At 35.3% G+C, this 1,148,760-nt stretch overlaps 7 protein-coding genes and 5 non-coding genes across 16 annotated transcripts; 8 read left to right on the forward strand and 4 right to left on the reverse strand.

The window, feature by feature from the left end:
- The first annotated feature begins 367,867 nt into the window (after positions 1 to 367,867).
- Positions 367,868 to 770,178, forward strand: LOC138694565 (uncharacterized). Its single transcript, XM_069818424.1, has 6 exons — positions 367,868 to 368,526; positions 735,555 to 735,760; positions 741,609 to 741,744; positions 759,872 to 760,005; positions 764,817 to 765,075; positions 768,971 to 770,178. Exons 1-6 carry the CDS (start codon positions 368,466 to 368,468, stop codon positions 769,042 to 769,044), a joined length of 870 nt encoding a protein of 289 aa, XP_069674525.1. The 5' UTR covers positions 367,868 to 368,465; the 3' UTR covers positions 769,045 to 770,178.
- On the forward strand, positions 613,084 to 613,156 carry TRNAV-UAC (transfer RNA valine (anticodon UAC)). The gene has a single exon. It is a non-coding gene; the product is annotated as a tRNA-Val (tRNA).
- On the forward strand, positions 613,792 to 613,864 carry TRNAV-UAC (transfer RNA valine (anticodon UAC)). The gene has a single exon. It is a non-coding gene; the product is annotated as a tRNA-Val (tRNA).
- Positions 615,157 to 615,229, forward strand: TRNAV-UAC (transfer RNA valine (anticodon UAC)). Its single transcript has one exon. It is a non-coding gene; the product is annotated as a tRNA-Val (tRNA).
- An 18,597-nt stretch (positions 770,179 to 788,775) lies between the features above and the next one.
- Positions 788,776 to 821,869, forward strand: gb (solute carrier family 7 member genderblind). Of its 2 annotated transcripts, none has more exons than XM_069818425.1 (12): positions 788,776 to 789,035; positions 789,930 to 790,120; positions 791,827 to 792,049; positions 792,818 to 792,933; positions 793,641 to 793,766; positions 796,884 to 797,028; positions 801,357 to 801,480; positions 806,125 to 806,228; positions 807,796 to 807,892; positions 810,847 to 810,996; positions 814,018 to 814,195; positions 815,857 to 821,869. In XM_069818425.1, exons 2-12 carry the CDS (start codon positions 789,961 to 789,963, stop codon positions 815,907 to 815,909), a joined length of 1,476 nt encoding a protein of 491 aa, XP_069674526.1. In that variant the 5' UTR covers positions 788,776 to 789,035; positions 789,930 to 789,960; the 3' UTR covers positions 815,910 to 821,869. The 2 variants fall into 2 exon arrangements, with proteins under 2 accessions (XP_069674526.1, XP_069674527.1); XM_069818426.1 differs by having other exon boundaries at positions 788,779 to 788,924.
- Positions 821,870 to 825,480: 3,611 nt separating this feature from the next.
- On the forward strand, positions 825,481 to 847,238 carry LOC138694568 (D-ribitol-5-phosphate cytidylyltransferase-like). The gene is made up of 7 exons (XM_069818429.1): positions 825,481 to 825,694; positions 825,785 to 825,989; positions 828,266 to 828,513; positions 830,169 to 830,319; positions 832,904 to 833,136; positions 837,429 to 837,678; positions 846,145 to 847,238. Exons 1-6 carry the CDS (start codon positions 825,602 to 825,604, stop codon positions 837,660 to 837,662), a joined length of 1,164 nt encoding a protein of 387 aa, XP_069674530.1. The 5' UTR covers positions 825,481 to 825,601; the 3' UTR covers positions 837,663 to 837,678; positions 846,145 to 847,238.
- Positions 847,239 to 865,793: 18,555 nt separating this feature from the next.
- Vha14-1 (V-type proton ATPase subunit Vha14-1) lies at positions 865,794 to 874,426 on the reverse strand. The gene is made up of 5 exons (XM_069818431.1): positions 874,263 to 874,426; positions 872,610 to 872,691; positions 870,001 to 870,083; positions 867,126 to 867,248; positions 865,794 to 866,185 (listed from the first exon to the last, which is right to left on the reverse strand). The coding sequence occupies exons 1-5, from the start codon at positions 874,314 to 874,316 to the stop codon at positions 866,156 to 866,158; spliced, it is 372 nt and encodes a 123-aa protein (XP_069674532.1). The 5' UTR covers positions 874,317 to 874,426; the 3' UTR covers positions 865,794 to 866,155.
- Positions 874,427 to 876,256: 1,830 nt separating this feature from the next.
- Positions 876,257 to 876,328, reverse strand: TRNAY-GUA (transfer RNA tyrosine (anticodon GUA)). The gene has a single exon. It is a non-coding gene; the product is annotated as a tRNA-Tyr (tRNA).
- A 2,072-nt stretch (positions 876,329 to 878,400) lies between these two features.
- Positions 878,401 to 883,544, reverse strand: boca (LDLR chaperone boca). Its single transcript, XM_069818430.1, has 5 exons — positions 883,228 to 883,544; positions 883,065 to 883,139; positions 882,367 to 882,527; positions 879,050 to 879,194; positions 878,401 to 878,680 (listed from the first exon to the last, which is right to left on the reverse strand). The coding sequence occupies exons 1-5, from the start codon at positions 883,381 to 883,383 to the stop codon at positions 878,636 to 878,638; spliced, it is 582 nt and encodes a 193-aa protein (XP_069674531.1). The 5' UTR covers positions 883,384 to 883,544; the 3' UTR covers positions 878,401 to 878,635.
- Positions 883,545 to 883,674: 130 nt separating this feature from the next.
- LOC138694567 (serine/threonine-protein kinase 11-interacting protein) lies at positions 883,675 to 963,217 on the forward strand. 2 transcript variants are annotated; one of them, XM_069818427.1, is made up of 20 exons: positions 883,675 to 884,952; positions 894,938 to 895,131; positions 897,700 to 897,853; positions 910,874 to 911,011; positions 913,092 to 913,312; positions 915,433 to 915,637; positions 916,014 to 916,101; positions 917,850 to 918,030; positions 921,419 to 921,536; positions 922,864 to 923,040; positions 937,767 to 937,883; positions 944,614 to 944,749; positions 946,487 to 946,635; positions 948,255 to 948,542; positions 951,001 to 951,206; positions 951,330 to 951,427; positions 952,903 to 953,093; positions 959,457 to 959,618; positions 960,786 to 960,931; positions 961,982 to 963,217. In XM_069818427.1, exons 1-20 carry the CDS (start codon positions 884,217 to 884,219, stop codon positions 962,159 to 962,161), a joined length of 3,885 nt encoding a protein of 1,294 aa, XP_069674528.1. In that variant the 5' UTR covers positions 883,675 to 884,216; the 3' UTR covers positions 962,162 to 963,217. The 2 variants fall into 2 exon arrangements, with proteins under 2 accessions (XP_069674528.1, XP_069674529.1); XM_069818428.1 differs by lacking the exon at positions 937,767 to 937,883 and having other exon boundaries at positions 961,982 to 962,295.
- A 22,955-nt stretch (positions 963,218 to 986,172) lies between these two features.
- Positions 986,173 to 1,143,993, forward strand: Vps13 (vacuolar protein sorting 13C). Of its 3 annotated transcripts, XM_069818432.1 has the most exons (61): positions 986,173 to 986,575; positions 986,783 to 986,869; positions 997,398 to 997,595; positions 998,311 to 998,534; positions 1,000,381 to 1,000,519; positions 1,003,215 to 1,003,334; positions 1,006,370 to 1,006,496; positions 1,007,361 to 1,007,595; positions 1,010,484 to 1,010,610; positions 1,011,440 to 1,011,686; positions 1,015,046 to 1,015,297; positions 1,017,482 to 1,017,634; positions 1,021,878 to 1,022,055; positions 1,026,420 to 1,026,606; positions 1,036,763 to 1,036,845; positions 1,037,406 to 1,037,568; positions 1,039,297 to 1,039,523; positions 1,041,477 to 1,041,756; positions 1,043,263 to 1,043,489; positions 1,043,589 to 1,043,750; positions 1,045,069 to 1,045,203; positions 1,045,289 to 1,045,461; positions 1,046,376 to 1,046,529; positions 1,051,323 to 1,051,482; positions 1,053,612 to 1,053,751; positions 1,056,695 to 1,056,980; positions 1,058,215 to 1,058,543; positions 1,059,425 to 1,059,547; positions 1,059,663 to 1,059,765; positions 1,060,937 to 1,061,080; positions 1,063,384 to 1,063,571; positions 1,067,656 to 1,067,793; positions 1,069,110 to 1,069,220; positions 1,070,773 to 1,070,949; positions 1,071,408 to 1,071,569; positions 1,073,875 to 1,074,039; positions 1,075,430 to 1,075,587; positions 1,079,878 to 1,079,995; positions 1,083,897 to 1,084,121; positions 1,086,880 to 1,087,095; positions 1,091,108 to 1,091,155; positions 1,101,345 to 1,101,452; positions 1,103,542 to 1,103,745; positions 1,105,023 to 1,105,160; positions 1,105,478 to 1,105,624; positions 1,110,251 to 1,110,399; positions 1,110,962 to 1,111,073; positions 1,111,286 to 1,111,521; positions 1,112,991 to 1,113,153; positions 1,115,691 to 1,115,907; positions 1,116,091 to 1,116,266; positions 1,119,555 to 1,119,674; positions 1,121,462 to 1,121,592; positions 1,122,593 to 1,122,788; positions 1,125,526 to 1,125,643; positions 1,127,728 to 1,127,849; positions 1,128,178 to 1,128,347; positions 1,130,541 to 1,130,655; positions 1,131,638 to 1,131,778; positions 1,133,087 to 1,133,248; positions 1,136,728 to 1,143,993. In XM_069818432.1, the coding sequence occupies exons 1-61, from the start codon at positions 986,476 to 986,478 to the stop codon at positions 1,136,764 to 1,136,766; spliced, it is 9,933 nt and encodes a 3,310-aa protein (XP_069674533.1). In that variant the 5' UTR covers positions 986,173 to 986,475; the 3' UTR covers positions 1,136,767 to 1,143,993. The 3 variants fall into 3 exon arrangements, with proteins under 3 accessions (XP_069674533.1, XP_069674534.1, XP_069674535.1); XM_069818433.1 differs by lacking the exon at positions 1,101,345 to 1,101,452; XM_069818434.1 differs by lacking the exons at positions 1,091,108 to 1,091,155; positions 1,101,345 to 1,101,452.
- Positions 1,040,570 to 1,040,643, reverse strand: TRNAS-GCU (transfer RNA serine (anticodon GCU)). The gene has a single exon. It is a non-coding gene; the product is annotated as a tRNA-Ser (tRNA).
- Positions 1,143,994 to 1,148,760: the final 4,767 nt, after the last annotated feature.

Here is a 1,148,760-nt window from a genome sequence, read left to right on the forward strand (position 1 = left end):
CATCTGTATGAACAGTCACAGGACGTCCTGTATGAGTCATGTCGGAGTTGGCACTTGCTACTCTTCTACTCTAGAATGTTGCTAACCACAATGCTACAGCACTCTAAGGGACAGCTTTTACAAGCATTACATTCTTTCGCATTTCTACCACGAAGCACAGTACTTTTAGGTACGAACGCTGTTCCATCCCAAGGAACTTGGTTCCAGCCGACTAACATTCATATCCGACAAAGATTGAAAACTTACTGACATTGCGCTATCCACCTTTCGATGTTCTTGAACGTCTATGCGATCTGCGATCTAGTGGCGTCAATATATATCAGAGGATTCAATGTCCCAACAACATGTCTCAAAATTCCGGCAGAGACGAGGCATACGGCAGAAAAAATGTTGCCATGACTTAGTAAACAACCTTTGTAACAGACATTAGAAATAGTGACGTATGAGCAGACCAAAACATCCATTCTCGAAATGTCACAAATCATCAGAACACATTTTCAATTAAGATGTGGTCTTGGAGTGTGAACCATTGCACTGTAGGGCCTTATCTTGTGTCAGTTTGCTTAACTGCACCTATCTATTTGTATGAACAATTTCTAAGGTGAACACTTTTCGAGCTCCGAAAGAGGTACTGCTTCACATTTGGCGCATTGAGTGGATACAAACCAGAGGTGCTTCAGCCCACTTCTCACTTGTATGTGGCAATATCTCACGGACAACTTTCCTGGAAAATATTTAGGAAGATACGGATCTATTGTCTCGCAAAGGCGTTTCCCAGACTTGAATCTTCTTGATTACTTTTTTGTGGAGATACATGAAATATTTTGTGTACGAAACACTACCAGAATCAATGAAAGATTTGTCTATAAGAATCCTCGTAGGATATGATGAAGTGAGAAAAACACTAGGGATATAAGGGAGGACAGAACATTTAATAGTTAGGCGCAGTACCGCTTATGTTGCCCAGGTTCTAGGCTTATTACAACTTTCCTTTAGTTTCTAAATGCGGGTAAAGAACTGTTTCCAAACATAAATTCCCCATCTTAATTTGTTCCTTACGACATCCTCCAGAAGTCCTATGAATTAATAACCTGATAAGTTTTATACCCTCTCTATTGTGATACTTTATGTATTTCCAAAATGAAGTTCAATATTATTTCCTCTTTCTGGTTTACAATTTGCACATATAGCTCTACATAAAATTTTCACAAAGCTGTATTACATTTCTATACTACTGTCTTGCAGGTGTCCATATATTATTATTTTATGCTAAAGTCACGATTCAATTTGTCACGGTTTTAATAGAGTAATCCCACATTGAATGATATGAAGAGGAGAACAGTGAAGATTTTATGGACTGCAAGGCTGACAAACTGGGGCAGCACTTCAGTACTTTAATGCGGGAACTTCGTTTTAAGGAGTACCGGACATTTCATTGCTTTATGCTTCCGACATCGAGAACATCGTCTCTCCCCTTCCTTTGTCGACATCATACAACCTACAACACATTTCATGGCGTCGATTGTTAAATGCGTCTTTTTTACTTCGGAAGTAGCTCTTGTTCCATTACCAACTATAAAAAAGTAGCTATATAAAAGTTAGGGACTGTTAGCCGGAGAAATATTTTGAGAGTTTGTTCATGGAAGTGGAGCGAGAAATAGATATAAAATGTCTGAATGACCGCGCTCCATTGTGACCATTGTGTGTATGTGTGGAGTCTCACCCTGGCGATTTGCTAAAGTGACCCTCGGCTTTCTCACTCTTTTATATATCTCCCTCTCTCTTTCTTGAGGAAAAAGTTGGGGAAATAGGATCATCTTCTTGTTGTTCCTCTTTATACAGGCTTGTACTTCAGAACACTGAATTGAGATTCCTTCTTTTTCTGCCTGTTATTACTGACAAAAGAAGCCAATGTAAGATATGAACTGGAAATCTAAGGAAATCTCGGGACTTAGGTCTATTGTTTTATATGTCAGGAATTTACTAAAATTTCATCATCATCATTATCATCATCATCATCATCATTATCATCTCCATCACCATTTAACTTTAAGCATTAAATTTCTTAATTGTATTTTCTGCAGAATATTATACGATGTTTAAATAAAACTAGATATTCATGTGAAAGAACTTGCCATTATGTAATCAACATGACAGAATACTTTCACTGTATGACTTTATTATTATTCTTGTTGTTCTTGTTGTTCCTCCTCCTCATCTTGTTCATGTCCTTATTCTTATTCATGTTCCTGTTCTTCTTGTTATTCTTGTTCTTGTTTTTGCTGTTCTTTATGTTTATGTTTTTCTTGCTCTTCTTATTTTTATTTTTCTTGTTGTTGTATTGTTTTGTTATTGCTTCTTTCGATTCTGCTCAGACGTCTGAAAATTCTGCGACTCTTCAATCGCAAATACATTTTAGGTTACATTACGATTTTGGAGAAATAAACTCTTCTCAAAATACCGCACATGTTCAAATTACATCTCTCTACATTTCATGGTAAATTACAATTTTGGGGAAATAAACTCTTCTCAAAATATCGTACATGTTCAAATTACATCTCTCTACATTTCATGGTAAATTACAATTTTGGGGAAATAAACTCTTCTCAAAATACCGCACATGTTCAAATTACATCTCTCTACATTTCATAGCAAATTACAATTTTGGGTAAATAAACTCTTCTCAAAATACCGCACATGTTCAAATTACATCTCTCTACATTTCATGGTAAATTACAATTTTGGGGAAATAAACTCTTCTCAAAATACCGCACATGTTCAAATTACATCTCTCTACATTTCATGGTAAATTACAATTTTGGGGAAATAAACTCTTCTCAAAATACCGCACATGTTCAAATTACATCTCTCTACATTTCATGGTAAATTACAATTTTGGGGAAATAAACTCTTCTCAAAATATCGTACATGTCCAAATTACAGGATATAATAAAGAAAAAGAAGATTAAAGGAGAGGTAAATTTCAGCCAAAACAGAGAACTTTTTCTTAAAACAACCATTGTCCACTTTTACCTGCATTTACACATCTATTTCTATGAGGCAATTTAAGTTATAAATTTACTTCAGTTTTCCCAAGCAACAAACAGCAAAATATTTATGTGTTGTCATTGTCTTATTTGAATATCTGGTGAAGTTGTCTTGTTTGCTCCTCGGAAATAAAATAAACTTTTACTAGGAACATTAATTTTCCAATAGTAAAAAAAAAGGTAAAGGTATTCCCGTCACATGCCATGAAGGCACTTGAGGGGCATGGAGGTACAGCCCCATGCTTTCCATGACCTCGGCACCAGAATGAGGTGGTGCGGTCGGCACCACGCGCTGGCCGCCTTTTAACCCCAGGAAACACCCGGTACTCAATTGTATAGGAGGCTGAGTGAAGCTCGGGGCCGTTCTGAAAGTTTGGCAACGAGAGAAATCCCGTCACTACCCGGGATCGAACCCCGGACCTTCCAGTCCGTATCCAGCTGCTCTACCAACTAAAGTAATACAATTATTATCAGTATTATCATTAAAGATCTGATATCTACAGTGAAAAAACTAATACTTTTGTCTTGTGGCTCAAAATTCTAAGGTTATATTATTCTTAATTTATCTATAACAGTGAAAATGTAAATCTTTGCATAGTATATTTATAATTCCAGAGGATAACCTCAGCGTCAGATAATAAAAGAAGTTTTTTTTTTTTTAATTTTAAAATTGTCTGATATAAATTGAACATAGGTACTTTCCAAGATCTTACAGGTTGAGATACATTAAAAATAGAGTGAGTGATATGATGAAATATTACTTTACATAAAATTGGAAGAAAGAATGTCTCATAAGTTCTCAACCGTCCTGAATAGAAGCATGCTGGTCCCAAGCACAATATTGCAACTGCGTGTTACAAAATAGCCTAGCTCTGTAAGGCTGTTGCATCAATATTGTCACGCTGTTCGCCACGGTGAATGTGTTTGTTTTTGTGTATTCCCAACGCGCTGAGCTCATTTTAGTACTACAACAAAGAACAATAATTTACCCAGAGGCTTTTAGTGAGGAGCACTCACATTGCTACCAATAACAGTATATCATTTACTCTGTGTATAAATAATATAACTGTAACTAACGTCCTAATTTCAGGATCGTTTTTATGGTTCTGGACGCAGTTTAGTTTAATGTCGATTGAGGTAGCTAGCTAACCTTTCGAAAAGAAATGGAATGAAATCAAGATCCCGAGATACAATGAAACCACAGATTCTGGATGTACACTAAGAGAAGCGCGGAGGTATAAATAAGTTGAAATGTGTTAAATGTGAAGTAAATACTTCATCATCATCATTATCATCATCATCATCATCATCGCCGTCATCACCACCATCACCCTACCACCACCAACATCGTCGTCTGTGCTCATGGCTATAGAAATGAAACTCATTTCATCTCCATAAATCCTCTCACTTGTCTGTTATTCAAACACTCATTCTTTTATATTTTACGAGCCGTAATTTAAAATGGGTATAAAAGGCGATTTACACTTAGTTCCTGTATATTACAGCATTTTCCAATTTTATTTCGTTATTTATTTTTAAGTTACTAGAAATTAATTTACATTTATTAACTTCGTTGTTACTAAATCAATTGTGATTTTATGAAAACGAATACACATTAAGGTATGTTTCAGTAAAATTTGTATTTCAATCTAACTGCGTGTTTTACGCTTTAATACTAACAGGAATGTAATTTTATGTATCCAATATGTATAAAATCTATTTCTATTTTATTCTTATAATAAGCCTATTGAACTGCTAAATTTCCAAACATTTAACAATAGATGAGACGAAATCATGAAGAAGACACAGAAGGTAGAACAGATCATATGACATGACATCAAAAGAAATTAAAGAGATGGAAGTAAATGGAGTATGAAAAGTGAATTTAGCAGTAGAATTTGACGTAATAGTACTTTGGCGCCGGGTAGCTCTGTTGGTATAGCAGCCCAACCGCCAAAATTTGATATACTTCCTTATAATTGGTTTTAGGGATTTCGAAATATCATAATTAAGTTCCTACATCATTTTAGAAATTATAGTAGATCACCGTTTATTAAGGACTAGTTTATATTGTAGAGTTATTATGCAAAAGACATACCTAAATTAATTATTTAGTCTACTATGTATCCATATGAGAAGAATTTTCGATTTCTGAATTCCATACAAAACATATTTTCCTATAGGCCTAATCCCAAAATTAATACATTTGAATTCATGTGTAAGGTTTACTGCTTTTGTTTAATTTATAAAAAATGGACATATGTAAGTTGTAATAATTTTAATACCATTTTCCTATTTACGGAAATCGGTCTAAATATTAAGATATAATTATTTGTGGTACATTGAGAGTCCTTGTCTTCAATTTCAGATATTTAAGATTTTGATTCAGTGATTCACCTACACGTAACAAATGTGTTTACAAGTGATAGTAAAACCGTGGGCAATGAGCTCACTCTCTCCCTCTTAACGCCATAACTGGCCTGCTGTGTACTGTGTAGCCTCGGACGTTTAGAGTTTAAACTGAACTCTCAAAGAAAAGTAGAAATAATTCTGCATATTAATTTCGTTTAGCTAAATGTTTTTCCATCAAGACTAAGCTATCACTTTCATTTGGGAATTTATTATACGAAAAACTGGCGAATAAATTGTCATTACGCATTTTATAATTTACGCATTAATATTTTACTAACATTATTACACTTAACTGTTCACCGTAACCCATTATCTCCTGGTTTACTTGTCTCATGAGCGATGCCTCATTGGTGTTAATTGTAAGGTTCAAGCCAGTCTTCAGACAGTTGACTTAATATGCATGTGGATTATTCCCGGAAAAATTAACTAAAAAATACTGTGTGTGTAATTATGTATGTATCTAATGTCCATCCACTTCATTTGCATGATTCGGATTCCGCATATTGCGGATAGATGGCAGGGCTGTGACTCATTTTCAAGTTGCACACCACTTCGGCGAGTCACGCTATGCATGATATGTACCTATCTGTGGAGAGTTATATCTCCTAATTCTGTCGAATAACACCAAGGAGGCCGCCAGACGGAAAAATCACTATCAACAGTGGCATATGCCTTCTCTTAATATGCACTGCGGAGAGATTTGGAATTTAACCCAAGCATATTGGTACACAAACTAGTAATCAGAAATTGTGTACCGTCACCTCTCCTAATCCCGATATAGAAATTTTACACCAAAATTTCTGACCCCCCACGGAATCGAACGCGAGGGGCTGGTCTGGAGGCAGCCGCGCTACCACAGAACTCGGTGGACGACGCAAAAATACTAAATGTGAACAAAATACGTCAAATAGTTTAGACCAGGGGTCATCAGCACAGTGCACTCTCGGACTAACGTCTCTTACCCGCAGGTCTCTTACAGCACCAGCGTGCATCCGTGGGTGCTGGCGGGTATGTTTCCTCCCGCAAAACGGTGCATATTGCGATGCACTGCTTACTCGTCACCTACTTCAGCGACTGCTGACTACCACTAATTTAGACTTTAGAGTACGAAATCACTCTTCATAGACAAGACAACCTAGCAGACAGACGGCATACCGAAAACATTTTTTTTTCCTTTATGAGGGTTGTATAAAAACAGACATCTCGGCGAAAATCTAGGAGTCGGTTTAAAAAAATGAAGATGGTGGTGACATTAACGAGGATAATAATGACGATGACGATGATGATGATGATGATGAAAAGGAGGAGGAGGAGGAGGAGGAGGAGGAGGAGGAGAAGGAAGATGATAATTACTATGACTGAAAAGAAAATGATTATGTAGATGAAGTTGAAGAAAGCGATAAAGACAATACTATTTCTATACAAAAGACGATGAAGTCGTAGCAAACAACATGGCATACATCTCTGAGCAGACGATTTTCGCTCACGACGAAATGTTCACGTAAATGCTATGGCTGTCCCGTCTCTTAATTTTCGTGATTACTTCGCTTTGTACAGCTTTCTTCTTTGTTTAATGAAGTGGTATTTATTTCCAGATACGTCGCTTCAATGAACTCTAAAACCACGCCACTCATAAAAGGGAACAAAGACAATGTGTACAAAAAGCAACAGAACTTTTCCGCCGGCGCTCTCACATTCAAAGGTTCGGGATGTAGCGCTAAATTGTAAATAACGAACTTCATTTCCTTCCACATGGACTTACTCACTGCCATTCTGCTGCAGCAGTATTGGACGTCCTTCGCCTTGCTCGTTACATCGGTTTAAATCACAAAAATGCTACGTTGATTATCGTTGTATTCCTATGAATACATGGATATAGCTATTATTCATCTTATTCATAGACGAGATTGTACAAGAATGGCAACAATAAATTGAAAACAACCTTTAAATTAGGAACATTAACATTAAACATAATTTATTCGCTGACTACCAACTGGTTTTAGAACATTGATTGACCAGCAAAATAGTTAGGCCTACATAAAGTAGCGCAGAAGTATAATGTAAAGGTAATCAATTAAGAAATCCAAAGTTTTGGTATTTCAGGGAAAATAACCAATAAAATCTAAAATAGTAATTAACAACGAAACTATACTTGGGTAGCGATGTATCTTATTCAGATTAAAAAACATGCAATTATTTTACAATTACATTGTTAGTGTTAACCAGAGCAGTGTATATTAGAGAGTACCGCATTCTCGACGGCGGCAGCCATATTTACTCCTTGCTCGGCACAGAAGCGTAAGCAGTAATGATAGAACAATAGTAATTAAAGGCGATGTCATACATGTTGTTGTGGTTTATTGAACACAGGAGACAAAGATTAATAAACATTATTGTCATAGCGAAATGACTCATGGGAGATAACACTTTATTATTTATATTATGTCCATTTCAATAGGGATAACATCAACAATTTTGTAATGCAATTCTCACACCAACATTTCGACCGCCACATTTAGCAAATTGTTGTCGTGCATTTGCTATAACAGACAATTTTCTTAACAATAAATATATTCTAGTTATAAAATAGTGATAAGACTTTTTCAAATATATTATAACGAATTGAGAACGTATGAGTTGAATTGTTAATGAATAAAGACTTCAAATCCTTTAGTGTCAATACATTTTCTACCAACGTTTCACATTTTTCTGCATTTAGAATTATATCAAACATGAATTTATAAGGGTATACGTGAGATTTCCATGTACGACTTGAGAGTCACTAATATGCTAATAAAATTTATAGATTCATCCCTGTTATCAGTTATTATATATGAAATACAGTTTTCAAAAATATTATATAACTTATTTTGTTTTATTTTTAACAATACTGATCCTAAAAATAGTAAAGAGCTTGTTGTTCACTCAAGTCAATATTTCCATTTTCAGTTAAATTAAAATTTAGCCTATATCAATTTCTTTTGCTCAGATTCATCTTCACTAGACCTTTCTGTTTCGGGTTTACTTACATCTATACCTAGAAACTCAACTAATTGTTCAGAATCGCAAACTTCCCCAAAGGTCTTTTTCCCTCCGGCTTCCCAACAATACTCTATATGGATTTCTGGATTCGTCCATACGTGCTACATGCCCTGCTCATCTCAAACGTCTGGATTTAATCTTCCTAATTATGTCAGTTGAAGAATACAATGCATGCAGTTCTGCGTTGTGTAACTTTATCCATTCTCCTGTAACTTCATCCCTCTTAGCCACAAATATTTTCCTAAGGACCTCATTCTCAAGCACTCTTAATCTCTGTTCCTCAAAGTGAGAGTTCAAGTTTCACAACCACTTTACTTGCTTCAGTAAAGTTCCCGTGTTTACCCTAATAGTTTGTGTATTTTCTCCTAATAAATTCATGTCATCCGCATAGACAATAAGCTGTAATGCTAATTCAGTACAACAGCAATTGATTACACATTGATTAACTGCACAACAACACGGCATTCTTCATGATAACGATGGAAAATCACACTAGAAACCTGTGTTCCTACGCAAGTCTTACGGTGTACTGAGTCTCCGCAGGAGTAAATATGGCCGCCGCGTCGTCATTTGTCGGATCAAAAGAATGCGGTATTCTCCAATATACACTGCTCTGGTGTTAACGTTTACGCCCAACTGTAGGCATCTTCAGACATAAAATTCGATATCTATGTGAAAAATAAGCAATACATATTAAATATTGACAATATTGCTCAAAGTCTAATAATTCATGAATGTCATTTACTTCTATCATTTTAGTCATTCAAATGATAAAATTGTATGTGATGAGTTCAAATGTATTGGATATTTTAGTAAAATGTGAAATAATTGTATGAAATAAACTATAAAATCAAAGAGAAAAATTAATACAGTTCAAGAAACCTGACACGATATCACCTTTGCGTATAGGCCTATCATAATTTTTAACTCATTTGAGAACAAACCTAAGTACGAAAGCGGGGTGTTTTTCATAGTAATAACAGTTAAACCAGTATAGATCGATATTGCATTCTGGCAGACTTTTCGCAGAGCACGCCGCGATTCCATTGAAATCAAACACTGTTGACCTAACTGTTAATGTAGAATCCCGAAGAGAGTACAGCACACAAACTTATAGGAGGAGGAATCTGTAGGGAAAGGGCCCAGTGAGCCATGCAGTGAGGAGCTGGTTTGCATGCAAGACACGATACCGGGTGTACCACAGTACACTCTCCCAGATGAACCTTGTTCACATAAAGACACAAGGTTTGAGAGACAATAAACTTCGTACAGAACACTAACTTGTAAGTAAGAAGCGATAATGCGTGCATCATAAAATACATCCCATATGAAAATCCTGATGATCATCACATAAACATTCAAGAGGATCTTATGAATTCTTTCGTGACTCAATATCTAATCACAGCTTTCTCCGATTACTAAATAGGTTCCTCCACTTACTTATAACATAGAATTTCCTCTTTAATTTTCAATTATCAATTCTCAATATCCGTTTACACCACTGAAATTTACATTTTTTTTTCATATTATTTTAAAGAATATTGCCGTTTAAAATCATATTTACGATTCTACTCAGAGAATAGTAGCCTGTAATTTTTAGGATATTACAAAATTTTATTAAGCTCTTTAAATATATTTTCCTCCAAATATTTATCCTTAAATTTCTTGTTTATCTCAATATTCTGATAGTATTAGGGATGTTTTATTGCACTTCGGCAGGAACGCTAATCCATTTCTAATGTTTTATTGACTCATCTTATCATGGCCCTTTTGACATTTTCTAGTAGTCACCGAGGATGTGAACTACGAAGATAAATTTCCAATTTGTTAATGCTGTAACAATACATCTCATCATCTCCTTCTGTATTTTATTTTTTTTATTTTATTTGGTTATTTTACGACGCTGTATCAACATCTAGGTTATTTAGCGTCTGAATGATATGAAGGTGATAATGCCGGTGAAATGAGTCCAGGGTCCAGCACCGAACGTTACGAGCATTTGCTCGTATTGGGTTGAGGGAAAACCCGGGAAGAAACCTCAACCAGGTAAGTTGCCCCGACCGGAATTCGAACCCGGGCCACCTGGTTTCGCGGCCAGACAGGCTGAACGTTACTCCACAGGTATGGACTTCTGTATTTTATCTTATGTCTTAATCAGTCACAGTAATTGCGAAATCCGAAGATTAATTTGTATGTGTGTGCCCAATGCCCACCCACTTCAATTGCGTGATTCGGGTTCCGCATACTGAGGATAGATGGCAGAACTGTGACTCATTTTCTAGTTGTACACCACTTCGGCGGGTTACACTGTACATGATGTGTATCTGTGGAGATTTATGTCGTGTAGGCCTACTAGGGTGAGTGTATGTGCAAGTGTTCGTGTGAGTGTAGTGTAGGGAATGAGTGATGATGATGAAGATGAGGAAGGGAGGAGGGGAAACCCGGTGCCGGCACGTAGCCTACTCTTGTCGAATAGCACCAAGGGGGCCGCCAGGCTTAAAGTCCCCATCCGACATACGAATCACTATCAACAGTCACATATGCCTTCTCTTCATATGCACTGCGGAGAGATTTGGGATTTTACTCAGGCATATTGGTGCACAATCTAGTGATTAGAAGTTGTGCACCGCCATCTAATAGTCCCGAGGTAGAAATTTTACATGTCTAATCTGGAGGCAGACACACTACCACAGAGCTAACTCGGCGGACTAAAGATTAATTTGTGGAGAAGAGTATCTCGAAAGAACATGTTTATAGTTTTCATCAGTTTTTGCGTTGAAAAATTGTAACAACACTTTAAATATTATATTAACATTTATAAACTTGTGTCAGTTTCATCACAAAGTAATTTCATATAAATTTTGAGTATTTTCTCGTATCACCTTACCTAATTATTTTCTTGATCTCATTTCATGTAATCATGTCTTCATATCGAACTAATCTTAAACTGCTTCAATTTGAACTAAATGCACGTAAATAATTATAAGCTCAAGTTTCCTTTTCATACAATCTCATATTTCGAATCTATTCTGATCTCAATTTCATCTCAATCACATCTCACCTCAATACCATCCCAAATCTAACCTCCTTTCATTTTCATCTCTATTTTATTTAATTTCATTTGTTTCATCTCAATCTCATTTCAGTTTCATCTCACTCTAATCTTACCTCACTTTCATCCCAGTCTTATCGCCTTCGAATATCATACATCAAATTTATTCAATTTCATTTCATCTCGATCTCATTTACTTCCAGTTTTATCCCAAATTCATATAAATTCCAATTTCATCACAATCTCATCTTCCAGTTTCATCTCAATGTTATACACAGCTTTTCATTTCGACATTATCTCAATTTAATCTTCTTTCAGTTTCATGCCTATTCTATTTTTTTAATCGATTGTCATTCTCATCTCCTTTAAATTTCTTCTCAATCTCATTTCCTTTCAGTTCCATCTCAGTTACATCCCAATCTTATCTCCTTTCAGTTTCATCTTAATCTCATCTCTTTTCAGTTTCATCTCGAAGTTACTTCATTTTAGTACCGCCTTTATTTCGACCTTCATTGCATTTAATTTATGTTTAATCTCAATACTATCTCAGTTTCACCTTAATCTCCCTTGCTTTCAGTTCCATTTCAATTTCTTTTTTTTTTTCATCTTAATCTCAATTTCATTTCATTTTCATCTCAATTTAATCTTCTATTAGCTTCACTTCAAACTCATCTGCTTTTACTTTCATCTAAATGTCATACCTTCTTTCAGTTTAATCTCAAACTCATTTGCGTTTTATATCAAAATAAGTTTCATTTTACATCCGCTATACTCAGTCTTATAACTTCCACTTTTTCGTGCCAGTCTCTCCAAGATTTACTTTCATATCACGAACTCATCTTAACTCCTTTCATCTTACAATTAATTAACATTCTCTGAGGAAAGAAGTTTTCTAACGACGATTATGGATTATTCTAACAACTTATAGCCTATCTGTAATAGGAGAAAAAACTTCACATGTTGGCCGATTGCAGTATTTTCTTTGGAGTTCCTGACGAGCTGAAAATAATTTACACGACATATAATACTTGTAGAACTGGCAACATTGTTTCAGTTAGTACGAGTTCAGTTCAATCGGGTTCGCACTGTGATGGATTGCGTGTGATTGAGATCGCCTTTGATTCCAGAGAGCGCTGTTGCGTGATATAGCAATGACAAATGAAAGCGCTTCAGATAAAAGAGAACCGACGACTGTCATGGTTACGGGTGTCGAGATACAAAATGTCACACACTATTCCTTTTTTTAATTTTTGTGTGTTCGTAAAATTATCGCGTGGTATAAAATTCTGTCAGATTTCGTATAACACTTCCCAACACAAAAACCGGGTCTTTGACAAGCTGGCAGTTATACAAGTTTAATATCGTGACAAACAATATGCAACGTAAAGCCTCTGCGATTTCGCAGTGGGCTTAGTATTACATCAAAACAGCATATGTTAAAAACCAAAAAGTCTCTAGAATCAATGTTTAGTGCTTATACCACGTCGCTAAACCCTAACAACATCAAATCAATTTAATACAAATTTTCAACTACTTCTTACTTCGCGAAGTCTCTGACAGTGGTTTTTCTCGATATACTTATTTTCACCTTCCATTCTAATATGCTCCTTCCATTGAGGCCTAATTATTCACCAATATATCTTCAAGTAATAGATCAAAATACATGAAATACTGCTTGTGATTTCAACATCAAGTGTAGCATCTAATAACTAAGCATCCAATCCATTCTTAACGTCATCTGTACTTCCAAAGTGTTCTTGAATATGTAATATAAAACCTCCTCTAGTTTCCTGGATTGTTGTCGTTATTCTTTCATTTTCAACCAAATATTTCAAATTAAAATATGGTTAATAGAAACATGTTTTATGTATCTGTGATGTTCAAACAAAAAGAGTCAAGCTGCTGCTTCAAATCCGAAGTAACGATTATCATCATAAACATCATCACATCAGTCAAAGTTATCTTTCTAGGGTCTTCTAGATCTTTCAACATCTTTAGTTTCAGTTGGACGAAATCAAACACTAATTTCTGTACCATGGAATTATTTTTTCTTTCTGCATATTCTTTCCTATATAGGCCTACAGTAGCTACTTCGTTTTCTTCGATTTTTTCTGCCAATTTACATATTTCCAAATCGTATCTTATACCTTAGCTCCTTTTGTGATCTAATAGAGAATACTCTGTTACTGAACGTAAGAATCCCATTTCTGATGACTCAGTTCTTCCTTCTTGAGTCCTTTCCAGCTTTCATACTTCACTTACCTTGAATAACACAGAAATTGCCATTGTTCTGTGGGATTTTATGTGCGCGTCTTTCATGTTTTACGACCTAATGTTCGTTTTAATTATTCCTCACGTATGTTGAAATTTAAGGACCTTGTTATCGATGTCTATATTACGAATTACTACTGTTATATGTATAATACCCCACGTAATGAAATGCAGGAACTTGCTCCATTAACTTCTCTATAATAATTCTTACGTCTTACAAGATATCTTCCTAGGAATCCCAATACTGTTGTTTTATTCTAAGATACTTTCAGATATTATTCCTTCATAACGACATTCATTGATGAGTGTAGGCGATAAATTGATTGCACCCTGATGTAGAATCAAGACGAGCTAGAGTCGAAGTTAAGACGTTGCGTTACAAGCCGGAATGTTGTGAATTCGATCCCCGATAAGGTCGTGAATTTTGTTTATTTATTGAAGCATTTCGGTCGCACTATAACACTGGTATTAACTCAGTCCCTAAAATAAATTAGTAAAAAGTGTTTAACACTTAGTTGCTACTATGCCAAGTTTTCTCTAAATGAGATCACCATTATCAGCAACAATACTCCAGATTTAGAATAGTATCTTTGCTAAACAACGTGAGGACATTATAGTTGTAGATTATATGAACAAAAATTTCTTTTACGTTAACGATAGTAGAAAAGATAAAATGTTAGTTTTTCCCGCGTACTATGGAGTACAAGTTCTCTAAGAGAAGAAAGAATAGTGAATGTTTTGGAAACGAGATATTGAAGAGATGTTAACGACAATTTAATCAATTATATTCCATACTGTACATATGTTAACACATTTAACAATGAACTAGTGGTAATGCATTCTACTTGCTGTATTCTCAATATCCTGACAGGAAACAAAATAATTATGGTAATTTTTTCACACTAATTAAATAAAATATACTGTTATGGCCACTTAATACTTTTCGTATCGACTTTGGAGCTCTTATTCTACAAGCTATTCGTCAAACCTTTGTCGGTACACAGGTTAAAGAACGTAATTTTCACGTCATTCGAAGTCTATATAGAAAAAGTATTACTCGTACTTAGGTTTGTAAGCTGCATATGGCCTGCTAATATACCAATGCCCATGACTCACGTTACGAAATGTACGCTGGTTCGAATCCTCACTGGTAAATTTCAGCCAGTATATGGGACCCATGCCCACCCAGCATCGTGATGAATGTGGAGAGTTACGACAGACACGAAATCCAGTTTTGGAAACTAGTTATAACGACTGGAAGGATCCTCATTCTGAACACACTATACATCCATTCTGGTTGGATGATCGTTTACCTCCGCTGAAACATGTGGTCATAAGGTCAGCACCAGGCTGGTCGGCCTTGGCCCTTCATAGGCTGCTTGCGCCACGGATTGGCTTGCAGTATATGAAGACGACTCTGCGGTGCGAAATCATATTTTACATAGGCCTATACTGGGTGGAAAGAGACCGATGCATCAACATTTAAGAGGTGATTCTACATGTTAAATTTAACAAAACTTTTATTACACTTTTCCTTCGATGAAGCACAGTAAAGCAGGAAGAATATAGTCTATGCTCAATATTTGCAGCACGCTATTGCGGTAATGGCCCGAGAGAAATGACTGATTGCTATACAAGCAGATAGGTAAACATAATCTGAACAGTTAATGCCTTGAATGTTTTTTGCAAATTAAATCGTTTAACCATGAATTTAAATTGAATAATTGCGTAAATCGTTAGAATAAATCTTGCAACGTAGGGCACTGTCGCGCGTCAGCGACTGAGTACAGAAGAGGGAGGAGGGAAGGTAAAGAGTGCACGTCGCTCTTGCTAAGGTATCCTACAAGGAAAACTCAGTTCGGAATCCTAGCGGCGGGCATGCTATACCCCTTTTACAGTCCTGCAGTAGACGTGAGAGCATGCTGGGAACGGGAGCATACGTCATCTGCGCGAGATAGTAACGCCCGCTGGTTTCTGCGCACTGAGTTTTCCTTGTTGGATGGTTATAGATAGTCGTGCTTTTGCCAAATGCATCATAGAAACATAACTATTTCCTCTAAAACGGTGAATGTTAGAGAAAAAACTTATTTAGGTTTTTCTAATCTCTCCCTGTGATCTAATACCAGTTTAATTTTGGTGCAGAGGTTACCATCTATCATCTATCGTGAGAGCATGCTGGGAACGGGAGCATACGTCATCTGCGCGAGATAGTAACGCCCGCTGGTTTCTGCGCACTGAGTTTACCTTGTTGGATGGTTATAGATAGTCGTGCTTTTGCCAAATGCATCATAGAAACATAACTATTTCCTCTAAAACGGTGAATGTTAGAGAAAAAACTTATTTAAGTTTTTCTAATCTCTCCCTGTGATCTAATACCAGTTTAATTTTGGTGCAGAGGTTACCATCTATCCTGTATGTACCGCACTAGTGCATTTGTCACGAATTGTTGTCATTGGTGACAGATGGATCGCGATAATGGAAACCATTCTAAGAGAAAAACAGATCGAAGACATCAACATTACTTTGTCCAAGAGTGACTAAAAATGACTTCATTCAAGATATATAGATTTATTTTGAGCAGAAACACAGGACTAAAAACGTCATCGAGTGAGTAAAAGGTAGGCCTATTTCCAAAACAGAATTAATACAGTAGCTTAGAATTAATAAGAACTCTCAAGGAAGATAATGTTCACTATGTAACCTAGGAAGAAAGAGTTGGCACCACGCAGATACATAATAAGTACCTTAATTTAGATTATACATATTGAGAAATAAATAATCTGTTTCATAATGCCTGCGTCAGCTCAAATATAGCCTATAATAGTATTTTAATTACTTAATTAATATTAATGTGCGAAACTTTACTTTGCATTTTTATCCGGAGTTTACTAGTTCGATCACATGGTCAAAAATATACACTAGCCCGGTCCGGAGCCAAGAAGTAAACAATACTATTTCGGTCCCGGGTCAATAAATTAACAGTACTAGTTCGGTCCTAGATCGAAAATAGAGCAGTACTGGTTGGAAATCAACATTTTCCTTCCCATTTTATGCAGGCTTAGGACTGTCATAAGGCAGGGAGGGGTAAATTCGTGACTCGAGACAGCAAACTACAAAATCAACATTTTCCTTCCCTTCTCACTATAAACAACACTTTCTTCTTGTTCGGCCATCTTTGTGAAGATCCTGCTTAAAGAATGCTTACCAGTGGCTGAAATGATAGGTACGACTGCGCTTAATTATGAAAACAAGTTCGAATCGGTATCACTACCAACATCAAAACAAGTCAGTATAGATATCCTACCAGGTCGATGGCATTTAAATGTGCTTAAATGAGACAGGCTCATGTCAGTAGATTTACTGGGATGTAAAAGAACTCCTGCGGGACAAAATTCCGGCACATCCGGTGACGCTGATATAACCTCTGCTGTTGGGAGCGTCGTTAAATAAAACATAACATTTCTATACCTGCATAGTTCGGACCGAATTAGTATTGCATATTTCAGCTATGTATCTGTTGGGACCGAACTAGTATGCACCCGTTTTATAAGTTGTGACATACAAAAGAATGTTATTTTAAAACTCACTAGTGATTTAAACAATTAGTGTCAGCTCTAAGACTAGAAGAAGTGAGAGGGAACTTTACGTTGTTTTCTTTTTTTTTAATATAAGGATAGCCTATACAATTTGTTAATATTTCTAATCATTTTTATTTGTTCTGGAGGTCTGGCTAGGAATCTCTCAGAATAAAGGATTATTGTGAAGTACTGTGCATCGATTAAAATATTAAACCTCGTAGCCAAGGTATAACGTAGAAAGTGTAACCAATCGGTCACACCCTTTATTTTTTACACCGGTTTCACGTCTCACCGTAACCGCTACGGTTCTTATGGATAGGCCGCATTTCGAACTCAGTACATATGGCAGCAGAACGAGTTTGTATTGCACAAATTTTGAGGTATAAGTCCTCTACTTATAACTTGAGACAGGGCAAAACGGAAAAAATTCACCTAGAGAGACTTATGATTGAAAAATAGAAGAAAATTGGACGTACCTCGATCTTAGATAACGGAACATAGGCAATCGCTAAAGAGTGGTGTATTTTGAGAAATGCTTACCAAAGTTTAAACTCTCATTTTTCCTTTCATATAGTTCGTTGTAACAGGTTATCATCGTCCTCGCAATGAAGTTGACTGAAAAACATACAGCATCCTCTGCGTGTTAAAGTGCTGGAGATCTATGTAGATGAAAGATACCCAAAATTGAAGAAGTTATATCTGGAAAATGTACGTATTATTAATACTAATTCTTTGTACATTTCATTTCAAATTTGATCCTCATCCCGCTCACGCATATGAGCCAGCTGGTAACCATGGCCAATCTCAGTAAACAATTTCGATACTGCAAACTAAGGTTATGCGTGTGTTGTGGTTAACCAAGTTAAAAGCCTTCTATTCCTGTTCGATGTCGATTTAGAATGCAATGTGGACGTTAATTTCCAACATGGAAAAGCATCTCATTCTGACAACAAACTGGGGACTACAGGAAATCTCAATTTTTATTTTTAATATATTTGAATGCTTCTCATTCCGGATACTATGAAATGCTAAAAGTGTTCCATTAAATAATAAATATTAAAGTGTATAAAATATATGTGAATAAATATTCCAGCTTTTTTTTAAATCTTGTACTTATATATATTTGTGGTTTTGTACTAACGAAGTCGCAGCCTTTCTCCCATTTAAGGATAACGGTTAACGCATGTCGTCATATTGCTCATTGTCAAATATTTTTACAATTTCTAGTATGGATGTTCATATGAACAGTTACGCCCTATGCTCACGTGACCTACTTAGTGCAGTAAAATCCGGTGAGTTGTAGAAACACAGCATCTGCCAGACATTTACAATGACGTCGATATATATACCACACAGCCATTGGTTGACCAAGGAATGAAATATTTTACTCACCATTTAACAAATATGGCAACCCTCAATAAAACTCGTGTGTTATTTGCTGTTGTGCTACCATTTACCCACTTTGATGTGAGACCATCTCATTTCCGACCGAGATATTATTAGATGGGGATTCTTTCCAGAGATCTCTATGGTACTTTTCTTTCTTTGTCTCGTATACACATTCTGTGATGCGAATTCCAAGACTTGTGTTGCTGAAAATGCCAGAGGGTTGTCTTAAGGACAACATTTTCTTGTTCAAAATGGCTCATCTCAGCAGACATCACTGGTCAAAGATGTGAATGTTTAAAAGAAGCACGATGCGTCTTCCGTCGTTGTGCACAATAACCCCTTACATCTCTTTACAAGCCATACGAAACTCAGTCACGTTGGTGTTTTATTTAAATAAATGGAATCGAAATATTCATACTTGTGCAATAAAGTCGTGCAAAATTGAATATCTCGCAGTATAGGCCTACTCTGTCGACGCACTGTCAGTTGAATGAATAGAATGATCATTTTTCACACTGCAGACTCGGGTTCACACACTAGTGAGTGCTAATGGAATTTGTGCTACATATAGACCGTATTTGTAGACAATTTACAACAGTTGCTACCGATTTTCCCCCTATTTCATAATCTCTCCATTAAATATCATAGCCTACTGCTTCAAGGTGTGTCAATCCAAAGTGGCCCATCCGCGCGATGTCTTTGGTATCCGTACTGTAGTAAGAGTACACATCATTTTCATGCGACACGCTGAGTTGACGCTGGTAATACGTTATGTAGTCATTCAATTTAACAAAGAACATACTGAAACTACCCATCACACCTGTCTATACATTCTTGGCACCTGGTTAATAATATATTCTCTATCACTCCCTCAAGTTCCCGCCGAGAAATAGTGGTAATCTCCTGACAGATATGCTTGAGATCTTCTAAGTTGCGTGAGTTAGTCCTGTATATTTACCTTATTATTAAACATCACTGGAGTCAAGTCGGGGGATCGACAGGGCCGCAGATGAATGACTCACCAATGATTATCCTGGAACCCTCGGTTACTTTCTTGTAGGGAAACTTCGCTGTGTGTAAGGTGGCAGGATCCTGCTCAAAGAATGCGAAATTTCGTTCCGCCGCAGACAACTCTTGAAAAAAAGGAGCATAAAACATATACACATAGGCCTGCCTAACGGTAGTAATTGTTTCTTGGAAAGAAATGATTCGAAAATTATTTCCCTCTCATGGTACACAATATATCAACTTCCCCGCAATGTATGGGAACCTCGTGAATAATGTCTGTTTTTTTTATGGGCCAGTGACTGCAATTTTGTGAATTTGCATAGCCTAGGAGATGGAATCAAGCCTCGTCGGATAACAAAATAAAATATGAATCTATGTCTCCATCATGCATGTTATTCACTACTTATTCTCAAAATCTACGCATTTTCCAGGATCGCCCGGTTGTAGGTCATAACTAGGCTTCGAAGTTGAGGCATAATTTACTCTGAAGTTAAGTACACACAGACTAATACAGTGTTTACAAAACACCTAGCAAGGCAGTCCTCTCTCCTCACATACCATATCATGTCAGTTGAATGGAGCTGTTGCAAGAAAATTAAACGTTAGCCTGAAGGACAAACATAAATATTACATTGGACAGAATACTGCATATTGTATTATCATCTCTCTGGAATAGAAACGTATTATTTTTCTTGAGCCTATGAACAGTTATTTCAGGGCAATACTATTTACAAAGATCCTTTGTAACAATTTTCATAACAATAATAATAATAATAATAATAATAATAATAATACTTTTTTGTTAGAATATGAGGACATCTTTTGTAATTGTACATAAATTACAATATAAGGAAAGGAAGCGACATAAATAATGTACAAAATTGCAATATAAGAAAACGAAACGACATAAATAAAGTAATTATAAAATATAAGTCACAGAAATAGACTTGTCTGAAAATAATACGATTACTATAAAAGAAACAACATTTAGATAAAACATTTAGAAAACATTATGTTCTATTTAATATAAATCTAACCCCCGTATGAGTAAAGTTCGTGTTCGTGGGAATAACTGAGCATAGATTAGCTTAGGCCTAATGAATAATTATCAAGAAACTAAGACAATAATATACCTAAAAATAACTCAATTACAGTATTTAGTAAGAATTTAATATTAGTAAGAAATCAGAATGAGAGTTCTGTAGGTTAACTTGATAACAGAATAGACTAAACTGAGAATCAAATTAATGAAATTGAAGTATTTCATATTCACAAGATACTTATTCAAAATATATAATATGTTAAATATAATATATTAATATTAATTTAAATTACTTATTTCAATACCTTCTATTTCTAATTTGGATTTATACGTTATAATTTTTAATATAGATACCGGTACTTAAAAATCATGTCGTAAGTATTTAGACAATAATTAAGACTGTACATTTACCAACGGTTGTGACACATTTTGTCTTTTCAAATAAAATAAACTTATTTATATTTGCAAGGTTTTTTGTGTATGTGTGCATAGGGGTTAACATGTTGTATTGCATGGAAGAAGGTCGCGGGTTCGATTTCCAATGGGATCATGTAACATCTCCATGAATCTAATCCATCTGACCGCACTATGGCCCAGGAGTTAGACTTCAACAGAAATAAGTGTCAGGCATATTTTCTTTAAGGTAAAAGCGGAACGCACGAAAGACTGACCATCTTACTGCTACTAATACTGAATGTATAGAAAAGAAGGGAGCCTTAACCTCCTGCTAACCTATGGGTCTCTACGACTTACAATACGCATATCACGCGGTAGTGTACCTTTACCTTTTTCTAATTTTCTATGACTTTGTAGCTTCAGTACCCGGAAGAACGAGAAATTCACACTTATTTTAGTCAGTTATATTATTTAGATCTAGAGTAATCAGGTAGTTGAGTTGGCAATAGCGAGATAGTATTTGGCGAAATGAGACGTCATTATCTGACATTCGCCTTACAGTTGGGAAGAGAAGGGCTTGATGGCCTTATCTCTACTACCAGGTTAAATAAATATATACTATACCCTCAAAAAAACCTAATTAATCAACCTAAGCGGGAATCGAACCCACGCTCAAGCGCAACTCCTGGCCAGTAGACAAACGCGTTACTGCCTAAGATACGTCGGTAGGCTTTAACACCCCTGTTGGGCAAGCAGCCTAATATCTAGCTGATTTGAGGTCTACACCCCTTGACACGGAAAATGGTCGCTCTCCTTTAATGTGAATTTGTTTAAATCCCGTTAGGGTTAACGCGAGTTTCACACGAGAAAATATTAAGAATCGATGTCAGAGAATGAAGTAAAGTCGTAGCAGTGACGTACAGTATTTTTATATCATGAAATACATATTCCCTACGAACCTAAGCGATAAAGCTCTTTCTTCTCGTTACAAAGACCGAGTTTCGAATCTCTCTATGTAAAAGCATGCGTGTAACACAGCAGACAAGATGATTCCCGAAATATTCCCAGGTGAGACAGGCTCTGAACAGCGACCAATTTCTATGTCAAAGGATGTACAGATAAGGAATTAAAATTTGGAGCGAGTCTTGATGGGAGTCCACCTCTATGTAGGTAAAAATTTCACACGATTTTTCACAAGTATCATAATACGAGTATACTCAGGGAAGGGCTCTTGTTTACTGCACATGCGCAGTGTGTTGTAAGCGAAACATACAATATGGGAGCTCCAAATTTTATTTCCGTATCTGTACATATTAATGGGAATTTTTCGAGCGGTAGCCGAAGTTAACCAATCGTATACCTATGCAATACTTCACTCTCCCGAAATTTACGGGTTTTTCCCCCGAACTGGAAACTTGACACCAGAAAATCCTTTTGTAAATAGTTTTAGAACTTCTAGTGTACATAAGAATTATACATGAACACATGATATACTAAAGAAAGCCTAAACTCAACCATACAGCACACACTTTTTAAAGAACTCCTGTACTCTGAATATACACACGCCTTTTTACAATGGTTAATGACAGACCGAAAACACTTCGCATATGTGTGATGTAGTTTGCCTTGACGCGCTAGGAAGCAAACGGTACCGAGAAATCCCGCATGAGGCAAAGGTTAGACTGAGATAATCAGTGCAACCGATATAATTTCTGCAGTTTGGAATTAGTCAGCAAACCGCCTTCTTAGAGATTTTCCTATTCGTTGGATGTCTATGCCCTAAATGGGAAACAACAGTGTTATTAATTCATTCACTTATTCAGATTTTCATCCATCCATCCATTCATCCATCACAAAATAATAGTCTGGATCAAATTTTAACTACGTAAATAGATTATACAGAGTGTTTCATAATTCCTATTACAAATTTCTAGGACTTATAGAGGGGCCTAAGTAGATAAAGTTTTGATTGGAAACCCATGTCCGGAAATGTATCGTTTCGATGCAAAATAAGTTTGTTGTATTCTGACAAAACTGGTATATGATGAAGTGAGACGATGCGGAAAACTTTCGTGATATATGCGTTGTTCATTATCGATTGTGCTGAATGTTTGTGAAACTTGGACTCTCATTTTGAGAGAGGAACAGAGGTTGAGAGTATTGGAGAATAAGGTACTTAGAAAAATATCGGGGGCTAAGATGTGTGAAGTTATAAAGGAATGGAGATAGTTACATAAAGCAGAACTGTACCCATTTTATTCGTCTCCTAACATAATTAGGAATATTAAATCCAGATGTTTGAGACGGGCAGGGCATGTAGCAAATAGATCTATGGGTGAATCCAGAAATGCGTGTAGAACTGACTGTAAACAGAAGACACACGATTTGTTTGTGTACCGTGAAGCGGGAGATTTTAAATCAAATCGATCTTGAAACCTCTTTTGCACCGAAACGAAACATTTCTACTTAGTCCCCTCTACAACCCCTAGAAGTTTGTAATAGGAATTATGAAACATTCTCTACAAAAGTGAAATGCGGTAAAAGTATTAATGTTTCATAATATGGAGACTTATTCAGGACTTCAAAGCAAACATAGAAAGATGAAAGTTGCGAGGGATTCATATTAAAGTAATATTCCTAAACTGCAGTGGATTTTACCGAACAATAAAAAATGAAAATTGTTAACAATTAGAAATAAAGGGGATCAACGTAAGTATTAAAGTAGCGTGGTTGGATCAAAATTCCTGAGCATCAGACTTTCAGCATGTGCAGTTGAGCGAAGGTCAGGATATAAACGTGGAGAGAATGGTATTGAAGGCCGTCATTCGGAGCCCAGGCTATAAAAATGGTTTCCCCCACTTGCGAAGCTCATAAAAATTGGTCGTATCGGCAGACGACTGCACAGCACAAGCAGGGCGTTATATGGCCGCTATGTTCTGAGTACAAATAAGGTTTGCCCGTTTATTATATTGCTTGAAAATCACTTGCTAATCACGTTTCACCCTATTCTCTTGATTTTATATCCATTGTAGAGCCATAAGTAGTCATTGAAAATTATTACTTCAGGATGCAGGTCGAGATAATTAGATCTTGCATTAAAATTCTTCATAAAATTCATTCGACGTTTTATCTTGTATTCGTAATATGATTATATAACATTTCAGAGCGTTTCTGATGGAACGTATAGCGCCCTTTGGGTAGTCCAATCCTAGATCAAGGTATTTATTATTACACGGACTCGGATTCGATTTCCGGCGTCGAATGGAGTAATACTTTTTGTGAAAAAGATCGGAAGGTGAAGGTTTTCCTTGAGTTATGCCGTTTCCCTAATTTCAGAAAAATTATTCCAAAAATAACTTTTATTTAATTTACCTTCTCCTATAATTCAATATAATGCACACGTTTCATAAGAGTTTAATTATTTTAGATCGAGATGGCCTTTCACAAATACTCTGTATTACGCCCACAATCATGAACCGGTATAGAGGAAGCATGTCGAAACGGCCAGTTGAAGAAAACTGTTGGTATTTGGGGGTTGGTGTGTGAAATCTGGTGAACGTTATGGAAAGTTCTGAGTCTATTTTCACGATAGCGATGGGCTCAACAGAATTAGCAAAAGCTCGCAGTATGTTCATCTCTTCAAAAAAGAAAGAAAATGGTACCGTGATTTAAATTTAGTCATATTCAGCTTCAGACTCTGATCTTTCTTCTGCTATAATCATATCATTGGCCTATCGTTTTTTCGGTGATTCTGGAAAAGAACATGGCTATTGCATTAACATTTACAAAATCTCCCTTGTAATAATATTTTAAAATATACAGTAGTTAAACTCATTAGAAGAAGAATAAGATTGTTATTTCCATGGTTCGTCGTTCAGTAAAATAATGACCGCAAAGAATGGTCACATTTTCTGCATGTTGTTACTTTGAAACCAACCTTGTAACCGAGGCTTAACAGTTCACAATTATTTTTGTTAGATTATTGTCTCTTATTAAATCATTAACAAAGAGTGGTAGCTGGAAATCAGGATCAACAGTGCTGCATCTTCATGGCCCATGTTTGGTTTCAGGAGGATGTGTGAGGGTTAATCATTTATGGTTCATACGCCAGGTGGCGTACGTATTGGTAGGGAAACGTCATGTAGTTCTGACCTTATAGTAGAGGGACTCTTCGGATTAACTTACTATGACACGTTTTAATTTTGTACTGAAACCAGTTATTTTTGTTAGGAAATAGTGACAGTCAGAAGCCTGATAAGCCCCAGGGTCCGGAGCTTCAAGCCGTTCATATATCTGCATCGGAAACCCGTACTCTTCCCAAAACTTCACTCAACTTATTTTTACTGTTACAGATGATAGATGAAATTAGGGGAAATGAGAGTTGATGGAATGATGGAAGGAAACGGTAGTGCCCCGAGAAAACCCCTCTGCAACGTCTCCTTTGTACACCACAAATTCTATCACGACATGGCTGAGGATCGAAACAGGGCCGCCTGAATGGAATACTAGCGTGATGGCACTTGAGCCATAGACGCGGCAAACCATCCAGTATAGATTGACGTAGTTATACGAGTAATTTCATAGAATGCTCAAGATATCAGGCGAAGAACCCAAAATTAGTGTACGATATGCATACTATTTTCCTTGGATGAAGGTAATTTTATGGAAGAAGACCCCACTTTTCTACCAATGTATAAGGTTCCGCTTCCTCTAAATTCAAACAAGTTGAAGAATATCCCAAAATTGTCATAGTATCTCAGAAACCCTGAAAACAAAATATTCTATGACACTATAAATGTTACAGGGCACACAAGTGATTATATAGGCATACAAGATGACATCACCTCTGATGATAATAACAGTGGAGCAGAGGACCTATAAACATACTGGCCTATCCAAGAGCTATTCTTGTATTTCCCATTAAAATAACTATTTTGAAGTGTAAATAAATATGTATAATAATTATGTAGTTTATTGCTTGGTTTTCACTTGTTTTCCTTTGCCTTTTTAAAAAAATTCTTAGAAGAATGTGTTTAAGAAAAAGACCGCCATAGTCCATGCCTATTAAGATTTCAGGCCTGGTTTTAGGCATTAACATTGCATTTAAAGAAAAGTCAATATGATAGGAGATTTCTATATATGTTTATTTTATTATATCATAAAATGTACACCGATTCAACAATAATTGTCAAAGATTTTGCTGTATTGAAAAATTTTATTTTCGGACTAAAGTTATTTTTATTTTTTTTGCTAAATGCTCTTCAATTGTAATGACGTTACAAATTACACGTATGATACAAAACTACTAAATTGATTTTTCGAATCGGGTTGACATCTAAAAAAGATTATAGAAATCAGAACCATTTATTGTGAAATGCGTAAGTGAGAATTGAGGAAAGTATCATATATAATAATTCCGACAAGGAGGAAGCTCGTGTAAATCGTGTTGGCTAGCGAATGGACAAATACTGAGAAAATTGGATGGAACTAGAAAAACTGGACACGGGGTTATGCATGCAATGGAGTGGCAAGATAGAAGACAGTCGAAACTCGGGTCCGTAATAACACAGAAATATGACTCACAAGTTATTTATTAACACTGAATAATATACTGAAGCTATTTGGCGTGATTCTATAGTCGACAGCGAACAATAGGCCCAGCTGACCTACTTGAAATGTGTTTGCTTCCATTGTTAGCCTTTATGTGGCGGAATGTGATTCATTTTGTTTGCGCATCCCGCTCGTTCCAATTTTTATGATAATTACCACAATTTGCTCTGTTCAGTCTTTGTATTTTATTTTTAGTTTTCTACTGTAGTATTTTATTGACCGTCAGTTGTGTGGACAAAAAACTCTGGAAAGGAAGCGACACTGTCTCATTCGAGAGAATATTAGAGTCTGATTAGATGAACTTCATTCGATAGACGAGTCTAAAATCAAAACTAAGCGTTAATAATAAGCAAGTACTAATTTTTAGTAACCTCATTGAATAAATAAACACAATTACTTTTTCTTAAGGTACGGTACATTATTAAAATCTTAACTTTTCCAGTCCTAATCTACAGCTCGAAAATTTTGACTGTTGCTTACCAATTACACAACATAAAAGCAGAAGAATTCCGCCAATCACCGACTCGATACAGCTCATATGATCATCAACAAATGAGGAAGTAACGAGATGAGCTGATATTACAAACCTAATGGAAATTTTAAGGGGTGTTCTGTAATTTTGTTATAATAGGCCTATGAGATTCTATTGAGGGCAGAGGTATATCGAATTCCATTTATCATTCCTAAATACAAGTCAAAATGAAATTGAAATGCTAATAAATAGAGAAAATAATGCTGTGACCATGGTTTAAAATCAACAAGAGTGTTTTGACATATTTATGATTACTTGAAAATATTCATCGTTTCCAACGACTACCATTTGTAAGGAAAACAGGCTATTAGATCTATTTTATTTAATAAATAATTATCTTTATAGTTACGTACGTCTTCGATTAAAAATTTTCTTCAGACATTATATTGCAGTGGTTGAAGATATTTGCACCAAAAGCTTTATAAAGTTAACTTTAACAGTTAGAGAAGTCCCGTACAATAAAGAGGCATTATTTTCTTTACAAATTACTCTTCTATAAATTAATCGTAAATTAACTGTCACATTTTTCTCGATTTTAATTTGAAACCAGAAAGGAGAGTGCGGGATCGATTTCGCCTATTACAAGGATTAACTCCATTTTACGTTTAGCTAAGCATTTGTGTACGACCGGACACTGTACAGAAAAAATACGGTTCGCCCTGTGTGTGTATCTGTGCTCACATTATAAAACTGCAGAATAGGACTTACAACCGGTTTACATTCGACCGGTCAGACAGCATCCGTCAAGGTAGAGCATCCGACCGAATGTTCGAATTTCAACCGGTTGCCCCTGATGTTTTGCAGGCTAGACAGAACACTGACTTTTTCTGAGTACATAAACGGAGTAACAATTGAAATAAATTTATCATGTACAATTTTAAAAATGTATTTACTTAATATAAGTCTACAATTGATTGCATACTTCATTACACTTATCTTCATAACATATAATAGATGAACCAATGGACATCGGTAACAACAAAGGAAATAAGTGTAATGCATAATATGAAATCTGGTGTGTAAAGAAATGCAAGAATAGAATCAATTATAATTACTTACTAATTAGAAGAGAAAATAAGCACATACAATCTATTGTAACGTTTACACTATAAACTAAAAATCCATACCTCTAAACACTAGTTGTTAATGCCTATTAATTACTCTAAGCAGATGACTTATTTTAGTAATAAATCACGTTTAAGAAGATATGTTTTTCTTGACGATACCAACTATAATACTTGAATGAATGAGTCGTTGGATGGATGGATCGATGGATGGTTGACTACAGCTCCAAGCGTTCAATAGCAATTATATAATTTATATTTTTCATAACCGATTGTGCACGACTCTAACTCACATGCAATGAGACCTAACGGTTAACTCTACATCAAATGACTGGTTTTAATACCGCATGTACTGTACGTGTTTCTAAGTTATATGTGTATATAATTTATTGACTGATTGGATTGCATTTATCGATCGGTGGTTTATTTAGAAAAATTAGTAAACATGGTTGTAAATGTGAAGTCGTTGAAATTTATCAATCGTAGACAGTTCGAAAGGATCGAGAAAATACTTTCCTTTTTAGAGTCGAGGTAACGGACAGTTAATTTTCTCGTATTTATCAATTTTATTATTTTAAACCATGCACGCTAGAGGAGAGGAATGTACCTGATTTTAATTATCTGTCTCAGTAATTTAGTACTTTATTTATTTTGCGGTAAAAAAATTGTTGTTGGGAATTAAAGTAAGTAGAAATTTGTATTTACTGTTATTAAAATGTGTGTCCGCATCCGTAGTTAAACAAAATATGGATGATACAGCAATAATATGGCAACAATGGAAAAGAGATTTGCAGAATAAATTTAATACTTCGAAGAAATCCTTTCCCAGAGCTGCTTTACTCAACATAAATCCCACAAACCCGGTCTCTGAAGTGGGAAGCCACCAGCTTACTGACTGAGATACGACTGGGCCTGAATTGGAATGAAAATAGAGCATTTGAACCCTCGTGCCTCAGGTCCCCTCTCTGAAATGCGACCTGCTCTCCCTTGCTATCCACCGATCCCATCCCATGCCCTCTTTCCCTGCATCAGTGGTAACTTTGCGATACTCTTTTACTGTTATGGCAACGATCTCCCTACCGTAAGATATTTCACGCGTTAGTATTACGAAGATTGCGATAGCGGCAGGATATGTTCCAACTCTCGGGACGCCTTCCAATATTTTGCGATCGTCTACCGATACTGTTTTATTTTCTTGGAAATTTCATGTTATTCGCGACAATGTAACAATTCAGTACGCGCATTGCAACTTCAGACACACATCCATTGAAACGTGCCGCGATCTATAGTCTTCAACAGAAAGAGTGTAAGCAGACTGGTGGGAAAAATTCGTCCGTATCCAGTTAGCATTTCCACACAGTAGCGGAATGTAGACGTTTTCAAGGAAATGTATGACACTGGGTCTTTTGTATAAAATATAAATTGAAGGATACCAAGATATTGCACTCCATTTTTGTTATTACATTTCATTATTGGAATCCTCTAGACTCAAAACCCCCTGAAGACCATTTTGTTCAGAAATGAGTTATGCCCACATACTACTTGCTAAGAATAAATTCTAATGATTTATATAGTTGGAATTCAAAAAGCCACAAAATTTAAAGAAAAAAGGTTTGTTAAAAGTCACTGTTAGGTTGAAATTTCCCTCTATTTGCTACCAGTTACTGTCAAAATCTTTTAATTTGTGAAAGTGAATATAGGAAATTTTGATTCTGTAGGATTCATTGCGATTCCAATTTATATACTATACGATATTTGTATCGCATAAGAGAAGCATACTGCACTCTCGGGCTAGCGTCTCTTACCCGCAGGTCGCTTACAGCGTGCACAAGCAGCTGCTGGCATGTATGCTGTCTCCCTATCCCTTCTGCATGACGCAGCATATTTTGTTGCACTCCTTGCACTCTACCATTTCAGCGAGTTCTGATGAACACTGGCATAGAGCAAAGAGAATGGAGAATATGTGAGTATCTATGCAAAAATAATAATGGAAATTTTAAAGTAGTTTGCAACTTTAAACCCGTTTGAGTGTGTTTGTATAATGAACAGTTCGATTATTATTTAAAGAAAAATGCACAAAGTGCAGAATTGAACATATTAGAACAATCTGAAATCAACAAGCCATAACATATACATAATATGCAATTACAAATACATTATTCAATCTAACAGTACATAACATACAAACAACCTCAGAATCAAGCAGAATATTCGCGCCACAAACGACAGCAAACTTTCAAACGAGAAACTGTAAGTTTTTTACAGAGTTCTAGAGGAAGTGTGCTGAATACTAATCATAAAATATCGTCCTGTTTATTGCTGAATGTCCCTGTGAATGATACACCGGACTTAGAATTTTGTAACGTTATAAGATGTTTAAAAAAATGCCTCAAAATGTAACATAGTTCCTTCATAAAAATATACGGAATACTATTAACAAGTTTCAATAATAACAAAATTGCAAAATTAAATGGCTTCTATTAAGAAAAGCACAGAACAAGCATTCAGCATTTTCATTGGAAGGTGTTTTGCCAACCGAAATACTGAATCCAAATGAATCGACTCTCATGTCTTTTCACGAACTTGTTTTATGGCTTCTTGTATCGCCTTCTCATTCCACTGTTTTCTAAGTTTGTTGGATGATGAGGTTTTTTCTCCTCCTCCTACAGGTGACAACACTACTAACGAAACAGTAAACCAGGGTATAAAAATGAAATACTAATAATACTAGTATTTCATATTTGTGACACATCGATATTGTAAAGCATAACCTGAAAACATATCATAATTTAAAATCGAAGAAAGAAAAATATGGGTAATTATGAAGAAAGAAAGAAAGAAAGAAAGAAAGAAAGAAAGAAAGAAAGAAAGAAAGAAAGAAAGAAAAGAAAAGAAAAGAAAAGAAAAGAAAAGAAAAGAAAAGAAAAGAAAAGAAAATTGTGCAAGAAACTAGAAACTGATCAGAAAAAATTGTATAAAAATAAGCGCCAAGCAAATGTGTATTTTAGACATTGGTATTTGGATACTGTTCTATTTAGAATGATCTGTTTCTGAAATGAAGTACAAAACTTAGTTTACATGCAAAAGAGTGCTTTAAATTTTAATGTTAGTTTATAACATGAGAATTTTGAAAAATCAACCTTTGAAATTTAAAATCTAATATATATATATATAATTTGAAATGGTAATGGAAATTACGGGAAAACGGCTGAACGGATTTTAATAAATGACCCCTCATTTTGAAGCTTGGAACCCAAAGTTTTTTCAGAAAAATAGTAATTTTTAGTGAAATGACAATTTTCCTACATCATTTTCCTATTTTCCAAAATCCATCTGTCGTCAGTTTTGAGAAATAGGTAATGGCCCTTTCAGAATAAAACAAAACAAAACACAAACACACTGCAATAAACAATATCACACGAAGGTTATGACCTGCAGGATTGCTGACATATTTAGAGTTCAGATGGCTGACATACTGCCAATATGTATATCTTCATTTGTGTAACTTTTTCTGAACGTTTCTGTAATATTGGTTATTAAAAACTTCAAGATTTACTAAAAAGAATATTCTCTGGTGTGTAATTTTCTGAGTACAGCTGTCTGTGTATTGGATATTAAAAACTACAAACTTAAGAATGTTTGATGACATTATTACCATTACAATTCAATATTATTATATTGACTGCCATGATGTATTTGTCACCAATTATACAGATTAATGCTTTATTGATGATATGAAAGTAAAACTTTTTGGGCTTATATAAGTAGGAGTAGAGATTACTTGAAGTTAGATCTTCATTTCTATAATATTTACTGAATGACGACTGTATAGTGGTCTATACAAAACTTACGTAAGATAAAAATATTGTTATTAAAGTGAAATATTTTTATAGTTATTAATCAAGTGGTATGGGTCTTTTCCATATATTTAATGGCGGTGTGGTATAGATATTTAAAGCTGAAAGTTGGAATTTATAAAACAGTTATGCTACCGGTTGTTCTCTATGGTTGTGAAACTTGGGATTTTCACTTTGAGAGAGGAACAGAGGTTAAGGCTGTTCGAAAATAAGATGCTTAGGAAAATGTTTGGGGCTAAGAGGGATGAAGTTATACGAGAATGGAGAAAGTTACACAACGCAGAACTACACCCATTGTATTCTTCATATCCTTCACCTAACATAATTATGAACATTAAACCTAGACATTTGAGATGGCAGCGCATGTAGCACGTATGGGTTAATATAGCAATGGTAGAGAGTGCTAGTTGGAAGACCTGAAGCGAAAAGACATTGAGGGAGGCAGACGTAGATGGGAGGATAATATTAAAATCGATATGAGATAGGTGGGATATGATGGTAGAGACTAGATTAATCTTGCTTAGGATAGGGACCGATAGTGGGCTTATGTGAAAGCGGCAATGAACCTCCGGATTCCTTAAAAGCCTTTGTAAGTAAGTGATATAGATATTTATATGTGTGATTTTCTTTAGTATTGTCTAGAGGAAGCGCAAAAATTATAATGCTTAAGGACAGACCAAAAGGTATTATTTTCTGATAAAATAAGAGGCCTACAAAATGTTGTAGTGTCCCGATCACTTTAGCAAGATCTTTTAGCAGGACTATTACACTCTTACTACGTCATACTACTTTTGACCAATAAAACGGTACGAAAGGACGTATTTCAACCAATCATGGCTGCTTATCACACAATTTTATCGCGTCCCTAGCATTTGTTTAATTTTATCGCGTCCCTAGCATTTGTTTAATTTTATCGCGTCCCTAGCATTTGTTTCTTTGTTTGCCAACATTTGAAACTGCGCTGGTCTGGACGTCAAAATATATATATATATATATATATATATATATATATATATATATATATATATATAATTACAAACCACTCCAGTTGATGCACAGCAGTTTCAAATATGACTCGCATTGGCATTCAAGAACAAGAATTAATAAAAATCACTGATCATACCTATGCATCTTCTGAAATCCGATTTACAAATAAATGAAGAGCACCATTCGGAAATCCTGAATAAGTTGAATATACCATGTAGGCCTAAATCAACGAGTTCCACTTCTATTACGCACACGTCCGATATAACATCAATTGAACCACCAACCACATTCAAATTTGAAAATTGTACATTCAATAATTATTCCTTTTAAAATTATTCATTCGAAAATTCTGAATAAGTTGAATACATCATGTAGGCCTAAATCAACGAGTTCCACTTCTATTACGTACACGTCCAATATACCAGCAATTGAACCACCAACCACATTCAAATTTGAAAATTGTACATTCAATAATTATTCCTTTTAAAATTATTCATGTTTATTGTTTATGTCATCATTGTTAATTAAAACTTTTCTAACACTTGTGTATATTAGTTAGGTTATGTTATAGCTTCTGCTATATGATATTATGGATAGTCACGTATCAGAGATTGTTTAATATTAAGATTTATTGAAAATCATCTGTCAAGTGACGTTGATTACTGGGATTCGGATAATTGAAGTGTAATGTTGCATTTTAATAAAAATGAAACTGAATCAACAAAGCCTTCTTGACTAGTAACATTGCCATCCAGAACTTCTCGACGAGAAGGCATTGCTCACTACTGCCATCTAGCATGCATCTAGCGTAATATTTGTAATGTTGAGATGGTACAATAATACATTTGAAGACAGTTGTATTTTCGTAAGTCAGTTAATATTTTATTTTATTGGAGTACTTCGTTACTTCTAATCTTTATATACTTTCTTCTAATCGTGTAATAGTCAATTAAATCCCACTCGAGTTTTGATTTTCTCTAGATAAATCTGCTCGTGTTCCAGTCGCAGATTTATCGATAAAATCAAAACGTCTAGTGAGATTACTGTTGATAAAATGATTCTACCCTCTACATTTTAAGGTAGTTCACGAAACATGCAGCAGCTATACCAAGACGCTAGGCCTATGTCTATTGTTGGAAATCAAACCTGATATTTTCTCAACTCTCACAATCCGCAATGGCCTGAAATAACTACAGCTTCGCTGCCACTGATCGTCCTGACATTGTTACTTGCGTTTTCGCATTGAAACTCGAGACCTGAAGATGTAATAGTAATAGTAACTTCCAAAATGTCTGGTATTCTTCATTGGAAATGAATTTGAAAAATTTTAATTTGAATTGTAATGAACTTAGTTTGCAGCATTTGCTGCACAAGCCACTAGTATAATTTAATCCACATCAAATCAAATAGTGTTTACGCTATAAAATGTAGGAAATTGTTGATTCCCACTGGACTAGCTTACTAAAATTAAAAACATCTATGCAAAATTTAATTTACAAGCAAAAAGTGTCTTAAATGTTAGTGTATAACATGAGAATTTTGAAAAACCAACGTTTAAAATTTAAAATCTAATACATGTAATTTAATCTACTTCAAATCAAGTAACTTTTACGCTATCAAATGTAGTGACATTGTTTGATACCCACTGGACTAGCTCACTAAAATTAAAAATATTTATGCAAAATTTAATTTACAAGCAAAAGAGTGTCTGAGTGTTTTAAATATTGGTTTATAACATGAGAATTGTGAAAAATCAACCTTTAAAATTCAAAATCTAATACATGTAATTTAATCCTCTTCAAGTAGCTTTTACGCTGTAAAATATAGTGACATTGTTGCCTCCCACTGGACTAGCTCACTGAACGCGCAAAATTCGAACTAACTCTGCATATGTAGGAGGCCTTTCCTTTAGGGATTTACAGGCTTAATTTTTCAAATGCTATTAATATTTAATATGTTCTCTGGGATGTTATCTGACACATCTTTACATATTTAAATATCCTTGGTTCATTTCCCGACAGGGTAACATTTTTATTATTCTGTATGAAGCTCGTTAGGGTTATTCCCCCCTTTGTATGTGATTTAGGGTCACTTCCCCTTACACCCACTCCCAGTATAGCGCTCATGAATACATTAAAGACTAATTTATAGCAAGGGTCTCACAGCTTATGGCTATGCGTTCGGTGCAGGGAATATTGATCCAATTATGAGTGGGAATTCTATCATATCATTCGGAATGAAAATATTCTCAACGCACGTCCGTTCCCCCAAGCGTGGGTCCGATACGCAGCGGTTAAAATCTGCGACAATGAAAGTCTGTTCTATAGATGTCATTTGTACTCTACAGAATTTTAGAATAGTCCACGTTTTATCATAATTTCAAGAGGAGTTTCATTCTTCATCAGAATATAACAGAATTTGAAAAAAGAGTTCAACATTTTCTAAACATAAAAAGACAAATGTCGTATCCTCACTTTAAGAGAAAATATAGTTGAAAATTTGTACAATAACATCTGAAAAAAATCATCCCAGTAATCCAAGCGAAGCGTACATAAATTTAAGGCTAGAAAAATAAGTTGAAAGCGTCCTATGTAGTACAAATATTAATTTGTACTACATAGGACTGGGTCAAGAGAATAGTTTTATATAATATTCTTATTAAATTTGGTATTCCTAAGAATCTAGTTCGATTAATTAAAATGTGTCTCAATGAAACATACTGCACAGTCAGTATAGGCCAGTTTCTATTTGATGCTTTTCCTATTCACTGCGGGCTAAAGTAAAGATAGTATGCTCTATTAACTTTGCTCTAGAACAGGGATGAGAAACTCGCAAGTAGGGGTATTTATACGTTTACCCACCCCACTCTATACGATAGAGTGGATCCAGTTTGTTGATATCTAGCATGAAAACAAACCGCTGGCTATGTCGTCGCCAGTGGCGTATTTGAAAGTGACTTTGTAACACAATGCAGTACAGAACATTATAATATTATAATATAGACAGTCGCATATTTCATCATTCGTGTTGGACATGGTTGGACATCTTCTGAAGAGGAACGCTAATACCTTTTAGCTTTTTAACAGTTTGTCAATATCGGGCTGAATATCTAAACATAATATCAATTGGCACACTAAATTAAATGAAAATCAGGTAATCTGTTGTGTATGCCAACTTTAATGATATTCATCTTGGAAAATAACTGTTCGCATAGATAGGTCGAGCTGAACATTGCCATTAATCATCCAGCAAACAATCTTATTTTTGGAAACTTCTTTTATTGTAGACTTTTATAAATCTCAGGATCCTGAACATCGGATAGCTGTATTATTCTGCAAGTCAGTTAATTCTAATTGCAGCTCAGGTGGAGCTTCAATAGTAATAATTGTGAGAGGGCAGGTAAACTGTTGCACCTCTCTATCAATAGACGCAATATCTGCAAATTTATTTTCAAATTCCGTGATAAGCGTCTGAAGTATGGTTTTATAATTTTGTAAGAAATGGGCATGTTTATCAACTATTGGCCCAGACACGGAAAATGAGAGAAATAACTTTTCTCAAACTGCCTCCCCACAGTTGTGAATTAGCCATGAATGCCTTAATGGAGTTTATTATTGACACGACTGTTTAATCTTTCCCCTGCAATTTAAAATATCGAGTTTTGTGACAAATCTATAAAAAAATGCAAGATCGCAGATCCATTCAGATGACGTCATTTCTTTTATCACCGTCCCCTAAAAAAATGCAAATAAATTTGGAAACACTGCACAACAATAATTATCAGTACCTGAAAGTACATGCCTCTCATATTTGGTATGATAAGACTTGATAAAATGTATTTTAATATTAAAGTGAGAAACATAATTAAATTGCGTGTAGAAGATCAAACATCTGATTGTATCATTATCAACGAGAAAAAATAGTCGTCCTCCCAATCAATATGAACCAAACATGCGACGTCGCATCGGTTTGAAGAACTCATATTACTATACTACCTTCGCCACTGACGGTGTATAGATACGTACTACGTTGTCTTTGAATTGCATTGGGACACGCGAAGGGAAGGAAGGGAAATGTATGCGTGAGTCCCTGTAGTCACAGTATCGCATCTCTGCTCTAGAATATGCCATTAGGAAAGTTCAGGAAAATAAGAGGATTTGGAATTTACCGAATTGTATCAACAACTTGTTTATATGGATCAAGTGAATATGTTAACTCTTAAATTGACAAGACTTCATTTCTCACACTAGTTTATTAAACCTTGTCGGATTGTAAAGAAAACAACTATCGCAATGTCCATATTTTATATGTACAATATTATAGTATTGTGAAATTTTAATTTTCCTCCAATTTTTTTCTATTGTTCTATTAAAATTATAGCATATAGTCTATTAACCTGTTGCATCCTATAGGATATTTTGTCAATTGAAGGGTTAAGAGGAAATTCACAAACTAGCCTATTAAGGAAAACACTGAAAATTTACTTGAAGCAAGGAATGAGATAGATTTGCAAGTAAATCCTGAAAAGACAAAGTACATGATTATGCCTTGTGACCAGAACATAGTATGAATTGGAAATATAAAAATTGGAAATTTATGAAATTGTTTTGTTTGAAACATCTCAAAGAATAACCCCTGAAATTAATGACATTACTTACGGTTCATTATGTATATTTCCGAATGTTTGACGTGGGTTCATACATTTTTCAGATGTGATGAAATATTGGATTTAAAAGCCTGATATTAAATAAACGACGATCATTATTTATGATATTTCATTACCTCATGCACGGAAATGAAGTAAGTGATACAATCTCATTTTTGGCTATTCTATTGATGAAGACATTTCCGATCCCGTATTATTAATTGGAATATTTGTTCTCACTATGTGCTCAGGAACACGCACGCTAAGTTTTAGAAAATAAGAATCAGTATATAGGCATAGGCCCTATATGTTTGAACTTCCATGTGTTAAGTTACAATTCACTGAAGATGGAACTAGCAAGCAGTTCTGGAACTTTTTAGAGACAATTGTTCAATTGACGTTTACGATACACAGAGACTTGACCACAAATTTGATAAAGTCTACTTATATATCAACATTTGTGACATTGCTGTACGATAATTAAAACTGAATGTGAACGAGTCTGAGGCGTGGCATCTCGGACACAGCAGCTTTACAACAAGAAAAGAAAGTCTCGAACGTTATAACGTGCAGATAACGAGGAAAGATGCCAGGAAACGGAAGAAAAGTTGGCACAGAATTATGAAAAGAGGCAAAAAGCCAGCGTAAAATGCACATAAAATGATTTTGGAAAAGCGAGAATGGTGAGGTTTGAAATAAAGAGGGATAATGATGGAATGAGAAACAATGATCTTATTGCTAGACTTTAGAAGTCATTAACTCACTGGTTCTGTGTGTTGCTAGTTGAACTCTGACGAAACATTGGGTAATGAAAAGCATTTCATTGCAAGCAACACAAAAAAACCACATAAAGTGCAATCAATTTGTTAAATGATGTAATTCACTTGATATTCAAGTACGAATACATTAGTTTATGAAATTAATCTCAAACAGGTTCTCTTTTCTTTATTTGAAGTTATCAGGAAGTTTTAATTGGCAATTACACTAAAAGCCTGTTAAACCTATGACCTTTCCATTTTTATGGACATCTAATTTTTTTTATATCTTCTGACCTTCCTAATGTTTATAACTCCTAATCTCATGCTTTTACACGATGTGAATATCGCATTCATTTCTTCCCTAATTGTCCATTTTTTTGGCTGGGTTTTAGGAACACTCAATATTTTAATTCCTTATAGTGAGTAGGCCTACGTATCTTTCTTCTCTTACGTGTTACTTCTTTAGTGTTCCCTTTTCAACTGCTCCTTTCACTTAGTTTGCATAAGTCTAATGTTTTGGCATATAGATCAGACTAGTATGGGTATAAATATACACTCTATTGTTATCTTTGTTTATTAAATAGTTATTTGTCGCCGTTTCTGGTATTCTGAGCGATTGAGTTTATTGTACGCTTCTTTTGTAGTTCAATGCAAGAAGTTATTCTATTCGTAAGATTATGTCCACTTAGTCCAAAATTTTATTTTCAGTTTCATGTGTATGTCTTTCCGAATATCTTCTTCCAATGGGCACAATCAAACTCTATAACATTACAACAGCTACCAATATAAACAGTTGTTCCTCTAATTTAACTCCAATTTCGACCATAAATCATAAAAAATTAAAAATAAAGGGAAGTCACTCACATTGTGATTAACACTTTACTCAAAATATACTTTTTATTTAATTCCAAAAAATAAGTTACGCAAGTAACATACAGAAAACTAAAAAGATTATATATTTTGAAGCTAATGTTATGAAGTGCGTGCAAAGCTTTCACAACACGACGTGTAACTATTTTTATACAAATTTTCGTTAAATGACTATAATACATTTGCAGAAGTGCCAACTTATTTGAAGTGGGATATCAGTCATCCCATAGTGTGCGTGTCCTCTACCATCTTCTGATAAATACAGACGTAAAGCATTTTAGGTCTGTATAGAGTGGATGGTAACCTCTGCATCAAAATGAGTTAATGAGGAGAGATTTGAAAATCTAAATAAGTTTTTTCTCTAACATTCACCGTTTTCAGGGAAATTGTTATGGTTCTATGAAGCATTTGGCAACATAAAGGCTACTGCAATAACTCTAACATGCGCAGCCTGCACTCCTTACCTTCCCCGTCCCTCTGATGAACTCAGTCGGTGACGCGCGACAGTGTCCTGCATTGCAAGATTTATTTTAACGATTTTCGCAATTATTCAACTTAAATTCAAGGTTAAATGGTTTAATTTGCAAAAAAAAAAAATTAAGACATTAACTGTTCTTATTATGTTTACCTATCTGCTTGTATAGCAATCAGTCATTTCTATCGGGAATTACTGCAATAGAGCGCTGCAAACATTGAGCAAAGACTATTTTTTTTCTGATTAACGGTGCTTAATCGAGGGAAAAGTGTAATATAATTTTTGTTATATTTAATATGTAGAATCACCTCTTAAACGTTCGTGCAGCGGTCCCCTTCTACTCTGTAGCTATATAACATTACCTGTCACTTCTTTGTAGCATTATTACACTAAATGGGTATAAAAGTAATGGCGATTTTTCAGAAGAGATAAGGGTTGGAAATTTATTGCTACTCGTATTCAAGAATATAGGAATTTATTATGTTTCAGATGTAAAGTCAACCTAAAAATCGTCGTGAATTTCTACATTCTTCATTAGCATTGGAAAAATTCCGAGCCTTGCCTCTTCTATATAATATTATAATTTAACGAATTGCTATTTTCATTATATAAAACAAGATGATATGTTGTGCGGTTGATGGAAGAGTGAAGTAATCTGTCAGTCAGAAAAATGGCTCATCTCTTGACGTTTCAACACTTTCTATGTTATTCTAGATGAAATATTCCATTATTGTATTATTTGTACGGACTTCAGTGACCAAAACATACAAATGCACACAAACTATACTAAATGAATTTGTTTGCTGAAGTTTGTCCTTACTTTTCACAATTTTTTAAATTTCTTTCGCGTTGCAGGACAGTAAGTTTTAAAGTATCGATAATTAAAGCGGTTGTAGTAACCACATATTTATTTTTCTCTATAAAACCACGAACAGATGCCAAGTACACTTATTTTTAATATATGAAATTTAGTTATCAAATCGGATATTGTTACATTCCTGTTCTCATTAAATGTTTACAAACATACATTAATGATAAGTTCGAAGTTTATATAATAATAAGAGTAAAACTTTATACTCTGAGGTAAACAACAAGTATTTATTTCTTAACTGAGCAGAAAATAGATTAAAACCAAAGGAATACCTCCAACATCTGGTGGAGAGATAACGTCAAGACCTGTTTCCTTTTACGAAACACACTAATGTTATCCCAGTTGAAATTATTAAAAGTATTTGTCGGATTATTCATGCGTTTGAGTGGCGCCTAATTAATCACGAATGAATATACTATACAATCTTGTTATGGGATTAACTAATTCTACAAGCCTAGATTATTATGGTTTTAGTAATTATTTTATTGTTAAAAATACTATCCTTCGCATATAAGATCCTCTATTTTGCATATTGTCAATCAAATTCTGTTTGAAGGATATTATCCTAGTTTATTGAAGGTTTCCAGAATTGTTTCGATATTTAAAAAAGATTATAGAAATGATATTACTACGACTAATTACACATCCATTTCACTTTGAACCAATACTTTCCGAATTAGTTATTCTGAGCCAACTTGTAACATATTTTTAAATGAATAATCGACTTCATGCAAATCAATTTGGATTTTGTAAAGCTAACTCTACCACGCAAATCATTGATCACCTAGTTACTTGGATATTAGATACCTATGAAGAAAATAAGATTGCTATTGCCAGATTATGTGATTTATGTAAAGCTTTCGGTTTCTTAGCTCATGAAATCCTAGTACAGAAATTAGAATTTTGTAGTACAACTGGAAAGAAAAAAATTATTGATTGCTTCATATCTAGGCAACAGGGAAAAGGATGTTCAAATTAATATCGTTCCATATCTAAGATATCTCTACACGGGCCATTTTTTATTTTTAATATTCTATCAATGTTTTGCAATTTTGGTTCCATGAACAGACTATGTTGAATGCAAATGATGTTACTGTGTTTGAAGTTTCCCATGACTTGAGTGACGAAAATGATATACTATCATACACAATTTAATAATTTAGTTCAATATGAATAAACTTAGCATCAATTTCATAAAAAACCCAAACACATAAATTTGGTCTTAGACTTAATCAGGGATCTGATCAAGCTTCTAGTTTTTTATTGATAGTAAGTTGATTTGGAACCGTCATACTGAAGAGATTCATAGCAAATTATCTAGATTTATATTCCTTTTAAAATTATTTAAAAAGTAAATTGGTTTAAATCCTTTAATTGAAGCTTATTGCGTTTTCTTCCATCGCTACTTAAATTAAGGAATTTTATTATGGGGAAATAATAGTGGTTTCAAGGATGCATTCATATTGCAAAAGTCCACACCTGTGGAGTAACGGTTAGCACGTCTGGCCGCGAAACCAGGTGGCCCGGGTTCGATTCCCGGTCGGGGCAAGTTACCTGGTTGAGGTTTTTTCCGGGGTTTTCCCTCAACCCAATATGAGCAAATTCTGGGTAACTTTCGGTGCTGGACCCCGGACTCATTTCACCGGCATTATCACCTTCATCTCATTCAGACGCTAAATAACCTAAGCTGTTGATAAAGCGTCGTAAAATAACCTACTGAAATAAAAAAAAAATATTGCAAAAGCAGGCAATCAGAATTTTAACTTCGTCTTTACCTACTGCCTAGTATATACAAATGTTTAAGAATCTTTCAATTTTGACTCTCCTGTCTGTGTAGATCTACATCTAAGAATGCATAAATTACTTACGCGTTACGTTCTTTATAGTCAAGTGACGTGGCCTCAAACTACGAAGACGAACAATTTTTAAGGTTGTGGCATAACTATTGTTTTTTATATTTCAGTTTCTTACGAGGTGTAAAGCGAATATATTTCTAAATACGTGCATAAAATGACAATTTTAATCTTTACATGATTTAAGGTTGTTAATATAACTAGGGCATTCGAAAACTAATGGCAACATAGTTATTGTTTTACACTAAACTTATTTAGGTTACTTTAGACGTTACGTACTTCAAATATAGTCTCCTGCCATGTCAACAATACGCTATCAAATTCTTGGATGACCGCGGACTCCAACTGCGGCAGCATTTCTGGATATCTCTGACTGATCAATTTACACCTCTTCGGATATCAACTCTTGACTGAAAGTGAATGCCTCGCTTCCACCCAACTTGCAATAGTTCAGTATGGTAGGACTTCTCTCCCACAGGATTCTTGTAATGCCCTAAAGCACTGAGTTGCGTGTTTTTCTCTTGCAATTTGGATTTTTATGAAATACTTTTGTTCGTACATTTAGGGCTGTATTGTTTACTACAAATCAGACACAACCACTGTATTTATAAAATATGGCTACTTGGAGACTTTGAATATTGGAAATTTATGAAACAATTGCAGCTCTATTACATAGTACAAAATTTCAATGGTCACCGCTAGGAGCACTGATTTACAACATTGTTTGCATTACTTATCGAATGTCCTAGTAACTCGTAAGTTAAATAAAATAAATCAATAGCGCGAAAGCTCAAGGCCAAGGTCGACCGGCCGACTGCTGGCCTCACGTCACCTCAACAGAGGTAAACGATCATCTAACCAGAAAGACAGTATCGTGTGGTCAGCACGATGATTCCCCCAGCTGTTACAACTGCTTTCCGTAACCGTACATCGCTGCCTATCGCCCAAATTCATCACGATGCTGGGTGGTCTCATTACACTGGCCGAAATTTCGTGAGAAAATTTCTTCCTCGTGAGGATTAAGACCAGCGCGCATTCCGTAACGAGAGTTGAGACATATTACTTTACAGTATTATTTAAATAATCTAGTTTACTACTTACACCTTTTGTAGGCCTATATCATAATAATAATAATAATAATAATAATAATAATAATAATAATAATAATAATAATAATAATAATAATAAAGTACTGAATAAACTTTCAGAACTAATATAATGCAGGAAGAATAATATAACACCGTTCAGATTCTAATGAAAATTAATTATTTTTTTATAATTACAGTATTATATATATAATTATGCCACGTTAAAAATTAAACTGAAATTAACAAAATTTATACCAGACAAGATTTTTCTGATCCAACATAATTTAAGTGACAAACCTGATCGATATGAATGGAGATGATCAAATGCGAAGAACAGAGTGAGACGTTTTGTATTACTGTAAGTTATAACTCACAAGATGATTGCTTGTTTCTCTGTTATCATAATATAGAGAAATTTTCCCTACAATCCACCAAAGCAAACATTGACGTGTTTATGAAAGCAGATTAGTGCTGTGTTTAAAATGAATGAATAATTAATTATGAACTGATATAGTAGAGTGTAAAGTGAGGCAGCTAATAATGATAAGAGATAAATATAGTTTTGTATTTTATTTAAATCCTAGTCAGGTGATTAAGAATGTAAGCTGTCGTGTTATATTTAAGACCTAGTCAGGTGATTAGGAATGGTAGCTAACTTATTTAATAATGTGTCCTTAAGAAAGAAGTAAACTTGATTTCAAAATAGCCGGATTTAGACATCCAAAACTTACGTAATTACTACATATGACGTTCCGAATATGTACAAAAGAAAAACAGTAAGAATCATGGGTTACTACGTCACTTATAAAACGTAAATGTAACAGGGAAGTTTTTGAAAGAACATGACACTGTCTCTCAGAGAAATAATTCACTTATAAACAGTTTACATGATAACAGCGTAACAGCTTGCAACTATTCATTCGAATTTACTTCTAAAAGAAATTATGTACTTTTAATTTCATAATTATTAGAAATATGCTCACTCTTCACAAGTTAACAGGGATCCTTGTACGTTGTAAGCCTATAGTTTCACTATTGGCTTACTCCAGATGCAAGACCACTGAAGCAGAAATAACTCATGAATATCAAAGCGTGAAAGATGAAATACTGTAAGAACAAATGAGTGACAATTTGAATTTGATAATAAGGAATTTCAGATATCTCAGATGTATAGGAAATGAATTATTGGATTGGGAGGATTAAAAATAACTTCATAAATATTAATAGTCGCGTTGCCAATTCATAACAGTATATAAACATAACATGACGTCATTCGTAAAATATCCTATTGAAATAAGACGTTATTCCTCTCTGTTGCGTCTTTACACTATATTGCTATTTGCAGAGTAACAATTGATTTAAATAAACAAAACAATATTTGAAGTAACATAGTTGGCAGACTTGTGTCAGTTCAGAGAACAAACAGAAGCGACAGTGAATCTTGTATGTGCTTAACTTTGCCGAGTCTCTAAGGACGAGAAGTCCTTCATATTTCTAACTTGTTTAGTGTAACATTCCCTCTCTGCATATAATTATTAGCAGTGGAAGACTTTACCTCCTCCGGAAAATGAATGGCAAATACCCCTAAGACCCTCCCTCGGATATTACAGTTTCTAGTAATCTCGAATTCCGTGTGCAATCCGAACATTTACATAAGAGGAACAGCTAATAACGCCAGAGCTTGTAAATTATTGTGGATTTATATTCGAGAGACACACAGGCCGTATAAAAGCGCTACGCATCGGCTGAACTCTAAACTCGAGTTGTATATCAAATGTTTTTCATTGGAAACGGTCTACGAACGTTGCATCTAATTACATTTACGGACTTGGATGTATAAATTTCCTTCTACGTAGTTATAAAATTTTAACGTCTAAATACTCTATATAAGTATTAAGAAACATAATGCTGCCTTTTGTAATTGTCAAGAAAACAGTTTGTTAAAATGTTCTTTAACCGAGTTCTTAGTAGAATACAACAAGTAGGTGTTAACGTGTACTTTTTTAAGACGGAAAGTTAGGAAGAAATATATAACGTAAATTAATGAATACTTATTATATTTATTCTTGTTAGTGAGGCGAATTCATCAGTCGCACAAATTATAATGGCTATGAAAGTGAAGAGCGAGGGTAACAGCAATGTCGAGATGCTGACGGGGTTTTGGTGTCGTGATTAATTAGCGTTATTCTCTCTTTATAATGGTTGAAAAATCTCTCTTCAGCAGAAAATATATTTAAGTACACCAATTAGTAGCGTTGTAGTTCAAGTGGATAACCCGCTAATTGAATTTTGACTAAATTAGGAACAGACGATGTTTACTTATTAAGGAGAAGTAGCCCTCAGTCCTCTGATGGTCATCATTCTTGCTACTGGATCCGAAAATCGCGAGTTGTATTTCATTTGCAAAACTTTTAAAGATGACGTAAACACAGCGAGAGATATACTGCGAGCCCAGTACAGATCATGGCGGCCCGGTTACAATCAGTTATATTGTACATATATATTATGTAAATTAGGCTACTTATCACAATTGGATACAGTAATTTGTATTAATAAGAGAATTGATCAAGGTTGCGCACAAGCCATTTTTATCTCCGATGAACTTGATTTTACTTATTTTAAACACTCTTGCAATGAGATAAAGAATGATTTTCTTTGAAAGGTATATAAAACTTACAAATTTTTGTCGTATATTTATGATACGCAAAAGAAGTACCTTTATTTTGTGGGTGAGATATGCCCACTAGAGGTGAGGTTATTGGGAACGAGTCGCTCATAAATAATGAATGAATCACTGTTTTGAACGAACGAATCATGATCCAGTAGACTAAACGAATCGATTCCTTTGTTAATCGAAAGTCAATATTCTCGGTCGTCACTCGTTATGAATCTCTATCTACAATGAATCGAAACAAAGCGACACAACGTACGCTGTTGTGTTTGAGGCATCTAATGGCTCATAGAGGAACCTTATTAAGATCAGCTGTTTATGTCAGGACATTATTTGTAACCATCACCACCCAGAATTTTCATAGACTATTAGAATGGAATATTCCTCATTAATCTTCAAACACAAAACATAACTGTTAGTAGCAAATCATATAATTTAACCATGACTCATCTACCTCCACTGTAGACCATACTGTAAATTTCTTCTTCTCCTTCTTCTTGATGTGCTACAACATCATCTGCAGTAAATGTCTTGGCCTTTTCTTTGGTCCAACACTAGACTCTCTCATATGGCAGGCCTTCCTGGCCGATGATCAGCACAATGCATTGCCACCGCGGAGATGTTACAGGACAAGTATAAGGACAGCGATAGTCACAGGAGAAACATAAGACAAGCGACAATCACCTAATTCCGGAGAATGGTATACATTTGAGTCCATGATGGAAATCGAACCAAGAACCGCTTGGTTAGGTAGCGCACGCCCTATCCACTTAGTCATAGTGGTAAATATATCTGACAGCAGAAAGAGTTATTCAAGTACTAGTATAACGGAGTATTTTAAGCTACGGTATATTTCATAACTATTTTGGCGCTATACTGTTTGTATTAGTAGCCATTATTTATAAGTACCCTTTGTAGAGCTTTTAAAGAGGATTTCCACCTATTGTTATGGGAGATTTCCTTTTCAGATGGTAATCTGTCATTCCAGGATGTTCAGCTAACTAAATAAGACATGAATAAAATATCACTGCTTTAGACGTGTTAAGTACTGATATATTCGGCCTATATCAATAGGAAAAATGAAACGATTTTGTGGAAGGAAAATTACACTGTTGTCATTCGACTTCAGTCGCTGTGGAAATACGTCATACCGATAAACTCAATAATGTGAATGAGTCTGTTCCTATATACATAACCTGCTTGGAAGAGTTTATTGTAATCCCAAGGGAGTGAGGCTCCTACAAAAGACCTTTCCCGTTTCGAACACATGTAGTTTATGTTCTATGAATCTGAGGTGCATGAAAATACTATCAATGGAAAGAGAAACTAAAAAAGTTTAGTTTCTTACCTTAAAGATGTTCAATGTGTTCCCCCATGGTAACATGGCACACATCAAGCCTATAGTCAAGTTCTACGTAGGTATGCAGATTTTTCGACCTCCAGTTCTGAGGTTATGTCTTTACCTTACCAGAAAGATGAAAAGTGGCTTCGTCAGAAAACACCACGGAACGAATAAATTCATCATCGTTTTCAATTAAAATCTGTATAGCCTACTTATGCAGAAATTTTTTCGTAGCACTTAGTCCTCTGGTTTTAGAGCTTGCAGCAACTGTAGCCGGTACGGATGAAGAATCTTGCCTTAAAATCAGTGTACCATTTACGGATTGTAGGTCCACTGGATGGATGAATCTGCACCAAACTTTGTTCGATAATGCCGTTGCACATTAATAACCGACTGGTTCACATCTATAGCAGCCATTTCGCCTCAACAATGAACAAATTTGTTTATATGCGCTATTATGAGGCAATGTTATTAACTAGAAAAACAATGTTGCCACAGCTAACCTTTTTGAGTTTCTCTTTCCATTGGTGCTACTTTCATGCACCTCAGATTCATAGAACGTACATTACATGTGTTCGAAACAGCAAAGGTCTTCTGTAGGAGCCCTGTATAATATTATTTAGTTGTGTTATCACATGGACACGAAACAGACGCGTGTACAGACAATACATTCGCAACTATAGAAAATTAATACAATATTGGCAATACTCACATACAGATAGATAAATAACAATAAAAATATTTAAGGGACGTTCTCATGTGCTTGCATACGGTAAACAGTTAATAATTACTATTGATTGCCTGTTGCTCATCAGCCTTAAACATTTCTTTACTTGTCCTCTTAATACCACATTCAGTTTTTGTACATTATTATTATTATTATTATTATTATTATTATTATTATTATTATTATTAGGCTATTATCATCATCATCATCATTACTATTATTGAAGAACTGACTGATTCATAGCTTATTTCATTGCGTTCATTACACTACTGATTATACACACTTAAATCTTACATAAAATTGTACTTATCTATCCTAATTTCATTACCCTGATTCTTGTATAGATGTTACACACAATTATAGGGATTTCCTCAAATCCTCTGTCACTTTTTAATTCACATCAAGATAACAGACACAGCTCAAAAGTTTCTACCATTCCAGTACGTTCGATGGCTAAATTAAAGACTACTCAAGTATGAACACTTTTGAGTTTGTATCAATAACTGGTTCAGTTGAATGGTCTCTTACCATTTTAGTATTTTCCACTGACTGAATGAAAGCCGATTCAGATCTCAAATTTTCTGATTTTGTACCAACATAAAGAACAAACCTTAATGGCCTTCTATCATTCCGGTATAGTTTTCTTGCTAAATGATAGCCGATTCAAATTTGTGATCTCCTTTAAATAGTATAATGGATACAGCATGATGGCTTCCTGTAGTTCCAGTACGTTACATTGACTAAATGGGAGACCTTGCAAGTTCCAGTACATCTGATTTTATATCAACTACGAACCTCAGTTCAATGACATGCACGTCACTTCAGTTGCCTTCCAGTAAGTAAATGAGACATTATTGAAGTCTGATGTATTCTGGTGTTATAGCAGACTAATAAACCAGGCTGAATGGCCTGTATCAGCAACACACAAGGTTATGGCATCAGGAATAGTGAAACACTAAAAAAAAAATATTCTTTTCTGAAACGATGTTATATCCCAATGTCTTAAATATCTTTACTTCCATTTTATTAACTGGCCTATAACGACGTATACATGAACAACAGATATAAATGAAACATCTGTTACGAAGGAGTTCTTGTAGTCTGTCCTGTTACAAGATTGTACAAATAAAGTCGCTCATCTACTGATAAATTGCTCATAACAGTAATGCAAAATTTCGCTCAGAATGTCAGCTATACACCAAGCAAATGACGTAGAGAGAGAGAGAGGAGGTGAAATGAAACGCCGGAACATGACGGAATTTTCAATATTTCCATGCCGGATACTACACACTCTCTACATACATCTCTGTCTTACTCAGATATGAAATTCAGTACCAGAGATTGGGGTAATTTAAAGTTGTACGAATATCGTATTTCGAGGATCATTTTTCGACAAAATGGCGAGGATATAATCTCATATTAAAGTCATCTTTCTATAAATTTCAGTCCACGAAATAATAATAATAATAATAATAATAATAATAATAATCAACATTCTCTATAATAATTAAGATACTGAGAATTTAAAGGCAGATGGAAAAGAGCAAATTGCGCTCTCATGCGTTGGTGGCAAACGATAATCCTAGAGATATATAAAACGAAGTAATACTAGGGATAAGAAAACATTCAGAAACTCCCTTCTTATTGTAAGTTTTATTTTTTATTTTACGACGCTTTATCAATTGCTATGGTTATCTAGCGTCTGAATGACATCAAGGTGTCAATGCCAGCGAAATGAGTCCAGGGTCCAGCGCCGAAAGTTATCCAGCATTTGCTCCTAATGGGTTGGGGGAAAACCCTGGAAAAAACCCTCAACCAGGTAACTTGTCTTAACCAGGTTTTGAATTCAGACCCACTCGTTTCACAGTCAGGTACTTCAGAGCGGTGGACATATTTTATTGTAATACTGGAACTAAAGAAGAGGGAAGTAAATAATCCTACTTCTGATTAAATACTGTATATAACTGCTCTCACAAACTAAATAAGAATGGAAAGAATGGCGTGGGTGTACACAGTAATTTATTCAGCTTCTACCATATTTTGGGAGATTTCCAATCTAACTTTGATGGCGAGCTAGAAGCTTTAGAACAGCTTTCCTTAAGGCTGAATAGTTTTGAAAATTGTAGTCCTTCTATGTGAATTTTAGTCAGCTTAATATTATTATAGCTTCAATGCAACCCTCCTCTTCCAGAGCCCTGGAAATACAGTACCCAAACTACAAAATCAAGAGAAACGAGTAAAATTTCACAGTGGATTCCATCACACTGGAATCAATGGCAATGAGATACCTTGCAAAGAAAGACACTAAAATTAATATAACTAACCACTCAGTTAAATAGCTAAATTATACATCAATAGCAAAATCACACAAGCAGTCCACCAAGATTAGAAAGATGCCAACAAATTTATAATAATGTATTACTGAATTTCGTACATAAAAACCGAAACATATTTAATTTATATTCACATAATTAAAACAACCAAAAGATCAGACAACATATGCTTGACAGTTCCTAAATGTACTACAACTGTAGCCTATAATCACAGTACCAACTTCAGTCCAAGACTTTATAACATGATAATAGATAAATTCCCAAACATACAATTTGCTAATACTCCTTGTTGCAAAATTCTATTAAAATTGCTGTTAACAGATAAAGTTTAAAGTTCAATTATTGTGATATGTGTTTTTTTTTTCTTTTATTACTTTGTACTCTGTTATTCAATAATATGTCTTAACATTATCTTATGTGGAATGCCCCTTGAGCACGAGCATGTAACTTACTCTTTCTGGGGGTGCTATATAAAATCAGTGTGTATCTTTGTTCTGGCAATAAAGCATTATTATTATTATTATTATTATTATTATTATTATTATTATTATTATTATTATTATTAAAAATAATAAAATAAAAATAAAAATGGAGCTGTTACTTAATGAACCAAACATAATACCTAACTCATCAAGAAAAGACACAGTAACAACATTTCGAGTCTTGACGTTCATGATCTTCATTGGTTGTCACTCTTGCCATCACCTGCATGCGTTTTATATCAAGATGTAAACAGTGTCATTAACTGGGACCATGTGAAACAATGCTCTGCAGTGAGAGACTTTAATGTCAAATCGATAGGTGAACTTTATTGGGAAGTACGAAGATAAATGACTTTGTTGTCAAATGTCAACGAAACTACCAGTGGTTTGTTGTCGCCGTTTCCGTCTTTATCACGAACATCATAATCATAATGATCAAGGTCATTACCATAATTATAACTGCTCTCGTTTGTCGGCTTTACTTCATTCTAATTAGAACCAGTAATAGTCTACATTAGAACTACTACAATATAGCTACAGTATTTTCTTTTCAAGAGAAATTAGAGCCCGCTATATGTTTTGCTGTACGAATGGCCTACCTGCCAACCTTACAGTAAAGACCATTTTCTTAGTCAGTAGATATCCTGCTCACAAACACAAGTAACGCGCACTACAGTGTCATTCTAAAACAGATTGCTTACTCCTAAACAAGTATAGTATGCTTCAGTTTAGCAAAGTTTATGATATTACGAACTACTAGTTGAAAAATAAAACAAGTGCGAAAGTACAGGAGTAAGAAGATAAATTCGGAAGATGGTATGTTTGTTGTGTAAGTGGCGACATAATTGTGTGTAATGTATGTAAGACTGATATAATCTGTTCTAAAAAAAATGTTATTTATAGCAGCACTGTAATTAAAAAAAATATATAAACAATTTGAAATTGATAGAAAGAAGTGAGTCCGCCAATCTACCTTCAACTAGTATGATATAGTAATTCAGTGCCAGCGGACGAATTTAACAGAGCTCTGTATGAAATGATGGTGCAGGCCAACATTAAACAAAAGTTGAGAACAAGCACTTTAAAAATGTTTTTGGAAAATACTACCGGTATTTTAAGTTAAATTGTACAGAAAAGATTATTATAATATAGGCTTAACATTTAATTCAGGGCAATATTTGTGTTACAGTTGTACCGGTGTTTTAAGTTAAAAATTTACAACAAGAATTATGGTAATATGGGCTTAAACATTGCATTAAGAGCGGTACCTATGAGACAGTAACATTTTAAATTAAAATTTTACTTCAAAGATTGTTGTAATATAGGCTTAAACATAGAATAACTCTTCTCGGGTTCTCAGCCAGGTGAGTTGGAGATTAGCTTCCAAGCTTTCGACGGCTAGCTCTGCAATCTTCTTCAGGAATGAAGTGATGTGGGACCATGTCTAGCCGGTATATATGCAAAGGTAGGGTTTCCCGCTGCGGGCCAATCAGGAGCTAGTTCCTAGTCCCGACAGCCAGGCGCATTCTGGTTGGTGGACGTGGCAGCCAATCAGGAGCTATTTGCTGGTCCCGACTGTCTGCCGTGTGCTGGTTGTCTAAGCGTATTGATGGCAGGTTTCCATGCTGTACTCAGCTGTTGAAATTATTGCCATCTAGCTGGATTTCGATGGCTTCCTTGATAACCAAGTCCCAGTAACCTGATGTCTTGTCCAGGATGGTGGTGGCGCCGAAATCTATCTTGTGACCAGTTTCTAGGCTGTGTTGGGCTACTGCAGACTTATCAGGATAATATAGTCTTATGCTGCGTTGATGTTCCTTGCAGCGTTCCATAATAGTGCGTCCCGTCTCCCCGATGTTGTATTTCCCACACTCACAAGGTATTATGTAGACACCAGGTGTCCTAAGACCAAGGTCGTCCTTAACTGGTCTCAGCAAGTTCTGGATCTTTGTGGGCGGCTTATGGATGGTTTTAATCCCGTGTTTTCTTAGCATTCTGCTAATTTTGCCCGAGATGGGGCCGTAGAACGGGATGTATTCCATGCCCTTCGTCTCCTCTTGTTCCTCGGCAGGTGGTTTGTCCGAAAAGGCCCTTCTGAGGGCCAAGCCGATTTCCCTGTTGCCGAAGTTGTTCTGTTGGAACGTCTTACGTAGGTGAAGGATCTCACAAGGGAGACTCTCTTTGTCCGAAATCCCTCTCGCCCTGTGTAGAAGAATCGACAGGACCGTTCGTTTCTGTGGCGGGTGGTGGTGGCTGTGTCCATTCAGATATAGATGGGTATGTGCCGGTTTCCTGTATACTCTGTGATCCAGTGTGCCATCTGGCTTCCTGGAGATGAGAATGTCTAAGAAGGGGAGACATCCTTCTTTTTCCACTTCTTTCGTGAACTGGATGTTCGGGTGGATATTGTTCAGGTATTCTTGGAACTCCTGAAGTTTTTCTTCTCCATGAGGCCAGACGACCAAAGTGTCATCTACATAGCGGTAGAAGTGAGCTGGTTTCAGGGGCGCGTTCTCCAGGGCTCTGTGCTCGAAGTCTTCCATGTACAAATTGACTATGGCAGGTGACAGAGGTGAGCCCATGGCTACACCGTCGGATTGCTCGTAATACTGCCCTTTGTACATGAAGTAAGTGGAGCTCAGTGTGTGGTTAGAAAGTCCAATGACCTCAGGCGGGAAGTGAGGTCTCAATATCTCCAACGTTTCCTTGAGTGGGACTCTAGTGAAGAGGGACACAACGTCAAAACTCACCAGAATATCAGACGGATTTGTTCTCATGATCAGTAGAGTCTTGATGAACTCTGCTGAATTCTTGACATGGCGGCTGCATTTTCCCACATTCAACCTAAGAGCCAGCTGGCTAGTCTCTGAAATTGAGACAACTCATCCTGCCTAAGGTTTTCCGTGGTTTTCCTAAGGCGCTAAGACAAATCTCGGAATGAGCCCTAAAAGAAATGGGCCACGGACCAGCATTCACATCCCCATGACCCCTTAATTATTCTAAATTAATTAATAATCACATATATCATAAATCAATAAATCAATCGACCTATTACTTAAAAGGCAAATTGGCTAGTCTCTTATATTGAGACAACTCATCCCGCCTAAGGTATTTCCGTGGTTATCCTAAGGCGTTAAGACAAATGTCGGGATGAGCCCTAAAAGAAATGAGCCACGGACCTATATGCCCTTCCCCATAAGTTCCCCTTTTTTCTAACAAACAACTTAATGCCCTAGTTCAGAGTCTATAAAATTATGAAATACATGTGCAACGTCACTAATGTAGTCGCAATGCGAAAGGACAGGAAACCTTTCAATTTGCAGATTCAGAATTCACGGCGTCTCTCCTGGCGGTCTTCACCTGCCTTGTCATCTAACAACAGACGACAGAGTCTTCTCGACTCCTGCTGCACTGCGAAATGACACAGTTCATTTCAATGTACAGATTTACACCAGCCATCTGCTCCTCGTCCAGTCCCGTGATCATTTTGATCACATTTCCGCCCCCTCGCGTATGTGGTACCTAAGAGGTTACGTCCATTTTCGGTTTTCCCCTTCAAAATTTTCTAGAGCTCCTTCATTGGAACAGCGTAACCCGGAGTGAGACTAGTGGCCAACAGGCTTGGAGCTCACATATTTAGTTTCTTGCAGCCCCGAACCCCTTGCAAGGACGCGTTTTGCGTAACTTTTAAATCTGTCCTCTCAATTCTTCTCTCTTTTTCGATTTTTCGAGTTCGTCCCACATCACTTCATCCCTGAAGAAAATGGCAGAGCCAGCCGTCGAAAGATTGGAAGATAATCTCCAACTCACCTGGCTGAGAACCCGAGAAGAGTTATTCTATATCAAACGCCGGGAAAGCCTCAAGTCATACAGGTTTAAACATGTCATTAAGGGTAGTGTCTGTTCACAGCAAAGACTATGTTTATTCTTTCCTACTATTAAAGTCATTATTTTATATGTGTAATGTAGTTGGTATCTTTGATGCGGAAATAGTGCTGTTTTTGAACCGACAGTCTCGTTTTCATCGTACAGCGCCGCGCGTCACTACTCTTCGTCACGTCAATTGGCTCATTGCACAAACTCCGTACTTACTTAACTTCAAAGAGTAGTGGCTAAGATTCCGATCTTTACAGCATTCTAGTTACATTGAGATGAACTAATGAGAGAATGATTAAGTGAATGAGTCCGCCTTTGCTGCTGTGTGCGTGGTGCGTCTACATCCTAACCAAACAGTCCGATGTTCGATTCCCGGCATGGACAATGGAAGAAATTTATCTTCTGTCCACGGGACTGGACGTTTGCCCGTATTCCTTTGACTGTCTTGTGATGTCTCAGAGGTAGCCGTTGGCGAAGTTGTTACTGTTGATCTCCCTGATGGACTGCCCTATTGCATGAAGCACTGATGCAATATCTGGAAACCTCTTGCCTCTAAGTGGTTCTTTCAACCGTGGAAACAAGTCGTAGTCACAAGGACTCATGTCAGAGGAATATGGAGGATGTTCCAATACTTCCAAATCCAATCTCTGTAGCAATTCAGTCACTACTCCTGCGTCATAACAACGAGCATCATCATGCACGATGAAAGGTGGATTATCTCTCAGGAAAAATGGACGTAGGTTGTGTTCGAGAAAATGTTTGTAGTCGCTACATTGACATTTTGGTCTTGACGTTACGGCATGGCTAATAACAACCTTCACTGTCATATACCACTATCAGCATGACTTTCACCCTAGAGGGTTCATATTGTACTTTTTGGACGTGGCGACGCTTTGCGGTGCCATTCATTTAGACTGGCGCTTTGGTTCAGGCTCGTACGCCAGTGCCCACGTCTCGTCAATTGCAAAAATACGTTGCAGGAATAGGGCTACCTCCCCTGCGTTGTGGTACCTCTGTAGATGGAGTTGAGCTATTGCGCATCGGTGCCACTTCTGTGCTTCTGTCAGGTTATGAGGAACCCAGCGTGCTGCAATTTTTCTCATGTGTAGGTTTTCTTCAGGATGTACCACACAGTTTGATGACTGAGTCCAACCTCGATGGATAATTTTCGTACAGCGATGGTCAACAGCAAAGAGATGTCGAACTAACTCCACTAACAAATTGACGGGCGACCTGTGTGAGCCACATGTGCCATCTCATTCTGACCATACGAAATGCAAAGACCCATCTTGCAACCATCCGATACGGTAGTGCAGCGTTGTCACAAGCCTCAAGTAATCCTTGATGACATTGGCGTGCATTTCTACCACGGGTTACCTCGATTTTTATTCACGATCGCTGCTCAAGTTTAGAAAACGTGCTTTAGAGCAGTTAAAAATAGTGTTCTACGTTTAATCACGCACAATAACAACATCTGTTGTCATATAAATACGTCAAAAATATATCCAACTACGATCACCAGTTGTCTCGTATCGCATGCGAATGCGCATGACTCATTCCCGGCAGTGTTGCCACTTTTATTTACAACCGATGTATATGTTGTTGTTCACTCAACTATCCGAAGACAGGTCTGAACCTCACAATTGATACCAACATGGCACCGCTCATGAGGCAACTAGGTCAGGAGATAATGGGTAGGATGGCCAGTTTCTTTCCCCCTCAATTGCATACATCGCCGACTAATTACATATTATATTAGTCAATATATATAAAAGGTAGGCCTACACGATCATGTGACCTTGCAAGGAAATTTAGGGCTGTGGATTTAAGTGAACTGCAAGCCTATTAGCCACCTGTCTCACTTCGTTCTTTCCCGTTCCGTTGAATTAACTTAAGAGAGTTTCGATGGGAAAAGGCGAAAGTACCACATAAGGGAGAGAACCATTTATAAAACCTCGAGGCATATTAAACAGAGAATGAAGCATGATAGACGACGAGGAAACCCGCGAGGCACGAAGTTCATCTTACACTTCTGTTTCAATGGTAACGCGAGTGATGTCAGAGTAAAACTTTCATATTAAAGGTTACAATTTTTCTCTCCTTTTAGGTCTAATATGTAGATGTTTGTTATCAAAATGAATGAGTGAAAGAATGATTGTCAGTAGGTAAGTGAATTAGTGAAGGACTGACTGGCTCACATGCTGACAGTAGGAATGAATGAGTGTTCTAAGGATATTGCTGACTTACTGTAACAAAGTCGTTTTATGTTCAATATCATTGTGTATATATATAACACAAGCGACAGTTTGAAATTCAATCAGGAACTTCAGGAATATTATTCTCCTGAAGGGAAGACAGAAATGTGGGAACAAAGAAACTTGAGAGGCCACTATGCCCTCGCCGTAACGTCCCGCAGAGTTCTTTATGCTAACGTCATGGAAAGTTAAAGTGCGGCAGGGTAGGTTACACTGCAGTCTATGCATACGACAGCTGGCCTATACCTCATTCTGTAATGTGTGACAGATTGTCAGATTACAGTATATAGTGTTTTTTCGATCAACCATTCATTCTGATGGCTCTTTAGAAGACAATATACACTTCGCCTAATAATCGAAGACAATATACACTTCACCTAATAATCTATCATTCTCAGAAGAAAACGGATTTAAATCCAAAATAATTCGTTTCTAAAATTACCAGATATGATAAAGCAAAATTTCTCTGTAATTTTGTCTAGCAGAGTTGATCTCCATTCTTGAAATGATGTAAGTTATGTAAAGCAAAATTCATTACTTCTCATATTAGAGTAATATTATAGATTTCTGTTCCAGATTTTATATACCAGAAGACTTCATCGGGAATTAGCTACAACGATCTCCACTTGAAACCAAAGAGGCAGATGATACAAAGATCACTGAGAAGTAATCGATTGAATTTTTCAAAGTCCTTTCGTATGTCACAAACTTAGTGTAACACATTTGATTCACGTCTATATAGTAAACAATAAACTATCAGTATACTACAAGACATAACTGGAGAAGAGCAAAATGGTTTTAGAAAAGATAGTTCACCGATGGATTATTTACAATAAGCATTTGTTAGAAAAGCATAAAGAATACAACATATAAACACATATTGCATTTGTAGAATATTGTAAGGCATTTGATGAAGTTAACAGAAGCAAACATTTTGAGATTTTGAGGACAGATAACATTTCAGCTCAGATAATCAATATATTTGCTCACTTAAATCAAAGTAATATGATTGCAATTACAGCCATCAACGCCATATCTACTTGGAATCCGATTAATCATTAATCAAAGAGTCCGCAAAGGCTGCGGCCATTATATATACGTATGTGAACTCTCTCATAAATAACTTCAGATATTTACCTCATGGTTGTATAATCAACCCCCGGTTAAAATTCTACACGTTAGTATAAGCTGATGATCAGGTACTATTAGCCAGCTCAGAAAATAGTTTGCAAAGTTATATGCACAGTTTAAGTAAAGTAGCTACAGAATACGACATGGAGATATCCACCACAAAAACAAAAATTTTAGCCTTCAATGGTAAATAGCAAAATCTATCTTAATAATATTCCACTAGAAAGAATAAATTCATTTAATTATTTAGACTACCTACTAAAATTAGGCCAATGAATCACACAGATATTTCAAATTCAATTACTAAATTTTTCAAAACTTCGGTTACCATAAACTCCATCATAAAGCCAACATTCATCCAAAATCAATCAAGAATAAAACTTTACAAAACCTTAGCTAGATCAGTTTTGACTTATGGTTTTTAAACATGGACAATTAGAAAAATAGGTGAGACCCGAATAATCGCGGCTGAGATACGATTTATGAGAAGAACGGCAGGATACGCTAAATGGAACCACAATAGGGCTAAAGACGTCTTCAATAAACTCCAGATCGAATGTTACAATAATGTTATGTTTTATTTAAAGACGCTCGCAACTACCGAGGTTAGATCAGCGTCGCCGACATGCCGGAATTTTGTCCCGCAGGAGTTCTTTTACATGCCAGTTAATCTATTGACATGAGCCTCTCGTATTTAAGCACACTTAAATGCCATCGACCTGGCCCGGGATCGAACCCACAACCTCGGGCATAGGACAGCGCTATACCAACTGCACCAACCAGCCCGACTTTCCAGATCGGACCAATATTAGAATATACAGGAACACAGAGAGAAAAATAGATAAATCATGTCAACACGATGAATAAAAACAGGATCCCAATAATGAACCTTCGTTACACACACAACCGTAACAGACCACATGACCTAATACATATTTGGATGATGATGATGATGATGATGATGATGGTGATGATGATTCATGTCTATATCATTCTCAGCTCTTTATAGAGGCTGTAACTAAAATGTAAGTCGAAATTTTAGGGGCATATTACTCTCATATAGAGAATGAAAACATGTTATATGAACATTGGCCCAGAAGCCCTTTATTTCCTTGTTACAGCCCTTTTTCTACAACCCTGTTTACATTGTACAATGCCATATATGTTCAGTGGCGTATACTGGTTAAAGGGTTTGGGCTACCACTGACCCTATTATTACACAAAATATATTTTAAAATCCCTATAATAAAATTCCTTACATATTTATGTGAATTCCAGACGTCTTGATTGGGACGAAAATACGTTGATGACTTCGTCCTTGAAATTACAGTTGGGCCACTTGCAAAGTTTCTGTAGAAATGAGTTTTCAATGGATATTAGCGCCAAGCCGGATAAACGTTCTTGTGTATGAGTTGATCTACAGTAGGATTTTATTCTCTTCAACGCAGAAAATGTTCTTTCTACCGATGATGACGTAGCTGGTATTGTCACAATTAATGTTGCCAATTTAAAGACTTCAGGAATAACTTGGTTCAGCTGGTTTTCATATATGGCAGATAATATTTCATGGATAGGTTTGTTCGAAAAATCAAAGACTTCTGCTGAATATATTACACTTAATTCATTTTTCAAACGTACTTGATCAAAGTGACTGTTATAGGACTGAAATAGTTTGTTTAGTGCCTCATTCAGGAAGTTTTCTCTATAAGCAGAAAATTTTTGAGAATCTAGAAGATGTGTGAACTGAAGCTTTCCATAATCAGAAAATCTGTCAGTAATTTCCATGTGCATACGATCTAGTATGCTGTAGTACAGCTGCCTGTATTTCAATTCATCATCTCCTTTTCTTCGCTTTAATGGTGGTTCCATTGTATTGGCTGAAGAATTTTCATTTTCCATATCACTCCATATGGACGGAAACCCACTACGTCTGAACTCGGATATAGTATTTTTTTTTTTAACTTTGATACCTCTTGCAAGTAGTATGCTATGTCTAGACTTTTTGTCTGAAGAATATTGTAGAGCACATCTGTATGTGCGAACACTCTAGCACAGACTTCAAGAAGAAATATATTCTGAAACTGTGTGAAAAAATTCAAATATCCTTGAGCCTGCACATTTACAGCATCATCCCAGTTTTCTTCAGAGTCATTACAAATGATATTTTTAAAGAAAGCAGTCCGTTTTTCTCTGTATTCCTTTACTGTATTTACAAGCCGAGATGTAAAATTCAATCTAGTTGGTGCTACTTTTGGGAGTTTCTTGTTCATAAATTCCTTGAGTTTTCTGATCTTTTAGGAGATGATGAGAAAAATGCAGCTAAACCCGACAGTGTTTTGAAAAAAATGCGGCATTCTGGAATGGCTGAAGTAGTTAGTTGCAAAACTAAATTGAGAACATGGCTGTAACAATGGACAAATAGTGCTTGAGGATACTTTTCTTGAACTTTTGTTTTTAAGCCATTAATATTTCCCGCCATAACTGAAGCACCATCGTATGTCTGTGCAATTAACTTATTGCCGACATTGTATTCTGCTATAACACCTTCCACATGCTGAAACAAAGCAGCAGCAGTTTTGTCCGAACTGACATTTGTGAATCCTATAAACCGTTCTTGAACATTGGCAGTACTGTCGACGTACCTATCTTAAAACAGTGGACAATTGACTCTGATTAGAGCAGTAACTTGTTTCATCAACAACAATGGCCACAAAAGGTTTTATGTTCTTTATCATAACCCCACTTATAGCAAATATTAAGTCATTCTGAATTGCGAGAGAAGTATCACGAAATACTGTTAAACTCTCAAGATGATTGGCCAGTAAATGGTCAAATTCACTTAAGGAACTTAAATATTCAATATAATTTCCTATATTGTCTGATTCCACACTCTCGTTATGACCCCGAAAAGCCAATTCTTGTTTTCCTAGAAAGCAGACTGTGTTAATAAGATGCAGTAAAATCTCCCGATTTTTTTTTCACAAGAGCATTGTGTTGGTTCATGCGTAGAGCTTTTTGCTTATCTAGCTGTAAATCAATTCTTGTCTTCCCAAAGTTTGCAAAGTTCATGCTACTACAAATATGAGCTTTTGATTTGTCATATTCTAGGACTGCCGTTCGAAGGGAGTTCGTATTAGAAAACCCCTCTTTTGACCACACATTAGTTTCGCGGCTAAATAACAAACATGGCCAGCAAAATAGTTTAGACAGTTTAGAAGTACCGCACAACCAATTCCACTTACCATATGATGTTGAAGTGAAATGGCGTATGTACTCTCGCTGTTTTTCTTTTACGGCCATGGACAAATTTAACTCAGGAGTTGGTCTTTCCATTTTCACAATTTCAACTTTCTCGTTGTTATGTACGACGGTTAAAAGGCACTTTTAATAAACCTTCTATTACACAGTTTCAACACAAACCTCTCCAGAAACTTGTTCTGCCATATTTTTCACAATATCACTTAATTGGGAAATTAAAAAGTTAATAATTCACAATTAATATAACTCTTAGACACTCGAACAAATCACAGATTTCAAATAATGCACTGCAAGAACACAATCACATTCATGAGCTAGCGTACTAAGCGTATTGCTGCTTCGCGCCTGCGAAGAAACCGATCACGAGAGCGGCAACTCGCCCGGCCTACAGTGCACGATGGAAACAGAAGAGAGCGGGGGGGACGGGCAGTTGTGCGAAGGACAGCGTGAGCGAAACGGTCACAGGCTACCTCACGTAGCAAGCGGTTTCTCCAGCGATGCCGCCTTGAAAACTTGTTTCTTTTCGAGAGCAGAGAGCGCATATAAATCTAACAATTACTTTAATTTTAATTACTATGGTAAAACTAATAATACAAAATTATTACATTATGTTATATTATAAACTTTTTCTTTCGTAATTTCCTTGGGCTACCGCCGGTAGCCCCGGTATTCCGCAAAATACGCCCCTGTATATGTTTAATTAAAAATAGCACACCACCTGGAAATCTTATAGGAAGAGCTGAAATTAGCCACGTTAACACGGATACATACAGTACACCAACCTGCCGTCGCATTGGAACATGGGTACGCTGATGTATCCTGGAGAATGTCGTATTGCTTCATAGTCTTCCAAAATACGGACTCTGAGGACTCTCTTCATCTTGCACCCATAAACCCAAAATGATTAAAAACACAATTTGCAATCATATTTGTAGGAGTAAACATAACATTCTTTCCACAACACTTCCTTGGATTAGCTGGTATACCTCGACGATATTCTGATTATCCCGGTGCTTACATAGCTTGAAATGTAGTATCATTTATTGGATCCATACACGAGCTCTTTTAAATGACCCTAGAAATAAAAGTCTAGTGAGTTTAGGTCCGGAGAGCGCGGAGGCAAAGGAATTGGTCCACCTCTACCTATCCCCCTGTCACGGATCTTTGAATGATTTGTTGAACAATGTGTCAACCCTGGATTCAGCGCAACTGTGTCATTACACGGGAGCTATGATGCCATACCACACAAAAAGATACCTGGCGCATCAGTGTGCGCAAAAATAATGCATGTACCCGTGCTAACGAAGGCCATTTTGAGCACTTCCTGCAAGACATAATGTATACTATTTTTATTTCATAATGTGCGTCATAGGTGCAATGTAGGCATAGTTGTAGAAATAGGGCTGTAACAAGGAAATACAGGATTTTCGGACCAACATTCATATAATAATTTTCCGTCCTCTATGTGAGAGGAATATGCTCCTATAATTTTGGCATACATTTTAGTGACATTCTGTATATTGACATTGTAGAGAAATGGAAAATGGATGTAAAGGCATATTTTATAACTAAATGTAATGTTTTTTATTTAATTTTTTGAGGTTCACATTTTATTATAGAGTTACAAGTATACTTGCGGAAAACCATATCAAAATGAAATAAAATGAAACCTTATCTTCATTATAATAAAATGTAGAGATAGCAAATGTATCAGAATACAAAATGTAGGAAACAAGGAGCAATATTGTTGTCGATTTAAAATTTATAGTAGAAATATACGTATGTCTTGGCTGCAATTTATGTTGCCTAAAATATGAAGTTATATTTACTAAAATAAGTAAATTAGATTACTATGTAAATAACAAACTTAAGGTTAAAGTTAGAAACTGAAAGTATTAATGGTCTACACAGAAATAGAATTTCTCAACTTGCACATAATATAAATATTGCATTAAAATAACTAAAAACTATCTTATATTAAGCAGCTGAAGAAACTTTAGGAAAAAATGATGAATGAAAAAGGTTTACATTTCTGGAATGAAGAACTAGATCTCAATAAAAGAAACGGATGCTGTAAGTTTATATAACTTCATATTCTCATAATGTTCGAGCAGAATTAAAAAGAAAATGATGTGCAGTATTCAAAAGAGAATTGCGGAAAATAGACGTTCACGTTAGGGAAACTCTGTTACTGATATGGAATATGATGCTCATGATTCACAAAGAAAATGCATTGTTCTTTAAAACTTTAAGAGCCGTTAAATCCAACTTGGAGAGAAAAAAATTCATTTAAATTTATTATCAGAGTTTGATTCTTATAAATATTAATGAAAAATTAAAAATTGTCTCTTGCGCAGTTTGGCACAAAGTCAATCGGTTAAACGCCACGTAACAAGGGATGAATTAAAATAAAGTCCAAAATCATTAACAAATAGAAAAGATCCAAAAGTATAGAATTGTTTCTACATGCACCTGAGAAATTAAAAAAAAAATATTGTTTCAATTAGTTAATATTTTCTGGACTTGTAGTCATGTTGCAGAAGAATGATCCCTATTTAAAGGAAAGGAAATAGATGAGACTTCAACAATTACAGTTTACTTAACAGAGCATGCAAGAATTAAAATAATAGCCTCTCGAAAATTGAAACCAATATAAGAATCAATTATATCAAAGAACAATCTAAGAGAATAGCTGCCGACCGTATTCCAGAAACTAATTAGGCTATCTTCTATTTCAGACCTAGAGGAAAAAAAAATGCGGAGGCCAAAGAAAAATCATTTTCAACAATTTTAATCATTGTAAGTTCTTCAGAAATAAGTTTATAATGCCTCATTCTCATTCTGATGTATGATAACGAACTAATTCACAAGAATGTTTAATTGTATCGCAATAAAAGAATAAGTACTTGTAGGTAGGACACTGGACTTTCTCATCGAATAATATTAGACAGTCAGCCTGTAAGTTACGTGTTTTATACGGCTCATAAACCCAGAAGGAGGAAAGTTGGGTTTCTGCTTCTCCGATGCTATTAAACAGCTGTGAAAACTTCTCGGGGCTGTTACCTGTTTCAGAGTGCACATAGATTAGCTGGCTCGCAGAGTGGAAAGGGCTCAGATGTTATTCGCCTTTTAATAGCGTTCATTCCCGAACTTTCAAAAACTTTAGTTCCAGAACATAAAGAAGTTCCGTTTGTTAACAGCTTTATACGCCCCAGACTTAGATAATGAATGGGAAAAGGATGAACGAATAGAAGAGGCTAATTTCGCTTTGACGTCCTCGTCCGAAAAGAATAAGAATAGAGATCTTCAGCTTGCTGGAATTGGTAATTACTTAATTACTCAGGGTGAATATTAGTTGTTAATAAGTGTCACTGTCACAACTTAAAACACAGAAATTGATAAATTATTACATTTTATAAAAAAAATATGAACATTACCTACCTTCATTACACACAGTATACATTTAATTTTAAAGGCAAATCAATAATGAATCACTTAGTAGAAATATATGAATACTAAATCTTCTCCATCATCATCAGCATCATCAATGAATGTCTACAATAAGGTAATCCTCCTATACTTTATTATGCTTGTCCATAGTTTTCGTTTAATAGAATCTCCATCCGTCAAACCATAATAATCCACAGTCTGCCTTGATAGCTCAATTGACAGAGTTGTAGCTTAGGGGACAGTTGAACCGAGTCCTAATTCTGACTATGGGAGAGTTGTATCTACGCTGGAAAAACGAAGGTAGTAAGGATTTTTGAAGAGATTTTCCCTCTTCTCCTCTTGAAATCACCAAAACTTTCCATGATTAAAAAAAACAGTGTAGGGTAGAGTAGCATAAATCGCACCGCTTCCTAAATGGCACCACTGCTAGTTTAAAACAAGTTACTGTAATAGTGTAGCATCTAGTGGTATTGTTACAATCTACCATATGAACTTCCACCATGTCACTTGATTTCTGCACTTCTTTGTGCTAGCAACTTGGTGATAGAGTATTTAATATAATCGCTCAGGTGGATGTATATTTAGCTAACATTTTGTAACTAAATAACGGATTTGTATGCAAAGGAATCCATAATCTTAAGATGTTATTGGTTAAAAGAAATATTAAAGAACATTTAACTTAGTACGATTTTCGAACATGTAGTGATTATAGACTAGAATGAATGAAATAATAACTTATGACGTAGTTTCTTAATTCGCACCACTTTGTAGGTGCCTAATTCGCACCGGTGCGATATGAGCAACTGTAGCAATTCTAGCAGTACAAAAGAAGGCCCAAAAATGTTAACTGAACGAGGAATGCATCAGGTGGGTGCAATATGAAGTGGTGAAAAGGACGTTAATACAACAAGTGTGTGTTCTACAAGCGCACCAGATATTTTGTGCCACCTATGAAAATTTTTAAACGTCAAACAGCGCATTCTACATTATCAGCTGGTGTTCTTCCAGGATCGTTATTTGTTTGCTCTGATTCAGGTTACATCAACAGTGAACTATTTGTCGAATAGCTTAAACATTTTATTTGCCACTCAAACCTGCCATTGAAAAAAGTGCTGCTTCTGTATGTCCACCTATACGACCCATTCCAAAAATTTAGAAGCTAGATTATCTCGGGAAAATGATGTGCTCTTATTTCAGCTTCCTCGTCATAATACTCAGAGGCCCAGCCTTTAGATGTTTCTACCTTAAAACCATTTCAGACAGCTATATCATGAAGCAGTTCTTAGGTGGCTTCGAGATAATCGTGGAGAAAAGGTGACCAGTTTACAGTTTGAACTGCCTGGTGAAGCACTGGCAAATGTGTAACAATAAAAAACGCATTCAGGAATTTTAAATGTTACGTAATTTATGCTCTATTTTTTTTAATTTCATTTGAAGATGCTTTACTCCCTTTCATTAATTTCAATAAACTTGTAATTTGCATTCATTACATTATTCATATTAAATACTGTTCAATATGTTCAATATTAAAAGCTTTCCTTCATCCTGTTCCCTGCAGTTAAAGAGGTGCGATTGAAGAAACCGCAGGTGCTATTTAGGAAACTAGTTGCCTAAATGGCACCATTGACAAGTGTTTCGAAAATGTCATTCTACTTCAAAAATATTAAATCAAATTCAAGGATTCTTTTTTACATGAAAGGTAAATGTTCTGGGAACGTATTTCTGTAAAGGAATGCAGAAAATAAAAATTATAAATGCTAAAGTGGTGCGATATACGCAACCTTACCCTACCTATTTGTATTTGTTCGGCGTCGGACCGGCCGTCCGTCGTGTCGGGTGTTCCTAGTGGTTTGTCAAAAGTTTGGTAAATTGCAGCGGTGATGGGCTATAGACGACTCACAAGTCTGCAGAAATGGACCAGAACCTCGTACCAGGATATAAAATTATCTTCCATGCAAGAACTTTACGAAATTGTTGGCTGGAGAAGATGGAGTCGGTTTAGCCGAGCAACACAATCGTTACGCAAATAATTCCATCACATGTGCAAAACAATCTGCTTAGGCACTTCTACTACCCAGTGAATAGAATCATTTCCAATAGTAAACCATGTTATTCAGTTAGCTTAGTGCTATAACAATAGGTATATTTTTATTTATTTTTATTGGGTTAAAAACATAAAATTCATTATTGGGTTATTTTACGACGCTGTATCAACATCTCAGGTTATTTAGCGTCTGAATGAAATGAAGGTGATAATGCCGGTGAAATGAATCCGGGGTCCAGCACCGAAAGTTACCCAGCAATTGCTCGAATTGGGTTGAGGGAAAACCCCGGAAAAAACCTCAACCAGGTAACTTTTCCCGGCCGGGAATCGAACCCGGGCCACCTGGTTTCGCGGCCAGACGCGCTGACCGTTACTCCACAGGTGATATTATATCATTCAACGATTCCCGGAGTGCACAGGAGTGATGCTTGTGATGGTCAAAATAGGAATATGATAATTTTTCTCATATTTTCTTGTTTTATCAACATTCTCTTATTCTTCTACTTCATGAAATTAGACCTCATATAACTGTTTACACATCAAGCGTGCCTTCCGAAACAGGAGAAGCAACCAAGATTAAGTCAGTAATAATAAATTATTCTTAAAATTCATTAAAGATAAGTACAGTATATAATTTTACATCAATAATTAAGAATCATAGATGTCTGGATACGTAAATATAAGTTTCTTAATACCCTAACATTCTTATCTTATCGTTTATAAACTAGCGTATCATTTTTAAATGTTTTGTTCAAAATTTAGGTACTTTAATTTTCAAATATTATATTGTAAATAGCTATTACAATATCCATCGAAATGCATAAATGAGTTTTCTTACAATGTAATAGTTACATATTTAGTTCCTTACTACGTTCTTTAATATAATATGAATATATGAGCCGTTCAGATCAGAAGTGGTGTAAGTAAAAATTGAGCAATAAGGTTTAAAGTAAGAATTCTGTAAAATACAGCGCAGAGTAGCAATTAATATGCCCTTCGTGCTATCCACTGACTACTAATAGTTTAAATAAATTGAATATTAATTGCTACTTTGCACTGTATTTTACAGAATGTACCTTCATTACCCATTTCTGACTTACACCACTTCTGCTCTCAACGGCTCATATGTTTAATATATTCATTATTTTTGTATGTTACATATAGCCTATTTTCAAATATTTCATATTTTAATTATATTGAGGGATATCATTTTAGTTTTATTAACGTGGAACGTTTAACTGGCACCTATTCGGGAAGAAAGTCCGTTGCTACGTATTTCTGTAGCACTCCATGCGCCTCTTGCTTCTTAGTGGGAGCACGCCGATACAACCGCAACATATCATTGCTCCTTAGCGGCAGCGAGCTGATGCAACACACAACATATCATTATAGCAAATTAAGTTTGAAAATTATCATTGTATATGCATTACATTACTACTGGCTTGTAGTTCTTAATCACATTGCATGTAGGTTATATTTAAACACTAATCATACAGTTAACTGAAGTGCTAGAGCGTCGAATTTCCACTCTGGTAACTCAGGTTCAAATCCTGGAGGTTACAACTGGAATTCATGGTGGGCAAAAAGATGTTTGGTGGTAGGTTTTCACGGGGTACTGCCGTCTTTGTACCGCCATTTCATCATTGATCCATTTATCATCATACGGTGTTACATAGTTCGACTCCAATGGTGAACCTGGGGTAACACCTTCATAGCGCCTGAAGGAACTACAAGCTTCGGAGCATCGCCAACTAGATGGGGAATGACAGAAGTTAAGCTGTTAGTTAAAAATATGTTTAACACTCTATAATACATATTGTCCTGCCAAATGGCAGGTACTTCACTGCAAACCCAGCATTCTCCAATATTTCCTATTTTCTGTCTTCCTCTTAGTATCCGAATATGATCCATATATCTTAATGTCGTTTATCATTTGAGATCGTCTTCTGCCCCGAACTCTTCTCCCGTTCACCATTCCTTCTAATGCCTCCTTAAGTACACAGTTTCTTCTTAGCCGCGTTTGCAGTTTTTCTTGGGAAAGATAAATTTGGTAGCTTGCCGTTGCTTTCCGCACACCACACGCTCTAAAAATCATCTTACAAATAACACTGATACATGTAAGAATATTACAGTGTTAGAGGAAAGCACTGTGTCTTCATGCTTTATATTTACATAATGGCTGATACAGATTTAAACATCGTCCGTATCTTCTGTTTTAAATGCCTCTAGCTGAAATGATAACATAAACAAACATTTAATTTTCTATCACTGCTAGTCCAAAGTAGAATAATATTGAATTTACACTACTTTAATTCTGTTATTTTTCATGTTATTTTCTTTCCTCTCTCTAGTTTGAATTCTTTGCCATTTCCAATTTCTTTCCTACGAATCGTATCGAACAGAAATATTACATAACAATGTGACTTTATCTTTGAATACATCCAACTAGATTACACTCCCAAATGTGTGTCGTTTCTTATTTCAAGCATTTCCATATGCAGTACGTTTTAAGGTTTCAATTTAGGTTATAACAACAAGCCAAGTTCACTTGCATGTCTTTTATTTCTTCGATCTGCACTGAACATTTCCATTACAGTATGAAACGCAGCTATGAGCCAGACGTTTTATGTCGCTATTCTCGAAGACATAAAACAGAGGTACGCGATTCAACACTGCTCTAACATTCAATTTATACGCTTATGCAAGATGTTACTTTATAAATGGCGGAGTTCAAGAAGTGTACATTTTCAACTTATACCAAAATAATAGCCACAATATACAATACTTATTGCTTTCAAACCAAAGGACATTCAGGCAGTCGAAAATTCCCGAAATAAATACCTGATATTTCGATGAGACCATATTACCCATGCAGTACCAATTAATTAAAGATAAAAAGGGAGACAGTAGATTTGATGAAAGCTCTAAGATTGCGTGGAACGTCTATACAGGAATTGGAATAAATAAAAACAATTTTCCGTAATATTTAAGTGTGTCTAATGAATGGAATGAAATAAACAATAAAAACAGCCACTCCTTCAATAACAACAATAATAATAATAATAATAATAATAATAATAATAATAATAATAATAATAATAATAATAATAATAATAATTTATTAATAATACACTAAAACCGGGTATACTGTTAAGAGGACAAGTAAATCATTGTTTCAAGAAACTTAACTTATATACTGCATATAAGAACATGAGGATCTCCCGTTTATATGGTTATTCTTATTTTTATCCATATGTAAGTGAGTAATGTCAAACTTGTATTAACTTTATACTCGTACAACAAAGCATGTATTGTGCACACGTCTGTTTTGTGTCTATTTCAATGTGAAACTGAATAACATTATTCTATTTAATATATTGCAACATCTCATAGATTATAATAAACTCTTCCAGATAGGTCATATAAATTTATAGAAGTAAAATATATATATAATTTGAACTGGTAATGGAAATTACAGGAAAACGGCTGAACGGATTTTAATGAATGAACCCTCATTTTGAAGCTTGGAATCCAGAGATGTGCGGAAAAATAGTAGTTTTCAGTGAAATGTCAATTTGCCTGCATAGTTTTCCTATTTTGCAAAATCCATCTGTCATCAGTTTTGAGAAATAATGGCTTTTCAGAATAAAACAAAACACACACACACCACAACAAACAATATTACACGAAGGCCATGACTTGCAGGGCTGCCGACATATTATTTAGAGTTCAGGTGGCTCAGATTCTCTGACATCATAATGCGAATATATCTATTTTGAGAATGTTTCTATATTGTTATTAAAAACTTCAAGACTTAATAGGTTTGATTCTCTGGTGTGTAATTTTCCGAGTACAGCTGTGTATCGGATAATAAAAACTACAAAACTTAAGAATGTTTGACATTATTACCATTAAAAATGAAATATTATTCTAGTGTTAATGCAATTTCACTAATTATACACATTAATGCTATATTGTCGATATGAAAGTGAAATCTTTTGGGGTTATATTAGTAAACGTTGAGAATATCTTAAATTAGATCTTCATTTCTATAATTTACTGAGCGACGGCTATATAGTACTCGTATGTTATAGACGTTACTGAATATTACAAAGTTTACATAAAGTAACAACATTGTTATTAAAATGAAATATTTTTATAGTTCTTAATCAAGTGATGTGGTTCTTTTTCATATATTTAATGGCGGTGTGGTATAGATATTTATATGGGTAGTTCTCTAACTTTCCTAGGTAATAGTGCATTACTATAGAAGAGGCGTTAGTAATTGAGTCATGCTTCCTATTTTATATTTGTATTTAAACTACATCAAAATTAATTTCATATTCCTTTGGTTTAATCAATTACATTTGTGAACGCTGCCAAGCATTTCATTTTTTTGTAGGGAGAATTCACTTCTTGCTGCCATTGTGAGTTAGTTTATTTCCCGCAACCACCAGTGAATAAAACACTGAAACTGCTAATCATTTACAATGAAGAATGTTATTTAGGGCACATATAAGATTCTACAACTCTGATATAGCATTCCCCTCATTTTCCGCATCTCAGCAATTGATCCCTCACAACAGCGTATAGCCTACTGCTGAAAAAATACGGAATAATAGGCTAAATAACTTACGTCTCTGATCTTCCGCAATTAACAATTCATTGCGAGTTTATGTAAAATTGTGTCATTGATTCAACATATGCTAATGTTTTACGCGACCAAAAAGATGTTCAGCATTCACAGGTACCTAATACACTTCAAAATTGTCAGATATTGTTGCGAACAATCTTTAAGGTAATTGCTACAAAAATGCAGGACAAATATTGGCAAAAGAAGAAAACGTGCCATATGCAGATTTAAGTTTCATCGATCATATTGGGAAAGATCAACGACGATACAATAAACTTACTGCAGAGGACATTGCGGATGTTTTTGTCTCCATAGATGGTGAGCCACATCGTTATGTTGTGCATGGCAGACAATGGGGATCAAATGAAGCCCTAACTGTGATCTGATAATATATCCCTCCTCTTCTCTAATCAATCACAATTGCAACACAGTGCCCCACGTCAGCAAAACAAGTCCACTAGAATGACTTTACTTCAGTTTGTACCATATCGGATTGCTGTTCGTAACTATTTCTCACAAAGTACATTAATCACACAAGCTAATCCAGCAATATTTCATAGATCAGTAATGTCTGGAGGAAGCGCAGAAATTACAATTCCTAAGGAAAGATCAAAAGATATTACTTATTAATAGAATACCTTAAGAGAGCTACTATATTTTGTAGTCTCTTGCTCACCTGAGCAAGATCTCTTACGAGGAGGAAAAAGTGAGTCTTCCTTCTACATTTCAAGTTAGTTCGAAACGTGTAGCAGCTATACCTAGATGCTATGTCTATTGTTCGAAAGCATGGAAAACCTGACATTTTCTTAACTCGCACCTACAATCCACAATGACCTGAAATAGCTACTGCATGACTCCCACATGAAAAACCCACCGAACGTCCTGACATTGTTACTTGCGTTTTCACATTGAAACTCAAGAACTGAAGATGGATAGGTTCAAGAAAAAGTATTTGGCATAAGGAAAGCCATTCAAAGGAAGAGGAGGACATGTGATAGGAATTAATTACAAAGATTACAAAGATTTTATTGCAAGCCAAATTTACATACAATAACAAATATTTTACAATACTATTGTAATATTCATATATGAATATTCTTCTTCAAAATTCGAAATTGATTATCAATCTTATAGTAAAATAGCCTACATATTACAATTTATTTATTTATATTAATGGAGTTGGTATGCTGGAATCACCAATTCGATGAAGAGCCGTAGACAGCAAGAAACAGACAAGAATAGTGTTTGAATAGAAGACACAACGATTCATCATAATCGGAACATACAAACGTTTTTGCAAGAATTTCTTTCCAATCAGCACTGCAATAGAGAGAAAAAGATAGCAACGTTCACTGCAGCAATTCTCCTATAGCAACCATGGGGAAAAATGGCTCCGAAGGGCCACTGCACTCAAAGCCGCCTTACCTCACTCCACCGACTCTCTCCTCCGCCTGGTGCTTCTCTAGACACGCTTCATTCAGTGGCGGGTATGGCTTCGATCTCGGGACGTCAGTTTCAGGAAGAGTGGCAGAAAGAATTTTTTTTATTACTTACAAAAAGAAGAAAGTATGTTGCTTAATATGTAGGTTTAAAATTGCGCATATAAAACTCTTCAATATTAAAACGCCACTTTAATCGGAAGCATAAAGCGGACTTCGGTGATCTTACAAGTATTTATTTACAATTTTAAAAGCTATTTTGTCCACACCTGTGGAGTAACGGTCAGCGCGTCTGGCTGCGAAACCAGGTGGCCCGGGTTCGAATCCCGGTCGGGGCAAGTTACCTGGTTGAGGTTTTTTCCGGGGTTTTCCCTTAGCCCAATACGAGCAAATACTGGGTAACTTTCGATGCTGGACCCCGGACTCATTTCACCGGCATTATCACCTTCATATCATTCAGACGCTAAATAACCTAGATGTTGATACAGCGTCGTAAAATAACCCAATAATAAAAAAAAACTATTTTCGTAATATTTTTGAAAAGATACAAAACAAGATATGGTTATGGTATTTTCAGGATTTAGATACTTGTTATTTTATTAAGTATCTGGAACTGAACTTATTTAAAACTTTGAGTGCATATTAGACCTACTTGATGCGTTCTCTTTCCAAGAAAGATTTTCAGAAGTAACTGCAATGGACATGGAGCTGTGTCTGTTCAGTAATCCATTTGTATTTGATGTTACCCATGCCACTATAGAGATGCAAAAGAGCACGCCACTAAAGTGTTTAGGAAAAAATGGTTTACCTACCAGAGGAGCAATTCCCTAATCTGCGCACATTTGCAATGCCTATGGTATCTATGTTTGGCTCAACTTACTGCTGTGAACTGTTTTTCTTTTCAAAATGAATATGACCAAAAGTATCTCCAGGTCTAGGATCACAGACATGCATTTAGTTTCAGTATTACGGTTGAGTTGTTCTATTTTAGAGCCAAATATATCCTTTTTAGTTAATAACAAGAAATTTCGAGGGCAATCAACAACAAAAAAATGAAAACCAGCAGTATAGGCCTACAGTAGTATTTCGTTTCATTCATATCTCATACATTTTGTTTAATATGTTTTAAAGTTAAATGACAGTGGAGCTTAGTTTTACTTTCTTTAGTATTTATAAAAAGAAACAATTGATTTTGTTGATCATTATATTGTGTTTAATATGTTTTCAAGTTAAATGGCAATAGAGCTTAGTTACTCTATTAGTTTTAAAAAGAAACAATTTATTATGTTGAGCATTGTATCTTTTAATATATTGTGCAGTTAAATGACAATGAAGCTTTGCCTTTTTCTTTATTGTTTTTAAAAAAGTAATACTTTATTATGTCGACCACAAGGCAGTTCAAGAATTTCTTGTGCATATGATAAAGGAATAGTTACACAATTGAAAAATATATAATTTGCCTAATGACAGTAGGTAGCCGTCATAATTATTGTATGATACGTGTACTTCCTATAAACAAAATACTGTAAAGATTTTGAAACAAGAAATAAGAGCGGAGAAATTACTGATGCGCAAGGTGTGTCGAATCCACCACTGCACTTGACTTAGCAAAACAACTGATTTACCCCTGTCAATCAAACGAATGTGGGGTGAGTAGGAACGTTCCCTCCCTACTTTGCTTATAGTCCCCATAGCTGTCCTATAGGGTGAACATTGTAATTTCTTTGTTGTACTGTTACCTGTCAAGAGTCACTTTATGGCAAATAAAGCAACGATCATCTTAATGCCATTATTATTATTATTATTATTATTATTATTATTATTATTATTATTATTATTATTATTATTATTATTATTAGTATTATTATTATTAGAGTTAAAAATCGAAAGAGTGAACAAAATACCAATACTTAAGAATAAATACTAAATCAATTTCCACCGCGCTGTTAGCTAGCAGGCCTACAGAATAAGAAATTTATTAAGCAAACGCACCTATTAAAAGTAAGTCGAAGTAGCTTGAGTGGTCGTCTTGTTATAGGTTCCTTAATTCTGTTTCCATTTTTGTCCTTCGAAGGACTCTGTGGTTTCACAAGACGTAATGCAGCAGAGATAAATGCAGTCTCATGGGAGCTGTTGGTACACAAAAACAGCTGTTTGGAAAACAAGTAAACTTGGTGAGACGAGGAACGGGCCGATAAGTTCGCTTGAGAGACCCAGGGTTCTTTTACGTGTCGTAATTCTACAACAGGTAGTTATAGCGTTAACTTCCTTCGTAGCAAAGTCATATTGAGAATGTTTATTACTCCATAAAATACCATCTTACTAAACTGGGCTTTAACCCGCGATACTTTGGTCCGGAAGCAAGTGGGTAATTACGACATCAATTAGGCGGCGCGTGGTAGTACAGAAGTTCACGGCAAGCGTATGTTAATCCGAAGTGGCTTACTAAACCGAATTCAGATGTACTAGCTACTTCCATGTAATTTTTAAGTCGGTGGTAGTATCATAGTTCCAATAAGAAGGAAGAAATAATGATTTCTACTGTACAAAAAAAAATAAAATGCTGATATTATAAGATGATACAAATAAATATACAATTGGCTCCAGACATAACAATAAAAATATGAAGATATATACGTCTGCTGTCTTACATGTGTGGAAAACGTAAGCACTTTCAATTGAAAAGGCCCGACGTTTGATTCGTGGCGTGAAGAATGGAATTGATTTATTTACGCTCTACGTGATTGTTTGTTCCTTGTTATGTGATGTCCTGTTTTGTCTCAATGGTGCCCTGTGTCCAAAATGCGTACCTGTCACGTATTGGTCCACAGATACACATACACAGACTGAACCGTAAGTAATGTCATTAATTTCACAGGATTATCCTTCGAGGCATTTCAAACAAAACGTTTAATACAATTTTCCACTCAAGTATAGTTAATGAATTGCTAATGAGTCTATATTTACTTTCTTCCTACAAAATCACTGAGTAAGAATAGGAATAAGTCAGGAAACCCGTAAAAAAAATAAATAAAACCAGTTAAAGAGAAATCATGGATGTAAAAGAAAACATCCTTTCAAGAAATTGAAAAGAATAAAGTAGTAGTCGGCCTGGTTAGCGGAGTCAGAATACGCCGGCCTTCTGTGCTCGAGGTTGCGGGTTCGATCCTAACCTAAGTCGATGGCATTTAAATGTGCTTAAATGCGACAGGCTCATGTCAGTAGATTTACTGGCATGTAAAAGAACTCCTGAGGGACAAAATTCCGGCACACCGGCGACGATAATATATCCTCGGCAGTTGCGAGCGTCGTTAAATAAACACATAATTTAATTAAAGTAGTATGGAAATATAAAATACGGGAATTTTCCTTGAAGCAAGTAAAGAAATAGGTTTGGAAGTAAATCTCGAAGAGACAAAGTATATGATTATGTCTCGTGACGAGAATATTGTACGAAATGGAAATATAAAAATTGGAAATTTATCCTTTTAAGAGGTGGAAAAATTCACATACCTGGGAGCAACAGTAATAAATATAAATGATGCTCGGGAGGAAATTAAACGCAGAATAAATATGGGAAATGCCTGTTATTATTCGGTTGAGAAGCTTTTATCATCCAGTCTGTTGTCAAAAAATCTTAAAGTTAGAATTCTTTGATGGGCGATCATAAGAGTACAAATCAAAAAACCTTATTTTACAGGAGAGCAAAAAAACTGTTTAACATCGTACATGATTTTGAAGATACTGTTATGTGCATCAGAGAATGCGGCGTTCTACAGCAGGTTTTGACTTGTTCTCTTTTTACCAGACATAGATATCGAGCTGATGATGACAAAACTGTACATATCTCAATTTCGCCAAAAATTGACTTGCACTCTTATGATCGCCCATCAAAGAATTTATAAAACAGTTATATTACCGGTTGTTCTATATTGTCGTGAAACTTGGACTGTCACTTTGAGAGAGGAACATAGGTTAAGGGTGTTTGAGAATAAGGTTCTTAGGAAAATATTTGGGGCTAAGTGGGATGAAGTTATAGGAGAATGGAGAAACTTACACAACACAGAACTGCACGCATTGTATTCTTCACCCGACATAATTAGAAACATTAAATCCAGATGTTTGAGATGGGCAGGGCATGTAGCACGTATGGGCGAATCCAGAAATGCATATAGAGTGTTAGTTGGGAGGCCGGAGAGAAAAAGATCTTTGAGGAGGCCGAGACGTATGTGGGAAGATAATATTAAAATGGATTTGAGGGAGGTAATATGATGGTAGAGACTGGATTAATCTTGCTCAGGATAGGGACCAATGGCGGGCTTATGTGTGGGCGGCAGTGAACCTCCGGGTTCCTTAAAAACCAGTAAGTAAGTAAGTATGGAAATATAAAAAGTATGACCGACAGCAGGCTGTCAAAGACAATTATGGAGGAGAGAATAGAAGGCAAATGAAGGAAAGGTAAACAATCGAAGGTATAAATTGTCCAAGTTCAATGTAATATACAAAAAAAACTGAATCCGGAAGGAGGATACTGGAGAAGCACAATAAAGCATTCTTAGAAGAAATGTTTCTTCTCAAATGATATTTGTAAGATGTTTGTGATTTAAAGTGCTAAAAGTATGTAATCAAGAAGCGTTTTGTATTTTTCTACCAGTATTTTCCGACAGAGTAAAACCTCTGTATTAAGGAAAGTGCTAACAAATATTAAAGGCTACGACATGGGGCCCAAAGCCTTATATGTGTGTATGTATATATATATATATATATATATATATATATATCCTTTTTCTCATTTATACGCTAACTTGGAGCTGTATTCCCTTTCGTAAGGCTAATTTAGAAAATATCTTTCTTAAATCTATATCATATAATTAAATATCAAAATTTAAAAAGTGTAATTCACTTCTAAAATGCACATCAATTCACTGTTAAAACCTACAGTATAATATTATCTGTTTGACAAGTGACACCGTAAAATTGTTACAAAAAATAATTGCGTTATAAATGCGTCCATCTTGTCATAATTATTGAGATATAGAAATAAATGTATCTCACTTTATATGTTTAGAACTTTCTAAGACATTTTTTTTTGCGAATTTGTCTATCTCAGAAAATGGAACACCTTACTTAACAGCCTACAAGTGTATCAAATAAAGATATGCCTTTACTTCTCAGATAGCGACAGTGACAGCAACTTGGTGAACCGACTGTGTTTCCATTCCATGTTTGCTCTTTTACTGGTAGCAGTGAAGTGATGGAACCATGTCTCGTCGCCACTAACAATTCGGTTTTGAAAACTGTACCGATCGATGTCGTATGTTGACATTTCCTTTGCCCACAAAAACCGTGTAACTCCTCGCATTTTCAAAAGAAAGTAGTATCCAAGTGAATCGTTGTGGAGGAACTCCCACAAGGCATATACTGCTGTACACAGTATGCAAATTGCATAACAAGAATTTCGTACAAGAAACTCCTACCAAATGTTCTATAACATTCCTTTCCTCTTCCTTTCATGTATTAGGTCTACTGGCCAGTTACGATCTCATTCCACCGTTTTAGATCTTTTTATTTGTGGATGATAAGTCAGCAGTTCGCAAGGTATTTTAACAGAAGTCACTGTAAGGATATGGCATTCGATTTGGTTCTATAATTTTGAATGTTTCCCAAAATTGAATCAAAGTTTAGTATTCTAAAGAATATTATCTTTCTTATCAAATTTAATATAGCTTGCAGTTCTTTCATTGGCAGTGATTCTGTGTTCATCACATTTACATATGATGCAAAATTTTACTGACATACATGAGATTTGGTTTCGTTAATATTTTGTTGGCTTTAAATTTCAATACGCTTTTGATGAAGAGGCAGTTTGAATATGTTACGAGTATTAACAGGATTAATTGCATAATAAAAAATATGCCGTATTGCCAATATAAGTTATTCCAATCATATCTAGCTGGAATAGTACCCTACATACTTAAAACATGGAACATGTTTCGGAGATTTATTTTAAATGCATATTTTACTACAAAGATGACTTTTTTCTTATGAAATTCATTGCTTTAATCTTATCAACTAAAATTTCCACACCACATTCCTCAGAAATAAGTTAAAATTAAAAGACCGAACGTTGGAATCCAACTTCAGAATCAGCCAATAATTCCACGTCATCTGCAAACTTCTTTTTATTATTATTATTATTATTATTATTATTATTATTATTATTATTATTATTAATGGCGGGTACTTGACTATTTGTTAGTCATCCAGATGAAGCCAGTTGTGTAAGCCAATTAACCTGTCCAGAGTGCACAGCACGAGGCTGGGCTACGCTACACCCGAGACGAAACGAGATGATGGAGATTTGTTGGGATCCCACAGAGGAGCCGGAGCTACAGAAGAAATCCCTGTTACTTGGACCATGGGCTTGCCCAACACACCTTATAAATCGGGATTATGCCTGGGATCGAACCCAGGTTCACAAGATTGTAAGTCCCGCGCTCTAGCTACCGTGGCGACAATCACTTGCCACCTTTAAATTTCTGTCCATACTCTAGTTTCCACGTCTTGTTGATTTTCATCTTTTTTTAACATACGATCCATTTATTAATAATGTTCTGCCCAGGCACAGGTCTTTCACTGCAAAACCAACATTCTTCAGTATTTCCTATTTTCTGCCTTCCTCTTAGTCTCCGCATAACATCCATATATCTTAATGTCGTCTATCATCTGATATCTTCTTCTACCACGAACTCTTCTCCCGTTCACCATTCTTCCAGTGCATCCTTCAGAAGGCAGTTTCTTCTCAATCAATGACTCAACCAAGTCCTTTTCCTCTTCCTGATCAGTTTCTGCATCATTTTTTCATCATCCACTCTTTCAAACACAGCTTCGTTTCTTATTCTGCCTGTCCATTTCACACGTTCCAACTTTCTCCATGTCCACATTTCGAAAGCTTCTAGTTGCTTCTCTTCACTTCGTTGTAATGTCCATGTTTCTGGGCCATACAATGCCACACTTCATACAAAACATTTCGCTAGTCTTTTCCTTAGTTCTTTTTCCAGACGTCCGCAATACATGCTCCTTTTTCTATTTAAAGCTTCCTTTGCCATTGCTATTCTCCTTTTGACTTGATAGCAGCTCATGTTACTGCTTATAGTACACCCCAAGTATTTGAAACTGTCCACTTGCTCCACTGCCTCATTTATAATTCGCACGTTTATCTTCTTTACTTTTCTTCCTATGACCATGGTCTTCGTTTTGTTGGCATTTATCTTCATTCCATACTGCTCACAGCTGTCATTAGCATATCCCTTAGTATCATCTCCTCTTCTGCTAACAACACCTTATCATCACCAAATCTTACACATTTTATCCCTCTTCCTCCTACTGTCACTCCTCCCATGTTCTGAAAATAGTTCTTCACTAAATCCTCCAAGTAGATGTTGAACAGGATCCTCTCCCTATTTCGCTTCCTACTGACATTTCTTCTCCTATCCACACTTTGACTCGTTTTTTCATATAAAGGTAACTGAACAGCCTCCTCTCTTTCCAATACACGCCAATTTTCTTAGGATCCCCATCAGTTTATTCCAACCCACTCTGTGAGACGCCTTTTCTATGTTGACAATATGATCCATATACATGGCGTAATATAGCCTATCTCTCTATTGGCTTTTGAGGGTATATTCCCTAGATAATTCTTTCAAAAAAGATATAAGGACTTCACTGTCATGGAGAAGAATGCCGGTGATTGCATTGGGTTCGAGCCTCCGAGCGGCTGAGCAATGTTTCGGGACTTTTAAACTGTCCGCACTATAATTAATAAAGGGACATTAACTTCCACAGTCAGCTCCCTTGTGCTGCATTTACATACTGTATCTATTCCACCATCGTGAGACTTTAGTTTCTGAAGATGGAAATTAAAAGTAATATCAATATGAATTCCAGGACTTCTAGCTTCCAACTCCCCTCCTGAGTCTTCATGCTAGACTTCCATTCTAATTGATTTAAAGCTTCAAGTTGCCTTTATTTTGCAACCAGTTCTCATACGTATCTCTTACACTTATGTCAATAACTTGCTTTAATTAACCAGGCAATTACAACACATCACTCCCAATTAATATAATGACTTAATAAACATGCTTACTTATACTTTGTAGTTGCACGAGAGTAAGTAATGGGTCTAGTATGTTCCCTCTATATTGAATAAGCATATCAAACAAGTAAATATAATTCATAGACTGTATTGCGAACTAGTAGAGGAAACAAGAACGATAAGAGTCGTAGGACAACCTCTCACATTTCGGATATGGGGAAGACAACTGGATTTCGTTATCTTCAACACACACACATTATTATTATTATTATTATTATTATTATTATTATTATTATTATTATTATTATTATTATTATTATTGAAAGTTAGATCAATTTTTATTCTCATTTGATTTTCAAAGCTTCCGAAGCAATTACCTAATGTTCTATAACCTATTCTCAATAAACTTTAAAATCTTTCGAAGCAATTACAAGCTTATTATTTCCTTTTTACTAAATCCAAAGTCACAGTAGCCAATTTGGTTTCATACTGAAATCAAATTGTACTCATGATTGCAGCACGCGGATCTACTGATTAAAGATGAGTGATTATCAATCAGTTTTTAATCTAGAATTATAGATCTCGGCAAAACCAATAAGATAACTTTGAAACAATCTTAAATTTCATATTTGTTCGTCACTAATTATTACATATTGTCCATCATTACCTTGGAATTACTAATACTCATAATAATAAACATTGAGATAAAATTATGTCGGATATTACTAGTCTCAAAGTTTGACTGCTCACACTATACTGTAAGGGAAGAGCAAGTCCACTCTATTCCCTTAATACGTTTCGTGGTTTCCGGCGAGTTGCCAAATAGGATCGATCGTTGCCTCTTAAATGCGTCCCAAAGTCTTTGCGTCCCCTGCCTGCTTAACGACAATTGCTGCAGATAACAATGTTGATATTGTATGGATTTTGTATTGCGTTAAATCTAGCGAAAATTCGATTAACGCTGATTTTAAGGCATATGCGTGTAACAATACCAATTTGTTGCCAACCAGTCTCTGCACACTGCCAGGAACGGCATCGGAAATACATTTCACTCTCTTCATAACGCTATATCCAGAAAGTAAGTTCAGTGTCACAAAGAAATGTGTGTTTATAAATTTTAATGAAAATTACTGTTGAGTCTAAAAGAAACATTACGAATAATTTTGTAAATCCGCCTTTGATTACTAGAAAATAAGATATCTCTTTCACAAATACACTAGATACATCTCACTAAATACCATTTCACTATCACCAATCCCATCGACGCTAAATAACCGAGTAGGTGATACAGCGTCGTTAAAATAGCCAACTAAAAAAATATTGAAACAGAGAGGAATGTGGAAATGATTTTTCGTCCTGTTTCTTGTGTGTTAGCGGAGAGGAAAAGTATTTTTACATTTTTCTAACACGATTCTGCAACAGCACATATAGCCCACTATTCTATGGACATGTTTCATGAAGTATTAGAGGATAAAATTATCTATAGTAATCTTAGACCTCGAGTGACATGTATTAGGACTATTTCGTGAATAAAATAAAAACGTAAATAATAATATCCCTAAAATTCGCTCACAAAATGTTAATGATTGTATATTTATTAATACTTAACATATTCAAACATTGTGAAGTCGAAATAGATAAGTAACGAACTAACGATTACTTCAATAAAGAAATTGAATGTTATTCAGTAATACCAATTGAGAAAAGTGAAATACAGTTTTAAAAATGTTAATTACATGTACTGTGCTTTTCCCTTATTATAACAGATATACATTTTCATTATCTGCTGAAATCATAATTTAATATAAACATTTTATAGTATAATTACAAATAACATTATTAATACATGAATTAAATAAGCAATTGTTATGAAGGAGTGTCATTTTCTTTAGAGACAATGGACATAGAATTAGAAGATAAAGATGCAGATGTGAAAGTAGGATTTCGCACTTTATTTAGTACACTGGATTCATGCTCATCGATTTACGTGGAAATAGTTGACGACACTGACTAAACAAAAGAACGACCATGCGATAAATTCATAGTGATAAATCGAGCTGCAGAAATTATCGCATTGAATAATAAAAAAATGAAGTATATAAGGCAATTCAAATGGCCTGAAAAAAAACTGAGAAGTAGCAGCCGGAAAAACATTGCCACCATTTTTCAAAGGGAACAGCAGCAAATGATGCGCCATTTCTTAAACGGTGTCGCATATTTTTGGAACGAAATGGCTGACAGTTTCAGCGTCACTTCGCCTATTCTGGATGAGTAAATAACGTTTTAATTGTTTATAAGCAATAATATGTTATATGAAAAGTTTGAGAATTGTCGAATCATCGACAACACGGTTTCTCCGTAATCGACACGTGGATGCTCACCTGCCAAATTTTGAGTTGCCGCTTCGTAATATGAAAATAAATCAACTTACCCGGTATATGAATGGACTAACAGACGGATAGATCTATATTCTGTGAGATGATTGACAGTTAGACTCATGTTCGAAATCTTCCTCGAATCACTCGTCTATGCTTAATAATAAGGTGGTACCTATATAATCGAACCATGGCACACAAACATGTGTTTGTATTGACGTGCTCAGACTGATTTCAGATTCTGTAAACAAATTATTCACGTGTGCATATGTGTTGACCTTGTGCATGATATCCTTAGTGAGAGGCATAGTTCAAATACCTTTCAGTGGGGTTCTATCTGCATCGACCGTCATCATAATCAGATCACATATCTTGAACTTTTAGTTTAGTTCGCTAGCGTGTGAAAACTACTCAGTGCGTACTATTTAATACATGTTAGTCATGCATAAATTAACAGACCGTTAAATTCCCTTATGCGTAATTGCTGCTCTTCGTGCTGCTGCTACGCAGCCATTCTGCAATTATCTTCACATTTCACTCAAAATACATAACATCGTGATTTAAAATCTCTGCTATGACTGTAATTAATTAATATAACGTTACATTGGAATATTGCAACATTTAAAATAAATCAATTGCAGAATTAAAGCATCAAAAGCATTTAAATACGAATTTAAAGTTTCTAAGGAAGTATAATATAAGATGTAGAAAAAGTAGTTTAGAAAAATCGACATCAAATTACAAATATGCTCATGGAGTTAATTTTGTTCCCTATCTAACCATTGTTTCTAGTGTTCTGGATATATCAATTATCCATGTGTTTACTTATACTATCTTTGTTATATGATTAATTAATAATGAAAAGGCACATGGCAGTGTAAACAGTAAAATTCTGCGGTAGATTTTGTAAGAATAATAATTCTTAACCAAATTCAAGTAGACTTGGGTGATTGATATTCTACGAAATATTACGAAAGCATGCATCGAATGTTCAAAATGAAGACATTAATAATGAAGTGTAATATGACTTACGAATTTTCTATATGGTTTCTAAGGTACTTTAATGTAAATATAATATTAAAAACGTAAGTTATAATTCAGTAACAACCAATAGAATCAAATCGCCTGAAGATGAAGTTATTGAAGCGATTATAAATATACTGTATATATACCTATATAATTAAATATTGATTTCCAAAAACAAAGCATGAATTACAATAACCTTCCCCTCTTTCCCCTGTCTTCAGGGATCCATCTGTCTTAGTCAGTGAGGGTAGTGGAAAAAATCCAGAGGCGGTATGCTACCCCAAGATTTTCCCCTGGCATACCCTGATTTCAAAAAGGTATACCCCCCTCCCTTAAAACATAAATACAATAAATTGTTTCGTGCAGTCAGTAATGCGAATCTTTGAAGTTTACGCAACACATTAAATTTCTTAATAAAATAATTTCAAGTTATTTCAGTTATATACTAGATTATTTTGCAATGTCCATTGAGTCATAAAACATTAGTATTCACACAGCTAACGTCTTTATACATTTAGCACAGCAGAACTTAGCTGTTCGAAATATTATTCCAATGACATAAACTAAGAAAATACACATTGACATGCCTAAGGGACGAAAGCAGATATTAGATAGATTACATACTAGTACAGGAAAGATTCTGAAATTGCTTAAAAATGCGAAGGCTTTACTAGCAGCAGATATTAACTCAGATCATATACTCCTGATAGGCGAAGTATATATTCATCTGAAGGAGATAAGAGGAAGACAAGGGATGAAGAAATTGAACATGGAAAAACTGAAGAACGAAGACAGAAGAAAATTTGAAGCAAATTTACAAGAGAAAGCCGCTACATTAGTATCCACACCTGAATAGTAATGAGTACTGAACTCATCTAAATAGCTGTATATAGACAACAGCAGAAAAAACAATAGGATACACAGAAGGTGTGAGAATTAAGAAATCTTGGGTCACAGGGAAAATGTTGGAGAAGATGGAGGAAAGGAGAAAATAGAAAAACATCATCACAGAAGAAGATAGAAAAAACTACAGGAAACTTAACAACGAACTAAGAACAGAAACTAATAAGGCGAAGGGAGACTGGATGAAAGAGAAATGTAAAGAAATGGATGATATAGAGAGAAAAAACGAAGATATGATTTAATGTACCGCGAAATAAAATGTTTGGACTTTACAAATAACGAAAGAAAATTCATGTGTATATGGTTTGACAGAGTGGATTAGAATAAAGTTATGGGGATCCTGAAAAAAATTGGCGTGGATTGAAAAGAGAGTAGGCTGTTCAGTAACCTTTATATGAAACGAGTCAAAGTAAGGAGAGGAGAAGAAATGTCAGAAGAAGTGAAATAGTGAGAGGAGTACGACATTAAATTATAACTACCTACCAAAAATACAAAAGATAATAAAATAAAAGCTAATCAGTCATAATATTTTTAAATTCAGAAACTAATTTATTTAAATAAATAGTTTTGGGAATTAATGAAACGATGCAATCTTTTTTCTGAAGCTTTAAAAGGTAGCCTATTCCTTATTTTTGGTTTACAAAAGATACCCTTCATTACCTACCATGTTCAACATCTACTTGAATTATTTAGTGAAGAATTGTTTTCATAACATGGGATAAGTGATAGTAGGAGGAAGAAGGATAAAGTGTGTAAGATTTTCTGATGATTTGGTGTTGTTAGCAGAAGAGGAGATGATATTAAGGGATATGCTACCGGAGTCAAATGACAGCTGTGACAGTATGGAATGAAGATAAATGCCAACAAAACGAAGACCATGGTCATAGGAAGAAAATAAATAAGGTAAACTTGCGAATTATAAATGAGACAGTAGAGCAAGTGGACAGTTTCAAATACGTAAGGTATACTATAAACAGTAACGTGATCTGCTACCAAGAAGTCAAAAGGAGAATAGCAATAGCAAAGAAAGCTTTTAATAGAAAAAGGAGCATCTACTGCGGATCTCTGGAAAAAGAACTAGGAAAAGACTAGCGAAGTACTTTGGTGGAGTGTGGCATTGTATGGGGCAGAAACATTGACATTTCTACGAAGTGAAGAGAAGCATTTGAAATGTGGATATGGAGAAGGTTGGAGCGTGCGAAATGGACAGAGTAAGAAACGAAGCTGTGTTGGAAAGAGTGGGTGAAAAACAATGATGCTGAAACTGATCATAAAGAGAAAAAGGAATTGGCTGGGTCACTGGTTGAGAATAAACTGCCTTCTGAAGGATACACTGGAAGGAATGGTGAACGGGAGAAGAGTTCGTGGCAGAAGAAGATATCAGATGATAGACGACGTTAAGATATACAGATGATATGAGGAGACAAAGAGGAAGGCAGAAAATAGGAAAGATTGAAGAAAGCTGGGTTTGCAGTGAAAGACCTGTTCTTTAACCAAACACTATGAATGAATGAATGAATGAATGAATGAATGAATGAATGAATATCATTATAACGCAGTACCCTAGGCACGTCTTTTCGGTTCACTTCTTCCCAATCACAAGTAGGGGAAAGTACCTGAAATTGGACCGGCATGCAAATTGGACCGATCGTTTTTTCAAGTAACCTATCCATCTAGTGGAGATTTATGAACTATGAGCTTCTCTCATCTAATTTTGTAAATATTGTGCAGTTGGCAATCATGTAAACTTACACAGTTTTATCCTTTTTTAAAGCTTCTGATGTTATTGTCGTTACCATTATCGTAAGATATTTAAGAAAAGACAGTTGAGTGAGGGATTTTTTATTAATACTGTACAGTATTATGTAGAACAACGTCCCTTTTCGCAAAGTTACATAAATCTGTGTCTTTTTTTAAGTTTTGTTGGATGTCTAGAGAAATAAATTTACTGTTTCCTGCAAATTGAACCGAAAAGGTTTTTTTTAATTGGACCGTTATTAGATTTATGTATAATATTATTTTTTGCTTATGTAATGAAATGTAAGAATCCAAATAACAATACGCGAGTGTTTCACATCAAAAGTAACAACCAGCCCTAGTAAAGTGTAGTTTGAAATTCATCTCGTAAGATACAGAGCACTAGGTATAACTTTTAGCTAAGCGGGCGTAACCTCGAAAGGCGTTCGAGTGAATCTTGGAAGATGAAATTACAAATAATTAGATAAAGAAAGGAAAATGAAGACGGAGACGATAAAATTGAAGAAAAATTGCAACATAGGAGATAAAAATTACGACAAAGATAAAACAAAAACAATTGTGAAATAAATACCGCGATAGAGATGAACATAAAGACAAAAACTTTCGTAAGATAAAGATGTACAGCAAAGACACAGATGATGAAGATAAAAGCAAGACAACGATGAAGCAGAGTAAGACAACGACGATAAAGAGCAAGAGATAGCTATGATGCGGATGAAGGGAAAGATGAAGATTAGGATGTGGATGAACTTGAAGACGATGATAAAATGGAAATAAAGGAAGATATTACGATAGATGAACACGATTATGAAGTCGAGTACCAAGACAACAATGATGTCAAAGACCAAGACAACACTGAAGCTGAGGACCAAAACAACAATGATGTCGAAGACCAAGACAACACTGAAGCTGAGAACCAAGACAACAATGATGTCGAAGACCAAAATGATGATGAAGATGGAAATGTATACCAAATACGACGATGTAAAATAAATGAACACCAGAACAACGATAAAAACGGAGACGTAGACGATGATGAAGATAAAACCAAGAACGTCAATGAAGATGGAGAAGATTAAAATGAAGACGAAAACAAAGATTAATATAAAAAGTACTTTTGTGCAAAGTGTGTTCAGTAGTTTTGTGCAAAATGTGTTAAGTGTTCAAGCATAAAATTGTTCTATAATCGTTAAAGTTAAATTCATGTAACGTCTAGTTTATTAATAAACTAAACCATAAGAATGATAAAAGTGGTCCAATTTAAAAACTCCAGGTCCAATTTAGAAGATTTTTCTTGCATATTGGACCGAGTGCAGACCATTACATTTTGTCTGGTATTGTCTAAACTGTTACTTATAACGTGTTGTAGTTTTACATGCGTATTTTTTAAATGTCAAGTAATGTTTTGGTGATAAATTGAAAATTTTAAGTATTTCCGTTTTGACAAAAAATTAGAAAATGTTGGAATTGGTCCAATTTGGGAGACTCTCCCCTAATCTATGTGGATATAATTGCGTGATAGAGAAATATTTCAATGAAAATCAGTTCCAAAATGTGGTTCAAAGCCATGACAGTAAATCTTACTTAATTAAGAGAGCACTTTCAATGTTAATCGGTAGATAACTGAGCACTTACAGTATTTAACCTCCAAATCTGAAGTTGAACTTCCCTATCCCTAATGAAATTAAAACTGAGAAAATAAATATGCTTAAGCAAGAGTAATAAAACAGATTTCCATACGAACGAATACATAACCAGCAAATAATACTGTCATACATATATATTTTTTTTCATTCTTCAGCAGTTAATGAACTATATAGGCTTACATTATTATTCCACAGTGTTGCATCAGCTTTTGCACCAAGGCTTGGGATTGTTCATGAGTGTAAAACGTCTGCTGCTGTTACAATAATTCGAATAAATGTATTCATGGGTAATACTGCTCGGTTATCAACATCTAATAATCGAAATATATTAAGGTTTATTATAGCGGAATGGTCTGAAACTATTACGAAAGTCTTTACTTTTTTGGTTTTGTTATACTATATAACACGATGGTAATACAATTTCAATATGGTGTTATTATTGCAATAAACTGCTGGATAATATGTTTGATGTCACCTAGTAGGCTATATTGACTACGAAATTGAATGTAAAAAATTTAGAAAGACATAATACATACTAGTTATTAAAAGAAGCCAATAAATACATGAAAGCAAAAAATGTATTTCATTCATCCTTCCTCCTAATTAATTCATATAAAATTCGCTACATTGATCATTGGTTTTCAACCAAAAATGTTCTAGGCTTACTTAATTTTTCTGTCATTACCTGTTAATCTTCTGATAATTTGTAATTCCAGTTGAATTCATTGCACTAAAATTAAAAGACACCAGTAACCATTATCACAAATGCAAAATATAACACAAATTGCCACTTCTTAAAACACACGTCCTTACTACACCAAAGAAAACGCGTCACTAGAAATAAAAATGTTCTATGTGAACATTTGAACACACAACTCCGCACAAGGAAAGATTCTAAAATCTCTACAATCGGTCGTGGAAATATATAAAACGTTCCAATGCATTTTCTTAGTTTCTTATTACTCGGAGTTCCGCACACGATTGTTTGTAAGTGTCTGCATACGTTACAAAAAATTCACCAATCAGAGACAGACTGAAAACCTGTTTTGATTTGCGCTCAGCTAACGTAATCTTTCCGTGTTCACTTGCAACGCAGTTTGTCACTTGATTCCATCTGACAATAAAATTGTTAAATTACGAACATAAATAATTTTGAAATCAATTATTCTAGTGGTGACTGTAATGAAGAACACTGTGAGCAAAATCATTAAGGCATCGACATTTTATATTATCTGAGACTGAATTTAAAATTCCAGCGAATCCAGATAATATAATTATAGTGGCCAAATACGGCATGTGAACAAGTTTTATTTGAGACTTCGAAAGTTCTGTGGCACAAATAAAAGCAGCAACTTTTAGAGATGGTGCAGACGCCCAAATACTGGAGTATGGAATTACACAAGCAAGCGATATTCGTAAGTAGTATGAATGTTAAATTATTTCATTAATAATTAGTTTAATATACTGTTGCAATTTTATTCAATCTGTAATGTACTTGAATCAGTTCTCATCTGAAGAACATAAGGATTCGAATCCCGACAGATGCTCTGCGATTTTAATAGACAAAACGATGCAGAGTAAGTTACTCCTCAATTCTATGGTTTAATCATTACTCTCATTTCACTCCTGCTAATTATTGTCGTACACAATCATCTGTTGCCCTTGCGTTATTATAATGGGAATCTGAGGATCTGCACGGGCCTTATACAATGGAATAAAGTATAATTGTGACAAACAGTTAATGTAGAAATCTGAATTCGGAAATACTTTCTACATACAACCTCATTACAGTGGCCACAAAGTTTTGCAGTTGTCTAAAATAGTGCTGCGCTCTGACAACTGATTAAATTTAAACGGAGAGGGAGTTTCGATTTTCGGTAGAGATGGTGATTTATGTTATACCTTTAGGAACTGACTGTGTGTGTCAGGAAAATGTTCATGAATATGTTAGGCTCATTTTCACTACTAATATTTTATTTATGTAACTTAATGCACTCCAAATTCATAATGAAATAGCCTACACATGTAGGTATAACAAAACCCATTCACACACCGAAATAACAAGAGAAAATACAATTTTAAGGCATGAAATGAAATTTATAGTTGATAAAATTAATAATTACAAAGGTAAATTGGTATTTTTGTAAGACATTTGCGAAGGTTTTGAAACAAAAATATAACTGAGATTGCTATTTAATATAGTCTATTGCCGAGTCAACAGTATATTTTTTTAATTCTCAAATCTAGAATCTAAAACAGATCGAAAGCCAAACAACTGCAATTTTCAACCACAGTGCATTTAAGACAAAACGATGAAATACGAAAAGGAAAGTGCAGAAAAATAAAATCGTTGACAGTGTAGGCTACAAATAAATAAAAAACATGGAGTATTGTAATGTACTGTATTTAGAGTGGATGACATAAAATTACAAAGAAATTCCACTCCTATACATACAAAATGGCAGAAAGCATAGAGGAAGATCTTAGCATGATAAACAGTTTAATTTTAAACGTGGAGTCACAGAACAGTTCACAGGACCCTAATCTCAAACATAAGTATTTTGAAGGTGACATTATTTTGTAACTTTTCTGAACAACATTAGGATAAGGAGGCCGCCAAATAAACATAGGCCTAGAGGAACAAACTAAGATCTAGTTTAATCACAGTCTACTATATACAGTCGCGAAGCTTGAGGTGATTTTTTGCAAATCTCACGATAAAGCGCTCCAAGCGGTTAGCAACTAGAAACAATAGACTGTCCACTGTCGACTTTGGATTTAGAGTCGACTGTGTCGTATTTCCATCGAGTGCTAGGTCGTTGCGTATTTCGCATTGATGCTTGTGAAGAAAAATCCTAACCTCTATTTCTTATTTTACTTCTAGATGCAAAAAGTGGTTAATAAACAGCAGGAGGGAAGATCTAATGACAAAGAATGAAGCATATCTTTATAATAATATAAAGTTTTGCTCTCTTCATTTCGAAAACACACAATTTATGAATGAAAACAAAAATAAATTAATCTGGAATGCAGTTCGAACTTTATTTGATGTTTCAAATAAACCTGTTCTGTTATTACCTGCAGCTGAGAAACAAAAGCTTTGCATTAATTCTACGCATGTATCAGCTGATTCCTTGAATAATTGTACATTTTCAGACAACTTAGGCCTACTTTTTTTTCAAAGGATATATTTTTAATTATAGCTGTTAATTTTGTTGCTATTTTTATTTGTTACTTTACTAGAGACGTAGAAAAAGTAAGTCTGTTACAATAAAATTTATTGATCACGTTTATTTCCAATTCTGGTGTGATTATTACTGCTTAACCTCATCCCACTTTGTTAACTACGTAAGCCAACACTACAAGCCCATTAATTCATATTTCCATTATTATTGTTATTATATTATTGTTGTAAAGGGAAATGCAAATTAATATTTATTGGTTTCATAGTTCATTATCGCTATAATCTTGAATGAGTGAAGCGATTATAGTAAATTTCAGTTCGTTTTGCACAAAAATAATATTAACCTATTTCTTGCAGGTATCTTCGAGTTTATGGGGGAATTTAATATACTTCATTAAAATAATAAATGAACTTTATCCATTTAATATTTCAATAATGGAAGGAAGGTGTTAATTTTTCCAAAAGAACACGACAACGAAAGTGTAACATATTTTGTTGTCTGCTAGGAGAGATCTGTGATGATGAGGCGATAGTAGCGATCCTAGTGATGGGCAACTACCCATGTTTGCATTTTTACTACATATTGAGCTTCGCGACTGTATATAGTAGACTGTGGTTTAATTTAGAAAACATTGAATAATCCTCTATAAGAAATTTAAAGAAATATTAGGAATCAGTAATGAAATCATTTCCAAACACAAGGATTACTTTTCCATTAAGAAAAATCTTTCTCTTACTCTTTTTCTTTCTAGCTCTCTCCTTCTATGTTCCTCTCCCTACACTTTCGTTTAAATTCAACTAATTTGTGCCAATGTGAACTTTGCTTCGTACGCTAGCAGAAGGAAGGTCTGTATGGTTCTTATCAGATATCATTTGGAACGATCCATAAATTTCAGTAACCGTTGTTCTTAATGTTGATCCTAGCAATTCCTTGTTGGGAAAGGATGGTTTTAACACCAGCAAAAGGCGATCTCCTGCATAACGCTTTGTAATTCCAAAGAACGACAAAAAATATTGGTTCCCTCCGACGTAAAATTACAGCTTTCAAATGTAGTAGTTAAAGTGATCAAAAACTACTTTTCGTGAGCTTTAAACTAAAATAATTTATTTATACACAAACATCGGCCTACATACATTTATAATGCAGAGCTATGAAAATACAGCTTCTTGAATAGTAGTTACTTAAATTTTCTATAGGCCTATCCATGAAAAGATATACAGAATTACTTTTTTAATAGTTTCTAATGAACAAGTACAAAAAACAAGTTCACAACCTCTACTTCTACTCTGAGTAGAAGTTATACTCCTTGCCTGTGCCACTAACTCCAATTTTATAAAAATTAATTCTGCAATATAAAATATATCCGTAAATTTATTTGTACAATGCAAAATATTATTGACATAGCCTATCTTTGTATACGGAAAAACTTTATGCTTTGGTCAAAACTTATGAACTTGAATTTCTTGCATTTAAATTGAAGTTTTTCAATTTTAAAATAATACTCGTATTATCTGTCTGTCTGTCTCTCCGTGTTCCTGCCTGTCTATCTGTGTACCTTTCTATCCTTCTGTCTGTCCGAACGTCCGTCCACCTCATCCATCCATCCGTTCTTCCGTCCATCTATTTATCCGTCTACCTGTCTGTCTGTCTGGTTGTCTGACTGCCTGCCTGCCAGTCTCTCTTTCTGCTTATATAACTATTGTACTTATCCATCTGTGCATCCGTCCCACTATCCATATACATACCTAGGCCTATATATCGATGTTGTTTAACCTCGTTAGGATTAAATAAATCCATATTTTCGTTCACGACCCCATAGTCAACTGTAATTGTGTAACTTATGTAGCGTGGAGGGAGAAATATCCTGTGCCTTCTGAAAAATGAAAAATATATTATTAGCGATGAACAACCTGCCATGTGCGAGGCAATATTGGAACCTGTGACTGTGGCTGTCACGTGATGTAAAACGAAGCACTTTAATTCTTTCATATTACTTAAGGTGCTATTTCAACTGCTCTGTTATCCAGCGTCGCTAGAATTTTTGATAGCGAGATAGTATTTTGGTGAAATGTGTTCAATAATTCGGCATGGAATTATATGATAACCGCCTGACAATTGAGGAAAATCTTGGAAGTAAAACAACCAGGTAGTCAGCTCAAGCAGTATTTGAACCCACGTTCAACGCAATCTCATATCACGGGTCTAGCTCGTTACCTCTTAACTAAGCTAATGGCTCAAGCAGACGTTTCTCTCACTTTCAATTGTGTTGTTTGTGGTTCCAAGTATTATGGTTGTCTGAGACTTGTCTCTTCGATCTCATAAATTATAATGTATTAATTTATTTTTTGTATTCATTTTATTTATTTATTTATTTATTTATTTATTTAGTCAGTGAGTTGGCCAGTTAGTTAGTTATTTATGTTTATTCCTCAGCCCTATAAGACGTAATTGAACTATGAAAAATAATTTCATTAAACTCTTTTTTCATCACCATCAACATTATCATCGTTGTCGTCATCCTCGTCGCCGTCTTGTCGCCAGCCTCATCGTCGTCACCTTTATCTTCTACGTACCCTATTTTGTTATGTTGTCTATTGCAGTTGCACTCCACATTTCTAACTGTTTTCTTAAACTTCTTCTACCATCATTAATAGATGTATTAGTTATTTTTGAAATCTTATAATATTCCACTATTAGAATATGATTCATAAGATTACAAATTAATTTCATACATTTAAGCCTATGTACTTCATCATTTAATGTTGTATATAAATTGTGTTATTTGTTCAAAATTTGAAATAAATGTGAATCGGTTCCTAACGTCAATATTTGTTTCCGAAATTTAATTTCTGGTGCCTATTTTGCACATCTTTTCGATCCTCCGAGACTCTAGGAGTGCAAAGTCCTATGCGTTTGACGCCAGTTTTCCGACCGTTATAAAATTAAACATTGCATTCAAATTAAGAACTGTTGTTACTGTCCTATTTGTCTTCATATTTTTTTTATTGATATCTTTAATAATTTCTATTATTAATGGCTTCTTGTTTCAAATTCCAAAGTTATGTTTTTATTACGGATGTTTTTAGTACATTATTAAACGACGACGTTTCATCTACTAGGATATTTAGCGTCGATTGAATTGGTGATAACCAGACATAGCATCTTGGGGACCGATGAGTTAAGTTGACTGCAACACGGAGTATAATCTGAGGCTTCGTTGCTAGTGGCAGAAGATGGAGGTATACAGAAATATCAAAACTCAAGGAGCGTTGTTTACTCCTAAATGTGTGTTGACCTTGTAGTTCAGAATCAGGCACGGATCTTTGAGTTTTAATATTATACAACTATGTTGGTCGTCTAATGAATATAAACACTGCTTACAAGGAACGATGGGTTACATAAGAACATTTATAGAAAATTAAATGAATAATATATTGAAAATGAAAATAACCCAAATACATCTGTCTCATTTCATGCAATGTGCTATCGTAACATAGGCTATTTTAAAATAATTTTGCCTTAATGTTACATATATTGGCAACTTTTTATTTCTGTATTTTTCAATAAAGACTTTAAAGTGGAAATGTTGTAGTTTAAAGAACGGATGCCAGCTTTACCACAATCTCACACAAATTCAATTAAAATTCTGATTGTTTATTTGAAAAGGAATTAGGCCTACCTGTTGGCAGATCTTCCCCTTTGTTTTTAGATGCAAGTTTTCTATTTTCTGTGTGTTTTCTATTGTTACAATGTCTCTGTATATATTGGCATTTGTCATCCCGCATGTTTACGCTAAATAGTTTGCAAGTAATATATTCCCCATTCACTTCAAAACACTCGTCTCCAAATTTTATCACAAATTGATGCTCCTTAGATCCCTTTTTCTTTGTCATGATGTACTACAGATGCACTATCTTTGCAGATAAGTAGCGTACTGACGGGTAGTTATAAACTATCTGTGTGTCGTGATGAACAAACAGTTATTTATTTCATAGTGTTCCTCTCTACATAATCTGTTGTGTACATGTGCCGCTCTTGCAGCTATACACAAGCTTATGCTCCAGCATTCAGTTAACTTGAATGTATAGTCTTCCCCTCAGTCGGTCCCCAAGATGCTATGCCTGGTGATAACGAGATTTTATTTGGTGAGGTGAGACAGAAGATTCGCCATGGATTACCTGACATTCTCTTTACATTTGTGGAAAACTTCTGAAAAAACCTAACCAGATAATCAACCCAACCAGGGATTAAAACGAAGCCATAAAGCAATCCCTGATTAGCAAGCAAACGCGCTACCACCTGAGCTATGCAGGCGGCTATTACGGATGTTCAAATGTGACTATTTAGAGGGACATTTGTATAATATTCCATTCAATATCACACAAATGTTTGGCACGTAATCCTGCAACTGGTCCTGTTTCAAAGAAGCCAACTAACTATATTGTTATTACTACAGAGATGTCCACAATTAGGTCTGAGTTACTATATCACGACGGCATTGTGTGCAGTCTCAGATCTACGCTGCACACATACAGAAGACACGAGCAAGTCCACTCTATTCCTTTAATACATTTCGAGGTTTCCGGCGAGTTGCCAAATAGGATCGATCGTCGCTCCTTAAACGCGTACCAAAGACATGGGATCTCCCTGCTTGCTTAACCATAATCGTCTTTGATGATAATATGGTCATAACGATTGTAGTCGATAAATAAATGGCGTTCTATGGACCTCGTATTACGTTAAATCCACTGGGAATTCCATTAACCTAACTTTTAAGAAGTATACACATAAAGATATCAATCGTTGCCAAGTAACTTCGTGTTCTCTGTACTTCCAGCACTGTTAATGCGTCTTCTTTCTCAGAGTGTAGCAATAAAGAAAACATTGATTTAGGCCTAGAGTTTTGAATAGATCTATACGACTGAACTGCTACTTTAAAATTTTGAATAAATTTCCGAAGAAGATTTTGAGTTTTAGTGTTCGAATCTGAGATTGATTCTTATCACAACAATAATATAATCAGAATGAAGAAAGTGTTTATATGCGGTACATAAGACTTATTACACTATCAACCAATGAGTGCTGAAAATTCTGTGTCGAACGTTTTTTGGAGAAAATAAACTGGGAATTCTTAAATTTGGAGTCGACGCGCGACGTCTGATAATTCAAGTTTGATGCCATAAAAAAAAGCAATAAGTTTATCCCTGCGGTGACTAAGTGATCATATTTTTCAGTCTGCCACGCAGGTGGTCCGGGTTCGATTCCCAGTCAGGCTACGAGCTAATAAACTTAGCTCAGTGTGGTAAATCATCCTCCGCTGAGCACGAGATCACTCTCGTAATTGCTACTTTGCGCTGTATTTTACAGAATGTTTACTTTAAACCTCATCACCCAATTTTGACTTACACCACTTTTGCTCTGAACTGTTCATATGTTGCAATTTTCCTTGTATTTTTTCTACCTATAAATTAATTAATTAAGTTATATTTATTTATTTATTTATTTATTTATTTATTTATTTATTTATTTATTTATTTATTTATTTATTTATTTATTTATTTATTTATTTATTTATTTATTTATTTTATTCTCTTAACGTAGCTACATAGACCTAACAGGTCCAAGCGGGATACGAACTTACGCTCGAATGCAGTTTCGGAATACCAGTTCCGCTCGTTATTTCTAAACTTGCTAGTGGCCTCTCATTTCTCCTATGATAATTATGAGATTGTCACATGTTAGACCGTAAGCCCAAATACGACTGTAGTTGAAGCTCGGAAATTTCTCAAACATATATAAACATATATAGATAATTGAACGGATGTATGGATTGGCAGACAAATGAATGGATGGATGGGTGGATGGAAGATGGATAAATGAATGTGACAGCGAGTGTGTAAATGGATAAGCAGAAAGATGTGGGCAGGTACACAATGCGACAGACGAACTGAAAGATGGATGGATGATTGAACTTCCGCAATATGATTGATTTTCTGATAACGAATCATCATGTAATGGTTGCGTAGTAAGATAAGAAACTCGACGGATTAAGAGTAGCCTAGATCTAGTCTTCAAAGCGTGTAAATTCTAATTACCTGGTCGAAGTTGAAACAAAGAAGACTTCTGGAATCTTTTCCTTACTGTGCTCGCTCGGTTGTTTAAAGTACGGTTATCTAATTATATTCACTTGAGAGGTGTGCTCATTCAGTACACTAAACTCTCATTTAGAACTACGCACAAATGTAAACACGAATTTAAAAGTTGCAAAAAGTGATGATTGCAGTGGAGACTGAAGTTTCCATGATATCCAAAATTAACAAAGAAACCTTAAACCACTTTGAATAAAGCTCTTGAGTTTTAAGAAAGATTACTCCCGAGAAAGACTCAGGGGTTATTTTAAGAGAGGGGGAGCTTCCATTCAAATTACATTTAATTTCCAGCAGCAGAAACGAAAGCTTCATGAAAGGAAGGAGAAATAAAAATGCTGCACAAAGCGAGCTGGCTGTGGAAGTGAACGGCTCCGCTGTTAATTGTTCATTATGTGAGCGATAATTACTGCGCCGACCGGCCGGCCGGGGGCTTAATATCCACTTCTTTTATTCCTCTCTGAATTCAGTCCAATCAGCTAACTGCAATTGGGAGGGATCTTTCTTGGAACTTGATCAAAGAGAAAGACCAAGACGTTTTTAGATCTCTATGACGCAATTTCTGATGTACCGAAAACTTATTTTTATGAAATATTCGTCCCACTGCCAAAATCTGCTTTTACAAATTGGACATTAAGCTTACCCATATATTTAGCAAACAATTTAAAAATAACTTTTCATAGCTGCTGTCCGTGCTGTCATTTATTGACACAGCCAACAAATCGAAGAGGCTGTTAACAATGCACCATACAATTAAAGTCACACATACACTCATCTGTCCACCCACCCACACACACAACACACACCCACTCATACCCATCAATACGGTATGTATGTATGTATGTATGTATGTATGTATGTATGTATGTATGTATGTATGTATGTATGTATGTATGTATGTATGTATGTATGTATGTATGTTAAGCAGGGCTGGGCACATTACGTGATTCTGAGAAATGAGTGCTGTGTGCTTTAAAGAGCGCGTCTTGCGAGCGCTGTGACGTAAGCATACTGTACGTCATTCAGTGTCGGAGCAGTGGTGACTCTGCAGTATGAGACGAACTTTGAAGACGGAGCTTCCGCTCATACACTAAAGCGGCCCGCTACTCTCAATGCTTTTAATGTATCATGGGAGGGGGAGTTCTTTTTGGTAGAGAACAGTGGATTAGCAAAGTGTTTATTTTGGTATAAAACACTCCAACTGATTCAGAAGTTGAATATCCAACGACATTATTCTTTATAACATGCTACTGAATATGACAAATATGTTGGTAATGAACGCCATAAATTAATAAACTTAACGAAAATGTTTCTCAGGTACATTATATTAGAGTATCTATTTGATATTTGCATTGCATTATAAGTTATTATACATTTAGTAATATATAATTTTAAATTATACAAGTATTATGATATACTATACTATGATATATCATAATACTTGTATAATTTAAAATTATATATTACTAAATGTACTATAATAACTTATAACGCAATATAAATATCGAAAGATACTCTAATATAATGTACCTGAGAAACATGTTTTTAAGTTGTATTAATTTATGGTCATATATCATATCATATCATATCACCGGTGTGCCGGAATTTTGTCCCACAGGAGTTCTTTTACATGCCAGTAAATCTACTGAAATCAGCCTGTCGCATTTAAACACACTTAAATGCCATCGACCTAGGCCGGGTTCGAACTCGCAATCTCGAGCATAGAAGGCCAGCGCTATACCAACTACGCTACCGAGGACGACTGTATGTATGTATGTATGTACATACAATCCTAGACATAAAAGTTGACCGAACCCCTGTAGCGTAAATTTGTCTACTTTCGGGCAGCGCCTAATTCATAGACTGGGCAAAGGATGTTCATTTTGCACCTTATTTACCACTTGAATATAGAGCTTTGTAATTTGTTATTTATAACAGATAGAAGAAGCAACAAAGGAACAAAACAAAGGAAAAACAGGATGGAATCTTGCATAAGAAATTAGTTCACATCCAGAGTGTCCCATTTATCTTGCTCACCCAAAATAATTTTTTCTTAGGTGCCAAATAAAAAATTGATTAAAAAAGTTGTTTAAGTAAGTACAATGGGGAATTAATGCCATGAGATCATCTTTCTTATAACCTTATTAATTAAAGAGATACTAGTAGTGACTTAATTTCTTTAAATAACACCATGTACATTTTATTCAAACTACATCACAATGTACCATACTAATAAACAAAACATTGAGGCGTGCAAAAAAATAAAGAACTTATGGTGTACATAGGCTACTTACTGCAAGTCCGAAGTAAAATGACACTTTGTAGCATTGCAATACCGTTATTGGGCTTAATTTTGTTAATGGTACCTAAATGCCAGAAGATATGCCAGATTCGTAAGAATCATCTTTTCTGATCTTTTGGAAGCCATTCATTTGAGAGACGAATTGGCTATGTGGTACTGGCATGATGGATGTCCAGCACATACCATAAAAACCCGTCGTGTTCTGTACTAAAAATGTCCTGGTAGGTGGATTGAACGTGGTACACCAGTTACTTTGCCTGCTCGTTCTTTTGACCTTATGCCACCATACGTTTTTCTTTGGGGAGCTATTAAGGACGCTGTCTATCGAAATGTTTCAGCACTACTAGAGGACATGCAGAAACGAATTATTCATGCTTCTACATCCATTCAGTAGGCAACACCAGAACGATCTATACAGGCATTCATTCAAAGATTGTATTTATGCGTTAATTCCCATGAGGTTTACTTTATAGATCCTAATTATTAGCAATAAATCCATATCCGAAAATGCTACCGCACTGTTGATAGAAGACTTCCGTATTCGACGACACAATAGACCTATCTCTTTAAGTAGGCCTACTTAACCCAATGCAGACTGTAAAAATGCTAATACAATATTGTCTGAAGTCCTATCTAGTTCTATATGTGATCCATCACAAACAAGTACTTAACACTTGCATTTCTTCGTCAAAGGCTCAGCGCTAGACCATTGAGATTTTGTTCAAGCAGACAGGGTTTGGTCCCTGGTCGTGTTGGAACATATGATGGGAACATCACTTGAGCTGAAGATCTCATCTAAGGATGGAAACTTGGCCTACATAATTGAGGCAGTACGGTTCATCTTTCAGCGTTTGATTCATTAATGCCACCCAGTACCATGATTCAATTTAAATTTGACTTCACACTATCTTATACAGAGTGAAAGTGAAATAGCCTTGCAGATTTTCAGAGCGATTAGCTGATGTATGTAACAAAAAACTATATCATATTCGTGGCAAGTTATTTTTTTTTTTCAGAAAAAATGTTATTTCCCAAATGTTTAACAACCTCTTATTCGAAATCTATTGCGAGTAGGATCGTGATTTTTGTCAATATTGATAAGAAAACTAATAAAGAATAATTTATCTCTCTGGCGTATTTAAATAGTGTGGACAATTGTCGTGTAAATTTAAGTTTTAAAATCTATAATTTGAAGTCATTGCACGATGCGATTTGGTTGCAACACAGCGCCAGAGAACAACTCATCTAGTGATACACACCGATTTCGTTCACGTTTTACATCTTCATCACGAGAAGATGTGTTAGCGGCGATATTGCCGGACTGCTGAATCTTCAAAAATAATTTTCTAATTAACCATGCATTTAATCACAAATTGTAATATAGGTTTTCCATCCATTTCAGTATACCTTATCGTCCTTTTCAATCTGCAAGGTTATTTCACTTTCACTCTGTATAGTAGCGATGACAAACATAAGCGAAAGAGAGGAGGTTGGATTTACCTCCACCCAATCTTCGCGGAGCTATGACGCATTCATTCACTCCTTTACGGTCACAAACTTCTCTAATGATGCTTCAGTTATTTTGTTGTCACACTTGTCTGATGGAAAAAAAATGGAATATGATCCTAGAACATCTTTCTTATTAGTGTCTTCTGTGACCCTGTTTTACTTTTAACGAGTTCAACGATGTTTGCCGCAAAGGAGTCTTAGAAAGATAGACCAAATAATTGTGCCGTAGTCTATTATGTTAATGGATTTTTATGCGATTCATTTCCGAGAACATCTGCTCATAGATATATGTCAATCCAAAGATTGTCATTAAATTTTCAGCAAACATTCACAATCAGGGAAATGTTTCACTAGACAGGGCAATGATTTAAATAAGTCCCAACCTTCTTTCTGAAAACATTTTATGGCCGTTGAATTCTGCAAAATAACTAATTCCATTTGCAAATTGTGGGGAGTTAATTTAGGCTATTCAAATTCAAACTCTAATGGTAAGTTATATTACTGATTGCGTACCTGATAGAATATATTTCTCATAATCAGTATGATGGTATTTTTCAAAGTGCCGTTTAATTTTATGTCGGGAAACACAAATAAGACACATTGTCTCGTTTTCCTCTTCATCACAAAAATATTATTTTTCCCATTCTTTGTGGAATAGGAAAGGTACCTTGGAACATACCATTGTATTCAACCGTCGCAAAGTGATAGAAGGAGAAGGGGCTCGTGCACTGTCATGAGGAGGTAAGTAAAACGACAGTGTGATGTCATTCGCTTAAGAGAAGCGTTTGTGTTTCGCTATTATATAGGTGCTGTACCTTATCTTCCAGCGATTAATCAAAATTTAAAGAATGGACTTATACACAGGTTTGGTTTACATTTTATGTTCCAACTAGTTATACCTACATTTTATTCTTTCAATAATTAATTCTGTAACTTAATGTATACACAGAAATTAGGAAACTGAAGTGACTCGTTATCTCCACGCTAAAGAGATAAAAAAATGTAAATACGTAAGTTTTATATAAAAAGAGACAAAGTGTTTCGAAAGAGCAGGCATTCTTTTTCATAACAAATCGTGCCTCTGCCCAAAAAATACGAAATTCTTATAGACTATATAAAATTATTTAAACTATTTTAAAGTTTGGGTTCGCAAGAAGTTTAAGATTGCATTCTTCGAAATTTGATGCCAACCGACTTTAATTCATATTTCATACTGTTTCAAAATTAAATGTCTCACTTGGGGAATATGTACAGTGTAAATCATTTTCGATACGGAAAAGGAAAGTACCGATATGGCAATTGGAAATTTTTAAGCAAATAAGTATGTCTTTTTTTATATGAATAGAATATAAACATGAAACGTATGCACAATTTTAAGAATACTATCACACAGACTATAGAGAATAATATTTAATTACATTGACATATAGGACATCCTATGGCTATATCGAGGACGATAATTTTAATAATTTTATGAGTTCGGAAAACGTATTATGTGTCTTTCACGTGTTAAATTTTATATTACCTTGTTAACATGTTTCTGCCTCCTATTGGCCATCTTCAGAACTGGTTGTTGCTGGTCTTGGCGCCTTTTATTTTCTTTCCTGTGGGGGTGTGTTTGTGTAGTGTAATGTGTGTTCTGAAATTGAGTTGTATGTGTTGATAATTTTATTTGGATGTGTTTTTTTTGTGTCTGTATATTTCGTATTATAACAAGAATTTGTTTCATGCTCATATTATTATTATTATTATTATTATTATTATTATTATTATTATTATTATTATTATTATTATTATTATTATTATTATTATATTAATTGTATAGTTTTTTAGTGAAACTACAGGAAAAAGTCATACACATCATTAATTCGATATCTGAACACATCCATTACACAAGACAACGGGTCTGCATGAAGTAAAGCAGATGATCTCCCGAGAGTGATTTAAAATTCCATGTTTGTGATGTTTCTTTTTATTCTAGATACGATGTATATCTGAGTGAGACAGATGCATTGTACAGAGTATGTAGTATCTGGAGTAGAAATATTGAAAATTCCGTCATGCTCCGGCGTTTCATCTCACTTTCTCCCCTCTGCTCTCTATGTCATGCGCATGGTTTATAGCTTGTGCGGAATTTTGCATTTTTTAAAAAAAGCAATAACAAATTGCTTCTTTATCTTGCTTGCTTACTATCATATATGAAGAGTTCGCGGGAAAAACGATGAATGTCACATTTCTGTTAAGGATTAGATAATGATCTAATTGGGTCTATAACTGCAAGATGTAGTGATGTTTCTATAGAAAATAAAGGAAAGGATTACTGTATTCGTCGTGATAATTCTCCTTTTTTACCATTTTTCATAAGAACAACATTAAATTTCACAGTGATCCATTGAATTAGATGACATCAACCTTAAGAAAACTGTGACATGCATCGTTTTTCCCGCGAACTCTTCATATGTATAAGCTTAATATCTTACCTCATTTACAGAAATATCGCCGTAAATGTTCCACTTCGCATCCCAAATAGCAATATAGGCACCACTATTTTAACGCCTTCTGTAAATGGTTGCGTACATCATAATAAAATATTTATATGATCACTCCCAATGATGTGACCTCGCCTAGCTATGGGCATGAGGACGCCGAAGTTTCGTATAAAATTACCCGCTGCCTCTCTCAGTAGTATCTCGGCATCAAGAACAGCTACAGTCCTATGCTACCTCTCGTTTCATTTGTAATCACGAGTTCTGCAACTTTAAATTGAAAATAGTCACGTACGAGAGAGACACTTTGAGTCAATCATTGTGAAAAATTTGTTGTTGGCTAGGATTAATTTCGGAATGTCGCTTCATATTAAGAGAAAATTTCCTGGCTTAGTTGCATTATGAGTGATGCATTATTAATGTAAATTATGAGGTTTCAAGCAGTTTTCGGACTCTTGACTAAACATATTAAACTTGAAGAGAGAATATATTCTGTGCCTTTCAGTAATTACTTTTATTAGTCTAACATAGAGTCACATTCTCCATTTATAAACCAAAATAAAATAAAACATTCAAACCATCACAACTATAGTTTCATTCCCGAACCTAGGTGACGTACTCTACGTGCCGGCACATCTCTGTTACGCGCAGAATTTTTATAACTTGTGTTGTTTTGTTAATCGGTTATTTAACGACGATATATCAATGTTGAGGTTATCTAACAGCGATATAATTGGTGATTGCGAGATATTTTGGCAAGTTAAATCCGGTGAACCGGCCATGGATCACCTGGCGTGATCTGCAATTTAGAAAAAGCTCAGAAAAAACTAGTCAAGCAACAAAGCGGGATTCAAACTAACGCCCAAACATAGCATCCGAACAAAAACTCTGCTTCCTGACACCTAGATCACGCCACACTGGCAGCTTGTTGTGGCCATAGTTAATCTTGCATACTCGTAATGAAACTGGCTCATCTGCAGATTATGAAAGTACCAGTAATAAATTTAATGTTGTATTTTTTTCCTCTATAAATTGTTAAATTTCGTAGTTTCCTGTGGCTACGTGATTGTATGTTAATGTGTTCGCCGAGGGATGAATTGTCACAACAAACTGTTCAGAATTGTTTAGTTGAGCTCTGAATGGACAGGTTGACACACTGTCAGTAGCTTTAATATGTCATTATTTTTAACGTTTGTTCCTCATTAATTCGTCATTCGTCATTCGTAAACTGCTGTCACGTTAATAAAAAGAGATAAACATTAAATTGAATATTATACGTCGCCGAATGGTTATATCCTGGAACCATAACAGTTCGAATCATGTAGTTATATTATATGTTGAATACCCACGTAGCAAACTGCGTAGAGCAGCATTTATCAAATTATGATTCGCGGATCACAAGTGGTCCTCGAGGTGATCCTCTGAGATTGAACACGTATTTAGTAAAACCGAGCATTTATCCGAGAAAGACGGGATTTTCGTTACAAAAGTTTTCTTTGATAAAAACATATGTTCATCACTGTTCATGACTTTAAGGAGTTTGAAAATTCCAAGTAGCTGGCATCTATCTCTTTCTCTTCCAGGATCGACATTTTGTAAAATTTATGACATCAGCTACTCTACTTTCACTTACAAAGAAAGGGAATTACTTTTGCAACAGTTTCTTGCATATAAAAATATGTTGGGCATAGATCGGAAATTTAATTTTTATTGTTGTCTCTCTTCTCGACTCACCGACAAAGAAAGGGGATTGCCGTTGCAAATATTTAATTTTTATTACATGGAAACGTGTGCTGTACACAGTTCAGCTGTTCGAAGAAAAGAATATTTTCGAAAATAAAGCAAGCGTTGTTTGGAATTTGGATGTACTTGGAGTGGCAATGAAGGTGAACCGAAACCTCAATGCGTTGTATATTATAAAGTGCTTCCGAAAGTGTGTATGAAACCCACGGAATTGAAACAACACTTAGAAAGTATGAAAAGTAATCCTGTCGATTTTTTCATCGATGTGCAGAAAATCTCAACAAAGAAATCAAAGTTGTTTGTAGTGTAAGTTCGAAAACTAAAAGCCCTTAGAAACTTATTGTTAGTCTTCATATCGCGAAAAGCGCGAAACTCCATTCTATAGGCGAGACCTTAGTACTTCCAACTGCAAAATATAGAGTTAAAACAATGTATTATGACATTATCAAAGGACATTGATTTAATACCACTCTCAGACGATACAGTTAATCGCTGAATTAATGACATGGCTAATAATGTGGATCTCAATTTATTAGTATATTAAAATAAAGTTCGTTTTATTCACTTCAGATAGACGAGACAGCAGATAGCCTATTTCAAACGAAGCACAATTGCTCTGTTACGTAAGATACGAGTTTAATAATGACATTCATGAGTATATGTTACTTTACAAGCCTTTTCCAACTCGTTCAAGTGGAGAACATGTTTTTGAAGTTCTCAAGAAGCATAATTTTTTTTTTGGAAAAGATACGTAGGTTTTTCTTCGGATTGTGCTCGTGCATTCATCTGTGCGGTGGGCAAAGTAGCGTTGTACTGTAGCCTACATACAATAGCTAAAGTCAGAGGTGTCGCTCCTTACATTACTTGTCACTCCCGATGTTTCATTTAAGGCAAGGCTTGGCGATCAAAAGTATGTAATCTAAATTCAAAGCCGTGTTAGAAAGCGTTAAAATTAAATAAACTTTATTAAGACAAGGCCTTTGAGTATTAGACTGTTTTCAATAATTTGCTGTGATATGGGTAGCGAGCATAAACAACTTCTATTTCATTCTGAAATTCGCTGGCTCTCATGGGATAAGATGCTTGCAGAGCTCTTTGAATTAAGACAGGAAGTCCTGTTATTTGTAAAGAAAGTCAATGAAGGTTACGTATCATTCCTTGCTGATGAGTAGGGGGCGGATTTTAGCATATTAGTATATTTTATTCTTTAGTTGCAAATGCCATGCTACCGCTGCATAAGTGCATTTCAAGTTATTTGTAAACAACAATGGTCAAGATTTCATAGTGCATATATACTGTATATGTATATTTAAAGGTTTAATGCATATTTCAACTTTTAGCGCATATAAAGACATATTTTGTTTTATTTTTTTTTATCTATCCGGTGCTTAAACCAAGATTAAGAATACGAAAAATCGTAAAAATGGAATACAGAAGAAACGCAGACATTGAAACACATTACAATAGTTATATGTTATTTATTTCAATCTGGCAACTGTGAACTGTTGTCGAAGAATCATTGAGGACAATTCCGCGGCAATCAACAAAGCACTCCATAATGAAATGCACTGCTGATTCTGTGCAAATTTATAAATATAGAGACATTATGATGGGTGAAAGTTGAGATTAAAACAACAGATAATAACCAAAACAAGAAGCCGCTTTATCGTCTACTTCACATGTGTATAAGATTTTCACGGTTGTCAAGACAAAGCTGCAATAAGATCGGCGCGAAAATTTTAGAAGTGTTGATGGACTTCTTTGCGCTCGTTAAACTCGAATTTCTCTGCCTGTCAACAGTGATATAAGCCCGATAATGCAATTTTCTGTCTTCTACTTGCCGACGTGGCAAATCAGAATTTAATTGTATTGTGGTGACAAGTCAGAGAAAATTCGATACTGTGTAAAATGAATTGTATTTTAGAACAGTTTAGCCGCAAGAATTTTGAATTAATTTTATCAACGATGTCGAACGAAAAATATGCCAGAAGTGTACTGCTTAAGCAGTGGGGTGAAGACACGCAACTTTAACAACTGATGGTATCTCAATATTCTTATGTATAACAGAAAAACTGTCAATAATAGTAATTTGCTCAAACTAAAATAGATTCTTTTTATATTTTAATTTGTTATTTTTAGTGCATATATCCTAGTTTTAAGTGCATATTTTGCCGTTTTTTAGTGAATATAAATCCTCCCTTACTGTTGTGTTGTGGATAAGTACATTGGCATAATCTTTCAGATAATTTCTGAAAAATAAATTAATTAAATCTCTTTCATCAAGGTAATTCTTTCACTGTCCTCAATTCGCATGACAAAATTCAGGAGTTTGAAAGGAAACTTAGTTTTTGGGTCAGGTGTGTAAAAGGAAGAACGTTTTCACCATTTTCATTCCTTCTGTCTTTTTTTATTGGAAAATGATCTCAGTGTTGAAAAAGAATTATGCGATGACATATTATGTTCCCATCTCGAAACTCTGAAGTCACAATTCGAAAATTATTTTTAAGCTAGTATATATGCTGATTTTCCTTGGATTCGCGATCGTTTGCACTGTGATACTGAACAAACTGTGATACTGAACAAACTTTCAATAAATGAAAGAGAAAACTTAACTGAACTCTCGAATGACACCGGACTTAAAATTAAATTCTAAACAGAAGGCATGATTAATTTCTAGACGTCATCTCCAGTGAAAAGAAAGCTTAGTGAATTCTCCAAAGATGCTTTAAAAATTATAATTCAATTTGCTTCTACGTATCTATGTATGTGAGAAAAAGTTTACGTCACTATCTGAAATGAAAAGCAAGTACAGACTTCGACTTGATATAGGCTCTGATTTCAGACTTACAAGTTTACCAGCATACATCTAAATATTGAACAACTGTGGAAGTGTGAGCAGACTCATCCATCTCTTTAATGAAGTACCAATTACATTTATACATTTTTTTCAGTTAAGGTAGAGATGATGAAAAGTTCTATTCTAAAAATAAATTGATATCGTTCAGTTATTAAAAAAACTGAATTAAGTTTAATATAAAATGAGGGGAATTATAATTGATACAGTTTTGAAAATGTAGATATACAAAAAGTGATTATTTTTTACGAACAGGGCAAGAGTAGAGTGTTTCACAGAATATTTTAACTTATAAAAGTGGTCCTCACTTGAAAAACGTTTGATAATCGCTTGTGCAGAGGATTTCGAAGATAAAAAAATTAGTATCTTTGTCATTAACTAACATTACTATCACAATTACCAGTGAAAGCTGCTGTAATGTTTAAACATTTGGAGTAGATAATCATCAATGAATTTTTCTTTACCATTTTGCGTTATTCCTTTTTATTTACGTAGTAGGGAATCAATATTGATTTTGGAAGAAATTGCAACATCTCAATAAATACAGTAACATTTGGCAACCTATGAAAACATACCCTCTCCGCAGCAGTGAGAGCGTTTATGTAGACATTGTCAACATTAGATCTTTTAGGAGATGACTGCCCTTACGTCCCAATGTTTTTAGGCTTTAAGTTGAAGCATGCATATGGTAATGACGTTGACAAACATCCATTACTTAAGGTGATTTATTAATAACTGAAATATTAAAATACTTCCAAACCGTAAAGTGACAGAAACATTATGCAAACCTTTGTTGGAGCCGAGAACTCATGATGTAGAGATGTTTATAAAGTATGTATTTCTAAAACTACTTAGGAAAGATGGTATCTTTGCGGCGATCCGCAAGAAGGTTAAATGGAAATGATATCGAATATAAAAATTACAGAAATAATGACTACTCCTCACACAATAACAGATGAAATAAAAACTCAACAGATACTATACGTATAGGCATCCAACGAATGAGAGAAAAACGTTTACCAAAACAATTTCTACAATGGCATCACTGAAGAAAAAAACAAGAGAGGCCAGGGAAAAGCTAGGTAGAGGGAGTCTATAAGGAGATAAGGCGACGATGTCTTGAACATGTTCAATGGAGAAAAATAGAGACTGGAATCGGAGTACGCACAGCGCGGACTGGGGTAATAAATTAATAAAGTACCTATAGAACAGTTTTCATTGCAGTGACAAGTGCATTGATTACCACATCGAAGAGTCGAAGTTGTAATCTTTAATGTACGAAGTATTTGAACATGTTTTCTTGGAATATTACTATTTCAAGAACCATCACATCACCAACTCACAATAATGATGGCATTATCATGCTTGCAGTATAAAGTAAGGCATTCATATCTGATCAGCTACTATAATAGTGCCTCAATACAACAAAGAGAGTGAACCCAGATTAAGTGACAGTAAGTAAAGATGGTTATAATTATAATCTAAGAGTCTAGTTGCATGAAACGTTCCAGGAAAATGGGTGTGTTTTCGCTCGTCCTATCAGTGCATCCCAGATACGGGTTGCACTTAATGTGTAGATAGCACTTGGCTTATGAGTTAATGACTTTTAAAAACTCTGGAACCGCGATAATTGTTCTTCACCCCCTCCTTATCCTCTTGCTTCCATCCCATCTCGCATCCCAGAAACAGTTTTATGTGCATTTTATGCTGGCTTTTTGCCTGGCTACCAGTTCGGTGTGCCAACTTTTCTTTCACTTCCTGGCATCTTTCCTCATTATCTGCATGCTGAAATGCACTGCGAACTCGCAACATTTTGTTCTTATTGTAACTTGGCTGCAGGTGTCAAGCCACAGACTTCTTTAGATTCAATTTCAATTCTCTGACAGAAATTTTACATTCTTGTGGGATCTGTATGTGTAGGGTGTGTGTGGGTAGGTAGAACAAAAGACTTTCTGCATACAGAATAGAGTTGACCCAAGAAGCATACACATTTCGGAATGGGGCGGGGAGATAAGTAGAATAACTGAGTGTTTTCAGCTCCGAAAATACTACAGACATGACTAGCGGTGGCCAGAATTGCAGACAGTCTTCGAAGAACAATTGATCGAGCGAAATCGGAGTTCTCCAATTAACATTGACTGCTCCTTGTACGTTGGAGAGTTTCTGTTGAGGGCGTCCGTCGATTAACACTAGACAACACTACAGTTTTATAGTCTATATTATTTAACAGCGTTATAACAACTGAAATACGAGGTTATCTAGCAATGATAATGTTAGTGGTGATGGTAATAGTAGTAGTAGTAGTTGTAGTAGTTGTAGTAGTTGTAGTAGTAGTAGTAGTAGTAGTAGTAGTAGTAGTAGTAGTAGTAGTAGTAGTAGTAGTAGTAGTAGTAGTAGTAGTAGAAGAATTTTACTTAAGGACGCCTTCAATTGCAGAGATTGTGAGAAATTGTTTAGCCTCGAAATTCAGCATATGTTCTAAATGGCTGACACAATTTTGTCTCTTGTAGGGAAGGGTTCTTTCACGTGTCGCAAATATATGACACGGTATTCACAACTTTGCTCCCCTTCCGTATGAAGCTGTGTTAAGTAATTTTATTATTCTTTAAATTTCATCGCCATTCCACTACACAAACACACCCCCACAGGAAACAAAACAAAAGACGCCAAGACCAGCAACAACCAGTTCTGAAGCAGACCCATAACAGGCCGAAACATGTTAACCAGGTACGATAGAATTTAACACGAGAAAGACATATAATACATATTCCGATAAGTTTTTTTGTTTAGAAAAGTCTAATTTTTTTCTTAACTCCTTTTAGTTTTTGTGAATTGCCCACAGTCTCATTTTTTACATTATGATGCCTAGATTTCCAGATATGAACTGTCCAATTCAAAGGACAAGGTGACTAAAAGGACCTGTCAACAACTGTTTGTGAAGCGGTATTGAAGTTGCTGTCCTCTGTAGAGGGCGCAGTGAATGAAAGAGTTAATATAAGTTTCTTTCCAAGATTTTTTTACCAAGAAGATTTAGAGCAGCGGTCATCAACACAGTGCATTCTCGGGCTAGCTTCTCTTACCTCTCTCTTCTGCACGACGGTGCATATTCTGATACACTCGTTACTCGTTACCCATTTCAACGAGTGCTGACGATCAGTGATTTAGAGTTTCATCCCCATATGACTAGACTGTATATCCTCATTATATTTGTGTAAATCAGATAAGGTAGCAGATGTATGAAAGTTCTAACTTCTGTAGTTTTTGAGATGGTTTGTTCATTTTTGGCGTACATATTCCACCAGCTTTTCATGTATGTCACCCAGATATTTTCTGAGTTATGCTCTGTTTCTAAAAAAGAAATGGAAGGAAAATATCCAAGGTGTTGTTCCAATTGTATAATTCACTTGTGATTTTATTACTAACACAAAAAACAGCAGTACAGTATCTTCGACGTACCTAGAAAAGCACTAAGCACCCATATTTTGGAAATACATCCTTAGAATAGAGAAAACAATTATCTTGTTAAAAGTTATTTTTTTAATTTTATAGTACCTATTGTTACACATGATTTGATTAGGTAACTACACCTTAAGGCATATAGGAAAATCACCCAATCTCACACTGACTAGCTCCCAATGAGAGTAAACAATCGAACCACCCCTCTACGTATGTAGGAGGCCCTTGCCCTGAAGGGATTTTATGGACTTATTATTATACAAATCATTTTTAATTTAAACAATAATTAACATATCAAAAATCTGATGGTCAAATTTGTTAACCATACTTTACGAACATGCAGTAAAAATTTCATGTCCCTAACATCAAAATTGTAAGAGTGTTTACACTTCGAACCTGACGAAATATGCTGAAAAAAAAGTGTGAGAAAACAATTTGTAAAATTTGCATTAAATTGACGTTCAAGGGTTCAGCCATTTGTATATTGCGTAATTTGTATGCTTTCGAGCACCGCAGAGCATTGAAACTTGCTCAACATACAAAAATAAGAGATTGCTGATTCATTTTTAAAAAAATATGATTTTTGACTGAAAATGACCAAAATTTCAACCGTCGCCCTCCTTTATAACAAATTACTCGTATTTATATAAATCAAGAATAAAATGGGTACAGGAACAGTGTCTTGACAGACCCCTATTGTTATTTTCAATAAAACTAACTTAATTATTAATTTTAGTTGCATGATTTCTATTATTCAAATATTACTTAAACTTAAATTATGAGCATTAATGTCCAGGAAAATATCCAAGGTTTTGTTCCAATTGTATAATTCACTTGTGATTTTATTACTAACACAAAAAACAGCAAGTTCTATATGAAATTCATTCGAAAACCCAGTTGATTTCAAGAAAATGTATTGTATTTGTCCAAATAATTCGATAGATGACTCTTTATACAGTTCATATACTATGTACAGATGATTCACAAGGATTTACCTCCACTTACGGAGCTTATTTCCGAAGACATTCTGAGCAAAAGATGTCATACGAGTATAAACATGTGTCCTAATCTCAATATTTTCAGAGTTACACTAATTTGAAGTTGTTAGGAAAATATCTTTTTTCTTAAGTTTTAAGGATAAAAGAGGATTATAAATAAAGTGTGAAGTACTCAGAAGTATCATTTCTTTAATTGGCTAGTGTTCTGAAGCTAAAAATATATTGTTAATTTCTTTGTTAATTTTTAACTACAAATTACATCATTCTTACGCACTTATCATAACAATTGTTACAAATCATACTACTTTAGGAACTTGATTCGTTACAGTTTAATTATACAGCATAATGTACATTCTTACAGAGTGATTTGTAATAATTGTTGTTATAAATGCATAAGAAAAATGTAATTGTGTAGTTAAAAATCAAAGAAAAAAAAGTTTGTACGAAGCAACTATGGAATTCACAATACAATTTAGCTTCAGAATACTAGCTAATTAAAGAAATGATAATCCTGAATAGTTCATTATTTATCTGTAACATTATTTTACCCTTAAAACTAAAGAATAATGGTATGTTACAAACAACTTAAAATTAGTGTAACTCTGAAAATATTGAGATTAGGACACATGTTTATGGGACTTTTTTGCTGAGAATGTCTTCGGGAATAAGCTCTGTAAGTGGCGGTAAATCCTTGTGAATTACCTTGTGTGTGTGTGTGTGTGTGTGCGCGTGCGTGCGTGCGTTTGTGTGTGTATATATATATATATATATATATATATATATGAGCCGTTCAGAGCAGAAGTGGTGTAAGTCAAAAATAGGTAATGATGGTTAAAGTAAACATTCTGTAAAATACAGCGCAAAGTAGCAATTAATATTCAATTCATTTAAACTATTAGTAGTTAATGGATAGCAAGAAGGACATATTAATTGTTATTTTGTGCTGTATTTTACAAAATTTTTACTTTAAGCCTCATTACTCAATTTTGACTTACACCACTTGTTCTCTGAACGGCTCATATATCGTCGTTGTTCTTGCAATAACTCCTATGTGCAAAATATAAAATTTTTCACACATTTATTCATCCTATGGCAGCCATACATTTTCGAAACAAAGAAATATAGGGTGAATCATTATTACGTGTAATTACTTTGTGTGTGTACTGTAGAGGTGAAACTAAGACTAAAACGTTCTATACAACTTTTTCTCAAAACCTTTAATTCCAGAGTTCCAATAGATAGCACCTACGTCGTAATAACTGCATAGGCATTACTGTTCTCCCACACATTTGGTGTGGTATGGGAATCAGTTACTCGGACCTCGAGTTCTACCTCCGCGGTTGAATGGGGAAATCTACCGCGCATTCTTGGAACGCGAACTGCATGGTATCCCTCTTGCAACGCCAGTGAACTTATGGTTTATGCACGATGATGCTCCTGCGCACTTTGAACATGTAGACCTATTACACTAAGAAATTGCTTTACATTCTTTACTGTGTTTGGTTTTAGTTCACAAAACGTGCATAAGTGAACTGCCGAGGATATGGGTTTAGTGACTTTGGTTGTTTTTGTACTGAAGTCCAAATGCACTATACGAAAGTGATGATTAGTTTACATTTGATATGTTAGCCTTTCTTTGTTTGGAAGCGCAAGTTCCACGCAAAATGGCGTTAACTCTGGAATTAAAGGTTTTGAGAAAAAGTTGTATAGAACGTTTTAGTTTTAGTTTCACCTCTACATTACACACACAAAGTATTTACACGTAATAATGAATCACTCTGTATAATTATATATAGGAGATTTTATTATTTGCTGTATCACTATTTAAGTTATTTAATAGGCCTAGAGCAAAAATCTGAAAATCGATAAATATGTCACATAGGAGTTATTGCAGGAACAACGACTATATATATATATATATATATATATATATATATATATATATATATATATATACACACACACACACACACACACACACACACAATGACCGACGAAGTTTATCGGGAGTCTTCTGTCAGAGCTAGTATATTTACGTTCCATAAACATATGACTCAGATTTACCAGCTTTAATTCTTACCCGGAAGAATTTTTATCGTTCTCTCCCAGTCATGAACCCGTGAATCTCGGATGTAACGGCCAGCTTAATAAACGCAATATCACTGAAAATAACTTCCTATTCATCTAAGATGGCGAACTGGTTACGACAATCAGTATTGCAAGGAGAATTCTTTTTTTCCTTTTTTTAAAACAGCGAACAGCAATTTGCTGATTGGACGAGGAAAGACTCGTAACGAGTAATGATATTAATTATTGAAATGTAAGTTTACAGTATTTACTTACTGTTACAGCATATTAAATAGTTTTAACTTGAATTTCCGTTTAATTTGATTTCATGTTTGTCGAACTGCGGTTGAGTACACAATAAACATATCTATTCAACAAAATGAAAACTAATTGTGCTTTAAATGGAAGAACGAGTTAAGTCATTGAAAAGACTGCAGGAACACAAAATTTCAAACATGTTTTTCAATTATTCCCCAGAATGTGTCATTCTGCTCACATTGTAATACTATACTAGAATCTAGCCAAATATTTTAGATTTTAATTACATATTTTTCAGAAAAAAAATATTGTCAGCTGCATCGTTCTTTTTGGCAGCTTTAATGATGAGCTCAAACCACGGTCATGAGTTCGAATTTGTCCTATAGTACACATATTTTTCCTTTGTCATTATTTATGTTATCTTATGTAGGTCTCAGGCATAAAGATGATAAAATGTGACATGTGTTAAACAGTGTGTCTGTCTAATTTAGGTATAAACAATGACCAGTGGACTTAGGTTTATTTACGATAAAAAGAAAAACTCACACAGACAGATGAACAGATGGAAGAAAGAACAAACGAACAGAGGGTTGGGCGGATGGATGGATGGATGGATGGATGGATGGATGGATGGATGGATGGATGGATGGATGGATGGATGGATGGATGGATGGATGGATGGATGGATGGATGGATTGATGGATGGATGGATGGATATGGCTGGGCGTTTGGGTGGTTGGATAGATTGATGGATCGAGGATGTGTAAGTGAGTGGTTTGATGACTGGTTTGGATGGTTGTATGGGCGGCTGGATGGATGAATTCTATTAAGTTCTTCTATTAAGCATTATACTGTGTATATTACTTACTCTATGGTACATTAAAATAACTTTCCTTGAATATGTCTCTTTGTATAGCTTCCCTTCTCTTTAAATTAACCCTTCCTGCTATTATCAGATGTCTCACGAAGGGGAAATACCGATAAGAGAGCAGGAAACTGCACCGTTAATCAAGATCACAATGGAAGCTGCGATACTGTTACATCACACGCGAGCCGCTCCAATATCCATTGTTTTCCGCAGGAAGAATGTTTCCTGTGAGGCACAGTGCTTTTATTTAACACTATAAATTTCTTAAATCATCAGATAAATCCTGAAGTTCATTATAACTGTAACAAACACCTGTTATTTTGTTATTTACAAGGTGCACAAAAAGTATATTTCATACAGTCAGAGCATGCCCGAGAGTGTAAGTTCTCTCTTCTTCCTTTCTTGGGAGATGAAAAGAAATGTTCATGGCTTTGAATCTTCTAGTTATTGTACTGCATTTTGTATCTTCCTTTTTTTAACGAAGTACAGTTTCGGAAGATGATCTGATGAAGATGCAACAGTAGTGTAGGAATTTGGGAAGTAGAACTGAAGGAGAAAGAAGAAACTAAGATTGAACTTTTCAACCAGATGTGCCGGACAATAAAAAGAACGTCGAAAAATAAAATAAGAAAAGAGACAATGATAAAATTTTACAAAACTATGACCACACCAATATCCTAATATGGAAGTGAATATTGGGTTCTATGGAAAAGAGATTAAAATAGATTGCAAGCAACTGAAATGAGATTTCTTAGGTCAGTAATGGCAGTTACCAGATTAGATAGAATTGAGAATGAAACAATTAGACAAGAACTAGGGATATCTAGTATAATTAAAAGAGTAGAAAACTACATACAAAATGGCTAGTCTAGGTACATCGAATGCCAGCTGAGAGATTACCGAGAGGAGCATTAAATTACAAACCAAAAGGACACAGAAATATAGGCAGACCTAACATAAGTTAGAGAGACCAATTTGGAGTCGCAACGGACTGTTGTCCAATGTCTTAAGAAGAAGAAGAAGAAGAAGAAGAAGAAGAAGAAAGTACTGTGGAACAAAACTAGACCCGCAACTGTTTTTTTTTCAGGAATTTATCGTCGGCTTACTTTCTAAATCCCGTAAGTCCAATTTTTACTGAATGTCGAAATCCGTGTATATTTTCAAAATCCGTCTGCTGATAACACTTCGCAAGTCTGTAATTGTTTCTCTATTTTATAATTTAAAAATGCATAACAATTTTTAACTGGGGTATAAGAAGAATAATAAATTATTTTGTAGTCTTGTACAATTTCTTCAAATGCAGTTAGGAGATTTTAAAAAATAAATAAGCCAACGATATCTTAGACTCAAGAGACTCTCTCGCCATCCATCGCCTTTCTTCACATTCAACACCTAATGACCAGACATGTTGCCATATAACACCTGCAGTGGCTGCATCGTCCAGATCAAGCCTGCACAAACGGCGCTCATTGAGCGCGGCCGCTCCTTCGGAGCGGGAGAGTCGTTTAACAGCTCGCCGGAAAGATAACTATGTTGGAATGACATAGACCTGCTATAGGCAGAGGATAGTCTACGCAGCTGTCTAGTGTAGTGTGTATTATCAATAGATATTTCACTTTGCCTAACTACGGCTACATAATGGAGGAATCTAACAGACGGAAAAGTGATTATCACTCAAATTCTTTCAATATTGCATGGGAAAATTGTTATTTTTTCACAGGAGCTAGAGTCAATACTTATGTCATAAAAGTGGAAAACATAATATAGTGCGTCATTACTAGTCCACACTTACAGATACGATGGTTTTGTTGGTGAAGATCACAGTAAAAAGGTTCAGGAGGTGAAAGTACATTATTACATGAGGTAGGATACGTTAGAATTTATTAATCTTCAACAATTTAAATATCTCTCTTCAGGGAAGAGGCCAGCTCATTGTTTTGATATGTTGAACAAATTATGGAATTTCAGTCGTAAACTTACACTTTTCGTAAGTCAGTTTCGGGAAGGCAATATGGCTCACTTTTCAACGATAGAAACTGCTCGTGATGAAGTCATATTAAACGATTATGTACAAATATTAATTGAAATTCAAAATGAATTTAATTCTAGGTTTCCAAGATCTTGTCTTAATTGAAAAGAAGTTCAAAGTTATCATAATAAATTCCTTCAACACCAGTTGAAACAGTGTCATACGATTTACAGCCTGAACTTATTCATCTTCAATGTGGCCTAAGGGCTAAAGACCGTTTGAATAATACTACTAGTCTGGTTGGGCCATATTCATAGACATTCTTAGCGCGGGCTTCCGGTGGATGATCAGCGAACTAACGTTTTTCGTATTCATAAACTAGTGTTAGCGATATGGTATGATATGAATCCTGTACAGGTAACCAGTCGACAGCCGGGGCTAGTTTAGCACGCTCGTAGCGCGGGCTAGCGAAATGTCTATGAATAGCACCGTTGAGTTTTACAAGACTAAACCTCAGCAATAATATCCACGACTACACAAGCTGGCTGTGAAAATGATTGCTATGTTTGGCTCAACATTTATATTTGTGAGCAACTGTTTTCTATTATCAACTTCAGTAAAGGCAGACATCGAACATCTGTAACTGATAATATTATGGATTTATTAATTTGTCCTGCAGAATAATTTCTGTAATGTTGACAATTAATATTTGAGGAGAAAAATTCGCCCCGGCGCCGGGGATCGAACCGGGGTCCTTGGTCTACGTACCAAGCGCTCTGACCACTGAGCTACGCCGAATTCAACTCACAGCACCCCGGATCGAACCTTCCTCCTTCAGTGTTTCCCTTTGTGGCCTGACTCCAAGTTAGGCATATATGTTGACGTATATGTCTAGTGTCAACTGCCATTATACTAGGAGCGCACTCAGTTGAGTGACTTATTTGGCCGGGATTCCCGCAGTTATGATGCACTGCTAGCTATGATAATTAATATTAATATTTTAAATACGTATATGTTAATAGACTTTTAATCGCCATGAAATTGTTACCTACATAATATTGTAATATGTTGAAGTACGAGACGAGTCCGAACATACCTGCTGTATAAGAAAATAAATTTGGATCTTCAGTAATTTATTGAGACAGTTTGTCTTATATTTGGTACTTCTCGAAGTTTCCATAATTAGGTAGTATTGCCTACTTCACTGTGTCCATTATATCTGACTAGTGGAATAAGCGATCCTGAACAATACTACCCTGATGGTGGAATCAATAAGTTTTTCCAATATGTCCAAGATATTAAGCCTCAATTCACGATTAAAAATTCTTCTTCTGAACCCAGTCATCGTGAGTGCCTGAAATTTACAATAAACAATTTTTTATTAGGTGTCTCCAACATATTAGATAATTTAGTTTTTTTATACTTTTTTAACTGACATAATTTAGTTTATATAAGGGAGACGTACATCTTTCTAATTATATAGTTTAAATGGAATTAAAACATTTGCAGCTCAGAATCTTTCAGTCCTAGTGAAATAAAATTTGTCCAACTTGAAATATGTTCCTTCTGCTTTATTTTATACATTTTAGTGTCTTCAAAGTCCACAAATCTAAGAATTTTAAAATAATTCTTACTTTAATATTCTTGTAATTACTGCATTAACAGTATAGGCTACTATCAACCTAAAATATTTTATTCATCTCTTGAAAAAACATTCATTTTTTTAACATTTTCATTACACATATTATTTAAAGAATAAATAAATACTGAACTTAGATTAAATTTATGAATTTATGTTGTTAAGATGTGAAAAATATAGAAGCATGTATAGTTCAATTAATATAGTATCCAAAAAAAACCTTTTGAGTCATAAGCGAAAATAAATATAAAATTTCAAGTTTCGGAAACCGAGCAAAAAAAAAAAAAAAAAAAAGGTGAATTTAAAGCGACACGTGAAGCGGCATGCGGACATGCTAAAGGGCGTTTCTCGGACAACATTAGAGATACCTGAAATTATTTCACCAAAAGAGAGAGAAATATATTCCACTAAGGAAAAGTTGATTGAAAAATATGTCATTTTTTGACATATAAATATGAAGACATACTTCTCCTTAATGAAGTAATTAATGCTTACAAACGGTTTTAACGTAGGAAAGGTTAATGAAATCAAGGAGAGAAAAGTTAAAGAAATGCAGTACGCAATAAAAGTCGAATGTGAGATCAACAATTTCAAGATTCAGCCTTTTAACATGAGAAGCAGGAAGAAACGAATACCCAAATAAAACGTAGACGGAATAGTACTGAAAATCGTACTTGATAGCTCAGACTGTAAAAGAGATTTTCTGCAGTTGCAAAGCTCATAAAGTTGGTCGTATAGCTAGACGATAGAACTTGGCGGGTACTTCACTCTGATCGCTTGCCGGTAGTTTGCTAATAGTGCTATGCTGCTGAAACGATTGAGTAAATAAAACATTACTTGTTGAACATAGGCTAGATTTGAAGCTCATCACAAATTCAGTTAACGATATCGTTAAATTTAATTGAATAGTTTGGAAATTTGAATAATTTCGAAAAAATAAATTATTTCTTAAGTTACCCAATAATTGAATTATATTCTATCTTCAGTTCAAAATGGCGACTCAAATAACTATCATTTCTCTCAAACCCCAATGAAATCTTTTGAATTGTCGGAAAGAGATATGGAGAAGCTTAATGGACAGTCGACGAGCATTAGCCCACGCTTCAAGGAAACAACCGAATAAATTAGACCATCTCAAGCTCGAATGCCACAACAAATCTATAAATAAATCGTAAAATAATCGGGACAAATGTCGAATAAATACGTCGCAAGTATAGCGATGAAGACGGATGGATGATATTTAGTGTCTATGTATTGTGAAGGAAACAGTAGTCGCCTTGATGTATAAGACCAATAAGTACATACTTAACAAAATGTTTTAAATTAAATTAATTTCATGCTACGGAAAAGCCATCATTTATCAGTGTAAAATAAGTAATATTTAGTTAAAGTACAGGCACGTATTTGGGCCAACACTCTTCAAGTATTTTAAGCAACATAAAAACATAATTTGTTAAAGTTGACAAATTTTGTATCCAGATACCGGTTCAGTTTGAACAGGCTCTAATGATGGATTGCTTGTGATTGAGATGCCTTTGATTCCACAGCCTGATACAGCAGTGATAAATGAAATTGCTGTAGATAAAAGAGAATCGACAATACTGTGATGGTTATAGCCTTTGTGCGAGGTAGAAAACACCACACACTAGGAATTTTGTATTTATTCGTCAAATTGTGGCGTAATATAAAATGATTGTAATACATTAAAAGACAATATATGCAATTACTTGCCTACAGGCGATAAATTCTCCAATAGTGCAAATGTGGACAACAAATGCAATATCTTAGTTTGCTGTTTTCATTCAATTTTATTATAACAGATCATTGTCTTGAAGAAAATTCCACGTTATTCTTATCTGTATCTTAAGTCTGACTAGTGTAATATGTAGCTAGTCAGCGATGTATATAATGGAGGGGGAAAGAAACTGGCCACTCTACATCATTATCTCCTGGCCTAGTTGCCTCATAAGTGGTGTTTTCTTGGTATCACTTGTGGGGTTCAGACCTGTCTTCGGACAGTTGACTAAACAACAACATATTTAAGTATAATCGCCGAAATTTAATTGTAGACTTAGGGCCGCTTTCTCCAACTGGGGCTGAACTTAGTTTAATTTAAACTTCGTTTACTGGTATTGATTAGTTTAACCTGAAAATAAGTTTCGCCACTGCATGGCGCGTCTCTAGGTATCGGATAGAGGAGACGGCCTCCAGATATGGAGGGTAGCTGCGAATATTTATATTGAATAAGCAGTCGCGGAGAGCCGATAAGGAGTGGTCCTCCATTTTGGAGGTTGGGCGAAATGGCTAACAACCCATTATCGTAAAAAAACAGCTTTTTACGAAACCCCAAAATAAGCCTCGGAATGGGACTGATTATGTAGCACGACCACAGCAAAGAAATAAGTTTATGAGATTTGGCACTTGGAACGTAACTAGTCTTTATAGAACAGGAGGGGTAACATTAGTAGCAAAAGAACTAGCTAGGTATAGAATAGACTTTGTTAGAGCACAGGAGGTTAGGTTAGATGGGAATGGCATATCACAAATAGATTACTTGTATTATGGAAAAGGAAACAATAATCACCAATTAGGAACAGGATTCTTTGTTCATAAAAGAATAAAATCAGCAGCAAAGAAGGTCGAATTTATATGTGACAGGTTATCGTATTTAGTACTTAAGGATAGATAGTGCGATATCGTAGTTATAAATTTCTCACGCCCCTACAAAGAGAAAAACGACCATATAAAGGCTAGCTTCTATGGGAATTGGAATACACTTTTGATCAGTTATCTAGATATCGTATGAAAATTTTATTGTGGGATTTCAATGCTAAAGTAGGACGGGGGAATATTTTTAAACCGTCTATTGGAAAAGAGCGCCTACACGTGACTAGTAATAATAATGGCGTTAGGTTAGTCAACTTTGCCACATCAAAAAATTTAGTTGTCAGAAGTACAACATTCCCGCATAAGGGTATTATACATAAATTCACTTGGACTTCTCGAGATGGATTGACCACAACCAATAGACCACATCTTGATAGATAAGGGAAGACATACTAGTATAGTAAACATTCGAACCTTCGAGGGGGCAGACTGTAATTCTGACCATTATTTAGTAATTGGAGAATTAAGAGAAAGACTATCAGTATACAAGCGAGTAGAGCAACAAGTTAATATTAAGAGATTTGATATTCCAAAATTAAAGAACGAGGAAACTAAGCAACATTATCAGGTTAACATTTCAAATAGGTTTTCCGCTTTAGTAAGTTCCGACGAAGTTGAGAAAGAATAGATGTTAATAGCGTGTGGAAAAATATCAGAGATAATATCAAAATTGCAGCTGAGCAGAGCATAGGTTGTTATGAAACTAACGTCAGAGTCACAAAATACAGTACTGTGTAAAACGTCCTTGATGAGAGACGATCTGTCACGGGGCGACTCTAGCACACAACTATAATTGATCCCCACCACTTTGTTCTGCGCAGTACCGATAAGTGGTCTGTGTCGCAAGTTGTTTTCTATAACATCTCTTAGTGCTTTCTAGTTATGTTAATTAATGGCGTTACATGTGAACAATGTGATACTGAAACGTGAAGCAGTGATGATCAAAGTAGTCTGTAGCATCTCGAAAAATGCATTACATTATTGCGAGAGAAGCCAATCGTTTATCAGGTTTCATTACAGCATAATATGATCTTTGTAATATTTCGAAAATTCATCACATTGTTGTGAGAAATTTCAATCGTTTATAAGGTTTTCGTTTACAGCATTTGGTCACTGTAATATTTAGGAAAACATATCACATTGTTGTGAGAGCGAAATTGTTTATTTTCATTATCAGTGCATGATCACTGTACTCTATAACATCTCGGTAAACGTATTACATTTTTGTGAGAACGTAATAGCGTGTCAGATTTTCGTTAGGAGTGCATGGCCAGTGTAGTTAGTAACATCTCGAAAACGAATCACATTGTGTGAGAGCGAAATTTGTTTGTGAGATTTTTGTTATAAGTGTATGGGCAGTGTCGTATGTAACATTGTGGAAAACGCTTTACATAATAAATTGTAGGAGCGCAATTATTTTGCTAGAGTTTCGTCAACAGTTTATAGCCAGTGTAGTTTTTAACATCTCGGTAAACCCATTATACTATTGTTAGTTCAGTTGCTTGTGAGTTTTTTGTCAGCAGTGTATGGCCATTGTAGTCAGTAACATCTAAAAAAATGCTTCTCAGTGTTGTAAGAAAACTCAATTATTGTTCCTAATATTTCGTCAGCAACAATGCTTCTGTAGTCTGTAACGTCCTGAAGAACACTCCATATTGTTCAAATTATAAGGCCAGTGTAGTCATTCATAACATGTCAAAAAACACTGTGAGAAAGCGCAATTGTTTGTAAGATGTTCGTTAGCAGTATATTACCAAGGTATTGTAATAGCTTGAAAAAAAAAAACACTATATTATTGTGAGAGAGCTATATTTTTAAGATTTGTTAATGATCTGTGTAACATTTTGCAGAAGGCATCATATTGTTGTGAAAGCGCAATTTTTTGTGAGGAAGTCTTCAGCAGTATGGCAGTGAAATCTGTAACAACTCGGAAAACGCATTACATTGTTGTGAAAGCGTAATTTGTTCGTGAGATTTTCGTTAGCAGTGTTTGGCCATTGTAGAGGAAGTAACAACATTCATGTGCACGCACCATTAACGATGAAGAATTGAATCAGCATTACTAAGCGAACTGGCTTTCGTTATTTACGGTGTGGTCAGTCAAACTTTGCCAGCAACGGAGGGGAGCTCGATTTTTTTTTAGCTAGCTACTTTCAATATTTAATCGGGCTGGTGTTTTCTAGCTTTGGTGATGGACATGAAGAGTATAGTCACATTCAGAAACAAAAGGCCTAGATCATAATCAGAAATTTGAATAGTGCATATTACACATGTATTTCATTATCTGTGGTCTAGAGGTTGACGCTGATCAACTTTTTATTATAATAATTATTAAAAAGCTATAGTTCAATTCTTAACATCTGTTCTATCAAGGATCAAGATGTTATTCGCATTTGTACGTAGATAGTTCAAGGTTTCTTCTCCCTACTGGTCGGTGTTGAATTTGAAATTCTTCAGTCCATTTTTATTTATTAAAACTTCTTATAAGTTCATTACGCTCTTTTAATTCTTGTTCTTGATTGGTTTCCCAAGTAACTCAATGTTTTAAGCCCCAATGTAGGTCTTATAAATCCGAGGCACCATGTTTGCGCCACTTGCGATAGCACGATAATGTTCTTGCGCCATTTGCTGTAGCGCCTTAACGTGTTTGCGCCTTCAAGTCGTATATAAATTCAAGAACATTTTTGTTTTAGGTTAGTACCACGTTACGAAGTTAGGGCACAATTTTCCGTCTCACTTTCGCAGCCTGCAGGCTGACACACGAATAAACGCGTCGTTTTCTATTTTTTTTTAATTTTATGGGCCTGCACATTCCATTAATTTTCAAATAAGTTTCTGTTTGAATGTTTTTTAAAACTGAAACTATCTTAAAAATGTCAAAGTGTGAATTGTAATATAAGGCATTCAATTTTCTATGAAACGCTTCACATGCGTTGTTTGTGGGAGTGTTTTTAGACGACTGCTCGACCCATATTGTAGGAGGGAATACGGCCTCGTTAGATACACAATCCGTTTCAAAAGACACGTATATTTTCTGCTACAGCTAAATAGATATATTTTTCTAAAAACGCTCGGACACGTCAAACAATATATTTTAAAAGACACTTTTTTCGCAAAAACAAACCATTCTTTATATCATTATTGTGCGAGCTGTGACGTAATTGGAAATATTTTTAAATAACCCTGTATTTTTCTGTAAACCATCGGAACGATTTTATTATTCTCCATGGTTCACAAGCTACCAATTGTTTTATACAACAAACGTTGCTATGGTAACAAAATAAATAGTCGGATTTCCTGGCCTTATGGAAGCCGTTTATTCGTAGAAATTAACAGAAAATAACGATGTTATTAAGTGAAAATGAGAAAATTAAGATTTAATGATGATTGGATATGGTGACAGGAAACTTACATAAGATGAAGTAAGCTTATATGTACTTTTCAATGAAACACATCCAGATCGTTCTCATATTTATCAATTCACTGTGAGTAGAATACAAAAAAAAATCAATGAAAATGGAAATGTGAGTGATGTCTAAAGATCTGGTAGACCATCATCAACTACTGAAGAATTGGAGCTAGACATTCTGATAACAGTGAAAGATAATCCATTCTTCACTTACTGAATTACAATCTGTTTTGATGTATCGACAAAAACTATCTGGAGACTGCTGCGTTGTAATAAATACCATCCTTATAACGTGCAGAATTTACAGGAGCTAATAGAAGATGACGGAGAGAGTAGGTTGCAATTCTGTGAGGCAATGACCAACCTTTGGGATAGAGACTCCAATTTCATATCAAGGTTGCTTTTCTCTTATGAATCTACATTATGTCTGAATGGAGAAATGAATAGACAACATTGCAGGTACTGGTCAGAAACTAACTTACGCTGGATGGTAGAAACGCACACGCAATTTCCACAGAAGGTAAATGTATGGGCAGGGATTCTAGGATACAGAGTTGTGGACCCATACTTTTCTGATGATAAGCTTACACATAATGGGAACTGGTATTTAGAATTTTTGCGTGAAGAGTTAATACCAGCCCTTGCCATTCTTCACCCAAACCTCCAGGATCCAGACTTACCTAATGATTTCATCTGATATCAGAAAGATGTTGCTCCTGTACGGCAATACCAGAATGAAATGTTTCCTAATAGATGAGTCGGAAAAGAAGGATTTATAGAGTGGTCTGCAAGATCGCTGGATCTTTCTCGTCTTGTTACTTTCTATGGGGTTATTTGAAATGTAAGGTATTTGCTATGAAACCTGCTGATATTGATGAGTTGAAAAGAAGAATACGAGTGGAGTGTAGAGAAATACCACTATCAGTCATAGAAAATGTTAAACAGGAATTTTTCTGCGTCTTTCACATTGCCAGATCGTAAATGGGCAACATTTTGAACATTTAATTAATTGAAAATTTGCTTCTGTAACACATTTATTTTAACTATTTATTTTGTTACCATAGCAACGCTTGTTGTCTCAAACAATTGATAGCTTGAGTAACCATGGAGAATAATAAAATCTGTCAGATGGTATACAGAAAAATACAGGTTGTCGTTTAAAAATGTTTCCGATGAAGTCACAATTCGCACAATAATGACATTAAGAATGGTTTGTCTTTATAAGAGAGTGTCTTTTAAAATATACTATTTGCATGTCCGAGCGTTTTTCGAAAAACCATTTTCATTTAGCTGTAGCAGAAAATATACGTGACTTTTGAAACGCACTGTACAGTAATCTATAAAATAATCGCTAAGTTGTTCACTTTTTGGGCATGTTGGCTTATTCTGAGTGATATAAAAAAAAAGAATCACTACTTCTTTTGGAGGTAAATAGGACAATCCAAAACAATGTGTAAGCCACTTACCAGCGTGAGACAAATTGTCTTTGAACACTCTTGCTAGCCCAATACTTTGTAGCTCACGCCGCCATGCCTGGCAAAGTTGAAACCGATAACCCAAGAGTTGAGTTTCCTCACCCATGTTGAATCAATTGCTTCATGTATAACAACTTTCAAAACCGCTACTTAGAATCGTGCGCTAGTAAGAGGGGTAATATGCTTATGTTACCAGATTTCTACGTGATCTGTACCAATTTCACAAAGAAAAAACAACACATTCAGACAGAATGTCGTTGACACAAACCCATTTCCCTAATATAATAACCGTATCCCTCAATTACAAACAAACAATAAATCTGGCGCAAGCGTATTGCACCCTATAAATCTCATCTGTGCAGCTTAAAGTTTCCTGCAATTCAGACAAGATAACAAGGTCATCTTCAGGTTTTTAAGAATAAGCTACTCCACAAAGTGGGGCCCACGTATTTATCAACAATAAATTTAAATTTAAATTATGGCTCGCAACTGCAGAGGTTATATCAATGTCCCCGGTGTGCCGGAATTGTGTTCTGCAGGAGTTCTTTTATATGGCAGTAAATCTATTGACACGAGCCTGTCGCATTTAAACACACTTAAATGCCATCGATCGAGATCGGGATCGAACCCGCAACCTCGAGCATAGAAGGCCAGCGCTATACTAACTACGCTATCGAAGGGGATGTTTATCAACGAGAAGATTGCAACGAATATTATGACATTAAGTTTAGGAAGATTTATAAGTCTTTAAAAATCGTTAAATTTTACAAAATGTTTGAGTAGAGGCATTTAGATTTTTCAAGACAATCGTTTTCTTCTTGTAATGTTACCAAGTAAATATCAAGAAATATTAAAATGCCGTATAGAATATAGTACGGATATTTCCTTGAAACATCTTCACTGTACTGAAAAAAAGAATATCATTAAAAATCTAAAAAGTGGTCTATTCCATGCTTTGATAGTATAGAAAATAACGTCAAGACGAGCATTCAGTTAGCTCAAAACTTAAATACGGTATTTCAGATAGTAAAGTTTATTGTCCATCGGCATATAATTATTACTAGTACAGTTAAAGTAATTTATGTAAACATATTTAGTATTATAATACGAGTAGAATTGAGTACCAGATTACACCAAGGATAAACCCAGAAGATTGGCGATCCTATGAAAGTTCTTTACTAGACGAAACTGGTTTTTCAGTCTATCTCTGATTGGTCAATTTTTTGTTACGTACAGTATAAGTCACCTACAAACGATTATACCTTATAAACTTTGAGTGGCGATAGATTAGGAGGATGCACATAGTAGAGTGATCTAGATACATCTGTCGAAACGTTTGTAGGGAACTTCAATTTGTATGCTGAATTATGTGGTCGACTTCGTACATGGAATATAACGTGGAGTGTAGGTAAGCGACGCCATATTTTCAATACCGTGATGTCTTTGCTGTTATGTGGTTGCGTGTTTGGGAGAATGAAGAAGTCTTACATATTTCTTATTAGTGTTTATCAGTGTTAGTGTAATTTAATATGTGATATTACGGTAGTCTATGAGAAGAGTGTAGTAGCTGCAGCAACAATATAAAGAGGTAAGGCTATGAACTGTTGGAATGAAACAATAAAGTCAAGTTTCTCGCAAAGAGTAAGTCTTAACCTTGATATTATATCGTATCGGATGCAGCCTTTTTACGCATACTAAAAATTAAATAAGATGAAATATATAAAATTACAGTATTGTATTGTATTGTATTTATTAACATTCCATGGTATTCATACATGCTTACAGCTAGAATATGGAACAAGTCAAAAAACTTAATACTATTATAAAATCTTAATTTATAGTCACAGTCTATGTAGATGAAATATATATAGACGAGATTTACAATATAGTCTACTAGTACAACACATAGTTTTAGTATCAATTTCATGAAGTGTTATTAAATGCCATGAATTCACCTACAGAATAGAAGGCGTGAGAAATTAGGTACTTCTTTAATTTGGCCCTAAATAATTTTATGTTTTGAGTTTAATTTTTTATATCGATAGGGAGGCTATTAAAAATTTTTACTACCATATAACGCACTCCTTTTTGATAGCACGATAGACTTGCCGATGGCGTATGAAAGTTATTTTTTGACGTGTATTTATGCTATGAACTGTTGAATTAGTTACAAAGTTTTTACGATTACATACGAGGAAGATTATTAATGGAAATATATACTGACAAGCCATGGGCATTATTTGTAGTTTTTTTTAAATAGCCCTACACGATTCCCTAGATTTGGCACCTACTATTATTCTAATTACTCTTTTTTGTACTAGAAATATATTGTTACTATCTGTGGAATTTCCCCAGAATATTATTCCAAAACTCATTACCGAGTGGAAGTATGCAAAATATATTGTTTTTAAGGTATTGATATTTACTATCTTTTGCATAGATCTAATAGCAAAACAAGCTGAATTTAGTTTGGGGGTAATTTCTTTAATATACAGTATTCTATCTACACCGAAATATACGTAAAGCAACACCGTTAATTTGGAAAAATTAGTAGACTCGTCTGCCTACAACGTATGCCAATCACAATTTACAACTATTATTATTTAATGTAAGCTTCAATCGGCAAGGTCGTGAATGCTCCAGGCAATGTCTTAATTTACAACTGTACTGTATCAATTTCATTATCTGATAATTCGTTTAATATGCATATCACAATGTCTTTTGAAACAAGGCTTTACAAATATTTATTCAATACGGTTATGTGTTTCCCTAGCATACGCTATACGATAACTTCCACAATAATATGTTTTGGTTGCATTATCATTGTTTTACCAATTTTAGTCAAAGAAATTTTGCACTTTTCAAGTGAATCACGTTTTCTTATGAAAAATTTAAAGTCAGTCTTTCTCATTAGGAATGATTTGTTTTCAAATCCCTAAGTGGTTTAGCTACTAAGAACCGTTGATCTATTAGTCAAGATTTTGTTGTATACAACGCACTGAGAGTCAGGAGCAACATTTTTCCGAGGAATAAGCAATAAGGGAAATAATTTGTACATAGCCTATGGTTTGGTATTTTGTTTGAGAGAAACTAGCGCTGAGATAGTTCCGTTGATTTCGGAAGTGAATTTATAAGGGATAAAGAGCAATAAGGGAAATAATTTGTACATAGCCTATGGTTTGGTATTTTGTTTGAGAGAAACTAGCGCTGAGATAGTTCCGTTGATTTCGGAAGTGAATTTATAAGGGATTTTTTTGTGGAGGCAGTTGATCGTATATGCGAGGCATAAAAAAGCCTAAACTAATTAAACCCCACCTGTCACAGATTCGTAATGCAAGATTTATAAGCGGAGTACGAAGGAAACTATGTCAGCGCTAGTTTGGCCTTTATTAGCTTCTTGTTTGGTGCATTTCGGGTCGACTCTTCGAACTGTTTCACTATTTTCTGCTTTTAATTCGACCACTCCAGGTTAGTATGCTAGTGTGGTTAGTTTTTAACGGACAACACATAAAATAATAATATGATAGGCCTAATGGAAGAAATAAAATCATTTTAAGTGCCAACAAGACATTTAGCTACCAGGATCAGTCATTTTTTGAGGAAGTGTAGTATTAGGTGGGACACAAACCACGACTGTGACTTTAACCTAGTAGGCTGATATTGGTAAAACGAACCATTATATAATAATTGCTTATTAACTCTAACTGTCGAAAAAAATGATGTCCACATCGTGAACTCCGCTCAGAATCTACAGCCGTGGAATCGAGTTATTTTCCTTTACGCGTGACGCTGTTCTGCGAATGCTGGCAGTACTGAACACGAGTTATGAATTCTGGCGTCGCTGTAATATCCTGTGTTATGTTGTAACAACCGTAAACCATCAACACGTTATCGGAAACCGCTCTGGCTTGTCTCGCGTGCTGGTTCCAAACGAGGCTGTACTGGCGCTATTAACGGGTCCAATGTGATTACAATACCACAATTTAACAGCAAACAGAATTACTAATTACATTTTTTAACCTTCCTCTACAGTTGTAACGGGTAGACATTGGAATACTCGTATAAAATTTTTATACTGTGAAAGAGAGCCAAAGAGCTTGGAATCGAAGTGTCAGAATTAAAAGTACGTATACTGTTGCCAAGATTACTTTTCAGTGTTGACTGTAAAGTGCTGGAAATAGAAGAATTAGATTGTTATGAAAAGAAGTATCATATTTTGTCCATAAACGTGGAAATGAATGTAGTGAAGAAAACTAATGCAAAAATGTCACATAGAAAATTATTGAATTTAACTTAATTGGCATTGTGTGTTTTTCATTTCAAATGATTACACCGTTCTGCATGGATTTTGTTGTTTCGAAATAAATGAACGTTTCTGAATCACAATTTCACACTGATTGCAAAAATGAAATCCGTTTTCGCGTACCACGCAGAATTTTTTTACAATTCAAAATTTTATGTTTTCAATATTTTTCATAATATAGTAATATTACAGTGTGCTTGTCGTTTGTTAAAAAGGTACGACAGCTTATAATTTAAAATTTATTACTTAAAATGTGACATATATTTTATTATGTATGTATTTGATATTTACTAAAATCTACTGACTATATTCGCCCTTGGGGGATGTACAAAATTGTATACTCCCCCTTAAAATGAAACGAGGTTAAGACATCCGTTGTTTATTCTTGGAGATTTTTATCTGTCTGAACCCAACGTTATCTATAAACAGGAAGTTAAAATGTTTAGTGTCTCATGTCATAAAAAATTATGAAGAAAATATTTACTCTTGGAGATTGCTATTAAAACTAACAATGAATTTGAGAAATGACATAGGGTCCCTGTATGTATATATATATATATATATATATATATATATATATATATATATATATATATATATGGAAGTGCAATCGAGCTTATCAGACTACAGATTTCCTTACTGAGATAATAAATCTATCCCCTTTTAAAAGTTGTCTTAAAATTAGAGGTTCAGTTTTGTGTTGTTGGCTGTCGTGTAAAAGTGAAGTGTGTGAGTTCTCATTTTTCTCGAGAGTATACCATTATAGTGTTTTTTCATAGAAATGTCGAAACGTGGTTGTGTAAATGATTCAAATTTGTTTTGCTATATATGTGGGTCATATACGTTAGTAAAACATAGAATATAACAGCTTTTGTAAAGAATACTTACTTTCAATATGTTGGCATTAAGTTAGGAGACCAAGACAAACCCTAGTGCCCCCACAAAGTATGTCGTAGTTGTGTTGAAGAGTTGAGAAGTTGGAAAAAGGAAGTCATTGCCCTTTGGTATCCCTATGATTTGGAGGGAATCTACAAATCATGGAGACGATAGTTATTTTTGTACAGTTAAGGTAGCTGGATATACTGCTAAAAACAAGAAAGAGATTCTATATCCTGACATTCCCTCAGCTGTTCGGGCCATACCTCATGGTCCTCATATTCCCGTTCCGCTACCTCCTGAATCAGATACATTGCCATCTGCATCCAGTAGCGCTGAAACTGAATCTCCAGTGGATCATACTTATGAACCAGACAATACTGGTCATGATAGATGTTTTAATCAAAGTGAGTTTAATGATTTAGCGAGGGATTTAAATTTGCCTAAAGAATCAGCAGATCTATTAGGTTCTATGTTAAAAGAAAAGAAAGTATTGTCTCAATGTACATATTTTTCATGGTACAAGTATCGTGAGAAGGAACTTGGTGTTTTGCTTCATAATGGAAACATTGCGGACTATTGCTGGATGTTAAAAAGGGACTGCTCTGAACAATATGCGAAGATGTCAAAGAGGAGAAAATTTGAAGTGCAATATTGAGGTAGGGTTATGAGAGTGTTTATAATTATTAATTAATATTAATTAATGATTAATTAGTGGCAAATAGCAAATTGTGGCCTTGAAAATAATTTTTATGACGTTTCACAAAGCAATAATTTCATTTCTAGTTGTTCATGAATTGTCTGAAAACCTGACGTGTTGGGGAAAAATGGAAATTATTTTCGAATTCAGCACAAAAAATCCGTTTAGAATCGCTGATCAGATTGAAAACAGCAGAAAATAAGTTTTGAAATGCAGAACGGTGTTATCGATTCATTTTTTTTACTATCGGTACCTAAAATTATGTACTTCGCATGTATAATTCGTAGATACTGAATATGAATAAAATCTACCCAATAATGGGGGACAAATGGCTATACGCAGACGCCAAGCTAAAAAATTATTATTTTTTTATATCAGGAATGTTAAAAACTTGTATTTTCGCAATCTTATCGAAATCGATTTTATTGCAACAGCATATTAATTTGCCTTTTCACTTAATAAAATGAGAGAGTAAAAATGCAAAAGAATAGTTTATTTTTTGTGGTCACCATTATAAACAGTCTTCATTGTTAGTCAAAGCCGTACACAACATGTCACATTACTGCAGCAGTGCCGTGAGATATTATCATACCAACTCAAAAGATAATTTTTACCATAAAAGTAATATTATTGAACGATTTTCCGTGCAATAATATTTGATGTTTTAATAACAAACGTAATTATCGTTAACTAGTTGTCAAAGTGACTATAAATAAATATATTAAAATATATACCGTCATAGCAACTCATTCTTCAAAGACGATGGTTTTTCAGACTACTCATCATTAAAAATTTGGTATGTTATTCTTTTATTAAATGTCTTATAATGTTGTCATACAATTACTAGCGTATCAAATTCGTTCATAATGTTATATAGTTTTTGCATTCGTCAAAATTAGGAAATTCGCTTGTCTTGTTTCCTAACATTGATTCATGAATAAAAAATATAATAATTATTAGGTTAACTTTTGAAGAATTAAAACCTCGCTGCCTAACAGAGCCATTTATAATTCATATTATAATATTTAACTGTCACGGTAGCTACCATTGAGCCACCGTGGCGTTTTAGCGCGCTGAACTTATAAGCGAAGGGATCCGGGTTTAAATCCCAGTAGATCTACCTGAATTTAAAACTTGTCTTGGTAAAGCCCGTGGTTCAGGAAACACAGAGGTTTTCTCCAGGTATTTCGGTTTCCCTGTGACATCCCAACAATTCACCATCGTCGTCATGATCATGATCATCATCATCATCATCATCATCCATTACGAGTGCAATGTAGAGCTACCACCCGTGGTACACTCTGGATTGTCTCTGACGAACTACTGTACTCCAACCATGAGAAAGTCTCAGGGGAATGAGACGTAGCTGGGCATGCTGTGAAAGAATGTTTGATGTCATAAAATTTCATAAGGTCAAACACGTGGGTACACGCATCTCCATTGGCTATCTCTCACAGCACAAACGATAACACTGATACACACATACTTATACTACCCTAGTTACAAAATTAGATCACTGTTAATCTTCTGGTCCTTTAATCCCTCCATACAGAAAATAACATATGAAGGAGAGCACATGTTTTTTTTAAACTGACGTTATAACGGTAATATTATCTATATACTTCGCTCCAATAGATGACGCAATAGTAAGCACATTCCTTTCACGGTTAATCTCCTGGTTGGATAACAGTAAGAGGTCTGTATTTTTCGGTACAAGCGACATCTATGAGCCACGCTTGTAGAGTAGGGGCGAATACGACATGTAAAGATCTCTGCCATTATACACACAAAAAAAAATATAATATTTCTAGGCCTACTTCAGCACTAATAATTCGAAGTGTATTCCATTACTGCTACTACTTCTACTACTACTACTACTACTACTACTACTACTACTACTACTACTACTACTACTACTACTACTACTACTACTACTAATACTACTAATACTAATAATAATAATAATAATACTAATAATAATAATAATAATAATAATAATATGCCTGTGCGCGATAGTCCATATAGGGAAAAGACAAACGAGCCGACTGCTGATCTCACTTCCTGATGCCTCAATAGAGATGAACGATCATGCAACCATTACAGGAAAATCTCTGGTCAGCACTGTGTTCCCTCAAGCTGCTCGCGGAATCGGTTTTCGCTATCGACTGTAGCTCGCATACGCTCTCCGAAATTTTACGAGAATATTTATTCTTCCAGGAAAATTCAAACTAGCGCTCATTCCTTAACATTAGTCCAAGGCATGACATCTTTGACCACGACGCGGACGTCAGTCATGTATTTCTTTAACATAATAATAGTATCTACCTTTAAGACTAACATACTCGTGTGTTGTTTCAGCATACGCCGTATCGACTGGAAAATTGAATTCTATTTTTAACGCAGAAAAAAATAAGATTGACGTAATTGCAATGATCAGAAAACAGTAGAGAAAAGAGGTAGTAAGTTATTGCTAATATTAAAATGACTAAAAAACATTTTTAAAACTACTCCCGTACAGTTTCCATGTTTAAAGATATAGTAGCTAAATATAGCATACTTGCTCGTCGTATCGTAACATACGGTTTACCTGTTGTTTCTAGTTTCTGTCACCCTTTTTCACACGTGATTACAGTAGAATGTATTGAGATCATTCTTTTTAAATTAAGTAAAACGTTAAATTATGCTTCCCATGAAAATCGGATAGAAAGGTTTACAGACTGTTTTAAAAATCTAACAAAATTATCCACAATAAGCGCTACATCATGTTAATTGCAATAGAAAGAAAAATGCATGATATATTGTTGTTTAGTCCGAAGACAGGTCTCAACCTCACTAGTGATACAAAAAAGTACCACTTATGAGGCAACTAGGCCAGGGGATAATGGGGTAGGGTGACCAGATCCTTGAGGGAATATGAATAATAAAGTAATAAATTGAGAAATATAATCCCAACACTTGCAAATCCGAACAGATTTGGGAACCAATTACTTTGGATTAGAGACGTTCTACTTTAATTTCCTGATATCATATGTACTTCGGTACATCATTGTAATCTATATTTAAGACAAGAGATATCCACCAATAATCTAAAATCACATTATGATTAAGCCAGTAATGACTGGACTACGGATTTTAGGTAAAAACCTATTTTAATCCTTAAAAGATAAGATCATAAAAACTTGCAAGTGCATGTTTCATATAAAACTATGCCTAAATTGGTATTTTATAGCACCTAAAAATGCCTATTTTGACGACAAAGCCTATTTTGACCTATTAAGTATGTTTTATCTCTAATAGGTCAAAACATCCATTTTTATTTCGAAAAATTTGTATTTTAAATTCCAAATGTGTTCCTGGTTCTGTTGGAAATAAAGTACGGGATAAAATGGAGCAAGTTCTGCAGAGAAATTTAGGACTGAAGGACCTGCGTTCTGCTTCAGTTATCCTAGCAGGAAAGAACACGGATTTACATTCTTGTCCAACTAGTGTCAACATTGAAATACGCTCCTGTTACTTCAGTGGATGTGGAGCGTTCATTTTCAGCATACAAATTTGTGTTGAGTGACTTCTTTTTTATTTATTTTAGTAGGTTATTTTACGACGCTGTATCAACATCTGAGGTTATTTAGTGTCTGAATGAGATGAAGGTGATAATGCCGGTGAAATGAGTCCGAGCTCCAGCACCGATAGTTACCCAGCATTTGTTCATATTAGGTTGAGGGAAAACCCGGAAAAAACTCAACCAGGTAACTTGCCCCGATCGGGAATCGAACCCGGGCCACCTGGTTTCGCAGTCACACGCACTAACAGTTACTCTACAGGTGTGGAGTAATAGTTAGCATATCTGACCGTTAAACAATAATTTTCTGTAACATTTAAATAGAATGGGAGACCGTCGGGCATCAAAATAATTAAAACCCCACTAATAAGGTCATAATTGTACTAAGAAATCGGTAGATTGAACCAGGATTAGGACTAGGAATGAAGTCACTGAAACTCGAAATATGCTTTGTTGTTCTTCCTTTCGCATCTACTTTTGCTCTAAATGTTACTTTAAATCGAGTATTGTTTACTTTTTGTAAGAAAAAGTTAAAAATTACAATTAAGGTATATAGATAATAATATGAAATTCTGTCTTAGAAATGCCATAAATTTCAACATTTACGCAAAGTCTCGGAATTTCAACAATGAATTCGAAATATCCTTACCTTGTTCTAAATTCCTTAGACCTTGGCTCTTACGTTCAGTGATGCTGAATTGCTATCTTCTACGAAGAACAAGAAGAGGATTTTCTTCCCTCATTTTCTCTCCCAAGACAGAGAGTGAAGGGTCACTAGCAAATCGCTTGGGTGAGACTACACAAACATACAATGGAGTGCAGCCATTCAGAAATTTTTATCTATAGTTCTCACTCCACGTCCATAGAGAAAGCCTCCAAGTATTATTCCGGCCCACAGTCCGTAACTTTCTACTCTTTTATGCTTTGTAATTGAACAAGAGCTATTTTCGAAATAAAAATCCACGCCATGAATTGTATTGTGGGTTACACAATGTCGACATAAGAAGAAGAGAGAAAAATGCCACAATGGTAGCAGTGTGCACCGTCGAATATTACGTAAAATGAAATTTTGACATTGAAGCAATGAAATATGAATCTCATTCGTCTGACACATGAAACTGACTTCCACGTAGCCTAGTTCACATCCCAAACGCCTTAACGTTAGATTATCTTAAATGAAACCCGAAACAAATATTTTTTCTCCTTTATTTCCTCCTTTTTTATATTTTTTCCCACAATCTTTATTATCTTCTGCCTCTTTTCCTTTTTACACTCTTCCTTGCTTTGTTTCTTCTTTTCTTTCTCCTTTTTCCTGTTCCTTCTTTGCTTTCTGTCTCATCAAAGCTTCGCTTTTTGTGCCTTTTTTAATAATTAAAATTTCAATATCACACGCTAAACAGACACGTAGTGGGACCCCATGCTGTGCGATCATCACGACACATCCACAAGAGCATAGAACCTCACTCAATATGAATATGCATTTTGGCATGGATACTTAAATTTGTTTCGTGTATTTATCGCGACAGCATCTTTCCTTGATTTAGAATTAAATGTGGTACAACGGATCTGTCCCTCTACTAAATGAATGGTCAAAAATATTTTGATCTGAGGACTACTTTTCATTCCAGAAGTTACTAGCGATCTGATAATAAACTAATGATATACACCAGGGCTGGGCAGCAAGAGCGGATTCTACACTCTCACGGGGAGCCATATGATTTCTCTTCATCCCCTTTCTTCCCCGCCGAACACCGCGCAGCGTTGAATCAGTGACGGATGAATGTTAAGCGTCCCCGTTTAGAGTCTGGATGCGCTCCCGATGCCCAGCCCTGATATACAGAGTCTTTCATAAGTAACGAGTCTATCGAAAAATCAACTATTTTGGATAATTATTTGAAACGATGTTCATCCTCACGGGAAAGAACCCTTCCCGGTGCCGTAAGTCGATTTTGAAACAAACACCCCCTTCCCCCAGCGCCAGAGGACGCTACTTATCCATGTGTAAGGTGCATTTGATGCCAACTTAAAATAATCCGGAGCATGGCCTTCTATACGCCAAGGACTTAAAATTACCTGGAGGGTGGCCTTCTATACGCCAAGGATAATGGCACACGGCCTTGCCTATAGGCCTACACATTGTTGTGATAGACGGGAATGATAAAATGCCACGCAGCCGCTTAACGTTATTGCAGAAGAGAAAAATTGCTGCCTGGTGTGAACTTAGAAATATTGTCGCTCAAATTAAGCGTTTATTCCGTCAGCATTTCGGTGGTCGCTGCCAGGTGTCTTCGAAAACAAAATATATTCTTGCAGTTGGCCGAAGATTTCAAGAAACCGAGTCCATCAGAGACAGACCAGGGAGGCGTCAGGAGGGGATGCTTGTGTCCAAATCGACTGTACGGCACCGGAAAGGGTTCTTTCTCGTGAGAATGAACATCATTTCAAAAAATTATCCAAAATAATTAATTTTTCGATAGACTCATTACAGTACTTATGAAAGATCCTGTAGATAACTTTCTGTAAAATATAACCATACATTTGAGATCAGTAGATGACTTAGGCCTTCTTAATTATCCTAAAAACAATTATTACCACTTATTTTTCATTTTCTCAAAAATATGTACATGTTATCAAGCACTTGTCACTGTAGTCCAAGACAAATCTTGTTTAATTACACTAGTCAACAAATTTTAACTTTTTGTCTGTCACAGAAATGAAATCAGTTGATTTTTACTAAATCGACCCTGCTGATTACGAAAATGACAGCGAAAAATCTGTAACACGTAACATTTTTGTGTGACAGACGGGGAAGTATTTTGATTTAAAAAAACGTTCTCGTGCATTTTAAAATACGTAATTACAACAGTGAAAATAAATAAATTCCTAAGATACAAAATTTATACAGAAAATACACTGACGTTTCACAGAAAAATAATAACGCTGCATAAATAATAATTACAATAAGGAAAAGTAGCATTATATTCCTTTTTTCCCTTCAAAATAGGCTTTTATTTTATTAATTTAAAACTGCATCAATTGAACTACGATTTTTTTAAGTTTTATAAATTAAATTGATTAAAACCTCAAATCAAATAACTTAGGAGCCCTATATTGAAGTAAACAACCATATACAGACTTCAAGCTAGATTTTTAAGAAATATATTTAGTTACTTACAGTTATTTTTTCCTCTTGTAGTTTGAGTTGCCTTCTCCGAACAAAAACCAATAGCAATCTCCCATCACATTAGAATCCCACTTTCCTTGATATCGTTGTTCCATCTGTGTATAACATGATGAAACCTTTCCCCTTCTTCATCACTTACAGCTCCTAAGTTCTCTGGGAAACAGTCCAGATGGGAATGTAGGAAGTGTATTTTCAAAGACATTCGACAACCAAGCTTCTGGTAACTATGCATGAGTTCTTGTACAAGTTGTTGGTAATTGTCAGCTTTATTATTACCTAAAAACCCACTAACATCACTTCCAAAGGCATTCCAAGCTTCTACGTAGTTCCTCAACACTTAACTTTTTTTCGAAGCTCTCATCTTTCAAAAGTTTCCTAATTTGAGGAACAACAAAAATTCCCTCTTTCACTTTAGCTTCACTGAGTTTCGGAAACATATTCCTTACGTATGCAAAATCTTCTCCATTTTTATCCATAGCTTTTAACGAATATCTTTATTAAACCAAGCTTCATATGTAAAGGAGGAAGCAGTAATTTTTCCGGTTTTACTAAAGGGACATACTTGATATTATGTTCTCCTGGGACATAGCTTTCTCTGGGAGGCCAGCCTTTCACTATATAGTATTTTTCAGTCGCTGTACTATCCCAAAAAACAGAGAAAGCAACAGTATTTTGTGAATCCACCCTGAAGTCCGAGCAATAAGGCGACAATTTTCAAATCTCCGCAGAATTACCAGCACTATGTTTTATATTGGATTACATCTAGTAACACTGACAAATTTGTATAAGTTTCCTTCATATCCATTGAATACGCCACTGGAATTGATGGTTCAGTGTTTCCATTGTGCAATAACACTGCTTTTAAACTTATTTTGGAAGAATCTATGAATAACTTCCATTCCTCTGGGATGTATTGCAATCCTAGTTCTTCCATTAAGCCTTCTATATTTACACACGCACATAGAATTCTTCATTACAAAATACTTCGAAAACCGTTCTACAATGAAATTCTAGTATCTGTTGCTAGCAGGTTTCATTGTTACAGTCTAGACCCTAAAATCTCAGTTTGTTGTTTAGTGAGATTAAGATCTCTTATTAAGTCGTTCAGTTCATATTGTTGAATTAAATGGGGTTCTTTATGATATTCTGGACTATAGGACTGATCAGAGGACGTTGATGGTTGAGCCAAGTCATCTGTTTGTTCTATTGGAAGAACCAATTCTTCCAATTGCGAAGGTGGATTAGGAATAGCGAGTTTTGGTTCATGTGATACAGGTCTTATTGCAGATGGAACATTAGGATATTCAATTTTAGACCTTGTTTTCTTTGAAAATCCCGTAATCTTTGTTAAACAGAAATAACAGTCTTCAGAATGGCTTATTGTTCACGCTAGATCATTGGAACTGCAAACGGCATACTTCGATTCTTCTCTCCATCCATTTTATCAGTTTTGAGTAATATGTTATGCAGCACACACGGGGAGACCATGATTTGTCCTCATCACACACATTACATTATAAATAGCAATAATATGCTTGCTGTAACTTATCTGATAAAGGCCGACGCTGCGATTTTGCCGCAAATTCTCCACATGCGTAACAAAAGCTGTCCGTCGAATTTACACACGCACGACGAGACTTTTTCATTCTGAGATAGCGTAAATTAACGCGAAGATAAACACTTAAAACCAGCGTTACAACTTGTCACAAGCTCAAACAATATTCAACTAATCCTAAAATGCAATCTATTTCATTCTAAAAGCCCAACCTCTCAGTGTTTTCTGTGGTCTAGCGCCATAAAGCAATAAAGTAATACAGATATGTATCAACCACTACGCGCCTTATTAATGCAGAATCGCGTATTTGAAATAACCTATTCCTTAAAATACACTTCTAGTATATTTTGGGCAACAATAATTTAAAAAAACGTATGAATATACTATGTAACCGTTTAAATAAAGTCCATAGTTCGTACCCGATTTCTTTGGTAAATTCATTTTTTTTTCTCCCAATTTTCCTCTTAAATGGTACGTGATGGAAATTTTTCAAGTTTAGATTCACTATCAGCACACAAAAATTGATCTAAAATGACCATTTTCATCTTTGTGACAAAAACCTTGTTGACTAATGTTATTGTTTACATTATTTTTCTTATTGCTGGACATTTAACACTGCAGTACACAAAAAAGGCTAGTTTATTTATTATTTATTTTTCTACTACTATTTTACGGGACTCGAGTTTGGACACGATTGTCACAGGCTAGTGTACAATATTCAAAATTGGTTCTGCATGCCACTTAATCATCGCTAGTCTCATTAAATATTTATAATAATTTATTTCTATCAGTAATATTGTAACTTACCATTACTATGACTGTCGACATAAAACAAGTGAACTTAGAGCAGAACTTCATGCGACAGTCCTGTAGTGAATAGCCAGTGAGATTATCCAACCTTACCTATAGGAGTACCTAGAATAAATGATCGAGTTAGCTCTCTGTGACAGTTTCTTTATTTCTTTTCTTATACAAAATTCATTAAACATGATAATGTTTCGATAATACCATTAGCCTAGATTAAGTTAGAGAGGTATTGAAATTGACTGTCAAAGTCCCATATCTTTATAATTAAGGAATCTGGATATAGCATTCACTCTTGAAATTATCATAAAATGCAACTTATCTGTTCTGTCACAACTTGGGAGTGAATAAGAAAAATGATCATTTATAGAGATAAATACCTATATAGCGTTTTAACTGCTGCAACGAATAAAGTAACATTCTGCTTTTCTTTTTCGTCTTGATAAATTTAATGTATGCAAAAGTTTATTTCTAAGATAGAGTATGCGAGGGGGTAACGTTCAAAACCTGCTAAACGTATAATTTTCGATATTGAGAAAAATGAAAAAAATTATGTATCTCAGTAATCACGATTAAAGCAATTCTTTTTAAATATAAGTTTGTAAGCATAGATTCTTTTCTATTAGAACTGAAATTCTTAATAGTTTTGTTCAATAAGTTTAACATATAATGATGTTTTAATTGTGCATTAAGCAGGGTTTGCAGCGGAGTTTCTATGAGGCATCTATAAAATTACAACAGTATATTTTACTGAAAGACATAATGTGGTTAATTGTTATAAATGTTTTTCATAAAACAGTACTATTTTTAACACTACGTACCGGATCGATTATTCTGACCGGTTAGCGTTCTTAAGGCTTCACAAATTACACGAGGTTTATGTTAGGACCTTTATATATTTAATGACTTTTATACACATATATTTTTATTATTAAACTTGCGTGAAAAAATTAAATGTCTGACACGATTGTAAAGAGAGTTATAAATGTATTTAACCCAAAGGACCGCCACAGTTCAATTTTGCCGGTAACAGCTAGCCTATTGCTGTTGTAATGTCGAAATATACAATAATAAGTTTCTTAAATTTTTCCTTGCTTTATTTTATATACAAATGAATGATTTAATAAATAAATAAATATTGAAATAGTACGCGTAAACTAAGTTTCAGAATTAGATAAATAAATATGAATAAATCCAATATTGAAATGAATACGTCTAAACTAAGTTTGCTCCAGTTAGGGGAAAATATATTTTCTTCATCGATTAATAACACTGGAGAAAGACTTGCTGAAGTCAGCAAACGCTGTTACATTATTAAACGAAAACACGTGCGACCTTAAATTACGCATTATTATTATTATTATTATTATTATTATTATTATTATTATTATTATTATTATTATTATTATTATTTTGTCTTTACATTAGGTAGATTCTGACGAGTAACAATACTAACTAAAGCATTGAGCGGCTTTGCAGCGAACCCCTGCTTTTATACTCTCTTTTGTATGGGAATATTGTAAAATTTGATACTCATAGTTACTAAATTCAGTAGAATATGTCCCAGAATACCTGAGTTGGTATAATTATAACTCAACTTCACCACAAACTGAATTAAGCAGATTTTGAACCGGACCCGCTCATATGTATTTGAAGTTCATACTTGAAGTAGGCTTACTGTTTCGGTTAGTCCTCAGATTAAAACTGCCATCTTCTAACTCTATAAATAATACACTGTATATATTATGTAAGTTACATAGGTATGCTTTGTGTTTATAAAAATGAACCTGATGTTATGTGTGTCGCATATTCTTCCATATGGTAAATTCAGTAGCATAGAGTTGAATATAGACAAAAACAGTATCCTTTCTCCGTTTTGCTTCAGTGCCGCTGTCGGCAACATCTCTGGGTAGAGAATAGTTTATTTGGGAAAAACAGGTTCATGTTTGTTGTGTAGCATCTTCAATACTGAATATTGGCTCTTATCTGTTTTTTACGACAGACCTCAGCTTTTAACATCTAATCCTTATAAACATGTCTTCTTTTTATTCTCTGACAGCTGTAGGATATATACAAATCTACTCTTAGCTTATGTGTACTTACATTTTATGTATAAAGGAACTTCTCTGCTTATAAATCCATTTCATGTGTTCGAGATGACTGTTATTTTTAGCAAGTTATATTTCCCTTCAGCTATAATCATAAAGATGTAAACTATTCTCAAATATAATAAATGTGAAATGAGTACCTCGTATTATTAATGCAACGTATTTGGAAAATATTTACAGTGAAAATAAGGGGAAACCTATGCTGTAATATATTATCATGAACTCAACAACGAACTCAACAACTCTTCTACTTCTAATCTGACTTACATTCTACATCTTCCTTTTTAACAGAAGTGTCGCTAATGCACTCTTCTTTACGATTACTTTCTAACACGGAAACTAATTTAAATGTCATTGTGCAGAAAATAACCGATCCATAGGCCTATAGTATTATAAACAGATAAACGCTGATAATTTTAGAAATCGGCAAATAATATTATTGACAGACTTCATATTAAATTTCCTCATAAAATCAGCTCCATTCTGTAAAGAAAAGAGAGGATTTATAACAGGCTTGGGCGTAAATAATTCGATTGAGTCACTGCAGGCCACCTCTTAATTCCCCACTCTACCTTCCCCGGCTGAGACAGTAATGTTTCGGTGCGGTACGAGCAGACAGGAAAGTCAGTGACGGATTCTATCAGTGGTATTCATAGCTTCTACGAACGTTTGACTCTCGCTGGTCGCTTATATTCCATCACTGATACACAGTGTCTTACTTTGCGCTTTTTTATAAGGAAGTGTAAGCGAAAGAGACATGGGCGAGAGTTTCACCGTTCTTTCACTTCCCCTCTTATACCCAGGGCTAGTTTATAATATAAAATGAACGTAGAGGGACTAAATTATGCGAAAGTAATAGAATACTACTCACGTGGGGAAAATATTAATATTATGATATACCATGTGGTCACCCTCGTTAGCGTAGTTGGTATAGCGCTGGCCTTCTATGCTCGAGGTTGCGGGTTCGATCCCGGCCGAGGTCGATGGCATTTAAGTGTGTTTAAATGCGACAGGCTCATGTCAGTAGATTTACTAGCATGTAAAAGAACTTCTCCGGCACATCGGCGACGCTGATATAACCTCTGCAATTGCGAGCGTCGTTAAATAAATCATAATTTTAAAAAAATTATACCATGTGATAAAATCCGAGAAAAATCGCACTTATAATTTAGCAATGCACAATCAAACACGTTTGCAATTTTGTACAGATAGTTCATTTTACGAGGAATGCTGAGCCTAACGGCAACACGGCGCACATTCACTGCGTGACATTAACATCACTGGCCGTGTGCTTTGTGCCTCTGCTACCGCTAGATTTCAAATAAGAAATATTGTGTACTTACCAATTACTTCAGTTACTGCTGAAAACTACCTTCTGCAGTGATACACGCTCTATATCTCTTAAACAAATTATGCAACACATCCTACTTGCAGCTTGGGGTTCGAATCTAGATTATGTAATTGACGGCACTGTAAACAATAGGACGCGGTCCGCTTCTGTGACAAGGGAAGCTGTGTTTGGTGAACTACTGATTAATGATAAGCTCTCCCCTCTGCTCTGTGTATTCAAATAAGATATGAACTTGTTCTCTCTAATGTAACCTTTATAATTTGAAGTTCATTTGCTGAAATTGCTTTCTCCGGAGTGAGACAAATTGTAATCAGGCTATCTTGTTTTACGTTTCACCTTTGTTGTCTTAAGAGGGAGGTACACCATTTGTCTGCAAAAATTTAGTGAAATTGATTTTTTTTTTTGGGCTACTATAAAAGCTAAATGAACAAGACTTTTCATGCTTAATATACATATATTACACTTTATAAAACACTATTCAGAATGTTAAAATAACTAATAATTATCTGAAAAAATAATATCAAATTCGCATATTTTTTTACAACTGTAAAGTATTTACATAATAAAATATACAAATACGGTAATTAAATAACTGCATGATTCTTTTACTGGAATGTTTTAAAGATCTATATCAACAACATAGTCTAGGATCTTTACCCTATTTTGTCAGGAATTTTTTTTTCTTAATCGTTACCTTCAGTATTACATTTTCTAAAATTCATTAAGAAAAAATATTTTGTTATAGCACAGAATTATAATTCTTGAGGAGAAATATTGGCAATCAAAGAACACTTATGTTTGTTCAGAATCAGTGTAACATATCAATTATAGCCGCAAATCTAATTTCAAAAGCTCTAAATACTGTACTTGTGATATGTCCTACATTAAAACATTTCGTTTATTGCGATGGATAGCTACATCCACTCGAATTTCTGTAACAGTGAGATTACTGAAATCAATATAACACAGGTCCTCTTATTTGCAAACCAAACAAGTCAAGCTGTTGGCAAGATCGGCTGGAATTAATATGCTGCTCAAATGGAAAAGTGACATATGAGCCGCAATCTTTATGGAAATGTCATCAATACCGAAAATGTTGTTTATACATCAAACATGACGCTTGTCCAACCTCACTCAACTGTTGAGGTACGAAGCAATTACTACCAGCCCACACAGTTAAATGTCGACATTTCAGTTTCCATGCGTTAAATTCGAATAGCTTAAATGTGAAATAAAATTGTTGCCTTCCTTCTGTAATAAAATGTAGCCTATTTATACCTGTGAAACATACAGTATTTATAATGCAATATTACTGCAAGCGGTGGTGGCGGTAGTGGTGGCAATCGTGGTTATGGTTGTGGTTCTACAGTATGTGGTGGTAATGATAGTGGTAATGTTGATGGCGATGCTATTAGGAATAGGTAGACATAATTATTTATAATGATTGTGATTATCTTAAATTCATTCCTGGAAATTATCGCTTGTCTTACGAAGAAAAGCCATGAAGTCTATGTCATTTCAAGTTAGAAGAAAGAAAAGGGAATGGGTATACAACTTCCTTGTATTACTATATGTATGGTAAATTTGATGATCATTTATAATGTATGGAATTTAGAGCTATTATCAAATTCATAGGCTTGGTCTTAATGTTGAGGGGGCTCATTTTTTTTTCCTAACCTTAACCCTCTAAACATCTCTCTTCTCAAAATTCGAGAATACCGGGACGTTACTAGCCAGGTGGAGTGGTGCCTTGGATGATTGGGATGTGCGCAGTGGAAGACTTACAGAATAAATAGTGTGAATTTATAATAACAAATATAATTAACAAATAATTAATAACAAATACATAAATGATTCAATGAAAGAAACATACAAGTATGAAATTAAATGAAAAGGAACGATATGCTAAATTAACCTCAAATATAACAATAAATAAATTACAGAACCGTCGAGACTTTAAACAACATGGGCCAATATACTTGCAAGTCATAATTCAACCTAATTAACAAATTCCAAATAATAGATTCCTGCCTATAAAAATATCTTTCATCTGGAACATTCTCACAACATGTCCAACAACACATGGGTCTTTAACATGAATGTCCAGCCGTTACCACAACTCTCAGTAAATGCTCAATTAGATTTTAAGTTGCCATAAAAATGCGAGTAATAAATTCAAGATATAAATACACTACAAAGAAATAACCTAATGTGAAACAGTCACACACCTAATGAATACGCATATAATTAATTAAAGATTGGATCTGAATTAGAATTTACACACAGTAACAATCTCTGTACTATCACGATAAACCTGATGCCCAAAAGAGAGAGAGAGAGAAAGCGAGTAATATACAAAACGACAATAGTTGCGAATTCGCGTACTCATTTAAATATCAAACTGGAATTCAATACACTCAAAATTCATAAATAGAATCGTGTAGAAAGTCATGATAATCAATTTGGAATAGAATGTACTAGAATAACCACGAGAGCAATTTAACTGCAGTTTCATAACATACACTACTACGATATAACCAATTAAGATCATTAATGGCCACAATTTCGCCAGACTACCTTGGAACTTCAATTTGAGGTACCTCACCACAACTATAAAACCTCACGCAATCTCTAATACACGAACCAAGACATTATCACTAGCGAATCATGTCCGTATCCAATTCACTAAATATATCGTAAACAAATGTAAGAAAATACCAAAATAACTTCGTAATTTTGACTTAACTACTTCATAATAAAACCAATACAACCTTATACTTCACAAGTGAATCCCGGAATGAAGTTAACTGTCCGAGATGTTCTCCAAACAATCTTCCACATCGAGCGTACGTTCCTAAGTAAAGTTAATTATATCACGATTCTCGGAGCAACCTTACACGTCGAACGTAAGTTCCTAAGTGAAGTTTACTAGACGAGCGCGGGTTCCTGAGTGAAGTTGATCTGCTACTAAGCATAGCCAAGAAACCTCGGTTTCCTCTTTCTTTTGTTTAAAAAATACTAGCCGGCCAATGGGAATTTAGGTGAGAAAGTAAGAGGAAAAATGGCGCTATCGATGATATACTATTGAAGTGAACTCTGTCGGCAAGATGGTGCATTAGATGGTTAACTGATGCGTCGAGCTCGGCTCAATGTGTAATGAACGTAACAAAAAATCCAATTTTTTATGTCTAAACATAATGATTCATTGAAGTGGTGGTTTTCGTATACAAGTCGCACCTGATTGTGTAATTGTCATTTCAGAGCTGTTTGAAGACTTTGAAAGAGACCTTAGTAAAAATGTAATTAATTCAGAATTGACAGTGATTGAGTTCAATCACGAAGTCAGAATTGGTGTGTGGAAAATGGAAAGTCTTTATGCTGATAAATCCGTGGCACGAAAGCCCATGAAGGACCATGACCGACCAGCCGACTGCTGTTCTCATGGCCACATGCCGAAGCAGAGGTGGACGATCATCCAACCAGAATGGAGGTATCGTATGGTTAGCACGATGATCCCCCCAGCCGTTATAGCTGACTTCCTTAACCGGATTTCGCTAGCTATCGTAGATCCCCAAGTGCATCACGATGCTGGGTGAGCACCGGTCCCATACACTGGCCGAAATTTCATGAGAAAATTTCTTCCCCCATGAGGACTCGAACCAGCGCGCATTCCGTAACGCGAGTCCTAGGCAGAATGCCTTAGACCACGACGCCACGGCGCGGGACTCTTTATGCTAATACGTGATTTAATAGTGAATTTGTACAAATAGCAAAGGTAAATCCCTGAGAAAATAGATATCAGTAAAAGTTAAGAAGTCACATTTCATAGCGCAGTACATTAAATTGAGATATAAATAAATAAAATATTTTACAGACATTTTCAGAACGATTACAGGAGATGAATTGGGTGCAGAAACCGACAATTCGTTTGTTTATTAATGGCAATAAAATAAATAACAATTATACTTTTTTATAATACCTACATGAAAGTCCTCTATACAAAAATTCTTATGATTTAACTGCGCCGTGTGAAATTATTTAGACGCAGCTTTGATTCTATGCAGAATTTGAATCCATATATTCGAATCTCACTTAGGACATAAGTGGTGAATAAGGTTTGTGATTCTTCACGAATTAGCGAATTAGCTCTTCAATTTATTATTATTATTATTATTATTATTATTATTATTATTATTATTATTATTATTGTTCCTTTTATTTTCGGCTGGCTTTATAATAACTACCATTTTAATTTCATTAAATTTATGTTTCATTTTTATACTTCTGTTATTTAATTTTTTTCTTGTATTTTTTAATTTAAATTAATTTACATTCTTGTTTCAAGTTGAACAATACCAAACGACTCCTACATGGGGGAAGGTAGACGGAGATTGTCAATTTAATCTATACCGTTGCTATTATTCTTGTTAGAAATGCATCACCCAGTAACTTTCATAACTGAATGTAGACTTAATTGCCAACTGATAGCGAAGACAGTGTGAAACTTTCCAAGGTGCAAGCAGACTTCCGTGTGTAGGGATGAAACATCGGCTTCAATTACAAAATTATTATTTATTCTTACCTTCTGAATACAAATTTGCTCGTTTCTTTAATTCCAGTACATTGAATTTTCGTGTGCACAGCTTCAGTTGAAACAGACTAAAAGCCAAACGATCGACTTTCATTTGTAGCATTGTGAACAGCAAACAGTTTTTGCACAGAACTAATTAACTGCTTTACTTTCGTTAATTACTCTCTTTGAAGATGTTTTACTCCAATGCGTCATTGACATGTCACGAGCTAGAAGTACATAAGCAACATGCAATAGAGAAACAACTTCAAGTCGATGCTTGCTGAAAACAAGGGGAGAAAATGTAATGAAATTCTGTAGAGAAATTTCACTTTCTCAGACGAATAAACAAGTTTTCAACATCAGCAGTGTAATGTTTAATATATCTACTCAGGCAGTATCACTGACTTTCGTCAGATTTTGTTTGACGAACTCCAGAGTTGCGACAGTCAATTTTCTAAGGTCTAGCTAATACGTAGCGTTACGTTGACACAGATCAATCTATAATAAAATTGAAACTGCCAGTTTGCGATCTCTTACTTCATGTATTTTAGATTTGAATTTTGGAAACAAAGAGTACAGGTCTAGAGATGATTATCGAGTGGGACATGGCGCATCTCTCAGCATTTCTACAAAAATAGGCTTTTTGTGCATGGGTGATGGAATGAGTTGCTGATTATGATATACGGCTAAGCCAGCCCCATTGTCCGCCACAGTACGCATTTCTCTCTAGACTTCAAGTCTGTATACCATACTTTTGTGTTGGTCTACTGCACCTCATGTCGTCATGTCTCTATCAGGAAGAAATGTAAGAACCGGGGGACGGCAACTGCTTTGTCTTTTATGTAGATCTACAAATATTTGTATGAGTCATCTATAATCCATCACCACACTTAACTACCAATCTTTGGATAAACAGTCAAAAACATACAAACATAGACGGCGATTCGGCGTTAATCAAACATAGGAGTGGCTCTATTTTTCGAAATGGAGATGATAATGAAAGGAGGATTGTGGTTAGTGTTGGTGGAATGCAAAGGGAAAGTTGTAAAACCCCGAGAAAACACTCACAACCTAGGCTTTGTACACCACAGATATAACTCCGAGTTCGCGGTCGCCGTAAGACAGCACTCTGCCAGCTGAGCTAGGAAGGCGGATTACAATCAACATGCTGATGAGGACAGATAAAAAAGTTATTTTTTTTCTTCCACCGTGTTAATAATGTCAAAAGAAGTGCTTATACAAATCTTGGACACCCGGCCGCAATTACGAGGCAGTCCAGAAAGTGATTTTCCTTGGGGCCGTTTGCAGACAAAAAGCACAGTTACATGGAAAGATTTATTGAAACAGATACAACAATTGTTGAGCTATTTGTCAACATACCCCCACCGGAATTGAGACATTTGTCATACCATGGGATCAATTTTTGTATCCTTGCCGCCTGGGATGGGAACCAGCGTTTGACAGCCGTATGCACATCTCTGTCGATCCCATGATATGACAAATGTCTCATTTCCGGTGGAGAATATGTTGGGAAATAGCTCAAAAACTGGTGTGTCTTTTCCAATAAATTTTTCTAATCAAATTGTGTTTTTTTCTGTTAACGGCCCTTGGCAAACTTATTTTTTACGGCCCTCATAATTGCGATCGAGTGGCCAAAATTTGTATAAGCACTTTTTTTGACATTATTAACATGGTGGAAGAAAAAAATTAACTTCTATTTGCTCTCATCATAATTTAGCTTGTAAGCAAAAGGTATTATATGGGAGTCCTGATTTTATTGGTCAGTCGCACTAACGATTACCTGTATATCAAACACATTTGTTGACTTTCAGCACAAATCGTAAAAATAATGTTATGGAAATGAAAGCAATGGTACATACCAAGAATAAACACACAAACAAAAGGGTACATAATCTGAGGCACAACTGGAAGACATTAATGTATGTAATTAAAGAATATAAACACTTACATGAAATAAATTACGCAAATGGCACCGTGCATAAATATATTTAGTGGAAAGAAATATTATAAGAAGGAAAACATTTGGTACAAAAGAAATGGGTTATGGACATACGTACTCCTATAATATAAATTCCGGCATTTTCTATTACTCGCTCAGTGCAAGGGTCGCATCCCTTGTCTGGAGAAGATAGCGACGTCCTCCTTTCACCACTCTCTCTGCCCAGACTTTTTAACATCTTTGGCAACCCTGCGCTGCTGCTGCTCCTCAGTCGTGCTGTTGATCGTGCTTGCAATATTCCTCTCTCTCTCTCTCTCTCTCTCTCTCTCTCTCTCATGTGTCATATAATGGGTTATGTCTATATTAAACTTTTTCTCCTTCAAAGTTACCTCAAATTTCTTAAATGGAACAAAGGAAAATAAAGTGAGACAAGTGGAGTAAGGCTTGAACCTCACAGCTCCAAACTACCTTGCAAGAACGGGAATTCCCGTAGTACTTTTTAATCGTTTCTCTTTCCATTTCTTTCCCTTTCTTTATTTTAATTCAACAGTACTGTCCAGTTGCTTAAAGTAGCCAAGAATAAAGGTCTAAGACAGAGTAGAAGACCCAATTTACTTCTGAATAAATTCACGCTATTACCAACTATTTTTACTTCTTATAATTTTAACAATTAAAAATATATCTCATAAATTTCTTTGGTTATAGTGTCTAATACGTCAGCTACACGATATAATCATACATCTGCAGATTTTATTGCCACACAATCCACTGTGTTTATTAAAACTGTTGCTATAACAAAACGTAACTTGTGTAATTACGATATTTGTGATCGCCTTAATTTGAGTTATAATGCTCACAAAATAATTGAGAATGAACTAGACCAAGAGATCCGTTTCTTAATGAGGTAGAAAGCAAAGATGAATTGTTTAGAAGAGTTGTGGTTTGGACCACTTCCATTGTCGGTAATAAGAGAACTAAATTACAGCGTTTCGCAGATTATTTCTATCTTCATTTTCAGGTAACCAAAAAAAAAAAATCAATGAATGGGGTTTCTTCTCGTTGTGGTCGTTACATGCTGCCAATCTGCCTTATTGGCATAATCTTGGAAACGTTGTGAAAAATAAATGTTCATCAATGGAAAACTCCAATCTACACCTTGTCTAGGTCCAATCACAGAAGATACATGAGTGCATGTGTTGAGGATAATGATTGTGTTTTACTACTCACTTCATAATCAGTTTAGTAATTACTGATCATACGTCACCGTCATAATCATCATCAGTACCGTTACAATAATTAAATTCAACGACTGAGTCATTCTGCCTCTTCTGTCTTCGGTTTTGTGATAGCTTTTCAACTAACACTTTACTTCTAGAAGTAGCAAAATGCCATGATAATTATCACGGTACAAGGTCATAGCTTGATATAGTACAGGGAAAAACAAAAATAAGAAACACACCGTGAGGCTGTGCAAAGGAAATTATAATTTCCTCCTCTGTTAGAAATCGAACCCGAGTCCGCTAGATTTGCAACCGAACAGATTAGTCCTTTAGCCACAATAGAAGTTATTACACCTTAAATTTAATTTGTGCTCATTTCCCCTTTATACATTTAATTCGTTATATGTAGGCCTACACATAATTCTTACAATGTGATTAATCTTCATCTTTGGTTATAACGCCGAATTGAATATCAATAAATCTATCACATAGAGTTTTGTTATTGAAATTTTTTGTTGGGGTTTAAAGCCTTCAGAGAGAGAGAGAGAGAGTGAAGATCGTTCGTAGATGTTATTCAATTTCTTACAAATATTGTGTTCAGCTTTCGAGACGCTTCGCAGTGCTAGACTGGAAAAAATATGAGCAATTTGTCATCGTGTGGTGTAAGTTATTTCGTTTCTTCCCCTCCCTGCAATAAGCGCAACAGGAATATTGTAGAACTGGCGGTGGTGTTCCGTGGAAGAAATTTGGGTTGACGGTTTTACTTATTCATATGAAACGCATACTTAAATGCCCACGCACAATCATAAATTATAAAACCTGAGCTTGTGAGACTTTGGGATGTCATATATGCGTAGATTTACTGCCAGTATTGAATTATATCTTCATACATTTTCAAATAATCCGTATTCTTAACTTTAGATAAGGTTATAAAAATAAAATAATATATTCATAAATTGCCGCTACTAGGTGTAACGTTATATTTTCCGATTAGAATTTCTCTGGTAGAACCCTCAATCTCTCACCTCCATCGAGCACAGAGAGTATATCTTGGTCCATTGGCAATATTACGTCCTCGGTTGTTTTATGTGAGGTCATATCCGTGGCTAACGTCTTTCTCATGAGCCACGGTCACATTGTGCTGACTTCATGCCTTGGACGTCTGATATGTGCAGGGCTCAAGAAATCCCAGATCTGGATATCATTTGAGTTTCTCAGAGAGGCTTAAGCACCAAGAAAAATAACACTGAACAACAAGTTTTTACTTTTTGTCTTGCTCCGAAATAAAAATAGGTGAATATTACTAATATTGTGTGCCCTAAATCTGAATTTAAAATCGAAATTGCTCCACCACGTACCACTTTCCGAGGAAAATGAATTGAATTTTTTATGACAAAACTTATTTGTTTTTAATTTTTCACTGCTACTGATAAAATTACACATTAGGAATTCAAAATTACTCATAATACTTTAAAAATGTGTCCTGAATACAAAAATTATGATACATAGTTTAAAACAGAACAACAATAAAAATATTTTATGCGTATAATGAGAGAAATCCCGGAATTTGAACTTACATTTAAAATAATTTTCTGGATGAATTCTGTTTATAAATAGACCTATTTTAGAAGGAACCAACAATAGTCTGCAAGCATGCTAGATGATGTTCTTTCTTTATATCGCCTTTCCATTTCAGATATTTCTTGATGAAATCTTTCCCCATGCTCGTCGCTTATCGCTCCAAAGTCAGGAAGAAAGAAATCCAAATGAGAATGTAAAAAGTGTATTTTGAGAGACATATTACACTCCATTTTGTCATATGCACTTAACATGGTTTCCACAACAAGTTCTATGTAGATCTCTGCCCTAGAATTTTCAAAGAAATTTGAGCAAACGTCTTTGAAAGCGCGCCATGCCATTCTTTCTGTAACGGAAAGTTTTTCCTCAAATAAAGTGTCAGCCATAACTTTGTGGATTTGTGGGCCGATGAAAATGCTCTCTTTTAATTTGCCTTCATTCAAACTGGTAAACTTTTCCTTTATATACTGAAAACCACACCCTTGTTTGTTCATTTCATAGACCTCACTTTGAACTATTACGAAATTTACTTAATAGAAGGGACCAATATCTGTTTATTTATTATAAGTACAAAATAACATGCCAACAACCATAAGAAACCGTAAATAAGTCATAAACTCATAAAATGCATTAGCTTTTGTTTTGGTTTACACCCCCAACCCGCGCCAGATGTTTCCTGGGAAAGCGCATATCGAAAAGAGAAATCATAGTATATCTTAAAACCCATACGTGATACGAAGAAAAGAGATGCATTTTCGGATTCAGCTCACATCAAACCATAAGGGTCACATTGTTTTAAGTCAGAGCAAAATTCTTGTTGTTGAGTGTAATTAAACTCTCTTTGCAGAGTTAAACAAATCAGTTAATTTTCGTTTCGTTTACGAATCTTTTTCCTCAATTGAAGACTGGACGTCCTCTTCTTACGTCCTCTTCTTTCATAAACTGAAGCAAAAACTACATATCGACTTTCGTATATGTGTAATTAAATACTGATCATTTTAACATGTTCAAGAGAAAACAATAACAACTTAATTGTTTACAATATATTTTGTTACTACGTGAAGAGCTTACAGTGTTTCCAGTGTTCACCAAAGTTCTTTCATATTCGAAAGACTGTTATTTTTTTCAACTTTTTTTATAGTTAACTTTCGCAATTGTTCAAGGGATTATACATTGTATCAACCATATTCAGGGGTTTAAACACTGACCAGTATATTTATACTTACAGTACTTACTCGCCATTTTATTATTCTTTAATGTTCCATGCCTCCTTTCGTCTCTTCTAGTGAGTGTTATTCTACTAGAAATTCAGAAGTGTAAAAAGTTATGTCCATAAAGTGAATCAATAATCTCGTTATAAATAAATATATTAAAACACTTCTTTCATGTAGTTCTAATACATTTATTTTTTATTCTATTGAGCGATTTAAGCATACTGTATTCAATTTATAATTTAACATCAGGTACTTTGAACATGTCAACAAACTCGGTAGAAAGTTTAACTCTCTTTCGCTCGTTTTATAATTCAACATTTAATTTTATTTATCCTTCTCCTTTTTTCTAATTACGTATTCTATTTCTTATCTCCTCAGGCATGTTGACTTCTTTACTTTTTAGTCGTTTTAAGTTACGGAGATATTTCCTCTTAATAGCAATAACGAACTCAGATTATACAGAGTGGAAGAGAAATAATCCTTCAGCTTTGCAAAGCGAATTGACCATATTGAGTATAACAAAAAAGTCTAATGCTATATCGGTGGGAATTTTATAGTTTTCGAAATAAAAAAACTATCTTTCATAAAACTTTAACGTCGTCGTTGTGGATAATTACTTGATTTCTATCAATACCAATAGAGAATGTAATAAAGAATATTTTTCCTTTCTCGTATTTCGATAGAATGGACGGCTTTTGTGTAAATTAAATAAAAATTATTGCATATTTTTTGTCTGACGTGGCAATCCTGATCAACTGTTATCGCTTCATATGAGTTGGTAGTCAAGGTCGTCTTGTCCCAGTGCCGTTCTACGCTTGGTTTCCGGCAGGGTGTTAAATATTGTATATAGTAAATTCAGTGATTTTGAAAATGTTGGTTGAAAATAGCAAACATACGTGTCAAAATATTGTAAAATAATAAAGTATATTTTCTGTGAAAATGCCAATTAAGATATTGTAAATATTAAAGTCAGTGTTATTGAAAGTGCTAGTTAAAATAGTGTAAATAGTAAAGTTAGTGTTCATGGAAGTGCTAGTTAAAATTACTTTGTTTTCATGGAGTATTCAGATCGATTTGAATACAGTTTCCGTATTGAATACGATTCCCCGATCCCTGTTTTATTAAATTTTGAGTACGCATTGAAAACGATTTTATACGGAGGTTACGAAATATGGAAGCTGAAGTTTCGAAAGTAGTTACGTTGTTATCGACATGTTAGCATGTTGGTCACTCTGTCGGCCTTAGCTATAAACATTGTTGAGTTTTCTTAATAAGGCGCATGAAAACTTAATATTCTGGTTGTTAATGAAGAATGGTAATAATGGCTTTCAGGAAAATACAAAATATTATGTGTTACAACATGCCTTTTCAACATACGTAATTGAGCTCGCTGTTTGTAAAACAGCTGACACATCAAACAAATGACATCGATCACGCGATTAGCGTATTGAGATTGTTTTGAATACGATACGCGTATCGTATCTGCTTGACGGCGCTCACTTCGAAGATAGTCTCATATTACTCATATCATGCATTTTTTTCGGACGAGAGCCCGCAGGCAAGCACCGCAGCGTTAGGCTTATTGTGCAACCTCCTTACGTTGGAATGATTGTTGAAGTCCATTTAGGATCGCTCTTCAAGCGCATGATTCACGGCATTGTGTGTATCGAATCAGCCACAGCATCCAGTTCTGGAGACCTGATCCTCCTCCTGCCTGTGATGTTATTCTGCGGCCTCCTCAGATCGATGGAATCTGTTCGCAATTCATGTGTCTGAATCTGCTGCTTCTTCAACCAGAAGAACTTGCGGCCATCGATTCCACGACTCACCAAGGTGCCATCTATCCAAGGGAGCTACAATCCCCCTGTCACCCGCATTCCGCTTATTAAAGCCCTTACGGCTTCACTGGATATGTGTAGCTCCCACAGAGAGATGCCGCCTATAGGCAGATCCTGGAACCACGTCCGCCAAGTTCTTAATTAAATGATACTAATGAAGGCAATATGAGTCCGAGGTCCAACGCCGAAAATTATCCAGCAATTGTGATTCGAGTGGTTGAGGGAAAGCCTCAGAAAAAAACCCTAACCAGATAACTTGTCCCGACCAGGATTTGAACCCAGGCCCGTTCGTTTCACGGCCAAGAATGCTAACCGTTACTCCACATTGGTGGATATAACATGCATTACTTGCAGCGACGATTTTCTAATCACACGTTACGAAATATTCGGCTATATTGTCTGTTTCTCACAATACATATGTCACAACGCAGAAACGAAAATTCTAACAGTATACAAAAATGTACTTTGCAATTGTAGGCCTATGACCTGACGGGCTATTCGAATATCAATGTCTATCATTATCAATCTTTGGTCGGCGGGAAAAGGCACACAAATTAAAAAAAAAAAAATAATTTTTCAGGAGAGACTTTCTTTTTAATTTACTCTTAACTGAATATAAGTATAATAATGAAATTCATGTATCTTGGTTAAAGTAAGACCCTTTTCAATTTAAAATACAAGAAATTTCATTATTTCAAAAATTAGAAAAAATACTAGACTTGTGTGATTAGGTACAACTGAAAAATCGACATTTTTTACTTATGTGCCTTTTCCCGTCGAACAAAAATTTCTTTCCACGAGTGTGCAATGGTGAACATGTTTGCAGGTAAGGGGCTCTCGGAGAGACCGGTAGAAGGCAACTATCGATCTATCAGCAATTTACCATTCCAAACAGATAGGGGACAGTCGCGATATGACCTTTCAGTTAAAGGGACTATAAATAAACTTAAAAATATCTGAAAATAAATTATTAACACACAAACTTGGAATTTACATGTGTTTCATCGTTGTTTTACATGGTGTAGTAACGCTACTATTTCCAAACTATTAATGCACTTTTTTTTTTAAGGATATAGTTGCATTCATATTAAAGATTATTTTAAAGCATGAAATCCCTATCCCTATCAACAACTGAGCTTTCTTTTGGGTTATTTATTCAACAAATTTTTCTTCACAAATATTACAATAATTTAAATTCAATGCAATTCATTAAACATTATTATTTGTATATCTAATGTTTTTGGCTAAAAATGTAGAGAATACGCATTCGTTGCCCAGCAGGAAGAGGAGATTTATCTGCATTGTAATCCCTTGCCAGTTTATTTGTGAATGTCTAATGTTAGTTCATGAAATGAGAAGTCTCACGGCAAAATAAATACAGCTTAAAATAAGTTTAATCTCTGAAAATTTTATTAACAGTGGCCAGTACGATAAACAAATCTCATTACATACAGTAGTTGGCCAACGAAGTGTCACAAATCACGGCGCCGATAAACTGAAAACACGTCCGTTATTAGCATTACATTCATCTTGTAATCACTCTGTTAGGTCGCAACACATACGTAGGCCTAATTCAACTTATTAGAGATGCGTGTAACGGTGGTAGAACATAATTAGGCACGCTGCACTAAGGATCACAGTGAATGTCGCGTAAATTAAATCATAAAATATTTAAAATGTTGCAATTACATTGCAGTCTTGCACATGAACTATTCACGACTGTCAACACGTGGAAGTTCAACTCACAGTTTATTATTATATCAGAGTCGCCTTTCATTTGTGTCACCTATATGTTTTGATATGCGACACAGTATAAAAGAAACTTTAATGTTCTTGATTTGCTTAGACGATATTTCCCCTTGGAATCGATGAAGTTGTTTTACGCCCATTACTCATTTATGACAAACACTGACAAAAGAATATTGCCAGTTTTTTTCTGAAGAATACAAAAGAGTGCAGTTCACTGTAGTGTTACCAGAGTTCGTATTTCTTTTCGTGGTTATACAAAATGTTTAATTTCTTTCGGCTATGGTTGGTTACGTGATGGGCATGAAGTAAATTCACATGATCCTTTTGAGCCGCCGCAGACTAGTATTTGTAAACCACAGCTGATTTCATGTTTGGAGAAATTCCTGATAAAAACAATCGCTCTTGTAATTGGGAAGAATAAGAAATTGCGAAAATAAAGTGTTATTGTTTTTCATGACGAGAAAAAGTTCCGTCCACACTTGTAGAGTAACGGCTAGCGCGTCTGGCGGCGAAACCAAGTGGCCCGGGTTCGAATCCCGGTTGGGGCAAGTTACCTGGTTGAGGTTTTTTCCGGGGTTTTCCCTCAACCCAATATGAGCAAATGCTAGATAACTTTCGGTGCTGGACCCGTGACTCATTTCACCGGCATTATCACCTTCATCTCATTCAGACGCTAAATAACCTAAGATGTTGATAAAGCGTCGTAAAATAACCTACTAAAAAAAGTTGCTGCTTGAAGCTGTTCAAAACTATGATATCTGGAGGAGTGTAAATAATTTAATAAGTAAATGTGAGATGCTACAGACGTTACAGTTGGCTGGCTGGCTTTTCGGGTCCCGACCGGGGATGGATCGGTACACTTAAACCAATATTGGCCCATTGCACATGCAATGTTTGTTCAAGTCTGTTAAGTGAGTGGCCTGAATGGCGTTCGTAAATCAGGTGCTGCCTCAACCCTGGAACGCAAGATTCAATTTTCAGACGAGACCTAAGAACTCCAGGATCCTGGGCAGGCACAGGTAAACTCCAGAAAATTGTATGTAAACACCGCCAAATTTTTTTCGGTAGTTAAGGCCATACGTAAATTCAGCCAAAACCAACCAAACAAAATTCCATTTCAATTTCTCCAGACTTGGGACTTGCAGGCTTTTAATAAACCTAATGCGGTTAAAAATTGTTTGGTTTCACACTACTCATATTTCTTCACAGCTGTTGCGCCAGAATGGAAATTATAGTAAAAAAATGGCGAACCATTAGAAACATTTATTTTAAGATTTATTGTTACTCTCTATTTAGATTGAGCTCAAAAAGCTAATTAATTCATAATCCCATAACTATTTTCAACAGTAATCTCACTGGAGGTTTTGATTTATCTAGAGAAAATCAAACTCGAGTGGGATTTAATTGACTATTACACGATTAGAGGAAAGTATATAAAGATTAGAAAAAATAAAATACTCTAATACAATAAAATATTAATTGACTTACTAAAATATGTACTAAAATGTCTTGAAAATGTATTATTGTACCATCTCATCGTTACGAATATTCTACTAGATGGCTGTAGTGAGTTCTGATCTGTTGTTCTCTTATTACCAGTTGTGCCAACTATACAATCTTCATTGAACTCTATGGACGATTACTAGTCAGGAAGGCTTTGTTGATTCAGTTTCATTTTCATTAAAACAGTTTCATTTCACTTCAATGATTAATACATATTAAACAGTCTCTGATACGTGACTATCCATGATTTCACAAAGCAGAAGCTATAACTTAACCTAAATTATATTAACAAGATAAAATGATAGAACGGTTTTAATTTAGGACGATGAAATAAACATGAATCATGTTAAAAGGTACAATCATTGAAATTATAATGTTGAAAAACAAAGAAACAAATGCTAGGGAGATGATAAAAAAACAAATGCCAGGGGGATGATAAAAATTGCAGGATAAGCAGATTATGAAATGAGATGAGGCTATATATTGCCTGACATTTGCCTTACGGTTGGGGAAAACCTCGGGGAAACCCCAACCAGGTAATCGGCCCACGCTGGAATCGAACTCACGCACGAGCAGACAAACGCGATTGCAAACTGAGCTACGCATGTCGGTGGCTCAGGAGTAATGAGCCGATCTCCTTATCCAAGGCTGCACTAGGATCTGAATTACAATTCTGCTTACTTCTATCAGTTTACGCGATTTTCCCAAATCGTCGGCTTACTTCTAAAACCTCGTTAAGTCTTTATTTTTCTCGAATGTGAAATGCGTATGGTGATACCAGCTCATATGTCTGCAAATGTTTTTATTTTTTATAAATAACAAATTCATAACAGATGTTAACTGAGGTATAAAAATAATAAGTTATTTTTAGTCTTTTGTAGAATTTCCTCAAATGCAGTAAGCCAACAAAATGCAAGAATCCTTAACTATTATAATTCTCAGTCTTGTCTCTCTAAATCACTATCATCAATTCTATGAACGACAGACAACCTTGCAGTTGATACAACGTCGTTAAATAACCAGTTAAAATGCTTATCGCTTGAATTACTGTTAGGAAAAGAAGATAAACCTATAACTGTTAGCAATAAATTTTTATTTTTTTATTGTGAGATTTGAACACAAAAAGAAAAGTAATCCAGTTTTAAATCGAATCCATATTCTTTCTCTGTTTTAGTCTCTCTTTCTCTCGTTGTTTTGCTCTCTCTCTCTATCTTACTCTCTTCGCCTCTCTTGTTATTTCGCTCTCTGTCTCTCTGTACTATTCCAGCTGTTTCTACGCAATAAAGTTGAATTTTAACTTGATACATGACCAACTTCCACGATGGACTACGTCAACTGGAAAGAATGAATAGGCTGCCATGCGCGTTATATTTATGGTCTGGTGGTTTTGTATAATTTTATAATATTGTCCCTTAGATTCTTTCTTCTCAACTTCCATATAAATATATTTATCGCAGAGGTACAGATATTGCACATTTTTTACAATGAAAGAATTATGTTCAAAGACTTGTTCACCTCTGAAATTTCACGTGAATACCATTATATCGGGACAATATACTGTCACAATTTTTTTAAACGACATCCGTCTCCTGAAACGTAATCACCGTTAATAAGTAGGCTATACTAAGTTTCAAATAACCAATCACAGCAAAGGATACAATTCGTAATTCAAATCATTCAAAGCGTAGAATGAAAAATACATTTTAGGTCGAATTGTTAAGAGTACATTCTTCACAATTACAATGAGCTTATTAAATCGTAAACTACTGTCGTATTAAGTTCAAAATTTGTATCACTTTTACAATAAAAATATGGGGGCGCGCGGCAGCGTCGCGGTTATGGCGTAACGCTGCAACCCGAAAGGTCGCGGGTTCGATTCCCCTTGCGATCATGGATTTCCTCCATTGATTTAATTCTTCTAGCCGCACTATGGCTCTGGGATCTACTCAGCCTCTAACAGAAATGAGTACCAGGGCAGTCCCTTGGGAGTAAAAGCGACGGGCATCCTTACTGCTATAAAATGCTGATTGTCTTTGAAAGTGGGAGCCTTAACCTCTCGCCATCCCCTGGGCCGATTTGGCCTGTCATGGGGTTAACTTTACTGGCCTTCTATTGATATTATTTCCAGTATTACTAATTTACATTTATTAAATTATTTACATACCGAGCGGGCTAGCGGCGTGGTAGAGGGCTGGCCTTGCATTCGGGAGGACCGGGGTTCTAATTTTTTGAGAAAAATCAAATTATAGAAATCAAAAATGATCCTACTGATACATACCAAAAAGAAATTAGAACCACTTTAAAAATAATGCCAGACATTATCCCACCCAACGAAATGTTTAAATACATCAATCAAAATCCAAAAATTCCGTCTATGAAAACCTTACCCAAGACACATAAAAACCCCATAACAATGAGACCAGTAGTAAACTGTACAAATTCTCCGAATTATAAAATATGTAAATTTCTCCAACGTTTTTTTTAAATCTACATTGAAGTTACAACATTTATATACAACAAAAAACACTAGTCAATTAATTAACAAACTTCAAAATCTAAAGATCACGAAAAACACTAAAATGTTATCACTAGATACAGAAAATTTATTTACTAATATTCCCATAAAAGAAACTCTTGACATAATTGAGAAGAAATTACTTAAAAACAATATACAAAAATCCACAATAGATCAAATAATTAAATTATTATACATTGTAACAAAACAGAATTACGATGAAAGAGTAATGGAACGGAGAAAAATTCTCTCCGGCGCCGGGACTTGAACCCGGGTTTTCAGCTCTACGTGCTGATGCTTTATCCACTAAGCCACACCGGATACAAACCCGGCGTCGAACAGAATTGTCTCTGGTTGAGTTCCAACTCTTGGGTTCCCTCTAGTGGCCGCCCTCTGTACTACGTCATAGATGTCTATGAACATAGGACCGAAGTCCACACATGTGCTGAGGTGCACTCGTTATGAGTGACTAGTTGGCCGGGATCCGACGGAATAAGCGCCGTCTTAAATCACTTCGTGATTTACGCATATCATATATTATTTCAATGTACCGAAGTACATATGACATTTCCATGCATGGAAATATCATATGTACTTCGGTACATTGAAATAAAACAGAATTACTTCCAGTTCAATAATAAAATATATACACAATATAAAGGATTAGCTATGGGCAATCCATTATCCGGTTTACTTGCCGAAATATTCATTCAAGATATTGAAGATAACAAAGTCAACAATATCCTAAAAACACACAATGTACAATTTTACAATAGATACGTAGATGATACCTTAATAATTTACGAAAGCCAACAAATTAATGAATAATTATTAAATTCTTTCAATAGCTTACATAATAACTTCAAATTTACACAAGAAATTGAAGTCAACAATATGATTCATTTTTTAGACATCACGATAAATAAAAACATAAAAATAGATTAGAATTCAATATTTACAGAAAACCGGGAACCACCAACCATAGTACTTCCATAGATTCAGAACACCCAACAGCACATAAACTAAGTAACTTCAACTACATTATTAATAGACTAATACAATTCCCGCTAAGCAAAAACAATTATAAGAAAGAATATAATAAAATAATGCAAATAGCCAATGGAAATGGCTGCAGTACAAATTTGATTAAGAAATTAATAAATAAGAACAAAAGAAAAAAAGAACTAAACAATACATCTACGTTAACAAAACAAAACAACATTAACAAAAAACATTTCGGTTTATTATATAATAAATATATATCAAATAAATTGGCTAACTTTTTTAAAAAAGAAAATATTCACATAGCACATAAACCAAATAATAAACTTAATAACAACTTAAACAATAGACTTCATAAAGTTAATAAGCTTCACAATAATGGTATTTACAGACTGGAATGTTTTACACGTAAGAAAAAAATATATAGGACAAACTAAAAGAAACACTAAAATTAGATACAATGAACACATTTCGGATTTCAAACATAACCGTAAAAAATCCACATACGCCTCCCATTTAATAGATACTGGACATGATACACAAAACCCTAAAAAATACTAAAATCTGGAATAGATGCAAAATTGATAAATTCTTCAGAGGAATATTATGTTGCAAAACAGATTCAAATGGATAACGGCATCCTCAATGAAAATTTGACTCAAATCCGGAATCCCCTATACAACTTTTAACCCCATCACAACGTAATATCCTTCCGCGTCAGCTGTCTACACGAGCACATACAACACTCGCGTCATATTAGCCATAGTATCTAAAGCAGCAAGGTCGCCTCGTGTCTTCGTAAGTATGTTCACATAATTAGTATATTTCAATACTTTAAAATTTTCAAAATTTTTGACATTAAAGTTTTCATTACAGATAAACACTACTTCAGATCATAATGATATATCACAACAGCCTGTGCAGTTGCCACGTTTTAATAACATGAGTACATTTGCTAATTTAATCCAATCACACTCTTAAGTTTGAAAGTTTGCTCTTTTCTATTTCATAATTATATATTTCAGATACAATTCATCATTTTAATGGAATCTACAAAACAAGATCTACACTGAGTATTATGAAGTTTAAAATGTAAAACACTACGTGTTCACAATTTTCACAATTTTATGACCTTGTAACACGATTACATTTTAATTATGCATATGTTTGTACATTTTATATATACTGTATCTTGATCAATTTCAAACAGTCCATCTCATCGACTATCATTGTAATTATTATACAGATTAATAATGAGATGTTATACACTGAACCTGAAGATGCCTGAATGGGCGAAAACGTTCGTAACTTACTTTGTATAAAACTCAATGACTACATGTTATGACATATGCCATTGTTTTAATACGGTAACTGATTTGTCATAAGACTGAATAAAACAAATATTATATTGTATTATCTGCATTAACATTGACAATCTGAATATTTACAACATGCTTTCTACATTTCCTAGCTTCGAAGAGTTTTCGATTTGTAATCTGTACTCAACACTGTTTCTATCCTTCTGTGCTCGTAATCTGTATGACTTCCATTCCACAATTTTCATCTCTGTTGTGTATTTATTTTATTTATCTCCATAGCGACTGGTTAGTTTCGGTTCTGCCCGCCTCTCTCTTGTACGATCCTCTCCTTCATTGCAATTCCTGGATTACTCCAGCCATAATTTAAGTTGCGGAACCTCCTTCCTGTTTAACCGTATCCTATTTCACAAACCAAGACATTTCGCTTGCTTTACACACAACCAATATACGAGTCACCGTTCGTTCATAATACACCAAAGTACAAGGGATGAAACTAAATTTTATAAGCTACTCTCAACGCTGGAAGGAATGGAACATTCTGTTATCAGATTGTACTATGTTTAACAATAAATTCATATAGTAAAGAAAAAGTAATTACAAATCTCTGGTGGAAAATAAGCAGCGTTCAAATCGGAGAGAGACACAACACGTAGATTCGAAACTAATCATTCCCCTGGGATGTTTAAAAATTCGACTCGTTTCAGTATAATGTACTTCCAATAAACGAACATGATGATCTTTTAAAGTTTAAATATCGCGATTGAACTATTGCATCATTGCCTACACTACCATAGACAGTGTCACAGACTACAAGGACCACCCCAGTACTATGGAACTGCTTATTATTATTATTATTATTGTTATTATTATTATCATTATCATTATCATCAGCAGTCATAATAGTAGTAGTAGCAGTATTACTACTGTTCGTCCGAGTGGTTATGTCGCATCTCGGTTTCCACCACCTTTTACTGCTCGCCCCTCTGTAAAGGCTAGTTACTGAGCTGTTAGGCTTTTTCCTGAAAATATTTGCTATACGGAATTACAATTCTACTCAATATTATAAAACTGTTTAAAATAATTTAAATAAAATGGTCCCGTTATGTAACTGTCACGTGTGAGTAATGGTTAGCACGTCTGATCATGAAACGAGCAGGCCGAAGTTCAAATCCTGGTTGGGACAAGTTACCTATTTGGATTTTTTCCGGAGTTTTCCCTCAACCAATTGTAGCAGAATTGCTGGGTAACTTTCGGCGATAGACCTTGGACTCATTTCGCTATCATTAATTAACATATAATCATCATCCATACAATATCCCGAATTTAGTTCACGGTGCGGCATGCTGTACTTGTACAAGAGCGCGGCCGTTCGGCTACCCAATCATTACAGAATAGGAGTGGTAAGCACAATAAGCCTCAGGTTGCAGTGTAAGCCTTCGGGTCCCTCTGTACATTGTCACATGATTTTCCCGTTTCGCCGACCATGCGACATAACCACTCGGTGGGACAGTACTACAGAGCGTTCCAGCGAAAAGTATGTACCGAGTGGTTTATTCTTTGGCCGCTGGGCAGCACGGTGCTTAGCAACCGCCTGCAACCGGCGCTTCACCGAATTAAAATTTGCAAGCATACTTACTGACCATAATATGTTGTATTTAGCATTAATTATTATATGTCATATTAATTACAGAATTTTGTACTCGCCCTCTTGACAGTAGCTTCTAGAAGTATTGACCATTTTGCGCTATACCCGAGTTCACATCGTAGTAAAAAACCATCGTTTACATTCATGAGCTCCACTGTACTGATTTGTCTAATTGCGTCACGAACAGAATTAAGCAATAACTAAAAATAAAAAAAAAAATCGTGCACCATACCCCAAAATGTATCCAAACAAAATACATTATATTTTAGTTGTTCAATTGTGCAAGGATTATTTGCATACACTCTGTTTTTAGTGTTCCCCATAAATACACATTTAACGGTGTTAGTTCTGGGTAACGAGCCGGTCATGAACCTCTACTGATAATTCTCCACCCAAACATACGACTGAGCTCTGTCATAGACGGCAGTATGAGCTGTCGCATTATCCTGTTGAAAATACCCGTTAACCGTTTATGATGTCAGTTCTTCACACAATGGTCTCAGAATAAGGCTTATCCCATCTTTCACTGCTTATTGTCTCTTCGTAGAAGAAAGATCCAATAATTTTGTGAACATTGATGGTACACCATATTCCTTTTTTTGCCCATGCTGCGGAACCTCTGTCACATGGTGAGATTTTTCTATTACCCAGTGCCTGCTATTACGCGATGATACATGTCCATTAACAAAACCTATGCTTCGTCAGAAAAAAATCGATCTGAGATCAATTTCGTCATTATGAACTTTTTCTACCATCCAGTTACAAAAATTACTCTGAGTCTTCTGTCAAAATCAAAGGATTGTAACTGATGAACTACAGTTATTATGAAGAGCTTTAATTGTAGGGTAATTTGTTTATTGTTCGATGGGCAGATATTTTTGAAACTCCGGTCTCAGAGACTTTTCAGGTATACGTTCCAAAGCAGCTCCAACTTCGTCAATTTTTTCTTCAGTAAGCACACGGGATTGTGGTTGTTTTGTTTTCTGTATATTACACAACCTGTTTCAATAAACTTTTTCACTAATTGTTCTATTGCCCTTTTGGTCGAAACTGGGCGGCCTGGAAAACGATTTCTAAATTTTCGTCTTGTTTTGCCACACATTTTTTCCGTATAATAAATATTCACAACGTATGTACTCACAATTACGCAATCTCCACGTGGTAACTAAATAAGCAGCACGACACGACACGACACGACACGACACGACTCCTCTCTACGTATTCCAATCTCAGATTGAAACGCCGAGAGAGGAGGAGCTGGCCGCCCTGCAGTTGCTCAACCATCGCCACCGCCTAGCGGCCGACGAATAAATCGGTACTTATCTCTGGAACGCTCTGTACTACTAAGAGGGAGAACAAAACCTAGGGCTACGTCCATCTGAGTGAACCATTATGGTACGCTGACCCCCAGATAGGCGTGTTATCACTAAGGAAGTGACAAACATGCCAGCGCATTAGAAATGCGCCCCGTGCGGTTCTTGCTTCAATCCCTGCTCACCATCTGGTACAATTCCCGAGATACACTCTGCACTGTTCCTATCAGTGTTTACAGACGGAGGAAAAAACCATCGCTATTATTACAAGCACGGCAAAAGTCTTCAGTACAAACAAGGTTCGAGTACGACTCACTATCAGTTACAAAGTGTATTTCATAACGCCGAAACAAAAGAGGCAGTCTCTCTAATAGCAAAGTGGTTAACGTTATAAGCAGAGCTAGGAAGTTCGTACCGAAGCAGTAGATTTCAGTTGAGTACAGCGAGGAGTATAGATATCACCCGCGCCTTGCCCTGCTGCCGCTCGCTACAGATGATACACAGTATATTCACAAACAACGTATTGTGGCATTCTGTAAATCTGTGTAGAGTCGTGAATAGTTTGAAGAATATTGTTAAATTATATTAATATTTTAGGTTCTGAACAAAGTGAGCAATTCTGTTATTATTGTATTATTTACGTAATGTGAATATAATGCACGATTCCAAAAAAGTAAACTCATTTGTTATTAAATAATTATGCAAATAGGAGTGTGTAACACGTTTATTTTTTTCCTCCGGTTATTCTTCGTTAAATGTTGACGTCTCGTGCTGCTATGCATTCAGTTGCGTTACAGTCCAAGTTCAACGTCGGAATTACGATACGAACTTCCTAGCTGCCATTACAATAGAAACGAAAAATTTTCTTGAAAACGATTACAGGTTTAATATTACGTGCTACATACGAGATACACTATTTAGATTCATAAAGCAGTTGTTCATCTGATGATAGTAATAAATACTGTATCATATTTCAGATTTGCTCCAGTAACGTCTTGTGACGTAGAACAAATATTTTCAGAGAACATATATTGTTTTTTTTTTCTGAACCTAAAAGGAGTGTTTATTTTGATAAAATGAAAATATTCATTGTTATTTGTTATAATGAGGCTAGAACCATAATTGTATATTTTGTATGTTATATTTATATGTATGGGTAAATTAATTTAGATTGGGATTTAAGAATTTTATCATTAGAAATTATTGTTTTTTATATTATTTTCTTGTTTCTAAGGCTGTGGACGATTGAAGCATATGTTTGGTTACCACCCGGCTCTACATGTTAGTTGTTCTGCTTCACTGACACCGAGAGACGCTCTATTACTTTTCACTCGGTAGAAATATAGTCCAAGCTCACACAACTTAACAGTTTTGGTACCAACTTTCTAACTCTAGTCATAAGATATAGTGAGCATCTGAAGTCTATTAGTCAGGATACTGTTACGTTTAATCTTTGAAAAACTTCAGTTTCATGCAAACGAATATACATATAGTGTTACGTTTAATCTTGTAAAAACTTCAATTTCATGCAAACGAATATACATATAGTGTTACACAGCACGTAAACACAGAAAAACACAAGAGCGCTCTTGAAAAAGTGCAACAAAATGAAGAGTCAAGATGCAAATATCACACTAATAGTTTTATTCTGATATGTGTGAGGTATTTGCATCTGCCATCATCCCTCTAAGCCAGGCCTACACAACCCGTAAGTAGGGGGAATACGACGTCCGCGTCACTCCACTTCTATTGGGAAAGATCGACTTCTACGTAGAGTTGTTGACATTCTTTGCGTGTAGAAGGTCCATCAGTGGTGGCACTGTAATTTAAAAAAAAGGATTGTAATAAAGTCGATGTATTTATAATGCATTATGTCGTTTCAAAGTTTACGATTATGCTAGATTTTCTTTCGATAGTTTCCTCCTATCATCACCTACGAAAACATAAATTTGTAGCATTTAAGTAATGAACCTTGAAATTAATATAAATGTCACTATTCATTTCAATATAAAATGAACATAACGAGTGATGTCCTTAATTTAACAGTATGCAAATAATCAATATATATAGACTATACATTTCTCCACCATTTAGTTTTCAATGCATATGTCCTCATTGTTTCTGCAGAAAGTGGAACGAAGTTTTTCTAGATGTAAGGCTGTGTTTTCTGGCAACAGGCAATCACTCATTCTCCTTTGAAAAATTGAAATTCTGGTTTGTTATGCACTGCAAAATATATGAAATGAAAAATTATGTAAAACAAAAACGTAATGCACCATCATATTAATATAGTGAAATAATAAGGCTGATATTTGTCAGTATTATATTAGGTGTATTTTCTACAGACAGAAAATAAAAATGTCTTCAAAATAGTGAAATTTTCCTTTAACAAAGAGAATGGTGTCTTTCGTACAATATTCTGATCACGAGACATCATCATATACGTTTTCTTTTCGAGATTTACTATCAATCGGGACCCGTTGTTCTTTAGGTCGATATTTCATAAGCAGACAGCGGATTTTCGGTAACGATACTGGATGTTAGGTTACATCAGTTGCAAGAAGATCATTGAACTCTTTGCTAATCTCGCTCCGTAAGCTAAGGGACGTGACGTCTTGTTGCTGTGTGGGGACCGAAAATCCGCTGTCTGGTCATAAGCGCACGTTTTGAGACAGTACTATTTTTTAATAAATAGGGCCTCTACTATAATTTCAAGATCGAAATTATAATTCCCCTCTTTCTTATTAAAGTAACTATTTTACAGGATTTTCTAATTGCCTAATTTATTTGGTGACTCGAGAAAAAAATAACTTTCCCATTGCTATTATGGACATTGGTTATGAAACAGCTATCGACGTAATCTATTAAAATAGGAAACCTCAATGTATGTGATTATATATATGCTTGTGTATTGATTGTGGTAAACCGATTGATTATGAATTGGTCTCCAGAGTTCAACTCCCAGAGCGATAAAGGACATTTCTCCTCCATATAGCTTCAATTGAAGGATAACTAGGTTTCTCCCATGGGGTCTATTATTACTTATCCACGCCTATTAGTGACATTATGAATTAATAGTGGCATATTGCACATAGGTAGCTGTATGTAGGCAACTAAACTATCGCTCTACGTCGAAATTTGTTACATATCAAAGAGATGGATGAACACCACTCAAAAGCAAGTGCTTCAAAAAGGCACTAATATTGAGATAATTTCTTCCAGTTTAGTTCCATGCATTGAATAGATCATACATCGTCCTGTTCCTAATCGAAGCGAAACCTTATGTCTGACGCTTAAAAAAAATATTTCGACATTGTTACACAAATAAACATTTTCCATCTCTGATACAGAAACAGTCGTTTTAGGCATGGCATCTCTGTGTCTTTCAAGGACTTCTCCTAAACTATTGAACGTGTTTTTATTAAACAAATTCGAATAAGTGTAATTACATCACATATTCAAGTACTTAATAGTAATAACATTCGTACATAATGAAGCATAATAAGTTACATCACAAGACCAAATAAAACAGTTCCCATCACAAAACTGACGTAGTACACATTACTTCAACACATACACTCAGACAAGTTGAAATACACCAGATATTTAAGTGACTAAGTCCCATCAAGAATTAAATTATTATAATTTCACCATAAAAGCAAACAAAACAGTTTCATCAAACAATCCAAACGGATGAAAATACATTTACTTACTAAAGTAATGACAGCTCATCATAAATTAAAATATAACAAATCCCATTACAAGACCAAATAAAGCAGGTTCCCATCACAATACTGAAGCAAAGCATATTTCAATACACACTCAGATAAGTTGAAATACACTCCATACTTACGTAAGAATATTTTACATTAAAAAAAGTAGAATAAATGACAAGGTATTCAAGAAAATAAGCACTTCATAAATAACATCTTAACAATAAAGGATTGTAAATACAAAACAAAGTTGTCATTCAAGATGGTAACTGATATGTTTTCAAATTATTTCACTGTATTCATATTACAGTATATAGTCCAGTAAATTGGCATAAAGTCTTCTTCCATGTTTCTTATTATAAATTTTGTACCGAGAACGTTTTAAGACTTTCATGAATTCTTTCAGTTCCATTTCCCTATTCTAGTCCATAAAATAATTGATAGGCAGGATAAATAATATTCTATGCGATATGGATGTACGGGGTGTGTTAGTCAACTTGTTATATTTTGAAGTTTGTACGAAATTTCCTGCACTGTATTAGATTCTGTTAGTCGATGAATAATGGTATCTAGAATATGCGCACATTTAGAGAATAGGTTAGTTTGTGACCTCGTTATTTTATATGGTCGAAGATTCGTCGGCGATTGTCATTTATTTTTATTTTATTGGGTTATTTTACGACGCTGTATCAACATCTAGGTTATTTAGCGTCTGAATAATATGAAGGTGGTAATGCCGGTGAAATGAGTCCGGGGTCCAGCGGCGATTGTCATAAACAACTTTGAACCATTATATTTTCAATTTTTCAGGTATCAATTTGTTTGTAATGTTGGTCCACACTCTATCCCAATTAACATTCATTAGCCCACAAATTCGAAAATTGATGATGAACTTCTATCCTGTATAGCAGCATTGAAAAAAATTAATACTTAGAAAATCCCTTTTTATTTCCACGGAGAGTTTGCAGCCCAAGGAAGTCAGAAATGTTTGGAAAGTGCTTCTAGCGATATCACAGTCTAGTATATACAGTCGCGAAGCTCAATACGTAGTAAATATACAAACATTAGGTAGTTGCTCACCACTAGGATCGCTAATATCGCCTCATTACAGGCAATGGAAAAATATAGAACCGTCACACTCTGTTGCTTCTAGCTCCCTCAAAACTCAAGCTTCGTGACTGTATATAGTAAATTGTGGCGATATCTTTGATGCTTTGAGTTTTTACGTCTGCCCCCAAATTCCATTTATCATTTAGCCTACTACCCAAATACTATAATAGTTTATCTTATCATATCTTTATCTCGTTCTGTTGGTTGTTTATTTATTGTTACAAACACATTAATGGAAATTATCTCTCTGCTAATGAGTATCGATTTTGTTTTCGAGATATTTATCTTGATATCATGTTCAGTATTGGTGTTATGGATTCGATCCATCAATAGCTGCAAGTCCTTTGCTATGTTCGATAGAATGACAGCATCATATGCATATCGGATGTAATTCACTGGCCTTCCATTTACTCTGACACCATGCTGTCATTCATCCAGGGCAATTTTGAATATATACTCCGAATAGAGGTTAAAGAGAAGTAGCGAGAGGACGCATCCTTGCCTTATGATCAGGTAGCGCATTTTCGTTTCCAAACAAGTTAGGAAAGTTATTGGTTAGTATATCCTGGAGTTTCAAGGTTCAACTCTAACCTTAAATGCTTATGTCAGGACGCTACGAAAGGTAAAACCTAGTTCGGTAAATAATAATAATAATAATAATAATAATAATAATAATAATAATAATAAATTGAAATGGTCTGTTCAGCTACTTTTTAACCACATAAACGCACTAACATTAACGCTCTACAAAATATTAGTGCTACATATGACAAATATAATTAGATCGATGATAATACTGAACTAGTATATATAATATATATTAAGTCACCGGCGTAGCTCGGTCGGTTAAGGCCCCTGCCTTCTGATCCGGAGTTGCGCTCGGGCGTGGTTTCGATTCCCGCTTGGCTGATTACCTGGTTGGTTTTTTCCGAGGTTTTCCCAAACCATAAGGCAAATGTCAGGTAATCTGTGGCGAATCCTGGGCCTCATCTCGCCAACTATCATATCGCTATCATCAATTCCATGACGCTAAACAACCTCGTAGTTAATAAAGCGTCGTTAAATAACCAAGTAAAATAAAAAAAATAAATAATATATATTATAGAACATAATAGTAAATAAGATACACATTAACTGTATATACACAATAAATACAATATATACAATTAATTCATTTAACAAAATCAGCTCCGTTACGGTAAACAAAAATATATATTCTGAGATTACGAAATTCATGTCAGTAAAAATTTATTTAAGCAAAGAAAATGTTCTTCCTACGTCACAAGACGTTACAGTGACACAGTTATAACAACAAAAATTAATATACAAATTAACAATATTTACATTTTCACAATATATACAAAATACAGATCAAAATGAAATACAATATAACATAGATTGAGAAATTAAAATAATATTAATACAAAAGTTTGAATGAAAATTCAACTTACTCAGTATTAGAATCAGATCACAATGTAGTCGTAATTTGGTATTTTACATATACAACATTGACGATGGGGCGCCTATATTGTGCAATGATTCATAGTCTATGCGTACTTGCTTACAGTACAACCCTGCTTGTGCATCCATGGCTAACGAGCGACGTTATGCATCGACATGACGTAATAGATGTACCAGAAGAAACTACTGTCCGTTACTCAGGAGAAGACGAGCGGAAAGAATGTGACCTTCTTGACTATCGCTGCTGATTATTATAAACATCGCTCAGATAAGCATCCCAGTAGCCAGGTTATTACTTGTACAGGAAACATGAGTAACAATGCGTATGGAAATTAAAGCTAAGTTGAACAGAACGAGACCTAATGTTTCCGCTTACTGCAGTACAAATATTTCACGTGTTGTCGTACAGTTACCCTGAAAAAGAATGAGACGATTCTTGGTCGTCGGAAGTTAAAGTTCTACAGCGCGGTTCACTCGATATCGACGTAGGGATACATAACATGACAGATAGTACAAGAATTGTTACAATGACCACAACAAGGACAAGGACCAGAATAAGGATCACGAAGAAGACTGCCATTTAAGGCCAGGATTTCACAACATAGCTCGAGTCCCAAAATATCATTGCTTCACTGTACCGAATGGCAAATGCCTGCTAAGGGATCTACATTCTGGACTGCTGCTATCACTGTCTTGTCTCGGTAGCTCATATAGTAGCGTGCCGGTTCCATTGTGTAACCGAAACGTCTCGTGTTCGATCCCAGGTAAAACTTTTTTTTATTGAGGTGTAATTAATTTGTTCAGAGTTCCTCGACTGTCTAATTTGTCGAAAAATATGGAATAATTTATGCCCAATTTCTGGGTCTTACAAGTGGGCTGAACCTCGTCAAAAAAAATAAATCTTACTTGGAAGTTAAAAGTATTCTTCCTCAAACAAAAATCATAAGAAACAAAAAGAGACCTGTTAACTTAAAATCTTGTCCACATGCCATCAGCTTCTATTACAGCTCTAAGTCGATCCGGCATGGATGTCACGAGATTGTGGAATAAGTTATGATCCCCGGCGAGATCTTCCCAGGTGTCAACAACTTGATCCTACAATTCGTCTCGATTTCGAGGGCGTCGGTGGGCATAGGTGGCTATCCTTCTCTTTTTCAATTCCGCCCATAAATTTTCGATGACATTCAAATCAGGTGACTTCGGAGGCCAATTAATGATTTCGATCTCGGGTCTCCTTTGAAACCATCTTTGAATGCTTGCAGCATAGTGCACGGGATGGTTATCCTGCTGGAACAGCAATGTTCCTTCGGGAAAACTTTCTCGGGCGGAGGGAAGGAATATATTTTCCAGAATGTGCTCGTAAGTTTCCGCATTAAACCGGCCATCGATGCGTTCTATAACGCCAGGTCCATCGTAAGACATCCACCCCCAACACGATATGCTAAAGCGCCCCGATCTTTCACGTCGGTGCACATAGCGCTGATCATGTCGGAGACCATCCTCACGATAGACACGGACAGAACCTTCGTAATCACTCGAGATGGTTGTTTCGTCGGAGAAAATTACATTTCTCCAATCGAAATCCACTCGATTGGTAGCGAAGGCAAAGACGGTCGACAGCTTGTGCTTCCCCCAATATTTCCATTTGCGCAGCCCTCCGGCTCCTAATACCGCGGTTCCTCAACCTGCTGATCACAGTCTGTGAAGAGCCGGGAAAGTTAGATGCTGCTCTTATTTCGTTAGCAGTCAGAAAGGGGTCCTGTCGAACTGTCTCGAATAAAAGAGCATCCTCTTCCAATGAAGAAATCCGCGGGCGCCCAGGAATAGGGCGATTTTCGACCTCCCCAAAATTTTGGTAACGATGAACCCATCTCGCGGCTGTACTTCCAGGAACACCGACCAAACGGCCAGCAGATCTAGCCCCATATCCAGCCTCAACTAGAGCTATAACTCGCTGTCTCATGTCACGTCGGTTCGCCATTAGGATGAAAAATGAGAGATGACGATAATACTTTAGTGTAGACAATGACTATTTAACGTGATATAGAATTATTGAAATAAGAGGCATCTTGCATAGTAAGAGTTAATAAATCAACCCTAAATTAAATATCTAAATAACAGGATATAACAGGAAGTCCAATTGTTGCGAAACTAATCAAATTAAATCTAATTACATTAAATAAACAAACCCTAAGTTATGACACCACATTGCTACAGCTAAATTGTATGTTATTAACATAAGCATTGAATAGGTCCGTGGTTGTGCGTTGGACGACAAAACCAAACATCGAAAGTTCGAATCTTGCCGAGGAATGTAACTTCTTGCTTTTTATAATGTAAATCAGACTTATAACTACAATCATTCATATTTCTTACATTATTTATTAATATTTATAGCCAACATTGAATTTGTAAAGAAAAGACTTTAGAAATCTCATATGGAATTTGTGATCTGTAGTGACATAAACATAGATTATCTCTCGGAACTTTTCCGTAAAAGTAAATTAAATTCACTCCTTGAAACTGGAAACCTTATTCGTAGGGTCAATTTCCCATAGCATACAAGCTGAAGTAACACAGCCATTGATAAACGTTTTGTACACAGAATTAGACTGAATTCCTATTCGACAGAACCTATAATCAATGGCTTGTCTGACCATGATAAACAAATCCTATGTGTTTCCAATGTCACTGAACAATTTCAAAATATTAATTTAAAAACTAAGAAAGGATCGTAATTGCTGTATCTAGTGATTATTTACATTTATGTCTACAAAATGAATCTTGGAAAAACATATATGATACTGGTACTACTGATATTAAGAGTAAATATATTGAATTTTTCACTTAATTTCATAATCACTTCAGTGGATGTTCTCCACTCAATGTTGTGAAAAAATTCAAAAGTTAAAACATGTAGATAACGCAGGGACTTCAAAATGTCATGTATTAAAAAGAAGAATATATGTAATGAGTTGCAATGTAATGATCTTCATGTTCTTAAATACTGCAAGAAGTACAGTGTAATTTATCAAAAATTATGAAAGAGGGAAATAGAATATATTTGAGTAGAAAAGTACAAAATTCAGATAATGCAATTAAACCTATTCGTAATATTATTAAATTTAAACTTGTAGATATCCTAAGAAAGAAAATATTTTTTCATTAAAACCAATGATTATAAAGTAGAGGATCCCAAATCTATTGCAAATTCTTTTAACGTATTATAGTATATAGTACAGAAATATTATTGACAACTTAAACATTCAAGATTTTGCAAAAGATACTGCAATTGGTTACTTAACAGATGTATTTAATAATTATTATTAATATATGTAATTAGTCAATTACTGCAACAGTGCTTATACATTCAATCATAACATGAATAAAATTGAATGCAAACACGTAGATAAAATAGTTAAAATTAACTGAATGTGTGAGAATGAAATAATCCAAAGCCATACTTTTAACAAAAATTGTTTTGTGCGAGTGCATTTCTTACACATATGGGAAAGCTATTAATAAATTATTGTAATAATTACTCAACAAATGACATAGCCTAAGGACTCTAAACCTTTGTAAAAGTTTGTCTATTATTATATATTTTTTTAATTTCATTTTAATTATTAATTTTTAATATATATGCATTTACATTGTATATATATGTGTGTGTATAAATGCATTCATTAGATTAACGTTTATAATATTATAACTTGTAATTTTGTATTGTTTGCGATCATTAACACTTAATCTCAGGACTTTGTAAAACTATATTTCAACGTGACTTAGCTATTTCAACGTTATTTAGACAAAAAAAATTGTTGTGTAGACTAAGAATCGAACTCGCACTCTTCTACACAACACGCAGAAGTCTTACCGTCTGAGCTATGGAAACGACATGAAAGCTTTCCTTTCTGTGCGGAGTATCCATCTAGTCATGAAGGTCCATTGTCGATTTAACTACAGGATTTATGTATATATTTATCTTTTATTTACGTAATATTATCTCTAAATTTAATATGCCCCCAAAATGGTACAGAAGTAAAACAAAATTATATCAGAAAGAAGAGGTGTACAAAATCAACCTATTAGAAGACATGAGTATCCGACAACTCTATCAGAATAGAATAGCCCTACAAGTAGTGGAAACACCTATGAGTTTAAATGTAAATGAAGAATGGCAATTATTGAAAACTATTCTAACACAGGCTGCGTCAGAAGCCCTTGGTAAACGAAAGAAAAGACGTACTAGAAGAGGACTTAACATTTGGAACGACGAATTAGCAACAATAATAAAAGACAAAAAAGATGCATACTTATTATATATTTCCCACCCCACGGATGAAAGTCGCATTAAATATAACAGACTCTCTGCAGTTGCAAAGAGAGAAATAAGGAAAATTAAAAGAGAAAGCTGGGATAAATTTGTAAATAATAATATTGAGTATGATATTAATGGCAGACAAGCTAAAGCATACAAGATTATGAAAGAACTAAATAAAGAAGAAAAAGATACTATAAACTGTAACCCCATTTCTGAGATACAATGGCTAGATTTTTACCAATATTTATGGACTAGTAAAGATGATGAAGAAAACATACAAACGGCTACATACAATGAATATGTGGACCCAATTTCAATAGATGAATTGAATAATGCTCTCCAAACAACCAGAAATAGAAAATCGCCGGATCAGATGGTTTAAATCTGGAATTGTTTAAATATGCGCCACAATGCTTTTACAAAGATTTTTAAGTTTTTTAAATATATGTTGGAAGTTTGGTCACATACCAGAAGAATGGAATATAGCACTAATTACTCCCATTTTTAAAAAAGGGAACAGGAAGAATTGTGAAAATTACAGAGGGATTAGCCTTCTTAACTCAGGCTATAAAATATATGCCAAGATTATCTCTCAAAGACTAAACAAAATTGCAGAAGTGCTATTAGCAGAAGAACAGAGTGGGTTCCGGAAAAACAGATCATGTATTGATAATATCTTCGCCATAACGCAGATTATAGAAAAACATGTCGAATTTAATATTCCCACATATATGGCTTTCATAGACTTTGAGAAAGCATTTGATATGATTAGCAGAACAAAATTGTGGATGATATTAAAAAAGAAAGGAATTCCTGAGCATCTAATAAGGGTGATACAAAGTATGTACAAAAATACAAAAATCAAAATGAATATCAACAAGATTACCACCAACTTGCGAGAAGTTAACCAAGGGGTCAGACAAGGGTGTCCCTTATCACCTACTCTTTTTAATTTGTACATAAACGAAGCCGTAAGAGAATGGCAGAACAATTTAAAAACACATTATTTTATAGATAATATCATTTTAGATTACTTACTTTTCGCAGACGACCAGTTGGTGTTGGCTGATTCTGAAGACAACCTACAGAGAGCAGTCCATCTGTTGAGAATTGTTGCTAATAACTACAATATAAAAATATCACACAGGAAAACTAAAGTATTTGGCTTCTGCGGAAATAATACAATAAGAACTAAAATTGTAATAGAGGATAAGATGATTGAACAAGTAAATTCTTTTACTTACCTTGGATGCGATCTCTCTTACATATCCTCCGCAGACGTAGAAAACAAGTTAAATAAATTTTTAAGACTTATTGGTACAATTAAACGTACACTCATAAATAAAGTTGACAGAAAAACTGTACTCAAATTTTACAAGACGCTGGCAATTCCGACATTGTTATATGGTTCAGAAACGTGGATTCTGACTAGAGCCCAACAGAGAAGAATTGAGGCCGCTGAGATGAGACTCTTAAGGCCACTAGCAGGATTTAGACTACAGGACCATAAGAGAAACGAAGATATACGTCGAGAACTGAATATCGAGAGTGTAATAACTATAATTAAAAAATATAGAAATAATTGGTACGACCATATAACAAGAATGCCCAACGACAGGATACCTTTCAGAACATGGTGTTATAGACCTACACGAAGAAGACGAGTGGGAAGACCAAAGAGACGTTGGAGAGACCAGTTTGATGGATAAAATTCTGGAGGCGGAACAGGCCATCGGCCTAAACCTTGAAGTTATTGATGATGATGATGATGATTATCATATTTTTTGCAGTTTTTTAATTGAATTTCGGAACGATGCTAGTAACAAACCAAATAGCCTGAATTTAAGTAACTCAATATTCGTTATCTTGTGTATCGGTGCTCTGGTCTCCGATCATGCGCAGTGTCTTACATCTGAGACTTAGGAATATTCAATCGTCTCATCCTTTTCCAGGGAAACTGTACGTTATCTGTTCACATCCCTTCATCCTCAGTCCGCTCTCGTCTTCTCCTGAGTCACCGACAGTACTCGATCCGCTCTACGTTTTAGAACAAAAATGCTCTGCCTGCTTAAGATGAACTTAGTGTAACGTAACATCACTGAAAACAAAGTATAAAACATATTGTTCAGTGGCGCAGTTTAGGATTGTCATGCCGTATGCCAATATCATACTTGCTCTTCCCGTCTCGTTAAATTTCATGATCACATATTCAACCCGGACCAATCAGCGTAGACGCGATACTCTTCTATTAATTTGCATTTTTCTGTAATCCATAACTCACGGAAAAAATTTCAATATTCATGGGCGTAAAATACAATCAAGAACCAACGATGAACCTTATTGGTATCAACTTGGAAAACAGTACATTTAATTTTTAATGATTTAAAGCTGAAGCTTCATACTGGGCAAAAACTAACCTTTCAACATTCATCCTCATGTATATTATAATGAATAAATGCGCATTGCAGCGACGAACTCCTGAATAAGATTAATGCTATCTCTGTACTATTTTCTTCCTTACTGCCTCGTCCTGTTTCAGCTCTTCCTTTGTGTCGACTTACAATTCAATGCGATGTAAGTGATAGCCCGGTCAATTTAGGAAGACGTCCCTTTAGGGGAAACCTGCGAGTGAAAGCGCTGAGTTTTTGGGGTAAGAGTGCTGACTACTTCTCCTCAGGAAGGCTTCGGAACACGTTCAGATCCCCTCATATATTGTTTTCATAGTGCTCGATTCACGAGATCCTGAGTAACTCTGTGATCAATCAGACTGTCGTACTGCTTTATAAGACCTTGCAATGAAGACTACATTTACTACCGTGTGGTATAAAAGTTAATTGCCAAATGGGGAAAACAATATTATTTTGAAATGATAAATATAGGATCATGACAAAGACAATAAAGATCACGACAAAGATAACAATGATCACGACAAAGATAACAATGATCAAGCTAAGGATTACCACAAGAATAACAACAAGGTCCACGATAAGGATCATGACATGGACGACGATAAGAATTACGACAAAAACCATGACATGGACCACAATAAGGATCACGACAAAGACACAAGGACCACGATAAGGAACATGTCAAAGGCAATAATAACTACGATAATGACTAAGAAAAAAGGACCACCAAAACGGTAACAAGACCACGGTAAGTGCCGCAAAGTCAACGATAAGGGCCACCTTAAAAGTCATAAGTACAGTCGATATTCTCGTCTCTCTTTCTTTTTTTTTTAATAGGAAGATCAATATGTCTAATTTTTAGCTTCAACGCTTAAAGGTATGTCGATGTTTAAACATAATGCAGCCTTCAGACTTTCGTTTAATGAGATTTCTATCTTATAGTACAGAGTGTTCGCTACGAAGTGACACTTGTGGTAGAGTTTTTCTCTACATTCTTCCTTTTCCCATTATAAGCATATATATATATATATATATATATATATATATATATATATATCATTCCCTCAACATTTCTTCATTTCATTACCATTATATCACCATTTCTCCGATCACCGGTCGGTAATGTACGAAAGATATGTAGGATTGCCTGCATGGGACTCTGGTTACACAACAGTCCTTAGTGAAGTCAGCCGATGTGGGTGACAATTCTCTTAGATCCGGCGTTAAGCGTGACAGGCATCCAGACAAGAGCATCAGACTCACCCCACATTCAGAGAAAAAAATAAGACGTACTGTAGGTTTGCAAACCCTGTGTTATGTCGTATCGTATACAGATAAACAGGTAATGAGAAAGAGTATAGTAACGATTTTTAACTGAACAACAAATTATGTACTAGTAATTATTTTTAGATATTTGACTCCAGAATTTATACCATGCTGAACTTTGTGGCCGACTGCCCAACTCTTTCATCTTTCATTTTTCCTGACAAAAAAAAAATTGAAGAAAGTCGGTAGCGGTTTACCAATTAAATTTAATGTAATTCAGAAAGCAGAGTAATTTTTAGATGAGAAGCTACTACCATCCAATTCGAATTAATTAAAAATACATTCTTCAAAGAACTTCCTTTCGTATCTCATTGCAATAAAATAAAGAGAAACAGAATCCACATCTTTTGGTACTAACGCACTGTCTAATTGTCAGCTTCTAAAGCAAGATATCCCAGTTGTAGTATACTGTTTTATGTAAGCAACTACAAGTTCGACGGAAGTGACGCTTGAAAGAGAAAACGTATTTGGTTTGTTGATATAAAGACACTAAATATTTAAACAAGAAAGCAGAAAAACTGTAGATTTTTACTACTGTGCAAAGTATGTTTATATAATAGATAAAGTAATCATTAAAATATAAATTTTCATGTTAGAATGAACACGCATTTTAACTATCTTTACTGTGAAGTATTGTAGGCCTACGTGTAGGTCTCTCGCGAAATTTCTCTGGCAATAAATAGTAGTATATGAAATTTACAGAAAACCTCGTTCGTTTGAATATTCAATAATAATCACGTATCAGTGTGCTAAGAAATCAGATACAAGATGCTGTAAATAATTTAATGTACCGTAAGATGGGGCAACTTTGCACTTGCAGGGGTAACTTTGCACCATCTATGAAAAACTTTTTATATAGGTCTAGGGGTTTTTACGTGAACCAAATTTATCTGTTCATCACTTCCACCAATAGATGGTGTACGTGTAAAGTATTTTTCCTCTGTTCGTGGTCATAGCATTTGTTTATGGTATTTCTATATCTTAACAACAGAACGTGTGCATAATTTGATTTAAATATGATAAAATTAATTAACCTTCATCACAGATGGTGTGCACAATCTCAAGATAAGTTATACGTGTATCTGTTCCTTATTCATCCATTTAGACTTTCTAGTTTCGCTTGTGCAGCTGTTTTGTCGGCAAATGGTGTTACAGAATAATTTTATAATCAAGTTGAATTTGATGGCTAAATTTGGGTTACTTTGCACCATAACACAAACGAAGATTTTTTAAAATTTAATTCCATTATTTTCATTTGAGGACCTTCCATGCAGTTTAAAAGCGCTTACTATAATTCACACTTTGTATTACAGCTAAATTACTTGAATTTGTTTTTCTTTTTATTACATATTAAAGTCATACAGGGTCTTTCACTGCCAAACTTGGTAACAATCTCCAAATATGCGAAAGGAAAATGTTGAGAAGGATACTAGTCTTATCAGTGAGGGACAAAGTTCCAAATGAAGTGCTCCAAAGATGTCAGCAATTGGTTCGGCTTGGACAAATAGCAGGGAATAAAAACAAACAGTGCTCTCATCAAGGCAGTGACAAAATCATTCAAATTCTGCAAATTAACTGAAAGGGAGGATATTATGGAATATGAATGGGAGGATGTAATTGGGAACCTATGTAAATCCACCCAAGAAAGTATCAAGAAAGTGCTTGCTTATATTCCAGTCCAGAACTTGACACAAAATAATACGTATAATTTTTACAGTTATTCACGTGCTGTTATCTCGACTTGTCATTCGAAAGAAACTGAAAATATTTTTGAAACAACATTTTAGAAGAATGTGATCACTTATATCGAAATTTTGTGTAGTTTTTCAAAACGTTTTGTCCGTGTTACTGTTTATAGCAGTTTTCGAATCTGTGTTTCCATTTTTTCTGTACCTGATACATTATATTTTCATTGTTTAATACGTGGCAAACTTTGCACCAGCCCTTTTAAAACTCTCGTTGTGCAAAGTAACCCCCAACTATGGGTAACATTGCATTAATTTTTGGCAGATTATAAATTTCAAAAGACATTTATTTTCGAAGAACTGACTAGCTAAATACATTCCCGCATATTCCTAGAACGTATAAAATAAATGCCCATCTCAAAATAAGGCATTTAAAGACTACATACAGACTGAAAACAAATTTTTAACTAGAAGTACTTTAATTTCTGTATAAGCTTTAGATTCACATTTATTATTACGAATTTCTAAAGAGATTCATAGATTTTCCCAACATAAAGAGATTACTATCCTTCTCAAGAAATCTCTGACTATATACTCATCTTCAAAATGTCTCTTTCAAGGTCTCTTTAATTTATTTGCACACATTCGCGTAATAATAATTATTGCAGTAGCTATAATAAACATAGCCTACATTCATTTCTGCTGCTAATTTAATTCCAGTGAACCATAGTCAAAGTTAGTATAAAAATATCACGAAGATCACAATGGCTTTTTAATTTTACGTTAGGCCTATATGAATTTTATAACAATTCAATTTATTTTCATGTATCATATTACGAGTCATTTTTCCGTTTGTAATTTAGTTGCTTAGAAAGTCATTAAAGAGTCATACGTAAGTAAATTGATTGCCTATGCATCAAAATTATAATATGAGATTTTGTTTTCTGAATTTCATACTAAAAGGCATCTGTTCTAATCTCGTAAAGTGAGATATTTGGTTTCATTTATAGATTTTACGATTTTAAGTAGATTCATGTATCCCCTTTACACGCCATGAAGTCTCATTGAGGGATGTTGGTAGAGCACCAGGTATCCATGGCCTCGGCACTACATGTTACACACTATTATTTAGATTAATTTGCATCATGATGATGTACACCAGCGATGTCAGACAGGGACTAAACGGAGCGGAGCGCTCCTCTAGACTGGTTGCGTGCTCCGGTGTTTTCACAGACATAAGCAAGTTCAAGCTCCGATCTAGCTCCACAACCGGTATTGGAACTTACAACTCTGACACTACTGATGTACACTTTTTCTTGTAATTGTATTACATTTCTGGTGGTGTGGAAGAGAAGGTCTGATGGCCATAACTTCACCAGAGTCAATACCTAAATAAATAAATAAGTAAATAAATGTATAAGTAAATAAATAAATAAATAAATCAGTAAATAAATTAATGTGATTGTTCCAGTGCGATACAAGCTGGCCATCCTGATTCAATCCTGACAGAGACTGTCCTCGTCCCCAACGAGACTAGACGAGATTAGTCCCCAAGCCTTATTTAACTTTCATCAGGATAGGAGACCCGTATTTTCCCAAAGATTTCATCCTATGCTATTATGAATGAGGGGGAGATGGGGAATGCTCGTGGAGTGGAGGGGGGAAGAAGTGCCCAAAGATATGTCACAAATTCTATCACAATCAGGCCGGGAATCGAAGCCGAGACACAGAACTAACGCTCTAGCGTTGAACCAGAGGAGCAGAGAGAGTTACATACTGGCAACTGGATGTAGCTCTATAAGTCTATAGTGTGACAAGGAGACCTCGAATTGACAAAATGCCTTATACACAGCATTTACAGTAAATGCACGATCATTGACTCCACTTGAAAGCAGTACCTTTGCCATTGCAAGCTGTCGGCAATACTATTTCGATTTTTAAAAGCTTTAGGTTAGATGTGCGGTAAACCCTCTATGTTGGTGGTTTGTGCAACTTCCCTTTTTCGCGTGGAAATTCAAGTATATTCAAAAACCATACGACACTTTCGGGCAATTAAGATTCCCATGATATTTGCAGCGGTTTTTGCGGTGCCTCAGTATGGAAGTGCTCGGTTATTAAACACGCATAACAAAGCCAGCACTTCGCGTTGCTACCAAAGAGCTGTGGATTATTCCAAAATTTTGCGCAAATGTTTGATGATGATGATGATTATTATTATTATTATTATTATTATTATTATTATTATTATTATTATTATTATTATTATTATTGCTCTGAGTAAATAGTCACAAAATGTGTAGTATAGGTACAGGCTAAACCGTACGTAATATCATTCATTTCAGAGGGTTATTCTTTGAGATATTTCAAACAAAACAGTTTCATACAATTTTGCTCGTTTTTGCTTCCTTTTAGAAATAAAAATTGTTTTATATGAAACATTTCGTAGCGTGTTTTGGGAAAGCCATTGATTAATTCCCAATATAGCCTACTGTCAATTTAAGAGAGCAATGTATTATGATAATGAATGATTGAAAGAATTTTAATTTTTTCCTTTAAATGTGCAGAAATTTGATCCGAACAGATGCAACATTGAAAAATTCCATTGCAGAACTACAAACAAGGAGTATGAGTGAGTGAGTGAGTGAGTGAGTGAGTGAGTGAGTGAGTGAGTGAGTGAGTTAGTGAGTGAGTGAACATTTACAGGAAAAATGGGGGAATATAAAACGAGACATTTATTGTGGGATTATTCTCTTATAATCCCAAATGATTACTTTCATTATATTGGTTTTATTAGAATAAATCCTGAAAGAAAGTTTATGCACTTACCTTTCAAGCGTACATACGCAACATTGTTTTAAGTATAACATTATGGAACAAAATTTGGCAACTGCCTAAAGTTACAGATTTCTCAAGACATGGGAAGATTCCTAATGAAGAGAGAGCACGGACATGAATTTGTATTCCTTCTACTCTAATTGTATAACGAGATGGTGAGTACAGTCGATATTCTCTTGTCTCTTTCTTGTTTTTTTTAATGGGAAGTTAAAAATATGTCTAATTTTTAACTTCAAAGTTTAAAGGTATGTCGATGTTTAAATATAATGTGGCCTTCAAACTTTCGTTTAATGAGATAATGTTTTGACTTTTACTATTATCGATGAAATGCGACGGGGAAAGTGTTTATATTTCCTCTGAATCGAATGGGAAGGTTTTCTGTTGCCTAGTGTGGAGAGTTAATGCAGACTGAAGGAACATCGAAGTTAAATCATTATCATTAGTATACAATTTATTTTTATTTCGTGGATTTCACTCAATTTATAACACTGTAGAACACAGAATTAGAATAGCAAATATTCGTTCATGAAATGTACGAGGCACATCCAGAAAGTAAGTTTCCCTATTTAAAAAAAAAGAACGCACACTTTCAGGAAAACATTTATTGGCAACAGGTACAGCAATGTTTCAGCTATTTTTCAACATAGCCACCATCAGAATTGAGACACTTGTCGTATCGTGGGATCAACTTTTGTATCCCTCTGTCGTAGAACTCTGCCGCCTGTGAATGGAACCAGCGTGTGACAGACGTCTTCACCTCTTCGTCGTTGCCAAAACGCTCACCGAAGGACAGGAATTTCTTGAGGTGCAAGAAAACGTGAAAATCGCTGGGAGCAAGATCAGGACTGTAGGGTGGTTGATCAAACAACTCCCAGCCAAATTCCGTCAAAACAGCTGCTGTGCGCCGAGCCGTATGTGGACGAACATTGTCATGGAGGAGCACAACACCTGCAGTAAGCATTCCACGCCTCTTGTTTTGAATGGCACGTCGCAATTTTCGCAGTGTTTCACAGTAACGTTCAGCGTTGACTGTTTCACCTCTTGGAAGGAAGTCAATGAACAGAATGCCCTTCCTGTCCCAGAACACCGTGCACATCACTTTCCGTACTGACAGCGTCTGTTTGAATTTCGTCCTGACCGGAGATCCACTATGCCGCCAATGCATTGACTGCTGCTTGGTTTCCTGGGTGAAGTGCGAAATCCAAGTATCATCGCCCGTGACGATCCTGTTGAGGAACTCGTCGCCGTCATCGTGATACCGTTGCAGAAATGTCAGTGCTGCTCCTAAACGTTGCATTCTGTGTTCGGGTGTCAGGTTTTTCGGCACCCACCTGGCACACACTTTTTTGAACAGCAGGTGCTTAATGACAATCTCATGCAACAAGGATGGCGATATCTGCGGAAAATGGCTGCTCAGCTCCGTAATCGTGAAGCGATGGTTCTCCATGATGCACTGCCGCATCAGCTCAACACGATCATCATTGATGAGGGACGGTCGCCCACTGCGCTCTTCATCATGGACACTTTGACGACCTTCGGAAAACTGCCTACACCAGCGACGCACCATCTGCTTGCTCATGATGTTCGGCCCATAGTCGTGACAGAGCTGCCGATGAATTTCAATTGGCGCAATGCTTTGTGTATTAAATAACTTTATCACCGACCGAACTTCGCAGGCGGCGGGAGAAGGAATAAGAGCTTCCATTTCGGACCATTGCTGCCACGCTACTGGCACCAGGCGGGACCTGTCCAGCTGGCATATGATTGATACGTCATAGATCTGTTACACATGCGCAATTGACACGGCTAATTACGTTTACTTTCAAGGGAAAAAAATCGGGAAACTTACTTTCTGGATGCGCCTCGTACATATGTGCATAAAGAACAAAACGTACGAAAGTATCGTTGTATATTTCAATGGAAATATCCGGGTGATCAACAACCATCTGGTTCAACAATCTAGAATTTAGTGAAAAAAGTGAGGGAACGGTACCATTCTTAAATATAAAATAAGGCGGATAAATCGCGTTCGAACTTCATAACATAGGCTAGAATAGTCTCCCGCCAAATCGTTAAGAAAGTTAGCTCAACAGGTAAATGTATCCAGGACATCTGCTTGGAAAATGACGAAATTGTTGAAATTAAAGCGTTATGTAGAATGGGGCAGTGGTCGTTCACAAATTGAATGAAACGGACCATGTGCTTGCAGTTAAATTCAATCAATAGAGACGAAATCCAGCATGTATCTAGAAATCTGACGCGTTCAGTTACAGTCGAGAGTTCTGTTACTTGCCCATGTCATGTCAGTCTTCGAAAGGCGTTGTACCAACTAAGTGAAACCTGCTTCCAGAATTATATCTATTGTTTGATGAATTTTTCCTCTATCTGTTAGTATTAGAAATAATAAGAAGGTAACACGGCTTTGTTCTTTTAACTTTGGTATTCTATACTCTTTAGTTTTGTACTATTTATTTTCCATTATTATTATGGTTATTAGCATTACCCCTCAACACCAAATTACCTTTCATCTCGTTTCTCTTATCTATACTCTAACCACGACGTAAATACCAGATCACTTATCTGTGGCACGCTAAATATACCTCTTCATAGAACATCTTGTTATTCCTCATCTTTTACAATATCCACCTCGCGTCAATGGAATTCCTTGTCACAAAGTATTAGGGGCAGCAAGACAATAAACACCTTTAAGAACAGCTTAAAAGATAACCTTATTAGCATTTCACTCCAATCATACTGATTTCAAATATTACTGACTACACTGTTGCTTTTTTCTTTAGACATCATCCTGAATGTGCTGCATTTTCAAAATTGTCTCATAATAATCTCTTTCTATTATCTAATATCATTTGAAATATATTAACATTCTATGTATTTAAGTTTAATTCTGCTACACAGTTTATTTCAGTGTTTAATTAATAGTTCATAGTATTTTGTTGTTTAATTCGTAAATAACTCTTGTATACATGTAACTCTCATCTAAATCAAATTGTTGAATTCTTTGTAAGTTCATGCATATGTATATACACTTTTTGCTGGTTGAGTGGAAGAGAAGGCCTTACGGCCTTAACTCTGCCAGCTAAAATAAATCATCATTATTATTATTATTATTATTATTATTATTATTATTATTATTATTATTATTATTGTAATAATTAGTAGTGCATGACACGATAAACAAAATGAATATTTGGTTTCGAATTTTCCTCAATTTTCAGTGTGAAGTTGGTCTCTATTAGAGTCGTGCAATACAGGCGGTATTTTCGGTTCAAGTTTGTCGAGTTTAGCCAAGTTCGATATTCGCCAAGGTTCACCCTTTAGAAAGAGGCCCGTCGTAATTGTTCCACCTTGTTATAAAAATATTCGCTGTCCTTCCCACCACTTAATGTTCTAACCGTTTAAGAATTTTAGCACAGATCTTGCGATTAGTTTCTTACATGAAATAAGACGAAGTTTGTAATATTTGGTTGCCTCTCTCGTGTTCGAACATTACAGGACACAGTCTCTGTTTCCAATAGATCAGCGGCAACCGACGTTGTAGTATAATAAATCTATTTCAAGCCTTTCAGGAAATTCACATTTTCAGCATTCCTGATCCCAAATGATTTGAGCATTCAGTTTGTCTGTGTAGTTGTCTCTTTTCTCTTTGTATATAGAGAGTTATCGTAACCTATCGATCAACTTCGTTGATATTCAGTAGGAGTGTTTCTACGAATCAATTTATTTCGGAATAAGTAACATAAAATATACGCAATTAGTTTTAGTGAAATTAAAGGACCTACAACTTAGGCTCTATCAGCGTATGCATTTTTCATTCCTTGCTTTCCGTGGTTCGATTCCCGGCATAGACAATTGAAGAGATTTATGTTCCGTCCACGAGATTGTGCATTTGTACCTTGCTATCCACGGCCCAGTTCAAAAGGGAAAGAACTCAAAATTTAAAGTTTTAAGAAACCTGCATTTTAAGGCTTTACGTTGCTGTGAAAAATCAAAGGATCGTTGAAATTACATACTTCAAATTCTGTTAATGATGTTTTATATATAGTATAAGATTCATATTACAGTGTGTCAATTGGATTTTTCACAGCAACGTTAAGCTTTAAAATTTAGTTTTCTCAAAACTTTAAATTTTGAGTTGTTTCCCTTTTGAACTGGCTCGCCGTATGTACTATCATAGGTTGTCTCAGCTATGACTCCTTGTCATGCTGATCACACGACCAGAGAGGTCCGCAATATTTGCGTAACTAGTATCGGTCCAAATCAATCCCTATTGGATTATAGGCTTAATCCGGTATCAAAGCAAAGGAGGAGTTAAAGAAAATAGAAAATAAATAAAAAAAAATTCTGTAGTGTTTGGTCAGAACATGAGTACTCCAAAAATGGCCTTTATTAGCTGAAAGCGCAGCGCTATATAAAAAATAGCTCTCTTTCCTTTAGTATAGCCGTGATATCTCTATCTAATCTCATGTTATTTTCATTAAAATTTGTATGTAAACTAGAATTAGGCCTATGATTTGTATAGGAAAAGTAAAAATAAAAATGCTTGTGCCTCAAAACAGGTTTTTTGGAGTTACCATGTTTCGACCAATCACCACAGAATTAAGGGAACTAATTAAAACAAAAATATTTTGTGATTTATTCGAAATGAAAGCCAATGATTTTACTAATGATTTCTTAAATTTAACGGACAAAAAATAAGGAAACAAATCCATGTCGAGAGAAAAATTATTGCACAAGTTATTTCATAATTTCATAAAGAATTACATCTATTTTTTTGCGAATTCAGGCTAAGTTTCTATCGTCTCAGGCTCTGAAGAGTACGAGTACTGTGAGTATCACTTTAAGTATTTTCGGTTATAAGCTGTTAACCTTATATATCATGTATGGATTAATTTATACGAAGAAATTAGTTTTACGACGGATTGAATGGCAGTGCTGTAGAAAAATGTTCAGAAACCTTTTATAAACTACCCCGAGTAGTAGGCCTATATTTTAATAACTGTATAATGTTAAATATCTATTTTAATAAGTATGACCATCTATGAAATATATTGCAATTTAAGGATAGCGGTATATGTAAATTCATTCAAATTAGTTGTATTAATTGGGGTTCGAGTATGAAGGACGTATAGTGTTCAATCCTAAAATCGAAAGTTTATCTTCATACTTAGAGAGAAAACACTTTTTTATATGTCTGTTTGACACTAGTTAAAACTCCATCACCAAGCTAAAGGAACCATAATATTTAGAAATATATTTTATTTCATAGAACAAAAATGATTGTTTTAGCGTAACTCTGTCAAAAAGATTTTGAAATTTGTTAGAAAATGGTTGCTCATATAGTTATTGTGATGAGAGATCCACCAGAAAGGAAAAGTAGGAAAGTTACAGAAGAAAAACCTCCCCGGGAAATAGACCACTGGGAAGACCGAATACGAGATATTTAGATTAGTCTATATAGGGTAAATCTGCAAATAATAGGCATAAATTATTGTAAAAATTTGTAAAAATGTTTATTTTGATAGAGTAATCTAGTGCGATCTTGTTTGTTCTGCAGCAAAAGTTTGTAAAGATGATGATGATGATGATGATGATGATGATGATGATGATGATGATGATGATGATGATGATGAAAAACAGCCGTTTTACTGGTAGGCCTACCATCTAAAATTATTGCGAAAGTAAGTATACGCCAATGATGTGGCGTCATTTTTTTCTTTATGTGCACGTTATTGAACAAAAATAATTCTCAAGTATTTGGACATCCCCATATTGATTCTCTTCGATATTGAAACAGTCATCCTCCATAAACTGCATAGACAAACTATCACTAAAAACAGAAAAATGGGATGAAAATATATGACTCGGAGATGAAGGGAGACGAGACGCCTGGTCTCTCCTTGGATATTGTTGTTCTACTGAGCCGTGGAACGTCACTTTGTTACTCGGGTACAGATTAGATGAGATATGAGTAGAGGAGAGTTTGTAAACTCTCATTAAGCCTGTCGAAGTTTTCTTCGTATCAAGGCTTCCTGGCCAATAATTCTGCGTCATTTATCAACAAGTATTTACAGAAAAGTTTGCACAGACTCATCACCAGTGTGGTATATTACTGCGACCATTTGGTCAGCACGGATATCGATAAATCTTTATCCTGAAAAAATATATTTCCATTATTTAAAAATTCTTATTGGCATAATAATAGAGTTAATTAAACAGTAGGGAAAAATGCTAAGAAATGAAAACAGTTTAACCTTTTTGTTTTTCATGTACTAAAATCATGATATACTGCATTGTCGAATAAAATCAATCATAAAAATGAATTAAATTCATTCCTATGATAAAGTAAATAATCCAATTTAATTTAATGTAAGTATAAAAATTCCAATCGAAGAAATGTAAACAATTTTGTTTTATTACTCACAATGTTGTAAGTAGTAGTTGTATGTCTACAAAGTTTTTTAAATACAGCTTGTCCCTAAATGATTATCGGGATTTCAAAATTGTTTAATTCATCACTTGCAATATATAAGAACAAACTTAAATCGGAATAAAGAGCAGCTCTACGAGTTTTCTTACCCTACCTTACAAGTGTTCAGTGTGAGCACCATTTGTCACGCGACAGACATCCAGCCGATTGTCACCATGTCTGGAGTGATAGTCTCAACAGCAGCAACAATCATTCTTCTCAACTTTAGTGGGTCGGCAGGTACACATGGTCCTTCAATACCCCCACAGAAGGAAATTACTTGCTATGAGGTAGGATGACCGTGTACTACGTACGAAAGCTGCTTTCACATTCTCGAGTCTTTCGTTGGGCATACGTGGGCATCCTGAACAGATGCATCTAGTCCAGTGGTCGTCAGCATGCGCTGAAATGGGTGAAGGGTAAGGAGTGTCTCGGAATATGCACCATCGTGTAGAAGGGAGAGAGAGACAAAGCATATTCGCCAGCAGCCACGAATGTACGACAGTGCAATGTCTTATCCACGGGTAAGAGACGGTAGCCCGAGGGTGCACTGTGCTGATGACAGCTGATCTAGTCGCTTCAACTGTCAATATCATAGATAGATGAATGTTGTTATCAGATTGTGGAAGAGGAATTCTAAATTGCCTCCAGAAGGCTCCCTATACAGTAACCAGAGAATCACGTTTCGCAAATTTCAACACAGAAAAGAACTTATGCACGGAAATCGCCATTTTGTGAATATGAGGCTGTGTCGCAACAACGATGAGAAAGAGACGCTGCGAACATATGATACAAACTTTTCCAGTCTTATTTGATTGCATGTAGGAAATACACATCCACTTTCGTTTGTAAAGCCATACCTACCACCTAAAACTACAATAATCATTTAGGAACACGGTGTAATTTGAAACTTGTTGAATTACGTGAACATACTGATTTAATGTAAATTAAATAAGTAATGATTTCATTTAAAATGGAATCCTAAAGCCTTAAAGCCTCTCCTTATAATTTTCCGAAAATTAATTTAAGTTATAATAACACTAATCTATGTTTTACTTTTATTACAATTGTATTGCTACTAGTGGCGCTATGTTCGGTTCAAGTTTTTCGAGTACGGCGAAGTTCGATATTCGTCGATGTTCGCTCTGCAGAAGGAGGCCTGTCGTGTTTCTTCCATCTTGATTCGCTGTCCTCCACTCCCACCTCTTCATGATTTAACCGCTTAAGGATTTTAGCACAGATCTTGCTATTAGTTTTTCATATGGAATGAGACGAAGTTTGTGATGTCTTGCTTGTCTCTCTATATTCGAATATTGCAGGACACTAATTGCTTCACGATGGAGTTCTTTGCCTTGCTACAAAAAATATTATAATACATTATTAGAAGTTAGTGACCATAAAAATAATATTCATATATTCGAGTAATCAAGAAATAGAAGTCCTTAAATCCCAACTAATTCTGGGTACACTGGAAAGTACGAGTGCATTAATAAAAAGAGTAAGAAAAGAAATCTGGATTATAATTTTATAAAACAATGACTGCTGTAGGGTAAGGAAGTTGAGTTTTAATTGAGCAAAATGATAGAGCACACAAGTCTTCGAAATGAAATTAATTAAGCTACTGATAGAATGTAGTTTAGTGGTTCGTGAAGGAAACGGCGACATGACGGTTGTAATTATTGAGAAATTATTAGATAGTTTTAGATTCAATGAAATAATCGTATAATAATAATAATGGAAGCAGTCCGCATCACACAGCAGTCATGTTTTTGTGTGTTGTGTGTAGGCTTATATTTCTGTGGATAAAGAGAGAGAGCCGTATATACCTATTAATAACTCTCTCGGTCCGCTTTTGCCATCAGTTTCGTCAATACGTCACAGTAAAGCACGATTTGACGATTTCTTACATTTTATGGACGATAATAAACGGATAATTGGTGAAATGGTGCTGGGGAAAACTGCAATTCCCCGAGAAAATCTTTCTCAACACCATATTAGTCCACCATAAGTTATATTTCGATTCGGCGTAATTTCAATTGAATTCTACTTCGTGAAAATGTAACCACCGATAGAGCATTCTAGCCGTGCAAATAATGGTGCACCTCATTACAAATTTATTACCTATAAAATAATGGAAAAAGAAGATTTGAGTAATCCTAATTGCACTGGAAAGCTAAAATTCCTGGAAAAGGAACGCCCACTAGCAACATAATTCGCATTAGGCTTGTACCAAACGATTCTGTAAGCTAATTACTGATTTCCTAATACACCCTGAACGAAAATAACATTCCATTTGCGCATACATTACTATGATAATGATTATTATTATCATCATCATCATCATCACAGCATACATGTTGCCTTGTTACAAAGAATATTTCAGTTAGTGACTTTAAAATTAGCAAAATCAGAACCATGAGTTGTTTTATCTATCTATCTATCTATCTGTCTGTCTGTCTGTCTGTATGTCTGTCTGTCTGTATGTCTGTCTGTCTGTCTGTCTGTCTGTCTGTCTGTCTGTAGTGCGTTACAATGTTGAATGACAGCATTGACCTCCGATCGTATAGCTATCACACACAATTTTTATATATACATAGGTAGACCACCTTACAGGACCGCTGGCGGGCTTATGTGAGGGCGGCAATGAACCTTCGGGTTCCTTAAAAGCCATTTGTAAGTAAGTAAGTAAGACCTTCTTACATTATATGCACATATACATTTTAAAACTTATTTTACATGTCTTTTAAGATATTTATTTCCCTCATTCGTTTTTCTCTTACTTTCCAAAGTTATATTCCTAAGGATTTTATCTGTTCATTTGTAATTCTTGATAGCGCATTGTGTATCTGACGCCGCGAGAATGGATGTTGATATAGCCGAGCACAACTAGAACGCTATGACCACACTGGTAGAAAAGGTGGGTAGGGTAGAAGGGGTACGAAGGCAGTCGCTCTGAGGAGCTACAGTTCTGCAGGTCTGGTCTGTGCAATTCTAGTGTTACAAATTGAGGTTAAATTAAAAAAAACACTTGAAGTTTTCTGCTAAGCCTACGATCCTGTCTTACGTGAGACGTCTTGGTATTTAGGAGCAATAGTTTGTTTCCGTTTCCAAGGCTGTCTTCAGTGACCATTAATGTAGCCTATTGCTTGTTTCTGCGTTATTACGTAAACTTCACAGCACGCGTGGTGTAAAGACCCTATTATACAAGACTTCAATCGTCATAACTTATTTATAATGTAAGCGTTGCATAAATGAGTATCTACAAAAAGAAAATCTAAATATAGTATTTTGTACATCAGCATTATAAACATTCTTTGTCGTTAGTCAAAATCGTGCATAATATGCCATAAAATTAAACTAATGTCGTAAAAATATTACCATGCCAACTAAAACATCAAAGTTAACAGTATGAAACGATTTCCCATGCTGTAATATTTAATATCGTACATAATTGTTGTCATAGCAACCTCTTCCTTCATACACCATGATATGAAACTACCCTTCATTACAAATCTGATGTTATTTCTTTATTAATTATTTTATAGTTCTGTCGTACAAAAAAATAACGTATGAATAGTTATTATTGTGTGTTTACAATGTTTTTTCTACGATAGCACAAATTTACATTAAATAAATTTTTCAAGTTGGAGAGGTTATAAGATCACAATGTCATGGCTGTCTAAACATTAAGAAGTAAGTATTCATAGAATGGCAGCCTGTTTTATTCATGTTCACGATTTCGTGGCCGTCTAAACCGGCCTTAATTTCTTAATTAATGAAGTTTGTACATTGATGAAAGTGATTACTTACTTTTTTGCACACTAGTGTTTTAAAGGCTCACTTTAGGCACTGATAACCGAAGGTATAATGCACTATCTTATAATAGCATGTTCATAATGTTGTACAGTTATTTACATTCGTCAAAATTAGAAAACTCGCTTCGCTCGTTCCATAAAAATTGACTCATGCCATAAAGTATAACATTACAAACTTATTTCATAATATTATACTATTTGTATTGCCACTGAACATCTTCATTATTCTGTTGGAACGAGATTGTAAAGAATCATAAATTCGAACAGAAAAGCCATAAAATACGTAAATAATTACAATAATTTACCAGTAAAACCGGATTCCGCTGTCAGCGGAAGATACCATCTCACTATGTCGTCGGTTTGAACTTGCTGAGCGATACTGTTGCGTGTAAGCGATATGGTGTACCGTTTATCTGCGACTCGCTCGCTGCTAGGGCTGCAGAACTTGTCGCACTTGAACAAACTTTGAGTTTAACGTCGGATCCAGAGCCTGGGGCGGTGCAGCGTTGTTACCGTAACATCCTGAACTACAGCGGCGCATATCAGCATGCATTAGAAAGACGACAACGACTACTGCCAACTTTAATCACAACAATCACGGAAGTGCCGTGCTACACCACTCACTTCAGGAGAGAGAGAAAAAGAACTTAAGTAACGACAAGAAGGAAAGGAAATAGATAGAAGACAAGAAGGAAAGAAAAAAGCAAGGACGAATGGTAAAGTAAATATGAAAAGCATTATATATATATATATATATATATATATATATATATATATATGAAGAGTTCGCGGGAAAAACGATGAATGTCACAGTTGTCTTAAGGTTGATGTCATTATCTAATTCAATGGATTACTGCGAAATTTAATGTTGTTCTTATCAAAAATGGTAAAAATGAGAATTATCACCACGAATACAGTAATCCTTTCCTTTATTTTCTATAGAAACAGCACTACATCTTGCAGTTATAGACTCAATTAGATCATTATGTAATCCTTAATGGAAATGTGACATTCATCGTTTTTCCCGCAAGCTCTTCATATATATATATATATATATATATATATATATATATATATATATATATATATTTATTTATTTATGTATTTATTTTCATCTTCATAATCATCATCGTCACCACCATCAACTTGCAAGGTTTAGGCCCACAAGACCGGTTCCGGTTTCAGATCACAACAATTTTATTGTTCCGTCTTCTGACCAGCCTCGCAGGATTTCTGCATCCTTAAGCTCTATAATAAAGTAAGTTGTATGATATTCTATCTTCTATTTACGTGCAGGCACCACTGACAACGGTATTCATCTATTTTATCATTTATTGAAAATATATTGAGTTCTTCTATTATTTCTTTACTATTTTTATATTCTAATTTATATTTAGCCACTTACCTTAAAATCTCATTTCTGCCACAAATTATCTTTTGTATCTGTTTACTAGTCATCCATAATACTTAACCATATATAAATAGCTATTATAAAATTTTAAATTAAAAAAATTATATCCATAAGGTTCTTACACTAACGTCATTTGTATAGAGGGTATTAAAGTATCAAATATTTTAAGAGGTGCTAGTATGCATCAAAACAAGAAAATAATGTCTAATAAACATGGGTCCTACAACACATACTTTCTGAGATCTGAACACTTGTTCGTAAGAGGTGTTCAATGCCACGTCCATTCATGGCAATGCATTTCACTGCCCTTTGGCGTAAGGAATCACGCACTCTTTGAAATTTTTGTTAATACATTAATAAGAAAGTCCTGATAACGAGCCCCAGTTAATCTCTGTGGTAGCACGGATGGCCCTATTAATCTATCACCAAGAACGCCTACCCATATGTTGATTAAGAATCGATGCTCATGCCTTGTTTCTTTAACTGCATGGGAACCTTGCCATAATCGACAAATTGAACAGAACATAGCGCCTGTAATGCACTACACTAGTTCAGACTATTGATTTCGAACTATATTCCCAACAACTCAATCGTATATACTCCTACGACGCTTCCTGTAATCGACATACATTTTTAGTCTATTGAATACGAGTTCTTACCAGTACGATAGCAATGTAAACCACATGCCAAGATTAAAAATAGAAAGGTGTAGAGGTTCTACGGCATTCAAATTATAGTTCAGACGTTGCATATTCCGTTTGCTGTTCATTCGGAATTATATCTCATTAATTTATATTGAACGGATTTTAGTAATTTGTATGAGGTTTGTATGATATTACAGGAGTATTTTTTGCCTAAGAACAAGTAGCGGAATTGACGTAGGGTCTACTGGGAGAAAGACAGTAGGCTGCCGCTAAAATAATAATAATAATAATAATAATAATAATAATAATAATAATAATAATAATGATAATAATGGCTTTATTTAACCTGGCAGAGTTAAGGCCGTAAGGCCTTCTCTAACACTCAACCAGGATTAAAACTTGCTTACATAGGTGAACATACAACTGGATCGGAATTAAGTAATTACATACTGATACAATTTAGGTACATAATGAGATCAAAAGAGTTAGTTACATAAAAATTTACCTCATAAAATAAAAATAAACATAATGGAATACATATTAATGTTGTTAGAATGAAATACGAATCACATGAAAATAGAAGCCGATAATTCAATAAAAAATGTACACAGTAAAAATAAAAATAAACACATTAGTATACATATTAGTATTAGATTACAATTAAGTAGGATTCACATAATTAACCAGAAACCGTCAATTGAATAAAATGTACACAAAAAGTAGATTAATAATAAAAAACAACACAGTGGGATAAATATTGGTGTTAAGTGACAAACACGATTTACATAATTACACAATAAAAATAAGAAACAAAAAAATATATATAAATAAATACAGTGGAACACATTCCATTAAATATTTGCAACGCGTTAGGTCTGGCAACTCATTATAAGATATTTTTCTAATTTACATTTAAAGTAAATTAAAGTTCGGCAGCCCTTGACTTCTGGCGGCAGAGAATTCCAGTGACGAGAAGTAGCAACAGTGAAAGATGAAGAATAGAGAGATGATGTGTGGAGTGGTATTTCTAGCGTGTTATCATATTGTGACCGAGTATTTAAGTTATGATACCGAGAAAGACTGTGGACTCGGACAGATAAGTAAGACGGAGTACAGGTGTGCAAAATTCGGTATAAGAGAGAAAGGGAATGTAACTTTCTCCTCTCATTTAACCTGAACCACAATAATTTATCGAAAGAAGGCGAAATATGATCGTAGTAGGGGACATTACAAATGAAACGAACACACGCATTATGAACACGTTGCAGTTTCTGGGATAAATCCACCCTTAGATCACTGAATAAAGCGTCACAATAATCGAAATGAGGCATAATAAGAGTCTGTACAAGCGTCTGCTTTAATTTAGCTTGATAGTGGTACAATCGTTTTAATGAGTGAAGAGTGGAAAATACTTTCTTGCATGTGTGTTTGATATGCGTGTCCCAGGTAAGGTTAGATTCAAAACGAACTCCCAGGTTTTTTACAGTTGAACTGAATGGAATGATCGCTTTATTCAGAGTCACAGGAGGAAGGTTCAGCTTATTAATATCGGGGGTTAATAATGCAATTAAATTAGAAAAATTATCAATATTTATCATTTAGTTCTGTATTAAATTACTAATACAGTCATATATAAAATCCTTTGAATCAGCATAATAACTGTGTACCATAATCTCCGTCAAATAATGCCAAAATATAGTGAAATTTAGTGATATATAATATTGCATAATTTATTATTTACATATTTTTCTTAGAATTATCAAACTGTAGTATTAGATGCATATTTTCGTTCCGTGGCATTGCTGGCGATGAGTAGCAATAAAAGTAAGGCCTATATAATGCGAGACTTGCAATTGAATAGGCCCACTTTCCTTCTAAGTTCAAAATTTACCAGTAGAGAATCTTTAGAAATTAAATAGTATTACGGTTGTAATATATTGTACATCTTGTATGAATGTTGCTCATTTCATATTATACCTTCCTATGAGTTACGGTCACTGAAGGTACTTTAGTACATTGAAAATATTTCAATTTCTCGTAAAGGAACTGGCAGCTAGAAAGAAGATCAAGTATCCTGCAGTGGACACGGCTTTTCAAGAGAACTTGGTACATTTACATCGTCGACGTCATCAACTAATGTTCTGAATGATAACGAACTGAAAACCACCGCTTACGTCCTACGTCATTTCCATCTTTTTTTATTTCTCCTTGCTTTTACTTTCACTTTCAAAGCAGTCCATTTAAAATATTAGCTCTAGTTTCCTTGCTCTTATTAATCCAGCAGAAGGTTTTCAAATAGTAGCCTACGAGACAGCATTGATCAAATATCGTAATTTGTATATGCTGTCGTTAAAATGTGTATGTTCCTTTCTCGCCAGTAGAGTTAGGTTCTTCAACTGTTTTAACAGATTCTACTAAGGGCTGCCGTCATACAACCCATTCACTCCAAGTATGGAATAACAAACTGGGGCGGCGTAGCTCAGTCGGCTAAGGCGCTTGCTTGCTGATCCGGAGTTGCACTCGGTCGCGGGTTCGATTCCTGCTTGGGCTGATTATCTGGTTGGGGTTTTTCCGAGGTTTTCCCTAACGGTAACGCGAATGTCTGACAATCTATCGCGAATCCTCGGCCTCATCTCGCCAAATACCATCTCGCTATTACCAATCCCATCGACGTAAAATAACGTCGTAGTTGATTCAGTGTCGTTAAATAACTAAGTAAAAAAAAGCTGGTTTCCGAGCAACGATCATGCTTTCACTGAATCAGAAGAATAGTTGAAGGCAACGGTAAACAGAAGAAAAATAACTACCTTGGGCTTAGTGAAGCCTTTATTTATTTTCTTCGGATTATAATCAAATTACAAAGGGATTCACATTTAACAGTGCTGAGAAAATCCTTAGAGAAATTCTAAAGGACTCAATTCAAATTTTGCAATTTCATCTCTATTTCTAATAATATGATTCACTTAATTTTCTATTGAAATTTATTGTATGTATTTTCATTGTAAACATTTATATATGTATTTGTTTTCTGGGTCCTTGTGGGTCACCCTTATTGAAGGGCAGATGGTTTTATTTTATAAATCCGATGTTGTAAGTTGTTTCTAAAAATTATATTAAATTAGCTCTCCAGTTCTCGGGCTCTTAAAGTTACGAATATACATTTATCATCATCTACTTTATGCAGTAGGGATCCTTACCTCTTTCGAAACATCGGTTCTTTTTCTAGATCGTCCCACACTTTTTCTGTCATTTGGTTAATACTTACCAATTTAGCCACCGGCGTGGCTCAGTCGGTTAAGGCGCTTGCCTGCCGGTCTGAAGTTGCGCTGGAGCGCAGGTTCGATCCCCGCTTGGGTTGATTACCTGGTTGGGTTTTTTCCGAGGATGTCCCCAACCGTAAGGTGAATGCCAGGTAATCTATGGCAAATACTCGGCCTCATCCCGCTAAATACAATTTCGCTATCACCAATCTCATCGACGCTAAATAACCTAGTAGTTGATACAGCGTCGTTAAATAACAAAAAATACTCACCAAATTAACAACTTTTTAACAGGAGGTGGTCTTTCATTTTTAATACATGTTGGCATCTTCTCTGCCTATATTCTTCCATTTATTCATTTACGGCAACTCTTCGTCTCTTCTTAAATTATCTCATTAATTCTTATAAGTTTAATATTATTCATCCTCTAAGAAATTTCTTTTCTATCGTATGGATTCTTTGTACTTTTACTCTTGGTAATCAGGATACAATTTAGCTGACATAAAAAGTGTAGATATGTCCATCTTTTTAGCTATTCACATTTGTGTAGCTCTTCTAGAGTTCTATTGTTCTACACATTCTTGAAGTTAGGCCTACTTAATCTGTTTTCGATGTATTTCTCATAGTCGTGTGAGACATCGCGTCCGAGGTATTTGAAATGGTGTTATTTGTTGTAAAGTAACGCTGTCTACGCACATTTTTATCTTACAATATCTGTCCCTTAAAATAAACTGGCACTTTTATTTTCATTTTTGACATTTCGCAATATAACCTTTTGCGAGAGTGTTAAACAGATGAGTGTCACTTTGTAGTTCATTTTCAATGGAGGCTGTAATGTTCTGATCATCTGCGAAGATCAGAGTGTTAAAGGACTTCTTTCGGTAGTGTTATACCATGTGGTATTTTTTAATTTAAATAGGTTATCTAAATATAGATGAAACAAAATTAGCGACACACAACAACCTTATGTTACACTTTGATATTTATCGGCCTTTGCCTTCGTCATAGTCACTGAATATTAAAGTAGAAGTGTGCTAGTACAAGCTCTATTTACAAGCTTGGGAATCCTTTGTAGTATAGATTGCACGATATTTAAAAAGTCTTCCCTATAATAAACAGTTAAAGATATTAATAACAGAAGATGTCCTTTAGATGACGAAACCATAATAACCTCCTATTTCATCTTCAAGATGTGCAAATAAGGAATATAATTGACTGTGGGTGTATTATGTCCTTTAACTAATACGACTTTACTATTGTTTATGAATGATTGTTACGTCATCTTGTATGCGCTTCGCAAAGGATAAGATGAGACAGAAAGAGATGGCAGCTCCGTGAGAGATCATTGTATGTGTCTGCCCGAGGCCCCCGGTATGTATTAAGCCTGAAGGCTTTATTGGTGACGTCACAACACACGGCCGACTGTGATAGCTGACACCTCGCGATTACAAGACGATAAGAAGCAAATTGTCGCTTAAATACATGCAAATTGAATATTTATTACATTAAAATAATCGAAACTATTAATTATATGTTAATCCAAGTTATTTGTACTTAAAATATTAGGATATATATGTTATTCTGTCGGGTATATGATAATAGTTTTATTCAATGATACTTTCTAAATTGCAAAAAATTTTCCCTAATCTAATTATTTTTAAAACTACAAATGGAAATTACTAATTAATTATTTGTATCTCATCCTAATTATGTCTGTAATTTTCTCTTCTTTTTTCCTGCATTTACACTTAAAATTCATTTTTGTATAGGGCTACTTGTTAAAAAAAATGTTTGTCGCTACTTTTATAAATTTTTTGCACAAGAAGTTTGCTTGCACCATAAACATCGCTCTTACAGAAAATATTTTTACTTGCATATAATTCTAACCTCCCTGAGATAATTAATGATCTTCTCTTTTTTTCAAATTTCGGCAATGAGAAATTGAAAAAGATTGTAAGTGTTTAATGACGGCGACGAAACAAAATCTGTTGGCCATCTGAGTTTCCCTATATACGGAGTGAAAAGCAATTAAACAGACAAACTCCGGTAGGTTGCACGGGATATCAATAAAAACACTTTTCTTTAATGTCATATTGTGCTGTGAGGTACTATTTCGCGAGGACACCAGATCTTAATGTAACATAAACCATTGCCATGCTTTATTGCTTGAGTCTCTTATAAAACATTTATACATCAAAATCACTGCAAAAGATTTCAAAAACATTTACACACTAAAATCACTACAAAAAATGTTCAAATATACCTCCGTTGACCTGTACACGAATATTACACCGGTGGGACAAGGATTGCCTAACGCAATGAAAGACTTCAGAATTCTCGTTTATTTGCCATGCTGAAGCAAATATCCGGGCCACCAGACCGGTTTAATAAAGCACTGCACTAGGTCAAGACGTACAACAAAATGTGAATTTGTAGAGTCGTCATGAACTGAAGAACGCATACGCCTTCTGCCGTTTTAATATAGTCTCTGAGGAAAATATGACATTAGAGAAAACCGTTTGTTTTGGTATCCCATACAACCTCCCGAAGTTGTCGGTTTAATTACTTTTCACTCTTTACGAAAGTCGTAAGTAATAATTACATTCTTCAGCTGCGGTTTCTATTTCAAGTTCATTTACGAGACAGAGTTACTTAGGTATACAATAACAAATTGCAATTCACTAATCTGTTACACGCAGCTGCATAGCCTGCAATGTAACTTAAAGTAATCCTATTTACATCACTAATTTTAACCGCTTGACATCTGAAATTACATCGGGAAACTGACTTTTTGAATCAGAGTCCATATTATCTTCTTCACCATCGGTGTCAATTTCTTTTTTACAATATCTGAAATCTCTGATATAAAAAATTCAGCATGTTGTCGATTTAATTGATGAAGACTCAGTAATTTAAGATTATTTTCAGATTGAAATATTTCAGTGAGGGAAATATGATAATTGTCCCCATTCAGATGCTTATACTGTCCAAATATAATCTCTAAATGGTCCATTAGAAATTTATCTAGAGGATTATCTCACATTTCAGGTAAAAGAAATATTGCAATATTGCAATTAAAAATTAAAGTTTTTCTAGTATGGTATGGTCTAGGGTAACTTGTATCACTTGAACGTTTTCCAGATTTATTTTTCGGTAATTCCTTTGTTTCTAATCCTTCCCAATTTTAACCAAATATCAATAATCATATATAACAACTTCATACTTTTAACATTTTATATAATCTAATAATATGTTCTAGAAGTACTACATTAACAATTTTCCACCAATCGGAAATACACTGCAAAAATGACACAATTCTTTGAACATAATATATGAAAACTATGAGAGCTGCTATATTTTTTCATCGAAAAAGACTCGAATTTTGTCCAACGAACAATAATAATTCCTTTATTGAATGTTCTCTTGAATCTAGATTTGAAATGAAATTTTTGTTGTGTGAAACTTGGATGAAAAATTGACTAGTTTTAGTGATATTATTATGTTCCGAGTATATCTTAGTTTGTATCAATTTCTTTAAGAGTATATCGTATAGTGGAGTTTCATTTTCAATTTTTATGAACTCGTTAATTTCCGCATTACGGATTCTATCTTTGTATTCCTCATTTTTTATCACATCATCTTCACACCACTTTCTAGAGTTTTCCTCGTCCCTACAAACTGATTTTTCTCACCTCTTCTCTGGGTTTCCACGGGTTCAAAGGAAACGTGGATTGATAAGAAATAGGGTAGAGTAAGCATTTGCCTTGATACAACAAGCTCATTGCCATTGTCCCTTGTAGCACGTTCATCCCAAATTATAAATTCTTCCGAAAAATTATTGATACAAACTACAGCGGAATTTTCAGGTTAAAAATTATTCCTATGTTTCACCCGTCACCACTACTGTTGTACGAGTACTGTGACATTTTTTCGAATGAAGAACGTAGCAACGTATAATTTACCTGTTACTGTAGGTCTACCTATTAAACTTTGATCTGCATCCTAGTACACAGCACTTCTAAGGCATGTTAACATATTCACTAACTTTGTTATAGACACATTAATGTTTTGTAACAATCACTATCGTTCTCTTTACATTACTGTTATGTTATACTACAATGTACATGGAAGTTTAACTTCACACTAACAATTCTATTCCAAGACTGATTTGACGATTGCATTCGACCGAGACCTCAATAAGACGATAATTTTTAGTTGATTAATTTGCTGTGCAATCGCCCGCTGAGGTGACGTTCCTATCTGGAATGTAGATACATTCAGGGTTAAACATACCAGGAGCGTCGGTCTGCCCTACTCCCAGTGCCAGTTCAGTAATCGGTGTAGGCCTTCTTGATGTCTCATTAATTCTATGTGTCATTTCCTCAATTAATTTGAGGGCTTCCGGCATCTCTTACTCTGTCTTTTCTAACCGTGTGATAGTTTCAGACACAGTTTGACATTGGATTTGTATGAAAACCAAATTATTCGTCAGAACCTTCAAATCCAGAGCGTTTTCTTTTGCGTATTTGTTGGCATTCATTCTACAGTACCCCCACCCACTGTAAACATTTACCAATAAACTCAGTACGTCCTTATGCGGATTTCCCCTGAATTGCTCTATTGGGTCCGAAGTCTCGAAGCTTGTATCATTAGTAATTGACTACGTTAAAAACTGTTATCATTATGTGTTTTCTTTCACAGTATTCCTCTTTTAAAATGAAAATTTCACCATTATTTTAGTTTCATCGCGTCTGTATTTATCATCAAGTAGACTACAACACGAACTGCGAGAAACATGAAACTCTTTCGCTTCTGAGAATAATACCAGCATAATCCTCGGCACGGCGTGTGTCGAGCGAGAGAGGCACTTACACAAGGTATCCCAGGCTATATGAATTATGTAGCAGATTTCATTCTTGCCGAGAGTGTTGAACATACTCTATTCTACTGGATGGATTAAAAAGGATTTGTTTGACAATTTCATAGTAATTTTCCTACAACACAGTATCACTTGCTACATATGGAGTTACTGGACTTTATTAGATCTACTCTGCTGTAATTATGAGATTCTGATACTATATCAAATTACTTTACGACGATTCTGTGATGTAATTTTCCTTTTTTGTTAGATGACTTCAAATATAATCCCAAGATAAGTGTGTTAAAGTTATTGTGAAACAGAATAACATTTATGTATTACACAATTTACAATTGACATAATGCTCATTTAGCGAAGAATCCAACTACAACAAACACAGAAATTAACTCTTTGAAATTAAGTCCCTTCGTTTCAATAAAACTCTACAATTCCTTTGCGAGTACATTGCGGCTCCAATTCTGAGAATGTTTGTAAGTGTACCGTGGCTTAGTAAACAAGATGATGCCAGTTCAGTTCAGTTCAGGCACTGACACCGAGCACATCACAGACGGTAAGAGATGTCCATCAAGCTGTCTTTAAGCATACAACAAATCTGCAAGTTATTCGTCGAATTGAAAATGGCGAAAACTTTAAAAGTAACAAAAGTAATTATAAGATTGGTGTTCCCACTCGATTTATAATGTCGCTGCCTTCTGGACTAAAATTTCCATTGGAATTCCAAAGACAAACTGCTATAAATTACTTACATCTGAAGTCGAAAGGGCGACTTATGAATACAGAAACCTTATGTAAAATCCAGCAGTCAATGTGCTGCAGGCACGAATCTTATCAGAGCTGTTTGTAAAAGTAGACCTGCTATTCATTTTTCTTCAAGAACACGATAAAACAATAAGTTTGTTGGAAATCCTTTTAGTCCTAAAAACATTACAGCTCACAAAGTAAAAAAAAAGTTGTATATGTTGTATATGGAGATGTAATTTTTGTTTGGTATTAAAGCAAATGTTACATTATTTATAACACAGCGTACTTATTTGTAGTCCTGCAGTGATTATTTATGGGTCTTTTCCTAGTGCGCCTGCATAGCTGCGATCTTAGTGAACCAAACAGGTGGGCTCTGTCTGTGAAGGATTTTATACAGAATTGGAGTTGTACTGTAGTTAAATTTGACAGCTGTTCTTTTCTATGCTGTTAGAGACAAAAACATTATTGTAATGTCGAGAAGACCTTATAAAAATCACAGAAATACACGTAATTAGACATACAATGCCAGAATATACAACATAATGTCAACTGACTATCAGTAAAATACGTGTGTCCACTAGTTATCCGTACAACTTCAATATTGAATTAAAAAATAACCAAACAAGATATCGTGGTGAGACTATTTGCATTTGAAAGAGCATCTCTGGGTCATTCCATCGAGAATAAGATTCGAGAACTGGAAGATACAGACATACTATTACATTCAACTTACAGCTCAGACACTGAAACTTCAGAATAAGGTTTATTCCAGTTGATGTTTCAGTTTCTGTCTAGATGGAATTTATATAATTTTTCGGGGTAAAAACATTGCAGACGTTCTTGAATCTGCCCTCTTTCGATTGAGACAAAAAAACAGTTTTTATGATGAGACAGCAACGAAAATTGAGCTCAAACTTTCGTTCCGGACATGACGCTTATTTTTCCTTTTTGGAAAGCCCTAAATCTCTGCGAAGTGTTCTCCTTGAGAAGTCCTTGTGTAACATTCGGAGACTTTTTTCCAGATCGGCATGTTGGAGCGTATTCACAACGACGAAACGTTCCTCAAGCGTGTTCTCTCTCACTGATGAAGCAACTTTTTTTTTGTGTCCAGTATATTAAACTGTCATAATGTAAGGATCTGGAGTACCGCTTGGATATCCTACATGCAGTAGAGGCTGGAAATGTAGAGGTCTACTAATTTTTGCATAAAACTTGGAGAGATGTTATTTTAAATGCAAACAATCTCACCGCGATACCTTGTATGATTATTTTTTAATTCAGTGTTGAATTTATACTGGTAATTTGTAGACACTCTGTACATTTCCAGTTTTTAAACTTAAAAAGATATCTTTTCCTAATCAATCTTAAAATCGCATTCGAGGACGCCCTAGAGGTCTTCCTGTTGGAATTTCTTCAATGTCTAATTTTCCTTTCTTCTAGTGCTCTAATGACGTATCCAATACATCAAAATCTTCCTTGTTTAATTTTTGCTACAATGTCTGACTCATTATACAGCTCGGAAATCTCATCATTTCTTTATATTCGTATTCTCCATTCTTATGTAGAAGAAATTATTATTGCTCCACAATTAATCTTTTTTTTTTTTTTCAAAAATATTCTAAGTTTTTGTTCTTTGCTTCTGTTTAGGATCCATGCCTCACAATTAATATAAGTTAATGTTGGGATGATTATTGAATAATCTATGTAAAATTTGTATTTTTCTAGACACTATCTTACTTTTTAGAAGATTCATAAGAGCATAATATCACCTATTCCCATTTTGGATTCCTGCATTTATCTCATCTTTCTTGCTGAAGCTAGGTAAACATTGTATACTCAGATAGTGAATACAAAGGTATTGTTAAAATCATTAGTGCATTAGATCAACTAAAGTCATAACGTGAGTCACCACGGTGGTCTAGTGGCTAGAGCGCTCGACTTATACATCTGTGATCCCGAGTTCCATCCCCTGCGAACCCCAGATTTATAACATATGTTGGGCAAGCCCGTGGTCCAGGTAACACAGGGATTTTCTCCGGGAGCTCCGGCTCCCAGCAAATATCCATCATCATTCTCATCTCATAACATAGTCCAGCTTGCTGTGGCGCACTCTGAGCAGTAACTCTATCGGTAACTTAGTCTACACAACTAGTTTCATACGGGTGAATGACGAACGGCCTAGTAGGCCCCTACCTGGCATTAGTTTGAGGGCTGTATTACAAAACTAATTAAAAAGCTATGTGAATTTAACTAAGAAAAACATATTATTTTTATAGATTATGAACCATTTTCGCAGATTTTATCAAAATGTATTTTTAACAAATCCTTACAATAGCATTAATATAATTAGCGGGTGGCAGTCTGCGATGAAGGATGTTGCGAGGCAAGTTGCAATTGGTGCCTAGAAAGGGAGTCCAGTGACAGAACCTCCATACAGGATTTTTTTAACAGCTAACGTTTTATGCCTATAACCTAAATGTTTAGAAATCTTCTCTTTAAGATCTCCAAATTGGTACAGGTTCCATTAAAATGTCGCGTCTACCCCATGACAGACGAAAAAGCTTGCACCATGATAAACGACGAAGTCTCGAGAAGAAATGAGGCCAGTTCCAACTAATGCGAGTCCATTGACCGTGTCAAGCACGTCGTCATCAATTCGGGTTCCGCCTCATGCAGTTCCCGACACATCTCTGCGACGCTCACAGTCAGTCACTTCTCTGTCATGTGGTGACAGTTAACAAGCTCCGGGCAGTGCTGTGAGAGACTCCACAAGACAGAGGGAAATATATGTCATTACAATGATTGTCACGGTCGAAAAACTCTCGTTTATTCCTTCTTCCAGTATACAGTTTCACTAGGCTCGTATTATTTATCCCAAAGTACAGCCTCGAACAAAAAATAAAAGAAGAAATCAGAAGAGAAATGGTAGGCCTAAATAACTGTGAAACAGAAATTGCAGATATAAATGGGTGCAGTATGCAAACAGGACGGACATACACAAATGCAGGAAGTGATAAACACCTGAAAATTAAACGTAGGTAGACTATTTAAGTGATGGAGTGATAAGAGAGAGCTACTGCAAAAATAAATAAATATTTCTAAAACATGATTATCCTTTATTTTGATCTAACGGCTCAACGAATTTCAAATTATATTTTTATCCATAGTTGAAGATCAAGGCACTGGTTTTATTTTAGCCGATTATTTAACGACATAACAGTGATCAATTTCGGGAATTTAGCTGGACAAAAGTGAAAAATGGCGATATACCACATGAAGATGAAACATGCTGAAAATATATCTACATTCATCGGCAGTCAATGTTCTGACAAGTGTATGCTACCTATCTAAAAGATAGGTAAGGTTGATCTTCTCCCCGAGACACCGCAGTGTATTCTGCTGTGAGTTCAGTGAATATGAAATTTAGGAATCAGTTTTTAAAATTATGAGTGAATTGACTGGAAAATTAACATAAAGATATTGTACTTGGGAACTGTAAAGTAAAATACATATTTGAATTGACAAACCCGAATTTTTATTAGCATTAGTACAAAGGTGCCAAAAGTACAAAATTTACAAATGTACAGAATATTTATTAAGTTTTTAAAAAAAACTGTCTTCTTTTTTCGGATTTTTTTTTCGTTGCATGCAACATCTTTTAAATAATGTGCATTTTAAGTGACAACTGCCAGTTTTTGCGAATTTAGTTTTAAATTGGAATTTATGGGTGGCCTGCAGTCAGTCACAAGAATGGATTTGTTCCAGTTTTACGGTGCAGATATGAAGTAAAACGTGCAGTCTTTCTTGAAACGAAATAAAAATTATTTATCCTGGCAATTGAACAAATGAGTATGGAAGAATGCACTCCGAGTGTTAAAACAGTTGCAGGAACACAGGTTAAACTTTTTGTTATGATCCTATTCATGAAATGGAAGTGTTGCAACCGTATTTCTCAAGAAGCTTAATGACTGATTTAATAAAACTTTGCCAATAGAAAAGATAATATCAAGTATAGAAACTCCAAAACAAATTCCCAGACCCACTAAAAATTATTTTTATAAGTACCTAGTGCAAAGACGAAAAGAAGAAAAGTGAAAACATTGGTACGATCTCATTATCTGGTGAATTGACTTATAAGTAGAAACAGGGTACAGATCTGCAGATAAAATAAATATTACCCAGGAAGTATCGCAAGCCACTGCTTCTACCCCAGTAACATTGAAAAGTTTCAGGTCTCCAATATCGTCTAAGGAAAGTTCAGCAACTACTCCCTGTTCACCAGAGGAAGCCCTCGTCTTATTAAATCTGAAATTAACATATCAGTACATAAAACTTCGCAGAAGTGTTGTGGCATTTTTCGAAGATTGGAATGAGACGGCGTTACTGACATCTGTGGCTCCATTGAGATTGGTAGCCAAAACACATTCCACTGAAAAGATATTCTGGCAATATTCAAAAACATCCTGGACAAGATACTGCAGCTCAATAAGATTACAATTTGTGAAAGGATCTGCGGATATATAAGAAAAGAAAATGTTTATATCGAAACCTCAATTTCCACATTAAAACCTCCTAGATAGGAGGAAAGTTATTAGTTTTGTCTAAATACACCTCCAAAAAGGAGTAATTCCCTTTATACAAACGTACCATAATCACAGAGTTTATATATAAAACAAATTAATATGCTACTTTATTTACTGAACAAAATTTCATGAAAATCTATTTGAGAGGAAAAAAGTTTTTAATTTTGTCTAAATGCAACCCCTTACAAGGGATAGTTTCCCTTATACAAACGTCATCAGAGTTTGTATATGCAAAACAAATACGCTACCTGTATTTACTGTACGAAATTTCATGCAAATCTATTTGAGAGCATAAAAGTTATTAATTTTATCTAAATGCCGCCCCCTACAAAAAGTAGTTTGTATGCAAAACAAATATACTATATGTAACTACTGTACAAAGTTTCATGAGTATCTGTTAAATAGAAGAAAAGTTATTAATTTTGTTCAGCTAGATTTGCGTTTTGGATCACAGAATGTACCAAGTACGAGGTTATTTAGCATCATTGAAATTTGTGATAACGGTAGAGTATTTGACAAGATGTGGCCGAGGATTCACCATGCCACTACATGACATTTGCCTTACAGTTTGAGAAAACCTCGAACAAAACTCAACCAGATAATCTGCCCATGCGTGAATCAAACTCACGCCCGAGCGCAGCTTCGGAACGGCAAGCAAACACACCTACTACCCGAGCTACCCCGGTGTGTCACTGCCATTGACAGGAGAGAGATTTAACATACTTCACTTGTGCTGAGAAGTAATTTTTGAATGAGAGTGTGTTTATTTTCTCTGCCAACTGACTTGCTTATCCGTGTAAGTGGACGTTGTATTCGAGCAGCTCTTGTAAGAAAAAACCGGAGCAAGAAAGTTGTTGTCTGGGTTAGTTTTCTTCATACAACACAAAATAGAAAATAGGATCATACTAGTAGATGAACACATACAAATCACTATGGACTACTGGTTCAGTAGCACGATTATCATCAGTAGTAACGGCAACCATTGAATTGTTATATTTATATTTGTATACAAATTATGAGTCTGCATTACTCTCAAGTAATGGCACTTTCTGATTATATATTCTACATTGTGAATATGTATTTTATTTTAAAAATTTCCATTCATAACCTACAATATTTTGTAAATCGCTTTTTTTCTTGTGACCTGTATAGTTTTACGTGTTTTCTTACACTACAGTATGTTTATGAGTTATATTCGTGTAAGAGAATTCGTAGAAAATCTCATTTATAAATGTTTCCTAGTTTAAATTTTTAAATAAAATTGATATTAGTAATTGCATTCAAACAGTACTTTTCGTACGTTTTTAATGACCTGAAAAGTTCTAACATGTGTACGAACATTTAACATAACGCAGCCGAATCTCGAATGCGGAGCGAAATGGCTACAACTTCTCTTGTGTAAGTAAATTGAATTTCCTGCATATATTTACAACGACCCGCGACGAACCCCGCCTCAGTTCTGTTGTCAGCTTGCTGGATACATTCATATGATAATATAGGGAATGAAGATTTGTTACTTCAGTTTTCTTACGATATAAAGAAAAGCCGCGATTTATTCTCTATCAGTCCCACAGACGAATTCACTCAAAAAACATAGGAGAAATTTTCCTTCAGCCATTAGGCCTACTAACTTAAATGCTTTATAAAGAAAATTGACGTTATTTTCATTGCGTACAGAACGCAAAAAAAGTAATGAAGGACCGATACAAGAGCCCTAGTCTTAAAAACCATAAAAATAGCATTTTAAACTACAATCATTTCATTATTAAATATATTTAAAGTAGCAGGTAGGCCTAACGGCAATTTCTTCATTCATAGTTTTCTGCCCATTGGCAGGTTTTTCACTGCAAACCCAGCATTCTCCACTCTTTCCTATGTTTCGCATTCCTATTAATTTCCGCATACGATGCAAATATCTTAGTTGTCTATCGTCTGATATTTTCTTCTGCTCCGAACTATTCTCCCGTTCATCCTTGTTTCCAATGCAACTTTCAATAGGCAATTCCTTCTTAGCCAGTGTTCCAACCAAAGTATTTTTCTCTTCCTGATCAGTTTCAGCATTATACTTCCTTCACCCATTCTTCCCAACACAGCTTCATTTCTTGTTCTCTCTGTCCATTTCAAATGAGCCATTCTTCTCCTTATTCACATTTCATTTTCCAGATGTGCGCAGAAGATGCTCCTTTTTACATATATTAAAAGTTTTCTTTGCCCTTACTACCCTCCTTTTGACTTCCTGACAGGAGCTCATGTTACTGCTTACAGTACATCCCAAGTATATGAAGCTGTCCACTTGTTTACTGCCTTATTTAGGATTCGCGCGTTTACCTTCTTTATTTTTCTTCCGATAACCATGGTCTTCGTCTTTTTTGCATTTATCGTCATCCCATGCTGCTCACAACTGTCACTTAGCTCCAGTAGCACATCCATTAATATGATCTCCTATTCTGCAAACAAAGCCATTTCAAATCTTATGCACTCTTCTTCTTCCTCCTATTATCATCCCTCTCATGTTCTGAAAACATTTGTACTAAATCGTTCAAGTAGATTTGAAAGGCATGTTGGTCCGACAAGTTAACAAATTTAAAGAAATAAATATCAAAGGTCCTTCAATAACTGTCTATTCAAAATACAAAATATTACATTAGGTTACATGAACGTATCTTTGACTAGCGCTTTCGCTATTAGAATAGCATCTTCAGGTCAGACTTGAATGATATTAAGCTTTTCATGTAAAGACGTAGATGGACAAGTAACATCGAAATATATTAAGGTACATGACGTGAGAATATAAAAAAATACAATGATAAGAAAAACAAGTAAAATTTGACTTATAACAGTCGAATATATATATATATATATATATATATATATATATATATATATAAACAGTTAAACCTTCATGAGGTCTCAAAATTAATATATAAAAGTATTTGGAGTTAAAGCCTGCAGAAACATGTATGCAGCTTATAAATCAAAATTTGTCTAAAATTGAAGTCTGCAAAACATATGTAGCTTAAAATTGAGACACAGACAGTTGAAAGAATAACAAATTAAAATATTGTTTTGCATCAGTCATCACGACGTGGCAGCACATTGTAAAATCTGCAAAAATCAATAATAAGTTTTAGTGAAGGGACCTGTACTGAAACAGGAAGAGAATTGAAGTAACGAAAAACCACTTACGAGATCTTTGGTGTTGGAGTAGTAAAAAGAAGTAATGTTGCCTGGTCGGTAGCGTGGTGGCGACTGGTGCAATGACACAGTATAAGAAAACACGTCATGACGTAAGTGGAGGGGGGTACGTGCCGCAGTGAGAAGAATTTCCATTTAAATAAGGGGTTACCGGAACTGGATAATTGTTCATTAATTAATGAAACAGTATTATTAAGCGATTTAGCTATGTAAAATTCTTCTGCAACTAAATTAAAGGTTCCGTTACTGATGGGTTTTAAAATCTGTAAAGCGTCGGACATTTTTTGAAGTTCATGGTTGTTCTCAATCAAATGGGTTGCAAATTTAGATTTATTACGATTGTGACGGAAATCTGCTTTATGTTCAGAATATCTAGTCCTAAAGTTCCTTTTAGTTTGGCCAATGTACTTTTTTGGGCAATTCTTACAATGCAGCATGTACATTACACCACCGGCATATTTATCAAAGTTACAAATATTGTTTGGAATAACATTATTAAGTTTATTACCTGTTCTAAAAGAGACCTTTACATTTTCTTATTTGAAAAAATTATGCAACTTGTATGATACATTATTATAAAAAGATATTGTGTAGATGTTGAACAGGGTTGGTTATAGAGAGTGAAATATTAACATGTATGGAAATATTGTTAACTAGTTAATTAAAGAATTTTGTCAACAAAATGTTCTTTTTCGAAACTATTTGTCAACTCGTAGATATTTAATGCTTTTTTATTTATATGTTTTGGTATAGTATGTCATATAAATATGAATTGTAAGAATATTTGTTATGAAGACTATCAACATCGACTAACGGAAGAATTGCTAGTCATTCGAAATTTTAACAAATGAATACAAGTAAATCATTTGTTCTAGTGAATAATTCCAGTAATCGTGCTTTGCTCGGTAATTAATTGATTTATACATAACATACTTTATCCGTTCGTGCGAGCTACGTGACTCTGAACTGTTTGCGGGGGAGGACAGCAATATATCATAACAATTTTCTAATGCTAAGGGGAGACAATAGCTTTATGACATCTGAAATTATGTTTTAAAATGAGTAGGCGCAGAATATTCCTGTCCTCTTTCATTTATTTACCATCTCTTCTCTTGCTTTATACAGATCTTTTATTATATCTCTAACTTTGTGCAACGTCACAGTTTGCAGTGAGGGAGAAGAGAGATGGCAGAAATGCTCTGATGTTCACGAACAATATTTTTAATGGTTATTTTACGACGCTTTATCAACTGCTATAGTTATCTAGCGTCTGGCTGAGATGAAGGTGATGATGCCAGCAAAATGAGTCCGGGGTCCAGTGCCGAAAGTTACCTACCATTCGCTCTTAATGGGTTGAGGGAAAACCCCGGAAAAAAACTCAGCCAGGTAATTTGTTCCAACCAGGATTTGAACCCGGGCCCGCTCTTTCAACGATCAGGCATGCTATTCATTAATACACAGCGGTAGACCTGACCAAGATAAGCTACTTGAAATTTACACGTCACTCACTGGCAGATATACATTAGAAGAGCTGTAGCCTTCTTTACAGACACAGTTAAGTTCAGGGAGCGTAACTAGTAAAGTCTTTTCGCAGTTGATGGTGAAATGCTAGCAAATGCTAAGCTTATACTGTACAGAGTGATTCTGAAGTCCGGTGACATAGACAAACTCCATTATTAGTGTAGATAGCGAAAAATGAAAATAGGGGAAAGTTGTTGGAAATATGTAGTTTTAATCTAATGTGTTTGAATTTTCAACGTAGACTACACCATTGAGGCTAAACGCTAGTACGATACACCCGCCAATCCCACTGCTACCAAATTAGTGACATTTCGCTAGGTCTAGCAGTTTCTCTTTTAATTTATTGGTCATTTAGCGCTATACAGACTACTTCTAAATGAAATACAAATATAATACGTGACATAGAATTGAGGGAAACCTAGAGTAGGCTCCTTATAGGCTGGTGTGATGAGAAATTTTGATTATAATGTGTGGTCCATTGGAAGTCGGCTTTTGATTCTAGTGAGAAATGGGTATTTCCTTCCGAGAGAGTAGTGGATGGCGCCTGGAACATTTTCTAGGTTGTTATAGAACTTCTTAGCTTGTGAATGAATAAACTGTTTGATTGTGTCGATACCGGTTTCTCTGTGTAGTTGGCTGTTACAGACAAACCAAGGAGAATAGACTGAAATTCGTAGGACATTATTTTGAAATTACTGAATGTGTTAAATTTCAACTTATTGCAGCTTCTCCCCAGACATGACAGGCGTAAAGCAGTAGAGGTCGTAATAGAGATGCGTAAAGTAGCATGCACTTTTTTAGCTTTAGAGATGATTTCTTGTTGAGAAGCGGATATAATTTAGTGAGTCTTGAATAGTACAATTTAAGTTTCTTGTTGATATGATGTTTCCATTATAGGCCTAGACGGCTATCTAAGAGCACTCAGAAAGTTTACAGCTTCGTCTTTGGTTTCTACTGTATGACGTTAGTTGAAAGATTTATGCATGGAGGATTAGCAGAACGACACAAAGTAAATGTCATTGCTTCACAGTTGTTGTAGTTCAATGCGATACGCCAATTTTCAAGCCAAGGGCGTATGATGTTTAAGGCTTCCTGAAAGGCTATATTCATGTTACGATGGGTTGCATAAATAGCTGTATCGTCTGCATACATAGAAATTTGTGCATTTGGTGTTGCAGAAATGTTCGAAGTATATAGGCTACATTGAATAATATCGGATCTAAGATAGAGCCTTGAGGAACGCCAGCACTAATGCGTCTAACAGAAGATGTGCGATTTGACAAGAAACAGTGATTATGTTGCATAGGTAGTTTGGAAAGCTGGACATTAGGCTATAATTTGTACCGAAGATCTTTATGCCAAACTCGAGTGAAGTCAAGAAATGCAACTACAGTGTGTTCTTTCTTTTCAAAGCCCTGTGCAATTTGTTCAATGATACGAATCACTTGATCATTGGTAGAATGATTTCGACGAAAGCCAAACTGATACGGAGGGAGGATGGAAGCTTGAAGTAGAAAGTTATCCAAACATTTCAGCAGAATATTTTCAGAGACTTTGGATATAGTTGGCAAAAGTGCCGGGCTTTAGATACATATTATTTAACGGATAAAAATAGTTGACATGCAGAGATGAGCGATTATTTACGTTCTCACAGTAAAAAGAAACATTTCTTCACATTGATAGTACAGAGAAATTTCTTTCTTGCGTGGCGGTTTTTCCCTGAACTTGTATTGGCAACACTGCTAATAAATTATCTCATCATTTCATAAATTACCCATTATACTATGGTGATTTTGGTAACGTAAATGCCCCCTTTAAGGAGGAAGCATGTGGCATCAGGGCATTTTCCGTTCTCATTGAGGCTCGTACCAGTGTGCAATCTGTGGTGTAGTGTGAGGTTTAGTTCCTCACCACTAGATGGCACCTCGTATTAGTTATTACGTGTTTACGTTAGATGGTGCTGTATATTTTGTTTTCCCTCTATGCCCACTAGGCGGCATAATTGAGCCTTGCTTATGATTGGGTCCGAGATTAACCAGCCTTATTAGTGTTAAGACGAGCTATCTGATTGGCCGGTTTAAAGTCTAACGGACCTTTTTGTTTGGCTTGCCGAGCTCGTTCTTGGAGAAGCAGTTGTCGACCTGAGTTCATCACGAGAGTTCATCAAGACAGTTCATCACGAGACTTCATCGAGGAGAGGTCGACGACAGTACCTCTGAGAGAGGGGTTGGTTGCAGGACGTCGCAGAAGAGAGTTGGTTGGGGTTCCTCTGGGAGGGGACCTAAATCCAGGATACGTCTTAGAGAGTCTGACTACAATACGGGTGTTGAACAGTCGACTGGACGTTTCCGCAGACTGGTATTCCTGCAGTGGACTTGGAGTCAGCAGAGATCTACGCGTGGGGAACGGGCCGTGAGCGTGCCCGCTCACATTGGAGCTCGTGTCTTGCTGAGTACACGAAAGCACCCCTTCGTGTATATGAGAGTGATCCGGCGGCTACGTACGGGGACGGATTCGTGTATCCTTTCAGAGTGGAATCCGCTGGGAGCGAATCGCTACGTTGGAAGCAACGCAGCAAATTGTGATTGGGAATCACATTGTCTGCGGATGGTGTACAGACTACGCGGAATCGGCACGGCGAGGTCGAGTTATCCACGGAACGTCATACACCTGTGTCACGAGTCGTTTATGGATTGTCAGCGGTATGTTGGAAGTATGCTGCCAGGTAGTGGACTGCTACTCAAGCCGCAGTGGAACATTTCGGGTTTGTTACGGTGCGAGTGATACCGAGGTATGTACTCAGTTTGATGCTAGAGGTCAAAGTACGGTTGCTCCCTTTTGTGGGAAAAGACATGTCCGTCAGCGAGACAAGTTTGTGTTTATTGGAACTATGTGTTCGTGTCGCGTGGCGCAGTTATCCTCAAGAATGGACCTCTTTCCTAATTGTAGCGTTCGCGGGATTTTCCCCAGGACTCATTAATCATCCTCTCACTCATTCTAGTATAGTTAGATGTAGCTCTCATTTTAGTATAGTAATGTGTATCACACTTTTATCATTGTTAATTTTTAGTTTCTTATTTAGCTTAATAAATAATCATTTAATTGTTAATCGTTTATGATTATTTGTAATCTGTTCGCTCCCCTTGTAACAACGAGACAACTCGGAGGTGCTTCGGTGGAAGCACGATCCACGGACCGAGGGAAATTGGACATGAGGCAACAGTGATAGGATGGAAAGTTACGCACTGAGAGCTATGACTCATCCCTACGTCACAACAAATCTCAACGATGTATTCTACGTTGAAAATTCAAGCACACTAGATTCAAAATTACATATATCCGACAACTTTCTCCTCTTTGTTTATTTTTCGCTATCTGCACTAATAACGGAGTTTGTCTATGTCACCGGACCTGTATATTGTGTTGCGAGAGTCATTATAAAATAAATGAACTAGGTGGCGCTAATGCCGTGTGGCTGATGCTATAATCACGAGTCATAACCGAGTTGTAGTTTTATATTTTTTGCAGATTCTAATTCATTATTCCTCTTGTATGTTTTTCCATCGCAGAACAGTTGGCGTTTGAAATGACACATGCAAGAATGCCACTTTACATGACTAGAGAATAAATTCAAACAAAATATACAAGATGATCACTGTACTGTAGCAGAAATAATGGAATAACTGTGATTCCTTATTTTTTACTTGGTGGCTTAACGAAGCTGTATTAACTACTGGGTTATTTACCATCGATAGAATTTGTAATAACGAGATGGGTTTTGGCGAGATGAGGCCGAGGATTTGCCTTACAGTTGAGGAAAACCAAAGTTTGCTAATACTACACCTGTCAATCCTCCAATTGTAAATGAAAGTACGAATCCGAGTGATCGTAAACAAGGGGCTCTATAAGACAATTGGGATCCATAAACAGTAGCAAGTAAATTAAAAATTTTAATCCCGGTTGGTACCGGGTAATCAGCTCAAGAGGGTATCGAACCCACGCCCGATTGTAACCCTGGATCGGCAACAAATGCGTTACTGCCTGAACTATACCGGTGGTTTTGTGATTCTTGCAACATCATGATGCTGGAGATTGATGATATCTGTTCTGTGCGCCTTTCTTATCTGTATCATGCGGATCACACGAGTAGGAAGTTCCGCAATTAGTTCATAGTAGAAAAAGGAAAAGTTATTATTTTCTCGTAACAGTTCCAACTGTTCCAGTTCAGTGAAAATAATAGGTTCCAAATAACAGTTCCGAAATCACAGTACCATATGTAACTACACAGGTGTACAGTGCTATCTTGGAACATGCACGTATGACTAGTATCTGATGGAACAGTAGTATTTTGGAACAGGTACGTACTACTACATACGTAGTATGTAATATAACAGTGGTATTTGGGAACATGTACGTACGTACGATCAGTATGTAATGTAACAGTGGTATTCAGGACGCTAAATGATCACATACTTCCCTGTATGCCATGTGATGCAGTTTGATGTCATAATGAGCCGAGATGTGAATTCATGCAAAAAAATCGTTCCTAATGCAAAATTGAATTCGTAGATCAGGTTTGTTCGAAGCAGGAAATGTAATGTACGATAATTTTTAATTATTTGTAAATTGGTCACGAAATCGAAGTGGATCCCATTGGAAAATAAAACCTAACCTATTCTTCCTCTTCTGCTTAGCTGAAGGTCACAATAGTGTTCAATTTCTTCAAACATTAGTAAATAAAATCTATAATCATTTCGGCCGTGCTAAAATTCATATTAATACCGCCATGAAAAGTAATAATCTCATTGAATAATTTCAAGGAAAAATTGTTCCGGGGCCGGGTATCCATCCCGGGAGCCTTCGCTTACCCGGCCCCGGAACAATCTTTCCTTGAAATTATTCAAACCTGCTTTACAGGGAGATACTACCTGAAAGCCAGATTTGCGTAATACATTCGTTACTGGAGGTACGTTAACAGAAAGCCACAATTTAAGTCACATAGCATTTGTGTGCACTCATAATTGAGTTCTGGCGTCTTGTCAGCTCATGTGAGTTGTGTGGATATAAAGGAAAAATTGTGACGGTGTCGTGTATAGTTCCTGGGGTAGCTCAGTCGGTAGAGCGTTCGCGCGCTAAGCGAAGGGTCCCGGAACAATTTTTCCTTGAAATTATTCAAACCTGCTTTACAGGGAGCTACTACCTGAAAGCCAGATTTGCGTAATAATCTCATTGTAATGAAATATGAATATTTAAATAAGAGAACTTCAGCAATACAGTCATGTTTCGACAGAATTTAGTTTACTCATAATTTCAAGAACTGGTAATGAAACTAAAAATGTAAAATATTAGGAAATAAAACATAATCTATATATTTTCATCTCCCTTGATCAAATTCACAATGTAGTTACTATATTCTAATATAGGCATTATGTTAATATTTGTTTGATAGAATCCTATACTCAGTAACATCAGCTCCGAGATAATATGTACATCTTTTAAAGACGATCTTCGTATCTTTACTATTTATCTTTTACTTTAGTTTCCAATATTTATTTCAGTGCGACGAAAGGAGTCCCAATTTTGCTTTCAAACATTGGCGCCAACTTACAGTATATGGGCTCGTGGGACCCGAGCCCACCCAATAATTTGTCGTGTTATCATTATATGTATGACATTTATTTAACTTATACCTCAAATGTTTGAGCCCACCCAGTGTTTTTCAAAAGTTGACACCACTGCTTCCAATAGTACCAAACATGTTCGTTTCTGTGGAACCGGCGTTGTCATAATGTAGTTCCAAAAGTGAAACGAGTATTTTGTAACCGCAAGTATTTCGTACTAGCTCAAAACAACACTGTTATTTTGGAACGTAGTATTCCAAGGTGCTGTTACTTTTTGAAACAGTTCCAAGCAAGGAACTGTTCCAAAATAGCCGTTACGTTATTTTTTCCCCACATCTAGTTCACAGTCGTCACAAGATTGAGGACGGAGCATATTTTAGAATAAGTAATAGACAGACAGTGATGATGATGATTATTATTATTATTATTATTATTATTATTATTATTATTATTATTATTATTATTATTATTATTATTATTATTATTATTATTATTACGGTATTGGCGATGATGACAATATATTTTAAAATTATCAAACGTTCATCATTGTGTATAATCCTACCGTCTGAAAACAAGATATGCTACTACATGCTTTAATCAAACGGACAGTCAACACCTGTGGATTAACGGTCAGCGCGTCTGGCCGCGAAACCAGGTGGCCCAGGTTCGATTCCCGGTCGGGACAAGTTATCTGGTTGAGGTTTTTTCCGGGGTTTTCCCTCAACTCAATACGAGCAAATGCTAGGTAAATATTAGTGTTGGAACCTGGACTCATTTCACCGGCATTATCACCTTCATATCATTCAGACGCTAAATAACCTTAGATGTTGATACAGCGTCGTAAAATAACCCAATTAAAAAAAAAATAAAAAAAAATCAAACGGACAAAGCTGGTCCGTGCAGGTTTATACTCCATATAATATGACGTCAGAAATATTTTAAATCTAGGTCCAAACAGTCCCTATATAGTGTTCCAATTGTAATCATTTTTTTATAATGCGTTGCTGATCTGTACTTTATTTGCATTATGATAGTACTAGTGAGGCTCATTATTGATCGAACATATTATACGGCGTTAGAATTCCTGTTTTTAGGTTCGGGTTCAGATTCTGGTGAGTTCAAGTGAAATATTTATTGGTCAAAACAATGTTAAGACAGATTTTCTGGAGATTCTTCCATTTTCTTTATCACCATTTATTATTTTACTGTCATAAATTAAATGGAATAGATGGACAAAGTATAGTTTTCAAGCTTAACCTAACTCCGATTTTCATAGAAGCACGTGGTAGGTCTATTAAGTCAAATAACCCAGTCTCTTAGGAAAGCCGGCTCAATGAACCTACAGAAATAGGGGGCCTCGAAGTAATAATCACTGGTGTTGAGACAACCACCTTCAGAGGATTAAAACAGTAAGTCTATGCTGGGGTAACAGGAGTAATATTCTCAAAGACGTAACAAAATGGCGGAAAAATCAGCCTTTTGTGGAACAAGTACACAAGAGAATATACAAGATTAAGCAACCTCACCACCGAGATATCGTAAATTACGATAAAGTGGTCAACTATTCCATGCTTAGGTGACTTTACAGAATATTGTGTTTTATATTGTTAAACATTTAAATTACAAACATCCCTACATGTTACATAATTTTAAAATTTTTCATTTTGATTATTAAGATTTCCGCCTGAATTTTTTTCAACAATCTGAGGTAAAGATGGCCAGAATTGCTTTTACACTTAGAGTAAGTTCCATAAGGAAGTAAACTGAATTTGTCAGTAGATACATTTCTACAAATAAGAAATAATGCAAATGTTTATAACATATGAACATGTTAAGTAATTTTACTCTTTGCTGGCAGTCATTCTCACCAGGTATTTTAAGTTAAGCTGTGAAATAGATAGTCCAGCTATCTCCTTTGAGACATTTCTTTTTCTAATTCTTCAGAAAAGAAGTAATCGATTGACACACATTAAAATAAGCAGTGATAATTTTATAACAATTATATAAATATACACCAACGGGTAGGCCTATGTAAACCATCAACGAAGAAGCTAAAGGCCCAATTCTGGCACCTGCTAGACGAGAAATGTCTAAGGATTAACCCGCATTATTACTAGATCGTCTTAAATGTATTTTCTCATAAATGTGCTACTCATTAATTAAGTCTTTGAGTTGCTAGGGAACGAAAGATTTGTTTATATCTGTTTGTTGGTACTGTTTTCAAACACATTTCAAGAACCATTTAACTGCTTATCTATTTGCCGTTAACGCCTAATATCTCCAGTTTTGTATTGGAAATATGTGACGACGCAATCGTAATTTGAGTGCTTCTGTCTTTCATTTATAAAAAAGGCATAAGCGCAAAATCAGCTGCTGAAGAAATATCTGAAGTGAAAGTGAAGAGATGGTCAGTAATAGGATGGCATTAAACTGTTTGACCGATTGAATGATGGAGGCAAACCTTGAAGGTAAACCTCACTGAGGAAGACCATATTCTAGAGAATGAGACTATAACCACCAAACTGAAAGTGCAGCCACCCACTAATAACAATGGAATTATCGACAGATTTTGGTGTTTGTCGACGGCGGCGATTATATCTGCAAGCATTAACCGAAGCACAGTTACGAGAAAAACGTTTAGGGCCATATTCATAGACATTCTTAGCGCGGGCTTCCGGTGGATGATCAGCGAACTAACGTTTTTCGTATTCATAAACCAGTGTTAACGATATGATAAGATATGAATCCTGTACAAGTAATCAGTCGATAGCCGGGGCTAGTTTAGCACGCTCGTAGCGCGTGCTAGCGAAATGTCTATGCATAGCATCCTTAGAGACTAATATGATGAGGGAAAACATAGCACTACTTCTGTGTTGTACTCATGAATCTGATGGTCGATAACAGATGTAACAATTGAGGAGCGTTTTTGCAAAAGTCGATAGATGCAGAAATCAAGATTTTACAGAAATTACACTAAGTGACAGGATCTATCGAGTTTTGAAAAAAAAAACCTGGAAGGTTTGGTAGTCTCTACATACGGTATGAATCAAGTTTTGGTAAATCTGTTTTCATAGATCGATTCCGGAGGTAGAAAACATACGATATCCATATGTAACTCACTTTCGAAAAAATCTGCATCTATCGACTTTTGCAAAAACGCTCCTCAATTATTCATTATTTAGAAGTAATTATGGATTTGATTCAGGAATTTGTCATATTAAAAAAAAACATACAACATCCTATCTGTAATGCACCTCCTTCCTTGATAAACTTGACATTCAAGTTCACATTAATATTATAGCATAGGAAGTACCTGCACTGTTATTGTAGTTATTTAACTACTCGCGGCAAAATTTCCTAGAAGTTCTGACTCTAATTTCCAAAGTTCATTGTGTTTATATGTTCAGTGGAATAAATGTTACCCATTAGTTTAGGAGGACAATGAAAAGACGGGAATGTCCACTTGTGTTGTAATGTTAGATTTTCTCGTTAACCGAAATTTTATTTATTCTTCATGTTTATGGTATTGTAACTTTGTCTGTTCGGATTACATAAATAAGTTCGACAAGTTTACTAAAGATAGTGATCGTTTACTTATAGAGTTACAGCAGATCTTAAATTATATTTAGTACTTCGGTTGGAGAGTGCATGTCCATCACAAACAAAAGGGATGCAAGTCCAGCTTCATTCAGGCTGGCTAAAATAACAAAGTTTTATTAAAAATATCATACGTGTGATCAAACTCTTCATTTCAGTAACGGATGTATTTTTATCTAATCAAAGTAGTGTGTTCAATATATATCCCGTGGGCTTCTTCATAATTTTGTTGTGTCACAATTGCAATACAGACCTATACGCTTCACGTTTAAATCATTAACCAATTTTGAATACATTTATTACAAGTTTAATTTACAATTTTGAATATTTTCTATTAATCATTATTTTATATTTTCTGTCAATGGGTTTATTTTATGTGTTATCTATTCTTCCGAGCTGTAAACAAGTGTGGATTTTTTTTTAATATTTATAGATAATGGACTCTCCTATTAGATATTAGTTACGCGCGTTGTTCTTTTTTAATATTATATTTACTTTCACCTTGATTATACCTGTAGTATAGAAATTTAATTGTATTTGGATGTAATTGAAGAGTACACAAAAAACAACCAAAGTCACAATTCTCTTAAGGGTGATATCATCATCTAATTCAGTAATTTGCCAAATTTATTGCAGTTTCTAATAACGAAAAATAGGAAAGAATGACTGTATCCATGGTGATAATTTTATTCTCTTCCACCAGTTTTGATAAGAAAAACACTAAAGTTTGTAGTAATATACTGAATTAGATGATATCACCCTTATGAGAATTGTAACTTTGATAGTTTTTCCCCTGAACTCTTCAATTGTTTATTGAGGACATCTGCTTAAGTATTCTCTTATTCGACCATAAAATTTAGTTATGTGATCCTAATTCCCTTGTAAAACTTTGTATAAATCAGTTCGGAATTGTATTACTTTGATTCGGTTATGGTAGAAATAAAGAAGTGCATAAAATTCACCAAATAGTCTTTAAAAAAGTTTAAAACTTTAGAAGTACTAGCTATGCTGTAAAGTTAATAGGTTTCCATTTCTGAAAACCTACTCCTACTTTTTAACTGGTCTCAGTCCAATTAATACCCATTTTCAATTTGTGTAACTCATTAGTATGGAGGCAGGATCATTACACAGGAAGGTGTATGACCAAAGAGAGTATGAATTCACTTGCTTCCACAATTCTCTAATAGTTATTGGAGTAGCGTCTGTTTCTTTTCTAAATCGGACAATTAACGATTTTGTATGAACTGCGAAACTGTCTAACTTCAGTGGAATTTGTGATAGCCAGATGAGACCGAGGATTCGCCATGAATTACTTGTCACTTTTTTACAGCTGGGGAAAACCTCGGAAACCCCCAACCGGTTAATCACTCCTAGCGAGATTCAAACCCAAGCAAAAGCGCAGCCTCAAATCAGAAGACCAGCCACTTAAAACTGAGCTACGCGAGCATTGGTAACATTTTTGTTGCCAAGAGTTGAGAACGAGATATAAGTAGGCCGATCTTATAGTTTTTTTTATTAATCTCCGTTCATGGACAAATAAATTCTTACATGTAGTAAATGTAATACGTGTGGACCAATGGCTATATTTTCTCAACCGATGGAAGCCACGCTTATGACTTTCCTTTCGCCAAACAATTCATTATCCTCGGACCGTTTATATTCGATCAAGGGGCAAGTTTAATTCCTGTAATCCTATCTAATGTTTAGAGCTAAGGTTAGGGTTACATCTTCTAGTGGTTTCTATACTTTGTTGATTTGGGGGGGGGGATGTAGAATTTCGAAACGGGAGGAAAGTGTCACGAGAAATACACTTCCTAACATTGAATGTTTTTTACTTACTGGGCTGAGTGATCTATACCATCAGGTTGTCACGCAAGTAATGTAATTTATTTTTCATTATTACAATATATAACCTACATACTTAATACAGTAAAAAATATTTACAATGCAGTTGGTTATTTATTGAAATTATATTACAATATAGTACAGGCCTATTACACAATATTTCAGATATTAAAATTTAGTGACAGCATACAAAACTAGACAAAAGTGGAAATGCAGATTAAGGATATATAGAAATATTTGAAAGGAGGACTGTAAAGAAAATATGTTAGTTTTGGCCAAAAATATGGATTTAATTTTTTCTATAAATGGTTCCCAATACCCTTTGCATGTTTGCAAAGTTTTAAGAGCGTAAGACGATTGGAAACCCTCCTAATCACATCATAATTAAAGGCCCATGCTCCTGAAATATCAACTTTAAAATCATTTTCCTTCGCCATAACATTTCGTGTATTTCTCTTCATCCAAATCACTAAGGCTTCTAGAATCTTGTAGCTAAGAAGCTGAATTGTTTTCTGTATATTCACTATTGCATGGTTAACAATTTTCTGCGTGATATTTTTCTAACTCTCCAACTTTCAAAGGATAAAATAAATGTAACATAAACAATAGAGTTTTTTTGTTAATATTTGGGTTATTCTGCAATTCTTTTCTGTAATTTAGCAATATTAAAAAATTGAATACATATTTTCTTCCTAACATAATAGTGGTGCTCTATAAAATATTCAGACTGATTGAACTAAATTTGTATGAGAAGTAGAATTTTGAAAACTGAAATAATTGTATGATGAATTTCAAATTTTGATAGGCTACTATGATGTATGTGTACCAAAAATGAAAGCTGCATCTTAAAAAATGTTGAACATTTCATTGTCTCTATAGTCCCCCCATCCTTAAGTAACATAACATTAATAGGATCCAGATTCGAGTCCCGGTGAGCGCTAGGATTTATAATTTAAAATCTCATAGTTACACTTGTGCGGATAAGGCCGCAGTTGGACAATCGCATCATTGCGTCAATGTTTTCCATTTCATAAACCTTCCTCTGACCATAGTTCGGAGATGTTGAAGAGGCATGTGAGGTTGCCTGCAGGGGGGAACTGAATAGACAATATACCTTAGCACAATCGGTCGGTGCTTACCGCATCATATAAGAGCAGCACTTCATTCCACTTAAGAAAGTATTATATTTGTTTACAAAAACTTTCGTACTCCCTCCCGGTCGAACCATTGCTTTCGCCCTCCAGTTAGTTACAAGCTCTGGAAAAAGCTGCACTTTGTTGCAAGGGGTCGGATGTCGACTCTCAGTGCTGAATTAAAATAACTCGCGTTAGTTCTCAGCAGCAACATCATGTTGCTCGGCCGCGCTGAACTTGTGATACAAACGCAAGTGAGGGCGTGGCGTGGCTCACTGCGACTTATCGATTCAAAGGCTGCAAGGAAGACCAGCGACTTTCAATTCGGAAATTATATAACAAAAATGAAACTACTGGAAATAAATTAATAAATAAAGCCTACTATACTTCACCTCTCATAATTATTATAATTATAATCTATCTAACCTGTCTTTTCTAGCGAAATTGCATTTTGTAACAATATCTTTATCAAATAAAAGATAGTTTTATCGTTATCAATTGACCTCTTTGTCTTCATCTAGAAGACTAAACTTTAAGTCGCATAGCAGCTTTCGTTCTTCATAAGCTACCAAGAGAACAGCATCTATGTGACACCAAAATGGTAATAATTAGTACTAATGGTAAATTTTTAGAATTCTTGATAAATTAGCCCTAGTAACGTCTTTCTCCAACAGAAATGCAATTTAGATTCTTTGGGTTTTGTACTCTGTGTCCGGTATGGAAAGCCGATTCTGTAGTCCAGATATAACTTACTGTATCAATCTCAAGCTTTTTGGGTTTGCATATCCACTATTAGTAATGCGCGACCCATGCATCTGGCTAAGCACTTAGTTGGAGGGGTTAAGATATGGGGGAGAACGTGAACGACACAGCATGCGATATAAACGTGAAAGTCTTCATAAAGTTATATTATAACAATTAAACATACAAAATGGCACACCGCAGTAGATATCAGAAATATGAACACCAAGTTAAAATTAAAAAAAAGGCCTATCAGAAAGAAATATTTTTTTTATAGAAAGAAGTGTAAAAAGTAAGTTGGTCTGTTTGTTATTTAACAGAATAATACATTGTAGAACATACAATATTCGCACATTTTCAGGTCCCTCCCTTAGGCTACAGAGAAGTGGAATTAACTTCACTAAGATAAATAATAATTGTTGATGATTATGAATCATAAATAGTCATTGCTATATGTTTACATTTATTTGTCAGTCTATGTAAATCAATTGAAACAATATTGTCCCGTAGGCTACAGAGAAGTGGAATTAACTTCACAAAGTTAAATAATTGTTGATTATGAATTATAAATAGTCATTGCTGTATGTTTACATTTAATTGTTAGGCTATGTAAATAAATTGAAACAATATTGTCCCCTCATGCCAAAACCATGAATGTACATTTTATTAGTTCGAAGGAAAACGAGGTTAAAGTTTCAAATGCCCTTATAAATTCAGGAAAATTTAATTTTAATCGACGTCGTATATCATTACATGTTGAATAAAATGAAATACTCCTGAATTTATGAAGGTCATTTTAAACTTTAAACTTATTTTTCTCAGAACTAATAAAAATGAACATTCATGGTTTTGTTATGAGGAAGACGTTGTTTACGAGCTATCGGAGTAGCTCTGTCGGCTGAGACGCTTTCCTAACAATTCGAAGTTGCAGTCGATTCTCGCTTGGGTGATTATCTGGTTGGGTTTTTTTCCGAGTTTTTCCCCAACCGTAACACTAATATTAGGTAATATATGGCGAATTATCGGCCTCATCTCGCCAAAAACCATCTCATTATCACCAGTCCCATTGAAGCTGAATAACCCAGTATTTGATACAGCGTCGTTATGTAAATAGTTAAAAAGAACAACAATATTTACGTTTGATGACCAAATGACATTTCAGCTTCTTGTAATAAGTTTATCTTTCGTTCTTCAAATCAAAATAATACTATGTATATGTAATAATAATAATCAGTTACAATTTGTTTGTTGTTGCAGAAAAATCATTTTATTTGTATTATCCTACTTTATTTTTAGATACATTTTATACTTTTGTTGCATATTTTATTATATTTCAATGTAATACTAGTGTTCAAGAAGAAATAAAAATATATTTTGTTTAGAATTATTTTGAAAGCATATTTCCTGTTATGATATACAGTACTTACCGTTATTTAATATTCGACATTCAACTTGTAATGTTTAGGTGAGGGGTTTGGACTTTTTCCATTGCTGATTGTCACAATCAAAAAATTAAGACACAACGTTTCGAAGGATGGTTCTCCCTTCGTCTTCAGGTGGAAGGAAGGAAGGAAGGAGAGATAGGAAAAAACCTACTGTTGGGATTGTTTGAAATTGCTCCTTAATTCTTGTGGACAGAGGTCTGCTCGTTTCACCTATATACACGCGACCGCTTAATAGATCAATCAAGAATAGTACAACACAGTTTTGAATCCTGACACAAAATAAAGTGGGAAAATACTTCAATCCTACAAACTGAGCGTTCTCTGAAACAGAGGAAATATAAGGAAGCCGCACATATGAGTTTTTCGGACAATGCCATTAGTCAACCTAGTCTAATTCTTCCGTATATTTGGTTACCCATAGTTGAACAAGATATCAGAAATATTCAATATAAGGGGAAGAATGCTGTCACCAACACCACGTAGACCATCTGGGGTCATCTCCACCATTAGACAACGCAACCTAGTGTTCCAGCTTAGTAGTTAGTAGTAATGTTTGCTACCGCTAGGTGACAGTATTAGTTTTTTATCATGTCCTTGTTGCTAGTTTTTTCCTTTTTTACCTTCTTTTATTTTCTATCGAGGTATCATAACACTTGTTCATTTTTTTAGTTCCCCGCCCCCTCCTTTTGTCTGTCTTTCATCAATTTTTAGCCACTTCACGCCCATCTTTTTTATTCCGTTTGATTTAGTGCCAACATACTGCTAATGACTTCGGGTTTTTCTTAATTTGAATCTCCACCGAAGCCAGAAATCAATCGATCAGTCATACAGAATAGCTGTACGTAACGATCCCAACAGTGGGTTTTTTTTCCTTTCTCTCATTCCTTCCTTCCTTCCACCTGAAGATGAAGGAAGAACCACCCTTCGAAACTTTGTGTTTAATTTTTTGATTGTGACAACCAGCAATGGAAAAAGTCCAAACCTCTCACTTAAACATTAATGATCCACAATTGCTTTCCAACCCCTCATTTAGATCATTCAACTTGTAGATCTACATTTATACTATATAACTAAATTTAAAATTAAAATAACTATTAATTTAACGTATTTTGCTAAACTCAGTACCACGGCCTTGATTGATATAGCATTTACGTTCTCATTATTTTCCATAGAAAATGATGGTACCTGATATATTCGTAGTAATTCCTCATCGAACAAGTGCCTCTACCTTGCATCACTTGTTTCTCTGTGTCAATTATAATATAGAACTACCTGCTAGTCATCCGCTTTCAAAGACTACTCAAAACAACCCATTTTCATTCTGTCATGCCTGTTCTAGTTGTTCAATGAATGGTACAGTGCTATATCATAATTTATAGGTATTAACACTTATAGTCGTGCATCATTTACAAACCCAACGAACTCTGCCGAAAGAAATGGAGATTTCTCTCTCTTCCATATATGGGATCTGTGTGGTTATTTAACGACATTGTATCAACTACTGGCGATAACGAGATGGTATTTGACGAGTTGTGGTCGAGGATTCTTCATAGATTACCTAACAAGCGCCTTACGCTTAGGTTAAACCTCGAAAAAAAAACCCAACCAAGTAATCAGCCAAAACGGGAATCGAACCCACGCCCAAGCGTAACTCCGTATCAGCAGCCAAACGGGCTTCCGCCTGAGCTACGCAAGTGGTACCCTTTACACTATATTATGCAATGATCTTGTGTCATGCTGATCACATGATCAGGGCATTCCACTAATGTGAAGTCCACTGTTTGTTCAAAATTCTCACAAAGGAGGAAGGGAATGAGCCGGACCCAAATAATGATGATGAAATATATTCCCAAAATAAAATTATAGTATCAGAGATTCTAGACGTTAGGAAATGTCGTTAGAACGTAATAAGATCATTAGTATAATTTTACATAACTCAAAGTTCTGGAATTAAAAAGGAAATAATCTTGTTGTTTAGTCAACTGTCCGAAGACAGGTCTGAACCTCTCAAATGATACCAACAAGGCACTCCTTTATGAAGCAACAGTCCAGTGGCCAGTTCCTTTCTCCCTCCATTGCATACATCGTCGACTAGCTACATATTATACTAGAAATAATCTTGTACATTAGATATTGTAATTAAGCACTATTGGATCGTTACAAAGAACATATTCTTCCCAACTATGTGTATGTATTTACACTTGCATACAGTGTACTCAACTCTGTACCTACTGATTTTGACCATAGGCTAATTCAATTTTTATCTGGACATGGTAAATTTAGCTCAGATTTCTTGTTGTTGTTTAGTCAACTGTCTGAAGACAGGTTCGAACCAATAATATATCTCTCATGAGGTAACTAAGTCAGGATTTCTTAATATTTAAAATTTCAAGTGAAAGATAATATTTTTGTTTGTGTATAGAAAATCTAGAGATTGTAGAAGATTCTTTAGTTCGGAAGTATTTGAAAAACTTAAAAAAAGTCTTAAGATTATTCCCATATAACATTCGAGCCATCAATGCAGGAGTACGCTATTTTTAATTAGTTACGCTGTTGCGATGCAAAGCTCTTTATACGTTTTTTTTTTTTAATTTCGGCACCGCAGCCTGAAGCTTATTGTACATAGACCCACAACTCTACTGAACACATGCACACACTCCAAGACTCTCCCGTTTACTGGGTCAGGGTACCCGGGGGCCACTCTTGGACAATGGATAGACAACCAGGCCTCGTGAAGAGGTCCGAATTAAAATCTCCCTGACTTCACGACCGGGAATCGAACCCGAGCCATATTGATCAGAAGTCCAGCACACTACCTGAAGACGGACTTGTACGTTTATAAATTATATTTGAAATAGTTTATATTTCAGTCATACTTATGAACAGTAGGCCATATTCTTATTAATAACTTAACAATTATTGAAGAGTATACAGGGGAAAAACAATCAGTCATAATTCTCATAAGGGTGATGTCATCATTTAATGCAGTATATAACTGCAGAATGTGTTTTTATCATCAAAATTGGTAAAAGAGAATAATTATCACCATGGATACAGTCATGCTTTACTACTTTTCCAATATGAACAGCAATAAATGTTTCAATAATATACTAAATTAGATTATGATATTACCCATATGAAAATTGTGACTTTGATTGTTTTCCCCCTGTACTCTTCAATTACAGTACATGCACGTGCATTAGTACAATTTTCTCTTTTTCTGTATTTCAGATTTGAAAGCAATGTTAATGACATGGACTCAGACGTAATAGAAGGCACCCTTGTCAGAAATAATAGGGTTCCATTAGATATTATGGTCTTGGGGCATATTTGAATATTTTAATTAATGTAAAAATTAATTTTTTCCCTCATATAATGGAATGTAGGTCAGAATAATTTTAATATGTTTTTATAAAGCTGCTAATGCAGCGAAACTAGACTATACATCTAGTAATATAGCCTTAAAATTTCATAAGTCTAGCTCAAATTTACATAAAGTGTACTAATAACTTGGAAAATGTAGATTTCGGAAAACAGCGTTTAAAGTTAAACGTATATTATTGGTTATTATGGCGCCGCAATTTCAGGTCTGCTGTTCAGCGAACATGTCAAAATAAAACAAAGCTTGACAGTTGGAAATGAGTGCTACAATAGAAGAATTTGGTAGTGAGCATTTCATTGGGGAAGCAGAAAACGTATTTAATCAGAAATAAGGAGACATTTTTCTTTTGAAACACTTAAAATGTTTACAGTCACTCGTTGTAATTTTTAGAGACTCGTAAAACAAATAGTGTAAATAATTTTGTTTTTACTGTGTGAATTATTGTATTATTTTAATTCACACCACTTATTTATTTATTTATTTATTTATTTATTTATTTATTTATTTATTTATTTATTTATTTATTTATTTATTTATTTATTTATTTATTTATTTGTACCCTACATAGGTCGTGTCCAGCTACAACGTTCACGTGTAAAACAAGTAGGTCTATTCATTAATTTTTTAATCTGGTAGTGGAGACGGTAATAATGGAAACAAAAGCAAACCTACAAAAATTTCTAAATAAACAAAAGTTGAAACATCAGGATCGAAATATATTTTATACTAGCGTACCCGTGCGCTCCGCTGCACCCGTTAGAAATAAATATAAAGTAATTACATAATTAAAATAGGACATTTGATCCAGGGAACATTCGTGTTTGATAGGAGGATAAATCGTTTATTATGTTACTTAATTTAAATTGAATTAAAAAATCAAAATGCGATCATTTTGATCCAGAGACCACTTATTTGGTCATAAAAATTATTTTAGGAAATAATGGAAACGAATATACAGAATAGCCTATCAAGTTTTCTGTGCATAAGAATCTATTTTAATCTTACCTGTCCTCGATTCACTCAGAAGTTACTGTAATAACATTATAGCATTATGTCCATCTAGAGAAACTACACTTTCCAATGGTGAATTGATAATTAATTATACAAATCGGTTAATTTAGCTTCCGATATTACTTCATACAAACACAGAAACATTCTCTGTAAGCTATGTTTCATAGCTTTCGATTGTTCTTGTCTAAGGCTCCTTATAGACGAAGTCATTTGTTTTTTATTTCATTACACCGCCTTAGATGGCGTTGTCATTGTAACTTTGAAACTCATTTATCTCATTAAATATCAGTCCTATCAAAATGTTGCATAGAATAAAACTTATCGAAAATTAGTTTTAAAGAAACTTTTGTTATATAATATTTTTCATGAAAATTAATAATAAGGGAGATATTTCGATTTATTTAATTCAAGCCCCCTTATAACCCCCCCTTTTAAATAAAATATTTTGAATGCCATATAGCCTAAATACTAAGTTACAAAGAATTTAATTTATATTCCAATTTTCATATAAATCGGTTCAGCCATTATCGCGTGAAAAGGTAACAAACATCCAGACATACAAACAAAAATTTCAAAAAAGCGATTTTCGGTTTCAGGGCGGTTAATTATACAGTGTGTTTCAAAAATACGGGGCATAATTTCAGGTATGTATTTCCCACATGTAGACAATCAAAATAGTTCATTACAACATGTGTCCGGAAATGCTTTATTTCCGAGTTATGGCCTTCACAACATTGAAATTCACCGGAACGTTTTTCTTTCCGCAGGTCGTTGCCGTCAAAGGATACATTAAGAGGGCATTCTGACAGTTCATTCCGAGGCGAAGGTTACATTCAGTGTTGTTTAGGCGTTAGACTGTGCGACATGTATTCAAATCAAGAGCTGGCAGAGATACACTTCGTGTACGGTAAGGCGGACGGCAATGCTGCGCTGGCTCGTCGTTTGTACCAGGAGAGGTACCCACAGCGACAATGTCCAGATCGGAAAACATTTGTGCCGTCTGTGCGAGTATGGAAAATTTAACTCTCCTGGTTTGGGAAGGGGACGACCAAGATCTACAACTCCAGAAGTACAGGAGGAGATTCTGGAGGCTGTGAACATGACTCCTTCTATCAGCACACGAAGGGTAACGTTGCAAGTCAATGTTCCTCATACGACTGTCTGGAGACTGTTGAAAGAGTATCAATTGTATCCTTAACATTTGCAACGTGTACAGGCCCTGTCACTAGCAGATTACCCTGCACGAGTTAGGTTCTGTCAGTGGTTCTTGCAGCAGTGTGGTGTAAATCCGAACTTAGTATTATTTACAGATGAAGCACAGTTCACACGAGATGGCATAACAAATTTCCACAATCAGCATGTATGGGCGTATGAAAACCCACGTGCAACTGTTCCATCTCATCACCAGGTGCGGTTCTCCCTCAACATGTGGGCCGGTATCATTGGTGATCGATTAGTTGGACCTCATGTACTTGTAACAGACTTACGGGGCAGGCGTACACAAACTTCCTGGAAAATACCATACCTCATGTTTTAGAAGACACTCCATTGATCAATCGTCAACACATTCACTTCTTGCATGATGGCGCTCCTGCACACTTCAGTCGTACGGCTCGCCGGTACTTGGATCGAAGGTTTCCTGATCGATAGATAGGTAGAGGTGGCCCAATTGCTTGGCCTCCACGCTCACCTGATCTGAACCCTCTCGATTTCTACTTGTGGGGCCATTTAAAATCATTGGTTTATTCGTCTCCGGTGCCTGATTTGGAATCCCTTCGGAATCGAATTGTGGCATGTTCTGAGGACATACGCAATACTCCTGGAGTTTGAGATCGTGTTCGCAGGTCAATGAGACATCGATGTGAGGTCTGTATTCAATCAGGAGGTGGACATTTTGAACATCTTCTGTAATGACAACGATCTGCGGAAAGAAAAACGTTCCGGTGAATTTCAATGTTGTGAAGACCATAACTCGGAAATGAAGCATTTCCGGACACATGTAATGAACTATTTTGATTGTCTACATGTGGGAAATACATACCTGAAATTATGCCCTGTATCTTTGAAACACTCTGTATATGTTAGGGCCAATTATTTTTGGAAAAGTCGACCTGGTTGGCAAGTTGGTATAGCGCTGGCCTTCTATGCCCAAGGTTGCGGGTTCGATCCCGGGCCAGGTCGATGGGATTTAAGTGTGCTTAAATGCGACAGGCTCATGTCAGTAGATTTACTGGCATATAAAAGAACTCCTGCGGGACAAAATTCCGGCACATCCGGCGACGCTGATATAACCTCTGCAGTTGCGAGCGTCGTTAAATAAAACATAATATTTTTAATATTTTTGGAAAATCGAAAATTACCAGAAAAATTTCGGCTACAGATTTATTATTAGTATAGATATTTCAATATTAACTCATTTTTAATTGTTAATATTCCAATTTCAATCCTTTCAATAAATTATCATATAACTTACCGGTACTTCTAAACTCATTTTCAATTTGATAAAATATATCTATTTATTTTAAAAAGTGAAATTTAAATATTCAAAACTCTGTAAATAGGAGAAAAATAATTAACATTGATTTTTTTACTTTTTGGGTAAAAAATATACTGTGAAACAAAAACGTAGGCCTGTGTAGACTCTAGACGCGTTTTACTTATTATGAGAATAATCTTTAAATGGCTTTAAATGGATATTTTATTTGTTATTAAATGCATGTGAAGTATATTTGGTACTTGAGTAGTATTCTCACTGATCAGTCCTATACTACCCTATACGAATAAGCAGATGTAAACACACGAAACGGAGCGGAGAGACGAGTCAGAGCTTTCCACTGCAAGCGAAGCTAGTATGATCCATGTGCATCTAACTTGTACTCAAAGTAACCAAATGCGTACTGTAACCATCACTAACTTCATTGACTCTAGATAAAGGAGTAATAATACAGTGCCATTAAAAAGTAGCTGATTTAAAAATAATGTCGATGAAGACGAAGCATATAAAGACTATGATTAATATAAATACTCGTATTATTAAATAACATCTTAGCCGATCAGTATTTTCTCTGTATTAATTAAAGTCTTGAACAATGAAATGTTGATGTTCTAAACTCCGACGTTGTAACATTGAAAAGTTCTTAACGTAAATACCTGGATGCCATAACAGAGCTTAAAACTTAATCCTCGCTGAAGAAGGTATGAGAAGAAGAATAACATACGATTTTTTCAGTAGGATTGCGTATCAGCAGTACATTGTATGTACGAGAAACGAGGGCATAACAATAGAATGAGATAGAAGAGAAAAAAATTACACGGAAGAAACTCAAATGACAGAATATCTTGCTTGTCATAAAAACAGGAGAACTTGCTTTGTAAGAAATGTTATATTCTTTGGATGACGGAAAAGAAAATAAAGTGAAAAGAAGGGAGAAAGGAAAACGGTCAGGGGAAATACTGAGTGCGCGGGGTGGAAAGAGGAAGGAAAGTGAGGTGTGTGGGAAGGAAGAGCCGAGAACGGGCGCAGGGGAAATAGGGAGGGGGGCTCGTTTATTGCGAAGAGTCTCTTGAAGACACTTAGCAGGCTTCCGCCGCTTCGCGCTTCCGATTTCGTGAGGAGAATTCCTGCACTGGATCCCGCAGCGCGCAACAGAGCAGCAGCAGGACAGTACTCTCAAGATTATGCTGCTCTGGGCGAAAGTAAAGTAAGAGTCCATGGAAAACGGCGCGGCGCATTAACCTTGTGAATTATCTACGATCTTTTCTGATTCAATGTTTTCTATAATGTTATTAACTTAAGAATATATATATATATATATATATATATATTAACCTAATATGTATGTTACAGATTGTTTTATTTTATTTTTTATATTCTCTATACATAGGTTAGATCCTGCTGGGAGTTATAAAGAACTCCAGATGGATTTCACGCAGTTTCTTTAATAAACCGCACAGTTTTATTAATGTCAAATTTCAGAATGAAGCGTGTAAAATGGCAGACAGTATAAGAAATAAAACTGTGGTAGAAAGAGTGGCTCAAGAAAAAATAACGCTAAACTGATCAGGAAGAGAAAAGGGAATTGACTGAGTCACTAGCTGAGAAGAAACTGCCTACAGAAGAATGTATTCCACTGAAAGCAATGGTGAACGGGAGAAAGGTTCGGGACAGAAAGAGATATCAGATTATAGACAACATTAAGTTACAGTACAGGGTAGGAAGGTAGAAAAAAAGAAAATACTATATTTAATTATATAATTTTTTTTTGTTCCGTGTTTTTAACTATTATCAAAAATAATTTTTTTGTTTTTGTGTATTTTGTAGATTCAATTTTTTGTGTAATTAAATTATTTCACCAATATTATCAATAATTATTAATAATTGGAATAATAAGTACTGTATATTGTTGGAAAATGCTGGGTTTGCAGTGAAAGATCTGCCATTGGGAAAAAAGTTTGAATTAATGAATTCAGTATATTATAGGTAATATTGTGATACGAGTAATATTGTGACAGTTCTTTTTGAGAATTTATTACAATTGTACTGAGCGAGAGAAGGACCGGTTTTGTGCAGAAACTTGTCCACGAACATTCCCTTGAAACGTTGACGTAAAATAAACGATCTTCCTCTCTTTCAGTAAAATTGTAACAAATTCTCAAACGAACTATCACAGTATTACTCATACCACAATATTACCAACCTTTAGTCCTACCCTATAGTAAATGAAAAGATCGCAAAATGAACACTCAGTTTTCAATAATAAAATACTGAAAAATTCTCGATCCAGTTCTGTAGTGAGACCATCAAATAATGAAAAAGTAACACGTCCTTGGAAAGCACAATAGGCTAGTACTGTAAGGAAACTCATCTCATTCCATCATCATCAATTTTATTCCTTTAGTTTTATGATATCACAATTGAAAAAAAAAAGTGTCAGGACACGGAACATTTTTATATCCAATCTGTTACGTGTCTGTGTCTTTATTACGTATGAGATGGACTCTTCTACACTTTTATTATTTTCTAACGATAGTCCATGGAAAGCGGCACATTAACATTGGAAATAATCTAAGGTCTTTTCTGATTCAATGTTTTCTGTAATGTTATTACTTATTAACTTTAAACAAAAAATATATTCACTTAGTATATTACAGATTCATGTACTTTATTTTTAATATTCTTTACACATAGTTTTGATCCTGCTGGGAGTTAGACTACAGATGGATTTTACGCAGTTTTTTAATAAACATTACACTTTAATTAATTTGAAACTAATTTCAGAATGGAGTGTATGAAATAGACAGAATAAGAAATTAAGCTATGCTAGAAAGAGTGGATGAAGAAAGAATAATTCTAAAACTTAGCAGGGAAAGAAAAAGGAATTGGCTGAATCACTAGCTGAAAAAAAAACTGCCTATTGAAGGATGTACTGGAAGAAATGGTGAACGGGAGAAAAGTTCAGGCAGAAGAGAATATCAGATGATAGACAGTGAAAGACTTGACATTTTCCTTACAGTCTCACATTTTGGCATGAAAATCATCTAATGGAGAATTTTTGAACTTACAGTTACATAAATGTGTCACTTTTCCCGTTTTTACCTCAAATAAAGAAGTTTAATTTAATTAGAGCAGGTTTAGATTAATCTTCAATACTTAATTTCCCAAACTAAAACGAACTTGATTGTGATGTAGACTTTTTACTTATTCCTGTATAAGACGGTTTTTTATCCGATCAGAACCAATATTATTTCAAATCCCATTGCTACTGTTTTACCGTTGTAGAAGAAGCTTTCAACTACATAATTCTATTATTTAGCATCGAAATTCAACGTGAGTGAGAAATGGCCGACAGGTTTGTTTTACGTGCGCACTTCCACGACAAGGGATTCCAAGCTTTACTTCATTCCCAGAGGAAGCCATGCTTAGAGTTTTATCTCTCTGCGAGCCTCGAATTCAACGGGAAGCATAATATCCGCTTGACTTTAAAATAAATTCTGAAACTTTTAAAAATAAATTTAACTAAACAATGTATACAAATTGATTTATATTTGTTAAATTTGTTATTAACGTATATAAATCAATTGGGCGTTATTTAGTGTCAATAAAATTGTTAAATACATTTCAAGCGGAATTCGAACCAACTTCCGAGCGCAGCCTTCAAATAACCCCTAACCTATGTGAGTAAGCAATACAGATCAAAATAAATCAAAACAAGTTCTTTTATAATCAACCTTACTAATAAAGTTTACACTACACTCATTAGAACGTCAAATTTTCTTGTCAGTGTTGTACTTATTACGAGTATTTGCCGTTATGTGTTGAATAAAATCTTAGTGAAATATTTCGATTCAATTAGGCTATTTATATTTTAAGTTTACCGAAATTGGCTCGAAATAATGTGTACGCAGTTTGATAACAAATCAAGTTGCACTATGAACTCTCAGTTTGCGTTGTAGTATTATCACAACAATATGTTATCCACTAAAGCTCTGCGGTTAGCTACTTGAATATTCGAAAAGTACGAGAAAAAAAAAGGTTTTTAGTGCGCCAGATTTCAACTAGGAAAAGGATAGTCTTAAACGACGCTTGTGATAAATTGCCTGAGAGACAAATGAGGAAGCCAAGAGTTCATTTGTGTGAGGAAAGGCTTTACATATAACAAGGCTGGGGAATTAAGGGGTAGGGGCATTATTTCCCTACCTTCAGCGCCGCAAACTGGAGGAAAGAATTCTAACTAGGCAATCTCTGCAAATTATATCGCTTCGTGCCCTCCAGTCTTGTTACAACATGTAATATGCATATAGATGACAAGTACATGAACAATAGTTTAGACGGGAGTCTTTCAAATGCGCTTTATGAAATGAAAATGGGTAGCGCTATCACTGGTGAATGTTCATCTATTTATCATTACAAATAATTTCTTACGTTTACATTCCACATAAGAGACTATGACCAGATTCATATGCCTCTTTTCCATATACAGCCTCAATTGTATATCTGATATCGAAGTTGACGTTCCTCCATTACTAATAGATTTTAATATTAGTGCAGAATTTCAATATGTGACTCATTTCACATTTGTTCATTTTTAATGTTCAATGAAATGTGTCCAACCTATGGCAAAATTAATTTCATTTTCTTTAGTGTGTATGATTGTATGTAGGTGAGGGAGCGAATTATTTTTCTAAACTGTGCTCTTAGCGACGAAAATAACTAATACTTTTAAACATTTTATATCTCATCATACTAATTTAATATAGTTTAATTTTTTGTATGAAGGCTTTCTTTTCTTTATGTTGCTATTGATTTAATTATCTCTACAGTACTTGAAAATAATGAATCGCAAGCGGAGACCTGTACTGTTATCCTTCTGTAGACCTAATTATTGTTGTTTTTCTGTTGTTTAGCCAACTGTCCGGAGACAGGTTGTAACCTCATAAGTGACACCAATAAGGCACCACTCATGACGAAACTAAGCCAGAGTTAATAGGGTAGGGTGGCCAGTTCCTTTCCCTCTCCAATGCATACATCGCTGACTAGTAACATATTATCACAGTCCAGTATATACAGTCACGAAGCTCAATACGTAGTAAATATGCATCCATAGATAGTTGTTAACCACTAGGATCGCTAATATCGCCTCATTACAGACAATGCGAAATAGTACCGGCACAGACTATTGTTCCTAGCACCCTCACAACTCAAGCTTCGTGACTATATACTAGAATGTGATATTATGCTAGTCAGACTTCAGATGTACACAAACAATTTATTGTTCTACCTCTGTCACATGTCAAGTGGGATGTATTGCCTGACAATACGCCTATATTATTATACATACATTTAAGCCAGAACCTCAATCAGAGGTGCCTCTGTAATTATTTTATCTAAAATATGAGTTGCCTTTACATGTCAAATCTTTGTGTGTGTGTGTGTGTGTGTGTGTGTGTGTGTGTGTGTGTGCGTGTGCGTGTGCGTGTGCGTGCGTGTGTGTGTGTGTGTGTGCGCGTGCGAGCGAGCGTGTGCGTGTGTGTTTGTGTGCGTATGTGCTTGTGATTTTTCAACATCTAATATGATACATAAGCATTAAAGCACTCTCTCGTTCAAATCAATTTCAACAATGATTTAATGCAAGTTTTGAATAGATATGATACTAAATATACGTTTGCCGTTACTATTTACATGTCACACAATGCTTCGCTGCTATACAAACAAAAGAAACACAGCGTTTTCTTGAAAACTTACCGCACAGTTATATGAGTGCGGTAAGTTGAACTACAAACATAGACCTTTATTTAGAATAATTAATAATGATAGTAGCCTACAATGTGTACAGTTGTTGAAGCACTATTATCCACTTCCTTTAAGCTGAGGCTATTAACTTCCACAGAACTGTAAAATAAGCTAACAAATTTTTCTCACTGGTACTCGTTTTATTTGTAATTAGCCACTTCACAAATGTCTCATACGTTCTCTCATATCTTGTTCTCAACACTACTGGAACTAAATCAGTACACACTCTTGTTCATGCTTCCTCCATCTCTTGATTTTCTTACACATTAACTACTTCATCATAGTTTATTTTATTTACTTTATTTGTTATTGAACATAACAGACAAAGCCCAATAACAATGTTCAAGACAGGTAAAGTAATTTATAAAACATAAACAAGGAAAAGGAAACATACACTTATTAAAAACTGAAACAAAATAGAAAAAAGAGAGAAAAAAAAGAGAAATTGAAGTAAGGTGTGAAAGTAGCTTCAAATTAACTAACAACAATATTCTGTAAAATGTGATAACAAATAATTCTGTATTTAAAGAAAGTCATATTGAAAATATCAACATTCGGATGAGGATATAATTTTTTATATAATTGTAACATTTGGAAAACTGGGGAATTTTTGTGGGATTCAATATTTGCCCTTGGTATGAAAAATAAATTTCGAAATTTTGTGTTAAGCTTAGGTGCATATAATAAAATAAACCAACACAGTCCAACTTATTGTTAATAATTTTATAAAGAAAGTTTAAAGATTGACAATTTCGTCTAATTTGCAAACTAGTAAAATGGAAATGTTGAAGCATTGTAGACATAACTGTCATAAGTAGGACAATTATTATAAAGTCTATAATATAATCATTGTAGAAATTTATTTTGAATTTTTTCTAGTCACAGAATATATTAGTAACAGGGTAACATAAAGGTATTATTAAAATTATTTAGTCTAATTAGTATATTATATAACTCCAGCCATTAAAAACATTTACCTAACACAATAAACATCATACGTAATAGCATAACAACCACATGTCATTATTCTGTTAAGGTAATTTTTGCTTTGGAAAGAAATTGTCATTAATACTTAATGTATCTTAATACTTTATTTGTTTAATTAATAACGATCGTCAAAAAATAGTATGCAATACATTTGTATTAAGTGCATAACAGATTCTCGGAAATTGAAAAAACGAGCGAAGCAAGATTTCTCAAACTTCTCCTCGAACCTGTTACAATACATTCACCGCACTTGTATCGCAATATACGAGTACTATAATAACTTCGAAATAAGAAGTGTTTTGTTTTAGTTAGGTTTGAAAACAAAAGAAAGATAAATGATCAGACTTACAGGGTCGCTTATATTTTGTTTTTGTTAACGTGATATCGAGCTTCTTCAGCACGCAATGCTTCAGGGCGAGCGATAAAATATAATCAATATCATGTGGGAGTCTTTATACTTGATCGCGTTTAAAATGGACTCTATGAACTTTACTTACTCTGTACTCGCTTTGATTTCAACACAAGAGCTGGTTACCATGGAAACTCCTGGAGGCATAACGTCCCTCTTTGTCTATCAAAGTCATCTGTTATATCTGTCACTCTATAAAAGTTCCGACGAAAGCCAGAGTCATTGTCTAGAGCCCATCTCTACGAGGCTAAGAAGCGTGGACATAAAAATGCTTTCCAGGTATTTTGGCGAATGCTTTATTATTACGACCGTAACGGAACTTCAGAAGTAGATATCTCGCTTTCAAGTGCGTACAGTTGTATTTTTCCTCCACCCTTTGCAGGCGAAAACATGCTAAGATATACATTCGGATAAATGTTTTAGCAAAAACGTTTTACTAATGTAAGTTATGTTTGTGTAAAATTTACTAATAAGATATAGACTGTAGCTATCTAAGCGCTGAACTTGAATCGTGCCGAACACTTATTGTTATCTATCTGATGTGGTTTGTGGTCCTAATTAGGGGAAAGGACCTAATCCCTGACTGGTAATATTCGACGGGCCAGTTCAAGAGGAAAACAACCCAAATTTTAAAGTTTTGGGAAAACTGTTTTTTAAAGTTTCGTGTTGCTGTGAAAAGTCCAATTAACGTCACTCGATGACAAATCAGTTTAAAAGAGAAACAACTCAAAACTTAACGTTTTGAGAAAACTGTTATCACACCGGAATGTTGATTGATTGATTGATTGATTGATTGATTGATTGATTGATTGATTGATTGATTGATTGATTGATTGATTGATTGATTGATTGATTGATTGATTGATTGATTGATTGATTGGTTTACTTATTTATTTATTTACTTATTTATTTATTTATTTATTCATTTATTTATTTATTTATTTATTTATTTATTGAGAAAACTGCATTTTAAAAATCCACGTTATTGGGAAAATTCCAAGTACCATTGAAATTACTCCAAATTCTGTTAATGATGTTTCATATAAATACTATAAATTCCAATTAAAGTTATAATTGGATGTCTTTACAGTAACAAGGAATTTTAAAATGCAGTTATCTCAGAACTTTAAATTCTAAATTACTTCGCTTTTGAATTAGCCCGTGGATATGACCTCTTACGGGGTTAGGCACAGCTTACAGCAGTAATATTTTTGGAAATATTCATTATTTTTTCCTCTATTATTGTAACTTATACAATAATGAAAATTGGTATGTGTAAAACATTGTCCTTCTGCTATATGAAAAAAAATATATATTTTTACCATTTAAAATATATATATTACAAATTCAAAATGGTGACATTTCACTGTACAGTGATGAAGCTTTTTCCTCATAATTCATAAACTTGTTAATTTTTTCATATTATCTATCTTTTATTTTATTACTGAAACGCATGTTTACAATACCATGTTCTTTCAACTACATTCCTTAATAAATATATATTTTTTTATTTTGTGTTAGAAGAAAGTACTGATACTTGACTATTTTTTTAAATGAATTTATTTTTTATCAGACAATCTATCAAAGTTAGAGAAGTGATCTTGTATCATATAGTAGATATGACATGCATAAATACACACACGTTGGATAGTTTTCGAGTTATGTGGGAAATGCTTCATCTCAGCGCAGTTAAATGAATTTTGAAAAAAAAAATTAAATAATTTTTTAATAGTAAAAATATTTTTTTTTTCATATAGCAGAAGGACAGTGCTTTACACATACAAATTTTCATTATTGTACAAGATACCGTAATGGAGGAAAAAAAATGTTGAATATTTCCAAAATTTTACTGCTGTAAGCTGTACCTAACCCCTTAAAGAGGATGTTCAAGGGGACTTTGGATGTGACTGTTTTCATTGCTGGTGAACTACAATATCATTGTGTTTCGAAGATTGGATGTGGATTTTCTGCAGTTTAAACAGTGCGAAGGAAAGTATCGATTAAGTAAGTGAGCCATTTGCAACGGCTTCAATGAAGGCAATTTTAGCTCCTTGTTTCACCTGAAGTTGGAGGCCGTTCCAATCTTAAAAATGTAATTTTAAAAGTCCAATGAAAATCATTCTTACACAATTTATGTTTCAAAGTCGACATTTAAGCGAAAATAAATAAATATATTACATAATCATTAACGAAAATAAAATAAACAAATACGTATTCTCAAATTTAATTCTATGTCCTCTTAAAACACGAGAAGAGCTTCATGTTTTACCAGCCACTAGAGCGGAAAGTAGTCCAAGAGAAAGCTAGAAGGAATTATGTAGCTGGAATGCTGGACCAATACTATGTAATAAATATGGAACAAGGGACATTAAACAGAACTGAGTTATTATGAACGACAAAGGGAAACACAGATAGATCGATGAATTTACATATGTTGCATGTTGAATTGTATACCAGAAGAGGAATGTAGGTGCACAAAGGAAACGATTAATAGGTCAGTAACCACAGATACGGTACTAAATTAATAGAGGTGGAACTGGACAGAGATGTACACTTCGAGGCTGGTGATGGTGATGGTAATGATGTTGATAGCGATGAGAAGAAGGAAGGGAAAAAGAAGACAGGCAATAATTCCAAGAATTCTTGGCCAAGTGAATAGCATAGACAAAGGTTCATATTGGGACAATTGAGTAAAATCACACGAAATTCTTTCAACAAAGGACTTTCACCAGAGAGCCACCGAAGCATGCTCCTTTAATAATTATGAAATGAAAACCAAAAAATATCCATTTAAATACACAAGCATTTAAACTTAGCTTGTTATCCTTTTCAGATGTCCTTCTCCCCTTATTCCTGTGGTCCTTGGAAAACTTAATATTACTAAATCGTCTCTTGCTCCAAAGATCAATGGGAGGAAACTTAGAGAAATTCTAGGAACGAGGTATTTCCAAGCTTGGCGTCAACTGCCACATAAAGGAAAAGGAGTAATTATGTACGTATGCTGAGTGCCCCAAAGCTAATTCCTACTCAGTTTTTAAACCCAATGATGGACGTTTTCCTCTCTGTGCTAATAACAATATTATTAATTAGTTCTATCCAGAATGAATACTAATTTTTAGTTATATTTAACATATATTCATATTAATCTATTGTCTGATTTGTCTCCAGCAATTATTTTTCTTATTTAAACAAGAAGGGAGTAATAATTATTTATGTTCAGTCGCCTGGAGTAGCCAGAAGGGTTCAGAGCCATAGTGGGCCAAGCGCCATTTATTAAAAACGGACAAAGGAAAGATTAAAGTTAAGGGAATGCCATAGTTTAATGAAGATTGGCATATCATTTAGTTTGAATGTGTATACTTTATATTACTTTCTATATGTTTCCATTGAATTATGGTGATAACTTCATTTTAACCCTTGTTTTCTACGGTTTTAGTAAATGGCGCTTGGCCCACTATGGTTCTGAATCCTTCAAATAAGCGACCCGCCCGGTCATACGTATCAGCCCTGGCGATGGAACCTGTATGATATAGTTCCGAAACGTTGGAAATGTCAAGTGTCAGGATACGATGGAATTCCCAGTAGTCTATTTTTGTTCACATTTATCGTGAAAGTCTAAGAACAGATATATTGTATTGTTTTTTTTTTTTAATTTAGATTTTGTAGTTGCTTTCACTACTATCACATCGTGACTGCCTGTTGGGAACGGTACATGGTTGATACATTGGGCTTCCATTTTGCTGTAATTTACCAGTTGTTGTGTACAACTATTGATCCAGATTTCGCGAATAATTATAAAGGAAGAGGAAACAATTCAAACATTTGCCTTTTTTTAATAATGAGATTTATAATGATTTAAGATCGAGGAAACAACTAAAATCCTCGATCAGATTGAACGACACCGAGATTTGACTCCGTGATTCCTCGATTACGTTTTACCACTGATCTAGCCGCCGGCGTGGGTGAGGCGGTAGCGCGTTTGTCTGCTAATCCGGAGTTGCGCTAGGGCGTTGGATCGATTCCCGCTTTGGCTAATTACCTGCTTGGGGTTCTTCCGAGGTTTTCACCAACCTTAAGGCGAATGTCAGGAATCTATGGCGAATCCTTGGCCTCATTTTGCCAAATACTATCTCGCTATAACCAATTCCATCGACGCTAAATATAACCCAGTAATAACTTACTTACAAATGGCTTTTAAGGAACTCGCAGGTTCATTGCCGCCCTCACATAAGCCCGCCATCGGTCCCTATCCTGTGTAAGATCAATCCAGTCTCTATCATATCCCACCTCCCTCAAATCCATTTTAATATTATCCTCCCATCTACATCCCTTGGTGAAAATGCAAGTCAAAATAGAAGAAATAATAATGAAGAGAGAAGACCGAACGTCGAAACCGGTGAAAGACACAACGAACACAAGGGAGCAAGAACAGAGAATCGAACAAATGAAATCAGCATGGTTGGCGGTATGAAGAGCTTGAGAGGACTGGCGGCGTCTACAGTGGGGAGAACCAGAAGTAGATCAGCAGCCGAATTGAGTGCAAGCAATGGGGGATTTTTATGAGGTAAAGGGCCAAACAGAGAAATCATTGAAACTAGAATTGATCAATCAAAAAACAAATAATATGATAGGTACAGGTCACAACTATCAATTAAGGGAAAGGCAACAATACCATCTACGTCTCGGCCTCCCCAAACGTCTTTTTCCCTCCGGCCTCCCAACTAACACTCTATATGCATTTCTGGATTCGCCCATACGTGCTACATCCCCAGCGCATCTCAAATGTCTGAATTTCATGTTCCTAATTATGTCACGTGTCCCGCGCCATGGCATGGTGGTCTGAGGCATCCTGCCTAGGACTCGCGTTACAGAATGCGCGCTGGTTCGTGTCCTCATGGGGGAAGAAATTTTCTTATGAAATTTCGGCAGTGTATGGGACCGGTGCTCACCCAGCATCGTGATGCACTTGGGAAGCTACGATAAGTAGCGAAATCCGGTTGCGAAGCCAGCTATAACGGTTGGGGGGATCATCGTGCTAACCACACGATACCTCCATTCTGATTGAATGATCGTCCACCTCTGCTTCGGCATGTGGGGGTGAGGCCAGCAGCCGGCTAGTCGGTCTGGGCCTTTCACGGGCTGTAGCGTCACGGATTATTATTATTATTATTATTATTATTATTATTATTATTATTATTATTTATATCAGGTGAAGAATACAATGCATGCAGTTCTGCGTTGTGTAATAGAGTCCAGCAAAACCGGTTTTAATAGAATAAACGTACATCATGCTACTGAACGCCTGGCGTTATAGGCAGTATGCGAAGTACATCTGCTTGCGTACTGCCTCAGTATTCGGTTTAACGAGTATTCGAGTTGATTCGATCTCTCTGTGGGTGGACGGCTCTGGCGTATAAAGTGAAGATCACAGTGAACCATCCAGATATTATAGCTGCGGATCTTCAAGAGGAACAAACAGCATACAACGTGAAACTACAGACGTTGTAAAGCGTAAATTGCAGAAAAAAACTTTCGGTATCCACAAATTACCAAAGTTGTAATTTTTGCTACACTAGAAAACTGAACTATAATATTACAATAATGACACACTTAAAAAAAACAATAAACTCAATCAATAGTAAAACTAAAACAAAAAAAAACTGTATATCTTCTGAAACATACTACAGCTAATGCTTTTAATATGTTTACTGTGACAAGAGTCTAGCAACTAATTTTCGAGCAACTGAACTATCAATGAGTTGTCAATCATCTGGCCAATATAGAAAAGTCAAACCACAGCTATGAGAAATACTATCTGCGGCCCACTTTGGCGTGCTTGACCTAGGGAGACAGACCTGAGTTCTTTGACGTCTTACATCTGTATTACAAGAAGAAAAAGCAGTTTGCAAGTAGCGGTAATGTTGCCAGACAGCTGAAACTTCCAACTCAATTTTCTAATAACCGTGAATTTAATCACAAAACATGATATAGGTTTCCTATTCATTTAAGTGAACCTTATCGCCCCGTTCAATCTACAGGGTTATTTCACTTCTACCCTGTATATGAGTAGCTACTTTTTGGAGGAATGCATTTAGAGTTATAATGAAATGTATATAGTTATTTAATTTTGTTCTGTGGTTAATTGTAATTCTATTTTGTATGTATTTACTTATTGTATCTCACATTATACATTATGCTTATTTCATTTTCTGCATACTAAATTGGTGGAAAGATTACCAAACAACTCTAGCCTCCCTAGCAACACTTGTGAAACGAATCTTGGCCATTCCATGAATAAGTGTTTCCACCGAGCGTAACTTTAGTAAAAGAGATTTATTAATAAATAAACACAAGAAGTCAACTCTGACCATGTAGTCTATGATAATAGGTCCTAATAATAATTGTGAACATCAAATAGTTAATATTAGCACGTGTGTACATAAAATAGTTCTTTCAATGCCACTTGTTTTCTCTGAAGTAGATCCTTTCTATGCAGAATGATTTGTTTCTAAAACTGGCTATTCTTTTGTTATTCGTAGTTTATAAACATGTAAATTATACTTATTTTGTACAGAGCAACAACCATTAGGAGCCAAAGTAATCGTATTGTTAAAAATAACATTACTGTTTTTCTTTTTAAATTGATTTATTAATAAATAATATTGCAACTGCTTGGAATAATTAAAAAACATGCAACTATTGTTTTAGTTAGTTAGTTAGTTAGTTAGTTAGTTAGTTAGTTAGACATTTTTTTTAGTTTAAAGTGCAAACGTCATAATGGACTGTATGTAGGCCTACTTATTTGTTTTATAATGAATTGTAATTCTATTTTTGAATATGTTTACATTATGATATTTCATATTATACATTACGTCTGTTTCCTTCGCTGTCACTGTGTCCATTGTTCATAGTCAAATTACTGCAAGTTCGAAATACAAAAATAAATGTATTAAAGTGTCAAATTATTTGTATTCCTATTTGAAGAAAATATATTTGTAATTAAACAAAATAAATATCCTTCAATATTATTGCTCTGTTTGTATACTCAGAAAATGTTAAAGAGTTATTGTATGATGAAGTGCACCTGGTGTTATTTCGAGACCGTATTTTCTTCCTACTTCCCATTTCTTTCTGTGTTAGATTTGTATTCTAAAGAATTCACGGTTTTACATGAACTTATGTAATATCAATTATTGGGTTATACAAATCGAACAAGATTCAGTCAATACATGACGAGAAAGAGTTATGACGTAATCAAATGATGAAGTTATGACGTATATTGTTTAACACTGGTATAGAAAAACGCCAGCTATAAAGCGTTTATTGGTAAGAAAAATATACATGGCTTGTGCACGTCTTTTATTAGTAAAACTCTAAAAGTTTAAAATATAAAGTTACTGCAAGTTCAGAAAAATAAAGAAAATATATGTGTTATAGTTTCGAATCAACTGTAAGAGTACTTGGAAACACTTTTTTTTTTTTCAATAAAACAATGTAAATTTCCTTCAATTGTTACTCCGGTTGTGTACTCGAAAAACGTCAGTTTCATTTAAGTGCGCCTAGTGTTCTCTCTACTCCGCAGTACATCAGGCGTAACCGTTCGACAACCGAGTATCCAGTCGGATGTTCATTCTAGCCGGTTGTAGCTCCGACCGGTCGAATCTAAACCGGTTGTAAACGCTGTTTTGCAGGTCTCTATTGTGTAACTTTGTCCATTCTTTTGTAACTTCATCCCTTTTAGCCCCAAATATTTTCCTAAGAACTTTATTCTCAAACACCCTTAATCTAGCATCGTTAAATAACTAATTAAAAATATAAAACCACTTATATATCTCTTATTGTCAGTGTTGTTTTATGTGAATGTACTAGAACACTTGATAGTGTAATTTTATAATTATTCTATAGATATCTTTTTCTGGAGCATAGCCGTAATTGATATGTAAAGTTCGCAGAAAACATGTTACATAAGGAACGTTTTTAGAAAGATGCATGTAATGTGTATTGGAAATCTGCAGAATGTAGGAACATCAAAGTAAGCCATTTAATCTGTCTTAGAATAGAACTAATGATATGATATGCAAGAAATATACTACTGATCGAAAGGACAACTCGTTTTTTGGAATGTAAATACCGACCAGGCCACACTGCTCAGTGCTGCTGGCGAACATCGAACATCTTATTAATTAATTTTCACGAACGTAATGACATAGTCCATTAATTAATTAATTTTAAAACAGGAATCTAGACTGAGAGGAAGAACTAAATGGAATGAAGGAAAACCTGGCGGAGAACATGAAACATTTGCGATGAGATTCGCATCGACCAACCGTGTACATTTTTATGAAACACTCAAGGACGGAATGAAGCCTGGGTATTAAAACACTGAAAAAATGGAATTCATTCCATAAATTATAAAATAAAAAATAATAAAATAATTATTATTACAATTGACGTTAAGGTTTCTGACAAAGGTTTCCAACCTCTATTGTGATTCAAATAGAGATCGTAGAGGTCCTGGTCCTAAATAGTGTCGCGAGAGAGTTTTGCAAAGAATTGATAATAATTGTGAAACAAATCAAAGTAAGTTATATAGTTAATTCACACAGGCTGATCCAGAAAATTTATTTAGTTCCTAGTTGTTTAACATTAAGCATACTGAAATAATTAAATTTTAAATAACTAGTGAACGAAATGTGTTATGCAGATACTATTACACATTCATACTTAAAGTTACGAAACTTTCTATCAATCCCACCTTGATGGACCTGTTTCAGGAGGACTGACATGATGAATGCGGACCAGGGTTCTAATCCCAATGATAGCGGAGTTGTGATTGTAGTGGACAAAGCAAAGTTTTCTGAATGTTTTTCTCGGGGTTTCCCGTTTCCTCCACAATTTTACCGTCATTCTCCGTTTAAGTAGGCTCCAGTATTTATTTTCGTCTTATAAGTAGGCTAATGCCTGTTTTTAAGTGTGGTGTTCTCTTTTTTTTAGATTCTAATGTTTCTATTTAGTTGGATAATGCAATTTACAACACGTTATGATTATTACTGCGTCCTGTAAACATATGAATTATTAATACAAATGATATAAAATGGAGGTGAAAAATATTTTAGATTAGAACTCTTCTAAAGCACTACTGAAAAGAAGATTATAAAACTGCTGCTCCGACTCGAAAAATATGTTAAGTCGAGGGTGAAGGTGTCGTTAGTGAGCGTGTAGCACAGCGATGACTTCAGCGTTCCAGTAATGGGGAATGAAACATTATACATTTGCAACGTCCTGGAAGACCTAAGATATGGTATATTGAGAACAGACGAGATTTTTGGAAGAAAATCCACAAAAAAATACTCTTAGATTGTCAGAAGAACTTGGTACTTCTAAAGATACAATACATTGCCACATTAAGACACTCAGAAAATAATGCAGAAATTGTAAATCTATAACTCATGAATTGACATCTGAACAGGTTCAACGCAGAGTGGATATGTCGTCAGCTTATCGCTAATCCCATGGGTGATATATTTATCAGGAAAATTGTCACTTGTGATTAAAAAATGTGTATGCCTGTATTACCGCAATACTGACACCTCAAAACAATGGCTCGATCTCCGTCAACCTACCAAAGTCGTCCTTAAACAAAATAGATGTAATGTTATGTTCTGGTGAAATGTTTTAAGGTGTGATTCACTAGGAGTTTATACCAAACGGACGTGCGGATGCGGACCTTTATTCTCAAATAGCTAGAATGAGTTCATGAAATTTTGAGAAAGAGGTACGTTTCCTCGGCGACGTTAAAGGCATTAGCGTTAAAATGAACAACCATATACATACTTGTAACTACTGTAGTTCGAAAAACCTGTTCACTATGAATTGAAAATGCACTGTGATGGTCTGAGTTCGTTTCGTAGGGAGAGACGGAAGAATACTGTACCTCTGATCACGAACCAGATTGTACACTAACGCACAGGTAAACAAAACTCAACGATCCACCTCACTCCATTTGTATTCCGTTGCACTGTAATTTCATTCTTAAATTGTCTCGTATCCTAAGCTTGATCATAACATATCCGAAAATCACAAATCGTATTCCGAAGAGTCACGGTCACTTTCTTTCCGCCTTCTTTGAATTCCCATCCTATTAATTCTTACTTCTCTAGGATCGCGGATATTCCATCTTTAACATTGTCATAACAGAACGGCAGACCATAATCATGTATATGTAGCGTTATTTGCGTATTAGTTATTATTGGTTTCTACAAATGTTTTCTTGTATTCGCCATAAAGATACAAGAAAGCACACAAAGCTTACCGAAGTTTCCCGAAAGTAGCCAACCCGGCATATATTACACACATTCCTTAGTCCCCATAGTTCGAGCGGAAACCCCGATAACAAGTTTAACCCATTTGCATGGTAATGTGGGTGCCACAGCCTTCTAATGGAAAATGTTGCAACTCGCTTGCACATCGCGTTTCCACATTGTGTGCTCTATCTCTTTGCAAGTGATGTTTTAAATAATTTACAAAAATTATTTGAAAGTAAAGCAAGTTCAACCAAGAAAAATATCTGCTGACATGGTCCTATCATTTCCTACACTGAACTATTTAAAACTATTAGTCCACACTACTGAAGTCCAAACTTCAGTTACACTTAAAAAGTGCAGAGTGTACACAAATTCTTTCCCTGATTATGAACACTAATTTTAACTTAAAATGAAAGTTGCTTGCATTATATGGCCGATTTATAGTTTTATTTCCTTACTTGTAGCACTACAGTACAGTACAGTTCAGTATCAAAATTAAGTCTGTGCAGGGAAAAGCGCAATGCGTTTTGTTGTATCACGAAATAAGGTAGCCCATTGTAGTTCCGCGACATTTCCGGAGAGAGTATGGACGAAATCCACCGTATGTGAACACTATCAAAGGGTGGTATGTAAATTTTAAAAAGACCGGCATCGTGGGAGACTAGAGAAGTGGTAGACCTGGAGTGACAGATGAGACTGTTGAAGCTGTACGCACGGCTTTTGAACGCTGTCCAAAAAAATCGCCGTGTCGTGCCTCAAATGAACTTGGCGTACCTCAGAGAACTGTGGTTAAAATTTTGCTCAAACGGCTGCAGTTCCACGCGTACAAAGTACAATCATGCAAGCTTTGTTTCCAGAGGACCTTCTCCGAAGTGCAGCATTTGCTGGGGACATATTGGGGCGAATTCAAAGACACAAGAACTACCTTAAACAAGTTTTTTTTTTCTGATGGGGTAATCTGTCACACCTCCGGAAAAGTCAACAGACATAATGTTCGGTTTCTGCAGTCGGAAAAGCGAGATGTTTGCGAAACATGACATGAAATGTTGTTGTTGTTGTTGTTGTTGTTGTTGTTTATTGACATTTCTGGCTTTAAGCGAGAGGCCGATTTAGGGTCTTATACGCGCAGGACGCCCTCTCTAGCCATTGTACACAAATAACAATATAAATATATTTACATATATGAAACTATTTCTGGCATAAGTGCCAGTAGGTGTGTGAGTGCAGTGACTGATTCCTTTTATATTGTGTAGGCCTAATTTGTTAATTTGCTATATTTGTAGGGGACTAGTTAGTATTAATATAATATATACATGTGGTACATATCAGGGATGTGAACGGGAGAGAGTTCGGGGTAAAAAATATCACTTGATAGACAACGTTAATGTATTATTATGGGGAGATTAAGAGGAAAGAAAGAATTTGGGAAGAATGAAAAATGCTGAGTTTGCAGTTAAAGACCTGCTCTTGGGCATAACACTATGTATGGATGCATATATACATATTTATGTATATACATATTTTTTGTTGAGATTTTAAAGTTTCTCCTTCCGGTGGCAGAAGCGTCTGAATGGTTATGGAGACTTTCATGGGGTAGAGTTATTTTATTGATCTGCCTCTGTTGCTGTCGTGTGTCCTCTCAGATAGTATTCAAATTTCCAACACGTGTTTGCGGTTTTGTTTGTGTGTTTTAGTTTCGTGGTTGGAGCATGTGGTAATTGTAGAGGAGTTTCTCCAGTGTTGTTCTGTTGTTTGTGTTCGGTGGATTTGCGAAGATGTGTTGTGTATATACGCGATTTACTGCCGAATGTGTTTATTTCCTGTTTATATCGTTTAGATGTGTGAAGAGTGGCTTCGTTTTTGTCGTAGTGTAAACTGTGTTGTTTATGGTGCGTCTGTGCAGGTGAAAGATTTGGCGGAGAATTATTCTTTCGCGGGCTTCAAATTTTGATTGGGTCGTTGGAGGGGCTTGTGTGAGGAAAATGGAGGGATGTATGCATAGGGATCGAACCAATGCTTTGTGTAGGTGGAGGAGTGTTTTGTTTATACAGCCAGGTCGATTGATGCCACTTAGGTAGCTTATTGCTCTGGTGGCTGCGTTATATTTCCTCCAGGTTTCTTTAGCTACTTCGGTCCAGGAGAGTTTGGAGGTGAAGGGTAGCCTATTCTTAGATATGTGAGATTTTGCTGGAGTGGAAGTTGAGTGTTGGCTATTGTGATTGGGTTGTTCTGGAGGACACGAGTGCGGAGTTTTGGGCGGAAGACGCATATCTGTGTTTTGTCTGTGTTGACTGTGATCCGCCACGTATTGGTCCAATTTAGATACTGCCTGAGTCGGGTAGCGATTAGATGTTCTCCAGATAACAAATGGAGCACATGATAAAGTGTATGCATGAAAAGTTTGTAAGCTGAGATAGGGTAAACTAGGGTCTGTTGGACAGTCGGGCATGTTGGACACTCCGTCTTTAACGTGTTACCACGCCATTTGAGGGCACCGCATTCAGCTAGAAGTCAATGACGGAAGTAGCCCCACTCGTGGCTACTTCCGTCATTGACTTCTAGCTGAATGTGGTGCCCACAAGTGACGTGGTAACACGTTAAAGACGGAGTGTCCAACATGCCCGACTGTCCAACAGACCCTAGTTTACCCTATCATTTGCTGAAAACCGCACCCCTATTTCTATCGTATTTTTCAGTAATAAAAGTTCATAATCAGGGAACGACTTTATGTTCATCCTGTACAATTAACACATTATTTGGAAGTGGTTGTCATTAATAAAATTATCAGAGTGCAGGCCCACAAATCAAGAGTTCCTCTGTAGACTGTTCCAAAATGTCATTGTTCTTGTGCAAATGTGCAATTTACTGCGAGTTTCTATCACAGTGAGCACTATACAGTATCTCAACAATTTCGAGTAGTGTAAAATGGCTCCCGGCTAGTGAATATACCTCATATACCTATAATACCCGTGAGAAATTTCGACTAGTCAACCAACCCTATGCTTGAAATCTTGTTTCATGGTTGAAACTGAAATGAGAAAAAACATTAAAACGAATTTTAAAAACGGATACTGATAAATAATATTGACCAAAAGTAGGCCTATAAACAAGAATCCGCATTATATTTTTCAAAGCCTAATTTATGTATTTTCATGCAGTTAGATAATAATATTTATTTTCCTTGTCCAAGTAAAATAATAATCCGTATTATATAAAACATAAAAGTTATTACAATGACTATTTCGTTTATATGACGTCATTACATTTTTCGACCAATGAAGTGTAATAAAATTTTGAATTCCGACCAAACACAGTCATATAACGCGATAATTTTTGCATCTCAATTTATCACTATCAATTCATCGCAAGGTCGTTCTTTTGTTTAGTCAGTGTCGTCAATTGTTTCCCATTAAGTCGATGAGTATGAATCCATTGTACTAAATAAAGTGCGAAGTCTTACTTCCACATCTATATCTTCGTCTTCTAATTCCGTGTCAATTGTATCTTAAAAAAAATGACACTTCTTCATAACAATATTGTTCATTTAATTATTGTATTAATCATATTACTTGTAATAATAATAATAAATGCTTAAGTTAAATTATGATTTCAGCAGATAATTAAATGTATTTCTTTTATAATGACAAGAGAAAAGCGCAGTACATGTAATTTTATTGTTACACCTGTATTTCGCTTTTCCCAATTGACGTTACTGAATAACATCCAATTTCTTTATTGCAGTAATCGGTATTCACCTATTTCAACTTCACAATGTCTGAATGGTTTAAGTATTCATAAATATGCAATGATTAACAATTTTTGAGCGCATTTTAGGTATATATTATTTAAATTTTTATTTTATTTACGAAATAGTCCTAATAAATGTCACTCTATGTCTGAGATTACTATAGACTATTTAGTTCATTTATCTATGCACGAATGAAATATCATGGGGTCAGAAGCAAAGGGGTACAAGTGACATTTCTAAGAACATGAGTTAAGTGTATCCAGGGCAAGCTAAAATATTTAAAATTTTAGTGACAAAAAGATACATATTTTAACCACACCACACACTAAAATTGAAATAAAAAAATTTCATGGAATTTACAAAATCGTAAGTATTTTCAACCACATTTGCTCACAAATAACTTAAGTGTACTTATACCCTTTTGCTTCTGACCCTCTCATATGAGAATCCTTTGAATAAACAGTATCGGATGCACCCAATAAATTTAATTTTGTGGAATTTTGCTTTCATAAAAATGTACATTTAATTTCATTGACATCTTTCTAAATTTCATTGCGTTTATAATAAGTATTGAACCTTTCTATTATTTCGTTGTTTGTGTCATTCGTATGTGTAGTTAGAGTAGACGGCGGTGGTCGTATTTTTAAACAAATATGTTCACTTTAATAATGTAGCAGGACGAGACAGCGAACGAAATGCGTTATGATGAGAGTAAATCAAATATCTTATTCAATAAAGTATACGTTATCTTTATTTTATTATATCTTTGTTTATTCTTATATGTACGTATTAACGAAGTGGTCATATTAAACACCACGTAAGATTTTCATTACCTTTTGATAAATTTACGAGCGTGAAGCATTAACATCCTGATATCAATGTATATCACTGATGTCAATGCATTATTTACTAAATACAGTATACAAAATTTGTCAGAAAGAATATGAGTGACTGTAAGTTCCTTAGGCAACGCAAACAAATTCGAAAAACAATTTTGCAACATGTAGAAGTTACAAAAAATATTGCATCTACATCACTTATATGCACAAACTATAAACATGATCAATGTTAAGAAAGATAGGGTTATGAAGATCGTATTAGTTATTTCAATAATATTTTATTGATAATAAATTTGGTTACCTTTGTAATGTGTATAGCAAGCTATGGTAGGAACAAATCTATAACCTATGAACTTCATTAATTTATGGTAATTACTAATTATCAAGAATGAAAAAGTTTCATACAATCCAAGAAACTTCATAAATCTCCTGTCACTTTTTAAAACTGAAAAATACAATTTTTTAAGTCATTGCGGCAAATTTTGACAACATTATTCCCAATGGTTTACTTCCTTATTCTAGCGATCAATGAAAATCTGTGACGGTTTCTTTGCTAAGAGTTAGTGTTACATATTATTTTTAAATATGTTTACTTCAATATAATGGCCACAACTAATCTTCCTTTAATATGCATCCACCGAGTATATCTAAAAAAATGTTAAAAAGCTTTACAGTAAACCTTCATCCTTCACGGCACTTTGTTATTGAAATTTCTCATAGTTCGTGCCTTGAGAAAGTGATGCGATGCTACAGTTTTAATTTTCATTCTGCAACTTTGATGGGCACGATTGTATAAGTAATAGAGAAGTGGTTATTTTAAGGCAGGAGAGACAGGAACATCAAATATCTACTTCAGAACCATCACTATCTATTAAAAATCGCACTTGGACACAGGAATTTGAACCAGAATATCGTCATAAAAAGTTGATGCTTTCACCATGTTTCTGTAATAGCCTTATGATTACGAACAAAATAATATTAAATACACAGTCATAAAAAATTTGCATGTGTTCACAATAAATCACTGTATTTACATTTTAATTACGTGAGGGAATTGTAGGCTAATACTAAAAAAATGGAGTTTTAATAATTCATAATTATAAGCATTCAATACAAAGCATGTAATTATGAGGCATTATTTATTCATCACTTTATTATTCATCATTTTATTATTTTAACTTCAGTCAATAAGGTTTATAATAAAGACATTTTTAAATTTCTCTCATATATGGAATTTATTATGGTATATTTAGTTTTTTAATCATATAAATGTCATGCATAATGTGCGTCTAAGAATATACCGTAAACGTATTTTTCCTTCTGTAACTTCTTATTTTAGCAACTACAACAAATTTGACAATTAAGTATGCTTACATTTTCCTAGATATTATGTTGTACAGAAGTTAAAAATATGTATTTCAGAAAGTTACAAAAACTCCTAGGGCATGCTTCAGCGCACAGAAAAAGACAGTCATGTACAATTTGTGTATCATTTGTTAATGATGATCCTGTTACATTTCTTTTTTCCAGGAAACCACACTTAACTACATTTTACTATTCATAACTATTACTATATATTCTACATGTAATCATAATAGTTATTTATTAACAAAAACTCTTTCCATTGGTTAATATTTCTTATACACATATGTTTGTATTTTAGTTTTCCCTTCCCATTTTTCTATACTAGGGTATATACAAAAATTTTCCGAGTTCCCTTAATTTTCTTTCGTTTATTGCTTTATACAGTTTTTATATACTATTTCTACATTTAATTTTAGTAATGCTTCCTGAATAAACATTTTTCTTGTTCTTTCATTTTCTGGACAAGATAGCAGAATGTGTAATGCATCTTCTTTTCTATTACATAAAGGACATACAGTATGTCTTTTCCTATGTCTCCTCTTCTATTTTTTAGCTTCCAAATTCCCAATCTCCACCACGCTAGTCTCATCCCTTCTTCTCTGTTGTTAATTTTTGTATATTCTTCCTGTCTCCATATGATTTTCATTTCTTTGTAATTTATTAATGGTTTTAAACTATTTAAGAAAGAAATATAAAAATATTAATCTAAAAAATACTCATTCGAATTTCTGCCTACAGCCGCGTTTGTTAACATGATGTATTTAAAAGTAGTGACACAAAATAAATAGAAGTCTTAAAAAAATTAAACTCAGTAAAAATAAGGCGCCACGTAAAACATGTTTGTCACCATGGCTACCGGGTGCCAGGAATTTGTCAATCCCTGGCCTTTATAGTAAGGAATACGCATATAGATAGTTTAGATCTAATGAAATATTGGAATTAACAATTAAAAAACATAAATCTGAGTATAAACTTAAAATAAAACAAATTATATTATCTGCATGCTTTGCGAGCCTCTAACATTACGATGAATGACTAAACATTTTAAGAGTTTAGGGAAGAATTTCTCCTTCTTTCTTTTGAAACATATTTTCTTCTTTCATTAGTGGATTAATACACAGCCGCCTAGCTTTATTTTCTTTTCGCATGTTCACTGAACAGCTTACCTGAACTGTGTAGGTAGGGTTGTATGCCGCCGAGCTATACTCCATACATACCTACACTGTTGTGATTTGTTTGGAGATTCTACGTGTCCATGGTTACTAGTTAAAGACACCTGAAGCGTTCATAGCTAACGATCACAAGTGTGATCCAAAGACGTTATATAATATACTAGACTCACACGGAGCGCTGGTGTGCTGTCCAAAATTGAAACCAGTCTGCGCATGTTCACGCCGCCATGAAATAGGTAGAAACAGCATTGTCATCAATGTGAGGAATCACTGTATGGCAACAAATCCCTCAAAGACATAGCGTTTTTATTGAGAAAAGACAATGGGGGTTTGACAATTCCATCAGCAGACATCGTAAAGATTTGTAGATTATGTGAATGTTGCATTAGACAGTTGTTAAAGGAAACAAATGGCATGCCACCTAAAAGGTCCTGTAGGTCTAAAGATAAAGAGAACTATTCTAGAACAGATAAACATAGGCCTAAATTAAATATTCCCTGAACTGCAGTAACATGTATTAGAAAACGAGTTTCCTGACAATCACATCGTAAGAATTGTATCTTTAACAGTTGAAATGTACACTAAAATTAGATGCCATCACACAGCAAGATCTTACAACGTTAATTTACATAGAACAATTGTCAGGCAGCATCTAACAAAATCCATCCTCTTCATGAATCGATAGGTATGTAACTATATTATCATGTGCATTTTTTGTGCTGCTTATTAGTTACCGTTCATTTTTTTCTATGTGGTTTTTATTTGTTCCACTCTTTTCAGGGGTTCCCAGTTCTATTTTTCATTCAGATTGTAAATGTAAATAAAAACCTATGAGTATTATAACATAAATTAAATTGTAATGTAATTGTCATTGGCTCTACGTCATCTGGCAGCATCTATCAGAAACCATCCCTTCAAGAATTTAGAGGTAGCCCTATGTTGTTATCTTTTCATTTAAAATGGGTTTTTTGGGGTATCTATAGTGTCAATTGCACATGAATTTGTTTTGCAGGCATTCCCAATATTATCTTTCATTGTGGTTATAAATGTAAATAGTTACCTAACTTATATGAAGGCCTTTTATAATATCTTACATTTTAATGTGTCAATTTTTAACTAATCATCAGGCAGCATTTACCTACCCTTTCAAGAATCAAGAGGTAAGTTGTCTTTTCAAATTGGGTTAAAGCGCTTATTTAAAATTACTTTATATTTGTGAGAGGTCTATGCTGTCATTTGCACAGCTATTTTTGTTGTTGTTTTGTTTTTGCAGATATTCCTAGTGTATTATTTTTCACTGGGGGGGGGGGTTATAAATGCATATAGTTCACATACAAATAATCCGTTTATATTTTGCCGGATATATATAATTAAAAAAGCAAGGAATGTCATCTTATTGATATAACATATGTGCATATAATTACGTACTATTACTCCGCAAGCAATGATAAGTTATATTTATTTAAAATAACAATATGTCATGTAAAGAAATCCACTCATAAAACGTAGTTTTTTTACATAATGTGATTATGCTTAGTTTTTAGGTCCTCATGTTACCTAATATTTGCAATGTATTAGATACAGGTAGGCTACTTTTTATTATTGATAGCATTTCCTTTATTAATTGAAGAATGACTTATAAATGAGATCTAATTTTGCTACCTTTGCGCATTACATTTTGCGTGGTTACTTATGTCCTGTAGTCTAAAAGTACCGGTATTATAATTTTCGATTCTCTAAAACTTAACAACATCACTTATTTATTTCACTTAAGAATTTGATTATAATAAGAACTTGTGTAATCAAGGTGCATGTATTTACGTCTTGTGATCTAAGAGTAATGTATGTTAATATAATTTTCCATTCTCTGAAACCTAACAATATGCTGATTAACGTAAAATTATGCATTCTGTAATGTGTATTGCGTAGACCTCTTTATGGATGTATGAGCATGTTTTCTATCAATTGCTGCGTACGTATTTTCTTTCCTTTAATGCTCTGACCCATATAAATGAAACTTTGAATATATTTATTTCGTCCTAATTTTACGTTAAACGTCGAAAATGGACATAATCTGTCAATTTTAGATCATCACAGTGTTAAATTGTGTGATTTACGTACTGCTATTATGCGGCTGCTCTCTTACATCATGGCGGCAAGCGCAGCGTTCAATTTGCCCCGGTTTCCTCCTTCCGCGCAGCCGAGACTGTAGGGGCTTGGTGTGACCACCATCTCCCACCAGTACCAGGAAGCTATCAGCATATTCCGAATCTCAGCACTGAGCAATCAGATGGCACCACGGTGTTCCGAATTTCAGCGATGACGACATTGATGCTCCAGCGCTGTAGCAACGCTTCTATCAGCTTGTAGCGGTGATGGATGTGTCCAACAATGAATGTGATTGGTTCTCGTAAAGGGCGGGAATAGTCAGGCGAATGACATCTTGCACTGTTGTGTCATGGTTGTGTGTTCTGCTATGTTGTTTGTAATGTGCGCTATGTGAAAAGCAATAAGTTTATGGCTTGTGAACGAACATGTCAACGGACCGTTATTTCACATGAACAAGAAATAACGTGTTTGTGCTGTCTATTTGAGCGAGGTGACTGTATGAATATTTCGCAAAATCTTGCTAGCTTAGTATGTAAAACAACTCGTACAGCCGCCATGATACCCTTGAGCATTCAAGCAGTTTTGTTCCTATTTCGCCGCAGCGTAACGTCTGATGTCCGCGGGTGCGGTGAGATTCGAAATAGCTGTATACTTATTCCGCCAGTAGACACACCCAACTGGCGTCCACGTCCAGCTAGAAGCACTTTGTGCTTGTGAACATTGTACAGAGAAGCAGTAAATGGTTAGTCGTCTCCACTCGGCATCACCGATGTTGGTACACTTTCGCTTGAACCATATTTGTACGATTATTTGGAGTGAAATGGAGAGTGTTGATGGAACATAATTTCTACTGTTGAGAGAAACCAGAGTACCCCGGGAAAAAAAACTTACATTTGGACACCACGATTATTATTCTAATCACTGCCGGAAATCGAAAACGAGTATGCAAAATAAAAGTTTTCGCTTTAGTACTGAAATAATAGAAGGGCAGTGATATGTGCTTTTATATATGGATATCGGTGTAGAGAAAAAGGCCAAAACTCTTCTAGCATTTTGTTGAAAAAAATTACAAAAAGCAGTCTCCTACAACTGTCACCTCCTCTGAGGCATACGATTCCATTCGTTTGCACTGCACTCTTGTCACGTTGATGAAACATTGTGTCAAACTCTGTACTATGGAACATTATCAGTACGGAAAGCTCTGCTATCTGTATGCAGATCATGCCGTTGCATATGCAACTGCCCAATGAGATGATGAAACTATTAGTAATAAACCATAACAGATAAGTCACTGACTTGCTCCTTAATATGCAGGAGTGGGTGATTTGAATCCCACGTCATACGCCATGGTGATCGAAGTTGACATTATACAGTCTGACGCAATTTTTTGCACCTCGATATCTGGAAAACAGTGAGATGTACAGTAATGTACTAACATCTTAATTTAGTGTTAAGATTTAATGAAATAAATCTTTAAAGTTTTTCGGTTGACATTTATAAGCAATAGGAATTGTGCTTATAGTACAGATGAACCGAAATTATTATTATTTTTTTTTGTATATTTATATTGTGAGAGAACACAGATCCTTGCGACGTTTTTTTCTCTTTATCAGTGGAACGCGCCGTTGAAGTTTATCATTCAAATTTTGTGACAGTGTAATATGTTTGAATGGTTTATACGTACGATTGTAGTATGCCTAAGTTGTGGTTAAACCTTCAATCAGCCATCAAAAAAGGTCATAGTGTCACCCGTGGAGCACAAGGTCGCAGTTGGGGTTTCCTCGAGGTTCTCGTTTTTCCGTATTAGGCATCTATATTATTCCGTCAATATTTCTCCATTTCGTCATCATTTCATTGCGACGCACGGAAGGGGCTTAGCCTAGGAACGAGCGGGGTAGCTTGCTCAAACCCTGAGTACCTTAGTATTGTCAGCCGGTGTGGGTTTGGGAATGCGCCAAGCTTGAGGGTTAGGGAATAGATCTTGAAAAGTCGCAGTGCTGGGTCGTAGTGCTCCCATCCCGAATATTTCCATTTCATTCCATTTCAAGATGTCAATTGGAATGCCGACATGACAGTGTTAATTACGTCATCATCATCATCATCATCATCATCATCATCATCATCATCATCATCAGCTCCACAGTACAGTACAAGCCTCGGTTTCCTTCCGTACTTCCCTTCAGTACTCACTGTCCTTGGTCATCATCCACCAATTCTTGATCCTAAACCTCTCTAGATCGTCCGTTATGCCATCCGGGTATAGCCCAAAATCGCAAAATGCTTAGGCTACTAATTTGGGATCGTTCACACGGTACAGGAATTTCTCGAAACGAGTATTTATTGGAATCGATTTTTTGCGGAGAGAGCATTGTACACACGGTACGATTTCTTTTTTCCCGCGCATAATGAAATTTAAGTTATATACGGGAAAAAATCGAACGGTGTATACACTGCTGTTCTATTAAAGTCAATTCGCATAAATGCTCTAAGGGCTCGTTCACAAGGTACGGAAATTGATCGAAACGAGGATACGAATAGATTTCTTGCGGACAGCAGTCTACACATGGTTCGATTTTTTCTCGTATATGTACTATAACGTAAATTTCATTATGCATAGGAAAAAATCGAACCGTGTGTAGACTGCTGTCCGCAAGATATCGATTCGAATAAATGCCCGTTTCAAGAAATTACCGTAGGATCTACCATGTGAACGGGCCTTAAGGGGCTAAGTCCGCAAAAGGCGCAGGACATAATCGGAATACAAGGTACCTTGAGAAATGGATAAAAATAACAAGAAAAAAATCTGACCTCATGGCAACGTCGCACTAAAAAGGGCTATCCTTGGCCATTTTATGTAGACCTACCTTGGTTTGAGATTGCGCCATCTTCATATAAATTAAAGTAGATAAATGGGATGACTTAATTTTCGGCTTTTCCCCTTCAAAATTTTCTAGAGCTCCTTCATTGGAACAGCAAAATCGGAGTGAGACGAGTGGCCAACAGGCCTGGAGCTCACATATTCAGTTTTTCACAGACCCTAACTCCCTTGAAAGGACGCGTTTTCCCGTACTTTCAAAGTTTCTGCTCCCATTTCCCTCTCTTTCAATTCAATTCGGTCGGGATGACATTTATTTTAGTCTTCTACCGCCGCGATGCACTATTCATTTTCACAATTCTTTCTTGCAATTCAACTTAAGATTCACATGACACATGAATTGAAAGGTTATTATGATATATAACAGACGTTTGAAATGTCGACTTTCAGCTTCCTATGTTATTTTCGGTAAGGTTGCAGTAGAGGGATATCTTCCTACAAACGAGAAAGAAATACGGACTCCGTATTGATATAATAGAAAAAAATACAATACAGTCAGAAAAATCACTGATTCCGTACATTTTTTAACAGTGTACTGCTTACCATGAAATATTACATCACTGTAATGATTACTATTTCCGATATTTAAAGTTCTTATAAAAATACAATATTTTTTTTCACTCATAGAAGATTTTATAAAATCCATTTTCACAAAGAAATAGCATTAAAACTAAAACAAGACTTACACCATAGAACTCATCTTTAACCGGAACAAGGCAGGAGGTTAAAAATAACTCTTTACCTGTTACTGAGTAGGTACGATTGTTATCTACCTAACATGAGGTGCGAATGTAGGTACTAGTTACTGATTGTGAGTTTAATGCAGCGTTGCCATATCCTCGTCTCGGTTTTTGCTAATTTTGTTAACCGTTAACGTTTTATGCAGATTTTTTTTTTACCTTTTTGTGGTTTTATCGATATGGTCGTCATTGTGCCAACCACTCATCTAAGTTTGGGTGGTCCAATACTTCTTCCTTTCGGTCTATATTTCATAACTCGCCTAGGAACATAATTCTCATGCATTCTTTTATGTGACCTGTCCATTGTAATCTTGCTTCTTCTATTGCTTTACTTATAAAGTTGATATAAGCTTAGTTCTTAGTTATACCTAATTTTCCCATCATTTTGTCTTTCATAGGATCATAAATTTTCCGTAATATCTTGCTTTCAAAAATACTCAACTTAATCGTTATTTATATCACATGTAATAAGGTCTATGTTTCACATGTATAACTTACATTAGCAATGTTTCATAGATTTTACACATTGTAGTGTTATATGAGAGGAATTTTTATTTAAAATATTTTTTATTGTCTATAGTAACGTTTATTAGCATTTTGTAAAAAAAAATCCAAAATATACATGCAAATCTGTGAACCATTATCAATTTAAATTAATCAGTTATATGGGCTAGAGCTTATGCTGATCTTTTGTTTTAGCAATCAAGTGTAAAAAGAATCGATAAAAGCTATAGTGGTAATTCGAGCGCGGTGTTTTATGGAGGCTAAAGCGTTACACAGCAAGTTGGAAGTTAGCAGTTTCGATTCCCGACGGGGTTATGAAATTTCTCCATTGATTTAATCCTTTTGGCCGTACTAAGGTCCTGGATTTACTCAGTCTCGAATAGAAGTGAGTACCAGGGATATTTCTTTGGAGGTAAAGGCGATGGTCAGGTAGGACTTACATCCTTACTGCTATTAATGCCGATTGTATATGTGGGAGCTTTATCTTCCGGCTACCCTGTGGATCTCCATGGTCTATAATGAGGATGATCTTACTTTGTATCGCGATAATTACATCAGAGAACTGCACAATGGGCTGCTTCCGCACTGCACCGCACTGGGCTTCTCAGTGTCACACGGAACAAGGCATCGAGCCTAAGTCTCTTATTCTATCAGTTACCTTATTAATTGAATTTTCGCTGGCTTGTGTGTGCGTGTCCGTTTGATCAACGATCAGCTACTGTTTCAAATGTTTTTGTTTTAGTTTTTGATTTCTGTTTTTCAAGATGAGTCGAAATAATGGTGCATTGCAAAGAAATACAGTCTCTGTGAGGAATATTTTCCGAGCTGAGATGCCGTGGTCTACTGGTAGACTAGTAGAATGGTAAACCACGGAATCTCAGCCCGGAAAACCTCCATCACAGACACCGGCTGTGGAAGCACACATTCTACAATACAGTCTCTCTAGAGAAAAAGTAGCGAAGGAGAGAAATCGCTGTTAGAGAGTTTAAAACAACAGAATCAGACGGAAATTTTAAACGTAGTATTGGGACAGTTTTTAATCTGTGTTCGACAGAAATGGAAAATAATTTAATTTTGTATGTTGTCCGGTATGCGAAGAACTGTATCCTCATGCGACACGCGAAGTGAAAGCACAGCCAATGGGCTGCTGAAGCGTGCGGACTGACATTGCTGAGCTGTGGGCCACCGTGCATTACTCTGAATTACATTCGTTTATAATTACCTACATTCATTGATTGGTTCTTTGCTAGTTTCGTTCTGAATAGGCTATTGTCAGGATTTTTAACCAAAGTTATACATTCACATATAATGAGACTACCTCACAAGGCGATTTGCACGACGCCAGAAGATTCTATATGACAACACATGCAAACACAAGACAAGTAACATACCGAGTCCCACCGGCGTAGCTCGGCCGGTTAAGGCGCTTGCCTGCCGATCCGGAGTTGCGCTCGGGCGCGGGTTCGATTCCCGCTTGAGCTGATTACCTGGTTGGGATTTTTCCGAGCTTTTCCCCAACCGTAAGGCAAATTTTAGGTGATCTACGGCGAATCCTCGGCATCATCTCGCTATGACCAATCCCATCGACGCTAAATAACCTCGTAGTTGATACAGCGTCGTTAAATAACCAAGCAAAAAAAACATACCGAGCCTCAATAGGATAAGGGGATATAAATGTTCTCTTCTTCAGTTATATTTTTCACTCTAAGATAAAAAGCTAATGGACGAAATTAACAAAACTTCATTATGTCATTCAAATTCGTACATCTGAAAATATATCACATAATTTCCAATTGGAGCGGACAAAACCGTCGGCGAAACTCACTCACTCACTCACTGACAAACCAACCGTGAAATTATACAATTTTCTCACATATTTGAAATTATCTCAAACAAATCCAATAAGCGAGTGGTGATTTTCCGGACAACTTGTGCATCGATTCTCAGTATACGTTACATATTCGTTGATCTGAAAGTGAAACGGACAATTTAGAACAATTTCATCTGAAAAGGGCGCTCATCTATGTGATCAGCATCTGTGTATTCCCAGAGTTTGATGATATTGATTTCCAATATTCAGACATCTGAAATAGCTGCTACTTGGACGTGGACGACCTCCCGATACAGATCAGAGGGGCAGCGTTGTTTACCGGTGTGTATCTGAGACAAAAGTTCACTGGGTTAAGGGAGAGGGTCGTTCCAACCCTCGCATATGACTTGTTCTGTTTCATGCGCTACAAAAAATATCCATATTGAAGTTGAGGCTATTATAGAGTACAATCAGAGGTCGGAAGTTTAAGGAAAAAAGAAATTAACTAAATGAAGATTTGGGTCCGTTCGATATTTAAATTCTAGAGTGTATAGACTACATATTATTTCCAAACTTTTGGCCCGAAACTTGGCATTGGCTGGAATAATACGTATTTCTCACAGACGAAATCCGAGAATGAGAATTTTTCCCGAAATTTTCGTTACTCTAATCTGTGATGTATGCAATGGAGGGGGGGGAAGAACTGGCCGCCCTACCCCATCATATCTTGTCTTATTTGCCTCATAAGTGGTAACATGTTGGTATCACCTGTGAGGTTAAGACCTGTCTTCGGACAGTTGACTAAATAACAATGCTACGAATTGTATTTCTCCACAATTATTTCCCTTTTCATCTTACACGACCTCTCTTTTTATTTATTTTATTCCACAAAAATATTACTATTAACTTAAAGGAGTGAAAAGAATGATTACTGGCCGCCTTCCAAAAGCAGGATGGCAAAATTGACCACGTTGCAGGAGAAATTTGGGAAGGCCGAGAAATGGTGGAATACTAAGCCGGAACAGGGTAAGAGGCCTAACTCATGAAGATGACGATGAAAAATATTACTTAAGGTGAAGTACGGGTTCACGCTATACCAATTAATTGGGCCCGGAAGTATTTACATTTGCATACTTTTTCCTGCAAGGTAAAAATATATGCTTACACATTTTGTATACAAATTATGCCTATCTTTTTTTAATTTCATTAAGAATGTTTACTGTTGCATTCTTTTATTATTATTTTTTTGCTAATACTTGTAACAAAATATAGTATACAGGTAACATTTTAGCTCACCCCTGAAAGAGTAGAACTTGTGCTCAGGGGCGGATTTCTGATTTTAAATTAAGAAGTATATAATACAATTTGTTTTGTCTACTACACAGTAATAATATATAAATTTATATTTACAATTTTTAATTATTTATAAAATCCATACATAACTTTTTAAACTTAATACTAGAACTATTAGAACTGACAAGAATATGATATTTAAATATAAATTTGTTACATATTCTTGGGCCTAAATTACTATTATGATTAAATATTGCAGCAGTGTTGCATTTTGGTTCAAACAATCTTAAAGAATTCATACCTTTTGTTTCATAACTACTGTATCAGAATACAATTCAAAGTTATTTCAATTTTTATGTATGAATTTTATTAATACAATATAATAAATTTGTTTCATTTTAAGAATCTTAAAGTCTAAAAACAATTTTTGAGATGGAAAATCAATAGGTTTATGAAGACATATGTTAGTTATTTTCTTCTGTAAAAAATAAAATGGTTTAAAATTAGTTTCAAACAAGCTAACCCATCCTATAATTCCATACAGAATTACAGATTGAAATAACGTTAAGTATATTGTGCGTAATAAATTATTGACATGTGAGCCGATCAGAGCAGAAGTGGTGTAAGTCAAAAATGGGTAAAGAGGATTAAAGTAAACATTCTGTAAAATACAGCACAAAGTAGCAATTAATATTCAATTTATTTAAAATATTAGTAGTCAGTGGATAGCACGAAGGACATATTAATTGCTACTTTGCGATGTAGTTCAGAGAATTTTTACTTTAAACCTCATTACCCAATTTTGACTTACACCACTTTTGCTCTAAACGGCTCAAATAATTCCTCAAAAAACAAAATAATGTATTATTTTACGTAATTTATTACAAATGTGTTTGTTCCATTTCAAATGATTGCCAAAAATTATGCCCAAATATTTAACTTCAGAGGACTCCTTAATATTGGGACATTTACAATGTTCTGTATAACCCAACAATTAGAGTTATGTAGTTATATAGATGTAGGATGTTTCTTACGTTTTTCATGTAGTGAGAATGGAATTAATTATGACCTTATTTTCTTTGATAGGAAGTTAGTTTATGTTAAGCCACTATTTTATTAATTTAAGTTAATTATTTGAATTATTATATGTATCATACCAGGTTTTATAAGTGCATATTTTTATAAATGTATAATATTTTCAATACTGACCTATACGGCACATTATTAAATTTATAAGATTTACAAAACATTTTCCCTCTTGAACTCAAGAAGAATGGACCCCCCTAGGAGACAGAATGTGTGAATCACCGTGATCAAATACGAACACTCAAATATCACGTGTTAGGTCGCTGATTTGCATGCCTCCATAAAGAAAATATCTGTTCAGATGTTTAGATCAATAGCACCTTAAATTCGACTTCACCCCTCACCCAATGCGGCCTTATATTATACTCAGGATCTATAAACAGTTAAATAGGTGGTTAATTCGTTGGACTCGAGCAGGACTGCGTATATTAAAATATACTGGCAACTATTGAGTTGGAAGAGAATTTTGTATTTATATGTGCTCAATTTTCTGATTTACCAAAAGCAGTCCTGTCACTGATAACTGTTTGAACTCCCTTACATGTGTCACTAGCCGAATTTTAAGAAAATATAATCTGATTTCTGTTCCTGATAGTGTAGGACAAAAAACAATGGAAAACATTATTAACATTTCCAGAATTCTGGAGACGAACATTTCCAAAATTCTGCAGACGAACATTTGTCGAGATAATGAAAGCTTTGAGTTCTTCCACCACTTCCCACATGCTACTTCTTGAAGTATAAAGGGGATGCCTTTGCCCTTTTCTGTCTGTGTAATTTGTGTAAACAGCGGGAGGGCTATGTTTTTTTCCTGAGGAGAGCCCGAAGGATTGCACCGCAACCTGTGGTTGATTGTGACGACCTCCTTATTGTGGGATGATTGTTGAAGTCCTTAGGACCACATTCCTATTAAGCACGTTATTCACTGTTTTGTGCTATCTTATCGATTCAGCTACGGTATCCAGATCAGATGGAGTCTCCCTGTTGTTTGCAGCCTCCTCAGATCAATAGCATCTGTTCACAAGTCACATACTACGTCCTGCTGCATCCTATATCGACCTGAAGATATCTTAATACACCATGGTGCCATCTGTCCAAGAGCACTACATGCCAACTAGAACCCTTGTCTGTCGTAGTCCGCTGTGGCAGTCCCTTCGATTCATTGGGATCATAAGGAGCTACCCAGTTAGGCGAATCACGGCACCACGGCACCACGTATCTCACTGTAGACCTGAAACTATTGTAGATGATATATGAAGTTGAAATGAATGAAGGCGAAATGAATCCGAAGTCCAACGTCGAAATTTTCCCAGCAATTCTGCTTCAAGTCGTTGAGGGGGAAAACCTCGGAAAATACCTCAACCAGGTGACTTGTCTCAACTAGATTTGAAATCGGGCCCACTTGTTTCATTGCCAGGCATGCTAACCGTTACTCCACAGCGGTGCACAGGGCTATGTTTAAAGAAGCTGTATTTGTTTTGCCTTATCTTTCTGTCATGACTTCGACGTATTCCTCTTTAATAGCAATCATTATAGCTGTTGGCATGAGTGTGACTGGCGCTGAAACAGTGGCATAGCGTTTGTTTACAGACAACGCAGACTAATGCAGTGGTTCCAGGTGTCCTCGCCTTGTCATGTAGCAGTGGAACATCTGCCTTCACATAAGTGAGCTAACGAACCCCCTGCCGTCTCTACCCCCTTGCCATGCTATGCATTAAAGATGATGCTCCGATCTTTGTTTCCAGCTTCCTTAATGAACACCTTAACGAATGAGGGTAATTTAAAATTCTCAACTTCACTTTCTAGGTTGAAGCATCTTGAATTTGGATATAAGATTTTTCGTACATTCTTCCACTCTTGAAACATTGTATCATTATTCTAATGAGATTTTAGGCCAGAAAATGAAAATCCCATATTAGTAATTTATAGTGTAAGAGACAAAAATTATGTTTTATTCGCGAGTGGAAAGTTTAGCACACAAGACGAAACCGAGGGTGATAATTTTCACAAGCTCGTGTACTATACAATATTTAATCCATTTCTGGTGCCTATTCAAATCCATGGGCCGATCAACCTGCGATTTTTCCACGGTTTTCCACAGTTTTTCCTGCGTCTTCCCCGTAGAAAAAGAATTTAGGCAGATTTTTATATTCTATTTTTACTTTTATATTGTATTTTATATATTATACTGTATCTTGATTATTATCCTTGTACATACATACATACATACATACATACATAGTGTTCTGCTTAAGGGCACGTCTTTCACTGCAAATCCAGCTTTCTCCTATGTTTCCTATTTTCTGCCTTCCTCTTAGTCTCTGCATATGATCCACATATCTTAATATCGTCTATCATCTGATATCTTCTTCTGCCCCAAACTCTTTTCCCGTTCACCATTCCTTCCAGTGCAACCTTCAGTAGGCAGTTTCTTCTCAGCCAGTGATCCAACCAATTCTTTTTTCTCTTTCTAATCAGTTTCAGCATCATTCTTTCTTCACCCTCTCTTTCCAACATAGCTTCGTTTCTTATTCTGGCTGTCCACTTCACACGCTCCATTCTTGTCCATATCCACATTTCAAATGCTTCTAGTAGTTTCTCTTCACTTCGTCGTATTGTCCATGTTTCAGCCACATACAATGCCACACACCATACAAAACCCTTCACTAGTCTCTTCTTTAGTTCTTTTTCCAGAGGTCCGTAGAAGATGCTTCTTTTTCTATTAAAAACTTCCTGTGCCATTGCTATCCTCCTTTTGACTTCCTGGCTGCAGCTCATGTTACTGCTTATAGTACATCCCAAGTATTTGAAGCTGTTCACTTGCTCTACTGCCTCATTTAGAATTCACAAGTTTACCTTCTTTATTTTTTTTACGACAACCATGGTCTTCGTTTTGTTTGCATTTATTTTTATTCCATACTGTTCATAGCTGTCATGTAGCTCCAGTAGCATATCCCTTAGTATTATCTCCTCTTCTGCTGACAATGCCATATCATCACCAAATCTTATGCACATTATTTTTCTTCCTCCTACTTTTACTTCTCCCATGTTCTGAAAACAGTTCTTCATCAAATCCTGCAAGTAGATATTGAACAGGGTAGATGATAAAGGGCATCCTTGATTATCCTTGTATTGTTTCTAATTCATTTTGTATGCACTGTAAAATGTCTTGTTATTTTATTTGTATTACATATGTATTATAACTGAACTGCACCCGAGCACGAGTTTTGTTTCTTCGGTTCGGGTGTACTAATTTTATACGTCATCTTTATAATCCAATGGAAATAAATTATTATTGCATTATTATTATATCAAATCATTCATCTTCAGCATCTCATTCCATAGGCATATTCAGGTCTTGACGCATGTCTTCGTCCGCTTGCAGGAAGGGCGTCCTCTCCGAGTCTCTGAGTTCCAAGCCTTTCGCAATATCTCTGCCAGAATTCAATCGTGAAAGCATTTCCGAGGGCGCTTCTACACCTTAGAAGGGCTGTCGGAATGGATCCTGTGGTGCTTGGTCAACTTGGCGATATAAACGTAAGGCGGGTGGGTGTAGGGGGGTCATTGGGAGAGCGGGTGAGGGGTTTCATGCATCTCATAATTCGGGGTGCACAATAGGCCACTGACGAGCCGACGTGCTGAAGGATCGTCCCTAACCCGTCCCTAGCCACTCAATGTATGGGGTGTATTGTTGCTAATGTGATGGTTGTCAAGGAGAGAGTGATTTAAAACTTTTTAATTCAGTGCTGAGAATGAAGTCATTGTATTTGTTGCTAAAGACGATGAAATGAAGGCAGTTTAGTACCAGTGATGGATAAAATTAATTTATTTCCTCTTTATCGGAATTCAATCCTCATGTGTATCAACACCCATGGAACTATTAATTTCGAATTAATTAAACAACTTCGATAGTTCTCTGGCATTACTCATAAAACGGAATAAACAAGAAAGATAGATTTACTCGCTTTAGAATACAAACTTGAAACCCTATAATAGCAAAACTAAATAACCAACTACCTACACTACAATCTTTCTCTTTCATGACTTTTGAAATAGCTGTTCTGTCAGTTTCCAAAATTATATCACAATTGCAATTTCACTAAGCGTAGACTATTAGTCTATATCCAATGACATGAATACGTATTTAGTTCGGTCCAGTACTAGGGTGCCATCCCAGAAAGTCGACCGACACATTTTCAGGCGAACTTTGTGGCGCCTAAATTTTTGTAACTACACGATATATTCCAATGAAGAAAACGACGATCGACAGACGAAAGATCAATGTATCAGCATAACCTTGAGTTGGAGTGGGTGACATCATTCTAGACTCCAGAGATACACAGAAGGGGGGATTTCAGGCACAAATTGGCGGGACGCGCTGCAGCTGAAGTAGTGTAACTTGAGCTTCAGAACTCTGTTTGCCGTCATAAACACGTTTGTGTTTTATAGTACTTGCATGATGCTTTATGTTGAAACTCCTAGAATCTAGCAAATAACGATTGCAAAATTTACAGAATAGTTTATTGTTTCGTGCCATCAAGTTCTGAGATACATAATCCTAATTTTGTAAACATTGTACTTGTTTAATTTTTGTCATTTCTCTGCAAGAAATATGTGCGAAGTGCTGACTCACACTTTAACACAACTGCAAAGTTTAGTTGTTGTTTATACTCTGACGGAGCAAGTACTGTGTAAGTTCAGGTTTCTCTGCGCATGGAGGGTGCCTGTAATCAGAGTCACCAGCTCATTAATCGGGTTCAGTCGCTAACTTGATGAGAAAAATCGCTAGTTTCTCGATACCTTTTGCGATGTCGAGAAAGCATATTTAGTTCAAAATGAAATTTATATTATGTATTGTGGGCCAAGGTATTTCTTTAATCACTTCAGGTCTGATGTACATTATAGTGTACATTGTTTCTTTTTTTCTTTTTTGGAATGTCTTCGATACTTTTAAATATTTTGAAAAATTCAATGTGATAGAAATGGAGAATATTATTTTTGAAAGATTTCTGTACCTGAATTAAAAATAAAATTTAAAATTCTGGGGACCCAGAGGTCAAAATTGTCCCCAAATTTTGATTTTCTGTGAGACTTGATTTGGGAATTTTTGACCCCCAGAATAACCATGTGACCAGTTTTCTTTTTCCTTCAATTTTTTAAAATATAAATTCAGGTCTGAAGGAGTTAAACTGTTATACATTCATTTGTTTTTAAATAGTTTTGCAACAAGTTGCGTGTAATTTTCATTGACTGAACTGTAGACTACTCCTGCTTGATCAGTGCAGTAGCTCATCTTTGGCTATATATGTACAATGTTTCACTTTCCAGTGCTCCAAATTCCTTGCCCTGTTTATCACATTCTCTGCTGTACAATTAACCAGTGAAAGTTTACTTGAGATTCTTTCGGTGAAACATCAAGGTATCACTCATTTGCGGATAAATCTTCATCGTCATCATGATAATCTTCTTCTCCATCACCACCACTACCACCACCACCACCACCACCATCATGAACCACACGGCTTACAATTAAGTTCTCTGGTTTGTTGTGGATTCGGAACATTTGGAGTAGTTGAAAATTGTACACCTAGCACCGACATATCGTTTTCTTCTTGGTTTTGTAATTGTGTATTTCAACGTGGGATCCGTTGTGGCTCCACTTTCAGCAGAATCTCATGCCGTTTTAATTTGTACACTGCAGTATAAAATTCGGTATCTAATAATCGACCTGCCACTACACAGAAGCTCCAGCAGCAGCCAAGTACACAAAAAATAAAATAATCTTGTTTATACATAAGTCTGCAGTAATAATGTCCATTCTGCTATTATAAGAACAATCGCAATATCCCCCATTGAGGTCGTAATGAAACAAGGAAATGGGCAACGCTGTAACACAGGAGAAGACTCACCACGCCCACAGCAGCGAACACATTATCAATGTTGTATCACGTGGATGTGTGTGCAAGCAACAAGGAAATTACACCGCTGAAGCCGACGTAATTGGCAGTGGGAGAAATCGCTAGCTATGAGCTGTGGGGAGCTTCCCTTTATTTACTGATGGCCACACTTCGTGGTAGTTCGACTGACAAATCCATTTGAAATGATTGAGTCGTGCTTCGCTCCAATTTGTGGGGTTGATGTCCAACTGACACGCACCGACCTATGAGTCACGGGGTGACAGCCCGGCTGTCTCCGAGGTCAGCATGATTGCGCTGAAGAAACCAATTTCCTGAACCCCGACTCTCGCCCTGCCATCTTCGTTAACTGAGAACATTTATTAAGTGCTGTGGAATAATTCTCCCACCATCTTCTCGGTTCTGCATCCTTAGCCTGAAATTCATCCCTAGCCTTCTTCTGTCAGGTTTGTTAGATTGCATTCGGGATGACTGATAGGTCTTTAATCCAGCGGTCGATTAGTACTTTTCAACCTACACCCTCTAGTTCATCTGTACCGGCAGGATCCGTTCACGTCTAGCATAAGAAGTGAATGAGCTATACTTCGTTCTATAATGTCTGACAGAATATGTAAACATTGCCGGCAGAAGAAGAGGGAAGCATAACTGCTATTCAACCAATGACAGAGGTCGCATTCCAGGCTTGTCTTGAAGTTGGGCGGAGGTAGTACGCTTCAGACCGCCCAACTTCAAGATAAGTCTGAAATGTACCTCTTTCATTGGTTGAATAGCAATTATCCTTCCCTCTTCGTCTGCCGGCAATGTTTATATCTCTTGTCAGACCTCATGGAACCCAGAAGGTCTATAGGAAGGTTTGCTGCGACCACTGCAGAACGGCTGAAGGTGTAAAATATACGACCACTGCTTTAGCCCTTTGACCTTTTATACCAGACGTGCTCACGGTGGACAGGAATCGGGCGTACCCTGGACGATGTGGACATGTATTGGACAGGCGAGGAGTCATTGGCGGCCACTCAGTCGCTAATCTCCTAGTGAAAGGGTTCTTAACCTGGGGTCAATGAACTCCTTGGAGATCCTTGAATGGGCTTCAGAGGGTTCGCGAAAGTCGCATGAAAATTAACATGTATATTTAATATATTATTTCAACGTAAATAACTGAAGCGTATCTAAAATTCTCACTTTTCTTAAATTTTTCTAGGGAAGGATCTATAGCTTTCACCAAATTTTCGAAGGGGCCCGTTACTCAAAAAAGATTAAGAACCAATGTCCTAGTGGGATTGACAAGAATATTTTATCGCTTTATTTCAATATTATGTCTTTTAAAATTAGAGAGTTGTATTATAATATATTTATAAATACCGCAATTTTTTTTGGCCCCTGAAATTTTAAATGTTAAGCAAAGAAGCGAGTCACTATCCACCTTGCATGTTGTCTCCCAATCAGCTGCAGCCCCCAACTGATACCCGCCTGCCAATCGCCGTGACAGTAGAAGTACACTCAGAACTCGTGTAAAAAGACCTGTAATGCCAATAAGTCACGAATACTAAATCTAAAAAAACGTTGCAGACTGTGCATTTATTCTGTATCTAATACCTACCCACTTCACTTGCGTGATTCGGGTCCCGCATACTGCGGATAGATGGCAGGACTATGACCCATTTTCAAGTTGCACACTAATTCGGCGGGCCAAGTTATACATGATGTGTATCTGTGAAGAATTATGTCGTGTACTAGAGTGAGTGTATGTGTAAGTGTTCGTGTAAGTGTAGTGTAAGGAATGAGTTAGGATCATGAAGATGAGGAAGGGAGAAGAGCAAAACCCGCTGCCGGCACGTAGCGTACTCCTGTGGAATTACACCAAGGGGGCCGCCAGCTTAACGTCCCCATCCGACAGACTAATCACTATCAACAGTGACATATTATGCCTTCTCTTCATAGTGCATTTATTGTTATTGTTGGAACTTTTTTTCCACTACACTATCGCTAATGCTTTCATTGTAATTTATTATTATTATTATTACTATTATTATTATTATTATTATTATTATTATTATTATTATTATTATTATTATCTCTATCCTATCCTCTTATCATTGTGACTTCTATGTATATAGTTATCTTCCCCGTAGATGATGGATCGGCCTTTGTCTTTAAACTTTATGACTGATAGAGATGATATTCTTTGCCTCTCGATCAGTACACTTCTATTTTCCCCTTCTTCTTACACTTGAACTCTAATTCTCTTAAAATACTCTTTAAATTAGTGCCCCCCCAAAACAATGATGGGTGATTTTACGTAGAATGGGTAATAACTTCGAAATTGTAGCAGAAATTTTGTGGAAAAGATGGAATTCGTGAATCGTTCGTTGTATCACGCATTTCTCAAAGTCATCAATATTAGTAGCGGTCTTTTGTTTTTTCCTGATGCACTCATTGATGTCCCTTCATCTCCATGTTATTTCTGTTCAGGCAAAATCCTCTTCACCTTTGTTAGAGAGACGTTTCCCTCTGCTACTCTCTGTATCTTATTTTTAATACTCTGCAAATTTGTTCATAAAATTGCATAAATTGAGAACGATCTCTCTTGTTCATCTTCTGCTACATTTTAGTTTTAAAAGTATCGGCAGCATCTTACCTACAGGTCAACTTCTTCTAAGCAACTGAGCATACTTTTGTTTAGTGTCGTTTCTCCCCCGTCTACCCCAGTTCATTGCTTGACCCCCTCTGCAGAGGACCACCACCATAAAGGCTCGCTTGATAACTTTTTCTTTCCTCATAAGTGCCAGAAAGATCTGCGACACTTATACATTATCTAAACAACAAAATGTTTTGCTTTATGCATTTTCTTTTATGTTTTGTCAATAATATTAATTCATTTCAATTTGTATTTTTAAAATTAGACAGAAATATATTTACATTATCTACATAACGAAATACTATTATGATTTCGCTTTATATATTTCCTTATACGTTTTGTTTTCTGTGTTTTATAATAAACAGGAAAATGTCTGAAACAGTAATTTACTTTCCTAAAACTACTTATCTCATTGACGACGGACTCCTTTAAAATTTCTGTTAGTTGCATACGTTCATCTCCAACATTATTGTTTTTATATGTCTGAGCATGCTTGATGTTGTAATATGGCTCATCGTTTTATATATATATATATATATATATATATATATATATATATATTATAAATACAACTCTTATTCATTATAACAGAGTGTCCACATACTAAGCATTTGACACGTTCGCCAGTTTGAACAAAAAGAAGCCGTTCCTTTCATTGTTGTTGTTTAGTCAACTGTCCGAAGACAGGTCTGAACCTCACGAGTGATACCAAGAAGACACCACTTATGAGGCTACTAGGCCAGGAGATCATGGGGTAGAATGGCCAGTTCTTTGAGTGAACATGAAACTGAGGTATAGCCTATATCTTCTAAAATATTTTTAAAAATCCCATACCAAATATATAAGTAAAAAGTCTATTTTGCTCTTTTCCATAGCATATTGTCTAATGGTAGCTATTTATGTATGAGATTATGGTAGTGTTGCCTCAAAAGTTTTGATTTTACAACAAAAAGAAGCTCTACGAATAATGACTAATTCTTCTTATGACGCTCATTGCAGGCCATTACTTAAAATTAAAAAAATTATAACTGTAACTAATTCATATGTTTATAATGCATAATAATATTCTTAACATCAGAAAAAGGCGAGAAGTTTTCACGACTAAATCATGTTCATAAATATCCTATCAGACAAAATTATCTTTTGGTTGAACCTATTAGACTAACCAACTTGAAGAATTGTCTAAATTCGATGACCATTTTACTATTTAATAAGTTGCTTCAAGAAATACACACTTTAAATTTTAAGGTATTCAAGAATTTTTTGTACAAATGGTTTGTTGACAGTCCCTTGTATAATATTAGTGGATATCTTGATACTGATGTAAATATTTTTTATTAATTTATTTCATTTTATTTGTATTTTCATTCTTAAGTTTCTTCATCTAATTTATGTGTTATTTTTTTTTACTATACATTACCGGTACATTATATTTTATTGTATTTTGTCAATGTCTATAGAGTATGTTCATGCTTAAGACAAAGATTGATTGATTGGTCGATCGATTGATTGATTGATTCATTCATTCATTCATTACAAAGGAAACAATTATACACGTCTCTAGTCGATTAGAAACCAATTTGTTAGTTGAAATTATCGTAAGGGAGACAGCCTATTAACGAGGGCTCAGTAGCAAGGTGAACTTCCATATGGAGAATCGAAATGAGGATACCTCTATGATAAGGCATGATTTTGAATATCCTCCTGCGAGTATTAGCTTTTCTAAATCTGTTACTTGCGAATCTGCGGGGTAACCATCTGGAACTCGTCGTTAATTCCCCTATTCTAGCAATCAATTATATCACAAAACATTTGGTAGTGAGCAATGCAGAGGGACATGCGAGTGATTCATAATTCACCTTCTGGTTTGGATTATTCCATGACACAGCACAGTTTCGTTTAATATACTGGTCCATTTTCAGCCAAAACTAGCAAGGGGACGTTCCAAAGTCATCCGGTCGGAACTCCCTTAAAAAGTCGTCCACGGATAGGCACTGTAGAAAGAAGGTTGAGTACAAAAAATAGCTGTCAATAGGAATCGTGAGGCAAAAAAAAAATAGTTTCCAAAATATTTTCTGCTGACTGACTAGCCTAGACTTTCGGTATATCACTCAGGCGGCCCAGGTTCGGGTAGCAGTGGGGCCTGAGATTTTTAATTTAAAAATTCATAATGACATTTGCAGCGGACAACATTGCAGTTGGGGCTTCATATCTCTTGTTTGCCCACGTTACGCATCAACATTTTTCTATCCTATGTTTATTAAATTACCATCCCATAGGTTCCCTTCTAGGTACGAGTGAGGTAGTCAGCTCGAAGCCTGGATACTCAGAGAATCTTAGTTTAGTGAGCTGAAAATACGTCCACAGTCTAGTATATACAGTCACGAAGCTCAATACGTAGTAAATATGCATCCATAGATAGTTGCTAACCACTAGGATCGCTAATATCGCCTCATTACAGACAATGCGAAATAGTACCGGCACAGTTTATTGTTCCTAGCACCCTCACAACTTAAGCTTCGTGACTGTATATACTAGACTGTGATACGCCTATCTAGAAGGTAAGACACTGCTAGGTCATAACAACCTATTGAGTAGTAAAGTAGGTTGATCTTGTACTATGGCACAGTGGTAGATTTTACTTAGAAATCTAGCATTTCCCTGAAACAAAGCAAAAATGTATTTCTCTGCGTTTGGAAATGGATTTGATTTTCCAGTCTTGTATTTGTTCTATTGCTTTAAAGCAATAACCTTACGTAATTCTCAACACATGATAAGGGCACACATTTCACTTGATGGTGTGTGCCAGAGAAAGAAAAATTTGTTTGTATAGGATACATATGAAGTCCGATTAGCGTAAAATGTAACTAGTCAGTTCAGGAGAAAGGAACTGGCTACCCTACCCCATTATGTCCTGGATTAGTTGCCTCATGAGTGATGCCTTATTGGTGTCACTTGTGAGGTTCAAATCTGTCTTGGGACAATTGACTAAACAACAACAGTTTGAAATTCTATAATTTATTTAATTATTTAAATATACAGAATACGGAATATAATTACAACAATAGAAATAGAAATAAAATAATACAATCAATGTAAAAAGAGGATACAGTAATATTAACAAAATTTGAGGACCGAATGTGCAACGCTCGTGTTCGGTCGCAGTTCAGAGGAATATAGAAAATAAAATAAGAACTAAAATTAAAATTACGCTACAGTGAAATTATATAATATATTATATTAATATAAGAGGAATATAGAAAATAAAATAAGATAGGAACCAAAATTAAAATTACAGCTACAATGAAATTGTATAATATATCATTAATATAGAGAAGAATAATATCGTACGTGAATGAAGTAGGACAATTTATGAAAAAATATATATTCCGAAATTATAGCACACAAAATATAATATAGACTGATTAATTCATACATATAGGCTATAAATAAGAAAGCAAACAACCCATACTTTCGGTGCCAAATAAAATTTGCAAATATTGCTGCTAATAATAGGCGTGGGAGTATAAAAGATATTAAAATCACGGACCAAAAAAATAAAACTGGAAAATTAACTTTCAGGGTATAACAAAAGTATTCTTCTAGTTCTTACATTTGTAATAACAATACTATTTTTTTATTATTAGTCCTAATTTAATTACAATTAAAAACGTTTATAAGGGTGATGACCATTATTTGCATTCTCATTAATCTCAAGATTTAAGTATCCCCAGAATTCACATTTTCTAAACCTTAATATCGACATTTTTAGTAAAGTACTCTTATTTTACAGTAAAAATATGTTCTGTTTGAATCAGAACTTTTAATGCTGCCAAAACCTCTATTGTCGCTGTCTCATCGTTTATATGTATAACCCTATGCTCCATTCTGTTTAGCTCCATTGGTACATTAAGTTATTCGGTCTCTTAAAGCTTCTTCTCAGACAATATACTGACATCAGAATTTGTCAAACTGTTATCTGGGATCCGTTGTTTGAGACCTGGTGTTTCAGGTGATCTGGAACAATGGGACAGATCCGGAGATGAAACTTTTCGTTTCTCTACTTCAGGTTAGCTATTTCAGGATGGACTGAAGTATAGACTGCTGTTTCATCTTGCACCACAGAATAGCCAGTGAGGAAGCACGATCAATTCAGTGTGGATTACTGCAGGCATTTTGTATTCTATTGTTCGTATTACATTCTCTCCGTGAGGCGATTGTTCCAATGATGGAGGGCGAGTTTCAACAAATTGATCAGCAGGTTCGGAAGATCGCAGTTGGAGCAGCACATAGGAGCTACGAGGGAATCCTATTCGCTTGGAGATGATGGCGGTGGAATATGGCCATACATTTGCTAAAATTTCCCGAGGGAGGAGGCAGTGCCGTGCTCCCAACATCATTCGACTCTATTGTTCAACATCACCCCATACAACTCACTGCCTTCCCCCTAACCAACAATATTTACAGCTTTGCGCTCCTTAAGTTGGTATAGGACAGAGGTCCTTCCCAGCCGTCACAACTTGACATGAGTGTACATTTCTGTCTCAATTTTTCGCCGCGTCTGTGGCTCAAGCGTGAGTGCGTTTGTCTTCCGTCCAGGTGACCTAGGTTCGGTCCCCGGCCAAGTTGTGATGAAATTTGGAGTCGACAAGCCAAACGTTGCAGAGGTTTTTTCTCAGGGTACTCCCGTTTACCTCTATCATTCCACAACACACTCATATTCCCCTTATTTCATCTCTCTGCTGTACCGGTAGTTAAAAATAGGCTGTGGCGAAGTCTTGCGTGTGGTACGGGTTTCGATGCTGATGTAGGAAAGGTTTTGGACTCCAGGCCCTGCGGCTCATAAGACTATTCGTCCAAGGATGGACCTGATTATCAGGGCAGAGACACGATGGTCCAAGTCTCAGCATCGGTTTCACAGATGCCATCCAGATCACCTGTCGCTCTTGGACAATCATCGCATATTAGGACGCACAATATACCAATTCAAGAATAATGGCAAGAACCCGTTCCAAGTCCAGCCCTCAAAACGCCAAGCCAAACTAAGAAATCTTAATTTTTCACGAGCTAGAACCTTCACATTAGGAAATCTTTCTGCAGGTAGCTTCCTAACTTGCCGAGTGGAATCTGTATGTACGTGATCATCATATATGAACATACAATGATTTGAAGTATATCGCAACTCAACCATATTATGGGTACACGCTTTTTAAATAAATATTACACTTTGAATGCATATACCCCTTGTTACAAAGGCCTAATGGCTTAGAGGCTTAAACTGAGTAAGAACATACCGAACGTGGAATGCGTATGATTTAGTTTGACCTTCACGTATCCTAGGAATCACTCCGCACGCGTCCCACGTTAAACTTGAGACACTGTACCATGTTACTTATCGCTAAAGCCCGTTTTTTCAGTTCCGCAACATTAGAATGAGTGTAAGTGTGCATGGGGTATACAATACAGCACGTGCCCTTCAGTAGAGACTCGGCTTACAATGACAACAAATAACGTGCACATTAAGATCATCTACAACAGGTGCCTTACTCCTAAACAAGTACAGTATACTTCAGTTTAGCAATGTTTATGATATGATGCACTATTAGTTAAAATAATGATTCCTAAAACAAGTACGAAAATACAGAAGTGGGTTGGGGAATTCGGAAGACACTATGTGTAAGTGGCGATATAGTTATGTGTAATTTATATAAGACTTACATAATCTGTTCTAAACACAGTATTTCAGAACAAAGATTATATAAATCATTTTCAATTGATAGAAAGAAGTGAGTCTGACGATCAACCTGGAATTAGTAATATAGTCAGTGCCAGTGGACGAATTTTGCAGAGATGTGTCAAGTGATGGTGCATGTCAACATTCCTTTCAGTAAAGTTCAGGACAGCACCTATGTTACAGTCATACCGGTAGTTTAAGTTAAAATTTTACAGCAAGATTATTGCAATATAGACTTAAATATTTTTTATCTGTGTTACAGTAGTACCGGTATTTTAAGTTAAAATTTTACAGCAAAATTATTGCAATATAGGCTTAAATATGTGGGCGTCGTCTGTTTTCATCGTACGATACCACGTGTCATAACTCTTCTTTAAGTCACTTGCTCATTAGACAAACTCCGTACTTACTGGACTTAAAATATTAGGGTCTTAAGATTCCGGCCTTTACTTATCACTATACTTCGTGGAATTGCCACGAGAATCGTAAGGTTTACTACGCACGCGGTATAGACTGTATGAGAAGGGGGCGTGCAACGGGTAGAGTATGCCTCTGATGTAAACACTGAGCAGTATACTGCGGTTAAAATAAAACCTGTATCCTGCATTCAAGAAATACAATGAATGATCATTGAAGTAGGAAATGTCTAAACATGTAAGTACACAATTATTTTATAGTAAGATATATTAACTCTTAAAATTTAATGTAAGATACTCACATCAGTCTTGAATATGTGCATTGCAGTGAAGAGTTACGTACATTTTGAGCGACTGCAAAGTGAACCTCCTCCGATGGTCACTGAAACAGTTTTTATATTGGGAAAATGTACGTTCAACTTCATACGATGTAGTAGGTGCATATTTGAAGAACGAAAAGTAACTACTTTTTAGGTACACCAACTTCAGACGTCTTGTCGTGACCTGACAGCACATCATTTATAATACGAAGTTGTGAGTAGGAGAACTTTTAGCAATAATGTTTCCCAACTTACATTTCACTTTTTCTGAAATTAGTGAATTGTTATTTTGGATAACGGTTTGTGATACATTATACACTCTATTAAGGGCTTCTGAGAGTTGTAGTTTAGACGATTCTAACAGGGTGGTGCTTTAGAATCAATGAACAGAATATCTTCCAATAGCTGTTCAGAAGGCAATGATTTTACAGCTGCAACTGCGGAACTGTCTGTGCTATCCAATGCATCAATTACCTCCATTATTTTGCTGTAATGTTCTGCAGAATAATTAACAGCATTCAACCACGTTCCCCAACGGGTCAAGACTAGCTGCGGGGGTAAGGGTATTCCAGGGGCAATTCTTTGGAACAGCAACACTCTCATTGTAGTATGTTTGATTGAATTCTTGTCTGCGCTGAACAAATGTTAAGCTTTGATTATTCCAACCACAGTAATGCAAAAACAAGTGCTTACATAGGTATACATTAGCTGTAGCTGCTCTATCTATTTGGACCGGTCACAACTCTTAACATGAACTGCTTATACTACGAGACCGGGAGGTCGCTCACCTCCTCTATACTACCGTACATCGGCAACTTGATTGCATGCTGCGTGTGGCAATTCAACAAAGTCTACTTATCACTAATTGCATCGAGATAGTCCTGTAAGTGATATAGTGTCTTAAAAAAAATTAAAACTAAGAAAGTATCGATAGATGATTGTAAGAAGTGCTAATTATAAATATTTTATTATCGCTTATTTAAACGTGATTATAACTTTATGTGAATTATTTTCGAATAGGTTGAATCGACTTATAATGACTTTACACAAAATCCGTTCATACGTTCACAAATCACAGTAGATAAACAGACAATTTTCAAAACTATTTTATCCTAATGATGGTGAAAAGAAACGTGTCGGAATATGAATTAAATTTTTGCAGTGTTAATATATATACAGTATTTCAGATAACGAAAAAGCAAAAACTAACGAAATATGCAACTATAAATCAGACAATACGACTTATATTTAAAACTAAAGCCGGCAAATGAACAAGAGTACATTTTATGACATTATGACAGTGAAAAATGTGTCTTTAGTTCAAGAAATTTACTGATATTAATATTGTTTCTGACATTATTTTCATAAAGTCATGTTGTGACTTACATCGGATGGCTTGTGTGATGGGTTTGCTACTGAGTTCACCTCCTGACAGTGGCATTATTATTTTCATCGGGGAGTTTATTCTGACACCATCTATATATCTCATAACGTTACTTCACTTAGTTTCCACTGTTCTTAACATTTCACTCGTTTAGCTAATTTCACTCATTAAACCATATTAGTTTTAACACCAGATTTAGAAATTTCCTCCCATTTTTGTTTCATGTGGGTAGTAGATTACGAAGGCGTAAGTAAATATAGCACTGAAAGGATGAAGATATGCAACGGAATTAGAATTTCTGCAAGTCTGAAGTGAAGCCGAATAGACGTTATCAAATATTTAAGAGACACTCCAAATCTATCCAAGAGCGAAAACAAAGTTACATGGACTAAACACTTCAATTATCTTAGAAAATTCATGACTCTGAAGTTCAAAGACGCAGCAGTACTCTCACAGAATTAACTGCAATTTATATGTAATTAACATGGGATCAAGTGAGAAAGAAAGTGGAGTAGTTCTAAGCTTCTCTTTCACACAAATGTTGTGATGCTGAGGAGTACTGGAAGTCAAAGGCTACAGTTACACCAACGCAACTCATTCTACAACGGATATACACAAAGCCTATTTGGGACAATCCCGTCCCGCCCAGTAATTGCCTACGCCTGCTTATGGGATTCTCAGTTCGCGCGCTATAGATTCATGAACTTCTCTACTTCTGTCATCTGCAGTGATTTTACATCCTCCTCATTGATTACACTGTTCAACAATAAAAATGTAAATTGAATAAAAATAGCGTATTCATATCAGTTTTGTTATGTTCATCATTATCAGAGAGAAAACTAAAAATTAGCTCTAGTTTTAATTTTACACTGCTTTTTTTAACGGGATAGCTTTATAGGGATTTTATGCTAAAATTAAATTTTATCATAGAAGTTGAGAACAAAGAATATGTTTGTATTTACTGAATTACAAATTAAACCTACAGTAACAAAAATCTATAGTAATGAAATTACCGGATATTGAAATATTTTGTGATAGATTAAGAGAACTATTTACAAGAAACCATGTCTGAACGAGTATCAATTACTGACCAACTGCCTAGTAAGTTTGCGTTTGAATTCAATTTTATTTCGACAGTCCCTGATGCTAGCAGGTAGCGAATTCCATAGTCTTGGCAGGGCTATTGTGAAAGAGGATGAGTATGAGGAGGTGCGATGGGATGGTATTGTTAGTATTGTTTCATGGCGAGAGCGTGTGTTCAGATTGTGGTGGGAAGAAAGGTAAGTGAAGCGAGATGACAGGTACGAAGGAATAGAAGAGTTCAAGATTTCGAAGAGAAGGAGAAGTGAATGTAAATTTCTTTTCTTATCTAGTTTAAGCCAACCTATTGTTTCCAGGGATGGGGTAATATGATCATATTTACGAACATTGCTTACAAAACGTACACACAAGTTATGAGGACGTTGAAGTTTCGTTTTGTTGTCTCTGGAAAGGTCAGTCAGTAAAATGTCAGCATAGTCAAAATAGGGAAATACAAGCGTCTGCACAAGGTACTTTTTTAAGCAAGAGGGAAAATGAACATTGTCACCATGAAGAAGAGGTATACAGGACATGTAGGGTAAGGTTGCCTAATTCTATGACATATTTAATAAAGTCTATATTTATGCCAAAATTGTACTAAAATTTTCAAGTAACACCTAAATGACATTACTTGGACCTTCAGCTACAGTTTTTACAACATTCAGGGTCAACAGTTTCACAAGTTTGATATATAATTTATGATTCTTCATTGTTATACAGTGCCTCCTAAATCCGTGACAGGGATCCAAATTCCATGATAGTGGTTTCCTAATTTCGTGAGTGATATCCTAATTCCGTTATACTAAAATAATCCTCATTAATTGCTCAGAAAAGAAACGTGTATTTGGAAAAACACTTTAAAGTCATGATATATTGTTTTACTATGGATTAAGCAAGAAATTACAACATAGAAAAAGAGCCTAAGTGACAAATTTCATAGAAAATACTTGTGTAACTATAGGAATATATATTACATATATTATAAACAAAATAAACTGAAAGTTAAATTCAATACAAAATTAAAATTGAATAAATTGAATTATAACACAATTATTTCTCATTATTTATATTCCTAACAACAGCAGTAATTAAGCTATATGCCCTATTATTTTATTGTAATTATAATTGATGATTTCTATAACTTATTTCTATTATTATTTCCACGAACTATTTTCTTTCATAGACATTAATTTTCACAATTTAGCGTTGTCATCAATGGTCGAGTGAACCAGGAAGAAGAAATATGAAAATAAATCCGAAAATGATAAAACTCCTATAGCATTACTATTATCTCTCATTGTTTAAATAATCATACACATTAATTCAGCTGACTATAATCTACAGTAATGTAACACTTTTATAATGCTGTATTCATTCTTACCTCAAATATAAAATGTTTCTTCAGGAGCGATCACAACAGAAAGAAAAACTTACTGGTCAACCACCTTGCACTGAACAAAAGCTTCTGCAGTCGACTGTTTCTGTTCAAAAGGCGGGTAGTCAATAGAATGGAAAAGAAGACATCTCCTGGCATCTGTTAGGTATTTCAAAAACTTAAAAGTCAGAGACCACAACTCCATGGCAGTCAATTGAAATTTTATCACGGAATTAGGGTTATCACGGAATTAGGCACCTTTACCTTATAGCCCTTCTATTTCTCAAGTTAGGCTACTGCTGGACTGTCGCGAGGGATTCTCCAGAGCTACTGTATAAAGGCCAAGCCAAACAAAAATGTCCAGCATGAGATTAATAATTATTAATTAATTAATTATAATTTATCTACAGTCTACCGCTGTGGACTGATCGTGAAACGAGTGGGCCTGGATTAAAATTCCGGTTGGGACAAGTTACCTGGTTGATGTTTTTCCGGGGTTTTATCTCAAAGAATTAAGAGCATATCCTGGGAAACTTTCGGCGCAGAACCCTGAACTCATTTCGCTGGCATTATCACCTTCATCTCATTTAGACGCTATATAACAGTAGCAATTGAAAAAGCGTCGTAAAACAACCAAAAAAAAAGAAAGAAATACAAGTTACATAAAAAACATTCAAATTTCAAATCTTTTGTACGTTTATATTTCTTACTATCTGTTCATTTATATTTCTTGCTCTGAGTGAATTGCTTTTAGTGCAAAGACAAAATTTTCTTCATTCATGTATGTATGTTATGTTCTATTATTTCGATGTAACCCTTAATGTTTTTATGTTTACATTTGAGAATGTCACTAGAATTTATGAATACCTATGATATCACACTATAAATAACTATTTGTTTGAATGAATTGATTTCACTAGTTTCTGGAATATGAGTATAATTATTTAGGGAGTACTTTGATACTAAAATGCGGATGATTTATTTAAAAAGCTAGAGCTAAATTTTTTTTAAGTAGTTAGACGTTTTTACTTGGGGAGCAACCAATCTGCTACGCAACAACCAATCTGGAGGACTAATTGCAAAGAAATACAAAAAAAAAATTGAACATTAGAGGTATATCACATAATTACTTACTTACTTACTTACTTACTTACTTACTTACTTACTTACTTACTTACTTACTTACTTACTTACTTACTTACTTACTTACTTACTTACTTACTTACTTACTTACTTACTTACTTACTTACTTACTTACTTACTGGCTTTTAAGGAACCCGGAGGTTCATTGCCGCCCTCATATAAGCCCGCCCTTGGTCCCTATCCTGAGCAAGATTAATCCAGTCTCTATCGTCATATCCCACCTCCCTCAAATCCATTTTAATATTATCCTCCCATCTAAGTCTCGGCCTCCCCAAAGGTCTACCACATAAGAGAACAAAAAGTAACAGGAGATTTATTAAGGTCCTTGAGTTGGGTGAAACATCTTTATTCTTGGTATGTCATTTTTAGAGGTCGAGTATAGACGGTTCACGTCGAAATCGAAAGAGCGATAAAATAATTGCTTAAGTCACTGCTGGAAAGAGCAATTTTGAGAACAAATCAAACTCTGAGAAGCCTACACAAGGTGCAGAGGCATAACCCATGCGGATTTTGACGATGATGATGATGATTATTATTATTATTATTATTATTATTATTATTATTATTATTATTATTATTATTATTATTATTATCCACTCATTCATTCATTTTGAAATAGAGTTGAGCGCTTGGAATTGTTTTGCTTACGCGTCAAGGATTTTGAGTGTGGCTGTATTTTTAATCTCATATTTTAAATTTACATAACCACAGTGCAGGCATTGTTAATAACTCACTCTTGTTAGATTAAGCTGTTGGTTTAACGCCCACTGGCGTGACCTGCCCGTCATGATAAGTTCTGCTCTGTGTTATGTGAATATTTTATCCAAAACAATGCGGAACGAAATAAGAACTACACAGATCAAAGTTCATGAATAGGTATCGTCCATAGAATATGAAGTTATCTATTATAGAAAACAGGCAAACATAGACGTCGCACAGTCTTTGCTGATACTCGAGTGATGTGAGTTTCTGACAGCAAATCCAACACGAGCAGGTTCATAGTTTAGAGATGAGATCCATTTCCGTGTAACTGTTTTTAAATATGGTAACTTTTCTTATGTGATATTTCATTATTCTGTAATTTCTTGCAGTAGTGCTGTTTCATGTAATCGACAATTGCTTGAATTGCTTCCTTGAAGTTACTATGCGATAGTTGTCTGCAGTAGTTATCTCCTAACTGTGGTTCGCCCTCTACGGGGTTTAGAGGAATTGAGGAACGTGAAAAAATAAATAAGAAATTAACCACTTTAACCCTTCAGTGCTTGCGCCATAATTTGTGACACCAGTACTCGCGCGGATTACATGAAGTAATCCATCTCTCTTTATTTTAATGAAAAATTATTTTACACATATGAATACGTAATTTTACAACTTTATATACAGGGTGTTTCAAAATACGGGGCATAAATTCAGGTATGAATTTCCCACATGTAGGCAATCAAAATAGTTCATTCCAATATGTGTCCGGAAATGCTTTATTTCCGAGTTATGGCCTTCACAACATTGAAATTCACCGGAACGTTTTTCTTTCCGCAGGTCGTTGCCGTCAAAGGAGACATTAAGAGGGCTCTCTGATAGTTCATTCCGAGGCGAAGGTTACATTCAGTGTTGTGTAGGCGTTAGACTGTGCGACATGTATTCAAATCAAGAGCTGGCAGAGATACACTTCGTGTACGGTAAGGCGGACGGCAATGCTGCGCTGGCTCGTCGTTTGTACCAGGAGAGGTACCCACAGCGACAATGTCCAGATCGGAAGACATTTGTACGTCTCCATTACCGTCTGTGCGAGTATGGAAAATTTAACTCTCCTGGTTTGGGAAGGGGACGACCAAGATCTACAACTCCAGAAGTACAGGAGGAGATTCTGGAGGCTGTGAACATGACTCCTTCTATCAGCACACGAAGGGTAGCGTTGCAAGTCAATGTTCCTCATACGACTGTCTGGAGACTGTTGAAAGAGTATCAATTGTATCCTTATCATTTGCAACGTGTACAGGCCCTGTCACCAGCAGATTAGCCTGCACGAGTTAGGTTCTGTCAGTGGTTCTTGCAGCAGTGTGGTGTAAATCCCAACTTTCCTGCCTTAGTATGAAGCACAGTTCACACGAGATGGCATAACAAATTTCCACAATCAGCATGTATGGGCGTATGAAAACCCACGTGCAACTGTTCCATCTCATCACCAGGTGCGGTTCTCCCTCAACATGTGGGCCGGTATCATTGGTGATCGATTACTTTGACCCCATGTACTTGTAAACAGACTTACGGGGCAGGCGTACACAAACTTCCTGGAAAACACCATACCTCATGTTTTAGAAGACACTCCACTGATCAATCGTCAACACATTCATTTCTTACATGATGGCGCTCCTGCACACTTCAGTCGTACGGCTCGCCGATACTTGGATCGAAGATTTCCTGATCGATGGATAGGTAGAGGTGGCTCAATTGCTTGGCCTCCACGCTCACCTGATCTGAACCCTCTCGATTTCTACTTGTGCAGCCATTTAAAATCATTGGTTTATTCGTCTCCGGTGCCTGATTTGGAATCCTTTCGAAATCGAATTGTGGCATGTTCTGAGGACATACGCAATACTCCTGGAGTTTGGGATCGTGTTCGCAGGTCAATGAGACATCGATGTGAGGTCTGTATTCAAGCAGGAGGAGGACATTTTGAACATCTTCTGTAATGACAACGATCTGCGGAAAGAAAAACGTTCCGGTGAATTTCAGTGTTGTGAAGGCCATAACTCGGAAATGAAGCATTTCCGGACACATGTTGTAATGAACTATTTTGATTGTCTATATGTGGGAAATACATACCTGAAATTATGCCCCGTATTTTTTAAATACCCTGTATAATAGGAACAATACTTCACTGATTCTATTGAACCGTTTATGATATAACTATATTTGAAATATAATACAGTCAACTCTGGATATAGTGAACTCGGTTATAGTGAACATTCGGCTATAGTGAACCTAAATCATTGGCCCCGACCCGCATACATTATAAAGTAGGCTGTATTGATATTTCCGTTTATAGTGAACCCTCACTTCGGTTTTAGTGAACCTAAAACTAGAGTTTTCCCAAGAAAATGTAAATTTAAAATGGCCAAAATGGTAATTTAGGAAACCTTTCTCCTATAAACTTCCAAGAATATGTTCAGAACAAAGTCTCAAACCTTCTACTCCTTAAGTGCATTGAAAGACAAAGGATTCGTTCAGCTTCCTGGACAGTTTGAAACATGTTAAAGAGAATAGTGTACGCAGTGAGGGATAAAGGAAGGATTAGTTTTGACTTCTTTAAAAGAGGTTATTAGAAGAATAGAAAAAAAGTGTTTTCTTTTGTAAGAAGGAGTAGAGTGATGACAAAAGGGTAAATACAAAAAGGATTACAGTATAATGGTCCTCAACCCTTCCTCCCGCATCTTTATAAAAGTGAACCCGGGGAGAAATTTCAAGACCTAGTACACAGTAGGCATACCTCTAGTGGGAAGAGGTGCGAAATCGGTCAGTGCCTACTACCTACATCGTCAGATCAGATTCAAGTTTCGAACTGTGAACATCAGAATGTTGAAGCGTAGAGTGTTTAAGTTGGAAGATAAAGCGAATATTATTACTGATATTGAATGTGGTCTGTCCCAAGTGGATATTAATATTGTATGTATAGCAACGTCAGTAGTATAAAAACAGACACTTCGGTTTTAGGGAACCTCGGATATAGTGAACGAAATATGCTGGTCCGCAGAGGTTCACTATAATTGAAGTTTACTGTTTTTACTGTAAATCAGTGATATCAATATAACATAATCAGAGATATTATGATGCAAAGTATGTAATTGAAAACTGTATTATTATTATTATTATTATTATTATTATTATTATTATTATTATTTATATTATTATTATTACTATTATTATTTTTTATTATTATATATACTTAATTGTTAGTTATTGTAAACTACACTGTAGCGTTATTATTTCCTACCCTCAAAATTTAAGTCACTATTGGGTTCGAGTACATGTCTGTTTCATACGAGAAGAAATCATTGTTCAGTATTATCAAATGCCCACGTAATCATTTATATTGCAGAATAACATAACAACTGCAACAATAGAAAATACGTGTAAAAATGTCTTATGAAGGCTTATACGAATAAATCCAATTACAAATAAGGAAATCAAAATTATGCTCTTGTATTCTCTCCTGTTAAAAGCACTGGCGTTATCACTCACGCGGATTACATTTGTACTCCACTCTAAAAACATATGATTAGTGCTACGCTGAAAAAAATCACAGTTACATCCAAACACTCCAGACATGATACCTAAGCTGTAACAGAAAGGTAATGAAAATTTCACGCTCTCAGCATTGAAAGCGTAGGTGTGATGACGTAACAATCAGCAGTGGATTACAAATGAATTCTGCGCGAGTACTGGAAGGTTATTGTTTTAATATTTCCTTTACAATTATTTGTATATTTCGTTAGTGTAAACTTTACAGTGTTGACAATACCAAGAAAGCCACCGGCGTGGCTCAGTCGGTTAAGGCGCTTACCTACCGGTCTGAAGTTAAGCTCGGGCGCGGGTTTGATCCCCGCTTGGGCTAATTACCTGGTTGGGTTTTTTCCGAGGTTTTCCCCAACCAGGTGAATGTCAGGTAATCTATGGCGAATCCTCGATCTCATCTCGCCAAATACCATCTCGCTATCACCAATCTCATCGACGCTAAATAACCTCGTAGTTGATACAGCATCGTTACATAACCAACTAAAAAAAACAATACCAAGAATTAAAATTGTAAAATGTTTGATTTGGTTCAACTTACCCAGTATTAATTTAAAATGTAAATTGTAACATATTCAAATTTAAAGCCTTCACTTTTCTTTCTCGCTTTTCTCTTTCGCTTTCTTTTCCCCTACTTACTCCCATTCTCATCCTACCACTCTTTACCTTCCCTCTTACTCTATCTCCTCCCCCTCCCATCCCCCCTCTCTCTCTTTCTCATAGGAGTATTGTAAGTCTCCCTAATTTAAAATAGCTTAAAATTCCGTCAATGTAAATTCCCCTAAAGACGGAACAGGTAAAATGTTGGGCACATGTAAATTCCCCTAAATCTAGAACCGTTTAGCATTTCGAGATGATACTACGAGGAGGCGGTTCTGACTGTCCTCCAAAAATTAATATTTTAATTTTCCTATCGTCTGTCATTTCTCATTTACTTATTAAAAATTATAGACAAAAGCCTTCATGAAATCTGGCAGTGACATTTGATCATTGATATAATAATATTATTTCTTTACTAGTACGCTCAATAGTTGTCGTTTGTGGATCTTACGTTTCGAAATTTGTGCGGAATGTTAACTCTATAATTTTACATAAACCCCATTCTAATATTCAGGTCACCTCAATAAAAATAAATATATTTTGGATGAATGGTTGAAGTTTACATTGAAGTGAGAATGGAACGACTCGCACGCATTGGTCGTTTCTGTAATATCGACAGAGAATTCTGCCCATTCGTAGGGAGGAAATGATGCTTCATTTTCGTCAATATAGGTCTTCACGAGATAATCACAAAATTATACATCGATTTCTCGCCGTATAAACTGGAAAGGAAAAGATGGCGTTAATAGGTCTCATTTAATAATTTACTTTGGCTTGCTGTCATTTCACGCACTACCTGAGTACCCTTGAACTTCGGGTCTCAATTCACATTCAATATATTATTCCAATAAATAGCTTTCTTAGCAAACCTTTGCTCAACCGTCACGCAGATCATTCTATTCATGGTAAATTGAACAAAAACACCGGACCCGTGACAAACTTCGTATCATTCCCTTACTTCGATTAGAGGAATTTAACACTGAGAGATACCGCTGCGAGATAGGACACACATTGATTAATAATAAATGTTTATTTTAGTACCCCCTTCTGTAGCATAAGTTTTGAATCATCCTGTATATATTATATATATTGTATATCACAATGTACATATATTCCTTACATATTTCGGGACTCGATTGCATTCCCGGTAAACCGATTCAGCGGTATACCGAGGCGCGGTATCCCAGCATGAGTATTGGAAAATGGGTTATTTTTCTTAGACGTCCAATAGTAGTAAATTATGATAATAATAATATTAATAATAATAATAATAATAATAATAATAACAATAATAATAATAATAATGTCTCTGGGCACTGTCAAAAACAAATTTGCGACATGGATGTCAGGAAAAATTTTAACACTGTCTGCTTAAACAACAGACTCAAAATTGACAATGTTAAATGACATAAAGATGTAATACGTATGGCTAGAAAGGATACTCCATATAGGCCTAATACTGAATTTGAAGACAATGGACTCACTGAACAGGACGACTGCTTTTGGAATGAATAGTCGCCATTGTTAATGGTGGTGTTAGTGACGGCGATGTATTATTGATAGATTATTTTTCACATTGAAACTACACGAAACAAAGTTTTCAATCACGAACCACTTGCATTTTCTATGAGAAGGAAGGATATGAAATACCGGTAGCGATTTGAACAGACACCGCTAGATGTGAGAATAGACTATTGACTTCTAACTTGTTCCCTTTCATCACACTCAGATTGCATAGTGAGGAACTGTTATTATTCCGTGTCAGGATTGTGTGTCAAAGAGTAGTTACGTGTTAATACTCAGCCACATATCCAGACCTCGATTGATTTGTCTCCTGAATGAATATGTGCTGGTGTTCTTGTTTGCCAAGTGGATCATCACATGATGAACCCGACATGGACAGATATCGATTGTTGGTGCTGAGCTTCATTATCGTTCGGTCACAAAACGTTTGCACTCCGTCCAAGCGTGCAGAATAAACAATGCCCTTCATACAGGCCATAAGAACACATTAAGCCACTGGTTGTCAGGCAGTGGCTAGCTTCATCCTCTTCTGATGGTAGGTAACAACATATTGTTCACACAGAAGAGCACTTTATCTCCATGTCTATTGAATGTGCGAGTTTTCGAAGCACTTCTCAACTATAAATGAACTAAAGAAATTATATTGCCTAGAATAAACTCAATAACATTTAAATTAATTATAAATGACAAATTTCTTAAACACTTCAGTTATTTACAAATCGTGAGGTGCTTTTATGGTGCGGGAGGGAGATGATACAATTTAAAAATGAAATAATAATAATAATAATAATATATTATTATTATTATTATTATTATTATTATTATTATTATTGTTATTATTATTATTATGTGTCTAGCCGTCATGCGAGGTAGACGTGTTTGCTCGTAGCTGCGCTTAACAGTGTTTCAGTTACGACATCTGGCCTACTTAGTATTACGCTGTATTCAGTATGCCGGCGAGCAAGGATCTTTGCCCGGTTTGTCGCGCTGCCTTCTTCGGTAGGCAGAAATTTTTGAAATGTGCGGGGTCTTGTGGATCAAGATATCATCTGGATTGCATCAATCTGGGTGAGACGGAGTACAACTTGTTCATGGATGGAGGCATCTCTTCATACAAATGCGAGTGCTGCGTAAGTGCAATGAAAACTTCCCGAGGTGACAAAACTCCGGTAAGTTCTAAAAAGCCTGTTTCGCCTACAAAAAAAAGTCACTTCACCTTCAAGGGAACTCAACCTACCGAGCCTGCCTTCAGTTGATTCACTCTCCGTCCAGACTGTTCGATTAAATAGTGTGAACATTCTGGACACAGTGAGTGACATATTGGAATGCGTAAAGAGTCTCCAAAAGGAGATGATAGAACTTAAGAATGAAAATGCGGCTCTGAAAATTCAGATGGCAGAAATTTTGGTGAATACTAATTCTAACGTACTCACTAATAATGGAAATGTCCCTTCTGAATCAATTCAATATGTATCTGTGCAAGCTAAGGTCCCTAAGAAGTCTTACGCTGAACTTTCAAATGAAAATTCTATCCTAAAAGATCAAATGGCAGAAGTGTTATCAAAGGGGTGCTGCCCCCCTAAATCATCTCAAAGTATTTCTTCTGTGGGTCAGTCTAATGACCCCATTAAGAAATCATATAGCAAGGTAGTGTCTGTGAACAAAGCTGCTGACAACTCGCATACTTGCAATTCTGATTCGTCAGCAAAAAGGAAGTTTGTGTCTACAACTCCTCCTGTTACAGTTAGATATAACAATCTCGAACTGAATCAGGCCAATGCTTCAACTTCTGCCAACGTATCTGATGGTTTTCAATTAGTTACTCACATTGAAATGGCCCCTGAGAGAATTAAAACTAAATCTCTGTTTGTTACGAGATTTAGTTCCAAAGTCAACACAAACAATATAGAGGACTCTCTGAAGAATCAACTTCAGCTAAGATCTCTTGCTGTAACTAAACTAAAAACCAAATATCAATCATATTCTTCCTTTCACATCACTGTTGATGTGAGGGATTTCGATTCCATTAACAATCCTGAAGTTTTGCCTGTTGGTTGCCTAATTGCACCTTTGTATGGTAAATTAAAGCCTGAGCAACACTTCGCGCATTCTGCCAATTCGAACTCTGTTGATTCTCAGGGAAATGCCTCTTAGTCTTAGTCTTGCTCGCTCTCATTTTCAATATTCAGTTGTATTAATCATCTTGAGATTTTCTACCAAAATCTTCGTGGACTTAACACTAAAGTTGATGAAATTTTTCAGAATATAGTGAGTAATAATGATCTCATTATCTGTCTCACTGAAACATGGTTATCTGAGTCAGTAATTAATTCTAATTTATTTCCAAATAACTATACTGTGTTTCGTGTAGATAGACTGTTTGAATACACTAACAAAAAAAGAGGTGGTGGTGTCCTAACAGCGATTAGCAACCAGTTACCTTTTACTAGAAGGCGTTATGACTTAGAAATTATTAGTGAATGCGTTTGGGTTGAAATTAGAATGACTGATGGTTTTAATCTGTTATTAGGTAACCATTATTTCTCTCCTGATACAGATCATATTCACTTAAAATCTTATCTTAATTTTCTTGAAAAAAATCTTGACACTCATAATTTTAGAATAGTAATCCTTGGTGATTTTAATACTCCTGGTATGGAATGGACAACTGGTTCTAATCTTAATGATACTCATAATTACTCTAAAATTAAGGCTAAGGATTTATATTCCTCGTCCTGCCTTCTTGGATTAATTCAAATTAACTCTACCGTTACGAGTAAAAAGCTTCTTGATTTGTTTTTTACTAATGATAAAAACAGTAAAACAGTTAAACTTGCCGATCACTCTCTAGTTTTAGAGGATACTTATCATCCATCTATCTCTATTTATATTGAAGTAAAATTATCGTTACCGGAACACTCTCTAATCAGTTCTTATTTAAATTATTTTCAAGGTGATTATCTGAATCTTTATTCTATTCTATACAATTATGATTGGACTAGCATATATCAGATTACTGATGTAAACACTGCTACTAATTCCTTGTCTCAAATTAAAAACAATGCTATATCCCTTTGTGTCCCTGTTACCTTTGTTAAAAAATCGCACTATCCTAAATGGTTTTCAAACGATTTACGTCATCTTATAAAGAAAAAAAATAAAGCTCATAAAAATTACAAAAAATATAAAACTGATCATCATTATCAAATTTTTTCTAATTTTAGAAAACAAGTCAAAGCCATGATTAAATCTGATAAATTCAAATGGTTACAATTAATTGATGATAACCTAAAGCATGAACCAAATAAATTTTGGAAATATGTAGAAACTTTTCGAAAACTAATAGCAATCCCACAGAATTAATAATAAATGGCGTTCACATCACAGATGAAAAAGAAATTGCAAATGCATTTGCTTGTCAATTTAAATCTGTTCAACAAAATTGTAACTCTAATTTCATTACTTATGATTCTAATATTACTGACTGTTTGTCCCTGCCTAATATTACATTCGATGATGTAAATAAAGCTATTAAAAAGCTAAAGCCTAATAAATCTAAAGGTACTGATAGCATTCCTAATTTTATAATCAAGGGTTGCTCTAATATTCTCATGCCTGTTTTAACTTTTTTATTCAATCTTAGCTTAAAAACAGGAATTTACCCGTCACTTTGGAAGGAAGCATCCATTATTCCAGTTGTCAAAAATGGTAATAAAAACAGTGTTACTAATTATAGAACCATTTCTATCCTAAACAATTTTTCTAAAATTTTTAAAAAAATTATTCACAAACACATTTCATTTTATGTCAAAAATAAGATCAATTCGGTCCAACATGGATTTACAAGAGGGAAATCTACTACTACTAATTTAGTTTCCTATCTTAATCTCATAATGCCTATAGTTGAAAATCAAGGTCAAATTGACTCAATTTATTTTGATTTTAGCAAAGCATTTGATGTTGTTCCTCACAAAATTTTATTAAATAAATTAAGTAATTTTGGTCTCTCCACTAACTATGTTAATTGGTTTGAAAATTATTGAACAGATAGACAGTCTTGTGTTCGACTAGGTAATTCTCTCTCGGTTCCATTTAATAGTTTATGCGGAGTTCCTCAAGGGTCTACATTGGGACCTCTCCTATTTTTATTATTTATACCAATTAGGGACAGGATTCTTTGTACATAAAAGAATAAAATCAGCAGTAAAAAAGGTCGAATTTATCAGTGACAGGTTATCATATTTAGTACTTAAGGGTAGATGGTGCGACATCATGGTTATAAATGCTCACGCCCCTACAGAAGAGAAAGACGACTATATAAAGGATAGCTTCTATGAGGAATTGGAACATACTTTTGATCAGTTCCCTAGATATCACATGAAAATTTTATTGGGGGATTTCAACGCTAAAGTAGGACGGGAGGATATTTTTAGACCAACTATTGGAAAAGAGAGCCTACACGCAATTAGTAGTGACAATGGAGTTAGATTAGTCAACTTTGCCACATCGAAAAATTTAATTGTCAAAAGTACAACATTCCCCCATAAGGATATACATAAATATACTTGGACTTCTCCAGATGGATTGACACACAACCAAATAGATCACATCTTGATAGATAAACGGAGACATACTAGTATAGTAGATATTCGAACTTTCAGGGGTGCAGACTGTAATTCTGACCATTATTTGGTGATTGGAGAATTAAGAGAAAGATTATCAGTAGCCAAGCGAGTAGAGCAACAAGTTAATATTACTAAATTCAATATTTTGAAATTAAAGGACGAGGAAGCTAAGCAAAATTATCAGGTCGAAATTTCGAATAGGTTTGCCACTTTAGAAAGTTCCGACGAAGTTGAGAAAGAATTAGATGTTAATAGCGTGTGGGAAAATATCAGAGATAGTATCAAAATTGCAGCTGAGCAGAGCATAGGTTATTATGAAACTAAGAAAAAGAAACCGTGGTTTGATGAAGATTGTTGCATGGTAGTAGAAAGAAGGAAACAGGCAAAATTGAAATTCTTACAGGATCCAGTTGAGGAGAAGAGAGATAATTATTTCAATGAAAGACGGGAAGCAAGTCGTACACTTAGGAATAAAAAGAGAGGTTACTTGAAGGAAAAACTGAATGAGGTAGAAACAAATAGTAAGAATAAAAACATTCGAGATTTATATAAGGGTATAAAGGAATTTAAGAACGGATATCAGCCAAGGGTAAACGTGATCAAGGATGAGAATGGTGACTTGCTTGCAGACTCTCCATCAATCCTAAACAGATGGAAAAACTATTTTGCGCAACTACTAAATGTACATAGGCCAAATAGAAATGATCGGGACGATATTGAAATACAAACTGCTGAGCCATTTATACCCGAACCCACGCTTTCAGAAGTCGAAATTGCGATAGAAAATCTGAAAAAGTACAAGTCTCCAGGTATCGATCAAATTCCAGCAGAATTAATACAAGAGGGTGGAAGTGCATTATATAGCGAAATTTATAAACTTGTACTTGCTATTTGGGAAAAGGAAATTGTACCAGATCAATGGAAGGAGTCCATAATTGTACCTATTTTTAAAAAGGGGGACAAAACCAACTGTGGTAACTTTCGAGGAATATCACTTTTGTTGACGTCGTACAAAATTTTGTCCAATATTCTTTTGAGGAGATTAACTCCGTACGTAGATGAAATTATTGGGGATCATCAGTGCGGTTTTCGGCGTAATAGATCGACTATTGATCAGATTTTTTGTATTCGGCAGATAATGGAGAAAAAATGGGAGTATAAGGGTACAGTACATCAGTTATTCATAGATTTCAAAAAGGCATATGACTCGGTTAAGAGGGAAGTATTATATGATATTCTTATTGAATTTGGTATTCCCAAGAAACTAGTTCGATTAATTAAAATGTGTCTGAGTGAAACATACAGCAGAGTCCGTATAGGTCAGTTTCTATCTGATCCTTTTCCAATTCACTGCGGGCTAAAGCAGGGAGATGCACTATCACCTTTACTTTTTAACTTCGCTTTAGAATATGCCATTAGGAAAGTTCAGGATAACAGGCAGGGTTTGGAATTGAACGGGCTACATCAGCTTCTTGTCTATGCGGATGACGTGAATATGTTAGGAGAAAATACACAAACGGTTAGGGAAAACACGGAAATTTTACTTGAAGCAAGTAAAGCGATCGGTTTGGAAGTAAATCCCGAAAAGACAAAGTATATGATTATGTCTCGTGACGGGAATATTGTACGAAATGGAAATATAAATATTGGAGATTTATCCTTCGAAGAGGTGGAAAAATTCAAATATCTTGGAGTAACAGTAACAAATATAAATGACACTCGGGAGGAAATTAAACGCAGAATAAATATGGGAAATGCGTGTTATTATTCGGTTGAGAAGCTCTTATCATCCAGTCTGCTGTCCAAAAATCTGAAAGTTAGAATTTATAAAACAGTTATATTACCGGTTCTTCTATATGGCTGTGAAACTTGGACTCTCACTCTGAGAGAGGAACATAGGTTAAGGGTGTTTGAGAATAAGGTGCTTAGGAAAATATTTGGGGCTAAGCGGGATGAAGTTACAGGAGAATGGAGAAAGTTACACAACACAGAACTGCACGCATTGTATTCTTCACCTGACATAATTAGGAACTTGAAATCCAGACGTTTGAGATGGGCAGGGCATGTAGCACGTATGGGCGAATCCAGAAATGCATATAGAGTGTTAGTTGGGAGACCGGAGGGAAAAAGACCTTTAGGGAGGCCGAGACGTAGATGGGAGGATAATATTAAAATGGATTTGAGGGAGGTGGGGTATGATGATAGAGACTGGCTTAATCTTGCACAGGATAGGGACCGATGGCGGGCTTATGTGAGGGCGGCAATGAACCTTCGGGTTCCTTAAAAGCCATTTGTAAGTAAGTAAGTATAAATGATATAAGTAAAAGAATAAGTTCTAGCTGCCTTTTATTTGCAGATGATCTCAAAATCTTTCGTAAAATTAATAGTTTGGTTGATTGTCAAATTATTCAAAATGACATTAATTCTATTTCACAATGGTCTCTTGAAAATGGAATGAAAATTAATCAATCCAAAACTTTTGTTATTTCCTTCTCACGGAAAACTATCTCCCTAAAATTTAACTATTCTCTCAGTAATGTCGTAATTACTAAGAAAGATTGTAGTAGAGATCTTGGTGTCCTACTTGATTCAAAATTATATTTCCATGATCATGTGCAATATATTTATACCCATTCATTAAGAATGCTTGGTCTAAGTAGGTCTATAACTTATTCTTTTTCCACTCCTATGTGTTTATTAATTTTATACTATACGTTGGTTAGATCCAAGCTTGAATATGCATCTGTTGTATGGAACTCCATTACTTCCACTGACTCGGCTAAATTGGAGAATATTCAAAGAAAATTTATTTCCTTGTGTTCTTATAGATTTTTACCAAATTCCGATTATAACTATGAGATTAATTGCAAATATTTCAATTGCGGTAGTTTGTTCACTAGACGTCAGGATCTTGATTATTTATTTTTTTGTAAAGTCGTTAAGGGTGATATTGATTGAGAATCTTTCATAAGCAATATCAATCTTCGTATTCCTGCTAAGGGTTTAAGATTTCATAAATTGTTTTATAATAGGAATCCTAAATCTCCCTTTCCGGTCTGCCGATGTATTAAATATGCTAATTTGCATAGATTCAACTTGGATCCATTTAATGTGTAGTATATCTTTGAGTTTTTATGTCTGTATTATTAATAATGCCATTTGTTAAGATATGTATCATACTATTCTTGTCAATTGCATATCTTTACAATATTACTCATATTATTCCAGGCTTCATTTTTTAATTAACTCACTGATCTAATTTTAATAATTATTTGTCCATTTATTTGTTGCATTTGGTCAATTGATTAATGTAGACTATCCCATTATTTCAATTATCTCATTGTACTAATTTTATAATTATTTAAGCTATTTTACTCTGTTGCATTTGATCAATGATTGATGTAGACTATTATATTGTTTGTATTCCATCTCATTGCCATTTTCTACCATTCATTCTCATCATCATTTGTTGTTTTGTTCTGTTTTGTATCGTGCTAAACTGTAATTGGCCTTGTGCTGTTGTTTTGCACGTTAATATTCTAAATAAATAAATAAATAATAATAATAATAATAATTATTATTATTATTATTATTATTATTATTATTATTATTATTATTATTATTATTATTATTATAGTAGGCCTGAATACAAATTTAGCACTGAACTTTGCAAGTGAAGGAACTGGCCTTTGACTTTACAAAATAAGTTTTCGTATACACTTTATATGAAATTAATTTGAGCCGCATAAATCCATTGCAGATTTCCATTGAGAAATTCAAATGGCGCCACTATAATCCATTGTGGAATTTGTAGGAAGGATGAAGATTATATTTCCTTACAATTAGGGGAGAGCTGGTAATTGCATGCATCTAACTTCCTGTTGTTATAAATTCCAAGATAATTTTAACGTAACACTGAAACTTTCAGAGATAATAAAACAATTAGTGGTTCTAATAATATTTAAAAGTTACAACATGTATTTCTAAACAACATTATTTTCTATTGATGATATAATATGAAAAAGGTGTAATGCGTGCTATTATCCTACCAAGTGGGAAATGGGACACATGCAGTTGAGATAGTAGTACGTAGATATAAATGCAATTAGAATATAGGGTAAACTAGGGTCTGTTGGACAGTCGGGCATGTTGGACACTCTGTACTTTAACGTGTTACCTCGCCACTTGTGGGCACCACATTCTGCTAGAAGTCAATGACGGAAGTAGCCACGAGTGGGGGTACTTCCGTCATTGACTTCTAGCAGAATGTGGTGCCCACAAGTGGCGAGGTAACACGTTAAAGTACAGAGTGTCCAAAATGCCCGACTGTCCAACAGACCCCAGTTTACCCTACATTAATAGGTATAGAATCAACTTTTAGCAACAATATGCATAAATTAGAAAAACCTAGCACTACATTTTCTTCCATGTGGATTGGCAAAAGCCACCAATGAAATTTTGAGGACTTTCAGCAGCACTGCAATCTGAGTGAACCCATCCTGAACACAGGACACAACGATACCAAAGTTCATTGTCTTTACAGAATTCACCACAAAACAGACACTTACTGTTAGAATCTTTTTTTTTCTGATTGAATGTCGGAACGCATAAGAGGTATTGGGAAGCATAACCGCGTGCGAATACCCCAACTGTCGCCATTAGAATAGTTTAGCTCTGAATGGTCATGGAAGCAAAGTAACAGAAGGTATTTATACTTTTAGGACACATTTAGGGCTGGACTAGGGACGAGTGGGGTTGCCTGTTCGAAATCTGGGTACGCAGCGAACCTTAGTGTAGTCAGCCGCTGTGGGTTGGGAATGCGCCTAGCTTGAGGGTTAGCACAATAGGTCGTAACAGGTAGCAGTGCTGGGCCATAATGCCTCCTTCGCGTAAATTCAATTCCATTTCATACTCCACCGACATAAACACGAGTGATTTCAAAAATGTCCCACTCGACTTACCAGCTGAGCTAATTATCTTTATGTATCATATTTTATAGTCTTCTATACATATTAAAGCTCCCTATTTTCATAAAAACATTGACGGCAATGTCAAATTGAGAAAGTGTTCGTAGTGTCACATGACTTAGCAGCGTGGAGTGAAAGTTTTGTCACAAGCCTTTAGTTGTATGTAGTTCATATATGCGGTCCGCATCCTATACAATCTACACTAAACACTTGATTTATCGCTTAATAAAGCAGACGCTGGCTGGTAGCTTGTCATGTATATCACACGCACGGCTGCATACAACAAGGGAATAACTCCGCCATCCTGTCTCTCATACATTAATTAGTTCTCCAAGCGGTGGATCAAACAAACGGATCTCTCTGTCGAGGTTTCTGTCACTCTCTTCTGGACTTTAACAACGAACAGAGACGACTGTAGATTACGTGAGGCTTTGCTATTCTGATAACTCTGTGTTCATATCTGTAATATTTAATCAAAGTATAGTGAGGATCACGTAGTTCCTATATAGTATCCAAATAATCTTCGCACATTTGACCAACTGAAAAATAACATCCGTGATTTAGACAAATCAGTACCTTGGAGCTCGTGAATGTGAACGATGTTATTTTTACGGCGATGTGAACTCTGTATAGCGCAAAATGGACAACACTACCAGCAGCTACTGTCATGTGGATGAGTACAAAATTCTGTAATTAATATAACATATAATAAATTAATGTTAAATGCAACATATTATGGTTAGTAAGACAGTGTGCATGTAAGTTTTAATTCGGTGAAGCGCCGTGAATAAGTGCCCGGTTGCCGGCGGTCGCTCAAGCACCGTGCCTACCCGAAGAATAAACTGGCACTTATCGATGGAACGCTCTGGATATTAAAAATATATCCTCCTCGGAGCTACTCACTTTATTTCCAGGTTTAGTTCAGAATATTGCAAGGAAATAATGCACTCGCTGTAGCGGTAAATAACAACACTATTAGATTATTAATTCGGAAATGCAGACAAGTGAGCGATTCTATAAAGTCCGAATGCGACGAGCGAATTCTGTTATAAGGTCTTACTTTAAAGCGAATGTCAGGTCATCTCTTAACGAATCTCCGACCTCATCTCGCCAAATATCATTCCATCGACGCCTATTAACCTATTAGTTCACACAGCATCGTTAAATAAATAACTATAAACAAAAACAAATGTATTTAACTGCAACCTAGTGAGCTGATGAGTGACGAACTAGTAATGGAATTGAGTTTTATATTTATTACGCCCTTTCGGACATCTGGGAGGAGAAGTTGTAAAACAAGGATATCATAATCTTTTTTTAATACCTTTTCTCTATTATTGACATTTCATTGTTTCCACGACATTGAGTAGCCTGTTTGCTCTGACCGGTTCTGTTAAAATGTTATTTGGAGGATAAGAGATCTGCTTCGTGTGCAGATTTTATTATGCGTCTTCAAACGAGAGACTCACATTAATACATAAACATGGACCTTGCCTTTTGTCTGCTCTTGAAAATGTGGAGAAATATTTGCAGGAAATAATAAATTAATTCGCTGTATAAATGGATGTAGTGCTTCCCTTTATTGACTTTTAGCATGTTTTAAGACTAGAAGTATATTTAAGTTTAGCATGGAACTTCAACATTGACGTAAAGAAATATCAACACTCATTATAACTTTTAAACAGTCAAAATTGGCAGAATGAAGTGATTCCCCGGAGTTCGTTTCCTAGCCTTATTTCCATTCTCCCTCGCTCGTTCACCTACCCTTTTGAAAACTCGATAACTTAAAGAAAAACATGGACTGGCTGAGACTTTCTTTCTCTTCAGTGTTTCACTATGAGACGGAAATATTTTTCTCCGTTCTTTGCTTGAGAGAATCTTTTATATTTTCATCCATACTGAACCTACAAGTATGCATCAAACATGGGCAGGGATTGTTCAATATACGGTACTAGATCGGAATACAGCAAGCAGTTTCCAAGAAGAGATTGCTCCCTGGGCTCCAGTGGGACCCGTTTGGAACTGGATCAGCCTTCATGGCTAGTAACATGTTATAATTTAATATCTGACCTATTGTAGAATTGATAAATATATGTAAAGTACAAAAGCTTGTACACAATAGTCATTCATAATAGTGTAAATTAAACATAAGCAACTTAAAAGGGGGAGGGGATATAATATATCACAACGGAAAGAAGAACGGATCTAAGAAATTTTAAAATAAAACACATGCAAGAAATAATAACTATAAACAGATCGTGGAATTATTTAGTACAATTTCGACACAGTTCTTAATTTTCCTTAAGTCTTTCAAAATTTTTCACAATGCATTTCCAATATAAGGCAAATTCGGCTAATTTCGCAGTATTAAGTTTTTCTGTCTATAGGGATACCCAAAAATGCTTGAAAAAATGTCCTTCATGCAGCAGTTAATCATTAGACATATTTGTATTGGTTGGTGTAAAAATTTTATTTTTTAACTGTATCTCAACAGGGAAATAGCTCCATCTAGAACATGAAATCATATGATATGTGTGTTTCAGGAACTCGCGTAACTTCGCAGTACTGGTCGGGCAATTTCGCAGTAATTTTCAGGAATACTCTTTTTAGCTCAAAACATGTTTTAATGTAATCTCAACATCAGTACATATTTACACACATTAACAAACTAGGCAATAAATATAAAACAACTGAACTTGAATTATTAACGTTGTTAACAGAAAAAGGCTTGCATATTAATTGTAAATTAATAAGTTATCCAACACATATCTGCATTAAACATTATGCCAAATACAGAAAAAAAACATTATGAGAACTATTTAGGCCTAATCCGAATCCACTGAAAGACTTATTGTTATTTCTCCTTTCTTTGTCATTGTTTGAAGGTAGACAGACTTTGCGTCTTTTGGGGACACAATTTTGTTAGGTTTCGTAACCAATGAAAACCCTGTTTCATCTAAATTTCAAATGAGATTAGGCTTGGTACTCAGTTCTGCTTTCCCATATACACTTCCTAGCACATCATAAAAATCGTTCAAATTCGAGCGAGTTGAGGCTGCTGCTCTATGGTAGGACAGATTTTCTGGCTAGCGCATGCTTAACCCATAGCGCTTTTTAAAGGAAGTTAGAATGTGCGTGCCACTGGAACTGCTCTGCCGGCAACTAGCGGAAACTAGTTAAGAAATGGAGTACCGGCTAAAGCATATTACGAATAAACTAAATTAGATAAAACAACAAGCAAGGATTCAAATTAATAAGAATGTGGAGAATTCATTAATCATAGTGTGGTACTTACAGTTCTGAATATCTCGACGATATAATGTCCAGAAGCACAACACTGCAAACTTACTCATTCTATCTCAGCAATCACACACATACTAAAGCAGATAGTTGTGCAATTTTCGCCAGAATACGTTGCAAAGGACCTTCCTACATAAAACATCCCCGACAGGTTCTGGCATTTATACGTATTTTTGTAAGCTCCAACGAACACGGACAACTCCACAACTAATTAATTAATGAGATACTGCGAAATTAGACGTACTGCGATATTAGCCGAATTTGCCTTATAAAATTCAACCATAATACACAATAAATCACAAACTATACTGCACATAACATATTTAATATGAAGTATAAACAAAGGTTCCCATATAAAAATATAAATGTATAAACACATTATGTAAACGAGTTTTCATTTACACATATCTTCAATATAAACACACATGATAATCATTATTTATATAAAAAAACCACACACGACATCCAACCATGAATATTAAGATACAAAATAAATTGATGTTTATCAAGTAAGTGAAAGTTCATAGATAGTTTTTTAAATTTTAAAAGTCGTGTTTTTTTTAATTCAAGTTCTTAATATTTATCTTGAATGATTTTATATGATTACATTACAATTAAGACACCACATATATGAGGTTATTATATTGAAAACCAAAAGTATTTGATGATGCCACAAAGAATAGCGAAAACTTTTCTACAGGAAATATGACACTAAATATGTGAACTTTGTGATATTATAATTGATAAGTCATTGACGGGAACCATTCTACCTGGGTAGTGTAGTCGGTATAGCGCTGACCTTTTGTACTCGAGGTTGCGAGTTCGATCCCGGCCTAGGTCGATGACATTTAAGTGTGCTTAAATGCGACAGGCTCATGTCATTATATTTACTGGCATGTAAAAGAACTCCTGCGGGACAAAATTCTGGCACACCGGCGACGCTGACATAACCTCGGCAGTTGCGAGCGTCGTTAAATAAACCATAATTTAATTTTTTTGACTGGAAGCAAACAAAGCAATTTTATTTGTATATTAATCTCAGTTGCCATGGTAATTGCATAAAGAAATAAATAACGGTTATACATAGATTTTGGCATAACACTTCTCTTTTTAATGTTCGGAATTCTGAATGACACTCAAGTTCAATTTTTAACTGGTTATTTTACGACTTTTTATCAACTTATCAACTGCTATGTTTATCTAGCGTCTGAATGAGATGAAGGTGATAATGCCAGCGAAATGAGTCCAGGACCCATTGACGAAAGTTACCCAGCATTTGCTCTTAAAGGGTTGAGGGAAAACCCCAGAAAAATGTCAATCAGGTAACTTTTTCCAGCCAAGATTTGAACCCGGGCCTCTCGTATCGCGATCATGCATGCTAATATTGTGCATAAGTCACAGCATTGGTTTCTCGAGAAAAATAAGAAAATCCTCAGTACAAAATATACGTACAATAACTTATATACATGCAATTAAGTCTTCAGTTCTCCCTTCAAGTGTCAGCGGGCGGTAGCAGTAGATCGTATCACGTGCATTCATTTTAACTTGTGAGTCCTCTTCAAACTCACAAGCACATAGGAATACATGAATGAACACGTGTTGAAACTGTCTGTCTCTTGGGACGTGAACAAATTCCAGACGATGACCGCAGTGCACGCCTGCAAGCATGACGAGTATCGATGTCTAGTCCTTTATCTGTTTGCATTTGTTACCTGTTTGATTGCAAGAACGACCTATCAGACACGTCCAAAAGACTATATACTTGAAACAAACGATGCTAAGTTCTTTCTCGAGTAAATTTCGTGATTCATTCTTTTCTCAGCTTTGAATGAATACTTTATTTTATATATATAAAGTAAAGTAAAGTAAATCCATAACGCTACAGCCCATGAAGGGTCAAAACCGAACAGCCGGCTGCTGGCCTCACGTCCACATGCCGAATTGTTGTGTATATATATATATATATATATATATATATATATATATATATAGTGAATGCTGCTTATTAATATTCGACAAATACAGTATAGTAATAATAACATAATAATAATAATAATAATAATAATAATAATAATAATAATAAAAGAATAAGAAGAAAGTATTGGTAATTTACTCTCAATATGTTGTACCAATACCGTATCTTTCTTAGAAAGCAGATGTTTTACGACTATACAATGGACTGATCATAATTAATATTAGTATTTCGTATGAACAAGATTTTTAGTATATTATCCATCATGATTGCGAAACTGTCCTTGATACGATATATGAATAATTCTAATTTTTACATCCATTGAAAAGTAGGCCTATTAGAGATGCAATTGAGGACCGTTTTTGCAAAACTTGCTAACTGCAAAATTTGCAAAATTAAGATTTTGATGGATTCCTTTACATAAGGCAGGCCTCTACGTGATGATTAAAGCGTCTTAGTAAAATTGGGTTATTTCTCTTCATTGTAGTGTGTCAAAGTGTAATCGTTTTTTCAAAACTTGCTTTCTGCTATAAGTGAGACATACAGCAAAACTTGCTTACTATAGTGTTTTGTCTCTCCTGTAAAATTTAGTTTTTTTCAGTTAGCAAGTTTTGCAAGAACGGTCCTCAATTGTGCTGCTGCGAACAATTGGCGAAATATATCTAGAGAAGAATAAAGAAGTGTATATAATATTTATGCATCTAGAAACGGCATTTAACAAAATGGATTGAAATAAACTGATGAGGATTCTGAAGAAAATTGGTGTGGATTGGAGAGAGAAGCCTGTTCTGTAACCTTTATATGAAACAGCGAGTCACAGTCAGGATAGGAGAAGAAATGTCTGAATGAGGTGAAAAAGGGAGAGAAGTACAAGGATCACGTACCTTGTTCAACATCAACTTGGACGATTTAGTGGAAGACAGTTTTCAGAACATGGGAAGAATGATAGGAGGAAGAAGAATAAAGTGCATAAGATTTATTGTTGTTGTTGTTGTTGTTAGCAGAAGAGAAAACGATACTAAGGAATATCCTACTGAAGCTAAATGACAGTTGTGGGCAGTATGGGATGAAGATAAATGCAGAAAAGAGGTAGATCATGGTTATCGGAAGAAAAATGGCAAAGGAAGCTTTTAATATAAAAAGGGAGTATCTTCTACGGATTTCTGGAAAAAGAATTAAGGAAGAGACTAGTGAAGTGCTTTGTGTGGAGTGTGGCATTGTATGGGCGCAGAAACATGGACAATACGACGAAGTGAAGAGAAACTACTAGAAGCATTAGAAATGTGGATATGAAGAAGAATTGAGCGTATGAAATGGACAGAAAGAATAAGAACTGGAGAGAGTGGGAGAAGAAAGAATGATGCTGAAACTGATCAGGAAGAGATAAAGGAGTTGGCTTGGTCATTGCCTGAGAAGAAACTGCCTACTGAAGGGTGCATTAGAAGGAATAGTGAACGGGAGAAGATTTCGGGACAGAAGAAGATATGAGATGATAAACAACATTAAGATATATAGACCATATGCGGAGACAAAAAGAAAAGTAGAAAATGGAAAAATTGGGTTTGCAGTGAAACACTTGCCCTTGGACAGTACACTATGAATGAATGAACGAATGAATTTAGTTTTTTGTAGACTTTTTATTTCAACATAGCTATTATTAATTTTATGATAGTGTTATTGTAATCGTATACAAATCCTTATAAAATATTATTTCGGCTAAGTTTTAAGTATTAATTTCAATAGAAAGCAGTGCCTAATGATGGTTTCTATTAAAAACTCATTGTAGATCGTGGTAAATATTTAACAATGAAACATGAATCTTATTGTTAGGATACTTCAATTCCTGACTGAAGCCACCATTACTTATTTCAGACACTTTCTCTCATTATATTACAGTAATGAATAATTAGCAAATTGTATCATAGCTCTGATACACATACTCCAAGGGAAACTTTTGCGTAGCTCTAAATATAGGCTGTGTATATGTAATTTAATAAGATATAAGTATTTACTCTTTCGTTGAATAGTTTTTTATCATACATGGAGGACGGGGAAACTATGTGCTTTCAGTGAACACTGCTGAAGCTTTCATAGTCCGTCACAATGAATGCAACCAAAGCATATCGATACAGTCCACCTGAACGGAGAGTCTTATTACGAACTACTTTTGGTCAGAATAATTTGATTCCAGTGATCATTTATTTCTCTCAAGACCATGTTTTATTTATACGTCTATTTATGTTCAGCGTCTGTGAAAACAGTTTCGAGCTCAAAAAGGAAAGAACCATGACTAACTTTAACAAAAATATAGACCATAACAAAATAACTGCCATCCCGTAAATTTGCATTTAGATAACTTAGCAAGGGCTCTACGTACAGACGATATCGCAAAAGAGCCTGTTTCTTAAATGCTGTACAACGACACAATGTGGAGAATCATGTGCCTATAATGATCACGTACACGAGTTATTCAGTGTTGCGTCGTCTGCCACAAGGGAGAGCATGATTTTTGCTTAATGTGATGCTGTCACAAATCGATTTCGAAACATTCGCGGGAATAAGTGTTTTCAGCATTCTTGATGTCGGAAAAACTGAGTCCAGGCATGGAGCTGTAGAATTGTTAGAGGTTATTAAACTTCCTTTAGTCTTAGTTGTCCACCTACGCGGTGTAAAAAATGGATGTAAAAGAGATCGTAACCCTTACACATGTCTAGTAACATATTGTTACACTAATCAGACTTCAGACGTATATAAACAATATAATTGTTCTTTCTCTGACACATATCGTCAAGTGAAATGTACTGCCTGTTATTGTATATATCAGCCAGAACACTAATCAGAGCCACCGGAGTAGCTCAATCGGCCAAGGAGCTTGCCTGTCGATCCGGAGTTGCGCTCGTGTGCAGGTGGTTCGATTCCCGCTTGGACTGATTGCCTAGTTGGGTTTTTCCCGAGATTTTCCCTAACCGTAAGGCAAATGTTAGGTAATCTATGGAGAATCCTCGGCCTCATCTCGCTATCACTAACCCTATCGACGCTAAATAACCACGTAGTTGATACAGCGTCGTTAAATAATCAAGTAAAAAAATAAACATCAATCAGTATATACAATTTACACACCTTATTCAACAATTAAATACGTCACTTTCATACGCCATTTTAGTTTAAAAATAGTAATATTAGTCATAAGTGCAGTATACCTAAACTGATCGGAAAGTGCGCAACCTGAAGTACATGCAAGCTAGCAATATAAACAATATGACGCCTCTTCGAAATATTTTTTCACTGTTTTTGCAAATTTTCTGTTGAGAGCAATACTTTCTGCTTTTCGGGGACGTTCCATGTCAAAGTGTGGTTTGTGATACTCCTAGACCAGTATGCACCCAGAATGTTAATGTCTTTCTAACAATAAGTGTTACAGGATGCTAATGATTTAGTTTTCAATTCTGGCTATAACCCATTTCATTGTGTGGTACAATTGCATTTTTTAGATTTACCATTACAATTAAAATCATCATAATATTAAATGTGAATAAATCCATACGAACCTGTAAATGTGGACGAAGTGTATATTATATTAGTTGAGCCCCATATGGAAATATTTCCACTGTCTACAGAATTTTCAAGCAACAGAAAATGAACACTTTCTTTAGAAAGTTTGGAAAAAGTATCAGAAGATATAATATTCGTCAGGAACGATCAACAACTGGACTGAAAATTTGACGGTATTGCCACATAATTGTTGTAGAAGCATGGAATCAAGTCCAAAGCATTATGTAGGATCTGTGTCAATAAGGAAATAACTAGAATAGGACTAGAGAGAGCAGATCTGACCTCTGAAATAACAGAAAATGGTTTCCTGTTGACACAGCAACATTGGAAGCGAACCTTTACTTCGCTCCATACCAGGCAAGAACAGAAGAGCATTGATAAACTACTCACTGACGAGTTGATATCCCGTCTAATATTACGTGATAGAAAGGAATGCGTATAAAAGCTCATTAGAGATAGGTATTCCCCACTAGTAAAGAACAGATCTTCAATTTCCCTCTGTTCAGACACATGTTGATTAGATGTGATGTTGATTAGCGATGGCGAAATGCCAATATTGATATGTTAGCAGAGGATCCTTTTCTGGTCTTGTAGAAAAGAAATCTGCCTCCCCCAGTCCTTTTCGTATTACTCCACTGATATAGGTCTTACCTACTAGAGATGATTTCGTGATGATATTGCAATCATACGGCGATCTTATTAAATTTTCCATGGCAGATATTGATTTCGCTGACGGATATTTCTCTTTTAATGCCTGTTCCAGTACTTCAGAGGAGATTTCGTAACGATGTCATTAATAGTTTCCTCTCGACGTTACGGTTGACAAGAGTGTACCAAGCAGAAGACACAATATAACAAGTTACAATTTGGAAGTGTGATAATATGTGGGCTTTGTCACTTTATAACTTACGCCTTAGTGTGGCGGCAACTTCTCTGTCATATTCGTATAGCAAGTTGTCTAAACAAAAGGTAAACTGCAGTTGTAGGAGTGGTGGAGCAATTCTATGCTTCATTCTTTGGACTCGTGCAAATAGGCTAAATTATTTTATGTGATTAAGGAAAAGATCATGAACTGAAAAACCCAAAGTCATCAATTGTTCGAAGAATATATTATATAAATACCGTATATAAGGAACACTCCGCACATATTTTTTCCGGAATTTAGCGAAGAAAAACTGGAATGCGAGCATTATTCATTCATTCATTCATTCATTCATTCATTCATTCATTCATTCATTCATTCATTCATTCATTCATTCATTCATTCATTCATTCATTCATTCATTCAGTCATTCAGTCATTCATTCAGTCATTCATTCATTTATTTTTATTCATTCATTCATTTATTTATTCATTTATTTTGCTAATAATTTTAACATAAAATATAATACATACAGATAAAATTTTAGCTCACCCCTGAAAGAGTAGAATTCGTGCTCAGTGGCGGTATCACAAATTTCAGTCACAAATTACAGCCAGTTTTCTTTCTTTTTTAATTTTCTCTCCAAAATTAGGGTACGCGGATTATTCAATGACGCGGAGTATTCGCGTATATACGGTAATTAAAAAATGCTACAGCAAGATTTTTTAAGGGAACTTTTGTAATCTTGTCGAAGCGGGCGTAATATATGTGTGCAACAGCATAGTTATAATGCAATTTTCTGTTCTAGGTCTTCAAGTCCTTATGCGTGCTACAGATATGAAGACTGGTAAGTAGCAAAATGAGTTAAATGAATGTGAAGTGCTTATGAGTTTTGAGTAAATATAAGGGATTTAATGAACATATTTGTACACAGTGATTCTTACAGAACCGAACTCAATGTTTTGCCTATAAATCATATAGGCTACAAAATAAGACAAAATGGTAAAATATGCAGCAGACATGCCATGGTCCTTATGCAACAAGTACACACCACATCAGGTGCTCGAAGTGAAAGCCGTTCTTCGCTAGGCACATTTCGGCGCGAAGCTTATGTTTTAATTTACGCTGCCAACACCATCAATATTCCTGATTTCCCTAGAGATGTTGTCCTGTAAATGTCCCAGAGTTTGGAGCCTGTAATGGTAAACTCTCTTTAAAAGATAGCTCAACAAGAAAAAATCAGGCTGGTAAGAACTGGCGAACGTGGTGGCACAGACCAACAAAGATGATTCGCTTGATAAAGTAACTGAATAGGTATTATTTTCATTGACTCTTCGGATGTGTGGCAGGTCGTCCCATCTTGCTGAAAATATCCTTGCGTTCTACGTCATCAAATTACTCCACAAACCCTGTGAATATCTTCATATAAGCAAACTTCGTCCTGGATTTTTGTACTATTTTTACGAAAAGGTGTTGTAAGTCAACAAGAACCCATAATAAACACACACTCTTCATTGGAATAAGCCATCGTTATTGTCTCTGATTTTTCAATTCTTGGCGGAGTGCTATTGTTCATAATGTTCATAATGTAAGTGAACTAATTATCGAGTTCATTTCCGTAAGAATAACTTTGTGCAGTCAAAATGTGATTATGGTAATACGAATTTATTACTTTCTGAACAGTATTTATTGCATAGTTCATTACACAGCGTGAAATTTTAATTTCATGCCAGATATTCTTCTAACACTTCAATGTAACATTATATTTGGACTATATTCGAATTATATCTTCGCCTACTTTTGCGTATATTAATAACACAATTCTGTAAAAGAACCCAGTGCCATTAAGATACCTTATACTTCTTTAAATAAAATCATATACCCAAAGCTTCTGCGTTGCCAGAAACACAGAATAATATACAATAATAATAATAATAATAATAATAATAATAATAATAATAATAATAATAATAATAGTAACTATTATTATTATTTTTATTATTATATAATAATAATAGTAACTATTATTATTATTATTATTATTATTATAAATACTAAGCCACGCTTATGTGAACAAAAAACACACACACATGGTGGAAGTGAAATAACCCTGCAGCTTGAAAGGGACGATAGGGTACACTTAAATGAATAGAAAACTTATTTTACGTTTTGTGTTTAAATGCACGGTTAATTAAAAAATTAAGTTGGAACATCGCTGCTAACACACTCTTCTCGTAATACAGATGTAAGAGGTCAACGAACTCGGTCTGTATCTCTATATGAGTTACTCTCTGTCTACGATGTTGCAATCTACTTGCATCGTGCAGTGGCTTGAAATTAGTGGTTTTTAAATTAAATTTACAAGAATAACGTCCGCATTATTGAAATACGCCAGAGGGATAAATGATTCTTTATTAGAGTCTCTATCGATATGAACCAAAATCACGATTATTATAAAACAACTTCCTGAATTTATAAATTGCCGAAAAAGACAAGGTAAATAAAAATATAATATTAACGGGAATAATAACATAGGATTTAAGTATGCATACAGTAAGTGTCGAAAAAATACGGGTAAATCAATATGAAATTATAAGTCAAAATTATATTTAGGAATTACCTCCAAAAATTATTATATACTCGTAAATTATTTTTTAATATATGCAAGGACCCCCTAATTACAATGATAACAATGCTTTTAATGCTATCAATTGGTAGTCCGAGACTTTTTCAAAGCTCCACAAAATAGCATGGTATAGTGTCACGTGCTCCCACCATCAATCCGAACTCCAGTATCTCGGTTGACTTATGTTTGACTTTATAGTAATGCAACGTAAGCTCATAAAATATACTTCTCTTCTAGTTGTTCACTTCCTCGGGCTGATTTTTGTGATGTTCAAATCTGACAATTGATATGGTAAAGGATGTATCTTTTAAAAGCGATTATGTCAATCCTACAACAACTACCATTAACGGCAAGGCCATGGACTTCTTCATATACGGAAAAATCCATTCTTTTGAGTTCTTCAGCTATGACGGAGAGACCACGATGTTGGCATGAGCTTCTGAGAAGTTCGCCATGCGGACAGGACTCTAAGACAAGGGCAAGTGTTTCTTTCTCCCTGCGGTAATGCCTACAGAGGTTAGAGTCCAAGGACCTGTCCGGCATTGAGCGAACGGCGGGAATATGGGCTAATATTTAAGGGCCTCATTTACATATACAATATATAATAACAACTTAGTACTTCTGTTATGTTAGCATTGTTATTCTTATTGTATTTTATTTGTTGAACTGTCATTCAAAATATACATACAATATAATGAAATAACTCTTGTTTTCTACATTATACATAAAGACAATTTCGATAATCCCGAAAAATAAGAGATCTGATTTCAAAGCAGACTTTTTCGACATTCCAACTTGAACCGAAAATTAACATTTCAAGATGTTTTTCCACTTCATACAAGTTTACTTTTCAAGGCAAATTAGTACGACCTGAAGGATGATATACTCCGTTGGTCCGTTATGCCGTTACTCTAAAATACTCAGTTAATTTGTCCTGAAGATGAAACCTTTGTCCAGTTCCGAAACGTTAGACATGTTACATTCCAGCACATGGAATACCCAAAGTTTGTTTCTGAACACAGTTACGTGCAAATTTAAAATCTTATACATCTGACTTCATTTCTAAATAGAACATTTGAAGCAGCCTACATACAATTTGTACAATTTCGAATGTGTAATATATTCCAATATTATTGCTCGCACATATTATTGAACCTTCTAAGCGATCTTTAGAATTATGTTACGACGTGTGAAGGGACGGATATCTCATGATTTTACCCGACCTTTAAAATATGTGACACGCGATAGTAATATCTTTATTTATTTTATTTTAGTAGGTTATTTTACGACGCTTTATCAACATCTTAGGTTATTTAGCATGTGAATGAGATGAAGGTGATAATGCCGGTGAAATGAGTCCGGGGTCCAACACAGAAAGTTACCCAGTATTTGCTCATATTGGTTTGAGGGAAAACCTCGGAAAAAACTTCAACCAGAGAACTTGCCCCGACCGGGAATCGAACCCGGACCACCTGGTTTCTCGGCTAGACGCGCTAACCGTTACTGCACAGGTGTGAACGCGATGGTAATATCACATGTATTGTGAAATTATATTTACGAGTTAGTCTACGGAATTTTACAAATTAACTATTAGCTTACGTATACAAGGTGTTAAAAAAGTATGCAATATTTTAGGAGGTGATAGTATGCTTCAAAACAAGAAAAAAAATGTCTAATAAATATGGATCCTAAAACACATACTTTCTGAGATCTGAACACTTGTTCATAGGAGGTGCTCAATGTGACGTCCATTAATGACAATAGATTTTTCTACCCTACAATACTGCAGGCTACCCCTGACATGGAATACTGATATGTCGCAAGGAATACTGAAAAGAAAAGTTTGGTTGCGGATATGAGCAGGGTTCAGCAGAGATGATATTGAGAATTTTCGTAATCAGCATGTGTGGGCTGATGAAAATTCACATTCACTTGAAGAATTTAGTTTTTATTTTAGTAGGTTATTTTACGACGCTTTATCAACATCTTAGGTTTTTTAGCGTCTGAATGATATGAAGGTGATAATGCCGGTGAAATGAGTCCGGGGTCCAACACCGAAAGTTACCCAGCATTTGCTCATATTGGGTTGAGGGAAAACTCCGGAAAAAACCTCAACCAGGTAACTTGTCCCGACCGGGAATCGAACCTGGGCCACCTGGTTTCGGGGCTAGACGCGCTAACCGTTCAGTTGAAGAAACAAGGCATCAGCACCGATTCTCAATCAACGTATGGGCAGGCGTTCTTGGCGATAGATTAAGGGCCATACGCGCTACCACAGATATTAAATGGGTATCGTTATCAGGGCTTTCTTATTAATGTATTGCCTACCTTGCTGGAGTACGTGCTATATCAGCAAAGACTACAGATGTGGTTTATGCATGATGGCACACCAGCATATTTTTTCCGCAATGAGCGTGAACACCTGATGCTGACATTTCAGGACCGCTGGATTGATTGGGGAAATCCCACACTCTGATCTGCTAGTTTCTCAAATCTAAATCCCCTAGACTTTTATTTATCAAGAACAACCAGGTCAATTTTCAATGAGTGCGTGATCCCTTACGTCGAAGGGCAGAGGAATGCATTGCCATGAATGGACGTCACATTGAGTATCTCCTATGAACAAGTGTTCAGATCTCAGAAAGTATGTGTTGTAGGACCCATGTTTATTAGACATTTTCCTTGTTTTGTTGCATACTAGCACCTCCTAGAATATTTGATACTTTATTAACACTCTGTATATTATGTTATGGAATTTTTGTATGAAAATATTTCAGATTTAAGGTATAGTTCTGTAAATATTTCACATGAAATATAGTGTATTTCTTCCTCAATTTCTGTAAAAGATGCATATATGTTCATTATTTTGTACAGATATATGGTGTACACTCTTCCATTTGTCGACTCATCTTATATGTAGGCCTATAAAATATCGAATAAAATAGGGACAGTAGATTTGAAGTAAATCCCACTTTCTTTGTTATTTCGCAAGTAGCGACTTATCAATTTTTGTAAAAAAATTGTAATATACCGGTACAAAATCACTGAGTAGACAAGTTGATACTGAATATGTAGAACATTCGTCGAATAATTTTGGAGAAATCTCTTTTTGCAGAGAGAAATACTGAGAAACAGATGAACACAAAAACAATCATCGTGTGAAAGGCACCTTTTCGGTTCCTACTTCCTACCAGAAATATGGAAAACATGTATTTCCAAGAAAATCTCGAAATTTAATTTTGAACATCACAGAACTTCCTTTTTGAATTTTGACAGAAAATCCGAAATATTTATTGTTTTCATAGAAAATGTATTTGTGCTGTAATTTGAGCTACGTAGGCCTACCGTACGTGGTGATATGATGTGGTATATTAGTTTCATTTTTCTTTCAGTGGGGATGATTTAAAAGTAGTGATGAAATTTAGCAGATTAAACTTGTTATCACTCCATCACACGACCGTTAATCTAAAAAATGGTACCGGTAACATGTCAAAACCATTGCATATATCTGTTTTCTTATTAGGCCTATTTGTAATGTAGCTACAAACATTTTAGACCAACCTATTCACATAACAGTATTCACGTAACATAATGCCTATTATCGAATACTCTTCATTCAGTTAAGTATAATATAATATAACCACAACGCCAGAATTTAACACCCTTTATAATAAAATTCTGTTACGGAATGTTCCGCTCCTAATTAAACGCTATGAATAAATTTACGTGATTGTGCCCATAATTAAACTGCTATGAATTAATTACAAAAAATAAACACCTGTTTACATTATTAATTTTTATATGAACATGGAGCAAGGTACCTGCTTCATTTTTAATTGAATCAAAATTGTATGTTTACTTTTCATTTCCTGCTTAATTTATATTCCAGCTTATGTAAGAAGTGTAATAACAATTCACAAGTAGTGGAATGCCCAAAATTCTGTTTCCGAAAAGATTCAGTGTGAAAATCTTAAACTCATACGTAATGACAGTTCTTTTTATTTTATTTTGCAAACCGAATAATTTCTTTTACATATTTCGTAAATATTTTGAAGATCGAAACTTTCAAATGTTTAGTAAAGTAAGCCCGCGTAGTAAGAACCATACAGAACAAAAAAGAATGCTATACATTAGAGAAGAAATATTTGAGCGTTTTATATTTTTCGTCAGCAACAGAAATGCACATAAGAACATAGCTTCGGGTGTCGCGATTCAAACTCGGAAAATTAAAAAAGAAAAGATATAGCTACAACTACATTTAATAGAAATCATACGACGGTTGTATTATAATACGAACATAAAAATGAACAAAAGAAATCCGATTAAAATAATTAATGGCAGTGCGAGACAAGGTTGCTTTATCAGCAGCTCTTTTTAATTTGTTTATAAATGAAGTAATAAGAGTTTGGAAAAGCAGGGTGGACGGAGGAATCAATGTAACAAGAACAAAGCTATAAACCTTGTTTTTTGCAGACGATCAAATTTTATTGGCCACAAATGAGGATGACTAGCAAAGAATGTTTTATTTTTTTAATAGTACTACCAAAGAATTTAAAATGGAAATATTTGAAAAAAAAAATACAAAAGATGGCCTTCAAAGGTGTATATCCAGTAAGATCTAAAATAAACCTGGATAGTGTGGTCATAGAACAAGCATCACATTTCACAGATATTTAGGGTCTAATGTCTCGTATCAAGAAGAAGTTGACGTAAGTGATAAAATAAACAAACTTAATTATATTACAGAAACATTAAAACGCACACTCAAACATAAAGCAAGAACAGATTCTATTGTGAAACTTTACAAATCCATGGCCATACCCAGCCTTACATATGGGTCAGAACCTTGGACAATGACAGTAAGACATTCGTCCACGAAACAAATTGCAGAAATGAGATTCATTAGATCTATAATTGGTTACACAAAATAAGGAATAGGCTACCGCAATCCGATAAGAATTATTAGAAACAGAAGAATTGAATTAAATAATAAATAAGTACAGGGAAAACCGGCGACAACACATAGAATAGAAAATAATAGAATCCCTGAAATAGCCCTTAAATATCACCCTAGAGGTAGACCAAGGAAGACATGGATCGAACAGTATGAGCAGGAACGGATTAAATAGTCTAAACCGTGAACTAGAAGAAGAAGAAGACAGATTTTTTCGATGACATTTGATCCACTTTCTTTAAATCCACCTGCAATTTTCATTCTCGCATTAATGTAGTCCCTACAATTTATACGTCCACAATGATTTTGTCAGAGTTTATCGTCAACTTATAACTAGGCCCCTGGAAAAGTATTGCTATCAGCTTAGTATGCAACATAGCATACCTGCTTTGAGAGGGATGGGGTAAATAACGATAGACAGCGTGACGCTGGCAGTAGTACAGTTTGGTTCATGAGAAATGAAGTAATACATGAAAGTCTCATTATTTATGCGTCCTTCTGACTAGTTTCCAGTGATTAGCTATGAAGTTTACAAAGTGCAATTCTAATTTATTCTCATTAAGAGTCATAAATATTTCATTGTACTTGACATACTGGTAATATTATTTACGTATTGATGCATTGCAATGAACTATGACATGTATGTGCAAGACATGTAACGTGTATCATATTCGGATAACGTGTTTCAAGAAACTTAGCTGATTTCTTCATATAGCTTGCAGCATCTGTAACATATGAGCCGTTCAGAGCAGAAGTGGTGTAAGTCAAAAATGGGTAATGAGGGTTAAAGTAAACATTCTGTAAAATACAGCGCAAAGTAGCAATTAAAAGTCAATTTATTTAAACTATTAGGTATGCATATTGCACATACTTCTTCCGCAGTATTGCTTCTTTAGGAATTTGTCTTCCTGTGTACTTTTCTGAAAAGTCACGGAGTTTCGCGTTTTATAATTGGTTTAACAGAATATTTGAAACAATAAACGCGTCACACATATCTTCGAAATGTTCGTTCAAGTAGTTGTGAAGGAGATTCCTGCTGCACCTTGCTTAAATTCTGTTGTGTGTTACATGCGAGTTTATGCTTATTGCTATTTATTTGCTTCTTAACATTGCATGCCATGTCGGCTGCCAATTTCACAAAACAGTTCATTACCACGGATGGAAAACACATTTTCTCCATATTGACGAACATATTTCCTTAGTGCTTCTATCTTGCGGAACTCCTGCGGGACAAAATTCCGGCACATCCGGCGACGCTGATATAACCTCTGCAGTTGCGAGCGTCGTTAAATAAAATATAACATAATCTATCTTGCGTACTTTTGGTATCGGCATTCTGAAGACCCGTGTCGATTGCTTTTGACTGCGTTGTACTAAGCTATGCCGGCACTACTCCTACCTTCACAGTGATGCGTGCGAGAGTCCTCGGTTCATAAACATTAGCTACACTACATCGCGCGTTTCCCTATAAGCCAGCGTTGTCAGACACAGCCTAAACGGAGTGGAGCGCTCCACTATAACTCGTTGCGTGCTCCGGTGCTTCCACAGACATAAGCAAGTTCACGCTCCGACTGGACGTCTCTAGCACCACAACCGGTTTCGGAGCTTACAACTCTGGAACTACTGCTGTAAGCAATACGTTCTCCGGGGTCTGCTTATAACGTAGGTATACACTCTAAAAATAATGTTCACATGTACTTTCTTTCATCAATCATTGTGTTTTAGTACATAGCTCTCAGTCTGTATTAAATAAAAACCATTTTATTATTTTCCTCTGGAAAGAGTACTAAGGAAGAGAATAGTGAAGTGTTTTGTGTGGAGTGTGATATTGTATGTGGCAGAAACATGGACATTACGACGAAGTGAATAGAAGCACTTGAAATGTGGATATGGAGAAGAATGGAACGTGTGAAGTGGGTAGACAAAATAAGAAATGAAGCAGTGTTGGAAAGAGTGGGTGAAGAAAGAATGATGTTGAAAATGATCAGGAAGAGGAAAAGGAATTGATTGAGCCACTGACTGAGAAGAAACTGCCTGCTGAAGGATGCGCTGGAAGGAATGGTAAACGTGAAAAGATATGAGATGATAGTCGACATTAAGATATATGGGTCATATGCGGAAACAAAGAGGAAGGCGAAAAATAGAAAAGATTGGAGAAAGCTGGTTTTGCAGTGTAAGTTCTGCCCTTGGGCAGAACACTGTGAATGAATGAATAGTGTTTTGGGTAATTTACGAAATACTTTACTGTATATTTTTATTATTTATTGTTGACTCGAAATAGGCCTAATATAAAATAAACACTGCAGTATTAAGGATACATATACGTGTTAGGTTGAAACTAATTCTAATTCTGGTAATGTTCAAACTGCTAATATCAAAAAGTTAAAATAATTTCTTGCATATAATTTTTCAGCGTTATAATGTTCATTTAGAAATATGTCAATGTGGGAGATACCTTTAAATTCATAGTTTCTTTCTGGAACCAGCTACAATGGCTGGGATATCATCCTGCTGATCACTCGATACCTTCTTTCTGGTTACATAATCCTTTACCTCTGTTGAGGCATGTGGACTTATTTAGTTATTTAACGACTTTGTATCATCATTTAGCGTCGATGGAATTGGTGATAGTGAGATGGTATTTGGCAAGATGAGGCCGAGGTTTCGCCATAACTTATGTGGCATTCGCCTTACGGTTCGGAAAAATCTAAAAAAAAAAAAAAAAAAAAAACAGATAATCTAATCAAGCGGGATTCTAACCGACGCCCGAGTGCAACTCTAGATCAATAAGCACGCCTACCGCCTGAGCTACACCGATGGCTGCAATGTGGACGTGAGGCCAGCAGTCGACTTTTCGGCATTGGCTCTTCATGACTGTCACGCCATGGATTGCTTGTTCTACTTTTCTTGAAGATATTGGTAGCGATGTTGGCGTTGAGAACTTTTTTAGTTGTGATGGTGGTAAAAATAGTTCTATATAGCTATTATAATGGCCATTACAGTGGTTATATTTAATAGTGTTGTCGACCTGGTTGGCGAGTTGGTATAGCGCTGGCCTTCTATACCCAAGGTTGCGGGTTCGATCCCGGGCTAGGTCGATGGTATTTAAGTGTGCTTAAATGCGACAGGCTTATGTCAGTAGATTTACTGGCATGTAAAAGAACTACTGCGGGATAAAATTCCGGCACAACCGGCGACGCTGATATAACCTCTGCAGTTGCGAGCGTCGTTAAATAAACCATAACATTCAATATTTAATAGTGTTGGCAATGGTAGTAATAGTGATGTTGACATTTTTATGGTTTTGATGGCAATAGTGATGGCTACAATGGTCAAGAAAAACACAAAAAAATTATTGAGATTAACTTTCGACGAAAAACTATCTTGGACACTACATATTATAACTCTCAAAGAAGAATATCATCGACGACTTAACATACTGAAAATCGTAGTATACCGTAACTGGGGTGCGAACTACTGTACTCTCAAACTAACGTATCGAGCCTTAATTAGAAGCAAGCTTGACTATGGTGCCATCGTTCACAACTCTGCTACATCATCTATACTTAAGAAACTCGACCCCATTCAGAACACAGTTCTTCGAATTACACTCGGAGCATACCTTACTAGTCGCACCCACAGTCTACACATGGAAGCAAACGATCCACCGTTTACTGTCCGCAGAGTACAATTAAGTACTCGTATTAGGCTAAATACACAATAAAAGTTGCTGGCGTCACATTCAAATGTATACTCTTACATCTTCTGCAGCACTGACAGAAATAAATCACACCAACAAAAGCAACTGTCGTGTCCTCGGACACCACGGTTTTCGTGAGATGCGGGTTCGTTGAACAACTAAGTGTGTAGAAACATTTACTGGAAGAAAAACAGATTATAGATACAGTAGGCCTATGTACAATTGACCAGGAAAGATAAGCGAATATAAGACGATTCCTTCACCTTATATATCCTTGGACCAGGTTAAAGTACAATAATGACGCAATGTCTTCTGATTGGTCAATGATGTCGTCAGTGGAAGAACCACTGAGATGAGATGCTATACTTATGGTATGCAGAAAGAAGCAAAAAACAAGCTTTCAGATTTTATTTACACAACTCTCATTACCATTCCATCTGAAATTACACAACTACCTATGCACAATAATTTCTACTATCGTGAATAGAGATCTCCACGACTACCCATCATGGAAGCTTCAAACTCCTCATATAAGTATCGATATAACACTCCAAGCAAGAACAAACACCGACGTGTCTATCTACAAAATACTCTTCCAAGAAATCTACAACACCCTAACAACCACCGTTTTACCTATACTGACGGCTCCAAAACAGATCACGGTAGCGGATGTGCAGTTATACTCTCTGAAGAAACTCATATAAATTCAAGTTACCCATTTATTATTCAATCTTCAGCCACGAACTCTACGCCATATACCGATCACTGATCCTCATCGCGTCCTCTAATCACAAATCATATGCAATTTTTTCAGACTCACTAAGCACTCTATAAAGCATCCAGAATCATACAACTGATTTGAAACTCTTACAAGATACACAGTAATTATACACAACTATTCATAACACAGGTAAAGAAGTTATATTAATATGAATTCCTTCCCATCAAGACATACAGGACAACGAAAGAGCCGATAAAGCTGCTAAAGACGCCACACTGTTATAACATCTCAATATCTCACACCGATGCACAGAATTACCTTTCCTAAACAGCTATAAACAAATGGAAACATCACTGAAACCAACTAGTACCAAATAAGCATCACTTTGTAAGAAAGGGATCCACCTCTCCGTATCCCATGAAGTCCCTTTCCCGTAAAGAACAGGTGAAACTTAACCGACTCAGAATTGGTCACTTCTACTTCACCCACTCTTACCTTCTTTTGAAACAACCACAATTAACTTGCAGTACCTGTCAGTCAGCTCTCACCATCAACCACTCTTCAACGAATATAGAAAATACAACAAAGAAAGATAAAAGTATGGTATACCGATCAATACATCATCTACATTTAACAATCCTAAACTCCGTCTGAAGATGCTTGCATTCCTCAAAGATAGCCTACTAGTTACTGGACTTCAATATAATCTCATTGTTTTTTTGTAACTGCTTAAGTAACTAATTTATAACAAATATAATTCAATGTTAACTAGTCGCGATATGACCCAGATATCAAAGCGACTATAAATAAATACAATAAAAATATTTAAAAAAATGGTTAGGAGTATGATGATGGTGATTATTATGATTGTGATGAATGTGATGATAATGGTGATCGAAATGTAGGCCTATACGGTACCTGATCTGACTGTAGGTTAATACAAGCTGAGTATCGAGAGCAGCAGCTGATGATGCACCTCTCACGTGTACCGAGCAACCGTTGCGTCGTGTAATGCTGTGAACCATACATTAATTACTGGTCGAGCTGTCTAGTCTGTTGTTCAAGGCTGATTAAATCGTAAAGTAGTCCACATATCCCAGTGTATCGACAGCACGCACTGTCACGATTTTAGTATCCGTCTGCCGCACTTTTTTAATTCTGTGTTTACACATAGAGCTAGCCCGTTTGCACGAATTGCTTCTCCTCTATAAGATACTTGAATGTTCAGTAACACATAATGTAACTCTAGTCGTGGGAAAGAAGTTGTAATGACGATTTCATTAATATTTAGGCATTATCTCACCTATTGTTTTACATTACAAATTGCTTTTCATTTTACCGTTCCATCGATTATATTAACCTCTATTGTTCATAGGATATATCAGATAACCATTATTATACTCGTACACATTATTAACATTTAAAACTTCTAGACGATTTCTATGCATGATACATATTTGTCAAAATTACAGAGTGTATTTGGTAATTATAATATTCTGGTCTATGAAGTAGTTATCATAGGCAAAGAACCTTTTCGTTGAATTTCGGACAGTGTATATATTAAGATTCCTAGAGAAAAATAAAGAAGTGTATATAGTATTTGTGCACCTAGAAAAGGCTTTGGACAGAATGGATTGGAATAAACTGATAGGGATCCTGAAGAAAATTGGCGTGGATTGGAAAGAGAGAAGCCTGTTCAGTAATCTTTATATGAAACAACGAGTGAAAGTAAGGATAGGAGAAGAAATGTCAGAAGGAAGTGAAATTGGGACAGGAGTACGTCAAGGATGCCCTTTATCACCTACCATGGTCAACATCTACTTGGAGGATTTAGTAAAGAACTGTTTTCAGAACGTGGGAAAAGTGATAGCAGGAGAAAGAAGAATAAAGTGCATAAGATTTGCTGATGATATGACGTTGTTAGGAGAAGAGGAAATGATACTAAAGGATCTAAATGACAGCTGTGAGCAGTATGAGATGAAGATAAACGCAAATAAGACGAAGAGCATGGTTACAGGAAGAAAAATACAAAAGATAAACTTGCGAATTCTAAATGAGGCAGTAGAGCACGTGCACAGCTTCAAATACTTGGGGTGTACTATAAGCAGCAACATGAGCTGCTGCCAGGAAGTCAAAAGGAGTATAGCATTGGCAAAGGAAGCTTTTAATAGATAAAGGAGCGTCTTCTGCGGATCTCTGGAAAAAGAAGTAAGTAAGAGATTAGTGAAGTGCTTTGTATGGAGTGTGGCATTGTGTGGGGCAGAAACATGGACATTACGATGAAGTGAAGAAAAGCGAATAGAAGCATTTGAAATGTAGATAAGGAGAAGAATAGAACGTGTGAAATGGACAGTGGACAGACAGAATAAGAAATGAAGCTATGTTGGAAAGAGTGGATGAAGAAAGAATTATGCTGAAACTGATCAGGAAGAGGAAAAAGATTTGGTTGGGTCACTGCCTAAGAAGAAACTGCCTGGAAGGAATGGTGAACGGGAGAAGAGTTCAGGGCATAAGAAGATATCAAATGATAGACGACATTAATATTTATGAATCATATGAGGAGACAAAAAATAAGACAGAAAATAGGAAAGATTGGAGAATCCTGAGTTTGCGGTGAAAGACCTGCCCTTGGGCAGAACACTATGAATGAAATGAATGAATGGATATACGTAAGCCTGCACGTTTTCAGAAGTTCGTACACTTTCGTGCAAGTTTCGGAAATTTAAAGAGAACTTTAATCACAATATTTGGGTCTTGTTGAACGTGTTTGGCACACGAAACTTACAAATGCTCCCTCTGACAGCGATGAAATGCCATCTCTTAAGTTATCAAAATAAGTTAGTGCTTATTGACAAGAACATTTCCATTTGCTCGTAATCATATATATTATTTGACTAGCATTTTGAAGGTTCTGAGGAAATGCACCGTTCTCATTATTTAACAGGAGCTCTGTGCATAATCCTAATATCTTAAAGTTGAGGAAATGTCGGTACTTCACCTCCATAAACCAATCTCATCTCTTTTCATGTACATCGTTGCGAGGTCAATACTGGCTATAATGCTAAGCAGTTCAGAATACGAAACCAAACCTGTGATGGTAGCCTGCTCGCACATAAAAAATTTCAATTTAATATTTAAACAGCTCGTAAGGTCCGACAGAGCCTCACATACAAGGAATGCGTTACAACGGAGCTGCTGGTTTATATTGGTTCTGACAGAATAATTTACTCTCTTTACAGCTTCCTTAAAGTGGCGTCTTATCTAAAATTCTTCACGTAAACTCCATTACAGTGTTTTTTATGAATTCATATTTTATGACGCATCTTATATGAGCCAAATACAGACTGCTCAACCAAGCTACTATAAACTGTCCACATGCTTGCTATAAAATGTTTTACATCCCATGCCAGCGAGGGATACACGTGGGTACTCATATGAATCAGCCAAAATAGAAGGAAATGTTGTTTTGATGACTTCTTATTATTTGTAAGTGCAACAAAGAGCTCCAGGCTGTTGTTTCAGAATTGCTTTCAATTCTCCAGAAAGGTTTACAGATAAGCTATAATTAACTAATGTATAGTTCAAAACAGATTTAACGTCGATATTTCTCCCAATTCTATATGTTTTTAAAACAAAATTGTTCTCTTCTTCTTCAATTAGACAGAGATTTGCTTATTTTCCTGCATCCTACTTACATTTCTTTACCTTTCCACAATTCCCAAGTCAGAAACATTGCATGTTGTTAGTACTAGAGAATTTCTGCACCTTCTGTGAATTGCTGTGCTAACCATCAATGGGTTTCTGCTCAAAGTTCTTGTATGTAGGTTGCTTTCACTTCAACTACGTAGCCCCAACTTTTCTACTCATATTCTCGTGAATAGGAACAGTTTTTTAGAGAATCCATGAAGAACAGAATTACGCATTGCTTACCCCATACCATACTTTATTATTAATATCTACATCCATATACTCCGAAACGTTTCAGTAACCTAGATATGCTATCCTTGGTTATTTTAGTTTTCTTTATAATTAAACTTATTATTTCATAATTATAAAATGATTATTTTTCAAGTTCATGGTTTGGGTTCGTGGATGGCCCCAGCTATAGAACACGTCTTCATTTTCTAGTTATAATTATTTTGCAGTGATAATGTTTTATTCCAAACAAAGTGAACATGTACTTTGAAAAGTGAACAAACGAAACGAATATAAGCATAAACTGCCATGCAGGCTATAGGTAAACTGTTGTAGGATCAAGAGTAAGTATTTGTATTTGTAAAATTAGCTTCATTTTCTTTCTAAACATGATAATTAACACTTGATGCAATAACAATTTCATTTTTGTGTTATGTTTCAAGAAAAAAGTCAATGCGTTCCCTGATAATTTAAAAAATAAAAACATAGATACAGAATAAATAGTTTGTGATTAAACTAATTTAACTATTTAATTCATTCATAGTTTAAACACAGTGAATAATTCTAGGTGCAATAAAAATTTTCAATTTGCTTATACTGTATGTAAAATGCATTAAGCTATAAAATTACCTGATTATTAACAACAAATATTCTTGGAGTCAAAAGAGACCCCAGATAAGATATGAAATTCTGGAGGAGCTAAGTTGCTAGGGTTAATGCTAATTTTCTATTTTCTTTTATACGAGTATGATATTCTCAAAAATAATTATATAATGCTCCATAACTTATTTTAACCGGATATCTTACTTTAAATACTGCTACAGCTACTGCCGTTTTTTTCAGTAGGTTATTTTACGACGCTTTATCAACATTTTAGCGTCTGAATGAGGTGAAGGTGATAATGCCAGTGCAATGAGTCAAGGGTCCAGCACCGATAGTTACCTAGCATTTGCTCATATTGTGTTCAGGGAAAATCCCGGAGAACCATAACCAAGTAACTTGCCCTGACCGGGAATCGAACCCGGGCCACCTGGTTTCGCAGCCAGACGCCCAAACCGTTACTCCACAAGTTCGGACGCTACTGCTACTGCTACTGCTACTGCTACTGCTACTGCTACGGAGTAACGGTTAGTATGTCTGACCGTAAAATGAGCAGGTGTTTGGACAAGTTACTTAGTTGGGGTTTTTCCAAAGCATAATTGCTGAGTAACTTTCGGCCTTAAATTTCGAACCTATTTCATTAATTTCAACTTTATTTATCATCTTGAATAGTTTCAAGTCGACCAGAAGATCCGGCAGACGTGGTATAGCAATTTGCCTACAGATTTAATCCGTCTGGAAGGTGCATAGGTCCCAGGGAGGCGTAGGAACTTTCACACCAGACTACGGACAGGGAATATAGATTCCTGGAACAGATGGCGCCTAGATGAATCGTAATATCTGCGGTGTCACGATCTTGAGGTCAATATAGGATGCAGAAGGATGTAGTACGTGAATTGCGAACAGATTTCATCGATCTAAGGAAGCGGCAGAACATCAAGAAGGAGATGGGTGGGTGTTCCTGCCTATGCGGACTTCGTCAGAATTGGATGCTGTAGTTGAATCGATAAAATGGCACCAACAGTGAATCATGTACTCACAGGAAAGCTAGCTTGAGGACTCCAAAAATTATCCCACAATATAAGGAGGCTGAGGTGCTAGCTTTTGGGCCCTGTCCCGAAGGAAAAAGTTGCTATTACTCGTACTACAACCACAGTCTAGTATATACAGTCACGAAGCTTGAGTTGTGAGGGTGCTAGGAACAATAGACTGTGCCGGTACTATTTCGCATTGTCTGTAATGAGGCGATATTAGCGATCCTAGTGGTTAGCAACTATCTATGGATGCATATTTACTACGTATTGAGCTTCGTGACTGTATATACTAGAACTAGACTGTGCTACAACCACAACTTTCAGCATCTGTAAACAAATAGCCAGTTTCGTCTTGTGTTGTCAATGTGTCATCCCATTTATCTGCATTATTTTAGCGCTACACTCTGAATCTTATACATTCTCCAGAGATTCTTAATGTGTACTCGAGTAATGAAGGCAGTTTATTGGAAAAGAAATAAATAACGTATTCCTCCAATGACGTAATCGGCTCAAACAGTTTCTACCTCGTATATTTCCTTGTCTGGTTTCTTCATGTTCTTGCATTGTAGAACGCGATAAATACAATGGGAATAAGGCCACTGAACGAACATAAAAACAAGTGAAAACCAAGACAGAGAGATCTGCGCTGGTTAACGAGCGCCGCATTCGGTTTTTTTACAGGGACACGGATTTGCTCTTAGTGGCCAGTAAATCCGTTCAAGTTGAATCATGCGTGCTCATGCGTAATAAAGTGCACATACATGTTGAAGTGTATACACTTATTACCATTGTTAATTATGTTATTATAGTATAATTAATGGAAGTAAAATTACAGTATAATTATCTCGTGTATGCTGCAAAACATTTCTCACTGATGTATGAACACATGAAGATTAACATAGAGCAATTAAAATAATTATGTGAAGCCATTTGGGAAGTTAGTGATAGAGTGTGGGCTTGTGATTCCGCGGACTTGTGTTCGATGCTCGGCATTGACCGGAATGATGTAGGTAGTATACAACTTGGCCAGCGGTGTCCATTACGTAATTCGTGATTCACTCTGTAGTCACTATATAATCTGCAATATAACTTCCCCTCAACCCTTCTGCGTCCCCGTGAAACTCGAGTGTGCATCATCCCCTTTTACTATCACTAGAACATGATCGCAGTGAAGCACTCATTTATTTTCTTGCCTAGAAGTAGCCTATTACATCCGGTACTTAAAGTAGGAACTTCATCTCTGCTGTTTCAACTTTCCTTTTATCCGAGCAGTTTAGCGTCCAGTTCTCACTTCAGAAGTTAAAATGGGTGCTGTCATCATTTTATGAAAGTTTAACTGTGTATTTTTCAATGTTTTGATTTTTAATGTTCTACGTATTGTTTCACACAAATATGTTTATTTTTAAATCGATGGAAGTTTTTTAAGAAGAAATTTTAATATTTATAACTAGAATTGTTATTAATTTTGAATGCAAATTTTTGTTTACTGTTACTATTTATTTATATTTCAACATTCATTTTGAAAATATACATTTATGCACAATTAATTAAAATGTTATCTTGAGAACATAAAACACTTCAAATTAATTTAACGTAGTTAGCTAAATTCAATTTCATTGCTTTCCTTTAAATTAGCAATTACGGTTTATCTATATTCCTTAGGCCGACAGTATACTGTATCGGACATTTTGTCTCGGACAAGACAGTTTTGTCTCGGACCTTTCGATGTGACGGTGATTACATGCATTGTTATAATGCTGCAGCATACTGCATCGGACATCCGTGCCTGGACCAATGTCCAATGCAGTATGCTGCAACCTCATAAGAATACGTGTAATCAATCATCGTCATATGAGAACGGTCCGACACAAAACCGTCCTGTCCGAGACAGAATGTCCGATGCAGTATGCTCCCGGCTTTGGAAAATGAATGTACGTGACAGCGTAATTCCTCGCCATCGCATGTTATCTGTGGTAATCATGATGTGGAACGATCCGCTCGTAACTCACGTTCAAGGACGACATAAAGTAACCCATTTCCACAACCCATTCTGATAAACTTGGTCTATAATTAGGTTAAAAAGGACCATATATGAGCGTGAGAGACTGAGTACAATAGGCCTACTTTTTGCTAATGCTGGAGTATTGTTTAATCTGTATCTTCTACTATATTTCTTGCCAATAAAAGTGTCAATGAAGAGTTACTATATTTTGTATCTAAAAAAAAAATTCACAGTATTTCTAAGGTGGGAGTTTTTCTATTCGTCTTTAAACTAATAAGAACGAACAGAAATTATACCCGTTGTAGACGTTAAAAATAGCTAAATACACTTCACTAGAATTTCTGTAATTTCATAAAACTGGGAAAAAAACGAGGTCCACAATGTTTAAGGTACATTTAAAGGGGTATTTCTAAGGTGAGAGTTTTTCTATTCGTCTTTAAACTAATAAGAACGAACAGAAATTATACCCGTTGTAGACGTTAAAAATAGCTAAATACACTTTACTAGAATTTCTATAATTTCATAAAACTGGGAAAAAACGAGGTCCACATTGTTTAAGGTACATTTAAAGGGGTATTTCTAAGGTGAGAGTTTTTCTATTCGTCTTTAAACTAATAAGAACGAACAGAAATTATACCCGTTGTAGACGTTAAAAATAGCTAAATACACTTCACTAGAATTTCTATAATTTCATAAAACTGGGAAAAAACGAGGTCCACATTGTTTAAGGTACATTTAAAGGGGGGAGACAATGTTACTTGTAGCTCTTATAAATGAATGCAGTCCCGCCTGTCATCAAAACTTCGTGTTTGAGACTACTCTCATTTCACTGTGACTGAATGGTCGCTGTTCCCTTTGTTGTCAGCTGTGTGCAAATGCTGAACTGCCAATGGATTGCTCGTTTAATCAGAACTGATTACTGGACCACGCACGTGCAGAATCTTGATAACGAGACTGTCACGCCCACGTAAATAGCAACATCTGCGTCTTGTTCTGCCATAGGAATCTCAAGTTGAATTTACAATGCCATTTACTAACATTGTATTTAACTTCTTCATCCTACCTACCCGTAAATTTTATCCGTGTTCATTATGGTCATTATGTCCACCTCTGTAGAGTAATGGTCAGCCTGTCTGGCTATGAAACGAAGGGGCCCGGGTTCAAATCCTGGTTGAGACATATTACCTGGTTATGGTTTTTTCCGGGGTTTTCCCTCAACCAATTGAAGCAGAATTGCTAGGTAATTTTCAGCGTTGGACCTCGGTCTCATTTCGCCATAATTAATTCATATAATCATCATCCATACAATAGTCCGGGTTAAGTTCACGGTGCGGCGTACTATATGTACTTGTACAAGAGCGCGACCGTTCGGCTATCCAATCACTCACAAGAATAAGGATGGTAAGCACAATAAGCCTCAGGCTGCAGTGTAAGCCTTCGGGCCCCTCCTCCATATAAGAGAAAAAAAGGGTCATTATTATAATTGATATCGTTATTAGTGTTCTGTATATTTGCGGTTTTTCAACACGTCCTTATTTTAATAAACCAAAGTGAAATTCAGTGAACTATTCTATCTATATTTTTTCTTAACTGTGAGCCATAATTTATTTTGCGCAATGATTTTGGATGATAGCACACGCACTCAATAACAGTACCCCACGCATTATCACGAAAGTGTTATCATTGTTATCCAGACATTTAAGGTCTCTTTGGACAGTCCGATATTAATTACTATTGGGAAGTTTTGTACGTCACTTATGTTCTACAGTTGTCTAATTTAAGTGACTAAGTCGGAAAATTTCGATATTTATAGATCCTGTACATTATCACGTTACATCTATAAGAAATGTCTTTTTAAAATGTCGTTTGAAACTACAATATCTTTCCGTTGTGGACAAACATTCTGTTTGCCGATATATTTCCCTCCCAATATACATTTTCTTAAGCATTTTCACAAGCATTATTAGCCCTATACTTGCATAGAGATGCCTGAGTATAGTGTAGATAATGTAGTATTACAGATGTTTAGATTACATGGAATTGCAATTTACAAGGTCATCAGATCATTTGTAAGATGGAGAAAAGATGAAATATATCGATTTTTATGCAATATTTTAACTACATTATCAAATTGGCATCTTGATATTATAGATTGGACATTTTTATTACGATGTTACACTTTCCGCATTAATAATTCTTTCTTTCATTTATGCTTATGTATACTCGTTAATTTTAATTGGTATTCCGCTTAGTACCTATTGAATAAAATAAATCATGCCGTCTGTCTCAAGAAATACTTCCAACATTGTTTTGTGTTTCAAGTACTTTCATTGACGTGAGGTTCTTTAACTAAAAAGCATGATGTAATGGAGGGTTTGAATTCATTCTTGACTTTTCTTTATACTATTAATATTATTATTATTATTATTACTATTATTATTATTATTATTATTCTCCTCAATTTTACACAATGTAGTGGATAATAATCTCAACAGAGTTGAACCCTGGATATTTTCGATATCCTCCACACTTCGAAGTATCCAACTCGATCGATACTTTTGGGAAAGAAAAATTCAATACTTCTTAGTTTTTAGGCAGTTTCCCTTTTTCTTTCTTTCTTTCTTTCTTTTTTTCTTTCTTTCTTTCTTTCTTTCTTGCTTCTCTTTCTTTCTTTCTTTCTTTCTTTCTTTCTTTCTTTCTTTCTTTCTTTCTTTCTTTCTTTCTTTCTTTCCATAAGACTTCCACACACTTTTAAAGTTCTAGTATCGAGTATCGAAGCTCTAAGACATATCTATATAAAGTATTGAGAAATAATGCTACCAACACACCTCTAAACGTTTCGACTCAAACATAAGTGGATGATTTTATGTAATTAATATGATCTGATTCGGAATGAATATCTCAAATTCTCTAACAACTACCGATTATCTGCAAAATAAAGTTTAATCGTACTCCAAAAAAGTGTGAGATGCTTTGCTAATTGCAGTATTATGAACTTTTACCACAATGTTGTTTTAAAACATTTAATTTCAGCTAAAATTGTGTCCAAAAATGAAATGAAAGAAAGCTTACAAAAATATAAATGACTCTTATTAGGCCTACATTTGAAATGTTAAAGAAAATCTATATTCTACGATTATCTGAAACATTTTTCTAGAAGACCTTGCCTTGTGAGTGAACTCATTTCTAATATGAAGTCAGCAGTTGTCATCAATCATAGCTAGTGTCCATTTTTCCATATGCAACTTCTTGCATTTTGCTTACATCCTGGTGATATCTTTATCCGATATTATATTATTATGATGTACAGAAGTGCATATGATATTTCCGTGCGGGAATTCTGCGTTACCATGTGATGAAGGATGGATAGAACACAGAAAAATTATCTGCGGCACAGGGACTCGAACCCGGGTTTTCAGCTCTACATGTTGACGCTTTATTCACTAAGCCACACCGAATTCCAGTTCCGGTTCCGGATCGAATTCCCTCAGTTTAAGTGCCGGAGAGAATTTTTCTCTGTTCTATCCATCCTTCATTACATGGTAACGCAGAATTCCTGCAAAGCGGTACATCATAATAATATGATATGCGTAAGTAATCACTTAGCGATTCAAGACGGCGCTCATCCCGTCGGACCCCGACCACTTAGTAACTCGTAATGAGTGCACCTCTGTACCTCTGTACATAGTGAGTTAGACATTGTGCCACTGTCACATATTCTGTGACACAGTACATGAGGGTAGACCACCAAAGAGAAAACTGAGAGATAGAACTTAAAATGAGGGGATTCGATCCGGCATCGGAATTGGAATCCGGTGTGGTTTACTGGACAAAGCGTCAGCATGTAGAGCTGAAAACCCGGGTTCGAGTCCCGGTGCCGGAGAGAATTTTTTTTCTGTTCTATCTATCCTTCATCTTTATCCGCGCTCGTTGCTCACAGCTATCATGTTCGACGGAGAAAGTCCAAGCGGGAGTGGAGAAATTTGACTTTAAGAGACAGACTTCTCTGCATAATCTTCTATTTCTTTTGCTTAACTTTCATTGATTGACAGCAGTCTTTTGCTCTAGAATTTTCCGGTAAGTTCGCTCATGCAACTTCGAACACAAAAAAAATCTTGCTTCTTATAGACTATTATTTCCAAAAATAGGTCTAATTGTTTCACATTTCATACAAGCAACATTTGTCTCAGACGTTTGTAGTATATTGTTCAGAGAAAAAATTATAGTCTGTAAGTTATTTCCTGAATTATGTGCAGGTATGATTATTTTGTCGCACACATTGAATAATATATTTAATTTTACCCTCAAAGCTGTAAATTCTTCATGACAGGTTGCTAATCTGAACCTGGAAAGTCTAGTAGTAGGCTACATCTGCCACCTTGAAGTTTTCTGGACAGACTTCCAAAAAACATTTTTTTTTTTTCGAGGTGCCAAGTATACTGCTGTACCTCAGGTCTATCGTATCGTTAGTTGAGACAGATTTCCATGGGAAGCTGGGAATTGCGCACGAAAGACAAAAAACGCAGAGAAATTTCTTTAAATCAATCACTATTTTACTTTTAAAATTCTAATAATCCTGTATGATACATATGCGCCTAAAGTGAATCGGGACAATACAGTACATCACACTTGAAAGGATTTTCGGGCAAAACTCAAAAAGTGAAATTTTAAAGCTGTACTACAACTATAATATATGCAGTGCTTGGGAAAGGTGACAGAAGTCAGTTTCCACAAACCTTTTTTGATAATTTATTGACAACTTACGGAACATCTGCTCGCTTGGAAAAAATACATAAGTATTTCTCCCATTACAATAATTCATACAGAAAAAAATCAAATCGACATAAACCAGTGTAAGTTGTCAATAAATTAACAAAACCGATTTGTGGAAACTGACTTATGTCACTTTTCCCAAGCACTGCAGATAAGTCTTCAAATGTTTTCCTGTGTATACGTGGAATTCATTAATCCCCTTCAGTCTGCAGCCAATTGAGAAATTTATTTTTGAATAGACACTTGTAAACTTGGTATCATCCTAAATACATAACGGTGATGCTACTAGATATGGGGTAGCATATGTTACAAAACAAGAAAGTGTAAGACTTGCAATATTTAGTTTCATTTTCAGGAGCAATATAACAATAGATTTGACAGTATAAATCGTATTGTTAATTTTGTTTATAAACCATATGTAACTAAAGCAACAAAATATATCGAAGAAATAGCTCATTACAGAAATCTGAATGAATCTACACACCTATTTTAATCTTCGTGTAAATAATTTTTGTATGTGATGTGCTATATTCATTCAAAATTATTGTCTATCCTTTCTTAACACTCCGCAAGCTGACCTGAAATGCACACGCTGTAAACTAAGTGGGTATGTTTGAAATTTAAGCGCACGCCAGCTTGACGCGGGTTAATATAAAATCTAGTTCCTCTGGCTATATAACAGATGTGTTACTTTAAAATAAACAAAAGGTTACGGATCTTAAGTATGATAAAAAAATAATATAACCAAAGTACAGTAATTATCGAGATGTGCGCTTAAATTTCAAAATGACGGAGAAGTAACTCGATAAAATAAGCCACATTTATTTAAAAATATGAGTAATTTACTTCAAAATGGGGATTAGTGGTACTAACAGTAAATAAACAAAGACACTGGGTACTAACGAACTTACATTTCTCTCTACTTATATGAAAAATATTGTATAATTTACTTTTAAATAACTATTGATAATGCTTCTTTTCATGTACTGCAATGGTTGTAAGCTAAGAATATTAAGAATAGCCACATAATAAAATACGAATGTCAGTGATGTCAGTGTCACAACAGTTTTGGAACCAACCTTTGATACGTACAAACAAACGTTCGGTATTAGGAACACATACTTTTGAGGATTGCATTGATTGATCATCATAGAACTTTTTCCTGCTTATATAAGTTTATTTTTAGCTTAAAGGCACATTAACAGATTTATTTTTCCTTTTATAATCTTAAAACATATTACGTGTTTCTGCATTTTTTGTATGGTTCCGTATCCGAAGACTCAAGAATAATCTTCTTCATATAGAGATTAGGTACTTCTGCCTGTTTCGGCTTCCAAAGAATTGTTGTAAAAATTTGAAGATTAAGGGAAACAAACAGGGAATGTCCATTTTTAGCGATTTTGTAGTGTATAGCGCATTGTATGTGTCAAGTGAGACTACAGAACTATCCAATTACAAAAAGTTTAAAATTGTAAATGTCAAAAGTATTAAAACTTGATTTTCTGAATACTGCACTTCTGTGACATTCCCTGTTTTTCCCATTACCTTTCATTTTGATTTTGGCCGTCCCAGATTTTCTCTCATTACTACAGTATTGTAGACAGTTTTGTTTAAACGTTCCTTCCAATTAATTCTGCATTCTATTCTTTTTTATTTAATGAGAAAATATTTAGTTTCTTACTGATATCTTCATTTCTCTTTCTGTCCATTCGCTTATACTCTGCCACTATTCGCAAAAACGTCATTTCCGCTGCCTGAATTCGTTTACAGAATACTCTGAGATGAGCAGAAAATTCAGGACTCCAGTGTTTTCTTGCTCCATTGAACAATCATATATACAGTAATAACCCAATGGTGTTTAGAAGGACTAAAGTGATAAGTTGTAGACTGATGCAGTGTGACTACGTCTAAGGGGCAGAAATGATAACTTGGTAAGTGTCTTAAATAAAAGAAATTAAAGGGGAAGTGAACGTTAAGTCGATATGAAAGAATGAACGGAGAAAGTGTCTAGGTCTACTAAAATATATAGGATAGTTTGGAATATTATAAGGAGCGGTTATGTTAGTATTGGTAGGCCTATTGTTTCAGTGAATTAATGTTTAAGCAAGTTAGCTCTGTGACAGCACGTCTGCCTCCAGACTAGCCGGCCCGGGTTCGATTCCCGGCGGGGTCAGTAATTTTCATATAAAATTTCTACCTCGGGACTAGGAGAGATGGCGGTGCACAACTTGTAATCACTAAATTGTGCACCAATATGCCTGGGTTAAATCACAAATCTAAATTCTCCGCAGTGCATATGAAGAGAAGACATATATATATATATATATATATATATATATATATATATATATATATATATATATATATATATACAGAGTGTTTCAAAAAATACGGGGCATAATTTCAGGTATGTATTTCCCACATGTAGACAATCAAAATAGTTCATTACAACATGTGTCCGGAAATGCTTCATTTTCGAGTTATGGTCTTCACAACATTGAAATTCACCGGAACGTTTTTCTTTCCGCAGGTCGTTGTCATTACAGAAGATGTTCAAAATGTCCACCTCCTGCTTGAATACAGACCTCACATCGATGTCTCATTGACCTGCGAACACGATCCCAAACTCCAGGAGTATTGCGTATGTCCTCAGAACATGTCACAATTCGATTCCGAAGGGATTCCAAATCAGGCACCGGAGACGAATAAACCAATGATTTTAAATGGCCCCACAAATAGGAATCGATCAGATCAGGTGAGCGTGGAGGCCAAGTAATTGGGCCACCTCTACCTATCCATCGATCAGGAAACCTTCGATCCAAGTACCGGCGAGCCGTACAACTGGAGTGTGCAGGAGCGCCATCATGCAAGAAGTGAATGTGTTGACGATTGATTAGTGGAGTGTCTTCTAAAACATGAAGTACGGTGTTTTCCAGGAAGTTTGTGTACGCTGCCCCGTAAGTCTGTTTACAAGTACATGGGGCCCAACTAATCGATCACCAATGATACCGGCCCACATGTTGAGGGAGAACCGCACCTGGTGATGAGATGGAACAGTTGCACGTGGGTTTTCATACGCCCATACATGCTGATTGTGGAAATTTGTTATGCCATCTCGTGTGAACTGTGCTTCATACTAAGGAAGAAAAGTTCGGATTTACACCACACTGCTGCAAGAACCACTGACAGAACCTAACTCGTGCAGGGTAATCTGCTGGTGACAGGGCCTGTACACGTTGCAAATGATAAGGATACAATTGATACTCTTTCAACAGTCTCCAGACAGTCGTATGAGGAACATTGACTTGCAACGCTACCCTTCGTGTGCTGATAGAAGGAGTCATGTTCACAGCCTCCAGAATCTCCTCCTGTACTTCTGGAGTTGTAGATCTTGGTCGTCACCTTCCCAAACCAGGTGAGTTAAATTTTCCATACTCGCACAGACGGTAATGGAGACGTACAAATGTCTTCCGATCTGGACATTGTCGCTGTGGGTACCTCTCCTGGTACAAACGACGAGCCAGCGCAGCATTGCCGTCTGCCTTACCGTACATGACGTGTATCTCTGCCAGCTCTTGATTTGAATACATGTCGCACAGTCTAACGCCTACACAACACTGATTGTAACCTTCGCCTCGGAATGAACTGTCAGAGAGCCCTCTTAACGTCTCCTTTGACGGCAACGACCTGCGGAAAGAAAAACGTTCCGGTGAATTTCAATGTTGTGAAGGCCATGACTCGGAAATAAAGCATTTCCGGACACATGTTGTAATGAACTATTTTGATTGTCTACATGTGGGAAATACATACCTGAAATTATGCCCCGTATTTTTGAAACACCCTGTATAGTGATTCGTCCGTCGGTTGGGGACGTTAAGCCTGGCGGCCCTCTTGGTGCTATTCGACAGGAGTAGACTACGTGCCGGCACCGTGTTTCCCCTTCTTCCTTCCTCACCAGCACTCATACATACACTCACCCTAGTACACAACATAACTCTTCACAGATACACATCATGTACAGCGTCGCCCGCCGAAATGGTGTACAAATTGAAAATGGGTCACAGTCCTACCATCTATCCGCAATATGCGGAACCCGAAACAAGTTTAGTATACTGAGGCGTTAAATTAGTGAAGGCAAATGTATAATCATATAGCCTAGAGGAGGTAAATTAGTAGAGGTAGTGAAGTGTTAAAATAAGGAAAATGAACGTTATATTTTGTAAGGAGACCGGTAAAGGACTGTTAACGTGGTTATTGTTATTTAGGAGTGAACATAATACAAAAGAACATAAGTGGAGTTTTGAGTGTGAGAAGAAATAGGCCTAACATAAGGGATATATTGATATGAAATTATTGGGAGAGTAGAAGTGTGACTCGAAAATGGTAACAGGTTGAGTGAATTTCAACACTAATATCGGTATCAATATCGGTTTATTGTCATAGGGGAATAAGAGCTTCTTTCAATGTAATAATATAATTAGAGGAAAATAGTATGGTGGACCTAAATACAGAATTATGAAGGCACACCGTAGCTCCTTGTTGTTGTTGACATTAAATACAAATGCAAATAATTATAACAATTCTATAATTAATACTTTTGCACAGAGGCGTACCATTAGACGATCGATTTTCTGTGTTGGTAAGCCGAGTTCGAATTTCAGTGGGTCCAAGTGGGATACAAATACGATGCTCAGTAGTAAGTTTTCGGGGGCTTCTTCCGTTTTCCCTATCGACATTTTACCATTGCTTCACCAATCATAATTTTCTTCCTTTGCACTAAAGACCATATTGCATGGTGCACTAATGGCAAAGAGTCTACAGTTGTGGCGTGTTCATCCTAGAGGGAGTCACTTGGGTGAATGGCGTAAGTCTAGCAGTTGCTTTTGGTTTTCCGTTGCACATATGGTAAAGACTATTGTGATACGTAGAGAAGAGATGAATAATGGACGAAACAAAAGTAATATACCCAGAAAATCTAAAACCAATCTTTGTTCACCACACATTCATTTTGGACATATAGATATTTGAACCCTTATCGCTTTCATAGAAATTCGACGGATAGCTTTTCAACAAATGGTGTACAAAGTGAGTGATTTCTGCATGTCTGTTCCTTTCTGTCTACAACTGGCTCTGTTGGGTTTATAGTCGCCAACCGCCTCGCCGCATTTTGTTAACCAAAAAGACTCAGCTGCTTTGTGAACTACTTAATAAGATTCATGCTGGCAACACTCACTGCATCAGTTTGTAGGATATAAATTTCAGTCTAGACTGCACTAGACATGTAAACTGCGGGGACAGCAATTCTTTATCTTCTTTGCAACAAGAATTTTGTGAAATTTCAGAAAGAACGAGACTGTCTTGTTCCAGTGACCCACATGATGAAGCACAAGAGAAGATGAAGATAATATGAGAAATAGCATTCTTGAAGAGTCAACATTCACTGTATAGTAAAGTGTGTTCGAACTGTAATTTTGTTTATGGAAAATGTAATCTGCTGGCATATACGTATCATGGGAAATTCTTAAGGTATAAATGCATATTATCTATAGAATAAGTACATTTTAAATCACATTTCGCATTCAAGATATTGAGGTAAGTATTAGTGAATCTTAGCCTAATGTTCTAGTCAAAAAGTTTCATAAAATTGATGATGATGATGATGATGATGATGATGATGATGATGATGATGATGATGATGATGATGATGATGATGATGATGATGATGGTGGTGGTGGTGGTGATGATGATGATGATGATGATGATGATGGTGGTGGTGGTGGTGGTGGTGGTGGTGGTGGTGATGGTGGTGGTGGTGTTTATGATGAGAAGGAAAAGGAAGAGGGGGAGTAGAAGTTGTAATAACAGTTCTGTTAAACTGGTGCACACATGCAACATTTCATTACCGTACTTTTAAAAATGAATTTTGTTTGACGTTAATTATACTCATATATTTATGTTCGTGATATTACGTCAATAATATTTCAAAGAGCATGAAATGTCTGAAAGTTTCATACATCTCAATGTGTATAATATATCTGAATGTGCAAATATCTATAAATTGATGTTTCCCACATCCTGAGAAATCCCTCATATTCTATTCTGCAGACGTGGGTTTACCTATACGGCTTGCCCTAGTTTCTCAAGCACACATGTTTATCCGTGTTACTTTATCTGGATCGATTGTGTGAAATTGGTCCGACATAATCTGAACATTACTGTTCTTCACACGTCGCTTCGAGCTCCCAGCACTCAGTATCCACATAAGAATATATACTACTGTATTGGTCACATCGGAATAAAACATTATAATAATTTTCGACATATAACTTATCGTATTTATACTGTGTGTATAGGATATCAAGAACATGAAGCATATAAATAAATAAAAAATATGAGTTCAGTATAAAACGATAGACTTCATAAGATCTAACGTTTTTATGTAGAATATCCATTTGAACTAAAATGTTCCAACATACAAACGCCGCCGGCGTAGCTCAGACGGTAGGCATGCTTGCATGCTGACCCAGAGCTGCGGTCGATCATAAGTTCGATACTGGTTTGGAATTGATTACGTGGTTGGATGTTCTCCAAGGTTTTCATTAACTGTAAGGCAAATATCAGTTAATAAAATGGCAAATCCTCGGTGTCACTTCGCAAAACATCATCTTGCTACCACCAAATCCATTGTCGCTAAATAACCTAGTAGATCACACAGCGCCGTCAAATAACCGGATTTAAAAACACAGAAAATTCTATCAGTTTCTATGTTTTAGTCAATATAAGTTTAGGAACAAAAATAAAGAAGGAAAATATTAATTAAAATTGTAAATTCATTCATGAAATACTTTGTTTCAAATTGAGTTTATTTTACAGTGTAGTCAATAAAACCACATATTTACCCTGTTTCTTTCAGAACATTTCTAAATACTTAGCGTCGTTAACCAAGTTTTCCCTGCTTTCAGAAAGTTTTAACGACTATAAAGAAATCTCTTACAAGCTTCGCAACAGTGAGAAGGTCTGATTTATATTTCTTTGCTACGAGCATCAGAAATTGGTATACTCTTAACAAGCCAATAGAGACATTTATGCTCTTGTAGCAGGACTCTTGAACTATAATTTTACTTGTATATCCTATTCAGAAACAGAGTTCCTTTACATATTGCAACGCATCAGTTCCAGATAATGTGGTAATAGCTGAGGAAAGAAAGTAAAGAAATACGAATAATTATGATTATAATTGAATTCCTGGAATTACTGGGTTGTAATTTAGATCACATTTCGGGTGAGAGAAGTTTCTTTGTATTTCAGACAGTAGGAGTTCTGTACGTTTCTCAAAACGTAACATTATTAACTTGTTCCACGTCTTTCGAAAGTTTTAACGACTTTTGAGAAGTCTTTCAGAAGTTTCACAACAGTGATAGGATCTGATTTCTCTCTTCCTGAATCGAACGTCAGACATCGCTGCAATCTAATAGGCCTGCAGAGACATCTGTCAGTGAAGTACAAAACTTTAGTGAGAATTTTACCTGTATATCTCATTCAGGGACAGGGTTCTTAGGCTGAGTATAAACATGAGCACAAGCTGTCCATAGATTCTTCCTCAAAAGTTAATAAAGAGTGTTGATTGAATGATTCACTCATTCATTCATTAATGACTGATTGATTTCACGAGGGCTGGATCTGGGATGAATCCTTCAATTTAGGCCGTTTAGTTCCATTGTACACCCTATAATATGCGATTTATTGTATAACTCCGGCAGAAGGATTCGTGATCACGCTGTCAGGCGGACCACCCTTCCTGGATTTTACAAATAAGGGCTCATCATTTAGTGACGAGCCCGAACCCAGAGCCCGGAACGCCGAGCCCTTAGAACCTAGATCAGCATCAAAACCCGTATTATCCTCACACATAACCTCAGCCTATTTTTAATAATATAGATGATAGATGAAATGAGGAAAAAGTGGAGAGTATTGGTAATGAAAGAGGGAAAATGGGAGTACCCCGAGATAAACCCTATGCAACACATGTTTTTTTCCATCAAAATTTCACCCAAACCTCACCGGAGATTGAACCCGGGCCGCCTGAAACAGTATTTAATAACTTATGTTAAATGCGCTTTAGTTTTCAGCCAAAATAAATGTCAAATGAATTAAATGATAAATGCCCTCTTCAAATTCAAGGTAGAAATCGGTGCACCATACAGCATTTCCTAGAACACAGCTTAAGATTTTGTCATTAGCTGTTATCAGTGCTGCAACCATGCCACCTGGCATGGACTGCATACAAATACTGCTTCAAATGTCCTCACAAAAAATACATTAAAGTTCTGTGACAAAAAGAAATCATGTCATTGGACATCCATATCCAATCCATATTTGTGGATGTGTTATGTTGAACTACTGTTATCGATAACGTCGACCTTATCAAATCAAATCAAGATCAAGGGGAGGACCCAGTCCTTATTTGTGAATGTGCTATATTCAACCACTGTTATGAATAATGTCGATCTGATCAAATCAAATCCAGACCAGGAGGAGGGAGGCTACAATCTACATTTGTGGGTGTGTTATGTTAAGCCATTTTCATGGATAACGTCGACCTCATCAAATCAAATCAAAACTAGGGGGGAGGGCCCAATCCTCATTTGTCGATGTTATGTTGAACCACTGTTATGGATAACGTCCATCTGATCAAAATAAATCAAGACCAGGAGGAGGGCCCAATCCACATTAATTTGTGGATGTTTATGTTGAGCCACTGTTATGGATAACGTCGACATGATGAAACGAAATCAAAACCAGGAAAAGAGCCGCAGTGAAAATATTTCAATGGCCGACAGATCATTGCCTCATGCTTCAATGTTGAACTTCTCACTTAAACCAAGATACCAGCTCAGAGATAGTTTTGTCCTGTGTAGTTTACAGTTACTTTTCCACCTTACTTTCTGTTGCCAGATTAATAGGCAGTATATAAATTTTGTTTTAAAGCTGCTAGGAGATTGCAGCAAACACTCTAGCAAAACCAGATAGTCTTTAGTATGATATGATTTAATTTTATTGTTAACTAGCCGTACCCGTGCGCTCCGCTGCACCCGTTAGAAATAAATATAAAGTAATTACATAATTAAAATAGAACATTTGAGCCAGTGAACATTCGTGTTTGATAGAAGGATAAATCGTTTAATATGTTACTTAATTTAAATTGCATCCAAATAATTAAAATGCGATCATTTTGGTCCAGAGAGCACTCATTTGGTGCAATGACAATTCCTTTAACTTGTTTCTTAATTTTTATTACATGCAACCATAGTTTAATGAACATTGACATCATTTAGATTTAATATGTATACTTTATTTTACTTGTTATATGTTTCCATTTAATTATGGTAATAACTTCATTTTAACCCTTGTTTTCTACGTATTCAGTAAATGGCGCTTGGCCCACTATGGTTCTGAACCCTTCAAATAACTTAAATTATATTATACAATATTCCATTACATTATAAATTATATTATATTATATTATATTATATTATATTATATTATATTATATTATATTATATTATATTATATTATATTATATTATATTATATCAGAAGTTACTGTAATAACATTATAGCATTATGTCCATCTAGAGAAACTACACTTTCCAATGGTGAAATAATAATTAATTATACAAATCGGTTAATTTAGCTTCCGATATTACTTCATACAAACATAGAAACATTCTCTGTAGGCTGTCTTTCATAGATTTCGATTGTTGCTGTCCAAGGCCCCTTATAGACGAAGTCATTTGTTTTTTATTTCATTACACGGCCTTAGATGGCAGTTATTTTAATTTTAAAACTCATTTATCTCATTAAATATCAGTCCTATCAAAATTTTTCAAGGAATAAAACTTATTGCAAATTAGTTTGAAAGAAACTTTTGTTATGTAACATTTTTCATAAAAATCAATAATAAGGGAGACATTTCGATTTATTTAATTCAGGCCCCCTTATAACCCCTCTTTTAAATAATGTATTTTGAATGCCATATAGCCTAAAATCTAAGTTACAACGAACTTAATTTATATTCCAATTTTCATCGAAATTCGTTCAGTCATTATCGCATGAAAAGGTAACAAACATACAGACAGACATACAAACAAAAATTTCAAAAAAGCGATTTTCGGTTTCAGGGTGGTTAATTATATATGTTAGGACCAATTATTTTTGGAAAATCGAAAATTACCAGAAACATTTCGGCTACAGATTTATTATTAGTATAGATATTAAAGATTCCCCCAAATTATTTTATTGTTAATATTAAAGATTCCCCCTAATTAACGGTACTTTATATTTACTATTGATTGTTAGTTAATCTTTGTTCATGCAGAGGCGCTGCAGGATATTTGTCGACAGTACTATGTGGGACCAACATGCGAAGGCGGCAACAAACCAGAACAGAGTATCGCTTATTTATTTGTTGCGATACCTCCTCCACTGTTGCAAGCACCAACCTTTACCAAGAAGTATTATGTTCTGTGTACCGTATGGCCTTGGCTTGGCTTTTTCGAGGACTAGACCCGAGGCGGGTCTTTAACTTAGACTTTGGCCCATTGTGCGCCCTATATATGCAATGATTGTCCGAGTCTGACAGGTGGACTGGGTGGACTGGGTGACATTCACGAACTGAACACTGATAGGTGACCATCTTGCCTCAGAACTGGGTCCCATCTGCAAACGACCGAATGGCTCTTTCTATGTCAGCAACGGAAACCAGTACTACCTCCAAGAATCCACCTCAGCCCAGGGATTCCCCGACTGTTCGTCGCACAGTGATCCTATTTGCTATTTGGCCGCGCAAAATACAAAAATTGAGTACCATATATTTTCATGTTTTATGGACTTTTTAATTACTATAATATCCAAGGATACGATATTTGTTATACTTACGCTTATTTGTGCAACCCTTGTGTTGTGAAAGAAGTCAGAAGTATGGTGTTTCTTATCGCATCCCCGGTCTGAAACCGAGATCATAATTTTTGTCCATTAACTTTGCTTGAAAGGACGTGTATTTTCGACGATCTTCATCGATTACCAGTGGATATGGAAGACTGAGGTATGTACTATTTTTGTGATATTTAAAAAATCCCACAGAACGTACTACTTTAAAGTGAAATTTGCTTGAAAATCGAGAAATTCTTGTTATTTTAACTTATAGTTGTGAGTTTTTGTAGATCCGAAAATTTAGAATCGTCAACCATTGGTCAAATTTTCTTCAGAAAACTAAAACCAATACCTTATTCTTTCTCCTATATAAAAACTAGCTGCAACTTTTTTTCAGGTTTTAGTGCTCTCAGAAGAGGTATCACTGAACGATCTTGTTCATGGTTAGCGCCGTACAGATGACAAATTAGAAAGAAGTGATGAACTATTCAACTGTTTACTGGAAAATAACGATGTGAAAACTTACAAATAATCCGTTAAAGATACTGTAAAAAAACAAACTTATTAAATTTGCTTGCTTGTCACCTAATTCTGAGTAAATTTCAATCACAAAAAGAAAACTACAGAGAAATATATTTTATATGAACAAACTATAGAAAAAGCTTCCACAAATGGCTTGTCATCTAATGCAGGTTGTCCTTCCAGATCATTCGCAGACTACATTGAACCTTCGAAAAGAAGAAAAGTGCAACATCTAGTACAAAACCTTAGCTCTGAAGAATTAGCGTCTGCGAGTCAAATGAGAGTACGTTCAGAATGAAAGAGAGACAGAGGTGAAATCAGAGGCAAAATTACAGATTTTTCTCCGAGCTTTTATAAAGTATTATTGCATGGTGGTCAGATAATAAAATATTTATTAGTCCCTATAGTTGAACTGTTAGAAGAGGCCCAAACGACGTTTAATAAGTCCAGCAAATTTTTCCGTCTGGGGAATACTCGAAAATGCTTTTGGTGTCGTCAGATCGTGTAACAAGCAGTCTAAAAAAGAAAACGCGAAAGAGAAATGGATCTATACTCAATGAAGTTCTTTGTTTATCAATATCCCGCGCCCTCTCAGGAACTTAATCTGAAGCCAACAACAGCACTGAGAACTAAAATTTTGAAACTACGTTTAAAACTGCATTATATTAAAGAAAAAAATGAGTAATGATAAATGTTCATTATTAGTGTATGTTATGTCATCATCGTCATTATTTTATACTTGTAAAATTTTCCGCACATTACATAAAAAATAAAAATATATGTCATAATAGAAAACACTGAAGTGATAAATGTATGGTACACCCCTTAAAATAAATATTTGACTGCAATCCCTCCCTCCTTGGAAGGACCACATTTTCTCTTCAATGCTTATTTCAAGCTGCGATAAGTAGCACATAGTTGCAGAAATGACACATGCCTCATTGCGACTGTGGAGCTAAAGTCATAACTGTGAAGACATAAATATATGGGAGTGGACACACGTGTGTCTAGTGTTAATATATTATATATTTTATTACGATGAACTTAGTAAAATTTGAGACACTCACCACTTTTGTATGGAAAGAAAATGTACTGATTTTAGTGATTTTATATTCTTGATTAAGATGAAGGAAATCATAATATAGTATTTTCATTGAAATATTAGTGTCATGTATCTAATTAATAGTGCAATTAAAATAAAAATTATAATATAACTTATTTCTTCCATGTATTTTACCTATATATTTCATAGATGTAGTGATGAAGACCTGAAGTCCTACAGTATTGTAGCCTATGGAATACCTATATAACTGTGATTGAGAGTTAATATTAAGCCTAAATTGAATTCGCATAATGTCGATATGGATAAGAAAAATGCTGAACATAAGTAAAAATTGTTATTTGAATGTTTCTGCATCATTTTAATATAGAATCGAATAATAATATCTTCGATAGACTCCAGTACAACTAGGTGCAAGTAAGGATAGAGTTGGTGGAAAATAGTAAGACTCTAGTGTAGGTTGGCAATGTTCATTGTATGAGTAAATTGAAATTACCGAATGCTATATGTCACTGGATAGTACCGGGGAGAAGCAAGAGAGGTAAGCGTCACGACCCTAGAACGAAGGTATACCTACAGTAGAACTTCGAGGATCAAAACTTGGTTATGAAGAATGCTCACATGTCAAAGATGACGATGTGAAACGACAAGAATTTGTACATACATGTAGAACCGTACATACAGAGTGAACTGTAAGTACATACATACATACATACATACATACATACATACATACATACATACATACATACATACATACATACAGAGGCTACAAACGTGTTCTGCCCATGAACAGGTCTTTCACTGCAAACTCAACTTTCTCCAATCTTTCCTATTTTCTGTCTTCCTCTTATTCTCCGCATATGATCCACCTTAATATCGTCTATCATCTGATATCTTCTTCTGCCCCAAACTCTTCTCCCGTTCACCATTCCTTCCAGTGCATCCTTCAGTAGGCAGTTTTTTTCTCAGCCAGTGACACAACCGATTCCCTTTTCTCTTTCTGATCAGTTTCTTCACCCACTCTTTCTAACACAACTTAATTTCTTATTCTGTCTGTCCATTTCACACACTCAATTCTTCTCCATATCCACATTTCAAATGCTTCTATTCGTTTCTCTTCATTTCGTCGTAATATCCATGTTTCTGCCCCATTTCACACAAAGCACTTCACTAAAATAGTCTCTTCCTTAGTTCTTTTTCCAGACGTCCGCAGAAGATGCTCCTTTTTCTATTAAAAGCTTCCTTTGCCATTGCTGTCTTCCTTTTGACGTCCTGGCTGCAGCTCTTGGTACTGCTTATAGTACATCCCAAGTATTTGAACTGTTCATTTGCTATAAGTACTGTCTCATTTAGAATTCGCAAGTTTACCTTCTTTATTTTTCTTGAGACAACCATGGTCTTCGTCTTGTTTGCATTTGTCTTCATCCTATACTGCTCACAACTGTCATTTAGCTCAAGTAGCATATCGTTTAGTATCGAATCCTCTTCTGCTAATGTTATTAATTTCTGGGGGTTATTCCTTGAGATATTTAAAACAAAAAGGTTTAATACAGTTCTTCTCGTTTTTGCTTTCTTTTCGAGATAAAAATGGTTTTATATGAAATATTTCATAGCGTGTTCTGGGAAAGCCATTGATTGAATTCCCAATATGCTAATTCAATTTAAGAGAACCCTGTATTATGATAACAAATTTTTGAAAGAATTTTAGTTTTGTCTTTAAATATGCAGGAATTTAATCTGAACAAATGTAACATTATAAAATTCCTTTTCAGAACGAAAAGTTACATTTGTTTAAATGAAATTTCTGCATATTTAAAGGACAAACCTAAAAATCATTTCAATCATTTTATTATCTATACTGATCTTGGATCTCGAGTGATATTTATTAGGACTATTTCGTGAATAAAATAAAAATGTAAATAATATATCCCTAAAATTCGCTCACAGTACATTTACGAATACTTGACCTATTCAGACATTGTGAAGTTGAAATAGATGAATATCGATTACCGCAATAAAGAAATTTGATGTTATTCAGTAATGTTAATTGCGAAAAGCGAAATACAGGTTTAACAATGTTAATTACATGTACTGCGCTTTTCTCTTATTATTATAACAGAAATATTATCTGCTGAAATCATAATTTAATTTAAATATTTATCAAATCTGACTGGAGGAGTGTAATTTTCTTTTGATAGCCTACTATGGGTATGGAATTAGAAGATGAAGTTGTAGATGTGAAAGTAGGCTTTCGCACTTTAGTTAGTACTTCATCGTTACATTATACACTACACCGAGAACTATGAACTATGTAATACCTATGGAGACAGCTAGCAATTCTTATGTATTGACACTATAACGAGACATATGTTGCTACACAGTGGAGCCATCTCTGTTTAGATAATTAAAACACGAATTTTATTACGCCATAAGGAAGGTAGTTTGATCAAAGATGTATATAATACTATACAAGGTCTTCGGATTTGATATGCGCTGATGTTACATAAATTTGAACATCTGACTTTCTATTATTGTTTAATTTCATTCATGTAATTCAAATTTTATAGGCTACAATTAGGTTAGGTTCTCTGTGTGAACGGGATCAATGTCAACTATGCCCTATTTCGACCGTTACTCCGTGTTACAGGAAAGCATTTTCCATAGCTCGACAAATGCATCTCGCTGTAGTGTGTAACGGGACTGCATCTACACAGTTCAAATTGCCATGCGCATATGCATGCATCTGGGACGAATATTGAAATAATCAAGTTTAAACGTACGCTCAATTAAGATGCATGAAGATTTTATGTCTACATGGTGCACCGTTTTGAATGTCGTCTTTATTGCGTAAATATATTAATTAATATTAAATATCAAACTTGCATTTAATGCTTAAATGCGTAAAGTTGAAAGAAAAGTTTAACCGTGTATATGCATCTTAATGAATTCATGCTCATCGATTTACGGGGAAATAGTTGGCGACACTGACTAAACAAAAGAACGACCATGCGATAAATTTATAGCGATAAATGTAGCTGCAAAAATTATCGCGATGTATGACGTGATTGGTTGGAATTCAAAATGCCATTTAACTTCATTGGTCGAAAATGTGATGAAGTCATATAAACGATATAGTCATAGTAAACGGATCTCTTAAATTGAGTGAGCGTATTGGGAACTGAATCAAAGGCTTTCCCAAGTCACGCTATGAAATGTTTCATATAAAACAATTTTTTCTCTAAAAATAAAAAAAAAACGAGGAAAATTGTATTAAACATTTTTGTATGAAAAATCTCATAGAATAACCCCCTGAAATTAATAACATTACTTACGGTTTACTCTGTATACAAGTAAGTTGCTGTGAGGTCGTAACTGAGATATAAGCACAAATCCTCAGAATAAACGTTTCTCACTATGACTGAAATATGGTGCATTGCTACATTTCCTCAGTCGGAGATGCCACCAGATATCGTGTCACACAGTTACGATCTATACCTCTGCCAGCTGTTACACGTATCACAGATAGAAATTTCACTGTTGAAATTCTTTCATTTCATTACTCGAAATACCGTGATCTACTTTTCCGCTCTATGGTATACTATTTCCGCCCGTTCCTTCCTATGAATCAATCCAGATGGGTTCACACCTGCCAAAGTGGTTCAGCTGTAATGGGCGAAATCCGCATTAAAGAGGAGGATGCTTAGTTTAAGTAGCAGCTGTGAGGACATCCGATGCAGCTCTCAGTCGTCCCGTGAAACAAGATGCGTTTCCCTTTAACGAGGTTTGTATTACTTCTCTATAAATGTTATGAAGTTAACGACGAGGTGGAGTGACAGATTCTTAGGTAAGGGCTGAATGGATTATAACGAAACTGTCTCATATCCATAATTTTGGAAAAGTCACTCTCAGCTCTTTGTAAGAATGTTGACACTGTGTGAATGTGTATACAGGTTTTCTGCCGTTATTCAAGCGTCATAGTTTCTAGATAGAAAATACATCAGACCAGGTTTCCATTCCCATTGTTGAAATTAAGATTTATCTTTTGGATATTCCACCATGTGCTGTAACTTCACGAAATAAATGTTTCGAAACTTCACACAGATTCCAACTTCAGAGCAATATAGTAAGTCCTGCAGAGTTATCGATTCTGTTGGGACCATTATGTCTGGCAATTCCAAACAATAATATGGGATCGTTTTCTAATAATACAGATGTTGCATTATATCTCTGCCGGCGACTGACTTTGAGTTTCAAGTGGCATATCTTGATCTTGGGCCTCAGAGTACTAAAAAACAAAACAAAAGATATCTGGATGCTTTCATTCAGTACTCTGATTACTTCTTTCCTGAGCACAAGGTGAGAGTTTAGACACACTTTTTCTTACAGATTAGTGCAACCTTTTGCTATCTCTCTTTCTCCTCACCGCAAACTGTGACGTTGCACAGAGGCAGAGATATAATGAAAGATCAGTACGTTTAGTCGCATCCACAGAGATAGCCTAGTAGTACTTAGTAGCTAACGCTGGTAAGATCTTATAGAAGCTAAATGTGAAGAAGCTGGTACAATCTATTACATTAATGTCGTCACGTTTCGCAGTTTATTCACAGCCAGTACTTCATCCGTCTCTCACTGCTATGCTAGTAAGTTGTATACAACAGGCACACAGATTCTATGAGTAGTGATAGCCATTCCAATAAGCAGTGGCATGTCGCTGCATCTCTGAAAAGTTAATATACACTACATCGTAAACCAGTTCTAATTGTGTAGCTTTTACTTTAGCATAAACACCATTGAACACCGGAATACAAAATGTTGGTGAGTCAAGCCGTACGTGCACATTAGGGGTTGAGATAGAAGATGCAGTGTTCCTTGTCAATAAGGTAAGACTAAGAAACAAGACGGCATTAATGGAATACAGTGTACAGGTTACTGGTATATCAAAAAATTTGAAAGAAACTTGTCCTCATTTCGAGTAATGTTCGGGATTGAGACTGCGTCTTATGTGTAGATATAAAGGTCACAACGAACTGTTACCGGTGCTCTTTTTTTTTTTTTTACAATGTGGATTGTTAGCTTTGTTGTTAGTAGGTATTAACAGAGTGCACAATGTGTACTTCTACGTTATTTTATTTCTTACAAGAGAAAATTAATTTTTAACTCTGTCAAAATGAAACAATGCTAATTTTATTTCACTGCATACGTCGCAGGTTTTTGTTTGTGTTGTGAATAAAATTCTAAACAAAGAAAAGTGATGATGTAATAACTTAATTAACAGTCGTGTATAATTAGATTCTCATTTATTATTCACTCCCAGGAAACATCATTTTACTTGAACAGAAGAGGAGCGTAAAAGGAAACACAAAATCCTTTATTTACCAGCGAAATGACGAAGTTTTTATAATACTCGTATTATATAATAAGTCTAAAAGAAACTAAATTTGCAATTCACATTGTTCTATAATGTAGGAAACATAATTTTGTAAATATTAAATTTTGATAATAGATATTTCGTAACATTTTCGGCCAAGACGTTGTTGTGATCACATAGAACACAATGTTTGGAAAATAGAACCGAATAATTGTATCGAGAATTGTAGAAACCCAAAAAGTCACTTTTTTTTTCAAATTTAGTTTTTGATGTGATTGTAATATTCATACATAGCCTTTCATGTGGTGCAGAAATCCCACATGTCCAGTGCTCGATGTACATTTCACGGCAGCAATACGTTACAGTGAATTGCAGGAAATAGCAGGGACATCACAAATCCAGGGTATGTGATATTTTTTAGAAACTAAAAAAATTTATTTTCTTTATTTTTTTAAAGAATTAAAGGAATGTGAAGAATTTAATAGGTCTATGCTATTCATATAATTTTACATTTTTATATGTTTCAATTTCTTGGCTTAAATTTATGTTTCAAGTTCTTATAAGATAAAAAGTTGTCTTTCTCCATCTTCTTCACCTAAAAATTGCTTTTACAGAAATAAAATGGTCACTGGTCGTAAAAAAAAATACAGATGATATACCGTTTAAATGTTGTGTTTGAACTGTGTTAGAGAACGGAAACTGAATTACTTCATGTCGTAGCTGCCTCTCTCCAGGCAATAAAATGACCTTTACAGCGTTGTTACAGTGCATTACATTGTAAAATTCCTTTGCAGAACGAAAAGTTACATTCGTTTGGTTCTAATTTCTGCACATTTAAAAGACAAAACTAATATTCTTTCAAATCATTTATTATCCTAATGCATTGCTTTCTTAAACTATCTGCGCATATTTGGATTTAAATCAATGACTTTTCCCAAGACACGCTATGAAATGTTTCATGTAATATATATCTTGAAAAGGAAGTAAAAACGAGCAAAATTGTATTAAACTTTTTCGTTTGAAATATCTCAAAGATTAACCTCCTGAAATTAATGACATTAGGCTTACTTACGGTTCACTGTGTATTTATGTAAAATGTACACAAACGATGGTAAGGAAGTTATAAAGATCATACGATTACATAAACATTTTTTAAAAATATTTAAATAAATTTGCATTAAAATTCTTTGTGAATAATTTTCACTGTGAGTCACTGAATGCATGTTGGTGCCAATGTAGTCATCCTCGATGGTTTGGCGGTTATCATGCTATTTTAGAGGCAGAAACAATAGGCGAGTTTCTATTAATGCAGAAGAACACCCCACACCACAATGCTACAGGGAGAACAGCCCGAGTTGACAGCGAAATGAGTGTAGTGCTGAAAGATACTTGTGCATGTGTGAACATATCTTACTCGTGGGTTTTAGTTCGAACTTAGGGTTAAGATACAAATTAGATTTACTTTAAATGTTATTTTAAGTGATTGCGCTTCATTTAATTTAGAATGCACCTTGTTATTATTATTATTATTATTATTATTATTATTATTAATATTATTATTAATTATTATTAGTAGTAGTGTTACTAATATTAATGATTGTATTTTTTATTAATTGTGTTTAATATTAATTGTCATAATTGAGTGTAATTAGTTACCAATGCCACCGGGTATTTACCAATTTGCAGTGTGAATACGTATGTACGTACACACGCACACGCACGCACACACACACACGCGCGCGCGCGTGCGCTTCGCGTTTTATCGTTAATTAGTTGTAAGATAATCGCAATAATTTCGTATAAATTGGAAAGCGAATTTTACGTGAAAAAATAACCCTATGTTACGTATTAGATGTCAAAATAATGATAAAAAAGATTTCATACAACAATTTAATCTACATATTAAAATTTATAAAAATGAAATAAAAACATTATTTCCATTATGTAACATCTGCTGTTTCTATTTGTGGAATGAAAGCATAGCAGAAGTGACAATATTATTTTCTTTCATTCTGTGCCTACGGTCACTAACATTTATGTATTTTACATGAGAAAAACCTTTCTGCGTCAACAGATGCACAAGGAACACAGACACATTTCATCATAGCAGATGTAAATTCAGGGTAATTCAACATGAGAGTTCGTAATGCCTCAGTTGCGTCAGCTTTAACATTGGAAGTGTTGGATGATTGTTACAAAACTATATCTTTCAAAGTAACAAATGCTACACTGCAATCAGTACTTCTTATATCCTTGAAGTAACTCATTGTTTAACTCTTTCTGTGAGTGCATTAACGTTATCAACATTTTTCTGTACAATATTTGCTGGATGGAATAATTCATTTAAATTTACGAACAATATAAACCCATCTATAGTAAAGTAACAGTAAACCTTTTCATCAGGCAACAAGTTTCGCTGCCTGTTCTTATTAATTAAGTACGTAATTTTGCCGAAGCCGTCCCCTGCTTACAGACTTTACAGGAATCCAGTCAGTTAAAAAACTTGTTGGCGTCCCTACCTTCCTCACGAACAATATCACTGAATTTGATTTACTAAAATGTTTGTTTCTTCTAAAGTTACATTCTTAAAACACTGGACCCTTTTACAGTGAGTCCTCACCAGTCTTTAGGAGCCGTATTCATAGACATTTCGAAGCATGCGCTACGTGCGTACTAAGCTAGTCCCGGCTATCAACTGGTTACTTGTACAAAATTCAAATCATATCCTATCGCTAACACTGGTTTATGAATACGAAAAACGCTGGTCATCCACCGGAAGCCCGAAATAAAAATGTCTACGAATACGGCCCTAGGTGACCTACTGTCCGTTAGCTTTTTCGACGCATCCATCATTCTTCATACTAACTTCCGCTTCTTCGCCGATTTTTCTGAACCGGCCCGCGGCTTTTCGTCACTCTCGGGATTCGATTCACTCACAAAACGAGATGAATCATTGAAAATACCTGACATATTAAACGTTAAAACACAAAAATGGGGGGGGGGGGAAACAACGTCCTGTTCTCACAGAATAGCCAGGTATACTGAGTTATACCATTTTCAACTTTCTCAATGTAAGCCTAGCCATTCATTCTCAAAAACTAAACTTCTGTTACAACAATGGTAAAATATATTATTATTATTATTATTATTATTATTATTATTATTATTATTAGGAATATTACATCCAGACTTTTGAAATGGGTAGGGCATGTTGCAGTATGGGCTAATCCAGAAATGCATATAGAATGTCTGTTGGGAGGCCGGAAGGAGGGACCTTAGAGGAGGCCGAGACGTAGATGGGAGGATAATATAAAAATGAATTTGATGAAGGTGGGATATGATTGTAGAGACTGGATTAATCTCGTTTAGTATATGGACCGATGGCGGACTTATGTGAGGTCGGCAATGAACTTAGGGTTTCTTAAAAGCCATTTGTAAGTAAAATATATTATTATAATGTTAGTAGCTAGATAAATGAAACATTTGGTGTTGGTATATTTTGAGTGTAAAACAAAAGATCTAAATTAATGATATTTTAAGAAGCTCAATTTAGATTTAAAGTAATTAAATTGAACTTACTGCCCCATGATTTAAATGTTTTGTGATGAATTATCATCAGAAGGAACTAATAATTATTTTGAATGGACTCTGCTGGATTGTACGTGGGGAATGGAGTGTGTTTGTTTTTCTCCTGTACGCATTTTCTTTGTCGCTTTATAACCTGGACAGTGTTGGGTTTTCCCATACAGTGACTTGATCTATCAAGCTGAAACAGCTGACTGAGAAGCTTGCAGTGCTATCATTATCTCATATTCACATTTTTTGGACTAAGTTATGTTGATTTTCCCCTTTACCCTTCAATTATGAAATGAATATTAATTAAACTTGGCTGCATTAAGCAGGACTTTAGTTTGTTTGGAAGTGTTGTGGTTCCTTGCAAGCAAATATGACGATAGCTGAGATGTGGGTGCTGCCCAATTCAATAGGGGTGGAGGGTAAGAGACGCGGGCGTACAGATGATGCGGATTGCGCACGCCTGGACAACGAATCTCCCGTTGAGGCGAGCGAGCGTGGCCCGTGTTGATGTTCAGTTGTCTCTTGTCCGCGATAACAAAGCAAGTGACATAAGGAGAGAGAGACAGAAAACTCAGCGTAACTTATGCCAATGGAATAAGACGTTGAAACGCCCCACCGTTTTAAAGTATCCAACTCAGTGTTATTGAAAATATATAGTTCCGATTCATAAAATAAACTCTTTGAACGGGAAACGCCCCGCAGAAGAAAAAAGACATGATCATTTGTTTTACTTTTAACTTACATTATTGAAAAGACAAGTGAGGTTATAAGATTGAAACGAACAGTTGTGTTACTAACAGTAGACATTAACTTACGCTTGAAATTTCCTTCCTAGATTTTCTTAAAAACACGTTTTGAAAATGGCGTGTTTTAAAAAATCTTGAAACAAATGGGCGTCTCATTCCGTCATAATATTTGTCTTTAGTAACGAATAGATAAAGAGAAGTTTCTATGTTTAAAGTTTTTGTGTTTGTGTGTTTTGTGTGTTGATTATTATTAAGTGTTTTGGGATTTAAAAAAAACTGAAGCAGAACAGTGAGATTAAAGCTGTCAATGTCAAGCATTTGGATCACAAGATTGCCCACACAACAATGATGCTTTCGCATTGGACTATGGAGTTAATCTGCCTCGCCCTGACCCTGCTTTTAACAAGTAAGTACTGACTTCCGTAGTTCGTATAGTTATTACAATGGGTGCAAGTTAAAGGCAACTATTATCTAATGAAACGACTCTGATCTCTCCTTTAATAGCCGGTTTAATTGCTCGATTATCTTGCAATATTATGAGCCCAGCCCCTGAAGGGTTTTCCGTACCTTCCTTCGGAGTTGTAGCGTTTTACTATCTTCATACTTAAGCAAGAGGTTTAGAGAGGCAGCGTTTTCATTGTTGAAACTGTCTTAACTGCTTAAAGGCAGCAGTGTAGGGGAGATGGAAGTTGCGAATCCCTCGGTTGATAGAGTCGCACGCATCTCGCGTACTGTACACGCACAGGGTGACCAAAAGTAACTTTTCTGAAATTAGGATAATTATTCTTTTAATATATAGAGTAATGCACGGAGAGTAATGAACTAAGCTTATTCCTGATATCTTATTTTGAATTTTTTAATCAGTTACATTATATCAACTTCGCGGGTATCTAACATCGAAGGACTTCCTGATGTGATTATCAGACGTTCTTCTTTACGGTTGGGAAAAACGTCGAAAAATGCTCCAATCGGATAATCAGCTCAAGCGGGATGCGAACAAATGTCCTAGGGCGTAGTGGAGCATGAGTCAATTCGTCTTGCTATCCCAGAGCACATCAATGATTTTATTTCGATGAAAGAGTTTAATAATGAACATCGACTCCTTTGTTAATATAACGATGCTGTAGCGACTTGAGTTTTAAGAAGTGTTAATTTTATGAAATGTGGAAAACAAAAAACGAAAATTCCTAACCTCACCATTTAAAATTTTGATTCAGTACTGAATGCATGCTTTTACAACACAGAATTTAGGAATCAATTTCTGAAATTGCGTAACATATTTGCATATTTTAGTCTCGGAAGGCGGCCGGGAATTGCAACTTACTACGGAATAGAAATCCGAGGTTCAACTCCTGGTAGTGACTCCGCGACTTTTTCGTTGCCAAAACTTCAAGAACGGCGCTGAAGTTCACTCAGCCACCTGCTAAATTGAGTACTGGGTCTTTCCCAGAAGCAAAAGTCGATCAAGCATGGAGCTCTATCTCCATGACCCTCAGCGCATCATGGCGAATAAAGGTGATAGCTTTGCCTTATTTAACGCAACATAAAATAATGATTTATGATTCATTAGTCATTACTAATACGTTTTACTTTCACGAAGTTTGTTCTCTCCACGCAAAACTTCACTTCTTGCTTCAGTAAACTCAGGCACCATGCGTATGAATCGTGCTACTTAATTATCCTAAAAAACCTTTGGCCAGTTAGTAGGCCTAGATGAACATATTTCTGATCGAGCTAAATAAGCATAAAAGACAAATAAATACTAAAGCTACGAATTTAGGTTACGTTGATGTTGTTCTTGAACTGGAATAATGCCGTAACTATTCGAAATCGGGACAATGTTTATGTCATTTTTCTTTTGCTAGAAATACCGTCAGGAATAAGCATTGTAAGTGTGCGATTTTCTTCGAGAGTAACTCTTTGGTATTTGGAATGGGAAATGCGCTTTTAAGTCAACTTTATGGCATTTTGTACTCCCTGTACTGTGTTTAAAATTTTTAACACATTTCCGTTAATTCTACAAGTCTTAACGATCTTGTAGAAATCTTCAGAACCACCAAAAGAATTCTGAAACAAGATTTTTCTCTATGATTCGAAGAAGAGTTACTTCTGCAATAACACATGGACTGCGTATGTGGGAAAGTACTTTTCCGTACTGTGAATCTACGATAGCGTAAGCTCAATAAAATTTTGGTTCCCTTCCGAAGGAAACCATGCTAATGGTGCGACATATGGAAGAACATTGCACCTGAGTAGACATTGGATGCTGTTTCCACACTATATGATGTCTGAAGCTTTGTTCAGGGTCTTGTTTCTTTTGTTTCTCTTACAAAACGTAATGCTGTGAATATTATCAAAATTTTAATTTTATTTTTGGTTTTTATAATATTGACTTATGTTTAACGATTAAGGTTCATTATAACGCTGTGCCGAGCTTCTTTTGTGGGTTCAAATCATTGGCGTATTCAGTATTCTATTTCTTCTAAATAATATTGTGCTCAATAATAACACTATAACTGTAAAACCCCCGCCCATGTCTTTTTCGCTTACACTGCCTTATAAACAAACAGTAGTCACTGTGTATCAGTGATGGATTTCAGGCGACCAGTGAGAGCCGAATTTCGTAAAAGCCTTACACATTTCGTTACTGAGCAATGTTTACTTTCCTGGTACTCGCCTCAGCCGTTGAAGGTGGAGTGGGGAGTTAAGGGGGAATATGCAGTACCTCAATTGAGGTATTAGTGCCCAGCAGTGTTCTGCAGTGTTCCAACATGAGAGAGGCAACCAAGGCATTATAAACTTCGTCTTATTTCATATGAAAAACTAATCGAATAAAAATAAATCAGGTGTCATGAATGCTCTGATCACAGCAAAAAAATTAATGTTTCTGCGTGTTTTTATGCATCTGTGTGTTTTATGCATTAGTTATTGTGTTTACAAGCGAGTGAAATACTTGAAATATATTCATTGTATTCTTTGTTAGATATGTCTCATATTTATATTGAATGAATTTTTTAGTGTGAAACTTGAATATTTCCAATTTATGATTTTATTAATGAAAGCAGACATAGGTCATTCGTTATCTCGTGAAATCTACTTGCGCGTAAGGAGGAAAAAAAGTGGACTGTGCTGTGCTTCCACTTCCAGCTAGCTAGTTCACTTACTCCCACCATAAGGTTCTTACTTTGAGCTTCAGCACACGTGTTCATTTGTTTCCACTAGATATCGAGTGACCTATATCTTACTTATTGGGAATATAAAAATAATTACTTTTTGTAAACTGGAGTTCATTAAATTTTATGGATACACAGAAGCTGATTTAATTTGTTTCTGTCTTTCAAATTTTATTTTCAGTAAATAAAAATATAAAAAATATCACATTTGTTGAGATAAGGGTGCAAATTATTTAAAAAACACGTAAAAATGTATTTCTTTATTCATTTATTTATTCATCGTTTCATTTATTTATTCGTTGATTAATTTATTTATTCATTCGTTCATTTATTTGTTGTTTTATTTTACATACACATTTTACAAATTTTGAGTACTTAGGCCTATATTTTGCAAATCATTGCAAATAAACTATTTTATATATTATAACATATTCAACAGAGCATGAATAAAATTTACAGTTTAAATAATACTAATTAAAAACAAAATAGTAGTATACTGAAAATAGTAGTATACAGATTAAATATACCGAAAATAATAAATATTAAAACATAAAAATTGAGTAAATAAAGTCAATCCCTTATGAGCAACATGTTCGGGGCTTCAGTATTGAAATAGAGATAGGAGAAAGAAACCAACATAGATATTTAAGTAATTAAAACAAGATATATGATACAATAAGTAATTACAATTCAAATAATTTCTAAGCAATTGTAATAAGTAAATAAAATTAATAAACTAAGAGTTAATTACCTACGTCTATTTTAATTTTTCTTAATGACTTCTTTAATTTAAAGTTTAAAATTCACCACTCTTACATTTTGTAAATCGTCGTATTCAGAAATGAAATTGTTTGTAGTTTTCTTTAAATATCTTCTATTTTCTTACTCTCGTTCTGTCTTTCACATTCCTCCCAGTTTTTATATTCATTAATAACACAATGACATTGAATGTGTTTATTTTTAATATACCTATTTGCAGATAAAATAATAAGCATGTTTAGAATCCAACCAAAATTTCATACTCGCACTTAATGCTCAAATTTATTCTTTTCTTTCTCCTTGTCTTTTCCTTTTCTCTTCATTCCACCATCTTGCTTCCTTTTATTTCTTATTATGCACCCTCTTTTCGGTGCCCCGTCCTTTTGTTTCTCATTCCCCTCCATTAACGTCTAATCATTTTTGTTCCTCCCTGCATGTAGTAGGGTAGGATGCTTGAGCACAGCAGTACTGACCACTTACATGTCACTCAAAAAATTATTTTATAATCAGGGTAGTTTATTCCGGTTTCAGCCAGAAATTTCACTCCTTTCAGCATTAATTTCAAATGAACCTGAGGTTAATCCTTTGACTCACAACTTCTTGCCAAAAGTATCGGAATTGATTAGTGGAAATCCCTGTGAGATTTCAGGTTGGTAAAAAGCTGTAGAGCGAATATTCTAAAAAAAAATTCGACTTTCTTTCTAATCTCACGCCGTTATTCCACCATTATTACCATTGTATGAAATTGTGTCTTATTAACATCTATAGTCGTAAGCGCCGATAAAAGAAAAATTAGGCCTAAATAAGCTTATCACATTCAATCTTTAGGTGTGCTAAATGTATCGTGGAAATCAATGAGTGTCATAATCATATTCCATCTTCTTCTTGTCTGTGGCTACAGTTCTAGCACGCTGGCATTCCATCCAGGCGGCCCGGGTTCAATCCCCGTCAAGTGTGGTTGAATTTGTGGTGGGCAAAGCAGACGTAGCTGAGGGTTTTCAAGGGATACTCCCACTTCCCTCTTTCATTCAACTAACACTCTCCACTTCCCTCAATTTATCTATAATCTGAAAATAGGTTGGATTGATATCTGAAGTAGTACGGATTTCCGATGCTGATACAGATTCTAAGAACTTATAGCTCCGGGCTCTGGATCCTAGCTTTTCAGTAGATGATAGAACCTTACCTGCAGGACCCAGGAAGGATGGTCCGTCTGTCTGCGTTGAATTCATCGTCGGGCCATCCACAATTATCGCATAGAGAGCGTACAATAGTCCTATACGGCCTAAGTGCAAGGATCCATCCCTGATCCAGTCCTCGTGAAATCAATCTATCAATCAATCTCCTTCACCTGAGGTCCTTAGTCCAAATTCATTATACCTATTTGCGGAATAAGAGAAAATATTGTAATCTGCACAAAAAAAATTAAGGAAAGATATTCGTAGATTGATTTTCTTTTATTTTAGTAGGTTATTTTACGACGCTTTATCAACATCTTAGGTTATATAGCGTCTGAATGAGATGAAGGTGATAATGCCGGTGAAATGAGTCCGGGGTCCAACACCGAAACTTACCCGGCATTTGCTCATATTGGGTTGAGGGAAAATCCCGGAAAAAACCTCAACCAAGTAACTTGTCCCGATCGGGAATCGAACCCGGGCCACCTGGTTTCTCGGCTAGACGCGCTAACCGTTACTCCACAGGTGTGTACTCGTAGGTTGATTTGGTTATATCTTATTCGAGCAAAACATTGATTAGGATGTAGCTGCTGTTTGTATACAGAAACTCACTTTGCTCAATTTTGTTCAGTGAAGGTGCCGATACATAATTTTATCCGGATATAATGGGCACAAAATATAATAAAATTTAGTAAACAATAACGACTTTATTATTTTGTAATCAACAACACGTAATGACGATTTAGTTGAAATCACATCTTATGCATTTCTTCATTACCCGTATTTTTGTATTACGTAGAATAAATTGACAACTGGCTCCCGTTAGGTGGCGCAGTCCGAAGGTCCGTGAGTTCTAATCCCACCTCGGACATTGATGGATGTCCTTCGTTAATGTCCTGTCTTGTGAGTATCTCTGTGAAGTCCTCTACGCCCTGCTGATCTCAGAGTAGCGGAGGTCCACATAATGTCAGTGTTGGAGTTGTGCATTACAGGCGCTATGTTCGGTTCAATTTTATCGAGTATGGCGAAGTTCGATATTCGCCTATATTCGCTCTGCAGAAGAAGGCTTGTCGTGTTTGTTCCACCTTGTTATAAAAATATTCGCAGTACTCCACACCCACTCCTTCATGTCTTAATCGCTGAAGGCTTTTAGCACAGATCTTGCGATTAGTTTGTCATATGAAGTAAGACGATGTTTCTAATATCTTGGTTGCCTCTCTCATGTTCGAACATCGCAGGGCACTAGTTAGTGTCTATTGTTTTTGGTCCGCAGAGTCGTCGCTCCCCTACAGGCATTGCTGTGTAAGTACTAAAGCAGGAGGAGGTTAAGCAGAAGAAAGAAAACTGGAACGGTTAGTTAGTATAAGAACGAACATAACTTCTAAGATAATTTAACTACTATTACATACAATTATATACAGGATTGTTCCTAATTTTCATTCCGATTTCTGTAGTGTATTTACTCTGCATGGGGTTGAGAAGTCCCCCTATATCCATGGATTAACGATGCTAGTAAATCCCCTTGTTATATTTTAAGGAATTTCCACAGAAGCAATTAGTCTTTAGAAGACGTGAGTGTTAATATTGCTAAATTTGAAAATAAAGTAATATGCCTTGAGGTTAATAATTATAAACACGGCCCGGATTCTTAGGTTCGAACCTATTCTGTTGCTATCTCGTTATTCTCGAAATATCACTTTTCTTTTTCGTTTTATGAACAAGTAATGTACTTAAATTTTATAAAACTTAAAAAGACCTAATTCGTAGGTTAGGACTTAAAATTATCTATTTTGCTTGTCGGAAGATTTAATTCCTTGTATTTGACCTATAGGTCTACATTCGGTTTTCTTTTTTACATTAAAGTAACTGATATAGTATTGTCATTCATTGTAGCGTAAATATCTTATTGTAAGTGGAGTTCTTTGAAATAATAACGCCTATAAATGTGGCGACAATGTTTACAGAGGACGACAGACTGTATAAACATCAAACAAATTTTAAAAGAAAAGGCGCATATCTGAGTCAGAAATGACACAATCACGTGATCATAACATGGGAAAAGAGTAGGTAGCCATTGTTCTTTCCACCTCTAGGGCGTGAGAAGTTTGATCCGTTATCGTTTAGTTGTGAACTAGTGATACTAATTTCATGTTGTATGGTTTATCCGATAAGCAAGTTGTAATACAATGTTAAAATTGAAATATACCGTCTGTATTTATCTAGTTTTTATATAATTGATTATAACATAAACGTTTTCGGCACTAATGTACCATTTTCAAATGTATGAAAATTTGCCTAATTACATATTCAAATAGATGCACATGAACTCTGTGAATGAAACATATAATGTGTACCCTTGATGATCTCATATCACATATAAAACAATCTATATGTAGATAATTAAATAATTAAAATTAAAAACACACACTTATTACTAACATTTAAAATCTGTTTTGATTTTCTGCTGCAATTATCCATCATTTGGTGGAACACTGGGGTTTTCTTGACGTATTATGTAGTCAAATGCAGTTATTCAATTACTTAAAATGTTATAAAATTACACTGAGATACTAACTGTCAAAATATTAAAAATCCTTTTTGTTAATTTATTGTTATTGCACCAAGGTTCCTTGTTTTTTGTTCACTTTCACATATTGGAGCACTTTACCATGATCGAATGTGGTGCGTAATATAAGTTACATTGATACCTGGCTATTGTTTTCCTTCGGTTTGCCGTGGTTGGATTATTACATATTCATGGTTGTCATCGTCCGATTATCAGTCAAGCCTTTACACTGCGAACATAAAATATTGTTGTTACGTATTTGAATATGTTGATGGTTAAATGCATTGAATTGAACTAGTGACTTACGTACAATGGCTGGACATATTGCGTGCTCGACGTTGGCCAGGCTATGACTGAGAGTCGTTCGATGCTCACAATGGTTCTTATCTTAATGAACATCTGGTGGAACCGGAAGTAATGTGGGGATGGGGGGATGTGATGTAATAAGCTGAGATGATGTAGTCTGATTTTTCGAAACTAATTTAAATAAATTGAATAATGGGTTCTTGGGATTAACTATTTGCTCGTTTAAAAGTTGGTTCCCTTTATTAAAACTCTTAGCGATGTAATAATGTTCTGCCGTGTCTATTGTGGGACTGTTAGTGACTTTAATAATTTTTAGTGCATCTTTTATATTACATAATTCATGGCCTTCTTCAATAAGATGATGAGCATATTTCAACTTGTTTCTATTTAATTTTAAATCTGTGGCGTGTTCTTTGTATCTTATTTTGAAATTACGGCGAGTTTGACCGATATACTGTTTGGTGCAGTTCTTGCATTGCAATTGGTATATACCACTATTCAGGAGAGGTTCATTGGTGTTGATTTTATTGGGGATTATGTTATGAAGCTTGTTATTGGTTTTGAAGGCTATGTTAATATTTTGTTTTCTGAAAAAATTATTAATTTGATTTGAAATTTTTCCGAAATAAGTCATGGTTTGCCATTTTTTATTAGATTTTGCATTTTCTGGTTCCAATGTAGTGTATGTTTTCTTAAATAATTTGGCTTTTCTATTTCTCAGTAATTTATGAATTAAATGTTTTTCATAGCCATTTTCTGTTGCAAGGTTGTGAATATAATTGAATTCTTTTTTGTAATTATTCCTATTCATTGTAATTATTCACATTACTTCCGGTTCCGCCAGATGTTCATTAAGATAAGAACCATTGTGAGCATCGAACAACTCTCAGTCGTAGCCTGGCCAACGTCGAGCACGCAACATGTCCAGCCATTGTACGTAAGTCACTAGCTCAATTCAATGCATTTAACCATCAACATATTCAAATACGTAACAACAATATTTTATGTTCGCAGTGTAAAGGCTTGACTGACAATCGGACGATGACAACCATGAATATGTAATAATCCAACCACGGCAAACCGAAGGAAAACAATAGCCAGGTATCAATGTAACTTATATTACGCACCACATTCGATCATGGTAAAGTGCTCCAATATGTGAAAGTGAACAATAACAATGAATTAACAAAAAGGATTTTAATATTTTAACAGTTAGTATCTCAGTGTAATTTTATAACATTTTAAGTAATTGAATAACTGCATTTGACTACATAATACGTCAAGAAAACCCCAGTGTTCCACCAAATGATGGATAATTGCAGCAGAAAATCAAAACAGATTTTAAATGTTAGTAATAAGTGTGTGTTTTTAATTTTAATTATTTAATTATCTACATATAGATTGTTTTATATGTGATATGAGATCATCAAGGGTACACATTATATGTTTCATTCACAGAGTTCATGTGCATCTATTTGAATATGTAATTAGGCAAATTTTCATACATTTGAAAATGGCACATTAGTGTCGAAAACGTTTATGTTATAATCAATTATATAAAAACTAGATAAGTACAGACGGTATATTTCAATTTTAACATTGTACTAGTGATACTAACTTCAACAGTGTTATTCGTACAGTATAATTCAGTTTGCTCAATTAATGGAATTTTTTATTAGGCATGATCCCTTCAATTGAGTAAACTGAATTATGATGTACGAATAGCAATCCACTCTCGCAGTAGACTCTTCTTGAGGATTTATATGAGGAAGTTTTACTCCTGCAAATCTGTCAAAATATTTCATTGTTCAGTGTCATGTCAATAGCATTATTAAATGAATGGTTTGCGGATGTAATAATTATAATATGAGGATTACACGGCAAGAAGAATGAATAAGCATTCGAGCGCATGATGTTCCTTGTGCTTTTCTTGCGCGGAGGAAGGAGCGGAAACCAAGGAGTTATCCCCTACTCTACTACCCTTCTACTCCTGTAGTAACTAAAAGCAAATAGTTTGCAATGCATTAGTACTTTATTATGATGTAGTCATAGGGTCTATGTTATTTAATGCATACAATTTACAATGGGCTATTAATTAACTTAATAACTATTAGAGTAATATAATATATAAGAGAAGAGAATGAATGATCGAGTTAAAGAAGAAACCCAAATAAATTGTTATAATATAGCCTAATAGTTATTTAAATCAAACCCTTAATGAGTATAAATTCTTAAGTAAAAAATGCTCTAGATATTAATCTTGGATCTCTATGTGTTATATTACAGGCATTTTATTGGATTCTGATAGTAACTTCAAATGCAACAAAGCAGAGAGCTGTCATATTCCTCTTTTCCGATATATACTACTCATTTTATATGGAATCGAAATAAGTTTTCCATGGAACTAAGTTAAAGTGACAATAAGAGTAGATGTTTTTCGTTTGATACATTAAACCAATGATTATGTTGTTACCGGTATTCATTGTAATGAATTTAAAAATACTGAATTCGCCATATATTGTGGATCCCTATCACCACGGCATGGCGCACCTCAGGTTGCGGATAGAGGAGACGGCCTCTAGATATGGAGGGTAACTGCGAATATATTGAATAAGCAGTCGCGGACAGCCGATAAGAGTTGGTCCTCCAGATTGGGGGTTGAGCGAAGGGCTAACAACCCATCACCGTAAGAAAACACAGCTTGTTACGAAACCCCAAAATAAGCCTCGGAATGGAACTGATTCTCTGGCACGACCATAGCGAAGGAATAAGGTTATGAGATTTGATACTTAGACAACGCAGAACTGCACGCATTGTATTTTTCACCTAACATAATTATGAACATTAAATCCAGACTTTTGAGATGGGCAGGCAAGTAGCACGTATGGACAAATCCAGGAACGTAATTATACTGTAGAGTGCTAGTTGGAAGGCCAGAGGGTAAAAGACCTTTGGGGAGACCGAGACGTAGTTGGGAGGATAATATTTAAATGGATTTGAGGAAGGTGGGATATGATTGTAGAAACTGGATTAATCTTGCTCAGATTAGGGACCGATGGCGGGCTTATGTCAGGGCAGCAATGAACTTTCGAGTTCCTTAAAAGTCATGAGTAGATAGATAGGCTAGATGGATTTATTGAGTAATATTATACATACAAATTTTATATTATCATAATTTTATCTAAAATCCAATCCAAACGGTCTTCTGACCGTACGTACTTTGTACCCGAAACAAGTCCTCCTTTGTAAGTTTCACCCCCCCCACCTATGATTATATCCAACTACTCTCTAAAAGAACAGACATATTAAAAAAGGCAATGGCACAATAAAACACATTATATAATATATCCTAACCTAAAAGACCTAAAAGTGTACAGTTGGGTGGATACTATTATCCCTTCCTCAGTTCGCGTCGCAAACTTCGACAGCTGCAGCTGTAATCTTTCTCGCCTTCAAGAGGAACAATCCAGCCTTTTGTTCCCATTCTCTATTCCCCATGAGGTCAAGACATGCAAGCGAACTCCTACTCTGACTTAGCATCGAGGGTGGTAGATATTTTCTCCGTACATGTTCCAATTCGACACACAGTAATAAAATATGCTTATAAGAATCCTTTTCTTTGCAAAGCGGACAAAGACGCTCCCCTTCTTCGTTGACAATTTTATTATCCTTCCATGCCCCCAATATTGTATGTCATTGATATTTTTGTTCCTTTTGTTTTGTTTTCTTTATTTTAGTGGGTTATTTTACGACGCTTTATCAAGTGCTGCGGTTATCTACAGTCTGAATGATATGAAAGTGATAATGCCAGCGAACTGAGTCCCGGGTCTAGCGCTTTAAGTTACCCAGCATTTGCTCTTAATGGGTTGAGGAAAAACTCCGAAAAAAAAGCCTCAACCAGGTAACTTGTTCCAACCAGGATTTCTTTTATTCAGTTTCAAAACTTGTTTCTAGTATAGACTGCATTGTTTTATTGAATGTTGTAATATGGGGGGATGTTGTGAAGTATTGTGTGTGTAAATATAATGTAGCTTAATTTTTTTGTCATTACTTCACCACAGGATTTTCTCTGCAATTGTTTATCCCTTCATTTCTAACATCCTTCCGGCAAAGCAGGCCTATATACAAATCTGGTATCACTCACCTTGCCTCTTTTTACAACTGTAGCCTGACTCTACTAATCACTGCACTCCTACGTGATATAGGCAACAAAAACCATACTTTCTTTGACTGTATTCCCCCACTGGCAAATCCATTTTCACTTATTGCACATCCACCAACTGAAACTATCAATATACTTTGCCTTATTGCACTCCCCGCTCTCGCACCTACAAGCTAATATTAATAAACCGTACACCCCATGCCGACCTTATACGAGCAGCTGTCAATATACTCTCCCCTGACTGCTAACTGCGCGCTCGTTCTCGCGACTGTCAATATACCATAGCGGCATCAGCCCAATCCTTATAGGGCGATCAAGATATGTTTACCGACGGAAATAATGCAAGTCCCTTTTATGTTGTCCTTTCTCCCACTTTTCCCTCCTAAATATACAAGCAACTGACAATATATGCTATATAATCGGTTAATATAAACTAGTCATTTATAATTGAAAGATTCGCCAAAGCACTCTTACCGGACATGGACTTCTCATTTTTACCTACTATTGGACGATCTATCTTCGGATGTCGCGCGATACGCAATAAAGCGGTAAATGAAATGAAAATCGGCTGTAAACGCTGTTTTGCACATGGAGAGCTAGCTCTACTAGATACAAAAATATCATTCAATAGATGTGATGACCTATGGGAAAATTAATTATAAAATACTTTGTTGTGCAACATCAGAAGAGGCCTTTTAACTTGTTTATTTTTAAATAATTCAGAGTAACCTTTGGAGAGTTGAAGGAGAGAAGAAATGACGTACGTTCTAATTTCTAAGGTTACCATATGACGAAAGTTTTTTTTTTTTTCAGTCTGATGTCTAGCTGGAGCAGAGAACGAGACTGAATACATAGTTCTTGTACATTTTTTTGTTTCGTTTTTCTATTATTGCAAACGCTTTAACGGAATTCAAACATCAGCAAACAATTAGGTAAATGTTCATGTGACAGTCGAAATATTTTTATATAACATGCTTATTACAACAGTAACGAAAGATTTTCTGTCAATTTAACCTTTTCTGTGCAGTAATTATTTTTGTGAAGAAATCCAGTGAATATTTCTCCTACCATTTTTTTACGTTTTACCATAAGCGATCTTTTAAGCATGCATCATACATGCACACATGCAGACATATATGCTTCGTACATACATACATACATACATACATGTCCACACCTGTGGAGTAACGTTTAGCGCGTCTGGCCGCGAAATCAGGTGGCCCGGGTTCGATTCCCGGTCGGGGCAAGTTACCTGGTTGAGGTTTTTTCCGGGGTTTTCCCACAACCCAATATGAGCAAATGCTGGGTAACTTCCGGTGCTAGTCCAGCTGGTCGGACTTATTTCACTGGCATTATCACCTTCATCTCATTCAGACACTAAATAACCTAAGATGTTGATAAAGCGTCGTAAAATAACCTACAAAAAAGTACATACATACATACATACATACATACATACATATATACATACATACATACATACATACATACATACATACATACATACACACACATCTAATGTACGAAAAACCGTAATTCGTTAGTTCTAAAACAATTCACTCTATGCGAACATTGCTGTAAATCCATTAAATTAACTCCATTACTTGGGAGAAATTCGGCTCCTATATAATGCTCCGCCTACCCATTTGTCTTTAGGCCTATATAATTCCGTGATTATAAGGCATCAGATGTTGCTTCCAACGTCTCAAGTCATACTGGGTAAATTGAGATTACTTTTTTCATTGTAATAATATGGTGTAAGAAAAACTATATATTTTCTTATAAGCCCTACGTCCTAATGCCCGATACAGGGGTTCTCAATAGGCGGCCGCGGGCCAATTCCGACCCACATGGATACTTGTGTTTGCCCGTCGTAAAAACAGTACTTATTTAGAAATGGCGTTTAACAAACCCGGAGTTTCATTGCCGCCCTCACATAAGCCCGCCATTGGTCTCTATCCTGAGAAAGATTAATCCAGTCTCCACTATCATATCCCATCTCCCTCAAATTCATTTTTATATTATCTTCCTATCTACGTCTCGGCCTCCGTAAAGGTCTTTTTTTCCTTCGGCCTTCCAACTAACATTCTATATGGATTTCTGGATTCGCCCATACGTGCTGCATGCCCTGTCCTTCTCAAACGTGTGGATTTAATGTCCCTAATTTTGGCAGCTGAAGAATACAATGCGTGCAGTTCTGCGTTGTGCAACTTTCTCCATTCTCCTGTAACTTCTTCCCTCTTAGCCCCAAATATTTTCCAAGCACCTTATTCTCAAACATCCTTAACCTCTGTTCCTCTCTCAACGTTAGAGTCCAAGTTTCACGACCATACAGATCAACCGGTAATATAACTGTTTCATAAATTCTAACTTTCAGATTTTTTTGACAGGAGACTAGATGACAAAAGCTTTTCAACGGAATAATAATAGGCATTTCCCATATTTATTCTGCGTTTAATTTCCTCCCGAGTGTCATTTATATTTTTTACTGCTGCGCCAAGATATTTGATCTCTCTTTTCACAGTGTAAATTTTCGATTTTTATATTTCCATTTCGTACCATGTGCTGGTCACGTAGCATAGTAAATTCTTTGTCTTTTCGGGATTTACTTCCAAACCTATCTCTTTACTGGCTTCAAGTAAAATTCCAGTATTTTCCCTAAACATTTATGGATTTTCATCTAGGCTAACATATTCACATCATCCGCATAGACAAACAACTGATGTAGCCCGTTCAATTCCAAACCCTCTCTGTTATCCTAGTCTTTCCTAATGGAATATTCTAGAGCAAAGTTAAAAATTAAAGGTGATAGTGCATCTCCTTGCTTTAGCCCGCACTGAACTGGAAAAGCATCAGATAGAAAGTCGCCTATATGGATTCTGCTGTACGTTTGACTGAGACACAATTTTAATTAATAAAATTAGTTTCTTGGGAATACGAAATTCAATAAGAGTATTATGTAAAAATTCTCTCTTAACCGAGTCATATGCCTTTTTGAAGTCTATGAATAACTGATGTACTGTACCCTTATAATCCCATAAAAACTGTAGTTCAATAAAATAGCAGTGAATACAGAATAATCAATAATGCAGATACTCGAATTGTTGGGTTTTCTGTCGTTGAAATTTGCCTCTTCAATGAAGGTGTAGGTAGTTTGTGTCATGATCACCAGGCACGGTGTGAACTGTATAATCTATCGCTTTCTTGATGTTTTGTCTATCGATAGTCGTATCAATCCTGCTGTCTCCGTGTTCAGCTATCGATAGTCGTATTGTATCGATTTTCTCGCGCCGCTTACCGGCAGGACGGTGGGAGCGTTGTTGTTGTATGCTTGGGTGTATTGCGTTGTATGTTCTTTATAGTTTGTGGTTTTTTAACCTTCATAATCAATAGTGAGTGGGTGATTCTATGTGTCCATTTACAGAAGACAAACTGAACATTATATCATCGAGTAAGAAGAGAAAAGTCTGCAGAAAACCGTCAGTTCAAAGTGGAATGGACTGACGAATTTTGTTTTTACTACAACGTGTTCAAGTAAGCCCATGTGCTTAATTTGCAACAAAATAATTTCAGTTATTAAGTCGTGCAACTTGAAAAGACGTGAAACAAAACACAAAGACTTCCAAAGTAAATTTATATTTGGGTCTTCATTAACGCAAAGTAAAATTAACAATATGCAATTGGCATATACTCAAGCAAGTTCAATGATTCATGGAGGGGGTACAGTTCAAGAAAAAGTTACAGAAGTCTCTTGTAGAGTTTATTGGATTGTATGCCAGGAGATGATGTCTTTTACTCATGCTGATATCATCAAAAATTGCATGATTGAAACAGTGAAGGTTATAGAAAGTGAAGAAATGGCAAACATATACAAGAAAATTCTGCTCTCCAATGATACTATTGCCAGCCGATGTCAAGAACTTTCCAGCAGCGTTGGTGATTAACTTGTCACTGAAATTTTCAGAGTATCGTTTTTCTTTAGCTTGCTGACGAGTCCACTGATATAACAGATATGGCAGAATTGCTAGTGATCATTAGATTTTTAATGGAGAGAGATATTTTTGGAAGAATTTGGTACTTGTACAGCTTCAAGGAAGAAAAGGAGAAATCATGTTTAATAATATTTCAGAACTTCTTAAATCAAAAGATCTTAGCATTGAAAATATTGCATCTCTGTTACTGATGGAGCTACTGCTATGCCAAATGGGAAGGAAAATTTGGTTGGGAAAATGAAAAAAATAACAATCGTATCATTTCTTATCACTGCATTATCCATAATGCTTTATTATGTGAAAAATTGAGTACGAGCTTATATCCCTTGCTTGCTTAGGGAAATCACTAAGCTGGTTAACTTTTTCAGATCAAGATCAGTCGTGCCACAAACCTCAAACAATTTTTTAAAAACTTCAGTTTTGAATTTTCTAATGCGACTCTTTATGATAATGTGAGGTATCTGAGCAAAGGAAAAATGTTTAAAAGATTATGGCATTTATAAGGGGAAATTGTTTATTTATTCTCTTGCAGGATGCATGTGAAATGAGGGACTACTTTTTTAATATTTTACAAGATCCACAACAACTTTCAAGGATTGCTTTCCTGGTTGACATTTTGCCTTTCCTCAATGAACTGAATATCAACTTACAAGGATAAGATAAAACATAATATTGTGTGAGCTGTCGGAATCTGTTTGAAGTTTTAATAAAGAGACTGAATTTTTCATTCAGATAATATATTTTTTTTTCCAACACTTAAAGATTTAACAGAAGAGGAGGAATTCATTTCGACAGAGACTCAACGAAGTGGGAAGTTGTTGAATATTTGAATAACCTCAGAGCTGAGTTTGTTTCAAGGTTTAAGAAAATTGAATAAGTAAATGTAGTCTTCAAGTCGTTCAGAAGCTTTTGACTTCAGACATTCCTCCAGAACTCCTGCATGAACTCAAAGATTGGTTCGCCATTGGCGAAGTGAAGTTCAAATTGTTGGAAATGTATGACTTCTCTGTTAGGTTAAGTGTCGATGAACTCTTTAACTCTACCGACTATCGAAACTTCTGGATTCTACCTAGTAAAACCAGTGAGTTCCCAGTTACCACAGAAATTGCAATAAAAATTCTCACCATATATGGATGAATTTGGATCTGCGAGAGCACTTTCAGTACAATGACTTTCATCAAGTGCAAGAACAGGTGTTCTTTGAGTGACTATACTCTTGAAGATCTACTGCGCAAAATTTACAAGCCTAAATATGGGAAGCTTACGAAGAATATGGTCTGCCACTTTTTGCACTAAGTCACTGTGTCAAGATTCTGTTAATGTATGTAACATTTTCTACTTATTTTAATTTCTTATTTATCCAGAGAATGTATTAATTTGATTTTGCCATTAACAATAGTTTTATTGTGTAATAAATATGGACATTACAAAATGAAATAATTATTAATAGATTTATCTTTCTTATCGTTATTGGGTTTAGAAAAAAAATTATTCATGATGGTCATTAATCCTTGGCCCCAGCGAACCTCATATAATTATAAAATTAATTTAAGTGGCTCTTTTGAAAATTGAATTGAGAAGAAGGAGATTAATAAGTAGGAAAATAGAGAAAAATAATACAAATTATGAGATAATACATTCGATCGAAAATTGTAAGTAAATGTATGTTACCTGCTCCGTCTATAACTTATCTTTAACATGATACAATGTAAATGTATTACAACAATTAACCCCTTGTGCGACGCTGATTTAACCTCTGCAGTTGCGAGCGTCGTTAAATATGCCATAATTTATTTATTTAACGCCTTGTTTATGCATTGAATGTCAATAATAATAATTGTACATACATTTTAATAAGAATGATCAATTTTGTTCACTTTGTATTTTAACTAAGAGACTTTGAGTAGGTCTTACTTATTGTCTTTTGCCATGGTTAACTTGGTTGTTGGATGTTAAACCCTAAGTGAATAACATAGGCTAAATTATTTGTATCCAGAAAATTTTTAAAACTTGTAATCTCATGGTAATGTCAAAAACTAACACTTGTAGTGTAAAACGTGAAACTATTAGAAACCAGATAAGAGTGTTAAAAATGACACTAACCTATATATTGGGACCTGAAGATGCAGTAAAGGCGAAAAAGTTTCTCCCGCTTTTGTGCCAATTGCATTGCACAGTTATGTCATAAAGTGTATTAACCTGTTATTGAACAATAAAAAGATAAGTTATAGACGGAACAGATAACATAAATTTATTTACAATTATCATAGTGACTTATCGGAACAATATGTCAATAAAATTATTCGATCAAAAGGTTAAGATGGTAAGGATGTCCGCAATGGGGTCGGTCAGTGGGTCGGTAGATCAGTCTGTCACTCCGACCTAACATCCAATCACTAGGTTAGTTGACCGCGAGTCAATCGGTCTTTCGGCCTTTCAAACGATCCCAATCGGTCCATAGGTTGTTCTTGGACTGAAGTTATTGTGTCGATTTCATTAATATTTAATATTCATTCACAAATTTATTTATTTTTTATTTATTTAATAATAACATATACATAAAAACGTTACATCAAATGTGTAGGTAAATGTGTAGGTATATTTGTAAAACCATGCATTGCATGTTTGTATATAAAATCTTTTAAGTTAAAATTAATTAATATTTACTTTAGGTTACTGCCATCTCGCGTATGAATAACATTTCATTCATGTGCATTGGTGATTGTTCTTGTGTTCTGAGGTAAGTTATTGTTAGAACAATTCATCGATATGAATACGTTAACAGAAAGCCACAATTTAAGTCACACAAAATTGTGTGCACTCAAAGTTGGTTTTCTGGCGTCTTATTAGCCCATTTGAGTTGTGTGGATATAAAGGGAAGAATTGTGACGATGTCATGTATAGTTACTGGTGTAGCTCAGTCAGTAGAGCATTTGTTCGCTAAGCAAAGGATCCCGGGATCGATACTCGGCCCCGGAACAATTTTTCCCTTGAAATTATTCAAGCCCGCTTCACAGGGAGCTTCAATCTGAAAGCCAGATTTGCATAATTCATCGATATATTGCAAGAGGATTATGCTTTTAGTTCAGTCGAATTGGTAGCTCAAGTAGAAGTGTCCTGGCTAACGAAGACGGCGAAGAACTCTCTCGGTTCTTTTTTTTGGGGGGGGGGAAGGGTTCTCCCCTATCCTGTCATCAGCCTACCGTCACTCTCCATTTCAATATTCATAATAATTTTAATAGTATTTATCCAAAACGGTGCGGCGTGATGTAGTACTAATGTGACTGGCTTGCAGATGGTATCAATCTGAGGAGACTTAGCACGCTTTCGGAGGCGGATGAAGAGCATTCTACTTATCTACTAGGATTTCATCGGACCTTGAGCCTACATGGCTAAATCGACAGATGTCACCGTATAGCTGTGTTGCGATATATAGCTATAAACAAAACGGTCGTTCGTACTCATTCCTACATTGATTAAGGTTCTAGCTGATATGTAGGCAACATCTATTATCAGGCAGTACATCTCACTTGACTATATGTGTGAAAGGAATCCAGAACTCCGTGTACATTACGTTCGTGTTGAAGTAGATTCATACAAACGGTTTACTCCGAAACTGTAATATTAAACATTCTTATTGTAAAATTATTTAAGTGGCTAATTACATTATATATATATATATATATATATATATATATATATATATATATATATATATATAATTTTCCTCCCTCACGTAATGAATATTGCATTCAAAACTATTGAAATTTTTAATATTTTTCAATATGGAAAACAGGTTTGTAAACATTCGATTTTTAAAAATATCATTGAAATTACATTATAAAATATCTACTTCGGTCGTAAATATTGTAATCGTACTTGAAAAAAACTTTCGCTATTCACAAATTATCAAGGTTGTACTTCTTGATTTCACTAGAAAACTGTATTATAATATTACAATAATAAAAAGTAAACTAAATAGTAAAACAAACACAAAAGAACTACTGTATATGTTTCCTGAAACAGACTACAGCCAATGCTTTTAATGTGTTTACAATGACGAGAGACTAGCAACTAACTTTCGTGCAATCGAACTCTCAGTTGAGCTGTCAATCATCTGGCTGCTGCAGAAAAGACGAACCACGTCTATGACAAATGCTATTCATGACTCATTTTGACCTCTTATATTACGAAAAAGAGAGCAGTGTGTTAGCGACGATGTTACCGACTGCTGAAACTTCCAACTTAATTTTTTAATTAACTAGCATTTAATCACAAAACGTAATATAGGTTTTCTATTCATTTAAGTGTACCCTGTAGTCCCTTTCAATCTGCAAGGTTATTTCACTTCCACCCTGTATACAGAGTGTTAAAAATGGTATCCAATATTTTAGGAGGTAACAGTATGCATCAAGACAAGAAAAAAATGTCTAGTAAACATGGGTCCCACAACATATACTTTCTGAGATCTGAACTCTTGTTCATAGGAAGTGCTCAATGTGACGTTCATTTATGGCAATGCATTTTTCTGCCTACAATACAGCAGACTACCAGATAATCATATCGTAGTTGACATCCCTGGCATGAAATAGTGATACGTCGCAAGGAATACTGAAAAGAAAAGTTTGGTTGCAGATATGAGCGGGGTTCAGCAGAGATGGTGTTGTGAATTTTCGTAATCAGCATGTGTGGGATGATGAAAATTCCCATGCACTTGAAGAAACAAGGCATCAGCACCGATTCTCAATTAACGTATGGGCAGGCATTATTGGCGATAGTTTAAGGGCCGTACGTGATAACCACAGAGATTAACTCGGGCTCGTTATCAGGATTTTCTAATTAATATATTGCCTACCTTGCTGGAGTATGTGTCATGTCAGCAAAGACTACAGATGTGGTTCATGCATGATGGCACACCAGCACATTTTTTCCACAATGAGCGTGAACACCTGACGCAAACATTCAGGACCGCTGGATTGATTGGGGAGGCCCCACATCTTAGCCTGCTCGTTCCTCAAATCTAAATCCCCTAGACTTTTAGTTATCAAGAACAACCAGGTCACTTTCAAAGAGTGCGTGATTCCTTACGCCGAAGGGCAGAGGAATGCATTGACATGAATGGACGTCACATTGAGCACCTCCTATGAACAAGTGTTCAGACCTCAGAAAGTATGTGTTGTAGGATCCATGATTATTATACATTTTTTTCTTGTTTTGATGCATACTAGCACCTCCTAAAATATTGGATACTTTTTTCTTAGCATCCTGTGATAGGACCCTTAACTTGCCGTTATTCGCCCCGATTGTACGAGCGTGGCTCATAGATGTAGTTAGTGCCCAGAAACGTACACCACATAAGTTAGTTCATCAGAAACTAACCCGAGTTCACCACAAGCGGTAAATCTACATTACACTCTTAATGAATAATGATAATGATATAGAATTGTTGGGGTGTCTTAGGAAAACTGGAGTACCCAGATGTTGCCTGGCCCAGGGGTTTATCCAACACAAATTATAAATTCAGGGTGTATCAACTGGAACTTGAACCCGTACCTCCTAGCTTACAAGCTCAGCGCTCTACCGCTGAGCTACCGGAAATATCTTGTGTTCAACATAATAGTAGTAATAATATTGATAACAATAACTATTGTTTAAAATAATCTTGATTTAGAATGCGAAATTCGTATCGATCAAGAGCCAGGCGCTCCATGTATTGGTGATTTTTTCTCCACACTTCTGCCTGTTTACCGACTACGGCTTTTCCATAGAAACTGGCGTTACATTCGCTTCAATTCCAATGTATACTGCACTTCGCGTGTTATCAGTGTTGTGCTCAGTTCTTTAGCTGAGCGTTTCGTCATTTCTGACACCAGAGAAATTGGATTTCACTATCGCGGAAAGTGTACAGCACACAGTTGACACAGAGGAAGCGTCTGTAGTCATTACAGACGTCGTTACGTGTAAATTAATTCCGAGGAACAAATAACTCAATATAAACCTTCCCACGGTCATCTGGCCACACGATACCCATGCAAATGTTTGCCAACCCAACAACAAATATGACTCACGGGGCAAAAGAGGATCGTTTTACTTTTCTAGTGTTCACAGACCCACTGTACATAATGTATATTCCTGATGATGATGTCATATTTTATACTCGCTTTGTAGCATAAAACTCCGACACTGACCAGGATACAGATATCCTGCACTTAGGGACCGGCTTTCTACGTCCAGTATATTCATCAGCATGTGTAGTTGCTTTGATTCATTTTAACTCGGGTCGCAGCACAGGAAGTCGATATAGGTACAGAATGATTCAGAAAATGGGACTGGACTCGTTCACATTGTTGAATTCGTCGCATATGAGGGAAGCATTTTCATGGCGATCGAAAGTTACACAATGCAGAACTGCACGCATTGTATTCTTCACCTGACATAATTAGGAACATTAAATCCAAACATTTGAGATGGACAGGACATGTAGCACGTATGGGCGAATCCAAAAATGCATATAAAATGTTAGTTGGTGGCCGGAGGGAAAAGTTGGGGGCCTGAGACGTAGATGGGAGGATAATATTAAAATGTATTTGAGGAAGGTGGGATATTATGGTAGAGACTGCATTAATCTTGCTCAGGATAGGGACCGATGCCGGGCTTATATGAGGGAGGCAATGAACCTTCGGGTTCTCTAGAAGCCATAAGTAAGTGAGTAAGTATTATACAGCTCTTCATATTAGTACCGTTCTCGCTGTGTACAGTGACATCAAAAACTTGTTCCTTACATTTTTATTGTACCTTGTTTTTCGACTATACCATGCAGGCTTTTCTTAATGGTAAGTTTCAGTTGCCATGGCAATAATTTACACTGCATAGATACAATCAGGACGTAGTTAAAAATGCAAGGAAAAAGTTTTTGACGTCACTTTAATTATTGTTCTTTCTGATACAGTATTTTATTTCAATTTGTAGAGGTTTATAATAATTTGAGAAAAAATAGCCCTGCTTCAATATTATGGACAGAAATTGTAATAGTATCTGTCATGAATTTAACCTAGGTTCACATAAAGAATTTACTTCGTATTAGTACCGTTCTCGCTGCGGGCTTGACCTTTCTATGACTAATTCATTTCAATTCGTAGAAGCGTATAAACATTTGAGAAAAAGTAAAGCCTTGTTTCAATATTAAAGACAAAACATTGTCACAGTATATGTCACGAATTTAACCTAGGTTCACATAGAATGGATAGTACTCTACGGTACTTCGTGTTACTACTGTTCTCTCTGTCGATTTAATTATTGTTCTTTCTATGACAGTAATTAATTTAAATTCGTAGAAGTTTACAACCATTTGAGAGTCTTAGATTTAGTGTTGCTGGAGACAGAGAATCTCTTATAGTAAAGAAGCTTCTCAGTTGTCAGTCGTGTACCTACTGTCCGTTACTCAGGAGAAGACGAGCGGAAAGAATGTGACCTTCTTGACTATCGCTGCTGATTATTATAAACATCGCTCAGATAAGCATCCCAGTAGCCAGGTTATTACTCGTGCAGGAAACATGAGTAACAATGCGTATGGAAATTAAAGCTAAGCTGAACAGAAGGAGACCTAATGTTTCCGCTTACTGCAGTACAAATATTGCATGTGTTGTCTTACGTTATCTGTTCACATCCCTCCCTCCTCAGTCCACTCTCGTTTTCTCCTGAGTCACCGACAGTACATATGTTGTCTTGTGCAGAGCTCAATGTTGCGTTGTACCGATCTTAATTCACGAGAGTTTCACTGTATGTTCGCCTAGCTTAAGTCGAAAATGTTACAATATGGAGTTGGCTGAAGTGTATCCCGTGTCCCAGCACTGAAAGAGAAAAAGAAAGAAAACATTGTTATAAGAACCGATTGTTTCATGTAAAGTTACTAAAAATTATTGAGAAAAATCTTTACGTAATTTTCTTCTAACAAAAGGAACTCATATTTTTTAATGGATTATTTAATGAATCTGTGTGAACTGAGAGATTATTTAGCTTATACTGATTTAGTAATAGCGAGATGGTATTTGGCCAGATGAATCCGGGGATTCACTACGGAATTACCTAACATTGTCTTAGAGTTTTGGAAAATCTCGGAAAAATAACCAAAAAACTCAAGCGAGAGTGTAACCCATGCCCAGGTAGAGCGGCGAAGAACAAATTTCGTTCGCTATTCATACTCCCTATAACACATAAATGGTTTAATTTTGATTGAAAAAAAGTTAAACATAGGCTCAAATTGTCAATAATTACAGTGCTGATGCCCTTGGATCAGTCGGAAAACGCACTACGGCCTCAGCGACGCCGTAGCTTAGTCCTGTTTTTAAATCAGGCTGCTATATACACTTAATAATTTATTGTTTCCAAAATTATTCGCCTCTGCACCCCGCGATATAGTCTCTACTACCTATATAATATGTCTTATATTCTATTATAATATGATTAATTAAGAATGAAATTAGAAATGCTGTTTTCATTGGCATTATTAATCTTTCTAACAGCTAGGCCTACTGTTAGGTTATAAATTCATAACTTGTTACGACATAACAACTTATAAATGCAGATATATTTCTTTTGTTTAAATGTGCTGCGAATGTCGAAATTTAATGCAATGTAAAGATTGTTTCGGTTACTATAACGAAGTAGCAGAGGGTTAACCTAGATGCTTAAGTCTTTATGTGTGATTTAGTAGGTATTTCATCTCCGTTGTTTTCAATTCAACTGCATTTATTTCTTTTTTTAGCCTTTCTCTGTTGTTTTTTTTTCTTTTCTGATTTGCTATACAGTAATATCGTATTAAAATTTCGTTAAAAATTACCAGTGTTAAGAAATGGTTTGACGCTGTATGTCAGTGGTCGTCAGCACTCGCTGAAATGGGTAGAGTGTATGGAGGATAAGGAAATATGCTCCGTCGTGCACAAATGATAGAGAGACAGCATACCCGCCAGCAGCCACAAATTCACGCTAGGGTAGTGTCTTGTCCGCGAGTAAGAGACTCTAGTCCGAGAGTGCTAGTCGCTGCTGTGTGCGTTTAATGACAATCGTTCGACTTGTACAGAAATGCACGATGATACGTAGGCTTAAAAAGATCCTATACAGGGCAATGGCCTCTTCCAATTGAGGATAACTCTTCAGCACGTATTCCACATCTAAGCTACGTGAGTTTTCCTTATTCTATTTGCATTCCAGATAGTTTTATTCAAATATAATATTAATGTCACCTACACTAAAATTTACTTGCTTCAAGTCTCATTGTAAAGTAGCTTCGCTGATATTTACACTAATAGGCTATATGTTACATTATTTCAATTTTTATAAAGTAACTTAATTAGTATTTACAAGTACTGTTGAGTCCTACACCTATACACTATAGCTTTCATAAACTTCAATTAGTGTTCTCCACATATCACGGTTTTGCGCTGTTCGTGACAACAGACCCTCTTGGTCTCGGTATTCCTGGGTGTCCAGCGCTTTGTATTGTACGCCCTGCCCAATTCCTTTCCAATATCTGTGCCGTTGATCAAGCATTAGACTATATGTCCTTTGTCTTTGTTGTCTGTGTTTCTTATACGGTCTCTCAGTGCAATTTGCAGGACTTTCCTTTTTCTCTTTGTCACTCACAAATTTTTCTTCTGTTGCTGCGTTATTTTCCAAATAATAGCATTGATAGTACAAAGTATTATCTACACGTCTTCGGTTACTTTTGGTAAATCTGAGTCGGACTTTGAGCTGCTCAGTTTTCTTCTCTAATTGAACATTTTCATTTCCTCATCTTTTCGATGTTTGACGAGACTTAAGAATATCATGTTGTTTTTCATTCAGCAGTCAAACTGCGAAATCTCATATTTCTATGGAAAACACTAGACTTTTTAGTCCCACTTGGCGTTCCCTTCCATTGCAATTATTATTCCTTTGTTTCTGTGACTTTATTCTGTAATACTTTATAAAGTTAAAAATCACAGAGAATTCTTAAAAGTAATTTGGAAATGAAACCAATCTGCCATTCTATTTCTCTAGTTTAGAGATCACCATCACCGCCACTACCACCACCATCATCAAGGCTTAGCCTTTCTTTTAACTTTTTCCATCCTAATGAAATGGTTTTTACATTTCTCAGTGGCTTAATTTTATTTTCTTTCTCTCTCTTATAGTTTTATATCGTGTAGGTAAATATGTTATGTTCCATCATCTTATGATAAAACCAGTTTAATTTAATTTAATTTTTTCAGTCAAGTTATAAAGCCTATTTTGTATCACTGTCTTTATCGCATACGTGATTTCTTCAAGTATGAATTGAAATTATTCTCATCTTTTCTCATTTACCGCTTTGTATAATCTATTTTGACCCAACAGTAAAATCCGGACCAATATGGACTCTGCCAAAATAAATTATATACCTACTTTAAAACATTTCTAATCTTTTATCTTCTAGCGAATGTAATACTTATTTTTCCCTCACTCACATGTTGGAATGTATACAGTTTGCAAACAGAATTCTTGTGCATATTTTAAAATAATACTTCATTTTTCGAAGTGTCATTTCCTAGGAATAAGTAATTTACAACACTAATACAATAATTTCATAAGGGTGCCACTTTACAGGAAAAGTTCGATGTGCTAGTTTACGTTGCATTAATAACGGGTTTCTCACGTACGACGCAACTCGATGTCTCCGTCGTTGCTCGGAAAGCATTAGCTTGGCAGGAAGGCAGCACTCACCCATTGCTCAGCTGGCGTCCTCCCCCGTTTTTCGTAACAAGATTAGTCTTACAGGCGCCTTAGCTATAAATAGTGCGTATTACTAAGTCTCGTTCATTTTCGTTTTTTGTGTGATTGAGTACACGTTTGTTCATTGTTATTGTGTGTAGTTTCGTTCTCTACATTATACACTAGCGAAAGAACAGAGCCGTATGTGGAATGTCAGCTTGCTTTTATACAGAAATTTCCCGACGTACATGTTCCCAATAAATCGACGATATGCAGATTACTAGACAAATTTAAAGAGACTGAATACATGTTAAACAAAAAAAACTAGAAAACCAAGCTTCTAACCGAGGAAAAATTAGACGAGGTAGGAGCGGCCGTAGAAAGAGGTCCGAGAAAATCGTTGCCTCGTTTAGCATTTCAGTGATTGTGATTTCAACAATTTCGGCAGCCGAAATTCGTCAAATGTTTAATAACGTGTTCAAAAGATGCCAGGCTTCTCTAGCAACATAGCACCTTCTGTAAATTATGGTAAACTTAATATATTCGCATTACTTCTTAATTTACGCACAAGTCAGAGGAGACAAGCGGGACAGTGACGAGGCAATTGTGCTAGGCGTATGCGGTAAGATGTGTCGTTGGAGGTGTGGGCAGGCGATTACATCGTACGTGATAAGCCCTGTATAATTTTTACGGTAAGGGCGGGAGATATTTAACCACGTTCAATGTCTCATGTTTGTGAAATTTCTAAATATTAACTCTATAAAACATTACCAAGCCTTATTAAAATTTCATTTATGAGTGCAGATGGACAAATAATTATATGTCAAGTAAATAAATTCTTTTTTTAATGGCCAACAATTCAACAAATATTTTCTTATTAAATATTTTAGTAAGATGTATAATAATTGCAGTTGCTTTAATTTATTTTTTAGAGATATGAATAAGTTAGAAATTAATCTATTAGATAATAAATTAAGCACTATAATATTTATATTGCATTTAAAAAGCATCGTTTGTTCAAATAACCTAAACAACAAGCAAAAAATCGATTAATATAATTATTGAAAACTAATGAAATTATTATGTTTGATATTAGGTCTACTATTAAAATTATTATGATGATTATAGGAAGTTGATGATGAAAGTAAATTATTATTGTTCTTCGCTTCAGTTGTTTTTCAGTTATCGAAATGAGTACAGGAAAATAAAAAGGTCTATTGTGCTTTTATATTCATATTGTCATGATGAGAATCTATCTGGCGATAAGATTATAGGCTACATCGTGAAGAATCTTGTATAATACTGGTTTATACACGTGGCCTAGATTAATGGTTTTCAATCAAGTAAGATACACTGCACCTAAGGTCTATCCAACTATTGACGAAGAATACCTTCTACTGCTAGCCTGAACCACTGTCGATGCTAGCACTGGACTTCTTTTCCAGAGACTCTGTATAATGGTTTTGTTCTCTCTGGATTAAATTTCATCCCCTTTCAGGCAATTAACAAACAAAATCGATTAATTGGTTGAAAGGGTATGGAACAAGGCTAGGGCATCTACCGTTGGCAGTGTACTTTAGTAGACATATCAGTTTACGTTTAAAATGATAGTTTCCTTAAAGCAGCAGGTCGATAAAATGTTGAAGCTGGTTAAACATGTATCAATATTGACCATCAAGAGTAAAGCTTACTCACAGCTAATCACTAGACACATGGCGGTAAACCACTTAATTGTCTTTTTAAAAAAACACCGAAGCTTATTGGGTTATATGTAGTAGATTCAATATATTTGTGGACTGGCAGTTACAAAAAGTGAACAAAAGTACATACATCAAGCATAAAGTACTAGCTGTTCATGAATTAGCTGCTTGATGCGGTGATATATTTGCGCGACTTCCCCATATCATTGTTGTTTGAACCCGATAGAGTGTGGTCTGAGCTTAAAAGAAAAACAACTTCTCTGAACGCCTTGGAAAAGAACAATGTTTCTGAATTTCGCGAGGTGTGGGAAATGTAATAAAAGACATTGATTCTTCGAACTATATCAAGTATGCTGAACAGAGAGAACAAGAATTCCGTTCTGTCGATGAATTCATGGATGGTTTACCATCATTCACAATTAACCTTCATGAGGATAATGATTCATCGTTAGAGGATTCCGATTAATGTACGTTCGAATGTATTATTTGTAGTCTAATGGAATTGGTAATTCAATATCCTGTAGGCATATCTGTACCCATACATACATAAATTGTAACATTACTGCCATAAGCATTTTTGAATTAAGTGTTAATATCTAATGATGAAGGACGCTTCCAATAAATATTTAAATTGACTTGATACATTTTACAACAATAATCGCACACTAGTTTTTAAAGATATTGATTCTTGTGACAACTACACCAACAATAATGTACTATCTAATTTAAACATATTTCAGTTAAATATACGTAGCATTAATATGAATTTCTCTGAATTATGTGTATTATTGCAAAAATATATCTGTATCTGTTTGTTATTGTGTTGAATTATTGATAACAATCTATGGATATCAAATCATCTGTTTCGAGAACACACTACACGACATCTGGCAACGTGCAAACTCTCTTGGTTACAGACTGGCACGTACCATGCGCTTCCAGGAGTATGAGTCATTCCACGTCAAATCGCACAAAATTATACAAATTCTGACCTTCATATTTCTGATTGCGTTTATATTTTTTTACCAACTCTATGGGTCTCATAAACCAACAAGTGTATTTTTATTTCCTCCTAATTCCACATGTTTTTAAAATATTACATGTTAAAATTCGTTAAAATGTCGCACAATGCAACATTTAAGGGTCATATTTCTGACGATATTGATGTTAAAATGTTTTTGAAAAATGCGTTTAAAAGCTTAAAGTACTGTCTTTTATTAAATATTTACTAACTAATTTTAATATAATTATTTCAAATATTTTTTTTATAATTCAATTTTTAAAACATATACATCAATGTGAAATAGCCCTATTAAAATTCTAAAAAAAAAAAAATGCCTACTAGGTGCACTGAAGTATTCTTAATAATTCCAGAAAAAATCAGAATGGGATCTCCAATAGTTTAATGGAAATTTAATTACTTACGACACAATGTGTAGCGGTCGGCGCAGCAGCAGTGGACGGGAAGCGTTAAAGCGCGCTAAGAGGTTTATCGGCGCTGGATAATTGACTGAACGTTGCAACATTACACCCAGTACGAACAAGTTAGTCGAGGAAACACTGCTAATTTACTTATTATGATATCTTGAAATAATTGTACATTATGCTTTTCAAATGTTTCTTTTCATTCACATTTTAAATTTTCATTCGCCTACCTTCTTTCTTGAAAGAAAATTGTTTTACTAAATCTTCAGTTTTTGACAACGGAATGAAAGAATATAATTTTAATGTACCAGTTATTGGTTTTAGATTATGGTATCTGGCCTGCAAATTTTCAGTGTGGTTTTTGTGCTTATTGAATGGACAAAATATAAATGACACGTTAGATATATTTTTTGTGACTAATCAAACAGTTTTTTTTGTGTTGTTATAGGATCTTGTATAGGCTAACTCTCGTGGCAAGTCTTTTAACAGTATCTCCAATGCCAACACATGGACCTTTACCATGCGACATTGCAAAGAAGTGTCATTCAGCACTAATTCCATAATCATCTTCATGTAAGCAATAATTTTTAATTTTTTTTTTTTTGTGAACTTGATCCATTGGAAAAGTAGATGATTTTTTTTTTCATATCGTTGAATTCTTGCTTTAAGAAATTGATTCCTTCGGATTGAAAAAAGTGAAAGGGATCGGTGTCATGCTTCATGGTTTTTGAGATGACATTACTTTTGTAACGAATTTCTGTACCTCCTTTGAAATATACTGCGAAAGGATTTATTTATTTATTTATTTATTTATTTATTTATTTATTTATTTATTTATTTATTTATTTATTTATTTATTTATTTATTTATTTATTTATTTATTTATTTATTTAAATATACAGAATAAAGAATATAATTACAAATAAGAGAAATAGAAATAAAATAATACAATCAATACAAAAAAAGGAGATGCAGTAGTATTAACAAAATTTGAGACCGAATGAGCAGCGCTCGTGTTCGGTCACAGTTCAGATATAATATTAATAGGCCTATAAGAGAATATAAAATAAAATAAAGTAGGAAGTAAAATTAAAATTGTACTGTATTGTGGCTTGGCATGTGTTCCAATGCACACCTTGTATTGAATCTTGTATTACAAATGAATAATTTTCAGAAAAGTCTGCAATAACTATGTAATTTTCAGGTTGTACTTTCTTTGCATTCCGTCAAAAATAAAATATGGCTGACTTTTGAATGGATGATGATGCATCTTCTACATGAAAAACTTAACATGCTAGGGAGCCTTTTACTTTTGAAACTTTTCACGGGGATATCGTTTTGTTGTATCTTTCTTTTCTTGATAGGGGATTTTATTGACATCAAACTCTTGTTTAATTCCTCAATATTACTGATTTCTAGCACTGTATCCATAGAACTGCTAGAAGAAATACTGGGATAATCACTTTCTCTGTCCGCACTTTCATTTGATTCATGTTTATTAATCTCACAAGAACTACCGGCTTCACATATAATTTCACCTGACCTATGCGGAAATTGATTGATTTTTACGGAACAAATCACATATTTGCACACTCAAAGACTCCTTTAAATTGAGCTTTATCAATAAGTCGCGACTTACGCGTCTTAGTGTACTTTTCTTTTTAAAATCGTGATTAGGAAGGTAAATGGATTTAAACACTTGTTATATATTACGCGATCTTTACCATCACTCATGTTGTATAGAAGTCACGTCACTGCGCTAAATTCATCCCAAACTGTTTATTTTTCTCTCATGCTATCTGTTTACTGCCATAAAGTTTACTGCCTTACCCAGTCTTGCTATCATCAAACACTTGGCTATATTACAGTATAAACTGTGAAGGGCTTCCCCCTGAGCTGACAATAATAAAATAATTTTAGATAAGATATTTACTGTTCCTTAAGGTATTAATCATTTGATGATTAGTATGGTGACATCAGATGCAACGGGAAATTTCCACGGGCAGCCTTCTAGCCTATGGCTGCAAGCAGTTCATTAGCTGGGCATCGCGAGCGCGTGTATGCCTCCGGAAAATAAATTGTTACAAATGTATGGGTGCCGATCCCATATTTATAAATGCAGTAGTTTACAGATAATACATCAGCGAACAAGTCTATATTTTTTTCAGATTTTTAACTTGGCTATTTAATATAGTAATTTTGCTTTCAAAAAGAAATGATTAAAAAAATAGGCCAAATTTTAAATTTATTTGTGATAGGCCTAAAGTAATAAAAAGTGTTGTATTTCGTCTTTCAAATGCGCCAAACCGCAAATCTCAATTATATGTAGACACAAAGTTCCAAGCGAGTTTATGTAACAGTGCGCGCATAATTTGCGTAACTTCAAATATTCACAACTACACAAATAATTAATAATTGTGAAAATAAAAAAATACGGGTCTCCTTATTTGATGTCTGGAATTCATGAAAAAAAAAATTCGACCATTTCCGAGAAGGTCGTGTTTTATTGCTGTGCGATTTGACGTGGAATGACTCGTATACGAAACAGGAGGAAGGAAATGTGCAAACTCCCTCCCCTTCTGTCTTAACCAACTGAAAAGGCAGTGAGGAAAGGGGGTATGCTGTTAGTTGCAACGTCGCCCTCTGCCCCTGTAACTTCCACGTGCTTTACGAGACGTCAGAAGTTTAATCTTTCTCCGCGACTACTATAAGGGTTAAACATTCGCTGGAAAATTCGTTCAGCCATATGAGAGAAACTTAATCGGATGATCGGAAATTTCTTAATGAGGGGTCAAAATGTTGCACATTAGAGGACAGCATTTTCATTGTGTCCATTAGTTCTAGTAATTAGTAAAAATAGAGTATCTATATATGGTTTTGCATTGTACAGCAAAAGGAACAGTTATTTTATTTTGTGTTGCATTCCACCTGTTGATCGGAGCATACATTTACCACGTCCACGGATGCAAAGGATATGAAACGCATCGTATTTGATTACATGATAAATAAATAATCTAGTACAAAACGCATAAGTCGTAAATTAAGAAAGCATGCGTAAGATACAGTATATTATATTGAATGTTTTCATAGATTACTACTGTCTTAAAATTCCGTTGTTTTTTTTTTATTTCTGAACAATAAATTGTTAATATTTATCTGATTTAAAATATTATATTAACTGAGATGATTATTCAGTTTTATCAATGTACTTAAAAGTTATTAAATAACATTCAGAATTCATCAGAAACAGAGCTCCCAAGAAATACGATTAGCATATCGCAACATCATTCTCAGTATATCTTAGGACGATTATAAGATAAGGAAAGCATACACAATGGTGAGGAGCGAAATATATCTACGTCAATGACGGGAATGGAACCGAAGTGCTTTGAATTTATAGCCAGGAACTCTTATCACTTGAATCGTGGCGATGCTAAAAAGGAATTACCAAATCTTAAAATGAGACTTGCTTTATTTCCGTGGACCAGTCTGACACGCGACGAAATGTTCCTCGCTCTGAGTACCCGAGAGTTCCCAGCTGTGAGTGGAGCCAACTGCTTGATAGAACTGACCTTCTGATTAACGGTCACCCTCCACAGGACGCCGCGCCGCCCGGCTATTACTGCCTGTTAAATTGTTCGCGGACTGTCTGCACGCAACTGTCCTGTCGGTCTTGCCATGCGTGCTTCTCCAGCTGCATGTACGATACAGTTACAGTGAATTTACAGTAACTGTCAGTGAAGAGACAACATATAGCCTGGCTCTGAACTCCCAAGTCTCTTTGAATATATCTTTCCAGTAATAGTATGTATGTATGTATGTATGTATGTATGTATGTATGTATGTATGTATGTATGTATGTATGTATGTATGTATGTATGTATGTATGTATGTGTAATCGGACATGTATGTATGTATGTATGTATGTATGTATGTATGTATGTATGTATGTGTAATCGGACAGACAGGGAGATTATTTCAAACACATTACAAAGAACACATCACATCCATAAATAAATCACGCAACACTTCCACATACGCAGAACACATTACAAATTCCAACCACACGTACAGCAACATAGATACAGACATGGAAATTCTACATATCCAGTCGAAAAACCAAAAACTAAACACACTAGAACAATACGAAATACTTATACAGATACACAAAAACACTCACAACAAATCCTCAACATACAATTTCAGAACACGCACACTATTTGACTGCACATTACACAACTCAAACGCACCCCCATCTGGGGCGAAGACACGGAAGACGCAGGGACCACGCAGTTCTAAAGATTGCTCTCAGGCCGAAACTAGTCGACTAAAGTATCTTAGTTCAAATTAACACATGAAATTCAACGTTATTGACCCCTGTCCTTGGTTGTTTGGATAGTGAGCGAGCTGTGTGTTGCGTCATAAGAAAGAAATTTAATCACAAATGTGCATAGGAGGGGAAGAGGGAAGAGGAAGATTGAAAATAATATCTATGCTCCTAGCTGAGAGACACTCATGTCAAGAAATATAAGTAATCATGACATTTTTTAGTCAACAGACGTAGTGGTTAGTAACGGGACGTGTGGAAGAATATTTTTTTAAGACGGAGTGTATCGCGACATAATAAGAAGGAAGTGTTAGGTGTTATGACTGCGCGGCCTGACCTGTGTGACCCAGCCCGCCAGTAGTGATGAGGAACTCGCTCTCAGTCTCTATATTTTTTGCAGGGGCCAAAATCCCTGAACCAAGCTGTATGTATGTATGTATGTATGTATGTATGTATGTATGTATGTATGTATGTATGTATGTATGTAGACTATGTATAGATTTTTCAAAAGTAACGCATAATCTCAATTAAAATTGAATGAGGAAGTTCTGGACAAGAAGTTCAGTCATGTCAAACCTTGCATTTAGGAAAGGAAATTTTTTTATGAAAACAAAGGTTTTTGCGACTATTTTGCGAGTTATGACGTTATCAAGAACACTTTTAAATGACACGCTATAGTTTTTTTTAATAATCTCATGTAACATATTTTTTTATCTGTATGAAATTACTGCACACAGTACCAATTTAAATCCTGTAGAATACTGTTTTATTATTTCGCTATTTTCAGCTATAGGTTACGTACATGTTTTCAAGTGTAGTGCTATTAGCTGCGTACACGAGAGAGGAAATCTCGTTTATTTCAAATTACTGTACGTTTCAATACGTAACCCTGTAAGCTCGTAATAAAGCAGGCCCAATCCATTCAAAATAATGCGGTACTTGACTTCATTTCATTCCCTGTCTTGTAATTGCTTACTTGACACTTGCAACATTTTTTGCCCTAAACGAATAGAATTATGTTGAATTTTCAAATTAACTCACGTAGATTATTTTGCTTAAGTACTATTTCACAATTGGATGTAAGTATACGCTGAATTTCAAGCAACCCGAGCAATCTAGCACTGCAATATTGTCTATTTCATATTGCCATTTTTCTCTTGTTGCTGATGATGGTTCGCAGTTGTCGCCAGATTTCAGTGAGCAACATCATAACCAATTATCTATAAAATCATAAATCATCAATTCATATAAATTTTCTCAGCATCAAGTGTACAGAATAAATTAACTTTTGTGAAATGCAAATTAAAGTTTAATTAAATTTTCGTCTTTTTAAATTTATTTTTATAATAAAATATAAATATTTTCATTAGTTTGTTTTTTTTTCGCATTCAGCAATTTATTGATAAAGTACCAAAACAAATATGTTTTCCGCCTTTTCATATTTAGTGTAAAAATGCAAATAATAATGCACAAGTATTGTTCATGTCCAGCTGTCAATACAATTGGGCACATAGTCATTAATGTAGATGTTAGGAAGTCAGAAGTTGTGGAAAAGTGCATGTTGTTCACTTAAAAAAGATTTTGGTGTTCTGTGCTTCTTGTAGAAGTTTGCATTGTATTGGCCAAGACGCTTGATGAATGGATTTTCACTAGAATTTGCACTGTTATAAAACTTCTTAACTTGTTCACGTAATGAGTCTTTCAGAAATGTCACGTCCAGATCAAAGTGTATTTGTGCATTAGTTGTGTACCAGTCTGAATTATGTATTATCCGGAGCACTTTATTTTGAACAATTTGAAGAAGTTGAAACACTGTTAATTAGTTTGTTGTTTCTGTCTTCCGTGTGTAGTTACAATATTTAACACTAGATGGCTTTAATCCCATTTATAAATAGGCCTAAATGTTTATTCTTTCTTTATAAATGCCAGTGAAATGTGATACAATGCAAGTTATGTGGTTTCTTTGTTTTATGAACTATTTATTATTTTATTCGTGAAGTAATCTAATTAAATATCACGTTAAGTTTCAATTTCCTTTGCATATGGTCTCTAGATAATGCTTAATTTCTTTTAGGAAAACAATTTTAGAATTTTAAGCTATAGATGTATTATTTAACTCTTTATCGAATATAAATATGTATTAATAATGAAGTCAAAAAAAATATTTCGTATAAATAGTTCTTTTTGTTAAAGTTTTGAACAAAGGCACATCCCTTTCAGTAGTGATAGTGGCAGTAATATGTACTTATGTTAACAACGCTTTCAGCTACAAATAAATTCAATACGGCCGAGCAGTAACAAAAACATTTTGCTTAGAGCTCTCTGTTGGAGACAAATTTTATTAAAGATATCCTAAATCTGCGATACAGATCTTCTTTTAGACGGTTATTTATCGACGTTATTTGATTATTTAGCGTCAATGAAATATGTGAAAGCGTGGTGGTATTTGATGAGATGAGGTCGTGGATTCATCATGAATTATTGTATCTTGCATTCTCCTTACAGTTAAAGAAAACGTCTGGCCCAAGCCAGAACCGAACCCACGATCGGGTGCAACTCCGGAACAGCAGACAAATACGCTACTAGCTGAGCTACGCCGGTAATTGATGCAGTCGTACCAGCTTTACTCTCAACAGGGACGAGCCATTCGAAGGATTTTTTTCGCACTTTAAATTCATCGCTCTCGGTTGGGCTGTTAACCTGCTACCCTCGAATCCAAATACAAGCAATATAACAGCAAAACATCGAGGTCGACCCTATTTGTTTTATTAAAACAATTACTTTTATGTGACGTATTCGGGGATGAAATGACTCGGGGATGCTAGATGTCAAAATTCGACCCAGTTTAGGAGAAGTCCTGTACAGAAGAAAGACAGGAACCTTAAAAAAACATTTCTCGTTGTCAAGCAAATTGAAAACATGAATTCGAATGGTAACCTCGAAATCTATTATTTGAAACAATACAATATTTTCTTTTCATGCAATAACTTACTAAAGAGAATCACCAGTTCCGGGAGTGTGGAGGCATCTCTTCATCTGTCTGAACTGTGGCCCCTTATATTGTATAACACGAATCTGAGTTTCATGAGGCATTCAACTGGTTGGAGGAGTTCAATGTCTGGCGCTCCACCTTGCAAATCCTTATCAAGATGCTCACTACTGGTTGCACGAAACTAAACTCTCAACTTGGACTCCGTCCCTTCGTTTGGGAAGTCTGAAAACAAGAGACGACAGACTACCAAGATTCTATTATAATATCCATCATGGAGAGAGAGAGAGAAAGAGCGAGAGAGCAAAACTTGCAAAACTCGCTCTCTGTCTCTTTCCTTCCGTAATTGAATTTTAGTGTAATGTTCAATAAGTATTGCATTTATTTACTGAACTTATCATTAAATGTAAATACGAGGTATAGTTCGTTTTCTTTTCCCCAGAGTTCTTTTAATATTAATGAAATCCATTAAGCGTTGTGCATGCAGTTTTGAACATCATACACTTACGAATTAATTTACAGTATTTAATGATTCTCTTCACTTCTGCTTTTTATTGGTGTTCGCGCTTCTATAATAATGAAATTGAGCATGATTATGCAGTAACATTGCACTTCCTCACTCCTAGAGGAGTTGCACTCTAGATGAGATTTCATACACTTATATTCCCTATTTGTGTTTATTTCATCATTTTATATGAATACATACTATATTAAAAATAAAAAATTAATTTCAAGTCTCAATGGGAAGACGTGTTTTCATTTATTAAAATGTTCGTGTTTTGCAGTAGGCCTAATGCAATTTTACATGCCTATAACAACAGAAAAAGAAGGGAAAAAAGACGTTTATATTGCAAGTATAGATTATACTAGTAGTAAAACAAAATGAGTTAGGAATTCGTTTCGCAATAAGTAATTGCGAATGCATGTAAAGTATACTTTGTGCGTGTCGTGTGCGTGTGTGTGGTTATGGGATATGTTTGTTATTATTCGGTTGAGAAGCTTTTGTCATTCAGTCTGCTCTCAAAAAAGCAGAAAATTACAATATTTATAAAACAGTTATATTACCAGTTGTTTTGTATGGTTGTTAAACTTGGATCACATTTTGACAGAGGAACAGAGGTTAAGGAAGTTTGAGAATAAGATGCTTAGGAAAACATTTGGACAAAGAGGGATGAAGTTACAGGAGAATAAAGAAAGTTACACAACGCAGAACTGCACGCTTTTTATTCACCTGACATAATTAGGGATATTAAATCGAGACATTTGAGGTGGGCAGGGCATGTAGCACGTTTGGATGACTCCAGAAATGCATATAGAGTGTTAGTTGGGAGGCCGGAGGGAAAAAGACCTTTGGGGAGGCCGAGAAATAGATGGGAGGAGAGTATTAAAATGGATTTGAGGGAGGTGGGATATGATGGTAAGGATTGGATTAATCTTGCTCAGGATATGGACCGTTGACGGGCTTATGTGATGGCGCCAATGAACCTCCAGATTCTCTAAAAGCCATTTGTAAGTAAGTGTATTTGGTTAAGTGTATGTTTGTGTGCATTGCATTTGTATGTATGCATGTTTGTATTTGTGTATATGCGTGAGTGTATTTGTGTATATTTCTATGTTTATTTATTTGTTTGTATTTGTATTTGTATGAACGCATATACCGAGTGTCTCACAATAATGTTTACATTTTTGAACGTTAATAACTAGAAAAAAATGACAGGAACTATGAGATTTTATGTCACAAAACTTCAATGTTATAAATGTCAAAATGACCTCCATTGGTAGCAATACGTCGTCTGCAACGCTCTGGAACAGATCGATAAACATGTGATATGATTTAAGTATGAATGGATTCACAGGCAGTCACAACAGTCTCTCTCATGACATTCAGCGTACGTGATTTTGTGGCGTAAACACTGTCCTTCAGCGTTCCCCAAAGGTAGAAATCTAAAGGTGTTAAGTCGGGAGATATGGGTGGATACTCGATACTTCCTCGTCGACCTATCCACCTCTCAACAAATGTTTCATCAAGAAATTCTCGCACGCCTCGATGGTAATGTAACTGTGCGCCGTTTTGTTGAAATAAAAAACAATCATCTGGCTAGAGTTGGTGAACAGCTGGCATAATTGTTTCCCGCAACATGTTAAGGTATCTTTCACCTGTCAGTGTTCCTTGAGAAAAGAATGGTCTTACAAGTCCTCTGACAGACATATCACACCACACTGATAACCCAGGAGATTAACAGCTCGTTCTTCCATAACATGGGATTATCTCCTGCCCTGTACACACAGTTGTGATAATTGATGGTTCCATTCAATTTAAAAATCGCCTCATCAGACCACAAAATCAAATGAATAAACTGTTAATTTTCTCAAATCCATTCACAAAATTGGAGGCACCTATCTGGATCGTCCTCATTCATTGCGTGAAGCAACTTGGGAATGTTGGGTTTCCACTTTGCTTGCTTTAAAATGCGATGAATACTTGAATTGCTTACATCTGACTCACGCGAAACTTGCCGTATGGACTTCTTAGGGCATCTCGTGAAAGTTTGTAACATTGTTTCCACCCCAATTTCGTCCGCTACTGTTTACTTCCTGCCACACCGTCCCTTCTTCAGATCACTCACAGTTCCTTCCCTCTCAAATTTGTCGCGTAATTTCGTAATTGTTACACGTGATGGTGGCGCAATATCAAATTTTGCACGCCATCGTCTCTGCATCTCACTCATGTTCTCACATTTCTAAAAACACTTTAAAATCTACTGCTCAAAAGAAAATGTCTGAGCCATCTTGTTAATTACCTGTCGCTACTGGCAACCACACTGAAAATAAAAGAAAAACAAGATAATGGCTACACATACTAATCATGACAACGCCAAATACTAACAGTTTGATCAGGTTATCTTCAATACTTTCTCTGTTATTAACGTTCAAAAAGTGTAAATATTACAGGGTTGTTTTCGATCTCTGATAACGAATTTAAATGACATCACGTTCGTCAGGAATCACACCGACAGCTGAATTGCGGCGAGGGGTGACAGACCAGTAGTGAGTGATTTCATAATCAGAGTGCACGGTGTATCACAGTAGCAATTCCCAAGAAAATCGAGCCTTTTTGGGATAGGTACATAACAAACCCTTTCCAATGTCAAGTACAGTTACGTGAAAATCATAGGTGCCTGCAAAAAACGTGGTTTCGTTATTTCCAAGAAAGGAATCTTATGTGTCCCTACTAAGACTGGCAAAGCTCGAATGAGATTAATTCCAGAGTGTAAAAAGCAAGAAAATCCACCCCCGTCACAAGTCGCCGCACCCCAAGAGATGATACAAATTAATTCCATTCGAGCTTTACCAATCTTCTTAAATACATAGAAGATGCCTTTCTTGGAAATAACGAAACCTCGTTTATTGCAGACTTCTTTTATTTTCACTTAATTGTACTTGGCATTGGAAAAGGTTGTTATGTACCTCTCCCAAAAATGCTAGTGGTTCTTGGAAATTTCTGCTGTAAGTCGCCGTGTACTTTGACTATGAGATAATTCACAACTGATCTGTCACCTCGCGCCACAGTTCAGCTGTCGTGTGACTTCTGACGCACATGATGTCGTTCAAGTTCGTTATCAGAGAGATCGGAAACAACCCTGTATTGTGAGACACTCTGTATATAAATAATTAAATTCCACAATTTGAAAGAATGTGTGGAAGTATAAGAAAATACATAAGAAACAAATCGCGACAAGATACTCAACTTAAGTTCTGTAAGGTTATGGCTGTTCCTATGATAATGTATGGTAGTGAAAATTGGACTCTCACCCGAAGGGATAACAGGAAGATAGAAGCATCAGAGATGAGATTCCTAAGACCGACTGTGGGCTACACTCTTATGTACCGGAAAAGAAGTAAAAAGAGATGAGAGAACAATCAATTGTTTTTAATTTACTGATAAATAGAAATGCAGAAATGAAATTGGTACGAACACTTACTGAGAATGACAGATGATAGGATTATCAAAATACTTTGTAACTATACACAGTAGGATTTAAAAGACAAGGAAGACCAGGTACTAGAAGGAAGGGCCAATTCTCTTGAAGTATGAACAGGCCTCAGAGGCCCAAGTCTCGATACAAATGATGATGATGATGATGATGATGATGATGATGATGATGATGATGATGATGATGATGATGATGATGATGATACAGAAGTTGGTGAGACGTTCTTTGGACATATCTAGAAGCATTGAAAACAAACAAACCAACCAACCAATCTTAAGACTCCACACACAGATCACAGCGCTGCGAAAACAGGACCAAAGAGGGATACGAGTAAATTCTCGTTCGCGCGCAATAATAACGAATCAATTTCTGCTTGCTGCGCCGTCTGCGACTGGCGGAAATTATTGGCATTTAGCGCGTCAGCTTGCACCTGCGGTTTAATATCATGATCCAATAAATGAATGTACTGCACACTTTTAATTAATTCTAAATCATAACGGAAATGAGAAAGTAATGACTATATTACATATGATCATACATATTTATACCGCTAATTTATCATAGCGCTCTTTCATGGCGCCTTCAGCACAGTTATAAAGTCTAGTTATTGCAGTAACCAATTTCAAATAAATTTTGTTTCATTTCGGAACTGATTTCTGGCTAGAAATTTTTTCGTTATAATATTGCACACGAAAGTAAATTATAATTTAATATTGCGAATAGCCAACTGTACCAGTGGAATTGAAAATTACTTCCACAAATATGATTTAGGTTTCACTCTCTTTGATATGTAGGATGGGATTTAAATGTTGATTGCAAATATTATATTTGTATCATTATTACTGAACGTACTACATGTCGCGCAATATTATATTATCGATTACAGAGAAATAACAGAATTAAGAGAGTACTTATTGTAGTGCTTCTTTTTACTATATTCCCCGTACTCCTATCAACTAGTTACTGTCAATTTCTCTTATTTCAGTCTATAATTTATTATCAGTAGAGTAGTATTGTCATCATTTTGTCAGTAATCAAAAGTGTCAATTAATAATTATTTCATACTCTTGCACATAGGATAAGATTCTTACTTTGGAACAAAAAGATAATGGGCCTGGCATTTACTTGTGCCATATTTGCACGAAACAATTGTCACTAATCAACCTCTTCATCAAACCGTCTCTAATCTTTCCCTGCCAGTGAGGCTACGTGTTACTACCTGTAATCCATCTAATCATCATCAAACTCAGCTCCATCTGTCGTTCAAGAACCTGCGCGCTGGTCTTGCACCCAAGAGCCGGGTTCGAACCCAGGGCAGGTCGTAGTGGAATTTGTGACACACAAAGTAGACATGCGGTTTTTCTCTAGGTACTCCCGTTTTCCTTTATAATCCCACCACCCACTTCCCCGTCATTTCATAAGGTAAATGCACCAATTTCATATCAACTTAATCATAAAAATGTATATCATCAAAATTATTAAAAAAATAATAGTCATTTTTGCATTTATTCCTTTGTCAAACTCTTATAATAGACAATGTATCTTTTCAGTTCAGAAAAGCAATACATTTCATTTTTATAGGCCTACGTCCATACGCCTTATATTACTTGATCCAGAATTGGACCCCAAGGATCAGAACTCACATATCCAATGTAAGTTGTAAAATGAAAGCTATTAAGTTAAACAATATCATTTTTTTTGTTGGTGTGCTAGTCCTTACTCATTCTTACGTCTTTACATACAAAAATTGCTTTGGCCTAGCTCTATTTGAAAGTCCTTGGCAAGTCTGATGTACCACAGTTTAATTTTGGTTTGCAATATTATATCCAGGATTCACCATGACAGTCATCTTTATTACCATCACAATGAGCACAAGCATCATCATCTTCACAGTTTTCGTCATCGTCACCTTCATCTGCAGAAGGATTTGTAGAGACATTTGCAATAGGATTAAAAACGATGTCTTCATTGGATAACGAGTTTGCTCTCTTCCTCCTCTTCTGCATCTGTTTGGTTTTCTCTCTTTTGTCTAACTCTGTGGTCATCAGCACTCGCTGAAATGTGCAATGGGTACGCGGTGCCGTCCCATGTGCACGGTCGCGCAACAGGGATAGATAGAGAGCATACCTGCTAGCAGCTACGAGAGCACTATAGTGCACTACGTTTTCAGCGAGTAAGAGAGGTAGCCCCAGCGTACTCTGTGCTGACGACCCCTGGTCTAACTCATAGATGTCCAATTGTAACTCGTATGAGGTAACCCCTGGCGTAAACAACCCGCAGCGCATATTCTTTAAGGTCTTTTTCCTATTTTATATGGAACGTTATTGACCTAAGCAGAGCATGCTTGACATGCAATGTCTCCTGGTTCCATAGATCGTTTGGACACCCATGGTCTAACTCATTGAGGAATTCTTTAGAAATAACGCATCTTGTGGTGGTGACACGTCGAGATGCACGTCTTGTGTCTTCGACAGGCTTCAGAATTTCTCGTGTCGTATTTTTATGAAATTAATTATCACTTTAAAATTATAAAATAATTATAAACTAATATTTTTAACTATTGCACACTGGCAAGAAATTAATATGCTGCATTTGCTTCACATTTAAAGAAGAAAACATATTGTTATTCTACTGTTTTATTCATTGAAAATATGTTTAAATATTTGTATTAAAATCTTCAAAACTATAACAAAATTATAAACTAATTATTTTTAATTATAGCACTTTGGTAATAAATTAATAAGACTTTACTGACAAATTTCAGCGAAAAATATTATTTTCAATTCCGCGCGCGTGAGCATTGCAATGCATTGGCGCAAATCAGGAAGAGAAAACATGGATGACTGCAGAGCTCTCACACGCATTGCCAGAGGCACTGAAGATCAGCTTTCCTTTTTTCAGATACACAATACCTACACTATTTCTTTGCCATAAAGTCTGAATATAGCGGACAACAGGTTCAAGAAATTCAACCAGAATGCATCCCAGAACGCATCAACTCTTTCCTTGTTGCGTTCCGTGAAGGCAGTTTCGAAGGCGACCGCTACGAGACTCATCTTGGATGCTCTTGTTCTCGTTTTTTAAATGTTTCACCCATCTCCTGACACTGCTGGTGCCCATGCACACATCTTCGTATGCACGTTGAAGTCTGAGGTGAATTTCAGCAGCAGATTTTTCTTCTTCAGCAAGGAATTTAATGACAGCACTCTGTCGAAATGAACCATCGTTGTCGACCATTTTTCAAACATTTCCTGTGGTCCCATGATAGAAGTTAATGACGTCACAATACATGTCAATACATAGTGTAAAGTCTGTAGATCATGATCATATAATCGTTTTTGTTACATAGTTGAAATTGAAATTATAGCAATGTGTTGCTAATGGCTTTCAGTACGACCCTCTGTATAATCACCAAAGTACGCATAAAAATAATTTTCAGATAAACTCAATTTAATTTTCTCAAGAAATTCTGATTGAATTGGGGAAAGCTTCACTGCACGTCTATGCTTTCGACTGTAAGCGGGCGACAGTGGTGAAAAGGGATTCTTAAATGTGTCAGGTGTTTTATGCCTGCTCACTCTGTTGCCTAAGAAAGATAACTATCATGTCAGACGTGTTGATCCTTAACAGGTTCCTGATACACATTCGGTTCCCTTACCTTATTCATCTGCAGTATAGTTAAAAATATGCTGGGCTAAAGTTATGGGATAATACGGGCTTCCAATGCAGATATAGGAAGCTTTTGGAACTCTGGGCTCCAGGACTTATCAGGTAGTAGGCTACTCGTCTGAGGATGAGATCTGGCTCTATCAGGGCCGAGATAGAATGGTCCATCTGCAGCGGAGAAGCTAAGGTGTAAATACTGGGTAGGCTGAAAATATCTTCTTACCTTATATGTTTTCAAGGAGCAGATGTGTCTCTGCTTTTCTATCAATTTTTTTTTTTTTGTGGCACAGACCCTCATAAGAAGATGATAACCACTCATTTTCATCTCCAAATAGAATACAGGTATAACACAATGACTTATTATTTGTCTCAAAGCACCCTGTTAGCCAAGGATATTTCTTATACCATGAAAATTGAAAATTTCTATTTTCTCTTCCTCCGTCCGCTATTATGTAAATGTGGTATCCATCTTCTATCTTCGTGAGCACATTTTTTTTTTGTTTCATACGAAAAACTTGAAAACGGTTTCTCTTTTAATTCTACAAATAATGACCTCAATATTTCCTCAGCAGGAGCCATTTTTTACACAAAATCAATATGTAAAACACGCACATGCGCGCGCGCGCCTATACTTTCGATTAAACTAACACTAAACAACGCAGCGCATTCACAGAACACCAATATAGTGCAACATATTATTGTAATGATGAGGCTAGCTGTGTTTCGTACCGAGATGTAGCGAATCGATACACCTTCCCCGGCCCCCCTCAAGCTTGCGAGTCAAGGCTTCTGTCATAAGCTGACAGTGAACTCTCCGTCCTGGAATGACTGCCAACATGAACTTAGTATATGGAAGGATCGGTGTTAAACCAAGTGTTACGATACATCGAAATTACGAACTTATAGGCCTACTGTTACTAGGAATAATAACTCAATTTTTTTGGTAGTCTAAGCCTCAAAAGCCTCTTAAGAGCTTCGCCACTGCTGGCCATCTGTCAACATAGGATTAACCGACTGCCAACCATGCTACATGTCGGAATTGGACACATAAAGGGCCAATGTAATCACGGATTCGGCCCTATTTAATCTTGTCATTCACAGTGGGCTACTTATGACTAAAGATGAAGTGGAGGGGGGATAAAGAAGAAAACCAAACTTTACTTGGTAAGAATAACAGCACAACTGAATGTCAGACCCGTTATCCTTCTGATCGCTTGCTTCAGCAGTTTGTCATAATAAGATACAGAAACATCGTTTCGCAGCTGAGTATCGACTTAATTAATCATATGGTAAGGCAAGTAAATGGTAACCTGTCTGTTGGATTCGCAAGGCGCGTGTCCACGAAGCCAGGCTGCCTCATGATGCTTGCTTCGCTCAATGGATACCTTGCCGCACAGTAGTGCGCTGCGGCCTCGCAAGGGTGCGAAGCTGTCTCATCCGTGACCTAATTCCAGTCAGTTTTTTGATGCGATCAAAGGTGACTCGCAGTGATTAACTCGATCCGTGTGGACTGTTCTTTGCTAAAGATGCCATCACTCAACCCGATGTTAACTGCCTCAATTGCCGCGCACAAACTGGTGGCTCACGTTGCTTTACTTTTGGATTATTACTTTCTTGCCTCGTTACCAAAAGGAAACAAAACCGCGAGGCAAAGAACAAGCGAGGCAGCAGCGAGAGGATGTCGAGTATGACAGTCTCGCTTCGTCAATACGCGGCTGTAAATATAAGGAGGGCAAGGCTATCTGAAGACATGTCATTTGTTATCTTTCAGATCGGATATGGAGACTCTTGTAATGGCTACGGAATTACGTAGAAAGGAAGGAATGAAAAAAAAAAAAGATTGTGTAGAATGTCAGAAATAGTACTGGAGCTTACCTTTGATCTCAAAGGGCGAAGAAATTGTGTATGAAAATATAAAATTTCATCACATCTGATCTTTTTATTTCTAATTTATTTTTCCAACATAATTTTGTGACCCTTTTAAAAGGGCCTCCATGTGCGATTCTAAGATAAGCAATGGCGACTCTTTTTCTGATTGTCCCACCCTCCATTTACATTATGTATTATACTTAACCCACACTACGTTTGACATCCAGTTCGGCGAAGAACTCTTTGTAACAGATTCAACAAATAGATTCCCACTGATCCGACAGATCAAAAGTTGGTGGTAGTATGTCAAGGAGTAAAGAGCTGTTTCCATGTTCCGAAAAACCTGAGATTTGTTGAGGCCTACGTCCTTTGTTTGGATTCAAGTGAGAATGCAAATTGTAATAAATGTCTTGATTTTTATTCCTGGATACACTCTTTTAACACTTCTACAGTCACTGAATAAGTAATAACAAACGCAATTGCAATGTGCGGAAAAACATCCAACGCATGAAAATTGAAATACATGGGGAAATAATAGAACAAGTTTCTGAATTTACATACTTAGGAAATTTACTTGCAGAATATGAAACTGATCTAGACGTCAAATTACAAAATTATAATGAAATGAATTGAGTTACGAGTTAGAAGACATTTTGGAAAACAGATAACAGTGCATACAAAGTTAAAACTACACTACATAACGTCAAAAGCAGCATTCAGTTATGAAAGGGAAATTTGGATATCAAATAAATAAAATTCATAGAAACGTGACGCAGCTCAGATGCGTTTTTTAAGATCGTTATTGGGTATAAAGAGGTTGGACCATAAAAGAAACATAGATATCCGAAAAACGTTACAAGTTCCTTGTGTAACAGAAGAAATTGAACAATATCAGCAACAGTGTAAGAACCATGTACAAAGAATGGAAAGAGATAGACTTCCAAGATCAGCCTCAGTATTTCTAGACCAAGAGGACACAGAGATCAAAGAAGACAAAGATATCGATGGAGGGATCAAGGCCGTCTTTCTTAGAGATCACATGATCTAAAACAAAAAAGTTCATGATGATGATGAAGTAATAATTACTTTACAGTGTTAATATTATGGTATATTACCTGACTGACTAGTTCAACGTGATGTTCGTCATTCTCGGAGTCTGTTTTACTTATTCTGTGGTTATACAAGTGTTAAGAGTGAGAAGATAGCGCTGGACGTCACTAGACTTCGGATAATCCGTATTATAAAATATGTTCATAAATTAAGTTCATTACAGTTTCGTAATTTGAAACTCCTACTACACTGCAATAGCTGGTATCTTCATTCTACACACTATACTAGCTATTTATAACTAGTAAAAACAGGGAAATACAGTAATATGTAGCACTTTTTCCTTGTTTCATTTTATTAAATCGTGCACATTTCTATTGCCACTATCGTATTCTGTTGCGAAATGAGCCACGGTTTTTCCTTGCACAAACCGCTCAACACGTTTTCTTTTGGTATTTTGCATAGCATGATTAAATGATATACGGGTTTGCAGTTAAGTGGAAGTTCTTGAGATCATTTCTTTGAAAGCAAATGGAAACTGTTTTACTAGTTGTAAAAAAAAACATCCCACAAATATGTGTTTCTACTGCTGACGGATTATCAATTATGATAACCTACCAATAATCCTCGCTGTTCAGATATTGATTATCAAATATAATGCTACGAGTGATTATGAACTTATAAGTCCGCAACTTATGTAGAACAAGGATTGCCAAGTGAGCAGAGGTACGGCCAGTTCCTCTCCCCCTCCATTTCATACATCGCCGACTAGCTACATATTAGGCCTACACTATTCAGTCTTCAGATGCATACAAACAATTGTTCTTCCTCTGACACATATCGTCAAGTGAGATGTAGTCCTACTGCCTGATAATAGATATACATATCAGCCAGAACCTCAATTAGAGGTACTGCATATTGAAACTTTAACATGGTTGAATAATAAAATAGGTATAGCGCTTCAGAAATTATGTTTTCTATCCTTTTAGAAGTGGAGTGCTTGTTAGCATTGGATTATTACAGATTACGAACAGTCTTATATTTATAAAATCTCTACTGTTAAAAAAAATATTTCAATATGAGAATGCCGCATTTAAAAATCAGGCTTCAAAGTAAAGCATAACAATGGAAACTTTGTAATCCTTGATGTCGGATTTGTATTGTAAATGTTTTTATTTCGCAAATTGAACACAGGACCTCTTACATTTATTTTTTTAGGAGCATGAAAATATACACAACACGATATATCGCCACAAAATTGACCGTCCTGCCCCTTACCGATATGTTTATTAAATCGGAACGTTATGTAAGATAAACATGACTTGTTACATCCGATATGCTTTAGATTTTCATTTTAACGTCAGGGATGTGAACTAACATGAATTTGTGCATGTATAAGCTGAGTGATATTCCATGTAAAGAGGGGAAACTTTTATTTTTTATAAGAGCGAGGTGTTGTGAATTAATAAGGATGGAAGCTGAATAAAGTACTTTAAAGTTTAAATAATTCAACAGGATTTCTTTATGGGTACAATCTTGTGATGTATAAATCTTGAATACCCATCAACTTTCCGATATGATGAAACAAAATAAAAAACGTTCGCAACTTTCAGTCTTGGAGTTAGTGCTGTTTAGGCCGGTAGTAGGACTGTGCACAGAAGGAAAATTGTGCTTGAATCTAGAAGCGCTCGTACCACCTAAACTAGACAGAAGGCCTCACCATTAAAACAAGATGGCCAACTAAGCAGGCAATGACTTGCACTGAGCAGTACAGCTATTTTAAGCAGTTGAAAATGAGTTACTTAATATAGTTTAATAAAAAGTTATTCAAACGCTGTTGTTTATTAATTAACCTATTATTTACATATTTACAGTGTTCTGTGAGTTTATACAATTTAACAACATATGAATAAAACTCAGTTGGCCTGGATGACGCAATTTGTAGAGTGCTGGCCTTCTGACTGTGAGCTTGAGGGTTCGATCACGGCCCAAGTAGGTGGCATTTAAGTGTGCTTAAATCCGACAGGCTCATGTCAGTAGATTTACAAGACTCCTGTGGGGACAAAATTCCGGTACACCGGCGACGCTGATAAACCTCGGCAGTTGCGAGGGTCGTTAAATAAAACATTTTATTTTATGAATAAAACTCACTAAGTTTACTGCAAACTAATTTTCGTTCATTTTCTCAACACAATATTAACCTTCTCATAATTTGCTTCCATGCATTCTGTCTGTGTGTCTTCCTCTCTCCCCCTCTCTCTTCCTCTCTCGGTCTCTCTCTCCCCCTCTCGCTCTCTCTCTCCCTCTCCCTGATGCACGACGGTACATATTCCGAGACACTCTTTCTTTACCCTTTACTCATTTCAGCGCATGCTGACAACCACTGTCATAATGCAATAAAAATGAATTCCTAAAATATAAAATGTAAACCTGTTACAAAATGTTAGAATAAGTAAATTATATCAGAGTAAATTAAATCCTTACCTTCTGGAAGTGCAAGTAACAGAAAATGTCGAAGAACAAGAGGATAGCCACCGGCGTAGATAAGGCGGTGGCTCGTTTTTCCGCTGATCCGGAGTTGCGATCGATTTCACCTTGGGCTGATTATCTGGTTGGGTTCTTTTCCGAGGTTTTATCCAACTATAAAGCGAATGTCAGGTAATCTATGGCGAACATTCGGCCACATCTTGTTAAATACCATCTCCGTATCACAAATTCCATCGACGCTGAATAACCTAGTAGTTGATACAGCCTCGTTAAATAGTCAAGTAAAAAAAAACATATTATGTACTTGACGAAACAATATTTGAAACTAGGTAAACCCGAAAAAGAAACTATATGGCGAAAAAGAAGACGCTGAATATGGAAATAGGAGATTAATATAAAATAAAAATGAAGGATATCTGAAATATCTATGAATATATCAGATTAAACTGAATAATATTATTACACTAAAACAAAGGCAATGAGAAATGTTACAAGAAAAGCTCGTAGATATAACCGGGACATTTTTGTTTCAATTCTAAATCATGATTTTGAAGAACATCAAGAATATATCTGCAAAACCAGTAAATATTTAAACAAACTAGACAAAGAAGCTGGAATGATCCGTAGTTGATTAAAGAAAAAAAAAGTAGTTAGAACATTTCAAAGAAGCAAAGAAGTAAGAGATGGACAGTATTCGTGTGTGAAATTAGAACTTATTCTAGATGAGTTACGTGCATAAGCATATGAAGAAGAACTAAACATCTCAAGAAATAGAAAACCTAGTCATCCATATAGTCATGGAGGTCTTAAAATTGGTAATATATTACTTAAATTAAAATTCTATTAATTGTTTGGTATTGGAATAGCCATATTATATTCTATTCATAGTGTAAAGAAATCGTCATGTCCGTATTTGAAAGAGAGATCTATCTTCAAGTAATGCAGTACACTCATTAGCGTGCAGAACAATAATATAAAGTTCATTTGACAATTGGAACAAGGAGAATACAAAAAAATGCATAACCCTTATTATTACAAGAACAGATCGGATTTCAATAGATATCTTGTATCAATGGAGTCTCTGCTCTAAAACAAGTTATAGACAAAATTAATGATAAACATTTATGAATACACATATTTATAGATTTAGAAAAAGCCTTTAACGGAATCAAATGGGGAAACGGAGAAATAGTAAGTAGGTATTTTAGAGAGTTGTAGTAAGGACTATTATTCTAAGTAAACAAGCTCATATAAACATGTGTTCAATTGTGAATGGGTGAAAATACAGCTACTTGAGTTACGCTTAAAAAACTTTAAAAAGCTATGGAGGTCTTCTAGAAGTCAAGCCAATATATAATCACAGCAGAAGCGTAACACGGGTTACTGGTTTAAGAATATTTGTCTTGTAAATATTCAAATAATAAATAACATTTTAAAACTTCAGCGAAAAGAAGTAATATAATTTAATTAATCTCCAAAATTAATATCAGAAATAAACTAATCTCTAAAACAAAAATAATCTAATCTAAATTTGATTATTTTGATCACTTAAGTTACACCAGATCATCTTGTTATAATGAGGAGATTCTATACTGTGCGTATAAATACAAACTCATACTAAGGACAGAGACAATCTATAAGTCGAGAATCGTAAAAGTTTAAAATCATTATGCTAAACAGTTTAAATGGCCTTAGCTATTACTTTTCACAAATATAGAAGTGATATTGTGTAATATTAATATTTACAGATTATATTCATTATAATATGCCGTAGCGTATGACAACCCTAAATTATGGGCAGCTACCTTTATGGGTTTCCATAATTCATATTTTCATTCATTCATTCATTATTGGTATGGTAACGAATCGAAAAATAAAAACATTTACACGATTATGACATATGATACAGATTTGTATTAAATCAGAATCACAAAACATTGTATTCATCAGCATATTGAACCATGTTTGAATATTTTAACATATTAAAATTAATATAAAATTAAAAAAAATAGCCTGTGTAGGAAGATTTGTTATTTTTTTTTTTTAATTTAAATTGACGGTATTTAGTTAGGAGTTTATATTTCTGCACTGCTCTGTAAATGTCTGTACACATTCGTGTTACATTTGTTTTGTTTTCATATCAGTTAACTCGAGTCACCGTCCAGGGTGTATAAATCTAAACAGTACTAGCATGGGGTAATAAAATGTATCCTCAGATGACCGGTACCGCGGATATTGCATGTGGAAGTGAATTTCCATACAAAAGCGTGATCATGTAAATCTTTAATGTTCATAAAATTTTAGACATATTCCCATTAGCCATTGTTACGTAATTTGAATTTCCAGCTTTATGGCAATGCATTCGTTTGGCGAATGGAGCTGTCAAGATGAAGTGATATTAGCGATGCTTTCAACGTCATAACAGTGAATTGATGCTTCATCGAATCTTTAATTTATTTTTGTTTTTCTACTTACTCATTACATAGTTGGGTTTATTGTCGATGTTCCTGAGTGAAATATCAATTAAATAAATGATATGACAGTACAGTGTTGTATGAATTTTTCAGTCAAGCCTTTATTACGGCATATTCATCTCTAATACCGGTACCCCTTTTTATGGATTTATAAATATAAATAATACCTTGACAAAAAGCGTGACTTCTTGTTCATTTGGTGAGCATGGTGCAAGACCATTGCATATAACAACATAGGACAAGCACAAGGAAAGAGAAATACCCTCAGTTCCTGTGAAATGGAGATACATCTTTGTATCTTTACCGGGAATTGAACCTCATCTCCCAGAATTGTACCGCATAACTGGACTTGGCCTAGACCTAGAGCTTAGAGACCAATTACTCAAACAATTTCCCTTAATTTCCTTTTAATTTTTCTTAATTTCTAATGTTTCTTCTTCTTTGAGGATTATCATATCTATGAAAAAGGCAAAAGGCCACATTTGAACTTTTTCTACATAATCCTATGACTAGACCGTCACACCGCTGAACTCCCGCGACTTTGGATCAATATGACGCAAAAACTATAATTAAGAAGAATAATAAGACTAGGGAAGTGTTTTGTGTGGAGTGTGATATTGTATGGGGCACAAACATTGGCATTACGACGAATTGAAGAGAAGCGTCTAGAAGCATTTGAAATGTGAGTATGGAGAAGAATGGAGCGTGTGAAATGGACAGACAGAAAAAGAAATGAAACTGTGTTGAAAAGAGTGGGTGAAGAAAGAATGATGCTGAAATTTATCAGGAAGATAAAAGGGAATTGGTTGGGTTACTGACTGAGAAGACACTGCCTACTGAAGGATGAACTGGAAGGAACGGTGAACAGAAGAAAAGTTCCGGACAGAAAAAGATATCAGAAGATAGACGACATTAAGATACAGTATATGAATCGTACGCGGAGACAGGCAGAAAATAAGAAATATTGGAGGTAGCTGGGTTTGTAGTGAAAGACCTGCCTTACTCCCCCCAGAGGAAGTTATGCGTACAATAGGAATTTTATTATAATTATGCACCATCAAAATCATGTCATGAATAAAATGATGCCTCTAAGTCTCATGAAGGGTTAAACTGTTCCACCTGATTTTTTTTATTTATCTACTTTTATTTTACATATAAGGCTGGTTAGTGGAAGAGAAGGCCTTATGGCCTTAACTCTGCCAGCAAGAATAAAACAATCTATTCTATTCTAATTGAGCAATTGTTTTGACTTCCGAAGTTAACGTGATTCAGTAAAACTCAGTCCTTATGCTTTAGTTTTGTTCTAATTTAATTTGTTGTTCTATTCAAAACTCTACAGAAAACTGCCAGGGTCCCTTACGAATCTAAGTTCAACTGTTTTTATTCTCTGTTTGTCATTTTGTAATAGTATTATATTCAGAGATGAAAAGAAGCATCGGACTTACAAATCGTAATCATCGTCTTCATCGTCATCATCATCATCATCATCATCATCATCATCTTCGACACAAGTCTTTTTGGGCCATATTCTTGCTCTGAAGTTGCCACCAGTTTTCTGTCTTTGATAAGGATATCCTAATATATTTATTCAGAAGTTTTATATCTTTAATTACTCCTACCTTCCACCAGAGCATAAGTTCTTTTCTTTTGCTCTTCTGACCTCAACTATTGCACCTAAAATTCTTTTGATGTGTAGATCACCATTTAAACTTTTTATCCTGCTCATTTCAATCGTTCTGAAATTTCCATTCCATTATGCAACTTTTAAATGATTCCTTTACATGTTTTCTCTCATTATTTTATTTGGCCACTGAAAATATTGAATTTATTAAATTAAATTACATTAGAAAGTTCTAATTTTCTAGATACGCCAGCGTAAATCTAAGATATTTGAATTTATTAATTTGTTTTATAGTTGCTCCATCAATTACTACGAGTATTTTCGCTCGGATTGGATCTAAGTCTTTAAATGAATAACTAAATACGAAAAGGTAATAAGTCACCTTCAGTTAGTTTTGAGAAAAACACAAATAACTTCTGCACACTACGAAATATAAACAAATTGTATCGAAAAAGTTTCTATGGACCAATTATGACTATACAATATATTTATGTAAAAAAAACATGTGTATTTTTCAATTTATCCTGCCCTATAGAAACAATTTTTGTGTATGGAATTGTTCCTCTTTCATTACTTACGAACATTTTTTTACAATATATTTCGTCATTATTGAAATCAAAAGCTTTATTGTATGCCAATTTATGAACAATAGTAGTGTGTAGCAAATAGAAACAGTGAAAACTGTCGGTTATTATTAAATAAACTGAACAAGTTTTGTGTGGGGACTTGTTCCCCTTTCATATCTAACGAAATATATTGTAAAAATATTAAACAAACTGCATCGTTATCTCTATTATTGAAATCAAAAACTTTATTTTATGTCAATTTATGATCAATAGTAAAATGTAGCACATAGAAACATTGGAAACTGTTAGTTATTGCATAAACCTCTGACTTCAACCATTTTTATTCGATTTTGCTTGTATGTAGTGGTCACTGTTTACAATACTGTGACAGCGACGTGAGATTCGAACTCACGACCAGCGTCCCGCAAGAGAGAAGATCGCGCGGAGCACTTTGTAATGGCGCGCGGCGAAGAGGGGAAAGGGCCAACACGGCGAGAGAGTGGAGCGAGTCTGCGCGCGCAGCTGCTACTTAACGTAGTGAATGTGGAACGACCTTCTCGACTATTCCAGACGTCTGTCGATGTAGAGATATCGAGATAATTCTCTACACACCTGTAGAAGGTTCTCGCAACTATGATTTTGCTATAAAAGAGCAGGCGCCAGCGAACTAGTTTCAGAGTTTTCAGTTATTCAGTCAGTGAGAAAGCCAGAGCAAGCAAGCCAGCCGGAGTTCGACTCGAGTGTGCGTCCGCATCTGCGTCAGCATCCGAAGGCCTGAGTTCGAGTGCAGTGGACCGCAGTTGGAGGGACCTGAGTTCGAGTGCAGTGGCCGCAGTTGGAGGGACCCGAGTTCGAGTACAGTGAACTGTCTCTGAAGGTCTGTGGTTCGAGATACTGTGAACTCGAGTGACTGAGATAGAAGAACTGTGAACTGAGAACTGGTAGTTCTGATTTGTAAATAGTGCTTTGTAAATATTAGTTAAGATTAACAGTTCATTGTTGTGCGTAATAGTCCAAGTAAATTATCATTGTCGTCGGTGGAGTGCTATAACGAATACTGTGTTGAGTGAGGATCCAATTGTTGACGAGAGCGTTTAAGGTGAATTGTAGAAAGGAATTACTGTTGTGACGAATAAATTACATTGTTGTTACTAATAAAATTTACACTGGTGTCAGAATCGGGACATTATCGACAATGGAGAACCTACAGCAGATCCTGCAAGCCATCGCAGAAATGAAAGCAGAAATGAACATGCACATTAGTGAAGTAAAAGATAACATGAACAAGCACATCAGTGAGGTTAAGAACGACATAAGTGATGTGAAAACGGAGATGAAAAGTGACATAAGTGAAGTGAAAACGGAGATGAAAAGTGACATAAGCGGAGTGAAAGGCGACATAAGCGGAGTGAAAGATGACGTCACTACGCAAATTGAAAGCGTTTCAGCCCACGTAGATGGAATTGTCGCCATCGTGAAAGACGAACTCAAAGCCGACCTTGACAACCTAAACAAGAATTTTACAACTATAAACGAGGCAGTAACCGAATTGAGGCAGGAGGTAGACCATTTCGACGGCAAAATCCGCGATCTCGAGCGCCGTCAAGAGCAGACGAGCGAATTGCTGGACAAGACGAGTGAGGTGATGGAAAAACATGCTGAAGAAAACAAGCACATCCTCGCGTTGGTGGATCGCCAGGCTAGAGAACATAAACAGATAGTTGCCGAGGAGGTTCGACGTGCCATGCAAGAAGCGGCCACAGAGTTGAGGACTCCATATAGTGCCCCTGCGGAACCATCGGCTTCAGCCAGACATCACAACGTCAAGACGCCGAAGTTCGACGGTACGACGTCTTGGGCGATATTCCGTCGCCAGTTCGAGGCCATCGCAGAGCACAATGAGTGGACGCCAGCAGAGAAAACTACTCAGCTGCTGGCCGCGCTTCAGGGACAGGCGTCGGAGATTCTTCACAGCGTTCCAGAAGATGGGACAGCCGCTGAGATAATGGCGGCCTTGGAGGGACGTTATGGTGACCAACTTGCGGCAGCGTTCAGGACCCAACTGAAAACGAGGGTCCAACAGTCAGGCGAGTCCCTGCAAGAATTCGCGATGGCGGTGGAACAACTGGCCCATAAGGCGCTCAGGGGCCTACCTAATGACTTCATCGCTGGAGAGGCGGCCTACACCTTCGGCAGCGGAGTTCGAGACCCGGAAATAAAGCAACAGCTACTCTTGGCAGAGCATCGCACCATCAATGCAGCTCTGGCGGCGGCCCTCAGGATGGAGGCAGCCAAGTTGACGGCGAACGTCTCGGCATCGCACCGGATTAGGAGCGTCGCGGCGGCCGACGTCGAGGAACGTCAACCGAAATCACCCGAGCGACGAAGACGAGGATTGCCCACCTGCTGGTCCTGCGGCGAGCCTGGGCACCTGAGGAGGGACTGTGACCGATCTGGTCACAAACAGGAAAACTAAAAGGGGCCGATGCGATGAGGGGCACGTCGGCGCCGTCATCACCATCCCCTCGGCTGATCTTAAAGACGGTTAACAGAAGATGCGACGATGGGCTGATTGCTGACGGATGGATAAGAGGCCGCCCATGCAGAGTACTGGTAGACACCGGGGCGTCGCTCACTATCGCCAGACCGGAAGTCGTGCGTGGCCTACCTGGGAGGACGCCGCTGCGCCGGTATGAGCTACGTACTGCCTCAGGCGAGAACCTGCCCATCCAAAAGGAGGTTTTCCTGGATCTGACATTGGGAAAGAGGAGACTGGAGATGTGGGTGTTCGTCGCCAACATCACTGAAGACGTCATCCTGGGACTCGACGCCATGCGGATCTTCGATGCAACGGTGGACGTCAGGCGCCGTATCCTGCGTTTTGGTCAGGATGAAGTGTTCCTGAGGGACGTCGAAGACCAACCCATGGCCAGCAGACTCACCTTGGAAAATCATGTGACAATCCCGGCAGGCTGCGAGATGGTGGTGACGGCAAGACTGCACGGACAGCCTAAGAGAAACCTGCTCCTCGATTCGCAGACAACTCCGATAGATGGGGTTTATGTGGCCAGATCCCTACTCCCGAATCAGAAGGTGGTACCGGTGAGGGTCCTGAATGTCACCAATCGGGACAAGGAGGTGCCTAGTGGAACTGTACTAGGTAACGTCGAGCCGGTGGTGTCTGTGACGTCGCTGGCAGAAAACGAGGAGTGACACCGACCACGTCCAGATCTAGACCCATCACTGAAAGAGCTGGCTCGAGAATTGCCGGCGAACTTAAGCAAAAGAGAAAGAAGACAAGTCCACGATCTACTGACAGAGTTTCAGGACGTGTTCAGTCTGTCTGAAAACGACTACGGGAGAACGGAGAAAGTTCATCACCGCATTGACACCGGAAATGCTCGCCCAATCAGACAACCTCCTCGACGCGTCCCTCTAGTTAAACAGAGGGAGATTGACAGTAAACTGGAGGGCATGAAAGCAAGAGGGTCATCGAGGAATCAGACAGCCCTTGGTCATCACCTGTAGTGCTGGTGAAGAAGAAGAATGGGGACCTGCGTTTCTGCGTGGACTACAGAAGACTGAATGACGTCACCAGGAAAGACTGCTTTCCCCTTCCACGAATTGACGACACCTTAGACACCCTGGCCGGAGCAGAGTGGTTCTCGACGTTGGATCTCAAGTCAGGATACTGGCAGGTGGCGCTACATCCTGAGGACAAGGAGAAAACGGCATTCTCTACAGGCCAGGGACTATGGCAGTTCACGGTTATGCCGTTCGGCCTCTGCAACGCCCCGGCTACATTCCAGAGACTAATGGAGTCCGTAATGAGAGGCCTGACATACGACACCTGTTTGCTGTACCTTGATGACGTCATCGTGGTGGGCAAGACTTTCGGCGAACAGCTGTTGAACCTGAGGAAAGTGTTCGAGAGACTGCGACAAGCCAGACTGAAGTTGAACCCGAAGAAATGTCATCTATTCCAGAAGAAGGTCAACTACTTGGGACACGTAGTAGGGACCAACGGAGTGGCCACGGACCCGGAGAAGCTACAAGCCGTCAGAGGATGGCCGAGACCGAGGGACAAGCAGGAGCTGCGCCGCTTTCTCGGCCTCTGCACTTATTACAGAAGGTTCGTAGCTGGGTACGCCATCATTGCTAAGCCTCTAACCCAGCTGACCGAGGAGAAACGACAATTCCAGTGGACGGACGAGGCGGAGTCATCCTTCCAGTCACTGAAAGAGGCGCTCTGCACTGCTCCTGTACTGGGATATCCCATCCCTGGAAGAAAGTTCACACTTGACACGGACGCTAGCAACGTAGGCATCGGCGCTGTACTCTCTCAGGAACAGGACGGACAAGAGAGGGTGATTGCCTACTTCAGCCGAACATTGTCCAAGGCTGAGAGAAACTACTGTGTGACGCGTAGAGAACTTCTTGCCATTGTGGAAGCCCTGAAGCATTTCCACAAATATTTGTATGGCCAGGAATTACATCTAAGGACAGACCATTCTGCACTCACCTGGCTATTGGGCTTCAAGAACCTGGAGGGGCAGACCGCCCGTTGGGTTCAACGACTGCATGAGTACAACTTCACCTCCGAACACCGCCAAGGGAAGAAACATTCCAACGCTGATGCCTTATTACGACGTCCGTGCCCGGATGGCTGCAAGCACTGCCTGAAAGTAGAAGAGCGGGATGGCGCCCACGCAATCCGAGCAATTGCCGCCCAGCCGAGCCCAGGATGGGATAACGCCGCCATAAGGAGGGAGCAGCTGGAGGACCCAAACATTGGACAGCTACTACGTGATGTGGAGTCCGGCCAGAGACCAGTATGGGCCGATATCGCCAACCGTAGCACCACTTACAAGAGCTACTGGGCCCAGTGGGAATCCTTCACTGTCAAGGACGGTATCCTGAAGAGGATTTGGGAGTCGGCCGATGGAAGGACCCGCATAGAAAAACTTGTCCTGCCCAGGAGCAAGGTGAATGAAGTGCTGGAGGAGACTCATGCTGGAGGCCACCTGGGAGCCAACAGGACGCTGGACAAGTTAAGGCAGAGGTTCTATTGGTTGCATCAGAGAACCGACACGGAACAATGGTGCCGAAGATGCGACACCTGTGCAGCCAGTCGCGGACCAAGGACCCGCAGCAGGGGAGCCATGCAGCAGTACAACGTGGGAGCTCCTTTTGAGAGGATCGCCATTGATGTTGCTGGACCGTTCCCGGTCACGGATCGCGGGAACCGCTACCTGCTAGTCGCCATGGATTACTTCACAAAATGGCCAGAGGTGTACGCGATTCCCAACCAAGAGGCTTCGACGGTGGCCGACGCGCTGCTTGACAACTTCATCTGCCGATTCGGGGTGCCCCGGGAATTGCATAGCGATCAGGGGCGCAACTTCGAATCCAACCTGATGGGAGAATTGCTCGAGCGTCTGGGGGTGCACAAAACCAGGACCACTCCCCTCCACCCACAGTCCGATGGTATGGTGGAACGCTACATCAAAACCTTGGAAGAGCATCTGCGGAAGGTGGTGTCCAACCATCAACGAGACTGGGATGCCAGAGTCCCACTGTTCCTCTTGGCCTACAGAGCTTCGGTCCACGATACAACAGGGATGACACCGGCAAACATGGTCTTCGGGAGAGAGCTGCGCCTGCCCTGTGATCTGCTGTTTGGCACGCCACCCAGCGCCGACCAGCCAGCAACTGACTATGTGGCAGAACTCACCGAGAAGTTGAATGGAGTTCACCAACTGGCCAGAGAGCACCTCAAGATGGCCAGCGACAGGATGAAGGTGCGCTACGACAGATTAGCCAACTCTGCAGGATTCCAGGAGGGCGACCTGGTGTGGCTGTATCGACCTACCAGGACCAAAGGGAAATCACCAAAGCTGCAGCGTGCCTGGGATGGACCATACCGCGTGGTGACCCGGATCAACGACGTGGTGTACCGCATCCAGCGACAACCTCGAGGGAAGATGATGGTGGTGCATCTGGACCGATTAGCAGCCTACCAAGGGACTGCCCGGGACGAGCAGTCCTAAGGGGGGAGCAATGTGACAGCGACGTGAGATTCGAACTCACGACCAGCGTCCCGCAAGAGAGAAGATCGCGCGGAGCACTTTGTAATGGCGCGCGGCGAAGAGGGGAAAGGGCCAACACGGCGAGAGAGTGGAGCGAGTCTGCGCGCGCAGCTGCTACTTAACGCAGTGAATGTGGAACGACCTTCTCGACTATTCCAGACGTCTGTCGATGTAGAGATATCGAGATAATTCTCTACACACCTGTAGAAGGTTCTCGCAACTATGATTTTGCTATAAAAGAGCAGGCGCCAGCGAACTAGTTTCAGAGTTTTCAGTTATTCAGTCAGTGAGAAAGCCAGAGCAAGCAAGCCAGCCGGAGTTCGACTCGAGTGTGCGTCCGCATCTGCGTCAGCATCCGAAGGCCTGAGTTCGAGTGCAGTGGACCGCAGTTGGAGGGACCTGAGTTCGGGTGCAGTGGCCGCAGTTGGAGGGACCCGAGTTCGAGTACAGTGAACTGTCTCTGAAGGTCTGTGGTTCGAGATACTGTGAACTCGAGTGACTGAGATAGAAGAACTGTGAACTGAGAACTGGTAGTTCTGATTTGTAAATAGTGCTTTGTAAATATTAGTTAAGATTAACAGTTCATTGTTGTGCGTAATAGTCCAAGTAAATTATCATTGTCGTCGGTGGAGTGCTATAACGAATACTGTGTTGAGTGAGGATCCAATTGTTGACGAGAGCGTTTAAGGTGAATTGTAGAAAGGAATTACTGTTGTGACGAATAAATTACATTGTTGTTACTAATAAAATTTACAATACATTTCTTGCGTTTTGCAAGACTTGAAGATGCACTGATTTCATTGTTTGGCGCTATTTTACTCATGTTACATTTTTTCCTCTAGATGACAGGAACAACAAACTTGAATTTCCTATGAGAAGGGAATAAGTTGTGGACTAAGCTCCTTTTCAAAGTAAACATGAAAACTGAAGTGTTAAATCTATACTAAGGAAATGCGGGACCTTTTCCCTTTTCATGCAGAATGAAAGAGCATACTAAATTAGTATGACTACAGTATTAACTCATTTTTTGCCAAAACTGGGACTTATTCCCTTTTCATATTTAGTGATTCGTAGTTACTTTTGTTTACGATATGGACTGTTTCAGTTTATACAGTATAATCTTCACTTATATTATTTCGTTTATTGACTATTGATTGTAGTTCGTCGTGTGAGTTTTCTATAACAATAGAGTTGTTGGAAAATAAAACTAGCAATAAATTTACCTTGGGTGTTGAAATGTTTTTCCATTTGTCAGGACCAGGATTTGATTACTCCTTTAAAATATACTGCCATTTCCTAGGCTTGAACTCGTGAACCTCGGATCCAAAGACTAGCATAACTACTAAACCACCGAGGATGACTGTATCATGCGTAAAATTTTGTAATTGTTTAACTCAAACGTTGAAGATGGTAGATAATTTATTTACAGAATAGAAGGGCTGTTAAAGAATCTCTCATGAGATTAGGATGAGGAACAACTTGCACAGATTGCCGGCATGGCGTACATCGACGTCTGATTCTGCTATACATGCATCACTATACTAATATTCCCTCAGTTGGAATTAAAGCGAAGTTCAGCTGAGATGGTGGACACAGCCGTCAGTAATGAACCCCAGTGATGACACACTCGCTACTATTGAAGTTACATATGTAGGATGTAAAACACCAGAAACGAAAATAAAGGCAGCTGACACCAACACGAATGTCGTGTACAAAGTCATTTATTCTGTGATTGCGGCTGGGAACTTTAAGTGCGTGTGGAGCGATGTGAATATAAACTGCTCACAATGGACCGTATGAATGTCAACGGAGATCAGACAGCTGGGCACACAATCCAGAGAGAATGGACGACTGTGGGTAAACATGTGGAACGAGTGATGGAGAATTAGATGCTATTCACTTATCCTGAATGTTCCGAACTGTCCATTCCGTCCACTCTCACTTAAATTAGAATAAATTGTTGATGCTTTACACCATATATTTAAGTTTCAAATATTGTTTGCTTATTCTCCACTCTGGATAAAGTCGCACTGTTTCTACAGAGTAGTTAAAAAACAGAGTACTTGTGTTCGATTTTGCGGTAGGCAAGTAAAGATTTGCCTTCTTCAGTAGAACTACGTGTATTTTGACGTGTAACACCTATATACGATCTATTAATAGAAAAAATTTAAGCATTTTGTGGTACAGAAATTCGACTTCAGTTGCCATGAAAATGCTTGTGTCATATATGGGGAACACAACAATGTGAACAAGTCCATTCCTATAAGTACACAAGGGAAGTCCACATATTATATACATAACCTACTTTAAATAGTTTATTATAATGCATGGGGGAATGAAATATATTTTAAAAAGGAATGTTATTCATTAATTTGTGCTTTGACATGGACGCGAAACAGACACGTGTACAATACATGTGAAATTATAGATTGTTGATAGAAGTTTGGCATTACACACATACAGAAGGATAAATTACAATGACTGTCTTAACGGGATATTCACATGTGCTTATACAATATATAGTATTTAGTATTTATTATTGCTACATAAAATACAAAATAAATAGGCCTACTATTTTGAAATTAAGAAAAAGGGAGAAAAAGGGAGCGGACTAAATAATTTGCTTAATTTATTAAACTCAGGATAACCTAGGTCAGGAGTTATTATCAAAATATAGTTGTATAACCTTGGCCTGTAACTCTAGCTATGATTTATTCCTGTAGTTGTGTAACATTTAGGTTCTGCTAAAGGACATGTCAAATTTCTTATGGTAGGATAAACATGTTCTTCTTCATATTTCAGATGATTTTTATGATAATACTTTAATAATGCAATAATAATAAGAATAATAATAATATTAATTATTATTATTATTATTATTATTATTATTATTATTATTATTATTACTGCTACTGCTACCGCTGCCGCTACTACTACTACTACTACCACCACCACCACCACCACCACCACCACCACCACTACTACTACCACCACCACCACCACTACCACTACGACTACTACTACTACTACTACTACTACTACTACTACTACTACTACTACTGCTGCTGCTACTGCTAGAAGACAAACTTTCATCAACAGAATTGCAAAACCCATGTCCAAAGAATGAACAGAAAATCAATTATTATACAGCTGGCATACAAGTATCAACAGGCCATCGAGATCGAGATTGACCAATAACAAGATGGAAGGTTCAACATCATCTCCACACTACATGATGGTTATTATTATCATCATTATTGGAGGCAAATGTTTGACTCTTATTCATAGCTCATTTCATTAGAATACTTAAATCTTACTGCAAATATTATATGTATCCAAATTTTACTGCTCTAATTCCTGTATAGAAGTTACACGAAATTATAGGAATTTCAACTCCTCTATCACCCTTTTCTATCTTGGATTTGTTCTGTGTCATCTAAGACTATTACCTTGAGCTTTGCTTTGCAAGTTTTCCAACCATTCATATAATATTGTATATGCAGTAGTGACATCATACTTAAAAAGAAGAATAGAATAAGTAGTTACGATACTTAATGGAGAGTCAAGGAACTTACATTTGGATTGTCGAAATCGAGTTAATACGAATTTACATATAGACAATTCTTCTTCTTCTGGACTTCTTAAAACGTTCTGGCTCTATAGTGTTCAGACTATCTCTTTTTCGGTCTTCCCAGATTGCTTCTGTATTTCTTTTCATGTCTAATTTTATATATCCAACTATGACCCGAGAAAAAAGTAACTACCAATACGTTATATCTTATCCTGCTGCATCTATTTTGAAAGTATGTTTCGTGGTATTATCCATGTTGGCTTAGTTTGACTTTACTTTTCATATTTTTATAATGATACAGTAAGAAAGATACTAATCAAGTTTGATTGAATACTTTCAAGATGTCAGCTTGGTATAAGATTTTCGGGTAGTTGCACTGAGTCACAGATGTACAAATTCAAATCAAAGTTTTTAAAGTTAGATATGGTTCCATCATCAAGGAGAGAAGGAAAAATGAGCAACCTAAAGCTCCTTTACTAACAGATTCTCTCCAGGAGTGGACCAGAGTAGCAGCTGATTATTTAACAACGCTGTATAAATCACTAGGGTATTCAGCGTCGATTGAATTGGTGATAGTGAGATGGTATTTCGAGAGGTGAGGCCGAGAATTGCCACGAATTACCTGACATTCATTTAGAGTTGGATAAACATAGGAAAATATTCATATATGTAATCAGCCGAAGCGAGAATCGAATCCACGCCCGAGCGGAGCTCCGAAACATCAGGCAAACGCGTTGCCGCCTGAGCTGCGCCGGAAGCTTGAGTAGCTTTTGCTAATGAATCCAACAAATTGGTTGCTTGTTTTTCTACCTTCTCTAATGATGGAACCAATACGTGGGTCAGGAACTTTGAATTTCTCTAAATTTATAATAGATGAAAATACCCCAAATATCTCAGTAACAAGTAGCAGTACTGATATTTTATTTTACATCCTCAAACTCCTACTGCAGTAATTGCAATAATTGGCTCTATACATTCAAGAAGCAATTGCCTACACAATCCTATTCGGAATCTAATTTTTTTAAGAATGATCACTGTACAACAAATTTAAACTTTTTTTCTACCCTCTGAACAAAATTGTGTGATTTCAGTTACCATGTATATGGTGAATAAGGATCTGAAAATAAAAATCCTCTATCACATACCATTTTCCCAAACTAGAGTTCTATTTCATTTATGGAAAATAAATCATTTTCAAAACTTGAAAAAAGACATTTGACCCAAGGATAAGTTTAGAATGACTTTTTTGTTCTTTTTCTTTTTTATTCACTTTCAGAAATGTCCCTAACTAAGACCAAACAATATTCTGCCAACATGCTGCAGTTTCACCGTCGCACAATCCGTTTTCGCATTACTGGAATGTTCTGGTGGAAACGTTCATGTTCATCACTTGTTTTCCCCAAGTTCTGAGGAAAAACGTCTAGATGACAATTAAGTATATGTAATTTTGGTGACATAGGACACTTCATACCCTGTTATTCACAATCCCTTTATACTCTTCAGTTTTGTGACTTCCTAAAAGGTTAGGACACACTAACTTGAAAGCATTCCACGCATATTTTTCAGTATCACTTAATGAGTTAAGAAAATTTTTATCTTGCATATCTGGGGGTCATCTTTAATCTTTGCCTCGCTGATTTTTGAAAGCTTTTTTCACAAGTATGCAAAGCTTCTCTTCCTCTGTCTAGGGTTTTACAAATATTTTTATTAATCCCATTTTAATATGCATGGTTGAGAGGTATACATCTTCAGGATTTAATAATGACTCATAATGCACACTCATTTTACCTGAAATGTAGGTGATTCGCTAGACCACTTTTTACAAATACAATGTTCTTTCTTGTTGCGACTATCCCACTCGCACAGAAAACAGCAGTACTTCGTGTAACCTTATTACATACCAAGAAGTAGTCCTATAACTTTCAGATCTGCATTCAATGTCCACTTGCACTTATAGTCTAATTAAGCAAATTTCGCATAGTTTCATAAGTCTCTTTCTTGTGAACTGAGTATCCTATGGAAACACTATGGATCAGCACTTACTGTGTTGATTGCTGATTTCTTTCCACTGTCGGATAACATCTCTACATGTTCATCTTCATCAGTGGTCCAGTCACTTGGTGGCTTAGGAGGCGGACTACGATCGTGAGGTATTAGTCGCATAGCTCAGGGCAGATTTGGGAACTGAGTAGCATGTTTTGATTTTGCAGAATACCTTTTACTTTGTCAAACGAAAAAAAAACAGTCAGTGACATGATCTTATTTTTCACGTCGTACTTACCCGAGCTACTTGCACAACAAAGGTGATGAGAAAAAGTATTATCTTCGTCCTAAATCGTGCAGCCAAAATACAACTCATAGGGCTTACACAGAAGTTTCTGAAGAATGTTACAAATTGCACAGAAACATAATATAGTAGCAACTATATCGTCTGATTCAATATTCGTCACTCGAAAATGCATAAAACCTCATCAGATGGCAACACACAAGTCAGAAATGAAATGTGTTATGATATCCGAAGCTATATGGTGGAACAAAGGGATCAGAAATATCCATTGAACAGAAACTTTGTCTACTACATATGAATAACAATTATTTTCCATAACAATAAACAATAAAGAATAAAATTTAAATCCTGAATAAACGGTATGTGATGGGGAAAAACTAAAATCATATTTGAATTAGCCACACAAAAGTTAGTCATAATCACGTTTTTTTTTTTTTTTTTTTTGCAGAGGACAAAAGTGTGTTGTACAATACTAATAATTACCGACCAATAACTTAATTTCCCCATTTTTTTAACTTCTAATCTTAGAAACTGCCAGGACATTCAGAAAGAAAATTGTTTACAAATATGTCATCTTTACTGATTTAAAGACTAATATATCTTACATTATGCAGCAACAGTTGAGAATCGTGACCCAATTAGTTACTCATTCATTTTCAACTTTAATTACTGCAAATGGTAACATATTTTATTTTGTTTGAAAAACTTATAAATTCTCTATAAGGACTAACAATCATCATATAAATACCGAAGTTGCACTAAAAATTAGTAACTCATATGTTAATCAACAGTTAAAAACAATGTTAGTTTCTCTAATAATCTAAGCCCAGAGCAGCATTTTATAAGAATTATACGGTGTCCCTAAACTTTGTCAACACTGTACATATTTATCTATTTACTTATTTACTTGCTTATTTATTTACATACTTACTTGCTTCTTTACGTATTTATTTATTTATTTATTTATTTATTTATTTATTTATTTATTTATTTATTTATTTATTTATTTATTTATTTATTTATTTATTTATTTATATACTCGTATATATACATAAATAGGGTGAATAAATTTAATCTGAACAAATGTAACTTTTAGTTAAATTTCTGCACATTTAAGGGACAAAAGTAAGATTCTTTCAATCATTTATCATCATAATACACTGCTCTCTTACATTTACTGAGCATATTAGGAATAAAATCAATGGCCTTCCCAAAAATACGCTATGAAATGTTTCATACAAAACAATTTGTATCTCGAAAAGGAAGAAAAATGAACAAAATTATATTAAACTTTTTTTGTTTGAAATATCGCAAGGAATAACCTCCCTCAAATTAATGACATTACTTACGGTTCATCCTGTATATACTCATTGTAATGAAAAGGAAAGTTTAAACTACATTAATGTATTAATAAAATTTTAAAAATCTAATTTTTGAACCCGGAGTTCTATGTACTCGATTGAGTAAAGTATGTAATGAGTGCAAAAATTATCTTCCAGATTTTCATTTACTATTCGTTAGTAATTGATCAGAATAAAAGTAGCCTACACCTGAAGCTCTATTCAGCTCGATATAGAAATAGGAAAAACTATTTAGCACGTATTTAGCATATCATCATAATCATCGTCATCATCGTCATCGTCGTCGTCATCGTCATCATCATCATCATCATCATCATCATCATCAATGACTAGGACCGTGGATCGTTCTGTTCTCAATCGTGCGAGAATTACGAACGAGCATCGTGGGTGCGGTTGCTGCTAAGTGACCCGAGGAACAGAAGTTGCGGGTTGAAATGAAGTACCGCAAACGGGCGAAGTGCTAAGTGAGCTGATAGCCAGACATCTGCATCCCACATCCATTAGCTTACCTGGTTTAGTCGTAATTGGGGCGAGCATCAGCGAGCTGTGTGAAATTGGAGAACAGTCTTGCGCGTTGCGAGGAATCCATTAGTCCATTGCTTGGTTCTTTCTAGAGCCCATTAGCTCGCTGGTGTTGCGGGATTGTCAACATAAGAATTCCCTCAGCTGTCGACATCTGAGTCTGCCGAATTATGAAGCTCTGCTTTCAGACAAAGCGATTGCCTTAGCCATTTATCTGCCAAAGTTTTCCATGTTTATCCGAGTTTCATTGTACATGTTCTATTACAATATAATGTGTACATTATCGATCAATATTATCAACTAAGTTGTCTGTCCGACGCTGTAATGTTTTCCGTATTTAATGCCCGAAATTCCATTTTATTTCGTTCATTTTTGTCCTCAATAGAGTCAATTATTTATTTTTCTTATTATTCTCAACTTTAGTATTATACTAGCCAGCCTTTTCTGCCACGAAAAGCTATATGAATCAAGAAATTGACGATGTAGGCCTACATGTGAAATTTTCAGTTGACTATCTATGCAGGAAACAAATGATAATCGCAAAGCTAGGGAAGTGATAAAAAGAAACAAATGCTAGGGAAATAATAAAATAAACAAATGCTAGAGAAGTGTTAAATTGTAGCTATATACAATCATGATTGGTTGAAACATATCCTTTTCATTTCATTTATTATATTCCATAGATCTTACATGAGCAATGAAGCTCTAAGATGTGGAACAAGTCAAAATTTTACTATATTATAATTACAATTTTTACAAATTTTTACAATTTACTGGATATGTGGCTGCTTCGTGCTATCAGGTGAGTCCGAGTCCTGCTATCGCGTGGTTTGTTTCACAAAGAGTAGAAATTACTGTCAGTGTTCCTGATTTCTGTACTGATTCTGCATGTTTTTTTCAGGGTAATTTCAGTGTGTAGACATTATTGCCACTGCTCTTTATTTATGTACAATTTGTGTATATTTTTCTATGTAATTGCGGTGTGTGTATGTGTTTATTGTCACCCCATTGAATTGGCAGCCGAAAAGTTCAAATTAAAACAAAGAATTCTCATGTATGACAAATATGTCAAAACTGAATCATGTCGAGAGGTCTGTAGACAATTTTCACATAAATTACCTGGCGTTCAAATTCCAAACAGAGATACAGTTAGGCGATTAGTTCTTACATTATGATAAACTGATTCACTGAACGCAAGAACTCGTAAACGAAAAAGGATGGTTTTAACGGAAGAAAAACTGGATGAAATTGGGGAATCTTTAGAACGCTCTCCAACGAAATTTCTACGTCGCTGTTTGTCTCAAGAAGTAGGCGTGTCAAGAGAATCATTCCACGCAGCAACTAAACTGTTAAACTGAAAAAAACTGAAACCGTACAGGGTGAATATAGCCACGTGACAATGTGACAATGTAAATCGCGTGAATTTCCTGTAATTGGGGTCCACAGAATATTCGTGATAGTACGGTTGATCCATAGTTAATTATTTTTTTCTGACGAGGCGTGGTTTTATGTACACGATTACGTCAGTACACAAAACAACAGACACTGGAGCGCTGTAACCCTCACAGAATTCGCGAAGCTCCCTTACAAGATACAACAATTTGGTGTATGGTGTGCTATCACTGCCAGAAGAATAATAGGACTCATATTTTTTAACGACAATAAATAAAGAGAGAGGTACCGCACACAAATACTCCCAGATTTCTTCCCGTTGTTGTCAGATAACGAGAGAGAATAAGGATATTATTAACAAGATTCCGCCTCAGTCCACACTGCTGACGATTCTTTGAACGATATAAGGGAAGGTTTAATGACAGAATTATTTCCGAATGTTTTTGGCTCGCACATTCGCTAGACCTTACTGTGTGCGACTATTATTTGTGGGAATCCCTGGAAAACAAAGTCTATAGAAGTAATCCATACACTATTGATGAACTGAAACACAACATAAAAACAGAAATTACCAGAATTACTGAAAGAAACTTTTGCATTTTATTGCAAGTTTCATCACAAGAGGCCAGACATGTATGTATCAATATGGTCACCGCTTTGAGCAACTCCTATAATACAGGTTAGTTCTCATTACGCAATAAATTATAACTGTTCGCATGCTTTACATAATATACGTAAAAATGAGCGCAACGTTATGACGAGAAAATCCCGAGATTCAGGCGCAACCACGCTGCGTCAGCTCCCACGCTCCACCGGCCGAAAGATAATCTGGCCGCTTTGTATAAGTAAGAATCAATAAGAAGAAACATAGATAGATAGAAAGATAGAAATGCCAGTTTAGATAAAACAAGTTATATTTTTAGAAATAATAAAAATAAATTGAATTATCTTCTGAAATAAAACATCGTGGTAAGTTCTATATACGGATTCTGTGATCCTGTAATGAATTAATTTCACTTGCAAAAAACATACTGAATGGTCTGCGTTACATGTCTTGCAACAACTTAAGAAAGAAACACTTTAATTTCCTCCCACTATGATTGCATTTTCATAATACTGTAATCTTTTAAGGAGGAGGACTGTATGAAAATTTTGAAGAAAGATTTTAGTATTTGGCTCGAAACTAATTGCTGTAATCATTGAATAAGAGCACAGTTTTGGAGAACCAGTGCACGAAAGTTCCAACTTCGTACTTGTTATTCAGATTTCACCTCAATAGTGGAGTGGCACCGGTAGAAGGATATAAACTGTTACTGTAACATTTGACTCAGTCGCGACGATATTCTACACGTGTTCCTGTCGAATACAAGTCACTATCATTATCTCTCACTTTGTGCCAGGAATAGTATTTCCTGTCTTGAAAGTTATTTTGATAATTGTCAAGTTGAAGTGCTTCGCTAAATCGTGGTGGAAACTGTTAGTAATTTTGTTATACGAACTCAAGAACTTGAATAGTGGCTTATGCACAAAGAATCATAATAGCAGACAGTAATTTTCCCCATGTCACGAATGTTTCATGTCAAGGAGCAGGTGTGTCGAATCGAAACTTCTAGTCCTGCAATTAATGATCATGCTCTTATTATTTTCTTTAAATTGCTGTAGTAAACAAACTTTTAATATTCCTGTAGTTGAAGGTTGACTTACCACGATTGGCGATAGGGTTTAAATCTTGGTGTAAAGATAAAATATTACTCTAGAAAGAGAGAAAGATTTAAAGAAAAATATATCGTTCGCCCTTAATTAAGGATCCGGAAATTAATAGCAAATAAATATAATGAATTAAATATGAATATTGTTATAAAAATAAAAGTAGAATTTTGAATCTGTGTAAAGAAATAAGTTTACACTAATTAGATGAGTTTATATTTGTAAAACAATTATCTTATTTAAATATAACGAAATATAAAGTATGTCATCTATGTTCTTTAATGATCTTCCTTAGAATACAATGTACGAAATTCTCCACTAATTCTGGTGAACTATGGTCCAGCTCCAAGCAGGTTGTCGTCGATCTGATATGTTGTAGACCATAATGAATCCTCTAGATTCAAAATCCTCTAAAGACCATTTTGTTCATAATTGAGTTACGCCCACATATTGCTGGCTAAGAATGAATTCGAATGATTTATAAAGATTGAAATTTGAAGCAAAACATTAGTTAAAAGTCACTGTTAGGTTGAAAATTCCCTCTATTTCCCACCAGTTAGTGTTAAAATTCTTCAATCTGTGAAAGTGGCTATAGGCGATTTTGAATCTATAGGTTTCATATGGTCTGTCATAGTCTGAATCCAACGTTTTCCTTGGTCTATCCAGGTTGTGCCCGTTGTTACGGTAGTGTCGCTAGGAATGACATACTCAAAATATCTTTAAATTAATTAATAAATTCTGTCTACGCTGTCTGTTCTTTAAAGGTACTTTTATTATCACCGTTATCCCAAATGAAACAAAACAAAATAATCTGAGGACTGGAATAACTTCGGCATTAAGAAATAATATCGGAACTATAAGAAGAGCAAATGACTCAATAAAACATTATCCAATGATAAACGCCACTATAAGAAACGTTGCAAACTCGAAAGAAAATGAATAATTAACAGATTGACAGCACATGCTTAACATAACATTATCTTACTAAGACATTCACATGGACGCTAATACATACTCCTGATTCCGCCTGCGGAACCATTAAATATCTCCCACATGTCCGGACTCATATATGGGCTGCCTAAACAAAAATGAACGGCTTAAATCAGACACTCTGTGTAGTAATACTAATGGTAGTACTAGAACATAGCATTAGTTAATTACAGTACCTATGTACCTATTGTTTTGAGACTTTTTGGCATATTTTCTATATCTCAAAATTTCGATAACTCGAAACATTATCCATTTCCTAAAGCACTTCGAGATATGGAAGTTCTACTGTAGCTTGAATAACTAGTTTTAAAATGATATTCCAAAGTTTCTCCTCCTTATGCGCCATTTGAATAGATTCTACAGTAAATTTAATCAATCAAGCAATACAGCGAACTAAATAGTATAGCACGGGACGTTTAACCTAGTTTTGCCTTTCCTCTTTTAATTTAAAACAAATTGTTATTGCTGACTCAGTATTAATTTATTATTTTCTATTTGAGAGCAGATAACATTTCTTTTTCACTCGGTGTTTCTAAAGTTATGATACATAATTTAAACAGGCCTAATTTTGATAAAGGATACGTGGAACTTAATATTGATGTTATGATTTCTTCGGTAGGAGAATGGGGCGTGCAAGGATGGCGGCTGGCCTAGGGCCGCATCATCTTAAGATCCTCCTCTATTCGTAGTTGAGGAGGAACGTTAAATAAAACATATTATATACGTAAACGAAGAGTTTCATACAGTCATCCAACCATTATCGCAGCCTGACGCCTCACAAATTGATGTACAGTCTGTTATGTGGTTTATTCTAACACAATATTTTCCTCCAAGCCCACACAGTTGTCGCCGGATACATAACGAATGAATGTTTATTTATAAAAAAATATGGGCATGTCACATATCCTGAAGGCGCGTTCTCTTGCTTTGACCACACAGTGCACTGGACTGTATAAGCAACATGTCATTTTTTAATTGAAATGTCACCAACTCAGGGCTCGGAGACGAGGCCGCAAGCTGAGGCCATAATAGCGACATACTGGACTTGAAACCCAAACCAAAGCCTGCAACATGCACAACAATTAACTTTCATTTGTATTAATGAACACCATACCGTTCTACACACAGAATGTTGTTCACTCATGCTAAAAACCGTTGTTTGCAATAATTTAACCTTAAAGACAAATATGTTAGCTTTATTGAGTCCTGAAATAGGTATATCTGAATCTACATTCCCGAGGTGGTATGCAATAATATTAATAATAATAATGATAATAATAATAATAATAGTAATAATAATAATTTATATTAATACAATGAAATTTCTAAAAGCCACGATTTTTTAGCTAGTGAGTTGAAATTTTTGATGAATATGCATATCAATATCATAATCACACATTGTAAATTTCAATATTTTCAGTTGGTGGTGATTTAGAGAACCTTTGTTTTTCAGTAATTTCGGAATACTTAGTTCACGATAATGCAACAGTTCATGTTTTTCAAAGAAAAGTGATAGAACATCTGAAATAAACACATACCGAAATATCTAAAATATATTATTTTAGTGACGGAGCAGCTAGCCAATACAAGAAAAAAAACTTCGTTAATCTACTCAATCCTGAACACGATTTTCAAATACCTGCGGTGTGGCATTTCTTTGCAACTAGTCACGGTAAAGGGCCCAGTGACGGTGTAGGGGTTACAATCAAGCGACTCGCTGCAAAAGTCAGCCTGTAAGGAGCTCTAATTTCAACACCTGAAGAACTATATGAATGGTCAAAATGCAATATACAGGGGATCATTGTGTTATTCACATCCATTGAAGAACATGAAGAAGTAGTTACAAATCTAAATTCTCAAAGATTTGCCGGCCTCAAGATTGTTCCCGGAACAAGAAGCGTTCACTGTGTGGGTCCAGTTAATGGAAAGTTAGCAATAAAACCCTATTCTGCTTCATCAGAAGTACCGAAACTAGTTGAAATCAGACGTGTGACGCTCACCGGTCGTCAATGTGGAGACGCTTCTCGCATTGACCAGCAGCACTGATGGCGCATGGAGCAGCAGCATAGATCACTCTTTACGCGGTGATTTGTTTTAATATTTTTTACTTCCTTATTTTTAAGGTCCATTATGAAAATTTGACAGCCTAATGAAAATGCGCTGTAAATTGTCATTAGTTTTTATGTGAATTGTATTCGATTTTATGTAATGGCTTTTTAAAATATATTTTTAAATTTCTTTAAACACAATTTTCATAGCAGCATTGAATTATATTGTAATATCTTAATAACCTCTTTTGTAAACTATCAAACGATATCTTAGAAAAAATATTTGTACCTAATTATCTTATGACCTGAAAACAAATTGAAAATAGGCCTATGTGCTCAAATAAAAGTAATTTAGCTGTCCATTAATATAAATGGTAGCCGTCGCAAACATAATTTTGTACATGATTAATATATATGAATGACATAAAGAGTTGAATGTACAATTTTTAACAAATTTGAAAATATTAATGTTTTGCGTCATACTGTTTTGCATGGAATTACCCAATTTAAGAGGTATTGCTCCTAAGCACCACTGAAAAGAAACAAATTATCAACAAGTTATTATTTTCAAAAAGCTAGTTCCATACTTCTTTTTTCATTAGATAGATATGTAAGCACTTTTCTACCAAAATTTCCACATGTAACTAGTATCACATGTAAATTTAACTACATGATAATAGCTTTTCCTTCCGAAATATTTACTGAGCATTATTATATGTATACATTTATTTGTATTATTAGGAGTTACATTTAGTATAATATCTGGTCCGCGACCGATTATCCCTGTAGTTATTGGTCCTCCAAATACAAACGTTTTGGACGACCTTGGTTTAAATAGATTACTATCTACTGTAATCTGCTCATTGTACTAAAGTTGAATATTTTTTTTTAAATTTCCCTTCTTTCTGTTAATATAACTTCAATACGATAAAACAAGTGGAAGGAAAAGGGTTTATATTTCCTCATAAACTTCAATAATGAGGGAAAGTTAAATACTTGTGTCAAAAAAAGCAAATTGATGCAACAGCGTAAAGGATACTCAAAAACAATCTTGAAAATATAATTGGAAGATGATTTTATTTCTTAATTTCTCACATTGACACTATTTATTTTTCTTTTCAGTATGACTTTGAAGTAGAGTCTCGATTTGATAATTTTGGAAGGCTCTGTACTGTATATAATGCTCGAAAGTACAGATACGGAATTAAAGAATGAGCTGTGTATTGGTAGCAGTCCTCCTCTATGTAGGCAACAAGCTTCACAATTCTGTCCAAAGGAGCATACATTTAGACTCTCTTGTTTACTGCACATGCGCAATGCGTTGTATCTGGAATTTAGTAAAATTAGGTTGGTCTTACAAATACAGTACGTTAATATATTTGTTCTTGCATTTATGTTCGTATAGTTAACATATTACTGTAATAATATCTTAATTATATATCGAATATCCATTATTACTGATGAGTATATTCTTATAATAACAGTAACAATAATTACTCTCATTACACTTACCATCATCATCGTCATAAAACTCTTCTGGTATGTACGGTATCTTGGCTGTGTATACCTACTGAAAACAAGAGTGCCATCAAAGAGTGAATTAACGGTTCGTTGCAGTTTGAAACAGTACATCAAACGATGCAAGCTGACTAACTTTTGAATATCAATTTAGAGTTGATAAACAATCTCAAAATTTATTCATATGAATTTAAAAATTAATTAGCGACGGTCCGGTAGTCAAAAGCAACAAACTCCGTTTATATCGAAAGTACACTGAGTTATATAAACACAACAAATGCAGGTCATACACACGGGTCAGAGGCAATTAGTGCTATAACGTACATGGTCCTGAAGGCCTCAGTTCAGAATTTCTTGTGTGTTTATTGATGCGAATGATGGACAGGACAGAACTGCAGAATACAGAGTACCCTATTCTAGGCTATAACTTAGGGCTACTATGCCAGTGTGGGTTTTGTTATTTTCCCAGAGCTAGATTGCAATCTCTCTCTGTTTCTCTCACTTCCTTACTCAATGCCCAATATTCGAAAATATCTATTTAAAACCCTTTAAGTATTGTGTTATTAATTAATGGAATGCAAGATACAGTACATATGTATGAACTTTAATTAAAAATTTCATTCAAAATGCCGACATCGTCATCAATGCGTAATACTAACATCTCTGCACTACCAAAACATGTAACATGTACAAAGACTGAAAATTGTAGTTCTATAAGACCTATAAAACGATTCAGTATGATAAAATGACAATAATAAAATTATACTCGTACTTGAAAATACTCACAAATTCATTTCGAAGAAAATTATGCCCACCAGAGTGCCATCCTGGCTGAAATAAGCAGTGTATAAACAAAGGGGGATATTTTTGCAGTCGGGGGGGAACCTTCATCCCCTTTATAAGTGTAAGACCTGAATTAACAAACATCTCAAGTCCAAAATTTACCGAATTTGATTTCTTACCTGAGATTGTTGTTTCGCATAGGCTACCATCTTGTAAAAGAGAATATTCCAAGTCCAACAATAAGCCTGTGTTTTTAATTATGCAATTTTTTATTTCAATACTCATAGGTTATTAGTAAGCCTATGTAGTTTCTTTGCTCTTCTGAAAAATGTATTCAATTAACTTGGGATGCTTGTCAATTCAGGTCTTCAATTGCATCCTGGTCTATGCGGATAATGAACAAGACAAAGGCAACGTCATGATCTTTTATGCTTCAAAACATCGATATCATTCGGTTTGTATTGTAAGAATATAGGGGAGAGGGAGGCAGGTTGGCTCAAATTGTACGCTTCATTTTTTTCTGTAATTTGCATAGCACTTTATGAAATCCTAAAAGATGGTAGTCTTACGTAGTTCTTTGGCTATGTGGAGAGATATTTGAATTTAGATTTCACCACGATTTAAATTTGAAATTTTGTATTATTTTGAAACGTGCAGATTGAGTCAACTTACCCCGCCCTGGAGGTAGATTGACACATGGTATGGGGTAAATTGGCTACATGTTAAATAAGAGCAAACTGCATATCAGATTAAATTTTGTTTAAAATTTAGAATTTATTTCTTTACACAGGCAAATGATTCAATATGATGAACACACATAAATATATAACAATGGAGTTAAACACTCAGATAAAAGAACTGAATCTTAGAAAAACAAGGTAGAAAAATTAATTTTGAACTTGTAAATGACTATATATCATATTGTCTTATTAAAAATATCTGAGAAGGAGTTTATGTATATTAACTTTCTGTTTCTATCTGTAAAAATTTTAATGTGCCATAATTTATACTCCAGGCACTGTCACCTGATGTACATTCTGAGTAAGATTTAACACAATACAGGCAATATGTCTCTCTCTTCTTCGTTACTTTTCCTTCTTAAATTATTCTTTGTCTTCCGACTGGTCTTAAGATTCCTTTTCTCATTACTAAAGTCTTCTCTTGTATTTTTGTTGAACAAATAATTCATTATTCTTTTTTAATTTTCTCTCCTCTAGTGCTTTCTTAACTGGAGAGTCAGTAAGTACCGCAGTAGACGATTTTCCCTTATGTCCTCAACCGTAGCTTACCTACAATACCGAGTGGAAGTCTAGAATGGGATATTAAAATCCTTGGCGTCTTGGCCACACTTCTGTTTTCTAACTTTACAGCACTGACAGCTCGTAGCATCATACTCGTGTTAACAGTAGAAGTAGCTGCTCTGTCAGCATTTTTATAAGTCCTCAATTTCTCTTTCACTGCAATGAACATATATTTTTATATTTACAATCAATTAAATTCAACTTATGTAATAACAAATTGTACGAATAAGTAAATTATGTATTGTACACTTTATATAGTCATTTAAAGTAACACAGCAGGGTAGGTTACACACCGTACCAATCTGCCCTCTAACAACTGTGGCAACTTGCCTCTGGCCTAGATATTTAATTCCGGTTAAAATTACGAATTAGAATAATGAATGATCAATGAAATTAACACGAAACAGAGTAAATTAAATGTACTTTCCAACGATGTATTTAAAATTCACCTAATATTACATATGTACCCTGTAAAAAATAATCACGAGATGGTGAAAATTTACTTATGCTGCAAAAACAACTTTATGACTTCCTTCTTCTACCGCTTTCCACAAAGGTCTGACGCTTCCGTGGAGCATGATTTATAAAGCAGGAATCATTTTTATTGTCTGCGTGGTGCTGCAATTCATCTCATAACTACCGAAATAAAACTGGTGTGCCAACGTGCCTCTGTAGCAAACCTGCCTCCATCTCCCCTACGTATTGTGGTTAATGTTACATTTAGCCAGTCTCTCCCACATTATTATCTAGTTCGTAAAAGTCTTAATGAAGTGTAATTGGGGGAAACAGGATCACGAAGAAGATGTCCGGATCTTGACGATGAGACGAATTTAATCATTTGATTTTATTGATTATTTTTGTTATAATTGTAGTTACCATTTTTTACATGATTGTTATATAGATGATTTTTTACTGAATCATTTGGTGGAAAGAGGAAACGGGAAACATTTTTTGTTTCTCGCTGAAATAGGAGAAAGAAGCATTGACAAAAAGTTGATATTAATGGGGCTTGTTCTGAAGCTTAGAACAGATAAGAGAGCAGCCAAAAGACAAGTTCAGGGTAAAACGAGCCCTCTCTACGGAGTCTCAAGTCGGGGTCTGTCCAATAAGTGATATGAATAAAACTGAGACAACACTCCCGAATGTAGTCTGGTTAAGCGACATGAGTGTCCACTCAGATTTCGTATGATTACAAAACTACCTGATCCTGGGGAGTGATTTCTCGGTTTCTGAGCTATATAGCAGTAGCAGTTAAGTTCTATATATTTATGTTTAAACTGGAAACTCGCAAGATTATAATGGTATTAAAAGTGTTTGTTAATATTACTTTATTATTATGTCTACAGCTTGAAAAGAATAACATTGATATTTTTACTCTATCTATCTATCTATCTATCTATCTATCTATCTATCTATCTATCTATCTATCTGTCTGTCTGTCTGTCTGTCTGTCTGTCTGTCTGTCTGTCTGTCTGTCTGTCTGTCTGTCTGTCTGTCTGTCTGTCTGTCTGTCTGTCTGTCTGTCTATCTATCTATCTATCTATCTATCTATCTATCTATCTATCTATCTATCTATCTATCTATCTATCTATCTATTCTGGCGTAGTTAAGGCCATTAGGCCTTCTCTTCCACACAACCAGAAATACAAATACAATAATAGAAATAAAAAGAAAAATCACACTCTAAACAAAATAAAGCCACACAAAAATATACACAGGTTGCAGTCATACAGCTTTAGATGAGTGATTAAGTACCGTAATTAATTATATCCTAACTAATTAACTAATATAAAAAAGAAACTTGCAATTTTACTCTAGAGTAAAAAGAAATCAACACTTCTAGCAATATCTAAAAAGCATTAAATAAGACAAAATTTTCCAATTTAATTTTGAATTGTGATAAAGTCCGGCAGTCCCTGACGTCATTAGGTAACGAATTCTAGAGGCGAGGTATTTCTACAGTGCGTAGGTGGATGGGTGTCTGTGATGAGGGATAGGAAGAAGTGTTACGTATTACTTAAAATATGTAATAATAATAATAATAATAATAATAATAATAATAATAATAATAATAATGACACAGACTTAATGCTGAAACCCATATATTTCTCTTGCTGTTGCTTCTCTTTTGTGTTTTCCTCTGTCTTTGATGATAATCTGGGCATCATTTTCTCCGACCTGGTATTCAGTTTCTTCGTCGATGTGGTTCTGTGAAATCTTAATCTTGGAGGCGCTTGGTATTATGGTGAAGGACGAAAGACTTAAATGAGTGATAGGATTCTATCTATAGTTAACTTAATTCTTCACGCAAACAGTCCGAGTTCCAGTCCAGGTCAGGCCTGAGATCTTTCATTGAAAAATCCATACTGACACTTCTGGCGGACAAGGTAGCAGTTGGGGGTTTTCTCGGGCTTCACCCGTTTCTCCATTTTAGGTATTATATCATTCCATCAACATGTATACATTTCGTCATCATTCCATACTATTCCCCGAACGCCGGCTGGCGACGCACGGTGGGGGTTGACCTAGGGACGAGTGGGGTTGCCTGCTTAAAACCTGGGTACGCAGCGAACGTTAGTATAGTCAGCCGGTGTGAGTTTTGGAATGCGCCTAGCTTGAGATTTAGTGCAATAGATCGTAAAAGGTCGCAGTGACGGGTCATAGTACCCCCCTCCCGAAAATTCCATTCCGTAACCTAATTCTACTCTGCAGGATTCAATCGAAAGTCGTGAACGGACACTGGTAAATTCCTCCTTGCATTACATATGGATAGGTACAGTACAGTCCACAGCTACACTAGCACAAGGGAAAATATACCTTTCTTACCATAGTTCTGCGTACCTTGCATATCAATATATCATGATCACTTCTTGGAAATTTAATCCAAATATTTACTTTTCTCTGGACTGCTGTCACAACACTGGAAACAGTTTCCGACACGGTACCCTGATCAATACCTATGCCTTCACCCACTCTAGTTTGGAAACCTGGGTCATCTATAGGCCTACGGTATAACATAAGAAAACCCTCATTCTTTCTTCTTTGTTGGTATTGTCCGAGAAAATGTTCTGCCAGTCACTCCATGTTTTCTTGTTTGGATCTGTACAGAGTTTTTGAAACTTAATCGTAACCAATCTCGGAACAAATCCTACGCTTTTTGTACACTTTTCTTTTCTCTTCAACCATCATCATAAAATTCGTCATTCCACTATCTGTCTGGACTCTTCCGAATAGAGTCAGCCACTAAGGTAACTCAGAAAAACCAGAGTGTTCTCTCGTTTGACTGAGTGACAACTATTTTTGAATCATATCGAAATAGTGTGATTACACCGCGGATGAGTGCTGTGAGTGCGCAGTTTTCATCTGTGAGTCAACACTTATGAACAAAAAAGTTTAATCATCTCAGTGCAAGTGTCCCCTTCATTTTCTCGAGTAATAAATGTACTCACGTTTATTCGTATCACCCAATGAATAACTTGGATTCAAGACAAGCAGAATTGAATTGAAATTAAATATAGAGAATTCTGGAGTGTTTCAGTGAGTCTTTGGACTAGGAGGTGGAGAGAAGCGTTTGGGAGTTTTTACCTTTCCTAGATTTTCTGCCCCTTTATAGGACGTCTTGCCACTCCCCCCCCCCCCAACCTCCGGCGTCACCCAACATAGCAAAATCTTCCGATTTAGTTGAGAAAGAGAAGGTTGCAGAAGTTTCAAGGAAGCTCCGAAACACGTTACTACAGTCTCTCCTACATGAGCTGTGGAGAACTAGAAGGGTTTATTCTCCCACTTGGCGCTACTGTAAAGACAGAATATTTAAATCTAGAGGAATGTCGGAAACCAGTAGTTCTGCTGCATTCAGAGGCTTTAAAAATCTAAGTCAACTTTGTGCCTAGTGTAATATTGTCTTCGAAACTAGAATAGCTCTTCAAAAACGCACTTACAGAGCATCCGTATTAAAACTTATATAAGTAAACAGGAAATATGTGGGTGTGAATTACTTTATTTGCAGATCTTGGTTCTTGAAACATGCGACTTTAACGCTGCAGGAAGGCTACGACTGTGGATTCCAATCCCGCTTACAACATGGAATTTGTAAATTGTTAATGTGATGTCCTTTGTCGTCTTGGAAACCGCTCCTCGCCATGCTTACCACATTTCTCGCTAAGTGCATATTTAGCTTGGAAGGTTGAGGAGCAAATGGAAGAGACGAGGTTCATAACTGACTGTAGTGAAAGAAAAATTACTTTATAAATTATATCATTTATAACTTTGAATTTGTTACCTTTAATATTAACTATGTCCGACGCTATGGCTTAGTGGATAGCGCATCCGCTTCTTAACCGGGCGGTCCATGGTTAGATTTCATGAGCAGAGATTTATCTCCATTCCACTGGACTGAGTGTTTGTTCTTTATCTAGTACTTGTCTGTGATGTTTCTGCACTGGCCCTGCATCGTGCTGACCACACGGTAAGGGAGGCCTGTTATGTGAGACAGTCTTAGTGTTGGCAAAACATTTGTATGATGTAGCACATCACGAGAAAAAATAAACTATTTCGATACGTTAATTATCTTTGTTCTTCTAGCGAATATCTGTTAACAAGAATACTTTATTAATTTCTATCACAATCACATTGAATTTCTCAACTTGCTTTCATCATCACTATCATCATCGCCACGCCATCATCATCATTAATATCGTCATCATCACCAACACCTCATCCAACATATGTCCATATAGTTTGGACATTATTGTTCGTCCCGACTTTTCAGAATTATTCTTGTAATCTTTTATTGAGACTTATTCCCCTTAACACTAATACCAACATAATATAAACTGGAAGATATAAATATAACATATTAATACCATACATGAATTAAATTAATTATTTCTGCTTAGTCTTTTAAGTCTATAGTTCAATGCAGGTTTAGCTGTTCTTGAATCTTCAATACGTCCAGCATGTTCCTTCCAATTGTCACTATATTACTTTTTATAATGTCATCGTTACATCTTCTATCCCTTAGTATACAACGAGCAACTCTCCTAAGATATTCGATAGCTGAAGTTACAGTTCTGCTAGAGTCACTCATCCGAAGTATCCACCATTCGCAGCATACAGAAAAAGTGATAGTAGAGCCATTATTTTGTATATTTTAATTAACGTTTCTTATTTCGAATGTTTTAAAAATATTTTATAGTGTTCCACAGGAGAAACTGAATTTATTTAAGTTTTGTTCAGCAACCAAGCTATAGGTCAGTGCCATTTCAAAACCTAGGTATATGAAAGTTTTTGTCTACTCTATAATTTTACCATTTTATTAATATTTTAGCTCTAATTAAATTTGTGCTTAGGAGAGCCATTAATTTTATTTTATCTGTGGACATTGTCATGTTATATATTGTTATTACATTGTTCAATATAAATAAACTGCATGTTCAGTTTAATTTTCAGACCGCCCAGTAATCGCTTGTTAATAAGCTGAGCTCAAGGTTGTTAAATCTGTTCCGTCGAATATTAATCTATTTTTTGAAGTGGTCTGCCATTCTTTAGGGCAGTGGTCGTCAGCACTCGCTAAAATGTGCAAAGGGTACGCGGTGCCGTCCCGTGTGCACTGTCGTGCAACAGGGAGAGATAGAAAGCATACCCGCTAGCAACTACGAGAGCACTATAGTGCACTGCGTTTTCCGCCGGTAAGAGAGGCTAGCCCCAGCGTGCTCTGTGCTGACGACCCCTGCTTTAGGACATCGTTGGTTTATAAATTAAGTAGTACTGGGGACAGTGGAGTGGCAGCCTTGTCTGACTTCTTGATTGGTCTCTAGCGACTGTTTCCCAACAACAGTTCTTATTTCTCATTTTATTAAGTTATTGATATAAAGTCTTTTCTCTTATTAAATGTTTTTGGTACATCTCTCCTTTCAATAATGTTCCACAAGAGAAATCTACTTACATTGTCGAAGATATTCTTGTAGTCAGTGAATATAAAAAATAAAAATAAATTAAATTATTTTTTCTCCACAATTAAATATAATTAGAACATTTCCGACCTTTCATAAAACCATGTTAAATATCGAGCATGAATGTTTATATTATTAATACTAATCTTTTAGCTATTATTCTTGCATATAACTAATAGCAAGCGTTAAAAATACTTATGCCAATATAATTCTTAGTCTTTAAAGCGTTTGCTGAAAGTCTTTATTATAGAACTGCATAAAGTGTTATAATTTTTAAGTTTAAAATGATCCCCTCTTGTATTTTATATTTATATTTAAATGAATTCGTGTTTATTGATTTGCCTATAAAAATAATAAGTGCCTTTCATAATCTAAATGTATGTGTGTTTCTATTTCATATCGTAATTGATATATTTGCAGAAGAAAGACCTATAATTCTCGTCCTACAAGTTCTTGCAATCTTTATAGCTTGCTTATGCGTTCTTCTATAAACTTCTCCTCCTATGTGTTGTTGTTTACTCGACTGTCCGAAAATAGGTCTGAACTTCACAAGTGATACCAACAAGGCACCACTTATGAGGAAACTAGGCCAGGAGATAATGGGGTAGGGTGGTCAGTTCCTCTCTCCATTGCATACATCGTCGAATAGCTACATATTTCACTACTCAGACTTCAGATGCATACAAACAATTGCTCTTCATCTGACACATATCATCAAGCGAGATGTACTGCCTGATAATAGATGTACCTGTACATATCAGCCAGAACCTCAGTTAGAGGATGCTCCTATGTATGAAGACAAAAATTTATAAGGTTGAAAGTGAAACAAAGAACGAAGAGCCCTTGACAGATAACTTCTTACACTAGAAAGATCAGTTAGCCTTGCTGTATTGTTAACATTTACTGTATATTTGAGCCTTTCAGAACCGTATGACCAAGAGAAACAATAGTGCAAACATCCCGTTGTAAAAAAAAAACTGTTCAGCAAAAAACAGAACGAAAATAATTTGTCATATTTCACATCTTTTAACTGATGGCGGATGTACAGCCATTTCATGTTTTCTTTCGCGTAATATTAACTTTTATTGTAGTGAGAGAGATGATTAAATTATTTCGTCTCAGGGTTTCCTTCTTTGAATACAGTAAGACTATAAAGAAGCATACAATAAGAATTATTGCGTTTTTATTGCCTAAAATGTGTATGTTGCATCTTAGCATAGCAGAAAGAATAGAAAGAACGAAAGCGCTTAGATAGATACTGGTACTTATAGAAGCTTGTACTTTTATGTAATATGAGTGCACCATATAGAGATCATTAAAATTTTAAGATCTGAAAAGAAAATGATGAAATTTATGTTCTGTGTAATTTCGCAGTGTTTATATACCTAATTTTCCTTTTATAATAACGAATTATTTAGCTACAGACTATAAGGTTATGGGTTTAACTATGGATGGTGGATGGATTGTTCTTCAATATTCCAAAATCTTCCACAACGATCCCGAGGTCCAATTAACCTTCTGTCCAATTCAGTGGCTGAAAATAAAAGGTGGTCGTAGCGTGGTGTCGATCATTCCATTTTATTCTAGTGCCGAGATCACGGATGCATGGAACTCTATCCCCATGTCCCCATGTAACTTCATGTCCTTTAATAAAGCATTTTACGCAGATATTAGTATTGTTACGTGGTGGAGATGACGTATGATCTAATGATTAGATCACGTAATAATACTAATATTTGCGTAAAATTCTTTATTAAAAGGTAAACGCTTTTCTCAAAATCTCTGAATATCAAAAGAATGTCATTATTGGAAACTGTGAAAATTCACAATATAAAAAATGAAAAATAAATTGTTACTATGGAAATCAGTAAAACTTAAACCATCGCTTTTTGGAAATGCATTCAAATGCGGTGCTTTAAAGTAAGTTGTTGCAGTTTAATTTTCATAACAAACTAAAATTTGTTTATTTTAAAAATGTTGCTATATTTTTCTGTAAAAGTTTGAATAGTAATTAAAAAAATGTAGCAATCTGAACCAACTAACTTCAATATCAGCTATAACTAGATCATCAAGAATGATGAGGTTCGTGGAGTTGGAGTTTCCGTTGAGTTGTTTTGACTAGACGAAAACAGATCTTGGACTATGTATCTCTGATGTAGCGTCATAGAAATCTAATTTTCATACTCGTACGCAGATAAATAACCAAAATATTAGTAGTTTTATTAGTTGATGCGCAAAACTTTAATTGGGAAATGTATGCGATTTCTATGTTAGGCTTCATTGAGATAATCTCTATCCCTTTGTTCATATTTATTGGAATATCTGTGCATGACTGTCAATGTTAGTGAGGATTATATTAATGTTCAAGGGGTAGATACAATCCCTCTTCAAAGGCAGCCGTAGGCGATTTCGCACCGTCTCTTTTCTGGGCATTGAGAGCGTGAAATGCGTTACATAACAACTGTGGCCTAACACATGCGTGAGTTTTAATTACTTTGATGAGCTCTTTCAAACCATAACACATTTCATCTCTTGTAGTACCCGATATTACAGTCTTCGTTACGTGTGTATATTTACATCTATATGCCGATGCCGTTGAGAAAAGTATGACCAGTAAATTACCACAACACATTGCTTCAATTTTTATACGGCTAATTATGTCATTATTACCAACTTTTATTCAACAGTAATCTCACAGATTTATCTAGAGAAAATCAAAACTCGAATGGGATTTAGTTGACTATGACACGATTAGAAGAAAACATATAAAGATTAGAAGAAATAAAGTACTCTAATACAATAAAATATTAATTGAGTTATTGAAATTCTATTTGACTAATGTTAGCTTTACCAAAACGTTTGAATGGAGCCGCCATTTTCAGTTGACTGTCTATGCTGTAAACAAATGACGATCGCAAAGCATGTTTTGTAGTACCGTAAAGAATTTGCAATTTGAAATGTTGGCAAACAAAGAAACAAATGCTAGGGAAGCGATAAAATTAAAGAAATGCTAGGGAAGCGATAAAATTGTACGATAAGCAGCCATGATTGGTTGAAAGACGTCCTTTCGTACCGTTTTATTGGTCAAAAGTAGTATGACGTAATAAAAGTGTACTAATCAACATAATTATAATTAATATTATGTTTTAGGTTCTCTGAAACCCAGTACAGCTCAATTTGGTCTTTCCACTTCTCTTAGTTAATCCCAAATTTCCCCCTATATAAAATTGAAGTTGTAAGCTAATTATTGTTAGTATAATATTTGGTCTATCATATGAAGTGAAATATTATTTTTACTTTTTATTGGAGTTACCGTCTTTTAACTTTGCAATCTTACAGTGAGAATGTATCTTAGTTCAGTTTATCTGTTCGTTATGTGTTAATTTTTATTTCGTCATCGTCGTCGTCATCATCATCATCATCATCATCATCATTATCATAAGTCATTCCAGTAGTAGGCCTAGTGGCCTGTTACTGTCTCTTTCCATCTTTCTAAGGGCCTACCCAAAGATCTTTATCCTCGAGGTATGTATTTGTATAGGCAATCTGGAACCGTTCATCCTGTTGACATTCTGGAGCCAATTCTGTCTGTAATTGTTGAGGTGTTCGTGAAGGGGGATTATGTTTAATTCCTTTGTTATCAAGTCATTTCTACAGATTAGTAGGACAATTATAGTGCTTTCAAGTCTCCTAATTTTTAATTAAGAACACAAAATAAAAATAGGTAGATTGTAGAACATGGCATTCTATATCTTCACACCTAGACTGTGTATCAATAGAAGATTAACAATAACAAGCACAATGTGAGTGTTGATCACAATCGGTAAATATAGTTGGCATTTTGGTGATGCGAGATTTCTTAATATTTTGCAGTTTCCTACATCGTCGGCTTACTTCTGAAACCCTGTAAGTTCGATTATTATCGAATGTCGACATCTGTGTATATTTTCAAAATGTGTTTTATGATAACACCTCGTAAGTTTGGAAATGTTTCTATATTTTTATTAATACCAAATACGTAACAGTTGTTAGCTGGGATATAAAAAGAATACGAAGTTATTTTGCTCACTTGTACAATTTCCTCAAATGCAGTTGCGAGGTTTTAAAAGTAAGCCAACGAAATGTTTCGAAGCTATATATCGGCTCTATAATCAGGAAATGCAAGGAAATGAGGAAAACTATATGTTGGATCCGCTAGCAAGAGCTACTTTTTCCAGAACTGAAGAGTAGCTCTTCAGAAATGTTGAATGTCTTTACTTCTGTGACATGGCGGAAATACCCAGGAACCTCGCAGTACGATGAGTACCATTAAAGTTTCAAATAAAATTATGCTTGGTATATTCTCATAAAAGAAGCTAGCTGACTAGCATTGCAAATTTCTGTATAAACTGGACATAAACTTCCAAGAATAAATACGAGAGTAAGCCAAAATAAGTTACCGACATTTGAAAGTAAATTTTATATCAGACTGTACGGATACAAAATAGCGTAAGTTAAAGGGTTCGAACATACAATTTCTTATTGTAAAATACAAACATCACCATCATATATCTTGAACAGATGGACCATTTCGTTCGTTTAATCTTTATTAGTATGTAAGTAAACATTAGACATTTATAAACACCGGGACTGCCTGGTAATGTGATCAACATGATTCAAAGTCACCCCTTGAAACAAAACAGAAATCACATAAAACGATGTATATCCACTCCTAATAGAAGAACAATAAATTGTTATTCGTTGTTTAGTCAACTGTCCGAAGATAGGTCCGAACCTCACAAGTGTTACCAACAAGGCACCACTTATGAGGCAACTAAGCCAGGGGTAGGGTTGACAATTCCTTTTCCCCTCCATTGCATACATCGTTGACTATCTACACATTACACTAATCAGGCCAGATGTAAACAAACAATTGTTCTTCCTCTGACATATATCAAGTGAGATGTACTGCCTGATAAATCAGTGTTGTCAAACTGTGTGAAATCCCACATAATGTGTGGAAATTTTATTCCTGTGTGAAATGTTGTATGAAATTACTGTTTGTGTGGATTTTGTATGTAATTCTCACAGCTAGGCCCACTAAATTTTTGTGTTAATTAAAATAATAAATTTGCATATAAAATACCGATACAGTTGACTCTAGAGTAACCGTGAGTTAATTATCTAAACAGGGGTAGCTTGGATTTTGTCATTCTGTTTGCAGGTTTTTCACAATTTCTTTATACACTTTCTCCCGAGCTTTCAAAGAATAAATTTTTATCTCTATCGGTCATGTTGAGATGGTGGGTGAGAATAAGTTGTCACTTGTCTGATTTCTGGTTTTCCCTTTCTCTCTAATCTGCTCCATGTACGATCCTTACGTCATCTAGATCTATTTTATTTGGAAGTGCACTTGATTTCCTTGGAGTTTAAAATTTCGTGAATTTATTTCTTTATATATTTCCTTAATTGGTGATTTTTAATAATTAAAAATAATATAGTATAATATCTCACAAAACTTATCCATTTTTAGAATTTTTTAGTCTAAGTTCTATGTTTAATATTGCCACAGTCCACATCTTCTAAAATCGGATGAGCAATATCGTTAATTCAATTCGTTTTTGCTCACAAATTAATTGAATTGGTGAAAGTATTCAGAACATTCTAAACACTAGAAGAAGTTGATTAATATTATTATGTTGAATAGAACACCAGAGATCATTTCATATTTACAGAATACGAAAACAAGTGCTCGCAAAAAGCATTAAGGCAATTTTATTGTCCACAATGTAATTTTAATCGATTGCAACTTCGAGTTGCGCAAGAAACGTTTAATTGCTCTCTGTAAACAACTGTGTAATATGAAAAGTTGTATACTACTATGCCACACGTTTTAGTAATTTTTAGTTGCTCGAAATTTAAAAAGAGGCATGGTATACACAGCAAAAGGGGACATTATTTCTCGATCTGAAAATGACTTAAAGGTTTTGAAAATTTTTGTTCCGCAACTTCACACGTCAGTGCGCTTGAATAATACTTTACATATTATACATAAGTTTGGCGAATGAAAAGAGTTTGATCAGAACTAATGTGGTTCAGTACACGTGTTATGCTACTGTTTTATTTTCAATACTACGTATTAAATCTGACACTTAACATGACAGAAAAAATAACATTATTTTTTAAAGATGATTAATTCTCCATTTTCCTGCCAGGAATAGATTTCAAATGAGTCGATTTGTTGCCACTTATTCTATACTTGAGCCACAGGGCACTGATCATATACGCAAACAGTTATGCGCTGTTTCCAATAAATTATTTTCCTTATCGAACTGCATTTGTGGTATGTGCATCATGTGATTCTTGGTCCGCGACTCATGAGCTAAATTTAATATTAATTTCGGGATGTCTGAGGACGTTTACTTGGGCTTTTAACTGTACTTAAGCAGTTCGTCGACTTAACAATCTCATTTTAACTGACTACGTGACCAGACTGCACCCCAAGCTTCAAGAATTATAATATACTAGGGCTGGATAAAAAGTAATGGCAACAGTTCGATATTTCTGACATGGTTTTATTCACAGGGGTACAACATTTATGTATCTTCTATATAGTCGCCCACCTTATTTATTACCTTTTGCCAAATGTTTGGAAGGCGTCGTACACCATCAGCGCGTCCATCTTTGTTAATGTTCAGTATTGACCGCCCTATAGCACGGATAAGTTCATCTCTGGTATTGTACCGGGTCCCTCGCAGTGGTTCTTTCACTTTGGTGAAAAGATCGTAATCGCATGGACTCATATCGGGTGAGTACGGTGGATGTTCCAGAATCTCCCATTGCCAGCGGCGCAAGAGGTCCTGGACAGCAGCAGCGGTGTGACTCCTTGCATTGTCATGAAGAATGATGGGGTTCTGTAGCACCAAGTTCGTCGTTTTCTCCTGAGGGCTGGACGAAGATGGTGCTGCAGGAACCCGCGTTTGTCGTCTGCCTTGCAGGTACAGCGTGGTGCAGCATTACCCCATCAATGTCATACGCCACAATGAATGTCACCTTCACAGCACTTTGTGTAGGGCGCACATTCTTCGGACGAGAAGAACCTGAATGCTTCCATTCAATTGATTGACGTTTCAAGTTTGGTTGGTTCGTATGAGCGAGCCCAGGTTTCGTCCAAGAAAGTCGTCATCTTTCCTTTGGTACCGGTCCAACAAGACCTGTGCGACTGCATAGCGGTGCCATTGTTGCACCTAGGAAATTTCATGGAGTATTCAACGCGCTGCAATTTTGCGGTAACCCAGAATGTCGTGCAGAATGTGGAGCACAGTTTTGTGACATACTCCGACTTGCGCTGCTAACTCACGCGCAGTCCATCGGCGATCGGCATCCAACAGGGAAGCAAGGAGTTGAACTGTGTTGTCCTCCACGCGGGGTCGTCTTGTACGGAGGTTGTCCTGAACGGCATCCCGGAACGCTTTAATCCATCGTGCCACTGTGCGATATGGCAACGCTGCATCGCCACATGCTTCACGCAGTCCCTGAAAACATTCTTGTGCACTACGACCTCGTGTCACTTCAATTTTGATCCAGGAATGTTGCTCTAATTTTGTAAACATGGTCTTAGGGCGCTCGCACTAGTCCTATGAAAGTCAACGTTACACACACGGCAGTAGATTGTCAGAGTACTGTCGCCGCTGGCTGCACTAACTCATCTAACAGCCCTTGTTCATGTCCACAGAGCTGGCAGCTCTTGAACGCACCATCGCCACGTGACAACAGTGTTGCTATAACTTTTTATCCAACCTATGTAGGTACGTCAAATGTTTATGTCCTTGTAGACGTTTATTCATTCAAACTAAAATTATGACGGTGTATTATATATATATATATATATATATATATATATATATATATATATATATTCATCTTTAATTTATATTCATAATAATTTACATTATTATAAAATAAAGTCGCAAATACATACAATTAATATAATAAATAATTAAAATATCCATATACCATATTGTAGGCTCAACTCAAGTTTCAATACATGTTTTATTAATGGAATTAATTTTTAATAAGTTGCCTGTATCAGTTAGAAATCTGCCAGACGGAATTTTTAAACGGGTTATACAGGAATGGCTAATTGTAAGACCTTTCTATAGCATTAATGAATTTATTGAGCGTGAGATGGATGCTTCTTTTTAATGAAAACATAAATGGCGATGTTATTTTCAGTTTCTTATGTACTGATCTCTGGCAAATAAAGTATTATTATTATTATTATTATTATTATTATTATTATTATTATTATTATTATTATTATTATTATTATATCACCCTGCATGACCAAATACTTCCTCGATGTAGTAACAGTAATGTTTTCACCGTTACTTATTCTGCTGAACAAAAGACCACAGTATGTGGATATTTTTCAATTGCTGTCGTTTAGGGAAATTTTACTTGTAATATTTAGCCTACTCATTTTTTCTCTATTTCCTTTTATGTGCATTCAATTCGAGTAGCCTATTATATCTCGGAGCATATATCTTGCTGGATACTTGTTCACAATTTTATATAGGGGAATTCGGGGGAATATGGGCACATGGGGAATATGGGCAATATTATGTTTTCATGTCTAAACTCTTGCAACGAATTATGTTTCTTCGCTAATAACGGTTAGTATAAAGTGAGAGTATCGTAATGGTTGCTGTGGGAAGTGCGCTGTGCAGTATTGTCTCGTATTGTTGTTAAAATATCCATCTGAAACGTGAGTATTGACTTCAAAGTATAATAAAATTTCACAATACTTATTTTGGATATGTTATATGTAATAGATTACACATGAACTTTACAAAATAGTTTAAATCTAATAGTATACATACAGAATACACATCTTGAACTGCCGTTCTATTGCGTCAGACGTTGTTTTGTGAATAGTTTACGGTAGTGCCAACTGTTGAAAGGAAACCCTACATGTCGGTGTAATATGGGCGCTAATGTTCGGGGGAATATGGGCAGCATTACACTTCATAAAAACGACTCTTCAATCTTGATGAAAATGGCCTACAAATGATTACAAGAGCGAAAGATGTCATTGAACCCAAAGAACACAAAGTGGTGCATTACATTTACTCTAAAGAAAAGGGAAAAACCATTACCCTTGTGGCCTGCTTCAATGCAGCAGGGAATTAATTTCCTCCAAGTATCATTATAAAAGGAGTGAGGATAATAATGACTGAAAGAACAGCTGCCTGCTGTCAGTAAGGTGTACGTCAACAAGCAGTTCTGCCTACATTAACGGAGATACGAGGTGTGATCATTAAATTAGGAGACCTGTCCCATACGTGGAAATAAAATTACCTCATTTAAATTTGGTTGCCATCCCCTTCAAGGTAGTCCACTTGGACAGCTATACACTGATCCCAATGTGTCTGCCGTTTTTGGAATGCCTCCGGAAGTCGCGTTCTTGAAGTCTGTCAAGCACCTTCTGCGATTCCCGTTGGATCTCGTCCACAGTGACAAAACGGTGACCCTTTAGCTTGAATTTCATCTTCGGAAACAAAAAGAAATCGCAGGTGGCCAAATCTGGTGAATACGGGAGTGAGGAACGACGACCATCTTATTACGGATGCAAAACTGGAGTGTTGCGAGAGCTCTGTGAGCTGGCGCAGTGTCGTAATGGAGCATCCATTTGTTCTTTATCCAGAGTTCTGGTCGTTAATATTCAAATTGGACGTGAGGATCATTATGCACAATTTGTTGAAATTTTTCGATATTTTCGACAGTGTTGCACGTGTGTGGTCGACCTGAACTCTCGTCGTCTTTCAGAGATGTTCTGCCATTTCTGAAATGCGAATGCCACTGAAAACACCTCGCCTGACTCACTGCTTCATTCCCGTAGGCTTGCTCCAATATTCCATGGGTTACGGTTGCCGATTTCCCAAAGAATTTGACGTTGGCTCTCCGCTCCAGTTTAGAGTCCATCGTGATTTCGCAAATGCGCGGATACACGTGCCGACAAAACCTCGTGTAACACAGGGCTCAATGAAGATAGCGCTTCGAAACTTTGTTTCATATCTCTTCAAGGTCGTCTAGTGTCACTGCTGCGCACGCGTGTCAGTCACGTGATCCCTTCGCCCACAGCAGACACAATCTCGGAATTTAATGATCACACCTCGTATATTTTTCTCAATAATCAAGAACGTCGTTGTTTATTTCAACATCAGTAAGCATGCACCTGGAATTTTGATGGTGGATGGACGTGATTCACATAGTTGTAATCCTGACACTCTTAATTTTGCAGTAGAAAACTGATTATGCATATTTTGCCTTCCTCCACACACCACAGCCTGGCTTCAATCAGCAGATAAGGGTCTGTTTGGTCCTCTGAAGAAAGCTTACAATAGTGGTGCTACAGCTTTCTTCAGGCAACATAGGAGACCTTTTACGAAGGTCGAGTTTGCTTCCATTGTCAAAGAAGCATGGAACAGATGTGTCAATGTATGTCTGGCTGTAAATGCCTTCCGAGCTTCAGGCCCTTTTCCACTGCACATGAATGTCATTCCTGATTATGCTTACATTGGCACTGCAGCATCAGGTGACTAACCTACAATTCAAACAATGCTTCCACTGATTCAAATGTCTTAGAATCTCCAAACGTCATTCATCGCCAAAGAGTCACATCATCTGGCAAAGGCGTTACGCAATAACCATCACAAATTGCATATACAAAATATAATATAGTTAATACAGTTATATTTTCAAGTATTTTAAGTGTTTTTTCTCTTCTTTCAGTTGACTGTAATTCACATCATTAATGCCCATTTTACCCCCACACTCGGGGGAATATGGGCAAAACACATTCACTTGCATTTTGCAGTTTTACTTGCATACGTTTAGGAGTAAGCAGTCAGGATTCTTATATAATATAACTATATTGTTCAGAAACATATCCCAGCTGTAAAATTGATTATTAGAAAAAACCGAGAGATATTGCACCCGAAATAGTACTAAGGTGCCCATATTCCCCCCGACTTCCCCTATACCTAAAGGTGCAGTTGGCCAATAATTTGCTCCGAGTTATAAAAGAGCCAGCATAAATTTGATAAATTTTCTGAATAAAAGCCGTAAATACTTTTTGCTGTCCCGAAAATTTATTTTATTTATCGGAATAATAATAATAATAATAATAATAATAATAATAATAATAATAATAATAATAAATCATTTATTTCCTTCTGATTATATAGATGACGTATATACTCATATTTGAAGGAGTAAAAGCTTGTGCTCGATATATGGATATTTATCCACCTTATGGTTAATGATCGCTTTGATTCTGGTTTGTTATCATTTTTCTACTCTCTCACTTATTTATTGCCAGTCTCGCTTATATCCATATCCATGAATTGGCTGTGAGAGTCGTAAGACTGTTCACTTGTCTCGCTCCAGGATAACTAATCCACCGACAAATTCTAGGCGATTTTGAAAGGAAAAACATACATAAGCAAACACAGGCTATCATTAAGTATAGTCCACGAAATTTATAAATAACATAGATATGACATAATAATAATAATAATAATAATAATAATAATAATAATAATAATAATAATATGATTTATTTAACCTGGCAAATATCTATATATATATATATATATATAGGTAAGCACACTTCACTTATTTCAAATTCTTACCCAATAAAGCTACTTTTCGTGACTTAATCGGTCGGTCTAGATCTCGGCTGCCTAATTGGGTATGTAACTGTTCCGTGGAATACCATTATGTTAGTGGGTAAAATCCAGTAATGAACAATTTCCTCTGAAAACTGTATCCTGTGTACAGTCGATTTGCCTAGTGATAGTTCCATTTTCGCATGTATTGTACTAGACCATATAATCTTTTCGGTTTCTTCCTTTCAAAATTCTACAATACCCTTTAGAAGATTATCGTACATCAGTGATAACTGCATGATAAATTTGAAGGAAAATATGAGGATGACGAGTCTAGTATCAAAGACGAACATACGCAATTTTTATCTAAATTTAGTTGAGGCTCGGTCCTTGTAGTATTTTTCGCACTCTTTCCAAATCTGTGGTCCGTTTATTCAGAAACCGATACCTACATATTTTTGTGAACGTTAAAATATGTTGTTACTTCCATAATATGACACCTCCATACCTAGTTTGTTTCAGATGACCCACAAGTTATCTGTGCAAAATTGCAATAAAATAAGAGCTAAGTAATTGAATAGAAATAACATTCTAAATTTAATTTTATAAGTTTACCAGTTAAATATTAGTTTTAGAATAAGATTATAACTTCGATAGGATTATCCTGATACTAGGTTGTGAGTTTCAAACATGGACACTTGTACCTTCGTTTGTTTCAAAAACGGACAAAAGTCAGTCTTAGTTTTATAAGTGGACAATGTCATTTTCAAGCATGTTTTAAAGTGCTTTAAACTAATATTTTTAAGTGGAGACCTGAATTATTTTATTAATAAAGTTACCAATATGACACACAAAAATTTTCATACCTTATACGAGAAGTTAACAAAAATATGGCTCTACTGACAAATAATAAAAATGGCTCTTGTCCATCTTTGATACTAGGCTCCCCATTTTTTGTAAGATGCTATGCCCTATTTTATATTCTTAAAAATACTCTCAGGATTGATGGATTGGCTGTGTGAGCTGCAAGACTGTTGTTCACTAATCTCGCTCTAGATAAACAAATCCATCAACAAATTCTAGGCGATACCGAAAGAAAAAGCATACATAATCAAACACAGGCTATCATTAATTATTAGTACACGAAACACACCTTCCTCAGTCGCGCCTTGCTTATCTGTCATTAGTGAGATCGTTCAGAGTCATCAAGACCCAGGACTGAACTGATTGTTTCATTCATCCTTCACTTGTCGCAATTAGAAACAGTTCTTTTACCTATTGGAATTAGTGGACAACTGCTTTTTAACTCACATTCAGTGGCTATCCAACTCTGTCCCAGGAACCCTTCCAAAGACTCGAGTATCGCGCGTGTTTACATTATTCTCCCTTCACATTTCCCCTCGCGTCAATACCATTGTCTCCGCCTTGGTCTCATCAATATTTCAATCCTTAATTCCTCCATGGAAAGCCATTGACAAATCTGTGTCCCCATATTAATCCGTCTAAGAGCACGAACAAATCTAAATAGAAAACGTGTGAAGGGTGGGTTGGATCTAAAATTCTTAAGCATTCCATGCTATTTTAAGAATTTTGTTATATTGTATGGTAAATACATCAATTTTTATGTTGTAGTTTGTGAAACAAATAAATTATTTTATACGTAACTACATCGAATAAAATGCATCTAAAGAGGTCACATTCTTCTTTTATAAATTTATAACATATTTTTTTTTTGTTTCATTCCTAAACGATTGACTTTAAACTTATGTCATTTCTTGTTCCATATCCTGAACTGATACCACTCCTTATTCCATCTCGATGGTTTGTTGTTGTCCATTCATGTCAATTGTTGTTGAATCTCCTAAAAGACCAAAATCAATGTATTTGTTTTAATTTTCCATAATAATTCATACTGAACACGTAAAACACTAATATTCTGTCTAATTTCTTCAGATTATCATTATATATACAGGGTGTTTCAGAATTGCTATTACAAACTTCTAGGGGTTGTAGAGAGGACTAAGTAGATAAAGTTTTGATTAGGAACCCATGTCTGGAAATGTATCGTTTCGATGCAAAATAAGTTTGAATATCGATTCGATTTAAAATCTCCCGCTTCACGGTACGCAAACAAAATCGGCTGAGGGCGACTTTTGCAGTCCCCTGATATCGTGTATTTTCTGTTTACAATCAGTTCTGCGTAGTCGGCTTTCACATCAGTTGTGATTCATTCATTGAGCAGTACAGGACGAGACAGCAGTCCCCTGATTCGTCTGATTAATTTAATAATAGCAAATAATAGTGTAAACATTGTTTTTATTGCATGAATATCAGAATATACATTAGATTAATTTCATGAAAGCATGAATAGAATAGAATACAATAGAATGCTTTATTTTCGTTGGCAGAGTTAAGGCCATAAGGCCTTCTCTTCCACTCAACCAGCCATAATCAATACAATAGTGACATACATATTTAAATTATGAATATTTACAATACACTTAAAAGATTCTCCAGCAATATTTTTCAGGTAAACATGCATTTATACACACATTAGATTCATATAGGCCTACAATGAACACGAAAACATTTCGGTCACGCGGTAGTTCACTGCAAGAGCACAACGTCACGATTTAACTCAAGTTCCATTCCCGTCAGCAGCTGAAATGATACTTGTAGTGAACAAAATCCTAGGATAGAAGTTTCTCCGAGTCATCTCGTTTCCTTCAGCTTCATAAATTTTCTTCCACTAATATTTTACTCTCTACTTCAACTTACCTCTCTTTTCACGTTACAGAGTTTAATTGCACTTTTTTAAATTGATATAAGATGGCGTACTACTTTAGATTGTATCGAATTGAGATCGAAGGCTAGAATCAACTTAAAATGCGCAAAAGTTCAGGACGATTCTCCGGTGCCAGTTGGGGACGCCCAGTTATAAAATTAGTTCACATATGCAAGTCTTTTAAAGTGCCAGTCGTGGGTGCTTAGTTGAAGACAGTCGATAGCATACAGGAAAGATAATGGTGCTACCAAGTGAAGCCCAGTTGGCGAGACCCTCTAGTACACGAGACAGTCGGTAATATCAGCTAACCGTATGGAAACTGTCTGAGTCATTCCTTTAGTAATGTTGAAATCAAAAAGCCACTCTTATGAATTCATCTCGCTCCTCTCTCCATAGATAGAATAAAAATGTATAATCATTACAATATACGAGTACATACGTATATGCCTATAGAATTTTCCAACGTTACATAAGATGCATTTAGTGCTCCAAAACTTCGCTCAGGCGTGAGTTAGAATCCCACTTGGGCTGGTTACTGAGGTTTTACCCTACCGTAAGATGAATGTCAGGGAATCCTAAAGTGAAGTCTCGGACTCATCTCGCTAGCACCAAATTCATCGACTCTAATTAACCCAGCAGTTGAAAAGTTTAATTAAATAACCGATTAAAAATATAAATTTAGCATATTTCTCAGAGCATTAGCCACTTATTACTTTTCGACCAGTCACTGAGCATTTAATTACGAAATAATTTCTTTCGAAAATAATTTGAAATGTAATATTCAAGCAACAAAATATTGGAATTATCTCCTCAAATATGTTAAAGCATGAAAGTCTAATTCGAACTACGTAGGCCTATACTGTTTGAACGTTTCAGTCTTGAGCATTATCTTCAATATAAAACCCTCGAGTTACATCATTGCGTTTAATTAAATTTAATTTCAAGAAACGGAAAGCTGCAAGATGTCACTTACGTAAACAAGAGGGGTTAGGCACCTTCAAAGACAGTCTTGACGAAACGAAGCGAGTAATTTACATGAAGGGTTTACAAGTTAGCAGCCTGTTGTTTTATTGAATTTTCATACTGCAAATATAAAACAATATAGTTCCCAGCAAATAACTTTGATGTGCGCAGCGTTTGCAATTTCATGCTTAGTTTGTCATCCGTTAATTAAAATGTATTTTCTCCTCCAGCCTGTTTCGCGTTGTGTTCTTTTAATGAAACGGGGCGTTTATTGTGCTGTAAAATATTAAGTTTATTTCCCAATTATGAACAAGTAGGTCTTTCTTTTTTTAGCAAGAAGTTAACTTTGGAGGCCGAAACTGCCTCTATAAATGTTTTGTGTCCACAATCGCTATGAGACAGGGGATATAAAAAGAGTTTGCTACGTGTACTTTTAACGAGCTACACGGTCCAAGGACTCGACATGAACTGGATTATCGCTATTGACTGTTTTGCTGGAGGTACGTGCTATTTGAACTGTAAATTCGGCTCTTTTATCATGGCATAGATAGTTGTATCCAAAGTAACGTTCTTGTGTTATTGGATACAAAGTGAATATTCATGGCTGCACATTTATAGTATAATTTCCATTATCGTCTTTAATGGCCAGCCCTTAGCTCATTGGTAGAGTATGGGCTCGAACTCGATCCTCGGCTTTAACGGCAATGATACTTGTGGACAAAATCTGAGGATGATTATTTCTCAGACTTACGATTAAATTATTCTTCTAAGAAACTAGAAGGGATATAAAATTAAGCTCCTATTTATGGCAGTGGAGATCTTGTTAAATTACTATAGTCCATGCCATTTAGGAAAACGTGCCGAGGGGGACAGGTGGGAGTAAGAGCGTTGAGATGTCGAAGTGAAAGCGCTGACTGCTCCTCCTTGAAAAGACTTTGGAACACTTATAGGTCACCTCAGATATTTCATTGCGCTCGATGCTCGAGATCCTAAGTCACTCTGTGATCGGTCAGATTGCCTGCTGCTTTTTAAGACCTGGCGATGAAGATTAGATTTACTACCGTATGGCACAAAAATCACTTGCTAAATGGGGAAATAATGTTATTTTGAAATGACAAATGTATTATTTTTAGTTACTTTACGATGGTTTCGTACTTCATTATATATTACATTATTGCAATGTGGCACAGGGTGTCGCAAATATAGATGATCAGCTAGTTATAACATTCTCTTTCATCTTTACCGCCAAAAAACCTATAGGCGCACGAAGACACCTAGAGAAAGACTCAGTTTCTCTACCCGGGTTTAATTTTTTTTGATCTGGTTATTAATAATTATTGGAAATTTCTGTTCGATCTTTTTGTTACGTATATTCTGAGTAATAATTCACCGTTAGGCGTTCACACTCATTCATCTCATCCTCAGTAATCAGAATAGACCTCAAGATCGCGATGCAGAAGTACTTTGATCCATGACAGTTCTAGGTCTCAAAACTTTTATCCTTTGGAATTTTTTTTTATAAAACGAAACTACACCACTACTTGCATAAATTCAACGACCATTATTAATTTTTCTAAAAATTAAGATTTAATTGTCATGCTCCGTAGTCTGAGATCCGTGACGTGGTTCGTAATATAACCATCGAGATCGTGAGATTTCTGATAAAATCAGTAAAAATGTATCGGTACATACTTACTTACTTACTGGCTTTTAAGGAACCCGGAGGTTCATTGCCGCCCTCACATAAGCCCGCTATTGGTCCCTATCCTGAGCAAGATTAATCCAGTCTCTATCATCATATCCCACCTCCCTCAAATCCATTTTAATATTATCTTCCCACCTTCGTCTCGGCCTCCCCAAAGGTCTTTTTCCCTCCGGCCTCCCAACTAACACTCTATATGCATTTCTGGATTCGCTCATACGTGCTACATGTCCTGCCCATCTCAAACGTCTGGATTTTATGTTCTAAATTATGTTAGGTGAAGAATACAATGCGTGCAGCTCTCCGTTGTGTAACTTCTCCATTCTCCTGTAACTTCATCCCTCTTAGCCCCAAATATTTTCCTAAGAACCTAATTCTCAAACACCCTTAATCTGTGTTCCTCTCTCAAAGTGAGAGTCCAAGTTTCACAACCATACAGAACAACCGGTAATATAACTGTTTTATAAATTCTAACTTTCAGATTTTTTGACAGCAGACTGGATGATAAAAGCTTCTCAATCGAATAATAACACGAATTTCTCATATTTATTCTGTGATTAATTTCCTCCCGAGTATCATTTATATTTGTTACTGTTGCTCCAAGATATTTGAACTTCTCCACCTCTTCAAAAGATAAATTTCCAATTTTTATATTTCCATTCCGTACAATATTCTGGTCACGAGACATAATCATATATTTTGTCTTTTCGGGATTTACTTCCAACCCTATCGCTTTACTTGCTTCAACTAGAATTTCCGCGTTTTCCCTAATCGTTTGTTGATTTTCTCCTAGCATATTCACGTCATCCGCATAGACAAGAAGCTGATGTAACCCATTCAACTCCAAACCCTGCCTATTATCCTGAACTATATACATAACTATACAAAAACAACGGCTAGTAAAATTTCGAAAATCGTTTAATTTAGCAACTTTAAATGCTTGGAGATGTCTTCTAAAAGTGACTCATCGTGACGACTACATTCGAAGTTCTGTTATATTTAATATTATTTTATGTATGCAATCTGAATTGCTGAATATTGTTGCTGATTTTTTTAGCCTATCTCATGTTATTCAATATTTTAAGCAAACTAGGGAAAGTATATTCATACATCTTTTTTCCCGTTAATACACGTACGTATACTTCAGTGCAATTTTAAATTTTGTAAAATAAAATTTGATGGCACAAAGCACTTAATATCTTGCTTTTGAATGGGGTAGAAAATAAAGAGAGATTGGTGTCGCTTTGCATGAGATGAATCCTAAACAGGGCTAATAAATTGAATTCGGGGTGAGCCTCCCCTTGTTGTAGAATTGCGCTCATAGGGCAGGTGTATAAAGCATTCAGACTGTCGGCTTATGCAGCTCATGCAAGTGCGACGCTCTGAATTAAACATTCAGTACGAGTATAGCGCGCAGATCAAATTTTCATTTTGCCATTTTGCATGCATCTCCTCCTCCAGCAGCACTTCACTTCATATTAAGATAAGATCGATTTTCCATACAAGAGATGCGAGACGTGAATACCATGCTCTATAGTGCACAACGCTGGTGTTACACTTAACACTACTGCTGCTATTTTGTGTTATTTCTACAACTATTAATAGCCTATGACTACTAATTTAATTGCTACAGCTTACAACTTCCGCTTACACTACTTCCACTACTTACTATTACCCGTGTGATTGCAGTTACTAACTAGTAATTATTACTACCATACCACTACCACTAATACTACTACGGTTCCTGCCTGTTTTTACTATCTGTAATTCTAGCGTCATTACTAGAACCCGGATGTTTAGGCATTTATTTTGGTTAAAATAGGCAGGCATATAGGCACTAAAATAGTAAAAATAGGCAGTGAAATAGGCATTTATTATTCATGGAAACAGACAAAAATAATAGACAAATACATAATAAACTATTCCATATGGTACTCATTTTCCTTGGTTACATCTCACAAGATGCTTTTTTTAAGTTGCCAACTGTCATAGTGAGCCGCCTGTGAGAGAGAACGTTTTTCATGGTGCGAAAAGATCTTTCTACTTCTACTGAAGTGATTGGAGCAAACTTAAAGCAACTTATTTCAGAAGGACTATCTCTACTTTCTTTCAAAGATCGGGAAAAACCCACTGTATATTGTCTCATAAAGAGGGGTGTGAGAAGGGATTAGAGACTTCAAAGGACGCGTGACTTGTGCGTGCAAGTGACAACAGTAAAGGGACCTGGAGACTTGCTTTTAATACTTCCCTCTTCCCCTTTCTTTCGTTGGTAAACCCCGAAGTGACCTGAGCACTGAGGGTTTTACTGTCAAAACATCTTTGTTAAGTGGCATAAAAGATTGAATCGGTAGGGGAGAAAAGTTTATTACTTCTTGGAAACATGTATTGCTGGAGAATAAGATTCTCAGCAAATATTTGTGTGAGGTGAATATATATTTTCAATTTGTTCAACAGTTCCTTTTTGTTTTTTTATATAATTTATATGCGGTTTATTTTAAATGCATTAAAAATATAGAAACTGTACAAAAACGAAGTAAAAAGGCATTTAACCTTAAAATAGGCAACGGGAGCTCAAATAGGCAAAAAAGGCAAAATAAAAATTGGGCCTATCGTCGCCTAATGTGTGGAAACGTATTTATCTCTAATACGTCTTTCATACATACAATCGATTTAAAAAAATCATTTTGCCTAACATCCGGGCTCTAGTCATTACTTCGCCATTACTTGCAAATGGCTCTTAAGAAACCCGGAGGTTCATTGCCGCCCTCACATAAGTCCGCCATCGGTCCCTATTCTGAGCAAGATTAATCCAGTCCCTACTATCACTTCCCACCTCCCTCAAATCTATTTCAATATTATTCTCTCATCTACGCTTTGGTCTCCCCAAAGGTCTTTTTCCCTCAGGTCTTCCAATTGACATCTATATGCATTTCTCGGCTCACTCATACGTGCTACATGTCCTGCCATCTCAGAAAGTTTGGATTTAATGTTTCTAATTATGTTAGGTGAAGAATACAATGCGTGCAGTTCTGCGATGTGTATTGTAACTTCATCCCTCTTAGCTCCAGATATTTTCCTAAGTACCTTATTCTCGAACACTCTTGATCTCTGTTCCTCTCTCAAAGTGAGGTTCCAAGTTTCACAACCCTACAGAACAACCGGTAATATAAGTGTTTTATAAATTCTAACTTTCAGATTTTTTAGAGCAGACTGGATGACAAAAGCTTCTCAACCAAATAAAAGTACTTATATTATAATAACAAATACTTCTACTAGTACTACCTGTATGACTATTACTACTACAGCTTGTATTATCATTACTACTAATTATATTAAGGTACTATTTTAATTGGTTTATTTTACGACGCTTTATCAACTGTGATGATTATCTAGCATCTGAGTAAGATGAAAGTGAAGATGATAATGCCAGAGAGGCCAGGATTCAGCGCCGAAAGTACCCAGCATTTGCTCTTAATGGGTTGAGGGAAAACCCCGAAAAAACCTCAACCAGATAACTTGTCACAACCAGGATTTAAACCCGGGCCCACTCCTTTCACGACCAGAATGCTAAGCGTTACTCCACAGCGATGGACAAATATACTCATAATATTTATACTTCTACTATGAGTATCATTAATTCTGTTTGTACCGCTAATATTATTTCTAATTCTATCGCTAGTACTATTTCTACTTTCACTGCAACAACTACTACTTCAACTTCCACCGCTAGTATTATTTCTAATTTTATTACTGAAAGTACTACTTCTATTGTATTGTATTGTATTTAATTTCATGAGCATCGAGAGTGATGCTATAGACAGCTATGAACTATAATAACGAAGATAAGTAATACAAAATGCAAAAATAAAGATAGAACAAATACAATCTAAAATAAAATAGAAACGAAAATAAAACACACACTACTGAAAAATACTAAAGTCTGCAGAAGAGTCGAAAAATTTGCAGGGTTTTCTATTAGTCTAAATTGCAATATGGTTATAAATCTTTTATAATATACAATTTGTGCCTGTTGTGACAATTGCAACCGAGACAAAACTATTCTTTAATATATGCTCAGTATTACATACGACTGTTTTGAAAGCTTTTACTGACATAGATATATACATGGCAAGCATATTACACAATTTATCTGAATGGTTTAGTGCTAATGGTCTAAGTCTTAATTTGAGTAAAGCTCAAAGTTTTGTATTTAGTCTTTATAATAATGTTGTCGTGATAAATATGCTAAACTTTTAGGTTTTTAACTAGATAGCAAACTTACTTACTTTTTGTCAAAAAGTCTTAAAGTTACAGTTTATAAAACAGTTATATTACTGGTTGTTCTGTATGGTTGTGAAACTCGGACTCTCACTTTGAGAGAGGAACAGAGATTAAGGGTGTCTGAGAATAAGATTCTTAGGAAAATATTTGGGGCTAAGAGGGATGAAGTTACAGGAGAAGGGAAAAAGTTACACAATGCAGAACTGCACGCATTGTATTCTTCACCTGATATAATTAGGAACATTAAATCCAGACTTTTGAGATGGGCAGGGAATGTAACAGGTATGGGCGAATCCAGAAATGCATATAGAGTGTTAGTTGGGAGGCCGGAGGGAAAAAGACTTTTGGGGAGGTCGAGACGTAGATGGGAGTATAATATTAAAATGGATTTTAGGGAGGTGGGATATGATGATAGAGAGTGGATTAGTCTTGCACAGGATAGGGACCGATGGCGGGCTTATGTGAGGGCGGCAGTGAACCTCCGAGTTCTTTAAAAGCCATTTCTAAGTAAGTAAGTAAGCAAGCAAACTTAACTGGAAGGAAGCGTTGTGCGTTTAATTGTCAAAGATTATTTACTTATTAAGGAGATTAAAACAATTGGTTCTTGCCAGTGCCTTACTAATGCCTACCATGATTTTTTCAGTCTCATTTGAATTATGGAGTTCTATTGTGAGGTAATAGTGCCACTGCAAAGGATGTTTTCTTCTTCAGAAAAAAAACTGTGCGTATTCTTAAGGGTTGTGGCCCAAGAGTACATATAAGTCCATATTTAATAAATTTGGAATTCTGACTCTCTCTTTATTGTATATTTTTGCCAATATTATATACATATATGCACATTTACAAGAATATGTTTCTGGTAATTCGGTACATTGTCATGAGACTAGAAAATAGCCATAACATAAAACAGAATTGTTCCTATATATCAAGGTTTGTAGTAGTCATTTTGTTATGAGTGTGAAACTTTTCAATAAAATTTCACTTAATGTTATAAATATTATAATAGCATAGTTTTTGCTTTTTAGCAAAAATTTTTACACAGTACAGGAATATATATTGAATGTAGGTTTAAATAATTTTTATGTAAATAATTTTAACTTTGGCGAAGCCTATTGTAATTTTATATTATTTAATGGCTTTTAGATAAACTAAGCTAAATTACATTATATTTCGTGCTTTAACTGTTAAGTATTGATTTTTATTGTTGAGGTTTTTCTTATCTCCTAATTAACAGTTAAGTATGTATAAATTTGTAACAGTTAAAATGTTTTTCTCTGATGAAGAAAGGTCTACAATGTGCATCGTAAGGAGAGCCTGTTAGTATTCGTATTGCTTTTTCTTTGAAGAATGAGAACTTTATAATAATAATATAGCACTGCTATTGCCCCATATCCGAATATCTTAAGACATTACACTGTAAAAAATGCTTAGTGATATGCTTGGAGTGTAAGAGGTTTTTACTAATTTTACTACCGAAAATATTATTTTTAATTTTACTACCGGAAGTATTATATCTACTTATTGCCGCTAGTACTATTTCTAATTTTACTACCACTAGTATTATTTATAATGTTATTAGTAAAAGTATTAGTTTAATTTTACTATCGCTAGTATTATTTGTCATTAGCAAAGGTATTAGTTCTAATTTTACTACCGCTAGTAGTATTTCTATTTTCCCTACCGCTAGTGCTGTTTCTAATTTTACTATCGAAAGTATTATTTCTACTTTTTTCGATAGTACTGTTTCTATTTTTACTACCACAAGTAGTATTTCTACTTTTACTACCAACAGTACTACTTCTACTATCGCGATAGTAGTAGGCCTATTTATGATTTTAGTGCCGAAAGTATTATTTCTACTTTTGTTGCCACTTGTAGTGTCTACTTTTACTACTGTCTGTAGTATGTCTATTTTTACTACTGCTGGTACTATATCTTCTTTTACTATTACTATTATTAGGTATTTATACTTTTACTACCGCAAGTACTATTTATACTTTTACTATGGCTAGTACTATTTATACTTTTACTATGGCTAGGGGAGACCCGGGCAAAACGAATAACCCGGGCAAAGAGAATAATGCCTATTTCTTAGGAACGCCAACAGATGCCATGTTGGGGAAGAATCCCAACCTGATTTTGCTGCTGGAACTGACTTGTCATTCTAGCTAGTGAGAGAAGAAGTCAGCGTGCGTTTGAAGAAAATTGACTGTTTTCTTAAAATATTTCAAGGTAACGGAAACATATGTACAACATACAATACTGCGGAAACTCTTTGTTATGTGATAGTAATATATAGGCGATACGATTACTTCTAAAGTGCCATACTTACGAAGAAGATTATTGACGTCTGTGTTTGTATAATTTTAAATGAAAAGCGAAATGGCGTCTGCGGGCAAAGTGAATAGGGCAAAATGGATAACTTATCCGCTTTGCCCTGCCACCTTTATTTGAATATATAAGTGTCAGCTGTAGTTTTGTATGTATTTGTCTATTGTAATAAAGCGTTTTAGATCATTGTACATAGTGGAGGCATTAAGCCACACTAACTAAATTATAAATCAGCAACACTGATCTTAATTTTTACTTAAAAAGGTAGTAATGTATTTTCAGATGGTTTAATTTTTCAAGAGGAAGATGGAACAAGCCAAATGGTCTGAAGAAGTCATGAAGAAAGCACTTGAAGAAATAAAATCTTCCAATCAGTGGTTTTGCTATCTGACCATACAACCATAATGTGGTGTTGAGGAAGATTTTGCTCCAGATCAACTTTCAGATCGCCCACTTGAGACAGCTGGCTCAGATTTAACAAATTCTGCGGTGCCAGCTTCTTCAGCGGCTGAAGAAACAGTTAATGCTCACTCAGAATCAACTAACTCTGTGATATCTTCATCTTCAGAGATTGAAGAAATATTGAATACATCAATACACTCAGATTTTCAGTTCCGATCACACCAAAACCCTCAACATCGTCAGCACGAGAACCCAAGTCACCTCTTTTGAATTATACCAGTGCCAAAAGTGGATGCTCGAAAGATACGAGGTAAACGAAGAAAATGTCAGCGCTCTGAAGCTTTTACATTTATATCGATTAAAAACGTTGAAAGAGAAGTACCTTATGGGCAGGAGCAAAAGCAGAAGAAATCCAAGTCTTCAGTGCCAGTGAAACGTCGAATTGTTCAAATTTGTATTTTTTACTAATCAAAGCGTGCTGTAAAGGGCTGTAATACATTTCTCATCGTCTCATGTGACTCATTAACATCGTGTTTATGTGTTGATTTAATTTTATTATCAGTGAATAAAAATTAAATAGGAATGTGAAAATATTATAGGAATATTCACTTTGCCCGGGTACAAGGGCAAAGTGAATAATTAACGACATTTTCTTTCTCAAATCATATCACTGTCCGTAGGTATGGGAAACGAATTGCTGATTTTTAGATATGTGGACAACATGTGTCACAACCAATGTCAGGAAGTTTTCATTTCGGGAGCACCAAAATACAGCCAGTGGCATTTTTTATTCTTAGCTTATCTGCTTTCCCCGGGTTTCCCCTAATACTATTTATAGTTTTACTACGGCTAGTGCTACTTATAATTTTACTACGATTACAACTATTTATATTTTTACTACTTATATTTTTACTACGGCCACTACTGTTCATATTTTTATTACAGCTGGTATTATTTTAGCCGTTGAGAGCAAAAGTGGTGTAAGTCAAAATTGGCTAATGAGGTTTAAAGTAAAAATTCTGTAAAATACAGCGCAAAGTCGCAATTAATATGCCCTTCTTGCTATCTACTGACTACTAATAGTTTAAATAAACTGAATATTAATTGCTACTTTGTGCTGTATTTTACAGAATGTTTACTTTAACCCTCATTACCCATTTTGACTTACACCACTTCTGCTCTGAACGGCTCATTTATATTCATATTTTACTATGACTAGTACGTGATATACTTTTATTATGGCTACTACTACATATATTTTTACTATGACCACTACTATTTATATTTTTATTACGGCTAGTACTATTTATACTTTTACTACGGCTACTACCATTTATACTTTTACTACTGCTAGTAATATTCATACTTTTACTACTTCTAGTACTATCTATACTTTTACTACGACTAGTACTATCTATATTTTTACTACGGCTAGTACTATTTGTATTTTACTACCGCTAGTACTATACCTACTTTTGCTACCAATAGTATTATTTCTACTTTTACTACCGCAAGTACTATTTATACTTTCACTATCGCAAGTACGATTTATACTTTTGCTATAGCTAGTACTATTTATACTTTTACTAAGAATAGAATTATTTGCACTTTTACTATGGCTAGAACTATTTATATTTTACTACGGCTATTTCTATTTCTACTTTTACTGATTTAACTGCCAGGTTAAATAAATCATTATTATTATTATTATTATTATTATAAAAATAGGCCTATTTCTACTTTTAATACTGCTACTTTTATTCCTAAGTTTATTAATGCAAGTAGTATTTTTTCTGTTTTTCCTACTGATAATATTCTTCCTACTTTTACATCTGTTCTATTATTTCTACTTTTTCTACCGTTGGTAGTATTGCTACTTTCATGACCATTAGTACTAATTTTGTTTTCACTGCTGCTATTGGTACATGTAACTTTACTAACACTACTTGTATTTATATTTATGTTACCGGTATTACTATTTCTAGTTGTTACCTCTACTACATTTTAGTTCTACTATCATTACTACTAGTCTGCTTCTACCAGTGCTATTGTCTGTACCACTATGTTTCTAAAATTACTATTACATCTTTTATTCTTACTACTTCAACTACTATTACTGAGACTAATACTGCTGCAAAACTGTAGTTAGCTTGTGGCGCTTGTATAGTATCTGTTCTGTATTGGAGATGGTACAGTGAGATGGAGAAGTGGATAGTATATCTCACTTGTGGTTCGGTAATTATACTTAGTCTTCTGTTTTACATTGTTTTAAGAAGCAATTATATTAATTGCAGATTCGCATGCTGATTTCAATAGCCACAATAAAACTTGCTGCTCTCAGCAGTCACCTGAGTGTACGGATATTTTTCCATGAACTGGTGTGATTTCCTATATAATCTGTTCTAATTTCGCTAAATTTCAAATGCTACAGCCAGATAACGTTTGTAAACTCACTTCTTTATGACGACCAACTGACAACTGCTCAAAATGTTATACAGGTTGAACCAAAAGTCTACCAATAAATTTTACAGAGATTGTAGAGTAGTTTAACCAAACATTCTGAGATAGAAAACTAATGTTCATGAACTAATTGTTCTTAAGTTAAGAAGGTTTCAATATTCTTATTTTATGTACATGAATCGTAATTTCACTAATCAAAGAAACACAAATTAGTGTGCATTTGGTTCGACGTTTGGTATTCCTACGTCAGTACAAGCTATGAACCTAGTTATCAGTGACGGTCTTACCCTTTAGATGTGTTACTTTGCTTTATTGCAAGTAAATATGTTTGTGTTAATTCTGTAAAGTAAGTAAATAAAACGCAAATAGCTTTAAAGGAAAAATATTAAACTCTGTTATCTTACGAACAATTGGTTACTGACTATTACAGTAGTTTTCCATCTCAAACTGTTTAATTAAGTGTATACTGTATGAACACTGTAAGTTTTACTATAGATTTTCGGTTAACTCTATATATTCTCCATCCATCGGTAAATCGCATAAACTATACTGCTTAAAATTGTAGGAGCTATCAAAACTTTATCCGAAATGTTATTGGATTGGAAGGTATTAGTTAATGTTGCTCTTTATGGTATCTCACCGACTTATAGTCAATGTTGTCAATACCGAAAAGGAAAATAATACACTTGTGACATTAAAAGATCTATGAAATAGCCATATTATCATTACATTTATACTACAGAATGTTTGTTAAGTGTGCATTTACATATCAGTATGCAGTATCCAGTATGCGATACAATTATAATTGAAACAAGAAATTAGATATAAAATAGCAGTAGAAAACAAAATCGTCCTATAAGTAAACCATTTTAGTTACCTAAGATGTGACATTTCATTTGATTATGGAAGAGTATAGGCTATTAATTATGTAGTAAAATTTCAAGGAATATGAGGAATGATAAAACTGTCACTGAATAACAAAGCAACAAAAAAGACGCAATTAAAATTCTATAAAACATTAGCAGCGCCAGGTTTACTCTACGGTTCTGAACCTTGGATACAGAAAAAATAAGATCTGAGTACGGTAACAGCAGTAGAAATGAAATTTTTACATTCTATTAAACACTGTACAAGGAAAGGCAAAATTGAAAACATAGAAATTAGACAAGACCTAGAAATATTTGCAATAGTAGACAAAGAGAAACATATAAAAAACTGGAAAGATTACATAGGCATAATGAATGAGAAAAGATATCCTAAGTAGATAATGTAGTACAAACCAAAAGGAAGGCGAGACCAGAAACCTAGGAAGCGATGGACAATAGCCGGAATAGGTCTAATAACCTAATCCATGATTGAAGATGATGATGATGATGATGATGATGATGATGATGATGATATTGTTGCATTCTTTGTGCAACGAAAATAATTTTTACGAAAAGCGATTAAACTTGATGATGATGATGATGATGATGATGATGATGATAATAATAATAATACTAATAATAATAATAATAATAATAATAATAATAATACTTACTTACTTACAAATGGCTTTTAAGGAACCCGCCTGCCATCGGTTCCTATTGTGCAAGATTAATCCACTCTCTATCATCATATGCCACCTCCCTCAAATTCATTTTAATATTATCCTCCCATCTTCGTCTTGGCCTCCCCGAAGGTCTATTTCCCTTCGGTCTCCCAACTACAGTCCGTGTCACCGTTTTTGGCGTGTGAAATAAGCAATGGGAACGTTAAGTACAAGTGTTACCTTTGCCACATTCAGTTTGACAACAGTGTTTGGCAAATGGCTGATCTGACGTGCATAGGAAGTGATATCATTCTCAGCTGCACTGGCAAGATGCTCACAAACTGGGCATTATACTCTAGGACACACGCCAAAAACGCTGACTCTATATACATTTCTGGATTCGCCCATACGTGCTACATGCCCTCCCTATCTCAAACGTCTGGATTTAATGTTCCTAATTATGTCAGGTGAAGAATACAATAATAATAATAATAATAATAATAATAATAATAATAATAATAACAATAATAATAATAATCGTGAAAAGCAAGGGCTACCAACTATTATTGCAAAAAGAAAGAATGGGAAAATTTAATATAAGTGGGGAATATAGAACTTAGCCGATATGATATAAAACATTATTATTATTATTATTATTATTATTATTATTATTATTATTATTATTATTATTATTATTATTATTATTGTGTACCTCTTGGTCCGCCATCTTGAACCGGCTTCGTCATATCAACTTTTTGGTTTCTTCTTTTACTCTAAGTTAGTAATATAGACCATGCAAGGGCACTTAGGCAGATAACTAGACCGTCAATTTCAGCATATTTAGCAAGGATTGCCTTTATATGTCTATCAATTTCAATTACTGTTTTCGTCCCTATCTGCATTGGACTCCCAAGTCCAGGGCCATGATTTTTTCTTTGACTTCTAGATATTTTCAATACTGCAATGAGTAGAGCGCAGAAAAAATATTACCAAAACAAATAATAAATGACAGAGAATATTCGTACGACATTGGAAGAAGGGGGCTATGTTGAATACTTGAATGACGTATAACTTAGGTAAAGGAAAAGGGTAGTTGATTGTCGTGTACAGTACGTTAGATATACAAATGACGTATAACTCCAGTAACGAGAAATTGTAATAGATCGTTCTGTCCTCTCGAAACACTGTGAGCTCATAGCGCGTAGTTCAAGGTACTGAATGATGTACCATAATTGGCATGAAACAACGATCATTACTCATAGAACTCTTACTCTCTTGAAAAGAAGTGAAGTAGCAGTTATGAACACCATTGATAACGACAATAATTGCGATTGTCATATACCGAATGAAAAATATTTCAGAAGTATGATCGCTCTTTACTGTGTTGTACAAAGATGTGGTTTAGCTTCTAGAGACAGTTGCTGAAGGATTGGAAGTCGAGCAGCGACGTGGTAACAAAAGACAGAGCAATGCATGTTAACAACGATAATACGATTACTGCAGAGGAACTAGAAACTATGCGACGAGCTGCTGAATTTGGCTCCACACAAGTCGGCGCTATTTATTTACATACTAATGACACTGTAGCTGACTTTCAATGCGTTCCCTTCAGACTTCACTTCCTATTTCTTTACGAATAATCTCTGGTATATACATATTATCCACAGAAACTGACTGCAACTATGAAGTTAAAATGCAAATATATGGCACTAAATTAATGTTTGAAGTAATTAGCATAATTATTCTTGCAATTTTCCATTTTAGACAAGTTTAATAAAATATTTGCGGACTTGTAGGCCGATAAGGTATAAAATCTCACTTAGGGGTCTTGGACAAGAAACTCCATGAAATAGACAAAAATTAATTTTATTCTAAAATATTATTTTAGTTTTAACTTTCATGATTCTAGACAAAAATTACATATAGATAAATCAGACCTTTATTAATTCATACTTTCGTCATTGACTTCTAGCAGAATGTGGTGCCCACAAGTGGCGGGGTAACACGTTAATGTACAAAGTGTCCAACATGCCCGACTGTCCAACAGACCCTAATTTACCCTATATCTTAATGTCGTCTATCATCTAATATCTTCTTCTGCCCCGAATTCTTCTCAGCCAGTGATCCAATCAATTACTTTTTCTCTTCCTGATTAGTTTCAGCATCATTCTTTCTTCATCCACTCTTTCCAACACAGCTTCATTTCTTATTCTATCTGCCCCCTTCACACGTTCCATTCTTCTTTATATCCACATTTCAAATGCTTTTATTCGTTTCTTTCACTTCGTCGCAATGTTCATGTTTCTGTCCCATGCAATGTTACACTCCACACAAGGCACTTCACTAATATCTTTTTTAGTTATTTTTCCGCAGAAGATACTGCTTTATTTTTTTTTCAAGAAAAAAAAACTTTCTTGGCCATTGTTATCCTCCTTTTGACTTCCTGGCAGCAGCTCATGTTACTGGTTACAGTACACCAAGTATTTGAAGCTGTCCACTTGCTCTGCTTACCGCCTTGATGAAAGGTATCCAGAATAAAAAACTGACTTCTCGTAGTCCAAAGTTTGTTGTCCCAGAACCGGGTTCTTTTCCGTAATGGAAGTTCACATCCATATTGCGTTCTAAAACAGACGGTAACAGACTTTTTAGCTGGCCGTAACACACACGCAAACTTCTTTCATTTACTGAACTCAACCAAGGTCACCAACTGACACATACGCATAAGGGGGTTGTGAATAATACCTTGAGAGATTTCGTTTGCGATAGTACGGAAGTGTGTTTGATAAATACTTTCTGAAACACTATTTTGTATACATTTCATCCGGATATGCGGTATCAAGTGAGATGTTTTGAATACGATCCAAACTACTGTATTTCAGGTCAATTTGTCCACAGCACAAAGTCCAATATACAGAAAGTCAGTTACAAAAATATCCACAAGTAAAACGTCCATTCAAACAAGACCAGTAGTCAAATGTCCAATATGTATAAATGTTCACAAATCAAAATGTTCAATAGGCTATATAGAAATGTCAACAAATCAAAATGTACAATATAAGTATAGAAATGTCCACAAGTCAAAATGTCCAATATACAGTACATAAAGAGACGATTTTTCAACATTCTTTTTCGGAGAGTCTCATTTCGCCAAATACCATGTCGCTTTCACCAATTCCATCGTCACTAAATAATTCAATACTTGATACAGCATCGTTAAATAACCAAGTAAAAAATGTTACAAGGTTGTCATATCACCAATAGTGTAGTGGAAGTCTCTACTCTAAATTAAAAAAAAAATGCTGTATCATGTCAGTAGGCCTATTTGGAGATATATAGAAACATAATACAAGAACGGAATGAGACAGAGTCTCCCGTATCTTAAACCAAATTAATCATTGTCATATAAACGTAAGACACCCCCTATACAAGAAGTATACTAATCAACGGCGAATTGAATTGATTTTCATCTACTCATCCATCGAATAAGAGACATTAAAAATGTAAACCCTATATTTTGAATCCTTATGGAGAAAAAAATTAATTGTATGCACAGATTTCATACATTTGTTGGATTCTTTTACCCGCAATTGAAATATATTTACATATACGAGAAAGAATATCAAGAAGTTTTCTATTCTTTATTTTAAAATAAAATTGAATTTGGGTTTCACTTACGTCGCTGCTAAAAAAAGAATTCCTGAGTGTCTTTGATAAAATGGTCAGTACACTGCACTGGTCTCTTTTGTCATACTCCCCATGACATGACCTAAAAATGTCGAAAGAATAACAAAAGGGTCAGATGCAATAAAGAAGCTGCTGGAACAAACTCCCCAAGAGGCCTACTAAGCAGAGTCAAATCGCTGAAGATAAAATTCTAATCGGCCCAATTTAACTTCAACAAATTAAATCCTTGATAAACAAACAATCGAGGGAAAAAGAAACCTTTATCAAAATTAGAACTTTGGAAAATTAAACAAACAAGGGCCCAGTATTTTTCTATCTAATTACGCTCCACAGAGCCGACACTAAATCAAGTTAAAGGAACATTTCGTCGTTGTTCCTGCAATAACTCCTATGTGCAAAATGTAAAATTTTTTCAGTAGGAAGAAGAAACACATTTATTCATCTTATGGCAGCCATACATAGGAGACTGTGAATTTTTGTATTTTCGAAACAAAGAAATATAATTACTTATAGGAGATTTTATTATTTGCTGTATCACTTTTGAAGATATTTAATAGAGAAAAATTCTGAAAATTGATAAATATGTCACATAAGAGTTATTGCAGGAACAACGACGATTTGAAGGGCTCAGAACCTAGTGGGCCAAGCGCCATTTACTAAAACCATAGAAAACAAGGCTTAAAATGAAGTTATCATAATTCAATGGGAACATATAGCAAATAATATAAAGTATACACATTAAAACTAAATGCTATGTCAATCTTCATTAAACTATGGTATTCACTTAACTTTAATCCTTGCTTTCTCCGTTTTTAATAAATGGCGCTTGGCCCACTATGGCTCTGAACCCTTCATTTCACCTGATCTCGTCGATGACCGACTAGCTTTGGAGAGACTACTTCCGATATGAACTATTATTCAACTGCCTGTCTATCCGGAGCGAACTCCACACATGTAGATTCGGAATAGAAACACGCATGCGCGACTGAGATGTCGCCAACAAAATAAAAATTTTAATTAATCAAATGCTACAGTGTATTTCTACTATTAGAATATAAAAAAATATGTTACTAAAATTTCTTCTAGCAGAAGCTTTGTCTTAATTCTATGTATACTATAACTGTAAAATGATATTTCTTTATTTATCACCAAATGCAACTCAACCTTATTTCAGCTAAAAATTATGTTCCAATACATTACATAATTCCGAACACTGTACAGCACGATGCCTAATCATTTGTAGGTATTGTATGCTGGAGGAATGAAGAGAGTTCATTTCTTATTCATTTATAAATTAAATTAAATTAGCCAGGCTGTCTTCTCTAATTAAGCTGCGTTCACGAAGCCTGGGGGAAGGCGGCAAAATTTCTGCGCATCATCAAAATTATCTTATTACAGGCCGTATCCTGGAGACCTAAGAAATGTTACGAACGTGGTTTGTCCTCATCAAGACCTGTGGGGAAGGGAGCGGAATACTAAGAGTACGGAGAAAACAATTCGCGGAGAGAAATAAGAGATACGTTGGAGAAAATACTGGGAAGAAAAGTTGAGACAGAAGAAGAATGTGAGGGAGAACAGGAATCCGTACCTTAAACGATGAAATAAGAAGCGGAAAGTCCTTAATTAGCCCGTAACAAATCCCTTTGTTTAACGACGTGCGAGTTCAATTATAACAACACACGGCTCTACTGCTGAATACAAACTGAAGCTGCAGCACCACCAAATAACGAAATAACTCTGTGATCTATTCGACATGTGAAAAGAGCCGCGTCTGTGGTGGTCTGTCCAGCCAGCCCGGATTCGATGCCCGCATATGGAATTTGAAGTGAACAAAACAGAGGGTTTTCTCAGTCTACTTCCGTTTCCATACGCACAAGGGCTGGGAAGTTTAGGTACTTATTTGGCGATGGAACCTGGCTCTTTTAGAGCTGAAGTAAGATGGCCCATCTGTCAGTATTGGATTCAGGAATACCACCAAGGCCTCCTATCGCAATTAGAGAATCGTCGCATAGGCCTGTATAGGGTGCACAATGGAAGCTTGACTGCTTTGATAGTCTGATCCTTGAAAAAGTCAAGCCAGTAATTAGAGCTAAGTAAATTATCTTCTTATATGCGGAGAAGACCCACTAGGAATTTAAATTGAAATAACATAAATAATCTAACAAGTGTTCATTTTCACTTACAGAATTTTAGTTTCAGAATATATTTCTGTTACCGACATCAAGGTGCAAAAACATAACAAACTAAAAGGAACGATAAACCAAAATTTCGGCACCTCTTGATAAGCATAAAATTAAGGTGTGAACGGGAAATGCTCAAATGTGTTTCTTGAGACCATTTTTGGAGTTAATACATTTATATCCCTAAAAAACGCCGACTTATGAGAAAAATTTGAAAGATAAACATACACTGAATGTGTATAGAAGTAGCTACACCGCAATCCTTCGCCGGACACCACTTTCACAACAACAAATTTCCACCCTTATTTAGGTACAAAATTGGTGTCGGCACTCAATTTTCTTTTTTTTTTTTAATACCACATAATGACTCCAGAAAAAGCCAAGTATACAGGGTGTTTAAAAAATACGGGGCATAATTTCAGGTATGTATTTCCCACATGTAGACAATCAAAATAGTTCATTACAACATGTGTCCGGAAATGCCTTATTTCCGAGTCATGGCCTTCACAACATTGAAATTCACCGGAACGTTTTTCTTTCCGCAGGTCGTTGCCGTCAAAGGACACATTAAGAGGGCACTCTGACAGTTCATTCCGAGGCGAAGGTTACATTCAGTGTTGTGTAGGCGTTAGACTGTGCGACATGTATTCAAATCAAGAGCTGGCAGAGATACACTTCATGTACGGTAAGGCGGACGGCAATGCTGCGCTGGCTCGTCGTTTGTACCAGGAGAGGTACCCACAGCGACAATGTCCAGATCGGAAGACATTTGTACGTCTCCATTACCGTCTATGCGAGTATGGAAAATTTAACTCACCTGGTTTGGGAAGGGGACGACCAAGATCTACAACTCCAGAAGTACAGGAGGAGATTCTGGAGGCTGTGAACATGACTCCTTCTATCAGCACACGAAGGGTAGCGTTGCAAGTCAATGTTCCTCATACGACTGTCTGGAGACTGTTGAAAGAGTATCAATTGTATCCTTATCATTTGCAACGTGTACAGGCCTTGTCACCAGCAGATTACCCTGCACGAGTTAGGTTCTGTCAGTGGTTCTTGCAGCAGTGTGGTGTAAATCCGAACTTTCCTTCCTTAGTATGAAGCACAGTTCACACGAGATGGCATAACAAATTTCCACAATCAGCATGTATGGGCGTATGAAAACCCACGTGCAACTGTTCCATCTCATCACCAGGTACGGTTCTCCCTCAACATGTGGGCCGGTGTCATTGGTGATCGATTAGTTGGACCCCATGTACTTGTAAACAGACTTACGGGGCAGGCGTACACAAACTTCCTGGAAAACATCATACCTCATGTTTTAGAAGACACTCCTCTGATCAATCGTCAACACATTCACTTCTTGCATGATGGCGCTCCTGCACACTTCAGTCGTACGGCTCACCGGTACTTGGATCGAAGGTTTCCTGATCGATGGATAGGTAGAGGTGGCCCAATTGCTTGGCCTCCACGCTCACCTGATCTGAACCCTCTCGATTTCCACTTGTGGGGCCAATTAAAATCATTGGTTTATTCGTCTCCGGTGCCTGATTTGGAATCCCTTCGGGATCGAATTGTGGCATGTTCTGAGGACATAGGCAATACTCCTGGAGTTTGGGATCGTGTTCGCGGGTCAATGAGACATCGATGTGAGGTCTGTATTCAAGCAGGAGGTGGACATTTTGAACCTCTTCTGTAATGACAACGACCTGCGGAAAGAAAAACGTTCCGGTGAATTTCAATGTTGTGAAGGCCATAACTCGGAAATGAAGCATTTCCGGACACATGTTGTAATGAACTATTTTGATTGTCTACATATGGGAAATACATACCTGAAATTATGCCCCGTATTTTTGAAACAACCTGTATAAAACATTTGTACCTTAACGAGGTAACGCAATTGTAAAGAAGTAAAGAAATACCCAAGGACTTCTGAGACGACCTGATATATTTTCCAGTCTCATAACGGTTACTGATCTGTTAGCATTTTATTATTTGTCTTGATATTCTGTTTTTTTGCTATTCTCTGCTTCATTAAATTTTATTTTCAGTAATTTCCGTATATTTAATTATTTTGCATATTATTGCAACGACTGCGTTTGTCCTTCTGATATCTTAATTTTTTAACTATTTGTTTCGATAATCCTTTTAAAGGCCTCATAAAAGCGCATCTCTACAGTTTGTATTTCAGAGAGGCCAAGATTCAGCGCCCTGTAAGAGCATTAAGAACTGATTTTTTCATCTTAGAAAATAATTTCAACTGCGTGCCTTGTGAACATGCAAGTAAAATTAACAAATTGCAATTAATTAGTGGTATATTTACAGTTTTATTTTAAATCATCATGTATTTAACATAACTATATTTCACCAACACCATCATCAAAATCGCCTTCCACATCTTCCTCGTCTTAATTCGTTTTTTTCGCCTCCAATTGAATATTCGCCATTACTGTACAATCCTAAAATTCTTCACATGTGGTTTAGCAGCTTTTTGTACGCTTCAGTTTTGTTGGCTGTGCTTTCTGAATTATTTAATAGTGAAACTGGCAACCGAATATTCTACACAGCAACACATTAGTCTTGCCTCATTTATCACTCAAAATCCCCAAATAAAACATTTTTCAAATTTCCCGTTGTCATATGTAAAACTAGAGGTAAAAATGTTTTAATACTCGTATTATGATATAGACCTACTGTACATTTATTTGTGGTTTTACTAGCTTTTTTGTATGCTTCAGGTTTGTTCGATGTACTTTTTCCATTATTTGATAATGAAACTGGCAACCGAATGTTCTGTACAGCAACATACATAATTCTGCTTTTTTTGTCACTCAAAACCCTGAAATAATACTTTTATTTTTCAAATTTCTCTGTATCATAATAAGTAAAATCTGAAGTCTGATTAGTGTAATATATAGCTATTCGACGATGTATGCAATGGAGGAGAAAATGATCTGGCCATCCTATCCCATTATTTCCTAGCGTAGTTGCCTCATAAGTGGTGTCTTATTGATATCACTTGTCTTCAGACAGTTGAATAAACAATAGCATATGTAAAACTAGAGGTGAAAATGCCTTAATACAGCGGTCTTCAGCACAGTGCACCCTCGGGCTAGCATTTCTTACCCGCGGATATGACATTGCACTATCGTGCATCCGTGGCTGCTGACAGATATGCTTTCTCTCTTTCCCTTCTGCACGATAGTGCATATTCCGAGACACTCCGTACCCTTTACCTATTTCAGCGCATGCTGACGACCACTACTTTAATACATTCGGATCACATTATGATATTACGATGTACAATTTTTGAAATGTATTGATTTACCTTACGGTATATTTACTTGCGCATTATCTCATATACATGATTATCTAACTTTATGAAGTTACGAGTGTGTATTGTGTATGTTATGTATTTTTTCTTTTCGATTTCAGTTTAGTAACTGGTATATTTTTTTTATTTCAGGTAAGTTTCTTTCTCTGCATATCCTTCAGTTCAGTAAGTATTCAACTTGCATGAATTATATACAATTCAATTACATCAGTGATGTTAATATCCCTACTTTATTTTGCATCATAACAAATCTTGATGAATTTTTTGTGATAGCGCAGTTGCACGGCGTTCTCTATAACAGGCGGGAATACTCCCCCCTCTTTTCACAGAGAGCGTGACGTCACTAGTCCTTGCTCAGTCAACTCACCACATGCCGTTTTGCGTTAAATTGTTACTACTAGCAGCATTCCTTTCCGATATATTGTTAATAAGACACAAAATAAGCAAGTGAAAGTACACATGTATCGTTAATTAGAGTATACGCAGGCGTTAATCTACATTATTCTAAAATAAATAAGCGTAGATATTGCATTACAGTAATAGAAATTACAAAGTCTGCACGCTAACCCTGTCAATTTTATTTCAGCGTCTTCAACTTTCTTGTTGCGTCCGCCTTCTGCACTGATAATGAATCGTTCCGCTTCTTCTTATAGTTTGATAGCAAAATGTTACACAGTACACTCACAATTCTGTTAGTAATTTTACACATATCATTTCCACAGACACATTTTTTCATGAAGATTGAATTTAGTTCTTCGTTTTCATAACTTTTTTTTACTGTCAGTCTACATAAGAGTTCATATTGTTTATCGCATTCTTGGAAGAATGCCCGTTGATACCGTTCAGATACAAGTACACTTAGTAGCCTAAATGCAATTTCTCCCACACTAATAACGTATTGAGTTGGGACCGACAATCCTCCTTTGTTGACAGTTACAAAGTATTTATCGCAAACAGTTTCCCTTTTAATTACTTCCGTGCAATGTTCACAATTTATTTTTGTGCAAATTTTAAACGCAGCATAACCACAAATATATAAAAGGGCTGATTTATCAATCCCTTGTACTGTATCACAGTTAGATCTCTGAAGTATTGGATTACATCCGTGATGTTATCTTTGATTTCTTCAGTACTGTCATTAATTATATCAAGGTCCAGAGTTAGCATGCCATATCTTGTTGATTTTATTCCCAACACATGTTTTGTTCTAATTTTTTTCTCTGCGTCAATTATTTGAATCACACCAATGTTGTAGTTTCCACCGCTAAATTGCCTGTACATACTAAATCTTTTCTCTAACTTACCTGTTTGAAATTTTCCACATAACACATATTTAACATTTAAAGCAGAGAGACAGAATTTTATAATATTTATAAGACATTTTGTACTGTGAATTAAAGCTTTGCCCGTGTCATTTGTTAATGATCCTCCTTTAAGATGTGCGCCAACTTCCATCCATCTTTTTACCCAGATAATAAAATTTTCAAGAAACTGTAATCTTGTATCTTCTATGTAATAAAACGGATATCCAAATTCGTTATTTCTGCGTGCACCACAAACAGGATTCTTCGTATTTACAATGGATCACCATTTCCATATAATAATATATCAAGAAAATTCGCTGTCTCGTTATACCCGTGAACAATCATAGACGCCCTCTTGCTTTCATGGAAGATATTTAAAGCGAGGGATACTTGTCTTTCGATGTTGGTAGGGTACAACGTCTTATAGGCTAGTTTAATTTGTATCCTTTTTTCACCATGCTCTCTTTCTCACTCTTATACGCAGTCCTCATATGATTGAATTCCGCTTATTTGATTGAATTTTTACTGCAGGTTTCACTTGTAACTTCAAAGTCAGGAAAAGAGAATGTCTTATTCTGATCTTTTGTGTTTATCCAATTGTTCCTTATGTTTCTCAACAAGTGGTCAGTGTCGTATATAAAATAAACGTCATGGTCAATTTCGGACATGAACAGAGTATAATCATTTTCAGATCTCTTACTTAATATTGGAAACATGTTCTGATTTACTATATTGTTATCTGAAATGACACATAATACCTTGAAACCACTATTTTCAATAATATGTACAATCTTTCTTGTTATATCGGCCATTTCAGAACCCGATATTGTTCTTAGAGGATGAAAGGAAACAACATATTCGAAGCTAGAGAATGCAGAAGATATTAAGAATGTGAAAACTATTTTAGCCCCAATGAGATGATCGCGATTTTCCGCGAAACCAGTGATGTTCCCATATCTGTAATCTATTCCTTTATGGACATATATATTTCATCGAGTTGCAAAAATAACCCACTTTTCCAGTCCTGATAACTTATCGCCGACAGCTTTTAGAAAATTGTTCTAAAATTTCTGGTTTGGAGAAACTCCTAATGAAGTTATAAGCCGCTGCAAATATTTAGGGTGGGGCAATGATAAGATTTTATTTGCTCGTAGTGTTTCGTAACATTTTTTGATTGCATGTAAATAATGAAAGCTAACATAATAATGCGCGGCGAATAGATCTTTTTTGATACTAAAGCCAAGAAGAATTGTTTCAAAAATAAGTCCACTTGTTCAGCCAAACTATCGTCATTAACATTTACTAAGGCTTCTTTTAGATTTGTCGTATTTGATTTTACGTTCTGTGAAAGTCTGTCTACACACGGCGAAGCATTTGTGTTAATGAATTTGTTAACTAACTGCTGTAAACAGCTCCACTTTTCCAATAACAAATTCAGTCCAAGAACATCACTTAGTTCTTGGTAACAAAGTGAATTATGATTAAAATAAGCAGAGGCTTTTAGATTTTGTTCTACATTTATATAGAATTCTACTGACTAGATTCGAAATTAACGGTATAGAGAACAAGTTTATGATTGAAGATTTTAAAATTAATTACCTTATTTTCTAATTCTGTTGTAGGTAATTTCTTCTAAATTCTCGCTATAACTCGTCGAAGTTCGTCATTCTGTCCTCTTCAGCAGTCCTTTCTTCAGGATTCTTTCTTTTTACCGCGGCTTTTTCGAAAGATATGCTGGTAAACCTCCAAAAATTGTAGGACTAGAGCCAATTTTCAGTCTTGGCCTATCATACACAAACATTCTTTCGAATCCAGGTATGAAATTTCGCGTTCAATGCAGTCCGATTCAAAATGTTTAATACACAAGACATTGTATCTGAAGGAGTCCAGTCTTTTCTTGGAATATTTCTCACGGACTTGTTACGTAATGTTTTGTGTTTGGGAATAGTAAAACACGTCATATATTCATTAAAAATACCTTTCAATGTATAATTATTACTTTTGCACAGCACCTTGGCAGCATTTTGACAATGGAAAGACCACCGTTAACATTGACTTATATCACGCCGTCTCGAGACCGGACGGACTAGTGACGTCACGCTCCCCTCCACCAGTATTCCCGCCTGTAGTAGAGTACGCCGTGGCAGTTGACATGGTGGCCAGAAAAGAAAGAAACGGACTGTCAAGGATTGTGGCGAAACTCATACATACTTATCGCGTTTTGAAAGTAAAAATATAACCAACACAGAAACTTTTTTAAATATTTCCATATTGTCTCAGTTTTGGCAGGCTTCATTAATTATGTTTATTTTCGTTAATGAAAGTATAAACTAATGTAACAAATTTAATGAATGTTATAAAAACAACAAAACTCTGTTCAATATGTCTTGATTTTTGTTCAATGTGATGCATTGTTATCAATAAATAATCATTAATCATTCGAAAATATTTATTTTCCTGCACATGCAGAATAATTCATTCATTTTAGTGGTTTTCTGAAATAAATCGCTTTGACTATTTTTCTGTTCATAGTAACTTATCTATGTAGCCTACTTGTTCTCGAAGACCTGAATAAGACTGAAAGTTGGATTAGCTTTAGCAAGAGGCATCCTTGCAGTAGTCTATTTATAAATTCATGGTTAGATCAATTATATTATACCAAGTTGAAATGAGGAAAGTACTAGAAGGGAACGACAAGTCCTACAGTCCAATTATGTTAATGTGTTAAAAAAACACTAAGGAAGACAAAATCCGACAACATACGAAATAAAGACGTTGCAGAATAATCTGAAACACAGATCATAATGAGCACGAATAAAAATTACATATTAGCAGCAAGAAATACCTATAAGATTTAACTTAAGCAAGAGAAATAGTATCGTTCTATTTTTAGAACTGCGCGTTGTGAAGTTAACAATGTAATTAAAGCGAGTTATTGAGATTTCACTCATTCGGGTAAACAACTAGTTTAGATGCACAGATGTTTGTAATTACAAAGATATGTCTCGGGCATGGGGGGAGCGAGTGTTGTGGTCAACCACCGATCCAGCAGGATTTTTCGGTGCTCAAAGAATTTAAACAATGATCTTGTTTCTAGAGATGAATAGTATAACATTTTATTATTTGCGTAATTATTGTAGAACTATTCAGAAGCGACAACTGGACGTAAGATTATCTGACTGCATTTTCTTTCAACGTACCTTTCCTTCGCCAACTCTAAACTACTGTATTCTTCCTGCATTTAAACATTCTGGGAGGCTCAGAGCAACGGACTTTCTTGGCGTCATCTGGTCAGGTGTTATCATGTTGCAATTGGTTTTGTGGTATTCTTGGTCAGTGAACATTGCCTGGTACACACTCTTCCAGCGACATGCTTCTTTTCTATACGACGAAAATATGTGATTCCGGCCTCCCAGTTTACTTCCGGGAAGCCATATTCAGGATTTTTATCGCGCTTGGCCGGGTTTGAATTAGTAAACATATGATCTAATGTAAACAAAGATAACCACTAGACCACCGAGAATGACGCCGCTTCCGTGACGTGCTAGTCTTCCAATAGGCGGTCCGAGCTTCTCATGATGGAATTTTTGGTGGTCGAAGCAGACGTTGCAGATTTTTTTTTTCTCTGTGTACTCCCGTTTACCTGTTTGATTCCACTAACACTCTCCACCTCCCTATCATTTCACTTATCATCTGAAAGGGCCGTATTCATAGACATTTTTAGCGCGGGCTTCCGGTGGATGATCAGCGAAACTAACGTTGTTCATATTCATAAACCAATGTTAGCGATATGAATAATTCGTCCCTCCTCTGGGGAAGTCGGGGCAAGTTTAGCACGCTCGTAGCGGGGCTAGCGAAATGTCTATGAATAGCACCCTAAGGGTGCTATACATAGACATTTCGCTAGCCCACGCTAAACGTGCTAAACTAGTCCCGACTATCGACTGATTACTTGTACAGGATTCATGTCATATCATATTGCTAACATTGGTTTATGAATACGAAAAACGTTAGTTCGCTGATCATCCACCGGAATTCCGTACTAAGAAGGTCTATGTATATATCCCTAAGAGTTTAAAATAGATAGGGGTGAAGTCCTGGGGGGAGTACTTATAGGTCTCTGATGCTGATGTATGATTTGAAAGCTTGGGAATCGGAGCTCTGTTATTTGTTAGGTAGGCCTACCTGTCTAAGATCAAGATCTGGCTCTTTATGGACTAAGGAATGATACATCTGTCAGCACCAGATTCACGAATGGCACCCCGGATTGTCCCTAAGCACTGCAGCGTAAAGAATTGTTTTATGCACACATGATGGAATGAGTGCCAAATGTACTGCGCGACTAAAGCGCTCCATATTTTTATAATATTGGCGAAGAAACATGATAGGCCTCCTCCTCCAAAGCGAACATCGGCAAATATCGAACTTCGCCATACTCGGCAAAATGCACCGACATAGTGTATATCATGCACGACGATAATGTGTAGTATGAAAATTAAATATTTTATTTTATTCAACAGGCTGGATAGTATGTTATAATTTTGTATAGCCTAATATTATGAAAATGAGAGCAATTAACATGTTGGATATTATTTATTGACAGAGTGGATAGTATATGTTGTAATTATGTATGATATGAAAATGATTTTTCTCTATTCATTAACAAGTAGGGAACCGTAAATATATTATGCGTAATATGAACATGAAATAATGTTATTCTCAAGTTGATTATTGCATGCTACGACGAATTATGTGTAGGACGAAAATGAAATCATATATTTTATTTATTAACAGGTTGGACATTATAACTTATAATGATGTGTAGTGTGAAAATGAAATCATTTTTGTGTCGACTTATACAATTTATTTTTTATGTGTTCATGTTGTAAGTTATATAATACTTACATTATCCGTATAGTCACATATTTATTGTTACAGTCCGCCGAGTTAGCTCTGTGATAGCGTGTCTGCCTCCAGACTAGTCGGCCCGGGTTCGATTCCCGGCGGGGTCAGAAATTTGTCATGTAAAATTTCTACCTCGGAACTAGGAGAGATGGCAGTGTACAACTTCTAATCACTAGATTGTGCACCAATATGCCTGGGTTAAATCCCAAATCTCTCCTCAGTGCATATGAAGAGAAGGCATATGTCACTGTTGATAGTGATTCGTCCGTCGGATGGGGACGTTAAGCCTGGCGGTCCTTTGGGTGTTATTCGACAGGAGTAGGCTACGTGCCGGCACCGGGTTTCCTCTTCTTCCTTCCTCATCTTCATCATCATCACCCATTCCAGACACTACACTTACACGAACACTTACACATACACTCACCCTAGTACACGACATAACTCTCCACAGATACCCATCATGTAAAGCGTGACCCGCCGAAGTGGTGTACAACTAGAAAAATGGGTCACAGTTCTGCCATCTATCCACAATATGCGGAACTCGAATCACGGAAGTGAAGTGGGTAGGCATTGCATACACACATATTTATTGTTACCGAGCAACTGTAATTTATTTGAATATTAAGTTAAGAATGTAATTTTATAACTGCAGCTACTTTCTGTCGGTAATTGGTATAATAAAATTGTCGTGTATTTTTAAAACATAATGTGATTTACCTATATGTATGTATATTTTGTCGATGTTTAATGATAATTTTGTAACAAAAATTGCCTGTATTTACATCTAAATAAAACTTCACAAGATTTGTTCTAAAATCCTTACGCAGTTAAAAGCATGAAGGGTTGGAAGGGAGGGTAGGAGAGACCAGCGAGCTTGAAGGGTCAGATTCGAGCGAGCTGGATAGATACGCTTCTTCAAAATAGACTTCGGTTCTTGTCACGCTCAACAAACTTGAACATAGAGCTTAAACGAGTCTTTAGAACTCACCACCACTGCCATCTACAAATCTTTGAACAAACAATGATAAACATCTAGTGAGGCGGACGGCGGCTCTGATGCCACACGAACACAGGAGATGCTCCATTTTTCCAAACGGACATGATAAGGAAAGGAGATTTATGGACGAGCCAAAAAAACGGAAGAATTCAGGGGAAAACACAATCTTGGCTTTTCTACCACAAATACAAATTCCACCATCCCCGAGATTTGAACTCTGGTTCTCGGTCGTCGTAATCTAGTGCTCTACCAACTGAGCTGTCAAGGCGACAATGTAAGCCTAAATGATTCTTGAACTCGGCCTTCGAAAAGCTAGCCAGATAGCGAATCGAAAATCATAATGAACTAGCTTATTCAACAATTTATGATTTGTTGTATTATTATGTTAACGACATAAGAATCTCAATCGTAACTGTAGAATAAAGATTATCTTATATCTTTCTTTGGTTGTAGGCTTATTTATGCAGGTTACTTGGCTATATTTAATTTACGTGCAGTGTGATGTCATGTAGTATTAAATCGGACTTCTGATAAGTGTTTCGACTACATCACCGTACTAACTAAGGACAAAGAACGTACGGTAACCGAGTTCTTGAATATACTTAATCTTCTTAAACAGACTTAGTTCGTTCAGACAGTAGAAGTTCATTTAACTTTCTGCAGTGGAAAATGTGAAAATAAATGGCGAAGAGATCACTTCCTTCTTTGCCTAGTAAATTGGTACCTTCGCACAGAGTTGCAGTTCTCTCACATCAATTCCCGAGTGTTTAATTTATTAAAGCAATTGAAATAAGTTTGCTTCCCCTTTCTCCGAGTTTGTTTCTGTTCCTTCTTCTGGCAGACCTCTCGAAGAACCGATGAGATAAAAATAGCAAGAGAAGGAGGTCACGAAGAGGTCACAATCTCCAAAATGTTGGCCAAGTTTTGCTCGAGTCAAGAAACTTCTGACTCGACTGTGACTTCCCTCACGGCCTTCAGAGAGAACTTTAAAACATTTCAAAAGTTTTGTGGTTCGTTTAATTTCTTGTCGTGGCTGCAGCGTGTTACAGTTTCTTACATTTCCGGAAATCTAGAAAACGATTTTCTTTAACATTTAGAATTGTCTGGAAAATCATTTGAAGTAGGATATCACAAATTATTATAGAGTGAGGAGATGGAACGATTAGTCCATTTGTCAATATAAAATGCGTTGTAAGTAATATGTTGTTATAAACATGCGGTCAAATTTTTGTTATGACGTGAGCTCTTATTTAGAACTGTGAGCTCAATTTGCTGCGTATTGTACAGAGTGGCGCAAAAGTCAGTTTCCCCTTACGCAGTAATTAGTTAGGAGACAAGACATGCTTAGATTTAGGTTTAATTCGGTAACAAAAGTTTGCAGCACTACATAAGCATATTCATTTGTCCGTCGTCAGTCGTGAGTCAGCTACTGTTGTTGTTATTGAGTGGAATCTATGTTCTGTTCTTTGTTATACAACTCCACATTCATAATAAATCTAGACCTACGTAATTTTAATTTTAATAAATTGAAGAACAACATTAAGCAAATTGTTTTTTATTCTCGTCCTTTTCTTCTTTTTCCTTTTTCTCAGTTTCAGTACACTTATTCATTCGAACTTATATTCTGTTCATGACTTGATTCTCTACTTTTATCTTCGAAAATATCCCTGTTTTATAATAATTGTATTGAATTTTGTAATTTCATAGAATTTTTCGTGAAGTTCCATTCAGTACGAAATAGTTATTTATAGGAACTGTCCATAAACACGAACTTGCAAAAATGGGTATGCACTACGTCCAATATTTATTTATTTTGTATTGTATGTGGCAAAAAATATTAATACTATTACAGTCATGCACAACCGGTTACGAAAAATAGAAATTATATAGGGGAGAGTCGGGTAGTATCGGACAGTGCGTTTCTTTAATCTACCACCATATGGTAGTACCTGAATGACATGGTTACGTTTCTCTATGCGACATCACAGAAACGTAACCATGCCAATTAGGTACTATCATCGTGTGGTAGATGAAAGGAACTCACTGTCCGATATTACCCGATGTCCGATACTACCCGACTCTCCCCTATTGCTACAGAACGCCTGGAGCTATAGACAGTATGCAAAGGTCTTCTGTTTCGCGGAATGATACAGTGTTCGGTTTAACGAATGTCCGAGTCCTTCTCGGGTGGACGGCTCCGGGTCATGAAAGACAGGCGACATTGAGCCATCTAGGAGTTTCAGGAATCGTTACAAGAACGCGATTATCATCGTGTACCTTTCAATTGATATTTCCTCCTTTCTCCCCATTCATTCAGGTATTGCAGTTAGGTATCGACAGAAGCAACAGTTCATGAAACTATAATCATTATAAGTTGAGAGTGTTTTTATTTTTGTTTACTTTTATCTTAAAATGATTTATTAATGAAGTAATAATACATCCATAGTATAGGATATATTAACAATTACTCTTTTACAGGTAACCTATGCATTTTGAGTTTAAGATATGAACGTTACAATAGTAAGTATGTACTTATTTGCTCTTCTATTTTGTAAGTACGAATAATTGTAATTTATTTTATCCTTGCATTTGTTTACGTGTCCGATTTTATATATGCATTACGCTTATTTCCTTTATTTTTATCGGTGTCTATTAGTTGATTTATATATTAGTTAGGAAGATAAATGTACCGAAGTATGTTATCAATAATTATAGGTCTATATCAAGCTAACACTTTTTTTAATTGCGAAAAGTAAATTTCCTTCAATTGTTACTCCATTTGTGTAGTCAGAAAATGTCATTAGAGTCCTTGCATGGTGAAGTGCGCCCGTTATTTTGTCTATCCTGCAAAATATTAGGCGCAATCGTTTGAAAATGGGATGTTCAACCTCGCCTGTTGTTCTTCGACCGGTCGAATTTAAACCGGTTCTAAGCTCTTTTCTGAAGCACTCTAATACCAATACTTTAAATTGATATTTCATTATTAAAATCGCTGAATATTTTTCTCCATATCATTGTACCCCTCTAGCTTGAGGTACTAAATTTGTATTGCTTATGAGCTTATTGTGATGTTAGAAATAAAATTCCTTCTAGCTTCTCTTCATAAAATATTCTACTCGTATTTAAAGTTTCCAGCAATATAAGCGGCATTCCTTTTTAACTCAGTTTCACTTGTGCTAGTCTGAGTCGCAATTATGAATTACAAACGCAAATGCGAAGACCACTTGAGGTTTACATTACCGCTTTCTATTCACTCACAGTTCCAAGTAGTTGGTGGCAGGGTGTCAGATTTACTCTTTGTGACGCCGCTAGCGGCGCTCGTGGAGGTAAGGTACAGGATATGAATGACTATGCGAATAATACTATCCGTCTACATTAAAGATATTATAAAAGTTAAAAATTGATCGTAGTCATACGAAAACAAAAACACACAGAAGATTGCAACCTCATTCAAGAAATTAAATTACAACATCGCATACAGAACAAATAATACTCTACAAAAACATCTCAACACAAAAACAACCAAACAAACAAATACAACCACACAGGCGTATACATACTCAAATATAATACAGTACCTGCAACAACTTCTACATAGGACAGACAGGCAGATCATTTCAAACACTTTTCAAAGAACACATCACAGCCATAACAAAATTACAAAACACTTTCACATATCCAGAACACATCACAAATGCTAACCACACCTACAGAGACATCAACACAGACATGGAAATTCTACACATCCAACCAAAAAGCCAAAAACTAAACACACTAGAACAATACGAAATATACAGACACACAAAAACACATTCAAACGAAATTCTCAACACAAAACTCAATTTCAGAACACACACACTCTTGACTCCAGATTACACTACACAAACACACCCCCACAGGAAACAAAACAAAAGGCGCCAAGACCAGCAAAAACCAGTTCTGAAGAAAGCCAATAACAGGCCGAAACTTGTTAACCAGGTACAGTAAAATTTAACACGATAAAGGCATGTAATACATATTCCGAAGTATTATCTTCAGTTAAAATCATTGTCAAGTCTGACGGGTTGTAATTTTATGCAGCATATAAATAAACAGTTTCTGATAAAACCGTTGTACACTATGTTATGGTATTCTTTCGCTGTTCGTGAAATATTATTTCCCCTAGCTTGACTGTAATGAAGTCAATTCAAATGATACTTTAATTGCAAAACAAACTAGATGGCAATTTTAATTGTGTTAGTTTAGTAAGATATAAAATCTGTTCGTTACAAATGAATGATATTTATAACAACCATTATTGCATTCGTAAATATCAAGCCACGTTTATTTAATGTTGCGGTGTAGTTCGACCACAGATCAATTTCAGGATCTGCTTCATTATCGTCACATATGGACGGCTAATCTGTAATTAGCGAAATAAATTACTTTCAGATTAAATGATCCAATTATATAACGAAACGCCAACAAGGGCTGCAAATATTTGAGCGCGGTATGCTATCTATCAGCACGGCGCGGGTTAATCACCAATTAACATGCACGTCTCCTCGCACTGTATCTTGCTAAAAGCAGTAATTTTTCTATGGCTCCAGGTATTTAAACGAGATAGGTATGATAGATTTATTGAGCAGGTAAACATGCAAATAATGGAAAGAGCCTTCAGCGAGACAGCTATAACAACATGCATGAATAACAAATGAACTTGTTTATAACGTTGCTTCACAAATACAGCACGGGAAATCTTAATGCAATATAAATGAATCACGAGATGAAAGCATTTCAATTTATTTGCAGTGGTACTGTATAGATATTTTATTTTGTCGATTTAATTAAAAAAATTTAATAAACATGAAGAAGAATTTACCATTATCGCTACATGTCTTTTACTTTTTATTATTTTTAAAGATGACTGTCCCGAATATTGAGCGAAATTTAAGTGAGGTTGGCTGCCTTACTTACTTACTCACTTACTTACTTACTTACTAACTTACTTACTTACTTACTTACTTTCTTACTTACTTACTTACTTACTTACTTACTTACTTACTTACTTACTTACTTACTTACTTACTTACTTACTTACTTACTTACTTACTTACTTACTGGCTTTTAAGGAACCCGGAGGTTCATTGTCGCCCTCACATAAGCCAGCCATTGGTCCCTATCCTGAGCAAGATTAATCCATTCTCTATCATCATATACCACCTCCCTCAAATCCATTTTAATATTATCTTCCCATCTACGTCTCGGCCTCCCTAAAGGTCTTTTTCCCTCTGGCCTCCCAACTAACACTCTATATGCATTTCTGGATTCGCCCATACGTGCTACATGCCCTGCCCATCTCAAACGTCTGGATTTAATGTTCCTAATTATGTCAGGTGAAGAATAAAATGGTCTAATAGGGATGACGTTATAGGAGAACGGAGAAAGTTACACAACGCAGAAACTGCATGCATTGTATTCTTCACCTAACATAATTAGGAACATTAAATTCATATGTTTGAGATGAGTAGGTTTGTAGCACGTATGGGCGAATCCAGAAATGCATATAGAGTGTTAGTTAGTAGTCCTGAGGGGAAAAAATATTTGGTGAGGTCGACGTAGATGGGAGGATAATATAAAAATAGATTTGAGGGAGGTGGGATATGATGGTAGAGACTGGATTAATCTTGTTCAAGATAGGGTCCGATGGCGGGCTTATGTGAGGACGGCAATGAACCTCCGGGTTCCTTAAAGGCCATTTGTAAGTCAGATAGAACGCAGCTCAATTCAAATAACTTATTTCAGTTTAAATTAGGCATAACTTAGGCAACATTTGCACAGTGTTATATATAAGTACACTGTTCTCTCTTTACCTGGCTCACCAAATAATCAAACTTTGAGTTATTTCGGCAAATTGAAGAATATGGTGATAACTGAAACACGACGAAAGCAAATTACAAAATGCAGTTCGTATATTAAAACTCATTCACTAAATTTAATATTAAACCTTTCGGAAGAAAAGACAAAATAATGGTATTATGCAACAAATATTGAGTGTGATGTAAGGTCGTGGTTTAGCGCTATCGCGCTTCAATCCAGTCCGTTTCCCTTTTTCATTACACCAATAGTCTTTACCTCACACTCATTTAATCTGTAACCTGCAGTAGTAAAAAATAGACTGGGGTGAAATCTTGGGGTAATGTGGGACTCCGAAGCTGATATAGAAAGGATTTGACGTTTGGGGTTCTGTGGCTTATCAGGTAGGCCTACTAAGCTATGTCAGGGCTGAGTCAGGGTGCCCGCCTGTCAGCTCAGATTCACGAATCCACCTGGACCACCTGACGCACAACGGATCAAAGTGAGCCTGTTTGTATGTCTGTCTGTCTGTCTACTTATTATTCCCCTTTGAGAGGAGGGGCACGGGATGGAGCCTGCCTTCACACGTAGACCGCTTGGATGGGCCCATTTTACTACGCCCCAAGGTCCCCTACGTTACAAATTCCCTTGCGAGAATAATAGGGGATCTAATCCTGGTTTAAAATTATTAAAGATTTCATGACCTCAAACAAATAGCCTCCGAGCTCCTATACAGCCTGCAAAATCCCTTTTACCTTTCTATGTGGGCATCATCGCGGTTCCTCGCTCCCGGTCCCACGAGCTACCATGAGCCCCAGAGGAGACCCCACGGTACATATCACTACCACCAGCAACTAATAACCACATACTGTGAGATCCAAGTTCGGTGGCGGCCCGCAGCCAATTCTATTCGGACACAATCGCTGAAATATAGAAAAGAAACGGAGATGATGATGAAAGAGGAGAAATGTAATTATGATGGTGAAATGAGTCCGAGGTCCAATGCTGAATGCTACCCAGCAATTCTGCTTGAATTGGTTGAGGAAAAATCTCGGAAAAAAAATTCAACTCTGTAACTTGTCCCAACCAGGATTTAAACCCGGACCCGCTCGGACGTGTTAACCGTTAGTCCACAGCGGTGGGCCAAAGTGAGCCTAGGTGCATGGATTCAATCTCTGGTCCGACCCTCGTAAAGCCAATCAACTAAGACATACGAACAATGTGATATAAATGAGAAGATGCAGAGATGAAGAATGTCATTATTTAAAGGCTTTGAAAAATAAACTATTAGCTATGCACCTTTATAATAATTTTTCGATACCCACATTGTGTTTTTGGAGCTGGTTTTGTGTTCTTAGGAAATACGATGAATGTAATGTTCAGACTAATAGCCTAGTTGTACTACGTATTTTAGGAAAATCAGAAACGAGAGAGTTGGCAAGAGATCTTGGCATATTTTCTGTTAATAAAACTAAAGTCAGTAAAGAACATGTTCTTACAACGGGCAATAACAGACTAGTAATGCAAATCTTAAACTAATTATATGCTATGTACTTTCCAGAAGAAGTAACAATGAAAAGCAAGACAACACTGGACTATCGAGAAGACTACTAGAATATTTTAACAATTGTATGATGATAATAACATTTGTTACTTAATACTGAAGAGGAATAATCAGTTTTTATATACAGTACCCATAAGGTAATCTTTATGATTGCTAAAGTATTAAGTCGAATGACTTGGTACGATTTAGCTACTTTGTTTTGAAACCATTCCTTAGCTTTCACATTTGTCCTTGTACACCTGACTTCTGGATTGGGATTCTTCAAACATAAATATTATACTTGTGTGATCTACCCAATTGGCATAATTATTCCTTGTAAATTATACGTGTATCTTTTAACTTTCAACTTTTCTAAAACACCTTCCTCTCTTTTTGGTCTTAGAATAGTAGTCATCCATTTTCCTCAGAGCTTTAATTTTTAAGCCATCTTTTATCTGCTCTTTGTATGAAGTTATTTTCAAGAGACAAGTGGACAAATAACGAAACGAAACGAAATGCAAGACATTAATTCACACATTACTTTTTTCAAACATCTTCTTTTCATTTTCAAGAAAATACTTAGGCCTACCTGCTAATTGCCCACTTCTTGATGTGAAAAATACATCGAATTTTTGGAGAGGAGGGTATCTGAAGCTTCCTTCAATGTCATTGCTGAATCGCTGGTGTATTTCTTTAAGTTTTCGGGATGTATTTTTATTTCTTCTGTTCTACTCGTATGTTTAAAAAGAGAACTGTTATAATTTGCAGTAAATTACGTTAACTTTTTATATGAATCTATGTCAAAGTATTTATGACTAATAACTAAAGTCCTGCGTTTGGTTATCTAAAGCCTCCAAGCGACTCGCAACAGTGTAGATATGTATGGAGTATAGATCGGTGGCACGTAGACCGCTTGGATGGGCTCATTTTACTACACGGAATGTGCAAGCCCTAAGGTTCCCTGAGCTACAAATTCCCTTGCGAGATTATAATTAGCTATATATATTACACTAATCAGACTCTAGATATATACAAACAATTGTTCTTCCTCTGACACATATTGTCAAATGAGACGTACAGCCTGATAATAGATGTACTGTACATATCAGCCAGAACCTCAATCAAAGGATATTTAACCCTTAGTAGACATTAAATCAGCCCTGAGCAGCGGTGGCGGAGACAAAAATTTCGTGTATCATGTCGTAGTTCCTATGGTAATCAATCAATCGCACTGTTATTTTTATGATTAATAGGTCAATGTCTGAGAAAGCATAGAAAAACTTCGATATCAAAATCGTTTTTGAAAAATGAGGGACAAAATACTAGCTTCGAAGTGATCTGTTTAAAATAGATATTTGCACCTTCAAAAGTTGGTTAGCAGCAAAATTTTTTATTTTTCACGTTAGTTGAGGGCTCAAAGCGAGAGGAATGTTGAGAAATAATGGAAATTACTTTTAAACGTTGCCGCTATTCAAAATCTTTACTGGTTTTGGAGTTACGGCGAGTTAAATAAACGAGCGCTTTCGCTTGGCGGAAACTCAAGACAACCTTTTGCCTGTTACAGAAATCTTCACGGTGATTGCAAATTCGCTTACAAAATATTTCCGTCACTTAAAGTTTTTGTATTAATCGTGAGTTTTGAAATGTAATAATAAATATTAAAATAAATGTAATTAAAATGTTGAGATAAATATAATTAAAACATTAAAATAAATGTAATTAAAATATTAAAATAAATTTAAGTAATATATTAAAAGGAAAAATCAAAATGGCAAACGATAATACCTAGTATTTAGAGAGCCTTAGATGTGCGTCAAGAACTGATAGCTCTGGAGGAGAGAACATATAGATAAAAGAAAGAAGCGTGGGTGAGAAAGTAGAGTTTACGAATAAAAAAATGAAGTGCATCAGAAACAAGAAGTGAAAGGAATCTGAAAAGATAAATTACCTAAAAAATGAATATCCTGAGATCCCTCATAACATGAATTACCATCTCAACACATAATAAATAATTGAAAATAATGAAATGAACATGAAAGAAAATTCTTTATTAATATTTTTATTCTTACTCAGAAAGATGGCATTGGAAGATTGGTCATTTAGCAATTTTCTAGGAATTAATGAGAATACGTTCAACGAACCTCTAACACGATATAAATATGTCAGTGCCGTAAAATCAATACATTCATATTTGGAAACAATGTAATCTCTTTGCTAATTTATTTTGGGGTAAGCCATATCAGCTTATTTACTCTTTTGCTTACTGCATTGCAATAAAAAATTAGGAAAGGGCTGACGTGCAGAGATACGCTGTTGTTACAATACAAATTTCACAGTACTTGTTTCTTCAAAGTTATTAATTTTACGACCCACGTTAATTAGATTTTTCTTTCTTCTCTTAATGAATTCTACCTCCTCTCGAAATATTAGACATTTTTAACATCTTGTTTAAGATTTTTGCTAACTCAATATCTTTTCTTTTCTTCAATTCTTGTTTTCGTAGTGGTGCGTATTAAAAATAGCATCTTCTTCATATATTTAAATAAAACATTGTGATGTAACAAAGTAAACTATATTAAAATATGCCAATGAATTTCTACTCGAACGAAATTGAATACAATCATTCGTTTTTAATCTGAAAGCTTGGAGACCACAACACATGTGGTGACCTCTGTCTATCCATACTTCATTATCGTCAGTCTCATCTATCATCCGTATTATTAGTGTCATGTAGCGGAACAAAATGATTTCATGGAATGAAAATAAAGTGAGATACCGACATAAGGGTCATAACTCATTTGTATCATTTATCACCCTTTCCAGGCAAGGACATATTGGTAAACATTCCATGTCGTAATATATTACCTCTTGATTTCAATATTAAAACTGTCGTACGTTGGTCCGCTACAGGTGAGAGCTGCATGCTCAAGATAACTATACACATAGGCTAATAGAAAAACTAATGCAATAGTAAGCCAGTGTATAACAACTGATGATTAAACCAAGAATGCAAATTTGAATATTTTCAGAGGAAAATTAAGGCGACGGCATTTGCTACTACAGCAAAATATTAAGATATTAGTGTAATTCATTAGTGATCATTGACGATTTGAAACTTCTTCCACAGACGGGAGTAAACTTTTCATGTTGATTACAGGTTAAAGGAAGCATGAGAATTAGTAAAGCGTGCACACCAATAGCTAAAGTACCGGTACTGAAAGAAACACTCGTTATATAAAAGGTGACATCCTGAATTTTGCATATGTGTTTCAGAAACGTATGACTTCAAAAAGACCAATTTATAATAGTTGAAGTGGCAGAAATGTGGTTCATGCGGCAAAATCAGTATTACTCGAAATTTTTGTAAATTCAAGGTGTTTCTAAATTAGATCGACAAACTTTGGGATCGGATAAATAATCTTCTTTCAAACAGTTTTCCTTCAGAAACCCGTGGACTGCGACACTTCCTTTCAGAGCAAGAGGGGTTTATGTCATTACACGGTTCGATTATACAGGAAGAGATTTAATTAATTGGTTACGTGAAAGTGAATAAACAAATCATTAATGTTACAGGCACAATTTATTGATTCAAACATGCAGAAAAACACAAACAAAACAAATACTCACTTCAGTGTTAAATTAGAAGGACGAATTCATTACTTTACTGTCTCATCACTACAACAAGTGCTGGAACAGACGTCCATTGACTTCTAGACAAGCATTGCATCGATGTGCCATACTTTTTCGTGCCCTTTCAGAGATGCCAGACATTTTCCTGATTTCACCAAAAGCCCAGACAATGCGTGTTGCAAGATCTCCTTCAGAGTCAACAGGCGTTTCATAAGCCACACGTAGTAATCAAATTGAATTACTGCATGATACCAGCTCAAGGAATAAACAAACCGGGTCGACGAATGATATTGTGCTGAAGGAGTAAACAAACTGGTTAGTAGCATTAAACCCCTCTTGCGCTGAAACGAAGCGTCCGAGCCCATGGGTTCCTTAACGAAAAGTGTTTGAAAGAAGGTTATCTATCCGATCCAAAACTTTGTCGGTCTAATTTAGAAACACTCTTTATAGTCTAACTTGTTTATTTGTCTGCTTGTCCGCTCCTGTTTGTCTGTCTACTTGCCCGCTCTTATTTGTCTGTCTGCTTGCTCGCTCTTGTTTGTCTGCCTGTTTCTTTGCTCTTTTTAGTTTGCTTGCCTGCTATTATTTGTTTGTCTGCTCGCTCGCTCTTGTTTGTCTGCCTGTTTCTCTTTATTCTTTTCAGTTTGCTTGCCCATTCTTCTTTGCCAGTCTTCTTGCTCACTCTTGTTTTTCTGTCTCCTTGCTTGTATGTCTATTTGATAACTATTGTTTGTCTGTTTACTTATTTGCACTTGTTTGTCTGCCTGCTTGCTAGCTGTTGTTTGATTACTCGCACATGTTTATCTTTTTGCTTGCTTCCTCCTATTTGTCTGTTTGCTTGCTCGCTTTCGTTCGTCTGTTTGCTTACTCCCTCTTATTTATCTGTTTGCTTGCTCCCTCTAATTTATTTCTTTGCTTACTCCTTCTTATTTATCTGTTTGCTTGCTCCCTCTAATTTACCTGTTTGCTTACTCCTTCTTATTTATCTGTTTGCTTGCTCCCTCTAATTTACCTGTTTGCTTACTCCCTCTTATTTATCTGTTTGCTTACTCCCTCTAATTTATCTCTTTGCTTGATAGGTCCTGATTATCTGTTTTCTATCTCCCTTTTATTTGTCTGTTAGCTTGGTCCCTCATATTTATCTGTTTGCTTGCTCCCTCTTGCTTATTATTTGTTTGCTTGCTCCCTCTTATTTATCTATTTGTTTGCTCCCGCTTATATATCTCTCTGCTTGCTCGCTCTTGTTTGTCTATTTGCTTGCTCCCTCTTATTTATCTGTTTGCTTGCTCCCTTTTATTTGTCTGTTTGCTTGCTGACTCTCGTTTGCCTGTTTGCTAACTGTTGTTTATCTGCTTGCTTATCCGCTCTTTTTCTCTTTCTCCTTGTTAGCTGCTATTTGTCTAATTACTCGCACATGTTTATTTGTTTGGATGCTCGCCCTTATTTGTCTGTTTGCTTGCTCGCTCTCTTTTGTCGGTTTACTTGTTCGCTCTTGTTGTCTGTCTGCTTACTCGTTCTTGTTTGCCTGTCTACTTACTCACTCTTGTTTGTCTATTTTTTGCTTATACCTATGGATAATATTCGACTGAGACCTTTCTTGAGTATGCTAGTCTAACAGGTGAATATTTTCATTTTTGGAAAGGTAATTCATTATATGTGACTCGATGACGGGTCATCATTTTTCGAGAAATTTATAAATTTAGCCCCATTCAGACACAAATATGTTTTACACACCCACCGCAAATATATGATGCGAACTTCCAACTTCGTTTCTTCCTATGGAAATCTCCATTAATATTCTATTGGTCTTCAAATTTATTTTCATCGGTAAGAGTTTAACCTCAATTTTTTTTTAAATCTATTTAATGGAAACCGTTTCATCAGACCGTCCACACCTGTGGAGTAACGGTCAGCGCGTCTGGCCGCGAAACCAGGTGGCCCGGGTTCGAACCCGGTCGGGGCAAGTTACCTGATTGAGTTTTTTTTCCGGGGTTTTCCCTCAACTTCATTCCATTCAGACGCTAAATAACCTAGATGTTGATACAGCGTCGTAAAATAACCCAATAAAATAAAATAAAATTTTAAAAAAATCATCAGACCAGAAAGAACTTTTGCAATTTAAGATGCAAAATTTGCAAAATAATAAGAAAACGTATTATTATTATTATTATTATTATTATTATTATTATTATTATTATCATTATTATTATTATTATTATTACTTTAATGTACAAGGGCTAACAGCAATTACACGTACAAGCAAGAAGTAAGTTACCTAATGGAAGACTGAGCCTCCGCATGCTTCAAACGTTCTTCTGCACAACATACAGAAAGCCTTCGACTTTGTTATATAATTTCCTTCGTCAAGAATTCTCTTTTGATAGCTTACTGCTTCACGAAAACAATGAGGTCCCCTCCCTACCCAGATGCCAACTGTTGTACTGTTAGTTTAGTTCAGAGAAGAGCGTTTTGATGTTATATAACTCCCGCCTCTCTCCCGCTTGTGTTTGTGTATGGGGTTTCGTCATTAACTCCTAAATCGGGCATTGTTCTATAAATTTGCTTTCATGTTTGAACTGCTCATGGGACTTCTACGGGATAGATCAAGTTTCCTAACCTCTAAGGATTTAGCAGTAGCTGTCTCATGCCAACCTGTGCTCAGTCCCTCTAATGTATAAGCAACCTAATTGTTATGCAGGTTTTTGTTTATGTAAAACTAAGAGAAAGATCAAGTTTGTATATTCAGTGACACTTAATCAACGACAGCGACTCACAGTGGTACAAAGTGAAAATTATTAACTGAAAGACTATAACGATTACTTTGATAGGATCCTGAACTGACTCATTTAATAAATATGTTTCCAGTATGTCATTTCCATAAAACTTGATTCAAATGAAGTGCTTTTCTGAGATCACTCTTTTATTTTTGAAAACATCTTAAGAGTTTCAGTGAATACACTATCAACTTTTCATGTCGGCTTAGTCGCTTTAAATAATTCAAGAAATTGTTTCATTGTGTCTTGTAATAGTAGACTGAATAGTGAACATTAAACTAGTGACAATTATTTTTAAGATTTCACGTTTTCAACTGATTGAGATTGTTTAAATTAAAAATTAGTAGTCGTCTTCCTGTCGAGTAAATTAGACCTAATGGCCTGTTCCATTTCATATTTTCATCTTTTTATAGATCTTTCCAATCTATTTTGATGTGCCTCACAAGTTACAGTTTTTTTCAGATAATCTTAAATTTTAGATTCTATTAATATGTTCAATCCATTATGTCCTGAAATTTTGAATGTCGTGCAAAATATAAAATTTTTTTAGTAGGAAGAAAAAAAAACATATATTCATCCTATGGCAGCCGTACATAGAACACTGTGAATTCTTACATTTTGGAAACAAAGATATATAATTACATATAGGAGATTTTATTATTTGCTGTATCACTATTTAAGTTATTTAATAGAGCAAAAATCTGAAAATCGATAAATATGTCACATAGGAATTATTGCAGGAATAACGACGATATGTTCTAACATGGAAGTAACTTTCAAATTGTTTAATATCTCTACACCAGTTGTGTCTATTTAGTCTTAGTGGGTTGTGATGCAAACGTGAGTTGCGAGCATTGAGCACTGTAAGACGTAATGTTTCCTCCCACAACCCGTTGCACTACCTCCTACATGAGAGTGGAACGATATCAGTGCGTTTGTACCTTCGCAATGTCAGTATAAAAATTGTGTTATTCTGTGTCGATTGTGAAGAAAAGAAACTTCCATTTGAAATGGGAGGAGAAATTGCAGTTTCTGAGTATGAAAGAAAAAAAAAACGCCATTATATTACGCATCACTTCTAATATTCTGATTTAAAATATGAGCTCTACCTGCGTTATTGTTATTATTATTATTATTATTATTATTATTATTATTATTATTATTGCTATTGTTATTATTATTGTTATTGTTATTACGATTATTATATTTATCATTGTTGCTATTATCATCATTATCATCACAATTATTATTAGATTTCTATTGCTTGTTCAATAGAATCTATGTACGCGCCAGCCTATAAGTGTGAGCAATTTTTTTCATAGATGAACATTATGAAATCAAAAAAATACATATATTGGACAAGAACTTTATTACAATTACATGTGGCCGTATCAGATATAACACCAGATTTTGAAGTTGTTCTTGCTAGAGCCGAGGAAGAAGATTCATTCATTCATAGTGTTCTGCCAAAGGGCAGGTCTTTCACTGCAAGCCCAGCATTCTCCAATCTTTCTCATTTTCTGCCTTCCTCCTTGTCTCCTCACATGATCCATATATCTTAGCGAACAAGAATTATTAAACATAGTTATTAGTTATTATTATACACTTACTGTACCGTATATAAACCGAGTTCTTTACAGTGAATTTTTGACTGACTTATGGGAACGACGTAATTAATATAAGCAGTTAATAAGACTTCATTAGTATATCAAATGCAATATAAGACGCTTTATACATTGGCTCACATATATTAAATGTATATTCAAACAAACGTTGGAGGTGTTATATTTGAAAAAGTAACTGTAGGGATATATTTCATAGAATAATTTTGTGTAAATATATACTATTTATGTTGATAATTCGATAAATAGCCACTGGTAACAGCTAAATGAAGTAATACACCACTGCCACACTTTGTCATTTATATCAGCTACCCCGCCATCTTCACTCCTCAAACGTAGAATGAAGTGTTACGGGCTGCATTCAGCAGTGATTCGGCGCTACCTATTTCTTTGGACACGCCTGCTCTACACTTCCTTTCTATCCCAAAATGTATATCCTGCAGTTTTCTCATGAAGCGCATTTCTGCAGCTTGAAATATTTTAAAATGTAAATTAGTATAAAATGAAATAGGCAGTTTCAATACTTACAAACAGAGGACACGCTCTGTATATCACAGAATTAAATAAGATTTTGTGACATGAAAGTATAAGACGTACTGTTTAAAGTCATACCTGGTATGGGTGGCCAATGACGCCTCGTTTTGAAAATATTGGCTATTGTTTGTGACATACTTCCGTTAGGTGTCTAATAGGAAAACATTAGACTGTCTAATGGCGTAGCTCATATGGTTGGATGTTGAGTTGTCATCCAGGCAACTTGAGTTCGAATTCTAGTGCCATCTCATTTTTTAAAGCTTGATATTAATATTATTAATTTTTTTTATTTTTTTTTATTCACTTTCAGTTGTCAGCTCCTATATTCAAAGCCATGTTGAAATATGTGTAGTATACATCAAAATTAATAAACGAATAAGAAGTGTTTGTGAATGTGAATGATATCTGTTTCGCAGTAGAAGTGCGGAAAAATGTGTGTGACTGTGGACAACCTTCTTTCATTTGCTGTGCATGGTGCAGGAAATATGTATGTTTTGTGTGTTTTTATGACATTTATCATAATGAATCGGAACACAATGAAGTGGAATAGCTGCTACAGAAACAAAACAGACACCAGTGACACATCTTACCTGCCTACATGAGCAATATTTCATTGTTTATCCTTTACAATACAATGTTAGCTAATTATAATTTGTTTAAAACATGATGAAGCGTTCAATACATTGAGAAATATGATATATGTAAATAGATTACTGTGATCACAATATTAATCATTATTAAAAGAAAAAAAAAGGACCAGTTAAGATTCGAACTTAGGTTGCCTGGATAACAACTCAGCATCCAACCATATGGGCTACGCTGTTACAAAGTCTAATGCTTCCCTATTAAGCACCTAACGGAAGTATGTCACAAACAATAGCCAATATTTTCAAAACGAGGGGTCATTGGCCACCCATACCAGGTATGTCTTTAAACAGTACGTCTTGTACTTTCATCTTACACAATCTTATTCCATTCGGTGATATACAGAGCGGTCCTCTCCTTGTTAGTCATTTCACTACCAATAAACAGTAGAACACTTTAAACAACATTTTCTAAACAATTTCTTGTCTACTAATAATTCCATTCAGTATTATTCTTGGTTTTCATCGACCTCTTATTCTTATTTTCCCTACTTGCCTGTAATTCCTGAATTATTATTTAACCTTTATAATACCGATTATGTTGACTTATTTCCAACTCTGTCTCTTTACTTCACATTTCTTGGCATGTTAGTTCTTGTTAGCCTACTCTTCAATATCGACGCCAAAAATCTGTAGTTAACACTTTCACCGTAACATATAGGCCTATTTCTATTTTCTCAACCCAACGTGTATAAGATGCTAATTTATGAAATCATAGTAGAAAGAAAGTGTATTTGGTGGTTGCTAAAAGTATCTGTATAAATTTAAAATTATAAAACGAAAAGAATTTATATGTATATAGTCTAATGGCGGGTACTTGACTGTTCGTCATTCACCCATATGAAGTAAGTCATGTAGACCAATTTACCGACAGAGTCGTTGCCGAAGTGCGCCATAGGTGGCTGGTCTACGCTACACTTGTGGTGAGTTGAGCTGAGTTGAGTTGATGGGATGCCACAGAGGATCCAAAGCGCTCGGAGAAAACCCCTGTGTTACCTGGACTATGGGCTTGTCCAACGCAAGTTATAAAACAAGGACACACCAAGAATCGAACTCGGGTTCAAAGTATAAGTCCAGCGTTCTAACCACTAGACCACCGTGGCGGCTCTACTCTTTTACTCGTAATTCTGTAATGTAAAAGACATGGATGACTGTTGACAGCTCTTGTAAATTTCATATTTTATAGTTAAATGAGAAACCGTTTGTTCATTTCAAACAATCGATTTTAATTTTGTCAGGAGTTACTGATGTAACACATAAGACATCTGCAAACGAAATCCTCTGTATGTAACGATTATAATGTTCGCAGTATTGAATCGTTTCGTATGAACGTATCTGTAAAGGACAGTTCAACACATAATAAATGTTCTTTTGCGCTACTGTTATTATATAAAATGTTATTGTATAATAAAGCAACAAACATGTGTATTTTTAAAAAATGACTGCCATATGGAGAAGCATGTTACGATATCTGCGGCTAAAAATACTTCACTTCATTTGAGAGACAAACAAACACTGCGACAGTCTCCGATTTTGGCCATAATAACTTGTTTGTCTTACGTGGCATTCATGAATAAAACATTATCCAAGGAACCGGAAGCTAAAAAAGAAACACAAAACAGCTTCAGAATATAAGGGGCGTTAAATCTAAATGTTAATTTGCTTATGTCATAATATTTGGGCAGCAATGATAGTAAGTTATACAGAATATTTTTCGATTTTTCAGAATCAATGTTGATTGAGTTCTTCATATAAACTTTGTAAAAACTTGGACTGATCCTTACAGAGCTTAAAAATGTGCCGTCATTGGGTTTCTTAGGTACAGTGAGGGGCATTATAGTTGAGAGACCCGAATGTTTTCGAAGTCAAAGGATGTCACACTGCGCATGCTCCGAGCCGAAAGTTTTCGGTCGTATGTTAGCGAGTTATTTGCTTCGCTTTTCTGTTTAAATATTACATATCTATGCTGGAAGGAATTAAAACTATAGTCTCTTATGAACCGCGCTACAGATCTTGAAACATTTTCGTCCGCTCAACAATAAAATTATGTCCCTCACTGTACATGTCATTTATACCTTAAACTCCATCAGCGAGCTAGTGAAAAGACTGGCGCTGCAATATACTATTCATGAGGTCTATATTTAACTCTTTAAAATGTCATTTCTAATTTAGTATTTTTAGCTTAACAAGTTTTCTGTCATATTGATACTTAGGCTATTTCATTCAGATTCACACAATCATTTATACACATTTCTTGCGTTAGTAGTCTATACCAACATATGAGATATAACATGTCGGTAAAAATACCTGAAATGTCTGCAATTAAAACAATAATTAATGTAATGATGAAATAAATTGTTAATAAAATAAATTATACTGAAAACCGACTATAGGGATTCGAACATAGGAACTAGCCAGTTGCTGTGTACAAACTTAAAATTGTTTTACCGACAAATCTAACAGCAGTTCTGTTTTAATTTTTCTTCACTGTTAGTAGTTTACGGCCATAACTTACGAGTATGTTACATGTGTTGGAATTTTCTCTTCAAACTGTGCATCTTGCTGTGGTTTTATTTAAATATCGCTTTTCCACATAGCTAATCTTTGAGGTACTGTTTCCGTAATATAACTTAATTAATTTGTGAATACCAAATTCTTAAAAATGGCTCATTGTTTCCAATAAACTCGCATATGAACAATTCAACCGACTAACCGTGAGTCTCCACACATAATAATCAAGTTATGAGATGGATTCTGCGATGATTCAATATAAAGCAATACAGTTGCAAACAAATAAGAGAACAATTTTGTTATATAAAACCAGGCAAATTTTGTGTAACAGCATCGGAATATATTTACATGAAGAAATGGAAATAAATTTCCTTTAATATTCATGAATTTGGTAACGTGCAAAGAATGAAGATCACTCAGCGGGAAAGAGCAGAATTTAATTGCTCTGGGACGTGAAGGTTCGTTTATACTCCACTACTGCAGAACTCATTTCCATATAGGAAGCAATATTTCAAAATTTGAATAACCTGATAACAAGAAAAACTGAATACGTCGTATAGTTTTTAATCCCCAGAACCTGCATCCCAATGACTTTGTAACAGAAAATCGAAGCAATAAATTTTCTCTCCGTCAGTGTTATTGTGTGAACACATTGCTGCAAAATTAAAGTCATCCTATGAACAGTAATGGTGCAACGCACTATTCTCCCTAATGGTAATAATTTGTTAAATTGAACTTGTAGTATGTTATTCTGTAAGTGGACTGAAGTTACATGCAATAATACGAAAAATGCGTATCGTAAATTTAGACAAATTGGGACATGAGGTGAATAGAAATAGTTACATTAAAATAACAGGAGAAAATTAACCAAATAATCACAGAGAATACTAAACATAAATTTTTATAATATACTCGTATCAAATTTAAATAATGTACAAAATCTTATTTCATCCATGACTAATATCTAAACTGATGTTTATTTCATCGCCTTAGCAACCTAAACAAAGGCTTTATTTTAATTCATTGTTGTGAATTAAGAACTTTTTCCATGACAACCAACACATTAGCAACAATTAAGTCCATTCATTCATTTATAACGTCTTCACAAACAACACATCTAATATATAAAAGTGAATGTGGGTATGTATGTATGTATGTATGTATGTATGTATGTATGTATGTATGTATGTGTGTGTGTGTGTTTTCCCTATTCAAATCTATATGCTTTGATCGATATGTGTCAAAGTTTGCACATTTAACCTTCATAACCAGGGAAAAAACATAGGCTACATTAAAGTTGTGCAAATGGACGATAAATTAATTAATAAATATAAATAAATACGATCAAACATTCATGTGTAATACTAAAATGCAATCATCTATAGTCAGTTGTTTTTTTATTATTTTCCGTTGTATTCAACATCGACTTTCACGAGGCCATGGAAATTAAATAGTATTATTGATACATCATGAAGGCTAAAATCTAGACAATTCATGCAATAAATATCTTTACGCAGTCCAGGACCGTATTATGAATTTCTCGATGCAGTTGTAGATACTAAGCAAGCTGTGTTTTATTCAACTGAATTCTTTGAGACTACAAGAATTGCTACCACATAATTTAATACTTAATACTGAATCACCAATCGTACTATTGCGAAATACTGACCCACCAAAATTATGCAATGGAACAGGTATTGGTGTGAAAAACTCGAGCGAAACGTAGTAGCAGTGGCAATATTAACTGGAAAAACGAAAGGAGATGTTTCTATCCCCATATTGCTATGATACCCACTAACATCCCTTTCGATTTTAAGCAATTGCAATTTCAGTGCGACTAGCATTTGTAATGGCCATATTAAAATGATCTCAAGGACAGTCGCTCAAAGTAGCAGACATTAACTTAAAAACTGAGTGTTTTTCACATTCTCAACTATATTTTATACAAAGGAGTGGGGAAAAAAATTACACATATCAAAAAGCAATTCAATGATAATTTTGTCATGTTCCTATTGTAGTAGATTATATGAATGTACGTGCACGTAATACGACTAAAAATAACACTGCATTAATTCTAAAATATATGTCTCTCAAAATATTGTTGTTCATGTCCGAAAATGTGTTATTGCGAAATTCTAGCTGTATAATCACATTGCCAATGTAGTATGTTACGCGTTGTGGAAAAACAATGTATTCATTCCTAAAATGCCTGTATACGTCCCCCGGAATATAGTCTTTATGTTAAAAAAATGACTTATTGAGAGTTTATATTGTGTCTGTATTCTGTAATTATATAAAATAATAATTAATATAATTAATATGTTCTGAATTTGTGAGATATAATTTCTCAAGTCATATTAAGAAAAAACTGGGTATCATATAAGCGGATGTACAGTTATCAAAAAAAAAAAAAAAGTGGCCACACTGGTGAACAGCGAATATTTTCTAAGTCCACTTCGGGTCACGGCGATGTTACATGATGCATGTGCTTTTAGAAGCAGTTCCGGAACTATGGAATCATTCCATATCTGCGTCTCGTAGACCAGCGATATAGTGCTCGTTTAATGATTCGAAGGCTGTGAGTTCTGGCCTTGTTCAAGTTTTCATTTGATTTTTAATCGTTCTTTAGCGATATAAATAGTTTATTATTCAAATTTTCATTTATATTCTGTTATCGTTCTTTATCGATATGAATAATATCCAAGTTATTTATATTTTATTTCTCCTTTAGCGATATAAATAATATTCAAGTTATAATTTGTTATATTCTGTTATCGTTCTTTTGCGACATGAATAATATTCAAATTATCATTTGTATTCTGTTATCGTTCGTTAGCGATATAAATAATATCCAAATTATCATTTGTATTCTGTTATCTTTCGTTAGCAATATAAATAATATTCAAATTATCATTTGTATTCTGTTATCAGTCGTTAGCGATATAAATAATATTCAAATTATCATTTGTATTCTGTTATCTTTCGTTAGCGATATAAATAATATTCAAATTATCATTTGTATTCTGTTATCGTTCGTTAGCGATATAAATAACATTCAAATTGTCATTTGTATCCTGTTATCGTTCGTTAGCGATATAAGTAATATTCAAGTTATCATTTGTATTCTGTTATCGTTCGTTAGCGATATAGATAATATTCAAATTATCATTTGTATTCTGTTATCGTTCGTTAACGATATAAACAATATTCAAATTATCATTTGTATTCTGTTATCGTTCGTTAGCGATATAAGTGTTATAAATTTAATGTTAGGTTTAGAACAATACAGCTGCCTAATAAGAGTGTTAGTTTTTTTCTTCTTATATTGTTATATTATTACATTATACTATCCTGTAACATAATAAATTGGAAAGGGGTCAGGAGGATTTGAGCCTGATACGTTGACATTTGAATTCCGACTTTCCCAACGTCCGACGTTCCTACGTTCTTCCGACTAAGCTATGTCATTTACTTGGTATTAATGTAATTCAACGCATTGTCAGAAACATTACTACTGAACATTCATTTAGATTATATTCTGAATATTTAATAATGATATAAAAAAGGTTACGTTTATGACAATAATATTTGTAGTTGTAATACCAGCTGCAACAGTAGCAGTGGTAACAGAAGCAATGATTAAGGACGTAATGTGTGGATACAGTTCAATACAGATCTTTCGAAAACAAATTACGACACTGAGATCGAGATTATAAAATAATTATATTCTTCTTAACTCTGTGGACTTTATGTTTGAAAATGATATAGTTATCAATAAGACTCTAAACAAGTATTTATATTATTTCCTAATTGAAGAATATATATTTAGTATAATGAATGTTTTACTGTTAGTGTAAGACCTAGGTAGAGGCTAATACTCTGAGAAAACCACAACACCATTTCTGCCTGCGACTTTGACTGACATGGCTCCACAAAGAAGTGCAGGAACGAAAGAAAGTATATAATATAAAGAAAGCGATTCATTTGGTTTTTCGGCATCCGAGGCAGGTAGGCGTTTCAACGTTTCAGAAAGGACAGCCTGGAGATGGGTGCAAAATTATCAACGCTCAGTAATTTTTGGCCGAAAATCTGGGAGTGGTAGAAGGAAAATTTCAACACCACAACAGGACGCCAGATTAGTGGCAGAGCTTGAAAGGAATCCCTTTCATAGCGCTGCTACTTTGAAGGCAGTTGTTAATTTACCTGGCCACGACCAGACCGTGAGAAATCGTTTAAGGGCCGCCAATTTGAGATCTCGACGTGTCATTCCTAGGGAAGTTCATAAGGAGGAGCATATATAGGAGCGTTTAGTCTTTGCAGTGGGAAATGGTGATCTGGATTGGAAAAGGGTAATCTTTTCTGATGAAGTCACCTTTTCTACTACAAAGGAAGGACCCATCTTATATATCGTCCTCCTGGTACCCGAGTCGACCACAGATACACTGTCATGCGTGTCCGCAGTGGTAGAGTATCTGTGTCGTGTTGGGGGTGGATTTCTCGTTGTGGAGTGGGCACAATCCATCGTATTCGCGGGAAATTTAACCAGCACAAATATCAACGGTTGTTGGAACGCTATATTGTTCTTTATGCTAGGTTGTTATATCCTGCTGGAATTCAATTTCAGCAGGATAATCATCCAGTTCACACATCTCAATTGATTCGGGAATTGTTTGCGAGGAGACAGAATATCGAATTAATAGACTGGCCTCGTCGCTGTCCGGACTTGAACCCTTTGGAGAATATGTAGGCACAAGTAAGAAAGCATATGAGGAAAAATTGGCCCAATCCCCCTCCAAGACGTCCTGATGATTCGTGGAAGCTCGTCCAGGATGCTTGGGATGCCATGGCTGAAAACAGTCGGTATTTGAAAACACTAGTCGATTCCATGCCCACTCGACTGCAAGATGTGATCGAGATGGGAGGAAGATGGACTAAATATTTAATCGTGGCTTTTTGTTTTTTTAACTTTTAATTGTTTTAATTTTTTAAGGCAGACGCCTGTAAGTTTGTTTTGTTTATGCCACAAAAGATATTTTTGTTGAGAATATAATCTTTCTTTCCATTTGCAGCCATGTCATAATAAATAATGACAAAGTCATGGCATAATACATTCATGAACCTGATGTTAATTACTAAAACAGTCAAAAAAGAAACAGGAGCAATTATATTTTCTCTTTCTCCTAAAAAAAAAACATAAAAAGCATGAGGTTGTGTTCGAACACACGACCTTACGAACACTTGCCCGAAACGCTACCATTGCGCTACAGATAAACACGCAAAAATTTTCATCCTGGCTGTAGATATCAGGCCACGTGGTCCAATAACATGTAACATCGCCTGTCTCCGAATTGTAGCGAAGATACCCGAAGGGAACTTTGTGTCTAGAGAGCGGCCACTTTTTTTTTTGACAACTGTACAGAGGTCAAGAGGTAAAAAATCCTACAGTATAAATTAAATATTATCCTACGTATATTATATAGATTTTTTTGGTACTATCGACAGAGAGATAAATTTTGGCTCATAATGACATCCCAACGGGTTCAGATTGGGAACAAAGGATTTCCCTTTTTATCATCAGCTGTCTCTGAAATTCAAGTGAAAGCACACATAGACATGAAATTACGTAAAATTTACATGTTCAGATCAATGTACGATCTCATAACTAGTTTATCTCTGCCTCTGTGCAACGTCCCATTTGCGGTGGGAAGAAAAGGAGACGGCCGAAAGGTTGTAATGTTTTTTTTTTTTATACGCTGGCTCTCACGACTCAGAAATTTAACAGTTACTGACCGGCAGAAATAAAATGTAAAATCTGTAGAACATTTAGATAATGCTAAGTGGACGTATAGGGACCGAGTTGTGTTTTTGTTTTGCTGCAAGACAATGCTAAATCATTTAAATTTTGTACGACTGTAATCTAAGGTGGGTGCTTCTGTTATGGTCATGTTCCTGATATGGCCACCCCGCTATTGTGAGTTAGTTAACCAAAAAATCTGCTAAATTGCAGCAGCATCCAGTGAAAGGGCATCCTGGTAAGTCACTTGATCGTTTTCCATCCAGGCAGGTTGAGCAATATGGCGTCAGTTGCCTGTTTTGCGGTTTTCATGTGATCTCTTCTTATTTTTTCTCTGGTAAGTCTCCTTTGTTTTATGCATGTTTTTCAAAGACTTGTTTCATGAAAACCATAGTACTCCATTCAGTTTTTAATGTTCTGTTGATTGGTGTTGTCGTTGATGGCGTATCTTTTACGAGTTGTTCATAATCAAACGATTTTCGTGAAAGCTTATCTGCTCCTGATATGGCCATATTAAATGCACCATGGCCATATCAAGTTCATTTCACTTTTATTTTTTCACCTGACAAATTTACATGTATTATAGCTGGGATTACGCAAAAATTTTGTATTTTAAGAAAAACAACTTAATTTTTTATGGAAAAACCTGTTTTGACTACACTTTTGAATTATAAAAAAGATTATTAAGTGTCATGTTTATTCATTTTACACCAAAATTATTTAATTTTAGCATAACTGCGCTACCAAACTGAAAACAATCACAATTGTAGAACATGGAACAAGGGTGGCTATATCATGTGCACGTGTTCCTGATATGGCCAGTAGATAGACTTTTGGAATTTGGGACTTTTTGGACAATTAAAGCTATTTTTATGGGGAAAAGAAATTGTTTTAAGAAAGTCCATTAGACTGAGAACGAGTAAGAAAAAAGTGGTTTACATTTTTTTTTCAAAATGGCGGCTAGAAAAAGTCTCAAACCTTAGCATGGCCATATCAGGGACACCTACCTTGTATAAATTTTCGTTGGTTTTTATTTTATTCATAGTTTGATTTTCTATTATTTTATTTGTATTTCTGGTGATGTGAAAGAGAAGGTGTGATGGCCTTAACTATGCCAGAATAAATAACTAAACAGATACACACACAAATTGAAAAACATTTGAACATAAGGCACGTGAGGAAATGTTTTCTTTCGTTGCCTGATCTACAGTTGTTTTAAATTGAGTTAATCCTTACAGGCATTTGGCTAAGAAGTTCATTAATTCATGTAAGTGACGCTATGTAAAGATTCATCTTTATGGCGAGGAAAGCTTAATAAAGACAATTCGTTTTAGTTGTTTATAGTTCAGTTTCTGAGCTTTCCGAAAAGTCTAACAACCAGTTCAATTATAAAAAGAAGAAAAAAGGACAACCCGGGCAACGCCGGGTGCTTTCAGCTAGTATATAAATAAAATAAAATAGCAACTAAAAGTAAACTCACTGCTACAATGAAATTACATAATATAATATTAACATAGAGAAGAATAATAACGTACGTGAATCAAGTGGGACAATTTATAAACATATATATTTCGAAATTATAGAATACAAATATAATATAGGCTGATTAATTCATACACATAGGCTATAAATGTATTTAATCAAATTGAAGACATTAACACGTTTCTAATTTTCTCCTTGTATGTCAGTAGGTTACATGTTAGAAGTTCTGTGTGTAATTTAGCTATATAATTATACAACCGAGGGCCAAAATTAATGCCATACTTTAGACCAGCAGATGTGAGACATTCAAGTTCTACTATTGTTGAATTATTACTTCGTCGTGTGTCATGATTATGTGCCTGTAATATAAACTTATTACAATTTTTATGATAAAATTTTAACAGAGTAGCTATACTTATAAATTTATTCAATCATTGAAAAATTATCCATACCCATATTTGAAATGATTCTAGTCGCTTCTCTTCACTTCATCGTAATGTTCATGTTTCTGCCTTACGCAATGCTAAACTCCACACAAAGCATTTCACTAGTCTCTTCCTTAGTTCTTTCTCCAGAGATCCGTAGAAGATTCTCCTTTTTCTACTAAAAGTTTGGCCTGGGTAGCGTAGTCGGTATAGCGCTGGCCTTGTGTGCTCAAGGTCGATGGCATTTAAGTGTATTTAAATGCGACAGACTCATGTCAGTAAATTTACTGGCATGTAAAAGAACTCCTGCGGGACAAACTTCCGGCACACCGGCGACGCTGATATAACCTCTGCAGTCGCGACCGTCGTTAAATATACCATAATTTAAATTTTCTATTAAAAGCTTTCTTTGTCATTGCTATCCTCCTTTTGACTTCTTGGTAGCAGCTCATGTTACTGCTTATAGTACACCCCAAGTATTTGAAGCTGTCCACTTACTCTACTGACTCATTTAGAATTCGCAAGTTTACCTTCTTTATTTTTCTCCCTGTTGACCATGGTCTTCGTCTTGTTGGCATTTATGTTCATCCCATACTGCTCATAGCTGTGATATAGCTTCAGTAGCATATCCCTTAGTATCATCTCTTCTTCTGCTAATAACGCCATATCATTAGCAAATGTTATACATGTTATTCTTCTTCCACCTACTATCACTCCTGTTATGTTCTGAAAACAGTTCTTCACTAAATCCTTCAAGTAGATGTTGAACAGAGTAGGTGACAAAGGACATCCTTGTCGTACTCCTCTCCCTATTTCACTTCCTTCTGACATATCTTCTCCTATCCTGACTTTCACTCGTTGTTTCATACAAAAGTTACTGAACAGCCTCCTCTCTTTTCAATCCACACCAATTTTCTTCAGGATCCCTATCAGTTTATTCCAATCTACTCCGTCAAACACCTTTTCAGGTCCACAAATACTATATACACTTCTTTATTCTTCTCTAGGTATCTTTCGCCTTTTGTTCGTAGCAGTTCAGTTGCATCTCTCGTACATTTTTCCTTCCTGAAGCTAAAGGGCTCTTTTTCCAACTGTTCTTCCACTTTAGAATATAAACGTCGATTCCCTATTCGCAGGAGTATCTTCGCCGAATGTGATAGCAAGCTGATTGTCCTGAACTCGTTAGCCTACATTTCTCGACATGATTTTCCTTTGGTACTGGAAGCAACACTGTATTCGTAAAATCTTCAGGTGGCTTTCTCATATATTGGTATTTCGTTGAATAATGATAGAATTTTCTTCTTGTCTTCACTCAAGCATTTCACTAATTCATTGGGAATTCCATCAGCTCCTGTTGCTTTCCCATTCTTACTTTCCCTAAGCACTAGTTCAACTTCTTCCCTTAAAACAGAAAATCCTTTTTCGTCTTCTGATAGGCTGTTTCGTCTTCTATAGCCACATCATTTGGACGATTCCCTATCTCATATAACTCTTCTACATAATTATTTCGTCCATCTGTTCAGTATTCCTGGTCTGTCTGTTATTTCATTTCCTATTTCGTCCTCTATCAAACACATGGATTTGCTTTACTTAATTTGTGAAGTCCAAATATTTTACTTCACGGTACGTTAAATCAATCATATCTTACTTTTCTTAGATCCTCTATTTCTTTACAATTCTCTCTGTTTTCGTCCTGCCAATCTTTCATCATAAACAAAGCAACAAAAAGCAGAGCTGGCGCCAGATCTCACGTAGAGTTCCAGCCACCGACCAAGTTCGAAGCCATCATAGCCCAGTACTACAGCTCTCCTCCCCGGTTCATTTATAGTAGATGTTTAAACCACTAAGTTCGAAGCCATAGCCCAGTACTATGATATAGCTCTCCTCCCCAGTTCATTTACAGTGGTGTACTATCACACGTACGAGACCACTCTGCCAGAAATTTAACACACAACAATTTGTTTTATATATACAGTATATTTCTTTCATATGGTTACATAGTTATATTTTTCTCTGTCAAATTAGACTGATTTTAATTGAGTTAACTATGATCTAACGAAATACATTTGGTGGGAGAAACTGCGCTTTGTGCCCCAAGTCAAACGATGAGACACAGATAAGTGAACCAGCTTGCTAGAGCTATAGCTAGAGCTAGTGAGAAAGTGTAACATGTATGAGTATTCGCAAATAACTTTGACAATAACAGCAACGGCCATATCAAGATGAAAATACCGCGTCCTATCACAAAGGTCAAGTAACATTGGGCCTGGTCAGTACTTGGATTGGTGAACGCTTGGGAACACCACGTACCAGAGTTATTAAGCAATTTTTATTACTGGACAGTTCGGCACTAAAATCACCGCAATAATTAAATTATTATTATTATTATTATTATTATTATTTATTACTATATTAGGCCTCTTATAGCAGAGTCCGTATAGACCAGTTTCTATCTGATGCTTTTCTAATCCACTGCGGTCTAAAGCAAGGAGATGCACTATCACCTTTTCCTTTTTAACTTCGCTCTGGAATATACCATTGGGAAAGCTTAGGATAACAGACAGGGTTTAGAATTGAACGGGTTACATCAGCTTCTTGTCTAATAAAGTATATAAAAGTGAATGTGGGTATGTATGTATGTTCTCTATACAAATCTACACACTTTGACCGATATGTGCCAAGTTTGCACATTTTACCTCCATAACCAGGAGAAAAACATAGGCTATATTAAAATTGTCCAATGGACGTTAAATTAATTAAAAATAAAAAATAGAAATAAATACGATCAAACATTCAAGTGTAATACTAACAAGCAATCTTCTATAGTCAATTGTTTTTTATTATTGTCTGTTGTATTCAACATCGGCTTTCACGAGGCCATGGAAATTATAATATGAAATTAAATAACACATTGTTGATACATATCATGAAGGCTAAAACTAGATAATTAGTGCAAATAAGTACCTTTACGCAGTCTAGGACCGTATCATGAATTTCTTGATGCAGTTGTAGATAGTGAGCAGACTGTGTTTTATCCAACTCAATTCTAGAATTCTTTCAAACTATAGGGATTGCTACCACATAATATACTTAATATTGAATAACCAGAAGTAGATATTATTGCGAAATATTGACCCAACAAAATTATGCACCAACAAGAATTGGTGTGAAGAACTCGAACGAAACGTAATAGAAATTGCAATATTCAATGGAAAAACGAAAGGAGATGTTTTTATCTCACGTATTGCTATGATACCCATTCGATTTTAAGCAACTGCAATGTCAGTGCGACTAACATTTGTAATGGCCATATTAAAATGAAGCTCAAGGACAGTAGCTCGAAGTTGCAGACATTGATTTAAAAACTGCGTGTTTTTCATATTCTCGACTATATTTTATACAAAGCAGTGGAAAATAAAAATATTTTACACATATCAAAAAGCAATTCAGTGATATTTCTTTCATGTTGCTAATGTAGTATGTGAATGTACGTAAGGCGACTGAAAATAACACTGTATTAATTCTAAATTATACGCCTCTCAAAATATTGTTGTTCACGTCCGAAAATATGTTACTGCGAAATTCTATATGTATAATCACATTGCAAATGTAGTATGTTATGCGTTGTGGAAATAACAATCTCTTAATTTCTAAAATACCGTTAAGCTTATACGTCTCTCAGAATATTAGTCTTTGTTATATAATGACTTATTGTAAGTTTATATTGTATCTGTATTCTGTGTATAAAATAAGAATTAATATAATATGTTCTAAATTTGTGAAATATAGTTTTCCAAGTCATATTAAAAAACTGGATATGATATAAGTGGGTGTACAGAAGTCAACGTGTAAAAAATCGTCCAATATAAATTAAATTATATATGTACTATTGATTCTATGCTGAAACGGATCAGAAAGAGGAAAAGAAATCATATTTTCGTTGGAGTTTACTTTATTTATAGTTTGATTTTTCTAAGATCTTATTTGTATTTCTGGCGGTATGGAAGAGAAGGCTTAATGGCCTTAACTACACCAGAGTGAATAAATAAATAAATAAATAAATAAATAAATAAATAAATAAATAAATAAAAACAAATAAATATATAAATTTAAAAAAACCGTTGAACGTCAGGCACATGATGACATGTTTTCTTTTCGGTGCCTGACTTACAACTGTTTTAAATTGAGTTAACGCTGGCAGACATTTCGCTAAGGAGTTCATCAATTCATGTAAGTGTCGTTAAGTAAAGATTCATCTTAGCTTAGTAAAGACAATTCGTTTTGGTTATCTATAGTTAGGTTTCCGATATTTCCAAAAATGTAATAACCAGTTTAATTAAAAATAGAAGCAGAAAGGAAAACTCGTGCAACGCCGAGTGCTTTCAGCTAGTTACAAGTAAAAGGTCTTATTTAAAATTGAATTTAGATACCAATAACGACATTTAGATACCACCCGCGCCGTGGCGTCGTGGTCTAAGGCATCCTGCCTAGAACTCGCGTAATGGAATGCGTGCTGGTTCCCGTCCTCATGGGGGAAGATATTTTCTCATGAAATTTCGGCCAGTGTATGGGACCGATGCCCATTCAGCATCCTGATGCACTTGGGGAGCTACGACAGACAGCAAAATCTGGTTGCCAAAGCCAGCTGCAACGGCTGGGAGAGATCATCGTGCTAACTACACGATACCTCCATTCTGGTTGGATAATCGTCCATCTCTGCTTCAACATGTGAACATGAGTCCAGCAGCCGGCTGGTCGGTCTGGGTCCTTCAAGGGCTGTGGCGCCACGGATTATATATTTATTTATTCATTTATTTATTTATTTATTTATTTATTTATTTATGTGTTTATTTATTCATTCATTCATTCATTCATTCATTCATTTATAGCACACCAGAATAAACAGATATTATGACCTCGTTTAAATTATCACCCTTGACTTCGCCTTGGGCACTAAACTTTTTAATCGCGCACGAAATCTAATTTTACTGCCTTATACTACGCATTAGGCCTACTATTATTGTAATGTCCCTGTTCACCCCTATTTCCCGATTCATTGCAATTTCCGATAAAGCAGTATGGCGTAATAATATTATTTTCAAAGATGATCTCAGCACTAGCCTACACTAATAATTGATCCATACTCTGCTTGTCCAGTAACATATAAAAACCTGATCTAAAAAGCCTTGACATCACACAATGCAAAGCTATCATATAATACTGCTATTAGTGCCACCCATTATATGAGTGTTCATCTTCTATAAGTGTTGATTATGAAATAGACACAGATATGAGTGATTTAGTTATAACTTAAGCATTCCACTCATTTATAAGCTTTCACTATGAATTCGGCCCTAAGACTAATAAAATTATCTTCTTCTTCTTTTTCTTCTTCTTCTTCTTCTTCTTCTTCTTCTTCTGCCTATCACTGGTTGGGCCTACTGGTCCTTTCCGGCCTCAAGAATAAACTGGTCTTCCCATATCTCCTTCTGGTTTTCCTCCATCTCCCTATCCTCTTAGTCTAAGCTTATAATTTACAATAAGTTTGGGTAATCCTGATGATATTCTGTCTACATATTGTTTTCATGAAATCAACTGTTTGTAATTCTTTCATTTAAGTTGATTAAGTTTTAATTTTCATTGCTCTTATCATTGTACCACATACCTGTATATTGAAGTCTACTTAATAATGTCAGCCACCGGCGTGGCTCAGTCGGTTAAGGCACTTGTCTGCAGGTCTGAAGTTGTGCTCAAGCGCGGATTCGATCCCCGCTTGGGCTGATTACTTGGTTGGGGTTTTCCGAGGATTTCCCCAACCTTAAGGTGAATGCCAGGTAATCTATGGCGAATCCTCGGTCAAATCCCGCCAAATACCATCTCGCTATCACCAATCTCATCGACGCTAAATAACCTAGTAGTTGATACAGCGTCGTTAAATAACCAAATAAAAAAAATTGTCTAAATCCTTGTCACCTTTGAAGATGATATCACATCCTAAACAGTTAAAATTAGCTTTTCTGTTGAATAGCTTTGTCATTTAATAATATTTTAGCTCGTATTAGATGTTTCCCTTGAAAAGTCATAGCCTTCCCCCCCCCCCGATATTTATATTATATTATATTTGATTAGGCCTATTTTGTTTAACTCAAACACTGACTTCTGTAAATCATCTTCATTATCTGTCAATAAAGTCTGATCATCAGCAAAGAGTACATTATCGACATATTAATTTATTCTCCTCTTTCTGGCATGTGTAATTTCCAGCCCATTACAGCTTCATCTATGTATAAATTTAATAAGATACGTGAAAGCTCGCACCCTTGTCTAAGTCTCTATTGACTGAAGCCTTCTTTTCACTTATGCCATAATCAGTATAAATTCTGATACCTCTAGTAAAATTATGTAGCTCATAATACATAGAGTGTTTAAAAAATACGGGGCATAATTTCAGATATGTATTTCCCACATGTAGACAATCAAAATGGTTACATTCAGTGTTGTGTAGGCGTTAGATTGTGCGACATGTATTCAAATCAAGAGCTGGCAGAGATACACTTCATGTACGGTAAGGCGGACGGCAATGCTGCGCTGGCTCGTCGTTTGTACCAGGAGAGGTACACACAGCGACAATGTCCAGATCGGAAGACATTTGTACGTCTCCATTACCGTCTGTGCGAGTATGGAAAATTTAACTATCCTGGTTTGGGAAGGGGACGACCAAGATCTACAACTCCAGAAGTACAGGAGGAGATTCTGGAGGCTGTGAACATGACTCTTTCTATCAGCACACGAAGGGTAGCGTTGCAAGTCAATGTTCCTCATACGACTGTCTGGAGACTGTTGAAAGAGTATCAATTGTATCCTTATCATTTGCAACGTGTACAGGCCTTGTCACCAGCAGATTACCCTGCACGAGTTAGTTCTGTCAGTGGTTCTTGCAGCAGTGTGGTGTAAATCCGAACTTTCCTGCCTTAGTATTATTTACAGATGAAGCACAGTTCACACGAGATGGCATAACAAATTTCCACAATCAGCATGTCTGGGCGTATGAAAACCCACGTGCAACTGTTCCATCTCATCACCAGGTGCGGTTCTCCATCAACATGTGGGCCGGTATCATTGGTGATCGATTAGTTGGACCCCATGTACTTGTAAACAGACTTACGGGGCAGGCGTGCACAAACTTCCTGGAAAACACCATACTTCATGTTTTAGAAGACACTCCACTGATCAATCGTCAACACATTCACTTCTTGCATGATGGCGCTTCTGCACACTTCAGTCGTACGGCTCGCCGGTACTTGGATCGAAGGTTTCCTGATCGATGGATAGGTAGAGGTGGCCCAATTGCTTGGCCTCCACGCTCACCTGATCTGAACCCTCTCGTTTTCTACTTGTGGGGCCATTTAAAATCATTGGTTTATTCGTCTCCGGTGCCTGATTTTGAATCCCTTCAGAATCGAATTGTGGCATGTTCTGAGGACATACGCAATACTCCTGGAGTTTGGGATCGTGTTCGCAGGTCAGTGAGACATCGATGTGAGGTCTGTATTCAAGCAGGAGGTGGACATTTTGAACATCTTCTGTAATGACAACGACCTGCGGAAAGAAAAACGTTCCGGTGAATTTCAATGTTGTGAAGGCCATAACTCTACATGTGGGAAATACATACCTGAAATTATGCCCCGTATTTTTTAAACACCCTGTATAACTTATGCCTGAAATCGCTTTAATTCTCAAGTGCAGTTGTTTTGTACTCCAGCTAGGTATCTCTCCAGTGATCAGAGTTGACGTCTATGGCTCAATTCAACCGGCAGTAAATAGCTCTGGATGATACCTAGACACGACCTGAGTCGTGTTGTAATCACGTTATATAGCATGAACTATTTCAATTAGTTCTCTTGACAAAGCACCAATACGTATTAATGCAGATCATTGCAGAACTTCGTGGTGTGGAAGCGTATTCAAATCGAGAAATGATAGACGCGTGTCTTATGTACTACTGTGCTCAATGCAATACCGCTGAAACAAGACACGTCTATGTAGACGTCTGCCAAACCTGAAGATCTTTCAAAGAATACAGGGTTGTTTCCTATCTCTGATAACGAATTTGAATGACGTCATGTGCGTCAGGAATCACACCGACAGCTGAATTGCGGCGAGAGGTGACAGACCAGTAGTGAGTGATTTCATAATCAGAGTGCACGGTGTATCACAATAGCAATGCACAAGAAAATCGAGCCTTTTTTGGGAGGGGTACATAACAACTCTTTCTGATGCCAAGTACAGTTTCGTGAAAATCATGGGAGCCTGCAAAAAACGTTTCGTTATTTCCAAAAAAAAAGCAAAGCTCTCATGGGATTAATTCCAGAATGGAAAAAGCAAGCAAATCCACCCCCCCCCCGTCACAAGTCGCCTCACCCCACGAGATGATACAAATTAATTCCATTCGAGCTTTACCAATCTTATTAAGTACACAGAAGATGCCTTTGTTTATTGCAGGCTTCTTTTATTTTCACTTAACTGTACTTGGCATCGGAAAGGGTTGTTATGTACTCCTCCCAAAAAAAGTCCGATTATCTTGGGAATTTCTGTTGTGAGTCGCCATGCACTCTGACTATGAGATCACTCACTACTGGTCTGTCACCTCGCGCCACATTTCAGCTGTCGTGTGACTCATGACGTACATGATGTCATTCAAATTCGTTATCAGAGATCGGAAACAACCCTGTAGATGAACGTCTTGAGGATACCGGTTAGTGTAAAAAAAGGATTTTCAAATCGTGAAAGACATGTTACCGTACTATTAAAATAGCTTACATTGAAGACCGGCTTCTCAATCATGTTGCAAACCAATGATCAGGTATCCATAAAACAAAACCATGAGACCTATCAGACGTGAGAGTGTGGTAGGTTTCAAAGGTAAAGAGGGTACAAGCATTTACCCAAAGTGGCTTTATTATATGAGAACCTTTCATTCTTGCTTTCTACAGATGCAAGCTAGCCCTCATCACTTATAACAGATTGAACAGCCTAATGTGGACTTTCAAGACAGCAACTTTATCAATATCACTATGCTGCCATCTAATGACTGCAAAAGAAGTCACGTTGTAACCCTTATGGAATTGCAAGGCCCGTGGAAAAAATACATTTTATAATATATGAGTTGAAAGAATTAGGTTATAACTACATATTAAATGTACTTTTTCATTTCATTTTATTAACAACAGTTACAGTATATGAAGTACGTTAGTGCAAGTTTTAACATGATTTGTACAGCGGAATACTGAACTCCGTCTCACTATTTTTGTCTGTGTGTCTCCGCCACACAATGAAGCACTGTCAGTCGGCATGCTGTTGTTTGATGTGTCCAGGAGAGTACTGATGCTTCACGTCTTATTTTGTAAATTAAATTTCATACCCAAAGAGAAATTATATTTTAATATTTTATTTTGAATGCGTATAATTATTGTTATCAACTCCGTCTGTTGTTACAGTTAATTGTTATGTCATTGAAAAAATCTGTGACCTTTGCTATCCTGAACGCATAGCTTTATTATGCCTCATGCTTTATTCGGGGGTCAGTGATACCATTAAGGTGCATACACACTTAGCGAACGAACAACGAACGAATGATGAAGCAAAACTTCGTTGTTCGTTCACTGTTTGAAGCGACGTACAAATCATCAGCAAATTGTCAGAAAACATTCACATTCGCTGATTGTCCGCTATAAAGGCAGACGAAAATATAATTATAGCAAGTGCAGGCCTGTTTCATAAACACAGTAATAATATTAAGTAATAGCATTACAGTCATGAAAACAATTTTATTAACCGACTAAATTCTGTTTCATAAACGTTTTGCACAAGTCATAAAATACGTACAGTAGCCAGATGATTTGAGGTTAAGGCTGACAAACATAACCAAGTTGGTCTGCACTCTAGAGCTATTTATATTATTCTCTCTGTTAACAGTTGTTGAATGAAATAAGTTTTGAAGTACTATCTTTAATAGCAACAACAGAGTAAATCGTAATATGTGTAAAGGTTTGGGAGACAATTTATTTCAGATAAGATTGTAAATCACTGCAACTGGAAGTTATTGTTTCTGTTATTTGATTCAGTTGATTTACGAGTAAAATAAACAATATGATAAATCTAAAATATTGTGAACAGATATTTATCATTCCTAATTGTTCACGTCTCTGCTGTTGTAAAGTTTGCAATTCCAAAAACCGTGTATCAGTGACAGAAGCGTGTGTGTGCGCGCGCGTGTGTGTAAAACATGCACCTCGTTATCTAAAGAAGTACCATATGAAAATGTTAAGCAGTGAAAACTTTTGATGACAATATTGTAGCAGCCTTAAGTACAGTGTTAACGACAGGGTTAGTGGACCCTGCAAAGCGTCTTATGTAAGATATTTCAAGTTCCGTTATAATTCGGAATACTGCGCAAGTACTTATATAAAAAGGCTTAAAAATTATTGGTGCAAGCGTAAATAAATACACATAAAAATTACTCTTTTACCAAAAATAAATAAGTAATGCAATAACGACATAAGTACTTACGCGGTGAAGTCGTTCCTAGAAAATATCGTGTTTGAGTTTGAAGGTGTGGATGTTGTAGAAGATTAATGTTATGACGAAATTAATAAAAATATTGAAATTGTCTTAATGGGTTTTTATTACTGATTATGTTGAAGTAGTATTTTCAAGAAGTTACCTGACTATACAAAATGCAAATATGTTCTAATTAGAGATTGTGATGTGGAATTGTAGATACGGTACCTATAAATCTCGTAAAATTAATTTTAGTTTATGCCCTCAATAGGGGTGGTTTAAAATAGTCCATATATTTTGTAATAGATCTACTTGTTGATATAATATGTCTGCAAAAGATTTTGGCTCACCAAGATCTTCACAATGTTAATTAGTGAAGAGTATATAGATTCAGGTTGTCACAAGTATATATTGAAAAAACATTTCAATAGGCACAGAAAATATTAATATTACTGTATTTTGTGATGTAAATGTCCCATAGGCATATATTTCTGAACAATTATTATAATTTTAAAAATGACGAGAAAGGAGGGAAAAAACGTTAAGTTCAATCATTCAAATAACATAAAATAATGTAAAATATACAGTAATTACTTTCTAACAGTTCTATACTGTAATTGAATTTAATTTAGGTTTCATCCTTTCCAATTGTTCCTCTTTTACAATTAGATAAGATAGTTTTCAATTTCAGCCTGGTCCACCTACATTGGCGCCTATGACAGTTTGTAAGTATTTGTAAGTATGGAGAGGGACTTTGTTAGTAATTCATTTTGTCTCTGATGCTTTTTAAAACGGGGAAAAGACGTGACAATAACTTGAAGAAACAGAGTTTTTTGCGAAAAGTTCTCGAATTGAAAGGTCAACTATTTCATTATATTCGTAACTTTCTTGCATATGGCTGTAGGATATTCGTTGTCTAAAATTTCTTGGACGTCGGACAAACACTTCCTCTTCATCACTATTTGAGTCAGAATTATCCATTTCAAATGTTTTCTTGGTTTCATCTTCAATATCTAACCCTATATTGGCATTTACTTTTTACAAATTATTAAACTATTACTTAAAATACAGTCATGGAACTAACGTCAATATTGTTAATAAATTTAATTATCTTTGCTGCTTTATGAAACACTTTAGTAATATTATTATTTATTTTAGTAATAATATGAGCGTTTACAGTAATAAATAATATTATTAACTATTACTTTTATGAAACAGAACAGTAATAATATTACTTAATGTTATTACCTTTTTAGTAATGGTATTAAATTATTACTTTTATGAAATAGGCCCCAGGGGAAAGTTTCAGTACACGGATACCTCACTGACAATAATTATCTTAAAATACTAAAAAGAGAGATTTGTCTGTGTTTGTCGTATGCGCATCATGCTTACGAAAATACACTTTTCAGTGCCAATAATTTATTTTGAGTGCACAAGGTTGGAACTTTGTTTTTTCTGGGCGTGAATTTGTCCAAAACATATGTTTATACGCGAACCAAGTTGAATCGTACACTTCATCACTTCCCATTCCAGATCTTTTTGTGGACTTCTGTCTTTCCCTCCGGAATGATGTCAGTAGGGATTCAATTTTCAATTTTCTTTTTGACTTCTGCTCCTTACAATAAATAAAAAACATGTATCCACTGAAAATAAATAAACAAAAATAATTTTCAAATTTTGCACGTGTTTGACTCGCCTATCTTGCAGCTGAACATCTTTCCAATAACTTCCCAAACATCATGTTTTCTTACTTTATTGTGGTAAGTAGGACACTTGGGATTCCATGAAGTTTCCTGCTCCCTATATGCATTAATAAGATTTATAACAGCGTCTTCCGTCCACTCCAGTTTCGACATCCTGTTAGTGAAATTGAACTATGCGCTGCGTTCTGCTACGAACTACAAGCTAGTGGCAAATCCCGTCCACAACGAATACCAACTTCCTTTGATGTACCGACAAGCGACGGATCACTTCTGAAGGCAAACCAAACGATCGGTTTGCCTTTGCTGCGACGTACACATGTACCGATTTCAATCAACGAATACAATCGTTTGTCGTTCGTTCGTTGTTCGTTCGCTAAGTGTGTACGCACCTTTACAGGAAAACGAAGTTTTCCTACTGAAACTCAACTCCGTCTCGTATCAACTCCGTCCCACATACTAAATGTGACGGAGTTGTGAATTTTGGTCGGAGATGACATAAAACAAGTATTTGTTTTAGTTATTTGTTTTCTGAATTAAAATATTACTTTTATCTGTAGTAATGCCACGAGAGGTCTGAGATCTGTCGATAAATCCACTCGCTTCGCTCGTGGATTTATCTGGGAAATCTCAGACCTCGAGTGACATTTATTAGGACTATGTCGTGAATAAAATAAAAATATAAATAATATATCCCTAAAATTCGATCACAAAATATTAATAATTGTATATTTACTAATACTTAACCTATTCAGACATTGTGAAGTTGAAATAGATGAATATCGATTACTGCAATAAAGAAATTCGATGTTATTATTCAGTAATGCCAATTGAGAAAAGCAAAATACAGGTTTAACAATGTTAATTACATGTACTGCACTTTTCTCTTATTATTATAATATAAATACATTTTCATTATCTGCTGAAATTATGATTTAATTTAAAATTGTATAATATAATTACAGTAACCTGATTAATACATTAATTAAATGAAGACATTGTTGACAACGCAGGTATCTAATCTGAATGAAGGAATGTAATTTTTTTCAGATAACCGGTAGCCTACAATGAACATGGAATTGGAAGATGAAGATGTATTTTATAGGCTACAGTTATAGGTTAGATTACCTGTGTGAGCAGGACCAGTGTCAGCTGTGCCTTATTTCGACCGTTACTACGTGCTACAGGAAAGCATTTTTTATAGGTCGACAAACGCATTCTCGCTGTAGTGTGTAACGGAACTAAGGCTGCATCTACACAGTTCAATATTCCAATCGCGTATGCATGCAATCTGGGAAGAATATTGAAAGAATCAAGTTTAAAACGTACGTTCAATTAAGATGCATGAAGATTTTATGTCTACATGGAGCGCCGTTTTGAACGTCGTCTTCACTGCGTAAATATATTAATTGATATTAATATCAATCTTGCATTCATTGCTTTAAAGTTGAAAGAAATGTTTAACCGTATAGTTGCATCTTAATGTATTCATGATCATCAATTTACGGGGAAACAGTTGGCGACAACGACTAAACAAAAGAACGACCATGCAATAAATTGATAGCGATAAATCTAGCTGCAAAAATTATCGCAAAGTGTGACTGTGATTGGTTGGAATTTAAAATTCCATTACACTTCATTGGTCGAAAATGGAATGACGTCATATAAACGAAATAGTCAAACGAAATTAAGCACTAACCATAGTTCGTATACTGTAGATTGACGGATAAAGACACATGCCTTTGTATGAAGCATGTCAATGATATGATTGACTATATTCTTTACATAGATATTATATTAACAGATGTTTTATTTCTCTTTAGCTTTTTGCTGAAATAATTTTGTACGTTGATGATTTTTCCTCCAGTATTTAAAGTTGTATTTTACTAAATTCTTGTCAATATTTTCCGCCATTGAAGATCTCTCTGATCTAACCAAAAGGACGGAGTTGATAGTACCTGTTAAATATTTAAAAATAAAAACATGAAAACTATTTGACTTGTAGTTCGTATGATAATTTTCACAGATTTGTAAACCAGGACCTTTCTACATAAAAATAAAATTTAAGCAAGATAATAATATTTGTTATTATTATTATTATTATTATTATTATTATCATCATCATCATCATCATCATCATTTGCTAATGATGTCTCTTGAGATGTTCAAAGTTGTAAGCAGATGTGAGACTACTTTATTTATGTATGTAAGCACGTATCATCATATTTCTTATTTAATATTCTTGTTCAAGCTATCACTTTTAGTCCTCAAAAATGTCTCATCTCTAAAAATGCTGAAATATTAAACAAGTATTCGGAATACGTTTGTGAACCAGACAATGGCGATGCGCACAGAAGATGATTCACTTTATGAGACACGTGACTTAATCAGCAGGTATCACACTAGATACCACATTCTAATCAGCTGCACAAACATAGGAACCAAAATATCAAGAAATGAACGCAAATTTAGGATTTCTATTGAAATACGCGTATGTTTCAAACTACAGTAGTAGACAATGAGTTTGAGCTTATGTCGTGCTGTTCTTGAAAGACATAATTATAAGTAGGTGTATCAAACAAGGCCCACTCCTTCTTGTGCTAAAAGTATATGCGATATCTGCTAGATGACAACAGTGATTGGATCCTCTATTAGCACGTATTTAACAATGCTAATATCACATGTCAGCTATAACTGGTTTACCACCATTGTATGTTGCTGTGTTTGAGTTGTTTGTCTGGTCAATTATGAGAAGTGCAGTTTTTACGTATTTTATAGTGCTATTCATAGACATTTCGCTAGCCCGCGCTACGAGCGTGCTAACCTAGCCCCGACTATCGACTAGTTACTTGTATAGGACTCATATCATATGATATTGCTAACACTGGCTTATGAATACGAAAAACGTTAGTTCGCTGATCATACACCGGAAGCCCGCGTAAGAATGTCTATGAATACGGCCCTAAGTAGTTAACGAGAAGACTCCGCATTGTTAAATTTAAATGCAGGGAGTATAAAGACAGACTTGAAAAGCAATATCAAAATTTTATTTCAAATCCCAGTAATAATTACAAACAGTATGAACATTTCACGCAAATAAGTATAGGGAATAGATGAATCCCCTATTATTTTTTATTAAATTATTACATTTCAGGTGCATCATTCATCCATAAATTGACTCGTAGATATTGAATATGACCAAAATCCGTCAAGCAATTTAGGAAAACAGAGAGACAGTTTATCTAAAGCAACTTTTCCGATATCAGGAATGCTTAATGCTCGTATTTCTGCAAAATTCTCGAAATATTTTTGCAGCTTCACAATAACTTCGCTAATGAGAAGTAAAAAAGTTCAGATTTATTGGCAACCATTCTCCGTAATGATTATCGTCACAATCACTGTCATCATAATAATCATTCGAGCTGAATATCCTCTTCTATTAATAAAATACTGCTACCACTACTAGAGTAATATGCATAATCATAAAAGAGATTCAAATTATTGTGGCGGTGGAACTGGTGCTGGGAACTGTAAAATTGTGAATAATGATTCACAGAGTAACCACATCGAGTAGTGAAATGCAGTAAACATAGTGGTTCGCGGAACGAAACAGATAATAAAGCAAATAAATATGGAATAGTCCATTATATCCATTAGCAACTGAGTGCGCGCATTTGCGCGATAATCACTCCGGACTAGTAGGAGGTCTCGGTCTTATTAGATGTGTTTGCAATTCTGTGACCCTCCTTGCCAATGTCAAAGAAATTATTGGGTTACGTTGATTTTTAAAAAGAACAGGGGCCAGAAAGAAGGTTAGAAGTAGTTGAATGTTTCTAGGAAATATTGCGATAATTGGATACAATAACTGCGTCAGACAAGACACGTTTGTGTTGCATTGTATAGGCTCAGGAATAGAGGACAAAATAAAAATAATTTACGAAAAAACTCAGCGACTCCTATACACACCTCATTGTAACTTTCATATCATGAAGACATATCAAATAAGTTGTCATTTCTTGTTATTGCATACCATCTACACATCTATCTATCTATCTATCTATCTATCTATCTATCTATCTATCTATCTATCTATCTATCTATCTATCTATCTATCTATCTATCTATCTATCTATCTATCTATCTATCTATCTATCTATCTATCTATCTATCTATCTATCTATCTATCTATCTATCTATCTATCTATCTATCTATCTATCTATCTATCTATCTATCTATCTATCTATCTATCTATCTATCTATCTATCTATCTATCTATCTATCTATCTATCTATCTATCTATCTATCTATCTATCTATCTATCTATCTATCTATCTATCTATCTATCTATCTATCTATTTATCTATCTATCTATCTATCTATCTATCTATGTACCTATCTATCTACATTCCCATTCATCCATCCATCGATCTTCCTGCCTGCATGTTAGTCTATCATCCGTCTGTCTGTTTGTCTATCTAGTACCCACCTAGATGTCTACCTGTCTGCCTGTCTCTCTCACTCTCTCTCCCTGTTCGTCATTCTCCCTCTCTGTCTCTCTCTGCCTGCCTATCTCTCTCTCTATCTGTCTGTCCGTTTACCTACTTATCTATCGTTTATATCTACCTACCTACCCACCCATTCATCCATCCATCCATCTGCTTGTCTGCCTGTTATTCTATCGTCGATCCGTTGATTCACCCCCATATGTCCGTCCATCTATCCATTCATCTACCAGTCAGAGATACGTCGCCTTTCATCGCTTTCGTTCTTGTGCATCTATCGGCGACAACGCTCAATACTAATCGATTAGACAATGGAGGAGAAGAGGAGGAAAAAAAACTAAAAGGTGCACAAAAGCACATCCTTGCAAGGGGATATAGGGCTATGGAAAAGAAGCTACATGAGTTCCAAACGGTAGGCCACTTACCTCACCTCGTTTACTACCTATCCATTGAAATAACTTAAAGAAAATATGATGAAAAAAAAGGAAAGTGGACTTATCCTAACAACTACCACATAGAGAAAAGGTTATTCGATAAATGCATGTTTATAGTTCTTTTGTGTTTGGTATAACCACGGAAATAGTGGAGTATTGAATCATGCATTAAGCAGAAGAAATCAACATAAAGAAAGGCTGATCCTTACATAATTATTTTCTCATTACTCTGGACATTATATAGGCTAGTGAAAGAGAATAACGTTGCCGGGATCATTACATTGTTCTATGTTGCAAAATTACCTCTTCTGCTTGCATTCACGATTGTAGTTGGATCTATCAAATTTTATTACAACAGATTAGAGGGAGGTTAGATATGATGGTAGGGACTGGATTAATCTCGCTCAGGATAGGGACCGATGGCGGGCTTATGTGAGGGCGGCAATGAACCTCCGGGTTCCTTAAAAGACATAAGTAAGTAAATAATAGCAAATACAAGTTGTTCACCTAATTCAAACAGAACTACATTTTGTAACTTCATATCAAATCAATCCATATTATAAAATGACGTTTTAATCATATTATACTGTATATAATTATACAATAATTTTAATATTTTAATTCAACCATAAATTTTAACTTTAACATAAATGTAAGGTCCCATTATAACATGGCAAAGATCTATGTATACGATTTGTGTTCAGTCATCTATATGTACCTTATCTTGACCTGAAGATGACCTATGTAAGGTCGAAAACGTTAGTCTAGTCCAGCGGTTCCCAAAATGTGGATCGCGACCCTCACGGGGATTGTGTAAGGGGTTGAGAGGGGTCGTGAGATGATTTACAAAATAAGTCAAAAGTTACTTATTAAAATTTATTTTGTATTTATAAACATAAACAGTATTAAACATAAGAATAAAAAATGTTTCAGTAGTTATAAAGTAAAGAATAATTAATGCGATTAGTGTGCCTGTTTTCAGACAGTAGCTTCTCAAATCTGAACTCAGCATTCCATACACACACAGTGATATCATTTTAAAGGTCAAGGAAATTCCTCACTTTTGTTTTGATGGTGAACTTATTTTGCATAAATGCAAGGTTGAAAATATTAAAAAAATTAAGAATTGCGCATTTTTGCAAGCTCGAGGTATTTTTGCATTCTTTTGACCTAAAAATTAGTCTACGCTCTGCGAAAAAAGTATACTTTAAACATTCCATTTCTAGGTACATATTTAAATAAAATTTTCCTTCTTAGTTCCTGGAATTTCAACCAGTTGAACGCTACTGCCTAAAAACGGATTCATTATCTTTGTAATAGTCGTAATTGTTTCGATTTTCTTCCGGAATGTACTCAAAAAGTTGTTGATTAAAACTGTTAAACTGTGGAAACTTGGTTGCATGTCAGCAAAAGCACAGTAGCGAAATTTTCCATGAGCTGGAATGAATCAAATATACTGTATTTTTGTCAAATGATATTGACCAGAAATCAAGTTTCTTTGTAAACCAGCTTTAAAAACTCTTGTGTTTTGGCATTGAATAATAATATTGGTGACGTAAGCGCTGTCCTATTTCTCCAGTCTCTTATTATTAACATAACTATCCCCCAAAGTGACCTCTCTTGTATGCAGAATGGCAGTAAGAGTATACCACTAATTCGAACGTTAGTAGATCTCTATGGAGGTTGTTTTAACTGGAAGACATCTGCAATACAACAAACTGTACCAAAACTGAGAGGACGCAGTTTCGTGTGGTGTTGCAGTCGTTAGCCTAATGGTGCTGGTCTCTGCATTCAAGTGCTTGACTGTTTGCATTAACGCTCCTGTGCCTCCTACGCTTTTACACAAAATGAAATGGACGCAGCCATACTCATTTGACACGTCGACAGGTGAGCTGCCCGGGCACTATCTTTGTGTCCCGTCTACTTGGCGTTGACAAGAAGGGATCTATTGTGAGTTGCGTGAAAAGGTCGTGGGGTGATTTTGCTAGTATAATGTTTCGCTTGCCTTATTGTAATCATTCCCCTTAAGTAATGTAACTGATACGTCATTCTGAGAATGGTAATGCTTCTTCTTACAGCTAGACTTTCTCTCCTACTGTCGTATTTCACACCAAAGAAGACACTCCTATTTCTGTATCATTCATATTTACCTGCAGTGAAGTTAAATACATCAAATCTTGGCAAGAAAGGGGCACAAGTACGAAAAAATTCATGAACTCTGACAGATGCGACAAAATTCTCTATATTTTGCTATAATGCCATACTTCATTGGTAGAAAATTGGAGCATTCTACTGTTAACGTAGAAAAGAAATGTAAAAATGTATAGTTTAATTCTATATGAACGCACCTTCTTATAACTACAGTTGTATTTCCGTGCACTACCAAATCTTTAAAATATATGTATTCATTTTTAATAGGTTATTTAACGACGCTGTATCAACTACGAGGTTATTTAGCGTCGATGGAATTGGTGATAGCGAGATAATATTTGGCGAGATGAGGCGGAGGATTCGTTATAGATTACCTGACATTTTCCTTACGATTAAAGAAAACCTCGGAAAAACCCAACCAGGTAATCAACGCAAGCGGGAATCGAACCCGCGCTCGAGCGCAACTCTGGCAAGCGTCTCAACCGGCTGAGCTGCGCCGCGCCTGTGGCTTATGCATTCATGCACTATCATGTGACAAAACATGCACGATGACGCCAAAGAACAGTAAAAATGTGCATTATCAAAATTGAATTCTACATTATGTTACATTTTTATTTTATTTTGAAACAACGTATTATAACTAATTTCTCAAAATGTTCTTCACTTAAGGTCGTGTATTTATCTGAAGCACGTTCTTGAACATAGAAAATGATTTTTCTACATCAGAAGTGACAGATGCATACTTAAGTAAAGAAATTTTGGACAAAGTGAGGTCGAATTGTAAGTATTTTGCATTTCAGCGTGACCATTACCCCATCTGGAATCGAACCCGCGACCTTCCGGCTTTGCAGCATTACACCTGGACCGCGACGCTATCGCACGCCTCAAAATACACAAGTACTTACGTCTTTATTAAAATAATCACAAACAACTACATCACCGTCTGTTTTTAGAAAATTTTTCCCCTCAATCCATTTTGACACAAGATCTCTTCTTGCAGTTCTAACAGGAGCTATAGAAAGCAACACTTCACAATTCAGCACAAAAGTATACTTAATTGGAGTTTGCAAGCATGCTCCTTCTACTCTCTTTCTTTAAATATTTTGACCTCCAGCTTGTACCGAGCGAGAGTTGGGGTTGGAAATTCCACTGTAAGAAGTGGAGAGTTTAGTGAAAATTCCGAATACTAGTTGTCAGGTAGAATGTATATAGGCCTACGCTTTTGTCAAAATTTTGGACACTTATCCTGTGTTTCGTTAATGATTGTGTTTCACCCTATACTTCAGGTCAGACCCAAGTCCCGGTCCCTCAGGACCTCGTTAGTCGTGCTGCGCCTGCCCTCTAGTGTACGGGTTCTGAAACTGTCTTCACGATATACGACCTACCTCATTTATTTAGTAAATCTTCTATCCACAGACAGCTGTGACTTGCTGGATCATGTATAAGATTAAGACGCTCATTCGAGATAGAGAAAATGAGCGCTTTTATATGGAATATGAAACCAACGGTGCTGAGCTGTTTGACATTGTTTAATACGAGTCCAAGTTTGACTCTAGGTTATAAAATTTATTTGTTACAACAAATGATAAATCATATAATTGAGAAACTTTAAAATAAATTTATAATCTTGAACTGATGTATCTGAAGAATCAAAAATGAATTGTAAGATACTTAATGTCAGTCAGACAATAATATACAAACGACGTCTAAACTTGAAAATCAAGTTACATACTACGAACGCAAACATTTGGTTTAATCAAAAGTGATTAAAGGACAAATTAACACCAAACTTTTATGCAACAAATGACAAATCATGACTGAGGAACTTTAAAATAAATTTATAATCTTGAACTGATTTATCTGAAAAATCAAAAATGAATTGTAAGTCGACTCTAGGTGCTTGTTCTTTTTCTTTTTTTTAATTTTCTATTTACTCTCTCATTATACGAATAGGGGAAGTCAGGCAAATATGGGCACCATAAGGCATTTTACTTTATATCTTGTACTTGAGTAATGATAAAGCTTACAAATCTGAAACATTTTAGAGTATATCTATTCTAAAAGATATAACCCATTCAAATGTTAAAATTATTCTTTAATGTCGCATATACAGTATATGCTTTTTACTATAAACTTACAAGTGCCCTTATTATCTGCATGTAAGTATAATATGGAAACATATGTTGGTAATATGGGCAGTATAGGAATTAAATGCATTTAAAATTTTTCAAGTATATATTTAATACAAAATACATGTATTTATTTAATGCTTCTTACACTAACCATTTATAGAATAAAGTTATTGGTGAAGTAACAGAACACTGAGCAAATGAAAACTAAATCTAATATTTAAGTGAACACTGCGACTACATTAAAAATTGATTTAACACATTCAATGAGGAAGAAAGACCATGAAAAATACTTTAAGTAGTGACAAATGTTATTTTATATGGTATAAATCTCTAAAAGACTAAGAACAAAAGCAAAAGAAGCCAAAATAATGTTCTAAATTTATTTCGTCCAGTCATCACAGAACAATGAATCACATTGCATCTAAACACATTCTTCATTGTTACAAAAAGCGAATAATCCTTCAAATTGTACTCACTTTTCTCCAATTTGCCCAGTATAAAAATTTTCTCCACATGCAGAACAAATGCAAGAAGTATTTGTTGAAGAAGATGCGTTCGTATTCAAGTGTTAAATTTATTGGCTCTTGTTGCCACTCTTTTGGTAACTTCAGAAAAAATAAATTAAAACACCGAAAAATATTCTAGCTTTTGCGTAAGATAACATTCCATTTCTATAAACTAAATTTTGTATATAATTTGTATTATAATCAGTAAAATTATAGCAGTGAACATAAATATTCACAAGCACCAAGAATAATCCGGATATAAAAATCACACTGTGACAGAATCGCTGTTATCAGTCACAGTGATTTTTCCTGAGTTGTCATAATTCGGATCTCCGACGGCAAAACGCTGTCATAGGCCTACTCCACCTCAAGATGCCTCTTAGACTACAATGGTCTATAACAGACAAAACAACAAATATGATAGCCGTCATATCAAGTTAATACATAGGAGGATCAAAAAGTAACGCACAATTTTTGTGGCAACGTATTCAATAGCTAAGCGAAACGAAATAATGCACAAGAAAGCTAGACGTTTTACCTATTTTTCAACATAAGAACACTGTCTCTCGATACATTTCTCCAATCGTGACACCAGATTCAGAACACCTCGTTCATAAAACTCCGTTTTCTGGGAGTAGGCTATAGCCACCTGCGCACGACTGATTTCAATTCTTCATCCGAACCGAAGCGTTGGCCTCCTAGGAATTCCTTTATTGGTCCGAAGACGTGAAAGTTAGACGGTGCGAAATCTGGACTGTAGGGTGGATGATTACAGCCTTAATGCCTTTGACATTGGGTGATGTTGCAGCGGTCGCTGTTCGGCAGGAACGTGCTTCGTCGGTGGCCCTCTTCGAAGGACCTGCACCACCTGGAGATGTTGCTACGGTCCAGACAATCAGCACCATACACCTCCAACATTTCCCTGTGGATTCCACTCGGACTTCTTCGTTTTACCCACAAAAACGGACTACACGTCACTGCTCTTCACTAACCGAAATAGTATTCCGTAAAGAAATTGTTGTGCGTTACTGTTCGATCCTCCCTCGTATTATGCATTGATAAATTCCTGATAGACCCTCGTAAAAAATAAAACATTAGTCTCAAAAAATTCATTTAGGACATTTTTTGTAATTTTCTGTTCCCAGTATTTGCTGATGTGTTTTTAAGTCTTTCAGTCCATTAGAAAGAAGTGCTTCGCATGCTACAGCACAAAGTCACGTCTCTTTTATCAACAAATCTGAGGAGTTGGGAGTAAGATAAACACATCGCAGGGCGTGGACCCCGCGTAATGAATGGATCGAGAGTGCGATGATGTGTGGCACCCAGGAGACGCGACGCCTCGAGTTTCAAAACGTGACAGCTCGCCGGCCCACCTATACATCATCATCCACGCGCCCAGAGGCCATTTGGAAAGATAACTGATGTGCGCTTTCACTTCTCGTTTGCGAGGAGAACAGCAAATTAGGGTAATGGAAGGAAATTGAAATTCACTGTCTGCGTATTACGTTAGTCAATAAAAAGCAGGCCGGGATCTGACTTAGCTTAGTCTGCAGAGCTACTGCATGCCAATTAGTAGGACGCGAGTGCCATTCCGCACGAAAAGAAATTAAGCATTGACATATTAAACTGTTTCCTAAATGTTTTTTTTTTTCCGGGGATATTTAATTCAAATTTAATTAAGTAATTTGTATGCTTTCCTTTGACACGGCGTGAGTGCGAATGTCACTGAGCAATGTCGTGTTATTCTGGGTATACGTACAGTAGGTGGGAAGTTTGGATTGTGTTCCTTCACTGGTAAGAGAAAGGAACAAATGAAAGTCATCATCATCATCATCATCGTCATCAGTACCTCGCAATTTATTATCCTAAGACAGCCATGGGCATAACGGAGGGGAGATAAAATTATCCAATTCACTCCTTCCACAATATTTCGGACGTGTTTACATCACATAAACTTGGCTTCTCTTCCGCTTAAGGATGTACAAAACTAGTATGGCATTCCATTACATTAAACATTTCAAATCAAGTCAAATACGTAATATAGGCATTCATATGGTCCCTATGGCTTAGCACTCATTATAAACAATCATTTATAAACTCCACATCGCCTATATTGTTTGGTGAGGACGAATCTGTCTACATTAGGATGAATACTATTACTATGCTTAGTTCCATAATGTCTGACAGGCGACGTAAATACTGCCTGTAGAGAGAGAGAGGTATAATTGCTATTGAATCAATGACAGTTGTCTCATTCCACGCTTATCTTGAAGTTTGGCGATCCGAAGCGTTCTACCTCCTCCCAACCTCAAGACAGTCGTTGAATGGGACCTCTGTCATTAGTTGAATAGCAATTATCCTTTTACCTCTCTCTGCTGGCACTGTTTACATCTCAGACATTATGGAAAGAAGTATATATACACAAGCGTAAAGCAATTGCGAGATGATAGGCTTATAGACATGTACGCGCAATATTCTTCATCAGGTTCATTAAAAAATATATTCGCAGACATACATGAGTTCAAATATTGTCAGCATCTTAGCTGCGAAATTAAGTAAGTTAGGAGACTTGTCATTAAATAATAATACAATTCCTTGTCGGTTTTACCTGACATTTGAAAAAGGCGTTGTTCTCTATGACTCGCCTATGTGTTTGAAATGCGATAAATTGATCGAATTGCATTTACTACTGTAGTGATTGTGGGTTAGCTTTTCCATTAACAAATCATTCTTGTACATACTTGAAAACTATCTATTTCAACCTGCACAACCAATTACATTGAATTAACACATTACTTTATCGCATTTAACAACTATTTTATTAAATAAAACCATTTTTAACAATCCTATTTTAAACTCTTCTCTATAAGTATATGTTTGCCAAACTCCTTCTTATGTTCAAGATCAAAGTGCCGTCTGATATTATGTTTTACATAAATCTCAACTGTATGGTTGAGACATTGAACTTTACCTTTATTCATAGTAATAAAATAGTCTTGTTCGCATGTTTCTTGGAAATTAAAACGAAACCAACAATTTATTCGCCATATTCCACTACTTTACACACTCCTGATTAGAACGCTATGGTACTGAGTTCAAACTCTGCTTACTGTATGCACACGCAGACAGGTAGAATATTTTATGTGGAAGGAGAAATGAAGAAGTGGTGTGTACAGTGCCCGTCCGGGAACATAGTGTCCTGCTTGTCCTAAGAGAATAATTCTTACAATCTTCAAAAGTGTCCGTGCTATCTCTTCACTGAGCGTCCCAACGATTGCCCTAGGTATTCTTTTGAAGCCAGTTGTTTTGATACTTTTATCTATGTGCAGTATATATTCCACTATTTTTTTATTTTATTGGTTATTTTACGACGCTGTATCAACATCTAGGTTATTTAGCGTCTGAATGATATGAAGGTGATAATGCCGGTGAAATGAGTCCGGGGTCCAGCACCGAAAGTTACCCAGCATATTCCACTATTGATTCTATTTCAAGTTTATGTAAAAGTCTTCATTTCTTCTGTAACAGCCACCGGCGTAGCTCAGTCGGTTAAGGCGCTTGACTGCAGGTCTGAAGTTGCGCTCGGGCACGGGTTCGATCCCCGCTTGGGCTGATTACCTGGTTGGGTTTTTTCCGAGGTTTTCCCCAATCGTAAGGTGAATGCCAGGTAATCTATGGCGAATTCTCGGCCTCATCTCGCCAAATACCATCTCGCTATCACCAATCTCATCGACGATAAACAATCTCATAATTGATACAGCGTCGTTAAATAACCAACTGAAATAAAAAATAAAATATTCTGCAACCCCACTTAGTGAACTTAGCTCTTCGTTGCATGAACTTTATCTCACTAGTAATTATTCTGCTTTCATCACTTTCCTGTAATGTCCGTTCTTCGCTTTAATAACAAAAGACAGGTCATGCTAAAGTCTCGTATAAAGAGGTGCGATTGTGTCTTAGACAAGATAAGTTTCCTTTTCCCTGTTTATGATGCTCATGCATTTAGAAAACCTCTTTTTTTTCTAAGTCTCTAAAGATGATAGTTGATAGTTTGAAACCAAGATGTTTTCATTCAGTTACGTTTCCTGAAATTTTGTAATCTGAACAAATTTTGCTTCCCACAGAATGCTATTATTTCTTCCGTGGATGCTTTCTTACACCATTTATCTGGTACTAATTATAAATTATGGATTAAACTTTGTAAACCAGCTTCTGAGATTGCTAGTAAGTAATAAAGATAAATATTTATAAGGGAGGTGACAAAATCTACGAAGGTGAGACGAATGTCCTAATAGGCGACTAAATGATTAGATGCTAGGGTGGAGAAAATTCATGGATGGATGGATGGATGGGTAGGTGGATTGGTGGGTGGGTGGACGAAGGGATAGATGGATGGATGGGTGAGTGGATGAATAGATGAATGGATGAGTGAACATGGATAGATGAATAGTTATACGGATGTGAATGAAGTATTTGATAGGTGAATAGGTTGATGCCTTGATGGAGAGATAAAGTAATTTAAGAAAGCTAATAAACATTTTCTTAATACTTTAATAAAGTTGTTCGTTTTTCTCCCTTCTATGCTATGACATTCTAGAATGTAACATTAACCTCTCATTACTTGTCTATATCTACTTTCATCACAAGCTCAGTACAATAAAACTGAGTGACATACAATTTTTTATCCCTAATGTTCCTCTTTAGTAACTCAGTGCGAGAGAGCTTACAATTCCGCATGCTCGGAGTCCATCCCCGGTTCTGGCTATAGTGCTACTCGTGGTGGACATTATCAGAGGATAGCGTTATTCTTCGAGCTTCCCTCGTTCCTCTTCAACATTATAATTTCACCAACATTCTCCATTTCATACTACAGAGTGCCCTATTTGTAAGTCGCCTCGATATCTCTGTCTTTGAGAGCAATATAAGGGTTGAATCATACATACGGGTGTATGACATTATGAACTTGTCTTCAGTGAGACCTGTTGGAAATCATCACTCTCTGTAATTATGCATTATGGTACGATGGAGTATTGTTCGCTACAATTTAGAACATCCTATATTATTTTATGTAAGCCTCTTATGTAAATATTTAAAACTATGTTCGAAAGGAAGTTTCACTAACATCTAGTGCCACATAAAAAATCAGTGCAGTGCTTCATGCTGCGAAAGTTCAATAAATGCAATAAGAAATGTATTCTGTGATAACATAATTAGCAGCGTATTGTGATCTTAGAGCTTGCCTGATTTAATCAGTACTATTTTTATGTGTGGGGAACATTGTAGGTGAAATTATGTGAAAATTATCCCAAAACAATAGAAGAATTGAAAGATAATATTCTGTCTACGATAGCTAGGATTACATCGTCTAAACTTTAAAAATTGTCCCAGAACTTACTCAAAATATGTCAATTTTCTTTGAAATGTGATGGATGGTATTTCAGACTCTCATTTCAAGCTTTATTTGAAATTATTTAATGAATTTTCTGTTCATACACTGTAGGTCTAATCTACTGGTTTCCACTCGCGGAACCTGCTTCCTTTCCTCCGAGTCTTCATTAGTCATAATACTGGCGTAGGGGACTTGTAAATAGGTGATCCTACATTCTTTATTTTATATAATTTCAAGTTCAAATATATAATGGCAGGGTAAGATGTACGAGGCTCGGTGATGCCGAACGAAGTTGACCAGTCAGATTGCTGCTTTGTAAGTAAGTTTACGACTGTGCACTGATGCGAGACAAAGGTTCTCAATGGGCAAAACTTGCTGCAATATGGTTGTATGTTCTCTATACTGAACGGATATCTTGCGAGGAGATTCGCATGTACCCAAGGGATGGTTGTATCGGTCAGAGCTGATGTTCCAGAACGATCTGTTATAATTAGTAGTGTCGTGCAATGTTCGAACATGAGAGGAGATATCAAGATATTACAAACTTCTCCTACTTCATAGGCGTCCCAACAGTAAGTGGAAATGAAGCATGTACACTAAAATAACCGAGTCCTTTGAAAACCGGTAAGCGGTCTTATGTTCGGTTCATGTTTGCCAAGTCTCTGTAGAACCGAAGCTCCTTTGCGTTTGTTCAATCTTTCCCCTTCCTTAAATATGTTCGGTGTCTTTCTTCTTACTTCCTCCTCTCCCTGCGCCTTTATACTTTAGCTGCATAAGGATGTCAGTCATATATCTTGCGAAGCTACGCACAGTAATTAGTAAAGGTAATTTTTCTTGTTATTAATATGACTAAACATTCACAAATATATAGGTATAAATAAATCAAACAAAATATATTAAAAACGCATATGTTCATAGTGCTTACTAGTATTGTACAATGTTCGAACATGAGAGAGGAAACCAAGACATTACAAACTTCGTCTTATTCCATATAAAAATCTAATCGCAAGATAAGGGCTCAACTCCTTAAGCTATTTAAACTAGTGTCCTGAAATAGTCGAATATGAGAGGCAACCAAACTAATCGCAAAGTTTGTTCTAAAACATGAAATGGTTTGAATGGAGAACAGCGAATATTTTTATAACAAGGTGGAACAAACACGACAGGTCTCCTTCTGCAGAGCGAACATAGACGAATATCGACCTTCGTCATACTCGACTAACTTGACCCGAACATAGTGCCCGTAATGCATGTCGTCAATACTTTCATCGTCCGTATAATCACACATCTATTGTTACCGAGCAACTGTGTTTAATTGAATATTATGTGAAGAATGTAATTATAACTAGTCTATTTTCTGTCGATAATTGGTATGGTAAGAACTGTCATGTATTTTTAGAATGTAATATGATATAGGTACGTATATACACGTATAATTTTGTCGATGTTTAATATTTTTAATAAAAATTACTTGTCCTTGCAGCTAAATAAAACTTCACAAGATGTGTTCTAAAATCCTTATTCAGCTGAAAGCATAAAGGTATGAGAGGGAAAGATAGAGAGAGTAGGAGAGGCCAGCGAACTTCACGGACACATGTCATACTATGAGAGAACCGCTTCTTCAAAGCAGACTTCGGTTCTTGTCACTCTCGACAAACCTGAACCGAACATAGAGCTTGAAATGCACGACACTAATAGTTCTGACCACTAGATAGGCCTTACTAACCTGAGATATGCCTATAGTACTTCCGGACGTGAAAAATCTTCGCAGAATTTCTCACTCAACTCAACTCTTCGTCATAGAGAGGGAATTCCATGTATACTATAGTGTAAAGGGCTTATTTAAACGATCTACACGCAGAAGAACTTTCGTCCGCGCCCTTTGTAAACAAATATACAAACACACATACAAACACAAACCAGATTTTGAATGCCTATATATATTTTGGCTTTCCAGGAATAAATCCATTGTTCAAACCCTGGATATTTCGATTCCTAGCAGGTTTGCATGTTCTAAACTCTGTATAGTAGAATTTATGAGTATATTCTCAAGTGCACTTCACTTGAAAGGCTTTCGTCGACAACTCTTGTTACATCAGTATTTTCGCTGTCACTGTCGGTCCGGGAATGAACGAATCTGCAGTGCAAAAATGTTGCTGTCACTCCTTTTCACTGCAATATTATTCATTGTGCGTCATTTATCTGATATATTCTCGCCTACCGCAGGGAAATAACTTTGACAGCAATGCCCTGTTCTGACAGCAATGTCCTGTTCTACAGTATCACTCAAAAGTTTAAGAGCCTTAGTTCATGTCATTAACATTCTGTGTTTAATCTTTTGTATACCCGGTACCTTAATTTTTGACAAAAGAGAGCCGGAATATTTAAAATTATTGAGAACGGTATTTTTCTTTCCTTTTGGAAGTCACAGTGATAAAAGAAAAATTTAAAAAAAAAAACTCAGAGATAATAAAATTATTGAATTTTTTTATTTCTTTATTTTTAATTTCTTAAAAATTAGATAATTTATTTGAAGAATTTTGCTTCGTGAATGTTATTTGGAAACTCATATCTCAATATTGTTCTATTTTTTAATAAATTATAATATATACTGTATATATACATATACATATTGATTACACAACTTTTAACACTATATCCCTTCGGAATATGTATTATATATCTTTCGCGTGTTAAATATTACAGTACCTGGTTAACTAGTTTCAGCCTGTTATTGTCCATCTTCAGAACTGGTTGGTGCTGGTCTTGGCTACACAAACATACCCCCACAGGAAACACAAACAAAAGGCGCCAAGACCAGCACCAACCAGTTCTGAAGATGGACAATAACGGCTGAAACTAGTTAACCAGGTACTGTAATATTTAACACGCGAAAGATATATAATACATATTCCGAAATTATAATAGGTGACTATCTGAAATCTAGTGTAATATGTAACTAGTCGGCGATGTATGCAATGGAGGGGAAAAGGAACTGGCCGCCATACCCCATTATCTTCTGGCTTAGTTACCTCATAAGTGGTGCCTTGTTGGTATTATTTATGAGGTTCAGACCTGTCTTCGGACAATTGACTAAACAATAGTAGGTGCCTTACGGTAGGCCTACTTTTACAAATTAACATCACTGTCCTGAACTATGTAGTACTAATTTGTCACCTGTTTTAACAGAAAAAAATTACAAAAAATAGTTGGAACTTTGAAAATAATTGATGACGTCATCTCAAATGTCGAAAACAAAGACATGTGAGAATAAGAAGGATAACTTTTATTTTAAATCTATTTTTAATTCAAACAAAATACTCACTGTTCATACCGTTCACGAATCTACATCACTTGTCAACCAGACAATATGCAATACATAAATTAGATAAAGAAACTTGTTATCTAAACAAAGTGATCAAGAATATCCGTACTCCTACGAATGAAAGATTCAGACTGTAATCCACAAGAAATGGAAAGTAAGCCAGTATAAATAAGATTAATAAGGAATTTTTGAATCTTTAATAATAAATGACGCACAAACGCAACCTAGTTCCTCGGGTCGCGTAATTTATGCTGATATATACTGGTATGAAGTTCTAACAAGTCACGGAGATTCACGATGGTGGTGGTGGTGGTGATGACGTTGGTGGTGGTGGTGGTGGTGGTGGTGGTGGTGATGATGATGATGATGATGCAGATGAAGGGACAGTTACATACTCCTAACGGTATGTGTTCGGTGCCAGTGATCCCACTTTTCTTCAATTTATTGGACTCCAGTCACAGTACTTGTACACATCCACCGTTCCATTAATGCCAATGTAATTTATATCATTTGGTGCAAGAAAACGTCCCCAAAGGACAACTGAAACCTCTAAGCACATAATAAATTATATGCACTGTATTATAGCCTATGTAACGTATTTGGCCCGGAGGACCGTGGTGTGATACAAATTCAACAATCTGGCCTTCGCATACCTGGCATTAACATCGTGCGTAATTAACATGGCCGCATTACGAGGAATGCACTATGTATCATTCTTGTGGGAACAATGGTAATCATTTCCAACAGGCAACAATTAATGTATGGTAGTTAATAGAGGCACAAAGGTCGCACTGGGCACGCACGTGATCATGGTGCATCAGCTGGAGTTTATGTCGCTGCTAATGCAAGATGAATCCTGGACCTCGCCACTGCACACATGTAAATGTGTATCCGGCTGAGTTTTCTCTCTTTACTCGGAATTTTGCACTTATCAGCTCCTCCATGACCTCAAGCACAGTGAAGTGTTAAACCGATTTCACACATGCGGTATTCACCGAATTTCAAGTAACGATTGTTTGTCATTAGGCAAATATCTAGTGTTGTAAGTGGGTAAATGACGACGAATGTTCTCTATTCTCGGAAAATCCCGATTGTTTTCCGTCAGCTTGATACCTATAAAAGTCCCACATCCAAGTTCCCATTCACAAACGCATCTTATTTCTGAGAGTCGCGTAATGTCCCAAGATGCTTGGAAACAAATTCGATAACAATTAAGAGCAAATTACTAATTAATGATCTTAACCCTTAAATTGGCAAAACTTCATTTCTCACACTAGTTTATTAAACCGTGTCGGACTGTAAAGAAAACAACTATGGCAATGTCCATATTTTATATGTTGTGCATTATTATATATTACAAAACATATTATAAACTCAGGAATATAGAAGTCATCGGATTAATGGTGGACGCTAGAGGGACCATAACAAAACAATTTGTGTCATTCTGTCATAAATTTGGAGTCCCAACAGCAACAATTAAGGAAATTTCTATTATAGCTTTGAAGGGTTCTCTGCAGATTTTACGGCGTCATTTGTATTTCAATTCAAATTGTAGTTGAATTTTCTCAGTTTATTTTTTATCTGTATTTTTTTTATAAATTTTCATTATGTGAAATATCTACTGCACATTTTAGTTTCTTGTAAACAAATTTCTTGTAAGACATTTTAATGTCATTTTAAATGTTACTGTTTAACATTCTTTGTCTTTGGCAACCTCACCAAGTTGAGGAAGATTGAATTATTATATTATTATGTGAAATTTTAATTTTCTTACCAATTTTTTTTCTGTTGTTCATTAAAATTATATCATATTGCCTATTAACCTTTTGTATCCTATAGGATACATTGCCAATTATTTAAGGGTTAAAATATTCATAAATACAGTAGCATTACTAGCAGAATTGATAAGCATACGTAAAAATAGTAAAATTAAAAGGAATATACTAACCATGGACACATAATTGTAGAGCTAAGCCGTTAACAAAATTTATTATTCTATCTATAATTATTTATATCAAGATTATTCTATTACTTCTTGTGTAAGGATCTGTTTACTTTATTCTTAAATATTTTTCCTGCTGTGCTAATTTTTTATGCTTGATACAATATTCGGAAATTTATTTATAATTTTTTGTGTCTCATTACTTGGATTTCTAGAGAGTTTATGCAGCAGTGATAGATGCGATTAAATTTGCACTAATCTTGGAGTCTTGTAATGTTTTGTTTTCTTCTTCACCATCAATGGTTTCTTGTGGCAAACACCATGAAAATGATGTTACAGTTCTTTCTTAAAAATTATTCAGAACAACATAAATCACTGCAAAGAATAAAAGCTTTACTGGTTGAAGAAACTTACGCGTTCGTAACACACGGGACACAGAAGCCGTTAGACATTTTTGATAGAACAAGCACGTGATAAGCCATAATTGGAAATTCTCAGTTTGCTGCTGTTTAGTGAATGTAACTGCTTAAACCAAATGCATTATCGCTAACGAATACATTGAGCAGATGAATACTTTAGTCTTTCTTTTTAATGGTTCACATGGATGTATTTTTTTTTTTTAATTTCCTGAACATTTTAGTATTAGTCTGCCTTGACACCCAAAATCAACAAAAATTAAACTGTAGTTGACGTCTTAATATTTTGCTGAAATAATTCTTATAATTGTATAATTGATACTCATTATTAATATAATTCATATTTTTAACAAGAATTTTCCATAATAGGGTAAACATTGGTAATTTCGTGATAATTTCATGAAAACTAATTTAAAATGTAAATGTGTAAATATATCCTTATTCCGATTTTTTCATCTAAAAGACGATAACTTGCTGTACAAATCTGGAGACATAAAAGATTGGATATGTTCTTGAATATGTGCCAAAAACCACCTTTTACAACTTAAGCTGAAAGGTTGGTTATTTCGTGATAACCTTTCTCGTGATATTGCATTGATAATTTCGTGAGAGGTAGAAGAATTGTGGAAAAATTCATTAAAGTCAAATGAAATTCTCATTTATTGTTACAAGACTTCAAACATAGTAATTCCGTCTAATATTCATAGCAAGAAAACATAGAAATACATATCAACACATAATAAGAATTATATAAAAGTAAAAATTGAAATTGAAAAGGGATCTTCTTTGCCCTGAAAGGTGAACACTTTTATTACGGACTTTACTATAGCCTATATTACTAGGGCAACTCCAAAAGTAATGCATAACGTTTATTTAAAAATTATATTTTTATCCTACAGCTTTGTTATTTTCACAGAATGTAGATGCATCCTTAAGGAACAAAATGTCACTTTTCCACATAATCCCCGTCCCTTTCAACTGTCTTACGTAACTTAGGAACGAGGGCCTGTACACCAGCACTGTAAAAGTCTGGACCAACACGTCTGAGCCACTCTTTAGCAGCGTGCACAAGGGAGCCACCTTCTAACCTCGTTCCGCGAAGGGATCCTTCAGTTTACCAAAGAGATGATAATCGCACGGTGCCAGTTCAGGACTGTAAGGCGGGTGTTTCAGTGTTGTCTATCCGAATTTTCTGATCTGGTCTGTGATCTTGTGACTGACATATGGCTGTGCGTTGTCGTGCAATAGCAGAACATCCTGCTTCTCCCGATGTCGTCGAACACGACTCAGTCGAACTTGAAGTTTCTTAAGAGTTGCAACATACCCGTCAGAATTAATGGTGGTTCCGTGTGGCATGATGTCCACAAGCAAGAGTCCTTCTGAATTGAAAAACACAGTAGCCATAACGTTTCCTGCCGAAGGTGTACTTTTGAATTTCTATTTCTTTGGTGAATTTGCATGATGCCACTCCATTGTCTGCCTCTGTCTCCGGTCCAAAATGGTGGAGCCATGTTCCATCTTCTGTCACAATTCTTGCAAGTAGGCTAAGTCATCTAGCACTTATCATTGACACTTAGCATGATAACAAATCAAACAGAAGCTACACTGAACCCATTCCGTCTCCGTTTTCTTTTTTGTTATCACATCTTGTCTTCAGATTTCTAAAATTCCTATTGTAATACATTTTATACTATTTTAAAAATTGTAACGCTTAATGCTCAACAAAATTTCGCCTCAAACAGCTAAGATTTCTATCAGTAAAACTAAGCCTATATGGCGACTACAATTCCTAAAACATTTCCTAAAATTTGATGAAGATACAATAAATCTTTGTACCAAATATCATATGCTTACCTTTAGTAATAAGCCTGTAATGTAATTAAAAACATCCACAAAATTTGTACGCCTGAGATGTCGCGCAACTTGCTCTCTCCAAACATAAAAGCTCACTGAAGTAACTACAATAGTCACACAAAGCTTAGCTGTATGTTTCTGGAAACTGGACAACATATGCAATCCCTTGGCGGAAATTTGGATCTCGTAACACCATTGGTTAGTTCACAAAAGAGCAAAGAAAAAGTATCACGAATCAACCACTGCCACGAAATTACCAATGTTTACCCTAATGGTTTTCCTTCACCCCAACGTAATTTTAGTTCTCTCTGACTGCCGTATCTACCTCTGAATCTCATGATTGTGCATGCTTCTCTTTAGTCCGTCAATTCATTTTTCTTTTCATATATACTTACAATATTAATTGAAGACTTCGTCGTTACAGGCTACCCATCTAAGTAACCGAAGCAATGCGGGACATCCCATAACTTTTCAAAGTCTTGTGCTATTTTCTTCTATTCTTCTGCATTGGTAGGTATGAATCTAGAAAGTACCAACAATATTTTAATTGTTAAAGTAGTCAAATTAAGTAAAAACACCAAATCGTGTAATAAAATACAGGTAATGTTTCCGCATATTATGTCTGAACTAGACATGTATACTGAAAATGTGAGAGAAAATGCTGATTTCGGCGATGCAACTTAAGTGAAAATCAAGAGTGAAAATGCCTGTACTTTCTGATAATTGTGGTTTTTATATTATCAAAGTTTAGTTTACATGATGGTACAGACTGGATTAATCTTGCTTAGGACAGGGACCGATGGCGGGCTTATGTGAGGGCGGCAGTGATCCTCCGTGTTCTGTAAAAGTCATAAGTAAGAAAGATCAAAATTAAACTACAAGAAATTTGCGATCCTGAATTGGTTCCTGATAATAATAAAAATATTTATATGTATTTGTCAAACCCTTAAAAGAATAAACTAAAGCATGAACGTAAATAACTCCGTAAAGAAAAATTCATCACGATTGTAGGTGTAAGTACACGAGTTACATACGCACGAACTGTGCCAAGCCGGGTATCATTGACTGCTTGTCTTGGTAAATTACATGTTTCTTCTTGATGTTGATTTTCATATAAGGTTCACCCAGTTCTTTCCGTTGACCTCATCGTAATACTTTCCAGTTCCAAGCAGTTTCCTGAAATACACGCAATACGCTTTTTCTGTCAAGTCACTGACAGGAAATCGTTAAGCATGCCGCTATCGGATGCGACTGTACTTGAGATCTGTTAGTGACGTCACAAAGCTTAGTTCCAACTTGGATTGCTTGAACTCCAGAGTGCATGTTGTAACCCTTTGCACTGAACACTAAGTTGACCTACATATATTAAGTTAAACTTCTGTGCTCAGCGATGCATGAACCTGATGTGCATGTCTTCCTGGTTTTGGAGAAGATATTGAACTTGGCAACAGTATGAGATTTAATTTCTCTGACGTTTCGGAACCACTTACAGGATCGCATCTCCTTGATCTGGAAGGATCGCCTACCATGTTCCTTGAGAGCATGTGCAATCGTCTTCTGTGACTTTCTTAACATGAAATCGATTTTACAAGCTTCTAGAAACATAGAGAAAAGCCACGGCATAAAAAGGACAAATAATAAGTTATGTACTCCCAAATTTCTCCATATGTTCATATGACATTATACCGCTCGCATAAGTTTATCATACACTGAAACGTTTAGTGATATGCTTGAATGTTAGCACAATTTATATTTTTGGCATTCCCCTATTATTTTCACTGTAATGTATGCAGGGAAAAGGCATCGTGGATACTGTTCATAGATGTATTACCATTTATTAGTACTTAACTTATGCCGATAACATTAAGTTGCATATCTAGCCTGAGATGAGCTTTCGTGTGCATTTTCATCGCATAATTTCAGTACTTTCACTCGTGTACATTGTTCTGAAAATAGCATAGCTTCAAGGCACTTATGACTTTTTATCTGGCTAAAATCAGTGATCGACAAACACCCAGGCTATTGATTAAAATGCGCACTAAAATACAGAATCGATCAATCTTCTATACAAACAGTTTTTATATTTTTTAGTTACAGTATGGCTAGTATGAAGAATATTAAACAAACCTCAGGATCTTAATTTAATCCTCTGTAAGAATATGGTTATGTATTTTTGTAGGTAAAAAATGGATACGGTGTTTAGTTTGTGGGAAAATGATTACTACTCTTAAAAAAATTCCATTTAGAGCGTCATTATAAAACAAAATATTATTCAATATTGTAGAATTTTATTGTGAAGCCCTTCTGAATGATCGTTATGATATATTTGCGTGACTTATTTCACTTTGTTTGCACCATCGAAACAACTCGCTCATCCTTAATCCATCCTCAAGACGTGTTATAGTATCGCTTCGGATGAGAATCGCTTCTTCGTGCGTGAAGTAGGCTACTGTAAGTACGCCGCGCGCCGTTTCAGTCTTGCACAGTGCAGAAATCTGTCCATCACTGGTCTAGAGCTCTAGGCAGTTAGCTTATTATGGCGGTCCGGATTGGAATCCCAGATAGACGTAGGATTTTTCATTGAAATCTCCATAGTAACATTTGTGGTGAACAAGATCGTAGTTGGGTTTTTCTGCCGTTTCCCTGTCAGGCATCTACAGTACATCGTTTCCTTTGATCTCCAGTTCATTATCACTTCTTAGCATCCCCAAATCGTCAGCTGGCAACGTGCATAGGTGTCCAATTCTAAATCGTAAAAGGTAACCTCTGGCGTAAACAACCCGCAGCGCATACTGTTTAAGGTCGTTTTTCCTATTTTATATGGAAAGTTATTGACCTTAGCAGAGCATGCATGACGTGCAATATCTCCTGGTTCTATAGGCGTTTGGACATCCATGGTCTAAAGCCTTGTGTTATAAGCAGGAAATTTTCATGTTTATTAACACTGAATATTAGTTCTTAATATTCAGATTCAGAAGATGATGTCTATGAGAATAATTGCTGTACATGTTCTTTTATATTTATAAACACTCTTCTTTGCTTCCAACTTTCAGATGCCCTTCTCCGTTCATTTCCTCCTTTGTCCTGGCAGCGATTCCTTGGATTCGTTCTGATTCTGTTCTTCTATCTGATCTCACAGCGTGCCCGCCCGCTGATTTACAGCGCTGATATAGTCTGCGAATTAAACTCAGAGCCTTCGCTATACAGTTGCACACATCCAACAAGTTCTGCTTGTTTCCAGCCATGTCTAGTCTATCATCACACTTTAATTATCCTATGTTACCTTCAGTTTAGTTTCCTTTTGACTCTCTCCGTTTCCCATCGTGTGAGTACTGTAATTTTTGGCGTAATTTTTATCAATTTTGTAGTCTAAACGAAGGGTGCATGATTTAAGCGAGGGAAACATGATATGATTTATAAAAGTATAAACAATAATAAGCAATTCCTTTTATCTTCGTATAAGTTACTATTTGTTTTGCTACAAATTTAACTGACAGTGACCCACTATCCATAGTTCTTCCTGCTCGGAACTATAGTCCACTTCAGAATCAATTTCGTCAACCCTATTTTCTTCTCTACATCACAAGTCCCTAACATATTGTTCTAGTAACTCACCTTTAAATTCTGAAAATTGTATACTTCATGGGGCTCGAAATACTCTCCTCCTTGTATTTATCTGAGCAAGAGCCTGTTTCTGATTCCTTCTGTAAGGTAGGCCAACATTGAATTCCGGAAATGTGAACTTTCGCCCAGCTGCTTTGTTGTCATGCTTTCGCGCATATTCTGTCACTTTAGCTTGAAACTCGTAGTATGGCAAGAATATTGAATTTTGTTCTTTGCTGAATATTAAGTATGCACTTTAACATGTTCGCACGTTATTTTCGTTAACACTGTCGGCTCTCAAACATTACAAATGGTCGCGGATTAGTAGAACAATGCAGTGCCAGCCATCTGTACCCTTAACTCAGCTTGTACATAAAATTCCTGACATTCCTGAGAAATATCTAGCTTCTAGCTTGCAGCTCTGTTAAATATACCGTTATACAGCTGCTATTTGTATTTAATAAGATTCCAAGGCTAGTCATAGTGTCACAACTAAATGTGGTAGGGAGGTTTTTGCTAATTCATGACGGGTTGAGGACTGCCGAGCTTCCGGATGTTACCCGGAGTTGTATGATGTCACGTTCTTGAAGTAGAGGCTAGGAAAAAGAATCTTCAGGGAACCTTCTTAGTGAAGGTTCCATATATTACAAGAGACAAACAATGGATTCGAAACAATTAAGAAGTTGTGACAAATGCTTGTTTTCCAACAGCCTGAAAAAATACTCCTAAAATGAAGACTTTAAATTAGTTTTGAAGCTTTTTCTGAGCCTCATTATCATTTGAATTTATCTAATTTAGTAGGTGAACGTACAATAATCCTGAAATAGTCTCTCCTAAATCTCATTAAAAATTATCCGTGCAGATGAAATTTAAAAACGTTTTTGTTGAAGTATCATGTAAAAATTTGCAATGAATGGTTTTCTTTCATTCTCATTCAATAGTGCGTTTTCTGTTTTTGTAACGAGATCTATTACTCTCACATTGACTTCGAAACGACTATAGAAAGAGAGGCATATCGTCGATATATAATCATTTATAAATGTAATAACAGGGAGGATTACAATAAAAACTTTAACTCATATCTCAATAAAATAAAATGATCCCGCAGATAGCATTACTTAGCCTATAACTATTCTGACACGAGTTCCAATTTTCTGATAATATGACCGTATAAAATGCGTTTATGGCCACCAATAATCCTATTAAGTTCAGCTTTTCATCTTTTAATGGTATAGTTTATTGTAGATTAAGAGTGTTTTAATCGACACACATATTTGTAATGTAAAACTTGAACTCTTTCAGTTTTCGTAACCAGCGAATGATGATATTTTCACTAAAATTAGAAAAATTCTTACGAGGTAACCTACCACAACGTCAGACCTGGTAAAATTTGAAAGAAAAAATGACTGAACAATGTAGATATCAATACAAATTAGAAGATAGAAAATATTAATTTGAAATATATCATAAAACTGTCTGTTCTGCTGATACTTGAGTAACCTTTCTATTTTTGTCGCTATAGGTTGTTTGTACACCTTTTATTATACACAGTGATTTATATAGAACTGACACATTTCTTTCTTTAATTATTCCGTTGGAAATTAATTCAATGACCCAATTTTAGTACCAAATTAAGCAGAATGTTCTGGACTTTCGATTCCTTGTCACTAGATGCGCAGATGTTTATGTTTTATTCCTATTGTTGGCAACACTGACCCAATTTTAGCACCAAATTAAGCAGAATGTTCTGGAGTTTCGATTCCTTGTCACTAGATGCGCAGATGTTTGTTTTATTCCTATTGTTGGCAGCACTAGATGCGCAGATGTTTATGTTTTATTCCTATTGTTGGCAGCACTAGATGCGGAGATGTTTATGTTTTATTCCTATTGTTGGCAGCTGTTTTCGACATTTTGTGTCAACGTGAAAATGCAGTACACATTAAATCAACGACTCTTCCTTGTGAAGTAATACTGGATTACGAATTCAATTACAGCTACTCAAAGGGCATACCAGAGAGAATTTGGTGTTCGTAATCCCCCCCCACCAGAGAAACAACCTCCCAAAAGAAACACAATACTGGGACTGGTAAACAAATTGGAAACAACTGGATCACTGGTGAGTGAAAAGGGCAAGCATCGTTCATCTAGGCTTCCCACGGTTATTGTTGACGTAAGAGCACGACTGGAGCAGTCACCCAAAAATCATTAAGACGTTTGTCGCAGGAGACAGGGTACACCTACTCAATGTGTCAGAGAGCCTAAAGCCATATAGGGTTACGGTTGTTCATCAGCTACAGGAACCAGATAAGGATAAAGGATTGAATTATTGTCGTTGATTTCAGACGTTCATTGTGCAAAATCCTGCCATACTGTCCATCACATGGTTCACAGATGAAGCATGGTTCCATTTATCCGGTTATGTGACGACCGAATAATTTCCAGGAACCTGTGGCCACCGAGATCTCCGGATTTGACAACGTCGGACTTCTTTCTATGGGGTTACTTAAAAGACAGAGTTTACGCCACACGTCCCCAGACATTGGACGATCTGAAGCACAACATCACACAGGAGATTCAAGCTAACAACAGAGTCCTCCAACGAGTCGCCAGTAACATGGAACGACGTGTTGAGTTGTGCCTTATGGAGGATGGAGGACATTTTCAACATTTGCTACAGAGGTAAATAATCTCCCAAAATTCCTCTACATTTTAGGTATAATAAGTTGTCGCCAGCACAATTCGTTTTGAAACAATTAATGAAATAAATGTGTCAGTTCTATATAAATCACTCTGTATTATATACTCAACTTAACGTGTACTATGAACTGAATAATGTGCCTCTGTTGAACGCTTTTGAGAAATTTCCAATTCTTTCTACCAATAGGAATCCAGTATGGTAGATTTACGGGTGGACGACGAGATTAGTGCACGCATACATGGGCCATTGTTATGGATCCATTGTGCTATCTTCAAATTTTGTTAGCGAAAAATGGCAGACAAATTTATCTTAGAGACAGAGTTCTTTTACGTCGTAAATCTGCGTAATTTGCTAGCTAGCTGCAAGCGGAAGGATATCCAGAGAGGGAAGCTTCTCAGTCTTCTTCTCTTTGCGCGCAGTTAGGTTTCACGAGATACCAAATGGCCTATACTGATAGCAATTATCTCTTACCTTAATCGGTAGATGAACTACTTGCTGCTCAAACAACCACCATTTACACAATACATATATTTCGCATTACATGATCACACGAAAACTTTACACGCTCAATTCAAAATGGATCGGGACTAAAAATAAATTTTATCTTAAATTAATTACATTAAACACAGTTTTCAGATAATCATAGATCACATATAATCCAATGTAGACGAACCACACACAACAGCCAGCAATAACTAATTATTTTAAAATTCATTAGCTGCAAGTGGAGCAAATGTTGTTGTGACGATTTAGATTAAATCGCTGAAGTACTCAGAAAATGATATTCATCGGCGCTTATTTCTTAATCAGTCTCAATGTTTCGTAAAACAAATGTGGCAATGGTGCTTGTTTTGGAGACAGTATTGACTCAGCCATTAAACGTCGGACGACGAAATAAGTTTGCCGCTAGTGAGAATGCTGATTGAGGAATATATGTGCAGAGGCAAGAGTTTTTTCAGGCGGTATATTTTCCGCAAAGATATAGGGAGCAATTTTTCATTTTAGAAAATGTTCCTTTTCGCATCACTACTCCAGCGTTACTTTCCCTCCGATTGCTGCCGCTATTAATAACCCATCGACCTTTGCTGGGTATGAACCCTCGAATCTCGGTTCCATTGGCAAAGTGGTAACCGTCTACGACGACTTCTAAGATAAACATTCTTAAAGAAATTGAGGTAGGCCTATATGAAGTCCGATGATAAAAATCAAAGAACAAAATCAATGTGAGCAATGATCAGCGGACACGTTGGGTGGACTACAGACCTTAGTTTTATTTCGCGACCGTTAGAGAACTTTCTTACAGGAACAGATTCCGGAGAAGGAAGCGAGAGACATCAAATACTTTTGGCTGTTTCATTTTTTGCCTCTTGTCCTGTTTTTCCTTCCCTTCCCCCAGTTATCGCGCTTGTCTAGTTTGCCTCTGTCCTGTCGCTTCTCCTTCATCCCTTTAGTTTTCTATTTTCACTTTTTATCCTTCCATTTCTTGTAATCTCTTGATTCCAGCCACCATTATGTGTTTCTGCTGCTGCGCTTACACGTCTCTCAAATTATTTCTTTCCCTTATATCAACACTGAGCGCTAAAACTTCTTGCATAACGTACACTTCCACATCCTGCAAATATTTTATGAAGATGACGATAAACAGATCGTTGGGTTTACGCTTCTGTGCTTTCGTATTACAAAATTGGAGAACAAAAAAAAGTGTGAAGATATGAACACAGATCGTAACGCGTACAAGGCTTTTCAAAAGTCGGAACACTTTTGAAATTACTGAAAATTTGTTTAAAAAAAAATATATATATATATTACTAATGGTGGGTACTTGACATTTTGTCATTCACTCACGTGAAGCCAGTTGTGTAGAGCAATTTACATGACAGAGTCGTTTCCATTGGAAGCTGATCTACGCTACACTCGCGATGAGATAAGCTGATAATGAATATTTGTTAGAATGCCACACGGGAACCGTAGCTTTCGGAGAAAACCCCTATGTTACCTGGCCTTGCCCAACACGTCATAAATCGGGAGCACGCCGAGAATCGAATCCGGGTCCATAGGAATATAAGCCCAGAGCCCTAGCTACTGGACCACTGTGGCTGCTCTTTATTAAAAATATACTTTGAATTAAAATAAAATATAATTTTATTCACGAAGGAACAAGTGTCAAGGTTGCGATACTTACTTCATTTCGGTTTCTTTGGCAACTTTTATTTTGAAATTGAACAAATGGAAGTTAAGTAATTTATTGTTGGGTAAATTATTGCGTTTGTTATTTCATTTCAGAAATAAATTCCTCAAAATAACTGATGTTGGTATCTGCAGACGCGATTTGTTCTCCTTTAGTTTACTTTGAATATAATAGAAAGTTTTCTAAGACCTTGAGAAGACTTAGAATTATAAAAGGCTTCAGTAGTAGTAGTGGTGGTGGTGGTGGTGGTGGTTGTGGTGGTGGTGGTAGTGGTGGTTGTGGTAACCACACTTTTGGCGACGGATGTGATCCACAGCATCTCTATAAGCTTAATTGACTGTTATAACTAGACATCGGATTTTTAGGCACTAAAAATTGCAGTTTTAGGCGCCTAAAATAAGCTCAAAATTTGTAAAATTAGGCTCTATTTTAATGAAAATAGGCATTTTAGGCACATCAAGGTATCATACTTATTTCTTTCACTGAAATTTTTAGTTATACACTAAAATACGCACAAAAAAGTATGTTTAAACATTAAAAAAGAATACTATATTATATTTATAAACAGAGCTTCACAAATTTAATATACTGAAACTAATGAAATAATGATTATTGGTATCAAGATTACTCATTACTTTATTATAATTATCTGCACAGTACACCACCAGAATTTTTTCTAAATTCTCCACAGTTAACCTTTGCCTTTTGTCACCGAGAATCATTTTGAAAGCAGAAAAACTTCTTTCAACCGAAACTGATGTGAGAGGCGCAAATTTTAAATTAGGTACAATAGAAACATCAATACTTACTGGAACATTTACACTTTCCCCCGATATCACTCTTGATACTTTTTCCAACAATGAAAAGCCTACATTCTTATTTAATACGTTGTCCCACTTATTTTTAACTTTTTTCCCAGTTTCGCCCAAAGCAGAATGTATGTTCACTTGAGCTCCCTTTACTATTGCTATTTGGCTACAAAGAGATTGTTTTTCACGTTCTAATTGTTCAATGCTTGCAGGTATGAAAGAAAAGTTTGATGTTATGTAGGCAATATCGTTTTTCACTCGTGAGTCATTCAGACAATCTTTCACTGCTTTCACACACGGTGCACTATCAGTTTCAGGTAATTTATCAATAACTGTGACCACTTCTTTAAAATACTTAGAATAATACACCACTAACTGAATCCAGGTTCCCCATCGTGTAACAACCGGCTGAGGTGGGAGTGGGATATCTGGAAAGTTCTCTCTGAATATTGAAATCCTGGATGGGGCTTTACAAAAACATTTTTTTGTGTTAGAAATAAACGAATTTACAAGAGGAAATTCATTCCGGATTGTTTCAGAAACCCTGTGAAGGCCATGTGCTAGTTAGGTTACATGCGTGAGGTTAGGATAAAATGTTTTAAGAAGTGGAGCTGCAGCAACCATGTATGAGGCAGCATCAGTACAAAACAACAGAACTTTAGAATCGTCTATATTACCTGAGTATAAAGACTGTAGGCCTTTATTTACAAAATAAGCAATGGCTTGGCTATTCACTTTCGAAAGTTCCTTAACACATACGAGGTGTGGAATCGAAGGTCCATCAGGACTAAGTTTTCCTACTACCATATTTGCTATATACCTATTCATAGGATCTGAGGTTTCATCCACAGAGACCCATATGTAAGAATCACCTATATCCTCCCGAATGGAAGCTAAAGTTTCATTGTATATTCTGTCTAAGTAATTTTTTCTTAGGGTCGACCCAGAGGGGATATTTTGTTTGCAGTATTTTTGTAAAAACTGTCTTAAAACCGGATTTTCAATTGCATTCCAGGGAATGTTAGCAGCAACAAACGCTCTGGTTAAATCAGCATAGAAATTGCTGCTGAGATTGGAAGAAGTAGGCTGTGTTAGTAAAGTTTGTTGCAGTTGATTTTTCTGCTGAGCTTTAGCCTTATGAGCCGCTCCTTGCACATGCTGCTTTAGGTGGCACTTCTTTTCTTGCGAAATCTAAAAATATAAAGTAAACTGAATTAAAATAAAATCCTAATTGTTGTATTGCCGTATTTCTATCACAAAGTTAGTGGGTTCGAACAATAAAAATTTTAATGACCTGCAAATACTTTAACTATCGGAATTTAAAAGGTTAAAGTATAGTGGTCTTAAAAAGAATTATACCTCAGTATAGCTCAGTCAATGTATAAATATTATAGGCCTACTCATTAAAATTAATAGAATTTATATATTTCAACTATTGTTACATACCTGTTTGCTATAAATCTTGCAGAATATTATTTTTCCATCATAAGTGAATTCTGAATATTCTGTTAGCCATTGCCGGATCAATGTAGATTTTGCACTTATATTTTTCGGCATTATCGCGTTAAACTTCACAGGAAAACGTCCTACCGCTCAAAACTTCTCAACACAAATAAGGTGAGGGAAAGAGCAACTGTTAACGAGCATTCAAATGAACCGTTGTTATTGAGATTCAATTGGACAAAAATACAAAGTTCCACATATTGTTGCATTTCCTGGTAGTGTTAACACTAGGAGGGCCATTCTTTTAAATATTTTGTAACGGTTTACCCTACTAATTCGCAGTTTTACGACTTTTCATAAATATTTCAAAAACACTCTTTCTCCAAAAATTGTGATTTTATGACACTTTGAAGGGCAGTAAAGCTAATCGGTTTCAGACCGAAAACAGTCATTTTTATAGTATAGTATATCTCTGAATCGGTAGCAGCACATGTTGTGATTGTTGCCTGCTTCAAAACTAAGGTTGGTTCTTTGTCGGCATTTATGCCTCCAAACATGTTAAATTCGGTGAAATCTATTGCGAGTGTCGTGAGATTCAAAACATTTTGTTTCCTTTATCAATGGTTTCATGGCCGGTGTGAAGCAAACTTTCCACTTTTTAAATGCCTTAAATTTCGCAGTGAATGCATGTATAAATTATAAAAAGTAAGAGTAAAAATGCGAAACTTTACAGTGAGTTAGGCATTTTTAGGCGAATATTAACAAATTAGGCTCTAATAACCGTTTTAGGGCATTTTAGGGCACCATAAAACTCTTTGAATACCTTTCAATTTCCATGAAACACAAATATTAATAATTATTTTTACTTTTCTCCTAAAGAAACAAAATAGGCATTTGCCCTAGAATCCGATGTCTGGTTATAACTGTTATAATGGTCTCTATGGAGGATGCTCTAGAATTTCCCTGGTCTACATGTTAAGTAAATTAACCACTTGGACAGCCACGTGACAATAAGCACCATCATGAAGCACAATGAGATAGGTCATTCAAGAGATTTTGACGCTTCCTGCGCATTGCTGGCTGTAAATGGTAATTCCTAAAAGTGATTATAATATGTAGCATCCACTTTTAAGAACTGTAATTATGTCAATATTGTGAATAAAGAAGTTTATTGGACTTAATTAAACACTAATTTTAAATGACCCATGTAGTTTGAGACGTGGATCTTGTAATCTGTTTTCATTTCGGAAGCTGTTCATAACAAATAAAATAAATTAGCTATCATATTTGAATGTTATTGCTTGCTGAAGGCCCCAGAATTTCAAGTTTTAGTTTGGTATGAAAAATTCATTTCATTCATGGTGTTCTGCCCAAAGGCGGATCTTTCACTGCAAACCCAGCTTTCCCTCATCTTTCCTATTTTCTGCCTTCCTCCGCATATGATCTATGTATCTCAATGTCGTCTATCTTCTTCTGCTCCGAACTCTTCTCCCGTTTACCATTCCTTCCAGTGCATCCTTCTGTAGGCAGTTTCTTCTCAGCCAGTGACTCAACAAATTCCTTTTCCTCTTCCTGATCAGTTCACTCTTTCCAACACGGCTTCATTTCTAATTCCATATGTCCATTTCACACGTACAGTACAGACATATATCTTAAACTTTTCAAAATAGATCTCCTGCAGTTCCTACTGATTTGGACTCTTACTATTACAATTAATCGCCCATGCTTAAAATATTGACAGGTTGTTTTTGCACGATATATACACACGAAACGTATAATATAATTCTTACATAACATACATACATGCATGCATGCATGCATGCATACATACATACATACATACATACATACATACATACATACATACATACATACATACATACATACATACATACATACATACATACATACATACATACATACATACATACATATATACATACATACATACACACCAAACTTCACTGCAATAGTCACAGGACACGGCAAAACAAGATCATATCTCCACCGCTTCAAGATAGGAAATTCTCCAATATGCCCCTGCAACAGAGGGAACCAGACATTGGACCACATCCTCTACGAATGCCAAGTGATATCGAGTAAAAGAGAGAAACTAGTGAATAGTGTTCTAAAACGGGAAAACTGACCAGTTTCGAAAAATAGATTAATAAATAACTATAGAAACACTTTCATACAATTTGTAAATTCAATAGACTTTGAGAAACTAAATCATGTATAGATAACGAAAGGACACGTTAGGCTAGACTAAGTATTTAATAATGATGTTTAGTTAAATGTTTAGATAGGCATGTAGTGTTACCCACGAGTAACGGAGCATGTCAATTATGTGTACTAAATTAAAAAATACATACATACATACATACATACATACATACATACATACATACATACATACACACACACACACACACACACACACACACTGCCGGTCAAAAGTTTTCGATCAGCCATCACAACTATAGATTTGTGGTTGAAACAGGGATTTCGTTTCGTTTATTCTATCATATCATAATGCTAGAGAGAGAAAATATTTATTTTGTTGGTCTATATAGTTTTTCCGATGTGTTTGTACATTGAAATAAAGTATATACTTTCATCTTGTTTTGATTTTCCGATAAGCTAACTATAATGTAATAAGTTTCAATTGGACCATCATAAGATAAGCATAGATGGTCCAATTGAAACTTATTACAAGTATATACTTGTTTTCATAGCTGATCGAAAACTTTTGACCGGTAATGTACATACATGCAGGCAAGCATACATACATACATACATACATACATACATACATACATACATACATACATACATACATACATACATACATACATACATACATACATACACACACGTAATTGAACTACTGTATATGTTCCTCGTAAAAAATACTTTTAGTGGACAATGTGTACGTTCAAAATGCTATATCCAGCAATTAGTAACAAAATTATGCAATAGAAAACATTATCAATCAAAATTCAGGAGACCGGATGCAGTCTAATCGCAGATAGGTATAGGATGTGAAAGAGCATTTTTAAACATAACCATCAATTCATGTGGTAGCACTTCCGCTACTTTTGTCAGCTTTTTGGGTCTCTGCATACTGTGAAGATTCCTTTCTTGGGAAAGTCTCTTTGATGTTGGAACTTCTTAACAGGAATATCAATAATTTTAAAGACATTGAACGTATGCAAAATATTTTGTCACTTAATGAAAGTAGATTTGCGATCGCTAATAAATCTATACAGTATCATTACTACTACTACTACTACTACTACTACTACTACTACTACTACTACTACTACTACTACTACTGCTACTACTAATGCAGTGCTGCTACTACTACTGCTAGTACTACTTCTACTATTAGTACTACTACCACTACCAGTCGTTCTTGGTGATGTAGCAATATCGTGCTGAGAGTTTGATGCTACAGATATATTTATTACTTTCTCTCATTAAAGCTGACAATTGTGGCTCAGTAATTCGTGACGCGACAGCTCTTGAAAGGCCAAGATCGACCATGCCGACTGTTAGCCTTACATCCACATGCCTCACCAGAAATGAAGGATCATCCAACCAATACGAGGGTAACGTGTGGTCAGCATAATGATTTCTCCAACCGTAACAACTGGTTTCCGAGAGCTGTCCGTTGAACACGTCATTGAGATACATAGGAGAAGAACTGGTAGAATACCCATGCTCTCGTAACTCGGTATAGTACGAGAATGAGATGATTTGATATACAGTAGTGGCAAAAAAAACCGGACCGACCCTTGTAGCTGATTTCAGAGCCTTGTTCACTCCAGAGCACGATAGACTGGTAACTAAGACTTTCGTGGTTCGAATCTTGCCTGGGAAGGAAACTTGTTTTTGTTCCTTATTCACATTTCTTCCCAATAGTTTTCGATTGCTGGTAAAATTCATGTTCTGGGAATAATAAGTTAATTAAGTAGTAAAATATCGCTGCAATGGAAAAGTAGGCCTATTGGGAATAAATTTGAATAAGGAACAAAAAAAAGTTTCCTCCCCAGGCAGGATTCGAACCACGAAAGTCTTAGTCACCAGTCTATCGTGCCCTGGAGAGAACAAGGCTCTGAAATCAGCTACAAGGATCTGTCCGGTTTTTTTGCCACTACTGTACATTACTCTCCGCCCTACATGCACTCCTGGGAAAGACTCAATAGTCAGTTTTATGGGATGCTAATTGGAGTCCAATCCGTTACTGAAGTTACGATGAGATTACAAATTTCTCGCCCTTATCCTGGACTTGAACTCTTATTTTTTTCAGTCCCGTCTGTGACTGTCCACTGCATATGGTAATAGCAGAATTTATCATGAGATGTGTGTACAGTTTACTGACACCTTTTTTCCGACAGAATTAAAATTTTAATTAGAATATATACTGAGCCTGCGTTACACACGTGTCTCATTCCCAGCGGATAAACAGGCCGCAATTTAGGGCTAGTTCGTGGAGTATATTTTACACTCAAGGATGATTCATGTCGTACCCTACACCCTACGTATTCTTAATAATGGTAACGTACCGGCAGTCTAATTTATGTAGACTACACTGGGTGAAAACATGATAAAGAGGAATCCTGGGTGGGGACTGGACAGAGGTACCCAACTCAGAATAGAAGTCATTATAATGAAGTCGGAATTCCATTCACGCTCAATTTCACGTAAATATATTTTCATTTGAGATCACCATCATCATTGCAATTCATAAGTTATTTCATTCCATTCATTAGACACATTTAAATCTTACAGCAAATTGTAATTTTTATCCTAATTCCATTACCGTAATTCTAGTAGCTAGAGTTACACGCAGTTATACAGATTTCGTCAAATACCGCGTCATTTTTTTCACGTGTTTCGACAAAGTGCTGCTTCTGATTGACAGTAACCACGGTATCTTAGTAACGAGTGATCCTGGAGTGTTAGTTTCTTTCAATAAATTTTATTATTGGGTAGTATGTCCTCTATCCTACATTACTATTCTTTAACGACATTTTCCGAAACTCTATAGTAAAACTTCAGAGGTCATGAATGAACATTACATAAATGGAGAAATAATGAAATAGAAATAGCATTGAAAATTGAAATACTCAAAGAAAATCTGTTCCATATGTGTTTTACTCCCAACAAATTCTACAGACTCTGTCCATGATTAAACTCGGTGATAATCCGTGATCTGAATCAAGCAGAGCTTTTAGTGCCCCGTCCGATCTCTTTCCGGCCACGATCGTGTGTATACATGGGCTCCTCTCTTGAGTTATGTAACCCAAACCTCAGAGGATTTCCAACTCTGAAAGTTCGTCGCAGTGCGATGTGGTTCCGGTCAGGTTAAATCGGAGTTACGGTATCGCCTCACCTGCCGCACACCTCTTGTTACACAAAATAACCATCTCATTGGTCCAGTAGGCACTAGTCTGTTGTTACAAAGTTAATACAGCCTTTAGAGGAAAGGAAGCGTTTAACCGAAAACTTTCGTGAATAGAATGACATGTTCATACTCTCCTTTAATCTACATATTATTTACAATGAAAATAAAATAATACGAGTAGTTCATCACGCAATGGTATAATTCTAAAAAAAATTCAAAATTAAACTTGGAAAATTCATCAGTGGATCTGACAAAGAGTCACTTTTCTACATAATGAGATCGTAGTTTGATTCCTGCGAAACCAGAATTTTTTTGTGGACAGTTTTTTTATGACCTTCCCAGGATACTCGGGAAACTTTTGTGCTGTACCAATTCCAAAACAAGTCAATTAGGCCTACTATGTTTACATTGGGATTCAAATCGATTTGAGTAGCCTATACTTAGGCCGTTCGTCTACCAAAGTGAACAAATCATACTACTAACAATGGTAATTAGAGGAGAAAAATTCGCTCCGGCGCCAGGGATGGAACCCGGGTCCTTGATTCTACGTACCAAGCGCTATCACCACTGAGCTACGCCGAAGTTCAATTCACAGCACCGGATCGAATCCTTCGCCCAACAGTGCATATATACTGTGGAATTCCGGCCACCAAGTCATTCAATTGAGTGCGCTCCTTGTATAATGGCAGTTGACTTAATATAGTCCAACATGTATGTCGAACAAGGAGTAAGGCCACAAAGGGAAAAACATTAGAGGAGGGGGATTCGATCCGGTGTTGTGGATTGAACTTCGGCGTAGTTCAGTGGTTACAGCGCTTGGTACGTAAAACCAAGGACTTGGGTTCGATCCCTGGCGTCGGAGCGAATATTTTTCTCCTGTGATAACCATTGTTATCATAACAGATAAATTTTGTAGGACTAAAAATTAATCTTTACGTAAAAGCATACTACTAACGCCTATGACCAAGCGATATCACTCAAGCAACTTCTCCATTTAAACAATACTTGGCTTGTCCACCCAGGCGACGACAACTTAAGAGTAACGCGATAAATAATTAAAAGCCGAACGATTTGGTCGCCAGGCAATCAGTTGCGTGTTAGTCGCCACAGCGTGCACTTGTGGAAGAGTATACACGGTATATTTACAAGTTTTTATGCAAGTTTTCATATTTTGCTGACTATGCCAAGGATGGTAATCAAAAAAAGAAATAAGCCGAAACTCTGAACTTTATTCTGAAGACTGAGAAGAATCGCTGTCTAGATGCTGTAATTATTATACTCTTGTTTAAACTTAATAGGGTCCATGAATTCGTTTGCAATTTCGCACTACTTTCATATCTTATATTTTCTAAATCTGGATGAACCCATCGAACAATCTAAATTAAACTTCCTCTGTGAACGAAAAGCTGGAATTTATCATGATAGTCGCCAGGGATATATCGCGTCGCATTGGTTTTCCTGATAGGCAAAGGGTCTTACCACAGTCTATATTTTTAAACTGTGGCCTTACCGTACTGAATACAATCCCCTTTTACTTGTAGTATTGAATCCGCCAAGGAAAATCGATGTAGGCCTAAATAATATTGGTTATGTCAGCAAAATCGATTTATTCCGTTATGATCTATACTTGGTGTTCAGTTCAAAATGTGCCATGGGTCACTGTATGCCGTCTTGTGGCTAGCCGATGAGCCTAGAAAATCAAATCTCCCTACACTTCCGCAGAGGCGTATTACCTATATGCCAGAGAAGTTGTCTAGCAAGTACGGCGTTCATTCTGAAGAGTACTTACCGATATGTACGGTAACGACGGTAGTGGCAGGAATGTGAACTCTTTGGAAACGTGTACTGAGGTGAGTTTTTTTCTTACTGTCGGGATATGGGGAGAGGGTTAAGACGATTACTTACGTATTTGTTGACATTAACTTCGACGGTCAACATGGACACGGAGCATTTGATTTGTACTGTGGAATGTTGCCGTACGCAATCGATGATAGCAAATACCCTGCGACGACTTGGCCGCGCAAAACACAGTTCGAAAGAGGTTATGGTAGCACACAGACCGCACAAACCGCCATCTGTTGCTACGACGTTCAAGTTACAGTATACCGTACACGTTCTCAAGTTCAGATTGAACGCCTTGATTAATAGGCAACTTCTCTGACATAAAAGCTGAAACTCGCTTCAAATCGCTGACTCACAACAGTGACGTCATGACACACTTTGAAATGAACACTCAGTAGTAATGATTACATTTTCACAGTATGCATATTCCATATTATCAAGCAGCGAAGTATGAAGCTCCAAAATTTTACCAAACGTTATCTATATTTATTAAAACTTGGTGAGCATGCATAGTCTTTCTTAGTATGATCTCAGTATGACTTGCGTTTACATGCATTATGCCCCAGGGCTTAAGAACGCTCTGTAGCATGATTTTCTGTGGAGTGTCAAATTTGAACAGTCCAGGAACAGTGTCATCGAAATACATGGTCTTAAGACGCGCAATGCAATCCCAGCTTGTGAAGTAAATAGATGCTTAGCCGGCTTTACAGATTTTTTTCCCGCGTACGGTAAATCACTGCCTACGATAAAAGTATTCTTACGCCACGGATCATCGCTGGACTAATCGCATTGGTCCAGTGGAACAAAGCATGCATTTTAATTGGTTAAATTAAATCACGCATTGTTCGAACTCTTTTCTTACGCGTAGTCTCATTAAAGCGACGTATAACTGTATTGCACTCAATCGAATTAATTGTAACAGATGTTTAAGACACCTTAAAGCACATATAATCAAAAAGGGTTTAAAGCCCAACTCACCTGTTGGATAGCGTGGGTGGTACCCCGGTCCGGAGACCGATAAGAGAACATAAAAAGTGATGGTAAGAAGATTGACGGTAGACAGTGAACAGTCGGATGGTGACACGGTCGGGCAGGAATCGAGGACCAAGCCGTAATGGTATCAGCAGAGACAAGAGATATACCATTGTAAGTAACTTGTGTATATATTGTGGAAATATTTAATAAATCAAGTAGAGTTTTATTCACGACTGATTCAGTCTACAACCTAAGTTCAGTAACCATGTAGTTTTCCTATAATATCCTGAGAGCCCCAGCTATTCCAGTAAAATCGTTTCTTTTCCGTTATTGAATATAATGGTGGTGTCAGAAATCCTGATAAGTGTGAGCAGGAGACGAACGCTGTAGTCATCCGTTTAGCAAGTCATTCGACCTAAGTGACGGTCGCACAACACATGCAACTCAACCCGAACTTAATATGATACGATGACATTCAGTAACATATTGCATAGAGTTCCGTATGTGCTCTCGTTTTGTAACATGCAGAGTAACTAGACTGTGCTCGATTTCCATTCAATGTCTCTGAAAAACTTCCAGTGAACATACCGTTATAGATCACGGTCTGTAGAAAGAGCTTTTGAAATTTTCACATCGAATATATAAAATTTTCCCAACTGTGAAACATCTGGAGAACATAGAGACCAGTTCAGTGTGTTCGACTTGTAGTGATAGTGTTTAGCAAGCAAATTGGGAAACTGTATCGTCACGGTAAAACATCCATTAGCATCAAATATGCAAACAGGAAGTCTATTGACTTTTATAGCAAAATTTTGTCAACGGAGTAGCTTAAAGAGAAGGCGCGTTTGCCTACTGCTCCGGAGCTGGGCTCGGGCCGAGTTCGATTCCAACTTGGAATGATTATCTAGTCAGGTTTTTTCCGAGAATTTTCCTAACTCAGGTAATAACATGTCGAATTCTCGGCCTCATCTCACTATCACCAGTTCCATCAGCGCTAAATAATCTATTATTTGATACAGCGTAGCTAAATAACCAACTAAAATAAAGAATAGTAAAATTTCATGTATTACAGAATTGGTGTGTACATATAAAGTTTTCATACCAATATTTGTCTCTTTCGAGAATACGATAAAATTTGGACATTTCATTGCAGACACTTGGTAATTTGTTATCGGTAATTTTTATGTAGAAGTCACATTAATATATCATTGTAAAACTATTCAAGGCTTGCACGATCAAGGTTCCATCCGTCAGACTTGACGTGTTTAATGAAATACGTTCGATATCTGATATACAACAGTGCACATTATTTTGCGGAAGACGCTGTTTAGATCGCCAGTGAAGTGAGGCGGTTGCCTGATGCCTCTCTTACCAGATATTAAACACACGCTTCAACGCGCGTGTGGCTTTTTTGCTACTAAAGTTTGTACAAGTAGGTGTAAGTTAAACGGAAACCCGTTTTATAAAACACTAACTTTACAAACGCTGACATACGAGTGTGAAATTGGGCGTTGAAATGCCGTGATAAACGTAAAATATAAACCAGCGAAATGAATTGTTTAGGATGAGTAGCTAGCCATCAGCGTAGCTCAGATCGTAGAGCGTTTGCCTACTCATCTGGGGTTGCGCTCGGGCGTGCGTTCGATTCTCGATTGGGCTGATTAGTTGGTTGGGTTTTTCCGAGGTTTTCTCCAACCGTAAGGCGAATGTCAGGTTACTTTTAAAATTTTTGCATTATTTATGAAAATTATGATGTTTCTAATTGCTTTTGTTTATTATTACAAACACTTTTGTTGTACCTAATAACGTGAATATATTTTGAGATCGATTTACCATACTGGAGAGAAATGGAGAAATCATTTAAAGTCTATATCAGCCCTAGGCGTAACGGGGAAGTGAAACGGAACTCAGAAATCCCCGCCCATGTCCTTTTCGTTTTCACTTTCTTATAAACAATCGCACAGTACGCACTGTGCATCAGTGATGGATTTCAGGGGACAAGCGAGAGCCGAAAGTTCTGAAAAGCTATGAAGTCTGCTTTATACAATTCGTCACTGAGCAATGCTTACTTTTCTGGTTATTCGTCTCAGCCGGGGAAGGTGGAAGGAGAGTTACGGGGAAATCTGCAGTGACTCGTTGAGTTATTATTGCCCAGGCATGGTCTACATCATTCTCTATTCATGCCGCAAATATTTAGTGTATAACATGAAATTAAACTTTTCTCTTCTATAGTTCAATTCTTTTTTTCCACTACATTATCATTTTAGGCTTTTATTTACCTATCTCCATCCGTTATGTATTTATTTCTCATCTTTTTCTTTGTATTTCTATATCTGCCTCCTTTAGTTTCTTCAATTCTCTTCTTTTCTTTCCATTTCTTTCTTCGTTCCATTCACTTCCATCTTTTTTAAATTCTGTCCCTCTTTTCATTATCTCTATCTCCTTTCCATGTTGTTTCGTTTCTCCGTGTAACCTATATTTCATTAACTCTTTCTTTGCGCCACCCATTCTTTCTTTCTTTCTTTCTTTCTTTCTTTCTTTCTCTCGTTTTTCTTTTATTTCATTTTCTTTTCATTCTTTCTTATTTCCGTTTTATTAATTAGTTAATTTTTCCTTCTTTCTTTTTCGCCATTTACTTCTTTTTTTATTAATGCTCTTTATCCTAGCATTTATTTCGTTTCCTCTTTCAGTCTTTCTACTTTTCTGTAGTACCTATATTATTTTTTACTTTTTCCTCGTCTCTTTATTCTTTATTGTTTTTCAGAACTTTCCCTAATGTTTCATATTACGTTCTTTGCTCCTTCATAAGCTTGTCCTTTCCTTTTTATCATTTTACTTCATTTTATATTCTTCCTTCTTTTATTTCTTTACATCCTTTCTTTGGCTTGGCTTCTATCTGACCGTGAAATGAACGACCCGGGTTCAAATGCTGGTTGTAACAAGTTACTTGGTTGAGGTTTTTCCAGGATTTTCCCTCAACCCATTAAGAGCAAATGCTGGGTTACTTTCGACGCTGGACCCTGGACTCATTTCGCTGGTATTATCACCTTCGTCTCACTCAGACGCTATATTATAACCAACACAATTGATAAACCGTTATAAAATAAACCAATAATTCCTAAGAAAAGGAAGTAAAACTATCCAGCGTAGACATATAAATGCACCCCGTCCGTCAGCCACATTTTTCGACCATCTCACGCCCACGTTAAATGTAGAATTTTGACATTTTTACCTCTGTCGTTGAAATTTCTTAAATAAACTACTACTGATATTACTATTACTACTACAGTTGGAGATCGGTTAATTCGCCATTGGATAATTCGAATAAATACTTTTCCCCTTGTAATTTTTATTTAAAGTAGTATTAAAAATTCACATTTAATTAGAATTTTTGAAGTTTACATTGGATTATTCGAAGCCAGAACTTAATTGATTTCAACGAAAATGGTGTCCAATCTAAAATTTTAGACAAAGCCGGAAAGGGTTTCATTGAAACCTGGTTATGAATGATTCCAACAATTCAAATTCCGTTCTTAAACTTCATAGCGATCTACAGTAGGCCTACTGGAACAAATAAAGGTCGTTGCTACTGTTTATAGACTTTCTACCACCATCCAGTGACTGATCACACGTAAGAGCAATGTGTATGTCCCTCTCCCTCTTTCCCACCAGTCATTTACTTTGGATAGAATAAATTTGTGAAAATCTTCATTATAAATAGTGTAGCTGTATGCAGGAGTTAGTGTGTTACTGGTTCTTCTGCGTTCACAATGGCGAAGTATGAATCACACAAATTTAACTCTAGCAAAGAAATTTGAAGTTGTGGTGGTGGTGGTGGTGGTGGTGGTTATTGTTGTAGTAGTAGTAGTAGTAGTAGTAGTAGTAGTAGTAGTTGTAGTAGTTATTAGTAGTAATTATTGTAGTAGTAGTGGTGTGCAACTTGAAAATGGGTCACAGTCCTGCCTTCTATCCGCAATACGCGGAACCCGAATCATGTAAGTGAAATGGGTAGGCATTGAATGCACACACAATGGAATCAAACACTTACGTGACTAATAATACAGACTGAAGTTATGAACTTATGAATAAAGAAAGAATTGGTTTACTGAAATACAGATTACTGTAAACGTAAAGATGAAAGTACTGGAGACTGAATATTTTAAGCTAGAAGAGAGAACTGAAGTATTTACAAGAAGCCATATCTGAATGAGTCTCTAATTTCTTTAATAATAATATTGGTAGTCTTGATTTTTGTGTCAATATGGATAAAATATGGCAGCGTGTAGCTATATGCATTACCTACCACTTTCTTTCATTGATATGAATTTCCTAAAATAATAAGTTTCTAGTAAATTCGAATTTTGGGTATCCCGATTTTTTTTATTTACCTTAAGATTTCGAACTTAAAAGATTCCATTGTATTATCATTACTACTACTGCTGCTGCTGCTGCTGCTGCTGTTCCTACTGCTCCTACTGCTGCTACTGCTACTACTACTACTACTGCTACTACTACTACCATTACTATCACCACCACCACCACCACCACTACCAATACCACTATCACTACCACTACCATTCTCGCCAAACTCAACCCGAGTTGAGAAGTCACCTTACCTTGACGCAAATGTATATGTTTGTGCGGATTGCCGTATACGGTATTAATGGCTCTGGAATTTTAAATATGATGTTGCCACAATTCTCTTGTACAGGGACATCATTTTATTTTTACTAACATTTCTAATATTAACCTGGCTATACATTTAACGGTTGAGAACCGGAATTACCATTTGCTACCCCTTTCCACGACTGGAGTTCGATGATAGACTACTGGCGTAAAATACAAATAAATCACTTTACAATGTATAGGAGGGGAGAAAAGTAGTTCATCCATTTACGTAATGTAGGAAATATCGCGATTTTGAGTTTGATCATTTTCATTAGATTTTCCCTTAACCAAAATACAGTACTGCATTAACAATAACTGTTTTTACTCACGAACTGAGCTATCCATTCGGACATATTCACTATGCAGTGTACTTCATACCGTCTACAGCACATTATCGTACAAAATACAAAATGAAGTTAAATTGAAAAATAATAATAATATGGATATTTAAACACATTTTTGAAAATGGTAGCCGTTCATTTCGATACTGACTTCAGTTCTTTTTTGCATATTATCGAACTATAGACTATTGTACCTAATTCCATTTACCAGTTTCGTCCTTCGTACTGGTAACTCATGTTGAAATAATTCTGTACCTACTCTATAAAAGAGTACCTTACATACTGTAAATTCATCTTCACTTCTGCCGGATCCGAAAAGATAAAATCACTCAGACATGCTATCTACTGTCCGTCAAGTGGTTTTGTAGCAGGGTCATAGAAAGGAGGGAAATAACGTGACAATGAATTAACGAGGCCCTTTTTACTTACTAGCTTTTAAGGAACTCGGAGGTTCATTGCCGCCCTCACATAAGCCCGCCATTGGTCCATATCCTGAGGAAGATTAATCCAGTCTCTACCATCATATCCCACCTCCCTCAAATCGATTTTAATATTACCTTCCCATCTACGTCTCGGCCTCCCCAAAGGTCTTTTTCCCTCCGGCCTCCCAACTAACACTCTATATATGCATTTCTGGATTCGCCCATAACGTGCTACATGCCCTGCCCATCTCAAACGTCTGGATTTAATGTTCATAATTATGTCAGGTAATTTATTTAAGTTATTTTAAACAGTTGTATAATATTACGCAGACGTCCAATTCCTAACAGAAATTAATGTTTTCAGAAAAGAGCTAAGACAGCGTAGCCACTAGCCTTTATAGACGGGCGAGCAGAAGCGAGTGGGGGAAACAGGGGTGCGACGTAGGCAAACGGACAACAGTACCTGTGCGAAAATGTGATTCAATATTGAAAACTTTTTGGTCACTGGAAAACGCTAACATATTTCTGAAACGTACTATACTCAGTAACTTAGAACTGTTCGTGTTTACTATGACCGTAAGGCGAATTTGACTGTATACGCTTGGTTCTGTGTGGAGAACGGTTGGAAGTTTACTAGTAGAGGGGGTGGGATGAAGTACATTCAAAAACTCAGGTACAATAAAAATTGAAGTAAAAATAAAATGATGTCCCTGTATAATGCTGTCCCGTGTCCGATGTGCAGTAATGTGAAGACGTAAAGGCTGAAAAGACGCTTGCGAGAGACAACTACTGTTCTATTTAAAAAGAACAACTTGACAACGCTGCATAACAAACAGGAATGCACCAAATGATTTATTATGTAGGCCGCTCGGGTGGACCCATTGTAATACCCGGGATGCAATGATGTGCATGCCGTAAACCCCGGCGCCACAGATCCCCCGACGCGCCTCCCCCGAACTCCTATAGACCCTACATGATCCCTTTACCTCTCCGCGTAGGCCTCACCGCGGACTCTCGTCCCGATTTCACAGTTACCATGAGCCCAATGGAGAGCTCACAGTACATAACACTACGACCAACAACGAATGACTACATCCACGGGTTCCAAGAAAGGAAAAGACAGAGATGATGAAATAGGGGGAGTGTAGTTATGATGACGAAATTAATCCAAGGTCCAACACCGAATTGAATGAGGGAAAACCTCAATCAGGTAACTTGTTCCAACCAGGATTTGAACCCGGACCACCTCGTTTTTCGGTCAGACGTGTGAACTTCACAGCGGTGGACATTACTACTGTTACTACATTTTTCTTCTTTTTTCTTTAATTTATATTTTCTTCCATTCTTCTCTCTACTTTCATTCTGTTCTTCGTTCATTTTTTCTCTTTCAAATTTTTTGTCTTTCTCTTTTTTATCTGTTTCTCTGTCTTTCTTTATTTATATTGTTTTTCTTTTTCATACTTATCTTTCATTTTATCCTGTCTGTTTATTATTTTTCCTTTCCTTTCTTCGCTTTTTCTTTATTTTTGTTCTCTTTCTCCACTGTCTTCCTTGCCTTTTATTTTCTTTGTGCTTAGATTAATTATTCGTTTATATTGTTTTCTTCTGAAATATCGATAGAAACTTTTAAGATATAAGATACTTTGTTAGGATGTCAAATTCCCTTCTTGCCATCCACTGTAGGTGGATATATCATTCAAGTTTCCATACAGATGAATAGGCATATGTAAAATTTGAAGAAAAAAATCCTCTTAGTATGAACACTAGAGTCGGGCAGACTGCCTCATATTATCGCCCGTTCTCGGTTGCGTAATCACCGCAGTCTCGCCCAGTGCGCGAGTACCTAACGTAGCCAAATGACTCATTGATAGAGAACACGAGATTCTCTTGCTCCCGAGATTACCGATACTAGATCACTCCCGACAGTCTCGGACGTCTATGCGGGACTGTTGTACTGATAAGCAAGCAATATCGCTCGGGCCGTGCTCTTATATAGGAAGCATTGGCTTATGCATTTCCCGGTTCTTTAAATATATATCATGTCGTAGCTCCTATAATACTTAATCAATCGCGCTGTAATTTTTTGGATTGATAGCTCAATGTCTAAGGAAAACATAGGAAAAAAATCGAACTGAAAATATTTTTTGGAAAGTGAGAAAAAAAATATTAACTTCGATGGAGATTGATGTGTTCAGAATAGACATTTGCAACTTCACCTTTCACCTTTGAAAACTTTTTTGTTTTTCACGTTAGATGGGGGTCAAAGCGAGAGAAATGTTGAGAAAGGATGGAAATTACTTTTAAAAGTGATGGCCACTCAAAATTTTTACTGGTTCTCGAATAACTGCGAGTTAACCTGTTAGCGCAGGACTCATGACTCAAACGTTTGTTCCGTAAAATTTGTACGGAACCTTTCAACGCATGAAAACTCGTTATTGGACGGATAGTATTAATTGATATTTTAATAAAGATAGTTGAAAATGAGGCTATATAGTCCAAGATGGTTTACACTTTATAGTAATTAGGCTATCTTTTATAGCAACTAAATAAAAAAATTGTTTGTAACACAATGATATGAAACATGAAAATATTAAAAGCTGGTTCACAATAAACCGAGAACGGAAACGGCAACGAGAACTAGAACGGAAATATTTTTAAAATAAATGTATTTAAAGGTAAGCATTCACAATTAACTATTCTGAATGCTCACATTTAATACTGTACATTTATTTTAACATTATTTCCGTTCTCGTTTCCGTTCCCGGTTTATTCTGAACCAGCCTATATTATAGAAAACTGCACTTTCTATTGGTGTGCACGTTATAAATTATTGTTACAGAACAATCATTATCGTATTCTAGCCATGTTACAATATAAAATTATATAGGCCTATATGATTTACAATAATTATCCTATGTTATAGGAACGAGAATAACAAATTAAGAATTAATCAGATTTCTAATACTTGTACCTAATGATAACTTACAAGACAGTAATAAATAATAACCATCATAATAATCCTGATAATCATAATCTTAATCATCCTAATGATTACGATAATGATGATAACGGTAATACTACTAATAATAATGATATAATGATAATAATAATAAGAATAAGAATAATAATAATAATAATAATAATAATCGCTGTAGAGTAAACGGTTAGCACACCTGACTGTGAAACGATCGGCTTCCGGTTCGAATCTTGGTTGGGACAAGTTAAGACTGGTTCACAATAAACCGAGAACGGAAACGACAACGATAACGGAAATATTGTTAAAATAAATACATTTGAATGTGAGCATTCACAATTAACTTTCACGTTCCCGTTAATCTTCTCGTTAATTGTGAATGTTCACATTTAAATACATTTATTTTAACACTAGCTGTACCCGTGCGCTCCGCTGCACTTATTAGAAATAAATATAAATTAATTACATAATTAAAATAGAACATTGGGTCCAGGGAACATTCGTGTTTGATAGAAGAATAAATCGTTTAATATGTTACTTAATTTAAATTGTATTTAAATAATTAAAATGCTATCATTTTGATCCAGAGACCACTCATTTGGTGCAAATATAACTCGTTTAACATTTTTCTAAATTAGTCTTTAATGCATCCTTTAATAAATCACTCCAAATTAATAGAGTTGATTGTGTAAAAATGTAAAAATTCACGATCTTCTACTACTGCCATAGAACGAATAAATTTGTTTTTCTTCCTACTAAAAAATTTAATAGTTTGCACATAGCAGTTACGGAACAACGACGCTACAATCTGAGGCGGCGGTGGAAATGTATTGTTATTTTAAAACTCTTATATCCTTAAATATCAGAGCTATCAAAATTTTGCCTGGAATAAAACTTATCGAAAATCATTTTTGAAGAACCTTCTGTTATGTAACATTTTTCACAAAAATCAATAATAAGCGAGATATTTTGGTTTATTTAATTCAGGCCCCCTTACAACCGCCCTTTTAAATAAAGTATTTTGAATGCTACATAGCCTAAAATCTAAGTTACAACGAACTTAATTTATATTCAAATTTTCACTGAAATCCGTTCAGCCATTATCGCCTGAAAAGGTAACTAACATCCAGACAGACAGACTTAAATATCAGTCCTATCAAAATTTTGCCTGGAATAAAACTTATCGGAAATCATTTTTAAAGAAATTTTTGTTATGTAACATTTTTCACAAAAATCAATAATAAGCGAGATATTTCGGTTTATTTACTTCAGGCCCCCTTATAACCCCCCTTTTAAATAAAGTATTTTGAATGCCATATAGCCTAAAATCTAAGTTACAACGAACTTAATTTATGTTCCAATTTTCATCGAAATCCGTTCAGCCATTATCGCGTGAAAAGGTAACAAACATCCAGACAGACAGACAGACATACAAACAAAAATTTCAAAAAAGCGATTTTCGGTTTCAGGATAATTAATTAATTATATATGTTAGGACCAATTATTTTTGGAAAAGTGAAAATTACCAGAAAAATTTCGCTTACAGATTTATTATTAGTATAGATTATTTCTCGTTGTCGTTTCCGTTCCCGGTTTATTGTGCACCAGTCTTTACCTGGCTGAGGTTCCTCGCCTCAACCCATTGAGAGCAAATTCTGGGTAACTTTCGGCACTGGACCCTGGACTCATTTCGCTGGCATTATCATCTCATTCAGACGCTAGATAGCTATAGCAGTTGATAAAGCGTCGTAAAGTAACTAATTTAATAATAATAATAATAATAATAATAATAATACTAATAATAATAACCCTCATTTATTCTCTGTTGTTATGATAAAGCAAATATAAATTACACTCAGGAGGAAACGCAGAATAAATATGGGGGGAAATGCCTGTTATTATTCGGTTGAGAAGCTTTTGTCACCCAGCCTGCTCTCAAAAAACTTGAAAGTTAGAATTTATAAAACAGTTACATTACCGGTTGTTCTGTATGGTGGTGAAATTTGGACTCTCACTTTGAGGAACAGAGGTTAAGGGTGTTCGAGAATAAGATTTTTAGGAAGATATTTGGGGCTAAGAGGGATGGAGAATGGAGGAAGTTGCACAACGTAGAACTGCACGCATTGTACTACACCTGACATAATTAGGAATATTAAATTCAGAGGTTTGAAATGGGCAGAACATCTAGCATGTATGGGCGAATCCAGAAATGGATATAGAGTGTTAGTTGGATGGCCGGAGGGAAAGGACGTTTGGAGAGGCAGAGACGTAGATGGGAAGATAATATAAAAGTGGATATGATGGTAGAGACTGAATTAATCTTGCTCAGGTTAGAGACCGATGGGGGGCTTATGTGAGAGCGGCAATGAACCTCCGGGTTCCTTAAAATGCATTTGTAAGTAATTATGATCAATTTGTGAAAGGATCTACTCTATTTCGTAATTCTGTCCTTCCTCTTGCAAAAGTGTTTCCATTTCACATGCAGCATTTTATCAGTTGGGAAACAAAAATATCTTTTGTCAGAGTCTTTGGTCCTTTATAATATAAATAAGTATTAATTATTTTATTTCGTCCTTACACAGCACAATAATTACCCATGCTGATGAAGATGCCGTTGCATAACAACGAAACATCCAGATGTGAACGCGCAATATAATAATACAGTCGTGTGTTATCCATTACTATAGCGTATACAAAACACTATCGAATGATTAAATATGCAATGTCAACGAAATGCTGATAGCGAGAAAGTATATCATAGCTCCAACCATAACGTGTTATTGTTTTAGACTAGCTTAGGATTAGGTAACGACTGAAAGTGCTGCATTATTTTGCTTCTCCAGAAAGGCAATAAGTAGTTCATTAAAATAGTGTGACTTCTGTAAGAATGTCGACAATCATAATGTGCTGTATTATTGCATACCACACTGCTGTGCCTTCTTAAATTACTTTATGAACATTAATATTTCAGAAAGAGTCACGAATTTCAGTGATGAGCGGCAATTAAGCCGGCAGTCAGTGTACGCATTTCGTAACGATAAGTCGGCCGTGCGATAACAGGCCGGGACCCGGTATTCCTCGTTCCCGAGAGAGCCAATCTCGAGATTACGATTCTCGGAACTGGCGTTATCGGCCAGCCAGTCTCGCCTACGAGACGAGCGGGAGTAAGAGGCTGTTTGCCCGACTCTAATGAACACTGTAAGTCTCAGCTATAGTCTACTACACGACAAACCTGCAAACAGAGCAGGCTGGCCGGAGACACTAGTGAGTCTTGTGTTTTAATACCCAGCCCTGTTCCAACAAAGAGGGATTTTATCGTGCGGATGAGAATCTCACGAGTCGACTGCTTTCCTTTGTAACAGAAAGAATTCCTCGCGAAGGCTGAGGATAATCCTATTAGATGTCATCACCACCTAGCAGTGTAATTAAACCGCACAGATATAAGCTAATTAGACGGAGTTCCCTGGTTGCTCTCTTCAGCGTATAAGCTGTGTCTGCTGTGACGGCTTTGTTCAGCTGGTCGGGAGTTCTAATAATGAAAATAATCCGTGTGGAGGAATAGGAGGCATGTATGTTTTGATGGATGCCACTTTGCAAGTCAACGGTTCTTATCATTTCGAGTTCTGTACTTCAAACATATGTTGCGCTTCATTATTTAGACCCCACAACTTTTCCTGGCTATAAACATTTTCTTCTGAGTCTGTTTGTCTCTCTACCGTCTGCCTGTTGATACTGTTATCATTAGTTTAGGTATTTTTCTGAAACTCCTTCCACGTTTTTCCTCCAGTTGTATTTATAGACTTTATATTTTTTCCATGAAAATATACGGTTATAGCTAGGCTCTGTATTCCAGCCAGAGAGCTGCATACAACTCGTTTGGATTCGACCAGTCGGAGCTACAACCGGCTACGTTGAACATCAGACAGAATATTCGATTGTCGGCCGATTACGCCTGATGTATTGCAGACTAGTCAGAACACCAGGCGCACTTAATCATACATGAAATTGATATTTTTTCGAGTACACAACCGGAGTAACAATTGAAGGAAATTTACGTTATCTTTCTTATTTTTAAAAAAGTGTTTGCAAGTACACCTACAGTTGATTCGACACTATAGCACATAATATATTTTCTTTATTATTTTGAACTTGCAGTAACTTCATAAGTACCATTTATATTTTAAACTTTTAGAATTTTACTAATAAAAGTTGCTTATAGTTGGACGTAGTTCTACGCTATAAGTTGTTGATCTTGAAGATAGGTAATTGTAATATCTGGATGGCTCAATGACGTGATCTGTCTTTTATATCCAAAAGCCACAGCCGTCCTCCCACAAAGAGAGCGAAAAAATTCGAGCCTTCGGTCGGCAGTCCTCGTGATGAAGAACTTTGCATACTGCCTACGCCGCTAGGCGCTCAGTATCGTTGTAAAATTAAAATTATTCAGAAGTTCGTAAGTTACGGAACTTGAACATATGCGGATGTCACTTGAAATGATTTTATACTGCAAGAAATTCTTTAATAGCACATAACGTTATTGGTGCATGATGTAGTACAAGATATTCCTATTGTCTGATATTTTTTCGTGTTTCGTGTTTCATTAGGATCTTGCATCACTGAAAACCCACTAATTTTCTATGTACTTTTCCAGAAATTCCTAAAAACGTACATTCTTTAATTTATTAATTGGAATGTTGGCACTGAGTATCATGGTAGGCTACACAAATCCATGCTAAACGTCGAGTTAATATGTTCATAATTTTCAGATTTTGATGGTACTGGTTCTTTTGGATTACGGTCAACACACTTTTTATGCCTTTTGGTATTACAGTGTTTTTCAGTGTATTATTTTTGTCACTTTTACGTTTGTTTTACACAATTTGTATGTAATGTTGTTGAAAATATTAGTTCAGTAATAATCTCAACTATGTCCTGTAATATTACACGCTTCAGCATCTTATCGAAGGCATTTTACCTCTGCAATGAACTTCAATCAGCCAACGACGTAGACCTAACTAATAAGTGGACTTTAAAAAATGCACAAACTTTTGACTTTTGATTCTCAAACAAGAACAAGCATCTAAGAACACTAACTAAGCAGTTAAAACGGAGCTTTCGGGCTAAGATGCCGTGATCTATTGGTGCAGATGTTACCAGACGTTTCGTCTACTACTGCGGCAGACATCTTCAGTGGTTAGGTATCCTCGGTCGAAGTCTTCTGCTCGGGAATGCTACAGTGTGGTTGGAGTTGTTGCTATTGTGGTTGTTCTGTCTGGCTGCTATTGTGGTTCTTGTTGCTGTTGTGATTACTTTGTAGGTGTGGTTATTCTTTCCGTTATTGTTACTGCTGCTTTTATGTTTGTTGCTGATATGGATATTGATATGGTGGCTGTGGTTTTTGCTATTGTGGTTAGGGTTGTTGCTATTATGATTGTTACATCTGGCTGCTATTGTTGCTCTTGTTGCTGTTGTGATTACTTTGTAGGTGTGGTTATTCTTTCCGTTATTGTTATTGCTGCTTTTGAGTTGTTTTTTTTTGTGATTGATACTGATGTGGTTGTTGATATTGTGGCTGTGATTTTTGCTATTGTGTTTAGGGTTGTTGCTGTTGTGATTCTTCTTTCTAGTTGCTATTGTGGTTGTTGTTGCTGTTGTGATTACTTTACAGGTGTCGTTATTCTTTCCGTTCTTGTTATTACTGCTTTTGTGATTGTTACTGCTGTCGTTGTGGTTGTTGATATTGTGGCTGTGGTTTTTGCTATTGTAGTAGTAGTAGTAGTTGTTGTTGTTGTGGTTGTTCTGACTGCAGTCATTCTTGTTGCTGTTGTCATTACTTTGCAGGTGTAGTTGTTCTTCCCGTTATTGTTCTTGCGGCTGCTGTTGTGCTTATTGTTTGTCTTGTAGTTGTTTCTGCTGCGTTATAGTTGTTGATAATGTGGTTAGGAATTTGTAGCGATAAAGTTACTGACTTTCATTTAGGGTGTATAGATTCAAGGATCTGTTTTGCGAGGCAGTGAAGTCGAAAAAAGTTGACTTGACGTCATCGTCGGAAAGTCACATATATCTAGTTTTAAATTTTAAAGGCTTCATTTTTTCAGCAGTTACTTGCCGCTGTCCATCCTCCAATCCGCGCCTCTGCAGATTAATCTCGCCAGAATAATAATCTGGATTTTGAGCAATGAAGAAAATGCACTATATCTTATTTGAATATCCGAGCCAAACATTATATTCGCAATTGCACAGATGGAAAATAAATCAGACATGCGTTTTCAGCATTGTGGTTGGCATACCGAAACAGAGTTTAAACTGCATGCACTTCATTTTGTTATGCCATTCATTATAATAACGTTTATTGTTGAATTATGTCAGTGCCAACATCAAAGCATTCGTCACATTCTATTGTACGTTCGTTCCTGCGATTATGAAAGTTAATTTAGGGCAGTTATTTACAAACAGCAATAGTACCAGAGAGTGCAGTGTACCGTGTTCTATTTTCCCATCGACTCTTTGTTTCTGGCCTCAAATATGTAACGACAATCGAATGCCATTGCATTATGTACGCTAATGTAATCGTTACATCCAATCATGGTACATCTGCATTACTGCAATGCATTTCCATTTTATATTTTATAATTGGAAGTATGTACTCCTACTCCTCCATACTTGCACTTGATTAATTAATCAATTAGCCCCGTGGGTGATGATATTATACTTAGAATCATAACTTTGTTCATTCTGAAACAAAATGCAACACACTGCATTGATTGTCCACAGAAATAACTGCAGGCTATTGTAATGGCCAGGAGAGTTGTCGTATAGTTATAAATCTGAAATTGTAAATCAGGTATTTGTGAACCAAATTTTGATTACCGATTGTAAATGATGTCACTTCTTAGATTGTTTATAGAAGCTAAAATAATCCTAAAAACATTTTAAATACTGAGAAGTTAGGTTCGCAGAAGAAAATTAGAAGTTAAATATATAATTGCAATTACACCAATCTTATTATATTCAATATCATGTAGCCTATTTACGTAAAGATTTAAATTTTTCCGACCTTGTGTCCCTTAAGGGAACGCTTATGTAATTTTTAAAACTTCTAAAATTTTCATCCAAATGTGTGAATTTTAAACTACATAAACACACCTACAGTACAATCATCTGTACATAATTTGGTGCCACTAGGGCTAATAGTTTTGAAATTATATTTTCCAAATATATTTTATGTTGACGTAACTGAAAAGGAACCTTGCGACAAAGTTTTCAAAATGTTTTGTCCATATCTGCTCAAAAGCTCATAATAAATTATTTAATTTCATGAATTTACCATTACAGCATATTTAAATCTAAGTGTAATATGAATATGTCTCGAAGGAACTTAATATTTCATAAAAATGTTAATTAAATTTTATTTATCAACATTTAATTAACCTCTGTGAGGACTTTCAGGCCAATCTGTCAATAACCGTTGTGCAAGGAGTTTTTTTAGTCAAGAAACTGCTTAAAATTTTAAAGTCCAGGAAGCAGCATTAAAAAAACATTTCTCGCAACTCACTCACGCAAAGTATATTTGGCCACATTTATTTATATGGAATGATAACTTAGAACGATTAAAGTTTTGTATTCGTCTGTATAGCCACAGGAAGCATTTTGTAACTTTTTGCAGATTCTCTTTTCTCTATTACAATATAATATAAAAGTCACGTGACAGTTTGAAGGGCTCTAAAACAGGGAAAGGAACCATATTATGGTACGAGTTTCCGATATTGGTATAGGAAGGCTTGGGACTCCGTGTACTGATGTTTAACAGGTACTCGTCTGAAGATGGAACTTGGTTCTGTCAGAGCTGAGATAGAGTGGCCCACGTGTCAACATCGGATCCAAGACTATTACCTGTCAGATTTTCAAAATCATCACATATAATGTATAGAGAATACAGTGGGACAAAGCAAGCCTAAGTGCAAGGATCCGTCTCAGGCCCAGTCCTGGGAAAGCCAAGCCAACTTCCATTTCTATTATCAATTTGTCATGACAAGTGCTTGACTCAAACAGATTAGTCTATTTGCACCATTGGCGTTTCACGGTTCAGGTAAAATTTCTTGCCTATTTATAGGTCTGATGAACTATTTATGCTGTTGGAACAAATTCATTACGCTTCAATCTATGAAACATATTTTTGATTGGGAAATAGACCCTTTAAAATAAAATTGCCTTCATGTAATCTCAGTTGATAAAGGAGCGCTTCCGTAAAAGAATTGCTCATGACTTAAAATAAAAGAATTGCTCATGACTCTTAGAATTTGGAAAATCGCTAGTGTACTGATATTTGCTGCATGCTAGGATCCCAAAGATTTCAATAATACAACTAATTAAGTTATCTATCTATCTATCTATCTATCTATCTATCTATCTATCTATCTATCTATCTATCTATCTATCTATCTATCTATCTATCTATCTATCTATCTATCTATACGTCTGTCTGTCTGTCTGTCTATTTTCTCACCGTTGTATTTGTGAACTCTCTACTCTACTTTTGCAATGTACGATGCGCATACAGAAAGTAAGTTTCCCGACTTTTTCCCCTTGAAAGTAAACGTAATTAGCCGTGTCAATTGCGCATGCGTAACAGATCTATGACGTATCAATCATATGCCAGCCGGACAGATCCCGCCTGGTGCCAGTAGTGTAGCAGCAGTAGTCCGAAATGGAAGCCCTTATTCCTTCTCCCGCCGCCTGCGAGGTTCGGTCGGTGATAAAGTTCTTTAATGCACAAAGCATTGCGCCAATTGAAATTCATCGGCAGCTCTGTCAGGTCTATGGGCCGAACATCATGAGTAAGCAGATGGTGCGTCGCTGGTGTAGGCAGTTTTCCGAAGGTCGTCAAAGTGTCCATGATGAAGAGCGCAGTGAGCGACTGTCCCTCATAAGTGATGATTGGGTTGAGCTGATGCGGCAGTGAATCATGGAGAACCGTCGTTTCACGATTACGGAGCTGAGCAGCCATTTTCCGCAGATATCGCGATCCTTGTTGCATGAGATTGTCACTAAGCACCTGCTGTTCAAAAAAGTGTGTGCCAGGTGGGTGCCGAAAAACCTGACAACCGAACACAAAATGCAACGTTTAGGAGCAGCACTGACATTTCTACAACGGTATCACGATGACGGCGACGAGTTCCTCGACAGGATCGTCACGGACGTTGAGACTTGGATTTCGCACTTCACCCCGGAAACCAAGCAGCAGTCAATGCATTGGCGGCATAGTGGATCTCGGGTCAGGACGAAATTCAAACAGACGCTGTCGGTACGGAAAGTGATGTGCACGGTGTTCTGGGACAGGAAGGGCATTGTGCTCATTGACTTCCTTCCAAGAGGTGAAACAGTGAACGCTGACCGTTACTGTGAAACAATGCGAAAATTGCGACGTGCCATTCAAAACAAGAGACGTGGAATGTTTACTGCAGGTGTTGTGCTCCTCCATGACAATGCTCGTCCACATACGGCTCGGCGCACAGCAGCTGTTTTGACGGAATTTGGCTGGGAGTTGTTTGATCATCCACCCTACAGTCCTGATCTTGCTCCCAGCGATTTTCACGTTTTTTTGCACCTCAAGAAATTCCTGTCCTCCGTTGAGTGTTTTGGTAACGACGAAGAGCTGAAGACTTCTGTCACACGCTGGTTCCATTCACAGGTGGCAGAGTTCTACGACAGAGGGATACAAAAGTTGATCCCACGATACGACAAGTGTCTCAATTCTGATGGTGGCTATGTTGAAAAATTGCTGTACCTGTTGCCAATAAATGTTTTCCTGAAAGTGTGTGTTCTTTTTTTTTAAATAGGGAAACTTACTTTCTGGATGCGCCTCGTATTTACAGCTCAGTTACATATACCTACTAGTTATGCGTTGTATCGGATGTGGTCTATGACTGAGAGGACTGTTTCATGTAGTTCAGTGATGTCAACGAGAGCGCAAGCGTGCCTTATCGCCCGTATGCGCTGTTCAGAGCACGTACGATACGCAGGTACAAGTTACTGATGAACTCAAGGGTTGTACATTACACATTGAGGAAGAAGTCGTTCAGTAAGTTTTAGGCTGACTGTACTCCTGACTTCTTGTGAATGAAAGAGGCGAAAATGTTCTTTGATATATGGATAGCATTTAGTTACGAAGAGGAGCAATGTGAAACGCCTGAAATTATTACCTGATGTACATAAATATGTATTGAAATGTTGTTGTTTTATTGACATTAAATAGTAGTAAATATATGTTTAGATGTACTGTAGACGTTCTTCCTCGCTGCATTGCATTTAACTTTACAGAATAAAGACAAAAAGTATGGATGCTAATAGCGTAGACTCCTTATGAATTCTATCTAAAAAAAAATTGTAAAGATATGTCGTCCATAGATTTTCAGTCCTTACCATTGTGATGTCCTTTGGCAATACCGAGGAAACATTCTCTCCAGGTTCTTTGAATTGCATGAACAGAGTCAAGGTGGAAGTTCGCTTTGCCGGGTAATATATCCAGGGTACGAATATTTGCGGCGAAAATTATTTCTATATTTGACAGTAAGCACGTATGTGAGCAATTTTCCTCACTTACGAACCTCACAAAACCAAGACTAATACCAAGATTATCAGAAGATAATAAGCGTGCAATGGTACGTCATGCTGCAGGAAACATAATTTCGCCTGATATAAGAAGGTTGGTGTCGGGAAAAACAAGAAAAAACACTTCTGTATTAGACGAAAAGTCAGGAATTTAAATGTGTTTATAGAAATGTGCTGTTCGAAAAATAAGTACATTATTAAGTGCGTAACAGTTACATAGCAATTAATTAAGTAGGCCTCATTATCTAAACCCTCTAAGATAAAAAATATACTATGTTTATTGTTGCAATCCTATTATTTCATTTTTTCGAATACACAATGTCCTGTAATTTCTTTCACTTTTGTATTGGTAAGTTTAAAACAGGAAAACAGCGTTTTTATACTAGTTGGATTATCAGATAATTATATAAAAATTAATTATATTCTAGCTATTATCTGAAACTATATAAGTTAAGAAGAATCTATGTTTATTATTTGAAGAGTCCACTGCAAGAATGATGGATGTCACTTTCTTGTCGAAAATGAACCAAGACTGTCAATGCATAGCTTAAGACATATAGAATGTACATAGAGAGTTATATGGCATTAACACTGATAGTCATTGTCCAGTAATGATCGGAAAATCACAATTAAGCTTTGAGCGCTAAGCATTTCAAACTTTCAATTGCTTCTCCTGCAAAATGTATTCCAAATGACATCCATCATTCTTGCAGTGGACTCTTCATTTATTGTAGCCTATTATTTTATAATTCATTGCAGTTGTTAGAGAGGTACACTCTACAAAACATGTTCTGATTTCTTGTTGTCTTGTATGAATGTAACACGTCATCTATTATTTAAAAACAGTTTAATTCATCTTGCAGTGACAGGCCAATAGAGTTCACTTTGCTCACCCCTTCTTATTCTCTGCTGTTGCCTACAGGATAGATTATTGCAAGCATGAGCACTTGATCACACGCAGAACCGTCCACGTGCTCTTGACCTTGACATAGCTGGTGTAGTTAATATCCAGATAAAATTTATTTTTAATTTCTGATCCGTTTTGAATAACACAAGTATAGTGTCTGTTTTCATGTGATTATGTAATACCAAAAATGTATTCTGTAAATGGTGGCTCTTTGAGCCGCAATTCATCCGCCGATGAGAGTAAGATATTATGAGTGATGATTATGTCGGTAAAATTTAAAGTGACATTGAATATGGAATCCTCGGTACTAAAATTGTTACGAAAACCAAACTGTTTTGATGATATTAGTTCATATTTTTCTAAATAATGTGTTAATCTTTTCTTGATACATTTTTCAAACATTTTGGAAATAACGAGCATAAGAGATATTGGTGTATAATTATTGTTTTAAATTTTTCTGTCTCCGCCTTTAACTTAACTATTGTATAACAATAGTTTGAATTTCTTAGGAACTATTCCTTTCAATAAGCACAGATTAAATATATGAGAAAGAGGTTCAGTGATTGGTTGCATGTTAGTTTTTAATGATTTAGATGTAATTCTATCAAAACTTGTTGAAATGGCGTTCTTTAAATTATTTGCAATAGACATTAATTCGATTTCGGTAATAGGAAAGAGGAACATTGATGATGCTGTATTTATATTTTTATCAGATACTGATTCTTTGTTGTGAAAGGTAGACGCGATTTTATTCTCTATTTTTGAAAAGTAATTGTTAGATTCTGTTGCAATTAATTTTTTTCTCATTAATAATTATGCCATCACTGTAAATTATAAAATATCATCTGTTTTAACAACATCATTTCTATTATCGTTAGTAGCTTCTTTTACAGTACGCCAAAATTTCTTAGAATTTAATTTATATGAATTATATACGGTTTTGCATTTTTTATGACAATTGTAAATAAATTTTTATGGTTTTATTTTGTAACGTTACTTTTTAATTATTGTTAGTTCAATTGCTTTCTTGCTGTTTGGAGTAAAGTGTAAATCTCTGCCATGCAGAAATTACCATCTTCATTGAGTTCACTCTACAGACAGTCGATAAATTATTATCCGGCTAGTGCTGCTCAGCGGACGAATACTACTGACACGGAGGAATCGGATATTACGAATAAAGCTCTCCTACTGTGATCCCCGGTACTGCCTTATGTGGTAGAGGAGTATACGGAGGGATGCGGAGCTCTGGAGGCAAGCGACAATCGAAAGACGGAATTCTTAAGGACGACCGGTAGGCCGAACGAACGACGAGACTATCGGTAGTTGTCAGTGGAATAAAATGACACTGAAACGCGTATCCGACACATGGAAATTCTTTCATTGAGTTTAAATTGGAAAGATTTTTGTCAAGGGGATTATTATTAAAATTGTTTACAACATTATCGGTACCTTTAATTTTGTGTACTACTACTACTACTATTATTATTATTATTATTATTATTATTATTATTATTATTATTGTTATTACTTACAAATGGCTTTTAGAGAACCGTTTAGGTTCATTGCCGCTCTCACATAAGCCCACTATCTGTCCCTATCCTGAGCAAGATTAGTTAATCGAGTCTCTACCATAAAATCCCACATCTCTCATCTATTTTAATATTATCCTCCCATCTACGTCTTGGCCTCCCCAAATTTAATAAATTGAATGTATGAATATTTCTAAATTGTTCAATCATGTCAAAATGTGGTAAATGCTTTAGTGTCTACTTCAATGTCTGTAATTTTCGATAGTCTATATAAGTTCTATTTTGAACTTGGTTTAGTGTATATTTGCCTGCCTATTTCAACTTTTTAGTGCCTATTGCACCGAGCTCTGATTATAAATCGACCTGAGACAGTAACTCAAATTCAATTTTCAAGCTATTGTGCATTAAAATTCATACTGGCAGCTGCTTTTTTGTATACAGTATAACGTTTGCTTTGTAGTACCTATAAGGTTTTCAAATAGAGTTGCGACTTAACGATTTTGGACGGTCTCACCAGAAGTTACCGCAGCAAGTTCTATTTTGTATTATTTTCTCGAAAATTTAATTATAATTGGAAACGTATATGTTACTGCATTATGAGTAAAATAACTACGCGTTTAAAATCGTCAAGAACGTCTTTCGGACTCATTAATTTTGTCTGGATTTTTAAAATGGAAACAATGCTGTCTGTGATAACATGACTCGCCTGCGTCTTGCAGTAGTTTATGAGCTGGCAGCACGAGGTAAGCTTCAAATCCCCGCCAACCAAAGAGCATAAATAATTCCTGAACCGGTAATACGGTGTTCTCAGTGCTTCGTGCTTTGCGCCAGAAAGCGATGGCTAACACCATCTGGAAATACATTTCAGTGACATGATGAAACTAGGTCACTGTCTGGACACATCGGATGTAATGCATGTGTCGGTAACGTGTCTTACAGAAGAGGGAGTGATCTGGAAACACGATATTTTACTTATACCTGTACCAATTTTTATGATTTGAAAAGTTATTTCTAAGTTATGAGTGTAGATTGTCAGTCATTGTTTAAAAAAAAAACCTATTTATATTTCTTTATCCTTCCATTGCTTCTGTCAATAGCCATTGTAGTTCCGTGCGGGTACGTATGTACATATATGTATATACATACACACTAATGTTTGTGGTAATTGCAACACCGAGAACGATACAAACGATACATGTGACTGAAATGAAATTTATACCACAGATTAAGTACATGGCAATACACAAATGATTAGAATAACAGAATTGTACATGATCTGTGACCGTGAGATTTCACTATGGTGTGAAGCCTCCATGCGCTGCAATCAGAGCTCTAGGCGTCGTGACATGGAATCAAAGATATGTTCCTGGGGAATCTCCCTCCACGCAGTTTGTATGCGAATCCACAAAGCGTCAAGAGTGGGTGCTGGAGGACCATGACGAACAAGTCGACCAACCATATCCCAGACATGTTCGATGGGCGACATATCTGGCGAACATGCAGGCCAGAGAAGTAAAGATACCCGTCGTTCTTCGAAGAAGGCTTGCACAATCCTCGCCATATGTGCCCGGGCATTGTCCTACTCAAATATGGTATGTGGAGTTGCCTGAAAGGGGTAGTATCTCGGCTCTAAATCTCCCTAATGCAGCGGTTGCTGTTCAGATTGCCTTGAATATGTAGGAGGCGAGATCACATATTGTATCCAAACCATCACACTAGGCGTTTGTCCGTTATACCGTTCAACAATGCAGACTCTCAGATTGTGTTCACCATGGTAGCGTCTAACACGTATGCGGCCATCATTGTAGGACAAGTTTAAGTCGGAATCTTCCGAAAACATTACATTTTGCCACTCAGCATGTCAGTGACGGCGTTCACTTGAGTACTTCATTTTAATTCATTTGATACTCATTTTACTGTATTTTCGTATCAAGTTAACATCTACGTCTCGGCCTTCCCAAATTTAAGAAATTGAATATATGAATATGATATTTCTCTAGTGTTCAATCATGTCAAAATGTGTTTTAAAGTGGTAAATTCTGTAGTGCTTACTTCAATGCCTGTAATTCTTGACAGTCTATATAAGTCTTTTCGCATTCTACTCTTGCTGCATACTGACCTCTCACAATGAAGACTTAAGAGAAGTCTTTACCACATGTTCGTTTACTGTCAGCGTATTACGAATCTCACCGGATCAGTGGACAACAATGACGTCATGCTGCAGCGAAATAGGAACAAAACTGCTAGAAGGTTCGATGGCTGTCATGGCGGCTGTACAAGTTGTTGTCTATGCTATGCTAGCAAGATTTTGCGAAATTTCCATACTGTCGTCTCGTTCAAAGAAAAGAGAGCATAAACAATTTATTTCTAGAAATGGTAGTAATAACTGGTCCGTTGACATGTTCACTCATAAGCCATTAACATATTGTTTTTTCGTTGTGCTTATTATAAACAATACAGCAGAACCAAAGCAGAACACACCGCCATGACACAACAGTGCACCATGCCATTCGCCTGCTAATTCCCGTCCTATACAAGAACCAACCAGATTCACTGATGGCGGTTGATGGAGACTGCCACCACCTCTGCAAGCTGATGGAACCGGAGCGACACCGGTGGAGCATCAGTGACGTCATCGTTGAAATTCGGAACACTGTGATGCCATCAGATTGCTCAGCGCTGAGATTCGGAATGAAAAGTAGCAAACTTTTACGACTGTAAAAGCTTCTATGACAGTTTCTAATTTTCTAATTGCAATTAAACATCACCAGAGCGCATTGCTGGTTAAATGAATAATGATTCTTTTTTTATATATTTTAGTACATTATTTTAAGACGCTTTATCAACATCTTAAGTTATTTAGCGTCTAAATGATATGCTGATTAAATGAGTCCTAGGTCCAACACCGAAAGTTACCCAGCATTTGCTCATATCGGGTTGAGGGAAAACCCCGGAAAAAACCTCAACCAGATAACTTGCCCCGACCGGGAATCGAACCCGGGCCACCTGGTTTCGCGGCCAGACGCGCTAACCGCTACTCCACAGTTGTGGACATGATTCTTATTGCAGCGTAAGATGTAGAACATTTCCCGGAATATTCCTATTTGCATCATATTGCCATTGTAAAAGAACAAAGGAATTAACAGCTTAACTCATTGTGTATTGTGAACATTCCGTTAGAAGTGGCATTCCCGGAACGAGACATCTCACCTGAATCTCGATAGGACGCGAGCGAAAATCTTTCAGTACAGTCACCATTCCTTCTGTTTTGAGTACTGACGCTCCTAAAAAGAATAATCTGATAACAGATGAGTAATTTCAAATGGAGGTAAATTTTATTATGAAGTTAATGTGATGCAGTAGTTTCTACCCATTTCGGAACCATTGTTAAAACAATTCATAATTACTGAGAAATAACGGAGGAGTGGCAAACGAAAGGAAGAAAATGTGGTAATAATTTTGTTACAGAAAATTCTAGTTATTTTCAACGATATTTTATCTAGTTTTCGGTGCGAAAAATCCTACAACACAATAGTGGTAGGGAAAACAGTGCCGTCACAATGGTCATCCTCTAGTATTACATTGACACAAAAATGTTACTGCATTATATTAGATGTAGTTCAAATTGACATGGTATTTTCCTTATCAACAATTCATATAGGCCTACATGTATTTGAAAAAATATATATTATTATAAAAATACACTCTAGGGATGAATGAACTAATAACGAACGAGCCAATGTATGTATTATTTTATTTATTTATTTATTTATTTATTTCTATCTATCTATCTATCTATCTATCTATCTATCTATCTATCTATCTATCTATCTATCTATCTATCTATCTATCTATCTATCTATCTATCTGTCTGTCTGTCTGTCTGTCTGTCTGTCTGTCTGTCTGTCTGTCTGTCTGTCTGTCTGTCTGTCTATTTATTTATTTATTCATTTATTCATTCATCCATTCATTCATTCATTCATACTTGAGCTACATTAGGCAGAAAGTTCATTGAGTACAATAACATTAATAAATGGTAAAATGTATACAGCATGTAATAATAGGGTCTATATACAAATAGAAGATACAAAAGTACATGGATATTAGAGTATCAATTTTTAACTCAATTAGCTTAAACAATTAAATAATTAATCTGATTTGGATATTAAATAATCAATGGGTGAATGAAAGCAATAATTAATTAATTAATTAATTATAATAATCTGATTAATTACAGAATAAGTAATAACTTAATACATAAATGTTTGAATTAACGCATAGGTATAAAATTATTGGATGAGCAAATTAATGAAATAATCAGTGAACGACTGTATGAATGAAAAATTAACTAATCTATTACTCAACGAATGAATGGAACAATTAATATATGAACCAGTCGGTGATTTAACTATTAAATGAAGGAATCGCTGATGAAAGAATAAACGAATTTACAGAGGAATGAATGAATGAATGAATAAATGAATGAATGAATGAATGAATGAATGAATACACGAATGAATTATTATGCAAATAAATGAGTTATAAAATGTTAAAATGAATGCATAAATGAAAGAATATGCAAAATAATGACTGGATAAACCAGTGTACAAATTGAAGTTAATGTACAAATGAATGTGCGAATATGTAGAAAAATTACTTAGGGTATATGCAAAGGTATGAAAAACGAAGGAATGTGCAAAATAACACTACTAACAAGGTTTTCATAACATGGACAAGAATAACTATTTTTATTTAATTTGTATGTCCTGATTACGAATATGGCATTGAAAAAGTGCCTACACGTCACATTCTTTCAGAAACTTATATTTTTTAGTTAGCGAATCGTATAAAAATGTATCAAAATCTAGCCACTTTGAAAGAGGTGTTTTTCTTTAACGTAGATCTTTTACATAATTATATCGCATTTCAGTTCTTTTAAGGTACCATTTGAAACATACTTTCACTTTTGTGGGTTGAATGAGTGTTACCCTTAGCGATGGTTTATTGTTTTATTACCCTTATTATGCAGCTGCACGGAGGGTAGGTCACATCTGGCTATAACTGACTAAGGGAAAGGAGGAAATACGGTCGCTGTTGTATCATTAGACAAGAAATGAACAATTCAGCGATTAGTTCTGATTGTGGAAGTGTTGTGAGCGGTACTAGTTATTCCGTAATAGTGTGAAATAGATAGCAATTGTCGTTCCTGTAAAAATTTTCCAAATAGTTTCTGCTATGTTTGTGGGAATTAACTTTGAAATCACAACGTCGATAAATAACAGAAAATGTAAAAAAAAGTCATATTACTTGTATTTCGTATAAAGTGGGTGAACAAGACAAAAATTGGGCACCACACGTGTGTTGTGTAACATGTTACGTGAAGTTAATAGAGTGGTTGCGGGGGAAAAATAACAAAGTGTCTTTTGCTGTTCCAATGATTTGGCGACAGCCCACCAGTCTTCTGGAAGATTGTTACGTCTGCATTATCAAACCACAGGGATTTTCATGGAAAACTAAAGATAAAATTGTGTATCCTAATTTCCCATCAGCCATAACACCCATGTCACATTCTCCTGAACTTCCTATCCCTCTCCCTCCGCCCAGTGGGGAAAATTATGTCATTCCAAGGAACACGAACTGTCAGAATCCTCAGACTACCCTTCAACTTCCGCTGATCCCACCTACATTCCCGAACATCATAGAACACCACATCTGATACGACAGGCAGAACTTAATGACCTAGTTAGGGATTCAGGTCTTTCCAAGCAACACGCTGAATTATTAGGTTCTAGATTACAAGAATGGAACTTATTAGCAAAAGATACCAAGATTTCAGTGTTCAGAAAATGAAATGATAAGCTGGCTAGTTATTTTGCAATGGAAAATTCTGTTTATTCCTGCAAAAATGTGAACGGACTGATGGACGAATTATATATTGAATATAATCCAGAAGAATGGAGACAGTTCATCGATTCATCAAAACTAAGCCTAAATGCAGTATTTTTGTACAATGGCAATATAAACCCTTCCATTTCAGTGGCTCATTCAATCGATATGAAAGAAACTTATGAAAACATATCACTAATATTGAATGCAGTAAATTATAATGAACATCACTGGGCAGTTTGTGGGAATTTGAAAATAATAGCTTTGTTGCTTGAATTACAAGGAGGGTTTACTAAGTTATGTTGTTTTTTGTTTGTGGGACAGTCGAGCAACAGCACAACATTGTGTGGTGAAGAACTGGCCTATGGTTATATTCCTGGTGAGCATAATATTAAATATCCTCGGCTAGTTCAACGTGAAAAAGTACTTCTTCCTCCACTGCATATAAAACTAAGGCTAATGAAAAATTTTGTAAAAGCTGTAGATAAGAGTGGAGAAGCCTTTCAAAACTTAAAGACTCTGCTTCCTAAACTCAGTGATGCTAAATTAAAAGAATGCATATTTGTCGGTCCACAAATTAGAAAACTTTTTACGGACAGCATTTTTGAGAAAAAATTACCAGCATGGAAGTCTATTGCATTAAAGGGTTTTTAGGGAATCACAAGGCAGAAAATTATCGCCAATTAATAGAGACGTTACTAACAAACTACAAAAAATAAATGGCATGCAATATGAAACTGAAGATCCACTTCTTACATTCACATTTGGACATCTTTCCTGAGAACTTGGGGACTATAAGTGATGAACAGGGACAGCGATTTCACCAAGACATTGCTAAAATGGAGCAACGGTATCAAGGAATACCTATGGGATCCAGCGATGATGGGAAATTATTGCCAGTTTTTAAAAAGGGAAGATTTCAGTTCTCATAAGAGAAAAAACGAAGATATTTTTTATCTTTCTCTATTTTATTGCACGAAGAGTGGCTTTTATAAGTCTTAATACCTGATCAGTTATTGATGTATCAGTTTTATCATATCTAAGCTTCCTTTGGAAATTTTCACACAAAAAATGAGAACAAAATAATTTTTAATAGGTAAAAAATCCTGATTTTTCAATGTATCAAGTAAGTATCTATAACACAAAAACGTGACGTGTTACGAACTTTTCATTGTCATATTCGTGTTCAGCGCATGCAAATTAGTTAAGATCAGCCTATTTTATTAATGTTATGGAAAAAAAAAGTTCGAATTTGTTGAGTAGTGTAATTATTAATCAATACACGAGTGCACAAATGAAGTTAATACACAAATGTATTAATGAATATGCAAATAAATGAATAAGCATCTTATAAATTAATAAATGACGAATGATAAGTACATGTGTACAAAAGAATGAACTATTGTTTAAATTAATAGATCATTGTAAAAATGGATGAGTGAACAAATGTAAAAATATATTAACGAATGTCTAAATAGAAAGTTATATAAACGAATGTGTAAATAAATGAATTAGTAATAAAAATGGAAGAATGATCGAAAGTACAAATGAGTGCACGAAATAATTTTCAAATAAATTTATTATAAATAATTATGGAATGAATAAATGAAATAATTAAAAAAGTAATAAATTAATATATCATTGGGCGAATCGGTTAATAATAAAGAACGTTGTAGGAATAAATTATTCAAATGAATTAAATAACTAATTTGAATGAGGATTTAAATACAGTAGACTAAAAGTCATTCGCATCAGTACAGTAGAGATTTATTTTTCTCCGATAGGAACTGATTGCCTGTGTTTGTCTTGTCTTTGGTATAACGAGCCAGAGAGTGATGAGTGATGAGTCCCTGATGTAGAATAGAAAAATTTCTAGATTGTGAAAGAACGAATGAATAAATTAATTTCAAAAGTTATTAAAAATAACCAATATATTATTACACTTAAACAATTTTAATGAACAATTAGACTAACGAGCGGATTGATTAATGAGCAAATTAGTTTATGTGCGTGAATAAATAAGTAATTGCATGCATCGGTCTCGTCCCTACTTAAATTCATGCAAATCTGCGGTTGTTTTGGGCTTGAGTAGTAGACGCTTCTTAATTTGTGCGAGAGAGCCGCGCTACAAAACCGCAGAGTTTAGCAAGCACTGCTAATCGCCAAGTAGATTAAATTGGCTGCCTACCTCTGTGGTCCCTAGAATTGCGAAGAGATGATCTCGTGGATGTCATTGCGGATAATTATCTCTCCGTGCGCCGATTAAAGTTACCCGAAGTAGGAGAGATTGTTGAAGTACATAAATGTTGGGAAGTTATTCATGGAAGCCACGAGGAAGACTCCAAACTCACATAACGAAAGGCAATAACATATTGAAAGCAAAACAGTATCAAAATCGTCAGTGTGTTAATTCACATTTCAACAACAAAACATGAAGTAAGGCCGCAACACCAGTATTATCATCCTTCAAAGATCGGGTCCTTTGGCCCGTTCCCATTTTTGTTAGAGTTTCAAACATTCAACATTCTCAAGTAATGGAAATTTCTAAATATGCGGTGAGCGTATCGAAAAACAAGAACACGGATGCGCGAAAGTTATTCGTGCCACTGAGCGGTGACATAATGTCTCTCATTACTGTCGTCCATAACATTAGTATGACGTTGAAGTGGCGTAATATGAGTACAGTGAGGGCAGGCCGAGAGGGGGATATTCTACTTTCGACTACTGACTACAGCACGCTTGCGCAACTCACTTGAGTGAGGGTAAATTAAAACGAGATGTTTCATTACGTCACTGCCGTGGATTTGGCGGGGGATTTAAGGTGTTCCCCTCACTCGGATGAGTTGCGCAAGCATGTACAAGAAACTACAGTTTCCTTCGTCTTCCAATTCTTATTTTTCCTTTCGCTCTGTAATTGTATAGTCGTCTAAATCGTTTGTGTTTTTCCATACGCAATAAATGTTCTTACCATCTTTCTCTGAAATCTTTGATTGTTTCAGTTATATTTTGGATATCAAGTTCTTTACTTATGTCTTCACTGCGTTTAAGATCTAGTATAGATGAGGAGACGAAACCTGGCATGTGAACTGTGCGAGAAGGGAAAGAATGAGCTATCAAAAAGAGAGTTTTTTATGATGGTTAATATTATACGAATCTACTGACACGGAAGTTCATCTCACACTGAAACTTATCTTCCCTCTCCATAACATCACAAGGCAGGTCTTGCCTCCTCTACTGCAGATTATATCTTGCCAGAGATCGTAATAATATCATTTTTGCAGCGTCTATCCTCTCTAGCTGTTGATATTTGAGAGTCCAGATTTCTGGTCCACTTGTCAGTGTTCGAATGGTCAAGATTTCTAAAATTTTATTATCGTGTCTGGTCGTACTTTCCTTATTAAAGTTCTCCTTATTATACCTACTAGTTATTGAAATTTATTTAATTTATTTTCAGTGCTATTTGCCTCACTATATGAGTTTTAGTCTTGTAATAGCAGATAAAAAGTTAAATGGATTTCTATTTTCTTTATGTATTTTGATTTACTTATATATGTTACTTAATACTTTAATCAAATGGTGAATGACAAACAGTAGTGGAGTATCCACCATTAGTTATATAGATAGATGTGGATTTAGTAGTTTTTGTAATTTGGTTGTTTAACGACGCTGTATCCACTACTAAGTTATTTAGCGTCGATAAGAGTGGTGATAGCGAGATGGTATTTGGAGAGATGAGGTCGAGGATTCGCCACATATATTCTGACATTCGCCTTACGGTTGGGGAAAACCTCGGAAAAAACCCAACCAGGTAATTAGCCCAAGTGGGAATCGAACCCGCGCCCGAGCGCAACTCCGGATCGATATCCAATAGTTATACATACAAAAGTATTACACTTACAGAATTTACCCTTAAATCCAGTGGGTCTTTTGACCGTACGTGCTTAGCAAAGCAGGTCTTACGTAATAGGTTGCACTTTCCGCACCTAGGCCTACAATGAAACTCCAACCACTCTCCATAAAACATACCGTACAGATTAATATGCAAATGATACATACAAAACAAATTATAACATATACCCTAACCTAACTTATTAACAGACATAAAATGTATAATTCAATATTTAATTAAACCACCACGTTAAAATATGACCCAGTTACCTTCATTGGTCTGAAATAGAATGGTAATTGTAAATTTACAAGTTCTACGAGATTCTAAATTGTCAATTTCAGTATAAGAAGCTACTACTTTTGAAGATAGTTAATTATGCATAAATGTCGCAATTCTGACCTCTTACCCAATAGCGTTCCTGTCAGTCAGGCTTGTAATGCGAACATGTCAGATTTTCGAAGTAGAAAGCAGGTATACGGACCATCAGTGAATTGTTCGCTAGTGTCTAATGTAAGCTCTAGTTTAAATTATTCACGAAGTCAAAATGGTTTCAGTCCACCACTACGACAAATGCATTGCACTCCTCACCGAAATGATTTTCTAGAAGGAGCGACAGGAATCTCTGTAACTACATACAACATTTAAAATAAAAAAATATAATTTATATATTCTTAAAATTCAGCAGTATACCGTTACAAATCTTTCTCATTTGTATTGTAACAAAGGGGTGAAATTTATTAAATACCAAGTTTGAAATATGAGCTTCAGAGTGCGCGGTTACCAAGAGATCATCCTGACCATTTCACACAGGAACTAAGCAGCTTGTTGTTTGGTTTATTATAATATGTACTGTAATATAGACTCTAATGCTTTAACAATTTATGCACCATATCATTTGAATTTCTGAACACGAAGTACGACAAACGTAATTTTCATTGAATTGAGTCAACCTTTTATGTTGTAGTTTTCCTTGCTTCTCCGAAAGCGTTAAGAAAAATAACTAGATGAGTGTTAAAGAAATTGGTCAGCCTTCTGTTTGCACTTTACTGCTTATATTTAATTCTTTTCTGAATTCGTGCGTGCATTTTGCAGATCAGTGACTAATAATATAGCCTTTACGAACTATATGTTCATTAAGACCAGCGGTTCGCATTTTGAATAATCAGGAATGGTTAAATTGGGGAAATTAAATAGATGAAATACATCGATGGAAAGGGGCAAAGTAAAATCCTTTTGAAACATGAATCAGGAATTGGAGTTAAATATAAAATTCTAATATCACTGTATTCGTTTGTGACCTGTTCCTGAGATAATAGTAAATGTTAATTAGGTTATAGGTAAGGAACACCTTCTTTGCGGTTCTGTCCATTGGGTCACAGGCAGCAGCTGCAATATGATTTTAACTACTTGTAAATGAGAAGACTGCTACGTAGATGGGTTCCGTGGTGTGAAGGTTATCACGTCTGCTTTACCCGCAGGAGGATCTCGGGAGGAATCATTTTTTAGTAATGCCAGGTAATGAGAGAACTTCGAACCTCTTCTGAAAATATATTGTTACTAGCTGAAAGTACCCGGCGTTGCCCGGGTTTTCCTTTCTGCTTCTATTTTTAATTAAAGTGGTTATTAAATTTTCGGAAATCTCGGAAACCTAACTATACACAACCAAAACGAATTGCCTTCACTAAGCTTTCCTCGCCCATAAAGATGAATCTTTACTTAACGTCACTTACATGAATTAATGAGCTCAGCCAAATGCCTGCCAGGGTTAACTCAATTTAAAACAGTTGTAAATCAGCCACCGAAAAGAAAACATTTCATCATGTGCCTGACGTTAAACTGTTGTTTTAAATTTATTTATTTATTTATTTATTTATTTTTATTTATTTATTTATTTTATTTATTTATTCTGGTGAAGTTAAGGCCATTAGGCCTTCTTTTCCACACCGCCAGAAATACAAATAAAGTAATAGAAAAATCAAACTATGAAGTAAGACCCAACGAAAATATAATTCCTTCTCCTCTTTCTGATCAGTTTCATCATCGAATCAATATTATACATATATAATTTAATTTATATTGGAAGATTTTTTTACCTCTTGACCGCTGTACACCCACTTATATCATATCCAGTTTTTTTTAATATAACTTGAAACTATATCTCATAAATTCAGAACATATTATATTAATTCTAATTTTACACACAGAATACAGATACAATATTAACTCGCAATAAGTCATTCTTTAACATAAATACTAATATTCTGAGAAACGTATAGGCCTACCGGTATTTTAGAAATTAAGAGATTTTTATTTCCACAACGCTTAACATATTAAATTTGCAACGTGAACAACAATATTTTGAGAATAATACAATGTTATTTTCAGTGGGCTTATTTCAAAGTTAATACTGATTGTGTATATGTATTCAATCTCTCTTTTCTACTTAATTATGTTTATTATTATTTTTAAGTTCATATTTGTATACCGGTATGTATTTTTTCTGTATGTGATTTGATCCTGGTTGAGTGGAAGAAAAGGCCTGATGGCCTTAACTCTGCCAGGGAAAATAAAACTGTTATTATTATTATTATTATTATTATTATTATTATTATTATTATTATTATTATTATTATTATTATGTACATTCACATACTACATTAGTAACATGACAAAAGTATCATTGAATTGATTATTGATATGTGTAAATTTTTTTTTCACTTCTTTGTATAAAATATAGTTGAGGATGTGCAAAACACGCAGTTTTTTAGTTAATGTCTGCAACTTTGAGCGACTGTCCTTGAGCTTCATTTTAATATGGCCATTACAAATGCTAGTGGCATTGAAATTGCAGTTGGTTAAAATTTAATGAGTATCCTAGAAATACGTGGAATAAAAACATTTCCTTTTATTTTTGCAGTTAATATTATCAATTCTATTACGTTTCGTATGAGTTTTTCACACCAATTCTTATTCGTGCATAATTTTGGTGGGTCAATATTTCGCAATAGTACTATTGGTTATTCAATATTAAGTAAATTATGTGGTAGCAATCCTTGTAATTTCAAAGAATTCTAGAATTCAGTTGCATAAAACAGTTTGCTCACTATCTACAAAACTGCATCGAGGAATTCATAATACGGTCCTGGAATGCGTAAAGATACTTATTGCATGAATTATCTAGTTTTAGCCTTCATGATCTGTAACAACAATGTAATTTAATTTCGTGTTAAAATTTCCAAGGCCTCGTGAAAGTCGATGTTGAATACAACAGACAATAATAAAAAACAATTGACTGTAGAAGATTTTGTATTTTAATATTATGCATGAAGATTTGATCTATTTATTTTTATTTTTTATAATTTTAATTAATTTAACTTCCATTTGCACAATTTTAATGTAGCCTATGTTCTTCTCCTGGTTATGAAGGTTAAATGTGCAAACTTTGGCACATATCGGTCAAAGAGTGTAGATTTGTGTAGGGAACATACACACCCACATACATACATACATACCCACATTCAATTTGATATATTAAGATTATAAATGAAATAGATCCTCTTACCGAAAATGAAATTAATTCCCAATATATTGCATACAGTGCTTGTTATTTATTTATTTATTTATTTATTTATTTATTTATTTATTTATTTATTTATTTATTTACTTGGTTATTTAACGACGCTGTATCAACTACGAGGATATTTAACGTCGATGGAATTGGTGATAGTGAGATGATATTTGACGAGATGAGGCCGATGATTCACCATAGATTACCTGATATTTGCCTTACGATTGGGGAAAACCTCGGAAAAACCCAACCAGATAATCAGCCTAAGTGAGCAGTGCTTGTTGGTAGTAGTTATTTTTACATCTTTTACGGATGTTAAATACAATATCTGTGGAGTATGTCATCATTGGCGTTTCTGTCCATTGGATTACAGGCAGCAAACACAATAGCATTTTTAACTACTTCCTAATGAGACGATCCCCACTTAAACGGGTTCCGTGGTGTAGTGGTTATCACATCTGCTTTACACGCAGAAGGTCCCCGGTTCGATCCCGAGCGGAATCACTGTTTTATAATGTCAGAAAATGAGGGAGATGTTGAACCACGAACCCCTGCTGACAATACGATCGTATTATAAATTAAATAGATCATGTTACAGGAACTTAAATTTATTTTCATAGGTTCCATACATTGCTTGCTAGTAGTATTTTTACATCTGTTACGGATGTTAAATACAATATAAGTAAGATATGCTTTCATTGGTATTTCTTTCCATTGGATTACAGACAGCAAACACAATAGCATTTCAACTACTTGCAAATGAGAATATTTTTACGCAGATGGGTCCCGTGATGTAGTGGTTATCAATCTGCTTTATACGCAGAAGATCCCTGATTCGATCCCGGGCGAAAGCATTATTTTAGTAATACCGAAAAATGAGAGAGGTGTTGAACCTCGAACCTCTGCTGACAATACATTCTCATTATAAGAGAAATAAATCCTCTTACAGAAATTCATTATCATAGGTTACTTACAGTGCCTGTTGGTAGTACCGGTAGTTATTTTTACAACTGTTACGGATGTTAAATACAATATTGGTAAGGTATGCCTTCGTTGGCGTTTCCTGTCCATTGTATTACAGGCAGCAAACACAATAGCATTTTAACTACTTGCAAATGAGAAAGCTTTTTACATAGGCGGGTTTCGTGGTGTAGTGGTTATCACGTCTCCTTTACATGCAGATGGTCCTCGGTTCGATCCCGGGCGGTATCATTGTTTTATAATGCCGGAAAATGAGAGAGGTATTGAACTACGGACCTCTGCTGGCAATACAATCTTATTATAAATGAAATAGATCTTGTTACAGGAACTTAAATTCATTATCATAGGTTGCATACAGTGCCTGTTGGTAGTATTTTTACATCTGTTACGGATGTTAAATACAATATCGGTAAGGTATGCTTTCATTGGCGTTTCTATCCATTGGATTAAAGGCAGCAAACACAATAGCATTTTAACTACTTGCAAATGAGAATATTTTCACGCAGATTGGTTCCTGGTGTAGGGGTTGGTGTAGGGGTTATCATTCTGCTTTATATACAGAAGATCCCCGGTTCGATCCAGGGCAAAAGCATTGTTTTAGTAATGCCAGAAAATGAGAGAGGCATTGAACCTCGAACCTCTGCTGACAATACATTCTCATTATAAGTGAAATAAATCCTATTACAGAAATTCATTGTCATTTGTTACTTACAGTGCTTGTTGGTAGTACTGTAGTTATTTTTACAACTGTTACAGATGTTAAATACAATATCGGTAAGGTATACCTTTGTTGGCGTTTCTGTCCATTGTATTACAGGCAGCAGTCACAGTAGCTTTTCAGTTAATTGCAAATGAAAGCAGGAGTAGATATATAGGTAGGTAAGTAGGTAGGTAGGTATATTCCGTGATCAAATTGCTGGAATATAACATCATTACCATTATAATAGCGATATTTTTATGCAAAATAAATAATATACTTTTTAAGATGTAATTTGGCCAGAATAGCTTCTTCGATTTCTGTCTCACACTAGCCTTTACGTCTAAAATATTATTTGAGGAAGCAAATCTAAGCATAGAGCGCTTACCATCATCGAACAGCTTTGCTCTTATTCTTGACTTTGTTAGGCTCATCAATATTATATATTATAGCCTATAGGGTTCACCTGCCTGTATGCTTACTGCTGAAAATCACAATACTATAATTTTCGTTGCAAATTTAAGAATCTTCGAATAAAGTTCAGAATTTAAGGAAATGTAAAGCTAAGAAAGTAGTCATTATAAGTCCATTTCAATAATGTAATATGTGAAAAACCTATTATTTCCAGCTACAACTCTAGAGACAAATTTCCTGCTCTACCTGACTTGTGCATGGATAACCTTTGCCCGTGGCTTGCCCGTACAGGCTTGAATATGCATCACTGGTGTGAAGTATACCTTTATTAGCGATTCTGTCCATTGGCTTACAGGCAGCAGCCACAATAGCATCTCAGGTGCTTGCAAATGAGAGAACTGTTACGCATATGGATTCCGTGGTGTAGCGGTTATCACGTCTGCTTTACACGCAGAAGGTCCCCGGTTCGATCCCGGGCGGAATCATCGTTTTGGTAATGCCAGAAATTTAGAGAGATAGTAAACATAATCTGAAAATATATTCTTATTCCTATTAGAAGTAAAATACATTTTACTCATGTCACAGGAACCATAATTAATTGAGACAGCTGGTATGTAATGCCAATAGATATTTTTAAATCTATTTTCTCTTTCCACTGTTGCTTCATTAACTATATATTTCACCATATATATACACAAATTGTTGTCTTCGAGATCATTAATATGTAGAATGGCGTAAATATGCCTTTATTAGCGGTTCTGTCCATTACATTACAGGCAGCAGCCATAATAATATTTTAGCTACTTGCAATTGAAAGGATTACTTTGTAGGCTATGTGGCTTTCGTGGTGTAGTGGTTATCACGTTTGCTTAAAACTTAGAAGGCACCCGGGCGGATTCATTGTTTTAGTGATGCTAGGAGAAAATGAGGGAGGTATGAAACCTCTGGTAACAATATATTTCTATTGGAAATTAAATAGATCTCAACACAGGGTAGTACTTTGAGATAACCTGTGTGGTACCAATTTTGTGTGCCATTTGGTTCGTATTTACATCTGTTTTTGTATTCCACTGTTGCTCCATTCGCTATATAATTTTTACTGTACCTATACAAAACAAATAGGCCTATAAGAATATAACTCAGGTGGTTTATCTCATCATATCAGAATCTAAAACGAGCTTTCCCTTGTTAGTACTCATGAGCCCTTAATGGATCATAGAAGGGTAATTCATTCATACACACAATATAAAAAAAATTATGGTTTATTTAACGACGCTCGCAAAACAGATGTTATATCATCCTCGCCGGTGTGCCGGAATTTTGTCCCGCAGGAGTCCTTTTATATGCCAGTAAATCTACCGACATGAGCGTATCGCATTTAAGCACACTTAAATGCCATCGACCGGGGCAGGGATCGAATCTGCAACCTCGAGCACAGAAGGCCAGCGGTATATCGACTACGCTACCGAGGCCGACCACACAATATATAAGTATATATATATATATATATTGGTTTAATATTATGTACCACATACGAGATAGGGTAAGGTGGTACATTATGGATATAGGTACAATACGGATCAAGCTAAGATTAGCGTAATTTTCTACAAGACTATTGTTGGTAGACCTGTTTTGAGCAGTGCGTCAAGGAGGAGGATCCTTGCTGTGTTTATCGTGTGAGTTTCAGTACAGCTGTGCCTTTCATTGAAGCTCTACAATTTATTTTGCATAGGAAGGTGAATACTTGCACATGGAAGATATCCAATTTATAAAACTGCACAGTATTTAAGTTCCTGGTGTAGCTTCAAACATGGCAGTATCATTTTCCTTTTTATACAGTCTTATGATGCCATGAAATAGACGACTGTAGGTGCAAGTGCTGTCACCTATTGTTGCATTGCAACAATGAATGATCCCCATACATTTAACATTACTAAAGTACAATATGGATCAGTAGTCTAGGTACAATATGGATCAGTGGTCTAGCTACAATATGGATATAGCCTAGTAGTACAAATGGGATCGGGAGAAGTTAGACGATTATTTTTTGTTGTAATTATTTTTATATATAATCCTACGCGTATATTTTATATATTACAATTTTTTTTCGTTTTGTTGTTGATTTTAATATTTTTTCTTACATGTTCATGGGTAGATGTCAAGGGTAAAAACAGAACCTAAATGCAGGCGAAAGTGGAAGCCATCGGTGATGAACACTGCAATTAAGAGCGTCAAGGAAGGGTATTTGTTTATACGTGAGGCTTTCGAGTTACTTTTACTGCACTCCATAGAAAACTGAAGCTTGAAGAGCAGAGAGCTACTGGGTGAAAGCTTCGTTTAGGAGACGCAATAGTCTTGGTTTAACACCTCTTCAGGTGAGGCAAGCCGCATTTAACTTTGCAGAAGGAAGTCGGGTGAAACACCCATGGAATACGGAGAACACAGTTGCACGGATTGATTGGTTTCTCGCATTTCTAACGAGGCTCAAGGATTAAATAGGCAATCAGTTGCGCATTTTTTCGGCAACTTGAAAGAAGTTACGGACCAATTTGAATTGTGTGACAAGCCTTATAATGTGTCCTTTATGGATGAGTGTGGTTTTCCACTTAATAACAGGCCTTCTAAAATAGAATATCAAAAGGGGAAATGAAAAGTTGTTGCTATTAACAACGCAGAAAGAGAGGAAAATGTAACCATCGTTGCATGTTGTAACACATCCGGTGGATTCATCCCTCCAATAGTCATTTTTGAAAGTGTTAGGAAACACCCAGAATTTCAGGACAGCTTGCCTCCAGGCTCGATAGTGGCAATGAGCGAGTCAGGGTACATAAATGAAAATCTCTTCTTGGCATGGTTGAATCACTTCAATATATACAAAACCCCAGGCAGAGTCTTGATAGTTCTGGACAATCATTCAAGCCATGTGAGTTTGAAAGCCTTGGAATATTTTCAGATGAATGAGATGAATTTTTAGGGTTACCACCACATAGCACTCATGTCTTACAACCATTAGACAGAACATTGTTTAAGTCACTGAAGACCAAATACCATAAGAATGCAATTGAATGGATTCATCCAAATGAAAATCTGTCGAAGGAAAGATTCTGTCCCATATTCAACATGGCTTTGAACACACGGATTCCGTAGGTGCAACTGTTAAAAAGTTTTCAATGTACTGGGATATTCCCATTCAACGATGACATTGTTCCGGAGAAAAAATTTGAACGTGCAGTCACGTCTATATAATCAAATAATGATGCCGAAAATAAAGCTGGTCATGCAACCGCTAGCACTAGTAGGCCCTAAACCTCTAGAGAGCACTCAAGCAGACACACAAATGCGACCAAGCCTATATTTTCATAAACTAGATCATCCACCAAAACTAGTGGCAACTTCTCAAGTCATAAAAGTTGTTTTTCGTCACCAGAGGATACAATAAAAAATGTGTTGCCTTTTCTACCTAAAAAGGAGTCGTGCCGAAAACGGAAACTGCAGACCTCTGGCCACCTTCCTTCCCCACAAAACATTGACACCATTCGTATTAAGATATGTGGCAATGAAACCACAAATAAAACCAAAATCAATGGTGAGAAGCCCAACAGTGCTAAAAGGAAGTGTGTTGGTGTTATCAAGGAATCACCAAAAAGAAAAGATGTGTGTGGATTCTGTTTTCTGAATTATTACTGTCAGCAATCCATAAGGAAAGGAGACTGGATTTGTTGTCAAGGGTGCCAAATGTGGTATCATGAAATCTGTGTAGGTGGAAAAGGTAAAAAAAGTTTATTTGTGGCAAATGCCAGTGATTCTATACGTACTATGTAGCGATCCGAATTGTACCAACTGAGGTACATTATGGATCATTTTTTGTTAAATGTAATTTATTTTTCAGTGCTTAACTTAAGTGAAGTAATTTTGTTTAAACACTTGTATCATATCAGAAAATGTCCAAAGATTATATAAACATAAAATAATAATGCACAGACGTGTATGTTGGTTGGAACAATAAAATCTGTCTTTAGTGATCCATAATGTACCACCTTACCCTACACTATTAATTCACAAAGTAGTTGTTCACGTGATGGTGGTAAGAGATACTGTAACATATTTCAGATTTGTTCCAGGAACGTCTTGTGACGTAGAACGAATATTTTCACAGTACAAATATTGTTTTTTTTTTCTGAACATAAAAGGAGTATTTCTTTTGATAAAATGAAAATATTAATTGTTATTTGTTACAATGAGGCTAGAATCATAATTTTATACTTTGTATGTTATTTTTATAAGTATGTAAACTATTTTAGTTAGGGAGTTACTAAGTTTATAATTATAAATTATTATTTTTTAAGATTATTATTTTCTTGTTCTATGGCTGTGGACAATTGGAGCACATGTTTGATTACCACACAGCTGTACATGTTTGTTTTTCTGATTCGCTAACATTGAGAGATGCGCTATTACTTTTCATTCGGTAGAGATATAGTCCAAGCTCACACAACAGTTTTGGTTCCAACTTCCTAGCTCTGGTGATAAGAATGGTTATTCATTATGGAGAGATAATGAAACTATGTTAGTGCAACAGCTGTACTCCAAGAACTACATCTCAACACCGTCTTTTCCTCGCCGAGGTTTAAGTTTTGGTTAAAAATTTGGAATACCAACAAACTAATCGTTAGACCAACGGAACAAACACTGTACTAGGATGAAATTGCTTCAGAGCAACATTGTCGATAAAAATGAGTGAGCGAATTGATCGTCTCAATGAACTCGCGAAAATAAAAGTAATGACGTTGAAAGAAACAAACAAGTCTATGAAATAAAAACCGTAATTTCGTTCATCAAGTTGTTAAGTGTATCTAACGTACCACAGCATTTAACTAAATTGGAGTGCTCCCAATGTACACTAACAAGGGGAGTCTGCGAAGAGGATAGGCTACATGACATTTTTAATTAAAGCTGTATCAAATAGCTCTGTTTGAAATACTTATATTATAGGCATTGAATAATTTGAATTTATGATCACATTCTTCATTCACTCTTTGCCTTCACTTCTACCTTCAATGTGTGAAATATTAATCTCCAAGTATATTGTGTAAAATAAAAGAGGTGGTCGAATTATCGTGAATTCCGAATTATTGAAGTCCAAGTTAGCGAGTATTATCTGTATATCTGTATTCGGCATATGCATTAATCACAAATACACCTAAACTTTTACCAATTTTGTTCCCTTTTCCAACAACATGTAAGTATGCCTTACTTAATTCTAATATATTGTTCTCTATTCTATTTCAGGTAAGTGTCTTATTCCAGTACCTTGTTATATGTAAGTATGCGGAAATCTTTTTAAGATGGCTCAAATATTTGGATGTAGACGTGTGATTGTGTGAATAATCGTAAAATAGTCATGCAATGAAATTATCTTACAGAAACGTAATTCATTGCTTCTTTACTAAGTAGAACATGATAGCTGTTCTAGAGCCTTGAAATCATTAACATTTAAAATTTTAACTCTTATTAAGTTATAATTCGATGCACACGCTGATGTGATATAAATGAAGTCATTTTGATGAAAAGAATGCAGTGTGGTCGTCAGTGTGTATGGCGTTGTGGGGATTTGAGTTGTAAAGCTGCACTAGACTATAATAGAATATCAAATGACAGAGTAGAATGTGGCAATTTTTCTTGTAGAATTCATAGAATTTAATACGACCTAAGATACAAGACTCTGGTATTTGCATGAACAACAGGCGATATTATCTATCAATGTTGTCAAAAATAACGATATAAGAAAATTTTATAACTTGCGGCTTCGTGGTCTAGCGGTCAGAATTCGCGACTACAAATCATGATATCCCGCTTTCGATTGTCGTCCTGAGCATAGGTTATTTTTTCTTAAAGAGACTATTTAATGCTTTCACTCGTAGAAGCTAAGTGAATGTATATTAAGAATTTCTGTAGGTATGAGCACTTCAGTGATCAAGTATAGGTTCTCAGGATGATTTGTAGGTCTGAAGTATGGTAACTGTACGATACAAAAAATATAAATAAGAAGGGAGCCAAATGCAAATATTGTATATCGATTCACCACAATGCAGTAGCAACTGTACGCTTCTTAGCTTCAGGAATTTATTATTTTAAAAATGTAAGTAGGCCTAAATCAGCTTGATTGTAAATTCAAAATTATAAAAATATAATTTGAACATTGAATCATATTATATAGCTGAGATTGAAAAGAAAATAAAAACCGTCTCTGACAGTCAAAATTAATAATCGACAATTTTGTGATGATCCAAAGCATAATTTCAAACAATTTAAATCTTTGACGTTGATTAAAAGATTAATTCGTATAATTTAAGCTATAATGTGCTTTTTCTATAGAACTTGTAATCACTATCTACCAAAAAGTAATTTGGCACTGTTTTTGCCCCTTTAGAACCTCGTGGTACCACCTCTTATTGCTATAACAGCAGCCACCCTGTCAGGCATGCTCTCCACTACTTTGTGTAGAATATCTACTGGAATGCGTCGCCATTCCTCTTGCAACATGGCACGCAGTTGGACAATGAAAGTTGGCCCCATGTTTCGGCGGCTACTATGCAGTGGTATGCAGACAGTAATGTTCATCGGTTGGACTGGCCTGCACAGAGTTCTGATCTCAATCCCATTGAGCACCTTTGGGACGAATTGGACAGCCGATTGAGGTATCGGGAGATGAGGCCAACTTCCATTGTCCTACTGAGTGCCATGTTGCAAGAGGAAAGACGACGCATTCTAGTGGATATTCTACACAAACTAATGGAGAGCATGCCTGACAGGGTGGCTGCTGTTATAGCAACAAGAGCTGGTACCACGAGGTTCTAAAGGGACAAAAACAGTGCCCAATTACTTTTTGGTAGATAGTGTACAATCAATCGGGTAACTTCTGGGGCTTTAGGAATTCCAGAAACATCGTATTTCAGAAATAAATAAATACATATCTAATAAGGGAATACTAATATATAAAAATGTCTGTGATTGGTTAAGAGAAGTAGTACAAATCCTTTCCACAAGTTTGAAACTTCTAACAAAATACCGACTTGATATCATTCACATACCATTCACACCAATCCCACAAAGACATTTCGTTGGTTATATTATGATTATGTAGTAGTAGTAGTAGTAGTAGTAGTAGTAGTAGTAGTGTCCGGGATTATGCAGCTAGTCCCGCCTTCCCACTCCTAATCGCCACCTCGTTCGGTCCAAGACATCTTCTTCTTGAAGTCCAATAGCACCGATGGCCTCTTTGGTGTTATACCATGTTGTTTTTCTTGGCCTACCCCGCACTCCTCTACCATTTGGTGACCAATCAAATATTCTTTAGGCTAGCGTTGTTGATCCAACCCCCTTAGATTTCCAAACCATCGTAGTGTTCTTCTTTCAGTTCTTTCTAGAACTGTCTCTTCTGCCTACATCCGTCTTTTTATTTCTTCATTCCTGATTTTTTGCATCCGAAATACTCCTACACTCCTTCGTAAATAATCCATTTCCATACCTGAATTAAATTCAAGGCTTCCAAAATTTTCCTTGATTATTCCATGTACCAAAAAACATTGTCCTCTTCCTGAGCTTATGTCGTCTTTGATTTACCTGTTTGTTCCGAGACTGTTGATTAGGAGTCGTGGTCGATATTTTTTTTCAACGTAGTGGGGAGCTAGTCCACTGCCACAAACCCCAACCTGGAGAGCCAGTCTAGTTTTCGTCCGTCCTGGGTATTTTGATTTCCCAGTACCCCCCAAATATGGTGAGCATTCCTCTATCCGTCACCTGGGGAGACGACCGATAGGGGACTAGCAACCCCACATGGGTTATGATTATGTAATTCTCATTTTAAAAAGAAAATACGTTTATTCCTATACATCCATTCTATTTTCTTTTCCGACTAATATTATCAATTCTACGACCATTTCTGCCGTAGAATACCTAACCGATTTTCCTATTCTAGCAAAAGCGTCGGAACAATATTCTACAAGGTCACAACTCTAGCGGACATATTCTATCTTTGTTTCTTTCATTGTTTTCTAACGGAGTTGTAATGGACGAAAATTGTATTTGACTATTTTCAGTTAATATCTACTTACTTACGTACTTACTTACATACTTACTTCTTTTAAGGAATCCGCAGGTTCATTGCCGCCCTCACATAAGCCCGCTATCGGTCCCTATCCTGAGCAAAATTAATCCAGTCTCTACAAATATATCCCACCTCCCTCAAATCCACTTTAATATTACCCTCCCACCTACGTCTCGGCCTCCCCAAAGGTCTTTTTCCCTCTGACTTTCCAGCTAACACTCTATATGCATTTCTGGATTCGCCTTATCAACAATTAAACAAGAAATAATTGGACTATTGTGATACCTCACAACACCACTTATTCCATTATCTTAGGCCTATATATGTCTTATCATCTCAATAGTAATTTAAGCATTAAAGAAATATGCTTACTAAATAGGTAATGCTTGCAGAGCCAAACATATTTTAATGTATTTATTGGTAGCTGCTTTTGAGAAAATAATCATTTTTTATATTTAATAAACTCCCATCATTTTAAGCAAAATATTATATTTAATGTAGGCCTACTAATTTGCGAATTAATTGACTGAGATACCTAGCATGAATAATCAGTCCAATACTCTAAATTGTAATGGCCAGCATTTCATGACTCGCGAGTCAATTCCCTCACGTAGCCTATAAGCATGATAAGGCATGATCTCCCTCCCCTGAGCCATCATTTATTCACTTTAAGTTACGCAATGTTCAAGTGTAATAGTGAATAAGTTCCTCACCTTTTCCTCATATATCTCCCTCCTCCTACCTTCCCATTTGCTTTGTTTCGTGGGTTGTATTTTATATGACGTCATCTTTGCCGACCATTGCTAAAGTCTACAGGAATGTCTTAAGGCACACCCACACTACTCCTACTCGTACTCTAGTGACTCCTGAATCAACCGGCAACGTTAGCGCAAGTGAAGATCACTTAATAAAAATGCCACAGGCCTTTGGTAGTCCGGGGTGCTCGAGAGGAAGTGCTACAATATGGAGGAGCTGTGCGATACCGACCGATGAAGTAGAAGCAGGTGACGAACAGTTAATAAGAGGTAAAATGACAAATAGAAACAGTAACAGAAATAAAGTAAATTCAATCGAGGATATAGATACTGAACGAAACTACCTACTAAGAGATAGGCATCAACAAAGATTAAATTTTCCTAAAATTATAAAAACTAATTATTAACTAAATAAGATATGAGAGGTTTTGAAAATAAGATAGAATAACGTCAAGGTTTTAAAATAATAAAAAAATTGAAAATAGAGAATTAATGAAGTAATTAATGCATTCCGATAGCTATATTAATTAGTAAAGGTTCAGAAGATAATTTGATTTTATAAATTGGTTAACTACTATATTTTAAATTCAATAAGAATGCATTTATAATAAATTTCTTAGTCATCATAATAGCAATGAATCGAAAATGAGTGCATGTGATACAATGATGAAACTAAATTGAGGTTGATTATGTAAGCAACTTGTCAAGTTTGTGTTTAAACAGGTATGCGGTTGTCTTCATAGAAGTTACGCAAACGTTTCTGCTGACAATAAAATATTGCAAGAAATAAAGATTAACCTACATATGGAATGTACCGATTCAGCTATTTCAGTATCATGACTTACAATATGTCGACATCTGCTCACCTATTTGAAATAATAAGTTATTATGTAAAATAAGACCTAAAAATTAAACATAAATACTGGATAAATAGAACAACAGGAAAAATTGATTTACACTTGTTTATTGTACGAGTAGAGTTAAAATTTAAAAAAAAAGTATTAAAAATATTTATGGTAGTAAATTGTGAAAAGGAGCAGATACGAGTAAATAAGGTTTAAAGTCTTAATGGTTATTACGATTGGTTTAAACATGTACTAAAACCAGACGTAAGTGCAAGTTTGAACCAATAAATTACTGAGATTTGCGATAAATTAATTAGTTTAGGAAATTGTATATTTATTATGTATAACTACTTTTATATAGGCTATAGATCTTTTTGTTAAATTATTAAGTTTTGTACTTTTGTGAACTAATATCAATAAATCTATCAATTACTATCAATCAGTGACTCCTGAGTAATGTGAACGGGGAGCCGATTCACGAGACAAGCCAGGCGAGCAACAAAGGCCTGTGGCTTGTGGGGACCCAATCGGTGTTGAAACATCAAAGAGGCTTGCGACAAGTTGCGCAAGTCATGTGGGCGGGGACGAGCCTGTAGTTCTCATCTTCAGTTGACTTGTAGCACTCGTTCATTGATGGAATAGTCGAACAATTGAATCGTGAACTTTACTAACGTACATGAAAAATACCAAATTTTGTGCTCAGAATTTGTATAAAGTACTATAAGAAAAGTGTGAAACGTGGAAAGCCATTTCCCAAGAACTCGGGATATACGTCGCAAAGCTTAATAAGAAGATGACCAGAATTTTAGGAAAATACAGAAAAGTGCTTCCAAAACTTGCAACTGGAAAAAGTAGTTCAGTGACTATTTCATTCTACAAGATCAAAGTCTGAAGGGTTGTCATGCGATAAAATGATTTGATGTTCTCCAAAAGGTTACTTCCACTACTTATAAATTTCTCGACTGCAGGAAATGGTTGATAATCCCCATATATTTTTTTTTTGCGAGCTCAACTGACGACAAACTTATCGCTAGAAACCTCGCGCTTGCTGCTATAATTTCGTTACGATTTATCGTCGGATCCTTTCGAACTAAGACCTCAGTATGGACGAACACAAGACGAGTTCTACCCGACGTCTGACAAGCCACCTAGGGCTTGCAAGTCATGCGAGTACGAGTAATGTGGACCCGGCTTTAGGGATTAGTCTGCTCGATTCCTAATCTAAGGCAGTGCTAGGGTGTCGCTTCGAATCCCGTTTGGGTGAATTACCCATTTGGATTTTCTGAGGTTTTCTTTAACTCTAAGGCGAATGTTAGATAATCCCACGGCGAGACTTCAGACTCATCTCGCCAAATATAATTTCGTTATCGCCAATTTCACAGACGGTAGATAACCACATAATTGATAAATCGTCGTTAAGTAACATGTTACACGATATTACAAGAGAAATCTCTTGGACATAAAGAAATCGCATTTCTGGTAATAAGGAATCTCAACATATAGGGTACATCCATAAAATCGAATTCATTTTTCAGAGTATTGCATTGCTTCCGCGTTTGTTTTTCTTATACATTGAAGCCGATAAGTTTACCAACAATTAAACTGTTACTTTCCGTTCAGTTTCATAAACAAACTCTTGACAGATACCGGTGGCTTAAAACAACGAAACTGTGATAATGTGCTTACGTTCAATGACAAGTGTACAAAAGCAAGACATTCTGAATTTGTGTAAGATTATTATCGTCACGAACAATAAATGTTTCACTGCCAAACTCCAATAACAAAAGCATTTCACTTCTCCTACACAACTGCTCCTGCTCCTGATACGAAATCTCTCGCTCCCACTGAGGTGAACGAAGTCCGTAAAATGAAGTGTGAACCACGTGTTGCAGCTGCTCAGGATATAGAATTCCTTTCTCCTGTTGCGATAAACAGGAGTCCATATATTGTACAAGTCATTATTACCTGAAAGTGAAAAAAAATTTGAAAGTCTATAGTCTACAACGGGGGTTCTCAACCTTTTTAAGATAGTGAGCATCGCCCATATGTAATACTAAATGAGCGAGCACTTTGAAGTCGAACAGGTTTATTATATAATAATAATAATAATAATAATAATAATAATAATAATAATAATAATAATAATAATAATATTTATTCTGGCGAATACATAATGAAATTAAATAACATAAGATACGGATTTTAAAAACAATGACCGTAGTAATGAGATCCTTGAACTTGCATGTTATTCAAAATTTCAGTGATGTCCAAGGATAAGCCGCTTATATATGAATCAATAAATTAATCGCGATCTCGCTTTGTTATGGAAGTATTTCATAAGTGAGAAAGTTTTTTTTTCTTTTCTTTCGCATAGGTAGGTAGTCCCGAACATAGCTACACATTTGTGAGAAACACTTCGTAGTATTTGGGACCTTCTTGTATCTTCTGCTTCCTAAAGGTTTCCTTTTAAAAATAAATATTTCAGCGCTCAGGAGGACTAGAGATCTATCAATTGAAGTTCCTTACGAGCAACCATACCATTGTCTTGAATAATCTTGAAGTTTCTGATTCAAAATTGAAAGGGATTAAACAGTATGAAACACAAGAAAACCTGTTAGGTTACTAAAGTAGTATACTGGATGGATAGGCACACTATTTGTTTCGCCTCGTACAATAAAGTTTGAATTGGAAAAAGGACCTTAGGAACGTTCGTGATCGCGAGCACATTTTCACTCTCATGACAAGTGTACCAAATATAATTAAAGGAGCACAGTAGTGCTCGCGAGCACCAAGTTGAGAACGCCTGGTCTGCAATATTTTAGTTACAATAATAAAATCGGAAAGTTTCATTTTGTAACATTTTGTGTTGTGTTATGTATTGTTGCATTAGGCTGTAACCTCCAATACCTTTTCGTCCAAGAAATATATCTGTTGCTAGAACTTTTCGTCACAATAATAGGCTAATATGTCACACTAGCATTTCAGTGTATCTTGTATGTATAGGTACTTTGCCTTAAGCAGAATGAACTATGTCAGATAAGGGAGACGTCCTTTCAAGTTATAGATACCACTCAGTAACTATTAATATCTCTCTTTTAGACATAGTCACTGTATTACAAACTAATTTTTGCTGTCACTTGTTAATTAGCCACGTCTGTGACTCAAGCGCTAGCGCACTGGTTTTCCATCCAGACGAATCGGTTTCAATCCTCGGCCAGACTGTGATGGAATTTCTGGTGGATAAAACAGACGTTGCAGATTATTTTCTTTAGGTATTTTCTTTCCCAGCCATTTTACCACACTTCTTCTCATTTTATCTATCATCTGCACTGTTTCAAATATGCTGGAATTAAGTGTTTGGAGTAATATAGGTTTCCGATGCTGTTGTAGGAAGAGCTTGGAACTCTGGACCATAAGGCTGGGATGGAACCTGTCTCTTTCAGGCCTGAGGCAGGATGGCCCACTTGTCAGAAACGGAATTATGAAAGCCACCCAGGCCACCTATCGGACTGGAACAGTAATATTATTTTTCTTTTCTTTTTTTCATTTCATTTAATTTATTATATTCTATAGATCGTACATTAGCAATGAAGCTTTAAGATGTGGAACAAGTCAAAATTTTACAAGTTTACAATTACAATTTTACAAATTTTTTTTACAATTTCTACATTTTTTTTACAATTTCTACATTTTTTTACAATTTCTACAATTTTGCAATTTTCTTCAATTTTTTTACAATTTTTTGGCGAAATGTAGTGAGATGAGGTGAGACCGAGGATTCGCCAAAAGATTACCTGGCATTTGCCTTACGGTTGGGAAAAACCTCGGAAAAAACCCAAGCAGGTAGTCAGACCAAACGGGGATGAAGTGAAGTGAGGCCGAGGATTCGCCATAGACCATCCGCCATCAGTCCCACGGCTGGGAAAAACCTCGGAAGAAAGAAATCAATGAGACCAAACGGAGGATCCAACCCAAGCCCGAGCGCAGCTCCGGATCAGCAGGCCAGCGAATCTGCCGACTGAGCTACATTGATGGCTCTACTAAAAATATACAGTACACAGCCAATCAGTACAATGAGCCAATCAATGTAAGTGTAAGTGCACTGTAAATTATAGGTACTGAAGCTCCGTGATTACTCCATTTGAAAAGGGCCCATAGGGTTTTCTCGTTATCCGTTACCTTTCACTTTGTCCTGGATATAACCTTGTAATACAGTGCATTATATTCACAATAGAATGTAGAGTGTAAGAGAAGACCCTATGGCCTTAACTCTGCCAGTATAAATAAAGAAATTATTAAATAAATTATAAAATAAAATAAAATAAATACCGGTTTTTTTTTCAGTGCTGCTTTGCAAATTTGAGTTTTATAATCTGTAAATATTTAACTATATATCGCTATTATCACAATAAAGTACTAATTTTATTATTTCATATTTGCAAAAAATAGCAACATATAAGTGGTATTAGGCTATTCGTACTCTACCATAACACCAGCATTTAGACTCTAGGGCAGCGGTGACCAAAACTCGAGCAGCAGTGATTACATGCGACAGGCAGCCTATGAAGTAAGGAGATGGAGGAAAGGTACTTGGAATGAAAACTACAACCAGTGGTGGTTCCTGTACTAACATCTTGATCAATCCCGCGGATAAAAATCTCAAGTTTTGCTGTATCAGTAATGTCACTGCTATCATCAAAAACCAGAGAATAATATACGATTATTCTTGCTTCTTTTTTTAACCTTCCTCTTGAATATTATCAGGAATTTTCTAATTCTTCTCTAGATACTTGGTCGAGAAATTTGTAGTTTTTCAAAATTAAAAACTTCTTATGGACAAGTTATTTAAACTATTTTAATCATTACTCTTTTGAGAAATTCTGTTCTATTAAAAGGCTTTAGAGCAGAAGAATTATGGAAACACATACATAATAGTCAGTATTAATAATAATAATAATAATAATAATAATAATAATAATAATAATAATAATACATTATTCAACGTGGCAAGTGTTTCTATATAGGGTAAATTAGGGTCTGTTGGACAGTCGGATATGTTGGACCTTGCCACTTGTGGGCACCACATTCTGCTAGAAGTCAATGACGGAAGTAGCCACGTGTGGGGCTACTTCCGTCAGTGACTTCTAGCAGAATGTGGTGCCCCCAAGTGGCGAGGTAACACGTTAAAGTACAAAGTGTCCAACATACCCGACTGTCCAACAGACACTAATTTACCCTACTCCTAAATGAACCGTTAAGCAAAGTAAACATATTACGTTTTGTGCAACAAAATAACAAAAAAGTTCCCCTTCTCATTCTTTACGAAACCACCTCTTACTGCTTGTAGAGATAGAGTTTGTAGAGCGCCATGATACCGCCACTGCTTGCCTTCAGTACGTGAATCAAACACACAGCAATATGCAGGAAACTTCTCGTACTAGTTTGAATTTCTATGATTACACGATATAATCACGACACACCCTTTGGTCACGCTGCTCTAGAGTCTAGAAGCTTTCCGATGTTGATGTAAAATTAATTTCTAGATCATCGTTCTGATCTCTTATTTCTTCTTCTCACATTTCTTCTAATCTACAGCTATTCTTCAAAATCCTTTAAACTTCTTCAAGCTACAAAGTTTCACTCATATTTTACCATTATAGGGGAAATACTAGTAAAATTGATTATTGTTATTAGGAGTGAGAGTTTTAACGCTTTCACTATGCGTATATTTCGTTGTAACGTTATGAGACTACTGTACACCAGACCGATAAATGTTGCTTAGCAACTGGACCCTTTAAGACCCTGTATAACTGCAGAATCAGTCTGTCTCTGCAGCATTTCTATCCTTCTTGCATTCTACGTCTCTTGCTTGCTGTCACCTCGTTACATCGAAGGTTTGACTGTATCAGACCTGAACGGCGTTCACTACGGAATCTCCCTTTTCCCACTGCCAATATCAACTTGTAAGAAAATACTTGACAACTCAACGAATTTCAGTTGTCCAGTTTTCGAAAGCTAAATGCACTGTACGTTGCAGTTCCAGATAAGGGCGAATGTAAGGTAAAATTTGTGCTTGAGAGAACAAGGTTTCTTGGGGGTATTTCTGCTATTCCTATCTTTACCATAATTCAGTCATATCTCCCATCGCCCGCCATAAGTCACTAAAGTTTGCGTAACTAGTGAACAAGAAAGCTCGCATCAGATTCAGGTGACATTATTTAATGAAATATTTCTCATACGAAAATTAACGGAAGAGAAGTCTGTGTTTCTCATTTGTAGTTGAAATGTAAATTTCAGGAATAAGGAACGAAAGAAATGAAAATTAAGAAGGAAAGTAAAGAGGAAAATTGATCAATTTAAAGGAAAGAAAAATTTTAAATGAAAAATAAATGTAGGAAGAATTAAGAAAGAGGAGAAAAAAAGAGGAAGGAAAGGGAATTATGTAGCCTATAAAGAAGAATATAAAGAAAAAATGAAGCAATAAGACAAATTAATGCAGTGCATACATTTTATCTTTCCACACTTACAACTCGTCTTTGAAGAGGTAAGCTGAGTGTGGCTTGTTACATATATAAATATATTAATGCTTTCATTTTCAATCTTTATGGCTTAACACATTAAACAAAACCAAGTTACATATCACTGTTTTGTATATTTACATTTGTACGAATGTCTTCACCCTCCCAAGGAGCATCATCAAGTAAAACAATATTAAAATATCTTGTATCTAAAATCAAATATATAAAAATATGCAAGACTGTTTTTCAGGAACAATAACGTATGAAGAAAATCTCATATTATAGTGTGCACACATGAGCATGTTAAAATGGACTTGAACAAATGCATATTAAAACATATGATACAGATGCATTATTAACATTCCTGAATGGCTGTATCCTGTATGCTATGTACGATATCAAGAAAATGCATTAATTAATGTTTAATATACTTTACGTCACAAAGATAGACATTGCTGCTAAATAATACTAAATGTTGCATATTTGTTAATATTTGATGTAAATAACACTCATGAAAGATTAATAAATGTCCTATTTAATGGGTATATGATGAAAACAATAGAATGACATAGGTTGTCAGTGTTCAGTTTTCAAGCTTAAGCCATAAAGATTGAAAATAAAAGCATTAACATATTGATGTATGTAACGATAAGGTCGGCTTATCTGATTATCAAAAATGAATTGTAAATTACTAAATGTGAGTGTGGCTTGTTTATCGCATACAATATTTTGTTTGTACTATCTGCAAGCCTCAACGTGAATAGAAGTACATAGTTTGAACATATTTATAACATGGCGACAACTATACAGAATAAACCGTAAATAATGTCATTAATTTCAAGTTGTTATTCTTTGAGATATTTCAAACAAAAAAAATTAATATAATTTTGCTCGTTTTTGCTTCCTTTTCGAGAAAAAAATTATTTTATATAAAATATTTCATAGCGTTTTTTTTGGGGAAAGCTATTGAAATAGTTTCCAATATGTTCAGTCAGTTTAAGAGAGTAGTGTATTATGATAATAAATGATTGAAAGAATTTTAGTTTTGTCCTTCAAATGTACAGAAATTTGATCCGAACAAATTTAATTCCTCGTTCTGCAAAGAAATTTTAAAACGTAATGCACTCTGACTGCATTGTAAAGTTTATTGTCTTGAGGGAGGCAGATATACGTAGGCCCTGGCATCCTGAACAGCTGGCATGTTCGAGACGACGGATGAGAAAACGAGAAATGTAAACGTAACACACACAATTGCTTTTAAAAACGGCTCAGGAAATTTGTTTTCTTGTGTACAGGTTTAACGGTTACCATTTTAAAAATTGAAGTGGGAGAGGACTATTTCTAATTACCTGAAGAAAATGCTTGCAGTACGACAAACGGAGTTTTTTTAATTCATTAAGTAGATTAATTGTATACGTAAAATAAGCTTTTCTTATTGCCTCTGTTCACCAAATATTTAATTAAAATTAGATCGAAAGAATTTCGAAAAAATATTTTTAATTTTGTTTTTTTTAACGTAAAACAGCTGTGACGAAAATGTGACTTGCGAGCACATTGTGGCTTGCAATGATACCTATATATTTCTCTTGCTTCCTACCTTGCACAACCCCCACCCTCTCACTCACTGGAGTCAAACTCCGTTCCATTTGTATTTGTCTCTCACCTGCGAGTGACGTATCGTCGCAATGTCTCTCTCGAAAACATGTACCTCTATAAAAACGAAAGTTTCAAGTAGGATGGGAGGACGCATTTTTTTGCTGCCAATATGATGAGAATATTAAATGTACGATTTGTTCACAAGCATTACGAGGAAAACGGTTATATAACATAAAACGGCATTATACAACATATCACTCATGAAACATTAAAAGTTTAAGTATTATTTTTATTATTATTATTATTATTATTATTATTATTATTATTATTATCTCTGCACGTCGATTCTTTTTCAGCAGATGTACGAATAATGCGATTAGATCTTCAATTTAAACTCACATATTTACAATGTGATGTTAAATGAAAGCTAGATGTAAGGACTTGACAAATGTTGAACTTTTCAAGTCTTTGCCAAAAAATAAATATCCGAAGCTTCGTCCTTTCGCTTGCTCTGTTGAAGCCATGTTCGCTACAACTTACGTTTGTGAAAAATTTTCAACAATGAAAATAGTAAAAACCAAACTTAGATCACGACTGACAGACAAATATCTTCGTGATCAACTACGACTGGCAGTAAGTGGCATAATTCCTGATTTTGAAACTCTGTCGCAGAGACATTCTGAAGACAATTAATATAGGTTGTAATAATGTGTCCTATGTTTTCTTTTTCATTTCTTTCTTCGTTGTACGTACTAAACATTAGTTTGTAACCTTGTACTGTATAAAATTATATTTAAGTGCTTGACGTAAGGAAAATTAAAATCCGTTAATAAGTCAGATAGTTGCTTCACTTCCCCTTCGGGTGTCCGCCTCCCTCCATAGGTGCTATGCACGTTGCAGGTTACACAGTGGCTCGGCGCACGATCACATTTTTGCCACGGCTGACGTAAAATAAGGATATCGTATTGTTTTTCGAAAATTTTGTGTTTATAACGTAAAATAAGCATCATTATAGTTTTCTGTCTCCAGAATATTCAATTGAAGTAAGAACGTAGATATATTTCGTAATCTGTTCAATTTAGTTTGAAATAAGCGTATCTTATTGTCTGCGTTCTCTGAACATTTAATTAAAATTTGATTGTAGAATTTATTTTTAATGTCCAAGATATTGTTTAACGTGAAATGAGCATTGTTCATTCTTCGTTGTCTAACATGGTTTAAACACAAAAATTAAACGGTATATCATCTATACTTTTTTCTTACGAGTTTAAAACAATGGCAATGACCTTCCACTCCCCTATTCAGAACAAGCCAGGTGAAGGGGTTGTTGAAAGCAACACAACCTGATGTGCACTCCCTACTGATTACAGCGTTGCAAGATCGCATAATTAATACATTTCAAAATGCATGTTCTTCTCGAAAACTATTCAAAATATAGCAAATTGGTATTTGACTTTTTTGTTGCTCTTTACTAAAGGAATCACTCACCAGAATTAATTGCATTACTTACGGTTCAACCTGTGTAGTGAAACTAGGGAACCCAAGTTTTCCTCTCAATGAATTTGGCTTTGGATTCTACACAAATGTATTACTGGTCTCTGCTTGGAAACCAAATATCGGGAAATCTGTTAACGTTGTGCGCGATATTACCCTGAGACTTCTGGTTAAAACCTTGCATTGCTTAGTTTTCATCGCCCTCTGTCTTGTATTTGAGGTGAGGAAATGGAAAGACTAGGCACGTCTATCTCTTTAATTTGTGTGTTTCAAATTTCAAGAAATTAGGGTCTAAACATGACTTGTGTGGTCAGAAAATAGGACATAAACGTCAACTTCCTTAAAGCGGCGACTAGTGTAATTTGCAACGCTTGGCTGAAACGCATTCCTTTGATGTGAGACTTCCTTTCGTGATGTCTCTCGGGTGGAAGAAAATTGGTTGCGAGCATATAGCAGTGTTAGTGGCGTGTATGTACTGTACGTTAATTGCGTGTTTGTACTTGAACACAGTGCATGTGTCACCAGACCTGGCTCTGTTCCTAACGAGCATCATAACATCCTAGATCAAGTGGTAGCGTCTCCGCCTACGAGTTCGATTCATGACATAGAAGTACAGAATTCTATCTATTCCAGTGGAGCTAGTGTTTTGTTTCAATTGCATATTTATACAACAAGGCAAAGTTATGAAATTGTCTTTCCACAGCATAGCTTCTGTTCCACTTATTCTCAGTTTTTCTGTTCTACTATAGTCAAATTGTTATGAGCACATGACGTGTTAAATCTTACAAACTCATTGTAGCTGATATAATGTTGAACATCTATCTATCTATCTATCTATCTATCTATCTATCTATCTATCTATCTATCTATCTATCTATCTATCTATCTATCTATCTATCTATCTGTCTGTCTGTCTGTCTGTCTGTCTGTCTGTCTGTCTGTCTGTCTGTCTGTCTGTCTGTCTGTCTGTCTATTTATTCTGTATCCATGTCATGGTTGATTTAATGTATTCCACGAACACATAATTATATTCCTATTATTTTGTTATTACGTGCATATAATATGTCTATAAGTTTACTGAATGTGTAAGTCAAGTTCAAAATGCTTGTTATAAGCAGGATAATTTTAGGATAATTTTTCCAAAATCTAATAAGATTTAATATTGTTTAATTGTTGGTATTATTATGATTGAAATTTATTTTAACTTACTAACAAGTACAAAAAATGTGACGAAATAAAAATGTGATGTTATGCATACAAGTTACCAAAAAAGTTTAACTTAATTTTGCTTTTCTTTTTTCCATTTGAAATAAACTTTTGTTGCTGATTCAGTATTACAGTAGTTCACTAATTTAATTTGAGAGCAATTATCCCATTCCTGTTTCACTTAGTGTTTTTAAAGCTACTATAGAGCACATTTATGATAATTTTGATGAGGGGTGCATAATGTTCTAAGCATGACTTGCCGCAACATCTTAAGACTCCTCACTACAGGTGAGGAGGTGTTTGATAAAGATGTAGGGCTTGTAACGAGAAGAGAGGAGCTCATTTTGAGCATTTAGTTTAACGATAAGCATACTGTTACTAAAAAGTATGTATTGTATCTTGGAAACAAAGCCATTTCGGACATATGTATATACAGTATGAACATTTGTATTACCATTACGCCCTGAGTCCGACTCCGAAGTGATTTCTATGTGCAATTCACACCACATATTTATTATATATTATTATTATTATTATCATTATTATTATTATTATTAGATAATATTATTATGTAATAAATATGTTTATTACATAATAAACATATTTCTCTTAGCAATACAGAATGTTTGAAGTTATGTAAAAATATAAGTATTCATAATGTGACTTAATAACATAAAATAAAATATATATGTTTCAGTGATTGATCCTTTTATTCCGTTGAATTCACATCCTTGTGAGAATTATGAACCAATATTAGACTTTCGCAATTATAATTTGGAATGGTGTGAAGCCAATGGCAATCACAAGAGATTGTCCACTCATTTCCCTGCTGGAAATCGATCCAGGATCCATTGGATTTGTAACTAGAAACATTACCACTTTAATCACAGAGAGGGTAGTATACAGGCTGTAAACGATATAAACTGCCAAATTATACAGACAGTACATATCGTTCTCGTGAAGTTTAATATTATTTCTTATAACAGTATTTTAATTCGTAAAATGTCATGTTTTTAAGATTGATAGTAATCAAATATTTGCTCACATTTCGACTGAACATGAATGTAATTTCCAACGACCTTGCACCCCACACATACCCCTATACAACAGAGACACAAAAGAGTAACAGAGACTGATTCAGCGTAGGTTTCAGGCAAACTAAATAATAATTGTCTATTCTCATTTTAAAAAAATAGACTCACAAGACACTTTTTGTGGGAAATTTTTTATAGTTACAGAATAATATTATTAGACTTTCTTCTTCAATCATTTATGCTCTACCACCAGTATTATTTGGCAGTTGATATCGTTTACACTTGTGTAATAAAGTACGTCACTAAGAACAACTATTACGAATAGCACTAGATTTTTTATTAACTGTAAATCAAGCCAATGTTTCTCAACTAGTTATACGAGTCCACTGAAGTAGTTGTAGAGGACTGAAGGGGTACAATTTTTTTGTTCATGATATTGCTATACATTTTTAGAGATTAAGACTTTGTGTTACCAGTCCAGCGCTTTGATGAAACTTCTTCCCTTTGACTCTACATATTTGTGAAAGTGCTGTTTTCCTTGTCTAATTGAAGTGACAAGGTACGAAACCGTTTAAACTCAGGACACGATGAATATTAATTGTAGCTGTAAGTACAGAACAACTGACCCAAGAAAGAATCACATTTCACAAAAAGAGGCTCAGGTTTCCCATTAGGTAAACTTTTTTCATAACGACCCTTAACTGTAATTTAATTTTATTCTATTTTAAATCCACCACCAACAGAAGCAAGCTTCCAATTATAGGTGGCTTACATGGATAGTAATATAGTGCAGTGTTTGAGAAATTTATGTAGTATTAAAATAGCAGAATCACTTTTCCTATGATTTTATTAAATTAAATCACTTTGTCAGTTTCACTCTTCGTATATTGGTATTCATCGCGTTAAGCCCTGCATTACTACACGAATAACATGAATACATTAATGATTGTGTAATAATAACTTTCATAATGGTTGTTATACATTAAAATTAACTTACTTATAATTATGACATTTGCTACGGGGTATCTAATAAAGATTAGAAGTTAAATGGATAAGTTTACAGAGAAGTTTGAGAATTGCTGATGTAAACTACCCATATTTTATGAACTTACTTTTCAGGTTAATTTTACTTGGCAAACGACGAGGTCATTAGAGGTTTTATTTTAAGGGCTTCGCCTATACTGTTTTGTCTATTATGTTTGACTAACGTCACTAACTCAAACTACTAGGAGAGTACGCGTTTCTTCTAAATTACAGTTAAGACGACATTGAGGAAGGAAACTGCTAATAATATTATTATTTGAATTATTCAGATGTAGCAGACTCAACAAAGAATAGGATCCATGTGCTTCCTGAGTGATGCCAGCTCGAGGGAGCTATATCAATTACGAGGTTATCTAGCTTAGGTGGAATTCGTGATAGCAAGACAGTACTTTGGTGAAATGGGACCAGGTTCAGCCATGAAATTAACTTGCAATTGGAGAAAACTAGTGAAAAACGCAACCGGATAATCAGTCTAAGTCGAATTCGAACCCACTTTCGGGTGCAGTTCGCGATCACGACTCCAGCTCGTTACCCCGCGTTATGTTGGTGAGCAAAATATGTATAATCCAGGCTTTATTCACTTTCTCTTGCTCTAGCGTCGTTTTTGGATTTTATTCCATAATTTGTCGAATGTAGCCATATTATTACCTCATATTCTCTCTTTCAGTCGCTCTTAGTTGAAAAGTAACATTCAGTGATTAACAGTTAATAGCATGAGCTTTGTTCGATTTTATGTCTGCTTTTAACAAACATTTGGTTGTATCCCAACTTGTAAGATTTCAAACGTAGTTTCCGGTTTGCATGTTAAAGGTTATGTTCACGCTCTTTCTTACATCTGACAAGAAAAGAATTGCAGTCACGCTATTTGTAAGCTACGGGATGTAAGACACGGAATGCTGAAGATTAGATATTGGTTTAATTTCAAGATTAACCTCAGGTTGTCTATTGATCAAATGAATTGTTCAATATATCAAGCACCTCAGCTGGTGTTCTAGTTGCTTTATTTTCTAATTATGATCAAAAACAATGTGAAATACTGTTGGAGAATTTTTATTAAATGACTTGAACTAGGAGTAATTAATATCAAGGTTAAGCGTTCAGTCGGTCGAAGGAAAACGTAAATCAAGACGAAGTCGACTTTCCATTGACAGATCATAGATAAAATTACAATTTAATATGACAACACAAAATTACTATCAATGAAATAACGATTTTCATCAGTATACATAATCAGACAGAATAATTTTACTTTGACCAGATAAATTAATTTAAAAAATGCTAATGCTTAACATACAATAAATTAAAAGTCCTAATAAACTATTCGTCGACCAAAATAATGTCAAACGAGGTACCCTCGACTATTACTTAGTACAAAAAGCTCAGGGATATGGAGCTGGCCTCCTCACCCTAGGCTGAGATCGGGAGTAGGTTCGAATCCTGCTTTTGTTGATTAACTGGTTAGAGTTTTTCCAGGATTTGTCTCAACTGTAAGATGTTAGGTAATTCATGATGCTCACTATTCTTGTTATGCTTATACTTCACTAACATTTGCATTACGCTGCTATTGATTTTAAACTCATAATGTCCACGCCTGTGGAATAACGGCTAGTGCGTCTGGCCGCGAAACCAGGTGGTCCGGGTTCGATTCCCGGTCGGGGCAAGTTACCTGGTTGAGGTTTTTTCCGGGGTTTTCCCTCAACCCAATATGAGCAAATGCTGGGTAACTTTCGGTGCTAGACCCCGGACTCATTTCACCGGTATTATCACCTTCATCTCATTCAGACGCTAAATAACCTAAGATGTTGATAAAGCGTCGTAAAATAACCCACTAAAATAAAAAAGTCATAATTTTATTATGGTATTCAAGTCAGAATGGAATATAGAAAAAGATAATTTAAGTTATTCATATGCTTTGAACACAACTCTCTTGGGACCATAAAAGCTACTCTCGTCCTCGGTGATCTCGCAGTTACCATTGTGTTTAGGTAGCTTAGCCAGTCATAATATAATGTGCAGCAAACCAGGCAAGTTTATTTGATACTGACAATGAAAAAAGGGGTGTATGGGTTAGCCGCTGTGCAGTTCCTGTAGAGTTCACTTCTTTTAGGCGTGCAAGTGCGTAGTATACTAATTATTGCAAAAACATTAGTATCATAATGGAACCAATAAAGACATTGTAGTTTATTTTAATGTTAGTGGAAGAGTGAAAACAGAAGACTTCATTGTGTTAAGTACGAGTGTCTGGATAGCAGTGAGTGGAAAAACTGTGATTGCCCATGAAGTTCAGATACATGACCAATGTTTTTCAACATAGCTATAACTTACGTCAGCATGCATGCAGTTCTCTTCTTTCTCCCTTTTCCCAACTGAATATGCTGAGAAACTGACTCACTCCACATCACCCCTACTCAAATATTCGTGCATAACATCCGGCCAAGCTATCAAAACACAACAATACTTTGCTGCCCATTGGATTCGAGGTTCGCGTGTACAACCCTGCCAAGCGCGATGGGATTTTAAAGGACGACGAAATCCTTCGCATGTCTTCCTCCGGGACAGAAGTAGAGCTGAACAGGGCTCCAGACAAAATTGTTTGGCCATGTCTCGATCGCGTTCGATATCGAGGCCGAATAATCCCTGAAATTAAAAGTGTTGTTAATTAAAATACAACTATAGGCTACTGCGCTCCATTCTACAGATTATGTTGTCTTCACGACTTCAAGTGATGACTAGAGTCCGGATTCTATGTTTTATCAAAATAAAAAAATGTACATAAATATGTAGCTAAAAATGGCATATGTAGATATATAATAAATAAAGAATATGTGACTTGAAATCTAAGCTTTATTAGATGTATCTTTGCACACTGATAAAAAATTACTGGCGCACATAATATCATATTATGATTCAGCCTCATTTAATTATTGTTTGGAGGCGCAATTAATAATTAAATATTTTTCCATACTTTCTTCGGTCATCGATTGTTTCCTCGATGACAACTAATACGTAGGAATCACCAAGTTCAGCTCTAATCATTTCCTTGTGTCAGTGCAGCAGGAGTTCGAATAATTTTTCCGCAGTTTTGGTACATCTGGAATACTGAATTGCAATATTTGCGTAGGAATGCTTGAAACTTTGGCACTCCAAGTTTATACCATGGTATGTTTTCAGCAACCATTGCCACGCACAAATCTTTATTAAATTCACTGGTAGGAGACGAAGAAGGTTCCAACGCACTTGTGTAGGAAGAAGTTTTTTCGAGGAGCACGTTTTTCATTTCTCACGTGAAGTTCAATTTTTAAATGTTGTTCTAATTGTGATTTCATGGAGCACCCAATGCGTTTTTCACACACTTTGCACAGCACGATTTTACCGTCACTAGTAAAGGCATCGTCAATTGAAATCCAAACTTTTAACTTGAATGCTAACTTGGATGCGACTGGCGCTGTATCACCTGATGTCAGAATAAACTTCTTAATAAAACTGAAAGAGCAACTGCTTGGGGGTGTTTGTGCCAAGCAGTCATACTCACAGGGTAATTTTTACTCTGTCCTTCACCGTGGTAGCAGTACAATGACCCAGCCTTCGCATTAGTATTTGTGCCTACTTTACCGTTACTTCTTAAGGGACACACAAACTGTTAGCATGGCAAAAGAGATGTCCATTTCTTGACAGAATATGCTATTCTTTTAAATTATTAAATTATTTTTATACATTAGGGACGAAGAGACAAGCTTTATAAACAATTTTCAGACATAGTCTATAACTTATGAATTAAGTTGAGGTAAATTTGATGAAAAAAAATTTGTATTCTTTCAAAATATATAATATCCTTCAAAATATGTAATATATGCCAAAATATTTTATTATGCACCAGAATATGTAAAAATATGTAATTTAAAATTTCGGAATATTGATCCCTTTGGTGTGATTCGCCGACATTTTAGGTTTTCTTATAGCTACATATATAAGAACAGAATATGTAATTACATTACATAAAAATTTGGGCTCTAGTGATGTCAATAAAAAGGTTTTCTACCAAGAAAGTGAGTATGACCAACATTTTCTTTCATACAAAAAATCTAGACTACATGCATAACTTACGCTTCAGCGGAGGATCATAGTAGTGATGGTGATGATGGTGAACATTATTATGATGGTCATATTTGAAGACGATTAAAGTTATAATTTCGAATTTGTTTCGCTGGTATTTGAACGTTAAAATTTAAAAGTTAAATCCGTGGCACGATAGTAGGTCTACAGTCTACATGGTAGCTCACAATATCTAAGCCGACTGCTAGCCTCAGATCAACGTGCTTCAGCAGAGACAATAAATTATCCATTCAATACAGGAGTAACGTATGGTCAGCACGGTGATCCTTTCAATTATTATGGCTGGCTTAAGAAATTGGATTACGCTACTTACTGTAGAGCTTATAATTACAAATCCTCGGCATCGATTCGATTTCCAGCAAGAAAATTGAGATTTTTCTGCCTATGAAATGGTCCTGGAGTAAGCCCATATCTTCTATGTAAAGATTAATTTTTGGTCCTACAGAATATATCTGTAATGGTAACAATGATTATTAGGGAAGAAAAACTCGGTCCGGCGCCGGGGATCGAACCCGGGTCCTTGGTTCTACGTACCAAGTGCTCTAACCACTGAGCTACGCCGAAGTTCAACCCACCGCACAGGATAGAATCCATTTTCTCTAGTGCTTTTCCCTTTGTGGTCTGATTCCAAGTTCAACATATATGTTGACTGCCATTATACAAGAAGCGCATTCAATTGAGTAGCTTGGTGGCCGGGATTCCACAGTAATATGCACTGGTTGAAGAATCTATATGAAGATTAAATTTTGATCCTACAGAATATATCTGTTATGGTAACAATGATTATTAGAGGAGAATCTCGGCCACCAAATCACTCAATTAAGTGCGCTCCTTGTATAATGGCAGTTGACTTAATATAATGTCGAACTTGGAGTCGGGCCACAAAGGGAAAAACACTAGAGGAGAGAGATTCAATCTGACACGGTGGATTGAACTTCGGCGTAGCTCAATGGTTAGAGCACTTGATAGGTAGAACCAAGGACCCGGGTTCGATCCCCGGCGCCGGACCGAGTTTTTCTCTTCTAATAATAATTGTTACCAATATCTTCTGTTTTCCTTGTCGTTCTAATTTGTAGCTTTGCACCATGCAGACCCGTGACCAGAATCCTACCCTGTTCGTGCCTGGTAGTGGTTGAAATCGTAACTCTCATAAGAGCGAGGACGGAACGGACTGAAGGAAGTATATCCTTGACAGTAGATTATAAAGACGAAGAATTTCGAATGATATCAATTCCATTCCATATCCATGCACTTAGTCTTCACTACAGTAAATAATTTGTTTTGTGTTTTGTCTATACGTATTGTCTGATTTCACGTCTATTTCTTATTGTTTATCGGTATGATAGCATTTATCTACAATCTCCTTGTTTTCAATTGTCGTTTAATCGTCCTATTTTCCATTGAAATTTCAATTGTTGTTCGTGATTGAACAGTAGCTAACGAGATTGCAATTGAATGAGGTCGATTACTGTAGCTATAGCGCAGGATTTTGTTTGTTTTGATGTAAAACAGAATAAGGGAAATAAGATTATTTCCATGAATAAATAGGGCTTTGTACAGAAGAAAAACAGGAGGAACACCAAAATCTCTTCTTTAAAAGTAACTTTTACTGAACAGGCAAATAAGTAAGAAACATTCAAAGAAAATCCTCGTAGAGTACTGTTAACAAATCCTCTTTGCTGCTTTATTGATGCTTGCGCCTTTTATACAAGACTTTCATTTGTTACAAGTGGCGTGTGGGGGTTCTGCGATGAAAATAGTCTTGCTTTAAAGGTTAACTTCTGTTTGAAGATTTAATTTAAGAAGCGGACTTACACGGTAGGATACAACAATAAAGTTATTCCGAGTATCATAGCTTAGAGCAAGAAGGGTGTAGTTAAACAGAAATTGGATTGATATGAAATTTTAAAGTGTAAAGAATTAATGAAACGATTAAACTGGTTCAGGACAATACAATGTCAGACGATACAATACAATTCAAAAGTAATATCTACAGTACGTATGGCACTTGAAGTCGTACTAATATAAAAATATCCCCCAGACCGTTGTAAGAGACCATGTCCTCCTCGGTAGTCTAGAGAATTCCGTGTTCGCCTCTGGCCGAGTATGAGAGTTTTTTTAGACACGTGTAACATCTCTTTAATCTGGAATAAAGATGAGTAAGAGCACGTCATTTACAGCACTATGAAACAAGGAGATTTTACTACAAAAAATAAACGGAGGCTAGAAAACATAACAAATCTTTACTTAATGCAATGGTTATTTTAATTTATACGTACCAGGTATAATGATAACCATATGTCATTTAATGTGGTCCATGTTCTCATGTCGCGTATTTCATTACAGCTTTTCATTGAATCGGGGCATATATTTCCTGATTACATTCTACGACAATGATCATCACCGATAGATCCATCAGTGTATATTTCGAATAATCAAATTTAAATTGTATCTTGTGGAAATTTGCGTTCACGCGTCACGTGAACACTCCTGCATAATCAGGACATCAATCACATAGACACCATTGCATCATCAGAACACCGATCACGCGAACACTACTGCATCTCCAGGGTTCAATCACGTGGACACTCCTACATAATCAGGACATCAATCACATAGACACCATTGCATCATCAGAACATCGATCACGCGAACACTACTGCATCTTCAGGGTTCAATCATGGGGACACTCCTGCATAATCAGGACATCAATCACATAGACACCATTGCATCATCAGAACACCGATCACGCGAACACTACTGCATCTCCAGGGTTCAATCACGTGGACACTCCTACATAATCAGGACATCAATCACATAGACACCATTGCATCATCAGAACACCGATCACGCGAACACTACTGCATCTTCAGTGTTCAATCACGTGGACACTCCTGCATAATCAGGACATTAATCATATAGACACCATTGCATCATCAGAACATCGATCACGCGAACACTACTGCATTTTCAGGGTTCAATCACGTGGACACTCCTGCATAATTAGGACATCAATCACATAGACACCATTGCATCATCAGAACATCGATCACGCGAACACTACTGCATCATCAGGGTTCAATCACGTGAACACCCCTGCATAATCAGAACATCAATCACACAAACACTACTGCCTCTTCAGGCTTAAATCACGTGGACACTCCTGCATAATCAAGACATCAGTCACATACAGTAGACACCATTGCATCATCAGAACATCAATCACGCGAACACTACTGCATCTTCAGGGTTCAATCACGTGGGCACTCCTGCACAATCAGGACATCAGTCACATAGACACCATTGCATCATCAGAACATCAATCACGCGAAGACTACTGCATCTTCAGGGTTCAATCACGTGGACACTCCTGCATAATCAGGACATCAACCACATAGACACCATTGCATCATCATAACACGCGAACACTACTGCATCTTCAGGGTTAAATCACACAGACACACACTACTGCATCATCAGAATATCAATCACACGGAGATCATCGGGCATCAATTACGTGGACACTACTGAATCATCGGAATATCAGTCACGTGGACAGTACTGTATCATCGAGACGTCAATTACGTACAGTATATAGTATTGCATCAACAATTTATCATTTCATGTGCCTTACTGCGTGATCACGGTATAAATGTTGTGAACATTAGTATAACATTACGACATCAACAACTGCTTGAATACTGTTGTGCTGACAGGACACCATCATAGTGCACTTCCATACAGCGATAGAGCACAGATAACGTGTGAGACTGGCGAAAGTCTATGAAAATATCAGGATTAGGAGGCTGGAAGACAGTCGTTCAAATCTTCAAGAAGAGAGAAAACCATTACTGGAATAATAAATGTATAACAGCCTACATTCAGTTAATACAATTTTACTAAAACACTTTATTATTCTGCCTGTGTTCGAACAATATCCTCAATATCTTTATCTCACTATATCTGCGTGCCGATTAAACTCTCAGGATTTTGTTCATTGATTTCTTAATATGATAATTATACACCATAAGCTCGCAACCTATCAACTTAACTGAGGTCTTCCGTGTTTTCAGGGTTATGTAGTAATTGAACAACTTCCATTTTCTTAGCGAAGATTGAAGACTGCGACGTTATAGGCAAATCTTCTGGGGATTGTCTGGAATTACCGGGATTATTCGTCTGATTCTAAGATACGTAAGAGTTGGCCCTCTTCTCTGTTCTCTTTCTAGCAATTCTTGGGATTGAATATAATTTCAAATCTATCTAATTTCTTGCTCATGTACAAGGAAATCTCCTCTCCGATTAATTTTCATACTACAGTCTGCACGTATAATCGCAAAGTATGTGAGATATTTTAAAGTGCTCGGGAAATTAATCCTTTAATCTTAATGTGTTGCTGATGAGATCTGTAAATTCCACATCCAATCGAAGAAAGGCTTCTGATAACGGTGTATTATATTATATTCGTCAGTTTTTGTGGATCATTGTAAACTTCATTAAAAAATCGTATGTATACCAGATAATATAGGGTGTATCATAACATGTAAAACTAATTGCGGGTAGGACTCAGAACAAAAAAAAAAACACGAAATTTTAATGTTCACGTAACCTTGACTTCTCTTTATTTTTAAGTGTATCCTAAAATATACTATACATATATATGTATATATATATATATATATATATGTATTTGTCAAGATAATTCTCTCGGAATTTATTTTTACGACACTCTTTCTTTCTTGCTTTCTCAGTGTGCGAAACGTAGGAAAAAAATACAATAAAACCTCTGTTAACCAAAATAAAGAAGGCTGACTTCATTTCGGATAAGAAAAGTTTCGAATAATAAACTATATACTGACTCATAAGTTGTATACATGAAAGTATCACGTGTATTAAAATGCATAGGTACACTATTAGTCACATGACTTACACGTTTTGGTTAAACCGGTTTTCGGTTGGTAGAGTTTCGGTTAACGGAGGTTTACTGAATTGTAATATGGTAAAAATTTGGATATGACTTAGAAATAAGAGTAACACGGTTTCTGGCCTTAATACTGACGATCAGGTATTATTTGCAGAAGATAAATATGATATGGCTTAGGTCTATACCATAAACAAACTTACAGAATAATATAGGAAACAAGATTTAAATATAAATCTACAAAAACTGAACGTATGTGTATAGAAAAGTATGTGAATGGCCTCCTAATTGAAACATAAAAAAATAGAAAATGCGATTATTTCGGATATCAAGGATCAATTATCTCAAATTCATGAATACAGTGATTCGCCTAAGTTCGACTGAACAGAATTAAAAGTTCAGTTCAATAAGGGTAGTGGGTGTGAAGGTGAAATTAATACAAATTCTTATTGATTATCCATCAACGAATACAGTACTGTACTTGCATTTCCTGCCCGCCCCGAGACTTGTGTATGCGCTTCTAGTACCACAGTGGGTTTCGACAGTTCCGTCTCACAAACGGCACAATTCTCAAATAGAATAATAATAATAATAATAATAATAATAATAATAATAATAATAATAATAATAATAATAATAATAATAATTCTTTGTTTATACTGGCAGAGTTAAGGCCATAGGACCTTCTCTTACACTCTACCAGGTCACAAGAAGAAGAGTTCATTAATTTAAAATCAGTGATTAAATATGGATGTCCTAATAAAAGAAAATATTCTGTTTTCCTTTAACAAAAATATCACTACAAGATACAGAACCAATTCCCATTCAAATGGCAAACCTATTTCTTAGTGCCCGTATAAGGGCGTGTCTAATTCTCCTACGTAAGCAGTCGAACTATGGGAACTTGTTTTCTATCGAACTTAAGAGCTTCCACTGTATATAAAAGAGAAATATATAGGGGAGAGTCGGGTAGTATCGGACATCAGGTAATATCGGACAGTGAGTTTCTTTCATCTACCACACGATAATAGTACCTGATTGACATGGTTACGTTTCTGTGATGTCGCATAGAGAAACGTAACAATGTCATTCAGGTACTACCATATGGTGGTAGATGAAAGAAACGCACTGTCCGATACTACCCGACTCTCCCCTACTAAAATCTTACACGAAACAATTTGGAATAAAAATATAACCGTGCACCGCTGTGGAATAACGGTTAGCATGTCTGACCATAAACCAAATGGACCCAGATTCAAATCCTGGTTGGGACTAGTTACCTGGTAAGGCTTTCTCCGCAGTTCTCCCTCAACCCACTAACAGCAAATGCTGGGTAACTTTCGGCACTGGACCCTGGATTTATTTCGCTGGCATTATCACCTTCATTTCACTCAGATGCTAGGTAACCACGACAGTTGATAAAGCAGTTGGACCCTCACTTTGAGGAACAGAGATTAAGGGTGTTTGAGAATAAGGTTCTTAGGAAAACATTTGAGTCTAAGAGGGATGAAGTTACAAGATAATGGAGAAAGTTACACAACGCAGAACTGCACGCATTGTATTCTTCACCTGACATAATTACGAACATTAAATTCAGACGTTAGAGATGGGTAGGGCATGTAGCACGTATGGGCGAACCCAGAAATGCATATAGAATGTTAGTTGGGAGGCCGGAGGGAAAAATACCTTTGGGGAGGCCGAGACGTAGATGGGAGGATAATATTAAAATGGATTTGAGGGAAGTAGGATATGATAATAGAGACTGGATTAATCTTGCACAGGATAGGGACCGATGGTGGGTTTATGTGATATGCGTAACTAATCACATAGTGATTTAAGACGACGCTCATTCCGTCGGATCCCGGCCACTTAGTCACTCATAATGAGTGCACCTCTGCACATATTGTGTTGGACATTGTGCCACTGTCACACATTTGTGACACAGTGCATGAGGGTTGGCCACTAAAGGGTGGAACTTAAACTGAGAGGATTCAATCCGGCTTCGTAACTGGAATCTGGTGTGGATAAAGCATCAGCACGTAGAGCTGAAAACCAGGGTTCGGGTCCAGGTACCGGAGAGAATTTTTCTCCTATCCTTCATTATGTGAGGGCGGCAGTGAACCTGCGAGTCCTTAAAAGCCATAAGTCCATAAGTAAGTAAGTTAAAATAACCCAATTAATAAGTGAACCTAATTTCCCATTACAAACTATACATATAGGCCCTACATAAATTTCACATTGGTACTGATACTCTTCCACTACTTTCACTTTACTCTCATGACACATTTCACTAACATTATAGAACACCTTTCACTGACACTATAAATTACCACTGATTGAAACTATTCACTGTCACTGTAAACCATAACTTCACTGACTCACCACGCTTCACTGATACAACATTTCTAATAAGACAAACCGTTACATCCTTATCGTTCCGTAGAATCATACTTATAAACTATATATTAACCTAAAAATTGCTAGTCTAAGACCCTCTTACAAACTATTTTAGACTAATTTACAATTCAAACCAAAGGAGTAACTTGTCATACTAAGTAAATACATGTAACCTTAAGTAATGTAACGTATCTTTTGTAACATTTACACTTTATGCACAACTTCTTAAGTTATTTTTTAATCTCCTTAAAGAAGGGCAGTCCTCAAAGACCGCTGCAGGTGGGTCATTCCAGTCATTTATAGTTCGATTTAAAAATGATAATTTACCTACATCTGTTTTCTGTTTCCTACATTTGATTTTGAAATCATGATCGTTCCTTTCATAATACGTTGGCTTTTCTATCCGTTTTTGACCTATAGGGTTAAGGTTGGTAATATTGTGATATGAGTAATGTTGTGATACGAGTAATATTGTGATAGTTCTTTTTGAGAATTTATTACAATTTTACTGAGTGAGAGAAGGACCAGTTTTTTTGCAGAAACTTGTTCACGAACACTCCCTTAATAGGCTACGTTGACACAAAAACCGGTCTTCCTCTCGCTCAGTAAAATTGTAATACATTCTCAAAAAGAACTATCACAATATTACTCATATCACAATATTACCAACTTTGACCCTATTAAACTAAGAGTGATAGACGAATACAAAAGAGTAATTTTCTGATTGCAATGTAATAATGGTGATGAGACAAGTTTCTCTAATTTGGATTTTAATTTTTATGGCAATAGTAGGTTCAATTTTTTTAATATTACTAAATGTAGTCCCTAAGCTGATTTCTTCAAACTTATTTATTGGACAAATGATACAGTTATGCATTATGTTTAAATATTCAGCTGGAATTTTTCCCTTTTAATGTTAATTCACGTTATATAATGTACTTATATACTGTATACACGATTACTTAATAATGACATAAAAGTAGTCTCTTTCTTTCAGTTCTCGTGTTTCGTCCTTATTAACAGACACTGTTAACGCGTAGAGTTAGATTGTTAGCATTCTGAACTATTCTTTTTACTGTTTCATTAGGCCTAAATGAAACCAAAATAGACTTAACATCTGCTATTATTGGAAACCAATTTTTGCAGTGTGTTATATATGTAGTTGGCCAAAGTTCAACAACATTGAAGCAAATGAAAACGGAAAGTTAATTGAAAAGTATAGAATTTGCCGAAACAGTAAGCAAATGTTATAACGTAGATTTCAATTCGTGTTATTCCGAGTTCATTTCCGACACTCGATTAGCGTACCGCAGTTTTCCTTTGCGAAAGCGGGAAGCCAAATAAAAAAACTATCATGAAGGCGACACTTTCTCATTAAGTTTTTTTACTCATTTCGCAACAGTTCAACATGTTTCATGTTGTGAACGATATTTCCTTTTATAGTTTATTTTTAACTACTGTTCAAAAAAGACACACGAATGAAATCATTAGCTTTCACCCAAATAGGAAGAAATATTTTAGTTTTCCGCATTACACAAAAAGCTTTTTTTGAAATGTAAAAAATAAGATGTCTTAATACTTTTATTGGTATAGATTATGTTCGCTTATCACATATGCCACTTTTTCATATACTTCAGTATTTTGGTCCTCGGTGTCTTGTATAGGACTTCGGCGAGGAACAAAGTAAAATTTTTGCTTTGTTATTATCTCCTTTCTAATCTTCTTTTTTTGTTTTTTCTCTCTTTCTCGATTTTCTTATCTTCTTTTTTTATTTTTCTTCCTTTCTTCCTGTCGGTAACTGTATACAAACCGAAACTACATTAAGGAAATTAAAACTAGTTTAAGAACATCAAGTCTAACCTAAGTCAAAATTCACGCAAACAAGCTAAAACTAGCCTGAGAAAAGGAAATCTAACATAAATCACGTAAATTAAAATTAATCTGAGAAAACCAATTCAAATCCGAAAGTATACATCAGAATTACAAAAAAAACTGTATGAGTGATGGCACGAATAAACTAGGCCGGGTGCACACAGAATCAGACGCGACGCGACGCTACGTTTTGCTTTACAACGCCTCGCGACAGCTTAAAACTGTCTGCTCGCGACAACTGATTTGCTGGCTGTGGGAGTGGAAAACTGGCCTAGGCTAGAAAATGGCGTCAATAATAGAGGACTGTCTATATGAAAATTCTATTGTATTTGCTTATTATTTCCTAAGGACGCAAGCTCCTAAAAATCTATACGATTGAAAGAGTCTTAAAATTAAAATGTACTGCACAAACGTCATTTTTTATGTTTATGACTACTTCACGACTCACGATAAAGAAAAATAGTATATTAAATCAATAATGAGTGATAGTATAGAGCAGAGAATTAGGCTTACCACAAATTACACTGGTCAACAGTCATTTTGCGCCAGACATAAACCTAACAAATTCTTACTAATTTCGGCCTCCTGAATTAAAAAATAACAAGCAAAATGTACCATCACTTCGGGTTTTCGAGATGCACAATATAATTAATTTTCTATGCATTTTATTTAAAAAAATCACCGTATTTCGTGTGTAACTATTTTGTTTTACAAATGTGAAGACCCATTATGTGAAAACAGTATTAGTATAAGTAGGGCACCATGTTAGAAGCACTTGTAGAAAGGGAAATTATTTTATTACCCGTCTACGAGTCTATTTCGAGGGAGTGAAACAGATTCGCGGTATAAATTCACTTGAGTTTACCTGATTTTACTTGAGATGTGCATTTCTTTCACGGTGAGCTTTAATTACATTAGGGCCTACTGTAGTTTATATTTTGCAATATATCACCATGTCAAAACCACTTCTAGAAGCGGAAATTGTTTTATTGCCCTTTTCGTTTCCATTTGGAGGGGAAGAAACAGGTTCGCCGTATGAAAACGCTTCAGTTTACCAGGATATTTCTGTGGCGTTAGTATTCTGTGTGAGACGTGTATTTCTTTAAAATGTGCTTTAATGATAACATTCAAAGTACGAATGGTTTATATGTGCGGATTTGAAGGTTGTAGCATTGCTTTTTGGAGTGCAATTAGGCTACACAAAATTTTGCTGCTTTCTGTACGAATTGGACAGTCGCACTCGAGATATTTTATTTTTATTTTATTTTATTGGGTTATTTTACGACGCTGTGTGAACATCTAGGTTATTTAGAGTCTGAATGAAATGAAGGTGATAATGGCGGTGAAATGAGTCCGGGGTCCAGCACCGAAAGTTACCCAGCATTTGCTCATATTGAGTTGAGGGAAAATCCCGGAAAAACCTCAATCAGGTAACTTGCCCCGACCGGGATTCGAACCCGGGCCACCTGGTTTCGCGGCCAGACGCGCTGACCGTTACTCCACACTCGCGCTCGAGATAAGCATTATGAAATAAAACGAAAATCACTAGAGCCAAGGAAGAAAAATATTATACATCAACCTCTTGTACCTGAAAGCGAAGTAATTTTACCCCTTTTACACAATAAGTTAGGGTTAATGAAGAATTTTGTTAAAGGGATAAATTATAAAACTGAAGCATTTAAAAATATCCAGGAAAAATTTCCTGCTATTAATAATCCGTGGCGCTACACCCCGTGAAGAGCCCAGACCGACCAGCCGGCTACTGGCCTCACGTCCACATGCCAAAACAGAGGTGGACGATCATCCAACTAGAATGGAGGTATCGTGTGGTTAGCACGATGATCCCCCCAGTCATTATATCTGGCTTTCGCAACCTACTTTCGCTACCTATCGTAGCTCCCCAAGTGCATCACGATGCTAGGTGGGCACGGTCCCATACACTGGCCGAAATTTCATGAGAAAATTTCTTCCCCCATGAGGACTCGGACCAGTGCGCATTCCTTAACATTTCCTGCTATTAGTGATTCAAAAATAACAGAGGGAGTTCTCAATGGACCACAAATTAGAGAAATAATGAAAGACAATCACTTCGAATCTTTGCTGGAAGGAAAAGAGACAGCCGTCTGGATTGCATTCAAGGAGGTTGAATTAATTTTCTGGATAACTGTAGAAGTGAGAACTATGAAGAACTAGTGAAAAATTTACTGTTGGCGTATTAAACTAGGGGTTGTAAAATTTCCCCGAAAATTCACTTCCTTCATTCACATCTTGACTATTTTTTCCCGAGAATTGTGCGATTTCAGTGATGAGCATGATGAGCGCTTCCTTCAAGAAATTTCAACTATGGAAAAAAGATACCAAGGACAGTGGAGTACCAATATGCTAGCAGACTATTGTTGGACTTTAGCTCTTGATGTAGCTGATGCCCAGTGTAAAAGAAAATGCAGAAAAAGAAAGCTGTAATCTTCTGAACAGTGAATATTTAGCCTTATTGTTATTATATAAAACAATATTTTGAATAGATGTAAATTCCAAAATTTCTCAAAAACCGTAACCAACAACTGTTTTTATTGTCATATTCGTATAAAGGGAGGCTCAAATTATATAGAAAACATATATCACATGCCTAGCATGTTAACATTTGTTACGCAGTGTTATTATTATAAATTATTATTCACCTGGTGCTTTCATCTCATTTGCAATTTTTCACATATTTTCAGAAACCACATTATTCTCGTGATATTGTTTCAAAGATTGTACAAAATGTATCTTTCCTGTACTAAATCAACTAATTTATCCGCATCAAGCTCCATTATGAATAATGTGCACTGCACAACAATAGTATTTTTTGTAGATAATGAAAGCGTGCAATCATAGCCACTACTAACGCATGCGCAGTACACTGCAGCTATCAGACAGTCTCCTCGCGACGAACTTCTAGCAGTAATTCGATGTTGTCTCTTCGTGTCTCCTTGTGTCTGCTCGCGACCGTCGCGCCGCGTCTGATTCTGTGTGCACCACATCATAAGAAATCAATGGGAGACAAGTACCACGAGACAAAATGTCGCGTCGCGCCGCGCCGCGTCTGATTCTGTGTGCACCCGCATTACCTAGTCAGTGCAAATGGAAGACATTGTCGTTACAAACGCTGAATGCAACAATTTTTCATTGCCTTATAAATTCGATAATATTGATTGGATTCTTTTTGAACAAAGATTGTGACAATAGCCTAATGATTTTATCATTCAGCTTTTAATAATAAATCTAATTAATAAAATCGTTAATAAAAGTTACAAATTTTAAACCGATTTTCCTAATTCCTTCATAAAATGTTAAACTATTTTTCTGCATCCATCTGTCAAAAGATTCATGGCTCGAAAAAAAAAAATACTTTGTTAGTGTAGGTGGAAATTGTAAAATTGTGCCTTTCAGATGCTGAAAATAACGTTGTTGCATTCCTTAATCATTGTTATAATATTGGAAGATTCTTCCAACTAACATTTAAAATTATTGAAAATAATTAAAGTAAACAAAGTAAAAATTAGAAATGTATTCTTTGAAGAGATGGAAACATTCAAATACCTGGGAGCAATAGTAACAAATATATATGATACTCGGGAGGAAATTAAACACAGAATAAACATGGGAAATGCCTGTTATTATTCGGTTGAGAAGCTTTTATCATCCAGTCTGCTGTCAAAAAATCTAGAAGTTAGAATTTATAAAACAGTTATATTACCGGTTGTTCTTTATGGTTGTGAAACTTGGACTCTCACTTTGAGAGAGGAACATAGGTTAAGGGTGTTTGAGAATAAGGTGCTTAGGAAAATATTTGCGGCTAAAAGGGATGAAGTTACAGGAGAATGGAGAAAGTTACACAACACAGAACTACACGCATTATATTCTTCACCTGACATAATTAGGAACATTAAATCCAGATGTTTGAGATGGGCAGGGCATGTAGCACGTATGGGCGAATCCAAAAATGCGTATAAAGTGTTAGTTTGGAGGCCGGAGGGAAAAAGACCTTTGGGGAGGCCGAGACGTAGATGGGAAGATAATATTAAAATGGATTTGAGGGAAGTAGGATATGATGATAGAGACTGGATTAATCTAGCTCAGGATAGGGACGAATGGCGGGCTTATGTGAGGGCGGCAATGAATCTCCGGGTTTCTTAAAAGCCAGTAAATAAGCAATCAAAGTAAACATATATTGAGACGTATCTATTTCCTTTTTTCAACAGATATTATCAAAATATTAATCGAGATACGAGGTAGGTGAAAAAGCCGGTGTTGGCTATGTGAAATGCTGGCGTCTTCTACATAATTACCCTTTTATTAATTGTTATAGTAATGGAATACATTTGGCGATATCAAGAAAACTGGAAAAATCACGTCCACAGAATGAACAACAATAGATTTCCAAAGGTAATTTCAAATTATCGACCGAGGGGAAAAGATCCAATGGCAGACCTTAAAAGAGATGGACAGAAAACAAGACCGTAACGAGCCACTCGGCCTAACACTTGTCAGGATGATGATGGTGATTGTTATGTTTTAAGTAGACTACGAAGTTTAATTTTATACCAATTCATACATATTGGTTATAACTTGTATCATAATGTTAATACGATTTGTCTATTTACGAAAATCGATACTCAAACATTATGAGAATATTAAAATGCATCAATAATATGTAATGAATTAAATCTATAATTATAGATTATTACTTACTTGTCAACTAAATAGAAAGCAGACCGTTGGAAAGAAAATTATAGCATCATATCCTATGTACGGGGCTATCGATAACTCATAGACGTATAGAGGTATTTAGAATTATGACTAATCCTTTTAGAAAAGCAATCACGAACATTTCTCCTATCCTACCTGGTAAGAAATTACACTGAACAACAAAATTGACCTTGAAAAAAAAATTTTGCACAATATATGTAATTATGTCATTTATTATGTATTTTGTTGCGCTAGGTTCAAATATGCCCTTAGTTTTTATGAAACACTATAAGTTTTTTTAGTATGTCACATTTTTAATTATTAATCATTTGAGGTTTTTTCAGACTAATTTAATGAATTGATTTTCTCTTCATATGTCAAACAATGATTACATTTAAAAATCCAAATAAATGTATTTTTATTTCATAAATGATAGTCCTAAGTAATTTTATCTTTACATTTCTAATGTATTCAGATTCACTGGTAACTTAGATAAGTTTCAATAACAATATTTCACATTATTATTATTATTATTATTATTATTATTATTATTATTATTATTATTATTATTATTTATTGAGAGCAAAAAATAAAATTGAGTAAGTTACCATTATGTAGTACATTCATCACAACTGTAACACGGGGAATCCTCCATTGAAGTATTTAACCAGCTTATCCTCTCGTTTTCGAAATACAGATATGCTTGTATCTCTGTGTAAGAAATTCCATTCTTTTATTCTAGAACAGCGGTCATCAGCACACGGTACCCTCGGCCTTGCTTCTCTTACCCGCGGGTCTACTTGTCACGAAATACGGCAACACAGAGTTTGCTTTTGACTGATTATATTGTTTTCCAGGAGATCGAAAAACATGCCAGTTTTCTTAAGATGCTGTAAGCTGTTTATGGAGATGCACTTGAAGCTACTATGGTCCATCCGTGGCTGCTGACGGGTATGCTCTGTACCTCTTCCTGCTGCACGACGGGGCATATCACGCTGCTCCACTTACCCTTTACCCATTTCAGCGAGTGCTGACGACCACTGGTTTAGAACTTAAAAGTTTTGCTTGTGTTTTTGAAAGATTTAAATCTCGGACCAGACCATTTAACTCTCCCTGAGTTACCTGATGACGCACATTCGGATCTGTGCCCTCAAATTCTGAACCAGAGCTTGATGGAATTGTTCTGAGTTATCACTTCTTTCAGTCTCGTCTTCTAGTATTCAAGAGTCAGGAGGAATAGGAATTGGTAACTCATCACTGTGACTAACAGGTATAATAGCGGATGTAATATTTGGCTATTCAATTTTCTTTCCATCTTTTCCTTTAAGACCCCTTTAGTAATACAAAAATAACAGTCATCAATATGGTTGGTTGGTTCCCTCCATACCATCGGAATTCCGAAAGGCATAGAAACTTTTCGTTTGTTCTTTAACCATCCCCTAGACGGCTAGCACAATTACCACAACACACATGAGGAGCCTATCTCCTATTTCCATCGCCTACTTTACAACCAAAATATAATTCGTAAGCCTTTTCTATTATTATTATTCTCTGTCTATTAGATGTAACTGTATATTCACCATATACATAGCATAAATTGTCAGTATCACTAATACACTTGCGCGACATACCTATTTAACTCTGTATTCTAGTACTTTAATAGATCAATATAAACACAAACATAATATATGCACTACATTACACACAAAGCTAAATGATAACTGTATGTCAACCACACAATTATTTACAGCAGTAAAACTTGTGACTGAGTCTGCTAGCAAGGGGCTGAAGAAATTTCTCTGGGATGGTCTAGACCTTCAAACTGGTGCAATAAACAAGATAAGGAGTGAAGGTACATAAAGTTAAAGGGTACTACTTAGGAGGGAGTTTTGTATCATAACAGAAATTTGAGGGGCTGGAAAAAGAAACAAACTAGACCCTATGGAAATGTTATCTTTACTGAATTTTAAGAGGCTGTGATAGGAAATAAAGTTATGTAGGGAAAAAATATCATCACATCACTGATATCATCACATCACTGTCCTTGTCCACTAAAGCAGTAAATTAATAAAATTAATTATTTGAATTACCACTATTAGCTTTTCATTATTGTATCTTTTAGTATCAAATAAATATTAGCATTATTATAGTCCACCCAAAAAACGAAACCAGACTTTAAAAATAAACTAAGGGTGTCAGAGAAAGATGAATTGTATTATTAAATTCAGCGTTAAAATCTGAACCTTATTTCATGCAAAAAAATTCACTCTTGTTTAGTGTTATTCATTTCAACTACATCTGCAAAAAAAGTAAATACTTCACACGAAAATGTATAAATTTATTTTATTCTATTACTTTAACGTCCACAGCTATGCTATGGTATGTTAAGCCATAGAAGTTTTGCGAGAAGGGCTTTTTTTATTGAAAGCGTAAGATAGAGTGTATCACTAATAATTCATTTCTCTCACAGAACAATCTTGGTACCAACTGTTTATACCTCTTTTATCAGGCAGTACATCTCACTTGACGGTAGCCTATGTGTCAGAGCGAGTTCAATATTGTTTGTATATATTTGAAGTCTGATTAGTGTAATATTTTAGTCGGCGATGTATGTAATGGAGAGGGAAAGGAACTAGCCACCCTACCCCATTATCTCCTGGCCTGTTGCCTCATAAGTAGTCCCTTATTGGTACACTGGTGAAGTTCAGGCGTGTCTTCGGAAAGTTGACTATCACATGACCTTTCGTAGACAAATGAAACCTTTAAAAAATAGTTGAAGCCGATATCGAGCAAATAGTTATTTTATATTTTTTGGCAAATAAATGATTAATTGATTCAAATATCTGAATTTAACAAAAAAAAATGTGTCCAAAAGTTTGGAAAATGCACTTTTATGCACGCAGACACTTTTTCGATGTCAGGGATGCTACAAGTGATTTCCATAAAAATCTTGAATTATTATCTTGTAACATCATATTATTTTTTCTTTATATATCGTATAGTGAGAAAGTGAAAAATCAAACGAAGTTCCGTGTCAAATAGTCATACTGCAATAAAAATTTTGAAAGGAGTGGTATAATATTGATTTATAATATTTTGCCTAGATTACTTTTTAAATCTCAATATGCCTGTATTGAATAGCAGGGATATCCAATTTTATTGTTTTATTGTCTGAATAATAAATAATTTAGGAGCAAAATGAGCTTCTGTTTAGTCTCTCTTTGTACTTATGTTCATTATGATACTCGTAATTGCTTCAGTGTTATATTACTATCACCGAATAACGACTCAGATGTTAAAATAATAAGTATAGCATGTTTTAATGTATTTATCATTTGAAAATAAATCGTACAATACATTACTTCACTGCGCACACATAGTTGCCTATATTCAATAGTTCCATCTGTCGCCAAGGAAGGAAATTTAAGAAGTTGGTGAAATTGTAAATTACGACTCTGTCTGCGGCCGCATTACAGTCTTAATAGCATCAATTAAGAAGCAGCTGTGCAGGACAGCCGGGGTACACAGACAGCAACAAACCAGTCGCCAGAAGACTGCACGTTGGTATAGGAATCTTTCGTTAAAGGGAAGAACATGTTCCTAACTACAGATTCTCTATTGGTTGCAAGAAAGACAGTTTATTATAGAATAAGGTCTCATAGAAGTATCTGCTTATATTTCTTGCTTGTTCGCAATTAGTGTTCTTGTTAATTTTGGTCTACTTCAGCTTCTTTTTTCTTTGCACACTTAATGGCAATGTCCTAGAAGATGGATAAAGCAATGATGGGTTATTCAGAAGAGAGATAGTTTGAACTTCTTCCGTTGCTGGCGATGATTGATGAATGTAACGTTTCGAAGTTTGGTTGTACCTTCTTCTTTAGTTGAACAAAAGGGGAGGGACGAGGAAGGTGATCTGTTTGTTGGGGTCAATTCACACGAATTTAGACATTTTTAACGACCCCAGCGAGTGGGATACCCAGATCGTCAGGCCCCCGGCCTTTATTCACTTATAGACAAAGTACAGCCTATTTACGAAACGTTGAGAGATTCTTATATTCATCACCTGCAATTGAAAAAATGGCCAAGCTACGACTCTTCTGAAAGACATTACAATTTTAATGCCTTGAGGCACATGGAACATAATGTTGACTCAATTCATATTGTAGTCGACCTGGTTGGCAAGTTGGTATAGCGCTGGCCTTCTATGTCCAAGGTTGCGGGTTCGATCCCGGGCCAGGTCGATGGCATTTAAGTGTGCTTAAATGCGACAGGCTCATGTCAGTAGATTTACTGGCATGTAAAAGAACTCCTGCGGGACAAAATTCCGGCACATCCGGCGACGCTGATATAACCTCTGGAGTTGCGAGCGTCGTTAAATAAAACATAACATTTAACATTTCATATTGTAAGAAGAAGAAAAAGACTAGGCTAAATATTTATGACCCGTTAAATGAAGTTCGCAAATTTTGAAACTGCTCAGACACAGTCTCTTTTGTCGGGATAACTTGGCAAACTACCGTCACTTAAAAATGCACTCCACATTCTCCGCTATTGCACATATTCCCCTTGTTCTTCTCTTGTCCTTGTCCTCCTTTTTTCCTTCTTCTCCTTCGCTTCCCCTTTTTCTCCTTCTTCTCCATCTTTTCTCCTTGTTCTTTTTTTTCTTCTTCTCCTTCTGTTTCCCTTGTTCTCCTTCTTTTCTCCTTCTCTTCCCCTTGTTCTCCTTTTCTCATTCTTTTCCTCTTATTCTCCTTTTCTCCTTCTCCCCTTGCTGTCATCTTCTCCTTCTCTTTCTCTTCCTCTTATTTTCCTTCTTTTCTCCTTCTCCTTCTGTTCCCCTTGTTCTCCTACTTTTCCCTTCTTCTCCTTCTCTTCCACTCGTTTTCCTTCTTTTCTCCTTCTCCTTCTCTTCCTCTTGTTCTTCTTTTCTTCATTTCCTTTTCTTCCTCTTGTTCTCCTTCTTTTTCCTTCTCCTTCTCGTCTCCTCTTTTCCTACTTCTCTTCCCCTTGTTCTCTTTTTTCTCCATCTCTTCCCCATATTTTTCTTTTTTCTTCTCCTTCTCTTACCCTTGTTTTCATCCTTTTCTCCTTATCCTTCTCTTCCCCTTATTCTCCTTTTCGCCTTCTCCTTCTCGTCTCCTCATAATTTTAATTCAATGTTATTTTATTTAATATTTCAGTAGCAATATGGCCGCATTTACAACGGAGGAAGAGTTATAACAAAAGATGCGCGTCACCGCGTTTCTGATTCGTGATTGGATGGGGGTCCAACCTATATTATACATGCATGCTTGATCGTATTTCTTTCTGTTCTTATTGTTTTCAATAATTTAATGTCCATCTGTCCAATTTGCATGTAGCCTATGTTCTTCTCCTGGTTATGAAGGATAAATATGCAAATTTTGACAAATATCAGTCAAAGCGTGTAGATTTGTATAGAGTACATACATACATAGCCACATAGACTTTTAAATATAAGAAGATTACCTACAATCACCTCATAACATTAATAAAACAAAAGCTGAAAACTGTAGTCTGTGAAAGTCAATCATACAGTGTTAGAACTAAGCTTATTAATAAGAAGTGAAAGAAGTGTTGAAAAATGGATACTGTATTTCTTTCTTTCTTATTCTGCTTAACTTCCCCTTTCATCTGACTTACATGCCACCACGAATAGAGAAGGGAGATCCATTTGATCGTAGGCTGCACTAGACATCTCACAAATGTGGGTCTTCCTGGTCATGGGTTCGGTATGACGCAGGTCACCGCTGAGATATCACAGGACAATCACAAGACAACGGACAAACACCCAGTCAGGTGTACGGAAGATAAATATTTTCTTATATTGCCCACGCCGGGGAGCGAACCTGTGAAAATTTATATTGATTCCAATAAATTCCACATGGAATGATATAGACTATATCAGATCAGGCTGATACCAGATGGCGCCTCGAGTTCTGAATATCCGGCAAAGGAACGTCCACAATACAAGACGACTTCTAACGCTGAATCAACTGCGAGATTAACATGGATGGAATTGATGATAACGAGAAAATATTTGACAAAATGAACCCGAGAATTCGCCCTGGCATTATCTGACATTCGTCTTACAGTTGGAAAAACTTCGGAAAACCACCAACCAGATAATTAGCTTACATGGATTCGAACCCACGTCCGAGTGCAGACTCTAATTAGTAGAAAAGCGTGCTAACGTCTGAGCTACGCCGGTGGTAACACGATGGTGATGGTGATGGTGATGATGATGATGATGATGATGATGATGATGATGATGATGATGATGATGAATTGTTTTATGTCTATTAGCATGAATTAATATACTGTATACAAGTTTAGGGAATGTGCATAGAATAGGTACTGTTCGCTCTTGTTCACTCGTAATTTTCACTCTACCCTTAGTCTTCAGTATTTGTTCAGTAAGGTTGGCATTTCACAACCGCATGGACTCTCTCCCTCTGCTTTACAATCAAGATCACGATAAGCATCTATAATGGCAAACGTCCTTTGTTCTTTCCCCTTTTATTGATCAGCATTTGTCACGAGTGTGAACGTATTTCTTTTGTTTTCTCTGGGGGTCGTGACAAATTAAAACATAGGCCGTAGTTATGACTCTGTGCATTCGTTAATCAGAATTGCCTTCCATGGCAACATGACGTTGTGGTAGTTTGGTATTACAACATTACTTTTCATGGCTCTTTCGCCTGTGTCCTCACGCACATTAAGGCTGCTTATTTAATTATTTTGAGATTTATAATCCTTTTTACGATAAGTCCGCTGGGACTCCTAGTTTTAATCAACGTGATGTGGCCAGTAGCAGCAAAAACATTCTCTCTCCTTTCCCCTATGAAATTCAAGAACAAAAAGAAAGTTTGGATGATGAAACAAATTGTTTCTGTGCAACATTCAGACTGCCGTGCTGGGTCTACGGTTTTTTTTTCCAAGTAATAATGTGTGTTTAGACGAACTTTCTGTTCCTCTTCCCGAATTGTTCAAACGCTTTAAGCACTTTGTATTACTGAAAGAACATACTGAGTTGTACTATTGGAGAAGTTTATACTCGTATATTCTGTATAAAATTATGCTAATTACCTCTAGAATTTTTATACAGAAGAGCTTAAGACACAAATTTCTGCTGTCAGTAGACGGTGTGACCTCCCAGATTCACTCAGCACTAGTTTTGTATGAATCGGAGTTTTTTATCTCCAGTATACAGTAGGCCTACCTATCAGCGTATTCCAAATCTCACCGGACCGGTGGACATCAATGACGTCACGCTGCAGCGAAATAGAAACAAAACTGCTGGAAGGTTCAATGGCCATCATGGCGGCTGTACGAGTTGTTGTATGTGTTACGCTAGCAAGACTTTGCGAAATTTCTATACTGTCATCTCGTCCAAAGAAAAGAGAGCATAAACTATTTATTTCTTGAACCAGTAATAATAATTGGTCCGTTGACATGTTCGTTCATAAGCCATTAACATAATTTTTTACCTTATGCTCATTACAAACAATGCAGCAGAACACACCACTATGACACAACAGTGCACGATGTCATTTGTCTGCTAATTCCCGCCCTATACAAGAACCAATGATATTCACTGATGGTGGCTGAAGGATATTGCCACCACCTCTGCAAGCTGATGGAACCGGTGCGACACCGGTGGAGCATCAGTGACGTCATCGTTGAAATTCGAAATACCGTGATGCCATCAGATTGCGCAGCGCTGAGATTCGGAATACGCTTTATGTTCCTGCATGGGCTAAAGCCTAAGGACAGTCAAACTAAAAGACGGGCTACACAAGGCTTTGAATGAACAATGTAAAGGTAAAGGCACCCTCTATTATGAACCATGAAGCCCACAAGGTAGTCGAGGTTAAGTGTCCCGCTTTTTCTAGAAAATTGGCTTTAATGGCAGTAGGGATGTCAGTCTTACGTGCTTGCCGCCTTTATTCCCAGGAAATAACTCTTGGCTCATTTCTGTTAGAGGCTGAGTAAACCCCAGGATCACGGTGCGGGCGAAAGGATTAGATCAATAATAATGGAAATATACTGTATGATGCTATTGGGAATCGAACTAGCAACGTTCCGGCTTGTAGCACAACTCCTTAACGGCGACGTTGCCTTGCGCTCCAGTAAACAATGTTTACTATTACTTTCAAGGAAACACTGAAATGTATTCTGCAGACACGTCGAAATACCAGAAATGAAACACTGGAAAAGGGACGTCATAGGTACTGGCGTGATAGCAAGAATACTTGAAGCTCTGAAACTATTCCAGAATAATACACGGTGTTCCATTCAAACCTCCCTGTTTGAATTAATCAATTCATCGCTGACAAGGTATGAGAATTTATTAAATGAGACTAGTATTAAAAGAAAGAGAAACTCAAAGAATTTGTATTTCATTTGTTTAAAGTTGATTGTTTTGTCACTACGTTGCTCAACAATCGCAAAAGCAAAAATGGCGACTCCATAGCAACGCGGGCAAGCGGTGGTGTGGTATGCGGAAACGAAATCCGTGATTTCAACGCAAAGAAATTACAGACGAATGTACGGAGGAGTTGCATCTGATGCAAAATCAATTACGCTCTGGTTCAATAAGTTGCTTACGACTGGCAGTGTCCTAAAACAATCTGGTGGAGCTCGGCGTTCCGTGACAGAAGGAAAGGTGGAAGAAATTCGAGCGGGATTTCAGAGAAGCCCGAGTAAATCCATTCGCCAGGCATCAAGGCAACTCAATGTGCCTCCGACAACTCTGTAATTTCGTTGCGTTGAAGTTACGGGTTTCGTCTCCGCATACCACATCATCATTTGCCCGCGTTGCTGTGGAGTTGCCATTTTTGCTTTTGCGAATGTTCTGATTGTTACGCAACGTAGTGACAAAACAACAACCTTCAAACAAATGAAATACAAATTCTTTGAGTTTCTCTTTCTTTTAGTACCAGTCTCATTTCATAAATCCGCATACCTTGTTAGCAATGATTAATTGAAATCAGGGAGGTTTGGATGAAACACCTTGTATTTTTGCATTAACAGCAGTAAGAAGGAAAGTTCCAAAACTATGATACTAGAGTACCAGTCTCTGGCGACAACCATTTCACTATGAAAGCAATTGGTTAACAAGTTGCAATTTATCTGTTCTGAAGGCACTTTCATAGAAATTATGTTTTTCTTTGAAGGTTAATACAATGAATATATATTCATTAATATCAAAGACGGACATCTGTCGTCTCCATAGTTTTGATCTAGAGACAGTTTTTTAATTCACAGTGTTCTTTGTAATATTTAACACAATTTATTTTATAAATATAGTGTTAGCGTTTGCATATGGTTTCACTATAACTGGTATTGGCATGAAAAATTGTATAAAAACCACATCTATCTAAATTTCGATTGAGGTCAGATGTCCGTCTTTGATATTAAGCTACTCAATAAACTGTATGTTGCGAAATCTGCTCTAAACTCTACAGTTTCGCATATATTTTATTAAATTGCCTCGTTTCCAATTACAGTCCCCTTCTGAATGCCATCAGAAGGAGTTGAGGATATGGAACATCTATTAGTTGGTACTCCTATTACTGGAGTTCTGTTGCGTGATGTTTATGTAATGTACTTTACACTCTTATTAAAAGTGCTTCCGTATGTATCACAGGACGGAAAGGGGAAATTTAATTTACTGTAGATTCTCCTTAAGTGTTACAGTTACATTGGAGCCCTGTGTCAAAGTTAACACGTTCACATTGGCAGCACGCATTTGCGTGTTATGCAGTTAGTCACAGTTGAGAGCTTCGGCCTCGCTTTATTTCACGCAACGGCCAATTACATTAATGTGTGAACATAATACGGTTCAGTAACATGTGAAGGGTGAATAAATATCAACATATAAACTCATTCTTAACAGAACGAATTACGTTTTCTTAATCCATTTCTCATCTTACGTTTCACATTTTAGACTTACCGATGTTCTTCAGTTCCTTCCTCACGCTACGTGTTGCTTTTGAGTCCATCTGAAATACTGTAGTTTCCTTTATTCAGACCAATATTCTTCTCACACATTATTCTCTTTTAATAGTTTCTTTCGCTACGTCTTGCACCTGAGTCCATCTTAGATTAGTTTTGTCCACTTCTCACACTTCTTGTTAACCTGGAATTCAACTTAAATTAGTTTTGTTTACTCAGTCCACTTGTCATACTATTACTACTAGAATCCAAGTTAAAAATTAGTTTTGTTTACTCAGTCCACTTGTCATACTATTACTACTAGAATCCAAGTTAAAAATTAGTTTTGTTTACTCAGTCCACTTATCACACTACTTGTACACTGGAATTCAATTTAAATGTATTTTGTTTATTCAGTCCACTTCTTACACTACTTATTATACTGGAATCCAACTTAAATTATTTAACTTGGATGTGTTTAGTTGCATGTAATTCTAAAGAGTTAAACAAGTAGACAATTTAGTGTTAAATGAGACAATTTGGATTGAAGGAATGATTAACAAAATTAAGGAAAATTGGTGTATTAAAAATAAATATTCTAAAAAGTAATATTTGAAGATCATATTCCAATCAGCTTTTGAAAGCAGTAAATGTTTGAAACCCCTTTACACTATTTGCACTCAAATACGCTCTTTCCACTATTGCACTATCATAAAGAATGAAGAATTACATAATCAAACATTATTTACTCTATTGCACACAACTTACAAAATAAGTAGGCTGTGTATTATGAAATAAAATACCTTGCATTACAATACACAACAGTGTATAGTAAGGTCCGAAAGTCTTGTCACCCTCCCCTTGTTTGTATGTTGATGTGCACCCATTTTGATTGAACATGTCATAGCAGATGTGTGATATTGCTTGATACTTTACTTTCCAGCTTGTTTAGTGATCCAGAACATCAGTATGGGACCATCATTGTCGCGGCACAAAATGATGCGGCGTCATGTCCTGTGTGAAATTTTCCGCAGCAAAGACGGTGTGATTTCCCTGTGGGGAATAATTAAGCAGCATGTCTCGAAACATCGATACCAGACAATTGAAGATTTGAAGCAAGCTGTTAGGGAGGCATTCAGGGAAATCACACCGCCTTTGCTGCGGAAAATTTCACACAGGACATGACGCCGTATCATTTTGTGCCGCGACAATGATGGTGCCCATACTGAAACGTAGAGTATCAACCATTATCACACATGTGCTATGACATGTTCAAAATGGATGCACATCAACATACAAACAGAAGTGGGGGGAGGGTTACAAGACTTTCGGACCTTACTGTACAAAAGCTTAATAGTGTAAATAAATGTTTGATCAATGTAGGCCTAAATTTTTTTTTCATAGTGTTAATAATAAAAATAGCGTATTCTAGCGTACACCACATAATTTAAATTGTAAATATTAGTGTAATTGTTAAAGTGGTCAACGTTTTGATCTGCCCCACTTGACGAAACAAGAGTAGCGTAAGCCGTCAGTCAAGTACTTCGCTTGCCAGATGCACTGACATCGTTCGCTTAAAAACTCCAATAATACTTAATCTTCTAGCCTCCTGTAACAAAGTACAGTCCCTACTTAGGAACATCTACAACAACTGTTAAAGTTAAATTTGTTATCACTAAGACTTCGGAAGTTGAAGACCTATAAATTGCTTAAAAAGACCTTTAAAAAGACCTAAAGATATCCTAAAAAGGACCTAAAGACTGGAAAAAGGGACGTAAAATAGCTGATGCAAATTAATTAATAATTTCAGTTACAATTACATATTTAATGAGTATAATGTTTCAAAAGTACAAAATTCTGGTGGTATGCAACATACAGTGCGAAAAACACTATATGAATGAAATGCTTCTTCTTTCAGACAATATATATATATATATATATATATATATATATATATTAACATAATTTGAAAAATTAATTCTGTGTTTGTTAAAAAAAAAGTACTTGGAGAATTTAGAATGAACGATTTTTGCCACCTAGAATGAATTCAGCGAACCCGCAATGGACATCCTGGAGAAAGAAATCGAAATTAGTATAACTAGAATATCTGGCTTAACCACACTAGGGTTGCAGAAATTGGACTTCGGAAACTTTACCTTAGTTAGCATTGCAGTATATCGTAATAATAATCTCCAGGTTCTTAGGTGTAAAGGATCGTCGGTTTTCTGACAGCACGTTTCGAAACATCGAGAAACTTCTCTCCACATCAACGGATGTCATTCGTGCATAGCCTACTTGAAGCAAGTGAGATCTCGTGGTGAATTGTAAAAATAACAGTAAAAATGTAGTCGAAAGAAGCTGAAGTTGCAAAAAAAAAGTCATTAAGACCTAAAAAAAAAAGAGGCTAAAAAGGACCAATAAGCCGAAAAATGCCGAAAAAGGCAAAAAAAGGACAAATAAAACCCTCCATTTTCTGACCTACAATGACCCAAAATGAACCTATATTATGTTGGGTCTCGTCTTCGGACACTCGAAAAAAAAAAAGTATTTTTCCTCAACTTCCGAGCCCTAAGTTATCACCGTTTCTTGTGGATTGTATGAAGTGCTTTTCTGAATTTAGGGTTGGCTCGAGTAAGGTAGGAGAGCATTGAGGATAAGTTTATGGAGTCAAGGGGACGGTGGTCCAAAAACGTTTTGGTATAGATCATGAGGAAGGCGAAATCCCAGTATATTTGTGATAACTGAAAGAAATGAGAAGAAGAACAATGATAATTCGTGGATAAGTAGTGTATTTATGAGATGAAAAAGGGACTGTCTCGGTAAAACCTACGCAACACTGTTTTTTTTTCCTTCAGAATTCGGCTGTACGGCATAGAGATCCGAAGCTCTAGCTGTGTCGCTCGACTGACGGTGCGCTATATCACTAAAGCACAATCATTAAATATTATGTTAGAAAAGGCTGTACCATTTTGCTTAATGTAGCACCTATGACATACTGTACAGACCGAAGGTCGTCTACTGCGTACCAAGAGTGAAATGTTACAACTATTAGACAGCGTGGGGAATGTTTTTATCTTATGAAAGCGTAAATTATGTTGAGCGTCTTGTATGAACATATATTTTGGGTGAAAGGCATAAGGCCCGCGGCAGACCGGTCCGCAGCGCGTAACTTAATTATGATGCATCTGCTACAGCGAAAACCTTCTGCGAGTTGCCACGGCGCAAAGTGATGAAGAGAGTGGGCACATGTTATGTAATAACAACGCGCTGCGGAGAGCGCGTAGCGAAAGAAAAAGTTTAGTTACCTGAGGGAAGAAACTTACCCAACCCTCATCCTCATCCTCGACAGTTTAAAGTCGACTCTGCTTTCATAAAAGCCCCTTGATACACTCGGCAATTTCAAAACTACGAGAACACTAGCGAGAATTGCACTGCGGAGATATCTTCAAAGCACCAATATTCCCAAACAGCCACATTTACACTGAGATAAGCGAAGAAGGCTTTTACGGTCATATACTCGTACTAGTGCTAAATATTTCACAAACTCAGCTTTTTAACATTAGAAACAAAAAAAATTGCATGGAAAGATTTATTGAAACAGATACAGTAATTGTTGCGCTATTTGTCAACATTTCCCCAAGGGAATTGAGACATTTGTCATACCATGATATCATTTTTGTATCCTTGTGTCGTAGAAATCGGCCGCCTGGGATCAGAACCAGCGTTTCACAGCCGTCTGTTCCAATAATTTTTTCCAATGAAATTGTTTCTTTCTGTTAACGGCCCCTGGCGAACTTATTTTTTACGGTCCTCGGTAATTGCGGTCGAGTGGCCAAAATTTGTACAGGGACATCATTTTATTTTTACTTCAATTTTTATTGTACCTGAGTTTTTGAATGTACTTCACTCCCACCCCCTCTACTAGTAAACTTCCAATCGTCCTCCCACACAGAACCAAGGCCGTGTATGCAGTCAAAGTTGCCTTGCGGTCATAATAAACAGTACTGAGTTAGTGAGTGTAGTACTTTTCAAAAATATATTCGCGTTTTCCAGTGACAAAAGAGCTTTCAATATTGAATCGTATTTTCGCACAGGTACTGTCGTCCGTTTGCCTACGTCGCATCCCGGTTTCCCCCACCCGCTTCTGCTCGCCCCTCTGTAAAGGCTAGTGACTGGGCTGTCTTAGCTCTTTTCTGAAAGCATTAATTTCTGTTAGGAATTGGACATCTACGTAATATTATACAACTGTTTAAAATAACTTAAATAAAAGGGCCCCGTTAAGTAATTGTCACGTGATTTCCCCTCTTCTACGACCCTGCGACAAAACTACTTGGACGGACAGTAGATAGTATGTCTGAGTAATTTTATCTTTTCGGATCGGGCAGAAGTGAAGATTGAATTTACAATACGAAAGGTACTTTTTCATAGAGTAGGTACAGAATTATTTCAATATAAGTTACTAGTACGAAGAACGAAACTCCTAATTGGAATTAGGTAGAATAGTCTATAGTGCGATAATATGCAAAAAAGAACTGAAGCCTGTATCGAAATGAACGGCCACTATTTTCAAAAATGTGTTTAAATATCCATATCATGATTATTTTTCAATTTAACTTCATTCTCCATATTGTACGCTAATGTGCTGTAGACAGTATAATATACACTGCATAATGAATACGTCCAAATGGATAGCTCAGTTCGTGAATAAAAACACTTATTTAAAATAAAAACCTAATGAAAATTAACAAACTCAAAATCGCGATATTTCTTAGTTTATGTAAATGAATGAACTACTTTTCTTCCCTCCTATACCTGGTAAAGTGATTTGTTTGTATTTGAAGCCAGTATCATCTAACTCCAGTCATGAAAAGGGGTAGGAAACGGTGTTTCCGGTTCTGAACCGTTAATCCAAAGGTATAGCCAGGTTAATATTAGAAATGTTAGTAAAAATAAAATGATGTCCCTGTAGAAATTTTGATCCAATCAGTGTCATTGACAAGTAGCAAGACTAAATTTCTTGGTCATGTTATAATTCCACAAGGAAAATTGCAAGAGAAGAAATGTACGCCAGTTGCTTTGCCAAATCTCTTCTTCTTATCGAAAATTGAACTCAGGTCTGCCGGACTTCAAGTCAGATTTCCATCGCCGATTTCAGAAATGTTATATTGCACAGAGGACAAAAGTTAAATACTGTGTTCCATTGCTTCTTCGTTATAAACATAAATATATTTAAAAAAAATTAACAGGTGCATAGCTTTACTCTGCTGCGTATCTTTACGTATAACTACGTGTGGGTTCTATCACCGGTCGACAAGTGCATAGGTTTAATATGCTACATCTTTCGCTAGGTTGTCTGCTCTCTCAAGTTCACAGTCAGCTAGCAGCGACCGTTCATATCTGGTTTGATGCGGTGTTTTTTCCTCTATCCAAAGTTATAGACAGAGTGACCCGCTTAATTCTTTCACCTCCGATAGAGTGTGAAATATTTCAGATATACACAAACCGACAATTACAAGTTAAATTACATCGAAGGGGACATCTGATACACGTAATGTATTTTTTCTACATGAAATAACTTTCAAGATATTAGAGTCAACTTTCTTTTTTTTAAATGAGAACCAACTATGTTTTGTATTCCAAATGTTAAGTTAGCTTTGTCTAATAACAACTGACTGTTTGTTTGAATGTCACCGGTAAGAGAATACATAAACAATGTCTGAGGCACCCTTCCTTATGTCTAGTTCATAATGTTGACGTAATTGAGGATCGAACACACCCATAATACCGTACACTACTCAGTTTCTTAAGTTCTGTATCAGACAATTGAACGATTAGACATCGGTGAAGTGTCTAGAAGGTTTACGTGTGTGCTACATTTTACTAGAGTATTGTACAATTAATTGGTATGAATGTTTTAAACGTGAAATCAATTTAACCTGTCAATCATTTCTAGGCATTTGATTGCACACATTGATTCTGATTTCACATCGAGATTTTATGTTTTGTTTTTTTGAGAATAATTGTTTATTTTTTATTGTACACTACTTTTATGTCTCACTTCACCATGTCCAGCATTTCCATAGTATTAAAATGTACAGTACATTGTGATTGTGATTTAATTGACGCACAATTCTAACCAGAATTGTCCTTCCTCTGTTCGATCCTTGGTCAGACATTGTTTATGTTTACTCTTACAGCTGAAATTCAAACAGTCAGTAAAGTAGTCGTTATTAGACAGAGCTAACGCAACATTTACAAGACAAAACTTAGTTGGTTGTCATTAAAAAAAAAGTTGATCCTAATATCTTGAAAAGTATTTCCTGTGCAAACAATACATTACGTGTATCAGATGTCCCTTTTGATGTAATTTAACTTGTAATTGTCGGTTTGTGTATATGTGAAATACTTGACACACTATCGGAGGTGAAAGAGTTAAGTAGGCCACCCTGTACATCATCTCTTTGTGTATTTTCATTTGCGAGCAGTAGCGGCTAAACAGAGTTTCATTTTTATATCACAATCAATTTCCAAGTTACCTCTGCCTACATCTAGTGAGAAGTAAGACGTAGTTCTACGTCAAAATCATAATAATCATTATGTTATTTTTAAATGCCATCTGTAAAATATTGCGATCGTAGCAACGTCTCTACGGTGGCTTTGCGTCTTGTTGCTCAGAGAAGCCTGCATTGTGAGTCTAGCATAACAAAATTGGTCCAAAGACATCCTCTCCTACACAGCATTGGGTTTGAAGTATGTCTAAAGGACGACAATAAGACAAAGAAGAAGTAAAATATTGTCGTAGACATGATCAGTGAAAGTATTATTGTTTTCGATAACCCATCAACATATCTATTCATTATCTTTTGAGGTTCATGATATATTGTAATCTATCTAAAAATTCCTGTTTAATAATAATGCACGGTTCCTTACAATTGTTATCGCTTTTTTAACTCCTTGTTTCCAAATCTGTGAATTTCTGTTGTCTTTTGTTGATTGCCTCATATATCCCCTCTTGTCAATTTCTATTGGAAAATTATTTCGTCTCTTTTATTGAAATATTCTATTCATGATTATTTGGACATATTTTTAGTATTCCATTGTGTATGACCGAACCATTAGAATTACTTTCTTTGGATTATATTTGTAGTGTCAAATGTGTTATCACAATCCATTAATTTTCTAGTACTATTACTGATCCTGTCTGTTTATAATGGTCAATTTCTAAAGTAATCAGCTTGTTTTTTTTTCTAAAAGAAATATCCGAAAATTCGATCCATTTACGCACAACAATAAGCTTAAAACCCAAGAATACCGTGCGTTTCAATTACCATGTTACAGACTAATAAGATTAGTTACTTTTCCGTTTATAAAAATAATGGCTTTGTGCAATGTATAAATTGAAGATCTATCTTGAAAAATATGAAATTAATTTAGATATTAGGCCTATTTCGAATTGCATTTATAAGAAACAAAATATGAACAGGTATGAAACTGTTAAAATAATAAAGAATGAAATAATAAATTAGTATTGCCAGGAATTTTATCATAAAACTGCTGAAATTGATAACTTTAGAAATGTAGCAACTTATAAAGTTTAGTCTTTTATACTAGATAAGTGAAATTTTAATCGGTAATGGAGACTGGTAACGTAATTATTATTATTCTATGAATAACTGATTTTCCAGTAATATAAAGGTCTTAATTAAATTCACAATTTTCATCACAGACAGTTGATCAAAAATTAATTATGACTGCTATTATTTTATGCTACATAAAATACAATTTTTACCGAAGATAGAGAGTGAAATTTAATTACTAATAGCAACATCTACAGTTAATATTTTAAATAATAACGAATATACATTTACTCTAAAATAGGCAGCAAAATTGTATTATTTGTATAATCAGTGTGATTTCCTGCATCATACAAATAAATTGAATGACAAAAATATGTGTCACACCTTAGCAACCGGTCAGAGTCCCTGATCTGAACAATTACGTCCCCTTCTGCAACCGAAACACTCGCCCCTTGGCTTCTATTTTATTCACAGCAGGAGGTAAGCCCAGGAGTAACTAGAACAGTGGGGGGTATTTTTTTCATCTTACCCTAATGTTCAGTGCAACAGTCTAAACCCCAATAGAAACTCCACATCCCCCTGAAGCAATAGAGAAATATGACGTAGTGAAAATCATCCCTCTTCCTTGGCATGACATTCCCTCCATACTGAGGATGCAAGATTGTCTCATCAAGTGCCAGCACCATCATATGAGTCGTCATTCCTGTCTAGAGTTTATAACGTTGATGTTATGGGAAATTTCCCTAAAGGCATTTGCGTACAATTGAAAGTGCAGCCTTCACATATTTAAATTCCCTCACTAGTTTGCATGTAGACCTATGGTTAGGACATAGAGTGCACGGAAAGTCCGGATGTACCAACATTTAAACATACTTCCCTGACATTTTAATATCAGAAGTTTAAATTCAACACTAGCTGACTGTATAAAATTGGCTGAAATATGCTCAGTGAGTGGAACCAAAGAGACCACAACTTTAATGTGTGAAATTGAAACAGATCTATTGATCCAGACTGGCTAGCTGGCTCATCATTGACCCATTGTGCGCTTATATGCGTTGATTATTCCAGTCTGTCAGGTGACCTGGATGGCATTTATGATTCCGACATTGATAGGTGGGTCATCCTTTCTCAGCCCTAACAGAGCCAGGAAACATCCTCAGACGAGTAGGTCTCCAAGACCTCGAGCTCCAAGCTTTAAAACCTCTATCAGAACCGGATACCAGTGCTACCTTTAACACTTCACCCTCGCCTCTTTTAACTATTATATATGATATATGAAACGAAGATAAAGTAAATAATTTTGACGAAATGAGATAGGGAAAAGAGAGTACGTTTAGAAAATCCCTGTGCAATGTCGGCTTTGTTCGTCACAAATTCCATCATGGCCACTGGGGCCCGAAAAATGATTGAATTTTACTGGGGTAAAATGAAAACATATCGAGTGAATCCAAGGCATATACTAACTGGTCCCAAGGGTTGCACAAACACCACATTGACCATAATGCCTACCTAGGGCACTCTAAAACATTCTAGGCTATGATATATAAATATGTGTCAAAACTGGGAGTGACGTTGTGTCCTCTTAGAAATTATGCAGATCTCGAAAAGTCTATTCAAAATATAATTTTGCAAGTTTGGCCAAACGTCACATTAAAATGTTGCAGATTTCACTTAGGTCAGAATTGGTTTAAGAAATTGCAAGTCTGGGTTAAGTGTAGAATACAAGGAAAAATATTCTGAGATTAGCATCTTCGTAAAGATGTTTTCTTGGTTTGCCATTTCTTGAACCCAGCCATGTTGACGATGTTTTCACCGATATTTTAATGTCCATTCTACCCCAAGAACCTCGAGTCCAGGCTTTCATAGATTATGTGTTCACAAATTATATTTGTGCTGATTGTGATTTTCCTCCTCCAGTTTTGGTAAAGTTTTCCTAAAATACAATAAGAACTACAAATAGTTTAAAATATTAGCGAGACTTCCACTCAAAGTTAAACTCAATGTTACTCTATATCATCATCATCATCATCATCATCATCATCATCCCAATTTATTTTAATAACTATGTTGAAGGAAATATAAACTGAAGTGTATATCAAAATTAATAGATATCATGAAGTGAATATATATATATATATATATATATATATATATATATATATATATATATATATATATATAATGTGAATGGCGTTGCAGGAATATCACAAAAGTTAAACGCTTTAGAGCAGAGCAAAGACAAATTATCTATATGGGTCTTCAATAGACACCGATTTGGTTTTCTGAAAAAAAAATATATATATATATATATTTATTTATATAATATGTAGGCCTATATATATGAAAAATGCAGCACTCAATGATAGAAAATTATATGTTCTAGATTTCGTGACGTCTGTATCATACAAATTTCACTGTTCAGCTTTAATACATATTTTAATGCTGTTCAATTTTATATTAGGACTGCTATTCAATTTGGATATTTTAAATCTTAATATTTCATATAAATATTTTAAATATTTTCAATTCAATTACATGTAATACAAATCTAATACTAGTGATATGTAATTTTAATATTTTCAATACAAATTGATTTTAGTGTGCTAGTATAGTGTTTACCTTAATCGTTTGACACTCCTGGATATCTTTTTCCCGCAAGATCCGCAGGTCACTATTAAGTTCGAATTCTACGATATTGGTGTATCACACTTAAGAATAGGGATCCAATCTAAAGAATATTTTAAGTCAATCGATTAACGAAGAAATGATTCTTATGAATAACAACAAAACTTACAAGTCAACCTTCAAAATTATGTTTCTTTTAGTGGGTTATTTAATGACGTTGTATCAACATCTCAGATTATTAAGCGTCTGAATGAAATGAAGGTGATAATACCAGTGAAAAGAGTCCGGAGTCCAGTACCGATAGTTACCTAACATTTGTTCTTAATGGGTTGAGGGAAAACCCGGAAAAAACTTAAACCAGGTAACTTGTTCCGACCGGGCCATCTGGTTTTGCGGTCAGACGCACTAACTGTTACTCCACAGGTATAGACTTTATTACGTTAAAGCCCTTAAAATATGCGCGCTAGTAAGAACTGTATACGGAAACTTAAATGCAAAATACGCCTGCCATTTCGAATTATAAGACACAATCAAGCGTAAAACCTACATTTCAATAGTTATATAGTTAATTTTTATAAGCACACGTGCTTGACACGGCTCTCCATAATCATTGACTTCTCATCATCTAGATCTGTAAACCAAATTAAATATTCTGTCTTTGAATTTCTTTGTCGTATTGTATTACTGCAGACAGAATATAATATTACAACCATATGAAAAACTGAATTTGAGAAAAAATATGACTTGTGGGATTTCTGGAATTCACGATTCATTTCTGAATCATGTAATAACTATATTGGCACTACCATTCTTTTGTAGTACTTCAAAACAGTCACATCCTTACTTTTTAGTAGTATTAAATAATGATAAATGCATATTTATCTCATTTAAAGCCATAAAGGCAAAGGGGCGACATGAAGGTAGAGCTGTATGCTTCCATGACCTCGGCACTAGAATGGCATGGCGTGGTCGACACCACATTCCGACCGGCTTGTACGAGTATCCAAGGGAAAAACCGGTACTTCAATTTGGTAGGAAGCTGAATGGACTCTGGGACCGTTCGAGAAGTATTGGCAACGACAAAAATCATGTGATAGGTTTGTCGCTGGTTACGACTGACACTGTATTGGAGTCCGAAAATCACACCTCGCCATCTCCGCCCATCTTCCAGCAACGATGGTGACAGATGACGACTGTAATTACAATTGGATGAAAAGTTATGGCAACACTGCTGTTACATGACGATGGTGCGTTCGAGAGCTGCCAGCTGTGCGGACATGAACAAGGACTGTTAGATGAGCGACAGTACTCTGTCTGTCTACTGCAGTGTGTAGAGTGTTGACTTTCATAGGGAAAGTGCGAGTGCCCTAAGGCCATTTTACAAAACTAGAGCAACGTTCCTGCATCAAAATTGATGTGGCACGAGGTCGTAGTGCACAAGAATGTTTTCAGGGTCTGCGTGAAGCACCACCACCTTCGTCCAGCGCTCAGGAGAAAACGACGATACTTGATGGTACAGAACGCCATCATTCTTCATGACAATGCAAGAAGTTATACCACTGCTGCTGTCAAGGACCTCTTGCGCCGCTGAACATCCACCGTAGTCACCCGATTTGAGTACATGCGATTACGATCTCTTCGCCAAAGTGAAAGAATCACTGTGAGGGACCCGGTGCAATACCACAGATGAACTTATCTGTGCTATAGAGCAGTCAGTACGGAATATCAACAAAGATGAACGCGCTAATGGTGTGCAGCGCCTTCCAAACATTTGCAAAAGGTGATAAATAAGGGGAGTGACTATATTGAAGGTACGTAAATGTTGTACCCCTGTGAATAAAGCCATGTCAGAATTATCGAACTGTTGCCATTACTTTTTAGCCAACCTTTTGTATATTGTGTGACGATGTGTGACAGCTCCAGACAACTTCAAGTCAGAAGATGAATGACAAGCCAACTAGGATCTACAAATTTACTATGAGAATACTGTCGTGCATTAATTACATAATAACACTTCTTTGTTGACGAAATATTTATGACTCCGGTATGCCATTTCATTGAATAGCGATTATCATCTGTCGTCTCGTGGTGGGAAGCCATGTTTCGTCATATAGGGTTATATTCGGGATGACTCAATAACATTCCCAATTGTCAAGAATCAGCAGAACATAAAAATCACTCTGTGACAAAATCGCAATTATCTCTCACAGCCATTTTTCCGTAACTATCACAGTTAGGAGCTGTGACGGCAAAACGCTATCACATTCCACTACTAACCACCACAACCCGGGACAAAATCCGGGACTTTCCAGTCAGTAGTCATTTGTCATTTTCTCACCTATTGAGCTAACAGGCCGCTACATAAAGCCTGTAAGTTATTAAGTTACATTTTTTATTTATTGTGGACCAGACTATAATAAATTTCATTCCAAAGAGTTAAACATGCTAATTGATGTGTTCTAAACAGCTATTATTTATGATTATTAAATGAAGGAATTATTCTGAGTGTCAAAACCAGGAAAACATCGTGTTCATGAAAGATTGATCTCCTTTATACGTTTGTAATACTGAGGGAACTTGCAGTCACTAATAATGTGTTTGAGAATTATAAAGCCATTTTTCTTCATGCCAGAGATGAAGGAAAACACGCAATGTGATTGCTTGTTCGATACTTCCTCTTGATTGACAGTGGGGCCTGTAACGTGCAAGTCAGCGTGAGTTTATTTTATGAATTTTTCCGTCTCTGTTTTTATTGTGCGTAGTTATAGAAGTCAGGATGGATTTTATGCGACAAATTTATATTCTTCCCTACAAGTTCAGATATAGGTCCTACTCAATTTTGTTTATTCCATGTTGTACTAAACTGTGACATTGCCCCATATTCATATAGTATCGTAACTGTGAATGTCATGTGATTATTATACTTGTAGCGTCTTCATGGAAGTAACTGAAAGTCTAGTCGAAGGGTGTTATTAACGACAGTACTACTACTACTACAAATAATAATAATAATAATAATAATAATAATAATAATAATAATAATAATATCTGATTTACCTCTAATTGAGGTTCTGGTTGATGTACAGTAGTGGCAAAAAAACCAGACCGACGCTTGTAGCTGATTTCAGAGCCTTGTTCACTCCAGAGCACGATAGACTGGTAACTAAGACTTTCGTGGTTCGAATCCTGCCTGGGAAGGAAACTTTTTTTTGTTCCTTATTCAAATTTATTCCCAATACTTTTCGAGTGCTGGTAAAATTAATGTTCTGAGAATAATAAGTTAATTAAGTAGTAAAATATCACTGCAATCGAAAAGTATTGGGAATAAATTTTAATAAGGAACAAAAAAAAAAAAGTTTCCTTCCCAGGCAGGATTCGAACCACGAAAGTCTTAGTTACCAGTCTATCATGCTCTGGAGTGAACAAGGATCTGAAATCAGCTACAAGTGTCGGTCCGTTTTTTTTTTTTTGCCACTACTGTACATCTATTATCAGGCAGTACATCTCACTTGACGATATATGTCAGAGGAAGAACAAATTGTTTGTATACATCTCGAGTCCCATTAATGTAATTATTTATTTATTTATTCACTCATTTATTTATTTATTTATTCATTTATTTTATTTATTTATTCATTTACTTACTTATCTATTTATTTATTTAAACTTTACCACCAACAGAAGCAAGCTTCCAATTATAAGTGGCTTACATTGATACACTTTATATACAAAATATATAATAGTGAAAAAAACAAAACAAGCAACACAAACGAAATAAAGAAGAATACATAATAGATGCTAGAATATAATACCACAAAAAGGCAGTATCAGTTACAAATGCGACCTTTCAGTGCACAAAATTTGAAGTTTTATTCATCCTTCCAGTGTTAAACGTTCCTTTGTTAGACCTATATACTTAACTTTTGATTCAACAGTTTTTTTTAATTCTATAAATTGCACAATATTGTTTAATGTAATTTTTTTAAGATTAATTTCAATTTTATTCAATTACTTTCAAAGCATAAATATTTCTCTACTAACAGTTTGATAAAAAGGATTGTGAATTAAATTAAATTTGAAATTGATCCAGTAATTTACACCATTCTAATTTCTTTGTTACGTAAGAATATTCCCGTAAGTTTATTGTGAAATGTAGAAACACAAGGTAATTCTATTAGAGTTACTAATTGCTACTGAAGACGAGATGGTAATTGCCTCGAAAAATTTATAAGAACTTAAGATTTAACAGTATTTTAACTGAATATCGTCAGACAACTGTTGTTTATGCATTTTAATAATTTTAATGGTTGATATAAATTTAGATGTGAACATTGAAATAAATTTGATCTTATCTATAAGACACAAATAGTTAACTGATCAAGTTCATGAGCAGGCATGGGGGTTTTTATTGAAAAATTGATAGTGGCACTTACGACGAACAAGGTATCGGACTTTTCCTGTTTCCTTATGTTAGACTACTACTTTAGTTCGTCAAGATAATCATATAGCATTATTATTTCCAATCTCCGGTTGGCGAAGAGTGGTAAAATCTGGTTATCTGTTTGGGGAGAAATAGGGTTGGCTGTCTCTTGCTAGAGTACAGAGCGAACCTTATCGCAGAAATTAAAATTGGTGTGACTTGGAAATGCGCCTAGCTGGGAAAATCGTACACTAGAGCAGGATCATATGGTCCCTCCAATACCAAAATAAAAAAGTTTACTGGTCAACAGTCTAATCCCGGTGATGGCAGAATGGTGGACAAAGGTAAGTTTCTGCGGATTATTCTCAGGTTTCTCCCATCACTCTCTATTTCAATAGTCATCATTATCATCATCATCATCATCATCATCATCATTTCAATAGTATTTGCCTAGAATAGTGCGGCGTGATGTAGCATTGTGATTGTCGCAGTATGTTTACATTTTCGGAGGAGGACGAAAGGACTTCATCGGACTATTGAGGCTACTGAATCAACAGACGGCACCACATACAGTATATAACAATGTTGTTTGTACACCTCATATATTATTAAACTGACCTTTGAAATTGAAAAACGAGATGACAAATTGAATTTATTTGAATATTATTTACAATCAACTCTAATTATTATAGTAACAAAACATAACCTTCTGCGACAGTATTGGATTTCCAGCCTCCGTGACTTTTCGCTAATTCTCTTTCGATTGCATATCCGAAAATAATCGATACTTGGGGTTTTATAACGGTATAAAGCTGACTTGTCATTGGCTGAGGTTTTATAACGGTACAAAGCTGACTTGTCATTGGCTGAACACCTGTACTTTAATGAGTAGGTGTACTTTAATGACATGCATTAAAGACTGCTACCAGGTATATAATTACTCATTTTGGCATGGTCGAGCATAAAAATTTAAAACTACACATTCCGTGAAATTCATGTAACACTGTTTGTTCGTACACTTACCCCACGGACAGTGGGTAGTTACGTTTAGATTCATAGTAAACAAGCATGCAGTGCTTACAGGGTTGTCTTTCAGTGGAGGTCACTTGCTGTTGGTCTGTCATTCAGAATTGTATACAATGGAGCATTATAAGGAGCTCAGTTCCGATTTAAAGAAAGTTATTGTTCGCCTGGCTCTGAAGAACTATTTGTATAGGAAAAGAGTTAAAGTAGTGCATAAAACACATTCTAAAGTACAACACATTGTATAACAATGTCGAAATCATGGAACTTGTAATAACTTGGCGAGGAAAACCAAGCACAAATTGCCATGCACATATACAACCTGCGCTGCGCGGCATTCATCGGAGGTAATTTGGAGGCATCCGAATGAAAGCACGTAAAAAACTGCTCCGAATACAACCTAATCATACGCAGCACTACCTGCTAGATCACGAGGCCGCAAGAAATGTGCCTCAGTTTCAGCTTTCCGAGTGCAACCTTAAAACCCTTGGAAATACACGAAATGCAGAAGCCAGACCCGGTCACAACATTTCGGACCTCAGGAACAAATTTATTGCAAGACAGAGATGACAAAGTTTCCTAGTTCTATATCTCTATACGCTTCATTGAAATAACTGATATAATATGTTATATATGATTAAAACACACTAAAATTTAAAGTTTAAGGGAGCAAATTGACTGAGGCCCGGCATCACTTGCCTCAGACAATCAGCCGCCACTGGCGATGAAAGAATTAAATGAATATATGTGAGTGAATAATTTAATGAATATTTGAGTGAAATTAATGAATGGATTGAGGAACGAATCACTAAATAAATTAGTGCTACCAACGTATAAAATCGATAAAATAAGGATACAGGAAAATAAAAAACACTCGAAAATGTCTATCATTCATAAGTGGCTCATTAACCCTTAATCTTTTTCAATCAGCAAGTTCGTAATTATTGTCATTTGATATCACTGTTCTATTACAGGTTGATATTAAATGACGCTTTTAATAACAAGACGCGACAGGTTGTATTGCACACCCCAGCGCTCTCCCTTTCTTTCAACCGATGTGTATCGAAGCCTCGGGGACGAACTCCCCTCAACGGCAGAAGATTGCTTCTACTGTACACAACGACCGAACGAGCGCGGTGACACGAGATTTTTACTATAAAAATCCTCCCCGTGCCCGCAAGAAGAATATTCAATATTTCTTGTCACTTAAATAAGCAATTTCCTGCCTATTATCATCCCACTCGTTTCAGTGCATAAAGGAGAGGGTGTCAAATTTAGCCCGGGGTGATTGTATGATGGAATTACTAGAATAAAAAGTCATTGTATTCTTCGAATTAATTTCTCATAATCGTAATCTACATGGTTTAAGCCTTTCTGTCTGTTCCAACTCCAGTCAAAAATTGTTCTGCCATCTCTTTCTGAAATCCATGTAACAGCATATACACTTCTAGGTATCTTAAATGTCTCATTTCGGCACTCTTAGTCCTTTTTAGTTTTTCTAATGAAGTTTCCACTAATTGGGCGTGTAAAGATGTCGGTGCACACATTTAAAAACCGGAACCACACTATGTGTCCGATACCCTCCAACGTTGGACGCACGAACATTTGACACACAGTTTGGTAGTGACACGAATATCACGTAGGCTATCGGAATTCGCTTGTTCAACGTTGACATTGGAAGGCATTCAGCCGAGGCCACACTTTGTATCCAATGCTCTCTAAGGAGTAATTCACACAGAGAAGACGTGGCTCGGACATCAGGCGGAGGTATTATGGCTTTTCGAGTCTCTCCCATGTAAACAAATGTATTAATGCATACATTAATATAGGGGCACACCACTCCGCTGAGTCTCTTTTCAGTCGCGAGTGACTCTTCAAAACGACACGTGGTGTGTGATTGTAAAAGAAAATACGCTACGATTTTTAACTTAATATTCGATTTTGTGAAGAGGTTTTGTAATATGGTATTGGTGGGACATTCTATAATAATTCTGGAAATGGTCTGGATACATGTTCAATTCTTTCATCAATTCGAATATACCATACTTCCTTCCTTTTCTCAAACACAAGAGTTCTCAAAAGAACAATAAATTTCGTGTTTTCTCTTTTAATATTGTCTTTTGTGACTGCTGCAATAGGTGGATAAAAGAAAACAAACGAAGTCGGCATTACGTACAAAGATACTATACATTACCTCAGCGATATAAGAAATTCGGCGAAAAAGAAAATAAAATAAAGACAAAAGATGCCGGTGGGAACCGTGGGAAACATAATGACAAAACGTATATAATGAAAACCGTAGGAATTCTTAGATGAGTAGTAGGCCTAGTAGCTAGTAACTAAGTAACACGCGGAAAACTGTATGGTGTCGGCGTATTGTTTCAAAGTATAGAAGAAATGAAAAGTTAGTAAGAAGAGATCGAATGAATTATACCAAGAAATACACGCTTATAGCCTGAGCACTCCGGTACAATTTAACACTTTGTTTTATGTATTACAGGAAGTTTTGAATTTATTACATTTTACATTTATGACATGAATTACGTATTTTTACGCGTACCTTACGCTGCGTGTGGAAAATAATTCTTCTACGCGTAACTTCTCAACCCTGATTGCAGGTTCATATACTATGTAAGCCCCTACGATCGTCTAGGACAGTCATGTGAAGCTCGGCCGCTGGTGGAAGCTGCCACAGGTTTGCTACGAGCTCGGGGCTAGGGCACCTCGTGGCCCGAGCTGCTAGCACAGTGCTTTGACAGGCGGAGGCGTAAGAAAAATTGTGTCTAAATTCATAGATAAGATCCGCGCTGAATCCCATACTTTGCGTACAGTTTTTAATATATGTGGAATGGGAGAATCTGTTTTTTACGTAGGGTTGTAGCAAGTCATATACAATGCTTAATATGCAAACAGTACTTCTTTATAAGAAAGTAGAATATAAAAAGACATTACGAGTTAAAACTACAAGCGGACTATGAAGGATTTGTTGGAGAAGAACGAGTTGTTCTAAAATGTCTAAAAGTGGGTGAATGTGATGCAAGTAGTTCGCTGACACTGTGAGATATTACAATTATTTGTCTATCAAGTTAAATGCCATTTACTGTAGTTACACAAATGTAAAGCTTATAGAATTTACTGATAGTACATGTAGGCCTATTTACTGCTGTACAATTCTAGAGGAAACTAAAAATCTGTTTCATAGAATCATAGTAAATATGTAAAAAAAAGTCGTAACCTACCTGTAATAGATAATATTAATGATCGGGACCTGCATTTCGATGACCTAAGGAAATATAAAACTGATCATTAAATTTATAGTAGTGTTTGAAGGAAATGACCACAAATTTAAAGAGAATGATGTAAATAAACATTAATAATTATTCCAAGGTACACATTTTTATTATAATTATTTATGTATTCTATTAATGTTTATTATACATTCCCCGCTATGTACCTACGTATTTTCCGGGGCGATGCACTTTTTTCTTTGAAAAGCATAGTGCGTCTTATACGCCGATTCTAACTTTGTGAATAGATGAAAGCTTCATGGATTCTGTGAAAGATGAGAAAATAACCTGTCAGTTAGCCCACTGTTCTTAAAGTGTTCTTTATATATATATATATATATATATATATATATATATATATTTCCTCCCCCCCGTAGAACATGGAGGTGTAGGCCTATAGCGTTGAAGGAGAACCAGTGGAGCGGAGAAAAATTCGGACCCGGATTTTCAGCTCTACTTGCTGACGCTCTATCCACTAAGCAACGCCGGATTCCATTTCCGATACCGGATTGAATCCTCTCAGTTTAAGCTCCACCTCTTAGTTTCCCTTTAGTGGCCAACCCTCATGCACCGCGTCACAGATGTGTGACCGTGGCACAATGTCCAACATACTAATGTGCAGAGGTGCAGAGGGTTGGCCACTAAAGGGGAACTAAGAGGTGGAGCTTAAACTGAGAGGATTCAATCCGGCATCGTAATTGGAATCCGGTGTGGCTTAGTGGACAGAGCGTCAGTACTTAGAGCTGAAAACCCGGGTTCGAATCCCTGTGCCGGAGAGAATTTTTCTCCGCTCCATCGATCCTCCATCATATGATAACGCAGAATTCTTGCACGGAAATACCATATGTATTGGTACATCGCAATAATACTATAGTGTTGATGCTGTGAGAGCAAGTTATGAACTAGCGCGCATGATTCTCGCAAGACTTGGAACTTATTTAGACCGACAATTTATTAACGACTGCATTTTTTAACAGTAAAGAATGTATGTCTCAATAGATCTTCGAAATTCGAGACCATGAGCTTGTAGCTAAATACTGTAGCTAATAGTGCACAAGAAATTTCCCTGGTCTTACATTCGCATACAGCAATGTCATAATCTATAATGATCTGTATAGTAGCGATTTCAGGCTAAGATTTTTCTTCTTTGTAACAAGGCCGTGTTTCACTAACTTCACTGCCCACATCACTCTCTAACGCATGAAGATGAAGACAATTGAGTTTGCATGTGTAGCTGGCGGGCAGCGAGCATTTCCAAATTGTTCAATTTTCTGGTACATTTGGCATGACTTGACCGACAGGGGGTGGCATGCCATCAGGATTGCGGTGTTGCATCGTGGTCGGTTTGCACGATGGGGGGAGTGGAGAAAGCAAATTGTACGATCAGGGCTAGATGCCGGTAACGAAGCGAATAAATAATTTTCCGGCTGATGAAGCGCGCAATTCCACGTAGCATGTCGCTTACAAGGTTATTGGATCCCGATATTTTGAAACGGAAGAACGGTATCGCGATCTGCACCAGCTAGACCGCTAGAGGTACAACACGGGATGGGGAAATAATAAACGGAAGACACTCACGTTTTGGGATTTTTATCAACTTGTCTTCAACTTTGTAATTATATTCAGTATCGACACATCTTCTTTCAAGGATTGGGACATTTGAACTTTTCCTTTCCGTTCATGTCAGTATTATGAACTAAATCTACATAAAGATTAATTTTTGGTCCTACAGAATAAATCTGTTATGGTTACAATTGATATTAGAGGAGATTCTTCGCCCAACAGTGCATATTACTGTGGAATCCCGGCCACCAATTCACTCAATTGAGTGCGCTTCTTGTAGGCTATAATGACAGTTGACTTGATATAAAAAATGTCAACATACATGTCGAAATTGGAGTCAGGCCACAAAGGGAAAAACAATGTAGGAGGGGGATTCGATCCGGTGTTATGGATGGAAGTTCCGCGTAGCGCAATGGTTAGAGCGCTTGATACGTAGAACCAAGGACCGGGGTTCGATCCCCGATACCGGAGCGAATTTTTCTCCTCTAATATCAACTATGAACTAAAGTTAATCATTCATAAGTAGGGAAACTTAATAACCATGTGTAGCTACAGCATAGCGCTAAAATACAGCATAAGACAACACAAAACAAACAGAAGCCAAGAGACAAAACTCAATTGCTAGGAAAGGGATTAATGTTCACTTGTCTGCAATAAATGGAAATGAACTCAGCAGTAATTGTATCTAGAAACGTTAACTTACCACTTGAACCAAAGCGGATTACAAATATTAGCATACACTTATGTAAATACAATTGCTTTATTTAAAGTCGCATAGGTATAGAAATGATCAGTTTAATTTACATTGGAGTAGAGAGCTTCGAACCAATATAAAAATTCAGGGAAACAGACTAGAAGCAGTATAGTACAACAAATAAAGCAGCCATTTCTGTGTAATAGATGTGGCATTGCGACTAAACAGGAGTTTACAATACACGTATCCAATCACAATCGGCAAATACAATAAATTAACAAACAAAATGAAACAATTGTGTGAAGCTGGTTCTGTGTCCATCAAGCCAGTGGTAATCCAAATAATGGGCATGGTTTCAGACATCATCAGGAAAATGATTGTTTAAACACAACACAATTGACACCAGTTACCCAGCAATCAAATATTCTTTCGAATTTGTTTTTCAAAATTATATTCTGTTTCAAGAATAAAAGAAATATACGGAAGCGTTTGAGAAACACCAACGAATTAATGAAGATGTCCACTTTATTTTTTTTATATTAAAATAATTATTTCAGATATACTTAATAGATTGCAAATGTTTGGAAAATAGAAAGCATGTTTCTCATACATGAAAAAGTTGCATATGGTTTGTACGGAAGAATAGAGGCCTACAAGAATACTTACACTATAACGTCATGTATGCAGTAGGTTTTAGAGCATTCCAATCAATTATCAATAACATATTTTCTCTCAGAAAAACTATTTTAGAAGAACCTTTCATTCATCTTCTGTAATCTTAGAAAAGTTTTTCGACAGTTTACCTTTGACCAGACTATGGAAGAAGTTAGAATAAGAAGAGTATTAGCAAGACTATCTTCTTCTGCGTCTCATGGATTAGACAAAATAATCGCTTGTTCCGAATTCGTAGCAAATTGTTCCATCTTTTTCGTTGTCTTTTTCCTACATCTCGGATCTCGACGGTGTCGTATACTAATTTACGTAGATAGGCCTAATATTTTTGTAGTAAGCTAATTAGACGATAAAATAAGCTACGTGATAATTTTTTATTATGTATTAGAAAGACTGTTGGGTAGATCTGTTGGTACAACTGACTACGGACTGGAAAGTCCCGGGTTCAACCTCGGGTGGAGGCGATGTTTTTTTCGTTTCCAAACTTCCAGAACAGTCCTGGGGCCTACTTGGGTAGGCCTACCAGATCCTTCCCTGAATGAAACGCGGTCGGGATATGGTACTAACCACCGCCTAATTCTAGTGTCGAGATCATGAATGAATGAAGCTCCACTTCCATGCGCTTTCGTGGTGACTGACAGAAATATCTTCTATTTAAAAAGGTGGAAAAACTTCATTTGGACTTTTGGGTAACGAATAGTTTTCATCTAGGATGTTTTTCTTTACTGAACCATTTGAAATGTGTCTTCAGAAAACTGTAAATAAATGGGAGAAGAAATATTCGGATGTGGATTTCGTGATGAGAAATGACATGTCGGTAACTTTATTCATTACTATTTTGAGGATGATCAGTTGATAATTGCAGAGAATTACAGTTATTGAGAGTACAAAACAATAAAGTAAACGGGAAATTATAAAAAGCATACATACTATTTATAAACATAGTATATAGCAGTTGGAAAGATCACACGCGGCTTAAATTTTTAAAACAATACAGGAAAAGAAATAATGCAATTAAATCATGCCTTTGAAAGTTAAGGTAAAAGAAGATACAAGTTATTGGATAGAAACAAATTAGAAACAATTAACTCAAGATTATTAATATCAAAGTTAAATAATATTTTATGAAAATGAAATATAACACCTAAAATGACAAAAGAGTAGACTGCAGAAATATTGTATACAAAATCAAGACAGAAATATGGCATTTGAAGAGTAAGTCAGGATCAAAGCTACCCTATAAAATTATAATTTTGGCAACAATGGGCAAGGATCTCTATGAAAGACATAATCAAAAATATTGTGATAAACAAAAAGGAATGTCTAAATCCCATGTGCATCTTACGACTGCTATACACACATAGCCATATCAAAAGGGTGACAAATGGGTGGATACGAATGGACGAATGAAAGAAATAGGAAACCTAAGAGGGGAAGAACTAAAGGCACTTGGATGCGAGGAATGCTAGGTATGACGGCTGGAAGAAGGGGATTACGATTGTCGATAAAAGTCTGCAAAAACTACAAAAGTGCAAGATGGGAGCAGGAAGACGATCAATGTTTCATAAGCCTGTCAAATAAGCGAATTCATTCATATTCTTCCATATCTCCTACATTGCACAATTAATTATTGATCTACAATAGATATTGCTGTACTTGAATTAATTTTAATGCTGATGAATTATACCAATTTTTACAAAAATGAGACTAAGATTAAGATGTAGCTAATAATTTTACCGTCATCGCTATGTGCTTGATTTCTTAAAGATTTCGTCTTTCTGTCCGTAGCGTTATCTGATGATAAACAAAAGAAAATCGCAAATTACTTGATCTTCTGGCCTAGTTGCCTCATAAGTGGTGTCTTGTTGGTATCACTTGTGAGGTTCAGACCTGTCTTCGAACAGTTGACTAAACAACAACATATTGTTAGTGGCACATGTTTTTTTTTTCTGCAGTATGTCTTCTCAATACAGGTAAGATGAGTAGAACTGGTGTTAATTAATTAATTAATTAATTAATTAATGGCATTTATCTATGCATAATAGATACAAACATATGTACACATTACCCTTCGCACGAGCCTGCATGACCCTTCGTGATATAACTATGCACAATTTGAATCTTTAAAGAAAGAGAGAATATTAATAATAATAAAATAATAAAACAACAATAATAAAAATAATATTATTGTTGTTATTATTACTATTATCAATTATCATTACCATAATTGTCATTGTCACAATTATAACTAATTCAATTGCATACCAAATTAAAAAAATAATGCAAATAATGAATATAAAATAAATGTGAGATATTAAAAATACACAGTGAAACATATATAAAAACAAAATTAAATTCAATTTCTTATCAAAATTTCAATATACGTACAATCCAAATAATAAATATAAATGTAAGATATAAAGAAACACGCACACGCAATGAAAACAAATTAGAAAAAAAAAACACAAAAAAATACAAAAAACATAATTACTTAATGTATCTTATTTGCATTCAGTGACAGCACTACCCAGTGAAACACTAATAAATAACTCTTCCGCTTATTTCCTCGGCCCCCTTCCCCTCGCCCAGTTCCACCCTCAGCAGGTTTCCACTAACTACTAATTAGACAATCAACTGGCACTCTAATCTTATACTATCACAACTTATCAGTATAACCAAAAAGGAAATAGAACATTGAAAGACTAAAACATGTGAAGACAGTACTAGAAAGAAAGATCAAAATTTTAAATCCATCTACGTACAGATTATCACTGTGAAGACGGTGATGATGATGATGATGATGATGATGATGATGATGATGATGATGATGATGATACGAACGTAAGCAAAAACTCGTAAACAAAATATCAAAATATTACGTGTTTGTAACATTATAAATTGTAATTACTCGTAGGCCTATAATATTGTATTCTAACACAGAAGTTCACTCTTCTCTCAATACAAACTTTTTTTTCGCACTCGTCAAATAGCGGCCGCCATAAGAGCAAAAGCCGTGGATTGTGGATCATGCGGCAAATAGAATAATAAACAAATGTGTACGTTCTGCGAAACTTATTTGCTGTTCTTGTTTATAAGAGTTGTTTAGCTTTACGTTAGTTGTTTTCAAATGTACTACATATAAGGGCGACTGTTTCATGAATTAAATTTATAAACAAACCCGCCTTTTGGCAATGACGAATAGCCTATTAAAGTCAATACGGCCCATTTATTTGAACAAAATGTTTTTCTCTTTATTAAGATAAATGTAGTAGCCCATTGTAAACTAAATTTTCTTTTCAGTCATGTTTTATCGTCAGAATTTTAAGCATTTTACTTTATGTATAATGAAACTCCTCTTCATAATCAGAAAGCCGATGTTTGGTGTAGCATTACTGCACGCAGAATAATTGGCCCTATTTGTTTTATGATACCGTTAACTCTGAACGATATGTGCAAAACATACTGCAGCTATTTTTTGAAATGTTGACTGAGGAAGAAAAGCAATATGCCTACTTGCAACAGAATAATGCCACTGCTCATACAGCTCAGCATTCAATGCATACAGGTGTTCGTTGAGCGAATAATTAGTCGTGGACTTTGGCCCCCTCGTTCCTCCGATTTAAGTGCCTGTGATTTTTGTGTGGAACTTTAAAACAGAAAGTGTACAAGAGCAATCCACATACTCTTGAAGCCCTGGAGAATGAAATCAGACGAGTGATATCTGAAATTTCATAGGCGGAGATACGAGTGTTACGGAATTTTTTTAACAAGATGCAACGTTTGTATCGAGAACGCTGGAAATCATTTTCAACAGCTGCTTTGATGAAAAGTAAGATCTACGTCAGTTTTAAACTTCAGTCATTCATTCATTCATTTGTTCATTCATTCATTCATTCATTCATTCATTAGGCAACCCTTAACTAATAATTTAGATCTACAGTAATGAAACTGAACGCCCGCACGCGCTGCTACAGCTTACCGGTGAGTCGAGCAATGGATTGCGGGCAATCTGTTCCCCGACGTCCCCTGCATAGTGCGGTAACTTTTCGCTGCCTCTCTCTGTACTCCTGTATATACGGTAGTTCGCCTCTCATTGTGCACTTGTGAGAACAAGAACAACAGTTTCGGCGCGTCTCTCATAGAGGAAGACGAGGGGGAATGACGCAAAGTCAAGACCACGCCATTGGATAAAGAAAATTTGCCATTATTGTGCATAAAATATTCGTTCTTAAGCTTCTCATGAATCACTGCGGAACTCAGATTTGTATTTTGGTACTTTTTAAGCATAGATATAAAGCGATTATTTTGTACGAAATGAATTCACATTCTTCTTCGCGAGGTCATTTACTGTCACTCGAGCAGTCGTTTTGAATGAAAACAAAATGAGGAAAATATTTAATTGTACTTTTTGTTCTTACAGACTGTAACTGCTTGTTCTGCAGACATTATCCAATCTCAGAGACTATTTGAAGTTCGAGATAATTTCCTTGCCGCTTAATTCTTGTTTTAAAAGAATGTAATGAGAATTAAAAGCAATTCTACGCTTTCACTTAAGTGAATTTAATTTAAATGTTCAAATCTCGCGACACTTTAACACTTTCTTATTCTTTTTCGTTTCAGCAATTAGCTTCCGTGGACTTGTTACGACTATTGTAGTAGTAAATCCTTCCATCTCTTGAAGAGTAATGCAGTTTCAATTTTGTAAATTAAAGTTGTGATACTAAATAATTAGTGGCCATATATTGGGAAGATTAATTGTTACTTTCTTTAACGTTACTGAATTTATTTGCTTCGCATTTTAACAGAAAGTAAAATACTCTTGTCTTGATACTTGACAAATATTACACCGCTCTTTTCTATTAATTCTTAAATTGATAATATTCAATATGGTTTTAAAACAGTTTTATAAAGTACAAATGGTATAAATGTCAGATTTTTTCTCTCCAATCCCCGCATTCTTACTACTTCTGATTAAGTAAAAAGAATTGTCTTAATTATATTCCTTTGTAAAAAAAAATTAATCCTTAGTGCGACAGCCCATGGAGGACCAAGGTCAACCAGCCGACTACTGGCCTCACGCCATATGTCTTAACAGAAATGAATGATCAGCCAACCACTACTGGGATAACATGTTATCAGCAAGATGGTCCCTCCTCAGTCGTTATAGTTTGCTTACGAAACCTGATTTCGCTGCTAACTGTAGATTCCTAAATTCATTACAGTGGTTAGTAGGCAGCATCAGTTCTATAAACTAGTCCTTATTTCATGAGAAACTTTATCCCCTGATGAGGACTCGGACTAGCGCTCATTCCGTATCTCTAAACAAAGGAATAATGACTTAGATCAAGCAGCTACGATGCGGGAAGCATATTCCTGTCTGTGCTTGAGGATAATATTAACAATTTCTTTTCTAAAATGTCACAGTAAACATATCTCTGATACTCAAAATATTGGTCTCTTAATTACAATGGAGGGGGAAATGAACCAGCCACCCTAGTCCATTATCTCCTGGCCTAGTTGCCTCATAAGCGGTGCCTTGTTGGTATCACTTGTGAGGTTCAGGCCTTTCTTCGGACAGTTGATTAAACAACAACAACAATAATTACAATTTTACATTTCAAACATATAGTCATCTCTGAATTGTAAAAAATTTCGTTCGCATCTCGTCGTTAGCCCGGTAGGTGACTCGAAAGTCGGGAGAGCCGTACTGAACACAACATATCAGCGGCTTCCCATCCACTCGGCACGCAGTACAGAGTATTCCTATGCAGACCGGTACCACTCCAACCTCTATCTAACAAAATCTGTTGTCAGGCGGCGAGCAGTTGAACGCCGGTCCGTCTACGCTTCCCTACGCAGACCGGTCTCACTCCACTCCTTACCGTTTAGCTTCCTTGAGCCAGACACTATCGTTATTAAGCCGATGCGAAGGAACTACGTATTACCTGGGACTGGTCTGCATAGGAATTCTCTGTAAGGCAGTTCTCAAAGTATCCACCATTGACTCTAAACAGAGCTCATTGATTGTCACACTCTCGCAAAGATTCCAGCAGTAAAACGAATATGGTCGCCTTCGGTAGCGCAGTTGGTATAGCGCTGGCCTTCTATGCTCGAGGTTGCGGGTTCGATCCCGGCCGAGGTCGATGGCATTTAAGTGTGTTTAAATGCGACAGGCTCATGTCAGTAGATTTACTGGCATGTAAAAGAACTCCTGCGGGACAAAAATTCCGGCACGCTGATATAACCTCTGTAGTTGCGAGCGTCGTTAAATGAACCATGATTTTTAAAACGAATATGTTTCTCAATAGCTCCTCGTCAGTTATTGGCGTGGCGTACACTAACTTCTCCAAGTAACTTCATAGGAAAAAGTCCAAAATATGGAAAGATTTCGTAATCTTGTTGAGCAAACAGGCTCGCCACGGTCAATCCAGCTATCCAGGATGTTGCGCAGGATCTCACGATCGAGGCGAGTGAAATCTGCTGACCAATTATCATATTGAAACCACATGTGTTGCTTTATTCCTATGGAAACCTTCTCCAATCGCAGCAACGGCGCGACGCCTACTCCATGTTATCTAAAAATATTCGTTGTGAACCCCCTCTGCCACGTCCTAAAATGTTTGTATATGCATTTTATTCACCCGATATACAGATCTATATTCTTGCTCACAAAGATTCGATTAATTAATGTTCATTAAAAACGCGAACTGCGGATACCAATCTGATTATTTATACTTCGTGGGTACCTTAAGCGCATCAATATTAATTTCAGATTTTGCTATTACTTTTCAGATAAATGAAGTTCAAGAAGATCTTATTGGAAATAGAATATCTCAATTTACGCTATTTCCTGCAAAAATTGAAAGAATATTCAAGCATATTTTATTGTCCGACTTATTGCATGAATCGTGAACAAATGTTCGAATAAAATATATTGTCGCTATTTCTATAATAAATTATGTCTCATGTGATTATAGTTTTCAAGAGATGCACCATGACTACTGTATTGTTCACGTACAACCAACACTCAACTAGGATGTTTTTTTTTTCTTTTTGTTAGTAGGGCCTATTTGTTTCATACTGCTACACGTTCTGAGCTGATGTCAGTCACGTTACTATGTGGTTCTGATTGAAATTTCACGCAATGAAGGGGTGTGTTTTGTAATTTGGTTTTTGAACGTAAAGCAAAAATCACCAACATAAATTCACAAGGAACCACTGATAATGAAATCCTACAAGACTTTAGAGAATCCAGTCGTCTAAAACGTATAGGAATGCTTCCTTATAGTGCCAAACTTTTGCATGCCAGTACAACTTCCCATACTGCAAGAGAACACGTGAAGCCATTGGGAAGATGGGGTGGAAAATTGTGTACATTCCCCTCATAGCTTTGTACTCGCACCCTCACACTGCCTGAGCTCTCAATGCTTACAGTTCATTCAGAAGTATAAGACGAGGGAAAGTAGCAGTATAACTTTATTTAACTACGCTTTCAGCTGGAGAGGTTATTCAGTGTCGAAATTCAACTTAGGCGAGAAATGGTCGACGAATTTTGCCTGGAGTTCTCTGGCAAGGACAGGGTTCTTTTACTTGCCGTAAATCTACGACATGGAACCAACAGCTTTACTTCCCTAAGAGGGAGCTATGCTAAGAATTTTATCGCGTTTAAAATCCATTGCGCTTGGCAGGGTTTCAACACAAGGAAAAGTCAAGAGTTTATGTTATATAGTGCTTCTGGGTAATTCCATGACAAAGTGAGCCTGATACAAACATTTTCAAACGTCTTATATTACATCGAATTTTGAAGATTTTGCAAGAGAAAACATTGAAGTTATCTGTGAAAAAAGAAATATGGATATCAGTCATATAGTTCAAAAACGTCTGTAATATTTTCATTTTACATGAACAATTCGATTCTGTGCTGGTTGACATATTGATTGTACACTTAGCGGCAAAAAGAATGGGCCGGCCGACAATTTCTAAGTTCCAGAGACATACATTGCGCATGCTCGTCTCGTCAACGCCATAGTTCACTAGGTAACACATAATTAAACCATTAAAATTTGCTGTATTTTTTTTAAGAGGCTAAAATATGGCATAAAATCGAATTGAGGGTTGATTCTAGATACATCAGGGCCCTTGAAGAGTGAAATAGTAATAAAATTGATAAATACAAAATCGACCGGAGCGAATATGAACAGGAAAATAATGTATTATGCCGAACTGATACAAATAGCTGCAGTAGCGTAAGTTGTTACGGCATTGTTATATTGAACAAGTTAGTAGTAGTAGCTCAAGGTTCGAATTTCCCCCAATCTTATTCTTTTTTTTTTATTACAAATTTGCCATCATATGTGTCTCGCAAGGCTATAATTATGTGGCGATATATCTTAGAATATGCCCAAACTCTAATAATAATAAACCTCCCTCTCTCTTTCAAGCAATACTGCTATCTGTTAATATAACGTTCTGTCTCGTCATTACGCTTGAAGATGGCACAGAAACAATAACTCATTGCCCTGGTTCGCATAGGTTATTCTGCGTATGCTACTCTTCGACAGGACTTCGATTGGAGAAATGTCATTTTCTCCGACCAGGTAATTGTCTCCAGTAACATTCTGTGTATGCTACTCTCCGACAGGACTTTGATTGGAGAAATGTCATTTTCTCCGACGAGGTAATTGTCTCCAATAGCAATGATAGTACTGTCCTAGTTTATTGTATGAATGACCACCGATACGCTTCGCGTGAGGGTCGGTTGTTGGGGGTGGATGTCATACGATGGGGCAGGACTTCTGGAACGCATCCACGGTCTGTTTACAGCAGAAGTCTACGAACACATTTTGGCAAATGTAATGATCCCTTCCGCCAGAAAACGATATCCAGAGGAACACTTTTCTTCCAGCAGGATAATCATCCGATACACACCGCCAACAGGATTCAAATTATGGTTTACGAGGAGGCGTGATGTCGACCCAGTCGACTGGCCTCCAAATTCACCAGATATGAATCCGTTTCAAAATTTGTGGGCTGCAGTCAAAAGGATCCTACGCTCTAATTGGGCAGAACAACCACCCGTTCGGACACCTGAGGAATTATGGGACAGAGTTATAGATGCAAGGGAGAAGATGGCCAAGAATTTAGACCTGTTCCATAATCTTGTGGACTCCATGCCGCGCAGAATGAGGGCAGATGTTGACGCAGATGGTTTGTGGACGAGATGCTAGTCCCCACCACAGCCTTGTTTTGTTAATATATTAACAAATTATTTGTTTTTGTTAATTTAATTATTTATTTCTGTTTGATATGCGTCCGTTTTTTTAGGATGTGAAACAAGTATTTTTGTTTATACAGACCAGGTCTCACCTATTAATAGCCCATAGGTGATGGGCAATAATATTTTTACAAGGCAGGCATAACGAAGTTTGTTAACAAATGCCATTTCACATTTAAACTAATAAATAAAGTAAAAGTTAAAATAAAAAAATAATAATTTTACCGTACCAGGAGGCGAACTCACAACCTCTGCCACGGATGTCACACTTCTTACCACTGGGCCACACACTGCTCGTAAGGGTTATTACATTATAGACGGACGACTTTCAATGAAGAGACACCACAGCAATGCCTTGCACTGGGTTACGTTTACACGAGTGAACCGCGCGATAGAACTTAGCATTTCTATCGACCAAGAGTCGGCCCATTCTTTTTGCCGCTAAGTGTACATATTGCACCGTTATTTTTAAGATTTTTTTGCTTTTCAAAGTAGGTTTTTAGTAGGTTATTTTACGACGCTTTATCAACATCTTTGGTTATTTAGCGTCTGAATGAGATGAAGGTGACAATGCTGATGAAATGAGTCCGGGGTCCAACACCGAAAGTTACCCAGCATTTGCTCATATTGGGTTGAGGGAAAACCCCGGAAAAAACTCAACCAGATAACTTGTCCCAACCGGGAATCGAACCCGGGCCACCTGGTTTCGCGGCCAAACGCGCTAACCTTTACTCCACAGTTGTGGACTTCAAAGTAGGCGTGCGTAACGATCCGTAACGTGAATTGTTTCTTTAAAATATATTTCTACATTTTTTAAACGTTAGGTACATTTTTCTCAGAAAATACTATATTTATTCTATTGAAGAACTTCATGATAAAATAATTTACTAGAAGCAAAATGATATATTAAAGAACGTAATGGATAATTATAATATACCTAACTAGGTATCAAAAAAACATGAATTTGTAAATTAAAATTATAGTTAGATATGAAGGCTATGTTTTGTGTGATGACTAAACCCCCCATCATGACATGTTTTCATAGATATTTACAGCCAACTTACTGCACATATCTCGGATTATTTCAACTTTAACTAATTTTGCTTCATCCATACCCTGATACTGCACAACTTCTCAATGGAATTTATTACAGCTACAGCTTCTTCTTTATTATTCTTACATTTGTGTTCTAAGTTTTTAAATGTCAGATAAACGCTATTTTGGTCTAAAGTTAAGTTAAAAAGCCTTGCAAACCATTATTTTAACATACGGGATTCCTTATCATATTTTTTAAAATCAAAATTTTCTTTAGAGCGATTTTCCGTGTAAAGAGCTTGAAAGCAAAACCCTAAAAGACACGTTTTCGAAGTGTTCATTGTCAGTAACTATAAAGTGAAAATTGTAGCTATCTCTTCTTGGATAGAGTTAGAACTATAGCGAACATTTAGAAGAATTGTAATGTTCTACATATTTAATTTTTCATTCTACAGTTAGAAGAACAGACCAGCCATCGTCGTTTCTAGGAGACATCTCAATTTCTAAATTTGAACTTCATCAAAATAGACTGATATAAAGTCCCATAATTTTCCAGTCAATATTCCTGAAATACTTTTGGATGTTAACCATTTCCCGAATATTCAGTCAGTGTAATCACACAACATTTCAAGTTCCTATCTAGAGCGCAGTTAAATCTGGATTTTTATTGGATCAGCAGTGAGTTTGTGTGAGTTGTGAAAGAAAAGAGCGCAATTGGAAGACTCGATGAAATGATGTGTATCCACGTAAAATGTGTTCATTATGTTGGATGCGCGACTATGCAGCAGCGGAGGGGAGCAATTTCCTGACGAAGTGTGTGCAGCTTGATCCACTTCAGTTCCCCATCCCTGCTGTCCACTCGAATAAGTGCCATTTGCCCATTGGCTGGTCAGCATGAACAGTGACCCTCTTGATGGATGCGTACGGCTAAGTCCAGAAACTCTGGACTGCATAAAATGTAAAGAATAAATTAGGTATTACAGATACGCAATAATTTTTTCAATTACCAGTAACAAAACTTTCTAAAAATTTAACTAAGAAATAATCGCCATCATTAACATTACCACTAGGCTACCAAAATTATTATCACACTCATTACGTCAATCAGCATAATTGCTACCATCATCATTATCACCATAATTATAATCACCACCATTGCCACCACCTCTATCATCATCATCACTAGCATAAGTTTCAGCAATTCGATTTTTATCTTAACTACCACAATAATTATGATCATCACTATCATTATACTGTACCATCACCATTATCACTATAATTATATCTACAATCACCAACATCTATCATCACCATAACGACCATCATCATCATCATCATCATCATCATCACAATCACCATCATCTATACCTCCGTAAAATGTAACCTGCTGCGTAAAGCTTCAGGAATGTCGAAGTCAGTAATATAGGATGGATTCCGACGAAATATCAGAATTTTCTATGTGCAGAAGAAATATTGTCAACAGCAATCTCACTAAAAGTTTTGATTTATCTAGAGAAAATCAAAACTCGAGTGGGATTTAATTGACTATTACACGATTAGAAGAAAATATATAAAGATTAGAAGAAATAAAGTACTCTAATACAATAAAATATTAATTGACTTACTGAAATTCTATTTTACTAATATTAGTTTCACCAAAACGTTTGAACGGAGCCGCCATTTTCAGTCGACTGTCTATGCTGAAAACAAATGACGATCACAAGTATGTTTTATAGTACCGTAAAGAATTTTCACTTTGAAATGTTGACAAACAAAGAAACAAATTAATTCGAAATTTTCTCGGGCTTCCAGCCAGGTCATAAGTTGGTGATCCACCGACGTTTCGAGGATGTTCATCTTCCTCATCTTCAGGGTTAAGTGATATCTGAGGGAAAATCGAAAAAAAATCGAAAAATCGAAAGAGAACTGGGAGGACAAATTTAAAAGGTACGCAAAACGCGTCCTTGCAAGGGGTTGGGGGCTGTACAAAACTAAGTATGTGAGCTCCAAGCCTGTTGGCCACTAGTCTCACTCCGGGTTACGCTGCTCCACTGAAGGAGCTCTAGAAAATTTTGAAGGGGAAGCCGAAATTGGACGTAACCTCTTAGGTACCACATACGCGAGGGGGACTGAGATTTGATCAAGTCATCACGCAACGGGGAGAGGAAGAGATGGCTGGTTTTTCCCGTTAGGATGGCGAGACGCTGTCATCTGTTGTTCGATGACAAAGCATGTGAAGGCCGTCGGAAGAAGCGCCGTGAAATCTAAATCTGCAATTTGAGAGGTCCCTGTCCTTTCAAATTGCGACTAATTGAGTGACCGCGTATATTTAAAATACAATTTATAGGTTCTGAACTAGGGCATACGTCGTTTATATTGAAGGGGAATATATATGGGGAAGGGCATATAGGTCCGTGGCCCATTTCTCATAGGGCTCATCCCGACATTTGTCTTACACCTTAGGAAAACCACGGAATACCTTAGGCAGGATGAGTTGTCTCATATATAAGAAACTAGCCAATTTGGCTATTATGTAGGAGGTGATTGTTGTCATGAGCCTTGTTGAATCGTCTCAATATATGATGGCTCAATTACGAAGAGCGGGGGAGAGATGTAATAGCTAATTAATTTAGAGGAATTAGGCAGATTCATGGGGATATGAGTGCAGGTCCGTGGCCCATTTCTTTTAGGGCTCATCCCGACATTTGTCTTAGCGCCTTAGGAAAACCACGGAAAACCTTAGGCAGGATGAGTTGTCTCAATATCAGAGACTAGCCAGTTGGCTCTTAGGTTGAATGACTCTATGAATCGATGGATATATACTAGCCAATTGGCTCTATGTTAGTTCCCATCAGAGGGAAAAAAAATCGAAAATAAAATCGAAAGAGAATTGGGAGGACAAATTTAAAAGGTACGCAAAACGTGTCCTTGCAAGGGGTTGGGGGCTGTACAAAACTAGATATGTGAGCTCCAAGCCTGTTGGCCACTAGTCTCACTCCGGGTTACGCTGGTCCACTGAAGGAGCTCTAGAAAATTTTGAAGGGGAAGCCGAAATTGGACGTAACCTCTTAGGTACCACATACGCGAGGGGGACTGGGATTTGATCAAGTCATCACGGAACGGGGCGAGGAGGAGATGGCTGGTGTTTGCCGTTAGGATGGCGAGACGCTGTCATCTGTTGTTCGATGACAAAGCATGTGAAGGCCGTCGGAAGAAGCGCCGTGAAATCTAAATCTGCAAATTGAGAGGTCCCTGTCCTTTCAAATTGCGACTAATTGAGTGACCTCGTATATTTAATAGACAATTTATAGGTTCTGAACTAGGGCATACGTCGTTTATAATAAAGGAGAATATATGGGGAAGGGCATATAGGTCCGTGGCCCATTTCTCATAGGGCTCATCCCGACATTTGTCTTACGCCTTAGGAAAACCACGGAATACCTTAAGCAGGATGAGGTGTCTCATATATAAGAGACTAGCCAATTTGGCTATTATGTAGGAGGTGATTGTTGTCATGAGCCTTGTTGAATCGTCTCAATATATGATGGCTCAATTACGAAGAGCGGGGGAGAGATGTAATAGCTAATTAATTTAGAGGAATTAGGCAGATTCATGGGGATATGAGTGCAGGTCCGTGGCCCATTTCTTTTAGGGCTCATCCCGACATTGCCTTTGCGCCTTAGGAAAACCACGGAAAACCTTAGGCAGGATGAGTTGTCTCAATATCAGAGACTAGCCAGTTGGCTCTTAGGTTGAATGACTCTATGAATCGATGGATATATACTAGCCAATTGGCTCTATGATAGTTCCATCGATCAACAAAAGTAGATATTGTTAGGGAGGGATTTTGTTTAGCCCAGTTAAGACAAGGTCATTTTAATGCGGTTGCACTATCCAAGAAGTCTCATGGAGTTGAGTCGTGGCTACCAAAACCTGGGAGTAACGCCAGCCACCCTGTCCTCCTGTCTCAATAGCATAGCTAATGAACCTGTCTGGTGTCTACGCCGTAACCTAGGATCATACTGGCCGAGGCCAGATATGAGCGGGTTGGGGTTAGCACGAGATTCCGCATACAGGTTCCTAGCCAGTCGAGCAATGAACTCGTCTATGGTTGGCAACTCTAGTTCTTCATGGAACTTTCTTCTCGAGGCGACTCGGGGGAGATGGGTAATGAGTCGAATCACCTGGTTTTGGATAACTTGGAGTTTACGGAGATGGGACACTGCCGCAAACCATGCGGGTGCGGCATAGGTAATGACAGAGCGAATGAGGGCCTTATACATGGTAAGTCCTACCCTCAGATTGTCAGGAGTTAAGGCCGCCAGGATGGGATAGTGTCTAACTATCAGCCCGTTGGCCTTACGAAGAAGGGATTGGATGTGATCTCGGAAGGTGAGATGAGAGTCCATAATGATCCCTAAATATTTAATTTGGTTCATCCACGGCATTTCTCGTCCGAAAAGTGTGGGTGGTGGTGGTGGTATGTCTTCGAGCCTCGCTCTTAGTGAAAAGAGTATGGCCTGACATTTCTCTACATTAACCTTGATTCTCCAGTCGTGGAACCACGGCTGGAGGTGATCTAAGATCGACTGCAATCTACGGGACGCTAATCTATAGGTTTTGCCCATCGCCAAGATGGCAGTGTCGTTTGCATAGATATACAGATGACTACTTCTGCCGTGGATATAGCGAAACGGGAGGTCATTAATGAATATATTGAAAAGTATGGACCCAATAATGGAACCCTGTGGGACTCCTTAGTGAATTTCACGGGGGTGGAGAAACTAGTGCCTACACGGGTTTTGAATGTACGGCCTCGGAGGTAGTTAGAAATGAGGCGTATCATTCCATCTGGGACTCCCATGCCCAGTAACTTAACGAGGAGTCCCTCATGCCAAACCTTGTCGAATGCTCGCTCGATGTCCAGGTAAGCTGCAGCTACTACACGCTTCGTGCTCATAGCCCAGGTAATGTTCTCCGTCATGCGGAGTGCCTGGAACGACCAGGGTGGAAACCGAACAGCTCGTTCCTGATTTGGGGCAACACTACTTCAGTGAGGCGTCTATGTATGACCCGCTCCGCCAGTTTGCTGAGACAACTGAGGAGACTAATAGGCCTATAGTTGCTTGGATTCGTCTTATCCTTTCCTGGCTTTGGAAAGAGAACTACGTGAGCCTCTTTCCAGGGAATGGGATAGTGACCGGAAGCCAAGATGTTATTAATTATCTCTGCTATGCACTTCATAGATGACCTTGGGAGATGCTGCAATATAATTCCTTGGATACCGTCGGCTCCTGCGGCCTTATGAGGGCCGAGGCGATGAATGAAATGGGCGACCTCGTGGGTGTTCGTAGGTCGTATCCCATTTTCCGGTTCCCTGCTAAGGAGGTCTCGAACCGATTCCTCAACAGATCTGATATGGGGCAAGTTTAAATTTTGTTCCACGGGTTGAAAAGTGGTCTCTAGAACGTCTGCCAGTGCGGTAGCCTTCTCCTCAGGAGTAAAGGCCGTGACATCTGGACCGACTACTAATGGGTGAATAGATTGAGACGTATTGGACAGAGCTCGAGATACACGCCAGACATCTGACATGTTTCTGCTGTCCATCGTCTCAACCTTGGATTTCCAAGCATCCACGACCGTTTCGTGGACCGACTCACTGATCCGCCTGCGCAAGCGGTTCATTTCTATTCTATGTTCATCTAACCTAGTACGCTTCCACAATGTTCTTGCTCTATTGCGGGCGATCTTTAGGTCTCTAATATAGGCTGGGAGCTGCATCCGTCCGGGTTGTGAAGACCGTTACGGTATTGCAGCAACCATTGCCTTCTGTATGCACTCCGTCAGGTCGCTAACTGACCTATCTATCCCTGCCGGAGTGACTTCAGGGGGGAGTGGTGGAAGCGTAGCGGCTACCTGGTCTTGGAAGAACACCCAGTCTGCCGCCTTGTAGTAGAATTTCTCAGCGGTTGGGGAGAGTTCGACTGGGTGCATGATCTCCATTATCACCGGTAGGTGGTCGGACGGAAGATCATCCAGGGTTGTTAGTCTCGCTCTAGTTGTGAGACCTTTCACCAGAGCGATGTCCAAAATGTCAGGGAGTTGATTTGCAGCATCCGGTACGTGTGTGGGTTCCCTAGGGGCCAACCCACAGGGGCCATCACGACGTATCCGTTTCCTGTAGAATATAGAAAAAGCCTATCGCCCTGCCGATTGGGGCGTTGACAGTTCCAGCTAGCGTGCTTCGCGTTGAGGGGTTGGGGGCTGTAGAAAACTAAGTATGTGAGCTGGAAAGCACAAAGCAAGCAACGTTCTCGCCGCGGTCCACACTAATAACAGCCAATCGGCGCACAGCTCCTCGGCTGACTCCCTCTGGCACTATAAATTAAGGAGCTAGGTACCCTCAGATATATTCCCCTTTAATATAAACGACGTATGCCCTAGTTCAGAACCTATAAATTGTCTATTAAATATACGCGGTCACTCAATTAGTCGCAATTTGAAAGGACAGGGACCTCTCAAATTGCAGATTTAGATTTCACGGCGCTTCTTCCGACGGCCTTCACATGCTTTGTCATCGAACAACAGATGACAGCGTCTCGCCATCCTAACGGCAAACACCAGCCATCTCCTCCTCGCCCCGTTGCGTGATCACTTGATCAAATCTCAGTCCCCCTCGCGTATGTGGTGCCTAAGAGGTTACGTCCAATTTCGGCTTCCCCTTCAAAATTTTCTAGAGCACCTTCAGTGGAGCAGCGTAACCCGGAGTGAGACTAGTGGCCAACAGGCTTGGAGCTCACATATTTAGTTTTTTTTATTTATTTTATTAAGTTATTTTACGACGCTTTATCAACAGCTTTGGTTATTTAGCGTCTGAATGAGATGAAGGTGATAATGCCGGTGAAATGAGTCCGGGGTCCAACACCGTAAGTTACCCAGCATTTGCTCGTATTGGGTTGAGGGAAAACCCCCGGAAAAAACCTCAACCAGTTAACTTGCCCCGACCGGGAATCGAACCCGGGCCACCTGGTTTCGCGGCTAGACGTGCTAACCGTTACTCCACAGGCGTGGACTATTTAGTTTTGTACAGCCCCCAACCCCTTGCAAGGACGCGTTTAGCGTACCTTTTAAATTTGTCCTCCCAATTCTCTTTCGATTTTTCAACATTTTTCGACCCTCAGATATCACTTAACCCTGAAGATGAGAAAGATGAACATCCTCGAAACGTCGGTGGATCACCTACTTATGACCTGGCTGGAAGCCCGAGAAAATTTCGAATTATCACGTCGCCAGGAAAGCTTCAGTGGTTATTTCAAAGAAACAAATTGTAGGAAGGTGACAAAAACAGGAGAAAGTATATAAGGATTAGAAAAAATAAAGTACTCTAATACACTAAAATAGATATGAATTGACTTACTAAAATTCTATTTCACTAATGTTACCTTCACCAAAATGTTTGAACGGAGCTGCCATTTTCAGTCGAATATCTATGCGGGAAACAAATTACGATCGCAAAGCATGTTTTATAGTATCGTAAAGAATTTGCCGTTTGAAATGTTGGCGAACAAAGAAACAAATGCTAGGGTAGTGATAAAACAAACAAATACTAGGGAAGCGATAAAATTAAACAAATGCCAGGGAAGGGATAAAATTGTGCGATAAGCAGCCATTATTGGTTGAAAGACGTCCTTTTGTACCGTTTTATTGGTCGAAAATAGTATGACGTAGTAAAAGTGTAATAGTCCCAATAATTAGCAGTATGAAGTCTCTTGTCAAACGTCTAACAATATTTGAAAACATTAGTTACTGATCTAAGAAAAAAATCGTGAAAAATAAGCATTCTTAGATCCTCTTTATCTTTCTCACAAATTGCGTTCTTGTAGCGAAAGAACATTTTAATGTAGATAGCTGTTTAAACACTGGCTTCCTCTGGAATGAATCATCTGCATTTCGACCATTGGTTATTTTTATTAACTTGACCACGATGAAGTTTTACTAATTCACTTTAAACTCACAGAAAGAGAAACATAAATTCAATAAACTGCCAGTAGAGAACAGACTATAATCCATTATTTGAAACTGCGCAAGACGTGAGTTTTAAAATAAATCGAGCAACAGCACTCAGACGTGTTCCAAAGTATCTGGATCAATAGTGCTGTGTTGTTGCATGCTTTGTATTTGTTATAGAATTCGTGTGCTATTTTATTTCAAAACAGAGAATAAATATTCAGTATATTTTAGGAATACGCTATTGAGGGAATACCGCTTATTTTATACACACACGTCCAAGCGCACACACACACTCTTCCAGCGAGAGAATTAGGTACTTGAAGAATGAGTAATTTTAAATATTTTATATATACCTATATTATATAGGGTGGAAGTGAAACAATTCTGCAGATTTTCATAGCGAATAGCTCATATTGTATGTAACAAACAATTGTAATACCATATTGGTGGAAATTTCAGATTTCTTTTCACAAAAAAAAAAAATCCTTAGTCGGTAATTATTGCGAGTAGGATCGTAATTTTTGTCCATATGGATAGAAAATTAATAAATAATCAAGAATCATTTATCATTCTGTCGTATTTCAATAGCATTGACGGTTTTCGTGTAAATATAATTTTAAAACTACTAATTTCAAGCCACTGAACGATGCGACCAGCTTGTAATATTGCAGTTAAAGAGGGAGGTGGAGTTAATCCACATAGGTAAACAGATCTGAGTTTCTTGACCTCCTACATCTGTATTACGAGATTTAATAGCAGTATGGTAGCGGCGATGTTACCAGACTGAAATTTCCAACTTAATTTTCTAATTAGTTGTGCATTTAATTACAAAACGTAATATAGATTTTCTATTTATTAAATGTACTTCATCGTCCCTTTCAATCTGCAGGACTATTTCACTTCCATTCTGTATATACAGTATATCATTCTCTCGCTGGAAGCATACGTTGTGTCTTCAATAATAGCTCTCGTTTGGATTCCTTCTCTCCATTTAAATCCAATGTTAAAACTATGAGATGTAACCGAAGGTAGTTAAGAAAAATTTAAGAGTAATTTCAACATAGGCCGCTATACCGGAAAACTGAATAACTACAGACGAGGTATTAAATTACTTACAAATGCATTATCATTACCACGTGCAACATTAATTTATCTTCAAGAACTGGCAAGTTCCGTCCTCACTAACACAAGATCGCTACTTGAATTGCATTTCAGAAGAGAGGCAATACGACCGATGAAGAATTTATTCGTGTGAATGCTACTTTTATTAAGAAATGCCAGAAATGTGTGAATTCAGATGGACATCACTTCCAACAACGCCTATAACAAGGCAGGCAGGCAGGCCGCTTTCCTGGCCTCACCCGTAGGCGAACTTTCTGTACAAAAATGAAAAATAAATAATTATTAAGGAAAGCAATTAAATTCCTAAGAAGTATTGATAACTTAATAATAGATAACAAAACAAAGAATGAGATCAGCGGAACTACGAAATATTATATAAGTGACAAAATAAGTTACAGCATGCAGATTGATGCAGTGTCTAGCCAGGATGAACTTTCAAACTATCTTATGAAATGTGTAAACACAATCCAACTAACAAAAGAAATGCAAGAAGCCTTAATTAAATGCATGATTGACAAACTGCAGTTGCTGAAAACAGAAATGTCTATAATATTACCATTTTATTTTTTTCAGGTGAGTAACCTCCAGACGTAATCTTTGAAGCCAGTCAAACCGGCGCGATGTGTGCAAGTAGAATAAGAAAATTATTATGCATGTGTATACATACAACTTATACGTGGAACTCCCTATTTTACAATTGAAAATTGTTGTAACTTCTTTAGAATATTTGATCAAATCTGAACAAGAATAACAAGTTGCATTATATCGGCACGAGTGTTTGAACACGTTCGTAATTCTTTTCGTGTCTATAAATATTTCAGTGAACATACTTCCAGTTCTTGCAATGTCTTCGGCCTGTTATATAGGTGGTCCGGGTTCGAGTCCCGATCAGGCCTGAAAAAAATCATAGTAACACTATTGGCAGCCAATTTAGCAGTTAGTGTTTTTCTCGGAGTTTTCCCGTGTCCCCATTCCATTATCATACCATAGCATTCCCTGACTGCCACCTGGCAATGCACAGAGAGAGCAGGACTAGGGAGCAGTGCGGTTCCTCCTGAAAACCTTTATCTCAGCGAACCTTAATGTAGTCAGCTGGTGTGGGTTGGAGTGCGTCTAGTAAGTGCAATAGATGTACAGGGACATCACTTTATTTTTACTTCAATTTTTATTGTACCTGAGTTTTTGAATGTACTTCATTCCCACCCCCTCTACTAGTAAACTTCCAACCGTTCTCCGTACAGAACCAAGCGTATGCAGTCAAAGTCGCCTTACGGTCATAGTAAACAAACAGTACTGAGTTAGTGAGTATAGTACATTCCAGAAATATATTCGCGCTTCCCAGTGACGAAAGAGCTTTCAATATTGAATCATATTCTCGCACAGGTACTGTCGTCCAATTGCCTACGTCGCATCTCGGTTTCCCCCACTCGCTTCTGCTCGCCCCTCTGTAAAGGCTAGTGGCTGGGCTGTCTTAGCTCTTTTCTGAAAACATTAATTTCTGTTAGGAATTGGACGTCTGCGTAATATTATACAACTATTTAAAAGAACTTAAATAAAATGACCTCGTTAATTAATTAACTGTCACCTGATTTCCCTCCTTCCTACGACCCTGCGACAAAACCACTTGGACGGACAGTACATAGGATGTCTGAATAATTTTATCTTTTCGGATCGGGCAGAAATGAAGATTGAATTTACAGTACGTAAGGTACTCTCTTATAGAGTAGGTACAGAATTATTTCAACATGAGTTACTAGTACCAAGGAAGAAACAGGTAATTTGAATTAGGTACAATAGCCTATAGTGCGATAATATGCAAAAAAAAAAAAAAACTGAAGCCTGTATCGAAATGAACGGCCACCATTTTCAAAATTGTGTTTAATTATCCATATTGTGAATTTTCAATTTAACTTCATTCTCTATATTGTATGCCAGTGTGCTGTAGAGTATAATGTACACTGCATAATGAATACATCCGAATGTATAGCTCATTTCGTGAGTGAAAACACTTATTGTTAATACAGTACTGTATTTTGATTAAAGAAAAACCTAATGAAAATTATCAGACTCAAAATTGCGATATTTCCTACTTTACTTAAATGAATGAACTACTTTTCTTCCCTCCTACACCTAGTAAAGTAATTTGTTTGTATTTTATGCCAGTATCATCGAACTTCAGTCGTGGAAGGGGGTAGCGAACTGTGTTTCCGGTTCTCAATCCTTAATCCAAAGGTATAGCCAAGTTAATTTTAGAAATGTTAGTAAAAATAATATGATGTCCTTTAGTAAGTCGCAGTGGTAGGTCATACTGACTCTCAAACGTACTCTCATCAAAGCATGTCAAGTGAGAAAAAATGCAGCGCACAACTAGACTTTCATTATAACGGGTAAGAGAGTGAGCACTGTCGTCATAGCATAACGCTGAGTTCGTCAAGCTGAAAAATAGTCGCTTTGCAATATGTTAAAATACATTACTCAAAAATGGAACTTGTCATGAATAACTAAATAATTGAATTGGTCACCACGTTCATAAACTTGAAGTTTATTAAATCTCTCCGATATGAAAAGGACACATTGATAAATGGACGAACTACTTATGAAAGAAATTTATTGCGTACGTAGACCGTAATATTTCACTCTCGAGTAATATGAACAATCGGGTAGTATATGTGTTTCGCTCTTATAGCCGAGATTTATGATCGAATGAAAAGTGCAATTCCATATGAAATAAATCATAGTTCTGTCAAAGTCGAGGACTCGCTGCTCGAATGCGAACTGAGAAGTAATTCTCCCAAGTCTTTGTTGAAACTCGGTAATCCCTTAGGTACGCAGGCTGTCGTTCTAGGATAGGTATCATTGTTGTACCGAAATGGCTCCAACACATAACTTCGTCATCTTTCAAGAACCGAGACGTTAGCCAGTTGCATTTCCATCCAACAAAGGAAGGTCGCGGAAATGCAACGTTTTTATTAAACCTACACCAAATTTCAGGGCTTAAAGAGATTATTCCAGAACATCTAGGATATAGGTGTAGACTTCAGCAGTTTTTTTTTTTTTTTTTTTTTTTTTTTTTCCCCCCAAAAATAAGTCTTTATTAGGGTTTCATTAGGTTCCTTGAATGCATATCAATTCCCAACTCGCTTGCTCCAAGTGTTCACTGTGTGATGAATATCACTAGGCCAGCGCCGCATTAAACTCAAGTTGAGTGGCATAAATTACGTTACGTGATTTCAATTAGGGACTGGTTACCACCTCACTAGACACACATTCAGTTGAAATTGATTTCTGCTTAGGCCCTAAAAAAATTATGTGCATTTGTGAAGCCCTAAAACAGCGATTATTAGCACAGTGCACCCTCGAGCTAGCGTACCTTATCCGCGGATAAGAGACTGCACTATGGTGCATCCGTGGCTGCTGGCTGGTATGCTCTCTCCGTCCTCCTGTTGCGCGACGCGACGGGGCATATTACGATACACTGCTTACTTGTTACCCATTTCAGCGAGTGCTGACGACCACTGCTCTACAAGAAGATAAAACTAATATCGAATCCTTCCTTTTCATGAGCAGAGAGTGACTAGCTCCATACTCTGTGCGAATAACTGAAGAAATATCCCGATAATATTGCTTTCCTTTCTGTCGCGTGTATATCACTGTATGGCTTTTCCACAGCAATCCATAAACACCCCCGACTATGGATGTCTATGATTAATTTTACGGTTCAGACATGTTTATTTTAATGTTAAACACAAAATGCTTTAAAATGTAGAAATGACAACCTACGGAAAATAGGATAAAGAACTGTGAATTCAGAGCAACCTGCAGTGTACATTATGTACAATCAATAGCAGAGTGGGCCACTAGAAGGAGAGACGAATGGATGCTCATTCTCACGCATAACAGAGGACAGGATCGTAAAAACAGAGATGGTATAGCAAATGGAAAAAGACCCAGGAAGACCCGGGAAGAGATAGAGTGATTCCGTAATTGAAGAGAACAGCCCGCTAGCCTAAATTAAAGAAGAAGAACTTTGGATCCACCACATATTCAAACTAATTTGTGAAAATTGCAAAAACGTGTAAACAGGGCTTTAGTTCTGAGTCCTCTGCCGCTACTCATTGAGTGAGTGAGTGAGTGAGTGAGTGAGTGAGTGAGTGAGTGAGTGAGTGAGTGAGTGAGTGAGTGAGTGAGTATTTATTGTCAGCCAACGTTACACTTTTATTCATGGCAGATCTTCACATTTCTGTTTTTCGGTCTACCATACTAACATTTTTCAGTTTTCACAACAGTTTATTGCTTATAATTTCCGCTCTAGTGGTCGGTCGGTCGGTCGGTTGCATGCAATATATGCGACGATTGTTTAAGTCAGCGGTCATCAGCACAGTGACCCTCGGACTAGCGTCTCTTACCCGCGGATAAGAGACTGCACTATGATGCATCCGTAGCTGCTGGCGGGTATGCTCTCTCTCGCTCTCTCTCTCTCTTTCTTTCTGCTGCACGACGGGCATATTATGTTGCACCGCTTACCCTTCACGATTTCAGAGAGTGCTCACGACCACTAGTTTAAGTCATACGTGGAACAGGCGAGCCATGCTTCATGGGTCCTGCAGGTAAAGTCCCATCGGCCACTGGCGAACTCGAACCCTTAGAATCTAGAGCAGCATCGGAAACCCGTACTACCATCAGACATCACCCTAGCCAATTTTTACCATTACAGATAATAGATGAAATGAGGGGAAGTGGAGAGCGTTGGTGGAATGAAAGAGGAAAGTGGAGTACTCCTCGGAAAAACCCCTCTGCAACGTATGTTTCGACCATCACAAATTTCACCCAGACCTGGCCGAAGATCGAACCCGGGCCGCCTGGATGAAAGGCCAGCGCGCTAGTACTGCAGCCACAGACGCGACCCATGATAAGAACGATAACAAACCGTGGTTTCCTCAAAATGACAATCTAATATTGAACGCTCATTAGCCGAGATAAACTCATTGCTGTCATGGTGCCCGTATCGTCTCCTCTAATACGTAACACCGTCCAAGAAAGCATGGAAAGCTGCGTCCTTAACTGCTAATAACTGAAGAGTTCGTCTGAATCTTGATTTAAGACTAACTAGAGCTGTGCGCTTGTGCCATGTTGCGGGACCACCCCTCCACCCCAAACATAAACCTCGCCCTTCCTGTTACCGGGGGTGAACACTGATGATGCCGGGGAAATGGGAAAATACCGGAGGGTAGTTCATGGAATTTAATGGAGCTCGACATTATCGTGACCCATACAGAAGGGATGAGAAGTAAGTTCATTATTATATGCATTGTTTAAATTTTGTCACTGATTGAAACCAACGTTCAGCTTGCAGAGAGTTTCTGCGCATGTAATTGCAGAGGCCAACTCCGACAACAAGAAAATATTATTAAATTTTTACAATTTCAAATTTCCCATTACATGAGTATAGACAGAAATTTTTATTTTAGTTGGTTATTTAACGACGCTGTATCAACTACTAGGTTATTTAGCGTCGATGAAATTGGTGATAGCGACATGATATTTGATGAGATGAGGTCGAGGATTCGCCATAGATTATCTTGCATTCACATTACGGTTGGGGAAAACCTCGGAAAAAGCCCAACCAGGTAATCAGCCCAAGCGGGTATCGAACCCGCGCCCGAACGCAACTTCAGATCGGCAGGCAAGCGCCTTAACCGACTGAGCCACGCCGGTGGCTGAGAGAAATTAGTGTGATATTGTAAAATGTTTTTATTGAGATTTTCACGTAAAATAATATTTTCAGCATCCTAATACCGAAAAGGCTGTTTTTGGCGTACCAGCTCTCTGCCCTTCTGTCAGTCTTATATACAGCTATTAAATTAAATTATTGTTTATTTAACGACGCTCGCAACTGCAGAGGTTATATCAGTGTCGCCGATGTGGTGGAATTTTGTCCCGCAGTAGTTCTTTTACATGCCAGTAAATCTACTGACATAAGCCTGTCGCACATTTAAACACACTTATATGCCATCGACCTGGGCCGAGATCGAACCTGCAACCGCGAGCACAGAAGGCCATCACTGTACCGATTAAGCTACCCAGACTGATTATACAGCTATTTCTACCAAACTATTGGGCTACTATATTGATATAGTACGACGGGGCATATCACGTTGCTTCGCTTACCCTTTATCCATTTCAGCGAGTGCTGACGACCACTGGTCTATCAGGCTGCACTTTACGAGTGTTCTGGTTTGAGAAAGCGTCGCGGCATGTAAGAGAAACTCTGTCAGGAGTGTACGTTGTACAGGGAATAATTTATTACAGTAATGTAAAATGAATACTAGGCTATACATATCCCAACGAGGATCATTTATTTAGGAATTTTTTGATCGACAAACATGTTAAATAATATCCCTTTGGAGATATATTCCATAATAATTCTTAATAAAAATTATTTCAACACAAACAGTAAGAAATAATATTGTGACTGACACTACCCATTCATGAATAAATGCGCAGTAGTCTATATCCTGACATCTTTTAAAAATTGTTATATACTGGCAAATTTTTCAAAATAAAACTAGAATAACTGAAATCTCTTTTGTTTTTACACACTTATACGAGTTTGTCCTTATTCGTAAAAGTTTCAATCTTCTAAATTTTTATGATGCTCTCTAGAAATACGTAATTCTTCCAAAGTCAGTTTTCTGAAAACTATCCTGATAATGAACTCTATTTGAGAATCTGTTCAACGTGACCTTCGCCTAGTTTTGTTGAGAATCCTCTAAGTGCTGCCAAATATTGACATTATTGTCGTTGCAAACTTGCGAGCGAGAGGAATTAAGCAAATAAGTAATGACCACAGTAAAGTATTTAAAATTGTTAAAAACACAATGATACAACTTCTAGTTAAATTTAGTAAAATTGTAGACTACCTACGTATAGTTTAATTTTTTTTTTTTATAATCAATCGTTTTCATCCTATCATCTTCCGCGACTTTCTTGTATTCGTGGGAATTATATACATCGTAATGTCGCTGTGCATTAGTTCTTATAGATTACAGATAATGTTATTTTACATAGCATACATTGAGCCTCTCAATCGTGATTGCGGCTTAAAAGCTTGAATAAATAATCAATCCTCATGCTAAGCTTGAATAATACCTACTACTGATTCTGGAACAAGTAGTACGATTTGATTGTCATTTAATAGCCTTCATAATTACACTGATATCCCTAACGTAATTTAATCTTATAATGAACAAAAATGGATAATCTTCCCTTAAATAAACATAAAAAGAGTTAAATATTCCTTCCCATCACCCAAACAAATTAAATTATACACACCATCGTGTTGCTTTCAGTAAGTACTGTAAAGCAAGTAATCGTATGGTTTGTATTACCGGCGTACTTATTCATCCCTGCGAAAGAGGGGAAGAGTACAGGTGCCCGCCACCAGGTCTGTTTACGCGGCGGGCACCGTACTCATGGCGAGCTGATGCTGACATGACTGCCGCATATCATACTACTCGTATATCTGGTGGTGTTCTACCATACCTCGTAGATCTACTTTGAGCCATCATGTCCCCGTTAGTAGAAAGGAAGAACCTAGGAAGCTTCGGTTTCAAAGGACAAAAGACTAAACTAATTTCAATAATAATATACCTTCCTTCATTATCGATTATTTCACAACGCCATATAATTTTCGCGATTATCTAGCGTCGGTGTAATTAGTAGCAAGGTGTAACTTGGCCAAATGAGTTCGAGGAAGCATCATGGGATTATCTGAAACTTGCCTTAAAGTCGGGAAATATCTCGAGGAATAAATCCAACCAAGTAATCAACCTAAGTGTCATTCGAGCCGATTTTCTCAAAGAACGAATCCAAGTCTTTAGTCCCCGAGTTACGCTAGTGATTCTTGTTCATTCTTACTTATTTCTCTAAGTATGAAATACATTACCAGTGAAATAAGTGCCAGCTGATTGGGCATATGATTTAAATCTGAAAGTGATTAGTCATTTAAGATTTTAAATTAGTGATTTATGATTAGAGATGTGATTTTGTGGTATTAACGATATACCCGAAACGTGTTAAAAATAATTTTATGCATGGAAAATGCAAATCCCTTAGTGAAAGTCTAAAATTAAGTGAAATTTATCCTCGAATTTTCGCGAAATTGATAGAATTCCACGAAATTGCTTCATAATGACGATATTTCCAACAAAAATCAAGTTTTATGGAGAATTCGCAAGAAAAATTACTCCAAATAAATCGTGAAAACTTTTTTCATTAATAAAATTATACATGTACATTTTTTCTACATATTTCATCATTCAGCAATACATGCGTGTGACATCTGGCAACGATGTACGCATAGTGTTTGGGACTACTTCCAGGGAGTAGCGCAAGCAGACAACGGTTTTTTCGCTTTCCCGCAACAGTTGCCTTCGTGAGATCAAGAAGGCAGTGCCGTCAGCCCCTCACAGTCGAATGATATTGAATTATGAATTTAATTAATGATGCAAACAATTTTCTGTTAGGTTCAAATGTTTTATTGCAATAATAATTTAAAGAAATGCTAGTTCACTATTTTTAAGTTTATTTGGGGTGCGAAATATGCACGAAATTCCTTGTTTTTAAGAAATATTTAAAAAAATTAAACCATTTAAATAATCGAAATCAGGGTAAAATAATCACCATAAAATCAAACCCTATCGGTGAGTAAAATTGAAGCTCCATTAAATTTCATTCATGAAGTTCGTACAGAAAAAGTAAAATGTTTTGCTTCCTTATTTTTTGCATGTACAGTTGTCAAAAAAAAAAAAAAAAAGAAAAGTGGCCGCACTCGTGAACAGCGAATATTTTCTAAGTCCACTTCGGATCGCGGCGATGTTACACGATGCATGTGCTTGTACAAGCAGTTCCGGAACTATGAAAGTGTTCCATATCTGCGCCTCGTAGACCAGCTTAATGATTCGCCGGTTGTGGGTTCGGGCCTTCTTCAAGTTTTCATTTTATTTTTTAATCGTTCTTTAGCGATGCAAATAATATTCAAATTATCATTTATATTCTGTTATCGTTCTTTATTGATATCAAGTTATTTATATTTTGTTATCGTTCTTTATCGATATCAAGTTATTTATATTTTGTTATCGTTGTTTAGAGATATGAATAAAATTCAAGTCATCATTTGTATTCTGTTATCGTTTTATAACGATATGAATAATATTCACGTTTTTTTATATTCTGTTACCGTTCTTTAGCGATATAAATAATATTCAAGTTATCATTTATATTCTGCTTTCCTTCATTAGCATTATAAAATAATATTCAAGTTATTTATATTGTTATTGTTCTTTCGCGATATAAATAATCTGTATTTTATGTAAGTAATTATTATAACACAAATAATCATTTTTCTTTGTAAAATAGGTTATTTTATTTAGATAACTAAATACGTATTATATAATATCTCATAATAATTAAACAAACCGATATTTATCATTTATATTATGTTATCCTTCTTTAGTGATACTGTATAAATAATATTCAAGTTATTTATATTGTAATCGTTCTTTAGCGACATAAATAATATTCAAGATAATTTATATTAAGTCATCGTTCTTTAGCGATATAAATAACATAAATTTAATATTAGGTTTGGAACAATAAGTTACATAATACTGGTATTAGTTTTTCTTTTTGTATTATTACATTATACTATCTTGAACCACAATAAAATGAAAAGGAGTGACGAGGAATTGAACTTGAGACGTTGACATCTAAATTCCGACGTTCTTCCGCTGAGCTACGAGGGCAAAAGTGTGGAAACATTTTCGGAAAAATTGGTCCAATCACACTCTAAGATTTTCTGATGATTCGTAGAAGCTAGTCCAGGTTGCGGGGGGCAAAGGCTAATTGGGATTTCCCGGTCTCTGATCGGGTCAAACATCCTGATATAACTAATATTTAACCCTTGCGGTGACTTTCGGTGAAGTCCGGAGGGGCCAATTAGTCAAATCGACGCTCCTCATCTTCACGCTTGGGCTCCCTGGAATCTAATACGACGCGAAAGAGATAGTGGTGTGCGGAAAGCAACGGGAAGTACCGCATTTATCCTTACCAAGAATAACTGCAAACATGAAAAAGGAATCTTTTAATAGAAAAAGAAGGATCTTCTGTGGACCTCTGGAAAAAGAACTAAGGAAGAGACTAGTGAAGTGCTTTGTGTGGAGTGTGGCATTGTATGGGGAAGGAACATGGACATTACGACGAAATGAAGAGAAACGAATTGAAGCATTTGAAATGTGGATGTGGAGAAGAACGGTGCGTGTGAAGTGGACAGACAGAATCAGAAATAAAGTTGTGTTAGAAAAAGTGGGTGAAGAAAGAATAATGCTGAAACTGATTAGAAAGAGAAAAAGGAATTGATTGGGTCTCTGGTTGAAAATGATAATAGACGACATTAGGATATGCGGAGACTAAGAGGAAGGCAAAAATAGGAAAGATTGGAGAATGCTGTGTTTGCAATGAAAGATCTGCCCATGGGCAGAACACTTATGTATGTATGTTCAGAATGCCTGGAATATCGTATCTGAGAACAGTCGCTATTTGCAAAGACTAGTCGATTCCATGCCCACTCGATTGCAAGATGTGATCGAGATAAGAGGAAGATAGACTAAATATTGAATTGTGGCTTTTTGTTGTGTTTTTGAACGCTTAATTGTTTGAACGTTCTAAGGCCGACGCCAGTACATTTGTTTTTTTTATGCCACGAAATATATTTGTATTGAGAACAAAATCTTTTTTCTTTCCATTTGCAGCCACAATATCATAATGATAAAGTCATGAACCTAATGTTAATTACTAAAATAATCGTAAAAGAGAAAGGAGCAATTATGTATGTTTTGTCTCTCTCTCTTAAAAACAGAACAAAAAAGAACATAAAAAGCACGAGGTTGTATTCGAACGCAGGACCTCACGAATAAGAGGGCGGAACGCTACCGTTACGCTATCGAATAAGACACAAAATACTTCAATTATAACTGTAGATATCAGGCAACGTGGTCCAACAACATGTAACATCGCCTGTCTCCGAATTGTAGCGAAGATACCCGAAGGAAATTTTGTTTCAAGAGAGCGGCCACTTTTTCTTTTGACAACTGTACACAGCAGACCACACTTTCATTTGAGTCATTCATTATTTTCCCATATTCGTCAAAAAGACAACGTTCTGTGGGTTACGCTTATAAGAGATTTCACTTAAAAATGAGACCCGATATCTGCACTTCAATACTGTATTTTATATCATTTAAATATTCTAAATAAAATATTCTTATTAGTAAATGTCTTTATTAATATCAGATAAATAAATATTTAATGATTTATTTGGTGTAAAAATATCTAATCTTCTAATATTATAGATTACAAGTGTGGCGTATTAAATTTTAAGCAAATCTGCAAATCATAAATCACTCTATAGAATTGTAATATTCACTTAAAAAAACAATTTCATATATAAATAATTCGACGAGGTTCATTATCTTGAAATTCTGCTACACAGAATGACAATTTGGTAAGTAAAAAGGCTTAGAGGCTTTTGTTGAGCTAGATTTTGTGAACTCTGACAACTGTGAGATTACACGTTGCTGTGAAAGTCATTTTTCCACCTCCGTGTTTCTCTTTTATCTTGTTTCTCCGCGGTTTCTCATTATTTAAATTGCCCCATTTTGTATTCAGCCAGTATTCTTCATTGGTCAGTCCATATACATTATTTTATGTTATGTAATCTACATATCTTCAGCACGTAACACAGACGTATAGTTAGCTTTGCTCCCATTTCGGTAATGTATGTCATAGACTGTGTCTTTATTTTTATTTGCCCTTTATGAAGATAAGTATACGCAGTACAAAGATGAAGTGCCTATTTCGATATTTTCGCTGAAGTAGCCTATATACAGTATTTCACCACTCTTAATAATGAAAAATTCTGTCTTTCTGTGTACAGGGAATTTAATTGAAAGTGAGGGATATGGGAGGTGAAACTTTAAAAGGTACGCGTGAACGCGACCTTGCAAGGGAGTTAGGGGCTGAGAAAAACTGAATATGTGAATTCCAAGCCTGTTGGCCACTTGTCTCACTCCGGGTTTCACTGCTCCACAGAAGGAGTTCTAAAAATATTGAAAAGAGAAACCCGAAAATAGACGTAACCTATTAGATACCACATACGGGGTAGGGGGGAAGCGTACAACGAGCTGACTGCAGGATCGGAAGAAGAAGCGCCGAAAGGTGTAAGTTTGCACATTGAGAAATACTTTGTCCTTTCGCAGTCCGGTTAGAATAAACTCGCTCGTGTAACAGATGAGATATTCGATGGCTAACAAGGCAAGATCCGAAAGAAGCAACGGGAGTTGTAAGTCCGCACATTGAAAGTAGTGACCTTTCGCAGTACGAGTAGAGTCGAGTAACCTCGCTCATGTAATGGGGTAATGTATGTATTGTATGAAAGTTGAGTCAGGGCATCTTTTTCGAAAAATCATGTTTGAAAAATACCTGAAACTTTATGGAAATTAAGAAAAAATTTCGTGGCTCATTTCTTTTAGGGCTCATCCCGACACTTGTCTTATCGCCTTAGGAAAACCACAGAAAAACCTTAGGCAGGATGAGTTTTCTCAATTTAAGAGACTAACCATTATTCTTTGGTGAGGGGATCATCGGATTATGTCTAGAAAAGCAGAATGGATTGTTTCAATTTAGGGTACTAGCCAATTGGCTCTGTAATACTAGTTGGGAGGTGATTCTATTATAGGGCTAATCCCAACATTTGTCTTAGCGCCTTAGTAAACCATGGAAAACCTTAGGCAGGATGAGTTGTCTCGATTTAAGAGACTAGCCATTAGGCTTTTAGGTGAGGTGACTCTATTATGACTCGATGGATGGATGAGTTGTCTCAGTTTAGGAGACTAATCAATTGGCTTTATGGAGGTTCTATCGATCTGCGAGAGGATACTATTTTTGAAGTGATTCTGTTATAACCCGGTTAGGACAAGGTCATTTCAAAGCCGTTGCATTATTCTAGGATTTTAACAGGAGATGAATGTTCATTTGCCTAAATCTGGGTATGACGCCGGCCTCCCTGTCTCAGGAGTATGGCTGGATCCTCTGGTGTCTCCGCCGAGGCGAAATATGAGCGGGTTGGGATTGGCACGAGCTGCTGTGTACAGGTTCCTAGCGAGTCGAGCAATGAACTTGTCGATGGTTAGCAAATTTAGCTCACCATGGAACTTCTCTCGCGAGGTGACTCGGAGGAGATGTGTAATGATTCACCTGTTTCTGGATAATTTTGAGTTTGCAGAGATGGGTCACTGCCGCGAACTTCCATTCGGGTGTGGAATAGGTTGACAGAGTGAATTAGGACCTTATACATAGTAAGTCCTACCCCCAGATTGTCAGGAGTTAAGGCTGCCAGAATGGATAGTGTCGAACTATCAGTCCACTGGACTTACGAAGAAGGGATTGAATATGATCTCGGAAATTGAGATGAAAGTCCGTGATGACTCCTAAGTATTTAATTTGGTTCATCCATGGAATTGCTTGGCCGAAAAGTGTAAGTGGTGGTATGTCCTCGAGCCTCGCTCTTAGTGAAAAGAGTGTGGCCTGACATTTATCTACGTTGACCTTGATTCTCCAGTCATGCAACTATGGCTGCAGGTGATCTAAGATCGACTGTAACCTACGGGATTCTAACCTGTAGGTGGTGCCCACCGCCAAGTGGGCAGTGTCGTCTGCATATATACTGATGCGTCAAAACTTCTGGCGACGCGGAAAATATGCGAACTACTACTGTATATAGACTGACATCATCTGGCCGACCTTTCACCGAGCCGCTAAGTCCCAACTCGTCTTTATCAGCTTGTTGAATTTCACTCCGGTGTCTCCAGTGCTATCACGTACTTTGGATTATTGGTCGACATAACATAGTTTTCACAATAGTCATGATGATTATTTCATCAGACATGGCAACACAGAAACTGACGCAATCATGAGAATCGCACTCCAGTTCCAAGTAGCTTGGCACTCTCACGCCCCAGCTGGTAAATGATAAGCTGCACTAGCACTCGATTTTCTAGGTAAAAGCCACCTAACTTTGGTAGTGCAGTACATATGACTACTTCTACCGTGGATGTAGCGAAACGGGAGATCATTAATGAAGATATTGAAAAGTATGGAACCGATAATGGATCTCTGAGGGACTCCTGCTCGAATTTCACGAGGAGTGGAGAATTACTGCCTACTCGGGTCTTGAATGTACGGCCGCGGAAGTAAACTGAAATGAGGCTTACCATTCCATCTAGGGCTCCCATGCCCAGTAACTTAACCAGGAGCTTCTCGTACCAAACCTTGTCGAATGCTCGCTCGATGTCCAGGTGAGCTGCAGCTACAATACGCTTTGTGCTCATTCCCCAGGTAATGTCCTCCGTCATGCGGAGTGCCTGGAGTGCAGTGGAATGACCAGAGTGGAAGCCGAACTGCTCGTTCTTGATTTGGGGTAACATTACTTCAGTAAGGCGTCTATGCATCATAATATAAGGGGAGCTACTATAACAAAATATAAATTTTAGCATTGAAATCCCTATGGTACGTGTTCCAAGTCACCACCCAGTATAACTGTACAGAGTGATTCACGAGGATTTACCGCCACTTACGGAGCTTATTGCCGAAGACATTCTGAACAAAAACTCTCATATGAATATGTGTCCTAATCTCAATATTTTCAGAGTTACACTAATTTGAAGTTTTATGTAAAATACCATCTTTCTTTAGTTTTAAGAATAAAATAATACTACAGATAAAGAATGAACTATTCAGGAGTATCATTGCTTTAATTAGTATTCTGAAGCTAAAAATGTGTTATGGATTCCATAGTTGCTTCGTACAGAGTTTTTCTTTCGATTTTTAACTACAAAATTACATTTTTCTTATGCATTTATCACAACAATTGTTACAAATCACGCCACTCTTGTAAATTCTTCAAGAGTGTACATTAGAATGTATAATTAAACTAAAGAATCAGATTCCTAAAGTCGTATGATTTGTAACGATTTTTGTGATAAGTCCGTAAGAGTGATGTAATTTGTAGTTAAAAATTGAAAAACAAAATCTGTACGAAGCAATTAACAACACAATTTTAGCTTCAGAACTCTAATCAATTAAAGAAATGATACTTCTGAATAGTTCATTCTCTATCTATAATATTCTTTTACTCTTAAAATCAAAGAAAACAGGTATTTTATTAATAGCTTCAAATTAGTGTAACTCTGAAAATACTGAGAATAGGACATAATGTTTATGTGACATATTTTTCTAAGAATGTCCTCGGAAATAAGCTCCGTAAGTGGCGGTAAATCCTCGTGAATCACCCTGTATATCATAAAGATTAGCGTCCTGCAATGTTGTAATATGAGAGTTGCAACCAAGGCATTACAGACTTCGTCTTATTTCATATGAAAAAGTAATTGCAAGATCTGTGCTAAAATCCTTAAAGCCGGCAGCATATTGCATCGGACATTCTGCAGCCTCACAAGAATGCGTGTAATCACCGTCACATCGGACAGTCCGAGACAAAACCGTCCTGTCGAAGACCAAATGTCCGGTGCAGTAAGCTGCCGGCCTTAGCGGTTAAAACATGAACAAGTGAGAGTTGAATATTTTCATAAGAAGGTGGGACAAATATGACAAGTCTCCTTGTTCAGAGTGAACATCGATGAGTATCGAACTTCACCATACTCGACAAAATTGAACCGAACATAGCCCCTGTAATGCACGACACTAATCAAGATATACAAAAATTCAAGACAGGAAAGAGTGTGAACAAGGCGACATAATATCACCAGAATTGTTCATTGCAGTATTTCAGTATATTTTTAAACACCCAGTTTGGGAGGAAGAAGAAAAATCATAAATGGATAATATTTCAACAAGTGGTGGTGGTAATGATGGTGGTATTGGATAATATTTCAACAAGTGGTGGTGGTAGTGATGGTGGTATTGGTAGTACCACCTATTTTTTCTGCTTGTATAATTAATGTATTACTAATGCTTAACTACGAATCTAACTGCAAAGTTTACATATATCTCAAATATTATCAATGTAATTATAAATTGGAAGAAATCTGACGGAACGCATTGTGGCATTTCAATTAGTGTCTTGCAATGTTCGAACATGAGAGAGCAACCAAGATATTAAAAACTTCGTCTTATTTCACATAAAAAATAATCGCAAGATCTGTGCTAAAATCCTTAAGCGGTTAAAACATGAACGAGTGGAAGCGTAGGACAACTAATAATGCCTAATAAGGCGGAACACACAACAGACCTCCTTCCGCAGAGCGATCATTGGCGAATATCGACCTTCGCCATACTCGACAAACTTGAACCGAACACAACGACTGCAATGCACGGCGCTAATTTCAATACATTAGATTATCTCAAAATTAATTGACCTCGCTTCCCCGTAACCGGAGCAACTGCTGCTTCTCTGCACATTCTACATGGGCAGGCGACTGGAGCTCCTTGATCTAGCAGGATCGGTTGCCAAGGGAGGGTTCAGCTACATTATAATGATGATTTAGTGTCTATGAGGCAAGGAGGGTGATAACCAAGGTGTGGCCGGCATTGGAGGAAGATCATCCCCTCGCAACCGAGAGGAAGTAGCCAAGTCTGTTATTAATGCACAACCCCATGTGTTATGATTCATGTATTGCACAATGCACCGCGGCGCTTTCGGAATCGAAAGGTCGTAGTTCCTTCTTGGCAGTAATGATCTACGTTTCCTTTTACTTTTTCACTGTGAAACTGCAAAAAAGATTTTGTTTTGAAATTGTTACGGAAGTACACGCCTTCAGCATTTTCATTAATCTGAAAAGTGAATTTTTACATATCGTCTGTGTCTCTTATATGCTCGTCTTTTCTTGTGTGTACAGTCTAATCCTGTAAATATTATACACTTCTTTATAATCTACTTCTACGATGTAATTCATTTCGAAAGTACGCATTTATCTATAATATAATCGAAGTTTGTTACAGGTAAAGAGCATCATAGAGCCAAAATTTCATCTACTCTGCTAGAACATTGGATAGTTCTTTACAGTCTATATCTCCGAAGCAATTCATTTTAGTTGGTTCATTCCACGACACTTTATCAACTACGATGATTATTAGCGCCTGACTGAGATGAAGGTAATAATTCGAGCGATATGAGTCCAGGGTTCATAAGAGTGGATGACGGCCGTTATTATTATTATTATTATTATTATTATTATTATTATTATTATTATTATTATTATTATTATTATTACCATTATCAATATTTTTCTCAATCTCATCACTCTTGGATTAGTATTATAATTCTATGATGGCTACAAATTGTAATTTACAGATTGTACTTATGTGGTCAGTCGTTTAAATTGTCTTTTTTTGGCATCTACGAGTATAACTTTATTATTTTCTTTCAATTTTAATTGTAGCTATTTATTTGGTTCTGATATCATTCCTTTAGGTTTAATTAAATTAAGATTATGAGTTTGTGCATTAATGGTGATATCAGTAATGTATTCTGTAGTTACGATCGTTTCAGTCATTCTTATAAGCAATTATTGTTTCTAAAGAGGAGAAAGTGAAGTGTGTACTTAGTGGATTCTTCTGCTAATCTACATAGAGCGACAGCTCTTAGAAACTTCATCTCTGTCGCTTCTCCTATTCTAAATAATTTGTTACCTGGTGGTCAAAATTTTTAAAACAGACAGAAGAAAAAGAAAAGCTGAACCTTTATAATATCTACCAATTTATCTCAGGTATTGGGAGAGTTTCTCTGCTAATCCGGAGCTGAGCTTGGGAAATGGATTCGATTCCCGCTTGGGTTGATTATCCGGTTGGGTTTCTTTTCTGTTTAATGTTTTCCCCAAATAAAAGCGAATGTCAGGTAATCACATGGTGAAACCTCTGTCTCATATCACCATACACCATCTCGTTATCGCCAATTCCAAAGTTTAAATAACCGACTAAGGAGTAACTAAAATCCATAACTTTTCTGATATTTTTTTTTAATTATTTAGAACTGTTTTGTCCATAGAAGAGTTTTCTGTAGAGTGTAATTAATTATTTAAATTAGTTTTCCAAATATGTGTTAAAACGCTTTACAAGTTATTGAAATATGATGGCATCATTAGTATATTAAGCGTTTTGTGGTCGAGGGGCTCGGAGGCTGCAGCCTCTAATAGGCTTATTGTCTTGCCTCTCCTTTCATAGGAATGATGTTGAAGTCCGAACGGTCGCGCTCTAGTACATATCGTCAATGTCAGCATCTGCAGATTAAGTTTGTACGTCCCACTGTAGTACCCTCCACCCCTACCTCCCGAAACCGTATTACGTCTCCTCATATTGATGCCATCTGTGCATCAATCATCACACTGCATCACATCGGCACCGTTTTTTGATAATACTATTGTATTAACGATAGGGGAGAGTCGGGAAGTATCGGACAGTGAGTTTCTTTCATCTACCACACGATGATAGTACCTGATTGATATGGTTACGTTTCTGTGATGTCGCACAGAGAAACATAGCCATGTCATTCAGGTACTACCATATGGTGGTAGAGGAAAGAAACGCACTGTCCGATACTACCCGATGTCCGATACTACCCGATGTCCGATACTACCCGACTCTCCCCTAATGAACATTGAAAATTGGTGTGATGGTAGATTGATGGACTGAAACGTGACAACCCGAGAAAGAAACTCCAAGAATCTTGGTTTTGCCTATTATAAATATAATTCCGCCATCAACGGGATTCGACACTTCATCGTAAGGCAGTACTCTTCCAACTGATTTACCAAGGTTGCAATTCAATTTAGCCATTTGGTATTTCGCTTAATTTCCGTGTCCAGCCTTATCATATTTTCTCTGACATAAGTTGCTGTGCTCAGTGTTCGAATTATAATGGAAATCTTAATCTGACGTTTCTCCCATTTCGCTTTCTCTGCAAATGGTGAGGTTGGTTAAGATTGCGTATGCAACTTGTAACTAAAGAAATCAACTAATTAACTCTGTGGCTTGGGTCTTGTTGCATTACAATTGGATTCTGTTTACAGAACATGCGGTTAGTAAGTCCCTGCCTCACACAAATGGCCTCGACCTGAGGGTGGACGTAATCACATTATGTCTATAATATTCATTCTTATATTCTCATACGAAATATAAAGAAGGAGGCTACTGTGATACCTATTACCAAAAAATCACAAGCGGGTGCTTACAATGCAGAATGTTTGAAACTTTTACTTGAAGAACTGTCTATGGTTTACAACACCGGATCGACCAGCTTCGTTGTCCCCCGCCATGATATTCTGATACCTCAGCGCAGCACTTCGGCAATGACTATCAGCAAGTCGCATGTAGTGCCCTCTATTAGCGACTTCTTTAACTGTTAGAGACTTCTTCAGAACTGTCTATAAGTATGCACTCATCGATCTTATAGGACCTGACATAAAAAGTTGCTTTAAATTAAGGTAGACTAGAGCAGGATTAAAATAGAATGTGATAGGGAAGAAGAATTTTGCTTAGGTTACGGTATTCTTATGAAAATTTAAAACAATGTATTTGATAGAAATGTTCAAAGTCATTAATGGGAAAAACTCCTATACATGTTAGTTTACGAAAGATATCGTACAAAATTTTAAAAAGTAGGTAGAATATTATCGGAAAATGATTAAACATTTCCCAAATTATGAATAAAAATGTAAAGAATTTAAAAGGGCAACTAAAATTATGATCATTAATGCTTATTTAAATTACGTAGAAAATTCTGAAAGAAATATTACGAACAATCCTAAGCATTATTTTTAATTTTATTAAAAGTAAGAAATAGGATAAAATAAATCATAAATGGTCCGTACATCTCATGTTATGACATTAGAAAGTAATTCATTACCCGAAGATTAAGATATTGCCGATAGTTTTGCTATATATTTTAATTCTGTATACATTAACAATGTACCAACTTGTATGCAATATCTGATTGCCATTATTTGGATATATCACTTTCATTGTTCATTTATAACATTATTAGTTATGAAGAGACTAAAATAGCTATTAAAAATTTGAAGTCTAAAACATGTAATGGTCCTCATGGGATATCAAGCTTCATTTTGAAAGGTTGTTACGAAGTATTATCCTATACTCTGTATTTATTATACAATCTTAGTTTGAAAACTGTAAAATTTCCTTTAAAAATGAAAAATAACCAGCAAATTATGACCAGTTTATAAATCGTGCAGCAATATTAAAATTAAAAATTACAGACCAATTTCAATAAATTCTGCACCTGTTAAAATGTTTGAACAAACATTGCACACCAGAATTTATAATCATGTCAAACGTTATCTAAATATCAACATATTTTCATTACAGGTAAATATACTGTAACAATTTTAAACAATGTTGTACACTATATATAAATAATTTAGATAGTAAATTTCAAATTGACACTATTTATACAAGCATGTCTAAAGCATTGGGTTTAGAGGAGAGTTGGGTAGTGTTGGACATCGGGTAATATCGGACAGTGCGTTTCTTTCATCTACCACCAGATGGTAGTACCTGAATAACATGGTTACGTTTCTGTATGCGACATCACAGAAACGTAACCATGTCGTTCAGGTACTATCATCTGGTGGTAGATGAAAGAAACTCACTGTCCAATACTACCCAACTCTCCCCTAATCACAATGTACTTTTACTTTTGTCAAAATTAAATAATTACGGATTTTCAAAACAAATGTTAAAATTAATAGGTTCATATTTAAGAAATAGACAGCAATACGTTAAAAATCATCAATGTAAGTCATATAGGCCTATTTACATTGTTAATTCCGGAGTACCTCAAGGTTCAAATCTTGACCCACTGTTATTTTTAAAATATACTAATGTTTTGCCTAAAGCAATTACATATTCAAAATGTTTACTTTGTCTAAAGATTTTAAATGAATAGGAATTGTTTGTGATTTAGAATTTTCATTTGACTTTTCATAATCACATAATTCAATATAACAAATGATGCTTTAAAAAATCTAGGATTCATTATTAAGAACTCAAAACATTTACAAAACATTTCGATTTTGACACTACTGTTAATTGTTACGTACACGCTAAATTACAATATGCGTCGGTAATCTGGTCTTCCACTTGTATAGCCCATTATTTAGTAATGGAATTTAAAAAAAAAAAAGCTATTTTCAAGATATTTTTTTAAATCATTATATTTGGCCTTCCATAAAATTTCGTATAACATTCTAATTACTGAATTTAATTTAATGTCTCTTGCCAGTTGTAGATTACTTCCTCAGCAACGTTTATTGTATAAAATATTCAACAGTCTACTGAATAATAGCTAATCCAGCTCAACGCTCGAAAAGCAAATTTAATAAATCATCAATTTATTGTTACACTACAAAAATAAACACCTCGTCACATAAAAATTCGCTACTGTTAAAAATGTGTTCTTAATTCAACGAATTAGGCCTATGTAAAATATGGGTGCTATATTTCAGCATTGTTTACATTAAATATAAACTTTTACTAGTTAAAATACTGAAGATAATTGGTTTAAAATAATATATGTTACTGTATGATCTTCATTTAGGGTAAAGGTTGGTAATACTGTGTTACGAGTAATATAGTGATACTCGTATTATGTTTGAGAGGTTGTCACAGTTTTACTGAGCGAGAGAAGGACCGGTTTTGTGCAGGAACTTGTCCACGAATACTGTATGGTTGCCCCAGTTAAAGGTGGACGAATTTGATTCCCTCCCCCAACAATCGTTTTTTTACAGCTAACATCTGCAATCGCGTCACTGTGTCAGTGTGCATCTGGAGATACTTCTTGTAAAGTCGGATGCTATATTTAGTCAGTAATGGCTTCAACAATTGAGGACTTGTGGCAGGGGTACATTATTGGACTTTCCGACGCCAGTTGCAGCCTTTCAGTGATCGTAAAACAACGTAAAGTGAAAATTCTTATCATAAGTAAGTCGTGTGTGGACCGTATAACACTGCTACACAAAAATGGATTCCCACGTGAAGAGCAATCAGGGAAAAAAATTAACGAGACAGAGGACAAAACCCACACTAAGAACAGCAGTAGTGGCCAAGGAGAGGACAGCAGTGACACAAGAAAAATCCACCAACACAAAGAAGCATCGCCATTCGCATTGAAACATCTAAAGGCACAGTTTATCGCATAATTCATGAAAATTTAGGTCTAGAGCGGCGGCATAAAGCACGCGGACATGTGTTGAAAAAGCACCATCTCAGAGAACGCTTCCCCAACGCTATAAAACTGTACGAACACCACCTGGCAGGTGAAAAGTGGCAAAGTGTGGCTTCTCTGGATGAGGCATGGTCTTATCTAGATAATACAAACAAACCCCGCGAAACTTACTACATCTAGTGGGCCGAAAGAGGCGCTCCAACTTCATCCGGGAAAACAAAGAAAAGTTTTCCAAGGGGTTCATGGTGGTTGTAGATTATTGCGCTCGAGAGCAACTCAAGATTCACAGATAAAGAAAAATTCAGCCTACTTCCAAGAGAATGTCATGGACCCAATTATTTTCCATGAAGAGATTCCTCGATTGTATGGTAAGAGGCCCCAAATGTTTGGATCCACATGGACAGGGAACGGATTTATATGGACTAAAAATATATGAAATATGTAAATATATATGTAGTTATTTTTACCAAAATATGGAATTAAATATGGATTTTTACCAAAATATGGAATTAAATATGGACTTAAAATTATAAAAAAATGACTATGTACGTTAAATATTGGTACATTTTAATCAAACTAAACAAAAAATATAATGGACGTACCTTATCTTCCAATGTAGTTTCAACAAAACACAATTTTTATTGTCTGTTACCATAACAATAGGTTACAAACATTTCTTTCAAGTGCTGAAAAGTGAATCTTCTTCTATTGTCTCTGAGGATAGATTTATACTGACTAAAAGAGCGTTCGACGTCACAAGAAGTAACTGGTACATAATTCAATTTCACAATGTCTGCTGGGGATAAGTCCAAGTTAATCTTCACTGTTGATTCACCACTCATCACAGCAACAACCTTTTGTAGTTCTTCATATCCAGGGTTTTTTGAAAGTACAGTGTCCACCTTAGCTCTTACTGCATCTGCAACTTTACCTCTACCACGATTCAGTTGTTCCACAGTACTATTTATAATTTCAAAACTTTCAGATAGTGAAAGGTGCCTATTTTGGAGACTTTTGAGCGTTTTTATGATGCATGAAAATGTATGCTGAATGTGAGCTAAGTCATTCTTCACACTTATGTCACAGGTAACTGTTTTCGCAGTATCAATTGAGACTGCATCTTCAGAGTCCAATGCAAGGAGAACATTGTTAATAGAGTCTATATGTTCGGCATAATATTCAACTGCTTCTAGCCATGTACCCCATCTAGTTAAAATTGGCTTTGGTGGCAATGGAATTTCAGGGTACATTTCTTTCAACACGTTAACTCTACTGGGAGCTTTGAGAAATACTTTTTTCACTGATGAAATCAACAAATCTACTTTAGGGAAATTGTCTCTGACCACTTCTGCCACACGATGAAATGCATGCGCCACACAAGTAAAATGAGTCAATTTAGGATATACAACAGATAATGCTTGTCCAGCTTTGACCATATAAGGGGCAGCATCGCTAATAAAGAATAACACATTATCGTACATAATACCCTTTGGCCACAGGATACCCATAGCTTCGTTGAACAGTTTAACTATAGTTTTGTTATTGCACTTTTCTAGAACATCACAATGTAAAAGAATTCGTTCAGAATATTGTTCACTTAACAAACCGATAACTACATTACCAACAAGTCTACCTTCTTTGTCGGGAGTCTCATCAATGGAAACCCAAATTGAACTATCTTTAATTTCATCTCTTATCTTCTGTATTGTCTCATCGTAGATGGATGGAGCATACGTCTTCCTAAGTGTTGACTCATCCGGGATTGTATGTTGAGTATATTTTTCAAGGAATTCCCTGAAGACCTTATTCTTTAGTTTGTAGAGAGGAATATCAGCAGAGATGAGAGAACGGCACAGGTCGATGTTAAACTCAGATCTTACATTCGATGTTGTTGGTTGTGTTAAAAACAATTGTCTCTGCTTGGAATTTAGTTGTTTGTTGGCCTGATGTTTACTAGTTGTAATGTGTTGTTGCACCAGGAACTTTTGTGTAGATGATACTGCACACTGACACAAATTACAAAATAATATTTTATTGTCAGTTGATAAACCATCTTCTTTAAATTCTGAAATGTAACTTGTTAGTTTTGATTTTAAATTGACTGAATGACGTACTTTTGGCATATTTACCGTCTTTATAGTATGATTTACAAAACTGAACCTATGTGTACTCTGACTGGCATTTAACTGTTGAGCTGCACAACTGAAGTCTGTTAAAAATTTTAAATTAAATTAATACAGTTTTGTAACTTACTTTCCCATTGTTGATAGGACTGCTAATTTTCAAATAACTCTGATGTTAAAGGGATTACTGAACATGTGTTTAAATCTCTATTGTTGAAATGTATTTTTAAAAGTTAATGGAATTTTGTTTTGTTTTATTGTTAAACCTAATATAATATGGACTGTTTTATATGAAATATGGAAAATATATGGAAATTAACGAAAATATGTACTAAACTCTAAAATATGGAAAAATATGGAAAATAAAAGTAGGATTTTTCAACCCTACACATTGTGAAACATAAAGATAATGCAAAATATAAATTATATTAGCTTTATAAGTAAATATGTATTTACATATAAATCCTTTCCCTGCACATGGATAAGGCATCCAGTCATACCTCGAGAGCGTCCCTTGCCTGTTATAACGGAAAATCGGCGGAGACGGTCCATGTTCGAGATCCGTCAGGCCTGATGCTTTACATCTGAAAAATCCATGGCGACACTTGTGGCAAACAAGGTCGCAGTTGAGGTTTTTCTCGGGGTTCTCCCGTTTCTCCACCTCTGACATCAACATCATTCCGTCCGATCTCCATTTCGTTATAATTAATTGAATGCCGGCTGGCGATGCACAGAGAGCGCATGTCTAGGAACGAATGAAATTATCTGCTCGGAACCTGATAATTAATAAACCTTAGTGTAGTTAGTGTGGGAATGCACCTAGATATAGCGGAAGTATAGTATATCTACTAGGTAGTAGCGCTGGGTTTTTTATGACTCCGCTCACAATTAATAATAATAATAATAATAATAATAATAATAATAATAATAATAATAATAATAATAATAATAATAATAATAATTTCTTCTTTTACTGTTGGGTAGGATAAAATGAATACAAGATCTAATAACATTTTGCACTCATGTCTTTCAATGCCCAGTTTCACCGGTAGGGAAAATTTCGAGATCCTATCCTAAATATAGATCTTCGGCCTGTAACGTAGGCGTTCAGAGTTCGATTCCCGATCTGGCCTGGGATTGTTCACCTGTGAAACCTATAGTGAGAATTGTGACGTACGAGATCGCAGTTTGAGTTTTTCTCGGGGTCCTGCCGTTCCCCCATATTAGGCATCTTATATCATTCCGTCCTACCTTCATTCCGTCATTACCCAAAACCCGAGTGACGACGCACGGAGGGAACTGATATAGTATAGGGACAAGTGGGGTTGCCTGCTCGAAACATGGATACTCAGCGAACTTTAGTGTAGTCAGCCGGTGTGGGTTGGGAATGCGCCTAGCTCGAGGATTAGCACAATAGACCTTCTAGGTCGCAGCGCTGAGTCGTAGTGTCCCTTTCCCGAAATTAAACTTAAATCAAATATTAAATATAATGTCGATCTAGTTAATTGATGTGTTTATCCGCCAGTTTGTGACCACTCTGTGTAATGGACCTCCGAGTATTTTTGTTAGCATCCTGGTTAACAGAAGAATCACACTATGCAAATATGAAGTATATCTGGCGTCAGTGTTTTTGGCGTCTGTCGTAGATATATAATGCCCGTTTGTGAGCATGTTGCTAGTGCAGCTGAGAATGATACCATTTCCTATATACGTCACATCAGCCATTTGTCAAACACAGTTGTCAGACTGACTGCGACAAATGTAAAACACTCGCACTTAACGTTCCCACTACTTATTTCACACGCCAAAAACGGTGACGCGGACTGTACACTGTTGCCAATGTTATGTTTAAAGTATTCGTTCTCATACTTTCGCCATATTCTAGAACCTAAGCCTGCAATATGACCTTTACTCTTGGAAGTCTAAATGGAAAGTGAGTAGATATTCAACATATTCCGCTTGTCGATCCAGTACTAATGCTAAGAAACTCTAGTCAAATATGCAAACATCAGTAAGAACGCCTAATTCTGCGTTCACTTTCAATTACCATTTTACATAAAGGTAGTTCTATAATTTCATATAATATTGCGTCTAAAACTATTTATTGTTGTTACAATGTGTCCTGCGGGATTAAAATCCAAATTTACTGATAATTAATGTTTTGCACGCCAATAATAATTATCTCTTATAATAAATTTATACATTTCAGTCCTAATAATGTCTATCCTTGTCATTTACGAATTAAACAGAAAATAGGTAATCATAGTGGGAACGAAAATATAATACGTATAATGCTAACGAAATCGGACAGTTCTCATCAATGTATTACAATCAATTTTATGTGACCCTTAATTAGGTTAGTTAGAGTATAATGCATCGACTTTGACGTCGCTACTGAATTGCGGAGAATAAAATTGCTCTGAAAGCATATATTCAAGAATTCACTTAGGTCTGCATATTACATAGTTTTCATACACTGTAGGCCTAATTTTAAAATATTTTGAAATATATACTCCTCAGGGACTTTTTATTGTAAAATTAGGATTGAAACGGAAAAACAATGGAAAACGGCAGCGATAACCGTGCCCATGTTAATTAGGGACAATTTTTTAAAACTATAATTTGTGAAAAAGAAAAGCATGTTATTGCATTTTAGAATTTTGCAAAAGTTCTCATTTTTATAATATTTTATTGAACATTTTGTAATGAAAACCTCCCTTGAAACACAGAATTATCACTGATCAGAATTATTATGAATGCCTATAGATAATATTTTTGAACCGAAAACTTGCAAACAAGATTACGAAAATATGAAGGAAAATGACAAAGTAACTTTTATAGTAGAGGTGGTGGTGGTGGTGGTGGTGGTGGTGGTGGTGGTGGTGGTGGTGGTGGTGGTGGTGGTGGCGGCGGCCATCAGGCCTTCTCTTTCCCTCTACCAGGCAATTACAACTACATATGTAAAATACAATTATAATTACAATTAATATTAAATTTACAATTACCATTAGCCTACAATAAAAACCATAGTACAAAAGATTACATAATTAATAAAGGCTGGACAATTTATTGTGGAAGTTAAGAACAAAGAATTTTTTTTTTACTGAAGTACAAATTAAACCTAGAATAACAAAATTATATAATGATGAAATTACTGGATATTGAAATATTTTTTGCTAGAATAAAATAACTATTTACAATAAACCATATCTGAACGAGTATCAATTACTGACCGAGTGCCTAGTAAGTTTGCGTTTGAATTCAATTTTATTTCGACAGTCCCTGACGCTAGCAGGTTGTGAATTCCAGAGTCTTGGCAGGGTTATTGTGAAAGAGGATGAGCATGAGGAAGTGCGACGGAATGATATTGTTAGTAGTATTGTTTCGTGGCGAGAGCGTATGTTCAGATTATGGTGAAAGGTAAATGAAGCGAGACGACAGGTACGAAGGAATAGAAGAGTTCAAGATTTCGAAGAGAAGGAGAAGTGAATGTAAATCTCTACTTTTGTCTAGTTTAAGACAATCTATTGCTTCCAGGGATGGAGTAATATGATGACATTTGCGAACATTGTTTACAAAACATACACACAATTTATGAGTATGTTGCAGTTTCGTTTTGTTGTCGCTGGAAAGGTCAGTCAGTAAAATGTCGGTATAGTCAAATTAGGGCAATACAAGTGTCTCCACAAAGGACTTTTTTAAACAACAGTGAAGATAAACATTTATCCGTTTTAGCACATGGATATTAAAATACATTTTTCTGCAGGTTTATATGATTTTAGTACCCGGTATCAAAACCTTAAAAGGCAATTGTGAGACATAATGTGACAGCTTCAGGTAATCTATATGGCGAATCCTCAGCCTCATCTCGCCGAATACCATCTCCCTATCACCAATTCCGTCAACACTAAATAACCAAGTACTTGATACAGCGTTGTTAAATAACCAAATAAAGAAAAAGAACATGAAAAACATAATACGAGAGAAAGGAAATAAATCTCCACTTTTCTGTCAGATTTGGATTTGAAGTCGCATTACGCTACCACTCGAGTCACAGCAAAGTTTTGAAGTCCAAGAACAGCATCAATTTTTACACGTACTTATAGGCCTACCTGAAGTCCTGTTACAATCTCCTACCGTAGTTTTGGGAGTCGTCTCAAAGCTCTACATCTTGGTAAAAATAATTCTTCACGAACTGTCTAATTAAGTGTTCTTTGTACACATATAGGCCTACTGATTCTCGCCAAGTTAGTCTGTACTGATCAATAAGAAATGGTGCCGTATTTATTTTTAATTCTTACATAATTAACAGAATTGACGTAAGATAACGTAAGTAAACACTGTACCGTCCAAGGCCGACATTTTCCTTCTTTATAAGTGACCTCCCTCTGTACCTGTGTACATGATGATTTTAGAAACACGGAAGTTTGTGTCTAAAGTCGACGTCCCACATCCAGTGGCTGATCTGTGTAATTGTTTATTACAGGAACCCGAGGCTTGAAGCTGTTGAGTCTGAATGTGCCGTCCACGGCCGACATCTTCTACCCGGTGACGCTGAGCTGCAAGTACGACCTGGAAGGCGTTAACCTGTACTCCGTTAAATGGTATAAGGATGACAGCGAGTTCTTCAGGTTCATGCCCGACTACGACCCTCAGAGCCAAGCTTTTCATACGCCGGGCGTCGCTCTTGATGTAAGCATTCCAGTAGCATACGCAACCCATGATGCAACACTTAGCCCTTGTTCACCAGTAAACTTTGAAATTTTCCACTTCACACTTTGCACTTGACATATTCTTCAAGACGAAAATTATTTGTGTTTCGCCATAATATGCAAAGAACTTTGAAAATTGAGAGTTATGTTTTTATATTTTACATCTCCAAAAGAATATTATGTCAATGCTAAGGAATATTGACTTAAGTAGTTCCTCATATCGAAGTATTTACTTATTCGGAGAAACTGCACCTAGTGTCCTGCAATAAATTTTTCAAAGTCCAATGATGTGACTCTGCGCATGCACAAGACACAGACAAGTAAAGGAGCTACCACACCGTAGATAAAGCTAGTGCACTAACAGTAACATGTATTTAAACCGTGTTAGCAGGTACATTTCACAATAGCTCAGGCTCAACATAACAAATCGCGGCAGTTATATTGCATCGTTTAGCGCCGTTTTCGCCAAATGCCACCTATGTACATGCATTTACTTCTCTGTTTAACTTTGTACAACAGTTTGTTATCACGTTACTATGTTTCAGATTTTTATTCCATAAAAAATTGAGTTGATTTGTCTTTATTGACTGATTGTTATTATTTAATATAGCTCCAAACAGCATCTTCTCCATGGCAAGGTAGCTGTCTACATGTTCAAAACGCATGTTGTCCACATTCCTGTTCTAATACGACCCTTGTCCAAATTAAATGTATTAATAAAGCTAAAACTGTTATGGTTCCCATGTTCAAACACTCAATACAATAATTCTAGTGATATAATAAATAATACTGACAAAAGTCATACATCTGCAAAGAAGATTTAACATTCCAGCTGTCCCCCCCCCCCACGATTTGTATGGCCTAGACAAGGAGCCGTTTAGAAATGGGCGCCTCATTTTTACAGTTAGGGTAAACTAGGGTCTGTTGGACAGTGGGCATGTTGGACACTCTGTACTTTAACGTGTTACCACGCCACTTGTGGGCACTACATTCTGCTAGAATGTGGTGCCCACAAGTGGCGTGGTAACACGTTAAAGTACGGAGTGTCCAACATGCCCGACTGTCCAACAGACCCTAGTTTGCCCTATTATTTATTTGATGTATTTATCCTTTTTAAGAAGTTCAGATGATATTCAGAGGTTTAATGGATGAAATATGATGTTGCAATAACTATGTAACTTTAATAAAATTGAGATTTTTCCACACTTAATGATGAAACATGCATTCTTCGTAATATACTATATTCACTTCCCGACATAATTTATATAATAAAATGATATGAAATAGTCACATTTCTAAACAACAGGGATAACACTGTACAACATGAAATTTTTCCGAACTCAAAAGTGGTGTGTTGTTTTCTCTTCTTCGCGTGTTCTAAATTTAAAACATGGATCTATTTTTATTAGTATCACCTAAGGTTTTTATTACACACTAGAATCCCTTTCTCTGTAACTGTTCCGTAAGGATGCATTTCGCATGCACCTTGGTTCGAAGGCTAATGTATAATCATTATTTTCATTTTTATCACATGTTTTACGATCCACTGGCATAGTTCAGGCAGTAGGTATGTTTGTCTGCTGGTCCAGGTTTGCACTATGTGTGGGTTCAATACTTCAGCTTCAGCTAATTAACTGGTTGATTTTTTCCGAGGTTTTCCCAACTGTAAGGTAATCACATGTCAGGACTGTCAGCATCTGATTCACGAATGCCACTCGAGCCACCTTTCGCACTTGGACAGTCATCAGTTCATCACATATATATGTCGCAAAATGGGCCAAGGTAAGGCTAAGGCTCTCGAAAAATCAAACCAAAATACAAATCAACATGAAAGAAAATACATGAAATAAGTGTGAGATGGAAAGGAGAGTGCTGGAGAAATAAAATTTGTAATGTTGAGTAAAACGAGAGGAGCCCGGAAAAAACTCTTACCCTTCGATTCTTCCCAACACATACAGAGTGAACCGTAAGTAATGTCATTAATTCTGATGGATGATTCCTTTAATAAAGAGCAATAAAAAAAGTCAAATACCATTTTGCTATATTTTGAACCTTTAGAGTTTCCAGAGCGCATTACTTTTTAAAATCCCTTTGGAGAACAAAAAATTACATTTGTTCCGATCAAATTTCTATACATTTAAAGGACAAAACTAAAATTCTTTCAATCATTTGTTATCATAATACACTGCTCTCTTAAATTCACTGAGCAGGTTGGGAATTAATTGAATAGCTTTCTCTACATACGCTATCAAAATTTCGTATAATTTTCTTTCTCGAAAATGAAGTAAAAACGAGCAAAATTGTATTAAACTATTTTGTTTGAAATGTCTCAAAGAATAATCCATTCAATTAATGACATTACTTGCGGTTTATCTATTCTGGTTGATACTGGAAATCGAATTCGAATTCGTAGAATGATCAGTCCCCGTCTAACACTGAGCTACTAGAGTGGCATACAATCTCATAGATATTAAGGATTTGCTAGACGGATACATTTCATGATGCCGGCTTGTGGTCTTAGTGGTTACAATTCTTATCGTTGAGCCACCTTGGTAGCTCAGCAGAGCGCTAGCTTACGACGACCGCAGACCCGAGCTCAACTTTCGGTGATGACGGAGTATTCATGATGGTCAAAGCCAACGTTGTGACGGTTTTTCTCGGGGTTCTTTCGTTTTTTTTCCCTCTTCATTCCACCAACATACTCCATAATTATTCTTCCTTTATTACTATCTCCGTTTCGAAAAACAGGACACCACTTGAGTTTGTGAGGCGCCAAATCGGCCGTCCACTGTTCTGGACAAATCTCACACCTGAAGGGGACTATGCAGTATTATAGACCACCATCAGAGGCTGTTTTATTCGGACTTTATAGCTGAATAAGGAATTCTCGGTGCTGCGGACGATAGAGTCAGTTCAGCCGGACATCACAATCGGCACGATACTCATTCCATAACGAATGAAGTGGCTGAAGATGCTTCCTTCCCTGCTCTATATTACCAACAGCAATATCAATGCTTGCCATCCGATTTTCGCGGGTTTGAAACCGACCGAGGGCGATGAATTTCTAGAAATTATAACAATCGCAAGCATAGCTTCTTTCGGAGATGGAGCAAAGCTTACACAATCCACCGCTGTGGAGTAACGGTTAGCGCGTCTGTCCATGAAACGAGCGGGCCCGGGTTCAAATCCTGGTTGGAGGTTTTTTCGGGGTTTTTCGTCAACCAATTGAAGCAGAATTGCTGGGTAACTTACGGCGTTGGACCTCGGACTCATTTCTCCATTATTAACTCACATATCATCATCATAATAATCCATACAATAGCCCAGGTTAAATGCACGGTGCGGCGTGGTGTACTTGTACAAGAGCGCGGCCTTTCGGCTATCCAATCATTCACAGAATAGTAGTGGTAAGCACAATAAGCCTCAGGCTGCAGTGCAAACGTCGGGTTATCCTTCGTACAAAGAAATTTAATTTTTTATAGCTTATACAATCCTTCTCCTGAATGAGAGGACTCTTCGCAGAATTTCCAGTCATTTCACGCCTTAAGAAAGTTCAATTTTGAAAGCAGCAGTATGGGCATGTATTAAATATCTGATTGCACATATTCGCCTGTAATGCACCCGTTCATACGTGGATCCATCTACTAAGGCTTGTATCATGAGTAAATTGGTGAAATTAATGATACTGGTGATTATGGTAATAGTGATGTCCAGAGCGAGTTAGACCTAAGTTACCGGTATTCTTACCTAGCAATAATGTTGCTTTTTGACGGGCAGCGCATTGGGTTTTCTCGATTAGTCATTTCTTTAAGCCAATGGTTTCCAAAGTGGTGGTCGTCTAAAGATCTGACGGGGGAGCGATAAGATTTATAAAATAAAACAAAAACGCTTTATTACATAAATTGATTTTTCACTTAGAAACAACCAATGTTGAACAAATTTTCATCAGTTATAAAGCAAAAAATAATTAATGTCATAAGTGTACCTGTTTTCCAGAACGTAGCCTCTCATATCTGAACTAAGTAGGTACTCGATATAGGCCTACAGTAACATAATTTTCAAACTCGAGGTTTCTCGCTTTTGTTTTGATGGTAATCAGCTAATCACAGACGAGAAACTTATTTTACATGAATATGAGATTGCAAATGTTATAAAAATTTAAGAGCTTCTTTTGCAAACTCGAGGTTTTTTTATGCAAAACTGATCAACACTCTGCGAAAAAAAATATCCATAAGTAGGTACATATTTCAATTAGTTTTTCTTTGATATATTTTTGGAATTTCAGCCAGTTGAACGCAACGGATTCGGTATCAGTCTGTGACTGTCATAATTGCTTTGACTTTCTTCCGGAAAATACTCAAAAGCTGTTGTTTAATATCGTATTCGGACGGAATCCACTAGTTTTGAGTAAAATTATAGTTGTTTACAATTTTACATTGATTTATATTTTTGGAATGAAGTCAAGAACCGGTGCGGTAGTGGGGGGGGGGGGGGTCCGCAAACTGAAGTATCGCACAAAAGTGGATCGCTTCTTCAAAAAGTTTGGGAACCACTGCTCTAAGCCCATGCCAGGACACAATGTGCGGTTTTTCCATATTAATTTTTTGCACTAAACTGGCGACACAATTTTACTGGCACTTTACATCGTCAGTCTACTTTAATGGGTTATTTGAACTACTGTATATTAAGAAATAAGTATGCGCCGGACACAGAGGAAACAACTATAACACTAAAAAAAACTAACGGGCTGCTCGTCGAAAATTTACAGTACAGTGGAAATGAAACAACCAGTCACTGTTTATGCGCTAGAGGGGTGATAGGTGAGGGTTAGAGATGAACAACGATCGAGAAAGCAAGACCAACAGCGCCCGCAAAGCCGAAAACCCTCACGACAATGTTCTATACATCGCGTCGTTGACGTAAAAACTGCTTGTGAGTGTTTCGAGACGTTGCGCCAGGATTGATCACTCCCGAACTCCCCAACGTCAAGCAGCCTTGAATCGCCACGTTCGTTTATACCCGACTGAACTTTTATCTATATAACTATTATATATGTATAAACAATCAAGTAGCTTATTTGAAACATCATCTCCACCTTTCAGTGTATAATAATCCGTTCCCTAGTCTTTATTAATTACTAGGCCCTTATTAAAAGGCTAGGAATTTTCTTTTCATATGTTTGAGATCAAGTGTGCAATCTCTAGTAAAAAGATATTAACGTTATGTTTTACGTTTCTTAGAAATGCAAATTTATTTGAGAATTTTTTTTTTTCTTTTTATATAACCATAGGTAATATATAATAGAATCAGAACACTTTGATAACTGAGATACTCGTACTGTGCTGTTTGGTCTTTTTGTCTCATTTAAACATTTATAAAGTTATTCAAAGTTACGAAATTTTTCCACGCTGACCAAATGCTATTTCGAGAATGATGAGCGAGACTCGAAGCGCACGAGAATGACGAGATGAGACTCGAAAGACAAATGCAACGAACACAGCGAGCGAGAGCGGCAGTTAGTTTTGTTCATCTCTAGTGAGGACATGCTGTGAGAGCTCCCTCCCGCATGGACTATCGCAAGGCTCGAAGTCAATGAAGAACCTTTCTAAGCACAACATTGACTCGTCCAGTCTTCTGCCTTTCTATATAATAAGTATCATATCGTTTTATAGCTATATAACCTCGTGGCTGGCTGGGTAAGGATGCCGATAACTTAGGTTTGACTCGTCCTGTAGGCCTACTACTCCGTGTAATATTTGAAAAAACTAAGGAAACAACTCATAGGCCTAAACAATTTGACTGCACTATCCTTTCTCTCTCTGTTCCAGTTGCAAAAGTCCGACAAGAATAAAGTGACGTTGATCAATCTTCACTTCAACACAAGCGGAAATTATAAATGCGAAGTGTCTACAGAGGCGCCCAACTTCGAAACTGTTGCTCAGAGCTCCAATATGACGGTCATGGGTAAGTGATTATAATAAATTATACACGCGAAATTCTGCAGAAGCGACTAACTTTGTCCCAGTTGCTCAGAACAGCATGGCAGTCATACATAGGTAAGTGACAATATTACGAACGCGGAATGCCAGTAGACACACCCAACTTTGAAACAGCTGCTGAATGTTCCAATATGACTGTCACGAGTGACACTTGATGAAAGTAAAAATGCTCACTGACGCAACCATATTGAAGATAATGGTGCAATACTATAAGATGATGGTTATGGAGAAATGACATTTTGTTGTTCAACATTTTTATATTTGTTTTGCCGTATGTTAACTCTTCTCAAGTTTTATGAATTTTAGAAAAATTGTATTTCGAAAGATATTACGTAAAATTACTTTTTTAATTATGTAGACCTCACATCATTTACTCCATATTTCACTGTAGTTTTTTTGTGTAGGATTCTGTCACAATTTTTAGATCCAGTTATTACAGTATATCTAGCATTAGGAATAATGATAATAATAATAATAATAATAATAATAATAATAATAATTTTAATAATTTTATTATTATTATTATTATTATTATTATTATTATTATTATTATGAACAACTTTTAGACATAATCCTTATTATTATTACAGTATATCTAGCATTAGGAATAATGATATGAATAACAATACAACTATCTTTTATTTCAATAAACACGAGTAGTATAGACATATTTCCAGTCCCGTAGCTTGCCAGAAGTTTACAGAACACCGGATTCTTAACAAACGTAACAACATATTATCTACTGCGAAACTTTTTGACATCTGCTGAGTAATTTTTTTTTTTTTTTTTTTTTTTTTTTGCTACAAACTATGTTATAAAATTCGACCTTAAGAGAGAATATTTCCAAACAAATGGATCTAAGCTTGTAAATATATCCGTCTTGCGACAGCGGTTACCAACCTACGGACTGTGATACTTCACCTAATTTAATCATTTGAAGAGTTACAATGCATTTCTGAAATTACTATTCGTCTCTTTATTAAAATAAATCTTTCATTGCACATCACTAAGCTAAAACTAATTTTTTTAAGAACACTGAAGCCTTGGTAGCTCAGTTCACAAAGCACTCACTCACAATGACTCGGACCCATGTTTAAATCCCGATGATGCCGGAGTGTATTTGTAGTGGACATAGTCCAAGTTCCTGAGGATTTTTTCGAGGTTCTCCCGTTTTCCTCCATCATTCCACCGTGACTCTCTATTTCACTATTCGTAATCATCATTTTTATGGTATTCACCCAAAATGGTGCTGCGTAATGTAGTATTTTGACTAGCCTACAGATGGCATTTAGCTAAGGAGGCCGGGGTGAAAGGGCTCTCCAATGGGACTTCATCGGACTCTTATGCTTACATGACTGCATCGACAGATGACACCACACAACTGAGTCACAATATCTACAAAGAAAGCGGCCGTTCGGACCTCAAAAACATTCCTAACTAAAGGAGTGGTAAAGTGCAAAGTAAGCCCATTCAAAGCTGCTCAGGCCACGCCTCCGTATAAAGGAAGTAAATGACCACTGCAGGTCCACGAACAGTAGTTTTGGTAATGCTACTGTACTGTGCTACAAGCGCAAAAAGGTGCGGGAATTTCAAAAGACTTCTCTTCACCTCCCCTCTATAGTATTTTTATTATTTACAAAAGACTTCTCCGTTAATTATTTACAAATTTTCCGCACCTCTTCATTATATTACTATTTATATCAATGTTTGAAATGTAACCATCCCTATTAAAATTTTGATTTTTTGTTGTTGGAATAAAAATCTTGAGCCAACACCATCAGCATTATCAGAACGTGATATGCCAGGGAGTGAAGGAGAAAAAGGGCTGTGAAATATGAAATCAATTAAACATAACCAACTAAATTTGTTGTGGTTAGAATGCATTAAATTTATTTAGGTAACAATATTTTTTTCATAAACATACAAGATATTTTGTTATAACTAACTTCTACTTTTTAATTCCAATGCAGAAAAGATTTCATGATCCTAAACTCACTATTAGCATCACAGGAAAGTGTTATACAAACAAATTATATAGGCCCTAAGTATATAGGTTGGATAAAAAGTTATGGCAACACTGCTGTCACGTGACGATGGTGCATTCAAGAGCTGCCAGCTGTGTGGACATGAATAAGGACCGTTAGATGAGTTAGTGCAGCCTGAGGCGACAGTATTCTGTCAATCTACTGCAGTGTGTAGAACGTTGACTTTCATAAGGATAGTGCGAGCGCCCTAAGACCATATTCACAAAACTAGAGCAACGTTCCTGGATCAAAATTGAAATGATACGAGGTCGTAGTGCACAAGAATGTTTTCAGGAACTGCGTGAAGCATGTGGCGATGCAGCGTTGCCATATCGCACAGTGGCATGATGGGTTAAAGCGTTACGGGAAGGCAGGGATGCCGTTCAGGACAACCTCCGTACAGGACGACTCCGCGTGGAGGACAACACAGTTCAACTCCTTGCTTCCCTATTGGATGCTGATCGCCGATGGACTGCGCGTGAGTTAGCAGCGGAAGTCGGAGTATGTCACAGAACTGTGCTCCACATTTTGCAAGACATTCTGGGTTACCGCAAAATTACAGGGCGTTGGATACCCCATGAAATTTCCGAGGTTTAACAAAGGCACCGCTATGCAGTCGCACAGGCCTTGTTGGACCGGTACCTACCAAAGGAAAGATGACGACTTTCTTGGACGAATCGTCGCTATGGACGAAACCTGGGCTCGCTCATACGAACCAACCAAACTTGAAACGTCAATCAAATGAATGGAAGCATTCTTCTCGTCCGAAGAAAGTGCGCCCTACACAAATGCTGTAAAGGTGATGTTCATTGTGGCGTATGACATTGATGGAGTAATACTGCACCACGCTGTACCTCCAAGGCAGACGGCAAACGCGGACTACTACTGCAGGTCCCTGCAGCACCATCTTCGTCCAGCCCTCAGGAGAAAACGACGACACTTGGTGGTACCCAGAATCCCATCATTCTTCATGATAATGCAAGGAGTCACACCTCTGCTGCTGTCAAGGAACTCTTGCGCCGCTGGCAAGGACCTCTTGCGCCGCTGGCAATGGGAGATTCTGGAACATCCACCGTACTCACCCAATATGAGTCCATGCGATTACGATCTTTTCACCAAAGTGAAAGAACCACTGCGAGGGACCCAGTACAATACCAGTGATGAACTTTTCGTGCTATATGGCGGTCAATACGGATCATCAACAAAGATGGACGCGCTGATGGTGTACGACGCCTTCCAAACATTTCGCAAAAGGTGATAAATAAGGGGAGGGCGACTGCATTGAAGGTACGTAAATGTTTTACCCCTGTGAATAAAGTCATGTCAGAAATATCGAACTGTTGCCATTACTTTTTATCCAACCTTAGTGTATACTTAAGTCTATTGGAAATCAGAGATTATTTCATAAAAACATATTTAAAGTCAGTTTATTTAATTTTCTGAAATTTCTAGATATATCATTAGAGTTATTATTATGTTATGAAGAAAATAATTTCGAATCATCCCCAGTAGAAATCGGAGTCTGCAATGTTGTATTCGTATTGTCTTATAGAAATAAATACTGATGTTTCAAATAAGTGATTACAATATGGTAAGCCTTGTAATAACATTGAAGGCATTGAATGCACATATTTTTTTAAAGTTTAACACTTAATGGCATTATGCCAGTTTGTTCGTAATTTTCTACATTGTATATAGCCTTCTTGGTGGGAGCCTTAACTTCTCACCTCACCCTCTGAGCCGTCCTGGCCTGTCATAAGGTTGCCTTTACCTTTATCTTATACCTTTTGAATAATAGTAGTTCAGGATAATAACTTATAAACTGTAATATCATTTGTAACATGATAAAATCACTGAATTGAGAAACAGGTAAAACTTATGAGAAATGATGAGTCACATTCGTGAGAATAACTTTTACTGTCGCTGTATGTAATATAAAAAGATGTGTTTGATAAAGAAAGAAATACATTTCCAATTTTTTTCTAAACACACGTTTTCAGCGTCTCTGGTACCGACGAAGTCTTTTCTAGCATGCTATATGTCAGTCACGCAAAACGGTTTCTTGATCTTGTTTATATTTATTATCTACACGCTAGTGCAACCGAGAATGATGCACAAGAAATACAGCCATTTATATGTCTTCACTTACAAAAGTAACACAAAATTGCAGTTCCGTTTATTTGAAATTTAATGCAACTTTTCTTTAAAATCGTTTTTCACTTAAGATAAAATAACAAATGCAATGGAGTGTAATATACAACATGTCTCCACATTCCTATGCTTCGCATAAGTTAACTTCGAAAACTTCTACAAACAAGAATAAAACTTACAAATATCTGTCCATAGAATCTACGAATTGCTGTGAAAATAATGTTCATCGATTATTAATGTAACCCTAACCATTACGGAATTTGAACAAAGAACGCTTTCGTTTCCTATAAGGAAATTTATTTACAGCTATATGACTGTAAGGTCTACCTCAAACTTAACAAGGGCTTAAGGTAGCTATATCATTATGGAAATAGAGCGAATAATAATATTCAAATTACATAAGAATAAACCTGGAGTTTAAGTAATATGAAACTTTGAGTTGCAAAATGTATTCTTTCTTTGCCTCGAATAATTTAAAATAGACTAAATAGAGGAAAAACGGTTGACCACAATGAGTCTCTGTTTGTAATAAAGGTTTACATATTGTTCAAAGTTAGTTATAAACATAACTTTTGTATTCGATAAGGATTATGTATAAATAACTTTCACTTAAACGTCTTGTTTTTTTGTCCTACCGGTGCTCTTAAGTGCTTCAAAATACGTAGCACAATTTGTTAGAATTCCGCTATAAATTTGCGTCTTCGTGCGCAATATAGAGTATGAAAGCGTTGTTTTCTTATTTAGATGTTTAGTATATGCTTTCATTTCTGTATTTTTGTGATTCAGTGAAATAAACTATAAACAGAAATAACTTTTGTACCACAAAGAAAAACTAAATTGTTAAGATTCGTATGAAACGCACTATGAGAAAGAATCTGTCATCTTCATAAAACCGATTTTTTTTATTTACTCATGTTTCACTAAGATATAAAGTGGAATATTGTCATATCATAATAAAATTTCAGTTCTGTGTACATCCTTATGTCTTTTTTTTTAGTGCTCTTCTAACTTAAGTCTCTACTCCACTAAATTATACTCGGTCATGCAAGTTAATTCGGATAGCATTACTTATAAAAGGCAATTTATTCACAAATTTAAATAAATAGCCGATCTAAAATATTCTGCAGAACTCATTATTCTCACACAAGCATGTTAAAAGGAATCAAGTTCAAAAACGAAAATATATTTGTTTGTGTTGGAGCCGCGTGGTTTTACTAGTCGCAGTTTTATTGGAGTGATGTGATTGGGGAATTGGTCGGGTACAGATATGATTTACATTTTAGGCTTCAGTTGGCGACTTAATTAGTGATCCTCTACTGTGATAATTAGAAATTTGTGTGAAAATGTTCCATTGGCGTATACACAAAAATCGTACTGGAATTGAGAGATTCTCGCAATAACTAGACAGTGGATATGCTTCAAAAGTTGATTCGGTGTTCGTTTGTGGAATTAGTTATCCCATGAATTTGTTATTGATAAGTTCTTAGACATGATGTGATGGCACCAGCGCGATGTATAAATACCGAATAGGACCCGTGCTTCGAAGCTGAACTCGGCGTGGGTTCGAAACGGTTTTGGATTGATTAACTGCTTGAGTTTTTTATTACTTTTCTCCAATTATTACCAGAATTGATATCTTACAAGGTATTTCCTAAGAGTATATGAATTTCAGAAAATTTCATAGCGAACACTAGACTTATCTCTTCAAAATACTATCTTACTTTCACCAATTCCATCAGTGCTAGATAACCGTCGTAAATACCTATAAAACACGATGTGCGTTTATGATATTAAGTTAGTGCTTGTAAGCTACCTATTTATATTGTTAACAAGTTCTTTGATAAAATGTATATTTGAGACACTAACCACGGCTGGAATTTATATTATTGACAGGTTCCTTATTACGATGTATAGGCTATAGTCATGGTTTGTGTTTCTGTTATTTTGGCTTCACTTGACTTTTCCGGAACGGATGCTTGCACTTAGGCTTACATTCACCCATTGTAAGACTATATAGGCCTATATTAAGGTTACCATATCTTTGTCACAATTTATAAGACAGATATCGATATATGAAAATAGCTATTTATGAGACAAGTTCGTAAAGGTTCTCCTTTTGGCGCCACTGTAAGGTTTCTGAAACGAGGCGAAGTCGAAGGCCAAAAAGATGACTTTACGAATGTGTGTTATACAATGTTTTTCTACGATAGCACAAATTTACATTAAATAAATATTTCAAGGTGGAGAGGTTATAAGATCACAATGTCATGACCATCTAAATCAAGAATCATTAAGAAGTAAGTATCCATGGAATAGCAGCCTGTTTTATTCATGTTCAAGATTTCGTGGCCGTCTAAACCGGCCACATAATCAACAAAGCGGTTAGAAACAGTTGAATGATAAATCTTGTTACAATGAATACTACACACAGAACAACAAAATAATAGAAGTACACGGCGCATGTTGCGACAAGGAAGCAGAGAACAAATGGTGCGCTCCTGGTGGTCTGGCAGTGAAGCTTAACATTTGAAAATTTGAGCGCGATATTAGTGGTTTTGTTGACCAAATTATAAAGATTGTTAAAGATGAATGTTATTATTTTAGTGTGTTTATTTTATTTAATGAAGATAATAAGTAAACGTTTCAAACAGAACAATTATAAATAAAATATTAGTTGTTCTGATGAAATTTTCACTTATTCCCTTAATTAAATAACATAAACATACAAACGACTCATAAAACAGTCATCAGGCTCTCATCTCAAAAGAAATATGGCGACTATTTTTTGTTCTGTGTGGCTTTCTGTTACCTACGAGATATATCTCGTGTACAACGGTGTTTTCCACAAGCATCCGATCAAAAAATTCCATTGAAACGTTTAGCGCTTCCGGTGATCGGGCAACAAAACAACGGTCTGCACAGTCTTGCTACAGGAAACTCCTCTCTCAGTTTCATCCCCCTGATGCTACATGCAACTTCAGAATAATAAGTGCTAAAATGTAATTATAAATGTTAAATTTGTTACTTATTTGTAATATTTAAGTAATGAAAGATCGACGTAATGCATTAATTTCTTGCTGAATGAATATTACATTGAATATAACATTTTCTTTGACAGTGCGTAAAATGAATAGCAGTACCTAAAGTGATTACATACTTTTAGGCACTGGTGTTTTAAAGACTCACTTTGGGCACTGATAACAGTGAGTAAAATGCAATTTTACATAGGCCTACTATCGTAGAAAAAACTACTTTTAGCATTTGTATTAGTTGCATTTCACTCATATTGTTTTTACACGCCTTAAAGAATTAAAATACTTATTCTATTTAAACACTAAACTTATTCATTCCACTTACCGCCTGCTCATACTACCTGTATTTTTCACAAGAGTGAATATTTGCAGCAAATTCCTGATAGGTCATGTTGAAGCTGGTTAATATAGCAAGTATGACTCTAACAGTTTCTAAACTCATTCTGGACTTCTTGACTTTTCACACATGTTCACCGAAGAAAAAACTTCCTCCACTTAAGCATTACTTGCAGGAAGACACAAAGTTAGTTCAATCAACTTCTGGAGTTGTGCATACGGAATCATCTTCTCAAATAAAACTTAAAGGTATCACTCCGTTTTGAATAAAGAGTAGCATTTGTTTCCTTCCACTTCCCTATTTTCTCTGAAGTTACATATTTCATCTAGCAAGCATTTTTATCAAATAAAATATCTCTATCCAGTCAAGTCATAAGAGACATTGAGAATTCTATTGTGAAATATGAACCATCTTCTTCGAAAACCAAGCCAAGACAACAACCAGAATATGATAAAGCTCCATTTCTCCCGAAAACCACTGAGGTTCTTTAACGCTGTATCCTTACTCTAATTCAACTAGTTACATCACATTGGTACAACACATTTCATATTTATATAGTAAGGTAAAGTACCCAAATAAGAGACAGTGCCCTAATAAGAGATACCTTGTTAACTTCTCCGGTATAATTTGCCATCTCTCGACAACTATGGTAAATCAATGTTTGTGCTTCTAAGGCATCGTGTTCTTTGTCTAACCTCAGTTGAAAGTAAGCAACGAAGCTGAGAGCAAGAAAAGTAATTTTTCACACTTTGAATTTTTTACTGGTTTTTGTTGAGGAAGAGAACAGCAGGTAATGTCAGCTACAACAAATTTATTATTCATTTTATTAAATTGCTAGCAAAATGTTGCATATAATAGGTAGATTGCTAATAAGGAAGATAATAATTTATGACCTTGGGTAGCTATTTCATTTTTATTTACTCCGTTTCCTAATAAGAGATACCTGGGGGTCCTATAAAGAGATAGTATCTCTTATTTAGAACCCTTATTTGGTATTATTATGATGCTCACCTTTGAGAGTTTACGAAAAGCGTTAATGCTTCTAGTCGTGTCAGTTGGTCTGCCATCAACGTAATGAAATTATGAAAGATTAATAAGAACTATTAATTAAAATTAATTATGAATTAGGTCAATAATTAATTATTCATTGTCCTCAATTATTCATTACAAAAATTACTAATTGAAATGATGAAGTTATCATTATTAATGGCTAAAATTAATTATTCATTGAGATGACAATAATATCAATAGCTAAAGTCAGTTAAAATCAGCTAGTCCGACAATATTTACCTTACTTAAATATCAAAACATAAGTGCTTAATTCGTAAAATATTCTCTATACAGTACATTTAAAATAAAAATATTGTGTAATTATTAAAACTATTAAATTTAATTGTGATTCCTGATTTCGAAAATTTCGTTGGACCTGTGTAAATATCGCCACTACAGCCAGTGCCAGCGTTTGTGGTGCGTGTTCTTGAGCAAAACGCCAGTCAGTGAGCACTTGTTGCCAGTGTAGCTGAGAACGGTAACACCCAACACGTCACGTAAGCAATCTGCCAATCACAGTTGTCAGTCTTGTTGCCCACTGACTGCGTCAAAGGCAAGACACTCGCATTTTGCGTTTCTGAGATGTGTCCTTGAGTACACTGACCAGTCAGTGGCATCTGTTGTCACTTCGGCTGAGAGTGGTACCACCTCCTAAACAGATGTGACGTAAGCAATCTGCGAATCACATTTGTAAGCTTTAATGCCCACAGACTATGGCAAAGATAAGTTACTCGCTCTCAACGTTCCCATTACTTATTTCACGCGCCAGAAACGGTGACTTTGGTTATACCACAGTTAGGCCTACAGAAGCAGCAGCAACAGCAGCAGCAGCAACAACCACCACCTCAAGAGCCGTAAGATTCAACCAATGGATAGTCGCACGTAAAGTCATCCAGGGCAGGAAAAGGAGCTATCATAATATCAGTTCTGATCAGAAAAAAACGAGTGTTTAGATAAGGAAAATCAAAGAAAAGACGGAGCTCGCAAGAAGTTGTTCGAAAAACAACAAAAATCACAAAAAAAAACTCAGTCCAAGAAGTACTGCTTGAGTTCGTCCAGCGATGAAGAATCCGATGTGGAAATGGAATTAATTAACTCTAGTGACTCGGAATGTGGAGAAAATTATGATGATGGAGAGTGCTTATTTTGCACTTGATTTTTTTCAGAGGACACCAGGGCTCAGGGGGGAGAAATAGATTCAGTGTTCAAAATGTCGTCGTTGGGCACACGAAGACTGCAGCACTGAAGATGAACCTTTCGTTTGTCCAACTTGCTCAATACAGCGAAATAAGAATTTTGTCAATTAAAGGGGTCGGCAAAATAAGTGCAATCAACTTAAAATTAAAATATGGAGATCGAAATTTAATATTCTATCATTTTTCTTTCTCTACCAAAATATTAACGTTAGCAATAGTAGCCTAAATGAGATTAGTACATTCATGTCCGATTTGATCCACTTTGTGTTCTTTTCGTAAACCATCCTAATTTAACTTGGGAAAATGCCAAATAAACAACAGAATTTCTGTTGTGAGGAGTTAGGTCACTGTTGAACTGACCTCTTCCATTTTAAAATGTTCCTGAATTTATTAAAGTATCTACATGACTTCACAATGCTATATATTGCTTCAATTTTCAGCCAAATGATGATAATTTTTGTCCATGTTCAAAAATAAACTTAAATGACACACGTATATCTTATTTGGAACCCTTTTCAAAACATCAGTGTTTCCCACTTTTACTTTTTTTTATAATTTAAAATAATAATTTAAACTGACTAAAATTTGTATTGTCAATTCTAAAAATAGACGAAATGCTGTATGTATTCCACTCATTCAGATTAAAAATATCTATTCCCATCCTCATTTATAAGCAGTTAAAAAAAGTGTCTCTTATTTGGGTACTTTACCTTATACTAATGCTATCTTTAAAGTTAAAAATAGATGATTTAAAATGTAACGGTAAATTTTCTCACTTCACCATGACCATAGTAATATTCTCTTTCCCGTTAAGAGTTTGGTGACATGAGTGTTGCCATTCACATTCCGTAATTGCAGCAATATGCTTGTTCTCATGGATGCTGCACATGACGTTTGATGCAGTACCTAAATAAATACAGTCCTTAAATAAATAACTTCTCACTAATTAAAATAACAGATCGTTATGTGAACAGATGATCACCAGCCTGGAACAACTCGATAAGATAATGGAAAATTGTGGTAAGGTGTATAAACTATGGAGCGTAATGCTGTATTTTGTCATGCTCGATAATTATATTAAATTATGTAGCATAAAGTATATCTTTAAAATAAATGTACTGTTACTAGAGGTGATTCTACTTGCAATATCATCCGCTGTGTGTGGATCTCTCATTATTTCATTGCTCCATTTGTTATTATTGTTATATTAGTTCAATTACCTCGGTGTACTTTGAAGTTATATTTGAACACAGTCGTCTTTAAAATCTCAATGAGGAGAGCATGTAACACGAAGCATATAAGAACATTATATTCCACCCTTAGGGGAGGACGAGGCTCTTCAGTACACGGGAGACGATTTTTTAACAATAATCATTAGGCCTACTTTTTTTTTTCTTTTTTCTGTATGAAAAACTCAGGTTAGACGTCAGTCAGCCCAGAAAACAAGTTATTTTAGTGTATAAAACGTGCTTATGATATGATACACTCATACCTACACACACAAACACACATACATGTCTCTTAGCTATTCACACCGATAGCAGAGTAACGATAGTGAACCCCAACAATCACCGAAACCTGGCAGAAATGATAAGAACGGAGGTCAGAAGATTAGAAGACGACAACTGGACCGTCCACTTCACATCGGGTTAAAGCTCATGCATGCTGGTAAAGACGAAAACGAGCTTGCTGACCATCTAGCGAAGGAAGCGGCCTACAGCAGCTCAGTGGACATTCGCTACAACAAACTTCGAAAAAAAAAAATGCAGTGATTAGTGCGTTAAATGAACGAGGTGTACAAAAGTGCCAAAGTATGTTGGATGCATTAACGAAAGTAGAAGTAACAAAAACATTTTTTTTTTTTTTCCATATATAAAAGAGTTACTAAAGAACTTAGAATGAGTTCAAACTTCATGTATAAAAGAGTTACTATAAAACTTAGAATGAGTTCAAACTTATCAACCATTATAACAGGTCACGACAAACTGAGAATGTATTTTCATAGTTTTAAGGTCATACACGATCCAATATGTCCCTGTAAAATTAGACCGCAGGCAGTCAATAATATTCGAGTACTTTGAGAAAGCGAACTGTTTACAAAACAAAGACAAGTACTTAGGGTTAACATAAGGATAGCAGGAGGAAACTGGCCTATAACTGATTCTGACCTAGCAAATAAGTACCTACACAAAACTTTTCCAGAAATTTGTAAATACTTTAAATTTTGAAATTCTCTAAATAAACCTACAATACAAATCATGTAACTATCACACAAAGTAGCTATGAACATGTGGAAGATGAACTATAATCAAAAGTGATACTGGAGAAACTGAAGAATTTTACATGGAATATATTTGTCTCGGGTGTGAATTGTGTTGTGTACATAATGGTGGTTGATACTTTGGGGTCTAATATGGTCAAAATTTCCATCCCTCTTGAATGCATTTACAGATTACTGAAAAATAAAGAATATTATTTTTTGTGTAATTTGAGTTTTTTCTTATAATCGTAAATATTTAACCGCTCTCATGTTACATCGTTTTATTTTATATCTTCCCAAATGGATCACCCTGCAGAATAAGAGTACCTAGAATTATTGAAAGTAAATATTATTTTAATCCAAACAAAATATAATGAAGTCCAGGTAAAATTTTAACCCCTAGTAATTTTGTATTTTATGTCAAATGTTGTGCTTCAGTGTTTTTTATCGAATAGTTTAAAGAACTGTCAGATTTAGTGCTGAAATCATCCTATTTTCATTAACTTACGCCTGAAAAATTTGGAAAGTAAATAGTTACAACATATAAATTAGTATGTCGTGCAGAACTTAAATATTAGACCTGTATTTCGAATTTCAGGAATACAACGGAAGTTATTTTCAGATAATATATTTTGCTTCTCTTGCTTGTAAGTAAGACCTTTGCCTACGTGCCAAATTGTCCCATCTTCCCCTACACGACCGTAACTGCTCATTTCTCCTCCTCCCTGGAGCAGTTGAGAGACTCACTCGATCAGTTACATTGATGGATGATATGTTTCCTTCCTCTGCACCATCTTGTTCTCGCGTTCTTCTCATTCCGGCTCCTCTTTCCTCTTCCACTCCTTCATTCCCACTCACTAATGCCTCTTCTTCCCTCTTCTCATCATCATTTGTATCACTTTATCAGTGGAACAAATTTTTATGCTTTTTATCTTCCACCATTTTTTATGATTCTCCTTCGTATTTCTCCAGGATGGGAGACACCACAGGCGAATTACTCGCTGATGTGTTGATTACGCCCTAATTCATCAGATGAAAGTCGCGAACCTCTAATCGATGTCTGCAGTTTTAGCGATTTCGGCTACGGAGTGAAAATGTTCTGCTTCATAGGTTTCGATACGTGGTACAGAAATTGGTCCTTCATAATGCAACGCACTTAAACGTTATTGTAAATAAATTTAAACATTAAAAAATGCAACATAATCATAAACTATTATCTTCTTGTTTTGTTGCTTTATGTAGAAATATTATGTAACTGTATCTATTCGTGACACGTAAGGCTAACAGCTAGGGAACATAGTGTGCTGCTCCTAGTAGTTGCCCTCTGTGATCTAGTGCAGCGGTTCTCAACCTATGGTACGCGTAACCACTGGTAGTACACGAGTCACTGCTGGTTGGTACTTAAAGTGTGAAATAAAAATATAAACTATCATAAAAAATATGGTTGTTTTTTGTATATTTTATAGAACACTATCGAATAAATTCAAACAGTAACAGTTTCTTAATTGAACTCGCCTAAATAAAGTAAACAGTTATTGGTATTGGAGCATAGAAACGTTAATTATGACCATAGGAGCAATACATGGCATTTTCTCTTAATAAAAAGTGCACTGATCCGAAATCTAATCACTAAACAATTTCAGATTTTCATGTGTATTTTAGAGTCACAATGTTTTTATAAATCATGAATTCATGACGCTTATTAACTTTATGTCTAACTTACACAATTTACACGGTAATATTTATTTTCGTCCTTGACTGAAAAATAGTCACCTCCGAACTCTGTTACAAGCACTGGCAAAGTCGCAGATTTTATTAGCGGCATTTTAATACATTTTCACAGTACCTTCATTAGATCACAACTGAACTCCTTCCAAAGGTTTACTTTTTAACATAACATAGGCATGCCGTGTCGAAACAACTTATTAGAATGCAGTAAACAATACAAAACTCGTACCCTTTAAACTTACAGGTTGTCCCTAAATGATTATCTGCGTTTCATAGTTGTTTCATTTCTCTTAATTGCGATATGTATATAAAAACAAACCTTACATGAGTTTAAAGAGGAACTCTCCGAGTTTTCATACTGTACTTTATAAGTGTTCAATGTGAGCACCATTCGTCACACGGCACACATCTAGTCGATAGTCGAATTCGTTAGCATATCAGGAGTGAGACTCAACAGCAGCAACAATCCTTCTTCTCAAATCTGGCAGGTCGTCAGGTAGCGGTGGTACGTATACCTACACTGTCCTTCACATACCCCACAGAAAGAAATCACATAGTATGAGATCGGGATATCGTGGTGGCCATCGGGAGAAAACCATGTCATTCGGACCGGCACGTCCTACCCATAGTTGGGGAACAGCATCGTTCAACCAACCCCGCGCATTAAGAAGAAAATGAGAGCACCGTCTTATTGCCAAATGAAGTCTTGAGGTTCGAACTCATTCAGCTGAAGGAAAACATAATACTTCAGCATAATTAGGTATGAAATGCCTGGCACTGTTTTTTCGCTGCACAGTAACGACGGAACTGAACTTGCAAACTGCAACACACAAAATGACTTATGCACAGGACTCATCATTTTATAAATTTAACGCTGTGATGCAATAAAGACGAGAAACAAAAACGCTGCGCTCAGGATATGAAACATTCACAGTTGTTCTTTCATTACACGAAAGAAACACACTTCCACTTTTTTTTGTAAAGCAATGCCAACCACCTAAAACTCCCGATAATTATTTAAGGACACGGTGTAGAGAACAGAGCTCCCTTCACTCGACGTCTTTCATTTTGCGTACGAACCTGAAGATACATCAGTAAAGTAAACGACTAACGTCATCCTATAGCCAGTGTTCCTTAACTCTGTAGCCTCCTCTAGGCAATGGTTGGTGTCCAGACTTCGTTCCCTAGTAATATCTAAGATTCCTTTCATATTAGGTTTATAAATCTAATAAGACCTTTTTTTATTATATCGCCTGTACTTTCATACAATGAACGTTATTCAGTAATCTGACAATACAGTGTCTAGTAATACATAATTTAACGCATTCAAAGTAAAAATAGCTTTTCAAGGGAAGGACCCGGGACGGATCTATGTAATTAGACTTATTGGCCCATTGTGCGCCCTATATAATATTATTGTTCCAATTCGACATGTGGTATGGGTGACACTCGTGTATTCGATGCTGACGGGCGGGCCATCCTGCTTCAGTCCTGACAAAGTCATGTCTCATTCCTAGATGAGCACCTGATAAACCTCAAGGCACAAAGCTTCGAGTGCTTAAATCCTACATCTGCATCGAATATAGCCTACGTACTACCCACCAGGTCTTCAACCCAGCCTAGTTTTAACTATTTTAGATTATAAAAGAAATGAGAGGGAGATAGGGAGAGATAGTGAAATAAAGGAGATAAACGGGAGTATCCCGAGAAAAACACTGCAACGTCTGTTTTGTCCACCACAGATTCAGTCACGACCAGCTCGAGAGTCGAATTCTGGCTGCCTGGATGGAAGGTTAGAGAGGTAAAGCTGAGCCACAGACGCGGATTCGATACGTACTACATAGTAATAGATCAACATTGGTAATCCATGCTGACTAGTAATAGGCCATATTTATCGAATATAAGATGTTATAGTTACATTATAAATTGTTTAATTTATAATAAATTACAAAATGGTTAGCTAAAATATTTGATTCGTATTTTGTCCCTTCGCCTAATTTCCGTTCTCTAAGGCAGTATGGAACTTCAGACGCTCCACGTGGAACTATTGGAGCAATTTATACCAGTAACCTTTGATGATGACGATGAAACACATTTATTCTTTTCAGGTATGTAATGTAATATTCCTTTTGGTCTTAACTTCATCATACATATAATCTTGGTTCAGATGAATAATACTGAAGCATAGCATAGTTATGCAACATCATGTCTGTTCTGAAGTCGTGTAGTTGTTAGTTGTTCGTCCTCAATGAGACCAGAGAATAAAGCGCCATTATAAAATTTAAGATGCTCGTAATTTCGTTCGCCAGAGACTGTAAATTTCGTCGCGGGAATGTAATTTAATTTGCATATGAAAATGGAGTATCCATTGCCTCCCTTCCATCTCATTTAACAGCAAAAATTCAAATAAAAATGTTCAACTGGCTTGTCCTTCTTTCTTGTTTCTCTTTTTTATTTTTATTTGTTGTAGTAACCATGGCGGGTAAAAATAAATATGGGTCACCGCGTAATCTCGAAATAACGAGAATGACTCTTGATCCGAGTTTGTTCTAGGTCTTGGGTTCCAATTCCACTCGGGCCGATTATCTGGTTGAGCATTTTTCAAAGTTTTTCTCAACTATAAGACGAATGTCAGGTAATCCCATGGAGAATCCTCGGACTTGTATTGCCGAATATCATTTAAGTGTCACCACTCTTACTGACATAAGGTGACAGCGTAGTTGATACAGCGTTATTAAATAATGTGTTTAAAAATACGTCAGAAATTTGTGTAACTTTATTATTTCTTAATTTGTGAGGTATTTTATAAAACGTTATATAGATAGAAGAAATTTGTTATTTCTTTTTAATTGTGATATGAGATTCTTTGGTTTTTGCACCATGAGCGTTGTAGTTACGTATCTGCTCGATCATCAGGATGAGTTTGATGAGTTACCAAGAGCTATTCTCCATCCAACAGATGTTTCTCTTTCCTTTCATTCTTTGACAATGGAGCCAGGTTGTGATGAAATTTGTGGTGTACATACCAGTTGCAGAGGGGTTTTCTTGGGGCCCTCCCGTTCTCTCCTCACATTCCACCAACACTTTCCACTTCTCTCCTATTTCTTCTTTAATCTTCAATTGTAGTTAATCAAAGGCTGTGGTGAAGACTTTGGAGATAGTACGTATATTCGATGCTGATATAGGATTTAAGGCTGGGCTACGGACCCATGACTTTATCGGGTACTCGCGGATGGGACCTGTTCGGACTGAGTCAGGATGGCCTGCCTATCAGCATCGAATTCACGATTTCCATCCAGGCCACTCGTCGGACTTGGGACAATTATTGCATTATAATAGGCCTATGCAAGATTTCACTGTTAAGCAAAAGGACACGAAACATTGGAAAACCGAAAAAACGAAGAAAGGGCCAACTATGAAGCCGTAATAAGCCACTGAGCATATTTATTATGAGGGAGAGCCAAAAAGTAACCTTAATAATTGTTTTATTAACCCAGATAAGACTGACGTCCTATATATAGGACACCGGACTTTCACACAAATATGTTAATAACAATGACTATGACAGACTAAATATAAGAAAAAAAAATTGGAGGCAATTTATAATACATAAGGATTATGGTATCATGATTGCCGACTATGAAAATCTTACACAGCAATGTTAAAAAATAAAACGTTCCGTCCTATATATAGGACGTCAGTCTTATTTGGGTTAATTGAATATGTACAGTAAGACTACAAACACTTTATCACTTTTCAACCTAGTGCCAACTACGTTCAATGCAAGTGTTCCTATCATACTATGTTAAAAGTGATTAAGTGTTTGTAGTCTTATTGTACATATTCAATTAATAAAACAATTAAGTTTTTTTTTACTCTCCCTCGTATTATTATTATTATTATTATTATTATTATTATTATTATCATCATCATTATCATTATTATTATTAGCATCATAATCGTTGTCAACCGCTGTGGAGTAACTGTTAGCGTGTCTGACCGTGAAAGGAGTGGGCACAGGTTCAAAACCTGGTTGGGACAAGTTACCTGGTTGAGGTTTTTTCCGGTTTTTTTACTCAACTAATTAACAGCAAAAGTTGAGTAACTTTCGGCGCTGGACCCTGGACCATTTCGTTGGCATTATCACCTTTGTTCCATTCAAACGCTAGATAATAATCGCAGTTGACAAAGCGTCGTAAAAGAACTCTATCAAAAAAATCGTCGTTGTTGTTGTTGTTGTTGCTGCTGCTGTTGTTGTTGTTGTTGTTGTTGTTGTTGTTGTTGTTGTTTTCATAAAATGCCTTCTTGTTGCAGCTTTCCCGTCAGAAGACCCAATGATTGAAGGTATATTGTCAACATATATGATCGGAGATTACGTCACTGCAAACTGCACATCTGGCAAATCCAACCCTCCAGCTGTCCTCACCTGGCAAATCAACGGTATACAGGTATGCACTTCGTACCTAATCCTATTGCGCATTGTAAAATCATCAGTGACCCTAAACTGATACAGATTTGACTTCAAATTGAAGTTGTTGTATTCTAAGTGATCACTATAATCTTTATCAGACTCTTCGCCATTTCTACTGAATTCAGAGAAATAATGTAATACGTTAAATGTTTATGTAAACTTATGGGTATTTGCCTATTGTCTATGATTTTGATATGAATACTTGATTAAGTTCTGTTCAGTACTAGGGTACCATCCCAGAAAATCAAGTGACATATTTTCAGGCGAGTTTCGTCGCGCCTATAATTTCTAAACTACACGACATACTCCAATTAAGTAAATGGCGATAAACAGACAAAGGATCAATGTATCTAACGTGACCTTGAATGAAGCGGGTGTCATCATTTAGCGATACGTGGGAGGGGAGAAGTTAAGGCACGAATTGGCAGATCACGCGGCAGCCGAAGCAGTGTAACTCGAGAATGCGAAGCGATAAACCGTTCGCAGTGGTATCAAACGATTCGTAACGAACCAGGCTACAATCCCAATTGAGTAACAATCAGCAGTCGACAACCTAAATTGTAAAAATTCACAAGAAAATGTGAGTAAAGAGAGTGGGAACAACACGCGGCAGCCGAAGCAGTGTAACTCGAGAATGCGAAGCGAAAAAACGTTCGCAGTGGTATCAAACGATTCATAACGAACCAGACTACAATCCAAATTGAGTAACAATCAGCAGTCGACAAGTTAAATTGTAAAAATTCACAATAAATTTTTAGGAAAGAGAGTGGAAACAATACACGGCAGCCGAAGCAGTGTAACTCGAGAATTCTAAGCGATAAAACGTTCGCAGTGGTATCAAAGATTCGTAACGAACCAGGCTACAATCCAAATTGAGTAACAATCAGCAGTCGACAAGTTAAATTGTAAAAATTCACAAGAAAATTTGAGTAAAGGGAGAAAATTCACAGTGTCGAGGCATTTGCAGCGCAGTAGGAGTGGGCATATAATCAACAGGAAGCAAACAATAGTGCAGGATGGTTAGGTACTCCCTAGCAACCGATATGTTTACTTTCAATGCATACGAAATGGCTACTCCTAGGAGTACCAGCACAGCAAAGATGTACCGAATTTTCAGGATATCTGGAAAGAAGAGATGTTGATTTTCATTACTGACGTTTACCTTAACAGCAATTCTATCAGTGACCTATTCACGCATAAAACTTGCGGCTGTCTCTCCAATAGAACCTACCTCGACTTTCCTTAATAACATATTCGCTGAAAATTTTTCTTGCATAGAAGCTTGATATCATTACTCTACTTACGTAAAAATTGTTGGAAATTTCACATGTTAAAATATGAGGAAAAGTCAAATATATCAGGCATTCGTCTGTAAAGTACCTATGTAAGCCTACACTCTGTCTAAACTTGGACAAAGACGTAAAGTGTGAGACATTTTAGGATAACATAAATATGTATGAAAAATTGTTATTTTAATCCTCTTCAACGAATATTAAATTAATATTTCATTGATTAGTTGACGTGCAACAGCAAAAAGTCGTTTTTATTTCGATTTCAAACACATAAAAATGTTCTCTGTTGTTTCAGAGAAAGAAAAGATAGTAAAGATGATTGAAGAAGTCCGAAATGGAGTCATTCGTACTGATATAATATTATTATGTAATGCACATAGGCCTACGTTTCTTAACTATTCGAATATTTCCAATGGAGTCCTGAAGTGTGCATTTTGTCCTTGAGAACATTGTCAAAAATAATGTTAATTATCATCATATTACTTGTCCTTTCCCAGTACTCATTATGTTAATGAGTGTTAGCCTAATTCACAAGAACAATAATACCAGGTGGACCAAAAATAAAATAAAGAAGCGATTTTAAATCTTTGATATTTATTACTGATATGTCTGAGCAAGTGCTACTTACAATTAATATTAAGTACTTAACATACCATTTGCTCTGTAAAGAAATTCTAAAGTTTTGAATACCACGTTCCTACGATGGCCTCCATTTAGCTCTAAATATTCTTCCATTCTCAATCATAGAGAGCCCATTGCACTGCGCAACATTCGCGCAGGTATTCAAGATATTAGAAGACGAATTCTTTCTTTCAGTTATTCGATATCTTGTGGTGGAGGACGACTGAAGACTTTCATTTTCAAATACCCTCACAAGAAAAAATCGCATCTTGTTAGGTCTGGTAACCTTGTCGGCCATGGGATATCTCCATATCTTGAAATGATGTGATTCGGGAACAAGTGTCTCAGGTGTCTCGTTGATTCTTCAGCAATATGGTTGGTAGCTCCATCTTGCTGAAACCATGTGTCCCTGTTGATCTCTGGGTGCTCGAAAATCTGAGTTATCAAAAACTTGTCGATCATTGCGGCATAACGCTGCGCGGTTACTGTAATAAAATTGCCATTATCATCCTCATGAAAGAAAGAAAGGCCCAATGATTCCAAACGACGACATGGCACACCATATGGACCTTGGTACTATGTAATGGTTCCTGGTGTAATTCACAGGGGTTATTTCCGGGCCAGTATTCAAAATTTTGTTTGTTAACATATTCTGATAGATGAAAATTTGCTTCATCTCTCATTATCAGGTTATGGACGATGTCCTCATTATCATTCATGAGTTGTAGGGATCCCTGGCAAAAGTTCATACGACTACTGTGTCACCTTCCTGTAATGCTTGAACCATTTGAGTTTTGTATGGATGAAACTTTATGCAGTATTCTGCACTAGAACGCGATATCCCAAGAGAAACAGAGTGAGGTCGAACAGAACGTTTAGGGTTTCGCTCAGATTCTTTGCGATTCTTACAGTAGCGATGTTCTCTGGTATTCACACACGTCTTACTTTCCCTGTAGGCTTCTTCTTTAAAGCAGAACTTGTCTCTTCGAAATGTTTCAGCCACGTTTTGATTGCATGCGCAGATGGTATTAGATCATTACGACAGATATTATAATGCTGCCGAAACAAGCGCCGTACAGCGACGAAACTATCACCACTTTTGTAATAAGTTTTTATGGCAAACGCACGTTGCATACCACTCCAATTTTCCCTGTCTTTACTCTGATTAAAAATAACGTTGATAACAAACTTTAAAATACCGAAGTTTGTTTATATTACGTTGTTGCTATGCCAACACATTCTTTGTTACCGATTAAATGGTATACATTCCTAAGCACAACAAATATGTTCACAACCTAACTCAACTCAGGAGAAGTTTAAAATCGCCCCTTTTTTGTTCACATAATAAAAGAGTGTTGATCTGTCCACTTAGAATGATATTTCCTGTTGATTCTCGTATCTGGGAAACAGTAGATGCAAAAGTGAACATGGTCGAAAATTGAAATCAATAATTTTGTAGACAATAATTAACGACTCTGAGAAAATTTGTATCGCTGCAAATTATACCCGCACCATTCAAGTTGTCAGTTTTTTTATATGTAATACAAAAACTATCTAGGTAGCACCAATGTCTAGTATATACAGTCACGAAGCTCAATACGGAGGGAATATGCATCCATAGATAGTTGCTAACCACTAGGATCGCTACTATCACCTCATTACAGAAATGCGAAATAGTACCGTCTATTGTTCCTAGTACCCTCACAACTCAAGCTTCGTGACTGTGGTAGCATGATAACCAAGCATAATGACGAGACAATTGAAATACAAAGCTGTATTACGGTGGCTAATAAAGCCTCTTTTTCGCTCACAGGGATTATGAAGTCTAATAGTGTACATAACAAAACCAAAATAAAGATATACTAAATCATAATAAGGAGCAGTCTTACCTATGGAAGTGAAATTTGGACTTTGTCAAAGAAAATTGAGATGATGCTTGGAGTATTTGAGAGAAAAGTGCTTAGAAGGATTTTTGGAGCTGTGATGGATAAGTCGGTTTGGAGAATCCGATATAATAAGGAGTTGTATGAGAAATACAAGAATATGGATGTGATCACCTACATTAAATTGAGAAGATTGGAGTGGGCTGGCCATGTATATAGGATGGGGGATCATAGAATACCAAGGAGAATTATGGAAGAGAAATTATTTGGTAGGAGACCAGTTGAAAAACCAAAGAACAGATGGACAGATGCTGTGACGAATGACTCCAAAGAATTGTTCGGTAATACAGCATGGAGGAGGATGGCTTTGGATAGAGAAGGATGAAGGAAGAGGATAAAGGAGGCTAAGGCCCGATTTTGGGCCGTGATGTCATTGTAGAAGAAGAAGAAGAAGAAGAATACAAAAACTAGCCAAGAAACCGTCTGCTTTGATTTAGAGTAAATAGTCTTTGTCTCTGTGTGTTATGGTTCACCTGACATAATTAGGAACATTAAATCCTGACGTTTGAGATGGGCAGGGCATGTAGCACGTATGGGCGAATCCAGAAATACATATAGAGTGTTAGTTGGGAGACCAGAGGGAAAAAGACCTTTGGGGAGGCCGAGACGTAGATGGGAGAATAATATTAAAATGGATTTGAGGAAGGTAGGATATGATGCTAGAGGATAGGGACCAATGACGGGCTTATGTGAGGGCGGCAATGAACCTGCGGGTTCCTTAAAAGCCATTTGTAAGTAAGTGTTAATGGTTTAAAATAAATAATATAAAGACTCATCCGTTTTTAATTATTTTATATCAAATACACTCGCTGATAGTAAATTGAATTGTATTAAAAATTCAGTATAGCAGTTTAAGAGAAATTACTGTACACAGTGTTCAGCCAGATGATAAATAAGGTACGCTACTCGTTATGTTCTTAATATTGTTCTAGGATGATGCGCGGGTGTGGGAGTACCGTGATGGTGCCGACGAGACAGATTCTCAAGGCCTGCATACCAAGACGGTAGGGCTTCACTTCCAGATCCAGAACACCCACTTCACCAGCAATGGGGGAGGCCTCTCCCCCAAGATGGAGATCCGCTGCACGTCTACTGTAGGGGGTGTGAACCGCCACAAGTCTGTGTTCCCCACCCTTGCGAGGGCCCTTACCTCCAACAAGCTGGCTCAGGAGAGGTACAAGAACACAGCAGGTGAGTTTATGTAATATATCTAGGTGTGAATCTGAGCGAATTACATAGTTTTCTATATATTCTAATTTTACGAATTGTTTGAGACATACAATGAAGGAATGTGCCATCTGGAAACTTGTCTCTGACTTTAGCTTGTAGCCCGTTAATTTCACTCACATGACCACCGCACCACAGAGCTGTACATCGATATTTTAAAGGCACGACAATACTTTCCCAACAATTTTCTACTTAACTACTGCATTTAAAAATTTGTTTTCAGTAATTAATTATTGTCCTTTTTTTAAATGTTACAAACAAAATCAAACGACAACTCTTATTATATTTATAAAGTGGTCGAAGTTAAAGAAAATATAGCCAGCAGAAGAGGGGAGTTCGAGAAAATATTTTCCGAAACTTCTTCTCATGAGCAAACAACTGAACCACAGAGCAAACGGCCACAGCTGAAAAATGTAGGAGACGTAGAAAGATTCTTAAAAAAGAGTATATTTTTTAATTCTGGATAATTTTGTCAATCAAATTGATGTAAGGTTTCAGAACCTAGATAAATTAAAATTTATAGAATTAATAAAACCTAATCATGACAAAGAACTCCCTGAAAATTGCATTTTGATCATTGAAATCAGTTCGATTTTCCTCGTTTATGAAGTGAGTTGTGTGTGTGTTATTGTAATGAAAACTTGAAGAATAAAAATGCGAGTGAACTTTTGTACATCTTGATTACCGGTACACAACTTTTGTGTTGCTTAAAAGCAATGAAGATTGACAGTGCGCTATTTCAACTTACAAAATTATGTGAACTGATTGTTACAATTCCTGCAAGTAGTGCTTCGATTGAACGTTCTTTCTACACTAAAAACAATAAAAACCTACATCAGAAATTCTCAAGCGGAAGATAGACTATCCAGATTATCATTACTCTCTATAGAGAAGAAATCACTGGAAATCATTCGCAGTAATGAGAACTTCTATGCCCAGGTCATCGATGATTAAGCTACTAGAGAGGAGAATTATTGCTTTGGTCTTCAAATATATTTAGGTGAGTTGGTTGCTATCAGTTTTATACTATACATATAAACATTTGTATTGCTGTTTCTCTCACATAAAATTCCACTGCATGCCACTGTTCCTCACCATAACTCCCACGGATTACTGTAATATTGTCTGACTTTTCTACAGAAAGCTCTGACTTCTGTTTTATCCAATGATATATTCAAATAATTATATTTATATTATATGATATAAAATTTCGATTTTGAAGATGAGAGTAATTCAGATAAATATCTACCCTTGTGGTGGCTGAGTGATCAGACCTCCGGCCTGTCACACAGATGGCCGGGTTCGAGTTCCAGTCAGGTCTGGAATTTTTCATTGAAAAATCCATAGTGACACTTGTGGCGGACAAGGTCGCAGTTGGGGTTCTTCTCGAGATTCTCCCGTTTTTCCTCATATTATGCATCCACATCATTCCGTCACCATTTCTTCAGTTCGTTATCGTTCCATAGTATTCCCCGATTGCTGGTTGGCGACGCAAGGAGGAGGCTGGGCTAGAGACGAGGTGGGTTGCCTGTTCGAAATCTAGGTATGCAGTGAACCTTAGTGTAGTCAGCTGCTTAGGTTTGGAAATGCGATTATCTTAAGAATTAGCGCAATAGATCGTTACAGGTCGCAGTGCTGAGCAATAGTGGCCCCCTCCCGTAAATCCCATTCTATTTCATTCCATAGATAAATATGTATATGCCTAAACAGCGTAATAAACCAAGTATTTAAGGGACCAGATAGTAAGACAAATTGAAGTAAGTGAAACAAAACAGTTAGGAAACCTATATTGAGAAATGAACGTCATCATTGTAGAAGCTTATGTTCAGTATAATAAATAACACGAAAGGACTGGACTACCTACCAGTAAGATGGCTGGATAGCCTGGAGGAATATCTGGAAGAAAGATGGTAATAGATTGAAATGAAGTCAAAACGTATTTCTGGAGCAGAAAAGGCTGGAAAGCAGTGGTGGCGGTGGCTGTAGCGGTGGCAGTGGTGGTGGCAGTACCGGTGACGGCGGCAGTGGCGGCAGCGGGGATGGTGGCAGTGGGGGTGAAAAAGTATCAGCAAATATCAGACGATAGAATCTCCGAAGTTACAAATGGGCGTAGTAACATCAAAGTGTGGGATGTCTCAGCAAAGATGAAGAAAACAATTTCTTGCAATCTGGAAGCAAAGCTATAACTATCTAATCCTATATCTTACAGAAGAAGAGGCAGAAAAAGGAGCAGAAGAAGAGGAAAAAAAAGAGATGAAGAAGAATAAAATCTATTGTGAATGGAGGTCTTTAATATTCGGCCCCTAACAGGAGCACCATTCCCATATCTAGTGACAATATTCTTCCTGCTATTTCTACTGAATTACCAGGATAAAATATAAGTTTCTTGTTTCTGATATTTCTCATTGGGAGGTTTTAGCCCAGTGAAACCTCCGCGGAATCTCAAGGTTCCACGAGCAAATCCTAAATGGTTTATAAATTGTATTTTATATTTAACATAAAAATAAATTGTACATTCTTTCTGCCATAGAAGACTATCTAAATGATAAAGAATACCATACAAAATTTAAATTTCTTGATACAATGGTTTTAACATTATTATTATTATTATTATTATTATTATTATTATTATTATTATTATTATTAACCATCTAAAAACGGAAAATTTAAATCTATGAGTCTAATAAACTAACATGTGTATTTTTATTTCCACCTAAGTACATATCTTTTAAAAACATTCCATGTTAAAATTTCGTTAAAAATGACGCACAATGCAACATCTAAAGCATAATATTTTTGAGCATATTGTTGTTGTTTAGTCAACTGTCCGACAACAGGTCTGAACCTCACAAGTGATACCAACATGGTACCACTTACGAGACAACTAGGACATGAGATATTGGGGTAGGGTAGCCAGTTCCTTCCCCCCTCCATTGCATATATCACCGATAAGCTAGGTACATATTACACTAATCACATGGTTTCACTGTGGAAAAAGTTTGAGAAACACTGCTCTGTGTTAACTTGAAGAAGTGACGATTCCCCTTAGTTTGTAGTTAACAGGTTTATATTAGGCAAGTATGTAGTATGTGATACTATTTCCAGGAGTAGAAATTATTTCCAAATTATTGCGAGGTTTATAGCTCTTTACCATGTCATAAATATAGAAACATGTTATGTTGACCATAATATGATGGCTGTATCATAAGGAAGGCAAGGAAATGGGTACCTACTGTACTTGTTTGTTATCACCAGTTACACTGAAGGTGGATGTGACTATAATAGAATAAATGTCTTAGCATTTAACTTTGGGAGTGATAATCGTAACTCTCTGAAGTCTGATAAGTGTAATATGTAGCTACTCGGTGATGTATGCAATGGAGGGGGGAAAGGAACTAACCTACTCCATTATCTCCTGGCCTAGTTGCCTCATAAGTGGTGCCATCTTGGTATCACTTGTGAGGTTCAGACCTGTTGTCGGACAGTTGACTAAACAACAAATAATAAATCATAACTCCAATCGACACAAATACAACAGAGTGTCTCAGAGATTTATACTGTTGGATGTTTCTGGAGCTGTGACACAATGTAAAATCCAAAAACTTCGAACCAATTTATGTTCACTTCTTTGTAAAGCATATTTTGTGGTTATTAATTTCACTTGATCATCATTAGTGAATAGTAGTCTTTATACTGTTGGATGTTTCTGGAGCTGTGACACAATGTAAAATCCAAAAACTTCGAACCAATTTATGTTCACTTCTTTGTAAAGCATATTTTGTGGTTATTAGTTTCACTTGATCATCATTAGTGAATAGTAGTTTTTTGCATTTAACTACGTATTTTTTGTTTGTTACAGGTTCACTACTGACATCACCATTGAATACCATTCTTGCGCTCATATCATCAATTCATGTGGTGTATGCATCCTGACGTTTTAGTGAAATGAGAGGGAGGAAGTAAACACTCGTTGAAGCACTTCTAGTGCCCCCAAAATCAAAATACACACATAATCATGTACGTCCCTTCCACATCTGAGAGAGAGAGGACTGCGACCCTGAAAGACTTGTGGTGTTTGGACTCACTGCCAGCAGAAGTCTTAGTGCAGAAAAGATGAACATGTGGATTGTGTGAGAATGATGACCCAAAGTGTGATTTGAGAAGGAACTCTTTGAGTGTTCTCTTATAAACTGTTACGACGTGCAATCCGCCTGCTCTGGACTATCACGAACATTTTTATGCATTTATGAAATGACTGTCATGCACCGATTCTACAGTATAACATTAACATTTTTACATATAACCTGCATTCACTTTATATGTTGAAGTATCAAGAAAACCGGAATGTTTTAAAAATTTGCACTTCATGTGGCAATACATAAATTAAATGACTAAGAAAGTTTGCTCATATTTATTTAGATATTTCTGTCGTTTGAATGTGTCACTGTCAATTAATAATAAGTTCACGTGAAAAAAGATTAGTTAAATTAATAAAATTTAATCGTCATAAGATTTGGTTTTAAAAGATATTCGTTTATAAATTTTAATATTATTTCCACATCAGTCACGGTAAATATACAACATAGTGCAAGAACTTTACGTCCATAACATCGAACCTCCAGTATGCAAGCAACACGTACCTGTTTCTATCTATTGTGCAGATTGATACAACTGGCATTCCTTCTCTGCACCAAATATCCATTTTACTTTATTTAAGCAATTATTTTCTTCTTATCCCTTTTCCTTCTTGGCTTCCTGAATATCATTCTTCCAGCCATGATTTGTTCGTCCACGTAATCTTTCTCCCTGGTAGTATCCATTCTAGAATCTTCCACTTCCTTAATTTCTCTTATCCTTGCGTTTGGTACTTTATCCATTCCTGTTCTTCTACAACATCATCTTAAAAAATTCATTTCAGTAGTCAAAAGTTTCATCCTAAGTCTCTGCTTTATGCCCCATACTTCTGCCCTATATGTTATTACACTCTGGACCATGCTTTTGTATACTGGTATTTGTTTCTTTGTACTTTTCCGTATGCCCCCCCCCCTTCGCCCTTAAATTAGAATTTAAACATCAACAACTGTGTAAAAAAAATTGACGATACAGGAATGTAGAATTCCATGGATTTTGTGAAGCATTTGTATTACAGTAAAATGAAAATTATGGAAAATTTCAAACACATTAAAACTTACATATTTTCCCTTGTGTATTATTTTCTCTGTTTTATTCTTTCCTACTTTCTTCCTTATTCTTTTACTCGCATTCTTATCATTTTTCTCTATCTCTTTTTTTTTTTACTTCCTCCCTGCAGTAACTTCTCTTATTTTCATCGCTTTCTTCCATTCTTCTTTTCCTCATTCTTTTTTATTTCCTTTTTATTTCATTACTTTTACTATTTTTATTCTCATTCTTTCTAAATATCTTTATTTCATTTCTTTTGATTTTTTTCTTTCTCGGCTATTTACTTCGACTACCACTGTGGAGTAACGGTTAGCATGCCTGACTCTGAAAGGAGCGGACCTGAGTTCAAATCCTGGTTGGAACAAGTTACCTGGTTGAGGTTTTTTTTCCAGTTTTCTCTCAACCCATTAAGAGTAACTTTCAGTGCTGTTCCTTTGACTCATTTCGTCAGCATTAATACCTTCATCTCACTCAGATGCTAGATAACCATAGCGTCGTAAAATAACCAAACTGCGTGCGTGCTCTGTTTACTTTCTCATTATATGAAGCATAAAGAAAAAGTACTGTGATGCTGCAAAAAATAAATTTAGAGATTTTCATGGAAAAGCACGTTTCACCAGCCCAAAAATTAGTTTTAGCATGCTGTGTGCTGTCTGTCTGTGCACAGCATGTTCTCCTAAACTGCTGGAGGAATTATGTTCTTCTTCATTATCTGCGAATCTAGGTAATCAGGAATGATAAATATGAAATACAATATTTACTTTTCATTATAGATGTGTCAGTATCCCAATTTCTCGATACTCGATACCAATACCTGTTTTAGAGTGTTAATCCTCGAAATTCTGATACCTAACTGGAAACTGAAAGCAACAGAAAAAAATTAAACACCGGCACTTCGAAGAGCATTGGACTTTATTACACTTCACTAATATATTCCACTCCTCATTGTCTTAATAAACAACAAGGTAAGGAATTCCTAGGTTAAATAAATTATTTTTCTGGGGAATATTATATCTTGTCAATTTTAGTTACGTACAGTATTTGGAATACATTCACATGTTTTATACCTGATAGGAAACTATTCCACGCACAGTAGCAATACTAAGCCTTTTACAATCAGGGGCGTATTTTGCGGACTACCGGGGCTACCGGCGGTAGCCCAAGGAAATTACAAAAGAAAAAGTTTATAATATAACATAATGTAATAATTTTGTATTATTAGTTTTACCATAGTAATTAAAATTAAAGTAATTGTTAGATTTATATGCGCTCTCCACTCTCGAAAAGAAACAAGTTGTCAAGGCGGCATCGCTGGAGAAACCGCTTGCTACGTGAGGTAGCCTGTGACCGTACCGTGCACGCTGTCCTGTCGCACAACTGCCCGTCCCCTCCTCTCCCTTCTGTTTCCATCGTGCAATGTAGGACGGGCGAGTTGCTGCTCTCGTGATCGGTTTCTTCGCAGGCTCGAAGCAGCAATACGCTTAGTACGCTGCTCATGAATGTGATTGTGTTCTTGCAGTGCATTATTTTAAATCTGTGATTTGTTCGAGTGTCTAAGAGTTATATTAATTGTGCATTATTAAGTTTTTAATTTCTCAATTAAGTGATATTGTGAAAAATATGGCAGAACAAGTTTCTGGAGAGGTTTGTGTTGAAAATGACTGTGTAATAGAAGGTTTATTAAAAGTGCCTTTTAACCGTCGTACATAACAACGAGAAAGTTGAAATTGTGAAAATGGAAAGACCAACTCCTGAGTTAAATTTGTCCATGGACGTAAAAGAAAAACAGCGAGAGTACACACGCCATTTCATTTCAACATCATAATTATGGTAAGTGGAATTGGTTGTGTGGTACTTCTAAACTGTCTAAACTATTTTGCTGGCCATGTTTGTTATTTAGCCGCGAAACTAATGCGTGGTCAAAAGAGGGATTTTCTAATATGAACTCCCTTCGAACGGCAGTCCTAGAATACGACAAATCAAAAGCTCATATTTGTAGTAGCATGAACTTTGCAAATTTTGGGAAGACAAGAATTGATTTACAGCTAGATAAGCAAAAAGCTCTACACATCAACCAACACAATGCTCTTGTGAAAAAAAAATCGGGAGATTTTACTGCGTCTTATTAACACAGTCTGCTTTCTAGGAAAACAAGAATTGGCTTTTCGGGGTCATAACGAGAGTGTGGAATCAGACAATATAGGAAATTATATTGAATATTTAAGTTCCTTAAGTGAATTTGACCATTTACTGGCCAATCATCTTGAGAGTTCAACAGTATTTCGTGGTACTTCTCTCGCAATTCAGAATGACTTAATATTTGCTATAAGTGGGGTTATGATAAAGAACATAAAACCTTTTGTGGCCATTGTTGTTGATGAAACATGTTACTGCTCTAATCAGAGTCAATTGTCCACTGTTTTAAGATACGTCGACAGTACTGCCAATGTTCAAGAACGGTTTATAGGATTCACAAATGTCAGTTCGGACAAAACTGCTGCTGCTTTGTTTCAGCATGTGGAAGGTGTTATAGCAGAATACAATGTCGGCAATAAGTTAATTGCACAGACATACGATGGTGCTTCAGTTATGGCGGGAAATATTAATGGCTTAAAAACAAAAGTTCAAGAAAAGTATCCTCAAGCACTATTTGTCTATTGTTACAGCCATGTTCTCAATTTAGTTTTGCAACAAACTACTTCAGCCATTCCAGAATGCCGCATTTTTTTCAAAACACTGTCGGGTTTAGCTGCATTTCTCTCATCATCTCCTAAAAGATCAGAAAACTCAAGGAATTTATGAACAAGAAACTCCCAAAAGTAGCACCAACTAGATTGAATTTTACATCTCGGCTTGTAAATACAGTAAAGGAATACAGAGAAAAACGGACTGCTTTCTTTAAAAATATCATTTGTAATGACTCTGAAGAAAACTGGGATGATGCTGTAAATGTGCAGGCTCAAGGATATTTGAATTTTTTCACACAGTTTCAGAATATGTTTCTTCTTGAAGTCTATGCTAGAGTGTTCGCACATACAGATGTGCTCTACAATATTCTTCAGACAAATAGTGTAGACATAGCATACTACTTGCAAGAGGTATCAAAGTTAAAAAAAAATACTACAGTATATCCGAGTTCAGACATAGGGGTTTCCGTCCATATGGAGTGATATGGAAAATGAAAATTCTTCAGTCAATACAATGGAACCACCATTAAAGCGAAGAAAAGGAGATGATGAATTGAAATACAGGCAGCTGTACTACAGCATACTAGATCGTATGCACATGGAAATTACTGACAGATTTTCTGATTATGGAAAGCTTCAGTTCACACATCTCCTAGATTCTCAAAAATTTTCTGCTTATAGAGAAAACTTCCCGAATGAGGCACTGAACAAATTATTTCAGTCCTATAACAGTCACTTTGATCAAGTACGTTTGAAAAATGAATTAAGTGTAATATATTCAGCAGAAGTCTTTGATTTTTCGAACAAACCTATCCATGAAATATTATCTGCTATATATGAAAACCAGCTGAACCAAGTTATTCCTGAAGTCCTTAAATTGGCAACATTAATTGTGACAATACCAGCTATGTCAGCATCGGTAGAAAGAACATTTTCTGCGTTGAAGAGAATAAAATCCTACTGTAGATCAACTCATACACAAGAACGTTTATCCGGCTTGGCACTAATATCCATTGAAAAGTCATTTCTACAGAAACTTTGCAAGTGGCCTAACTGTAATTTCAAGGACGAAGTCATCAACGTATTTTCGTCCCAATCAAGACGTCTGGAATTCACATAAATATGTAAGGAATTTTATTATAGGGTTTTAAAAATATATTTTGTGTAATAATAGGGTCAGTGGTAGCCCAAACCCTTTAACTAGTATACGCCACTGTTTACAATACCATATGTCTGTTTACCTAGGAATTCTTCTTACTCATCACTATTGGGGAATTTTTCATCCTCATGATTGGGGCTGCTGAAATTTTTAGTTTATGATGGGTAAGGATCATTTTACAATCTACTGCTATAAAATATTTTTTAGTAGTAAGAGAGACAACATATTTCTGTAAAACATGGCACAGAAATGGATATACTATATGATCCCGTAAACTTCGATACTGGGTATATATGTAAATCGAACCCATCGCTGAAACAGTAGAAAAATGAAAGACAAAAATAAAGAAAAAGGAGGACCTCCTAACAACTAAAAAGAGTCGAAAATGTATAGAGTTATTTTCCTAAAAGCACTAGTATCGATCACACTCAATACTTCCAAGTATCGAAAATATCGAGTATTCAACTCTATTTTTAATAAAAATGTAATGATTCTTTATTTCAACAAGTAACATATAATGGTGATTTACTCCAATTAAACTGTTAACGATTATTTTTTTTCAAAATGTTGTTTCTTACATAAGATAATGTGATAAATGAAATAGCAGGGAAAATTATTATCTATATGATACTATCTCCTATTGAAAACTTTTGAATCTAGAAAGTATATCAACACCCATCAGAGTTGACCATGCCAGGAAGGTGATTTGGGTGAACAGTAAACGGAGAAGGCTTTCACTTCCACTTTAGCAGTCGACAAAATTACTCTTAAAAGTTTCGACCGCCTCCAGCTTCAGCACAGAAGAATCATCACAAAAAACTATGCAACAGCCAGGTAACAAAGGTAGCAGGACAATAAAGGATTAGCAGTCACTAGTTCTGATCCATTTTTGTTGTGACTAAACAAATGTCCATAAAAGCAAATAGTTCTAATAATAATTTCCTCTTCATTGATCTGGTTTTACAGAACCTATTGCTGTTATATAGGCCTAGGTATTTATTACAAGAAAAAAAGAATCTCACCATAAACCAATGTTTTACAATGTTTCTATCACATTTAAATACAGATTTTCATAAATATAAATATCATATTGGAAATGATTATGTCTTGAATTTATCTATTTTTGAAAGAATCAGAAAGTATATGCAAAATTGTATACAACATTACTAAGAATGGATGACAACAGGATCTCTCTACAAATTCTTAATTACCAACCTGGAGGAAAGAGAAGATTTGGAAGATCTTTAAAAGTCTTACTGGCGATTTCTTTCATTTTCGTGTTGAAACTGACTACCTACTTGACTTGAACTGCTGCTGCTACTGCGGCAGGAGTAGGGTTACCAGATACTCATTAGTGAAAAACAGGACAAACTGGTTCAAAAAGCAGGACAAAGTCCGGACACAAAATCATTTGTAGATGTCTTATTCTTTAGAACTTTTTCAGATTCAAAAGTCGAATTTAAGCTGCAAAATTGATTATTACTTGTTAAGTTGCGTAGCAAATATTAAATAATTATCTGTACAATAAAATAAAATAATTAAATACAGTTAAAACAAAAAAATACAATCACAGTACAGTATACTTTAATTCCAGCACTGTATACAGTAACATAGGCCTACATGAAAAACACCAACCTATTTTTTTTATCAAATTTTACATGTAGCCATAATTTACAAAAACTACTTCACTTACCATATATTTGCTGACAGATCACTGAAACAATGGCCTTCACTACGCTCGGAAGAATAATTTCGTATGTTTGCAGTTTTACTGATACCGGTACTGATTTTCAGGTGAAAAAATATTAAATTGGCTCAACCTCATGTTACTGAGGTACAGCGGATCATGCTACTGTTTATGCACGCCAATCGACCGATTTTACGGACATGACATGGTTTATTCATGGCTTGTATTTGAAACAGAATACCGACCACTGACGCAAATACTTGCAGCACTACTGTCCAAATTTCACGAGAGGATCCCTGCGAGGGGAGTATGGTCCCTGCAGGGTAAGAGGAGAGAGTAAGCCAGTACAATATTTTGTTCCACGAAGCCGCAATGTAATGCATAGTCTATACAGAATTAAAAAAAAAAAGGAATGTAAATAGAGAAGAGTAAATTACATGGTCAACAAAATTAAACTTTTTGTCTGTTAAAGGAGAAAGAATGGTTAGTTCTTATTGACATTTTCGTGCTAATTTAAAATCCGTTTACAAAATGTTGCCATAATCCAGGATTTTTTTAATAATTACATGAGGGGTTTTGTCTGTTAAAAGAGAGGGAATGGTCGATTCTTATTAACTATTTCGTGGAGACTGATAGAAAAATTTTACGTTTAATGAAATCACTTTTGACCAGTATTATCATGCAAAATGTTCCGTTATTTCTATCATTTAAAATATCTAATCTTACCTAAAGAATGTGGATCTTCATATCATCCTCCTTCAACAGCAATAATGAAGTGTGAACAACAAAATTGGAATTCAAAAACCAATCAGCAACCTTCTCGTCATATCAGGTTGAGTCTACTAACAAAATATTTTCAGTTTGGAGGGGTTTCAGTAACATGTCTTTTCTAGGGATAAGAGGTAATCATGATGTGGACCACACAACCTTATTCTAGTGCAGAGGTCACGAAAGAATGGATCTCAAGAGAATTAAAAGCTCATGTTTAAATTTCCGCATTCTTCTATAAATAAATTAAATAACTGATTAAATGGTGATCTTACTCGTGTTAATTGTGTAAGCATGTACGGCTTACAGCTGTTTCGGTGCTTCTTCACACCATTCTCAGAGCATACTAGATCTTGCCGTCATCTCGAACTTCGCTGCCTGTTGTGTGGGTGCGTTCGATTGTTGAAAAGTGTTGAAATGTGGTGTCAAATAGTGTTTGTGTTCTGAAATTGATCTGTGTGTTGAGAATTTGATCAGGGTGTGTTTTAGTGTGTCTGTATATTTCATATTGTTCTAGTGTGTTGAGTTTTTGGTTTTTGGGTTGTATGTGTAGGATTTCCATGTCTGTATTTATGTTATTGTATGTGTGGTTAGCATTAGTTATATGTTCGGCATATGTAAATGTCTTGTGTCCTCTGATTATTGCTTTAATGCAGTGGCGTGCATTCTGGGTAGGCTAGGTCTGCTGCGCCTACCCAGACAGACAGGAAGAAATGTATTAAATTTGTATTTAAAAGTAATACTGTTAATTTAAGAAAGTCTGCAGAGTCCTTAACTAATTTCAGCAAATTTTGGCTTGGCATCCTATTTTCATTTCCTTTTGGTTGGTACTGTACGTCGCATTTCAATTATTGTCCGCTGTGTGCTCGCTCTCGCGTCATCTTTCGTCACTGGAGAGTTGGGCAGCTCGGCTTGCTGAGCCTCCCTGGCCCTGCAGTGAGTGTAGCGTTTCCCTTCATAATCAGTACATTAGAACAGCTGGCACATGCGCCCTGATTTACGTGTCTTGCCCATTGCCGTAGTACGTTAGGCTGGTAGGCGCTAATGAAAGCGCTTTTGGTGATGAAATTACTGTATTATAGTGTTTATTTGAACTTCTATTGGTAAAGTGAGTATGTTATAGAGTTTATTTAAACAAAGTGAGGTAAAACTAGTGCGATATTGTTGTAATATGGCAGAAGATCACTGTATAATTGAACAGATTTTTAAAAGGACTTTCGGTTGTAGATCATTGAACGAAAAAGTTGAAATTGTAACTGTGGGGGGAAGACCAGTGCCGGCGCTTCCGAACTTTAAGTTTTTACATAAAGAAAAGAGTAGAGAATATTTACGTTATTTCAATGTGAACCAATATGTGAAAACTAATTAGCTAACAGGATGCAGTCATTATTTTGCTGGCCATGCTTATTAATTTGTAACGATTTTTTTAGTAGGTTATTTTACGACGCTTTATCAACAGCTTAGGTTATTTAGCGTCTGAATGAGATGAAGGTGATAATGCCGGTGAAATGAGTCCGGGGTCCAACACCGAAAGTTACCCAGCATTTGCTCATATTGGGTTGAGGGAAAACCCCGGAAAAAACCTCAACCAGGTAACTTGCCCCGACCGGGAATCGAACCCGGGCCACCTGGTTTCGCGGCTAGACGTGCTAACCGTTAATTTGTAACGAACAAAGTGTGTGGAACAAAGAGGGTTATAATAATTTAAATAATCTCAACAATGCCATTGTCAAACACGAACGATCGCAATGTCATTTGCGTTCGGTTGTTCAGCTTTCTTGTTTTGGAAGTGTTCGTATTGACACCCAACTTGATCAACAATTGAAATCGGATGTGGCGCGTCACAATGAAATGGTGAAGAAGAACAGAGAAATAATGAAAAGCCTAATCGACACAACGTGCTTCTTAGCCATGCAAGTACTGCCGTTCAGAGGGCATGGCGAAAGTAAAGATTCACTTAACAAAGGCAACTATATAGAATGTTTACATTTGTTGAGCAGCTACGACACTACTCTTCGAGAACATGTAGAGTCGTCTACAACATTTAAGGGCACATCAACAGAATTCAAAATGACCTGATAGCTGCTATCAGTGGCGTGTTGATGGAATCTATTAAGAATGACATTTCCATGGCCCAGCATGTTGCAGTTATTTTAGATGAAACATCCGATGTAAGCAACAAATCACAACTTTCCACCACTGTCAGGTATGTCCATGACCAGACAGCACAGGTTCAAAAAACGTTTATTTCCTTCGTTGATGTGAGTGCAGATAGATCCTGTAATGGTTTATTTAATCATGTAATGGACATAGTGGGATCTTATGATATTAGAGACAAATTAGTTGGTCAAACATATGACGGTGCGGCAGAGATGGCTGGAGAAATAAATGGACTTAAAACCACAGTTCAAGACATTTAACCTAGAGCTCTATTTGTTCATTGTTTCAGTCATGTCCTAAATCTAGTCTTATCTCAGTCAGCTATGAGTATTAAGGAGTGCCGGATCTTTTTTCAGACATTGAATGGACTAAGTAGCTTCTTCTCCAAGTCTACAAAACGCGCGCATGCTCTTACTGAATATTCCAACAGAATAATTCCAAGAAATGCACCCACAAGATGAAATTTCTCTTCCAGAATAGTCAATATTGTAAAGGAGAACCGTAAATTGCTGGTGGACTTTTTTAAAAATATACTCAACAACTCATCAGACTGGGAAAGTGAAACTGTTGCTCTTGCGCGTGGATATTTGTCTTTCCTTTCAGAGTTTGAGACCAAATTTCTTCTAAATGTGTTATCAAAGATCTATGCATACATTGACATTCTGTACAACATTCTTCAAACGAAGCATTTGGATATTCTGTATTGTGTAGAAAAGGTTAATGAAACAAAACGTATTGTTCTACATGAGAGATACAGATTTGATGCATTATGGAGTGATGTTTGTAATGAAGTCGAATGTGAAGAAGTGCCGCGAAAAAGAAAATGCCTGGAAAATGATGTCATAAAATACAGGAGAATATTTTTTGAAAAAATAGACAATGTGACAAACCATATTACAAATAGGTTTGGAAATCTCCCTCAGTTGGAATTTATTTCATTGCTTGATCCAAACAAATTTCAGTCTTATAAATTAAATTTTCCTAATTCCGCCCTGGATGCGCTGAATGTAAAGCACAGTGCAGTGTTTGATATAGTTCGTCTAAAAAATGAATTGACAGTCCTATATTCAATGGGAGAGTTTCGTGGAAAATACCCTCATGAACTGGTGACACATTTAAAATCAAAACAACTCCACATAGAATTTGTCGAATTGTACAAATTGACCCTACTGGTTTTGACCATACCAAGCACATCTGCATCTGCTGAGAGGTCATTTTCTGCCCTTAAGCGGATTAAATCACTTCAAAGATCAACTCAAGGGCAAGAAAGATTAAGCAGTTTAGCCTTGATGTCCATTGAGAAGAAAAAGCTGAAAGAAATCTGAAAATCCCCTACATTCCACAGCGATGTTATTGAGGAGTTTTCTAAAAAGGAACGCAGAATGGAGTTCACCTTTAAGTAAATAAGGTATGATTTATTTAATTACCAATTTATTTTATCATTAGTTTCCGGAAGTTTCTGTTTTCTTACCCTCCTTCTGGCTGCTGCTCTGGTTTGATGTCAGAACTCACTAAAATTATATCAAATTATCAATATGTTCGAGATATTGTAAGTTGTATACCTATGTAGCATGCAAACATGAAGAGCCTACCCTAATGCAATAGGTTGCGCACGCCACTGCTTTAATGTGTTCTTTGTATCGAGTTTGGAATGATCTGCCTGTCTGTCCAATGTAGAAACTGTCGCAACTATTGCATGTGAGTTTGTATACGCCTGTGTGGTTGTATTTATTTGTTTGTGTTGTTTGTGTGTTGAGATATCTTTGTAGTGTGTTTTCTGTTCTGTATGCTATATTGTATTTCTGTTTTTTTAATGAGGATGCGATCTTGCGTGTGTTTTTGGTTCCATGTGTTAGTATGATGTATTTCTTTGTGTTCTTGTGTTTGTGTTGTGTTTTGTGTGTTTTTGTGTTTGTTGATTTTTTTGTTTTGTCTTCCTTATGATGTTGTCTATTATGTTTGGGTTGTAACCATTTTCTTGTGCTATGTATTTGTGTTCACTTCTTCATTATAGTGTTGTTGGCTCATGGGTATGTTGAGTAATCTGTGTACCATTGTCCTGAATCCAGCATGTTTGTGTTGTGTGGGGTGATTAGATGTGTTGTGTATGTGTGGTGGTGGTGGTGGTGGTGGTTGGTTTTCTGTATATTTTGAAGGTGTGTTTGTTGTCAACTTTTGTTATGGTGATGTCTAGGCAGCGAAGTTCGAGATGACGCCGAGATCTAGTAGGCTCTGAGGATGGTGTGAAGAAGCACCGAAACAGCTGTAAGCCCCACATGCTTACACAATTAACACGAGTAAGATCGCCATTTAATCAATTATTTATATTCAAGTGTTTAAAGAAGTGTACGAAAGATTCAACATGGAAAATAAATTAAATTGTAAAGCAGTTAGTATATGGGCCTATGTCAATTTTCAAGTTTAAGCGAACTTTCAACTCCACCTTCTATAAGCAATAACTACAACACGCAAGACGTTTCACAGCCACCTGCGTGGTTTAAGAAGTAAGAAGCACAGGACTCGTGCTCCAACTTTGCGCTCAGATGTGGATTCGAATCTTGCTTGTCTGGTTACCAGGTTGGGTTTTTGCTGAGGTTTCCCAACTACAAGGTTAATGTCAAGCAATTCTATTGAGAAAACTCGGGACTAATCTCGTCAAACCATCATCTCACTAGCACCACTTTCATTAATGCTAGATAACTGCACAGGTGACACAATGTCATTTAAAAAGACGTTGCAAGACTTTACCTGAAAAGAGAGAAGCTTCTTTTTGCGAGTTTAAAGGTGGGGAAAGAGATTTTGACAATAATGAACTTGTATCAATCACATCTCATTATACATTGTGTCCACACTAAAAGTGCGGTATACAGAAATAACAGCCTATATCATAACTTGGATAAGGTTTATTAAATAAATTTCTTCTGCATTGTATAGAGTAACTGAAAAAGTTTTTTATTTCCACTAATACACTTCAACATGAGTACCATTTGAATCGGGGAATACTAAAACGTTCCATGTCACTATTTTTATGAAAATGATTTAATGCCGGGAAATCATTCTTTGAAGCAGTGGCGGCTCATGATAAAATATTATGTGTGTTCACAATTTTGTGTTCCAAAATCGAAGAGAATTTGAAATTGTACGTTTTTAGCCTAATATGATATGTCATGATTCCAATGTTTCACTGTCGAAAAAACCGTATATAAATTCAAAACAACATATAATAATAATAATAATAATAATAATAATAATAATAATAATAATAATAATAATAATGAAACCTAGTCTTTTTATTTCCAATTTTTCCTGGAAAGCCAGTTTACCCAGTTCTTTACTCTTCAAAATTACTTGAACAGAATTCATTGTTTACGTCTGTTAAAAATTAATACACAAAACAATTTACAAAAGCGTGTTCAGTAATATACTGTATTTTGATTCACAACACACTGATACACTATAGCCTATACCAGTACTGTAATCCCATTCACATAGATTGATTACTATAAATACATGCCAGTAAATATTATTCTTAAATAATATACACCACCATACAGATATTTAAATTCATACCACTATTACATTCAGCCGGCACGTGTTTGAAAGCCGACACTGAAGTATAGTAATTCACAAACTACACTCTCGTAGCAGCACTGTACACACAACCACATAAAGTAAACGTTCCGACAGTGAGATGCTGACACCTGCAGGCTAAAATACAGACTTATTAAATTTTCTCCTCGAGATATAGCATGTAAATGATAAGCATCGATGCACTTGACATCTGTAGGATAGATTCACTGTTCACTTAATGCTTTGTGCTCTTGACAAGTCATAAGCGGCCAGCAAAAGACAATTTTCTCCCGCGCATGCATGAAATTTCTGTAACCTTCTTGAAAAGAGCACGGCTTGTATGTGAACGGATGTTGCCAAGTTTACATAAGAAGTTTATGCAAGATGCGGGAAGTTTAAAATACTCGATCCTGATATTATACATCCTCACTACGCCGATACTATATTAAATAATAAAACTAGTCGTGCATTAATGGAAACAAGGTGTTCACGTGCTCTTGTGCTCTTATTGATGCACCGCCACTGCTTTGAAGGTAAGTACCGGTACAACTATATATCCAAAAACATTCTAAGTCAAGTCTCTTTATGGTGATATAAGAGTTCTGTATTGCGTAGTGAAAACAAAAACGTTCTGAGTCAGTGATACAGAACCATTTTGTTTCCATTGGCCAGACTGACTCAGAACCTTTTCGTTTGTATTGGCTAGACTGTTCTCCCAGTAAATTGAAAAGGTGACAGCTGAGTTTGGTTTTAAGATTTCAGTGTTAGTAAGAGATTGAAAATGGATGAAGAAAGTAGAAGGAGAATTAATCAAAAAAGTTTTATTTACGGCTTCAGTCTGAGGTATGTCCTGACAAATCTAAAGATCAACATGTTCTTGCCATTGCATTCGATTATATGCAGAACATGTCATTGCCAGTTATCCCTGTACAAGGTACTTTTTATCTGAGATAGCTAAATGTCAACTCATTCTGCATTTATAATGTCAAGAAAAACCATGCAACTTTGTACATTTACCATGAAGGCATCGCAAAAAAAGGCCTTAGTGAGGTGTGTTCCTTCGTTTTCGAATACCTTAATTCTATCCCAAATGATATAAAAGAAATTCATGTTTACTCTGACAACTGTGGATGCCAGAATAAAAACCACGCTCTTAATAGTGTATTTTTGGCCTTCACACATTCGGGGAGATTTGAGAAAATTGAACAATTCTATCCTATCAGAGGGCATTCTTTTTTGCCCTGCGATAGGGATTTCGCAACTGTCAAAAGGACCATGAGAAAACATGAAGACTTTACAGCATGCATCAGCTGACCGAAATTATAATAACTGCAAGTGTATCTAGAAAGTTTACAGTGGTAAAAGTTGAAATATGTGACATTAAAAATTTTAAAGTCTGGTGGCAAGAGTTTTACAAGAAGACATGTGTATCCGAGGAAACAAGAGGGCAACAGGTACAGTGCAATTTGGTATAGGCCTTAAGCTCTGTAATGCATTGTACTTATGGTGGTGACACAGCTATTAAAGGTACCATAGTCACAAGAAGCCACATTGATGGGTTACTGGTAAACACGTACAAGCTATCGCACAACAATGACCCTCGACCATCTTTTCCAGTGTGATTAGCGTACAAGACAGGTAAATTACATATAAAACCACAAAAATTACAAGACATTAGATCATTGTTGCCATATGTACTTCCAGAGTACATGGACTTTTATGAAGAGTTGTTAAACTGGCCCACTGGAGGCATGGGTAGCAATGCGGAGGAACAAGAAGTTGATTAAAATAATAAAAAGTGAAATAAAATACAGTAGAACCTCGATTATCCGTCACCCTATTAACTGATTGGCGGATTATCCGACTGTCTATTTCTCGCTCTTTTTTTCTTCAGAAATAAATAACTTATATGAAATACTGTTTTGTACATCATATTAGTAGGTTCTATATGTATTTTTGCTAGAGAGTGTTATTACAAGCCTTTACCGTTACACAGTATTGTCTACTATTAGAAATTGCCGTTCTATAATGTAACTCCTATATAAAATGTCTTCCACGGGTATTAACAGAAAATGTGTTGTGCTAAGTATAAAAAATGGAAATAATTGAATGGTTTGAGAAAGAGAAACTGTGGCTCATTTCGCATCAGAATACGAGATTGAAGTTACAACTGCGCGATTTAATAAAAAAAAACATGGGTAAAGTGTAAAAAAAGTATGTAAATCTACAACATGAGACCTCCTTTATTCCTATCTTTCCTGAGACAGTCATTACAAAGGGTTGACAACAAGACTTAAATTAGTGAAATTCTGATCTGCTACCTAGCGAGTTAAATACAAGACCATGAAGGAAATTACAAAATCTTTCATGGTATGGATTATCCGATTTTTTCGATCAACCGTTCAGTCCATCTCCTTCATTACCACGGATAATAGAGGTTCTACTGTACATTTCTATCTAGTACATTTTGTTAAAATGTGAGTTTTAGTTGACTCTATTGTTTGTACACGAAATAGTTTATATAAAATAAATATTTCATTAACAATTTTTCAATTTCTTATTAATTTTCCTAAAAGTAAACTAAAAGGTTCTAAGTCAGACATCTTAATTTTAAATTTTTTTTGGTACATTTCGTTAAAGTATGAGTTTTAGTTGACACTTTTGTTTGTACACAAAATAGTTTATACAAAATAAATATTCCATTAACAATTTTTCAATTTCTTATTAATTTTCCTGAAAGTAAACTAAAAGGTTCTAAGTCAGACACCCTAATTTGAATTTTTTTTTTTAATAGAAGAAAAAAATGATTTTTGTCATGATTTAACTCAGGTTTAGTCATATATTAAAATGTAATTTTTCCATATTTTTAAACAAAACCTGAAAGTAAAAAAACAGTTTTTTTTCTTAGTTTTCCGAAAAACAAGGTTGGATGACTTAGAACGTTTTAGTATTCCCCAATTCATTTATAGCTCGACAGGTACCAAAACGATACTCTACCTCTCGCCAGGTGTTCACTAATATATCAGATGTTATAAACCCAACTGCTTGAATGATATGCTGTCTCAAATCAATCAAATTAAGAACTTTTCTGCTGTAGGCCTACACATATTTTTTTTATAAATCCCCATACAAAAAAAAACATTCAAAGGAGTTAAATCCCGTGATATAGAGGCCAGGAAGTTGGCCTACCCCTACCAACCCAATTTTTTGGGAAGGTTACATCCAAAAACGTTTTAACATTTCAATGGAAATGTGATGGAGCACCATCCTGCTGAAATGTTAAACCTGGCGGAAATTGTGGAATAGCAAAGTTCTCCAGCATATCAAGGTACGTGACTCCCGTCACTTGTAGACTCCATAAAAAAGAATGGGCCAATTACTCCATTTTTGTGCATTCCCAACCAGACATTGACTTTTGGCGAGTCCCTTTCATGTTCAATCACTCTGTAGGGATTCTGAGAACCCCATATGCGGCAATTATGACAATTAACCTTCTCGCAAATGTGAAATGTTGCTTTATCACTGAATAGCAACAAATCAACATACCTGGGATTTTCATCGATACGCCAAATCATCTCATCACAGAAATTAGCTCTCTTGCGACAATCATCTGGTTTCAGTTGATGAAGGAGCTGAAGTTTGCAAGCACATATTGCGTAGAATCCTGTGAACTGTTTTGAGACGGTAGAACTTCTTGTAAAAAAAAAGGTACTGTTCGGGTAAAATAGGAAAAATGGGATCCCTAATACAGACAATCTTAATTCACTTACAATGTCGAAATTCCTGAACATTGAAAAAAAAAAGGCTTAACATTATTAATGAATATGTCCATTGTTGTGTGCAATGTTTTTTTTAAGTTTCTTGTTGCATGGCCATTGCTGGTGTCAGTTCCACCTCCCTCCTTCTCCTCTTCCCTGGTATAGTATAAAACTCCTCTGAATTCAACACTGCCGACAAATTAATGAATTAATTAATATTCTGCGGAGAAAATACATAAAAGGATCAGACTGAAACAAACCAAAAAATATACAGTAAATTAACGAAAAACACACAAAGTAAGTTTAATCTTTCTGCCAAAAACTTTTTAAAAGCATATACTGTACAAATACTGCTGACTGAGGTTCTAACTGATGTGTACAGACCCAGAAACAAAATATGGATCACCTGAATTTTCTGAGTCTGCAGCTTCATTTATTATCAAGCAGTACATCTCACTTGACGATATATATGTCAGGCGAAGAACAATTTTGTATACATTTTTTATTTTATTTTTTTTATTTTATTGGGTTATTTTACGACGCTGTATCAACATCTCAGGTTATTTAGCATCTGAATGATATGAAGGTGATAATGCCAGTGAAATGAGTCCGGGGTCCAGCACTGATAGTTACCCAGCATTTGCTTATATTGGGTTGAGGCAAAACCCCGGAAAAAACCTCAACCAGGTAACTTGCCCCGACCGGGATTCGAACCCGGGCCACCTGGTTTCGTGGTCAGACTCGCTGACCGTTACTCCACAGGTGTGGACTTTTGTATACATCTGAAGTCTGATTAGTGTAATAACTGTAATATGTCACTAGTCAGTGATGTAGCCTATACAATAGAGGAGGAAAGGAACTGACCATCCAACCCAGTATCTCCTGGCTTAGTTGCCTCATCAGTGATGCCTTGTTGATATCACTTATGAGGTTCAAACCTGTCTTCGTATAGTTGACTAAACAACAATACCGAGCAATGTGAATAATGGATGTCGACCGAGATTTTGTGCCCAGAACACTCTCTTCTGGGGGGAAAAAAAACTAACTGATTTTCAAGAGATAGCAGCACACATGGCAACATGGCATCGTCTAGCATATGCAATTTGTATTACAGTTAAAACTATATATATCTCAGGTAACATGTGTCGACAGCTATATATTTAACTTCTCTCTATCTCATGCACAAATTAGGCAAAAATAGATCTTAGATAATATGATCTGTAGATCAAATTGAGGAAGAAATAAAAGTTATGTTGGTTGTGCTGATGGTAGTAAGTTAAAGAAATTAATTGTGTTGGTTAACATGTACACTGTACAGTGATGATCGCGGCCTCTCCAGTGTTGCCAATTCAACGGTTTTCTTGCTAGATAGGGCCACTATATATCTGTGGATAGGGCGTTTTTCAGTGTTAGTTATTGCCGATCAACGAGCTATATTTTTTATACCTGTTTTTTTTTTTAAGATGGGACATGACAATTAAGCGGCCGAGCTTGAAACTACACAGCTCTATTTTGCCAATGTGGACTACCACGCTGTCAGCTGATGGGATTAGATGGCTGACGTTAAAACATTCATTGACAATTTACGCGATGATAAAAAAAACAATACAAAAATCGACAAAGAATGAAAGACGAAACCCTAGATCATATATGTAACAGATAACTCCTCGCTACGTTAAAATCGGCAGCACTTTGAAGAGAACAACCGCCAGGATCGCCACCCGTCCGCCGTAAACGAACACGAGATGACAGCACAGTCGCTAATGCAATTCAAATGGGTATTATGACGTGACTCCTTATGTAACAACTAGATGGCAGCGTAGTAAACCTGAGAAAAGTTGTTAACCTCAAAGCCTATAACCCCGACATATCTGTTACATATATGGGCTAGGACGAAACGTATCAATGCTAAAAAAAATAGGTATGGGAAGGTAGCTTGTTGTTGCTGATATAGGGGTTTAGTGTATATTTTTAGCACTGACAGTGGCAAAATAATATATAAATTAACACATATAATCACTGATTAACTTTATAACTTCTTTACTGTGTTAATATTAGAAAATTACCTGGCTGACTAGTTTCGAAGTGATGTTCACCATTGTCCGAAACCTAGTGAAGGTCCCGCGCTATCTTCTGAAGAATATCATTTCGAAACTAGCCAGCCAGGTAATTTGCTAATGTTAACACAGTAAAGATGTTATAACGTTAATCAGTGAAAATAATATCATTTTACATTGACTATAGAGAAATTTAGTGGGTAAATTTTATTAAGTTTTTTTATTGCTGATATAGTGATTTAGCGGGTATTTTTAGCACTCTCAGCGGCAAAATAACAATTTACCCTAGATCATACAAGTATCTATGATCTACGTAGGTATCTAGGATTTTACAATGAGGATATAGTAATTTAGCGACTTTTACATTGTTTCATAGCGCGTTTTTAAGAATCGAGTTGGCTACACAGGCCTCTCGCGTACAGTGTTGCCAATATAGTGATTTTGTCGCTAAATTTGGCGATTTTTAAATATATTTCAACTACAAATTCTTTTAACTTTTGTGTTCTTCAGATAGGGATTTAGGCACTTTTTCAATATCCTGTAGCGACAGAAATAACTCTTTCTCTATTGATAACTAGGAAACTAAATACTTTTGAACTACAGTTCGACGACTTTTCGTACATTTTAGTTGGCAACACTGCTCTCGTGTCGCGTATCCGTTTTCTGACGTTGTTGGCGGTATGGTTGTGTGAGTTGTTTGTGTTGGGATTGTATTTAATATTGAGGTTAAATAAGACATTGATTATTTTACAGAACGAGTAGTGTATTGGATAACAGGTAGTTTAGGTACATAAATACGTTTGTGATCTGTAACTGCCTTACATAACTTCGTTAAGGCATCTGAGACCAATTTTATCTTTCACATTAACATAACAAGGCCACGTGGATTTTTATACGGTATGTTTTCTGATAGAAATGGAAAACAGGTGTATAATTATTTGTTCATATTTGTATGCCTTTTTTTATTGGTTTATTTATTACGCCTAGCTTAATTTATATGCATTGTGGTGATCTTAAAATTGTTTTTCAGTGATGATGCAATGTTACATGATACGTGATCATTTTACGAAAATGCCTTTCTAACATGAAATGGGCACGTAACTATCTTGTTTTTCATTTAAAATATACATGTAGAAATCGAGAATCAGGGGACTAAACAATGGCATTGACTGTAATTGTACGTAATTAATAGGACTGTACCCATTTCTAATCTGTTAGTAAATTGCTTTTGAGTCTTACCACCATTCCACTATAAAATACCTTCATATTGATTTATCAATTGAGGTTTTTGTTAATTTAAAAGTCGGGGTATTTATTTATTTATTTTGTTTTCATATTTTACCCAACAATAATAAGGGTAAACTACTTCCAAATACCAATAAGGACCTAGCATTTAAAACTATAAACTTATAGGCCTGCTAATTAAATTAAATTGCTTTCAAATTGAGCTTTTTGGACCATATGGCAGACATAAATGTGCGGAGAAACTAGCGCTGAGGTAGTTTCGGTGATTTCAGAAGTGAAAATCGTTGAATTCATAAGGAATTTGTTGCGGACATATAGTTGAGCGTATATGCAAGGTGTATAAGCGAAGTACGAATGGAACTACCTCAGCACTGGGAAACCTAAGAAATTTCTTTTGTATATTTTTAATTATTAAGTTTTTTATGTAGAGTTATTTAATTTGGCACTATAACTAATTACATGTGTGATTGTGTGATTTAATTTGCTCTTTGTTATGTTGTGTTCTATAACAGGTTTATGAAAAAATTTTAATTTTCTTACTTACAGATACAAAGCTATTTCATTTTAAATACCCACCATGTCTGCAACACCTATGTTGAATTCACCGACTTCGGTGACAACAATGGATGATGTATTCACTATCAGTGATAAAGATACACACGAAAAAGTTCGTATGAAAAAACAACTTGGATTATTAGAAGGAGTGGCTATTATAATTGGAATCATTTTTGGTTCAGGTATGTTATTAACACACAATTAGGCTACTGTAGTAATTTACTGAAAATATTTTGAAGTGTGTAAGTAAATATGATTATTATAGTTACAACATTGTTTAAGAGTTCCATTACTTGCAACTTGTTTCTTCTTGTCTTGTTATTATTATTGTGTCTTTTGTTAGAAGTAGCTTATTTGACTTATTCCCAAAGTTAAAAGTTATTTCACATTTAATCTGTATCTTGGAGTTTACGGGTGTAGGACTGAATCCTCCCGCGGTCATAAAAACAGTCCTGAATCCTCCCGAACTCTGAAGGGTTCGTAAGGGACATAGCCCTGAATTCTCCGGGTCAGTGCAGGTAATATCGTAATTCCTGACAACACACGTATTTTCTGTTAACATCAAACGAAAATGAATGAAATTCGACTATCTAAGTTTCATTAGTTCTCCCAGTTCAACATTACCCAGGGTGTACCGTCAGAAGATGAACTGGCTCACACCCCATAAGTTTCCACATTCAAATGCTTCGTCATTATTTTTTTTACATGCCCGTCTTTAGCATCGTCATTATTCTTCTCTTTCACGAACTTCCACATTTAAGTTTATGTGAGACTAGTTTTACATATTTCATTCTTCAAACTTTTTCAGCTTTGAAGTTTTCAACGTGCTGTAATATAATATGAAATCATAGTATGAATATACCATTCTGCCCCCCCCCTTTTTTTAAGAATTAATTGCTATTTTGGTATCCAGCTGGATTTGCTTCAGTACTTCAAGCTTTCTGTATATGCCTGAATTACATGCATAAAATTGGCTATTGTACTTACTGTGGAAACTTTCGCAAGTGTTGGTAGTTCTCTGCCTACTGCAACTTATTTCTACCCACACGGAAGAAGTGCATTTTCGTCAATGTACTTTCAATTCGGCCTAAATAGTCGCAAAAGTTTGTAGTTTTCCTGAATCAGGCTTCATTGACATGAAGTCCTTGACAAAACAGTCACCTACCATATCAGGGTCCAACATTGGTAAACCAAATATGTAGGCTAAAAATTTTCCTATTTGATTTCTGAGTGGTAACGTATGCAAGTCCCAAATTTCATATTTTTCGCCATCAGTTTTGTGTTAAATAAAATTTACATCCTTGGATTTTTGCTTCAGTCCATACTTCACTTGCAACTTTCATTATACTTTCCTCAATGTCAGAAAAAAATTGTTCACGGATAGAATTTTAGCCCAAGTTTATTACATTTGTCAAAAACTGTTGAAAAGACATTCTCGTATGAATGAAGTTTTCTTGTCCTTCAAGAGGGAAAAGACCATAGGAATGTAATGTCCGTTAACGAGCCCATGAATTGTAAATAACTGACAAAAAAACTTGGTGCAACACTCCATCTGAAACTGAGGTTAAAGTGCAACACTCCATCTGAAACTGAGGTTAAAGTGCAACACTCCATCTGAAACTGAGGTTAAAGTGAGGTACTGAGAAGGGCCACTTCTGCTCACTACTCAACCAGTGTGGGAGTATTTGGGGCTGCTACCTGCTTGGGCACCTAGAGTACCGGAGGATTCGGTCCTATGCTGGAGTTTACAGAATATTTATCACTGAAAGTCATTGTTTGTCATGTCACCTCTCTCTCTCTTTTTTTTTTCTGTCTCTCTCATGTTGTATCTTAATATTTGGAACTATCATCTTGACTTAAAGTAACATTCCTTTTCTTTCTTTACCAGGAATCTTTGTATCACCAACGGGTGTAATACAAGAAGTGGGATCACCAGGACTTTCAATTATAGTATGGATGCTTTGTGGTCTTTTGTCTATGATAGGAGCATTATGTTATGCTGAACTTGGCACGTCAATTCCTAAATCAGGTGGTGATTATGCATACATATTTGAGGCCTTTGGACCATTACCAGCCTTTCTGTATCTATGGGATGCAATGTTGATATTTGTGTAAGTTACGTCTTTGAAGCAATCAGTTTGATAATGGTTAATGGTTAGTGTGTGGAAAATATAAAATACCTTCTATATGAAAGTTACATTAATACACACAGTTACTCTCTGGCAGTAAAACTTGTCAAGTTGTAAAGTTGTGATGTAGACTGATTAAAGGATAGAGATTGAATACAGTGACTGGTAAAACATTCCAAATAAAACCTGACCAACCAACCAAACAACATTTCTGTGATATACCTTAAGCCAGTCATCTCCAACTTGCAGTCCTTCCAAATAATATGTAGTATAATACATATTATTATGTTAGTATATCATAATTTTTTCTTGAAAATTTTTCTGTTTGTAACTATCTGAGTAGAGTGAATCCGTATATAAAAAGCTAATATTTATCTGTAGATATCGAATGTGAGCAAAACATGTCCAGTAGTTACTGTACAGAGATAGATGGCATGCTTAAAAGTACTTTTTCGGTATTAGTGGTGCAGAAAAAATACAGAATAAAAACATTAAAATTTAACAAACGAACTTCAGATCCACTGAAACCAAACCAGCCGGATTATTTTCAAAATAATGCTAATAATCAAGTTCTATAGTGTTAATATTACAGTGTTTACATATACATACTTAGTGAAAATGTGTTATAAAGATAATTACAATACAAAAATTTCATTATACTGTAAGCTGTAAAAATGAGTAGATCACTTTGGTTCCTTACATGCATGCTTCTTGTTTTTAAATTGTGCTTGGTTTTTATGATTTTTACAGGCCAACAACGAATGCCATTATGGGTTTGACATTTGCAAGTTACGTGATACAGCCTTTCTTCCCAACCTGTAAAGTTCCAGACAGTTCAGTGAGATTACTTGCAGCAGCAACGATATGTAAGTTACCTGCTAATATGTCATCTACCTTTATCTTGGTCATTCCATATCTAATTGTGAAGAATAAAATTCAGTGTTTTTCGCGTAAAGTTTGGGTCACCTGAATTTTGTTTCTGAGTCAGTGCCATAATCATCATTCATTATCATTTCTACTCTAAAGAGCCTCTTTGTTTAAAATTATCTTTGAATAAAAAGCCAAATATGTGTCTTGTGCAAAGTGAATGTTTCCTGTTATTTAGAATCAGTTATTCTTCACTCAGTTGATGACTCAAGTGGTATAGCATTTCTGGCTAGAGATCAAGTGAATTTGGATATAGACTTTCTCTCTTGTCTTGTGTTCGTCATATGCTGTCTTAACTAATGAACTTTTTTTTTTCTTCCAATTGCTGAAGGCTGTTTTCAATTTGGTCATGTAATTGTAATCAGTGGGTTTTGGAGTAATCATTATCATCATCATCGTCGTCGTTGTTGTTTGTGGTAGTGGCAGTTTTTACCAATTAGCAATGTACGGTTTGCTGATGCTGCTGTTCAAAGATGCTCAGTTGACTTGTGTAATTTTTCCTCTTCATTTCATATTTCCTTTTGTACAATATGTTATATTCGATGGATGTAAAGCACTTGGTACACTTTTATGATTTTGTTTATTAACTTATTATGTATGAGTGGAAGGAAAGAAAAAACATTGAAATTATTTGTATTTCTTGCAGGTTTTCTAACTTTCATTAATTGTTACGATGTGAAACTCACAACAAGGTTACAAAATATATTTATGTTCACTAAAATTACTGCACTGGTTGTGATCATCATTGCTGGATTTGCGTACTTATTTATGGGTAAGTTTTGTTTCTACTTCTTTATTCAGTATCAATGTTAGATCGATTTCTGTAGTCGACATGTAACATACAACATTCTTCAATCTTTGCTGCAGTATGTTATGTAACAGAGGCTATAGTATTTTGATGCGAGAAGATTTTGGAGGGGACTAGTAATGGACCACAGTTAATTTGGTGTGAATTGTCTACAAGTAGAGTGGTCTGCTACACCTAATGTGGACAGTGAGAGGAGTTTTCTGTGTACACGAAAATACTCACTGACTGCCACATAAATCTTCGTGCAGAGAATGTAGAAACCATGCTTAGTTTATATTTTAATGATGCTGATATGTGATATGTGTAAGAAAAATTAAAAATTGTAACAAAAAGTTTTATATGAAACATAACACAGTATAATTAATTGACAATTTATTTCACGAACTACACACCGAAATTGCCCAGTTTATTTCACCAATACAGTCCCTACTTATGTACGGTAGAATCCCTCTTAACTGGCACCAATGGGACCAGGCAAGTTCTGGATACGAGATTTTGCCGGATAATTGAATAAGAATTAAAAAAAATTACCTGTTCGTATTTTATGATGCCAACTTGTTGAAACTGCAGTCGTATGAAGCTTATTTCTCAGTCACTTGATCATAACTAAATAACATAAAACTGTGTGGATTTTCTTTATTAAAACACATCACTTAACACAACAATACACTAATTTTCAGTTCGAATATTTACTGAACATGAAATTCGTGCGAACTTGCTAATGTGGTAACACTGATGGCCCAGGCTGTGGCAATCCATCCATGCTTTCTTTTGTGCCTGATAATCGGCAGGGAGATTTTTAAGTTTTTGAAGCACCTTGGATTTCAGCATTTTCCCACCACTGTCAATGTCACTTTGTGCGTATCTATAGCATTTCCGCATACCATAACAGTTACGCTATCTTTGTTTTGTTTGAAGCCTTTATGCTAGGTTTCCGTCCCACACGCCAATGTTGTTGTAGGAAGATATCTCCATAATAAACCAGTCTCGTTGGCGTTATATATTTGTTCCACACTAACATTACTCTCAGACACAATTTTCTGGAACTGATTAATAAATTGATCTGCAGACACTTCGTCAGCATTCCTTTGTTCACCAGATAAGTCTAGTTTCCGGATTCCATGTCTCTCTTTGAATCTGTTTAGCCACCCAACGAAAAATCCACACTCACCTTACAGGTTCATTTTCTGGTGCAATTCCTTGACTTTCTCTTGTAGCATTGTCGCAGAAATGCACATCCATTCAGATCTTTTAATTGCGAACCATTCGTATATAACACGATCCAATTCTCATAGTGGGACTGATGCAGTTTTTCGATTTTCCGCAACTTTCGTAGTTTCAGTGTTACTTATGAATCACCGAAGTTGACTGGCTTGTTTTTTTATATCATACAAAATTGAACTTCCAACTTTATATTCGTCCATTAATTTGGATCTACAAACTCCTCTTTCTATTTTTTCGAGTAATTCAAGATTTTACTTCAGTGTGAGGACATTTCTCTTGTGCTTAGCGGCAGTAGCCATGATGCTATCTGTCGCATGAATGAAACTTTTACACGCTATAGGAACAGAGAATTTCACACTTTCCTATTTAGACTCATCCAACACCCCTTCGAAACGGGTGAGTTCAAGTGGTAAATTTAAAGAATCATCTCTGTGTATTGTTTGTAAGACCAAAACGGCGACTTACCGACGCTACCAGATCTACCCCAGAGACATAATGGGTTTCTGTCTGTGTTTTCATGCTTATAGAATGTAAAGAGTAAATACAATTTGCGGTATGTGTAATCCATGAAAACCACTCACATCTTCATCCGACTCTTCCCTTTCGCATGAATGACTATTTTTCTTTTTTTATCCTAGCCAAAAGTGCCGTTGTTTTGGTATTGCCGGATACAAGGGATTTTACTGTATCATACAAACACTGTTTACTCGAATTCATCTTTTCTTACATAATTGAATTATAATGGCATTTAGTACAACTTCCATTAATTAACTTTTGTATGATGCACTATAAAGCAGTTTCCTATATTGTATTTTCTAATATACCTCAGTACGTCCCTCTGTCAACACAGACTTTATCTGTATAATAAGAGAATTTTTGTTTGGATTCTGCTGCAAGTTCAGTATTACTTGTCGCACATTCATACTCATCTCGCACTTATTGATTTTGTTTCGGCCATACTATGATGACAACTAATTTGAAATATAAAAAAATGTTCCATTTAAGGAATTCAACCACCCGCAAAATTTGATGGTCACTTCTCGCCCAGCTGAATTTCAATGTGAAATGATCTCTGCATTTGAAAGTATCGTTAAATGAAATATGAATACTAATGCTACTTGGGTGTTACGTTTGGTATATGGTCATAAGTTGTTGAAATGCTTTGAAAATTGTGAAATTGTGAGGGAAAGGCCAAGAATTAAAAAGATACAGTTCTCATGCCAGAGAGCACTGTGTATCAGTACCATAAGTTCTAATGTCGAAATCCAAACTAACAATAATTATTAGTGAAGGATTTATTGGTAATGCACTTAAGTACTTTTTATAGTGAACTTTTAAAGTTCTGTGTTATGTACCATGTACATGTGTCCATGTAAAGTGTTTTATTAATGTCATGTTAGCTGTTCTCTTTTTAGCATAGCTAATTTTCATTAAAATTGACATCAAATAATGTGAGTTGCGTGCATTTATTATGTTTATTTATAATAACGACAGTTACAGCAACAAAATTTTTTATTTCTCCAGACAAATACTGGAATTGTACTTTGAAATTTACAATAATTAACCTTTTCAATTATTTTTTCTTCATTAATCGCTAATTATTTCATGAATTTCTCCCATCATTACTTGAAAATTCCATTAAATAAATCAGTACCGGTAGGTTGTCTTGGAGTTATATGTAATTTAATTTGAACTGTCATTTCATCATTGTCATTTCCAAAATTAATTTTCATATGCAACATTTTTTGTTAAAAATTACCAGCACAATTTTTCTGTATACTCGTAGTACCAACTAGAATGGTTTTATCAACTTGTATGTTAGTACAAGATAACCTTTTTTCTCCCTACATATTATAGGTAATGCGGAGAACTTAAGTGATCCATTCTATGGTACAACAAGGGATGCTGGAAAAATAGCTGTCTCCTTTTGCTCTGGGATATTCTCATATTCAGGGTGGAACTATTTAAATTTTATGACGGAAGAGCTCAAAGATCCTTATGTGTAAGTTAATCTGAGCTGTTGTTTTCAGCTGTAATATTTGTTGTGTGATAGATAACTTTGGTAGTTCTGCTTACATTAATTTTCATTTTATGAATTTCTTTAGATGTCATTGTTGGTTTCAAAAATAGAAACTGTAATTTTTAATGGGAAAAGTTTGAGATTTAGCATAGGTATTCTGTAAAAAATTATGTATACAGATGAAAGGTTGCAGTAGTGTTAGATTTGCACGTTTATGTAGTAGTTTTAGGAGGAAAAATAGAATAACACATGTTGCTAGCTAATACTATGGCAGGATTTCCCAATTATTCTTTATGATAACTCAAATATCATCCTACATTGCATATAAAAGAAAATTCTGTTTTGATATCAGTCTTGCATGGATATCATTTTATTATTAGAGCTGGCCTTCTATGCTCGAGATTGCAAGTTCGATCCCAGCCCAGGTCGATGGCATTTAAGTATGTTTAAATGCGACAGGCTAATGTCAGTAGATTTACTGGCATGTAAAAGAACTCTTGCGGGACACAATTCTGGCATACCACCAATGCTGATATAACCTCTGCAGTTGCGAGCATCGTTAAATAAACCATAATTTAATAATTTTTAATTTCATCAGAGATAGTGATTGTTGCCGTATGGAATTCTTTACACTTTCAGATTAATAAAGTCCATCTAGGAGTGTTAAAACCAATTAGGTCTCCTCAAACATGTTAAACTATTTTCACAGTGATATTTGTCTCTTTTGATCGAATCTTATGGTCACATTATATCAAAACTTTCATTTATTGAAAAACTTGAAATTTAGTATCTCTGTCTACATCTAATTAATATGCTATGATCCGAGGCTGTGTTCGGTTATAGGTTCATATTCTACTTGAACTTATTACCTGGTTGCGGTTTTTTCCGAGTTTTCCCCTCAACTGTAAGATGAATGTCATATAATTTCATGGTGAATCTTCAGCCTATCTCATCCATCTGTGCTTAGTAACATCACAGTCCATACAGCATGGTTAAATACGAGGAACTTGTTTATAAAATCTGATTAGTACTTAGTAAATATAAGGCATTTTTATGAGCTATTCAACTGATAAATAAGATCTTATGGAAAATATTTGGCAATAAGTTATGTCTACAATTAAATGTATTGTGCTTAGTTCAATACAGCTTTTGGTAACCAAAATAAATTTTAAGGATCCTTTACAAAAGAGTGTGACCTGTGTGGAATGTCTGCTTTGTGTTATACTTTTCTGTTAACACAGTAGAACTTCGATAATCCGAACTAATTGGGACCTGGGGTAGTTCGGATTATCGAACATACGGAATTACTTTACTTTATGTAAAAAAAAAAACATTTGCACAGTACTATAAATATAAAAAAAAAGTTGTAGAAATCAATGCATCAAGTACAATAGTCAAACAAACAGTTGAAACTTACAGAATAGTTAGAATAAGTTATAATAATATATTTAATTAAATAATATAAACACTACAGCCTTACTTACGTACCTTCAGTATAAGAAAGTCTAACGAAAAAAAACATTTTCTGTGCTTTCCAGTATTGTACGTATAATTGATAGTGTGTTCGGATTATCAAGGTTTTACTGTATTGAAACTGATTGGGAACCCCTGGATGGAAACTTAAAAGTTCAAGGACTTCTATTAACGAAAGGCAGCTTGCTTATGTTGTGTTTGTCTTAATAATTATTGTTCATTGACACACCTGCGCAGACCATTTTATTTGGGGGTGCTTCAAGGCAGTTGTTAATAAAATTCTGTTAATTGTGACTTCCAAACCAGCATATCATGAATTCCTTTGTGTCGTAGTACATGTCTAATTGATAAATATTTTGCAGTGAAGTCCTTTTATAGCTACTTTCTCTTTATACTATTAATTAAGAGCAATATGTGGAATGTAAAAATTGCTCTGATGATATTTTACTGCATATTTGAGGGTTTTAACATTTTACGTAAACTTACTGAATATATCTATCTGAAAATATTTGCACGTTAGTTGTCTCTCCTAGGTCCCTAAGACACATTACTTAAACTTGTTGCATTTTCATAGTCTTGTTTCACTTTGCTTACTGCTTATCCTAATCACAAATTTATTCCGTGATTTCTTGTCATTAGCCCAGTAAAAGAATAAAAAAAATCAAATAATGCTAGTCCTTCCTATGATTAAGATCGAACTAATCACAACAATCATTGAAGAAGATAAAAGATACGAAGCAACAGTAGTTTGTTCAGTGTCCATATAATATGTCCTACACAATGGCAACAAAAGTCAAATAGAAAACTCACATTAACAACTAAACAAAATATATCCCAAATTACAGTACACAATAGAAATAGAATGTAACCAATTTATACATTTTTTAGACCACAGTAATAAAAACAAACAACAAGCACGAATTTGTATGTATGTGAAACCCACTACAACCATAACACACATACACAACACATCAAACCATCCCATACAACATAATTCTGTACAATGACACACAGATTAATTAACATACCAATGAACGACAACTACATTGAAGAACTAAACGCAATAAAATATATCCCACAAGACAACGGTTACAACCCTAATATAATAGACACGATAATAAAAAAAAAGGGCAAAACAAAAACATAACAAACCAACACAAACAACACACGACAATAAATACATAACATTAACATATCACAATACCAACAGATACAAAATTGCACCTCCATTCAAAAAACTAAAATACAAGACAGCATACAAAACAAATAATACAATACAGAAATATCTAAACAATCACATCAAAAGTAAATGCTGGGTAACGGTGCCAGACCCCAGACTCATTTCACTGACATTATCACCTTCACCTCATTCAGACATTAAATAACCTAAGATGTTGATAAACCGTCATAAAATAACCTACTAAAAAAAAAAAAAAATACAATTCAACTACGGATTTAGAAATTAAAATGGAAGAGTTGTCAAAATTTCTACATACAACATACTGAAAGGTCATCCCTAAAAAGATACAATGAACACATTAAAGTAATAGCTATCAAATTACGCAGAACATGGTACTAATAACAGTCATAATTACAATAACATAGAAACAGATATCGAGATACTGCACATCACACCAAAAAGTCTACAATTAAACATATTAGTACAATGTCTACTGAGTTAGCTTTGTAGTAGCGCATTTATCTCCAGACTAGCCGATCCGGGTTCGATTCCCGGCAGCGTCAGAAATTTTCATGTAAAACTTCTACCTCAGGACTAGGAGAGATGGAGATGTACAACTTCTAATCACTAGATTGTGCACCAATATGCTTGAGTTAAGTTCCAAATCTCTCTTAAGTGCATATGAAGAGAAGGCATATGTCCCTGTTGATAGTGATTTGTCCGTTAGAAAGAGACGTTAAGCCTGGTGGCTCCCTTGATGCTATTCAACAGGAGTAGGCTACGTACCAGCACCAGGTTTCCCCTCTCCCTTCTTCAACTTCGTCATCCTCACCCATTCCCTACACTACACTTACACATACACTCACCCAGTACACAACATAACTCTCCACAGATACACATCATGCATAACGTGGCCTGCTGAAGTGGTGTGCAACTTGAAAATGGGTCACAGTCCTGCCATCTATCTGCAATATGCGGAACCCGAATCACGCAAGTGAAGTGAGTAGGCATTAGCTACACACACACATATTAGAACAATACGAAATCTACAAGCACATGATAGTATATCCACAACATATACTTAATACAGAATTACAATTCAGCACACACACATTATTTGATCTAATAATACACAACATACAAACAACTCCCCACCACCATAAAAACAGTACACCCCCTCCACTGACGAAAGCAGTCACCAAAAAACAAGACGAGCAGGAGCCTCTATAGTTCAAGAGACACTGATGATGACACTACACCATTGTCGAAACAATACCATCTGTCAATAGGTATATTTGCTTTATTTAACATTTTTTGAAGTTATAATTTTTAAGCAAGTTTTATATTTTCGTATATTTTCATTATTTATTAATTTTTTTAATTGACGAAGACTCATTGGTGATACCCAGACACTGCTGGAATCCCCCCCCCCCTCCATGCGTAAGTCTCTGTTCAGTGATCATGTAATGCAGGTGTCAACTGTACAACTAAAGTTTTGGTACAGAAAACAGAATGAATGTACTGTAGTTTATGTATACATATGAACATAGAGTAAGATATTTCTTGAGTGCAGGAGTCTAGAGTAACTGTTGATATTCCATTCATGATTGCATATCCTTTCTTGTTACATTAATTGAGCTATTGTTGTGTACCACAGGAATCTTCCCCGAGCAATCTACATCTCACTGCCACTTGTAACATTGATCTACGTTTTTGCAAATGTGGCGTATCTGGCTGTTCTTACACCAACAGCCATGATATCCTCAAACGCCATTGCTGTGGTAGGTGGTTTTCTGTTGTTTGCTGGCACACGTGGAAAATATAAATATAAATATATGTTAGGTCAGTAGCACTTTCAATAATGAGACTTCTTAATGAAATTATTTATCACTGATTATATATACTGTGTATATAGAAAAATGAAAAATAATTTATATTAATAAGGACACAAAATGAGCTAACATAGTTGCTATTTGGAAAGTAAAGTGTCAAGTACTTATAACATAAACACTATAGCTGTAAGAAATAGTTTCTGCATTGTTGAAATATGCAGCAACCAACAATTTTGGAGACCAAGATCCATGCAGTGCTGCTGTGAATTGTATGTTAGGATGCATTACACATTCCTGGTGCTCAAAGCAAGATACTTGGTAGTGTAATTTAGTTTTATTGGTACTGTTGATCACAGAATCTTACGTTTTACTAACTGTAATTATAAAAAATATAAACAAATCTTCAAATTTAAATCATTCTTTAATATATTGTTCCAATTACTTCTGTTATTAAAATTTCCAGAATTTAGTTTGTTATAAAGTAGCCTCAAACATGAAAATAATGTGAAATAATAATACTAATCCGGTTTTGAGTCACCAGGAAAGTTGGTTGTTAGGCAGAGCTAGCTTAGAAAGAAAAATGTGAAAATTCTGTCCAATTGATTTAAGTAATGTCAGGGAAGTAGATAATAAAGAAAAGGGTAGTAGAAGTTAAGTTGTGGTACAGTCTATTGCCAACAAAAATGACGAAAATGCATGCTCTTAAAGTTAAACCATCAATTCTAAGGACTTCGCCTTATTGCTTTCCCCGTGTTTCTCTCCCCTCTGCTATTCTCTTAAGTTTTTTTATAGTTGTTGCACTTCAGTCTACTGAGCATGTCTTTGATGTACTTTCTTGCCAAGTGTTATTCTGTCCAGTATTATTAACTGAAAATGTATTATGTCTGATTGTATTACCAGTCAATTTTATTTTTCTTTTGTCTTTTTCTTCATTCTGTTTTCATTTAACCTTTCTGAAACTTCAGTATTTTACACTTATGTCTCCAGTTTATTTTTAGTATTCTGCATCAGATCACATCCCAAACCTCTCAACGATTTCTTTTCTTGCTATCCAATTTGCCAACTTCTTCTTCCACTTTAATAATATACTCCAGATGAAATTTTTTTATAAATGTTTTCATTGATGCTAAACTATTAGCCTATACAACTTTTGTTCCATCTTATCCCGTATAAGGTGAAGATAAACTTCAATATTGAATTGACAGAGATAATAAAGAAACAGGAAACAAATTAAACAATATTGAGACAAATAGCACTGGAAACCATTGGTACAAAGGATCCGAAAACAGACTGGATTCACATCTACATTGATGGATCCTTTAGAAAAATAACTGTAAAGCAGGTGCAGGAATTTTTTTAGTAAATTATTTTGTTTTTACTTATCTCTTGCCACAAACTCAACTCAATCTGACAGAGAACTGAAAGCTATTAATTTTGCATTGCAATGACTGGAGACTGGACATAAAAAAGCTATAAGTGCCAAAGAGACAAACCGTAGAAAACAGCTTTCTTGTGCAACTAGTAATGTAATATATGTTTGCACATGTATGGGAGAAGCTAGGGCCTAAATAAAATTGCGGTGGGCCTTATCATTTTTCTTAGTGGATTGAACCATGGACATAGGACTTTTTTTTTTTAACTAATACTCAACGATATTGGCACTTACAGCCATTTTTATGTCCAGGCTTCAACTATTTCGCCATTTTAATTTTTTTTTTTTTTTGCAAAGCTGTTATTTCGAGTGGTTCTAAGTCTGCTATGTTGCTGGCAGAACAAATAGATGAGTTTTTGAAATATGTATATCAAGCCATCAAACATCTATGCACCCTTCAGAAGAGGATTACTTTTCATTGGATTCCCTCATATTTTTTATACCGAAAAAGGTATAGCAGTCTTGCAAATTAAGCACAACAAATTATCATTCCACGCATCAAAATGAATTATACGGAAAGCAATTGACCAAAATTCACAAAGTCAAATATCCAGTAAAAGTGAAACCAAACAGTGGAACTGTGATTGTTCATGAACAAATGCTGTCACTCTCTTCAGGACATGACTGTTTAGCTGCTGATCTGCATCAACACAACATACATGATTCTCCAAAATGTGTGCGCTTCAATGAACCAGATTCTTTGATGGACGGAAATCACTTCCTAAAGTGTATTGCTTTTCCAAATGAAGTTATAACTTCAAGCTACTTGGATGCATGATGGCAAATGGAAGTTCTCCAACCAGTCGAGCATTAGTAACCAACCAACATTTTGTTCCACAGAGGCATTTTATCATTCTTGAAAGCATGTTATAATCCACTGTCAGGTTTGCTGGGCCTGTCACAGTTTCACTGGAGCCTCTTCAGCTACTCATTTTTAGAGTTCGTGTCAGACCTTGACCTTGGAGGTGCCAGGGTCCAAGCCCCACTGTATTTCACCCTGACATACATTCCCTTATGGTGGACATTAATAAAATCAGATGTAAGCAGGCTTCACACAGGAGAGATGAAATTTCTGCATAGTATTGGGGGAGAAAAAGAAGAAAGGATAAATTAAAAATGATACTATCTTCATTACAAAGTACAGAAAACAAAAAGGGATAGATTAAAAAGTGAGACTATTAGAGATGAATTAAGAGTATCTTCATTACAAAGTGCAATACACAAGAAGGGATAGATTAAAAATGTGGATTGTCACAGTCACATCATGTCATTAACGAAGAGACAAAATCTGATCATCGCTGTTAATTACTGATGACAGGGAAGCAGTAACCTGAAACATGTCTAAGTAAAGAAGTCTTCATGAAATGTGTTCATAAAACTGTTTTTAATTACTTATTGTATTTTAAGAATTCAAATTCATGAACACTGTTGAATAGTGACCACATTGCATATTTATTTGTTGTGGCATTCTGAATTTTCTTTTGAGAATAGTATTACCAGTGGCGAAGATCTTAAGAGGCGCTTTTAAGACTTAGTCTACGCATACATCTAGTTTGTAATAACAATGTATTGCAACACTTTGTTTCACTCCGATCCTTCCATATATTAAATTCACTGTTGGCATCAGAGACCTGGACATTGGTCCAGCCCATGGGCTGCTTCTGCACTAGGCTTCACGGTCTCTCACGGAAAAAGCCTGTGACATCACTGGCCGGGCCGGGCTGCTTGCGAAGCAGTTTTGTGCTGTGGGCTGGTATCAAGACACCAAGCCCAAGTCTCCTCTTCTATCAGTTACTTATTGAGTTTGCGCGGGCTTATGCTTGCGTGAACAGTTTGATTAATGATCAGCTACTATTTCAAATGTTTTTGTTTTAGTTTTCGATTTCTGTTTTTCAAGATGAGTCCAAATAATGGTGCAACCCAAAGAAAATACAGTCCAGAAAACCTCCATCACATACATCAACCGTGAAAGCCTACATGCTAAAATACAGTCTCTCTAGAGAAAAAGTATTGAAGGAGAAAATCGCTGCTAGAGAGTATAAAAGAACAGGAGTGCAGGAGTTTCCAATGGATATTACAGTAGACGTGAATCGGTGAAGCCTACAGGAAATAAAACACAAATGTAGGTACGTTTAGTTGGTTTCTGATCCACTGGCCACATACCAAACGGAAGCATAACCAATGTGCACAAGCAGAAAATCGGTAGAATGCAACCAACTGGTTGATGTCAGTGCGATGGGCTATGGTAGACTTCGAAGTCCAGTGCTATGGGCTAGGAAGTGGCTGTATCAGTTAATGTTGGTCTTGGAGGGACTGGGGTGCCAGCATGCATGGGCTTGCAGCGCTGAGCAGTGGGCTATCATGCATTACTCTGGTTGGCATTCATTCCACTGCAAGGGGTTTGTGGCAAAAGCCTTGTAGTGACACACTATGGCCTTGCTCACAGGCAGCAGCACTTGCAAGTTTGAGGGAAGGCCAGCGAGGATTGGGTATCTATTCACTACGACTCAGTAGCAGGACATGAGGCTAGCCTCAGCAACGATATAATACATTATGCTATGTTCATCTTCTGTAAATGTGCTGCATTGTTGAGTGTTACTTAAATCAAAAGTGCATGTGTGTGTTTGTTACATACTAATTTTGTGTAAAATGGCGCATACTGAGAGAACATTGAGGTCATTTTTTGCAGAATTAAAAGAGAAATCGTTTTAAGTTGGGCTTATGAAACAAATGAGCTTACAAAGGTAGGAGATCGATACTACATTTACATATTAAAATAGCTGTTGGAGGGAAGACAAAATAGAAAATTTCAATTTTCATGGTATAAGAAGTATTCTTGGCTAACAGGGTGCTCTGAGGCAATAATTGAGTTATATTGTTATACCTGTATTGTGTTTGGGGGTGAAAATGAGTGTCATCATCTTCTTGTGGGGTCTGTGTCACAAAAATGTTGATAGAAAAGCTGAGAAAAATTTGCTGTATAAAAAGATTTTTTTCAGCCTACCCAGTATGTAACCTTAGCTTCGCCACTGAGTGTTACGTATTTTATTGATTATCATGAAACACTTAGGTAGAAGTCATAACTTTTGATTTTATAAATGTTTTGAATACCTAATAGTTTTTAACTATATAGAAGAAATATGTTTATCTTTTCCTTTCAGACATTTGGAGATAGTGTGCTTGGTGTAATGTCATGGATCATGCCAGTAATGGTAGCTTTGTCTATTTTTGGAGGACTTAGTGTTCATATTATGACATCTTCCAGGTAAATCACGTAAATGTTAGTAGTGTGATTTGTAAAAAAATAAATAGAATAGTTTCATTTATTTAAGATATTGCAGGATTTGAAGTTGTCCTTGTTCTAGTAGTTACTGGATTCAAACATGACCGAGAAATATATATATATATATTTTTTAAGAAAAATCCAAAGTAGCTACATATGTTTCTTCCTAAGACGGAATTAGAGCTAGCATCTTGTCCACAATAAGTACAGATCTCGTATCATTTCTCTGCCTCTGTGCATCATCACAGTTTATGGTGAGTGGGAAGAGAGATAGCATAAGTTTGTACTTATCTGTGAGAAAAAGTATGACTAAGACTAAACTCCCACCTTACAATACTTGAGCAAGCAGTGACCAGAGCATTGGAATGAAGGCAACTCGATATCTTATGTTTTGCTTCTTAGTACTCTGATGCCCATGACCAAGATAAGCCACTTCAAACTCAACTATCAGCTACTGGCAGAGTTATAATTAAACATGTGTCATATGAATTTCCTTATGACATCTGATTGTTTCAAAAATTTTCAAAATGAACATTTTATTCTCTATTTGAATTTTCTGCTTTCAGGTAACTCCATATCAAATCATTACAAAAAATGCAGTTCAACCCTTGTATTTTTATTTTAGCAGGACATATTCCACATTTAGAAGATGTAATTGTGTATAGAAAACAGTTGTTTTTAGATTTTTTTTTTTTTTTTTTTTGGTTACTGGTTTTCAATCTATCATTCTTTGAAAATTGGGTGCCTGGTTTTCAAGGTATCATTCTTTGATAATAAGATAATGTCAAAATTTGATGCACTGGTCGGCTTTAAAAGTGTTACATTTTCAAAACCATTAAATATATAGTTGTGGGCCCAGTATTCGGAAGGTTATGAAGTGACGTTATGACCTTAAAAATTTGTTTAACTTCTCAAGGACATTCAACATAATTTTGAAAAATGAAAGAAAGAAACTGCAACCCTTACTTTTCTTTAATAAAATTATGAGATTCAGTACCCTGTTACAATATCTTATGCTATATCAAGAATGAAATACAGTAGAATCCCTCTTATCCGGCACCAAATGGACCAGACTAGTTCCGGATACAAGATTTTACCGGATAATTGAATAAATACCAGTATATACAAAAAAAAAAGTTCGTATTTCATGGTGCCAAATACTGAAACTGCAGCCATGTGAAGCTTATTTCTCTGTCACTTACTCACAACTGAATTAACATAAAAGCTGTGAGAATTTTCCATATTAAAACACATCACACAACACAAATAATACACTAATTCTAGATTAGAATATTCACTGAAAATTAAAGCTCGTGCGAACTTTCTAATGTGGCAACACTGACGACTCAGACTGTGACAATTAGGCAGATTTAAACTTCCCCCTCCCCCAGCCAAAAGTGCCGTTGTTTTGGTGCCAGTTACAAGGGCTTTTACTGTACTTCATTCCTCGTGTACTTCTTCCCTATGTAAATGTATGTGATTTTTCAGACTAGCACAAGATTGTGCTTGAGAAATATTAGACTTGTTTAATACCTAATTCTTTTTACAGGATGTGTTTTGTTGGTGCAAGATATGGACATTTTCCAGCTATGCTTTCACATATCCACATTAAGAGGTTTACCCCCACTCCATCATTAGTATTTTTGGTATGTACAATAACTATTCACCACATCTGGTTATGATATACATTGGTTTTATGTTATGTTCCTGCAGTAAAATTAGTTCGTAATTTTTTTCCGTTCTAGGCATACTTAAATTTGGCATATTACTGCAAAATGGTGTTACAGAAAATGTCTTTATGAACATTTCCTACCTGCCGAACCATGATTCACGTTGCTTTGAATTTTAAGGGAGGAGATGGATGAAATGTTGATCATTTTCAGTCAAAAATCGCATTTTTGTTTTCTTGTGAAAAATGAATCAGCAATCTCTTATTTATATGTTGAGCCAGTTTCAATGTTCTGCGGTGCTTGGAAGCATAAAAATTACGCGATATATAAATGGCTGCACCCTTCAACTTCAGTTTCATGCAAACTTTACAAGTTGTTTTCTCACACTTTTTTTTTTCAGCACATTTCAGCACATAAACTATCACTGTCTACATTGTTACTCCTTCCTTTAGACATGCATCCTGATACTGCTGTATTTTCAAAATTGTCTCATAATAATTCCTTTCTATTATCTAACATTATTTGAAATATATTAACATTCTATGTATTTTAGCTTAATTCTGCTACATAGTTTGTATTTCAGTGTTTAATTAATAGTTCATAGTATTTTGTTGTTTAATTCGTAAATAACTCTTGTATACATGTAGCTCTTATCTAAATCAAATTGTTGAATTCTTTGTAAGTTGATACATATGTATGTATACTTTTTGCTGGTTGAGTGGAAGAGAAGGCCTTACGGCCTTAACTCTGCCAGCTAAAATAAATCATTATTATTATTATTGTTGTTATTATTATTATTATTATTATTATTATTATTATTATTATTATTATTATTATTATTATTATTATTATTATTATTATTATTATTATTATTTTGTCAGGTTCGAAGTGCAAAGGCTCTTACATGTTTTATGCTAGAAGTATGACATTTTTACTGCATGTTCTATATATTGTGGTTAATAAAATAGCGCATGGGTTTTATGATTAACTGAATACTTTTTTAAATAAAAAATGAAATATTTATAGTGGCAATGGAAAATTTTTATTTTTAGGTATACTTATAAAAAAATGTTTCCTCCTTTTGTAGTAAAGATATAGGAAAACTAATGTGTGATGTTTTTCTAAATATGGCACTGGTCTTGCAAATAAAATTTAAGATATTCTACTGAAAATCTGAGCGACACATTTCATTTGAAATATGTAAATTTATTCCAAATAATTTTGTTAATAACTCAGAAACTAATCAACTCACAGAAATGAAACTTCACCACATCATTATCTATCACACTGTTACTGTGTGTACAGATCCAGAAACAAAATTTGGACCACCTGAATTTTCCAAGTTCTAGTTATAATGTACTGTACATAAAATCAAGAATGTAGCTTGAAAAATGTAGGAAGTAGAAATTATACGCATAACCCCTTTAAGAAAAAAAAAATAGCATTTTAACATTTTTCTTCTGTAAATTGCATTTTTATTTTTATTTTCGTTATTTTCTCTGTAAAGCATTTTGTGTAAAATATGCAATGGATTTGACTTGAATTTTCAGTCACATGGGAAGTATATGTCTAACGAGGCCCACAGCTTGGTATAATGGTTAGCATGTCTGACTGTGAAACAAACATGATGGGATTCAAATTCTCATTGGGACAAGTTATCTGGTTAGGATTTTTCCAAGTTTTTCTCTCACCAATTGAAGCAGAATTGCTGGGTGAATTTCGGTGTTGTACCTCGGACTTATTTTGCCATCATTTTTTCACATGTTATTGTCATTGCTACCATAGACCAGGTTAAGTTCACAGTGTAGTGTGTCATATACGAAACACAACAAAATGCAAAGAATGATGCATATGTTTATAATGCAATAGGAGGAAGCGTATTGCATCAACTTCATAGGTTATTAGTAAGTTAAATATTCTATTTCACTGGATACTATCGCATATAGGAATCCTTGTAAATGAAACAGCTAACTTGCTACCAGATTATCAAAAGACAAAAATCTAAAACATGAACCGACCTACTCTGAAAGCCATTCCAAATGCAAATCAAAATTATGAATAAAATGGAAGCCAGTGCAACAGCATAGCTGATACAAAATAAGTTTATGTAAAATATTCAAAATTGCACTAAACAGAAAAAACAAATGACAGTATCTTGGTTTGATTTTGGATACAATAAAACATTAACAGTACTGTACTTAATTAAAGAACAGCATTCATTATATGCAGAGCTTTTCTGCTGGAACGTGCTGGAAAGGTGTTCCTGCACCTTTTTGTTGTATTTTTCGTCATAGAACCAAGAAGTAAATTATGTTTAACATAATCGTCTCTCTATCTGCTATAATATATTCTACACACAATTCCACCACGTTTTTCTCCAAAAGAAAGGCAATGGTTATATATACACATTGTAAAGATTGTAATACAGAAAAGAAGTCACTGCAGCACTTAATGAATTGTCAGCGGTATGGAGAAAGAAAGATCTCTGGTGTAAAGCAATGCTCATAAGATTGAAGAAAATCTCGTAGATGTGAGTTAAAGAGGACTGGAATATTTGCTGCTGCTTCTTCTTCTTCTTCTTCTTCTATTTCATTCAAAATTTAAAAACTGCTCTCCTCTGATTATTAATTGCCGTAAATTGTGCATTTTCAAAACCAATGCCTTTAATTCTTTAAATATATTTTCCATGAAATTGAACGTGAAATCTGTAATCATAAGTCTACATTAGGATATCTTGAAAAGTATTGCTGTATGTAATCAACTAATTAAAATCATATATCTTGCACTCTTTCTAATGTGATCATGATCAAAAGCTTTATAAATCTCTGTATTCAGATTTTCTTTTGCTGCATTACAATTTAACATTAATTGAAAAAATATAATTAAGAATTTTGTATTTGTTTTAATTACCTATTTCTTTGTGTTCACAGAATGCATTGTCTCTAGTTATGTTGAGTACTAGTGACGTCTATTTGCTCATCACATACTCCAGTATTGTTGAAACAGTATTCATCATGCTATCAGTCGCTGGTATTCTGTGGCTAAGGTGGAAACGTCCAGAAATGGTCAGACCAATTAAGGTATGTAATTTACCAATATTTAAAAAAATTTAATACTCTGTGAGAAATTTCTGTGTGCTATTTCATATTTGTAGTGTGAATTTATAATTCACACTACAATTTGTGGCTGTAATATTTACTATACAACATATTATATACATCCGGAATCTTTTACCGTCGAAAGACTCATCATACTATGTTTACAGTTTTTCTTGGGAAGGATAAATGCAGTAGCTTCCCATAGTTTTCTGCATACTACTCTTTGTTTCACAACGAGTAAAAGTCAGGAGAGAAGAAGAAATGTCCAAAGGAAGTGAAATAGTAAGGAGGAGTATGAGAAGGATGCCTTTTAACATCTACTTAGTGAAGAACTGTTTTCAGAACATGGGAGGAGTGATAGTTGAAGGAAGAAGAATAAAGTGCATAAGATTTGCCGATCATAAGGCATTGTTAGCACAAGAGGAGATGACTCTAAGGTACATGCTACTGAAGCTAAATGACAGTTGTGAGCAGTAAAGGATGAAGATAAATGCAAACAAGACGACCATGGTTGTCAGAAGAAAAATAAAGAAGGTAAACTTGCGAATACTAAATGAGGCAATAGAGCAAGTGGACAGCTTCAAATACTTGGGGTGTACTCTTATATAAGCTATATATATATATATATATATATATATATATATATATATATATATATGAGCTGCTGGCAGGATGTCAAATGGAGGATAGTAATGGCAAAGGAAGCTTTTAATAGAAAAAGGAGCATCTTCATCAGATCTCTGGAAAAAGAACTAAGAAAGAGATTAGTGAAGTCCTTTTTGTGAAGTGTAGCATTGTATGGAACAGAAACATGGGCATTATGACAAAGTGAAGAGAAGCGAATATAAGCATTTGAAATGTGGATATGGAGAAGGATGGAGTGTGTGAAATGGACAGAGTAAAAAACGAAGCTGTGTTGGAAAGAGTGGATGAAGAAAGAATGACGCTGAAACTGAGTCATGGTTGAGAAGAAACTGCCTACTGAAGAATGTACTGGAAGGAATTGTGAACAGGAGAAGAGTTCAGGGCAGAAGAAGATATCAGGTGATAGACGACATTAAGATATATGGATCATATGTGGAGACAAAGAGAAAGGCAGAAAATAGGAAAGACTAGAGAATGCTGGGCTTGCAGTGAAAGACCTGCCCTTGGGGAGAACACTATGAATGAATGCATGAATGATCGTTATTTGCAGAGGTTAGGTACTTAGTCATATTTATATTTATTCATCACACCTATTGGCTATGGTTCGCCACCACATGACTGTATATGGGTTACGCATAACTTTATAATTTCAGTATCTACTATTTTACTCTTTTCAGACGTGTGCTTTTCCTATGTTTTTCTATGCTATTCATACTATTAGTTAGGCACTTAGAAAACTATGTGATTGCAGAACAAATGATCCTGCGGGGAAAAAAATGTGAGTTGGGTTCCTGCAGAACACTGTTCACTATACATTTTTGCTAATACTGTATGCTAATTATTCCATGTATCGTTCTTGTGAGGAACAGTTTACTTATATTGTGCATCTTATACGTAAATGTACTTTATACATTCTTTTCTTTGCAATAGTACACTTGATACATGTTTTTTTGTGTATCAGTATTCTCACTGTCACTTCTTGTTCATTCATTCACACATCTACAAGCAAGCATACAAACACATAGCTTAGTTAAAAAAATTCCTAGACAATAAATATTGAAAACTTTTTACAGAAAACAATTCAAGTGTGAAATAAAGGAAACTGTAAACAGTGCTTTTTCATAAGTAACTGATCACTCTAAAATTTTACCGACAAGGATGATTCTCGGACATATTATTATATCCTTGCCAATATATTTATTTCCTGGTACTGTACAGCCTATCTAGTCAAATATGCCTGCTCTACTGTTTTCACTGTAAGAAAAATCCTATTGTAAACTCTAGCATGTTGCTGTCATACCTCTGATTGGCTACCAGTTGAAGTACTCACACGATGCAGGAAAATATAGTTCCGTATTTGGAAACCATAATCTTGTATTATTTGAAAATAAAAAATTGAATTCTAGTTCTTAAATACGATGAAACATATAACTTCACTTACATGTAAAACGCTATGTAAAAGAAAAGCTACTTTTATATTTTGTTATATGCTATGAACGCGGATGAATACCAAGAGTAATACCGAGGATGTGATTTGAGACATTATAAGCTGTGTTGAATTACCCTGAATTTACATCTGCTGTGTTGAAATGGTCTGGGTTCCTTGTGCATCTGTTGATGCAGAAACGTTTTTTCTCAATGTATAATTTAAATGGTAGTGGCCATAGGCGCAGAATGAAAGAAAATAATATTGTCACTTCTGCTGTGCTTTCATTTCACAAATAGAAACAACAGATGTTACGTAATACAAATAATGTTTTTTTTTCTGAGTGTTATGAAGTTGTGTTCAGTTTTAATATGTAGAATAAATTGTCTTTTTTATCATTATTTTTACGACTAATACGTAATATAGCGTTATTTTTCACGTAAAAATCACTTTCCAATTTATTCGAAATTATTGCGATTATCTTACAATTGATTAGCGATAAAATGCAAAATATAATATTTTTATCACGATTTTTTTTCGAAATTAGTATGAAATTCTGTGGTCTCTAGTCCATAATGTTACTCGCCACAGTTGATAAAGCATCGTAAAATAACCAATTTAAAAATGTTACTCATCAGCTGCAACACAAAGCAAGGCACAGTAGTTCAATGGGGATGACTCACGCCGCCTTCTATTGTACATAGTAGAGGGACTATAGAACACAGTTAACCTGAAACCACTTGCCTCTCTCCCATCGGAGTTTTGCTCCCTGGTGATGAGTAAACTGCATGGATTGTTTGCAGATTATGATTTCTCTTTCTCACTTTGATCCTCCAACTATTTAGAACTCTCTTGAGTAACAACTATGTACCTGTACTTGATTCTGTGAGGATATTAGAAATACTAAATTCTATGTACTTCCTCTGTTTCAGGTATCACTTTGGGTACCAGTGGCTTTCTTAGTAGTCTGTCTGTTCCTTGTGATTGTTCTGTGTTATGAACGGCCACTTGAAGTCCTTATGGGGTTGGTCATTACAGTAACTGGCTTCCCCGCTTTCTATTTTGGTGTTGTGTGGAAGAAGAAACCTGTTTGGTTTCAGAATTTTATCTGTAAGTATATTTTTACTATGTTAAACAAGTAATCATCTTAACTTCTTTTACTTTTTACTCCTTATTATAATGTAATTAAAGGGGTATGGTTGAAATTCAACATTAACACTAAAATAGGTGCTCGTCTCTGCTGGAATGTCAATTTTTTAATTCTATTGTCCATATATTCTAAGTTTCGCACCCATTTCTTCCGGTAAGATTAATTGCTTTTAATTACTCTATTGATTCTAATGTACTTTTGTAATTTTACAGCAACAACATTTTATCAAATTTATCAACTAGTTAAACTTCCCTGTTACTTGATTTATATTTCTATATGAAACTTTCTGTATATTTCTAGAGGTATATACCAGACATTCACTATCAGAATATGTTTCCGAGGCTTGTGTGAATTGTTCGATATTCACTCAACTCTACCTAACATTATAAAAGTAATATTTCAGTTATAATGAATGAGATAAAGAATGTCCAAGCATTTAATGTATTTTTACTAAATGTTTTCCCAAAACATAAAAAATAATGTGCAGTGCTAAGTAAATAGGTTACAAGTTTTGAGATGGCTGATAATTGTAGTTACTGGTAGTAGTTTCTGGAAGGTGTTATTAGGTGCCAGTACAAGCCAGCTTGCATGTAGCAGATGCCTCAGTGGACTGAAATGTCTGTACAAAGAGAGAAAGAGAGAGAGAGAGCGCTATATGTTTGCGAGGTTGCAATGTCTTACATATGCTTCTGCCAGGGTATTATATTAGCAGGCAAGAGTAAGAGAAAGAAATACATTTTCTAGTGTAAGAAATACTTCTATTGTAAATTATAATTATGTTATTTCAACAAGTAGTTTTGTAAGGTGTCAGTGCTACTTGGAGTTGTATAACGAAATGAAACACAATTATTAGTAATTCACTAACATGCAATATATAAAATAAAGAATTAATGTCTCTATAAAAAAAAAAGTATACACTCCACATATATTTCAATTTCAAGTGTGCGAAAAATGTTTATTGAATGACTCACGATTGAAACTTGGAATATAGGTTGATAGTTCGGGATACAATTTAAAAAATCCAGACCTACTCACCAGGGAATACTGCTCTATCACGACAATGCCAGCCCTCATATAGCTCGATTAACCCAGCAGAGAATTGAACAGATAGGCTGGGAATATATTAAACTTCTGCCTTACAGCTCTGACTTAATCTCAAGCGATTGTCACCCTTTTTTTCTGCTAAAAAGTCATTTATGCAGCAGACATTTCATGGATGGTAGACAGATTGAATGTGAGGTGCAAATGTGGCTGAGATATGAGACTAAAGGCATTTATGCTGCAGGTTTTGGTTAAGTGTTGCAATGTTGTTTGAGATTATGTTGAGAAATAATAATAACAAATATTATCAACTGTGCGTTGTGTGGATGTGGAGCTACATTTATATTCTTCCCCCATGAGGAATCGAACCAGCGCGCATTCCGTAACGCGAGTCCTAGGCAGCATGCCTTAGACCATGGTATGGGACAGCAGGGGGAAAGAATCCCATAAAAATCTTACTGTGTTCTTTATACTACACAGTTTCAAATTATGTTCTACAAATTTCATGGTAATTAAAATATTCGCTTTTTTTCAGTCAAAATAATATTTATCTGTAGCAATTTTTTTTTTTCTGTTATAGGTAAAGTGACATGCAATGTACAGAAATTATTTTTATCGGCAAGAGAAGAATAAATGTCACTACTGTCAGAGCATAGCACTTCATCACTTGGCTGCATATATTTGGCATCTGTGGACCACATTATGACTACTTACAATAGTTACATGTACCAGATGCCTCTTTGAACTAATGATACAAGAACAATTGAAGACATGTCTGTGCAAAAAGTCTAAGTGCCAATTTTTCTAATTTCATTTTATTCACTCTATAAGAGTGTTACATCTATACGAGAATATCCTTCTAAATGGGTTCTGTCATAGCTTAACTGTAAATGACTCATTTGTGTGCCGAAAGATGGTATTAGAGGAATCTCAACATGCATTTGGCACTGTTTTTCATCATTATCTCAGAAATTTGTTTTTGGCACTTAGTCTCTTTGGGAAGATAGATCTTCAGTTACTGCAATCAGTAATAAAGTATTTAATGTACACTAGCAATCACTAAGTTAAAGTAATGAATATCGTCAAAATATTTTAAGTTCATTATTTTTCAAATATCCTTTAAATTCATAACAACTATTCTGTGTCTTGTAAAAAAGCAAAGAAGTAACGCAGTATTTCAGGCTCATTGCTTTTAGCTTATTGGATCTATTGTACAAAGGAACTGATATAGTATTTGGATTTAAGAACATGTGATTAACTCAATCTATTGTGCATTAATAGTTGTATTTCGACCCTTTGTTTAAGAAGTAATTTACATGAATGACAAAAAAAAAACTTTTTATTTACTGCATCAAAATATAGTTTTCCCCAAGAGTTCAAAACATAAAACCGTATAAAATAAAAAGCAACAACATGTTATAATTAATAGAAATCTGAAAGTCTGGATTTTGTTAATGTGGTGGACGTTATTCTAGTTTTTAGATGTTAAATTAATACTATTTTATGTGTACATTTGCTGCAATCAAGATTTATTCAAATAAAGGCGACACTGTGGGCAGTTTTATCACTTCTGCCATCTGGAACAAAATGTTACAGTAAAACAAGTTCTGTCACAGAACTAAGCAAGATATTATTATGTGAAACTGTTCTATTTCAAAGACTTCAGTATTTCACAGTCATCTGTTACAGATATATTTCATATGGTATAGCTCTGTATTTTGTGCAGCTCTTGACTCCATTTTCCCGAGCTCTTTATTGCTTCTTTTATATTGACCTTCGTAAAGTGAACTTTCCGCAAAATTCTCGAGGCTTTTTCCAGCATTCTGAACACTATGACCCTTTCATTCTTCCAGTGAAGGGCAGTGATATCCACCAGAATAATTTCGGAGTTCTAACTGCTCCCTGTCCCCCTCCTCTTTGCCTAGTTCAGAAATTTTGTACCCTTTTCTGGCCTTTTATTTGTATGATCTCTCCTTTCCCTTATTCTGTCATCTCAGCATTGAATCTCCCTCATGAAGATTGGGTTTCTTCCTACTAACCAAATCAAATTAGCATTGAATTGCACCTTGTATGGTTTAAGCATCGTATATTAGTAGCCTCTTCATTCAGCGAATTAAGCTGTATGTGGAGTCATGAGAAATTTCTTCCTCACCGTCTCAGCTTTAATCATTCCTGATTCTGGGCCTGCACCTAATTAACTTCTCACTTCTTTTCAGTCTTCTGTTAAATGATTTTCTCTCTATTTTATCATGAAAGTGAGAAAGATATCGGAGGTTATTATATTATTATAAATTCCATTGCGTCATTTAATAAAAAATTTCTCCTCCCCTAATTGCTACTTCATTGCCTAGCCCTCTTATTTGTATTCCGTGAATCAAGGAGAATGCAGTTTGTCTTGCACAGCTGTTATCATGGCCATTGATCAGGTTTCATTTATATGTATTTAGTAACCACATTTTTGCTTATATTTTCTGTTATGTCAACAGTTTGTAACTTCATGTTTGAAGAGTTTTGTGTTGGTAATAGCATTTTTGTTGACATACCAAAGGTCTTACAGGGTGTTTTAATGTTGTCGAAGTTTGTCTTCCAATTCGCATTGGGAAGGATAATATGAGATATTTAAAGATAAAAAAGGGCTAGAAAATTTTATGAAAAATATAAAAGAAATGCTTTAGAAATGAAATAATATTAAGATGGAACTACAGCATTACTGCAGAAAGTGTAACAGGTGTTAAAGAAAAGGAATGAAGAAGAAATGTTGAAGTTTCTAACAAATTGGCAACAATCATTTGAGAATTGTGTGGTTAAAGAAAATATGTCATTTTGTAATCATAGTCCATACTGAAACATATTCAATTTAAGTTTATTGCAAAGTGGCAGCTGTTATTTGATACACTTTGTGGCCCTTATAATTTCTGAGATTAACTAATTAAGGGTATAGAAAACGATATAAAGTAGATGAGAAAAGATCTTTTACTTAATTTATTTTTCTATCATGTGAAATTTATAAATTCCAAATTATTTCTTATGCCATTATGTTATTTGTGCAGTATATTGGTTAAAGTGTAACAACAGTTACATATTAATCCTATAGGAAGTATGTTCATTTTGTTATTTCCAACCTTGGAAAAAAAAAAAGAAGGAAATCGTCTTTTGAAAGAAATATGTCTCACTTTTTGTGAGAAAAGAGACTTTATAATCATGTTTGCCTTGTTAGTTTTGTGAAGAATAATTTTTAAGAGTTTTAAATGCTATAAGAAAAATTGGAGATATAAAATTACTAGATGTTTTTGTGTGTAATGTGTTGAAATTACTCAAATATTTTGTAAAGATTGAAATAACACATTTTATAAATGTTACATGATTGGCTTGTAACCATACTTGGAAATGTTCGTTATTGGAGAAATTTTTCACTAGTATGAGCCCATAGCAGTAGACACTGAAGGCGATTATAATGGTGGTGGGCTTGTACATTCTATGAAGGAGATTATAATGATGATGAGCTTGTACATTCTAGCTGGTTAAGTAACATAGAACAACTATGGAAGACTTGTATTTGAATTAGTTTTCTGTTCAGAATTATATTAACCATTTTCTAATAGGTCGTGGGAGTACATATGTTGAGATAAAAGTAAATATATTATCGTTTGCATGAATATTTTTAGTGTAAGTTCCTTATTTGTGTGCGTACCCACTTGCTATTCATGTTCAATTGAAGACGCTCTCTATGTGTAGGTTTTGTTGTTTCTTTATGAGATTTTGTGAATAGATATTTACATAGGTGCAGATATTTATTCTGCATCTTATTTCTGTAAATATTTTTAAGGATAGAGGCTGTTGTTAATTATAATTTCTCTGCTAACACTGATTGTGATATTCTGATTTAAATATTGCCTCCTTTCGTATAATTTTAGTATAAATGTTCTGTGTTTACCTACCAAAGTACCTTAAAACTAGGCTGTACATCAGCATTAATTTTGTGTATATTTCTAAGTCATGATAATATACGGTAGTAAATTTTCGTTAGCATAAATAATTTTTAATCTATAAACAAAATTATTCATGTGTGTTTCTTGAACGAACTGGATAATAGGATTGATCGTAAACATGAAGTATCATTGTTGTTTAAACACATTAAAAAAGAAATCTTATTGCATTTTCTCTAAATAATTGTCTTATTTATATTACAATCAGATAGTGATATGGGACACATTTAGAATAATATCACCGCATCTGGACATCAAATGATAGAGGGGAAATGGGAGAACCCCAAGAAGAAACCCTCTGCAATGTCTGCTTTGTCTACAGCAAATTCCGTAACAACCTAGCTGGGGATCGAACCTGGATTGGTTCGATGGAAGACTAGCATGCTATGGCACCCACTTGGACTGACAACCTGAATGGGTTTTTTTTACGAGGCTTTCCCTAACTGTTAGACGAATCCTGGCCACATCTCACCAAAATCCAACTTACTATCAGCTATTCCATCGAAGCAAAGTAACATAGTAGTTTATATAGCATCGTTAAATAAAAAGACTAAAAATATGTGACTGGATACTCAGAGCAAATTGCCAAGTGACCATCATATATCTCTCTATGCAGTCCCATCTCCACTCACGCATATTACTATTTACATTCAGACTGATAGGTCTGTTTTCAAATAATGGTTTACCTGTTATCAGTAACTATACAAATTGCATGTCAGTGGCTCTATTTATCCTTAATTTGCTGATAGAAGCTATACCCATGACGTGAATGTATGAGTATCATGAAGTTGTTTCTGCTAGTTGAATGCGTGGAAACTGTTAAATTAGTTTGTTTTCAGTGGCAGATTCTTGATATGTACATCCTTCTTGCTTCTAATTACAGTGAAATTAAACAGGTATCAAGATCTTTTATGTTAACAAAGGAGCACCACACGGAGGTGATTTTTTGTTACTTCCATAAGAACTACGACTCAGATACCATAATAGTCACTAATTCCTGTACATGTAACACTCAACATGTGTATGAAACGTTCTATGAAAATGGTTGACATTATAATGAAGCATGTAGAATTTATTTTCCCTTTGGAACAGTTTTGGTACATGGATTATTGTCCTTAATAAATAATTTCCTTTACACATGACAGTGGTAGAATATGAATGGGAATTTTCCATAATTTGCATTTGGTGTTCTAATACCACATTTCGATATAAAAGCATTTAAAATAGTGGTCAGTGGAAGTATTAAATCTTGCATCACTAAATATATTTTTCTAGCTTCATGTTTCTACATGGGTTATATTAAAAAGTTATAATCTAGGTGTAAAAACAAGTCTAAACGAAGTTTTTGTTCAAAAGAAAGAATTGTTACGTGCGTATTAATTTAAAACATGAACCAAATAGACATTTGATCTATTGAGAAATACTAGTGTTACACTGTATTGTAATTTTAGTATTTTTTAAAGTCAGCCTGGGTGGTGCAGTCGGTAGAGTGCTGGCCTTCTGTGCCCGAGGTTGGGAGTTCAATTCCAGCCCACATCGATGGCATTTAAGTGTGCTTAAATGCTACAGGTTCATGTCTGTAGATTTACTGGCATGTAAAAGAACTCCTGTGGGACAAAATTCCGGCACACCGGTGACGCTGATATAACCTGGGTAGTTGCAAACCTCGTTAAATAAACCATCATTTTTAGTATTTTTTTATGAATTCAACAGCGCCATTATATACATATAGCTATTTACATTTCCAAGCATTTATATTTAGAAGGGACTACTACCACTAAATAAGTGACTTTATGTTGATGTACTTCCATCACAATTTTTTATGTAGTGCTCAAAAAAATTATTGTATATTTGCAGTAAAATAATATGCAAACATTTTTTTGAGCACTGTAATTTTCTTTTTAATCCAGAAGAATGTACGTTTTTTAGAGCATACATTTTTTTCCTTCAAGAAATAAATGCTCAGCAATAAATTCGTACATAGATTTATTCTCGTATCATAATGACTTGAAGATTTAGTTAAAATTAAGATATGTTAGTGTGATATTTTGAATAGTAATAGAAATGATATGACAATAACTAGTGTGTAATATAATTTCATTTTAATTTTAATTTGTTAATTTTTTTTTTTCTTGACAAGTTCCATATGGAATTATATCTATAAATGTATGGTCAGTGTTATCATGTTATGTTTTTTAGAGCATTGATGGAATTAAAATCTCATCTGCAGTGAAATGTTACCAAATTAAAACCTATTTTAGGAAAGTGATATTTTATTGTTTTTATTTCTTGACAAGTTCCATTTGGAATTACATCTATAAATAATATATTGTCATTGCTTTGATGTTATGTTTTTCAGAGCAATGATGGAATTAAAATCTCGTCTGGAGTGAAATGTTACCAAAATAATTGAAACTTTAAATTTAGGGAAAGTGATATTTTATTGTTTTGTATATCTTATTTGTAGAATTTTTGGCAGGGCATTTGTACTTAACAATTTGAAATTATTTATTATGAAATGTTGATTATCATGGTGGTGTCTTTAATACAAATTATGATTAAACTGTACATACATTAATTCTGTAATAAATTAATTTATGTTTGTAAGTTTTGAAATACTTCTCACCTTACAATTAATTTTGCCTTTTCTAATTGTTCTTCACCACTATCAGTCTTCAATAGCAGATCCTTCAACCTATTCCCTTCTTATTCTTGCAAGGATAACTAGACATTGTCAAATAATGAAACTTTCTGGTCTTAAGATCAACATGACACAAGACTATTGCTTACCACAATACCTAGAAAACGCAAGAGGGGGACATCTAACCCTTTTTTAAGAAAGATAAATCTGTATCTCTTTGCTGGGAATAGAATCTGGATCCCGTAGATTTATAATCAGAAACACTATCACTTGAACACCTGCAGATACCATTTTCACTTTGTGATCTTGCGACTACTGTGCTCACCATTAAATCCGAATTTGTGCACTCATGGTGTATACTCCATCCAATGGTGATGAATTTTTTATAGCAAATATCGTATATTTATGTCACATGAAAGAATCACATCTCTAGATGACAGGGCTTCAGATGACATTTGAACTCCTATTCATTATCCTTGGCTTATCACCCTATCCTATCATTACAGGTAATGAATTCAACCCTAGAAAAGGAATTCGACACTGCTATGTTAACATGGACTAGGAATTCCTAGGTGACTATCTGGAAGTATTGGTAAGAAACTAACCAACCTGCATTTCAAAAGATTATAATTGAGACATCTGGTTTGTATGTAGTTTACAGTAACAATATAGCTTTAGAAATAAGTAGTAATTAGGTGCTTTAGATCGGAAAATTAATTTGAAACAGATTAAATTTGTGATAGCCATGTTTCCTAAAATGTCACTTTTCAAGTATTATAAGTATTAGTATTTATTTATTTAACCTGGTAGAGATAAGGCCGTCAGGCCTTCTCTGCCCCTCTACCAGGAGATTCCAACTATAATATGAAGAATAAAATTACAATTTCAAGTGTATCGGATTCGTATTTATATCTCTTAGGAGAGAGATCACAGTTCTTTGCTACAGGGGTGACTAAAGCTCAAGAGGAGTATTCTACTCCTCTTGCTAAAGCTCCATCTTCATTTAACATAATGCTTTGTTCACATTGGTTTCACCCTAGAACATAATTATATACCCAGATTGCTTGGCTTTATAGGTTTCGACAGTAACAACTTTTGTCAGGTTTAGTATGCTGCCATTTAGTTGTTACATGAGGAGTCATGTCATAACTCCCATTTGAATTGCTTTAGCGATTTAATATTCCTAATTATGTCAGGTGAAGTATACAATGCGTGCAGTTCTACGTTGTGTAACTTTCTCCATTCTCCTGTAACTTCATCCCTCTTAGCTCCAAATATTTTCCTAAACATCTTATTCTCGAACACCCTTAGTCTCTGTTCCTCTCTCAAAATGAGAGTCCAAGTTTCGCAACCATACAGAACAACCGGTAATATAACTGTTTCATACATTCTAACTTTCAGGATTTTTTGAGAACAGACTGGATGACAAAAGCTTGTCAACCGAATAATAACAAGCATTTCCCATATTTATTCTGCATTTAATTTCCTCCCAAATGGAAGTATGTGACTCATAACATACTTATTTGTCAGATAAAGGAAAGATTTTAATTTGCAGCTACGTTATTTCAACTGGAAGTTTCTTACAAATGTAACTCTAGTATTTCCAATACAAACTTGAATGAGACCTGTTAAGTGTATCTCTTGATTGACCCAAAAAAAACTGAAAACAGTTCGTATTCATAAACTCATTTATAGCACCAAAGAATTTTATCACATATCTGGGGCTGTAGGTTTGTACACTTGGAAGAAACTTTCAGTGAATGTGTGAAGCTACTAAAACTGTTTAGTAAAGTAATCTGTGACAAGACCAGACCATGAAGGGGCAAGACTGACTGCTGGTCTCATATGCATAAACCTGAGCAGAGATGAATGATAATCGTACCACAATGGGGGTAACATGTGGTCAGCATGATCTCCTTCCCCTCAGCCATTATAGCTAGTTTTTGAAACAGGATTTTGCTACCTTTCGTTTAATTATTTGTATGACTTCAATAGCAGCCGATCCTGTACACAGTTAAATTGTGAAATGCAGAAACCATATATGTCGATTTGAGTAAATTTTTTAGGAAGCACAAAAAATTAATTATTTTGAAAAGCATTTAGTAATTTGAAGTGACTATTTTTTTTATTAATGCATTATAATAAGATCTAGTGCTTGATATACCAGTATACGTGAACTTGAATTTTTTTCTTTAGTATTTTCTGGAAAAAAAAATCTGAATTACCTGGCCATGTAGAGTTTCTGCAATGCAGGACTAATAACGATATTATTTCTTTAAAACAATTTTTAAATGAAGGGGACAGAGAGGGGCAATTTTTTTATCATCATAATACTTTAATTGTATATTTAAGTCAAGAAATTGAAAAAAAGTACACAAATATACAACAATCTTCTGCGGACATCTGGAAAAGGAACTAAGGAAGAGACTAGGGAAGTGCTTTGTGTGGAGTGTGGCATTGCATGGGCAGAAACATGGACATTACAACGAAGTGAATAGAAGCATTTGAAATGTGGATATGGAGAAGAATGGTGCATGTGAGATGGATAAACAGAATAAGAAATGAAGTTGTATTGGAAAGAGTGAATGAAGAAAGAATGGTGCTGAAACTGATTAGGAAGAGAAAAAAGAATTGGGCCACTGGCTGAGAAGAAACTGCCCATTGAAGGATGCACTGGAAGGAATGGTGAATGGGGGATAAGTTTGTGGCAGAAGAAGATATCAGATGATAGACGACATTAAGATGTAGGCTATGGATCATATGCAGAGACTAAGAGGAAGACAAAATAGGAAAGATTGGAAAATGCTGGATTTGCAGTGAAAAATCTGCCCTTTGGGCAGAAAATTATGAATGAATGAATATACAAAATTATGTGAACAGCATATTTAATTCCTCAAATTACTTTAAATCCATAAAGAAACATAGGAAAGCAAACTGAATTTCCCCACCCCCAACCCAATTTCACATGTCCTGGACTATTGATGTTCCTACAGTTCACTATAACTTATTGCCACAGTGAAATGTACGCTGAGCATTGAACGTGTGGGGTTTTTTTACACCACTTGAAAGGTCTATGTATGAATATTACAACCCTTGCGGAATTTCTGCATTTCACGATTCAGTTATGATTTATTTGCAATTTCATCATATTTTCGTTGCGGTATTCATTACTTCCCGTCGGCGTTAAATCTATGTTGCATGATTTGAAGGCAAAATTTATAGATATCACATAACTGTCAACTGCAACCACCTATAAATTACATCACGAACCGCCACTGCTTCATCTCTTTCCTCTCTTCTCCTTTATCCTTTTCTTCTTTGCGCAATTCATACGCCCACGATGTTGGGCATGAATACGTTTGGTCAACAGTGTATAACAATAATTTAACGATTGTTTACTTAAAATGAAGTAAATATATAACGGAAAATATATAAGTAATGTAAATGCATTATAAATGATCGCATTCTTTTGTAACAAATAGTATTTTACATCGTTTTTTTTTTCGATTGACTATAAATGGCGCTAGACAACATTGAACTTTTGACATATAAAGCTATCCAAAGGTAGAAACAGATCGATAGTGAATTGTCTTTGATGTTTGAGATCAATGGCGGTACGAGCGGTGCTGATGATACATATAGTACAAATTTTGTTAAAGATATAATAAGCAGTGTTGTTATAAATTGAAGATTAACAAATGATTAATTTTAGTGTAGGAGTTATATTACCATCAGCAGGCTGTAGTGAGAGATTTGGAGTTCCTATACCTAAACAATATTATGAAGTTTTGGTAAGAACGTCAAAGGTTGCTTGTGGCTTCAAAATAGTATTTGATAAACTGTAACGTAGAGGAATTGCAGAATATGTGTTCATCTTTCAGGGGAAACCACTTTTTCTGTATGCACTAGAGGAATTTAATCGTCTTCAGTGGGTAAAAAAAATCGTCCTTGTTGTTGACAATCCAGAACATGTGCAAGGATTGCTTGAAGAGTCTCCTTCAAGCAAGGAAAAGGTATCCGTTGTTCAAGGAGAAAATACACGACATCGGTCAATTAGAGCTGGTATGCAAGCACTTCAGAAAAATGGTAAGAAAATTTATTTTGCATCACATAAACTTCTTTACAATATTAATAAAGACATAGACCTAGACTACTTAAATATTGTAAGGAGAATCTTACCGCTACACACAATATATGGTAGGAAAAAAAGTACTTACATAATTTAAAATAACCTCAAAATTGTTGCACACCATTCTAAAGACACGATGTAATCATTGCGAAACCTATAAACACACCCAATCTGCCCCAAGACTAGGGTGACCAGATTCCCAAAATTAAAAAAAAAAATGGGACACTTATTAAAGTTGATATGAATAAACATTTTATCTAAACATTTATTTTAAAGTAATAAATACTACACTTTTTCAATAACTAGGTACAGAACTAATAATTTATACATAATAGAGTAGCATGAATACTTGGCTGTATAAGTTTTTAAGTCATTGTTAATCATTTTTTTATATTGCAACTAGTCTGGATTAATTAGGTTAACTTATCTGTTTAAAATATTTCATGTTAATTGGACTTTACATTATATCCATGTCACTGTGTTCTGAACTTGTTTCATAACAAAATTGTTTGCCTCATAGTACCTTTTAGCTATTTTAACATTCTCCATGAAGATGAACTGTACAGTCAGCATCATATTTCTTTGATGAGTGAATTTGCTCTAGAAGTGTTGGCCTTTTCTTCAGGAAACTATAGGAGTCCATGCAAGACATTTTTAAAATGACATAGGCTATTATGATTAACATGGCCTTTATTGAATTCATTACTGTGACATCTGATGAAAACAATACAGAATTAATCGATGTTTTACGTAATTATTAAATAAAATACAAGAAAAAGAAATATTTCAACAATATTCTATATTTAGTTACATTTAAAAAAACAGGAAATTGACTTTTTTCGGGACAGGGGACAAGGGGCTGAAAAAAAAAGGACAATCCCGTTAAAAACAGGACGTCTGGTCACCCTATCCAAGACTTTTGTTTCTTGTATAACTACTTAACTAGTGATTTTCTCAGACATTTTCACACGAAATCATCCGGTAATCCATTGGTACCACCAATGGATTGCACTACGAGGTATGGGATAAATATATTTGTGTACCTATCTACCAAAAAATGTATTTGCACGTCATACTAAAAGCCTGAACAAATCAAACCTAACCTGTTATTGATCCTTACCTTACGAAAACTCGTGTACTTGTTACTATTCTCTCTCATCAAACTCTGCTTCACTTCGTAACTGACAGAATAGTAACAAGTAACCCCACTATCTTCGCAACAAATCCTTTTTTAACTGACAGTGAGATAAGTTATTTGTCACTGATCTTTTCTTCAAACCCTACCTAACCTTGTGACTTAAAATGGGGCTACTTGTTACTAATCTATCTTTTCATCAAACCCACATTACTTTGTCACTGATAGAGGGGCTACGTGTCACTGTAGATGAATTGGAGGAGGAAGGGGAAGAAGTAGAGAAGGAAACCAAATGTTTTTCCAGTAAGAACGGCACAAGTGAACATCAGCCCATAATTCTTCCGTTCGAACTAAGAAGTTCATTGTCCACTGCTGTGGAGTAACAGCTTGTCTGACCTTGAAACGAGCAGATCTGAGTTCAAATCCTGGTTGGGACAAGTTACCTGGTTGGGGTTTTTTCGAGGTTTTCCCTCAGCCACTCAAGCAGAGTTGTTGGGTAACTTTCGATGTTGGACCTCTGACTAATTTCGCTTTCATTAGTAATATTTCATTAATCATCTTATAGTAACAGGTTGACCAGGAGGATATGGCGGACAGTTCCAAGATTCATCTACAGATGACATCTGTCTATGGATCTGCACATATCCAGAGAAGCTGCAAGAGCTTCAATAAGTGAACTGTGGTTTGACGGAGTGTAGCTTCCATGGATAGATGGCATCTTGGTGAATCGTAGAATCGATGGCGACATGTCCTTCTGGTGAGGATGCAGCAGATTCAAGCACATGAATTCCGAACAGATGCCATCAATCTGAGGAGGTTACAGAACAACATTCCAGGCAGGTGGAGGTATGGTCTCCAGTCAGAACTGGATGCTGTGGCTGAATTGATACGATGGCACCATGCAGTTAATGACGCACTTGAAGAGTGATCCTAAATAAACTTCAACAATCATTCCAGCATAAGGAAGTTGCACAGTAAGCCTAAGGCTGCGGTGCTTAACTGTGGGCCCGCCTTGGAGAGAGAGAAAGAAAAAAGATGCTCATTTCTCCCCTTTATTTTGTAAAACTGTGTAGTGTAACGTTTTCCTGTTCTTTTCAGAAAACAATTTGAAAGTTGTAATTGTACATGATGCTGCACGACCCCTCGTACCATCAAAATTGGTTGAGGAGCTAGTGGTTGCTGCCGAAGAACATGGAGCAGCTGGTGCTATTAGACCTCTTGTCTCTACAGTTCTTCAAGCCAGTTCCGATGGATTTCTGGACCATAGTTTGGATAGATCCAAAAATGTGTCCAGTGAAACACCACAGGCTTTCCAGTTTGACATCTTATCAACTGCTTACAGCAAGGTTTATATTTTTTTACTCATTTATCTAGAAGAAATTATAAAATATATTATTATTTAAAGAGGTAAACACATTTTGGAGTGAATTTTGACATATAAATTGTGAAAGCATTAAAATTTTTCTCTAATGGATAAATACACTTCTGCTTTACGCATTCATGTAGGTAATACATAAATAGCTAAATTTTTAGGTACATGTGGTCCTGTTGCTGTTTATTGAAATATCAATAGAGCATCTTACAAGGTTATTCTGGTGTTGCAGTGGAAATGAAACAGTTAGAGAAGATTGACATTGCCATGCGTCGTTTTTGCATCCACCAGTCGACACTATATAAAAGTAACATCTCTACATGAACATTACCAAGGACCGATAGTCATAGTTACACAAGAAGAAGCTACCAGTGTAGCTCAGGATGTAGCACATTTTCCTGTTGATCCATGGGTTCAATTCCCACTCGGGCTGATTACTTGGTTGGGGTTTTTCAGAGATTTTCCCCAACTGTAAGGCGAATGTTAGATAATCTATCACGAATCCTTGGCCTCATCTCGCCAAATACCTTCTTGCTGTTACAAATTCCATTGATGCTAAATAACAGAGTAGTTGATACATGTTATTAAATAACCAAGTAAAAAAATACACGTATATACAAAAATAGATGTATAAGTAGGAATGAAAATAGATGATAAATAACTGTGAACACATGCATGTTAATAATCTGCATCAAGTCTTCATGCTTGTAACTGAATTATATTCATTACTGTGAAATATAACCTAATTTAATTATGCCAGCTTTAATTTAACTTCTATTGGTTAACTGGTTGCTTATTTTTGAGATTTTGAGGTACATTTATTTTGGTATCAATATTTTGAGTTTTATTGACATTTTGGGGTGACAAGTTATATAATAGATTAATTTATTATGAACAGTCATTAACTGTCTAAGAAGGATTGAATAATCACTCATTCATTCTAATGGTGTTTATTACATTAATCTGACAAGTACATTCCGCCATTCGGGCATCATCAGGTTTCTTACTTTATTTTACATAACTCATTTTAAACATTACAATGATACATCATTAATTACAATATGGAGTTAACTAATAATATTGATGTATCATTGTGATGTTAAAAAATCAGTCCTGTAAAGTAAAGTAAGGGACCTGATGATGCCCGAATGGAGGAAAGTACTCGTCTGATTAATGTAATAAATACCATAAACTGGGGTTACTTTGAACACAGAGGAAACTTTGAACATTTTTTCAGAAAATCATATTTAGGTTTCTACATGCTGCATTTGTTATAGATGGAGGTAAATTATCGTAAAATCATTCTCATACCAAATTTACCTCCATCTATAACAAGTGCAGCATGTAGAAACCTAAATATGATTTTCTGAAAAAATGTTCAAAGTTTCCTCTATGTTTAAAGTAACCCCAGTTTACGGTACTGTAAGAGTGAGTGATTGTTTATTCAATCCTTCTTAGACAATTAATGATAGATCATAATAAATTAATATATTATATAATACAACCTGTCGGCCCAGAATGTTAATAAAACTGACTATTAATACCACAAATATCAAATCTGAAAAATAATCCTTAGTATAGGTTAATTGGAAAGTACTATATCTAACGTTAATAGTATGTTGTATTTAGTGCAGTGATGAGGAGCTGGACACTGGGACAGAATGCTTGCAACTAGCACTTAACCATACAGGAGTTCGGGCAAGACTCATTGAAGGACCACCAGATCTCTGGAAGGTTACTCACAAGAAGGACATTTATGCTGCTGTGGGATGTCTGAGAGGCAAGTATTTAATATACACGTATGGTGTTATTTTTTAATTCCCTACATTAGGCATTTGTGCTGCAGTGAATTCTCGGTGTAACGTACATCAGAAAATAATATTATTTATAATTTATTTTGAAAAGTATGTTGTGTTATGGATAAAGGAAGGTTTATCCAAACAAAGTTGTTTCGATTCTACATCACATAATACAGAGTTATTCCACAATATATCTTACCTTTTCATGTAGTTGTATTTTACAGTCCATTTAAGATTCAACAAACACAAGAAACTCACTACACCTATACAAACAAAACTACAGTGACATGAAAAACTTTTTCTTTACATTTTTATTGTACCTTGTTTTTTTACTATACCTTGCAGGCTTTGCTTAATCGTAAGTTTTAGTTGCCATGGTAATATTTTACACTGCATAGGTACAATCAGGACATAGCCTAGTTAAAAATAATTTGATGTCGCTTTACAAGTAATATATATATCACTCAGTTTTAAAATTATAACACAAAGAAATTATTTATGTTAAAAAAGTGTTACTGTCAGCAACAAATATTGACATGGCACACAGTATAGTAAATAGAATTTGAAGAAGTTCTTAACTTGAGTTTGGTTCGGTTTTCCTCAATGATTTACGTTCTATAAACTGTTGAATTTCATTCAATGGCTTAAGAATCAATCATCCTTCCAAGAAATAGCACAGAACAAAGATATTATGCATCTGCACCCAACATGCTACTTTAATGCAATATGCACTACATAGATACACATAGTAAATAAAATCTGCAAGCAACAAAAACTGAAATACAGATGCAAAAGTTATATTATCGAATTTAAACATTTTCATACACAATAATGAAATAATGATAAGTAATGATTACGTAAAAATGAAATAACTTAGCATAATAATGTTTGGGATTTCAGTGGGAGATTTAAAATACTGTATGTACACAAAACTGAAAACTATGCTAAACTGAAGTCCGCTATATTCAGACAATACTGTATTAGCTTCCCTATTTTTCAGTTTTTTGTAATGATCTTCTGTTTAGCAGTGGCGTAGCATGAAATTTTGAGCAGGGGAAGCTAATTCAAGTTGTCTTTCATGCAATATGAGAAAACGTATTACAGAAATATAGTCTTAAAATAAATAGTAGTCAATGTCAAGTCAGCAGTCGAAGATTGGTTGGGACCTCGTAAGTAACACCAATAAGGCATGACCTCAAATGGTACGTAGTAAAATATGATTTCACGGTTTACACATATCTCTAACAAATAGATACGTATATGTATAACATTAGCTCACTCCCTGTCATAGTTAGAGAAATCACAATATTAACGGTCAATAGATACAGTATTAGTATCATTACGTAAGTATGAGTCTGTCTTTTGTTTCTGTCCTTCATTGACAGCAAGGGAGTCAGTCATTTGTTTTTTAGATCACACTTTTGTTCGTAAGTCAGTCTTGATAATAGAATTGTCCTAAAAATTCAAATAAATTTGTGTCAGGAACTGTTATTTCACTCATTTATTATATCAGCCACAATGCACACTAACACTTTAACTGAACACAACTCACGAAAAGGGATAACTCGGAAACTACTTATTTTCAATGTCAAAGCTAGCTTCTTGCGAGCCTTGCGACCAGGATAGTTTAGTTAGAAAGGGATGGAAAATCTGCGGGATGGGTTACACAGAAGAATGAGTGGAAACCAGTCTGCTTGGAAGCTGGTGTGTGCAGGTTTCTTATTTACTGCTGCATCACAAATCATCCTGAGCTGCCGCATCACAATATTTAACGCGTAAATATAAATTCTATTAAAATTAATAAATAATTTTGTCCATAGACTGGAGGTTTATTATGAAATTATTATTAACTGGGGAAGCTGAGCTTTTTAGCTTACATTGACGCTATGCCACTGCTGTTTAGATCCATTGCTATATAGTCATCTTCTGTAATCTAAAAGAAACTTACAGAATGGATTATTTCAGAGTTATTCAGAATAATATTTTACTTACTTTTGGATGTTTCTTGCATGTGTTTTTTGTTTTAATAATAATAATAATAATAATAATAATAATAATACTTTTATTTAACCTGGCAGAGTTAAGACCATAGGGCCTTCTCTAACACTCAGCCAGAAGTAAAACTATGATACAAAGATATGTGGAGTTTTTTTTTGTGTGGAATTAGGATTAGTTAAATAGCCTATAGTAGAATTGGTAGAATGCATTCATTTGGACATTTGATGTGAATGATGCTTCAGCAATCAATGTTAACAAATCAGGAAACAAACTAGAAGTGGAAAAATTAAAAATGTGATGGAGGGATAGTGTGTGTGGATCAGAATGCTGAGATTCTTGATGAGAAGAACTGGAGGAGATTGATTGTAAATAAAAACAAAATGGGAAAATATTTTTGGAGACCTGGACCCACACAGTGCTATAATGCTTCTACTTCTGCTGCTGATGATGACAGCTATTGTTACAGAAGTTTTTTTTTTCTTCCAGTTTTGAATGTTTGGGTATTTAAAATTGTTTATTACAGTATTTAACAGTTTGAATTTTATATTTTGTTTTATGTTCTTCCAGAGAAAACAAATCAAGTATGCATTATGTCATCAGAGGAGAATGAAACAGTGAAGCTTTTGGCAGAAACTCTTGAATCAAAGGTGTCAACAGTTCAGTGTGTTGTAACGACTGCAGATGCAACCAGGTTTACATCCAGAGAAACTTTTAACACAGTTGTCCTCTTCCATTTGCATGAGATTGATCAAGACAATCAATTGTTGGACTTTGCTGCTATGTTGGATATAGACCATCAGGTGAATAATTGTCATTTTTATTTGGTAACATTAGTAGAAAATGATGTAGGAAAAGGTTGGCATTTGCTTGCCTCTGAATCTAAAAAGATTATTCGAGATGCTGCTTCTTCCAGGATGGAAATAAGCTTAGAATTCTACGTTACGTTAAATTTTTGGCACATAAAAGAACCTTACATTATTCTATTGATTAATGTATAAACAAAATTCTTAGTGGCTTTTGCATCATTTGCGTTCGGTACCGCTACCCCAATCTATTTGGCTTCTCGTTTTCAAAATTTATCCGCATATCATCAGCTAAGTACAAGATCTCATCATAACAATTTACTCATTATACCCTACCACAAGACATCTTTATATTCTTCATCCTATACAGTTTCAGTTGCTAGAAATTGGAACTCGCTTCCGAGTGATATAAGGGGTTGTTGGACAATAACTTCATTTAGGTCAAAATTACATAAATTCTTACTTAACAGATGAATTGCTGATTAATATGTGTTACTTATAATGAAACTAACATCTGTCCATTCTTATTATTATTATCATTAATTTCTCTAAATATATTTACAAAACCTCTAATGGCAATTACATTAATATTCTCATTATAGATATAGAAATATATGTATTCTCCCTGTAACATAGTCCTAGTAAGGTTATATCAAATTAAATTTTCATCATTTTACTAGCTATTTCAAATATTAAATTAATTATAATTCATTGAATTAAATTAGCTCATAAATTAAGTTACTACTTTACCTTATAGATTTATCTAAATTTAAATAAATGTGTCGTGAAGAATATTGCTGGAGAACCTTTTAAGTGTAGAGTAAATATTTGTAATTTAAATTTATGTATTGTATTGATTAAGGCTGGTTGAGTGGAAGAGAAGGCCTTATGGCCTTAACTCTGCCAGCGAAAATAAAACATTATTATTATTATTATTATTATTAGTTTCAGGTCAGAAATTGTATAGTTTTAGGGAATTAGAATATTTATTGAGTTGTTCAGTCTTCGACTTATCTTACTTTTATATAGTTTTAGGAAGTTCACGAACATTAAATTTTTGTTATATTAAATTAGAACTATAGAACCGTAACTACTTGATTAAGAGATGTGACCAGCACCATTGTTGGAGTCCACACCTGTGGAGTAACGGTCAGCGCGTCTGGCCGCGAAACCAGGTGGCCCGGGTTCGAATCCCGGTCGGGGCAAGTTACCTGGTTGAGGTTTTTTCCGGGGTTTTCCCTCAACCCAATACGAGGAAATGCTGGGTAACGTTCGATGCTGGACTCCGGACTCATTTCACCGGCATTATCACCTTCATTTCATTCAGACGCTAAATAACCTAGATGTTGATACAGCGTCGTAAAATAACCGAATAAAATAAAAAATAAAACCATTGTTGGAGCATTTAATATCAAATAAACTGCTAATTCCTATGTTTCCCCAGTGCTGCAGTTGGGCTGGTATGCTGTACTGTCTAAAATAAAAATATAGACTCGAAAATATATCAATTTATTATGTTTAACTAGTCTTTAATATTCTTTGAAAAGGTGGATGTTAGCTGTTTGAAAAACATTTTGATTTTGATATCTGGCATAAAAATAGAGGCTGGTGTCTTATATCATTTGCTTAAATCCTTGTCCATAAGTTGTTTTATAGAAAACCATGATCTAGCACTTCAGGACTAGTTGTGATTGTTAATTTCAAACTTGCATACCGTCTTGGTATTTCTACAAGTAATTAACACTAACTTTATAGCATGGCGCCTCAAGAAATCTGCTACACTGATTCGCTAATTTCAAAACTTGCGTAGATGCCTTCGCATAACACTAATCTTATGATGTAGTGCCTCAAGAATTATTCTGCTGCAGTGATTCGCTAATTTTAAAACTTGCTTAGGCATAATGCTAAAAGTTCGTTAGAGGAGGGAAATATTGTTACTTTTTGCGCGTTCATGGGTCTTGAGTTTTGAGGTAATATAGTGGAACGTCGAAAGTGTTGAACTACTCTGATAGTGGACATTGAAGTCTTGATTTGTGCGTTATAATGAGTTTGCTTAACTGGTTGAGTGCTTAAAAAAAAACAACGTAGTGTTCACAATGAATAAAGTATAGTGACAGATGTCAAATATACACAATTTCCCAGAACACAACGAGACTTAGATGTGGAGGATAGCTGGCTGTGTAGAAGCTGTGTTGGAGTCAGACGAAGTAAGTTAAAATTTGGAAACTCTACCAACAGATTTTTTTAGAATGTTGGTCAGAAGCTCAGTACAGTTAGTCTATTTTAAGAAATGGGAAAACTTGAATTGTTCTACATGTGTTAAAATTTGTAAGCTAGTCTTAGGTCCATCCCAAGATACATGCTTAAAATCAGCCAAATAATGGGCCAATTGTGACATTAGAGGTTTTGGAAGCACTAAGGAAAAATAGAAAAAAGATCTGCAGATAAAGATACATGGAACATAAAAGCACTAAGTTACTGTACTACTCATACAATATCAGAACAGAATAAGAGTGATCTAATAAAAAGTCTTTAGAAGGTGGAGTAAACAAGATGAATGTGGTGTAGTAAGAAACAACTACTAGAATTTAGATCTGCTGATTTCCAGCAGATATTGAAGTTCAGTAGTTAAATGAATTACACATGGACAGAGTTTTACACTCCAAATTTAGCCGCACTAATACCTTGGATCACATCCACAGAAATGAGAATTAGAGTAGCCAGGCATATAATTTCAAACAACATTAAATTCAATGTCATAGTAGACGAATCAACGACTATCAGCAATAAGCCAGTATTGGTCACATTTAAAATGTGCAATGACAGAAAGTACACCTGTGCATTCTTTCTTTTGTGACATAATTGAACTTAAAGACACAGTTACCAGGTTCGATCAAGGCTGCTATAAAACAAAATCTGTATTCCTATGGTTCGGATTAAGTTTCTCTTAAAAATATGGTTGGATTTGCTTGTGATAGAGCATCCATTATTTTAAGGAGCAAAAACAGTGTTGCCATTTAGTTAAACTTTTCCACAATTTCATTATACGGCATTGTGCTAAGTATAGATTAGAACTAGCAGTCCACAATACAAGAAATGATGTACAGGGCCTCAACCATTTTAATATTTTCTTTGACAAATTATACTTTGTATGCAGCATTTTCTCAAGAAATCAACTACAGTTTCAAGGCTGCAACTGAGTTGAGTGAAAAGTTCAGTAAAGTTGCAAAGATATTTTCCATTAGATGGGCTGTCTCTAGTACCTACTATAACAGTGAAATCGGTGTGGGAAAGCTAAAGAGTTGTCAGATTGATCTATACTTTTGCAAAGGAGAGAGATAACAATTCCAGAAGCAGATAAAGCTATCAAGCATTCTGTTAGGGTCTTCGAATCTACGATACAGTCGCCAGGATCTTATGCAGAGAAGGTATTCTCTGCTTTAAAACAGAATGTTTTGAAAGAATTGAGCTACTCAGCACAAAGACAGTTGAAATGAACCCTGGTCAATTTCACAGAAGCCTGGCAGAAAATCTCAAGCAGAGGCCTATTATAAATCCACCAGTGGCGTATACTGGTTAAAGGGTTTGGGCTACCGCTGACCCTATTATTACACAAAATATATCTAACAATGACTTTAATTTTAATTACTATGGTAAAACTAATAATACAAAATTATTACATTATGTTATATTATAAACTTTTTCTTTTGTAATTTCCTTGGGCTACCGCCGGTAGCCCGCAAAATACGCCCCTGAAATCCACACAAGCATCCTACTTACATTTACAATCTAAGATTACTGATACAGAAATGGAAGACAGGCAGAAAAATGAGACTGTTGAAAGATTTGGCTGTTGTATATACAAACAGATATAGGCCTAATCTGTAGTGATACAAGCATCTCAAATCTTGTGTGACTCACTATATATCATCTCTACATCATTTAATATATTTTTCTAATAGGTCTGTACCCGGAAGATTTTGTTAATGAAGTTTATTTTATCCTGTTATATATGGATAATTGCTATTTCTTATTTTTAGGACAGTTAATTCCGTTTTCTTTAATTTTATTCAAAAGAATACATTTTATTGTAAATTATTTTCTAAGATTATATTAGTAGGCTGAATCTTTATGGTTACTCAATGAAGGACAACTATTTTTATGGGATATTCTCTCTCAATAAAAATTGTACTTATAAAAATGAGGCAAAAGTATGTGTACAGCAAAAATAGGTTATAGTAAAACAAAATAACGAAATTCTCTTAACTATAATATTGTCTCTCCTGTAGGGCCTGATAATACATGTGATAGAACATACAAATGCAGATGGAATGCAGAGCATGTCAGTCTATGATCTTCATCGAAGTGGACGAAATATGGCTAAACACTATGAGAAACTGCATAAAGGAGTTGTGGTAATTCATTGCTTGACTCCTGGAGAAGACAGACGATTGGCAGAACTGGTTTCTAGTCTCATCCTGTCTGATGCAGCCACTTTCTCTGGTCAGACTCTCTTCCTTTGAACTAAATGTTGCAGTGGTAAGTAGTAAAATAATATTGAAGCATTAATATACAGGAATTCATTTACTGAGGATATCAACCAGCCTATTGAGCAACAGCACTGATGTCTTGTATAGCAGAAGGTGAGTCATGAAAATCTGGAAAATAGTGTTATTTAATAGTGAATATGCCATGCTTCTTAATACAGTGAAACCTGCCTTTGCGGTCACTTTATTTAAACGGCCACCTGGCCAAAAGGCCAGTTTTCCCTGGAACCAATTGGGTTTTCCATAAGTTCAGTACAAATTCTCTCTTTATTTAGCGGCCACCTCATGTGCTGGCCAGCGGCTGGGGTCTATTTGGATTGGAACCTGACTATAACGGTCACTGTCCAACAAAAAATCTTTTCACGGATACTGTCTGACCTATTTTTTCGATGGTTAGAGGACAGGATGCAATAGCTAAGTGTACAACAGTACACCCTCTTGGGGTTAGTTGGTTACTGTTTTATGACTCTTTTGTCACTTTCCACTCCGACCCTGCACAGCTATAAATTCTTACTTGTTTTCTAAGGATTGAAAGACGGACTTTTTCTATCGAAAATGTCACAGTATGTTTTAAATAGTTAACCATTCGATTTTTTTGTTCTCCTCTTTCTGTCTTTCTCTAAATGGACCAGCTTTTACGAATTTTTCTTGTTTTCATTCATTTGATTCAGAGGAACTGTGAAGTTAGTTTGTGAGAGAAATCATGTTTAACAATAAATTTAGAATGGTGTTAAGTTTTAGAAGTGAGACGAAAAATGATTGAAAAAAGTGAGAAGGAAACATCTGCGAGAAAAATTGCAGAAATATTCTAATGTGGAAGGACACAAATAAGCAGTATAATTAAGAATAAAGATGAAATATTAAAAGAATGGGAGGAAGACAGAATCTGTGTTTAGTAATGTGAATGAGTTCGTTTACAAATGGTTCAAGTGTGCGAGGGCGAAGAAATTGCCTGTAAGTGGGCTTATGATTCAAGAGAAAGGTCTTGAAATTGCGAAAGAACTCAATGTAAGAAATTTTGTTGCTAGTAATGCGTGGTTAGAGTGCTTTAGAAGACGGCATAACATTACATTTCGTTCTGTATCTGGTGAAGGAGGTCACATTGCAACTAATGTTATTGAAGAATGAAAAAAATAGACTGCCTTCAATTCTTGCGGAATATGAACTTAGAGACTTTTACAATGTTGACGAAACAGGTTTATTTTCAGGGCCCTCCCTAACAAAACTTAAGTTTTAAGAAAAAAGAGTGTAAAGGGAGGAAGTTGACAAAAGACAGAATAACCCTGCTCCTTTGTTTTAATACTGCAGGAAAAAAAGAACCAGTCTTAATGATAGGGAAATCATTGAAACTGAGATGTTTGAAAAATGTTGACATGGGCTTATTGGAGGTGAAGTGGACTGCCAACAATTAAACTTGGATGACATCATCATTGTTTGAGAATTAACTATGCGACTTCAATTCCAAGATTAAACGACAAGATCGCAATGTGATCGGTGAAATTGGCGTTTCTTCCCCCAAATACGACAACACACCTCCAGTCATTTAAACTGAGGTACCGCAAGCGAGTTTTGAAAAGGCTAGTTGCAAAATTGGAAGAGGTTGACATTAATATGCATGATTTTTGTACGTGCAGTCCTAAAAAGTCAGTGAAATTCAGTATTTTCATGCTGATTCATAAAAGAACCGCAACCTTAATCAAGCGGCCACCTGATAAAACGGCCATTTTACAAGGTAACTTCAGATGGCCGCTTTAGACAGGTTTCACTGTACATTCGTATATAGAGTGAGACAAAAATCACCTACATATTAACTAAAACTGAAATTTAGTATATTATTCTTTTCTTCTTCTTCTTCTTCTTCTTCTTCTTCTTCTTCTTCTTCTTCTTCTTCTTCTTCTTCTTCTTCTTCTTCAGGAACGAAAAAATTAAAACTTCTTTCACCTTTTTAGTTTTTCTGTAACACTTTCACATACCATAAAGTATTATTGTTTATTATGATGAATCTCAATGATCCAAAATACAGTACAAATCAGAAAATTCCTGTCCTTTGTAATTAATGTTTTTTGAGAATTTCAGCTGTAAGAAGATATATAACATGATAAGGTTTAATAAACATGAAAAAATAATGCAAGGGTTACAAAATCATGGAATGACCCTCGTGATGCTGAACTTCAAACCTTTTATTAGGATTTGTGGTGCTCCAATATCTACCATTGTTTTCACACAGTAACTCAAGTGAAACCATGTTCCTTTCCTGCAAAATCTTAAATGTGAATCAATATTGCTATTATGTCATACTGTAAATGCCAAATACAAAAATTTATTCCTTTTGTTGATCATGTTTTTGACACATGCTGATCCTGTTTCACTTTGTTCATATTCAATGCCTTTTGAATCAGCTTAGACGACTGTGCACATAAATGGCTTAATTAAAGGCCATAGTCAAAAATAGTACAAAGCTCTAAGCTATTTTTAAATTTACCTTCATAGGGCCAGTCTCATGGTCTAGTGGTCAGAGCGTCTGGCCACAGTTTATGAGATCCCAGGTTCGATTCCCGGTTAGAAAACAGCAATTTTTCCTGTGTTCGTCCATGGTCTGGAAATTAGGTTAAGTTTAAGACCTCTCCTGGCTCCACATATAGTCATCCTATCATAATATCATCAGGGCAGCGTAACTCTGCCTTCCAGGCACCTCAACCTCAGAAGAGGGTTACAAATGAGCCTTTGTCAAATGACAGCCTGGTGGCATTGGAGAAAAAAATTTACCTTCTTAGTGAGTAACCAGTACAACAATGTCGTTGGTTTGTTTCCAATGCTCAGTATTTGACAGTAAAGTATAATAAAATAAACGAAATGTATAACAAACAGTTAAACCAGTAGAAAAAAAAATAAAAACGAAAAAAAAAATATATATATATATATATATATATATATATATATATATATATATATCGTAAAGCTACTATTTCCAAAATTAAATCCTTAGAATAAATATCTACCAAAAAAGGTATCCTACATAAAGCAAAATTAGAAATACATAAGGAAGTAGAAGTGAAAAATATTTGGAAATAAGTACCTATAAAACGAACATGAATTATAACATGAGTTAATAGTGAAACCGTCCACCATCTTGCAACTCAGCAATGTTACAAAACATTGTGTATCATATAATCAAAATGTTTTAGTTAAGAGCATTAACAGTTAACGCCACAAATATTGGTTAATATAAAACCGAAAACTTCTTCTGAAAAATATCCTAGGACATATTATTAATATAAACTTAAATGTATAAGATATTATCTTGAGTTAGCTCCTTAAAAATCCCTTTCTTTGATGTTACACAATTCGACCCAAATGTTGGTAAAACAATTGAAAGGTTGAGAATGATATAGTTCTAAGTCACACAGACAACATTTTACAGGAGAGCATGTTAAAGGTTTAGATTCCAATGCTACTAGGTGCGATATATAATTTCTTTGGCATATACTTGGGTCATTTATTGAGTAATTTTTATAATATTGTGACTTTCTATTTTACTTTAACCATCACACATCCGACATCAATGTGACTTTCATTCTTAATAATTCACCCTATAACAGACGTCTCAATAGGGCCTTCTCAGAGCACTTCCTCCTCTTTCTCTTTTTCAATGTAAGAGTGGAACAAGATGCAGGAGAAGTTCGTGTATCTCCGGATGACGTCATTGACCGCGACGTTTGAATAGACATCTGCAATCGCTACGATGTAACAGTCAGTCATTGTGTCCATCTCCGAGGAAAGAATGTTCTTATTACCGCAAATGTATGAAGAAATAAAAGCTTTCATAGGGAAAGCGAAATTGTGGGAGATGCAAGTTTCAGTGGGTAACTGTTACCACTTTATTAATCTAAAATTGTTACCTGATTTGAATCTAGATCAGTTAACAAATATAATGAAATGCTGAAGGACTTGAGAAAAGAATTTCAGATCAGATTTAAGATTTGAATAGTTCTAATTTAAAATAATTGCTTGTGAATTTCTAAGGTGTTTAGGTTATTTTTAATTATTGAAAACATTACGAAATATATTATTTAACTATTATTGTAATTAATATATTAATATTAGCGTAACGTAAGAATACTTACTTTAACAACCAACAAGTTTTTATTGTAATTTTATTATTATTTAATTGAATTTTATTTTATTAAATATAGTATAAACTTAAAAAAAGAGCGATACCAAAAACCTTTATTAGAAATGAAATATTGTTATTGTTTGGTCAACTGTTCGAAGACAGGTCTGAACCTCACAAGTGATACCAACAAGGCACCACTTATGAGTCAACTACGCCAGGAGATAATGGAGTTAGGTGGCCAGGTCCTGGTGCTTAAATAATTACGTAACATGTATGGTTCTTCATGCTTCAGATGTCTTCTTTTTACTCATAGATAGTATATAATTAGAAAATAAATGTATTATTATTGTTATTATTATTATTATTATTACTGCAAACTACTTAAGAAATTCCTTCCGAAAACAACCGTCTATAGTGACAGTACAATTCAAAAGTGCAGCTTTGTGGCATTTCTCCCGCGACAGTTACAACTTAGCTCGCTCATGCTTGTAACATTAATCAGCGATCGGCTATCTTCGGGTACTGCGCTTATCTCTTCAGCTGACTATGTTATTTATACTTGCTCTCTATACCAACTTTTATGCGTTGGCCTTGAGACGCCTGCCCTATAACAATGGGTATTCCACTCAACACAGCAACACAATAGTCGTTATTGCACTCCACACAGCGACAATGACAATACACGACGTGTATTGAGAAGAACAACAATGTAGGCTACTCCTAATTTCAATCACTGTTCATAGTGCACTATGTGCAGAACAAAACTGTCAGTTCTCAGTTCACATTTCGCTTGCCTTTGCTAGTTCTAGCTCACTGTTCAAGTTCACTGCACGTCGAACTCAGGTCTCCTGAACTGCGTCACACTCGCCTGGTGGACACTGTCACAGTTACGGACTCACTCAAGTTCACTGCACTTCGAACTCAGGCCTCCAAGCTGTGGCTCACTGCACGTCGAACCCAGGTCTCCCAGCTGCAGTTCACTGCATGTCGAATCCAGGTCTCCCAGCTGCGGTTCACTGCACGTCGAACTCAGGTCTCCCAGCTGCGGTTCACTGCACGTCGAACTCAGGTCTCTCAGCTGCAGTTCACTGCACTTCGAACTCAGGTCCCCCAGCTGCAGTTCACTGCACGTGGAACTCAGGTCTCCCAGCTGCAGTCCACTGCATGTCGAACTCAAGTCTCCCAGCTGCGGTTCACTTGCTGCTGTCCAAGACTGAATGACTCTCTGTCGGCAATTCGCGCTTTTATTACTACACCACATATTCTGGAATCTTCGATTCGCGTGGCTTTATGGACCTTCGAGAGAAATCTGCTTCTAGAATGTTATGTTTTATTTAACGATGCTCGCAGCTGCCGAGGTTATATCAGCGTCGCCTATGTGCCAGAATTTTGTCCCGCAGGAGTTCTTTTACATGCCAGTAAATCTGCTGACATGAGCCTGTCACATGTAAGCACACTTAAATGTCATCAACCTGGCCCGGGATCGAACCTGCAACCTCAGGTATAGAAGGCCAGCGCTATACCAACTCTGCCAACCAGGCTTACCCGCTTCTAGATGTTTCCTTACTTCCGCCCAGTCGTAGTAGCTTTCCTCCCCCCTCTCTCCTTACTGTGCTAGCGTCTCGAGTTTCTGTCCCGCATCTTCCCTCTCGCTAGATGCGCGCACACACTCCTGAGGCAACCACAACAATCCAGAATGTGGTGCCACAATATTTTAATAGTAGCTTCCCCATATGTGTAAGAAATGAACTTGCACAAAAAACCACTTTTGTTAAAAATGTGGCTTTGGACTGTCTCATTCTCACCACTTCATTTGTTTAATAGGGACTGTGTAAATGTATTACAAAAAAGTATGCATTATTTACATGACATTGTTTGTTTTTTTATAAGTAATATGGAACATAAAATATATTTTTTATCATGTTATTGTTATGTGAGTCTTTCTCTTTCCTCTCCTCCCTCCTTTCTAACAAACATTTCTTAATCCAAGCTTAACGTAACTAATGCAGTGTTCGAATTTTCTTGCAGTTTTTCACAGTTGATAGATAAAGTATTAGAATGTTCCAGTAGATCTTGTAAAATGACTATTGAAACAAATTCATTCTTTCAGATAGCTAAGTGATAACACTGGACAACAGCCAAAAAGTTACGGAAACAAAATCAGCGATTTCTGGCTAATTTTGTACTGCTAATGACGAATATGACAGTGAAAATGAACGCAGTGGTCTGGTTTTCAATGTATAGCATATGTCTGGAATTACTCATTTCAGAAAGAGCATCAGCGGTTTCTCAGTCTAAGTTACAGCAAACCTTTTACACAGGGAAGTGAAGACACATTTATGATCCTGAGGGGTTGTGTTTGTATGTAAAAGATTTTGGTTTAGTTAGATACAAAACGTTGAGTGGAAACCTGTTTTCGTCTTTCTTTTGAGGTAAATTCATAAAATTTTTGTAGTGCTTTGCTTAACCATATATGTGTCTCTTTTGCCAGCAGACTCTTTTTAATTCTCTGTAGTAATAAATTTATGATGTGATAGAAATTAATATGACGCGTAAGTGTATAAATAATGCTGATAATTTTGTTATATTTGCGGGAAAGTGACTTTTGCAATGCAAAAGCGAAATATAACTCCATTAATAAAGAAATCATACCATCTGTACTTTAGATGCAAAATAGGGGACCAAGATACAAGCTGGGCCTTCCATATATGTTGCAATGGCTGTTCTGCAATTCTCGGTGAATGACTAAAAGGAAAAAAGACCAATGCCCTTTGTTTTGCCTATGATTTGGAGGGAACAAACCGACCATGTAAATGATTGTTATCTCTGCATACCACCCGTAAAGTTCATTTCAGAGAAGAGAAGATCAACTGTGAATTACCAAATCAGCTATTTGTCCAGTGCCCCACTACAATGAACTCCCTATTCCACTACCACCTGAGTCCTACACCATTGATTCTGACGACGAACCAAAATCCAGCACATCTGAAAATTTCCAAGGATAAGCTCAGCTAAAATTAAAGAATTTTCATAGGACCCCAAGTCAGAGAACTCTTTTCAGATCAACATTTCGATGGACTTCCGGCTAGAAAAGAACATGCTGCTTGGGAATCTTTCAGAATAGTCACCTCAAATTTCCTAAGGAATCGTTGCGCACTGAACTAGAGGGAAATAGAGGATAACATGTTGCTGGTTTATCATCAAATGGGATGCAATATATAATTGAAGATACACTTTCTCCACTCTCATTTGGAATTTTTTCCTGAAAATTGTGGTGCAGTTTCTGATGAACATGGAGAGCGTTTTCACTAGACAATTTCAACAGTCGAAAGACGATAGCAGGTTAAATGGAGTACATCCATGTTAGCTGATTATTGCTGGTCAGTGGTGATGGATGTTCCCGAATATCCAGTATAGCAGACAAGCTAAAAGGAGACATCTGTAATAATAATTAATTGAGGTAAGCCCAACCGAGTATGTTTAGGAAAATACAATTTTATTTCTATTCATTTCTTTCTCAAATTACAAGAAAACTAGATCATATCTGACGATTTTATTGCCATGTTCATATTCAGTATGAAAAAATACATTGAATTCCAGTATTTCGTTTCTGTAACAGAAAAAATGTTAAATTTTGTTGTCCAGTGTAATTACAGGATACGTGGTAGTGTAGTGGTTAAGGTTGTGGGCTTGATTCCCAATGGCATCGTAGAATTTGTAATATTGAACTCATTCTGACTGTTCGTTGGCCTTAGGGTTGTCTCAGTCTCTAATCAGGAATGAGTAGCAGACAGTTTCCTTATGGGTGAATGTGTCATGTTTGTAAGATTATTATTAATGAAGTTGATTGTCCAAAAAGGTGGAGAATCTTATCCTCTCCTAGCCACTTTAAGCAAATAATGGGGTTAACTTTATCTTTAAGTGATTGCAATATACATGATACACGAATCATATATTCTTCTCTGAAGATGGAAACAGTAACTGTATTGTTTTTTTTTTTGTACAAAATTCAAATGTAACATATGAACATGAATGTAAATATTCAATTAGGAGTTTTTTTTACACTACTGGTATGAACATTGAATATGTGACTAGCGAGAGTTTGAACTAAGGTAGCTTCTTAATAAATTATAATTGTTACATTATTGTGAAAACGAGTTCCTGTTTCATGTTAGTGTTAGACTAAGCTTCAAGTTGCACAAGTGTGGTGGCTAATCATTAGTCCCATCCATCCATGAAATATATTACTTACGAACTTCCAGTTTTCATTGTTATTGTTATTATGATCATCATTATGATTGTTACTATGTACGACTGTTATCAACAGGAACTTTTTTTTTTCAGGTCATCTCAATAGTACATGTGTACAACAATCACTTAACTTAATACTTACAACGGTAATCAGGTATATGTCTGTGTTTTAATGTTGAATACACTTATACTGTAAGTCGGTATAATGCAAGTACTATGCTCAAATGTTGAAATAGATATATAATATATATTTTTAATGTTGTACAGCAGAAACAAAATGAATGTACTATCTAGTTTTATCTAGCTCATGACACTGTCTATTTTTGAATGTTGATTTCTTTATAACAGTATCCTTTCTTACAAACATTTGAAGGGACTTATCAGTATTGAAAGATGGAATGGTTACATAATTTAAAAGAAAAAGGAAATGTTTTATTCGTAAATGTTTCCTGCAACTCTTATGTGATATGCCCATACAATATATTGCTCCTATATTTTAAGTGTATGTACATAGTAATAGGGTGACCAACCATATGGGATGTTTAATGTTAAGTAGTAAATTAGTGTCTCTAAATTTAACAAGTTCAAGGAATCTATTATTTGATTTAAAAATTCTGTGACCAGAGATCAGACATAACATGATTAGAGCTCAGATTTATGCAAAATGCATGTTGCATATAACATTCTGGGTCATGTGGAATAGTGATTTTTTTTACACAGATATGGTTGACAATTTCACAGATGGAAAGATATTTTGCATGTATGTGTTTATATATGTAATGTATACCCTTGCTAATATTTAGCCCTTTAAATGCCAACTTGTTAAAAGAATGGTATGCCAGTAGCGTAGCTTAGGCATTAGCGAACTGGACTTGTACCCTGAGACTGTGTTTGGGTTTGAATCGCACTTAGGCTGATTATCTAATTAGATTTCCTTCGAAATGTTTCCCAACTGTAAGGCGAGTATCATGTAATCTCATAGTGAATTCTGGGATTTATCTCACCAAATACTATCTTACAATCACCAATTCCACTACACTTGGATAACTGCACAGTTGATACAGTGTTATTAGATAATCGATTTTTAAAGTGGGAATGGTTACTTTATGAAAAGTAGTTTAATTACTGTATTTAATGCTTGCGTAAATTTGGCAACCCTATTCTTATACTCTTCTGATTGTATTGTATTTATTAACATTCCATGGTATTCGTACATTGCTTCACAGCTAGAATATGGAACAAGTCAAAAAACTTAATACTGCTGTAAAGTCTTAATTTATAGTCACCGTCTAGTTGAAATATATATGGAAGAGGTTTACAATATAGTCTATTAGTACAACACAAAGTTTTAGTATCAATTTCATGAAGCGTTGCTGAATGTCATGAATTCACCTACAGAATAGAAGGCGTGAGAAATTAAATACTTCTTTAATTTGACCTTAAATAATTTTATGCTTTGAGTTTCATTTTTTAGGTCTATAGGGAGACTATTAAAAATTTTTACTGCCATATAACGCACTCCTTTTTGGTAGCCCAATAGATTTGCCAATGGAGTATAAAAGTAATTTTTGACGCATATTTATGCTATGAACTGTTGAATTAGTTACAAAGTTTTCACGATTACATACGAGGAAGATTATCAATGAAAAAATATACTGCCAAGCCATGGGCATTATTTGTAGTTTTTTGAAAATAGTCCTTACACAATTTCCTAGATTTGGCACCTACTAATATTCTAATTACTCTTTTTTGTAGTAGGAATATACTGTTACTATCTGTGAAATTTCTTCAGAATATTATTCCAAAACTCATTACCGAGTGGAAGTATGCAAAGTATATTGTTTTTAAGGTATTGATATTTACTATCTTTTGCTTAGATCTTATAGCAAAACATGCTGAATTTAGTTGGGGGTAATTTCTTTAATATGATTTTTCAAATTTAACACATTATCGATTTTTAAGCCAAGAAATTTGGTTGTTGTTGTTTCTATTAGGGACCTATTGTTAATTATTGTGCTTGAAATTTGCGAGGTTGAATTTGGACAGGATTTAAATTGAATTATGTTAGTTTTGTTACAATTTGATACTAATTTAGAACCAGTCACATATTTTGAAGAGAATTTCCTCTGTTGAAGATTGGAATGTGTTGGAGTTATTGGTTGTAATTATTATACTTGTGTCATCTGCAAATAATATGGGATGACCTACATCTTTTATTAAGAGGACAAGATCATTTATGAACACTAGAAAAAACAGGGGACCTAATATTGATCCTTGAGGAATTCCATTATTAATAGTTCCCCATGTCGAGGTAGATTTCATAATTGTATTGATTTCGACTTTCTGATAATGAGTGAAACCATTGGTGTGCAACACCTTTAATTCCATAATAATCTAATTTGTCTAGCAGTATTTCATGAATTATACAGTCAGATGCTTTGGATAAATCACAGAAAATCCCTCCAACTTGTAATTTTTTATTAACTGCCTGCAGAATTTTGTCAATTAAACTAAATGTTGCATTTCCCTGCCATTATTTTTCCTAAATCCAAACTGTTCTAGGACTAAAATGTTGTATTTTTCTAGATGATGATATAATCTTTTATACATTACTTTTTCAAAGATTTTGGAGAAGATTGGTAGAAGTGATATGGGTCTGTAATTTTCTGGAGACGTTGTTTCTCCCTTTTTGAAGATAGGAATAATCACTGAATATTTTAATCTCTCGGGGAATATACCATTGAACATTGAATATTTACGTAAATCACTTAGTGGCCCAGCTCAATTTTAATATTTTGCTTGTTATTTCATCATACCCAGAGGAGATTTATGACTTTAGATTTTTAATAATTGCAATTATTTCTTGTTTGTTTGTTGGAAATATTTGAATATTTGGGAATTTCGTCAGAATATATTGTGTTAAAGAGTCTGAACTGTTAGTAACATTATCTTGCGGGGATGTTGAGGTTATCAGTTATTGTAAGAAAATATTTGTTAAGTATATTTGCAATTTCATTTGGGTTTGACGTTTTTGTATTGTTAGGTATAAGGATATTTTATTTATTTATTTTTCTTTTAACCATTACAGATTGCCATTGACAAAGAGTACCATGATACAATAAATAGAGTAAATGCCTTAGTGATACATTGTTGTTAGAGTGAAAAAACAATTTGAAATAGATTGAAACACATAATAAACGAGGTAACGTCAAGAAGATACGAATTAAAGTCATGGTCCATATATATGATGCCTGAAAATAGCTATTGATCCTTTGAGTATTGCAATTGTTAGATTTCTTAAAATATCTTTATGCAGGCCAAAAGATTTACAGAAGTAGACTAGGAACCGGGTATGGTCCCGTGGGCTTCTACCATTAGTCCTGTAATGACAATGGATTCCAGATGGTATTTGTCCTTATAAAAACTGATGGAAGGTTCATATATATTCCTTTTTTCCTCGTCTACTACTTCTGGCTGATATTCATGGATTCGAATCTCACAGTAGGGTCTATGATGTAACCTTCAAGAGAGGGAGGTTTAAATGCAATTATGTCGATTCTTTGATTACTGCTCTCACTGGATATGCCGTGTACTTATTCATATGCTGAATAACTTTTGTTCCTTAAGGCAGTTGCTAGTATAGATCTTACTGTATGATGCCGTGTATTTCGTAGAAGTTCACCATGTGGACAGGCCCCCAGGACATGGGCAAAGGTTTCAACCTCCGTGTCGCAATGTTGACAGAGGTTACTGCCCGAAGACCTGCCAGGTACACTACGCACAGCTGACATGTTCGCATTCATCTTCATTGCTTCCCTTCCCTTGTTACTTTACCTTTTGATTGTCCACTTTCCTTTTTAAATATGTTCCAAGTTGTTTTGATTTTATTATCAGAGTTTTGTATATTTGTATTATAGTGTAATTCTTTAGCTTTTTGGATCACTTTGTGTAATATTTTTGAATAATTTTATAGTGTTTGTTTTAAGTTTGTAACATAATTTCTGCTCTGTATAATAATCTCTTGGATTTGCATGAGATTTTAATACCTTGTGTAATCCATCTATTGTTGCATATTGTTGCATTTTTATACTTTACAGGAAAACTGGATTAAAAAATATTCAGAAATGTTTTATGGAACTCGTTGAATTTACTGTTCATATCACTTTGACTATATACTGATTCCCATGTTTCCTTTTTAAGATTTATTTCAAATTTATTTAATGATTCTCTGTTTATATTTCTGAATCTCACTTTTGTTGGTTTTTTTGATGATGTGTTAATATTTATATTTAGGAGTTGAGCATCAAGATCCAAAAGACCATTAATTATTCGGGTTGTTTGAGATATATCTATTCTTTCTTTTCTGATAAATATGTTATCTATTGCAGTAAATGAATCCACTTGTATTCTGGTCGGAAAATTTACTGTGTAAATTAAAGTGAAAGAGGCTAGCAATGAATTTAGTTGATCTTTCCTATTGCTTTCTGTTAGATAATCGACATTGATGTCTCAGCAAATAATGCATTCATGTTTCAGTTTCTTAAGTATTCCAGTGTCTTTTCCAATAAATAAATAAAATTTTCGTAGTCTCCAGATGGTGCTCTATGTAGACATATTATAATGAAATTATATGTTTCATTTTCTAATTCAGTAGCACAAATTTCTAAATCCCTATCTTTGCAAAAATGTGGAAGATCAATATTTTTTAAATTAAAGTCAGATCTGAGAAATACACTCATGCCTCCATCCTCAAGAATTTGTCTACAATAACTAGCACCTAATTTATATCCTTCCAGTGAGAGAGACAATATTTCCTGTTGTTTCATATGGTGTTCCGTAATACATAGCACATTCGGATTTAAATATTCGGAATCTAAGGATGCAAGGAGCTCATCAGTCCTATTTCTTATACTTCTTATATTCTGTTGGAATACACTGAATGTTGATTGCATTACAATTTGTTGATTCTGTTTTATTATTATTATTATTATTATTATTATTATTATTATTATTATTATTATTGTCATTATTGTTATTTTGACTTTTTTATTTATTCTAAAAAAGGACAAGCCCCGTGACGGATTACAACAGGAATTTTATTGTCACACTTGCCATGGCCACACTGAAGACTGTCAGCAATGAGACGTGTTAACGAGTCCTTGCCTCGAGAATTCAATTGCAGTCCGTGATTAGTGTATTCCTCTCTTACAATGGAGGATGTGTCTATAATATTAATGTGAGCCATGTCCCTCTCCAACTGAGCCAAGTCAATCCGCAGATTTACACTCTTAACCCTCCTATTCATCCATGGCCTGTCATGCCTCTGGAAAAGGTTCACAAAACCCACATTGGTATGGCCATTCCTCTGTGCAATGTTGTGTATATCTCCATCAATTGAATAATTGAAGTTCCTGTCTAGGCTGTTTCCTGCACCCTCCACTATAATTACATGATCTTCTTTATCAAGTTCTTTAGCAAGTGCAGATAGATTCCCTACAACTTTGGACAGAGAAGTGTTGGGTTTGAAAAAGCTGGTAACAGCATATTTCTCACCCAGTGAAGCTTGGAGCTTGACTTATTCCTCTGCCATGGCTGCTACCTATCAAAAGTATCTTCCTCCTACACTTGGGCTCTGATACTGAGTTGGAAGGAGCATTGGATTCAGGTTCTAAAAAGTTCAGAACAGAGAATCTGTTGCTCAGTTCCACTTCAGCATTGGAGGTAGCAGTGGCAGTACTAGGGACACTGGTTTTACGCTTCAGATTAGAGACCACTTTAAACTCTGGTGATTTACTTCTAACTTTAGGCCTTGATAATGTATTTAACATAGAATGCAATAGAATGAACATTTTTCACTATATGAAACATTCTTTACTGGCTGATGTAGAAGTTTCATCAAGGGTACGCGAAATAACTACCATTACAAACTTGTTGAGTTTAAGGTAAATTTTTTGAAAGAATATCTACCCTGTTATAATTAACTTTATTATTATTACTCGTACATATTTATTTTATAATGCATGTTTTTTTTATTATGTTTGCCTGGGTTTGCTACTGCATACATATCTGAACTCTATTCATGATGATAAACTGTTTTTTGGAAAGCCCTATAAATACTCATTTAATCTTTAAATAAATATAAGCAGCGTGAATTCTAATCTAGAGTGGAACAGAACAGTGCACTGAAGTCTCTTTGAGTAAAAAATAAGATTCAGTTGATCACTGCCACTATACCAGTACTTGTAATTTTCCCACTCACATCATGTTGCATAATGTAACAAGGCAAGTGATTTCAATTCTTTAGAAATTAAATCAGAATTTATTTAACAGAAATTTTGCATGTTAAAGGACAATATAGAATGTTAATGTAAATATTACAGGTTATATCTCAAAAAAAAAAAAAAATGTCCACACACTTGGTTAGATTTTGTGGCACTAACATAAAATGTAAAATGTTTTGAGATTTGACAAATTAGAATTTCGTTACTGTTGTATGACTACAGAAATTAAAGTTGTATAAGGAAATGACTTTTAAATATACTGCAAAATTTCATAATGGTACTGGCCAAAGTAGTTGACTAAAGCAACTTATGCAGAAAGAACATGTATAAAAGCGACAATTTTCATGAATTCCAAAGTAACAAATACAGGCAGTTGCTTCATGGTAAAATCCCAAAACAAAAAACAAAGTGAATATTTTTTCAGTGACTATGTCCTCATATTGGGATAAAATTGCTGATTTTTAAAAGGGAACACAGTAGAGAGATGTAAATCGTATTTTAAACATGCTTGAAGTGAAAATATCAGTAAGAATAAAAAGTATTGGATAAAAAAACGCGGAGAAAGTATGCAGATATAGCAAAGAGGAACAATGTTCAGATTAAAAACTGACATGATTTATCTGCTGTCCATCTCCACATGATTATGTTTACACCCTAGATGAGTGCATAATATGCAGAACTTGACAAAAAATATATGTCTCAGCTCTTGTACTGAACTGAACATTAACCTTTTCCGCTCAAATGAGTCCATTTGGAATCACTAATATTTCTGTAATCTCTGACTGATATAATTTGCCTGATGATTCCATTTATTATCTTCAGAAGTAGTTTCGTTCTTTACTGATAGAGTGCAGCACCCGCCAGTTCCTTGGCCAGCTGTTATTAGGAAGAGGATTGCTTTTTTTTTTTTCTACATGGTCTTAGGTCAAAATACAAGATAGATACAAAGAAAAAAATTGTTTCACTCAAAAAAACAATTCTGGTCAGAAAGGGTTAAAAGACAAGACAGCAGACCTCATAAGCTATACTAGAATGTGAGATTCAAAATAGGCTAAAAGCTCACCCATACATCTGGTCTCTGAAATGATGAAGTTATGCTCTATGTGCATGCATGTATGAACAGAACAAGTCAAACCTAAGTTACCAGTATTCTTACCAAGCTACAAGGTTGCTTTCTGACAGGCAGCAAGTAGATTTTTCCTTATTAGTTGTTTGCACTAAGTTGGCGACACAATTCTTCTGACACTTCACAGTGTTAATCCCTGTTATTGAATTGTCTAAACTGGATTGAGAGAAACGTATTTTTAACATAATTAGATGCACAGTACAACAGTACATTTTCCTTGTTTAATATGTCTATTGAAGTCGTACGAGTTGTGTTTACGCAAGTTTTTGTGGTGATTTCCAGAGACTACACAACCATCGAATAATTTGTTGTTAAAAATGTTCCATCCTTTATAAGAAGAAATATCCAAGGCATGCTGTAACAGAACAAACACTTTAGAATATTTGGGGGAGGATGGAGTTGATCCCAAGAGAAAGTTACTATCACCTAGCACAAGAATAAATCTTTTGCAATGTTCTGTGGTAAGAAGTTCGAAATTTAAGTTCCTTCTCGAAAGGTGCCAGTGACTCAAAAATTGAATTCAGATGATCCAGTAGCATGCATATAGTTTTTTCGTTGGATATTAGGATCAATTCATGATGGAATCATTCATCCAGTGCTTCTTCTTTTCGGTAATGAAGTTTAGTTTCACATGGATGTCGATGTGAATGAACAGAATGTTCGCCATTAGGCTACTGAAAATTCACATTTTTCTCAAGAAGGTTCACTACATGATAAAAAAAAGATCTGAATATTATGTAGGATTAATGTGCAAAGAAGACTTAGGCTCATATTTTTTTTACAAAACATTTAATTCAGAGCATTATGCAAACATTTTGTGACTGTTTTCACAACGTTTCATAGAACAAGAAAATAATTATGAATTTTTTCAGCAAGATGGCACACTATCAGCACATTCAATGGAATTCTTTCATGAAATTTTTGATGACAGAGTAATAAGTACTGTAGTGAACTGTTGCCTACCAGTCTCCAGATTTGTCAGTGTGTGACGTATCTATGAGATACCCTCAGTCAAAAGTTAATAAAAATAAATAATATGACCGATACACAATATTAGTGAGAATGAGCTCCATTGAGTATTCCAGAACTTTTTACATCGCTGCAACATGTGTATAGAATGTAATGGGCGACATTTTGAACATCTGCTCTAAAGTTAGCAAACATTCTCTCCATTTACCTAAATAAATAATTCACTAGTTACGTGAGTGATGACTTACTATTCTGTAGTGCTGTGAAGTGGCAAGATAGTCATTTCCTTATACATGTGCAAAATAGGGATAAATCTTAGCTGTCATGGTTTTATTTTCATCAGTTTGAGATCATACTATGCCAATTGAAACCTTGTAGACCATTGTCTTCCGTCCACTTTAATTAGTTGGAGATGCTGCACATCTTGATTCTCTTCCATTTTTTGCATTCGTCATACAGTAAAATGTCTGCTTAAGATTCTTCTGTTCACAGAAAAAGTTGTTCTGCATCGTGAGTTTTTATTTTATTGTTAATGATATAATTTATTTTATTGAATGGGACGTTATTAGCTTTAATTCTAAATCAGAAATAACCCTGTAGCGGTTTGTATTACCAAACATAATCCTAATAGTGAACCAAAATGTCATCACGTTCTGATATTAGATGGTGTTGGTAAATCTCATGATTTCCTCTGTGTGAATTATGGTTACCATTACACATTAACAGACTGCAGTGCAACATTTCCTAGCATTCTGTCTTACACTCCAAATTGTTTTAAGATGCGTCCCATTTTGTGAAAGAGTTTATTTATAATTGTGATAATGTAGTGTGATTGAGGTTGTACTCTTAATACTTTGGTTAGCAATGACTGACTGCTGGTAGAACACTTTCATAATAATGGTAAATTATACAAAAAAACATATAAAATTAATAATTCATTTACTGTCAGATGATTTATAAAACATGGTTTCCTGACCTATCCACATCCTTGATACTTTTGTTATTAGTTTACATTGGTAAGTTTAACTTCTTATGGAATTTGTCTTAATGTACTCGAAATTTTATGCTGCTACTACTCTACAGATGAGGAAGCGAGACCTGATTGGTGAAAGAATGAGTTATCAGAAAGAGAGTTTGTTTCATGATGGTTAATATTATATGAATCTACCGACCTGGAAATTCATCTTCCCTCTCCATACCTTTTGGTGATATAGCCACAGCACATGATAAGGTCATGGGACAGGTCTTGCCTCCTCTACTATACCACCCTTATTACTCCCACTACGAGGAATGCACCAACAGAATTCTCCAGTCAAATTGCCATCAGCAATTGTATCTGAAAGCGAAGTAGTGAGCCACACATCTGATACATACTGTTTATTATTACTTGAACATATTATTATTGTTATTATTTTCTTTTCTTTTTTTTTTATACTAATGGTGGGTACTTGACTGTTTGTCACTCATCCATATGAAGCAAGTTGTATAGACCAGTTTATTGACAGTAATTGCCCAGGTGCACCATACAAGGCTGGTCTATGCTACACCCCGCAATGAGATGATGATGATTTGTTGAGATGCCACAGGGGAACTGGAGCTCTCAGAGAAAATCCCTGTTACCTTGACCATAGGTTTGCCCAGCACAAGTTATAAATTGGAATTATGCCGGGGATTGAACCTGAGCCCACAGGATTATAAATGTTGTACTGTACTATTAGACCACTGTGATGATTCTTAAACATATTATATTAAAGGTTTCTGCACTCACCATTTGGGAAGATATTGAAGTGTCTACCTTATACTCTCGGTCAAGCAGAAATCTGAATGCACAAATCACTTCTCTCAACATGTGAGGATTAGGTATTTGTATGCACTTCAACTGAGATTTTTCCGTACATAAATGCCACATGCATTAAAATCGGGAGACTTTGGGGACCATACACTCACTACTATTATTAATTTATCTTGAAAAACCTAAGACATATTGACACATTGAAATTTGTGTAGTATGTGCTGTGGTGTCGTAATTTTTCTTTTGTAAGTTCTTCAAAAATATATTTACAATTATTGCATAGCTCTCAGAATTTATTCTCTCTCTTCGAGAAGAGGAGAGTTAGCATGCTTTTGCCATTTTCAACAGGATTCTATGACAGCACATAAAGCCAACTTTTCTATGAATGAACTGCATAGGAATATTCAAGGATAGAATTTTCAGTAGGAATGTGTGATCTCTCAATCCCTCAACTTAACCTCTCGTGACTTTCACCTCTGGAGAACTCTGAGAGACAAAGTGTATAGAACAATCCACATACCCTGGAAGAACTGAAAAAAGCAGCTGGGAAAACATCACCTTCATTTCTCAACGGGAACTGCAAAAAGTGATGTGTCAGTGGGTACCAACACACTGTGGATTATCTGGTAATGAAGCTGCTGACCGTCTGAACTAAGAAGGGAAGTAATATCTTACAGCATCCCATGTCAACTTTATCATTTTCAGCAGTTAAAAGATTAATCAAGTGAAAATATCGAGGTATAATACTGTATCATACTACTTCCACGAAATTTCAAATAATAAAAGATGGGAGTGTCTCATTGTATATCAAAATATAATTCCTCAGTACTCAAGGAAAAGTGCAGTTGCATCTTTGCAATTACTAGGGTATGACTGTTTATCAGAACACTTGACAAAATTGGAATAATTTCTTCACCATTTTGTCAATTGTACAATCTTCAAGAAGAAATGAATTAGAATCATTTTCAGTAATGTCCAACCCTTTCCTCTAAACCCACTGTGTGCGAGAAATATTTAAGAAGAGAGAGTTAATGGCTTAATTGCCAAGATTAATTAACAATAACAATAGCTGCTGCTGCCGCCGCTTTGTAAACAAGTGTGACAAATGCTTGGAAAAGAAAGCAGATAGTTCCAGCATTTTCCTTTCTCATTTTTGGCGAGTAAATTATGTTTTAACTACTTATAGTTAGAAATATTTTGCATTAATAGTTTGTGGTGTGTCAAATTACCGATACTGCACTGCATAGCACTCACAGCATCTTTATGCATAATTGAAGCCTACAAGCAGCTTGGCTGAGAACCAGGTCACTACAAGCTATTCACCCAGTAGTATGGGCAATTATTTCCTTACTTGTCTGTCTGCTGTGGAGATTAACCGTGTTTGAAGGGAGGTACCTCCCTCTCCTTATTGGAGAAATGAAATGCAGGGGAAACAGCAGCATCCGCAAAAATCTGCCCCAAATAATATCCACCACAAATTTCATTTGGCTTCACTGAGATTTGAATACAAGTCCCCTGTTTGGTATACACTATAGTAGTATTTTGGCTGTGAACATAATCATAATTAACTTTGAATGATTATGCATTTAAAATATATTTCTTAGAATTCCAATATATTCGTGATTATCTTGTGTCTTTCCGCTTGTAGGTCGATATTACTGAGCCAATTTGATTTGCTCACTTCCATTAATGTGTCTGTATGTCTTTTACTAAGTTACTCACTTTAGATTCGTCCAGATTAATGTATTAATGGGCAAGCAATTCTTGTTCTACACTCGTAAACAAATGTACTACTTGTGTCAGTGACCGATTTTTTTTTTTGTGTGTGTGTGCGTGCGTGCGTGTGTTTTTTTTACTTTATTACATGATTCTTTATGCGTGAACCGAAAAATCTATCACTACATGTTATCTCTTTCTAAACGTCAAGCAGTAGTAAGACGTGCGTCATTAGTCTCTATGTTGCCAGATTTGTATTACAGTATTTAGTGTGCATTCAATATATAGGGGTCCCAGAAGAAATGTAAAATATTTCAGGATAATGTATTTGGCTTAAAATACATTGATTTAACTCTCTATAGCTATGTCCGAAGTCTAAAAGTGGGGATAAATTGACAGGAGAAATATTGGAACTCTTGCGGTTCTGTGTACTATACTTCATGTGCTATGTCAGATCTCTGCACACAGCATCACCTAGACACTGCAATGCTGTGTAAATTAAAACTTAACGATATCGGTACTGTACTGTATTATTGTTGTCCTGTATCTAAAACTATGGAAAAATGTAACTGCACTGCAGTACTCAGATACTCTCATACAGACTATAGTGATGAAATTCTATTTTAAGCATTCTTTATGTTTACTATATTTTGTTTCTGTGATTAGCCATCTAGTAAAAAGAAAAACAACCATATCCTTATCGCAGAACCTACCTGGGCTCTAGTGTGAAGGTCAGCAGTTACATGAACATGAATACACTTCTTCTGCAAATGTGATACAATTCATGGAATCCATAAGAAGAGTAACCTTAGTAATTAGTCTTGTGTAATTATTTTATTTTCTTACAGAGTTTGTGCTTAATGTGAAATAAATTTATTATAACAGCACCAAGATTCAACATTTTCAATAATGTATCATATCACATTGTCATGGAGGAAGAAATTTTCTCATGAAATTTCGGTCAGTATATGGGACCGGTGCCCACCCAGCATCGTGATGCACTTGGGGAGCTATGTCAGCGAAATCCAGTTACAAAAGCCAGCTACTAACCATATAATACCTCCATTCTGGTTGGATGATCGTACACCTCTGCCTCAGCATGTGGACGTAAGGCCAGTATACAGCTGGTTAATCATGGTCCTTCATGGGCTGTCGTGCCTCAGATTATTATTATTATCATCATCATCATCATCATCATCATCATCATCATCACCACCACCACAGTGTTTTAAAACGTAGAAATACGTGTGTAATGCCTCTCTCCATTTAAAAGTTCGCCTATTAATCTCTCTACAACCATTGGATTTCAGACATAAGTATATCAGGTTAAATCGATGTTAACACAAACTAGATTATCCTGAAATATTTAAAATTCCTCCTGGAACACCCTGTATATTGCTAGATGCAGCATACTTGACACAGGCTATGAAAGTATAGACGAGAATGAAATGTCAAGATAACTCCTGAACCGTCCAGTTCTGCCCCAATACTTCTACAATAGTGTCACAAACACGTGAACAAACATCGAGTTTTAACCTGTCTAGAGATCTACACAAACTTAACATCAGATTTATTTCTACCTTCCTTGCGACATCTCTTCTACATACACTATCACTGGAGAGCACAAGTCTCATTAAACTGAGACTTTATGATATTCTAAAACAGGCGAAGAAACCACACATGTATTTCGAAGTAGTTACTTTGTCAGCAGAAACTGGTCAGTCACTTGCCATAACACAGTGGACAATAATCCACTAACATAAAATTGTTTATTCTGTTTAAACAGAATGTTTAGTTGTATTGCAGTTTCCCCTTGATGCTAGAGAACATAGTGTATTCAATCTTAAATAGTTAATGTGGGCTTATAACAAAATCAATTTAATATTTATAATTTTGGACGCATATATTATACAGGATTAGTACAAAAGAAATAGACACTTTCAAGGTTTTATAAATATAAAGCTATTAAAGTTATCAGAGATCAATTTACACTGTTTTATAAAGTAATTCTTCAAGATTACTTTGAGAACTCTCAAATGTTCAATATGTGCTTGTGTCACATGGCACACATCAAGGATATAGTCTAGTTCATCCCAAACCCGGTGTAACATACCTGAATTGATACTAGCCACAGCAATCGTGATGCATTGTTTCAACTCATCTAAATCATTAGGGTAAATAAACATTATGCTTCATAAATCCCCAGTCCAGTGCTGTGGAAGTGTTTCGTCCAGATAATTTATAACACTCTGGTTCCAGTCGTCCTTTGGAAGATGGGAGTTCCCCCTTCCCTATGCAGTTGAGGCAATTCCTCAACCTAACAGCGCAAAATGCATGTCAATATCACAGCCATCTTAGCTATTATGCTTGCACCGGCACAACAATCAATGCAATAATACCAATAGTGTGTCTTGTGTGAACTGTCTACAGTTCACAGTTCTTCCATCTAACTGCGCAAAATGAATATCGATATCACACATAGTTTTTGTTTCATACAACACTGAAAATGTCTATTTCTTTTGTACTAACCCAGTATCAACAGTGCTGAAATAGATAATATTCAGAAACAGTGACGATAAATAATTACGACTCTAAGTCTGAAGCTAAGTTTAAAATAGCAACTGGAAATTTATATTGCAATATCTTATATATTTGTGCTTGACTTATGGGATATATGTATATGTGTAATCGATGTGCCAATTGTAAGCTGTCGGCATTTCGTAGATAACTGCTACCAGTATGTAAAATCTTGTGTCACTGTTTCACTGTGATACACTGCTTTCCCTTGTTATACAGTATATAGTATCGTGTTTTAGTAATTACTGAATATCATATTCAGTCTCAATAATTGAATTCTTGTAATAGTGGTCCATTTGAATTGGTCACCCTAGCTTATGTTTATATGTAATGTGATGTATTGAAGAGTAAGTTCTTTACAAATACGTCAGATGTCTTCGAAGGTTACAAAATCTTGTTTATTTATTACAAGTTGCTGTCTTTATATGTTCCCTAGTCTCAAAAGAAATACTATCAAAGAAATTAAATATTCTGTTGTATATATTTGTACAACATGTTGGTATTTCACTAAACAATAAAAAGAAAGTCCACCATTCCCCAAGGATTGCAGTTAGTTGGAAGTTCATATTACAAACAGTTATTCCAAAATAAGTATTAACTAGATCATTTTATAAACGTTTATTTATTTGTGTAATTATTTATATGACATGTTCAAATTCATTGTATTAATTTTGTAAAAGTGTATTTTTAAGAATTTTAATATGTATAGCTGTAAGAATTTTTATGCATGAATTTTATGAAGAAAAGTGCTAGTGGTCCATAGTGTTACGCACAAATGCAGTATATTTTCCATCTAACAATAAATAATCAATTGCATTAGATGTATCTCACATTTTATGTGGGACTCTTGATGTTAAAAATAGCTGCTATACATTTCTCACGAACGCTTAAGGATAAAATGAATTTTATTGTTTATATTATGTTACTAAAATCATTAGTATATTAAAAGTTGTAATGTAGAATTACATAAATATTATGTAATAACATTTCATTTAAATGGATGTTACTTTCTCTGTTTACTTATTATATTCTTTGTTCCAGAATACTTAAACTGAAAGATGAATGTTATTTCACGATTAGATAAGATTGATTGATCTATTGAAAACAGTGTTTAAGACAAACTTTATAAATCTGTTGTGTGAGATTATTGATATTTATACTGTGGTAGTTGCATCTGCATTGTTTGCAGAATATTTGTTAAGCAATTTCTTCTTCAATTTGTCTTCATAGCAGAGGTGGCGCCAGTAAGGATCTTCATTGAGCTACTGTCCACTCAAGGTTAACTCATTCCTCCTGCCCCATCCCCACTCAATCAATATGCACAGTGATAGGACAACTGTAACTTGTTTCAGAATACTTCAAACTCATTTTAATTCGCAACTTTTATATATATATTTTTTTTAAGGAATTTACAGATTTCCTTTATTGCAGCATATAAACTAACAGTATTCATATTTAATGTGCTAAATCATTCTTATATTTAGCCCCAATTTATTCCTGTTTCACATGTAGGTGGTGCGTAAAATGAAAATGAATTATATGGTAAACAAATCAATATAGTATTTTATATTAAAATCTGCCTTGACACTGTCAAATTTAGTGGTGTTGGACACAAGGAAGGAAGGCAGGCTGATTATCATGACTTGTGCACCCTCTCATGACTGCTTGATAGCTTTTCTCCACTTTAAAGTTACAATGTTAGTTACTTCGTACAGCTATACAATTTAAAGGAATTATTTTGAATCTTTCATTTTCTTAATTTAGTTTTATAATCAGTTTTATTTCTAACAGCATTGCTCTTTACCTATTTATTATAAAAATATTTTAGATTCCCTTACTAATACTGCCAATACTTAATATATTAACACTATAGTAAATGTTTTACCCTTTTATTTTATTATGATATTTCAAATTCTTGCCTTTATGAATGTTATTCTATTGCTATGATTGAAGTATGGCAGAATGTGTATTCTCAAATTTTTTTGTTCTAAATTATTACCATTCTCTCTCTGCCTCCCCCTCTTCATTTTTGAGTGAACTGTTCAGTGAAATATGTTGATTAGTTGCCATGAAATACGTAAGAATGCACATTTGTATTTGTTATTTAAGAAGAAATAGTCCACCACTGTGGAATAATAGCCCACCTGACTGTGAAATGAGCAGGCCTCGCTTCGAATCCTGGTTGGGACAAGTTACCTGGTTGAGGTTTTCTCCGGAGCTTTCCCTCAACCCATTAAGAGCAAATACTGGGTAACTTTCGGCGCTGGAACCTAGATTCATTTAGATGGCATTATCACCTTCATCTCACCCAGACGCTATATAACCAGAGCTGTTGATAAAGTGTCGTAAAATAACTGACTAAAAAAATTGTCTATAAAATTCCGTTTTGACTTCTTTTGATTCGGAATCATTAAATGAATAATTTCTTAACTATACTCGTTTATCATGAATGTTAATATTACTGAATTAGAACAAGAGTAGGTAATGGACATAATAGAGTATTCAAATTCATGCTATTTACAAGAGAATCATTTCCAAGTAAAATACAATTCTGAATTTTCATATTGGACTTTGATTCTCCTACTTTTAAGGAACTTGCGATGTCATAAAATTGTTAGAATTATTAAACGGATGTTATGAGACCTTAATATTTTTGAAGACATAAATATCAATGCATAAGAAAGCTAGTTATCAATTCTTCTAGCCAGTGTAAACATCAGCCCAAACTTGTAGGATTAATAGAAGAGCAAGAGAAGCAATGCAAAATTAGGAACCTATGTTTGGTGATTTTCCTATTGTGTGTTATAAGCTATAATAGTTATCATTCTGCATTTTCATATGCTTTGCATTTGATAGCTTTATTTGTCGATTTAATTTGATAGCATTTTCATATATAATACAGTAGTTTTATCACAGAACACTGTCTCCTCTGATAAGTCTGCATAAATGCACTAACATTTTACAGTATGTACTCAAATGACAGCCTTCAACCTGGATGAGGCATTCCTGGTGTGATGATGTCACAGGTAACTAGGATTATGTTCATATTTCCAAACGAAACATACAGCCTGGACTGGCAAGTGTTTTATAAAATTGTACTTGTTTTTCAATTCTTGTTTCGTTATATAAATTTCTTTTGTGTGACTTTTGTTTTAAAAATAAACACTGAATTCATTGCAGTCAGGTTTCTTTATTTAGTTAAAAAAATTATGCGTACAAAAGGAATTGCCTAACTACCGAGATTTCTAATCTCATATTGCTTTTCTGCCTCCTCTACATTTGTCTTGCACCATGCAATTCGAAATTATTATTGTGAATAAGCGGACTGCAGGAGAAATGACCATACATGAGGCATTACTACCTATGTAGAACGTAAAAACATTGACACAACTTGCGTATATTTCTAATACACGAATTTAAGACTATCTATTTTTCATAACTAAAGATTGCGAGAAAAAAAATCTGTCTCAGATTCGGGTAAATTGTTTGTTGAAAATGATGTATCAAATGAACTTCTGATATGCATAATACGAACTTGGACAGAGAAATTGTGCAACATTGACGTAGGCAATAATGGCCACAGGTGCACGTAATAACTTTACATTTGCCATCCTTCTATGATGCAATAATTTTATAATTTATTATGAATCTGTGTAGGTTAAATACTCATGTCTCTTCCTAATCATGTCTTTGAGCATAGCTTAAATCGTCGTTAATTTTTACCACTACTCATCTCTGACTCTAAAAGTGTCATCTCAGATACTTCGAGTAAACAGTTGTATTATTTCAGATAACGAATATGTAGAGATATGTATACGTGAAGTTTTTATTTTTAATTTTTGGTTCAATATTCCTTATCTTTATATTTTTAAATTAGATATGGGATTGTGTGTTAAAAGTAATTACTTTAAATATAACTAATAACATTGTTTTTCTTTGTTCAGAGCTTACAACAAGATTTTAAGTCTACATTATCATCACGTAATCTTTTGTAACATTTTTCTCAGTTTGAATCTTGCTGCTTTCACAGGTTTTTGAATACAGTGTTCTTGTCTTTGAAATTCAATTGATGAAATCATTTTGTTGATATTCTTCCATTAAAATTATTATAGTTAGTGTTGTTATAGTTATTTGTACATAAAACATAACTGCTCAAACTCGGTATGTAAAAGAAATATATTGTTGATTATGAACGCCATTCACAAAGTCTCAGAAATTATTAGTTGATGAATCCAGGGCAAAGAATGTACCAGATCAGGTTAACTCCGACTTTTTGTCCGTTACAAAGGTAGGCACAGTAAGCTCATTGCAGCTGGTGTTCTTATGCCTTACCCAAGACGTCTTTAGTTCGATTCTGTGATAGTGAAAGAAATTTGACTCTATACAGTAAAAAAAAAAGTATACTAGATCAAGTTTCAGTTTTATTCTTCACTGTACACTAATTTCAATGTGAAGTTGTAACTTTACTAACATAGCATAACGTAAGTAGTAATTCTCTCTTCTCCCCTCCCTATTTTGAAGTCTTACATCTTACATATTCTAAATATGTTATGAAAAATAATGTATTAACTCTCTGAAGCAAAAGACAGTGTAACAATAAGGGACCAACTGTTTTGCACTAAATAAGAGACGAAATAAATTTTTGAAAAAGGTTTCTTTTTCATATTTATCTAGTCGGAAAATCTGAAAACTACAACTACCAATGAAGATTTCCTCTCCTACCAATTATTTCGTAATACATCTGTAGTGTGTTTTATACAGTTTTTATCTGTATCTTTAGTTACTATGACATGTTATGCAAGTTAAAAAGTTTGACTACGACCAACTGTCTTGTTATATTCTTTAAAAAAAAGTATGCTAAATCTTTGTGATCATACAAAACTCTCATTGATGCCTTCTCTTCTTAAAAGAAAACTGTGAGACTTGAAACTCATTGCATGTTTAACTGTTTCACTGGAATGTCCCTCTCTCCAGTTTTGTCTGTTTAAATTTTATTTCAGTGTGTTCGTGAACTGATTGTAAGTTCTTAGTAATGTATGAAATTGTTACTGAAATAAGGATATTTAAAAGGAAGATATTACTTATTAATGTGTTAATATTGTAACTCAAATTTCACAAAGAATTCATATTGCAATAAAAAGATGTCCCTGCTTGAATACTTCACGGGTAAAATATGTTGACTGTGTACTAAATGTCATATGTTAACCATAAAGCATTGTTGTGTCTTATAAATTGATGTGTCCATATTTCATAAAGCCTTATTAAAAATTAAAATATGTAATGAGTGGAATATCACAATCTATTTTTCTCTGTTGTTGAACCAATTTATTTTTGTGGCTCTAGACTTATAACAAAAACAAAGTGTAAAGAATATTCAACAGTTTGTGTTCAATAAAAGTTGTTTTACAAATTCTTGGAATGATATTACATAGATTTACATCGAACCTAAAAGCTGTACTTCTCTATTTAAGAACAAAGTAAATATATACAAATAATTCCAACACCAAAAATATAAGATCTACTGTACATTATATTATAACCCACATACAGTCACCATTTACAAACAATTTACTGCCCGACATGAATACTGCATTCGTATTTCTATCTTTATAAATATTCAGACATCTCTGGAACTCTTTAAGTTTACTTAAAATCATCTGGGTTGAACATTCCCTGAAAATAAAAATGGTGAAATAAGTTATACTCCACTGAATTTATTAATATTTATGTTACTGTTTACTACTGTCTTATATCTACGGCCCTTTAATTTAACAATGATATAATGTGAAATATACATTTCATCCTACTGTAGGTTCTTGTAATCAAAAGTGTTTATATTGAAGTGTTTTCAATCATTTTTCAGAGTAGAACTTTCAACAACTTTAGAAATGTTAGAAATTGTTCATATTTCTATTTAAATGATTTTTTTTTTTCAAGAAAGAAATTTTTTATTTTAAAATTACCTAGCCTATATAATATTTATGTACGGTATATACACACAGATTTATTATAATAGCAAATTATGTGAAATTTCAATTTCAGAGGGAAAAAAACTGTTGCAGTGCTATCACAGTTATTTCATCAGAAAGCCTTACTTTCTTACAAATGGCCTTTAGGGAACCCCGAGGTTCATTGCCACCCTTACATAAGCCCGCCATCGGTCCCTATCTTGAGCAAGATTAATCCAGTTCCTACCATCATATCCCACCTCTCTCAAATCTATTTTAATATTATCCTCCCATCTACACCTCGGTCTCCCCAAAGGTCTTTTCTCCTCAGGTCTTCCAACTAACACTATATGTATTTCGAGATTCACCCATACATGCTACATGCTCTGCCCATCTCGAACATCTGAATTAAATATTCTTAATTATATTAGGTGAAGAATACAATGCGTGTAGTTCTGCATTGTGTAATTTCTCCATTTTCCTGTAACTTTATCACTCTTTGCCCCAAATATTTTCCTAAACACCTTATTTCATCAGAAAGCCAGTGAGATGATAATATTTTGGACAGACTGAATATAAAATAAGCATTCACTTTAAAATTGTGATCATTTTTTTTAGAGTGAGAGAATAGTAACTGTGATACCCCAGAATTATGTATTACTGACCCTAGCTCTACGCAGAATAGAATCCTTGCTGGCATCATAAGGATGATCTTTTGATGGAATCTCGAGGACTGATGGAACAGGTTGCGTGTGGCTGTCAATACAGTGGCGAATCATCTCAGCTACCTAAAATAACATTAAACACAGGTAAAAGATTTTCTTAAATTAAATAAATCAGACTAGTCTTTAATTATAAAACAGTATCAGTTACTTCTATAAGAGTGAAATATAAATTGTACTTAACTCCTGATTTTATACATCAATTACTAGGGCTAGCCAGAAATGGCGAGTGGATGGATAACAGTTCCTTCTCTACGACTATGTGTTCTCTCTTATTTTCTTTACTATTCGTCAATGGATGACGTTTTCCCTGTGATCTATTTCCTCAAAGTAATTTACAAAGAAGCTGTTGTAACAGGCATGCATCCTACAGCCTACATTATCTTGGCAAACCTGTATAGATGACACCTGTAATGGATCAATAGTCCATTGCATCTACCCATATGTCATGCAGAGAAATGGGAAAAGTAGCTGTGGTTGGATTCAAGCTGATAAAAGAAGACGACGTGGAGACAAAAGGTAAGAGAGTTATGCCACTATCCAGGCATCCAGCTGCCACTTCTGGTTAGTTCCGTAAAATGGGATGAATAGGAATTTTTTATTTTTTCATTCGTTACGAATGAACTATATACTCTTAGAGGAACTCTGGATTGAATAAATAATGCAGGCAACAGTAATGTCTAAATTTTGTATAAAAATATGCAATGTATCTAATAAAGCAAGTTAGGTATATTCCAAACAGTGAACTTAATCCATAAATTTAACATTACGATTTTTATTTTTGCATGATCATGTTTTTGTTGTATTTACAGCTATTGAAAGTTAGAATTCCCACACAGAAACTTGTTGCTAGGGAAACCATTCTTCATAGCATAAAACTATACTGAAGTAAACCCATTACAGTGCAGATTTACGAAGGCTTTGGAATAATATTGCTCAAAATTTTCGATGCAAAATACATTATATTTGCAATTTTTTAAATATGATCGTGCAAAACATGTTGTACAATACACGTCTGTGAAGTGCATTACAAAATCTCAGAAATTGAGAAACAAGCTCTGCTCGTTTTTCAAACTTTTCGTCTATTTTGTAAAGAGCACTTCCAACCTTGTATCGTAATATACTATTACACCATTTTTGTTTTAAGCACAAAAAAATTGAGAATTATATAAGGCTACTTTTTAAGCATGAATAAAAAGAACAGATAAAACAATAAAATTAAGAGTCTATTTCAATAAATCAATACTAAGTGCTGTTTTCATCTTGAAGCTTGAAATAAGGTACTGTTGCTATTTCAGTACAAATTCTAAAATTTCATTACAAATTAAAAAATATTCAACATTAATGTAAAATAAAATTTCTGAAATATGCCAAAACCATGGTCTTGATATGATACAAAGCAAGCCAAACTTAAATTACAAGGATTCTTACTATGTCACAAGGTTTTGTGCAGCAGATACTGTCTGTCCGAGAGGTTATGTCACAAGGTCGTCAAAATGGGAGAAATCACGTGCAATTACTTAATGGGGCATCTTTCTTTAAATTACGAGGTTCATCCAGGAAGTAAGTTCCAATGGGCGATAAAGAAAACAAAAACATTAATAAGTAAGAAATATTTATTGCACTATTTACAGAGATTCATTGGCTCCTCAACATAGTCACCACCATAATTGAGGCATTTATCATACCGGTACACCAACGTTTGTATAAGTGGCGAGAAACAAGTTCCATTCTCGATAAGAAGACTTTTATCCCAAGTGCACTCTAAAAGAGCAAATAGTTGAAGTTATGGATATGAGGATGAAGTTGAGCTCAAGAAAAAGTACATCGTCTAGCATAGGAACTGAACATGCAACGTTCTTGTAAGGGGTTTGAAATTTCGTAAGTTCCTTCCCTATCGAATCCAGATAATCCAATTGCGCACACAGGATTTTCTCATTGGATGTTAGAATGCCTTCTCCCCCCCCCCTCCCAACTGACTTAGTTTGGTTTCACCTGAACAGCTATGTGAATGCACAGAATACTCGGTATTAGGACCAATGCCTATTATTTTGAAGTTCCACCACATGATCATAAAGTGGGATTTTGGTGTGCAGTTAGTGCGTGAAAAATAGTTAGACCCATATTTCTTTATGAAACAAGTAGGCTAGTTTGGAGCATTATGTGATGAACATTTTGTGGTTGTTTTCACAACTTCTCATAGAGCAAGGAAAGAATTACGCATTTTTTCAGCAAGATGACGCAACAGCACACACATCGGTGCATTCAATGAAAGCCCTAAGTGACAATTTGAATGATAGAGTAATAAGTTGCTTAGTATACTATGGTCTGCCCAGTCTCCAGATTTGTCAGTATGTGACTTTTACCTCTGGAGGATCAAATAACACGGCTAATACGCAATAATTAATGAGAATGAGCTCCAGTGAGTGTCCCAGAACTTCATACAATGCTGCAAAATGTGTACAGAATGTAATGGAGGACATTTTGAGCAACTGTTCTGAAATTCAGATAAAATTTTCTTCATTTTCTTAAATAAATTATACACTAATTACATGAAAGACTACTTGTCAGACTATAGTGCCAAGACACAGCAGAAGTACCAATCCCTTAGTTCTGACTTGCTCTGTAAATGCTTATGAAATGAATTTCCCATATTTTCTCTTTGCTAAGTGTAACAGCAAATTAAATTAGAGTTTATTCATTACTTTGTGATTACGTATAATATTGGCAACAAATAAAAGATAAAATAGGCCTATTTCAGATTAGTAATGTTGAAGCAACTCCTTAAATATTGCTAAGTAATAAAATAGAGCAGTACATTTTGATTGATGAGAATGATGTCTATGTCATCTCTTCTTACAAATCGTTTGAAGCATTCTTCAATTTCACTCACACTGCTATCTAGAAAAAAAAAGGAAGTTATTGAAAGCATTATGCTAAACACTACAATATAGTTAAGACACCAAGAGACACTTCTGTTACAATGAGCATCACATACAAACTTTTCTTTTAACAGTCATTAGATGTGCTGAAAAAGTCTATTAACACAGATGGCCACTAAATTAAGATGAAAATCTGGAATGTGAAAATGCTGTTATTTTATCGTACAATTAACTGTAATATGAGCACTACTGGTATAATTAATTTTTAAGCCACCACAAATAAGGAAGACTGCCGAAACAGATATTGAACACCATGTAATTAGGAAAGGAGGAAGACCCAGATTCAGCTGGTTTAGAGAGGTGACAAATATTAGAGGAAAGAGGAATTCAAGAAGGGAAATGAGAAGGTAGAGAAGAATGGTGTCAGGTCACTGGAGGACATCAAAGAATGTTTTAAACTGGACTACTACCAAGACAAAGCGTGTGTATGCAGTAGAGAGAATTTTGAACACTTATGAATAAAAATTTCAATGTAAACTGTTCCACATTTCTTCTTAGTTTTGAGTAGAGGTGAATCTTATATAAATTGCCACATTATTGCAATGAGGAGATATTTATACGGACATTATCGAAAATTCAGGGAGAGGGGGGATACTGAGGTGGCCATTTCGACATGTTTTACTTACTATATGTACTCGTATAACAGGGTCACAGCAGTTGTCTAAGTTTTTTAGTTCCCCCATAACAAGGCAATTGTTACTAACTACAGAACTTTTATTTTCCATAACCTCGTGTACATATTATATCCAGCTATTTCAATGTTTTTCTTTTTTCTCTTGTGGAACTAATGTAGGACTTTTTGTTAATTTCTTTAATATGATTACACCATTTTAGTTATTTTGCAGATATCATTAATGGTAGTGGTATTATCTATTTTTTCCCTGTTTCATTCCAAACACCATCTTTTCTGAATAATTAAGCAGAAGCTCCTCAAAACATTCAATTCTACTGATTTTTTTTCCTGATCCCATCTCTTCCAGTTAGTTGTCAAACTTAAATAAGAGTACTTCTGATGACTCCACTGTATGTGTATTTTGATACTTCATGTAATATTCCCTCCCCCCTCACACTACTGAATATCATGCAATTCAAACATTTCTGCTAACTCTGATCCTTTCATTTATCTCCATCATGTTTAACATAGATGATGATTTTTTCATGAAGATATTTAAATTCATTGTAGAGACCAGTTTTCAGAATAAAGTTTTCTTCCTTTTTCTTGTATGCAAACAATACATTTTATTAAAACTGATGTCCAAGCTCCATACTTTACTTAAAGCTATTACTATTAGTCATCAACTCGTCACCAAAATTTAATATATAGTAAAAAGAAAAATATAATGCTACCCATATAAACGCCATGAAGGCCCTTGGGTAGCATAAAGTAGAGCTCCATGCTTTCATGACCTCGCCACTAGAATAAAGTGGTGTAGTTGGTACCACATCCCAAACGCGTTTTACCCCCAGGAAAGACCCAGCACTGAATTTGATAGGCTGAGTGAACCTTGGAGCTGTTGTGGAAGTTTTAGCAACGAGAAAATCTATCACCACCCAGGACCGAACCCAAGACTTTCCAGTTCGTAGCCAGTTGTTCTATCAACTGAACTACTTGGCCATCAACTAAAGGTACATCTTTACCTCTGTTATTTCTTTCTTCACATTAAATTAAGACTATAATTTATTGCCTTGTTCTGTAGTAAATCATTATCATTACCCACTGACAAAATTTGCGCATCTCAAAGAGTGCTTGTTTAACATTAAAACTGTTAATTTAGAAGAAAATATGACAATTTTTGGTTTAAGTGCACAATACCAGAGCAAGTGGTAGCCTAATTGCGTAGAAGGCACCAGCTGTTCACAAATATCACTTTTGAATACTCTTACATCTTGTAGACATTACTGTTAACACTGATACTCTTATCTATGTTTATTATGCATTATGTTGGTTTTTTATGGTTTAGGCATAGTATAGAAAGGTTATGGTGATGGTATTTTTGCTATAAGCCTCGGCTGTATCATATAATATGTAACGGGTATAGTCGTTAATTTTAAAATCGAATTTTTCTATGATCTTGTGGTCTAATGGTTATGATGAGAGACTATTAAGCAGAAGGTTCCTGGTGGTTTCAATATGGTAATATGGTAACTATTATAATTAATATATGTATGTGTTGATATAAAAGTGGAGTGAAGGTAGCAGAAAGCAGAAGGAAGGGGGAATAAGAGAAGAAAAGGGTAGATTAAAGATAAAAGAGAAGAGTTTTTAATTCCCAACCCCCTTACTTCCACAATCCGTAAAACACTTGAGTTAATGCATAACTGGCATATATGAAAATCTGTCAGCTCCGGTATTGTGCACTTGTTCCCGATTTTTTCTAAATATGTTACTTTTGAGAATATAATTTTTATCACATGATAATATATTGCTTGCATTAACAGGTTATGATACTACACTATCATAACATGTGCATAATTAAGAACTTACTCTTGTCAACTACCATAAAATTTGGATGCCTGTTTTTGTTTATCTCTCCAACACCTCCCAAAAGAAATCCCACGCATGTATCCTGAAATGAAAAACGTGGATATTAAAAATATATTCCTTAATATAAAACATGCAAATTGTTACTAATTTATTAGCATTAAATAAATATTCAAGAAATCATACATCTTTGTGCAGTATTGATTGTAAGTGAAGTCAAGTATCAAGTGAGAACTGAGCAAAAAAAAAAAAAAAAAACGGGATCGAACAGCAAATAAATTACTGCAAATGTACGGGTTGATTTTAGTTTATGTTATAAGGCTACACTGCATCATTTAACACTGTAAGAATAATATTAAGGGTAGCTTAAAGAGGAAAATCAAGATGCCCATAAAATAAAAATAAAGTCGCATCAGTTTAAGAACACGTGCTATGTTTATTTATAATAGTTAATTTAGTTCTGCAGATGTTCATATTAGCCTACTTATTCTAAACATGTATACTTTTTAGAGATATATGAAAAAAAAAAAAACATCCACAGCTGTGCTCTCAATCAAACATTAATGAACAAAAAAATTAACACATAAAATGGCAACATTAAAACCCTTTGGAACAATAATTTTTGCTAGATTATTTAACGACACTATATCACCTACCAGGTTATAATAAGCATCGATGAAATTGTTAATGGCGAGATGAGGCTGAAAATTCACCATGAATTACCTGGCATTCGCCTTACAGTTGAAAAAATCCCTAGCCAGGTAATCAGCCCAAATGGGAGTCAAAGCCACGTCCGAGCACAACCTCAGATCAGCAGGCAAACGCGCTACTATCTGACTACACCAGTAGTTAATATATTTTGGTAATGTTTTTGTACTGGCTGTACAATCAGATGTTTAATAGCACAAAGGAACTGCAAAATTCTGGAGCAAACTATAACCTAAACATACATTATACCAGTGTGCAAAATGTTTAAATTCTATATATTCAAAAGCGAAACTTCGGTATCTCCCCACACTACACTTGCTTACTTATGGCTTTTAAGGAACCCGGAGGTTCATTGTCGCACTCACATAAGCCCGCCATTGGTCCCTATACTGAGTAAGATTAATCCAGTCTCTACGGGAGAAAAAACGTACCTGTACTCAAATCAACTGAAACCTTTTCACATTTCTCGGCCTCACGTCGCTTAGCTATCCCATTAACTAAGCCACTATCCTTGTCCTATACCTCGGCTTGATGTCACTTGACTATTCCCCCCCCCCCATTTAACCCATAACGAAACGCAACTCAGATGTCAGTTCCGTATGTGGTGTGGGGGAGATAACGAAGATTGGCCTATTTACAATAAAATTACGAGGCGCAACAGACAGAATATGTGGGGCTTATTTAAGGGAAGCCTATTCCAAAAGGTAAACCGTTTACTCTGGTAAATAAATAGGTTATGGTTCATAAATTTGTCTACAATAAGAATGAAATGCTAAGTTTATTTTTGCTCAGAATTTTACAGCATTAAATATATCTTAACGTCCATTAGCAGTATTAGCATGATCACATTCATTACAATAAATATATAAATACTGTAATGCATGCTTGGTTAAACAAGAATCGCGTAACCCATATTCTCATATATAGTATTTGTTATATTATACCTACTTCATCACCAATAACTGAAACAAGTTTCCCCTTTATAGCCGAATGAAGAGCCATATCTTTGTAATTAAATTATTACTGTTCAGAAGTACTTAAATTTAAAACACTTCGCAGTTTAAAACCCAACTCGATTAATTTGAGTCAGCTGACTTTTGACATGCCCTACAGTGCGTTCTGAAATTAAATTATCTTGACCATCATCATATTGCAATATAGGAGGCCACGTAAGAGCGCGTTCAATTTCACGTAAATGCTATCAGATTTAGCGATGTATGTGTGGTCATTCTGGGTGACATTTGCGTGATACAGAATGTGATGTTTAAATTTAAGTGGATGTATGATAAAATGTGAAATTATTTCATTGTAAGATTGCAGGCGGCCAACAGATAACCATTTATAACTTTAAAAGTACTGGTAAGCATTAATAAAGTCAAAATCATATCCTATTACGAGTATAGGCATACTTGTTTTGTTTCGATCTCTGAAATGGATTTCGTATGTTTTGATTTAATATAGGTATTCATTATAACGTGCAACTTTAATTAAGAAAACTTAAAAGGTCGTTCTTAAATGACATCACCAAAATAATCAAAAGTGCCGTCAAGGAAATACTTTGTTTACCAACGGACATCCCAGATGCTATGTCATAGTCTACTGGAGAAAAGTCAGGGATTTGGGAGTGATAAAAGCTTTATGAGCAGCTATTTACAAAATATTAACATTTGTAATTGTCTGAATAAAATAATTAGTAACGACTATTTTCAATCAACAAGAAGCTTCTCCAATGAGATTAGTGAAAGTTTACAACACCTGGAGCTGAACACCGATAATCCCACCAATGTCAAGAAGCTAAGGAAAACTTTGCGAAAACAACAGTATGAGAAGTGGAAGCAGCTTCTCCACAAGAGTCAGGGAGTGTCTTCTTCCTCTGAATGGACTAAATGCAACTCTTGGATTTCTACCAAAAATCTCTTTCTTGCTCCCAGTGGACAAATTAAATAAGAATGAATACCAACTTAAATGGCTGTGAGAAGTGTCCCAGGCAGAAATCAGTTAAACCATTGCCGCGTGTGCATTAAGATTGAAACCCTATCACATGTGCTTGGCTTCTGTAGAACGAGAGAACTTCTTAGGATAAATCGCTACAATAGAGTTTAAGAAACTCAGTTGCCAACTGCTTCAGAGAGAGCAACACGTTTGAAGTGCATGAAGAGATTCATTGTATTTCAAATGAAAGTTCCACTAAGAGAGCAGACATAGTTGTGATCGACAGATAGAGAAATAAGGGATACATAATTGACACAATAGTAGGCTATGCTTTGAAAGAGGAGGCACTCAAGTACAAGATATAAATCTTTAGAAAAAACATCATTACGATCCTTGTTGTGCATACTTTTCGCACAAATACAACATCGAGAACTGGGAAACGATTGGGTTGCTTTTTGGTGCAAAAGGAACAATTACAAGATTTTCAGTTTATCTTTTCAACCGTTTCGGCCTACACAGTTCCCGTCTCCAGGACATCAGGCTACAAATCTTAAGAGACTCTAGCTATATATATGTTATACAATCATTTATATTCTTAAAAATTTAAATGTAATAACTTCTTGAAAGTGATAGTTGCCCACTCAAAATTAAATAACATAAACAGAACAAACACAGTTATTAAGCTTATACTAATGCATTAAAGTTATTAACATACATAAATTAAAATATTTTCTTTGGATTCATAAATATGCTGTACCTTCATGGTAACCCTTAGAAAGGGCAGCTATAACTTTTTATTATCTCTCTCTCTCACTCTTAGATATGTTTAAAGATAGAATCGCTTGATGATTCCCTAACAGGAGATTAAACAGTTCTTCAGTAATGGCGAGTGAAGAAAGACGTAAATTGTTGTGCCTGAGTATTTGTTCTTGTGGATATTAGAACCCTTTATATATATATTGATTTGTTTCAATTTACAATGAAAGAGTAATGGAACGGAGAAAAATTCTCTCCGGCGCCGGGATTTGAACCCGGGTTTTCAGCTCTACATGCTGATGCTTTATCCACTAAGCCACACCGGATACCCACCCCGGCACCGGACAGAATCGTCTCAGATTAAGTTCAAACTCTTGGGTTCCCTCTAGTGGCCGTCCTCTGCACTACGTCATCGATGTCTATGAACGTAGGACTGAAGTCCACACATGTGCTAAGGTGCACTCGTTATGAGTGACTAGTTGGCCGGGATCCGAAGGAATAAGTGCCGTCTTAAATCACGAAGTGATTTTCGCATATCATATATATTATTTTAATGTACCGAAGTACATATGATATTTCCATGCAGATATTCTGCGTCATCATATGATGAAAGAGTAATGGAAAGGAGAAAAATTCTCTCCGGTATTTTAAAATAATATATAATGTTTCAATTTGCTAAACTATTCATAATATATTATATTCGTAGTTAGTGAAGTGTTTTGTTTTTTCAATATGTAAGGTTCCCTCAATATCGAGGAAATGGACCTGGATAGTAGACTCGAGAAAAGTGGGCAATAGCCCTCTCCCCTAAGTAGATTCCAATCAATCTGAATTTCTATACAGAATAGGACATAATATCAACCTAGCCTGTGCCCGTTGTTCACAGATGAGTCTGTAGCTCATCTATTGTGCGACTGCAGTGCACTCGCCCGTCAAAAAGCTCTATCTTTGGAAAACATTTTCTGAAGCTTGAAGAGCTATCAACTGTCCCAGTCCATAGTTTGATTCAGTTCATTAAGAATATCAAACTATTGGAATGTTAGGATATTATGATGGGGACAGGCAATAGATCTTTCAGGTCGCAGTGCTAGGGCTGTCATAGCTCTCCCCCTTTTAAATTCAATTCAGTACAGCACCCCTCTGTGCAAGGAATGGCCGGATTAACAAGATTCTACTGTATCAGCAAGTGTTTTGTATTTTCATATTAGCACACTTATAGATAGAATACGTTCAACATGTTTTATTTTAATGTTACTATGTCTGTAAATAAGCTTACACTATTCCTGAGTAAGATCAATAACATACTTAAATTATTGAAAACTATCTGAAAATTGTGACACACCACTCTAGAGACACGATGTGATCACTGCAAAGCACTCAACTCGCCTCAGATGCCTTTCTTTCTCATATACTGTTACCCAGTAATTTTGTCAGACATTTTTAACCATACAATGATGGTGTAATCGTAATTCACTGTTATTTTATACTACACAGGTTCAGAGTATTTGATAATCATAGCTTACGAAAGGACCCCTGTCTTCACGATGGTTCAAGGTAAATCTACCAAAAGCCTGAACAAACCAACCTAACTTGTCACTCATCTTCGAGCTTAAGAAAACTCCTATCTTTCCAGATATTGGCAGTAATACGATATGCACTGCTGCATAGTGTCAATTGTTTATGTGTAACTAACAATTTTGTTTCTCTTGAATGGAATTGTAGAAATGCCTCAATATCCCAGTTTCATTTGATTATGAAATAACACAATTATTAAATGTCATCAGAAATGCGCTCAAGTATGATGGAGATCTTTCAACAGTAATTGTACAAATTTTTTTATCTCTTGTCTCTTGACCTTTTTTAATTTAATATAAGAAACAACGTCACTCTCATCATACATGGATTATTTAGAGATGAGGATGGCAGTATTGCTGAGGAATCTGATGTAAGCCAGCTTCAATGTGACAAATGATATGCCAATATTACAAATGTGCATTGTGTTTTATTATAGATTAACCATGCCAGCAGTGCACAGAATGGCCGATTCCAGTAACAGTCAAGTGTTAGAGGCACGAGAGGCATTTCATACATTGTTGGAAATCTCCAAGCTTCTTAATACTGGTCTTGACCCAGAAACATTGACCATCTGCATCAAGTTATGTGAAAGTGGTGTAAATCCAGAAGCATTAGCAACAGTTGTAAAAGAAGTAAGAAGAGAGGTTGCAGCTATCAACCAAGGAGATGAGAAAAACAACTTCAACCAAGGAGATGACGAGAAACAAAATTTCAACCAAGGAGATGATGAGAAACAAAACTAAGTTTCATTTTCAGCATTAATTTAAAAATGTAACATTTCACAAAATTACAAATTAAAAATTAGTAGTAGTAATGTCCACTATTATTCACTGTTCAAATTCTTTATTAATTTCACTAGACATTATAAAACATGCTACAAAAAATTAAAGTAATACATCGCTCTTATCTGTACATAACTTCAGACATTCTCGTAGACAAATCGGAAAAGTGTATATTGCAATATTATGCTGTATAAAAAAACGCACATTACATAATAAGAAATAAACACAAGTTTCTTCTTCACCATACAAAATTACTGCTGCACACACACATTCTTCTTACAGCTCCTCATTCTTCTTGCTCCTTTTAACTTCCTCTATATCCTGTAAAAGAGAAGCAATATTCTTGTATAGATACCGTTTGATCATTTCTAATTCCCAAAGCAGTCCCCTCCCAGAGATCTCTTTTGTGGGACTTTTTTTAACTCTGGAATATTTTGGATTGGAATGAATTTTTATGAGCAATTTGCAGCTGAGTGTTAGAAAGAACACCATTGTTTTGCATTTTTGGCAGTTGCATCATCATTCTTGAAATATGTAATGCACTTTCAACATTTAAGGACCCTGTCTCTAAATATTGGGAGACGATAAGAAGAATGACTTGATCGTCAAATTCAAAAAATTACAAACATACATGTATAGATATCTGACTAAATAACAGTAAACGTAAGTTTTAATGAAGTATTGCCTTACCTCTTTTGTATGTTTACCATAATATGACTTATTTTCTATTACAACTTCTTTACATCTTTCTTGTTCAATTAGAAATTCTTTTGCATCCCAAGCTTGAGCTCCATCTTTGAACAAGAATATTGTTCTGTCATCAGCTACCAGGTATCTGAGAAGAGAAAGACGACTTGAAAACTTTATTCATGCTATAATCATGAAGGTAATAATACTGGTTTTAAGCGTTTTGTTAACAATAGTGCAAATAGTTACAGCAGTTCGACATTTCTTTCAATTCAGCCTGGCAATGGCATAACTGTGAAGAAAAAAATTGATGTCATAAAGTCAGCAATGTTTTTTCTTACATATTTTACACGTTTTATAACAATTCTATTTTAGTTTATTTTTCTGAACTCTCATGTATGTTTTTGTTTAGTCAGCTGTCCAAAGACAGGTCTGAACTTCACAAGTGATATCAACAAGGCACTGTTTATGAGGCAACTAAGCCAAGAGATAATTGGTTAGGGTGACTAGTTCCTTTGCCCCTCCATGCATACATCACTGATTACACTGATCAGATTTCAGATTATACAAACAATTGTTCTTCCTCTGATACATATCCTCAAGTGAGATATACTGTCTAATAATAGACTCATTTATAAGACATAAAATCATTTTACTATATGCCCAAAAATAACACAGCCCACCTAAAATATAAATTACATGCTTTAAGTAGATGTATTTAATTAATTTTGTATAAATTTGTTCATATAGCACCTCATATATCATAATTATTAATCGATGCTTAAAGCTGATAGAATGATTAAATCTTAATAATCGTTTAGGCCTATAATGAGGAATTTAACCAAAATATTTGTTAATCAAGTGCAATGTGAGTGCAAACTATTTAAGGAAAATATTTTATGGACAGTCCCTCTTTAATAATATAAACCGTTTTTACAACTGTGAAAAACATGTAATCCTTTTAAATAAGAACAACTCATTCTGTCTCCAGTGCAGTCTTTCCTGGCTCTTAAATTACTAGTGGTAAGAAAGGTTTTCTAGGTAAAATTTTTACAGAAAATGTTCTCTTTTAGTTCTCTTCCCGTAAATGCTAAAATTATATTAATTTGTGTACATATCTTAAGCTTTTAATATTGGAGACGTAATTATAAGCCTACAGGCATCGACTCTTTATAGAAAAATGAAGTTCAAACACCCCCTCTTCCCAGTGTTACATTTATTTTGCAAAGTAATTCACATAACAGTACATATCTTTTAGTCCTAAATCTTTTGTCTGAAGTTGTCCAGTGCAGGCATAATTATGTAAATAATTATACAATGTATCCTACTTTTTTTTTTTTTTTTTTTTTTTTAAGAAACTTGCTATCTAGGCCTACATCATTTTGTTCAGTGCTTAATTTTTAGTAATACTGTATTTCGAGTATATAACCATTTTGTGTTCCCTTTCCTACCTTATAAAAACTCAACAATTGTTAGAAAAATCATTATATTTCATACCGCATTGACTTGTAGATATTGGATGTGAATGAATTCGTTCAATAGTGTGTGAGAAATTTCTGTACAGAGACAGCATGTCAGGAACTATTTTTCTCCAAACATAAGTATTTCTTTCTTTACATTGCTCTGAAGTCAGAATTCATACCAAATATAATATTTTACTTCCCCACCGTGGCAATGGTATTACTATTGTGTTACTTTTAAGTTCAGGGCAGATAATTCTTTCCACTTGTATGTCGGCAATAGTATATGGTTAGTTTGTCCAAGTTTCACAACATACAGAACAACCAGTAATATAACTGTTTTATAAATTCTAACTTTCAGATTTTTTGAGATCAGACTGGATAATAGAAGCTTCTCAACCGAATAATAATACACATTTCCCATATTTATTCTTTGTTTAATTTCTTCTCGAATATCATTTATATTTGTTACTGTTGCTCTAAGATATTTGAATTTTTCCACCTCTTCAAAGAATAAATTTCCAATTTTTATATTTCCGTTTCGTACAATATTCTGGTCACAGACATCACATACTTTATCTTTTCGTGATTTACTTCCAAACCTATCTCTTTACTTGCCTGATTTAAGACAACACTGGACAATTGGACTCGCCCGGTTCCTATGGAAGGGAGTTACATTTTCTGCTGGGTCTGGCATTCAATATGAGCAATTTATTTTGTGGTTATCATATAACTGGAATGGACGTTTCTCAGTTGACTACACAACAGCAAATGTTTATATTTCCCATGTACTCAATAACTCTCTCCAGCAAATTCAAAAAAGGTGTCAAAATCATTTTACAGTGCACAATCTTGTTAGAAAATTGAGAGATATTGTAAGTGTACAAGACAAAAACTATACGAGTAACGCTAACAAGTTTCTTGCCTTTTCAACCCCCATGGTCACACAAAAATTAACCTCTTCATTTCCCTTCAAAATAACACAATCGAAAAATTTCAGTTCACATAATATGTTGATTCATTCAGTTCAACATAATTGAACAATCTAAGATTACACACTAGTATTCTCAACAGACTAATGTCTACCCAAAATTCCCACTCATTATATCACTGCTAATATTCCCCTTCCATTTCCCCTGGACCTCTTCAGCTGAAAAGATAAGATTTGAAAGCTTACAAAAAAAATCTCCCACAGTAGCTCTGTAGTAGCAAGGATGCATGATTCGACTCTACCACTGGTAAGAAACTTATAATTAAAAAGTTGTATGTAGACCTAATTGTACCTTCTGTACAGGAATACCACACACAAGAGAAATGAAGATAAAAGATGAGAGAGAACTGGATTAAAGGGAAGAGAGAAGACAGTTCAGCAGTAGCAGATGCAAGTGATATCTAGGAAAAAAACTTTTAATCTTTCCTCCTCCCCTTCTTCCATTTCCTCAAACATGACTTCCAATCCATCTTCTGAAACCTCTTCTTTCCCCATCACCCAAATGCTTCTTGGGGTGGGGAAACGTGCAGCATTAGTGCACCCTTTAATTGCGAGGTCATATAGACAAGTCTCGAGAATAAAATAATATTTGTAGCTTTGTTATAGTGGAAGTGGGAACCAATTCAGCATTTGCCTTTTGAAATAACTACCTACATTTATAGTCATTTACAGTCGAGGAAACTGCTAAAAATTCAGACCAGAGTGGCAAAGACCGAAATCTGAACCCAGGACCTTCCGAATATGAATCTAATGCTTTTCCACTGAACCACCTCATTTCATGATTTCCTGTCCACAAGCATATTAACAGATATTACAACGGCTTTCATAATACCAGTATTAGGCCTATGTAAAAGAATACATTAGCAAACCTTTCTGCTTGTATATGGTTGTTCCACAAACCGGTTTGCCATAACTTGGTAAGTTCTTCAGTTTCTTCTCTTGTAGGATTTCCATCGACGCTGACGAATACCATCAGAGTACGCCCCTTCTTGGTCATTTTCACTAGATTCTCTGGATTACTCATATCTATCTGAAATATAGTAAGTCATGTAAAGCTTCCAAATGGCTGTAGAAACTATAATCAAACTTAACATGCTAACAAAAAGATAATGCCTACTACTAGTCATGTGGATTCTATGCTACATATTCTACTTAAATTTGAAAGTTTGAGAATTTCAATACAAGTATACAAATGACAGTCTAGTAATAAAATTGATGGTATTTCCACTAATAGTGTAACTACTTAGCAGAAAAGAACCAATCCACGTGACACTTAAACTGAAAAACTATTAAGAAAAACTATTTGTTTACTTTAATGCGAAATAGTACGTGCACAGTCTATTGTTCCTAACACCCTCACAACTTAAGCTTCGTCTCCTGCAACTTATCCCCTCATTTAACCTCGCCTTTTAACTCTAAACAGTTATGGAAATAACACGCAGGCGGAGGGTAAAACAAAGCAACGTAATCTTCACGATCATACTACCATTACTATGTGCCAAATACAATCCAATTCCTTGGTGTCGTTAAAGCAAATAATTACGAGAAAACTCTAAATATATATCACCTGACTGAAATCAATTTTTTGTTGCGGTCGGAGATGTTCGGGAAGTTCATCTTCTTCAAGTGGTTCATCATCTTCCTAAACAAAGACAGCTCAATGAAACAAGTTCATATTTTATTGGGATACTATATAATTTCGGGGGAGTTTCAAAGGAAAACACGTTTACCTCCCACTGTTCAAGCAACCTCTCTAAATCGGCATCACTGTAATCACGAATATCCTTTTTTGCCCATGCTGGTTTCTCTTCCCCATCTTTGAACTTCTTACATTGAATAATACATATACAGGTGACATATAATAATATAAAGTAAAATAACCACATCGCTATTTGAATACTATTGTCCTAAAAAGTGTAAATATTTCGTAAATGTGGTGCACTGTCGTGTTAAATACACAAATATACAATCCAAATCTAAACCAAAACTGAAGTTTGCTTCCTCATTTCAATGATTTATATACGACGCAAAAAGGTTGGCATTAACGCCGTTATCGCGCAATTTCGCCTTTCATCTGTTTCTTGGTTTACTGCGGTCACTGAACCGGCCGTCTCATACTTTTAAATATTCCGATAGTGCGTATAGAGTAGGTCATGTTGGTGTGTTTGTTAACAAACTGCCAAACAGCTGATATTTGTTCGTTGATGGAATTTGTCTTATTTGTCATTTATTTATAATTTTGACAGTATTGTAGGGTATATGTAATGTTCGTGTGCTAAAGTGATAAATGACACTCTTCATTCAATATTTATATTTTAAGAATTATTTTAATATTTGGTCTTTACCACGATATTGATATAAGTTTATAAATGTAAAAATAATGTCGAATGGCCTTCACCAACGCTTAAAATATGTTATTGGACATTTACTGTATTATGTGTAGTGTAAGTGTAGAGAAGAACTTTCGAAATGTTTTTATATTACGTAATTGACAAGTGACAATTTAGGTTTCATTTTACACAGCTCGAAAGAAGTGTGGCTTTTGTTAAAGACTAGACAGTGTAGATTTTCGAAATGAATCACTTCCAATATCAGCATTATCAAAATTATGAATGTGTAACTTAATTTACTAATGGAATACTAGGTTATTTACAAGATACGAAGTTAGTTTATATTCTGATTTTTTTAATTGTGTTGTGGTGTTTGTCATGAAAAAGCAATGGAGATGAATGACATTTCAAATTTGGCAGCTTTGCTTCGTGAGAATGGCGATAAAGTGTTGAATGGCCAAAGTAAGCTGTCTTTGACAGTATCTTTATTGAAAAATCTTAACGACGCCTTCACACTCATTGTTGAAAATGAAGAAGTGAATAATTCATTCCAAGTAATCAACACCAACAATTCAAAAGTGGAGATATTTCATGAAATCCAGTTTCTTCACGATTTTGTGCAGAAGACAATTGGTTTGAAAATAGGTAACAGTGTAGTGCCAAATAATTCTGATAAAGGCACGTTGGATATCTGTAAGTTTAGAAGCCTCAGATATCTTGAACTGAAAAAAGTTCCTGTACATCTGTTAAGTGGTATCCAGAGTGTACGTGCTCAATTGCAGTCCATAGTTTGTATTCGTTGCATTCAAAGATTAGAAGATCTTTTATTGGATTGTGGAGCTGATCACAGTTCTGGATTTGTATGGAGTGATCTACGGGAAGCTGTATTTAGCTATAATGGCATAGACTTACTGGATCGATCTCTGGGATTTACTCCATGGCTACAAATCCTTGATCTTAGTCATAATAGGATTTATAATGCTGAAGCTATAGCTTGTCTCCCAAATCTCAAGTACTTGAATATGAGTTATAATCTTCTTGAATCAGTTCCTGTCGTAAATAAAGATGCCTGTAAGAAATTGCAAGTTCTAGTCATGAAAAATAATTACATAGAAGAATTATCAGGTAAATACATCCGTATTTTAAAACTGTTACATTGTACATTATAATAAGTAACAGGACCAGAAAATAAAACACTCGAGGCGACACTCATCACTCATAAAATGATTCAGTTGTCAAATTCGTCCTATAATCATTAACCTGGTTCTGGAAGTATGGTACATAGCCTATTCTTAGTTGTATGTGTTCAACCCATTGTTCCAATGCCGGAACATAGGCCTAGGTATTCCCTGAGAGAGATTTCAATGCCTACAAGGAATCTGGCTGCACTTATTTGTCGACAGGGACAAGTGGTAAGCTCATTGCCTCAAATGCCATCTATTTGCACCAAAGGTATTACTAGGACGCGAGAGAGGAGAAATTTAGTCCCGAGGTTGTCATTAAGACTTGGATGTCGTTAAAATGCGAAAAAATTCGACACAGGATACAGCTTAAAGTCTCTCCCAGACGACTTTCACTTGCGTCTTGAAAAATCCATTGATCCCAACCGGGTTTGAACTGCAACCCCTAGAGAGCGATATATTTTTAGTAGACTTACCCAGAATTAATCATGCATATTAAACTAGGCCTACGATATAAGCAAGAATATAAATTTATTATGAATATCATGCTGCAAGTAAACTGGAAGATTAATAGTTGGTAATTAGTCAACGTTAAACACCTAGAAATTTTCTTTAGATAAGAACAACCAACCACAAAAGTGACTAGGTCAACACATTAATTTTTTCAGTTCACCATAAGATTCCTTCATTATAAAGTACTGGTACAAAAATTCAGGGGCGTATTTTGCGGGCTACCGGGGCTACCGGCGGTAGCCCAAGGAAATTACAAAAGAAAAAGTTTATAATATAACATAATGTAATAATTTTGTATTATTAGTTTTACCATAGTAATTAAAATTAAAGTAATTGTTAGATATATTTTGTGTAATAATAGGGTCAGCGGTAGCCCAAACCCTTTAACCAGTATACGCCCCTGCAAAAATTCATTCTAATACTGGTCGCAGGATTTTATATAAATTCCACATTTTAAGGAATTGCGCACAATGTGCATGTTTGCTAGGCCCATACTTATTGACACAGCTAAATTTTACATTTTGATTGTACAATAAAAGTTAAATCCTTTCACATTACTATGTATTTGTTCATCATAATTAATAACTTCATTTGAAGTTCTATTTTCGTATACGGTATACTCGTTTAAAAAGTAGCCTAATGTAAGAAAATAAATGTAGCCTCAATCAGGTTTTTGATTAGGCTAGAGTCCACTTGTTCCAGCCACTTAAACTGTCATTGATGACAATATATTATGATTTATGTTTGACTTAATGATGCAGTAGTTTATGGTAATAACTAATTAGTATTTGCACGCTTTCGTGAGTCACTAATTTTCAGCAAATGTCACATACGTATAAAAACCTAATTCAGTATGCTTGTAGACATAAAATTCAGTTTATGGTACATGATGCCCCTAATGAAACTTAGTTTCTCAGAAAGCAAAAAATTGAAGAGGTGAGAATTATATAGTCTTAAGCCACACAGACAAAATTTACAGGAGAGAGTATTAGAGGTGTAGAGTCCAATGCTATTAGGTACCATGTTTTAACTTCTTCGGTGTTACTTACGTCAATTATTGAGAATTTTTATATTATTTTTCTAGTAGCTACCCCATATGTGTAAGATATGAACTTGTACATAATACCATTTTTGTTAAAACTGTGGCTTTGGACTATCTCATTCTCACCCTTTCATTTGTTTGTTATCTTCAACAGTGAATAACGTATTTATATCATGAGGTTGCCAGATTTCCAGAATAAAATATGGACAGTTGCAACATTTAACTCCAAGAAAATGTGACGAACTTTAAGAGAGAGAGTTAGAGAGAATTAGTTCATTTGTTTTAATAAAATTTAGAAAGATATAGATTGGGAAGAGGTAATTGCAAAGGTTGTATTTAGGCCTAGGCCTATATAAACAAATAAATAATGTCTTTTTTTTTTTTTTTCTAAATTCAACACGTCCTCTTTGTTTCATGCAAACGAGAAACACTCATTTTGGTTTGAAACATTTTTCGCGTCTTCACACATATTACTTTATATACAATCCAAAAACCGTTGACTGTTTATGACATAATGTCAGTAAATACGGGGTTTTTGGTGTCCCATATGAATTTCATACAGAAAACGTCTTACACGCCTTAAATATGGGACATTCCGTATAATATGAGACACCTGGCAGTAGAAGTGGACAAACAGCCTCTTAGTTCTGATCGTTTTCATAGGCGATACAAGCGGGCTGATAACATCAGTTCCGAGAATCGTATTATCGAGACGACATACTCAGCCTGTCATCGTTAAAAAAATATGTACATCGACTGCCGGCTTAACTGCCACTCATTACTGTAATTTGTGAGTCTTACTGAAATATTAACCTTAAAATCTGAGACACTGACTAAGAAGAAGACCAACTTCACTCTCTCATTCGTTAGTTTATTTTAGACTTACATGAAACTTATGAATAATCATGAATACAATTTTGTAATTTGGCTAGAACTAAATAACTTATAATAAAAACTCGTTAAATTGTTAATATAAAATATATATTACGTGTATACTTCCAGTACAAATAAATATTCATATGAACAAAATTCGACTTATGGCATAAGAGAATTCGCTATACATAGATGACATATCAAAAACCACCCTTTCCATACCAGGGATGCTGAAAAGGTGTATTTCCGCGTAAATCTGGTAATGTATTTCATTTAACTTCGTTTATACTCATTGATTCATAATATTCTGCCTAAGGACATGTCTTCCACTGCAAACCCAGCATTCTCCAATCTTTCCTATTTTCTGCCTTCCTCTTGGTCTCAGCATATGATCCGTATATCTTAATGTCGTTATCATCTGATATCTTTTTCTGCCCCGAACTCTTCTTCCATTCACAATTTCTTTTTTTCGTTTTTCTCTTCCTGATCAGTCTCAACATCATTCTTTCTTCATCCACTCTTTCCAACACAGCTTCATTTCTTATTCTGTCTGACCATTTCACGTGCTCCATTCTTCTCTATATCCACATTTCAAATGCTTCTAGTCATTTCTCTTCATTTCGTCGTAATGTCCATGTTTCCATATAGGCCTAATGCCACACTCAACACAAAGAACTTCACTAGTCTCTTCCTTAGTTCTTTTTCCAGAGGCCTGCACAAGATGCTTCTTTTTCTATTAAAATTTTACTTTGCCATTGCTATCCTCCTTTTGACTTCCTGGCAGCAGCTCAAGTTACTTCTTATAGTACACCCCAAGTATTTGAAGCTGTCCACTTGCTCTACTGCCTCATTTAGAATTCGCAAATTTACCTTCTTTATTTTTCTTCCGATAACCATGGTCTTTGCTTTGTTCGCATTTATCTTCATCCCATACTGCTCACAGCTGTCATTTAGCATTTAGCATATCTCTTAGTATAATCTCTTCTGCTAACAGCGCCATATCAGCAGTAAATCTTATGCACTTTATTATTCCTCCTACTATCACTCCTCCCATGTTCTGAAAACAGTTCTTCACTAAATCCTCGAAGTAGATGTTAAACGTGTTTAAAGGCATTCTTGTTGTACTCCTCTCCCTATTTCACTTCCTTCTTACATTCTTCTCCTAACCTGACTTTGATTCGTTGTTTCATATAAAGATTACTGAACAACCTTCTCTCTTTCCAATTCACACCAATTTTCTTTAGGATCCCCATCAGTTTATTCCAGTCCACTCTGACAAACGCTTTTTCTAAGTCCACAAATGCTACATACATTTCTTTATTCTTCTCTAGGCATCTTTTGCCGATTGTTCGTAGCAGTTCAATTGCATCTCTTGTATCTTTTTCCTTCCTGAGACCAAACTGCTCTTCTTCCAACTGTCCTTCCATCTTAGAATATAAATGTCGATTCAGTATTCGCAGGAGAATCTTTGCTGAGTGTGATATCAGGCTGATAGTCCTGAACTCTTACATTTCTTGGCATTATTTTTTTTCGGTATTGGAAGCAACACTGTCTCCATAAAATCTTCAGGACATTCGCCTTTCTCATATATTTCGTTGAATAATGATAGAATTTCTTTCTTGTCTTCATCCAAGCATTTCACTAATTCAGTAGGGATTCATCAACTCCTGTTGCTTTCCCAATCTTCATTTCCCTAAGTGCTAGTTCAACTTTTTTCTTAAAATAGAAAATCTTACCCTCACTGTGCAACCTTAAACAGGAAGATGGTGCACCTAACGTCGACGGAAATTGACTAAGAAATTATCTGTATACAGAACTACTTTTACCTTTCGTTGCGAATTTTCTAATTTTTAAAAACCTCCAGTGTACAATACAGCAGGACAGCTATTGGCAGAGAATAGGAGATTCCGGCTCATTGTCTAAGGATTACCATTCCTTGTAAATACATGTTGTGCATGAATTAAATCATTGAAGCAAGTTCTCATATTCATTTATTTCCTTTATTCCTTTTGAAACATAAGGTTTCTTGTCTGGTGTGTTGAATGATCTTATTTTAGTGTGCTTCTTTTGGTTATTTAATACTCTTGAAATTGAACGTGTCGAAGATTCATGTTGCTTCTGCTACTTGTTCTTGTACTTTCTGAATACTATGAATCTTTGGGAACACCTAATTCATACCTAATTTTCGCATCTTGTTTCATGAAGTCACAAACATTAGCAGTAATTTCTTGGTTCTAGCTATATAATGTTTTTAATTTTAATTTAGAAAATGTAGGAGACATACTGTAAAATTATTGCCAACGAAAGTCACTTACGACATGCTACTGAATCCACTCGGACTGTACTGTGGTGTGGTTCATTGATATGTTTCATACTAATGATATAGTAAACAACGATGGAGAGCATTATCGCAACTCATTCATACAGAATAGTGGCTTGTTGACTGGCCATTACAGTCAAGGTTATATTGTCAAAATTGGTGGCTCTGATTGTAATCAAGTAATTCGAGAAGGTGGGGAAATTTAGTCTAGGTCTGTATGTTTTATTTATTTTTTTAACTCTGTGTGTCATAGTGGTAATGACTTATCTTAAACAAAAATTTTCCAGTTGTTAGATAATACTTCAGTTATTCACCACCACCACCATCACCACCACCACTATCACCACCAACACCACCACCACCACCACCACCATTACCACTACCACTACCACTACCACTACCACTACCACTACCATCGCAACAATTCCTCCTCCTCGTAAAATAAACGGTTAGGTCTGCAGACCTGTCACTGAGTGATATTGATATTTTAGCTTCTTTTCTACGACTCTATTTATCAAGTCATCATTAACTCTTATTGTTGTTTACTATTTATTGATGGTCTTTCTATGTAGTTTAATAAGTTTAACTATATTATAATGGCAAAATGTGTGTGTTTTTTTAGGAAAGCGCAATTATTAAGGCAGTAATAATAATAATAATAATAATAATAGTAGTAGTAGTGATAATATATCGTACCTTAATTCTACTGTTCCCTGCTCCTAACTAAAAAAAAAAAAAAAAAAAGCACGTGTTTGTTTGTACAGTGAACAATCCTACAGTGACACTGTTTTGTTTAGCAGTGTGGTTTTCATTTTCACGTTGCCCGCAGCTAGAAGCTTATCTTTGGCACTGAAACATTTAGTATAGGAATTTGTACTTACCCAGCTGGAAGTAGATGTTGAAAATATTCCCCACCAACTGCTACACACTGTTGATACCTTCTTATGAAATTGTTAATTATTTTAAGAAGTTTTGCTTCACTGATTGACTCGATTTCAGCTCATATAGTCCTTAAGCTCATTTATTGTATGTGAGTTTTTCGCATAAATGTTATTTTTAGGATAGATAGAAATTGCATGGTGTTAAATCTGGACTTTGTGGAGCCCACAAATTTTTACTGATAATTCACCTTCCAAAAATTCGACGCAATTCTCATGGATTCTTCGGCAGTATGAGCAGTGGCGGAGTCTTGTTGGAAATATACTGAGAAACGTTCTCCATTAAGTCAGTTCATATAAAAATGAATCAAGGATCTCATTCCAATACCGCTCACTGGTAATTGTGCCCTGAGTGAAAATAGACCCAATAATTCTGTGTCCGTTCATTGCACACCACACACCTATTTTTTCACCGTACAAAGATGTTTCGAGTACAAAATTGGGTTTCTCCTGACTGTAATACCGATGATTTTGTGAGGATAGTGTCCATTTAAATGAAAATAGGCTTCATCAGAAAAATAAATTAATCTCGGATCAATTTCCTCAGAATTTACTTTCTCTAAAATCCAATTACAAAAATGCAACCTCTTATTGGGATCTTGTTCATTTAACTTTTGAAATATCGAAATTTTGTGTGGCTTTAATTTAAGTAATTTTGTTGTTTGACGAGCGGACTCGTAATTTACTTCTGTTTCTTGCGCCAAATGCTTAAGAGATTTTTGTTGGTTGTGCTCTAGGCTCTGTTCTATCTCGTCTATTTTTTCTTCTGTAAGAACATGTCTTCTTTGTATTTTACGATCATTTACTGAACCTTTCTTTTTTAATTTTTAGCTAACTTTCTTATTGTAGTGGCATTAGGCATGGATCTACTTGGAAATTTGTCATGTGCTCGCACAACATTTTCTGTATTTTATGCACTTAGTAAGCATATACACACGTTCAGGTAATGAAAATCGCATTGCAACAATGCCGAACACACCACACGCAACACAACACGCCTTCACGCACAAGTGCAGATGATAAACTAACTCGCAACTGTCACTGTATGGCACAGTGTTCGTTAATGGAAGCAGGCAGAAAACACACTAGCTGCGCAGGCAACGCAGCAAATGAAAACCTCGCAGCATAACAAAACAGTGTCACTGTAGTTAGAATTACAGATCTTTTTCACTTAGTGTAGCCTAGGCTATTTATTGTTATAGTCTGTCATTTGCTTTTGTTTGTTATAATGACGTTCCTTAGCTACTGGTACTAATTTTGCAAAAGATACGTGATTAATTTAATTAATTTTACGATTATTGAAAGCTCGTATCTATTAATTCGTACTAGCCTACATATACAAAGAAACTAATAAACGAACAATAAATTACGTGGAAATACGAGTAAATACATACAATAGGATCGAAATGCTGCACTCAGTGACAATCATTAGACCGCAGAATTTATATTGATGCCTAATAGTGAGAGAAAATTAGACTAGCGGCTTTACAATAGCTCACTGCTTCGATACTATAATGAATCGAACTAGCACAAACTGTCTCTCATCTCTTTTAAGAAGAAGAAGCAAACTGCTCGGCAATCGTAATTCACATACTTTATTTCAATTGTTGGCATTATTCAAAATGAGATGGAAATTAATTAACTTCAATATCAAGAAGCCATGTTGTACAGTACTGTACCATACTGAATTTAAGATTTTAAATTGAATGTTCGATCCTGCTACACACAATACATGAGAGAAAAAAATGTAATTAATTGAAAATAACCTCAAAATTGTAGCACCCTTTTCTAAAAACAAGATGTGATCATTGCGAAAGTTATAAACCCTGCACCTCAACTGAAATACCTTCGTTTCTTATTATTTATTTATTTATTTATTTAATCTGGTGGAGTTGAGGCCATCAGGCCTTCTCTACTACACCACCAGAATACATATAGGCATATACAAAAAACAAATGCAGAGAAAAGTAGTACTGGTAAATAAGAAATAGAAATAAAATTACAAATACAAATAATTTAAACAACAAAAATTCAAAAAGAGGGGAGTAAAAAATATAAGTAGAAAGATAAGATCACAATGGGCACAAAAAGTGCTAATACAATATACCCTACCAATGATGTTCACAGGAAATCATGTAACAGGTAACACATTGGTACCATCATTATGTTACACTATGCTGGAAAACATTCCTTTCTTTGGTCTGGTAAATCTTTTATTTATTACCAAAAAGCATTAGCTACCTGCAAGGTGGGTAGGTAGGTAGGTGGGTGGGTAGGTAGGTAGGTAGGTAGGTAGGTAGGTAGGTAGGTAGTTGAAGCATAGATAGATAGATAGATGAGTCAGTCAGTAGGTGGATAGGTAGGTAGGTAGGTAGGTAGATAGATGGGTGGGTAGGTAGGTAGACAGACAGATTCGTTCCATAATATTCTTACATTTGCTTTATAGCATAGAATAAAGAACATGTCCAATTCTTACATTTAACATATAAAATGCAAATATGAAATATGTACAGAATTAATACCTTAATATATTATACAATGCAGTATGTTTACCATTTAATAGTATTAAAATATTTACAAAATACCGTGAAATGTCGAGAATTCATCTACAGAATAGAAAGTGTGAGATATTAAGTAATTTTTTAGTTTTACCTTAAACAATGCAGGGTTTTGGTTATGATTCTTAATGTCTTCAGGAAGACTATTGAACATTTTTATCGCCATGTAACATACTCCCCTTCGATAGCATGATAAATTTGATGATGGCATATGAAAATTATTCTTTCTGCGGATATTTACACTATGTATGGCTGAATTAGTTGGAAAATTTTATTTATTACATAAGAGGAAATTTATTGAAGAGTATATGTACTGATTTGATAAGGTCAGAATCTCTAATTTTTTTTTTAAATAATCTATAACATTCTCTAGCCTTTGCTCCAGCTATTATTCTAATAGCTCTTTTTTGTAATATGAATATATTTTTACAATCTGCAGAATTTCCCCAAAATATTATTCTGTAAGACATAATGGAATGAAAATAGGCAAAATATATTGTCTTTAAGATACCACTGTTTAGAAATTGTTGTAACGACCTAATTGCAAAGCATGCTGAGCTAAGTTTGGGAGTCATTTCTTTAATATGATTTTTCCAATGTAATGTATTATTAATATGCAAACCAAGAGATTTGTATATTGTTGATAGTTGTGTCTAATGTTTCAGAGATTAAGTTTGAAGTGGTTTTAAATTGAATCATGTTAGTTTTATTAATGTTTAATGCTAGTTTATTGGTTGTAAACCAGTCGTAAATTTTAAGGAGAATTGTTTCTAAATTTATATTTGAATGTGGCAAAGTTCTTGTCTGTAATTATGATACTTGTGTCATCTGCAAACAGTATAGGATAATCTATTCCTTTTATTATGGGGCCAAGGTCATTTATAAAAATTAGAAAAAGAAGAGGACCTAATATAGATCCTTGTATAACATTTCCCCATGTTGAAGTAGATTTAAAGGAGTTGCTGAATGCGTTGATTTCAACTTTTTGTTTTCTGTTTAGGAGATATGACTCTAGAATTTTATGGTTAATACAATCGAAAGCTTTAAAGAGATCACAGAAGGCATACCAAAAGTCTTAACAAATCTAACCTGTAAATGATCTTCGATCTTACGGAAACTTGCCTATTTATTTTTTCATATATATATATATATATATATATATATATGTATAGGCCTTTACTGTATTTGTGAAGTCATATACTATCTCTCAGTTTCATTTCATTATGAAATAGGGCCTAATGCAACAAATCAGACAACAGTTCCATGTGTTGTGTGTAGTGAGCTGAAATATTCAGTAATAAAATTTAACCACTGAATAAGTAATAACTGCTTTACTGTGTTAATGTATGCTAATTACCTGGCTGACTAGTTTCGACGTGGTGTCTTTTAGTCTTAGATTATACAAGTGTTAAAAGAATGTATTGAAGAATGAAGACTAATTTAATTCTAATAATAGTATAACCATATACAGTGTATTGTATTTGATATAGGCCTATTCTCATTCTGAAATGAATTAAATGCTTATTAACTTTTGAGGAAAATATTCACAAAGCACTAGTGATGTGTCTTAAAGTTTTGTTATACGAATTTAATTTTCTATGTTTTAAAAGTAAATAAATAATTTTTTACTAGGAAACTGTACTTCAACAAAATTGAACTACATTTGAATTTTTACAATTTCTCAGGTCTTTTGGGAATGGAGTCATTAATGGAACTGGATTTGTCTTGCAACTGTTTGGCAGATCATGATTCACTTAATCCCATTCTTCATTTACCTTCACTCACTTGGTTGAGTCTCGAAGGAAATCCACTGAGTTTTCACACACAACATCGCATTCTTACAGCCCGCCATCTCCATGACAACACAGCAACTGGAAAGGTATGAATAAGTAATTATAAGCACTTCACTTTCCATTCCCTTGATCGAGAAAATACTCTTTTATTTCTTGAAGATCGTGTATATAACGTTACTATGATTCAGAGGCATATTTACTCATGGTCCATCCAGGGCAATTGCATGGAGTGGCAAAGTTTATTTTTTATACCTAACCTTGTGGATGTCAAAAATTTGGTGCTACATATGAGTGGTTGATAAATTTCCTTAATATATTCTAATGCAATAGTGTCATGGTTAAGACGTTGAGCTTCAAGTCAGAAGGTCATGGATTTTCTCTATTGCTCAAATCCTTTCGGCTGCACTGTGGCTCTGGAGTTCACTCAGCCTCTAACAGAAATGAGAGTCATCATTGTAGCTCAAGCAGTATGTGCATTTGCTCACTGATCTGGAGTTATGCTCAGACGTGGATAGAGTTGCCAGATTTTCAGAACAGGATGGGCTGAGCCTCGAGGTGTGATGTTTATAGCAAGAAAAATGCACATAATTTGAGAGAACCCCGTATGCACACCATGCCATATTATTGCCATAGTTTTGTATATATCAAAAAACACAGACACTGAATTAGTAATTAGCTTATTTTATTATAATTTTATTACTTGGAATTTAGATTAAAAAGAAAAACAAATGGAATTGTTTCGTGCTTCTTAAATTATCTACTGTAATAAAATTGCTGATTTCTAGTGGAAAGTATACAGTTTTGAAAACTGAATTTAGGCTTATATTACTGTACAGTATAGTACAAAGTATATTATGATTATTGATATTTTGTCCCTTTTTTTTCTTCTTCTTTTAGATGAATGGCAACTATAATTAAAAATTAAAATGTAAGTTAACATGGACCTCAGCTTTCACGAGATCTGTGGAATATCTATGCCTTTCTTCCCTCCACTTATTTTTCGTAACTGACAAAGTAGAAGCATACAGAAACACTGCTGTGTGCATTATTCGTCACTTGACATTCTTTCATTTTATCTGTAATGCGATGATTTAACAAATGATATGATGTATGACTTGAGGCTTTCCCGGCGTTTGATATAGAATAACTCTTCTCGGGTTCTCAGCCAGGTAAGTTGGAGATTAGCTTCCAAGCTTTCGACAGCTAGCTCTGCCATCTTCTTCAGGGATGAAGAAGATGGCAGAGCTAGCCGTCTCCAACTTACCTGGCTGAGAACCCGAGAAGAGTTATTCTAAATGATATGATATCCGTACAGTAAGGACATAGAATATTAAAAGAAAATTATGAACCTAGTCGAGAGTATTTCCAGGTTTTATTAACAGACCTTAAAAAATATCACCCAATCACATAATTTATAGTAGCAAAACAGGTCGAAACGACTTCGCCATTAAGTCCTTCTTCATGTTGAATATGGTATTCCGAGTTCTAATTCTCACTCTTGTGTCGATATATGAGATGAGCATTCGATGGCTTCTGTAACTTCAGCATATGAATTGAATCTCTTGACTGGTCAAGGACTGTCTTTGACGCTGCTAGAACCAAATGTTTGTTTCTCCCAAGCTAACGGTGTTGCTTTTCTTGGAAGTGGCTTCCAAAATCTCAGTTGGAATTGTGTTATAATTTAGTCGAATTGTCTGCTCAGTGTGCTGTCTTTCGTGGATCCAAACATTCGTAACTAAGTACTCTTCAATTGAAAAACTACTCATCTCTGCCATCTTACTATCACTTGAATCCAAGACCCTGCACAACTGAAAAACTCTTCTTTATATTGGTACAATGTTTATCTGATCAGTCATTGCTACCAACCGTATTTGTTTTGTTCTTATTGTTTCCCTAACACCAAATGGTATTCCAAGTATATACATAATGATATCAATGCAATTCATAGGAGTGGTGAGTTATGGCCCACTTTGTACATTCCATTTTAGTTTCATTGAGGATACCTGGATGTAAAGATGATTTGTAGATTTCTGGAACTTTAATTTCATTTTAGTAGAATATTTATATAACATTACCGAAATTGGGAAACATTTACGCAGCACCAGAGAAGCAGTTAAAATTATTAAGATAGCCTATTTTGTATAGTTTCAGAGTGTAAACAGAACAGAATTAGTAAAATCCAAGATTTAAATTATACAGAATATGCAAGAAAAGTTCTTAAATATTTACAAACCTATAGGTCTACATGTTGTTTTGTTACATCTTCATTGTGTTATTTTTATAGTTTATAATATAGTCTCTAACAGACTAATTTATCAAAATGTAAAATTTTAAAATAATCCATAATATTTCCTGAGAACAGTAGCTAAATAAGCATTCCAAAAAGTAACTTACATTACAGTCTTTTGTGAAAACGATATTCAAAAGCAGAAAATGGTCTTTAAAATGGCGGTATATGTGTGATCTGTATATATGGGTCAGTTTAGAATTGTGTGTATAATGCAATTTCATAAAATATAACAAAAAAACTATTTCTAATAACCTTTTATGTCCTGGACCCCTTAACAGATATTCTTAAAATGGTTTATTTTAATTGAACATTTATCTTGAAATGCAGACTTGTTTTTATAACATGCCTGGTGCATTTCTTTCAGTTTATGATGGACCGACTACTTTTATCTAAGTCAGAAAGGCTTGCTGTGGGTTCCATGGGTGGTGGTGGTGTTATGCATAGAACATCTTTCAAAGATGATAATTCGTCTGCTGGAAGTAGTTCTGCTTCAGAGAGAACGTTGACTGCGGATAGAGGTAAATCTGACGAACAAGAAGTATTTGGTTCTATTTTTTTTTCTTATGTCTTAATCAGTTTTGTCTGAAACCTGTTTATATAATTTTTCATTTTAAATTTTATTGTGAGCTATTCTGTGTCGCAGGGCAAACCCAAAATATTGGGTCAGGCCAATAAATTAAAATAAATAATATGTAGATAACTTTACATTTACTTGTAAGAATATTGATTAACTAGAATATAATATTTTTGGTTTCTGATACTGAATTATTATATATATATATATATATATATATATATATATATATATATTAACATTCTTGTTTATCTCAATCTATATTCAGCTGTTAAATACGAAACTCTGAAAGGTATATGCAAAATGCATGTTGTAATTATACTGCATCTACATTATGGAACATATACAAAAGTTATGTTATTAAAAAATATTTCTTTATCTACAATAATTTTACATACCTACATTTTATAAATTATATTTACACCAAAATGATTGTGCATTAATATATTCGTCTGTATTCGTCTGTCTTTTACTGGCATTTTCTCTTCTTATAGCAGAGAATTGTTATAAAGGCAGCTTCTTTTTTTTTACAATAATAACTGATGAACAAAAATTTATAATTACTTTGTTATTTAATGCACATGTAAATTTGGAAACCATACTCTTTTTCATTTCTTAACTATATGGAAATATTACTTAATTTTCTAAGTATTGCAGTTTATTATAGTAATGAACTGTGATGTCAACAGATGTTATGTATACTAACTGGATATACAACATAGAAGTCTCTTACTCTGTAGTCATCTGCCACTACCTGTAATAAGATTGAATACAAACAATAGCTTTCTTGTCAGAAAGGGCTCTTGTGTAGTGAACTCATGAAAGAAAATTGAAGATGTATTGAAACTTTGTTATTTCATTAATGTGTGTAACACACATTACACATCCAAGAGATTCAAGAGGTTACAGTATGACGTTATTTTTGTAGCTACCAATAAACAAGGCATAGTAAATTAAAAAAAAAAACATTATAAACAGTACTGGCCTAGGGGTGGGCTATGACCCATGGTGCCAAATTAGGGGGGGGATGCCGAAAAAAGAATCAATTGAAGATTATGTAATAAATTGAATTACATTTTTTCTTTTTCAGAAAAGCATAATAGTCTAATCTCCTCTTTTAATTAATGTTATATAATATCTGTTACAATTTCTCCATTACGACATTGGATCCTCTATTGCTCACAATTTGGCACTATATCCAACAGTGGATTCTTATTGATGTGATTGCTGTTGTAAGTTCATACGAACACTTAATTATTTATTCATTATAATTCAATCTAAACACTTCTTTATGCAATAATTATGTAATTAGAAATAATTTGCATTAAAGATAGTATTAGTGCTAAGAAAATTAATATTATTTATTTAAGGTGGTAGTAAGCTTAAAAATGTTTTTAAGAATAAATGTCATATATATTTTCACATTTTTATGAGTAACAATTTTAAAATAGTAACCTAACAATGTCAAGTCCTAACTCAGTTTTACATAATGGGAGATTGGAGATCATTTCATTATGGCTTACTCAGTGTTAGCATTCATTTATATGCCCAACATTATAGGTATAGTATATATATATATATATATATATATATATATATATATATATATATATATATATACACATTTAAAAATAAAACCATACAAATGCTTAACAAATTCGGTACTGGATTAACATCAGTAGCAAAAGTAGCATATGCTACAGTCCCTGCACTTCACAGGGCCCTGAGTTTTTGAGGGTCGTCAATAGAAAATAAAAATATTAAATTAATAAATTAATTGAAATTATGTAAAAAAAATAGATGCTTGTAAGCTGTCTGGTAAAAATGGCTCTCAGCATATTCTGATAATCTGACAATGTTGTTGTTTACACATCAAGAGAATGTCATGCTGAATGATTACTACCATATTGTGTGTTCTGTGTTTGTGCTGACTTGTCTCTTTGCTATGTCGTGTGAGGTTTTGTGTCCTCATTGGCTTGTGGACTACAAGGTAAGAAACATACAAGTTTGAAATACTGGACTGTGAGACTTATAACACTGAACAACAAGAATTTTGCTCTGATTAAAATAATGTGTCCCTTATGGTTTGGTGTGCGCTGAATACGAAAATGCATCTCCATTCTTCGTATCATGTTTTTAAGAGATACTATGATTTCACTTTTCGATAAGCACTCTCCCAGGAAGCATCTGATACGGGTTGGGGGTTATAAACCAAAACAAAAGCTAATGCATTTTATGAGTTTATAACCTATTTCCGGTTTCTTGTTGTTGTTGGCATGTTCTTTTGTACTTGTAATAAATAAACAGATATTGGTCCCTTCTATTCAGTGTAAATGTCATATCAGTTCAAAGTGAGGTCTACGCAATGAACAAACAAGGGTGTGGTTTTCAGTATTTAAAAGAAAAGTTTACCAGTTTGAGTGAAGGCAAATTAAAAGAGGGTATTTTCATTGGTCCACAAATTCGCGAAGTTATGGCTGACTCTTTGTTTGAGAAAAAACTTTCCATTACAGAAAAAATGGCATGGTGTACTTTCAAAGATGTTTGCTCAAATTTCCTTGGAAATTCTAAGGCAGACAACTACATCGAATTTGTGGAAACCATATTAAGTGCATTTGAGAAAATGGGGTGTAATATGTCTCTCAAAATACACTTTTTACATTCTCATTTGGATTTCTTTCCTCCTAACCTTGGAGCGATAAGTGACGAGCATGGGGAAAGATTTCATCAAGAAATATCTGAAATGGAAAGGCGATATAAAGGAATATCATCATCCAGCATGCTTACAGACTATTATTGGTTCCTTGTAAAAGACAGTCCCAGGTCTAGTTATAAACGGAAGTCGTCCAGAAAATTCTTTTGGAACAACTGGATAATACGCACGGCAGACCAATATCGATAGTCGACTCTACTCGCTGGCCACTAGTCACCGAGCCGTACCGAGCCGTATCAAACAAAATATAATCGAAATGGTGGTAGTCAAATTCGCGACTATATTCTTAAATAATTCACTCCATTAGTCAAGTTCAAGGTTTTATGTAGTACAACGGCGGTTTTTTGAATGCATTAAAAGAAAATGAAGATGTAATAAGATAATAAACTAGGTTATCACAAGGAAATTAACAGGATAAAGGTGTGTTTCACGGAATACAATTAAAATGACGGAAAGTAAATTTCCGGTTAATGTTCGCCAAAGCGTAAAGTACGTAATTATGACGGCGTTGCTGTTTTATTTCTGGCCTATAGAAAAATACTTAGCCTTTTACGAAAAAAAAATTTAAGGACCATGAAATTATTCACCGCTTTCATTATAGGCCCATTATTTTTTAACCAAAGCTAATCTAACCTAACCTAACCTATCCTAACCTAACCTATCCTAACCTAACTTATCCTAACCCAACCTAATTTATTCTAAACTAACCTAACCCAACCTAACCTATCCTAACCTATCCTAACCTAACCTATCCTAATCTAACCCAACCTATCCTATCCTAACCTATCCTATCCTAACCTATCCTATCCTAACCTATCCTAACCTAATCTATCCTAACCTAACCTATCCTAACCCAACCTAACCTATCCTAACCTAACCCAACCTAACCTATCCTATCCTAACCCAACCTAACCTATCCTAACCTAACCTTACCCAACCCAACCAAACTTAACCTAACCCAACCTAACCTAACCTTCTCCCATTCCTCGACCTCATATCACTTATCACATGCGGCTCGCGACAGGATATTGCCTGTCTGCGCATGCGCGGACTTGGCTAATAAAAACCTAAACTAACCAAACCTAACCTTCGTATATCCAAGGTCTGTAACCGGAACAAGAAGGGATCTCAATCATTTAATCTTCAATGTACACGCGAAAATAATTTCAAGGATCACGCTTCCACTGCATGAGAGGTCCGCGCATGCGCTACAGCAAAACTGTTTCTGTCGCGAGCCTCTCATCTAAGCCACTCGTCATAATTTACCCGCAATATTTGCGCAAATACACCTTGTACCCAACAGTGGTGCTTAACATTTAATAAAAAAAACAAATATAGCAAAACTGTTTTGTCTCGAAACTCTCATCTAAGTCATGTAATAAGTTTCAAACAATTATAAAATACGATAATTTGGTCCAGGGAGCATCCGTTTTTGATGCAAAGATAATTCGTTTGGCTTGTTTCTTAAATGAAATTACGAAATGGCGTTCCTGTGCTTAAGTCACGTAATCTACTTGCAATATATTTGCGCAAATATACCTTGTAGCTAACAGTGGTGCTATCTCTCAGTAATGTTCAGAACGAAGGAGGCACAGAAAGAAAATAAACAAATTTCTCTCTCTAATGACACCACACACCAACATCGTGTTCTTATGTTGGCGAGATTGTGTATTTAGTAAAATTTGGCGCTAAACGTAACGGCACGGTTCAATGATACCGTGGAAATTCTCCAGTATAGCGATTCTTTTAAATGGTAAGTTCAAATTCCAAAATTTTTCTCATTATACACATGAAATATTTTTATTGTTGTGTTTTTTGTGTTTTAAATTATGTAACATTATTTTTGTATCCAGTAAACATTTTTCAAGTATTATGAAGCATTTTGAATCCCTAGACTTTTGTAATTTTATCAGTAGCAGTGAAAAATAAAAAAAAAGAAGTTTTTCATAAAAATATTAAATTCACTTTCCTCGGAAAATGATGCATGATGAGGCAATTTGGATTTTAAATTCAGATTTAGGGCACACATATTAGTAATATTCACCTATTTTTATTTCGGAGCAAGACAAAAAGTAAAAATTTGTTGTTCAGTGTAATCTGCGTATTCCAATTGAAATGATTATTAATAGACATTAAACACACACTATTCCTAGTCTATGGTTGTGTGTAGCTACAACAGTCACATGAATTTATGATTGTTCATTAGTCTTTGTAGATACCACTATTTAGTTTTTGTGACATAAACTGTTGATATGGTCTGGGCTTGTTTTTTTTTAATTATAGGGCTATCTTTTTATTGTCGGAAATTCATTGCTGTATAGAACGCTCATTTTCAAAACTGAAAAGAATTAAAAATGAACTAAGGAACACTATCTGTCAAGGCAGATTGAACAAGACTTTAATGAGCACTGAACATGAACTTATGCGTGGAATGGACATTTCCAATATCATCTACAAATTGTCTTATGCCAGAAAAGTTAACTTTTAAATTGTACTTTTGTTGCTTTTTCATTTGGCATTGGTACTTACATGTAAATAGTAACAGTGGTAGTTCTAGAGACTCTGAATTGGGGGGAAACATATTTTTACATTGCCTACTTCATTTCTCTGCATGATTCTCTTACAGTAATGCAGTATTTCTATTAGATAATAAATTTGAACCTGCACCAGGTAAAAAACTATACTCGTTACATTACTTTACTCATTATACGCAGATAGTTACTTTTATCAAAACCGTATCAGGCTAGAACAGACTCTGAATAATGTACCGACATTTAAGTGGCTGAATAGCAAATGAAAATATTGAATTACTCTACTCTTCAAGTAAATGACTTATATTTTAATATTTACATGTATTTTCATAAATTTAGGATGCCTTTATAACATTATGCTACAGATCTCACCCTAGCTTCATTCAGCATTGAAGAAACTGAAACATGTATGAAGTAGGTCGAACTGCAAACTGATTTAAATTCAACGAATTGAAGTGACGAGGTGGAATCTTGAAGTAGACTAGATTTTTAAGCGGTAGGTAGTATTCCTATATATTGTGGGTCCCTATCACCACGACATAGTGCGTCCTAGGTTGCAGATAGAGGAGACGGCCTCCAGATATGGAGGGTAGCTGCGAACATATTGAATAAGCAGTCGTGGACAGCCGATAAGGAGTGGTCCTCCAGCTTTGGAGTTGGGCGAAGGGCTAACAACCCTCACCGTAAAAAACAGCTTGTTATGAAACCACATAATAAGCCTCGGAATCGAATTGATTCTCTGGCACAACCACAAATCTTTCTCAGGATAGGGATCGATGGCATGCTTATGTGAGGGCGGCAATGAACCTCTGAGTTCCTTAAAAGTCATAAGGAAAGTAAGTATAGATCGTATTATCATTGTTGTTGTTTATTCAACTGTCCGAAGACAAGTTTGAACCACATAAATGACAACAATAAGGCATCGCTTATGAGGCAACTAAGCTAGGAGATAATGGGGTAGATTGGCAAGTTCTTTTCCTCTTCCATTGCATGCATCAATGACTAGTAACATATTACACTAATCAGAATTAAGATGTATACAAACAATTGTTCTTCCTCTGACACATCAAGTGAGATGTACTGCCTGATAATAGAGGTACATATCAGCAAGAACCTCAATCAGAGGTTGAATTCATTAATAATTTTAATTGGAGACTGGAATGTATGGTCAGACGAGGAATAAACCATTTCTTATTCATTTCATTGAAGTATAATTTTCAAGCTAAAATGTTAACATTTTAAAAATTTAGTTAATGGATTATACATACGTACATGGGCTTGATACTTAACATTTTGAAAAAGTGAAGGAGAGCACTGATGTTATAAGTCTGAAAAAAATATTCGAACCTGCCCTGCATATAAATAAATAAATAATTAAATAAAAATGTATAAAAATAAATAAATAACTAAAGAAATAACTAATAAAAAAATAAGTGAAAAATGCGTAAAAATTAATAAATGAGTAGATAAGTAAATACTTGTCACTTGGCACCAGTCATTATTCGAAAGCTACACAAATATGCTCGTAGAAATATTAGTAGTACCATATTAAAAATATGAAGCTCTTCAGTTGTACATAAATTTAAGCAATTCGGAAGTATTGTTTTAATGAAAATAACACCGTGCTATTTTGCACTTTATAGGGCGTAATGGTTAAGGTGTTATGCTACGAAGCTGAAAGTCCTGGGTTTGTTTCCCGATGAGGTCATTGATTTTTCTGATTGATCTAATTTTTCCTATTGCACTGTGGTCTTGGTGTCGATTCAGCCTCTAACAGAAATGAATGTCATGGTATTTTCCTTGTAGGTGCATAGCAAGTGCATAGGACTGCTACTAATGCCTATTGTCTGCAAAGATGGGAGTCTTAACTTTCCAATACTTATTGGGCCTCCACAGTCTGCAATAGGGAAATCTTTTTAATTTCATTAAAATGTCTTGATAGGGGAAAAGTTTACAGTAACATAGCACACACAGAGTACCTTAATGTAAATTCATTGCTTGATGTCTGTTGTACTTTAATTATATAAATTGTAATTTATGTTGCAATTTTAGTACAAACTTATGTGCGTACTTCAATATTTACTTTTGCATACATTTGCGAGCTCTGTTCTAAACATTTCTATTCTATATTGGACATTGGTAGTGAGGATAATGATGAATTGGTGAAATAATGACAAGGAAAATATAGATTTATAGAAAAACTGAGGCTATGTCATTGACTTTATCCACTCCCATTCTGTTTTCTGTGGGCGGAAATTTAATTCAGTTCACATCCTTAGAAAACACTTATGATGTTTCATATCTTATAACTTTCAGTACTGTAAATTGATTAAAACTAATGTTTTACATCGATTATGATTAGTCTGTCAGTATAATAATATTTAAGTACTTTTCATTATTAATTATGAAATAATCATCGCCATCAGTCATGAATTATGCTATATGTGGAACTAGTTTACTTACGTGATCTGTGCTTATTATTTTCATTTCATACTTCATTCGATTTATTTATTACCAAAAAAGTGTTACAGGTTTTTTCTTTAATTTCCATTTCTAATGTTAATGTTAGAACTGGACAGCAGACAATTTCTGTTATATGTGATTACTTCTGGGACTTTAGCACTTTGCTGGGCATATTGATTTAAGATAACCCGAAAGATAACTGTATAATCATGAGACTTAAGATGACTCTGTAATCATGGTTTTATGTCTGCCAAATTTAAAAAATTCAGCCACACACAAAGAATCACTGCCTCATTGCACGACAATTTCTTCTAATTGCAGACGGAACAGGAGTTCAGGAACTTTGTTGTCTCTAGGGTAGGTTAGCAGATACGCCTTTAGCCAAATGACTAGGGCATCGGCTTATCACGTTGGTAACCTGGGTTTGAATCCTGGTGGGTCCAACTGGAATTTGTTATGGACAAAGACAAAGGTGTTGTGCTGCAAGCCAGAATGTTGCAGTATCGATTTTTGATGGGGTTATGGATTTTCTTCAGTTAAGGTTCCAACCGCACTGTGGCCCTGAGGTTCACTCAACCTCTAACAGAAATGAGCATCAGGAATATTGCTGTAGGGGCAAAGATGGCTGACACGTAACACAGACATCCCTACTGCTACTGAGTGCCAGTTGTTTCGTAAGGTGGGAGCCTTTGCATCCTGCCACCATAAGGATTTTTCGGGGCATGATGGGAAAGCTGTGTTTTTTTAGATGACATAATTTGCAGTAATTATCATTCAGTAAATTATTATTACCTAATATTATTCAATAACTATCATTCAACAAATGAATGGCTGTGAAGGATCATCAAACCAATCTACATAGTTACCTACTTTTGTAAATTATTGTGTATTTTACAGTTTGTATACCAATTTTATTTAAGGTAATTTTCTACATCTGGCGTTGGTACAACTGTTTGTACATAATACTATTTCTTATAATGTCCTATGATGACATGGATGGCAATTCAGAATTACTGTCTAAAAATCGTAAGTATTATAAAAGGGGCTGATGGATGTTGGTTGGTGACTATGAACGTGGATTCGAATTCTACTTCTGGCATGGATATTTACGTTTTGTTTTGGGTGACGGCCTGCATCTTAACACATAAATCACAGAATTTGTCACGTGTTTGTGCAGTGTATAAAGTTGAATCTACCTACTATAGCCAAAAATGAAAAGAACAAATTGAACAATAGTAAAATATCTACGAAAGAAAAAAACACGCGATATTTCAATTTTTCTTTTTTCATTTCACTATCTCTTCATTAATAAAATAATAATAATAATAATAATAATAATAATAATTATTATTATTATTATTATTATTATTACTAGCTGTACCCGTGCGCTCCGCTGCTGCACTTATTAGAAATATGAAATAATTACATAATTAAAATAGAACATTGAGTCCAGGGAACATTCGTGTTTGATAGAAGAATATATCTTTTAATATGCTACTTAATTTAAATTCTATTTAAATAATTAAAATGCTATCATTTTGGTCCAGAGACCACTCATTTGGTGCAAAGATAATTCGTTTAACATTTTTCTAAATTAGTTTTGAATGCATCCTTTAATAAATCACTCCAAATTAATAGAGTTGATTGTGTACGAAGATCATTTTTATGTTAACCTTACTGTGCATCTTTTTTTTTTTTAAGTTTATTTTATTCACGCCTTAACATCTGTGGTCATGTCGCGTGTTTAGAATGTGTGGGTATATCAGCAGGCCGTTTTTACTCTTGTTAAGTTCCTGTTTCTATTGTGTGTTGTAGATGGCTTGTGTTCATGTAACTGATTATAGATTTTGATTAATGTTTTTGGTATTGGTAATTGAGGCGGTGATGAATAATGTCATGTATCTTTCCAATCCGGCATTTGCCTTTATGACTAAGGGAAATCATGAAAAACCTCAGTCAGATTGGTCAGCCACGGGGTTTGAACCCAGGACCCCCGAATGCGTGTCTCAAATGCTACCGCCTGAGCCAACTCGTTCGGTTGTATATCATCGTTTATGCAAATAAAAAAATGAGGTACCTCACATAAATATTATTTTAAGAAACACAGGAAACGAATATGGGTAAATTATGAGCGCAGAAACACCATTTCATGACACCTTTTAAAATAAGTCAGCTCCAGTGAGCTCTACGGTAAAATGAGTGTATAAAATTAGAGTATTTTATGTGGACCAAATAAAGTTGCAATAATCAAGTTATACAATATTTCGACAGAATATCAAGTTTTCTGTGCGTACAGATTTCTTTTCATCTTACCTCAGTCCTCATTTGTAGCATTACATCCATCTAGAGAAACTACAAATTTCAAATAGTGAAGGTTAATTAGCTTCTGAGATTACTTCATACAAACACACAAAATATTCTCTGTATGTTAATATTGATAAACATCAAGGCCGCCTTAAATAGATGGAGTCATTTGTTTTGATTTCATTGTAGCCATCGTCGTCGTTCCTGCAATAACTCCTATGTCACATCGATTTTCAGTTTTTTGCTCTATTAAATAACTTAAATAGTGATGCAACAAATAATACAGTCTACTATATATAACTTAATTATATTTCTTTCTTTCGAAAATGTAAGAATTCACGATCTCCTATGCACTACTGCCATAGAATGAATAAATTTGTTTTTCTTCCTACTAAAAAATTTAATATTTTGCACACAGAAGTTACGGAACAACGACACTATAATCTGAGGCAGTGGTGGAAATGTATTGTTCAGGGGCGTATTTTGCGGGCTACCAGCGGTAGCCCAAGGAAATTACAAAAGAAAAAGTTTATAATATAACATAATGTAATAATTTTGTATTATTAGTTTTACCATAGTAATTAAAATTAAAGTAATTGTTAGATATATTTTGTGTAATAATAGGGTCAGCGGTAGCCCAAACCCTTTAACCAGTATACACCACTGGTATTGTTAGTTTGAAACTCTTGTATATCCTTAAATATCAGTACTATCAAAATTTTGCCTAGATAAAACTTATCGGAAATCATTTTTAAAGAAACTTTTGTTATGTAACATTTTTCACAAAAATCAATAATAAGCGAGATATTTCGGTTTATTTAATTCAGGCCCTCTTATAACCCCCCTTTTAAATAAAGTATTTTGAATGCCATATAGCCTAAAATCTAAGTTACAACTAACTTAATTTATGTTCCAATTTTCATCGAAATCCGTTCAGCCATTATCACGTGAAAAGGTAACAAACATCCAGACAGACAGACATACAAACAAAAATTTCAAAAAAGCGATTTTTGGTTTCAGGATGATTAATTATACATATTAACACCAATTGTTTTTGGAAAAGCGAAAATTACCAGAAAAATTTCGCTTACAGATTTATTATTAGTATAGATTATTATTATTTTATAAGAGGCAGGTCCCAAAACCGTTCCTAGTTGTTTTTTTTTTTTTTTTTTTTCCTCCTGTTGCCACACAACAACACGAAATATAATGTATTAAAATATGCAATAAACTTTTACTTGACACTGTAAAAAATTATTTTAAGATCCGGAAATGTTAAAAGAAATGAAAAAGTATGGCACTTCAACCATGTATGCTCAGGGTCCAGTGAAGTTCAACTAGAGCACTCTTTCACTTCCCCTCCCTCCTCAGACTGATACCATCTGTACGCCAGTAACACTACTTCATGCTACACTGCATCATTTTGGTAGGTAAACTATTGAAATGATGATGATGATGATGATGATGATGATGATGATGATGATGATGATTATTGAAATAGAGAGTGATGATGGTATGATGTAGGGAAACAGGAGAACAGCGAGAAAAACTCTCGGGAAACTTGGCTTTGTCTACCACAAATACGACTCCATCATTTGCTGGGATTTTAACCGAAGTCTGCAGTCATTGTAGAACAGTGCTTTGCCAACTGAGCTACCAAGGAAGCAACATTGCGTTTCTTGGAAACTCTCCAAGTGTATATGAAAGTTTTCGAACAGCTTCTGGGTGATCAGCTGCAATCAGATGTTGCTTTCCAAGACATCACTGATGATGAAGCCAGTATTCAGCTCCAAAACTTTGGATGTCTCTTAATCTATATGACATGGCACAAAAACCAAACATCTCGCACCTACTTCATCTCGGGACCACCTACATAAAGAGGGACAAAAATAATGTATTATTTCAACATATTCTCATTGGTACAAAATTTATGATGATGGTGATGATGAAGTGGAGAAGAAGGAGCAATGTACAGATACGGAAATAAAATTTGGAGCTCCATTATTGTGTAAGTTTCGCTTACAACACAGTGCGCATATGCAGTAAACAAGAGCCCCTGTAGCCTATTTTTTTTGTAATATGTTAGTATTCTGTTCTTTGACTTTTTGTTAAATTTTAACTGCTTGTATACTTTGTGACCTGGTAGAGTGTAAAAGAAGGCCCTATGGCCTTAACTCTGCCAGTATAAATAAAGAATTATTATTATTATTATTATTATTATTATTATTATTATTATTATTATTATGTATGCTACTTGTGGACAGTCATTGGAAATTGTTGCCTACATACAGTTGGACTCCCATCAAGACTTGCTCCAAATTTTAATTCCGTATCTGTACAGAGTATGAGAAATGAACTGGTATAATTTTTTCTTTAATGGGTTAATAAGTGTACCTTTTTCATTCTTGTCATAGTTGGGTGGTTGTGTAATTCAGTCGTGTACATTTTGTAGTGCAATTTGCACCTAGATTCAAGTCAATTCTGACATGGAATACACATTCTAGGTAATGGCCTTAGTCTTCCCATTTGTACTAGATGGACCAGTGAAGAAGCGATTATCTGCACATATCATGAGATGTACAACGACAAAATAGTGTTGAATCAGAAAGCCTAAATACTTAATATACCAAAAAAGTCTCATGAAAATGATTCGAGACCGAGAGCTAAGGAAAACATACATTAACTTAAAATGCCGAGCCTGTTTTATAAGATAAGAAATCCAATAATTGACAATGAATTCAAAGTTATTACCGCAGACAAGTATTTATGTACAGTCAGCGCAATGGATAGCCAGAAAATGTAAACATGCCATAGTCTGTTCCCTCTCCCTATGGATCAACCTGATGGGGAGGTAAAGAGTATGTGATCTTACGTGACTGTTTACATTTTCCAACTATCCACTGCCAAGTGTACTTTACTGCAGAAATTTATATAAGTTTTTGATGTTTTAAAGGTGGACAGATGTTTACTAAGTACCAACAAGCTCGCAGCAATAAGAAAAGCAGCAGAGTACGTGAAGCTGTCATCTCGGAACAAGAAGATGCTGGGGAAGAGTCTGACCTTAGTTCTAGTTTCATGACAAATTCATTAGGTAAGTAAGTGTTGGAACATTTTGAGGCTAACTTTTGTTGTCATCTTGCATAACATTTATCTACCTGAATATATATGTTTTTTTTTTTTTAAATATTACTAGGATAATTACAATTAATTATGGTTACACATAATAAGTACCACTATTTATAAACAAAAATAAGCCTTGCTACATTGCTTAGATGATAGATAACACATTGCGGTCTTCTAGGTTGCTTTTCAGTTTATGCGGTGCACATTGGGCCACTTGTCCTTTGCTATGGGCGTAGTTAATTCATTCATTAATTTATTCATTCATCCATAATTTTCTGCCCAAGTGCAGATCTTTTTTTGCAAACCAAGTTGCCATGTTTACAGTTTTTCTTGGTAAATATAAATCTGTAGCTTGCCATTGCTTTCTGCACACCATTCTCTCTTCCGCATTTTAAAAGATCTCAGGGGGACTCAGCATGGAACAATAGTAATATACACCTTTAATAGCTTGTTTGCTTCTTATTAAGCATTTTCATTTTCATGTCCACACCTGTGGAATAACGGTTAGCACGTTTGGCCGCAAAACCAGGTGGCCCGGGTTCGATTCCTGGTTGGGGTAAATTACCTGATTGAGGTTTTTTCCGGGGGTTTCCCTCAACCTATTATGAGCAAATGCTGGGTAGCTATCGGTGCTGGACCCTGGACTCATTTCACTGGCATTATCATCTTGATCTTATTCAGACGCGAAATAACCTAAGATGTTGATAAAGCATCGTAAAATAACATACTAAAATAAAAAAAAAAAAATTCATTTTCATGCATGTTTAGTTTGTGAGGAAATTTTACATTCATCGTTCTATTAATATTGTACATGTTTAAGAATTTCAGTTTTAGTTCTACAAATTTTGCAAAGTGGGCTATGAAATCTGTGAAGTAAAATTCTGTTACTCATGTCCCATTCTCATTCTTGTTTGAATTTTTTTTTTTTTAACAAGCAGTGATGACCAACTCATTTACTCTTAGAAAGCACTGTGTGCATTCACATGCTGTCACAAGTAAAAAAGAGCAACGTTGGCATTTCAAGCATTGGGACGATCTGCTCTTGCATACTATTCATATGCAGTAAAGAGCGCTTTTACACAAAGAGCTTTAGGGATCGTTGTTGCTGAACTAGTGATTACTATTGCAAGCCATTGCTTCTGAGGTTAGCAAGCTGAAGCCCAGCCAAAGGTGATGGATGTTAAAAGATTATAAAATTCTTAGCACAGCATCCTTCAGAAGTAAAGTTATGGGTCCTGCATCGTAGATTTATGACATACAATAAAATCTTGTTCCTGGTAAAGAGCTTCAGAAAAATTTGTTTGTCATTTCTCGTCCACACTGAATAACACCTACAATTAAAGGTAACATTAACTAAAATACTACCACCCCACCGCCATTATTACTCTTGTTAAAAGTATACAATGATTTTTGCTTTGTAACGTCAATGAAAATCATGATATGACGGTGGCAATGACAACCCAAGTATTGTTAAAATGATAACTGATAGCAGCATCGGCAATTTTGATTTCAAAGCACTGTAATAGATGTGACTAGTTTTACAAATCTGTTAATGTTATTAATATTTTAATATATAGTAATATTCATACTTTTATTATGAAAGCACTAACTTGGTGTAGGCATAGTGAGCATGACTCATGATCAAAGACTTACTCGAGCATAGGTTTGAAATCCCACCTGATTGATTGTTTTATTAATTTTATTTTCCCTACTCATAAGGTGAATGCCGGAGAATCTCATGATGAATTCTCAGACTCATTCATCAAATACAGTTGTGCTGTCACAGATTCCGTTGATCCCAAGTAACTGTGCAGTTAAATAATCGATTAAAATATTCATTACGATATTTGAGTAAACTTTCATGTTCTATAGAAGCAAAATAGATCAAATCTGATAAGTGTACAGAAATATTTTTACAATGTTATTTTTCTCAGTAATATTTTTAATTGTGTAGAATTCAAATCCTGTGTGTGAATAAAAGTATATAGTGTGACTCTGACATAGTTTTCTTTCGAGTTATTGATTTAGTGCGGTTTTTTTCCCTTCAGATTTATCCACAGATCATTTGGAGACAAAAAAGCAGATTGAAACTCTCCGTGAAAGATTTGGGGAGGAAAACTGGCTACATAGTCATGCTGGATTCTGCGTTCAAGATGTTCTTGGCCTCCACAAGACTGCTGCAGTGTCGACAGATATTCCTTCTCCTGTGAAGGTGGATATGGGAACATCTCCACGATGGGGGAATATTATTTCTACAACCTCTCATACAGTAGGCAAATCATTTAAAACAATTTTATTCTTTAATTTCATCTTCTATTCTGCTACATATGTTTATTGTATAGTTAGAGGTAAAATAAAAATAAAATTAGAGTGTATATTATTCCAGTTTTAATGAAATTACCTGAACTATATTGCAGATAATATTTCCAACATAGTGATCACATAACATGACTGTAGTTAGTTCTGAATATTATAACAAATTGTAGCTGACAGTAATACTTTTAAGAGGATCATGTGTTCGACGGCATTGTATTAACCAAAAAGGTTCTTATGATATGCTGTCTATTCAGTGTAACGTTGACCACTTTTATATAAGGAAAAAGTCTAGGATAAAGCTACTGATACCTTCTTTCAAAGTTCGTCTTTATCTAATGTACTAAAGTATGATAATGAAATCGTAAGCATTCATACCTTCCAATATTTACTGTTCGATGCTGGCCTCCTGATCCCTCATAGGTATTGCAGTTATGTCACAATGTAAGGTTGACACAACTACTGCACTATAAAGAACATCTGTACTTGTATCAGTCCAGCGGCTCTACTAATTTAGAATAAGAGCTTGATTCCCAACTTGCTGTTCCGCTTCCAGATGACGAGGAATCATTCTCATGCTGGAAGGGATCAGTTGCACTATCATCGTAGTCATGTTTTATGCATAATGCCATCCTTCTCCCAGTATTCACTCTAGTTTTTCTACATACCTACATGCTCCTTTTAATATTTATATGTACAGTTTTGAATTTGATACTGAAACCCTATTTCAACACAGAATTTTAAATCTAATATTCAGACTTGATTTCGAGTTACTTTATTTTTTAAATATAAAGAGAGGGGGGTAGAAGGAGGAGGAGGAGAGAGAGAGAGAGAGTGCGTGCGTGCGTGTTTTTTTGTGTGTGTGTGTGTTTTTTTTTTTGTGTGCGCGCCTCTGTGTGTATTTTTTTTTTTTTTTTCTTCTTTTAACTGTGAAGTCATTCTCTTTCTTGCTTCCCAATATGTAGATGTAAGGTCCATAAAATTTTTCCAGAGATTCACACATTTTTAGATGTTCCATGTCCCTGGCATCTTCTTTATTACACAATAAACATTAGCAGAGTCCAATAAGCCTATTCGATGTATATGTTTTGTAAGACAGTCCTGACCAGTAATCAGTCTGAAAATGGCCACATTAGATTTTCGTGGTAGATCAGGAATGGATTTTAAATTTTGTGGTATATATAAAGTAGAAAGAGTCTGAATGTTTTGTTGTGCCTATTAGTTTATATTATTCACACATAGGATGGATGTACACAACATGTAAGTGACAATAGAAAACTATAAATATTGATAAAAATACGAAGAACCTTAAGATTTCACTGATGACACAGACCTCTAGTTTTTGTAAGAATGTACAGTAATGTATTCTGCACGATGAGAGTGAGAAAGTCATATTTTTAAAATATGAAATAACATCGAAATTAAGAAAATTTTTATATCGAAATTTAAGATTTTTATTCACCATAAAATGGGATTCCATTATCTCATGGATGCTGCAAGTAAAATCATATGGTTTCCCAGATCTTCGTGTATTTTTTTAACTCTACTGTATAACTACTATAATGTGAACACTGTAATGAACTGGTAATTTTGTCACTGAAATTCGAAGATATGCGTAAAGTATCAATCTTCTTAATATATCCAGCTGTTTGCTGACAGCATAAAGTCCACTGTAGTCTTTTCAGTTTCTTTTGCATGAGAAATGAGGGGTATTTTGATTGGTGTTCATTATAGATGATGCCTGTTGATAGTCGCCAGAGTTGGTGTGTAGTCATTATATACTGCAGGGCTGTGTCTTCTGCAACTGGTGCTCATGATTTTAATTTACTTCTTTTGTGGTTTATGAATGGACAGTATAGAAGAATGTGTTTCAGATCTTCAACTTGATTATTACACCACAGACAAGTAGGAGTATCAGAAAGGTGGAATCGGTGTAGGTACAATTGTGTGGTTTTTGGTAATGCATAAAGTATAATCATTGTAATCTATATGATTTATTGCCTTCTTCATGTTAATTTTGTTTACTAAGATAATGCACAGTATGCTAAATATGAATTAAAATTTTCCTATTTTTAGAATAAATCAGAGAGTTCTACAGCTGACATACTGACACAGTCTCCAAAAATAGCAAAAGGTGGAAGAATAAGAGAAGAAAAGTCATTTTCCCCTGAAGACAGAGCTGAAGTTAACAGCGAAGTATCAAAAGCTGTTCTGGAAGTCGAAAAAACTGAATGTGAAGAAACCATAGATGATGATGATGATGATGACGATGATGAGGAAGGTACTGTTAGGTTACTATTGCTTCTCGTTTCATATAATTGACAATTACTTGTAACTCTTTAGGTTATCATGCACATTCTGTTAACTAACGTTCATATATGTATTTTCATTATTAGAAATTCTTTGCCTTGAAATTAAATTAGGTTTGTTATGAAATATAGAGAATGAATTGTGGGATTGTAGTGTATAATAGTTACGTCCTTTTGGCTTCAAGTTGGCCACTTCTTTCATATTTTTTAGTTTTTTTTCTTCCTAGAGGACGTCCTTTCAATTTCTTTCACTCAGTGGTAGCCTATGTTGATACTAAAATATTTTCTAATCTTTTATTTCTTACCTTTTATCTTTCATGTAATATTCTTTGTGATGTTTATTCTCAGATGAAGGTGAAGAACAGTTATATCTTGTTCAAAGGCAGAGACGAGGAGGGCTGGAAACAGACGAATTCTTTCTGGTGGTTACTGATAAGTGAGTATTTAGTTAGAGATTTCAACATTAGTATAAATGTCATAAAATGTGTGACAGTAATCAAACTTCATTTTTTTCTACTATTATCACTGTATATACAGGGTGTTTAAAAAATACGGGGCATAATTTCAGGTATGTATTTCCCACATGTAGACAATCAAAATAGTTCATTACAACATGTGTCCGGAAATGCTTTATTTCCGAGTTATGGCCTTCACAACATTGAAATTTACCGGAACGTTTTTCTTTCCGCAGGTCGTTACCGTCAAAAGAGACATTAAGAGGGCACTCTGACAGTTCATTCCGAGGCGAAGGTTACATTCAGTGTTGTGTAGGCGTTAGACTGTGCGACATGTATTCAAATCAAGAGCTGGCAGAGATACACTTCATGTACGGTAAGGCAGACGGCAATGCTGCGCTGGCTCGTCGTTTATACCAGGAGAGGTACCCACAGCGACAATGTCCAGATCGGAAGACATTTATACGTCTCCATTACCGTCTGTGCGAGTATGGAAAATTTAACTCTCCTGGTTTGGGAAGGGGACGACCAAGATCTACAACTCCAGAAGTACAGGAGGAGATTCTGGAGGCTGTGAACATGACTCCTTCTATCAGCACACGAAGGGTAGCGTTGCAAGTCAATGTTCCTCATACAACTGTCTGGAGACTGTTGAAAGAGTATCAATTGTATCCTTATCATTTGCAACGTGTACAGGCCCTGTCACCAGCAGATTACCCTGCACGAGTTAGGTTCTGTCAGTGGTTCTTGCAGCAGTGTGGTGTAAATCCCAACTTTCCTGCCTTAGTATGAAGCACAGTTCACACGAAATGGCATAACAAATTTCCACAATCAGCATGTATGGGCGTATGAAAACCCACGTGCAACTGTTCCATCTCATCACCAGGTGCGGTTCTCCCTCAACATGTGGGCCGGTATCATTGGTGATCGATTACTTTGACCCCATGTACTTGTAAACAGACTTACGGGGCAGGCGTACACAAACTTCCTGGAAAACACCATACCTCATGTTTTAGAAGACACTCCACTGATCAGTCGTCAACACATTCACTTCTTACATGATGGTGCTCCTGCACACTTCAGTCGTACGGCTCGCCGATACTTGGATCGAAGGTTTCCTGATCGATGGATAGGTAGAGGTGGCTCAATTGCTTGGCCTCCACGCTCACCTGATCTGAACCCTCTCGATTTCTACTTGTGCAGCCATTTAAAATCATTGGTTTATTCGTCTCCGGTGCCTGATTTGGAATCCTTTCGAAATCGAATTGTGGCATGTTCTGAGGACATACGCAATACTCCTGGAGTTTGGGATCGTGTTCGCAGGTCAATGAGACATCGATGTGAGGTCTGTATTCAAGCAGGAGGTGGACATTTTGAACATCTTCTGTAATGACAACGACCTGCAGAAAGAAAAACGTTCCGGTGAATTTCAATGTTGTGAAGGCCATAACTCTGAAATGAAGCATTTCCGGACACATGTTGTAATGAACTATTTTGATTGTCTACATGTGGGAAATACATACCTGAAATTATGCCCCGTATTTTTTAAACACCCTGTATAATTAATTTATTTACACGTTTGTTAAAATATTTTTAAGTAATCTTTGTGCCAAATATGAAAATTCAACATAAACATTAAAAGATTATGTAATATGTGATTTATCATAAATTTCATGTTTATATAATTTTTACTGTGAATGAAATAATGTAGTATTTTATGCCTTTGTAGGGGACTGAAAGAAAGAGAGGTTTTATGTGGAAGGACACTTGAGAGGTGGACTATGTCTAGTTTACTGAGTTGTGTCCAAATAGGTAGTGAGAATCAGACATCCTCGGTACAGCTAACTTTTGACACAGTACGTCGTGATCGTCAAGAAAGAATATATATCTTGGATCGGAAAGATGCACAGGTAAGAATCTTAAACATTTATATACATATATATCGTGGGTTTACAGGAAAAAGTTGTCAAGTCTCATTGCTTTCCTATGCAGATACCAACTTTTTTCAGTAAGTCAACGAATTAAATTATATGAGCCATTGAGAGCAGAAGTGGTGTAAGTCAAAAATGGGTAATGAGGGTTAAAATAAATATTGTGTACAATACAGCGCAAAGGAGCAATTAATATTCAAATTATTTAAACTATTAGTAATCAGTGGATAGCACGAAGGACATATGAATTGCTACTTTGCGCTGTATTTTACAGAATTTTTACTTTAAACCTCATTACTCAATTTTGACTTACACCACTTCTGCTCTGAACGGCTCATATAGTGTTAGCGAAGTAAGTGCACATATTTTGACATGTGATAAATCAAATCATTGCAAATTGGAATTTTCTGCAATATTCTCTTCTCTCTAACAGTTTGTCCAACATTTAACAGTATAGTGAACTAGAACACAATACGAAATACCTGCGAAATTAGGCTGTCTACAGAAAAAGTTAGTGTCCTTTTCCATCTGAAAACCTCCAGTGAATTATTCGTCTGTTCATTTAGGGAAGTTTTTCTTAAATTGTATTGCAATAAGATATATATATATATTATTTTTACATGAGATTTTGTTTGTTAAATTGTAAATTAAATTAATTCAAATCTATGAAGTGACAGCCTACGGAGGGCCAAGGACAACCAGCCAATTGCTGCTCTCATGTCCACATGTCCCAGCAAAGATGAACGATCATCCAATCAGTCCAGGGGTAATATGTGGTCAGTATGATGATCCCCCAGTTGTTGCAGATAGCTTACAAAGCCAATTTCTCTACTTTAGCTCTCCAAATTCATCACGATGCTTGGTGGACACCATTACCATACAATGTTACAAATTTCATGAGGAATTTCTTCCCAACCATGAGGACTCGAACCAACACTCATTCGGTGCCCTAAACCACTCAGCTGTGGAGTGTAATGAAATAATATTACAGATTTTGAATTATTGTTTTTTGTTCCAAAGATTATGCCTGTTGATTGATCCTATCGTTATTGTTATCTTTCTATGTTATTTATTTAATCTCAAAAAATATTAACACAGATTTTTGAGAATTACTTTATTGTTATATTCAGAGCATTAGACACATACATGGTTTAATAAGAAATATGACGTAATTATCTGCATTAGTACTTGAACCGAAGATGAAAAAATTTATAGAATTCATAAGACACTTAAGTTTTATTGATTATTTTTTTCTGTCATAAGCATTTAATGTCATGCTAAAAGACTACTATTTCTCTCTCCTGCCTATTTCTTACTCTTGAAAATCAGCTACTCTTACAAGTACAGTAGAATCTCTATTATCCTTGGTAATGAAAGGGGTGGACTGAACAGTTAATCGAAAAAATCTGGTAATCCGTACCATAAAAGATTTTCGTAAATTTAGTGAATAATATTTACACTTTCGTAATTTCGTCCATAGTCTTCTATTCGACACGCTAGGTAGTGGCTGAGAAGTTCAATAATTTAAGTCTGGTTGTCAACAATGGGATTTAAGGGCCAAGGAAACTCCTTGTCTCTGGAAATGTATTAATAGTGGAAGTCTCGTGTTGTAGATTTACATACTAAATACATTTCAACCTCGTATTCTGATGTGAGGTGAGCCACAGTTTCTCTTTCCCCAGACCACTCAATTATTTACACTTTTTTATACTTACCACAAGAGTTCTTTTGACACCCATAGAAAACATTTTATATAGAAGTTATACAATACGACAGTTCGAACACTAGACCATACTGTGTAACGAAAAAGGCTTGTAATAACACTATCTGGAAAAGATAACGTGCTAATACAATGTACAGTACTTAATGTATTTCTGCAGAAAAAAAAAAGCGCGAGAAAGACAGACGGATAATCCACCAATCGGTTAATAGAGTGACGGATAATCGGGGTTCTACTGTATAGTACTTTTTATAGCTACATGACTATTTGTATTGTTATACCTCAATGAGATGTCACTAACTACTGATACATTTAGTACCTATGTTTCGTAAATAAGTATAAAGTTAAAAACTAAGCCTAAGAAAGGGAGAGAGAGAGAAAAACTTTAATATACTGGGTGTCCATTTTCAAATGAAAAGGATTTCTGAGTAATTTTGAAATATGAGTTTGAGAAGTAAGTAAATTATGTTCGTCGTACATATACAGTAAAACTTTTTGTATGCAACAAATTTTTCTTTCAAGTCAGTATTTTACAAGAAAACTTGTCAAAGATTGATCGATATTGAAAAAGATTTGTCAAAAAAGATTTTCATATTGCTAATATTTGACAAGATTTTAAAACATGCTTCAAGTTCATTGAAACCCATGTAGGCTTACCTACCAAATACAGTATAAATATGTAAATCCTTTGGAGAATAACTATAGGTTATACAAAACAATATATGTATTACTTAACTATATGGTGCCCTAAAACGAATATTACGATTGCATATTGTTTTAAAACAAAAGATATAGGGGAGAGTCGGGTAGTATCGGACAGTGCATTTCTTTCATCTACCACCATATGGTAGTACCTGAATGACATGGTTACGTTTCTCTATGCGACATCACAGAAACGTAACCATGTCAATCAGGTACTATCATCGTGTGGTAGATGAAAGAAACTCACTGTCCGATATTACCCGATGTCCGATACTACCCGACTCTCCCCTACAATTAATATTTGCCTAGATTATAGGTTAATATCATCTTCATTCAAAAAATACATGTATACATGTAGGCCTATTGATACTTAACTCGAGATATCTGTCTTGTAATTTCCTCATACACATTACGATATTTTTCTTCATTTTGTTATGGTATTTACAGGCATGGGTTTAATTTACATAATTTAATGAACTTGCAAACAACTTTCCTCGGCCAGAATACCATGTTTTTTCTTGTGGTTTTTGGCACTGTAATATTTTCGAATCTCACTGGTCAATTTCTGCAAGGAATTGTCAAATATTTGATCACTTAGAACTTGTTTTTATTTACTTTCATGACAGTCCAATACTTTTGAAGTATTGTAAGTGATTTTACAATAAAACTTTTGGAGTACTGGTATTGGCAAGCTTGAAAAGTCTTGTGAAGAACTGAATTTTACGAAAATTGCATCATGTACAAGCAGCTTAAGTCCATTTCAGTATCAATTTGAGTGAAATTAATTGTGCAGAATTTTTCGTTCGTATCATTTTTATCATGTAATTAAATGTAGAACAATCTAGGTGTGTATGGAGTTTTCATGTAATCCATAAATATTTGTAGTTAAGTATTTATGTATTATGTAAATACATTGCATTGTTTTGTGATCTTCTGTTTAATCAGAAACTTGTACGTGCTCTGGGTAAAATACTAGAGTCAAGACCACTTACTGCTATGAATCAAGTTGCATACAGGTGCATGAAATGTTCTACACAGTTTTCGCAAGAGGTACCTCCTTCAGGTATGTTGGTTGAATTGGAACTAATTATTATAAAGCTGAATTTTTTAAATTCATAAATGTAGCTATAGAACTACCGGTAATTGTAGTTCTGGTATTAAAAATTATGAATAATAAATAAACACGAAGAATTTATTAAAAGATAAAGAATATGTTAATATTAAGATCAGAGTTGACATGCTAAGCAGTTTGCTTTATTCAGTATGGAACAAACCATGATTGACTGAACATCTGCATAAAAATAAGTGCAAGATATGCAAAGAAACAGATACAGTTCTTGATAATCATATACAAGAACGCAGAGGCCTAAATAACAGTAACATAGTCTAATTTAGGATGCCCGAGAAAATTAATTGCAGATAATTCAATCTCTAGTGCCAATTAACACGTTAAAAAATTCCAGCTACTAAAACTTTACGAAATTATAGTATTTCTCTGTAGTTATTCATTGTAAGAATACATTCTTAGTTATAGTCTACCCTATGGAATGGAATGAAATTTACGGGAGGGGGCACTATGTCCCAGCACTGCGACCTGTTATGATCTATTGTGCTAACCCTCAAGCTAGGCACATTCCCGGCTGACTGTACTAAGGTTTGCTGTATACCCAGGTTTCGAGCAGGCAGCATTCCGGTGATCAGGGAAATGCTATGGAATGTTGACGAAATGGAGAAATGGTGACGACTGATGTAGATATCTAATATGAGAAAAAAACGGAAGAACCCCGAGAAAAGCCCCAACTGCAACCTTGTCCGCCACAAGTGTTACTATTGATTTTTCAATGAAAAATCCTGGATCTGGCCAGGACTCGAACCCGTACTGTCTGCGTGACAGGCTGGAGATCTGACCACTTAACCACTACAGGGAAATAGTCTACCCTATTATAAGAGTATTGTTTCTTAGAAAGGAAATTATTGGGTATCACACAAATTCCCTTATATTTCACATACTGTAGCTCTTTGTGGACTAGAACCTCTTGAGGAAAGAAGAGAAAAATCTTGTATGTATACTAATGGTCCCCCTCCTTGAATACACACCTAAGCAGGGATAAGGACTAACAAAGTTGAATTTTGTTTTGGGCAAGAAATGATGGTAAATTTTGTCTGGAGTGCTGCCATTTAGAGATAGTTTTTTTTACATACTAAAAATTTATGGTGTGGTCATCCAGTTTTATTTGCCTTATTAATGAAGCAATGATAAAGATTTTTATATCTTTAAAATCCATTGTCCTTGGATGACTGTAAACCAACGAAATTCATACCTAATAGAAAGTATTAACCACCGGTTATCAAAGACGGCTGTTTGTAGTAATACTTAAATTTGTTTCTAGGGGTAGGAGAGAAAATCTTTACATGTCCCACGTGCAATAGCACACTTGTGATTCAGATGGATGAAGTTCCGTTACCGGCACAGCATAGAGATAACCAAATTGAGAAACAGGTGGCAGCTGCAGAGAGTGGACCACCATCTTCAGGTTTTAACTCATCACCATCACAATCAAGTATAGGTATGCAATTTATGATTTACAATTTTTTATACAGGCAAGGAAAACCAATGTCTTGTAATTAAATCGTAAAGTAACTCAAAAATTAATTGGAGACATCTAGAGAAGAAAACATGAAATCATTTTCTTCAAGTCACTAAGGATAAAATTAGTAAAATACTAAAATAGAGATAAACGATAGATAGGAAGCTTTGTAATTTGATGTAAACACTGGATAATAATGTCAAATTTATATACAGATTAAATTTTTCTTTGCTAACGAGGAACTTTACAGAACTTAAACTTCTGATGACATGAAAGTTGTAATTAACTTGAAAGGTTTTCACTGTTTCTGTTAGGGGTGAAATAATGATCTAATCAGTATCCATTAATTAATTAATTCATTCATTCATAATGTTCTGACAAAGGGAAGATCTTTCACTGCAAATCCAGCATTCTCAATGTTTTCTAATTCAGTATATTACTGCAAATTTATTGTTGATCATATTGAAATTGAAGGAAAGCATGACTGTATTGGCGGTGATAATTATTTTTTTTACCAGTTTTGATAAGAACTACACCAAAGTTTGTAGTAATCTATTGAATTTGTTAATAACATCACCCCTAACAGAATTGTGATATTCATCATTTTTCCCATTTACTCTTCAGTTATTTTTAGTGATTCTTTCGTAAATGATTAACACCTGCTTTGAGCATTCTGCTGAATGGCATTTCTTGTCAATCTCAGAAATAATTTCTAAAGACCAACATTATGTCAAAGCTTACACTTTACTACCCAGTCACTGATCAGTGTCATAAAGGCAGCAAGTCTAATTTATTGAGCCTTCTTAACGAAAGTCGTAAGTTTAAAAAACTAGAACAAAGACGTAGAAATCAAGGAAAAATATTGTACCCTTTAAAAATCAATGCAACCTAATCAAATTTACAACACTGATGAGAATGTGGTGTATGGAAAACATTTCACTCTTCACGAACTTTGTATTACAATGAAGAGAAGCAGATAAAAATTTGGTGTTGAGTGGCCATACAACTATTCATTCCTGCACTATCCAGCCTGTGATTTACCAGGAACCTAAAGTTAATTTTGAAGTATAAGCTCTCCAACACATACTGAAACTGAAAACGTAACTAAATTGCTTTGAGCTCCAGCCTGATAAAACAAATAATGACACAATTTTTTCAAGATATTTTCTTTTCACATGCAGAAAATAATACTCAGCTGCTTGTCAATTCCTTTTGCACTTATCATAATCGAACTCATATCAGTTCCACTGACATGGAGTATAAAGTCAAGGTTATCCCTTCAGGATGCATTCCTTTACTTCAGCTACTCGATATACTACATTTCAGACAATTCAAGGTATGGTAATGCTGAAGCAGATTGATGATAACATAATCCTTGAAAATTATTCCTTCATGCCATTAACAAGAGATTCAATACATTGCTTTTGTATATCATTTGCAACCATTTCTGCTCTCCAGCAGATTTCGACTGGTATGAAGAATCCAGGCTAACAAGATTTAAAACATCTCCAGAAATTATTTTTGATTTCGACAACAAGTGTCATTCAACAGATTGCCCAAAGCAGGTGGTCGTGAAGTGTGTCTATTGTGATTAGTAAATCTGTTTTCAACATTTTATACTTTACTCAAATGAAAAAATGGATTCGAAACACTTTAAAATCTGTGCTTCAGTGGCTAACCATGACAATATCTTTGAAAAATATTGGAGTGCAGGAGATCAAATGACTTTATTGTCAAATGCCTGGCATTAGAAAACAACAACATTTTATACTTTGTGGAAGCACCAAAAACGATTTTTCTCGAACTAGCTGAATGAAATTAAGGTGACCATAATGTTTGATGTGCTTGACCATTGCAGGCAACTTTTTGTATATGTATTTTACAACTGAAGACCTCTCAAATTAACTGCAACTTTCATGTATTTGCGAAATGAAGCTACTAAGTTGTGCAAAGTCCTTCGTAAATTCAGAAAGGGAACCAATGATGCAGGAAAAAAAATCTGTTCTTACACTAGAGAACGAAGTTTATGTCCTGATGACTGTAACTATATTTAGTGGTAGAAGGAAATAGTGTTAGGTGGACTTATTCAGGGCCATTGCAGGCAACTTTTTGTATATGTATTTTACAACTGAAGACCTCTCAAATTAACTGCAACTTTCATGTATTTGCGAAATGAAGCTACTAAGTTGTGCAAAGTCCTTCGTAAATTCAGAAAGGGAACCAATGATGCAGGAAAAAAAATCTGTTCTTACACTAGAGAACGAAGTTTATGTCCTGATGACTATAACTATATTTAGTGGTAGAAGGAAATAGTGTTAGGTGGACTTATTCAGGGTACTAAGGTTTTATCTGCCACCATTTTACTATTAATTAATTTCCATTTCATTAACTCTCCATTCGCAGGAGTGTAATGATAAGCACTCACTTTTTCTAGTGCCCTAGTGAAGCTTATCATAATCCATATCTTTCAGTCCACACCTGTAGAGTAATGGTTAGCGTGTCTGGCCGCGAAACCAGGTGGCCTGGGTTCGATTCCTGGTTGGGGCAAGTTACCTGGTTGAGGTTTCTTCCAGGGTTTTCCCTCAACCCAATATGAGCAAATGCTGGGTAACTTTCGGTGCTGGACCCCGGACTCATTTCACTGGTATTATCACCTTCAACTCATTCAGACACTAAATAACCTAAGATGTTGATAAAGCGTCGTAAAATAACCTACTAAAATAAATAAAATTCATATCTTTCTTTTTGTAAGTCGCTGATGACTGGCTACTCACCACTCCTCTTTTAAACTGTTAAAAACATTACTACTACTTTGTTGGAATTAGACTTTTGAGTAATCCACCATGTTCTGCAACTTGAATTTTCAATGTTTCGGAACTACATACAGGTTCCATCATCAGAGTAAGACCAGAGAGATCGCCTACTCTATTGGTCTTGTTATGCCAGGCTAATCCAAACAACGAAATATTGGAAATTTCAAGTTCCAGGACACAGTGGATTACCCAAAAACCTATTCCAATAAACATAGTCGCCTTGAAAGCCTAAAAACTCATATTACTACTAGCTATTTCCTCCCTTCCTCCTTCTGATGCCTGTTAGAGTTTAGGTTTGTCAGCCTGATTGGGTTTTAAATTAATCTTTTTTTCCCCTTTCTTTTTCTTTTATTTTTGTTATTTATTTATTTTTTGTCAACTTACATTTCTTTTGTGTGCTGTAAGAGATGTTTGGAAAGGCCTTTGAGGAAAAAAAAGAGAGAGACTTCCTTTTGTTAACTTTGGCAACACTAACGAGTTCCATTACTCTCCCTTCCAGTGGCAAGAACACTAAGCAGTCATTGCAATTGTTTAATGAGAAATGTTTGTTGAAAATGGACATCCACTACACAATCTTGCCAAGTGTGAGTGTCGATCTGTGATTGGTTTCCACAAACATTTTGTGGACATTAATTTCAAATTCATTAATGTGTAAGGTAATCTAATGAACAAACAGAATATGGCAAAGTGGTGTAGAAAATTCTTAGTTCATGTAATGGACATTCTGATTTTTTTTTCTATCTTTTATGGAGAGGGACCTGAAGGCTTACACTGCAGTCTAAGGCTTATTGTGCTTACCACTCCTGTTCTGTGAATGATACTTGTAGCCCAACAGCTGCGCTCTTGTACAAATACAGCATGTCACTGTGAACTTAACCCAGGCTATAGTATGGATGGTGATGATGATATGTGAATTAATGATGATTAAATGAATCCGAGGTCCAACGTTGAAAGTTACCCAGCAATTCTACTTCAATTGGTTGAGGAAAAACCCCAATCAAGTGACTAGTTCCAACCAGGACTTGAACCCAGACTCGCCCATTTCACTGTCAGGTCACAGTATAAAGAAGAATCAGTAGAGGCAATTAGTTCATTTCATGGGAACTAATTCCGAGTGCTCATGTCACAAAACAGGATCTAATATCTGGAATCTCCACTAGATGGTTCTCCATCTACATAAGAAATCTGACAGGGCTAGCATAATTAAATATTAACCGAAAACATTTATTACCCATCTTTTAACTGCATCAAAATCCACAGTTAATTCCCGATTTACCACGAAAATCGTCTGTAGCTGCATTTAGATTGGCAACAGGCCATGATTGTTTGGCCAAACACCTGCATAGAATTAGAATATATCAGTCCCCTAACTGCCCATTGTGCAACTCAAACCAAGAAATGGATTCGGAACACCTCAAAATCTGTGCTTCAGTGGCTGGCCATGATAATATCTTTGAAAAATATTGGAGTGCAAGAGGTCAAATGACTTTATTGTCAAACGCCTGGCATTAGAAAACAACAACAACCCATCTTTTAACAATTTGAAAGACATGAGGCAAAGGAATGGCAACATAACCATAATAATAATTACTTCCTATGTAAACATTATGAAAATATTCACTAATTGACGCTAATGTTCAAGTCACTGTTTGAGGCTTATGTTGGCAATTACCAACCAATATTAATATTGAAGCATGAGCTTCGGTGAAGTGAAAATGTCAACAATGGATATAATTTTATTGTCTTGCTAATAACATTATATTACTTACTTACAAATGGCTTTTAAGGAACCCACAAGTTCATTGTTGCCCTCACATAAGTCCGCCATTGGTCCCTATCCTGTGCAAAATGAATCCAATCTCTATCATCATATTCCACCTCCTTCAAATCCATTTTAATATTATCCTCCCATCTACATCTTGGCCTTCCCAAAGGTGTTTTTTCCCTCCGGCCTCCCAACTAACACTCTATATGATTTCTGGATTTTCCCATAAGTGTTACATGCCCTGCCCATCTCAAACGTCTGGATGTAATGTTTTTTATTAGGTCAAGTGAAGAATACAAAGTGTGCAGTTCAATAACATTATATTTTAGTGACGGATATTATTTCATGCCAGTAACGTTATACTTAGGCCTGAATGATTATTTCTATTGACAGCAATATTTTGTATGTTGATTTTGGTTTCCAAATTGGATTTAACATACACGTTAAAATTTCGAACTGATTTGGGTGAGTAGGATGTCTCTAAATAAGTGAAACAAAACCAAACCTCAGCTACATAATTGCCCAATTACATTGGCTAGCTCTTGGGTCTAGCTATGAAGGAGTGATTCAAAATATACAACAATTTATACGAGCAATGACCCTTGCCCATATAGTAACATGCCATAGTTGAACTCAGTGACTGCATTATTTCCCGAGTTCGAGTCTTGTGTAGATATAACTATATAAGTAATTAGTATGTCTATGAAGGAGTTAAATAATGTCAAAATTTACATACATAATGACTCTTGCCCATAATAATAAGCCATTGTTTCAACCTTGTAAGACTCTTGAGTTCGACTCTTATAAAATTATGAGACGTAATAATTAGGGTTTGGTGTAGGGCTCTTGTGTCTAGTAATGAAGGAGTTAAAAAATCCTGTACAAGAAGTGAAGAGGGTAAGAATTTGTCACTTCAAATGTGTTATCCACTGCAATATATCTTTTGACAATGGAAGGAGGTAAAAATATTGCAATTCAAACATAGTCTACTACAGCAACGGAAAAGTGAAAGAAGTTACAGGAATTAATTTAACAGTTTTCAGTTAAGTATTGTCCAAGTGCAGCACTGCATAATGATTTAAGCATTGTGTAGTTACGGTATGTCTTAAAAGTTGAGGTAGGTAATTATTAGGCCCACTTTGTACACTTAAATAGTTAAATCTACAATTATAAAAGGAGCCTACATCAGATATACAGTGAACACACATTTTTAATTGTAACAGGTTACCCCAAATCCTTGTTTATTTATTAAATGTTTCCCTGTTGTATGTATTTTACAACATATTATGATCCAAGACGAAATGGAATGGATATGAAGACACAGAATAAAACTGTAGTCACTTCTTGGAATATAAGCTTTCATGGCCAGCGTCATAGGGATTGATGTTATCCAGGCTAAAGGGCTATGGTCTGTTGGAGCTGGTGCTACCATACGTTTCATCTGCTACTCCGGCAGACATCATCAGTGGTGTGGCACACGGGAGAGCAAAGATCTCCTTAGTGCGCTGGGAACAACTGAGACTGTGGCTGGTTTCCTTACGGTATTTAAGATCGGGATGGATCGCAGCTTGTCATTGTTGCTGCTGTCTGCACCTGTGGTCGACATGTTGTGATGAGTTACTGTCGTGTTCAGCTGTTGTATGAATGGTTTAATGCATGTGTTTCTCAGGGCTGGGTACCATGCGTCATTGACTTTAAGGCCTTCTTCCTTCTGATTGAAGTTGTTCTTGTGCTTGTAGGTTTCAATGGCCTCTCGATGTAATCTGGCATAGAAGTGTGACGTGTTGCTTAGGATGTCAGTGTCCTCGAACCTGATGTTGTGCTCCCCTCTTTATACTCGTGTTTGGATACTGCTGACATATATATGTGGCCTAGGCAGTAGTTTCTTCTATATTCAGTAATCCAGGTCTTGAAACTACGTTGAGTCGTCCCTATGATACTGAGCCACAGGAGCACGGAATCCTGTATACTCCAATAGTCTATAATCGGTCACGTTTGTCCTTGGCCGAACGTAACCAACTGCATGTCTGTTTCGTTGGAAGGGAGACTGTCTCTACGTTGTGGTGTTTTAGTAGCTTACCGATGCGATCTGTAACCTGTTTAAAGTAAGGAAGGAACACTGTGCCTCTCTTGGTGCAGCCTTGACTCGGACTGGGGGGTGTTTACCTTCTAGGTTTCAAGGCTCTTCTGATCTCTCTTGGCCTCCAGTGTAGACCTGAGATGGCAGATTTCTTGATCGAGGTGTTTTGGATCGGAAATCTGCTTGGCCCGGTCAAACAGAGTTTTCATCATAGCACACTTTTTTGTTTGGGATGATAGAGTCTTTGTGTAAATAGTGATCTGTGTGCATGGGTTTCCTGTAAACTTTGTGACCGAGGGAACCATTCTCCTTTGTGCAGACTAATACATCCAAAAAGGGCAACTGACCATCATTCTGTGTTTCCATAGTGAACTGTATCTGTTTATGATGGCTGTTAAGGTGGATTAAGCAGTCCTCCAAGACATGTCTTCCATGGTTCCAGATCACGAACGTGTCGTCCACGTATCTAAACCAGCAGGCAGGTTTAAGTACTACAGACTTCAGGGTTACCTCTTCAAAGAATTCCATATATAAATTGGGATTACAGAGCTGAGTGGGCTCCCCATAGCTACTCCATATGTCTGCTCGTAGAAAACCTGATTCCATTGGAAATACGTGGTTGTCAACACATGCCGGAACAGAGCCACAATGTCTTCAGGAAGATGGTACTGAGTTTTTCCATGGTGTCGCCGACTGACACTCTAGTGAATAGAGAAACCACATTGAAGCTCACTAGGATGTCCTGCAGTTGTATAACCAAGGTCTTGAGTTTCTCGATGAAATGTGTAGAGTCTATGATATAGGAGCTCATCTTACCTATGTATGGTTTCAATAGGTTGGTGAGATATTTTGCCAATTCGTAGGTTGGGGAACCAATCTCACTAACAATTGGCTGGAGTGGAACTTTCGGTTTGTGGATTTTCGGTAGGCCATATAATCTTGGTGGCAGTGCTTCAGATTTCTTGATTAAGCGTTGTATTTCAGTTGGGATACACGAATTCTTGATGAGGGTGTTAGTTTTCTTCAGGGTAACTGTTGTTGGAGCCCACGACAATTTCCTGCCTGGGTCCAGAAGATCTCTGACTTTCTTCTCATAATCCTTGGTGTTGAGGATTACTGTTGCATTGTCTTTATCTGCGGTTGAATGGATCCTGTTGAAGAGGCGCATTGTACTTCTTCATAGATGTGCCATTTTTTATCTCGCAAAGCAGAAGCTAGCATTGATCTTACTTTATAATGGCGAGTGTTTTTAGTAGCTCTCCTTTACAGCACAAACCCAACACATGGTCAAGGGTTTCATTCTCGCTACAGTCAATATGGATTGTGCTGGGACATCTACTAGGGACTGCTCGAACCACCACAATGTTAGAGGACATTTTCAGAGCATTAGTTCTTTCCGAAATTGATAAACCTTTCCTGTTACTGACCCAAAAGTTTGCCTTAGGATGATCTGCAAAACCTCAACGCCTCTGCCTCTTAAGGTATGCTCTTTCCATGTAGCAAAAGCTCATTCTCGTCATATTTTTCTTATTTTCCTACCTATCTATTGAGTACCATCATTATCATTGGGTAGGTCGTGTTAGGATTGAGTACATCAAGTGTTAAGATATATATTATTATTTTGGGCACCTCTTTTACTTGAAGGACGATTGTACATGCTTTCTTCTTGATCTTATTCCATACATATTTCAGTTTTCAGGAACAGCCTGTTGATTTTGTGTATTTTTAATGTGCAGAAACTACGGCTTTATGTCATTTATGTTTTACTTTGAATGTAAAGTATGACATAATATAAGTGTACTATTTTTGTTTTTTGTTTTATTCTTTGTAAACATTTATTTTTTCTGTTAGATGTCACTTGTTTTATTGTAATGATGAACATTTCTATTTCTTTACTCCTGTTTAGACTTTCATCATTTTACATAGAGTAATCTTATCTTTATTTTTTTGTTCTTGTCATCAACATACATTTTCTACTGACTGTATTTACGGTATAGTTTTGTACTCTTTCTTGTTAACCATTTTCTTGGAATAAGTGCAACGTATATACATAATATTATACCATGGGGGTCGAATTTTCACTATGTTTCTCTTGAGTTTCGAGTTCATACCGGTATGTTCAAAACTAGCTGAAATTGATCCATTTTTAAGATAATAAAAATTTTTAGCATGACTTTCCTCAGAAGGGAAAAAAATTTTTTGCGTGACTTTCTTCAGAAGGGAAGTAAAGCTGAGAGGTTTGTGTCATAGATATATTCATATTCATCAAATATTTAATTTTTCTCCATCTCAAAAATAGCTAGACTAGTAGAGTCCAGGAAGATCTTCTTTGACCATATCTGGAAGTGTTTGAGACCAGCAAGCCTATGACAATCACATATCTGCACATATCTCTCTCTTTTTCTCTCTCTCTCTCTCTCCTTCCTTCCCTTGTTCCCTCTCCCTACCCCCTCACTCCTCTCTCTCCCTCCCCTTCCACCTCCCCTCCCCTCCTCTCCCCCACTCTCTCTCGCTCTCTCAGAAATCTATTTGAATCCAAAAGCAAGCATGATATTCAGTAGATCATGCTGGAAGACTTGCTTGCAATATTAAGGAATGTGTTCAATTTTCGGGACCACTTTTTTTGTCTTTATTACAAAGGAACTGTTAGTGAGCTGACAGAATATCCAACCTATACAAAGTCCATACACCAAAAATTAGCTGCAAGTTCAAACTGCAAGTTTCCAATATCAAGATACGAATCCCTATTAAAATGCTAGAGGAAGAGCATAGAGTTTGTGCACCCCTGTATGGCCACCCGGTAGTATCATAGCAAGCCCTGCCTCTCCCTTCCTCTACCCAGTTGCTGCTGTATGGCTGCAATTTCAGGATCTTGCAGTTGAAACTTGCAGCTGATTTTTGGTGTGTGACATTCTTACAATACTTTCCTTCTATCAGAAAAATGTCAAGGCATTTTTCGATATGAGCTCACTGACAGTTCCCTTGTTATGTTGTTTATAGTATTCAAAGCAACATTTCTCTTGTAAGAATTAATTCTCTGTACATCATAGGATTGGTATGGCAATTACGCACTGGGGATACTAAATAATGCATTTACTACAGGACTATAAAACTAAATTTCATGTTGCAACAGCCACATTAGGAGTTAGGACTGAGCCTATGTATGTATGTAACTGATTGCCATCTTGGTCTAGCGGTTAGCAATGCTGGCTCTTAAGCTCGAGGTTTCGAGTTTGGTTCCTGAATCTGCCAACGGATTTTTCCTTGATTATTGATTAGGAATTTTTCCTTGGTATACAGAGTGAAAAGGGTATAACTGCATTAATTTTAAGAACAGAATCTTTAGGTTGTAAGTAACCAAGAAGTCACAATGTCATTTTGATATCTGAATAACGGTTTAGCTAAAAAAAAAAAAGTCTGAAGTTTGAATCCCATTTATGGTGAAAGTATTGAGTATTGAGAAGCATGAGTGTTAAGATATCAACGCGATGAATAAGCTGAAAAAAAAAAATTCCTTTGTCATTTCTTCGAAAAACGCTTCATACAAAATTAATTGATTAAAAACGCATTTATAGTGCAATGGAACTTTCAAGTAAATCTGACATTGCTGCACTTAAGGGTTGCTTGGAAAGTGTACACTGTTTATCTGCGTTCTTATGTTGTATCTCAGCAGTAGCAAGTTTTACGCCATTCTTTTCGTAGAATTCTTAAGGTGAAGTCAATTAAGGACAGTGCCAAAATGTATTAAGTGAGTACCTAGATATGCTTTTAATTTATGGGGAATCAAGACAGAATTTCCATAAATCGATGAGGCTGTATCAGATGTGATTTCCTAAGAGATAAATGTCAAATCCGAGAACATTGCTGTGACATGACGAGTGTTAGAGACTGGATGTGTGATTCCAGCCTGTAGAAATCGAAGGCCACTGTTACTAGCCTATCTTTATGTGTTATAAAGTTTATTTTATTTTCTTATTTGTTCTGCAATTTCCCAAGTTCAAGTGCAATTTGTTTTTATTTCTTGTAGTGTAATTCAGCTGAAAGTCTGGATATGTTAATAAATTTTGTTTTTTATTATTCACAATCTCTTAATGAAATAGATCTAGTGATATTGAGACTTAGCCTGTTTATGTTTGTTCATTATGAAATGCAAGGTTATCTTTAAGTATTCCGTTCTGTTTAATTTATTCATAAAAATAACAGCGCATATATGAATTTTCGTCTTTAGAAAGCACACTGACCTACATATCAGCTGTTATCGATCGCCTCCTCACTGAAAAGCCTTCTTTTGATGCAAGCAGAAGTAAATCCTTTGCTTATTGTACTTCGCAGCTGTATACTGTACACAAAGCATTGCGCTGTTGCAACATATTCACTTCCAATCTCTCAATAGAAACTCGATTTTTTCGAAAATCATTGTAGATAAAGAAACGGTTATTCGATCTTATCTACTAATTTTATTGATATTTATTACTAGTTCAAATTAATGCAGTTTTACTCATTTCACCCTGTATGTATGGCCTGGGTGTTTATGTTGTCCTTAAGTGTAAGTTAAATTTAGATAGATGTGTTAGGAGGAAACTGGCGCATCCTACCAAAAGTTTGCTGTGAATATCTCCTTAAGGCAGGGCTGGGGACCGGAAGCAAACCCAAACTCTAAACAGGGACACTTAATATTCATCCGTCACGGCATCAATGCTGTGCGGTGTTCGGCGGGGAAGAAAAGGGTTGAAGAGAAGTCATATGGGTTCCCGTGAGAGAGTAGAATTCGCTCTTTGTGCCCACACCTACCTTAAGGGATCATCACAGGTCGCTTGCAATCCAGTGGATTTACATCCATCCATGTATGTATCTATTTATAGAATGTGTACAATGTCTTGACCATACACTATGTTGATGCACTTTAGTGAGCCAGACTGTAGCGAAAGCACCACTAAGCTAGCAGTATCAAAAATCAGGAGAAATTAAAACAAAGATATTATTACTCAATAGTACTTCCGTTACATACACTTCTTAGACATAAATGCTGTTATTTTATTATGTTCAATAATTTTTTCTTCATTCTCTCCTTCCATAAAACACTCTAGTTCTTAAAAGGGTCAACAACGTTGTTGACCCTATACTATGTTGAATTTCTGTGAACCGGACCATCATGATAACATTACCAAGGTAGCCAGTGGTGACTTCTAATAGCCCCACTCCTTTCTCACTACTATAATATGTACTCACCTGGCATCACTATCAATGTCCAGTTCTAGAAATAGAGTCGCATCTGTGGCTGTTGTACTAGCACAGTGCTGTTTCATTCAAGTGGCTTGAGTTCGATTCTGGATAGATTGTAATGGAATTTGTGGTGAACAAAGAAGACATTGCAGAGATTTTTTTTGGCGTGCTCGTATTTCCCTCTGTAATTCCACTAAAACTCTCCACCTTTCCCTCATTTCATCTATCAACAATAGTTAAAAAAAAAAAAAAAAAAAAAAAAAAAACACTGGGATGAGGTGAAGTCTTGGTGGTAGTATGGTTTCTGATGCAGATATAGGAAGGGCTTGGGCTTCAGCCCCAGGACTTACCAGATATGTGTCTGAGAATGGAATCTGGCTCTGTCAGGGCTGAGGGAGGATGGTGTAGGGGAGACTGTTGTACCTTTAAACATTTTTCACATTTTATTTTTTTAATTTTGTGAAATGAAATTTTTTAAATTAAAAAGTGGTTGAAATAATTATTGAAGATTCCTTTACAACTTTCCTGTTTTACGGATCTATTAAGGCTGGGAAAAATAAAATGAAGGGCTATGTAATGTGCTCAAAGGTACAACAGGTTCATGTACCTTGGAACATACCCTCTTGTAAGTTGGAACACAGGGAATATAGCTGTAAAAACTGACAGTCATATTTAAAATGTATTTGACATCATGAACCAGAGCAGGCTTCTCTGATTGAGATTTTATTTCCTGGAGGAGCAAGAACTGCTTAAACAGCTTTCTTCAAGGCATCCTGATCAATTGGGGGCCTCTTAATTCCATGACATGATCTTAAAATAAATGAAAAACAAAAACCGATAGTATCGTGTACCTTGGAACATGTTCCATGGTACAAGAAGGTGCAAATTTAACCTCTTCCCTTACTATATATTTTACCAGTTTTGTGAAAAAAAGTGTCATATTTTTTTATTTTCTTAAAGAGATAATTTAATATTGCAGAATCACTGTACCTCACTAATTTTCTTACATGCTTAAAAAATCACTATGAAATAGACAATGGGACTCAAACGAGTTAACTCGGGTTAATAAATTTTGACACATGTTAGCAACCAGAGTTAACTCGGGTTAATCAGGGAAGTGGTTAAACAAATATGGCTCCCAAAACAAGAGATTCAAATAAATCATGGAAATTAAAATATATTATTACTCACCAGATGACAGAGAACACACTGTATTTGATAGATAGTAACAAATACAATTTGGTTTTGTGTTAGAAAACATATATTAATGAATGAAATGTTTACTTTTAGTACTAAAAAAATTCGTTTGTCCACAGTACTCACACTTTACAATAAATCAAACTGAAACTACGACCAGAGCTATGTAGTGGCTTTCTCTACATTCTATTTCAGTTTGAGTCCTCAAGATAGAAGCAAAAATTAAAAAACAAAAAATCTTCAAAAGTACATCAGTCTCCCCTACCTGTCACCATCGGATTCACAAATGTCACTCAGTCCCCTTGTTAAACTCGGATAATTATCGCATAGGTATATAGAGTTCACAATGGACTAAAGCAAGCCAATGTGCAAAAAGTATATGCTAAGTACTTTGATGACACAGAAAATCTATCTAGATTTTTTAAAATAATACAAATTATTGGTATCCCTTTACTGGAAAAGAGGTATTGGTATTTTGCAAACCATCTGCCTGTCCGCCTGTATACATAATTTTTTCCTACAGAACAGATTTTGTTCATATTCAAAACCTGCGAGTCAATTCATCTAAAAGACGTGAGATTGTTTTAAGGTCTTGTATTTAATTTGCACAAAACAGTGATTTGCTATCTAAAAAATATTAACATGAAATATAATATGTTTACCCTAAAAAAGACGTGAGAGTGTTTTAAGGTCTTGTATGAAATTTGCACAAAACAGTGATTTGCTGAACACCTGCTATAATGATTTTCTAAAGTTATTATTTATATAATGTATAATCTATGTTTTCTGTGTGTTTTGATTAAGTTAATTATTGTGCATGGTGTTTCACGAACGTACATCAGCACTTACAGAACTCTCATTCGAAATCATTTTGAATAAAAATAGTTTATATGACTGAAGATCCGATTCTTAATAATCAATATGCTGAAATCTGAACTGTATTAATTGTGTCAAGCCTGGAAAGGAGAAGTACGCAGAAGTCCCAAAAAAAATACTTACAAAGTGTTTTATTTCATTAAAATTGAGTACCATACACGTTTATTCACAATACATAAATTTGGAAACTTTTCTTGAAGAAGCGAAATATTTTTATGGCTGAAAATAAAGATTTTTTTGCCGTTATTTTATTTTACAGTACATTATGGTAGTAAGTTTGCATGTAGTAGAATTTGTTCTCTTTAAGAAAAATAATGTTTACAGCAGATTTTCACTAAATTTCACTTACCAGTTGAATGCACTTGAACACATGCATGTGAATTGCATGTGTAGGTTAGGCTATCATGAAAGAAGCACAGGCCATTTAGCTGATGCCTTCACTGTTCGTCACACATGTCTATCAATAAGTATGATTAGGCGCAGGTGAGCTACTATCTTATTGACTGCAAAACTACTTGGATTCAGACCAATGTTAATGTGAAATTTATCACCCAAAATTTCCTCGAGAATAAGCTCTGTAAGTACCGCTTTGACTTCGTGATTCACTGAATATGCATTAGAATTATATATTTGTGTTCTGATCGTAAAGGAGTATTGCCTTGAAGTGTGACAATAAATGCATGAGATCCAAGCTAACATTACTGCACCAGGACTAACACAAGCTAACCCATGATATGCGTGTACTACTCAGGAAGGTCTGGGGTCAGAACAGTCAATGAAACTGCAGCTCCAACTGTGCTGGGTGGCGGGGACAGACTCCAGGTGACAGCAGTGGTCCATCACAGCGAAGTCCAGCAGCCGTCCTCTCGTAAGATTCCCAACTTGTTATCCTATATTTCTTCATTTCTACCTAGCATGATGTCCTAAGCTTGCTGCATATCTTGTTGTCTTTATGGCATGCTATAGCGAAATGGTTATCAGCTGGAACAAGAAAGTAATATACAATATATTTTGACAAACTGTACTTAAAAATATAAAATTTGAATTGTTCACAGTATGTGCTTCATTTTTTATTATTTTTATCATGTCATCGATATATCAGAATTCCTATTAGTTTCATCTTCAGGGAGAAACAGATGGTTCAAGTGCCTAAATGTTAAAATATTACAACGAAATTGGGCAAATTCACTTCTTCTTGTAATGCAAGTGACAATTTCCAGTATATGCAATATTTAAATTGTCTTTCAGTTTGTTAGGAACCATAAGCAAGTTTTGAAATGTTATAAACAGTTAACCTCAACCCCAAGACATAAGAGTTGATAATATTATTACAATATCTTTTAAAATATTTAATTTGTTGTTTATTTCATGTTACAACTTTATTTTTGAACTGCTTTTTATTGTATAAATTCATTTTTTTTTCATAAGTTACAGTCTGATTATAATTTTAAATTTGCAGTATTAAAGCTCACAATATAATAATAATAATAATAATAATAATAATAATAATAATAATAATAATAATAATAATAATAATAATAATAATAAACTTTACATTAAAGTATTATTAGAAGAAATAGAGTTGGTGTATATTATTATTTTTTTATTATCATTATCATCATCATATTATGCTTTCAGTTATAGTGATTTCTTATTCCACATGTGCACAAGCCAAGCATATGTGGCTGGCCTGGGTTGGACCATTATCAATCCATAACCTTCCACATATTTCTAGTCATATACGTATAACTTCGATTTACGGTAATAATAGCATGCACACAATTGTATAATTTCATAATGAATCACTATAGTTCTTTAATTACGTCCATATGACAGTGTAAGTGGAGTGAGTTTCTGTAATTGAGTTACGAATCATAGCTGATCCACATTTAATAATTTTCTCAGATAAGGCATGGTTTTATTTACATGACCATGTTACTTTACAGAACTAAAGATAATGGAACATTAGTACCGGTATTAATATGCGAAGTTCCATATCCTAATGAAAAAATTGACATGTGATGCTGTAATTGCAATCAGAATAATAGGGCTCATATTTCTTGAAGAAATACTCATCACAGCCGCCCCACAACGATTAAATAAAATAAAAAAATTTCAAAACCAAGTACTACGTTTAAATACAGGTGCAGTGAAATCCACACCAATGGATTCAATGAGACAACTTACTCAACAAAAACCACTGGTACACGAGTTTGAAGAACAAGCAGAAATTAATCAGATTGCCTAATACAGACTACTGGAGAAAATACAAAATCTTGTCTAAGTTACTGAATTAAAAACACAAGAAGGATTTATGCAGAAAGTTAAAAGATTAAAAATGCATCTCATTCCCCAAACTAACATTGAAATGTTACAAATCCGACAAAATCACTTGGAATACATAAATATTCAAACTTAAAACAACTTATTGGAACCAATTGTTAAAAATGATACAAATCCAAATGTAGTAAAACAATTAACATTAGAAACAATTAATAGCAAATATTCTTGTGAAACCTGGCTACACATTTTCAGTGATGGATTTTTACAAAACGACTATGATGGTGCAGGAGCTGGAGGAACTTGTATTTTTCTCATTCTATAAAGCAGTCAAGAAGGGCTCCACAAGCTTTGATGAAATTGAAGCTGTATTCGCTATTCTAACTAATCTACTTCAAATAATAAATACGTTTTCCAAATCTGTAATCCTTATTGATTCAAAAGCAGCTATACAAGCTATAGCTAATAATAGTTCATAGAAAAGTGATAAAACTTCTCAGTGCTGTACCTGATCAAGCAGCTCCAAACACTAGGCAAGGAAATAGTTCTGGAATGGGTTTCAGCACACTGTGGTATTGCAAGTAATGAATTGGCGGATCAACTGGCTAAGAAAGACTGCACCCTAATAGAAAACCAAATTACTCAAAAATTATTTAATACTGTTAAATTCAACAAAAAATTCCAATACAAACAAAAATTTTTGAACAGAATAAAGAAATCAGCTAAAGATAAATCATGGGCATCCCTTTTCCAAAATTTAAAAATCATCCCTGAAGAACCAAGAAATTCAGCAGTGACAGCCTTCCACCTTCTGACCGAGCATGATTGTTTGACAGCTCATTTATATAGAATCAGCCAATTGTGTGTTATGAGGAAAGGACGTAATCATGGATAAGCACCACCTGGAAAATTGCGAAGCTTTGTTCATCTCAACATCACAGAAAAATACTGGACTGCAAGACAGCTGATGGCTTCATTGCCATGATATCAGAGCATTGGCTACCAACCAACCATATTTCTTGAAGACAACAGTAAATTCAAAAAGGTACTGCGCATACTTGCACTGTTTTTTTTTAATTATCAGGTAATGGAAAAACAAATGCATATTTTCAACACTATCCTGCCACAGTACACACTTCTTAGGAGTCTTTGGAATTAGTAAGGGACAGTTTTGACGACAGGATCATTTATAGAGAGAGCAGTGGCCTGTACTTTCCCCAGGCTTATTGTGTGTGCAACCTGTTATTGATAGGGAACCCGAAAAATAGAGTTTACAGGAATAACTCTCACACTATGGACGAATTTAATGACAATATCAGACAGAAATTAGACGAATTACAGAAGGAGAACTTTTGTGTGTAAATGGAAAGTTTATCAAAAGATGTCAGGAATGTATGAATGCTGCCAAACACTACTTCGCACAACTCCTAAAACATAGAGTATTACTGATTGTGAATTAAAAATATAGTTATGTATGTGCATGCTGATATTAATCTATGTTATATGGCTACAAATGCGTGGGAATTTATGGATCAATTGCTGCAACCTAAATCAGACATACATACATGCATTGCTTGTGCATGCATGGGCGAGAGCCGAATGGAAAACACTACTTTACTATTCTGTGTTTTCTCTTCATGAGGCTATGAGGAATATGAAAGAAATTAGAGAAAAACATGATCAGTTTATATTTAAAGATTACTTACACAATCAATTTCCTGAAGAAACTCGGGAAAACTTTGGTCCTAATTTTTGGTATTGGGAATCGAACTGTAGGCTTTCCAAATACTGAACTATCATGCAACTACAGAGCCTTCCAATAGACATTCATCCACGAGGATCCAGCCATGCATGATGGCTGGAAGCATGCTGTTTACAGGCAGAGGTGGATATTCATTGCCCTTAAGTCAAGCACATAGATTGCTCATGCAAATTGTAATTACAGTAACCATCTACCTTTGACATAGAAGATGCTGGAAATGATGTCGTGCTTCTGCTATGAATATCTGACTCTGCCAGCAAAGAGTGTACTTCCAGCCGCCATTCACAGCTGCACACTTATGGATGAGCATCTGTTTGATGGTTCTGTATAATGACGAGGATGATCCCAAGACAAACATGATGATGAGGACAATGACTGATGATGGCAGTGATATCTATATTTACAAGAATGTTGTTGAAAAGACTATAATGATGATGGTTGTAATAGTGATGACAGTGGCAATAGCAAAATAACAATGATGATTGTGAGAAAAATAAGAAGGAATACTATGATAGCTACATTTCCAGGAATTGCAGCATTTAAGATCGATGATAATAATAATGAAGATGAAATGGGTAGGAGCAAACACAAGAAAGTAAGAGGAGGACAAAGAGGAAGAAACTGACGACAATATGAAGATAATATGGTGATAGTAACGATACTGACATTGACGACAAAGTGACTGTGACAATGACAACAATAGCAATAATTACAAGAATAATAACATAATAGTGCACTAAACTTACGTCGTGATCGACGAATTCAAATCATTTGGATATATTATTTTTGTATTCGTGTATGGATAAATAAATTTAAATCATAATTTAGATGCACAAACTAAACCTTTCATTTTATTGAATTTCATATTGTTCCATGCTACGGTTAGAGATGTGAATGTGCTGTAATTAATGTCATTATGTTTATTCTTTCAATGTTTGCTTTATGAGAAATTTGTCTGCTCTCTGTTTAAGTTGTTTTACTGAGTCGGTTATCTTTAAATGTTTGTTACGTCTGTGCTAATAGAACTGAATTTGTTTCTTCCAGTTGCGTCTTTCAAATTTTCATCTTTTTTATTATTATTATTTAAAGAGTAATCTCCAGCACACTGGTTTCTTCATGTATTCTCTTTCAGTTTAATTGTAATTTTATCTTTGTTATAGTATGTTCAAATTTGTTGCACAGTTTGCCTGCTTACAGAAGGAGACAGCAATAATTGTATAATAGGCAGTTCAGAAAATTGTAGAAAAAGCCTGACTTCCGAACTTAGTAATCAAAATAAGTTATATTCCTTTAATTGGTCAGGCATGAAACCCATATTGTATATAAAAAATAATTTCATGAGTAACGTATCTGCACTGCTTAATACATAAATGTAGCTGCATATAAAATTAGGAAACATTTTATGAAAAAAAAGTAACATTAATTGAATCGGAAAAATAAAAGTTTCAGGAAGTTCTCTGATTAGTAACTGTTGTTAACACTCGTACTTCAAGAAAGAGGATGCTCATAATTTTTTCACATTTGATATGTGAAACTTGTTTTCATTTATATTTTCTCTAGTGATCTTTAGCATTCAGTGGATAATTTCAGAAATTAGGATATGTGGATGATTGGTAGTTCTTTATCAAATGATTCACTTAGCTAACACTGTTCAGAGTTTGTGAGAGCATGATATACATAGTCATACTGGAGTACTGGTATTGATGAACACAGACTAGCAGAAAAACCAAAGTGCCATTTCTTTTAGGGATTGAGTGAGGGGCTGCAAAGAATGTATGCTCTCTAATTCACTTGTGAAATTACATATTTCATAATTATGCCAATCACAAGTTTTTATATTTAAGGATCCGGGTTGAGATGTTTATATTCTTACTGGTTGTTACATCATACTTAGTTTGGCCAAGCTTGTTTAAGCATACAAATTTTAAAGAAAAGCCAGATGCGAATACTCATACACATGCACTTGTCAGAAAGATTTGAACTTGGTTGACTTATATAATTGATTGCCAGCTGGTGTCTTAATGGTCAGATATTTCACAATGAAGTCATCTGTCATCTTGCAAATCTAATCGCACTTAATAATGTTAGTAGCCTGAGGAAGAGCTTCTCAAATCAGTAGGTGATCTCATTTCATTGACAGATTCTTTTTCAACACATACCGTATTTCCTCGCGTAATTTTCGCACTTTTTTTCTTTTTCTTTGTTGACCTCGTCTGCTTGTGAGAAGTTTCTCTCAAAGCAGATGGTTGGATTTAATACCATGGCCTTATCCTTAACCCTTTTGATGGTTATGATGTCCGCGCGCCTATTGGAATCTGCAGCCAAAATGCAATAAACCTCTTCATGAACCTCCCAACGAAGGTGCTTTAGGACTTCTGCAATATTTATCCTCTCTCTATGATTTCTGTTCCATAGCAGCTCGCTTTTCCTACATAATCCCAATATGTGACCAGTAGTTTCTGTCTCATTGCAGTCAGTATGTCTACAATGGGTTGTATTGAAGGATCTGACAGCAACAGATCTTACATGAATATTCAGATGTTGAAAGAGGTTTTTTGCTGGACATCCATGAATTAGCTCACTCAGCATACATAATCACTCCTTTCCCTTTATGTGGCAGTTGACACCAAGCTTGGAAAGATCTCGTTAGAATTTCTCTAAGTTTCCTCCCATTGGTCTTTGGAGGAAGAGACAATTTAGTAAAATTAAGTTTTCCAAGGACCACATTTTTCTCTTCTTCAAGATTCTATGTATGATGTACAGTAAATGTGGATCATAAGGGGCTGATATTAAAATGCTGTATACTGGCTTCCCATTCTGCACACAGTATATTCAGTCCACGAACTTTTTTAGATGAATATAACAAAGAATTTGGAGTGTCGTCTGGTAACATCATGATTCCTTTGACAGCACTTCTAACTGTTTTGTCAAGATCTCTTAAGAAACCGGTGGATAATTGATTTAAAGGCGTACATTGTAAGGGATATATGAGACTAGCCCACACCCATTCATTAATAATTTTTAATTTCTGCTCAGATTTAAGTAATTTTGTTGGTACAAGGCCATTAAGTTCAGAGTTGGATTTTTAACAATTCTGTTTTTGTCAATTGAAATTTCATCAGTAAAATCAATGTCAAGGTATTTAATACGTTCTTTTTTATCTGTTAATGAATCAATTTTTAAACTTTGTAAAGTTGTAAAGTTGTAATTTTTCCCTTAGTACTATAGCTTTACTTTTTGAAGGATTAATTGTTAAACCCAACTCTGTAAGACTGCTCTCTGCCAAATGCATTATTGTGGCATAATTTCCTTGTTTACTGATTAAAGTTATGTCATCAGCGGAGCTAATGCAGATTTCTTGATAATTTATATTCATATTGTTCAGTAATTTATAGCCAAATTGAATAACAATGGTGATAATGGTGAGCCTTGTGCTACTCTACATTTAATAGGTATGGGTTTGGTGGTCTTCAAATTAGCCTGTACTTGTTGGATAAATTAAATATTTCGTTTTAAAATGTTTAAGAATACAATCTTTTTTCTGTGTACGAAACAGGTTCAGCTGCTTCATTGGATCCCTTCACAGATTCTCCGAACAATACTGGACAACCTGTGAAGCGATGGGATAGTGATATAGAGATAATTAGCAATCCCAGTCAAAGTAGCATTGAAGTATTGGATGAACACTCCAGGTAAGAAAGAGTAAAACCCTATCTTTAAAAACATCCATTAATAAAATAATTTCCGTCAGTGAAAATGAAGTCATGCTTCATTTTTAACGTAAATATTTTATCTCTTTAAAGGAATAGATATTTTATTCTTCGACAGTTACGATGAGATGTGGAAATTGTATCTGGAGGATAGATTTTATCGGAATATTTCGTTTCCCTGTGGAATTTTAAGTCCATATTTTCATATTAATGACTATTCATAACGTATATAATTATTAAAGTATAATGTTTTAGTAAAAATGATTATATCACATGTATCATTTCTGAATTGATTTTTTTAGTTGTTGGGTATAAACAAAATCCTCTCAACAGTTCATGCTGAAAGTCTATACACAGATGGACAGACAGATAATATGTCAAAAGCAACTTTTTTCGGAATCTGGAGTCCATAAAACTTGCATCTAATTAGATTTGAAATACTTTTTTTACAGTATCATAATACTCTCTTTATATTTTGTATAATGTAAAGCTATTGCTCTGCAGAAGGGCAATAAAGGTCCATGAGGATCTTGCTTATTTGACCAATGCATTAGAAAAGTGAAAACTTCTGCTTCCTGCTTTGGCTGTTACAGTGATTAAGATGATAATGATTACTCCATGGAATCATACAAGGAAACAGGAATGCTCAGCAGAAACCTATCCCAACGCCTTTACCACCACAAATTTGACTAAACATTGTTTTAATTTGAATGTGGTGTCTGTGGAAAGCTGATGCAATTCAATTAGTAGTTCAGAAGACGTTTAAATAAAGAATTTCCTATCTATTCTATGCGCTTGTGTATTATTTTTATAGGTGATTTAGAGATCCTTATTTTACTCTGAATAAAAGTGTTTACACACTCTCTCTTTTTTCCTCCCCCTCCCTCTCTCTCTCTCTCCTTCTTTGTTCTTCGCCCTCTCTCCCTCACTCCCTGTCCCTCCCTCTCCTCTCTTCTCTTTGTCTCTTTCCCAATCTCTCTCTATAGCTCTCTCCCCCTCTCCCTCCCCCTGTCTCTTATCTCTCTCTCTTTCCATAAACAAAAGTCGTATCTTTCGAATATGGTTTTTTAAGTAAGCCATTTTGAGCACAAAAGTTCATATAATCTGGGTCGAATTTTCAACAGTCACGGAACTATAGCTGTTTGATTTTAAGAAAGTAAGCTATGCTTCACTTACTTTAAAAGAATTTACAGTTCATGTTCACAGATACGTACATAGGTAGTTTTCTTGAACTCTGGATCAGTGGTTACATTAGATTTTCAAAATCACCACCCTCTGCTTCAATATAATTAGTTGTTTGCTTGTGAGTAGCACTCATTGTTTATGTGTGCTGCAGAAGTAGAAATATGATGGAGTAATAAGTCTTCCTGTGTCCACTTTTGTGTGGTAGACCTGGAAGCTAATGCCTGACCGAGGTCATGAGTTCATGACACTGAAAATCGTATGGTGAAATGTGATTCATAGTGATGCATTTATTTGTACCAAATACTGGATATGGCTCCTTAATCGTTCGGAATTGAACCCATGTTTATGTGAACTTTTTTCAATTAAAAATGGGTTAAAAAGTCGTATCCTTAAGTTATAAATTTTCTTCATGAATTATTTTGTATGTATGAGCACGTGCATGTGTGTATGTGTGTGTTTGTAATTAATAAAACCTGACCAAACAAACAAGATAAATATTTAAAGACGTGTAGTTATTGACTATAATATCTGTAGATTACAGGGTTCAGCTACCCCTTCAAGGAAGCGATCATCAGAAGAGAGACAAGTTGTATCAGTGACAGTACCACCTCAACATCCAGTTGTATCTGAAATTGGAAACCATATGATGACACTTACTGGTCTTACTGAAAGCAGTTCCTCAGGTAATAAGTTGTATTCTACTGCTGGATAATTCACATGCATCAGTCCTCTTGCACTCCAAGAGGCCAAATGACTTTATTGTCAAACACGTGGCATTAGAAAACAACAACAACATATTGAAAAAGTGATTTTGGACAAGTCAATATAAGAGGTGATGAAAGCTTTAATTCCATGAAAACCTCGAAACAGATTTTTTTTTTGCAACATCACTGTCTTCTCTTTTTACTTTTTATGTAGTTTAATGAGGAAGTAATATATTTTCTCCTATTACATATCATTTCAGCATCTTAAAAGGAACATGAATAGGTGGAATAAGTGTTTGTGATGTATTAATCAATAGTAAGTTCAAATGAAAACTAAAAACAACGCATCAAAACCTGCAGTTTTTCGTGGCTAAATATAAATGTAAGAACCAATATTTTTCTCTGCATAACGATGCATGTATATATTTATAAGTGTTGAATTTAGATATTTGTACCTTCAAAAATGACTTCCTTTTTTCTAACCCATTTAAGTCTCTCCAACATAATGTGTTCAGCTTGGCTCTCAGGGGGAGACACACGTATCAGACATGCTTGCATGGCCAATGTAAACTGCATCATTATCAGTCCATAACCTCTATGTATTTTACCCTAACTTTCATTAATATTAGCATGCACACGATCATATTTTTATTTAATGAGTACTAACCTGTGTTACAGGAGTTGTTCCTCTGCATTCACGCATTCCCAACATTTTTTTTATGAAATTCACATGCAAAATTTCTGTTTCTGTAATCTCTACAATTTTTCTTCTTATATTTTCCTAAGTTCATACATAATCGGTGTTCTACTGTTAACTCCTGTACAAAACTACTGTAAAATTTAATAATGCACGCTTGCACTTGCACTTTAAAAGAAAGTTATCAACATATCAAATTGCAGACTGGCAAACTAAATGCATATCTATTCTGTCCTAGAGTATAGTATTACATGGCATATATCTGGATCATCACTCCATGAATCTCAAATATATCTAATGTGCATGTTTTCGGCTTAGAACTGAGCTAACTGAGACCCAAGCTAAATGCTTTTGTAGTATTTATATGGCTGGGGACCGAAATTATTACAAAAATTGTAAGATATCTAAAATTATGAAATTCAGTACCCTGTTACAATATCTTACGTTATATCGAGAATGAAATGTAGTAGAATCCCTCTTAACTGGCACCAAAGGGACCAGGCTAGTTCCAGATACGAGATTTTGCTGGATAATTGAATAAAAATTATATACAAAAAAAAGTTCGTATTTCATGGTGCCAAATGTTGAAACTGCATTCATGTGAAGCTTAATTCCCTTGCTCATAACCGAATAAACATAAAAACTGTGTGGATTTTCCTTATTAAAACACATCACACAACACAAGTAATACACTAATTTTAGGTTCGAATATTCACTGAAAACGAAAGTTCGTGCGAATTTCCTAATGTGGCAAAACTGACAGCCCAGACTGTGGCAATGTGACAGATTTAAACTTTTTTTTTTTGTCTCAGCCAAAAGTGCCGTTGTTTTGGTATTACCAGTTATTTGAGTGCCAGTTACGAGGGATTTTACTGTACCACTATTTTTCATCTTTGTGTAGGTTCCCTCACAGACAGCATATGCACAACTTACGAAATTCACTCAGTCTCTGTGCCATCAAGACAAGAAATTACATCAACAAAACCAGAGGATGGAGGAATTGCAGCTACTTTGAAAGAGGAAGATAGTGTAGATTCAAAACAGAACGGTACTTTGAACAAGGTAACTGAGAAGTTAGCAAAGGATTCGTCAAATAATGATGCCCTTGAAGATGAAAGCCCTACACAACTTTTTAAAATGCATGAAGAAAACTTAAGTCCTCGTAAAAATTATGCAAGTATGCTGGAAGGTGAGCATATTATTATTTATTGTATTTTGTATTCTGTTAAATTTTAGTTGAGATGTAAGTGTATGATGCAAAAGTCTATAATCCTTTGTAGCACGTATGGGCGAATCCAGAAATGCATATAGAGTGTTAGTTGGGAGGCCGGAGGGAAAAAGACCTTAGGGGAGGCCGAGACGTAGATGGGAGGATAATATTAAAATGGATTTGAGGGAGGTGGAATATGATGATAGAGACTGGATTAATCTTGCACAGGATAGGGACCTATGGCGGGATTATGTGAGGGCGACAACCTGCGGGTTCCTTAAAAGCCATTTGTTAGTAAGTAAGTACTGTACAGTATGCGATTTTTGAGTCAAGGAAGATTTTGTTAATTGAAATTAATACAGAATGAATCAGATGTAAATTATTGGCATTGTTATTGAGCCGCAGTGTAGCAGGCAGTGCATTGAGTTTTCCCGGCATCTTGTTTGCTTTAAGCCCAGTAAAGGACACAGTGTGTGGGTTTGCCTAAGCTGATGACACAATTCTACTGGCACTTTACATTGTCATTCTCAGTTATTTGTCTGAACTGTATTGAGAAATACGTAATTTCAACCATGGTTAGATACACAATACAGCAATGCATTTTCTTCATTGAATTGTATCTAATGAAGAAGTCATACGAGCAGTGGTTAAACAAGGTTCAGCAGTATTTTCATGCTATACCACCATCAGAACAGTGCATTAGTAAATTAAATATTAAGTGTCGAGAAACAAATTCCATTCTTGATAAGAAGAAACATTGTCTAAAGCATGCTGTAACAAAACGAACACTTGACAGACATGCCTGTGACGAAAATGCTTTGCAGTACTATATATCTAACTATGATTAAAAATAAGTATTTCTCAATACAGTTCAGACAATTGACTCACTGAGATTGGCAGTTTAAAGTGCCAACAGAATTGTATCGCTAGCTTAGTGCAACACCTAATAAGACAAATCCACGCATCTTGTGTTTTGCTGGGCTTTAAAAAAAAAAAACACTGACACACAGCAACCTTACATCTCAGTAAGAATGCTGATACCTTAGTTTTGACTTTCTGTAGTACCGGTATATAATTTATATTATCAATCATCAAGTAATGCTTCTTTAATGAAATTAATAAAATATATATTTTATACTATTCTTTTCAACCAAATCATCTCTGACAAAAATCTTTATTTTTTAAGTGAGCAAAATGGTGTACAAACTAATGTTATTTCTGTTAAATGTTGATGAAAGTAAACCTTTATTATATACAGTAGAGTCCCAATTATCCAGCCTTCCGGATTGCTTTTTTTTTTTTTTAATTACAATCGTGTACATATATATATACCGTACTGAATAATAACAAATTTTTTTTAAGTTGCATACTGTACTGTATTATAAATAATAACTCGTTTATTATGTACACGTGAGGAACGTCTTTCTACATTACTGGGTTCGACCTTTGTCCCTTTAAGATTACATCATCATCAACAGCCATACAGGTTATAGTCCCAGAAGGACTGTTAAGGTCCACAAAAGTTTTCGGCCCATCTCTTCATTGGACGTCCAGTTGATCTGCCTCTAGGTTGGTAATGCAAGACTGCACAAGGGCCGACGTTGCTATGGAAATGTATTTAATTATTTTGTAGCATAATAATGTTCATTTCTATGGAAATATGTACTTCACTAGTTCAGTATTAAATTTTGAAGTAATTGAAAACATTAAAATGGCTTATATAATAAGAACTGTAAGAGGGCAGGATGTGCTAGTTCACAACAATCATATTTACTATTTTCATTTACATTATTATTATTATTATTATTATTATTATTATTATTATTATTATTATCAGCCCTTTTTTTCAGCCGGAACGGTCTCGAATGCATTCCAGTAAACTTTTTGCCATTACAAATTCCAACAAGATATATTTTATAAGCGAAATTGAAAATTAAAATTGCCGCCACTGCCGAGTCCAAGAGTTTACATTTTCTCATTATTATCGTTGGTGCAAAAGTAACTCATGCAATCTAGTGCTGCCATCTTCTGTTATTGATCCTGAAACTATAGCTCGAAATCGCAAAATTTCCGTTATGCTTAAAATCGATGAGCTCCGTTTGGAACTTATTGTAATATAAGGTATGTAGGCCTAATATTTTTAAATCTACGTTTTTGTTGTATAATGTGATCGAGTGATAGAGTTCCGGTAAACTTTTTTCCAGAAAAAAAGCACATTATTATTATTATTATTATTATTATTATTATTATTATTATTATTATTATTATTATTATCGTCGCCGTCATCATCATCATCACTTATTTCATTAGACACACTTAAATCTTACAGCAAATGTAATAATTATTTTCTGTATAGACATTACTTGCAATCATAGGGATTTCCTGAAATCCCCTACGATTTTCTTTTTTTAATAAATGTTTTCTAACTTTTATACAGGTTTACTTCAAAGCGTGGGATCGAAGTTGATATCTAAATCTCCAGAGAAGTCCATTGACCATTCAGAAATGAGAGAAAATGTCAGTGGGAATGACAGAGTGAAATATTCTTACATAGATTTCTCTGCTGTTGACCACCGTGTAAAATTATATCTGTACCTGCATCTCTTTCAACAAGAACAGGAAGATCTTTTGTTTCTGCTTAGGGTGTGTTTTTTATTCATTTAAAACTTTGGAAAAACTTCCATTACTTTCATTGAAATCTAAATAAGGAGTTGGAAATATGGATAATGTGTTTATTAAACTAATTTTTGTTTTTGTTTTTTTCAGGCGCAAATTATACCTTTTTCATCAAACTCATCATATCCGGGATGTTTTATAGTATCAACTAAAAATATATATATTCTTGAAGTGATTGGTGAGGAAGGGTGAGTGTAATGCTTCGGATAGTGTGGACTTTGTAAATTATTATCTATTTATTGTTATGAAATTATTATAAACATGATTTATGTAAGTTTAATTATTCAACTTGAAAAATGCTATAATACAAATCTTATTAACTCTTCAGTAATCGCTGTAAGTTACTGTCACTGAGTAGTCATTGTGGACTGACACTTGGCAAGCAAATAAAAGGGCTTAAATTTGTTTACAGTCATGAAGAAGTTATGGACAGACATTTTTTTACAAAAGATATATTTTGAAAGAAATGATGTGCGAAATCATTCAATCATTAGAGTCATAATTATGTGGACGATAAGAGACAAGACTCTCTGTATGTTATTGTTCTCACCCATGTAGTCGAAACATTTTTGCATGCATCTCGAGTTCTGTCTTTGTCACAGCAACATGTGGGAGAGATAATATAAATATGTATATATTGCATACTAACAAAGGAAGCTTTTAATAGAAAAAGAAGCATCTTCTGCAGATCTCTGGAGAAAGAACTAAGGAAGAGACTAGTGAAGTGCTTTGTGTGGAGTGTAGCATTGTATGGGGCAGAAACATGAACATTACGACAAAGTGAAGAGAAGCAAATAGAAGCATTTTAAATGTCCATATGGAGAAGGATGGAGCATGTGAAATGGTCAAACTAAGTAAAAAACGAAGCTGTGAATGAAGAAAGAAACTGATCAGAAAGAGGAAAAGGAATTGGCTGGGTTACTGGTTGAGAAGAAATTGCCTATTGAAGGATGCACGGGAAGGAATTGTGAACGGGGAAAGAGTTCGGGGCAAAAGAAGATATCAGATGATGACGACATTTAAATATATGGATCATATGAGGAGACAAAGAGAAAGACAGAAAATAGGAAAGACTGGAGAATGCTGTGAAAGACCTGCTCTTGGGCAGAACACTATGAATGGATGAACCTATACTGATTAGAGCGGATTAATAGTAATGATAGTAACTACTGCAGTTTCAACGAACGTTACAGGTCACTGCAGACTCTCGCTTCTCAACCGTTAAAACTGATAAACAAATGCGAGTTCAGAGCTTAAAATTTATGACAATAATGAGAGATCGATTGTTGAAAGCTATGAAAATTGGTAAGAAACTGGGATGGCAGGTACGCGGGAAAATCATATTAATAGTTCTCAGTGAAGTGACAGTTTACACGCGACTATTGAAAGGCTAAATGCATTGCAGTGAGCACAAATCATTAAAAACAAGTTTCATGCAAGTGCAACATTCTTAGTTAGGAATAGTGCTGATTTGTTCAGATTGTTTTTAATGAAATGTAAATTTACAACACCTTACAAAGTTATTTTCAACTGGATAACAAGACACAATTCTCAATTGCCACTTCGTTTCGAAGCAGCATTCTCTGTATATTAAAATATAGTAATTCTAAGCAGTGTATATACCTATTTTATGTTTTTTGTATTTTCTTGTTTATGTGCATAGGGATGATCCTGAGCAGTGGCTTCGCACGGTACAAGCTAGACCAATAGAAACACTGAAAGCTTTATTTCCTTTGATGTGGCAACAAGGAGTTGGAGTGGAATTATTGTGTGAAGAAGCTGAACTATCTTCAAGTTTCCTGTTAATTTTACAGGACCAGAGCCATACCATCAACTTTTTCTCTTTTCTAGCAGGTAAAATTATCAGAATAAGAAATATCAACAATACAATCATTGCAAGATTTTATCCATTCATCTAAATACTTTGCTCTCAAAGTTAAGATCTTTGTTTCAAAATATTATTTTACAATATAGTTTTCCCAAAATCTAGTAGCTGTAGATGTCGTTAGACAATATTGTTTCAATATTCATTACAACATTTTAAGAATTTCAATACCAGGTGGCCCTCTCGAACTTCCCTGATGATTTCAATTGCCTCTCAGAAGACAAATGAAAATGTGGAGGCATTTTTGTCACCTTTATTAGTAAGTACGTCTCCATTTCACAAAAACAATCAGTAGTAGATTTCTACCTGAGCCCCCTCAGTAGCACGAACAGTATCCAAACAGTACTCAATTTCAGTCCACATTCTGTATAGCATATCTGTTATGAAAGTGGCTACTGCTTTCACAATGTGATCATTAAGTTATTGAGGTCAGTCACGTTGGTAGAATGCACATTGTCCTTGATATAGCCCCAAAGAAAAGAACGTAACTGTACTGTTGGGAGAATGAGGAGATCATGTTATTGTACCTCCACATCCAGTCCAGTAGTCCATTATTGTATACTCCATCTTATTGGAAGATTATGCAGGTTTGTGTGCAATCTATGGAAATATGTATTCTTCTATGTCCAGGTACGAAGGTGATGTAAAAAGAAAAGTTCTCATGAAAAAGAAAGTTCCAGTTATCATATCCTGCAGAAGATCACACCATACATTTACTTTAGGGCTCTCTCGAATATACTTCATGTCTATATAGGAGTTTTGAGAGCCCCATATTCGGATATTATGCCTGTTAACTTTCTCAGATAGATGGAAAGTTGCCTCGTCAAAAACATAACATGACTCGAAAAATCGCGGTTTTTCATTAATACACTGTAGGATCCTAATTTCAAATTTTTTTTGTGAGGTATGTAATAATATTAAAATTATAACATACACAAATTTCAGGGAAGAGTGTAATGTATGGAACTGTAAATACTAACCTTTAATTACGTATTTCAGTTTCGATACATTACTGTTGAAATTATTGTGCCAACACATTTTAGTCTCCCTAGTAAAATATACAGGATGAATATTAACTATAGGGACAAAACTTCAGGAAGTGATTTGACAGGAAAAGTTCATGTGAACATATGTCCGGAAATGCATGTGTTCCATGATAGATGGTAACACTGTTCTTCATGACGTAACTCCTTTGTAAAAGCATTCATCAGGTTCAACATCAATGTTTGGGCTGGGATTATTGATGATTGCCTACTAGGACCAGTCCTTCTTCCACAAGGCCTCAGTGGATAGGTATCTGCGATTCCTGCAGGCCACTCTGCCTCTCTTGCTGGAAGATATGTCATTGGCAGTACAACAGGTATGTGGCTGGTGCATGATGGAGCTTCTCCCCACCATGTTGACGTTCGTCAGCTTCTCAACATTTTCCCCAGCAGATCGAACGAGGTCTTGTTGCATGGTCCTCCCATTCACCAGACTTAAACTCACATGATTTTTATCTTTGGAAGCACCTTGAAAAGTGCGTGTATGCTGAACCAGTTTCTTATCTGTAGACACTTGAGCAACACGTCACTGCAGCCTGTGGCACTATTCGGATACTGATTGGATCATTTTAAAGGATGCATCAATCCATGTGCAATGCATGGGAATTTGCATTGAGGTTCAGGGGAGGCACTTCGAACACCTATTCTACAGTTGTCAGAAATTAAATGACTAGTGATGTGCAATGGAATGGAATGTAATTAAGCTGTATTCTGGACTCTTTGTGCATTTCCGGACATATGTTCACATTAACTTTTGTTTCTTTTCCTGTCAGGTATCACTTTCTGTCCCTATAGTTCATATTCACCCTATATAAGACTTCTAAGTTTATTGAATTCTGAGCAGAATTAGGCAATATTATTTTCAGGTGCAGATTATTGCTGGCTAACTCTGGGTAATTCCCTCTGGTATTAAAAGTAAGATTGATACTTCAGTAGCACATATACTGTGAGTAAAATCATGGCCTCCACAGATTTCTCCCAGTGTATACAGAGAGAGCTATCAAAGTGCGAACCAGAGCATAGTATTTGTGCTGTTGTCGAACACAGCACTCATTGCTATGTGCAGAAATTACAGAGTAGCAGTGGTCAGTGGTGCAACCATACATATACAGTGTCTTTAACAATTTATATTAAAAGTTACTTACCTACCACTTTTATGAAAAGAGGTGCTGAAGCCTCCTGTCTTCATTTTTAGCACCACTTGAAGAACCTACTTGCTGCAGTTCGCATTAAGAAATGGTAGCTATCTCCTAATCGAGATTAAATTTCAGTTCTTTCAGAGTGTATGGGTTAATCTTGCATACGTATTTTACCCCAGTGATAAAAGTGTCGGGAAGACTGAGCGAGCCACATAATGCTACTAATAATCTATTTTTTATTGAACACACTCTTAGTATGTTATTGAAACATCTGTACGAACTATGGCAGAGTCCTGTTGAAAAGAAAAGGCAAAATCACACTCCCTATCTGTTAATTCTATATAAAAGGGAGGGGAGAAAATCATATTCACATATGTGTGGCCATGAACTGTTGTCTCATTCGTCCTGTGGTTCTTTTGCCACTTACGGTGCACTTCATGAAGGTTATTAGGTTTTTCAGAGTGCCAATAACGATTATTTTATGAGTTCACATATCCATGAGGATGGAACAAAGTCTCGTCTTAAAAAAAATATTGAATGTTGGTCTGTCTCTCTGTTATGTACTCTCACAATGTGCTTTTATGTACAAGATCAACCTCCGATAAGGTACAGCAGGTTTGAAGGTCATTGAAATAAATCACTGCTACATCAAACGCACCATTACGTAGTATCCATACTTACTCTATACTCTGTTACACTGTATATTTTAGTTCTTAGGCTGAACACTTCCCATCACCTGAAATGTATTATAAATAGCATGAATTGTAAGTACCGGAATTTTACACCTGGATATCTTGCTTCATTTCAACTTTGTACTTGACAAGCTTACTGTAAATCATAAATAAATACACGTTGTTTAGCAGAAAGCATACTCATGTGCTGAACCATAATACACTCTTCATTTAAACATACAACAAACAAACATTCAATTTCTAATATGTAAACTGTCTCACTAGGCAGCCATTGTTTACTGACATGACCTTGTATGGTTGCATCACTGTCACTCTACAATACCTCTTCATTGCAACAAGTGTCGTGCAAGTGTATTGTATGATTGCATCACTATCACTGTACAATACCTGTACATGGCAACAAGTGTCGTGCTCGGTGTTATAACAAGTGCCTTGTATGGTTGCATCATTGTCACTCCACAATACCTGTACATGGCAACAAGTGTCGTGCTTGATGTTATGACAAGTAACTTGTAAGGTTGCAACACTGTCACTCTACAATACCTGTACATGGCAATAAATGTCACACTTGATGTTACGACAGGGTCTTGTAAGGTTGCATCACTGTCACTTTACATTACCTGTACATGGCAACAAGTGTCGCGCTTGATGTTATGACAAGTCCCTTGTTGGTTGCATTGCAGACACTTTACAATACCTGTACATGTGACAAGTGTCATGCTTGATGTTATGACAAGTGCCTTGTGAGATTGCATCACTGTCACTCTACAATTCCTGTACATGGCAGTAAGTGTCACACTTGATGTTACGACAAGTGTCTTGTATGGTTGCATCACTGTCACTGTACAATTCCTGTACATAGCAATAAGTGTCACACTTCATGTTATGACAAGTGCCTTGTAAGATTGCATTACTGTCATTCTACAATTTCTGTACATGGCAAAAAGTGTCGTACTTCATGTTATGACAAGTGCCTTGTAAGATTGCATTACTGTCATTCTACAATTTCTGTACATGGCAAAAAGTATCACACTTCATGTTATGACAAGTGCCTTCTAAGATTGCATTACTGTCATTCTACAATTTCTGTACATGGCAAAAAGTGTCGCACTTGATGTTATGACAAGTGTCTTGTAAGGTTGCATTACTGTCACTCTACAATTTCTATACATGGCAACAAGTGTCTCACTTGATGTTATGACAAGTGTCTTGTATGGTTAAATCACTGTCACTCTACAGAAAACTTCTACCTGTACGTGAGAACAAGTATTAAGCTTGATATTATGACAAGTGTCTTGTATGGTTGAATCACTGTCACTCTACAATACGTACGTGAGAACAAGTATTAAATTTGATATTATGACAAGTACCTTGTAAGGTTGTTTTACTGTCACTCTACAATTTCTATACATGACAACAAGTGTCGCACTTGATGTTATGACAGGTGTCTTGTATGGTTGAATCACTGTCACTCTACAATACCTGTACGTGAGAACAAGTATTAAGCTTGATATTATGACAAGTGCCTTGTAAGGTAGCATCACTGTTACTGTACAATTCCTGTACATGGCAATAAGTGTCACACTTCATGTTATGACAAGTGCCTTGTAAGGTTGCATTACTGTCACTCTACAATTTCTATACATGGCAAGAAGTGACGTACTTCATGTTATGACAAGTGTCTTGTATGGTTGAATCACTGTCACTCTACAATACCTGCACGTGAGAACAAGTATTAAGCTTCATATTATGACAAGTGCCTTGTAAGGTTGCATTACTGTCACTCTACAATTTTTATACATGGCAACAAGTGTCGCACTTGATGTTATGACAAGTGTCTTGTATGGTTGAATCACTGTCACTCTACAATACCTGTACGTGAGAACAAGTATTAAGCTTGATATTATGTCAAGTGTCTTGTATGGTTGAATCATTGTCACTCTACAATACGTACGTGAGAACAAGTATTAAGTTTGATATTATGACAAGTACCTTGTAAGGTTGTTTTACTGTCACTCTACAATTTCTATACATGACAACAAGTGTCGCACTTGATGTTATGACAAGTGTCTTGTATGGTTGAATCACTGTTACTCTACAATACCTGTACGTGAGAACAAGTATTAAGCTTGATATTATGACAAGTGCCTTGTAAGGTTGCATCACTGTCACTGTACAATTCCTGTACATGGCAATAAGTGTCATACTTCATGTTATGACAAGTGCCTTGTAAGGTTGCATTACTGTCACTCTACAATTTCTATACATGGCAAGAAGTGTCGTACTGCATGTTATGACAAGTGTCTTGTATGGTTGAATCACTGTCACTCTACAATACCTGCACGTGAGAACAAGTATTAAGCTTGATATTATGACAAGTGCCTTGTAAGGTTGCATCACTGTCACTGTACAATTCCTGTACATGGCAGTAAGTGTCACACTTCATGTTATGACAAGTGCCTTGTATGGTTGCATCACTGTCATTCTACAATTCCTGTGCATGGCAAGAAGTGTCGCACTTGATGTTATGATAAGTTTCATGCTTGATGGTGTGACAAGTGTCTTGTATGGTTGCATCACTGCCACACTACGATACCTGTACATGACAACACGTGCCATGCTTGATCATAGGACAAGTGCCATATGCCATTTCGCACTTCATCTTGTACATGTATAAGCACACATACATACTGTATTCATTTATGTACTGTTTGTGTTACATGTTTTGGAAAACCTCTGCTTTCGTTTTAATACAGTATTTATTTTACTCCATTTTCTCTAACGTAAATTGATTCTGTGTTTATAAAATTACAAGTTTATTTAATTCCCTTTATCTTTCATTTAGAAAGTTTGTACACTTTTTGTAACTGGTATTGAGCAGACTAATTCTATAATTTTCACAATTATTATTTCCATTTACTGTTTTAAATCGCTCACAATTATCTCCTTTCACTCTTTAAAATACCTGTATATTTATATACTAAAAATGCTTATTAATTATAGATAATTAACATTACAATGCTTTATTTTGAAGGAGTTTATTTTACATATTTGTTTTTCTGTGTTCTCAATCAGTAGCCAAACCAGACAAATAGAGAACAAAATATCAAGGAGTGAATTTATTTAATTTTTGTAACTATATACATTAAGTTCTCAAAAGTCTACACCTGTGGTGGAGTAACAGCACGTCTGGCTGTGAAACCAGGTGGCCCGGGTTCGATTCCCGGTCGGAACAAGTTACCTGGTTGAGGTTTTTTCCAGAGTTTTCCCTCAACCCAGTATGAGCAAATGCTGGGTAACTTTCAGTGCTGGACCCCAGACTCATTTCACTGGCATTATCACTTTCATCTCATTCAGACGCTAAATAACCTAATCTGTTGATAAAGCGTCGTAAAATAACCTACTAAATTAAAAAAAAAGTTCTCAAATCTCATTAAAGGTCAAAATGTCGTTTTCAGGTGTGACTTTGCCAAAACAATGCAGAATCGAGCAGGAAGTGACAGAAAAACAAACACTTACCTTGCAACAAGCTTTACTATCTTCAGCTGCCAGTGATGATGTTGATCCAAATATAACCTTGTGTGCCGTTTCATCCAATTGCGAAGTTACAAGAAATGAAGGTAGTTTATGTGAATGCATGACCATTTTTTATTATTTTATTTTTGTTTCACGTTCTGTGAAATGAATCTTCTCATTTTTCATTGCTTTTAATGCACAGGTAGTGTCATATAATTAACTGAGTTTTTATTGGACTTCGAATTATTTCAATTAATTATGTTTTAAAGGTAAAAATATATTTTATGTTGTATTTTTAATTTTTTCTAGTAGATATGAGAAATTATTACATAGAACTTCAGAACTTTTTAGTATCATTATAATCGTGGATGGTGATCTTATGGTTAATGTTTTCCATTGGATTCCAAAGTTATGTGATTAAACTGATCAAGTTTGATTGATTTTTAACGATTGATAAAAATTCTTAACGTAATTTCTTCAGAAAATAAATAAAATTAGAGGTTCCATGTTGTAGGTTTATGTCACACACAAGAATTCTACATTAGGCAAAATTACTAGTTATTTACCGGATAGAGACTGCATCTTTGCAGAAAAATGCCTTCAGAGAACACAAAGATCTTTGGTGGAAAAGAACAATAAACACTGTGTAAAATATAAAATGCAACAGGTTTTAAGAGGAAATCCCTACTATGAATAATTTAGATTTAAGAGTTCTATTCATTATACCTAGTGTTTATCATCATCAATCACGGTTTTAAGCCATTAGGCCTGTTTCATCTCCATATCAGGTTAATTAAAACTGGTCACTCCAGCTCTTTTTTGGTCATCCAACACTTCATGGTTTATATTTATTTTGTAGACTGTTTGTAGTAAACATGTTGGTTCCATCCTAAGCACATATTCATGCTATCTTTGCATAATTTTCTATTGTTTTCAGGAGACTAGATATATTTAATTCCTATCTAATATTTATATTTTGTTTATGATCTAGCAGGCTATATCCTGCCATTGGCCTTAGAACTTTAATTTCAACTGCTTCTGTTCTCATTTTCTGTTATGTTTCTGACCAGTCAGTCAGACCCATATTGACATACAGAATAAATAATCCCATTTTTTTCGCGTTATTGCAATTAAAATTGTTTTATTATTAAATATAATTGCAAGCTGCAATAATGTTTGTCTAATAAAGTATTTCTTTCATCTTGTATGAATATTCATATGATCATTAAACATTTTGTCACTTCTAACATTTGCATATGTAATATTAACAGAATCCAGCAGTCTAGGCATGGGTGTTATTATAGTTACACCCACGGACATCCTTTTGATAGCGGACAACTTGGAGTGGCTCTTTCGAGAGTCGTCAGTGGCTCCAACTGTACACAGTGTCCAGAAGATGAGTAATTTAATAGAAGTTGTAAGTATATGAATTATCTTACGTGTTCATTACATTCTACTATTACACTCTGATATGCATTCTTCTCCCCCTCCGAAGATATAAGGGCCATTCCACAGTATGTACTTTATTAGGGACGGGACACTCAAAAGGGTCATTATACAGGAAATAATAGCTGAAAGAGCAATATCTGTAAAATCACATCGTGTAACATAAGTACTGCTACTAATAACATCAAAAGTTCCAAAGTATAATTTAACAAGTTTAAAATAGGTGTGTTATGTGTTTTGTTTTCTGCATTGCATTATATATATATATATGTATGTATATATATATATATATATATATAAATGTAAATTAGGAGGAAAGCGAAATGAAGAGGTAAGTATTTGTAGAATAAAACATTGTACAATAGTGGCAAAAAAAACCAGACTGACCCTTGTAGCTGATTTCAGAGCCTTGTTCACTCTAGAGCACGATAGACTGGTAAGTAAGACTTTCGTGGTTCGAATTCTGCCTGGGAAGGAAACTTTTTTTTGTTTCATATTCAAATTTATTCCAATATTTTTCGATTGCAGCAATATTTTATTACTTAATTAACTTATTATTCCCAGAACATGAGTTTTACCAGCAATCGAAAAGTATTGGGAATAAATTTGAATAAGGAACAAAAAAAGTTTCCTTCCCAGGCAGGATTCGAACCACGAGTCTTAGTTACCAGTCTGTCATGCTCTGGAGTGAACAAGGCTCTGAAATCAGCTGCAAAGGTCGGTCCGGTTTTTTTTTTTTTGCCACTACTATACATTACTGATACTTTCTTTGAGTCACAAGCACAGGAACTATATTTTCATACACAATTTTAATTCTCAAAATAAAAGAGAAGAGAGAACAAGAATGAGGAGCTTAAGCAAGAGTGAATTCTGCCAAGTTAACATCAGTCAATGAAACTTCACTGACATAGCTGTATTCAATCTTAAATTAAGTTTAACTGTAGTTTCTCTGTATAGGAATTTATGAGCGTAACTTTCTACAATGTACAGTAAAATAAGGTATATACTTTTGACATTTCAGGAAATGGATGATTATTGCAGACTGACTTTGAATTTTTTGGATGAAGTTGCAAGCAGTGATGAATCATGGACTTTAAAACTCGGCACTGAATCGACTTCGAAGGCATTATTGTCAGCAATTAGGAAACCTTGGGAGCAGTTGTTCTCCGTCCCTTTACAAATTGTAAATAAAAATGTGTAATTTCATATCCTATTAAAAAAAAAAAACAAACAAGCGTGCCTTTTTCAGGTATATCAAAATGTAAATATTATTCTTGCAATATGAACATAAAAACAAAAGCAATCAAAACTAAAAATGCTGTAGTATTCTTATAATATACATATATTTTTTCTATGATCTATTTTTTTAAACCCCATTTGAATTATAAATGGGACCATTATATGTGTGTGCATGCGTATAAAAGTTGAGTTACTACACACCATGATCTTAAATACAATATTTCTCTGAGCATGTTTAAGCATGAATAGATATTTTATTTGTATTATTGTCATCACAAATAATCCAATTAATTTTAAAATTTTAAATTATATGATACTTGTTTTTTGGTCTATATGCCAGTTTTTCAAATGGATCAGATAGCTGTTAAATCATAAACAATATGTTAGTGAAAAACACAGAGCGAAATTGTGGACAATTTTTAATTTATTGTACTAATACATAGATAATGGCAGTTCAGTGGTGCAGACGTCACCTATAACTATGAAATCAATGACAATTACTGTTATGAAAGGAAACGTAAGTCATTCCATGAACAATTGGCCCTGAAGTGATCAGATATGAATCATAAACAATGTCATTAAGTGAGTGGTAAACTCCCTGTTAGGAAAGGAGTCTTCCATTGGCCCTAGTCACATAGAGCCATCTTATTGGATGCATAATTCTTACTTGAATAAATCTGAGACTCACATTGCAGTTCTATTTGTAAAATTAGTCCGACTATTGTAAGATACTGTTTTACATATCCCGGAATGTGCGATAGTTTTGTTTCATGGACTTTGTCTTTAAGATCTGTCATGGACTAAGATCAAGGAAAGTTGGTGGTAAAGTATATGGCTTATTGTGTAGTTATCAGGAATAAAACACAAATTTCAACACATGCATGGAATAACCACTAGTCTATGCAGTTGTATTGTCCTGTTGAAAATATCTATAGAATTTTTCTTTACTTGTTTTTTCATTAAAACTGCACTGAACATATACCTGTCATTGATTTCTGTCCTTGATAATAATAATAATAATAATAATCCGAGGCATGACAGTCCATGAAGGATCATGACCGACCAGCTGGCTGCTATCTTCACGGCCACATGCCGAAGCAGAGTGGACGATCATCCAACCAGAATGGAGGTACCGTGTAGTTAGCACGATGATCCCCCCAGCTATTATAGCTGGCTTTCGTAACCGGATTTCGCTATCGTAGCTCCCCAAGTGCATCACGATGCTGGGTGGGCACCGGTCCCATACACTGGTCGCCATAAAAATATCCATTTCAGAATTTTTCAGCATTAACCCTGCACTACCATCATCAAGTTTCAAAATCATCGAATCTTTCTTAAATTAAAACACACTTTCTTTTTTGGTTCATCTTGTTAGAAAACTGATTTGTTGCACATTCTTTGCTGTATCTGAATTTGGTTCTTCTGAGACTTTGTAACTACAGTACAAAAAACATTCTTATGAATCTAATGTCGCACTTCTTAAATGAAGACCAAGCGGGAAAAACATTTCATGTCCACTTTCCACTTTCAATGCAAAGGAGATGTTGCTGTCATCTAGTGGCTTGACATAAACAATATCACGTGCCTAAAGCAGAAAACTGAAAAATTATCAGAGTCCTATGAAAAGTTGCTTTGAAAGTTGGCTGCCACAGAGAAAGAATGCTTATTGTCCACATAATAATAATAATAATAATAATAATAATAATAATAATAATAATAATAATAATAATAATAAGCCCATAAAATCCCTTCAGGACAAGAGACTCCTACTTACGTAGGGGGTGGCTCAGTTTTTTACTCACATGAGGAGCTGGTCTCTGTGAGTTTGGTGATTTTCCTATTATATCTTAAGGCCTAGTTACCTAATCACTTCTTGAGCTAGTTCTCATGTAGGCTAATACTATATAATATTAATAATATTCTATTTGTGTCTCTAGTTTTTAGTATTGGTGACTTCAGTTTTTAGTGTGCATGTTTGCCTCTTAGTCTAAATTTCCGTCACATTATCTTGCCACTTTGTGTCTGAAGCACTTCACTATACTGCACTAAACCTTGCTACCTTCCTCCCTAGGGTTTTCTCCTTCACTCTGTCCCTGGTGATGATTCTTGTCCAGTCTGCTCTGACTGCTGTCTGGAAGTCATCTATCCAGCTACATTTAGGACGACCTCTCCTCTTTTTCCCAGTTCAGATGTCCCACACCATTGTAGCATAAGCCCATCTATTCTGTTGCAGTCTAGCATCATGACCTCCCCATTTCCTTTGTCCACATAATACTGGGATTCTATCAACACCACATATGACATGAAATGTTCTTCCTGCTTTGTCTTCAAATGATTTCGTTTTTGTCTGTGTATCATATGTAAAATATTAATTGTCCTAATGAATAACTTAGTACCAGCACACTATTAATGCAAACACACTGTTGAAACATACATATTCCTACAGCATATATCAGAAAGTGGGAGTAGGCTCTGTTCGTCAGGGAGAATTATAGCCATTGTAGAAAGAACAAAAAAAGAGTAATTCTTGTCGGGTATATTAGTGATCAGACCAGGATCAATTGTCAGTGGTTGACACATTATTTGTTGTTTATAATATACAGTATGCCTAAGTGATTACATTTAGCTATGAGTATATACTTAGGTATTATTCGATTTTATTGTATTGTTACTGTTATTGTTAATTTATTTCAGTTTTTACTATGCTCCTGTTTTTAGAACGTAATACAAAATGTGATGTCTCTACAAATAATCTCACTTTATGTTTCTCTAGATATTAGTCTTGTTATCATCTTACAAGCAAACATTCTCATGGGGACAGATAAAAAAGTTATTTTTTTTTTCCTTTCACCGTGTTAATAATGTCAAATGAAGTGCTTATACAAATTTTGGCCACTCGAGCACAAATATGAAGACTGACTAGAAAGTAAGTTTCTCTGGAGCCGTTTACAGTAAGAAAACACAATTTCATGGAAAGATTTATTGGACCAGACACAGCAATTGTTGAGCTGTTTTTCAACATATTCCCCACCGGAATTGAGATGTTAGTCATACTGTGGGATCAATTTTTGTATCTCTGTGTCTTAGAAGTCTGCTGCTTGGGATCAAAACTAGTGTGTGACAGCCGTCTGCACCTCTCTGGTGATCCCACCATATGACAAATGTCTCAGTTTCAATTGCTGTATGTTTCAATAAATCTTTCCGTGAAATTGTGTTTTCTATGTGTAAATGGCCTCAGGGAATCTTACTTTCTGGACGACCCTTGTAGTTGTGCTCGAGTAGCCAAAATTTATATAAGCACTTGTTTTGACATTATTAACTTTATAGAAGAAAAAAAAATTAACTTTATCTTCCCAATGTTTGCTTGTTAGTTGGATAACTCATAAGTATATGAATAGTCCTTTTAAGAAATAATCTAATTTCATTATGTTCCATGTGTATAATAAACTTTATAATGGTTAGATTCTTCTTTATCTATCAGTTAATTAATCAAATGAAGTTAAAGAGATGAAGACAACTGAAAGATATGAGAGCATGCATACTTGCAAGGGTATTTGGGACTGTGGAAAGAGTATGTGAGCTCCAACCCTGTAGGCCATTTGTCTCACTCCATTTATCGCTATTTTATTAAAGGAACCTAGAGACATTTTTAAAGTAAAAGGCCAAAAATGGACGGAACCTAATAGATACCACATAAGGGGGAGAAAAAATGTCATAGAGTACTATCCGAAACATGGTTTAATTATAGCAGGGCAGAATTATTGAAGTTCTGGCTGATATATATTATTAGGCAGTACATCTTACTTGACGATATGTCAGAGGAAGAACAATTGTTTGTATGCATCTGCAGTCTGACTAGTGTGATATATAGCTAGTTGGTGATGTATGCATTGGAGTGGGAAAGGATCTGGCCACCCTACCCCATTATCTTCGGCCTAATCGACTCATAAGTGGTGCCTTCATGGTATCACTTGTGAGGTTCAGACCTGTCTTCGGTCAATTGACTAAACAACAACAATAGTAATTCTTGGCACTACAGTTCTTTTAAGGGTCTAGACTGACCAACCTGCTGTTGGCCTCATGCAATCCTCCCAGTCGTTATAGCTGGCTTTCGTAATCGGGTTTTGCTACAGCCAAAAGAAAGAGTTGTGACTTCTCAAAGGTATTCGTGTAACTTATACAAATTGTTATTGAAAGAAACACAGTTTGCTTCTCCAAATCCTAGTTATTAAATTGAGATCTGATTAAATAAGTCTGTGATATTTATTTTGGAGAGGGTACAATGTGCTAGTACTCACCTCACTGATCATATAAGAGGAGCATCGTTTCAAAACGTGTTATGTTCCCGAATTCTAATTTTACAGGAAACAATAAAAACGTTTCTCTCCTAAAGTGTTTTGAATATGTATAAAAATGAACTGCCATCGTGTTAATACAGACATTTATAACTAATACTGATAAAATATGAAATGTGTTTCCTATCACAATGTGGAGCAATTTGACTTTTAATTTGTTACTTAATACGTTTTGAACCGACACAATGAATTTAATACGTTTTGATCCAACACATTTTGTTTCTTACACAATGCTGTTTCATTTATTTACCTTCTTCACACAGATGTCATTTATTATTTGTTATAAGGTAACAGAAATGGTTATTTGAGATTAAAATTGTGTTTTCCGTATTTATTACCAACGAAATAGGCCTATCATAAATTATACTAGTGTACTAACAAAATTTAAGCTACATTGTTTCTTTGTACCCTTTAGTCTAAAATGAATGCACATAAGTAATATAATTATGAAAATACAGTCTTTCAGAGTCTTTCAAAACCTGATTCTTCATGAAGATGTTCACCATATTCATTATGTTCAGTAGAAGATCCTGTATCAATGCTGATGCAGAAACATAGAACCCCACGTCATCCAGTTCTTCCCAACTATCTCCAAATCTCACTTTCAGCAAAATATCCACATCGTTGCAAATCTGGCTTTCAGGTAATAGCTCCCTGTAAAGCAGGTTTGAATAATTTCAAGGAAAAATTGTTCCGGGGCCGGGTATCGATCCCGGGACCCTTTGCTTAGCGCGCGAACGCTCTACATCGTTCTTCTTAGCATCAGTGAGATTTGTGGTTCTGTTATTCTTCTTACTCCTCGTTTTATAATACGAGTGCCTACTTTGAAAGGATCACCATATCTAAATGTGGGTTCCATTTTCAAAGTAACCTCTGATTTTCCATTTTTATAGATCCTTTTCAACGTAACCCTTTTCATATCCTTGATTCCGTCAATCTTTTTATACTGTGAAGCTAGAGATTTATAATCTCGAATTGTCCAATTTTCTCCTAGAGTTTTAATGGAACCCATTGTTTCATTAAAAAAACCCCCTATATTGATGAGGGGTAATTATCTCGGCTTTCTTACGCAACGATTTCTCTACGACTCTGAAAAGTCTATCAGCCAGTAAAAATGAATGGCACCGCACTGGAAAATGTGGGGGGTGCCTTGCTTTGGAGCCAAAAAGGAAGGACATGTACTATGTGCATGTTTTTATTATGCCCGTCGCTTCTGTCAAGAAAAGTCTTATGCAAGTAACATCCTGCTCAAAGCTGAGTGCTCCGAGAAATGATATTATTCCTGATGCCCTATTCCAAATTGAGTCTCGTTCCATATATAGAATGTTGGAAACTTTGTGGGAATGATACACAATGAATTGGAAACGATTAGTTGTAGAAAGGTCCATTTTTTCCCCATTGTGTGTATAAGGAAATGCATGTAGTTTAGAATATATTATCTCACAATGTGATGTTTAATTCAGTTTATTGTAGTAACACAGCTGATGTACATAACCTTGCTCTCATTTCAATAGGTCTATGCCTTTTTGTTTTTGTTCTCAACCTTTTCCTGATCCTCTTCGATCTTTCTCCAACTATTGCATAACCATCCATTTTGCACAACAGTAGTAAGCAACCATTATTTGTTACATCGTACACAGACGCTGACAACTTAGGAAAAAATGCGGCATTTCGTTCAGGTCAACCAACGAAAGAAAAACGGTTGGGAATTTAATACGATTTGAACCAATCAGTTTCGCGAACATAATCAGAAAGCGCATACAGAAAACGAATATAATACGAAATGCTCCAATTTTGTTATGATATATGATAGAAGACATGCTTATAAGTGCGAAATCGCATCAATCTAAATTTCGATGGAGGGGGGACTTAACATGTTTTGAAACGACACTCCTCATATGTGTTCACAGTTGTTTCACTGGTTGGGTTTATACACAGTTTCATTTTATGTACATTGGAATTGCTAATTCTTAATTTGCTAGAAAAATCTAAATACCGACATCTTTATAAGTCTATACTTCAATTACAATCACGAAAACAAAGAGGAACAATATGAAACTACCAACAACAATAAGTTAGAAGAATGCACTCAGATTAATATCAGGAGCAGTAAAATCACCAATTACAGCAATGCAAAAACACAGAAGCAATGTATCCATAGTAGAAGAAATAAAACAACAAGCAACGAAAAAATACATAAATACAATGTCCCTCCAAGATCAAATGTGGATACATAAAGCACAGCACCTCACAAACTAAAAACACAAAACACACCAATCACAAAAATCGATAATCACCTACAAGAATTGAAACTTTATATGAAAACCATACTTCCTACTCTAGAACCAGAAAACACACTAAATTACCAAACAATAGAAGTTCATCTCAATCTTGAAGAAGACAGCCGAAAGCAGAGATGTTAAAACAGATAGCAATACCAACAATAGAAGATCGATTTCCTTCAGAAGAATGGCTTCGAATCTATACCGATGGATTTACAACAAATGACAATAACTCAGGAGCAGGTATACACTGCAAACTGTTTTCCCATTATACCTCAGTTAGGAATAGAGTTGCCATCTTTCAAGAATTGCTGGGCTGGACATCCTTCATCCAGAATAACTGAGGGACAAATTGATTTTTTAAATTCAGTCTACTTTGTATCATCTCACAAGTGAAAAAACAGTCTCACTTAAGCTTAAAGAATGCCCTTTCTTACCTAACATGTTGAACATCTATTTGAAGGATTTAGTGGAGAACTAATTCCTGAACATGGGAGGGCTGACAGTAGGAGGAAGAAGAATAAAGTGCTGTTTAACAAGTTCTTTATTCTTCCTGCTAACAAGTGGAAGAGGAGGAGATGATACTGCTGGAACTAAATGACAACTGTGAGCAGTGGGATGAAGATAAAGGTAAACAAGACGACTATGGTTATCGAAATAAAAGTAAAAAAAGGTGAACCTCCGAATTCTAAATGAGACAGTGGAACAAGTGGACAGTTTCAAATACTTGGTGTGTATGGGTATAAGTAGTAACACGAGCTATTTTATTGGCATGAAGTCAAAACGAGGACAGCAATGGCAAAGAAAGCTTTTAATAGGAAAAGGAGCATTTTCTGCTGACCTTTAGAAAAACGAGTAAGGAAAAAACCAACGAAGTGCTTTGTGTGGAGTGTGGTATTACATGGGACAGAAACATGGACGTTATGATGAAATGAAGAGAAACGATTGAATTTGAAATGTGGATATGAAGAAGAATGGAGTGTGTGAAATGAACGGACAGAATATGAAATGAGGATATGCTAGAAAGAGAGGTGAAGAACGAATAATGCTGAAACTGATGAGGAGAAAAAGAAATAGGCTGGATCACTGGCTAAGATGAAACTGCCTACTGAAGGATGCACTGGAAGGAATGGTAAATGGAAAAAAAGAAAAAAAAAGTTGGACGCAGAAAAAGATATCAGATAATAGACAATATTGAGATATATGGATCGTACATGGAGATGAAGAGGAAGGCAGAAAATAGTAAAGAGTGGAGAATGCTGTTGTTGCAGTGAAGGACTTGCTCTTGGGCAGAAAACTATGAATGACTGAAGCCTATAGTGTTAATATAAAAAAATATGAACACTAAGAAAATATGCCTACATGCTCACTCACATTTACATTTCCATGTATATTTAGAATATCGTTCTTGCTGCTCTCAAAATCGACGTAGGTAGGACAATCAGGTCGAAAGCTGGACGGGTGGCAGTAGTAGTCAGGATATACCAGACAAACTTCACAGCTGAAATAGAGCCCATGCATTTTGCCACTCAACAGTTAACATTAAGAATAAACACATTTAAAAAAGTGGTTTTTCTTGTTGATTCCAAGCAGTAATAAATAACACCCAAGCTAAAACAACAACTATAGAAGAAATCAGAAAGAAAATTAAAACCTTACAAAACCTACAAAAAATAATATTTCAGTAGATACCATCAGATATTTGAATAGTGGGAAGTAAAATAGCTGATATACTTGCCGCAAAGGGAACCAAACTACAACAGCAAATTAGAGAACTTGACAAAAGATCCATTCAGCAATTAGTTAAAAGGACAGCAGACACACAATACAATACAATACAAGTCTCCAAGGAATATCGTGGAAAAACGTTAATTAGTTTTGGGAAAAATACAAAAACCAATCAAGGAAAGAAGTTACTGCTGCCTTCAGATTAGCCTCCTGCCTAGCTGCTCACCTCTACAAAGTTTGCATATATTCATCAAACGAATGCACCATATACAGGATACTCAATAACTAAGTGGACAACTAGTCTGTTCCAGTCTTGACAAAAAAATTACACAACGCAGGGAACATCAGTGCACTCAGTTGGACTGTTAGATAACAAATGGACTTATCTTCCAATGTTGGCCATTAAAAGAATAAGAAGAAATTACTGACAGGTAAGGCAATGCAGGCAATACTGATTATGTACTATTGGGAGCCTGAGTATTTGCGAGCAGGAGATGAAGTGGGATAAGGAGTTATGTATCAGTCACAGCTGCAGGATGGGATAAAAATCTGACTCAAGATCTCGTGGTCACTACATGCTACTAAATCAGTTAAACTTATAGCAATGGTGCGAGCTTTTCACTAACTGTCAGTAACCATCAGGATGTGATAAATATTTTTCTGAACGGTTAATAGCATGCATGTTAGAACATGGGTGGTGCCTCATGTGTCCCTTATTGCAAATTCTGTAGGTATCAACTGTAAGCTCTGTGAGGTCACATGTAGATGGACAGTATGCAAAATCAAAACAAGATAACAACATACAGTATCATGGTAACATCAAAAACCTGATAGGACAACCAAGGTTTGTCTTAGTAAAGGAGGTAAGATTGCCCCCTCCATAAAATTGTCGAACACAAACTTATTAAAAATATAAGTAGATGTATAGAGAGACCTTACAAGTCATTTTAGTTCATTTTTCCACCTCGTTACTCTATCTGACACCAACTCAGAATTACTTGTTTACAGTGACTAAGTATGTTATTCTAAATCATAAAGATTGTTCAACAGAGGTGCATCTATGTAAGTAAAGTACGACTTAACAGGCTAGCACCTTTTATTTTACACCTAACAGGCTACACAACCATTTCATTTAACATCTCACTCACCACCTTTTTTTTTCGTCATTAAATAGTGTCAGCTCCTTATATCGATCTTGCGATTTTCCTGGTATAGCTCTTTCACTTGCTTGTTCTGCTTCTACCAATATTTCCTTAGGAATTTCAATGCAGTCCATTTCTACATGTATCTCAGACAAAACCATTCGTAGTAAACACTTTTGTTTTATTTTCCTACCATAGTAACCGACTGTGACGTTTTCCCTATCATAGTAACTGATTAAAACGTTTCTCAATTGTTATTTTACCTACAAATTCTCAATAATTTCTGTTCCAACAACATGCAAAATATAATTATTAATTTATTTTCTCATAAGATATACGATTCAAAATACCATAAAACGTTGTACAATACACAGAAGAACTCAACATACTCACATGGATAATTAAACTTGCTGTTGCTCGTTTAGTCAGATTCCATGCTTGCATGTTAAGTTCTACATATTGGATCTTGTAACGTAAATAACTATTATAGACCATGTAACGTAAGTAACTATTATAGACCACTGTTAATCAAATGGTATTTTTTTATTAATCAACCAGCAAACTGCTATACAGACCATTGTTAAAGCCAAATGATTAGATCATTGTCTTTCTATAACAGAGGCTCAATTTCAAATCCTAGGGAACTTGAGTAAAATTTGTGTTGAACAAAGACAACATTAGAGCAGATTCTCGCAGGGTACTCCCATTTTCCTGTCAGCAGTCCATCATTTCTCAGTTAACCGTCACTATCACTAATTATCATAATAATCATCATCGTCGTCATGATATAACCATAGATTCATATTGCATAGGCAATATCGAAGACTGAAAAGTGATGTACTTTTGGCACATTACTATTAGGAGAAGTTGAAAAATCTTGTTTATTCGTTTTCCAGTGGCAGAATTTGAGTTTTACATAATTTTTCTTCGTGATTTCAAGTACAATCTTTTCATATTCTTTGATTGTTGCAGTTCTTTGGCTAATGCTGAGCATGTAGGTTGACGAAAATATTGGCAAAACTTACAAATGCAAGTTTGTTGAAATTTGGAAAATTATCGACATATTTAGTCAAAAAACAGTAATGTCATGAATATCATATATTTCAAATTATAAACTATGCCTTAGTTTAACTCAGGAACACTTTTTTACTTCTTGAGAATTATTATTTGTATGTGCGGATATTAGAATGTTTGTCAAGTCAATTGTGCTGATAAAATGTATTTAGAAAAAAAAATAGCTGAAGATTTCTACCTATTTCATGTTTTTCAAATGTTTGGTTTGCTCTGCAGGCCAGAGCCAAACCTTTGACGAGCCGGGCCATGCGGGCTGCTTAATGAGAATTGCTAGTCTATAACATACCTCTAAACGTTGCATGTTGGAATTTGGATCCTTACAAACTTGACAACAAAATTGATTTGGAAAAAATCGTGTATAGAGCTCTGAAGAACACTAAAACGAGAGTAATACTTCAACAGACTTTCGAGATGAACGCTGTCTTTAGACAAGCGACTGAGGTGGCCTCTTCTTTAATTTTGTCATTTCATCATAATGCAAATATTTTACAGAATGTTGTCTCTTTCTCTAGTCAAGTAGAGTTATGTTCCTAAAATGTCTTTGTCCCTGATGAGAGGTTTCAAACAATATTACCAGTTATTACCTTGTCCAGACGTCTTGCTTTGCTGTCAAACATCTCTGGAGATTATATGGGACTGGAGCATTATGATGCTCTAATTAGGAAATGGAAAACCAGTTTTTAATATTGTTGCAAAGGTTCTGAACTTGCTTACAAGGTAGCTAGACCATGTGGAAAGATATGAAATGGTTTTATAGTGTGAGATATTCTTCATTGCAAGAGACAGTAGACTCATAGAGACTGAAATACTTATAATCAACGCAATGCATCACAATGTATTTATATCTATCTCTGCCAGTGTACTATAAAATTTATTCGTTACAAGTTAATCTACTGGAGACATATACAGACAAATTTCCAGACTGTTCACTTCAGTGACATTTATTTATAAATTGAAAAATATAACATTTGTTTTTGTTTTTAATTGGTTATTTTACGACACTATCAACTGCTAAGTTTATCTAGAGTCTGACAAAAGTGAATGAGATGAAGGTGATTATGCCAGCGAAATGAGTTCAGAGTCGAGTAACGAAAGTTAACCAGCATTTGCTCTTAGTGGATTAAGGGGGGAAAAAACCTCAGCCAGGTAACTTATCCGAACCAGGATTTCAACCCGGGTCCACTCGTTTCACATCAGGCGTGCTGTTACTTCACAGCAGTGGACTAACATTGGTTCTATTAAATTAAGTTTAATAGAAAATATATTCTATGAACAAATTACAAATCCTAATGATATTTACATATCTTATACAGATTTCACTAAGAATAAATTAATTGATTAACTAGCTGACTTACTCGTGTTAATTATGTAAGTCTGTGTGGCTTACAGCTGTTTCGGTGCTTCACACACCATCCTCAGAGCCTATTAGATTACCTATATTCAAGTGTTAAAAGTAGTGTATGCAAGATTCAAAATGAAGAATAAATTGTTTAATAGTTATCTTGTAAAACATATAATGAAAAAGAACGCAGTTATATTTACAGTGTGTATTTTAAATGTTTATGCGAGTTTCATGTTCTTACTGAAATGACAAGAATCTTGTTCATATCAGAAGAAATTATTATCGTCAAACTTTTACCAAAAGTGTAATTACATAGTTTTTAATATAATGATCTTATAAATACAATGAAATATGACTCATTAGTTTGTGTTTTAAAATAGCGGCAAAGAATGTTTTTCATGAAGTTAAAAATTTATATTTGCAGTAATAAAATCGGAGAGTAAAATGTCCTATTAAACTGTGATGTCTCTTTTACTCTGTTGTGATTTAAATTTTAAACACGTGAATTGCGCCTCATCATCTTTCTTTATTATTGTATTTGGAAATAATAATTATACCTATTTTTTTAATGCAATGGCAGGGCCCTTAACTTGCTGTTATTTGTCCTAACTCTATGAATGTGGCTAGTGCTGAGAACTGTAGAATACTTAATTCGGTAGAGACTATCCAGAATGCACCACAAGCAGTGGGTCTACATTACATACTTAATGGATGGTGATAATGGAGAATTGTTGAGAATTCACAGAGGAATTGGAGTACCTGGAGAAAACTCCTGCATTGTCTGGACCATGGGCTTGTCCAACACAAGTTATAAATTCAGAGTGGATCAGCTGGGATTTGAATCCAGGTTCCCTGAATTATAAGACCAGCATGCTAGCACTGAGCCATCATAGCATAGTAGTACAGTATATATCTAATATAAATCTTGAGATTTGCTAAAACTTTGAGCTAAACTAAATTGGCGTATTTTCATAAATCTATAACTTATCTATCTGACATATAACCTGTTTCATTTCTTTTTCATTGGAATATCACCTAATTTCGAATATACTCTCTCAACAGGAATTAAAAATTTGAAGATATGTACCGGGTATTTGCTCTCTCCCCGGGTTTTACTTCTCATTATAAAAAATAAAGTATTTTGATGCTGCGAAAGATCTTTTTCGAGATTTTTATGGAAATACTCGCTTTCAGAATTCCTCATACCCAAAAAGTGGTTTTTAGCATGCTGTCTACCTTTGCTCAGCCATTTCTCCCAAACTGTTAGACGAATTGTGTCCATATTAATATGTATTAGTCAGTTAATCTGGGAACAATGTACGTGATAAATAAAAAAATAACAAACCTGTATTTGAAAAAAATAGTGAAGGCGATTTACTTGAAAAAAGTTTAAATAACTTTATTTATTTTATTTGTTACATAAAGGAGCCAAGAGAAATGGTATAGACTGTGTATACAGAATGTTGTGTTTAAGAATAATATAATCTCTAGAATTATATCTCCAAATCAAAATACAAACTAGAAATTTAGATCCTAACGATATCCACACGAGTTATCTGTAAGGATTAATGTACCCTCGATTTATGAGGAAGAGCAATATCTGGCAGAAATATGAACTCAGCAATATAGAAGGTAGGGCAAGAATGACTTTCGTAGATAATTTGTATAAACAAAAGCCGCCCTAAATAAGGGTTCGATAGATCGGCCTACTAATCAATTCATAAAGAATAATAAGTAAACAAAACAATTTTGTGACACTTGGAAAGGAAAAAAAACATTAAGCGAAGAAAACGTAGGAAATCATTTACAATAAAAATTTTGTTGGGTACAAATTATTACTAATTATAGCTAAGGATGATTTTAACACGTGAGATCTTGTGGCATCAATCGTTGCATCAGAGATTTTATATTGTTTAAGTTGATTTAAAGTTTCACGTGGGATCGTGCCACGGGCACCGAACATGAGCCCAAAAACTGTCCAATGTGTAATGCAGTATTGTGCTCCAAGATGCTGACAACAAGGCTCATAGATGACTTGTTTTTCACGACACACCTCTTGTGGCTGTTGCTCATGCATCTCAAAACGGATTGTGGGATCAAGAATGACACCCTTATCCTTCTGCTGATCAATTATGATGATATCAGCACGTCTAGTAGAGCCATCAGAAGAGATGCAACCAACCTCCTCATAAACCTCATAGGAAGCATTCTGATGGATTGAAGCTGCGATGAGAGAACGAACCATATTATGTCTGTTGATTCGGAGCAATTCTCCATGATGGCAGAAACCCAAGACGTGAGGAAGCGTTTCTTGCTCGTCGCATCTTCTGCAACGGGTTGAGTCAAGAGTTCTACCAGGGAGAATACGTACCAAAGCTTGAAATTCTCACACCACACAGATGATCAAAACTTTCCCCTCAATGTGACAATACCATTCAGTTAAGAATCTCCATTACTCCTGTTGTGGAGACATAATGCCCGTACTGGTAGTAAATGGACAAAGATTTGTTCAGAAATGTTTTTTTATTTTATTTTAGTAGGTTATTTTACAACACTTTATCAACATCTTAGGTTATTTAGTGTCTGAATGAGATGAAGGTGATAATGCCGGTGAAATGAGTTCAGGGTCCAGCACCGAAAGTTACCCAGCATTTGCTCATTTTTGGGTTGAGGGAAAACCCCAAAAAAAACCTCAACCAGGTAACTTACCCCAACTGGGAATCGAACCCGGGCCATCTGGTTTTGCAGCCAGATGCGCTAACTGTTACTTCACAGGTGTGGACTTCAGAAATGTTTGAATGGTAAAGGATATCATGTGAAGAATGTGTCATTATAGATTAACGAAAAGAAATGAATATGAAAAAATACAATGTTGGGAATTTACATAAAACAGTGTTATCTTAGTTACTGCATAATGTTTAAAGAGAAAGTATATATTATTTACAGTGACACCGTTTATTTATGTTGTGCTTTTAGAAATATTGCTTAGTTGCTAAAATATGAAGATAAAGAGATTATACTCATAATGGTATGATAATTTTTTCTCAAATTTAATTTATGGAATCACTGTAGTAATGATGAAGTATGGTGTATGAATGGGATGTAGTAACTCTTTTTTTTTTTAACATTGAACATGATTATGTATTTAACGTTAAATTTAGGGCAGTGTCTTGCAGGCTGTGATATACATATGTGCATATATTGTATTAAATGTAAAGAGATTAATATTAATGTTATAATATACTGTACATGTCATATTTTTTATTTTTAAGACTTGCGAATAACACACTCTTCTTCCACAGTAAGAAAATAAGACATTTTAATAACTTTATTCTTTATTACTGAGAAAAAATACAATAATTAGAAAATTCTTTATAATCATGTTACATTGTTATAGATCTTCTATTCTAATTAAATAAATTGTCATTAAAAAGACAAGGTCTTAGTTGGAATGAATACTAAGTTTACAGAAATAGTCTTAATACAAATATGCCAGAAGAAGGAGTTCTGCATGCATTACAGTTTACTTATTAGAAATGAAAATGACTGCCATATTTAAGTTTCTTCTTATAATGTACAAACGTTCTATATGTTGTCTTCTGAACTTACAAATTTACTTTCAAAAACGTCAATAATGTATATTCTGTAACATAATGAATAGAACTACTGTGCAATATATATTATATTGTTCTGTTTGGCTTTAAATAAAGCAACATTGTAACACTTTTATGTAATATTTCTGACTATTTAACCCTCAATTATTTTTTAATCTGTGTAATATTTTTCTTTCAGCATGATTGTTTTCTATTATTATTATTATTATTATTATTATTATTATTATTATCATTATCATCATCATCATCATCATCATCATCATCATCAAACTTGAATTGTTCTTCAGCAAAGAACAAAAATATTTTTAAATAACTAGATACGGTACTAGAATATTTTTCCCATCATGAGACAAACGAACTAACACAAAAGTTTATCATATACTCAGATCGCAAATTTGTTTCACTCCATCACATTCAGCTGTAATATACCTATGTTCATATTGAGGATAGTATGTGCATGATAAAACAGGAGGATACTAATCTTATATAATAAAAGTCGACAGTAGCCTGCATCACGGAGGCAATCATATGTTTATATGTAGAATATGTCTTAGGGGTTGAGAAATGGAATAACAGTTAAAATCAGTGACTGCATTTATTTCTTACCAAAGTTACAAAGTCAGCATGAATTTATTGAGTACAGGCCTGTAGTATGAAAAGAATAATACAAAGGAATGTAGAATATGTCTTCAGGTAAGGGGGTCAAAATGAAATAATGGTTAAATTCAGTGACTGCATTTATGATATAGTACCTATTGTTTGAATAATTGGGAATCAAAGTTTGTTTGTTTACATGTCACCATGGCGGATATTTAAAAACTATAAGGTCTAGGAAAAATATTTGCGTAAAAACTATATTGAATAATGAAAAAGTTTGGAGAAAGCAGCGACATTACGTATTATTGAAATATATAAAAAAAAGTGAATTAATTTTATTAAATTGGCTATATTAGAATAACAATATAAATATATATATGCTCTGCCTTCCTTCTATGTTGGTACCTTGATGGACGGTAAATCTTTCCAAATCACAATTGCATTACGTCTGGGCTGCAAAATTTGCCATGTACACCAATGTATATGCGGAGAGACTGTGGATTCCTTTGGACATCATGCCTTAAGCTGTGCCAGAAGTAAAGGTCGCATTCCTAGGCATTTTGCTATTAATAACATCATGAGTAGATCTTTAACCTCCTGTGACATTCCAACTCTTCTTGAACCATCTGGTATTAGCCGGTCGGATGGTAAACGACCTGACAGCTTGACATTAATTCCTTGATCCAAAGGAATTTTATATGTGTAGATACATTAGCCCTTTCCCATTTAAAATCTTCTGTCAGTTGTGCCGGATCTGCTGCTGCTGCTGAATCCACTTATCATGCTAAACGACGCAAATATGAACATTTAACATCAAATTACATCTTCGTCGCTTTTGCAGTTGAGACCTTTGGTCTGTGGTGTAGAGACACTAAAGATCTACTGACCCAAATTGGTACACGCCTACTGTCCCGTACTGGCGATCCTAGATGTATCAATTTCCTTCGTCAATGCATTGTAATAGTGGTTCAGCGAGGGAATGCTGCCTCCATCCTGGGATCATTTCCTAACTCTATTTCGATGGAAGAGATCTTTCTCATTTAATGTGTAGCCTACCTGCTTCAGCACGGGTAAAAAGTTCACAAGAAGAAAACTTCCACGAAGAAAGGAGAGAGGATGTCCGATCTTTAATGAAGCCATGATCTTCAGTGTGTCGGCTCACACATTACAGCAGTCGACGCAAACCACGCAACGAAGATTCAATTAAGTATTGCTATTCAGACTCATATCATCAATGTTGCTGTTTTGCACAGTCCGACATAAGCGAACCTCTCACACCTACAAGTCGTACGATCCGACCACATGACTATTGCGGGAAGGCAACGAGTTCTACTGTCGTTGCCAGCCCTTGTGAGAAGTCTCGAAGACTACAATAAGCCAGTATATTTATGTGAGACTGTGGTAGGTAGATTGAAGTGGAGGAAAATTTCCATTGACATTAAAAAGTAGTTGAAGTTGCAGAAGAGAGATTTTCTTTTGAATATTACAAATGTCAAGACGCACAAAGACTAGTAGAGCATATAAAATTTATGCTCTAGTCTATAAATAATAATGAGGAAATAAGACACATTCGCTAGGACTGTGACGAAACTCTTCACAAGTGAGGAGGAGTTTTGAACTGTTTAGAATTGGCCTAAGAAAAATATTCCTATTCCTATTTTGTATTCAGTTATTTTCTTGTTTCTTTTCTGTACTATTTTTCATACATATAGTTGTTTTCATGCCTTTTATTGATGGATTTAGAGGACAATTATTGAGTTAGAAATTTGAGACTCCAAGTTCAGGTGCCTTGTATTAATGATTTCAAGAAAACAAACTTCAAGAAGAAAATGTATATGTACCTTATATCCCTAATCTTTAGGATTCTTGTTAAAAGGTTTAAAAGTAAAATAACATTTCCCATTACACAATAAAATAATATATATATTTATTTATTTATTTATTTATTGTTAAGGTTACCTGATGTTCCCATTTTCCGGGGACAGTCTTCGAATTTTGCTCTTTGTCCCCAAACAAAGTTTGTTTCCAGAATGTTCCCGAACTTGATAATATGCCCCCAGGTATTCCCGGAGTTTTAGTATTAATCACACTATGTAACAAAATTCGACCAAGTTTTTATATTACGTTTTAGTGTTTATTGCTTCATTTTGTGATGCTGATTGTGGTTACAGCATTGGATTTTCCTTAATGTCGATATTTTAATTACAGTAATTAATTCTTAAATGTCCTTAAAACAACTAAAATTAATATGCTAAGTTAATATAAGTAGAGACATAATGCGTCATAACACAATATACATGTGCACTCCACAAAAGTCTGAATAAGTATACAGTAAAATTAAATTTTCAGTACTACAGTGCCTTCATTTCAATATATAAGTACCGTCATTTCCCATAACTATGGTCCATTCAAATTTTGTACTCCATAACATAGTACCTCATTTATAGTGGTGGTTCCTCAGAGGAGGGAAGGGAGGAACGTCCTCCTCACATTTTTCTTCTTTTGAAAGTAAATACCAAATAAAATAATGTGCCTTGAAATTCGAGGAAGATTCGATAATTTTTAAATTCACAGCTGTAAGAAAACCTCGGTTGATCGAGTTTTAAACAACTCGCATTCGCTGCGCGAAAACTGTGAGAGCATGTGAGAGGAAAGTCAATCCTTTCCTCTACTGCAGTTAACACACATAGACAACAGCACACTAGTGGCCAGAGAAAGAAGCAGAGTTTTAAAGCAAGTAAATGAACGGGAAGGGAGCAGATCCTCTTCTGATTCTGCACATAGGCAGGAAATAGTGTAGCAGATGGAAATCGACTGGTCATGTAGCAAGCTCGCTACCGTTGCCATCTAACAGTGTTGCATTCAACCATACTATAACACATAGGAGCTGCAATAAATACAGTTTCAACGCAGAGCTATGAAAGACACTATATAAATCTTTTTAAAATTATAAATCAAATATTATTCATTGCACTTTATATAGGCTACCATTCATGGTTTGGAACTTTCGAAGATATTTGAGACTTAAAGTTGGGTTTATATAAAACAAAGAAGAAGTAATTCTACGTTAGTATCACAGATCTCTTTGGGTCCTGAAATTCACTTCCATTCATTGTCTACTAGACAGAGTAACAGCCAAGTTGTCAGTTTTGTACAAATATATTTTAAATTGAAAGTACTCCAAACTACATTATTTTTAACTCAAACCTTAAATCTCAAACTATATTTTAACAATAATGGTAGTATGACTTTACAAGAACTGACATTCTTCAAAAGAATGTGGCGTTGTAAAGAGACTTTCTAGATGACATAAAATTTATTTTTCAATTCCAAAATTTTGCGACACACTCCATGAGACTGTGCGACATGCCAATGTGTCGTGACACACCGGTTGGGAACCTCTGCCTTAATGGATGCAAATTGAGACAATACTTTAACACGAGAAAGTAATAAATATATATATATTTATATATTTATTTATTCCTCAGTGATGTAGTGTTAAAAGTTATATAATCAAGATTTTGGTTGAGAGGGAAAAAGGAAAGAAACAAATTCCTATAATTAGGCTATACCTTCTTTCTTTATCGTGCTGACTTACAGATTATTGCGATATATATAATCCTTTGGCCAACACTAAGACAAGCACATATTAGGGGCTCTCTGGTCCTGTAGACACTTGACATAGGATCACTGCTGAGACAACACAGGGCAGTACGTAGAGTTGCCACCTTTCAAGAACTGCTGGGCTTGAGTCTGGATACCCTTCATCCACAAGGACTGAGGAACAATTTAAATTCAGTCTACCTTATGACAGCTCACAAATGAAAATAGTCGGTGGAGAATTCAAGATTTCCCATTTAAACATGAAAATAATTTTAAAATGAAGTGTCAATATTAATAACTTAGGCGTAAAGAATGCCTTTTATCACCTTACTTGTTGAATATCTAATTGAAGGATAGTGGAGAACTAATTCCTGAACATAGGAGGGATGATGGTAGGAGGAAGAAGAATAAAGTGCATAAGATTTGCTAATGATACGGTGTTGTTAGCAGAGGAGGAGATGATATTACTGGAAGTAAATGACAGCTGTGAGCATTATGGGATGAAGATAAAGGCAAACAAGACGAAGACTATGGTTATCGGAATAAAAATAAAAAAGTAAACGTCTGAATTCGAAATGAGACAGTGGAATGAGTGGACAGCTTCAAATACTTGGGGTGTATTATAAGTAGTAACGAGCTGTTGCCAGGAAGTCAAAACGAGGATACCAATGGTAAAGGAAGCTTTTAATAAGCAGTAGCAGTAGTAGCAGCAGCAACAGCAGGGTTTAAAAAGGCTGTGTCAGCTACTATGGCTAATTGCGCCCTTATCTAAAATTCTTCATAAAACAAATACACAAATAATACAATAATCAAAGAGCTAAAAGAACTAAAAAGCATTGTCGCGGTAAAACGAGGTACAGTTTTTAATAGGAAAAAAGAAATAAGAGATCAGTGAAGTGCTTTGTGTGGAGTGTGGCATTATATGGGGGCAGAAACATAAACGTTACGACTAAGTGAAGAGAAACGATTGCACTTGAAATGTGGATATGGAGAAGAATGGAGTGTGTGAAATGAACAGACAGAATAAGAAATGATACCTACGCTAGAAAGAGAGGTGAAGATAAAATAATGCTGAAACTGATGAGGAAGAGAAAAAGAAATAGGCTGGATCACTGGCTAAGACGAAACCGCCCACTAAAGGATGCACTGGAAGGAATGGTAAAGGGGGGGGGGGAATTTGAAGCAGAAAAAGATATCAGATGATAGACAAATTTAATATACATATGGATCGTGCATGGAGACGAAGAGGAAGGCGGAAAATAGCAAAGAGTGAAGAATGCTGGCTTTGCAGTGAAGGACACCCTTGGGCAGAAAACTATGAATGAAGTCTATAGAGTTAACATACAAATATGAACACTAAGAAAATGTCTTGACATGCTTACATGCTCACTCACAATTTGTATTTCCATGTACACTAGTGTCCAAAAGTTAAGCATAATTCGTAAAACAAAGAAATGAAAGGGAAAACGGCGAGCAATCGCTATAAAACTTTATCACAGTGTGTGTCGCATCATACTTCTGCTCTATGCATTGGGAGGGTGTACATCAACCTCCACCTTCCCTCTGAATAAACACGTGTTTCGAAGGTAAGCAAACAGAACCAGTGCGACCCATTCGTTCTTGTTCCCTCATTGTGAACAGAGGGTAATTTCTTATCACAGTGTATACAGGACAGCACCAACATGCCACAGAGACGCCAACTGGACCCTGTTTTGAAGGGTAGAATAATCGGACGTCTGGAAGCAGATCAGATACAGACCGAAGTCTCTCGAGCCCTGAATTTGGCACAAAGTGTCATTTCCAGGCTTTGGCGACGGTTCAAAGACACAGGAAATGTTCGTCATATGCCTGTACAAGGTCGCCCATTGGTCACAACGCCGCAAGAGGACCGATATTTGTCCTTAACAGCACGACGTAATCGGACGATGCCTCCAAGACAACTGTCTTCTGAGCTTGCAGCTGCCTCAGGCGTTCGAGTTTCCAGGCAAACTGTATACCGGAGGCTCGGGGCAGGCAGTCTCTGTGCCAGGCGACCAGCAGTGTGTGTCCAGCTCACTCGAGTACACATAAGGAACCGTTTACAGTCGAGTCGGCAACACCAACATTGGACCTTTGATGAATGAAGGAATGTACTGTTTACAGATGAGTCCAGATTCAGTTTGACCAATAATTCCCATCGCACAATAATCTGGAGGGACGTGGAACCAGATTTCATCCCACAAAAATCGTGGAAAAACGCCCATTTTGTGGTGGTGGCGTACTCGTGCGGGCAGGCATAATGTTCAATGGACGTACAGATCTGCACATCTTCGCAGCTGGTACTGTGAATGCCCAGAGGTACAGAGACGAGGTATTGGAATGACATGTGCAACTTTTCAGAGGTGCAGTTCGTCCACACTTCATCTTTATGGACGACAATGCACGTCCGTATAGAGCAAACTTGGTGGACGAGTATCATCAGGGGGAAGATATCCGTCGCATGGACTGACCAGCGATGTCCCCGGATCTGAACTCTATAGAGCATGCCTGGAATGCATTAGGAAGACGAGTTGCACCCCACCAGCCTCCATGGAGGACACTTTCAACCCCCCGCAATGCTCTTCATCAGGAATGGAAACAACTGTCTGCAGAGCTCTTGAACCACCTGATAGAGGGCATGCCACGGCGCTATGACAGCTGTGTAGCCATGAGGGGTAACCACACCCCATATTAACCGCTCAGCACCATCATTGTAGTGGAAGCGATAGTCAGATTTTGTACCGTAATTGTGTAAAATGTGTCCCTATGCCACAATAAAACAAAATTTGCTGATATGTGTTGCTCTGTTGCATACCAGATCCTGTTTGATTCATTTGTACAAGTTTGGTGCCATTCTGATAGGTTGGGAACAAAATATTGAATTATGCTTAACTTTTGGACACTAGTGTATATTTAGAATATTGTTCTTGCTGCTCTCAAAATCGGCGTAGGCGGGACAAAATTGTGTTTTCCCGGAATCCGGCACAGTGTTTCAAAAATTCCCGCCGAAAGCTGGACGGGTGGCAACTTTATAGTACGGTAGGCCAACATGGCAAGGGGCAAACATTAACTCCCAGAGACGGAATGTAATTTTTTTCTATTGCTCATGCCGGAAATCGAACCACGGATAGCTTCGATGGGAAGCGCATACGCTACCCTCACAACGCCAAGGATCCTGTAAATATGTAGGTATCAAAATAAAGTGATGGCTAGTGGAGTCTTGTTGAGACGGTCATTTATGGAAAATTTAAATGTTCAGTAAACCAATATAAATTTAGAATTGCAAATGCACTTATCTTGATTTAGTTGACACCTCATCCAAAAAGCATTTTAAATTATTTCAACACGTAGGACAGCTCTCTACAGTCTTTCTACGGCAGCAGCCGCTGAGTAGAGGATTCTTCGATAATTATTTCTGATGTCAACATTAGAAAATAAGAGATACAGTAACTAATTTTTTTTTTATAACTATTTTCAATCAGACAGAATAAGCACAGACTTGTTTGATGTGCTACTCTCAAGAACAGTGGTACGGTATCGGTACAGTACTGTACCTATTTATATTATCATCTTGTAGATTATTGTGTATTAGATCTTAGTGCCGTAATGTTTATATCGAACCGAGAAATGAGATTAATTTTACGAGAAAGTTATGTACGGTACCGTAATTCCAGAATAGGGCCATGAGTTAATTCTCGTTTCTTTCGACTGTTAATAATATGTAAATTCTTCGCTTATCTATTATTCTCATGACTGATGAACTTTGAGGTCACAGACAAAAAATCACGCGTAGGCTTATCTGTAGGTTGATTCATGAAATTTTTCTCTCCTTATAATTGTGGAATTTATTTATATATTATGTATAGTATCATAGCATATAGACCGCAAAATACTGTAGTAAAGGTCAAACTTCTTAAGTGGAAGAGCCTACATAGGCAGATGTAACGTTTTGATTATTATAATGTTAGGTTTGACTAAAAAATAGCTATTTTAATACTTCAATTCCGAATTATACATTGCTATCTGCCTGAAATACTTATAGAATATAGACGACCTTAATTGAAAGTTGCATTTTTTATGCATTTACAATTTCTGCTTTCAATTTACCGGAACCGGCCGGAACTTTTTTCTAAGGTAGATTAAAATGAATTATTTACTCTCGTCGTTTTCATATGTTGGTAACATTTTCTGTATTTCAATCATTAGTTGATTTAGATTTCGTTTCTAGCTTCAGGTGGTTAATAATTAACCATGATGCAAGCTGTGCCAGGTGTTTGATCGTAATAAAATTATCATTGTATATTGTCTACTATATTTCATTATTTGGCAGCATATTTAAATACATTCTTTAAATTCCGTTGTGTAGAGTAACCCTTGCGTCACCGCTGAGTTTAGAACAGAAACGATACGCTTCGCAGTTCACTTCCCACGATAGTGGAGATGGGTGTGGTATAGTTGTATGGATTTACTGACCTATTTTCCAGTTCGTATATGTAAAGAAGAAGACTTGACAGCATAAACATGGTTTTCGAATCAATTGTAGCGGACTTATTAAATAGATTTCTCGGAGATTATGTGGAAAATCTGGATCATTCTCAGTTGAAAATTGGAATCTGGGGAGGTAAGACAAACGTCAAGGTGGTTTCGTTACGGCATTGCCGTATCTGTTATGTTTATACTGCAGTATGTCGATAACATTAAAAGCAACAAAACAGTGACATGTGCCATTTACCTTGACAGCAATGTAGTGGATGCGCATCGTATTTATATTTTTAAACTTTGAAATCTGGAAAGTTGTTTTGTGCTGACTTCTGTTGCTACTTTTCAGGTGATGTGGTTCTTCAAGATTTGGTATTGAAGCAGAGTGCATTAGATGATCTTAATCTACCTGTGAAAACAGTGTATGGTACTCTAGGTAATTATTTATTTTTAAATATAATAATATTAATTCACATTAGTATATTCGGTATTACATTAATGTCAAATTGTGACTTTATTTAATCATTTTCATCATAATTCGCTGTTGTCTAAAAAGAAAATTGAGCCTGAACGATTTTTAGTTTACATTAAAACCTCAACACACTTTTCCTGTCGATCACTAAGGATATGACATGTCTAGGCTAATGTCACATGATACCGGTATTCCTAGTTTGTGGCGGACATTTTTGTTAATGAAAAAAAGTAATATCAGAAGAGTAACTTTCACGGTTACAGTTTTAAAAATATCCATTTTTAGTTTTACACTGATTTCTGTTGAAGGATTTTAGGCCTACCTACAAATGCTACGAAAATGTAATATCAGCGATATGTAATTGAATTGCCTCAGCTTGTGTAACAAGTAAAGTTTGGAGTAAAGAGAACTCATGCTGTTAAAGTAAGTGTAGACAGTGAATGTTACTGTGGGGAACAGAAAACTCTTGGTTTTTAATGTGAGCAATTAATTCTGAAGAGTAAGCTAGATGCAGTTTCTAGGAAGGTAAAAGACGAACACATGTTACATGAATCTAATAATGTCCTGCATTTTCATGTACTTATGTAGTGAGGATTCTAAGTGGATGAATAGCCTACATTATAGAGAGATCACGCCGTCATCCAACCTGATTAAACGGTCGTGTGAATTCATCCTACTTCGATTCTAAATAGGCTGCGTAACAAATATTAAAAAAAATGCTATTTATTTTGATTATATTTAGGCCTAAAAGGGCTAAAAGGTGTCTATTTGAACAATTTGTGTATAGATTAACATCAGAACAGAGCCATATAATATCTACTGTATTAAGGGACAACTTCAACATTGCATTTCTGATCTATTTTAGAAGTTCTGTAGAATGTCTGCTATTTGTAAATGTTCCATTTTGCTGCGCCATTAAGTGACTGACCAGGCATTATTGTTTCGCGCCAGAGACCTAGGGGTCAGATCCCAGGGCAATGCTACTGATCACCTCCTGTCATAATGAAGGAAATTGAATATCATGCCTCCTTTCATTGTACATGTCTGGTCTTATTGAAGGACAATATTATTATTATTATTATTATTATTATTATTATTATTGTTGTTGTTGTTGTTGTTGTTGTTGTTGTTGTTGTTGTTGTTGTTGTTGTCGTTGTTGTTTAGACTAAGTACATTTGAGTTGTTAACTGTCATGTTATTGCCATTTTAAACAGAGGAAATATTATTATCATTTCAAACAGGAATGTTATTAGGCAAGATACCTACTCTTCAGGTGCATAAATGTTTATTGTACGTCTGTCTGTATAGGTAGGCCTACTACTAATTCTTTTGCTTAAAAATTGCTTAGTCCACCTATTGAAGGGTGCAGATGGTTTTTTGTTTTATATAACAAAGTAGAAATATTATTATTACCAAACTACGCGTTTTGTATGACATCTTTTCTACCATGGATAGTCCAGGAAAACAGACAAGGTTTTGAATTGAATGTGTTTCATCAGTCGCTTGTTTATGCAGATGATGTGAATATGTTAGGAAAAAATCCACAAATTATTCATAATCATAATCATTTATTGCATCCACTGATCGTATACTTGATATGGGACATGTCATATTTACAAAGTAATAATTAAGTACATAATATACATACAAGTAATAACTATAATTAAATGCAACACAAATACAAATATACAAAACTTGGAACTTGATTGAAGAAAACTACAGGTCGGTCAATTTCGGCAGTATGTCTTGAAGTCAGGAGTCAATTTCAACCATCGCGTCCTTCATGAGAAGACATCCTTCTCGAAGTCAGGATCTGGAAAAGAGGAAGTAAAATTTTTTGAAGTAAGGCTTTCTTTTTCTATTCAATTATGACAGTTTTCAATAAATTCGTTCATATTGTAAAAGCAGTTTTTGATTAAAATTTTGTAAAGAGCTTTCTTAAATTTCTGATGTACAGATATTTCTTTAAGATACTTTGGTAGGCTATTATACATAAGACCAGCATGAATGAAACTGTTTTTTTATAGAGTTGTGTTAAAACTTTCAATAAAAATATTATCTTTATTTCTTGTATTGTACTGGTGTGTGTCTGAATTTGTAGGAAAGCTATGCAAATTATATTTGATAAAATTTAAGGTTTCATAAATATAAATACAGGGTAATGGCAAGATATGTAATTTTTTAAAGAATGGTCTGCAGCTGGTAGTTTGAGACACTTGAACTATGGCTCTAATAGCTCTCTTTTGTAGTTTAAATATTTGGATTGCATTAAGGTTTGCCTCTTGAATAAGGAAGATATCTATATTATTATCTGAAAGTATATTGGCTAGTTCAGTCTTCTTGGCTGATGTTATACCACCAGCAATCCATTGTAAGATGTTTAGTTGATTCTGTACCATTAAAGTAGTCCCCACCCGGAGATCCGATTGGGGGACTATTTTCCCTCCGGATAATTTTACCTTAATGGTACTCATTTCATATTGGAGTGGTTAAATGGCAAGTTGTAGCCGATTTAATTGAACAGCATATTTTAACGTTTTGGTGGCTACTTCATTCACACACAACCCCCAGAATGTCTGGAGGACCACACCTGCTGTTGGTCAACGGGTCCATTGGACCTAGCTGGGAGATCTTGTTGATCACCAGCTTTCCCTCCTTAAGCCACTGGAGGACGATTTTAGTGCCATAGCAGGTCAGCACTAGGAACAGAAAAGTAGAAAGAGGAGGAAGGAAAGGGAAATGAACCCCTAGGCCTCGAATGCTCTAATGCCGTTGGGATCGAAGAAAGTAAGAGTTCAGTCAGAGGACTGGATAGGAAAGGGTAAAGAGGGAATTAGGTATTGGATAGAGGAAAATTATACCAAATTCAGTCATTAACTCATCAAGCTGACCAGTGCTAATGGATGAGTAGCCCCTCCCTTTAGTTCAGCTGGTGGAATCAAAACAACTCCAATAGATTCTATGAGATATCGCACTAATATTAACAGTATCAAAATGACAATAGAAGAAAAAGCACTGATTCAATATGAAAAACTTATCAGATTACCAGGAAACAATTGGCATTCATACAGTCCTCTCTGTAGATTGAAAACTCAAAAAAGTTTCATATCCATTGTTCAAGAACTAAAACAGAAAATCAATATCCCGAATTTAAAAGAAAACTTACAAATTAAACCAAACCCTTTAACTCTATTAAATATAGAATATAATCTAAATTTAACAGAAGAAATACTGAAATCAGAAGTAAACACTGAAATACTGAAACAATTGTCTTTAGAGACAATTAATATTAGGTACCCTCCACAAAACTGACTTCATTTATACACTGACAGATCCTTGATCTCCAGAGAACAAGGTGCCGGTGCAGGTGTTACGTGCTGTCTCTTCTCACTTTATAGATCTCTTGGATATGGAACAACAAGTTTTGATGGTGAAATCATTGCAATAAGTGAATGTCTCAGGAATCTTCTATGCCACATCAATAAATTTAGGAATGCAGTTATATTGTCAGACTCCAAAGCAGCTATTCTATCAATCGTCTCTAAACACACACCTTCATCTCAAACAGCAGAAATAACTAAAATGCTCTCTCAATTATTATCACTCAATAAAAGAATTGTATTCCAATGGATACCATCCCATTGTGGAATCCTGGGAAACGAGAATGCGGATGCTTTAGCAAAGAAGGGCAGCATTGCTACTTACAGACCTGTTACTAAATCTACGTATTATTCTGTGAAGAGATTTATTAAATCTACATACTTAGACTTCAACAAACAAAATTTGATAACACAATCCCAAGGGAAAAAATGGAACTCTCTGCATCAAAATCCACAGTTAATTCCCGATTTATCACGAAAATCGTCTGTAGCTGCATTTAGATTGGCAACAGGTCATGATTGTTTGGCTAAACACCTGTATAGAATTGGAATATATCAGTCCCCTAACTGCCCATTGTGCAACTCAAACCAAGAAATGGATTCGGAACACCTCAAAATCTGTGCTTCAGTGGCTAGTCATGATAATATCTTTGAAAAATATTGGAGTGCAAGAGGTCAAATGACTTTATTGTCAAATGCCTGGCATTAGAAAACAACAACAACATATTTGGATTGCATTAGGTGAATTACCCCAAAAGATTATACCATACGTTAAGATAGAGTGAAAGTATGCAAAGTACAATATGCGAGCAGATTCAATAGATGATGCTCTTATTAGTAATCACAAGGCAAAGCAATTTTACTTAATTTCTTCCCTAGTTCCTGAAGGTGTACGGACCATTTAAAATGTTCATCTAGCCATATACCAAGAAATTTTGTATTGTTAGAATATTGAATTGTTTCATTTTGATACTCTATGACCGGCCACTCAGAATTATTATTTTGTGAATAATGAAAAGAAATATAGGGAGAACACGGCAATTTTACTTGAAGCAAGTAATGAGATAGGTTTGGAAGTAAATTCCGAAAAAGAAAGTATATGGTTATGTCTCGTGACCAGAAAATGTTATGTTTTTATTTAACGATGCTCGCAACTACAGAGGTTATATCAGCCCGCCGGATGTGCCGGAATTTTGTCCTGCAGGAGTTCTTTTACATGCCAGTAAATCTACTGACATGAGCCTGTCGCATTTAAGCACACTTAAATGCCATCCACCTGGCCTGCGATCGAACACGCAACCTTGGGCATAGAAGGCCAGCGCTATACCAACTCGCCAACCAGGTCGACTCGTGACCAGAACATAGCATGAAATGCAAATATAAAAATTGGAAATTTAGGCCTATCCTTTGAAGAGGTGGAACAATTCAAATATCTTGGAGCAACAGTAACCAATCTAAATGATACTCGAGTGGAAATTAAACACAGAATAAATATGGAAAATGCCTGTTATTATTCGGTTGAGAACCTTTGTCATGCAGTGCCAGATACTGGGAAGTGAGAAGCCTCATGCCTCTGTTTAGTTCTTAGTTTTTAGTACTTTAAGGATTTTGTTTAGTTCCTTCATTAGATTTAATTTTAAGTCGTATTAAGTTAATTGTTTTAATTTTGAGATTGTGTATAGGTGAAAGATAAGTTATCTATGTACCTGTCATTTGCATAAATAAATAAACCTTTGTCATGCAATCTGCTTTGAACAAAACTGAAATAATTTATAAAACAGTTGTATTACCGATTGTTCTGTATGGTTGTGAAACTTGGACTGTCACTTTGAGAGAGGAACAGAAGTTAAGGGTGTTTGAGAATAAGATGCTTAGGAAAATATTTGGGCTAAGAGGGATGAAGTTACAGGATAATGAAGAAAGTTACACAATGCAGAACTGCACGCATTGTATTCTTCACCTAACATAATTAGGAACATTAAATCCAGACGTTTGAGATGAACAGGGCATGTAGCACGTGTGGGTGAATCTAGAGATGCGTATAAAGCATTAGTTGGGAGACCTGAGGGAAAAAGACCTTTGAAGAGGCCGAGGCATAGATGGGAGGATAATATTAAAATGGATTTGAGGGAGGTGGGATATGATGCTAGGGACTGGATAAATCTTGCTCAGGATAGGGACTGAGGGCTTATGTAAAGGCGGCAATGAACCTCCAGGGTCTCTAAAAGCCATTTGTAACTAAGTATAGCAGTACTCGAAATGAAGTCTAAAACTATGTAACTAAGAAAAGGAAAGAGTCTAATGTAGCCTATATAAGTAGATATATACCATATACAATTGTTACAGTAAATTTGAATTTAATTTCATTGAAACTTTAGGATAATATGTCCATAATTTAATATAATTTTAAAAAGTTAATTGTTGATCGGTTTCACCTCACAGGTTGGGGTGAATTCAATCACATATTTATTTTCTCTATTCTGTCAGATTCAGACTGCTAGTGAGTGAAACCGATCACTATTTTGTGTTTAAAAAAATATATATAAATAAAATACATCAAATTTTAATAGGCTACAGTTCAGCTTTTAATCTCGTACAGTAGGCCTATTAGAAATGTATGAAAGTAGGCTTATCTACTCATTGATTCACTTAACGTATATCTGTATGAAATCTCTCAAATACACAATTGACATCACATGTATAATTCATATCTTAAACTAGCTCCATTGATATAAATTTTCAAATGGTGTGACTTACTACTTAATATCATGATCATTAATGTTGCTGAAAACATAATATGTAGCATGCCTTCCATGCTCTGGCACAACCGAGCCCCTACCATGCCGTAGTGGAGAGGAGAGAAATATGTTCTCATTTTGAAGCAGCGAAAAATCTCTATTTGTTTGGAAGAAAATGCACGGGATTTCGAAACCGCTATTTGAATATGTGTTGTATTGCATATCCGAAAGCTAAATGTTTTTGTTAAAGGAAAAATACTTCCTTTGCGAGATATCATTAATACCGTGTTTCTGCTGTCAATAGAGCTGCTAGATTTTCTGTGAGAGAAATCTGGATATCAGAAGCTAACTTAAGACATTAGATTTATCAACACTTAATCATAAGATTTATAGTCGTTTTTGCAAAGTAGTGATCAACGTGCTTTTTAATGTAATATTCGCCTCCATGAGAAACACCAAAATACGAAGGACACACATTGCAGTGAACACTATAATCGTTTTTTATTTTATTAACTATGAATATGTTTCAACCATTCACTACTAAATTAACTTTGCAACTTTTCTTATTTGGAACTGGTACTGCAACAGTTTCACTATTTGACAATCAATCCATATTTAAACATAGTTCACTAAACTATAAAATGCAGCAATTATATGTGTCTGTTATTACTATAAAATACAATATCAAAACTCTCTCTTTTTTGAAACTCAACGCACCTAAAATATACAATGTTTACTAATTGCATGAGCAGCGACTAGGTACCGAAATGGATTAATCAACAATGTGGTAGAACTAGGGGAAGTATTATCTTGTGAGTAGAGTTGCCTTACGGCAATCAGCTGGGCTACCTCGACTTACTAAATATCCGCGGATTATCTCTATGTTTACAATGTTACCATTTGAGTCAATATATAAATAAAAAATATGGGATAATAGGAAATACAGACTAATTTGTTTGAATATGCTCTAGGCTAATATCTGTAAAATCGGGATTTTGATCATTCCCGATTCGCTTTGAGTGGGCTTCAACCAGCGAAATTGGGAGAATCCCATCTAAATTGGGATACCCTGCAATGCTGGCTGTCAGGCTTGCATATTCCTAACCACAGTTAATAAACGAATTAATATGTCACCTTTTAAATTTAATCTGTAGGTTAAAGTGCTGTATGAAGTCAAAAAGCATTATTATTATTGTTATTATTATTATTATTATTATTATTATTAGTAGTAGTAGTAGTAGTAGTAGTAGTAGTAGTAGTAGTAGTAGTAGTAGTAGTAGTAGGTAGTAGTATGTAATAGTAGTTTGTAGTAGTATGTGGTAGTAGTTGGTAGTAGTAGTGGTTGTAGTTAGCAGTAGTGGTAATAGTAGTGGTAGTAGTTGGTAGTAATAGTAGTAGAAATAATAGTGGGTAGTGGTGGTAGTAGTAGTAGTGGTAGTAATAGTAGTTGGTAGTGGTAGTAGTGGTAGTAATAGTAGTAGTTGGTATTATTAGTAGTAGTAGTAGTTAGTAGTAGTAGTTGATATTAGAAGTAGTAGTAGTGGTGGTAGTTGGTAGTAGTGGCAGTAGTAGTAGTTAGTAATAGTAGTGGTAGTGGTAGTAGTAGTAGTATAGTGGTAGTGGTAGCGGTAGCAGCAGCATTTTATTAATAAATTCTTTATTTATATTCAAATGCCAAAATTAATTTTGTTATATACAGTACTCTAACATATCGTAGAAGATAGGGAAGACCTGTGTAGGCTGGTGATTGTAATTGACCATTGTGTATTGTGTATGCAATATGTAGAAAAGTGTGACAGCATTATTTAGTTACATTTGTCGTTTTATGAAGAGCCAACTAAATAAAAACACAAATAAAAGAAAACGTAAAATAAAAGATTAAAAGATTAAAACGTCCACGAAAAATAACATACTTTTTAAAAAATTCTATCACTCTCTTGAAGAAGCTGTTAATGAGATAATGTTAAAAACCTCCCCTCAAACTGTGCATATTAACTGTAAGGTTGCGAAATTAAATCTTTGGAAGATTATCAAAAAATTAAGTACCATCTGACCGTGAGCATATAGTTCTCGTTCACCTAACAAAGGGCATTATGTACATGAGCCACAAGGTCATCTCTTATGTCACGAGGTAGCAGAGACATTCACGTCTGATGACTCAGTTGCTCTCACCAAGTACGCACCATTGTTTCTTAATCATCATTCCAAGTAAATTTTCACACCCATTAGAATGGCAACAATTTTTTTTTTTGTACTCGTCTGTTGTGGAAGTCTGTATGATCAGTTTGAGAAGAGGTTTTGACATGTTCATTAACAGTTCCCTTCTCAGTAAAAATCAAGGCTAAAGCCACATCGGTGCAATTAACAAGATCCTTGCTGTTAACATACTATTTTCGTAGGTTAGGTCAGTTTGAATTAGCTTTGATTAGAGTTTTAGTTATGAGTTAGCAATCCAGCTAGTCATTCTTTATCTTCATTGTATATTTATGTATTGTGTATGAATACAATATTGTCAGTCACGTCAGCACCTCGTCACTCATTCTACACATAGCACGTATAGGAATATTGCATAACCATTTATATATCATCTCTAGCATACGTGTTCCTACAGCTGTTATACTGCCTTTTAATGTTATGTATTTTATGAATTATAATGAACACTGTTGGAAAATTAACCAAATTGTGTATTTTATTGTCATATCATCTCTAAATTTAATTGTTGATTTACATAGTAATTTTTTTTAAGATTTCTCTCTGAGCTGATGATTGCACTATTATTGCTATATTTTGTAAAGGCAGTCTGATGTCCTTATAAAGAAATTTAATATATAGGCCTATAAATGGCTCTGTGCAAATGTAGCAGACGAGAGAAGGTTGTTTTTAGATTTCTCTTGCTTTCTCTCAGTCTGTTCATCTGATGTGGTTGATCAAAATTTTATTTTGCAAAATTCCAAAGGATATATTACAGTACTGACTGACAGGTCCGAGGGACTTACTCTTGAGTCAGTAATTAAGAGAAACAGGAGTCCTCAAGAAAATGTGTTTCATAATCGTCTCTTTTCATTATAAATTTCACGTGTAACTATCGAAGAGATTTCAATAAAATCAGTTTTTTTTTCTTCTTCTTCTTCTTCTTCTTCTTCTTCTTCTTCCCCGGCACAATTTAAATGGGATTTTAAGTAAACAGTGGATAGGTTTTGCAGGGGTTCTGTTTGTTAGCCTATACAATCCCGTGATCTCACTTTCGTCATCTTTTGGTTTAGAGGACATTTAAAGAGAATGACTTGGAGACATTACATTAATATGTAAAGATTCACATTATTTTTAAAGACCATGTGCTCCTTTGCAAGAAATGGCTGAACACTTTGTAGAAGTGAATATAAATTACATACAGCGTTTTATGTATGTAGTAAGAACAATAAAGGCGTTATAGTTCGATACTTGCTTAATTTTAAACTTATATTTATTAGAAGGGTCCACACCTGTGGAGTAATGGTCAGCACGTCTGGCTGCGAAACCAGGTGGCCCGGGTTCGAATCCTGGTCGGGGCAAGTTACCTGGTTGAGGTTTTTTCCGGGGTTTTCCCTCAACCCAACACGAGCAAATACTGAGTAACTTTCGGTGTTGGACCCTGGACTCATTTCACCGGCATTATCACCTTCATATCATTCAGACGCTAAATAATCTAGATGTTGATCAGCACAGTAAAATAACCCAATAAAATAAATACATTTATTAGAAGGCATTTCATTTTTACTGATTTTTAATAAATAATATGTCGGTCTTTTCTCCTGTACATTTGGGTATTGTCATATAAGAATCACGTTATTTCAAGCAGTGGCAAAATCTACGTCATTGCTATTTCTTTATAATATATACATGTAAATCCAGCACATCTAATTTTTTTCAAAAAACCTCTCTCATCGCACCAATTTGCATTATTTCATTTATCTGCAACTACATTAGATTTTTTTTATGTAGAACTACGTTTTCCTCTTCACTAGGTATGGGAGGTGTAACTTAAGAATTGACAGTCACATAACAATGCAACCCCTCTCTCCTTGTTCTTCTTGTATGCCCCTTGTTCTCATTCTCTTCCTCTTGTTCTCCTTGTCTTTCCCTTGTGCGCCTTGTCTTCTCCTTATCTTCATTTTGTTCTCTTTGTGTCCCTTTTGTTCTTCTTGTATTACCCTTGTTCTCCCTGTTTTCCTCTTGCCTGCAAACTTACGTCTTTGTTGACGAGATTCCTAAATGGTGTTCTGGTGTGTTGAGTTAAAAAAAAGCTTCTGTGTATAAAATTTGACATCACGACATTATGTGTTGGTGACATTTATCATATTTAACTATTCATTACAAATAGCTATGAATTTGCAGGCAAACTCGTGTTGAAGATTCCATGGAAGAATTTATACAGTGCACCTGTTGAGGCGACAATAGAAGGCTTGTTCCTGTTAGTCGTGCCTAATCAGGAAGTGAAATATGATCCTATCAAGGAGGAAAAGTGGAGCCAGGAAGCCAAACAGGCAGAGCTTACTAAAATTGAAGAAGCCAAGAAACGGGAAAAGGAGAAAGGTAAGTGAATAATTTTTGAAACTTCAAATTTCATCTTACTTAGTCCAGAAGAGTACAAATTGGACGCACTGTTCCTTACTCTCATGGCACCAGTAAGCTATACTGTAATATACCCTGCACGATTATAGAAACTAAACATAATATTAGGATATTTTCTTAAATTAGGAAGTCTTGAGAAACAGAAATATATCTTTGCCCAATGAAAAGATATTGCCACCTAGAAAATAAAACTGTTCTTGGCAATAATTATTCACTTATCATGTTTATAGGACAATTGAAAAATACATAGGGTGTCCCAGTGGGAAAGATTAATATTCTTAGAGATCAAGTGTTGGTCATTTTGAACAAAGAAGTTCATATGATGAATATTGGTATATAGTTTATACCAGACAGTTGTCAACCTTGAACTTTTTAAATTTTAAGCTATATAGTATCTTGAATTTGATATTGCCGATGTAGGTATAAGGTGGCAATGCATTCCCAAAAATTTCACCATCCACCTTAATACATTTTTCAACTCATGCAAGATGATGTGTTTCTTGTTGAAGATCTTCATGACGTTCATAAAGAAGAAGTAACATGCTGTTTGTGGCATTTGTGAAGTGCATGATGAGATTTATTGATATTTATGGCTGTTAATATTCTTGTTTCGTAGTTTTAATATGTGTAAATAACTGAAATTAACTTTGTACCATTTTTTTTTTCATGAATATAGATAAACCGAAGCCAGATGATACATTTGTGGAGAAACTTGCGACCCAGATCATCAAAAATGTGCAAGTGAAGATCTCGAACATACATGTCCGTTTTGAGGATAAAGTCACTAAACCAGAACAGCCTTTCTCTCTGGGTATAACACTTCACAACCTTTCTGTGCACACAACTGATGAGAACTGGAAGGCTTGTGTTGTCCAGGATGCAGCGACTATGATCTATAAGGTAAAAAATGTTTTTCTTCCAATTTACCAAAATTTCTAGTTTGCTTCTGTTTGAACTTGTCTTCTTTACAGTAAATTGTTTCCTGTAAGAATTGAGACTTGCTACGACTGATTTCTAATGAAACTTTAAAATTTGAGTGAAGTTCTTAACTTCCTGTTTTATTATCTCATGTAGAGAGGAAGAAAAAATATGTGATACTGCAAAAAAATCTATATCAAGAATTACACGAAAATACACTTTTTTTTTTGTAATTTTCATGTGAAGGAAGTTAGATTTTGACATGCCTTCTGTTTGTTCCCATCTATTGATTGGACTTCATTCATATTCAATGTCTCTTGAGTCAGCTGAGTAAGTTCTTGTGAGAATGATACACGTGATATATGTTTTCTTAAACTGCAAAGTTTCATACAGGACAGTTAGTCACTTTAGATGTGTTTATTGCTTGAGTACACTCACGTTTCTACTTATTAAAAATAAATATTGCGTGAAGGTTGTCGTTTTAATACTACATTAAAACTTATCTCACAAATGAAGTCTTCAAATTAAATTGTAATCACAAAATGAACATTTCCAACAACCATTACTGTATATACCCAAATTAGTACAACAAAGAAAAAAATAATAAACCTAATAGAAACTCAACCATATGGGACACAGAAAGTACCCTGTAACGTAAATTTACGTACAGTAGTGGCAAAAAAAAAACTGGACCGACCCTTGCAGCTGATTTCAGAGCCTTGTTCACTCCGGAGCACGATAGACTGGTAACTAAAACTTTCGTGGTTCGAATCCTGCCTGGGAAGGAAACTTTTTTTTTGTTCCTTATTCCAATTTATTCCCAATACTTTATGATTGCAGCGATATTTTACTACTTAATTAACTTATTATTCCCAGAACATGAATTTTACCAACAATGGAAAAGTATTGGGAATAAATTTGAATAAGGAACAAAAAAAAGTTTCCTTCCCAGGCAGGATTCGAACCACGAAAGTTTTAGTTACCAGTCTATATCGTGCTCTGGAGTGAACAAGGCTCTGAAATCAGCTACAAGGATTGGTCCGGTTTTTTTGCCACTACTGTACAGATTACTAAAATTCTCCGAATTTGAGTTACATGTCTTTTTTTTTTTTAATCAAATTTCTGGATTTTTACATTCATAATTTAAAAATTTAAACTTAAAGGATCACTCGGTAGCAAAAATATTCGCCCATATCAAGCCTGTTGTGCAGACCAATTTACCGACAGAGTTGTTACCCAGAGTGCGCTCTGGGAGACTGGTCTACATTACATCTGCGATGAGATGAGGTGATAGTAGAAATTTGTTGGAATGCCACAGGGGGACCAGAGCTCTCGGAAAAAAAACCCCTGTGTTACCTTGATCATGAACTTGCCCAACACATTATAAATTGGGATTACATCGGAAATCGAACCTGAGTCCACAGGATTATAACTCCAACGTTCTAGCCACTAGCTAACGTTCTAGTTTATTAGCAAAACATACAAAAAACAATTGAATTATTTTTTTGTTCTTAGGCTACTTATTCTGAAATGACTTTAAAATAACATTAGAATATTTGAAGAAATAACACACAATGACTATTTACTTGAAATCTACTATAACAATATTCTTCTTCTTGTACCTGTGTCTAGATACCTTTATGTCAGAGAAATTAATTATCTACAGAATTAGTCTTCAGTCGAAAGTGCAGTTAAAAATTCTATGATCATGATTGCATTCTGTGATGTTCCAACCAATCATTATCTTGAATGAATTTATGCTATATATCATTTATACTTATACTTATGTTCTGTTTCTTAAACCTTTGTTGTCATTTATATTTTTCAGGTATTAAATCTGGAAGGTCTTGCCTTGTACTGGAACCCTCAGTCCATGTTTTTCTCGGGTCGGGAGGCCACAGACATGAAGGACATGTTCAAAAAGGGAATTTGCACCAAACAGGAGCAACCTAAAGATTATAAATATAGTAAGTAAATACATGTTCTTGTCCCGCATTGTGGTCTAAGACATCCTGCTTGAGACTCATTCATGTTACAGAAAACATGCTAGTTCGTGTCCTCATGGGGGAAAAAATTTTCTCATGAAATTTCCAGCCTTGTGATGCACTTGAGGAGCTATGATAAGTAGCAAATTTCAGTTATGGAAGCCAGCTATAACAGTTGAGGGGATCATCTGCTAGCCACATGATACCTGCTTTCTGGCTGGATGATCGTTCACCTCTGCTTTGGCATGTGGACTTGAGACTAGCAGCTGGCTGATTGGTCTGTGCCCTTAAAAGGCTGTAGCGCCATGGTTGTTGTTACTAATTTCACTGTTATACATTACTAAATGAATGTTTGGTTATAATATAATATATTATACCTAAGTTTTACTGTCCACTGAATTTATATATGCGAATACACATAGAGTTCAGTGATTTAGTTATAATAAATGTAAGATTATTGATGTTCTTTGACCAATTATTGTTTTATTTTACTTAGGTATACATAATTACAAATGTACAATAAACAATGTAATGTCTAGGCCTATGAAAACTTAAGTAAAACGTCGTCCTTTCAAACAATAAAACGACTTTCTTTGAAATATAATGTATTTCAACGTCTATTTACTGTTTGTTACATCACGTTATTTTACCACTTTAGTTCCTTGTTTCTGTAAAAATGAAAATATTAAGAAACTTACAAACATATAGTTGTCATATTTTTAATGCTGTAATATCGGCGTATTCAACTTGAAATGCTTTTTTTTTTTTTTTTTTCCTATGTAGTTTTGAGAGCAGTATGAAGACAAGTCGGATTAATGCTGGTTCAAATGTTTCAACTTAAAAACTGGATTTAACAGAAACAAATTTATAACAGTCTTGTGTCTTCAGCAATGTTTATTGTCAGTTTCTTAAAAATATATTTCACTCTTCAGTTCATAGAATTTTACGCCATATTATTAAATGCCAGTATTATGGAACATATATACAATAATTTCAAATTGAATTAATTATTGTTTCAGAATTCTGAATGCAATAAATAGTATACTGATACACAGGCAGTTCACAGATATATATTGGTAAATCTGTAAAATAACTCTCTTCTTAGTTACTATACTCTGTCTTTATTTTGAAGTGTGTGATACAGTTATTCTAAAGAGTTTTCCTGCAACAGAAATTCTTTATGTGAATCAAATTTGTTATGAGGAAAAGTGATAAGCGCAACGCTGTACTATTTTTTCTAAGAATGAAAGTTAAGGTCTCACCGTGGTTTTAGGCATAATATATCGATTATTGATAAGATTTTTTGTATTCGACAAATGATGGAGCAAAAATGGAAGTGTAAGGGCACAATAAATCTGTTATTCATAGATTTCAGAAAGGCATATGGTTCGGTTAAGAGAGAAGTTTTATATAATATTCATTGAATTTGGTATTCCCAAGAAGCTAGTTAAAATGTGTCTCATTGAAACATACAGCAGACCAGAACATATAGGCCTGTTTTTGTCTCACGATTTTTCAGTTCACTGTGGGCTAAAGCAAGGAGATGCACTATCACTTTTACTTTTTAACTTTGCTCTAGAATATACCCTTAGGAAAGCCAGGTGAACAGAAAGAGTTTGGAATTGAACAGGTTACATCAGATGCATGTTTATGCAGATGATGTGAATATGTTAGGGGAAAATTCACAAACTATTAGGAAAAACACGGAAATTTTGCTTGAAGCAAGTTATGAGATAGGTTTAGAAGTAAATCCCGAAAAAACAAAGAATATCATTATGTCTCGTGATAGAACATAGTGCGAAATGGAAGTGTAGAAATTGGAAATTTGTTCTTTGAAAAGATGGAACAATTCAAATATTTTGGAGCAAAGTAACAAATATAAATGACAGTTGAGAGGAAATTAAACTCAGAATAAATATGAGAAATGCCTGCTATTATTTGGTTGAGAAGTTTTTGTCATCTAGTCTGCTTCAAAAATAAATTGAAAGTTAGAATATATGAAACAGTTATATTACTAGTTTTTCTGTATGGTTGTGAAACTTGGACTCTCACTTTGAGAGAGGAGCAGAGGTTAAGGATATTCGGGAATAAGGTCCTTAGAAAAATATTTGGGGTTAAGAGGAATAAAGTTACAGGAGAATGGAGAAAGTTACACAGTGCAGAATTGCACGCATTGTATTCTTCACCTAACATAATTAGGAACACTAAATCCAGATATTTTTGAGATGGGCAGGGGAAAAAAGACTTGGGGAGGCTGAGACGTAGATGAGAGGATAATATTAAAATGGATTTGAGGAAGATAGGATATGATGCTAGGGACTGATAGCTTATGTGAGGGCAGCAATGAACCTCCGGGTTCTCTAAAAGCTATTTGTAAGTACGTAATTTGCAAGTTAAGATCATTTCCATTTATGAAAGTGAAGGAATAATAAAAAAAAGTGAAGTGATTTTAATACGATTTTGATCAGTGTAATAAAATGAATGTAGGCCTAATATTCTTCCTAATACGGTTTGTTACTTTATTGCATTAATTTGGTCCAAATTGTATATTTAGTTCATTATTCAATTGTGTATACATTTAAAATATCAGTTTATGAGCTTCTAATATACAAGAAAATATTAATTTAGTATAATTATGAGTATATTAAGAGTAATGCTACTTTAATTCTTTTTAAAGTGCTTGGACCAATCAACTCATCAGCTCAATTACGGTTGAATCCAAAACCTGAATATGATGGCTCAAATTACACCATCCCAAAGGCCCAGCTCAGTCTGAATATGGAAAAATTGTCTATAGGTAAGTTTAATGCTGCTTGTTTATGCGGATGATGTGAATATGTTATGAGAAAATCCACAAATGATTAGGGAAAACGACGGGAATTTTATTTGAAGCAAGTTAAGAGATAGGTTTGGAAGTAAATTCCGAAAAGACGAAGTATATGATTATGTCTCGTGACTAGTACATAGTAAGGAAAGAAAATATAAAAATTGGAAATTTATCATTTGAAAATGTGGATAAATTCAAATATCGTGGAGCAACATTGCCATATTTCCTAATGACAGGAAATAACAATATATGTTAATCTTTTTATTTGATTTGGAAGAAAACCGCACATTTTATTGAACTGCAAAGGGATAAATCATTTCTTATCAGTTTCTCTAATGGTAAGAATAAGAATCAGAATCGATAGTAGGCCTACTTATTGAGTAAAACAGTGTTAATATTTAGGAGAATATTATTTTTTTGGGAGAAAAGTATTCATTTGGGACTAATATGGTATTGAAGTTTTTTGTTATGGTCTTTCCAAATAATGAGCTGTTAAACTATGCACATTTATATTATTTTTCACTCTAAAAGTGTACAGTATTTCATTTTTCCTTCATGGTCATTTTCTGTATTTAACACCAGAGACAGCTTGCTTTTTCTACTGTCATGTTCTGCTGTTGAAGACTTCATTTTTAACGTAAAGCTTGTGCTCTCTATATTTATTTCACCTGGAGGAAGAATAATTCAGCTGTTATAAAGCAGTAGACACTGGATACCTAGTTGATCCTCAGGTCCTTATTATCAGTATCCACTCTACCATCTGCCATCCAGGTGTGTCTGATAGGAATTATTACAAGGTAAAGTGAAATAATGAAAAAATATAAGAAGAAGAACTAGAAAATGTAGGGAGAATTAATACTATCTCATACTATACAGTAAGTAATATTGAAATACCAGCCAATTTGAAGGAGAAATTTAAGAAGACCGAGAAAAGAATGAAATACTGAACCACAATAAGTCAGAGAGCCTAAGCTGTGAAGAAGAATGCAACAAGCATGCTTGAGACTTTATTTTTATTTATTTCGTAATAATGATTTTCACTTTTTAATCCGTATTTAAAATAAACTTGGATAATAGTCATTTAAGGCTAACAGGTTAAAATGATTTCAATACTGTCACATATATAGTTATTCTATAAGAATTGAATCAATTTTTCTTATTTTGTAAGTGCAGAATCATGTCAGTACATTGGCAATAAGTAAAAGAATCGCAATGTTATTTAAACATCATTAGCTGAAAGTAAATTTAGAGAAGAATTCAGTGGCATATGCCTGGTTATTATTTTTAACAAGTGAAACAAAATCTACAGACTTCTGAGGAAGCTGCAGTTTTACTCACGACATTTATGACAATGCAGGACATGTGGAATTTTCGTACTCTTTCTGCTTACAGATGCCAGAAAATATCTTAGTCAGTCAAACTATCTGCACCTGAAAGTAGATACTGTAGAAAGTGAAAAATTGTTAAATATTTAAACATTTAAGAACTTCTTATTTACGTAGTTTTAATTTACCAGGTAGATAAAAAAGATAATGATGATGATGATGATAATAATAATAATAATAATAATAATAATAATAATAATAATAATAATAATAATAATATTTATTCTGGCGAAGTTAAGGCCATCAGGCCTTCTCTTCCACTTAGCCAGAAACAAAAGAAGCTGATACAATTTGCAGTAATACAAGTTAATGATTATAGATTAATATTTAAAGAATACTAAAAAACTGATATGGTCATAGAAGCACTACTTGAGTAAAATAATGCAAACATACTAAATAATAATTACAAAATAATATAAGGCTTAGAAGATACACTCAGTGAATATGCAAGTGGTAAGTGAACCAATATTACAAATTCAAACGTAAATTATAACTGTACGACATTGGGGAAAATTACATACACACAAGGAAAATTAAACATGAATGAGGAAGAAAAAAACATTTTCAGAAAAATGAGTAAAATAATATGTACTAACAATTTGTAGGATTACAATGAAGATTTATAATTTCAATGATAAAAGTACATGAAGTACATACAACAATCATGATATGATAAAGGAACGGGAAAATTAAATCTAAAGCTAGGAGTTATGTGGCTTAGTACTGGTCACGTGTTTCAATCTTCAATCTTCTTAATGCATCCAACTGTTTGCTGACAACATAAAGTCTACTATAGTCCACTGTTGTTGTTGTTTTCTAATGCCAGGCATTTGACAATAAAGTCATTTGACCTCTTGCACTCCAATATTTTTCAAAGATATTATCATGGCCAGCCACTGAAGCACAGATTAAAGATATGCCATCGTTGGACTCGCAATAATAGTCCACTGTAGTCTATTCAGTAAAAATATAGTGGGACTGCGTTGGTGTTAATGCAGCTTATGTGGGTACTTCTTTGTCACCACGACAAGGTGAGTACCCACGAGAGGGTGTGTTTGAATAATTTACTTTTAAATTGCAATATTATTCGACAGTTTCTGAGGGAGCTGGGTAAGAAGTTCCAGAAACGAATTGCTTATGCTGTGAAAGAGGAAGAATAGTGAGCTGTTTTATGGCAAGTCATAGATAATTAAGGGTCATTTTTAGAACGAATACCCAGACTGTGATATGAGGACAAGAAATTAAAACACACTAAGAGGTAGTTAGGCAAAGAAGTATTGATGATGCGATATAGGAAAATTAGGGAATGGATATAACTTCGGTCCTGTACTCTTACCCACTGGAGTGTTTCAAGGGAAGGGAAGATGACTTTTCATTATCATGATGAGGAAATTTCGCTAGAATTGTTCGTTCTAAGTATGTAAAAATTATTTTAAAAACTACATTTTTAGACCTGCCCAACTTTGCAATGTTACAATGATGCTAGATGTATTAGTCTTTCGCATTTGTAAAATATTTCATGCTATGCCTGTCCTTGATCATTTGTTAACTACGTACTTAAATGAAATTTTAATGTTGTATCAATGAATGTATAAATAATTTTTCTTTCGTGTTTTACAGGAATAAGCAGATTTCAGTATCATGATTTGATTGATCTATTAGAGTCATTTGAAAGAATGAGTGTAGGAGCTCCATACAGAAAATACCGACCATTTGTGTCCAGCTATAGAGGTCATTACAAAGCATGGTAAGTTAGAATATAATGTAAGAGTAGAAAATAGAATTTTATGATACTCATTCGAGTATTTTTTCTAAATTGTAACGTAATATGTTTATATTCTTAAGTGATTTTTGTATGAAAGATTTACATTGTCATATTTTCAATGATATTATCTCGTCCAAGGTACACTTGTAGTTTCTTCATCTCCATGTTCTGATAATATGGGTTTGGTTTCTTATTTGGGAGATAATCATTTTTCATTCTTATTTTTGTGTGAGTTGTGTTTTCTTACTTTTTTTTCCATATTCTTACAAGTAGAACATCATATTTAGTCGAACATATTGTGAGGAATTCTCGCTTTTTTGTGATTGTCTGCTGTTCGTACATATTTCTGAGTAAATGATAGAGGACTTTTATTATTTTGCGTTTTATTTTTTTTAACTAATAGCGGGCACTTGACTTGCATCAATTGCCTAAGTGTCCACATATAACGGACATTGTCTCGAAACTTGCAGTTCTTTCAGCCGACATGAAGGCATGAACAATGTTGAAATTCCAGTAGTGGAAACGGAAGTACCCTTCAAAAACCCATCACTAAGCATCATCTTTGTCCACCACAAATTTCAGTTGGTCCCGCTGGATTCGAATTCAGGTTACCACTGTGGAAAGTCAATGCTCTAGTCATTTGGCTATTAGTGCTCTTTTTTTATTATTGATTCGTAATTAAATTAAAAAGTAGAAGAAGGGTTTCCTAACAGAAAGTGTCCCAATACTTCAACTAACTGGCAGTGGTAGTTACTACTGTTTCTCTTACTACTACTGTTACTGCTATTGCTGATGCTGCTGCACCATAACAATAATTTATTTCATGCTGCTGTTTTTTTTTCTCAGGTGGCACTTTGCATATACTTGCATTCTTGAAGAAACAGTTCGTCGTCGGCGGCGGAATTGGAATTGGGAACATATGGCCCAATTCCGACGAGTGTGTCGTTCATATGCTGAAAATTATCAAATCAAGTTAACTACACGCAAACTGCCAAGCGATGTTCAAGTCACACTTGATAATTGTGAGAAAATTTTGGATGTTATGAATATTGTTCTCATCAGACAGAAGATTGAAATGGATGTAAGTTAAGCATTCATAATTTTATAAGAAGTTTCACTTTATACATAGTTTTGCATTTGTCTCTATTGTTTCACATACAATAATTTTAATTACATTATACAGAGTGGAAGTGAAATAATCCTGCAAATTTTCAGAGTGAATAGCTCATGTTGTATGTAACAAAAACGTGTAATACAGTACCATATTGGTGGAAAGTTTATAGTTTTCTCAGAAAAATTATTTTTTTCCCAAATGTTTAACACCCTCTTATTTGGTAGCTATTGTGAGTAGGATCGTGAGTTTTGTCCATATAGATAGAAAATGTAACAAAGAATCATTTATCCTTCTGGTATATTTCAATAGCATGGACGGTTTTCGTGTAAACTTAATTTAAAAACCATTAATTTCAAGCCATTGAATGATGCAATCAGATTGCAGTGTTGTAGCCAGAGATGGGGGCACGAGGTAGTTCACGTACGGAGACAGACCTGAGTTCATTGACCTCTTACATCTGTATTACGAGAAGAAAGAGCACTGTTAGCGGCAATGTTGCCAGACTGCTGAAACTTCCAATTCAGTTTTCTAATTAACCATGCGTTTAATCACAAAATGTAATTTAAATTTTCTATTCATTTGAGTGTACCCTATTGCCCCTTGCAATCTGCAGGATTATCTCACTTCCACTCTGTATATGATCTTTGTAAAGTTACCAGTAAAAAAAAAAAAAGCTAATTTATAATAAATGATAAAGATTCATCCTCTTACAGAGATATGATCCCACAAGAAGTAAAGTCCTGATTTTGGAAGATTCTAAAACTTTCTAAGTGTCTGAAAGCGTGCTCCCTTTTAAATAAATAAATAAGTAAATGTGTTAATAATGCTTCCTTTTAAACCAATCAATCCAATCAATCAGTCAGTCAGTCATTACTGGGGTAATGAATTCTGTCCTTACTGATGTCCCTATTTCAGAAATGGAATTCATAATGCCAGCCTTTTTGTTACTTTTATTAATAACGATTTACCACGAAAATTGTCTGTAGCTGCATTTAGATTGGCAACAGGCCAGGATTGTTTGGCCAAACACCTGCATAGAATTGGAATATATCAGTCCCCTAACTGTCCATTGTGCAACTCAAATCAAGAAATGGATTCGGAACACCTCAAAATCTGTGCTTCAGTGGCTGGTCATGATAATATCTTTGAAAAATATTGGAGTGCAAGAGGTCAAATGACTTTATTGTCAAACGCCTGGCATTAGAAAACAACAACAACTTTTATTAATAATTAAAGCATTTTTACTTCTACTACTGGTACACATTCAGTTCTAATTTTATTGTCCAGCTGTATGAATTGCACTTTTTCATTTCCAAGTATTAAAAGTTCTTTGACTGACATGTTGTTTAGAGCTGGTGTCTAAATCTTTCGTGTGATTAATATATTTGTAATTTTTTAGATGTTTAAATCTCCACATTAGGCAGTGTATTGACATAATATATGAGGCACATCCAGAAAGTAAGTTTCCCGATTTTTTCCCCTTGGAAGTAAACGTAATTAGCCGTGTCAATTGCGCATGCGTAGCAGATCTATGACGTATCAATCATATGCCAGCCAGACAGGTCCTGTCTGGTGCCAGTAGCATGGCAGCAGTGGTCCGAAATGGAAGCTCTTATTCCTTCTCCCGCTGCCTGCGAGGTTCGGTCGGTGATAAAGTTCTTTAATGCACAAAGCATTGCGCCAATTGAAATTCATCGGCAGCTCTGTCAGGTCTATGGGCCGAACATCATGAGCAAGCAGATGGTGCGTCGCTGGTGTAGGCAGTTTTCCAAAGGTCGTCAAAGTGTCCATGATGAAGAGCGCAGTGGGCGACCGTCCCTCATCAATGATGGTCGTGTTGAGCTGGTGCGGCAGTGCATCATGGAGAACCGTCGCTTCACGATTACGGAGCTGAGTAGCCATTTTCCGCAGATATCGCGATCCTTGTTGCATGAGATTGTCACTAAGCACCTGCTGTTCAAAAAAGTGTGTGCCAGGTGGATGCCGAAAAACCTGACACCCGAACACAAAATGGAACGTTTAGGAGCAGCACTGACATTTCTGCAACGGTATCACGATGATGGCGACGAGTTGCTCGACAGGATCGTCACGGGCGATGAGACTTGGATTTCGCACTTCACCCAGGAAACCAAGCAGCAGTCAATGCATTGGCAGCATAGTGGATCTCCGGTCAGGACGAAATTCAAACAGACGCTGTCGGTATGGAAAGTGATGTGCACGGTGTTCTGGGACAGGAAGGGCATTCTGCTCATTGACTTCCTTCCAAAAGGTGAAACAGTGAACGCTGACCGTTACTGTGAAACACTGCGAAAATTGCGACGTGCCATTCAAAACAAGAGGCGTGGAATGCTTACTGCAGGTGTTGTGTTCCTCCATGACAATGCTCGTCCACATACGGCTCGGCGCACAGCAGCTGTTTTGACGGAATTTGGCTGGGAGTTGTTTGATCAACCACCCTACAGTCCTGATCTTGCTCCCAGCGATTTTCACGTTTTCTTGCACCTCAAGAAATTCCTGTCCTCCGGTGAGCGTTTTGGAAACGACGAATAGCTGAAGACGTCTGTCACACGCTGGTTCCATTCACAGGCGGCAGAGTTCTACGACAGAGGGATACAAAAGTTGATCCCTCTATAAGACAAGTATCTCAATTCTGATGGTGACTATGTTGAAAAATAGCTGAAACATTGCTGTACCTGTTGCCAATAAATGTTTTCCTGAAAGTGTGTGTTCTTTTTTTTTTTTTTTAAAAAATGGGGAAACTTACTTTCTGGATGCGCCTCGTACATTGTATCTTTAAATTTATTGGGAAGAAATCTGATCAGGGTTTATTATAGAATTATCCATGACTGATTCAGGTGGAACGCATGGATCGCAAAGAACAGGAATTGAAGAAACAAAAGTCAAGTTCAGGCTGGTTCAGCGGTTGGTTTGGAGGCAGCACGCAGACCAAGGAAGAAGAGGCTCTTACTGCAGCAGCAATAGGTTTGCATTCTCATTTGTCTATTTGAGAGAGTTGCTATTTACAACTCCTTTACCTTAATTTATAATTGTATGGAAAATATCAAGTTCCAATGATCAGCATTGTGAATGTGTAACTTCAGTTACAGACGAAATATCATCCAATCATTACGGTGTCATAACAACTGTCGCCATCTTCTGGAAACCAAACGCCACTCCTCTGTTCATCCTTTGGCCTGGCTCTAATCCTCGAGCATTCATAGCTGTTACTACACCCTCCATCCGAGTTTTCTTTGGTCGTCTTTTTTTCCTTCTTTCTGATGGGATCAATTCCATAATTATTTTTGGTAATCATTGTTCTGGCATTCTTGTGATACCACTGTAGCCTTTTTCTTTCTATTATATCTGTAATGTCTGCTTCATATTGCACTTTCATAATTTCTTGTATTCGTCTATTTCTCATTTTTTCCATTTTAGCTTTCCCAGCTGATTTTAGGACATCGATTTCTGTACTTAAAATCCTTTTTGTTTCCCTAGTTGGAATTTGCCAAACTTCAGCTCCATATGTTAGAATACTTTGGACTATGGTTTTATATACTTGTAATTTTATATTTTTTGTAATATTTTTGCTCCACCAAATAGAACAAGTGCATTCAATAGATGTTCTAATTCTTCTCCATTATCAAACTTTAAATTTTCATCTTCTTCTCCTATAAATTTCGTTTCTGGATCTGTACTAGTCTGAATTGATTACTGTCATAGAAATCACGATTGGTGTTCTGATTTGTAGAAAAATGTATAATCTCAACCTAAGTGACTTGCAAATCTGTATGAAAAAAATTATTATTTACAGCAAAGAAGTTTGAAGATGCCATGACTCCTGACGAGAAAGCAAAGCTGTACCGTGCAATTGATTATCAAGAAAACATGAAACCTACTCAATATCCAAAAACATTTGTTGAAGTCCGTTTGAGTTTCATGTTAAATTGTCTTGCTCTGGAAGTACGAGATGATTCATTACAAATTCCTCAAGTAATAAGTGTTGAACTCAAAAGTGTTTCCAGTTGTGTTGAACAGAGACCTTCAGCTGATGCCTTAAAGTAAGTATAATGAATTTTCGCGTAGGCTTCTGCGGCTGGTGTACATGGTGTGTGGATAAGCTTCAGGGCTTCTACCGCGCTGTCTTGGTGTTGGTGGCTGACATTTCGACCGCTGTGTTGTGGTCATCTTCAGAGCAGTTGTTGGATAAGGAAATAGTCTGCGAGCTGATATATATATAGTACTCTCCCCATCGAGACTACTATATATATACTAGCTCGCAGACTATTTCCTTATCCAACAACTGCTCTGAAGATGACCACAACACAGCGGTCGAAACGTCAGCCACCAACACCAAGACAACACGGTAGAAGCCCTGAAGCTTATCCACACACCAAGTATAATGAATATTGATCAGTAATAATTCTCAAAATAATCTATGTCAGATCCATATGCAACATGTCAAAATTTGGGGACTCCTAAATATTAATAGTATAGACAAGCAATGTATGCTATTTTACAATAATCTTCGGTTGTAAACAAAAGTATCTTACCTGCTAGATAGAGAGACACTAATGGACATGAGCTTCCTTTCATCATTTTATTAATTAAAAAATATGAAATAAAACTACAGTAAAGTAATATCCAGCATACCTGTTCCATATTTAGAATGAAGATAGATTTATTGAGATCTCTGCTGGTCATTGTACTTACTTGATTGTGTAATCTATTATGATTTCTTCATTGCTTCATTGGAGTAATGTAATATATAGGCTGAACCATAAGTAATGTCAATAATTCTGATGGGTGATTCCTTGAGTAAAGAGCAACAAAAATATCAAATATCATTTTGCTATATTTTGAATAGTTTTCCAGAAAAACGTGCATTTTAAACTACATGAATTATGGGAACTTGCAACTCTGCGCCCTACAACAAGGTGGCAGTTGTGTTGCTCTGAACAAACCCCTCCACCTGGGTTGTTGAAGGTCAATGCCATCATGCCATGTACATTGCATTTAAACTCGTAAGAAACAATACAGATAATATACCATTTAATTTTTGTGTTTAAACTGTGTTAGATAACGGAGAATGAACACTGCTCGTTTCAAGTTAAACAAAATTTTCGACAATTTAAAATAAACTCTAGAACGTAATTTTAATTAAATGTTGAGAGAACACAGGCAATAAGACATGCTTCTCTTTCAAAGTAAATTGGTAAGATTAAGAAATATTTCTACACTCCCAGTTCAATTGAGGCAGTCAGAACCGAAGAGGTATAAGTGCACTTAAGTTATTTATGAGAAAATGTGGTTGAAAGTGTTTAAGATTTCATAGATTCAGTGAAATTTTTTATTTCGATTTTAGTGTGTGGTGTTGTTAAAAGATGCATCTCTTTCCCACTAAAATTTTAAATGTTTTAGTTTGTCTTAGATGCATTTAACTCATGTTCTTAGAAATGTCACTTGTACCCCTTTGTTTGTGATCCCCTCAGTTGAACATTGTAGATATTGTGAACAATAATGATGCATATTTCACGTTATAAAAACAACATTTTAAAACATTTAAGACTCTAAAGGAAAAAATAAAAATATGATATGCTTAATTCACTTTGAAGTAATGAACAAAATTAAAATAGTAATATTATGGAACAAGTGTATAATGTAATAATTGTATAACATTTTTTTCTCTCGCTGTTATTTATACTTGCTTTAACATCTTTGGTCATATTGCGAGTTAATCTTTTGAATGAAATCCGAAGGCCTGTGTACTATTGTTGAGACTGGTTCTGTTGTTGTGAAATAGCTGGCGACTATATATGTATTAAATACTAGCTGTACCCGTGCGCTCCGCTGCACCTGTTAGAAATAAATATAAAGTAATTACATAATTAAAATAGGACATTTGATCCAGGGAACATTCGTGTTTGATAGAAGAATAAATCGTTTATGTTACTTAAATTGTATTAAAAAATTAAAATGTAACCATTTTGATCCAGAGACCACTCATTTGGTCATAAAAATTATTTTAGGAAGTACAGGAAACGAATGCCTATCAAGTTTTCTGTGAATAAAAAGCTATTTTAATCTTACCTGTCCTTGATTCACTCAGAAGTTACTGTAATAACATTATAGCATTATGTCCATTTAGAGAAACTACACTTTCCAATGGTGAATTATTAATTAATTATACAAATCGGTTAATTTAGCTTCCGATATTACTTTATACAAACACAGAAACTTTCTCTGTAGGCTATGTTTCATAGCTTTCGATTGTTGTTGTCCAAGGCCCCTTATAGACGAAGTCATTTGTTTTATTTCATTACACTGCCTTAGATGGCGTTGTTATTGTAATTTTGAAACTCATGTATCTCATTAAATATCAGTCCTATCAAAATTTTGCATGGAATAAAACTTATCGGAAATTACTTTTAAAGAAACTTTTGTTATGTAATATTTTTCATGAAAATTAATAATAAGGGAGATATTTCGACTTATTTAATTCAAGCCCCCTTATAACCCCCCTTTTAAATAAAATATTTTGAATGCCATATAGCCTAAATTCTAAATTACAGCGAACTTAATTTATATTCCAATTTTCATATAAATCGGTTCAGCCATTATCACGTGAAAAGGTAACAGACAGACAGACAGACAGACAGACAGACAGACATACATACATACAAACAAAAATTTCAAAAAAGCGATTTTCGGTTTCAGGGCGGTTAAGTATATATGTTAGGACCAATTATTTTTGGAAAATCGAAAATTGCCAGAAAAATTTTGGCTACAGATTTATTATTAGTATAGATTATAGTACTGGCAAATCGTTTTATAATGTTAACTTTATGATACAAGTTATGTCTTCTTAATTAATAATATTTAATATATCAAATTTATCATAGCAATCTCTTTTTTCATAGACCATGATATCAAACTACACCACATCATTACAAATCTGATGTTATTTCCTTATTAATATTCTTTTATAACACTGTTGTACAAAAAAAAAAAATAGCGTATGAAACTCATTTATAATGTTATATAGACCACCACTGTGGTGTAGGGGTCAGCATGCTGGTCTCTTATGCAGAGGGCCCAGGTTCGATTCGCGGTCGGGTTGAATTTCCTGGTTGAGGTTTTTTAGGGTTTTCCCTCGACCGTAAGCCAAATGCTAGGAAATTCAGGCCACAACATCCCTGAATATCACCGGCCTCATTCATCACTGAAAATATTATAGTATTGGCAACTCGTTTTATAATGTTAACTTTATGATACAAGTTATGTCTTTATTTAATATTTAATGATCTGCTGTGTATAGTAACTTGCTGGCATGGTGTTGCAAGATTCGAGATTTGATTCTCAACTTTAGCTGTCCTGAGGTTTTTGTGACTTACTAATCGTATGTTGTCTCTACATTTAGATTGACTGTGCAGATAGCAGACCTCACAGTTTTTGGCCTGAAGCAGGATGCAAGATTGCCTAAACTGGTCACATCCAAGGAACATGACAGTAAAGCACTGTTGGATGTTCTGTTTGAAAAGAATCCTCTGGATGAATCCTGTGATCAGAGGATTCATGTGGGTTCAAAATCATTAGAAGTGGTTTATGATGCTGAGACTATCAACAAAGTGGTAGATGTGTTCAAGGCACCAAAGCCAGTTAATCTTTCTCAGTAAGTTCTTAGAATTGGTGGTGTTAGTGAGACTTTAAGAAATTTTGCGATTCACAATGCAGTGGATGGAGGTGGAATGTGCTTAAGCATGGAATTTTATGTGGGATAATTGAAATATTCTTACAAGGAGATCACTAAGAAAATTTTGGCCCTGAAAAAAAAAAAAGACTGACTTTTGGATTCTGATGAACTTACTGGTATACACAGAATGGGGAATTTATGATGGAAGCACAAAGTGTGGCTAGGAGATCAGACTACGTCACATGTAACCTTTTAACATTGCTTTTTAAGTAAGGTGTCATTTCTGATAGTTTTGTTCTGTGCCGTCTGTACTCTAGGTATGAATCCTTTGCCAGGTACTGAGGGTCAAATCAGTTGAGCTTAGGATTTTTTACGAGGTGGACTCCTCCTCACTCCTCTTTTTCAAACAGGGTTATAACCATCTTTGTGGAAATTAATCTGTTAATACAGAGAGAGTCAAATCTTAGGGATTGGCATTCCTGCCATCTCTCGGCACTACAGTCTTGCAAGCAGATCGCAGCTCTTGAGGATAACATTCTTGCTGTTTCAGAGCAATACAGTGTGACAAGTGATCTTTCATGTAACTAGTGAATTATTTATTTACGGAAATGAAGAGAATAAATCTGAATTTCGAAAAAGTTTTTCAGAATGTCCTCTGTTACATTCTGTACTCTGTTTGCAGGAATGTATGAAGTTCTGGGACACTGTACATGAAATCGGGAAAACCCATCGCACAAATTGTTACACAGGGATCTTGCAACTTAGTAAATATGCCGGCAATTTAGGTTTGAGGTGATCTGTTGGCAGACACAATGCATGGTTTTTCTTATCAGTTGTTGCATCACACTCGCACTTGGTCAGCTGTCTGAACTCTATTGAGATATATATATATTTTTTTTTAAACATGAATAGGTACACATTACAGCAGAGCATTTTGCTCGTTGACATGTATGTACTGAATTAGGAATTGTGTAAATTGTGTTTATGCAAGTTTTGGCTGCACTTCTCCAGAGACTACACAACCATCGAAACATAATGTTATTAAATTATTTAATATTGTAAGTGGTGAGGAACAGGTTCTGTTCTCGATAAGAAGAAACGTGTATACTGCTAATACAGAGTATTAGTGAGGATGAGTTCCAGCGAGTTCCCAGAATGTCGTACATCTTTTCACTGTGTGTATAGAACGTAATATAGGACATCATGAGCAACTGCTCTGAAATGCAGGTTAGATAAGGGAAAGGTCACTTGCCAGACTGTAGTGTCGTGAGATGGCAAGAACATTATCCACAAGGGCTGATTGATAATCTGCTTGCCAGACTGCAGAGCTCAGAAATGACAGGAGTTCTTGTCTCTTAGGTTTGACTCATCCTGTATTATTCATTAAGCTCCCTAAGATGCCAGTTGTTCAGTTGTTAAATATAAATTTGGGGTAAAGGATCCATTTAGAGAGATTGTGAATAAGCTTCTAAAACTGATTAAAGTTTCAGTTGTAGGACTGCCTAATTAACTCTGTTCTTTTGATGTTAAAAAAAAAAAGACACTCAATGAGTCCATTGAGACTCAAGTGTCTAAGATTAATGTAGGAAAAAATTTGTGTGACTATGCTCTTTATATTTTAATACTACTAAATTTTCAAAATCATTTAGATTTGAAATTATATTAATGTTGCAGTAACTTGTTTATAATTGTAGTGATTATTACATTTCGTTATGCGGATTTTTCAGGAAATAAATTTTCATGTCTAGTACTTGCAAGAAGAAATCGTCAGTGAAAATGAGGCTATTTTGATAAACTCTTATCAAATTGTAAAATATAAAGAGTAAAGAGTAGATTACACACAGTTTATAGGGGTGGATGATCGGTCTTTTCCAAGCAGTGACTTTTTAAAATGGCAGTCTCAGGTTTTGCAACTACATGTCGATCATAGCTAGTTCATTATGAATCGGCATAGTTAAATGGTTAACAGTGTAGTTCGGTACTGTAGTTGTATCGTAAGTACTCAAGTTAGAGTCTTTGCAGTAACCCTTTTTTTATATTTTTTTGTTATAATACTATTTTATTAAATTTTACATTTCTTACTTTTATAAATATTATAATATACTCATAGATTAGTATAAAATTATAGTGCTGTTAAATAATATAGACATTTTATTTTTTCAGATTGCAAGCTGCAGCAGGGTCAACACTCGCAGATTTTAAAGAAATGTCAGCTACAGGATTGCAACATGCTATCCAACAACAAAACATAATGGATCTGAAAGTAGATCTGGAAGCTTCATACATTGTTCTTCCACATGGAGGAATATATTTGGGGTAATGGTAAAACATTGTCATATAGACCAGTTTCTGTCTGACGCTTTTCCTACTTACTGTAGGCAAGCAGATGCACTATCTTTTTTACTTTTTAACTTTGCTCTAGAATATGCCATTAGAAAAGTCCAGGAAAATAGAGAGGATTTGAAATTGAACAGCTTACATCAGCTGATTGTTTATGTGAATGACGTGAATATGTTAGGAGAAAATCCACAAACTCTTAGGGAAAACACGAGAATTTACTTGAAGCAAGTAATGAGATAGGTTTGAAAGTAAATCCCGAAAAAAACAAAACTTAGAACGAAATGGAAGTATAAAAATTGGAAATTTATCCTTCGAAAAGATGGAAAAATTTTAATACATTGGAGCAACAGTAACAAATATAAATGGCACTTGAGAGGAAATTAAATTCAAAATAAATATGGGAAATGTCTGCTATTATTTGGTTGAGAAGCTTTTGTCATGCAGTCTGCTTTAAAAAAACTGAAAGTTAGAATTTATAAAACAGTTATATTACCAGTTGTTCTGTATGGTTGTGAGTGGCGGTGTGTCCTACGCGTTCAATGATTCAGAGAATCCCCGGGAAAAAAAATTAATTGTTGAAATAAATTTATTTATAATTTACACTATCATTCTTTGTTTCTTGCTCATCTTTAATAAGTTTACTTGTGGCTCTGATGTATTTTTTCTGTATGAAATCCTATGAACTGTAGTGATCGAACACCTACATGCTTGTAAGCTTCTGAGGTTTAATTTCTCCTCTGAACCTCACCAAACCAACTTCTGGACTTGGGTGCGAGGCGAGAGGCAAGGGGAAATGCTGCATGGCAAATGTTGGTTGTGCTTGTGTTCAGAAAGACTTTGTGATGCAGACTGGAAGTTAGCTCCAATCTGTAGCTGAGATCATGCTTTTAGCATGTGTACGTGTGTGTTATTGATTGTTGTATTTATTAATGGTTTCTTACGATCCTTTAAATGTCCATTTAACCTTTCTTGACGTTTTAGTCTTAATAAGTTCACTTATGAGTGTGACCAGTGTTGTTTTCAAAGAAAATGAATAGTGTTCAATATCTCTTACAAACAACTTTTTCAGTTTTAATCTTGGAAGATAAGTGTAAAATAAAGAAATTTGAAAGACTGTACCTCAACTCGATTTAAAGCAAGCACAAACAAGCCGAGGTAAGACATTTTGCAGGGCTTTCAATGTAAAAAAATATTAAAGAAACAGCTGGATTTGCAGTTGTCAATCTACACATAAATTATTTTGTTTTCCGTGCCTGCTATTTGTTAAGGGTAAAGATACGAGCTGGACATGCACTGGTGTATCAGATTTAAGCCATTTGACACAAAAACGTAAGATGCATGAGGAATCTATTGCTCACAAGTCATAAGAATGCTTGCCTAGATTTATCAGTTCTTGGGAGAACAGAAATTAAGCAACAGCTTAGCTCAGCTTTCAGGCAGAATATTGAAGGACAGAATGATAATGTAAGGAAAAATCGCTATGTTCTATCAAAGATAATTGATCATCATCATCATCATCATCATCATCATCATCATCATCATCATCAGGTTCATTTTAAGGCAATTATCTACTTTAAAGAACTGTAGTATTTTTTTAATTTTTCAGAAATGAGATATTGTTTAAATTGTTGGAAAACTATGTAATATCATAAAAGTAGTGAACCCTTATCATTTTAGGCACAAACCGCCACTGATAAGAGGAACAGAGATTGAGAATAAGGTCTTAGGAAAATATTTGGGCTAAAAGGGATGAAGTTGCAGGAGAATGGAGGATGTTACACAACTCAGAACTGCAACCATTGTATTCTTCACCTAACATAATTATTTATTAGGAACATAAAATCCAGACGTTTAAGATGGACAGGGCATGTAGGACATATGGGTGAATCTGGAAATGCATATATAGTGTTAATTGGGAGACCTGAGGTAAAAAAGACCTTTGGGAAGGCCGAGACATAGATGGGAGAATAATATTAAAATGGATTTGAGGGAGGTGAGATATGATGGTAGGGATTGGATAGGGAGTGATGGCGGGCTTATGTGAGGGCGGCAGTGAACGTCAAAGTTCTCTAAAAGCCATTTATAAGTAAGTAAGTAAAGTACAACATGTCCACCACTGTGGAGTAACTGTTAGCCTTCTTGACCATGAAACAAGCAGGCCCTGGTTGTAATCTGGTCGGGACAAGGAAGCAGAATTGCTGGGTAACTTTCGGCATTGAACCTCGGACTTATTTCACCTTCATTAGTATCATTTCCGTTAATCATCTCCATAGTTTACAGATCGACCAGGAGGACATGGCGGACATGGTTCCAGGATTTGCCTATAGGCGGTATGTATCTGTGGGAGCTGCACATATCTGACAAAGCCACAGGGGCTTTAATAAGCAGACTGTGGGTGACCGGGAGAATGTAGCTTCCTTGGATAGATAGATGGCACCTTGGTGAGTCGTGGAATCGTTGGTGACATGTTTTTCTGATTGACGATGCAGCAGATTCAGGCACATGAATTGAGAACAGATGCCATCGATCTGAGGAGGCCGCAGAATAACATCACAGCCTGGCGTAGGATCAAATCTTCAGTCAGAACTGAATGCTGATTTGATACGATGACAACATACAATCAATCATGTGCTTGAAAGAAGCTATTCTAAGGATTTCAACAATCATTCCAACATAAGGAGATTGCACAATAAGCCTATGGCTGTGGTGCTTGCCTGTGGGTCCTCCTCCTCCAAAAAAAGAAAAAAAAAAAAGAGGGACATTGTATTTATGAGGGACATTCCATATTTTTTTTACACTCACCCAGAACCTCTATGCCTTGGCACATACATCCACTTTCTCAATATAGTCTCCGTTAAGCTGTACTCACTTGCGCCACTGATATGGCAACTTCTCTAGCCCTCCTGAAACCATGTTTTCGGTGTTTGTCACACCCATGTCAGGACAGGACAGCGGCTTTCAATTTCTGGAAGTTGACGAAATGAAGTCCGTGCAAAGGTTTCTTCATAGGTGGTTAGGAGGGACCAAGTCAGGAGAATACGGTGGGTGTGGCAGCACCTGGAATCCTATTTTGCCAGTGGCAGCCGTGGTTGCCCAACTCGTGTGGAGACGAGCTTTGTCATGTTGCAGGAGCACACCTTTAGTCCATTTTTCTGGCTGTTTCTTTTGAATTGCATGATGCAAGCTCCGAAGGGCCGCCACAAATGCCGTGCTATTAATGGTGGTCCCTGGTTCGAGCCAGTCAATGAGGATAATTCCATCATTGTCCCAAAAGACTGTGACCATGTGTTTGCCTACTGATGGCGCTATTCTGAACTTCTTCGGCGTGGGGTTGCCTTTATGTTTCCACTGCATTGATTGATTGGGCTTTGGTGTCTGGCTCATGGTAATGGAGCCAAGTCTCATCACCAGTCACAAATTTGGCCATGAAGCCTTCTGGATCCTGGCTGTGGCAATGAAGGAGATCACTGCTCACGTCCTTGCTCTGTTGTCTGTGTGCTGCAGTCAGGGGCTTGGGTACCCATCTGCCAGACACCTTCCCAATCTTAAGATGTTCATGCACTATGCGGTGCAGAGTGATTCTAGCAAATCCTGTGGCCGTTTCTGTTCCGAGAATGTGATGCATCTGTTCTCCAGGATATGCCGCTCCACTCTAGAAATGTTGGCTGGCGTTGTCACAGTCACTTTCCTTTCAGAACTGGTTCCCTTTTCCATTGATGTGCTGCCACGTTTCCAGCAATCCACCAAGTTGTACATGGTTTTTCATGACGGTGCATGCTCACCAAACACTGCCACCAATCGCCTGTGAATATCTGCAGTGTTTACACCCTCTTTTCACAGAAACCACGTCGTCCAGCACTGTCCTTGATGATCACTCTTCATGCTGTCCACTCATGTAATGACAGGAATTGGGAAATGCGCTGTAGTTTGCAGGAATTACATTCCTCTGTATCATGCTGCCACCTGCGGGCAGACCAATGTACTACATGCTTGCAACTGTAATGACAAGCCAAATAGTGGACCATGGGAAGTGGGAAATTTGAAAGTGCAAATCAATATGGAATGCCCCTCATATGTGTAAAAGAAAAAACAAACAAATGAATTGAATTGCAGCACTATAAATGGAATCTTATGCATGAGAATAAGGAATATATACATTTAAATGTTTCAGGAATATGGAACCTGGTTTTATATTAAAACGCTATTTTTATTGTTGTAGGGATGAAAATTTACTGGTTGTTAATTTGGGTAGTGTGAAGATTACATCTTTACCTCGAGATCGTACTTCTCCCAATATTCGTGCATTGCACAGTCAAGGAACTACAGAGGAAGAGATAATGAAAACCATGATGTCGCAAAGTTATGACCGTTTTAGGTTGAACCTGGAACAAATGCAGGTTTGTTTAGTGATATGTTTTGAAGGCTATTTACACATGTTTATAGTTTGATAATATTTTAACGTCATGTGATAGTATTTCGATATTTCTGAACAGAACTACTTGAAGTTAAAAAAAATGAGTGTCGTGAAGGTGACACATACTCTTATTATTATGATGTACATTTTGAAACAATTTAAATAAAAGATCTAGGTACACATGTATTGTAATTATTTCTAATAGTTTTTCTGTTTTTAAAAAATTACATTTAAAATTGTTATGAATGTTAAAATATATTAGTAGTTTGTAAAAGGCTCACTAAAGGGAATTTTACCTTCTTTTAATAATTTAGTTTAGAGATTCATTCGTGTAAAACAAAAAATGTTTTCACTTTTCGTAGTTGTAATTTGTAGTTGTAAAACCTCTATTATCCGTCACTAGATTATCCATCGCCTAAAAAGAGAGCATGATTTATAAGTGGTGCATAGTAATGACTTATAACTGCTCCTGTTTGCTTTATGAATTGTGTTTACCATGATCATGTGACTTTGCTGCATGCATAATTTGCATACTGTTCTCACTTTCACATCCTTCAGACTGTCATAAAAAATTTCACTTCCCATCCACTTGCTGGAATATTTCTTAGTAATTACTAAGTTTAGAATGAACATAGAAAACAAAATTAGTTGTGAAAAAGCACAGAAAATAATCTCTTATTTAAAGCATCTTACATGGCAACAGATAGATTTAAGTTCATAAAAATTTATAATGTTATCCTTTTTTTTAGATTAAGCATTTACTATGTCCCATCCATTAAAACAGATAATCGAGGTTGTACTATATATATATATATATATATATATATATATATATTTCTCTTGGAAAATCATCTTTTACACAATATTAACTTATCTTTCTCACTTTACAATACATCAGTGGTCAGCAGGTTATGCAGTTGTGACGTCGGAGCAAGTTCAGTCTAGATGAGCACCTGAAGAGGAGCACAGCAATCGCATAGAGGCAAACTAGTACAGTTCAGTGCCACTTGTGTAATTGCCAGTTTGGGAAAATTCGTTAATTTCCAAGTTAAGATTTTTATGAATGTGGGAATATTTATTCTTATTCATGGAGTATGGGAGTAATGGTAAAGGAGAAGATTTAATTTATTGTGAGGTATTTCAGAATATCAAGAAGCTCAATTTATAATGTTATTATTCAACGTCTATTCATTGGCATAAATATGGCAAAATGAGGGAGATGATCGGCAGATGTTAGTACAACAATTAAAAGACAAGCTGTTAAGTGTTCTGTTCCATTCCACTTTACAGATCTTACTGTAATCATTTTGTGTTCATAGAAATTCTTCTCTCAATATATAGTCGAATTTAAAACAATTAAAATATATTAATTTACAATGCTATAAATACTATCTCGGATTACCAGGTGCACGAAATCAGATGTACTGATCACTGTAGTTTTGATTTGAAGCGTATCAACTCTCCTTCTTTCACTTAGAGCTCTGTATGCCGATTTTCTTAAAACAGAGCACAAATGCTCAGTGGGATGATGTCACTGAGCACTGATCTTGCCAACCAATGCAATACATGATATAGGAAGTTTACCAAGGAAAATGATCAGACTGTTCTCGAATTTATGCTTCATTGTCTGGTTTAGTTTTCCACTAAAGCCCATTAGTAGTTTTTTTTTTTTTTTACTAAAATTTATTATTCTATTTCATGTGCATCATCACAGGTAAATTGACATGTATTCACTGAAAATGAACAAAATCCAATTAATAGTTCAGGAGAAATTGCTGTACACAGAGGACGGACAGCATGCCCAAAACCATTTGTTTGGTATGAGGGGTTTGAAAACGTGTATTTCCGTGAAGACCTCGAAATTTATTTTCTTGCAGCATCACAATACAGGATGTAACCTTATCAACAAATTTTGAGGAATGATAGCTCACACACAGAGTATCAGTTTTTGTTAAGGAACATGTGCTTGATGACACGTCCTTCATGAGTTATGCATCCTTTTTTAGAAATGCATTCTGCATTACCCATATTGCGTAAGTGTGCGCCTTAAGTCCACATAATCTCTATTACAGTGCTGTAGCTTGTTGTTGGTGTATGTGATGCGCCTTCAGTTCATCTTATCATTCTTGTTACATTGCATTGTGTACTTAGGTTCTGTGTAGTACACCTTTAGTCCATCTTATCTCTATCTCACTGCAGTACATATTGTAACTTTGCTGCGTCGCTCCCTGCTGTCCAAGACTGACTGACTTTCTGTTGGCAACTCGCGCTTTTATTACTACACCACATATTCTGGAATCTTTGATTCGCGTGGCTTTTTGGACCTTCGAGAGCAATCTGCTTCTAGGTGCTTCCTTACTTCCGCCCAGTCACAGTAACTTTTCTCCCCCCTCACTCCATATCGTGCTAGCTTCTCGAGTTTCTGTCTCACGCCTTCCCTCTTGCTACATGTGCACGCACACTCCTGAGGCAACCAGAAGAATCCAGAATGTGGTGCCACAATATGTAAGTTTGTTGTGTGTAGTGTGCCTTCAGTTTTCTTATTCTTATCCAACAAATCTAAAGGTACGGTCACACGTCGCTACTTTTGCAGCGCTACTTTTATACTGCAGCTGCAAAAGTTGCGTGTCGTGTTCACACGTAAGCCAAAAGTAGCGCGCTGCACGCTACTTTTCGTGCTGCGCAACCCGAGTGCTGCAAAAGTTGCAACTGGAGGTTGCGAGTCTGTTCACACGCAAGGCGCTACTTTTGCAGCCGCAGTCATGCTGCAGGTTCCCATCTCCGTGTTGACTTCTCAATATACATTTTGTGGTTATGTTCGCATTATTAAGAAACTCATGCAAAAGCTTCCTTATCTATTATTTGCTTTTCTGTCATATCTAGTATTCAGAAATTGACATTATTTTGACTATAAAGCTTTTAAAAACGCCTATATACTTAAATGATAACCAACAGTATATTCACGTAATCAATGTTGGCAACCCTCCTGTTTGGAACTACGCTATGGAAAATTTAAAAAATGAATTATATCGTCACCAATTATGCTCAGACTGAGTTGTATATTTAATAACTGTTACAAATAATTTATTTTCATCACATTTAACATTAAAATATATCCAAACAATAAAAGTATCATTGACACATTTGGGTGGTAACACTGGTTGCAACCGCAGCAAAAGTTTCAACAAAACCGATATCAAAAATGCTGCGGCTGCAACCCTGAGAACCCTGTTCACACGTCACTACTTTTAAGTTGCGCGCAGCATGGAAAAGTAGCGGGCAGCAGGTTCGGCAGCCGCTACTTTTCGGGTTGCACCGTTGTTCACATGTCGCAGTACAAGAGTTGCGCAGTTTTTTGTACTGCAGCACTGCAAAAGTAGTGACGTGTGATCGTACCTTAATACAACCCAACCATGCTTGACAGAGTTTGTATGATCAATATTGAGAAGGTGTCAAAAATGTAATGAAGTACCTGGCATTCAATTTGAACAGTTATTGTAAATCCTCAGAACATGCGTGAAAAATTACATTTCATTTATGCAAAAAAAAAAAAAAAAAAAAAAAAAAAACAGGGATTTGACTTTTTGGTACATAACTCCTTAAGGATTTGTCATCGAATAAATGTTCCTTAACAAAAAATTATCTTTTCTGTGTGACCTATTACTTTGTTACAAGAGGCATATTCAGAAAGTAAAGATGAAAATGCAATAAATAAAACAGAATTTATGTACAAAGTCGAGAATTGAACCTGTTTATATATTTCTACATACAGTTTAACTATTTTTCTGCATGATTGCCCTTGTTGTGAAACAATTTGTTGAGCCTGGGCTCAAGTCCTTGTATTTCAATGCCATACAACTCCTCTGCCTGTGCGTGCAATCATGTAGTGACCTCGTTTTTTACTTCGTGTTTATCAAATCTCTTGCTGGCCAGATGTTTCTTTAGAAGCAGAAACAGGTGTTATCACTGAAATCGAGATTTGGACTATGGGTAGGTTGGTTTACAACTTCCCACCTAAAATTCTCTAACAATTCCCATGTGTTTTTAGTGGGTTATTTTACGATGTTGTATTAACATCTCAGGTTATTTAGCGTCTGTTTTTGCATTTTGTAATGAAATTAAGAATGATACTATATGATACTTTGGTGTCATAGATTCCATGAATAGTTTCACAGATGTCTTTATGGATTTCCTTTGATCATTTAAAGTAGTAACTACACATGCATTCCAAGAAGAAGCAGAAAACATTGTTGTATTTAATTACATTTCTCATTTTTTAGAGATGTTGGAGTATGAAGTGAATAGTTTTTTAAAACTCTGTATTTGTTTTCCTTGTTTCTTTTGTAGATTCTAATAGCTCTGAAGACAGAAAACTGGCAAGATGTTCTGACCAGTAACCAAGTAACACCCATGCATTTACTCCAGCCCACCAATTTAACTATTCAGTTGGACAAATGTCTCTTTACTGATGATCCACGTCTTCCTAAACTTAAAATTAATGGCAGTCTCCCAAATGTGGCAGTAAATATCACAGGTGAATGATTTTTCTTACTATACCTATTTACATTACTATTACTTTCTTGGTGCAGAAAATGCAAAGGTACATACTCATGCAATCAGGCACATACTCATCCAGAAGTTTTATTTGGGGGCTATCCAATATAAAATAAAAAGTCTTTCAAAAAGTCATAATATATAATAATAATAATAATAATAATAATAATAATAATAATAATAATAATTCTTTATTTATACTGGCAGAGTTAAGGCCATAGGGCCTTCTCTTACACTCTTCTCTTATGTGTGTCGTGCTTAAGTATAGTAGGTACAAAATAGTGATTAGGCTCTGAATGATATTTTAAAAGAAAGAATATATTTAAATTTCATGTTTGCTCTATTTACAAGTCACAGCAACAGTTTTCGATTCTTGCGTCAAACTATCGTGTCTAACAGGAGTGACAGGAATATGGCAGTGAACAAACAGCAGTGATATAGCTGTAGGGCGCTCGTTTTTTATCCTGTTTCTTAGCAGAGCTTTCATCCTGTGATTGTTTGGAATGAGCATTCGACACTAGACGTATGCATGGGCAAGATTGCAAGTATTTGGAGCAAGGAATATAGATTTAGAAAGAAATATCACAGCTATCCAAAACCACAATATTATGGAAATGATATGTAGGCTCTTTTCTGTCCATTTGTCACACAATATGGCGAATTCAACTCTTACAATGACCATTGCTTGTGTATTAAGCTAAATAGAGAAGTTGCCTATTAAGTGAGTTTATCTAAAATCTCCTAATAAAGCAGTTCATTGCTATGTTGATAATAGGTTTGTTTTTGCAGTAGTTTCCAATGATTTGAAACCATCGTGAACATGTGTGCATTGACTTAAAGAACAGAAAAGTCAGTGTGCACCAGTGAGGAAGCTACGGTGTAAATACTGGGTAGGCTGAAAAAAATCTGCTTACCTTACATATTTTGTATAAAGCAGAAGTTTCTTTGCTTTTTTATCAAATTTTTTTGTGACAGACCCTACAAGAAGATGACCACTAATTTTCACTCCCAAACAGAATACAGGTAGAACAACATAACTTATTTATCTTAGAGCACCCTCTTAGGCAAGAATATTTCTTATACCAGTACCATGAAAATTGAAAATTTATATTTTGTCTTCTTCCATCCAATATTTTAATATGTAAATGTGGTGTCAATATCCTGTCTTTGTAAGCACATTTTGTTTCATACGTCCAACTGGTTCTTTTTTAATTCTACAAATGATGACGTCAATGTTCTCCCAATATGAGCCATTTCACACAAAATTAATATGTAACACACACATGCATGCACTTTTGATTAAACTGACATTCAACAACGTAGAGTATTCACAGAACATCAATATAGCGCAACATATTATTGAGGCTAGCCACGTTCTGTAGTGAATTGATATCCCCTCACCGTCCTCTCCTTAAGCTTGTGAATCAAGGTCGTAGCCATGCCTCTAGAGACTTCTGCCACAAGCCTCTAGCACTCAACTTTCCATCCTGTAATGACTGCCAACAGTGAACTTAATATATATGGAAGAATCGGAGTGAAAACAAATGATGCGATAATCGTTATTACGAACTTACAAGTTCGTTACTAGGTATAATGATTCAAATTTTTTGTGTATGTTAAGTCTCAAAAGCCTCTTAAGAACTTCTCCATTGATGTGTGTATGCTCATGATGGTTGCAAACCATCAGAAATTGTTGCAGAAACAAACCTAATGTTGTACTGTTGCTAGAAATGTGTGGATATTTCCATTTTTGCTTTATTAGTCACTCACTGGCATAGTAATAAGTGACTTGTAAACTTTTATGCACTCATTCCTAGCAACAGCAACATGAATATAAAATATACCATAACTTTATATTATATATTAAAATATGCTAATATTTATAATAATAGTAATATTATAATAATAAGAATGATAATAATAGTAATAATAGGCCTACTTATCTAATTAAACACATTGTGAACAATTTTCAGCCTTTTTTATTTGTTCTGGAGACCTGACTTAGGACCTCGTAGAGTGAGGGTGATTGTGGAGTACTGGTAGAATGATGATAATGGTGAAGGGAAATGGGAAAACACTGAGAAAACCCCCTCACGCCAGCTTTGTCCATTAAGAAATTCTTTCATAACCCAGACGGGATCGAATCTGAGACACCACAGTGGAAGGCAGAGATTTATCAAGAGATGTTGAATAAGATTTTGTATTATACTCCTGCGTAAATGAATTTAATTCACTCATGAAAGTTAGTGCACTCAGCATATGCCTTGTGTCTTAACATTCGTGAATAAAATTTACTTTTAGTCACTTGTATAATAAATAACATTTTTAGGGCATAATGCCTTTGTTATTCTTGAATTTTTCTGAAAGATTATTGATTAAGAGAAGAAGAATGGGGAAAAAACTGATCTCCCATAATATTTTTCTATATTTTCATGGTGATGATCGTCACATGTTATTTGTATGGCTGTAACACGTGGTAAGGTAATTTCTTTTTCAGTAGTTTCATAAGATAAAGTTGTTGACTGTATGTTTCGGAAGCTTTCTTAAGATTCTGCGCAATATTTCAATATACATTTACTGCATTTTCTGCATAACCAATAGCAGAAGCTAAATTATGAGCAGGATTTTGAAGAGATAGTAGCAGTGTAATTTCAGAAACTTTTTCACACACAAGTAATGAAATTACAAATTGTCCTTTTCTAAAAACTCAGAAATATTGCTGCTTTAATAGAGAATTGTCTATTAAGTTCAGCTAATTCCTGAAGACAGAAAATAATTTGAAACCATTACGGCATCTTGAAGTTGTTGGTTCTGTCAGAAATATTTGTCTGTCTTAGAACTTCGTTGCTTGTTAACCTAATGTTTATTGGTTGAAATATGTTGCACCAGAATCTCTCGAGTAGATGTCACTTTAAAAATGACACAGATTACAAAATAATACTTTAGTATCGGTTAACAAACCTTCATCCTTATAATTCTGAAATGTAACTTTTTAATTCTGAACTAGTTGATTCTGTTTCTTTCGGCATATTGTAACTGTTACCGTTTTCAGTGATCAACTTGATGAAACTGAATATAACAAAGTTTTACATGTGATTGTTGAGATATAGGTCACATGATTACAAACTTAAAAGTTCAAACATAATAAACTATGTAAATTGGTCTTTATTTCACCATGCTGAGCAACCTAAACAATGGCTTTATTCACAGCAGTGAGTTAAAAATTTAAGAGGCATGATGGGGCCGATAAGCTAATTACTATAAATGACAATTTATTACATGTGCCGTCTATGCTTATCCTTATTTAACAAATATATTGGTTATACAATATTTTGTTACATAATATATTTATTTGAACGTTTTCGGCTCTATGGAGCCATCATCAGAAACAAGCAAGCCCATATGTATGGTGTGAGTACACTATATGTTGCCGTACAAGTAAACTCAATTAATGTTAAAATTAAAAAGACATGTTTCTATTTAAAATCAATAATTGTGAGGCAGAAATTACAATATAAATACAAGGCGGCTCTATGGGCCGTGATAAAATGTTACAATTGCTGATGATAAAATTAACTAAAATACTTTAAAATTGTTAAGATCAGAATTAATAGTCGTCCAGTTTGATGGTTATGTAGCTTTCCATATTTGGTGGGAGCTGGGGTGACAGCTGTGGGGAAGAAAGTATCAAATGTAATATCTGTATTCAAAAATTTCAATGATGCTCGTTTCCAGAACAAAGTATATACATACCTCAATGCTATTAATGCCAAGATCTTAATAATTCACATGAATCTATTACAGAACATCTCGTGTAGAGATTTTATATGTACGTAAGCGCACGGAACAGTTGTTTATTAGTTAAAAGTTTGAACTATTAATTGTTAAGAGGGCAAATTTATACAAAATTAATAAGAGAAACATAAATGACTGTGTCTTAGATTGAAAACTGTATGAACTGTAACTTACTATGATGAGTGAGGATGTGTTCTTGAGTTCACTGGAGGCAGAAAGCAACTGGTCGATGCGCTCTGTGTACAAAAATTACGTAAACTATGTCACAGCTGATGGTGGAAGGGGGGGAGAATAGTGGTAGGTTGAAAACCCATCACGTGTACTGTGTGCGTTCTGATTGAATAACGGATTATATAAATTTGGAATGTGCTCATTTAAGAGAGGAATACCTAATTTTAATGCCCGGGCTATATGAAAATCTTCTGCTGCAGTGATATGCGCGCAATTATTTAAAGGGAGAATTACACATAATGTTTCATTGATATTGGTTAATTCGTGGCCATTCTTAATAAGGTGGGTCGCGAATTTAGATTTTCTCCTGTTGTATTTTACCCAATAAAATTAACGTAATCGACAAGCATCAGAACAAGGGGATATATATGCTACAGTGCAAAAATTGCCCTCACAAATACATAGGACAAACTCGTAGGAATTTTAAAACCAGATTTAATGAACATGTCGCAGATTTCAAATACAACAGGAGAAAATCTAAATTCGTGACCCACCTTATTGAGAATGGCCACGAATTAACCAATATCAATGAAACATTGCGTGTAATTCTCCCTTTAAATAATTGCGCGCATATCACTGCAGCAGAAGATTTTCATATAGCCCGGGCATTAAAATTAGGTATTCCTCTCTTAAATGAGCACATTCCAAATTTATGTAATCCGTTATTCAATCTGAACGCACACAGTACACGTGATGGGTTTTCAACCTACCACTATTCTCCCCCCCTTCCACCATCAGCTGTGACATAGTTTACGTAATTTTTGTACACGGAGCGCATCGACCAGTTGCTTTCTGCCTCCAGTGAACTCAAGAATACATCCTCACTCATCATAGCAAGTTACAGTTCATACAGTTTTCAATCTAAGACACAGTCATTTACGTTTCTCTTATTAATTTTGTATAAATTTGCCCTCTTAACAATTAATAGTTCAAACTTTTAACTAATAAACAACTGTTCCGTGCGCTTACGTACATATAAAATCTCTGCACGAGATGTTCTGTAATAGATTCATGTGAATTATTAAGATCTTGGCATTAATAGCATTGAGATATGTATATACTTTGTTCTGGAAACGAGCATCATTGAAATTTTTGAATATAGATATTACATTTGATACTTTCTTCCCCACAGCTGTCACCCCAGCTCCCACCAAATATGGAAAGCTACATAACCATCAAACTGGACGACTATTAATTCTGATCTTAACAATTTTAAAGTATTTTAGTTAATTTTATCATCAGCAATTGTAACATTTTACCACGGCCCATAGAGCCGCCTTGTATTTATATTGTAATTTCTGCCTTACAATTATTGATTTTAAATAGAAACATGTCTTTTTAATTTTAACATTAATTGAGTTTACTTGTACGGCAACATATAGTGTACTCACACCATACATATGGGCTTGCTTGTTTCTGATGATGGCTCCATAGAGCCGAAAACGTTCAAATAAATATATTATGTAACAAAATATTGTATAACCAATATATTTGTTAAATAAGGATAAGCATAGACGGCACATGTAATAAATTGTCATTTATAGTGAGTTAAAAGTTTTTAAATCCCTCTCTCCTTGACAACCAACACATAAGCAACAATAAACATTCATTCATTCATAACTTCTTCACAAACAACACTTTACAAAGAAAAGGTCTACATTTTAAAATTAAATTCAGATATCAGTAATGGATAAAATATTGTATTACACGAGAATAAACAGATTTTATGTGCTTGTGGAAATTATTACCCTTGGACCTTGGGCACTAAACTTTCCACTCGCTGATAAAATCTAATTTTAGTGTCTTATATTATAAATTATTATTACTTTCCTATTGTTGAGAGGACTATTATTTTAAAATAACAACAGAAACCAATTTTAAAGGAATTACTATAAAGGATTGAAACTCTGTTTTTTTAGATCTATTTTTAAACATTTGTATTTAATGGAATTTCATAATTTGTATTTATTTTAATGTTTTAAAATATGGAAAATATATCGATAACTATTACAGTATGTTCTGAACTCTAAAATATGGAAAGATATGGAAAATAAAAATAGCATTTTCAACTCTGCACATTGTGATACACAAAGATAATGCAACATATTTATCAGCTTCATAAATAGATATGTATATACTTAGAAATTAGTTCCCTGCTCTTTCCCTTTGTAGTCCAACTGGAACTAATTACTCTATATTGAGTGCGTGAAGTAATTTTGTTTTGATTTTATAAATCATATTTCACTATAAAGCTTTCTTTCATTTCCAGCTAACAGATCGCAGTTATGTTTTTAATTTACTCGAGTAATTCAACACCTTCCTTATTTACAATAGTCGTTAAATTTTATGATTCAAAGCATATTATGCGAAGTAGTCTCATCTTTTACTAATATTCCTAATTTAAATGCAGTCATTTATCTTATAGTATAATTTCGCATGTCATGAAAGAAGATAAATGTTCGTATAGGGTGTAAGCATTGAGTTGTAGGAGATAAGATAAGAGAGAAATTTGAAATTTTCTGCATATTTTATGGACAGACTATATATACAAGAAGGACCAAGGTGCAGTTAGAAACCAAAGTTTGGAAAGTTAACGAAAACAAATGGCCAATTCCCGATGCTCCACAGAAAACTGCTCTTGCACCATTCAGACTGATAACTGTCATGACTGTCTCACAAAGCATTTACATCAGCTTAACATCATTCTTTACCAAATTGCGTTCTTTGCAGCAATTAAGTCACCATGGACTAGGAAAATTTACGCAGCTAAATTGCAGTGCTTAAGAAAGTAACATCATTTCCAATGGAAAACAAGACTGTTAATGGCTTCATTGTTACAAGCTTCTCATTAAAAGCAACTGTATTTATTAGATTTGATTTCATTTATTTGATCTTGCGGGTGGGGGGGGGGAAGTGTCCAGATACCCCTCTTGAATACATGTACATTTTCTTCAATTTGACATTTTATAATATATACACCGTGTTCCGCTTAGAGGGATCGAGAAATAAATGGTGACCATTTAAAATCAGATGAAGATATTGTTTTGATTTACATCTGACAAGATGCAGAAACTGTCCAAGTTTATGCACCAATGATTTAAAAAGAGTTGCATGTTCATGCGCATGTGTACCAGAGACCTGCAAGAGAGCGATGCTTAACGATATCTGAGATCGGTTTTACCGAATGCACTTCGTGTGTAATCGCTCGAGCTCGGGTTTGGCCTGCGCTCGCTCGAGCTCGCCCGGGGGATCGCTCCCCTGTCGGAACGAGCGCTCGCTTCAACCACTGTACGTGAAGCAGTATGCTACAGTACTACGTAGTTCAGCATTGGTAAAAATCGAATGCATTCATTTGATTATCAAAACCATTCGAAATAATAGAAATATTCACAATATCACTTGATTATTCATTGATTTTGCTTACCACCACAACAAGCCGTATGAAGTTACACAAAATATGTACTCGCATAACAGAATATGTTCCATTCTAAGATAATGATAAGAGCTTCGAGTTCAGAATCATATGACGCAAAAATAGAATGATAAGCTTCGAATGTTCTGTGTGGTTGTAGCGTACTGACTCTTCTAACAGCCCCAGTATCTGACCCTGATCTTTATTAAATTAAACACCTGACCTACATGGTGATAAGAAAAAAGAGCGCTGCTCTCAGGCTATAGGCCTACGTATAGAATGACTAATCAACATACTGCAATGTTATTGAACAATTCATTCATGCATTCGAATGATTTAATCCTACAATGGAATAATCATAGAAATCACTGGATTGTTTTCAACAATTATATATTTTAGTGGAAATTTAATTAATTACACATTTTTCTTTGTTTAGATTGAAACAGCCTGAAATGATTTTCTGTATAAATATATTTCATTCCTACTGAGTTTAACATTTAACTTCAAAAACAAACTGAGACACAAATTTAATCGTGATAATATTGTAAATGCAAATGAAATGTTTGGTTATATTACTATAAAATGTATATAAAACCGAGAAATTACATTTAATTCGTGGTAACTAAAAATGTCTATCGAAGTATGAAATGCAAATAATAAATTAGTAGCTATATATTTTGTTTCATCTCAAACGTAATATGAACTTTACTCATTAACTTGGGAATATTTTTATTTTAGTAGGTTATTTTACGACGCTTTATCAACAGCTTAGGTTATTTAGCGTCTGAATGAAATGAAGGTGATAATGCCGGTGAAATGAGTCTGGGGTCCAGCACCGAAAGTTATCCAGCATTTGCTCGTATTGGGTTGAGGGAAAACCCCGGAAAAAGCGTTAACCAGGTAACTTGCCCCGACCGGGATTCGAACCCGGGCCACCTGGTTTCACGCTGACCGTTACTCCACAGGTGTGGACAATCCTATGTACTTTAAGGTATTCTTATCGCTTACTTCTCCGAATTTAGCCCAAGCAGAGCTAGTAGGTAACTGCTTTCCCTTTTCTTCCACTACTCTGACTCTGCTGATTTAACTTTATTTTCGGCATATACTTTTGACATCGTGTCTTGTAATCTTTTACCATCAACAGAGACGGTGTCCGAGCCTCTGCTTGAGATCGACGTCGATACTATTGAATCATCTTCAACATTCGTTTTGATGAAACGTACTGATTAGACAAGCCTACAATTCACCTACTGCTTACGCCTTACTGCTACCGGAAGAGCACTCATGAACACCGAGCGCTCGTCGTCAGACCCGATCGCTCGGTGTGTTGCCTTACTTCGTGATTTATCGGAACTATTCGTATATGATCGCTATTCATTCAGTCAGTGCCTTCCTGGACTGATAACGATATCCCGCGCTCGCTCTCTTGCAGGTCTCTGATGTGTACTAATGTTCATCGTGGAAACAAGCCTGGTGCCATTCAATAGAACATTCTGTCATTGGACCATTCTCCTTCATCGAGGTAACAATCAAAGGGAATGTGTATCTGGATATGTGCAGAACTTTTGTTGTTGACTAACTCCCCAGGATTGGTTTTTCAGCAACAAGGAGAACCCTTGCCTGGCCATCTAGGTCACCCGACCTCTTTCTTGGGCTTTATGACGAATGTTGTGTACCAGCGTGGTACAGTTGAGACTTTGGAAAAACTGAGACAACATATTATAAATGCAGCTGCGCTAATCACTCCACAAATGTTATGGAACACTTGGCGGAAGGTTGAGTACCTTTTGGATGTCTTCAGGGTAGCTCGAGGCACACACATCGAGTTGCACTGACCATTCTCCGAAACTCAGAGAGTTTTTACATCAAGTTGTATAAAAAGTTATGTTATAAAACCATTATTTATACTTCAAATTAGGACTTATTTCTCGATCCCTCTAAGTGGGACGCAGTGTATATCTATACTGTTCTTTCTCGAATACCCTGTGCACTTTTTTCTGAAATATACAAGTAAAAAATAGTGTTCTCGGCTTATTTGAAATGAAGTTGACAACATTGCTCAATTCCTAAGGTAGTGCATGCCATTATCTTCCCGTGCAGGTATTTCAATTCTTAATATTGTTAAATGGTGTTTGGATTAGCAGTGCATGTGTCAGAATCAAATTCAAGTGATGAGTGTATAGTTTGTGCGTCTTATATTTGCAATGGATTCGTGATGCATGGGCATGCATATTATTCCCTCGTGTTGAAAAGAGCTTCAAAAAGTGTAGCATCTCTAATCAGCTGGACGGAACAGAGTGCCAGTGCTTCAGAATTGAGAGTGAAGATATTTCAGTTGCACAGGTGATGAAAATGATTGTGGTGACAAAAACAGCGCAGAATGAGAAAGTTAATAGTAATAACAGGTATTTATTATAACAAAGCACGTATTGTACAATATAAAAGTAATTAATTTACTGACATATGCTATTGATATTGCAGGATATCGCGTAAACGACCTCTTAAACAAGATAACTGAGGTAACTGACATGTAGGCCTAATTTGTCGCGAATACATTTGTTGAAAGTTTTATTTTTGTACTCCCCCCCCCCCCACTTTCAAAAGTGGGGTGTGTGGCTTATTCGAGGACGCAGTATATTCGAGAAAATACAGTATATGTAGTTTCTGTAGGTTGTTTATTGTTGGTTTATATTTTCAGATGACAGATTATTGACTCTTTTGGCTCTATTTACCAGTATTCCTTTTCCATCAGATGAAGAAGCTCAAGCACAACCTCTTCAGGTAATTTAAGGCAAATAAAAACTGTTACCGGTATTACTAAGAATGTTATTTTATTTATGTGATGATTGCATAGATTCTAGTAGTGTATTTCAATTTTACTTTCCACGTTATGGACTATTATATTTTCCCTGCAAGTTATCTTGGTAGATGGAATAGAGACATGTAAGGAGAAGAGATCAATCTTAGTGGTAGTGGCTGCATCCCTCATTTGAGTCATATAAAATAGATTTGCTTTGTTTGGTCGAAGAGTTAGTTGTGCCTACTATTGCCTTATATGAACACACACAAACAATGTCTTATCAATACGAGAGTCATTAAGGTTGTTCATAATAAGAAAAGAAATGTTCATTATTGAGAAGACAAACAACGTAGAAACATGGAAAGAATATGAAGTTACATAATAGTATAACTTGTTTCACTTTCGTCATGTTTTTTTTATCTGGTATCCAGAAAGTAGTGGTTTGGTCTTCTTAACAGTTTTATTTTTCCAGTTTTGTTTATATAGATAGATTTGCAGTACAGTACACAAAATGATGAATGCCTTATTGTTGTATTAATAGGAATCTGCCTCACGAAGTTCTAGTATGTCTATGGTAAATAAATTGTTGGATTTACCAACTGACAAAAATAAAGTGAAGCTCACTCCAACAACTCCACAACCTCCATCACAAGATACTGAACTGGTTCAGTTTACTGAACTGGAAGTGAACTTTCAAATGGGAGGTATGTATCAGATTTCAGATTATTATCATTATTAGTAAAATTGTATGCATTTTGTTATTTCTTTTTCCTACCAACTTTCGAATGAGTTATTTTCTTTTCTGTGAAACTTGCACTTTTTTTGTACTAATGGTGAGCACTTGACTTGCACATACAAAAATCGGATAATTATTGCTTCCAGAATTTAAACTTGTATAATTACATGCACGCACATTCGCATGTGCGCACTCATACAAACACACACTCGTTCTGCCAAATGGTTTTCTGCCTTCCTTTTAGTCTCCGTATTTGATCCATATATTTTAATGTTGTCTATCATCTGATATCTTGTTCACCCGAACTCTTCTTCTCCTATATAATATAATATGAATATTTAGTTTGTTTGTTCAGTGTAAATAACTTATCAGTATTTTAAAAAAACATCAACAAAAATTTATAAATATAAATAATTCATTGAAGTTGAAAGATAAAATAATGCTAACATTTTCGCCTATTTGGCATCTTCAGGCACATATTCAAATAATATCATGTGATACATTAATTTACAGTGAATAGAATAACTGTTGAATGTATACATTAATTAATCTTAAAACAAAAATATTAAAATCATGTATACAAATTAAATAATAAACTATAGTTGAGTTAATTATTGTTTTAACATTCAATTGATGTGATAGTTAAAACAAATTAATCCTCATATCTATAAATTTATGACAATAATTGAAACAACTCTAGAACACAAAAGTTAAATTGTAGACGTTAAAACAAGTTCAAATTATATAAAATATTACCTTGTATTAAAAATTTATTATTTCTGAAAGTATCTTATTAATGTATACCTTTGTCCATATATGTTTTTACTAATTAATGGTTTATGTGGTTACGTCAAGCATTATTGTTACAATTATAAATGTATTAAAATTATAAAATCTTATGGTTCATGTTGATTCCAATATTAAACTTCATATTTAAGTAGACGTCAAAATGATTTCAAATGGTTGAAACGTAGAATGTAGGTATAACTTTCGAAACAGGAAGTTGAGCCGTTCATGATGTATTTCGTTCTGTAATACACGTGTATCATAAGTAACTAATATAAAATATTGAAAAACATGGTCAATATTATTGAATAATTTGCTATGAAAATACTCACGTTTAGATTCAAATTACTGAAGTTGTATGTAGAACTATAGGTTGCACAGACCTTACGTTTTCGACATTGAGTTGTGTATCCAGGAATCATTTAGAATATAATAAGTCTTTCTGTAATGAAATATGTAGTGTATTACAAGTGGGAATATTATTCAATAATCTATGAAGGTTGTGTTAATATACTTACGGAACTCTGCAGATGATGTGATAACGAAGTTCACTGTTAGGATATATTGATATATATTCCTAAAGTAATTCTGGAAATCAAAGAAATGCATAGAATGTAGTGACATTTCCTCTTGATGACTTTTTTTTTCCCTTAGATCCTTATACTGACCAATGTTAGGACAATTTACTACTACTGCTGCTGTGCTGCTGCAACTACAACAAAATAACAATAATTTTATTGATAATGATAATGATAAGAAAGTAATGTGAAATTTTGTTTTGTTATTAGTCCATATTATATCTCTAATTCATTGTCTAGTAAAATTGCATGTTTTGGGTCTTGTTACAATTGTTTAAGATAATTTTCTTTGTGTCTAGCTGACTGCTTAAAACAACAAATTTCCGTTATAGATTTCAAGATAAGTATCAGCCAGGCAAGCGAAAATGAAAAATTACTTGACTTTAATCTTCTACGCTTGGAAGTTGAAATGGTGCAGAAGACTTTTGATATGACAGTGATGTTGCGCATTGGTGGTATTTCTCTCATCCACTACGACCCGGTTGCTTCAGTTTGCTTGCTAGACACACCGATGGCAGCTGGAGATTCGAAATATTTGTTTACAGTTCTCTATGTGGATGTAAGTAGTTTTATCTTACGTATGAACATACTTAAATTTTACTTGTTTTTAGGTAAAAATGTTGTTTTATTTTTAATTTCATATACATTGACAATTTGTCATTGTTTTATTTGACCTTGTTGTTTCTCAGTAGCTGTCACATTCAGGAAGTAGGATTATGTCACATATCAAGAAGCACAGTATTTGCAATTGGACTATAGGACAAGGTGAAAATCAAGAAATAAATTATGTTAATCAGATTTTTGCTCTACTATCGGAAATAGGGGTACATTGAACACCTGAAACATCCTGAATAGAACCAAGAAAGAGACATCATGAAACAATTTAATTTTATTCTCCATTTATTGGTTATTGGGCAGACATATTATTTGGTTCGTGTTTATGTACAGAAATATATTCCCTTCTCTGGGTCCAGAAAGGAATACAGTGAAATAAATTCAGCTTCTTCATTCGTTTTGGAATAATTTAATCATTTATTTATGGACTACCACTTCGAGATTTTAGACTGTAAAGGTGATTGAGTTATGAAGAGGTTAGGTTATTTTACTACGCTTTCTCAACAGCTTAAGTTATTTAGCGTCTGAATGAGATGAAGGTGATAATGACGGTGAAATGAGTCCGGGATCCAGCACCGAAAGTTACCCAGCATTTGCTCATATTGGGTTGAGGGAAAACCCCAGAAAAAACCCCAACCAATAACTTGCCCCGACCGGGAATCGAACCTGGGCCACCTGGTTTTGTGACCAGACATGCTAGCGTTACTCCACAGGTGCGGACAGTTATGAAGATGATTTTGCAACCATGTGTTGAAATTTAAGTTACATAATTAAAATTTCATCACAAACTTTTATGTCTGCAGTATGTAACTTGTTTCACCATATTCACTATTCGTTCTTTTTTTGCTGTGCATGACATCAAGTATTGAACCATAACTGTTTCACTTTGATACTAGGTTGCAGTATTGTTCATGATTAATTATATCGAACATCTATTTTGCGTAAAAATTCTAGATAGAAATGATATTGAATAATTTCAAGGAAAAATTGTTCCTGGGCCGGGTATCGATCCCGGGACCCTTCGCTTAGCGCGCGAACGCTCTACCGACTGAGCTACCCCAGGAACTATACACGACACCGTCACAATTTTTCCTTTTTTATACCCACACAACTCGCATGAGCTGACAAGACGCCAGAACTCAACTGTGAGTGCACACAAATACTGTGTGACTTTAAATTGTGGCTTTCTGTTAAAGTACCTCCAGTACACTTGTTAGGAAGTATATATACACATATATACACAATTGTGCTGGTCACTTAGGGAGAATTATAATATCAAATATTACTACTACACTGAAAGAAATATATTTGTAGACTTGTAGATTGAAAAAATCAAATAAAATTTATTTCGTAAATTTTGTTACACGATAATGGCATGTATAAACAGAGGACTTGAAATACTTAATAGCATTAATATTACACTAATAAGTAAGAAATTGGAGTAATAAATTATAGACTGAAGTTTTAAGATTCTGTATATGTCTTATTAATTCTAAGAGTCGACGGTTGTAGCTTTTTAGATAGTATGTGTGCTTCCCAACCAAGCAGTCCGAGGTTCGATTCATTCCTGGCGTGGAAAATTGAATTTTATCTTCTGTCCATGGTACGGATGTTTATCAGTTGTCTTTGTGGTTGTCCTGTAATGTCTCAGCTTTGCCTCTGCATCATGTTGATGCCATGATCAGGAATGCCTTGTGACATGTTTAATGTACGATAGAATGAACCTCCCTTTGGTGTGTAAGTCAGATAAAAGGAGAGGTTAAGCAGAGTAAGAAAAAAAGAAATTCTAAGGATTAACTGCTGATTACATTGTATTAGACATTAGATTTAAAGTTATCATCGCAGCTTGAAATATATTCATGGGTAAATTAATAATACATTTTACCCTTAATCTTAGGTAAACAAACAATCTCCAGAGTTTCACACGAAGCACGGATCTGTATTGAAATTGGTGGACGTGAAATTTACAACACTCGACGTCCTCCTGCATCAAGAGTCACTCCTAACACTTCTAGCAGTGTCGAACAACTTCCAGAGTCGATTGGAAGAGATTCAAGGAAAACCAGAAACTGGAGATCGTATTGTTGTACAGCCATCCCCTACTACACTACCTACCAGGATGCCTCTTAGTGTTATCCCAGAAGAGGAATCTGTAACAGTTGATGAAACCAAAGTTGGTAAGTTATATTTCATTTGCTTAAGGTTACAGAAAATTGGAATTGTATTGTTGTTATAGTCATGTCGCTCTTATTTCCGGCAGTCAATTATGTTGCAGGTCAGCTACATTTAAATGTCTGTGACTTGTCATTCGCTGCTGATGACGTTATACACTTCCTAAGACTGTATAAATAATGGGTATAATCGTGCACCATATTGGTTCTTTCATTGTCGTTCACAGCAAGGAGATGAAAACTATCTCTGCAGCACCGTTAAACATGTTGTAGCTCCTATGGGAGTCAATCAATCGCGCTGTAATTTTTAGGATTCATAGATAAATGTCTAAGGAAAGCATAGCAAAAAATTCGGAGTCAAAATCTTTTGTGAGGGAAAAAAACATACTAACTTCGAAGTAACCCATTCAAAATAGACATTGACACCCTGAAAAGTTGATAAGCGACGAACTTTTTTATTTTTCACGTTAGGTGGGGGAGGTCAAAGCGAGAGAAATGTTTAGAAAGAATGGAATTTACTTTTAAAAGTGGCTGCTACTCAAAATATTTATTGGTTTTTTTTTTGTTTAGTGAACTGTCCGAAGACAGATCTGAATCTCATAAGTGATACAACAAGGCACCATTTATGAGACAACTAGACCAGGAGATAATGAGGTAGGGTGGCCAGTTCCTTTCCCTCTCCATTGCATACATCGCCGACTAGCTACATATTACATTTGTCAAACTTCAGATGCATACAAACATTGTTCTTCCTCTGACACATATCGTCAAGTGAGGTGTACTACCTGATAATAGAGTTTGTGAGTTATGGCGAGTTAAACAAGAGCGATTTTGCTTTGCAGAGAACTGATGTCTCGATTTTTGTCTGTTAAAGGATAAAGGATGGATGGTTGCTTATTATAGAAATTCTCACACTGCTTTCAGTGTTTACAAAATTGTGGGCCGAGAGAGTCAGGATTCTATTGGATATTTCCAGTGAAAATGAGTTTGTTTTATCGGAATGGATTATACTTTTCATGTACCTTTAACACACAGAAAATTTGTAATATTCGTTATTTTTGCTTCTATTAATATCTTGTCAGAATTTTCACGTTATTTGAGAAATACAAGGTTCCATTTCAATCTTTCTTTCCTTAGGCATTTGTCTGTGAATCCTAAAAATTATAATGCGATTGATTGACTATCATAGGAACCACAACATGATTATGTTTAATGGTGTGGCAAATAGCATTGTCTACTAACCGCAACCAGCAACAAAAGAAGTAAAATGGCGAACGATTATACATATCTAGTCTTTATAGACCCTACACTTTCTAGAACATAAGCAAAGAGGAGGAGCCACACTGAAATAACAGCGACGCATCTATAGTACTTGTAGTTTGGTTGTGTGAGGATACGAACATTCAAGAATTTGAAAAGAATAAAAATTATTTGAAGAAAATTCAAATGTTAAAGATTCAAGTAAATGGGTTCTACTTTCTTAAAAAATAATACAAAATGTTGTACACTCAGTTCCAAAGAAGAGAAGGAAGAAGTCCATACAGGAAATAGATTTGAAGATTGCAGCCTACCTAGAACATTTCAAGGTTGAAATAGGGAACAGAAAATCAAAGATTGCAGTCGTCCTTGTGCAAGGCGCTGTTGCAGGTGTTATAGTCAAGAAGACAAACACTGTAATCACAGCTAAGCTGAAAGACTTCGTGATTCATGATCCTAATCCTGAAACAATTCATCCAAATGTGAGTACTGTGAACAGTTTGGAAAATACATTACGGTACATTTAAATTCTTCTGTTTTCATTGATGTTAATGTTGCTAAATATTATTATATATTTGCAGATAATATCAATTATGGGTCAAGAAGCTATGTCAGCGCAAATAGTTATGTACAATGAAGAAGAGCAAGATGATAGTATCGTGGAAAAGGTGGATATGTCTGTACAAGCCAGTATGGCATGCTTGCGGATTGTCTTTCTTAACTGGTTTGTCAGCAACTTGCTTGTAAGTAACCTGAATAGTATACTATAGGAATATTACAGTTTTGTTACATTAACTTTATTTAGAGCCAGTCCCTTGTTGCTATAGTACCATGACTTGAAATTTACGTGGTTTCCTCAGTCTTTCTTGGATGTTAGTGTGCTAGTCCCGCAGTTAGCCAGAAGAATAAAACATAATAATTAGTAAACATTTTTTGTCCTTTTTGGTTAGAATTGTTGAGTCTTAACACTCCCAGCTCGTTCAAATTGAAATAAAGCAATCTGACATTTTTTAAACTGCGACTCACAAAGTCAGGATGAATGGTCCTACATTGAACTTTGTAATTGTCTTAAGACGAATGCAATTGGTTGATACAGCGAAATTATATTGCGTATAATATATCCTCTATGTATATCCTCGGAAATACATGGGAGATCAGGTGTATGGCCAGAGAACGTTAACAACAAAAATATATTTTTGAATGAGTTCAGCAATTTGTGTTTTCTTCTGTGTTGTAGTTAAAACATGTGGCTCGAGGTTAAGTTTTGATGAGGAAAGAGGAAACTTTTGTCATATCGTCACATTGGATATGTTTCCCTTTATTTGCATTAGTCCTATGTTTTCTGAAATAGTGGCTTTGTGCCATGCCAGCACACTGTCAAGAAGTCCTGATATTTGTGACTTAAGATTTATGTTACCGGTAATTAGTTTGAAACAAATGATACAATTCTTGTAGAAAATGAGACAAATGAGGAGGTTGAGATGAAGGATAAATTGCATTTGTTAATGACGGCAATGATGAAGAAGATGATGATGATGAAGAAGTAATAGTGACTATAAGGGCAAGAATAATGAGAATGATGAGGTGGTATAGTAATAATAATAATAATAATAATAATAATAGTATTATTATTATTATTATTATTATTATTATTATTATTATTATTATTATTATTATTATTATTATTATTATTGGGTGGCCGGGTAGCTCAATTGGTAGAGCAGCTGGCATGGACTGGAAGGTCCAGGGTTCGATCCCAGGTGGTAAAGGATTTCTTCTCATTGCCAAACTTTCAGAACGGCCCCAAGATTCACTCAGCCTCCTAAAAAATTGAGTACCGGGTCTTTCCCGGGGGTAAAAGGCGGTCAGAGCGTGGTGCCGACCACACCACCTCATTCTTGTGCCGAAGTTATGGAAAGCATGGGGCTCTACCTCCATGCCCCCCAAGTGCCTTTATGGCATGTTACGGGGATACCTTTATTATTATTATTATTATTATTATTATTATTATTATCATCATCATCATCATCATCATTATTATTATTTGTTTTTTTTGTCCAGAAATTCCTGAACTCATTCCAACAAGCACAAAAGGCAATAGTGGACGCAGCAGCTGGTGCTGCTGAAGCTGCAAAACAGAATATGCAAGAAGCATATGAAAAGGCAGCAAAGCTATCTTTGGACATAAAATTACAGGTATTGTTTATGCTAATATGAGTTGCATTGAGATTAATAGAAGTGTTATATGTTTATGATATAATATTAACATTCTTGTGTTCAGGCTCCAATCATAGTCATTCCAGTGAATTCCAAGAGCAATGATACATTAATTTTGGACTTTGGTAATCTCACTTTGTACAACAAGTTCAAGACTCTGAATGTTCGAAGTTTAAAAGGGCATCCTGCTGTAGTAGATGAATTAAATTTGGATCTACAGAATCTCAAACTATCCAGGTAATAGCTTAAAATTTCTCGTTATAAGCAAATAGATTTAGTGTAGTACGAGAATCAGTCCAATATTCGTGTTTTACTCTACAGTTTTATTACCTGCACAATGTATTGGTTACCTGCACAATGTATTGGTACAATCTATTCCATTAATGCCTTCACGTTTTGTAGTTGTGTATACAGCCACTACTTCATCCCTCCCACTGCTATGATAGTGAGTAATATTATACAGTGGACACACAGATAATTATTTCTACAAACAGTAGCTTGCTGTTGCACCTCTGAAATGTTGGCATACATCACAAACCAGTTCTAATTATGTAGCTGCTACTCTGACATGAACACTACTGGAAACCGGAATACACAATAGGGTTGAGTCAAGCCGCACGTGCATTGCAGGGGTGGGAGTAGGTAGATGTAGTTTCGTTGGTCAGTATGACTAAGGAACAAAATGGCAGTAATGGAATCCAGAGTACAACCTTTAGAACGAAATGTAATTTTTCTACGTATAATTATATATTTTAAATTGAATTATGTCATGTTGCTTTATTTCTTGAAAATTGCTTTACATCAGGTGTGTCAAACTCATTAATTTGTGTTGCTGTCTGTTTCTTGTGTAACTGTATCCCTTTTGGGCCGCACATGACTTGCTGACCTTGCCATTACTAAGTATAAAAATGTTTTTTAATTTCTGAATTGTGGCTTATTGCTTCATACTTTTGTTTTTCATGGATGTGGGATGGGTCGCAAAAGAAAACATGAAGAACCATCCATGAGGTGTCAGTTTGACGTACCTCCTTTACATAATATAATGTTTTATAGAATTCATCACATGTTTTATTGTAATTCACATATTTGTACAGTAGGTTATTATGTTTGAATTTAAGACATGTAATATGGTCACATATTGCCTTTTACAGAGCCAAACTGGATGATGAAGCAAAAGAAGTGGTTAATGAGAGTTTAATTCTGCAGCCAATTACTTTTGGTTTGTTAGTTCTGCGCAATCTTTCTGCAGGCTGGTATAAGGAAATTCCCGATCTAGACTTATCTGGAAGATTAGAAAGCATCAATGTAAGTTACCTAATTGCACAGAAGTTACAGAATATATTGAAAATCATCTTATGTTTTTCTTGTGAAGATTATAATTAATATACTTGTTACTTGTTTAATCTTTCCTCATCTGCCACTGACTGCACAATCGTCATCATTTATTGTTAATATTCATTTATGCATTGTTCTTTTATTAGTCTACTGCAATTATATAGTTACAGTTTCAATTGCACATGAAAGAGTTTTTGTTCGCTTTAACTGAAAGAAGTGGGAAAGTATTCCTGTGGTAAACAATGGAGTTTTACCACCTCCCAGACCATTGTATCAAATAATACGTGTTCTCCTATTAGCTGTATTGACTTATGTGCTAGAAATTAGTTCGCAATTCCTTATTGAGATATTGATTGTTGTTGGTAATTTAGACAGAAGTGAATATGTTAAAATAATGAACCGAGATTCGTGATATGTTCAGAATGACGATATGAGTTAACATAGATCCATTCTCACAAAATTAATGTTACTGTTTAAAGTAGGTAGACTTTTTTTAACCCGTGCTATTGAATTTCAAGCAGCTAGAACCTGTGTCACAGTCTAACATAACCTATACCACTTCACATATAATGCTGAGACTTGGTCTTTTGTAACCTTACAAAGATATTATATCTCCTGTACATGGTTAAGCATATAAACATTATACTGAACATAAACAATGAACATAAACACTTGCAACTGTAGAGATTGGAGTCTGTGCTGTAGCATGGTGGATTCTGCACAGGTAGCAACATTAAGACTACTGCCTAATACAATTTTCATAAAATTATCAAATGTTTATTTACCTCCACATCGTTTTTGTGTGGAAAAATCGGACTTCTCATCAACAAGGTATTATGGTAAATGCATTACTTTATGGAATTCAATGCCTGTCTTCACAGTAACCAAAACCAATTTCGTAATTTTTATATTAGCTGATTGTACCGAACGTACATGGAGAGTTTGTGTTCTGCAATAAGATGGTAACAGTGGCGATTTCTCTTAAGGAGCACTGGAGCAGTGCACCACTTCTTCAAATGACGCATGTTTTTAAATGTGTAGACTATGTGGGCGACATAATTCTTTATTATAATACTATGTAAATATAACGCTGCATGTGTACTGTTCTTGTTGACGCCTGGGACTTACGTTTACCGCTCGACACTTGCGGCACACTGTTCCATTCGAGCATGCGCAGTGGTACTGTTTCACTGGCAGGCTTTGGAGCATGGTAGGGAGGCAGTACAGTGTGCGTAAGAGGGGTTAGGAGCACTTTCAGATGTGTTCTCAAGCTCGTTCCATCATAAATGTTACAATGAATAGTGTGCAAAATCTTTTAAATGTGTAATTTTCTATAAGACCTTTACACAAAAAGATCAAAATAAAGATGATGGGTAGACCTACACATGAATTAAAATTATAAGTGACGAAGAACAGTAATAGAAAAGTGACAAGAAAATTCAACATTCGGATTTACGAAAAATGCAATATGCGGCTGCAATGTAAAAGACGCTGTATTTTGTTTTCCTTGCCTATTGTTCGACGGCGAACATTTATTGACAAAAATAAGTACGTTTTATGAATTTTATTTATTTTTCTGTTTGAATTTAGGACTGTCTGTAGTAACTAAATAATTTTGATTATCGTTGTGCAGGTATGGTTGATTTGAAGCACATGAATGAAAGAATTAAAAACAAGATTCTTCAGCTGCACACATCAACAACAATGTTAAATTAGCAGTGTTGGGTCAAACAAACATACGGACACAATTGGATTGTTGTACTTCACAATGATAAAGTTACCAAGAACAGATATGTGCGTGCGGTTTTGTGGAGCTTTTGAGTTGGCTTTAAGAGGTCACGAAGACGGAAACTCATCTTTAAACGCTAGTATTTTTCTTGGCCTCTTCAATTTCAGTTCTAAATCAGACGCACTCTTAAGGAACATTTGGAAGGAGGAACAGCATTTAAGAGCACATCAAACACTATACAGAACGAAGTCCTTCAAGCCATTTTGATGTATGCCATGATGAGATTTCAAAGAAAAAAAAGAAAGCTGCTGACTTTTTAGCAGTTAAGGTTGATGAGACGACACACGTATCGAATGCTTGTGAACTGTGTTATAAAACGCAATACAGCGAAAACAATATTATTTACGGTGTACCTAGCCTACATAGGAAACTGATTAACTGCAATTTCTTGACTAACAAAATTATGTAAATCTATACCTACGTAACATATGTTAATAGTTATGTAGTAGTTAGTACCTATAATAATAATAATAATAATAATAATAATAATAATAATAATAATAATAATATCATAATCATAATAAATATTTGTGCACCACCAGGATTATTTATCACCACACGCCACTGGATGGTAATCACGTTACATATCACAGCGGTGTAATACATTTCGCTTCAAGTGTTTGTTTACCTCAGAATTTTTCTTATTTGGAATTTAGAATAAATGTCACGATCTCCACTGGAATGCATTGGTATACAGTAATAATAATCTTCAGCTTTTGGAAAATATAAAGAAAAAGAACACAAGTATAGAAATAATAAAATTACTGACATTAGAAACTGTAGATATTTTATATCCAAAATCAGAGTGGTTACACATTTACACAGATGAATCTCTGCAACAAAATTATATTACTGGAGCAGGTATTTGTTAACTTTTCTGCCTTTACCCTACTGTAGGAGAATACTCTGCACACTACGCTGGTGAATTAGAAGCTATTAATACCAGTCTACAACAGTTAATTTACGAAATAAATTAATTTACCAAAGCACCCTCTTTTTTTTTTCCTTCCACAATTAGGCCCATCATTACTCCGGGTGCACTGCAGCCTTAGGCTTATTGTACTACCTATGTTTATGATTTAATACCGATTCATCAGCTCTGTTACCTTGATTAAGGTGTACAGTCCAGATATAGAACTCTGTTCAAAATCAAAGTACCCTTAGTTTGTGATTCAAAATCTGCATTTCAAGCTGTTGTTTCAATTAACATTAGAAGACAAGAGAGGAGGAGGAAGAATTGAAGCCTCCAGTTCCAAAACTGTCTACATCCATTCTTAACAATTTTCAGGAAACGCCAAAAACTGATAACTTTTTTCCTAATTGTTTGCAGTGTTCGTCATATTTGAAGCTTATTTATGGAAGGAAAGAGGGAATTTAGGCGCAACATTCATTAGAAAATTGCTAGAGACATTTAGGTAGATGACGAAACCGCCATTATCTCAATTTTTTTAAAATGGATTTAGACAGTTTTGGAATTGGATGCTTCAAAAAAAAAAAAAAATATATATATATATATATATACCAAAATTAAGTTTCTACAAAAACAGATGAAAATAGTTGCTTTGCAATGAATATCTTTGTATTGTGCATTCAACGGAAAGGAAAATGCAATCATTTTGACAAGAAAAGGAACCACAATCCAACAGAAACTGAGATTTCTTATTATTAAGTAAAATTTTGAAAAATTATAAATGGACAATATTAAATAATGATAATAATAATAATAATAATAATAATAATAATAATAATAATAATAATAATAAATAAACTTTGTTGCGAAATTTAAAAAAAATCAATCTTCACGCTAGTAACTGGGCATGACTGTTTGGTAGCACATCTCTTCTTACTTGGAATCCATACATCACCGAACTGTGTTCTTTGCAGAGAAGAAGATTCAACTATGAACTTGCCACACATACTCAACTGCAGACAAAATTGTTAATAATGTCACAGACTTTTACTGGCATGTTAGAAAACAAATGGAAGACGTTCAAAGTTTTGAGCATTTGATGAATGATCAATTAAATTAATTGTTTTCAGAGTTATTAATCTCGGTGCTTATTTAATGGACATATTTTAATTCTGAAATTATTTAAATTTGGAACATGTAAAATGTTTTATAGTAAAAATATTTTTGAGGCTGCAAATTTTGACACCCAACGTCTAGTTGGGAGAACAATACTTGAGAATGGAACAAGCATTACGTTGTATGTTAGGTTGGTGTTTTCAGTAACTCTAAATTTGGTCAATAAAGACCTCTCTGGACTCTGCTAGTCTGACAGTGCCAAATTCCAGTTCTGAGATTGAGATAACTGGAAGATGGAATCAGTCCCCCCTCCCTCAATTGAAGTTGATTAGCAGAATTTAATGTTTGTCAAGAACGAGAAATGATAGTAAATTATGTCTGGATTTAAATGAAGGCGGAAGAACCAGTAACTTATTTGGAAGATGTTTAGATTGTATTTTTTCTGTTGCTAATAAATTATAGAAAACACGAGGTTTGGAAGATTGAACCCATGTTCGTTTCAGGTGAAAAAGGGGCTGCGTGTATTGGAGAGAGATTTTTTTCCCCTGGACTCTTGTCCAAAGATATTATATTTCACTATCACTGATTGCATTAGCTCCTCCGATATGAACCAGGGGGAAGTAGACGAAGAGGAAGACCAAAGGTCAGATGGGAGGATGGCATCAGGGAGGATGCCAGAACTATTGGAGTTAAAAACTGGATGAGTGTTGCTAGAAATAGGGATGAATGGCGGACACTCCTATGGACAGCCAGGACCCATGATGGGTTGTCGAGCTAAGGATGATGATGATTGCATTAGCACTACATAATCACGCAATCATTAAATAACAGATTAAAAATGTAATTTATGTGTGTTTATTTATGCAGTTTTTTCCTCTCTCTCTTTTTCATTTCTTCCATTTTTGCTACATATGGTGCTTTTTCCTGGAAGAGTGCATTCTGTTTTAGGTAACCTTAAGCCAAGAAGACTATCGGAAGGTGATGCAAGTGTTACAAGAAAACTTTGCTGAAGGTGCAGCGCAGGAACCTACAACTCCAGAATCAGGGGAGCAGGAAGTGAACTTGGCTGAACAGAGGAAATCACTTGAGAGACCAAGTACTCTTGAAGGTAAGAATGTATTTTCATAGCAATAATTAAATATAATTTTTTCCCGCGGATATTTATCATACAAACATTAATGTGTCTAACTTTCTATCTTGACCTTCTTCTGGATTCTTTTCTTTATTAGCTTCACTTACGGTTATGAGATTTGGTACTTGGAACATAACTAGTCTTTATAAAACAGGAGGGGTAACATTAGTAGCAAAAGAACTCGTTAGATATACAGTAGAATAGACTTTGTGGGAGTACAAGAGGTTAGGTTAGATGGGAATGCCATATCACAAATAGGAGATTACTTGTTGTATTATGGGAAGGAAATAATCACCAATTAGGAACAGGATTCTTTGTTCATAAAAAAATAAAATCAGCAGTAAAAAAGATCGAATATATCAGTGACAGATTATCGTATTTAGTACTTAAGAGTAGATGGTGTGATATCGTAGTTATAAATGTTAATGCCCCTGAAGAAGAGAAAGATGACCATATAAAGGATAACTTCTATGACGAATTGGAACACACTTTTGATCAGCTATCTAGATATTTCATGAAAATGTTATTTTATTTTATTTTTAATTTTTTGGTAGGTTATTTTACGACGCTGTATCAACATCTTAGGTTATTTAGTGTCTGAATGAGATGGTGATAATGCCAGTGAAATGAGTCCGGGTCCAGCACCGAAAGCTGCCCAGTTAATTCTGACATGTACACTAGAAATGAAAGATTAACATAGCTACGAAGTTGTGAAACCCATAGAAGTAACTGAAATAACAATGCTAGGTATGGAAAGTTTTTCAGAAACCAAGAAATTATTTCTGAGGCTTCAAAAGTTCTTATCTTTAATATTAATCTGTATCTAAATCTAACACATCTTTCAATCGGTAAAAGTCTGTATGAAGTAACTGAGACAGGGAAATGAAAACTCCCTAACTCCAATAAACCAAATTTTACAGGAGAGAGAAAAAACTTATTATTTCTCTTACTAACTTGAAATATTATACATTTATCTATTAATATTGTGTAAAATTACATTCTTCATTAATTGAATACTTCAAAACTTAAATTTTTACATTATCTTACGCTACAATTTGAAATAAACACTGCTGGAGTTAATAAATATGAGCCATGTGAAGAAAAAAAGATAAGTATATCATAATTTCCTTATGAAACATTGGAATATACGAGAAAATGGAAGCTTATTATTAAGATTAACATTACTACATTTTTTTTAAATTTCAAATATATGAGACAGAAAATTGCAAATTACCATAAAGCACATCAAAATACACAAATAAAACCACAAACAATATTAAAATGTTAACACACTCTGTTTCATGTTACAGATTCTGTATTTTCTCTCACTCTCATGTTCTTCCTGTACATCTAGATTCTAGATTATTACTGTCTGCAAACAGAGTTTGGTAATTCATCCTACTTTCCTCAGAAATAAACTGCATTAAATTTTGTAAGTCCTTTTGTTTTCTTCTTTCAATGACAATGCTGAATTATACTTTAGTTGACTGGGGAATGATGCATCTGTATTGGGTATTTGGAAGTTAATCGACTTGATATTGTGCCTTAAATGTCTCACATGGATTTCATAGATTTTTGTGACATTCTGAATATCGTATTCTTTACTCAGCTGGTGGAGCGATAGTGTTGCCACCTACTGGGAAAATAAGTTTGGAATGCAAAAACTGTCTTATTCCATGGAATAAGTGGAGTTCTGACTTCCACGAGTTTTAAAACAGCTCCCAGAATGCAGATGAATGTCGATATTAGTGTATTCTTGCCTTCCACGCATGCGGGGCAAAGTAAAAAGAATCATCCAGCCCATAACTCAATTTTGTCAAAAATTGGAGTTAGTGGGTTTTTGATCTCCCTGTCTCAATTACAGTAATCTAATTGGAGTTACGCGTATTAAAACTGCACAGCATAACAATATTATGAGAATTTTTGTAATTTCGTAATTTATTTTGGAACTGTAAATGTCACTGTTGGAACATTTTCTGTTGATTGTCAATAGTGACAAAATAAAAGAAACATTGTGAATGTTCAGATTAGCCAATTGTGTGTCTGCTTTGTTATACATATTATGTTTCATGAAGAATAATATAATACCATTCTTCTCTTTCTAGGTGTCAGGTCTATAAGTTTGGATGCTAGTGTTGAGGAGAAGGAAAAAGGAGCAGATTCAGCTCCTGTGTATACTTCAATAAAATTCACATTCACTATGGAAAGTCTCATTATTGACCTTTTCACAGGAGGCTCGAAAGATGTAAGTCCACATAAATTGCTATTTATATATCATCTTTCCTATTCTATCTTCACTTTATCACTGATAATCATGATATGTTTCATGCTGCAGAACACTGATTTATGATGACTTCTGACCCGGTTTCAAATTTCACTGATGGTGGAGTCATATTTGTGTTGAGCAAAGCCAAGATTCGAGAGGATTTTTCTCGTGGTTCTCTTGTTCCTGTCCATCATTTCACTGCCACTCTTCATTTCAATATACAGTAGAACCTCAGATCAACATTTTTATGGGGATATGGAATAATTATTTAATCTTAACTGGGGGTTAATGCCAAATAGGTGTTTGCTACTTTTGTTTTAAAATGTTTGAATATTTTTGCAAAAATGGTATTTATTTATAAAAACTACAATAAGTAAATTATGGACATTACCATACAAAAAATGGAAAACATAAAGGAAAGCTCGGTGCCGATGAAGCTTTCTTCTCGCCATCTCGGATATCTTAGCATTTGAACTTTTTCCATTTTGCGAATTAAATTAACTTTTTCCATGAGAGAAAGCATTTTCCTTTTCACATGGGCATTGTTTTCTAGTGATATGTACAGTAATTGTGAAAAATTTAATCTCTTCCCTGTAGTAGCACTGACACCACACCCTTCAACGAGCACAACAAAGACAAGAAGCAATGGTCATGGGTGGCTGCTACTTCTATCATTGAATGTGATTGATTTTTGCAAAAGGCGGGAATTAGCAAACTGTGTCCTGTTCTGCTGTGTGTGTGTGTTTTTTATTCTGCTTGTGATTGATTTTTGCAAAGGGTGGGAATAGCAAACGAAAAGGAACGCAGTTTCATAAAGGTGTGGTGAAGGAGGGGGAATCATGTGATGGAGAGGCAGCAGTGTTTCCAAGTTATTGATTCGTCAAAAAATGTTGTATTTTACGGATTGAATCAAAATGCATTTATTTGTACATTAGTCGAGATTTAAAGAAAGAAAATTTAAAAACAATTTTTAATGTAAAATGCGGGTTTTGTAGCAAAAAGAATAAAGTTAAATCGAATATAAAAGTACATTAATCATATGTAATAATTATTGGGACCATGAAATTTCAATGTTAAATGTAGAAAAACGTTAACTGAAGGTCGTCTAAAATCGAGGTTCTACTGTACATTATCATTTTCGATAGCATTCACCAAAAATAGTGTGGTGTGATGTAGTGTCGTGACTAGTATATGAATGACATCAGTCTGAGTCGAACATGGACTCTTCAGAAGTATGAGGTGTGGCATTATCCTGCTGAGAATACGATATGAATCTTTCTGCACATGTTAATTCATCAGAAAAAGGGTTCCAAAATATCTCCTTTGTATCTTGCATTTGAAAGAATGGTCCAATAATTCTATAGGACTGATGTCATACCACACTCCTATTTTTCCCATTATAAAGTGGAATCTCATTCACAATTGACGGCTTTTCTGCTGGCCAATATCTGTTATTATGTGATACTATGTGGCCATTCAGATGAAACTAAGCCTCATTGGAAAATTCTGGAATTCTGTAGAGCTGTAATTTAATAATTTTCTTCATCTTGTACATGCTTTGGAAATTCCTGTTTCCTATGCCTCGTGTCTCGGGGACTTTTGAGGACTACATTCCAAAGCAGCACCTATTCAATCAAGTTCGTTCTCACTAAGCATGCAACTACTTTTGTGTCATTTTTCTGTCATTCAAAAAGCCTGTTTTGTTAAATTTTTAAACTAAATTTAATAAATTTAACATTGTATTTCTGCACAGAATCAGCCTTTCTGGAAATTTACGTCTAAATTTTTTCCTTGTTTTGCTACCTGACTTCTTAGCCTTTATGTACAGTAGTGGCAAAAAAAACCGGACCGATCCTTGTAGCTGATTTCAGAGCCTTGTTCACTCCAGAGCGTGATAGACTGGTAACTAAGACTTTTGTGGTTTGAATCCTGCCTGGGAAGGAAACTTTTTTTTGTTCTTCATTCAATACTTTTCGATTGCAGCGATATTTTACCAGCTTATTTTCTAATGGCTTTCGAAATGGGCTACGTCAGCAGTCGAAACTACAACAATTTCAATAGATTACTTGCTATCTTGTGAATGCGGGTGTGGCATGTGTAGTGGCTCATTTCAGGGACTTTGATTATTCTGTTGGTCCGGTTTTTTTTTTGCCACTACTGTACATATTGCACATGTATACTGGGCGACTCTGAAATGAGTATAGATTTTTTTTGGTGAATGTGAGGAGGTGCCCATACAAGTATTTTAATATAATGAACATTGGGTCTCAGATACATGTTTACAGTGCTAAATAATAAAAATGTAAATGCAAATCATTCAGACCAAGTTGTAACTTATTATGTTAATTTTTACAAAATTAGTCCAAAGCAATTTGTTATTTTAATGCCAACTATGGAAGACCGCAGGATGCCTAAATCTAAGGAGCAACTCCTCGAGCCATAACAGTGCATCAGAGCCCCAATGTTCATCATATCAAAATGTTCGTATGGACATTCCCTCACTTCCACCAAAAAATCTCCACTCATTCAGGGAACTCCTCTTGTTCCCTAGCATTTTCAACGTTTAGGATCATAACAGTGTATCAGAGATCCAACATTCATATTTTACATCCTCTCGCATCCACCAAAAAATCTGCACCCTGTATACATTTCCTCGGTGAATATTAGCTGAATATTGTTGCACAACAAGTGAAAGAAATAAATGACACTTCAGTTCAGTGAAATAGATTATGTGAGTTCTACTATCTTCTGATTCTTCCCTTTCGTCCTCCCCATTTTCCTTTCTGCTTTTCGAGTAACTTTTCAAATACTGTATTATATTTTATTAAAGGATTGACTGAAGATGAATGACTAAAGGAAATTATGCAAAATGTTTCTAATTTGGGACTACATTTCTAATAACATTTGTATTTTTATTCACAGCTTCATGGTGTATCTTCTCCACTGCACCTTCCAGAGAACGGACTTGGTCGATTTAGCTTACACATTCTGTCACTGAAAGGGAGAATTCTATCAGATAGTTCTATCATCACTTCTATTTTGTTAGTTGATTGTCTGCTGGATGATACTCGCTTCAATAGTGATTCCAAAATCAAACGTCTGATGGAAAGGAAATCTGAAGCACCAAGCAATGCTTCTCCTGCAGTTGAAGCTCCTTTCAGAAGCATGATTGATCTCACTTATCAGCAGAAAGGATCGGAAATGTTTGGTGAGTGAGTTCATCTCTTTTATTAAAAGCTAAAATTAATTTGAATATCAGAGTGTCACATTTACTTTGTTCTTATTCCATCATTTCTGCTTATATTATCATTCCATTATTACTGTAGAAGGTAGCAAGAAACAGATGTAATATACTCCCCTCAGAATCAGAATGAACTGTGGGGTCAAGTTCTCGATGCCTGGGAAGACCGCCCAGGATCAGACTATTTCCGCCAGCTCTTCAATTCCATGCCTCGTAGGGTCGGAGCAGTTGGAGATGTAGATGGGTAGTGGACGAGGTATTAAATTCACCACTTTTATTTGTTTATTTTTTTTAGTGATTATGATTACTTTTTTTATTTGGAAGACAAATTGGATCTTTCAATTGATTTTTATTTTTTTATTGTTCTCTGCGGGCCCACAAGAGATGGGAAATAATTATTCCACATACAAAAACAAACAAAATGAAACTTCGGTCGCAGGTGTCTTAAGAAAAATTCATGTAAAAAAATCTGCCGCCAATGTGACCTGAACCCATACTGTTCTGCACGATAGACAATATAACAGCCTGAGCTATTACAACGAGACAGAAACCCTCTACTCTGCGTGGCATGTCGATCTCCTCACAATTGATGGTCCGGGTCCAGTGTTTTTTTTTTAAGTTGGTTATTTAATGACGCTGTATCAACTACTAGGTTATTTAGCGTCGAGGAGATTGGTGATAGCGAGATGGTATTTGGCGAGATGAGGCCGAGAATTCGCCATAGATTACCTGGCATTCACCGGAGTCCAGTGTTATACTGACAGGAAACATTATAAATCCCCCTCTGTAGGTATGTTCTAGAGTTGGCCCAGATTTTGTTTCTGAGTCTGTATCTACTTCATTGACGACCAAATCCTGTTTTCCATCAGACTCATCCTGTGCATGTGTTTCCTAAGGATTCACAGTCTCGTCAGTTAACCCATACATCCTAATGTCTGTCCTTTCTAGGGCTGAGAGAATATGGAAGATTCTCTTGCCATATTGCAGATTTAAATATAGAAGACAGTGTGAAATTAGAATGTACTTTCAGTTTAAGTTTATACTGTTTCCTTAATATAAGATACCTAGGAACACATCAGTTATTTCTGACCAATATGTTATACTTTTAAAAGGAAAGCTTTATTTCTTAAGTTTGCTTTTATTTTTGATCCTCTGATATTCAGTCTGTAATTTACTTGCATCCATTATTTGTTTTATACAGTTGATCTCCGAATATACGGCTTCACTCTGACTGTATGCCTGAGTTACTTGATGAAAGTGGCAGATTTCTTTACCAGTGGGTTGGAACCACCTACTCCTCCTGTAGAAGAGACGACAGGAAAAACTGCTTCTGCTCAACAAAATCAATTGACTGTCAAGCCTTCCAAATCAAAACCGTCAATTTCGAAATCGAAGTCTGCAACAACCACTTCTGTTGCTCCACAGCAGACATCATCTTCCATGATGACAGTCAATATAAGAGTTGAAAAGCCAGATATCATACTTGTTGAAAACATGGATGATTTGGATACCAATGCAATCATACTGAATGTAAGTAAATATATTGTCTTCAAGCTAGTGATTTTTTTAACTGGTTATTTTACGATGCTTTATCATCTGTTCTGGTTATCTAGTATCTGAGTGAGATGTAAGGTGTTAAAAAATGAATCCAGAGTCCAGCGCCGAAAGTTACCCACCGTTTGCTCATAGTAGGTTGAGGAAAACCCTGGAAAAAAGCTCAACCAGGTAACTTGTCCCAACTAGATTTAAATCTGGGCTCTCTCCTTTCACAGTCAGACATGCTAACCGTTACTCCGCAGCAGTGGACATTGTCAATTGTTATGCAATTTAAGTGTCTTATTGTGTTTGTCAGAAAGTAGAATTAAAATTCAATTATTATAATGTTGAAATGCAGTAGTTTTCAACCCACAGTCTGCATGGTGTGTGGCACTTTAACTACAAATATGATAATATATGTGTAAGTAAATGAATAAGCTCAAATTTCTCTAATACCTACTAATACAAATTGAATGATATTTTACAATAGAAAATGTTTAAAATTATTTTCTCAGGCAGTTACTCATTTTTCATGCAAATTTACTTCTGTAAATAGGAATTTAAAATGTTTCTTAAAGTTTCTGAAACAGTAAGTATAATTTCATAATACTGTATTATAATATGCCTATCCTTTTTATTTTCACCGTTGAATATTAAGTATCCAATATAAAATGGTTGAGCTGTAAAATACAGTACATCATGAGGTAGATTTAAGACAGATTTCTTTCATTAGTATTTCATTTCTTATTGTTGATCATTTTTCTTTTGAGAGTTATTGTTTGTTTGTCAAAACTTTCAGTTTCACTAGTTTGTCTCATTTAAGATTACACTTTATTTTCTGTAGTTAATGTTTGTCACATTTCCATATGTTTCAGAATGAGATTACTTTCAAACTACGAATGACTGATAGCCATAAAGTAATGAATGGTTCCTTAAAAGACTTACAATTGTATTCCTGCTGTTTCAACCCAGCAAAAAGAAAGGAAACTATGGCGCAGGTTTGCAATATTGTTTATGTAGCATGAATATTTTGTAAGTCCAAAATGTGAGTTGTATATTTATATCGCATAATTGTCTGAATATTATACAGTAAGTGTTTTTTTTTTTTTTAAGATTCTACATCCTTGCAGCATAAGTTTGGCAGGATCTACTCCAGAAGGTCAAGGTCTTCATTTGGATATCTGTACAACTGACATCAGACTACGAGTTTCACCTGGTACGTACAAGTATGTAAGTTAAGTGTAAATGGTTATTCCATTTGCGTATTTCTGTTTTTTACCTTTATATTGGTGTGTCTGTATATAACATTAGAATAGTGATGATTGATGATGAAATACTGGAGCACGCCATACTCATCTGTAGTGATCAAGTGGTTACCATGTTTGCCTCTTAGACATCATCATCATCGTTATCATCATCACCCACAAATCAAGTACTGGTATTATACCTTAGAGGATCAGTTACAAGCTCCTGCCATTGTTTCATTGTCATCTCAAATTCCTGCGACCTCATGGAGCATATGATAGAATCGTCAGTTACAATGGAATCATCAATCTGGCTAAATTCCTTTGAAGACTTGAAATTTCCCTATGACGAATTACAAGTCCGTCGATCTGTTTAAACATTTCGGGGAAAAAAATGTAAATGTAATAAATGGGCATCATAAATAGGTCATTGAAAACATTCGCTGATATAAGATTTTGTCCTTTGTTATGGACTTAATGGAAAAGTGATGAAGTTCTTGTGCTGAATAGCTGGGTATTACTAGGTGGGATCAAAGAAGGAATGAAGACATTTTATATGAACTTGAAATAGAATCAGTACTACAATACATACAGTATCAAAATAACTGGCTTCAACATTTAATGAAATACCCAGAGCAAGTACATCTTAGAGCAATATTGAATTGAAAAGCAAGAGGAAGAAAACACTTAGATGTCCTGTCAAGAGATGCAAGAAAATTTTGTATACCTTTGGGATGATAATCTGTCAGGATGATGGTGATGAAACAATGTTCAGGAGCTTTTGCAGTAACTTTTCATAGTGGCTACATCATGTAATTCAGAAGGGCTCTTGAGAATAAAATATCTACTGTGTAACAAATGTAAACTCATAAATTTGTTCATTCGTGTGTGATGTATTCATACTCTTATTATAAATAATTTTTTCTTATTTTTTTTTTTTTGTTCTGACTAACATAAAGATAACATGCCAGTGTTATGCTCTTTCCATTTTTATTTCACGAAAAAGATTCACTACTTGATGATGAAACTATGATTTTGTGACCTTGATTATTTAGGTATGATGTCTTCACTTTTCCGTTTAGTAGTTTTATATTTTCGTTATTTCATTATTGTCTTTTCATCAAATACTATGTTTTTTAACAGCTACCATTGGACTTTTAAGTAATGTACAAGGTCAACTAGCTGTTTCTGCTGATGAGGCTGAAGATGGAGAAAAGGAAGTGGATTATGCAGACATTTGGACGCCCAAGAAATTTGAAGATTCTGAATATTGGTTCCTGAAAACAGGTGAGTTTTGTGTTAATTACTGTGACTCATATCCAGATGCTAACTTTTTTAGTTTCTGGACTTCATCTTGTTCTACCATTTGAATCTCTGGACTTGAGTGCTATTTTGGGAACTTTCTCATCACTCATTAAATATACAATGCTCCCATTTTTAAGAAATGATTTCAAAAGTTTCAGCAGGCTACTATAAAAATAATATAATTGATTTTCACTTTTAAGGAAAATCCTTCTTTTAAGCAATACATTTCATTGAATTTGTGAATGCATAACGGACCTTTTTAGCGAAAATCCGAACCTATTCCCAACATTTGTGACCTATTTTTGTACAAGACATGATCATACCAGTATGACACTAGCATCAGTACATAGAACTTACGCATTGATATCATGATAGAAAGGAAGCTTGCAGAAATGTTTGTGTGTTTGCAAATGAAAACTATAAATTTAATTACAGTACTTAAAAATATGTTATTGTTATTTTCATTAAAAAGCCATTGTGCGTTTGCTACTAATAAATTTAATAAATATGAAGAAAATAAAATGGGAGATGTTGGAGAGGTGATGTTGGAGGATTTTGTAGAGCAAATACCAACATATCGTCGATTTTATGAAACCTCCTATATGAGTAAAGAAAATAATTTTTCAGGAGGAAGAAAAAATTAATTAAAAATCAATAGGCCTACACTGATCCTCGATGATGTAATTTATGTTCATCATATTCACCAACATTTTCTACCAGATTACTTTATATTCTTATGTAGGCCCATTGATTTTTAATTAATTTTTGCTCCTCATGAAAAATTATTTTTTGTAAAGTCACATAGGAGGTTTCATAAACTCAATGATATATATCTTTACCAGTTTGTTGCGTAACATTGACGGTTTGGCCATAATTTCATTGAAGATCTGTAACATTGTTTGTGACAGGAAGATGTTGCAACTGTGCATTCAGTGATGGTGGAACTAAGTCGGAAGTAAGACTAGAGAGGGAGGGAGGGAGGGAGGGAGGGAGGGAGGGAGGGAGGAAATGCAGAGCCCTGATGTTCCTCTGTGACATGTTAGGTTGCTGATCCTTTTATGCAGTTACATACATAATTTTATTACTCAACCACAACTGTTACATGAACACATGTTACAATGTTGCTGTCTGTTCGTTTTCATTTGTATGAATGTTTCAAAAACCATTCACAGAAGACTACAGTAATGATATTGGACTTTTATATTTAACAATCCTTCCTAATTCACCTTTCAAAAGGATCTGTTTACTCTCCTTCCATTTGGTAAAAAAAAAAGACTTTATAACACTCGTTTACACAGACACAAAATGAGCACAACTACAGGAGAATGACTCAGGATATGCCTAATATACTGGGTGTTTCAGACCATCCATATCAGCCTTTTTCATAAAAAAATTTGATAACCGAAACCTACATAAAGAATCGATTGGTGGTAGTACCATTTCTTGTAACAAACCGGAAGTAGGGATACCTGTGGGCTTGGCAAGTTGTTAAGCGGTTATTTCCGCTATGGTGGATTGGACGAGGATGATCAGTAGTTTGGCCAGCCTAATCTCCTGACTTCGCTCCAAATTACTTCTTGTGGTGGAGAATTAAAGACATGGTCTACTAGGTGCATCCAACAACTAGGGAAGACACGAAACAAAGAATTAGAGAAGTCTTTAGATCTCTCAGCTGTGCTGAAGTGCTCCGTGCAATCACGGATGTTAGAATGAGATCAGAACGTTGTTTAGCACAGGGTGGCAGACATTTTGAACACTTACCATGAAGAGTGTACGTATATAAACAATGTACAGCATTTCTCAGAAGATACCATTTTTGTTGTTTTGTGAGTAAACAATGAAAGTTAGAAAAATAAATGTTTCAGTAAAAATTGTTTCTTTTTAAAAGTAGTTTCCAATGTACCTTGAATGGCCTATCTTCTCATTTACAATTTCGGAGTTGACCACAAGTACCCCTACTTCCGGTTTGTTATGGGAAATGGTACTACCACCAATCGATTTTACATAGGTTTTGGTCATCAAAAATTTTTTGTGAATAACCAATATCATATAGTTTTCGAGAAAAAAGGCTGATACGGGTGGTCTGAAGCACCCAGTATAAGAACAGAACAAAGCACTGCTCTAAACAGGAAAAGCTGTCCAAGCAAATTGAAGCTGTTGACTCGAGTAGCACCACGTGATTTTTTATGCATACTTTACCCACTTTTGTTTCCGCACCAAATTGTAATAATAATTACATCTTGGAATTTATTTAGTATTTATTTTATATTTTAATTTGTTTACAGAAGTGGGAGAAGATGCTGTTCTCACTACAGAGACAACACTGGAACCTGCTCCACCAACTGGTGAATTATGTATAGTAACAGCACCATCAGTTGTGATCACAATGGAGGCAGGTGTAGGCAGCCAGACATTACCCATGATTCTGGCGGAAATTGGTTTTCAAGGCTCGATTGTTGACTGGAGCACGCAGGTCAGAGTTGTATAAACTTTGTGCATAATGATGATGGTGGTGATGATAATTTCCATTCTTGCTTTAGAATGAATACCCATTGATATAAAAAACAGGCGCTTACTAATCCGAACATTTCTTGTGGAGGGGCCTGAATTAGCGAGAGTGCCAGATTACTGAGAGTACTTAAAAATGTCATTAAATTTGTTACAAGCTGCGCCTGCTAAAGTAAAATACCAATATAATGAAATCCTAGAGACCTCTGAAATGATTTCGTTATATCAAAATCAAAATACGATATTTTTTCTAAAGCAAAATACATGCTTGTTCATTTTTCTATTCCGCATATTTTGCACGTAGACCTGGGAAATATTTTTGAATAAAATAAAAAGCTGAATTTTCATTGCGTGTAAAAGAAAAATTTTAAAGAAAGCCATAGGACAAGTACAACATTCAAGTTTTATTAAACACTTTGTTGGACAAGCGGTGTCATGTTGTTTGGGAAGCCATATTGTGAGATTAGTGAGCTGTGACTGGAGGTTCCGTGTTTCGAGTTTCGTGAGCTACGATTGGTAGAAGGAAACTAAATGGGGAGTACAAGGGAACAACTGCATTGAAAACGAACATAAAATTCAGAGACATCTGCATCATAGGAGACTTTACTAAACTAGCTGTGTATATAATAACCACGTGGTCACTATGCAATAATTGCAATATTATGTCCTTACTTGCTAACAATTGTGCCCCATATTTAAAATATTTTTCATTAAAAAATTGAACTTTTTTCGGGAAGGAAGCAAAATTTTTATTTCGTTATAATGATTTTTTCGTAAAAACTAAATCCGTTACATTGAAACATTTCAACAAATTATATGAGAAAAAGACAGGTGATAGAAAATAATTTCGTAATACTGAATATTTCCACAGTTTATATTAGCATTCGTTATAACGACATTTTACTGTACTCCTCATGCACTTCTAAATCGAAACTAGAACAGTCCGCACATGGCTGGCAAGTGCATATGTATGTAAATATATATGTGTATAAGTAATACAGTATAATACATGGCACCAGTGCAAATGTCCCAGAAAACTACTACAGTAGAAATGATAGGAAGTACACTAGAGAGGGGCCAGATAATTCAGAGATCGGATTACTGAGGGCTGGATTAGCGAGAATCTAGTGTACTATGTTTTATCATGATTAAGGTTAACAAGTTCACGCTCTAAAATCTCCTTTAATGTGTATACAACTATTCCCTTAAAATGTAAAAATGTGCCCAAAAATATGCGCAAAAAATTCGTAAAATGTAGTATTGGGTTTATATAAACTTTTCTTTATTATTGAGAAATTGACGTGCTTGCCTCTGCATTTAAAATAAGTGATGAACCATTATGTTTTGAATACTCTTCATGCTAAATTTGTATCTGTTGTCTCTCAAAATACTTGTGACGAGAAAGAAACCTTTTCTTCGTCATAGGACATTTTTGGTATATACTTAAAAGTCAGTAATTGCTTCAGAGAATGAGGCGAATCTTTAGGTATGTCTAGAGTTTTTCCTCTAAGAATATCTTATAATTTGCAAGTATGATATTCAGTATTTCTTGAAATAACATGGGTTATTTTGGTCTTTTATTTTCTGTCCTATACTATTTGGAATGGACATTAAACAGTTATGGTATTATCAAAAACATTTAAGTGAAGATCTTCTTTTTCCAGTAATGTGATAGCTGCAGGCAGAGAGGAAAAATGTGCCAGTATAAAGCTAAAGATTTTCTTCAAATTTTTCATTTGACAGAATATTTCGAGCTATTTGAATTGACATAGATCCCTTAAATTCAATTAATAAATTACATCTCGAACTGACTATAGACATTTAAAATAATATTACCCAAATATTAACAGTGACTCTCAATGGTTTAAGTAAAATGGGTTCAGATAGTAGTGGAGTATTAATTTCCATAATTTTGAACATGAGATTCCACATGCAGATTTCACAAAGATTTCCTTTACCGTGGATACTAAGTTATCTACTGCAAGAAAACACAGTTTAATAGTTCCCGCAGTGCAGTGGAAAGTATGAAGAAGATATATTAAATTAATGTTATAAGGGAAATTTGTGCAATGACGAACAACATAGTGGAAAGTAGGAAGGTTAACATACAGTATATACCAGAAACTTGAAGGTATAAAGAGAATTGATTTTTTTTAATCCATTAGTAAGCTAGTTTGTCTTAGTGTCACTTAAGAAAAATAGTTCATTTTAAATCCTCTTTGAAGAATATTTTAAATGTTTACTCATGTTTAAGAGATCACTGTTAAAATGCTTTATTATATATAAATTCTCAATTATAGACATCAGCTCAAAGAATTTGAGTGACCACAAGGGTCCTGAATACAATAAACATGTACAGTATAATGTGATGTGATACATTAAAGAAAAAAGAAAGTTAATTGATTAGGGCAAATATAAGTGGATTAATTGAAATACAGATGATGATGATGTAATATTCGAAGAGAATCCTTGATAATATTTATAAGGACAGACATTACATAATCAAAAGGAATGTGAAGTTCCTTAAGATAATTCCATGTGAATTTGGAAATAGAACCTCTACTGCCAAACAGCAAACCAATGACAGACCATTGTTTAAGAGGGACGTTGTACTTTTGAGAAAGATAAGGCAGACAAGGTTCATATATGGACTTCTTCTCATTATCAACTTCGGTGGCCTGATTTAGGTTTTTTCAAAATGGATAGTAGGGTCAAGAACAAGAGCCCGTTTTAAGTGTCCGTTAATAGCAATAATGTCTGCCCGTCTGAAAGAACCATCTGATGATACACAATGTACTTCCTCATGAATCTCCCAATTTATAAAAATATAGTGCAATTATTTAAAAAGAGCAAAAAAAGTATTTATATGTACAGTACAATAAAATTAATACAAATAACTAAAAAAATGTGTGATTCTCTCAAATAATTAATCAGCATATCAATAACAGTACTATGTAAATATATGAACTTCCTAGCCATAATCATAATGAAGGGCCCATAATTCATACTAATGTATATTTTAATAAATTTTGTTTTATGAATTCATTTTTATTTTATTAATAGACTGTTTCTCACGAAAAAATCACGGTTTTGATTCATGAAAGATTCTGAGAGAATCACCTCATATTACTTGTTCATGCAGCATTATTTAATACCAACGCAAGATTTTTTTATTCTTTTAATTACATAATGAAGTAAGTCAGCTAAAAATGTTATGCTATTTGTATGCCATGTTATGTATTTAAAACATCCGGAAAACAGGAAACATTTCCTGGCAATCTGCAATATTTTCAGTATTCGTATCCTGATAGTTAATTTTGTTTTTAAGAAGTCACAGGTACTAAATTTACGTGATACAACTTATCCAGGACTATTTGAAAAGGATAAATATGGTCGTTAAGTAGTAGGGTACAACACAAATGGCCCAACCCATAAAATTATATATCCATTTTACCTCTTTGTTACCTCCGAATAACTGTGTTCTGCAGGAGGTAAATTTTGTAATCATTCAATTGAATTTCTTGTTTGAGTTGGAAATAAAATTTGTCGATTAGTTCTTACTCTTTCTCATATAATGAAAATAAATATTAATACACCTACAAATGAGATTAGCGTGAAATGCGATACACAAACAAAAATTGTGCTGAAATCTCGTGGAAAAACTGGGAATGATGATTAAGCCAATTTACACTTCGAAGAGAACAATATGAGGAGCTCTTTAAAGCAATAAACTCAGTATGCAAATTTTATGGGTTGGGCTATTTGTGTGCTGAGTGCCTCATTTCATCTATTTGGAGAAATTTCGAGATAAGATAACAGTAAAGAAAAAAAGATATATATATATATATATTTATTTTGGAATAAATGCTGATAATATACAAATTAGTAACTAAAGCACAATTCAGTATTCTGAAAAAATATATTGAAAGTTTAATATTAGTAAGTAACATTAGTTATGGATATATTTATGATAGAAGTGTTTTAAAAGGCGAATTATTTCCTTATAATTATTACAAATTCTTAATGTAATATACTTCTTTTTTATGCAGATGAGCCTTAGCAGCTGTTTAGCCCTACAGGTGGCTTATTACAATAGTCAGTTGGCTCTTTGGGAACCTCTCATTGAGCCTGTAGAACAAGTGAAAGATGGAAGACTGTTACATTGCCCATGGGAACTTAGGGCTGACGTAAGTGATTGCATATTGTATTCGTGTTGTTTTATATGCTCAAGTAAATTAAAGAAATTAGTATTTTAATACTATTGTTGCTTGTTCAAGAGTTAGAATTTGTGTAGAACTCACGTCTGTTTTAATTCTGTCTAGTTTAATTTGATGAATGCTTACAGATCCAGACAGTTTATCGTCAAAAAATATATTTGATTACTTATGATGACTAGGTAACTTGAACCCTTTCTTCCTCACTGTACTTATTTTACCATGAAACATAATATAGAATCACTTCATAAAAACTGATTGCATAATTGTTACCGTACAGATCTTTATTGCATTATTGTTACAAATCTTTTATTCATTGTTAGTTCTGAGCTACCATTAATATACAGTACAAATATAAAACTGAGATTTTTAGCTTATTACATATACAATATGTTGTACCTTCTGTACTAGAGTACTGTATCTTTTGAATCCTAGATCTCTGCCCTTTTGAAAGTCACGGGTGTTGCTTTTTTTTAACTGATAAACACCAACAATTTATTATCCTGGATGAAACAACACATAGATTTAGAATGCCTTCGAAAGAAAAAAATGTGATGCTTTAGATTAGTTCACACGATAGTACTACTGAAGTAAATGGATAAACCAAGGCCAAATACAAAATGTGAAATGTGTACTGTTTAAATACGAGTACAAGGCTTAAGTATACTATCTACTGCAGGAAGTAGAACATAATTTTCTACTTGATAAATTGCTTCGAGATATTGTATAAAAGTTAACTATAAAAAGAAATAATATATGCTACTATACTTTAGTGCATGGAAAAGAATGTGAATTTGGTATAAGAAATTTCTGTTGTCGATATGATAGCGATGTAACTGAAGACTAAAATGACTTTTCTTAATCACAATTACATGTAAGAATCAATATTTTCTCCTACAAAATGGACAAAGAGTTCAATTTCTATTTCTATAACTTCAAATGTATTTAGGGCTAAATAGCTTTTGGGCTGAAAGTATTAATAATACCGTGAATCAGAATGTTTAAATTTAGCCTTTTAGAGACACAAACAAATATAACTCTAAAATTATGGACTGCTAAGAAATAAATAGACTATGGCAGAACGAACAGAAATCTATCAGAAATGTCATAATTTCAATACCATTTCTGATGACTTTTATCTCCGAATTTCATATAGGGGAAAGTGCTTATTGTTGAGAATCAATATTATATTCTTTAATTCATTATTATGAAGTAAATTGGACATGTTATGCCTCCTTTAACTAAAAATGCACGATTAAGGTTGCTGTAATTTCCTCTTGTACTTGCAGATTCATATGAATTCCCAAGAACCCATTGCGAGTCCAATGTCACAGACAGCATCAGATATTGAAGATATTCCTTATGTTCCTCCAGCTATGAGTATTGAAATATCATCAAAGGTGAGTCAATGAAGTTGAAATTTGAATGAGGCTTCTAGAATTTATTTTAATAGTGAAATAAATTAAAATAATCAAATATATACAGAGTAGTTCACATAAGTTACAGTCTAATATCTTTTACATGAATTTCGGATGGAATAATGGTGTAATTTTCGGATATTCTGATTTTTTGTAAAAAAAATTTGAGCAACTCTCATCTAAAATATTTCCCTGTACAGTATAATATACATCTGAATGAGGTTCTGGCTGATATGTACATCTATTATCAATCAGAATATCTTACTTGACGATATGTGTCAGAGAAAGAACAATTGTTTGTGGACATCTGAAGTCTGATTAGTGTAATATGTATCTAGTCAGCAGTGTATGCAATGGAAGGTGAAAGGAACTGGCCACCCTATGAGTGATGCCTTGTTGGTGTCATTTGTGGAGTCCAGACCTTCTTTGGACAGTTAACTAAACAACAACAATATAATATAATTCTAAGGAGGAGTGTGCATTTGAAATTTCGAATGCATACTAGGTAAAGGTACTAAAGAAGTAACTTACAAAGCTATTACTTTACATCACGTTGCTAAATGTTGTTGTTTGCTTAAGACTTCTTTGTGGTTTTAAAGTTTTGCATTTAATAGCACTTGGAATTTTGACAAAATAATATATATATCTTATATTTCCCTCCAAAGACACTTCATTAGCCATATGACTAGAAATTGGCTTTCCACACTGGTAACCTAGGTTCAAATTTCAACAGGTCCAGGTGGAATTTGTGGTGGACAAAGACTGTAGTTGACGTCCACACCTGTGGAGTAACAGTTAGCATGTCTAGCCATGAAACCAGGTGGCCCGGGTTCGATTCTCGGCCGGGGCAAGTTACCTGCTTGAGATTTTTCTGGGGTTTTCCCTCAACCCAATATGAGCAAATGCTGGGTAATTTTCGGTGTTGGACCCTGGACTCATTTCACCAGCATTAACACCTTCATCTCATTCAGATGCTATATAATCTAAGATGCTGATAAAGCGTCGTAAAATAACCTACTAAAAAAAAAAAAAAAAGACAGTAGTTGATGTTACATTTCATGGGATACTCCCATTTCTCCAACTGACATTCCACTATTACTCCATTAATCATTATCCAATGCTATTTAGTTTGCCTCTCATGGTGCGAGGACAATGCCTACAATGGCAAAAAGAACTACAGCTTTGTGATGTCATTCCTAGATGGGGACATTTGGGTGAATGATGCAAAGTCAAATATCCACCATTGGACTAAGAAAGAAATATATTTCTCCAAATTGATAATGATGTGAACAAGTGAATTGATTTTACTCAGTCAAATGTATGTAAGGGAAAATAAACAGTGAATTTTGTTGCTTAGTAATTACTGTACATGCGACAGAAGTTTGTATTGTAACAAAAAAAAAAAAAAATTGAAAAGTATAATGGCGCAGTGTTGAATTTATGTTAATTATAATTTATCAAGTAACGTTTGTATACTTCTTAATTATATTATTCTGCATATGGAAGTAAGTTAACAATATATGTTTGTTTTTAGGAAAACTTGGAGTTGACAATGACAAAGACTTGTCTAGATGTACTGACGAATCTAGGAAAAGCATTCCAAAGTGCAATGTTAGAAGGACCAAAAAAACCTAAACCTGTCTCTCCCTACTTGGTACAGAATGATACTGGCCTCATCATCACTATTGTCTTGAACAAAGGTCCGTTTCAGGTAAGTTGTTATATTTTATTGTTCTCTTCTTACTCCACTATCTTCATATTCAGTACAACCTATTAATTAGGTCCATAGACATTAAACAGACTATACAGAAGTAAATATAAACTTACGCAAGTAGACTGGCTCCAACTAATTCAGGACATTGGAGCAGAATATGTGAAGAAGTTTCTTCTCTTTCACATCACTTAAGCACGGGTTCATCAACAATACCTGTAATGTGGGGGGGCAATTCTTGCCAATTGAATGGGAGTGTTTTTACTCTCTTCAATAAGCCTGGAAATAATTCTGATAGAATTTAGCTCTACCAAAGCAGAAGATTAGCCCTTTTTTACAGCAATTTTTAAACCTGAATTTGCAAAATATTTGAATTTGAAAGTAAGTATTTTCTGTAAATTAACTTTCACAGTTTTATGTACATGCTAATTTTGCCACATAATACTACTAATCTATAGGTACAAGATTCTAATGACGGAGATAGAGTGAAACAGGTAGTGCTACAGAGTGGAGCCAAAGTGGGTCTTTGCCTTGAAGAACCAGAAGAACTTAAAATCACTATATTAGCAGGGACTCCAACTGAGAAGAATAAAGTTACTGAAAAATTCCTCACTATACGGGTAAGTAACGTTTATTTGGTTTTTTAGGAAAATAAGATGTAATATTTAAGGAATTCAAAATTCTTAGCTTCAATATGGATTTGTTTTCAATCCTGTTTGAAGAAAAAAAAGTTGCTTCATGTGATACTGAGTCCATTTTATGTACTTTTTAGTTGTGACATTCCATTTATCCAGCTTCATAAAACTGGCTTTAATACTATCAGTGTTCCATATTGTCATTTATTTTTATTTAAATGGCTATAACATAGTTAATTTTAAATATAAAATTGTTATATGCCTGACCTGTTTTTGTATTGAAATATCATTAAATTTGAAGTTAAGTGCCACATTATTTTTTATGTTTTAATTTCTTTTGATCACCAATTAATGAAGAGGATATAATTTTTTAAAACACGAGTTAAATATGCTGAATTTAAAGGCACACATACATTGCGCACAGGTGACATAATGATTTGAGTGAAAAATGGACAAGGTTGAACAACTACTTCATAGATGGAACACAATAAATCACAAATATGGATTAAAAATTAGTTTGGAAAAAGCAGTGACTATGAAAATTGCAAGAGACAGATGTATAAACAAATGAATTAAAATAAACAATACAAGGTAGTATTCAGAATTTGCTGGACTAGTGTTACCATCTGGTCAGAAACTAACTTCAGCCTATTGACTGCCATCACTCTCGAGATAGTCTTTTCTGCATGTATGGTTCGTTTCCAGCTCTTCTGCCATTTTGAAATGCATCTTGGAAGTCATGTTCTTTGAGGGTGTTCAGCACTCTGAATTTCTGCCTTGATCATCTCAGTTATGTCAAATCTGCAGCCTTTATTTTCATCTTCAATCAGAGAATGGAGAAAAGTCGCAGAGGGCTAAGTCAGATGAGTAGAGTGGATGAGGGATGACAGTCATGTTGTTTTTGGTCGAAAATTTTCCAGTGAAAAAGGAAGTGTAAGACAGTGCTTCTGATTAGCTATCAGGATTATGGGCTCAAATTTGGCAGTGACATGTTGCAGACTAATTCAGCAATCAGAATCTGTTGGGTATTGTGGAGCTTATGGGCCTTCCTGTATATTTGTCATCTTCATTGGATGTCCGACTGTCCCTGAACTTACAGCTCATGCTTTCTTCCTGGAACACTTATCTAATCATTGCCAGAGTCTCCATCACACTTTTTCCGAGTTTTTCACAACATTTAATGCACACCCATTCCTTTCTTGCATCCATCACCAAATTACCTTAGATCAGATACATGACTGCAAATAAAAGCACTTAATAAATCAGGATGTCCATCCAGTTACATGAAATTTTGTACACTGTCTTCCAAAGTGAGCTAGTACTAACATCTACCGCTGCAACACACTACTGCAACTGCTGTTCAAATGGCAGCACCAGTCTGAAAAATTCTGGATACCACGTCATAAAACATTAAAGAAATTCCAGGGATAAAAGCATTATATGCAGATGGTCTGGTCATAAGGAAATCAGCATCCAAAAAGGAACAGCCTGGCTCCAAAGGTTTGTATTCCCCTCGGGAGATTTTTATATAATAATAGGTGGATGTACTTTCCATTTAGTTTGTGTTTCCTGTTCTTCAACTTAGCCATTAGTTTTTCCAGTTTTGAGTAATTGTTGTTTTATATATACATAGCAGAGACACAGGTTTTGAGAAATGTAATTGTTTGCACCTGATCTTTGTATATCATCGTCGTTCCTGCATTAACTTTTATGTGACATATTTATCGATTTTCAGATTTTTGCTCTATTAAATAACTTAAATAGTGATACAGCAAATAATAAAATCTTCTATATGTAATTATATTTCTTTGTTTCGAAAATGTAAGAATTCACAGTCTTCTATGTACGGCTGCCATAGGATGAATAAATATGTTTTTTCTTCCTACAGAAAAATTTTATATTTTGCACATAGGAGTTATTGCAGGAACAACGACGATATTTTCTAAACTTTGGTTCGAAAGTACCAGAAATGTAATTTTATCTTTTAGTTCTTTCTTTCCCTTCTCTAAGAATATTCATCCCTTCTTAAATGTAAATATTTTTGTCCTAAAAATTTGAAACCTCTTGCTTATTCTCTGGTGATATTGTTTATCATAATTTTTTTATTAGCTCTTATCGTGCAGAAAATCGTAACTTTTGTATTATCTTTATAATTTTGCATAGTAACGTTTGATATCGTATTTAATTGCAACAACACTATCTGTAAAATATTTTCATTTTTATTTATTATAGTTTGATCAACAAAAAAGTGGTCTTTTTTGTACAAATTGTCAACATTTGTCTGCTGCAGATAGGTGAAATGAGGGATTGTGAGCTCGAGCTTCCTGTAGTGCGAGCAGACAAGCGTTACTTCTCACTGAATCACCGAGGAGACAGCAAAGATACATGGGGTCTTGTGTCTGATGTTACAGTTCAGGATGGCGGAACTATTGTGACCCTCAGAAGCATCATTCAAGTGAGAACATAATTTATTTTTATTGCTTATTAGTCTTTTACAATAAATACAATTTGGAAAGAACAACTTCTTTCTAATGCTTTATATATACATATACTTTGTGTGTGTGTGTGTGTGTGTGTGTGTGTGTGCGTGCGTGTGTGCGTGCGTGCGTGCGCGCGACATTTTGTTCAGTAGACCGATATGTATTGTCTGTATAATTTTGCAGTTTATATCGTTTACACCCTGTATTATATTAATATTAGATCATCATAATCATCTTTTCTATAATAACATTGTTCCTTATCCTCTCTCTTCTTGAAATTCTTGCAGAACGACATCAGAAGTCCATTTCTGTTGAAATTAATTTTGATTTTGTATTTATTTTAACTCCGAACATATAATAATTACAAACATATGCGCACGTGCACACACACACGCACACACACACACACGCACGCACGCACACAGATACACACATACACACATTTTGTGATTGTGGTTGAGGATGGGAAGTTTTGAGATTCAAGGTAAGGATTGATGTTTTATTACCCCAAAGAATCCGGTGCCAATGGACCAGTTGTGCTTATCTCCCTATCATCAAATCCTCAATACTCTTCATCCATTTCTGTTCTTTCTGCAAGTTCTTAACGACTTTTAGAAGAATTTAGAGCCTTTGCAGTGATGTTAGGAAGTGATTTTTTTATTGTCCTTATTTCATTACCAGAGACCACTATATTCTTTATAGGCCTTTACAGATATTTTGCCCAAGAATCAGGAAACTTGGGAGAGGAAGTGGCCAGTAATTTTGCCTCAATCTTATCATACAGCCCCGGACACTTCATTGAAGCATACAGTTTTTGTGATTTGGAGTACTCTTGTGGTAAAGTTGCTACTGTCAGTAGCTGCAGTGTGCAGTGTCATTCAGAATCAGATACTGCTTGAAGAAGAAAACAAGACAATACTGCATAAATAACAGGCATGCTCTGTATAATTTATTTAGTTTTTGGCCAGTCACAACTCTAAAGAATTATTAAGTGAGGCCGTCTAAGCTTGGCGAAAACTATAACCCTCATATCTTTGTACTTATATAAATATCTGTCTTATCCTTTTATTCTTTTTTTCCATCTCTTTTACCATTTAACTCTTCTACTTTTTACTTATTTTACTTTTTTATCTTTTTAGTCATTTTAACTTATCTCTTTACTCTTTTATCCCTCCTTTTATTTCCTACATTTTGAAGTGTTTTGTTAGCCAGAATAATATGAAGTTATTTAGAATAAAAGAAAATAAATTAGTAACTTTTTAATGTATGCTATTCTATATGAGTAATTTTCACAGTTTTTTTGTAGTAATCTCTATTTACATTCAATGAATAATGATGATTGCTTTGTGTTATTTTATGAGTCAGGTCCTGAATCACTTCAGTGAACCCATAGATGTGTACTACATGACAAGACGTGGAAATGAAGTAGAATGCATTGGCACAGTTGAGTCTGGAGATCGATTAAACCTCCCCCTGTACTCCATCTACACACTTACAAATGAGCTTTTCTTCAGCGTCAAAGAGTATGTACATTTGCATTTTAAAAAACAAATTCTAATATTAATATAACTCTGTCAGAGCATACATTTTCTTTGTGTTTGTCATGCCACATGGAATTATTTGGAACTATATCTTACACTTGAATAGCCTTTTATTGAATAATCCTAGTGTTTGATCTGTTTCAAAAACTAATTTTTTTTTTGTTTCTGCTTGAAATTAATGAAAACAGATAATTATAAACATGATACCATTCATTACAAGATTTCATGTACGTAAATCATTCTGTTGGCTGTCATTTCTGTATTGAAGGAAAGATACCAATTGACAATACTTGTAAGGACCCCTGAAAAGAATTCTCAGTGTAGTTTTATATTAATATGTAATGATATTATTATTGTGTAAGTTATATTACCGTAAAAAGTTTTATGTGAAATTTGTATTTTGTATAATAATATCATTACATATTAATATAAAACTACATTGAGAAGTCTTCTTCAAAAACTGAATTATAGTAACAATCGTCAACTTAATAATGGAAACGTGTACATGTAAGTTTATTAATATTTATATTAATATTTGAATTTCAATCCAAATAACCAAAATATTAAATTAATCTATTTCAACCTAAACTAAACATATATATTTTGCAGATATTCAAGAATGACTTAATAGCACACAAATTTCATCAAGCACAAAATAAGCTTAAAAACAACAAACAGAAGACACAAATTTCATTTTATATTACGTAGAATAATTACACATCTCAGCAGACACCACGACATTAACGTAATATTACGAATTAGGCCTATTTTATGAATTATGGCAAATATAAAATGAAGATATAAATTACATCAACAAAGCTTTACATAAATTGAGCTATATATTACAAACACAGTATTATATATTTAAACACTTAGTTTGAAAACGTATTTGAATTTGAAATTATGACAATTTAAAATATGAGTTTTATGTATTTCAATACTAAATATAACATAATTAGTTATACGGTGTAGACTTATTTATAACCCAAAAATTTTTCCATCAAGTAAAATACATAAAACTCTTGAGTCATTATTACTTACTATTATAACACCAATTTGATGGTTTACTATAAGAGAAAACAAAAATTCCACTACGTAATTTTTAACTTGCTCATTCTATAATATATTGTTCATTCTTGCCATTCAGACACTTACTTACGTGACATAGTATTATCACTGTACACATCCTTCAATAGTTCCAAACACTTTATTGGAGATTTTTTAAATTTCACAAAGATTTTCAGATTAACAAACTGGGGCCCGTTTCACAATCCTTACAAATTACAAATTAACAATTTACAAATAACAAGTAAAAGATTACAAATGCTTGTAAATTGTGTTTCACAATGCTATTTTATTAGTTTGTAAAGTCTGACGAACTTTACAAAATCAGCTAAAGAAATTTACAAATACGCATTATTGGTTACACAGTATCGCCAACGACAGTTTACTAAAATTGCTAAGGAGCAGAGCTAAAAATCGCTGTATTTTTACTACTGTCGATACATATGTTTATATTTTGTACTAAAATAGATTATTCTAAGCTTGTTGATTCATATTTCACCAACAGAAAATATAAAGTATTGTTAAAAAAATTAAAAGTATTTAGATTTTTATATATTGGCGACAATGGAGTTTCATGTGATGTGATTGGTCGAGTATACCAATAATTCTATTACTTAAATGACCAAAGTTAGCATAAAATTCAGTTAAATAAGTAAATAACAGATTTGGTCCACATACAAATATGCAATTGATAAAATAATTACGATGTCTAAACACAAAATCAGGTTAATTGTTTGTGTTGATCCATCAGTATTTATTAATGTTGCATTCCTAACCTCTCAAACATTAGTGATCCCATCAGCAGCATAAAAATTCTGTGCTATAGTAAATAACATTTTGGTGATCAAAAACCTGCCCCGAATTTAACTCTTTTAACAACATCAACTACCCTGTGGGCACTTTTGCACACTGATATCTTAGAAATTCCGTGCTTATCTGCTAACCCACAGAACTGACAGCTAGTATGCATCCAATGCAAAACAATACAGTTCTCGCTTTGAGGTTAGGGCATCACTTTTCTCTTTTGGATGTTGGATATGATGTCCCATATCTTGTAGGTAGGAGAGATTCCAGCGAAACGGGACTCGAAATGACTTCAGAATACCGCGTAAGTAGTGTCGCTATTGCATTATTGAATTATTTATTTTTGGTGCAGGGAACTTATTTATTAAGTTCGAGTATTTATTAAATACAATCTTCGTATATAAATACTTACGTGGTATTCTAAAGTATAGCGCGGGACTCATTCGAAACCTTTCATTAAATTTATACAATGATACGAACATGTTATTAATTCTTGCCCGGAGAATTTTACGTATACGTCTTCGTTTGATTAGGCCTAAATTCAATATCATCGTCTGAGTCATTAGAACTCCTTAATAACATCAAAACTGCTTTAGTTTAATTCTTAATATTATCCACTTACTCAAAATTCAATTTAATAAGTATTTATTTATTGTATTTATTATCAAAAACCTGTCTCGAATTTAACTCTTTTAACAACATCAATTACCTTATGGGCACTTTTGCACACATAACTTAGAAATTCCGTGCTTATCTACTCGTACTAATGCACGGAACTGACAGGACTGACAGCTAGTATATTAAACCAATGCAAAACAATACAGTTCTTGCTTTGAGGTTAGGGCACCACTTTTCCATGTTGGATGTGATGTCCCATATCTTGGAGGAGAGATTACAGCGAAATGGGACTAGAAACGACTTCAGTGTCATTATTGTATTATTGAATTAATTTATTTTTGGTGCAGGGAACTTCTTTTTTTAAGTGTGATTATTTATTAAATACAGTCTTCGTATATAAATACTCATGCGGTATTCTGAAGTATAGCGCGGGACTCATTCGAAACCTTTCATTAAATTCATACAATGATACAAACGTATTATTAATTCTTGGCTGGAAAATTTTACATATACGTCTTTGTTTGATTAGGCCTACATTCAGTATCTTCGTCTGAGTCATTAGAACTACTTAATAACATCAAAACTGCTCTAGTTTAATTCTTAATATTACCCAGTTACTCAAAAATTAATTTAATAAATATATCTTTATTGTATTTATTCAGAATTTGTTGCAATATCAAACTTTACACATCTCAGGGCTATTGTAGAAAAATGTGCTAACTTTACAAGTAAAGTTGACACGTTTGTAAAATTACCCTTCATTGTGAAACAGAATGCTTGTAAAGTGAGCAAAATTTAATTTGTAAAGATTTTATTTCCTTTGTAAAGTTCAACATTACAAACAAAGATTGTGAAACAGAAGTTTACAATCTACAAGCAAAGTTTACAAATTACAAAGCTTGTAAACATTGTGAAACAGGCCCCTGCTCGATATTTAGACTTGCAATGATTCCTGCAAGATGACACAACAGCTTTCTTTTTCGTGAAAGCCCAGAGGCGAACTAAAACATAAAGAAAGACTTCTGGAAGCATCAAAGTCAACTACCCTACGTCAGCTACACACTGTAATAAGTGTACATCCTCAGGGATACCCAGTCACGTTATTTAATAACCACACCTCGTATACTGTACTTCAGTTTTGTAAATTTAAATAATTCAAACTCAAACTCTATTTTTATCAGTATACAAACAACTGTATCTCTGTAACTATTAAAATGCGGTACTATGTTTATAGGAACAATTCTTACGACATTAACCTGAGAGAAGACCTCCTTTAGTTATGCACATTAATCATGAATTACCTTGTATACAGTCAAATGCAACATGTAAGAATGTCAGTCTTAAATATGTTTCATATTCTTACATACAGTATATGCATTTTACATATGAATACAGTTTCTTCTTATGACATTTGGTCATTTTATATGCATGTGCACTTGCAGAATGTTTAGCATATCAAAAGAAATAGTCTTTCACTGTAGTTCAAGAGAAAATTTATATTTGCTTTTCCACAATCTTGTGTTAGTATCAAATTTCCCTTTAGTATCTTTGTATGAGTTTTGTTACGTAAAACTCAAACTTATGTTTTAACTGTTAACTTTTACTTACTTAATAATAATGACTGTTCATATTTTGAATGAGCTTTTATAAGTTGTGTTTCTGTTCATATTTTGAATGAGCTTTTATAAGTTGTTTTTCTGTTCATATTTTGAATGAACTTTTATAAGTTGTGTTTCTACCGTGATTATAAATTCAATCCTCTTTCATTCACTGATGTGTGTTTAGGTACACGGTGTCAGTAATACCATTTGTTTGGAAAGACTTGCAAAACCAGCTAACAACAACGAAGCTGTTACAGTGTGATCCAAAGAATAAAAATGACATGGAACCTTTCTTCATGAAGGTCAGAATTATTTTCTCATACATTAATCTGTACTGTATGTGTTTGTATAGAAATTTATTGCATGCTTACAATTTCAGCCCAAGAAAATACTTAATGCTTTATATATCCAAGCATTTCTTGATACAGGCAGTTGTTCAGATCTGGAAAATCTTGAACATAGCATAATAGAAGTGCTTGGACAAACTTTAAAAGTAACTTCCTTATAGGCCTACACATGATCAGGAAAATTATTTGTATAAATTTGTCAGCAGATGGTTGGTCTTAGAAATACAATATAACAAGGGTGGAACACATCTAATCCGCCATGACATGAACAAAGATTGATGAAATAAATAAATATAACAAGGTTTGGACCTATTGAAATAGTATCATGATGTGTGCTAGAGGCTGACATGCAGCAACTGTTTATGCCTACGTCTGTTGGAAATTTACATGTCTCAAAATCACTTCACAACCATATTACCGTATTTCATTGCGTAAACGTCGCCATCACATAATGGTCACACCCTTATTTATTGACAGACTGATCAGGACTTTAAAATTTCACCGCATAATCGTTGCATGGATATTTCCGTTTATCTCGATTTAGAATTATTTAAAAATCACGTGTCGCCACTGCAATACAAAGTACCTTTATGCTCAAGGTCTGATGTGCGAAAAACAGTAGTGGCCGCTAACGAAAGTGAATGGAGTGGAGGTGTGAGATGTTAGCACGAAGCCAATGGCCATAAATTCCTTCAGTTCAATACAGTTATTGTTGGTTGTGAGTGGTGATTGTTTATGAATGTTCAAATACTTTTTTAAAGCGACATAAGTGTAGTAATTATAAAGTATGTCACAGAAATAAACTAAATACAAATATTTACATACAGGAAACTTAATAAATTTTACAGAAGAAAGAGTTCGTCCAAAGGGCTGGATTCAGGAAGAGTACCTAAAATACTCATTGCATTTCCACGTTGAATAGCAATACTTAAGCGTTGACGCAAATAAGTAGTGCAATGGCGATCACCAGTTATGGAGATAAAAATTTGACTGATTTGAGATACCAAATTTTAGCGTCATGACTCCAAGGACCGAAGGTCTCCACAGCAAAGAGGATAAAGATACAATTGTCTAAAAGATGAGCATATTTATTGACTTTTTTTTTCACGGCTAATTCAGCAACAGACGCTGCGTGTCTGGAGGTATTCGGCAAGTGAGATAGAGCTAGAGTGTCAACGCAAGTGGAGTCCCAAATTAAAGATTTTTCTCTAGACCATGGAATTAAGATGAGACCATCGGGTTGTTTACCATCCACGCGACTAATACCTGGTGGTTCCAAAAGAGACAGGATGCCACAAGAAGTCAGAGATCTTTTAATGATATCATTTTTAGGCCAAAACCAATCATCTATCAGCAGACTGGTCCAATAGTTAGATATTATCGACTTCAGTTATTAAATGTACCTGTACATGTGATTCAACTCAACAATATACTGTAATATTTTTAGTCAATAAAAAGTGTTTTAAATTCAATAACACTACAATAATTTTTTTATTTATTTATTTATTTTCTTTTTAAGATATTGTTCACGTTAAGGTTCCAGCATCCCATACTAATATCTGTTCCCCTCCTTCCCCTCTTCTTCCTCTTCCACTACAAATCACGTAATTTGGCCCTACTTGCTCGCACACTCCCCTGTTAAATGGAAGCTGATCACTGGAAGTTGGCACGACCAGTCGTTAGCATTTTAATTATTCTTCACATAATGGTCCCACTGTATATTTTCATTTTAAAAAAAAGGCATTAAAAATGCGACGATTATGCGATGGAATGCAGTACATTTAATAAAGCTTGACAGTCCAGATGAAAAGTGTCAATGTGTGAACTATTTGACATGAATATTTCGAGCACTTGTCTTCTGTTTTCTCTTTACCAACAATAAGAACATGTTTGTGTATTTCTGTATGTATTGCATGTTTGCTATAATTAAACTAAAAGGGACAAAATCGAACCAAGCACCTGCCATTTTTATAGTAACTGCATTACTATCAGCTGCAACATGGGTGCTGTGAGTCTTCACAGATACTATTAATTGGCTTTTCTTTAACCAAAATTCACAACATATCGTGGCTCCACAATTTTTCTGATCTTGAGGTTGAGTGGACCCCAATTCAGATCCTAGAATCTTAAACGTGTGAGTATAGCAGGGAATCGAACCCAGGACTTCTGGTTCATACAGTAATCAGGCAAGATAACAATTTCACGCAGGAGGTGGTGTTTCTGTAATTAACTTTTATGTAATTTAAATATCTAGTAACAACATTTTTATTTACAACTCACAATTACCAGTACTTTTATTAATGCTTTTTGTGTAAACTGTACCATATGGTATTTTAATATGTAACCCCAAACAGATTTTTTTCGTGCATTTCTTTTACATTCTATTTGCTCGTGAATCTGTAAAAATCTTAAGTGTAACGTTGATCAACTAAGGAACTAAAGTCATCATCAACAAATAGTAGATTTATTTCGTGCAAAAGATGTTCTTCGTTTTTATATAAGGCTGATAAGGCGAAATCTTATATCCAGTGTTGATTCTTGGTAACATGTCACATTGATAATGAATGTGTACTGTAGAAACATATGTTTCAAAATTTTCACTGATTCACAGGTATCCTCCAGTGTATACATGTACTTGGTGCAGTGGTGTAACAAAATACTTAAAAGATCTACATGCAGGAACCAGTCAGGGCTCTGCTACAGAAATTTGGGAAATATTTTACCAAACTTTTGTGATGCATAAATTGAGAACTTCAGTGAAGTTGATCTATTATTAGACAGTACACTTCACTTGATAATATGTCTCAGAGGAAGAAAAATTGTTTGTATACAGTAAAATCCCTCGTAACCAGCACCCAAATAACTGCCAATACTAAAATAACAGCACTTTTGGCTGGATCAAAAAAAAAAGTTTAAAACTGCCACATTGCCACACTCTGGGCCGTCAGTTTTGCCACATTAGGAAGTTCACATGAATTTTCGTTTTCAGTGAATATTCTAACCTAAAATTAGTGTATTATTTGTGTTGTGTGTTGTTTTTTAATAAAGAAGATCTACACAGTTTTTATGTTTAATTATGTTCGGACTGTTACTGTTGACACATTAGAAGTTCGCACGAATTTTAATTTTCAGTGAATATTCTAACCTAAAATTAGTGTATTATTTGTGTTGTGTGATGTGTTTTAATAAGGAAAATTCACACAGTTTCTATGTTTATCCAGTTATGAGCAAGTGATAGGGAAATAAGCTTCACATGGATGCAGTTTCAACATTTGGCACCATAAAATATGAACTTTTTTAAAATGTAAATTAACGGTATTTATTCAATTATCCGGTAAAATCTCATATCCAGAACTAGCCTGGTCCCTTTGGTCCTGGTTAAGACGGATTCTACTGTTATATCTGAAGTCTGATTATTAAAATATGTTAGACAGTAATGTATATAATAAAGGGGGAAAGAAACTGGCCACCATATCCCATTATCTCCTGGCTTAGTTGTCTCATGAGTGATGCTTTACTGGTATCACTTATGAGGTTCCAACCTGACTTCAGACAGTTTACTAAACAACAACAATGAAGTTGAGTCCAATCAAGAGGAACCAATGACTTCATTATCAAGTGCTAGGTATTGAAAACAAATCAACTAACCTATCTGCCTGTTATCAAGCTTTGTGACTGCAGTATGTTAATTGTATCTTATTCAGTTATGACATGTTATAGAAAGCTGGGTTTGCAGCGAAAGACCTGCTTTTGGGCAGAACACTGAATGAATGATAGTTTATTTTTGTAAAACCTTCAAAGAATATCCACAAATTGTGTGAACACTTTTTGTAATATTAGCATGTTTGTATTGCAGATTGTTGGAGAGATGGAGCAGGTGTACTTCGAGAAAACGAATCGTCATACTATGTCAAGCACATGCTACAACATTCACTTACGACCTGCAGTTATTCTCAAGAATTTCCTTCCAGTTGATCTGATATGTTGCATACAGGGCATTCCTACTGAGAAAAAGATCAAAGCAGGAGAAAGTATACAGATGCCAACAGCAGAACCAGGCAACACAGTTATTGTACTGAGAGTAAGTATCAAAATATACTGTAAATTTAAGACTGTAACTCGATTGATACAACCATAATTTCAAACTTTTTACTGGAAGGAAAATTTCGAACATCAGAAATAAAGGTGCATTGTGTATCATCAGATGGTTCTTTCAGACGGGCAGACATTATTGCTATTAACGGACACTTAAAACGGGCTCTTGTTCTTGACCCTACTATCTGTTTCGAAAGAAACCTAAATCAGGCCACCGAAGTTGATATTGAGAAGAAGTCGATATATGAACCTTGTCTGCCTTATCTTTCTCAAAAGTACAACGTCCCTCTTAAACAATGGTCTGTCATTAGTTTGCTGTTTGGCAGTAGAGGTTCTATTTCCAAATTCACATGGAATTATCTTAAGGAACTTCACATTCCTTTTGATTATGTAAAGTCTGTCCTTATAAATATTATCAAGGTTTCTCTTCAAATACTACATCATCATCTCTATTTCAATTAATCCATTTATTTTGCCTTAAACAATTAACTTTTTTTTTTTTTCTTTAATGTATCACATCACATTATTGTACATGTTTATTGTATTCAGGACCCTTGTGGTCACTCAAATTCTTTGAGCTGATGTCTATAATTTAGAATTTATATATATAAATGCTTGACATTTTATTAATTAACTAGTCATACCCATGCGCTTCGCTGCACTTGTTAGAAATAAATAATATAAAGTAATTACATAATTAAAATAGGACATTTGATCCAGGGAACATCCGTGTTTGATAGAAGGGTAAATCATTTAATATGTTACTTAATTGAAATTGTATTTAAGTAATTAAAATACAGTGGGACGTCGATTATCCGAACTAATTGGAACCAGGTATAGTTCGGATATGCATTGTTCGGATAATGGAACATAAAATGTGTATAAAGTTTCTTTACGGTAATATACCGTTAAAATATTGTACTGCACATACAAAATATGTAATAATTAATAATAATAAATTATTGTTATTTATTTATTTATTTATACTGGCAGAGTTAAGGCGATAGGGCCTTCTCTTACATCCTACCAGATCACAAAGTATACAAGCAGTGAAAATTTAACAGAAAGTTAAAGAACAGAATGCTAACATATTACAAAAAAATAATAATAATAGCATAACAAAATCGACACTAAACAACATGAAAATAATACCATAATAGAAGAAAGAAAGTAAAATACAGTTCTAAAGATGTATGTACTGTACATAATAATGATAACAATGACACAATACAGTACGTACCTTGTTGCTTGAAGAAATCGCTCCCTTATTCCATGCCGCGATTTGAAATTTTTTAACCAACCTGTACTGACTTTGAAATCAGAGGAGCCCCCTAATTTCTTGTTTTTCTTTCTAATGCCTCTTCACATAACAATAGACCTGATATCGGATCTCCTTTCACTTGCCTTTATACAAACCACGTGTAAATGGCCTGTTCAAGAATGGAATCATTTGCATTCTTCATAGTTTTTCTTCAAGCTTCGCGGCAAATTGTAAAATGCTATCTTTATTTCATTTTATATCAGAGATAGTGGATTTATCTTGATTTATCTATGCTATATTCTTGTGCCAGGGGAGACGCACTTTCTCTCGTAAATAATTTGCGCGTTAGATATTGTGATGGTGAGGGAACATCTCAGGTCGAGCTATAAGGTATCTCCAGGTTAGAGAGGACGCCGAATTTCAGACAAAATGATATCACATCCATAGTAAAGTCGCAATATGTGATCTTTGTAGTTAAATCAACTATAAATTTAAAAAAAAAAAACTCCACTTGGACCTCTCAAGATTTAAACCTTGTTAATCAGTATGGAATGTTGATGCTCTAGCCATTAGGCTAGCTGTGCGCAAATTATTTATTTATTTACTTAGTTACTTATTTACTTAATCACAAGAAATAATTTCATACTATATCTTTAAATTTGTTGCTGATCTTGTTGTTCCATATGTGTGTTATGAACTTGTGACTAAGAGATCCTTCAGTGTATTATGTGCTGAACTTACTTCTTTTATTAAGAATTAAGAATAATTACATCAGGTCACTTAAAAGGCATAATGATGTACATAAACATTTGTTTACTTTAGTATATTTTACACATTGTTTTCGAAGACGAACATTAGTTGATACTGAATAGTACTATGGCTTTTTGCACGATATTGATGTAGTATCATTGCATTGTTGTTATATTTTGTCATCTATTCTTACAAACCAGTATAATCGTCATCATCGTATTCTTTGTTGTTATCGTCATTATTTACTATTTATCATAAGAAATAACAGTAGTTCGTATGTTTCTTTCCAATGAAAATTGAGTATATTGTAATCTGAAAGTGGACACCAACGTAAATATTTACTGTTACCATACTTTTATCTTAAAAATTACGTGTACTCTTTAGAACAAAATTTTTTTTCAATTTTAGTTGTCTTTTCTTAATAACACTCACCTGTTTGTTGTTGGTGCTTAATGTACAGAGACGTACAGAAGAATGTTTTCACTCTTAAGTTCTGAATGAGAAACAATTGAGACTCACCATACAGTCGTAAAACGTACCACAAGTCAACAGAGTTAGATTTTGAGACAATGAAATATCATTTACCACTTGAAAACAATACATTATGTATCCATGCAGTGTTAGATCTGAAAAGTTCTAAAATGGACTTTCGGTAAAGCCTACCAAGTGAATGAAAATGCTGGTCACATTTTAGGAGCATTATCATGATCTTAACTGTTAAATTTATGTACAGATTGTTGACTATTTGGAGAAAGAATGGTCTTGCAAACATGAAATTCAACTTCATGCACCTGAGTTTGCTGTATGGACGTTTGATTCCTACGACAGTGTTCAGAAAGTTTCACTGGATCTTGGAATGAATACCTTGAGTAAAAGAGGATCCATTGTAATGTCCCTTTACTGCCCGTTTTGGATGCTCAACAAAACTGGTGTCATGCTGACATATAGGGTGAGTTTTGTATTGTAATATATAAAATTTTCTTAATTTCTAGACTTGCATGAGATATTACTTTCAAATTATTACTTTTTAACATCTTTCTTATCACATGCAATTGATTTGCATGGTGACTGTTACATTTCATTATTATGTAGTGGTTGTATTTTTGTTGTCACTTTTTATGAGCTACTTCTAGCCGTTATGGTTTTTAAAATAAGCTTATTCAACAATAAAATAAAACATTTATATATTGCTAATAGTCTTGAAATTGTCATAATGTTCCTCTTCATACTCATTTGGACACGTGGTCCCATAAATTGTAGGTAGCTATTTTATAATTATTTTTAAAAATATTAATGAAATCTGTGTTCATTTCTATCTACCTAGCCATTCACTAACTAGTTCACTGCATATTCATTCATCCTCCCTCCCACCTGCAAACATGCGAATCCATCCATTTTTCCTTCTATCCATATTTTCGTCCACTTATGTCCATCTTCCACCCACATACCGGCCTATCCATCCTTCATTCCTTGCTTCCTTCATTTATATATCGTTCCTCTCTGTTCATCTGTCCAAGCATCCATTCATTTACACATTTGTTTATTTATTTATCTATCTATCCGGCTTACTCTTGTTCAGTAAAAGATGTGTACCAGTACATGATACACTGTATATGTTCATATTACATGCATCTACAAATACACACGAGGGACACTCCATTCAGTTCTTGGATTCAAGGTTCGTACATAACTAAAAACAAGGGATAGTAAAGAACAACTTTTATGACTCATGACTTGTTCAGAGATGTTTCGCTGTAACTTATAAAAAGCACTTAAAATTGACATCAGTATAAACATTTTTAAACAGTAAAATTTTTATAAGAGAAATTGCATAAAATATTTTCTAAGAATTATTTGTCATACTGAAGCAATGTTGTTAAGTTGTATTTATCAAGTTTATATTTGTGTGTTAGTGATTAAAAGTTACAATTTTGTAGTGTAGTGAGTCATTATATTGTTGTAAGGCTTTTATTTTATAGTATAGAAGATTTTATGGTAAGATTATTTTTCTCTTTCAGTCAGTGTACTCTTTTAATTGCTCTGCACGAAGGGAAATATCCTAGAGGTAGTTTCCATAGTTGCATATCCAACCTAAGTTATAAATATATATCTAAATATTTAAAAATTGTTTTAATATATAACTACATTTAATATTGGGTGTCTCCATCTAATGCAGGCTATGTGCGGGGTTTCTCAGTATCAGATTGTTCCTAGCACGTGGTGATCAAACTACATCACACACATGTAGCATGTTCTCAATCAGTGTGAGTCATTTAACTGTTGTAACAAGGCGTGTGTATTCAGAGAGCAGTATTTCTGTAAGAAATGTGAATACAACTGAATTTAGGTTTTTTTTTAGATCAAGTGTTCATGTCTCCTAGGTAATCTTCCTTCCTCCATTCTTTTGATATGCCAAACCATTTCAATCTTTCTTTCTAATTTTATCTGAAGTTGTTCTGTATTTAAAATATCTAATTTCCTCATTTTTTATTCTGTCCATTTTGGTTTTCCCCAAAATTCCACGCAAAATTTTTATTTCTGCAGTTTGAATTCTACTAATTTCTTTTTTGTGTATATGTCCAACTTTCAGATGCGTATGCAAGAACTGGTTTAAAATAACGTGTTTTACTTAGAAATTTTTACAATTTATAGGTTTGTCTGCATTTAGCCATGTTACATACATTCGAGTTTCTTTGAATTCTGCTAATTTCATTCTTTATTTTTGTACAGTGTTTGTACAAAGTCTGTATACACATTACAAAAGATGCAACATACCTCTTAGGAATCCAGAATATCTGTATGTGTCCCTCCGTGATCTCTGCACAGTAGAATGCACTGTCATGTTATCTTGTTCATATTAACTAACATTCTTGGGGTCACTGTCTGGAAAGCTGTGTGCACCGCATTTTCCAGTTCATCAGTGGGAGCTGCGATAAATTACGCATTTGTCAGAAAACGTGAACTTTGCCTGCTGAGCCATTGTTGGAAATTGTTGCAGCATCTGACCACAAGCATCCACACGTCTCTCCAAATCACCATCTCATAATTCATTAACATTCAATGGATGCCAATGCTTTAATTTCACCTCCAATTTCATGTGTTTCCACATGGTTGATTCTGGTATTCCCAACTCAGCAGCACACTTCTGTGTGGACTTGACTGGAGATTGTTGGACAGATTGTGCCATGTGTGCACAACATTCAAGCCTTGTGGATTGGCGTGTCGCAAACGCTGCTTGTTGTGAAAGCTTTCTTTTCCCACAGCAACAAAGTCTTCTAATGTAATGTATTGATGCTGTCTTCTCAAACTGCGCAACGAAATCGTTCATGACATTTTTCATTGATTTGCCATAGGCTTGACACTCATGGACCCACACGGCAGCTCCAAACATTCCTCAATCGTGTATTCACTTGTGTCAGCCATTCCTTCAACCAACAATCTGTTGTCACGCATTGCGATTCTCAGAGGGTCAATAGTGAATAGCAATAGTGCCATCCTCATCAGCATGAACATGGCACGTCAGCTTGAATTTAATGTAGTAATGTAATTTAATTTAATTTAATGAAAGTGTATACTTTGTAATGTGTATACGGACTTTGTGCACAGACTGTATGTGCCAGTGAGAAAAATACACCTATCTTTCTGGTACTGTCATACTACTATGCCACCACCATCATCATAAATGTGACATAGATAGCATTGCAATCGGAATCAACCAGAACTACGTGCGAGATTTGAAAACTGAAAACAAAATATTTGACATGGTTCAAGGCTCGCATTGTAAACGGAACAGGAAAAGCTGAAAGTTTACTGTTCTGGGTAAAGTCGTACATCTGGCAACCCTAGTAATGAACTCACGACCTACAATCAGATGATCAGGAAAAGACGTACATCTTGTGAATGGGTTGTAAATAACGTTTGTGCTAGAAATAGACCCATATCTTATTTTATTCTCCAGCACAGTTTGGTTCCAACTCCTCAACAACATAAATTCACATAATTCCCACTACTGGTCAACTGAAAAACCAGACATTCGTGAGGTTCTCTTACATGACAAAAAGGTTGATGTATGGTGTGCCATGACTGAAGAAAAAACTATCGGACCGGTTCCCCCCTCCCCCCTCCCCCCTCCAAGAATCAATTATTAATGCTGATGAGTCTACAAATCTAATTTTACTCCCCATTTTTCGAGAATTGATCGAGATGGAACAAAATTATGCAGTCCTTCAACAGAATTCCGCCACTGCTCATGCAGCAAATGTTTCCTTAAAATAAATTAATGAAGTGTTCCAGGACAGAATCATTAGTGTTAATCTGTGGTCCCCTCGATATCCCCCAATCTAACCCTTGGTGATTTTTATCTTTGAGAATCATTGAAAGATAAAGTGTATAAGACAAATCCAAGCACCTTAGAAGATTTCAAGCATAATATCCGTCGAGGGATTACCTCTATTTCTCGACGGAAACTGGAGCAGATGATAGAGAACATGTTGAGGTGACAGAAATGTATAGAAAATGTGGTGGGCAATTTCAGCATTTTTCTTTTGATTAAATTAGGTGAGTACATGACACATTACCAGTGTCAGCTCAGCACACTGCATGGCTAATAGGTATATTGTTGCTACACATATGAAAGCCACTGTGTGGGTTGTGGGTGGGCTATGTTAGATTGAGACATCCAGTATTAGTAGAAATAAACTGATCCATATTTTTTCTAATAAAATATGATTGCGTTCCAATATTTTATATAAATAAAAATTATGTTTTTTGTCACATCACACACGAGCAACTGTGGCAATCACTTCTTGTGTTGCTTTATTCTTTTTCATTGTTTTGTAGTGTTTTGCTTAATTACAGAGGCAAAGGATGCTATAATGAAATCTCTTTGTTTTGTGAGTTTTGTCTTGTGTTCGAGTTCCTTTCCTGTGCAATTGTTACCCATATCCATTTGCTGCTTACAGAAATCCCGTAAAGTCGAGAGAACCGAGACTTCTGGAAGTCCTATTAAGGTACAAAGTCGGCTGGTCCTTCCACTGTTGCCTTTGCTATATACCTGCTTTCCCTTGCCCGAATTATTGTCTATGTTATGTATGTTAGCTAGTGTCGTGTGGATGGAAACTCTTCTGGTGATTTGTACTGCCTGCTATAACTATATGTATTGTATGACGGCAATTCAAATGAAAACATGTAAGCTGACATTAGATATATTGTCAGTAATATTCATGAATCCGCCTCACATAATACATTTGATTTGGCATATTTATGGTGTGTTGAATTTCTTTAAAGAAAGTAATAATAATAATAATAATAATAATAATAATAATAATAATAATAATAATAATCTTCTTCTTCCTCTATTGGACGTTTCTGTTTATACAGGTCATCCGACTTAGCCTCTTCCAGACATCTCTATCCTCCCAAAATTTTTCACTCGACCATTCCATTCCTCTTGCATTTAAGTTCTCCCTAATCCGTCCAACCAACTCATTCTTGATCTCCCCATTGTCCTCTTCTTATTCTCTATTCTCATCTCCAATGCTCTTCTTAGTAATCTCTTTCGTACCATCCTTTTAAAATGGCCAAACCATAATAATAATAATAATAATAATAATAATAATAATAATAATAATAATAATAATAATAAATGGTTATGTTCGCTATTAGAACAAAAGTTCTAACCTAACCAATGTTCGATTGAATTTTTGAAAGATTTACTTTTAATAAAAATCCTTAAAAATTAAAAGATAAGTAAACTAGATATTTTAACAAAATTTGTCAGCTGCTGTTTATAATTATCCAACAGTAATTGAAGGTAATTAATTCCGTCTTACAAAAATATAATGTTAAGGGTAGGATGCAGTTCTTTAATTTTCATTTTTAATGAATTATTGAATTGATTTGTATTTTCCTTTTTCCATGTGTTATAATTTATTATTTTTAAGAATAAGTTTATTTTATTTGTTTGCTTTATATGTAGATTTTTTACATGATTTTAATTGTATTTTCTTGAAGGGATTTTTATTTATACTTTGTTTTAAAATGAAGAATTTCAATTATTAAGGAAATGTAGGTTCAGTAACTTCCCCCTCCCTCAGTAAAATTTGTGGCAGTGTCTGTAATTTTACACTGAATATAGTACTGAAAATGTTTGGTTTCGGCAAAATTGATAGACATACAATTAGATTCAGCGAAACAAAAAGTAAATCAAATGGTAGCTGAGGATGGAGAAGGGAAGGTTATTAATTTTCTCATGCCGTAGGACCAGCAGATGTCATTAAAATCTGATTTGACAATTAAATGCGTTACATACCAAAAACTGTATTAATATAACATAAGGATTATTATTGTTGTTTAGTCAACTGTCCGAAGACAGGTCTGAACCTCACGAGTGACACCAAGAAGGCATCACTTATGAGTCAATAGGCCAGGAGATAATGGGTTAGGGTGGCCAGTTCCTTTCCCTCTCCATTGCATACATCGTCCACCAGCTACACATTACACGGATTATTATTAATATATCTATTTATTTAAATAATACCATGTAATTCAGGTTTTATTCATATTAATGTAATTTTTAATTTTTGTGACTATCAATAATTTCAACAAAATACTCACATCTTTCTGCTAGCTCAGCCTGCTTTTTGTCCATACATTTCTAATTAATGCTTTTCCGCAGCACTTTTAGGACTAATATAATTAATGAAAGAAAATACTGAAATAACTCTATTGAATTTTCGTAACTAATAAATGTACATAAGTAATTTTCATGTATTTAATACTGTTGTGTTTATTTTATTTTGTTACTACTGTAATTGTTAAGTACCTATTCTACATTTTCAGTTAGTGTAAAATTGTATTTTAGATTTTAATGTAATGAATAGTGAACAAGAGATATATTTAAACAATTGTAAACTAATAATTTCTTATTAACTTTTAGTTGAAATGCTATTAAATGCAACTTGATTTATGCATTAAATAATTTTAAAACACATTAAATTGAAGATTATGAAAAAGACATTCATTTAATTGTATGTAAAACGAACATACAGTATATTGAACACTTAATATATTTTCAACTTAAATATTTTGGTTTTATACTTTCATGTCAATTAGACATGAGATTTCCATAATTTTTCAGTATGAATTACTGTTGACGAAAAAATAGGCGTTTCTGTTCTGATGCGTTATATTTACGAGTCCAGACTATATCTACGTGATAGAATTATGAGCAATAAAGAATAACAAACACCATGCAAGTATACAAAATCTGAATGTGTTTCAGGCATGTTGTTCCATGTGAATTAATTTTGATGGGTAATTTTATTGTATGGTGTGGGTGCTAAATTTATTTGAATTGCCTCAATAGTTTATTAGAAGTTGTTAATGCTAGACTGGTGTATGCCCTTATAGACTTATCTTCACACAAGACTGATGGACAATCCTTCACGTCACATTCCTCTGCTATGTTCACAGTTTCACGTGCTGGATATGGTATTTAACATTGTAGTTTCTATGTCCCATTTGTTACATTTCAGCATGGTTCTTTACGTCAGATATAATATTCAACACAACAATAACACGGTATTTGTATTGGGAATGTAATATTTGGGATTACATTATTTTCCTATTCATTGTGCAAATATATTTTCTGTGAATATGGGAAAATAATACACATGGGTGACTTAATTGTACTTGTTTAGGTTAACATATCTGTGATAAATTCGTGAATTTTAATATACATTACTATATGTATTTTACAAACTGCATGCGAATTGAACAACTAAAGAAAAAAATATATAAATACAGTCAAACCTCCGTACAACGAAGAACAATATAACGATAAACCAGCATTAAACGATTTTTTTCTATGGTCCCGACAAATTTTGTGTATAAATAACGTTAAATATCCCTCACTATAGCGATGAAGCAATTTTAGAAACACCCTGTTACAACAATATGTATTTTTCACTTCAAGATTTTTCGTAAATCAGCAGCTTGGTATTGAGAACGGTAGCAGGTTCTGTATCAGAGTTCATTCTCTGTTATTTATATGCGTGAATACTGATCACGAGTTTTTTAACAAATCTGATAAATTTTCAAGCTTTATTTAGGTACTTTTTTGTCCAGTGACGGGTACTTGACTTTCTGCCATTCACCCAAGCATCTCCTTCAGAGTGACAAGGTTATCTATATAGGACAGAATGATAATGATTGATGTAACGATAAACCAGCATTAAACGATATTTTTTGTGGTCTTGGCAAATTTCCTATATAAATAACGGTAAATATCCCTCACTATAGTGATGAAGCAATTTTAGAAACACCCTGTTACAACAATATGTATTTTTAACTTCAAGGTTTTTCGTAAATTGGCAGCTATTCTTGAAGATGGTAGCAGGTATTAAGGTTTTGTTTTCATGAGGTACTCCTGATTCCTCTACCAGCATTGTCATTGCTTCATTAATCATTATCTTGACCCGAGAGTAGGAATTTCTACTAAGGGATGGACGTGTAACCAGTCTTCCTAGTTATTTTCCAGTGTACAGATGACAAGGTGGGAGTAAGTAGGCATGGTGATGGTTTCTGCTAAACGGAAATCAATAAGTTTGGAAACTGAATTGGCTGCATTTAAAGATTTGGATGAAGGAATGTAACAGACAGACACAAAAATATGGATTTTCAGAATCTACATTGACTACTTTCTTTAAAAAAGTAAGAAATTGAGGAAAGTGTCACCAGTTGCAAATTTGATCCAGCACGAAAACAATTGAAGATGGCAGTCTCAAATGATGTGGACAGTGCTGCGATAAAATGGTTTATGTGTCAGTGGATGATGGTATATCAGTGTTTATGGAGTGCAGTGATGAATCTACTGTATAATTACAGAATTGAAGGATGGGAGTTAAAGGCAGCGAAAATGACTATTTCGAAGATGGTGTTTGTTATAATAGTAAAGTAGAAACCAAAAAAGTATCTTACTTAGAACTGCTTTGACACAGAGAAAAATTCAGTGTGCTGCAAGTTCTCTTCAGTGTGTTACAAAGAAACAACTAATTGTTTTAGAATCTTTAAGGTCGGTGTTTATTAAAGAGGCTATCAAGAGCAAAAGCAAAGAAAAATTTCAGATTTCTTTCAAAAATAAATACGTGCAGTACTACTGTACTGTATTAAATCTACTTCTGCAGTATGTAAGTACATAAATGTGTGATTTATTATATTTAGTTCCTTTACATGTTACCTCATAGTACTATGCTGTAGGTTAAACGTTACTCTGCTTGCACTTTTTATCCTATGTGATAAATCACAGACCCTCAATATAACAACCACCCTGATATAGCAGTACAACCTGTTAGGGCCCGCAAATATCGTTATATGGAGGTTTGACTGTATATTTTTGTTAGGTTATGTTCAATACAGTTTTGGTTGGTTTATTCAAGTGTTACTGCAATGGAAGACTTGAAATATTTGAGACTTAATCAATTGTTTAACTAAAATAATTAACTCTAATGACAACTATGTTGTTATTTGAAAATCCTCTGAAGCTTAGATTTGTCCTGTTTTCCATTGTACATTCCAGTGGTACTCTATTAGTTGGATTGGTAGGTCTTCCTGAATTCTGTGGATTACTTCACATTGAAAATGTTTTCCATCCATGGGTGCATCTGTTTATTTTAAAATAGGGCATTAATATGAACGGATGTTGAGTCTGTGTATATGAGCATTTAGACTCTCATGCTCTGTAGTTACATGGGACATTGAAACGTTCTTTTTCGTGGGAAGTTAAGGATTGCATCAAGTAACATTGTGTGGTCTATGTTGATATGTGTGATAATTACATAAGAAAGTTCTTTACAAATTATACTGCTGCTTCTCACATGACTGCTTTCTCCAATAATTAATTTTTTGACTTTATGCTGATAAATTGTAACCACATTCAAGATTAAAAGCAAAAGTGTGCAGTACATAATGAATTACAGTAGGTGCTCGAAATTATTCCTGTTTGCTTGTACACACAAACATTGCTTTATGTCATTACGGTCATCACAAATTGACGCGTTCTTCACTTAAAATGTTCAATTTCATGTAGGGAATGAGGATTGTTAGATAAAAAATCAAACTATGTCAAATCTGGTGACCTCAGAAGCCATGACTCTCAAAGCAGTTGTCGAAGATTTAACGAATTTCAGTTACAGAATGACTGGAAACATGTACATTGGTGTTATTTTCCTTAAATTATGCATAATTACTTCATTTCTCGTTCACTTTCGGGAAAAAAATGGATCAGTATTAAAGTAATGTATCAGAGTTCATTCTCTGTTGTCTGTATGCGTGAATACTGATCATACATTATAATACGAGTTCTTTTCAACAAATCTGATAAATTTTCAAGTTCTTATTTATGTATGTACTTTTTTGTCCAATGATGGGTACTTGACTGTGTCATTCACCCTGGCATCTCCCTCAAAAGTGATGAGGCAATGTACATAGGATAGAATGATAATGATTAATGAAGCAATGCCAGAATGCTGGTAGAGGAAACGAGTACCTCGTGAAAATCTATCACCAAGCACTGTCCTTGTCCACCATAAATTTACTTGGACCCACCAATATCTAAACCCAGGTTACTAGCATGGAAAACAGACCCTCTAGTTATCCAGGAACGTTGAGTATATGGAATTTATGCAATACGTTCTCCACAAAGGTTTCTAAATGAATATGTCCCATAAACATTCTATATTTACTATATTATTACGTAAATGCATGACTGCACACCACTTACATTTTGGTCTTCTGAACAGTTCTGATTAAATGTCGATACCGCAGCCAGTGATAATGTATTGTTGGTAGGAAGAGAAGATTAATCCAAGAACACAGTTTCAAGTATCTGGTATTTTTAAAGGACTTTCTTTATGTAATAATAAACATGTGTAAATAAATATCTTTTCATGGAATAAGTCATTCTCAGTTTATGTTACCCTTGCCATTATGTCGAAGGTTTGTGGTTTAAGCATAGCTAAGAGTACCAATAATGGATTTTTAACTGTAGTTGAAATCTTTCAGGGTAGAGACAAAGTTCCAGGTCCCTTTTGCGTATTCTTGTCCCTGAGAATGGCAAAATTGAAGGGTTCAGAATCATAGCCAAGTGCCATTTACTAAAACCATAGGAAACAAGAGTTAAAATGACGTCATTACCATAATTCAATAGAAACATATAGGAAGTAATATAAAGCATACACATTAAAACTAAATGATATGTCAATCTTCATTAAACTATGGTATTCACTTAACTTTAACCCTTGCTTTCTCCGTTTTTAATAAATGGCGCTTGCCCCATTATGGCTCTGAACCCTTCAATTAGTCAATCACTTCTTGTTCAGGCCAAAATTCATCTCTGCATATCATCGTTGGCATCCTTAGTATCATTCTCATCAATCAAATTTTTGCTTAATGCAAGGCGAGAGGAGACATAGAAAGAGAGATCACATCTGAAAATTTCCCTCTCCTTTCCCTTCGAATACCTTTGTGGTTTTGCAGTTACCATGTTGGACATTGAATCCGAGGTTCGCATGTTGAAACCCAACTGATGGCAATAAATTCAGCTGTTGCTGGCTTTTCCCTCACTGTTGACATCTATCTTTCTGAAAATGTTAAGTATTGGTTATTTGTTTCCTAATGTCTGCAGGTATGAGGTAAGACCTGTTAGCTATTCCGACAGAATTGAATTCCACTTATGATGTGAGACATTTTGAAGGCAGAATTTATTATTCTGGATAATAGTGGCCAGGAAATCTTGTCTAGAATCTGCTCATTTAGGACAGTGAACTTTCAGGTGCCATAAATCAACGACATAAGACCCAAGGGTTTATTTTCTTTGATAAGAATTTTCTGTTGTTAAAAACCGATTTCCGTCTCCTGAGTTTGAACCCAGGAATCTTGGGTGTAATAACATGCATGATAATCACCAGACATTGAGAATGGCAAGTTTTAATGTTTCCATATTTATGTAATTCACATCACTAACGATAATCATTTCTTTGATATTCAATCCTATTTACGGAATAAGTAGGCCTACTAGTAGTAGTCTGATGTTGTTAAATGTTAGATTGTAATATATCAGTTAACAATACTGTTAAAGAAGTTCTTAAAGCAGCTGAATATCATCACCATTGTGGCATATTCTTGAAACGTGTTGAATTCTAAGAAGTTTCATAGCAAATTGTTTCAATGTGTCTGGTGTATTGCGTAATGAATTTACTCTGGAAAACTTCTAGAAAAATGTTTCATTTAAAACAATTGTTCGCTAGACATTAATTTGATTGAAATATCTTCATTGAGTAACCGTATTATTTTTCATAAGTGCCTGTTTTGAGTAACCGTATTATTTTTCATAAGTGACTGTTTTTCTCATGAACTTCAATTTTATTATAAAATTCACTTCTCAAAATATTAATCCTAGTATTTTTATCGTAAAATAGAGATAGACGTATGTTATAACTTCGACCACCAGAGCTGTCATTGAACATAAAGTCACGAGTTTTTTTTTTTTTTTTTTTTTTTTTTTTTTAAGGATGAGAAGATTCTGACATTGAAATACAAGTCGATGTCAGGGTGCAAGGGTTTTTTTTTCTTTTGCACCACAGTAACAAATATAATAGCAAAGAATTTGAAAGCACACTCACATAATCACAAAATATTGGCTGGCATAAAACTTTAATTACATTCTAGGCATGTGTATTGCTGATTTTGGTTTTCTTCGCTACAATTGCATCTTCTAATCAGTGAGGATGAACTATAACAAATTGAATTTGGATTTTGTTATGCAGATTTTTTTTTTTTGCATTATAGAATATTACTTGTAACGAGATATGAACACTGCATTAGGCCTACTTAATAAGAACCCTGAACCTAAACATACCAGTAATGTGAAATGAGAATGTGTGCCATGGATGCCATGCCATCATTTTGAAAGAAACTTTCACAAAATATATATGTATTTATTAGCACTTAGAACATGAAGTATTACACTTACATACTATTCCTGAAGTTTTAGTTACCATGCATGTTCTACAGGTAGTGGCATACCCGGTGACTGTACTGGAGTGGTGGAGAAAAGAAAAATCTTTCCATGTATGTGATACTCTCTTGTTAGTGTGCCAGTTCTGCTCATAGTTATGGTTGCTTAATGAAAATTTAAATAAGATTTTATATTTTAATGTATAGGGATGGGTACTGAACTTTTATGTGTATTATACATATGTAAATACTGTAGTTAGAGTTCAAAATTCAAAATAGTTTTTGTTAATTCGGAGCATTTTTTTATTTTAATAAAATGAAAGTATATTAGTACACCGTGAATATTAATATGCAATGTAGATCGAAAATGTATCTGTAGTTTAAAATGTTATATAGTTTATTTACTTTTATCTTTGGAATTTTAAGAATTCAGTAATACTGTACCAATATCTTGCTACTGAAGTAATGACTTAAGACACACATATCCAAGTACCTGTAAATACAATGTCCTGACAGAAATACAAGAGTAGTAAATAATTGATTAAATGACGATCTTACTCGTGTTAATTATGTAAGCCACACATGGTTACATAATTAACACGAGTAAGATCGCCATTTAATCAATTTTTTATACTCAAGTGTTAAAAGTAGTGTACGAAAGATTCAACAAGAGCAGTAATGCCTTCATTGCAGAAAGACCATATTTCAAAGAATTTTCTCACAGTTGGTTGAAAACTGTTTGACATAGTTGGTCCACCAAAGAAACTGTTGGAGTCGTGTTGATAAAATGTTTAAAAGATAACATTTATTTTAATAGTAAGATCTTTGAACGATATATTTATACCTCATAGATCAAAATAATGTCATACTGAAACGCATTGGTTAATATAAATATATCTTACAGACACATGTAGAACTATAAATCATTTACCATACAAAGTACGTTATATAAAATAGAATAGGAGTACTGTGAAATTGTCGCATCATTGTGTTGGACTGTGTGGGATTTTGAAATCATGTTTAATTCTCTTTATGGATATCCGAACCATTAAATATGGCGTTTGTCAGTTGATACGATATACTGTCAAATGGGCAAACTTGGAACAGTGTTTAACTTGGAACATTATCATAGGGTATTTTCGTTTTGTCACAGTGGTAACATAATCTTCACTTGTTACTTTGTTGTGCAGCACATTGATTCTATTACAGTTTGGTGTTACTGTGACAAAACGAAAATACCCTATGACAATGTTCCAAGTTAAACACTGTTCCAAGTTTGCCCCTTTGACGGTAAACTACCAGTATTGCATAATAATAATTGGCTTTAGTGCACTTAATATTTACAGTAATTCTAATCTCATAATATCATGTACTACTTCAAGATAATTAAGAAACATTAATTATTTCGTTATAACTTCCATGAATACGTTTGAACATTCAGAAATAACATTATTACGCAAGGAAAGATGTTTATAGCAGAAGTAATATAGAATTAATGATAATGAATGCTGCTGTTCTTCAGAACGGACGTAAAATTTTATAATTTAACGCAATGCAAATCTTAATAAACAATACTAATGATGATGATGATGATAATAATAATAATAATAATAATAATTCAATTAATTGAGAATTAATTTATGGGTAACATTCCGTGTTTAGTGATAAGCCATGTGTTACAGGCCATTTTTTATATAACCTAACTATTACAAATATATTAGGAGTTAATTTTTCGTTTTGTTGTAAACAATTATACTTGCAGTAGCTGGGGTGGGAATATTACTATGCCCTTATAGTATAAGCAATCATAAGTATACCTAGCATTTTGTTATTTGCTGTAAAGTAATATGCTCATTGTTAATGTATCTCTTTCTCTGAACAGCACAAATTGTGATTAATTAGTCTTTTTTTTTTTTTTTTTTTTTTTTTTTTTATTGTGTGTCTAAAATTCTTTACGGATTCTAAACTTAACTCTTCCACAAAAAAAGATATTCCATTTCTCTGCACCTCTCACTGTCCATTTACTTAAAGCTTAGCCTTATGAGACTATGTACTGGAATGCTAGGAAATTTCATTTAGCTTACATAAACCATACAATTTACTAGCTAGTCACTGTCACTATAAAATGCTTTGCTCCACTATATTTGTGCTGTACTTCTGTCGTTCTTTAATATGTGCTTTCAGCGTTGGGCTTCAAATCTTAGTCTCTCTAATGGCAAGTGGTCTTCGTCAACATGCAATTTGAACAAAGATGTTATGGCACCAACAGGAACAGGAGGAACGTCTATGGTGGTGGGTCCTGGAGTGCCTTGTACAGTAATAATTCACCTTAGGCATGGTTTTTAATAACATTGTTACAGGATTCGAGTGGGTGAAGTTTTAATACTTACTAAAGCTCTTTGTACAATTTCTGCTAATAACGTGATTAGTAGATATGAACAAGTTTTAATAGATGGATGGTTTTACGGTTTAGAACTAACTATGATCACATTAATTCTCATATAAAACTGTCATTTGAATGTGTTTAGGTACTGGTACTTCAATATCTAGCCTTTTTCCAGTGTTTCATATTGTCATTTCACATTTGAGTAACGGTAACTGTAAAATTCTTCACTGAATTTGCTGCTTTAAGACTTAGTATTCCTGTTTAGTTAATTTTCAGTTCTGATTATTAGATTAGCATAAAAAGTTCTTTGTTACAATGAAAAAGTAGGTACTCGACATTGTAAAGACATATTATGATTTGTAACTTGTAACAGGAACATTACCAGGTTGTTGTTTATTCAACTGTCCGAAGACAGGTGTGAAACTCACAAGTGATACCAACAAGGTATCACTTATGAGGCAACTAAGCCAGGAGATAATGGGATAAAATGCTATGGTTCTTCATCTCTTTTTGTCTCTTCTACAAATCATAGAAATTTGTATCCTAATGATGAAAATATTCTGTATGTAATTTTATTATATTTTTAGACTATAATTATAGTGTTGAAAAATACGCGGCAAATATTTTATAAATCTAACTTTCATTTCATGTAGACGAAAAAAATCGAAGAACTGAAAAGGGTATACATAATTACAGTATTTTGTTATGTTTATAATTTTATTAAAGTTACCGTTATACTTATATAATTGGGTAACTCAAATAATTTCACAGTTACCAACCTACTGTTTAAATAAATATTCTTTCTGCCCACATTTTGACGTGGCATTTTCAAGAACATCGCACATTTAATATGTAAATTATATTTGCATACACACATGATTTAGAAACATGGGACTAAAAATAAATTTTAAATTTAAACATCTTCATTTATTTCTTTGACATAGCATAACAGTAAAACATCTTTGTTTAACTCATTAGATTCAATTCTTCATACGAACAAGTGCTGGTAATTCAGATTAAAAACAAAATGGAAATTAATTCAAATTTAATGCTATTGATTGTACTGCCAGTACAAAGCCATATTTTATTAAAATAAGTTTGTTCATATCTTCTAACAAACGTAGTGTGTTCTGGTTATTTCTTTACTTTCAGGTCTTAATCATATTTCTAAAACCATTTACACTAATGCAGTGTAACAGTTTGTATGACTAATTTAAAAGTTTCGATAACCTAAATAACAGTGGTGGACTACACATTGGTGTATTTATTAACTTTAAATTTATGCTATTTTTAAGCTGAAGGAATTAAAGCAGTCGTTAATAGCCTAAGTTTTTTTTTTTAACACCAGGTGATTTAATTACAAGACATAAGATTTCTAATCATTCTGATTATATGTAGGCCTACAATACTAGTCTTTGAGCCATGCCACAATGTTCAGACCATAGCTGTTTTGCTTGGAGTGTAGTTTACAAATCACATTTTTATGCTATAATTTGAGCTATATTACTGAGTAAGAAGCGAACATACTGATATTGATACACGCTCACTGCTATTATGAACATAATAATAGATTACCTTATAATTTTTTACCTCTTTATCATTAATTTCAGAGAAATAACGAGAAATTTCTTACCAGAAATAAAAAACTGTATGTTACTTCATTCAGCTTGTGAAATCAATTGCAACTGAGAAGAAATTAATGTTGCAAAAACATAAAGAATTGTTCATATACGGAATATGTGTAATAAATTTTAAGTTAAGAATATAATATGTAGTTATATATATGAGAATGCCCTTGCTACAATCAAAAATAAAAAGTATGTATGCAAGAGGATATTTTAAGAAAGTATTTTGTAGGGTATAAGATATTTTTTGTAATTCTGCTGCAATTATACACATGATTTTTATTTCATAAAGTTTCTGCTTATGTAAAACCATCGTTTGCGTTACTTGGCAAGTTAGATGTTAGATATATTAATCTTTCATTACTTTCAGCAATTTGAAGAGGCCGCCAATGTAATTTACCATCCAGAGGACTTCAAGGGCCCTATTCTGTTCTCATTCAGAGCAAAGTCATTCTTTGGAAAGAAGAAAGCATCAATCAAAGTCGAAGATGGAGAATGGTCAGACAAATTCTCTTTGGATGTTGCTGGCAGTTCAGGTGTAGTTAGTTGTACCACAGGCGATACAATCTATCAGGTATTGAACTTGTAATACAATGTTTTTCAACTTTTAATTCTATAATGAGAAATTTTGAAAGTAGATCTTGCATTCACAGTGAACATTTAAAAGATTAGAGCTTTACAAGCAAGGTATTAATTTTATGTTAGAATTAAATTTGTTGTATTTTCTTGAAGTATGGTACGAAATATTTGGACAATGTGTTGAAAATCCTAATTTTAGTCAATTTATCAATCTCCTTGTAAAAATAATGTGAGTTTGAAGTAATATAAAATAATCAAATTTAGACCACTTTGGTGTCTGTGACTTGTCATTGAATACTTTCCATATACTTAAAGTTATACCTATTATAGAGACTTAGAGGGTAGTGGGAAGTTAAAACAGACAATACACATTAGTAACAGTAGAGATAACAGTCCTACGTGCTTGTCGCCTTTGCTGCCAAAAAAAAACTCCCTGATACTCATTTCTGTTAGAGGTTTAGTCGACTCAAGAGCCCTTGTTCAGTCAGAAAGATTACAATAGGTCAGTGGAAGAATCCCAGACTCCATCGGGAATCGAACCCCTATGCCCCATTCATGTACTTTAATAGTTCTATCAGAAACATTTAAATCAGTGGTTCCGAAACTTTTTTTAGCTTAACACCCTCTTATGATAACTGGAGCTGCTCCCCCTCTTCAATGGTAAATTGGCCTATAAAAAAGTAAGCATGATGAAATGAGTGATGATAACCTTACATTTATGTTACATCGTACTTTCACATTTAATTATTTCGAACTAAATATAAACTATAAGTAAAAGTTAAAAATCAATTCATACATTTTTAACAAAATACTTACTTATATAATGCTTTTGTTAAGTACAGAGGGTTCCTATGAAGACCTGTCTCACTCTACCTAACACTATCTGTTGTTGGGTGGTGAGCAGTTGTACGCTGGTGTACAGACAGGTCTGTGCATGTTTCCCTATGCAGACCAGTCCTATTCGATTAGCTTTTTCGGGCCAGACACTTCGCACTACTGTCATTAAGCCGACGAAACATTACTACCTGGGACCAATCTTCATAGAAACTCTTTGTATTTTGTTGCGTGTTATTTTTAACATAAAATTATTTCTGTAATATCCATAAAAATCGAAATTCCTCTCTATTCCCCCTTACAATTTATTGACCACACTGAAAATAAAAATGTCCTGAGAAACACTGATTTAAATCAAATAGTCGTCACATAGAAATAATGTACGAATATAGATATATTGCATTAATGATTCACCGTTCATTTTCTTTGCTTTCACAGATTGGTGTGCACATTCAGCTAACCCATTCAACTTTAACAAAGCAGGTTATCTTCATGCCTTACTATGTTTTGGTTAATAATGCTAGCTACATTATTGAATGCCAAGAAGCTGACAGGCCTGCTGACCCATGGATTAAGGTAAACTGTCTTTTTGACATGGTGAAAAGTTGAACTTATAATTTAAGAACATCAATAAGCCAGTTTCTTTAGCTATAATCATATTAACTGCACATGCATACACATGCGTAATGTGTGCATGCGCGTGTGTGCGCGTGCACATTAAATCTTCGTATATCCTGAAGTGTACAGTACAGTAAACTATCTTGTCGTAATATTCTCTTAAACTAATGGTTTGGAATTAATAAGTGTTAGTTTTGCTAAGTTCTGTTGATTACTGCTGTAATGAATGGGTTTTTGACTGCAAAAGTATTTTATATTCTTATACTTTGTTGTAGGTGAAACCTGGAGAATGCAATCCTTTCTGGCCACGCAGCAAGGATCAGAAGAAAGAAATGCGAGTAAGAATACAAGATACTTCTGAAATGTCAGCACCCTTCTCATATTCTGCAGGGCATACTACAATGCTGAAACTCTACAACAAGGTATGTTCCTAAGAAGTACCGATATATTTATTAATCTTTTTATATTTGAGAAATGTCTCATATTGGCTATCTACAGAGCGGTCTATGACATTCTCTACGGCACTCAGCGGCAAACGGGTGCAGCATCAGTGGTTGTCATTCCCAGTGAAGGGGGTCCACTAAAGTCGCTAGAGTTGGCTATTAAAATTACAGTATTCATATTGTTTAATAACCTTGACTATAGAAGGCGTTGAAAATGATGTCCCTGTGCTGCAACACATTCCTGACATTTCTGAAGGAAATTGGCATTTATACGTGCAAGTTCATGTTCTGTAATTCTCCCGATTTCTCGTACAATTTTTACTGTCTTTTAACTCACAGATTGTGTGCGAATTGTCTTTGTATACTTTATTTTTTAGGTTTCCCCATAAATAAAAATCGTAGACTGACAAATCAGGGGACCTAGAGGGCCATAATCTTCTACTAACAACCCTGTCCTCGAATATTTTGCTTATAAAATTCAATGTTTCGGCTGCTGTATGGGCAATTACTGAATCCTGCTGGAAATAAACATTATGACACTCAATGTCGATTAATTGTTTAAAAAATGAGTTGAGTATTTGTGTTCTATCACCATTGATTGTATCGTCAAAAAATATAGGGCCTATAATCCAATGTGCAGTTATAGTTAGGGTTGTCAATTGTTTTTGAAGAAAATACGGGAGACTAAGTGATCTATAATATTTCATATAGAAAGCTGACAAATTATTATTCAATTCAGTTAGCGGTACTGAAACAACTTTATTCTACACAGGCAGTTAGGCTTAAATTAAGAGTATTTTGAGACATTTTGCCTTGCATAATAGTTTCAAACAAACTGTAGAAATTCCCTACTTGAGTAGTAGAAGTTGACAGTCATTTTCAGTTCTGATTTGATTATGTGTGTCGTGCTCCTGTTTCGAACATCTGTTCCCTTATTGTTCATAAGAGAAGCAAACATGAGTCCTGCCATGCTTACAACACAACTCACTAGTTTTCTTTTCTTTTAAATTTGTAACTCTAACATTGTTTCATTTTAAACTAGTGAGCCCTAAAACTATTTCTGGCAATGTACAGAGATTGTATGTTTCAGTGCATCTCTGGAACAACAGAATCCATCTTATAAATCACGTTCAGTCACAAAAAAATTAAATGTTTCAAATAGATTTTTACATTATGCAAAAATAAGGGAGAAAAATGCTCGAAAAGAAGAAAAATACGGGAGTTGGGAGACTGATAAAAATTAGGGCTAAATACAGGAGATCCTGGGGAATATGGGAGAGTTGGCAACCCTAGTTATAGTGCACAATACGTCAACCTTCTCATCATGTAAAGGAGTTTCATGAATGAGATGAGGATTTTCTGTATTTCAATATCTCTATTTTTTGCTCTATAACATTGCCATGTAAGTGAAACCGTGCTTCACCTGTGAAAATAATTACTGTAGGATCCACAATGTCATTGGCAACACTTCGTAAAACCCAATTACAAAAATTCACTCGACTCACATTATCTCTAAGTTGTAATTCATGCACTATTGTCACTCTGTAGGGCTTAAATTTAAGAATTTTAGTGGCTCTAAATGCTGTGGGTTTTCGAAACACCCGTTTCTTGTGAGGGACAGCAGAGAGATTTTCGAGGAGAATGTTCTAACCTTTCTCCTATCTCAGCTAGTTTTTCCTCGGTAAGTACACTTGGGTACACGATACCTCCATTCTGGTTGGATGATCGTCCACCTCTTCTTCGGCATGTGGGCGTGAGGCCAGCAGCCGGCTGGTTGGTCTAGGCCCTTCATGGGCTGTAGCGCCACAGATTAAATTATTATTAATTAAAAAAGTACACTTGGGTTTCTCTTTCCACATTTATTCAGAAGTGACCCTATTTCTCTAAACCTTTTTACGAGGTTTAATATAGTCGTCCTGTGTGAAACAGAAACACCAGGAAACTGCAAAACACTGTTCCACAATTCTTCGTTATCAAGTAACACTCGACAAGATAAATCCTTTGTTGTAATGTAAACTTCTGTGGTGCCATATTAAGCCACAATCTTCAATCAAGATGTACATACATCAATACAAACGACAACAGAGCTCTTAGGCAACTAAACAGCAGCTATCAGTTGCAATGTGACCATGTGCTGTGTCCTTGAAAGCAGGGAAAGAGAGAGAAGGCAGGGACAGAGAGAGAGAGAGACTGTAGCGGACCCCATTCACTGGGAATAACAAGTGCTGATGCCGGGCCCACTTGCCACAGAGTACTGTAGAGAATGTCATAGACCACTTTTTAGAGGAAATGGATCAAAATTATCTTTAACACTGCCCAGCCACTATCAACTTGACGTCCTTGAGTGAAAAATACTGGAGAGCGAGAGAATTAATGATTTCATTATCAGAAATTCAGCATTAGCAAACAACAACAACTTTTTAGTAGTTTAGGAGCTACCATGCTTGCAATTAATTGTATGTGAAGTTCACAGGTTCACGCCTAGCTGAGGGTATTGCATTTCTGAAGAGTAGTAAAAGGTTTGGTATGACTTCATTTGGAAGAGAAGTATGATTGCTATCATAGATTCACGACACATAAAAGAATTCTTCTTGATTAAGAAATTATTGGAAGAAAAATAACTGTCCAACTGTTAAACGCTTTACCAGATTTCTTGCTTTGTAGACAGATGTCTGTTTTGGATAACATCATATTAAAACTGCAGATGTATTTGCAGGACAACTTCTTCAGAGACCTCAGGGCCTCTGTTAGAAATGGAAGAAACAAAGTAAAAAAGATTGAAATGGAAGAAAGTGTAATAAGCAAGTTGACTTCATTGTATTCATTGCCAATTAATAGAGAAGTCCTCAAAAGTGAAATAATATCTTCGAAAGCTTGACTTTGTTCAGTGACGATAATAATAACTCTGGATTGAGGGATGGTGAAAAATTTGTAATTGAAAGTTACTTCTTTTGCAATAAAATTATATATTATTCTCTTAGATCTAATGTATATTCTTCATATGGTTATTACTTTGGTTTGGCTTGACTTTATGAGGGCTGGACCCGGAACAGGTCCATACACTTAGGCATGCTTTGACCCATTGTGTACCTTATGTATGCGATGATTGTCCAAGTCAGACATGTGACCTGGGTGACATTCGTGAATCCGACTCTGACACGTGGGCCATTGTGCCTCAGCCTTGATAGAGCTAGGTCCTGTTTTGCAGACGAGTAGCCTGAAAACCTCAGGGGCCTAGAACCCCAAGTCCTTTCTATATCAGAATTGGAAACCTGTGCTATCCCCAAGACTTCACCTCAGCCTATTTTTACTATTGCAGGTGATAGATGAAATGAGGGGGAGGTGGATAGTGTTGGTGGAATGTAAAGGGAAACGGGAGTTCCTCGAAAAAACCCCTCTACAATGTCTTTGTCCACCACAAATTCCATGATGACCTGGCCAAGGATAGAACTCAGGTCACCTGGATTTAAGACCATCGTGTTGGCACTTGAGCCACAGATGTGGCTATTATTATTATTATTATTATTATTATTATTATTATTATTATTATTATTATTATTATTATTGTCGTAATTAAAACCTATTTTATGGCCCTTTTTCGTTTCGTATAATATTTCCGAAAAATAATTTCTACATGTTAGATAAAATATAAAATTTTCACAATTCTACAATCGCTGAAGAATTAGGGAATGTTGAGCGTTCAAAATATGTTAATATTCTGCAAGGTTAAATGTACTGAGTGACTAGTTTGTAAAGAAATGGCAATTCGGCAACCTGTATCTTGGCTGGGCTGCTTGCAGACTAGTTGCACAGAGAGCTTTCTTAATTTCGGTGAGTAAATGGTGTTCTAAGTGCTTACATTTGGTATATTTCATCTGTCGGTACTGTACTATGTAACTGAGTCTGAGCAGCTTGGCCAAAAGCCTGGCTGCTGCATGGTGGTTTCCCTACTATTCATTTAGTTTATTATATATGTATATTATACAGCGTGTAAATGATATAAACTGCCAAAAAAATAGGCTACAGGTCGTAAAGCATAAATAACTGAAGAAAAAAGTTAAGTAACATTTTTCTGTAACTGTCAAGCTTTTTCCAGAAATAAAATGTGTTTTCTGGGTCTAACTTTTTTAAAATAAGAGTAGACATTAGACACTCATTATTTACTTTGCCTGATACGTATGCTGAAGCAGTCATTTGTTACTCTGTTGTGTTGTGTATTGGCATGTTTGGGCGCAAGATCATTGGCAATGACATTCACGTTCAGACAAAATGTAAACAAATACCGTAATTAAACTAATATCGAGTCTAAAACCTTGGTATTTTACAAATTAAAAATAAAATTATAAGAAATAATTAAATTTCAGCAGACATTTTGTTCAGTAGACCAATATGTACTTATATATAATTTGGCAGTTTATACCGTTTACATCCTGTATACCAAATTAGAAAATTGAACCTTTGTTACTGTTACAACAATTGCATTAAGAAATTTAAATTTGTTTAGTATTCTTTGTCATTCAGGCAGTCTGCTATGGCAGAAAAATTAATATTCCTCCCTCCTCTCTTTTCAGTTATTAAAGTATAAATGATTTCATTTTTTTCCAGCATGGAGGTGTAAATGTAGATGTCCAGATGACAGAAGGAGCTGTTTATGTAACATTCTCACCATACAATCCTGGCATGGCGCCAGCCCTCATTCTCAATCATACTAGTGACACTCTGAGCCTATGGGAGAAAGGATCAAATGTGATCATGTATGTTTACCATTTGTATTTTGTTTTGATCTGATTTGGGTATCAAGTTGCTTTTAGAAGCTTTTTACATTGTTTATGTGTATTTAATTATGAGAATGATGCAAACGTTTCAGATTACCCAGCTAATATAAGATGTAGAAAAAGGCAAAATATGTGAGTAGTACAGCAGAAATATTTGAAGCTGTATGGAACAATATTTTGTTTTGGCATTGCTTTGGCATTGAACTAACTACAGTAGTAAAGTATGATCTCAATATGAGACTGATTACAACATGTAACTTGGTAGACATTCTAATGTTTTACAGCAACAGTTGGCTCAGTTTTAAGTCCATTTGCAATGATATTAATTTGAAAGTCTTGAAAAATTAAGTCAATTCCCATATATTGTACACACATGCTTATCCACTTACGTACCATACATGCAAAAGTAACAGTAATCCTTATGTAAAAATTTTATTTTGGAATAACTTGTATAAATATTATTACACCAAATTTCTTCTGTATTGGTGTTTTTGTTGTATTGTGATATAATGTTTTGAAACTATATGAGAACATGTTACAGAACGTTACAACCTCGTGAGAAACTTCTGTATGCCTGGGAGAAACCCACTGGATCTCGGTGTATTGTTTGGAATGCTGGCAAGAAGAAGGAGCTTACTGATGAACTACGAAAGGTGAATAATATCATCTATGCTCCTGAGACTTTAATTTACGCTGTAGAGTCTATTTATATATTACACGTTACTGGTACAGTTAATTAATAAACAGAAAATTTGATAGGCCTACAGAATTAAGCAGACTAAATAATACGATATTTTCTTTTTTTCCGTTGTCGTTTATTTTGTCATTATTTAGTGTGTGTATTACCTTTATTGTGGTTATGTAGGATGGGATAGGAGAGTTCCATCCAACTGAAGGACAGCAGATGTGGTGGGTGTCTTTTCTGGATGGAATGCAGAGAGTATTGCTCTTCACTCTGGACATGAATATAGCACGTGATGCTCAGTCTGCTGGTGAACTGGAAACACTCGACAAGGAAATTACAGTATCCATACATGGTCTCGGCCTTTCACTTGTCAATAATCTCACCCATGTTGAGGTCATGTACATTGGTATTGCTAGGTAAGAATATGAATGCTATATTTGTTACCATAGATGTTTTCTCAATCAAGGCCAAAGTTACTTAAATCATACTCAGAATGAGCAAAGAAACGAAGCAATTACCAGATATTAGTGATTATGAGGACAGAATAGAGGGCTTTTAAGAAATTTTTTAGAAGAGGGTGGCAAAATGGAGTACAGAATAATGAGGATGGAATTAGGGAGGAAGAAAAGTGTTAAAAACTGAGTGCAAGAAAGTCAGGGGTGGCAAAAGTGTTAGAATAAGAATAGATAAAGTTTCGAGTGTCAAAAGAAAGTGTAAGAGTGTAGTAAGATATACATAGAAACAATGAATTAAAGAGAATTGAAGTGAAAGAGATCTGAACAAATGAGAAGTGGAAGAGAAAGAAATTAAAAGTGTAATTAAGTGAATTAGAGAATCAGTGTTGTGAGTTGGGAGTAACATCAGGGGTACTATAATTGCAGGAGTTTTCTAGATAGAAGTAGGTCTATAAGGAAAGGGGCAATAAAAGAGGGAATTTAAGAGCTGAGCGAAGAAAAAGAAATACGTATGTAAATGAATAGAAATAATAAGTGATGTAAGTGTTGTAAAATAGATAAAATGGAAATGTAGACAAATAATTTAGGAGAAAATAGCTGGAAAAGCATGATTAAGAGTAGATAGATTTGAGAATATAGAATAAAAAAATGCAGATTATTAAGGAAAGGAATATACAATATTTAATAGGAAAGCGAGAAATGGGAGACAGTCTAGGTATGAGAGAGAATAGAAGAGGATAGGTAGCAATTCAGTTATAACAAAAGAATAGGAAGTAATCAGGAAATGTTTGGCAAATGAAGATATTAATATAAAAGGATGATATGTGGATATATATTAAAGGGATGGTGGTTCGAAAAACAGAAATGTAAAGGTCCATCATAACTATGAATTGTAAAGTTGGCTAACAAATATCTATACAGTATCAATATTAGCTCAATGTAAAATATTTTATGTGACAAGGGAGCTTTGACAGTAATAAAATTGTGGTAAAGTTTTTGTGCATTGTCTTCAGTGATCAAATGGTTGCTATGCTTACCACAGGATCCAAGATTCATGAGTCTAAATCAAGTTAAAGGTGTTTAATTTTTTAAGTTAGCACTGACTTCTACAAGACCATTAAAACTTGCAGAAAACAGTGAAACTGGATTAACAGTGTTAGAGATTTAATATTAAAGAGATAGAATGAAGTACTCGAGCATCCTGAACAATTTGTGTGAATGTATTAATCTTCAAAGAGACAGGCAACTGCAGTGCCAGCTGCTACTGTAGGCACAATTTTCTGAGCAACAGTTCCCTCTTAACTTGTTACTTGTCAATATATATATAGAAGAATATTATACTAGGAACTACTATGTATTTCTATATGTAACAGGATAGGTATTTTTAAAACTTGTATCTGATTTTCAGCTCTGGTGTGTCTGATTTTCAGTTCTGGTATAATATGGGAGACGTGCAAATCCAACAAGCAACGCTTCAAGCCATTGAGCGTGAAAGACTGCCAAGCTATAGAGGAAGCATTTGTTCGTTACAACATGGAACTTTCTGTTGGGAAGACAGTTAGTTCTAAAGTAGTTATTGATCCAAAGACTGAGGTGAGTAGTTGAGGTAAAATCAATGTTCTCAGTACATTCCTGTATACGGTTGAATCACTGGCACCTTCTTTATACAAATTATGCAATTCCGCATATTCACAATCTCCTCAATACCCGTAATCAAATTTATCTCCTCAGTGTAACTTAGACCTTTATCCCAGAAGAGTATTCAGATTTTAAAATCAAAAGAGAATAGTGTGCCATCATACTAGATCAGATGATTAAGGCATGCAGCTAATAATGGTTTGCAAGTTCGGGTCTTACACTATGTGTGTTACTTATTGTTCTTGTTATAATGTAGGAATCTTGGAATATTCCACATATTTCCTCATTGTTTCTACGCCATTGGTTTCATAAATGTACTGCAAGATGGTGTCAGCAGTTCGGACATGTATTACAAAATGGTTGTGCTTTCAACACTAACACTTAAAATACCTATAAATAAATAAACATAATACATTCTTAAAGTTTGTCTGTATAATCTAACCCAGTGGTTCTCAAACTTTTTAATTCTGGGACCCACCTTGAAGGTTATTAAACTTCACACGACCCATAAGTTAAATTAGTACACTGTAATCACTGATGAAAAAGTAAATTCTGTATGATTGTATGTTAAAGAAAATAGTATATTACTCTAATTGAGCACATGTTGAAATTTTGTTAAAATATTTTGTACTCACTGAACTAATGTGATGGATGGACCTGTTGTGTCTTCATAAGCTGGTTTATGTTGCATTCAAGTGCAGTTAACTTAAGTCGTAAATCAAAGCGTGCATCAAATCTGTTTCTGTATTTGCTTTTCACTTGAACTAAAGATATGATGTTGCGAACGGCATGAGCAACTTTAATGCTCCATTCGAAAGTTCAGGATATTTATGCCTTAATGATATCCAAAAAATTGTTATATCTGAGTGTAAAAATTTAATTTTAATATCAGAATCATAGCTAATATCACACAGTTGTTCTCTTAGTTTCACTGACAAGTTTGAAACTTTCGAAATATAGGAATGGGTCGCAAATCCAAATGAATTCAATAATTTTCTGGAAAATAACTTTTAATCTCATTATTGAGAGCAGAGAGATTGGATACTACAGGATCACAAAAATCGGAAGGTAAGGAAAAATCATTCTCACTTAGAAAATAATCTAAGGTTGGAAAGGCAGAAAAATTATTACTTTTGACGTACTCTAATCACAGATTGATCTTTTTCTGGAATGAATGACTTTATCATAAGCTTTAAACATAGTGAAGGTTGAACCTTGAAGGGACAAATTGAGTTCATTTAGTTTGGAAAATATGTCTGCCATATAATCAGCGGGATAGTGCGGCGAAGAGATTTTCACTAGAATTAAATTGGATGAATCAATGAGGCATTTGACTGGATGGAAGATAGAACGGGAGCAACATTCGTGGACCCAAATTTGTGGATTGATGATGGAGACCTGGAACGTGATGGAGTCCATCTAAATCGAAGGGGAGCAATGGAACTAGGAGCACTGTTCTCGAGAGTGGCGTCAGCAGAGAGGAGCAACAACCAGGAATGACAAACAATGGTACTGGGTGTATTATAAATTCATTAAAGAACATTCACGCTATTACTCACATGAAAAATCTGTATTAAAGCCGGTTTTCAAAGACTCCACCTTCTGCAGCAATATACGTAGCTGCCCGAGTGTGAACTGCATGCACTGCATTCCCCAACTTCCATTGTTTGGATGCTAGGTAGATACGTTGTACCAGTGTTGAGTTATCTCTAACCCTGACTCTGATGTCACGAGATTTTGTGTCGCTGCTAACAACTGTACTGTAACACATATAGCTCCAGACGTCCAGAGAAAGAGAGAGAAGGTCACAAGAAGCTTGTTTTGGAAGAAAGAAACGTGATTTTATCCGAAACAATTCAAAATCGGACACATGTATATATGAACTTTTTTCATCAGAATGTTGTCAGAAATCACATCCTAGAGTAATGTACAATCTTCGTGAATCACTCTATATAAAAAATGTATAAACTACTGTAATATCACAAACAATTTAATTACTACTAATTCACCATGCATAAACAATATAACTTTAAATAAAACAAACTAAATTATTATCTGTATCAATTATTTTGATTATATTGCTTCCAGCAATACTTAACAAGTTGTTCTTTAAATTTATTATTTGTATTAATCAGTCTCGTGTAATTTGATAGTGAATTATATTCTTTTGATGCTACAGAAAAAAAATGATTTAATTCCAAATGTTGTTGTATGTGGTGTTTTCAACCTCAATTGTCTGTTTGATTTTGTTTCATAGCCATGAATTTCTGCATCGATTTTGAATTTATAATTATATATATATATTTGTATATTTCGAAATTTAAAAGAATCTCACATGTTATCTTGTTATATGTAGGTCACAATATACATATATTTTTTTCTTTCATATTAAGTATTATGAAATACATATCGGTTTCTCTCGTTTTCTAAATTTGTTAGTTAATTCAGAATCTATGGTATGAAATTATTTCTCTCTTCTCCCTTTCAATTAGGTGGATTTTGAGACGGAGGAGATGCTACGGCCATCAAAGCGTCGACTACGCCGTACATTCCAGACTGGTTTGTGGTTACAAATGAAGACCTCACCACACCAGGTGCAGCTTCATGCTAAAGTAAATCGCCTCCAAATTGACAATCAGATGTATGACAGTGTTTTCCCTGTTGTACTTGCTCCTGTGCCTCCACCCAAGAGTGTTGCTGCTGACAGTGGTGAGTGTAGCTTATTATTATAATGTTACTTAGATTTGCATCTGAATTTAAGAAGAACTAACAAATATTATAGAGATAAATCAAAGGCATTGAAGTTAGATTGTCTTAAACATAGCAAGCGTTCATTGTAGTATAAATGTTATATTTACAGTAGATTTGTTAAATAATTTTATTTATTTTCAGCATTGAAGCCTTTTGCAGAACTGAGTATTGTGCAGCGTATAATGCCTCATAGCACTGTGCAACAATACAAATACTTCAAGATTCTAATACAAGAATTCCATGTGAAGGTGGATATGGGGTTCATTAATGGTTTACTGGAGATGTTCCAGTCAGAAGAAGTATCTGATACTGAAGAGGTAAGTGAAATGTTTACTGATCATTCAGATACTAAAATAAACATAATATTATAATAATAAATAAATTTAGCTTCCCTTATGAAAAGGTTGCCATATTTGACAAAGCGTATTACATATAATTTGGAAACACACCTGAAAGGTAAAATGATATACATTTGAAACAATGAACATAATTTTTTCATGCACTACAACAGGCTATAACATGCCTCTGAGGTCTAATAGTTCACGGGAGATGTTGGAGGTAGTGATGGTGGTGGAATTGAAGAAAATGGTATTGACATTTACGACAGTGATTACATTGAGGATAATAATGATGGTTAGAATGATGATGATTAGAATGGCTATGACGAGTGATGACAATTATTACAATGGTGATGATTATTACAGTGATGATGATAAGGAAATGAACACTACTTCAAACAATAAGATTTTCTGTAATCTTTCAATCATACAAATAGTATGTACAAAATTTTATTTATAGTGAAAAGGGTATTAGTCAATTTTTTAACACCTGAGCCTTCCATTTCAAATTGGCCTATCTGTACCAGTCACCTGAGAAGTCCTCATCAAAGATGCTGTGGGACAGTTTGTTATTTTAGTACCTAATTGGCCCAAAGTACGACTTCTAATATAATACAAACTGCAGCGTGTCATCTACAACTTACAACAAGTAGCAAGGTCATTTAATTTGGAGATATCTGTAAGTAAAACGGAAGTTGTGGCTTTCTATGGAAGGCCATGTTAGAAGTGAAGTTTGTGTCAATTTTTTCAAAAAGTTAATTTTTTTAATTAAAGTGCGAAATGTATAATGAAGAGAAATAATGTCTATGAAATTATCAAAATTTATAAAGCTATGGCAATCTTAAATTCAATTTTTGAACCCAAGCTAGTGCAAATGCACACTCAGATCAAAATTTATAAAACTTGCGTCAAGATAATTACTAGTATATGGAAGTGAGGTTTGGACCTTAAAAAAATTGGACCAGCATCGACTCATAACAGCAGAGGAGTGATATATGAAGAAAACAGCTAGATATTCACTCTTGGATCATAAAAGAGCTTGGACATCTTGAAAGATTACATAGGCAGCCAATTTTGGAATTTATTTAAGACTACAGATTGAATTGGGTAGCTGCCACGGTGATCTAATGGCTAAATTGCTGGACTTACAGTCCCGTGGGCCTGGGTTCAAGCCCCGGTGTACTATCGATTTATAACTTGTGTTGGGTAAGCCTATTGTCTAGGTTACACGGGTTTCCTGCAGGAGCTCTGGTTCTCCTGTGACTTCCCGACAAATTTCCATCATCTCATCTCATCACATTGTAGTAGACCATCCTCCTATGGCACACACACCCTGGGCAACAACTCTGTCGGTAAATTGGTCTACACACTTGGCTTTATATCGATGAATGACAGTCAAGTATCCTCACTAAAGGAAAGAGAAGTTTGGGATGATTGAATAAATGACTAATTAAGATCATAACAGGCAATGGGCTTAAAATGAGAAGGGATGATAATGAAGATGGTGATAGAATGAAAGAAACTTACAAATTTAAAGCTATTTTCAAGTTTTCAATTTCTGTCTTTAGCAACATCCTCTTCCTCCTCTTGCCTCATCATCAGAATGGTAATCCCACATCTTCAGACTGGTAATCCTCCCACAAAATGTCATTCTCACCGCCATCCATATTATTAGAAAAACAGCACATTTCGGATTCCTGCACATGCTGTAATTGTCCACTGGACTAGCAACTGTATACTTGGTTTTTTCACTTTGCCTGTTTGGATCAGAGTATGGCCTCCTTAAATCAACTAGTTGTTATACTTTTTGTGCAGGTTATCTTTAAAATATGTTTTATTGACAACAACGTCTAGCACTGAAAGTTGAGATGTTATCACTCTGGGATAAGGTAATCAGTGTTAATTTCTACTGCCTGCTTCTTGATTTCATCAGTTGTGTGACCACGAAAAGAACATTCTTCTGTTCCTTAACAGATCATCTGGTCGCCGTTCCCACACAAGCTTAAGCAGTCATCCTGTCCTCTTGTGCTCGAAATAACCAAGGGGTTATTGTTCCTTAGGAAAGATATTCTGTTTTAAAATTTTGTATGGTGGCAGTCCATGCATCCTGAAAAGTAGACTTCTTTTACGACTGAAAAGGGCTAGACTGCGATTATAATAGAAATACAGTTTTCGACATGTTTTTATTTAAAAAATATCATACTAGATGTCGGCCTCGGTAGCATAGTTGGTATAGTGCTGGCCTTCTATGCTCGAGGTTGCGGGTTCAATCCCGGCCCAGTCGATGGCATTTAAGTGTGTTTAAATGCGACAGGCTTATGTCAGTAGATTTACTGGCATGTAATAGAACTTCTGTGGGACGAAATTCCGGCACACTGGCGATGCTGATATAACCTCTGCAGTTGCAAGCGTTGTTAAATAAACCATAATTTTTAATTTTCGTACTAGATTTGTGCCATGCAGTACTTAAGTTTCTTCTGCTATGAGTATTCTTATTTCATCATTGTTACGTTATCACAAGATTGTCAGCTTTATTATTCTGAACCGCCTCTATGGTTATAAATTATTGTTAAATAAAGAATTCCTTCTTCGAATTTGTCTCTTTCTCTATTTCTCTCCTATTAACACACTTTCCGGCATTCATTCTTTTCTCATAAAAAAACTGGTTAAATTATTCTACACACTTTAAACACATGCCAAATTTTGAATTTCGCTTCATGTAAGGAAGCCTGTGCAACCAATTCGTAAATAACATATTTGTAATTGGTATTATACAGTTCGGATATTTTCTTTGAAATTGTTTTCAGCACCTTCTCTATGAAAATTTCGTCAATCAAAAAGATAAATTTTCTTGGCTTCTCTGTAACAATAACTGAAAGAAACTGTTTGTTAATTGGTAGAAACTCGGACTATAGACAGAGTGAGTCATGACTTTTGTACAGTTTAGATTTCGTTCTATGCCTCTTTCACGATATTTTATACATTATGTTATCTTATAACTGAAGAAAATACTGTGAAACATTACTGGTTATATTGAAGGCAGTGAAGCATGTAACTAAGAAACATTGTAAAAATGTTTTGAGAAAATAATTAGTATCTTATTTCATCACTGTTAATTTAATGCAAAACTGAAAGTAACATTTGTGACACTTCATATATTTATTGCCTTTTATACACAAATGAAACAAGTCGTGAATCATATAACAGAGTTGTATGATTTCAAAACTATAAAAATCCATATACTCATTTATGTACAAAAAATTACAGATGCGGTTGTTTGAGGAAGACCGTCAACTCGTAGAGAAACCTCTTCTGTCGCATGTAACTCTAGTATCCACTCAAGAACAGAAGAATTTCTATGACCTCCTTCACTTTTCTCCACTCAAGGTAAGGAAGTCTGTAATGATTCTCGTAATCTGTATGTTTACAGTGACACGTTATTGCATTTGTCACACAAATAGTGTCAGTTTTAGAGCTACTGGTACTTTACAAAATTGTGTCTGCTCCACTGTTAAGTTGTAGCTGATAGGAGAAGCTACTAATTCCACAATTTGGGACATCTGGCCGACACTGACCACTAGGATCCAGAATACAAAGCAGAAGTTAAATTGAAAATAAAATACAATATGATACAGAACAATGATAAATTTTAAAATAAAGTACAATTTGATTTCGAAGAAACATGAGATGAAAGTACAATGAAAAGTAATGAAATTAAGAAAAAAAAAAAAAAAAAAAGAAAAAAATATTACGTAATGTTATACAAGTGATTGTGTAAAATGGATAATGAATCTCTCAATACTATTAGACAAATTTTGTTAATATCCTCATTAGAAAATTTAAGAGAAAGGGGAATGGTTTTGGTTAACTTAAATGAAGTTCCCTTAGTGCCAAAAAGAAGTCCTTTCACTTGCCATGTATTGTAGTTTATTATAAGAGATTACAACATAGCAGTACAACATGGTTCATTATTAAGTTTTTATGTAGGAAATTGTTTAATTGTAAAATGTAAGAAAACTTTATATTCTTAATTCAGCAACTTTTACTTTCTGTTCCCCACTTTTATGAAATTTTCTTACACAGTGATAATGCAAACAGATTTTACGTGTCTCGTGGATAATATGTGGGTTTCAGATATTTATATTGTATGATTACCTATTTATCTGCCATCAAATTTTGTTTCATTGTTTGCTCGATGTTCCCTGTGTACACTTTCAGCAAGCTACCATATGAATGACGTTCATAAAACATGCCTATTGTTCTCTGAGTCTGGGTAATCTGAAAATTCTGAATTTGGCCTTTTCCTCAGTAGGATTACTGTTGTAATATGTGGCATAACAAAAAATTCGAAATGGTGGGCTAGCGGCATTTTTATAGCCCCATTGCCAGTATTCATTAATAATTAGACACACCAAATCACTTTTTCTGTATATCATGCAGGCTAGATTACAAGGAAGATTTAATAATAATAATAATAATAATAATAATAATAATAATAATAATAATAATAATAATTCTGACTTCACCATTCTGTACTCTAAGTAGCATTCAAACTGATATGCATGAAGAACATCTGAAAACCTGCAGTACACTGTCTGGAGAGAAAGACCTAATTCAAAAGTACTGGAGAGCAAGAGCGCTAATGGCTTCATTGTCAGATGCCAGGCATTAAACACCAACAACATAATAACAGTAATAATAACACATTTGAGAAAATTGGTGGCCCTTGTAATAAAGATTTAGAAGTAAGAAGATATAATGAAGTGTTTCTTCTCCCTTATCACCTTGTATACCGTGAAATTATTGATAATTTGAACTTAACGTAAGTATATTTGCATGATAATATTTTATGTCTAGTTTCATATTGAATTTTCTATCAGATTCTGGCCTTTATTACCTGTCCTTCAACAACTGAGTAATGTCCTGAAAAAATGATTAATTATATAGAGCATATAATTGTCAGTTTTAATTCTATTATGTTGGCTGTTGTAGCTGTTACATCAGCGTATTGAATAATACAGAGGATGGTCGTAAATATTTGATCCTCTCCTCTCATTTCAGTCATATATTCTATAAACACGTATTATTTTTATGTGCATCCATAATAAGTTTTTTGTTCATACAGTTGAATATTTTAATTCTTAATCGTGATTTTCTTTTCAATTGTGTACTAGATTCATTTGAGCTTTTCGTTGAGTGGTGGTGCAGGACCAAAAGCTCCAGGACAGGAAACACCTCGCTTCATGAATGTACTGCTGCAGAGTCTTGGAGTTACACTTACAGACGTTCAGGATGTTGTCTTCAAGTAAGTACTATTAATTTATTACATGTAAAACAAAATGATTCATTCAATGAATATTTATATATTTTATTGCTTTTATACTGTACAGTCACAATGAAAATAGTCGGACAGCTTTACTAACGAATTATATAGATTTTTTTGAGATCTGATATGCTTGACTGAAAATGTAATTAATGTGCATTTGTTAGAGAGAAAGAGAGAGAGAGGGAGGGAGGGAGAGAGAGAGGAAGAGATTTTTTAAACTTCTGACTTCACGTCATTTCATTAATTTGAGACACATTTGCATATAATATAATCACTACTCTGGGAGAAGATAACTGAAATAATGTTAAAATGAAATGACTGGTAGACTGGCCATATGACAGGCTAGGCATTCCCGATGAATGACAAATGAACTATCCTCCAAATGTGCGGTGTTGTTTATTAATGCAACATTCCAAATAAATGTTTACAATATTACAGTTAGTATGGGCAGCTAATTTTTTATATTTGTTTATCTGCTGTGGAAATCCATGTGCATAATTTGAGGGAAGGTTTTGACAAGAGCTCATTAGCAGTTCTCTTGTTAGCAGTGTGAAATTTTAATATTTGTGGGAAATTTTTTGTGGCATTTTCTCTACTATGAAATCTTGTTCCATAGTATACATACACACTTTACACTAGCAATAAGAAAAAATTACTGTAGCTTTGTCCAACCTACATTACAGTAAACAAATCTACTACATGCTGTTTATTTTAGGGAAGGCCAGACTCAGCTTCAAAATACCTATAGAGGTACTGAACTTACAACTCTCACATATTCTGTCATTCGAATATCATACAGTGACGTCATTCAATAGCCGAATGTCTCTCAGTGTAAAGAGCAGAAGTTTGAGTTCTGACAGATTCCATGAGATTTACGATGTACAAAGTTGCTGTGGGATGGATTTTTCCCGATTATTTTTCTGTCAATTTCTTTCGACCTTGCTTTAGTATTAATACTACATTTGATGCAATTAATTAGGCTGGCATACTTCGAGAGGCAATACACCTTCCTAACCCAGCAGCAGCTCATCTCAGAAGTCACAATGCATTATGTGGGACAGTCAGTGAAACAGCTCTATGTTCTGGTCTTGGGTCTGGATGTGATTGGCAACCCTTACGGCCTTGTGCTGGGATTCACACAGGGCGTTGAAGATCTCTTCTACGAGCCTTTCCAGGTTAGTATACGAATTTCTCTGACCCAGCAATAGTAGTATGAATAAATTTGTTTGTTACTTAATCCAAAAATGTCATGCCATTAGCCACATTATTAACAATCATTATAACTCTTGCAATATTATCAAAAATTGAATAATGAATGTTATTTCCTCATTATAATAAATGTGTTACGCTTATCACCAGACAGCATATTTTCGGTTCCTCACAGTGACAAGGGACGGCCGGGTAGCTCAGTTGGTAGAGCAGCTGGCTACAGACTGGAAGGTCCGGGGTTCGATCCCAGGTGGTGACGGGATTTTTTCTCATTGCCAAACTTTCAGAACGGCCTGAAGGTTCACTCAGCCTCCTATAAAATTGAGTACCGGGTCTTTCCCGGGGGTAAAAGGCAGTCAGAGCGTGGTGCTGACCACACCACCTCATTCTAGTGCCGAGGTCATGGAAAGCATGGGGCTCTACCTCCATGCCCCCCAAGTGTCTTCATAGCATGTTACGGGGATACCTTTACCTTTACCTTTTTACACAGTGACAAGATGTCACATCCCTTGCTCACAGAGGGAGCGTAGCAATGAGTTCAGTGACTTCCCTGCAACTGACCTAACATTCAATATCGACACTGAAAATCCACTTGTCTTCTTATCACTAGAGCCCAGAAGTTAGGCAAAATGTCTTTTTTTTTTATCTGGGTAGATATATGAAAAACTTTAATAGAGAGAAACATGTTTCCACAAATGTTAGAGCCAGTTTTTATTTTACCTATTTCATCTTCCTTTGCCTATTTTAAGATTTAATGCCTTATTTTGCCTTTTTTTTTCTTTCGATGGATCTTTTATGCTAATATGTATATAATAAATAAATCAGTACAATGAAATATTGTACGAATTTTGAATATATTAAAAATATAAATGAAAACAATTTTTTATTTTATAAGTAAAGCACCTGTTACAAAAATTAAACGATATTTTTACATAATGGGAATCTCTATTAAGAATATCATCCCACATAAATACATTCACATTATTTGTGACTGCATACCTAAAAAGCAGTCCTAAGCTGTTCAACCGGCTGTGAGGGTTGGTGGGACCAGTTACTGTTATTGCACCTCACACCCCAAGGCAGTTGGTTTCTCTTGTCTGAGAGATTTAGTTTCTGCAGATTCCAAGAAAATATTGCAGAGAGAGAAAAATAATAAATTCTCTGACAGGTCGAATTGTATTGAAAGCAATTAGCAGGATTGGCACTTTCGTTTGCGCTATTGTTACCAATATGAGTCCATTCACACAATAGCATGTTTTAAGTATGCTCCAATCACTTCGGTGGAAGTAGAACAATCTTTTTCACTGATGAAAAAACATACTCTCTGACAGGCAGCTGGTTATGTCATTGAGAACTTGAAAAATTATCGTGTTGTGGCATGTAACTAAGAAAAACAGGAGTAAGTACTGAAATGTGATGCATAGGATTATTAAATAACATGCCGGTGTATTAAATTACTATTTTGATGATTTTACTGTCTTTTCGTAATTTTTAAATACCTGTTTTTATTATTTTACTGCCTTTTTCGTGAGTTTTAAGTACTTATTTTAGACAAAATAAATTCCTGAACTTCCGAGCTCTACTTATCACAATAATTCAGTGCCATCAGTGTAGCTGGTCTTATGATCAAGGACTGTGCTTGAGCATGGGTTCAAATTTCGCTTAAGCTGATTAGCTTCTTTTTCCCCCTGAAGGTTTTCTCCAACTGTAAGATAAATATCAGATAATCTATGACGAATCCTCTCATTAAATCAAGCTAAAATGCTGTTCCATCTTGCTATGACCAATTCCACTGACGCTAGATAACCTTGCAGTTGATATAGAGTCATTAAATAGCTAATGAAAAAACGAAATTAAATTCCTTTAACAAGTGACTAATTATACTGTTCTTTATATTATATTTTTGAACTATAATTCAAAAGAGATACATAAATGAAAAAATTTACTGTGAACTCAAATGAGAAGATAAATTTTTCTTTTCTGGATTGCACACAAAACGCATTCTTTGTGATTGAAAAAGTAAGACTTGACTTTATTTATACATTGTTCGGTTTAAATGGATGTATACAGTTATTTTTGCACGTACCTAGTATTCATTACTTGAAATAGCCATTTGTATGTTGAAACCATTATTATTTTTATATTCACCAAAATCGGCATTTAAAAGTGAGCAATAAAAATTCTAGAACTGCCTTCAGAAGTAATTCTAACAATCCCATACATTATGAGTTCGCTGATATAAAGGAAAGTTCGTTTTTTTTAGACAGCCATTCATAAAATGCTAGATAAGCGCATGTTAAAAATGTACTATTATATGGTGGCATGCAATGCAACTCAAAAATTAGCTTTACTAGCCATAATTTGAGTAACACACGGTGTGTTCGTAAAAAATATTTGGTAATCAGTCATTTACAATGTATTTTAGTGCCTATAAAGTGGTATGGAATATATATAGTGTCTCAAAATTCGCGCACACTGATTACATCGTGTGAATCCTGGATAAAAATGGAGAGGAAAATATTAGTAAAAAATTTCTAGCAAAGAATTTTATTCGGCAACATTGCACAACATAGAATTTCTTAGTAATAAACATTACACGTGCTTTACGTGATGTTATGATAGCTCAAGTGCTAGGAATATTGATTTGATGTAAAGCTTTGAATCTCTGTGTGCACGTCAAGACATGAATGGATATACTTGCAGGGTGCCATTCAGGGTCCTGGTGAATTCGCAGAAGGTTTGGTTCTGGGTGTCCGGAGTCTCTTTGGTCACACAGTGGGAGGAGCTGCTGGTGCTGTTTCCCGAATCACTGGAGCTATGGGTAAACATTTGAAAGCTTAAGTACTTAACATTTTCCTTTGACAACAGAGTAGTTTAAATTCGAGGTTCTGAGAGTACTTGAAGTGACAGATTGTTGACAATGGAAGCCTCTCGTTCCGTAAGTAGAGGAGAAAGTCCCATGCCATAGAAGTATGATATGATCCTAATGAAAGAGGGCAGTAAACAAAATAATATGTTCTTGTATTATTATGATGTACCGAAATACATATAATATTTCTGTGCAGATATTCTGCATCATCATATGATGAAAGATGAGTGGAACGGAGAAAAATTCTCTCCAGCACCGGGATTTGAACCCGGGTTTTCAGCTCTATGTGCTGATGCTCTGTCCACTAAGCCACACCGGATTCCCATCCCGATGACGGATCAAATCCTCTCAGTTTAAGTTCCACCTCTTGGGTTCCCTCTAGTGGCCTACCCTCGTGCACTGCGTCATAGATGTATGACAGTGGGACCATGTACAAACATGTGCAGAGGTGCACTCATTATGAGTGACTAAGTGGCCAGGATCCGATGGAATATGGGAAAAATAATCACAACGTGCACTGTTAACTGTTGATGCCATTCGTATGCTAATTCCCGCTCTGTACAAGAAACAATCAGATTCACTGGTGGAGACTGCCACCACCTCTGCAAGCTGATGAAACCAGTGCGGCACTGATGGAGCATCAGTGACATTATCATTGAAATTCGGAACACTGTGATGCCATCAGATTGCTCAGCACTGAGATTCGGAATAAGCGATTTACGGTGCCTTTAAGCCTTATTATTGATAGTAATATGGCCAGTGGTTCGTCAGAATCGAAAAAGAAAAAAATCGGCTCATTAAGAGCCAAAACCGTGAATTTATTTACAAGTTGCGTGAATATTTTGAGAAGGAGCGAGACAATGAAGGACCTCTTCTCCCTGTTACGAAAGTGATAGATAGAGTTTGTGATGCTTTGAAGGTGGGAAAAACAACCGTTAAAAGTATGGTGTCTTTCCACTTGAGTATTAACAGAATGTAAGTAAAGTAGAGTCTGTTTCATTAGATACACTCTCTTTGTGATGTTAATGCTATTCCCATAGACTGTATATATGATTTACATACGTGTTCACATTAGTTTTTATTCTGTTATAATTATTAATCTGTATACAGTAATGAAAGATGTGATCTACATTTGTGTAAAATGATTTGCTTATGCATTCGCATTAGTTTTTTATGATCTACTCTAGCTGTGTGCACTAACGAAAGATGCGATCTAAGTTATGTGTAAAATAATTTAGAGGCATCCCTACGCATTCGAATTAGTTTTTATTTTTATTGGCCGGCAAGTGCACGACAGTTTTCATTCTGTCTGTACATATCGGCAGCACTGTCTCCCTCGGTCACGAGAAACATCAGAGCTGCAGAACGACCGGCTGTACTGTCGTTATGTACATGAAATAAAATGAATCTCAAGAAAAGCTTAAAAGCCTTTCCAAAAAACGTATTCGCGACTCTCCTGACATTGGACACATTTAATCAGGAAGCTTTAAGACAGACAGTACTTGCTTTATATAAAGAAGACATATACCCAGTTTAGGCGATATTTTGCCATAAGCTCGCAAAATACGAAACACTAAAAATTAAAATTTTATGTTCCTCATTGCAGAAAGTATTAAAGCTATTGGATTCAGTATATCAGAATCGAGGACCATAAGAAATATTTAAGTTAATGGAACATTGTGATATTGTTGCCTGTTGCAATGAAATTTTTAAGAACAATGAGGAAGACCTACAATATTTTATATGAATTTATTTTTAGTGTACCGGTACTGTATTTTGCAATCATATATTCCTTTAGTTAAATTTATTTTTGTCAACATAGTTCTATACAGTATCCTGCATCGAAGTGGAGGTGGTCTGACCATTTGAAATTTCAGCATGAAGCTTCCCACTATACAAAAAACAGAGTATAATGAATGCCTACCTTAATTCTATATCAATAATTTCGTTTGACACAGAATATTTCGCTTCTATTACTAATTTATGAGACTATATATTTATATATTCCTTTATATGTGTTTTACATTTTATCATAGGAAAAGGAATTGCTGCTCTTACATTTGATAAGGACTATCAGCGTAAGAGACGTGAAGCTATGAATCAGCGACCTGCTAATGTGCAGATGGGACTGGCACAAAGTGGCAAAGGTCTTGTTATGGTTAGTATTAAACTTTTACTACAGTTCTGTTACTCACGTACAACAAAGGTTCTTTTTGTTTGTAAGATGTAGAGCATGCATACTTATTGTAAAGTTATATAGACTTTGTTGTATTTGTCCTGTAATAAATGAAGTCTCAGACAGTTACTGATAATATTACTATGTTTCATGAATACTTTTCAATCCAAGGGACCACTAAGTTTACAGTATAAATGAAATATTATACCATGTCTTTGTTAACACAATTGAACTGAATGTCAGGAGATGATATTAAATGTGAATTAGTAGCCTAGTTCATAAAATTTTTATTTCTGATATTAACATGCAGGGTGTTGTGGATGGAGTATCTGGTGTGATCCTGAAACCCATATCTGGAGCAAAACAAGAAGGTGTTGAAGGATTTTTTAAGGGTGTGGGCAAAGGTGTTATGGGACTTGTAACTAGACCAACTGCTGGTGTCATCGATTTTGCCAGTGGCTCATTTGATGCTGTTAAGAGGTATGATTTGTACTTTTGAACACAATGTAATTGAAGTTTAAAACAATTTAGGAATCGGGTATTATGAAAAAGTAATGTTAACGTTTCCCCCACCCCCCAGGGAAACAAACCAAACGTATTTACTTCGAAATCCAAAGAAAACAATTATTTTAAAGTAAAATTGTGTACGCAAGAATGTACCATTAGTTAAATGACTAGAGAGTACCATCTTTCCACATTGGTAACCTAGTTTCGAATTCCAGCAGTTCAAGTGGAACTTGTGATGGACAAAAACTGTCCTCAAGTGGTAGGTTTTTGCGGGATAGTATTGTTTCCCCTATAAGAATTCCACTATTTTTACTATTAACCACCATCATAATCTTTTGTGCTATGTAGATTGTCCCCTGTGATGCACCAAGGCTATATTGGCTAAATGATATAATTATGAAGTGACAGTCCTAGAGGGAATACTTGGGTCAATGATGCAAATCAAGTATCTGCCACTGGGGTGAGTAACATGAGAAAGAAACGCATCTAAGTGTTTTAAAATGTGTATAAATCTTTTGAGAGAGGAATAGAGGCTAAGATTGTTTGAGAATAAGGTGCTTAGGAAAATATTTGGAGCTAAGAGGGATGAAGTTACAGGAGAATGGAGAAAGTTACATAACGCAGAACTGCATGCATTGTATTCTTCACCTGACATAATTAGGAACATTAAATCCAGATTTTTGAGATGGGTAGGGCATGTAGCACGTATGGGCGAATCCAGAGTGTTAGTTGGGAGACTAGAGAGAAAAAAGACCTTTGTGGAGGCCAAGACATAGATGGGAGAATAGTATTAAAATGGATTTGAGGGAGGTGGGATATGATGTTAGGGACTGGATTAATCTTGCACAGGATAGGAATTAATGGCAGGCTTATGTGAGGGTGGCAATGAACCTCCGGTTTCTTTAAAAGCCATTTCGTTACCTTAATTCCAAAACCTCGTAATTGGCTTGGATGTCGATATTCACTTTTTGCGTGTTTATCCACAGATCCATCCACTGACAATGCAGTGAAGCTTAATTTAGAATACGAGCACTAATATTAGGCTATTACGAAACCACTTCAACTTCTCTCTCTCTTTGTATGTATATACTTTCAAAAGCAAGCAAAAAGTGGAAACCGACATCCAAACGAGTTACGAGATTTTGGAATTACATACATACATAAGTGTTCTGCCCATAGGCAGGTCTTTCATTGCAAATCAGCATTCTCCAATCTTTCCTATTTTCTGCTTTCATTTTTGTATACGCATATGATCCACATATCTTAATGTCGTCTATCATCTGATATCTTCTCCTGCCCTGAACTCTTCTCCCATTCACCATTCCTTCCAGTGCATCCTTCAGTAGGCAGTTTCTTCTCAGGCAGTGATCCAATCAATTCCTTTTTCTCTTTCTGATCAGTTTCAGCATCATTCTTTCTTCACCCACGCTTTCCAACACAGCTTCATTTCTTATTCTGTCTGTCCACTTCACTCACTCCATTCTTCTCCATATCCACATTTCAAATGCTTCTATTCGTTTCTCTTCATTTCGCCATAATGTCCATATTTCTTCCCCATATAATACCACACTCGACACAAAGCACTTCACTAGTCTCTTCCTTAGTTATTTTTCCAGAGGTTCGCAGAAGATGGTCCTTTTTCTATTAAAAGTTTCCTTTGCCATTGCTATCCTCCTTTTTGCTTCCTGGCTGCAGCTCATGTTACTGCTTATAGTACATCCCAAGTATTTGAAGCTGTTCGCTTGCTCTACTGTCTCATTTAAAATTCGCAAGTTTACCTTCTTTATTTTTCTTGTGACAACCGTGGTCTTCATCTTATTTGCATTTATCTTCATCCCATACTGCTCACATCTGTCATTTAGTTCCAGTAGCATATCTCTTAGTATCGATATCTGGGTTAAGGTAACGATCTGTAAGTAAGTATATGTATAAATCTATTGTAGGCGAACAATAAGTTACATTATTTACGTAGTTACAAAAACAGAATTTCTTTTCATTTTTAAGCAAGGAAAAATATACTACATGTATATTACCAAATAGAGTAATTTTTGTAATGCATTCATTGTTAAATTATTTGTTGTTTAACAAGTAAACCTACATAATAAATTGAAAGTATATAGATTAGTGATAATTTGAGTATAAATGAACTTTTCATATTGTTTGTAGAGCAACTGAAATGAGTGACGAGGTAACAAGATTGAGACCACCACGTTTCTTCCAGCAGGATGGTTTGGTTCGTCCATATGTACGCATGGAAGCAGATGGTAACAAATTACTACAGGTATTTTATTTTAATTGTTTATTTGTTCAGTCTGACCCAAATTGGGCTTGCCATTTGACACAGAATAATTCAGTTTTTTAATTCATATAAAAATACGAGACAGAATAATTTACAAATTTTGTTTTTGCTTTATACAAATTATGAAATAGGCTACATTATACATTTATTCTCCCAAGTTTTGCCTAAGAATTCTGAATACTATATAAATGGTTTCTTAATATAGCAATATTACAATACATATTAAAATGTTCTTCTGTAAACACTTCTCTAATTTATAAGTTCCCCTCCATTCAAAAAAAAATTTAGGAATGAACGTGAACCAAAAAAGAAGATACCAGTCACTTTGATAAAATAAAAAGTCTAAAAAGTACAGTATTGCAGGTTTGTATTGTCTCTTTTCTCTTTGTCGACTTCAGCTGATTGTTCACTTGATATTTCTAATTGAATTTTAGGATCGATAATTTCAGCCTCAGCTCTGGTCGATTAATGTCGATAATGTCAATTTGACGACTGCATAGTTCCCCCCTCCCCAAATCACTTATCATTTTTTTTTTATTGAGACATATTAGAACCTTTTGCTATTTGGGCATAGTTATTTCATATTTTAAATTTTTAAGCCCATTGGTTTCGTTTCTTCTATCTTTATTACTACAGCAGACATCTCAGTCCTAGCTTTGCAATGTATTGTATTTCAAAATATTCACAGTGCAAGACAATTTTTTTAATATACCATAAACTGCTGCTATTACAATGAAGAAACTTGAGGGTGTGTGGAAACATTTGTTTTATATACGAATAAATGGAGTACTATATTTTTATAAAACTAATTGAATATTAACCCTTCGAACTTCAATTAAGTTAAAATTATACTTTTATATTTACCGAATTATTTCAGTACAGTATGTTTGTAAAAATTGTAATTTTCGTGGTCATATAGTTTTCTTCTATGACTTGAGTTCTAATATTAATTTTTCCTCTTCAGGAACTGGATAAGGGTCGATATGCCACAACAGATATATATGTTCATCACATGTCCATTGCTCCAGGAAGCAGAGATACTTTGATGTTAACAGACAAACGTGTAATGTACATTGTGCACAATGACATCTTTGGTGGATGGCAGGTATGTGCAGTTAATGATTTGTCTTTTAGACGTATTACATGACAGAAATTGCATTATAACAGTTGTACAATATTTGAAACTATACAATTATTGAATTATTAATTCACTCATCATATAAAATTCTTGTTAAGTTCTAATTCAGTAAGCCCTTTCATAACGTGTAAAGAGCTTTCATACATGTACGACCATTTTGACAAGAGGTGATTACATTAGATATTTCAAGTTTGTGACGTACATCTCAGTACTGTGTTTATATTACGTCTTGATTCTGAAGGAAAATTAAAATGAAAATAAAATGATGTTAAGATGTTGTATAAAAAATCTCCTCGGATGTAAATTAAAGAATTCCATCAACTACTCTGAAAAAATGTTTGTCGAAATGTTTGAATCTGTGGACATCAGCAGCACATATACACATTGGACATCATGAAATAGTTTCCATGCTTTGAAATGAAAACAAAGTAGCTAGGAGAAACGTAAATATGGTAAACATACATCACTTAAATGCTGTTCACGAGGGTGCGTCCACTGAACATTTTGCTACAATACCAAAAATGCATGCACCATAAATATTTACCATTTTGTATGTTAATTTATTTATTGATTTTATAGGCTTGCTACATGTTAAAAAATATTAACTTTATTGTAAGAAACGTGGTAAAATACTTAAAGACAAATAATCGATCCTTGTCTTCGAAATTGGGAAGAAATATGGAATGCTTTGGTATTTAGCAACTGGTGATGGTACTCGGAAAATGAAGTAAAATTCAAATTCTGAAATAGGTAGTAACTTAAACGCCTTATGAATATTTATTAATGTAAGTAAAATACCGTATATTGGTTTCCAATGCTCAAACATTTGACAATGAAACCATTTGTCATCTCGCAATTAATCATGTTAATGTTGTTAGGAGGAGATTAGCGATTTAGAAAGTGAGTGCCATTTATTGCGTGACCTTTCTTGCATAGATTTATAAATAAAATTTAAGCAGTGAAATGTACAATAATTGCTTCAAAGTGAAATACATTGTGTTAAGTTTGAATTTGAAATACTTATTCGTCCGCAAGTAATCTGTGTATATGCTGCTGAGTATAAGATGTATATTGTAATATTATGTAATGTGTTGCTGTTGTTTTATTAATTGTCTCTTTACTCTGCCTGTACATTTTAATTCTACTGAAAAACTTGAGCAACATTTGCAATTCACAATTCCTCTTGTGTTAACATTTTCTTCTGCTGTAACAGTGATAATATGTAGTGATGTGAAATTCGTGCAAGAACTCACTTTAGATGTATTTTTCCATCAGGTGGACTGGGACTACACGTGGGATTCGCTAAGTGCTCCACCTCGAATTGTAGAAAAGGGTATATTCATATCTACTGGAGAACACAAGAAGAAAGTGCTGGGCCTATTTGGCCATGGGGAATCAGGAAAGGTCATTTTGATTCAAGGACAGGAACAGAAAGAGGTGAGTTTTCACATATCTGAACTTCTTCCTTCTTTTCTTTTCCTCTTCTTTGTTTAGTATTCAAGGAGGACAGTAGTCCACTGTAATTCTTTTATCCTGGAAAGTCACTTCATCTGTTTTATCAAGAAATTACTTATGATATAAATTTGCACCATTTATGGGAGTGGTATTTCATCGGGATATTACTATTTCATACGTTGTATAAAATGTGGCAATTAGAGAACAGGCCTGATGTTCGAAAAAAATGATTCCATATGTGAATAATTTGAATATTTCTTATTTAAAATAACTTCCCCTGTTGCACTTACACATGCACACAATCATGAACCAACCAAAAGCAATGGCAAAAGGCTTTACTTTTTATTAATGAAAAAAAAAATCAATCGTACAGTATGATTCTTACTGTTGTCCACATTGTCCTGCACCTCTCGACAAGTGATAGCATAATAGCCGAGACTATACCATGCATTCACACAGAGGAAAAAAGTCCAGACTATACAATGCACACACTTAGAACAGAGAGTAGCTATTATTAATATATGGAGTTAAACAAAATAATCTGACTTAATACGTTACAGCAGGTGCTCGAAATATTGATCAGAATACAACATTAATTGAAGATTTAAGATACCACTGTCTACTGATAGAAGAAACCAATTGAAATAAGTGATCCAACAGCGTGATCTCTAGGCCTTAAACTTTGTACTTTAGTCACTTTGTAAGATCTAAATTTTAGTTTTTTGTTTGTCTCTGAGCAGAAGAAGAAGAAGACACATCAACTTGCTGTGCAAGTTCCCCCCCCCCCCCCACCTAGGAGTTTGCTCGGGATGTTTACTAATGTTCTGAAGCTTTTCACTCACTAGGATTTTTTCGACTGAATTTGTCGTTGAATTTATTCATTAGTTTGTGAATCTGGAACATGTTAGAACTTGAATTTATTCACGAAAGATTCGTACTCAATTGTACTTGCAACCCACGAAAATACGCTATTTGGTAGTTAAATGAAAAGTCAATAATCACAAGAAGAATACTTATAGTCTGTGTGTTACAAAAACGAATGTAGATTGATAAATGCCAACGACTCTTTGATGGCAAACACAGATTCCACTAAGATATCAAAATAATAAATACTTGCTCGCAATAAATCACGAAACAAATAGAAGCATTTGAAATGTGGATATGGAGAAGAATGGAGCATGTGAAGTGGACAGACAGAATAAAAAATGAAGCTGTGTTTGAAAGAGTGGGTGAAGAAAGAATGGTGCTGAAACTGATCAGAAAGAGAAAAAGGAATTGGTTGGGTCACTGGCTGAGAAGAAACTGCCTACTGAAGGATGCAATGGAAGGAATGGTGAACGGGAGAAGAGTTCAGGACAAAGAAGATATTAGGTGATAGACGACATTAAGATATGTGGATCATATGCATATACTAAGAGGAAAGCAGAAAATACGAAAGATTGGAGAATGCTGGGTTTGCAGTGAAAGACCTGCCCATGGGCAGAACACTTAGGTATGTATTTATGTATGTAATAAATCACGAAATTCATTTAATGTTTTTTGACAGTGAATAAAGTGTGTTAAAACCTCAATTAGTTCTGTTTTCTTATAAACATTTCGTGCATCTGCTGCAATGTGGTAAGTTAGATGAATTTTTAAATTCGGTTTATTAATATTAGTTGTTCTTTTGTTTGGTGCATGTGCATTGTATAGTCAGGATTTTTTCCCCTGTAAGTGCATGGTATATTCTTGACTGTTATGCCATCATTTTTCAGGAGCCAGCATGCAGGAACTACATGAACAACCATACGAAACACACTGTAGTATCTGTAACATTCTTTTTGTACCCTTCTCAGAAATGTCTTCATTATGCTGCTAATTAAACAATGTATTCATTTAACATAATCTTTAATCTCTCTAATTAGTTGAAGTTACGCTCAATAGTAAATTACGAAAGTCCATAAGCAAGTGAAGTCCATTTATTTCATTAATTCATAAAAATAGCATTTATTTTAGCAGTATGTAACTATATAGCCTTCAAGTAGACGTTCATCCTTGCATGTGGTGACTGGAAGCGCACTGTTTCCTGGCAGAGTCGGATATTCATAGCCCCTTAAGTCAAGCGCATAGATTGCTCATACAAATTAGAATTATTATAATTACAATAACCACCTACTTTTGTCATAGAAGATGTTGGAAATGAAGTCCTTGTGTCACCACACATCTCTCACACCTTTTCAGAAAATTTGCAATAACACACATTAGTTCTTCTTTTAAAATTGCTGCAATTATCTTTCTTATATTGCCTTTCAGTTCTTTCAATGTATGCAGGTTATTTTGATACACTTTATTTTTTAATTTTGTATGTAAATAAAATATCATATGGTAAGATCTGGTGATCGTGCTGGCCATATTCCCTATCTTCATAAATTTTCCCAATTAATGCTAACAAGAGTTAAGCTGTATGCACTGTAGCAGAGTCTTTTTGGAAAAATGCCTGTGTATATTCAATATCAGATAATTCTTCTAGGAATGGTGTGCTTAAATGTTATCCCTGTACCTCTGCGTATTCACGATATTTAAAAAAAAAACATAGACCCTATAATTCTGTAAGCATTCACTGCACACCATACACCAATTTTTTGGTCATGTAATAGTATTTCGTGTACAAGATTTAGTTTTTCTGCATTCCAGTATCTTTTGCTCTGTGTTACTATATGACTGTGTAAATAATACTGTGCATTATCCATGAAAAAAATTAAATGTGGATCAGTAGAGCTATTATTTGCACAATTTTACTCTACTCATATTATGATATGACTGCAGTTCCTGAACAAATAAAGTGGTACATGGCTATTTTTTATTAGACTCAATAATTTCGAAATCTTACAGTGGATATTCTTGTAATACCGTATGCGGTTTCCACTTTCCAATCTATGGGAGAACTTAAAAAATAAATAAAATAAAGCATATCGGAATAACCCATATATTTTGGAAGAACTGAAAGACAATATAAGAATGGAAATCGCAGAAATTTCAGAAGAACTACGAATGCGTGTTAATGCAAACTTTCTGAAAAGTGTGAGAGATGTGTGGCAGCACAAGGACATCATTTCTAACATCGGTAGATAGTTATTGTAATTTGCATGCACAGTCTATGTGCTTGAGTTAAGGGACTATGAATATCCAACTCTGCCGGCAAACACCATGCTTCCAGCTGCTATGCTCAGCTACACAACTTATGGATGAACATCTATTTGAAGGCTCTGTATTATTAAAGAATAAGAAATTTATTTCAATTTTCTGTGAGTACCCAGACTGATAAATGTGATTGTACGAAGTTATGTTTACCATAAGGAAGAGAGCTAAGAATCATAATTGGAAGTTTTGTGACTTAAAATGTTTTCATGACATACCAGTATATCTTAATATCTCTTGAGTTTTATAACCTGGTATTAGCTTACAATATTCCTGTCTTACAGTGGTTGGTGAACAAAATGATGGAGCTGATGAAAGTGTAGTTGCTTGATTACTCAAGGTGCTTCAAGCTATAGATGCAGTTACTACATGCTTCATTTCATCACTCCAAAATAAAAAAAGGGTGGGGACTAAGTAGCCGGTAAGAAAATGGTTGTCTTAAAAAAATAAAGTAAGAAATCTTCCAGATGAATGTCTTTAAACGCTTTAATGCCCATCATGGCACCCAATGCAGCTTATAGCAGCAAATATTTCAAGACTTCTGCCTTAATCAAAGGTGTGTTTTCTATGTTGCGATTCTTCCTCGCAATTTTAACACCAAGATATATGGAAATATAATGTGCTTTGTCGAGTGATGAAAGTTTATTTATACAAATCACTTCTCCCAGAGCACTTTTTGTGTGATCTATTCTGGGTTTTATACAGTTGTAACTGTTAAGTCACGTTGTCTTAGAATATTTATCTGGAAATATTCAATGAGTCCTGTGCCACATTGCACAAATAAATGAACAGTTTATTGCAAGATATGCACTGTGATGGTTAATGAAACTGCCATCATGATGAAGTTATAATGTTACAGGAACAAGTGTTGGTTCCCTCAGCAATTAAATTTGTTTTTCTACAGTTCAACATGTTTAAGAAAAGAAAAGAAAGAATAGTATAATGCGAAAATTCGATTTGTAAAAGACATGGAAGGTTTTCGTATTGTTGATGATGTTGTTGATTGTTGCACTTGTTTGGTGTATAGTTATTGATCAGGTAATGAGTATCAGCTGTTCTTTTTAGACATGTTAAAATTACATACAGAAGATATACTGTAGTTCTCGAAAAAAAATCTCTGTTCAGAAGTGCAAAGTCTACAGCTCCAAGTGATTTTCTAAAGTAGAAACGATCGAGTTGAATTGAATTTTTAATACCAGTTTTGAGTGTCCATCAACACATCTCGAAGGAAGTGTCTTGGGAAACAAAGGTGATACTCAGTAGCTGATAGTGACATGACAGGAAATCAGTAAGTATGAATACTGTAAACATAATATTTAGTGATGTTCTCAGTTGTATGTTTCCATAGATAAGTAATTACATAATTATGTGGATTACATTTATATCAGTAAAAATATTGTTTATTGGTATATATTGAAAGAAATTAGACAATATAAGTTGCCTGTCTATTTGGTCACTAATGGTTCCACTTAAATGTGGCCAATTTATAAATTCGGTAAACTGTCCCATGTCATACCTTCAGTACCTATTCCACAGTTGTAATTGAAGGTATTTCTGCAATAATTGTTTTATATTTTTTTATAAATACATTATACAGTATTTATTTGAAATTAATGCTGCTGGCAGTTTGTAGATTAGTTATGTTTAATTTTTCATATTCATAAAAAAAATATTTTCAAACAAAATTATCGGGAATGTTCTACTATTCATTGATTGTAAGAGAGATCATTTGGACATAATGTTATTTTCTGTAGTTTTAATACCTTTATACGAGCCATTTTCAACCAGTGTGCCGCGAATGATCCGCTGATGTGCCACGAGAAAATGAAAGTGATATAGTTTGTCTTAGGAGAAATTGAAAAAATAAACATAAGAGTAGTAAAAGAAGTGAGTCCACAAGAGTCAACTTTCAGCGAACATGGCACAAGTCAACATTCAGTAAACACAGTGTGAGAACGGCAGAGAAGAGAATGACTGATGAGCAGCCAGGGTTTCCAGATCAGTAAACTGAGAATATTGTAACAGTCTTTAAAAAGTTCGTATTTTACTTGTTTTTATGGAAAAAAAATTTCCCCTTGGTTAGGAACCACTCCTTTATATTATGTGTCTGAGATTTTAAATTACAAATTTAGTGTGCCACATGTTAAAAAGGTTGAAAACCTGCTTTATACCATAATGAAGTATAATGCCAAAACAAGTCCATTATATTCTTTGATTTGTCTTTTCATTCCCTTTCACTTCAGATTCTCTTTCGTTTCTATTATCAGAAAGATCTTTCTCCACAAATGACTGAAATTGAAACTTTTGTCCATGAAGTATTATACTAGGACAACTTAAGTTTCACTCAGATTAAAGTATATTATTGTAGCATGTTTCAATTTTTTAATCTGTCACTTCAAGATTAATTACATGAGCATTGCAGACTGCTTGATTCGTGTTATACTGTTTGAATTCTGATATAATGTCTCAGTTAGTTGTACACTGTATACTTGTTCTTTTCTTTCTTATCTCCTTAGTTCATAGTGTGAAATCATAAATATGGAAAATATTATTCTAGTTGAATGAACTATTTCCTGATGAGCATAATGTTCCATATAGTCAACATGGAAAACAATGTTACGTGGTGAAAGGGCCTACAGGTTTTAAGTATAGAGGAATGCTGGTATTATGACTGGTGTCCTTATAGAACTCGCATCTAATACGTTAACATACAGGCAAATTTAATTGTAGTAGTAATTAAATATAAACATCTCATCATTGAAAAAAATATTAAGATTAATGTAATGGAGGTATTAAAATTATTAAATCAAATTACAAAGTGATGGCATCACTTATATAGACTACAATACAAGTTGTTCCAGTCGAGTTTTGTTGACATCACGTGATTTGTTCAAGCAAGGAAGTGGTTAATTTTGTCAGTCATGCTCCCAATATTACTTGAAAGGATTGTTTATACTCGTAATTTGAAATGTGAGAGACCAAGATACATACCTGACATTATGCATTACAAAACTGTACATATTGGGAGACATAAGGTGGGCAAACATATCAGCTTACACTGCCTCTTTCTTTACTATCACCAGATGACATTATTTCATAAGTTTTATACAATTGGAGATAAGAGGATGTGCTATATGTACATGATCTAGATGCGATTATTTTTCATACAATATTAAATAATTATTTATAGAAACTATACAGTTTGTTTGTTTGTTTGTTTAGTCAACAGTCCGAAGATAGGCTTGAACCTCATAGATAACACCAATAAGACATCACTCGTGATGCAACTAGGCCAGAAGATAATGGGGTAGGATGGCCAATTCCTTTCCCCCTCCAATGCATACATCACAAATTAGCTACATATTCCACTAATCAGACTTCAGATGCATACAAACAATTGTTCTTCCTCTGACACATCGTCAAGTGAGATGTACTGCTTGATAATAGATATACATATCAGCAGAACCTCAATCAGAGGTAAAACTATACAATATGTTATAATAATTAATTTATTTAAATTCTGAAGCCTTACATAGGTACATGATGGCTAAAGGAAATCTATGAGTAAATATTCTCACTCACATTTGGAGAGTTGAATATTTAGGACAATTTATTAACATGAATAGAATAACAGCAACTTAGATATAATTGAAAAATCGTTACTCCTTAGTTTATGAACGTGTTCGAAGGTGGAAGATATGAAGGATATCAATAAATTTCAAAGTAGAATATATACTACAATTTGGAATTTCTCGTTAGAGATCTTTCCTTCTCCACTCTTTCTCCTCTGTCTAACGATAAATTCCAAATTGTAGAATTTAATACACCTCCACAAATGCTATTGCTTTGTCTTTTGATTTTGCTTTGCAAATGTTTAGAATATATAATATGAAAATAATTATATTAAATGATAATAGTCTGTATTCAGTGAAAAACACTAAAATATGTTAAGCAGTCATTTTTGTTAAAATTTTGTAAGACAAATATACAATGTCAGAGCTGTTATAGGAAACAAAATGCCACATAGTACTATGCCATGTGAAGTTGGCCAATTGTGACAGGTGACATTTGCAAATACTTTTGCGTGAAAATATTTATTTCTTCAGAAAAGTGATCATTACATGAAATTAATGGAAACCTACGACGAGTTTCATTGCTACCTATTGTGATTCTTGGATTTGTGATATGGTAAAGTTTTAATTACATTTAGTATTGTGTATTGATGATGTAATTTATGTGGCAGTTAATGCAACCATGTTCACTAAATTTTCAGATGTCATAATAATATATAATCAAAAAATGAACACTTGATCCAGAATTTGTTCGTTGTGTATAGGTCGTGTTTCAAAAGTTAACTCTAGGCGTGAATTACATGTTTTTTCGGTTTAAATATGATACAAATTCAAACTGCTTGGAAGAATAAAAAAAAAAAAAAATGTTACTAGTTTTAAAATTGTATTATTCAATACACTGCTTAAAAAACCTCACATGAATTCTAAAACTTAAAAAGAAGACAAAAATAGTTATTCTAAAGTACATATAAATATTGTGCATTTTGTACTTATTTGTTTCAATGAATCTTAATTTATTGTACAATTCAGAACCCAATTACTTACATCACCATTTATATATGTATATAAAGGTTGCAATTCACATAATTACTGTAGATTTTGAGATATAGAATGGAATGGTTGCTATAAGTGGAACATGAATCTGATATAGCTTTCAAAAATTTTACACAATCAGTCTTTGGTAAGAAATTTATTATATTTACATTTTTTTTATCATTTTTATATGTATATTAGTTTGTTAATTTTAAATTAATTTTTGTGTGAATTTTTGTATAATGCACATTTGGCAAAACATAAGGGAACATTCATATTTCGCAGTTTTGCTTAAGACAAAATTATTGATTTGTTCTCTATTTCAGCTAGAGCACCATTTCCTTCACGTGAGTCTGTGTGTGTGTGTTTTTGCTTAGTTGTGGAAGTTGGTTCTTGGCACTCTGACTTCCTCTCTCTACTTGTTAGTGTGTTAGTACAAAAGACTTAAGAAAATAGTTTTTTTATATTATAACTGGATAGTGTAATATGTATTTTTCAGTGCACCCTGTCCTGAAGGAAGCTGTAAAGTAGCGGTTTCCAATATTTTCTATTGCCCCATTTGTATATTTAATTCTACGTCAATATCATTCAATCTTCCATGTAGGAAAAGTGGCAGTTAGGGACTTTTTGTGGCTATCTAAGGAAGGAAAATGATGTTAAATCAAGATTCTACCATTGGAAACTAAGCTAAACACATTCTGATAAGAGATTACAAATGAACTGTGGTATCTTTAAATACAGATACTTATTTAGCATGCTGTTTATTTATTTGAAATATATTTATTTACTTAAACACAGGAAAATTACATTTAAAATTAAATTTGAAATATGTTGTTACAAACATAAAGTCTTTCTATATAATTTTATATATAATGTCTTAAGTAACATGATCTGTTAATAGGCTACCCTTGATTCAACTTCAAAATTATTAATGTTCCCCCCCCCCCCCCTCCTTTGAATTTTCTTAATTATTATTAAAGTATGAAGTGCCTAATTTTTGCATTCAAGTTCACAAATTATTTATATGATATAACGAAGTCAGTTTATTTCAAAACAACGTTTCCAGCTTCCAAAAACTTTATCCTTCTAGATTAGGAAATGATGAAATATTTCTGCATAAACATAATACAGTGGTTCAAATATGTATATATTTATAATGTAATTAATTCTTATAATTTTGACAGTAATAGTGGGACAAAGAATTTCTAAGGATGTATGAATATAGTTTTATATAGTTCTAACTTCATTCCATAGTTTACTAATGCATACATGTCTTAATAAAATTAGTGTTAGGAGAGGAAACCATTGCTATATATTTTGAAATTTTATAAGAATTTTATTTTATTTATTGTAATATTTATATACCTTGTATTTATTGTAACTTCCAGTATTTTTTTTTTTTTCAAATATGTGTATAGTAACACACAAAATTCAGTCTGTAGTCTTGCCTGACGTTTTGATTTTAAAATATGTGAGAATTACGTAACAACATTTTTTTGTTGTAATATCCATATGCACATACAAAGAAAAAAACTGCAATTAGTTCTTCCACTCATCATTATAGTTTTCGCGTTGTAATCAGACATTAATTTCACCTCCAAAACCATAACTTGGAAAATACCATTATCATAAAATTCAGATTCAGGAAAGAAATGTTTACAACAGAAAAGGAACAAAAATGGGAAATGTTTAATTCTCTTATTATATTTTCATTAAGAATTTATTAAAAGCACCACGAAACCAATCTATTAACATTTTACTATCTAGAAGTAATGTATTTAACCCTTATTTGTAAGAGTGCATTTTTCTTTTTGTTACATACAATGTGACTTTTGTTTATGGAAAAGATACTAGAAGAACTGAATATATTATATTAGGTTAAAATTGATTTATTTAAACAATTTTTTTCTGAAAAAAAGGTTGAGAAATTTTGGAAAGTATTGTAAGCAGTGGTTGAAAAAATTGTGCTATTGGCAAATATATTATACTGCCGCTCTGAGTCTATGGGAAGAATTGGGGTCCAAGTAAAGTAATGTTCTTGAAACAATGGTTCTGTTAAGAATATAGCTTTCTTCTCTCTCCCCAAGCTTTAACTCAGGTTCAATGTTCGACGTTCACAAGTCTTTCTAAAACCCATTTATTATGAATGTAGATAATTATTTGTTTAGAGCTGCAAGGACAGGGCAGCTGAATGCTACATGGAATGTTTTACTTTATTCTTGTCCCTGGTTATAAAACGACCTTTTGAGTCTTGCGCCTGCATTAATAAGGTTTAATGCAGCACCTACAATGTTACCATAATATAAGAGATATGATTGTATCTTTACCTGAAAAGTATAAGGTTTTACCTTGTATGTCAGTGCAGTTAATATTATATTCTTAATAGATATTATACAAAAAGTGGCTATTTACTTGTCCATGTTACTACAAATTTCAGTAGCCATTGTTAAGAAAACCTTCTGCTAATGACTCTCCTTTGTATTGACAGCGTGCTTCCATACTTCATAAATTCTCTGACTCATAAGTTTTATGTCAGATTGCACTTAACATTCGCACATTTCTTATGAGTTAAATTTTCAAGATAGAGTATTTGGATTTGATTTGGTTTTTCTGTCACTGAATAACTTTATTATGACGTTCCACACAGTGCTCTAAAAGCATTTGAAGTTTCTGAGAGTGAGATGTTGGCCTAAAACTCTTGATAATGTTGTACAGTACATGTGTCTCTGAAAAATTTGTTTCATCTTGAAGTTCTTCTGTGGCTAATGCCTTATATTTGTCAGGTGACAATACATAGTTGAAAAGCTGTACTCAGAACATTCTGTATAGCTATGTATTTATTGTTGTAATTTCCTTTCTAAAGTAGTTCGAATGAATGAGATGAAATGGAAACTAAGCAAGAATTGAATATTATTATTTTGCTATTAAAACTGAACTATGCACAGATGAATGTGTATTTTATGTAACCCTATGCAATAATTCTTTCAATAATGTTTACCTTTATCCAGTTCCTTTTCCTTACGAGATGTAGTTTGACAGAAATTTAATTGTACTTTATTTTAAATCATCGACATAATGATAGAGGGAAGTGACTATACAATGAGAGGTTTCTTTCATTTATAGAATGTAATTGAAAGTTTAGGCAAGCAGTGGCGCGAATTCTGTGCACAAAGAGAAGAGTCCCTATGTATTTTGTCTTAATGAAGCTGAAGAACTTAGCAATTGGTGAACGAAAGAAGGAAAAGAACAACAATGCCTCACAATAGGGACTACTAATGACTACAGGTACCGACCTTTCTCCAGCTTCATCTTTGAATTCATTTCCATACGGTGCTTTCATAAAAAATTACTTTCTAACATAATTTGATTGAATAAGATGAAATGGAAAGTAAACACGAAATAGTTTTTCACTACATTTATTCGACAACAATGGAAAAATAAAAATTAATTCTGTAAGATTGTTTTTCTCTACCATCTGTCAAAGTTAAAACAATCTACTGTCTGTATTTAAATCGATGTTTAGCCCCACTTTCGTGTGGGTAAATTCATGCTTAAAGTTTGTTCAAGCATTTCATTTATCCTGTGTATACATATGCTTGCTGACGAGAAATGTCTTCAGATGGAGGAAAACTTGGTAGTCGGGTGCCAGGTCTGGACTGTATGGGGGTGATTTACTTGCTGCCATCCGAAATATTTTACTAGAGCTTGCGTTCGAGCAACAGCATGGGGCCTCGTGTTGTCGGCAGACAGCATGCATTTCAACACCAATGATGAAGTGAAAAAAAGCGGTCCAGGAATGGTTGTCGTCTCAGTTGGTCGACTTCTATGAGGAGTGTCTACAGAAACTTGTCTCCTGCTACGGCAATTGTTTCAATAACAATGGCAGTTACATAGAAAAGTAGCTAAATGTGTGTAGCATATGAGAAAAAACTAAGTATCCAAAATGTTTCGTACTTCATGTTTTTTTTGCAAAAGGGTCCTTACTTTAAGAATAGCCCTAATGTAACTCACCACTTTCACCTCCCCTCCATATTTTCATTATACGTGATAAAGAAAATCACGAAGTAGCACATGCTTTCTCAGACATGTTACATGTTTCACAACAATTATGTCCCTTTATGTTGTGAATTATTTATTTTTCACTACTCTAAACGCACTACAGCGTGAACACTTATTCTGCATGTCGGTTGAATTGTGATAGCGAGATGAGTCTGAAGATTCGTCATGGGATTACCTAACATTCGTTATAGTTTGATAAAATCTCCGAAAAAATCCAACCAGATAATCAGCCCAAGCGGGATTCGAACCCGTGTCTAAGTGTAGCCTCAGATTCTCAGTTAACTCGCTACCATCTGAGGTATGCTGGTGGCCTTTTGAATACTGTAGTACTGTTTATAATTTATTTTCTTTAACTATTATTCAAAAAATATACCTGAATGAAATCATTTCATATAGCCTATCCATATGCACTCAAGCAAGCAGTTGATTTTTCGGTTTCTAAATTATATACAAAAGGTGTTCTCTGTAATCCCAAACTTATGACATTTGACTTTGTTCATAAATTGCACTGTATAGGTACGTATATATAATTAATTTATCACATATTAACATAAAGTAGCTATATGTATAATATAATATCATTTTCAATATTTTTCCATTTACAGAAATCGTCGTTAATAACAGATCCATGATTGCTGAAGCCTTGAGGAAGAAAGGTCTCACCGTATATGAAAAAAGTCCATGGCATCTCTCAAGAGGGATCATGTCTGCGAATTGACATGCTTGTCACTCCACCAGGCTCTACATCCACCTACATTATCGACCTGACAATCCGGTTCGAGGCACAGGAACAACAGCCCGCTGAAGTCCACGCAGAAAAATACAGAATTTATGAGCCCACAATTCCATTCTATTTGGAGAAATATCACCTCACCTCCTTTGAAGTAGTTGGGCTAATGGTTGGCGCTAGGGGCACAATACCTCCTTCTTTGTCAGTTTCTGCACGAAGTTCCAGCTGAACAACAACTTCATTCGTGATGTTTCTCTTACTGCTATCAGAGGATCACTTGCCATTTTAAAATACCACATGTACTTCGTTTCCTAAAAAGGAAGAACTTTTGTTTGAACGTCTAATCTGTTTGTTTACTATGTTTAGACCTATTATATGTAAGCTATTACCTTTCCTGCCCTTAATTTCCCTTTTTTGTTTGTTCCTCAAAAATCTGTTTTGTGGTTAATTTCAGTTTTGTTTTCACTCTGTGTGTAAATTATGCTTTGTCCAATGAGGCAGTCCTGTTATTGGGAAAGCTGAAAGAGTGTCTTTTTAATTATTATTATTGTTAATACTGTAGAGCCTCGTTAATTCGGATTAATTGTGGGGATGTGTTGTCAGATTTAACGAAAGTCCGGATTAGCGTAAATAACATAAAAGAACTGAAGAAAATGCATTATAACTCCGTATACAGCAATAAAACACGTCTGTTTACATTTAAACGACAAATACCAAATATGTATAAAATATAAAGCAATACAGTACATACTGATGATTATGATGATGTGTCCGATGGACTTGGCTGTGCATTACTTGAAATTCTTGCTGTTAAAATAGATTTAAAATACTTGTCTACATTCTCTGGGACACCTTGGAGTTTATTTCCTTCACTAATAATTCGTGGAGGTGTCACAAGTGATTGTAGAATCTAACCTGGCATTCCACAAATTTTACGCAAGTATTTTTAGGTTGTCCATATTATCGATATCCGGATTAACGAGGTTTTATTGTATAATATAGTGGTGTATTGAGACTCCTTTCTTTTAATTTTGTATTTTTTTAACTTTTGTGTTCATGTAAGAAATAGATTTATAGGAAATGGTAAATCTTTGACAGTGAGCATGCTCTACACCAGTGGTCAACAGCACTTGCTGGAATGTGCAAAGGGTAAGCGGGTGCCCCGTCGTGCAGCAGGAAGAGATAGAGAGCATACCCGCTAGCAGCTATGAGTGCACCATCGTGCACTGTGTTCTCCGTGGGTACGAGACGCTAGCCCCAGGGTGCTCTGTGCTGACTATCGCTGCTCTACACTGTTCTCCATTATATCTTTTCCCTGCTTTGTCGTAGTTCAGGCACTGAAGACAGACTTAATTCGAAACAAAAATTAGAAATAATTCTTTACATACTCGTAATAATGAGTCTTAGCAAAATGTTTTTTATGTAGATAATAAATAACTCATCTCGTTTGTCACTTTATTTCTTTTCTTGGCTAATATTGGAGGATGAGTCCATTTGTTGCCTAGCAGTCCAATAGAGTATGTTGATGTTTCACTTTATTATATTGTATATACTGTAATATAAAAATCACGAAAATTGTCTAACAATTCTTGTCATTGAGTACCATTGTATGATTTTGATTTGAAATAAAAACTCATCAATAAATATTCTTTATTAAAAATTAATATTTCACGTGCATCATCTAGTAGCTCAGGGCTTTGTACAGCTGGACTGGGGACACACAGATGTCACAGATATGTTTGCATTATTTACTCAACTTGTGTATGTATAACTACATAAATCTTTGAGTGTTCTTTAAATATTAGTCTGTAAAATTATTAACTTGTACCATTGCAAATTGTTTCAACTTCTTTTGTTTCTGGCTAAGTGGAAGAGAAGGCTTCATTGGCCATAACTTCGCCAGAATAAATCATATTATTAATATTATTATTTTTATACTTTTTCTGTGTTAGAAATGCTGAAAGCGTGAATTTCTGCGAAGAATTGGAAATGGATTTTTTTTCAAGCATCACAATACTTTCTCTAATGTTATGAGAAAATAAAAATATTATAGACATGTGTAAAGTGTGCAGTTTCTTACATGCCCCTTATTTTATGACAGATTATGTCTCAGTTGGTGAAAGAAAGGTGTGAAACATACTGAAAATGAAAACTTATAAAATGCATGGCTAATTGTAGCTTCTACGACAGATTTATATGCCTGAGAGAATTTAATTGTCCTGTTAAGTAAGAGAGAGCATCAGGGAAATATTCTGTTTTTTGGGAATTTTTTTTATTAGGATTTGTCTACAACACAGTAGTTATTCTTCACCCAAAGAAATTTTAATCCTCCACAAATCTTTACCCTCAGCATCATCATCAGTAAGATCTCTTCTAGTCATACTCCTTCTGACGCAATCCATCCATTGTTCTCCTGGTTTTCTTCTTCTTCTTCTCCTCCTCCTCCTTCCCTCTGCAGTCCATTCCAGCATCATCTTCGCTATTCTTTCATTTTTCATCCTATTCACATGTCCAAAGCATTTTAATCTTCTTTCTTCAATTACTTGAGTAATGTTCTTATCCATCTCCATAATTTATCTAATTCTTTGATTTATAATTTTTTGCCTTCATGATTTTCTTGCTGCTCTCCACCAGAAATCCATTTCAGTAGCCAATAATTTGTTTTCATGTATTCTGTCTGATGTCCAAGATTGTGCATCATATAACATTACACTTTGTACCAATGGCTCATAAATGAGGGTTTTTGTTTTATTTAAAATGTTCCTACTCCAAAGAACCGAGTTCAACATACCAGTTATACTTCTTCCTTCACTTATTATTTTTCCAATTTCAGCTACACTCTTTCCATCATCTTCTAATTGACCCCAAATATTTAAATTTTACCATTTTAATTTCTTGTTTTTCAGTCTCTAGTTTTTCGTTTT

This window comes from Periplaneta americana, chromosome 2 (genome assembly GCF_040183065.1).
Source record: "Periplaneta americana isolate PAMFEO1 chromosome 2, P.americana_PAMFEO1_priV1, whole genome shotgun sequence".
Taxonomy (NCBI): Eukaryota; Metazoa; Arthropoda; class Insecta; order Blattodea; family Blattidae; genus Periplaneta; species Periplaneta americana.

Bases quoted from the DNA above. Each gene is read 5' to 3' on its own strand.
- LOC138694565 (XM_069818424.1), top strand. From the start codon at position 368,466: ATGATGCTTTCGCATTGGACTATGGAGTTAATCTGCCTCGCCCTGACC. The intron at 735,761-741,608 runs GTAAGCATTCCA...TCTCTGTTCCAG, and splicing joins CGCCGGGCGTCGCTCTTGAT to TTGCAAAAGTCCGACAAGAA. The intron at 760,006-764,816 runs GTATGCACTTCG...ATATTGTTCTAG, and splicing joins GGCAAATCAACGGTATACAG to GATGATGCGCGGGTGTGGGA.
- gb (XM_069818425.1), top strand. From the start codon at position 789,961: ATGTCTGCAACACCTATGTTGAATTCACCGACTTCGGTGACAACAATG. The intron at 793,767-796,883 runs GTAAGTTTTGTT...TACATATTATAG, and splicing joins ATTTGCGTACTTATTTATGG to GTAATGCGGAGAACTTAAGT. The intron at 801,481-806,124 runs GTAGGTGGTTTT...TTTTCCTTTCAG, and splicing joins CCTCAAACGCCATTGCTGTG to ACATTTGGAGATAGTGTGCT.
- LOC138694568 (XM_069818429.1), top strand. From the start codon at position 825,602: ATGATTAATTTTAGTGTAGGAGTTATATTACCATCAGCAGGCTGTAGT. The intron at 828,514-830,168 runs GTTTATATTTTT...TGTTGTATTTAG, and splicing joins TATCAACTGCTTACAGCAAG to TGCAGTGATGAGGAGCTGGA. The intron at 833,137-837,428 runs GTGAATAATTGT...TCTCTCCTGTAG, and splicing joins TGTTGGATATAGACCATCAG to GGCCTGATAATACATGTGAT.
- Vha14-1 (XM_069818431.1), bottom strand. From the start codon at position 874,316: ATGGCTCTTCATTCGGCTATAAAGGGGAAACTTGTTTCAGTTATTGGT. The intron at 870,084-872,609 runs GTAAGTTCTTAA...TTTTTTTTCTAG, and splicing joins TTTTATGGTAGTTGACAAGA to ATAGCAGTGTGAGTGAAATT. The intron at 866,186-867,125 runs GTCAGTAATACA...TTTTATTTTCAG, and splicing joins CTATTCTGCGTAGAGCTAGG to GGAATGTTCAACCCAGATGA.
- boca (XM_069818430.1), bottom strand. From the start codon at position 883,383: ATGTGGTTATTTTACTTTATATTATTATATGTCACCTGTATATGTATT. The intron at 883,140-883,227 runs GTAAACGTGTTT...GTCTTTGTTTAG, and splicing joins GGTTGCTTGAACAGTGGGAG to GAAGATGATGAACCACTTGA. The intron at 878,681-879,049 runs GTAAGGCAATAC...TCTCTTTTACAG, and splicing joins ATGGTAAACATACAAAAGAG to GATATAGAGGAAGTTAAAAG.
- LOC138694567 (XM_069818427.1), top strand. From the start codon at position 884,217: ATGGAGATGAATGACATTTCAAATTTGGCAGCTTTGCTTCGTGAGAAT. The intron at 884,953-894,937 runs GTAAATACATCC...ACAATTTCTCAG, and splicing joins TTACATAGAAGAATTATCAG to GTCTTTTGGGAATGGAGTCA. The intron at 948,543-951,000 runs GTGAGCATATTA...ACTTTTATACAG, and splicing joins TTATGCAAGTATGCTGGAAG to GTTTACTTCAAAGCGTGGGA.
- Vps13 (XM_069818432.1), top strand. From the start codon at position 986,476: ATGGTTTTCGAATCAATTGTAGCGGACTTATTAAATAGATTTCTCGGA. The intron at 1,015,298-1,017,481 runs GTAAGTTCTTAG...TTATTTTTTCAG, and splicing joins AAGCCAGTTAATCTTTCTCA to ATTGCAAGCTGCAGCAGGGT. The intron at 1,075,588-1,079,877 runs GTATGTACATTT...ATGTGTGTTTAG, and splicing joins CTTTTCTTCAGCGTCAAAGA to GTACACGGTGTCAGTAATAC.